Here is a 1017191-nt window from a genome sequence, read left to right as displayed (position 1 = left end):
ATAGCTGCCATATAAACCGATCTTGGGTCTTGACTTCTTGAGCCTCTAGAGTGCGCAATTCTTATCCGATTGGAATGAATTTTTGGCACCAAGTATTTCGTTATGATATCCAACAACTGTGCCAAGTATGGTTGAAATCGGTCCATAACCTGATATAGCTGTCATATAAACAGATCTGGGGATTTGACTTCTTGAGCTTCTAGAGGGCGCAATTCCTATCCGATTTGGCTGAAATTTTGCATGACGTATTTTATTTTTACTTTCAACAACTGTGTCAAATAAGGTTCAAATCGGTTCATAACCTGATATAGCTGCCATATAAACCGATCTGGGATCTTGACTTCTTGACCCTTAGTAATCGCAATTATTATTACCGATATGCCTGAAATTTAGTACGACGGATCCTCTCATGACCATCAACAAACGTGTTTATTATGGTCTGAATCGGTCTATAGCCCGATACAGATTCCATATAAATCGTTCTCTCTATTTTACTTCGTGAGCCCCAATGGGCGCAATTCTTATACGAATTGGCTGAAATTTTACACAGGTCTCCAACATATAATTTAATTGTGGTCCGAACCGGACCATATCTTGATATCGTTTTAATAGCAGAGCAACTCTTTTCTTATATCCTTTTTTGCCTAAGAAGAGATGCCGGGAAAAGAACTCGACAAATGCGATCCATGGTGGAGGGTATATAAGATTCGGCCCGGCCGAACTTAGCACGCTTTTACTTGTTTAGTCATGGGGTTGAAAAGAATCCCGGACCCTGGTACTGTTCGGATTGCCAGAACCGCCTCCATCATCGGTCGGTGTCGGTGAGGTGTAACCGATGCATGTGACATGCAGTGGATTAATATTCGGATCTGCCACAATTCCGCTTTTCGAACTGCAACGGGCTGTCTCCTTAGTTCTCATGTGGACCACGTCCATCAGGAGACAAAAATCCTACCCGCGCGAAGACATAACTACATGCTGTCTCAGCAATACCTTCTGCTCTGGTATCGCAGAGACCATCCAAATCATCATCTTGTGGATAGGTATTCACCGCTCAGAAGCCTTAAGCTAGCTCTACATGATCGAGAGCGGGAGGTCCAGCGCTAGAAGAGAGAACCTCTAGATCTAGCGGCGTATCAAGCGGGCGTAGACTACATTCATGCAGAAACGGTAGCGGTGAATAGCTACCGGGTGAATGTGTTCCTTGGAGGAGCCACGAATTCCTTGTCAAGCTCTAAAAGATGAACAAGCAACGTCTTCCTGGTATTACAATAAAAACGGCTTTTGTATCCCACCAATTTGAAGGAGGACCAGTAAGGAAAGGCTAATGTCGGTTGCAGTCGACTATATAATACCTTACACCACCGAATCTATCTACTACTTTTAATAAGTAGACCCTTATCCTAAATCTTTTTAGTCTAAAATTTTGTATACTTACTAAAATATCGAATAAAACAGCAAGATGTTCTTATAATAGAACTCAAATTCTCTCAAATTCAAATTCGAAGGTATAAAGTCAAATATCGGCTAAAAAATATATATGGGAGCTACATATAAATGTAGGCTCACTGGTAGCCGAGTTGGAGGCGTGCTTAGATTGCCAGAGCAGGGGTCATGGGTTCGATTCCCACCAGAGGCCTTGGTCTATTGCTACTGTGTGATACCACAGACTTAAAATTGTTTAAGTTACTTCGTAAAGGACTGCCACTCTTATCTAACCTAACCTAATTATGAATCTGCACCGATTTTGAGGAAATTTTGCACACATATTGGGACGTAAAACAAAACAACTCGGGAAAAATTTGGTAAAGATCGCACCCAAATTGGGGCTTCTACAGCCTTAAACCATATTGGGGGAAAGATATATATGGGAGCTATATCTAAAGTTGAACCGATCCTGATGAAATATTGGACACATATTGGAACGTCAAAAAAATTTCTTCATGCCAAATTTGGTAAGGATCGGACCAAAATTGTGGTTTGTACAGCTTTAAAATGGCATATCGGATGAACGGTATATATGGCAGCTATATCCAAATCTGAACCGATTTTGATAAAATGTTGCACATATATTAGGACATAAAAAACACTTTACGCTAAATTTGGTAAAGATCGGACAAAATTGTGGCTTCTTAGCCTTAATAGTTAAAATCGGGTGATAGGTATATATGGGAGCTATATATGAATCTAAAGCAATTTTGATAAAATTGTTTGCATATACTGGGACGTCAAAAAAAACACTTCAAGCTAAATTTGGTAAATATCGGACAAAATTGTGGCTTCTTCAGCCTTAATAGGCCATATCAAATGAAATATATATATGGAGCTATATATGAATCTGGTCCGATTTTAATCAACTTTTACACACGTATTAAGAGATAACACAAAACATCCCATGCTAAATTTTGTAAAGATGGGACCAAAAGTGTGGAGACTAAAGACTGAAAAGGCCACATCGTATGAAAGATATTTATGGGAGCTGTATCTAAATCTGAACCGATTTTGATGAAGTTTTACACAAGATTGTGGCTTTTACAGCTTTAAAAGGGCTTATCAGTTAAATGATATATATGGGATGATATATTGGGTTGCCCAAAAAGTAATTGCGGATTTTTCATATAGTTGGCGTTGACAAATTTTTTCACAGCTTGTGACTCTGTAATTGCATTCTTTCTTCTGTCAGTTATCAGCTGTTACTTTTAGCGTGCTTTAGAAAAAAAGTGTAAAAAAAGTATATTTGATTAAAGTTCATTCTAAGTTTTATTAAAAATGCATCTACTTTCTTTTAAAAAATCCGCAATTACTTTTTGGGCAACCCAATATATGGGAGCTATATCTAAATCTGAACCGATTTTTTTCAAAATCAATAGCTTTTCTCCTTGGACCCAAAAAGTGACTTGGACCAAACTTTTTGAAAATCGAACAACAAATGCTACGTGTAACTTGATTACAAGAATTCATGGACAGACAGAGAGACAGACAGACGGACATAGTTAAATCGAATCAGGAAGTTATTCTAAGCCGATCGGTATACTTATCGATGCGTCCAGCTCTTCTTTTAATTATATTAACCTTTCCGAAATGCGAACATAGTACCAGTCTTTGATTGATGTGTGATTTGAACGTGGTTAGTGATATAGTGCGATTTTCTTCAACTCGGCATTCACTTAGCTATTCATAAAGCCCTTACCAATACCGATTCTCAAGATTTTAATGGATGTTACCATTGGATTTGCCAGTTTTGCCCAAATTTTAATGACCTATTTGCATAAGTACATTTCGTTCATTGTTGGTTTCAACAAAAAGATATATGCAGCTCCTCTGAAAAAATCTATTAAAGCAACGACATTTGTTAATAATAATACATGCCACAATTATGTCTCATGTCCCACTTGAGTTCTAGCTGAAAATCTTTAGGTAGATTGTTGATATAGCCAAGAAAATCCACCATATTTACTGGCTCTCTATTTAACATAATGGCCATACTTCTCCCCTTCAATGATATCAAAGTATTCGTTATCTTTCTATTCCCCTTTTCTGGCATATGAGGAAAGGGAAAGTATATTTACAGTCCTCAGTTTCTCGTACGGTGATAGCGTGATAGCATAGTGGAGTGAATAGAGATGCATGAATATGTAATGCAACAGGATATCATCATTACATATTCACATAGAAATGTACACAAACACATACATACACACGTAAGTAGCTACAAATTCATTCAAATGCAAAGCGGAAATTGTCAACAGCTCCAACACCAACACTATTAAACTGTAGGTATCTTATAAATGACCCATTATTCTATTTCCTGCTTAAGTGAGGGTTTGGTGTGTCAATGTTTGCCAAAAGATGTTAGGTGAATGAGATGTTTGTATTAAAAATCTTAAAGCATTGCTTTAATAATGATGATGTCTATGTTGCAAAGTTATATTTTGCTTTAACAATGAGAATGCGAATGAGCAGTTGTCAAGTTCTTTGGCCGATATCTCTTTATAGACAATCAAAGGATAATGGATAAGAATTGCTATGCTTTGAGTCGATTTGGGCCATACTTGGTTTGGCTGTTAGAGACCAAGGTGGAATTCATTGTGCAAAAGTTCAGCCAAATCGGAGAAGAATTGCTCCCTCTAAAGACTCAAGAAGTATAATCGGGCTTATATTGGAGCAATATCAGGTTGTGAGCCGATTTGGGCCATACTTGGGGCAGTTGTTGATGGTCATACTAAAACACTTTTGTGAAAATTTCAGCCAAATCGGGTAATAATTGCGCCCCCAGAGGCTCAAGATCCAAGATCAGTCAAACCAAAACACTTCATGCAAAATTTCAGTCAAATCGGGTAATAATTGCGCCCCATAGAGGCTCACAAAGTCAAGATGCGAGATCGGATTACTGCAAATACATACCAGTGACAACCTATTCTGGCGCCACGTAGTCCGTTGGAGAATTTCCATGTGTGTATCAATGAGTAGTTCTAGTGTTTCCTCACTACACATTGTCGATACATTCTCTGACTTCTGAATGTACCCCACAGTAATAAGTCTCGGGGACAGAATTTTCCTTAGCCTAGAGCCTTCACATGTATCCTCCACGGAGCTGGAGAATTCTACCCAGGATTTATTCTGAGCCTATCTAAGCTCGTTCTTATATTCTTTTAGCTCAGCCTTATAGATGTCCCAATTGTGGCTTTTGCTCTATTGAAGAGATTTTTGCAGTCCTTCCTTAGACCAACCAGCTCTGAGGTCCACCATGGCGGTCGCTGTTTGCTGCTTGGGCGTGCTGACACAAGCGAGTCATTAAGGGCCTTCGTAATCCGCTTGACCACTATGTGCAGAATTTGTGCCGAAATTTATCCCAATCCGCCTTTCCTCTGTTTAGCCGAGGTACCACTACTTCAGTATTTTCTCCAAGGCTGAAACTAATATAACGATTACTAGAGAAGCTGTGGTCATCCAATACTTCCCACTCGCATATTCTTTCGTTGACATCCGAACTTCCCCATATCTGGTGATGTGCATTGGTATCACTTCCTACAATGAGGCTTTTCTTCCCTACAAAAGCGGCTTCAACCAGCGACTTAAGGTTTGAAGGCGGCATCTCTGAAGCTCAATGATAAGGCACCACCTATTTATAGCCGAGCCACAGTGCGACACCTCTTTGGGGGGAAGTTTTTAAATAGCATAGTGCCTCACAACTTTCGCCAGCATTAGGGAGGTGGGGAATAAGGCTAATATTGGTTCGGTGTTGTATGAACTACCAAGTCAAACTGTCTCCCCATCACTAAAAATATACCTGAATTTGGTTAATTTCAAGCCTTTCTATTTAAAATTATTCCTATGTACACATCAACACATTCCAAAATTATAAATAAAAACTTTAAAAAAATATTTACATAAAAAAAAATCACTTAAAGTCTAAATTCCTCATTTGGAATTACTGGTTATCGTTATCAACATCCAGATCACCACCATCGACACCATCACCATCACCATCATCACCATAATCATCCTCATAGAAGGGAAGTTCAGGTCCATCATTGGCGTTATCTTCGTCAGTGCAACTATCATCTGTTATGACTTCAATGTCATCCCAAAAATTATGCCCATCCTCATCTCCATCAATTACTATATCCTTGGTGTCTACTTCATCAGCAGCTCTAAGAAAAGCTACTGTATAAATACAAAAAATAGCGAGTACAAGTAGAAAACGCATTTTTTAGCGACTTTGAAAGACGATTTAATCAATTTTAACTAATCAAATTTGCCACAATGCTAGGGCTTTTATATTCGCAAGATTGCTTGTGTTTGAAATTAATAACTACATTCGAAAGGTTGTGAATTATAAGTTTCTCTAAACATGTGCAACACCAGGAAAAATTTTATGTATTGTATTTGGAATAAAACACTTGTCGCCACGACGTTTGTTTTCTCTGATTTTATTTGCGTTTCTATCTTAAATTGGCGTGTTATCTCGAAATCCAGTTGCAAATGCGGCCGCGGGCGGTCAGCGATTTTCGAGAGGAGAGTCTCCGTGAGGAGTCAGGTGGCACTGGCTCTTAATTAAATACTGAGTGCCAATGATACTCGAGATGATAAGGCGTCTTCAAGTAACCAATGGCCAACATATTGGCGTCTTCAAGTAACCAATGGCCAACATCAGCGTCTGTTTCCAGGTTAGGGACGAGCGTCGGATCTTGGAGCAAGCGGCTTGTCATAACGAGAGATACTTGCGCAATCCTACAAAACCGATGAGGTTGGGGCGCTGGGCCAGTAACACGCCCCCGGAAAACTATGAGAAACGAAGGAATAGTAAAAGCGGAACCCCACAACGTTGACGACCACGCAAACGAAAAGAGGACCATGATTTGCGGATTTGCACCTGGAATGTCCGCACTCCTTATAGAGAAGGTGCAGTATACACGCTGGCGGATGTATTAGAGAAGTATAAGTCAGATATTACCGCTTTAAAGGAAGTGCGATGGACTGAGAATGGCGTCACTACCACATTAAACAGTGACGAACTATACTATAGCTGCCATAACACGAGGCATAAATTTGGCTGTGGATTTGTGATTAGCCGGAGACTGCAACACCTTGTCTCCAGGTTTACTTCGGTGGATAAAAGGCTAGCCATAATCCACATAAAATCCGTACTTGGGTACCGGAAGCCTCCCCCAAGAAACCCAAGGAAAAACCAAGAGTGTCGAGATGCTACTGAAACCATGAATGCGGCATATAGAGCAACACTACAATCAGTAGGAGAAACATCTTTTCCGCAGAAAGAAAACGGAAATGGGAAGATGTGAGTGTGAGTGAATTGAGATGTACAGGAGTCAGAATGAAGTCCTGAAATTCTACCAAAGAATTAAAGATTAAACTGATGGCTTTGGTGGAGGCACATCCTCCTGCAGAGATAAAGAAGGAAATCTGGTAACTGACACAGATAACATGCTGAGGATATGGAAAGAACATTTTACCCAACTGCTAGTGTCCGACATTGGCGGCGAAGAGGATGCCGAAGAACCAATCAACGATGATGGTATAGAATGTTTACCTCCTAGTCAGAATGAGGTCCAGGTAGCAGTGACCCGACTAAAGAATAACGAGGCAGCAGGAGCCGACGGGTCACCCGATGAACTATTTAAGACGGGAGGCGACACGCTGATAAGGCGTATGCATCAGTTTATCTGCGCAATCTGGCTAGAAGAAATCATACCCGATGATTGGAACCTCAGCATTCTATGTCCTGTACACAAGAAGGGAGACAAGACGGAATGTGCTAAATACAGAGGTATAAGTCTCTTCCCCAACGCATACAAAATACTCTAGAGCGTACTGTGTGAAAGATTAAAACCTAAAGTTAATGAGATAATTGGGCCCTATCAATGCGGCTTAAGACCTGATAAATACACCCTGGACCAGATATTCACACTGCGCCAAATCCTGGAAAAGACCCGAGAAGGACAAATCAACATCTACCATCTCTTTGCAGACTACAAAACCGCTTTCGATACCACTTTACGTTCAAAGGTATTTCAAGCCATGTTTGAGTTTGGTATCCCTTCAAAATTAACAAGACTCTGTAGGATGACCCTTGCTGATATGCGTTCCTCAGTAAGAATAGGAAAGAATCTCTCCGAACCATTTAATACCAAACGAGGTTTCAGACAAGGAGACAGCCTATCGTGTGATCTCTTTAATATCCTGCTGGAGAAGATTATACGAGAGGCAGAAGTGAATAGATATGGCATACTAATCACAAGAGAGCACATACTACACGCCTATGCCGACAATATCGATATCATAGGTCGGTCGCCGGAAGTAGTAACTGCAGCCTTTGAAAAAATCGAAAGAGAGTCAGTGAAAATGGGTCTGGCAGTAAATAGAGATAAGACGAAATGGATGGTTTCCACTCCCAAAAAGCCTTGCACAACCGAGCAGATAAAGAACACGGAGAAAGTTGGAAACCAGTCAGTCAGATAGTCAGTAACTTTATCTACCTCGGCACCGGCGTAATCGAAACGAATGACACCAGTTTTGAGATAAAGCGAAGAATAATACTGGCAAACAGATGCTACTTTGGACTAAGTAAGCAGTTTAGAAACAAGGCCACCCATCGACAGACGAAGACTACACTTTACAAGACACTGATACTACCCGTGCTGTTATATGGTTCTGAAGCATGAGTACTTGTGAAAGCAGATGAGGCAGTGCTTGGAGTATTTGAGAGAAAGATTATTCGTAAAATATATGGACCAGTTTTCGAGAATATAGGCGACGTATGAACCACGAGCTGTATGAGCTATATGACGACGATAGCATAGTTACACGCATCAAAATACAACGGCTGCGTTGGCTAGGTCATGTTGTCAGAATGGATGAAGAAGCTCCAGCAAAGAAGTCTTTTGAAGGCAAACACGGTGGTACACGCAAACCGGGAAGACCAAAAGGCCGATGGAAAGATTAAGTTGTGGGAGACCATTAGAAATTTGGTGTCAGAGATTTTAGAATGAGCGCAGAAGATCGAGGCGCTTGGAATGCTATTCTGGTGGAACAAATGTTCTGTCATAGCCTAATAAAGTAAAATAAGTTATCGCGAAATATTGTGTATCAGGAGTATTTTAAAATAGAATTACGTTATCAGTAGAAGTTATAGCTTCCGCATATTAAATATCGAACCAACTTTGTTTATTATGTTATTTGTTCGAAATTCCTTTAAAATTGTTTCTCAAAACATTTAAATCTGGAAATTGATCCAGTGTTTCCCCCTTCCTAAGATAGAGGCTACAAAGCTACATTTTTAGAATTCGGTTATAATTTGTAATATTCCTACCGAAGATAGGGTATCTATCATTCGATTTTTACACAATTTAAGCTTGTTTCAACCTTTTTTAATTTATAACATTAAATTGTCCATGACCCATGTGCGATGGTTTTTTTGCTTTCACACAATCATTGTTGACACAAATGTTTCGGACAAGAGTTCTGACGTTTTTACTACCTTCCAGTTAGATGCTTGTCTTTTCAAACTGTCTAGCGAATCTGAAAGCTCGTGTGAGTTTCTTCAGTGGTATGGATGAGTGAAATAGAATGCAAATAAATAATGAAAATTAAATTTCCAGAAATATATACATACATATGTATGTTTTTGTATATTTGATTCGAATAAATACAAGGCAGTTGCCTTGAAATGTTTGTCAAATTTCATAAATTTGTGGAATGCAATTTTGGGGGTTATTAAGTCAGGAACTAGTGAAAAGAGCATTCCATTTGGATAGCTTGAAGTTTATACATATATGTTAGGTTAGGTAAGGTTAGGTTGAAAAGAGGGTGCAGATATTAATCCGCCCCATGCCACTATTGACATACACCTAAGCCAGTAATCGGCTTGTTGTGCGCTCTAAAAACTATAAAGTAAGCTCTAAAAAGAAAATTTTAAGTTAGGAATTCCGTGCTATTTACAAAATCCTTAATTGTTGTCAATACCACTACCCTAAGCTGGCTAATGTCTGGTATTATGTCTCCATCTTAGTGCCAGTATCTGTTAGACACGCAAACCGGGCAATGACAAAGGAAATGATCCTACGTCTCATCATCTTCCCGCGTGCCCTACACATGCTATCATTTGCCGCACCGATTGTCCTATGTGCCCCGCTATGATACCAATAGCTATACTGACTTCCTTCTTGCTTCCTTTCAGTAATAGTCTCGTCTTCTCACGATCTGGATCCCCCCATAGGATTTTCGCCGTCCTACTGATCGTTTCGATGTTTCACAATGTTGCATGCGCATTCGTCGCCCACTCCCTAAACTCGGACTGGGTCGACTCGAAAGGCTTCGGGTTAACCAAGTTTATCGACGGCAGTCCTCTGGCTTTCACCGCTAAATAGTCAGCCCTTTCATTTACCCTTACTCTGTTATAGCCTGGCACCCAAACGATGCGGATTTTGCCATCCTCAGAGAAGGCGTTAAATTCCTTCCGTCCTGGTTGTTATTGTTCTTACGGCAATTTTACTGTCGGTAAAGATGTTCACACTCGACATCCTCAAGTTAGCATCACACCACTTCACGCATTCCGTGATCACCCGGATCTCCGCTTGCAGGACTGTATTATAGTCAGCCGGTCTAAAACAGATTTCAGTTCCTGGGTTCTCAATGTAAATCCCCAGGCTCACTTTGTCCTCTAGCTTTAATCCATCCGTGTTACTAATCTCTTCCCTTCCTTCCAGGCTTCCTATCGTCGCCTCGATTATACCGAGATGGTATGAGCTGCTCCCATACTCAATCCATTCTCTCATCGCCTTAAGTCTCACAGCCGCGTGCCTGCCTCACCCTTAATCTGTATGTCAATGGGCGTGGTCCTCATCGCTCCACCTATGCTAAGACAACATGTTCTCTGAAGCTGTTGTATGGTCCTTATGCTGCACTTTTTCTCCATAGCACTCCACCAAACTACTGAGACGTAAGTAAATATTGGTCTAATCACACTCCTGTAGAGCCAGAGGATTATCCTCGGATTCAAGCCCCATTTCGAGCCTACGGCCTCTCGCTTCTCAGTACGCTCCTGAATGTGACACTTCCAATTCAGTTTTCTGTCCAAGATCACACCTAAGTATTTGACCTTGTCTGATATCGAAATCGTCTTAGTGAGGAAACGTGGTGCGTTAAATTGGCCCACATTCGTCTTCCTCGTGAAAAGGCATATTTCAGTCCTCTCTGAGTTAACATTGAGACCCCTGGGTCTAGCCCTGGCCTGGTTTCTATTTTTGACTTTATCGCAAATTACTGTGGCATGTGGGGAGAATGTGTAAGAACTGTCAAATGTGACGCCAAGTATTTTGGGACACTTGACGTTCGGAATCATTTGTAGTGAATAATGTGGCTGAAAATTTGGTGACAGATATCTTCAGATTTTCTGCAGCGAATTATGAGGCAAGTTCGTGAAGGTAGACGTTCAACCTACACCAGTTGTCAAAACAGGTGGGGGGCCTGTTGCCATGATCGTTCAATCGTCCGCATATGAAACAATCTCTATGCCGGAGGATAGGTGCTTCGTTTTTTTTATCACTAAATTCCACAAATAACTGGCGACCACACAGATAATTCGCGACTCAGCGTTCCAGGCCTGGCTGGAGGGACGTCTTGGCGATGTGCTCAAATAGTTTGGAATGGCTGACCGAGTCGAACGCCTTTCATAGGTCGAGGACCGCCCTAAACCTGTCACGAGGACCGCCCTGAACCGGTCCGTGCAAAACGTGGAGCCTTCAATCTGCTCTGTCAAAGGCCATGAAATGTGATGCGCATTAAAGTCCCCTTGAACCAGACGATTATGGCCAGATGTCGGGCTTGTTAGCCTGGTCGTTAATTGGGACACTGCTACCAAACGGCGGTATGTATACCTTGTATAGCTCTATCTCGGCAGTACCGGACATAACTGCTATCCGCATGCAGTCCATGTAGGGGTCAATAGCGCAAGGCGCAGGCGAGATGGGTCTATACTGCACGGAGTAGTGAACCCACACCTCCATTCCTTCAGGGATCCTTACCTATCACATTGTACAACTGTGCAAGCTGCAGGTGTATGTCAGCTTTGTCTCCTGGATAGCTGGAATCAATATGTTCCAGGGTCCGGGGTTCTTTTCAATCTCGGCTCGGACCAGAAGCGTGCGGAGAAGGCACTCCGGGTGTTTCCAGCAAGTGGCCTCTCCCATGACGAAAAAAGGAAAACTACGTTCACTTAGGCGGTAGCCCTTGCCGATGAAGGATTCCATTGGGTCAATCCGCTGCGTTCAACTGGCTGCCATGGGATTGTTTTGTATTATGTGATTTGTTTTGTATGTGACTGTATCTCCAAACTTTCTTAAGTATAAGAAAGACGCTTCTGGCCTTGTACGCGTATGTCTGCCTCTGATACTCCGACTTTTATTATTTTGCTGCTAAGACAGGAGAAGTTGTCCACGTCTTCAATGATATCGCCGTTTATAGTGAGCGGTGTCAGATTTGATGTTCCTATCCTCATTAATTTGATCTTTGCTATGTTTATCCTCAGGCCTACTTTGGCAGGATTTTCATTTAACCGATTCAGTTTCGCCTTTATGTGCTCGAAGCGATGCGCAAATAGGCATATATCATCTGCGTAGTCGATGTCTCCGAGGAAGTCGTTAATACCCCAGCGTATTCCATAGGGTGATTCAGCATTAGTTGCTTCTAATACGGATTCTAATAAAAATAAAAAAAGCGTTGGTGACAGGATGCAACCTTGCTTCACTCCTTTGTCGATCCCGAAAGTTCTCTTTTCCATCGAAACGGACTGAAACTCCAGCATTCCTATAAAGCTCCCTAATTAGTGTCAACAAAAACGTCCTGGCCGAAAACCTGCCTGTTCATTCCTCAAAATGCTATCGAGTGCAGGTGCAATATGCTGCAGCAGAAGACTTACCATCACTTTATTTATTGCGATTAGCAATGTAATCCTCCTCCAGTGCTTACAATGGGTTAGGTCACCCTTCTTTGGGATTGTGACTATGATCCCCTTCTTCCATTCCATTCCATTCTACCATCGTATGGGTATGCCCCATACCGCAACAGTTCAGCAGGTATATTATCAGGGCCGGCTGTTTTGCCGTTATTTGAGTGAGACCAGAACGGCCTCAATTTCTTCGCAGGCGGGTGGGGCCGTAGATATACCCCTGCATGCGTTTTGGAAGGAGTAAAGCTAGTCGATTGAAATTTTTACAAATACTTCTCATTAGTGTAGGTCGGTTGGGATTGTAAATGGGCCATTTCGGTCGATGTTTTGATATAGCTGCCATATAAACCAATCTTGGATCTTGACTTCTTGAGTCACTAGAGGGAGCAATTTTTATTCGATTTGACTGAAATTTTGCATGAGGTGGTATGTCATGATTTCCAATAACTGTGTTAAGTACGTATGGTTGTCATTGGCATGCATTCTTCGGAGGTTATTAGGGAAATTGTGTCTGAACCGAAAATCCATTGGGGGATAAGAAGTTTCGACTCCTTTATGTTGCCATGCCTTGATGATCTATCACGGATTGAATTACAAGCTGTGTCTGATAGACAGGTGCTTTGGCTTAGATATACTCTGGTTGTATCAGCATGTCATATATACCTTTGGGATGAAGGGACACAAAGGTCATTTTCATTCCGAAAACACGAAAAGCTTACCACACGAAACCGAAAGATTTTCGTCCTATAAGTCTGTCATCCTTTATGCTGAAGCCTCTTAACTCTACCGTAAGAAAGTTTATTAATAACTTACAAAAAGATGCATTACGGCAGGCTTAGGATCTGTGGATCTAAAAAGATGGGTCAGCAAAGGAACACCTCAAGGAGGTGTACTGTCTTCTCTACTTTGGAATATAGTCATTAACAATATAATATTGTCTCTGAAAGAAAAAGGTGTAAAAATGGTTGCGTATGCCAGGCGATGGGAGGATGAATTGAGGATGGGAGCAGCAAATACCATTGCGGCATAATCGAGGCGACGATAGGAAACCTGGAAGGAAGGGAATAGGTTTCCGATCGGATACCTGAAATGAACCTTGAAGACGAGTGCGAGGCACTGCTGCCATCGGCACAGTCTTGAATTGACGGAACCTTAGTATAGCCATCTGGAAGATCATGTTACACAAACGGATCAAAGTTAGAGGACAGAGTGGGCTTGGGGGTTTACATTGAGAATCCAGGGACTGAGATCTGTTTTAGACTGCCTGGTCATAATACGGTCCTGCAAACGGTGATCCAGGTGATCACGAAATGCGTGAAGTGGTGTGGTGCTAACGCCAGGACGTCGAGTGTGAACATGTTTACCGACAGTAAAATTGTCATAAGGACAACAACAACCAGGACGGTAAGGTCACGAACAGTCTTGCAGTCTAAGAAGTAGATTAGCGCCTTCTTTGAGGAAGGCAAAATCTGCATCGTTTGGGTGCCGGGCCATAACGCAGTAAGGGGAAATGAAAGGGCAGACGATTTGGCGGTGAAGGCCAGAGGACTGCCGTCAATAAACTTGGTTAAGCCTTTCGGTTCTACGCACTCCGAGTTAAGGGAGTGGGTCGACGAATGCGCATACAACATTGTGGAACATGGGGGTTCAGATCGTGAAAAAACGAGGCTATTACTGAAAGGAAGCAAGAAGGACGTCTGTATATGTTAAATCGGTGCGGCAAGTGATAGCATGTGTAGGGCATACGGGGAAGATGATGAGACGTTGGAGCATTTCCTTTGTCATTGGCCGATTTTCGCGTCTAACAGATACCGGCACTTGGTTGGAGACACAATACCAGACATGAACCAACTTAGGGGAGTGGTATGGATGACAATTAAGGATTTTGTAATCAGCACGGGATTCCTAACTTAAAATTTTCTTTTTAGAGGTTACTTTATAGTTTATAGAGCACACAATAAGCCGATTACTGGCATAGGTGTATGTTAATAGTGGCATGGGGTGGATTAATATCTGCAGCCTCTTTTCAAGCTAACCTAATGCATCTAGACATGGTGGTCAGAGAAATTTTTGTGACCACTGCCGTGAGGCTAATGGAGCTTGGTCATTTGGCGGCTACGCACACTGCGTTTTCCTTGATACAATGTCCGATGTTCCAGGCAGTTTGGATTACACATTGCCTGAGCTGCTTTTTGATAAAAAATTACAGTACCACTATTACAAACGATTGGAACAACGATATCCTATGCGGACGGTTCCAAACTAGATGACCAGGTGGGCTTGGGCTTGAAATTCAAATACAACATTTTGGAAAAGGAAAGAAAGGCAACGCTTTTCCTATACACCTACAAGAGAATCATTGTCAAAAGTCAGACTGCGCGTCATGCAATGGGTATATACTGCAGTTGTCAGACCTATAATGATATATGGTGTTGTGTTCTGGTGGACGGTGGTTCAAAGTCCTCCTACTGTTCACTACTCAACCGGATCCAAGGGATGGCTTGTTTGTGCATCACAGCTGCACTGAGGACGACACCATCTGATGCACTGAATTTAATGCTAATGCCTATGGACATTGTGGCTAGACAAATTGCTGCGTTCACTGCCGTGAGGCTAAGGGAGCTGTGTTATCCTTGATACTATGTCCGACATTCCAGGCGGTGTGGATTACAACCTAACTGAGCCGCTTTTTGATAAAAATTACTGTACTATCATATCCCTGGTAATAGAAGTAACATAGACTTCTATACAGATGGTTCCAACGACTCAATAGATCTAGAACTGGTCATATCCAAAAAGTTACCCACCACTGCAGTGTATCAAGCGGAGGTCCTTGCAATTAAGGAAGTGGTGTAATGGCTAAGATATAATGTCACAGCTATCTTCTTAGACACCCAGGCAGCCATTAAATCCCTGGAGAACGTATTTCGGAACACAAAAACCGCCTTCGACTGTCGCAGATCTCTCAACGAGATGGCTGAACAGTTCAAAATTCACCTGTTCTGGGTGCCGGGCCACAAAGATATCCCAGGGAATTCTAAAGCAGACGAGCTTGCGAGGCTAGGAACTACTCTACACATTCCAGGCATAGTAGAATCAGTGGGTATGCCTCTGGCGACATGTAAGCTAAGTTTTCAGGATCAGGCCCGAAGGACAACGAATGATAGATGGTCACAAAGAGGGGGCTGTGAGCATTGGAAAACTATGTGCCCTAATCTAGACTTGAAGAGGTCTGCCGCTTTGCTGTCACTGGCTAGAAAAGACGTCTCAGTCATTGTGTCCGTCATGACAGGTCACTGTCTAATCGGAAAACATGCTGACAGATTGAATGTTTCCAGTAGCGAAATTTGCAGAAACTGTGAGGACATCGAAGAAGAAGAGACTATAGAACACCTTCAGTGGGTGTGTCCCGCACTGACAGTCAGAAGGAGTTCCACTTTAGGTTATTATTTCTTTGATAACCTGTCTGATTGAGCGGATGTGAGCAGCAGGGACACACAGATCGCATTTTAAAGCGATCTGGATGGTTCAACGGTAGGAACTGGAAGGAACCTTCCTTCTACTGTTCTTGTGGTATCACAATGGATGAAAACGTTAAAGTGAGCCAGATGGCAGACTGCCACTTAAACCTAATCTAACCTAACCTACAGCAAACATTGTTGCTGTTTCCACCAACAAATTTCTTTGAGTGCTGTACTTATTTGATTTGATATTTGCTATCGGAGATACACTAATGCCCTCTAACACTCACTATAAATACAATCATAAACAGACATAATTTATAAATTTTCCCACGAGCACTTCATTAAGGAACAGAAGAGATCTTTGTTATATCAATCAGTGGTGTCCGGAATTCCGATGCCTACTCAAAGTTTGGCCCAGCCAACGAAGACCTTTAAAGTTTGAGGTTTTCATATTTTGACAAAAGTTTTTATAGCTAACTGCTTATTTGGAAAACATTGGTTAGTTCAATTTTGTTACTTAATATTTTAAATTTTTCCTTGAATATTAAAACGACTAATGTGTGGTCACTTTTCATCTGCTTTTGGTGTAAGTTTATCTTTGTCGCTATAATTTATATTTGTGGAACACTTCTGGCTTTCAGTTTACTTTCCATTCAAATATTCGACCCAAATATTTACGAAAAGTGATTAAATGAGATTTACTCATTTTTATTAAAACGATTCAATTGTTTGCATCTCAATTCCTGACTAGAGCTGCAATAAAACTTGGCCACATACTCGTATATGACTATGTTGGAGTGATATGTGTGTTTGCGTGTGTCATCAAGCCGCAAAAGCACTGCATGTGAATTGCAATCAATAAAAAATGTTTGGGGTATATTTCAAATGTGCTCTGGGTAACAGATGGTGCATGCGATTTTGGAGGTTATTCGTTGCAACAAAACAAAGAGTAACCCATTTATTTGGACTGGCGAAAAAAAGGATTAATAGACTTTATTTTAAACTACCACACAGAGATGAGCAAATGAAGATATACGATTGTATATGCTGAAAAAGGGTGTGTAGGAAATTACTTAGTTACAAGACATGATTTAACGTTGAACTGAATTTTAAGTATACAAGATAATTGGACATGTAAGAAATCTCCCCTGTTCTTTAACCCATTAGTGGATGATGCTTGTTTGAGCCATCGAGTGGAGTGGAGGAAGCGTTTTTAATTCGCTACACAAATTTTCTGTCTTTCGGAGGAGTAAAGTTAGCCTCTTGAAATTTTGCACAAATACTTTTTATTAGTGTAGGTCGGTTGGGATTGTAAATGGGCCAAATCGGTCCATGTTTTGATATAGCTGCCATGTAAACCGATCTTGGGTTTTGACTTCTGGAGCCTCTAGAGGGCGCAATTCTCGTCCGATGTGACTGAAATTTTGCACGTAGTGTTTTAGTATCACTTCCAACAACTGTGTTATGTATGATTCAAATCGGTTCATAATTTGGTATAGTTGTCATATAAACCGATATTGGATCTTGACTTCTTGAGCCAATAGAGCGCGCAATTCTCATCCGATTTCGCTGAAATTTTGCATGAGGTGTTTTGTTATGACTTCCAATAACTGTGATAAGTATGACGTAAATCGGTACATAACCTGATATAACTGCCATATAAACCGATCTGGGATCTTGACTTCTTGAGCCTCTAAAGGGTGCAATTCTCATCCGATTTGGCAGAAATTTTGTATAACGGCTTCTCTCATGACCTTCAACATACGTGTCTAATATGGTCTGAATCGATCAATAGCTTTATACAGCTCCCATAGAAACCTATCTCCCGATTTTGTTCTTGAGCCCCTACAAGGCGCAATTTTTATCTCAATGAACTGAAATATTACACAATGATTTCTACAATGTTCATTTATGGTCCGAATAGGACTATAACTTGATATAGCTCCAATAGCATGACAGTTCTTATTCAATATTCTTTTTTTGCCCAAAAAGAGATACAGCGCATAGAACTCGACAAATGCGATCCATGGAGGGGGATATATAAGATTCGGCCCGGCCGAACTTAGCACGCTCTTACTTGTTATTTTTAGTTTAAGGTGAATATTGAATCACATTCATTCGCTAATTGAAAATTGACCGGACAGATGGTTGTTCGAAAATGGCTCCAACAACAAAGGAGAAAAAACAAGTAAAAGCGTGCTAAGTTCGGCCGGGCCGAATCTTATATACCCTCCACCATGGATCGCATTTGCTGGCATCTCTTCTAAGGCAAAAAAAAGGATATTAGAAAAGATTTGCTCTGCTATTAGAGCGATATCAAGATATGGCCTGGTTTAGACCACAATTAAATTATATGTTGGAGACCTGTGTAAAATGTCAGCCAATTCGAATAAGAATTGCGCCCTTTGGGGGCTCAAGAAGTATAATAGATAGATCGATTTATTTGGGAGCTGTATCGGGCTATAGACCGATTCAGACCATAATGAACACGTATGGTGATGGTCATGAGAGAATCCGTCATACAAAATTTCAGGCAAATCGAATAATAATTGCGACCTTTAGAGGCTCAAGAAGTCAATATCCCAGATCGGTTTATATGGCAACTATATCAGGTTATGAACCGATTTGAACCTCATTTGACACAGTTGTTGAAAGTAAGAATAAAATACGTCTTGCAAAATTTCAGCCAAATCGGATAGGAATAGCGCCCTCTAGAAGCTTAAGAAATCAAGTTCCCAGATCTGTTAATATGACAGCTATATCAGGTTATGATCCGATTTGAACCATACTTGGCACAGTTGTTGGATATTATAACAAAATACTACGCGCAAAATTTCATTCCAATCGGACAAGAATTGCGCACTGTAGAACTCCAAGAAGTCAAGACCCAAGATCGTTTTATAGGGCATCTATATCAGGTTAAGAACCGATTTGAACCATACTTGGAACAGTTGTTGGATATCATAATAAAACACGCTGTGCAAAATTCATTCATTCATCATTCAAATCGGATAAGAATTGTGCACTCTAGAGGCTCAAGAAGTCAAGACCCAAGATCGGTTTATATGGCAGCTATATCAAAACATAGACCGATATGGCCCATTTACAATTCCAACCGACCTACACTAATAAGAAGTATTTGTGCAAAATTTCAAGCGGCTAGCTTTACTCCTTCGGAAGTTAGCGTGCTTTCGACAGATAGACGGACGGACGGACATGGCTAGATCGACATAAAATGTCGCGACGATCACGAATATATATACTTTATTGGGTCTCAGACTAATATTTCGATTAGTTTCAAACAGAATGACGAAATAAGCATACCACCCATCCTATGGTGGAGGGTATAAAAAGAGCTCGTAAAGTTCTTTCAATTCAGGAAAAATTAGAAATTAGATCTGATTAAAGATCACAGTAAAAATATGTCCATTGGCTTGTTATCAGGAAAATAGGGCGTTGGTAAACAAACTGTAAGCGATTTAATAAAACAATTTTAAAATTTGCCCTGAAACTGAATCTATACATGTTTTGAAAAAAAAAAACATACACTAAAATAATCTGAAAACATGAACCTCTGTTTGTAGAAGACTTACGCGAATATATTGAAAGTGATAATCTGACAACTGAATAAATTTATAACGTCGACGAAACAAGCCTATTTTGGAAGTTTCTCAGATTTCGCTGGTCACTGGTAAAGAATTATCCATCGATGGGTACAAAGCATCCAAGGAGAGAATAAAAGCTTTGCTTTGTGGAAATGCAGCTGGGACACACAGGTGCAAGATGATGACAACAGCAAAAAGTGGCAATCCAAGAGCATTAAAAAATGTTCCCAACCTTCCTGTATTTTAAATATAAATCAAGTAAGAGAGCCTGGGATACACAATAACTTTTCCTCAAGTGCTTCAACAACAATTTTGTGCCAGAAGTAAGAGAACAAAGTGTTTTTGCTTCTAGATAATTTTTCCGAATACCCAGATGTATATGTTCTGAAATCTGAAAACGCTGCAGTAAAATTTCTTCCACCGAATTGCACTTACTTAATTCAGCCCATGGATCAAGGGATAATTCGAAGCTTCAAATGCAAATACCGAAAATTAATAGTCCGTCAACTTTTGGCTGCAGAGAGCTGACATGATTTCGCCAAGTGTTTGAATGTTAAGGCAGCTTTGTGGACAGCTGCTGTATATTGGGACAAGGTAACACCACAATGTTTGGAACAACCTGCTGTCCCAGGATGACGAAAACGCAGACAATGTCGCAGTTGTACAATAAGACATTATAATACCGTCTGGATATTCTATTGATAAGCTCTCAAAGTGGATCGAGTGCCATGATGATGTCACATCCTGTGCTATTCTAACTGATACCGACATAATACATATGGAAAATCCAAGCGAAGATTACTAGACGAAGGAAACTCAAAAGACCCATAAATACCCACATTAGGTGAAGCAATAGAGCGATGCAGTGTTGTTTTGGAATTTCTTGGAATTTCAAATCTACCCAAACAAAAAATACACGCTCAAAAACGAGCAACACTTCATAAGTACTTTAAATAATTATATTGGGTTGCCCAAAAAGTAATTGCGGATTTTTCATATAGTCGGCGTTGACAAATTTTTTCAGAGCTTGTGACTCTGTATTCATTCTTTCTTCTGTCCGTTATCAGCTGTTACTTTTAGCTTGCTTTAGAAAAAAAGTGTAAGAAAAGTATATTTGATTAAAGTGCATTCTAAGTATTATTAAAAATGCATTTACCTTCTTTTAAAAAATCCGCAATTACTTTTTGGGCAACCCAATATATTATGTTTATTTTAAAACGCTATCTATATACCGGTGTATGTAAACAACATCGCCGAACTTTGGATACCCACCACATCGGGTATATATGTAAACCCGCTTTCGTCAAAATTCGGTGAAAATACATACCTTGTGCCCCATAGCAGCAATCTCGAAATACGTTCCAATTTGGACCAAATACTGATAAGTACAAGTCATTGCTCAATTGTGTATAACAAAATATTGGTCTTTTTAGTAGCTAGAACACGGATGTCGAAAAGCCTAATATAAGCCACTGTGTCAAATTTCAGTGAAATCGGATTATATATGCGCCATTTATGGGGCCAAGATCTTGAAACAAGACATCGGTCTATATGGCAGCTATATCCAAATCTGGTCCGATTTAGGCCAAGTTTTAGAAAAATGTTGAAAGCCTTACACAACTCACTGTCCCAATTTTTGGCGAAATCGGACAATAAATGCGTCTTTTATGGCCCCCAAAACCTTAAATCGAGAGATCGGTCTATAAGGCAGCTATATGCAAATCTTGATCGATATAAGCCAAATTGCAGAAATATGTCGAGGGGCTTAACTTAACTCACTGTTCCAAAATTTCCGCGACATCGGACAATAAAGCGCCTTTTATGGGCCCAAATCCTTAAATCGATAGATCGGTCTATATGGCAGCTATATTTAAAGGTGGCCCAATTTAAGCAGAAGAATATCGAAGGGTCTAACACAACTTACAAAACAAAACCTTAAATCGTGAGACCAGTCTATAAGGCAACTATATCAAAATCTGGGGCGATCTGTGCAATACCGCAGAAGTATGTCGAGGGGCTTAACTTAACTCACTTTCCCAAATTTCGGCGACATCGGACAATAAATGCCTTTTATGGGCCCAAAACCTTGAGTCGAGAGATCGGTCTTTATGGCAGCTATATTCAAATCTGAACCGATCTGGGCCAAATTGAAGAAGGATGTCAAAGGGCCTTACCAACTGACTGACCCCCATTTCAGCAAAATCGGATAATAAATATGGCTTTTATGGGCCTAAGACCCTAAATCGGCGGATAGGTCTATATGGCAGCTATATCCAAATCTGGACCAATCGGTCTATATGGGGGCTATATGAAGATAAAGTACGATATAGCCCATCTTTGAACTTAACCTGCTTATGGACAAAAAAGAACCTGTGCAAAGTTTCAGCTCAATAGCTCTATTTTTAAAGACTGTAGCGTGATTTCAACAGACAGACGGACGGACATGGCTAGATCGTCTTAGATTTTTAAGTAGATCAAGAATATATATACTTTACTAGCTGACCCGGGCCGCTCCGCTGCGCCCTCTCTTATTTTATATGGAACAAAAGTTTCCTTGGAATATTTAGTTTCGAAGATCTTTTAGTGAAATACCATGCTAACTTGACTAACAGTTTAACAATATAAGTACCTTTATCTGAATCCCATATGATCTTTATTGGTCTACGAATTTAAGTTTTAATGTAAGGTGTACTCCATTCTTAAAATACTATATATCGGATTCGTGATCCACTTTAAAACCCCTTTTACTTGTGCCTCATATTACAATAGTCAGAAAATACTTACTATTTGGGCGGTTTTGTGGGGTTGGCGTGGCCCCATAGACACTTTTCCCGAATATTGATATCAAAGTCGTGCTTTACTCCCAAAGACTTTTTATTTGAGTTCCATATTGCTAGGGTCGTAAATTTGTCCCCTTTGGGGAATGTTTTTGGTGAGAGGCGGCCCCCCAAACGCTTGGTCACATATTTGGATATCAGATTCGTATTCTACATTCAAATAGCTTTAATTTAAGCCCCATATTCCCATGGTCAGTAAATAAGTCCAGTTTGGGGGGTGTTTTGGGAAAGGGGTGGACCCCCAGAAACGTGGTCCCACATTTGGATATCAGATTCGTATTCTACTCGCAAATACCTATCATTTGAGTTCAATATTGCCATGGTCGGTAAATATGTCCGATTTAGGGGTGTTTTGGGGTGGTCCCCCTAGCACTTGGTCCGACAATTGGATATCAGATACGTTTTCTTATCCCAAATACCTTTCATTTAAGTCCCATATTGTCGTGATTGGTCTAAATATATGTTTGGTAAGTTTTAGGGTGGGGCAGCCCCCCTAGGTACCTCATCCGAAATTTGGATACCAAATTTTTATTTATTTTTAGGGTACTATATGAGAGCACACAAAATTTAGGTTAAATCGCACAACCCATCTCCGAGATATGGCGTTTCTGAAAATTAGGGTAAGGAGGAGGGAAGGTCAAATCTAAAAGTATAAGAAAAGTAACACTGTCGCTGACAATATCACTCCTTACATCTTCAACTTCTTTCAAAAGTGCCGTAGTACAACTGTGCTTTGGCCGAAAGCCAGATTCAAAATCTGTTAGCAGCGAATTATTTGCAATATATCCTGATGTCTTCCGGTTAATTAGGTGGTATCACTCTGTAGTATATTGTTTGCTACTGAATTCTCGATTAATGTAGGGGCTTCTAACGATCCGGATCTCTGCATAGGATTTTTGCCGTCCTATCGACCGTTTCGCTATTCAACATTATTACATGGTCTGCAAAGGTTTTTGAAGAAGGCACCTGATTCGGGTTTTGTGGTCAAGACCTGCAAAATCTCATCTTCGCATGCTTGCCATTTGCCTAGGCCATTAGCTTTCTCTGGCAAACATATAGGCCCCTTGGAGAAGTGGAAGAATAAAAGTTGACGTGGTCTTAAGATTATAAAGAAGTTCGGTGCGATGGCTCCTAAGGAGAGATACTACCCTAATTGGGCTTAGAGAATGGTCGTTGCCTGGGCTATCCCATATGGCCCAAGCCCTGATTCGGCAACGGCACATCAGTCATACACCAGGTGAAAATCCCATTCCCAAGCAACTTAGGCGTACAATTGTTTTGGGGTCCAAGAATATTTCCTTAAGTCGCTAAGGACAGCTTGTTTAAAACGATTTTTAATAATAGAGAAAAAGTGGCCTGCATACCGTAATCGGACATTCTTACGGAATTGCCAGTACTTCGTTCAGATTGCGACGATCCAGGCTAGTATAGTGGCCGATTCATGCACATACTTCACACTCCTGAAGCCTAGCGAATTGCAGGAACGGAGAAATTTCTTACTTACTTTACTTTAGTTGGCTATGACGGAACATTTGTTGCACTAGTCGAACGTAGAACAGCGTTTCAAGCGCCTAGACCTTATGCGCTAATTTTATAATCTCTGACACCAAGTTTCGAAGTGTCCCCCACCACTTGATCTTTCCATCGGGCTTTGGTCGTCCCGGTTTGCGTGTACCTCCGTGTTTGTCTTCAAAAGACTTCTCTGCTGGAGCTTCTTCATCCAATCTGACAACATGACCCAGCCAACGCAGCCGCTGCGTTTAACTATGCTATCGTCGTCATACAGCTCGTGGTTCCTAAATTCTCCATTAACGCATACTGGTCCATATATTTTACGAAGAATCTTTCTCACAAATACCCCAAGCATCTGCTTTCACAAGTACGCAAGCCTCAGAACCATATATACACGGGTAGTATCAGTGTCTTGTATAGTGTGATCTTCGTCTGTCGAGAGGTGGTTTTGTTTCTAAACAGCTTAATCCAAAGTAGCAACTAATTGCCAGTGTTATTCTTCGCTTGATTTCAAAACTGGTTTCGTTTGTTTCGGTTACGGCGCTGCCGGGGTAGATAAAGTTGCTGACTATCTTGAAGTTGTGGTTCCCAACTTCCATTCTCCATTTTCTTTATCTGATCGGTTGGACAAAGCGTTTTGGGAGTTGAACCCATCCATTTTGTTTTATCTCCGTTTACTGCCAGACCCATTTTTGCTGATTCTCTTTCCATTCTTTCAAAGGCTGCAGTTACTACTTCCGGTGGCCGACCCATGACATCGTTATCGTCATCATGGTGAGTAGCATGTGTTTTCTTCTGAGTAGTGTGCCATATCTATTCACATCTGCATCTCGTATAATCTTCTCCAGTAGGATATTAAAGAGATCACACCTTGTCTGAAACCTTGTTTGGTATTGAATGCTTCGGAGAGATTCTTTTCTATTCTTCAAAACTCAGACATGGCTTAAAATACATTTGAACGTGTAGGGCTATGGAAAGCGGCTTTGTAGTCAACAAAGAGATGGTAAGAGTTGATCTGTCCTTTTCGGATACTTTCCAGGATTTGGCGCAGTGTTAATATCTGGTCTATTGTGGATTTACAATGTCTAGAACCGTAATGGTAGGGCCCATTTATCTTCTACAATTTAGGTTTTAACCTTTCATACAGTACGCTCGAAGGTATATTGCCTCCTATCTTGTGTACAGGACCTATGCTCCGGTTCCAATCATAGGGTATGCGTTCTTCTAGCCAGATTGCGCGACAAGCTGTTGCATACGCCCTTTCAGCGTGTCACCACTGGTCTTAAATAGTTTGGCGGGCAACACATCGTCTCCTGCTGCCTTGTTATTCTTCAGTCGGGTCACTGCTACTTGGACTTCATTCAGACGAGGAGGTTAACAGTCTAGACCATCATCAGGGATTGGTTCTGCGGCATCCCCTTTGCTGCCATCATCGGACATTAGCAGGTAGGTAAAATGTTCTTTCCATATCCTCAGCACACTATTTGTATCAGTTACCAGATTTCTTTCATTGTCTCTGCAGGAGGATGTGCCTGCACTATCGGTTTGATATTTCATTCTTTTGTAGATTTGCCAGACTTCATTCTGACTCCTGCACATCTCAATTCGCTCACACTCACGTCTTTCCATTTCCTTCTTCTTCCTGCGGAATAGAGGTTTCTCCTTTCTCTTTTTCCACCGATACCTCTTTTTCATCTGGCGCGTTGCTCAGCACACTATCTGTAACAGTTAAAAAGGAAATCTTTATTTGTCTCTGTAGGAGGGTGTGCCTGCACCAAAGCTTACAATTTGATGTTTGATTCTTTGGTAGAATTTCCGGATTTCATTCTGACTACTGTACATCTCAAGTGGCTCACACTCACGTCTTTCCATTCTGTTTTTGTTTCTGCGGAATATGCGGAATTCTCCTATCTCCTTTTCTTTCAAAACCTCTTCTTCATCTGCTACTGATTGCAGTGTTGCTCTGTATGCCGCTTTCATGGCTTCAGTAGCATCTAGACACTTTTGATTGTACCATTGGTTTCTTGAGGGAGGCTTTCGGTAGCCAAGTACGGTTTTCGTGGCATTTTTCATGCAATGGGCAATGAATTGCCACTGCTCCGTTATATCATCGGGACAAGGAGTACTTTCATCAAGCAGTTGGGTCAGTCGAATAGACTATGGATTTGTCATCTGTTGTGTTTGCAGCTTTTCAATGTCCAGGTTTCGTGCAGTGTCAGATCGTACTTTTCTCGCCATACTCAAACGGGTGCGAAGCTTTGCTGCAACAAGGTTTTGATTTGAATCCATATTTGTTCCACTGATCGATCGTACATCTTATATGCTGGATGAATGCCTCCCATCTACCACAACGTGATCAACGTGAGGATTTTTCGTACCGAAGTATGCATTGGTAAAAGAACTCTCACCTTCATCAGACTACTTATTCGTTACATATGTATGCATGTGTATATGTTACTGACAACCAATAAAGTTATGTAATGAAGTTATCCAATATAAGAGATTGTATCATTCCAACTTTGTAACACACTTTTCCCTGCGAAATTTATGTGGCCTTTTTTGCATATCTGAGCTTTTGAGTAAACCATTTGGAATGATTGGCTTTTCATCACAATTGCTTGTTTTTTGTTGTTTTTCTCTTCTAAGCCTTAACTTTTTGTAAAACAAAACAACGATGATGCAGTAAAATATTTCAACATCAGCTGGTATGTTGAAACACTTTAATAATAATCTTTCGGTTCCAATGTGATGATAGAAACTTTAAACCATTTAAACCTAATTGAGAGAAAGTTACATCAAAGCTACTGCAGGTTGGAGAAGAAAACAAATTTACCCATGAACAATCAATTAAGGAACAAGGGCAAACTTCTCACATATCAATGAATAACGTCCGATTCAAGTTTAAGCTCAATGATAAGGGGTCTCCTGATTCTGAACAAACACCTCTTTGAGGAGAAGTTTTTATATGTCAAAGTACCTCGCAAATGTTGCCAACATTAGGAGGGTATTACCATGTATATATATATGTTCTCGCCAGGATTCGAACCTAGGCGTTCATCGTCATAGGCGGACATGTTAACCTCTGGACTACGGTGGCCTCCACTATAAATAGGTAAATCAGTAGAGAGCATTTCGCACAAGAACATGACTATTAGTCAATGAATGAAGTTCAAGTGGCATACCTTCAAAAGGTTTTGAGCGGTCGCCTATTAACTTATTAAATTTGTCATAGGAGTTATTAGGCGATTTTTGGTCATACTTAATCTTAGGACAGTTTTCAATATTCTCAGGACATTGCTTCGTGTCAGAAATTGCTTCACTTCAAATACTGCCGTTAGTCCTAGACAATATATTATATTTTCCATTGAGAAAGTGAGTCTCTATGGGTTATTCTATCTCAAGTCGTCTCAATTCTAAGTTTTAAAAACGTTGTGCCGATGATGATGATGAAGCGGAATAAATTGATTCAGCCTTTTGCTTTGCTGAGACCTTCAGTTGTGTGAATTTACAGTCTTCTTTTGGGACATTTCATTCTTCTTGTTTGAACCGGTGAGTGAAGCTGATGTTTTGTTATTCCGATCCGCAAGAATTTTTCTGTAACTCGAAAATAATGACCTACTGTTTTCGGAAGAAACTCAAGGATAGCTCCGATAGTGTTATCCATTAGACGGTTGATGATCTGCGTCTGTTTGCAGTGGAGCGGCAGATCTAGACCCCGGGAGTAGGCTTGGAATGGACTCCAAAGACGCAACAACTGCGGTGGTGGCATCAGACCGTAGCATGTTTTTTGCTACTGAAACCTCGACTGGTGGAACAGCTGCTCCAGCCTCCACTGGCCGGCAGACGACTGGTCAGCAGGGGGCTTTGACGAGTACACCTGGTTCGAGTCTTAAGGATAAGGTCGAACATATTCTTTCTTAGCATGTCTATACTTTGCCTAGGCCATCGGTCTTCCTGGAATAATAGGTCTATTGAGAGGCTTGGTGCGAATGATCCTAAGACTCTCACTAATAGGGAGAAAGACTCCCTAAATTGGGCTCGGGGATTCGCTGCACAGGATACCCCAAAGACTACACGTCCACGCTCAATTGAAATGTATCGTTGTGCGCTAAAAAAGATTGATGAGATTTGGTCAAGCGCAGCTCTAAATTAAGAAATATCTCCCTTTTCAACCAATGGCGCACGCTTGGATGCCAAGGATTCCCTCAGATCCTAAATCCATACTTGGAAGACTAAGGGAATGTAATCCAAATCTTTCAACAACCAACTGGAAGATTGGTAGATTGGATGAGGCTGTTAGTGACATGCAGTATTCGTACTAAACTCTGAAGCAGTTGTATCCTACGGATTCAATAAGTTGATAAAGAAGATTTATAGAAGCGGTGGGGTTGGGGAATCTGGAGACGACTTAGAAGTTGTTGCTGAACACTTGCCTAAGGAACTAAAGTCTGGTGGATTGCAGGAGACTGAAAATCCCCCTGCTACATTCGAGACAGGAGGGGATGACATCGAAAGGGGACCCGACAAGCCCTGTGTGGGTGGGTCATCCGGTTGGACTGGGCTCAAGGTGTGCTCCTGCGGGGAAGGACGGAACTCAAAAAGTACTTCGACAGCAGCAGCTAGTAAAGAATCTAAGGAGGAATCGTCCGCACCGAAAGTGTCCAGTGTCCTGATTAAGAGTGGTTCCACAGTTTTCTCACCTGCCCCTGGATGCGTACTGAAGATTATCATGACAAGATCTAACGAATCTTGTGAGGATGAACTCCTGGTGGAATCAGAAGACGAGGCTAACACAACAGTGCTGGAAGTTGAATTCTGACAATGGTCCGGATTCTACAGATAAATATCCACCATTGTAGGGCCGTTTCGGCAGCACTAAAGATCCTTCTGATGGCAGGGGGATTTGACGTGGTTCTAATCCAGGAACCATGGGTGTGTGGAGGAAAGGTTCGTGGACTAAGAAAACCAGCATTTAAACTACTCAAGGGTAAGGGGAATGGGAGACACAGAGTCTGTATTCTTGTCAAAGGGTAGTCTAAATGTTTTTCTTCTTCCGTCACTAAGCACTGAAGATTTAGTAGTAGCGAGCCTTGAAATAAACAAGTATCCTTACTGGCTGGCTTCCCTATATATTCAAACCTTAAGTCGCTGGTTGAAGCCGCTTCCGTAGGGAAGAAAATCCTCATTGCAGGAAGTGATGCTAATGCACATTACCAGATATGGGGAAGTTCGGATGTCAATGAAAGGGGTGAGCTGCTTATCGAATATATTATAGGTTCCAATCTGGCGATTTGTAAAACGGGATATAAACCAACTTTTATTATCAGGAACAGGCAGGAGGTACTAGATATTACCTTTGTATCGGAAGATATAATCACAAGAATATGCGACTGGGCAGTGTTGGATGACCACAGCTTCTTTGATCATCGTTATATTAGTTTCAGCCTTGGAGAAAATACTGCAGAATGGTCCCTCGGCTAAACAAAAGAAAGGCGGATTGGGATAAATTTCGATACAAATTCTGCACCACTATCCCTTCTAGACCAGAGAAGGAAGTGGAAACTTCGGAGACTATAGACATAATGGTCAAGCGGATCACGAGGGCGCTGTGTCTGCATGTCCTAGTGCCAAGTCAAGGGGTAAACAGCGACCGCCACAGTGGACCCCAGAGCTGGTTGGTCTAAGAAAGGACTGCAGGAAGCTCTTCAACAGGGCAAAAGCCACACGAGAACCAGAAGCCACTAGAGAACCAGACCAGAAAATACAAATGCGAGCTGAGAAAGGCTCAGAACAAATCCTGGGTGGAATTCTGCGGCTCCATGGAGGATACATCTGAGGCCTCTATGCTAAGGAAGAATCTGTCCTCAAGACCTATGTATTCAGTAGTCAGAAAATGAATTGGCAATGTCTAGTAAGTGAACACTAGATCCACTTGTTGATACACATTTCCCGGGAAATTCACCAACGGACAACGTGACGCCAGAAGGGGTTGTCATTGGTATGTATTCGTTGGAGGTTATTAGGGAAATTGTGTCTGAGCAGAAAATCCTTCGAGCGATTAGAAATTTCGACTCCTTTAAGTCGCCAGGCCCTGATGATGTATCACCGCTGAAGACTCTTGAGAGGTTGATAGAAACATATCATAGGGCAAAGATCCCTGGTGATTGCCTCTGGCGGCAGCAGCATGCATATAGTAAAGGCAAATCAACTTAAACAGCCCTTCACGACCTTGTCAGCTACATAGAGCGTTTTTTTTTCGCTGTCAAGGAATATACAATGACATTGACCATTTCATTGACAATGACATTCTTGACATTGAAGGTGCTTTCAATAACGTTAAACCGACGTCAATCATGAAGGAGTTGGAATTTCTAGGCACTAACTCTTTCGCAGAGAGTTTATTAATAACTTACTTACTAAAAGATGCATTACTGCAGGCTTCTGATCTGTGGATCTAAAAAGATGGGTCAGCGGAGGATCACCTCAAGGAGGTGTACTGTCTCCTCTACTTTGAAATATAACTATTAACAATATATTATTGTCTCTGAAAGAAAAAGTGGTCGCGTATGCTGATGACGTGGCAATTGCGGTTAGGGGAAAGTTTCCCAGCACTCTAAGAGATATACTTCAGGAAGCTCTATGTGCAACAGCAAAGTGCGCTACCGAAAGTCGTCTGGGTATAAAACCGTGCCGTGACAGAAGTAGTTCTTTTCAGCAGGAGATACAAGTAACCTACAGTGGCACCTGTCTCCTTAGGAGGAGAAAATGTTCCATATACAGAAATCGCAAAATAACTGTGTTATCCTTGATACTATGTCCGACGTTCCAGGCAGTGTGGATTACATCCTATCTGTGCCGCTTTTTGATAAAAATTACTGCACCACTATTCCTGATAGAATCGATTGGAACTACGTTATCCCTGGTAAAAGAAGTAACATAGACTTCTATACAGATGGTTCCAACGACGACCAGGTGGTCTTTGGGGAGTACTCAATAGATCTAGAACTGGTCATATCGAAAAAGTTACCCACAACTGCGGTGTGTTTCAAGCGGAGATTCTTGTAATTAAGGAAGTGGACGATTGGCATAAATATCATCCCAGATAGCCATGCAGTCATTAAATCCCTGGAGAATGTATTTCTGAACACAAAAACCGCTCTCGACTACTCAGATCTTTCAACGAGATGGCTAAACTGTTCAAAATTCCCCAGTTCTGGGTGCCGGGCCACAGAGATATCCCAGGGAATTGTAAAGCGAACGAACTTGAGAGGCTAGGAACTACCTTACAAATTCCAGGGAAATTGGAATCTGTGGTTATGCTTCTAGCGACATGTAAGCTAAGTTTTCAGGACCAGGCCCGAGGGACAACGAATGATAGATGGTCACAAAGAGAGGGCTGTGAGCATTTCAAAACTAAAGGGTGATTTTTTTGAGGTTAGGATTTTCATGCATTAGTATTTGACAGATCACGTGGGATTTCAGACATGGTGTCAAAGAGAAAGATGCTCAGTATGCTTTGACATTTCATCATGAATAGACTTACTAACGAGCAACGCTTGCAAATCATTGAATTTTATTACCAAAATCAGTGTTCGGTTCGAAATGTGTTCAAATTTTGACAAATTTTGTTCAGCGATGAGGCTCATTTCTGGTTGAATGGCTACGTAAATAAGCAAAATTGCCGCATTTGGAGTGAAGAGCAACCAGAAGCCGTTCAAGAACTGCCCATGCATCCCGAAAAATGCACTGTTTGGTGTGGTTTGTACGCTGGTGGAATCATTGGACCGTATTTTTTCAAAGATGCTGTTGGACGCTTCGTTACGGTGAATGAACACATTTCGAACCGAACACTGATTTTGGTAATAAAATTCAATGATTTGCAAGCGTTGCTCGTTAGTAAGTCTTTTCATGATGAAATGTCAAAGCATACTGAGCATCTTTCTCTTTGACACCATGTCTGAAATCCCACGTGATCTGTCAAATACTAATGCATGAAAATCCTAACCTCAAAAAAATCACCCTTTATGTGGCTGTCATTGGCTAGAACAGATGTCTCAGTCATTGTGTCCGACATGACAGGTCACTGTCTAATCGGAAAACATGCTGACAGACTGTAACGACTTTGCCGCACTGGCACTCAGAAGAAGATCCACTTTAGGTTGTCTGAATTAGCGGATGTGAACATTTGCAGGTTATTGGACTTTTTAAAGAGATCTGGATGGTTCAACGGTAGGAACTAAAAGGCATCTTCCTTCTTCTGTTCCTGTGGTAACACTATGGACGAAAACGTCTGAGTCTGATGGCAGACTGGCACTTAAATTTAACTTAACCTTTGGGACATTTACCGTTGTGATTTTTTATAGAAGCTGTTACACCAACAAGTGATTAAAGTGATACCAGTGTCACATAAATATATCACACTGATCCATTTATTTGTTATCTTCCTGCTCACAATGTACATATGAATTTAATTTGTTTCTAGCGTGGTATTTAAAATTTTCTTCGTTCCCTTCAACTATGGGGGAACATGGGGTTCTTAGAGATATTATTTGAATTGTGTCCATTATTCATTTAAACAATTTCCCTTACTAGGAATGTTGGAAGTTATTGAAGAATGGTGAAAGTAAAAACTATGTTTTGTAAAATTTACTTAAAAATTAATAGTTTTTACAATCAAATATTTTTGCAACTGACGTGTTAAACAAATTATAGACATTCATTTAACTGTTTTGTCAAAGTTAATTAATTAAAAAAAAAATAGCAGAAAACAAATATTTGTCGGCAACACTAACCTAACTTTACTCTTCTACCTAAAAGATTGAGTCCTTACGAAATTATTTTCTTTCATTTGATTCCCCAAACTTATTACACTTACCTCGTGAAGTGTGTGTTTATGTTTAAGTATGACATTATTAATATGAACTGAGCATAGCTCATCATTATCTAGAACCAGTTTTGCATCTATCTAGCTTTTCAGTGCCTTCTACTGTTTAGGCTCATTTGTTTTGCGAATACCAGAAATAACCTAGAAAAATTTAAACCACTGCCGAAGGAAAGCATATAAATCCAAATTCAAATTTTTTCTTCAGCATTGCTGAACAAATCGATGCAAAGAAAAGTGCAAGTGTGGGAAGACGGCCAAAAGGGGGGAAATCGGCCGACCATACTCTGCCAATGAATGCATAATGCATTGTAAGGAGAATGAGTGCTTTGGCACTCTATCTTTTGTTAGCCCCATTCAACAACAACACATCCTTTTGTAATATTTTTCTGCATGCCATCACAACAAACAAACACAGCGAAAGAGCTCAGAAGAGAGCAAAATCAAGAATGGTTTCCTTTAATGATTTGTGTATGACTTTAGCTTCTGCTAACTTTTCGACAATAATTCAAATCGACAGGGAAAGCAAATGAAATCTTTTGGAATGCACCAAGTCCATGGGGGAGACATTAAATACTCGCATAACGTGTTGGATAATAGACAAGAAAACCACTATTTTTAGCAAACGTACTTTCCACAAATATCATTGAATAGTCAATAGATTAGGTTTTTTTCGGAATAGTATAGAACTTTATAAATCAATTCTAAAGAGATGATTTATAAACTTCGCAGAAGGATTTCTCAAAATAGTTTGAATGGAATATTTTGGAAATATTCCAATATATACCAGGCTTAAAATTTGTTTTTAGCCTTAGAAAAATAGCACAATAAACCAAATCAGGTGAAAATGCATAATTTATACGGCCATAGCATCTATTTGGCCCAAATTCGGCACGGACATTGAGTGGTGTAATAAGTACAAGTCTTTGTTCAAATTTGTAGATTAAAATATTGGGCTTTGTGGTAGCCATAAACGACACGGATGTCGAAAAGTCTAGCATAAGTCACTGTGAAAATTTTCAGCGAAATCGGATTATAAATGCGCCTTTTATGGGGCCAAGACTTTAAATCGAGAGATCGGTCTATATGCCAGCTATATCCAAACCTGAACCGATCTGAGCCAAATTAAAGAGGGATGTCGAAGGCCTTAACACAACTCACTGTCCCAAATTTCGGCAAAATCGGACAATAAATGCGCCTTTATGGCCTCAAAACCTTAAATCGAGAGATCGGTCTATATGGCAGCTATATCCAAATCTGGACCGATCTAAACCAAATTGAAAAAGGAAGTTGAAGGGCCTAACACAACTCACTGTCCCAAATTTTGGCGAAATCGGACAATAAATGCGGCTTTTATTTGCCCAAAACCTTAAATCGAGAAATCGGTCTGTATGGCAGCTATATCCAAATCTGGACCGATCTGGGCCTTATTGAAGAAGTATGTTAAGGGGCTAAACTTGACTAACTGTCCCAATTTTCGGCAACATCGGACAATAAATGCACCTTTTATGGACCCAAAACCTTAAATCGAGAGATCGGTCTATATGACAGCTATATTCAAATCTCAACCGATCTGAGCCAAATTGAACTGGGATGTCGACATAACTCACTGTCCCAAATTTCAGCAAAATCGTATAATAAATGGGGCTTTTATGGGCCTAAGTCCCTAAATCGGCGGATCGGTCTATATGGGGGCTATATAAAGATATAGACCGATATAGTCCATCTTCGAACTTAACTTGCTTATGGACAAAAAAAGAATATGTGCAAAATTTCAGCTCAATATCTGTGTTTTTAGAGACTGTAGCGTGGTTTCAACAGACAGACGGATGGACATGGCTAGATCGTCTTGGATTGTCACGCTGATCAAGAATATGTACACTTTATAGAGTCGGAAATTGATATTTCGATGTGTTGCAAACGGAATGACAAAATGAATATACCCCCATTCTTCGGTGGTGGGTATAATAAATTGGTTTTTGCAAAGAAAGAGGGCCCATACGCACCAAGAGAGCGAAAAAGCACGAGGCAGCTTTTTACTCACCTTTGCTCTAGAGCCTCAACAAGTCAAATTGGGGATTCGACATGAACGTGTCGAATCCCCAAATTTCAGGTTAATCGACTAAAAATGACGGTTTGTAGATAATTAAGAACTATCTGGCCGGGATTTAGTGGGTGTTGGAAGGCATAAACGTACTTCACAGCCCAGATCGCATTAAAATTGAGACTTCTAGGTGCTCAAGAAGCCAAAACAAGATACCACTTAATGTGGAAGATACATACATATATCCAGGCTAGGTTAGGTTAAAGTGGCAGTCTGCCATTAGACTCAATTAGACGTTTTCGCCCATTGTGATTCCACAGCAACAGGAGAAGGAAGATTCCTTCTAGTTCCAATCGTTCTACCATCCAAATCGCTTTGAAAAGCCTAACAACCTGCGAATGTTCTCAAAGAAATGAGAACCTAAAGTGGAACCCCTTCTGACTGGCAGTGCCGGGCACACACACAGAAGGTATTCTATAGCCTCTTTTTCCTCGACGTCCTCACAGCCGTTACTGGCAACCTTCCGTCTGTCAGCATGCTTTCCGATCAGACAGTGACTTGTCGAGACGGACAAGATTATTGAAACATCTGTTCTTGTCAGTGACAGCAAAGCGGTAGACCTATTCAAGTCCAGATTAGGCCACATAATTTTGGAATGCTCACTGCCCCCTATTTGTTACCATATATCAATCGTGGCGCTAGAAAATTCCCAGGGATATCTCTGTGGCCCGGCACCCAGAACAGGTGAGTATTGAACTGTTCAGCCATCTCTTTGAGAAATCCGCGACAGTTGAGGGCGGTTTTTGAATTCAGAAATAGGTTCTCCAGGGATTTAATGGCTGTCTCAGACGTTATTTATGTCATTCGTCGTTATGACATTATATCTGTGCTATTCCACCACTTCCTTAATTGTAAGGATTACGCTTGTTACACACTGCAGTGGTAGGGTAACTTTCTCGATATGACCATTTCTAGTTTTCAGAGTACATCCCAAAGTCCAACTGGTCATCTAGTTTGGAACCGTCCGTGTAGTCTATGTAACTTCTATTACCAGGAATATCGTAGTTCCAATCGGTTCTATCAGGAATAGTGGTACTGCACTTTGTATCAAAAAGCGGCTCAGGTAGGTTTAATCCTCACTGCCTGCAACATCCAACATAGCATCAAGGACGATAGTTTCCGTAGCTGCCACATTACCAAAGAGAGCTACCTTAGCCCCACAGCAGTGGTCGTACATTTTCTGTAGCCGCCACATTACCAAAGAGAGAGCTACCTTAGCCCCACAGCAGTGGTCGCAGCAATTTGTCTAACCACAATGCCCAGACGTATTAGGTGTAGCATTAAATTCAGTGCATCAGATGGTGTCGTCCTCAGAGCGATTGTGATGCACAAACAAGCCATTCTTTGGATCCTGTTGAGTATTGAACAGTAGATGGACTTTTGAAGCGTCGTCCACCAGACCATAACACCATATAGCATTATAGGTCTGACAACTGCAGTATATACCCTCTCAAGGAAACATGTTCTACTGTAGGTAACTTGTATCTCCTGCTACAAAGAACTTCCTCTGTCTTGCACGAATTTACGCGTAAACCACGTTCGGTAGCCCACTTTTCTATAGCGCGTAGAGCTTACTGAAGTATATCTCTAAGAGTGCTTTGCAACTTTCCCCTAACCCTAATTGCCACGTCATCGGTATACACGATCACTTTTACACCTTTTTCTTCTAGAGACAATAATATATTGTTAATGGCTATATTCCAAAGTAGAGGAGACAGTACACCTCCTTGGGCCGTTCCTGTCCTGACCCATCGTTTTAGATCTTCCTATCCTAAGCCAGACGTAATGTATCTGTTAGTAAGTTAGTTATTAATAAATTTTCTTACGGTAACGTTGATGACTAAGAACTCCAGATCCTTCAAGATTGACGTCGGTTTTACATTGTTGGAAACACCTTCAATGTTAAGCAATGCTAACAATGTGAATTCCTTGACAGTGAGAGAACCCTCTATGTAGACGACTAGGTCGTGAAAGGTTGTTTCAGTGGACTTGCTCTTACTATATGCATGCTGTTGCCGAGACAGGCGATCTCTAGGGATCTTTGCCCCAAGATGTGTTTATATCAAACTCTCTAGAGTCTTCAGCATTAAGGATGACAGACTAGTAGAACTAAAATCTTTCGTTTTCATATGGTACAGTTTTCCTGCTTTTCGAATGAAAATTACCTTTGTGTCCCTCCATCCCACTGGTATATACAACATGGTGATACAAGCAGAGTATATTTCTACTAAGCCAAAGAGCCAGTCTATCGGACACAGCTTGTAATTCATGAGGTGATACATCATCTGGGCTTGAGAACTTAGAGAAGTGAAACTTTTATCGCCCAAAGAATTTTGGGCTCAGACACAATTTCTCCAATAACCTCCGACGAATGCATATCAGTGACAACCTCTTTTGGCGCCACGTTGAGCGTAGGAGAGTATGCCGGGTAATGTGCATCAACGAGTAGTTGTAATTTTTCCTCTCTAGCCATTATCCATACATTCTCCCATTTCTGAATATATCCCACCGTATTAGGTTTAAAGGAAAGAAAACTTCTTAGTCTGTCCATGGATGTATTCTCTACGAAGCTTCAAAATTCTACCCAGAAATTGTTCTGAGCCTTTCTCAGTTCGCCCTTGTAAAACAGAAAAAAAAACATATAGGGTCAATCAGTCGAAGGATGGTAATAAATGGAGACAGCCTATCATTTGATTACCACAGACGGACATATGTGTTTTGCTTATCGTCGATGATGATTTATACATATGATGAGCTGCATACTTTATGAAAAATTGGTACACCCCTGATGGCTCAAAGCATCATTTTACATTACATGCCTCTCAAAATATTTTCTGTTCAGGAATTTTAAAATATCCTTAAATCCTCAAATGAATCGGCAGCTTTATGATTGTAAAGTTTTCTCTTTGTAGTAAACCTTAAACAAAGTGTTGTTTACCTTCTTTCCCATTAGAAGATTTCTTTTAATTATGTATCACTGACTTATTCAATAGGTCATTCTAGGGAAGGATTAAATAAGAATGTTAACAGTAGTGGCCAACAACATGATTACCACGAATGGTCAAATGAGTCGGTGTTAGAAACACGATGGCGAAGATTAAGAAATTAGTATAATAAAATTGTGAAAATATATGTTTATACCCTTCAGCACCGAAGGGCACTATGACGCAGGGGTCAGCAAGTCAGTCTACGACGCTGAACGCCTGGGCTTAAAGCGGTGTCGGCTTTCGGCATGCCTTTAGGACTCGGCTGTTAATAGAGGATCCTTTATAAGAGAGTTTAAAGTTGAATGGGACAGTACTGACTGCTATGTGAGAAGTTTCTCCCCGTTTCTTAATGAAATGTTCGCTAGGAAGTTTACACTTCAATATAGGGGTATATTTACTTCGTCATTCCTTTTGTTACATCTCAAAATATACGTTTTTATACCCTCTACCATAGGATGGGGTTATACTAATTTCGTCATTCTGTTTGTAACACCTCGAAATAAAGAATATACATTCTTGATCGTCATGATATTATAAGACGATCTAGTCATGTCCGTACATCGGTCCGTCCATTCGTCCGTCTGTCTCTCGAAAGAACGATAATTTTCGAAGGAGTAAGGATAGGCACTTGAAATTTTGGGATTGTAGAAGGCCACCGTAGCGCAGAGGTTTGCATGTCCGCCTGGGAATCGAATCTTGGAGAGACCAACAGAAAAAATTTTCAGCGTTGGTTTTCCACTCCTGATACTGGCTAATTTGTGAGGTTCTATGGCATCTTAAACTTCTCTCCAATGAGGTGTCGCACTGCGGCACACCGTTTGGACTTGGCTATAAAATCATTGAGGTTAAACTTGAATCGGATAGCACTCATTAATATGTGAGAAATTTACCCCTGTTCCTTTGTGGAATGTTCATTAGTAAAATTTGCATTTGCAATTGGAATTGGCCACATCGGTCCATGTTTTGATATAGCTGCCATATAAACCGATCTTGGGTATTGACTTCTTGAGCTTCTAGAGGGCGCAATTCTTATCCAATTTGCCTGAAATTTTGCAGGTGGTATTTTGGTATAACTTCGAACAATTGTCCAACGTTTGATTTAAATTGGTTTATAACCTGACATAGCTGCCATATAAGCCGATCTCCCGCTTTTGGAGCTTCTAGAAAGCGCAATTCTTATCCAATTTGGTTGAAGTTTTGCATAGGTCATGTTGGTATGACTTCCAGCAACTGTTTCAGGTTTGGTATAAATCGTTTGATAACCTGATATAGCTGCCATATTAACCGATCTCCCAATTCGACTTTCTGAGCGCAATTATTACTCGAGTTGCCTAAAATTTTGGATGTGGTGTTACGTCCATATCGGTCAATATTTTGATATAGCTCACATATATTTGAAGAAGTCATTATAGAACTTGACATATGCGAGCCATGGTGGAGGGTATATAAGATTCGGTTGGGCCGAACTTAGCACGCTTTTACTTGTTAGAGCTCTTTGAATGGTCGTCATGATATTTTTGAGCGATATAGCCATACTCGGCTTCTGGCGGGTGACAGAAAGCTTACTTTGGCACAGCCCAGAGCTTGCGTTTCGTAATTTTACACAACTAATTCTTACTGATGTAGCCGTTTGAGATTGTGAACGATAAACATATTGAGTGGTTTTTGCTATGATACCAGTTTCCACATAGTGAGTATGTAAGCTCTTCGAATATAATTTTTCCATCATCCATCTCTAACCTTAATTTCGTTGCCATGTAGTGTAAACTTCACCTTTAGCTTATAGCAATAAGCCAAAATCGCCTTAGTTAAGCTTTCGTTCACCATCTGCAAAGGACCCAGACATTTAACAAAAATTTCATTTTGAGTGATCTGTTTGTCTATGCCATGGTTGATTTTGGGCTATGAAAAACTGACAGGACATTAGTTACCATTTGCAAGCAAAAAAAAAAAAAAGAATTTTTGAAACAGCACACAGTGGAATAGTCGTATATGGATGGCATATATGGTATGTATGTTCACGTAGTTTCTATTAAGAAATGCAAACATCTTTGTGGACACATTTAAGCGTACAAAAACTCAAAATCAAACACCCCCCAACATAGTTCAAAGACGGATTTTTACAGAAAGCTTATAATAAGGCCTAATAGATGTAATGAAGAAACCTATTGGAAATTGTATTTTCCGTAAATACAAAGTAGACGGAAGCTGACACCAAGTTCGCACTGGTATATTTGTCGTACTAGAAATGACAGACTTATGATATTTGCTTCTGAGTGGTCTGAGCACCATAAATAGATATAATGCTAGCTTTAATGATCGCCATGGTGGTGGCAAAAAAAAACCTAAAATTATTTGGCGAGTGAAGGCTCAAAATCACCACACAGGCTGGAACTTTGAGCTCCGACTTGTGTGGTGTCTATCGTTATCACGGGAAGCTTAGCAGAAAGCTACCGGGCGCGTCCACAGGTTGTGGGAGGTTGAAAGCTCCGTTTTTACGCGGAGTAGCTGCAAATGCGGCCGCGGGCAGTCAGCGATTTTCGAGAAGAGAGTCTCAGTGAGGAGTCAGGTGGCACTGGCTCTTAATTAAATACTGAGTGCCAATGATACTCGAGATGACAAGGCGAGTTATTGGCGCCTTCAAGTAACCAATGGCCAACATCAGCGTCTGTTCCCAGGTTAGGGGCGGCTGGCGACGAGCGTCGGATCTTGGAGCAAGCGGCTCGCCACAACGAGGGATACGTGTGCAATCCCACAAAACCCATGCGGTTGGGGCGCTGGCCCAGTAACTCGCCCCCTGAAAACTGAGAACTACCATGAGAAACAAAGGAATAGTAAAAACGGACCCCCCAACGTTGATGACCCACGCAAACGAAAAGTGGAGCATGATCTGCACCTGGAATGTCCGCACTTTTTATAGAGAAGGTGCAGTATACGCGCTGGCAGATGTATTAGAGAAGTACAAGGCAGATATTACCGCCTTACAAGAAGTGCGATGGACTGGGAATGGCGACACTACAACACCAAACGGTGAAAAACTATACCATATCTGCCATAACACGAGACATGAATTTGGCTGTGGATTTGTGGTTAGCCGGAGACTGAAACACCTTGTCACCAGCTTTACTTCGGTAGAAGGGAGGCTAGCCATAATGCGCATAAAAGCCAAATTCTTCAACATCAGCCTTATTTGTGCCCATGCCCCAACGGAAGACAAGACATTTTTGGTCCAATAGTCGGAAAGTTTAGCCTCTACGAAATAAAGTCCAGTAATGGATTGAGGGTGATAGATTTCGCCGCGGCAAAAAACATGGTAGTAAGTAGCACCAGATTTCAACATAAAAATATTCACAAAGCCACATGGCTGTCACCCGATCAAAACACAAGAAACCAAATTGATCAAGTTGTGATAGATGGAAGGCATTCATCCAGCGTGTTAGATGTACGATCGATCCGTGGAGCGAATATAGATTCGGATCATTACCTCGTTGCAGCAAAGGTTCGCACCCGTTTGAACATGGCGAGGAAAGTACGGTCTGACACTGCACGGAAGCTGGACATTGAAAAGCTGCAAACACAACAGATGGCGGTGGCATGCTCCACTCAACTGACCCAACTGTTCCTTGGTACGATGATATAATGGCGCAGTGTCAAACTATTGCCCACTTCATGGAAACTGCCGCGAAATCCGTACTTAGGTACCGGAAGCCTCCTCCGAAAAACCCATGGTACGACCAAGAGTATCGAAATGCTACTGAAGCCAAGAATGCGGCATATAGAGCAACCATGTAATCAGTAGCGCCAGATGAAGGAGAGGTATCGGGAGAAAAGGAGGGAGGAGAAACGTCTATTCCGCAGAAAGAAAAAGGAAATGGAAAGACGTGAGTGTGGGCGAATTGAGATGTACAGGAGTCAGAATGAAGTCCGGGAATTCTACCAAAGAATTAAACATCAAACCAATGGCTTTGGTGCAGGCACATCCTTCTGCAGAGACAAAGAAGGATATCTAGTAACAGATACATGCTGAGGATATAGAAAGAACATTTTACCAAACTGCTAGTGTCCGACGTTGGGGTGAAGAGGATACCGCAGAACCAATCAATGATGATGGTATATAGTGTTTAACTCTTAGTCAGAATGAGGTCCAAGTAGCAGCGATCCAACTGAAGAACAACAAGGCAGCAGGAGCCGATGGGTTACCCGCTGAACTATTTAAGAGCGAAGGCTATACGCTAATAAGGCGTATGCATCAGCTTTTCTGCGCAATTTGGGTAGAAGATCGCATACCCGATGATTGGAACCTCAGTATACTATGTCCAGTACACAAGAAAGGAGACATAACGGAATGTGCCAACTACAGAGGAATAAGTCTTCTCCCCATCGCATGCAAGTTACTCTCGAGCGTACTGTGTGAAAGATTAAAAGTCAATGAGATAATTGGTGCCTATCAATGCGGCTTTAGATCTGGTAAATCCACCCTGGACCAGAAATTCACACTGCGCCAAATCCCGGAAAAGACCCGAGAAGGACAAATCAACACCTACCATCTCTATCTTGACTACCATGCCGTTCAAAGTAATTCAACCATGTCTGAGGATGACACTTGCTGATGCAAGTTCCTTAGTAAGAATAGGAATGAATGTCTCTGAGAGATTCAATATCAAACGAGGTTTCAGGCAAGGAGACAGCCAATCGTGTGATCTCTTTAATAATCTTCTGTGATGAATTTGGCTGTGGATTTGTGGTTAGTCGGAGACTGAAACACCTTGTCTCCAGCTTTACTCCGGTGGATGAGAGGCTAGCCACAATCCGCATAAAAGCCAAATTCTTCAACATCAGCCTTATTTGTGCCCATGCCCCGACGGAAGACAAAGACGAGCAGACCAAGGATATTTTCTACGAGCACCTAGAGAGAGAATATGACCGCTGCCCCGCCCATGATATTAAAATCGTTCTGGGAGATTTTAATGGGAAGATAGGAAAGGAAAACATTTTTGTTCCAGTAATCGGAAGTTTAGCCTCCACGAGATTTGTGGTTAGTCGGAGACTGAAACACCTTGTCTCCAGCTTTACTCCGGTGGATGAGAGCCACAATCCGCATAAAAGCCAAACTTCAACATCAGCCTTATTTGTGCCCAAGGCCCGACGGAAGACAAAGACGAGCAGACCAAGGATATTTTCTACGAGCAGCTAGAGAGAGAATATGACCGCTGCCCCGCCCATGATATTAAAATCGTTCTAGGAGATTTTAATGCGAATATAGGAAAGGAAGACATTTTTGGTCCAACAGTCGGAAAGTTTAGCCTCCACGAGATAACATCCAGTAGTGGCAGTCAGTAGCACCTGATTTCAACATAAAAATATTCACAAATCCCAAAGCACAGATTCTTTTTTTGTCCATAAGCAGGTTAAGGTCGAAAATGGGCTATATCGGAATATATTCTGATATAGCCCCCATATAGACCGATCCGCCGATTTAGCGTCTTAGGCCCATAAAAACCACTATTATTATCCGAATTTGCTGAAATTAGGGACAGAGAGTTTTCATAGGCTCTTCGACATCTGTCTTTAATTTGGCTCTGATCGGATCTGATTTGGATATAGCTGCCATATAGACCGATATCTCGATTTAAAGCCTTGGCCCCTAAAAAGGCGCATTCATAATCCGATTTCACTTAAATTTGCCACAGTGACTTATGTTTGGCTTTTCGACATCCATATTGTATATGGTTCAGATCGGTTTATTTTTAGATATAGCTACTGAAAATACCAATATTTAGTTAAACACAATTGAACAATGACTTGTACTTATTATTGTAGTGTTTGGTCCAAATCGGTACACATTTCGTTATAACTGCTATAGGACATAAGGATGCAAATTTGATTTGCGGATCTGCACCTGGAATGTCCGCACTCTTTATAGAGAAGGTGCAGTATACGCGCTGGCGGATGTATTAGAGAAGTACAAGGCAGATATAACCGCCTTGCAGGAAGTGCGATGGAATGGGAATGGCGTCACTACAACACTAAACGGTGACGAACTCTACTATAGCTACCATAACACGAGGCATGAATTTGGCTGCGGATTTGTGGTTAGTCGAAGACTGAAACACCTAGCCTCCAGCTTTAATCCGGTGGATGAGAGGCTAGCCACAATCCGTCTAAAAACCAAATTCTTCAACATCAGTCTTATTTGTGCCCATGCCCCGACGGAAGACAAAGACGAGCAGACCAAGGATATTTTCTACGAGCGCCTAGAGAGAGAATATGACCGCTGCCCCGCCCATGATATTAAAATCGTTCTGGGAGATTTTAATGCGAAAATAGGGAAGGAAGACATTTTTGGTCCAATATTCGGAAAGTTTAGCCTCCACGAGATAACGTCCAGTAATGGGTTGAGGCTGATAGATTTCGCCGCGGCAAAAAACATCGGGCTGTCACCCGATCAAAACACGAGAAACCAAATTGAGCACGTTGTGATAGATGGAAGGCATTCATCCAGCGCGTTAGATGTACGATCGATCCATGGTGCGAATATAGATTCGGATCATTACCTTGTTGCAGCAAAGGTTCGCACCCGTTTGAACATGGCGAGGGAAGTACGATCTGACACTGCACGGATGCTGGGCATTGAAAAGCTGCAAACACAACAAATGGCAGCGGCATATCCACTCGACTGACCCAACTGCTTGATGAAAGCACTCCTTGTTCCGATGATATAATGGCGCAGTGGCAAACTATTGTCAACACCATGGAAAATGCCGAGAAATCCGTACTCGCGTACCGGAAGCCTCCTCCAAGAAACCCATGGTACGACCAAGAGTGTCGACATACTACTGAAGGCAAGAATGCGGCATACAAAGCAACCCTGAAGGAGAGGTATCGGGAGAAAAGGATAGAGGAGAAACGTCTATTCCGCAGAAAGAAAAAGGAAATGGAAAGACGCGAGTGTGAGCGAATTGAGATGCTCAGGAGTCAGAATTAAGTCCGGAAATTCTACCAAAGAATTAAACATCAAACCGATGGCTTTGGTGCAGGCACATCCTCCTGCGGAGACAATGAAGGAAATCTGGTAACTGACACAAATAACATGCTGAGGATATGGAAAGAACATTTTACCCAACTGCTAGTGTCCGACGTTGGCGGCGAAGAGGATACCGCACAACCAATCCCTGATGATGGTATAGAATGTTTACCTCCTAGTCAGAATGAGGTCCAAGTAGCAGTGACCCGACTAAAGAACAACAAGGCAGCTGGTGCCGACGGGTTACCCGCTGAACTATTTAAGACCGGAGGCGACAAGCTGATAAGTCGTATGCATCAGCTTATCTGCGCAATCTGTCTATAAGAACGCATACCCGATGATTGGAACCTCAGCGTTCTATGTCCCGTACATAAAGGAGACAAGACAGAATGTGCCAACTACAGAGGAATAACTCTCCTCCCCATCGCATACAAGATACTCTCGAGCGCACTGTGTGAAAGATTAAAACCTAAAGTCAATGATTTAATTGGGCCCTATCAATGCGGCTTTAGACCTGGAAAATCCACCATAACCCAGATATTCACACTGCGCCAAATCCAGGAAAAGACCCGAGAAGGACAAATCAACACCTAACATCTCTTTGTTGACTAAGAGACGAAAGATTCTTCGTAAAATATATGGACCAGTTTGCGTTAATGGAGAATATAGGCGACGTATGAACCACGAGCTGTATGAGCTGTATGACGACGATAGCATAGTTACATGCATCAAAATACAACGGCTGCGTTGGCTAGGTCATGTTGTCAGTATGGATGAAGAACCTCCAACAAAGAAGTCTTTTGAAGGCAAACACGGTGGTACACGCAAACCGGTAAGACCAAAAGCCCGGTGGAAAGATCATGTGGTGGGAGACACCTCGAAACTTGGTGTCAGAGATTTTAGAATAAGCGCAGAAGATTGAGGCGCTATTCTACGTTCGGCTAGTGGAACAAATATTCTGTAATTAAAGAAAGAATTAAAGAAAATATTCCAATTAAAGAAAGAAAGAAGGCTCGAGATCAACTCAATCCAAGCCGTAGTGAAAATCAAATGGCTAAAGATCCAGTGAACTTTACGAAAAATTTCTGCCAAATCAGCCAAAAGTTTAAGCTTCTTAGGACCGTAGAAAATCTATCAATAGATCGATTTATATAGGAGTTATACACCGATTTGTATCATACTTACCATGGCTAGATCGATATAGAATGATAAGACGATCAAGATTATATGTAATTTTTAGAGTCGCAGGTCAATATTGCGAGGTGCCACAAATGCAGTGACTATATTAGTAAAAGGTTATTTTAAAAAGCTCACGCACGTTTCGTTTTTTTTCACTGTCAAATATCTTCAGTTTGGTCTATAATTTAACCATGAATCAACTTACAAATCAAAATGCGTGCTCTGTTAAGAAAGTTCATCGCGCGCTTCTTCCTTTTACGATAAAGCAAATTTTTGGGCCAATGGGTACGTAAATAAGAAGTAGTGTAAATTTTAGAGTGAAGATCAGCCAGAAGCATTGCAAGAGCTACCAATGCATCCAGAAAAGTCACAGTTTTGGTGTGGTTTATGGGCTGGTGGCATCATTGAACTGTACTTCTTCAAAGATAATGGGAATCGTAACGTAACTGTGAATTGTGAGCACTACCGTGAGATGATATCCAAATAGCCAAAATTGGACTATGCGATGGACCATTTGAGGTGCAGTCACGGTCAACATTTTCAAGAAATAATATTCAAACCTTAAATTTTTTGGACTGTACTATCGATTCAATTAAAGATTTCATGCATTTTGCTGAATTTTATATATTTTTTTGAAAAACTTTCGACTAGCTCTTAAGAAATCACCCTTTATAACCCCCGTCCTATGGTGGTAAGGGGTTAAGACATTCCGAATATCATGTTTTTTGACGAGAAAATTTTCGTATTGAGCAATTCGCTCGTACGAGAATTTGAAACTAGGATGGTATGGGCAGCTCAGGGATGGAAAATAAAAAATTTGAAATGGTACTAAAAAGGAACTTTTTGGGCTGAAAGAGAACTTTTTAATATCTCATAAAAGTATTTCGCATGCGTTTCCATGCCACTCACACCCGACCCTGTAGACCGAGGTGCCACCTCCCAATACGTGGGGATGCGTAGGCGGCTACAGTAATTACACAGCCAGTTAAGCACTAGAGCTAGATCAACATACACATTTTGTATATGTGCGGATATTAATCCGCCTCATTCCACTATGGACATACACCTTAGCCAGTAATCAGTTCAGTCGCTCCATATAATAAAAAAAGTAACCTCGAAAAACAAAATATAAGTCAGGAATTCCGTGTTACTTACAAAATCCTTAATTGTTTTCCATACTATGCACTTAAGTTGGTTTATGTCTAGTATTGTATTCCCACTTAAGTGGCGGTGTTAGCAGCGAAAGTCGGGCAATTACATAGGATATGCTCCAAAGTCTCATCATCCTTCCCACATGCCCCACAGTGATCTTGTACCTCGATCCTCGATGACATCGAGGGTCATAGCTGACCCACGGATGGAAAAGTTATGGTAGTGTTTGGTTTAATTGACAGTATGCCATCAGCCTCACTTAGACGATTTCGTCCATTGTGATACCACCGGAACAGGAGAAGGAAGATGCCTTCAAGTTCTAGATCTAGATCTTTAGAGTATGCTCAAAGCCTCCCTGGTCGTCTAGTTTGAAACCATCCGTCTAAAAGTCTATGTAACTTCTATTACCAAGGATATGGTAGTTCCAATCGGTTCTATCTGAAATAGTGGTACAGTACGTTTTTATCAAAAAGCGGTTCAGGCAGGATGTAATCCACACTGACTGGAACATCGGACATTGTATCAAGGATAACAAAGTGTCCGAAGCCACCACATGACCAAAGTGAAAGCTGCCTTAGCCTCTCGGCAGTGGTCGCAGCTATTTGTATAGCCACAATGTCCAGAGGCATAAGATGTTGCATTAAATTCAGTGATTAAATTCAGATGGTGTCGTCCTCAGTGCGGCTGTGATACACAAACAAGCCAATATTTGGATCCGGTTGAGTATTGAACAATAGGTGGACTTTTGAAGCACCGTCCACCAGACCACAACACCATATAGCATTATACGCGCGGTCTAAACCCCCAACTTTTGCCAATAGCTCTCTAGCAGATGTATAGGGCAAGAGTTGCTTTTCGTGCCTTTTCCAAAATGTTGAATTTGAAATTCAATTTCCTGTCCAACAAAACACCCAGGTATTTTGCGCTTTCTGTAAATGGAACATTCTCTCCTCCCAAGGAGACAGGTGCCACTGTAGATAACTTGTATCTCCTGCTAAAAAGAACAACTTCTTTCTTGCACGGATCTGAGAAAAATTGATCTGAGACCCAACCTAGTAAATATATTCCTAATCGTCTTGACATTCTAAGTCGGTTTAGCCCTGCCCGTCCGTTCGTCGGGCGAAAGCACGCTAACTTTCGAAGGCTTAAAGCTAGGCGCTTGAAAGTTTGCATGAATACTTCCTATTAGTGTGTGTCGACTGGGATTGTAAATGAGCTATATTGATCCATGGTTTGATATAACTGCTATATAAACCGATCCTTGATCTTGATTTCTTGAGCAATTCTTATCCGATTTGGATGAAATTTTGCATGAAGTGATCTGGTTTGACAGTCAACAACTCTTATCTGATTTGGTAGAAACCTTACATATGGTGTTTTATGTTGACTTCCAACAACTGTGTATGGTCTAAATCGGTTCATAACCTGATATAGATCCCATATAAATCGATCTCAGATCTTGAATTTTTGAGCCTTTAGTGGGCGCAATTATATCCGATTTGACTGAACTTTTGCATGAAGTGGTTTGGATTGACCATTAACAACTGTGCCAAGTATGGTATAAACCAGTTCATAACCTGATATAGCTCCCATATAAATCGATTTCGTATCTTGACTCTTTGAGCCGTTAGAGGGCGCAATTATTAATCGATTTAGTTGATCTCCCGATTATACTTCTTGAGCCCCCTAGAGCGAGCAATTACTATCCGATTCGATATTTCTTGAGCCTCTATAGGGTGCAATTCTTATCCGATTTGGCTGAAAACAGCCAAACTAAGTTTGTCCCCAATCGGTTCAAAACTTGGTATAGCTCAAATAGCATTGCATTCCTTCTTCATTCTTATCCCTCATCCTTTTATATCTTATAAAGAGTATCGGCCAAAAAACTTGAGAAATGCTATCCATGGTGAAGTATATAAAATTCGGCCCGACGCTTTCTAGTACGCTTTCTTTTGTCAAAAATTGATGACAAAGTTATCAGTAGGCGTTACAAATAAATGTAGCGGGACATAAAAGGGTACTTGTTTGCCATGTGCCGTGTGAAAAGAATCAGTTTCTTATTGGATTAGGGATACAGGCCTTGTGTTTGATAAACATGACCTTATAAAAGGCCTACAATATGTAAATTCGCCTCTTAGCGTACATGCATCTAAGGTCACATTGAGCATACTAGCATATGTTTGTACGAACAACCATGTATGGCTGTAAGTACACACATAAACGAAAAGATTGTAATTGGATGGGGGAAATTTGGTAATGTGTCTAATCGCATGGTTTAAAGGATTTCAAGAGTGTTCGTGTGTGCTTGTGTGTCCCTTCCAACTCCTAGTGTCTAAGAGGATTTTAGTGTTAATCATTCATAAATATTTGATGGACTTTTAGTTTTAAATCTTCTTTGCGAACCGAAATGAAATGACATCCATTGAAAATTCAGACATTCAATTTATTCGAAATCATTGTGTAAGGCATGTGAAAGGAAAGTTGATATACTTTATTAAGAGTGAGTACTTCAGGGGTTGATTTAAATTATTGTTTTCTCTATGGCATCGATATTTTAAAGTGAAATGTAAATATTTAGAAGTGTTAGATTTTTCTTGATAATTTTCTAATGAAGAAAGCTTTGAATGTGAACTTGTTTGTCTTTAATGTGAGTTCTTATTTTTAATGAAAATTTAACAATAGAAAGGAGGCCAGCATGGCTGCCTATGACACCGAACGCTAGGGTTCAAATCTTGGCGTGAACATTAGAAAAATTTTCAGCGGTTGTTTCCCGCCTACTAATGTTGTCTACTTTTTGTGAGTTATTCTGCCATCATAAAACTTCTCTACCAAGTGGTGTGGCTATGCGGTACTCCGTTCGGACTCGGCATAAAAAAGGATGCTCCTTATCATTGAGCTTAAATGTTGATCGGACTGCACTCATTGATTTGAGAGAAGTATTTTTTGTTACTTAACGGAATGCTAATGGGAAATTTAGTAGTACAAAGAAGAAAGGATTTTAAATTCGATTTGGTTCCCACCCTCATAGCCTCTGGGAAACATTTTACATACGTATTTAGAGGATTATTTGCATAGTATTTACCACCTTAGTGAATTTTCAGGTCTATATAAATACTATACTATGCTATATAAATACCTGCTCCGCTATGCCTTCTTGTACAATATAAGGACAAAATTATCCTTTGAATATTTTTGTTCTAGTTTTAAAGAACTTTTAGTAAAATATCAAGCGGCAAAGGTGAAATATCTTGAACAGCATTTAACTTCCAAATGGCTCAATTTGTATCCCATTTGATACTTATCTCCCGTTCGTTAATGGAATGTACATGGGAAATTAGTAATAGTAGTAGGAGTAGTGATACTTATAGGACAAAAAGTTAGAGCGGATTATTTTTAGTCCTTTAAATTTGGATGTTATATGTACTTCTTTCTTCTAAACTGCTTGAGGAGTTCTTGGACAGTAAGTCGACTTTAATTTGAATCCCCTTTCCCCATGATTGGCGTATTTACCTGTTTGCAGAATTTTGGAAGAAGGGCGTCACCACAGATATACTATACTTTCATGTTTGGTGAATATTTTCGTTATTGGGGTTTTTAACCAGATGGAGCGGTCTTAGATACTTCGTCCCGAAAGGTTATATAAGATATGTGTTTCAGTCCTATGTCCTATTTAGGGATCTTTTTGGGGAGATGGCTCATCAGATCTCCATGCTCTACTCCCAAATACCTTTCATTTGATTCCCATATTGCCATGGTCGGTATATATGTCCTGCTTGGGGGGTTGTTTTGGGGGACAGGCGGCCCCCAGGCACTTGTCTCTGAAAATGTATGTCGGATTCGTACTCTACTCTCAAATACCTTTTATTTAAAATCCATATTGACCTGGTCGGTAAAATATCCATTTTGGGGGTAGGGTTGCCGCACAACACTTTGCCCTGAAAGTAGATAAAGAATCGTGATTTACTCTAAAACTTTTTTTGAGCCCCATATTGACATGGTCAGTAAAAAGAGTTTAGTGATAGGGTGGACCCCTAGAGACTTGGTCCTGAAAGCGGATATTCACTTCGTATCAATATCTTTCATTTCAGCCCCATATTGCCATGGTCGGTAAATATGTATGTCCGAATTGGGGGTGTTTTGGGGGTGGATCGGCCCCCAAACACTTGGCCCCACAATTGGATATCAGATTCGTTTTCTACTTTCAAGTACCTTTCATTTGAGTTCCATATTGTCCTAATTGGTCTATATAACTATTTGACGGATTCTTGGAAGTCATACCAAAACGATATGGCTAGATCAGGCTCAGAAAGTCAAATTTGGAGATCGGTTTATATGACAGCTACATCAGGTTATGAACCGATTTAGACCATACTTGGCACAGTTGTTGGAAGTCATTCCAAAACGACAAGTGCAAAATTTCAGTTAAAAAAGATATGAGTTGCGCCCTCTAGAGGCTCAAGAAGTCTAATCGGGAGATCGGTTTATATGGCAGCTTCATTAGGTTATGCACTGATTTAGACCATACATGGCACAAACGAACAGTGCACAATTTCAGTTAAATTAGATAAAAGTTGGGCCCTCTAGATGCTTTATATGGTAGCTATATCAGGTTATGAACTGATTTACATTATACTTGGCACAGTTGTTGGAAGTCATATCAAAACAGGTTAGGTTAGGTTTAAGTGTCAGTCTGCCATCAGACTCACTTAGACGTTTTCGTCCATTGTGATACAACAGGAACAGAAGGGGGAAGATGCCTTATTGTTCCTACCGTTTAACCGAATGAACGAGTGTTCACATCTGCTAAATTACATAGGTTCTCAAAGAAATGAGAACCTGAAGTGGAACTCCTTCTGATTGCTATTGCGGGACACACACACAGAAGATGTTCTATAGTCCTGTTTCTTCGATGTCCCTACAGCTTCTGCAAAAGTCGTTGCTGGCAACCTTCAGTCTGTCAGCATATTTTCCGATTGAACAGTGACCAGTCATGACGGACACAATGACTGAGACGTCTGTTCTAGCCAATGACAGCAAAGCGGTAGACCTCTTCAAGTTTAGATGAGGCCACATAGCTTTGGAATGCTCTCAGCCCCCTCTTTGTGACCATTTACCATTCGTTGTCATTCGGGCCTGGTCCTGAAAACTTAGCTTACATGTCGCTAGAGGCATACCCACAGATTCCGGTATCCCTGGAATGTGGGGGGTAGTTTCTAGTCTCGCAAGCTCGTCCGCTTTACAATTCCCTGGGATATCTCTGTGGCCCGGCACCCAGAACAGGCGAATTATGAACTGTTCAGTCATCTCGTTGAGAGATCTTAGCCATTCCACCACTTCCTTAATTGCAAGGATCTCTGCTTGATACACACTCCAGTGGTCGGGTAACCTTTTCCACCAGGTCGTTTAGTTTGGGACCATCCGTTTAGAAGTCTATGTAACTTCTGTTACCAGGGATATCGTAGTTCCAATCGGTTCTCTTAGGAATAGTGGTTCAGCACTTTTTTTTATGTAAAAGCGGCTTAGGTTGGGTGTTATACACCCTGCCTGCGACATCTAATATTGTAACGAGGATAGAACAGTGACCGTAGCCGCCACATGACCAATGAGAAAGCTCCCTTAGCCTAACGGCAGTGGTCGCAGCAATTTTTCTAGCCACAATGTCCAGAGGCTTAAGATGTAGCACGAAATTCAGTGCATCAGATGGTGTCGTCTTCAGTGCGACTATGATGCACAAACAAGCCATCCTTTGGATCCGGTTGAATATTGAACAGTAGGTGGACTTTTGAAGCGCCAGCCCACAACACAAATAGTATAGAGCAAGAATTGCCTTTCCAAAATGTTGGCTTTGAAGTTCAATTTCCTGTCCATTATTTTGCGCTTTCTGTAAATGGAACATTCTCTGCTCCCAAGGAGACAGGTTCCACTGGAGGCAACTCGTATTTGTTGGCTCCAACTTCAAATATCTCCTAGAACATGTAAACAAGTGTAATATTTAATACGGTGGTTTTCTATTATCTAACTTCTCTATCACACTGAACGCAATAAGAAAAGTTTCATTGTGTTTTTGTAAGCCAGTATGCCGGTAATCCTAATATTGGGTTGCCCAAAAAGTAATTGCGGATTTTTTAAAAGAAAGTAAATGCATTTTTAATAAAACTTAGAATGAACTTTAATCAAATCAAATATACTTTTTACACTTTTTTTCTAAAGCAAGCTAAAAGTAACAGCTGATAACTGACTGAAGAAACAATGCAATTACAGAGCCACAAGCTGTGAAAAAATTTGTCAACGCCGACTATATGAAAAATCCGCAATTACTTTTTGGGCAACCCAATATTTTTATATCCACCACTGAAGCATAGGGTATGTTCATTTTGTCATTCCGTTTGCAACACATCGAAAAATCCATTTCAGGCCCTATAAAGTATATATATTCTTGATCGGCGTAAAACTCTAAGACGATTTAGCCATGTACGTAAGTCTATTCGTCCGTCCGTGTGTCCGTCTGTCTGCTGAAATCACATTACAGTCTTTAAAATTTGAGATATTGAGCTGAAACTTTCCACAGGTTATTTTTTGGCCATAAACAGGTTAAGTTTGAAGATGGGCTATATCGGACTATGTCCTGATAAAGCCCCCATATAAACCGATTCGCCGATTTAGGGTCGTAGGCCCATAAAAGCCACATTTTTTATCCGATTTTGCCAAAATTTGGGACAGTGAGTTGTATCAGGCCCTTCGACATCCTTCTTCAATTTGGTTCAGATCGGTCCAGATAAAGCTGCCATATAGACCGATCTTTCAAGCTTGCTGCTTAAAATTTTGAACACATACTTAGTATTGATGTAGGTCGCTGGGGATTGCAAAGGGGTCATAGCGGTTCAGATTCGGATATAGCTCCCATATAAACCGATCTCCCGATTTGACTTCTTGAGCGACTTGAAGCCTCAATTTTTGTCCGATTTGAATGAAGTTTTGCATGTAGGGTTTTATTATGACTTCCAATAACTGCGCCAAGTACGGTTCGAATCAGTCTATAACCTGATATAGCTCCCATAGAAACCGATTTGCCGATTTGGCTTCTTGAGCCCTAACAAGCCGCAAGTTTTATCCGATTTGGCTGAAATTTTGCATGTAGTGTTGTGTTATGACTTCCCATAACAGTGCCAAGTACGGTCCTAATCGGTCTATAACCTGATATTGCTTCCATATAAATCGATCTCCCGATTTGACTTCTTGAGCCCCTGGAAGCCGTAATTTTTTTCCGATTTGGCTGAAATTTTGCATATAGTCTTCTGTTATGACTTCCAACTACTGTGTGCCCATAAAAGGCGCATTTATTGTCCGATGTCCCCAAAAGTTGGAACAGTGAGTTAAGTTGGGCCCCTCGACATCTGGTCCAGATCAGTCCAGATTTGAATATAGCTGCCATATTGACCGATCTCTCGATTTAAAGTCTTGACCACATAAAAGGCAAGTTAGAAATCCGATTTCGCTGAAATTTGACACAGTGACTTATGTTAGGCTTTACGACATCCGTGTCGTATATGGTTCAAATCAGTCTATATTTGGATATGGCTACCAAAAAGACCAATATTTTGTTCCACAATTGAACAATGACTTGTATATATAGACCATTCAATTTCCGTGTCGAATTTGCTCCAAATCGGACCATATTTCGATATAGCGGCTATGGCGGCATAAATGTTGCATTTTTCAGCGGATTATGACGAAGGGTGGTTTACATATATACCCGAGGTGGTGGGTATCCAAAGTTCGGCCCGGCCGAACTTAACGCCTTTGTTTGTTTGTTAGTGGGCCTGCCACGTCTATAGATAGTAATTATTAGTGTTAAACAATTTCCTCCAATAAGAGAACCATTTTAGACCTAAGTCAACTCTTTAAGTTATCCAGTTTTGGAACCGGGTTTCGTTAGGGCTTATTTCACGTTTGTATAATTTGGCCACACGCTTACATTGAATTGAGCTGTTACAATATATCACAAAACATTTGTGTCAGCTGCAATTTAATTAACCCTTTTAAAAATACATGAGACATGACAGAGTCTTCCTTTTTGTTTAAATATGGCTCATACTTCTCCCAAGACCATATTTTATATAAGACTTTTACGTTCGCTATGTGAAGTCTAATTTACATATTTCACCACAAGGAATAGCGTTTCATCTCGAACTCTCACACAACGGGAGACGCTTGTAATATACAAAATATGGCCTTTAAGTGAAAACTAGCGTAAATCACCCTTTTAAAATTATTATCCTCGTCGTCATTATTATCATCCTTGGCGCTAACGACTTTATTTCGCCACCGAGTAATTACTCTACGAAATAAAACATTTTCGCAACAGATCTATGGCACAAAGTGTGCAAAATGTTGTGCTGCTGTTGTTGTTGTTCTTGCCATAGCAGACATTCATAATTTATTATTTTTTCCCCAACACTTTATCGTGGCTCCATTCTTCTCAAAATGAAGCGAAAAAAAATTAGTTGTGCATGCTAGCATGGCCTGCCCGGCCCCCGGACCTAATGCCTGCAATTGAGGAAATTGCCTTTTTCACATGCCCTGTCGGGCGACCATTAATGCATTTGGGGGCGTTGAGCAGACAGAGCCGAACCCACTTCTTCATATTGTTCCAATGGGCGAAGGTAGCATTGGAGTTGGTGGTGCAAAACCCACCATTTTTCATTCATCCATTTAAATTTACGACTTTTTATCATAATAATCATAAAACAAATAATAACATTATCATTAGTTCGTGTTGCTTTATTACCTCATTGTGCTATTTTACTCTTCTTTATACATTCATGTTGATGTGCAACATCATTTTTATACTTGCAACATTTAGCATTTAACTTTTCTTAAGGAATTTTTGTTTCCTTTCTATTTTGTTTTCACTTTCGCACGGTTCACAGGGTACATCTTTGTGGTGTTTGCCGCCTCTATTCTTGAAGTGCCATTTCTATTGCAAAACTAGCGATATACACAATATTCGATATTTAGTAATTCCGTTTGAAACACCTCGAAATATTCGTCTAAGACTCCATAAAGTATATAAATTCTTGATCGCCTCGACGTTGTGAGTCGATCTAGCCGTGTCCATCCGTCCGTCCGTTTGTCAAAATCACGATAGCGGTCGAACGCGTAAAGCTAGCGTTGGTCTAAAGAAGGACTGCAGGAAACTCTTCAACAGAGCAAAAGCCACAAGAGCACCACAAGATTGGGACATCTATAAGGCTGAGCTAAGAAAATATAAGGGCGGGCTTAGAGAGGCTCAGAACAAATCCTTGGTAAAATTCTGCAGCTCCGTGGAGGATACATCTGAGGCCTCTATGCTAAGGAAGAGTCTGTCCTCGGGACCTATTTCGGAGGGGTATATCCAGATGTCAGAGAATGTATGGACAATGTCTAGTGAGGAAACACTACTCGTTGATACACATTTCCCGGGAAATTCTCCAACGGACAACGTAGAGCCAGAAGAGATTGTCACTGGTATGCATTCGTCGGAGGTTTTTAGAAAAATTGTGTCTGAGCCGAAAATCCTTTGGGCGATAAGAAGTTTCGACTCCTTTTAGTCGCCAGGCCCTGATGGTGTATCACCGACTGAATTACAAGCTGTGTCTGATAGACTGGTTCCCTGGCTTAGGGAGATATACTCTGCTTGTATCAGAATGTCAGAATGTCACCTGTGGGATGGAGGGACACGAAGGTCATTTTCTTTCCGAATGCAGAAAAACTCTACCACCCGAAGGCGAAAGATTTTCGTCCTAATAGTCTGTCATCTTACATATCTTAGGGCAAAGATCCCTTCTCGCCCTAGTCGGCAACATTGGGGTTCTCTCACTGTCAAGGAATATGAAATGGTAGCATTTCTTGACATTGAAGGTGCTTTCAATAATGTAAAACTGACTTCAATCATGAAGGAGTTGGAGGCTTTATGCATCAACTCTAGAGTAAGAAAGTTTATTAATAACTTACATAATAAAAGATGCATTACGGCAGGCTTGGGATCTGTGGATCTAAAATGATGGGTCAGCAGTGGAATAGGTGGTGTTCTGTCTCCTCTACTTTGGAATATTGCCATTAACAATATATTATTGTCTCTGGAAGAAAAAGGCGTAAAAATTGTCGCGTATGCTGATGACGTGGTAATTGCTGTTAAGGGAAAGTTTCCCAGCACTATAAGAGATATTCTTCAAGAAGCACTTCGTGCAACAACGAAGTAAGCTACCGAAAGTGGTGTGGGTATAAGTCCGTGCAAGACAGAAGTAGTTCTTTTCAGCGGGAGATACAAATTATCTACAGTGCAACCTGTCTCCTTGGGTGGAGAGAATGTTCAATTTACAGAAAGCGCAAAATACTTGAGTATTTTGCTGGACAGGAAATTGAACTTCAAATTCAATATTTTGGAAAGGGCAAGAAAGGCCAATCTTGCTCTATACAGCTGCAAGAGAGTCATTGGCAAAAGTTGGGGATTTAGACAGCGTGTCATGCATTGGGTATATACTGCAGTTGACAGACCTATTATGCTATATGGAGTTGTGGTCTGGTGGACGGCGCTTCAAAAGTCCACCTACTGCTCAATACTCAACCGGATCCAAGGGATGGCTTGTTTGTGCATCACAGCCGCACTGAGGACGACACCATCTGATGCACTGAATTTAATGCTACATCTTATGCCTTTGGATACTGTGGCTACTTAAATTGCAGCGATCACTGCCGTGAGGTTAAGGGAGCTTTCTCAGTGGTCATGTGGCAACTACGGACACTGTGTAATCCTTGATACAATATCCAATGTTCCAGACAGTGTGGATTACACCTTACCTGAGCCGCTTTTTGATAAAAGTAACTGTACCACTATGCTTGATAGAACCGATTGGAAATACGATATCCCTGGTAACAGAAGTTACATAGACTTCTATTCGGGTGGTTCCAAACTAAACGACCAGGTTGGTTTTGGAGTGTACTCTAAAGATCTAGAACTGGTCATATTGAAGAGGTTACCCGACCATTGCAGTATGTATCAAGCAGAGATCCTTGCAATTAAGGAAGTGATGGAATGGCTATAATATAATGTCATTACGACGATTGGCATAAATATCTTCTCAGACAGCCAGGCAGCCATTAAATCCCTGGAGACCGTATTTCTGAACATAAAAACCGCCTCGACTGTAGCAGATCTCTCAACGAGATGGCTGAACAGTTCAAAATTCACCTGTTCTGGGTGCCAGGCACAGAGATATTCCAGGGAATTGTAAGGCCGACGAGCTTGCGAGACTAGGAACTACCTTACACTACCTCCAGGACACTGGAATCTGTGGGTATGCCTCTAGCGACATGTAAGCTAAGTTTTCAGGACCAGGCCCGAAGGACAACGAATGATAGATGGTCCCAAATAGGGGCTGTGAGCATTCCAAAACTATGTGGCCTCATCTAGACTTGAACAGGTCTATTGCTTTGCTGTCATTGGCTAGAACAGACATCTCAGTCATTGTGTCCGCCATGACAGGTCACTGTCTATTCGGAAAACATGCTGACAGACTGAAGGTGGACAGCAACGATTTTTGCAGAAGCTGTGAGGACATCGAGGTTGAGGAGACTAAAGAACAACTTCTGTGTGTGTGTCCCGCAGTTAGAAGGAGTTTCACTTCAGGTTCTCATTTCTTTATTAACCTACGGATGTGAACATTCGCAAGTTATTGGGCTTTTAAAAGCGATCGGGATGGTTCAACGGTAGAACTAGAAGGCATCTTCCTTCCGAAAACGTCTAAGTGAGTCTGATGGCAGACTGCCACTTAAACCTAACCTAAACCTAACCTAAACCTAAACTAAACCTAACCTAAACCTAACCTAAACCTAACCTAAACCTAACCTAAACCTAACCTAAACCTAACCTAAACCTAACCTAAACCTAACCTAAACCTAACCTAAAGGCTCAAGAACTTAAATCGGGAGATCAGTTTATATGGGAGCTATATCAGGTTAAAGACCGATTTGGACCGTACTAGACACAGTTCTTGGAAGTCATAACGGAACACCACATGCTTAATTTAAGCCAAATCGAACATAAATTGCGGATTGTAAGGGCTCATGAAGTCAAATCGGGAGATCGGTTTATATGGGAGCTATATCAGGATCAAAACCGATTTGGACCGTACTATACACAGTTGTTCGAAGTCACAACAGAACACTACATGCTGAATTTCCGGCAAATCGGACAAAAATTGCGGCTTGTAAGGGCTCAAGAACTAAAACGGGAGATCGGTTTATATAGGAGCTATATTAGGTTATAAGCCGATTTGGACCGTACTTGGCGTGGTTTTTGGAAGTCATAACAGAACACTACGTGTAAAATTTCAGGCAAATCGGACAAAAATTGCGGCTTGTAAGGGCGCAAGAAGCCAAATCGCGATATCGGTTTGTATGGGGGCTATATAAGATTAAACACCGATTTAGACCGAACCAGACACATTTGTGGAAGTCTTAAATGAACACCGCATGCTAAATTTCAGCCAAAATTGCGGCTCGTAAGGGCTAAAGAAGTCAAATCGGGAGATCGCTTTTGTGGTTATAGACCGATTTGGATCGCATTTGGCACAGTTGTTGGAAGTCATAACAGAACACTAAGTGAAAAATTCAGCCAAATCGGAATTTCAGCCAAAATTTTGGCTTCCAAGGACTCTAGAAGACAAAATTTTGGCTTCCAAGGACTCTAGAAGACAAATCGGGAGATCGGTTTATATGGGAGCTATATCTAAATCTGAACCGATATGACCCATTTGCAATCCCCAACGACCTACATCAATACTAAGTATCTGTGCAAAATTTCAAGCGGGCAGTTTCACGCGTTCGATCGCTATCGTGATTTCCACAGACGGACGGACATGGCTACATGGACTCACATCGTCGAGACGACCAAGAATATTTCTACTTTTTGGGGTCTTAGAGGAATGCTTTGAGGTGATACAAACGGAATGACTAGATTAGTATACCCCTATCCTATGGTGATGGGTATAAAAAAGAAAAACTAAGGTATATAAGCAAGTTTTTTTAATAGAGACTAAGCAATGAAAAAATATATTTTTTTGGACCCAAAAATGCATTCTCACATTTTTGGACTTCCAAACTGTATAAATTTTAACTGAATAATCAGATGTGGACATTTATCGTCCTAAATATTAATATCGGACCACAAATGCTTTCGCAAACTTCAAAATACAATCTCGGCCAATATTTCAACAAATAAAAATTAAAAATCATATGTCCCCAAACCAGTGGAGATATTTTAAAACTCAAGTGAACTTTTCTGTAGGGATTTTTGAGCACTATCCAGAATAGAAGTTTGAAAATCTAAATACAAATGAAAATTTAAAAAAATACTGAGGTGACCAACTTTGGGCACCTGCGCCCGGACAACCTAGGGCCTTGAAATTTTGCACACAGTCTTGCTAACACATCGGCCCTAACCGTTTCTTATTTCAAAGCGATTTCTGTACCCGTTTTCACACGGATTATTTTTAGTAGTTTTTTTCGATTTTCTCCCACTGTGCGTCGTTAAGAAAATTAAGATATATTACTCGTTAAAATTGTTATAAGAAAAAGGCTTTGTCTGTTGTTCGTGGAAATGTTAAAGACGTTGTCATTTTTGATGTACCCCTTAAACATGAAATGTTAAAAAAAGTAGACGTAGACACATGAAGCAATGCAACGGAAAAATGTTATGCACTTGCCTCTGTTTGGTTTTGAATGGTTTTTGGTTACCCTTCCTCAAAGTATCGTGTCATATTAACTTTAAAATTGAGTTGGTGACATCAGAGGCATATAAATAGAATAGGTTTATTAATGTTCATTAAATGTTACACAAATGTTTTTAAAATTATTGTTAAAATCATCATTATTAACCTTGGGTAAAGAAAAGGCCATTTCATGCTAGGGAAAGTTATACGACACGCAGATTGAATAGAAATGTCATACTGCATATTTGACCATGAAATTGCATTAAGGAACAGGGGTAGAAATGTCATACCAATCATCGAAAAACAATGATACATCCGCTGACTACTAGTGGGCCTTCCCCGGCACGGAATAGCTGTGAGCACCACACAGGCTGGAACTTTGTCACGAGAAGCTTAGCTGCGAGCCACCGGACGCGTCCACAGGTTGCGGATAGTGGAATGCTCCATAGGGGGTGGTTGCAACGGCAGTCGCGGATAATCAGCAGTATCGAGCTGAGAGTCTCCGTGAGAGGTCAGGCGGCACCGCCTGTTGCACAAATACTGAGTGCCTATGATGCTCGATATGACAAGGCGGGTTATTGGCGTCTTTATATAACCAATGGCCACCTCCACATGAACAACTTGTGGACCTTAAAAAATGGATTCTGACTTCTGCCGAAATTTTGTGGGGCTTCGGTAGATGTACTTGTGGTCCGATTTTCAAATGCAATCAAGCATCAAAAACATAAAATCCGACTACCATATTGTTCAGACCGTTCATTATGCCCGTTTTCGATTTTTTTTGGTAACACTTGACTCCTATACCATTCGCACTCTACTTCGAAATACCTTTCAGTTAGACTCCAATCTACGAGTGCTTTGAAATCTGTGTTTCTTAGGAAAATACTAACACCTCTAACACGTGCTTTATCTGGGTTAGGCATATCTTCTTACATATAAAATTCAATTTGTGTTTGTTTGTCGGTGTGTATGTTTGTTTCGCATAGACTTAAAAACGGCTGAACCGATTATCTTGAAATTTTCACAGATTGTGTAGGTTGGTCTGGAAGGAAACATAGGCTATATAATTTTTTGATATCGGGTGCTACCCAAAAATAAAAGTGATCCGATCGGGACAATATGGGATTCAAATGAAAGGCATTCAAGAGTAAAGCACGAATTTCATAATAAAAGAAGGGTTCAAGCACTTGGGGAGCCGCCCTAGCCCCAAAACCCCTTAACATAGGTTTATTTGACGATCATGACAATATGGGACTCAAATGAAAGGTATTCGGGAGTAGATTACGAATATGGTCAGGAAGTAGGAATAGACTTTATAATTTACTGATAACGGAAGGGGGCGTACCCTCCACCGTTGCCCAGGATAATATGGGTATCAAATTGGTATGCGGGAGTAGATAACGAATCTGGCATACAAATTCATGCCGAAGTATGGGGGGTTACCCCTCCCTCACAAAAACGGCGAAAATGGGCACATTAGCCAATCACGGATATATGGGACTCGGTTTGTTTACTCCGTATAGACTGAAAAACGGCAAAACCGATTTTCTCGAAATTTTCGCATATTGTGTAGGTTGGTCTGGAAGGAAACATAGGCTATATAATTTTTCGGTATCGGAAGGGGGACGCACCCTCCTTCTTATGTCAAAACACAACCCAAAATCAAAAGTGGATCGATCGGGATAATATAGGTATCAAATGAAAGGTATTGTAGAGTAGAATCCGAGTGTGCAATTAAAATTTGAGTCTAAGTACCCATCGGGCCGCCCCAACCCCAAAACTCCCCCAAACAGACACATTGGACTTTCATTTCAATATGGGGCAAATTGGGGTCACGCCAATGATACTTGACTGAACCGATTTTCTTAAAATTTTCGGATGGAGGTGGACCCTCCCCCTTGCCCCAAAAATGCCAACCATATCCGAAAGCGGCCCGATGGCCACAATAAGGGTAACAAATGAAAGGTATTGGAGACCAGAATACGAATATGGTATTAAAATTTTGGTCCAAGTACCCAGCGGCCATACTTCTCTAAACAGATATATTTGAAGTTCATGCAGTTGATTACAAATATGGCATAAAACATTAGGTCCAAGTAATGGGAGGTCGCCCACCTCCAAATACCCCAAATGGGCGTATTAGCCGACTATGGCTATATGGGACTCAAATAAAAAGGTATTAGGGAGTAGATTACGTATATGACATTAAAATTTGCGTTCAAGTCTAGGTGGCGCTTTTCCTCTTAAAGATACGTCGAATGGGTTATTTGACCCATTATGACAATATGGTACTCAAATGAAAGGTATTTGAGGGTAGAAAACTAATTTGATATCCAATTTTGGAGTCAGGTGTTTTGGGGTACGCTCTAAAGCCCCCCTAAACTGAAATTCATTTCCGTACGGAATAAAGAACGAATTTGAACCCTCCAAACGGTTCATATTTACCGGCCATGGCAATATGGGGCTCAAATTAAAGGGATTTTGAAGTGCAGCACAAATTTGATATCCATATTTGAGTCGAAATGTCTGAGGTGCCATACCTCCCTCAATGAGAACGTTACTCTAAGGAAGAACATTACCACCAGGAATCAAGAAGGGGCAAAGTCTCACACATCAATGAGTGATTTCTGATTGAAGTTTAAACTCAATGATAAGGGACCTTTTTTATAGCCGAGTCCGAACGGCGTCCCACAGTGCGACACCTCTTTGGGGAAATTTTTTTAAATGGCCATGCGTGGCATTGTACCTCGCAAATGTGGCCAACATAAAGAGGGGATAAACACCGCTTTGTCCGATGTTCTCGCCAGGATTCGAACGCGTTCAGCGTCAAAGGCTACAATGGAACGAATTCTATATCCGCATTCAGGGCGAAGTGTCCCCACCCTAAAAAGATATAAGAGACTTAAAGAAGGCGCAGCGGAGCGGGCCCGGTTCGGCTAGTCAGAGTTTAATAAGAAATCACCTTTTCTATTCTAAGCCGCAGATACCGATATTTAGTCTTTCATATTCTCTTGATAATTCAGCAAATTTATCAGATTGATAATCAGTCTTTACACTGAAAAAAAAATTGGTCTAAAAATTAAAATTTTTCTTTATTCGTAGAATTTTATCAATAAAAACGAGCCAAAGAACCAAAGCTTTAAAATAAAGATGGGGTCTTTAAAATTAATTTCCTATTTACTAACGAACATGATCATCAGCTTCAACATTTTGTTCGCCCATTTGTTCTTATTTTCATAGGAGATAATTTTTTTCAATTATATTGTAATTTTTTGAGAAATTATTTTCTTTAACTTAGCACTTTACCCTAAATAAATTTAAAATGTTATATAAATATAAATCTTATTTATAAGGCTATTTCGATGTCTTTAACAACAGGACGAAAAGTCAAGGGTTTATTAACCTACCATTTAAAATAGAAAATCCTAGAATTGACTAGAATTGCGGATGTTCCCAAATATGCATATTTCGGTTAAAGAGCTGCTATCATAAAGTTTGTTAGATTTCGCAATTGTAGGCCTCCGAAATTTCCATCAGTTACGTTGTGTTCCTAAACATTTCCTCAAAGGAATAGCCACATGCCGTACAAGAATTTCAGATATCGAAAAAACTAGTAAAAACCAGTAAGGAAAAGCAAAAGTCGTGCGGTGCCGACTTTATAATACCCTACATCTACCCTATAAATACAAAACGGGATCTATATCTAATTCTGAACTAATTTGATGGACCTCGGCGGATATTTTCAGATGGGTTATTAAAATCCCCGTATCAAAGTTCCAGCAAACCAAATATATTCAAAATGTAGTTACTACGGTTGACAAATGACAACAAATTACCCAACATCTGAAGAACATATATATGGGAGCTACATCTAAATCGAATCTGACCAAAGTTCTTAGATATTGATTGGTCAATAAATGCGCTTGCAGCGGTTCTAGGATTAAAAATGGGATGATATACATATGTGGCAGGTATATCTAAATTGGAAACGATTTCTATGAAATTAACCAGTAATATTAAGAGTCAAAAGAAAATCCTTCCTGACAAATTTCGATAGAACTGGTTTACAAATAAACACTTTATTGTAATATTTCTCAAAATCGGACGAAGATATATGGGAGCCATATCTAAATCTGAACCGATTTCGACCAAACTTTACAGATTTTGTGGAAGTCGTCGAGAAAAGCGTTGTACATTTTGGGAAAATTGGTCAATAAATGCGCTTGCAGTGGCTCTAGGAGTGAAAACCAGGCGATATATATATGAGAGATATATCTAAATTTGCAGCGATTTCTATGAAATTCACCTGTAATGTCGAGAGTCATGAGAAAATCCTTACTACCAAATTTCAACAAATGACCCTTATATGTCATTATTACTGCAATCGGACGAACATATATATGGGAGCTATATCTAAATCTGAACCGATTTCTATGTCGAGAGTCATAGGAAAATCCTTCCTGCCAAATTTCGAGAGAATCGGTTAACAAATGACCATTTTATTACAGTATTACTGCAAATCGGACGAACATATATATTGGAGCTATATCCAAGTCTGAACAGTTTTTTTTCCATTTTCAATAGGCTTCGTCTAAAGGTCGATAAACATACCTTTACCAAATTTGAAGACGATCGGATGAAAATTGCGACCTGTAGTTTGTACACAAATTTTCACAGCGTGCCTAGGACTTTCATATACTCCGAAAGCCTGGCAGAAGGCAAGGGTGGTGTTTAGACACAAGCCCGGCAAGGCAAGTTATGCGACTCCAAAGGCCGACAGACCTATAAGCCTTACGCCCTTTCTACTCAAAACCATGGAACGTATTGTGGACACCATGATAAAGAGTATGACATCCAGAGAACTGCAAACAGCATGCCTATGTCAAGGGGAGGTCGGTGGAGACTGCCCTGCACGAGGTTGTGCATAAAATAGAAGAATTCTTCGATATCAAAACGTACACCCTGGCGGTATGCATTGACATCGAGGGGGCTTATCACAATGTGCGGATCGACAAACTGATCCAATCCTAAGACCAGTACCGGGTGGACCCGGTCCTTAGAGACTGGATACACCATATGCTAAGGAACAGGTGGATAAATTGTGTGTCCCATGGCATAAATATAAGGGAGAAAATGGCACTGGGCACGCCACAGGGGGTGCATTTTATCGCCACTCCTATGGGTGACCACCGTAAATGACTTATTACGGATACTGACTGAGGAGGGATTTGAACTTGTCTGCTACGCAGACGATGTTATAATACTTCTAAGAAATAAAGATCCGAACGAGCTATGCAGGCATATGACTGGGCTAGACCCAAGGGTCTCAATGTTAAACCAGAGAAGACTGAAATATGCCTGGCCACGAGGAAGACGAAAGTGGGCCAATTTAGCGCACCACATTTTCTCAATAAGACGATTTCGATATCTGACAAGGTCAAATACTTAGGTGTGATCTTGGACAGGAAACTGAATTGGAAGTGCCACATTCAGGAGCGTACTGAGAAGGCTCACAGATGTTGGGCACCATGTAGACGGGCCGTAGGCTCGAACGTGATTAGACCTCAGTAGTTTGGTGGACTGCTATGGAGAAAAAGTGCAACCTAAGAACCATACAACAGGTTCAGAAAACATGTTGTCTTGGCGCAGGCGGATTAGGACCACGCCAACTAGGGCACTGGAGACTACTCTAGATAACCGACCCATTGACATACAGATTAAATGTGAGGCAGCTACTGCGGCCATGAGACTTATGGCGATGGGAGCAGCTCATACCATCGCGGTATAATCGAGGCGACGATAGGAAACCGGGAAGTAAGGGAAGAGTTTTCCGATCGGATACCTGAGATAAACCTTGAAGTCAAGTGCGAGGCATTGCTGCCATCGGCACAATCTTGGATTGACGGAACCCTAGTATTGCCATCCAGGGACTGAGATCTGTTTTAAACTGTCTGACCATAATACGGTCCTGCAGGCAGAGATCCGGGCGATCACGGAATGCGTGAAGTAGTGTGGTGCTAACGCCAGGACGCCGAGTGTGAACATCTTTACCGACAGTAAAATTGCTATAAAGGTAATAACAACCAGGACGGTAAGGTCACGAACAGTCTTGCAGTGTAAGAAGGACATTAACGCCTTCTCTAAGGATGGGAAAATCTGCATCGTTTGGGTGCCGGGCCATAACGGAGTAAGGGGAAATAAAAAGGCGGACGATTTGGCTGTGAAGGCCAGGGGACTGCCATTAATAAACTTGGTTAACCCGAAGCCTTTCGGGTCGACGCAGTCCGAGTTAAGGGAGTGGGCGACGAATGCGCATGCAACATTGTGGAACAGCGAAACGGTCGGTAGGACTGTGAAAATCCTATGGGGGATACAGATCGTGAGAAGAAGAGGCTATTACTGAAAGGAAGCAAGAAGGAGGTCAGTATAGTTATTGGTATCATAACGGGACACATAGGACTACGAGCTCACTTATGTAAAATCGGTGCGGCAAGTGATAGTTTGTGTAGGGCATGCGGGGAAGATGATGAGACGTTGGAGCATTTCCTTTGTCATTGCCCAGCTTTCGCGTGAAACAGATAAGGGTACTTAGGTGGAGACACAATATCAGACATGAACCAACTTAGGGTAGTGGTATTGAAAACAATTAAGGTTTTTGTAAGTAAGCCAGTAATAGGCTTAGGTGTATGTCCATAGTGGCATGGGGCGGATTAGTATCTGCACCCTCTTTTCAACCTAACGTAACCTAACCTTGTACACAAATTAACATGGACATACCGGCAGACAGACGGGCAGACAAACAGGCAGAAAGCTTAATTGAATCAGAAAGTGATTTTTGAGTCGATCGGTATGTTTATAAATGGGTCTATCTCTCTTCCTTTTGGGTATTAGAAAATAGATATAATACCCTGTACCACAGTAGTGGTGCAGGGTTAAACAATTCAAAGAAGTAACAAGTAAAAACGCGTTAAGTTCGGCCGGGCCGAACTTTGGATACCCACCACCTCGGGTATATATATAAACCACATTTCGTCAAATCCGTGGAAAAATGTATACCTTATGACCCCTAGCAGCTATATAGAAATATGTTCCGATTTGGACCAAATACTAATAAGTACAAGTCATTGTTCAACTGTGTTAAAAAAAATTTTGCTCTTTTTATTGTAGTATATCTTATATCTAAAAATAAAAGTAAAAATCTCGGCGAAATCGGACAACAAATGCGCCTTTTATGGCCCTAAAACCATAAATCAAGAGATCGGTCTATATTGCAGCTATATCCAAATCTGGACCTATCTGAGCCAAATTGAAAAATAATATCGAAAATTTTATCACAACTCACTGTCCCAAATTTCGGCGAAATCGGACAATAAATGCTCCTTTTATGGGCTCAAAACCTTAAATCAAGAGATCGGTCTATATGGCAGCTATATCCAAATCTGAACCGATCTGAGCCAAATTGACAAAGGATGTCGCAGGGCCTTAGACAACTCACTGTCCCAAATTTCAGCAAAATCGGATAATAAATGTGGCTTTTATAGGTCTAAGACCCTAAATCGGAGGATCGGTCTATATGGCAGCTATATCCAAAACTGGACCGATCTGGGTCAAATTGAAGAGGGATGTCGAAGGGCCTAAGATAACTCGCTGTCCCAAATTTCAGCAAAATCGGATAATAAATGTGGCTTTTATGGGTCTAAGACCCTAAATCGGAGGATCGGTCTATATTGCAGCTATATCCAAAACTGCACCGATCTGGGCCAAATTGGCGAAGGATGTCGAAGGGCCTAAGACAACTCACTGTCCCAAATTTCAGCAAAATCGGATAATAAATGTGTCTTTTATGGGTCTAAGACCCTAAATCGGAGGATCGGTCTATATGGCAGCTATATCCAAAACTGAACCGATCTGGGCCAAATTGGCGAAGGATGTCGAAGGACCTAAGATAACTCACTGTCCCAAATTTCAGCAAAATCGGATAATAAATGTGGCTTTTATGGGTCTAAGACCCTAAATCGGAGGATCGGTCTCTATGGCAGCTATATCCAATTCTGGACCCGATGTCGAAGGGCCTAAGACAACTCACTGTCCCAAATTTCAGCAAAATCGGATAATAAATGTGGCTTTTATAGGCCTAAGTCCCTAAATCGGAGGATCGGTCTATATGGCAGCTATGTCCAAATCTGGACCGACCGGAGCCCAATTAACGAAGGATGTCGAAGGGCCTAACACAACTCACTGTCCCAAATTTCAGCAAAATCGGATAATAAATGTGGCTTTTATAGGCCTAAGTCCCTAAATCGGAGGATCGGTCTATACGGCAGCTATGTCCAAATCTGGACCGACCGGAGCCAAATTAACGAAGGATGTCGAAGGGCCTAACACAACTCACTGTCCTAAGACCCTAAATCGGAGGATCGGTCTATATGGGGGTTATGTCAAGATACAGTCCGATATAGCCCATCTTCGAACTTAACCCGCTTATGGATAAGAAAAGTTTCTGTGCAAAGTTTTAGCTCAATATCTCTATTTTTGAAGATTGTATCATGATTTCAACAGACAGACGGACGGACATGTCTTGATCGTCTTAGATTTTTACACTGATCAAGAATATATATTCTTTATAGGGTCGGAAATTGATATTTCGATGTGTTGCAAACGGAATGACAAAATGAATATACCCCCATCCTTCGGTGGTGGGTATAAAAAGGCAATAAATTCGGCCGGACTGAACTTTGGATACCCACCACTTCGGGAATAAATGTTAAACACCTTTCGTTATATTCCAGACAAAAATGCATCATTTATATTTAAATATGGTCCGATTTGGAAAAAATTCGGCATGGACGTCAATTGGCTTAATAAATACATTTCATTGTCCAAGTTGTTAAAACAGAGTATAGTTCATTATGGCATCTATATGAAAATATAGACCGATCTGGACCAAAATCGGATAAAAAGTGCATCTTTTATGGGCTCAAGATCTTAAAAGAGGAGATCGCTCTATATGGCAGCTATATCCAAATATAGACCGATGGGGGCCATATTGAATGCGAATACCGAAGGGCCCAACACTGCTCGCTGTGTCACATTTCAGTGAAATCCGTTAATAAACGCTGCTTTTATGGGTCCAAGGACTAAAATCGGGAGATCGGTTTATATGGCAGCTATATCCAACTATTGACCGATCTGAATTATATAGGGAACGGATGTCTGAAAACCCATCGTAGATCCTTGTGCCAAATTTCAGCAAATTCAGAAATTGGGTAATAAATGCGCCTTTAATGAGCCCTAGACCCTAAATTAGGAAATCAGTCTCTATGGCACCTATATCCAAATACAGCCCGATCTTGACTTACCTCAGTAATAATGTCGAGGAGCCTAACGCAAAACAATGTGTCAAATTTTAGCGAAATCGGTCTATATAGGAGACTATATCAAGATATAGTCCGCTATCACCCATCTTTGACTTATGGACAAAAAAGAAATCTGTGCAAAGTTTCAGTTAATTATGCTAATGTTTAAAGCCTGTATCGTGAATTCGACAGACAGATGGACGGACGGACATGGCTAGATCGTCTTAGATTTTTACGACGATCAAGAATTAGAGGGTCGGAAATGGATATTTCGATGTGCTGCAAACGGAATGAGGAATTGAACATACCCCATCCTTTGATGGTTTCGTTTCAGCCAGAATTCTACTTTCCTTTTAACTCATTTTATACTTAAAGTTTTATTTTCACTTATCTGAAGGATGCCGCCACTGCTGACAACGAATATATGAAAGAACAATAAAACGAAAAAGGAATTCTACCGAGAAGAAGCTAGAAATATAATTTTTAAACAGCTGAAAGCTGCACCATGTCATATAAAGGACAAGATAAACTTGTACATATATGCCCAGGCATATGTACGCCATTCCATTTAAACTTGAAGTTAACCCATAATATGGACTTTTCGTCTGAGTGACATGTCAGCCGAAGGCAAAAGTTGAGCACCAATTCAATTCTCAGCCATGTTCTTTGGATAATGTCGCAGATCAGAAATAATAAGATTTGTTGGCTTCCCATTCGGTTACGTAGCAAAGAAAGTGGAAGACATCGCTACTTCAGCTTACTTACAGGCCAAAGCCAGTCAACATTCGGGTTTTTGGCTTTCGTAATGAATATGTCAGAGGCACTGGAAGCAGCATTACATGGTTGATGTACAAAAATAAATTCAGCCAGGGATCAGGATGTTTACATGTATGTAGGTCGTTATGTGTAATTGGCTTTACAGCAAGCAATATTACAATAGCTTGAGGATGTAATCGTATATACGTGACTTTGATAAATGACTTGTGAAATGCAGTCATGAAAACTGCCAAAAAATTTAGTGAGACAATAGACAAACAAACTTAAAACCCGCAAAATCAACTGTAAAAGTTTATTCTTTTTTGGAAATTTAAATTGGATCATAATGGATTAAGAGAATCAATGTAATGGGTTTAAAGCGGGTAAGGAAAAAAACAAGTAAAAGCATGCTAAGTTCGGCCTGGCCGAATCTTATATACCCTCCACCATGGATCGCATTTGAGGAGTTATTTTCTCGGTATCTCTTTTTAGGCAAACAAAGGATAAATGAAAACAATTGCTATGCTATTAGAGCTCTATCACGATTTGGTCCAATTACGACCATAACTGAATTGAAAGTTAAAGACCACAGTGTATGTGTAAAATTTCTGCCAATTCGAATAAGAATTGCGCCCTTTAGGGACTCAAGATGTAAAATAGGGAGATCGGTTTATATGGGAGCTGTATCAGGCTATAGACCAAATTAGACCATAACAAGTATGCTAAAGGTCATGAGAAAAGCCGTTGTAAAAAATTTCAGCCATATCGGATAATAATTGCGCCCCCCATAAGCTCATGAAGTCAAAATCCCAGATCGGTTTGTATGGCAGCTATATCAGGTTATGGGCCGATTTAATCCATACCTTGCACAGTTGCTGGAAGTCATAACGAAACACGTCATGCTAAATTTCAGCCAAATCGGATAAGAATTGCGCCCTCTAGAGGCTTAAGAAATCAAGATCCCAGATCGGTTTATATGGCAGCTATATCGAAACATAGACCGATACGGCCCATTTAAAATCCCAACCGACCTATACTATTAATATGAAGTTTTTGTGCAAAATTTCAAGTGGCTTGCTTTACTACTTCGAAAGTTGGAGTGATTTCGACAGACAGACCGACGGACGGACAGACATGGCTAGATCGACTTAAAATGACATGACGATCAAGAATATAAATATATACTTTATGGGGTCTCAGACGCAAATTTCGAGGTGTTACAAACAGAATGACGAAATTAGTATACCCTCATCCTATGGTTGTGATTAGCATTAGATAGAGCTATTTTCGGAAATTTAAATCCCTTTTTAAAGATTTTTCTTTTTTTTACTCTTCACCATAGGATGGGGGTATACTAATTTCGTCATTCCGTTGGCAACGCATCGATTTGCGACCCCATAAATTATATATAAATATTTTTGATCGTCTTGACATTCCAAGTCAAATTAGCCATGTCCGTCCGTCTGTCTGTCAAAAGCACGCTGACTTTAGAAAGAGATAAGCTAGGCGCTTGTACAAATAATTCTAATTGGGATTAGAGATGGGCCAAATCTGCCCATGTTTAGATATAGCTGCCATATAAATCAATCTCCCGATTTGACTTCTTGAGTCTTTAGAAATCGCATTCATCACCTGATTTGACCCGAAATGTTTTGCTATGACTTCCCTGCAAAGTATGGTCCAAAACAATCCATAACCCGATATAGTTTTCATACAGTTCTCAGCTTCTAGAGGGCGCAATTACTATCCGATTGGGCTGAAAGTTTGAATGTGGTATATTTTTATTACTTCTATCAGCACGGTAATACCGTTCCATAACTTTCTCTACTAACTACATAGACAACCCATGAACTTTCCATTAAGAAACAGGGTAACTGCTCTCATATCAATGAGTGCAGTCCGATAAATGTAAATATCAATAATTTTTTATGCCAAGTCCGAACGGTGTATCGCAAGCGACACACATGGTAGTTTTTACCATGGCAGGCTACCTCAAAAGTGTAGCCATCAATAGTAAGGGCATAACCACCGCTGAAAATTTTTCTGATGTTCATACCGGGATGAGAAACCCAGTGGTTTGGCTTCATAGGCAGACATGCTAACCTCTGCGTCACAGTGGCCTCCCTAACTTGCTCTACTTTTTATGGATTTGAAAAAGTCATTCAAAGATCTGGTACCATTTGCTCCATAGTGAAGGGTATGTACATAAGATTCAGCCCAGCCCAACTTATCGCGCTTTCACTTGTTATGTCTATACTGTTCCTCAGCGTCAGAGATTTTTTTAATCATTTCAACAAAATAAACATGTACGTATACCACCGAATGTTTGTTTATATTGACAAACTCACATATAAATGCCAATAAATAAATGGCAAAGGAATGTGGTAAATTGAAGAACACTTTGGCATGCAAGCACTGACATGTCATAGAGTCACAGTAAAAATCAACAAAATAGCTGTTAAACTAAATATAATTGTTTAAATGTGCTTTGAATTTTCGAGTGAACGATGTGATAATTTGTTAACTGACCTCACGTTCGACGTGACATGGGCATAAATGGCAAAAGTGACAGAACATGTACCGGCCAAAGGACATATTTTTTAATTTTCTACAGTCATGGTGAGAGGAGTCCTTAAAATTCGTTTACCCTCCAAATGAATCGTATTTGTCCATTTTTAATATAAAGCAAAAAAGACAAACTGGCAATGTTTCTCCAAAGAGTAAACTAACGATGCCGTTTTTAGATATGAGATTAGATTGATAGATACAGTCATAGCCTTATGTACCCTACATTGCTAGAAATGTCTTACTTACTAGATGGAGTGAATAACACTAAATTATAGAATGAGGGTTAGATAACCAAAGATATATTTCCGACCACCCTAGGGGACGGGCGATGACCACTATCTCTAGCTATCCATGTGCAGTATAAATCGGATAAAACACCAGTCATAGAAATACACCGCCTACAAAATCTCAGGCAAATCGAGTAATAATTGAACCCTCCAGAGGCTCAAATAGTCAAACTGGGAGATCGGTTTATATGACAGCTATATCAGGTTATTTACCGAATAAGACCATGCTCAGAATAGTTGTTAGAAGTCAACCATATTGGATAAAAATTTCGCCCTCTAGAAGCCCAAGAAGTTTAATCGGGAGATCGATTTATATGGCGGCTAGAAAGCAAAATAAAACAAGTAAAAGCGTGCTAAGTTCGGCCGGGCCGAATCTTATATACCCTCCACCATGGATCGCATTTGTCGAGTTCTTTTCCCGGCATCTCATCTTAGGCAAAACAGGATATAAGAAAAGATTTGCTCTGCCATTAGAGCGATATCAAGATATGGTCCGGTTTGGACCACAATTAAATTATATGTTGGAGACCTGTGTAAAATGTCAGCCAATTCGAATAAGAATTGCGCCCTTTGGGGACTCAAGAAGTAAAATATAGAGATCGATTTATATGGGAGCCGTATCAGGCTATAGACCGATTCAGACCATAATAAACACGTATGTCGACGGTCATGAGAGGATTCTTATCCGATTCATTAAAATCGGATAAGAATTGCGCCCTCTAGGGGCTCAAGAAGTCAAGACCCAAGATCGGTTTATACGACAGCTATATCAGTTTATGGACCGATTTGAACCATACTTGGCACAGTTGTTGGATATCATAACAAAGTACTTCGTGCAAAATTTCGTTCCAATCGGATAAGAATGGCGCACTCTAGAGGCTCAAGAAGTCAAGACCCAAGATCGGTTTATATGGCAGCTATATCAAAACATGAACCGATATGGCTCATTTACAATACCAACCGACCTACACTAATAAGAAGTATTTGTACAAAATTTCAAGCGGCTAACTTTACTCCTTCGGAAGTTAGCGTGCTTTCGACAGACAGACGGACTATATCGACATAAAATGTCACGACGATCAAGAATATATATACTTTATGGGGTCTCAGACGAATATTTCGAGTAGTTACAAGAGCCCTCTAGAAGCTCAAGAAGTCAAGACCCAATATCGGTTTATATGACAGTTATATCAGGTAATGGACCGATTTGAACCATACTTAGCACGGTTATTGGGAGTTATAACCAATCAAGTCATGCAAAATTTCAGCCAAATCGGATAGGAATTGCGCTCTCTAGAGGCTCAATAAGTCTATTCGGGAGATCGGTTTATATGGCGGCTATATTACGTTGTGGACTGATATAGAATAAGAATTGCGCCTTCTAGAAGATCTAGAAGTCAAGACCCAAGGTCGGTTTATATGACAGCTATATCAGGTTATGATCCGATTTAGACCATACCTGGCACAGCTGTCGGATGTGATTCCAAAACACCACATGCAAAATTCAGCCAAATCGGATAAGAATTGTGCCCTCTAATGGCTCAAGAAGTTAAGACTCAAGATCGGTTTATATGGCAGCTATATCAAAACATAGACCGACTTGGCTCATTTACAATCCGAACTGACCTACACTAGTAAGAAGTATTTGTGCAAAATTTCAAGGGCCTAGCTTGACAGTCCGACAGACGGACGGACGGACAGACGGGCGGACGCGGCTAGATCGCCTTAAAATTTCATGGCGATCAAGAATATATATACTTTTTCTGGGGTCTTAGACCCATATTCCGAGGGGTTATAAACAGAATGACGAAATTAGTATACCCCCCATCCTATAGTGGGGGGTATAAAAATGCATCAATTTCGTTTCGGTTAAGTGAAATTAATTTCCAGTTAAGTGATATAGGCTTGGTTAAGTTAGGTTAGGTTTAAGTGGCAGTTTGCTATCAGACTAACTTAGACGTTTTCGTCCATTGTGATACCACAGGAACAGAAGAAGGAAGATGCCATCTAGTTATTATCGTTGAACCGTCCAGATCGCTTAAAAAAGCCGAACAACTTGCAAATGTTGACATCGGCTTAATCATAAAGGTTCTTAAAGAAATGAGAACCTAAAGTGGAACCCCTTCTGACTGCCAGTGCGGGACACACACAGAGAAGGTGTTCAATAGTCTCCTCTTCTTCGATGTCCTCATAGCTTCTGCAAAAGCCGTTAGTATCAACCTTCAGTCTGTCAGCATGTTATCTGATTAGACAGTGACCAGTCATGACGGACACAATGAGTGAGACGTCTGTTCTAGCCAGTGACTGCAAAACGGTATACCTCTTCATGTCAAGATTATGCCCCATAGTTTTGAAATGCTGACAGCCACTTCTTTGTGACCATCTATTATTCGTTGTACTTCGGGCCTGGTCCTGCAAACATAGCTTACATATCGCTAGAGGCATACCTACAGATTGCAGCAGGGTAGGTGTAGGGTAGTTCTTAGCCCCGCAAGCTCATCTACTTTACAATTCCTGGGATATCTCAGTGGCCCGGCACCCAGAACAGGTGAATTTTGAACTGTTCATTCATTTCGTTGAGAGATCAGCGACAGTCGAGGGCGGGTTTTTTGTTCGGAAATACGTTTCCCAGGGATTTAATGGCTATCTGGCTGTCCGAGAAGATATTTATGAGAATCGTCGTAATGACATTATATCTTAGCCATTCCAGCACTTCCTTAATTGCAAAGATCTCCTCTTGATACATACTCTCGTGGTCGGGAACCTTTTCGATATGATCAGTTCTAGATCTGTAGAGTACACCCCAAAGCCGCATAGAAGTCTATGCAACTTCTGTTACCAGGGATATCGTTGTTCCAATCGGTTCTATCAGGAAAAGTGGTGCAGTACTTTTTAACAAAAAGTGTTACAGGTAGGGTGTAATCCAAACTGCCTGGAACATCGGACATTGTATCGAGATTCTTGCCCTTTTTTAAAATGTTGGATTTGAAGTTCAATTTTCCGGCCAGCAAATCACTCAGGTATTTTGCGATTTCTGTAAATGGCACATTCTCTCCTCCCTAGGAGACAGGTTCCACTGTAGTTAACTTGTATCTCCTGCTGAAAAGAATTACTTCTGTCTTGCACGGATTTATATCAAGACCACTAGGTAGCCCACTTTGCTGTTGTACGTAAAGCTTCCTGAAGTATTGTATATCTCTTAGAGTGCTGGGAAGCTTTTTCCTAACCGCAATAGCCACGTCATCGGCATGCGCAACCACTTTTACGGCTTCCCCTTCCAGAGACATTAATTTGTTGTTAATGGCTATATTTCAAAGTAGAGGGGATAGTATACCTCCTTGAGGCATAAGTGAAAGCGAATTTTTACGCCAAAGCATTGATTTTGTATGAAAAAACTTGAGTTGAAAAGAGCTCAGATGCCCAGTAGAACTCAAACAATCATTAGAAAAATGTGTTTTTGTGAATTTTATGGTTGGCGGGAATTTTTCCAGTTCCAGATGGGTCCCCATAGATATTACTTCTTCACTTATGCATTTCAGTTTCATACAAAAACAGAATACGAGGTGTAAAAACCTCTTCAGCTAAGCGATTTTCACATAAGCGAATTAAATTGCCGGACCCTTCCCCTAACCCTAGCAGCACCACCCAAAAATAAAAGTTGGTCAATCTGGACAATATGGGACTCAAAGGAAAGTTATTCGGGAGTAGAGTATTAATATCATAGTAAACATGGGTTCAGGTGCCTAGGGGGCCGCCCCGACCCAAAACCCCTCAAATAGGCATATTGGACGATAATGACAATATAGGACTCAAATGAAAGGTATTAGAGAGTAGATTACGAATATGGTCTGGAAGGAGCAATGGGCTATATAATTTGTTGATATCGGCAGGGGGAAATCATGACAATATCAGACTCCAAAACCCCTCCACAAATGGGAAAATTGCCAATCATGGCGACATGGGGTACAAAAAAAAGGTATAGTGTTAGGGAGATTATAAACAAATTGTTATGGGCAGATACATATGGTATTAACAAATTTTTATCGTGGTTTAAATGAAGGCGCAGAGGAGAGGTCCGGGTTCAGCAAGTTATTTATAAACATCGTATGTACGGAAAAAGTAAGAATAATTAGTTTTTAAAAATGTTTTACAAAATTATGGTTAACGAGTGGGAATGTTTTGAAAATATTTAAGCACATTTATGGGAGCTATATATAAATCTGAACCGATTCATATGAAATTCGCCCGAAATGTGGAAAGTTGTAAAAGAATCCGTTGGGTCAAATTTTTTAATAATCGGTTAATAAAACACCATTGTATTGCATTATTACTACAAATAGTACAAACATTTATACGGAAGCTATATCAAAATCTGGGCCGATTTTTCCAAATCTGAATAGGCTTCGTCTCTATGTGCCAAATTTGAAGATGACCAGATGAAATTGCGAGCTGAACTTTGAACACAAATTAACTTGAACAGACGGTCAGAGAGACAAGGACATAGCTAAATCGAATCTGAAAGTGATTCCAAGATGATTGGTATATTTATCAGTAGGTCCATCTCTCTTCTTTCTGGTTGTTACAGACAAATCTTCTAAGTTAAAATACCCTGTACCACTGTGGTGTGTAGTGTATAATTATAAACGGCGAACATTTTGGGACTCATTTAAGGGGAACTGAAATACATCTTTGCTGTCGTCTGGTAGGAAATAAGTCTTACTCGCAATGTACACCATGACAGTTAATTCCCTTATTGGAAAATATTATGATGGACTCAATGTTGTAAGCAACTTTTTCTGCCGAAGCTTTTAGGATGTCGACGAAGAGAAAATTATAGAACTTCTGCTGTGTGCTTGTCCCGCCTGTACGAACTAGAATGCATTTTTCTTCTCCTGTTCCTATAGTACCACAATGGACTCGAATAAAAACCCCAGTCTGATTGAGTGAGCTCCTACAACCTATCCTTTACACTTGGGTGCCTGGGACATTCATATACTCCGAAAGCCTGGCAGATGGCTAGGGTGGTATTTATACACAAGCCCGTCCAGGCAGGTTACCAAAGGCCTACTCACCTATAAGCCTTAAGTCCTATCTACTGAAAACCATTGAACATATTGTAGATACCATGATAAAGAGTAGGACATCCAGCGAACTGCTCAAATACTTACAGCATGTCTATTTCAAGGGAAGGTCGGTGGAAACTGGCTTGCACGAGGTTGTGAATGAAATAGAAGTATCTTTCGATGCCAAGTAGTACACATTGGCGGTATGCATTGACATCGACGGGGCTTTTAACTATGTGCGGACCGACACACTGATCCAATCTTTTGACAAGTGCCGGGTGGGCCGAGCCCTTATAGAATGGATAAACCATATGCTAAGTAAGAGGTGGATAAATTGTGGGTCTCATGACATACATATAAGGAGAAAGTGGCACAGGGCACTCCACAGGGGGCATTTTATCGCCACTCCCATGAGTGACCGTCATAAATAACCTATTACGGATACTCGCTGAGGAGGGATTTGAACCAGTCTGCTACGCAGACGATGTTATATTACTTCTTAGGGTAAGGATCCGAAACAGCTATGCAAAAGGGGCGAAAGGGTTTTGCAGATGTCATAAAACTAAGATAGATCCCGGGGTCTCAATGTTAACCCAGAGAAGACTGAAATCTGCCTTTTCACGAGAAAGACGAGGGTGAGCCAATTTGACGCACCACCTTTCCTAAATAGAACGATTTCCACATCTGGCAAGGTCAAATACTTAGGAGTGATCTTGGACAGAAAACTGAATTGGAAGTGTCAGATTCAGGAGCGTGCGGAGAAGTCTCACAGATGCTGGGTACAGAAATGATGCTTGAATCCGAGGGTAGTCCACAGGTTCTACATAAACGTGATTAGACCAATACTTACTTACGCCTCATTAGCTTGGTGGACTGCGATTGAGGAAAAGTGTAACGTAAGGATAATACAACAGGTTCAGAGAACATGTTGTCTTGGTATAAGCCGAACGATGATGATCACGCCCACTAAGGAAAAATGCGAATGCAAACTTGCCCATGAACATTCCATTAAGGAACAGGGGCAACTTCTCACATATCATTGAGTGCAGTCCGATTCAAGTTTAAGCTCAATAATAAGAGGCCTCTTTTTTTAAGCCGAGTTCGAACGGCGTGCCGCAGTGTGACACCTCTTTGAAGAGAAGTTATACATGGCATAATACCTCACAAATGTAGCATTAGGAGAGGATAACCACCGCAGAAAATTTTATAATGGTCTCACCAGAATTCGAACGCAGGCGTTCAGCGTCATAGGCGGACATGCTAACCTCTGCGCTACGGTGGCCTCCACCCACTAGGGGACTGGAGACTATTCTAGAATTAGACCCAATGACATACAGATTAACTGTGAGGCTGCTACTGCGGCTATGAGACTTAAGGCGATGGGAAAATAGATTGAGGATAGGAGCAGGTCATACCTTTGCCGTATAATTTATGCGACGATAGGAATCCTGGATAGATTAGAAGAGGTTTCCGATCGGACACCAGAGATGACACTTTGGGACTAGTGCGAGACACTGTGCCACACTTTTGGATTTACGGAACTCTGGTATTGCCATTTGGGAGATCAAGCTATACAGATGGATCAAAGCTAGAGGGCAAAGTGGTCCTGGGGATCTACATTACGAACCCAAGGACTAAGATCTGTTTTCGATTGCCTGACCATAATACGATCCGGCAAGCAGAGATCCGGGCGACCACGGAATGCGTGAGGTGTTAACGCGAGGACGTCGAGTGTGAACAGTACGGTAATAACCAGTACGGAAAAGTGACGAGCAGCCTTGGAGTGTAAGAAGAAAATTATCGCCTTCTCTAAGGATGGCACGATTCGCATCGTTTCGGTGCCGCGCAACAGCGGAATAAGGGAGAATAAAAGGGCAGACGATTTGGTAGTAAAGGCCAAAGGACTGCCGTCAATTAAAATGGTTAACCCCAAGCCTTTCTGGCCGACGCCGCCCAAGTTAAGGGCGTGGGTTCGACGCACATGTAACGCTGTGGAATAGCGAAAGGGTCGGTAGGACGGCGAAAATACTATGGAGAGATCCGGATCGTGAGAAGACGAGGCTATCACTGACAGGAAGTAAAAAGGAGGTCAGTATACGTAGCTATTGGTATCATAACGGGACCTATAGTACTACGAGCTCAATTATGCAAAATCGGTGCGACAAGTGATATCATGTGTAGGCCATGTGGGGAAGATGATCAGACATTTGAGCATTTCCTGTGTCATTGCTCGGCTTTCGCAGCTATCATACACTGGTACGTAGGTGGGGATACAATACCAGACATGAAACAACTAAGGGGCGTGGTATGGAAAACAATCAAGGATTTTGTAATTAGCATGGAATTTCTGATCAAGATTTTTTTCGAAGTATCTTTTTCGCATTTAGAGCGCAAAACAAGCCGATTACTGGTTTAGGAGTATGTCTTTAGTGGCATGGGGCGGTTTAATATCCGCACCTTTTTTTCAACCTAACATAACCATGTATAAAATATTCCCCAGTACTTATTGATTTAACAGCAGTTAAATGGGGGTTCAACGGGTTTCAGGGATTAATGGGCCTTTTCTGGTTCCAATAGATTTTTAAATGCACCCAGTTCCCGGGTCTCCCTTTTATATATATTTTTAGAACATTGTTATTCTCAAATGCTTTTTAATCGGGATTAAATTAGCCATAAGTTACCATGGGAGTTTTTTTTTTTGGGTGGGTCGGCACCGTAAAGAACTCAAGTAAAATGAAATCTTCCAGAAAACTTACCGAAAGCGGCTTATGGTGTGTTTTATTGTTCCTTATGTAAGCAGTAAGGAAAGGGCGGTGCCGACTTTATAAAACGCTTCACGTACCCTTTAAACACAAAGTGGGAGCTACATCTAATTCTGAACCAATTTGATAAACCTCAGCGTATTTCCCAAAGGCTAATTTTTGCTAAGCATTGCTTGATGTAGGATATCGAAATTTGACATGTTCGATTATTTACTTCTCCATGTTTTTTGTGAATTTCTACTCTCTCTCTCTCTCTCCATGGAATAAATGCGAGCTGGAGAGAAGGGGCCGAATCATGATGACGGTTTGGTTTTCATTGCTGTCTGTGTCCAGCCATGCTCCTCATTGTTTTTATGCTACTGTTTGCTTACACATTACGCTTAGTTTTTTCCTTACAGGAAATTTTTTTGCCGTTGTCGTTGTTGTATTGTTTGGTCTATGTTTACAGGACACATTTTTCTCTGTCCTTTTTTTGTGCTGCTGAATCATTTGCAATAAATGTTTTGCCCTCATGATGTTATTTCATCAATACATTTTTTTGCTGCTTACTTGAACGAGGGTCTGGCCTGACTCTTCACCTTTCGGCTGTATTGGCCGGCAACAAGGGAACTTTCGGTCGTTTTGCTGTTTTTCTTTTCTTTGATACGAGCAATAATAAATATCGTTAATTTTCTATAATTTGTCAATTTTAATGGCTTAAGGCCAAAAAGCACAGTAGAAATGTTGGTGATGAGCTTTAAATCCTCGGCTATTAATATGAGTGGTAGGTCAGGCCAGTGATGTGGGTCACTCGCATGGGTCATGTAGTTCAAACGGCAGCGAGCCGGCCTGCCAGGTGGTGGGTGGCGAATGCAAAATAAATAACGCATTTATTCGATTTCCAAGTAATAACTCACTTGATTTATTTTGAACGGAGGGAAAGGGCAGCGATGAGCTCAATTGTAAGCGATTATGGGTCTTGTTTACTTTTCATATTGCTGTAATTCATTTAATTAATTGACCGATAATTATGAATTAAGGGATTTTTGTTTATTTAAGGGCACTGAATGCTTCAGGGGTATCCTTGCGGAATATGATAATTTATTTTGCAAATAAAAGAAAAAAAAAAAAAAACACTCACCGCATAATGGCCTTGTCAACACTTGTAATTGGCAAACAGCAGATGCTATTCAAACTCTGTAGAATTTACCTCAAATTGCAACCCCATATAGCCCATGTTTGTGTTCTAAATTCATTTTAATTGTAGCTGAAAATGAATGCAGGGGTTTCTTTTTCTAAGCCACAATGTTTTCAATGTCATCATATGTGCACTTTGGAAACTTCTGTATGTGCGCCACATTCATATTAGGGTTAAATGAAGCCGTAGATGAGCAGGATAAAAACTTTTGCATTTGATGTTGTTGTGGTTTTGAAGAACTTTTCATTTCAACCAAATGAAAATTGATGAGAGCAACCAACACTGCCATGAGTTTTAAAGATGCTCTTACCAAAAGGATATCAAAATAGCATATTTGGTTTGGCAAAAGTTTGTAAGAAACCAAACGGGGGTAAAGACTAAACAGGGGTTTCGGTAATCAACATATGGGCTGGTAAAAGGCCAAGTGAGTTATCAGTTTTATGTTATATATTGAAGAAGTCATTTGGCATTTTATGGCAAATACTATCCAAATTAAATGGATTACAAGCCCTCTATAATTTTAATCAAAAGGTCACTTCACAACATAGAGCATATCCTTTATAAAACCCACATTTTCTCACGAAATTCCGTCAATCCAAGTCTTGCCGTTTGCAGCAGTGCCTCGCACTCGACCTCGAGGTTCATCTCAGGTATCCGATCGGAATCCTCTTACATTCCTTGCAGTCTTCCTATCGTCGATTATACTGCGATGATGTGAACCGATCTTATGCCATTCTCTCATCGCTTTAAGACTCGTAGCCCAGTGGCTGCCTCACAATTAATATGTATATCAATGTGTCGGATATCTAGAATAATCTCCAGTGCCCTAGTGGGCGTGATTTTCATCGCTCGGCCTATGTCAAGACAACATGTTATCGGAACCTGTTGTATTATCCTTATGTTGCACTTTTTCTTTATCGCAGTCCAAACTACTGAGGCGTAGGTAAGTATTGATCTAATCACGCTTCTGTAGAGCCAGTGGACATATCTCGGATACAGGCCCAATTTTGAGCCTACGGCCCGTCTATATAGTGCCAAACATCTGTGAGAATTCTCGGTACGCTCCTGAATGTGAGACTTCCAATTCAGTTTTCTGTCCAAGATCACTCCTAAGTATTTGATCTTGTCAGATATCGAAATGTAACGAGGAAACGTGGTGCGTCGAATTGGCCCAAGTTCGTCTTTCTCGTGAGGAGGCAGATTTCAGTCTACTCTTGGTTAACACGGAGACCCTAGGCCTCGCCCAGTCGTATGCCGTCTGCATAGTTGATTCGGATCCTTATTTCTAAGAAGTATTATAACATCGTCTACGTAGCAGAAAGGTTTATGCCCCATCTCAGTTAAGTTATATATGGTGGTCACCCATAGAAGTGGCGATAAAATGCCCCATGTGGCGTGTCCTTTTATATTTATGCCATAGTATCCACAATTTATCCACCTATTCCTTAGCATATGGTTAATTCAATCTCTAAGGACCTGGTCCACCCAGTACTGGTCTAAGAAATCGATCAGTGTGTCGGTCCGCACGTTTTGAAAAGCCCCTTTGATGTCAATGCATACCGCCAATGTGTACGTACGAAGAATTCTTCTCTTTTATGTATAACCTCGTGCAGGATGGTCTCCACTGACCTTCCCTTGTCATAGGCATGTTGTTTGCATCTAAGCAGTCAGCTGAATGTCCTACTTTTTGTCATGGTATCCACAAAACGTTCCATGATTTTGAGAAAATAGGACGTAAGGCTTATAGGTCTGTAGATCTTGGGTGTCGCTTAATTTTTCTTGTCGGGTTTGGGTATAAATATCACCCTTGCCCCATGACCTGCTTTCGAAATATATGTCCGAGGCATGCTATGAAAATATTGGCCAGATAGTTCGCTTCTTTCTGTAGAAACGCCGGAAATATTATATCAGCCTAAAGCCTCAAAGTTTCCTTTACCATAAATTCTATAATGAAAATCCTCATTATTCCAAGATTCCAGTTTCTCCGCGAGTCCCGTCGTAACCTGTGGAAAATGTGTTTTCATCAAAAGCCTCACAGCGGCACCTTGTTCGGACTCGGCTATAAAAAGGAGGCCCCTTATCATTGAGGTTAAACTTGAATCCAACTACACTCATTGATATGTGATAAGTTTGCCCCTGTTCTTCATTGGAATGTTCATGGGCAAAATGTTCTCCCATGGTTCTGCTCTCACTCCCATGTCTTTTACTTATGCATTAGTTTGGACAAGGGGTTTCGAGACAAACTTTTTCATCTTGGCAACGTCATTAACGCTATCGACCTTTTCGCAGAAAAGCTTTCAGGAGGTACGTTTTGCTGCTCTGATCATCCTATTGTATACCTTGAGCCGTGTGTAATACACATCTCAATATATTGCCCATTTTTGCAACGTGCTCTGTTACTGTTAAGTCTGCGCACCTCTTTCCCAATGTTGCGAATCAGCCCAGTCATCCAGGGTTTTTTTTTGACTGATTTCCTTTCTCAAAGAGGACAGCTATCTTCGAAAGACCCCACTATTGCAGTCGTAATCCGGTTGACATTGTCGTCAATGCCTTCTATGGATGAACAATTCAGAGTACCATTCCAAAGTCTTCCTCGTAGAAGTCTTTGGCCAGTTGGTTTTCACCTTGCTCCGGATGCTTATCGGTTGCGGCACTGGCCGTGCTGTTCAAAATCTAATGAAACGATGGTCCGAGAAGGAGTGCTCCATGGAGACCTTCCAATGCTGAACATCATTGATTAGATTTTTCGAGTATATTGTCACTTCTAAAACCTCCTCTCAAATATTATTAACAAAGGTAGTTGTTAGTATTTAAAAATTTCGCCAGGGCTTGGCCCCGATTATCAATGTTGGTATTACCGCACGAAATGTGTATCTGATTATCTGTCTTTTTTGCTATCCTGACCAGAAGTTGCATTTCGATGTGGATGGAGGAGTCAGAGAGTCGAAAGACATATAAAGTGATGACAGGTATGCTTCTCCGTGTCCCTGATCATCGCTGTTGCATCCGACGAAGGCAACTCTGGGGAAAATATATAATTCAAATTTTTATGAAAAATAACGCAGGTTCTCTGCCGAGTACCAATGTAAGCATAGAATAATTCTTAGTTCATATGGTTCAGTCAAGAAACTTTGTACCGGATCTTCTATACCTCCTGAATTGAGGCAATATCAATCTCACCCTTGCCGATTTTCTCCATCAAAGCGTTTGTAGTTGTCTCGCTCCGGTGGAAGTTTGTGTGGATAACCTCAATCATTGGTCCTCCAGTAGATGGGCTTCTGGGGAGTGGGTGATGGTCTCATCGTTGGCTCCCAGTTCGTAAGGGTGCATTGAGTTTCCTGTCACTGTACTGCCTGATGCATCAGTGAATAGGAACCACTACTAAAAATTGTATCTGATATATTCATCAAGCGTTCAGCATCAATAGGCAGACATTCTTACTCTAAGTTCTTTGATTGTTCAAGGAATTCTCAACTTAGTCATTGCAAATTTTGCCCATGAACTTTCCACTAAGGAACAGGGGCAAACTTGTCACATCAATGAGTTCAGTTCGATTCAAGTTTAAGCTCAATGATAAGGGACCTCCTTTTTATAGCCGACTCCGAACGGCGTGCCGCAGTGCAATACTTCTTGGGAGAGATTCATTTACATGGCATAGCACCTCACAAATGTTGGCAGTATTAGGAGAGAAAACTATCGCTGAAACTTTTTCTGATGATCTCACCAGGATTCGAACCCAGGCGTTCAGCATCATAGGAGGACAAGCTAATCTCTGCGCTACTTTGGCCTCCAGGTTATCAGGTTATGAACCGATTTGAATTATTCTTAGTTGTTGGAAGTCATAACGAAACACTTAATGCAAAATTTTAGCCAAATCGCCCTCTAGATGCCGAAGAAGTCAAGACCCAAAATTAGTTTATAAGGCAGCTGTATTAGGTTATGAACCGATTTGAACCATACTTAGCACAGTTGTAGGAAGTGGTACCAAAACACTTCATGCAAAATTTCAGCCAAATCGGATCAAGCGCCAAGCTTTACTCCTTCGAAAGTTAGCGTGCTTTCGACAGACAAACGGACGGACATGGCTAGATCGACTAGGGTATAAAAACTTTTCAAACAGTAATAATTCGACAGTTTGCGTTGTAAAAAATTATAATTGGACAGTCATCTAGAGAATCAGTCAGCCATCAAAATTTGGTCATGTTTGTTAGTAAATTGGAATAAAGATTTAAAGTTTTGGTTCTTTGAGTCGTTTTCATTGCTAAAATCCTACGAATAAAGAAAAATCTTAAATTTTGGGTCAACTTTTTTTTCAGTGTCGAAATACTGCCAACCAAAACTTTCTGAACACGAGGAGTCCTTTTCAAGTGATGCAAGACCCTGCATCAACCGATGAAGGAGGAGAGACTCTTTGGTCTAAAGTCCGTGGTCGCGCTCCATTGCTGCTTCGGTATAGAGACTACCTTCACCCTTACAGATACAGAAACATTTTTAAGGATTGATAAGACCATTACCCAACAGCTGAAACCTGTTATTGAAAACAACTTTAAAGAAATTAATTCCAAAGTCCTTTTGGTCCAATTTAAACGATTACATTCATCATGCCTGGCATAAACCCTCAACACCTACTGACCACACTCACCAATATGATATTTTTAAATGCACAACAAGCTCTAGATGCAGGGCGTTGAGCAGAATTTCTTTAAAATGAAATTGAAAACAAAGTTTTCCATTGGAAATCCCCATAAAGTGACACGACTAAACCCATGTACCTTTGGTTTTTGTGGTGTGGAATTAAAACCAAAATCAAATAAACAATACCCAGCAAATAGCTTTCGGCGGTGGCCACGGAGTGACAAAGGAAACCAAAAGTTAGTTCAAACAAACTTTTTTTTGCGCTGTTGTATTTTTGTTTTTTTGCTGGTGTCATTTCGGTGTTTTTTCCTTTGCATCGGCAGCATTTTAAATGAGAATTTTATTAATTTATCATCGCAGCAAGGCAAAGCTCGACACAGCGCACAACATGGAGTGACACAAAGTTGTGATGCTAGGCCATTGGTGTACCCAACAGCATTGGGAGTCTGAATATGAAAGTAAACCTAAAACAACAACAACGAAAACAACAACTATGGCCAGCGAGGCGACAATGACAATGTTAGCAACACGGAATGAGATAAAGTTAAAGAAGCAGCAGTATCAAGAGCAAAAGCGGATTACTTGCTGCAGTTAAATTAGTCTTGTTCATTTTGATATCCTTGACCCAGTTTTGTGCTTAGATGGAACTGGTGTCACAAACTCGTTTTCCTATTTTGTTAATCTACGAAGGTTGTGTGATAAGATTGGAATGCATTTCTGTTTTGCTTGACCCAAAAGGAAAAGAAACTTTTCAATAACATAAAAAGGGAGAATATAGCGGAAAACTGGAACGAGTACCCTGGAGCCGAGAATAGCTTTAAGATAGTGACAAGAGAAAGAGTAATTCCTAGGAGAAGTTTTATGAAAAATTGGAAGACGCTAGTGAGACATCTAGATTGTGTATAGTGCATGGCGAGCTTCCTGCGAGAGAATGAAACAGGTTTTGGAAACGTTTTTTCTGGCCCCCAAGATGAAGTAAGCGATCTCAATATAGTCTGAAGAAAGTCAAAGTACCAGCAGATTTCATATATACCGTTGATATTGTGCTACAAATTTGTGTCGACGATAAGTGAGCTCATGGAAAGGTAGATTGAGGACGAACCCGCGAAAGACGGAATCCATAGGCATTGGTTGTTCAAGACCATGAAAAGAAAAGTGCAGTGTCGACACATGGGGTTGTGATATGGTGTATAGAAGGACTTGTATACGAAATGATTAAAAGATAACGGAATTTTTAAGGTTTATATCACAGGTTGGACTAGAAGCAAGGTATATATTTTCAGGTTTCAAAACAGTGCTGCAAATGTTCACAGTTCGTTATAGGATACGATAGATTCTCAGGGGAAGGGGGATCTCACTTATTTGGCACCAATATCCCCAAAATAAACATTTCCAACAGGAAGTTTGGACGGCGTATGCTGGGTTGAGAGATGAAGAGACTCCCATCTTTACGTATACTTACTTTAATTGGCTACGACAGAATATTTGTTCCACTAGCCGAACGTAGAATAGCGTTCCAAGCGCCTCGATCTTCTGCGCTCATTCTAAAATCTCTGACACGAAGTTTCGAGGTGTCTCCCACCAATTGATCTTTTCATCGGTTTTTTGGTCTTCCCAGTTTGCGTGTACCACCGTGTTTGCCTTCAAAAGACTTCTTTGCTGGAGCTTCTTCATCCATTCTGACAACATGACCTAGCCAACGCAGCCGTTGTATTTTGATGCGTGTAACTATGCTATCGTCGTCATACAGCTCATACAGCTCGTGGTTCATACGTCGCCTATATTATCTTTACGTATACAAGACGGAAATGAGATAGGGCATCTCTACTGTGCACTTGATATCGTTAAAACTGTTGGGCGTTTTCGCCGTCGAATAGGTGAATGTCTGTCCGCAATGATAGTTAAAATCCTAGCAAGAAATATTTCGCCCATGAAACTTAAAATTTATTTTGGCGGTATGGCAGCGCTCGGATCCTTGGATTGGGGGACGATAATGTCGAACGGCATGCATAATGTACCTGTATATATTCAAAGATAAGGGCGTGGGCGAAAAACGTGAATAGCGAAACAGTCGGTAGGACGGCGGAATTCCTATAGGGGTGATCCGGATGGTGAGAGGACGATGCTATTACTGAAAGAAAATAAGAAGGAGGTCAGTATAGCTTTTGGTGTCAAAACGTGACACATAGAACTACGAGCTTACTTGTGCAAAATAGGTGCGGCAAGTGATAGCATGAGTAGGGCATGTAGGGAAGATTATGAGGCGTTGGAGCCTTTCTTATGTCATTACCCGGCTTTGGCGGCTTACAGACACCGGTACTTAGATGGAGACACGATACCAGACATGAACCAACTAAGGGAAGTGGTATGGAAAACATTTCAGGGTTTTGTAAGTAACACGGAATTGCTAACTTAAAATTTTCTTTTTCGAGGATACTTTTTAGTTTTTAGAGCGAACAACAAGCCGATTAATGGCTTAGCGAGATATCTCAGGGAATTAAAAAGCGGACTAGCCTGCGGGACTAGGAACTAGCTTACACATTCTAGGGGAACTGGAATCTGTGGGTATGCCTCTAGCGACTAAGTCTTTCAGATCAGGCCCGAAGGGCAACGAATGATATATGGTCACAAAGGGGGACTGTGTGCATTCCAAAATTATGTGGCTTAATCTAGATTTTAAGATGACTACCTTGATGTCACTGGCTAGAAGAGACGTCTCAGTCATTGTATCCGTCATGACAGGTCACTATCTGATCGGGAAAAATGCTGACAGACTGAAGGTTGCCAGTAACGACTTTTGCAGAAGCTGTGAGGACATCGAAGAAGAAGAGACTATAGAACACCTCCCGCACAGGCAATCAGAAGGAGTTCCATTTTAGGTTCTCTTTTTTTTGAGAACTTGTCTGATTTACCGGATGTTAACAATCGCAAGTGGTTGGGCTTTTTAAAGCGATCTGAATGGTGAATCAAAGCTAGAGGACAGAGTGGGTGTGGGTTTGAGTTTACATAGAGTACCCATGGACTGAGATCTGGTCTATGAGCTCGCTTATGCAAAATCTGTGCGGCAAGGGATAGCATGTGTAGGGCATGTGGGAAAGATGATGAGACGTTTGAGCATTTCCTATGTCATTGCCTGTTAGGCTTTCGCTGCTAACAGACAACGGTATGTAGTGGGGACACAATACCATTTTCTTTTTAGAGGTTCTTTTTGTACCCTCCACCATAGGATGGGGTATACTAATTTCATTATTCTGTTTGTAACTCCTCAAAATATTCGTCTAAGACCCCATAAGGTATATATATTCTTGATCGTCATGACATTTTAAGTCGAACTAGTCATGTCCGTCCATCTGTCCGTCGGTCCATCCGTCCGTCCGTCTGTCTGTCGAAGGCACGCTATCTTTCGAAGGAGTAAAGCTAGCCACTTGAAATTTTACGCAAATACTTCCTGTTAGTGTAGGTCGGTTGGGATTGTAAATGGGCTATATCGGTCCACGCTTTGATATAGGTGTCATATAAACCTATCTGGGGTTTTGACTTCTTGAGCGTCTAGAGGCCGCAATTCCTATCCGATTTGGATAAAATTTTGCACGACGTGTTTTGTTATGACTTCCAATAAATGTGTTAAGAATACTTCATATCGGTCCATAACCTGATATAACTGCCATATAAACCGATCTGGGGTCTTGATTTCTTGAGCCACTTGAGGACGCAATTATTATCCGATTTGGATGACATTTTGCATGAGGTGTTTTGTTATGACTTTCAACAACTGCGCTAAAAATAGCTCAAATCGGTCCATAACTTGATATAGCTGCCATATTAACCGATCTGGGGTCTTGACGTCTTGAGCCACTACAGGGAGCAATTCCTATTCGATTTGGCTGAAATATTGCAGGACGTGTTTTTTTATGACTTCCACCATCCAACTGTATTAAGAATGGTTCAAATGGGTCCATAATCTATATAGCTGCCATATAAACCGATATGGAATCTTGACGTCTTTTGCCTCTAAAGGGTGCAAGTATTGTCCGATTTGGCTGAAATTTTGTACAAAGCTTCTCTCATGACTTTTAACATACGTGTCTCTCTCTATAAACCGATCGCCCTATTTTACTTCTTTAGCCCCTGAAATGCGCAATTTGTACTAGATTTTGCTGAAATTTTACTCAATGACTTCTTCTATGGTTTCCAATATTCAGTTTAATTATGGTCTGAAATGAACCATTACTTGATATTGTTCCAATAACATAGCAATTATTTTCTTTTATACTTTGTTTGCCTAAAAAGAGATACCGTGGCAAGAGCTCGACAAATGCGATCCATGGTGGAGGGTATATAAGATTAGGCCCGGCCGAACTTAGCACGCTCTTACTTGTTTAGTATTAAGAACGCACAAAAAGCCAACCACTGGCTTAGGTAATAACCGCATACTCTTTTCAACCTAACCTAAGTGAATTGAAAATTGCACGAAAATCAGAGAATAAGTGAGTGTCGGTTGGGATTGTAAATGGACCAAATCAGTTCCAGCAGATGCACAGAATAATGTGTACTACGGAAGTAGTGTAATTGCCACAGAAAAAAATCTGTCCTTACAGAAAAACACATGCATTGGGAAAAAGTACAGCTAATAGACGGGGTTGTCGAGCGTGTTTAATGTGGTAATTGTATCATAGAGGCGTTTTCGCAATTAATACGATTCCAATACAATGTACCAACGCACGGCCCTTAAAGCCATCACACCTAATATGATTGAAAAGTCTTCTAACCAAAGACGAAACGTGTCCTATAGTTATTGGTGAGTGTTGCTATCTTTGGCTTTCCTTTTCCATTTGCAATCTCGGATCATTGAGCTCGTCTCCAAAGGGAAACAAACACAAATCAGTTAATGTTTGATATAGCTGGCATATAAACCGATCTCTAGATTTGACTTCTTGTGCTTGCAACAACTGTGCCACCTACGATCAAAATCGGCCTTTAAGCTGATATAGCTTCCATATAATCCGATCTTGATGGTGCAATTACTGCCCTACTTGCATGAAATTTGAAAATGAACGCTCCACATCTCTCCATAAATTCGTTTACTTTTTTGAAAAATTCATTCCAAGAACTTATTATTGCGTTCTATGCTGGACGGTATATACGATTCGGCCCGGCCGTACTTAAGGAGCTCTTACTTGTTTCTTATATTTTGATATTGTACATCAGTTACCACCGTGTAAATTATACCTCCAGGCTTATTGACTGTCGTTTTTGCTGGTTGCTGTATTGCTAACGCTATTTTACTACATTTTAAATTGCCTGCCAGTGTTTTTACTGTCTCCAACATTAGATTTAATTTTTTTGCGCATGTTGTGTTTTTGTTGGTTTTACAATCGCTGCCACTTTTGGGACTGTTGGTATTCTTTGAATGTAAACAACTAACATAAAAATGAAAGTCAAAGGAAGTGCAACAAAATCTCATTTGCTTCAGGTTTAGCACTCTTCGAATGCTGATCTCCAAAGGATAATTTTTAAATTTTGCCAAATGGCATTAAATTCATTTTCTGTGTATTCGATTCTTTGACTTTGGAATATTAATATGTATGTGGATTTAAAAAAAAGTCTAAGTTAAGTTTTTAACTTATCCTCTAAAACTTATCGAGTTAGGCCTTTTTTATATCAAGCCATTGACATGTAAGACGCCTAATAGGAATGTTTTGTCTCTTATTGTTAAATACCATCGGTGTAATGTATTTTTGGTTATTTGGAGTGCCTCAAAGTTTTTTGTCCAGGTCAAATATACGTATTGTCATATGGGAGATATATCAGGTTATAGACCTATTTATACCGTACTTGACTCAGTTGTTTGAAGTCATAATAGAACACTATGTGCAAAGTAGTAGCTAAAGTGGGCAAAAATTGAGGCTTCCAGGGGTTCAAGATGTCAAATCGGGAGATCGGTTTATATGGAAGCTATAAAATCTCTAAATCTCGACCGATATGGGTCATTTGCAATCCCCATTGACATACATTAATAATAGGTACCAGTGCAACATTTCAAGCGGCTAGCTTGACGCGTTCGGCATCTATCGTGAATTCGACAGACGGATGGACATGGCTACATCGACTCAGAACAACATAGGGTCGCCATGGTCCGATCCTACAAAGTATCCATATTTCTGATCGTCGAAACATTCAAAGGCGATTTAACGATGTCCGTATGTCTGTCCGTCCATGTGTCTATCTGTTGTAATCCTGCTACAGCCTATAACAAGTAAAAAGGCGTTAAGTTTGGCCGGGCCGAACTTAGGATACCCACCACCTCGGCCATATATGTAAACCACCTTTCATCAAAATCCGGTGACAATTGCATACCTTCTGTCCCATAGCAGTTATATCGAAATATGTTCCGACTTGGACCAAATACGAATAAGTACAAGTTATTGTTCAATTGTGTATAACAAAATATTGGTCTTTTTAGTAGCTATATCTAAAAATAAACCGATCTGAACCATATAAAACATGGATGTCAAAAAGCCTAACACACTGTGTCGAATTTCTGTTAAATCGGATTATAAATGAGTCTTGTTTGGGGCCAAGACTTTAAACCGAGATATCGGTCTATATGGTAGCTATATGCAAATCTTGATCGATCAAGACCAAATTGCAGAAAGTGGAGGGGCTTAACTTAACTCTCTGTCACACATTTCGGAGACATCGGACAATAAATGCGCACTTTTATGGACCCAAAACATTAAATCGGGAGATCGGTCTATATGGCAGCTATATCCAAATCTGGATCGATCTGGGTCAAATTGAAACAGGATGTCGAAGGGCCTAACACAACTCACTATCTCAAATTTCGGCGACATTGGACAATAAATGCGCTTTTTATGGCTCCAAAACCTAAAACCGAGAGATCGGTCTATATGGCAGCTATATCCAAATCTGAACCGATCTGTGCCATATTACAGAAATATGTCAAGCGGTTTAACTTAACTCGCTGTCCCAAATTTCGGCGAAATCGGACAATAAATGTGCCTTTTATGGGCCCAAAACCTTAAATCTAGGGATCGGTCTATATGGCAGCTATATCCAAATCTGATCCGATCAGGGACAAATTGAAGAAGGATGACGAAAGTCCTAACATTGCTTAATGTTCCAAATTTCAGCAACAATGGATAATAAATGTGGCTTTTATGGGCCTAAGACCCTAAATCGGCGGAGCGTCTATATGGCAGCTATATCCAAATCTGATCCGATCAGAGCCAATTTGAAGAAGGATGACGAAGGTTCTAACGTTACTCACTGTCTCAAATTTCAGCAAAATCGGATAATAAATGTGGCTTTTATTGGCCTAAGACCCTAAATCGGCGGATCGGTCTATATGGGGGCTATATCAAGATATAGTCCGAAATAGCCCATCTTCGAACTTAACCTGCTTATAGACAAAAAAATAATCTGTGCAAAGTTTCAGCTCAATATCTCTATTTTAAAAGACTGTAGAGTGATTTCAACAGCAGAATGTTCATGGGCAAAATTTGCATTTTTGACGGACAGACGGACAGACATGTCTAGGTAATCTTAGATTTTTTCGCTGATCAAGAATATATATACCTTATAGGGTTGGAAATGGATATTTCGATGTGTCGCAAACGGAATGACAAAATGAATATACCCCCATCCTTCGGTGGTGGGTATAAAAAATTGAGATATTGAGTTGAAATTTTGCACAAACTCTTGATTCTTCTATGCGAAGGTTATGTTATAGAATGGGTCAAATCGGACTATATTTGTATATATCTGCCATATAGATATATATTTTTGTTCGACTTCGCTGAAATTTGAAACAGGAAGTTGTACTAAAAGCTCCAATATTCATACCGAATATGGCCCATATCGGACCATATTTATATATAGCTGCCATATATATAGCGATATGTCGGTTTGGGGTCTTAAGCCTGTAACAGGCGCATTTATTATCCGATTTCGATTCCAATTAGAAACAGGGAGTTCTTTTAAGCCGCCGAACATCCGACATATATATGGGATGGGACCATATTTATGGGATCATATTTAGATATAGCGGTCATTTAGGGCCTTAAGCCCATAAAAGCTGCAATTATTATCCGATTTCGCTGAAATTTGAAACAGTGAGTTGTTTTAAGCTTTCCGTCGTCACACCTAAATATGGCCCAGATCAAACAATATTTAGATATAGCTGTCATATAGACCTATCTGCCGATTGGAGGTAGTAATCCCTTATAAGCTGCAACGGCAGAGGACCTGCGTTATTTTTCATACAAATTTGAATTATATATATATAGACAGACAGGAAACGAGGTACTAATAGGGTGCGATGCGAACTCTCACCACATTTCGAGGGATAGCACCAACACTAATAAGCGGGGCCAAGCCCTGGCAGAGTTCTTGAATACTTACGACCTAATAACACTAAATATTGGTAACACCGCTACCTTGTTAATAGGATTAGGGAGGGGGTATTAGATGTGACGATATGTTCAAAAAATCTGATCGATGAGGTTCAGAATTGGAGGGTCTCCATGGAACACTCTTTCTCTGACCATCGCTATATTAGCTTTAGAATAGCACGGCCAGCGCCGAATCCGATAATCTTCCGTAATCAGTTGAAAACCAACTGGACGCCGCCAAGATCAAAAAGTTTCTCTCAAAAACCCATCTCTAAATCCAAATCTGAACCGATATGAAAAATGAGGACCAAGAAATGGTGGGCCGTTCCAACCCCCTACACCAGTCTCCAAATCGTAATATTAGCCTCTCAATGACTATATGACTCAAATCAAAAGGTATTTGAGAGTAGATTACGATTAGGTTGCGCCCTAACTCTTAACACTACCTATATAGGTCAACTGGCCAATCATGACAATGTGGGGATCAAGTGATGTATATTTTTTTAGTTTAATGCGAGCCTAACATATGAACCTACTAAATCTGAAATTGTCAAAAATTGGGTAAGTTAGTCTGGAAGGAGGAATAGGCTATGTAATTTGTTGATATTCGAAGGGGAAGGACCCTCTCCTAAAAGCCGGCCACCGCAAAAGACACCCCCAAATAGGACATTTGTGGTCCGTGTTGGCCTGGGTGTCCACCACTCCCAAAACACCAATAAACAGGACATACTTACCGAAAATGGAAATATGGGTGGGGCAGACTCCCAGACTTATGGAATTGGATACCAATTTCGTGTTCTACTTAAAAATATGTCGATAAATATGTCTGGCTTATGGGGTTTTTTGGGGGTGGGGCGGCCATCCAGACAATTGATCCGAAAATAGATATAATTTTCTTGCTCTATTTTCATAACCTTCCATATTGTATGCCCGGTCTGTATGTCTGTTTTTAAGGGGGTTTTTGGAGAATGGCTGCCACCAGATAATCCAGACGAATGGGAATGAGAGCAGAGACAACGGAGGACAAGTTGAGACTTTTGATGAAAACTCATTTTCCACAGGATACGATGGAACTCACGGAGACACCGGAATCTAAGAATAATGACGTTGATCGAAGGTTTAAAATTACGGAATTTATGGTGAAGGAATCCTTGAGGAGCTTCAAACCATTTAAGTCACCGGAACATGATGGAATATTTCCAGGGTTACTACAGAAAGAGGCAGACTATCTGCCGCCTCGTCTGGCCTAAATTTTCACAGCGTGCCTAGGACTTTCATATACTTAGAAAGCCTGGCAGGAGGCAAGGGTGGTGTTTATACCTAGGCCCGGCAAGGCAAGTTATGCGATACCAAAGGCCTACAGACCCATAAGCCTTACGTCCTTTCTACTCAAAACCATGGAACGTATTGTGGACACCGAGATAAAGAGTAGGACATCCAGCGAACTGCTCAAATGGGCACTATGTAGACGGGCCGTAAGCTCGAAATGGGGCCTGAATCCAAAGATAGTCCACTGGCTCTACAGGAGCGTGATTAGATCAATACTTACTTACGCATCAGTAATTTGGTGGACTGCTATGGAGAAAAAGTGCAACATAAGAACCACACAACAGGTTCAGAGAACATGTTGTCGAGTATGAACATCTTTACCGACAGTAAAATTGCCATAAGGGCAATAGCAACCATGACCTTAAGGCCACGAACAGTCTTGCAGTGTAAGAAGGAGATTAACGCCTTCTCTGAGGATGGCAAAATCCGCATCGTTTGGGTGCCGGACCATAACAGAGTAAGGGACAATTAAAGGGCAGACGATTTGGCGGCGAAGGTCAGAGGACTGCCGTCAATAAAATTGGTTAACTCGAAGCCTTTCGGGTCGACGCAGTCCGAGTTAAGGGAGTGGACGACCAATGGGCATGCAACATTGTGGAACAGTGAAACGGTCGGTAGGACGGCGAAAATCCTATGGTTGGATCCAGATCGTGAGAAGACGAGGCTATTACTGAAAGGAAGCAGTATAGCTATTGGTATCATAAAGGGACACATAGGACTACGAGCTCACGTATGTTAAATCGGTGAGGCAAGTGATAGCATGTATAGGGCATGCGGGGAAGATGATGAGACGTTAGAGCATTTCCTTTGTCATTGCCCGATTTTCGCGTCTAACAGATACCGGCACTTAGTTGGAATAGTTGGAAACGTGTTACGATGCGAGTATTAAACTAACCAAGTTCGTCACCCATTTATACATCTTTTGGATGTTGTATTAACTACCTTAAAAACTGAGGTATTGGGCTTAAATTTGGCTTATATCCGCCATATAAACCGATCTACCGATTTAGGGGTTTGAGCCCATAAAATACCCAGTTTTTATCCGATTTCGATGATTTAACCCGATGAGTTGTATTAAGCCCCTCGATGTCCTTGCCAAATATGGTCCGGATCGGACTGTATTTAGATATATTTTTACCATATAAAACAAACTGCGATGTAGGGTGTCTTTCAGCCCGCCAGTTGTACTCACTAAAAGAGAGCTACCACGAAGATAAAGGCGTGTGATGTCAATACCTGTTACCCGATTAAAATTTTAACTCAATGACATTGGCCATGCTTTTTATAGTCGACTCCAAACGCTAACCACTAGGCCACACACACATAGAAGTTGTACATGGTTTTAGGTCTTAAACATGTCGCGGGCATTAGTGAGGTAATAACGATGTCCTGCAAATGTGTGTGCCTTGGTGTGATCCAATCACGCTTTAATATCGTATAATAGGTTAGGTTAGGTTGAAAAGAGGATGCAGATATTAATCCGCCCCATGCCACTATGGTCATACACTTAAGCCTGTAATCGGCTTGTTGTGCGCTCTAAGAACTATAAAGAAACCTCTAAAAATAAAATTTTAAGTTAGGAATTCAGTGCTACTTACAAAATCCTTAATTGATTTCAATACCACTCCCCTAAGTTGGTTCATGTCCGTTATTGTGTCTCCAACTAAGTGCCGGTATCTGTTAGACGTGAAAGATGGGCAATGAAAATTTTCCAACGTCTCATCATCTTCCCCGCATGCCCTACACATGCTATCACTTGCCGCACCGATTTTACATAAGTGAGCCCGTAGTCTTATGTGTCCCGTTATGATACCAATAACTATACTGATCTCATACTTGCTTCCTTTCGTATTATAAGAATAATTATATTGGAAGCTATAGGTGTTTTGTCCATAGGCTGGAAAAATATAACGGTGGACTATATCGGTCTTTTTATACCATCCACCATAAGATGGGGGGTATACTAATTTCGTCATTCTGTTTGTAACTACTCGAAATATTGGTCTGAGACCCCATAAAGTGTATATATTCTTGATCGTCGCGACATTTTATGTCGATCTAGTCATGTCCGTCCGTCCGTCCGTTTGTCTGTCGAAAGCACGCTAACTTCCGAAGGAGTAAAGCTAGCCGCTTAAAATTTTGGATAAATACTTCTTATTAGTGTAGGTCGGTTGGTATTGTAAATGGGCCATAACGGTCCATGTTTTGATATAGCTGCCATATAAACCGATCTTGGGTCTTGACTTCTTGAGCCTCTAGAGTGCGCAATTCTTATCCGATTGGAATGAAATTTAGCACGACGTGTTTTATTATGATATCCAACAACTGTGCCAAGTATGGTTCCAATCGGTTTATAACCTGATATAGCTGCCATATAAACCGATCTTGGGTCTTGACTTCTTGAGCCTCTAGAGGGCGCAATTCTTATCCGATTGGAATGAAATTTTGCACGACGTGTTTTGTTATGACACCCAATAACTGTGCCAAGTATGGTTCAAATCGGTATATAACCTGATATAGCTGCCATGTAAACCGATCTTGGGTCTTGACTTCTTGAGCCTCTAGAAGGCGCAATTCTTATCCGATTGGAATGAAATTTTGCACGACGTGTTTTGTTATGATATCCAACAACTGTGCCAAGTATGGTTCATAACCTGATATAGCTGTCGTATAAACAGATCTGGGGATTTGACTTCTTGAGCTTCTAGAGGGCGCAATTCCTATCCGATTTGGCTGAAATTTCGCATGACGTATTTTATTCTTACTTTCAACAACGGTATCAAATAAGGTTCAAATCGGTTCATAACCTGATATAGCTGCCATATAAACCGATCTGGGATCTTGACTTCTTGACCCCTAGAGGTCGCAATTATTATCCGATATGCCTCAAATTTTGTACGACGGATCCTCTCATGATCATCAACAAACGTGTTTATTATGGTTTGAATCGGTCTATAGCCCGATACAGATCCCATATAAATCCTTCTCTCTATTTTACTTCGTGAGCTCCCAATGGGCGCAATTCTTATACGAATTGGCTGAAATTTTACACAGGTCTCCAATATATAATTTAATTGTGGTCCGAACCGGACCATATCTTGATATCGCTCTAATAGCAGAGCAACTCTTTTCTTATATCCTTTTTTGCCTAAGAAGAGATGCCGGGAAAAGAATTCGGCAAATGCGATCCATGGTGGAGGGTATATAAGCTTCGGCCCGGCCGAACTTGGCGCGCTTTTACTTGTTTTTGATATATCTCTCTTATAGACCGATCCATATGTGCGCATTAAAGTGTATGCACATTAAAGTATACTAATAAGCGAAGCGGTCCGTTTCATGATGATTAGCTGTATATATGTTGCGATTCAATTTTCCCTTAATAATATTGTAAATTTTTTTTTATTTAATATGCAGTTGAATTTCATTGAAAAGTTAAGCTTCTGATAGTCGAGTGGGAATTTAACCCATTTTGTACAGATGCGAATTAAAGACGATGGACATATGTCAGTATTTATGTTAACGACTTGCAGTCTAGCATTGACTGCATATGCCACATTGTCCTGGTCATTGTTTGAATGCCCACGAGTTATATGGAATGCTTAATAGCCGAAGTGGCTTTTCGATGTGGCATACTAGCACAGTGCCGACAATGTTGCAACAAATGCAACATTTTAAGCACATGTCCTTCAAGCAATTAAGCTCCATATTCAGTTAACGGCCTCATAAAATATTCCAACAACTGATGCGATATATTGGGTTTCCATACCGGCGTTAACAATACCGCCATAGGGATCATGGCCAATGAGAAAATGAATTAGGTAGCTGGTTTTTTTTTGTTCAGAATTACACAATACAAGATATGGCAATTATAAAAGCAAAATACTTTTACATAATTTAATGTATTTTATGTAGAAATTAAAAAGAGAATAAAATCTCTCAACAAGACTAAACAAATCTAGAAAGAAATACCATAAATGAATGACCGAATCGGGTAAACTATTTATCCCTTATGTTTTAAGAAGTAAAAACGCCAAAGGTTTGCCAGATGGATACTTAAGTAATCGCCACCATGGGTTCTGCTAAAAATGCAAATTAAATTATCAATCTTTAAGGGTTCCAGAATCTCATGAATTCGAAATATATTTCAAAACCTATCTGCTCGACATTTGCTTTGATTATTAGGATCCATGTGAGTAGGTCATTTGTCTATGCGAAATCTACCAAACCAACGACCACAAACTATTTGTAAATATGATTCACATAGAACTTTTTTTTCCATGAATGTTGAATGTCATACCAGAAGTCATCACGACAAATCTCAGCCTAATCGGATTGGGTTAAATAAAGGTTCAAGAGTTCGGCCTACTTGTATGGGAACTATTAAATATCACTATCACAATTTAAGCCAAAATGGACATCAGTTTAACAAGGCAGATTTGGCATATTATGACTTCTATGACATGTTATGACTTCTTTAATATTCTCCACCATAGATTATTACTTACTTAATCATTCTGTTTGTGACACCTCGAAGTACAGTCTTACGGTCCTTTTAGGTTAAGTTAAGTTGAATGGCTTAGGTGTATGGACATACACCTAAGCCAATAATCGGCTTGTTGTGCGCTTTAAATACTAAAATAGTAACATAGAAAAAGAAAATCTAAGTAAGGAATTCCGCGCTATTTTCAAAATCCTTTATTGTTTTCCATGCCACGCCCCTAAGTTGGTTCATGTCTGATATTGTGTCCCTACCTAAGTGCCGGTATTTGTTACTCGAGAAAGCCGGGCAATGACAAAGGGAGTGCACCTACATCTCATCATCTTTCCCGCATGCCATATACATGCTATCACTTGCCGCACCGATTTTACCTAAGTGAGATCGTATTCCTATGTGTCCCGTCATGATACCAATAGCTATACTGACCTTCTTCTTTCTTCCTTTCAGTATAAACCTTGCCTTCTCACGATCTGGATCTCTCCATTGGATTTTGGCCTTCCTACCGACCGATTCGCGGTTCCACAGGGTTGCATGCGCATTCGTCGCACACGCCCTTAACTCGGACCACGTCGACCCGAAAGGCTTCAGGTTAACCAAGTTTATTGACCGCAGTTCTCTGGCCGTCACTGCCAAATCGTCTGCATTCTCATTCCCAGTTACACCCCTATGGCCCGGCAACCAAACTATGCGGATAGTGCCATCCTCAGAGAAGGCGTTAATCTCCTTCTTACATTCCAACGCTATTTTTGATCTTATCGTCCTGGTTGTTATTGCCATTATGGCCTGTTTACTGTCCGCAAAGATGTTAATACTCGACGCCCTCGCTTTAGCAACACACCACTTCACACATTCCGTGATCGCCCGGATCTCCACCAGCAGGACCGTATTATGGTCAAGCAGTCTAAAACAGATCTCAATCCCTGGATTCTCAATGTAGTCCCCCAGAGCCACACTATCCTCTTGCTTTGATGACATGTGACATGATGTGTGACATGATCTTCCAGAAGGTAATACTATTGTTCCGTCACTACAAGACTGTGCCTATGGCAGCAGTGCGTCGCACTTGACTTCAAAGTTCATCTCAAATATCCGATCGGAAATCTCTTCCCTTCCTTCCAGGTTTCCTATCGTCGCCTCGATTATACAGCGATATAATCGATTCTCTTATCGCCTTAAGTCTCATAGCCGCAGTTTCTGCCTCATACTTCATCTGTATGTCAATGGGTCAGATATCTAGAATAGTCTCCAGTGCCCTAGTAGGCGTGGTCCTCATCGCTCCGCCTATGCCAAGACAACATGTTCTCTGAACCTGTTGTATGGTCCTTATGTTGCAATTTTTCTCCATAGCAGTCCACCAAACTACTGAGGCGTAAGTATGTATTGATCTAATCACGTTCCTGTAGAGCCAGTGGACTATCCTCGGATTCAGGCCCCCTTTCGAGCCCCTTTTCGGGCTCACAGATGTTGGGCGCTATGTAGACGGGCCACATAGCGCCTAACATCTGTGAGCCTTCTCAGTACGCTCCTGAATGTGACACTTCCAATTCAGTTTCCTGTCCAAGATCACACCTAAGTATTTGACCTTGTCAAATATCTAAATCGTCTGATTGAAGAAACGTGGTGCGTTAAATTGGCCCACCTTCGTCTTCCTCGTGAACAGGCATATTTGAGTCTTCTCTGGGTTAACATTGCGACCTCTGGGTCTAGCCCAGTCATAAGACGTATGCAAGACCCTTTCGAACCTTCTGCAAAGCTCGTTCGCATCCCTACCCTCCTCAGTTAGCATCCGTAATAGGTCATTTATAGTGGTTACCCATAGAAGTGGCGATAAAATGCCCCCTGTGGCGTGCCCTGTGCCACTTTCTCCCTTGTATTTATGCCATGGGACACACAATTTATCCACCTGTTCCTTAGCATATGGTTTATCTAGTCTCTAAGGACCGGATCCATTCGGTACTGGTCTAAGGATTGGATCAGTGTGTCGGTCCGTACATTGTTAGAAGCCCCCTCGATGTCAATGCACACCGCCAGTGTGTACGTTTTGCAGGGCAGTCTCCACCGACCTTTCCTTGACATAGGCATGGTGTTTGTATTTGAGAATCGGGTAGCAAATGACCATTTTATTGCGTTATTACTGCAAATCGGAAGAACAAATGTATGGGAGCTATATCCAAATCTGAACCGATTTCTATAAAATTCTCTTGTAATGTCGGGAGTCATAAGAAAATCCTTCCAGCCTAATTTCGAGAAAATCGGTTAACAAATTACCAGTTTATTGCAGTATTACTGCAAATCGGACGAGCATATATATGGGAGCTATATCCAAATCTTAGCCGATTTTTTTCGATTTCGTCTCTAGGCCGAAAACATGCCCATAACAAAGTTGAAGACCATTGGACGAAAATTACGACCTGTACTTTGTACACAAATTAACATGGTCAGACAGACGGACAGACGGACATAGCTAAATCGAATCAGAAAGTGATTCTGAGTCGATCGGTATACTTATCAATGGGTCTATCTCTCTTCCTTTTTCGGTATTACAAACTAATTCACTAAGTTGTAATACCCTGTACCACAGTAGTGGTGTAGGGTATAGGGTAGTGGTGTAGGGTCTGACTTCCCACTAGTCGATCTAGCCGTGGCCGTCCATCTGTCGAAATCGTTTCACTGATTAGACTTCTTTAGCCCTTAGTAGCCTCAGTTGCCATTCGAATTGGCTGGAACTTGGCACAACAATTTCTGTTCTGACTGCAAGCACCATTGCAGAGTATGTTCCGAATCGGTCAATAAACTGGTATACTTCCATATAAACCGATTTCTGGCTCCATGCGGCCTCAAATTTCAACTGATATGACACAAAGACCTCTGCTATGACTGCCAACATCTAGGCCAGGTATGACGCGAGTCGGTCTATATACTGATATAGCCCCCATATTAACCGATCCCCGGATTTGACCTCTTGAGCTCATAGAGGTCTCATTTTCACCTGATTTGACTAAAATTTGACACCAAGGTATATATATTGCTATAGGACCCTTAAATACTGATTCCCCAATATACCTGATTTAATTTTTGTCAAATAATTCAAATACGAATTGAGTAAATAAAGGCGGATTTTTATCGGAATCCAAGGTGATGGGTACCCGAGATTGGGACTGGCCGAACTTATTACGTTTTTATTTGTTCTCGTTTAAATGAATTTTTAACTGTTTATTTAGGGATGCATTCCAAGTTTCAATTGCTTTTCAGTTGAAATAACAGAAAATCAAAACTTTGCCAGTTTTACTTAAGCTTTAAAAAGCCCAACAATTTGTGAATGTTCACATTCATTAAATCAGAAAAGTTCTCAAAGAAATTAACAACTAAAGTGAATCGCCTTCTAACTCCAAGTGCGGGACACACACACAGCAGATGTTCTATAGTCTCTTCTTCCTCGACTTTCTCACAGATTCGGCAAATGTTGTTACTGGTAACCTTCCCGTCACGATGGACACAACGACTGAGACGTCCGTTCTAGCCAGCGACAGTAAAGCGGTTGAATTCCCATCCTAGCCGTCTCGTTAACAGATCTGCGGCGAGGGTGGTTTATGAATTCAGAAATACATTCTCCAGGGATTTACTGGCTGCCTTGCTGTCTGATTAGATTTTTATGCCAGTTGTCGTTATTACATTATATCGAAGCCATTCCCCTACTTCTTTAATCGAGAGGATCTACCGAAGGGGTGGAGTACATCCCAAATCCCACCTGGTCGTCTAGTTTTGAATCATCCGTATAGAAGTCTATGTAACTTTTATTACCAGGGGATATCGTAGTTCAAATGGAGGATTAGTGGTTCAGTACTTTTTATCAAAAAGCGGCTCAGGCAGTGTGCAATCCACACACACACACACACACACACATAATTTGTTCTGGGGTTTTCTCAGCTTGTCCTAAATTGTAATTGGTGTGTGTGTTTTTTCGGGTTCCCATAGTTCACCCCGGCGTATGTGTAACAGAAATCAATAACATTCATACGCAACATGGAAAGTCATTAGCAGTGTGCAGTTTACAGAAGGCGGGGAAATTCATACTTGCCGCAGAAGAAATACTCATACATGTAGCGGTACCGAACACAGTTGTAATCAGAAAATAATTACATTCGTCCTAGAAGACAGAAAAAACTTAAAAAATAAGTTTGGCCTGGCCGAATCTTATATACCCTCCACCAGGAATCGCATTTGTTGAGTTCTTTGTATCTTTTAATAGACAAACAAAGGATAACATATAAGAATTGCTATGCTCTGGGAGCTATATCAGGTAATGAACCGATTCGGGCCAGACTTGGATGGGATATTTCAAACCACAGTACAATAGAAGTCATTGTGCAAAATTTCAAACAAATCAGATAAGAATTGGGCTAGATCGACTTAAAATGTCAAGAGTATATATTCTTTATGGGGTCTTTGACCAATATTTCGATATGTTACAAACGGAATGGCGAGATAGGATATACAAATTCTTGCAAAGATTTAGAGGAATAACAATTGTAATACTGTCCACCATAAAAAGTGCAAATCTTGCCCATGAACATTCCACTAAGGAACAGGGGCAAACTTCTCACATATCAATGAGTGCAGTACGATTCAAGTTTAAGCTCAATGATGAGGGGCCTCCTTTTTATAGCGGAGTCTGATGGTCTCGCCAGGATTCGAACCAATGCGTTCAGCGTTATAAGCACATGCTTACCTCTGCGCTACGGTGGCCTCCACCATAGGATGGGGTATACTAGTTTCGTCATTCGATTTTTAACTCATTGACATATTGATCTGAGACCGTACAAAGCATATATTCTTGATCAACTATCAACTGTCAACTGATCAACTGTCTGTCGAAAGCATACTTACTGTGGTGAAGACTTTTGGATTTTATTTTTCAAAAATTATTTCCAGTTACAAGAATGAATTAACTTTTACCTATTAATGACTAAAATAAATTTTATACCATTTATGTGTAGAAAAAGGACACGATAGGTTTTCTGTTTTCTCCAAATTTATTTAAACCCAAAACGAAAAAAAGTCAAATCCTATTAGCTTCAAGAAAAGCCTACATTGAAAATATCTGCCCTATTTTTGAAGATTCTAACTAAAATTATATATGATAAGTTTTCCAATTTTTTAAGGAAATATTCCCTTTTGTGAAAAAATATTTTCCTTCACACTAAGGATTTTTTATTTTAAGTGGAAGTTTAATAAATCCTTTACTTTGCGTCTTGTTACTAAGGAAAAAAATCTAAAATGAAGGTCAAAATATCATTGAAAGTCAGGAAATTAACCTTGGGAAAAGGTAACAGTTAACTGAAGTTAAAGGCGCTAAATAGTCTTGCAAATAGAAACGTCTTTTAATGCATAATTTTTTAAGGTTAAGATGCTATGATTGGAGAAAGATTTGTCCAAAAACTAATAATTGGGCAGTCATCTTTGAAGTAAAATAAGAATCATTCAGCTATTAAAATTTGAAACGGACGGTCATGACCGTTAGTAAATACGAAATTAATTCTAAATATACAACATCTTTATTTAAAAGTTTCGGTTCTTTGGTTCGAATAGGGAAAAACTTAAATTTTTAGCCAAGAGGGTGCGGATGTTAATCCGCTTCATGCCACTAATCGGCTTGTTGTGCGCTCTATATACTAAAAAGTAATCTCGAAAAAGAAAATTTTAAGTTAGGAATTCCGTGCTACTTACAAAACCCATAATTGTATTCCATACCACGCCATAACTTGGTTCGTGTCTGTTATTGTGTCTCCATTTAAGTACCGGTGTCTGTTAGCTGCGAAAGCTGGGCATTGGCATTGAAATAGTTCCAACGTTTCATCATCTTCCCCACATGCCCTACATATAATATCACTTGCCGCACCTTTTTGTATAAGTTAGCTCGCAGTCCTATGTGCCCCGTATGATACCGAAAGCTATACCAACCTCCTCCTTACTTTACTCCCGTAACTCGGACTGCGTCGACCGAAACTCCCCTTACTCCGCTATGGCTCGGCAACCAAACTATGTGGATTGTGCCACCTTCAGAGAAGGCGTTAATCTCCTTCTTACTCTCAAAAACTGTTATTGCCCTAATGGCCAGTTTATTGTCCACAAAGATGTTCACGCTCGACGTCCTCGTGTGACAATCACACCACCTTACGCATTTAGTGATTGACCGGATCTGTGCCTGCAGGATCGTATTATGGCCAGGCAGACAAAAACAGATCTCAGTCCTTGGGTTCTCAATGTAGAACCCATGATCACTTCGTCCTCTAGCTTTGATCCAACCGTATACATTGATTTCCCAGATGGGAATACCAGAGTTCTGTCAATCCAAGACAGTGCCTCTGCCATCAGTGTCTCGCACTCGAGCTCAAGTGTCATCTCATGTATCCGATCGGAAGCCTCTTCTAATCCATCCGGGTTTTCTATCGTCGCATGGTATATACCGCCATGTTATGCCCTGCTCCTATCCTCTATATATTCTCCCACGACTTAAGTCTCATAGCCGTAATGGCTGCCTCACACTTAATCTGTATGTCAATGGGTTGGATATCTAGAATAGTCTCCAGTGCCATAGGGGGCGTGATCCTCATCGCTCGGCATAGGCCAAGACAATATGTTCTCTGAACCAGTTTTATTATCCTTATGTTGCACTTTTTCTCCCTCGCAGTCCACCAAACTACAGAGGCGCATGTAATCACGCTTCTGTAGATTCAGGTCCCATTTCGAGCCTTTTCAGTACGCTTCTGAATGTGACACTTCCAAGTTTCCTGTCCAAGATCTCTCCCAAGTATTTGACCTTGTCAGATATCGAAATCGTCTCATTGAGAAAATGTGAAGCGTCAAATTGACCCAACTTCGTCTTCCTCGTGATATTTCAGTCTTCTCTGGGTTAACACGGAGACCCCTAGGTCTAACCCAGTCGTATGCCTAGGTCTAGCCCACTCATATGCCATCTGCATGACCCTTTGGGTCAATCCGCATAGTTGATTCGGATCCTTACCGCTTAGAAGTATTATAACATTGTCTGCGTAGCAGAAGTGTACAATCCCCACCTCAGTCAGCATCCGTAATAGGTTATTTGTGGTGGTCACCCATAGGAGTGACCATAAAATGCCCCCATGTTGCGTGCCATGTGCCACTTTCTCCCTTATATTTTATTCAGGAACCTATAATTTATCCACCTGTTCCTTTGCATATAGTTTATTTAGTCTCTGATGAGCCGCTCCATCCAGTACTGTTCTAAGGATTGAATCAATTTGTTGGTCCGCATATTGTTAAAGCCCCCTCGATGTCAATGCAAACCGCCAATGTGTATATGATGGCATCGAAGGACTCTTCTATTTTATGCACAACCTCGTGCAGGACAGTCTCCACCGACCTTCTCGTTACATAGTCATGCTGTTTGTATTTGAGCAGTTCGCTGGATGTCTTAATCTTTATCATGGGATTCACCATTCGTTCCACGCTTTTAAGAAGAAAGGATGTAAGGCTTATGGGTCTGTTGGCCTTTGGTGTCGCATAATTTGGTTTGCCAGGCTTAGGTATAAATACCACCCTTTTTCCCGCTAGGCTTTGGGAGTATATGGAAGTCCTAGATGCAAATGCGAAAACAAAAGTGCCCATGAACATTCCATTAAGGAACAAGGACAAACTTCTCACAGATCAATGAGTGTTTTCCGATTAAAGTTTAAGCTCAATGATAAGAGACCTTCTTTTTTTTATAGATGAGTCCAAACGGCTTGCCGCAGTGCAACACCTCTTTGGGGAGAAGTTTTTACATGCCAAAGTACCTCACAGATGTCGCCAGCATTTGGAGGGGATAACCATCGCTGAAAAATTTCTGATGTTCACGCCAGAATTCGAACTCAGGCATTCAGCGTCATACGTGGACATGCTAACCTCTGCGCTACGGTGGCCACCTAGTGGAAGTCCTAGATACTCCTTGAATACAATGGCTAGATGGGAGCGCCAGATAGTCGACTCCTTCTGTAGTAACGCCGGAAATATTTCATCAGGTCCGGGTGACTTAAATGGTTTGAAACTCCTCAAGGCTTCGTTTACCATAAATTCCGTTATGATAAGACTTTGGTCAACCTCAGTTTTGCAAAATTCCGGTGTCTCCTTGATTCCCGCCGTATCCTGTGGAAAATGTGTTTTCATCAAAAGCCTCAATATGTGCTCCGTTTTTTTTGCTCTTACTCCTAAATCATCTACTTACGTTTTAGTTTAGACATGGGTTTTTGAATGAAACTTTTTGATCTCGGTGACGTCATTAACGCTACCGACCTGTTCTCAGTAAACCTTCCAGGAAGCTCGTTTTGCCGCTCTGAGAGTCTTATTGTATTCACACATCCCAATAAACTTCCGCTTTTTTACGACGTGCTCTGTTATAAAGTCTGCAGATAAAGTCATGCAAGGTATGCTCCACCGTTTCAATCTCTCACCGCTGTTGAATTCGATATTGACAACTCTGGGGAAAATACATAATTTAAACTTTTATGACAAATGACGCAGGTCCCCGACCAATGTTGGCATAGAATAATTGGTAGCTGATATGGTTCAGTCCAGAAACTTTGTTCCGGATCGTCAATAGCTCCTGAATTAAAGCAATATGAATCTTTTCCTTACTGATTTTCTCCATCAGAGCGTGAGTAGCTGTATCGCTCCGGTAAAAGTTTATCTGGATGACCTCAATCATTGGTCCTCTGTTAGATGGGCTTCTTGGGAGTAGGTTGTGGTCTCATGCAGCCTGTTCCTTAGGCTGCATTGAGTTTCCTGTCACTGCACTGCCTGATGTTTTAGTATAAGGATCTTTGCGTATGCTAGTCTTCTCAATATTGAGAGATCGGTGATTGTCTCGTCATCAGCCCCCTGTCCGTTAGGCGGTATTTAGTGTGCCACCACTGCACTGCCTGATGGCCCAATATGAGGATATTTGCCTATCATTGCCTTCCCAATCTTGAAAAAGACGATCATGGCCCCGAAGTACACAATGCCTTTAGTCTAAGCCAAGCATGTCACGGAGACTTGATTAATGCCCACCACAAGGGGAATTCCTTCCTCCTTCTTCTCCCTGTACAAAACCTCCCATTTCTTTACGACCAAATATTGGTTTTGCTTGTTTAAGACTTCCATCATGCGTTCCGTCGCGATTTTATCGCCCAAATCCTTGATGAAGACCGTCACCTTTGTGAGCTGTGGGATGTTCATCTTTCTTACAAGATCGAGCTTTGTGCCCTAGGGTGTGTGGATACTTCCAACGAGCTTTCTGACGGTATCTATACTTTCCAACGACGCCAAGCGTAGCTTTAAGATGTCCCCTCTTATCTCGCAGCTCATAATTCGTATAGGTGGACCCCCTCAGAGTTCAACACATGTTCGATAACCCGTTCGTTCACCAAATGCCTCACTTGGGACTGACGATATGTTGGAATCCTACCGAATGCACAACCGATATCGATGACTGCATAAGTCATCTAATCTCTGTTGTGCTTCCTTGCCACTCCGGCGTAAGAGGGCCGCTCCTTAGGTTTTTCAGCGACTATCTTCCCTTTCGTGATGGCTGTGGCATTCTTTTGGAAGTCACAGTTCTACATGAAGAGTCAGGGGCCGTGTACGCTTCCTTAGTTGCTGTTCCGACTTTGTCTCCCTCCACAGGACACTGTCTGGAGTCTCCATTGTGGGGGCGCTGTTTTCGTTTTCCCAGCGTATTTGAAAGAGGGGAGCACTTTTTCCTCTTCAGCATTTTAGCAGTGTTTTGCTCTTTGAGAGATCTGATTCTCTTTCCAGCTACCGTAGATGTCAGTCAGTTCCATCCTTTCCAGCATCCTGTACTTACGCTCGATTTCGTTGCCGGCGCATACTCCTCTGTCTCCTTCGTCGTGCTCCGGACTGCTTTTTCGGTCTTCTTGTGAGCTAGGCAAAGTCATCGCTCACTTCTGCCTTCATTCCGCTGACGTCATCTCTCTCGATTCGGCTGCGTTGACTGTTTCATTGACACTATCGCTGTCTATCGAGTCCGAGTCGGAAACACCACCTTTACTTAAGGCTGGGGACGAACTGTGCATCCCTCTGGTATATCCGTCTCTTCCTCATAAATTAGTCTGATGACTAGTTGTGTGCTTGAAGCAGGCACCCACACCTATAGGAGGGAAGGACAACATGCTACGGTCTGACGCCACCACCGCATCTTTTGGGTCTTTGGAGTCTAGCCCATTTTTAACACGACCTTTACTTAAGGCTGGGGACGAAGTATGCATCCCTTTGGATTATCCGTCCCTTCCTCATTAATTAGTTGGACGACTAGTTTTGCGCTTCAAGCAGGCACCCACACCTATAGGAGTGGAGGACAATATGCTACGGTCTAACGTCACCACCGTAGCTGTTGGGTTCTTCGAGTCTACAATTTTTCGAAATAGGTAGTACCTATTCCGAGGTATGGATATTTTTTCTTTGAGGAGCGAACTGAAAACACGTCCGCTCCACTCAATGCCTTATCATTAACTTTATCGAATTAATGTTTTTAAAGGAAATTTTGACTTTGAAAATTCAATTCAGTTAAGTTTAGCTTAGCAATTTATTTTGGACAACTCGTGAGAGTGCAAATATTAAATTTCCCATGAAAATTTTAATAGCTTTTGTTAACAACGCAGAAAGGAAGACTGCCAGACAGTCAAACTGTGTTGAGGTTGCTTGTTCCACGTTCCATTTATTTTCATTCCGCTACATTACCAAATTCCTAAAGCCAAACCAAAGCAAACCGACAACCAAAGCCATGAGATAAGCATTCGATGATGCGAATGATGTTGTCGATTATTGATTGTATATCGGCCTTTTTTCTCCTGCTGAATCTATTCATTATTAATTTAATTTCCGTTGTTTGATTTTTACTTCCGCTTTTGCGGAATAACGCTTTAAGGAAATTAAAAAAAAGAGGAGAAAAAAACCCTATTTTTATTATTATTATTATAATAACGTGAGTGCATATATAATTCCCACAGAAAAGTATTCTATATACAAATATATTTCATGTTTAATTAAAAATTTCATATTAGATTATTGTGGTTGATGCCGACAGTTTTGTTAGGTGTTTCAATGGTGTGAAAAATAATTATCATAGCCCTCGGATGTTTACTCTTTGAAAACGAAAAAAAAAAACACACACACTGGCGCGCTTAATCCATTAGCAAATTTTAATTCCTTGCACTGCTATGAAACGGAAGTGGGCTATGCGGATGATATGGAGTTGGCAACAGAGGGCGCTCACAATTGTTAAATTAAAATTAAATACATTTTAATATTCACACATAATAATTGCCAGACAGAGGAGAAAAAAATGCATAAACGAGGTATTTTCAAGGAAGTATTAAATCATTAGGGGGAAGATATGGGGACTTTGTGTTATTCTTTACTACACAAAAAAAAGTTGGTCGAAAAGATTTTAACAATGAAAATGAGCCAAAGAAGCAACACTTTAAACCAAAGATGCTTTGAAATGCAAATTTTGCCCAGGAACATTCCATTAAGGAACAGGGCAAACTTCTCATATATCAATGAGTGCAGTCCGATTCAAGTTTAAGCTCAATGATGAGGGGCCTCCTTTTTATAGACGAGTCCGAATGACGTGCCGCAGTGCGACACCTCTTTGTAGAGAAGTTTTATATGGCATAGTACCTCACAAATGTTGCCAGCATTAGGAGGAGAAAACCACGGCTGAAAATGTTTTCTGATGGTCTCGCCAAGATTCGAACCCAGGCGTTCAGCGTCTTAGCGGACATGCTAACCTATGTGCAACGGTGTCTTTTCTTTACATTTCATTTTCTATTTAACACGGCCATCTTTTTCAAATTTCAAATGATAATAGAATCGTATTTTACTTCACTGATGACTATTTAATTATAATTTTTGGATTTTTTTTTTTACCCACCACCGTAGGATGGGGGTATATTCATTTTGTCATTCCGTTTGCAACACATCGAAATATCCATTTCCAATCCAATAAAAATCTAAGACGATCTAGACATGTCCGTCCGTCTGTCTGTTGAAATGTCCATAAGCAGGTTAAGTTCGAAGATGGGCTATATCGGACTATATCTTGATATAGCCCCCATATAGACCGATCCTCCGATTTAGGGTCTTTGGCCCATAAAAGCCACATTTATTATCCGATTTTGCTAAAATTTAGGACAGTGAGTTGTGTTAGGCCCTTTAACACCGTTCTTCAATTTGGCGTTAATCGGATCAGATTTGGATATAGCTGCCATATAGACCGATCCCTTGATTTAAGGTTTTTAGGCCATAAAAGAGAATTTATTGTCCGATGTTGCTGAAATTTGGGTCAGTGAGTTTTCTTAGGCTCTTCGACATCTGTCTTTAATTTGGCTCTGATCGGAACTGATTTGGATATAGCTGCCATATAGACCGATCCCTCGATTTAAGGTTTTGGGCCCATGAAAGGCGCATTTATTGTCCGATGTCGCCGAAATTGGGGACAGTGAGTTATGTTAAGCCCCCTGGCATATTTCTGCAATATGCCACAGATCGGTTCAGATTTCAATTTTAGGCCCATGGAAGGCGCATTTATTGTCCGATGTCGCCGAAAATAGGGACAGTGGGTTATGTTAAGCCCCTTGACATATGTCTGCAATATGCCACAGATCGGTTTAGATTTGGATATAACTGCCATGTAGACCGATCCTCAGATTAAGAGTCTTAGGCCCATAAAAGCCACATTTATTATGCGATGTCCCCGAAATTCGAGACAGTGAGTTGTGTAAGGCCCTTCGACATCCTTCTTCAATTTGACTCAGATCGGTCCAGATTTGGATATAGCTGCCATATAGACCGATCTCTCGATTTAATATTTTGGGCCCATAAATTGCGCATTTACTGTCCGATGTTGCCGAAATTTGGGACATAGAGTTAAGTTAAGCCCCTCCACATATTTCTGAAATTTGGTCTAGATCGGTCAAGATTTGCATATAGCTGCCGATATCTAGATTTAAAGCCTTGGCCCAATAAAAGGCGCATTCATAATCCAATTTCACTTAAATTTACCACAGTGACTTATGTTTGGCTTTTCGACATCCATATTGTATATGGTTCAGATCGGTTTATTTTTAGATATAGCTACTGAAAAGACCAATATTTTGTTATTCACAATTGAACAATGACTTGTACTTATTAGTATTTGGTCCAAATCGGTACATATTTTATTATAACTTTTTTACTTCCAGAGCCACTGAAGCATTTATTGACCAATCTAGCCAAAATTTTGCACAACGAGTTCCTCCATGACTTCCACAATATCTATAGAGTTTGGTCGAAATCGGTTCAGATTTAGATATAGCTCCCATATATATGTTTGTACGATTTTGAGAAATATTGCAGTGAAGGGCTCTTTGGTTTACCGATTATCTCAAAATTTGGCAGGTTGGTTCAGATTTAGATCTGGCTCATATATCTATGTTCCTCAGATTTTGGGTTATTTGCAATAACATTGTCATTTGTCATCCGATGTTATTACGGTTTGAACATATTTGCTAGAAATTTATTAGAGATTGCTATTGGGTTGCCTAAAAAGTAATTGCGGATTTTTTAAAAGAAAGTAAATGCATTTTTTATAAACTTAGAATGAACTTTAATCAAATATATAATTGCCATTTTGCTCGATAACCTTTTGCCATCTTCCTGGCAAATTTAGTATTCCACGCTCATACAACTTCTGGCCTTTATCTGCAAAAAACTGAACCAAGTGCGATTTTATGGCCTCATCATTGCCGAAAGTTTTACCATTTAAGGAGTTCTGCAAAGATCGAAATAAATGGTAGTCTGATGGTGCAAGGTCAGGGCTATATGGTGGATGCATCAAAAGTTCCCAGCCAAGCTCACTCAGTTTTTGGCGAGTGACCAAAGATGTGTGCGGTCGAGCGTTGTCCTGGTGGAATATGACACCTTTACGATTGACCAATTCTGGTCGCTTCTCCTTGATGGCTGTATTCAATTTGTCCAATTGTTGACAATAAACACCCACCCCACCCACCCTTCCAATCCCACCAAGCAGACAGCATAACCTTCTTTTGGTGGCTATCATCCTTTGAAGTGGTTTGAGCTGGTTCAGCAGGCTTGGACCATGATCGTTTTCGACTAACGTTGTTGTAAACAATCCATTTTTCATCTCCAGTTATGATACGTTTTAAAAACGGATCGAATTTATTGCGTTTAAGGTGCATATCACAAGCGTTGATTCGGTTTGTTAAATGAATTTCTTTCAATACATGTGGTACACATATTAAAATTAACGCCAAACAAACAAATGTAAACACTTCTTTTCTAAAGCAAGCTAAAAATAACAGCTGATAACTGACAGAAGAAAGAATGCAATTACAGAGTCACAAGCCGTTGAAAAAATTTGTCAACGCCGACTATATTACTACTATATTACCGACAATTACTTTTTGGGCAACCGGTTAGGTTATGTTAGGTTGAAAAGAGGGTGCAGATATTAAGCCGACCCATGTCACTATGGACATACACCTAAGCCAGTAATCCGCTTGTTGTGCGTACTAAATACTAAAAAAGGAACCTTGAAAAAGAAAATCTAAGTAAGGAATTCCATGCAACTTACAAAATCCTCAATTGTTTTCCATGCCACTTCCCTAAGTTGATTCATGTCTGGTATCGTGTCCCTACCTAAGTACCGTTGTTTGTTGGCCGCGAAAGCTGGTTAATGACATAGGAAATGCTCCAACGTCTAATCATCTTCCCCACATGCCCTACACATGCTATCACTTGGCGCTCCGATTTTACATAAGTGACTACGTAGTCCTATGTGTCCCGTTATGATACCAATAGCTATACTGACCTCCTTCTTGCTTCCTTTCAGTAATAGCCTCGTCTTCTCACTATCTGGATCCCCCCATAGGATTTTCGCAGTCCTATCGACCGTTTCGCTGTTCCACAATGTTGCATGCGCATTCGTCGCCCATTCCCTTAAATCGGACTGCGTCGCCACGAAAGGATTAGGCTTAACAAAGTTTATCGACGGCAGTCCTCTGGCTTTCACCGCCAAATCGTCTGCCCTGTCATTTAACCTTACTCCGTTATGGTCCGGCACCCAAACGATGCGGATTTTCCCATCCTCATAGAAAGCGTTCATCTCCTTCTTACATTGCAAAATTGTTCGTGACCTTACCGTCCTGGTTGTTATTGCCCTTATGGCAATTTTTCTGTCGGTAAAGATGTTCACACTCGACGTTCTCGCGTTAGCAACACACCACCTCACGCATTCAGTGATCGCTCGGATTTCCGCCTGCAGGACCGTATTATGGTTAGATAGTCTAAAATAGATCTCTGTCTCTGGTTTCTCAATGTATACCCCCAGGTTCACTCTGTCCTCTAGCTTTGATCCATCCGTGTAACATGATCTTCCAGACGGCAATCCTAGGGTTCTGTTAGTCTTAGACTGTGCCGATGGCAGCAGAGCCTCGCACTCGAACTCAAGTGTCGTATCAGGCATCCGATCGCAAGCCTCTTCCCTTTCTTCCAGGTTTCCTATCGTCGCCTCGATTATACCACGATGGTATGAGCTGCTCCTATCCTCAATCAATTCCTTCATCGCCTTAAGTCTCATAGCCGTAGTGGCTGCCTCACACTTTAGCTGTATGTCAATGGGTCGGATATCTAGGATAGTCACCAGTGCCCTAGTGGGCGTGGTCCTCATCGTCTATGCCAAGGTTACGTTTAAGTGTGATACCACAGGAATAGAAGAAGGAAGATGCCTTCTAGTTCCTACCGTTGAACCATCCAGATCGCTTAAAAAAGCCCAATAACTTGCGAATGTTCACATCCGCTATATCGGACAGGTTTTCAAATAGTGCCAGTATTATTATTTGCTTTGCCTCAAAACTGGTGTCATTCGTTTCGGTTACGGCGATGTCGAGGTAGTTCCCAATTTTCTCCATTTTCTTTATCCTCTCGGTTGTACAAGGCGTTTTGGGAGTTGAAATGATCATTTCGTTTTATCTCCATTTACTGTCAGACCTATTTTGTCTTACTCTCTTTAGATTCTTACAAAGGCTGCAGTGAAGGTTGCACATTAGGGGGCTTGAGAGTATCTTGTATGCAATGGGAAGGAGACTTATTGCTCTGTAGTGGGTACATTCCGTCTTGTCTCCTTTCTTGTATACGGGATGAGCATGCTGAGGTTCCATTTATCTGGTATGCGTTCTTCTAGCTAGATTGCGCAAATAAGCTGATACATACGCTTTATCAGCGTGCCGCCTCCGGTCTTAAATAGTTCAGTGGGTAACCCGTCGGCTCCTGCTGCCTTGTTGTTCTTCAGTCGGATCACTGCTACTTTCACCTCATTCTGACTAGGAGGTAAACATTCTATACCATCATCATTGATTAGTTTTGCAGTATCCTCTTCGCCACTAACGTCGGAGACCAGCAGTTGGGTAAAATGTTCTTTCCATATCCACAGCATGCTATCTGTGTCAATTACCAGATTTCCTTCTTTGTCTATGCAAGAGGATGTGCTTGTGCCTTTTCTCCCGAAATCCCGAACGGATTTCGCGGCATTTTCTATGGTGTGGGCAATAGTTTGCCACTGCTCCATTATATTATCGGAACAAGCAGTTGGGTCAGTCGAGTGGAGTATGCCGATGCCACCTGTTGGCTTTGCACCTTTTCAATGTCCAGCTTCCGATCAGTGTCAGATCGTGCTTTCTTCACCGGGTTCAAACGGGTGCGAACCTTTGCTACAACAAGGTAACGATCCGAATCTATATTTGATCCACGGATCGATCGTACGTTCTACGCGCTGGATGAATGCCTTCCATGCATCACAACGTGATCAATTTGGTTCCTCGTGTTTTGATCTGGTGACTGCCATGTTTGTGAATATTTGTATGTTGAAATTTGATGCTGCTAACTACTATGTCCGTTGCCGCGGCGAAATCTATCAGCCTCAACCCATTCCTGACGTTATCTCATGGAGCCTAACTTTCCTACTAAATATGTCTTCCTTCCCTACACTCGTATTAAAATCTCCCAGAACGATTTTTATATCAAGGGTGTGGCAGCAGTCATATTCTCTCTCTAGGCGCTCGAAGAAAATAACCTTGGTCGGCTGGTTCTTGTCCCGCCAAGGCATGGGTACCAATAAGGCTGATGTTGAAGAATTTGGATTTTATGCGGATTGTGGCTAGCCTCTCATCCACCGGAGTAAAGCTTGAGACATGGTGTTTCAGTCTCTGACTAACCACAAATTCACCGCCAAATTCATGCCTCGTGTTATGGCAGCTATAGTTCACTACCGCCATTCCCAGTCCATGGCAGTTCCTGTAAGTCGGTAATATCTGGCTAGTAAAAATGCAAATTTTGCCCATGAAGATTTCACTAAGGAACAGGGGAAAATTTCTAACATATCAATGAGTGTATTCCGATTCAAGTTTAAGCTCAATGAAAAGGGGCCTCCTTTTTATAGCCGAGTTCGAACGGCGTGCTGCAGTGCGACACTTCTTTGGTGAGATGTTTTACATGGCATAGTACCTCACAATTGTTGCCAGCATTAGGAGGGGAAAACCACCGCTGAAAATCGGTTGCTGATGGTCTCGCCAGGATTCGAACCCAGACGTTAAGCGTCTTGGTGACATGCTAACCTCTGCACTACGGTGGCCTCCAAATATCTCCCTTGCACTTCTCCAATATATCCGCTAGGGCGTATACTGCACCTTCTCTATAGAGAGTGCGGACATTCCAGGTGCAGATCCGCAAATCATTGTCCTTTTTTTCGTTTGCGTGGTCGTCAATGCAAGAGGGGTCCCTTTTTACTATTCCTTTGGTTCTCATAGTGATTCTCATAGTTTTACGGGTGCGGGTTACTGGCCCAGCGCCCCATGAGTTTTGTGGGATCGCACATGTATCCCTCATTGTCGCGAGCCGCTTGCTCCAAGATCCGACGCTCGCCTCCAGCCGACCATAACCTGGGAACAGACTCTGATGTTGGCCATTAATCATTTGAAGGCGCCAATAACTCGCCTTGTCATTTCGAGAATCATTGGCACTCAGTATTTAATCAAGAGCCAGTGCCACCTGACTCCTCACAGAGACTTTTCTATCACAAATCGCTGACTGCCCGCGGCTGCATTTGCAGCTACTCCGCATAAAAACGGAGCTTTCCACCATGCGCAACCTTTGGATGCGCCCGGTAGCTTTCAGCTAAGCTTCCCTTGATAACGCTGGACACCACACAGGCTGGACTGTGTGGTGCTCATAGTTATCCCTTGACGGCCGGGTGGGATTATTTAATAACCCATTTAAAAACATCCGCCGAGGTCCATCAAAATTGGTTCAGAATAATATATAGCTGCCACTTTGTACTTATGGGGAAGACGTAGGGTATTATGCAGTCGGCACCGCCCGAATTTTGCCTTTGCTTACTGGTTTTTATCTCTTCCCACTTCTAATAGTTCTTTTTGATTTAAACTACACATCTCCTTTTGACTTAACTTAAATTTTGTTACATGCACCTCATCTCCTAGACAATGTCGCCTTCATTGTTTGATTCCCTGAAATTGATTATAAAATACGTGCATATTAAGTCCGGAGGACACTCCGTTTTTTTGTTGTTGTTTTAATGAAGGCTTCTACAATAAATTTATGCGCACCATTTTAATGCTGCAAGCGAATGAAACGAATTTGCAGCACATATCGTGGGTAAACCTTGACAAATGTTCATCTGTTCTATGTTCATGAAGCCATCTCAGACACATACTTTAAAAATAATAAATATTCTGAAATTGTTTGGGGCAAATGCAGTTACATTATCCTGGGCTTGCAGTAATGTACATAACCGCAAAGAAAAATATGTATGGCTCGGTTTCTGTTGCCTATGCCAGTGGGTGTGTATGGCAGACGACCTCATTAATGTTCATACATCAACATTTTCAGACAATGCTGGCCGTGTCGTCGGCATCATCATCGATTTTGTTCGATGGCGTTTAATTGAATTTCAAATATGTTGCCGGCCAATCGAATTGTGGTGGTATGTGGTTGCATTTTTGTGGCTTGCAGCCCAACGACCGGAGCAGCGACTATAACATTCATGTTTTCCATAACTGAATTGTTTTTTTTTTTTTTAATTTGATGCTCACGGAAGAAGAATTGAAAAACAAGTTATTATCGAGGAAGATAATAATTAGTTCTACGTATAGTTCTAAGTGTAGTCTTACAAGGACAAAATTAAAATTGTAAATTCGTCATACATATTGTCCGAATATACTTGGGTGCGAATTCATTTTTTTTTTTTGATATTCATGTAAAAGTTATGTGGCCCGTTCTGGAAGCAACATTGCACTGTTTCTAACAAAGGTCAAGTTCTCAGAAATGTCCAACATTGCTTATTAATGCTGAACATTGAACATTATTTTTGGATGATCTCGTCAGGATTCGAGTTGGTGCTTTCAGTTTTATAGGAGGACATACAAATATTTGCAACACTTTGACTACTTCATGGATCTGTAGTTTTATAATAATTTCATATTAAAGTCCGGTACACATGTGCAACAAATCCGTATTTGGATATCAAAAGCGTCTCCTAGAAATCCAAGGTAGAACCAGAAATACCGAGGCGCTACCGGGAGTAACTCTGCATTCAGTAGCAACGCTTTAAGTGAAGTAATGGTATCGGTAGAAAGGTTAAAGGTATTCAGCAAAAAGATCGAGATTCTTAGAAGACGTTCCCAGTTACTGGTATCCGTCATGTCAGAATGATGTCTGAGTAGCGGTAGGTTAGGTTCGGTAAAGTTATAATGGATTTTCTAAATGGACTCATTTAGGCTTTTTAATCCATTGTGATATCACAATGCCAGACCTCTGTTGGGAATCTAATGACTCTCACACTGGTTAACCGAGTAAGCTATCTCCTCGGCTACCGGGACGACCAAAACAATAGCAGAAAGTCAACAGTATAAAGCTGGGACCTAAGCTGTATAGATAACTGATGAAGATCCTCCCAGGTTGATCTATGATCTAGATCTATGAACCTTCTCTCAACGCTTTAATCACCTGTTAAAGGTTCAAATAGCTTACTTTCGTTAAGATTAGACCCTATGACGCCACTTTGATAAACCGAGAAAGCTACAACATCGGCTACCAGAGCCATCAATACAATAGCATTATTCCAGATGACAGCAGGAGCCATTGGATTGCCAGCTTAAACATTTAAGACTAGAAGCTATACCTGGATGAGGTGTATGCATCAACTTGTCTACCAGCCATACCTGATGATTGGAACCTCAGGATACTATGCCTTGAACAAGTTTTTATCCCAAAACTACCCCATCTAGGATAAGTCTCCTGTAAACATCCAGCTTTTTCATCCCGATACGACGGCGAAATGTGCTACCGAAAGTGGTCTAGGCGTAAATCCGTCTAAGACGGAAGTTGTTCTTCTTTTCAGCGGGAGATACAAGTTTACCACAGTGGCACCTGTCTCTTAGAAGGAGAAAATGTTCCATTTACTGAGTTTGCAAAATATCTGGGTGTTTTGCGGGACAGCAAGTGCTATATGGTGTTGTGGTCTGGTGGATGGCGCTTCAAAAGTCCATCTAGTAGACGGATCCAAAGGATGTCTTGTTTGTGCATCACAGATGCACTTAATTTAATACTACACCTAATTCATCGGGACTTTGTGGCTAGAAAAATTGCTGGGACCACTGCCGTGAGGTTAAATGAGCTTTCTCATTGGTCATGTGGCGGCTACGGACACTGTGTTATCCTTGATACAATATCCGATGTTCCAGGCAGTGTGGATTACACCCCACCTGAGCCGCTGTACCACTATTCCTGATAGAACCGATTGGAACTAGGATATGCACTTCTATACGGATGGTTCAAAACTAGACGACCAGGTGGGCTTTGGGGTGTACTCTAAAGATCTAGAACAGGTCATATCGAAAAGGTTACCCGACCTCTGCAGTGTGTATCAAGCGGAGGTCCTTGCAATTAAGGAAGTGGCGGAATGGCTAAGATTTAATGTCATTACGACGATTGGCATAAATATCTTCTCAGGGAGCCATTTAATCCCTGGATAATGTTTTTCTGAACACAAAAACCGCCCTCGACTGTCGCAGATCTCTCTACGAGATGGCTGAGCAGTTCAATATTCACCTGTTCCTGGTGCAGGGTCACAGGGATATCCCAGGTAATTCTAAAGCGGACAAGCTTGCGAGACTAGGAACTACCTTTCACATTTCAAGGAAAATGGAATCTGTGGGTATGCCTCCAGTGACATGTAAGCTAAGAGGAGCTAAGGACCAGGCCCGAAGGACATCGAATGATAGATGGTCATAAAGAGGGGCTGTGAGCATTCCAAAACTATGTGGCCTAATATAGACTCGAAAACGTCTACTGCTTTGCTGTCGTTGGCTAAAACAGGCGTGTTCTGTCATTGTGTCCATCATGACAGGTCACTAGCTAATCGGAAAACATGCTGACAGACTGAAGGTTGCCAGCAACGACTTTTGCAGTACCGGTCCGATTTGGTGGATGTGAACGTTCGCAAGTTATTGGGTTTTTTAAAGCGATTTGAATGGTTCAACGGTAGGAACTAGAAGGCATCTTCTTTCTCCTTCTCCTGTTCCTGTGGTATCGCAATGGACGAAAACGTCTAATTGAGTCTGATGGCAGACTGCCACTTAAACTTAACTATATCTAACAGGTTCAGAGAACATGTTGTCATGGCATAGGCAGAATAATGAGGACCGCACCCACTGGGGCACTGGAGACTATTCTAGATATCTGACCCTTAGACATACAGATTAAGTGTAAGACTGTGATGAGACTGGAGGTGATGGGAGAATGAATAGAGGTAACGAGATGTTCATACTACCGGGGCATAGTTGAAGTTTCAAACTATTTAGACGACCAGGTGGGCTTTCGGGTGTGCTCTAAAGATTTAGAAATGGTCATAGCGAAAAGGTTACCCGACCACTTCATTGTGTATCAAGCGGAGATCTTTGCAATTAAGAAAATGGTGCAATAGGTAAGATATAATCCGTACATGTTTTAGGAGTTATAGAGGAAATAGGCGTGCAAAATTTTGAAAAGATCGGTTGATAAAAACGCTTGCAAAGGCTCTAGAACTAAAAATCGGGCGACACATATACATACAAGGTGTGTCTTCATCTTCATTTTAAAGCGATTTGAATGGTTCAACGGTAGGAACTAGAAGGCATCTTCTTTCTCCTTCTCCTGTTCCTGTGGTATCGCAATGGACGAAAACGTCTAATTGAGTCTGATGGCAGACTGCCACTTAAACTTAACTATATCTAACAGGTTCAGAGAACATGTTGTCATGGCATAGGCAGAATAATGAGGACCGCACCCACTGGGGCACTGGAGACTATTCTAGATATCTGACCCTTAGACATACAGATTAAGTGTAAGACTGTGATGAGACTGGAGGTGATGGGAGAATGAATAGAGGTAACGAGATGTTCATACTACCGGGGCATAGTTGAAGTTTCAGGTGTGCTCTAAAGATTTAGAAATGGTCATAGCGAAAAGGTTACCCGACCACTTCATTGTGTATCAAGCGGAGATCTTTGCAATTAAGAAAATGGTGCAATAGGTAAGATATAATCCGTACATGTTTTAGGAGTTATAGAGGAAATAGGCGTGCAAAATTTTGAAAAGATCGGTTGATAAAAACGCTTGCAAAGGCTCTAGAACTAAAAATCGGGCGACACATATACATACAAGGTGTGTCTTCATCTGAATCGATTTCAATGAAATTCACCAGTGATCAGAGGAATCATAAGAGAGACGTTTGTGCCTAATTTCACGAGGATCGGTTAATAAATGAGGATTTTATTGCAGTATTGGTCAAAATCGGACGAAAATATACATGGGAGCTATATACAAATCTGAACCGATTTCTTTCAATTTCCATAGGCTTCGTCTTTGGGCCAAAAAAGATGTCTGTAATAAATTTGTACACATGGATGGAAATACAGACGGATAGACGGACGGATGGACGGACAGACAGGCGATCATAGTTTAATCGAATCAGAAAGTGATTCTGAGTCTAACGGTATGCTTGTTAATGGGTTTATTTATCTTCTTTGTACGGCAGCAGTGGTGTAGGGTATTCAATTATTAAAAACTTGCAACCACTTTTTGTTTAAGCTAAGTTTTCGAACAGTTCAAACTTCAAACTTTTAATCGAGAGATCGGTCTACAAGGCGTGTATATTCAAATCTAAACCGATCTGGGCCAAATTGAAAAGGGACGTCGAAGAGCCTAACACTACTCACTGTCCCAAATTTCGGCGAAATCAGACAATAAATGCGCCTTTTATGGGCCCAAAACCTTAAATCGAGAGATCGATCCATATGGGAGCTATATCCAAATCTGGACCGGTCTTAGCCAAATTGCAGAAGAATGACGAAGCGCCTAACACAACTCATTGCCCCAAATTTTGACGACATCGGATAATAAATGTGTCTTTTATGGGCCTAAGACCCTAGATCGGCGTATTGGTCTATATGACAACTATATCCAAATCTATACCGATCTGTGCCATATTGCAGAAGTATATCGAGGGGCTTATCTTAACTCACTGTCCCAAATTTCGATGATATCGGACGATAAATGTGCCTTTTATGGGCCCAAAGCCTTAAATGTAGAGATCGGTATATAGGGCAGCTATATCCAAATCTGAACCCATCTGTGCCATATTTCAGAAGTATGTCGAGCTACTTAACTTAACACACTGTCTCCTATTTCAACGACATTGGGCAATAAATGCGTATTTTATGGGCCCAAAGTCTTAAATTGAGAGATGGCAGCTATATCCAAATCTGGACCGATTTGGACCAAATTGAAGAAGGATGTCGAAGGGCCTAACACAACTCACTGTCCCAAATCGGACAATAAATGCGCCTTTTATGGGCCCAAAACCATAAATTGAGAGATCGGTGTATACGGCAGCTATATTTAAATCGAAACCGATCTGGGTCAAACTGCGGAAAGCCTAATGCAACCCACTGTCCCAAATTTCGGCGAAATCGGACAATAAATGCGACTTTTATATGCCCAAAACCTTAAATCGGGAGATCGGTCTATATGGCAGCTATATCCGAATCTGGACCGATCTGGGCCAAATTGAAGAAGGATGTCGAAGGGCTTAACATAACTTACTGTCCCAAATCGGACAATAAATAAATAAATCGAGAGATCGATCTATATGGTAGCTATATCCAAATGTGGACTGATCTGAGCCAAATTGAAGAATGATGTCGGGTGGCCAAATTTCAGCAAAATCGTAAATTAAATGTTGCTTTTATGGGCCTAAGACCCTAAATTGGCAGATCGGTCTATATGGGGTCTATATCAAAATGTAGTCCGATATAGGTAATCTTTGAACTTAGCCTGCTTATGGACAAAATAAGAATCTGTGCAAAGTTCTCACAGCTCAATATCTCCATTTTTGAAGGTTGTAGCGTGATTCCAACAGACAGACGGGTAGACGAACAGACGGACAGACATGGCTAGATGGTGTTAGATTTTTACGCTGATCAAGAATATATAAACTTTATGGGGTCGGAAATGGATATTTCGATGTGTTGCAAACGGAATGACAAAATGAATATACGCCCATCCTTCGGTGGTGGGTATAAAAATTAAATGCTCGGAGTTAAGTCCAGAATGTGAGTCGGAGTCGAAGACGAGCAATCTTCCCAGAGTCGGGTAAAAATTTCTCGACTCCACAACCCAAATTGCAGGAAAATTAACAAATTTTGTCGTCGTTTTTTTCGGCTAAAGTTGTTTATTCTCAAATTTATTCTTATCTTTGCACCAACAGTCGGACTAAGTATGGACCGAATCGGTCCATAACCTGATATATTTGACTTCTTAAGCTTGTGAAGGCGCAATTCTTATACGAGTTGGCAGAAATTTTAAATGTGGTATTTTTTATGATTTCTGATAGTCATGACAAGTATGGTCCATATCTTGCAGTATCTCCTACATAAAGATGTGGACCTACATCAAGATATGGAGCATATCAAATGCGATTCTTGGTGGAGGGTGTATAAGATTCGCCCGGCCGAAGGTAATGCACTTTTACTTGTTCTAATTGCTTCTGTACAATCATTTTGAATCTCCACAGCACATGCAACGCACCTGTGGTACGTCAGCTGCTATGTGCATGGAAAAAGCTAAATAATGACTTGTTGGTGAATTACCTTTGAAAGTTATTTGTGGCAATCGTTAGTGAGTCCATGCATACTTCAATGTGAAATATCCCCTTGGTAATCTACTTCATAATTTGCCCTTGGAGTTCGCCGGTTTTGAGACTGGGAGTTAGCGCAGAATGCTTTCTCATGCTAACACAAAATTGTGTTCATCATGTTCATCTACTGACCGAATTAAACGCTGTCTTTTGATGTGTTTACCAAAAAATTAATTTCTCTTTACGATTTGCAACAAAACAACCAAGGCAATTAATTCCCCACTGACTATAGCGAAAGTAGTACAGGCGAAATCACCCCCAATGACGGTAGCAGAAAGTTATATACGAACAAAGTATAAATCATGATTCAGCAAGAGGGGAGGATCAAGCTGTGCTATGTATTGACAAAAAAGAAACAGAGGACGATTCTTTCTATGGAAACTGCAGACGTGGCCAAGGCTACAACATGTGTAGCTTGTAAGCTGTGTTGTAAGTAGATTAATCGTAAATGCATTAAGGAGCTATAAAAACACTTATTTTTTTCAGACTTCTTGCTCGTCCTACTTTTGTTGCACTGCTTGCCAACGTTGGCCTTCTTGTATGCCAGCCATGGTTACAAAACGTTTCGCAGCTAAAGAAAAATACCAAAATGAATGTTGCATTTGCCAGGCAATAGCATTGGCACTGCTGTTGCCACTGTTGTTGCATGGCATTATTGTTATTTACTTAATTCGAGAGAATAAAAAACGCGTTAAAGTTTGTTCGTTTGTTTGGCGAACACAGAATGTGGCAATAAAAAGGAGTTTTTATTATTTTGTAAAAGCAGAAACTGAGTTGTTAATAGCTGGCCTTAAAGAAACTCCAAGGCAACATGTTGTGGGGAATGGTGTTGGTCGTACAATCTTTTGCATGAAAAATTAAATTATTGAAAGATTCTATCAGTTGCTTTTGCATTGCCATGGCGGGTTTCGTGGATAGCGATGTCTTTTCCGCCAAGAGAGTTTCTAAAAGTTTTGTCAAAGGTATTAAAGTACTCCACTCTTTGCTAACATCTTAAGAATTTTTTGTTATGCTTTTCTTTGACTCAGCATAGGTCTAATACTGTACAATATCTTGCTAAAATCTCAAAAAGATTTCAACACCAGATTTAAGAATTCGTTCAAGATTTTATATTTATTGGAGGTAGCGCTAAGGTTAGCATGTCTGCCTATTGCGTTGAAAGCCTGGATTGGAATCCTGGCGAGAACATCAGAAAATAATTATCAGCGGTGGTTTTCCCTTCTAATGCTGGCGACATTTGTGAGGTGCTGTACCACTTGGTATGGCAGCCATGTAAAAACTTCTCCCCAAAGAGGTGTCGCACTGCGGCACGCCGTTCTGACTCGGCTTTAAAAAAGGAGGTCTCGTATTATTGAGATTAAATTTGAATCGGACAGCACTCATTGATATGTGAGAAGTTTGCCCTGATCCTTAATGTTCATGGGCAAATTTGCATCTGCATTATATTTACTGACTAGCCGAGCCGGGCCCGCTCCGCTGAGACTTATTTAACTCCATAATATCTTTTTAGGTTGGGGACACTCGCCCTGAATGCGCATATCGAATTCGTGGCATTGTAGCCTATGACGCTAAACGCGATCGAATCCTGGCGAGAACATCGGACAAAGCGGTGTTTATCCCCTCTTAATGTTGGCGACATTTGCGAGGTATAATGCCATGCATGGTCATTTAAAAAATTTTCCCCAAAGAGGTGTCGCACTGCGGGACGCCGATCGGGCTCGCCTATAAAAAAAGGTCCATTATCATTGAGTGTAAACTTGAATCGGAAAGCACTCATTGATGTGTGATAATTTGCCCCTTCTCGGTTCCTGGTGGAAATGTTCTTCCTTAGGGTAATGTTCTCAGTAGGGGAGGAATGGCACCTCAGACATTTTGACTCAAATATGGATATCAAATTCGTGCTGCACTTCCAAAATCCATTTAATTTGAGCCCCATATTGCCATGGCCGGTAAATATGAACCGTTTGGAGGGTGGTTTGGGGCTAGGGCGGCCACCGACACTGTGCACTGAAAAGAGATATCAAATTCGTTCTTTATTCCCAACGGAAATGAAGTTCAGTTTAGGGGGTGCTTTAGGGCGTAGCCCAAAACAATTAGCTCCAATATTGGATATCATTGGATATTGGATATTGGGTACTTGGACCCCAATTTTAATACCATATTCGTTTTCTGATCTCCAATACCTTTCATTTGATACCCTTTTTGTGCCCATCGGACCACTTTCGGATAAGGGTGTCGTTTTTGGGGGTATAGGGGAGGGTCCACCTCCATCCGATATCTAAAAATTATGTAGCCTATGTTTCTTTCCAGAAAAACGTACACAATCTACGAACATTTTAAGAAAATCGGTTCAGCCAAGTTTCTTATAGTCATAATGGGCCTAATGGCTATACTTCGATCTGATTTTGTATGTCAGATTCGAAGTCTACTCCCGAATACCTTTCATTTGACCCCCATATTGAAATTAACGTCCAATATGTCTGTTTTGGGGAGTTTTGGGGTTGGTTTGCCCGATCAAATTTTAATACCATATTCGTATTATACACTCCAATACCTTTCATTTGATACCTATATTATCCCGATCGGTCCACTTTTGATTTTGGGTTGTGTTTTTGGCATAAGGAGGAGGGTCTGTCCCCTTCCGATATCGAAAAATTATATAGCCTATTTTCCTTCCAGACCAATCTACACAATATGCGGAAATTTCGAGAAAATCGGTTTTGCCGTTTTTCAGTCTATACGGAATAAATAAACCGAGTCCCATATATCAGTGAATGACTAATGTGCCCATTTTGGGCGTTTTTGTGGGGGAGGGGTGACCCCCTATACTTCGGCATGAATTTGTATGTCAGATTCGAAGTCTACTCCCGCATACTTCTCATTTGATATCCATATTGTCCTTATCGGTCCACTTTTGATTTTGGGTGGTGTTTTTGGGGTAACGGTGGAGGGTCCGCCCCCTTCCGTTAACAATAAATTATAAAGTATATTCCTTCTTCCTGACCATATTTGTAATCTACTCCAGAATACCTTTCATTTGAGTTCCATATTGCCATGATCGTCAAATAAACCTATTTTAAGGGGTTTTGGGGCTGGGGCGGCCCCCCAGGTATTTGGACCCAAATTTTATTAAGAAATTCGTACTCTACTTTTGAATACCTTTCATTTGAATCCCATATTTTCCCGATCGGTCCACTTTTATTTTTGGGTAGTACTTTTGGGGTAAGGGGGAGGGTCCGGCCCCCTCTCGATATCAAAAAATTATATAGCCTATGTTTCCTTCCAGACCAGCCACCAAAATCTGTGAAAATTTCAAGGTAATCGATTCAGCCGTTTTTGAGTCTATACGGAACAAACAAACAAACCGACAAACCAACAAACACAAATTGAATTTTATATATAAGACTAGCTGAACCCGGCCCGCTTCGCTGCTCTTCCTTTTACACGATACGAATTATAACTTTTTTTTCAATTACTCTTCTTTGCCTCGCTAAGTTACGTATATATTTTGCGGTCATGTTTTTATAGAACTTTTAGACTATTGTGAAAGCTTGTCCCAGGGTAGGCGGGTTAAAAAAATAATACCGATAACAGTCAAAGGTTAGTTCCTATATTTTATTTAGTTGAAGGACAGACAACATGTCAAAACAGTGGTGAAAAGAATTTGGCCAACTTTGAACACACTCTCCTTTACCTCTCGCTCTCTTTTTGTTTGTTCGGGTTTGATTGGCTATTCAAATAATTTCTACCTTTCAAAAGAATGCGCTGAATTTGTTGTTGGTGATGCTTACTGTAGATTCACATCACATTGCCATCATTTTGTCTATTTTTGAATTCAATCGAATTTCCACTTTTGTCGGCCTATCTATTATCACCATTGCGCATGTGTAAGCATCATAGGCTTACCCATGCCAAAAATATCGGAAAAAATTTTGAGCACCGGATAATTCTTCACTTTTTAAGAATTCAGTACAAAAACTGACGGCATAGACCACTAAATTAGTTTTTTCTTTTTGTAAACGCCTCAATTCTTATAAGATATTTTGTTATGACTTCCAAAATCTGTGCTAAGTATGATTAAAACCGGGTTAAAATTTGATATAGCTCCCATATAAACCGATCTCCGATATTTGGATGTAATTAAGTACTTTATCAAGAAATAGGCCGATTTTTACCATAGACAGTGTGACAGTGTGTGATCTACAGGTTGTCCGATCTGACCCATATTCCGTTCTAGACATTATTAGGTTCGGACACTGGAGTTTCCATTGTTTCGGTGAAATCGAGCAATAACTACAGAATTTATAGGCTAAAGACCCCATATCGGCAGATGGGTCTATATCGCAGCTATATTTTAATACGGTCCGACATGGATTATATTCGTTTTGGACAAACTGTTCTCTATAGAACGCAACTCTGATTTCGGCGAAATTTGGTGTGTAGATGTGGGTTGACCCCAGGAACACGAATCAGAAGTGCGTTTTTGTGGGCTTAAAATCCTAAATTGGAGGATCGGTTTATATGGAAGCTACTAGCTGAACCGGGCCCGCTCCGCTGCGCCTTCTTTTACTTTATATGGAGCAAAATTTTCCTTTGAATATTTTTTTTCGGCAATTAAAGAGCTTTTAGTGAAATACCATGCTACGAAAAGTATATCGCTTGACTAACAGTTTAACATTATAAATGCCTTTATCTGGATTTCATATGATCTTTAGATGTACTCCTTTCTGCAAATACTTTATTTCAACCCGATATTCTCATTATGTCCGATTTAGGGGTGTTTTCGAGGGTGAGGTGGTCCCCCAGACACTTCGCACTGAAAAAATATCAGGATCGTACTCTTCTCTCAAATACCATTTATTTAAACTCCATATTGCCATTGGTTTAAGGGGAGTTTACACGATGAGGCGTCGCCCAAACATATGACCCCAAAATTGGTTATCAAATTCGTTTTCTAATCTCAAATACCTTTCATTTGAGCCACATATTGATATTGGTCGAAAAAAATTTTCCCTTTGGGGGGTGTTTTGACAAAAAGTTTATGCCCTAAAAACATGGTCTTACATTTGGAAATCAAATTCGAATTCTACTCCCAAATACGTTTATTTGAGTCCCATATTGAAATGGTCAATACAAAATTGCTGTTTGTGGGGTATTTTGGGAAAGGGGTAGAACCCCGGAAAATTGGTCCTGAAAGTGGGTATCAATTCTTGCTCTACCCCCCCATACCTTTCATTTAAGCTCCATATTGACATGGTCGGTCAATATGCCTTATTTAGGGGTGTTTTGGGTGATGGGGGTGGTCCCCAAACACTAAGCCGGAAAATATATCAGCAACGTGCTCTATTCTCATATATTTATATATCATTTATTTGAACCCTATATTGCCATTGAACTCAAAATTGGATATCAAATTTGTTTTCTAATCTCATTTAAACTCCTTATTGCAAAAGTCAATATAATGTATAGTTCCACTCTCTTTAAGACCCAAATTGTCTTGGTGAGCAAATACCTCCTATTTGGAGGTTGTTATGGTGGTCCGACGTCCCCTAGACAGTTGGTCTCTAATGTTGATATCAGATTCGAGGTCTACTCCCACATACCTTTAATTTGAGCCCCATATTTCCATAGTCGGCAAAAATCACCGGCTTGGGGGGTGTTTTGGGGGATGGGCGGCCACTCAGTGAGTTGGCCTTGAAAATATATATCGGATTCGTGTTCAACTTAAAAAATCCTCTTATTTGAGCATCACAATGCAATAGTCAATAGTCAAATAATTCCTATTTGGGTGGTTTTGGATGGTTTTGTGGTGGGGTGGCCCCATAGACACTTTTCCCGAATATTGATATTAGATTCGTGCTTTACTCCCAAAGATCTTTCATTTGAGCCCCATATTGATATGGTCGTAAATTTGTCCCTTTGGGGGATGTTTTTGGGGAGAGGCGGCCCCCCAAACACTTGGTCCCATATTTGGATATCAGATTCGTATTCTACATTCAAATAACTTTTATTTAAGCCCCATATTCCCATGGTCAGTAAATAAGTCCAGTTTGGGGACGGGGTGGACCCTCAGAAACGTGGTCCCACATTTGGATACCAGATTCGTATTCTACTCGAAAATACCTTTCATTTGAGTCCCATATTGCCATGGTCGGCAAATATGTCCGATTTAGGGGTGTTTTGAGGGTTGGGGTGGTCCCCCTAGCACTTGGTCCGACAATTGGATATTAGATACGTTTTATTATCCTAAATACCTTTCATTTGAGTCCCATATTGTCGTGATTGGTCTAAATATATGTTTGGTAGGTTTTAGGGTGGGGCGGCCCCCCTAGGTACGCCATCCGAAATTTGGATACCAAATTTTTATTCTTAGGGTACTATATGATAGCACACAAAATTTCGCTTAAATCGCACCACCCATCCCCGAGATCTGGCGTTTATGAAAATATCAAATATCAAACAAGTAAAAGCGTGCTAAGTTCGGCCGGGCCGAAACTTATATACCCTCCACCATGGATCGCATTTGTCGAGTTCTTTTCCCGGCATCTCTTTTTAGGCAAAAAAAGGATATAAGAAAAGATTTGCTCTGCTATTAGAGCGATATAAAGATATGGTCCGGTTTGGACCACAATTAAATTATATGTTGGAAACCTGTGTAAAATGTCAGCCAATTCGAATAAGAATTACGCCCTTTGGGGGCTCAAGAAGTAAAATAGAGAGATCGATTTATATTGGAGCTGTATCGGGCTATAGACCGATTCAGACCATAATAAACACGTATGTTGATGGTCATGAGAGAATCCGTCGTACAAAATTTCAGGCAAATCGGATTAGAATTACGCCCTCTTGAAGCTCAAGAAATCAAGGCCCCAGATCTGTTTATATGACAGCTATATCAGGTTATGAACCGATTTGAACCATACTTGGCACAATTATTGGATATCATAATAAAACACGTCGTGCATGAGAGAATCCGTCAATTATTGGATATCATAATAAAACACGTCGTCATGAGAGAATCCGTCGTACAAAATTTCAGGCAAATCGGATTAGAATTACGCCCTCTTGAAGCTCAAGAAATCAAGGCCCCAGATCTGTTTATATGACAGCTATATTAGGTTATGTACCGATTTAAACCTCATTTGACATAGTTGTTGAAAGTAAGAATAAAACAAGTAAAAGCGTGCTAAGTTCGGCCGGGCCGAATCTTATATACCCTCCACCATGGATCGCATTTGTCGAGTTCTTTTCCCGGCATCTCTTCTTAGGCAAAAAAGGCTATAAGAAAAGAGTTGCTCTGCTATTAAAACGATATCAAGATATGGTCCGGTTCGGACCACAATTAAATTATATGTTGGAGACCTATGTAAAATTTCAGCCAATTCATATAAATTTGGGCCCATTGGGGCTCACGAAGTAAAATAGAGAGAACGATTTATATGGGATCCGTATCGGGCTATAGACCGATTCAGACCATAATAAACACGTTTGTTGATGGTCATGAGAGGATCCATCGTACAAAATTTCAGGCATATTGGATAATAATTGCGACCTCTAGGGGTCTAGAAGCTCAAGAAGTCAAATCCCCAGATCTGTTTATATTACAGCTATATCAGGTTATGGTCCGATTTGAACCATACTTGGCACAGTTGTTGGATATCATAACGAAATACTCCGTGCAAAAATTCATTCAAATCGGATAAGAATTGTGCCCTCTAGAGGCTCAAGAAGTCAAGACCCAAGATCGGTTAATATGGCAGCTATATCAGGTTATGGACCGATTTAAACCATACTTGGCACAGTTGTTGGATATCATAACAAAACACGTCGTGCAAAATTTCATTCTGATCGGATAAGAATTGCGCACGCTAGAGGTTCAAGAAGTCAAGACCCCAGATCGGTTTATATGGCAGCTATATCAGGTTATATACCGATTTGAACCATACTTGGCACAGTTGTTGGATATCATAACAAAACACGTCGTGCAAAATTACATTCCAATCGGATAAGAATTGCGCACTCTAGAGGCTCAAGAAGTCAAGACCCAAGATCGGTTTATATGGCAGCTATATCAGGTTATGGACCGATTTGAACCATACTTAGTACAGTTGTTGGATATAATAACAAAACACGTCGTGCAAAATTTCATTTCAATCGGATAAGAATTGCGCACTCTAGAGGCTCAAGAAGTCAAGACCCAAGATCGGTTTATATGGCAGCTATATCAGGTTATGGACCGATTTGAACCATACTTGACACAGTTAATGGACATCATAACAAAACATGTCGTGCAAAATTTCATTCTGATCGGATAAGAATTGCGCACGCTAGAGGCTCAAGAAGTCAAGACCCAAGATCGGTTTATATGGCAGCTATATCAGGTTATGGACCGATTTGAACCATACTTGGCACAGTTGTTGGATATCATAGCAAAACACGTCGTGCAAAATTTCATTCCAATCGGATAAGAATTGCGCACTCTAGAGGCTCAAGAAGTCAAGACCCAAGATCGGTTTATATGGCAGCTATATCAAAACATGGACCGATATGGCCCATTTACAATACCAACCGACCTACACTAATAAGAAGTATTTGTGCAAAATTTCAAGCGGCTAGCTTTACTCCTTCGGAAGTTAGCGTGCTTTCGACAGACAGACGGACGGAAGGACGGACGGACGGACAGACGGACGGACATGGCTAGATCGACATAAAATGTTACGACGATCAAGAATATATATACTTTATAGGGTCTCAGACGAATATTTCGAGTAGTTACAAACAGAATGACGAAATTAGTATACCCCCCATCTTATGGTGGAGGGTATAATAAGTCTTGCAAAATTTCAGCCAAATCGGATTAGAATTGCGCCCTCTAGAAGCTCAACAAATCAAGGCCCCAGATCTGTTTATATGACAGCTATATCAGGTTATGAACCGATTTGAACCATACTTGGCACAATTATTGGATATCATAATAAAACACGTCGTGCAAAATTTCATTCCAATCGGATAAGAATTGCGCACTCTAGAGGATCAAGAAGTCCAGATCCAAGATCGGTTTATATGGCAGCTATATCAGGTTATGGACCGATTTGATCCATACTTGGCGCAGTTGTTGGATATCATAACAAAACACGTCGTTCAAAATTTCATCCCAATCGGATTAGAATTGCGCACTCTAGTGGCTCAAGAAGTCAAGACCCAAGATCGGTTTATATGGCAGCTATATCAAAACATGGACCGATATGGCCCATTTACAATACCAATCGACCTACACCAATAAGAAGTATTTGTGCAAAATTTCAAGGGGCTAGCGTTACTCCTTCGAAAGTTAGCGTGCTTTCGACAGACAGACGGACGGACATGGCTAGATCGACATAAAATTTCGCGACGATCAAAAATATATATACTTTATGGGGTCTCAGACGAATATTTCGAGTAGTTACAAACAGAATGACGAAATTAGTATACCCTCCATCCTATGGTGGAGGGTATAAAAATGTAGTATCCTATTTTCACCGCGGGATCATTATGCACCATCTGTGAAAATTTCAGGAAATTCGGTTCAGCCGTTTCTCAGTCTATAAGGAACACACAAACAAACAAACAAACAAACAAACAAACAAACAAACAAACCCAAATTGGTTTTTATATGTAAGAAGATATCTAAATATAGCCCAATCGGGGCCGTATTTGGTAAGAATGTCGAAGGACTTAGCACAACACACTGTACCAAATTTCTGCGAAATCCGACAATACTTGAGTGTGTTATCTGTTTATGACCCGAAATCAGTAGATCGGCCTTTGACAACTATATGTTAAAGAGATCCGATTGCTACCGCTATCGATATTCTTATCGATGGACATATCTCTCTTTTTTCTGGGTGTAACAAACAAATACAGTTTGTTACAATACCCGGTACCACAGTAATGGTGTAGGGTATAAAAAATCTCCCAATGAGTGAAAGAGCATTTAGCAAAAAAAAGTAATTGATTTTGCTTTATTTTATGATTTTTAATATTCGAGGGAATGCAAAAAGTGAAACATCCACTTGTCTTTGCTTCCCACTGTATGTGTGTTTTATTCTGCTCCTCGTTTTTTTCGTTCCGTTGTTTTGATGAAAGAGTTTTTTTTTTGTTCTGCATAAAACTCTGTGTTAAATTATGTCCAGCATTCGCCACAATTTAATCGCAAGTAAACCACATAATTATCCCCTCTCACAAAAGTTTTGTGCTTTCTCTCATTATGCTGCAATTGTTTGCCCAGTTGAAACTCTGATTGCTTCTTTCAGTTTTAATTTTTCAAGTGAACACTTAATGCTCATGGCCGAGAAAATGTTTTTTTTTTTTTCAAATATGTTTGCACTAGACATTTTTTAATTAAGCTTTTTACATCATCCAGTAATTGCGATCAGTAGAAAAAAATTTAATTGAAAGTATTTAAATTAAACATAACGTTTAATTGTTACAAAATGCTCCTGGTGTTGGATGTTTTCCCTCTTACCATCATTGTTAGAACTGACCTTAAATTTAAAGTTACAGTAAGTTGAGATGTTTTTATTTTTATAGAATGGAAGTGTAACTGAAATGATATATCATGGAGTTTCGGAAATCTTTGTACACACATATAATCAGTGGACGAAGTTCGGCAGGGCCGAATCTTATATACTCTCCACCATGGGTCACATTTTTCGAGTTCTTTTCCTGGTATCTCTTTTTAGGCAAACAATTGATAAATGAAAATAATTGCTATGCTAATTGAATTTAATGTTGGAATTTTGAAGTCATTGTGTCAGATTTCAGCCAAATCGAATAATAATTGCTCCATTAAGGGGACTAAGAAGTAAAATATGGAGATCGGTTCATAGGGGATCTGTATCCGGCTATAGAGCGATTCAAACCAGACCGGTTTATATGGCAGCTATAACAAAACATGTACCGATATGGCCCATCTACAATCCCAACCGACCTAGAAGTATTTGTGCAATTTCATGCGGCTAGCTTTAGGTTAGGCTGAAAAGAGGGTGCAGATATTAATCCGCTCCATGCCACTATGGACATCTACCTAGGCCAGTAATCTGCTTGTTGTGCGCTCTAAAACCTATAAAGTAACCTCTAGAAAGAAAATGTTAAGTAAGGAATTCCCTGCTTCTTACAAAATCCTTAATTGTTTTCAATACCACTCTCCTTAGTTGGTTCATGTCTGGTATTGTGTCTCCACCTAAGTGCCGGTATCTGTTAAATGCGAAAGCCGGGCAATGACAAAGAGAATGCTCCAACGTCTCATCATCTTCCTCGCATGCCCTACACATGCTATCACTTGCCGCACCGATTTTACATAAGTGAGCTCGTAGTTCTATGTGCCCCGTTATGATACCAATAGCTATACTGACCTCCTTCTTGCTTCCTTTCAGTAATAGCCTCGTCTTCTCACGATCTGGATCCCCCCATAGAATTTTCGCCGTCTTACCGGCCGTTTCGCTGTTCCACAATGTTGCACGATGTTCGTCCCCCACTCCCTTAATTCGGAATGCGTCGACGAATGGCTTCGGGTTAACCAAGTTTATTGACAGCAGTACTCTGGCCTTCACCGCCAAATCGTCTGCCCTTTCATTATCCCTTACTCCGTTATGGCCCGGCAACAAAACGATGAGGATTTTGCCATCCTCAGAGAAGGCGTTAATCTCCTTCTTACACTGCAAGACTGTTCGTGACCTTACCGTCCTGGTTGTTGTTGTCCTTATGACAATTTTACTGTCGGTAAACATGTTCACACTCGACGTCCTCGCGTTAGCACCACACCACTTCACGCATTCCGTGATCCTCCGGATCTCCGCCTGCAGAACCGTGTTATGGTCAGGCAATCTAAAACAGATGTCAGTCCCTGGGTTCTCAATGTAAACCCCCAGGCCCACTCTGTCCTCAAGCTTTGATCCATCCGTGTAACATGATCTTCCAGATGGCAATACTAGCGTTCCGTCTATCCAAGACTGTGCCGATGGCAGCAGTGCTTCGCACTCGACTTCAAGGTTCATCTCAGAAATTCTCTTCTCTTCCTTCCAGGTTTTCTATCGTCGCCTCGATTATACCGCGATGGTATGAGCTGCTCCCATCCTCAATCCATTCTCCCATCACCTTAAGTCTCATAGCCGCCGTGGTTGCCTCACACTTAATCTGTATGTCAATGGGTCGGAAATCTGGAATAGTCTCTTAGTGGGCGTAGTCCTCATCGCTCCGCCTATGCAAAGACAACATGTTCTCTGAACCTGTTGTATGTTCCTTATGTTGCACTTTTTCTCCATAGCAGTCCACCAAACTACTGAGTCGAAAGTAAGTATTGGCCTAATCAGGCTCCTGTAGAGCCAGTGGACTATCCTTGGATTCAGGCCCCATTTCGAGCCTACATATTTTCCAACATATGTGAGCCTTCTCAGTATGCTCCAGAATGTGACACTTCCAATTTAGTTTCCTATCCAAGATCAAACCTAAATATTTGACCTCGTCAAATATATAAATTGGCCCACCTTCATATTTCAGTCTTCTCTCGGTTAACATTGAGACCTCTGGGTCTAGCCCAGTAATATGCCATATGCAAGACCCTTTTATCCCTTCTGGTCTCCCTTGGGTCTCTCGCCACTGCACTGCCTGATATTTAAGTATTAGGATCATTGCTTCTCCTAGTCTTTCCGATATTGAGAGATGACGTGATTGTCTCGTTGTCGGCCCCCAGTTCATTGGGCGGTGTTAAGTCACTTACCACTGCACGGCCTGATGTCTCAAAATGAGAATTTCTGCTTATCGTTGTCTTCCCAATCTTGAAAAAGACAGCTTTGCTCCCGTAGTGCGCCATGCCTTTAGTCTTAGCCAAACTCATCACGAAGACTTGATCAATGCTAACCACAAGGAGAGTTCCTTCCTCCTTCTCCTCCCCGTGGAAGACCTCCCACTTCTCTGCGACCAAACCTTGATTTTGCTTGCACAAGAATCCCAACATGCGTTCCGTCGCAAATTTACTGCCCCATCCCTTGATGAAAACCGTAGCCTTTGTGAGCTGGGGGATATCCATCTTTCTCATCAGGTCGAGCTTTGTGCCCTCCCCACCTCTGTCGAGCTGTTTGACGGTATCAATACATTCCGCCGACGCAAAACGCAGGCTTAAGATGTCCCCTCTATACTCGCAGCTCATCATTTGTATGGGTGGACCCTCTACAGAGTTACACACATGTTCGAAAATCCAATCGTTAACCAGATCCTTCATTTGGGACCGATGATTTGGTGGAATCCTACCGGATACACAGCCGATATTGAATACTGCATAAGTCAGCTCATCTCTGTTGTGCTTCCTTGCCACTCTGCCATGAGAGGGCGGTTCCTTATGTTTATCAGCGACCATCTTCCCCTTCCGTCATGGCTGTCGCCTCCTATTGGAAGTCACAGTCCTCCATGAGGACTCAGGAGCCGAGCGCGCTTCCTTCGTTCCTGTTCCGACTTTGTCTACCTCCGCGGGATACTGTCTGGAGTCTCCATTGCGGGATGGCTGGCTTGGGTTTTCCAGAGTACTTGAAAGCGGGGAGCTCTTTTTCTTCTTTAGCATTTTAGCAGTGCTATGCTCTTTGGGAGATCTGATTCTCTTTGCAACTTCGGTAGAAGTGTCTGGAATGTCAATTCTATCCCTTCTAGCATCTTGCACTTTCGCCTGATTACGCTGTCGGTTCATACTCCTCTGTCTCCTTCGTCGTGCTCTGGATCGCTTTCTCGGTCTGCTTGCGTGCTTAGCAAAGCCAACGCTCACTTCTGCCGTCATCTCTCGATTCGGCTGCGATGACTGCTTCATTGACACCGTCGCTGTCTGAATCTGAGTCAGAAAAACCACCTTAACTTAAAGGCTGGGGACGAACTGTGCGTACCTCTGGTTTAACCGTCTCTTCCTCCTTAATGAGTCTGGCGACTAGTTGTGCGCTTGTAGCATTACTCTCGACTGCCAAGGCACCCACACCTATAGGAGGGGAGGACAAAACGCTACGGTCTAACGCCACCACCGCATGGTCGAGGAAATCGAAGTTTTGGGAAGATTGGTCAATAAATGAGCTTTCAGTGGCTCTAGGAGTGAAAATCGGGCGATATATATATGAGAGCTATATTTTAATCTGAACCGATTTCCATGAAATTCACCTCTAATGTCGAGAGTCATAGGAAAATCCTTTCTGCCGAATTTTGAGAGAATCATTAAACAAATGATCATTTTATTGCATTATTACTGAAAATCGGACGAACATATATATTGGAGCTATATCCAAATCTAAACCGATTTTTTCCAATTTCAATAGGCTTCGTCTCTGGCCCGAAAAACATGTTTTGAGATGATCGGATGGAAACTGCGACCTGTGCTTTGTGCACAATTTAAAGTGGACAGAAGGACAGATAGACGGACAGACAGACGGACAGACAGACGGACAGACAGACAGACGGACAGACGGACAGACGGACAGACACACAGACGGACATAGCTAAATCGAATCAGAAAGTGATTCTGCCTGTACCACAGTTGTTGCGTAAGGTATAAATATCGCCATACGAGATTGAGACATTGGTTGAGCGAAATCGAAGTACTCCACGCTATAGCTCTCATTTAGATCGATTTCTCAATTTTAATAATTTCACATGTCATTCTTTATTTAAGCCTATTTTGCAACCAAAGTCAACTTAAAGTCGGTCCCATTTCTGTACTTTAATGTTATTTTCGACAATCATCAGATGCATACTAAATCAGCTACAAATTGTCCGTAAACATTCTTTTGTGATGAAATCACAACAACCAAAATAAGTAGAATAGCTAAACAAATAGCTTCATGATGGGGAATATAATAAATTATGGAAGTCTTTTGATCTGTGACGAACACATAGAGGGGTTTGTGTACATTTTTGATGCCATCATTTTTGCATTTGCTCGTTAAGTTTAGCGAATGCTAAATGCTTTCGGTTTGCAATTTGCCAGGATTACATTCAATGATAAATTCCCAAATTTGGTAAAGTAATTAAATATTCCGTTAATGGTATTTTGCCAAATACTCCCAATGGGAGCATAGTTCGGTACAGATCGAATCATTACTAGTACAATGGCTTGAATCTTTGACAATTTTAATGCGTTGTAAAACTCATTTATAGAACACTTGGATTGCATGTAATTGTCATTTATTTTGATTGACTTTCTTTTAATGTTTTAATGGAACTTAATAGAATCAACGGTTAGATGCGTGATAAGAATTTCGGTTTTTTAACGTACTCTTTCATTCATATCAAACTTTAATAACGATTTAAAGGAAATTGTATTAAATAGGTTGCGTAGTGAAAATGTTTCAATTCGGACAATTCCTTAAAAATTACAAGAATATTAAGAAAAGTAAAAAGGCATTAAGGTCGAAAGAGCCAAACTTTGATACATACCACCTTGGATATATACATATATATATCAACTACCTTTCGCCATAATTGAATGAAAAATGCATTATTTGTAAACCCATATCAAGTACATCGAAATACGGTTCCATTCGAACCAAATTCGGCACGGACATACAAATAACTGCTCAAGTTGTTTAATAGAATATTTATATTCGTTGGTAAACTAATAAAAATTTTTGGACTATCTATTGATCACATTTAGTACTTTGTATGGTGTAATCCTTATTAGTCCATTGTTCCATCAATAAATAGTATATTTCCAACTCCATATGCCACAATACAACCCCAAACCATTATTGCACCTTCACCGTGCTTAACTATTGAACTTTCAATATTTATTTTCAGTGATTCCGCAGACATTCCCAAATTCTTTTTTGGCATAGTTCGCTTCCCTATACACAAATAAACGCATTTCCATAAAAAAAAGTTCGACCGGGCCGAACTTTATATACCCACCACCTCGGGTAGATATGTAAACCACCTTTCGTCAAAATCCGGTGAAAAATGCATACCTTATGCCCCATAGCAGCTTTATCGAAATATGTTCCGACTTGGACCAAATACTAATAAGTACAAGTCATTGTTCAATTGTGTATAAAAAAATACTGGTATTTTAAGCAGCTATATCTAAAAAACCCGATCTGAACCATATACGAGACGGATGTCGAAAAGCCTAACATAAGTCATTGTGTCAAACTTCAGTGAAATCGGATTATAAATGCGCCTTTTATGGGGCCAAGACTTTAAATCGAGATATCGATTGCAGAAAAATTTCGAAGAGCCTAACACAACTCACTGTCCCAAATTTAGGCGAAATCGGACAATAAATTCCCCATTTTATAGGCCCAAAACCTTAAATCGAGAGATCTTTATGGCAGCTATATCCAAATCGGGGTGATCTAAGCCAAACTGCAGAAAGATGTCAAGGGGCCTTACATAACTCACTGTCCCAAATTTAAGCAAAATCGGACTATAAATGCGCCTTTTATGGCCTCAAAACCTTAAATCGAGAGATCGTTCTTTTTGGCAGCTATATCTCAATTTGAACCGATCTGGGCCGTATTGCAGAAAGATGTCGGGGGCCTAACATAACTCACTGTCCCAAAATTTCAGCAAAATCGTATAATACATGTGGCTTTTATGGGCCTAAGACCCTAAATTGTCGGATCGGTCTACATGGCAGCTATATCCAAATCTGGAGCGATCTGGGCCAAATTGAAGAAGAATGTCGAAGGGTCCAGCACAACTCATTGTCCCAAATTTCGGCCACATTAGACAATAAATAAGCCTTTTATAGGCCCAAAATCTTAAATCGTGAGATCGGTCTATATGGCAGCTATATTCAAATCTTGACCGATCTAAGCCAAATTGCAGAAATATGCCGAGAGGCCTAACGTAACCCACTATCCCAAATTTTGGCAAAATCGGACAATAAATGCGCTTTTTATGTCCGATCTGAGCCAAATTGAAGAAATATGTTGAAGAGCCTAACGCAAATCACTGTCCCAAATGTCAGCAAAATCGGGCTTTAGGCCCATAAAAGCAACATTGGCTTTTATGGGCCTAAAGCCCTAAATCTGTGGATCGGTCTATATGGCAGCTATATCCAAATCTGGAGCGATTTTATCCAAATTGAAGACGGATATCGAATGCCTTAACACAACTCACTACCCCAAATTTCGGCGACATCGCACAATAAATGCGCATTTTATGGGCCCAAAACCTTAAATCGAAAGAGCGGTCTGTAAGGCAGCTATATCCAAATCTCGTCCGATCTGTGCCATATTGCAAAAGTATGTCGAGGGGCTCAATACAAACCAAATTTCGGCGACATTAGACATTTAACACGCCTTAAATATACGGATCGGTCTATATGGCAGCTATATCCAAATCTGGACCGATCTGGGCCAAATTGTATAAGGATGTCGAAGGACCTTACACAACTCACTGTCTCAAATTTCAGCAAAATCGGGCTATAAATGCACCTTTTATAGCCTCAAAACCTTAAATCGAGAGATCGGTCTATATGGCACCTATATCCAAATCTGGACCGATGTTAGCCAAATTGAAGAAGAAATTCGAAGGTCCTAACACAACTCACTGTCCCAAATTTCAGCAAAATCGGATGATAAATGTGGCTTTTATGGGCCTAAGACACTAAATCGGCGGATCGGTCTATATGGGAGCTATATGAAGATATAGTCCGATATAACCCATCTTCGACTTTAACCTGATTATGAACAAAAAGGAAATCTGTGCAAAGTTTCAGCTCACACCTGAGAGCGTTGAATATCAGGCCGTGGTCCTCTAGAGCAAAGCCAATGAAATTAAGTTGCCTGCGCTCAAATTAAATGGGAAAGCTCAAACAGCCAAAGAAGGAATTAAGAATAAGTTAGATGCGTTCAACAATGGGAATCAATTGTGATTGTTGTTGCCGATACAACAAGCGTGAATACTTGCAAAAAGACAAGCGTTTTAGTTTGACTGCAGCAAATGTCCGAAGAGAAAGGTCACCCCACACCTAAGTTCATTAGTTGCCAGCACCATGCGCTGGATGGCGTTTTTCGCGTTGTCATGGACGATGAGCTCTATGGATCGACTAGGTCACCAAACATCGAGTCCGTCCGTCCGTCTGTCGAAATCACGATAGCGATCGAACGTGTAAAGCTAATAGCTTGTAAATTTTCACAAATACTTAATGTTGATGTAGGCCGTTGGGGATTGCAAATGAGACATATAGGTTCAGATTTAGATATAGCTCCCATATAAACCGATCTCACGAAAGCACGCTAATTTTCGAAGGAGTAAATCTTAACACTTCAAATTTAGCACAACTATATCTTATTAGTGTTGGTCGGTTGGGATTGTAAATGGGCCAAATCCCTTTGATACAGCTGCCATATAAACCGATCTTAGGTTTTGACTTCTTGAGCCTCTAGAGGGTGCAATTCTTATCCGAATTGGGTGAAATTTTGCTCATGCTGTGTTGTTATCATTTCCAACAACTGGTTCAAATCGGTTTATAACCTGATATAGCTGCCATATAAACCGATCTTGGGTCTTGTCTTAATCAGTCCACAAGCTGATATAGCCGCCATATAAACCGGTCTCCCGATTAGATTTTTTGATCTTTTAGAGGACGTAGTTCTATCCAATTTAGTTGAAATTGATTTTTGTTGATAGCGTGATATAGCTGCCATACAAACTGATCTCCCAATTTGACACTCTGAGCCCAAATTTTACTCAATTTGTCAGAAATTTTGGAGGAGATTAAGCTCATATAAATATTGAAAAAGTGAATTAAAACTTGACAAATGAGATTTTTGGTGGAGAGTATGTAAGATTCGGCTCGGTCGAACTTAGCACGCTTTTATTTGTTATACCTACCAACATAGGATAGCGGTGTGGAGCATATCAATAAATCACCTCAATTATCAGAGAGGTCTGGGATACAATTGTTATTCCCCCAGAATAAAAGAAGGGAATTAAGGTCACGCTTCCAAAGAGGGGTGACCTCAACCAATGTAAAAACTGGAGAGGGATAACTCTGCTAAACGCAATAAATAAGGTAATGGCAAGCGTATTTTGCCTTCACTTGACAGCGTTTTGCAGAAGAACGAGAGGGTTTCCGGCCAGGACGTTCTTGTGTCGACCCCATCATCCCTTTGCGTATCATCATTGAACAGTCTGCTGAACTCAATGCACACCTACACCTTTTATTCATCAACTTCGAGCGTGCTTTTGACACAGTTTCGCTAAGCTCTACGTTGTTGAATAAGGGCATCCCAGAAAAAATCGTTACGCTAGTTAGGGAGCTGTGTAGGAAAGCTGAAGTTTTAGTCCGTTTCTATGGTAAAGGGAGCCGTCCTTTCGGGATCGGTAAAAGAGTGAAGCAGGGTTGCATTTTATCGCCGATGCTATTTTTGATTCTACTACAATAGATTCCGTCTTAGAGGCGACAAATGATGAGGCACCATATAGCATTCGCTGCGGTATAATCGACTTCCTTGTCGACAACGACTACGTAGATGAAGTATGCCTCTTTCAGCATTGCTTTGAGCACATTGGAACGCTTGAATGAAAACAAATAAACAAGGCTAAGATCAAATTGATCTGACTTTTCCCATCTTGACAGCAAAATAAGAAAGGACGGATGAACGGAAGCAGACATACGCGAACGTATCAATAAGGCTTGACGCGCCTTTCTTAAACTCAACAAAATTTGAGGATGCAGTGACAACTCACATAATACAGTCAGAATCTTCAAAAGAAGTGTGACATCTATTTTATTATATGACTGTACAACTGGGAGCTTGACACAAGGGACCGCCTGCAAAATCCAAGTTTTTACAAATCGCTGTCTACGACAAAAACTTTGAATTTTCTGGCCAACCCGTATTTCAAATGAAGAATTGCAAATAAGAACAAACACTTACCCTGTCGATGAAGACATTCGAAAGAGCAAATGTCCTAGACTGGAACCCGCAAGTACAGAGAAAGAGGACGCCCCAAAAACCCATGGATCCACTGTACGAAAAGACCATTGGAATCAACCCATATGGGCTATATCGGTTCAAATTTAGATATAGCTCCCATATAAACCGACTTGACTTATTGAGCCGTTACAAGACGCAATTTTTGTCAAATTTGGCTAAAATTTTGCAAGAAGTGTTCTGTTACCACTTCCAACAACTGTGCTAGGTACGGTCAACATCGATCTTTAACCTGATACAGCTCCGATAAAAACCGATCTCCCGAATTGACATTTTGATCCCGTAGAAGCTAAACTCCCGTTTAGACTTTTTGGGTTTCTATAGGGCGAAATTCTTATCCCATTTGGTTGACATTTTGCATGTGTCTTTTTGGTATGACTTACAACAACTGTTCGAAGTATGGTCTCAATTAGTCCATAACCTGATATAGCTACCACATAAACCGATCCCCAATTTCCCTTTCTGCGCTTCTGGAGGGCGCAATTATTATCTGATTGAGCTGAAATTTTGCATGAAGTGTTTTGTTTTGTCTTTCAACAACTATGCCAAGCATTATCTAAATCGGTTTATACCTGATATAGCTGCCATATCAACCGATCCCGCTGTTCTTATCCGATTGGGCTCAAATTTTGCTCAATGACTTTCACTATGGGTCTTTTTTTGGTTATTTGAAATTTCTAAATTGGTTCCAAATGTTTTGGCCACCATTGTGTATATAAGCCGGTCCCTCAATTTTATATCCGACGAGATAGACCGATATATACATAAGTGCATACGCTCTGCTGATACCTACAGGAAGCAACTGCTTTGTTGAAGAGTTGTACTTAATCAATGCTTTTGTCTATTTCTATGTTCCTGGAATGACTATTTAACTCAAAAAAAAAAACTTTCGACCATTACTAACTTAAATAACTTTCTTTTCAACAATTTATGCTTCATTATCAAAATTCCACCAACCAAATAACATTTCATTTAATAGAATTTAATTGTTATTCGAAACAAAATTCTCCAGCCACAGAGATATACAAAATTTCAGAATTTCCCATAAAACTGATATGAACACCAATAAACATCAAATAATGCACTTGAATTTTATGATTTTACAACGTGTTCGATAAGATTCGCAGGAACGAACAATGGTAGGAACTACAATGAATGACGGACAAAACCCAAACTCAACTCCGACGAAGTACCAAGAAAACAGAGAATGGCGAATATTTAATGGAATATCGGGAAAAATGAAGGCAATAAGGCACCAAGACGACAAAGGCATTGCTGTGTGAGCTGTAAGGATTTTGAGTGGGAGTTCGAATGCAGTGGGCATTAATCGAATGCACTGTGAGTCACAAAAAATTATAGAATTCTGAAAATTTGATTGCAGATGACAAGTTGTATCGATACGAAAGCTAAAAATTCAGAAGGTTTTATGAATGTATACAAATATCTGTAGTAGCGAATATCAAATGATATTTTTATACCCACCACCAGAGGATAGGGGGTATATTCATTTAATCATTCCGTTTGCAACAGGGGATTAGGGGATGCACATTGCACATTCTTGGATTGACGGAACTCTGGAATTGCCATCTGTCAGATCGTGCTATACAGAGGGACCAAAGCTAGAGGACATAGTGAGGGTTTACATAGAGAATCTAAGCACTGAGATTTGTTTTCGACTGCTTGTCCATAATACGATCCCGCACACAGAAAAGAGATTCATTGCCTCAACCAACTTTTTTTGACAACCGAATGCTGATGGTTCCACCTACTACGACAACCAATCTTGAAATTGAGGTGGTTGTCCTATATTTGTTATTGGTACCAAAAATAGTACTGTATGGAAAAATTAAAATAGCAGACTTTTGACATATTTTTAAAACAAGGATTTTGTGAGTAGCTCGCAATTGTTAACTTAGATTTTCTTTTTCGAGGTTACTTTTTTTTCGTATTCAGAGTGCACAACAAGCCGACTACTGGCTCAGGTGTATGTCCATATGGCACGTGGTGGATTAATATCCACACCCTCTTTTCTACCTAACCTAACCTATCGAAACATCAATTTCCCACCCTACATAGTATATATATCCTTGATTGTCGTAAAATTCTGAGACGATTTAACAAAGTCCGTATGTCTGTCCGTCCGTTTGTCGTAATCACGCTACAGCCTTCAAGAGTTGAGATATTGAGCTAAAATTTGTTTTAAATCCGTAAGGAGGCCACCTTAGTGCAGAGGTAAGCATATCCGCCTATGACGTTAAATGTCTGGGTTCAAATCCTGGCGTTTCAGCCGTGGTTATCCCTCCTAATGCTGGCGACATTTGTGTGGAACTATGACATTTAAAACAAATAAAAGCGTGCGAAGTTCTGCCGTGCCGAATCTTGTATACCCTCCACCATAGATAGCATTTGCCGAGTTCTTTTCCCGATATCTCTTTTTAAGCAAACAAAGGATAAAAGAAAACAATTGCTATAAAATTGGAGCTATATCAAGTTATGGTCCGATTCGCACCATAATTATACGCTGGAGACCATAGTTGAAGTCATTGTGTAAAATTTCAGACTATTCGAGTAAGAATTGCGCACTTAAGGGGCTCAAGAAGTAAAGTATAGAGATCGGTTTTTATGGGAGATGTATCAGGTTATAGACCGTTTCGGACCACATTTGACACATATGTTGAAAGTCGTGGAAGAAGACGTTGTATAAGCCAAAGAGGATAATAGTTACGCCCTCTGGAGGCTCAAGAAAATCCCAGTTCGGTTTATATGGCAGCTGTATCAGGTTATGGATCGATTTGAACCATACTTGTTGGAAGTCATAGCAAAACACGTTATGCGAAGTTTCCACATCGGATAAGAATTGCGCTCCCTAGCGGTTTGAGAAGTCAAGATTCAAAATCGGTTTATATGGCAGCTAAATTAGCACAGTTGTTGGAACTTTTAATTTAGCTCGTCCTGCAAAATTTCAGCCAAATCGGATAGGAATTACGCCCTCTAGACGCTCAAGAAGTCAAGACCCCAGATCGGTTTATATGACAGCTACATCAAGTTATGGTGCGATTTCAACTATACTCAACACAGTTGTAGGAAGTCATAATAAAACACCTCATGAAATTTCAGCCAAATCAGGTTAGAATTGTGCCCTCTAGTGGCTGAAGAAGTCAAGATCCAAGATCGGTTTATATGGCAGCTATATCAAAACATGGACCGATGTAGCCCTTTTACAATCCCAACCGACCTACACTAATAAGAAGTATTTGTGCAAAATTTCAAGCGGCTAGCCTTACATCTTCGAAAGTTAGCGAGCTTTCGACAGACAGAACGGACGGAGAAACGGACAAACATGGCTATATCGACTTAAAATGTCATGACGATCAAGAATATATATACTTTATTGGGTCTTAGACAAATATTTCGAGGAGTTACAAACAGAATGACGAAATTAGTTTACCCCCATCCTATGGTGGAGGGTATAAAAATGTTATGGCAGCCATGTAAAAGCTTCTCCTCAAAAGGGGTGTGCCACAGCGACACGGCGCGCCGTGTTGCCTCTTCATACATTCGTTGGACAAAAATAGTTAGAGTTAAGATAGAGCTCTAAAATTTTAAATACATGTATATTTGACTTAAATTAAGAAAAACATTAAGTATGGACCAAATCGGGCTATATCCTGATATAGCTCCCATATAAACCGATCTCCCGATTTGACTTCTTGAGCTCCTGGAGGTCGCAGTTGTTATCCGATTTCGCTGAAATTTTGCACAAAGGCTACTGTTATGACTTTCAACATCCATGGTAAGTATGGACCAAATCGGGCTATATCCTGATATAGCTCCCATATAAACCGATCTCCCGATTTGACTTCTTGAGCTCCTGGAGGTCGCAGTTGTTATCCGATTTCGCTGAAATTTTGCACAAAGGCTACTGTTATGACTTTCAACATCCATGGTAAGTATGGACCAAATCGGGCTATATCCTGATATAGCTCCCATATAAACCGATCTCCCGATTTGACTTCTTGAGCTCCTGGAGGTCGCAGTTGTTATCCGATTTCGCTGAAATTTTGCACAAAGGCTACTGTTATGACTTTCAACATCCATGGTAAGTATGGACCAAATCGGGCTATATCCTGATATAGCTCCCATATAAACCGATCTCCCGATTTGACTTCTTGAGCTCCTGGAGGTCGCAGTTGTTATCCGATTTCGCTGAAATTTTGCACAAAGGCTACTGTTATGACTTTCAACATCCATGGTAAGTATGGTTCAAATCGGACTATGTCCTGATATAGCTCCCATATAATCCGATCTCCCGATTTGACTTCTTGAACCAATGTAAAGCGAAATTTTTTTCAAATTTATTTTATTTAATTTTTTATTTCATATTTCTTATAAAACAACATAAAACATAATAACACTTCAAAAAAGGTATCAACATTTCTTTGTATTGTTTTCAATCTTGCTCAATATAATATTGAATATCATTTAAGTTTTCGGAGATATTTCTATTCTTTTGACTTAAAACACTAATGGATGGCTCTGAGTGTAAAATCATATATACAAACAAATCTTTATTAGTGTTTTCTCTGTCGCACTTTCGTGTATGCTCTAGTCTTGCCTTTCTGATTATTTTATGGCATGACTCCATTGCCTCCTCTGACAAAATTCCAATAGGAATTGAGAAATATTTTATGAATCCTATTCCATGGACAAGTACTTTGTGCACCGTAGCTGGCATGAAATACCAAGCATACTTGCTTAAATACAAATCCCTTGTTTCCTTCAAGAGCGTATCGAAATTTTCTATATTTATTTTTGATCCACTTGAAATAGTTCGCAGTATTATTGAAAAGTTTCGTATTAAATTGTTATCAACTCCAGTTATTTTCGATGCAATTTCAATATTTGAGAAAAATGTTCTGGCGCTAATTCCATCGTTTGTTGTGCCATAACCATTTTTAACTTTATCTACTATTAATCCTAATTGTTCTTTAATTTTTTTTTGAATCTGTGACTTAGTTTCAGAAACTACTTGTTTCTCCTGTTCTTTTGAAACCCTCCATTTTCTCACTTTTAACTTATACGCAATATGGAGTATACATTCAAAAAACTTAATTCTAGCATGCAGCGTCGAGAGTCCATATTTATAATGCTCTTCATTTACATCGCGTTCAGACACTGCAGTTGAGTTCATTTCGGTAGGCTTCGCCCCACAAATACAACAATTTGAACTGCTTTTATTATTCGTAAGAACATTTAAGACAGCGCCATCTATCATAGTTAGCTTCATAGAAAAACTAACATTTACGTTTTTTTCTTCATGGTGAAAGCTGTTCAAGCTTTCGATTTGAAGTGAAATATTCCGTTCCACATCTCTCACCAAATCAGGGTTTTCTTTCATAAACATGAATTTTATTGGTCGACAATATCTGGGTGAGGAATGGCGATCGTTTTCCCATAATGTTGTGGAGGTTTTAGGATCAAAAAATCGCAATGGTACCAGAGATGCCACAAATATAAACTCATCATTAATTCTTGGGTTCGAAAATTTTTGTTTATATACGCTGTGGTTCGAACTTCCATCGAACCCCCATTTACATTCTAATGTAATATCTTTTTTGGGGCACAAGTTATGGGAGTCCATCAAGCTTTTTGCGGTTTGATTTAATAGAGACTGCAATGGAATTTCTGCAGAGCTCTCTGTTACCTCGATATCATGTGGTATAAGTTCTTGTTTAGATTTGAATAAAGCCTTATACGATGGGAAACAATCCTTATGAAATGAATTTACTAAATTTCTCATCATATTGTATGTTCTATAGGACAAATCCATATCAACGTACAAGCCCAAAGCCTCTTTAACTGATATGGTGCTTTGATTACTCAGGATAGTTAGCTTTTCCGCAGCTTTTTTAATTAATTCTGATGAATTCGATGTAACTAACTCATCCACTCGCCTTCTCTTTGTTCTATTGCACGATTCTTCAAAGGACTTTCGTGGTCTTCCTCTACTGCCACTAGTACTTGGTTCCTAATTTTAAATATTTTTGGTCATAGTGGTGATAAGCTTTAAAAAAAATGTTTTAATTACCTCAAAGAAATCATTTACGCCCAGACGCATGTCGGTATCCAGCCAAATATTATTGGATGATTCAAACCTTAGTTTCATACGGGAACATTTAACCCATTTTTTGTTGAACTTCTTTAAAGTTGATTTTATTTTTTCTTTGTCTTGTTCATTCAGTAACTTGTTGCCATTGCTTTCGATTTTGTTTATTATTACTTTGTTTACATGCGTTGGGTTTACTGCTTTAACAGACAACCAAATATTATACAACTCACGCACTTTCATTTTAGCTTTAATATAATATAACACTATATACGCAAATGGTGCAAGTTGGTGCAGCTGAAATTTAGCCTTTTTGATTCAGGACACTTCACTGAAGAACGCTGAAAAAGAGTTAGCGTGGTCCCAGTTGGACTTTTTTAGATCCACTCTGCTGAAAATTTCACTTTTGACAGTAATTGCTTTATTTTTGCCTCTTATTTAAAAGTAACGGTACTAACCATATGTTCATGTCAGTGACACCTTACGTTGACAAATGTGCTGTCAATTATGTCCTCTTTAAGATCTTATTCTATTTTGGTACCCCAATAAATAAAAAATCAATTTTGTTTACATAAACAGAAATTTTAATTTTTGGGAAAAAATATGCATCATCCATTTGTTAAAAAACCTTCGTACGAAAACGCCCATTAGATGACGAGGAACTTCAAATATAATTATTTTTTTTTAAATTCTTCATATTTGAAGTGTTTTCTAAAAGATTAGTAAAAGATTTCATAAAAATTTTCATTTCCGATTTTTGCATTTTTGTCCACCGGGGCAACACTGTGCGGCGTTCGGACTTGGCTATTGAAAGGAGACCTCTTGTCACTGAGATTTAACTTAAATCGGACAGCACTCATTGATATATGAGAAGTTTGCTACTGTTCCTTAATGGAAATTTCATGGGCAAATTTAAAATATAGTTTTACTTTAATACAGAGGTTGTTTTTGAACGGGCCAAATCGGACCATATTTGAATGTAGCTGTCATATAGACCGACTTGCCGAGTTAGAGTCTTAAGCCCATAAAGCCGCATTTACTAAACGATTTCGTTGAAATTTGAAACAGTGAGTTGTTTTAAGCCTTCCGACATCCGACTAGAATATGGTCAAGATCGTTGCATATTTAGATATAGCTGTCATGCCATAGAGAGCTCAGAGCCCATAACTGCTGTATTTATTAACCGATTTCGCAGAGTTTAGGAACAGTGAGTCGAACAGTGAGTCTCCCGACATCCAAACTAGAAATAGTCCATATCGGATCATATTTTGATATAGCTGCCAAATAGGCCGATCTTCCGATTTAGGGTTTTTAGTCCATAATTGCTGCGTTTATTAACGATTTTGCTAAATTGGAACAGTGAGTTTCTCCTCCCGAAATGAACAATGAAAATGGTCCAGATCGGACCATATTTTGATATAGCTGCCATACAGACTGATCTTAAAACCAGTAAGGAAGGGCAAAAGTAGGGCGGTGCCGACTGTATAATACCCTACACCTACCCTATAAGTACAATGTGGGAGCTATATCCAATTCTGAACCAATTTTGATGGACCTCGGCGAGCAAAAGTAGGGCATTGCCGACTGTATAATACCCTGCACCTACCCTATAAGTACAATGTGGGAGCTTTATCCAATTTTGAATCAATGTTCAAACTGTAATAACTACTGTTGACAAATGACAACATTATTGCAATTACCCGAAATCTGACGAACATATATATGGGAGCTATACCAAAATCTGAACCGATTTCTGCAAACTTCTCAGATACTGTAGCAGTCGCCGAGGAAAGCGTTTTGCAAGATGGGTCAATAAAGGCGCTTGCTGTGACTCTAGGAGTGAAAATCGGGCGGGAAAGACCTGTATCTCAATCTGAACCGATATCCATGAAAATCACCAGTAATGTCGAGAGTCATTAGAAAATCCTTTCTCCCAAATTTTGAGAGAATCGGGTAACAAATGACCAGTTTATTGCAATATTACTGAAAATCGGACGAACACATATATGGGAGCTATATCTAAATCTGAACCGATTTTAATGAAATTCACTTGTAATATCGAGAGTCATAAGAAAATCCTTCCTGGCAAATTTCGAGAAAATCGGTGGACAAATGACCATTCTATTGAAGTATTACTGCAAATCGGGCGAACATTTGTATGGGAGCTATATCCAAATCTGAACCGATTTTTTTTTTTAATTTCAATAGGCTTCGTCTCTAGGCCGAAAAACACGCCCATACCAAATTTGAAGACGATCGGATTAAAATTGCGACCTGTAGTTTGTACACAAATCAACATGGGCAGACGGACAGACGGACATAGCTAAATGGAATCAGAAAGTGATTCTGAGTCAATCGGTATACTTATCAATGGGTCGATCTTAAAAACACGAACGTACATTTTCCAAATGTTTTTGATACCACACCTGCAACCACTGTTAAATGACGGCAAGCGGAAAACTTAAGAAGAACCAACATGCAATTGGCCCCATAAAGAAGCACAATGTCATAGTAAAATAAAGCATGAAATGTGAGATGATGTGTAATGAAGTTAATGGCAAATGCATTGTAGCAGCGTTAAAACTCTGTAGATATTTGCCTTGTAGGTGACGCTGATGCCTGCACTCCTCCTGTCGAAGTATTTATTTTTGTACGGTATTGATGTCGATGAAATTGCGCTTTTTCATCTCCCCAAAGACTGAAGTGCATCGTAAAGTGATGGCCCAAAACAATTACAATAATGGCGATAAAGTGGCGATGAAAATAAGCAAGTGTGAAAACAAAAGACGAAAGTCACCACTGACCGAGTGTGGGTGGATGGGGACATGGATTGGAAAAACAGAAAACCAACAAACCAAACATCAGTAAAAACATTTTCTTGAAAATGTAGTTTTAAGCGTTAAAGAATACGAAGTGATTTTTTAGGTTAGTTTAAAACATTTCATCACATAATTTATTCGATGTTTCGGCGACGATATTATTGTAAATATTACAAATAACTAATTACAATTACAATGAGGGGTGGGAGGCAAGTTAACTACCTTACAAATATCTCCAACACTATGAGATGATAATCATCGCTTTTCTGTTGTTCACGCCTGGATTGGTACAAAGGTGGTCATGCTAACCTCTTCGCAATAGCCTTCTAAAAACCATCTTTATATCGTAAAATTGGATCCCAATTCTTATTCGATTGTGCATATATGCAGATCTTCAGATTTGATTTGAATAATAACTCGATGGCGCAATTCTTATCAGATGTGGGCGAAATTGTGAATGTTTAGTAGTTTTATGATTTCCAATAGCTATGCTTATTGTAGTAGGACCGAGCTCATCAGTTGGCGGACAGTTGAACGACATCATAAGCAGTCTAATATCGACCTAACCAATCCGTACACCAACGGGTAGAACCTCATGTAAATCATTCAAATACAAAGCGAACGGTAATGGGCTCAGTAAACAGCCTTGTAACCTCAAAAGGTGTAGATAGCGTTTACTCGTTGTTAGCTGTGGAAACATGCCAACCTTAAGGCATGTTGTATAAACTAACTAGCCGAACCGGGCCCGATCCGCTGCGCCTTCTTTAACTCTATAATATCTTTTTAGGGTTGGGACACTTCGCCCTAAATGCGAATATCGAATTCGTGCCATTGTTGCCTATGACACTGAACGCGTTCGAATCCTGGCGAGAACATCGCATAAAGCGGTGTTTGTCCCCTCTTAATGTTGGCGACATTTGCGAGGTACAGTGTCATGCATGGTCACTTAAAAAATTTTCCGCAAAAACGTGTCGCACTGCGGGACGCAGTTCGGAATTGGCTATAAAAAAGGTCCCTTATCTTTGAGTTTAAACTTGAATCGGAAAGCATTCATTGATGTGTGTGAATTTGCTGGTGGTAGTGTTCCTGGTGGTAATGTTCTCTTTAGGGGAGGGATGGCACCTCAGACATTTCGACTCAAATATGGATATCAAATTCGTTTTTATTCCCACCGGAAATGAAGTTCAGTATAGGGGGTGCTTTAGGGAGTACCCAAAAGCACTTGGCTTCAAAATTCGTTTTCTACTCTCAAATACCTTTCATTTCAGTTCCATATTGTCATAAAGGGTCAAATAACCCATTTGACGTATCTTTAGGAGGAAATGCGCCACCTAGACTTGAACGCTGTAGGAAAAGCACCACCTAGACTTGGGGGGTCGCTGGGTACTTAGACCCAAATTTTAATACCATATTCGTTTTCTGATCTACAATACCTTTCATTTTATACACTTTCGGATATGGGTGGCGTTTTTGGGGTAAACGGGAGGGTCCGCTTCTACCCGATATCCAAAAATAATATATCGCCTATGTTTCCTTCCAGACAAACGTACACAATCTACGAAAATTTTAAGAAAATCGGTTCAGCCAAGTATCATATAGTCATAATGGGTCTAATGGCGTTTTTGATAGTTGGCGTGACCCCCTATACTTCGATCTAATTTTGTATGCCACTCCATGCTACTCCCGAATACCTTTTATTTGAGCCCCATATTGAAATGAACGTCCAATATGTCTGTTTGGGGGAGTTTTTCGGGGTTGAGGCGGCCCGATGGGTACTTTCAACACCATATTCGTATTCTACCCTCCAATACCTTTCATTTGATACCTATATTGTCCCGATCGGTCCACTTTTGATTTTGGGTTGTGTTTTTGGCATAAGGAGGAGGGTCCGTCCCCCTTCCGATACCTAAAAATTATATAGCCTATGTTTCCTTCCAGTTCAACCTACACAATATGCGAATATTTCGAGAAAATCGGGTCTGCCATTTTTCAGTTTATACGGAACAAACAAACCGAATTCCATATATCCGTGATTGGCCAATGTGCCCAGTTTGGGCGTTTTTGTGGGGGTATACTCCGACATGAATTTGTACGCCAGATTCGCTATCTATTCCCGCATACTTTTCATTTGATACCCATATTGTCCTTATCGGTCCACTTTAGATTTAGGATGGTGTTATCAATAAATTATAAAGCCTATTCCTTATTCCTGACCATATTCGCAATCTACTCCCGAATAAGTTTCATTTGAGTCCTATATTGTCATGATCGTCAAATAAGCCTATTTTAAAGGGTTTTGGGGCTGAGGCGGCCCCCTAGGTACTTTGACCCAACTTTTATCATAAAATACGCACTCTACTCTTGAATACCTTTTAATTGAATCCCATATTGTCCCGATCGGTCCACTTATATTTTTGGGTAGTACTTTTGTGGTAATCGGGAAGGTTCGCCCCCCTCCCGATATCAAAAAATTTTATAGCCTATGTTTCCTTACAGACCAACCTACACAATCTGTGAAAATTTCAAGGTAATCGGTTCAGCCGTTTTGGAGTCTATACGGAACAAACAAACCGACAAGCAAACAAACAAATTGAATTTTATATATAAAATATTCCCACTATACTTCTAAGGACCCATTTCCAGCATCTAATATCCAAGTCAAACTTAGCCAAAGTCAGTCAAATTCTGATACAATGGATGGGTGAATACTAATTTCGTCGTTTTGTTTGTAACACTTTGAAATATTCGTCTAAGGCGCCACAAGGTTAGGTTAGGTTTAAGCGGCAGTCTGCCATCAGATTCACTTAGACATTTTCGTCCATTGTGATACCACAGCAACAGAAAAAGGAAGATGCCTTCTAGTTCCTACCGTTGAACCATTCAGATCGCTTTAAAAAGCCCAATATCTTGCGAATGTTCACATCCGCCCAATCAGACAGGTTGTCCAAGAAATGAGAACCTAAAGTAGAACTCCTTCCAACTGCTAGTAAGGGACACACACACAGAAGGTGTTCTATAGTCTCTTCTTCATCGATGTCACTACAGCTTCTGCAAAAGTCATTGCTGGCAACCTTCAGTCTGTCAGCGTGTTTTCCGATTAGACAGTGACCTGTCATGACGGACACAATGACTGAGACGTCTGTTCTAGCCAATGACAGCAAAGCAGTAGACCTCTTCAAGTCTAGATTAGGCCACATAGTTTTGGAATGCTCACTGCCACCTCTTTGTGACCATCTATCATTCGTTGCCCTTCGGCCTGGTTCTGAAAACTTAGCTTACATATCGCTAGAGGCATACCCACAGATTCCAGTGTCCCTGGAGTGTGTAAGGTAGTTCCTAGTCTCGCAAGCTCGTCTGCTTTAGAATTCCCTGGGATATCTCTGTGACCCGGCACCCAGAACAGGTGAATTTTGAACTGTTCAGCCATCTCGTTGATAGATCTGCGACAGGCGAGGGCGGTTTTTGTGTTCAGTAATACGTTCTTCAGGGATTTAATGGCTGCCTGGCCGTCTGAGAAGATATTTATGTCAATCGTCGTAATGACATTAGATCTTAGCCATTCCACCACTTCCTTAATTGCAAGGATCTCTGCTTGATACACACTGCAGTGGTTGATATGACCAGTTCTAGATCTTTAGAGCACACCCCAAAGCCCACCTTGTCGTTTATTTTGGAACCATCCGTCTTTGTAACTTCTGTTACCAGGGATATCGTAGTTCCAATCGGTTCTATCAGGAATAGAGGTACAGTAATTTTTATCAAAAAGCGGCTCAGGTAGTGTGTAATCCACACTGCCTGGAACATCGGATATTGTATCAAGTATAACACAGTGTCCGTAGCCGCCACATGACCAATGAGAAAGCTCCCTTAACCTCACGGCAGTGGTCGCTGCAATTTTGGTAGCCACAATGTCCAGAGGCATAAGATGTAGCATTAAATTCAGTGTATCAGATGGTGTCGTCCTCAGGGCGGCTGTGATGCACAAACAAGCAATTCTTTGGATCCGGTTAAGTATTGAGCAGTAGGTGGATTTTTGAAGCGCCGTCCACCAGATTACTACACCGTATACCATAATAGGTCTGACTACGGGAAGAATTATTTATTGTTATTTTTGTCGATTCCTCTTTGTGTTTTTTGTTTTTTTTTTTGGTAGAGAGAAAAAATATTTAACGATTTCTGTCAATGAGGATTTTGAGAATAACATTAACGTTAAAGCAAACGATTTTTTGGTCGATATATTTAACTAATCGATGTTCGCTATAAGTTACAGAATTTCGGCACTGGTATGTCGCTACTGTGGTATCACATTAGACAAAAATTGTCTATGTGAGAAAATAGATGCCACTCTTAGCTATCCTAACCTATTTTTTAGTGATACTCTTCTTTACCGCTTGTGTTATCAAATCAACAAAAATTCCAGGCTTTGTTGAAAATACTGCTTTCAGATATATCATAATAGAAATTACAACAACTGTAAACGGGTCAAAGGGTGCCAAATGTCCCTTTCTTCAATGTTTTCAAACCGACTACATTTAGTTGTACAAGCTTTTCATCAATTGATGCCATCACCCCGTGGCAGTGGGATGTAACCAAACAAATAAATGACAAATTTCATTTTCACTCGGATACATCATCGACTTGGAGACGACAAATGGCGAGGGATTGAAACGTCAGGAATTTGGTGACGGAAAAAATTGTCTTGTACTCATTCTCGTATGCAAAAATATCCAACAAAATTGAAAGACAGAGGTGAGCTTTTATGATTTCTTGATGTTTATGAGGCCCACTTAGGGCCTTTATTATCGGGACAATTTGGAGGTTATCAGTTTACGACAAAGAGCACAGATGTCCACGATTGTATTAATCGTATAATACATTCAAAGTTATTTCCCGCTGAACTTGGTAACGTGAGTGCAAAGAATTGCTAATGGCCTACAAAAAGAGGAATCCTAGATGAATTAATTCAATCGAAAGGTGAAGAAAACTTTCGGTATAGCATGCATTGTTGAGGCCACCGTAGCGCAGACGTTAGCAAGTCCGCCTATGACGCTGAACGCATGGGTTGAAAGCCTGGGGAGAACATAAGGATTTGGGCAAATTTCTTAGTATTTGTCGTAGATTAAGGTTTTGACAACCCCCATATATTGACCCATCTATGCGAGCGACACTATGTGGCGGTTGTCAAAACTTTAATCTACGACAAATTCTAAGAAGTTTGCCCAAATTCTTATGCTTTCGCCAGGATTTGGACCCATGTGTTCAGTGTCATAGGCGGACTTGCTAACCTCTGTGCTACGGTGGCCTCAACAATGCATGCTGTACAGAAAGTTTTCTTCACCTTTCGATAGATTTAATGCAGCTAGGATTCCTCTTTTTATAGGCCATTAGCAATTCTTTGCACTCGCGTATGCCAAGTTCAGCGGGAAATAACTTTGGAAGCCGTAGGGGTGTGTTTGCCTTATATTGGGTAAGCAGCGACGTGTTTTTGTTAACTCAAAACAAGTTAAAGCGTGCCAAGTTCGGCCGGGCCGAATCGTATATACCCTCCACCATGGATCGCATTTGTCAAGTTCTTTTCCCGCCATCTCTACTTAGGTAAAAAAGGATATAAGAAAAGATTTGCTCTGCTATTAGAGCGATATCAATATATGGTCCGGTTTGGACCACAATTAAATTATATGTTGGAGACCTGTATAAAATGTCAGCCAATTCGAATAAGAATTGCGCCCTTTGGGGGCTCAAGAAGCAAAATAGAGAGATCGATGTATATGGGAGCTGTATCGGGCTATAGACCGATTCAGACCATAATAAACACGTATGTTGATCCGTCGTATAAAATTTCAGGCAAATCGGATAATAATTGCGACCTCTAGAGGCTCAAGAAGTCAAGACCCAAGATCGGTTTATATGGCACCTATATCAGGTTATTGACCGATTTGAATCATACTTGGCGCAGTTGTTGGATATCATAATAAAATACTACGTGCAAAAATTCATTCCAATCGGATAAGAATTGCACCCTCTAGAGGCTCAAGAAGTCAAGACCCAAGATCGGTTTATATGGCAGCTATATCAAAACATGCACCGATATGGCCCATTTACAATACCAACCGAACTACACTAATAAGAAGTATTTGTGCAAAATTTCAAGCGGCTAGCTTTGCTCCTTCGGAAGTTAGCGTGCTTTCGATAGACAGACGGACGGACGGACGGACAGACGGACGAACATGGCTAGATCGACATAAAATGTCGCGACGATCAATAATATATATACTTTATGGGGTCTCAGACAAATATTTCGAGTAGTTACAAACAGAATGACGAAATTAGTATACCCCCCATCCTATGGTGGAGGGTATAAAGACACTAATGCTTGTTTGCGTCGGGCTAAGAATATAACTATGGTCTACATGAAGAACTGTTGAACTTTGTGTACGAGAGTGCCACAATAAAAGCGGCCTTAATTAAAATGGATTACCAGAATTCTTTGACCTGTTATCGGTCATAAAAGGTCGAACAAGCTGCTTGTTTTCTCAAAGAATGACGTAATTGTGCACTGGCGATGATTCAATCGAGTAATTGCTTTGTTCAGGTTTCAATTCAGGTCTACAGTAGCCAGGCTTTCCTCCTTCTAGGGTGCTCTTAAATATAAAGGGTGATTTTTTAGCTATTATCATTTTGGCAGCAGTGGTTTAAACAGCTCACGCACGTTTTATGTTTTGTTTCACTGTCAAATATCTTCAGTTTGGTCTGTAATTAAACCATGAATCGTTTTACAAACGAACAGCGCTTGCAAATTTTGAATTTTAGTATCAAAATGCGTGCTCTGTTAAAAAAGAGCTTCTTTCGTTTATGAACGAAACTAAATTTAGGCTCAATGGGTACGTAAATAAGAAGAATTATCGATTTTGGAGTGCAGAAAAACTCACAGTTTTGTGCGGTTTATGGGCTGGTGGCATCATTGGACCGTACTTCTTCAAAGATGATTCGAATCGTAAAATAACTGCGAATAGTGAGCGCAATCGTGAGATGATATCCAACTTTTTATACCCTCCACCATAGGATGGGGGTATACAAATCTCGTCATTTTGTTTGTAACACCTCGAAATATGCGTCTAAGACTCCATAAAGTATATATATTATTGATCGTCATGACATTTTAAGTCGATCTAGCCATGTCCGTCCGTCTCTCCGTCCGTCCGTCTGTCGAAAGCACGCAAACTTTCGTAAAAGTAAAGCTAGGCACTTGATATATTGCAAAAATATTTTCTATTATTGTAGGTCGGTTGGGATTGTAAATGGGCCATATCGGTTCATGTTTTGATATAGCTGTCATATAAAGCGATCTTGGGTCTTGACTTCTTGAGCCTCTAGAGGGCGTAATTCTTATCCGATTTTGGTTGTAATTTTCCATATAATCCGATCTTGGATCTTGACTTCTTGAGCTGCTGGAGGGCGGAATTCTCATCCGATTTGCCTGAAATTTTGCACGAGGTGTTTTGTTATGAGTTCCAATAACTGTGCTTAGTATGAAATCGGTACATAATCTGATATAACTACCATATAAACCGATCTGGGATCTTGACTTCTTGAGTCTCTAGGGGGCGCAATTCTCATTCGATTTGGCAGAAATTTTGTACAACGGCTTCTCTCATGACTTTCAACGTACGTGTCCAATAGCTTGATACAGCTCCCATATAAACCGATCTACCGATTTTGTTTCTTGAGCCCCTACAAGGCGCAATTATTATCCAAATGGACTGAAATATTACACAATGACTTCTACAATGTTCAGCATTCAATCAATTATTGATTCGAATGGGACTATAACTTGATATAGCTCCAATAGCATGGCAGTCCTTATTCATTATTCTTCGTTTGCCTAAAAGAGATACTACGCAAAGAACTCGACAAATGCGATCCATGGTGGAGGGTATGTAGGATTAGGCCCGGCCGAACTTAGCAGCCCTTACTTGTTTTTGCTGAAAATGCAACAGCATGACTTGCATGAAATGTGGTTTCAACAAGACGGTGCCACATGTCAAATAGCACGCCCAACAATGGACTTATTGAGAGGCGAGTTCGATGAGCATTTATTTTTACGTTTGGGGCCTAGATCGTGCGATTTAACGCCTTTAGACTATTTTTTGCGGGGCTTTGTTAAAGCTCATGTCTATATAGACAAGCCGGCTTCAATTGACGCATTGAAAGACAGATCGAAGCATTCATTGGTGAGATACCGGCTGAAATGTTGGAAAGAGTATGCCAAAATTGTACTAAACTGATGGACTATTTGAGGCGTAGTCACGGTCAACAGTGGAAAATTTTCCTATATTCCTTAGAAAACTTTCAATGAAGATATGTTCCGACAAGTATGCTTTGCTAGGACTTTAACACTTATTGGAACTATGGGAATTATTTTTGTAATGTAGATTTTTTGCTTATAAGGGCCCCATATAATATAAACCTTTTTATAATAACCCGCAACTACATATACCGGCAATCATCTAATGCTATTAGTGCAGCAAAGTCATAAAAACATGGTGAATTTTTGTACCATTTATCATAATGATGAAGCTAAAGTTTTTTTTTCTATATTTTCATTGGAAATACATACCCAAATACCCAAACATGTGATGGCACCCTGATCCAAATGGGACGATAGAGGTTGGGTCAACCTGACAATAAGCAAATGAATGAATGATGTCTTCGGTTATTAATTTTATTTGCGTTGTAGAGAGGAGTTGACTGACATACAAGCGCCAGGGTCAGGAGTGGCAAATTGCAATACAAAAGCTAGACATCTATTGCGAGTGCTAGAGTTGGTGACACTGTGAACTTTTTCCTAAGCTTTCGATATTAATGATGTCAAATAAGTCTTTGCATCAGAATGAAAATTATAAAAAAATAAGACTTTTCTGGGAAGACAGACCTGCAGAAGTTAGTATAACTAAAGTCATTTACTTCAAAAGGAGGAAAGGAAATATGTTGAATTAAAATTAAACATGGAAGAAAACTGGACAAAAAATGTGCCTTAAATTTAATGTTTTTGTAATGATAATTTATTAGCAATAAACTGCAATTCCTACAAAATATAAAAAAGGTTGGTTAGCCTAATGTTTTGAAAATCATCAACATGGTTGTGGTGCACCTAATAATTGTTTTTCGGAAATTCTTTTCTTTAAAATTTATTAAGGTCCAATACTAGATACAGGGTGCGCCAGAAAAACTTACATAGTTGAAAAAACTGCCGAGCGGTGAGTTAGGCGGGGAGGGGATCGAGAGGAGGCGCAGCTGGAGGGGGAAGTCCTCAATTATGTTTCCTTCTCCAATCATTGGCCATCGTGCCATCGTACATGCGTTATTGGAGTCGATCTCGGTAATGGGAATAGTTGGTTCTTATGTTTTTGAAGAAAACGAAAACGAATAGTAAATGCGGCTCGTTACAGGAACATGATGGAGGAACTTTGTCTACCAAGCCTCTCAAAGCTGATCTCCAATGACCAGCACGCTCTCCAGATTTGAGCCCGTGCGATTTCTTTCTATGAGGTTATTTTTAATCCGTAGTTTATGACGCCGACCACGGAACATAGCAAACCTCAAGAACAACACTCGCTACGATATTTCCAAAATTACGATTGATATGCTGCCAATATTGGAGGCGAATTTCCAAAATTAACTTAAGGTCGCCATTTACCATATGACATTTTAAAGACTGCATGAAGAACCAGTAAGGAAAGGCAAAAGTCGGGGGAGCCGACTATATAATACCCTACATCACCTGGTGTACGTAGTTCTTTTTATATATAAAACTTATCCCGATATCTAGTCAGACTTCAATTGGATACCTATTGAAATATCAAATAGAACCTTGTAAGATTTTCCTACGATAGGACAACAAATTTGGATTATATCGAAACCTGTGCCAATTTTGATGACACACTGGGACTTCAAATAGAACATCTCACGCCCTATATTGTAGAGATGTGACCAAAGTTGTCAATATCGGATAAAATATATACATTGGAGCTATATCTAAATCAGGACAGATTTAAATGAAAGTTTGCGGACGTATTGGAACGTCAAATATAACGTCCCATGCAAAATCGGACCAAAATTGTGGCTTCTACAGGCTAAAGTCTATTTCAGATGAAAGATGTATCGGGGACCTATATCTAAATCTAAACCGAATTTTATGAAATTTTGCACACGTATTAAGACGTCAAATAAAACACCTCATACTACATCTTGTTAAAATCGGACTAAAATAGTGTCTTCTACAGCCTTAAAAGATCATATCGGATAAAAGATGTATATGGAGCTAAGTCTTTATCTAGACCGATTTGTATGAAATGTTGCACTCGCATTGGGACTTTAAATAAAACAACTCACGCTAAATTTTGTAGAAATCGGGCCTACTATAGCATTTAAAGCCCTAATCGGATGAAAGATATATATGGGAGGTATATCTAAATCTGAACCGATTTTTATGAAGTTCTGCATACAAATTTGGTAAAGATCGGACCAAAATTGTGGCTCTACAGCCACACACATATATGGGGACATTGAATAAAAGCCCCATGCCAAATTTTGTAAAGATCAGACCAAAATTGTGGCTTCTACAGCCTTAAAAGGCCATATCGGATGAAAGATATATATGGGAACTACATCTAAATCTAAACCGATTTTGATGAAATTTTGCACACATATGAAGACATAACATGAAGCACCTCATGGCAAATTTTGCAAAGATCGGACCAAAATTGTGGCTTCTACAGCCTTAAACGGTCATAACGGATGAAAGATATATATGGGAGCTATATCTAAATCTGAACCGATTTTGACGAAATTTTGCATACATATGGGGACATTGAATAAAACGCCCCATGCCAAATTTTGTAAAGATCGGACCAAAATTGTGGCTTCTACAGCCGTAAAAGGCCTTTTTGGATAAAAGATATATATGGAAGCTATATCTAAACTGAACCGATTTTTATGAAATTTGCACACTTATGAAGACGTCAAATGAAGCACCTCATGGCAAATTTTGTAAAGATCTGACCAAAATTGTGGCTTCTACATCCTTAAAAGTCCATATCGGATGAAAGATATATATGGGAGCTATATCTAAATCTGAACCGATTTCGTTCAAAATCAAAAGCGTTCGTCCTTGGGCCAAAAAAGAGACTTGTGCAAAATTTCATTACAATGGGACAAGAAATGCAACCTGTAACTTGATCACAAGAATACATGGACAGACAGACGGACATAGCTAAATTGAATCAGAAAGTGATTCTAAGCCGATCGAAATACTTATCAATGGGTCTAGCTCTTCTCCTTCTAAGCGTTGCAAACAAATACACAAAGTTATAATACCCTGTACCACAGTGGTGGTGTAGGGTATAAAAATTTGGGATATTGTATTCTCAATAAAATGACATTTAGTTTGGCCAGGCCGAATTTTGGATATCCACCACCTCGAATATATATATTAACCATCTTTCGTCATAATACGGTGAAAAATTCTTCAAATTAGGGCTCATGTCAGCTATTTCTAAGTATAGTCCAACCTTCACCATATTTAGGAAGGCTATGTAATGGTTTAATAAAAATTATCGTAGCAAATTCATCGATTAAAAACTTCACTTTTTATGGGCCAAAGGACACCTTTATCCAAATTTAGACCGATCTGAGAACACGAATAGCCCAACACAGTGTCAAATTTAAGCCAAATCCAGTTATAAACGTGCCTTCATTGTCCCAAGAAATTAAATCGGGAGATCGGTATATATGTCAGTTATATCTAAATATAGCCCGATTTGACAATACCCGGTACGAATGCCGATTGGTTTAACAGAACTCATTGTGCTAAATTTCGCAGAATTCGGTTTATAAATTCACCTTTTACGGGCCTAAAACTTAAAATCGGCAGATCGGTGTACATGACAGCTATATCCAAATATGAACTGATCTGATCCATTTTAACTAGGGATGTTGAACAGTCTAACACAACTCGCTATACTAAATTTCAGCGAAATCGGACAATATATTCGCCTTTTATGGACCCAACAGCTTAAATTGAAAGATCAGTCTATATGAAAGATTTATGCAAATATACACCGATCTTAACCATACTAGCTACGAATGTTGAGGGGCCTAACTTAACTCATTGTGCCTAATTTCAGCAAAATCAGTTAATAACTTCACCTTTTATGAGCCTAAAACCTTAAATCATGATATCGATATGTATAGCAACTTTATCCGAAACTGGACCGATCTAGCCATACCAAATTTCTGTAAAATCTGACAACAAATAGACTATTATGGGTCCAAGACTATAAATCGAGAGATCGGTATGCCTATTATGGGCTCAAGACTATACATCGAAAGATCGGTCTATATGACAGCTATAACCAAATCTGGAAATTAAACAAGGATGTAGAGGGGATTTACATAACTTACTGTCCAAAATTTAAGCGAAATCTGACAAAAAATGCGCCTTTTATGGGCCCAAGGCCTTGAATGGAGTGGTCGGTCTATGCGGCTGCTATATGTCAATCTGAATATACCTAGGTCGTATTGTATGGGAATGTGAAGGGGTTAAACATAACTCAATGTCCCAAATTTTAGCAAAATTGGATAATGAATGTGGCTTTAACGGTCCAAGTCCTTAAATCGATAGATCGGTCTATATGGTAGCTATTTCTAAATCTGGACCGATCTGGGCCGTATTGAACAAGGATATCGAGAGGTTTAACATAACTTACTGTCCCAACATTCAGCGAAATCGGATATTAAATGGTCTATATAGGGGCTATATCAAGATATAGTTCGATATAGCGCATCTTCGAACTTAATCTACATATGAACAAAAAAAGAATCTGGGCAAAGTTTCGGCTCAATATTTTATTTTTAAAGCTTTCAGCATGATTTTAACAGAGACGGACTGACGGAAGGGCATGGCTCGATCATCTTAGATTTTTACGCTGATCAAGAATATGTAGGGTGGGAAATAGACATTTCGATGTGTAGCAAATGGAATAACAAAATGAATACACCCCCATCCTTCGGAGGGAGTTTAAAAAGTATTAAAGCAATAAATGAAGTAAATTGATTTTATTGACCTTTTAGTTGTTGGAAGTCATAACAGAACACTGTGTGCAGAATTTCCGCCAAATCGGATGAAAACTGAGGCTTCCACGAGCTCAAGAAGTCAAATCGGGAGATCGGTTTATATGGGAGCTATATCAGGTTCTTGACCGTACTTGGCACAGTTGTTGTAAGTCATAACAGAACACTTTGTGCAAATTTTCAGCCAAATCCGGACAAAAATTACGGCTTCCAGGGGCTCAAGAAGAATCTGTAGATCGGTTTATGTGGGAGCCATATCCAAATCTGAACCGACATGGTCCATTTGCAATCCCCAAGTACTTACATCGATATTAAGTATCTGTGCCAATTTTTAAGTGGCTAGTTTTACGTATTCGACCGCTATCGTGATTCTCGACTCAGAATGTAAAGACGATCAAGAATATATATACTAGTAGATGTTAGCATGTCCGCCTATGACGCTGAACGCCTGGGTTCGAATCCTAGCGAGATCATCAGAAAAAAATGTTCAGCGGAGGTTTTCCCCTCCTAATGCTGGCAACATTTGTGAGGTACTATGCCATGTATAACTTTTCTCCAAAGAGGTGTCGCACTGCGGCACGCCGTTCGGACTCGACTATAAAAAGGAGGGCCCTTATCATTGAGCTTAAACTTGAATCGGACTGCACTCATTGATATGTGAGGAGCTTGCCCCCGTTAGGAACAGAGGAATGTTTGTGGACAAAATATGCAATTTGCAAAAAACTCATTTCGGGAGTGTGAAAGTGTCGCTAAATCCAGAAATGGACTTTAACGGACCATCAGAACTCAGAACGCACTGCACACCCCCACGACACTTTCACCCTCTTTCTCTTGCATATCGGATGCTTCAGTAAAAAGCAAAAAAAAAAATTTACGTGTTTCTTATTATTTTTCTATTATTGAAAATTAATATATCATTTTCATGGCATATTTTTTCGGAAAATTAATTTCCATATATATTCTTCACATCTTTGGAAATATATTTTTCGATTGACGGCAATTTCATTAAAATTCATTCAGCCGTTTGGTCGTAACATGTACCCCAAACTCGCCTTTATAAAATCCTTGGCCGTTAATAATACTTATTCTCAGCAATCTTAGATTCTATAACGTTAAATCATAGAATTCATATGTTGCGTTCTCCTATTTTAGGCATTGCCATTTAGATTGAATGATGGAACCATATTTTTCTATTTTACACGCTTACTAATAATGTCATTTATAAGCGGCAATAAATAGGCTGGCATAAGGCAAGCTACTTAATAAGCATTCATGTATTGGGTAAATAAAACAAACCTATTATTATCTAAATAGCCTTTAAATGTAACCATTCTCTTGATATGTGTGTGTTTGTCAAGTTTTTGCGGTCAATTAAATAAATAATTTGTTTTTAGCTTCAAAATATGCCAAAGCTAAAAATTTTCCAAATTGAATTAAATGCAGTGTTTGGGAAATTAACTCTAAAAATGGTGGAAAGAAAATAAATGAGGCGTGTAATGATAACGAATTTTATCAGGAAACGAAATGGATGAGCTGGTTTGACTATATTTGCGTACATGCTCTGATAACCACATTTGCGGATTTTTAGCAATGAAGCTACCATATTGTTGCAAAAGGGTTTATATGTAGGTATGCCAGAATTGAAAGTGCTAGTCTAATATGTATACCCACCACCACAAGGATGGGGATGTATTCAGTTGGTTATTCAGTTTGCAACACATGATCGCCGTAAAAATCTATGCCGATGTAGCCATTTCCGTCCGTCCGTCTGTTGAAACCACGCTATAGTCTTCAAATTTAAGGTTGGAACTTTGCGCAGATTATTTTTGTTTGTCCATAGGCAGGATTATTTTAGAAGGTGGCCTATATCGGATTATGTCGGATGGGCTATATCGGAGGGCTTTATTTGGATGTAGCCCTCATATAGACCGTTCTGCCCATTTAAGGTCTTAGTCCCATTAATTTGTTAGTCCGCTGAAATTTGTGTCAGCGAGTTGCGTTAGGCCTCTCCACATCCTTGTACAACACGACCCACATCGGTCCAGATTTAGGTATAGGTGCCATATAGACTGATCTCTTGAATTAAGGTCTTGGGCCCATAAAAGCCACATTTATTGTTAGATTTCGCTGAAATTTGGGACAATTAGTTATGTTAGCCCCCTCGACAACCTTGTAACCATATAAACTGATCTCTATCTTTAAGATATTGGACCCATAATAGGAGCATTTATTAATGATTTCGCTGAAATGTATAGATATATCTGCCATATAGACCGATCTCATGATTTAAGGTCTTGATCTTATAAAATGCGCAATTATTTCACGATTTCGCTGAAATTTGGCTAAGTGAGCCCTCTTAAGCTCTTCTACATATGTGTTTTAAATAGCTCAGATAGATATATTTTAATATATAGCTCTCATAAACATATACCGATCTCTCGATTTAAGTTCTTAGGCCCATAAAAGGTGAAATTTTTATACCCACCACCAAAGGAACTAATCTAGTCATTCTAGTCGTATTTGGCTACAACTTGGAACAAAGACTTGATATACTACTTCCAACACCCATGCCAATTAGGACCCGAATCGGTCTTTAAAAAGGTATAACCCCCATATAAACTGATTCACGGATATGACTTCTTAAGCCCTTAAAAGCCTCAATTTTCATCCAATTTGGTTGACATTTAGAGCAAAGACTTGAGTTATGTTTTCCAACATCCTTGCCACGTATATTCGAATCGGTCTATAAACATATATAGCCCCGATATAAAGGGGGCCACCGTAGCGCAGAGGTTAGCATGTCCGCCTATAACGCTGAACGCCTGGGTTCGAATTCTTGCGAGACCTTCAGAAAAAAGTTCAGCGGAAGTTTTACCCTCCTAATGCCGGTAACATTTGTGAGGCGGCATGTAAAACTTCTCTCCAAAGAGGTGTCGCACTTCGGCACGCCGTTCAGACTCGGATATAAAATGGAGGCCCCTCATCATTGAGCTTAAACATGAATCGGACTGCACTCATTGATATGTGAGAATTTTACCCCTGTTCCTTAATGAAATGTTCATGGACAAAATTTGCATTTGCATAAACCGATCCACGGATTTGACTTCGGCCCTTCTTCAGCCCTTAGGAGCCTAAATTTTCACCAGATTTTGCCCAAAAATCTATCTTAAGACTTTCAACATCAGTTCCAAGTTTTAAAGGGTACTTCAGTTGTTGAAAACCCAAGGAGGGCGAATCCTCCCCATTTCCCCAATTTTCAAGAATGCCAAATCTAGGAGATGTGTGCACCGATTTTAGCAAAATTTTGTATGCCGCCTTATGGTAACCCAGAAACACAAAATTAGTATACAACTTTGGGGTCAAATAGCCTGGGGGAACTTCCCACCGAAAAAAACATCAAAGCGGACATGTTTTCTGATTGTGACAATATGGGTATCAATTGAAAAGTATTTAAGAGAGGAATACAACTTGGTATACAAATTTGACACCGAGTTCCGCACGGACGCCCCACCCAAAAAAAAAACAAACATCCCAAAAACGACACATTTATCGATTGGGGCAATATGGGTATCAAATGAAAGGCAATTAGAAGTAGAGTACGAATCTGATATGATATTTGGTCCAAGCTGTCTACCGGAGCTTCCCATTCCCAAAACCCTCCACAACGGGCATGTATGACCAAAATCACAAAGTGGGTATTAAATGAAGGCCTTGGGGAGTAGACTATGAATCTGGTATACAGTCTTAGAACAAAGAGTCTGGGCCCACCCACTAAATACACTTCAATGCGACATATACGTCGATCGGATCAATATGGGACTTAGAGGGAAGTTCTACGATAGTATAATACGAATCTGATCTCTGGATCTCTCCCCAATTTTCATCTGCCCTAGATCTCGGAGATGGTTGCACCGATTTAAGCAAAATTTTGGGAACTCAAAAACACAAAATTGGTATAAAACTTTGGGGTCAAATAATCGGGGGGATGCCCTACCCTAAACCCACCCAAACCGACATGTTTACCGATTGGGCCAATATGGATATCAAATGAAGGGTATTTATCAGTAAAGTTCGAACTTTGTATAAAAATTTGCCCCCAAGTGCCGAGGGCCATTTATGTCCATCGACACAAAATAGACCTAAAATAAATAGTTTTTGGGAGAAGACTACGGGATAAAATTGGACTTGTATGACAAGTCTTTGACAGGCGAGTGTCAAGCGCTTCAACAAGATATTTATATCGCGAAAATAAGAAACTCGAAGAAAAGGTGTTTGGCAAGTGTCTGAGGAACTGACTCCCAAACGACCGGAGTAGAGTAGGATTTGATATCCAAATTTTGAAAAATAAATTGGCAACTGCCCAACCCAACGTTATTTGGGACAAACAAGGCCGCAATAAAAGGTCTGATTTTGTTGTGTATAACAAACACTGTGACTTTTGATAAGCCAACGATTTAACCTTTGGGTACTTTACATATGCTTTGAAACCAAATGTGTAAGGGTGATAGTAAGATTGGTAGTAGGCCGAGAGAAAAATAAACAAAAAAAATTAGTTACGAAGGTATAGAGAAGAAAAAAAAATTTTGGGAGATGGATTAAACAAAAAAGAAACTTGAAGAGAAAAGACATTAATTTTTTTGTGCTACGGAAGAAAAATTTAGAAAAATTTTTTAATTATCAGAAAGAAAAGAAAAATAAAAGATTGTGCCAGAAAAATAACAAAAAGCCATAACCGGACTTTCCAATAAGGATCTAAGGATCGAAAACAACATTGCATCAATTTTGCAGTCCATAAACTTGGGGTCATTTGCAATACCAGCGACCAAAGACACGTTATGGACCTACTATTCTACAGAAAGAAATTCTCTAGAGATTGGATGCAGTAAACCTTGAACTTCGAAACTCTCCTTACCAACATTTTGCTGGAGCAGCAATTCTCAATTATATTAAAGTATTACCCGAATATACCAGTTTTTCAAAATACCCGGATGCGTCAATTTTTTTAATATATCCGGATGTGCCAAATATTTAAAAATACACGGATTTCAAAATCCTTATTGGCTGTTTAACCATTTTAAGCTGGAACTAACAAAGTGCCAAGAATCCAAACACTTTCCTTGCAAAAATGTATTAAATTCATTACAATTATTATCACAGTTAGATTAAGTATTTCACGCTAAATTCAACATCTTATACAAATTTAATATGAAAATAAGAAGACCACCGTCAACAGGCCTGATGACATCGTGGGAATTAATTTGGTAAGTCCAAAACACACTTACACATATTTCTTATTATTGTTTCTTATTTATTTGTTTTTAAATTATTCCCTATAAAATTAATAATCCATGATTTTAATTTAATTTGCCATATCTTTACCAAACTTACCTATAAAATCAAATTTCATATATAATTACGAATTTTCATTTTACACTCAAAACTATATTGTATTACGCCAAACAAATATTCATGATTTGTACTTTTATTTTAATTATCATTCACTTATAAACATAAACGTTTGTTGTTGATTATGAAACTTTAAGGGGTTTCATTACGTCACGAAAGGTGAAGGCAGTCTATTAGGAGGTGCATTTAGGGCTGACGAGAATTGGTAAGTCAGCAGGAGGGTCGGGTAAAGAGTCCAGAGCAACAACCTCACATCTAATGTTGCTCACTAACTATTAATACCATCCGGATTCTTAAGCTCACTAGCACAAACACACACCCACACATCACACATGACACAATAGCTACCTTACACTTTACTTTTATGTAGACGCATCCGAATTAGTCTCCAAAGGAAAAGAACTGCCCCAAGACTGAGCACGGCCGGGGCCAGAAGGTAGCGTCTCCGGAGGGGATTGAGCCAGAAGGGTGGATCGTCACATAAATTAAATGGCGCCCAACGTGGGGCCTCAACAGGGTTTTTTTTCGATTGAAATATAGTATTTTGTTTGAAGTTTTTTTTTTCACCTACTTCAGCTGTTGAGATCCAACACATACACTCATACTAAATGTTAAGCTATCTACATGTGGACTTTTCATAAGTTGATAAACGGATTATGATACCCTTGGAGATATTTTGATATGTATTTTCACACAGATACACCTTATCATAGCCTAGAGAAGAATTTCATTGGAATTTTGATTTCTCTTAAATTGTTTTGAACTGAACCAGTGAAGTTACTTTTAGGGTTTTCACACAGCTTACATCTAAAATTGTACATACGCTACGAGTCGGATTTTGAGGCTGGCCTTTTGTCAGACTTCTACTCTCACACGTATGAACAATTTTTGGAAACTACATACCTGGGTTGATTTTTGTTTCTGGAAAAATCTTAGGAACTTACCTCAGGAATAAGTTTCACTTCGTATGGTATTGATAGACAAAAAGTATTGTACCACCTAATGGATTAACCTTTATCCGAGTAGTGACGTTTAACTATAATTATTTAATTGGATTTGTTAACTGAATATTTTGTGTAAAAATTATTTAATATCTTGAGAATGCTTGTTACTCGAAGTGTTGAAAATTTGACAGGAGAAGAAGTGAATAGAGACAATAACGTGTCTTTTGTCGTCAATGGTGAGGACGGAAATATGGAAGAGACTGGACCTATGACTAGGTCAAGGACAAGAAATATTCGCGATGCTTCTGGAAGACTACGGACCGTAACAAGGAATGTTACTGGTTGTTCAACGAACTCAATAGATGAGAATAGAGTACATAATATGATTTCTGAGTCAATTTGTGATTTGAGAAGAGAGTTAACCGCATCAATTACAGAAGAGATTGGTAATTTGATAATAGGGCTTCCTTTAGGTCAGGATAGAAGAGGAACTGTTAACTCTACCGCAGAGATACGTCCTAGAGAAGCTAATGGTAGTTCTTATACTCCTCCGATTTCTTCCGAGAAGACTATGAATATAATAAGAAATTGGAAATTAGCGTTTACTGGAAGTAGTAATGACATCTCCATTGACGAGTTTATCTATAGGGTCAATATTATGACGGAGAATACTCTAGGAGGCGATTTTCAATTGTTATGCAAGTATGCTCATTTATTGTTCGACGATAAAGCTTTAAGGTGGTTTTGGAGGTACCATCGCCAAAAAGACAATATAGAGTGGTCCGAACTTGCTACTGCCTTAAAGAGACAATATAAGGAATTCTACAACGATTACGACATTAGGGACGATATGCGTCGTAGGAAACAAAGACTAAACGAGACATTCGATGACTATTGTGATGCAATAATGGGTTTATCTGATAAACTTCGCTTGCCAATGGATGAAGAGGAAATTTGCGAAACGCTTACACGTAATCTAAGGTCTGAAATACGTCATGAATTATTGCACGTTAATATTGGTAGTGTAGCAGAATTGAGGAAAGCTGTTAGAAAGCATGAGAAGTTTGTAGGCGATATGCAAGCACTACATCGTTATAGACAGTTCCGTGATAAGGGAAAAATTTCTGAAATTAGTGAGGAAGTAGATGAATTAGAGGAAGAACTAGTCGATGGTGAGTTGCTTGAAATGCATAGGCAAACACAATGCTGGAATTGCGAAGAATATGGCCACACTTATAAGGATTGCGAAAAGGACAGAACAGTATTTTGTTATGGATGTGGTCTAAAAAATATGTTTAAACCTAACTGTAAAAAATGTAACAATTCGGGAAACTTGAAGAGGGATGTTCCTTATTTGAAGAAGGGACATCCTTATGCACCGTTAAGGAAGTAAATGATATAAAGATAGACAGTGATGTGGATAATGCTAAATTTTACAGTGAGTTTGAATTAATACCACATGATTTGGTGGAAAATAAGCGTGTAGGTTTGAATTTTAGTTTAAGGAAAGGAACCAAATCTAAACGTAGTGCTATTTGTATGAGGAATTTTTGGAGAAAACTAAAATCTTTTAAGAAATGTACGGTTGCGTCGATAGTGATAAAAGATAATGATACAAGACCATTTTTGCCATTGACTATCGAAGATAAATTGTATTTTGCCCTGTTGGATAGTGGGGCAAATAGAAGTGTAATTGGTGGTAAATTGGCTCAAGAAATAGAAATAACACTTACCAAACTTTAGAAAGTGTCATGGTAATGTGAGAACAGCAGATGGGCAGAGACAGGACATCAGGCATAGTTAATTTGGAATTTACTTTTCACAATCAGGAGTGTAACTTTGAATTTTTAGTAATAAAATCTATAAAGCAGGATATCATATGCGGAATGGATTTCTGGAATAAATTTCAGATCTCTATAAATATGATTAATGAAATGTTTGAAGTCAAAAATCACAGTAGTGATTCTGATTTTATTATATTATTGGACGAACAGACTCGGAAACTACGTGCTATAGTGGATATGTTCCCTAATTCAGAGAAGGAAGGCTTAGGCTGTACAAATTTAGTTGAGCACAAAATCGATACGGGTGATGCGAAACCCATAAAACAGCGATATTATCCAATTTCACCAGCAAAAGAGAAACAATTGTGTGCCGAAATTGACAGGATGCTTTCGTTAGGGGTAATTGAAGAATGTCCGCAATCCGCTTGGTCTTCCCCGGGAGTTTTAATAGAGAAGCCAGAAAAGGTTAGATTTTGCGTTGATAGTAGGAAACTGAATGCTGTCACAGTTAAAGATTCTTACCCGATACCTAATATCGAAGTCATACTTTCTAGATTATCGGCTGTCCAGTTCATATCAAAAGTGGACTTAAAAGATGCCTTTTGGCAAATTAGACTAGATGAGCCATCTAAACCCAAAACTGCCTTTACGATACCAAATAGACCACTTAACCAGTTTACAAGGATGCCATTTGGGCTCTGCAATGCACCCCAAACAATGTGTCGCTTGATGGACATGGTCATTCCATATAATTTGAAGTCTCGTGTCTTCGTTTATTTGGATGATTTGTTGATCGTATCAGAAGGGTTTGAGGAGCATTTGCAACATTTACAGGAAGTGGCTGGTCGATTCAGGAAAGCGAATCTTACTATAAATGTAAAGAAAAGTTTTTTTTGTATAAAAAGGGTAAAGTATTTGGGTTACATTGTAGGTGAAGGTTCGCTAAAGGTTGATCCGGAGAAAGTAAATGCAATATCACAGTTTCCAACACCGACTTCATTGCGATCTCTTCGACAATTTTTGGGCATGATTGGTTGGTACAGTCGTTTCATCGAGGATTTTTCAAAGTACACGTTTCCATTGACTGAATTGCTGTCTACGAAAAAGGTATTCAAATGGACGGAAGATGCTCAGAATTCATTCGAATTGTTAAAGGCGAAATTATGTACCGCACCAGTGTTAGTTCATGCTGACTTTGCAAAACCATTTATAGTACACTGCGATGCCAGTACAGTTGGAGTGGGAGCGGTCTTAGCCCAAGAGGATAGTGAGGGAATTGAACGACCCATAGCATATATGTCCCAGAAGCTTAACAAGGCTCAAAGAAATTACACGATTACTGAATTGGATTGTTTAGCCGTTGTTTTGGCTATTAAGAGATTTCGAGCGTACATTGAGGGGCATGAATTTAAGGTTGTGACGGATCATGCCAGCCTGAAGTGGCTGATGCGCCAAAGTGACCTATCTGGACGTTTAGCCAGATGGGCATTGAAATTGCAAGGCTTCAAATTTACTATTGAACACCGAAAAGGCAGGGAGAATATTGTACCTGATGCGCTTTCACGAGCGTTTGTGTTGCCGACCGTAGATTTAGATTCAGAAGCTTTTCGCGGTGAAGAGTATTCAAGATGGCGTGATACACTAACCAAGTCGGAATATCCTGATTTTAAAATAGATGGGATCTATATTTACAAGAGAGTAACCTTTACAACGGGAGATATGGACGATCGACACTCTTGGAGGTTAGTACTACCACGGGAGCTGAGGAACAATGCTATTTACTCTGCCCATAATCAACCTAATGTATCCCACTGTGGTATTGCGAAAACCACGGAATTCATTAGACGATACTTTTATTGGCCTAGATTGGTAACAGATGTAAAAGAATATATTGGAACCTACAAAATTTGTAAAACTTCCAAGGTGCCAACATCAATTTTACGACCGCCAATGGGCCTGATGATTGAGACGAAAAGACCTTTTCAGAGGCTTTATATAGACCTCATTGGACCATTTCCCAGAACTCGGAGTGGACACATAGGGACATTAATAATTTTAGATCATTTTTCAAAATTTAGTTTTCTCAAGCCATTAAAAAAGCTAGTTTCAAAACCGATAATTTCATGTTTAGTCTCTGATAACGGTACGCAGTTCAAGAGTAGAGACTTTGAGAAATTAATGGGGACATTTGGTATCAAACATCAGTTCACTGCATTTTACAGTCCGCAGTCGAATGCAAGTGAACGGGTAAATAGATCAATAAACTCCGCACTACGAGCGTATGTGAAGGAAGATCATCGTCTGTGGGACGCTTACTTACCGAGTGTGAACTGTGCGTTGAGAAATACTATCCATGCAACGACAGGTGAAACACCGTACCAGATAATTTTTGGCCAACATATGATAACGCATGGAAATGATTTTGATATTATGAGAAGATTGGAGATATTGGAAGAGAGTGATACCAACATGCAGAGAAAGGACAAATTCGCATTATTAAGGGATTCGATACAGTCGAAATTAAAATCGGCATATAAGAAAAATGAAAGAATTTACAATCTGAAATCAAGAATAAGAGAATTCGAAGTGGGTCAGGCAGTTGTTAGAAGAAATTTTACACAAAGCTCTAATCTGAAATACTATAACGCAAAGTTGGCTCCAACAGGTATAGAAGCACAAGTTATTCGAAAGATAGGAAATGTAAATTATGAGTTGAAGGACATGGAAAGCGGAAAAGTCGGCATTTTCCATGCGAAGGATATATGGACATATATAATTTTTTTTTTTTTTTTTTTTTTTTTTTTTTTTTTTAAGCAGTATATAATTTGTGACTTTTGATAAGCCAACGATTTAACCTTTGGGTACTTTACATATGCTTTGAAACCAAATGTGTAAGGATTATAGTAAGATTGGTAGTAGGCCGAGAGAAAAATAAACAAAAAAAATTAGTTACGTAGGTATAGAGAAGAAAAAAAATTTTGGGAGATGGATTGAAAAAAAAAAGAAACTTGAAGAGAAAAGACATTAATTTTTTTGTGCTACGGAAGAAAAATTTAGAAAAATTTTTTAATTATCAGAAAGAAAAGAAAAATAAAAGATTGTGCCAGAAAAATAACAAAAAGCCATAACCGGACTTTCCAATAAGGATCTAAGGATCGAAAACAACATTGCATCAATTTTGCAGTCCATAAACTTGGGGTCATTTGCAATACCAGCGACCAAAGACACGTTATGGACCTACTATTCTACAGAAAGAAATTCTCTAGAGATTGGATGCAGTAAACCTTGAACTTCGAAACTCTCCTTACCAACATTTTGCTGGAGCAGCAATTCTCAATTATATTAAAGTATTACCCGAATATACCAGTTTTTCAAAATACCCGGATGCGTCAATTTTTTTAATATATCCGGATGTGCCAAATATTTAAAAATACACGGATTTCAAAATCCTTATTGGCTGTTTAACCATTTTAAGCTGGAACTAACAAAGTGCCAAGAATCCAAACACTTTCCTTGCAAAAATGTATTAAATTCATTACAATTATTATCACAGTTAGATTAAGTATTTCACGCTAAATTCAACATCTTATACAAATTTAATATGAAAATAAGAAGACCACCGTCAACAGGCCTGATGACATCGTGGGAATTAATTTGGTAAGTCCAAAACACACTTACACATATTTCTTATTATTGTTTCTTATTTATTTGTTTTTAAATTATTCCCTATAAAATTAATAATCCATGATTTTAATTTAATTTGCCATATCTTTACCAAACTTACCTATAAAATCAAATTTCATATATAATTACGAATTTTCATTTTACACTCAAAACTATATTGTATTACGCCAAACAAATATTCATGATTTGTACTTTTATTTTAATTATCATTCACTTATAAACATAAACGTTTGTTGTTGATTATGAAACTTTAAGGGGTTTCATTACGTCACGAAAGGTGAAGGCAGTCTATTAGGAGGTGCATTTAGGGCTGACGAGAATTGGTAAGTCAGCAGGAGGGTCGGGTAAAGAGTCCAGAGCAACAACCTCACATCTAATGTTGCTCACTAACTATTAATACCATCCGGATTCTTAAGCTCACTAGCACAAACACACACCCACACATCACACATGACACAATAGCTACCTTACACTTTACTTTTATGTAGACGCATCCGAATTAGTCTCCAAAGGAAAAGAACTGCCCCAAGACTGAGCACGGCCGGGGCCAGAAGGTAGCGTCTCCGGAGGGGATTGAGCCAGAAGGGTGGATCGTCACAACACACTTACTAAATCAATTAGTTTAGAAAAGCAATTTTTGGGGTATAGCGAAGCACACCAGGCCAGCTAGTAAGTATGGTGGGTGGTGGGCCCGGCCTAATAGATTTGGATAAACATTGGATCTTAAGGCAATATATTTTTAATACTATGGGACCATGGAAATACCTTTTGCCAGTGATGGACGTTTTTTATATATCATTACGGCATTACTACAGAAAGACGTAGACTATGGTGATATGGTCGAGTTCTTTTCCCGGCATCCTTCTTAGGCAAAAAAGGATATAAGAAAAGAGTTGCTCTGCTATTAAAACGATATCAAGATATGGTCCGGTTCGGACCACAATTAAATTATATGTTGGAGACCTGTGTAAAATTTCAGCCAATTCGTATAAGAATTGCGCCCATTGGGGCTCACGAAGTAAAATAGAGAGAACGATTTATATGGGATCTGTATCGGGCTATAGACCGATTCAGACCATAATAAACACGTTTGTTGATGGTCATGAGAGGATACGTCGTACAAAATTTCAGGCATATCGGATAATAATTGCGACCTCTAGGGGTCAAGAAGTCAAGATCCCAGATCGGTTTATATGGCAGCTATATCAGGTTATGAACCGATTTGAACCTTAATTGACACAGTTGTTGAAAGTAAAAAAAAAATACGTCATGCAAAATTTCAGCCAAATCGGATAGGAATTGCGCCCTCTAGAAGCTCAAGAAGTCTAATCCCCAGATCTGTTTATATGGCAGCTATATCAGGTTATATACCGATTTCAACCATACTTGACACAGTTATTGGATATTATAACAAAACACGTCGTGCAAAATTTCATTTCAATCGGATAAGAATTGCGCCCTCTAGAGGCTCAAGAAGTCAAGACCCAAGATCGGTTTATATGGCAGCTATATCAGGTTATGAACCGATTTGAACCATACTTGGCACAGTTGTTGGATATCATAACAAAACACGTCGTGCAAAATTTCATTCCAATCGGATAGGAATTGCGCACTCTAGAGGCTCAAGAAGTCAAGACCCAAGATCGGTTTATATGGCAGCTATATCAAAACATGGACCGATATGGCCCATTTACAATACCAACTGACCTACACTAATAAGAAGTATTTGTGGAAAATTTCAAGCGGCTAGCTTTACTCCTTCGAAAGTTAGCGTGCTTTTGACAGACAGACGGACGGACATGGCTAGATCGACATAAAATGTCGCGACGATTAAGAAAATATATATACTTTGTGGGGTCTCAGATGAATATTTCGAATAGTTACAAACAGAATGACGAAATTAGTATACCCCCCATCTTATGGTGGAGGGTATAAAAATGTTGCTCAGTGGTGAGGCTAAATTCTGGATAGTGAATTGGTATATAAGCAAATCTGGGCCAAATTGAAGAATACGAATGTCGAGTGGCCTAACGCAACTCACTGTTCCAAATTTCAGCAAAATCGGATAATAAATGTGGCTTTTATGGGCCTAAAAACCTAAAACGGCGCATCGGTCTATATGGAGGCTATATCCAGATATAGTCCGAAATAACCCATTTTCGAACTTGCTTATGGACAAAAAAAGAATCTGTGCAAAGTTTCAGCTCAATATCTCTATTTTTAAAAACTGTGGCGTGATTTAAACAGACAGATGGACAGACATTAGCAATGTCCGTCCGATCGTCTTAGGTATTACGCTGATCAAGAATATATATACTTCGTAGGGTCGGAAACGGATATTTCGATGTGTTGCAAACGGAATGACAAAATGTATATACCCCTATCCTTCGGTGGAGGGTATAAAAAAGGGAGGCCACCGTCTCGCAGAGGTTAGCATGTCATGACGCCGAACGCCTGGGAGTAAAGCCCGGTGTGAACATCAGCAAAATTTTCAGCGGTGGTTATCCCCTTACTAAAGCTGGAGACATTTGTGAGGTATTCTGCCACGCTAAATCTTCTCTACCAAGTGGTGTCGCTATGCGACATGCCGTTCGGACTCGCCATTAAAAATAAGACCCTTTTTCATTGAGCTTATACTTTAATCGGGCTGCACACATTGATATGAGAGAAGTGTCCCCGGTTCCTTAATGGAATGTTCATGGAAAATTTAGTATTAATCTCGAAAAAGAAAATCTAAGTTAAGAATTCCATCCTACCAACAAAATCCTTAATTGTTTTCCGTACCACGCCCCTAAGTTGGTTCATGTCTAGTATTGTGTCCCCACCTAGTACCGGTGTCTGTTTGACACGAAAGCCGGGCTATGACATAGTATCATAGTCCTAAGTGTCTCAGAGTTTCTAACAATTCAATTAATACTTAAGTTAACATTGTATTACATATCATATAGAGCATATATTATTACAACTTGTGGCCGTGGCTAATGACGAGCCGTACTGAAGGACGAAACGGAGACTTTTTTTTTTACCATTACCCCATTAAGTGATCGTTAATGGAAATACACAAGTGTTTGTTTTCAGTTTCATTTATGACGTACTTCATTTCATTTTATAACAATCAACGAAAATTTCATTGAAATTTAATATTCGCTTCGTGGTCTAACTTGAATAAATTCAGTTTTTGTTTTTTTTTTTGCTAATGGGAATGTGGTTTAATCGGATATTTGATAACCATAAATAATGAGTTAATTAAAAATTTACCAATTCAATGAATTTCAGAATCATTACTGGCACAAAATCGTTTCCGTTTGGAGTGTTAAAATTGGCGAATCAAATTTCACTCCCGAAATATGAACTGTAATCAGCAAATGGATGGCTCGGAGTTAATAGATAACAAATTATAATTTTTGGGCTATTGTGAGAATACTTTGGATATAATTAAATATAGATTTGTTGGTTTGACAATATTGCTATTTGATTTATAGTTTAAAAATTGTAAATAATGCATGAACCACACACAGAATTGTGAGTGGAATGCCTGCATATGTATGCATTCGGTTGTCTAGTACTATGCTTTCAATTAATTTGTATATGAACTTTACTTGCATGGTAATGAGAGGCCAAATACGGAGCTAGAAATATTATGGCACATTTTACTACATTTATATGTTTACTCTCAGGGCCACTTTAACAGATTTTTGACAATTTTTTCAATATCAACGGTGTCAAAGGATGGGCGAGTGGGATAAAGTTTTAAAATCAAAATTTTTGTTTGTTTCTCTTTCGAGACGAGCTCAATGATCGGGGATTGCAAATGGAAAAGGAAAGCCAGAGATAGCAACACCCACCAACCACTATCGGATGCGTTTCGTTTTTGGTTAGAAGACTTTTCAACCATATTAGGTGTGATGGCTTCAAGGGCCGTGCGTTGATATGTTGTATTTGAATCGTATTAATAGCGAAAAGGCATCTATGATACAATAACCACATTGACAACACTTGACTAACCCGTCAATTAGGTGTATTTTTCCCAATGGACAACGGCGTATACTGATGACAGTCCATTGACTATCCCACTCCATTTATTCCTAGTTATGCAGCCCTGTTCTTCTCCCTTGTCGACAACTGCCATGACCAAACTGTCCCTAGCGACATTAACAAAGTTTCTTGGACCCATCTTACAGTTGTTCGCCCTAGTTCTTTAAGGCATGGGATGCCCTCCAGGTGACCACAGGTCTTTGGCTGACTGCGGTGCAGTTTCCCAAACTAGACGTGTAGTCTTTGGGGTAGCCAGCGAATTCCCGAACCCAATTTAGGGAGTCTCACTCCCTTTTAGTGATAGTCTTAGAATCATTCGCACCAAGTCTCTCCATAAACCTGAGAGCGATGAGTCTTCTGTTATTTCAACCTCTTAAAGAGTGTGATGGTTTGCCGGAGAAGCCGATGGTGTAGGCTAATTATAGGCATGCGAAGAAAGAATAGGTTCGGTCTGGTCCTTAAGACTCGAAGCAGGTGTCTTCGCCAAAAGCCCCTGCTGATCAGTCGTCTGTCGGCTAGTCGAGGTTTCAGTAGCAAACAACAACAAACAACACCTGTTGGTTCTTTGCAATCCGTTCCATGCCTACTCCAGGGCTCTAGATCTCCCGCTTCACTGGGCGCAACTCTTATTGGATTTGGGTGAAATTTTCCATAATTTCTCCTAGGACCGTTAACTACCGTATAATCCGAACTCCCGATTTTACTTCCTAAGCGTCTAGAGGGCGCAATTATTATTCGATTTTGCACAATGATTTATCCTATAACCTCAAACATCCATGTCAAGTTTGGTCTGAATTCTTATCTTTTGCTCCTGTATAAACAGACCATCCGGCTTTACTTCTTAAGCAAATCCTAACCAAATTTAAAAATAAAAAAGCAAGAAAACACGTATTAATGTCATTTGAAAATGGATCTTTCTTTAAGCATTTTTAAGCTGGTGATCAAAACATTAAGGGCTACTGGTCTCGTTCAGATTCACACGATTTAATTTTTTTGTATTGGTTATATACTTTGAAAATCATGTTTCAAAGCTACCACTTGGCAGAGTACATTTTTAAAGATCCGCAAGTCGATCCTGTGTCCATCCCAATTTGGGGGCAAAAACTGTACCTTACTACCACCTTACTACCATCTTTCACCACAGACACCAAGGAATACATTTTTATACGCACCATCGAAGGATTCCGTTCGCAACATATCGAAATATCCATTTCCGACCAAATTCGTGATCAGCGTAAAAATCTAAGACGATCTAGCCAAACCCGCCCGTCTGTCTGTAGAAATCACGCTACAGTCTTTAAAAATAGAGATATTGAGCTGAAACTTTGCACAGATTCTTGTTTTGCCCATAAGCAGGTTAAGTTCGAAAATGGGCTTTATCGAACTTTATCTTGATATAGACCCCATATAGACCGATCCGGCGATTTAGAGTCTTAGACCCATAAAAGCCATATTTGTTAACCGATTTTGTTGAAATTTGGGACAGTGAGATGTGTTATACCTTCCCACATCCTTCTTAAATTTGGCACAGATCGGTCTAAATTTGGATATAGCTGCCATGTATACCGATCTCTCGATTTAAGGTCTTTCGCCGATAAAAGGCGCATTTATAGTCCGATTTTGCCAAAATTTGGGACAGTGATTTGTTTTAGGCCCTTCGAAATTTTTTTCAATTTGGCCCAGATTGGTCCAAATTTGGATATATCTGCCATATTGACAGATCTCTCGATTTAAGGTTTTGGGCCCATAACAGGCGCGTTTATTGTCCGATGTCGCCGAAATTTGGGATAGTGAGTTGTGTTAGGCCCTTCGATATGCTTCTTAAATTTGGAAGAGATCGGTTCAGGTTTAGATATAGCTGGCATATAGACCGATCTCTCGATTTAAGGTTTTGGGCCCATGAAAGGCGCTTTTATTGTCCGGTGTCGCCGAAATTTGGGACAGTGAGTTGTGTTAGGCCCCTCGACATTTTGTGGCAATATGGCACAGATCGGATCAGATTTGTACATAGCTGCTATATAGGCCGATCTTTCATTTTAAGGTCTTGCGCCTATGAAAGGCGCATTTATTCTCCGATGTCGCCGAAATTTGGGACAGTGAGTTGTGTTAGGCTCCTCGACATATTTCAGCAATTTGGCCCAGATTGGTCCAGATTTGGATATAGTTGCCATATAGACCGATCTCTCGAATTAAGGTTTTGGGCCTATTAAAGCGACATTTATTATCCGATTTTGCTGAAATTTGGGACAGTGAGTTGTGTTAGGCCAGCCGACATCCTTTTTCAGTTTGGCCAGATCGGTCCAGATTTGTTTTGGGCCTATAGAAGGCGCATTTATTGTCAGATGTCGCCGAAAGTTGGGACAGTGAGTGGTATAAGGCTCCTCGATATACTTCTTCAATTTGGCTGAGAACGGTCCAGATTTGGGTATAGCTGCCATATAGACCAATCTCTCGATTTAAGGTTTTGGGCGCATAGAAGGCGCATTTATTATCCGATGTCGCCGAAATTTGAGACAGTGAGTTGTGTTAGACTCGTCGACATTTTTCAGAAACTTGGCCCAAATCGGTAATGATGTGGGTATAGCTGCCATGTTGATCGATATCTCGATTTAAAGTTTTGACCCCATAAAAGGCGCATTAAAAATCCGATTTCACTGAAATTTGACACAGTGTAAGGCTTCCCGACATCCGTGTCATATATGATTCAAGTCGGTTTATTTTTAGATACAGCTACTGCAAATGCAAATTTTGCCCATGAACATTCCACTAAGGAACAGGGGCTAACTTCTCACATATCAATGGGTGCAGTCCGATTCATGTTTAAGCCGATTCTGAACGGCGTGCCGCAGTGCGACACCTCTTTGAAGAGAAGTTTTGTATAGCATAGTACCTCACAAATATTGCCAGGATTAGCAGGGGAAAACCACCGTTGAAATTTTTTTCTGATGGTCTCGCCAGGATTCGAACCCAGGCGTCCAGCGTCATAAGCGGACATGCTAACCCCTGCGCTACGATGGTTTTACAGCTACTAAAAAGACCAATATTGTTATATACACAAATGAACAATGACTTGTACTTATTAGTATTGGGTCCAAATCGGACCATGTTTGGATAAAGCTGCTATGAGCGCATAAACTATGCATTTTTCACCGTATTATGACGAAAGGTGGTTTACATATCTACCCGAGGTGGTGGGTATCCAAAGTTTGGCCCGGCCGAACTTAACGCCTTTGTACTTTTTATATCAGATTCTGACTCTACTTTTAAATACCTCTCATTTAATATCCATATTGTCCCAATTGGTAAATATGCTATGCTTGGGGTGGGGATGCGCTTTAAACACCAGGGGAGAAATGTTTATATTAGATTCTTACTCTGCTTTTAAATAGCTGTCATTTTATATCAATATTGTCGCAATTGGTATATATGCCCTGCTGGGGTGTTTTGTGGGATGTGGAGGCCCCGCAGACACCCAGGAATACATTATTATCTCATATTTGTATTCTACTTTTAATTGCCTTTAATTTGATATATTTTGCCCAAAGCGGTGAAAGTGTCCTGTTGGGGTTTTTTTTGGGAGCGGGGGACTTACCCCGAACATTTCGGGTGAAATTTGTATTCCAAGTTCGTACTCTGCTCTTAAATAATGTTCATTTGATAACCATATTGTCCCAATCTGTAAACATGTCCATTCGGGTGGGGTTTGGAATGGGGCGTCCCTCCAGGTTATTTGACCGCAAAATTTTAAACCAATTTCGTGTTTTTTGGAGTACCATCAAGTATATAAATTATCATTTCAATCTCCCAGATCTGACAAAATTCGGGTAAGGGGGAGGTTCCGCCCCTCCGGGAGCGCTGTAGTACTTATGACTTTACTTTATTTAATAGCCCAAAACAAAAGATGAATGTTCTTAAAATTTTAAGAAGTTGCGCTTATTAGTCAAGTGGTAAAATATGGACCGATTTCACCCATACTTGGCACAGTAGTTGGAAGTCATAACGAAATACAGCATGTGAAATTTCAGCCAAAACAGATATAAATTGCGGCCTCTAGAGGCTCAAGAAGTCAAACCCATAGATATGACGGCTACATCAGGTTATGGACCGATTTAAACCATAATCGGCACAGTTGTTGAAAATCATATCAAAACACCTCATGCAAAATTTCCAATCGGATAAGAATTGCGTCTTCTAGTGGCTCAAGAAGTCAAGATCCCAAATCGGTTTATATGACAGCTATATCCAAACTAGACCGATATGGCCCATTTACAATCCCAACCGACCTACGCTAATAAGAAGTATTTGTGCAAAATTTCAAGCGGATAGCTTTACTCGTTCGAATGTTAGCATGCTTTCGACATGACATGGACGGACGGACATGGCTAGATCGACTTAAAATGTCATGGAGATCAAGAATATATATACATTATGTGGTCTTGGACGAATATCTCGAGGAGTTACAAACAAAATGACGAAATTAGTATACCCCCATCCTTTGGTGGAGGGTATAAAAAAACAAAATAATTTTTGCTATATGCACTACATTTTATGCCTACTTAAGACTTCGAATATCCATATAGTATTTTAAAATTTAAACTTCCCACAGTTGTTTCATTGAAATTAAAATTTCAGTATTATTAGGAAAATAATTAACCTACTTGAGGCTCATTAGACACTCATGGACACTCATGACTTGAATAGAAAAAAAAAAAAATACGTGACATCGGCTCTTTATACTGCTACCCCTGGGGTAAAGTAATTCAAGGAGAAATCAGCATGTGTGTCATTGATCCCAAACGACGAGATAAGTGTTAGAGAAATCGCAGTAAGGATAGTTGAAAATGGGCAATGACCATTAAAAAGCCAATTCAATGATTTGCTTGTTAATATAGAAGTTCAAAGCTTTTCTTTGCATGACTCGAAATGAAAATAACATCTTCAACTTCCGCTGCATTTTGTCGTGCAACATCCATAGTTATGTAGTCATAAGTGACTAACATATGAACGAGTAGGTAGTAGTCGCATGCAGACATAGACGCCTTGCATACAGCAGACGACAGATGAATGAATGGAAGATGGTCTGATGACTGAATGAAGTGCTGGGTTGTGGGCGTCCATGTGATATGTGAGAAATTGACCTTGATGCGAGAATTTATATTGTTCGGGTGTTAGAAATGCGAAAAAGCACATGCAAACCTTTACCAACATTAGGGGAGCGTTAAAGAGCAAATAGAGAACAAGAGCGAAAGCGGTTTAAAGGCTTCATAAATTAAAGCTGACACCACATACTCTTTGATAGTAAAAGCTCAGATATGGTATACTCTCTTTGGCCAAGGAATAGCTCTCTGCAAGGGGACTCTTTATTTTGCTGAATATGAGAGCATAAAGGGAAAGCTTGAAACAAATGGACTTTAAAGCTTTTCATTGCATATACAATGGATGTGTTGTTGATGAAAATGAGAGTTTTGATTTGTTGGCATTGGATTTAAAGCTCTGCTATCAAACAAATAGAAATAAATGCGTTAAAAATTTTTTATTATTTTCTATTATTGTTGTAATTTTGGTTTTTTTTGTGAAACATATTTATGATCTCAAAGTTTAATGTATTACCAAGTCTTATTATATCGTCAGAGGTACAATTGTTTGAAAAATGCCATCGCAAATGTATTGTTCCAGGACTTAAGAATGACAATTTAAAATCAATTTTTGACAAGCAAAATTCCGGCCCTCTTGTTTTGTTATAACTTCTCAAGAGAATCTAGAAACACACAGTAAGTTTCATTAGAGCCATTTTGTTATATTGGGTTGTCCAAAAAGTAATTGCGGATTTTTTAAAAGAAAGTAAATGCATTTTAAATAAAACTTAGAATGAATTTTAATCAAATATACTTTTTTTACACTTTTTTTCTAAAGCAAGCTAAAAGTAACAGCTGATAACTGACAGAAGAAAGAATGCAATTACAGAGTCACAAGCTGTGAAAAAATTTGTCAACGCCGACTATATGAAAAATCCGCAACTACTTTTTGGGCAACCAATAATATGTGATTCAGGGCCTAAAACTGAACGAACAGCCAAATCAAGATGGAAACTGCGGCCGCCATGGTGGGCCCCAGAACTAGTTGGTCTTAGAAAAATCTTCAACTGGGCCGAAGCTACAAGGGCACCAGATGATTGGGATGTTTATAAAACTGATCTAAGCAAATACAGGGATGAGCTAAAAAACACTCACGCGAAATCTTAGGTGGGATTCTGCAGCTACATGATACTCCTTGATACACTTTTCCCGGGAAACGTTCTAACGGACAACGTGGCGGCAGAAGATTTTGTCAGAGATATGCATTCATTGGGGTTGTTATAGACATTGTGTCTGAGTCGAAAATCATTAAGACGGTAAAAGATTCGAGAGATAAAATTTTTTTCCCCCCACCATAGGATAGGGGTTTAATAATTTCGTCATTCTGTTTGTAACTCCTCGAAATATTCGTCTCAGACCCCATAAAGTATATATATTCTTGATCGTCATGACATTTTATGTCAATCTAGCCATGTCCGTAAGTCCGTCCGCCTGTCTGTCGAAATCACGCTAACTTTCGAAGGACTAAAGCTGGCCGCTTATAATTTTGTACAAATACTTCTTTTTTGTGCAGGTTGGTTGGGATTGCAACTGGACCATATCCATGTTTTGATTTAGCTGCCATATCAACCGATCTTGGATCTTGACTTCTTGAGCCACTACAGGGAGCAATGTTTATCCGGTTTGGCTGAAATTTTGAATGAGGTGCTTTTTTATGATTTTCAACAACTGTGCTGAGTAGGTATGAAATCGATGCATTACCATATGTAGCAGTCATATAAACCGATCTGGGGTCTTGACTTCTTGAGCCTTTAGAGGGCGCAAATCCTATTCGACTTCGATTGTGTCAAGTATGGTTCAAATTGGTCTATAACCTGATATAGCTGCCATATAAACCGATTTTGAATTTAGACTTCTTGAGCCACTAGAGGACGCAATTCATATCCGATTTGGCTGAAATTTTGCAAGAGGTGTTTTGTTCTGATTTTCAACAACTGTGCTAAGTAGGTGTGAAATCGATGCATAACCTGATACCGATCTGGGATCTTGACTTCTTGAGACTCTATAGGGCGCAATTATTATCTGATTTGGGTGAAATTTTGTACAACGGCTTCTCCCATGACCTTCAACATACGTGTCAAATATGGTCTGAATTGGTCTATTACCTAATACCCTTTTTTACCTTTTGAGCCCCTAAAGGGCGAAATCCTTATTCGATTTTGCGGAAATTTTTCACAATGACTTCTACTGTGGTCTCCAACATTCATTCCATTATGGTCCGAATCGGACATAGCAATTTTTTTCTCTTATCCTTTCCTTTGTTTGCCTAGAAAGAGACACCGGGAAAAGAACTCAACAAATGCGATCCATGGAGGAGGGCATATAAGATTCGGCCCGGCCGAACTTAGCAAGCTTTTACTTGTTTTGTATCAGAATGTCTTCAATACTTGTGGGGTTGGTAATTTTACGAAACGAAAGCGAACGATTTTCGTCCTTTTACTCTGTCATCTTTTATGTTGGAAACTCTAGAGAAGTTGATAGAGACGTATTTTAGGGCATAGATCCCTGGAGAACGCCTATCTTGGCAACAACATGCATATAGTAAAGGCAACTCCACTACCAATTCTACATTGAAGGCTCTCTTGTTGTCAAGGAGTATACAATGGAAGCATTTCTTGACATAAAAGGTGCTTTCAGTAATGTAAAACCGACGTCAATCATGAGGGAGCTGGAATTTCTAGGCGTCAATACTACCGTAAGCAATTTTGTTAATAACTTATTTGCTAAAAGATGCATTACGATAGACTTAAAATCTGTAGATCTACAAAGATGGGCTAGGAGGTGGAGGGCACGAAAGGTAGACTAGGTTAGTTTAGGTTGAAAAGTGGATGCCGCCATGGATATACACCTAAGCCAGTATTCGGCTTGTTGTGCGCTCTAAAAAAATAAACTCGAAAACGAACATTTAAGTCACACAACATATTGATAGTTGGTTTATGTATTGTGCCCCACCTTAGTATCGGTGCCTATTAGCCACAAAAGCCGGACAATGACATTGGAAATGCTCCAACGTCTCATCCTCTTCCCCGCATGCCCTTCACATGCCATCACTTGCTGCACCGATTTTGATAGCGAAAACTTTGCTAACCTCCTATTTGTTTTCCTCCAGTAATAGCCTCATCTTCTCACAATCCGGATCTCCCCACAGGATTTACTTAGTTGTGCCGACCGCTTCTCTGTTCCACAATGTTACAAGCGCATTCGTAACTCATGCTCTTTACTCGGACTGCTTTAACCCGAAAGGCTTCGGTATAACCAAGTTTGTTGACGGCAGTCCTTTGGCCTTCACTGCCAAATCGTCTGCTTTTTCATTCCACCTTACTCCGCTATAGTTTGGCACCCAAACGATGAGGATCGTGCCATCCTTAAAGAAGGATGTAACAAGACGGAACCCTAGCATTGCCGTTTGGAAAACGTTTAGAAAGGGTTCCGTCAGTCCAAGACTGTGACACTGGCAGCAGTGCTTCGCACTCGACCTCAAGTGTCGACTCAGGTATCCGATCAGAAACCTCTTCCCTTCCTTCCAGGTATACTATCGTCGCCTCGATTATACCGCGATGGTATGACCTGCTCCTATCCTCTATCCATTCTCCCATCTCCTTAAGGCGGCTTAATCTTTATATCTATGGGTTGGATTTCTAGAATAGTCCCCACTGCCCTAATAGGCTTGGTCCATCCCTAATAGGCTTGGTCCATCACGTTACTAGGTATTGGCCCAATCACGCGCCTGTAGAGCCATTGAGCTATCCTCATATTCAAGCCCCATTTCGATCCTACGTCCTATCTACATAGCGCCCAACATCTGTGAGCCTTCTCGGTACGCTCCTGAATATGACACTGCCAATTAAGTTTCCTATCCAAGATCACTCCTATGTATTTGACCTTTTCTGATATCGAAATCGTTCTATTGAGGAAACGTTTTGAGTCAAATTGGCCCACATTTGTCTTCCTCGTGAACAAGCAGATTTCGATCTTTTCTGGGTAAACATTGAGACCCCTAGGTCTAGCCAAATCATATGCCATATGCAGGACCCTTTCGGTCCTTCAACATAGCTCGATCGGATTCTTACCCCTTAGAAATATTATAACATCATCTGCGTAGCAGACGGGTTAAAATTCCTCATCAGTAAACATCCTTAATGGGTTATTAATGGTGGTCACCCATAAGAGTGGCGGTAAAATGCCCGCATGTGCCGTGCCCTGTGCCACTTTCTCCCTTATATTTATGTCATGGGATCCACAAATTATCCAACTGTTCCCTGGCATATGGTTTATCCAGTCTCTAAGGAACTGGTCCGACCGGTACTGGCCTAAGGATTGGATCAGTGTGTCGGTTCGCATATTTTTAAAAGCCCCCTCGATGTCAATGCAAACCGCCAATATGTACGTCTTGGCATCGAAGGACTTTTCTATTTCATGTACAACCACATGCAGGGCAGTCTCCATCGAACTTTCCTTGACATAGGCACGCTGTTTGTATTTGAGCAGATCGCTGGATGTCCTACTCTTTATAATGGTATCCACAATACGTTCCATGGTTTTGAGTAGAAGGGACGTGAGGCCTATAGGTATTTGGTGTCGTATAACTTGCCTTGCTGGGCTTGGGTATAAATACCACCCTTGCCTGCTGCCAGGCTTTCGGAGTATATGCAAGTCCTAGGCAGTGTGCGAAAAAAGTGAGGCGCCAGATAGTCTGCCTCCTTCTGTAGTAACGCCGGAAATATTCCATCAGGTCCGGGTGACTTAAATGGTTTGAAGCTTCTCAAGGATTCCTTCACTACAAATTCTATAATGATAAGCCTTCGATCAAGCCGGTTATACCCAGATTCCAGGGTCTCCGTGAGTCACGTAGTATCATGTGGAAAATGCGTTTTCATCAAAAGCCTCAACATGTCCTCCGCTTTCTCTGCTCTCCCTACAATGTCTACTATCGTTTCAGTTTGGACATGGATTTTTGAGAGAAACTTTCATCTTGGCGGCGTCATTAACGCTATCGACCTGATCGCAGAAATGCTTCTAGGAGGCATGATTTGCTTCTCTGGTATTTTTGTTGTATTCCTTGAACCGTGTGTAATACGCATCCCAATATTCTTCTGCATTTTTACGACGTGCTCTGTCTGTATGCGGACCCCTTTCCCAATATTGCGATTCTATCCGGTCATCAAGGGTTTTGCTTGGGCTGATTTCCTTTCCCAAAGAGGACAATTATCTTCGAAGGACCCCACCAGTGTAGTAGTAATCCTGTTGACATTGTCGTCAATGTATTCTATACTTGGACAATCTAAATTATCTTGACCAAGTCGTCTTCTGAGTAGTCTACCGAGTTTGGTCCATTTGGTTTTCAACTTATTCCGGAATCTAATCGGATTCGGTGCTGGCCGTGCGAGTCTAAACCTAATGTAGCGATGGTCTGAGAAGGAATGCTTCATGGAGGCCCTCCAATCCTAAACCTCATCGATTAGATGTTCCCAACATATTGTCACATCTAAAACCTCCTTCTTTGTTTTGGGACCAGGTTTTGGTTCCGCTTATTAATGTTAGTACTGCTATACGAAATGCCGTGAGAGTTTGCAACGCACCCTATGAGTACCTAGTTTCCTGTCTGTTTTGCTTTCCTCACCAGCCGTTCCAGCTGGGTGTCGTTGTGGGACAGTCGACATGTAGGTAAAGTGATGCCGGGTATGCTCACCGTCTCCCACAGTGGTGAGACACACTATTGCATCCGAAGTTGACAGCTCTAGAGTAAATTTATAATTAAAATTTTAAGGACAAATAACTCAGGTTCTCGACCAAGTATAGTGTTAGCATAGAATAGTTGGTAGTTGATGTGGATCAGTCCAGAAATGTTGTTCCGGATCGTCCATTATTCCTGAATTAAGGCAATATGAATCTTGCCGTTGCTGATTTTCTCCATCAGGTCGTGTGTAGCTGACACACTCCGGTGTAGGTCTATCTAGATGACCTCAATCATTGGTCCTCCCGTAAATGGGCTTCTTTAGACTGCATGATGGTCTTACCGTCTGCTCCCTGCCCATTTGGCTGTATAGACTTTCATATCACGTCACCGCCTGAAGTTTTCGTATTAGATTCTTTGCCTGTTTTAGTCTTCTGAATCTTTATAAAGTCGGTAATGGGACCATTGTCGGGTCCCTGTTCGTTAGGCTGTATTGAGTTTCTATTCCCTGTACTGCATGATGTTTCAATGCTAAGATCTTTGCCTATCTTGGTCTTCCAAATCTTAAGTAAATGGGCTTCTTGGAGTAGGTGATGGTTCTATCTTCGGCTCCCTGTTAGTTAGACTGAATTCAAGATCTTTACAAATTCTAGTCTTCCGAATCTTGAAGTCGGTGATGTGTCCGTCGTCGGGTCGCTGTTCGTCAGGCTGTGCTAGGTCTCCCGGCCCCACATTGGCTGTTGTTTAATTATTAGGATCTTTGCTTATCCTAGTCTTCCCAATATTGGGAGAGAAAGTGATTGCCTCGTCGTCGGCCTCCGGTTCGTTTGGCGGTATTGACTTCCTGCACCGCCTGATGGGTCAATATGACGATATTTGCCTATCTTAGTCTTCCCAATCTTGAAATCTTGTCCCGTAGTATGCTATGCCTTTAGTCTTAGCCAAACTTGTCACGGAGACTTAATCAATGCCCACCACTGGGAGAGTTCTTCTTTCCTTCTCCACCGTGTGGAAGACCTCCCATTTCTCCAGGGCCAACTCTTGGTTTTGCTTGTTTAAGACTTCCATCATGCGTTCAGTCTTGAATTCGCCGCCCTCATTCTTGATGAATACCGTCCCCTTTGTGAGCTGGCGGATGTCAATCATTCTCACCCTCCCTCCCAGGGAGCGTGCATACCTCTGACGAGCTTTTTGACGGTATCAATTCCGCTGACGCAAAGTGCAGCTTTATGATGTCGCCTCTATACTCGCAGCTCTTAATCCGTATGAGTGGACCCTCTTGAGTACAACACATGATCGAAAACCCGTTCGTTTGCCAGATTTTTACTTGGGACCGATGATCTGGTAGAATCCTACCGGATGCACTGGCGATATCGATGACTGCATAAGTAACCTCATCTCTGTTGTGCTTCCTTGCTAATTTGGCGTAAGAGGGCGGCTCCTTACCTTTATCAACGACAATCTTTTTCATCATGCGGGGGCTACGGACGCTGTATTATCCTTTATACAATGTACGGTGTTCCAGGCAGTATGGACTTTACATGCCTAAGTCGCTTTTTGGTAAAAAGTACTGTACCGCTATTTCTGATACAACCGATTGGAACTACAAAATCCCAGCTAATTGAGTTTGCTTTTACCAGGTGGGACTCATCATGCGGAGATCCTTCCAATTAAAGAAGTGATGGAATTGCTATGATATAATGTCATAACGTCGATTGGCATAAATATCTTCTCAGACAGCAATTTTACCTCTGGGAAACATATTGCTGAATTCCCCTGTTCCTGTGGTATCACAATGGACGAAATCTTCTAATGGCAGACTGCAACTTAAACATTACAGTTGTCAGACCTACAATGCTATGTGGTGTTGAGGTATGGTGGATGGGGCTTCAAAAGTCCACCTACTGTTCAATACTCAGCCGGATCCAAAGCATGGGTTGTTTGTGCATCACAGCCGCACTGAGGACGACACCGTCTGATGAACTGAATTGAATGCTACACCTAATGCCTCCGACTTATGTGGCTAGATAAATTGCGGCAACCACTATTGTGGTCATGCGGCGCCTAAAGACACTGCGTTATCTTTAAAATTATGTGGCATAATCAAGCGGTCTACCGCTTTGCAGACGTCCCAGTCAGGTCACTGTCTGATTGAAAAATACGCTAACAGACTGATGATTGCAAGTAACGACTTTTGCCGAAGCTGTGAGAACGTCGAAGAAAAAGAGAATATAGAGCATCTGCTGTAGCAGTCAGAAGTAATTCTACTTTAGGTTCTCATTTCTTTGACAACTTGTCTGATTTAGCGCATGTGAACATTCGCGATCTGGATCAAGGGTAGAAAGGACGGCATCACAATGGACGAAATGATATAGCCCCCATATAGACCGATCCAGCGATTTAGGGTCTTAGGCCCATAAAAGCCACATATATTATCCGATTGTGTTGAAATTTGAGACAGTGAGTTGTGTTATGTCCTTCGACATGCTTCTTCAATTTGGCCTAGATCGGTCCAGATTTCGATATAGCTGCCATATAGACCGATCCTCCGATTTAGGGTCTTGTGCCCATAAAAGCCACATTTATAGTCTGAGTTGTGTTAGGCCCTTCGACATCCTTGGTCAATTTGGCTCAGATCGGTCCAGATTTGGATATAGCTGCCATATAGACCGATCTCTCGATTTAAGGTTTTGGGTCCATAAAAGGCGCATTTATTGTCCGATTTCGCCGAAATTTGGGACAGTGAGTTGTGATAGGCCATTCGACATCTTTCTTCAATTTGGCATTGATCGGTTCAGATTTGGATATAGCTGCCATATAAACCGATCTCTCGATTTAAGGTTTTGGGTCCATAAAAGGCGCATTTATTGTCCGATGTCGTTAGTAAAGTTAAGCCCCTTGACTTACTTCTGCAATATGGCACAGATCGGTCCAGATTTGGACATAGCTGCCATATAGACCGATCTCTCTGAGTTAGGTTTTGGTTTCATAGAAGGCGCATTTATTGTCCGATTTCGCCGAAATTTGGGACAGTGCGTTGTGTTATACGCTTCGAAATTTTTCTACAAGTTGACCCAAATCGGTCCAGAATTGGATATAGCTGCCATGTCGGCCGATATCTCGATTTAAAATCTTAGCCCCATAAAAGGCGCGTTTATAGTCCGATTTCACTGAAATTTGACACAGTGATTTATGTTAGGCTTTTCGACACCCGTGTTTTATATGGTTCAGATCGGTTTATTTTTAGATATAGCTACTAAAAAGAACAATATTTTGTTATATACAATTGAACAATGACTTGTACTTATTACTATTTGGTCCAAATCGGAACATATTTCGATATAACTGATATGAGACATAAGGTATGCAATTTTCACCGGACATTGATGAAAGGTGGTTTACATATATACCCGAGGTGGTGGGTATCCAAAGTTCGGCCCGGCTGATCCTAACGTCTTTTTACTTGTTCCAACTTGTGATGTTGTTTTGAATTACTCGGTATGGTTCTGTAGGCGTGATCGTGGTGAACTAATGTTCTTTTTCATTAACGGCATACCTTCCTCATTATTATGAAATAAACGTCCGATCATGTATCTCAAAAAATTTAGTTTTTCTTTGAGTACCAAAATATCGCCTGTTATTGGATGCCCCTATATAACAGATTTTCCGATTTCATTTCTTGAGCTCTAGAGGGCACCGTTATTATCCGAATTGGATAAAATTTTCCACATAGTCCTTTATGAACTCCAACATCTGTGCTAAGTATGATCTATATCGATCCCTAATCTAAATAAAGGCACCGCCTGCCCTTATAGATTTCTAAGATCTTAGTTAGGTTTATCAATCGATATCGCTTTAATTGGGCTTCGGGCTTCTCGATTGTTGAAAAATGCTTCGCTTGCTTGCTATGCTTTTCATGTTTAATTCCTTGCCTACAGAAGGCAGCTGAGTTGTTTACTGATTGCAAATGATTGATTTGGTTTATTTGGACTATTTGAGATACAACCAATTTAATGCTATTAAGTGGTAATTGGTCAGACATTAAACCATTCTGGGTTATTCACCCACCCAGGTGCTTGCAATGCCAACAATTCACATTTGCGGCAAAAAGGCAATTTCATGATGGGTTTTACAAATGGCTGGGCTTAATTCCTCCAACACAAAAAGGAAAAATCAAAACAAAAACATTAAAGTTTTGATAACCATAAATTTTCACGGGATAAATACAAATATTTTCGAAGAGAAAAGAAAAAATATCCAAAACATTATTGGCAAATGTCTGCTTTAGGACGGACTGTAACGATTTTTATATCGTAGAACAAAAGAAAATCAACAAATTTCACTATGCCAGCGAGTACATAAAGTTAAATAGCCAACACCATATTGAACACATGGTCTTCATCCCGCTAGCACTGGAATGTAGTACATCGAAAGGATAAAGGATTTAAATGCATTGCAAATATGTATGGGAAATTCCAAATAATAATAATTGAATCAGGATGGCATTACGTGAATCGTTAAAAAAAATTGCTTTTAGATGGTAAATGGTCAGATCGGTCTGTATGGCAGCTATATCTAAATATGGACCGATCCGGACCATATTCGTTTCGAACAATGGGAGATCAAGTGGAGCTCACAGTTTTAAATTTTCGCAGAATTGGATAACAAATGTGACATTTGTGGGATTATGACGCTAAATCGGAAGATCGTCAGCTTTATATAAATAAAGTACGACTGGATCATATTCGGTTCGTATGTTGCAACTTTGGAAAACACAATTGCGGTCAAACAAATAAAGATATGAGCTTGGAATTTTGCACAGATACGTTTTATTGATATAAGTCTTTGGGAATTGGAAATGGTCGAACTCCATTTTTACATATAGCTCCCATATAAAATGGTCCTTCCATTTGACTTCTTGAGCCCCTAGAAGCCGTAATCGATTGACAGAAATATTCACGATCCTTGTATAACCAGATACGAGGGTTGCTATATACATTTCTAGCCTAATAATGAAAATGTAAATTTTTATTACCAAAAATGGTTTCATTGAGCGATTTACAAGAGAAATTCCCAAAAATGCCTTTTTCTCTCGGTATGTCACATGACTTTCGTGCATTATATGTTCACCCACGACATCAATGTTCTCTGGTACAACGACAGTTTTTGGACGAATTTCACGGAATTTGATTATGATCAAGCGTCAGCCATGACTTGATTCATAACATCGGTTTTTCACGTTTTTCACAGTGCTATAGGATGGTGCTTCATCGCCATTTAAAGATTTAAATCCACCAATGCACTCCCGTGGTGATAATCCCTATCGAAAGTTTTAAAAAAAGGATCTCACACAAATGTTGACGTGTTAATTCCATTTTTTGGTCAAATAAATTTTTTTAAGTCACTGCAAAAAAACAAAATTATGGTCCTACGTCAAAACGTTTCTGGTGCGATTTTGCTAGAAAATGTCAAACTTTCCAATAGAAAAGTCAGATTGCACCTGGCAACACTTAGTGTTGATAAGGCCAGAAACTTATATGGCAGCTCTCGTATAGCTTACAAATAAACAAATCTCCCAATTTGACATCTTGAACCCCTCGAAGCCGCCCGCAAACGTTATACAATTTAGGCTGTAATTTTTGTTTTGTTACGACTTTCAACATCCGTGGTAGTTATTATCCATACCGGTGTGTAGCCTGATATAGGTCCCATATAAAACGATTGGTCCTTTACGGTCCCTAGAATCTTGAATTTTTTTTACCCTGATTAGCCAGAAATTTGGCACGTTAAGCGATGAGGACCACGCTCACTAAGGCATTGGAGAATAATCTAGATATCCAACCCATTGACATACAGATTATGTGTGAGGCAGGCACTGGGGTTAGCCAATTATTGGTTCAGGTGTATGTCCATAGTGGCATTGGCGGATTAATATACCTCTTTTCAACCTAACCTAACCTTTCTTGTTTTGCTTACGTTTTGCATACATAAACTTAACTGTACAACGATTTTTATACCCACCACTATTGAAAAGGAGGTATATTCATTTAGTCATTCCGTTTGCAACACATCGAAATATCCATTTCCGACCATACAAAGTATATATATTTCTGATTGTCGTTAGATTCTAAGGCGATTTAACGATGTAAGTATGCCTGTCCTTCGGTCCCTGTGTCCCTCCATCTGTCGGTCCGTCCGTCCGTCTGTCCGTCCGTCCATCCGTCCGTCCATCCGTCTGTCCGTCCGCCTGTCCGTCCGTCAGTCTGTCTGTTCATCCGTCACCTATATTAGGCCTCCCGTCATCCGACCAACATATGATCCAGCGCAGACTTTATTTAGATATAGCTGCCGTACAAACCGATCTTCTAACCTAAGGTCTAAATCCCATAAAAAGCGGATTTGTTGCCCGACTTCGCTGAAACTGTGACTTGTATAAGAGTTCTCGGCACCTGCACCAAATGTGATCCAGACCTAATCCCATTTGCACATTGCTATGAATATGGTAGTGGAGTTGTTATAAAGAGGATGGTTAATTTATCCATTGTGGTGGGTATCCAAAGTTCGGAACTTAGCACGTATTCACATGTTTGTGGTTTCTCGAACATTGAATATTCAGAATCACAAATAATTTTTGAGGTGTAAGACATTTTTATTAAAAGTTCAGGCGCATGGTGCCAATTTGTGGTTTGAACAATTTAAATTGATTTGACATTATTACCTAGTTGTTCTTATAATCGAATTTCAACCAATGATTTCTCTGGATGTACGTCGGATTATATTTCTCATACGGTCGTAGATATTTTGTTACCAATGCCTCATACATGTTGTTCAGTGCACACAACAATGTCAAAATATATTCACATCCTAAGGGGAATAGACTCAGCTTGACAGTTGAAGCCATAAAATACCATACCCAACGATGAGTATGTCTAAATCTCTGAAATGGCGCGCAAAAAATGGAGAAAAATACCAAAAAATTGAAACTTATTGAAGCTGTTTGCAGAATGGTGATTGAACAATAAAATGTTGTACACAATTCCAGGTCATTGGCTGTGGTGGAACGAAACTACATATGTCCTGCAAAAAAGCAAGTACAAGAATACACTCACAGAAAAATGTTTGTCCAATAATGCTAATACTCTAGAAATCCGAAAATGTATAGCCCAACAAACTTCTTAAGAACCATGATTTACGAATCTACCCCTGGAATATCCAGTCTATGTATAGAGAAGGGAGACTAGACGTTATGTGATAATAAGGAGCAAGGAGTTACTTACCTATTTGATATACATTTTTATTGAGTGTGAGATTGCCATCTAAATTCGATCTGTTAGTGGGGCTCCAAATATCTGGCAATGGGTCTGCCAAATCCAGCGGATCAGATATTCACACTACGTCAGAGCCTGGAAAAATCCAAAGGCAAATAGAGGAAGTTTTTCTTCTATATATCTACACAGAAAGAGTTGAAGTCTATTTGAGACCAATTCCTATATTCTATGACAATTTCCACTAGCAATCACATATTTTCTATACTATATCCATATGTTTGTTAATTTTTCGAGTGTATTTTTGTTCTTCTTCCTGCCTGTCAACTTGGCCATAAACTCGTATAGCATTTTTGGTGGTGGCTTTACTTTTAAATTCATTGTGTTCCACTTGGTATCCAATTTCCTTTTCACAGTAGACCACAGCATTTCCAAACAACTCTCTTAATATAGAATTTTGTATTATGGTATGGTTTCGCTTTTCAGCCCACTTTTGAGGTGGCGAATGGGTTAAGAATTTGCTGTGGTTCGAGTGGTGCATGCAAAAGTACCAGTATTAGTAAAATCTTGTCCGTCCCCTAGAATACGGACCGACAGACAAATGAATCTTTGGCACTGTTGTTGTCTTTGTCATTGTTGTCGTTGCCTAGTAAGTAACCCATTTGGCAACAAAAGCTGAAATCGTATATTTCTAGCTTCAAAATTTGAAATGTGCATACAATCGTATGCACACAGGCCAACAGCATGTGGTCGGTGAATAGAATTTGGTTCACTTAGTTTCTTGATATTGCAGGTAATTAATTGCTAAGAGAAATCAAATATAAATGCCAAAAATTGCCAGTTCCATCACACAATGTCTGAAGAACTAGTCGGTATTTCATAGATCGGAGGGGAATTCAGTATGCCTGTATATAGATATACACATACATAGTTCTATACCGATCAGTCTCAACTAAATGATCATGTTAGCTTTGGGAGTTTTTAGAGAACTAGCACTGGTCACTGTGTGATTTGGGTAAGCTTACAACCAAGCAACGGTTCTGATTGGTTTTGACTTGGCAACATCCAGGCTAATCTTGGTATTCCTCTCTCAAATGCGGACACAAACCTACCGGCGGTGGCACCTGGGTAGCTACCTTTAACATCCGTTAAAAGTAGTGAGCTAAAATGTTCCACGAGTTCAACTTTACAACAATAAAGAGATAGGATGGGGATTCGGGTTAGTAGCCCATCACCCGGAAAACCTGAAGGAATTGAAGGCAGAATCTTATATACCAAATAACAGCCAAATCGGATAATAATTACGCCTTCTTGAGGCTCAAGAAGTCAATATCCCAGATTGGTTTATATGGCAGCTATATCTGGTTATGTACCGATTTAAATATTTGGTACAGTTGTTAGAAGTCATAACGAAACACCGCATGCAAAATCGGATAGGAATTGCGCCCTCTAGAGGCACAAGAAGTCAAGACCCCAGAATGGTTTATATGACAGATATGTCAGGTTATGGACCGATTTGAACCATAATTTTCACAGCTGTTAGAAACTATAACAAAACATCTCATGCAAAATTTCAGCCAAATCGGATAAGAATTGCGTCTTCTAGTAGCTCAAGAAGTCAAGATCCCAGGTCGGTTTGTATGGCAGCTATATCAAAGCATGGACCGATATGGCCCATTTGAAAAATTTCAAGCGAATAGCTTTTCTCCCTCGAAAGTTAGCGTGCTTTCGATATACAGATGGACGGACGGACGGACATGGCTAGATCGACTTAAAATATCATGACAATCAAGAATATATATACTTTATGGGGTCTTAGACGAATATTTCGAGGAGTTACAAACAGAATGACGAAATTAGTATACCCCATCCTATGGTGAAGGGTATAAAAATTGATAAGAAAACAAGTAAGAGCGTGCTAAGTTCGGCCGGGCCGAATCTTACATACCCTCCACCATGGTCGCATCTGTCGAGTTCTTTGCGCAGTATCTGTTTTTAGGCAAACAAAGTATAATGAATAAGGACGAAGGGGCAGCAATATCAAGTAATAGTCCAATTCGGAGTTCAAGAAGTGAAATCGGAAGATCGGTTTATATGGGAGTTGTATCAAGGGCGTTTCTGACCATATTGCACACGTATGTTGAAGGCCATGGGAGGAGCCGTTGTATAAAATTTGTGCCAAATCGGAGCAGAATTGCGTCCTTTAGAGGCTCAAGAAGTCAAGATCCAAGATCGGTTTATATGGCAGCTGTATCAAGACATGGACCGATTTGGCCCATTTACAATACCAACTGACCTACAGTAATAAAAAGTATTTGTGCAAAATTTCAAGCGGCTAGCTTTACTCCTTCGAAAGTTAGCGTGCTTTCGATTGACAGACGGACGGACATGGTTAGATCGACTTAAAATGCCATGACGATCAAGAATATATTGCTTTATGGGGTATTAGACGCATATTTCGAGGTGTTTCAAACAGAATGACGAAATTAGTATACCCCTATCCTATGGTGGAGCGTATAAAAAACTGATCCTCCTATATACACGACCAATGCAAACGTTTTAAGGACCATGATTTGCGTATCTGCACCTGGAATGTCCGCACCGTCTATAGAGAGGGTGCAGTGTACGCACTGGCGCATGTATTGGAGTTGTACAAGGCAGATATTACTGCCAAAAATGTAAAAAATGGATGGATGGATCGTGAAGGGCTCCACAGTGGTGACGCCCTATACTATAGCTGCCATGAGACGAGGCATGCATTTAGTTATGGATTTGTGGTTAGTCGGAGAATGAAACACGTTATCTCCAGGTTTACTCCGGTGGATGAGAGGCTAGCCACAAACCACATAGAGGCCAAATTCTTCAATGCAAGTGCAAATTTGCCCATGAACATTCCATTAAGGAACTGGGGCAAACTTCTCATAAGTCAATGAGTGCTGTCCGATCCAATTTAAAGCTCAATGATAAGCGGCCTTCTTTTTATAGCCAAGTCCGTACTGCGCACCGCAGAGCGACACCTCTTAGGGAGTACCTGGCAAATGTCATTAGGAGGGGATAACTACCGCTGAAAACTTTTCTGATGTTCCTGCCCGGATTCGAACCTAGGCTTTCAGAGTAATGGGCGGACATGCTAATATCTGCGCTACGGTGGCCTCCAATATAAGCTATATTTGCGCCCATGCCCTGTCGGAACACAAGCATGAACAGAACAAGGAAATTTTCTTCGAGCGCCTAAAAAAGAATATGCCCGCTGTCCCGCTCATGATATTAAAATGGTTCTGGGGGATTTTTATGTGAAGATAGGAAAGGAAAATATCTTCAGCCCAACAGACGGAAAATTAAGCCTACACGAAGAAACTTCCGACAGTGAATTGAGGCCAAAAGACTTCCCCGCGGCAAAAACATGGTAGTTAGCAGACCCAGATTCCAACATCGAAAGATTTACATTTACATGACTGTAACCAGATCAAACACACAAGAAACCAAATAGATAATGTTGTCAGAGATGGAAGGTTTTCAACCAACGTGGTAGATGTGGGCGAACATCGATACGGATCATTACCTTGCTGCAAACACAACGGATATCAACGGCCTACTCCACTCGACCGACCCATCTGTTTGCTGAAAGCACTCCTTGTCCAGATTATAAAACGGCGCAAACCATTGCCTACTTCATGCAAAACGCCGCTAAATCCGTAAGAAAGTCCAAAAAACCCATGGTACGACCATGAGTGTCGAAATACTACAGAAGCAAAAAATTGCAGAGGGACCCTGCAATCAGTAGCAACGTGTCAGATGAAGGAGAGGTATCGGGAGAAAAGGATAGAGGAGAAACGTCTTATCTGCAGAAAGAAGAAGGAAATGGAAAGGCGTGAGTGTGAGGGTATTGAGATGTACAGGAGTCAGAATAAAGTCCGAAAATTCTACCAAAAAATTAAACTTCAAACCGATGGCTTTGGCGCAGGCACATCCTCCTGCGGAAACAAAGAAGATAATCTAATAACTGAAACAGATAGTGTTCTGAGGATTTGGAAAGAACATGTTAACCTGCTAGTGTCCGACGATGGTGGCGAAGAGGATACCACTGAACCAATCCAATTCAGAATGAGGTCCAGGTAGCTGTGACCCGACTGAAGAACAATAAGCAGCAGGAGCCGACGAGTTACCCGCTGAACTATTTAAGACCGGAGGCGACAAGCTGACAAGGCGTATGCATTAGCTTTTCTTCGCGATCTGGCTAAAAGAACGCATACCCTATGTTTCGAACCTCTGTATACTATGTCCCGTACACAAGAAAGGAGATAAGACGGAATGTTCTAACTACGGAGAAAAAAGTCTCCTCCCCATCGCATACAAGATACTCGCGAGCATACTGTGTGAAAGATTAAAACCTAAAGTGAATGAGATAATTAGTACCTATCAATGCGGATATTCACTCTGCGCCAAATCCTGGAAAAGGCACGTGGAGGACAAATCAATTCCTACCATATTTTTGTTGACTACAAAGGTGTTTCAAGCCATATCTGAGTTTGGTGTCCCTGCAAAATTAATAACATTTTGCAGGATGAAACTTGCTAAAACATGTTCCTCAGTAAGAATAGGAAAGAATCTCTTCGAACCATTTAATACCAAACTACGTTTCATACAAAGAGACAATTTATCGTGGGATCTCCTTAATACCCTGATGGAGGAGATTATACAAAATGCAGATGTAAATAGATATGGCGTACTACTCGCAAGAGAACACATGCTACTTGCCTAGGCCGACAACATCGATATCATAGGTCAGTTACCGGAAGTAGTAACTGCAGCCATTGAAAGAATCAAAAAAGAATCAGTGAAAATGGGTCTGGCAGTAAATGGAGATGAGAAATGGATGGTATGAACTCCCAAAACGCTTGTACAACAGCTCAGATAAAGAAAATGGAGAAAGTTGGGAAACAATTTTGAGATAGTCAGCAATTTTATCTACCTCGGCACCGCCGAGAGACCAGTCTTGTAATAAAACGAAGGATAATATTGACTAACAGATGCTATTTTAGACTGAGCAAGACGATGAGGAGCAAAGCCACCACTCGGCAGACAAAAGTTACTCTAGATAAGACACATACTACCAGTGCTGTTATATGACTCCGAAACATGGGTACTTACGTAAGCAGATGTAGCAGTACTTGGAGTGTTTAAGAGAAAAGTCCTTCGTAAAATATATGGACCAGTTTGCGTTAATGGAGAATTAGGCGTCGTAAGAATCAAAAGCTCTATAACGACGATAGCATATTTAAACCCATACAAATACATCGATTGCGTTGGCTAGGCGAGGCGCTTGGGCTTTTATACTATTTTCGGTTAGAGGAATAAATTTTCTGTAATGGCCAATTAAAGTAAAGGCACGTAAGCACTATACATATCGAGGGGATCATCTTATCAATGTACATTAAGCGGGGATTTGCGAGATCAAAGAAATCGTGAATGCCTACGATCTAATGGTGGAAGTGGGGTAGGCATAACTATGTTCTCAGATAGCCTGGTGACCATAAAATCCCTGAAAAGTTCCTTGAGATTGTCTTTGTATATTAAAGCTTGGAAAAATGCAAACTTGACCATGAACATTTCATAAAGGAACAGAGGGGATGCTTCTCTCATATCAAACCTTAAGGTTTAAGCTGAAAGACAAGGGATCTTATTTCTTCGGCGAGTTCGAACTACGTGCCGCAGTAGGGCGTGGGATAGCTGAAAGCACCACACAGGCTGGAACATTGAAGTCCGATCTGTGTGGTGTTCATCGCTGTCACGAAAAGCTTAGCTGCGTGCTACCGGGCGCATCCACAGGTTGCAGATGGTGGAATGCTCCATACGGAGTAGCTGAAACGGCAGTCGCGGACAATCAGTGATATCAAGCGGAGAGTCTCAGTGAGAGGCCGGGCGGCACCGGCTCTTGTATATATACAGGGTGCCTATGGTGCTCGATATGATAAGGCGAGTTATTGGCTTGTTCCCGCGGCGATTGGTCCTTTGGACCGAATCGAGCTTACCCAAACAGGAGTTTCACAAGGAACGCCACCTTCACATGCAAATGCGGCTACAATAACAACTTTGTAAGGAAGTTTACAAGACTGACTACCGCAAGTCATTACTTCCCAAAGACCCCTAACAGTAGGAGGGGTAACCACCACTAAACAATTTTTCTGATGTTCTCGACGGGACTTTAGGCCAGGCCTTTAGCGTCCAGGGCGGATCTCTTCGTTACGGTGGCCTCCTGTTTTCGTGCTAAAATATAACTTTATTTCTTTAGAGCTGTACATACAACCTTTTTATCTACGCGAGATACTTCACCAATGACCCTAGGTCCAATCGTAATGTCTTGGTCAGGGGCTAACCTAAGGATGATAACAACGCATGAATTTCTTACGAAGTGGCATACATCTCCCGGAATTTCTTTGTCTTTACATTAAATCACCCCGAAACCTTAGTGGATATCATTGGAGTCACAATGAAGCACTGGAAACTCCTTGTTAGTATAACAGGGAATACCCCTTCCATTTGTCGTTGACAAAGGAAACAATAATGTGTCCTTCAAGATACCGTTGCATAACAGCCAGTGGTTGGTGAGTCTAATATCAAATTTTTTGGAGCATTTTCCTCAAGGGGCGGTTCGAATCCTTCGTTTGGGAATGTTCTCACTTAGCAGATTGGTTCCAGTTGACTGTTGACTGTTGATCGCAACGTTGCCCATTTTGAACCTTCAATTCTTGACTGAGAGCTACGAGTTCATAGTCAGATCTACAGTTGCCTTACTACACTGGAAGTGTTGTTTTAGTTCTTTGTTTGAATACCCAGGGGTTTACATTATCCATTGTGCGCATGGGTGGTTCCAACAGGGTCGTTAAAGGGCAATCAGTGGTATCGAGTGGAGATCAGCTGTTAGAGATGTGCATGTGAGTGATTTTTATTCCACGCTTACGAGACAAAAATATTGTTAACACACGCTCACGCAAGACTTTTTTATGTGAGTGATTTTTATTTCACGCTCACGAGACAAAAACATTATTAACGCACGCTCACGCAAGAAATTTTTTATGTCGTTCATGCACGCTTAGGAGATAAAAATTTTACTCACGCACAACAAACGAAAAAATCACGACACACGGAAAAATCGCCACTCACGGAAAATATAACGACTCAGGAAAATCTTGCGAATCATAGTTGATAAAATTTTTCAACGGTTTTTATACCCTCCACCATAGGATGGGGGGTATACTAATTTCTCATTCTGTTTGTAACACCTCGAAATATGCGCCTTCATGACATTTTAAGTCGGTTTAGCCATGTCCGTCCGTCCGTCTGTCTATCGAAAGCACGCAAACTTTCGAAGAAGAAATTTTGCATAAATACTTCTTATTAGTGTAGGTCGGTTGGGATTACAAATGGGCCAAATCGGTCCATGTTTTGATACAGGTGCTATATAAACCGATTTTGGGTCTTGACTTCTCGAGCCTCCAGAGGGTGCAATTTTCCTCCGATTTGACTGAAATTTTGCACGTTTTGGTATCATTTCCACCATCTGTGCCAAGTATGGTTCAAATTGGTCCATAACCTGGTATAGCTGCCATGCAAACCGATTTTGGGTCTTGTCTTCTTCACCTTTGAGAGGGCGCAATTCTAATCCTATTTAGCTGTAATTTGCACGATGGCGTTTTGTTATAGTTTTCAGCAGCTGTGCTAAGTATGGCGCAGATCGGTAAATAACCTGATATAGCTGCCATATAAACCGATCTTTGGTCTTGACTTCTTGATCCACTAGAGGGCGTAATTCTTATCCGATTTGGCATGAATAGTTTTGTTATGACATCCAACATCTGTGCCAAGTATGATTCAAATTGGTTCATAACCTGATATAGCTGCCATGTATACCGTTCTTGGATCTTGACTTCTTGAGCCTATAGAGGGCGCAATTCCCATCCGATTTGGCTGAACAAAAACTGTGCCAAGTATGGTTCAAATCGGTCTATCACCTGATATAGCTGCTATATAAACCAATCTTGGATCTTGACTTCTTGAGCATCTAGAGGGCGCAATTCATATCCGATTTTGCTTATCCGAATTACGCTCGCGAAACTATAGAAAATTTTAACATGTTTTTCAAAAGCAGAATAGAATACCGACCCTAAGTGCTTTTTTATGAGTCTCGATATGTCGTGATTTTCTCACCATTTCGGATTCGCGTGAATCATAATTCACGCTCACCCACGAAGAAAATTAATTCAAATACGATCACATTATTGGACTTGGATCTCACTCATAAAACAAGTGACTCACGGGTGACGCGACTACTCACGAGTCACGTGCACACCTCTACTGGCTGTTGCTTAATACGGAGTGCTTACTATATTCGATATGACAAGACTAGTTTCGGCCGTCTTTAAATAGCCAACGGCCATCTTATTCATGCGGCGATCGGTCCTTTGGACCGGACCGACCTAAGTCCCCTTTAGGAGTAATCTATGGTCTTAATGAGTAATCTTTGGCCTTAAGTAAAAGCGTTTTTTTCTAAATTCTTTGCAGAATGTCTCAAAACTACACTTCGAGGCTGTTATGAGAAATAATATTTTGGTCTTTTTTTCTCTCCGTCGGTTGTGGTTTGCTTGAGTCGATTTTTGGTGTCAGCAATTGCTTTTCAAAACATCTCAAACCGCCACACAAAAACATTAGCTCTGGAAGCATAGAGAAGCTTCAGCCATAGAAATGCTGAAAATATGTGAGTTTAAATTTTGGTTTAGTTTGCCAAATCCGGAGTATTGTTGACAGCGTTACCGACGCCAAAAAATATTGAAAAGTCATAGAAAAGCGACAAACACACACTAACAAAGGCACACAAACACAAACACAAATGAAAACGAACCGACAAATCTCAGCTGCAAACGGGTAAAGGGACCATGAAGCTCTGGAATCTGAAGGAAAACTAGCCAAACAGTTAAATGTTTGGCTCGCTGTGAGTAACCCCAACAAACCCCAATTCCTTGCCATGGTGGCGATTGTTCACCAAAAAAAATAAACAGAACAAGAGAAACGAAATCCATAGCGGAAAGAACAGCAAATGGAATAGACTTGTACTCACAAACAATGACAGTGACTGGATTAAGTTGGATGGGTGAGATAATTTCGCAAATAATTGGACTAAAAAGGTTTTCCGCTGCAAGTGCTGTTGCTGGTATTGGTACCTACAGGACTCGTACATTGTTATGACCATTGTGTGTGAAGCTATTCGAATGGTTTTGTATTCCACAGACGCATCATCAAGCCGACTGAAATGCAATTAAGGTTTTAAGCTTAGACTGTTTGACCGGAAGCGGAAAGAGTGAACATTACCAAAAATTCGTACGTGTCGAGCTGAACTGAAATGAAGATATGTATTCACCTTAAGACTTTCAAAGGGATACAAAATAAATCCAGTATTAAGAGATGCTAGTGCATTCGTGAGGTTAGGTTTGGAATGAGTGGCAGTCTATTTTCTAAACGGACTCACTAATGGTAGGTTCAGATTAGTAATATTTTTGACCCAAATAAGTCAAATAAATGTATCTAATGTGAATACAAAATCAAGAATGTACAAATTTGCCATATTTTGGGCAAAAAAGATAAAACAAGTTGAGTCAAAAATTTGACTCATCTGAACGTAGCTTTAGACAATTTTAATACATTGTGATACCATAGTGGCGATAGAGCAGGATATTGGTGGGTCTCAAACCCACGACCCCCACATAGGTAATCCAATAAAAGGGGTTATTTCAGTATTCAAAGAAAGATGATATTTTTTAGGTAAATGATTGGATGGTTACTTCATAATAAAGAGGAAGTCCCTGAATAATGTAAAATGCTTCAACCAGAACCACGCATACAGGACCATATGCTTTTCATGAAATTGTTCATAACCTAATATCAAAGCGACCGCCCTAAGTCCTGAATAGCCTCACGAATTCTATCTTTGAGGCCTTGAATCGTCGCTGGGCTCCTCGTCGATTATCGTTCCATGGCCTCAAAGGAAGAAGTCACAGGGTGTTAAATCACAAGGCTCCGGTGCCCAGATGCGGAAACTTTTCCCGTAAAAGATCAATGGTTTAGTTGTTTGTGTAGCGCCGTCTTGTTGACAGTAATCTTTGTCCAAATCGATAGCATCCAACTCCGACCATAAAATATCAGTAATCATCTCTCGAAGGAGCAATCCATTCTCCGTAATTGATGATCCAAACACGTTTTAGAAAAATTAAGATTTAATGACCCCGCCGGAACACCGCATCCAACAGTCACACGTGGAGCATGGAGGGGCTTCTCATCAGTAACTCATGGGATTTTCCGAGCCTCAGATGGATAATAATGTTTGTTGACGGTCAAGGTGCTTCACGACGATCCAAAAAACTTTTGTTTTGCGTACTGACTGCAAGCTTTTCACCATTTTTATAGCCACACGCCACCATAGAATGGCGTATATACTAATCTAGTCATTCCAATTGTAATACCTCGAAATATCGTTTTGCGACCCCAAAAAGCATATATTTTTCTAGATCTTCTTGACAGTCTGATTTGATCTAGCTAAGTCGGTATGTCTGTCTGTCTGTGGGAATCAAGATAGCGGTCGAACGTATAAAGGTATCAGCTTGAAATATTGCACAGATACTTCCTATTGATGTAGGTTGTCGGGGATTGTAAATGGGCCACATCGGTTCAGATTTGGATATGGTACCCATATGAAGCGATCCTTTGTTTTTACTTCTTGAGCAGTTCACCTCGATTTTCATGCGGTTTGGCTAAAATTTGGATCAAGGGCTTGTGTTATGATTTGCAACATCCGTGCCAAGTATTATGTGAATCGGTCTATAAACTTATTTTGCCCCCATATAAACGGACCCCCGGATTTGACTCCTTGAGCCCCTAGAAGGCTCGATTTTCATCCGATTTGACGTGAAGTGCACTTATCCCATCAAACACTTACGCAAAGTTTCACCCAGAGAGGTTCATATACATACCGATATCTTATTTGAAATCTTGAAGCTTTCGTTTTTACACGTTTTATCTGAAGTTTGGTACTTGTGTTCTTAAATTCTCACAACGAAACCTACCCCTATAGGTTCATAAATGTATATTGGAATAGAAACCTCAATCAAAATAATTTAAATACAAACTGAGGTTTAAGGGTACATTTTAGCAGAATTTATGATTCGGCCATGCCGAATCATAGATCTAGAAGACGCAATTGATTCGTCCGATTTGACTGAAATTTCACACATAGTGTTTTGATATCACTTCTAACAACTGTGATAAGTATGTGTCAAATCGGTCCATAACCTGGAATAGCTGCCATATAAACAAATCTTGGGTCTTGATTTCTTGAGATTTTAGAAGGCGCAATTCTTATCCGACTTGGTTGTAATTTTGCACGTGGTGTTTTGGTATCACTTCCAACATTTATGCGAAGTATGGTCCAACTCGGTTCATAACCTGGTATAGCTGCCATATAAACCGATCTTGGGTCTTGACTTTTTGAGCTTTTAGAAGGCGGAATTCTTATCCAATTTGACTGAAATTTTGCACATAGTGTTTTGATATCACTTCTAAAAACTGTGCGAAGTATTTTCCAAATCGGTCCATAACCTAATATAGCAGCCATATAAACCGATCTTGGGTCTTGACTTCTTGAGCCTCTAGAGGGCGCAATTCTCATCCAATTTGACTGAAATTTTGCACATAGTGTTTTGATATCATTTCCAACATTTATGCGAAGTATGGTCCAACTCGGTCCATAACCTGATATATCTGCCATATAAACCAATCTTGGGTCTTGATCTCTTGAGCTTTTAGAATGCGCAATTCTTATCCAATTTGACTGTAGTTTTGCACGTGGTGTTTTGGAATCACTTCCAACATTTATGCGAAATATGGTCCAACTCGGTCTATACCCTGATATAGGTGCCATTTAAACCGATCTGGGATCTTGAGTTCTTGAGCCTTTAGAGAGCGCAATTCTCATCCGATTTGGCACATATTTTGTACAACGGCAGATTTTGTACATGGCCTTCAACATACGTGTGCAATATGGTCTAAACCGATCTATAGCTTGACACAGCTCCCATATAAACCGATCTCCTGATTTTGCTTCTTGAGCCCCGAATCGAAAGTTATACTTTATATAGCTCCTCCTCCTCGTCCGTCCATATTAATTATTCTTTGTTTGCCTAAAAAAAGGTAATGCGCAAAGAACTCGACAGATGCTATTCATTGTGGAGGGTATATAAGATTCTGCCCGGCCGAACTTAGCATGCTCTTACTTGTTTTACCTCGAATAGATCTGGTGAAATCAATGAATCCATACAGATATTGTAGTGTTTGCGTGTAGATCACTTTATGTAGGAAAGTAAGCGACCTCAGGAGTCGCCATACAGGGATAAAAAGTATTCAGAGATGGAATCGCGCTAAATACATAACGAGTAACGCTATTAAAAAGGGTGATTAGCTTACGTCTGCTTACCGAGTCGCAATTAGCAAACAACTCACAACCGTAGAGAATGCCAGGAACAAAATAAGTCTTTGCCAAGAGAGACCTAACCCGCAGCGGAGTAACCGACTGAGTGGCCCAGAGAGCACGCAATTTTGAATATTCCTGACCAACGACAGAGTTGATATGATAACTCCAAGTCCACGCCCAAGTTCTTTGCATGAGGAACGATTTCCAATCTAGCGTCGTTAATGAATATACCGATATCACATGAAAAACGAGACAGCCTATTTCTGATAACAACACACTTGGACTTTACAGGGTTGAGACACAGGCCATTGGCTTTCGCCCACGTGCTGACTCTTGACAGATCATGATTAAGCAGACGTATGTTTTCAGCAATCTCATCCCTCGGATTGCCGATATATATCTGTACATCGCCAGCGTACATATGTACCTCACAATGAAAAGAGAAGAGGACCCAGAATTGATCACTGAGGAACACCTTTTAAAACAACCAGAGGCGACGAGTCAGAAGACTTATATCTGACGGACTGAGTGCGGTGTGACAGGTACGACAAAATAAAACGAACGGACGTAGAAGAAAAATTTTTAAAGATGTCTCATTTTATCACATAGCAAGGAATGATCCACAGTGTCGAATGCCTTAGAGTGGTCAAGAAGAACAAGGAAATTGATCATGTCATTCTCCTAATTGACCCTGATACTATTCCTATGTCTCGAATAACCTTCCAAGTTCTCTTGGAGCCTATTGCAAAAGTAAAACGTCTGTAATAGTAGTCTTTCTTGGCTATCTTAATCAACTTATTGACGTGGTCTCTTGCTGAGCGAAAGACTACATGATGCCTTTCGTTCAGGCGTCCTGAAACGTCTCCACTTGCGATGCGACATATTTCTCTCATGAATAGACGAACGAATATCCCGGGAGAACCACGGTTTCGATCTAGAGGACGCTTCTCTAGTCTCGAGGGGAACCTGTAGTTCCTGTAGGTCACGGATCACAGATCCCAGTCGATAAGCAAAACACTCGAAAGCAAAAAAAATAATGGTCGAGACTGGCAAAATCTCTATTTGAATAAGTATCCCTAGTCCTGGGAGCTCAAATTCATAACATAACCAGTAAGGAAAGGCAAAAGTCGGGCGGTGCCGACTTTATAATACCCCACACCTACTCTATAAACACAAAAGGGAGGGCTACATCTAATTCTGAAACAAATTTGATGGACCTTGGCGAATGTATCCAGATAGATTATTAAAATTTCTGGATCAAATTTCGAGCAAAGCAAATATGTTCAAAATGTTATAACTACGGTTGACAAATGACAACAAAATATCCAAAATCGTACGAATAAATACATGGGAGCTGTATCTAAATCTGAACCGATTTCGACCAAACTTTATGGATATTGTGGAATTCGTCGAGGAAAGCGTAGTACAAAATTTTGGGAAGATTTGTCAATAAATGCGCTTGCAGTGGGTCTAGGAGTGAAAATCGGGCGATATATTTATATCTGAACAGATTTCTATGAAATTCACCAGAAATATCGAGAGTCATAAGAAAATCCTTCCTGCCAAATATCGGTAGGATCGGTTAATAAATGACCATTATGTTGCATTATTACTGCAAATCGGACAAACATATATATGGCAGCTATTGTATATTCAAATCTGAACCGATTTTTTCCAATTTCAATGCCAAATTTGAAGACGATCGTATGAAAATTGCGACCTGTAGTTTGTACACAAATTATCTTGGACAGACGGACGGACAGACAGACAGACAGACGGTTATAGCTAAATCGAATCAGAAAGTGATTCAGAGTCGATCGTTATACTTATCAATAGGTCTATCTCTCTTCCTGTTGGGTGGTACAAACTAATTCACTAAGTTAATTGTTGGGTGGGAAAATGGGTGGGAATTGTTGAATTGACAGGCAAAAGCACCAAGGAAGAAATTTCAAAGTCAAGCCCGTGTCCTGTAAAATGTTAGAGTTGAAGTCCCCAGCAACCTCAATGTCTGAGTAAACAAGAGAGAGAGGTTGAAGGACAGAGAAAAAATCTCGCATATCCTCCATTATTATGGCAATTCTTTTCTTTTATCCTTTATTTGCCGAAAAAGAGATATCGGGAAAAGAACACGACAAATGCGATCTATTGTGGAGGGTATATAAGATACGGGCCGGCCGTACTTAGCACGCTTTTACTTGTTTATGCATTATTTATAATCTACTGTCATATACTTTTCATTTGAGTACCATAATGACATGAAAGTCGAATATGTTTAGAAGAGTTTTGGGGTTGGGCCGGGCTAATGGGTACTTGGACTCTTATTTTAATACGATATTCGTTTTTTAGTCTCCAATACCTTTCTTTTGATACATATTATGCCTATCGACCCACTTTTGGTTTTCGATGGTAATTTTGGGGTAAGGAGGCGGCACCGCCCCATCCGTTATAAAAAATTATATAAACTATGTTTTCTTAGAGACCAACCTACACAGTCTTTGAAAATTTCATGGTAATCGGTTCAGCCGTTTTTGAGTCTATAAGGAACAAATGAACACAAATTGATTTTTTTTATATAAGAAGAAAAGATATAGGCCCCTCTCCTAAAAAACTTTTTGGATCCATTAACGGTTCATTTGGCTTAAGATGGATTATAAATTGGTGGGCCGGGCCAGATCCATGAGGTGGATCTGGCCCGGCCGAATTTAATTCGTTTTAACTTGTTTTGCATACACTACTACTGCGATGAGTTTGTTGGCAATGTCGAAAGAAAGGAGAAGAAGAATTACTTTCATCATTTACACTTGTACGCATTTTTCCAAGTGGTTCTGCTCTTTACTCAACCCCATTAAATTCTTTGACATCAGAACGATTTAGAAGAATTCGGCAACTTGTCAATGCATGCTATACTATCCGCCATCCAGGGGTGGTGGTTATAAATTAATTTGATTAGTTTATACAATTTTATGTAGAAAAGTATGTCATTCAAGAGGAAGACAAAAAACATTCTTCGTTACTGGCATCCTCTTTGGAACATACATACATTTTATGGTTTAGCCCTAATGTTTTCATTGCTGATTATGAAATTATGCGACGAATATTAAAAAATGCTAAACCGACGAGAATGAGGGACAGTAATAGATGGGCTTTAGGAAGTGAAAAATTATGACCATAGTTTAAAGTCGTAATTGAAAATTCTGGACACATTTGCGTTTGTCCATGTCCGGCCAGTCTTGCTCGGTTTTGTTGCTTCTTTCATCTTGATTTCAGCGTTAGAAGTTGGCAACTCATTGGCTTAAAGGAGAGCATAAAGTTGTAGATATTGTCTTTAGCCTGTTTTCATTTGCGGACGATTACGTGAAGGGAGCTCGTGCAATTCTGTTGATTATAATGCTGATGACATGTATTGTTCGGTGGTTAGTGACGTTTAAGGCTTGTGTAGTTGAAATGTAGGATGATGGCATCCTTTCTTTCATCCAGTCCTTGGACGTCTACATGGACTATTATTCTTACTTGCACTCTGCGCACTTTCCCGCCGTCTTTGTTCTCCAGGATAATGGTCATATGTCTGCCTGCCAACAGCATCTAATAAATAATAACATATCTATGCACTGTCTACAGATATTGTTATTACAACGGCTGCGATATAGACAAAATATTTAGGCTGACAGTGAGCTTTCGCCAATGAATACGCCACAATGTAGCTTTAATATCGCCAAAGATGAGGTGGCAAAGATATTTGGGGGCGCAGTACCTCCCTGCCATGTCAAATGAGGAGAGGAACTGCTAGACAATAGCATTACTACTGGCATAGGTTTTCCTCCCAAAGGTTCTTTGGCCAAATGTCAGCAGGAAAATGATAAATGAATTGTTGTTCTTTACGCAATGATAAACTGGCCTAGATAAATAAGCAATTCCATCCGGTTCTGATTGCCGTCTTATTTGTATGGTACGCTGTGGATGGTTGCCTTCGGTCCACGAGGCGATGCATTATGAAATCCTTTCTAAGGAATTTTAATGATTCCTCACTGGATTTTTGTTTAAACGTTGGAAGTGACATTTAAAAAGCTCATTTTTAACTTGAGTTATGAAAATTCCACGGATAGCAAGAGCAGTGTGAGTGATGGATATTTAAGTTTAAAGCGATGGTATGCAAATCATCGTTTCTGGCTTCCAGCATAAATTGTGAAAATGATATTCAAGCCAAGTAATTTCAAATTTTCTTATGGAAATTTCTCCAATGTTAGAGGATAAGATTGTTGAAAGCTGTGGGAGCGAGACCATGGAGTAATAGACGAATGTGATGTCTGGGTCTAAGGCAGAACCTTTTGTATAAAAAAAACCAGTCTATGTACTACTTTTAATGCATGGAACCTGTGTTGAAATATGGTCAGATTCTAATTTTGTATACCTATAGATATATTGAATAGAATCTTGTAAGATTTTCTTGCGATAGGACCTAAATTGTACTTACTAAAGCCTTAAAGGCCATTTTATATGAAACATATACATTGGGCCTACACATAGATATTTAAATTTGGACGGACTTTGACAAAATTTAGCACATTTATATGGCCATATCGGATGGAAGCACATTTATATGGCCATATCAGATGAAAGATATATATGGGAGCTACATCTAAATCTGGACCGATTTTCCTGAAATCTTCCACACATTTAAGGACGTCATACAAAATCCCCCATGCCAAATTGTGTAAAGATCGGACGAAAATTGTGGCTCCTACAGCCTTAAACGGCCATATTGGATGAGAGATATATATGAGAGCTATATCTAAATCTGAACCGATTTTTATGAAATTTTGCACACATAGGTAGACGTCAAATAAAACACCCCATGCCAAATTGTGTAAAGATCGGACGAAAATTCTGGCTTCTACAGCCTTAAACACCCATATCGGATGAAAGATATATATGGGAGCTATATCTAAATCTGGACCGATTTTTATGAAATTTTGCACACATATGTAGACGTCAAATAAAACACCCCATGTCAAATTTTGTAGAGATTGGAAAAAAATTCTGGCTTCTACAGCTTTAAACGGCCATATCGGATGAAAGATATACGTATGAGCTATATCTAAATCTGGACCGATTTTCGTGAAATTTTGCACACATATGTAGACCTCAAATAAAACACCCCATGTCAAATTTTGTAGAGATTGGAAAAAAATTCTGGCTTCTACAGCCTTAAACGGCCATATCGGATGAAAGATATATATGGGAGCTATATCTAAATCTGGACCGATTTTCCTGAAATCTTCCACACATTTTAGGACGTCATACAAAATCCCTCATGCCAAATTGTGTAAAGATCGGACGAAAATTATAGCTTCTACAGCCCTAAACGGCCATATCGGATGAAAGATATATATGGAAGCTATATCTAAATCTGGACCGATTTTTATGAAATTTTCCACACATATGTAGATGTCAAATAAAACACCCCATGTCAAATTTTGTGGAGATTGGAAAAAAATTCTGGCTTCTACAGCCCTAAACGGCCATATCGGATGAAAGATATATATGGGAGCTATATCTAAATCTGAACCGAGTTTTATGAAATTTTGCACACATATGTAGACGTCAAATAAAACACCCCATGTCAAATTTTGTAGAGATTGGAAAAAAATTCTGGCTTCTACAGCCTTAAACGGCCATATCGGATGAAAGATATATATGGGAGCTATATCTAAATCTGAACCGAGTTTTATGAAATTTTCCACACATATTAGGACGTCATACAAAACCCCTCATGCCAAATTGTGTAAAGATCGGACGAAAATTGTGGCTCCTACAGCCTTAAACGGCCATATCGGATGAAAGATATATATGAGAGCTATATCTAAATCTGGACCGATTTTCATGAAATTTTGCACACATATGTAGACCTCAAATAAAACACCCCATGTCAAATTTTGTGGAGATTGGAAAAAAAGTCTGGCTTCTACAGTCTTAAAGGGCCATATCGGATAAAAGATATATATGAGAGCTATATCTAAATCTGGACCGATTTTTATGAAATTTTGCACACATATGTAGACCTCAAATAAAACACCCCATGTCAAATTTTGTGGAGATTGGAAAAAAATTCTGGCTTCTACAGTCTTAAAGGGCCATATCGGATAAAAGATATATATGGGAGCTATATCTAAATCTGGACCGATTTTTATGAAATTTTGCACACATATGTAGATGTCAAATAAAACACTCCATGTCAAATTTTGTAGAGATTGGAAAAAAATTCTGGCTTCTACAGCCTTAAACGGCCATATCAGATGAAGGATATATATGGGAGCTATATCTAAATCTGGACCGATTTTCATGAAATTTTGCACACATATTAGGACGTCATATAAAACCCCCCATGTCAAATTTTGTACAGATGAGAAAAAAATTCTGGTTTCTACAGCCTTAAACGGCCATATTGGATGAAAGATGTATATGGGAGCTATATCTCAATCTGGACCGATTTTCATGAAATTTTACACAAATATGTAGACCTCAAATAAAACACCCAATGCCAAATTTTGTAAAGATCGGAAAAAATTTTGGCTTCTACAGCCATAAACGGCCATATCGGGTGAAATATATATATGGGACCTATATCTAAATCTGAACCCATTTTTATGAAATTTTGCACACATATGTAAACGTCAAATAAAACACCCCATGTCAAATTTTGTAGAGATTGGAAAAAAAATTCTGGCTTCTACAGCCTTAAACGGCCATATCGGATGAAAGATATATATGGGAGCTATATCTAAATCTGAACCCATTTTTATGAAATTTTGCACACATATGTAAACGTCAAATAAAACACCCCATGTCAAATTTTGTAGAGATTGGAAAAAAATTCTGGCTTCTACAGCTTTAAACGGCCATATCGGATGAAAGATATATGTGGGAGCTATATCTAAATCTGGACCGATTTTCGTGAAATTTTTCACAAATATTAGGACGTCATACAAAACCCCCCATGCCAAATTGTGTAAAAATCGGACGAAAATTATGGCTCCTACAGCCTTAAACGGCCATATCCGATGAAAGATATATATGAAAGCATTATCTAAATCTTAACCGATTTTTATGAAATTTTGCACACATATGTAGACGTCAAATAAAACACCCCATGTCAAATTTTTTGTAGAGATTGGAAAAAAATTCTGGCTTCTACAGCCTTAAACGGCCATATCGGATGAAAGATATATATGGGAGCTATATCTAAATGTGGACCGATTTTCATGAAATTTTTCACACATATTAGGACGCCATATAAAACCGCCCATGCCAAATTGTGTAAAGATCGGAGGAAAATTGTGGCTCCTACAGCCCTAAACGGCCATATCGGATGAAAGATATATATGGAAGCTATATCTAAATCTGGACAGATTTTGATGAAATTTTGCACACATATGTAGATGTCAAATAAAACACCCCATGTCAAATTTTGTAGAGATTGGAAAAAAATTCTGGCTTCTACAGCTTTAAAGGCCATATCGGATGAAAGATATATATGAGAGCTATATCTAAATCTGGACCGATTTTTATTAAATTTTGCACACATATGTAGACGTCAAATAAAACACCCCATGTCAAATTTTGTAGAGATTGGAAAAAAATTCTGGCTTCTACAGCTTTAAACGGTCATATCGGATGAAAGATATATATGGGAGCTATATCTAAATCTGGACCGATTTTCATGAAATTTTGCACACATATTAGGACGTCATATAAAACCCCCCATGTCAAATTTTGTACAGATGAGAAAAAAATTCTGGTTTCTACAGCCTTAAACGGCCATATCGGATGAAAGATGTATATGGGAGCTATATCTCAATCTGGACCGATTTTCATGAAATTTTACACAAATATGTAGACCTCAAATAAAACACCCAATGCCAAATTTTGTAAAGATCGGAAAAAATTTTGGCTTCTACAGCCATAAACGGCCATATCGGGTGAAAGATATATATGGGACCTATATCTAAATCTGAACCGATATTTCAAAATCAATAGCGTTTGTCCTTGGGCCAAAAAGGAGACATGTGCAAAATTTCGTGACAATCGGACAACAAATACCACCTGCACTTTGATTATAAGAATACATGGAATCACAGATGGACAGACTGACGGATGGCTAAATCGAATCAGAAAGTGATTCTGAGTCGATCGGTATACTTATCAATGGGTCTAGCTCTTCTCCTTCTTAGCGTTGCAAACAAATGCACAAATCTATAATACCCTGTACCACAGTGGTGGTGTAGGGTATAAAAAGCGATCAAAATTTGAAACGGATGGGCATGTCCGTTAGTAAATAGCAAATTAAATTTAATCAAGTAAAAGCGTGCTAAGTTCGGCCGGGCCGAATCTTATATATCCTCCACCATGGATCGCATTTGTCGCGCTCTTTCCACAGTATCTCTTTTTAGGCAAACAAAGGATAAACGAAAAGAATTTCTATGTTATTGGAACAATATTAAGCTATGGTTCATTTCGGGCCATAATTGAATTGAATATTGGAGACCATAGTAGAAGTTATTGAGTAAAATGTCAGCCAAATCTAGTAAGAATTGCGCACTTTAGGGGCTGAAGAAGTAAAAAAGGGAGATCGGTTTATAGGGGAGCTGTATTAGGCTTTAAACCGATTCATACCATATTCAACACCTAAGTTAAAGGTCATGAGAGAAGCCGTTGTACAAATTTCTACCAAATCGGATAGGAATTGCTCCCTGTAGAGGCTAAAAAAGTCAAGATCCCATATTGGTTTATATGGCAGCTTTACTCGGATATGGAACGATTTAAACCATACTTAGCACATCGGCTAAAAGTCATAACAAAACACCTCATGCAAAATTTCAGCTAAATCGGATAATAATTGTGATCTCTTGTGGCACAAGAAGTCAAGACCCCAAACTATTTATATGGCAGCTATATCAGGTTATGGACCGATTCGAACTATTCTTACCACAGTTGTTGAAAGTCATAACAAAACACCTCATGCAAAATTTCAGCCAAATCCGATAATAATTGCGCCCTCTAGTGGCTCAAGAATTCAAGACCCCAGATCGGTTCATATGGCAGCTATATCAGGTTAAGGGCCGATTTGAATTATTCTTAGCACAGTAGTTGAAAGTTATAACTAAACACCTCAAGCACAATTTAAGCCAAATCGGATAATAATTGCGTCCCTCTAGTGGTTCAAGAAGTCAAGACCCCAGATCGGTTTATATCGCAGCTATATCACGTTATAGACCGATTTAAAACATCCTCAGCACAGTTGTTGGAAGTCATAATAAAACACCTCATGTGAAATTTCAGCCAAATCGGATAAGAATTGTGCCCTCTAGCGGCTCAAGAAGTCAAGATCACAGATCGGTTTATATGGCAGCTTTATCAAAACATGGACCGATATAGCCCATTTACAATCCCAACCGACACACACTAATAAGAAGTATTTGTGCAAAATTTCTAGCGGCTAGCCTTACTCCTTTGAAAGTTAGCGTGCTTTCGACAGACAGACATGGCTAGATCGACTTAAAATGACATGACGATCAAAAATATTTATACTCTATAGGGTTTTAGACGAATATTTCGAGGAGTTACAAACAGAAAGACGAAATTAGTATACCCCCATCCTATGGTGGAGGGTGTTATAAAGCATTCTTATTTTAAAGTTTTGGTTCTTTGGCTCGTTTTAGCTAAAATCCTACGAATAAAGAAAATCTTAAACTTTCGGCACCCTTTTTTTCAGTGTATAAATTGAATATAAGTTTTTATCAGCAAAATACACAACAGAACTTTAAGAGATTTACAAAAAATAAACACACACAAGTTTATCGTACAACATGTTGTCAGTTGTAGTAAAACTTCTACTTTATTGAAATCATGTTGCTACTACAGGTTTTTGTTGATGCATTCCTTTTTTGCCCTAATAATAAAATCCAAATTTTTATAGCTGGCATTGCATGGGAATCACATTCTGAGCGTAACATGCTCTATGGTCCAGTTGCATACAACACTTACGCTTGCATCCGTTTTCCTTCACAATCCAATCGTCATTGTTTCGGTAGATTTTATGTGTATTCAAGTTTATAAATATTGCCAACTAGCAGTGACATTCCAACAAATTGGAGAAAAACTAAAGAAGCGATTACACCTACTCTCACCATTTTTTCGTCAAAAACTAAGATAGGTAGAAAAGAATAGGAATATAAATCAATTCGGTCATGTCGAATCCTTTACACCCATCACCATTAATCTCATATCTCAAGTAAAGGGTGGAGGAGTTTTAAGCACTCAAAAGCCATATGAATACATTAAGTGTTGCAATGAAAGCTACAGGTAAACTTCACATGCAGAAAATAAGTATATATGATAGTCCCTCCAGCAGTTGCCTTTTCAACTACGTCTTTCTAAAGTTTTGACATCTGTACTAAAATATCTGTTTTGTCAAATATATGGCATAGAACATGCGGTTTACAAAAATCGGGTCGAAGAATGCAAGGTGGTCTGAAAAGTTGGCCGAAAAGGTAAGGCATTTCAATAAAAGCAAACGCGTTGATATAAATTTATGTGAATGTCATTTTATATTTCGAGATTCGAGAACAACAAGTAAGAGCGTGCTAAGTTCGGCCGGGCCGAATCTTATATACCCTCCACCATGGATCGCATCGGTCGAGTTCTTTGCGCAGTATCTCTTTTTAGGCAAACAAAGAATAATGAATATGGACGGAGGAAAAGCTATATCAAGTTATAGTCCGATTCGGGGCTCAAGAAGCAAAATCGGGAGATCGGTTTATACGGGAGCTGAGTTAAGCTATAGATCGATTCAGACCATATTGAACACGTATGTTGAAGGCCATGAGAGAAGCCGTTGTACAAAATCTGTGCCAAATTGGATGAGAATTGCGCCCTCTAGAGGCTCAAGAAGTCAAGATCCAAGATCGGTTTCTATGGCAGTTATATCAAAACATGGACCGATTTGGCCCATTTACAATCCCAACCGATCTACACCAATGAGAAGTATTTGTGCAAAATTTCAAGCGGCTAGCTCTACTTCTTCAAATGTTAGCGTGCTTTCGAAAGACAGACGGACGGACATGTCTAGTTCGACTTAAAATGATATTACGATCAAGAATGTATATACTTTATGGGGTCTTAGACGCATATTTCGAGGTGTTACAAACAGAATGATGAAATTAGTATAGCCCCATCCTATGGTGGAGGGTATAAATACAAATATTAATCATCAAAAATCGCTTTATTGTTTTTTAAAATATTCCCCTTAGATATCTCCAAAACATGCATTCTGAACTCATCAACCGCTTCTTCAGGTGTTGAAAAACGTTGACCTCTTATTCTATTTTTTACGCACGGGAATTAAAAAAAATTCATTCGGTGCGAAGTAAGGACTATGAGGCGGGTGACTCATCAAACCGATGTTTTGGGTCCTCATTAATGCAGTTGCTTGAGCCGATGTCTGAGAGGTCGCTTTGTCGTGGTGAAGAGTGATCCGTCTTCGGCAGTTGGTTTTCCAGATTTATTGGAAGACAACTGGCAAACAAATGGTTGTGTACCACACAGAATTGACAATTCTGTGTTGTTCCAGCAGTACAATTGCGACATGTCCAGGTTTTTCCGAAAAACAGGAGTGCCCGTCCGTATGTCGAAATCATAACAGTGTTCGAACGAACACCGCTATGTACAGATACTTTTTATACCCTCCACCATAGGATGGGGTTATATTAATTTCGTTGTTCTGTTTGTAATACCTCGAAATATGCATCTAATCTAATCTAAAATATATATATTCTTGATCAGCGTAAAATCGAAGACGATCTAGACATGTCTGTCCGTCTGTCTGTTGAAATCACGCTACAGTCTTTAAAAATCGAGGTATTGAGCTGAAACTTTGCACAGATTTTTTTTTTTGTCCATAAGCAGGTTAAGTTCGAAGATGGGTTATATCGGACTATATCTTGATATAGCCCCCATATGGAGCGATCCTCCGATTTAGGGTCTTAGGCCCATAAAAACCATATTTATTGTCTGATTTTGTTGAAATTTGGGACAGTGAGTTGTGTTATGACCTTTCATATCTTTCTTCAATATGGCCCAGATCGGATCAGATTTGGATATAGGTGCCATATAGACTGATATCTCGATTTAAGGTTTTGGGCCCATAAAAAGCGCATTTATTGTCCGATGTCGCCGAAATTTGGGACAGTGAGTTTGGTTAAGACCCTTGACATACTTCTGCATTATGGCACGGATCGGTCCAGATTTGGATATAAATAGATGCCGTATAGATCGATCTCTCGGTTTTTGGATTTGGGGCCATAAAAAGCGCATTTATTGTCCGATGTCGCCGCAATTTGGGACAAAGAGTTGTGTTAGGCCCTTCAACTTCCTTCTTCAATTTCACTCAGATCGGTCCAGATTTGGATATAGCTGCCACATAGACCGATCTCCCAATTTAAAGTTTCGGGCCCATAAAAGGCGCATTTATTGTTCGATCTTCTTCTTCGATTTCTGCAATTTGGTCTAGATCGATCAAGACTTGCATATAGCTGCCATATAGACATATATCTCAATTTAAAGTCTTGACCCCATAAAAGGCGCATTTATAATTCGATTTAACTGAAATTTAACACATTGACTTATGTTAGGCTTTTCGACATCCATGTTGTATATGGTTCAGATCGGTTTATATTTAGACATAGCTACCAAAAAGACCAATATTTTGTTATACACAATTGAACAATGACTTGTACTTATTACTATTTAGTCCAAATCGGATCATATTTCGATATAACTGCTATGGGACATAAGGTATGCAATTTTCACCTGTTTTTGATGAAAGGTGGTTTACATGTATACCCGAGGTGGTGGGTATTCAAAGTGCGGCCCGTCCGAACTTACTTGTTATACCCTCCACCATAAGATGGGGGTATACTAATTTCGTCATTTTGTTTGTAACTCCTCGAAATATGCGTCTAAGACCCCATAAAGTATATATATTTTTGATCGTCGTGACATTTTAAGTCGAACTAGCCATGTAAGTCCGTCTGTCTGTCGAAAGCACGCTAACTTTTGAAGGAGTAAAGCTAGCCGCTTGAAATTTTGGACAAATACTTTCTATTGCCATAGGTCGGATGGGATTGTAAATGGGCCAAATCGATCCATGTTTTGATATAGCTGCATAAACTGATCTTGGGTCTTGACTTCTTGAGCCTCTAGAGGGCGCAATTATCGCCCGATTTGACTGAAATTTTGCACGTGGTATCACTGGTATCACTTCCAACAACTGTGCTAGGTATGGTTCAAATCGGTTCATTACCAGATATAGCTGCCATATAAACCGAGCTGGAATCTTGATTTCTTGAGCCTCTAGAGGGCGCAATTCTCATCAGATATGCCAGAAATTTTGTACCATGGCTTCTCCCATGGCCTTTAATATACGTTCCCAATATGGTGTGAATCGATCACTAGCTTAATACAGCTCCCATAAAAACCGATCTCTCAATTTTGCTTCTTGAGCCCCAACAAGGCCCAATTCTTATCCGAATGGAGTGAAATATTTAACAATTACTTCTACAATACAATGTTCAGCATTAAATTCATTTATAGTCCGAATCGGACTATTAACTTGATATAGCTCCAATAGCATAACAGTTCTTATTCATTATTCTTTGTTTGTCTAAAAAGAGATACCGCGGAAGAACGCGACCAATGCGATCCATGGTGGAGGGTATATAAAATTTGGCCCGGTCGAATTTAGCACGTCTTACTTGTTTAACTTCGAACCTAAAATATTTACGGTATTTTAAAATATGTTTTCACCTAATAAAAAGTTTTCACCTAAAATATTATCTATACGCGTAAAACCATGTTCAAATACTCAAAGGCGGTGAAAATAGAAATATAACAAACTTGGAGGTAGTGACCTATATCAAAAACATGTATGGTAAACGATGCTGTGTTGATGTATTCATATGGAAACCACTTCTGGGAATTTTGGGGTTTGGAATCAATTACTGAACGCATAGAATCACTGTTGGTCATGGTGTTACATTATTTCACCCTCCACCATAGGATGGGGGTATACTAATTTCGTCATTCTGTTTGTAACTACTCGAAATATTCGTCTGAGACCCCATTAAGTATATATATTCTTGATCGTCGTGACATTTTATGTCGATCTTGCCATGTCCGTCCGTCTGTTTGTCGAAAGCACGCTAACTTTCGAAGGAGTAAAGCTAGCCGCTTGAAATTTTGCACAAATATTTGTTATTAGTGTAGGTCGGTTGGGATTGTAAATGGGCCATATCGGTCCATGTTTTGGTATAGCTCCCATATAAACCGATCTTGGGTCTTGACTTCTTGAGCCTCTGGAGGGCGCAATTCTTATCCGATTTAAATGAAATTTGCACGACGTGTTTTGTTATGACTTCCAAAAACTGTGCCATGTATGGTTCAAATCGGCCTATAACCTGATATAGCTGCCATATAAACCTATCTGGGGTTTTGACTTCTTGAGCTTCTAGAGGTCGTACTTATTATCCGATTTGCCTAAAATTTTGTACGACAGATTCTCTCATAAACATCAACATACTTGTTTATTATGGTCTGAATCGGTCTATAGCCTGATACAGCTCCCATATAAATCGATCTCTATATTTTACATCTTAAGCCCCAAAAGGACTCAATTCTTATTCGAATTGGCTGACATTTTAGACAGTTCTCCAACTTACAATTTAATTGTGGTCCGAACCGGACCATATCTTGATATCGCTCTTATAACAGAGCAAATCTTTTATTTTATCCTTTTTTGCCTAAGAAGATATGCCGGGAAAAAACTCGACAAATGCGATCAATGGTGGAGGGTATATAAGAAGTCAAATCGGAAGATCGGTTTATATGGGAGCTATATCAAGTTATAAACTTATTTAAACCATACTCCGCACAATTGTTGAAAGTCGTAACAAAACACTGCATGCTCAATTTCAGCCAAATCGGGCTCAAGAAATCAAATGGGAAGATCCGTTCATATGGGAGCTACATCAGGTTATAGACCGATTTAGACCGTACTTAGCATCGGTTTATGGGATCTATATCTAAATCTGAACCGATATGGTCCGTTTGCAATCCCCAACGACCTACATCAATATTAAGTATCTGTGCAGAATTTCAAGCGTTCGTCCGCTTGCAGGATTTCGGCAGACTGACGGACGTGGCTAGATCAACTGACATCGTCGAGACAATCAAGAATATATATACTTTATGGGGTCTTAGGTGATATTTAGAGGTGTTACAAACAGAATGAGTAGATAAGTGTACTCCCATCCTATGGTGTTGGGTATAAAATTTTTTCTACTTAAAACTATATCGGCTTGTTACTTAATCCAATAACAGTTTGGTATTAAAACCAATACCAGATCGGTAATAAGTCTAGTACCAAATCGTACTTATCATTTTATGTTTCATCCATGCCATACGGTATTGCTTTATTGGCTAACAGATGCTACTTTGGAATGAGCAAACAGTACAGGAGCAAACCCACCTTTCTCAGCCGAAAGTTACTCTTTACACTGTGTTACCAGTGCAGTTGTATGGCTCCAAAGCACGAGTACTTGCAAAAGCAGTACAGGTAGTACTTGGAGAAAGATCATAGTAAAATATATGGACCAGTCTGCGTTAATGAAGAATATAGGCGTAGTATGAACTACGAGCTATATTATGACGCTAGCATAGTTAAACACATCAATGGTTGCGTTGGCTATGTCAAATTTTGCAGATTGAAGAAGCTCCGGCGAAGAAATCTTTTGAAGACGACAATAATAGAACACGCAAAACGGGGAGGAACAAAATTCCGATGGAATAACCAATGGAGAAAGACATCACAAAACTGGATGTCAGGGATTGGAGATGATTCGCAGAACATCGAGGCGCATGGAAATCTTTTATATGTTCGACTAGAGGAACAAATGTTCTGTAATGCCCTACTGAAGAAAGTAAGGATCAATCTTACTACGCTTGGTTTCAATAATAACAATGTAACCTTTCCATACAAAATTACCGATTAGAGACTTTTATGGATTGCACCCATTGTAGGGTAAATGATATTTTTAAACAGACAACTGAAATAAACATTACAATGTGAACTAGTCAGTCTGTCAGTCAGCCACTGGTTGAGATATACTTTCGAAAAAAAAATCGACGTAAAATTGCAAACAAACAACAAACAAGTTCCTAGCCAACAATGATGAGGATACAGGTGCATGTGATGTAAATCCTTTTCGAAGGATATTCACAATTCGGTAGTTTACTCACAGCGATATTTGGCAAATATGAGTTTTTGGGGATAAAGTGTCTGCAAAAGAACAGTGGTTTCATACAAAAACAAGAACAATGACAGTTCAAAGGGCATTTTCAGCCTGGAAGAAATTAAATGAGCAGAATTGTTATCGTTGGTGTTGCAATATGTATACTAGAACACAAAAGTGAATAAAATTCGGCGAAGTCGAATCTTATATACCTCATACCATGGATCGCATTTGAGAGTTCTTTTTTGAATGCGGTTTCTCGATTTGTATATGAGCTACATCAATTTAATGACAAATATAGATTTTATTGTTCAATGTCATAACAATCTTCTACTATATGCAAAGTTCCAGCCAAATCGGATACTAATACTGGCCTTTAGAGTCTTAAGACTTCAAATCGGAAGATTGGGTTATGTGAGAGTTCCATATCCAAACATGGATTTGACCTATTTACAATCCCAAGAGACCCACACTAACACAAAATGTCAAGCGCTGAATGGGGTATTAGATGATATGCATACTTATATGTATTTTCACATATAGCAACACTGAATATTCTATGCAACGTGTGATGTGTACGAAACATTCGATAAAGAAAATTGATTTTGGATTAAATATGTATTTCATTCGATTTAGGCAATCTTTCAATTAATGGAACATACACACATGTATTTAAAAAGAAGTACAATACATATGAGAATACATGCAGATTCGGACACAAAGTGACAGCACAATGTGGTGTAATATCACCCTTAGCTTTACTCCTTTCATAGAATGCTTTCGACATGCTTTCTGAGGCCACCGTAGCACAGAGTTTAGCATGTCCGCCTATGACGCTGAACGCCTGGGTTCGAATCCTGGCGAGACCATTCAAAAAAATTTACAGCGATATTTTTTCCCTCTTAATGCTGGCAACATTTGTGAGGTACTATGCCATATAAAACTTCTCTCACAATAGGTGTCGCACTGTGGCACGCCGTTCGGACTTGGCTATAAAAGGGAGGCCCCTTCTCATTGAGCTTAAAACTTGAATCGGACTGCACTCATTGATATGTGAGAAGTTTGCCCCTGTTCCTTAGTGGAATGTTCATGGGCAAAATTTGCAAATTTTTGCTTTCGACAGACGGACAAATATGGCTACATTGATTTTGAAATTTTGATTTTGTGTTCTGTAGACCACTGTACCTCAAACAAGCATATATTTCATGTTTGTGCCAAGGATTATTATCATCAAATGGAAAAAGTTGTGATAGCAAAAATGTGCCAAAAAAGCGTATCAGTACAAGAAAACAACTTTTCTCCATTCTTTGGAACCTTTTGCCAGCAGTTGTCCCATTGGATGTATTATGACTACACCAATATGGGGATATGATGCAAGCTGTGTTGTTGTGTTTTTCTTTGGTGTTGATGTATTTTCCAAACTTTATGATAATTCACTTTTCCATAGTGCATGTTTGTTTGTTAAGTTGTCAGATTAAACAATGCATAAATAATATTTATTCTTCCACCCTTAGTTTTGTGAAGCTGTTCAGGGAAATTTTGATTTCGTATTGAGATTTTCGCTTAGTCTAAAAACTGTCAAAGTTGCCATTTGGCTTTGGGCGAACATTTAGTTTCATCAATAATGTATTCCATATCTGAAGTTAGTTTTCAACAAAATATGAAATGCATCTGGAGCTATGAAAGTTGTGGGTGGAAGATTATAACGAAACTTAAGGCACGTGTAATGCAACTTAAGTGTATGATCTATAGGGGTCAAAGGAGTAAAGGCCATAACATTATACAAGTCCCTCCATAGAATGGGGGGGGGGATTACTAGCCTCGAAATATTGATCTGTGATCCCTTAAAGTATATATATTCTTGATCGTTTTGACATTCCAAGTCGATCTAGCCTTGACCGTCCGTTCGTCCCAACGTCTGTCGAAATCACGATAGCGGTCGAACGAATAAATATATAAGCTTGACATTTTGTGCAGATACTTCTTATTGTTGTAGGTCGTTGGGGATAGGACCATATCGTTTCAGATCTCCTCCATTTAAGCCGATCCCTAGATTTGAAAACTAGAGTCCCAAGAAGCCTATTTTTTTTGATTTGGATGAAATTTTGCTCGGATTGCTTTTTTATATCTATTAACATACGTTGTAAGTATGAACCAATATGGTCTGTAACCTAGTATACCTCCCAAATTAATCGATCTCCCGATTTTACTTCTTGCGCCCGTGGAAGCCACAATTATTATCCGATTTGATTGGAATTTCGCTTATAGTGTTTTTTGAAGTTGTCTGGTACAAAGCGGTGTAAAAGCAAATTTTGCCGATAAACAATCCATTAGGGAACAGGGGCATACTTCTCATATATATGTCCGATGCAGTCCGATTCAAGTTTTAAGCTCAGTGATAAGGGACCTCCTTTTTATAGCCGAGTCCGAATGGCGTGCCGCAGTGCGAAACCTGTTTGGAAAGAAGTTTTACATGGCATAGTACCTCACAAATGTTGCCAGCATTAGGAGGGGAAAACGACTGTTGGAAAATTTTTTCTGATGGTCTCGCCAAGATTCGAACACAGGCGATCAGCGGCATAGGCGGACATGCTAACCTCAGCGCTACGGTGGTCTCCATACACCTTCTCCAAGGTGTATAACCTGATAAACCCCTCATATAAATCGATCTCCCGATTTGACATCTTGAGCCCCAAGATGTCTCATCCGATTTGGATAAAATTTTGCATATAATTTCCAAGACACGTGGAAATTATAAGTATTGTATAAATCGGTCCATAACCTGGTATAGTTCCCATATAAGCCGATAAGCCCCTGGAAGCCGCAGTTATTATCCGATTTGGTTGTTATCCAAATTATGCACATAGTATTCTCTTAAGACAACTTTAAACAATCGTGTAAAGTATCCAAAATCCAAATCTATTCGGATGTCATAGAATGCATGTCCAATGTCTAGTGAGGAAACATTAGAACTACTCGTTGATACACATTTACCGGGAAACTCTCCAACGTGGCTCTGGAAGAGGTTGTCACTGGTATGCATTCGTCGGAGGTTATTGGTGAAATTGTGTCTGAACTGAAAATCCTATGGGCGATAAGAAGCTCCGACTCCTTTTAGTCGCCGGGCCTTGATGATGTGTCGCCGGGCTGTGACCGACAGACTGGTTCCTTGACGTAGGGAGATATAGTCTGCTTATGTCAGCATGTCATATATACCTGTGGGATGGAGCGACACGAAGATAATTTTCATTCCAAAAGTAGGAAAACCTTACCGCATGACGGCAAAAGATTTTGGTCCTATTACTCTGTCATCCTTTATGCTGACGACTCAAAGTTTCATAGAAACATATCTTTGGGCAAAGATCCCTTGCCTTCGCCTGCCTCGGCAACAACATGCATATAGTAAAGGCAAATCCCATGAAAACGCCCTTCACGACCTAGTCGGCTACATATTGGGTTCTCCCGCTGTCAAGGAATATACAATGGTAGCATTTTTTGACATTGAAGGTGATTTCAATGATGTAAAACCAACGTCAATAATGAATGAGTTGGAGTTTCTAGGCAACAACACTACCGTAAGAAGGTTTATTAATAACTTACATACTTAAAGACGCATTACGGCAGGCTTGGGATCTGTAGATCTAAAAAGGTAGGTCAGCAGAGGAACTCTTCAAGGAGGTGTATTGTCTCCTCTACTAAGGAACATAGCCTTAGCAATACAATATTTTCTCTGGACAAAAAAGGTTTAAAAGTGGTCGCGTATGCTAATGACATGGCAATTGCGGTTAGGGGAAATTTTCCCAGCACTCTAAGAGATATACTTCAGGAAAATTTGCGTGCCACATCAAAGTGGGCTACCGAAATTGGTCTAGGCGTAAATTCGTGCAAGACAGAAGTATAACTTCTCAGCAGGAGATACAAGTTACCTACAGTGGAACCTGTCTCCTTGGTAGGAGAGAATGTTCCATTTAATGAAAGCGCAAAATACCTGGGTATTTTGCTGGGCATGAAATTGAACTTAAAATCCAACATTTTGTAGAGGGCAACAAAAGCTACTCTTCCCCTATGCACCTGCATGAGAGCCATAGCAAAAGTTGGGGGCTTAAACCGCGTGTCATGTACTGGGTATATACTGCAGTTCTCACACCTATAATGTTATATGGTTTTGTGGTTTGGTGGATGACGCTTGAAAAGTCCACTTACTGTTCAATACTAAATCGGATTCAAAAGATGGCTTGTTTGTGCATCACAGCCGCATTAAGGACGACACCATCTGTTGCACTGAATTAAATGCTACACCTATTTCCTCTGGATATTGTGGCTAGACAAATTGCTACGACCACTGCTGTGAGGCTCTTTGCAACTATACCAGGTAATGGGGCGGCTATGGAGACTTTGTTATTCTTGATACAATGACCGATGGCACAGAGATATCCCGACTACAGAAATAGCCAAGGGAATTATAAATCGGATGAGCTTGCGAGACTAGTAACTACCTTACACATTCGAGGGGAACTGGAATCTGTGGGTATGCCTCTAGCGACATGTAAGCTAACTCTTCAGGTTCAGGCCCGAAGGGCAAAGGCGAAGAATGATAGATGGTCACAAATGGGGGCTGTGAGCATTCCAAATTTATGTGGCCTAATCTTGAAGAGGTCTACTGCTTTGCTGTCTAATCGGAAATCATGCTGACAGACTGAAGGTTGCCAGTAAAGACTTCTCTGGGGGGGGGGGGGGATCACCCTGCACTTGTCAAAGGAGGCGAAACACTTGTTTCTTGTTCATCGATCGATTCAAACTGTCCTGGAAAAAGAAACCGAATATCCTTCTGCGATTACCTTCAAATTACCTGAAACCAAGACTGATTTTCAGGTTTTGATTTTTCGACAGGAATGTTTAAGCGGTGATTTTGTTTTTCTGGACGAAAAGACATAGTTTTTAACAGATGGCTTGAAGATAAAAACCAGGGCAGCATAGGGGGTCTACTCTAATGCTACTCCACTATTACTAGTGGTGACAAAGACAATCGAGGATTTGCTTTGATCATGTCCGGGTCTGCTGGGTCAAAGGCCCTATATTTGGGAAGGCGTTTTTCGGTTTCGGCATCTTGCAAACATATCTATGCAGGCGAAATGGTTCAAACCAAGGTTGCGGAATCGAGGTTTTAAAGCAGGGATTCGGAGCAGTGTGGAGTAAAGCGTGGAACAGAGCGAAGCATTCCTATTTTGCCGGAGCAAGGGCAAAATTTTTTGAAACCGGAGTGGAGCTGATTTCATTCTCAAAACTCGCTCCGCTCCGACAAAATTAAGATCTTTAAAATCTTTTAAATTTTAAGCGAATTAAAACAACAATTTTAAAGTATTAAATTAACATGACATGGATTTTTATATCCACCACCATCGGAAAGGAGGTATATTCATTTAGTCATTTCGTTTGCAACACATCGAAATATCCGTCTCCGACCCTACAAAGTACATGATGTTGAAGGACCTAACACAACTCACTGTCCCAAATTTCAGAAAAATCGGGTAATAAATGTGGCTTTTATGGGCCTAAAACCCTAAATCGGCGGATCCGACCAAATCTGGACCGATCTCGGTCAAATTGAAGAAGGATGTCGAAGGGCCTTACACAACTCACTGCCCCGAAATTTCAGTAAAATCGGATAATAAATGTATCTTTTATGGGCCTAAGACCCTAAATAGGAGGATCGGTCTTTATGGGGGCTATATCAAGATATAGTCCGATATAGCCCATCTTCGAACTTAACCTGTTAATGGACAAAAAAAAAAAAAAGAATCTGTGTCAAGTTCAGTCGAGGATTTGCTTTATCTTTATCTTTATTTTTAAAGGCTGTAGTGTGATTTCAAGAGACATATGGACGGACATGGCTAGATCGTCTTAGATTTTTACGCTGATCAGGAATATGTAGGGTCGGAAATGGATATTACGATGAGTTGCAAACGGAATGACAAAATTAATATACCCCCATCCTTCGGTGGTGGGTATAAAAAAATTTTGCCGGTAGCGGAGAGGAAAAAAGGTACCCGCTCCGCATCCCTGTTTAAAAGCCAACATTGGATTCCAGATTAGAGTACAGTAAGTTTGTCCCGACGCCAACCTAGAATCTGACTAGGGCTAAATACTTCGACTTACATGGTCGGACTCCGTAGGCTTGGTTTTAATAGGGGCCTGATTAGATTATCCATGTGGTAATGCATGTGTGGAGCGAGAAGATTCTTAGGTGGGATCCATATAAGAGTATATGTGTATGTATCGGATGCACGCTTGGTTGCCGCATCCTTATTTTCCTTCTTTCTCTCACTTCTCTGTCTAATTTGGGGAATCACATCGTTTGCACATCGAGTTAAATCGTGTTTATGATAGTAGATGCTTTTATCCTAACCTTGCAATCTTCCAATTTCAATAGGCTCAATCTCTAGGCTTCAAAAGCGTTTTGTGTTAAACTACCAAAACAGAAAAAAAAAAAATTATTTAATTTTTCGTAAAAAAACATGGGCACGCTGATATAGCTAAAACTACGTGTAAGTGATTATGGGTCGATTGGTATACTTGACAATGGGTCTATCTAAATTTTCTCCATTTGTGAATTTCATACAAAATCGTTGTTTTTATGTCCTGTATCACCACATATTACAGCAGTGGTGTGGGGACATGAACCGTTTATTCGAAAGGTATATTTTAACCTAATAACTCATGCTAATTGATTCAGAAGTCAAACCGAAGGATCGGTTTATATGGAAGCAATATTAGATTATAATCTGATATTGGAGTTCATTACAGAACGTCACATATAGATTTTCAGACAGATCTGTTAATGATAGTGTCCCCAGGTGGTCCAGATGAAAGCCAATCGCCCTACATCAATAATAAGTCTTCGTGCAAATTTCTATTCGTTCCGAGATAGAGATTCTGTTTAAATTTTACATTCGCTTCATGTTCTCTAAGATTGCTTAACAATTGCCACAAATCTAGGTCTTGCCACGAGTATACACTTTAATTTATGTTCCTAAAATACCATGTAGACAGGATAGAGAGAGAGAGAAACAGGGAGATACAGACCAACGTAGTCATCGTTACACCGAAAACAGTCCGGATAACAGACAGCAAAGTGTGTTAAATACGCATTGGCTGTGGGGATTTTCCACATTTGAGACAGCAAATATTATTCGCCTGGAAAAGCAAACACATTAACAAACACGCGCTCGTACAAATGCGTGAATATGCAGTCATTCATGCAGACTTTTTTCTCATTTCGTAAGGATAGAATACAGAACAACAAGAACTCACAGCCCGAAAATGGCACCAATTATACACAAATTTTGGAAAGATGAATCTTTAAGGAGGCTATAATTCTTTTCATTTTATAACACACACCAATGATTTATTTAGTTTGTGCGTCTTCTTTCCGTTTAGTACACGTGCCAAACTCGGTCATTTATTGTTGTAACAAGTACACTGGTATGTTTATACTTAAAGTTTGGATTTTCGAATTTATATATCCCGTTTCATCATTTCTGCATTCATCCAGCGAACTTCAATTTTGCTCTTTCTGATGTGCTTGGACAAGAATTCTCTCTGACCTTCATTCCACCGTTACGCACACGCAAAAAGATAAATCCTTTCACAAACAAGTAAAAAGGCGTTAAGTTCGGCCGGGCCGAACTTTGGATACCCACCACCTCGGGAATATACGTAAACCACCATTCATCAAAATCCGGTGAAAATTGTATACCTAAATTTCGGAGAAATCGTATTATAAATAATATGGGCCCAAAACCTTAAAAAGAGAGATCGGTCTATATGACAACTATATCCAAATCTTAATCCATCTGTGCCATATTGCAGGATTATGTCGAGGGGCTTAACTTAACTCACTGTTCCAAATTTCGGCGACATCGGACAATAAATGAGCATTTTATGGGCCCAAAACCTAAAATCGAGAGATCGGTCTATATGGCAGCTATATCCAAAATTGTTCCGATCTGCACCAAATTGATGAGGGATATCAAAGGGCCTAACACAATTTGCTGTCCCAAATTTCAGCAAAATCGGATAATAAACGTGGCTTTCATGGGCCTAAGATCCCAAATCTAAGGATCGGTCTATATGGCAGCTATATCCAAATCTGGACCAATCTGGGCCAAATTGACGAAGGATGTCGAAGGGCCTAACACAACTCCCTGTCTCAAATTTCATCAAAATCGGATAATAAATATGGCTTTTATGGGCCTAAGACCCTAAATCGGAGGATCGGTCTATATGTCAGCTATATCCAAATCTGAACCGATCAGAGCCAAATTGACGAAGGATATTGAGGGGCCTAACATAACTCACTGTCCCGAATTTCATCAAAATCGGATAATAAGTGTGGCTTTTATGGGCCTAAGACCCTAAATTGGCATATCGGTCTATATGGCAGCTATATCCAAATCTGAACCCATCTGAACCAAATTGACAAAGGATGTCGAGGGGCCTAACTCAACTTACTGTCCCAAATTTCAGCAAAATCGGATAATAAATGTGGCTTTTATGGGCCTAAGACCCTATATCGGCAAATCGGTCTATATGGGGGCTATATGAAGATATAGTCCGATATAGCCCATCTTCGAACTTAATCTGCTTATGGACGAAAAAAGAAACTGAAAAATTTCAGCTCAATATCTCTATTTTTAAAAACTGTAGCGTGATTTCAACAGACAGACGGACGGATATGTCTAGATCGTCTTATATTTTTACGCTGATCAAGAATATATATACTTTATAGGGTCGGAAAGGGATATTTCGATGTGTTGCAAACGGAATGACGAAATGAATATACCCCCATCCTTCGGTGGTGGGTATAAAAAGAGATTTTCGCCAGGTAAATTTCTTTTCTGAAAAAACCTTGAATTTTGTTTACGATAAAAGTACATGTTTTTATAACCACCACAAAATTCAACTAAGGAACAGTGGCAAACTTCTCACATAGCAATGAGTGCAGTCAATATTTTTTTTAAGCTCAATTATAAGCGGCCTCCTTTTGCCGCAGTGCGACACCTCCTTGGAGAGAAGTTTTACATGGCATAGTACCTCACAAATTTTGCCGGCATTATGATGGTCTCGCCAGGATTCGAACCCAGGCGTTCACCGTCATAGGCGGACATGCTAACCTCTGCGCTACGGTGGCCTCCGATTGCGGATATATACAACTAAATTCCGATTGAATGAGATTAGAAGGTCAGGTTTATATACAAAGAATATGAAATCATCAAAAATTGTTTGGAAATGTTTTTATACCCTATGTATCTGTAAAATTATATATATATACAAATAAATACCCAAAAAGGGTTTGGTTCTAAAACCGACAACGGTCTGGTGCTACAACCAATAACAGATTGGTATTAAATCCAATACCAGTTTGGTAATAAGACTGGTACCAAACGGTACTAATTTTATTTTATTTTTTGTTTCATGCATACCATTCGGTATTGTTTATGTACCATACGGAGTTGCTTTACTATCAACCTTTCTCTGGATGTAGTTACAGAAGTTGGAATTAGTCTACCAGACTTGGGACTGCATTTCAAACAAGACCCGCGCAAACCATTCGAACGAACCGTAATCTTATCAAAATGCGTACCGTTCAGCCCCGCCCATTGGAGGTGGGCATTCCCGTCACATAACTAACACTTAATCCAACGCTCCAGAGATGTTTGTCACCAAGCAATCCATGATCAGACGTATAACAAATTTCTTAAATTGAACGGCGATATGTTGAACAATAAATAGAGCCTTAAAGTATACTTCAAAAATTAACAAATTCAGTGAGATGAGAATCGCAACAACAATGTTTAAAACGATGGAGAAAAAAGGGATAGCCTCTTATCCAACGTAGTAAAGCTTGAGACAAGGTGTTTCAGTCTCCGACTAAACACAAATCCACGGCCAATTAATGCCTCGTGTCATGGCACCGTTTGGTGTTGTTGTGATGCCATTCCCAGACCATCGCACTTCCTGTAAGGCAGTAATATCTGCCCTGTACTTCTCCAATACATCCGCCAGTGCGCATACTGCACCTTTTTCGCAGATCATGGTCATTTTTTTCTTTTGCGTGGGTCGTAACATTAACGACCGATTGATATCAAGCTAATTTCTTAGAATTTTTATTGGTTTGACGAAGTGTGAATATCTAGTTGATGGTACATTTACCAACTCTGAGGCTCAAGATTTGGAAGACTAGTATAGGCAAAGATCCTAATATTTCAGGAGACATGGGCGACCAGAAACATAGTTTCTGGACTGAACCCGATCAACTATCAATTATTATATGCTAATTTTGGTACTCGGCCCATAAACGTCATAAACATTTAAATTATATATTTTCCCCTGAGTTGTCAACGTAGGATGCAACAGTGATGAGACAGGTAGATGGTGCAGCATACCTGGCACCACTTTATCTGTCTTTCGACTCTCCGACACCGCCACCCACGTCGGAGCTGCCAAACAGACAGTAAATGAGGTACTAATAGGGTGCGATGCGAACTCTCACCACATTTCGTGGTTTAGTAACAACATTAATAACCGGGACCAAGCCCTGGCAGAATTCTTGAATGCTAACGACCTATTAACACTTAATATTGAAAACACCGCTTCCTTTGTTAATAGGATTAGAGAGGAGGTTTTAGAATGTGACTATATGTTCGGAAAATCTAATCGATGACGTTGAGGATTGGAGGGTCTCCATGGAGCATTTCTTCTCAGACCATCGCTACATTAGGTTTAGAATAGCACGGTCAGCGCCGAATCCGAAAAGATTCCGTAAGCAGTTAAAAACCAACTGGCCAAAATTCGGAAGACAACTCAGAAGAAGAGTTGGCCAAGAAAAGTTAGATTGTCCAAGCATAGAAGATATTGACGACAATGTGTACAAAAACCCATGTCCTAACTTAAACGATACTATACGACATGGTAGTGAGAGCAGAGACAACGGAGAACATGTAGAGGCTTTTGATAAAAAGCATTTTCCGCAGGATACGACGGTACTCACGGAGACAGGGGAATCTTGGAATAATGAGGTTGATCGAAGGTTTATCATAACGGAATTTATGGTCGAGGAAGCCCTGAGGAGCTTCAAACCATTTCAGTCACCCGGACCTGATGAAATATTTCCGGGGTTACTACAAAGGAAGGCAGACTATCTGGCGCCTACACTGGCCAATATTTTCACAGTGTACCTAAGACTTGAATTTACTCCGAAAGCCCGGCAGAAGGCAATGGTTATATTTATACCTAAGAACGGCAAGGCAAGTTATGTGACACCAAAGGCCTACAGACCTATAAGCCTTACGTCCTTTCTACTCAAAACCATGGATCGTATTGTAAATACCATGATAAAGATCATGACATCCAGCGAACTGCTCAAATACAAACAGCATGCCTATGTCAAGGGAAGGTCGGTATAGGGCACGTTTAACAATGTTCACAACGACACATTGATCCAATCCTTAGACCAGTACCGGGTGGACTGGGTCCTTAGATATAGAATTTATCATATGCTAAGGAACAGGTGAATAAATTGCGTGTCTCATGATATAAATATAAGGGAGAAAGTGGCACAGCGCACGCAACAGAGGACATTTTATCGCCACTCCTATGGGTGACCACCAAAAATGACCTATTACGGATGCTGACTGAGGATAGATTTTTAATACGTTTGCATAGCAGATGTTATAATACTTCTTAGGTGTAATAATCCAAACCATCTATGCAGAAGTGCCGAAAGGGTCTTACATATGGCATATGACGGGGCAAGACCCGGCGTTTCACTGTTAACCCAGAGAAGACTGAAATATGCCTGTTCACGAGGAAGACGAAGGTGGGCCAATTTGACGCACCACGTTTCCCTAAAAGAATGATCTCGATATCTGACAAGGCAAACACTTAGGAATGATCTTGAATAGGAAACTTAATTGGAAGTGTCACAATCAGGAGCGTACTGAGTAGGTTCACAGATGTTGGGCACTACGGCGCAGGCTCGAAATGACGTTTGAATCCGAGAATAGTCCACTGGCTCTACAGGAGCATGTTTAGACCAATACTTACTTACGCCTCAGTAGTTTGTTGTCCCGTATGCTATGTCCCAGCATACTATGTCCCGTACACAAGACGGAATGTGCCAACTGCGGAGGAATAAGTCTCCTCCCCATCGCATACAAGATACTCTGAAGCTTACTGTGTGAAAGATTAAACCCTAAAGTCAATGAGATAATTGGGCCCTATCAATGTAGCTTAAGACCTAGTAAATTCACCCTGGACCAGATATTCACACTTCGCGAAATCCTGGAAAAGACCCGAGAAGGACAAATCAACACTTACCATCTCTTGGTTGACTACAAAACCGCTTTCAGTACCCCTTTACGTTCAATGGTATAATACTGGCAAGCAGATGATACATTGGACTAAGTAAGCAGTTTAGAGGTGGCCATACAAGATATTGATACTACTTGTGTTGTTATATGGTTCTAAAGCATGGGTACTTGTGAAAGCAGATAAGACAGTGCTTGGAGTATTTGAGAGAAAGATTCTTCGTAAAATATATGAACCAGTTTGCGATAATGGAGAATATAGGCGACGTATGAACCACGAGCTATTTGAGCTGTATGACGACGAAAGCATAGTTACACGCATCAAAATACAACGGCTGCGTTGGCTAGGTCATGTTGTCAGAATGGATGAAGAAGCACCAGCAAAGAAGTCTTTTGAAGGCAAACACGGTGGTACACGCAAACCGAGAAAACCAAAAGCTCGATGGAAAGATCAAGTTGTGGGAGACACCTCGAAACTTGGTGTCAGAGATTTTAGAATGAGCGCAGAAGATCGAGGCGCTTGGAACGCTATTCTACGTTCGGCTAGTAGAACAAATATTCTGTCGTAGCCAATTAAAGTAAAGTAAAGTAATAACATACTAACCTGGTGCTATTTCTCAATAAATGAAATAAAGTTTAATACAAAAATATTAGTTTAAAATTTAAATTTATTTATTACAAAAAAGTTGATTTACGTTAATTTTGTTTTTTTTTATGTCTTGTTAAAAAACCTGTTTTGTACAAAGTATAATTTACAAAACCCTTAAACTTACACAATATAATAATAATAATAATGATAATTATTCAATAATAATTATGAAATAATGATAAATGAGAAATCGTTTTTAATATTATAATTTTGCGTATTATAAAAAAGAACTTTTATATATAATAATACACGTTTGCAAATAAAATGCAATTTTAATCATAAATTATGGTTTGCGCTTACGAACTTACAAAAAATGGAGGGAAATCAAAAGTGCTTATGTGAAAAACAGACGCAGTTGCAATTCGTTTAATACTAAATATTTTTCAAATGCTTGCTTGCATGAGAACCTTAAATGCTTCCGACATTTATACATAGAACACCTGGTATGCTTAGATTTCACATAAATCTCTTTGCTCATTTCATTAAAAATTCGTCATGTTTTGCTTAAACTAGTCTAGATTCATTCAGTTTAGTTTAAAATTAAAATACATACTTTTGCATATTGTTATTGTTTTGCTTTTTTTCCTCTGTATTTATGTGTATATTCATATTTATTTGTTGAACATTAAAACAAAGATGATAAAAATATTTTTTTTTTTAATTTTTGTTCTCGGCACAGTTACAAATGTAATTATGATGTAATGGGATTTGAATAGTTTTATTTTTTTGTTGATGCTGTATATCCACAGTAGCGATAAAAATTGAATGCATTCAAATATCTTTTGTAGAATATGGTGTAAAATTCTGATTAAACTGAGTTTTGAGTTTTTGATGTTGTGTAAATAAGCTTTATGTTATCCAAAACTGGGAATTGGAATAGGTTTCTATGAGATTCATCATCTGTGTGTCTAATATTGAAATTATTGATCCCTAAATGGACATAAAAAACCATTATAGAAAGTTAGGACACTGTTATATGAAGATTTCCTTTGAAATATACTGAGCACTGCCTCATCTTCCTTCGTTGAAGTACTTGCTTAAGTATTAGTTTTTCTATTTTCTTCATATATATTCGATTTTTTGTAAACCTACACACAACAAAATAATTCGTTTGCCATAAAGGAAATTTTCGACAAGTATACTTCTTTTATTAAAAACGTTGAACTTTGTTTATGATATAGAGTACATGTTTTTGCGATAAATTCATGCAAGAATTTGTGACAAATACAAAGTTTTTTTTTCTCTGACATAAACTTGCATTCTTCTTTGCCCTAAATGCGGATATCGAATTCGCGCCATTGTAGCCTATGACACTGAGCGCGTTTGAATCCTGGCGAGAACATCACACAAACTTGTGTTTATCCCCTCTTAATGTTGGCGACATTTGTGAGGTACAATGCCATGCATGACGGCTATAAAAAAAAGTCAAAACAAACAAGGAAAAAGTGTTGTGTGTGAGAATGTGTCTACGAGCACACAATTTCAATACTTTGTCAGCCTATGGGTCTGCTTGGGATTATTTTCTTGTGCACGTACAAAGTAATGTGCAATAAAATGTGTAATTTTGCCAACCACTGGTTTATACGCTCAAATAATCACCCTTTCTCTCTAATAGCAAGAGAAAAATTATTAGTCTAGTACATGAATAATCGTTTTCGGCAATGAAAATACTTTTGCAAAAGGAAGTTCCTTTTACCGCAGACGAAGCTGCTAAAGGGTTAAAAATAATCAAAGTTAGCTAATTTCAATAGTGCTACGTTTATGACTAACATAGTATATGGAAGCAAAAAGGTTGATATGAAAGCAAATCTTCGTGATAAAAATATTTTGTTTGTCGTAAAAATTTCCCAAACTTTTAATTTTTTTGCGTGTATGAACATTTTTGTAATAATATTTTTTACTGAGATGAGTAAATACATATGTGGAGAAGCGAATTATGCCAAAAAAATTGAGTTATTGAGAAATAACTTTATTGTATCATTTCTAGGGATTACTAGAAACAATTAAAAAGGTGTTAAGTTCGGCCGGGCCAAACTTTGGATACCCACCACCTCGGGTGTATGTGTAAACCACCTTTCGTCATAATCCTGCGAAAAATGCATAATTAATGCAGCCATAGCGGACACCTCGAAACTTAGTGTCAGAGATTTTAGTGGAACAAATATTCTGTCATAGCCAGTTAAGGTAAAGTAATGGATAGAGATGGGCGATGGGTAAATACCCAAATAACCGGTAAATTGGGTAAATACCTGGGTATTTACACCCAAAAGCTGGGTATTTATAATTTTTCCGATATCTTGGACATAAAAATATTTTCCAATCAATTTTTGACGATTTCGTATTATTTTGTGTATAAACCTGATCTTCCGATCTCATAAAATCGGATTTTAGTTATATATAGCCGATATATAGGTTGATCTCAAGACTTAAAGTCTTGAGGCAATAAATTGGTAATTTTTCATCCGATTTCGATGAAATTTGGCACAATGAGTTCTGGTAGAGCGCTACCCATTTCTGTGAAGTGTAGTTCAGATCGCACTATATTTGGATATAGTTGCCCTTAGACCGACCGCCCGATCTCCCGATATATGGAATTGAGGCCATAAAAGATCAATTTTTTACCCGAATTCGATGAAATTTGGCTCAGTGCGCTCTGGTAGACCCCTACCCATTTTTGTCAAATTTGATCCAGATCGGACCATATTTGGAAATACCTGCCATATAGACCGATCTCCAGGGTAGGGATCTACCAGAACTCATTTTTGCCAATCGGATAAAAAATGACCCATTTATTCCCTCAAGACTTAAGTCTGGGGATCGGTCTATACATCGGCTATATATAACTAAAATCCGATTTTATGGGATCGGAAGATCAGGTTTATATACAAAAAATACGAAATCATCAAAAATTGTTTGGAAAATATTTTTATGTGCAAGATATCGGCAAAATTATAAATACCCAAAAAAAGGTATTTATTGGGTATTTACCTAATAAATAGCCAAGCGTAGGGTATTTCTCCGGCAGAATTCCATCTCTAGCAATGGAGCCTCCCCTATCACTGATCCACCGATATGACTTCTGGACCATCTGAAGACCTGAAAACTGAGTTAATTCGGTTATATTTTTACCAGTACACAAGGTGGTGGGTTGCGAAGATATAAGCATTATTTCTGGAGTCCCCAGAGACCTCAAAATCTGAGTTAATTGGTTCACATTTTTGGCAGTATACAAGGTGGTGGGTAGACGAGATGTAAGTTTTACCATAAAGGCCTATGTAAAAGCCCTTGAAATGTTTTTCTAAAGACTTTTTTGCCATCAATTTTAAGCACTACTGTTTATTGCAATTTTAATATAATCTGGACCATATGATAAAAAGAAAACTTTTCAACTACGAGTTTTTACTTTGTTTTGTTGTTGTTGCCAGGGACATGCTAAATAAAATAGTTTATTATTATTCTTAATATTAATTGTGTTATGATGTGATGATAATAGACAATTTGTAGTGTTTTTACCATTGCTCCACTTAATTTTAATTGTTGTGCTTTTGTTTTTTTTTTTGTTGCTCGTGGTTTGTAATTTTTTTCGTACATTTAAAAAGTGTAAATATTTAATAAAACGATGTTGAAAATTATCTTTGCATACCATCTATGCTCGTTTGAAATAACACAACAATAAAAAGGTTTGACGTTGATCCAATTGAGTTTAGTTTACATTTAGTTTTTTGAAAACTTTGCTTTTTTTTTGTGTAATAGTTTGTTATCCCTTAATTAACACCTATTTTTTATGTTTTATTTTGTAATGAATTGAAATTGAATGCCACTTTATGTTGATTTTGTTTTGTTGCTGTTGTTGTTTTTTTTTGTATTTATAAGCATATAAGTGTTGGTTTGGTCTATTTTTTATCGTCCTTCTTCACATAGACAATTTCCGCATACTCAGTTGAGGGTTTTGGTGGCGGCAGGGGTTCATTATTTTCAGCGGGTTTTAGTACAAGTTCTGCATAGACGAGTTGTTTATCTTCCTGTTTGAATGAAAGTAAAAGAGAAAAAAAGTTTTTATTAGTTTTATTCTAATATAGCGATTGGAAATAAATTTTCGAGTATAGGAGTACATGTAATTAGCAGATAGCCACGACAACACATTAGCTAGGGCACAGGAAAAGTGTTTGTAGATTTAGAATAGAATATTGTTACTATCTATTAAGAAGAAGTAAGTAAAAGGACACCAAGTTCGAATGCAACGAATCTTTGCTATCCACCACCATAGACTTAGCTGAAAACTTAAGAGAAGAACGCTCAGGTTAAACTCATGGGACTTATAAGAACTCAAAAAGTTAAACCGCAATAAGGTTATACTCGGCTCTGAGAGAAATGAGGCGTTCGGGGAAATCTCATTTCTAGTGCTGTGGCTCCATATTGAGTCTAGTGCTGTGGCTCCATCTTGCTGAACACACACGGAGTTCCGTGTCTATTACCGAGTTCTGATGATACGTTGAAGTCCGTTTTAACGAAATGGCAAAATTAATATACCCCCATCCTTCAGTGGTGGGTACGAAAGAAGGCGACAAATTATAATCTGCCTCAGCCCACTATGTATATACACCTTGTAGTGCGCTACAAATACCGAAAAATAAAGGCGATGAAACTGTTCTCAGAAATAACTTGCAGCTACCATTTGTCCCAAGATGTTTCAAGTCTGATAACGTATGCCCAGCTTCGCTGAAATAATAATTGATACTGTATGGAATTAAAGCAATACCGTGAAATAGTACCAAAACAATACCATATGGTATATATTACGCTTTAAGTCATCCATACCGTACGGTATGGTTTTGGTATTAATTTAAAATCGTTGGTATCGATTTTTTTTTTCGGCGAAGGCCCCATATAGACCGATCCGCCGATTTAGGGTCTTAGGCCCATAAAAGCCAAATTTATTGTCCGATTTTACTGAAATTTGGAACAGTGAGTTATGTTAAGCCAGTCGATATCCCACTTCAATTTGGCTTTGATCGGTTCAGATTTAGAAATAGCTGCCATTTAGGATGTTCTCTCGATATTAGGTCTCAGGCCCATAGAAGGCGCATCTATCGCCTGATTTTGGCAAAATTTGGGACAGTGAGTTGTGTCAGGCTCCTTGATATTTTTTTGCAATTAGGCACAGATCGGTCCAGATTTGGATATAGTTGCCATATAGACCGATCTCTCGATTTAAGGTTTTGGGTCCATAAAAGCGGCATTTATTGTCCGATGTCGCCGAAATTTGGGACAGGGAGTTGTGTTCAGCCCTTCGATAGCCCACTTCAATTTGGCTCAGATCGGTTCAGATTTGGATAAAGCTGCCATTTAGACCGACCTCTCGATGAAAGGTTTTGGGCCCATAAAAGGCGCATTTATAATCCGACTTCTCCGAAACTTGGGACAGTGAGTAGCGTTAGTCTCTTCAACCACTTTCTGCAAGTTGACCCAGATCGGTTGAGATTTGAACCATGCCATATAGACCGATCTCTCGATTTAAGGTTTTGGGGCAATAAAAGGCGCATTTATTGTCCGATTTCGCTGAAATTTAAAACAGTGACTTATGTTAGGCTTATCGCCATCCGTGGTTCATGGTTTATGGTTCAGATCGGTCTATATTTGGATATGGTTGAAAATTGAAAATTTGTTAGATAAAATCGAAAAGCGATACCTTAAAAATTTTCTGCAATCTTGCAGATAAAAGTATCCTTAAAGAACAAAAAATAAATACTGCACGAATTTTTTTATAAAAATACCCATAGTTCCACTAGCCGAACGTAGAATATCGTTCCAGGTGCCTCGATCTTCTGCACTCATTCTGGAATTGAGAAATTCTTATATGGGGCTTTTGGTCGTCCCGGTATACATGTACCACCGGAGCTTCTTCATCAATTCTGACAACATGACCTAGCCAACGCAGCCGTTGTATTTTGATACGTGTAACTATGCTATTGTCGTCAGAGAGCTCATACGGTTGGTGGTTCATACGAAGCCTATATTCTCCACTCCATTAATGCAATCTGCTCCATATATTATTCGAAAAACCTTTCTCTCCAAGTACTGCCTCATCTGCTTTCACAAGTACCCATGCCTCAGAACCATATAACAACACGGGTAGTATCAGTGTCTCGGATAGTGCAATCTTCGACTGTCGAGAGGTGGCCGGGTTTCTAAACTGCTTACTTAATCCAAGGTAGCATCTGTTTGTCCGGTCCAATTTGACCGAAATTTCGCACATAGTCAACTGTTATGAATGCGAATAACTTTGCCTAGTACGGTCAAAATCGGTCAAGAACCTGATATACCTCCCATATAAACCGGTCTCCCGATTTGGCTTCTTGAGCCCCTGGAAGCTGCAATTTTCATGCGAATTGGCAGAAATTTTGTATGTGGTGTTCCGTTACATCTTTTAACAACTGTGTCAAGTACGGTCCAAATCGTCCTATAACCTGATATAGGTCATATAAAAATCAACCTCCCGATTTGACTTCTCGAGCCTCTAGAAGCTGCAATATTTGTTCGATTTAAAGTTTCGCACATGGTCAATTGTTATTGACTTCAAACAACTTTGCCCAGTACGGTCCAAATCGGTCAAGAACCTGATTCAGCTCCCATATAAACCGATCTTCCGACTTGACTTGTTGAGCCCCTGGAAGCTGCAATATTCATCCGATTTGCCTGAAATTTTGTACCGTTATGACTTCCAATAACTGTATCAAATACGATCCGAATCGGTTTACAACTTGATATAGCTCCCATATTAACCGATCTCCCGATTTGACTTTTTGAGCCCTTACAACCCGCAATTTTTGTCCGATTTGGTTGAAATTTTGCATGTGGTGTTCTTTTATGACTTCCAATAACTGTGCCGAATAGAATCACAATCAGTATAAACCCGGATAAGTCTTCCATGTTAACCGGTCTCTCAATCATCCTTGTTCGGTTCCTAGAAGCTCGAGTTTTTGCTGGTTTTACAGAAATTTGGTATGTAGAATAAAATTATGCCCTTCAACTAAATTTATTTTGTATATATTTTTAACAGAATCTATGGTGGTGGGTTCCCAAGTTTCGGCCTGGTCGTACTTAGAACGCTTTTACATTTTAATATCCTTTTGTTTCTCAGAATGATTCTTATAGTTTTCCGGGGCGGGTTACTAGCCCAGCGCTCAACCGCATGGGTTTTGTGTGATCGCACATATATCCCTCGATGTCGCGAACCGCTTGCTCTATGATTCGACGCTCGCCTCCAACCGCCCCAAATCTAGGAATAGACGCTGATGTTGGTCATTGGTTATTTGAAGGCGTCAATAACTCGCCTTGTCAACTCGAGTATCATTGGCCCTCAGTATTTAAAGAGACTGTAATTTCGTGTTTCAAATTACAAGTTGTCTTTGGATGGTTGGCGACGCGCGCATCTATCACGAGTCAAAAGACAAGGCTGCGGTTTCAACCGTAGTATTTCTTGGAGTCGGAGGGCGGTTCGATTCAGAGCTGGACTCCGGCTTAATACTCTGAGGGTCACTTTCGGCCTTAAATAAACTCACGCTCGGAGAAATTTGCTAGTATAACAGCAAAAATGTTTGAGGTGAGGTACTGCGTCATTTGAAAAAGTGGTATGGCGGCCATGTAAGGACATCTCCCCAAAGATGTGTCACAGATGATTGAGTTTGAATCGCCTATTTGTATCCTTCTCCTTAATGGAATGTTTGTGGTAAATAACTTTGCAACCTAGCCCAGTATAACATATGGTCCGAATCGATTCTTTACATGGTAAAACTTTCTTATAACTTATTCTAATTTATCTTCTCAAGCACCTGCATAAGGCAACTCTAAACCATTCTATATACAATCCATGACTTTGCTTTACAACTCAGTATCTGGACTACAAGTTCAGAGTTATTCCATCAATTGTATCAATCATTTCAAATGTCGTAGAAGCAAGTACCGTTTATTTGAACAGGCCCGTATCATTAGATCCTGTTGAACGCACTTACTACTAAATAACATTTGTCCTCCCTTATGTTATCTACCCATTTCATCAATGGCATGAGATAAAGCATACTTATAGTGAATAAAGATAAGATTTCTGAGGAAATAATTCTTAGACTTATAATTAAAGTGGGGGTTTCTTCAATACCTTTAAGCATCTGATGTTTCTATTTGAATGTCCATTCGGGTGAAGATGTTTGCCATATTATTACCTTTTTTTTTGTTGTGTAGAGAATATGAAATACATGCATTTTAACAATTGCCAACAGAGAGAAAGAGAAAAAAAGAGAATTCCCATTAAAACATAACAAAAGGATGTTATTGAAACAATCAAAAGACTAACAAAGAATCGGCTACCATTCAAGAAGGGAACACTACAGATGAAGATACATAACATATAATACGTACTATGTACTAAGAATAAGAGTTGTATGCATATTGGAGTTGTATTCTTTTCTATATAAGTAGACATATGTAGGAAATACATATGTATATGATGAAACAAAGAGGAAACAATCTATTACTAAGGATTTGCATTCTCAAAATTATAAAAAAAACAAAGTTATTTATTCTGCATTGTTTAGAGAGGTCTAGGATTGAAATTAAAAAAACATTCCCAGTAGCTCTTAAAAAATTCAAATCCTGAAAGAAATTATAAAAGATTTTGGCTCCATCTAGACACTAAAATGGAAACCACACTTTGCTCAATGATTTAAATTTAATAATAGATTTTTTTTTTGAAAGGGATAGGTGGGGAAAATAGAATGCAAGGAATGCAATTAAGAGGATAAAAAAATTATACTAGCTACAATACCTTTGGTTGATTGTCATTGCCATCAGTGGCACCATCAGGGGACAATTGTTCATTAGTGCCGCTTCCCGCCGTGGTTGCAACAGCTGGTGTAGGTGTTGGGCCAACTTCGTTGCCATTATTGCTGGTATCCGCTTCGTTGTTCTTCCGTTTGGCAGACACATCGCGCTCATTCATACGCTTGAAAATGGCCGAGAATGAGGGCAATCGTTTGGACTTTTTGTTGCAGCTATCAGCATTCATTTGGCCATTTGCATCGACTTCCGAGGCTGCGGCTGTGGTTGCAGTTGCCGTGGAGGTGGCTTTTACTTCGGCACTTTCGGTGTCACTTCTGTTCGCAGTTTCATGTTCCAGGATATCGCGAAGTGGACGAGATATGTTTTTTGTTTTGGTTGAATTTGAATATTTAATGGCAATGGTTGTCAATGTGATGGTTGGTGGTATCGATGGTTGGTGGTTTAAAACGTAAGGAGGGGAGTGAGGGAATTTATTAGAAATCAAGTTGATGATAGATAGTGCTTAATGAACTATAGTGATGAAATGGTATTAAATACTTAATTTTTTCACTTTTAAAAGTTAATTTAACACTTTTTTTAAAAGAAAGAGTAGAATAGATTCAACAAAAACATAATTGAAATGAAATTTATTAGCTGTGTGTTAGTCCAAATGACAAATAAGTAGGTGTGAATTTTATACAATACTTCTTATCGGTTTTTCTAACCTCCACCACAGAATGGGAGATATACTAATCCGTTGTCAATCCCTTTATAAAATTGGCAAATGTGGCCACGAATATTCTATTTAGGAACAGGTGTCAATTGGTGCCGTCCAATTAAAGATTTAGCCTAATATTAAGGGATCTCCTTTCAGCGTCATAAGCGGAAATGATAACCTTTGGGCCACTTGGCGGAAATCGTAAAACTCCACAATAAGTCAAATTTTCAAACTGATTTTTTTTTTAATGTTCTAATTGAAGTTGCTTTAGAACAACTTGGAGAGTAAAAATCACAAGTAATTATAAAACTTGGCAACCCTGATTATTAGCAAACAGCTGCTAATGTTTTACATTCTGCAAAAAACCGGTAAGCAGCAAAAATAGTTGAAATTTCAGGTATATCCTAGGTTGTATTTATAATCTTTAAGGCATTTGAATTTCAAAAACTTTTTTTATATGGATTCTAATGGTAGAGTTGAGTACCTTCAAAATGTGGTAAACATGTTTAATATTTTTATACCCACCACCGAAGGATGGGGAGTATATTCATTTTATCATTCCGTTTGTAACACATCGAAAAGTATATATAATCTTGATCGTCGTAAAAATCTATGACAATCTAGCCATGTCCGTTCGTCCGTCTGTCTATCCATCCGTCTGTCTATCCATCCGTCTGTCTATCCATCCGTCTGTCCGTCTGTTTTCCGATTTTGCTGAAATTTGGGACAGTGAGTTGTGTTGGGCCGCTAGACATCTTTCTTCAATTTGGCCCAGATCGCTACAGATTTGGATATAGCTACCATATAGACCGATCTCTCGATTTAAGGTCTGGCGCCCATAAAGGGCGCATTTAATGTCCGATTTCGCCAAAATTTGGGACAGAGAGTTGCGTTCGGCCCTTCGACATCCTTCTTTAATTTGACCGAGATCGGTCCAGATTTCGATATAGCTGCCATATAGACCGATGTCTCGATTCAAGGTTTTGGGACAATAAAAGACGCATTTATTGTCCGATGTCGCCGAAATTTGGGACAGAGAGCTAAGTTAAGCCCCTCGGCATACTTCTGCAATATAGCACAGATCAGTCCAGATTTCGATACAGCTGCCATATAGACCGACGTCTCGATTTAATGTTTTGCACTCAAAAAAACCGCAGTCACCCCGCAAAAAAAACCGCAAACCCCTACATACCTCTGCAATATGGCCCAGATCGGTCCAGATTTGGATATAGCTGTCATATAGACCTATCCCTCGACCTAAGGTTTTGGCCCCATAAAAAGCGCATATATTGTCCGATGTGGGCGAAATTTGGGACAGTGAGTTAAGTTTAGCCCCTCGACAAATTTCTGCAATTTGGCCTAGATCGATCGAGATTAGCATATAGCTGCCATACAGACCGATCTCTCAACTTAAGATTTAGGGCGCATAAAAGGTGCATTTATTGACCAATGTCGTCGAAATTTGGGACAGTGAGTTGTGTTGGGCACTTCGACATTCTTCTTCTATTTGGCTCAGATCGATATCTCGATTTAAGGTCTTGGCCCCATTAAAAGCGCATTTTTTATCCGATTTCAATAAAATTTGACGCAATGACTTATGTTAGGCTTTTCGACATCCGTATCGTATATGGTTCAGATCGGTTTATATTTAGATATAGCTACTAGAAATATCATTAGTTTGTTATACACAATTGTACAATGACTTGTAATTATTAGTATTTGGTCCAAATCGCAGCATATTTCGATATAACTGCTATGGAGCATAAGGTATGCAATTTAAACCGGATTTTGATGAAAGGTGGTTTACATTTATACCTGAGGTGGTGGGTATCCAAAGTTAGCGTATTTTTACTTGTTTTGCTTTTATAGTTGTGTTTGCGGGTTAAATAGTAATGTTTGTTTGTGAAAATTTCAACACATTTCCCATTTTATTTAGAGTAGAACTAGAGTTGTTAACAAGTATTATTGATCATTTTCACTGCTTATTATATGTGTGAGTGTATTGTTTCACGTGGTTTAAAATTTGCCATTGCAAGTTATATCGCCAATTAGAGATATATCTGGATAAACCGATTTTGATGGAATTGGGCACGAATTGAGACATCAAAATAAAAAATTCTCACACAAAGTTTTCTAATAATCGGAAGAATATTGTGGCTACTGCAGCGAGAACACCGCAAATCGGAGTAAATATTATATATATGGAAGATATATTAGATCCCATTTGGTTGAAATTTTGAACACGTTTGCGTTATCAAATAGAATATCTCATTGAAAATGTTGAAAAGATCGCTAAGCCATTATGGCTTATATGGCCACTTTTTCCAAAATCATTTGTAATTTGTATACTCTCCACCCCCACAAAAGCAGGCCGACAATCTGGCGCCTCACATGGTCACTATTTTCATAGCGTGCCTAGGACTTGCATATACTCCGAAAGCCTGGCAAGAGGCAAGGGTGGTGTTTATATCCAAGCCCGGAGAGGCAAATTATGCGACACCAATGGCCTACAGACCCATAAGCCTTACGTCCTTTCTACTCCAAACCATCGAACAGATTGTAGATACCATGATAAAGAGTAGGATATCTAGCGAACTACTTAAATACAAACAGCATGCTTATGTTAAGGGTAGGACAATGGAAACTGCCCTGCACGAGGTTGTGCATTAAATAGAAGAATCCTTCGATGCGAAGACGTACACATTGGTGGTTTGCATTGACATCGAGGTGGCGTTTAGTAATATGCGGACTGCCATATCGATCCAATCCTTAGACCAGTACCGGGTGGACCCGGTCCTTAGAGACTGGATTAACCATATGCAAAGGAACAAGTGGATAAATTGCGAATTCCATGATATCAATATTTTGGAGAAAGTGGCACAGGGCATTTTGTCGCCACTCCAATGGTTGACCACCATAAATTACCTATTACGGATGCTTACTGAGGAGGCATTTGAACCCGTCTGCTATGCGTACGATGTTATTATACTCTTAGAGGTAAGGATGCGAACCAGCTATGCAGAAGGGCCGAAAGTGACTTGTATATGGCCTATGACTGGGATAGTTCCACAGGTCTCAGTGGGCAGAACCACTCCCACTAGGTCACTGGAGACCATTCTAGATATCCGACCAATGACATGCAGATTAAATGTGAGGCAACCACTGCGGCTATGGGTGAGACTTAAGGCGATGGGAGAATGGATTGAGGATGGGAGCAGCTCATACCTATTGCGGAATAATCGTGGCGACGATATGAACCCTGGAAAGAGGGGAAGAGATTTCCGATCGAGTACCAGACACTACTCTTGAGCTTGTGTGAGGCACTGCTGCCAGTGGCACAATCTTGGACTGACGGAATCCTAGTATTACCTTCTGGAAGATCATTTTATACGGATGGATCAAATCTAGAGGATATAGTGGGACTGATGGTCTACATTGAGAACTCAGGGACCGAGATCTGTTTTTAGACTGCCTGACCATAATACGGTCCTGCAGGCGGAGGTCCAGGCGATCACGGCAGGCGTGAGGTTGTGCTGTACTAACGCAAGGACGTAGAGTGTGAACATCTATATGGACAGTACAATGGCCATAAGCGCAATAACCAGGAGGGTAAGATAACGAACAGTCTTGTAGTGTAAGAAGGACATTAAAGCCTTCTGTGAGGATGGCACAATCCGCATCGTTTGGGTGGACAGTATAGCTATTGGTATCATAACGGGACACATAGGACTACGAACTGACTTATGTAAAATCGGTGCGGCAAGTGATAGCATGTGTAGGGCATGCGGGAAGATGATGAGATGTTGGAACATTTCCTTTGTCATTGCTCGGTTTTCACGTCTAACAGATATCGGCACTTAGTTGGAGACACAATATCAGACATGAACCTACTTAGGGGAGTGTTATTGAAAACAATTAAGGATTTTGTAAGTAGCACTGAATTCCTGACTTGGATCTTTCTTTCTGGGATTTTGAATGGGCCAAATCGGTCCATGTTTTGATATAACTGCCATATAAACCGATCTTGGGTCTTGACTTCTTGAGCTTCTAGAGGCCGCAATCCTTATCCGATTAAGCTGAAATTATGCACGTGGTATTTTGCTTTGACTTCCAATAATTTTGCTAAGTACGGTTCAAGACGGTTCATAGCCTGATAAAGCTGCCATATAAACGGATCTCCAAATAACTTCTTAAGCTTCTAGGGAGCGCAATACTTATCCAAATCGGCTTAAATTTCGCTCATAACGTATGACTTCCCACAACTGTACAAAGTATGGTCTAAATCAGTTTATATCCTGATATAGCCGCCATATAAACCGGTCTTCCGATTAGACTTCGTAGGCTTCCAGCAAAAATAAGTTGAAAAATCTACTTTTGCAAATTTGTTAAAAGTCGACTATTGGTCCCAACTTGGGATCTCTAATCGGAAGATTATTTATTAATTTTAGAGATTTTTTATAATTTTTATTAGACGGAGTTACGGGAAAGGTTTTCGGACCGTGTTATCTCTGGAAGAGGCGATCACAATTGGTTACACAGAAAAAAAGTTTGCCCAAAATTTAAGATTTTTCGTCATTTGTAGGATTTTAGCAAGGAAAACGAGCCAAAGAACCAACATTTTAAAATAAAGATGGTATCTTTAAATTTAATTTCCTGTTTACTTACGGACACAACCATCCCTTTCAACAATCACTTGATTCTTATTTTACTACACGGATTTCGTTCTAGTATTATTTTGTGACAAATTCTTTTTTCCACCAACCACCATACGTTGGAGGTATTCGAATCTAGTCATTCCCTTCATAACACCTCGAAATATTGATCTGCGACCCCATCAACCCATAGCCATATCCATCCGTCCGTATGACGAAATCACAATTGCGGTCGACCGCGTAAATTAAAATTTTACAAATATACTTCCTACTTATCTGCTTCTTCATTCCCTCTTACTATGCTACGCCCTGGCGCCCAAATGATGCTAATCGTGTCATCTGTTCGTGACTTTACCGTCCTGGTTGTTATTACCCTGATAGCCTGTCTTCTGTCCGCAAGGATGTTCACACTCGACGTCCTCGCGTTATCACACATGAACTCACGATCACATCGAAAACTTTTTCCATTCGTTTCCTATCGTCGCCTCGACTTTACCGCGATGGTATGACCTGCTCCTATCCTCTATCCATGTTCCCATCTCCTTATGTCTCATAGCGGCAAAGGCTGCCTCACTTTTAATCGGTATGTCTATGGGTCGGATATCTAGAATAGTGTCCAGTATCCTAGTGGGCGTGGTTCCCATCGCTCCGCCTATGCCAATCCAACATGGTTTCTAAACCTGTTGTACTATCCATACGTTGCAGTTTTTCATTTCGAGCTCTTTTCGAGTCTACTGCCTGTCTACATAGTGCCCAGCATCTGTGAGCCTTCTCGGTACGCTGCTGAATGTGACACTTCTAATTCAGTTGCCTATACAAGATCACTCTTAAGTATTTGACCTTGTCAGATATCGAATCGTTCTATTGAGGATACGTGGTGTGTCAAACTGTCTTCTCTGTGTTAATATTGAGGCTCCCAAGTCAAGTCCATTCGTATGCCATCTGCAAGACCTTTTGGCGCTTCTGCATAGCTGGTTCGGGTTCATACCCCTTTGACGTTCTATGATATCGTCTGCGTATAAGACGGGTTCAAATCTCTCCTCAGTCAGCATCCGTAAAAGGTTTTTTGTGATGGTTACCCATAGGAGTGGCGATAAAATGTCTCCTGTGGCGCGTGTTTTATTATAGTATTATATGGTTCAAATCAAGATTAAGAGTTGGTTATTATCTGTTATAAAGAGTGATTTTTTTGAGGTTAGGATTTTCATGCATTAGTATTTGACAGATCACGTGGGATTTCAGACATGGTGTCAAAGAGAAAGATGCTCAGTATGCTTTGACATTTCATCTGAAATCATCTGAATCATCTGAATTCATCTGAAATCCCACGTAATCTGTCAAATACTAATGCATGAAAATCCTAACCTCAAAAAAATCACCCTTTAGCATGATATCGACAACTTACCATCACCCGTCAGATAATCCTAGGGTCTAGCTAACAGATTTTATTCAAATAACGGATTTTATTATTTCATTTTTATACCCACCTCCTTGGGGTGGAGGTATACTAATCTAGTCATTCCGTTTGTAACATCTCGAAATATTCGTCTAAGACCCCATAAAGTATATATATTCTTGATCATCTCGAGGTTCTGAATTGATCTAGCCATGTCCGTCTGTCGAAATCACGATAGCGGTGGAACGCGTAAGCTTGCTGCTTGAAATTTTGCACAGATACTTAATATTGATGTAGGTCGTTGGGGATTGCGAAAGGGTTCAAATTCTGATAAAGCTCCCATATACACCGATCTCTCGATTTATATTGTTGAGCCCCTGGAAGCCGCAATTTTTGTCCGATTTGGCTGAAATTTTGCACTTAAGGTTCTGTTTTGACTTCCAACAACTGTGTCAAGTACGGTTCAAATCCGTCTATAACCTGATTAGATCCCTTGTAAACCGATCTCCCGATTTGACTTCTTAAGCCCTGACATGCCGCAATCTTTGTCTGATTTGGCTGAAATTTTGCATGCAGTCCTTACAAGCCGCGATTTTTGTCTGATTTGGATGAAATTTTGCAGTTTGGAACCTGATATTGCTCCCATGTAAACCGGTCTCTCGATCATCCTTGTTCGGTTCCTAGAAGTTAAATTTTTGCTGGTTTGACAGAAATTTGGAATGCAGAATAAAATTTATTTTGTATAAATTTTTAGCAGAATCCATGGTGGTGGATTCTCAAGATTTGGCCCGGCCGAACTTAGATCGCTTTTACTTCTTTATTATTTATTTTATTAGCAACCACCGTAGCGCAATAGTTAGCATTTTCGACTATGACGCTAAAGACCTGGGTTCGAATACTGTAGAAACTTCTTCCCACTGTGCGCCACGCCGTTCAGACTCGGCTATAAAAAGGAGGCTCCTTATCAATGAGCTTAAACTGGAATCGGGCAGCGCTCATTGATATGTGAGAAGTTTGCCCCAGTTTCTTAGTGGAATGTCCATGGGCAAAATTTGCATTTGAACGGATTTTATTCATCACTCACATCACTTAACCTGTGATAAACTTTTAAGATATCTTTAAGAATGTTCTGCTCTTTCTATTTTAAAAGGCTCAAGGTTCAAAAGGTATCTCTAGTTTTGATTACTATTGAATTTTTTAACAATGCAAGGCTGAACAATTTCAAAGCTATTCCTTAGAAGGCTTGGTGGCTGCAGTGCTAAGACTGTTTGACTAAGAGACGAAGGTGAAATGCCTGCGTGAGGGGAAAAGCAAAGGGATAACAAAAGGAATGACTGGTAAATAAACAAAATTGGCCCCATACGAGGGGTGCTATATCAGTTTCTGGCTTGCCAATTCCAATCTGATATTTCAATTGAAATGTTAGTCATTTTCTAGCAATAATTTTGTGTTGTTTACAGTGACTTGAAACAAGTAAAAACAAGTGAAAAGTAGTTAAGTTCGGCCGGGCCGATCTTTGGATACCCACCACCTCGGGAATATATGTAAACCACCATTCGTCAAAATCCAGTGAAAAATGCATTCCTTATGCCCCATAGCAACTTTATCGAAATATGTTCCGATTTGAACCAAATACTAATAAGTATAAGTCATTGTACAATTGTGTATAACCGATAAATATAAATAAACCGATCTGGACAATATATGACACGGATGTCGAAAAGCATAACATATTACAAATGAGTCTTTTATGGGGCCAAGACTTTAAATCGAGATATAGGTCTATAAGGCAGCTATATCCAAATCTGTACCGATTTAAGCCATGTTGCAGAATAATTTCGAAGAGCCTAACAAAACTCACTTTCCCAAATTTCGGCGAAAGCAAACAATAAATTCAACTTTTATGGGCCCAAAAACTTTAAATCGAGAGGTCGGTCTGTATGGAAGCTATTGTATATCCAAATCTTGATCGATCTAGGCCAAATTGCAGAAATATGTCGAAGGGCTTAACTTAACTCACTGTACCAAATTTCGGTGACATCGGACAATAAATGCGCCCTTTATGGGACCAAAACCTTAAATCGAGAGATCGGTCTATATGGCACCTGTATTCATATCTGGCCAAATTGAAGAGAAATGTCGAAGAGCCTAACACAAATCATCCAAATTTCGGCGACATCGGACAATAAATGCGCTTTTTATGGGCCAAAATTTTTAAATCGAAATATCGGTCTATATGACAGCTATATCGAAATCTGGACCGATCTGGGCCAAATTGCAGAAAGATGTCGAGGAGCCTAACACAACTCACTGTCCCAAATTTTAGCAAAATCAAATATTAGATGTTGATTTTATGGGCCTAAGACCTTAAATCAGCGGATCGGTCGATATGGGGGCTATATCCAAATCTGGACCGATCTGTGCCATATTGTATGTTAAGGGGCTTAACATAACTCACTGTCCCAAATTTCGCTGACATGTGACAATAAATGCACTTTAAATCGAGAGATCGGTCTATATGGCAGCTATATTCAAATCTGGATCGACCTGAGCCAAATTGAAGATGGATGTCGAGTGGCCTAAGACGACTCAATGTCCTAAATTTCAACGAAATCGTACAATAAATACGCTTTTTATGGGCCGAAGAACTTAAATCGGCGGATCGATCTATATGGCAGCTGGACCGATATGAGCCAAATTGAAGACGGATGTCGAGTGGCCTAATACAACTTACTGTCCCAAATTTTGGCAAAATCGCATATTAAATGTGGCTTTTATGGACCTAAGACCTTAAGTCGGCGGATTGGTCTACATAGGGGCTATATCAAGAAATAGTCCGATATAGCCCATCTTCGAACTTAACATGCTTATGAACATAAAAAGAATCTGTGCAAAGTTTCAGCTCAATATCTCTATTTTTATACCCTCCACCAAAGGATGGGGTATACTAATTTCGTCATTCTGTTTGAAACACCTCGAAATATGCATCTCAGACCCCATAATGTATATATATATATTCTTGATCGTCATGTCATTTTAAGTCGATTTGGGCTTGTCCGTCCGTCTGTCCGTCCGTCCGTCTGTCCGTCCGTCCGTCGGTCCGTCCGTCGGTCCGTCCGTCGGTCCGCCCGTCTGTCCGTCCGTCCGTCTGTCAGTGGAAAGCACGTTTACTTTGGAAGGAGTAAAGCTAGCCGCTTGAAATTTTGTAAACATTTTTTTATTAGTGTAGGTCGGCTGGGATTGTAAATGGGCCAAATCGGTCTATATTTTGATATAGCTGCCAGAAAAACCGATCTTGGGTTTTAACTTCTTGAGCCTCTAGAGGGCGCAATTCTCGCCAGATTTGACTGAAATTGAGCACATGGTGTTCTGGTATCACTTCCAACAACTGCGCTAAGCATGGTTCAAATCAGTCCATGTTCAGTATGGTTCAAATTGGTCCATGTTTTGATATAGCTGCCATATAAACCGATATTGGGTCTTGACTTTTTGAGCCTCTAGAGGGCACAATTCTTCTCCGATTTGACTGAAATTTTGCACATGGTGTTGTGGTATCACTTCCAACAACCGCGCTGAGTATGGTTAAAATCTCTTCATAATCTGGTATAGCTGTCACATAAACCGATCTTGGGTCTTAACTTCCTGAGCCAACAGAGTGCGCAATGCGTATCCGATTTGGCTGAAATTTTGCACGAGAAGTTTTGTTATGACTTCATATAACTGTGCTAAGCATGGCGCAAATCGGTATATAACTTGATATAGCTGCCATATAAACCGGTCTTGGGTATTGACTTCATGAGCCCCTAGAGGGCGCAATTCTTATCCGATTTGGCTGAAATTTTGTACAACGGCTTCTCTTATGACTTTCAACATACGTGTCTAATAGGGTCTGAATCGATCTATAGTTTGATACAGCTCCCATATAAACCTATCTGCCGATTTTGCTTCTTGAGCCCCTACAAGGCGCAATTCTTATCCGAATCAACTGATATATTACACAATGAATTCTACAATAATCTGCATTCATTTATGGTCCGAATCGGACTATAACTTGATATAGCTCCAATGGCATAACAGTTCTTATTCAATATTATTTGTTTGCCTGAAAAGAGATACCGCTCATAGAACTATACAAATGCGATCCATGGTGGAGGGTATATAAGATTCGGCCCGGCCGAACTTAGCACTCTCTTACTTGTTAAAGACTGTAGCGTGATTTCAACAGATAGACGGACGGACATGGCTAGATCGTCTAAGATTTTTACGCGGATAAAGAATATGTACACTTTATAGGGTCGGAAATGGATATTTCGATGTGTTACAAACGGAATGACAAAATGAACATACCCCCATCCTTAGGTGGTGGGTATACAAATATAAACAACCGTAAAAAATAATCTTCTTAAATCTTACAATTATAATAGGCTTAGGTATTTGTTGGCGAAAAGATATTCCGATATCGATATTGTTGTTGTATTTTATTCGGGTGCTTTAAACAATTGTATTGAAGTGCTGTAAATATGATGAAGATATTTATACACAACCCAATGATTCCATCAATAACGAAACAACACCCCGTAATGTTTTTATAGATTTTTTGCATCTTATTTTATTTACAAAGTATTTATTATTTAAATAACAAAAGCTTTACGTTTCACTTAAGCCCTTAAATATCAGTACAAATATATTAAAAAGATTAGTACATTTTGTGTTTGTTAACCTTAAATAAGAAGCGAAAAACATGGTTATTTAGAATTTTAAATTAATAGGCTTTAATAACAAATGGGAATTATGGGCAAAAACTTAATAATAAATATTTAATAATACAATCATTAGAAAAAAGTACATATAAAATTATACAATAGACTGGAATTTGGTTTATGGCATTTGATGATAAAAAAAACAACAACCAACACTAATCATAGTTCGAAAAAAAAAACGCAAGAAAACAAACTAATACACAATAGGGAAAATGGGAAAAACACTACAGCAATTCTAAAAAAATAAACAAATCAATGCTAACGAAAGCAATATTTAATATTATGGATATAAAAACTTAATATTGAAAATTATGTATTTTCTTTGTGCTACAACTTTGCTGTCATTATTTGCTTTGTATGATGGGGAAAAAACACAACATTCACATTACAGTTTGACAATAAACTAAATTAACTATAGTGTGAAGTGTGGTTTAGGAAAAAAACAAGGCGAGTTGTAATTAATTAGGCTTTTGTCTGATATGTCATTATACGATTAAATCGTGCATGTTTGATTTTGTTGTTGTTGTTCTAGTTGTTTCTCCAATTTGATGTCTTTATTAATTTTATTTTATTTTTTTTACTATTCAATAAGGCACTTTAAAAATGCATTAAAAAGCCATTATGGATTATTTAAATTATATGAAATAGCCGCAATCTCATTAAATGTCAATATCATATCACCTGTAAATTATTAACAGCCAAGGAACCAAAACGAAGGACAAACTAAACTATTTTGGTGGAAGACAATAAAAATGATGTATTCTATTTGGTCCATTGTATGGTAATATTACACAGAGGATACACACATTGTTACAACATTCTAGTGCAGATTATTTCTATTTATAATGCCTCTTTCAGGGTATTAAGTTGTAAATCTTAAGGCATTGTTGAGTTTATACAGTTTGTTTTTTTGTAGAATTTTATTAATTAGCAGTCTTGTGACGCTAGTTTTTCATTTGCTGATGATACATTTAATATTTCTAACAGAAAGGTTACCAGCTTAAGTGTTAAGGAGAGTGCAATGAAACTTTTTGAAACAAGTTACTCTATGGGGCTTCATCATTGTAACTTCTTTATGCATTATTGATATTAGTAAGAACCATGACAGAGATAACCTGCAAATCAGAAAGCAATGACCAAAAACATTTAAAACTATCCAAAGGTATGTTTTCCTGGATATGTCGATTCGAATCCACTTTTATCGTTTCAATGTAAACATTTGTATAACTCCATAGCTTCGTAAGATCGTCAGCTTTCGGTTGGAAAAGTAGGATTGAATAATCGAATCTTTTCCTGTATACAGGTTTATACAGTATTACCTCGATTTACTTCCAATGTAATACCTCGATTTGGTTCCAAAAAATCGAATCGTAAATTGAAATTCAACAAGAAAAAAAGGCCGGGACGAACTTTACGCCTATTTACTTGTTGAATTTATGTGTTGAATTTATATCGAAATATGGTTTGATTTGGACCAAATTCGGCACGGACATTGAGTGGTTTAATAAGTACAAGTCATTGTTCAATTTTGTAGAACAAAATATTTGCCGTTTTGGTAGCTATATCCAAATATAGACCGATCTGAACCATATACGACACGGATGTCGAAAAGCCAAACATAAGTCATTGTGTCAAATTTCAGCGAAATCGGATAATAAATGTGCCTTTTAATGGTGCCAAGACTTACAATCGAGAGATTGGTCTATGTATATGGCAGCTTTATCCAAATCTGAACCCATATCGGTCCAGATTTGACAGTGACTTACGTTTGGCTTTTCGTCATCCGTGTCGTATATGGTTCAGATCGGTCTATATTTGGATATAGCTGAAGAAAGATGTCGAAGGCCCTAACACAACTCACAGTTCCAAATTTCAGCGAAATCGGACACTAAATACGCTTTTTATGGCCCAAAAGTGTTAAAGCGGGAGATCGGTCTATATGGCAGCTATACCCAAATCTGGACTGTGGCTTTTATAGGCCTGATACTTTAAATCGGCGGATCGTTCTATATGGGGGCTATGTCAAGATATATAGCCCATCTTCGAACATAACCTGCCTATGGACAAAAAAAGAATCTGTGCAAAATTCCAGCTAAATATATCTACTTTTAAAGACTGTATCGTGATTTCAGCAGACATGGCTTTTTATGACAAAATGAACATACCCCTATCCTTCGGTGGTGGGAATAAAAGTACAGGTCTGTGCAAAATTTGAGCACAATAACTCAACTTTGGACGGCTGTAGCGTGACTAAAACAGGCGGACGGATAAACAAACGGACAGACACACGGACATCGTAAGATCGTTTGAGAATTTTATGAGACATATACTTTACAGGGTCGGAAAAGGATATTTCGATGTGTTGGAAATGGAATGACTACATGAGTATTCCCCTATCCTCTGGTGGTGGGTATAAAACTTATAGTAATATAAATGCTCTAAGAACAAGGAAATCGAGAGTCATTGAGTTAAGGATGTCGCTTTAAGAATTTTTATTCCCTACACCACTACTGTGGTGCTGGGTATTAGAACTTTGTGAATTAGTTTGTAACACCCAAAAGGAAGAGAGATAGACCCATTGGGAAGTATACCGATCGACTCAGAATCACTTTCTTTTTCGATTTAGATATGTCAAATTTGGTAGGGGCGTATTTTTCGTCCTAGAGACGAAGTCTATTGAAATTGGAAAATATTGTTTCAGATTTGAATATTGCAAATTGCAAATTTTGCCCATGAAAATACCACTTAGGAACAGGGGCAAACTTCTCACATATCAATGAGTGCAGTCCGATTCAAGTTTAAGCTCAATGATAAGGGGCCTCCTTTTTATAGCCGAGTCCGAACGGCGAGCCGCAGTGCGACACCTCTTTATAGAGAAGTTTTACATGGCATAGTACCTCACAAATGTCGCCAGCATTAGGAGGGGAAAACCACCGGTGAAAATTTGTTTCTGATGGTCTCGCCAGGATTCGAACCCAGGCGTTCAGCGTCATAGGCGGACATGCTAACCTCTGCGCTACGGTCGCGCAGAGGATAGCTCCCCTATATATGTTCGTCCGTTTTGCAGTAATACTGTAATAAAATGGTCATTTGTTAACCGATTCTCACGATATTTGGCAGGAAGGATTTCTTATGACTCCCGATATTACAGTTGAATTTCATTACAATCGGTTCAGATTTGGATACAGCTCCCATAAATATGTTCGTCCGAATTGCAGTAATAATGCAATAAATTGGCCATTTGTTACCCGATTCTCTCGAAATTTGGGAGAAAAAATTTTCTAATGACTCTCGACATATTTGGTATTTTCATGGATATCGGTAAAGATTTAGATATAGCTCTCATATATATATATATATATATATATATATATCGCCCGATTTTCACTCCTAGAGTCACAGCAAGCTCATTTATTTCCCCATCATGCTAAATATTTTGCAAAACGCTTTCCTCGACGACCGCCACAGTATCTGAGAAGTTTGCTGAAATCGGTTCAGATTTTTGTATAGCTCTCATATATATGTTCGTCCGGTTTTGATAAATATTGCAAGAAAGTGCACATTTTTTAAACAATTCTCTCGAAATTCTGAGGAAGAATTTTCTTATGACTCTCGATATTAACGTTGAATTTCATAGAAATCGGTCCAGATTCACATATAGCTGTCATATATGTATATAGATTTTCATCCCAAGAGCCACTGCAAGAGCGTTGTTTGACCAATCTTCCCAAAATTTAGCACAACGCTTTCCTCGACGACTACCACATTATCTGAGAAGTTTGCTCGAAATAGGTTCAGAATTAGATATAGCTCCCATATATATGTTCGTCAGATTTCGGGTAACTAGCAATAATGTTGTCATTTTTTAACCGTAGTTATTACAGTTTGAACATATTTGCTGGCCGAGGTCTATCAAAATTGGTTCCTAAATGGATAAAACTCCCAAATTGTACTTATAGGATAGGTTTAGGGTATTATACAGTCGGCACCGCCCAACTTTTGCCCTTCCTTATTGGTCTTGAATGACTAATGTGCTTATTGGTATATTTTTTCGCTTAAACTAAGATCAGCTTAAGCAAATCTCAAGTTCCGAATTAGGTGCAATATACAAACAAGTTAAACAAATAGTGTTACCAGTTAATACCAATTTTACACAAACAAATTCAATGTCTAGGTAAGCTGAACCATCACAAGTCTTCGAACTAATCAAATTATGAACTGCTATTAGAATTCTACTCCCTTTTTATGCATTCTATTCATTCTAAAGACTTAATAACTATCGAAAAGTATATCGGTATCCAAAAAGACAGCAAAAATTCAGTAAATACAATAATTCTTTATTCGCAGTAAAAACTCTCAATGGAACAGTTCCTTATTTTTTATTAAAATCCCAAATGGTTTGACAAAGAATAAGTAAGATGTTTGTTAATATTTTGGCGCTGGTCAGATACTAACAGCCCTTTTAGTTGAACGTTCTTTAAAAAAATACTTCTTTACCAAGATATCAAAATAAAGTACTAACTATAGTGTCCAAGAAACTGCTCTGAACTATAATTTTAAAAGAACAAGTATCACCTTTAAATCTTTATCAATAAATCATCTTTCTTAGACTACATCTAACTCCGGCTGTTGTCAATTGAAGTTTGAGGACTGGATACAAACACTGTCTTCCATGGAGCAACAACAATCATGTTATAAGACGACAATAGCAAGTGGGTATGATTGAACCTCTTGAAGGCGCAACTTTAATAAATGACGAAGTCGAATCCGCAGCTGCCGACAATTTGTCCCCATTAGAAATTGGATTATCAGAGGGAGGATTCACCAAAGTCGGAGAATTCCGACTTAACATTATGGCAAACGCAGAACTGGAAGACCAATTCTTTGATAGCAAGACCAACCGAAATTGAAGAAAGAGCGCAGAAGACCGAGTGCTTAGAAATCTATTCTGTGTTCGACTAGTGAAACGAACGCTATATGATAGCCAACTAATAACTAACAAAGTCTTTCACTGGCCTACATGTTCGTTCATTCGTACACAATATAACCCCCATCGGCCTACATGACAGTTGCAAATTTGGCCATGCACATTCCAATTAGGAACAGGGACAAACTTCTCACATATCATTGAGTGCTGTCCGGTTAAAGTTTTAGCTCAATGATAAGGGGCCTCCTTGTTATAGCTGAATCCGAACGGCGGGCCGCAGTGCTACACCTCTTCCGGGAGAAGTTTTTACATTGGACAGTACCTCACAAATGGCGCTAATAATTTGAGGGAATAACCACCGCTGAAAAATTTCTCTCCACGATTCGAACCCAAGCGTTTAGCGTCATAAGCAGAGATGACAGTTGAGCGTTATTTTATTTGGGGGCCGGCCACCAAGGTTCTTAATCCCTAATTTCATTCAAGATTTATGTTCACTTTCTTTTCTTTCTGTATTTTCATAGACCCGATTGGACCTTATGTCCTACTGCGGGTTTTTAGAGTGCGCAGCGATCAAGCGAATTAAGGTCTACGACCCGTAATTTTTTGTCCGATTTCGATGAAATTTTAAACAGGAAGTTGTACTAGGGGCCCCGAAATTCAAACCGAATATGGTCTATGTCGGACCATATTTACATAAAGCTGCCATATAGACTGTTATGCCGGCTTGGAGCATATAATGGGAGACACACTCAAATATGGTTCAGATCGAACCACATTTAGATATAGCTTTCATATTACCGATCTGCTCAGTTAGGGACTTAAGCCCTTAAAAGCCTCAATTATTATCCGACTACGCTGAAATTTAAAATGTTGAGTTGATCAAAGCCTCCGGACATCTGACTTAAATATGGTTCAGATCGGTCCGTATTCAGATATAGCTGCCATATAGAACGATCTGCCGATTTAGGATCTTGAGCCCATAAAAGCTGCATTTATTACCCGATTTCGCTGAAACTTGAAACAGAGAGCCTTCCGTTATCACACTTCAATATGGCTTAGATTGGATAATATTAAGATATAGCTGCCATATAGGTTGATCTGCCGATTGAGAGTCTTAAGCCCATAAAAGGCGGAATTAATATTCGATTTCGCTAAATTTTGAAGAAGTGAGTTGTTTTAAGCCTCCCGATATCCGACTCAAAGATGGTTCAAATCGGACAATATTTAGATATAGCTGCCGTATTGACTGATCTGCCGATTTAAAGTCTTAAGCTCATAAAAGCCGCAATTATTAATCGATTTCAATGAAATATGAAATAGTGAGTTGAATAAAGCCTCCCGATATCCGATTCAAATGTGGTTCAGATATTGCTGCCATATAGACCAATCTGCCAATTAAGGGTCTTAAGCCTATAAAAGCTTTATTTATTACCCGATATAGCTGCCACATATACCAATATTCCAATTTAGGGTTTCCAATCCCATCAAAAAGTAGATTTGTTACCCGATTTTGCTGAAACTGTGACTTGTAAGAGAGTTCTCGGGACCTGAAGCAAATAGAATCAAAACCAGCTCCCATTTGCATACTACTATAAATATGGCAGTGGAGTTGTTATAAAAGAGGATGGTTAATTTATACATGGTGGTAGGTATCCAAAGTTAACACGTTTTTACTTGTTTGATATTCATTTTGAATTTTGTGGCCCTCACACCTTTGGACAACTTTTTTATTTCAGATTTGTGGTTTACTTGCCAATACCTTTCATTTGATACCGATATTGCCCCTATCGATAAACACGTCCCAATTTGTATTTCAGTTTCGTATACTACTCTAAAATACATTTCATTCGATATTGTCCTTATCGGTGAACATTTCGATTAGGGTATAGTATACATATACCAAAAACCCGACACCAAAATTCCAAACACGAATTCGTCCATTGTGATACCACAGGAGCAGGAGAAGGAAATGCCTTCTAATTCCTACTTTTGAAACATCCAGAAGCCCAATATATTGCAAATTTTCACAATCGCTGCATCAGAAAAATTCTCTAAGAAATGAGAACCGCTAGTAGAATTCCTTCTGACTGCTAGTGCGAAACACTCACACAGTAGATGTCCTATCGTCTTTTCTTCCTCGACGTTCTCACAGCTTTTGCAAAAGTCGTTATTTGCAATCTTCAGTCTGTCAACATATTTTCCGATCAGACATTGACCTGTCAAGGCGGACACAATGACTGAGATTAGGCCATATAATTATGGAGTGTTCACATTCCCCCTTTCGTTGCTCATCGGACCTGGTTCTGAAAACTTGTCTCACATGTCGATAGAGGCATATCCGCAGATTCCAGTTCCCCTTTTATGTTTTTTGGCTACCATAAGAGCGAATACAAATTTCGCTTAAGCTAGTGAACGTATAACCCAGAACTGTCGTTTAAAAAAAAAAGGCTAGGAGGAGGGTCTGCACTGCCATTGGATATCGAAAAATTAGGTATCCTAATTTTGCCGGAGGCCAAACTCCGCAAACACTGAAAAATGAATAAAAATCGGTTAAGCTGTTTTTGAGCGTATACGGGAACAGAAAAACTTCTCCGTAGACGAACTTATGGATAACAGCTTTAGGAGGCCAAAAGGCATCGAAATCATCTTCTGTGATAATAATTTTTAAAGAAGCTGCTCTGTCACGGAGAATAAGCTCTATATCACAGAGAATTTGAACTTGTTTTTCCTTAATGTAAAATGATATATCCTCAGGCAAAGTATCATCCGAAAAACGTAAGGCAAAAATAGTTTTTCTTTTAGCAACAATGTCTTTTAGTTGTCGTAGTTCATTTGTAACCTGAGGAGTGTTAGATGGGATGAAATAAGAATTTGGGCCAGCGGGGGTACATTCATGGGAGTATTTGCAGATGGATATTGAAAATGGATACAGGAAGCTTGGACTGGTTATTCATTTAGTTCATTAACAATAATAGTTGACACGTGTATTATCATTAGTAATATTTTGATTGCTATCTGATTTCGAAGTAGGTTTCTTTCTTTTGCTTGTGGAATCGTTGGTCGAATGAAGAAATTGTACCAAGCAAGAAGCGCTATTAAAGATTTCTTTATACTTTCCAAAATTATTTACAAGGGCCTGTAATGCGGTGCTTATAAGACCAACCTCCATTTTCGTATTTGTGAAAAATGTGAAGAATTCGGCATCATAGGTTTTACATTTAGAACAACACCAACGAAGGCCTTTATCTTTCAGCAATATCTTTCAGTGCGAGCAGCAAGTCAAACGCATTTTGATTGAAGTAATGAAAGGCAGAGCCAGCATGACACCATGGTCTCATTTTTTTTCCTTATTCATTTTGCAGTTTGGGTTTAAAGGGCTCATTGAAGCTTAATTACAATCTTCAGTGGGATTTTAGTAATAAGGTAAAGAAGAAAGACATAAGTGGTGAATAAAGAAAATCCTTAGTGTGTTCAACAACCACTAGTATGGTGAAAAACAGGATCGTAAGAACAGGTGATAGAAAATCAATGAAGGCAGTAACAATGATGACAAGTTGATTCTCACAAAACAGAAATGATGCAATCACGAAAAGTTGTTTGTCGTCAGAGAGAGTGAAGGGGAGCACAAAAGCAAAAGAAAATTGGGCGATTTGAACTCTCTGTTGAAAACCAGCACAAAGAAACAACAACAAATATTTCTGTTGACACAAATTTAGAAATATTGATTTGCTGAAAACAGCTCAAAGAATGAACGATGCAACAAAACACAGCCAGACAATGCTGAAACAATTTGCCAACAGTATGGCTATAACTTTCGTAGTGGAACAAATAGATTTCAAAAAACACGTCTGCACAGTAGCTTGACTTTTATATACAATATTTAAAAGAAAAGATGATGGTGTTGAAAATGTATCTAAACCATAGTTTGAGACATAACTAAATACATGATTTTTACTTGTCCATTATTTAAGTTACTTGTAATCTTTTTCTTATTTTTTAATAAAGAACTCTTCGGGATTGGCGGGAGGAATGTTCCTATAAGACGCTCTCCTCCAACATATATGGTATTTAATATAACTTCTCACTCAAAAATTGCGAATTCAAATTAAATATGAAGTTATATGTTCAACTTGGAGAACGGTCTTAATGATGGCAGAAATATGTGTGTTATGTCTCAACTTCATGCATTCATTGAACAAAACAATGATCTGTACTTATTATTCGAATTCATACCCAGCAAAAGTCATATTACCGGGTACGTAATTGGGTAACCCGAAACAAGATTCTGTAACCACTTACTAGTAGATATATCTGCATTGATATTTCAATATGGGCATGACCTTCAAGGAAAGTGCTTCAAGAAAACACACCACCAGATGACGAATAATGAATTATTCGTACAAATACAAATACTGGCATACCTCTAAACATACCGAAGTATGAAAAATAAAAGCTTCGATTTAATTATACTTATTGCTTTAAAATAGTGGCATACTCGCAACTATTTAAGGCATGCCTTTTAACCGTTTTCGATAGCTGATCTTTGCATATCTTGTAGGTGTCACGCATGAAAGAGAATGTGTTTTACTTTTCCAATACAGCTATCAAGGGCTTCCAATATTTGGTACTCATTTTTTACTCCATGACAATGTAGGCGATATGGTACTTAAATGAAAAGAATTTCAAATTAGATCACAAAAATACGGGAAAATCTGCCCAGAAAGCAAGCCCGGGAAGGGTCCAACAGGGTCTTGAGAATTTTCAACACCTTCAATCTATATTTGTTCCATATTGGCTCAAAGTCATTAAAGAGGCTTCTAGAACAGGCAAGTTACTGTGGTACCAAAAAACCTAATTTTTTTTGGAAATGGCATGTTAAGAGACCTCTGAGCCACTTTCTCTATGAGTTTGATAGAATAGTACGGAAAATTAATGTCAATACTCTAAAAAGTGCAGATGATATAGACAGTTTACCTCGATACATCGATAATGTTAAATAAAAAATGTCAAAATCATAAAAAGTATGAAAACATGTAAAAAGGCGTTAAGTTGGGCCGGGCCGATGGATATCCACCACCTCTGGTATATATGTTAACCACCTTTCGTCAAAATCCGGTGAATATTGGATAACTTATGCCCCCAAATTTGGCACGGACATTGAGTGGTCTAATATATAAATATTGGTCTCTTTGGCAGCTATATTCAAATATAAACCGATCTGAACAACATAGGTCACGGATGTCGAAAAGCTCAACATAAGTCACTGCGTCAAATTTCAACGAAATCGGATAATAAATGCGCTTTTTATAGGGCCAAGATTTTAAATCGAGCGATCGTTCTCTATGGCACCTATAACCAAATCTGGGCCGATGTGGACCAAATTAAACAAGGATTTAGTCATCATTCTATTTTATTATAACTCCACTACTATATACGTAGCTATATCTTAAAAGGGGCTGGTCTCGATCATATTTTATTCAGGTCCCGAGAACTCATATACAAGTAACATTTTCAGACAATTTGTAAATGACAGCTATATCTATATTGTCTGATCTGACCCATATTTGGGTCGGATGTTGGATCCTATGTTGGGAGGCTTAAAACTACTCACTGTATCAAATTTCAGCGAAATCATTTAAAAAATAAAGCTTTTATGGGCTTCAGACTCTTTATCGGGAGATTGGTCTAAATGGGAGCTATATCTAAATATAGTCCGATTTAAACTATATTAAGGTCAGGTGTCAGGTGGCTTAAGATAACTCACTATTTCATATTTCAGCCAAATCGGGTAATAAATAAAGCTTTTATGGGCATTAGACCCTTTATCGCCAGATCGGTGTGTAGGGCAGCTATATCCAAATATAGTCCGATCTAATCCATATTTTTGTCAGATGTTGGGAGGTGTAAAACCTTGAAAATTCAGCGAAATCGGTTAACAAATAAAGCTTTAAGACCCTTAATCGGGAGATCGGTCTATAGGGCAGCTATATATAAAAATATAGTCCGATGTGAACTAATTAATATCAGATGTCGAGAGGCTTAAAATAGCCCAATGTTTCCAATTTCAGCGAAATCGTATAATAAATAAAGCTTTTATGGGCTTTAGGCCCTTAATCTTGAGATCGGTCTATAGGGCAGCTATATCTATTTATGGTCCTATCTAATCCATATTTGGGTCAGATGTCGGGAACTAAACTACTCACTGTTTCAAATTTCAGCGAAATCGGCTAAAAAATAAAGCATTTATGGGCATTAGACCATTTAGCGGCAGATCGGTCTATATAGCAGCTATATCCATATATGGTCCGATTTGGCCCGTTCAAGAACTTAACCAGCGTGCATCAAAATGTCGTATCTGTGCCGAATTTCAGCTCAATATCTCAATTTTTGAAGGCTGTAGAGTGATTACAACAGACGGAAGGACAGACGGACGGACAAGCACACGGTCATCGTTAAATCGTCTTAGAATTTTACAACGATCCGAAATATGTATACTTTGTAGGGTCGGAAATTGATATTTCAAAGTGTTATAAACGGAATGACTACATGAATATTCCCCCACCCTTCGATGGTGGGTGTAAAAATTATTGATTTCTTGAAAATTTTTTAATTACTTTAAGATTTAACAGAATTCTTTTCATTTTCAAATTTGCTTTTGGATTATTGCTTAATTTTTGGGTATTCTTAAACTTCTTACTAGCAATAAGTAATAATTTAACTCATTATAGGTAACCCATTACTGGGTATTCCTACGAGTAACAAGAATCAGTTTACTGGTATGCCAGTGTGTAATGACATGAGCTTACCTAGTTTTTGCTGGGTCATACATTACGAACGTATATGGCTAGATTGTAATTAAATTTTACAAAAATTCAGATTGAATGTTTTATCTGATTTTGGAAAATTTCTTTGGGCTCACACTCAAGTGATTTTTTTTCCGCCTGGCTGAATTTAATTTAATTTGTACCGACGAACGCAAGGATTCTATCAATTTAAAACCATATATATATTTTGTTCATCTTAAAACCTTGCATTTATATCAGATTGAGTTTTAACACTCTCATCACTGGTAACCTCTCCACAGAATTAAAAATTATAATAAATTCAATACTTTGTAGTTCTTTAATTTTGCAATGTCTTCTTTCAATTTCGTATCGTATCGCATTAGATTTCAGTTTCCGTAGGCACATTTATATTTGACCTCGTTGTAAGCTTCGCCGTTGTTGGCACGGCTGGTGCCGGACCCTTTGTTGATGGTGTTGGTGTTCGTGGTCGAGGTTCGGGCGTTTTTGTAGCTTGGGCACGATTTGCCAATAGACGAGCTTGTTTCTCAAGAATTTCCCTTTGGTCCTTGGGTATCCAACGCGAGAATCTCGATTCTGGAATTCCCAACTCATTTCCCTTGGTTAGTAGATCCGCTTGTTCCGTTGGGTTGTCGCTATCCACCGACTTGCGGGTATTGCGGCCACCAGCAGAAGCCATAACCGAACGCAAAGGTATTGTTGTTGGGTTGTAGACACTGCTCTCACGATCTGTGGCATATTCGAAGGAGTCATCGGTGCTTAGGCGACGTCTTTGAACATCGGAGGTGTCATGATCCATCTTTTGGCCATTAGATGTTGTGGCACCATTATTTGGAATAATGGTAACCCCATTTGGAGTTTCCAAAAGGGCCACACTTTGGCCGTGTTGCTGGGCTTTATTGCCGCTGCACGCAGTCAACGTTATTTTGTAGGGATTGTAGGATGGTTGTTTAGATCAAATATGTTTTTTGTAAACGTGTATGTGGGGAAGTATATTGAACATCATCGTCATCATCAAGCATCACCAAGTAGACGCAGTGTATGGGGAGCATAATGGAAAGAGAGACAGAAAATAAGCTTAGCTTAGCTAAGTTCTGAAAATTGATTTAATCCTGTGTGTGGGTGGATGTGTAACAGGATCGTACATTTTAGTAAATTGATCAATTTTGAAAGCTAAAACGGTGAGATGGTGATGTTCTATCACCACTATGGGTGGTGTGATTAAAAGGTCTTCGCTTGTATGGTTATGAGCATTGGATTGTATTTAAAGGTGACACAAGTGAGACATTTGATAGAAGGTTTAGTTGAGAATGTAAGCTGGGGATCCTTTCCTACATAAAAATTATGGGGTGTTTGTGAAAGGGTAGCATTGACCTACCATAGTAGAATAGGAGAAACAGATCATTAGGGCATTATTTTGCTAGGACAGTACATAAAGAGCGCGGTAGAGAAACGAATTTGGAACGGAAACAGCTCTAAAGTTACACAAAATTTTGCAAAGGACTTCTAGAGCTCGCTTAAATGTTTTCATGGGTTTAGCACATTCGATTAATGAGAGCTGATGATGAAGATATGGTGATTTTGGTGAATGCCTTCTTCCGAAGATGCCATGTGTATGGATATTGAAGTGTATGTGTGTGTGTGTATGTGTGTCTGTTGGGATATGAAGGAAACACTAAAGGATTTCATGGGGTGCTTATTTATGCTCAACTCAAAAGAAAAAAAAAAAACAAATTAAATTAACTAAACCTCACAATGACATGCGTTTTAATTAAAGCTAAAACAATTAACAACAATTATTAGCTACTCAAATGTTAGATACAGATTTGTAGTTTTGTAAAGACATGCATTTTACATAATCCTTGACCCTGTGATGTGTAATTTTTAAATCAGATTTACCAGTTTTATATATTCGATGGGCCTGTTAGTTCTAGTTTATTTGAAAATTTTCTGAATTTCTGATTTTCTTTCAATAGTTATTCCAATTTAGTTATCATTGTTAGTAGTAATAATCTTTGGCGCCTTTGACTTATGAAGCTGTTCTTTATTTATAATTTTTCACTTACGTTTCATTAGTGGTCATCTTTACGGATTTTCCTGCAAGAAGAAAATGAATGCTTAATGATGAAATCTTTCAAAATATTGCTTGGGAAATACAAAGAAATGTTTAAAGCAAAAAACAAGTAAAAAGGTATTCGGCATTTAATGTAAAACAAGTTGAAGCATGCTACGTTCGGCCGGACTGAATCTTGGGAACCCACCACCACGGATTCCGCTAAAATTTGCGCAAAATAAATTTCATTCATACCAAACTTCTGTTAAACCATCAAGAATTAAAGCTTCTTGGAAACGAACAAGGATGATCGAAAGAACAGTTTATATGGGAGCTATATCGGTTATATACTGATTTGGATCGTAATTAGCACAGTTGTTGGAAGTTGTAACAGAACACCGAATGCAAAATTTCAGCCAAATCAGACAAAAATTGCTGTTTGTAAGGACTCCAGAAGTCAAATCGGGAGATCGGTTTATATGGGAGCTTTACCAGGTTATAGAGCGATTTGGACCGCACTTGGCATAGTTGTTGAAAGTCGTAACCGAACACTAAATACAAAATTTGAACCAAATCGGAAAAAAATGCGGGTCATTAATGAACAAAGTAAAAAGTGCAGAACCAAGATGGCTCCCTTGTGGAACCTCGGAAATCACATTAATTTTATTAGACACACACTCCATTACCAAATTTCACCATTTGTGGTCTGCCAATTAGGTACGACTTTATCCAATTTAATAACGAAGGACCGAATCCCATGTAATGCAACTTGTTTAATAATTAGACTATGATATATCTTGTCGAATGCCTTACTGAAATCAGTATAAATACAGTCTGTCTGCTATTTCTTTCTAAATCCATCGTTCTCAGCCGTAGTGAGCTCTAGAATATTCGTTAATGTCGAGTGATGTTTTCGAAAACCATGCTGGTATTTTGATAAAATAGACGATATTATTTGGAATGATACTGAATCTGTTGCAAATTTCTCAAATAATTTGATATAGCATTAAGCTTCGCGATAGCTCCATAATTGGAAAAGTCAGTTCTCTTACCCGACTTAAATAAAGGAACAATGTAAGACTCCTTCCACATTTCAGCAAAATACCCAGAATATAAAGATTTGTTGAAGAGTATGCAAAGAGGAAGAGCGAGATTTTTCGCAAAATGTTTCAGCATGCATGCTAGGCTTTCATCTGGCCCAGGAGTTGTCATACTTTTGGGGCATCTTAAGTTTTCCAACACAGTAGAAACATCAAAACTATGGACATGTATGTGTATAGATGAGAATTCAGAAATTGGATAGGGATATGGAAAGGTGTCCTCGTGGAATAAATGGTTCTAAACAAGTAAAAAGGCGTTAAGTTCGGCCGGGCCGAAGTTTGGATTCCCAAACTATGACATCTATGTGTATAGATGAGAATTCAGAAATCCGATAGGGATATGGAAAAGTGTGCTCGTGGAATAAATGGTTCTAAACAAGTAAAAAGGCATTAAGTTCGGCGTGGCCGAACTTTGGATACCCACCACCTCGGCTATATATGTAAACCCCCTTTCGTCATAATCCGGTGAAAATTGAAAAACGTGTGCATCCAAATTCGGCACGGACATTGAGTATTCTAATACATATAAGTCACTGTTGAATTTTGTATTTAAAATTTCAACAGAATCGCGTAAAAAATTAAGCTTTTATGAGCTTCAGACCGTTAATCGGCACATCGGTCTATGTGCTATATCTAAATACAGTTCAATCTTTATCATATTTGGGTCGGATGGAGGGTGGCCTAAAACTACTTACTGTTTAAAATTTCAGCTAAATCGGATAAAAAAGAAAGCTTTTATTCGCTTCAGACCCTTTATCGGGAGATCGGTCTGTATGGCAGCTATATCCAAATATTGTCAGATTCGAACCATATTTGGGACGGATAGACCTAATAGTACCCACTGTTTAAAATTTCAGCGAAATCGGGTAATAAATAAAGCTTTTATAGGCTTCAGACCCCCTACCGGCAGATAGGTCTGTATGGCAGCTATATCTAAACATAGTTCGATCTGAACCATATTTGGGTCCTATATTAGGAAGCGTTAAACTATTCAATGTTTCAAATTTCAGCGAAATCGATTAAAAAATAAAGTTTTTAAGGGCTATAGACCCTTTATCTATAGATCGGTCTATATGGCAGCTATACCTAAATATAGTCCGTTTTGATCCATATTTGGGTCAGATGTCAGGAGGCTTAAAATAGCTCTCAGTTTAACATTTCAGCAAAATCGGGTAATAAATAAAGCTCAGACCCTTTATCGGAAGATCGGTGTATATGACGGCTATATCTAAATAAAGTCTGAACTGAACCATATTTGGGTCCTATATTAGGAGGCCTAAAACTACTCACTGTTTCAAATTTCAGGGAAATCGGTCAAAAAATAAAGCTGTTATTGACTTCAGACCTTAACCGGGAGATCGGTCTATATGGCAGCTATATCTAAATATAGTCTGATCTAAATCATGTTTAGGTCAGATGTCGGGAGGATTAAAATAATCCCACTGTTTCAAATTTGAGCAAAATCGGTTAAAAAATAAAGCTTTTATGGGCTTCAGACCCCTTATCGGAAGATCGGTCTATATGGCAGCTATATCTAAATATAGTCCGATCTGAATTATGTTTAGGTCAAATGTCGGGAGACTTAAAATAACCCACTGTTTGAAATTTCAGCGAAATCGGGTAATAAAGAAAGCATTTATAGTCCTCAAACCCTTTATCGGCAGATCGGTATATATGGCAGCTATATATAAATATAGTCCTATATGGACCATATTTGAGTTCGATGTTGGGAGGCCTAAAACTACTCACTGTTTCAAATTTCAGTGAAATCGGGTAATAAATAAAGCTTTTATAGTCCTCAGACCCTTTATCGGCAAATCGGAATATATGGCAGCTATATATAAATATAGTCCGATATGAACCTTATTTGGGTCAGATGACGGGAGGCCTAAAACAACTTACTGTTTAAAATTTTAGCGAAATCGGATGAAAAATAAAGCACTTATGGGCATTACACATTTTATCGGCAGATCGGTCTATATAGCAGCTATATCCAAATATGGTCCGATTTGGCCCGTTCAGGAACTTAACCACCGTGCATCAAAAAACCGTATCTGTGCCAAATTTCAGCGCAATATCTTAATTTTTGAAGGCTGTAGAGTGATTACAACAGACGGACGGACAGACACACGGACATCGTTAAATCGCCTTAGAATTTTATGGCGATCCGAAATATATATAATTTGTAGGATCGGAAATTGACATTTCGATGTGTTGCAAACGGAATGACAAAATGAATATACCCTCTATCCTACGGTAGTGGGTATAAAAATGATGCAAAGATAATATCATCATCCGCTGCAACTTGTCCAAATTGCAAACACTTTGGGAAACCATTACATCGACCTTTATTGCTAATAAAACCATAAAAGGATTTAGGATTCGACATTATCTAATTTTTCATCTTTGTTATGTAATTGCCATACAGGACACTGGACACTTGCGTGTATTTCGACCTTGTTACTGAATAATTCGTTTAATCCAAATTTGAATCACTTCTTTTGGAATTTCCTATAGAGTTTATACTTTCTGTTCTTCAATTTGGACAACTCAGGAGTATTCCACGGAGGACCAACATTCGTAAAGGGTACTCATTTTGGAACAGTTTCTGAATATTTGTAGCATTTCATCTAAAGAATTCATTGAAGGGAGACTATTCCAGTCCATTGAACTCAGAAGTGAATTCAATTTAACGTAATCTGTCTTTGAAACAGGGGAAAACTTCTCACATATCAATGAGTGCAGTCCGATTCAAGTTCAAGCTCAATGATAAAAAGGAGGCCCCTAGCCTCCTTTTTATAGCCGAGTCCGAACGGCGTGTCGCAGTTTGACACCTCTATGGAGAGAAGTTTTACATGGCATAGTACCTCACAAATGTTGCCCCTGTTCCTTAGTGGAATGTTCATCGGCAAAATTTGCAATTTGCCTTTGAAAAGCAATATGAAGACTTATTTTGGTATGATTTCCTATGACATGTAGAATGGAACGATAGAGGGATCTGAAGGTTTATAGTTGTGTGATATTTTATAGTTGTGTGATATAAAAAGCAATATATTGCGGGGGTGACTTACGAATATGAGGTCAAGGAGTCTTCCACATTCTTTATAGACCTTATTTATTTTCAGTACTCTCATTCATTTCAGTGGGTAACAAATCATTAATATTAAGACTCTCCATTCATTTAATATCTGGCAGATTGAAGTCAACAAGAGTGATTAATATATCGTTTGAACTTGTGTTTCATGTGAGTTTCAACGCTTGAACACGGAGGAATGTATGAACAGGTAATAAATATGGATAAATATCTAAGACCTATCTTAACAGCGACAATTTCAATATCAACCGGTGTAGGAAAGAAAATTTCATCAGTAGGTAATTCAGAAGAAACAGCTAGCATGACACCACCGTCTCTTCTTTTGGAACTATCTAAACGATCACGTCTAAATGTCTGAAACTTTTGACAAAAATTCTCGCAGTCATAAATGTTAATTTGAAGCCAGGTTTCAGTAAAAGCTATAACATTGTAACTAAAATCGTAACTCTCAATATATGAGGCTGATAATTTAGTGTTTAAACCTCTAACATTTTGTAAACAGAAGGTACAGCAATTAGTTTTTTGATTGAGTATTAGGTAGATAAACTATTGGGTTGCCCAAAAAGTAATTGCGGAATTTTTTAAAAGAAAGTAAATGCATTTTTATTAAATCTTAAAATGAACTTTAATCAAATATACTTTTTTACACTTTTTTTCTAAAGCAAGCTAAAAGTAACAGCTGATAACTGACAGATAAAAGAATGCAATTACAGAGTCACAAGCTGTGAAAAAATTTGTCAACGCCGACTATATGAAAAATCCGCAATTACTTTTTGGGCAACCCAATATATCTGGGAGATCTGGGAACATCCCTATATATATTGGTGTATAATGGCTTTTGATGGCCAAAAAGAAGAATTAACAGTAGTTCAAAAATATCTTCAGGAACAATAATTTTCTAGCCACAATGTCCAGAGGCACTAGATGTAGCAGATGGTGTAATTCTCAATGCGGCTTTGAAGCACAAATAAGCCACCCTCTGTATCCCGTTGACTATTGAACAGTAGGTTGACTTTTGAAGCGGCGTCCACCAGACCACAACACCATATAGCATTATAGGTCTCACAACTGCAGTATTTACCCAATGCATGACACGTGCTCTAAACCCCCAACTTTTACCAACGGCCCTCTTGCAGGTGTATAGGGCAAGAGTTGCCTTTCTTACCCTTTCCAAAATGTTGTATTTGAAGTTCAATTTACTGTCCAGCAAAATACACAGGTATTTTGACCTTTTTGCCAATGGAGACAGGTTCCACTGTAGGCAACTTGTATCTCCTGCTGAAAAGAACTACTTCTGTCTTGCACGGATTTATACCTAGATCACTTTCGGTAGCACACTTTGCTGTTGCACGTAGAGCTTCCTGAAGTATATCTCTTAGAGTGCTGGGAAACTTTCCCCTAACCGCAATTGTCACATCATCAGCATACGCGACCACTTTCACATTTTTTTCTTCCAGAGACAATAATATATTGTTAATGGCTATAAAGGGTGATTTTTTTGAGGTTAGGATTTTCATGCATTAGTATTTGACAGATCACGTGGGATTTCAGACATGGTGTCAAAGAGAAAGATGCTCAGTATGCTTTGACATTTCATCATGAATAGACTTACTAACGAGCAACGCTTGCAAATCATTGAATTTTATTACCAAAATCAGTGTTCGGTTCGAAATGTGTTCAAATTTTGACAAATTTTGTTCAGCGATGAGGCTCATTTCTGGTTGAATGGCTACGTAAATAAGCAAAATTGCCGCATTTGGAGTGAAGAGCAACCAGAAGCCGTTCAAGAACTGCCCATGCATCCCGAAAAATGCACTGTTTGGTGTGGTTTGTACGCTGGTGGAATCATTGGACCGTATTTTTTCAAAGATGCTGTTGGACGCAACGTTACGGTGAATGAACACATTTCGAACCGAACACTGATTTTGGTAATAAAATTCAATGATTTGCAAGCGTTGCTCGATAGTAAGTCTATTCATGATGAAATGTCAAAGCATACTGAGCATCTTTCTCTTTGACACCATGTCTGAAATCCCACGTGATCTGTCAAATACTAATGCATGAAAATCCTAACCTCAAAAAAATCACCCTTTATTTCAAAATAGAGGAGACAGTACACCTCCTTGAGTTGTTCCTCTGCTGACCCATCTTTTTAGATCCACAGATCCCAAGCCTGCCATAATGCATCTTTTAGTAAGTAAGTTATTAATAAACTTTCTTACGGTAGAGTTGATGCCTAGAAACTCCAACTTCTTCATGATTGACGTTGGTTTTTTATTTTTAAAAGCAACTTCAATGTCAAGAAATGCTACCATTGTATATTCCTAGAAAGCGAGAGAACCCTCTATAAAAAGAACAAGTAAGGGCGTGCTAAGTTCGGCCGGGCCGAATCTCTTTGCGCGGTATCTCTTTTAAGGCAAACAAAGAATAATGAATAAGAACTGTTATGTTAGTGGAGCTATATCAAGTTATAGTCTGATTCGGACCATACATGAATTGAATGCTGAACATTGCAAAAGTCATTGTGTAATATTTCGGTACTCAGATATGTCTCTAACATCTTCTCAAGAGTCTTCAGCATAAAGTATGACAGACTAATAGGACGAAAATCTTTTGCCTTCATGTTGTTAGGTTTTCCTGCTTTCGGAATGAAAATGACCTTAGTGTTATAATAAGTAAATTAAATAACTTTTGCTTTCTTTTCAATTGTAAAGGCCAAAACTGCCTGAAGGATTGTTTCTATGATTTTTCAATGTACTAGAGAGTTCTTAGCTATTGTCTTGTCTACAGTTTTTGTCTGAATGATGAATCGAAAAACTCAATGGTTTGGTTTGTAATAGGCCAAAATATTCAGAAAAACGTGACAAAAGTTTGAGACAAAACTGCAATTCAAAATCTGAAGGCTCGATTTTCACCGTAGACGTATGGTCTTGTGGACTTTTTTGCTCAGTACAATACCAAGAATAAGAATTTTTTTAGCTTTTTTGTTTTATTTTACTTTATTTTGTAAAGAATAAAAATACATTTTCTTTATGACAATTCTAATTGATTTTATACTATTTGTTTAGATTCCGTTGTATACATAATATTCATACAATATATATATATATATAAAAAAGAGAAAAATATTACCATAAACATACGCATATATAAATATATGGAGTTTATGAAAAAAATTGTTACAAAAGTTTTGTTTTTAAAAATTTGCATACAAACTGATCAAATATTTAATAATTAAGTACAATTTTCTTCGCAGTAGCTTCGTTAAAGTTTCGTATTTGTCACTTTAGACAATTTTGGATAAACGTATTATAAAAAGTTAAACGGGAACAGAGTAGGACGGTAAATCTATATAAGGTTATTGGCTTTGCGATTTTTACAAGTAAATAAGAAAAAAAAAAATACAAATATTTGAGTTGGAGTTTGAGTTTCCTTTGAGATTCTCAGTTAGGTAAGTATTGTACGAGTTATATTCGAGACGGTTAATTGTTTTGACTGTCTTACATGCAAAATACTTGGCTTATAACTAAAAAAAAGTGGAAAAATGGAATACAAAGACTTATAAGGTATTTTTGTTTTTCGTTTGTTTTATGGAAAATCTGTTATAACTATTAAATTGTTACGGCATTCACATTCAAAAATTATCAATAAGTAAAATATTAAAAAAATAAAAAATTGTTATAATAAAACAAAAACATACAAATATCTAAATATGTATATGGAAAGGGAAGAGCATAAAGGGAAAATTTATAACTTTGTCTTAAAACTTCTTTTGTTTTGTTTTTGTATAACTATAAGATAAGCCTGGCTTTTCTTCGAATGCGCATCCAACGCGATTCGTTACCACTTTTTATTATTTGTTTCCATTCATCATTTTTACTAAATCAAAAATTTGTGCTCGCTTCAAATGTGCTGTTCTATTACAAAACAATCTTTTATAAGCTTTTTTTTTAATTTATATATTTGCTGAAAGGATATTCGAAAACTTCTCTAACCTAAAAAACTAATTTGAAACATTAAACAAATTAATAAAAGAAAAAAAAATTGCATTTGTTTGGAGTAATATTGAGTCTGCAGCATGGTATTTGAAAGAACGCTCTTGTAAAGGTAGAATCACCTATAGACTCACCATTTTAAAATTAAATAGACGAATTTTCAATACAATTAATTAAATTTTTTCCCCCCTTGAATGGTAAGTGGCAATCAGCACGCTTACACTAAGAGTTGGTATAGGCTATTTCACTTTCTCCTAAGGGATTTCGGGTACAAACGACTTCATTTCGGTAGCCTTCATGGAATGGAATGGGATTTTAATAACGTAAAGGGATTGAAGTAGCTGTGTGGATAGCCGAAGGCTAAGGGGCTTGACATAAACCTCAGAAAGACTGAGCTGCTACTATTCACCGGGAGAAAATTTCTTGTTTGTAGAGGCCTTGTCTTGAATGGAGTAAAGCTGCCGTTTTCTTTCTTCTAAAGTATCAGGCCGCGATTCGTGATCAGTAACTTAATTGGAAAAGACACATTGTAAGAGAGTTGCAACATTATAGGTAGAAGTTGAGGGTTTAGGTCGAAGATGGTGCGCTAATAGTTATTGATCTGGCAGCAGGAATGAAGCAGATATGGTCCCTGAACGATCGAAAGGGTAAGGACTGCCTATCTCTAGGGCGAGGGCGAGGGAGAGTGCCTTGACCGAAGCTCTGAATGCCATACTCGATCGAATAATTGGTGTGTGGCAATGAAGATCGGCCTCAGACCGATGAAGCGGCGAACATAGTGGGATGGTTACACACAATTCGATTAAAATGCATATTTTTTCAACATAACAGCCGACCAACGACAAAAAAGACCTATCAAATATATATTCTCCAATGCATGAGGAGAGCATATGTCCTGAGCGAACCCTACTCCTAACCCGAATTTTGAAAAACGCCAGATCTTGGAGATGGCTTCACCGATCCTAGCGAAATTTTGTACGCCACCTTATGGTACCCCTAAAACACCAATTTGGGATAAAATTTTTGGGTCAAATAACCAGGGGGGACGCCCCATACCAAAACCCACCCGGGCGGACATATTAACCGATTGGGAAAATATGGGTATCAAATGAAAGATATTCAAGAGTAGGGGACGAACTTGGTATACAAAATTCAGCCTTAGTGCAAGAAGAGAGCATATGTGCATGGCGGACCCTCCCACTTACCCGAATTTTAAAAAACACTAGGTCTCCGACATGGCTGCACCGATCTAAGCGAAATTTTGTGCGCCACCTTATGGTACCCCCAAAAAACTTAAATTGGTATGAAATTTTAATAAATAACCTGGGGGGACGCCCCATCCCAAAACCCACCCGGACGGACATGTTTACCGATTGGAACAATATGGGTATCAAATGAAAGGTATTACAGAGTAGAGTACGAATTTGGCATACAAAATTTACCCTTAGTATTCGGGGGGTCTCCCACCCTCAAATATGCAATATGGGTATCAAATGAAAGGTATTTCAAATTAGAGTACAAATTTGACACAAAAATTTATTAATTGGTCTTTGAGGGGCCTTAATAAAAATAAATTATTGTTTTCTTTAGAAAAAATGTCAATAATCTCAAAATATTTTCTTGAAACTTTGTCTTTAGAAAAATAAACCGGAGGGCCGGCGCTAGAACCAAATGTCAAACTTTGCAATTATCTCTTGAGAGGATATTTTATTGAAATTTTGTTTTTGAAAAAACTTATAACGGGGGACAGCCCCCAGCTCCTTCTGACTACGTCAATGATCAGAAAAATTTCTTGGCTTTATATTACAACAATAAAGGTGTTCTTAAATATACTTCGATCTCAGGGGGTGCTATTTTTTATTTCTTCCGCATTCACTTATTTATTCAAAATTTATTTCCAGTCAAATTCATATCTCAGGAGTTCCTAGACTACTTTTGAATTTTTTTTTTCCGAAAAATTTGGCTTTCTATTATACCATTCACATCATTTTCTTTTACTCATATCCAAAATCAATGTTGTGATCTAAAAATCCATGCCCACTTTCATATTACCCCATGCTACAATAAAATCCTTTAAGGATTTTCTACTGGTCTGCAAACATTTTTGTGTTTTTTTTTTAATTTCTAAAGAACAAAACTAAACAATATATGTCATGTTGTTATGCCAAATACATTCTAAACAATTTTTTTAAAATTATATCGAAAAACCATTTTTGTTGCAATTTCTAAAGGTCGTTGTCTATTATCAAGTCTCTTTAAGGAATTTGTTTTTTTTTTGTGTAAAATTTTCTTGTGTTCTGTTAGTTTTTTATGTGTTTTTTGATTTGAGTTTCTTCCTTTGGCCTCGGCTTAGACGGAAGTATTTGTTTTATTTTCAGCAGGATTGGCATGTCCATTGCCATTGGTGGCGGGCGTCGCAGATTTCGAAGCATTGTTTTTCAAATCGGCTTTCTTTTGAGAGTCCAATTTGTCAGTTACAGGTGGTGTGGGTTCTTCGGTTTGGTGTGTGGTGTCAATGTGTTCCTCGCCATTGTTAAAGTCGCGTCCATCGAAATCTTCATTGAGCTGAGGATTAATTTGAGCTTCGGAGTCGGGACCAAGGTCTGTGTTAAGAGTGGCTCCTGGAACAACAACAAAAAAGAAAAAGAACAAGAACTAACATTTAGCTGCCGTTTTTTCTCAGGGTTTGTGGATGAACGTTACATAAAAAAAATTAAAAAAAAAGTAAAAGCATAGAAAAAGAGAAACAGAGAAAAGCATATGGTAGTCTTATAGAAAAGAAAAAGAAGCATGAAACTTAAAAGCCAAGAAAACACAAGAACTGTGCAAATCTAACTAAGACTAAAGAATAGCCAAAAACCAAAAAACCTTTGAAAAAAAAAAAAATAAATAGCTTCCCTAAATTTTGTTAGTATAGCCAATCTTTCACCACAAAAACCAAGTTTAATAAACTAAAAAGTAAATCTACTTTACACTTTAAAGAATTTAAAAATGTTGTCACTCTAGTAATGTTTTGCTGTTTTTTTTCTTGTTTTTCTATAAGAAATGTTAGCTCTTGTTGTTTTTCTTTTTGATTGTTGTTGCCTTGTTTACATTTTATTTTTACATAACAAAATAATGCTCTTGATAGCATAGATGTAAAGGAAAACGGTTTATGTTTAAGCTTTAAAAACTTATTAAAAATGTGTAAAATATTTGTATGTATGTGCTTTTCTTAAAGGTACTTGTTTTTATACCCTCCATGGGGGTATACTAATATTGTCATTCCGTTTGTAACACCTCAAAATATTCGTGAAAGTCTCCGTTGACCCAATCAAAATAGACATGACCGTCCGTCTGTCCGTTTGTGGAAACCACGCTAACATCCGAAGGCAAAAAGCTAGGCGCTTGAAATTTTGCACAAATACTTCCCATTAGTGGGAGCCACCGTGGTGCATAGGTTAGCATGCCCGCCTATCGTGCCCAAGCGTCCGGGTTCAAATCCTGCCGGCGAGAACACCTTAAAACATTTCTCAGCGGTGGTTATCCCCTAACCAAATGCTGGCGACATTTGTGAGTATTTCAGCCATGTACAACTTCTCAACCAAGAGGTGCCACTTTTCAGTGACACGCCGTTCGGACTCGGCATAAAACAGGAGGTTCCCTTATCATTGAGCTTAAATATGAAACGGGCAGCACTCAATTGATATTGTGAGAAGTTAGTCCCTCTAATTTGTTCCGCAATGGGATGTTTGGGAAACACTTCCCATTAGTGTAGGTCAGTTAGGATTGTAAATGGGCCAAATCGGTTCATGTTTTGATGTAGCTGCCGTATAAACCGATCTCACGATTTGACTTTTGAAACTTCTAGAGGGAGCAATTCTTATCTGATTTGTCTGAAATTTTCACATTACGTTTTGTTATGACTTTCAACAATTGTGCAAAGTATGTTTCAAATCGATCTATAACCTTATATAGCTGCCATATAAACCGATCTCCCGATGTGATTTCTTGAGCCTCTAGAATTGAAATTTTGCACAGTGACTATTTCTATGACCCTTAGCATACGTGCCAAATATGGTCTGAATTGGTTCAAAACCTGATCTCCCGATTGTACTTCTTGGGCGTCTAGAGGGCGCAATTTTAATCCGATTTGGCTGAAATTGCTCGCAATGACTTCTGCTATGACTTTCAACACACGTGCCAAATATGGTTTGAATCGGGCTATAAGCTGATATAGCTCCCACATAAACCGATCTTCCGTTTTTACTTCTTGACCCTTTAAAAGGCCTAATTAGCCGATTTTGCTGACATTTTTCCATGTGATTTTTTTTATGACCTTACACGTAGTGGCCATATATGGTCTGAATCGATATATAACCAGATATTGCTCCCATTCAAATCGATCTCCTTTTTTTTTAGACCCACCACCGTAGGATAGGGGGTATATTCATTTAGTTATTCCGTTTGCAACACATCGAAATATCAATTTCCGACCCTACAAGTATATATATTTCGGATCGTCGTAAAACTCTAAGACCATTTAACGACGTCCATGTGCCTGTACGTCCGTCTGTTGTAATCACTCTACAGGCTTCAAAAATTGAGATATTAAGCTGAAATTTGGCACAGATACGTCTTTTTGATGTTCTTGAACGGGCTAAATCGGACCATATTAAACAGCGAGTAGTTTTAGGCCTGCCGACATCTGACCCAAATATTGTCCATATCGGACTATATTTATATAGAGCCGGCATATAGACCGATCTGCCGATAAAGGGTCTGAGGCCCATAAAAGCTTTATTTTTTATCCGATTTTGCTGAAATTTAAAACGCTGAGTAAATTTTAAATACCAACATCTGACTCAAAAATGGTTTAGATCTGACTATATTTGAACATAGCTGTCATATAGACCGATCCGCCGATAAAGGGTCTGAAGCCCATAAAAGCCTTATTTGTAATCCGATTTTCCTGAAACTTGAGACAGTGGGTAGGTTAAGGTCTCCCGACGTCCGCCACAAATATGGTTTTCCAGGTTTCCTATCGTCGCCTCGATTATACGACGATGGTATGATCTGCTCCTATCCTCTGTCCATTCTCCCGTCGCCTTAAGTCTCATTGCCGCAGTGCCTGCCTCAAATGGGTGGGATATCTAGTATAGTACCCAGTGCCTTAGAAGGCGTGGTGCTCATCGCTCTGCCTATGCCAAGACAACAAGTTCTTTGAAACTGTGGTTATACCCACCACCATAGGATGGGGGAATGCTTATCTAGTCATTCCCTTTTTAACACCTAAACATATACGTCGAAGACCCCATAAAGTATATATTCTTGATTGTCTCGACATTCTGAGTCGAACTAGTCATGTTCGTCCGTCTGTCGAAATCACGATAGCGGTCGAACGCGTAAAGCTAGCCGCTTGAAATTTTGCACATATGCTTAGAATTGATGTAGGTCATTGGGTATTGCAAATGGGCCATATCGGTTCAGATTAGGATATAGCTCCCATATAAACCGATTTCCCAATATGACTACTTGAGCCCCTGGAAGCCGCAATTTTTATCCGATTTGGTTGAAATTTTGCAAATGGTGTTCTACAATATTAAACCTTTGAATAAATGCGCCAAGTACGGTTCGAATCGGTCTGCATCCTGATATAGCTCCCATATAAACCGATCTACCGATTAGACTTCGTGAGCCCATGGAAGCCACAATTATCATCTGATTTGGCTGAAATTTTGCACATAGTGTTCTGATATGACTCTTAACAACTAAGCTACGTGCGTTCCGAATCGGTGTATAACCTGATATAGCTCCCATATAAACCGATAAATTTTCAATTTTCTTCCGATTTGGCTGAAATTTTGTACATAGTGTTTCGTTATGACTTTCAAGAACTGAGCCAAGTACGGTCCGAATCAGTGTATAATCTGATATAGCTTCCATATAAACCAATCTTCCGATTTGACTTCCTAAGCCCCCGGAAGTCTCAGTTTTGATCCGATTTGGCTGAAATATTGCACATAGTGTTCTGTTACGACTCCCAACAACTAAACCAAGTACGGTCTATATCGGCCAAGAATGTGATATAGCTCCCATTTAAACCGTTCGACCGATTTGACTTCTTGAGCTCTTACCAGCAGCGATTTTTTTCCTATTTAGCTGAAATTTTATGTTAAGCGCCTCAACAACTGTGCCAAGTACGGCCCAAATCGGTTTTTAACCAGATATAGCTCCCATATTTTTTTAGCAGAATCCATAGTGGTGGGTTCCCAAAATTCGGCCCGGCCAAACTTAGCATGCTTTTACTTGTTTTATCCTTACGTTGCACCTTTTCTTCATCGCAGTCCACCATGCTACTGAGGCATAAGTAAGCATTTGTCTAATCACGCTACTGTACAGCAAGTGGACTATCCTTGGATTCAGGCCCCATTTCGAGACTACGGCCCGTCTACATAGTGTCCAACATCTGTGAGCCTTCTCAGTACGCTCCTAAGTATTTGACCTTTGAAGTCATTCCTAAGTATTTGACCTTGTCATATATCGCAATCGTTCTATTGGGGAAATGTGATGCCTCAATTTGTGCCAACTTAGTCTTTCCCGTAATTTCAGTCTTCTCTGTGGTAACATTGAGAACTTTTTGTGCGTTCTGCATAGCTGATTCGGATCCTTATTTCTTAGAAGTTTTATTACAACGTCTACGTAGCATATAGGTTCAAATCTCTCCTCAGTCAGCAATCCAGTATCGTGCATTGCGCCACTTTCTCCCTTATATTTATGTCATGAGATCCACAATTTATCCACCTGTTCCTTAACATATGGTTTATCCAGACTCTAAGGACCGGGTCCACCCTGTACTGGTCTAAAGAGTGAATCATTATGTCGGTACGCACATTGTTAAAATACCCTCGATGGCAATGCAGACCTCTAGCGGTATGTCTTGGCATCGAAGTATTCTTCTATTATATGCACAACCTCGTGCAGAGCAGTCTCCACCGACCTTCCCTTGATATAGGCAGGCTTTTAGTATTTTTGCAGTTCGCTGGATGTACTACTCTTTATCTTTATCCGCAATACGTCCCATGGTTTTGAGTAGAAACGATGTAGGCCTTTGGTGTCGCATAACTTGCCTTGTCGGGCTTGGGTATAAATACCATTTTTGCCTCCTGCCAGGCTTTCGGAGTATATGTTAAAAGTCACAAAGGAATTCCTTGTGCTTGTGACTATTGTTGTTGTAATATAAGTCCAAATCGGACAAACACTTAAATGGGAGCTATATCCAAATCTGAACCCAGTTTTTCCTCAATTTTAATTGGCTTCGAAAATCGCGACCTGCACTTTGTACACAAATAAAAATGTAAAGGCAGACAGACGGAAAGACGTTCAGACAGACAGACGGACGAACAGATATACGGATATACGAGTATCTTAATCGAACCAGAAAGTGAATCTGAGTTGATCCATATGAGTCTATCTCTCTTCCTTCTGTGTGTTACATACAAATGCACTAAATTATAAAGGGTGATTTTTTTGAGGTTAGGATTTTCATGCATTAGTATTTGACAGATCACGTGGGATTTCAGACATGGTGTCAAAGAGAAAGATGCTCAGTATGCTTTGACATTTCATCATGAATAGACTTACTAACGAGCAACGCTTGCAAATCATTGAATTTTATTACCAAAATCAGTGTTCGGTTCGAAATGTGTTCATTCACCGTAACGTTGCGTCCAACAGCATCTTTGAAAAAATACGTTCCAATGATTCCACCAGCGTACAAACCACACCAAACAGTGCATTTTTCGGGATGCATGGGCAGTTCTTGAACGGCTTCTGGTTGCTCTTCACTCCAAATGCGGCAATTTTGCTTATTTACGTAGCCATTCAACCAGAAATGAGCCTCATCGCTGAACAAAATTTGTCAAAATTTGAACACATTTCGAACCGAACACTGATTTTGGTAATAAAATTCAATGATTTGCAAGCGTTGCTCGTTAGTAAGTCTATTCACGATGAAATGTCAAAGCATACTGAGCATCTTTCTCTTTGACACCATGTCTGAAATCCCACGTGATCTGTCAAATACTAATGCATGAAAATCCTAACCTCAAAAAAATCACCCTTTAATACCATATAATAAAAATTTTGCACAGATTATTTTTTTGTCCATAAGCAGGTTAAGTTCGAAGATGAGCTATATCGGACTATATCTTGATATAGCACCCATATAGACCGATCCGCCGATTTAGGGTCTTAGGCCCATAAAAGCCACATTTATTATCCGATTTTGCTGAAATTTGGGACAGTGAGTTATGTTAGGCCCTTCGACATCCTTCTTCAATTTGGCCCAGATCGGTCCAGATTTGGATATAGGTGCCATATACACCGATCCGCCGATTTAGGATTTTAGGCCCATAAAAGCCGAATTTATTATCCGATTTTGCTCATATTAGGAACAGTGAGTTGTGTTAGGCCCTTCGACATCTTTCTTCAATTTGGCCCAGATCGGTCCAAATTTGGATATAGCGGCCATATTGACCGATCTCTCGAGTTTTGGGTCCATAAAAGGCGCATTTATTGTCCGATATCGTTGAAATTTGGGCAGTAAGTTGTGTTAAGCCCCTCGACATATATCTTCAATTTGGCTCAGATTGGTCCAGATTTGGATATAGCTGCCATATAGACTGATCTCTCGATTTAAGGTTTTGGGTCCATAAAAGGCGCATTTATTGTCCGATATCGTTGAAATTTGGGACAGTAAGTTGTGTTAAGCCCCTCGACATATTTCTTCAATTTGGCTCAGATTGGTCCACATATGGATATAGCTACCATATAGACCGATCTCTCGATTTAAGGTTTTGGGGCCATAAAAGGCGCATTTATTGTCCGATTTCGCCGAAATTTGGAAAAGTGAGTTGTGTTAGGCCCTTCGACTTCATTCTTCAATTTGACCCAGATCGGTCCAGATTTGGATATAGCTGCCATATAGACCGATCTCTCGATTTAAGGTTTTGGGGCCATAAAAGGCGCATTTATTGTCCGATGTTGCCGAAATTTGGGACAGTAAGTTGTGTTAAGCCCCTCGACATACTTCTTCAATTTGTTATCAGAGAGCAAAATAATAAATCAGCTTGCATTCAATAAAATTTAAAAAAACCAACCCGCTGTGTTCATTGTGTTCGTGAGAACATTTGCACTTTGCAGTTCTTTGCCACTTAAAAAAAAAAAACTTTTTAATTAAATATTTTTAAATAATTTTACTTAGGTTTATGTTATTAAATAACAAGTGTGCTGAAATACACAATGTGTATATCAGCACATACAGCAATACTTGTCACAAGACTTAGGTAATATTTCCTTAAGGAAACACTTTCGCCACAATCCTCTCATTTATGGCGTATTAAAATGCCGAAGAAACCAGATTCCAGAACGGAAGGTAAGCGTTTATGTTACCGGCATCTTTGTCTTTAGCTTTTGTGTGTTACAATTTTATAGAGGCACTGTGTAATTCAAAATTTTAATTAAATCCCGATTTGCTTGCCATTTTCCGTAAGGATACATGTGGCGAAGCAAACATAAAATTGTTGCAAAATTGTTGTCGGAGGACGATGAAACTAAGATGGTAATGACGATGAAAACAAAAGATGATTATGATGAAAAAGCAACAGGTAAAATATAAAGCGTATATCTACTATAATGCATTACAGAGAATGAGTGATGGGTATTAGTTGAAATGCCAAATGATATAACTACGACCATATTTAATTTAATTTTATGTTATACATTTTGTCAACTATTTGAACTTTTTTGATAAGAATTTTTGAAAAATGCACATAAAAATTCTTTTTCTTGCCAATATTGTGATATATTGTATTTTTCACAATTTTGCTAGTTATTCTTATTTGCATTTGACTAAGACCATGCACTCATGCAGCTGGATGTTTTCATACAAGAAAATGTGGCCTGCTGCTGTGGCAAAGTATAGAAGGTAGCACTCTCTTCCCAGCATGTAATATAAAGCAGGCAAATAAATGAAGCATGAAGACATATCATCATACAGCAGGCATACTGTCTTACTGTTGTTATCCATTGTTCGTGCAGGAGATAAGAAAAGTTAGGAAAAGTATGCATGATATCATATAAGCAGTACTGATTAAAGATTTTCTTAGCTGAGTGGCATTTTAAAAATGTTGTCAAGTTTAAACAACGACCCTTTGTTTGTAACCAGATGAATGGAATATAATCACCGGAAAATTAAGTACATTTCCAAGGAATATTGTGTGGTTAGATTAGGGGAAAACTGAGGAAAAATGGTTTAAACAAAAGTGACAAGACATAACAAGCATAGATCAGGTAGAAGAGAAGAAATATGAACATGAATGCCACCAATAGAAATTGTTAAATTTTCAACAATTTTATATTAAATTTAAAATTTAATTCTATACATTATATAGAATTAAGACCAGTAAGGAATGACAAAAGTCGGGCGGTGTCGACTTTATAATACCCTACACTGATACTATAGGTACAAAGTGGGAGCTATATCTAATTCTGAATCAATTTTGATGGACCTAGGCGGATGTATTCAGATAGGTTATTAAATAATCCGTATCAAATTTCGAGCATATATATTCAAACTGTAATAAATATGGTTGACAAATGATAACATTATTGCATATTAGCCAAAATCTGACGAACATATATATGGGAGCTAAATGTGAACCGATTTTGATTAAACTTCTTAGATATTGTGGTAGACATCGAAGAAAGAGTTGTGCACAATTTTAGCAAAATTGGTCTATAATGTGCTTGCAGTGAACCTAGAAGTTAAAATCGGTCGAAATATATATATGGGAGCTATATTTTAATCTGAAACGATTTCTGTGAAATTCACCAGCAATGTTAGAAGACATAAGAAAATCCTTCTTGCCAAATTTTGAGAGAATCGGTTAACAAATGAGCACTTTACTGCAATATTTCTCAATATCGAACGAATATATATATGGGAGCTATATCTAAATCTGAACCGATTTCTAGCAAACTTCTTAGATATTGCGGTGGTCATCGGGGAAAGCGCCGTACAAAATTTTGACAAGATTGGTTAATAAATGTGCTTGCAGTGAACATAGAAGTGACAACCGGGCGATATATATCTGGCAGATATATCTTAATCTCGACCGATTTCTATGAAATTCCAATAATATCGAGAGTCATAGGAAAATAATTCCTGCCAAATTTCGAGAGAATAGGTTAACAAATGACCATTTTATTGCCGTGTTACTGCAAATCGGACGAACATATATATGGGAGCAATATCTAAATCTGAACCGATTTCTATGAAATTCATCTGTAATGTCGGGAGAAAAAAATCCTTTTTGTCAAATTTCGGGAGAATCGGTTAACAAACGTCCATTTTATTGCGTTATTACTGCAAATCGGACGAACGTATATATGGGAGCTATATCCAAATCTGAACCGATTTTTTCCAATTTCAATAGGCTTCGTTTCTAGGCCGAAAAACATGCCTGTGCCAAATTTGAAGACGATCGGATGAAAATTGCGACCAGCACTTTGTACACAAATTAATATGGACAGACAGACAGACGGACATAGCTAAATCGAATCAGAAAGTGATTCTGAGTCGATAGGTGTACTTATCAATGGGTCTATCTCTCTTTTGGGTGTTACAAGCTAATTCACTAAGTTATAATATCCTACCCACAGTAGTAGTAGGGTATAATCATACGATCCAAGGATGGGAAGTGGACACCATAACATATTTTTATAACCTACCACCATAGGTATATTCATCGAAATATCCATTTCTGATCGTCGTAAAATACTACGAGGATTTAACTTTGCCCGTATATCTATCCCGCCTTAAGAACAACAAGACAGCAGGAACCGATGGATTGAACGATGAACTATTTAGGACCGAAGGCGACTCGCTGATAAGGCGTATGCATCAGCTTGTCTGCGCGATCTGGCTAAAAGAACGCATACCCGATGATTGGAACAGCATACTATGGCCCGTACACAAGAAAGGAGATAAGACGGAATGTGCCAACTACAGAGGAATAAGTCTCCTCCTCCCCCCAAAAAATTATAACCTAAAGTCAATGAGATGCCCGTCTAGAACTTTGTGCTCCGATTTGTGTTGTGTACATCGTTACCACGAGAAGCTTAGCTGAAAGCTACCGGGTGCGCCCTAAGGTTGCGCATGGTGGAAAGCTCCGTTTTTATGCGGCCGCGGACAGTCAGCGGTTTTCGAGAGGAGAGTCTCAGTGAGGAGTCAGGTGGCACTGGCTCTTAATTAAATACTGAGTTTCAATGATACTCGAGATGACAAGGCGAGTTATTGGTGCCTTCAAATAACCAATGGCCAACATCAGCGTCTAATCCCAGGTTAGGGGCGGCTGGAGGCGAGCGTCGGGTCTTGGAGCAAGCGGCTCGCCACAACGAGGGATGCAAGTGCAATTCCACAAAACCCATGCGGTTGGGTCGCTGGGCCAGTAACCCCCCCCCCCTGGAAAACTGAAAATTCTATGAGAAACAAAGGAATAGTAAAAACTGAACCCCCAATGTTGATCACCTACGCAAATGAAAAAAGGACCACCTGGAATGTCCGCACTCTTTACAGAGAAGGTGCAGTATACGCGCTGGTGGATGTATTAGAGAAGTACAAGGCAGATATTACCGCCTTACAAGAAGTGCGATGGACTGGGAATGGCGACACTACAACACCAAACGGTGAAAAACTATACCATATCTGCCATAACACGAGACATGAATTTGGCTGTGGATTTGTGGTTAGCCGGAGACTGAAACACCTTGTCACCAGCTTTACTTCGGTAGAAGGGAGGCTAGCCATAATCCGCATAAAAGCCAAATTCTTCAACATCAGCCTTATTTGTGCCCATGCCCCAACGGAAGACAAGACATTTTTGGTCCAATAGTCGGAAAGTTTAGCCTCTACGAAATAAAGTCCAGTAATGGATTGAGGGTGATAGATTTCGCCGCGGCAAAAAACATGGTAGTAAGTAGCACCAGATTTCAACATAAAAATATTCACAAAGCCACATGGCTGTCACCCGATCAAAACACAAGAAACCAAATTGATCAAGTTGTGATAGATGGAAGGCATTCATCCAGCGTGTTAGATGTACGATCGATCCGTGGAGCGAATATAGATTCGGATCATTACCTCGTTGCAGCAAAGGTTCGCACCCGTTTGAACATGGCGAGGAAAGTACGGTCTGACACTGCACGGAAGCTGGACATTGAAAAGCTGCAAACACAACAGATGGCGGTGGCATGCTCCACTCAACTGACCCAACTGTTCCTTGGTACGATGATATAATGGCGCAGTGTCAAACTATTGCCCACTTCATGGAAACTGCCGCGAAATCCGTACTTAGGTACCGGAAGCCTCCTCCGAAAAACCCATGGTACGACCAAGAGTGTCGAAATGCTACTGAAGCCAAGAATGCGGCATATAGAGCAACCATGTAATCAGTAGCGCCAGATGGAGGAGAGGTATCGGGAGAAAAGGAGGGAGGAGAAACGTCTATTCCGCAGAAAGAAAAAGGAAATGGAAAGACGTGAGTGTGGGCGAATTGAGATGTACAGGAGTCAGAATGAAGTCCGGGAATTCTACCAAAGAATTAAACATCAAACCAATGGCTTTGGTGCAGGCACATCCTTCTGCAGAGACAAAGAAGGATATCTGGTAACAGATACATGCTGAGGATATGGAAAGAACATTTTACCAAACTGCTAGTGTCCGACGTTGGGGTGAAGAGGATACCGCAGAACCAATCAATGATGATGGTATATAGTGTTTAACTCTTAGTCAGAATGAGGTCCAAGTAGCAGCGATCCAACTGAAGAAAAACAAGGCAGCAGGAGCCGATGGGTTACCCGCTGAACTATTTAAGAGCGAAGGCTATACGCTAATAAGGCGTATGCATCAGCTTTTCTGCGCAATTTGGGTAGAAGATCGCATACCCGATGATTGGATCCTCAGTATACTATGTCCAGTACACAAGAAAGGAGACATAACGGAATGTGCCAACTACAGAGGAATAAGTCTTTTCCCCATCGCATGCAAGTTACTCTCGAGCGTACTGTGTGAAAGATTAAAAGTCAATGAGATAATTGGTCCCTATCAATGCGGCTTTAGATCTGGTAAATCCACCCTGGACCAGAAATTCACACTGCGCCAAATCCCGGAAAAGACCCGAAAAGGACAAATCAACACCTACCATCTCTATCTTGACTACCATGCCGTTCAAAGTAATTCAACCATGTCTGAGGATGACACTTGCTGATACAAGTTCCTTAGTAAGAATAGGAATGAATGTCTCTGAGAGATTCAATATCAAACGAGGTTTCAGGCAAGGAGACAGCCAATCGTGTGATCTCTTTAATAATCTTCTCCAGCAGGACTGTAGAAGATTATACGAGTTGCAGATGTGAATAGATATGGCACACTAATCCCAAAAGAACACATAACATCGACTTCATAAGTCGGTCACCGGAAATAGTAACTGCAGCCTTTGAAAGAATCGAAAGAGAATCAGTGAAAATGGGTCTGGCAGTAAATGGAGATAAGACGAAATGGATGGTTTCAACTCCTAAAAAGCCTTGCACAACCGAGCAGATAAATAAAATGGAGAAAGTTGGGAACCAAAACTTTGAGATAGTCAGTAACTTTATTTACCTCGGACTGCCGTAACCGAAACGAATGACACCAGATTTGAGATTAAGCGAAGAATAACACTGGCAAACAGATGATACTTTGGATTTAGTAAGCAGATTAGAAACAAGGCCATCTCTCGACGGACGAAGATTACACTATACAAGACACTGACACAGGTGAGGCAATGCTAGAAGTATTTAAGAGAATGATTCTTCGAAATATGGGGTTCAGTTTGCGTTAATGGAGAATGTAGGCGACGTATGAGCCAAGAGCTGTATGAGCTGTTTGACGGCGATAGCATAGTTACACCTATCAAAATACAACGGCTGCGTTGGCTAGGTCATGTTGCCAGAATAGATGGAGTAGCTCCATCAAAGAAGTCTTTTGAAAGCAAACACGGTGGTACACGCAAACCGGGAAGACCAGAAACCCCATGAAAAAGATCAAATGGTGGGAGACACTTTGAAACTTGGTGTCAGAGATTTTAGAATGAGCGCAGTAGATCTAGGCGCTTGGAACGCTATTCTATGTTCGGCTAGTGGAACAAATGTTCTGTCATGATAGAGAGGTTTATATTGGAGCTAGATGAGGTTATAGTCTGATTTGAATCGTACTTGGCACAATTGTTGGAAGTCGTAGCAGAGCAACGCATGCAAAATTTAAGCCAAATAGGACAAAGATTACGGCTTGTAAGTGCTCAAGAAGTCAAATCGGGAGATCGGTTTTGTATGAGAGCTATATCAGGTAATAAACCAATTCGGACCGTACTTGGCACACTTGTTAGAAGTCATAACGGAACAACGTATGAAAAATTTCAGCAAAATCGGACAAAGATTGCAGCTTGTAAGGGCTCAACAACTCAAATCGGGAGATCGGTTTATATGGGAGATATATCAGGTTATAGACTATTGTACCGTAATTGGCGCATTTGTTGAAAGTCATAACATAACACTACATGAAAAATTTCAGCTAAATCGGACGAAAATTACGGCTTCCAGGGGATCAAGTAGTCAAATCGGGAGATCGGGTTATATGGGAGCTATATCTTAGTCTAATCCGACATGGCCCTTTGCAATGCACAAGGACTTACATCGATAGTCAATATCTATTCAAAATTTCAAATTTTATGCGTTCGACCGCTTTCGTGATTGCAACAGATTGACGAACGGACGGATGTGGCTAGATCGCGTCAGAACTTGGAGATGATCAAGAATATATATGCTTTATGGAGTCTTAGATAAATATTTCGAGGTTTTACAAACGGAATGACTAGATTAGTATACCCCCATCCTATGGTGGTGGGTATAAATGTATGAATAAACTGAAATCTTTCAAAGATGCTTCTTATTGATGGAAGTTAAGTTTAACTAGCAGTCTGATATCAGATACAATTAGACTTGTCCTTTCATTGTGATACCATAGGAACAGTAGAAGGAAAGTGCTTTCTAGCTCCTACCGTTGAACCATCCAGAACACTTTGAAAAGCCCAAACACTTGCGAATGTTCATATTCGCGAATTCAGACAAGCCATATAAGAAATTAGAATCTAAGAGTGGAACTTCTTCTGCTTGCAAGTGCGGTACGCACACACAGCAGATGATCTCTAGTCTTCTCTTCCTCGTCATCTTCACAATTTCTGCAGAAGACTTTACTTCCAACCTTTAGTGTATTTCCGATTAGACAGTAAACTGTCATGACGGACACAATGACTGAGACGTCTTTTCTAGCCAACGACAGCAAGGCAGTAGATCTCTTCAAGTTTAGACTATGCCACATTAATTTAGAGTAGTCGTAGCATCAGTGGCTCTTAAATTCAGCCAAAAAAGGAAAATATTTGGTTTCAACTTTCCTATGGTCAATAGTTTCAACAAAATTCATTTTTTATAGTTCCAGTCATAATTATCATGCATATTGATTACAAATCCATTAAAATAATACCCATTAAAAAAAAATGTCTCATTATCACTTACCTCCAAAACACCATCTGCCAGTTGCGCGGGCAAACAAAACCAATAAAACAATCAAAATAAGCACTGCCACAGCTACAACAATGCCCACAATAGCTCCGATTTCCAAACCACTCGATGGTGGTGTAGCCGATGAACTGAGATGTACATTGTAGTCGGTAGTGCCCAAAGCATTCGATGCTCTTAGAATGTAGGTTTTTGTTGTATCCTCAAGAGTTAGACCGGCAATGATCATGGTCACATTATACATATCTTGACCCAAATATTCGGGTTCGAATACTGAGAAACGACCTTTTTGTTCGCCCTGACGCACCACCTCACCATCAATCGTCCATTCGATAACTGGTGCAGGATTGGCACGAATAGTCATGTTAACTTTGACCGTTTGTTCCAAATACAAACCATAGACGGTGGTATCCTCTTTGTGTATGGGGGCATCTGAAAAGAAATGGAGGCGATTTTTATTTTATAATTGAAAAGGAACTTGAAGTATTGTTTATAAGTGAATCTTCTGATTTCTGAAATAATTCTTAAAGAATTCGAATGTGTTTTTCGATGGTTCAAATTGTAAATTTCCATTCCATTAAGAATTTTAAGGCCTTTTATAGCCGAGAGAGATGTTTTTGAATGACAAACTTAGGAGAGAAGTTTTTGAATGGCAAAGTACCTCAAAAATGTCGCCAGAAATAGGAGCGGATAACCACGACTGAAAAGTTTTTCTCTGAACTACGGTGGTCGCCAACAAAAATAAGCAGAAAAACAAGCACAAATAAAGACAAAAACATCGGACACGGAGTTCAGGATTCACGGAGTTCAGGTTCAGAATTCCTTCCAAACTATCGGAAGACAAATTAAAAAAAAAACGTACGAAAAGAAGGTCAGACTTTTCCAGAATTCTTTCAAAACTGTCTGAACCAAAATTCCCTTAGAATGTCGAACAGAATTCGGAATGAACTCGGTAATTTATTCAGATTTGTCTGAGATCAGACATTTTGTTCGGACTAAATGGTATCAAAAGCGACTAAATTATCTAAGTGGGTCTGGTAGAAGACTGCCACTTAAAACTAAACTAACCGCGTTTGCATCAAAACTTTTGCAGCTGTCTCGCTTCGGTAGAGGTTTATCTGGATAATATCAATCATTGGTCCTCCATTAAATGGGCTTCTTGGGAGTGGGTGATGATCTCATCACCCGTTCCCTGCTCATTAGGCTGCATTGACTTTCCTGTCACTGCACTGCCTGATGTTTTCGTTTTAGGTTCTTTGCCTATACTAGTCTTCCGAATCTTTATTAAGTTGGTAATGGTTCCATCGTTGGGTCCCTGTTCGTTAGGCTGTATTGAGTTTCCCGTCCTTGTACCGCCTGATGTTTCAATTAAAGGATATTGTATTTGCCTATCTTAGTCTTTCAATTCTTAAGTAAATGGGCTTTTTGGGAGTAGGTGATAGTACCATCGTCGGCTCCCTGTTTTTCAAGCTACATTGAAACTCCTGTCGCTGCGCTGCCTAATATTACAATATTAGGATCTTTACCTATCCTAGTCTTCTGAATCTTGAAGTCGGTGATGAGTGCGTCGGGTCCCTGTTCGTTAGGCTCTGTTGAGTCTCTCGCCACTGCATTGCCTGTTGTTTTAGTATTAGGATCTTTGCTTATCCTAGTTTGAGAGAGACACTGATTGTCTCGCCGTCATACCCCTGATTGTTAGCCGGCATTGAGTCACCTGTCACAGCAAGGCCGAATGTCTCAATATTAGAATTTTTGCCGTTGTCCAAAGACCGTTGTCTTTGTGAACTGGGGGATGTCCATGTTTTTCACCAGGTCGAGCTTTGTGCCTTCCCAGGGAACGTGGATAACTCCGACGAGCTGTTTGACGGTACCAATACATTCCGCCGACACAAAACCCAGCGTTAAGATGATCCCTCTACACTGGCAGCTCATCATTTGCATCGGTGGACCCTCTACAGAGTTCCACACATGTTCGAAAATCTGTTCGTTAACCAGATCCTCCACTAGGGACCGACGATCTGATGGAATCCTACCGGCTGCACTGCCGATATTGATAACTGAATAAGTCAGCTCATTTGCGTTGTGCTTCCTTGCCACTCTGGCGTAAGTGGGCGGCTTCTTACCACTATCAGCGACCATCTTCCCCTTCCGTGGTGGCTGTGGCCTCCTTTTGGAAGTCACAGTCTTCAATGAAGACTAAAGGGCCATGCGACCTTCCTTCGTTCCTGTTCCGACTTTGTCGCCCTCAGCAGGGCAATGCCTGGAGTCTCCGTTGCGGGAGAGCTGGCTTGGTTTTCCCAGAGTACTTGAAAGCGAAGAGCGCTTTTTCTTCTTCCGTAGAAGTGCTAGGAATGTCAGTTCTATCCCTTGCAGTATTCTGCACTTTCGCTCTATTGTGCTGCCGGTACATACTCCTCTGTCTCCTTCATCGTGTCCGGTCTGCTTGTGAGCTTAGCAAAGCCATCGCTCACAGCTGCCGTCGTCCCGCTGCTCTCATCTTTCGATTTGGCTGCGATGACTGTTCCATTGACAATGTCGCTGTCTGAATCCGAGTCGAAAACACCACCTTTTTTTAAAGGCTGGGGACGAACAGTGCATCCCTCTGGATTATCCGTATCTTCCTAATTTATTAGTCTGACGACTAGTTGTGCCTTGGCACCTTTACTCTCGACAACAGGTGCCAGCACTCCACTCAATGGCTACTTGAATATACTGATAGGAAGTCACACCCTCATTTCACCTTAACATAACATAACCTAGTCTGACCTCCTTATGGTAGTATGGGCTACAACAAGTTTCAGGCTAATAGCTTAACTTTTGAAGACTATAGCGTGCCTACAACAGTCGGACGGACAGATATTCGGGAAAAGTTTAGTCGTCTTGGATTTTTATGTCCTCATTCATTCTGTTTGTAACTCATCAAAATATTGATCTGAGACCCAACAGTATATATATTCTTCATCTTATTAACATTCCAATTCGATTTTGCCATGTCCATCTGTCTTTTCGCTAGTCTGTGTGTCGAAATCACGCTAACTTTCAAATGAGTAAAACTAAGCACCAGAAATTTTGCTCAAACACTTCATTTAAATCTTGGTCGGTTGGGATGGTAAATGGGACACTGGCTATGTCGGCTATGGTAAATGGGACACTGGCTATAAATCAATCTCCCGATTTCATATCTTAAGTCGCTAGATGGCGCCATTCTTAACCGATATGGCTAAAATTTTGCACGTGGTGTTTTGTTTAACTTAATATAGCTCCCATATAAACCGATCTTCAGATTTGAGTTCTTATGCCTCTAGAAGAAGCAATTACCACCCGATTTGACTGAAATGGCCCTAATATCTCCACAACCTGAAAAAGATCCGATATAAAGCGACCTCTCGATTTGACTTCATGAGCCTCTAGAGGGCGCTATTATTATCCGATTTGGGTGATTTTTTGCATGTAGGGTTTTGTTTCGACTACCAAGATACTGAATTGAGGATAACCTTTATCGGTTCAGGACTTGTTGTAGCTCCCACAAGACCGATCGCACGATCTTTTTATGACTTTTAACTGCCATGACAAGTATGGTCCTTATCGGTCCTTACAGCTCCTATCAATTTGATAAAATCTTTCAATGAACAAGTCGAATGCCGTCCATGGTGGAAGGAATATATGATTCGGTCTGGGAGAATTTGACGCGCTTTAACTTTATGTCACTTTATAGGATCAAAAGTCAGCATTCCTATCTTCTTGTAGGTGTTTCAATTCCGATTATCCGATTAGCATCTAACATATAGAGTACAGTATAATGTAACTTCTCGATACTTACAACGCACTAAAATCGTATAAGAGCCCTCTTGAGGTGGCAAACTTTCACGATCGGTCTGATGGTGAGAACGGCAAATTAATTTGCGGCCATTGTCTTCGGGTCCCAAATTCCATTTGATGCTTTGAATGGTGGTGGCCAATTCTAGACCAGTGTTGGCGGGATGCGAGGCCACAAATTCCATCTGTCCAAGTGGTTTGTTAGCAGGTTCGTTGTCCAAGAACCAGGTGATATTTCCGGCTGGGCGGCCATCGGGTACAATGCAACGGGCCTGGAATGTTACGCCTTCGCTGAAATAGCCTTCACTATCTGCCTTGGTCATTAATTCCACTGCGGGCTGTTTGGGACGCACTGCAAATAAGACGGGGCAATTTTGAAAAGTTTTTCATTTATTTTCGCTTGCTTGATTAAAAGGAAAATTTAATTACTCACATGCCACTACCAAATCAATGGTTCCCGATAGTTCCTCACCCTCTACACCCAAATTACACTTCACTTGGCCATTATTAATGGCTTTGACACGTTGTATGTTGACACCGCACTCGCCATTTTGCAGACCTTTGCCAAAGTAGGTAAAACCTGGCGTTTTATTCCAATCGGGCGATAAATTGAACACCTTTGGCTCTCCGGGGATTTCAATTCGACAATAAGTGATTGAATGGTGGGCATAGCGGCACAACAATTCGGTGGGATCTCCCTCATTCAGTACGGCTGTGTTGGGCTCAACATTCACCTGGGCACGTGCCATGGCATCTGCAAAAGAAAAACGAACGAACGAATGGCAAACAAATTAGAAAAAGGAAATTGAAAAATTAGTTTTAAAACTGCCTAGGCTGTTCAGAGTCTGTCATAGGGACTGACTGGCAAGGAGAAGTCATTGTTTGCAAGTGCTTCAAAGCAAAACAAAAACGAACTTTTGCTTAAAAACTTCATAGCTAACAGAAACAGTAATGTTGTAAGAAATTTCCCATTACTCAGTCGCATTGCAAAATGCTGATGCGTCCCATTTCCTTCAGTTTCTTTAAAATGTATGCCTACTTGTCGTCTGGACGTTAGTTGAAGATAAGTAGAATTGATTTGCCTTACAAGGGTATAACAATCAAAATGTTTGTCTTAGACACCAAGAGTAAACTGAAGTCTATTGGATTTTGAGTGATTGTGAGTTGATTGATTTTGACCTTTTGTTTGTCTTCAAATTAAAATGCTTTGCCAATGTAAATTGTAAACTGTGCTATTAATTCAAGTAGAGAATTTATTGCAATTTTATTTTCTATACCACGGATGGATTGGATCGCGTAGAGCATGTATTCCGGAGGATGGCTCGGCTGTATCAGATATAGTCGTACAATACTTTTTTTATGGAATACTGGTTCTTTTCCCGATATCCCTTTTTTGGCAAAACAAAGGATAAAAGAAAAGAATTGATTTAATATTGGAGTTATATCATGTTATGGTCCGATTCGGACCATAATTGAATTGAATGTTGGAGACCATAGTAGTAGTAGAAGTCATTGTGTAAAATTTCAGCCTATTCGAGTAAGAATTGCGACCTTTAGAAGTAAAATAGAGAGATCGGTTTGTATGGGAGCTGTATCAGGCTATTGATCGATTCGGACCATATTCAACACGTATGCTGAAGATCATAGGAAAAGCCGTTGTACAAAATTTCGGCCAAATCGGATATTAATTACGCCATCTGGAGGCTCAAGACGTCAAGATCCCAGATCGGTTTAAATGGCAGCTATATCAGGTTATTGATCGATTTGAACTATATTTGCCACAGTTGTTAGAAGTCGTAATAAAACAGTTCGTGCAAAATTTCAGCCAATTTGGATAAGAATTGAGCCATTTAGTGGCTCCAGAAGACAAGATCGGTTTATATGGCAGCTACATCAGGTTACGGACTTATTTAAAGCATACTTAGCACTGTTGTTGGAAGTCATAACCTAACACGTCGTGCAAAATTTTAGCCAAATCAGAAATGAATTGCGCCCTCTACACGCTCAAAAAGTCAAGACCCCAGATAGGTATATATGACAGCTATATCAGGTTATAGACCGATTTCAACCATACTCAGTACAGTTACTGGAAGTCATAATAAACACATGATGCAAAATTTCAGCCAAAGCGGATAAAAATTGTGCTTTCTAGTGGATCAAGAAGTCAAGATTCAAGATCGTTTTATAAGGCAGCTATATCAAAATATGGACCGATATAGCCTATTAACAATCCCAACCGACCAACACTCATAAGAAGTATTTGTGCAAAATTTCAATCGGCTAGCTTTATTCCTTAGAAAGTTAGCGTGCTTTCGACAGACAGACGGACGGACGGACATGGCTAGATAGACTGATCAAGAATATATATACTTTATAGGGTCTTAGACGAATATTTCGAAGAGCTACAAACAGAATGAAGAAATTAGTTTACCCCCATCCTATGGTGGAGAGTTTAAAAATGCATGAAATCTTTGTTTGAATCGATAGTATGGTCCATATAATTTAATGTTTGATGATTATTTCATGTGTGACTGCGCCTCAAATGGTCCATTCGCTTAGTCCAATATTGGTAAACTCTTTCCAACTTTTCTCCCGGTATATTACGAATAATTATTTCAATGTTGTCTTCCAATGCATCAATTTAAGCGGCTGGTCTATATAGACATGAGCTTTAACATAGCCCAACAAAAAATAGTCTAAAGGCGTTAAATGGCAGGATCTAGGCGGCCAATTGACCGGTCCCTAATGTGAAATAAAATGTTCACCGAACCCGCCTCTCACCGAACCCGCCATATGGCATCGTCTTGTTGAAACCACATGTCATGCAAGTCAAACTCTTACATTTTGGGCAAAAGAAAGATGGATATCATCTGACGATGGCTCTCACCCTTCACAATTACGTAACGATTCGCATCATTTTTGAAGAAGTACGGTCCAATGATGCCACCAGCCCATAAACCTCACCAAACTTTGACTTTTTCTGGATGCAATGTTAGCTGTTGGAATGATTCTACCAGATCTTCATTCCAAAATCGACACATCTGCCAAAAATGAGCTTCTTCGCTGAGTGCGCTATGAACTTTCTTACACCCATTTTGATAATAAAATTCAATAATTTGCAAGTTCGTTTGTAAGGCGATTTATGATTAACTTATAGACCAAATTGAAGATACAAAACTCGAAACGTGCGTGAGCTGTTTAGACCAGTGTTGCCAAAAAGATAATAGCTAAAAAATTACCCTTTAAAACTGAAGAATGAGATGGGATATAACCATTTTTGGAATATGAATAACACCACATACTTGCTCAACTTCTAAAAGATCTTTGCTATGCTATCCTTTGAATAGAAAGCATTGAAGTTGATCTTAAGCTGGAATATGTTAAAAAAACACGAAACATTTTCTGAAATATTTATAACATATTATAGCCTTTTTGGACTTTTTACCATTCGAAAACAGCAGAAAATGTTTGCTGTTTTAGCAAAAAAAAACCTAAACCAAACCTAACAACTCTCTCTGAGTGTGTTTACAATGAGCATAAACAAGCCATCCTAGGGATGCGGCCGAATATTATACACTAGGTGGATTTTTGTTGTGCCGTCTACCAAATTACAACATTCATAGAGAATTATTAGCCTGACAACTGCAGTAAATAGAAAATATCGACTTCTGTCTTAGATGGCTTAACGCCTACACCCAGAAAAATAAGTTTTCTGGTATTAGCAAACACTGTTTGCTAATTTTACAATGAGCCTTTTTTTATCTTTGAAAACTTTAAAGCTTTTGAACATATAAACGATCGTTAAGGCATTTCATATATTGGGTTGCCCAAAAAGTAATTGCGGATTTTTTAAAAGAAAGTAAATGCATTTTTAATAAAACTTAGAATGAACTTTAATCAAATATACTTTTTTTACACTTTTTTTCTAAAGCAAGCTAAAAGTAACAGCTGATAACTGACAGAAGAAAGAATGCAATTACAGAGTCACAAGCTGTGAAAAGATTTGTCAACGCCGACGATATGAAAAATCCGCAATTACTTTTGAAATTTTTTGACTTTTTTAGGTATTAAGTTAAAGTATTAATATAAAAACAAGTAAAAGCGTGCTAATCTTATATACCCTCCGACATGGATCGCATTTGTCGAGTTCTTTTCCCGGCATCTCTTCTTAGGCAAAAAAAAGGATATAAAAAAAGATTTGCTCTGATATCAAGATATGGTCCGGTTTGGACCACAATTAAATTATATGTTGGAGACCTGTGTATAATGTCAGCCAATTCCAATTTTACTTCTTGAGCCCCTTTGTGGGCTCAAGAAGTAAAATAGAGAGATCGATTTATATGGGAGCTGTATCGGCCTATAGACCGATTCAGACCATAATAAACACGTATGTTAATGGTCATGAGAGAATCCGTCGTACAAAATTTCAGGCAAATCGGATAATAATTGCGACCTCTACAGGCTCAAGAAGTCAAAAAGTCAAGATCCCAGATCGGTTTATATGGCAGCTATATCAGGTTATGAACCGACTTGTACTTTATTTGACATAGTGGTTGAAAGTAACAATAAAAAACGTCTTGCGAAATTTCAGCCAAATCGGATAGAAATTGAGCCCTCTAGAGGCTCAAGAAGTCAAGTCCCCAGATCGGTTTATATGACAGCTATATCAGGTTATGAACCGATTTGAACCATATTTGGCACAGTTGTTGGACATCATAACAAAATACTACGTGCCAAAATTCATTCAAATTGGATAAGAATTGCGCCCTCTAGAGGCTCAAGAAGTCAAGACCCAAGATCGGTTTATATGACAGCTATATAAGGTTATGGACCGATTTGAGCCATACTTAGCACAATTGTTGGATATCGCAACAAAACACGTCGTGCAAAATTTCATTCCAATGGGATAAGAATTGCGCACTCTAGAGGCTCAAGAAGTCAAGACCTCAGATCGGTTTATATCGCAGCTATATCAGGTTATGAACCGATTTGAACCATACTTGACACAGTTGTTGGATATCATAACAAAATACATCGTGCAAAATTTCATTCAAATCGGATAAGAATTGCGCACTCTAGAGGCTCAAGAAGTCAAGACCCAAGATCGGTTAATATGGCAGCTATATCAGGTTATGAACCGATTTGAACCATACTTGACACAGTTGTTGGATATTATAACAAAACACGTTGTGCGAAATTTCATTTAAATCGAATAAGAATTGCGCACTCTAGAGGCTCAAGAAGTCAAGACCCAAGATCGGTTTATATGGCAGCTATATCAAAACATGGACCGATATGGCCCATTTACAATACCAACCGACCTACACTAATAAGAAGTATTTGTGCAAAATTTCAAGCGGCTAGCTTTACTCCTTCGGAAGTTAGCGTGCTTTCGACAGACAGGCGGACGGACGGACAGACGGACGGACATGGCTAGATCGACATACAATTTCACGACGATCAAGAATATATATACTTTATGGGGTCTCAGACGAATATTTCGAGTAGTTACAATCAGAATGACGAAATTAGTATACCCCCCATCTCATGGTGGAGGGTATATAAATTAATTAAACTGTAGATAAAATTGTATTTTGAAATCTGTAACACTAAAAGATACCATGTAATGTAAAATTCTTGAAGCGTTTTTGACATTTTGAAGCTAAAATCAATAGTTTTCTGTCTGAAAACAGCAGAAAATATTCATTGTTTTAGCACACAATTACAGCTGTCCAATTTTCAGTCAGTTTCAGTCTTTTTGTTGTTAAAGCAAACTTTTTTGCTGTTTTCACTAACAAGTTTCTCTGAGCGTAACTTGCAGTTGCTATAGGCTTGCTGTTGTCGAGACAGGCAACCTTTATAATACTGCGCCCTGGAAAGGGCCCGACTAAGGGGGAGTCGTACAGACCGATCTCCCTACTGTCACCAGTAGTCTATATGCTTGAGGACTACTCCACCCGTGCCTCGTACGAGAGTTTCCATTCGCCGAGCATCAGCATGGCATCACCGCACACACTAGTGGCTTCAATCTGCCCAGCCCATGTTATAGGACAGTCCGCGTGGTACTGGACCTATCGAGACATTCGACACGGTCAGCCATGCCAACTATTTGAGGATATCACCAATATCCAAATCCAGTCAGGTCTGAAAGGCTGGGTCGCGAACTATATATGTGGTCGCCAGTGATTGTGGAATTTAAGAAATCGAAACACTGTAAAGTGAAACAGGCAGTTTCCTAAGACGGGTAGTATCTACGGTACTGTTTAACCTCTACATTTTCTCCATTCCACCCCACCCCCAGACGATATAGAGATCGTATCATATGCAGCCGATTGTACGAACATGGCATGAGGCCACCCACCCATTGTTGACATCTGCGATAGGTTAAACGTCTACCTCAACGAACTTGCCTCTTATTTCACTGCAAGAAATCTGAAGATATCTGCCACCAAATCTTCAGCCACATTGTTCACTACATCGACGCATGAAGTGCGTAGGGAGCTGAAAGCGATGGTCGACGGAGTGATAATTCCGACCATTAAAATTGCAAATTCCACTAAGGAACAGGGGCAAACTCCTCACATATCAATGAGTGCAGTCCGATTTAAGTTTTAAGCTCAGTGATAAGGGGCCTCCCTTTTATAGCCGAGTCCGAACGGTGTGCCACAGTGCGACATCTATTTGGATAGAAGTTTTATATGTCATAGTACCTCAAAAATGTTGCCAGCTTTAGGACAAATTTTTCTGATGGTCTGGCCAGGAATCGAACCTCTGCGCTACGGTGTCCAACCATCAAGTGTCCCAAAATGCTTGGTGTCACATTTGACAGCTCAAACAAATTCTCCTGATATGCCACAGTAATTTTCGATAAAGTAGAACGTAGAATCAGGGTCATCAAGTCACTTGCCGGCAGTACTTGGGGTGCTCTGTGACACGCAGTGAAATATTACGCAGATCTGTCAGAATGCCGCAGATCTGTCAGAATGCCGTTCTTCCAACTGCGACATGTTCTCTCCTCAGTTCTCACGTGGACCACCTTCATCAGGAGACAAAGATCCTTTCAGTGCGAAGACATAACTACATGCTGTTTAAGCAATACCTGCTGGGCAGTTATCGCAGAGACCCTCAAAATCATAATCTTGTGAAAAGGTATCCACCGTCCAGAACCTTTAAGGTAGATCTACATGATCTAGAGCGTGAGGTCCAAGGCTGCAGGAGAAAACCTCTAGATCAAGCGGGTCTAGACAACATTCATGCAGACACAGTGAACAGCAGATGCGCTGAATAGCTACCAGGTGAACGTGGTCATTCAAGAACGACCGCCCCCCATTGCACCTGAAAAAATTGACTTCCCCAGAGTAGTTCTGGCTCAATTGCGATCCGGCAGATGCAGCCGCCTCAATTCTTACGGAGTAAAGATTGATGGCATCGTGCAGGATGTATGTCCCGATTGTGACCAGGATCCTCGCGACACACGTCACCTGTTTAACTGTGTAGCAAGGCAGGATGTATGTCCCGGTTGTGACCAGGGTCCACACGACACACGTCAACTGTTTTTAACTGCCTAGCTAGACCCACTCGTCTCAGACCCAGATCCTTTTGGACGCACCACATCTTATTCACAGCCTTGGATCTGGAGACTTAACAGAATCAAGCAGACGAAATTTAGAATACAACACACTGCTACAACAACAACAAGAGTAATATATTTTTACACCCTCCACCATAGGATGGGGGTATACTAATTTCGTCATTCTGTTTGTAACTACTCGAAATATTCGTCTGAGACCCCATAAAGTATATATATTCTTGATCGTTGTGACATTTTATGTCGATCTAGTCATGTCCGTCCGTCTGTCCGTCCGTCCGTCTGTCTGTCTGTCGAAAGCACGCTAACTTTCGAAGGAGTAAAGCTAGCCGCTTCAAATTTTGCACAAACAATTCTTATTAGTGTAGGTCGGTATTGTAAACGAGCCATATCGGTCCATGTTTTGATATAGCTGCCCTATTAACCGATCTTGGGTCTTGACTTCTTGAGCCTCTAGAGGGCGCAATTCTTATCCGATTGGAATGGAATTTTGCATGACGCGTTTCCAACATCTGTGCCAAGTATGGTTCAAATCGATCCATAACCTGATATAGCTGCCATATAAACCGATCTAGGGTCTTGACTTCTTGAGCCTCTAGAGGGCGCACTTCTTATCCGATTAGATTGAAATTTTGCACGACGCGTTCTAATATGATATCCAATAACTGCGCCAACTATGGTTCAAATCGGTATATAACCTGGTATAGCTGCTATATAAACCGACCTTGGGTCTTGACTTCTTGAGCCACTAGAGGGCGCAATTCTTATCCGATTGGAATGAAATTTTGCACGACGTGTTTTGTTATGATTTCCAACAACTGTGCCAAGTATGGTTCAAATCGGTTCATAACCTGATATAGCTGCCATATAAACCGATCTTGGGTCTTGACTTCTTGAGCCTTTAGAGCGCGCAATTCTTATCCGATTTGAATGAAATTTTGCACGACGTGTTTTGTAATGATATCCAACAATTGTGCTAAGTATGATTCAAATCGGTCCATAACCTGATATAGTTGCCATATAAACCGATCTTGGGTCTTGACTTCTTGAGCCTCTAGAGGGCTCAATTCTTATCCGATTTTAATGAAATTTTGCACGAAGTATTTTGCTATGATATCCAACAACTATGCTAAGTATGGTTCAAACTTCTGGAGCCTCTAGAGGGCTCAATTTTTATCCAATTTGAATGAAATTTTGCACGAAGTATTTTGTTGTGATCCAAAAAATGTGCTAAGTATGGTTTAAATCGGCCCATAACCTGATATAGCTGCCATGTAAACCGATCTTGGGTCTTGACTTCTTGAGCCTCAAGAGGGCTCAATTCTTATCCGATATGAATGAAATTTTGCACGACGTGTTTTGTTATGATTTCCAACAACTGTGATAAATAAGGTTCAAATCAGCCCATAACCTGATATAGCTGCTATATAAACCGATCTGGTATCTTGCCTTTTTGAGCCTCTAGAGATCGCAATTATTATCCGATTTGCCTGAAATTTTGTACGACGGATCCTCTCATGACCGTCAACATACGTGGTTATTATGGTATGAATCGGTCTATAGCCTAATACAGCTCCCGTATAAATCGATCTCTCTATTTTTCTTCTTGAGCCCCCAAAGGGCGCAGTTCTTATTCGAAATGGCTGACATTTTACACAGGTCTCCAACATATAATTTAATTGTGGTCCGAATCAGAACATATCTTGATATCGCTCTAATAGCACAGCAAATCTTTTTTTATCCTATTTTTACCTAAGAAGAGATGCCGGGAAAAGAACTCGACAAATGCGATCCATGCACGCTTTTACTTGTAAGAGAACATTTTATAAAAATTTTGAATATTATAAGAATTTTAATTTCAACTTCAACGTTCTGTACTTGGCCTACTAATTTATCTTCCAATTATAATATTTTCCTCACTTTTCCTTTAACATTAATAAAGCTGTATTTTTGAGCATTTTGTGCCACATCAATCGAAATCAATCAATCGATGTATAAATCAACCTTTCACAATGGTGTTGTGATTAATTGCATTTTGCTGCATTCATAAAATTGTTTTTGCATATATGAAATCCATTTCTACTTCAATAGACAATCATGTAGTTCATCGAAAAATGTCAAGACTGTACAAAACTCAAGTTAATAGAAATTTTATAAATGGAAAATTGAAAGCATCATTCCCATCGTAAGGCAAGTGTTGTCATGGCAATAACACCGCCTTGTCTTGCGATCAAAGAGTAATAGTGCTAAATACATACTGGGTGCCATGCAAAAGGATAAAGACCCAGCTATGAACGGTCGGTAGGGAAGCATCTCCAAAGCTGGGCTAATGTTAGGAAAAATCTGCTGAAAAATTTCACAAATACTCGTGGACATTACGAAACGTGCTGTGATGGACCCATCAGCATCACAACGGCGTCATCTTCATCATAGTCTTTCGCATGATGTGGTGCCCCTACGACCACTTGCCTAAGTGCAAGTGGGTGGTAGAGAAAAATGATGAAATCATCCAAAACTTTGAGACGTCAGTGAGAACACTGTACACTAAACTAAACTCTAGTCCGTGTAAGCGAACACCTGGTAAAATGCTTTCTGATGAAGATTAATGAACGTATACACTTTTGTGCCGGAAAATTGTTGGTATTTTGCTAGAAATGTGGATGCACAAAATCTAACCCAACACCCCAAATGTCATATTCCCTTCTAACAATACCAACATACTGGTGCTTGATAGCATTACTTGGCGAAATTCAATAGCTGTAGAAATTTGATTAAACACTTAAAGGAAATTGATATTGAATGCGTCCTCGCTAATAGTTCACCCTCCTTCAAACTTTCCTCTCATTGGCATCATAAGAAGAATTAATGAACTTAAAAAAAAAATACACAAAATTTGCATTGACTTAAAAAATGAAGCATTTTTCGAAAATTAATATTTTGCACACTTTGTTAGTTAGGATATGCTTGAAGTGATGGCTATAGTGGCCATCTCAATTATCGGGATTCTCTTGCCCCACTTATAGTTGCTATGCGCAATTTTGCCTTGGCAGAGCGTAAACGATTTTCACTGTTTTCTTTTTTCCCTTATTCAATGCTGTTGTATTGCCGTTTAGGCCATTTCCATTTTTGTCCTACAAATGTTCCAACGGCAAATATATATTGAGAAGCGTTGTTCACTAATTGGAGACAAGTGATGTTGAAATATGGTAATGCTACTGCTGAAAGCCAATGTTGATGAAGAGAAATGTTTTCAGTTTCAACACAAGTGAGGAAATAAGGTCGCATTAATTAGAAATGTATACACTGGAACTACTCATCAATAGAAACAATATCGTTGCTCTCAAAATGGTCATTATTATTCGGAAAGCATTTGGTGGCCAGACGGAGGTACAGCGGTCAAAAAAAGTATTCATCATTCAATGTTTTTTTTTTTAATAAGTCTACAAAAGACAATTGGAATAAAAACATATTAAACTAATGATGCAGTAGTGCTTGTGTGATATATATGTACACCATTTCATTGTTTTTAAAGAAAAAAATAGTATTTATTGGAACAAAAAGGGCCATTTTACAGCTGAACACAAAAAATTAAACAAAAAAAGTATTCATCATTGCAAAAAAACAAAAAAATAAATAACATAATTTAAAAAAATTAATACTTTGTTATTCGACCACCGCGTCTTATAACTTCTTTTAAACGGTTTGACATCGATTGGACTAATTTAGCGGTTATATTTTGGTCTATATTAGTCCATTCCTCCATTATCACCTGTTGCATTTGACTCTTGCTCGAAAAATTGCGCGTTCTCAATTTGCGTTCGAGATGTTCCCAAAGATGTTCAATTGGGTTCAAGTCGGGACTTTGAGGAGGAGTTTTAATGACTTTGGGGCAGTTATACAGCATCCACATCTTGGTATTTAAAGCAGAATGTTTGGGGTCATTATCTTGATAATATTGAAAGTTATTACCAAGCCCAAGTTTTACAGCACTATCTTTTAAATTCCTCTTTAAAATGTCAATGTAATACTTATGATCCATTACTCCATTAATAATTTCAAGATTTCCCGCTCCTGAAGCCGCCATACACCCCCAAACCATTAAACCACCTCCACCATGTTTTACAGTAGCAACTGTGTTTCGTTCTTCAAGCTCTGTATTTGGTTTTCTGTACACTATGACCTTTCCATCGCACCCAAAAAGATTAAACTTGCTCTCGTCTGCAAAAATGACTGTTTTCCAAAATGATTCGGGCTGTTTTACATACATTTTTGCGAAGTTTAGCCTTTTCACTCGGTTTATTTTATTTATTAAGGGCTTCTTACGTGCAGTTCTTCCTCTGTAACTATGCCTTTTGAGTGTATTTCGAATTGTTTGTGTAGTAACTTCCTTCCCTAAATATTCCATAGTGTTTTTAGGAAGAATGGTCGCATTTGTCTTCGGAGTTTTCTGAACTTGCCGCACTAGCCAACGCACATCTCCAACTGAAATTGCTTTTGGTCGACCAGATCTTGGTTTATTGTCAACAGTTTTCGTTTCTGTCCACTTTCTGATGATGGATTGTATAGTAGATCGTGGTCTACTTAATATTTCACTGATAGTTTTTTGAGTTAAACCATTCCTGTGGTGTTTTATTATCAAAACTTTTACCTCATCAGAAACCTCGTTTTGCTTACGACCCATTTTGACAAAAACTATATTTTCAATGAAATTAAATATTTGCTGTCAAGGGCAAAGCCTCCTTTACTAAATAAAACAGAAAAGGGGGATTCCCAAATAATATTTGAATTTGACTTTGATGATAGCACATCAATGATGAATACTTTTTTTGTTCTGTTTTTGGTGTTATTATATAAAATTGCATTTTTTGCGCTAATTAAATTTATTTTTTGAATTTATTTTAAAACATATTACGAAAAATAAACTATTGAATAAAACTGCATTATTTGTTTACTTTAAATTTTCTTCAATTACCCAAAATAAGTGAATTTATTATCAATTTTGCTAATGATGAATACTTTTTTTGACCGCTGTATGCAGTTGGTAAAGTTTTGTAATCAGTTACTTAGTAATAACAAATAAGAGCGTACTAAGTTCGGCCGGGCCGAATCTTATGTACCCTCCACCATGGATAGCGTTTGTCGAGTTCTATGCGCAGTATCTCTTCTTAGGCAAACAAATAATATTGAATAAGAACTGTTGTGCTATTGGAGCTACATCAAGTTATAGTCCGATTCGGACAAAAAATTAATGCTGATTATTGTAAAAGTCATTGTGTAATACTTCAGCTCATTCGGATAAGAATTGCGCCTTGTAGGGTCTCAAGAAGCAAAGTCGGGAGATCGGTTTATACGGGAGCTCTATCAAGCTAATGATCGATTAAGATCATATTAGACATGTATGTAGAAGGTCATGAGAGAAGCCGTTGTACAAGATTTCTTCCAAATCGGATGAGAATTGCGCCCTCTAGAGGCTCAAGAAGATCCCAGATCGGTTTATATGGCAGCTATACCGGGTTACGAACCGATATGAACCATATTTGGCGCAGTTGTTAAAAGTCATAATACAATACGTCATGCAAAATTTCATTCAAATCGGATAAAAATTGCGCCCTCTAGTGGCCCAGAAAGTCAAGTTTGAAGACGGGTTTATATTTACCGATTTGAACCGAATTTAGTACAGTTGTTGGATATCATAACAAAACACGTCGTGCAAAATTTCATTCCTATCGGATAAGAATTGCGCCTTCTACAGGCTCAAGAAGTCAAGACCTAAGATCGGTTTATATGGCAGCAATTGGGTTGCCCAAAAAGTAATTGCGGATTTACACCGACTATATGAAAAATCCGCAATTACTTTTTGGGCAACCCAATACATCAGGTTATGGACCGGTTTGAACCATACTTGGCACATGTCCAAACGGGAGATCAATTTATATGTGAGCTATATCTAAATCTGAGCCGATATGGCCCATTTGCAATCCCCAACGAGCTACATCAATAGTTAGTATCTTTGCAAAATATCAAGTGGCTGGCTTTACGCGTTCTACACCTATCGAGTTTTCGACAGACGGAAGGACGAATAGGCATTGCTAGATCGACTCAGAATGTCAAGTCGATCAAGAATATATATAAATTATGGGGTTTAAGACGAATATTTCGAGGTGTTACAAACGGGATGACTTGATTAGAATACCCCCTTCCTATGGTGGTGGGTATAAAAAACCCCCAGTTAATATTTTACCGAATTGGGATGAAAAGTACACCTGTTCTGGTCCCGGTACAAGTGAGAGACTATTAAATTAAGCTTGACCTAACTTTTTATGCCTCCAACTATAGATCGCATTTGTCAATTTCTTTGTACGATATGTGTTCTTAAGCAGAACAAACCGTACGCCATATCATAAGATCAGTTTATAATGTTTCAGACCGATTTGGATCATACGCCACGTAGATGTTAATCCCACTATGGAGTCAAGTACTCAAAGCGAGAAAAAGATTTATAAGATAAGCTATATCAGGTTAAATAGCGAAAACTTAAGCCAAAGCGCTTGTGAATTGTGACCTCCAAGGATCCAATAAGCCAGGAGGAAAAGGCGGCGACTTTGAGGCCCGATATTATACTTTATTTTGCATCCGCGGGGCCTCGCCTCCGAATTCCATTTTTATGGGCCTATTTCACTAAGCTGAGTAGGAAGCTGGGAGAAAGAATGGTAGTCACTCACTCTCTGAGTGAATATGGGTTTCACTAGCTGGTATATAATTATGGCCCTACGTTTTGTGAGTGAGAGAAAATCTACAGTTTAAAAAAAACGTACATTTGGCGAAAAAAACGAAAACACATAAAAACATGTAAAAGCGTGCTATGTCCGAATCTTGGAAACCCATCACCATCGCTAATGTTTAAATATGGCAGCTACATATGGTTAAAGAACGATTTGGACCGTACAGTTGTTGAAAGTCTAACAGAACACTACACGTAAAATGTCAGCCAAATCGGATATAAATCGCGACTTACATATTATATTATGTTTTTGACCGATTTGGACCGTACTCAGCACAGTTGTTGGAAGTCATGACAGAACACTATGTGGAAAATTTCAGCCAAATCGGACAAAAATTATAAGTTCCAGGGGCTCAAGAAGTCAGATCGATTTATTATGTGGGAGCTACAACTAAATCTACACCGATATGGCCCAACGACCTACATCAATGTTATGTATTTGTGCAAAATTTCAAGCGGCTAGCTTTACGCGTTCGACCTAGAGCTGGCAAACTATCGATAATCGTAACATTCGATATTTTCGATGTTTTTAATAATAGGTTAGGTAAGGTTTAAAAGAGGGCGCATATATCAATCCGTCCCATGCCACTATGGACATACACCTAAGCCAGTGCTACTTACAAAATCCTTAATTGTTTTCAATACCACTCCCCTAAGTTGGTTCATGTCTGATATTGTGTCTCCGGTGTCTGTTGTACGAGTCGATTAGTATACTTATCAATATATACTTATCCCTCTTCCTTCTGGGTGTTACAAACAAATGCACTAAGTTATAATAATACCACAACTAAGGTAGGTGGTGTAAAAGCGAATGCCTAAACCGTGCGCTTTTATTAAGAGGAAAAGGGACAAGTAAAAAGGCGTTAAGTTCGGCCGGGCTGAGCTTTGGATACCCACCACCACGGATGTATATGTAAACCACCTTTCGTCAAAATCCAGTGAAAAATGCATACCTTATGCTACATCGAAATATGATCCGGACCAAACACTAATAAGTACAAGTCATTGTTCAATTGTGCATAACAAATTATTGATCTTTGTAGTAGATACATCTAAAATAATAAACTGATCTGAGCCATATACGACACGGATGTCGAAAAGCCTAACATAAGTCACTGTGTTAAATTTCAATGAAATCGGATTATAAACGAGCCTTTAATGTGGCCAAGACTTTAAATCGATATTTCGGCCTCTATGGCAGCTATATCCAAATCACTGTTCCAAATTTTTGCGACATCGAACAATATATGCGCCTTTTATGGGCCCAAGCCCTTAAATCGAGAGATCGGTCTATAAGGCAGCTATATCCAAATCTGAACCGATCTAAGCCAAATTAAAGAAGAATGTTGAAGAGTCTAACACAGCTCACTGTTCCAAATTTCGGCGACATCGGACAATAAATGCGCCATTTATGGGCCCAAAGTCTTAAATAGAGAGATCGGTCTATATGGCAGCTATATCGAAATCTGGACCGATCTGGTCCAAATTAAAGAAGGATGTCGAAGGTCCTAACACAACTCACTGTCCCAAATTTCGACAAAATCAGACAATAAATGCGTCTTTTATGGGCCCAAAACCATATGTCGAGAGATCGGTCTGTATGATAGCTATATCCAAAACTGGACCGATGTGGGCCGAATTGAAAAAGGGTTTCGAAGGGCCTAACACAACTAGCTGTCCCATACTTCAGCAAAATCGGATAATAAATGACCCTTTTATGGGCCGCCCAAGATCTTAAATCGCTATAGCTTTATCCAAATCTGGACCGATCTGTACCACTTGGTACCAGATAGACGCCGGGGGGCTTAACTCAACTCACTGTCAAAAATTTTGGCGACATCGGACAATAAATGCGCCTTTAATGAGCCGAAGACCTTAAATCGTGAGATCGGTCTATATATTTATATAGAAGAAGGATGTCGACTGGCCTAACGCAACTCACTTGCCAAATTTCAGCAAAATCGGATAATAAATGTGGCTTTATGGGCCTAAGACCCTAAATCGGCGAATCGATATAGCCCATCTTCGAACTTAACCTGCTTATGGGCAAAAAAAGAAGCTATGCAAAGCTTCAGCTCAATATCTCTACTTTTAAAGACCGTAGCGTGATTTCAACAGACAGACGGACGGACATGGCTAGTTGGACTTGGATTTTTTCGCTGATCAAGAATATATATACTTTATAGGGTCGGAAATGGATATTTCGTTATGTTGCAAACGGAATGACAATATGAATTCACCCCCATCCTTCGGTGGTGGGTATAAAAATAATGCATATTTCAGTGGCGTTGATTAAAAAAAAGGAAATTCTTCGAATTTATTTGCGGGATCGCAAAACCTAAAACAAGTAGGTATAATATGTATAACAAGTGTTTAATGAACTTTTCACAAATGTTCAATAAATTTTGCACATGCTACCTTTTTGGGTCAAGGGTGAACGGTGTTGATATTTAGATAAGCTACCATCTGTATGCGATTCAATTTCATCAAAATATGTTAAGATTTTCTTATTTCTTCAGCTAACGGAAGCCAAGATGAAAGTGAGCCTATTTGACACTTTTCTTCTTATAATTGACCCCAAGACACTCATAGTGAAACCCGATTACTTATATTGCTTACGTCTTCTTGAGCATTGCCACTCACTCGATTAGTCCCCTCTTACCATATAAGTCTTCTGCCAATACGCTCCACCATAGGATGGGAATCTTCTAACTTTGCAATTCCGTTTGTAACACCTCGAAATATTGATCTAAGACCCCATTATGTATATATATTGTTGATCGTCTTGACATTCAAAGACGATCTAGCCATGTCCGCCCGTATATCCATCTGTCCGACTGTGGAAAGAACGCTAACTTCAGAAGGAGTAAAGCTAGGGGCTTGCAATTTTGGATAAATACTTCCTTTTAGTGTAGGTCAGTTGGAATTGTAAATGGGCCATATCGGTCCATGTTTTGATATAGCTGTCATATAAACCGATCTGGGATCTTGACTTTATGAGCCTCTAGAGAGCGCAGTTCTCATTCGATTTGTCTAAAATTTTGTATGAGGTGTTTTGTTAAGACTTCCAACAACGGTGCTTAGTATGGTCCAAAGCGGTTCATAACCTGACATAGCTGTCATAAAATCCGATCTCTAATCTTGACTTCTTAAGGCTCCAGACGGCGCAATTGTTATCTGATTTGAATAAGAATTTAAATGAGGTGTTTTGTTATTGTTTTTGACAACTGTGATAAGTATGGTTCAAATCGGTTCATAACCTGATATAGCTCCCATATAAACTAATCTCTCGGTTATACTTCTTGAGCTGCTGGAGGACACCATTCTTATCCGATTTAGCTGAAATTTTGTACAACTACTTCTTCCAGGACTTACAACATGCGTGCCAAATTTGTTCCCATCCAGTATCCTCATATCGCATCCATGTCCATTACCAGATATTGCTCACATATAAACCCATATCCTGATTTTACTTCTTGAGCCCATATAGGAGGCAATTCTTATCATTATCCTCTGTTTGCCTATAAAGAGATGCGATCCATTGTGGAGGGCATATGTGTTTCGGCCCGGTCGAATTTACCACGATTTTACTTGTTTAAGCTAAATGCCGAATCCCAACGAGATGCCTCATTGCGACACCACTTGGTAGAGAAGTTTTTACGTGGCTCGATATCTCACAAATGTAGCCAGTATTAGTAAGGGGGTAGGTTAGGTTAAGTAAGAGTGGCAGTCCTTTACAGACTCACTTAGACAATTTTAAGTCCATTGTGATACCACAGTAGCGACAGACCAAGGCCTTCTGGTGGGAATCGAACCCACGACCACTGTACTGGTAATCCAAGCACGCTACCAACTCGGCTACCGGGGCGCAACAATTTTCTGATGTTCACTCCGGAATTTGAACCCATGCGTTCGGCGGACATGCCAGCCTCTGCACCACGTTGGCCTCCCCCTGGGTGAATCATGAATTTAAAATCCTTTAAATATATAAAACTTCATGAACAATATTTCACGTGCATACTTTGTGGGTTTCATGCTTCCAGACATTTAAAATATTGTAAATGCGTGCTCAGCAAACTGCGAACTGATGACGGTGGTATCTGTGACAACAAATAATACTGACCAAATGCCCCAAGCTGAAAAATGTTCTTGCAGTTACATTTGATACACTCGTACAGCAAAAGATGTTAGAAGCATAACGGGACACAACTAAGGACGGGGGAAGGGTGCAAACAGAAGCAACAACAGAACTGCATGCATGGCTTTGAATGTATTGCCATGGCCATGATGGCAATACACCATGGCTACTGCATGAAGTATCTCCAGTTACACCACAATGCCTCGAATCTTACTTCCGCGTGCGAGCGGAAGTAAGTACACGAGAATGTTTTTTGAAATAAAAATGTTGTGCAAAAAAATTAAAAGAAAAAAAAGGAAAAACATTTTAAATAAAAACATAAACCAAACATAAAAGGTCTGTGGACTCATACTGCCAACTACAAAACAATTGCTAACGACTTTAACATTTAACGAAGATTTGTTATGTTTGCTTTTTTTTATACCCTACATTATAGGATAGGAAGTACATTCATTTAGTCATTCCATTTGCAACATGAAAATTTGCCCTAACTTCTTACATATGAATGAGTGCTATATGACTCAAGTTTAAGCTCAGTGATAAGGGGCCTCCTTTTTATAGTCGAGTTCGAACAGCAAGCCGCAGTGCAACATCTCTTTGGGGAGAAGTTTTTACGTGGCTGCCACACCATTTTTTCGAATGGCTGTTAGTTGCTTTCAAATGTTCCCAGCATTAGGAAGGGATAACCACGGGTGAAAGTTTTTTCTGATGTTCTTGCCAGGATTCGAACCTAGGCGTTCAGCGTCCGACCCTATAAAGTATATATAGATCCAGATCGTTGTGAAAATCCAGAGCGATGTAATGATGTCCGTGTGTCGGTCTGTCTGCCCGTCCGTATTATGCCAAAGCCTTAAAAAATTGAGATATTGATACCTCCGATTGTATTAATGAGACTGCCGAATATAACCTAAATCGGGTCACATTTCCATGCAAATGCAAATTTTGCCCATGAACATTCCCCTAAGGAACAGGGGCAAACTTCTCACATATCAATGAGTGCAGCCCGATCCAAGTTTAAGCTCAATGATAAGGGGCCTCCTTTTTAATAGCCGAGTCCGAACGTTGTGCTTCAGTGCGACACCTCATTGGAGAGAAGTTTTTCATGGCATAGTACCTCACAAATGTTGCGAGCATTAGGAGGGGGAAACCACCACTGATGGTCTCGCCAGGCTTAAAACGCAGGCGTTCAGCGTCATAGGCGGACATGCTAACCTCTGCGCTACGGTGGCCTCCTTATATACAGCCAATTTTGGATACAAAGCGCATAAATGCCGCATTTTTTAACCAATTTCGATGAAATTTGAAAAAGTGCGTTATTATACCCTACACCATAGGATGGGGGTATACTAATTCCGTCATTCTGTTTGTAACTACTCGAAATATGCGTCTAAGACCCCATAAAGTATATATATTCTTGATCGTCGTGACATTTCAAGTCGAACTAACCATGTCCGTCCGTCTGTCCGTCCGTTCGTCTGTCGAGAGCTAACTTTTGAAGGAGAAGAGCTAGCCGCTTGAAATTTTGCACAAATACTTTTTATTGGTGTAGGTCGGTTGGGATTGTAAATGGGCCAAATCGGTCCATGTTTTGACATAGATGCCATATAAACCGATCTTGGGTCTTGACTTCTTGAGCCTCTAGAGGGCGCAATTCTCGTCCGATTTTTGCGCATAGTGTTTTGATATCACTTCCATCAACTGTGCGAAGTATGGTTCAAATCGGTCCATAACCTGATATAGCTGCTATATAAACCGATCTTGGGTCTTGACTTCTGTGCCTCTAGAAGGCACAATTCTCTTCCTATTTGACTGAAATTTTGCACATAGTGTTTTCATATCACTTCCAACAACTGTGTCAAGTATGGTTCAAATCGGTACATACCCTGATATAGCTGCCATATAAACCGATCTTGGGTCCTGACTTCTTGAGCTTTTAGAAGTCGCAATTCCTATCCAATTTGGCTGTAATTTTGCACGTGGTGTTTTGGTATCACTTCCAACATTTATGCGAAGTATGATCCAAATCGGTCCATACCCTGATATAGCTGCCATATAAACCGATCTGGGATCTTGAGTTCTTGAACCTCTAGAGAGCGCAATTCTCATCCGATTTGGCACAGATTTTATACAAGGGCTTCTCCCATAGCCTTCAACATACGTGTGCAATATGGTCTGAATCGATCTATGGCTTGACACTGCTCCCATATAAACCGATCTCCCGATTTTGCTTCTTGAGCCCCAAATCGGACTATAACTTGATAAGATTCGGCCCGGACGAACTTCGCACGCTCTTACTTGTTTTAATACTTCCGTCATCCGCACCTAATATATTTCAGATCAGACCATATTTGGATATATCGGCCATATAAACCAAACTCGTTATTTAGAGTATTAAGCCCATTAAAAGCGCGTTTATTATTATATTCTTGGTGATGGGTATCCAAAGTTCGGCACGGCCAAACTTAATGTGTTTTTATTTGTTTTTCTCTGTTTCTGGTTGTGTTAAATTCTACTGCAGTTTGCTTTTAACGTGAACCGAAAAAACTTTACTTTTAGCAGCACAATTTACGCTATTACACTTTTAGCTGTATTGGTTAGAAGATTTAAGCATGCTGAATCACGACATGACATTAGCTGTTAGTATTTGACTTAAAGAGGCAATACAAACTTCTCACATATCAATGAGTGATGTCCAAATCAACATTAAGCTCATTTTATAGCCGGGTTCGAACGGTGTGCTGCCGTGCGTTGTCTTTTGGAGGAAGTTTTTACCTTACATAGTACCTAACAAACGTCGCCTGCATTAGGAGGGGATAACAACTGATGAAAACTTGTTCTCGCCAGGATTCTAACCCAGACCGATATGCTAACCTCTGCGCTACTGTGGGTTAAAGAGGCACATATGAAACATTTGAAAGTTTGGCATTTTTAAGAGAGCTTGCTATAGAGAATGCTAAAACCACATTAACAACACTATGGCACCATCCGTAGGTTATACATGAACGTACTGACAAATTTAAGAATTCGCATTTCAACGTCATCACGTCCATTTAGACTCCGTCGGGAAGATTGATTAGAAGTTTATTGGGATGTGTGTTACACACGGCTCAAAGAATATAAGATTACCAGAGCGGCAAAACGTGCCTCCTGGAAGATTTTCTACGAACAGGTCGATAGCGTTAATGACGCCGCCAAGACAAAAACAAGTAAAACGGCGTTAAGTTCGGCCGCGTCGAACTTTGGATACCCACCACCTCGGGTATATATGTAAAGCACATTTCGTCACAACACGGTAAAAAAACAACTTATGACCACATAGCAGCTTTATCGAAATATGGTCTGATTTGGGCCGAATTCGACACGGACATTGACTGGTCTATTAAGTACAAATCACATTGTTCAATTTTGTGGAACAAGATATTGGTCGTTTTAGTAGCCATCTACAAACATAGACCGATCTGAACCATATACGACACGGATATCAAAAAGCCTAACATAAGTCACTGTGTCAAATTTCAGCGAAATCGGATTATAAACGTGCCTTTTATGGGTCCAAAACCATAAAACGAGAGATCGGTCTATATGGCATCTATATCCAATTCTGAACCGATTTGGGCCAAATTGCGGAAAGTTGTCGAAGAGCCTAACGGAACTCACTGTCCCAAATTTCGTCGAAATCGGACAATAAATGCGCCTTCTATGGGCCCAAAACCTTATGTCGAGAGATCGGTCTGGATGGCAGCTATATCCAAATCTGGACCGATGTGGGCCCAAGACCTTAAATGGAGAGGTTGGTCTATATGGCAGCTATACACAAATCAGAACCGATCTGGGCCAAATTGAAGAAGGATGTTGAAGGACTTAACACAACTCGCTGTCTCAAATTTTGGCGAAATCGGATTATAAATGCACCTTTTATGGGCCCAAAACCTTAAATCGAGATATCGGTATATATAGCAGCTATATCCAAATCTAGGACGATCTGATCCAAATTGAAGAAGGATGTTTAAGGGTCAAACATTACTCACTGTCCCAAATTTGAGCGAAATCGGACAATAAATGCGCCTTTTATGGGCCCAAAACCTTAAATCGAGAGATCGGTCTATATGGAAGCTATATCCAAATCTGAACCGATCTGGGCCACATAGAAAAACGATGCTGAGGGCCTAACACAACTCACTGTCTCAAATTTTGGCAAAATCGGACAATAAATGCGCCTGTTATGGGCCCAAAATCCTAAATTGAGAGATCGGTCTTTATGGCAGATATAAACAAATCTCGGCCGATCTGAGCCACATTAAAGAATAATGTTGAAGGGCCTAACATAACCCACTGTCCCAAATTTTGGCGAAATCGGATAATAAATGCACCTTTTATAGATCGGTCTATATGGCAGCTATATTCAAATCTGGACCGATCTGTATCATTTTGTAGAAAGACGCCGGGGGGCTTAATTAAACTCACTGTCCCAAATTTTGGTGACATCGGACAATAAATGCGCCTTTAATGAGCCCAAGACCATAAATCGAGAGATCGGTTTATATGGCAGCTACATCCAATTCTGAACCGATCTGGGCCAAATAGAAGAAAGATGTCGACTGGCCTAACACAACTCACTGTCCCAAATTTCAGCAAAATCGGTTAATAAATGTGGATTTTATGGGCCTAAGACCCTCAATCTGCGGATTGGTCTATATGGGGGCTATATCAAGATATAGTCCTATGTAGCCCATCTTCGAACTTAACCTGCTTATGAACAAAAAAAGAATCCGTCTCAGCTCAATATCTTTAATTTTAAAGGCTGTAGCGTGATTTCAACAAACAGACGGACGGACATGGCTAGACCGTCTTAGATTTTTACGCTGATCGAGAATATATATACTTTATAGTGTCGGAAATGGATATTTCGATGTGTTGCAAACGGAATGACAAAATGAATATACCCCCATCCTTCGGTTGTGGGTATAAAAAGTTTCTCCCGAAAACCCATGTCCAAACTGAAACTTTAGTAGACGTCATGGGAATGGGAGCAGGGACAACGGGGGACATGTTGAGGGTTTTGATGAAACCAATTTTTCACGGAGACACCGAAATCTTGGGATGATTGGGTTGATCCAAGGCGGAATTTATAGTCAAAGAAGCCTTGAGGAACTTCAAACCATTTAAGTCACCCGGACCTATATCCGGCGTTACTACAAAAGGAGGTCGACAATCTGACGCCCCATCTTGCCACTATTTTCACAGCGTGCCTAGAACTTGCATATACTCCGAAAGCCCGGCAAGAGGCAATGGTGGTATGTATAACCAAGCTCGCCAATGCAAGTCATTTGACACCAAAGGCCTACAAACCTATAAGACTTATGTCCTTTCTACTCAAAACCATGGAACGTATTGTGGATACCATGATAAAGAGTAGGACATCCAGCGAACTGCACAAATACAAACAGCAAGCCTATGTCAAGGGAAGGTCGGTGGAGAATGCCCTGAACGAGGTTATGCATAAAATAAAAGAATGCTTCGACGCCAAGACATATTGGCGGTTTTGCAGTGACATCGAGGGGGCTTTTAACAATATGCGGACCGACACATTGATCCAACCCTTAGACCAGTACCGGGTGGATGGGGTCCTTAGAGACTGGATAAACCATATGCTAAGAAACAGGTGGATAAATTGCGGTTCCCACGACATAGGGGGGGCTTTTTATCGCCACTCCTTTGGGTGACCACCAAAAATAACCCATTACGGATGCTGACTGAGGAGAGATTTGAACCCGTCAGCTACGCAGACGATGTTATAATACTTCTAAGGGGTAAGGATCCGAACGAGCTATGCAGAAGGACCGAAAGAATCTTGCATACGGCTTATGACTGGGCTAGACCCAGGGGTCCTTATGTTAACCCAGAGTAAACTAAAATCTCCCCGTTCACGAGGAAGACAAAGGTGTGCCAATTTGACGTGCCACGTTTCCTCAACAAAACGATTTCGATATCTGACAAGGTCAAATACTTAGGAGACATCTTGGACAGGAAACTGAATTGGAAGGTCCACATTCAGGAGCGTACTGAGAAGGCTCACAGATGTTAGGCACTATCCTCTTAGGTTCGAAATAAGGCCTGAGTCCGAGGATAGTCCCCTGGCTCTACAGGAGCGTAATAAGACCAATATTTACCTACGTCTCAGTAATTTGGTGGAGTGCGATAGAGAAAAAGTGCATCATAGAACCATATAACAGGTTGAGAGAACATGTTGTCTAGGCATAAGCGGAGCGATGAGGACCACGCCCAATAGAGAACTGGAGACTAATCTACATATCCGACCCATTGATGTTGTTGTAGCAGTGTGTTATACACTGAGGGGGCAGCCCTTGCTGATGAAGAACTCCATCGGATCAATCCGATACGTACAACCGGCTGCCATGGGATTGCCGACCCATTGATGTACAGTTCAAGTGTGAGGCAATCATAGCGGCTATGCGACTTAATGCATTGGGATAATGGTTTGAGGATGGCAGCAGATCATGCCATCGCGGTATAATCGAGGCGACGATAGGAAACCTGGAAGGAAGGGAAAAGGTTTCTGATCGAATATCTCAGACGACACTTGAGGTCGAGTGCGAGGCACTGCTGCCAGCAGCACAGTCTTGGACTGACGGCATCCTAGTATTGACGTCTGATAGATCATGTCGGGCCTGGCAGTCTACTTTGAGAACCCAGGAACTGATATCTGTTTTACACTGCCTGACCATAATACAGTCCTGCAGGCGGAGATCCAGGTAATCACGGAGTGCATGAGGTGGTGTGGTGCTAACGCGAGGACGACGAGTGTGAACATCTTAAGGGACAGTAAAATGGCCATAAGGGCAGTAACAACCTCCTGGTAAGGTCACGAGCAATCTTGGAATGTAAGAAGGAGATTAATGCCTTCTCTGAGGATGGCAAAGTCCGCATCGTTTGGGTGCCGGGCCATAACGGAGTAAGGGGGAATGAAAGAGCAGACGATTTGGCACTGAAGGTCAGAGGACTGCCGACAATATACTTGGTTAACTCGAAACCTTTCGGGTCGACGTAGTCCGAGTTAAGGGTGTGGGCGAAACATCGAAGCAGTCGGTAAGACGGCGAAAATCCTATGGGTTGATCCGGATAGTGAAAGTAAGAAGGAGATTAGTATAGCTATTGGTATCATAACGGGACACATAGGTCTAAGAGCTCACTTATGCAAAATCGGTGCGGCAAGTGATTACATGTGTAGGGTATGTGGGGAAGATGATATGAGACGTTGGAGCATTTGTATGGAAAACATTAAAGGATTTTGTAATTAGCACCAAATTCCCTAATTAAAAATTTCTTTTGCGAGGTCACTGTTTAGTTTTTAGAGCGCACAACAAGCCGATCACCGGCTTAGGTGTATGTCCATAGTGTTATATATATCCGCACCCCCATATTTTTAACCCAACCTTATCTAACCGAAGGTGATCATTTTCTCATCATGACGTTTATACAAATGGTGCGCCCATCGTGGACAGTGCAAAATAAATTAAACTAATAAATTAATGGTGATTTGTATTTTTACGTTGTCCCTCTCATGGATTGTGGACACAAGTAAAACTTCCCAGGCTTTTTACAGGGAGGACGCCAAAATTTCCTAGGGGAATGATTTATATAGGTACTGTATAATATGGGACTATTTACGCACCTATTTGGTCCGTATGTGTACTCCATCTTCCTAATTTCAGAACAATCGGAGACGTCTATGGGTTCAAAAAGTAAAACCTGTGTAATATTGTCCACTTGCAAAATCCAAAGATCTACATCCAAAGGTAGTACTGACTTAAAATGTTCAACTGGAACATTTTAACTTTCATGATTCCGACGGATAGACGGACCATCATGAATTTTATGTAGAGAAGTCAAAAGATGCTCTTGCAATGTATATCATGCTAATATTTTATCAATATTCGACAGCATTAACTGAAGACACCAAAGCAAGCAAAAGTTATTGGAATGAGAGGATTGCATTCATTCATTTATCCAGCTTCTTTCCTTCCTTTCACTCTCGAGCGCACTCTCCATTGTCACAATTTAAAGACATTTAAATTTGCCACAAACTTTTTGGCGTTTCCAATCAACAAAGTAAACAGAAAATCTTTTCTGAGTACATCTTAAATGTAAGCACCGCAAATGGTCATAATAATATAGGATGTGCGCTTTGCCTTCTCTTTTTACAAGCTTTGAGATTATAATCAAGACAAATCTAAATTACAAGCAAAACAAAAGATGCGACAAGCTCAATAAAGTTTTGTTTTCGCAGCAAGCTTAAGTAATCATCAATTTGTCGCCTTGCTGCTGACCCAAATCTTTGGAAATGAGGTGGCCTAAGCCCTGGTTCGTTCATTTTTCACATTTCAGTCAAAGGACATAAAAAAGTTTCACAAACAATTGGTGGTAAAGGCTGATTGGAAGGAAGATTTGCCGTACGCGGACGTTTTCATTGATATCGGTTTCACTGTCGTATTTGTCATGGACTGAAAATATGGGTTTCTGTCATTAATAATCACTTCATACCAGTTGAAATTATGACCGCGAAAAAGCCCGCGGGCATAGGAATTTATGTAAGGTTGTGTTTTATTGTCCATCTACGCGCTGGAGACAAATCCGCAGGTTCAAGTTCTACTGGAAGTCCAAGGATACAAAATGATTCTGCCGTATCATTTGACATCTTCTTCAAAACGCAAGGGTGAAGACACTTAAGTGCGAACCTCATCAATTTAGGTTGAGAATAACATCAATATCGGTAAGATAGTTAGCTCAGACACGGTCTCCTTGACTAAAGAAAGCTTTCCACTTTACAAAAAGGTGAATGGGAAGCGCTAACGTTCAAGGATAACAAAATATTTTTGGTCCCAATTGGATGATATGGATTTGAAGGACATGTGGTTCCAACAGGACCGAGCCACAAGTCACACAGGGAATGCCACAATCAATTTATTGTAAACCAAGTTTGGAGAATGTGTTAGCTCACGAAATGGTCCAGTCGATTTCCCGCCACGGTCGTGTGATTTGACGCCGTTAGACTGTTTTGTGTGTTCTGTGTGGTCAATCAAGTCTTTGGTCTATGCCAACAAGCCAGCGACGATCGATGAACTTTGCACGAATATGGAACGGGAAATTGCAGCAGCTTCAGCCGAATAATGCTTGAAACCTGTGGAAAATTGGGTTCAGCGTCTGGACTTCTGCAAACGTGCCCATGGTCGCCATGCAAAAGAAATCGAGTTGCATATGTGATAGCATCGAACTTACTTTCACAGGATTAAAGAATTTCATTGGTATCCAAAATGGTTTATTTTATTTTAAAACAAGTAAAAATGCGTTAAGTTCGGCCGGGCCGAACTTTGGATACCCACCACCTCGGGTACCCAGTATATCGAAGGGCCTAACACAACTCATTGTCCCAAATTTCGACGACATCTGAAAATAAATGCGCCTTTTAGGGCCCAAAACTTCAAATCGAGAGATCGTTCTATATGACAGCTATATCCAAATCTGGACCGACCTGTGCCATATTGCAGAAATATGTCGAGGGGCTAAACTTAGATCACTGTCCCAAAATTTCGGCGAAATCGAACAATAAATGCGCCTTGTATGGGCTCAAAACCTTAAGTCGAGTGATCGGTCCATATGGCAGCTATATCCATATGTAGACCGATCTAGACCAAATATAAGATGGATGTCGAGGGGCCTAACGCAACTTCCTTTCTCAAATTTTGGCAAAATCGGACAATAAATGTGCCTGTTATGGCTCCAAAACCTTAAATCAAGAGATCGGTCAATGTGGCAGCTATATGCAAGCCTGAACCGAACTGGACCAAATTGAAGAAAAATGTTGAAGGGCCTAACACAACTCACTGTCCCACATTTTTGCAAAATCGGACAATAAATGCACATTTTACGGGTGCAAGACCATAACTTGAGAGATCGGTCTATATGGCAGATATATCCAAATCTGAACCGATTTGCGTCAAATTAAAGAAGGATAACGAAGGGCCTAACCCAACTCACTGTTCCTAATTTCAGCGAAATCGGATGATAAATGTAGTTTTTATGGGCCTAAGACCCTAAATCAAGAGATCGGTCTATATAGCACCTATATTAAAATCTCGACCGATCTGGGCCAAATTGAAGAAGGATGTCGAAGGGCCTAACACAACTCACTGTGTCAAATTTCAGCAAAATCGGATAATAAATGTGGCTGTTATGGGTCTGAGATCCTAAATCGGACTATCGGCACCTTTATCCAAATCTGGACCGATCTCGGCCAGATTGAAGAAGAATATCGAAGGGCCTAACACAACTCATTATACCAAATTGCAGCAAAATCGGATAATAAATGTGGCTGTTATGGGCCTAAGATCCTAAATCGGCGGATCGGTCTATATGGGGGCTATATCAAGATATAGTCCATCTTCGAATTTGACCTGCTTATGCACAAAAAAAGAATCTGTGCAAAGTTTCAGCTCAATGTCTCTATTTTTAAAGACTGTAGCGTGATTTCAACAGACGGACATGGCTAGGTCGTCTTAGATTTTTACGCTGATCCAGATTTTATATACTTTATATGGTCGGAAATGGATATTTCGATGGAATGACAAAATGTATATACGCCCATCCTTCAGTGGTTGGTTTAAAAAACTTTTGTAGCGCTCTTATTGAAAAACTTTGTACCTTAACCCATATTTAGTAATGTGTAATGTCTCCTCTACTTTGGAATATAGCCATTAACAATATTTTTGTCTCTGGAAGAAAAGGGTGTAAAAGTGGTCGCGTATGCTGATGACGTGGCAGTTTACTTCAGGAAACTCTACAGGCAACAGCGAAGTGGGCTATCGAAAGTGGCCTAGGTGTAAATCCGTGCAAGACGGAAGTAGTTCTTTTCATCAGGAGATACAATTTGCCTACAGTGACATCTGTCTCCTTGGGAGGAGAGAATGTTCCATTTACAGAAAGCGCAAAATACCTGGGTGTTTTGCTGGACATGAAACTTAACTTCAAATCCAACATTTTGGAAAGGGGAAGAAAGGCAACTCTTGCTCTATACACTTACAAGAGACCCATTGGCAAAAGTTGGGGGTTTAGACCGCGCGTAATGCATTGCGTATATACTGCAGTGGTCAGACCTATAATTCTATATGGTGTTGTGGTCTGTTGAACGACGCTTCAAAAGTCCACCTACGGTTCAATAGTCATCCGGATCCAAAGGATGGCTTGTTTGTGCATCACAGCCGCACTGAGGACGACACCAACTGATGCACTGAATTTAATGCTACATCGTATGCCTTTGGACATTGTGGCTATACAAATTTGCTGCGACCCCTGCAGTGAGGCTAAGGGAGCTTTCTTTTTGGTCTTGTGGCGGCTACGGACTCTGTGTTGTCCTTTATACTATATCCGATGTTCCAGGCTGTGTGGATTACACCCTACCTGAGCCGCTTTTTGATAAAAGGTACTGTACCACTATTTCTTATAGAACTGATTGGAACTACGATATCCTCGGTAATTGAAGTTACATAGCCTTCTATACGGATGATTCCAAACTAGACAACCAGGTGGGCTTTGGGATGTACTCTAAAGATCTTGAACTGCTCATATCGAAAAGGTTACCCGACCACTGCAGTGTGTATCAGGCGGAGATCCTTGCAATTAAGGAAGTGGTGGAATGGCTAAGATATAATGTCATAACGGCAAAATATCTTCTCAGATACGTATTGCCGAACACAAAAACCACTCCGACTGTCGCAGATCTCTCAACAAGATGGCTGAAGTTTGATTAGGTTAGGTTGAAAAGAGGGTGCAGATATTAATCCGCCCCATGCCACTATGGGCATACACCTAAGCCAGTAATCGACTTATTGTGCGCTCTAAAAACTATAAAGTAACCTTTAAAAAGAAAAGTAGGAATCCCGTGCTACTTACAAAATCTTTAATTGTTTTCAATATCACTCACCTAAGTTAGTTCATGTCTGGTATTGTGTCCCTACCTAAGTGCCGGTATCGGTTAGACGCGAAAGCCGGGCAATGACAAAGAAAATGATCCCACGTCTCATCATTTTCCCCGCATGCCCTACACATGCTCATCATCATCACTTGCCGCACCGATTTTGAATAAGTGAGCTCGTAGTCCTATGTGTCCCGTTATGATACCAATAGCTATACTTACCTTCTTCTTGCTTCCTTTCAGTAATAGACTCGTCTTCTCACGATCTGGGTCCCCCCCATAGGAATTTCGCCGTCCTATCGACCGTATTCGTCTCCCACGCCCTTAACTCGCATTCGTCTCCCACGCCCTTAACTCGGCCTGCGTCGACCCGTAAAGCTTCGGGTTAACCAAGTTTATTGACGGCAGTCCTCTGGCCTTCATCGCCAAATCGCCTGCCCTCTCACTTCCCCTTACTCCGTTATGGCCCGGCACCCAAACGATGCAGATTTTGCCATCCTCAGAGAATGTGTTAATCCCCTTTTTACACTGCAAGACTGTTCGTGACCTTACAGTCCAGCTTGTTATTACAGGAGATGGCTGAACAAGGAGGCCACCGTAGCGCAGAGGTTAGCATGTCCTCCTATGACGCTGAACACCTGGGTTCGAGTCCTGGCGAGACCATTAGAAACAATTTTCAGCGGTGGTTTTCACCTCCTAATGCTGGCAACATTTGTGAGGTACTATGCCATGTAAAACTTCTCTCCAAAGAGGTGTCGCACTGCGGCACGCCGTTCGGAGTCGGCTTTAAAAAGGAGGCCCTTTAACATTGAGCTTAAACTAGAATCGTATTGCACTCATTGATATGGGAGAAGTTAGTCCTGTTCCTTAGTGGAATGTTCATGGGCGAAATTTGAAATTATTTGCAATTTAGCTGAACAGTTCAAAATTCACTCGTTCTGGGTGCCAGGCCACAGAGATATCCCAGGGATTGGTAAAGCGGACGGGCTTGCGACTAGGAACTACCTTACACATTTCAAGGAAACTGGAATCAGTGGGTATGCCTTTAGCGACATGTAAGCTAAGTTTTCAGGACCAGGCCCGAAGGAAAACGACTGATAGATGGTCACAATGAGGGGTCTGTGAGCATTCCAAAACTATGTGACCTAATCAAGACTTGAAGAGGTCTACCGTTTTGCTGTCATTGGCTAGAACTGACGTCTCAGTTATTGTGTCCGTTATGACAGGTCTAATCGAAAAACAAGCTGACAGGCTGAAGGTTACCAGTGGAGACTGTAGCAGAAGCTGTTAGGACTTCGAAGAAGAAGAGACTATAAAACACCTTCTGTGTGTTTGTCCCGCTCTAGCAGTCAGAAGGAGTTCCACTTTAGGTTCTCATTTCTTATCGAAAAACATTCTGACAGACTGAAGGTTACGAGTAGCGACTTTTGCAGAAGCTTTGTGGACATCGAAGAAGAAGATACTAAAGAATACCTTCTGTGGGAGTGTGTGTCCCGCACTGGCAGTCAGAAGGAATTTCACTTTAGGTTCTCATTTCTTTAAGAAGCTGTCTGATTTTGCGGATGTGAACATTTGCAGGTTGTTGGGCTTTTTAAACCGATCTGTTCAACGGTAGGAACTAGAAGGCATTTTCCTTCTTCTGTTCCTGTGGTATCACAATGGACGAAAACGTTTAAGTGAGACTGATGGCAGACTGCCACTTAAACCTAACCTAACCTAATCCATATTTAACATTCATAATTGCCCAGAGTTTTGAAACAGAAAATGCAATTGAATAATGCTCATGACCCTTGCAAGCAAAAACAACCACAACATACATACAGGCATTTTCCGTCTTCTGTTCCTGTGGTATCACAATGGACGAAAACGTTTAAGTGAGACTGATGGCAGACTGCCACTTAAACCTAACCTAACCTAATCCATATTTAACATTCATAATTGCCCAGAGTTTTGAAACAGAAAATGCAATTGAATAATGCTCATGACCCTTGCAAGCAAAAACAACCACAACATACATACTTACATTTCCATACTATGACTCATAGTTGCAAAATGTAGAAAAATTAATAAGGAAATCCCTAAATCTCATCATTAACAACAACTCTTTTGAAAAATTGCATATCGTAACTCATTTCGTAGAAACGGAATTGATTTCCAATTGAATTTGTAATTGAAATTCCTCTACATAGCTCCACAGACTCGCAATCACTACTGTCCTAGTCAGCATCATTCACTGGTGAACAAAGAAATGGGGGGTGAGTAAAGCTGTAATGCTCCAATGAGCACCAAAAACAAACAGACCAACAGACAAACAAACAAAAGGCCATAAAGTAAAAGAATTGTAATTTTAAAATGTTGATCATAAATCTTATGACAAAACAAAACGATTTGAGTGTTATTAGTTTTTCAGCTAAAGCATTATTTGCTCTTTTAATTTTTGGGATACCCAGAATACAGATGAAAGGAGCGCTCCGGCAGCCAGATAGTACAAAATGACAAAATCAACATAGACGCACACACACAACCAAAGCCAAACAAAACTTAACGAACTCAATAAACTTTGATTATTTATCATTTTTCATTTTCATAAGGATTACAAATTGCTGTATCTTTGATTTGAAACGAAATAAGAGGACAGTAAGCTGCACCAGACAACGAGTAGTTATTTTTTGTGAGTTGGAACTTGAAACTTAACAAGTAAGAGCGTGCTAAGTTCGGCCGGGCCAAATCTTATATACCCTCCACCATGGATCGCATTTGTCGAGTTCCATGCGCGGTATCTCTTTTTAGGCAAACAAAGAATTTTGCATAAGAACTGTTATGCTATTGGAGCTATGTCAAGTTATAGTACGATTCGGACCATAAACGAATGCTGAACATTGTAGAAGTCATTGTGTAATATTTCAGTTCATTTGGATAAAAATTGCGCCTTGTAGGGGCTTAAGAAGCAAACTCCGGAAATAGGTTTATATGGGAGCTGTATCAAGGTATTAATTGATTCAGATCATATTAGACACGTATGTTGAAGATCATGAGAGAAGCCATTGTACAAAATTTCTGCCAAGTCGGATGAGATTTGTGCCCTCTAGAAGCTCAAGAAGTCAAGACCCAAGATCGGTTTATATGGCAGCTATATCAGGTTATGTACAGATTTGCGCCATACTTAGCACAGTTATTGGAAGTCATAACAAAACACCTCATGCAAAATTTCAGCCAAATCGGAAGAGAACTGCGAGCTCTATTGGCTCAAGAAGTCAAGATCCAAGATCGGTTTATATGACAGCTATACCGGATTATGAACCGATTTGAATCATACGGTTGTTGGAAGTGATCCCAAAACATTATGAGCAAGTTTTCAGTCAACTCGGGCGAGAATTGCGCCCTCTAGAGGCTCAAGAAGTCAAGACCAAGATCGGTTTATATGGCAGCTATATCAAAAAATGGACCGATTTAAACCATACTTCGTACAGTTATTGGATACCAAAACACCACGTGCAAAATTTCAGGCAAGTCGGGTGAGAATTGCCCCCTCTAGAGGCTCAAGAAGTCATGACCCAAGATAAAAAAATGGACCGATTTAAACCATACTTCGCGCAGTTGTTGGAAGTGATATTAAAACACCACGTGCAAAATTTCAGTCAAATCCAATGAGAATAGATCCCTCTAGAGGCTCAAGAAGTCAAGACCCAAGATCGGTTTATATGGCACCTATATCAAAAAACGTACCGGTTTGAACTATACTAAGCGCAGTTGTTGGAAGTGATCCCAAAACACCACGTGCAAAATTTCGGGCAAATCGGATGAGAATTGCCCCCTCTAGAGGCTCAAGAAATCAAGATCCAAGATCGGTTTATATGGTAGCCATATCAAAAGATGGACCGAATTGGCCCATTTACAATCCCAACTGACCTAAACTAATGAAAATTTCAAGCGGCTAGCTTTACTCCTTTGAAAGTTAGCGTGCTTTCGGCAGACAGACGGACGGACATGGCTAGATCGACTTAAAACAAGTAAAAAGGCGTTAAGTTCGGCCGGGCCGAACTTTGAATACACACCACCTCGGGTATATATGTAAACCACCTTTCATCAAAATCCGCATTCCTATGTCCCATAGCAGTTATATCGAAATACGGCCGGATTTGGACCAAATACTAATAGGTACAAGTCATTGTTCAATTGTGTATAACGAAAATATTGAGTCTTTTTAGTAGCTAAAAATAAACCGATCTAATTCATATACAACATGGATGTCGAAAAGCCTAATATACATAAGTCAATGTGTCAAATTTCAGTTAAATCAGATTATAAATGTGCCTTTTTTGGGGACAAGACTTTAAATCGAGATATCGGTCTATATGGCAGCTATATGCTAATCTTGATCGATCTAGACCAAATTGCAGATATAAGTGAAGGGGCTTAACTTAACTCTCTGTCCCAAATTTCGGCAACATTGGACAATAAATGCGCCTTTTATGACCCCTAAACATTAAATCGAGAGATCGGTCTATATACAAATCTGAACCGATCTGAGTGAAATTAAAGAACGATGTTGAAGGGCCTAACACAATTTACTTTTGCAATTTGCGGCGACATCGGACAATAAATGCGCTTTTTATGGCCCTAAAACCGATAGATCGGTCTATATGGCAGCTATATCCAAATCTGGACCGATCCATACCATAATGCAGTAGTATGTCAATGGGCTTATTTTAACTCACTGTCCTAAATTTCGGCGACATCGGACAATAAATGAGCCTTTTATGGGCCTAAGTCCCTAAATCGGAGGATAGGTCTATATGGCAGCTACATCCAAATCTGGACCGATCTGGGTCAAATTGACAAAAGATATCGAAGGGCCTAAAACAACTCACTGTCCCTAATTTCAGCAAAATCGGATAATAAATGTGGCTTTTATTGGCCCAAGACCCTAAATTGGCGGATCGGTCTATATGGGGGCTATATCAAGATATAGTCCGATGTAGCCCATCTTCGAACTTAATCTGCTTATGGACAAAAGAAGAATCTGTGAAAAGTTTCAGCTCAATATTTCTATTTTTGAAGACTGTAGCGTAATTTCAACAGACAGACGGACGGACATGTCTAGATCGTCTCAGATTTTTACGCTGATCAAGAATATATATATTTTTTAGGATCGGAAATGGCTATTTCGATGGTGGGTATAATGACATGACGATCAAGAATACATATACTTTATGGGGTCTCAGGCGCATATTTCGAGGTTTTAAAAAGAGAATGACGAAATTAGTATACCTCCATTGTATGGTGGAGGGTTTAGTGAAATTTAAGAATAAAGGGTTGAATTTTTTTGAACTTCATACCCTCCGTCATAGGAAGGGAGCAATTTTTTCCAAGTCAAAGACTTTCTTGAAAGCCTGAGGCTACAATTCTTATTCGATTCAGCTGTTATTTGACATAGCGAGCTCGGCGTTGATGTTAGCAGTTGCTTAGAATTCGATTCAAATCAGTCCAAAATACGTCTGGTTTCATATTTTATTGCATTCTAAAGTTCTATCACACTAGAAAACCCCCTATAGTCTCCATTTAGCCTCATCACCAACATTGACGGCAATGGCATTTTTGCCATTATGTCTCCAAAGAAATTTGAGCTCTGCAGAAAGCTTACCTACCGACAAATTGAAAATGAAAATTCCATAGTTGTTGTCCCAAACAACTTTTCCATATGCCCTGCCACCTCCATTTGGGGCTGGGGGCACTAGAATATATCCTACACTCAGACCATTTCACTATAATCGAAGGTTGAAAACAATGCAGAATACGGAAAAATTTTTCTCTCCTCGTTTTTGTAAATTGGCCTGTCATGTGGTCAGAAGTGTCCTTATAAATATTTTATTAATTTTTCCATTAAAACTTGAGTGGCCAACGAAAAAAAAAAACAAAAAAGAGGTCAGCAATAAAACTGCCGGCCACAAAAATCTGTCAGTTAAGCACTTAACTAGCAAAAGTTAGTCAGTTAAAACAAAACGTATGTATCGGAAAATAAAATTGGAAAAATGAACAGTTAAAAGCCTTGCCATGTTCCGCTTAGTATTGTTAACCTAAATAAACGAAGAGTTGATGAAGTCAATTGTATTTCACACATTCGCTCAATCAAACTTTTTACTATGCTTCTGACTTTTAATTAGAAATGAAATGAAATAATTAAAATTTTTTTCCTCTACACAACTACTGCGGTAAAATGTATTATAACTCAGTCTCGTCTGGTTCTAGGGAACTTTAAAGCGCATCACATTTCATGGCATTCTCCCCTAGGTAACGGCTCGAGGGGCATAGCATAGAATAGATTGAAGGTTCCACGTTTTGCACGGTGAATAAGGATGCCCCCACTAGGATTATGAGGAGGTGTAGCAGCTCGCCAGACATTGCCATTGCATTCCCTGATCTCCTGAGTGACGTATCCTGGCAAGCCGTCATTTCTTTGGGGTCAGACCACCTTCCCATTATTCTCACCATTGACCAAGAACACGACTTCATAACCTCTGAGCGCCAGACGTTTATCAATCAGAGGGAGACTGGCTTTAGAGAGTACATCAATAGCCGCTTAAGTGAACTGACAGCCCCCTGGGATGTGCTAGTTGCCGAGAGGAAATTCCCAGACATCATTAACGCAGCCGACACTCGCTTTATATCAGCCAGTCGAATACCCCAAGTGCGGCCCAATTTCCCGGCGCAGGCAGTGGTACTCACAGACGAACGTGAAGGGATTCGTTGTAGGGACCCCACTAAACCCAGAATCAGCGAGATGAATCAGGAAATAAACATGTTAGTCAACGAACTAGGTATAAATCCATGCAACACAGAAGTAGTTCTTTTCAGCAGGAGATACAATTTGCCTACAGTGGAACCTGTCTCCTTGGGTGGAGAGAATGTTTTACAGAAAGCGCAAAATACCTGGGTGTTTTGCTGGACAGGAAATTGAACTTCAAATGCAACATTTTGGAAAGGACAAGAAAGGCAACTCTTGCCCTATACACCTGCAAGAGAGCCATTAAAAAAAGTTGGAGGATTAGACCACGCGTCATGCACTGGATATATACTGCAGTTGTCAGACGCTTTATGGTGTCGTGGTCTGGTGGACGGTGCTTCAAAAGTCCACCTACTGTTCAATACTCAACCGGATCCAAAGAATGGCTTGTTTGTGCATCACAGCCGCACTGAGGACGACACCATCTGATGCACTGAATTTAATGCTATATCTTATGCCTCTGGAAATTGTGACAACCCAAATTGCAGCGACCACTGCCGTGTGGTTAAGGGTGCTTTCTCATTGGTCATGTGGCGGCTACGGACAAATGATACAATATCCGAATTTCCAGTCAGTGTGGATTACTGCGCGGCTTTTTGATAAAAAGTTCTGTACCACTATTCCTGATAGAACCGATTGGAACTAAGATATTGCTGGTAACGGAAGTTACATAGACTTCAATGCGGATGGTTCCAAACTAAACGACCAGGTGGTCTTTGGGGTGTACTCTATCAAACAGCTTACCCGACCACTGCAGTGTGTAACAAGCAGAGATCCTTGCAATAAAGGAAGTGGTGGAATGGCTAAGATATAATGTCATTACGACGAATGGCGTAAATATCTTCTCAGACCGCCAAGCAGCCATTAAATCCCTGGAGAATGTATTTCTGAACACAAAAACCGCCCTCGACTGTCGCAGATCTCTCAATGAGAGATTCACCTGTTCTGGGTGCCAGGTAACAGAGATATCCCAGGGAATTCTAAAGCGGATGAACTTGCGAGACTAGGAACTACCCTACACATTCCAGGGATACTGGAATCTGTGGGTATGACTCTAGCGACATGTAAGCTAAGTTTTCAATTTAACAATAATATGGCCGTTTTTCTATCGTTCCTTATGAAATTTGACAAAATACCCAGATATGACAAACATCTTCGTCTACAAACGAACAACGCTTGTAAATTATTGAATTTTATTATCAAAAATCATGCTATGTTAAGAAAATCGATTGCTAGTGTTTAGCGACGAAGCTCGTTTTTGTCTCAATGTGTATGTAATTAAACAAAATTGTCGATTTTGGAGTGAAGATCAGCCAGAAGCATTGCAAGAGCTACCAATGCGTTCAGAAAAAGTCACTGTTTTATGCGGTTTATGGGCTGGTGGCATCATTGGGCCGTACTTCTTCAAAGATGATTCGAATCGTTACGTAACTGTGAATGGTGAGTGCTGCCGTGAGATGATATCCAACGTTTTTTGCCAAAAATGCAAGAGCTTGACTTGCATGACACGTGAATTCAACAAGAAGGTGCCACATGACACACAGCAAGCGTAACAATGGACCTATTGAGAGGCGAGTTCGGTGAACATTTTATTTCACGTTCGGGACCGGTCTATTGGTCGCCTAGAACGTGCAATTTAACGCCTTTATTCTATTTTTTGTGGATCTATGTTAAAGTTTATATCTATACAGATAAGCCCACTTTAATTGAAGCATTGGAAGACAACATTGAAGCATTTATTCGTGAGATACCGGTCGAAATGTTGAAAAGAGTATGCCAAAATTGGACTAAGCGCATGGACCATATGAGGCGAAGTCACGATCAAACATTAAATTATATGGACCGAGTCTGTCGAGTTCTATGCGCGGTATCTGTTTTTAGGCAAATAAAGAATATTGAATAAGAATTGCGCCTTGTTGGGGCTCAGAAAGCAAAATCGGGAGATTGCTTTATATGGGAGCTGTATCAAGCCTTGTTGGGGCTCAGAAAGCAAAATCGGGAGATTGCTTTATATGGGAGCTGTATCAAGCTATTGATTGATTTAGACCATATTAGACACGTATGTTGAAGGTCATGAGAGAAGCCGTTGTACGAAATTTCTTCCAAATCGGATGAGAATTGCGCCTGCTAAGGGCTCAAGAAGTCATGATCCTAGATCGGTTTATATGGCAGCTATATCAGATTATATACCGTTTTGCGCCGTACTTAGCACAGTTGTTGGAAGTGATACCAAAACACTACGAGCAAAATTTCAGTCAAATCGAACGAGAATAGCGCCCTCTAGAGGCTCAAGAAGTCAAGACCCAAGATCGGTTTATAAGGCAGTATATCAGGTTATGAACAGATTGAAACCATACTTGGCATTGTTGTTGGATATCATAACAAAACACGTCGTGCAAAATTTTATTCCAATCGGATAAGAATTGCGCCCTCTAGAGGCTCAAGAAGTCAAGACCCAAGATCGGTTTACATGGCATATCAAAACATGGACCGATTTAGCCCATTTACAATCCCAACCGACCTACACTAATAAGAAGTATTTGTGCAAAATTTCAAGCAGCTAGTTTTACTCCTTCGAAAATAAGGGTGCTTTCGACAGACAGACAATTAGTATACCCCATCCTATGCTGGAGGGTATAAAACTTTCATGCATTTTTATGAATTTTATGTGTTTTTTAATAACTTTCCTATAGCCCTTAAAAAATCACCCTTTATATCAAAATCGGATTCGACTCGGGTGAAATTATAAGGACACATTGCGTTATCAAACAGTGGATATGCAAAATGTTGAAAAGATCGTGGCAATTTTATGGTCGATACATACATATGGGAGTTATTTCTAAATCGGAACCGATTTCTTTTTTTGATAGAAATACCGATTAACAATGTTTGGAATTGCTGGTTTGATTTTAAATAATTTTTGTCGCAAATTTTTAATTTCCGCCCATAGTGCACTGTACGATAACGACACATATGCAGAGCGTTAACTGAGTTAAAATTTCAACCGTTTTGGTCACTATCTCAAACATCAACACTATTTAGTAAATTGACTTAATTGCTCGGTGGAAATCATTGATGTGAGAAACTTTGAGTGTCGCGCTATGCTGCCATCTATGCAGACAGGTATGATAATTGAATTAGTATTAGGCAAATTAAAAGTGTAAATTCCATTTTCAGAGGTGTTGGGATGAGATTGCCAAATATTCCTTCTATATCAAAAAGACTCTAATTAACTCAATTAATAAAGAATGTTGATTTCTATTTATGGAGTTAGTAAAATACCAATGAAAGTAAGTCTACGATTAATAGAAATAGCATTCAATGGACCATTGCGGTGTTCACATTCAAGGTGACTTACATACGCCGTTAAGGATTTATTTGGCTTACAAGGGATTTTGATTTGTTAATCAGCAACGGGGGAGGTGACGAAGAATTGATTGATTCTGAATGTCTATGTATTTCATCGCAAATGCTTGAAATCTTTCGACTATCGAAGTTGACTGGCGAAGCATATACCTGCAAAGAGAAAAAAAAGAAACAAGCGGTTAGACATCAAATACAATACAATATTAAAACAAGTAAAAAGGCGTTAAGTTCGGCCGGGCCGAACTTTGGATACCCACCACCTCGGGTATATATGTAAACCACCTTTCGTCAAAATTCGGTGAAAATTTCATACCTTATACTCATATACCTCATACCGATCTGAATTATATACGACACGGATGTCGAAAAGCCGAACATAAGTCACTGTGTCAAATTTCAGTGAAATCGGATTATAAATGCGCCTTTTATGGAGCCACGACTTTAAATCGAGATATCGGTCTACATGGCAGCTATATCCAAATCTGGACCGATTTGGGCCAAGTTGCATAAACATGTCGAAGAGCCTAACACTAAGCACTGTCCCAAATTTCGGCGAAATCGGACAATAAATGCCTCTTTTATTGGCCCTAAACCTTAAATCCAGAGATCGGTCTACATGGCAGCTATATTCAAATCTGGACCGATCTGGGCAAAATTTAAGAAAGACGTCGAAGAGCCTAACCAAACTCACTGTCTCAAATTTCAGCGACATCGGACAATAAATGCGTCTTTTATGGCCCCAAAACATAAAACCTAGATATCGGTCTATATGGCAGCTATATCCAAATCTGGACCGATCTGTGCGATATTGCAGAAGTATGTCAAGGGGCTTAACTTAACTCACTGTTCCAAATTTCGGGGACATCAGGCAATAAATGAGCATTTTATGGGCCCAAAACCATAAATCAAGAAATCGGTCTATATGGCAGCTATATCCAAATTTGAACCGATCTGGACCAAATTGAAGAAATATGTCAAAGGGACTAACACATCTCATTGTCCCAAATTTCAGCAAAGTCGGATAATGAATGTGGCTATTATGGGCCTTACACCATAAATCGGAGGATCGATCTATATGGCAGCTATATCCAAATCTGGACCGATCTGAGCCAAATTAACGAAGGATGTCGACGGGCCTTACACAATTCTCTGCCCCGAATTTCATCAAAATCGAATAATAAATGTGGCTTTTGTGGGCCTAAGACCCTAAACCGGAGGATCGGTCTATATGGCAGCTATATCCAAATCTGAACCGATCTGAGCCAAATTGACAAAGGATGTTGAAGGGCCTAACACAACTCACTGTCCCAAATTTCAACAAAATCGGATAATAAATGTGGCTTTTATGGGCCTAAGACCCTAATCGGCGGATCGGTCTATATCAAGATATAGTCCGATATAGCCCATCTTCGAACTTAACCTGCTTATGGACAAAAAAAGATTCTGTGCAAAATTTCAGCTCAATATCTCTATTTTTAAAGACTGTAGCGTGATTTCAACAGACAGACGGACAGACGGACGGACATGGCTAGATCGTCTTAGATTTTTACGCTGATCAAGAATATATATACTTTATAGGGTCGGAAATGAATCGTGGGATCTTGCGTGAGTCACGTGATTCGTAAGTGAGTTCCAAATCTAATCGCGTGGTAGTGCCTACAGAGAGCGAGAGAGAGAGTGAAATCATGGTCACAAGACTAATACAACTCCTAAGAAAATCACGCCTCACGAGCCACTGGTGACTCACACGACACTCGCGAGATGCTTACGATTCACGAGACGCTTACGACTAACGCGAGGTATCCTCAGCATTCGCTGGGGCCTAAAGGACTTCCTTGCATACATCGACTACGCGGATAATATATGCCTCTTTGCGCATTGCTTTGAGCACATAAAAACGAAATTGAAACCCTTTAATATGAACGCGGCCAAAATATTCCTGACAAGTAAAAGCGTGCTAAGTATCGTATTTGTCGAGTTCTTTTCCCGGTAGCTCTTTTTAGGCAAACAAGGTATAAAAGAAAAGAATTCTTCTGCTATTGAAGCTATATCAAGTTATGGTCCGATTCGGACCATAATTGAATTGAATATTGGAGATCATAGTAGAAGTCATTGTTTAAAATTTCAGCCAACTCCAATAAAAATTGTGCCCTTTAGGGTCTTAAGAAGTAAAATAGGAAGATCGGTTTATATGGGAGCCGTATCAGGCTATAGACCGATTCTGGTGTTTTCTTATGATTTCCAACAACAGCGTTAAGTACGGTTCTAATCGGTCTATAACCTGATATAGCTTCCATATAAACCGATGTCCCGATGGGACTTCTTGAACCCTTACAAGTCGCAATTTTTATCCGATTTGGCTAAAATGATGCAAGCAGTTTTCTATTACGTCTTCCAACAACTGTGCCAAGTATGGTACAAATCAGTCCATAACCTGATATAGCTCCCATATAAACCGATCTCTCCGCTCCTAGAATTAATTTAATTTTTGTTTTTTTGACAGATGTTTGGTTTGTAGAATAAAATCATGCCCTGAAAATAAATTTAGTTTGTATACATTTTTAGCAGAATCCATGGTGGTGGGTTCTCAAGATTCGGCCCGGCCGAACTTAGCACGCTTTTACTTATTGGCTTATATTACATATGTACTTAAATTAAACGTTTTTATATGCAAAAAACTTTATTTCATGTTGCATGCACCGATCAAGACTTAAATTTTCATTCGTAGTTGCACGAAAAAATTGTCCATTGCCCCGTTTTCATTTGTGCTGCGTACCTGCAAACGAAATTTTTGGTAACGGTATCGGTGATGAACATTTCGCTTAGGATGTGTCAATGCATTCCGTATGGTAACGAAAATTTAGCCATAGGTTCGTACAGCCCTTTAAACGTTACTCGTGAGTATTTTGCAAGTCATGATTTTCTTGTGAGTCGTGATTGACTCGTGAGTTGAGTCATGATTTTCACGTGAGTGTTCGCGAGTCGTGATTTGTGAGGATTTCGCAAAAGTCGTGATTTTCTCATGAGTAGCACATGAGTAAAATTGTTTTCTCGTGAGCGTTCGAGAACGTGAGACGACATAAAATTGTCGTGAGAAAGTAAAATTTTTTTTTTCGTGTGCGTGAGTGAAAAATCACCCACAGGCACATTTTTACTTCGAATGCCAAGACGATCAATTCGAGGTTTTAAAAACGGAATGACTAGATTAGTATACCCCCTATCCTATGGCGGGTAGGTAGCCTACCTGTATCTAAACAACAGACGAAGAACTATATTCTATGTATATAAGTGATCGTCATGACACTTTAAGTCGATATAGCCAAGTTCGTCCGTCGGCGTGGAGTAGATCACAATTAGCTGCTCTATATTTTTCTGGCTTAGGTAACACTAGTGGTATCAGGTCCAATCTAAAATTCCATTGGACAGTTTGAAATTTTCTAGCATACTCGTACTCAGAACTTTTTAATGTACGATCATCATTTGTGGAATGATGATCGTGGATTATCGCGACAAGAGTGCATTAATGAACTTCAATCTTTGTATGACGACGGAGCACCATCCTTTAGTACTGTGAAAAACTGATTTAACAAATTCAGACGTGATCGTATCAGGTGAATTTCAAATGGGTCAAATCGATTCATATTTTAACATCCATAGCTACACTATTAAATGGTCCTTCGACTGGAATTTGTGGCCAATTATAATGCGGTTTGGTTGAAATTTTGGACGTAGTGATTTTGCTTCCAATAACCATGGGCAGCTGACAAGAAGTGTTTTCAATTCTATCGACAGCATTTATTTTTGGGTTAATATATTTTTTATTGATATAAGTGGCAAAAATGTGTTAAAGTAATCTAAAGTTCAGAATCCACTCACTTTAGCTGGATATGACCGCTACTTGCCCTGGTTGTTGCTCGAATACGAACAGAAAAACGAGTTGAAGGGCTCACGAATGTAATCTGCCGTTATTTTGGCCCATTGTCGTACAATGGCTTTCTTTGGCACATCCATCTGGCATATTTTTTATACCCACCACCGAAGAAGGGGGGTACATTCATTTTGTCATTCCGTTTGCAACACTTCGAAATATTCAGTTCCGATCCTGTACAGTATATATATATTGTTGATCGTCGTAAAACTCTAAGACGACCAAGCCATATCCGTTCGTATGTCTATTGAAATCACGCTACGGTCTTTAAAAATAGAGATATTGAGCCGAAACTTTGCACAGATTCTTTTTTTTGTCCATAGTCAGGTTAAATCGAAAATGGGCTATATCGGACTATATCTTGATGTAGCCTCAATAGAGACCGATCTGCCCATTTAAAATCGTAGGCCCATTAACTCTACATTTATTATTCGATTTCGCTAAAATTTGAGACTGTGAGTTGTGTTAGCCACTCGAAATTCTTGTTCAATATTGCCTGGATCGGCTCAGATTTAGATATATCTGTCATATAAAGCAAACCCCCGATTTAAGGTCTTGGGTCCATAAAAGGTCCAATTTTTGTCCGATTTCGCTGAAATTTGGGACAGTGAATTAAATTGGGCCTCTTTACATCATAGTTTAATTTGATCGGTCCAGATTCGAATATAGCTGCTATACAGAAAGATCTCTCAATTTATGGTTCTACGCCCATAAAAGGTGCATTTCTTGTGCGATTTCTCTGAAATTTAGATATTTAGAGAGTTTAGAGAGTTAGTAGTGTTAGGCCCTTCGACATCCATGTTTAATTTGACCAAGATCGGTCCAGACTTAGCTATATCTGTCATATAGACCGATCTCCCGATTTATTGTCTTGGGTCCATAAAAAGGGCATTTATTTTCCGATTTCTCAAAAATTTGTTATAGCGAGTTGTGTTCGCTACGGCCCGGAACGGTCCAGATTTGTATATGGCTGACATATTGTATATACCAATCTCCCGATTTAAGTTCTTAGGTCCATAAAAGGTGCATTTTTTAACCGATGAATTGATACAATGAGTTGTGTAAGACCCTCATTTAGCCTTCCCGAATATTGTGGAGATCGGACTATATTTAGATGTAGCTGTTATGGGTTCATAAACGATGGATTTTTTACCGTATTATGACGAAAGGTTGTTAATATTTATATAATATATCCGAGGTGGTTGGCATCCAAGTTTCGGCCCGGCCGAATTTAATGCCGTTTTATTTTGTTTAATAAACTCAGAAACAAATGCTGTTGGTGGCTTGTAAACTATATAATTATATAACAACAAAACAAAACATCATGTAGCTGCCATTCATAGTTTGACAGATATACCAGTATTAACATGCACTTCTACACTGAGTTACCCTGTATTCTTGATCGTTTTGACATTCTAAGACACGCCGTTCAGATTTGGCTATAAAAAGGAGGCCCCTTATCATTGAGCCTAAAATTTGAATCGCACAGCACTCAGTGATATAGAAGAACTTTGCCCCTGTTCATTAGTGGGATGTTCATGACTTGCCCATGAACATTCCACTAACACATGAACATTCATTTTTATACCCTACACCATAGGATGGGGGTATATTAATTTCGTCATTCTGTTTGTAACTCCTCGAAATATGTGTCTGAGACCCCATAAAGTATATATATATTCTCGATCGTCATGTCATTTAAAGTCGATCTAGCCATGTCCGTCCGTCCATCTGTCCCCCCGTCCGTCTGTCTGTCGAAAGCACGCTAACTTTCGAAGGAGTAAAGCCAGCCGCTTGAAATGTTGCACAAATACTTTTTATTAGTGTAGGTCGATTGGGATTGTAATTGGCCCAAATCGCTCCATGTTTTGATATAGATGCCATGTAAACCGATCTTGGGTCTTGACTTCTTGAGCCTCTAGAGGGTGCATTTCTTATCCTATTGGAATGAAATTTTGCACAACGTGTTTTGGTATGATATCCAACAACTGTGCTATGTATGGTTTAAATCGGTCCATAACCTGATATAGCTTCCATATAAACCGATCTTGGGTCTTGATTTCTTGAGCCTCTAGAGGGCGCACTTCGTATCCGATTGGAATGAAATTTTGCACGACGTGTTTTGTTACGATATCCAACAACAGCGCTAAGTATGGTTTCAATCGGTTCATAACCTGACATAGTTGCCATATAAACCTATCTTGCGTCTTGAGATTCTTGAGCCTCTAGAGGGCGCTATTCTCATCCGATTTGACTGAAATTTTGCTCGTAGAGTTTTGGTATCACTTCCAACAACTGCGCCAAGTATGATTCAAATCGTTTCATAATCTGGTATAGCTGTCATATAAACCGATCTGGGATATTGGCTTCATGAGCCTCTAGGGGGCGCAATTCTCATCCGATTTGGCTAAATCGGACATACGTATCTAATATGGTCTCAATCAATCAATAGCTTGATACAGCTCCCATATAAACCGATCTCCCGATTTTGCTTCTTGAGACCCTACAAGGCGCAGTTCTTATCCGAATGAACTGCAATATTACACAACGACTTCTACAATATTCAGCATTCAATTACGGTCCGAATCGGACTATATAACGTGATATAGCTCTAATAGCATAACAGTTCTTATTTAATATTCTTTTTTTGCCTAAAAAGAGATATCGCGCATAGAACTCGACAAATTCGATCCATGGCGGAGATTATATAAGATTCGGCCTGGCTGAACTTAGTACTCTTTTACTTGTTCATTTTCAATTGTTTTATTTACTTCAAGGAATTAACGAACGTAGTAACCTCGCCCACAACGCTTTTCTTTAACTTACGATTTTCTCTAAATTCGAAATACTTTCTTTTTTAATGTTCCACCAAGTGATTTAATCTTTGCGGTACATTTCATTTCAATCACGATCACTTGCTGTCATTCGCTTAATTTATTAGACAATATATAAACAGGTCTGATTAGCCGGGGGCCAAGTTCATTGGGCCTCAATAATTTGTGAGCAAATTGCCAAAACCAATTGTCCTACTCCAATTTTGATGAAAGAAATGAATTATGAAAAAATTTAATTTAAAATGAATGGTTGCTTTAACCATGAATAAAGAGAAAACTATGACAGAGAAAAAAAAAAAAAAAAAAAAAAAAACAAAATATCTCCCCATCCAAGACCAGCTGAAAACGTTAAACAAAATATTATCTTTCAATTTTTCCCATTCGCGATTTTTCTTCCTTCCCATTGCTACCATAACTGAAAATTTATGAAATGAAAATCAAAACATTTACATGGCCAATGTACCAATGCACTATGGGTTTAATAGTTTAGCGTTAGAGACACTTAATTGTTTTTAATGGAAATAAAGCAGAATTCAGTCTATAGGCAGAAGGGAACATTCATTTTGTGAAATTCGCGTTCCTTTAAAATAAACAAATGTTTGATTGCCATGAGAATCTAATAGGATTTAGCAAGGACTATGTGCCTATCCGTCCCTATGACTGCATGTCGGTCCTAACAATGATAGCAGTATTTACCAGTAAGGAAAGGCAAAAGTCGAGCAAAGCAAATATGTTCAAAATCTATTAACTACGGTTGACAAATGACGGAAGATGGGAGCTATATGTAAATCTGAACCGATTTCGATCAAACTTTATGGATATTGTGGAAGTCGTCGAGGAAAGCGTTGTACAAAATTTTGGGAAGATGCGTCAATAAATGCGCTTGCAGTGGGTCTAGGAGTGAAAATCGGTCGATATATATTTATGTGAGCTATACCTAAATCTGATTTAGGATTTCTATGAAATCCAGCAGTAATATCGAGAGTCATAAGAAAATTCTTCCTGCAAAATTTCGAGAGAATCGGTTGACAAATGACAATTTTATTGTTGTATTACTGCAAATCGGACGAACATATATATGGGAGCTATATCCAAATCTGAACCGATTTCTATAATATTAATTTTTAATATTGAGAGACGTAAGAAAATCCTTCCTGCCAAATTTCGAGAGAATCGGTTGACAAATGACCATTTTACTGCTGTATTACTGCAAATCGGACGAACATATATATGGGAGCTTTATCCAAATCTGAACCGATTTCTATGAAATTTATCAGTAATATTGATAGTCATAAGAAAATCCTTTCTACCAAATTTCAAGTGAGTCGGCCAAGAAATGACTATTTTATTGCAGTATTACTGCAAAACGGACGAACATATATATGGGAGCTAAATCCAAATCTGAACCGATTTCTATGAAATTCAATAGCTATATTTGGAGTCATAAGAAAATCCTTCCTGCCAAATTTCGGGAGAATCCGTTGACACATGAAAATTTTATTGCTGTATTACTGCAAATCGGACGAACATATATATGGGAGCTATATCAAAATCTGAACCGATTTCTATGACACTCACCGGTTACATTGGGAGTCATAAGAAAATCGCTCCTGCCAAATTTCGACAGAATCGGTTAACAAATGACTATTTTATTGCATTATTACTGCAAATCGGACGAACATATATATGGGAGCTATATCCAAATTTGAACCGATTCACCAGTAATATCGAGAGACATAAGAAAATCCTTCTTGCAAAATTTCGAGAGAATCGGATGGCAAATGACCATTTTATTGTTGTATTACTGCAAATCGGACGAACATATATATGGGAGCTATATCCAAATTTGAACCGATTTCTATGAAACTCACCGGTTACATTGGGAGTCATAAGAAAATCGTTCCTGCCAAATTTCGACAGAATCGGTTAACAAATGACAATATTATTGCATTATTACTGCAAATCGGACGAACATATATATGGAAGCTATATCCAAATCTGAATCAATTTTTTCTAGTTTTAATAGGCTTCGTCTCTAGGCCGAAAAACATGCCCACACCAAATTTGAATACGATCGGATGAAAATTGCGACCTGTAGTTTGTACACAAATTACAATGGACAGACGGACAGACGGACGGACGGACAGACAGATAGACGGACATAGCTAAATCGAATCAGAAATTGATTCTGAGTATACTTATCAATGGGTCTATCTCTCTTCCTTTTGGGTGTTACAAACTAATTTACTAAGTTGTAATACTCTGTACCACAGTAGTGGTATAGGGTATAAAAACTAAACACTATCAAGGTGAAACTTGGCTCATATATAATGCATTTGATTTTTGGCTGCACGATTATGTATAAAGTCTCTAATCTCCATGTTTGATTACTTAATAGCACAAGTATCATATATTATATTCGTATTTAAGAAAAATATTTCCGCAATCGTCCTAAGCTCCATGTATTACCAAAGATTCAATTTCTCTTAAATCCGACATTAAGCCCATAGTGCAATGCTTAAAGTTTCAAAGTTTACTAAAGCGTAAACTTTTTCGTGCCTCGAGAGCACTATCGCCATAAAATGTTCAGCAAAAAAAGGACAGCTCACAAAAAGACTAGTTTTGAGACCAAACTAGATATCAAATGGCTATGACGATGACTACAACGACAAGACAAATACAACAACTTCATAAACATTAGCCAAGTTAACTTCTGCACCACAAAGGCGAACACCAGGACCAATTGCACAAACCTAACCGTTGCAAACGTGAGCGAAAAGACATATTGAAAAGTTCAGGTTCAATAAAAGTCCACGAAAGGTATTGTTCATGCTATTGGTGGCTGTGGTGCACGTGTGTATTAACTGCATGACCAAAGTTATTTGTTTCTAGCTACTCCAGTGGAGGGTTATTGAAATGAAATGAAACATTGCTTCCAATGATAAACAAAGCCGTTTTTGGCGGAGAATACCTAATGCTCTGTGGTGGACCAGAAAGTTTATGAAGTTCATGGTAAAAAAGCAAGGGAAGGCAAAAGTGCAGCCGACTGTATGATACCTGACATTTACAATACCTTACGACTTGAAAGCAACTATTAAAGTATATTAAATGGACTAAACGCGTGGAAGCTTTGTCTAAACCTGTTGAGAATTTGATTTTGCATAACGATTGAAATTTCAAATAGAACCGCTGGCAAGATTTTACTATCATCGCACCTTTATTGTAGGTATTGCAAATTGTAGATACTCCGAAAAACGCATATCGACTTTAAAACGTAAATCGGTTTGAAAGATATATATGGAAGTTAATTTTATATCTAAACTGGACCGGGCCCGCTCCGCCCGCTGCGCCTTCTTCTACTTTATATGGAACAAAAGTTTCCTTGGAATATTTATTTTCGACAATTGAAGAGCTTTTAGTGAAATACCATGCTACGAAAATAGTATGTCGCTTGACTAACAGTTTAACAATATAAGTGCCTTTATCTTAATCCCACATGATCTTTATTGGTCTACGAATTTGAGTTTGGATGTAAGGTGTACTCCATTCTTAAAATACTTTACTTCAGCCCGATATTCTCATGATGTCTGATTAAAGGGTGTTTTCGGCGGTGAGGTGGTCCCTCATCGTGCTCTTCTTTCAAATACGATTTATTTAAACTCCATATTGCCATTGGGTTTGAGGGGAGTTTACACGATGAGGCGTTCCCCAATCACATGGGCCCAAATTGGTTATCAAATTCGTTTTCTAATCTCAAATAGCTTTAATTTGAGCCACAAATTGGTATGGTCGAAAAATTTCTACCATTTGGGGGTGTTTTGGGGAAGGGGTAATTCATGGTCCTTGATGCCTTAAATACATGGTCCTACATTTAGATATCAAATTCGTATTCGACTCCCAAATACCATTATTTGAGCCCCATATTGCGATGGCCAGTAAAAAATTGCTGTTTGTGGGGAATTTTGGGAAGGGGGTAGCCCCTTAAAAAAATTGGTCCCGTAAGTGGGTATCAATTGCAATGGTCAGCAAATACTTTCTATTCGGGTGGTGTTATGGGGGTGGGGTGGGCGAACATTGATATCAGATTCATGCTTTACTTCCAAAGACCTTTCATTTAAGCCCCATATTGCTATGGCCATAAATTTGTCTTCTTTGGGGGATATTCTTGGGGAAGGATGGACCCCCATACACTTGGTCCCACATTTGGATCAGAATTCGTATTCTACTCGCAAATACCTTTCATTTAAATCCAATATTGTCATAGACAGTAAATATGGCCGATTTAGGGGTGTTTTGGGGGATGGGGTAGTCCCCAAACAATTTGTCCGACAATTGGATATCAGATATGTTTTCTAATCTTAAATACCTTTTATTTGAGTCCCATATTGTCGTGATTGGTGTATATATATATTTGGTAGGTTTTGGGGTGGGGCGCCCCCCCCCCCCCCTAGGTATCCCATCCGAAATTTGGATGCCAAATATTTGTTTGTAGGTTACTATGAGAGAGCACACAAAATTTCGCTTAAATCGCATCACCCATCTCCTAGATCTGGCTTTTCTGAAATTTTGGGTAAGGGGGAGGATCCGCTCCCCCTTCAAATACAAAAAATGTAGTATCCTATTTTCACCACGGAAGGAAAATCGGTTGAGCCGGTTCTGAGTCTATAAGGAACACACAAACAAACACAAATTGATTTTTATATATAAGATAGGGTCGGAAATGGATATTTCGATATGTCGCAAACGTAATGACAAAATGCATATACCCTCATCCTTCGGTGGTGGGTATAAAAACTCCGAAAAATACCAATTTTCAAGAAATCATGAATACATTGAGCTCAAAAAAGCCGAATACCAGTTTTAAAATCACCCTAGTTAGAATGCTTTCCATGGACGGACAATGATGGCTAGGACAAGGCTAGATCGACTCAAATGTAACTTCGAGTTTTGATAAAAAGTACTGTACCACTATTCCTGATAGAACCGATTGGAACTACGATATCCCTGGTAATGGAAGTTACATTGACTTATATATGGATGGCTCCAAACTAAACGACCTAAGGATCTAGAACTGATCATATCGAAAAGGTTACCCGACCACAGCAGTGGGTATCAAGCGGTGATCCTTGCTATTAAGGAAGTGGTGGAATGGCTAAGATATAATGTCATAACGACGAAATATTTTCTCAGACAGCCAGACAGCCATTAAATTTCTGGAAAACGTATTTCTGAACACAAAAACCGCCTTCGACTGTCGCAGATCTCTCAACGAGATGGCTGTACAGTCCAAAATTCACCTGTTCTATGTGCCGGGCTACAGATACATCCGCATTTTTCATGAGTAAAAATTTAAAGTGATATAGCAGACCAATAACCCTTTGAACAAACGGCCATAAATATGTTAGTGGCCTTGTAATCCCTGCATTAGTTTAGTACAATTAAGTTTTATTGTTGGCAGCAAAGCACAAATGAACACAAACGAAAGCACACTGTTTTAGGTAACAGAGATACAATTGGGCATCTAATTCCGATATGTTAACTCAGACTTTAAACGATAAAAGAAACGGGTATGTAGGTCCAAAGGTCAATCCAAATCTGTTATAGGTAAAGGTTGCAAGCCAAATGAATTCAAAGAGGGATTTCGTCTTAAGTTTTCGAATTGCCCTCATATAATGTCACCACTCCATTTAAGATCTATACCAAAATGTGGTTCTGTACTACAAGACTCTGTTCATTTAATCAAGAAATTATTCAATTTTGACTTTAGATCTCTTGAATTAACTGCCTATTCGCAATAAGACACCTACAATTCATATATTAGACTCTATAGTTCATACATACAACTCATAAGTGCTCAATTTTTTCTAAACATGCTCTGGGCTTCATGAGTTTTACTTTCATTTTACGAGAAGTTGCCATGCTAAACGTGCAGCTTCCAAAACCTTTTTCCTATCTCAAACGATTTCAAGTGCTTGTTGCTTAGATAATGTTTTCATTATATTTCATAAAAACGTTATAACCAATTGGTTTTGGCAGAGATGAGATTAGTTAAAAAAAATAAGGAGAAAAAAATAAAAACTTCACAAGAAATCCAAGACAAAAAATCACTAGGAGGTACAAAACGAGAAGCAGGACAAATAGGGAAGCAAAGCAAACTTTCTCTGAGTCCAGCCATAATGTAGACATAAAATAAAATTAGAAAGTTCAATATGATTAAACGTCTGATTGGTTTAAGCTGCAGCAAAATAAAAAAAAAAAATAAATAAATTACATAGATTTATCTTGATTAGACGCTGTTTTCTGAGATTACCAGAAAATGAAATTTGAAAATGCATGGTAGGAGATTTAATTATTTTAGTGTTTTGGGAAAAGTAGGTGGATGCCTAGGCAAGTGCAAGAGTTCCCAAATGAAGGGAATAGATTGTTGTAGGAATACCAATAAGACTAGAAAGGAAAAACCAGAAAATTTAGGTTTAAAGTTTTAACGATGGGCTCAAATAGTCTAAAATCTTTTTTATATATTACTAGCAGACCCGGGTCCGCTCCGCTGCGCCTTTTTTTACTTTATATGGGAGAAAAGTTTCCGTGGAATATTTACTTTCGACAATTAGAGAGCTTTTAGTGAAATACCCTGCTACGAAAATAGTATATCGCTTGACAAAAAGTTTAACAATATAAGTGCCTTTATCTGAATCCCATATGATCTTTATTGGTCTACGAATTTAAGTTTGGATGTTAGGTGTACTCCGTTCTTAAAATACTTCATTTCAGCCCAATATTCTCATGATGTCTGATTAAGTAGTGTTTTTGGGGGTGCGGTGGTCCCCCAGACACTTGGCCCTGAAAAAATATCAGCATGCTGCTCTTCTCTCAAACACCATTTACTTAAACCCCATATTGCCATTGGTTTTGAGGGGAGTTTACAGGATGAGGCGTCCCCCAAACACATGGCCCCAAAATTGGTTATCAAATTCGTTTTCTAATCTCAAATACCTTTCATTTGAGCTACATATTGATATGGTGGAAAAATGTTTACCCTTTGAGGGGTTTTTTGGCGAAGGGGTGATGTCTTAAATACATGGTCCTACATTTGGATATCAAATTCGTATTCTACTTCCAAATACCTTTATTGGAGCCCCATACTGCAATGGTCAATAAAAATTGCTGTTTGCGGGGTATTTTTGGAAAGGGGTAGACCCCCAGAAAATTGGTCCCGGAAGAGGGTATCAATTCTCGCTCTACCCCCCACATACCTACTACCCCACATAGACATGGTCGGTAACTATGCCCGATTTAGGGGTGTTTTGAGGAGTGGGTTGGTCGCCCAATCACTAAGCTCTATTCTCATATATTTGAACCCCATATTGCCATTGGCCCCAAAATTGGATATCAAATTCGTTTCTAATTTCAAATACCATAAACTTAAACCCCTTATTGAAAAAGCCAGCAAATATGTCAGGTTTGGGGTATGGGCCCTAAAGAGTATGAATGTTGAGCTCCACTGTCTTGAAGAGCCAAATTGTCTTGGTGAGCAAATACGTCCTACTTGGGGGTTGTTATGGTGGTAGGACGTCCCCTTGACAGTTGGTCCCAAATGTTGATGTCAGATTCATGGTCTCCTCCCAAATACCCTTCATTTGAGCTCCATTTTCCCATAGTCGGTAAACTTGACATGAAACATGGGGGGTGTTTTGGGGAATGGGCCGACCACTTAGTGACTTCGCTTTGAAAATATATATCAGATTCGTGTTCTACTCTAAAATATCTCTTATTTGATCCTCATATTGCAATGGTCAGCAAATACTTCCTATTTGGGTGGTGTTATGGGGGTGAGGTGGCCCCATAGATACTTCTCCTAAACATTGATATCAGATTCGTGACTTACTTCCAAATACTTTTCATTTGAGACTCATATTGCAATGGTCCTAAATTTTGTCTTCTTAGGGGGATGTTCTCGGGGCGGCCCCTCAAACACTTGGTCCCACAGCTGGATATCAGATTCGTATTCTACACTACCTTTTATTTAAGCCCCATATTGCCATGGTCAGTAAATGAGACCTGTTTGGGGGCTGTTTTGGGGAAGGGGTGTACCCCCAGAAACTTTATCTCAAATTTGGATATAAGATTCGTATTTCACCCCCAAATACCTTTCATTTAAATATAATATTGCCATGGTCGGAAAATATGTCCGATTTAGGGGTGTTTTGGGGGTTGGGGTGGTCCGCCAAACACTTGGTCCGACAATTGGATATCAGATACGTTTTCTAATACCTTTCATTTGAGTCCCATATTGTCGTGATTGAGTCCCATATTGTCGATTATTTTTCGAAATTTCGGCGAAATCGGACAATAAACGCGCCTTTTAAGGGTCCAATAACTTAAATCGAGAGATCGGTTATATTCAAATCTGAACCAATCTGGGCCAAATTGAAGAAAGATGTCGAGTGATCTAACATAACTCACTGTGCCCAATTTCAACAAAATCGGACAATAATGTGGCTTTTGTGAGCCTAAGACCCTACATCAAGATATGGTACGATATAGCCCATCTTCGAACTTAACCTGCCTATGGACAAAGAAAGAACCTGTGCAAAGTTTCAGTTCAATATCTTAATTTTTAAAGAGTGTAGAGTTTTCAATGGGAAGATGGACGCACAGGCGGATACGGCTAGATCGTCTTAGATTTTTACGAGGATCAAGAATCAAGAAGGTGCGGATAATATCCGCTTCATGACACTATGGACATATACCTAAGCCAGTAATCGGCTTGCTGTGCGCTCTAAATACTAAAAAATAAGCTCGAAAAAGAAAATTTAAGTTAGGAACTCCGTGCTACTTACAAAATCCTTAATTGTTTTCCATGCCACGCCTCTAAGTTGGTTCATGTCTGGTATTGTGTCCCCACCTAAGTGCCGGTATATGTTAGGCGCGAAAGTCGGGCAATGACATAGGAAATGCTCAATGCCCTACACATGCTATCACTTGCCGCACCGATTACACATAAGTGAGCTTGAAGTCCTATGTGTTCCGTTATGATACCGAAAGCTATACTGTCTTCCTTTTTACTTCCTTTCAGCAATATCCTCGTCTTCTCACGATCTGGAGTTTCCCATAGGATATTCGCCGTCCTACCGATTGTTTCGCTATTCCACGGGGTTCCAGGCACATTCGTCGCCCAAGACCTTAACTCGGACTGTGTCCATTCGAGGTTAACCTTCGGGTTAACCAAGTTTATTGTCTTGGTTAACCCGAAGCCTTTCGGAGCTTGCTTCATAACTTTACTACTAAACTAAATTTCTCATGAACCTTCCATTTAGGGAACAGCCCGATTTAAGGTGAAGCTCAATGATAAGGGGCGTCCTGCGGCGCGCCGCATAGCGACACCACTTGGTAGAGAAGTTTTAGCATGGCAGGATACCTTACAAATGTAGCAAGCATTAGTAAGTGGTAACCACCCCAGAATTTTTTTTGTTGATGTTCACGCTGGGATTTGAACCCTGCGCGACACGGTTCATAACTTTATTATGTAAAAAAAAATCATAATATTTTTTTTTTGTTTTTTTTGTTTGCCGCTACGAATTTTCTTGAGTTATGCGCATGCAGAGTTATTCAGTGATAAAAAAAATGTGATGTGTGGGAGGTCGCTTTTCCCCCTACAACGCCAAAGAGTACATGTCCGCATTGGGATGTTTAAGAGTAATGCGACGAAAGGCGCGAATAATGCAATACAGTGTCTCAAATGGAAGGTATAGCAAATCTGACATAGAAATATGGCGTCAACTGCCTGGGCGTCACCCTAACCTTTAAAAACCTCTATCATCAGAAGATGGCACTCAATTGCGAGGATCTTAGAAGAGGAGTACGAACCTACCATTAAAATGAGGATTCAAGTTCCAAAGGGCCTCAAGTATCTCAAGGACCGACAAGCCTTCTTATTGGGAAATGTGAGCTGTTTATGCCAACCTGGGTCTCAAACATTAAAACCTGGAAAAGGATCAAGAGACGCTCTCCTATTCCCCAGAAGACATGTAGTGCGACAAAACCTATATGGAAATGCAGGGTTTTATGGCAGTATAGTCAAAATTTTTGGCGAAAATATGGACCGCCTGGCATATGAACGCCCTAATATATGAACAATTTATTACGTGGCCACCGTAGCGTAGAGGTAAGCTTGCCCGCCTATGATGTCGATCGCCTGGGTTCGAATACTGGTAAGAACATCTTAAAAAAATGTTCACCGGTGTTGGTGTCATATGTAGGGTACTATGCCATGTAAAAACTTCTCCTCAAAGTGGTGTCGCACTGCGGCACCTATATGCAATGAAAGTAATTTATGGTATTGGAACTTTATTGATTCCCAACCCCAAAATTCTGATATACAATAGAAGTCCATATTACTTTATTTTAATTGGCCATGACAGAACATTTGCTTCATAAGCAGAACGTAGAATGGCGTTCTAAGCACCTCGATCTTCTGCGCTCATGTCTACCACCACTTGATCTTTCGATCGGGATTATGGTCTTCCCGGTTTGCGTGTACCTCCGTGTTTGCCTTCAAAAAACTTCTTTGTTGGAGCTTCTTCATCCTAACTGACAACATGACCTAGCCAACGCAGCCGTTGTATTTTGATGCGTGTAACTATGTTATCGTCGTCATACAGCTAGTGGTTCATACGTCGCCTATATTCTCCATTATCGCAAACTGGTCCATATTTTTTACGAAAAATCGTTCTCTCAAACACTCCAAGCACTGGCTCGTCTGCTTGCACAAGTACCCATGCCTCAGAACCATATAACAACACGGGTAGGTATCAGTGTCTTGTATAGTGTAATCTTCGTCTGTCGAGAGGTAGCCTTGTTTCTAAACTGCTTACTTAGTCCAAAGTAGATTCTCTTTGCCAGTATTATTCTTCGCTTAATCTCAAAACTGGTGTAATTCGTTTTGGTTACAGTGGTGCCAAGGTAGATAAAGTTACTGACATTTACAAAGTTGTGGTTCCCAACTTTCTCCATTTTCTTTATCTGATCGGTGTTACAAGGCGTTTTGGGAGTTGAAACCATCCATTTCGTCTCATCTCCATAATTACATGCTGCTTAAGCAATGACTTCTAGGCTGTTATGGCAGGGACCATCCAAATTGGCATTTTGTGGATAGGTGATCTAAAGGAAGGGGTTCAACGCTACAAAAGAGAACCTCTAGATAAAGCGGGTCTGGACAACACTCATGCAAAGACGGAAGCAGTTGCGGTGCATAGATAACCGGTGAAAGTGGTCCTTGGAGAAAGACCGCCACCCATTACATCTGAAGAAATTAACCAGAGTAGTTCTGGTTTTGGCAGATGCAGCCGCCTCAGCTTCTATAGAGCGAGGATTGATGTCAACGCGCAGTTTGTGTGCCGATTGCAACCTTGGATCCCACGACACATGTCGCCTGTTTAACTGTCCAGCCAGGCCTAATCGACTCAGACCCAGATTGCTTTGAAAGCAAACAGCCTCAGTCGCAGAGTTCCTTGGATATTCAACAGAACCAAGGAGACGAAAAATAGAACACAACAGACTACTACAAGAACAACGACCATTTCAATTATAAATACCAAGAATATCAGCTGAATAGTGAATCTACCATGGAGGTAACAGGTTAAAGTAGGAAATCGGTCAAGTGGGTTACCTATAATCATAAACGACTACTTTTGGTAAAGTCGTCATATATCGTATCAATTCTACCTATTTTAAAACTTAATTGTCCTGCAAACTAAAATCTGAACCAAAGCTTAATTCAATTAAATTAAATTGGGTTTAAAGCCTTTGGCGCGATAAACGATGATAAAAATTTAAAATACTCAGTCGAATTGCAATATTTGCCATTAGTCACATTTTCTAAGATATTCGTTCATTTGAAAGCCATCAACATGATAGAGAACTACCCTTGCCTTCTCCACCCATCACTTCTAATTAATTTCCTTTCCTTTTACTCAGTGCCCCAAGCATATCCATAAGGCACTAATCTTCAATATTAATTACTCAAACAACTATTTAAATATGTACATAACACTCTATGACAGGCAAGTTAAAGCCACAAATGATAACTGACACACAGTGCCAGGTGGCAAGAAGTCGAGCAAAATGCCAGGAAATGCAAGGCATGCCGAGAGGACACAAATGACAATCAAGAGGATATACGGCATACATAAAATAGACGGGCAGCAATGAAATTGCCCCATAAAAGCAAAATGTAAATTTACCCTAACACTATCACGGAAACCCCCCCCCCCCCCCCCTGTCTTATGAGTCAGTTCTGTCCCTTCCTCTGGATCCACCAACTAGAGGACATATCTTCCAAGGCCTCTGTCTTCATCATCATTAGTATGAAGAATAATAAAAAAGAAATGTAGGAAACTGGTAGGTTATTTAAGCATTTAAATGGAATGCATTGGATTGCATGGTAAGCGGAAAACACTGAATAGGGCAGGTTGAGCGAAGAAGATCTGTTTACAAATGGTATTTTAGTAAATTTAGAAGTTGAGATGCTGTCCTCCTTAACTGGTAACATAATGCAGAAATAGCGAACAAATAATTGTCGCATAATGGCAGTGAAAGTAAAGAGCACGACATTCAGAAGTTAACTAAACCGTGGTTAAAAGCTTAGCTGAATTGTGCTTGGGTTTACGTGGATAAATTTGGAATTTTGAGCTCAATATCTGGGGAGAGACAACCTTGTATTGCGATTAAAACAAGTAAGGAAAAGCAAAAGTCGGGAGTAGCCGACTACGCCACGAATTTAAAGCAAATACGAGAGCACGTAAAATTTTGTAAAAATCTAAGGAATATTGTGACTCCTGTAGCTATAAAAGTGCAAAACGGATGAAAGGGAAGTCAAATCGCCGGGCCACTTTCTATGGGAGCCATACCCAAATCTAAACACTCCGCTTACAATTTCATCAAAATAAGATAACAAAAGCAGCTTCCAGGGGCTGAATATAGCAAATCGGGAGACAAGAGAGCTACAACAGGTTATAGGCCGATTTGACGCAAACTCATTATGGATGTTGCAAGTCTTAATAAAACACTGAGTGCAAAATCTCGGACTAATCTGATGACAATAGGGGCTCAAGAAATCAAATAGAAGGACCACTTCTTTGCAAGCTATATCCAAATCCCCAATGACCTCCATCAATTAGAAGTCTCTGTGCAAAATTTCAAGCGGATATTTTTATTCGTTCGACCGCTGTAATGAAGTCCAACGACAGACGGACGAAAAGTCATATGGACGGACGGACATGGCCAGATCGTTTCAAAATACCAATATCATGAAGAATATACAATATAGTTTGTGAGGTCGAAGAGCAATAATTCTAGGTGGATTGACAAGACTATATAATAAAGAATAACGACTGCAAATTGTTGAAATTTGGCATTTTTGTTGGCCAACTTAGGTATTGGTCATGTGTATGAAACCACTTGGAAAATTTTACGCATCGATTTAGGTTTGAAAGCCCATAAAATTCAACTCGCAGAGGAAATAAAGTCGAATGACCTACCAAAACGTCGAATTTTTGGTGAATGAGCCATACCACAGCTCACTGAAAATCCAGTTGGTGAAAAAGTTGTGCCAAATTGGATATTACGTCCAAGATCCAATAAAATTTTGAATATATGATGCAAATTCGAGTGTGCGATTAGAATAAAAAAATCACCCAATACAATAGTTGCAGACTATAAAGAATTTTAACTTCTTTTCGAATGGGTTTTCAGGGCGAGCCAGGCTTTGTCCTACAAACCGAGGGCTTGGATGGATCCTATTGGATCTCAACCGAGATGGCATGAAACTGATCGGATATGCGGACGACGTAGTTTTATTAATTTGAGTAGATTTCTGTCGACGATCAGCGAGATTATGAAAAGGTCACTGTGCAGGCTATCGAGATCAGCTAAGAGAAATGGGTTGAGGACCAACCCAAGGAAGACGGAAGTATAAGATACCAGACTCCCGTCTTTGGGTGGGACCTAGTGGTGTAGATGTCTAGGGTGGCGAAAAACCTAGGCTTAGTCCTCGATTCGAAACTGCCCTGAAAAAGGAATACGGAGGAAAGGTGCGAAAAGCGATGTGCCCCTTCTATTCCTGCCAAAGGATGATATGCTGAATGTACACGGCCATTGTTACATGTGGAGCACTGGTATGGTGGAAGGCTGGTATGGTAGGATGAGACTGATTCCTGTGTCGGGATCACGGGGGTGTAAAGATTTACACCGCAAGCGGGTCTAAATGTGAGGTATATTTTCAGGGCTGTGCCCCTGAGGTAGCGCTTAGGCCGAGGTAACTTGGCATGCTGAGAAAAGGCGGACTCTTCATTCTGGAGGCCATGGATGCAGAAGATAGGCTAAGAAAGGTCTCAAACTAAGTGTCGCTGAGATCGATTCGGGAGAGTTTATTCCGGGTTCGTTTCACGGAAGTTAGGAGTGGAAGGTGGATGATGTGTTTTAATTGGATGAGACATAGGTCATCACTGACGGTTCCAGGGTGGATTCAGGGACGGGACTGGGGTTTACTCGGAGACACTCGACATAGGCATGTCAGTTGAACTGCCGGACCAGAGCACTATATTTCAGACAGGGGTCTGCGCCAATACGTTGACCGAAAAGGAGATCGGTAGGATGAACCTGTCACATTGGAAACTCAGTATGTATGTGAACAGTATGGCAGCACTTAAGGCCCTGAATTCATGAGCAATGAGGTCGAAGTGCGTGGCGGAGTGATTGGAGGCCCCGAACGGACTCCAGACTCGGACTCCTGGCACATGACTTTGTGTTGGCTTGGGTTCCCGAACACATCGGTGTTCTGGGAAGTGAGAAGTTGGACGAGTTTGCCAGGAGGGAACCTACACGGCAAGCAGACCTGTGGCCAGTCTTGCTTACGTGGCTTTCGCGAACTACTAAACATAGTAGAGGATATGGCCAAATCGAAAGCGATGGCGAGGTGGCCACCTGTTGACTGGAAGAAGACGAGGAACTTGATGGCCCTTGATAAGAGATCACTGAGTACGACTACAGGAGTCATAACCGAGCACTCCGATAGGACATACGCCCATGTGCATGGGGGTTCGCACGACGACTACTGTGGACGATGTCTTTATGAGTATGAGGAGAAGACGATCAAACACCTACTCTGCAACTTGGTCAGCTTCCGAGTTTGCTGACCTGACTGATTACCTGACTATATATATTGTAGACAGCAGGTTGCATGAACTAATATCAAACTTGGCGGAGTGGCAGAAAGAGCGGGTCAGGTTTGCAGATTTCAAGATCTTTACATATGGATAGTGGAACCGGTTGTGATACACTGCGCGGAACTACGACTCTAATCGGATAAGCGATTGCAGTATCTTCCAGGCGGAGATCTTTTGCGATTGCCATTGTTGCGGTCAATATCAGGACCATTGGCCGGTCGGCAGGCAGCACTTAAGGCTCTTATGGGTGCGAGCATATGACCTAAAGCGTTGAATCAATGTCGTCACTCTCTGGATCAACTACACAGGCACCACAAGGTGGCCCTGTGTTGGGTCACACAGGTAACGAGAAAGCGGATTTGTTTGCGAGAGAGGGTGCAAAACTTCCCACGATCTTATTAGCGGATAATCACCATCATCTCTCACATATTTACTACGGGTTCCGGCTGTGTTATAGGGAAACGTGATTCAGCAGATGGAATGCAACAGCAGATTTTGGGCGTACGAAACAACTATGGGACGAACGCTCGAACCGTAACACAGATGCGCTTTTATCGATGGAAAAAAATACATCTAGGAACAGTCATAGGAATTCTAACAGGACACAATAAGCTAGGTACAAACATATCTCGCATTGGCATTAGAAATTTTTATACCTGCCGCTGGTATCATGTAACTGACGCCGCGAAAGATAGCTAACATTTTCTATGCCAATGCCCGGTAGGAGTAAGTAGGAGTAAGATACTGGGTTCTTTTTTCTTTCAGGCTTAGGAGGAGTTTAGAGGACTGAATCCAATAAATTTGAAATCTTTTGTTCCACCATCAAAGTTGAACTAGAGGGTACAGTGATCAGTTTGTGTAGCAATCAGAAACGGCGCCAGTTAATCTACACAGATCGAAGGGACTATTATGGAATCATTCTAAAGATTTTATCCAAGAAGATTGTAATCAATTATCCCATCATCAAAGTGGTACGAGAGACTACATTGACAAATTGTGTTGCAATCAGTTGCGTCGCCAGTTGGTCTACCTAGGAAAAGGGAAAAGGCTATTAAGGAATGATTCTGTAGATTGTATCCTGGAAGATTATAACCTAATATCCTATAATCAAAGAGGTACGAGAGGGTACATTACTGCTGCAGTCAGTTGCGTCGCCAGTTAATGTACCCAGTTCGAAGAGAGAAAGGCCTTTTGACGAATCAGAATGGGCCACATTGGGTCCCGGCCGATATTTAGACATCCAGTGCCTGGTATCATACTCAATCAACCTATACTTAGGTTAGGTGGTTAGTTTTAAATGACAGTCTGCCATCAGACTCATATAGACGTTTTCGTGCATTGTGATATCACAGGAACAGAAGAAGGAAGATGCCTTATAGTTCAACCTAACCTTACCTACTCTGCTTATACCCGGGTCTATAGCGTCATAGGCTTTCCATTCTGGGGAGACGGTTCTTCTCCTATCTAGGCAAACTTGTAGATGTATCTCTGGGTAGTTTCCTCAGATACACGAATAAGACGGGTTCGATTCGACAAAGGAAGCGATTCAATCTTCAGCACGCTGTCATGCATGCGCAGACGCGGAGAACCAATGCTTTGTACTTGGCGAGTGAATACTGAAGTGAGTGTCGGCTTACGCGGCTTAGAAAGTACTTGCGTGGTGACGTGATGGATAGGCGCTTTCTTCCTATTATGTTCCTATTGTACATTTCTGACACTTTTCAAATCTCTTTATCTCCCTGTCACCACTTCGGAACGAAGACGAGGCCGTGAACATCATCATCATAATTGTTCATCAAGTCTTTCATTTTCCCTTTCTTCTTTCTCTTACTAGGGTGTCACAATGCGCCAGTTTCGGAGGGCAAACAGGCGCATTGAACTCGTCTTTCGAGGTGGGCTACTCATTCAGAAGTGTTACAGAAGTGCTGGGAAATTTGTTTCTGTCTGCTTGTTATACCTCTCCTCTGTAAGTTTTTTAATGTAGACCCCTTTGCAAAAGGTTGACATTAGTGAAGTTTTCAATAGATATGCTATTGTCTTTTTTCGAAGAACAAAAAACAAAATAAACAAACGAATGAATTCATTCCTCACATTTTGGGTTGATGTCACAATGACAGCTGCTCTGATTTGCTCGAAAAAAAAAATTATTTGCCAGCCAATGACTTTATTCCGAAATTTTATTCCTGCTGTCACTTAAATCTCTTGCCAAGTGAACAACATGGCCGAAAATATATCTTCTACAGCTTAATTCATTGGAATATTCTTCAAGCGAATCAAAAACAAGTAAAAAGGCGATAAGTTCGGCCGTGGCGAACTTTGGATACCCACCACCATAGATAAATTTACCATCCCCTTTTATAAAAACTTCATTACCACAACCATAGTAATATGGAAATAGGGGCTGGTCTGGGTCTGGATTTGATTCAGGTGCCGAAAACTCTTATCTTATCAACAGTTTCAGCGAAATTGGGCAACATACCCTTCTTTTATGAGATTAAGACCCTAAATTGGAAGATCGGTTTATATGACAGCTATATCTAAATATAGTCTGTTCTGGACCATATGCTGTTCGGATGACGGGAGGCTTAATACAAAACGCTGTGTCAAATTCCAGCGAATTCGGGGACTAAAAGCAGCTCTTATGGGCCTAAGACCCTTAACCGGCATATCGGCCTATATGGCAGCTATATTTAAGCCATATTTGAGTCGGATATCGGTAGGCTTTAATCAACTTACTATTTCCAATTTCGACGAAATCCGAAAATAATTGCCGCTTTATGGGCTTAAGACCATAAATCGGCAGATCAGTGTATATGGCAGCCAGATCTAAATATAGTCCTATCTGAATTATATGAGTCGGATGTCGGGAGGCCTAAAACAACTTACTGTTTCTAATTTCATCAAAATCGGATAATAAATACGACTGTTACAGGATTAAGACCCTAAACCGCCATATCGGCCTCTATAGCAGCTTTATGTAAATATGGGCCCCTAGTACAACTTCCTGTTGCAAACTTTAGGGAAATCCGACCAAAAATTCGGCTTTTAAGGGCTTAAGATCCTTAATCGCCACATTGGTGTATATGGCAGCTATATGCAAATACAGTCCGATCTGGCCCATTCAAGAACTTAACCTGCGTATAGAAAACATACGACTCTGCAAATCAATACCTCAATTTCCGTCTGTCCGTCCGTCCGTCTGTCTGTCTGTCGAAGGAGTAAAGATAGCCGCTTCAAATTTTGCACAAATACTTCTTAGTAGTGTAGGTCGGTTGGGATTGTAAACGGGGCATATCGGTCCATGTTTTGATATAGCTGCCATATAAACCGATCTTGGGACTTGACTTCTTGAGCCTCTAGAGGGCGCAATTCTAATCCGATTGATATGAAATTTCGCACAACGTGTTTTGTTACGATTTCCAACAACTGTGCCAAGTATGGTTCAAATAGGTCCATAACCTGATATAGCTGCCATATGAACCGATCTTGGGACTTGACTTCTTGAGTCTCTAGAGGGCGCAATTCTAATCCAATTGGAATGAAAATCAACTGTGCCAAGTATGATTCAAATAGGTCCATTACCTGACATAGCTGCCATATGAACCAATCTTGGGTCTTGCCTTCTTGTGCCCCTAGAGGGCGCAATTCTTATCCGATTGGAATGAAATTTAGCACAAAGTCTTTTGTTATGACAACCAACAACTGTGCCATGTATTAGCTGCCTTATAAACCAATCTTGGGTCTTGACTTCTTCAGCCTCTAGAGGTCGCAATTCCTATCCGATTTGACTGAAATTTGGCATAACGTACTCTGTTATGACTTCCAGCAACTGTGTCAAATATAGTTTACATCGGTCTATAACCTAATATAGCTTCCATATAAACCGATCTGGGATCTTGAATTTTGAGCGTCCAGAGGACGTAATTATTATCTCCGATTTGGTTGAAATATTGTACAATGGCTTCTCTCATGACCTCCAACATACGTGGCAATCGTCTTTAGCCTGATACAGCTCCCCTCTAAAGCGAACTCCCTATTAGAATTCTTGAGCACCTAAAAGGCCCAGTTCTTATTCGATTTGGCTGAAATTTTACACATAGACTTCTACTGTGGTCTCCCACAATTCAATTAGCATAGATATGCTTTTATTTTATCCTTTGTTGGTCTAAAAAGAGAAACCGGTAAAGAACTCGACAAATTCGATTCATGGTGGAGGGTATATAAGTTTCGGCCCGGCCGAACTTAGCACGCTTTTACTTGTTAAGACTGTAGCGTGATAACACGCTGACGGACAGACACAGGGACATTGTTAAATCGGCTTGGAATTTTTCGACGATACGAAGTATATATTGGGTTGCCCAAAAAGTAATTGCGGATTTTTTATATAATCGGCGTTGACAAATTTTTCACAGCTAGTGACTCTGTAATTGCATTCATTCTTCTGTCAGTTATCAGCTGTTACTTTTAGCTTGCTTTAGAAAAAAAGTGTAAAAAAGTATATTTGATTAAAGTTCATTCCAAGTTTTATTAAAAATGCATTTATTTTCTTTTAAAAAATCCGCAATTACTTTTTGGGCAACCCAATATGTACTTTGTAGCATCGGATATGAATATTCCGATGTGTTGCAAACGGAATGACTAAATGAATCTACCGCCTATCCTATGGTGGTGGGCATAAAAAGGGAAACCAATGTAATTACTTGTCCTTGCCACCACTTAAAGAGAAATTGAGTAACTAAGGAACTGAAATGCAGAGTACTTAGCAAAATAAATCAAATAAAACGAATTAAAAGTATGTCTCCGAAAAAAAGAACATTTTGATTTGACATTTGAAGGGAGCTTCAGCTTTGTCTTTTTGTGATTTTTGGTAGCATTGCCTTTTGTCTGGCTTCTGAAATTATGGTGGGACTGAGGAGATATGTTGACAAAACCAGGCTAGGACATCTGACAATGTATATCAGTGGGTCGCCTGTCGCTTTTACCAACACACTCGCTTTGTTGCTGTGTGCTTCCTTTCATTTTCACTTCCTTTGGGGTTTGACTTTGACACCACCACTCATTTGTGTTTGTATGCGGGTAATAATTAGGGGGTTTTACGGGTTCTTTGTGCTTTTATTCTACTGTCTTTTATGTGGTTCTCACATATGAGGATGCGATTCGTTTTGGATTTTTGTTTTTTCTAATCACAGTTGGAACTCTATCTTGGTTGCTGCCAAATGTTACACTTGTCCATTGACAGTGTGGCGGCAGCACTTAGTCCTTTCTGTGCCATCGTCATCATCATGGTGCATTCACAAGTGGTATATTGACAATAGCGCCACGTGTGTCCCCAAAAATTGTGACAATTCACCGATGTAAACAAAAGTCTCCAAATACACTCTCTATTGGCCTCATAGTGAGTGCCAAAATTTTACTTATCCCCATTTCCTTTCTAATGGGCCCTAATGCAGTGCCATTGTTTGAAATTAAAAGTTCAAAGTCCTGACAAACAGAATATGGAAAGCTTTTAAATCTGTCATTTCATTTCGTTTTGCCATCATTTTCAGGTAATTTTAGCCTTAAATAGGGATTATGTTTGCCAACTATTTCGAAAATGGCAAGAAGGCACTCAAGTCAATAGCGACAGCCAGAAAAATGGGCATGGGAGGCAGTCAAGTCAACAGCGGCAGCCAGTCGTAAGTATGTTGTAATTATGGATTTGTGGGATTAGAGTTTTTAATACTTTAATTGCTTCGACATACATTGCCAAATTAACCAATTAACATAAGCCCAAATTAGTTTCGAAAGAAACTTTTCCCATAGTCGGCTGTTTCAAGGAAAAGATAATTGTCATGTTGCGATATATTGAGGAGAATGGGGCGGAGTGGGGGTGAGGATATTTTCTACGAAACCATTACTTGGAAACTAAGGACATCCATTAAAAGTGAGCTAGGGATTTTTAAGAAAAGGTAATATCGTTAAAAATAATACTCCACCACCCTTCAAAAGTTTTTCAAGTTCGTCGTAACGAATCAGAAAAGTATAAAATCTATAATCGCAAGGGGTGGCTATCAGGCGACCTGTTGTAGTCATGATACAGTCTTTAAAATGAAGCTTTAAAATTGAAAATTGTTAAAAAAAATTTATGTTTGTAGGTAGGGAGGAGGACCTTCTTAAACCGATAAAAGGTGCTTCTTCATTGAACTTAAATTTGAATCAAACAGCATTCATTGATGCCAGTAAGAGAGATGTATAACCACTGTTCCGCAGCAGAATATTTATGGAAAACAAGTAAGAGCGTGCTAAGTTCGGCCAGGCCGAATCTTATATACCCTCCACCATGGATCGCATTTGTCGAGTTTTTTGCGCAGTATCTTTTTTTAGGCAAACAAAGAATAATGAATAAGGACTGTTATGCTATTGGAGCTATATTAAGTTATAGCCCGATTCGGACCAGAAATGAATTGAATGCAGAACAATGTGTAATATTTCAGTCTATTCGGATAAGAATTGCACCTTGTAGGTGCAATTCTTATCCGAATGTCCCAAGTTTAATGTCCCCTTTTGATAGAGAACGTGTCACTGAGTCGAGTTGGGAACAAATTGATCCCTTATTTCGCCGAAGATACAATTGATAACCTTTCTGCCAAGATGTGGTAGTCGGTCCTCGATCACAAATTTGTCGGTCCTAAGTTCAAGGCGAAAGTTGAAAATTTGCAAGTTATAATAACACACACACATATTTTTACAATATGAGAGAGAAATAAAACACTTGAATAATTTTGAACGAAAGGGTTCCAATTCCGTAACCTGTTGCGTATCCGTTTGTTATTAAATATGGGCCTTGCGCTCATCCTGGCAACAGGAACGACCATAAAGAAGCCGTCGAGAGATATCGGAAGAGTTTTCTTTTCCGTTTTATAGTAGTACTACCATGGAAGTCTTTCGAAGAGGGATATGGTAGATGGACTAGTAGAGCATGACCCGTTTATTCGGGGTCGTTCATAGTCACCGGTGGTAGCCAACTTGTAAATCCATAGTCCCGAAATTTCGGCAATGATACTTCACTTAAGTCGAGGATGTCTAGGTTATAGTTTGACATCTCGTTCTAGACTTGGTAAAGTCTGAATGATTCTGAGAGAGTTCTGACGTTCCATGTTCCAATCATAAACTGTGTGCTGAATCCATAGGTCGTCATCGGTGGGTTGTCGGTACCATTATTTCTTGTTGATGCTTCTGTAATCGTTACTTAGTAAATGAATGGCGGATTGGGCCATCGCATCGGTACTTAGTGCTGGGGCTGCCAGCGGCCCTTAGGACGGGCTTTATTGATGGTGAATCTTCTGAAGATTTGCAAGCGCCTCCGTTGGCTATTTCTTTGGTTCGCGCTGCATACATTATTTCTGCGGTTCCCGTCATATCTGGTGAGCTTTCTCTAACCACCACCTGGGGAGGCGTTCGATGAGAGAAGTAGCATGGAAACTTCGCATGGTACGGATTATTTCATTACAACCTCTGCCAAAGTGACAACCTCTGCCGAAGTGCATTAAAATGGACTCAGAATTAGATATAGTATTGGACAATTTCGCATAAGCTAGGTGTGGGCTGTTATGTAGTCCGCAACGCCTGACAAGACGAACAACACTTACCAATGTAAAGCACAGAAAAACGTTTTCTTAATCAGATTTTGTTTGCATCACCACAGAAATTTCGCATACCTGTAAGAACAAAAACAAAACAAACAATAGTTTAAACCCCATAAAATTTTTACGTAAGAAATCTACTTGTGGCAAACTATTTTGTGCACAAGTTCAACTTGAATAAATTATTGTAAAACAAGTAAAAGCGTGCAAAGTTCGGCCGGGCCGAATCTTATATACCCTCCACCATTGATCGTATTTGTCGAGTTCTTTTCCCGGCATCTCTTCTTAGGCAAAAAAAGGATAAAAGAAAAGTGTTGCTCTGCTATTAGAGCGATATCAAGATATGGTCCAGTTCGGACAACAATTAAATTATATGTTGGAGACCTGTGTAAAATGTCAGCGAATTCGGATTCGGAAGTAAAATAGAGAGATTGATTTAGATTGTATCGGGCAATAGACCGATTCAGACCATAATAAACACGTATGATGGTTATGAGAGGATACATCGCACAAAATTTCAGCCAAATCGGATAATAATTGCGATCTTTAGAGGCTAAAGAAGTCAAGATCCCAGATCGGCTTATATAGCAGCTACATCTGATTATGAACCGATTTGAACCTTATTTAGCACAGTTGTTGAATATCATAGCAAAACATGTTGTGCGAAATTGTATTCCAATCGGACTAGAATAGCGCCCTCTAGAGGCTCAAGAAGTCAAGATCCCAGATCGGCTTATAAGGCAGCTATATCAGGTTATGAACCGATTTGAACCTTATTTAGCACAGTTGTTGAATATCATAGCAAAACACGTTGTGCGAAATTGTATTCCAATCGGATAAGAATTGCGCCCTCTAGAGGCTCAAGAAGTCAAGACCCACGATCGGTTTATATGGCAGCTATATCAGGTTATGGACCGATTTGAACCATACTTGGCACAGTGGTTGGATATTATAACAAAACGCATTCTGCGAAAATTTTATTCGAATCGGATGAGAATTGCGCCCTCTAGAGGCTCAAAAAATCAAGACCCAAGATCGGTTTATATGGCAGTTATATCAGGTTATGGACCGATTTGAACCATACTTAGCGCAGTTGTTGGACATCATAAGAAGACACGTTGTGCAAAATGTCATTTCAATCGGATTGGAATTGCGCCCTCTAGAGGCTCAAGAAGTCAAGATCCGAAATTGGTTTATATGGCAGCTTTATCAGGTTATTTACCGATTTGAACCATATTTGGCACAATTGTTGCATATCATAACAAAACACGTTGTGTAAAATTTAAATCCAATCGGATTAGAATTGCGCCCTCTAGAGGCTCAAGAAGTCAAGACCCACGATCGGTTTATATGGCAGCTATATCAGGTTATGGACCGATTTGAACCATACTTGGCACAGTGGTTGGATATCATAACAAAACACGTCGTGCAAATTTTTATTCCAATCGTATTAGAATTGCGCCCTCTAGAGGCTCCAGAAGTCAAGACCCACGATCGGTTTATATGGCAGCTATATCAAAACATGGATCCATATGGCCCATTTACAATCCTAACCGACCTACACTAGTAAGAAGTATTTGTGCAAAATTTCAAGCGGCTAGCTTTACTCCTTCGAAAGTAAGTATGCTTTCGACAGACAGACGGACGGATGGATGGACCGACGGACGGACATGGCTAGATCGACATAAAATGTCACGACGATTAAGAATATATATACTTCATGGGGTCTCAGACGAATATTTCGAGTAATTACAAACAGAATGAGGAAATTAGTATACCTCCATCCTATGGTGGAGGGTATAAAAAAAATATTTTTGGGGAAATACAAGTCTTTATGTCCCCTTACCCAACATCTCTTTGGGAGCTTCTAAAAAATTTCATTGTTGTAATTTATTCCGTTTTTAAATCATTTACCGCTTCCCATCAAAATTTTCTAAACCTTTTTAACATAAATGTCAAAATTTCTTGTAATTTTTAATAATTTGTACGTTAATACCCAATGCTAGAGGAGAGCAAGGGTTTTTTTCCACACAAAAACATAACAACAATGTTTCTTTTCTTTTGTTGGTTTGCACAGCATACCACATTCGAATGGCCAAAGGTATTTCGTGTCCTGAGGACTGGTAATCAACAAAGGAGTTTTGGGTGAAGAAGTGACACAACCCTTATTAAAGAGATACAGGAATAGGGGAGCGGTGGTTTTACCATTTTATGGAATTTATGATTTGCCATTGCACTGGCACTGGAGTGGCAATGCACATGGCTTACGAGCTTCTGGGGTGACTAGCTGCTCTAATCCTTGACATGTACTTGATTTATTTAAATTAAATGCGTGCCCAGCCACCAGTAGAGCTAACATCATTATTAGTTTTACAAAAATACAACAACAACAAGAAAAAAAAAAACTCTATAGCATGAAAGCAGCAGGACACTATCAGCAGAGGACAGGGTGAATGCGAAACTGCAAATGGTATTTGTCTAAGGATTTAGGGATGGTGTAAAGCAAACAGTGGATGTTGATGATGATAAGGTAACAACCCTGCGAAATGACAGTGCTTGAAAGTGGTTAAAACACACAGCGCGAGAGTAACACCAGCAGCAGCAGGATTGCGAAAGTGAAAAATTCACATCTGACTGCACCTAAATCCTTGGCTAATATTATTCTTATGCACAGGGAACAAAGCCAACAATGAAACACATCATGCACATTCTCAAAGGACGAGAAAGAGATACTTAAAACCATTCATCACCCAGCAGCGACACCGAACAGCAAACAATCACTTTCGAATCACAGGGCACAGTGGTTATTGGGCAGAAAAATGGCATTGATTTCATACCATGACATAATAGAGGATGTTGTTACAAAAAGATTTAATGATTAAACGGAGCATGTGCTAAACAATGTTGTATTTGAATCATTGTTTTATAACCCCCCACCATAGGATGGAGATATACTAATCTAAACATTTCGTTTGTAATACCTCGAAATTTTGATCTGCCACCCCTTAAATATGTATGTTCTTGAAAGCCTTGATATTCTTAGTTGATCTTGCCATGTCCTACCGCCTTCCTTTCTGTGAAAATCACGATAGCGATCGAACGAATAAAGCTATCCACTTGAAATTTGCACAGATTCTGCTTGATGTTGGTCGTGGGTGTTGAAAATGGGTCCCTTTGGTTCAGTTTTGCATATAGCTCCTATGTGAAGTGTTCCTTCGACTTGATTTTGTGGGCCCTAAGCCGCTTTTGCTAAAATTTTATACGTTGTGTTTTTTCATGACTTTCAACATCCATGGTGAATATGGTCCAAATTAGGTTTTAACCTCATATAGCTCTTATATGAACCGATCACTCGATTTGGGATCGGTTTCTTAAAATCCAACTACTATATCCATTGTTATATCCAAATAAGGTTTGATCTGCATTATACTTTATTCAGGCACTGAGCAGCCTTAAACAAGTCACAGTTTTAGCGAAATTGGACAATTATTACGCATTTTATGGGATTACTTGGATGACTTGAGGATGTTGGAAACCAAGCAACGGTTCTGATTGGTTTTAACATGGCAAAATCCAGGATTATCTTGGTGCTCCTTCATCTCAAATGAGGACACAAACCTCCAATCGGTCTCTCCGTTAACATCCGTTAAAGGTAGTTAGCTAAAATGTGCAACGAGTTATCCTATAGAACGATTAAAAGATAGGTTGGGACGACGGGTGAGTAGCTCATCACCGGGAAAACTTGAAGAAATTACTTTGAAACAAGTAAAAGCGTGCTAAGTTCGGCCCTGCCGAATATTATATACCCTCCACCATGGAGCGCATTTGTCGAGTTCTTTTCCCGGCATCTCTTCTTAGGCAAAAAATGATATAGGAAAAGATTTGCTCTGCTATTAGAGCCATATCAAGATATGATCCGGTTTGGACCACAATTAAATTATATGTTGGAGACCTGTGTAAAATGTCAGCCAATTCGAATAAGAATTGCGCCCTTTGTGGGCTCAAGAATTAAAATAGAAAGATCGATTTATATGGGAGCTGTATCGGGCTATAGACCGATTCAAACCATAATAAACATGTATGTTGATGGTCATGAGAGGATCCGTCGTACAAAATTTCAGGCAAATCGGATAATAATTGCGACCTCTAGAGGCTCAAGAAGTCAAGATCCCAGATCGGTTTATATGGCAGCTATATCAGGTTATGAACCGATTTGAACCTTATTTGACAACGTTGTTGAAAGTAAGAATTGAATATGTCATGCAAAATTTCAGCCAAATCGGATAGGAATTGCGCCCTCAAGAAGCTCAAGAAATCAAGACCCCAGATCGGTTTATATGACAGCTATATCAGGTTATGAACCGATTTCAGCCATACTCCGCACAGTTGCTGAAAGTCATAATAAAACACCTAATGCAAAATTTCAGCCAAATCGGATTAGAATTGCGCCCTCTAGACGCTCAAGAAGTCAAGACCCCAGATAGGTTTATATGGCAGCTATATCAGGTTATGAACCGATTTGAACTTTTCTTAGCACAGTTGTTGAAAGTCATAACAAAACACCTCATGCAAAATTTCAGCCAAATCGGATAATAAATGCGCCCTGTAGTAGCTTACAAAATCAAGACCACAGATCGGTTTATATGGTAGCTATATCAGGTTATGGACCGATTTGAACTATTCTTAACACAGTTGTTGAAAGTCATAACAAAACACACCATGCATTATTTCAGCCAAATCGGATAGGAATTGCGCACTCTAGCGGCCCAAGAAATCAAGATCCCAGATCGGTTTATATGGCAGCTATATCAAAACGTGGACCGATATAGCCAATTTACAATCCCAACTGACCTACACTAATAAGAAGTATTTTTGCAAAATTTCAAGCGTCTAGCTTTACTCCTTCGAAAGTTAGAGTGCTTTTGACAGACAGACAGACGGACCTGGCTAGTTCCACTTAAAATGTCATGACGATCAAGAATATATATACTTTATGGGGTCTTAGATGAATATTTCGAGGAGTTACAAACAGAATGACGAAATTAGTATACCCCCATCCTATGGTGGAGTGTATAAAAAACGCATGGTACGGCCAAGAATGTTGGCATAGAGAGCGACACTGCAATCAGTGTCCTCTCCTTCATCTGAAGGATGAATCGGGGAAAAGGAGAAAGAAATGGAAAGATGTGAGTGTGAGCGAATTGAGATGTAAAGGGTTCGAATGAAGTCTGGAATCTTTATCAAAGAATTAAACATCAAACCGATTGCTTTGGTGCAGGCATATTCTCCTTCAGAGACAAAGAAGGAAATCTAAAAAATTGACACAGATAGTATGCTAAGGATAACGAAGGAACATTTTACCCAGCTGCTAGTGTCCGATAATGGCAGCGAAGAGGATACCGCAGAACCAATACCTGATGATGGTATGGAAAGTTTACCTCCTAGTCGGAACCCACAGAGGAACAACAAGGCAGAAGGAGCAGACGGGTTACCCGCTGAACTATTTAAGACCGGAGGCGACACGCTGATAAGGCATATGCATCAGCTTGTCTTCGAGATCGGACAAGACATAAAACTGATGATCTGATGCCCACCACATCCAAAGTTCGGCCCGGCCGAACTTAACTTGTTTATTTAAGTTTCTAACCATACTTTAAATTTCCCCGCTAGACAAACTTTTTTAAGTAAAATTATTCAAAAAAATTTGGAAGTAAGTTTTAACATTCTCCTCATAGCCACTATGCATTTAAATTTAAACTCATCAAAGAAAAGCAGAGGAGAGTATGCATACATATTTGTAATAAGGATTCCCTGTGGATAGGATAACGAATCCAGAGTTGAGCAATGTTCAACTTTTCAATGGCATTAAGTTCCAAAAGGCAATGGCAATGAGAAACAGGAAAAAAACGACAGTAGCAGCGATAAGAAAAGTGGGTTGGACCCTTGTGATTATTTTAAAACATTTGTAACGAAAATTTGATTTATTTTCTAACTGCCCTCTTTTGGCAACATGGCACTTTTCTACAATACACACAGTCCCAGGCCTACACATGTAATGTGAATATGTACATCTAGTGCCTGTCTCGCCCCTTAGACAATTTCACACAGACACTTCCTTTATTATGATGTTAATGAATTGAAATAAGTGCGTAATTGAGTTATTAGAGCAACGAGAAATCCGCTTGGATGGCGGAACTAAAAAAACTGTGATGATTTGATTTTTATCGACCAAGCCGTTCAGTTTGAAGGACAGGCATAGGCCATGGCGACAAAAAGGTAATGGTGAAGCCCAATAAAGTAAACCTAAGCAAACGAGGCAACGGAAGGGATGGAATGGCTAAGGGAGCACACGCAATTCCTTTATTCATATCTAGGCATAAGCGTGCATCTCTACATTCCTGTTAAGCTCAATCGCAAACGTTGACAGACTGACTGACTGTCAATGGGTGGGTAACCAAGCATTTGATGTTACACCCTAATATGCTGCATCCTGCACCTTATACCAAGGATTTCAACTGAATATATCTACAAATGCTAGTGCAAAATGTAAATATGCTTTGGGGTGGTGCTTATCATTCAAAAGAGATCAACCAAAACCCTACCCGACCCATAGAGATAATCTCGACTTTAGTCAAATTTCTTATTTCCTGTAATCACATCCCTTTCGAGTGATTTTATCTACTAATTACAGACAATGACTGATTTGCCACAATTCCACAGTTGAAATCTCACATTACGTCTGCAATGATGTATGCGACAATTGAAACAGGGGTTGAGAGTTGCAGCAGTTTCAAGTTGCATTCGTTTCCTTTAAAGATTTAAAGGCAATAAAGTGTAGCAAATATTTTCCTAGTGAAATTTCCGAAAATCATTTTTTTCTGCAACTAAAAGGGAAGATAATTATGATGTCACAGCTGCTTGTGTTTGATTTTCCATGTCCTTTGATATGGTTTTAACAAAACTGTAAGTGCATGGTATAAGTTTTTCATAGTTCGTTCAAAGGATTATTTTAATGGTTTCATTTTGACAATAATATCCTGGTATAGTTTTGAAAGCATGTGATTTAATCCTTCTGGTTATGACTATTTGGAAATAAAGTATACTTTATTACAAATCTGCAGAAACATTGAAAAGATTATAGCTGGCACTGATAATAACTTCTACTTTCGAAAAAATCAGTTTCTATATAAGGAATATGGGAACTTAAGAATATAAAAGAAAGATCGGTCAAGTATTGAAGTTTTGGAGTTTATGGTTGCAAAATTATACTTAAGCCTCCGTATACGGAAGAGTAAATTGGGGAAAAAGTATCTGAGGAGACGCCCTATCCTCAAAAATCCCCGATCGAGACAATGTGGAACTTTAATTGAAGGTTTTTTAGGGTTGAGTACGAAACTGATATTATAATGTGTGGTCGAGAGTGAGGAGGGTCGTCACACTTCCCACAACACCCGCAAAAGGGCATGGAGGACAACCGAAACAATAGGGAACTTAAATGAAAGGTCTACGAAAGAAGACTACGATACTGATGAATAAGGCGATCGGGACAAAATAGCATTCTGATGAAATGACTTTGTAAGAAGAGTAACAAGTAAAAAGGCGTTAAATTCGGCCGGGTCGAACTTTGGATACCCACCACCTCGGGTATGTATGTAAACCACCTTTCGTCAAAATTCGGTGAAAAATGCATACCTAATGCCCCATCCCCCAATCCCAACATAAGTCACTGTGTCAAATTTCATCGGATTTCGATCGGATTATAACTGAGACTTTTATGGGGCCAAGATTTTAAATTGAGATATCGGTCTATATGGCACGTATATCCAAATCTGGACCGATCTGGGCCAAGTTGCAGAAAAATGTCGAAGAGCCAAACACAACTCAGTGTTCCAAATTTCGGCGAAATCGGACAATAAATGCGCCTTTTATAGCCTCAGAACCTTAAATCGAGAGATCGGTCTGTATAGCAGCTATATCCAAATCTGTACCGATCTGATCCAAATTAAAGAAGAATGTCGAAAGGCCCAACACAACTCACTGTCCCAAATTTCGGCGAATTTGGACAATAAATGCGCTTTTTAAGGCCCCAAAACTTTAAATCGAGAGATCGGTCTATATGGCAGCTATATCCAAATCTGGGGCGATCTGAGCCATATTGTAGAAGAATGTCGAAGGGCTTAACCTAACTCACTGTCTCAAATTTCGGCAACATCGGACGATTAATACGCCTTTTATGAGCCCAAAACCTCGAATCGAGAGATCGGTCTATATGGTAGCTATATTCAAATCTGGACCGATCTGAGCCATATTGCAGAAGAATGTCAAAAGGCTTAACCTTACTCACTGTCTCAAATTTCGGCGACATCGGACAATAAATGCGCCTTTTATGGCCGCAAAACTTTAAATCGAGAGATCTGTCTATATGGCTACTATATCCAAATTTGGACCGATCTGTGCCATATTGCAGAAGTATGTCGAAGGACTTTACCTAACTCACTGTCCCAAATTTCGGCGACATCGAACAATAAATATGTCTTTTATGAGCCCAAAACCTCAAATCGAGAGATCGTTCTATATGGCAGCTATATCCAAATCTGGACCGATCTGAGTCAAATTGCAGAAAGATGTCGAAGGGCGTAGCACAACTCACTGTCCCAATTTTTGGCAAAAAACGGACAGTAAATGTTCCTTTTATGGGCCCAAAACCTCAAATCGAGAAATCGGTCAATATGGCAGCTATATTCAAATCTGGGCCAAATTGAAGAAGGACGTTGAAAGGCCTAACCACAACTAACCGTCCCAAGTTTCAGTAAAATCTGATAATAGATATGGCTTTTAAGGTCCTAAGCCCTTTAATCGGCGAATCGGTCTATATGGCAGCTATATCCAAATCTGGAACGATCTGTGCCACATTGAATAAGCATGTCGAAGGGCCTAACACAACCCGCCATCCCAATTTTAAGCAAAATCGGATAATAAATGTGGCTTTTATGGGCCTAAGACACTAAATCGACGGATCGGTCTATATAGGGGCTATATCAATATATAGTCCGATATGGCCCATCTTCGAACTTAACCTGCTTACGGACAAAAAAAAAACTGTGCAAAGATTCAACTTAATATCTCTCTTATTAAAGACTGTAGCGTGATTTCAACAGTCATACGAACGGACATGGCTAGATCGTCTTAGATTTTTACGCTGATTAGGAATATATATACTTTTTAGGGTCGAAAATGCATATTTTGATGTCTTGCAAACGAAGTGACAAAATGAGTATACCGCCATTCTTCGGTGGTGGGTATAAAATATGTCGAATGACTAAAATCATTAGAGCAATAGACAAATGGGTGCCAGGTTCAAGAAAACAACATAAGAATTTCAAAGGCACATACATTGTTAGGTAACATTTACGCGATAACGAAATATTCATCACAAAGAAGTGAGTGAAGATAAATTCCGAATTTAACTAGTGGAGACACAAACCACTGACTTAACAGTCCTCTGTTACAGCCATTAGCAGAGCACTGTTAAGGAACTTTGTAGGCAATTAATTAATAAAAAAAAGGATTTGTTCATAAAAAGGAAATTTCAAAACACAAAAAACCAAAAAAAGATCTAGAAAATAATAAGGTGATCCAACATTAAAATTTAGTTCCCTCAATAACCGCAAGACGTAAACAAGATAAAGAAGATTGTAAAATTGATTGATCCACTGTACACAAATGGAAAACAGTAAGGCGATGACACCGGTCTCAAATGAGAGCTAGGGAAGCCTAGTTTCTTATACATATGCACATATTTTCCAAATAATCGTCTAACTATCGAATTTTTCAAAAAAACTTGAAAAAAATCGCTACAAGACCTCAAAAATCTATTTTGCGTCAACCACTGTGCAAAAAATGGAAAAATTTGATACTTTGAAACCGGTGTCAAACGACAGCTTATGAAGTCTAGTTTCTAATCCAAAATGGCCTATATTCCAAATAATCGTCTAACTATCGAATTTTTCAAAAAAACTCGAAAAAAATCGCTACAAGACCTCAAAAATCTATTTTGCGTCAACCACTGTGCAAAAATGGAAAAAGTTGATACTTTGAAACCGGTCTCAAACGACAGCTTATAAAATCTAGTTTCTAATCCAAAAGGGCCTATATTCCAAATAATCGTCTAACTATCGAATTTTTCAAAAAAACTTGAAAAAATTCGCTACAAGACTTGAAAAATCTATTTTGCGTCAACCACTGTGCAAAAATGGAAAAAGTTGATACTTTGAAAACGGTGTCAAACGACAGCTTATGAAGTCTAGTTTCTAATCCAAAAGGGCCTATATTCCAAATAATCGTCTAACAATCGAATGTTTGAGAAAAACTTTAAAAAAATCGCTACAAGACTTTTCAGAATTTGTATGTATAGCAAGATTTTTATCCATTTAATGCCAGGTAGAATCCAATAAGATCAAAATATTTGCAAAATTTGAGTCAAGTCGCGTGCACAGGTAAAAACTTTACTAACATACCACCTCATTAAAAAATGCAGGCAGGGAAATTTCACGATAAAAAGTATTAAACCTGCTGATGTAAAAACTCAATACACGTGTTTGGAATCCTTCACCACACATGATCAAAATATTTGCAAATGGGTCAAATTGCTTACGCAGGTACTCAGCTTAACTAACATACCTTTTCATTCAAAAAATGTAAAAGGATTCAAAACCTTTCATTGCTTTTAAAAACCCAGGCTAGAAAATTTTATGTTAAAAAGGTAAAAAACCAATTAAATATTTAAGATGTAAAAATTCAATGCATTGAAAAAACCTACATGAATGGTCATAATAGTTCGCTTAAATATATTAAAGTAAATTGAGGTATTCCAAAAAGTTGTAAATTGTCTTTTCTAAAACAAAAAAAAAAAACATACAGTACAATTTGACGCAAAATAGATTTTTGAGGTCTTGTAGCGATTTTTTTTTTAAGTTTTTTTGAAAAATTCGATAGTTAGACGATTATTTGGAATATAGGCCCTTTTGGATTAGAAACTAGACTTCATAAGCTGTCGTTTGAGACCGGTTTCAAAGTATCAACTTTTTCCATTTTTGCACAGTGGTTCACGCAAAATAGATTTTTGAGGTCATGTAACGATTTTTTTTTTCAAGTTTTTTTGAAAATTCGATAGTTAGACGATTATTTGGAAAATATGTGCATATGTATAAGAAACTAGGCTTCCCTAGCTCTCATTTGAGACCGGTGTCATCGCCTTACTGTTTTCCATTTGTGCACAGTGGATCAATCAATTTTACAACCTTCTTTATCTTGTTTACGTCTTGCGGTTATTGAGGGAACTAAATTTTAATGTTGGATCACCTTATTATTTTCTAGATCTTTTTTTGGTTTTTTGTGTTTTGAAATTTCCTTTTTATGAACAAATCCTTTTTTTTTATTAATTAATTGCCTACAAAGTTCCTTAACAGTGCTCTGCTAATGGCAGTAACAGAGGACTGTTAAGTCAGTGGTTTGTGTCTCCACTAGTTAAATTCGGAATTTATCTTCGCTCACATATCACAAAGTAGGTATTTAAATGTGTGAAAACAACGACAACCATTTTTATACCCTCCACCATAGGATAGGGGTATTCTAATTTCGTCATTCCCTTTGTAACTCCTTGAAATATTCGTCTCAGAACCCATAAAGTATAGATATTCTTGATCGTCATGATATTTTATGTCGTTCTAGCCAAGTCCGTCCGTCTGTCTGGCGAAAGCACGCTAACTTTCGATGGAATAAAGCTAGCCGCTTGAAAATTTTCACAAATACTTCTTATATGAGTAGGTCGGTTGGGATTGTATATGGGCTATATGGGTCCATGCTTTGATATAGCTGCCATATAAACCGATCTTGTGCCAATAGAGGGCGCAATTTTAGCCCAATTTGACCGAAATTTTACACGTAGTGTTTTGGTATCACTTCTAACAACTGTGCTGAGTATGGTTCAAATCGGTCCATAACCTGATATAGCTGTCATATAAACCGATCTGGGGTCTTGACTTCTTGAGCCTCTAGAAGGCGCAATTCTTATCCGATTTGGCTGAAATTTAGCATGTCGTGTTTTGTTGTCACTTCCAAGTATGGTTTAAATCGGTTCATAATCTGATATAGCTGGCATATAAACCGATCTTGAATCTGGATATCTTTACCTTCTAGAGGGCGCAATTCCTATCCGATTTGGCTGAAATTTAAGAGTTGTTTTGTTATGACTTCCAACAACTATGGCAAATATGGTCCAAACCGGTTTATAACCTGATATAGCTACCATATAAACCGATCTGGGTTTTGACTTCTTGAGCCTCAAGAAGGCCTAATTATTTTCCGATTTGGCTGAAATTTTGTACACCGGCTTCTTCCATAACTTCCAACATACGTGTCAAATATGATCTGTATCGATCTATAGCCTTATACAGCTCCCGTATAAAACGATCTCCCTATTTTACTTCTTGAGCCCCTAAAGGGCGCAATTCTTTTTCAATTTGGCTGAAATTTTACACAGTGACTTCTACTGTGGTCTCCAATATTCATTTCATTATGGTCCGAATCTGACCATAACTTGATGTAGCTCCAATAGCATAGCTATTATTTTCTTTTATCCCTTCCTTTACTTTGTTTGCCTAAAAAGAGACACCGGGAAGAGAACTCAACAAATGCGATCAATGGTAGGGGGTATATAAGATTCGGCCCGGCCGAACAGAGCACGCTTTTTCTTGTTTTGTTTTATTTATAGCAAAACGAATACGAATATATACAGATCATAGTACAAGACCATTATGGAGATTTGTGAAGACAGAAGGCTTTAAATTTAATTGAGTACCATAACATCGATTTAACTCCAAATATACTCTGAAGGAGTTTGAATTGTCAATTAAGATCTGTTTATAATTGGTAAGAAATTGAGTTTGGATTATGTTTCATCATTAAATTTTACTTGGCATCGTTTTCAATTCATTTTAAACGTTCGACGTTAAACTAATTAATGAATGAAATTTAAATTTATAAATGAATAATTGAAACCCCCAGTAACATGTTCTCTATATATCAAGAATGAAAGATATGTGTCACAAATTCTTCTAAAAAATTTATCCCTAAAAAATTTACTTTTATCGCAAACAAACTTTAACGTTTTTTAGAAAAGAAGTTTACTTGGCGAAAATTTCCCTTATGTCAAACGAATTATTTTTTTGCGTGTGGGCAAATATTTTCCTTTTTAGAACAACTGACCCTATTTCCTTTTATTTTAAGTACCTGGCCTTCTCTTCCCCCAATCACAACAAATTGATTTTACAATTTATTGTAGAAGGGCCAAAACATATACAACAACACTAAATTGAAATGTTCAAATTCTTGTGAAAGCAATCAAAATTGAAAATAATTTTGTCAAATAAATCTTTTACATATTATATTGAATAAATTTATCACAGTAAAAATAAAGAAACCGATTGGTAGTCTCTGAAACAAAAAACTTGTTGTTGACATAATTCAAACAAAAAGATGTTCGATAGTAAATTTTCCCTTTAATGATTGCCCAAAAAGCACCACATCATTGGGGGAAAAAATTTATCAACCAAAGGCAAATATGTACAAGTCAATAGCACACAAAAAGTTCTAAGAAAATTTAACATTTGATTTAATATATTTAACACTATGCCAAACATTGAGTACGGATAAGCAGGGAAGTGTACCCCTTTAAAACGAGAGGGGCACATGAATTACTCCATAAATTACGGAGTGACTTGGGAGCGAATGACTGCAGTTCCAAATAAATTGAAATTCTATGGCATACATTTATATATTTCTCTGATTTCATACTCGTATATACCTACACACACACACACATTTGTGACGATGTTTGTATGTATGTGTATGAAAACATGTAATGCTTATATACTCTTGCTGATAGTAAATATTCGTATGTAGCGTTTGTGTAACTACACATCACAGACACAAAATATACAATAAGAGATTGTTGTAAGCAAGGATTCCATATTTTTCTAGCAAATCGAAGAGAGGGTTATTTATTTGGAATTTGGAAAACACTATATGATGAACAGCAGGCAATGTTAATCTGGTTTTGGACTCACTTATTTCTTGGTAAACATTGAGTTTATATAAAAGAGCACTGTCCCATATAGTCGATTAATAATAACATACAGAATCGCCAAATGTTCTGCAATCAGAATTGTATTGTCGAAAGACCCATTTTTGCAACTTTATAGACTGTATGTGGTTACCTCGAACTTACTGCTAACAAGTTATGTGGGGCAAATGTTGGTCGGCGCGGACTATATATCGGAGTGGGTAAACCCAAGTCAAACACTCGATACCATGGGGATCTAGATGAACTCAACAGGACCTTCGTAAGCATACCCGATATACAAACGGACACGCAATTTCACAGTGATGATGATGGGCCGGCTTTCGTTTTTGATGCCCGTAGTCCTTTTGAGTTTATATGTGTTAGCCATGAGGAAGTTTATGAGAGTTTTGCCCGTGTTAAGTCAAATGCAATTGGCTTGGACGGAGTTGATCCGAGATTTGTACGAATGTTACTTCCATATCTCCTACCGTACTCTACATACCTGTTTAATTCAGTTTTAAGCTCCAGTCTGTATCCTATTACTTGGAATCATGCAAAGATAATTCCATTCCCAAATCCAAAGTTGATTATCGGGCGATATCAATTCTATGCCATCTCTCTAAGGTTTTCGAGAAAACTCTTCATGGACAGATGTCAATATATCTTCACCAAGAGTCCCTGTTGTCAAAAAGACAGTCCAGCTTTCGTTTTGTTCATAGTTGTATTACTGCATTGGTTGAAGTGGCTAAATCGATCAGAAATGACATTGATGAGAACAAACTTGGCTTTCTGGTTCTATTGGATCACTCCAAAGCTTTCGACGCGGTTGATCACCTGAATTTGTGCATGAAACTACCGAATTTTTTTAACTTCACATCAACGGCAACGAGTCTGATTATGTCGTATCTCAGCGATAGACGGTAGTCTGTATGCGCAGGGAATATATTATCTAACCCCTTGTTCGTACCTAAGGGAGTTCCCCAAGGCTCGATTATAGGTTCACTTCTTTTTTCATTATATGCGAATGACTTGCCTCGTCAACTAGCACACGGTCAGATTATGATGTATGCTGATGCCGTGCAGATTTTTCAAAGCGGCTTTGTGGACAATGTAGACGACGGCATAAGTAAACTTAACGCGGACCTACATCGCGTTTATGACTGGGCGACTGCAAATAATTTGTTGCAAAATCCAAGTAAGTCCAAATGTTTGTTTGTTCACAAAAACAAGAATTTCAACATGCGACAACCGGATATTTACGTTAATGGTCAGAGGATTGATATTGTATCTAGTGCGAAGAATCTAAGCGTGGTTTTTAATAATTCTTTGAGCTGGTCCGATCATGCAAACATTGCAGCTGGGCAGACTTATGCAAAGCTTCGTGTTTTATGGATCTCACACAATCGTTTACTCCCATAAATATCCGAATTCTTCTAGAGCACTCAAAAGTAAACGATTTCAATGAATTTGGAACTATATATTGGTATACATATATACCCAAAGTCCAGGTATATAATCTGATATATCGAAATATGGTCCTATTTGGACCGATATCCGCGCGTGCGTTAAGTGGTTCAATGATTACAAGTCACTGTTAAATTTTGATTCAATATTGGGTTTTTTGGCAGCTATATATAGGACACGAATGTCGCAAAGCCTAACATAAGTCACTGTGGATAATAAATACTCCTTTCATGGGGCCAAGAACATAAATCGGGGGTTCGCTATATATGGCGGCTATCTCCACAATTGGACCTATCTAGTCCGCCTTCAAGAAGGATATCGAGGGCATAACACAACTCACTATCCTAAAATGCAGCAAAATTGGATAATAAAGGCGCCTTCAATGAGCCTAAACCCTAAACCGAGAGATTGGACTGAATGGCAGCTGTATCCAAATCTGGGCCAAACTTGAAAAAGATGTAGAAGGGCCCAATAGAACCCAAACTCGAGGCCTTACACCGAGAGATCGGACTAATTGGCAGGTATGTTCACATGTGGACCGATCTGGGCCAAACTTGAAAAAGATGTAGAAGGGCCCAATACAACGCAATGACCCAAATTTCAGCGAAACTGGAGAATAAATGGGTCATTAATAGTCTTTAGACCCTAAAGCTGAAGATCGGTCTCTATGGCAGCTATATCTAAATAAATTTCGATCTGGACCTTATTCGAAACAGCTGTTCGGAGTCTTGATGCAATCACTACTCCAAATTTCATCAAAGTCGGATAATAAATGCGCCTGTTATAAGCCGAAGACCCAAAATCGGCAGATCGGTCTATATGGCAACTATATCGACGGGCTTAATAAAAAAACTGTTCTGAATTTCAGCGAAATCCGGTAATAAATGCGCCTGTTATAGGCTTAAAACTCTTAATCGGCATATCGGTCTATATGGCAACTATATGTAAATATGGTCTTATATACACCATATTCAGGTCGTACATCAAGGCCCCTAGTGCAAATCACTGTTTCGAATTTCAGCTAAATCGGAGAATTAATGTGCCTTTTATGGTGTTTTGACACTAAAGCTGACGATCGTTCTCCATGGCAGCTTTATCTAAATAAAGCCCGATTTGGACCATATTCGGAACAGATGTTGGAAGTCTTGATACAACTCACTGCTCCAAATTTCACCGAAGGCGGGTAATAAATGCGACTGTTATAGGTCTAAGACCCAAAATCGGCAGATCGGTCTATATGACAGCTATATTCAAATATACTCCGATCTGGACTAGTTTTGGTTTGGATATCGATCTGGACCAGGATTCCGATCTAGACCAGCTTTGGTTTGGATATCGACGGACCTAATAAAACTCACTGTTCTGAATTTCAGCGAAATCCGGTAATAAATGCGCCTGTTATAGGCTTAAAACTCATAATTTGCATATCGGTCTATATGACAGCAATATGTAAATATGGTCCGATATAAACCATATTCGGGTCATATATCGAGGCCGCTAGTGCGGGTCATATATCGAGGCCGCTAGTGTTTCAAATTTCAGCAAAATCTGAGAAAACCTTTTATGTACGTTAGACCCTAACGCTAACGACCGCTCCCTATGCGATCTGGACCATATTCGGACAGGGACGGACACAGACGTCGTAAATCGTCCTACAACGATGCGAAATATAGATAGTTTGTAGGGTCGGAAATGGATATTTCGATGTGTTAGAAACGGAGGGACTTAATGAATATACCCCCTATCCTATGGTAGTGGGTGTAAAAAGTAACCTCGAAAAAGAAAATCGATGTTAGGAATTCAGTGCTACTTACAAAATTCTTAATTGTTTTCCATACTACTCCTCTTAGTTGGCTCATGCCATGGCTCATGTTCATCCGTGTAACATGATATTCCAGATGGCAATACTAGGGTTCCGTCAATCCAAGACTGTGCCGATGACAGTAGTGCCTCGCTCTCGACTTCAAGTGTCGACTTAGGTATTCAATAGGAAACATTTTCCCTTTCTTCCAGGTTTCCTATCGTAGCCTGGATTATACCGGGATGGTATGAGTTGCTCCCATCCTCAATCCATTCTCCCATCGTCTTAAGTCTCATAGCAGCAGTGGATGCCTCACACTTAATCTGCAGGTCGAAAATCTAGAATAGTTTACAGTGCCGTTGTGGGCGTGGTCCTCATCGCTCTGCCTACGCCGAGATAACAAGTTCTCTGAACCTGTTGTATGGTCCTTATGTGTCACTTTTTCTCCATACCAGTCCATCAAACTACTGAGGCGTAAGTAAGTATTGGTCTAATCATGCTCCTGTAGCGCCATTGGACTATCATCGTATTCAGGCCTCAATTCGAGCCCATCGCCCGTATACATAGTGATCAACATCTGTGAGCCTTCGCGGTACGCTCCTGAATGTGACACTTCCAATTCAGTTTCCTGTTCAAGATCACTACTACGTATTTGACCTTGTCAGATGTCGTCTTCCTCGCGAACAGGAGGGTTTCAGTCATCTCTGGGTTAACATTGTCTTGCCTAGTCGTGTGCCATCTGTAAGACCCTTTAGGCCCTTCTGCATATCTGGTTCGGATGCTTACCTCTAACTAGAATTATAACATCGCCTGCGGAGCAGACGGGTTCAAATCCCCCTCAGTCAACATCAGTAATGGGTCATTTATCGCGGTCACCCATAAAAGTGGCGATAAAGTGCCCTCCTGTGACATGCCTTGTTGCACTTTCTCTCTTATATTTATGCCATGGGACACACTATGGGACACACGATCAATGTGTCGGTTCGCACATTGTTAAAAGCCCCCTCGATGTCAATGCATACCGCCAGTGTGTACATTTTGGCATCGAAGGATTCTTCTTTGTTATGCACAACTCCATGCAGAGCAGTCTCCACTGGCCTTCCCTTGACATAGACAAGCTGTTTGTATTAGAGCAGTTTGGTGTCCCACTCTTTATTAAAGTTTTCCCTATACGTTGAATGGTTTTGAGAAGAAAGGGCGTAAGACGTATAGGTCTCTAGGCCTTTGGTGTCGCATACCTTGCCTTGCCGGGCTTGGGTATAAACACCAACCTTGCCTCATGCCAGGCCTTTGGTGTATATGCAATTCCTAGGCACGCTATATAGATATTCGGCCTCCTTCTATAGTAACGTCGGACACTACAGAAGGAAGCCGACTATCTGGTGCCCCATCTGACTAAAAGCATGTTTACGTTGAAATTTTTATATTCACCACCATAAGATGGGTGTATACTAATCTAGTCTTTCCGTTTGTAACACCTCGAAATAGGCATCTAAGACCCCAAGAGTATATATATTCATGACATTTTAGGTCGATCTAGCCATGTCCGTCTGTCGGTCTGTCCGTCTGCCTGTCGAAAGCACGCTAACTTTCAAAGCAGTAAAGCTAGCCGCTTGAAATTTTGCACAAATACTTTTTATTAGTGTAGGTCAGTTAGGATTGTAAATGGGCCAAATCGGTCCATGTTTTGATATAGCTGCCATATAAACCGATCTTGGATCTAAACTTGTTGAGCCACTAGAGGGTGTAATTCTCATCCGATTTGGCTGAAATTTAGCACGAAGAGTTTTGTTATGACATGCAATAACTGTGTTAATTAAATCGGTTCATAACCTAATATAGCTGCCATATAAGCCGATCTTGGATCTTGACTTGTTGAGCCTCTGGAGGGCACAATTAATATCAGTTTTGGCTAAAATTTAGCATGTAGAGTTTTGTTATGACTTGCAATAGCTGTGTTAATTATGGTTAAAATCAGTTCATAACCATATATAGCTGTCATATAAACTGGATCTTGGATCTTGACTTCTTGAGCCTCTGGAGGGCGCAATTAATATCACTGTTAAATTTTGATTCAATATTGGGTTTTTTGGCAGCTATATATAGGACACGAATGTCGCAAAGCCTAACATAAGTCACTGTGGATAATAAATACTCCTTTCATGGGGCCAAGAACATAAATCGGGGGTTCGCTATATATGGCGGCTATCTCCACAATTGGACCTATCTAGTCCGCCTTCAAGAAGGATATCGAGGGCATAACACAACTCACTATCCTAAAATTCAGCAAAATTGGATAATAAAGGCGCCTTCAATGAGCCTAAACCCTAAACCGAGAGATTGGACTGAATGGCAGCTGTATCCAAATCTGGGCCAAACTTGAAAAAGATGTAGAAGGGCCCAATAGAACCCAAACTCGAGGCCTTACACCGAGAGATCGGACTAATTGGCAGGTATGTTCACATGTGGACCGATCTGGGCCAAACTTGAAAAAGATGTAGAAGGGCCCAACACAACGCAATGACCCAAATTTCAGCGAAACTGGAGAATAAATGGGTCATTAATAGTCTTTAGACCCTAAAGCTGAAGATCGGTCTCTATGGCAGCTATATCTAAATAAATTTCGATCTGGACCTTATTCGAAACAGCTGTTCGGAGTCTTGATGCAATCACTGCTCCAAATTTCATCAAAGTCGGATAATAAATGCGCCTGTTATAAGCCGAAGACCCAAAATCGGCAGATCGGTCTATATGGCAACTATATCGACGGGCTTAATAAAAAAACTGTTCTGAATTTCAGCGAAATCCGGTAATAAATGCGCCTGTTATAGGCTTAAAACTCTTAATCGGCATATCGGTCTATATGGCAACTATATGGAAATATGGTCTTATATACACCATATTCAGGTCGTACATCAAGGCCCCTAGTGCAAATCACTGTTTCGAATTTCAGCTAAATCGGAGAATTAATGTGCCTTTTATGGTGTTTTGACACTAAAGCTGACGATCGTTCTCCATGGCAGCTTTATCTAAATAAAGCCCGATTTGGACCATATTCGGAACAGATGTTGGAAGTCTTGATACAACTCACTGCTCCAAATTTCACCGAAGGCGGGTAATAAATGCGGCTGTTATAGGTCTAAGACCCAAAATCGGCAGATCGGTCTATATGACAGCTATATTCAAATATACTCCGATCTGGACTAGTTTTGGTTTGGATATCGATCTGGACCAGGATTCCGATCTGGACCAGTTTTGGTTTGGATATCGACGGACCTAATAAAACTCACTGTTCTGAATTTCAGCGAAATCCGGTAATAAATGCGCCTGTTATAGGCTTAAAACTCATAATTTGCATATCGGTCTATATGACAGCAATATGTAAATATGGTCCGATATAAACCATATTCGGGTCATATATCGAGGCCGCTAGTGTTTCAAATTTCAGCAAAATCTGAGAAAACCTTTTATGTACGTTAGACCCTAACGCTAACGACCGCTCCCTATGCGATCTGGACCATATTCGGACAGGGACGGACACAGACGTCGTAAATCGTCCTACAACGATGCGAAATATAGATAGTTTGTAGGGTCGGAAATGGATATTTCGATGTGTTAGAAACGGAGGGACTTAATGAATATACCCCCTATCCTATGGTAGTGGGTGTAAAAAGTAACCTCGAAAAAGAAAATCGATGTTAGGAATTCAGTGCTACTTACAAAATCCTTAATTGTTTTCCATACTACTCCTCTTAGTTGGCTCATGACATGGCTCATGTTCATCCGTGTAACATGATATTCCAGATGGCAATACTAGGGTTCCGTCAATCCAAGACTGTGCCGATGACAGTAGTGCCTCGCTCTCGACTTCAAGTGTCGACTTAGGTATTCAATAGGAAACATTTTCCCTTTCTTCCAGGTTTCCTATCGTAGCCTGGATTATACCGGGATGGTATGAGATGCTCCCATCCTCAATCCATTCTCCCATCGTCTTAAGTCTCATAGCAGCAGTGGATGCCTTACACTTAATCTGCAGGTCGAAAATCTAGAATAGTTTACAGTGCCGCTGTGGGCGTGGTCCACATCGCTCTGCCTACGCCGAGATAACAAGTTCTCTGAACCTGTTGTATGGTCCTTATGTGTCACTTTTTCTCCATACCAGTCCATCAAACTACTGAGGCGTAAGTAAGTATTGGTCTAATCATGCTCCTGTAGCGCCATTGGACTATCATCGTATTCAGGCCTCAATTCGAGCCCATCGCCCGTATACATAGTGATTAACATCAGTGAGCCTTCGCGGTACGCTCCTGAATGAGACACTTCCAATTCAGTTTCCTGTTCAAGATCACTACTACGTATTTGACCTTGTCAGATGTCGTGTTCCTCGCGAACAGGAGGGTTTCAGTCATCTCTGGGTTAACATTGTCTTGCCTAGTCGTGTGCCATCTGTAAGACCCTTTAGGCCCTTCTGCATATCTGGTTCGGATGCTTACCTCTAACTAGAATTATAACATCGCCTGCGGAGCAGACGGGTTCAAATCCCCCTCAGTCAACATCAGTAATGGGTCATTTATCGCGGTCACCCATAAAAGTGGCGATAAAGTGCCCTCCTGTGACATGCCTTGTTGCACTTTCTCTCTTATATTTATGCCATGGGACACACTATGGGACACACGATCAATGTGTCGGTTCGCACATTGTTAAAAGCCCCCTCGATGTCAATGCATACCGCCAGTGTGTACATTTTGGCATCGAAGGATTCTTCTTTGTTATGCACAACTCCATGCAGAGCAGTCTCCACTGGCCTTCCCTTGACATAGACAAGCTGTTTGTATTAGAGCAGTTTGGTGTCCCACTCTTTATTAAAGTTTTCCCTATACGTTGAATGGTTTTGAGAAGAAAGGGCGTAAGACGTATAGGTCTCTAGGCCTTTGGTGTCGCATACCTTGCCTTGCCGGGCTTGGGTATAAACACCAACCTTGCCTCATGCCAGGCCTTTGGTGTATATGCAATTCCTAGGCACGCTATATAGATATTCGGCCTCCTTCTATAGTAACGTCGGACACTACAGAAGGAAGCCGACTATCTGGTGCCCCATCTGACTAAAAGCATGTTTACGTTGAAATTTTTATATTCACCACCATAAGATGGGTGTATACTAATCTAGTCTTTCCGTTTGTAACACCTCGAAATAGGCATCTAAGACCCCAAGAGTATATATATTCCTGACATTTTAGGTCGATCTAGCCATGTCCGTCTGTCGGTCTGTCCGTCTGCCTGTCGAAAGCACGCTAACTTTCAAAGCAGTAAAGCTAGCCGCTTGAAATTTTGCACAAATACTTTCTATTAGTGTAGGTCAGTTAGGATTGTAAATGGGCCAAATCGGTCCATGTTTTGATATAGCTGCCATATAAACCGATCTTGGATCTAAACTTGTTGAGCCACTAGAGGGTGTAATTCTCATCCGATTTGGCTGAAATTTAGCACGAAGAGTTTTGTTATGACATGCAATAACTGTGTTAATTAAATCGGTTCATAACCTAATATAGCTGCCATATAAGCCGATCTTGGATCTTGACTTGTTGAGCCTCTGGAGGGCACAATTAATATCAGTTTTGGCTAAAATTTAGCATGTAGAGTTTTGTTATGACTTGCAATAGCTGTGATAATTATGATTAAAATCAGTTCATAACCTTATATAGCTGCCATATAAACTGGATCTTGGATCTTGACTTTTTGAGCCTCTGGAGGGCGCAATTAATATCTGCTTCGACTGAAACATGGCTTCTCCCATGTCCTTCAACATAAGTGTCAAATATGAGTGGGTCTATAGCCTGATACTGCTCCCATATAAGCCGATCTCAATTTTTATTCAATGGAATGATATTTTACACAATGACATCAATGGTCTCCATCATTCAATTCAACTATGGCCCAGATCGAACCATAACTTTATATAGCTCCAATTCTTTTTGTTTATCTTTTGTTTGCCTAAGAACAAATACTGGGAGAAGAACTCGACATATGCGATCCATGGTGGATGGTTTAAAAGATTCGACCCCCAAATTTTGGGACCTAATTCCATTTTGGTTTGGGGTGATTTTTCATTTTTTATTATATTGGTAAAGAGAGTTCTTTACCAATATATTCCTTGAACAAAACCCTTTCATTCAATCACCTTCACATTGGTATCAAACGTAACCACATCGCTAGTGTAAATAAATGGTATATTGTTATAGATGCATACATACTTTTTCAAGAGAAACACTACAATCAGATCCAAAGGTGTTCAAATATGTAGAGATGAACGTGCAAATTTTGTCAATTTGTGGCTGTTGCTGCCATACACATTCGTTTTTCTCTGCTTGCCACAATCAGTGGCCACACCACACTACCGCCAGCATCAACGTCATCAACAACAATGGAATGGCAGCTCACAATGTGAAATAATGGTGTTCTTGTTCTTTCTTGGCTTTCCACTTCAAATATTGAGATAATTTGTTACCAACCAAACCATGGAGACAGAGATTCCCTTCAATATTCCTTAGTACTTGTTTGCCTGTCTCCTTGTCTGAATTCGTCTTCCTGGTGATGTGTATTATCAAGGCGCCCAAGCCATAGGGACAGAGATAGAGAGAGAGAGAGAGAGGTAGGGAGAAGTGCACACATTTACCTTACCATCCAAATTTTGGGAGAATTCCCATTTTCTAATGTGTAGTTTTGTTTCAATTATGGAATGAAATTTCATCTCAATGGACTCATGGAATACCATATACTGAACAACGATGACAATCTGATTGTTAGACAGTACAACCAACTAATGCTACATCTGTATGATGGCAATGGGGAGGACAAGCAGAGAACACCCCAACCCATTAAAATGTAATTAGTTGCTAGATTTCTCCATTTTAGCCTCCCCCCCTTTGCCATCAATGTCCAAGCACTTACGCTGATTGTCATACAACCATAGCAAAAAAGTGTCTTCATTCGTATGACTTGTCCCTCTGGAGCTGATGGCAGATGAGGTGTTGAAAACATGTCCTAATCCACAAGAGATGCATTTTGTTCGGTTTTCAAACTGTGGTTAAAGCACAGAATGTTATGACAATTGCAAAAATACCAAAAGCATGTATTTCAAAATAAAACAACAATCATTTTGTAAAAAATTCCATTAAAGCCATATGAAGTGTGTACAACAAAATATGAACTAAAATCCTGATAATTTACTAAAGTCTCTACACTGAAAGTGGGATATATTTATCGTGTTATTAATTTTGTAACAACTAAAAGAAGTTAAAAAGGCATAAAGTTCTGCCGGGCCGAACTTTGGATACCCACCACCTCGGGTATACATGTCAACCTTTCATAAAAATCCGGTGAAAATTGCATACCTTATGCCCAATAGCAGTTATATCGAAATATGTTCCGAATTGGACCAATAACTAATAAGTACAGTAGCTATATCTACAAAATAACCAATCAGAACCAAATACGACACGTATGTCGAAAAGCCTAACATAAGTCACCGAAATCGGTCAATAATAAGGGCCCAAAATTTTTAATCGAGAGATCGGTCTATATGTCAGCTATATCCAAATCTGAACCGATCAGGGCCAAATTGACGAAGGATGTCAAGCGAACTAACACAACTCACTGTCCCAAATTTCAGCAAAATCGGATGATAAATGTGGCTTTTATGGGCCTAAGACCTTAAATCGGACGATCGGTCTATATGGGAGCTATATCCAAATCTGGATCGAACTATGCCAAATTGCCGAAGGATGTCAAGGGACCTAACACAATAAATGTTGATAAATGTTGCTTTTATGGCAGCTATATCAAAATCTGGACCGATCTGTGCCAAATTGACGAAGGATGGCGAAGGGCCTAACACAACTCACTGTCTTAAATGTCAACAAAATCGGATAATAAATGTGGCTTTTATGCGCCTAAGACCCTAAATCGGCCGATCGGTCTATATGGGGGCTATATCAAGATATAGTCCGATATAGCACATCTTCGAACTTAATCTGCTTATGGACAAAAAAAAGAACCTGTGCAAAGTTTCAGCTCAATATCACTATTTTTAAAGACTGTAGCGTGATTTCAACAGACAGACGGACGGACATGTCCAGATCGTCTTAGATTTTTACGCTGATCAAGAATATATGTACTTTATAGGGTCGAAAATGGATATTTCGATATGTTGCAAACGGAATGACAAAATGAATATACCCCCATCCTTCGGTGGTGGGTATATAAATGCATCATCTATGAACCCATAGCAGCCAAATCTAAATATGGTCCGATCTCCACCATATTCAGGATATGTAAGGGTCTAAAACAATCCATTGTACCAAATTCATTGGTTAAAAAATGCATCTTTTATGGGCCCAAAAACTTAAATCGCGAGATCGGTATATATGGGGGGCGAATGTGGAAGGGCCTAAAATAACTCATTGTGCTCAATTCCGGCGAAATCGGTTAATAAATTCACTTTTATGGGCCTAAACCCTTGAATCGGGAGATCAGTTTATATGGCAGCCATATCCAAATCTAGATGGTTCTGGGCGGCAATGGATCTGGGCGGCAATGGATCTGGGCGGCAATGAACTGGGATGTCGGGGAGACATACACAACCCGTTATATCAAATTTCAATTAAAACGGACAATTAATACACCTGTTATGGACCCAAGACATTAAACCTAGAGATCAGTCTATATGGCAGCTATATCCAAATCTGGACCGATCTGGGACCCATTGAACAAAGATGTCACGAGGCCTTACACAACTTACTCTCCCAAATTTCATCGAAATTGGATAATAAATGTGGCTTTTATGGGCCTAAGACCTTAAATGGGCAGATCGGTCTATATGGGGCCTATATCAAGATAAAGTCTGATATAACCCATATTCGAACTTAACATGCCTATGGACAAAAAAAAGGATCTGTGCAAAGTTTCTGCTCAATAACTCTATTTTTATATCCACCACCATAGGATGGTGGGGGCCTCCGTTTCATAGCCGAGTCCGAATGGCGTGCCGCAGAGCAACACCTCTTTGGGGAGAAGATTTTATATGACAAAGTACCGAACAAATGTCGCAAACGTTAGGAGAGCCTAACCACCGTTGAAAATTTTTTTCTGAAGTTCTCGCCAGGATTTGAACTTAAGCATTCAGTGTCGTAGGCGAAATTGCTAATCCTTCTACTCCAGTGGCCTTTTTGTCAAAGTTTTTCTTCACAGATTTTGCCAAAATTTGGCTCAATTTCTTCTTTGATGAGTTTTACAGTGCGCACGAATTTTTTTAGGTCGAAATCGGTTCAGATTTAGATATAGCTCTCATGGACAGTTTTCGGAGGCCCCCTTAGCGCAGAGATTAGCATGTCCGCCTATGACGCTAAAGGCCTGGGTTCGAATCCTGGCGAGCCATTCCACCACTTCCTTAATTGCAAGGATCTTCGCTTGATATACACTGCAGTGGTCGGGTATTCTTTTCGATATGACCAGTTCTAGATCTTTAAAGTACACCCCAAAGCCCATCTGGTAGTCTAGTTTGGAACCATCCGTATAGAAGTCTATGTAACTTCTATTACCAGGTTTATCCTAGTTCCAATTGGTTCTATCTGGAATAGTGGTACAGTAATTTTTATCAAAAAGCGGCTCAGGTAGGGTGTAATCCACACTGCCTGGAACATCGGACATTGTATCAAGGTTTAACACAGTGTCCGTGGCAATGGGCAATGACCAAAGAGAAAGCTCTCTTGGCCTCATGGTAGTGATCGCAGCAATTTATCTAGCCACAATGTCCAGAGGCATTAGATGTAGCATTAAATTCAGTGCATTAGAAGGTGTCGTCCTTAGTGCGGCTGAGATGCTCAAAAAAGCCATCCTTTAGATCAGGTTGAGTATTGAACAGTAGGTGGACTTTTGAAGCGTCGTACACCAGATCACAACACCATACAGCATTATAGTATATGCAGTATATACCCAATGTATGACGCACGGTCTAAATCCCCAACGTTTGCCAATGGCTCTCTTGTAGGTGTATAGGGAAAGAGTTGCCTTACTTGCCCTTTCCAAAATGTTGGATTTGAAGTTTAATTTCCTGTCCAGCAAAACACCCAGGTATTTTGCGCTTTCTGTAAATGGAACATTCTCTTCTTTCAAGGAAACAGGTTCCACTGTAGGAAACTTATATCTCCTGCTGTAAAGAAGTACTTCTGTCTTGCACGGATTTATGCCTAGATCACTTTCGGTAGCCCACTTCGCTATTGCTCGGAAAGCTTCCTGAAGTATATCTCTTAGAGTTCTGGGAAACTTTTCCCTAACCGAAATTGCCACGTCATCAGCATACGTAACACTTTTAGAACTTTTTCTTTCAAAACACAATAATATATTGCTAATGGCTATATTCCAAGGTAGAGGAAACAGTACACCTCCTTGAGGTGTTCCTCTGCTGACCCACCCTTTTAGATCCACAGATCCCAAGCCTGCCGTAATGCATCTTTTAGTAAGAAAGTTATAAATAAACTTTCTTACGATAGAGTTGATGGACAGAAACTCCAACTCCTTCATGATTGACGCCGGTTTTACATTATTGAAGGCACCTTCAATGTCAGGAAATGCTACCATTGTATATTCCTTGACCCTCTATGTAGCCTACTAGGTCGTGAAGGGCTGTTTCAGTGGTTTTGCCTTTACCATATGCATGCTGCTGCCACGACAGGCGATCTCCAGGGATCTTTGCCATAAGATATGTTTCTTTCAACCTTTCAAGAGTCTTCAGCATAAAGGATGAGAGACTAAGGACGAAAATCTTTCGCCTTCGTGTGGTAGGATTTTTCTGCTTTCGGAATGAAAATGACCTTCGTGTCCCTCCATCCCACAGGTAATTATGACATGCTGATACAAGCAGAGTATATCTCCCTATGCCAAGGAACCAGTCTTTGAAACTCATCTTGTAATTCAATCGGTGATACATCGTCAGGGCCTGGCGACTTAAAGCAGTTGAAACTTCTTATCGCCCATGGGATTTTCGGCTCAGACACAATTTCCCTAATAAACTCCGACGAATGCATACCAGTGACAACCTCTTCTGGCGCCACATTGTCCGTTGGAAAATTTCCCAGGAAATGTGTATCAACGAGTAGTTCTAGTGTTTCCTCACTAGACATTGTCCATACATTCTCTGACTTTTGAATATGCCCCACCGTAAGTCTCGAGGACAGAATCTTCCTTAGTCTATAGGCCTTAGATGTATCCTCAACGGAGCTGCAGAACTCTACCCAGGATCCTGCTTAATGCACGGAACAATTTTTACAACCGTATTATATTATCATTGAGAATTTTGTAGTGTTTCAAAATTGTAATCGCGAAAAGCATGTTTTTCAACTGTGAAAAACGAACGTAGTACCAGCCTTTATTTTTATATTTTTGCCTAGTGTACCACAGTTTACCATGACATTCTTCATCTATTATTTAATCACCAAATGCCATGCAATATCCATAATTAATTAATTGTACATTATTTAGAGAGTGAACATTTGATTTGTCACCGAAATTGCCACCCTTCTACTACAACAGCAACAACAACAACATTTTGGATGAAAAACCAACCAACCAAACATCTAGCTAACCAAGCAAAAAAATTTCATACACCACTTCAGCAGAAAGTGCCACGAGCATATTTGAATATTCCAGCAACGTTCCATAACACAGCAGCTTCACTACTACAGAATAATTTTTCCGAAAACACACACAGCAAAAAAAAAACAAGGAAATTATCCATTTGGGCAATAATTAATTACATAGCCACTACAGGAAAAGGTTAACACAACGGCAACGGGACCATGGCAAAAAAAGTGGCAAGCAAGCAGCATGTCGCAAGGACAACGGCGTTTTGAGAGTTAGGGCATGTTGCAACAGCTGTTGTGAATATTAAACTGCGAGAGTTGATTTTTCTTCACTTCACTAAACGTGATTTGCTTGTAGCCTTGCCTTGTTGTTGTTGCTGTTCATGTTGCAATGTCTAATGAATCATTGATGAGCCAGCCCTTCATTGTGTGTCAATTGATGAAAAATGTTCTTTCGAAAATTGCCATCAAAAAACAAGGCAAATATCCAAAGTACGAAGTTTTGAAATATAAATGCTGTCGAATCTATCTATAGATTGACAATTGAGGGTAATTTTTAATAAGCAGGGTGTTACTCGTTTGGAATGATGAAACTCAAACTTAGATCCCCCGAGACCTTTTACAGGGACATTTGCTCATACACAAAAAATCATCGAAATTGCTGGTTATTGGTATATTTCAACATGTACCTAAATCTAGTCTACATGAAATTCAAAATGGCATGACACATTACACACTCATGACTACCAAAGAATTATTCAAATCCCAAATCCTTACCTGTAAGATGAAACGACAGCACTTCAAATCTTCCAACCATAGGCTTGAAGATTGTTAAATTGGAAGAGGCTGAAGGGAACCAGAGGCCTGCAGTATTCGTACTTAAATCCGTTCCTCCTCCCTTGAATATCTCAATAAGTCCAAGGGAGATCAAGCGATTCAACAAGGTCAAGCTAGGTATTGTTGCTGAAGACATTTTAAGGAACTATCATTGATCATTGTTAAAGTTCGAATGATTGCTGGAAGCGGGAAATCACTCTACCTCGATTAAAAGCGGATCTGAAGCCTTTGATACCGAACCCGGAAATGCCTTTGTGAATGGTTCGTCCGGTTGGATAAGGCTCTAGGAGTGCGGTAGCGGAAAAGCAGGGAACTCAGTAGGTACTTCAACAACTGCAGCTGGGAATCATCTGAGGAGGAAGACTCCTCCTGATAGCAGAAGAATTTCAAGTGTTCTTATCCAGAGACTATGGGTGAATTGAGGCGTAGTATGTGGTAGTAATCTTAAGATTTATTTTTATACTCTCCATCATAGGTTGGCGGTATAAAAACTACGCTATTCCGTTCATAACTCATTGAAATATTGATCAGAAACCCAACAAAGTACATTTTCCCCGATCGTCTTGACATTCTAAGTCGATTTAGCCATGTTCGTCCGTCTAACTTTCGAAGGAGTAAAGCTAGACGCTTGAAATTTTGTTAAAGTATTTCCTATTAATGCAGGTCGGCTAGGATTGTAAATGCGCCATATCGGTCCATTTTTTAATATAGCAGCCATATAACCAGATATCCCAATTGGATTTCTTGAGCCTCCGTAGAGCGCATTTATTAAGCACTTTGACTGAAATTTTGTACAAGACTTTCTGTTAGGCCTTTCAACAACTGTACCGAATATCCGACCATATAAAACGATCTCTCGATTGAATTTCTTGAGCTTCTAGAGGACTTAATTATTATGCGATTTGGCTGAAATTTTTTAAGTAGACTTTTGTTTCCATTTTCAATATCCACGCTAGGTATGAATTAAATCGGGGTTTAGCTTTATATAGCTCCTATATAATGGATCGGTCACTTTGACTTCTTGAGACTCTATGGGCAATTACAGCTCATAACTTGAAAAAGCCTACATATATTTGAAAAGTCAATGAAGGAACTTCGGCCCAGCTGAACTTAACGCGCTTTTACTTGTCTTGCTAAGCTTTGAAGCTTCTAATCGATTATAATTATAAGCTGCGAGCTGTGTAATAAAGTAGTTCAACCGGACTTCATTAACAGGAGCAGATAGAAGGTTCAGATTTTAAATTTTTTTGGTAAAATATCAGAACAATGGTGCCTTTAGGCTACAGAAAATCCTAGCCCCCAAAACTATTACGGTGGGTTACATTCAAATCTCAGATAATGTGTGGTGAATGTCTTGTGAGGAAACCCTATAACTACGGGTGAAAATTTTTCCAACGAACAACAAGATGGAGAAATAAGTTGTCACTGAAGTTTTGATTTTTCTTTGAGCGTTCTAAAGTTTTGGCTTTTTTAAGCTGCCAGGCCTTTTTAATGTACCACCAGTTGTATTACAAGCTGTGTCCGATGGACTGGCTCGGAAGATATATTCTGCTTGTATCCGTTCATTAATGACAACACAGGAAAAGTACCACAGAGGAGCTTAATTTTTAATTTTCTTCCTTTGTCTTTGCCTGGTATCTCTTCTCAGGCAAACAAAGGATAATGGATAAAAATAGCTATGCTATTTGAGCCAAATCAAGTTATGGACCGATTCGGAAAATATTTGATTTGGATGTTGGAGAAAATAGCAAAATGTTAGCCAAATCGGATAAGAATTGTGCCCTATAGGGGAAGAAGAATATAATCAGGAGATCAGTTTATATGGGAGTTATATCAGGTTATGGACCGATTTAATCCATATTCGCACGCATGTTAAGGTTCAAAGGAATACACATTTTGTAGGGATGGTGTTCGTAACGGTCGGTGCATGAAACAACAACACGTGATGAAAAAATCATACAAACTTGTTAACAATATTTTCCACAACGTCTGTTTATGATAATGACAACATTGATGCTTGATTTCGCAACGTCTTTTTCTATCAGTGTATATATTTTTCCGTCTCAGATCAATATTTTGATGTGTTACAAACCGAATGGGGAAATAAGTACACCCCCCATCCTATAAAAGGTAAACATTTTTCCACACCTCGCCTTTAGGTTGGTTCATATCTGGTATTGTGTCCCCACCTAGAGGCTATCGTAGTGCAAAGGTTAGCATGACCGCCTATAACGCTGAACGCCTGGGTTCGAATCCGGGCGAGAACATCAGAACGAATTTTCAGCGGTAAAAATCCCCTCCTGGCGACATTTGTAAGATATTGTACCCTTTGGTATGGCAGGCACGCAAGAGCTTCTCCACAAAGAGCAGCATGCCGATCGGACTCGGCTATAAAAAGGAGGCCCCTTATCATTGAGCTTAAACTTGAATAGGACAAAGAAAAGTTTGCCCTTTTCTTTGCATTTGCATTGTGTCCCCACCTATGTACCGGTCTCTGTTAGTCGCGAAACCCGGGCAATGACAGAGGAAATTCTCCAACGTTTCATCGTCACGCATGCTATCACTTATATTGCATAAGTGTGTAGTCGTAGGCCAGTGAGTCCCGTTGTGATAACGAAAGCTTTACTGACCTTTATCATACTTGCTTTCAATAGTAAGCTCGTCTTTTCATAAAACGGATCTCGCCGTAGGGTTTGCCTGCCATCCTCAGAAAAGACCTCTCCTCCTTCTCCTTCTCACAGTCCAAGACCATTTGCGACCCCACCGTTTTGGTTGTTATTACCCAGATTTGGCCCCGAAATGCTTCGGGCTTACAAAGTTTAATGACGGCAGTCTTTTGGCCTTTACTGCCAAATCGTCTTTCATTCTCTGCTATGATCCAGTACCTACACAATGGGGTTCGTGCCATCCTCAGAGAAGACGTTTGTCTCCTTCTTACACTCCAAGACCGTTTGTGCCCTACTGTCCGCAAAGATGTTAACACTTGACGTCCTCTATCCATTCTCCAACCGCCTTTAGTCTTATAGCCGCAGTGACTTCCTCTCACTTAATCTCTGTGTCGGATATGTGGAATAGTCTACAGTGACCTAGTGGGCCCTAATGGCCCGTAACGCAGAGGTTAGCATATCTGCCTATGATGCTGAACGCGATGGTTTTGCCCTCCTAATGCAGGCGACATTTGTGAGGTACTATGCCTTGTAAAAACGTCTCGCCCAAAGAGGTGTTGCCCTGCTGTACGTCGTTCGGACTTGGACTTAAAGTTAAATTTTGAAACGTGATAAGGGAGTTGGTAATGAGTTAAAATAGCTAAACCAATCTTAAGCATATCTGCCCCGCCTTTTTGCAAACTCTTTTTTTTTTTTGTAAGAATTTCACTTTTCTTATTAATAAGAGTTTCTATTTAAATCAAATTTTAGTAAATTTTATAAATTCATGCCTAAATTGTTGTATGGCATTGTGTTGTATATCACAATTGTCGACAAAGGATGTCCATAGACGTCTTAAATTTCCAAGATCTAATGCTCAAACTCTTCCTTGTCTTCATTATTGCCAAACGCAGTATTTCTTATTCATAAATATTGAAACGATAGTTACTAGAAATGAATTTTAGGCATTTCTTTTACATGCTCTAAATGAGACAAGACCAGTAAGTAAATGTATGTTCTTACTAATCTCTAAAGTACTTTGCCTAACAAATGATAGTTGTTATTTAATAATTAATCGTAAACGCAATGTTCACTAAGAATTTGCCTAAGGCATTGAAAATTAGAAATTCATGTCGAAGCATTATAGTTGTCTTCCACCTAAGGACAGGCGTAACAGAATTTTGAGAAAGCCATTAAATCTTAATATTATGTTTTGTCCATTATAGATGAGGCTGCGATATTAGAAATATCAATGTTTAACAGCAAAGAGGTAACTTACGAGTGTGCACGTGAGAGAAGTATGGCAAATAATTAATTACCTGAAAATAGAAAAGAAACGATTATTAGTTAAGGCTTCAATAATAACACCCTTAGACTAATTGAAATGGTAACTAGCTGTTGTAAGCATAGAGATGAAGTAGAAAAAAATTCATAAGATGAAATAAGAAAACAACCTGGGCAGGATTTCTTGAAAAATTTTGGTATATAATAACTTATAAAGGGCCATTTAGTTTCGTAGATCCTATTTGGACTACATTTGGCAGAATCTTTGAGGATTCTGTGAGTGTACTGTTAACTCTCCGACGGTTGAATCATCTATTGCCCTTATACGAAGTCCATCTTGTAATTTTTGTATGGAATTTTATATGAAAAAAAGCATTTTTTTAATGTTTTGTTGTTTTGATTTATGATTATTTACTAATTAACATGTATAATGAATGTTAGAATAATATGTTTTAAATAACATTATTAATTTTTTATGAGTTATGTATGAAAAAAGCTTAAAAACCTATTGTTGTGTAGATTGTCCCTCGTCCAACATGGTATCTGTGCAGGTGTAGCATCGATGCATAAGTGTTGAATGGTCTGAATTATGGATTGTTATAGGAATGGCAATAGGCCCTTGTTTTCCGCTGGCATAAGTACTCAGAACGGCATAGGCAACATGACGATCGGTTCGTTCTAGATGCAAACGAAGTTGCAGCTTCTTTTACCGGTCTTGATAATATCTAAAAAAGAACAAAATAATGTAGGTATTCTGCTTTTTAACTTTAGAATATTTTTTCATACCATCCTTATCTTATGCTTCCATTGCGTTCTATATACTTGGATATGCGGTTATGCTGTTGTTCACCGCTCTGCATCTATGTTTGGTAAAGCAAATTGTTTTGTCAGTCAGAATCAGTAAGAATGATCATCGTTAGTCACTTCTTTTTATTGCCTTCATCTCGTTGTATGAAATAAATGTACCTAATGCAGCAATGTCCACTATATTATAAAACATGGCAAATGACAGGCGGTTTGTTGAGCGCTTGCATGTATATGTGCCATGCATCTGGTCCATTGTATCAACTCCGCATTTGTTGACATCGTAACCGTTGGAGTCCACCGTAGCGCAGAAGTTAGCATGTCCGCCTATGACGCTGAACGCCTGGAATCGAATCCTGGCGAGAGCATCAGAAAAATTTTCAGCGTTGGTTTCCCCAACGCTGGCATAGTACATCAACATTTGTGATGTACTATGCTATGTAAAACTTTTCTCTAAAGAAGTGTCGCACTGCAGCACGCCGTTCGGACTCGGCTATAAAAAGGAGGCCCCTTATCATTGAGCCTAAACTTGAATCGGACTGCACTCATTGATAAGTGATAAGTTTGCCCCTGTTCCTTAGTGGAATGTTTATGGACAAAATTTGACTTTGTAACCCAAAATACCAAACGGCTTCTTCTTTTCAGTTTGCCTATCCACACCGCAAGTATAATAGGTCTCAGTCCCTGGGTTCTCAATGTAGACCCCCCAGGCCCACTCAGTTTACTAGCTTTTATCCATCCGTGTAACATGATCTTCCAGATGGCAATAATAGGGTTCCGTCAATCGATGACTGTTCCGATGGCAGCAGTGGCTCGCACTCGACTTCAAGGTTCATCTCATGCATCTGATCGGAAATCTCTTCCCTTCCTTCCAGGTTTCCTATCGTCGCCTCGATTCTACCGCGATGGTATAAGTCTCATAGCCGCAGTGGCTACCTCACACTTAATTTGCATGTCAATGGTCGGATATATAGAATAGTCTTCAGTGTCCTAGTGGGGGTGGTCCTCATCGCTCCGCCTATGCCAAGACAACATGTTCTCTGAACCTGTTGTATGGTCCTTATGTTGCACTTTTTCTCCATAGCAGTTCACCAAACCACTGAGGCGTAAGTAAGTATTGGTCTAATTACGCTCCTGTAGGGCCATTGGACTATCCTCCGTCTACATTGTGCCAAACATCTGTGAGCCTTCTCAGTTCTGGGTGACTTAAATGGTTTGAAGCTTCACAAGGATTCCTTCGTTAGTAAGTTGCCAAATTTGCATTCAGCTTTCACTTCCCAACCATTCCGATTTGATTCACGTATTATGATGTACATCATATCTTCGGTGATGAGCGAGCAGAATATGGTAAAGGGATCATATGTGGTTCATACTAGCCCCGGAAAACAAGCCAAAAGGCGGTGCATTTATTAACGATTTCTTGAAATTTCAGTACAAGGAGTGAATTCTCCTTGGAATACATGTGGGATTCGGGTATACATCCCTTGTACTATCCAGGAGTAATTTTAGTTTGAAATTTATTCAACATTCAACAAAAATGATCTCTCTATCCCTCAATCCTACTGGTGTATATATGACTTGATGTAAAAAGAGTATGTCTCCACACTTCAGGAAGCCAGTCTATTGGACACCGCTAGTATTTCGACCGGTGTTAGATTATCAGGTCCTGCCGATTGTTAAGATCCTGCCTTAACAACCCTTGCCAACTTTTCCCGCGCCGAGTTGTTCGTTGAAGAGTTTCCCGGGAAATGTATTGTCTATTCAGGAGTAGTTCAGATGTATGTTCTGCGGAGTTCAATCCAGGAACCAAGGTTTTTTAGCTCCCCCTTGTATCTTCATATTTTGGCTTTATAGATGTCGCAGTCCTGTGGTGTCCTTATGGTTTTCGCCTTATTATAAAGTCTTCTGCAACCATTCCCAAGGAGATATGTTCCTTAATATTTCGTATGTGCAATTAAATTTTTACGACATTTCAGTATAGAATTTCAATTGCAATAGAAGTCATTCCCAAAGCCATTGTTCAAAGTCTCTATACATGTGCCTAAAGATGATTTTACTTGATTTTTCTTTTACAATTTTACATTCATATACTTTTGAATGCAATGCAAATACTCTGAAAACTTTTCAACATGAGCTCCCCTTTAATGTGGCAACATTAAGCTGCTTTATAAAGATTTAAATAAAACTTTTAATAAAAATCTATCTTTGATAAAAATTTCCCCCCAAAAAGAAAAAAAAAGTTTGAACATGAACATTTTATTCATCAAAATATCACGCTACTTAAGGCTACTTGCAAATTAGAATTTGTAGCACATACATATGTACATAGTAGATGAATTAAATGCAAACATTTGCAGAACATACCCAATATACTCATAGTAATATGAAATCAACTAACTATTTGAAAACAAAAATCATTGTCCAGTTTGAAAACTAAACTTTACAACTCTTTCTTTGAGTCAATCTTCATTGGGAAGGGGAGAATACGAAAGAGCGTTGTGTGGCACCAACATCATCATCTACAACGATAGTAGAAAATACTATATATGATGCATGTTGCATGTTTAAATGGGGCAGTAAGTGTTACAGTGCTGGCAAAAATATTATAGCAGTCAAACAGTAAACTACTCGCAAATGGGCAACCAGAGGAATTGGTATTCAAATCTAAACTTAAGCGGCAAAAAAACGACATGTAAAAACCGATTTCTTTACTCTCACATATAGACAAGCACTCACTCATCATGGCTATGGGAAGACAAACATCTAGGATGACAAATAAACCGGTTTTTTCCTTAAACCGGTTTTCGAACTATTGAGCTTTTTTAAAAAAACCGGTTTAAGTTTTTGAGATTTTTAAAAAACCGGTTTAAGTTTTTAAGATTTTTAAAAAACCGGTTAAAGCGTTTATTTTTTCTATAGAAGTAAACCCTTTAAAATTTTTATAAATAAACCCTGGATAAAATCAATAGTCGATCAGCGTATCCTCTTTTCCGTTTCTGAGACAACATAGACTTCGCCCGGCGACAAAATCCAACAAAAAAAATTTCGCTAAAATTTTACTGAAGAACACATTTTTATGAAATTTTCTACAAGACGAAATTTTGAATGAAAGACAAAAGTTTCCAATAACATTTTCTATGAATTCAAAATTTCAAAAAAAAAATGTCTATTAAGGCAAAATATAAACGAAAAATTTCATTAAAAAATATTGGGTTGCCCAAAAAGTAATTGCGGATTTTTTAAAAGAAAGTAAATGCATTTTTAATAAAACTTAGAATGAACTTTAATCCAATATACTTTTTTTATACTTTTTTTCTCAAGCAAGCTAAAAGTAGCAGCTGATAACTGACAGAAGAAAGAATGCAATTACAGAGTCACAAGCTGTGAAAAAAATTGTCAACGCCGGCTATATGAAAAATCCGCAATTACTTTTTGGGCAACCCAATACCCTGGTATTTACCCAATTTACCGGGTAAATACCTTTTGGGTATCTACCAATCGCTCATCTCTATTAATACAGCAAATTTTTGTTGGTATTTTTCTAAAGCCTTCGTTATGGGTGTGAATGCAAAGCCATAGTTGGGAGTATTAGTGGTGAGAGTAAAAGAAACAAATGGTGCGAGAGAAAGAGTATCACTATTTAGGTGAGGGGGTTTAATGTGCCTGGCCCTACTTGACATAAAGGTCAGTCAACTCCTTATAGCTCGCTCGACTTTGGTGTGCAAGGCATTTGCATTTTTATTGTTGTTGTTTGTATATGTTTTGCGAACTTGCACAAAAATTATATGAGTTTGTGGTACATATTACGGCCGAATTGATTTTAATGAAATTGGCATCAATCGAAAGATATTTTTCCCAAGATGTGATAAGTATATATGAAAATAAATTTTCCGAGAATAAAATCCATGAAAATGAGGAATACATTTTCAATAAGAGAAGAAAAAGCAGCATTGTTTTTGCTCCCATTATTTGTGTGAATGCAAAGCCACAGGTGGGAATATTAGTGGTGAGAGTGCGAGATGTGACTGGTATTTGCGAGAGAAAGAGAATGCTAAAAGAGGTCACTATTAGGGTGCGGTAGTGTGATTTGTGTGGCCCTTCTTGGTGTTTTTTGTTTTTGTCATGAAGGTCAGTCATAGCAAAAGCTGCGGCTATGGACAATGACGTTTGCGGTTAAATGTGTTATAAACGGTTAAATACAACTTTTGCAACGCACTTATTCAAATATAGAAGTAAACATCAAATGGAGTCAAAGTAACTAAAGGGTGATTTTTTTGAGGTTAGGATTTTCATGCATTAGTATTTGACAGATCACGTGGGATTTCAGACATGGTGTCAAAGAGAAAGATGCTCAGTATGCTTTGACATTTCATCATGAATAGACTTACTAACGAGCAACGCTTGCAAATCATTGAATTTTATTACCAAAATCAGTGTTCGGTTCGAAATGTGTTCAAATTTTGACAAATTTTGTTCAGCGATGAGGCTCATTTCTGGTTGAATGGCTACGTAAATAAGCAAAATTGCCGCATTTGGAGTGAAGAGCAACCAGAAGCCGTTCAAGAACTGCCCATGTATCCCGAAAAATGCACTGTTTGGTGTGGTTTGTACGCTGGTGGAATCATTGGACCGTATTTTTTCAAAGATGCTGTTGGACGCAACGTTACGGTGAATGAACACATTTCGAACCGAACACTGATTTTGGTAATAAAATTCAATGATTTGCAAGCGTTGCTCGTTAGTAAGTCTATTCATGATGAAATGTCAAAGCATACTGAGCATCTTTCTCTTTGACACCATGTCTGAAATCCCACGTGATCTGTCAAATACTAATGCATGAAAATCCTAACCTCAAAAAAATCACCCTTTAGTTATGTGGCCGCACTATGCACTTAACAAACGAAATAATTGGGGAGAGTTAAAACAAGTGAAGTAAAGAGGGTGCAGTATTTTTGCTCATTTTATGTGATAGGTCCCATATGTTTTAGGGTAAAAAATCAATATCTTTGAGTATGTTTCAATTTTGTATAGACTTAGATTTGCTTGAAATGATCAGATAGTTTAAGTAGATCATGTGATGGAAAATTTCAAAATCAGAAGTGGGTTGTGTGAGGGATTGCCCTGCCACTGAACAACCCAAATCGGTATGTGACCTGGTAATATGGGGTTCCGAATAGAAGGCAGAATGAACCTGGCATAAAAATATAAAGCCAAGTCTTTCGGGGCGTCCTCTTTCCTTAAAGTAGCTATCATGGCAATGAGGGTTTAGCAAGTAGAGTACGAACCTTACTTTGAAATATGGATTTAACTTTCAGAGTGTTTTACCCCAAAAGGCACCAACGGACATGTAGCCTTATTATCACAAATTTAAGGTATTTCAAAGAGGAATTCGACATTGAAATTATTGGGCCAAAAATCTCAAGGGCCTCCAAACCTGCTTAAAAAGGCATGTTGCGATTTGACAACAACTGAGTCTAACTAAACGGGTTTTAGGAGTAGAGTACGAACGTATGTAATACACGTATGTGTATTAAAGAAGGCATAGCGGAGCGTGATTCTTCCATAAAAGCAATTATTCGATAAAAATTTCTTGATACATAAAATGTCAATGGAATTATGCCTAAATACTACATTTCGACAATATATTGATCTGCGATCCCAAAATATATATAATACATTCTTGATCATCTCACCATTGTGAGTCGAACGTTCTTCCGTCCCTCCGTCTGTAGAAATCGCGATAGCGGTCAAGTCCATAAAGCTAGCCGCTTGGAAATTTGCACAGACACTTCTTATTGATGTATGTAAGTCATTGGGAAATGCAACTGGGTCATATCGGTTCAGATTTGGATATAGTCCAATATAAACCAATGCCCGGTTTTGACTTCTTGAGCCCTTAGAATCCTTAATTACGATTATGCTGAAATTTGGCACAAAAACTTCTGTTCCGACTTCCAACATCCATATAACATCTAACATGCAATATGTGGTCCGCATATTTACATATATAAACTGATATAGCCCTCATTACAAGCGATCCTTGGATTTGGCTTCTTGAGCTCGTAAAAGCCTCATGAGGTACACTTTTGCCCTTCAACACTCTTGCCAAATCTCAACCAGATTGCAAATTTGCCCATGAACATTCCATTAAGGGACAGGAGCAAACTTCTCACATTCCAGTGAGTGCTGTCCGACTCAAGTTAAAGCTCAATAATTTAGGACCTCCTTTTTATAGCCGAAACCGAACGGCGTGCGGCTGTGCGACATGTCTTTAAAGAAAAGTTAGAAGAAGAAAGGGATAACAACCACTGAAAGGCGTCAAAGCCGAACATGCTAACCTCCGCGCTACGGTGGCCTCCAGACCAACATTCATACGAAGTAGTTATTCAAAATTGCAACTTAGGTGGCAAGTCGGTTTAACTAAAGTCTGATATAGCTCCCATATAAACCGATCTCCCCATTGCACTTCTTGATCCCCTAAAGGGGGATAATTTCTATACAAGAATGTAGGGTTGACGGAAGGTTTATACAAAGGCAGGTTTACGAAAGTAAGGCCCACATACTTAAACCTTTTTCGCCATGATTAGGCGATTCCCATTAGCACACCATACAATTGCTACAACTTTCCCAATAGATAAGACCTACTACTGTCTGTAAAAGTTGCATTTCTTCTATTGGTTTTTTGCCTTCTTCCATATGCATTATTCAGTGCATTAGCACATAGTAACTTTTGATGACCTGTAAAGTGCAGAATGGCCAATGTGTCAGCAGTTTACATTTTTTGATTTCCTTCAGCTCCTCCCATTCGCGTCTCTTACATTCCCCATAGCTCTTGCAAAAATAAGTGGATTTTGGGGCTGGATAGCGCCTGACTCATGGTAAATATTCAAAGTCATAGACGTTGGCATTTCTATGCCTGTCCAGTTTACAGTTGCCCTGTTGCGACAGTCAGCCAGGCAGCCACTTGTCCTGGCTACCTAAATATTACCCCAATAATGTACACATGTTGTCTATCTTATATGTTAGTATTTGTTGTCCCTCCATGCCTTGCATAGTCATTTCCAGCTATTTGTGGGCATATTTGGAGGGAAAGTTTTGCTAAAAGCTTCACTCGCCTCTAAAATGCAAAATTCCTAATTTTTCTTGTTGCCTTTTTCTGGGGTACGTTTGAACATTTTTAGTGCAAGTTTTTCAAAGTAGATGTTGAGTAGAAGTTTTACAAATTACCAGCATATGAATCACTCATATAGGCAACAAAGATCTCTTGTAGAAAATGGAATTACTTACAAAATCCAATATCTGCAAATAGTCTTGTATTGTGATATTGCCAGAAAAAAAGCTTTATAAGGGCCCAAATGCACATGTAATTATTTCTTTTTCCTGTATTGAGATTTGTGTTACATGTAGCAACTTTTCAAAATTAACAGTAGACTAGTTGGAAACATACAAATGATACACGCAAAAAAATAGGATGGGGGATATACTGATTTTGTCATTCTGTTTGTAACTACTCGAAATATTCGTCTGGGACCCCATAAAGTATATATATTCTTGATCGTCGTGATATTTTATGTCGATCTAGCCATGTTCGTCCGTCTGTCTGTCGAAAGCAGGCTAACTTTCGAAGGAGTAAAGCTAGCCGCTTGAAATTTTGCATAAATACTTTTTATTAGTGTAGGTCAGTTGGGATTGTAAATGGGCCAAACCGGTCCATGTTTTGATATGGCTGCCATTTAAAACGATCTTGGGTCTTGACTTCTTGAACCTCTAGAGGGCGGAATTCTTATCCGATTGGACTGAAATTTTGCATGTGGTGTTTTGGTATCACTTCCAACAACTTTGCTTAGTATGGTTGAAATCGGTTTATAACCTGATATAGCAGCCATCTAAACCGATCTTGGGTCTTGACTTCTTGAGCATCTAGAGGGCGCAATTCTCGTCCGATTTGACTAAAATTTTGCACGTAGTGTTTTGGTATTACTTCCAACAACTGTGCTGAGTATGATTCAAGTCGGTTCATAACCTGGTATAGCTGTCATATAAACCGATCTTGGATCTTAACTTCTTGAGCCAATAGAGCACGCAATTCTCATCCGATTTGGCTGAAATTTTGCATGAGGTGTTTCGTTATGACTTCCAATAATTGTGCTAAGTATGGCGCAAATCGGTACATAACCTGATGTAGCTGCCATTTAAAACGATCTGGGATCTGATCCGATTTGGCAGACATTTTGCACAACGGCTTCTTTAATGACCTTCACCATACGTATTTAATATGGTCTGAATCGATCGATAGCTTGATACAGCTCCCACATAAGCCGATCTCCCGATTTTGCTTCTTGAGCCCCTATATGGCGCAATTCTTATCCGAATGAACTGAAATATTACACAATGACTTCTACAATGTTCAGCATGCATTTGTGATTCGAATCGGACTATAACTTGATATAGCTCCAATAGCATAACAGTTCTTATTCAATATTTGTTTGCCTAAAAAGAGATGCCGCGCATAGGACTCGACGAATGCGATCCATGGCAGAGGGTATATAAGATTCGGCCCGGCCGAACTTAGCACGCTCTTACTTGTTTTTTTTTTTTTTTTGACTAAGCAAAGTGCTTTCATTAAATTGAGCATCTCGGACGAGGGCGGATGGTAAACTAGGAAAGTGGCAATTTTTAAAGTTTCGGTACAAAAATGCTGATATTTCCAATGACAAAAATCACTAGAGCAACACACAAATGGCTGCCAGACACAAGAAAATACAACAAGATTTTCGCGATAAACAAAAATCCTTCACAATATTGATATTTAAATGTGCGGAAACAACAACTCCCATAAGTAATTTTTTGTTTCATTTATAGTATAACAAATACAGCAAATCGTAATACAAAATCATAATGGAATTTCGAGAGAATTGAAGGCTTTTAACATAAATGTGCATCATAACATGGAAATAAATGTAAATAAACTGAGATCTGCTTTTAATTCGTAAAAATTTGAGATTGAATTATAAATTTGAAATTTGAAATTGAACTTGGCATCATTATACCCCACACCACTACCGTGGTACAGGATATTATAACTTAGTGAATTAGTTTGAAACACCCAAAAGGAAGAGAGATAGACCCATTAATAAGTATACCGACCAACTCAGAATCACTTTCTAATTTGATTTAGCTATGTCCGTCTGTCTGTCTGCCCGTCTGTCCATGTTAATTTGTGTACAAACTACAGGTCGCAATTTTCATCCGATCGTTTTCAAATTTGGTATGGGCATATTTTTCGGCCTAGAGATGAATCCTATTAAAATTGAAAAAAATCGGTTCAGATTTGGATATAGCTCCCATATATATGTTCGTCCGATTTGCAGTAATAATGCAATAAAATTATCTTTTGTTACCCGATTCTCTCGAAATTTGGCAGAAAGGATTTTCTGGTGACTCTCGACATTACAGGTGAATTGCATGGAAATCGGCTCAGATTTAGATAAAGCTCTTATATATATATATATATATATATATATATATATATATATATATTTATATATATATCGCCCGATTTTCACTCCAAGAGCCACTGCAAGCGCATTTACTGACCAATCTTCCCAAAATTTTTTAAAACGTTTTCCTCGACGACTTCCACTATGTCTATAAAGTTTGCTCGAAATCAGTTCAGATTTAGACATAGCTCTCATATATATATATTCTCTTCCGATTTGCAGTAATATTGCAATAAAATGGTCATTTGTTTATAGATTCTCTCTAACATTATAGCTGAATTTCATAAAAATCGGTTCAGATTTAGATATAGTTGACATATAATACGTATATCGCCCTATTTTCACTTCTAGATCCACTGGAAGAGCATTTTTTGATCCCCTTACTAACGCTGAGGTACCCTGCCATGTTAAAACTCCTCTACCAAGTGGTGTCGCTATTCGTTACCCCGGACTTGGCATTAAAAAGGAGGTCTCTTAACATTGAGCTTAAACTTTAATCGAATTGCACATAGGATGTGAGAGTCGTGGGGATACGTCTTAATGGAATGTTTATGGGAAATTTAATATTTAGTTAGGTTAGGTTGAAAAGAGGGTGCGGATATTAATCCGCCCCATGCCATTATGGACATCCACCTAAGCCAATAATCGGGTTGTTGTGCGCTCTTAATATGTAAGTATTCCCCTCCATTGCACCTGAAAATGTAAATACTAAAGCATTCATGCAACCCGTCTGAGACACTCGACTTATATTGTCAAGTTATTGCAATTGTAACCTTCGTCCTGCAACTTTTAACGAGAATTAAAAAAAAAAACATTTAAATATTGCTTTCTAGCTGTAAATAACAATAGACCCTCCTTCCGTCAATTCATTCCCCCAGAGCATTCCATTAAAATTGCATTTCTGTTATTGACCTCTTTGAATGCAATGTATGCCATGAACATAAAGCAAAAAGTCATCAAACAATAAATTAAATATTAACCACAAATATGAAATTATTATTGAGATTAAATATTGCTATATATTTGTGTGACACAGCGCCCCCTTGTGTGGCAAATGTGGTGGAAAAAGGAATTATAATGAGCTGTTCTGATATGTGAAAGCTTTAGTAGTAACATGAAAGTATTTATGTGATATCAAAACTGGCATATGTAGGAATCAGAAGGCAAAGAACCGCATACTGAGAGAAGTTTAGACAAGTAAAAAGGCCAGTAAAGCTAAAGCTGGTATCATAAAAGGACACATAGGACTACGGGCTAACAAATATCGGCACTTAGGTGGGAACACAATACCACACATGAACCAACCTAGGGGCGCGGCATGTTGTATACAATGCCTTTTGTAAGCAACACGGAATTCCTAAATTAGATTTTCTTTTTCGAGTTTACTTTTTTTATACCCTCCACCATAGGATGGTGGTATACTAATATCGTCATACTGTTTGCAAAACCTCGAAATATGCGTCTGAAACGCCATAAAGTATATATATTCTTGATCGTCATGTCAATTTAAGTCGATCTAGCCATGTCCGTACGTCTGTCCGTCCGTCCGTCTGTCTGTCTGCGGAAAAAACGCTAACTTCCGAAGGAGTAAAGCTAGCCGCTTGAAATTTTGCACAAATACTTCTTATTAGAGTAGGTCGTTGGGATTGTAAATGGGCCGAACCGGTCCATGTTTTGGTATAGCTGCCATATAAACCGATCTTGGGTCTAGACTTCTTGAGCCTCTAGAGGGCGCAATTCTTATCCGATTGGAATGAAATTTTGCAAGACGTGTTTTGTAAGATGTCCAACAACTGTGCTAAGTATGGTTCAAATCGGTTCATAACCTGATATAGCTGTCATATAAACAGATCTGGGGACTTGACTTTTAGAGCTTCTAGAGAGCGCAATTCCCAATCGCTTAAATTTCGCATGACGTATTTTATTCCTACTTTCAACAACTGTGTCAAATAAGGTTCAAATCGGTTCATAACCTGATATAGCTGCTATATAAACCTATCTGGGATCTTGACTTCTTGAGCCTCCATAGGTCGCAATTATTTTCCGATTTGACTGAAATTTTGTACGACGGATCCTCTCATGAGCATCAACATACGTGTTTATTATGGTCTGAATCGGTCTATAGCCTGATACAGCTCTAATATTAATACATCTCTCTATTTTACTTCTTGAGCCCCCAAAGGGCGCAATTCTTATTCGAATTGGCTGACATTTTACACAGGTCTCCAGCATATAATATTTCTTTGTGGTCCAAACCGGACCATATCTTGATATCGCTCTAATGGCAGCACAATTTTTTTTTTATCATTTTCTTTGCCTAAGAAGTGATGCCGGGAAAAGAACTCGACAAATGCGATCCATGGTGAAGGGTATATAAGATTCGGCTAGGGGTATACTAATTTCGTCATTCTGTTTGTAACTCCTTGAAATATTCGTCTAAGACCCTATAAAGTACATATACTCTTGATCGTCATGATATTTTAAGTCGATCTACCCATGTCCGTCCGTCCATCTGTCGAAAGCAAGCCAACTTTCGAAGGAGTAAAGCTATCCGCTTGAAATTTAGCACAAATTCTTTTTATTAGTGTAGGTCGGTAAGGATTGTAAATGGGCCATATCGTTCCATGTTTTGATATAGCTGCCATATAAAACGATCTGGGGTCTTGACTTCTTGAGCCTCTAGAAGCCGGAATTTCTATCCGATTTGGCTGAAATTTGGCGTAATGTATTCTGTTATGACATCCAACAACTGTGTCAAATATAGCTCAAATCGGTCTTTAACCTGATATAGCTTCCATATAATCCGATCTTGGATCTTGACTTCTTGAGCGTCTAGAGGGCGTAATTATTATCCGATTTTGTACAACGGCTTCTCCCATGACCTCCAACATACGTGTCAACTATAGTCTGAATCGGTCTTTAGCCTGATACAGCTCCCCTATAAACCGAACTCCTTATTTTACTTCTTTAGCCCCTAAAAGGCCCAATTCTTATTCGATTTGGCTGGAATTTTACACATTGACTTCTACTGTGGTCTCCAACTCAATTCAATTAGCATAGCAATTCTTTTCTTTTATCCTTTGTTTGCCTAAAAAGAGATACCGGGAAAGAACTCGACAAATGCGATTCATGGTTGAGGGTATATAAGATTCGGCCCGGCCAAACTTAGCACGCTTTTACTTGTTTTTTTATCGAAATGTTAGTTCCGTGTATTTCCAACAATATTTAGTACAATTTCTGGTCTTATATTAATGAACGCTGAGTGTGACTCAATATTTCAATCACATGAAATGTTGAGCTTAAAACTTATTGATACACAAGGAGTACTGTAGAATGTATCTACAGACATGTGTGTCAATAGGAAATGGCAATTTAACGATTTTAAACATTAACACATATACATAATATGTATTACATATAAGCCCTCTTTTGTGCCTCCTCTAAAGTTGATAGAGAACCTTTATTCACTTATGTAATCGTTATTATTTTATAAAAAAGAGTATTTATTATAAATTTAATTATAAAAAATTTAACAGATTTGTAAAAAAAAAGACACATTGTTGGGCTATATTTGAACTTTTTAACTCCAACTTTATAATGCAGAAATGTATTATGAGCACAACATTACTGTTATGTCTTCATTCAAACTTTTGGAAAGTTTAATTTATGCACCTTGGCTAGGAACCATACAAAACAAAGTCACTGCAAGAATAGAAATTACGCATCGCAATATTGTTTGTTTGGTGAATATGCCTTAGATTGGAAGAAGTTCTATTTATAAATTGTACAATTAATTTCAGCAATTAAGATTATATTTGGCATAATGATAACAAAAACCATTAAGGAAGGGCAAAAGTCGGGCGGTGCCGACTGTACAATACCCTACACTTATCTTATAAGCACAATGTGGGAGCCATATCCAATTCTGAACCAATTTTGATGGACCTCGGCGGATGTTTTCAGATGGGTCATTAAGCAATCCTTATCAAATTTCGAGTAAATATGTTCAAACTGTAATAACTGTGATTGACCAATTACAACATTATTGAAAACCAGTAAGGGAGGGCAAAAGACGGGCGGTGCCGTCTGTATAATACCCTATACCTACACTATAAGTACAATATAGGACCTATATCCAATTCTGAACCAATTTTTATGGACCTCGGCGTGCAAATATGTTCAAACTGTAAAAACTACCAATTTGTTAACCAATGACAACATTATGGCAAATTACCCAAAATCTGACGAACATATATATGGGAGCTATATCTAATTCTGAACCGACTTCGAGCAAACTTCTCAGATAATGTGGTAGTCGTCGAGGAAAGCGTTGTGCAAAATTTTGGCAAGATTGGTCAAACAATGCGCTTGCAGTGGCTCTTGGGGTGAAAATCTGGCGATATATATATATATATATATATATATGACAGCTGTATCTAAATCCGGGCCGATTCCTATAAAATTCACCAGTAATGTCTAGAGTCATAAGAAAATTCTTCCTGCCAAACTTCGAGAGAATCGGTCAAAAAATGATCACTTTTTTGCAATATTTTCAAAATCGGACGAACATATACATGGGAGCTATACCCAAATATGAACCGTTTTAGAACAAACTTCTCAGATACTGTGGCAGTCGTCGAAAAAAGCCTATCACACAATTTTGGAAAGATGGGTCAATAAATGCGCTTTCAGTGACTCAAGAAGTTAAAATCGGGCGATACTTATATATGAGAGCTATATCTAAAATTGAACCGATTTCAATGAAATCCACAGGTAATGTCGAGAGTCAAGAGAGAATTCCTTCCTGCTAAATTTGGAGAGAATCGGTTAAAAAATAACCATTTAATTGCAATATTACTGCATATCGGACGAACATATATATTGGAGCTATATCTAAATCTTAACCGATTTTGACCAAACTTTACAAGCATTGAGGAAGTCCTCAAGAAAAACGTTGTACGAAGTTTTGGGAAGATTGGTGAATACATGCGCTTGCAGTGGCTCTAGGAGTGAAAATCGGGCGATATATATATATATATATATATATATATATATATATATATATATGAGAGCTGTATCTAAATCTGAACCGATTTCCATGAAAATTACCAACATTGTCGAGAGTCAAGAGAAAAGCCTTCGAGCCAAAATTCGAGAGAATCGGGTAGCAAATGACCATTTTATTGATGTATTACTGCAAATCGGACGAACATATATATGGGAGCTGTATCCAAATCTGAACCGAATTCTATGAAACTGACCAGTAATATCGAAAGTCCTAAGAAATCCTTCCTGTCGAATTTCGAAAGAATCGGTTGACAAATTATCATTTTATTGCTGTATTACTGGAAATCGGACGATCATATATATGGGAGCTATATCCAAATCTGTACCGATTTCCATGAAATTCGCCAGTAATATTGGGAGTCAAAAGAAAAGCCTTCCTGCCAAAATTAGAGAGAATCAGGTAGCAAATGACCATTTAATTGCATTATTACTGCAAATCGGACGAACATAGATATGGGAGCTATATCCAAATCTGAACCGTATTTTTCCAATTTCAATAGGCTTCGTCTCTAGGTCAAAAAATATGCCTATACCAAATTTGAAGACGATTGGATGAAAACTTCGACATGTAGTTTGTACACAAATTATCTTGGACAGACAGACGGACAGCCAGACAGACAGACGGACAGCCTGGCAGAAAGACGGACATAGCTAAATCGAATCAGAAGGTGATTCTGCGTCGATCGGTATATTTGTCAATGGGTCTATCTCTCTTCCTTCTGGGGGTTACAAACAAATGCCCTAAGTTATAATACCCTGTACCACAGTACTGGTGTAGGGTATAACTAGTAAAAGCGTGCTAAGTATCGCCGGCCGAATCTTGGGAACCCACTACCATGAATTCTGCTACAAATTTATACAAAATAAATTTACTTGAAGGGCATCATTTTATTCTACATATATATATATATATATATATATATATATATATATATATATATATATATATGAGAGCTGTATCTAAATCTGAACCGATTTCCATGAAAATTACCAACATTGTCGAGAGTCAAGAGAAAAGCCTTCGAGCCAAAATTCGAGAGAATCGGGTAGCAAATGACCATTTTATTGATGTATTACTGCAAATCGGACGAACATATATATGGGAGCTATATCCAAATCTGAACCGAATTCTATGAAACTGACCAGTAATATCGAAAGTCCTAAGAAATCCTTCCTGTCGAATTTCGAAAGAATCGGTTGACAAATTATCATTTTATTGCTGTATTACTGGAAATCGGACGATCATATATATGGGAGCTATATCCAAATCTGTACCGATTTCCATGAAATTCGCCAGTAATATTGGGAGTCAAAAGAAAAGCCTTCCTGCCAAAATTAGAGAGAATCAGGTAGCAAATGACCATTTAATTGCATTATTACTGCAAATCGGACGAACATAGATATGGGAGCTATATCCAAATCTGAACCGTATTTTTCCAATTTCAATAGGCTTCGTCTCTAGGTCAAAAAATATGCCTATACCAAATTTGAAGACGATTGGATGAAAACTTCGACATGTAGTTTGTACACAAATTATCTTGGACAGACAGACGGACAGCCAGACAGACAGACGGACAGCCTGGCAGAAAGACGGACATAGCTAAATCGAATCAGAAGGTGATTCTGCGTCGATCGGTATATTTGTCAATGGGTCTATCTCTCTTCCTTCTGGGGGTTACAAACAAATGCCCTAAGTTATAATACCCTGTACCACAGTACTGGTGTAGGGTATAACTAGTAAAAGCGTGCTAAGTATCGCCGGCCGAATCTTGGGAACCCACTACCATGAATTCTGCTATAAATTTATACAAAATAAATTTACTTGAAGGGCATCATTTTATTCTACATACCAAACCTCTGTCAAACCAGCAAAAATTAAAGCTTCTAGGAACCGAACAAGGATCATCGATAGACCGCTTAACATGAGATCTATATCATGTTATAAACTGATTTGGACCGTACTTGGCACAGTTGGTGGAAGTCATTACAGAATACCGCATGAAAATCGGATAAAAACAGAACACCGCATGCAAATCGGACAAAAACAGAACACCGCATGCAAATCGGACAAAAATTGGGGCTTCCACGGGCTCAAGAAGTCTAATCGGGGGATCGGTATATATGGGTTATATCAGGTTCTTGACCGATTCAGACCGTACTTAACCCAGTAGTTGAAAGTCATAACAGTCATCGGACAAAAATTGCGACTTCCAGGGGCTCAAAAAGTCAAGTCGGGAGATCGGTTTATATGGGAGCTATATCAGGTTATGTACAGATTTGCGCCATACTTTGCACAATTATTGGAAAACATCTCATACAAAATTTCAGCCAAATCGGAAGAGAATTACGCCCTCTAGCGGCTCAAGACGTCAATATCCAAGACCGTTTTATATGACAGCTATACCAGATTATCAACCGATTTGCGTATCACTTCCAACACAGTTGTTGGAAGTGATACCAAAACTCTACGTGCAAAATTTCAGTTAAATCGAGGCTCTAGAGGCTCAAGAAGTCAAGACCCCAGATCGGTTTATATGGCAGCTATATCAAAACATGGACCGATTTGAACCATACTTAGTGCATTTGTTGGAAATCGTAACAAAACACTTCATGCAAAATTTCGGCCTCTAGTGACTCAAGAAGTCAAGATCCAAGATCGGTTAATAAGGCAGCTATATTAAAACATGAACCGGTACGGCCATTTACAATCGCAACCGACCTACACCAATAAGAAAAATTTGTGCAAATTTTCAAGCGGCTAGCTTTACTCCTTCGAAAGTTAGCGGACGGACATGGCTAGATCGACTTAAAATGACATGACGATCAAGAATATATTTACTTTATGAAGTCTCAGAGGACTATTTCGAGGAGTTACAAACAGAATGACGAAATTAGTATACCCCCATCATATGGTGGAGGGTATAACATATAAACCTGTGCTAAGTTAGACCGGGTTGAATCTTGGGTATCCTCTATATTTAAATTAATTTGTAGCAATCAAATCGGGAATCGATTGAGGCTTCAATGGTCTCAAGAAGTCATATCGGTACTCAGGGGATCCTATATCACCATCTTGACCGATTCGAATAAAACTTGGCACTTATGTTGTATGTCATAAGATAGGTTTTTGGGTCAAATTTCAACCAAACCAGGTGACAATTTAGGCTTCTAGACAAAACCTTGGATAGGTTTGTATAGGGACTATATCTGTTTATAGGCCGATTCGGATGATACTTGGCATGGATGTTAGAAGCCATAACTTAAGTCTTTGTTCCCAATTTCAGTTAAATCGAATGAAAATTGAAGCCTCTAGGAGCTCAAAAATCAAAATCAGGCATCAGTTTATATGGGGTCTATATCAGTTTATAGACCGACTAGGAACTTACTTGGCATAGATTTTAGAAGTCATAACACAAGTCTTTGTTCCGGATTTCTGTCAAATCGGAATAAAATTGAGGCTCCTAGGAGCTTAAGAAGTCAAAACCAGAGATCGGTTTATATGGGGGCTATGTTTATAGACCGATTCAGATCATACTTGACATATACGCTGTAAGTCATAACACAAATCGGATGAAAATTGAGGCTTCCAGGGGCTCAAGAAGTAAAACCCGGGGATCGGTCTATATGGAGCTATATCTGTTTATAGGCCGATTCGGATCATACTTGACGTGGATGTTGGAAGTCTTAACATTGATCTTTGTTCCATAAGTCTTTGTTATTTTAGTCAAATCTAATAAAAATTGAGGCTTCTAGGAGCTCAAGAAGTCAAAACCGGGGATCGATTTATATGGGCGCTATATTTGTTTATAAACCGACTCGGATCATACCTGGCATGGATGGTAGAAGTCAAAACACAAGTCTTTGTTTCAAATTTTAGTCAAATCGGATGAAAATTAAGGCTACTAGGTGCTTAAGAAATCAAATCGGAAGATCGATTTATATGGGGGCTATATCCAAATCTGAAGCGATATGACCCATTTGCAATCCCCAGCGTCCTACATCAAGAAGAAGTATCTGTGGAAAATTTCAAGTGGCTAGCTTTACGCGTTAGTGGTATCGTGATTTCGACAGGCGGTCGGACGGACATGGATAGATCGAATCAGAACGTCTCGACGTCCAAGAATATTTATACTTTATGGAGTCTTAGACGAATATTTCGAGGTGTTACAAATAGACTGACTAGATTGCACACCCACCTATGGGTTTAATAATGTATCACAAAATTACAAACATACTACTCATACATTTCTAATCAACGTTAAGGTTGCGCGTTTCTCAAAATGACAATCAATGGTATTGATTCACAATAACAAGGTGCAAATAAATCATGATATATAAAACTAATACATTATGCGAGTCTCTATTTAATAAATCATTCGCTTAGATATTCATTTCGCAGATAAACACAAACAGTTACTAACTGCAAGTCGACTAACAAACCCATTTTCAAACATGTCACGGCGTATACTAAGCAACAGAAAGAGATTTGTACCACTGATAAATGTTTGCCAGCAATAAAAACCATAAAAAACTGAAAACTCATAAAATAGCTAATGTCCGAGGAGTCGTTTGGGAATTCTATACATTTAAATATTTAATTGAAAATAAGTGGGAAAAGTTTTTTTTATAGTGAAACCGAAAACTTTAACTCAATGCAAAAAGTTAAATTAAGGCCGGTTATGAATTGGGTAAATTGAAGTCATGGATGTAGGGATGTTATTAGTTTAGCGCGAAAATATAGTGATATATACAAGACTAGCTGAACCCGGCAAGCTTCGCTGAGCCCTCTTTTACTTCATATGGATCAAAATTTTCCTTTGAATTTTAATTTTTGTCAATTAAAGAGCTTTTAGTGAATTGCCATGCTACGGAAATGGTATATCGCTTGACTAAAACTGCCTTTATCTGAATCCATATGATCTTCATTGGTCTATGAATTCACTCGGCAGGTTTAGGGCCATTCTTTAAAGACTTTATACTTTCTACTCCCCAATACCTGTCATTTGACACCCAGAAGCTCTTAGCCCAAAAAATTATCAGCATCGTGAAATACTCTCAAATATCATTTAGTTGAACCCCACATTGCCACTGGTCTAAAAATTGGATATCAAATTCGTTTTCTAATCTCAAACACCTTTTATTTAAGAGGTATGGACCCTAAAAACTATCAATAGCGAGCTCCACTGTCTTGAAGACCCAAATTGTCTTGGTGAGCAAACACGTCCTATTTGGGGGTTGTTATGGTGGTGGGACGTCCCCTATATAGTTGGTCCCGAATGTTGATATCAGATTCAAGGTCTACTCCCAAATACCCTTCATTTGAGCCCCATTTTTCTATAGTCGGCAAACATGTTCGGTTTGGGGTGTGTTTTGGGGGATGGGGAGGCCACTCAGTGACATGGCTTTGAAAATATATATCGGATTCGTGTTCTACTCTAAAAAACCTCTTATTTGAGCCTCAAATTTCAATGGTCAGCAAATACTTCCTATTTGGGTGGTGTTATGGAGGTAGATAGACACTTTTCCTGATTTCCAGATTTTTGCTTTACTTCCAAATACCTTTCATTTGAGCCCCTTATTGCAATGGTCGTAAATTTGTACCTTTTGGGGGATGTTCTCGGGGATGGACGGCCCCCAAACACTTGGTCGCACATATGGATATCAGATTTGTATTCTCTTCTGTTTGAGAGGTGTTTTGGGGAAGGAGTGGACCCCCAGAAACTTGGTTCCACATTTGAATACCAGATTAGTATTTTACTCGCAAATACCTTTCATTTTTGTCCCATATTGCCATGGTCGATAAATATGTCCGATTTAGGGATGTTTTGGGCGTTGGGTTGGCCCCCAACAATTGGTCCGACAATTGAATATCACATACGTTTTCGTATCTAAAATACCTTTCATTTGAGTCCCATATTGTCGTGATTGGTATATATGTATATTTGGTAGGTTTTGGGGGTGGGGCGCCCCCCTAGGCACCCCATCCGAAATTTGGATATCAAATTTTTGTTGGTAGGTTACTATAAGAGAGCACAAAATTTCGCTTAAATCGCACCACATATCTCCGAGATCTGGCGTTTCTGAAAATTGCGGTAAGGGGGAGTGTCCGCCCCCTCCCTTCAGATATCAAAAAATGTAGTACCCTATTTTCACCACGGGATTATTACGCACCATCAGTGAAAATTTCAAGAAAATCGGTTCAGCCGTTTCTGAGCCTATAAGGAACACACAAACAAACAAAAAAAACTGACAAACAAGCACAAATTGATTTTCATACCCATCTCTTTGCAATTTGACCGAGATCGGTCCAGATTTGGATATAGCTGCCATATAGATTTATAGCTGCCATTTATTATCCGATTTTGCTGAAATATGCGGCATTGAGTTGTTATGAGCCACTCGACATCCCAATTAAATTTGGATCAGATCGGTCTAGATTTGGATATAGCTGCCATATAGACCGATCTCCCTATTTGAAAACTTGGGCCCGTAAAAGACGCACTCAATGTCTGATTTTGCCAAAATTTGGGATAGTGAGTTGTGTTAGACCTTTCGACATACTTCTGTAATATGGCACAGAACAGTACACATTTGCATATAGCTGCCATATAGACCGATCTTTCGATTTAAGGTTTTGGGCCCCTAAAAGGCGCATTTATTGTCATATGTCGCCAAAATTTGGGTCAGTGAATTGTTTTAGGTTTTTCGACATTCTTCTTTAATTTGGCCCATATCGGTCCAGATTTGCATATAGCTGCTATTTCGACCGATCCTCCGATTAGGGTCTTAGGTCCATAAAAGAAGCACTTAATGTCTGATTCTGCCAAAATTTGGGACAGTGAGTTGTGTTAGGCCCTTCGACATCCTTCTTCAATTCGGCCCAGATCGGTTCAGATCTGCATATAGTTGCCATATACACCAATCTCTCTATTTAAGATCTTGGGCCCATAAAAGCCACATTTATTATCCGATTTTGGTGAAACTTGGGACACTGAGTTATTATAGGCCAGTCGACATCCCACTTCAATTTGGACCAGATCGGCGCAGATTTGGATATAGCCATATTTTTATATAATTGCATAAATTATGAGTTTTTCACCGGATTATGACGAAAGGTGGTTTGCATATATACCCTAAGTGGTGGGTATCCAAAGTTCGGGCCGGCCGAACAAAACGCCTTTTTACTTGTTTTATATAAGAGAAGAGTTTTTCGTTGCCGTAAGCGGTCCCTAATTGCATGCAATTATTTTACTTAAAATTGGAAATTTTGTGAAAATTTTTTCCCAGTATGGGTATTTTGGGTGTTTTCGTCAAGAAATGAGGGTAAACTTTATATTCATTATTTTTTTGACACGATATCTTTATTGGTTTCGATTTTATACTCATTTCAATTTTTTGTTTGCACAAAATTGCACAGTTTGGCCCTTTTTGGGCTCATTTTGAGTTTTACTCAAATAAACTTACCATCCCAACCGTCCTTCACCAATAAGAGAAGTTGTGCAAAATTTCAAGCGCCTATCTTTACTCCTTGGAAAGAAAGCGTGCTTTCCACTGAAGGACTGAAAGGCGGACATGGCTAGATCGGCTTAAAATGTCATGGCTATCACGAATATATATATTGGGTTGCCCAAAAAGTAATTGCGGATTTTTTAAAAGAAAGTAAATGCATTTTTAATAAAACTTAGAATGAACTTTAATCAAATATACTTTATTTACCATTTTTTCTAAAGAAAGCTAAAAGTAACAGCTGATAACTGACAGAAGAAAGAATGCAATTACAGAGTCACAAGCTGTGAAAAAGTTTGCCAACGCCGACTATACGAAAAATCCGCAATTACTTTTTGGGCAACCCAATATTTTGTGGGGTCTTGGATCAATACTTCGATGTATTACAAACGGAATGACGATATTAATATACCCCCATCCTATGAAGGAGGGTATACAAAAGTACACTATATTAATTTAGCTTACGTTTGGATAAGGGTTTAAAACTCAAATCAAAACATCATATCATCATTCGGGTTTTATTTGGGATTAGAAATAAATGTTGCAAAAATGGAATTTATTTTAGTAAGGTAAAACTTAAAAATCAACACAGGATTTAGCACTTAAAAAATCTCGAAAAGGCCATAAGTCCGTAATTCGTGGCCAATGTAAACGTACTGTAAATGCAAGCGTATAGTTTTATTCGTTCGACCACCACATCGATTTAGAATGCCATGGCAATTCGGAGTATATACTTTGTGGAATCATCGCAAACAAATACTTCAGAGAGTTACAAAAGGTTGATTAGATAAGTGAACCCCACAACATATTGTGGTGGGTATAACAACATTCGTAACAAACGTACCAAAGATCGAGTGACTATCTTTACTCTTCTGAGTATATATTCGTCATCTATTGGTTGCCCAAAAAGTAATTGCGGATTTTTTAAAAGAAAGTAAATGCATTTTTAATAAAACTTAGAATGAACTTTAATCAAATATACTTTTTTACACTTTTTTCTAAAGCAAGCTAAAAGTAACAGCTGATAACTGACAGGAGAAAGAATGCAATTACAGAGTCACAAGCTGTGAAAAAAATTGTCAACGCCGACTATATGAAAAATCCACAATTACTTTTTGGGCAACCCAATATATACAGTCTATGATGTTTTGCCTTATTCTTACCTGAATTTAAAGTTTAAGGCCATAAGCATGTTAGTAAAACTTACATTATACGTAATAGCCAATACAATTCATGACCTAGTGTTGTTTGAATTTACCTGCAAGAGAAGAAAAATTGAAAACCAATTTAGTAAAACTATAAAGTTTGGTTACAAAAATGGATTGTTGAAAAAGAATCAGGCCAGAAGTTTCTAAAGGGAAGTCAATCGTTCTGTTTTTGAATTAAACTTGAGGACTAAATGGTGTTACAAACTTAAGGACAAATCAGCAACTTTAAATGATTGCCATCCTACTTCTGAAATACAGGTGGGCACCTTTATATCTCCAAATATTAAATCCTGAGTGTGCTTTTAAACTGGTATTTGAACTTCTAACTAAAATTGTAATGAAGATGATTAATCCCATATCCCCTGCAACTGTCTCATTTTGCAACGCGACTAAAAAGTCAAATGAGGATTAATAAAAAAAGAGACATTCCTCAGGTAGACCAAATCACAACATAATAATGAGTGATGGAAAACACAACTACGGCTATGATTCTTTTTCTTGTTCAACTATCTACCTTATGCTTTGGACAAGCTTCCATCATTTTCATAGTAATTATCGGGGTTTTTAATTCTCTTTGTAAGAATTTATGCTGCAGGGTAATAAAGAAGACGAGTAAAAAAATAAATTTTTACGGTGACTTTGTTTTAATTAAAGTCGCACCTTTGTTCAATTTGCCTGACATCCGCTGGCCTAATGACAGGTCAGGGAAGATGCTAGCTTAAGGATTATTTTATTTTTTTTTATCTCAATCTTGCACCTATCTGAGCAGGTTAAAACTATGAAGAAAAGCAAGTACATTGAATAACATCTTGCCAAACAGAGGTGATTTAATTTCTTAAAATACTAAAATTAACTGAAATATTTAATTTCGTAAACAGCTAATTCGATTAAGCCATTTTCGAAATTGACTTTTATATTGGCAAATAAGACATATTTACTTAATTATATCATCCACCATAGGATGAGGGTATACTAACTTGGTCATTCCGTTTGTAACACAACGAAATATGGGCCTAAGACCCCATAAAGTATATTCTTGATTGTCATGACATTCTTATTCCGTCTACCTATGTCCGTCCGTTAGTTTGTCGGTCAAAAGCCCGCAAACTTTCGAAAGAGCAAAGCTAGGCACTTGCAAGTTTGCACAAGTACTTCCTATTAGTGTAGGTCAGTTGAGATTAATCGCTGTATATTTTGATATATCTCCCATATACACCGATCTAACGATTATAGTTTTCAAGCCTCTAAAGAGCGCACCTTTTATCCGATATGGCTGAAAATTTGTGCTAAGAAGTTCTCTTTGACATCCAACATATGTTCAAAGCATGGTCCAAATCGGCCCAAAATCTGGTATAGCTCCTATATAAACCGAACTCTCGATAATACTTCTCGAGCATCTGAAGGGTGCCCTTCATCTTTGATTTGCTTAGAATTTTGCACAACGACTTTTCCTATAGCCTTCACAAAACATACTAAATATGGGTCGTCCATGTTCATGTCCATGTTTTGATATACCTCCCATATGAATCAATTTGGCTGAAATTTTGAAGACTTCTACTAAGGTCTTCAACATCTAAACCAATTATGGCCTAAATTGGTCTATAACATGAAATATCTAGCTTGAATACCAAAGCAATCCTTATCCTTTATCCTTTGTTTGCATATATGTGGAATACCGGGCAAAGACAAAGACGGACCACCACCATAGGATGAGGGGTATACTAATTTAGTTATTCCATTTGTAACACCTCGAAATATTGATCTGAGTCCCCAGTAAGTATATATATATTCTTGATCGCCTTCACATTCTAAGTCGATTTGGCCATGTCAGTCTATCTGTCCGCCCGTCTATCCGACTGGCCTCGGGTCTGTCCGCCTGTGGAAATCACGATAGCGGTTGAACGCGTAGAGCTAGTTCTTACTTCGTACGAGCTAGAGCTACTTCTTATTTATGTAGGTCGTTGGGGAATGCAATGAGCCGTTTCGGTTCAGATTTCGATATAGACATGACTTCTTGAGCTGCTAGAAGCTGTAATTATAAACCGATTGGGCTAAAATTTTGCACATAGTGTTCCGTTACGATTTCCAAGTATGTTCCGAATCGGTCTATAACCTCATATAGCTACCCTTGCAAACCCCAACTGCATCAATAAGAAGTATCTGTACATGATTTAAAGCGGCTACCTTAACGCTATCGACGGTCGGACATGGGTGATTAGACTCAGAATGTAGAGACGATCCGGAATATATATAAAGGGTGATTTTTTTGAGGTTAGGATTTTCATGCATTAGTATTTGACAGATCACGTGGGATTTCAGACATGGTGTCAAAGAGAAAGATGCTCAGTATGCTTTGACATTTCATCATGAATAGACTTACTAACGAGCAACGCTTGCAAATCATTGAATTTTATTACCAAAATCAGTGTTCGGTTCGAAATGTGTTCATTCACCGTAAAGTTGCGTCCAACAGCATCTTTGAAAAAATACGGTCCAATGATTCCACCAGCGTACAAACCACACCAAACAGTGCATTTTTCGGGATGCATGGGCAGTTCTTGAACGGCTTCTGGTTGCTCTTCACTCCAAATGCGGCAATTTTGCTTATTTGCGTAGCCATTCAACCAGAAATGAGCCTCATCGCTGAACAAAATTTGTCAAAATTTGAACACATTTCGAACCGAACACTGATTTTGGTAATAAAATTCAATGATTTGCAAGCGTTGCTCGTTAGTAAGTCTATTCATGATGAAATGTCAAAGCATACTGAGCATCTTTCTCTTTGACACCATGTCTGAAATCCCACGTGATCTGTCAAATACTAATGCATGAAAATCCTAACCTCAAAAAAATCAGCCTTTACTTTATGGGGTCGTAGATCAATATTTCGAGGTGTTACAAACGGAATGACTAGATTAGTATACCCCCATCCTATGGTGGAGGATATAAAAATCAGGTGATCGGTTTATATAGAAGAAATATCAATAAGAATAATCAATAAAACCCGATTTATTTGGAAGTCGAGATCATTCCTCAAAATGTTAATCCAATCTCATGAAAAATGCGCCATCTATAGGCGCAATGCATTATTTTTGTTCTATTTTGCAACAAATTGAATTTTGCCGATAGTATTTATAGGAAAACTTTCAATCGATATTTAGACAAAAAATAAAATACAATGCCATCGATATTTTACCAGCTCTACCACAAATCAACGGTAAGATTAACGCCTCTTCTCATGGCAGTCAAGTATAGTTCACCACCGCTTGGCATTGTTGTGACGTCTTTCCCGATCCATAGCACTTCCAGTAAGGCGGTAATATCTGCCTTTACTTTTGCAAAACATCCACTTGTGCCTATACTGCACCTCCCATATAAAGAGTTCGGATATGCCAGGAGCAGATCCGCAAATCATGGTCTTTTTTATACCCACCACTATAGGATGGGGGTATACCAATCTAATTATTCCGTCTGTAATACCTCGAAATATTCGTCTAACACCCCATGAAGTATATATATTCTTGATCGTCTCGTCGTTCTGAATCGATCTAGCCATGTCCGTCCGTCTGTCCAATTCACGATACTCAATATCGATGTAGATCATATCGGTTAAGATTTAAATATAGCACCCATACAAACCGATCTCCAGATTTGACTTCCCCTTGGTAGCCTCAATTTTTATCCCATCTGGCTGAAATTTTACACGCAGTGTTCTGGTATAATTTTGCACAGATTCTTAATATCGATTCTGATCATTGATCAGATCATAGCTCCCATACAAACCGAGCTCCAGATTTGACTTCCCCTTGGTAGCCTCAATTTCCATCCGATCTGGCTGAAATTTTACACGCAGTGTTTCGGTATGACTTCCAGCAACTGTGTTAAGCACGGGGTATAACCTGGTATATATGCCCAAATCGGGGTATAACCTGGTATAGCTCCCATACAAACCGATCGCCCCATTTGACTTCCTGAGCCTTTACCAGCCGTAATTTTTGTCCGATTTGGCTGAAATATTGCCTGTAGTGTTTTGCTCTAACTTTCAACAACTGTGCTAAGTACGGTCCAAATCGGTCTGTAACCTGATAGTGCTCCCATTGTACCGATTTCGCGATTCGACTTCTTGAGCCCCTGGAAGCCGCAATTTTTGTCCGATTTAGCTGAAATTTAGCATGTAGTGTTTTGTTATGATGTCCAACAACTGTGCCAAGTACGGTCAAAACCAGTCTACAAACTGATATAGAACCCATATAAACCGATCGCCCTAAGTGATTTGCTGAGCCTTTACCAGCCGCAACCAGAATCCATGGTGGTTGCTTGCCAAGATTCGGCCTGGACGAACTTAGCACGCTTTTATTTGTTTCGTTTGCGTGGGTCGTCAACGTTAGAGCATAGCGGTATTTTCAATTCGTCATTCCGTTTGCAAAACAAACAAATTTTGCCCATGAACATTCCACTAAAGAGCAAACTTCTCACATATCAATGAGTGCAGTCCCATTCAAGTTTAAGCTCACTGATAGCCGAGCCTCCTTTTTATAGCCGAGTCCGAACGGAGAGAAGTTTGGAGAGAAGTTTTACATGGCATAGGACCCCACAAATGTTGCCAGCATTAGGAGGGGAAAACCACCGGTGAAAATTTTTTTCTGATAGTCTCGTCTGGATTCGAACCCAGGCGTTCAGCGTCATAGGAGGACATGCTAACCCCTATGCTATGGTGGCCTTGTTTCGTTTGCAACAGATCGAAATATCGATTTTACTGGTTCATGTGTAAGTTCTTTTAATTTGGAGTAACAGGAAACAACAAAACGAATTAAAATTTTTTAATTAATATAAACGCATTTCCTTTTTTTGTGCTTTAAGTCTTTAAATATATGATGTCCTAAACCAATCCCAACATCCTGCTACGCAAAACCACGTTAAATGTTCCTAGGAGATTTGTTACTTTTCTTGGATTTGGCCTTGAAATATTACTGTAGCCCAAAGTTTCCACCCACATAATTCTTTTTGTTTTTTGTTCGTTGAAAATGAGACTTCAAACGATAGCAAAATCAAACAAACAACAAAACATGTAATTTGAATTTAAACGTTTATTACTTTCAACAATACACAGACAAATATTTATGGCACAAAAGATGTTTTTTTCTCCTTTTTCCCATTCACACACCCAAACATCAACAAAAAGTAGAAACAAAGGCAAGATGAAACTTGAGTTCTACTTTGGCACACACACTTACGCATTGCTATAAAAGAAAACTCTTACATATAAGTGCAATAAAATAGCAAAAGGGGGAAAAGACAAAGCTTGTATTTTGGAAGACAAATAACAAAGTTTGGAGTTTCGAAGAGAATGTTATACAGACTTTGTGTCAGTGGTAGATTGTCCCTTTGTCATTAATAATCGATTATATTAATATATTACATAGGAAACCTCCTAAAATACACCAAAAAAGTTATTCGTTTTGGCAGAAGAATACGAGTTTTTGATTAAAAAAAAGTCCCATTTGATATGGGATTAACATTTCGATCCCCGGTTTAGAGATTTCTTAATGCTGCATGTTTCATTGGGCCACCGTAGCGCAGAGTTTAGCATGCCCGCCTATGACGCTGAACGTCTGGGTTCGAATCCTGGCGAGACCATCAGAAAAAATTTTCAGCGGTGGTTTTGCCCTCCTAATGCTGGCAACACTTGTGAGGTTCAATGCCATGTAAAACTTCTCTCAAAAGAGGTGTCGCACTGCGGCTCGCCGTTCGGACTCGGCTATAAAAAGGAGGCCCCTTATCATTGAGCTTAAACTTGAATGGGACTGCACTCATTGATATGTGAGAAGTTTGCCCCTGTTCCTTAGTGGAATGTTCATGGGCAAAATTTGCAATTTTGCATGTTTTATTGTTTCGTTTTTTTTCAAAGTTGTGCTATCTTATTCCACCCAACTGTAAACTGTATCCATTTAAAACCAAAGCAAAATTAATGAAGTAGAAAAATGTTTCTATAAATTATAGCTTAAATTTCCTTAAACAAAATGTTTATTTATTTTTCTGCTTCATCTTTGATAAATGACAAGGAAAAAACAAGAGGCGAAACAGTTTCACGACCGCATCAAACTGAAATGGAGATAAGGAAATGAACCATTAGACAACGTTATGGTGTCCTTGAATATGAAAATCCCATTCTACTCACGTTTGTCAAAATTATGGCGCAATATGTTAAGCATGTTCTAGGTAAATTATTACAACCGTTGTTTAATTGATTCAAATGCGATTTTAATGTGAGACGCTGAAAAATTTATTTTTAGAGATTCGAAGAATTCAAATACATTAAAATTTTAAGTACATACAAATCTGAATTGAGCAAACTCTCTCACAACATTACTTAAAAATTAGTTTGAACGGAAATGTACCTAGAATTGAAACAATGGCGAATTAATTGGGTTTTTAACAGAACAAAATTGCTAAAGATTGATAATTTGGTATGTAGTTGATTGTCATTGAACCCCCTTATGGGCCCAATGGGAAAGTAAAGTAACCACAGCTATTGATGAAAGATTAATTCGTAATCTAAGTATTGTTCTTACAACCATGGCATGTGGTCATGCAATCAATACAGATTCCTTTAAGAAATTTTCTGAAGAACCTTCAAACCTATTCTTTGAACTCTATCCTTGGCTCTATACACCTCAAGCTTACATCAAATATTAATACATGGCTCTGAGCTAATCAAATGTGCAGCTTTACCAATAGAAATGTTTTCTGAGCAGGCCTTGGGAAAATACGAATTTTCGGATATAGGGAATTTCATACTAGAAAAATGTTGCACGAAAAAACTATGAAAGACCTTTTCAACAGACTGCTGTTTATCTCGAATCCTTTAATACCAACAGCTGCGGTGGTGGTATCAGGCCGCAGCAATTTGTCTGCTACTGAAACCTCGACTGGTGGAGCGGCTGCACTAGGCTTCGACAGACGATTGGTCAGCAGGGGCTTTTGACGAAGATACTTGGTTCGAGTCCAAAGGCCGAACCTATTCCTTCTTCGCATGTCTATAATTTGCCTAGGCCATTGACCTTCCCCGGCAAACCAACGCGCTCTTCAAGGAGTTGGAATAATAGAAGACGCATCACTCTCAGGTTTATTGAGAAGCTTGGTCCTAAGACTCTCACTGATAAGGAGAGAGATTCCCTAAATTGGGCTCGGGAATTCGATGCACAGACTACCCCAAAGACTACACGTCTCGATTTGGAAACTGCATCGCAGTCAGCCAAAAGGCTGCGGTCAAGTAGAGGGCATCCCATGCCTAAACGAACTAGGGCGAATAACAACAGGATGGGTTTAGGAACCTTTGGTAATGTAGCTAGGGACATTTTGGTGATGGCAGTTGTCGACAAGGGAGAAGAACAGGGCTCCATACCTAGGAATAATTTGAGTGGGATAGTCAATGGACTGTCGTGAGTATACTACGATGTCCTTACAGAATTTACTGGGTCACCTCCAGTTTGGGACGATGCAGGCTGATATCGGGGCCGATACAGACTAATTGCCTTCGGGGATCAACGCTCAATTGAAATGTATGGTGGTGCGCTTAAAAAAAATTGGTGAGATCTGGCCAGGTGCAGCACTGGATTTAGTCAAGAAGGAAGATATTCCTTATTGACCAATGGCACATGCTTGGATGCCAAGGATTCCCTCAGATCCTGAAGAGATATTTGGAAGACCCAATCTTTCAACCACCGACTGGAAGATTGGTAGATTGGATGAGGGTGATGGTGATCGGAGACATGCAGTATTCGTACTAAACTCCGGCTGTCTCGCAGACCTCAACAAGTCTGTAGAGGTTGTACTCTACGAATTCAACAAGTTGAAACTGAAGGTCTATAGAAGCGGTGGGGTTGGGGAATCAGAAGACGAGACTCAGCAGTTGTTGCTGAACACTTGCCTGAGGAACTATCGACCACATCACTAAAGTCTGGCGGATTGCAGGAGACTGAAAATCCCCCTGACACAATCGAGACAGAAGGGGTTGGCATCGAAACGGGACCCAACAAACCCTGTTTGAGTGGGTCACAAAGTTGGACTGGGCTCAAAGTGCGCCCCAGCGGGGAAGCACGGAACTCAGAAAGTACTTTGACAGCAGCAGTTAGTGAAGAATCTAAGGAGAAATTGTCCACACCGCAAGTGCCCAGTGTCCTGAGGAAGAGTGGTTCCACAGTTTTCTTACCTGCCCCTGGATGCGTACGGAAGCTCAGCGTGACAAGTTCTTACGAATTTTGTGAGGATAAAGTCCTGGTGGAGTTAGAAAACGAGGCTAACTTAACAGTGATGGAAGTTCTGAATCCTGACTGTGGTCCGGTTTCTACAGAGAAATCTCCACCGCTTCGGCGGCAGTAAAGGCCCTCCTAATAGCTGGGGGATTTGACGTGGTTCTTATCCAGGAACCATGGTTGTGTGGAGGAATGGCACGTGGACCAAGAATTCCGCGATTTAAACCTCTCAAGGATACGTGAAATGGAAGACACAGAGCCCGTATTCTTGCAAAGGGTTGTCTAAATATTTTTCTTCTTAAGTCGCTAAGCACTGAAGATTTATTGGTAACCAACCTTGAAACAAACAAGTCTATTACTGCCTGGCTTCCCTATATATGGCACACGATTCAGAGATGCTGCCTTCAAACCTTAAGTCGTTGTTGGAGCTGATTCTGTAGGAAAGAAAAGCCTCATTGTAGGAAGTGATGCTAATGCACATCACCAGATATGGGGAAGTTCGGATGTCAACGAAAGGGGTGAATATATTATAAGTTGCAATCTGGCGATTTGTAATAAAGGGGACAAACCAACCTTTATTACCAGGAACAGGCAAGAAGTACTAGATATGACCTTCGTATCGGAAGATATAAGCGGAAGAATATACGACAGGGAAGTGTTGAATGACCACAGCTTCTCTGATCATCGTTATATTAGTTTTAGCCTTGGAGAAAATACTGGATGAGAGGCTAACCACAATCCGCATAAAAGCCAAATTCTTCAACATCAGCCCAATTTGTGCCCATGCCCCGACGAAAGACAAAGACGAGCAGACCAAGGATATTTTCTACGAGCACTTAGAGCAAGAATATGACCGCTGCTCCGCACATGATGTTTAAATCGTTCTGGGAGATTTTAATGCGAAGATAGGGAAGGAAGACATTTTTGATCCAAAACTGTCGAAATGTTTAGATGGAAGGCATTCATCCAGCGTGTTAGATGTACGATCGATCCGTGGAGCGAATATAGATTCGGATCATTACCATGTTGCAGCAAAGGTTCGCACCAGTTTGAACATGGCGAAGAAAGTACGATCTGACACTGCACGGAAGCTGGACATTGAAAAGCTGCAAATACAACAAATGGCAGCGGCATACTCCACTCGACTGAAGCAACTGCTTGATGGAAGCACTCCTTGTTCCGATGATATGAATGAAAAAGGCCGAGAAATCCGTACTTGGGTACCGGAAGCCTCCTCCAAGAAATCATTGTTACGACCAAGAGTACCGAGATGCAACTGAGGCCAAGAATGAGGCATATAGAGCAACCCTGCAATCAGTAGCAACGCGCCAGATGAAGGAGAGGTATCGGGAGAGATGGAGAGAGAAGAAATGTCTATTCCGCAGAAAGAAAAGGAAATGGAAAGACGTGAGTGTGAGCGAATTGAGATGTACAGGAGTCAGAATTAAGTCCGGAAATTCTACCTAAGAATTAAACATCAAACCGATGGCTTTGGTACAGGCACATCCTCCTGCAGAGACAAAGAAGGAAATTTGGCAACTGACACAGGTAGCATGCTGAGGATATGGAAAGATAATTTTACCCAACAACAAGTGTACGACGTTAGCGGCTAAGAGGTTACCGCAGAACCAATCAATGATGATGGTTTAGAATGTTTACCTCCTAGTCAGAATAAGTTCCAAGTAGCAGTGACCCGACTAAAGAACAACAAGGCAGCAGGAGCCGACGGCTTATCCGCTGAACTATTTATGCGTATGCGTCAGCTTATCTGTTCAATCTGGCTAGAAGATCGCATACGCGATGATTGGAACCTCAGTATATTATATCCCGTACACAAGAAAGGAGACAAGACGGAATGTGCCAACTACAGAGGAATAAGTCTCCTCCCCATCGCATACAAGATACTCTCGAGCGTACGGTTTGAAAGATTACAACCTAAAGTCAATGAGATAATTGGGCCCCATCAATGCGGCTTTAGAACTGGTACCTGGGGTTTTGACTTCTTGAGCCGCTAGAGGGCACAATTCTCGTCCGATTTAAATGAAATTTTTCATGAGGTGTTTTGTTATGACTTCCAGTAACTGTGCTAAGTATGGCGCAAATCGGTACATAATCTGATATAGCTGTCATATAAACCAATTTGGGATCTTGACTTATTGAGCCTCCAGAGGGCGCAATTCTCATCCGATTTGGCAGAAATTTTGTACAACGGCTTCTCCCATGACTTTCAACATACGTGTCTAATATGGTTTGAATCGGTCTATAGCTTGATACAGCTGCCAAATAAATCGATCTCCCGATTTTGCTACTTGAGCCCCTACAAGGCGCAATTCGTATCCGAATGAACTGAAATATTACACAATGACTTTTACAATGTTCAGTATTAACTTATGATCCGAATCGTACTATAACTTGATATAGCTCCAATAGCATAACAGTTCTAATTCAATATTCTTTGTTTGCCTAAAAAGAGATAGAACTCGACAAATGCGATCCATTGTGAAGGGTCAATATAAGATTCAGCCTGGCCGAACTTAGCACGTTCTTACTTGTTATTGACTACCAGCATTTACATTTCGCTAATTGTTATGATTTACCCATTAACCAATATGTCAGTTGACCTAAAAACGATTCTTCTTTGTATTATCTTTTTTTTGGCCAATTTTTTACCTTTGAAAATTTTTCTCCCAAGAGATTTGACAAATGGAAAAAAGGCATTTTCCCAGTCAATGCCATGATATGTTGACAAATATGTCCACTTTTATTGATTGCATATCGCAAATATCAAATTGTGAATGATATGCCTCCACATCGGTAAACATACCAAATGCCAATAACAATTAGGCGATGGAATTAATGCAAGCACTACAAATTGTAGGCCACGAAAATATTTCGAAAGTAGAACAAAAAAAAAACAAAACAATACAAATATGTTTTTGCACTGAATTATGTTCAATATTGGTTGACTATATTCGATTAGCACATGAATATGCAAAATTGTGAAAAAAAAAAACAATTTTAAATTGATATGACAAAAGAGTTTTTTTGAGAGCCCATAGCTTAACGAGTGACATTAAATAATCATTCCAATTAAGTAAAATTAATTGTCTTTAAGCATCTTTTTCACATTATTATTGAAAATCCTAGCTTCAATATTTTTGGCTTTCACCTCAGCCTTTACCTTTACATTGCCGAAAATTGTTTGCCATTTAACAATGGTGCCAAAAACCAAGCCTTTGCCAAGATCAACATCTTACAAAAACTATGCGCCCATACTTACCCAAAAGTGTCACCGGCGAAACAAGGCTAAACAATGAAACTGAATGGCTGGTCCTTGCGGAACAGTTGCAGTTACACCAAACATTTTGAGTAAACCTAAAGAGTTTCAATATTCGTACAGACGACACACAAAAGCCAATAGATAAGAAGACAATGTTCAGCAGAGGCGTAGACAACAACACCGATATGCACAAAACTTAATGTAGCTTGTGAATAGATTTATTTGAAAGATTTCCTTTATAGAAATGTCAAGTAAACCTAATGAAGCCTTATAGGCTTCATTGTAAAACAGAAGTGGTGTAGGGTATGAAATGTGAAAAATTTGCATCCATTTTGTGAATAGCTCAGTTTTAAAGTCCGTACTCAGAATCGTAGTACGAAACAATTTTTAAAATCAATCTGGACCAAATGACCCATTTGCAACGGCCAACGACCAACGCAATAAAAAGTATCTATGAAGAAAGTCATGCGGATAGCCACATTCGTTAGAAAGCTATCACGATTCCGGTTATCGGATGAACGGATGGACGAATATGCGTGGACTGACTTAAGCCATTGACGACGAGGTGTTTTCGGGGGTGAGGTGGTATCGTGCTCTTCTTTCAAATACGATTTATTTAAACCCCATATTGCCATATTGGTATAGGGGAGATTACAGGATGAGGAGTCCCCAAACACATGGCCCCAAAATTGGTTATCAAATTCGTTTTCTAATCTCAAATACCTTTCATTTGAGCCATATATTGGCATGGTCGAAAGTTTTATTCTTTAGAGGGTGTTTTGGGGAAGGGGTGATGCCCTAAATACATGGTCCTACATTTGGATATCAAATTCGTATTCTACTCCCACATACTTTTATTTGAGCCCCATATTGCGTTGGTCAGTAAAAAAGTGCTGTTTATGGGGTATTTTGAGAAAGCGGTAGACCCTCAGAAAATTGGTCCCGAAAGTGGGTATAAATTCTTGCTCTACCGCCCAATACCTTTCATTTAAGCTCCACATTAACATGGTCAGTAAATATGCCCGATTTGGGGGTGTTTTGGGGATTGCTATGTTGGTGGGACACTTAGTCCCATATTTGGATATCAGATTCGTATTGTGCAGTCAAATAGCTTTTATTTAAGCCCCATATTGCAAGATTCAGTAAATAAGTCCTGTTTGGGGGGTCTTTTGGGGAAGGGGTGGACCCCCAGAAACGTGGTCTCACATTTGGATATCAGATTCGTATTCTACTCGCAAATACCTTTCATTTGAGTCCCATATTGCCATGATTGGTAAATATGTCCGATTTAGGGATGTTTTGGGGCTTAGGTTGGTCTCCCTAGCACTTGGTCCGACAATTGGATTTCAGATATGTTTTCTTATCCTAAATACCTTCCATTTGAGTCCCATATTGTCGCGATTGGTGTAAATATATGTTTGGTAGGTTTAAGGGTGAGGCAGCCCCCCTAGGTACCCCTTTCGAAATTTGGATACCAAATTTTTATTTTTAGGGTACTATATGAGAGCACACAAAATTTAGCTTAAATTGCACCACCCATCGGAGATCTGGCGTTTCTGAAAATTAGGGTAAGGGGGAAAAGAAAATCGGTTCGGCCGTTTCTGAGTCTATAAGGAACACACAAACAGAAAAACCTACAAACACAAATTCATTTTTATAACCTCCACCATAGGATGGGGGGTATACTAATTTCGTCATTCTGTTTGTAACTACTCGAAATATTCGATTCGATATTCGACCCCATAAAGTATATATATTCTTGATCGTCGCGATATTTTATGTCGATCTAGTCATGTTCGTCCGTTTGTCCGTCCGTCTGTCCGTCTTTCTGTCGAAAGCACGCTAACTTCCGAAGGAGTAAAGCTAGCCGCTTGAAATTTTGCACAAGAACTTCTTATTAGTGCAGGTCGGTGGGTATTGTAAATGGGCCATATCGGTCTATGGTTGATATAGCTGCCATATAAACCGATCTTGGGTCTTGACTTCTTGAGCCTCTAGAGTGCACAATTCTTATCCGATTGGAATGAAATTTTGCACGACGTGTTTTGTTATGATATCCAACAACTGTGCCAAGTATGATTCAAATCGGTCCATAACCTGATATAGCTGCTATATAAACCGATCTTGGGTCTTGACTTCTTGAGCCTTTAGAGGGCGCAATTCTTATCCGATTGGAATGAAATTTTGCACGACGTGTTTTGTTGTGATATCCAACAACGGTGTCTAGTATGGTTCAAATCGGTCCATAACCTGATATAGCTGCCATATAAACCGATCTTGGGTCTTGACTCCTTGAGCCACTAGAGGGCGTAATTCTTATCCGATTGCAATGAAATTTTGCACAACGTGTTTTGCTATGACTCCAATAACTGTGCTATGTATGGTCCAAATCGGTCCATAGCCAGATATAGCTGCCATATAAACCGATCTGGGGACTTCACTTCTTGAGCTTCTAGAGGGCGCAATTCCTATCCGATTTGGCTGATATTTTGCATGATGTATTTTATTATGACTTTCAACAACTGTGTCAAATAAGGTTCAAATCGGTTCATAACCCGATATAGCTGCCATATACACCGATCTGGGATCTTGACTTCTTGAGCCTCTAGAGGTCGCAATTATTATCCGATTTGCCTGAAACATTGTACGACGGATCCTCTCATGACCATCAACATACGGGTTTATTATGGTCTGAATCGGTCTATAGCCTGATACAGCTTTCATATAAATCGATCTCTCTATTTTACTTCTTTAGCCCCCAAAGGGCGCAACTAGGTGAAATTTTACACAGGTCGCCAACATATAATTTAATTGTGATCTGAACCGGACCATATCTCGATATCGCTCTAATAGCAAAGCAAATCTTTTCTTTTCTTTCTTTCTTTTCTTTTTTTCAAAGCAATGCTGAGTGTATAGTGTTAGCTCCACCATGAAGCGAAATTTTTCCTTGCGATAATAATTCTAACGCAATAGATTATAAGGATGCAAAATCTTATAGTGCTGAAACTAGCGCATTTTTGGTGCTCTAGCGTAAGCGGGTGCTTCTTTATCCGCATACATAGCTGCACTTATGTATGAAAGCATTATTTTTATGTGTTTGCCACGATGTTTAACGACAGAACATGTTATGATTTTGAAAGAACACGGGAGTGTTAATGATTTCTTATTCTCAATTTTGCGCTTCTCCATGCGCTGAATAGCATACAAAGTGAAAGCGCATTCAAGTGGGACATTGCCCTATAATTTCACTAGGGAATTAAGTGCGATGGTAGAGCTATGTGGTTTGAACTTCATTTCATGAATTCGTAGACTAAAACCACACGAATTGTTTTACGGTTGAAAATGCACTGATATTAACGTAACGAAATGTAAATGTCATAAAAATTTACTAAAAAAGATACAAATGCCGATACTCGAAGGCTTCTTGGCGGGCTTAAATAGCTAAATTCAGCCACTTCGTAAAATCAGCCAAACTCCTTGTTTTACTTTCCCCCCTTTTTTTATTCCGCTCTACGGGTAACCTCTTTCACCTTGGTATATTGGTGAGAACTGTGAGTCTATGTTCCCACAATACAGTCCACAAACAGTTGATGGAATCGCTTGGATAACATCCAAAACAATCTACATTCTCTCATCTCATTGGAGCGGCCCCCTTACGAGCTGGAGATCTCCCACATTTTATTCAGTATCTTCCATATATGGCAAGATTGACTTGGAATATCGAAACCATCAAAAATTTATATTCTTATCGGCCAAACTCCTTGTTTTACTTTCCCCCCTTTTTTTATTCCGTTCTACGGGTAACCTCTTTCACCTTGGTATATTGGTGAGAACTGTGAGTCTATGTTCCCACAATACAGTCCACAAACAGTTGATGGAATCGCTTGGATAACATCCAAAACAATCCACATTCTCTCATCTCATTGGAGCGGCCCCCTTACGAGCTGGAGGTCTCCCACATTTTATTCAGTATCTTCCATATATGGCAAGATTGACTTGGAATATCGAAACCATCAAAAATTTATATTCTTATCGTCCCCGATCAATATTTCGAGGTGTTACAAGCGGAATAACTAGATTAGTATACCCCCTGCTATGGTGGGATTTATTGCTGGACCTTCCATTATCCCTTGACAAGGTTCCCAATGTATGTACCAGTGGGACCCGTAATGGTAAATTCTACAATTTCTTTGCTACGCCCTTATTTCTCTCTTAGGTAAATGTTAAGGCAAACAGTTATAGTCGTTCTCAGCATTCTCTAACATGCAAAATAGAGCCTTTCAGCCCATTTAAATTCAAAGTCATGACTTAGAGTCTAACTTCTTGAGAGGTTTCGCAAAGTTTGTGTGTTGGCCGTGGCCATATTAGTTTTAGGCAACACAACATAAGAACGCATTGAGACGAAAAGTAAATAATAAAAACATACACAATGTCATGTAGGAACTTTCCAACATTGTGCGACGGGGGGTTTTTCAGTTTGTATAGGGCAAAAAGCAGCTTTCAAATACATCTTATGATGGGCGAATGCAGCGTCATACTACAATGCTTGAGGTAGTTATGCCACAATTTCAGAGCACATCTGAAAAGAGATGGGTTTTAAACCGGCACTTCTGGAAATTTATGTCTTTTGAATGAGGAGTTTAATTGAATGAATACAACAAGGAGTTTATAATTTAATAATTTAATAATATGAGTTTATAATTTGATATGAAAAAATATACAACAACAAAAATCGCTTCTGTAACGACAAGGATATTTACAGCACACAATGAAATGGCTGTATTTCATTTAAGTGTTGCTAGCACATGATTTTAGTACAATATCAAACAACTTTAATTTCAAATGTGCTATCGATTAGTGAAAAGTGCCTCCATATTATGGTTCGCTAAAGTAATGAATTTACATTTGTAGTTTGTACATCGCCTTGTTTTTGTCTGGCTCATACAGATTCCTTTCCTCATTTCAATATGCTTGTTATTTATTATGACCTGGAAAAATTATTTACTATTCATCTTTGACTACTGCTGTACGATTTGGCCAATAATATGCCTTCCTCATTTATTATGCATAAAGTTTTTCTTTGGTGCTGCTCATCATTTGGCCATGACGATACTAATTTCATAAAAATTGTGAATTTATGACATTTTTTGTCGACAAAATTATGGTAATTCATCTCTTCTTGTTATTACCTTGGCTTAGAAGAAGAATGTGGTGGTGGTTCTGAGAATATGTCAGATGTGATTCCAATATTATAATAATTTGATGAATTATCTAATAATGTCAATGTCAATATAAATCTCAGCCATGTGATGACTGTGTAAATACTATCCAGGTGTCAATTGCCAACACTGATGATTTTATAGATATTTACTTATTAGCTATGATAGGGATGCTTCAAGCAATAAATAGATCAAAGTCAAGTACAAATATTCTAAACGACAAATCACAACAACAATTGCCCAACAACAAACCTGTAAAAGATTTGGTATGACATTGAGTTGATTTCTGCTATAGTGGCTATCTGCTATTGGTTCCATTTGAACTATAAGAATACACCAAGAACGTTTGGAGAGAGAAAACTTTCAAGAGGCCTTTAAAGAATGGACCAAATCTCCAAACATTCTTTTGATTTAAAAATTTTTCAATTCCAAAGCCCATCTGGTCGTCTAGTTTGGAACCATCCGTATAGATGTCTATGTAACTTCTATTACCAGGGATATTGTAGTTTGAATCGGTAATCCATACTGCCTGGAACTTCGGATATTGTATCAAAGATAACACAGTCTTGTTTGGAACCATCCGTACAAAAGTCTACGTAACTTCATGACCAGGGATATCGTAGTTCTTATCGGTTCTATCAGGTATAGTGGTATAGTACTTTTTATCAAAAAGCGACTCAGGCAATGTGAAATCCCCACTGCCGGGAACATTGGACATTGTTTCACCGAGAACACAGTGTCCGTAGCCACCACATGACATGACCAAAAAGAAAGCTCCCTTAACTCCACGGCAGTGGTCGCTGCAATTTGGGTAGCCACAGGGTCCAGAGACATAAGATGTACCATTAAATTCAGTGCATCAGATGGTGTCGTCCTCAGTGCGGCTGTGATGCATAAACAAGCCATCCTTTGGATCCGGATGACTATTGAGCAGTAGACGGACTTTTGAAGCATCGTCCACCAGACCACAACACCATATAGCATTATAGGTCCGACAATTGCAGTATATACACATTGCATGACACGCGGTCTAAACCCAAGCTTTTGCCAATGGCCCTTGTGCAGGTGTATAGGACAAGAGTTGCACTTTCCAAAATGTTGGATTTGAAGTTCAATTTCCTGTCCAGCAAAACACCCAAGTACTTTGCGCTTTCTGCAAACGGAACATTCTCTCCTCCCAAGGAGACAGATGCCACTGTAGGCAACTTGTATCTCCTGCTGAAAAGAACTACTTCTGTCTTGCACGGATTTACACCTAGACCACTTTTGGTGGCCCACTTCGCTATTGCACGTAGAGTTTTCTGAAGCGGGGAAACTTTTCCCTAACAGCAATTGTCACGTCATCAGCACTTTTGCACCTTTTTCTTTCAGAGACAATAATTATTGTTAATGGCTATGTCCCAAAGTAGAGGAGACAGTACACAGTATTATACCATATTACTAAATATGGGTTAAGATACAAGGGTTTTCAATAAGAGCGCTACAAAAGTTTTTTTTACCCATAATCGAAGGATGGGGATATATTTATTTTGTCAATCCGTTTGCAACACATTGAAATATCCATTTCCGACCCTATAAAATATATACATTCTTGATCAGCGTAAAAGTCTAAGACGATCTAGACATGTCAGTCCGTCTGTCTGTTGAAATCACGCTACAGTCTTCCAAAATCGAGATATTGAGCTGAAACTTTGCCCAGATTCTTTTTTTGTCCATAAACAGGTTAAGTTCAAAGATTATCCGATTTTGCTGAAATTTGGGGCAGTGCGTTGTGTTAGGCCCTTCGACATTCTTCTTCAATTTGGCCCAGATAGGTGCAGATTTGGATACAGGTGCCATAGAGACCGATCCGCAGATTTAGTGTAATAGGCCCATAACAGCCACATTTATTATCCGATTTTGTTGAAATTTGGGACAGTGTAATGACATACTTCTGCAATATGGCACAGATCGGTTCAGATTTGGATATAGCTGTAATATAGACCGATCTCTCGATTTAAGGTCTTGCGCCTATAAATGGCGCATATGGACAGACAGACGGCCAGACGGACATAGCAAAATCGAATCAGGAAGTGATTCTAGGCCGACTCGTATACTTATCGATGGGTCTAGCACTTCTCCTGCTAAGCGTTGCAAACAAATGCACAAATCTATAATACCCTGTATAACAGTGAGTGGTGGTGTAGGGTATACAAATTGGGTCCCAACCCAAAAAACAACCTAAAATAAATTTTTGGACAATTCATGACAATATGGGACTCAAATGAAAGGTATTAAGGAGTATATTGCAAATATGGTCATGAAGGAAAAATAGGGTTTATAATTTGTTGATTTCGTAAGGGGGCGGACCTTCCCCCCTTACCGAAAAACACCAACCACTATCAAGATCGGGACAATATGGGTATCAAATGAAAGGTGTTACAAAATAGAATACGAATATGGTATTAAAATTTGGGTCTAAGTTCCCCTCGGGCCGCCCCAACCCCAAAATTCCCCCAAACAGACGTTCATGTCAATATGGGCCTCAAATGATAGGTATTCGGGAGTCGATTACCTCAAAAAAAAAAAACGCCTTATATGGGCATATGACCCATCATGACTATAAGGGACTCGGTTTTTTGGTTGTTTCGTAGAATCAAAAACGGCTGAACCGATTTTCTTAAAATTGTCACAGATTGTGTAAGTTTGCCTGGAAGGAAACATAGGCTATATATTTAGATATCGGATGGGGGCGAACCCTTCCCCGTTACCCAAAAATACCATTCAAAATCAAAAGTCGATCGCTCCAGATTTGGATATAGCTGTCATATAGACCGATCTCTCGATTTAAGGTCTTGGGACCATAAAAGGCGCATTCATTGTCTGATTTTGCCGAAACTTGAGACAGTCAGTTGTGTTAAGCTCTTCGACATTTGTCTGCAACTTGGCCAAAATCGGTCCACATTTTGATATAGCTGCCATATAGATCGATATCTCGATTTAAAGTTTGGGCCCCATAAAAGGCGCATTTATAATCCGACTTCTCTGAAATTTGACGCAGTGACTTATGTTAGGCTTTTCGACATCCGTGTGGTATATGGTTCGGATCGGTTTTTTAAATATAGCTACTAAAAGACCAATATTTTGTTATACACCACTGAACAATGACTTGTACTTATTAGTATTTGGTCCAAATCGGAACATATTTCGATAAAGGTATGCATTTTTCGCCGTATTATGAGGAAAGGTGGTTTACATATATACCCGAGATGGTGGGAACTTAAGGCGTTTTTACTTGTTCATAGTATTATGACGAAAGGTGGTTAGTATATGCACCCGATGTAGTGAGTATCCAAAATTCGTTACGGCTGAACTTGATGCCTTTTTGCCAATTTTCCTCCACATAATAATTATTGCATAATAGCCACGAGGCAAATAAGTTATAAAATATGCAGCATGTTCATTCCTTTCTTTGTTGGTGGAACATTTCATATTTTCAATATGTTTTCTCGCATTTAATTCATTCATTTCTTTAACATAATAAAATCAATTCGAAGAGAAGAAATACAATAAATTGAACGAATATGCAGATGTAATTATATTTGCCAGTAAATGCTTGCCGAATTGAATTTAAGCCTTCCCTTGCTCGCTTCTTTCACTCACATGGGCTTTGCAATGGCAAAATTATTAATTAATGAAATTTCATTAAAATGCACATATTGTCTGTACATGCTACGTGGATGTAAAATGCATCGGTTAAAAAACTCAAGCAATCCAATAAATGTAACAATAAAACAGAACTCAAGTGATGTAGTAATCACGTACTTTGTTGGTCAAAGTAAAACGTGCATCCTTTCGTTGTTGATGAACGGATGTTTGGCTTTTGTACGGAACATTTGTAAATTATTAAAATAAATATTAAATACACATGTAGATGGACCAAAACTTCAAAAGAAAATTGTATATTAGCCATGATATTGATGGGTGAAACACTAGGTTACAAAGAACATTGATCGATGGAGTTTTTAAACGGATCGAATCACACAATATTTCAATAAGGGAGATGTATAAAATTATTTAAAGCCTTAAGTTTATCAAAGGCGAATTCTTGCTAACATGTACCCACACCTGAGCGTTGTAAAATAATATAGGCTTGGCAGCGGTATTAACCCTCCGATGAGTGACAGTTCTGAACATCAAGGCCGTGTGAAAAGGTCCCTACGGACTTTTTTTGTAAATCATGTTTTTTTTCATATAAATTTTTTTTTTAATTTTTTGTTTTGTTTTTATTGTTTATAACTAAATTCTGCATAGAAAAATAATTTTTTTCAATTTTTATAATTTTTTTTTTTTTTGCTTGAATTTTCTTAAGACTATTGTAAAAAAATTCAAAAATTATTGTTGTTGAGCGTGTACTTCTTGTCCCCTGCCCTGTGCGCAAGTGTTGTAGCGATGTAAAAGTGTGCTAAGTTCTCCGCAAACAGCGTTGCCGCAACCGAAGCATTATGCCCGCGTTTTCCGCTGCCGCCCGTGCTCAGAACGTAAAAGCCTACATAACGGTCTACTTGACATAGCCGCAAACGACGGTACATTGCCTTCCATCGGTCTTGGTAATACCTGAAATGAATTTGAAGATGTTTTCTTACCCTGACATCGAATGCTTCCATCGCATTGCGTATCCTTGGATAGGAGGTTATGTGGTTGTTCAGGGCACGTTCTTCGAAATTTGGTGTGGCCAATTGTTTCGTTAGCAGTAACAAGAATGACCGTCGTCTGTCACTCCTTTTTATAGGCTTCATTTTGTTGTAAATCGTAAAAGCAGCCAATGCTGCGACGTCCAGCATATTATAAAACATGGCCAACGGCCATCGTTGTATTGCTCTTTTGCAGCTGTAAGTGCCTAGCATTTGACCCATGGTATCAACGCCGCATTTGTTGGCGTTGTAATCTAATATGGCATAGGGCTTCCGCTTCTCGGTTTGCTCGTCAACGAGGCAGGTGTAGTGCATTGTGGAGAGCACGTTCAGCACTTTATTTTTTTTTCGGCACGTATGAGCATAACGATATATCCCCCTCGTTGAACCCAAATAATGTACTATGGTGCTCTTCGGGTTCTTCTTGAACTCCTGTGGAATTAATGTTTTGTTGTGGCGCACTGTACCAACATATGCGGTCTTCCTCCTCAACAAAATGCGCGCCAAGTCAAGAGTGGTAAAGAAATTATCCGCGTGTATAGTACGGCCAGCATCTAAATATTTTTCCACAAGATCCAGCACTACGTTCTGCCCTTGGTTTATCTCCCGTTGTTGGTTTGGAAGTTTTCCAGGATAATATCTCTGTTAGTCGCATAACCACCATACATTCAAACCTTACTTAGCTGGCTTTGACGGAATATATTGCGTGAAGCGGGTGCGGCCTCTGTAAGGAAACAACTGCTAATCAACTGTTAGTGTTTCATGAGTAGTGTAAGCTGCTGCCAAGTTATGTTGCAACATTTCCCAAATGTCGTCAATAGCCGCAGTTTTGCTGTTGATGAGTCGCTGTTGTCGAGTGTTTCCATTGTCGAATCGAGTAAATTGCTTTATACACATGAAGCGATCGTACGACAACGCAGCTTTGTATATTGGGCAACGCGTCGCGTCTCAAAAAAAATTATAATGATGCCCAAAAACATGCATTTATCAGTACAAGGTCCATACGGACCTATTCACACGTCCGCGTACTATTCTCACTAAAACCTCAATAACTCCTAAAGTAATGGTCCGATCGGCTTGATTTTTTTTCCAAAAGATGCGCAACAAAATACTCTTGGAATACAGAGTAGTGGCCGAAGTAGGAATAATTTCAGTTTGAAAAGGCAAAAAGGTCCCTAGCTAGGACCTTCTCACTCATCGGAGGGTTAAATATCTTCATCGTATTCGAAATGCGAATTCTTCCGTAGCGTTGCGTAGCAATGTAAAATTAATATCCAATACTCATTTACGACCTTTATGGGCTCAGTGTCGTAATACCAAGACAGACTGCTACTGATCTTGAGTCCCTTTCTGAAAACAACAAAATTATATTTGGTAAGGTTTAAACTTAGACTTCATAAAAAGCAATACGGGTATAGAGCATCAAACATCGACTGAAGTTTCGTCGGTGAGTCCGAAAGCAGGACAATATCGTCGGCATACATAAGCACGCAAATCTCGACCTCCCCAATGCGTACACCACCTGGTAGAACCTCATGAACATCATTTAAGTACAAAGCGAGCAGTATTGGGCTCAGTAAACAGCCTTGAGGGACTCCCTGAGTAACCTAAAAAGATGTAGATAGGGTTGAACCATCACATACTTGACTTGTGGTGTCACAATAAATCAGACGCAGTATACTAATAATCTTTATAGAGAGACCCAATGTGGTCAATTACTACATCCACAATGCGTACACCAGCTGGTAGAACCTCATGTACATCATTTAAATACAAAGCGAAGAGTATTGGACTCAGTAAACAGCCTTGAGGGACTCCCTGAGTAAGCTTAAAAGATGTAGATAGGGTTGAACCATCCCAAACTTGACTTGTGGTGGCACAATAAATCTGAAGCAGTGTGCTAATAAGTTACCATGTCAAAGGCAGCAGAAAAGTCCACAAAAAATGTGAAAGTCTTTCTACGTCTCTTCGAATTCAAGTAAACTATGCTTGTAAGGTTAAAGATATTATCAGTAGTCGAGTAGTCCCGTCTAAATCCTGCCTGGTATTCGTTCAGAAACCGATTTTGCTTTATCCACGAATTAATTCGATTCAACACCATACCGGTGAATATTTTGTACAGTGTGTCAAGCAGACACAAACCTCTGTAATTCGACACCACATTTACATTACCTTTTTTTTGTGCAATATGATGATTATTGATCTGCGAAAAGACGAAGCTATAGAATCCCGAAGAAAAATAAAGTTAAGCAGATGTAGAACTTCTTGTAGAAACGAAACTGGAGCATATTTGTTGGATTCAAAAGGGATTCTATCATAGCCCGGCGCTTTATTACTTTTTGCATTACCGAGTACGAATAATAATTTGTGCATTTCGAAAGGGCCCTCTACAAATGGGTGCATGTGGTACGGCAGCACCCAAGCCATCTCATACATGACAATAAGTCAATAAAGTATTCACGGAACGAATCCGCATTAAGGTCGTTTCCTATTCTAGGTGGTCTTTCCTTTAATTTATTCGCAAGTTTCCACCAATCAGCCGAGTTCTTGACAGTATCCAATATCTCAATGTCCGAGTTGTGCTTTGCTAACTACTTTCTATTGCAGAGATTCGTATAAAAGCACCTACTTCAATATATTTTCTCCTACAAATCTGATTGTTGAATCTGCGATAGCAGTTAAGACATTTAAGCATACGTTTTCTGGCTGATTCGCACTGTGCGTCAAAACATCTATTCTTGCGCTCGAAAAAACGTTGACCTGGTGACTTTTCAGCCAACCTTGCAATTGTACATTCGCTTAAAAGATAATTTAAGTCACATCGTTCGGTGATGGCGTTACGATATACATCAGGCCTCAAAGGAACACCATCTCAGTTTCTGACAACAGTGTATTGTCCTAGAATATTGAATACCCATCCCCATAGAAATTGGCCGTTGATATTACTCATCTAAGATGACTTCCTTCCGACAACTCTCACTTAGACAAAATTTCTTTTTATACTTTGAAGGATCGAAAAAGAACATTTCTATCTTTCCAATGGAGATGATTAGAAGAATGCTGAATTTTTTCATAGCATAAGCGTTTCTTTGTAAACAAGTGTAAATCTTGTTTTCATATGTGACTTCAAATTGAAACACACATCAACACCACAATTGCTTAAGTAATGAATAATAAATAGAACTCGCATTACTGCAATAATGACTCCATCAAAATGTAACAAAATCAAAGCAAACAAGAAGCCATAAAAAATGGTTTTCTTCAAAACAAAAGCAACAAAAAGCAAAAGGAAACAAAACGAAATGAACGAAATTCATAAAAGCATGTGCCGAAATATGAATAGCATCCGTTGGATATTTGTAAAAGGCGGGAGAAAACTGAAACCGTTTTTCAACCAGCCAAACGGCCCCAGATGGATACGCCGAAATTCGGAAGAATTTTTGCAAATGCCGCAGAATTATATTCAAGCATTTGTTCCTTCGTTTGCTCGCTCGCTCCTCTGTCCTTGGTCTGTTTTCAGTTTGGCACTGGCAGTCTGACACAAAAGCAAAAGTAAAGTAAGCATTAGTGCATTAAAAGGAACAGAAATGTGTAGAGAACTGAAAACTGAAAGATTTTGGGGTTTGGCATGTGGGCGAGCGGCATCAGCTGGCAGAGAAGTATGAGGACAGATACATTTTACTCTTGAGATATGAAATGTAACAAAAGAATCATCGATTTCTGCTGAATGTTTCTATGGCAAAATGGTGGGATGATGATTTTCTAGACTAAGAGAAAACAAAACAAAAAATTGTTTATTTTTTTTATGTTCCACTTTTCATTTGGTTTTCCCATTTGGCAAAGTGCAAAATGTTTTATTCTCCATAACATTGATATGCTCATGCTCAAGCTGAAAAATCATAATCATAATCCCATGGCAGACACTTGCAATCCTGGGTATGATTGCACGCGCATAAAATAAATATTGACAGACATGCAGATATTTGATTCGCTTTTATTAAAAATGGGTTTCCATTTTTGTCGAAATCACACCTCAACAGCAATCCAGCATAAAATGAAATATGAAATATATACGCGGTGAAAACACTAAAAAAATATGTTAATGCATTCTCAAAGTTTATGCTCTAACGTCGACTTAAGTTTAAGAAGTAAGAAGTTCTACTTAGACTCACTCTAGTTTATATTGTTGAACAATGCAGAAACTTTAAAAAGCTGTACAACCTGCGAATGTTCACACACTCAGAAAATTGTTTATCGTAAATACGAGTTGATTACATACTACACGTTAGTTCATGATCTTTACTCAAGTTTAATTAAAAATTCCTAAGGGGTTAGAAAATTCACAAATAAAACAAATAAAACTAACTTTTCATGAGTATGGATGATATAGTTAAAAACTCAGGTGTTGTTAGAATATTTAACTTAAACCAATTTCTTTGGAGTAAACAAAACATTTTACCAAACATGTGTAAAATCATACTTTTTCTGAAACTTATTACTGAATGAACTATTCAAAGAAATTTGGAATTTTCGTTAAATATATGTAACTAAAATGTTTAAAATTTTTATTTTATTTACAATTAAGCATAATTTAATAACTGTTAGTTAGTGTTGAACTATATCTGACAACGTCAAATACTTAGGTGTGATCTTGGCGAGGAAACTGAATTGGAAGTGTCACAATCAGGAGCGTAGTGAGAAGGCTCACAGATATTGGGCACTATGTATACGGGCCGTAGGCTCGAAATAAAGCCTAAATCAGAGGATAGTCCATTGGCTCAACAGGAGTGTGATAAGACCAATACTTACTTAGGTTAGGTTGAAAAGAGGGTGCAGATATTAATCCGCCACATGCCACTATGGGCATACACCTAAGCCAGTAATCGGCTTGCTGTGCGCTCTACAAACTATAAAGTGACATCTAAAAAGAAAATTTTAAGTTAGGAATTCCGTGCTACTTACAAAATCCTTAATTGTTTTCAATGCCACTCCCCTAAGTTGGTTCATGTCTGATATTGTCCTTATGCTGCACTTTTTCTCCATAGCAGTCCACCAAACTACTGAGGCGTAAGTAAGTATTGGTTGGTTCATGTCTGAAATTGTGTCTCCACCTAAGTACCGGTATCTGTTGGACGCGAAAGCCGGGCAATGACAAAGGACGTTGGAACATTTCCTTTGTCATTGCCCGGCTTTGGTGGACTGCTATGGAGAAAAAGTGCGGCATAAGGACAATACAACAGGTTCAGAGAACATGTTGTCTTGCCAAAAGTGAAGCGATGAGTATCACGCCCACTAGGGCACTGGAGACTATTCTAGATATCCGACCCATTGACATACAGATTAAGTGCGAGGCAGACACTGAGACTACGAGACGTAAGGCGATGGGAGAATGGATTGAAGATGGGAGAAACTTATACAACATAGCGATATAATCGAGGCGACGATACGAAACCTAGAAGGAGGGGAAGAGGTTTCCAATCGGATAGCTGAGATGAACCTTGAGGTCGAGTGCGAGGCACTGCTGCCAGCGGTACAGTCATGGATTGACGAAACCCTAGTATTGCCATTTGGAAGATCATGTTACAAAGGTGGATCAAAGCTAAAGTACAAAGTGGGCCTGAGGATCTACATTGAGAACTCAGGAACTGAGATGTGTTTTAGATTGCCTGAGCCTAATACGGTCCTGCAGGCGTAGATCCGGGCGATCACGGAATCAGTGAGTTGGTGTGGTGCTAACGCGAGGACGTCGAGTATGAAAATCTTTATGGACAGTAAGGGCAATAACAAGTTAACCATGGACGGTTAGGTCACAAACAGTCTTGCAGTGTAAGAAGGAGATTAACGCCATCTCTGAGGATGTTAAAATCCGCATAGTTTGGGTGGCGGGCCATAATGGAGTAAGGGTAAATGACAGACGATTTGGCGGTGAAGGTCAGAGGACCGCCGTCAAAACTTGGTTAATTCGAAGGTTTTCGGGGTCGACGCAGTCTGAGTTAAGGGCGTGGGCGATGAATGCGCATGCCACTCTGTGGAACAGCGAAACGGTCGGTAGGACGGCGAAAATCCTATGGGGTGATCCAGATCGTGAAAAGACGAGGCTATTACTGAAAGGAAGTAAGAAGGAGGTCAGTATAACTATTGGTATCATAACGGGACACATTGCACTACGAGCTCACGGTGCGGAAAGTAATAGCATGTGTAGGGCATGCGGGAAAGATGATGAGACGTTGGAGAATTTCCTTTGCCATTGTCCGGCTTTCGCGTCTAACGGATATCGGCACTTAGGTGGGGACACAATACCAGACATGAACCAACTTAGGGGTGTGGCATGGAAAACACTTAAATATTTTGTAAGTAGCACGGAATTCGTGGTTACATTTTGGTTTTTATAGCGCACAACAAGTCTATGAAATATTCCCAAAAAAGTGTATATAAAATTTTTCTCGAAAGACAAACATTATCAAAATTTTCTCGGTGGTGAAAATAAACCAGTCTAATCCCAAAAATGTTGCACGAATATTTTACGAGTATACGTCGAATAAGCATTTTCACCAATTTTAATGAAATTCGAAGGAGAATTTAATCACATCGTTTGAGTGGAATGTCAAATCACGGGTGGGACGATTAGAATGGAAGGAAAAAAACATAATGGATCCTTTTCGTTTCTGATCTTTGGGATTGTACTGAGCAAAAAATTCCGCTAGACCATACGACTACCATCTCGGCACGGGATAGCTCTGAGCATCACACACGCAGGAACTTTGAGGTAAGGTCTGTGTAGTGTTCATTGCTGTTGCAAGGTTGCGGATAGTGGAATGCTCCGTACGGAGTAGCTGAAACAGCAGTCGCGGACAAACAGAGGGAGGTCGGGTGGCACCGGCTCTTCCAAAATGCTGAGTGCCTATGATGCTCGATGTGACAAGGCGAATTATTGCCGTCTTTAAATAACCAATGACCATCCTGTTCCTGCGGCGATCGGTCCTTTGGATCGGAACAAGCTTGCTCACCTACAAAATGTTAGCGAGGATCGCTACCTTCACATGAACAACAACAACAATCATGTTTCAAACCCAGGCGTTAAGCGTCAAAGGCGGGTATTCTAACCTCTGTGCTACGGTGGCTCTTATTTTATGACCAAATGTCACCGCCGATGAGTCCCTTCTTGAACCCATTTGCAACTACAATTTTCCATTAAACATTTTTAATGTTCTTATCCATTTCACAGTTACAGAAGGATTTTGCGAATTTTTCGATTTCGAACCACAGGGAGGTGGTGAGGCCATATAGAGTAATCTAAAAATTACACCTCCTAAGCCCATAAAATTCGTATCTATTATACGTTTTGGCTGAAATTTGGAACGGCGAGTTTTACTAGACGTATCTCTGAAATTTAGAACAACAGGTTTTCCAACTATACACCGATATGCTGATATAGAATTTTTACCTAATAACCCTTCGTTACAGTTCTCATTCAACATTCTTTATTTGCCAAAAAAAGAGATAACGCGCCTAGAACTCTACAAGTGCGATCCATGGTGTAGGGTATATAAGATTCGGCCGGGCCGAACTTAGCACGCTCTTACTTGTTACTTTTATTTTATTTATATCTCTATCTATGTGGTGTCTCATCATAAAAAGGAACGTTGAGACACTTATTTGAAAGCAAAAGTATTTGAAATGTTTATTAGTCTGTTTTTATTACAACGGAAGTTATTGGTAGAAGTTATTCTGGTTTTCGACCCTACACGACTTTTGTCATTTTTATACCCTCCACCATAGGATGGGGGTATACTAATTTCGTCATTCTGTTTGTAACTACCCGAAATATTCGTCTGAGACCCCATAAAGTATGTATATTCTTGATCGTCGCGATATTTTATGTCGATCTAGCCATGTCCGCCCGTCCGTCTGTCCGTCTGTCTGTCGAAAGCACGCTAACTTCCGAAGAAGTAAAGCTAGCCGCTTGAAATTTTGCACAAATACTTCTTATTAGTGTAGGTCGGTTGGTATTGTAAATGGGCCATATCGGTCCATGTTTTGATAAGCTGCCATATAAACCGATCTGAGGTCTTGACTTCTTGAGCTTCTAGAGTGCGCAATTCTTATCCGATTGGAATGAAATTTTGCACGACTTGTTTTGTTATGATATCTAACATCTGTGCCAAGTACGGTTCAAATCGGTTCATAACCTGATATAGCTGCCATATAAACCGATCTTGGGTCTTGACTACTTGAGCCTCTAGAGGTCGCAATTATTATCCGATTTGCCTGAAATTTTGTACGACGGATCCTCTCATGACCATCAACATGTTTGTTTATGGTCTAGTTCTGTCTATAGCCCGATACAGCTCCCATATAAATCGATCTCTCTATTTTACTTCTTGAGCCCCCAAAGGGCGTAATTCATATTCGAATTGGCTGCCATTGTACACAGGTCTCCAACATATAATTTAATTGTTGTCCAAACCGGACCATATATTGATATCGCTCTAATAGCAGAGCAAATCTTTTCTTATATCCTATATGCCGGGAAAAGAACTCGACAAATGCGATCCATGGTGGAGGGTATATAAGATTCGGCCCGGCCGAGCTTGGCACGCTTTTACTTCTTCTTAATGGTTTTCAGTCAATGTGCAAAAACAATCTTTAATGTATAACAGCATATTTTCTTTGAGTGTATAACACACACACACACATATAATGTTTACTGATGTGTGAGATGGCAAAACCAATTCAATTTGCAATCAAATAATTTTCAATTATTGTGGATTTTGAGTTTTGCTGCAGGCATGACTGCTAACACAGCGCGCTTTTCTTATTGTCATCTCCTTTATTGCCGCATGGAATTGCAAATATGTTATTTCGTCAGGATTTTTAATGTTTCACTTGCTGTAAGCACAACTACCAGCACTGCCACCACCCTCTCGGTCTAGGCCAAATGGTATTTGCCAATTGCAATTTGTTATTATTAAACCCATAATTTCTTTTAATAGTTAATATTGTATGTGAGCACGCTCTTTTTTTCTCCACTGGAGACCTTTTGGGCTAATGAAATTATTCCCCCGAACTTTGGATTCGGAATAAAAGCCGACATATTCGAAATATTGTGTGAAAATATACATTAAGGGTTCACATATCTATGCAATTTTGCGTGAAATATTCCTCTAACTTAAAGCATATACATTGAGAAAGAGCAGCCTTAAGCCCTTATACCAGTGCGGCCGTTTATTTTTATACCCACCACCGAAGGATGGGGGTATATTCATTTTGTCATTCCGTTTGCAACACATCGAAATATCCATTTCCGACCCTATAAAGTATATATATTCTTGATCAGCGTAAAAATCTAAGACGATCTAGACATGTCCGTCCGTCTGTCCGTCTGTCTGTTGAAATCACGCTACAGCCTTTAAAAATTGAGATATTGAGCTGAAACTTTGCACAGATTCTTTTTTTGTCCATAAGCAGGTTAAGTTCGAAGATGGGCTATATCGGACTATATCTTGATATAGCCCCCATATAGACCGATCGGCCGATTTAGGGTCTTAGGCCCATAAAAGCCACATTTATTATCCGATCGATATCCTCCGTCAATTTGGCTCAGATCGGTCCAGATTTTGATATAGCTGCCATATAGACCGATCCTCCGATTTGGGGTCTTAGGCCCATAAAAGCCACATTTATTATCCGATTTTGCTGAAATTTGGGACAGTGAGTTGTGTTAGGCCACTTGACATCCTTCGTCAATATGGCTCAGATCGGTTCAGATTTGGATATAGCTGCCATATAGACCGATCCTCAAATTTAGGGTCTTAGGCCCATAAAAGCCACATTTATTAGCCGATTTTCCTATGATTTGGGACAGTGAGTTGTGTTAGGCCCTACAACGTCCTTCGTCAATTTGGCTCAGATCGGTTCACATTTGGATATAGCTGCCATATAGACCGATCCTCCGATTTAGGGTTATATGCCCATAAAAGCTACATTTATTATCCGATTTTGCTGAAATTTGGGACAGTGCGTTGTCTTAGGCCCTCCGACGTCCTCTGTGAATTTGGCTCAGATCGGTTCAGATTTAGATATAGCTGCCATATAGACCGATCCTCCGATTTGGGGTCTTAGGCCCATAAAACACGCATTTATTGTCCGATGTCGCCGAAATTTGGGACAGTGAGTTTAGTTAAGCCCCTTAACATACTTCTGCATTATCGCACTGATCGGTCCAGATTTGGATATAGCTGCCATATAGACCGATCTCTCGGTTTTAAGTTTTGGGGCCATAAAAAACGCATTTATTGTCCGATGTTGCCGAAATTTGGGACAAAGAGTAAAGTTAAGCCCTTCCACATATTTCTGCTATGGGACATAAGTTATGAGTTTTGCACCGGATTTTGACGAAAGGTGGTTTACATATATAGCCGAGGTGGTGGGTATCCAAAGTTCGGCCCGGCCGAACTTAACGCCTTTTTACTTGTTTTTTGTCTGCAACTGCTACTGGGCAACTGTTATGTTGAAATGTCGCAGAAATAAGTCAAGTGACAATGCCTTTAACAAATTGGCAGTACGCACAACCGAAGATAAGCAGGGCGAGAGAGAGAGAGAGAGAGAGAGAGAGACCAGAAAGGTCCTTTTACGCCATGAATCCATTTATTGCCATTTACTGTAGCACAGATATGCATGCACAACTTCTGCATCGATGATGACATTATTTGTCTGGGAGTTGAACATATGTACTTTCCTCGCGGTATCTGCTGCCTCGCAGTGAAATCCTGTGCTGAATATTTATTGAAATATTATTCGCTTTTTAAACATAACAGGGAAGAAGGGGTAGAAAAGAAAAACGAAAGCATTTCCTTCCCCCATTGGTATCAAACAATAAATATTTAAATGGATTTTTTGCCATTGTCTTTCTTCAGCCACTTTGATGTGGGCAATTATGGTCGTAGAAGGGTACAATTTTGCAATGCATTAGATTCGGAGGCTATTCGGGGATGGGGCGGGGGCATAGCACTTTCGTGTAATTTATGTGGTTGAAAGGGTTGCAAATTTGCCACAGACCTAAGTGTTCTCCAGAAATTATTATTAGTACTGAGGAAATGAGTAGTTCAACCCAGGAAGTTGCTACAGTTGACTTAGGGGTAATAGAAAGTTGGAAATAATAAAAATGCATATAATTTCTTTTAATTAAAGGGTGGAGTAGCCATGTTAATAGCTACAATTACAAAACACTAAGAAGGATGTTCTACTTTGGAGGTGTTCAAAAATTATATGGATTTTGTGAAAAGTGCACAAGCCGTATTATTGCGCATACTTTGAAAAACTGTATTGGCTTTGACATAACTATCCATGGCAAAAATTGGAGAGATCTTGTGATCATATCTACCGATTGATTTTCTTGAGATTTGCAAATTGCAAATTTCCCCCATGAACATTCCACTAAGGAACAGGGGAAAACTTCTCACATATCAATGAGTGCAGTCCGATTCAAGTTTTTGAGCTCAATGGTAAGGGGCCTCCTTTTTAAAGCCGAGTCAGAACGGCGTACCGCAGTGCGACACCTCTTTGGAGAGAAGTTTTACATGGCATAGTACCTCAGAAATGTTGCCAGCATTTGAAGGGGAAAGCCGCCGCTGAAAATTATTTCTGATGGTCTCTCCCGGGATTCGAACCCAGGCGTTCAGTGTCATAGGTGGATATGCTAATCTCTGCGCTACGGTGGCCTACTTTTTATACCCTCCACCATAGGATGGGGGTATACGTCTGTCCGTCCGTCTGTCTGTCGAAAGCACTCTTACTTTCGAAACAGTAAAGCCAGCCGCTTGAAATTCTGCACAAATACTTCTTATAAGTGTAGATCGGTTGGGATTGTAAATGGGCTATATCGGTCCACGTTTTGATACAGCTGCCATATAAAGCCATCTGGGATCTTGACTTCTTGAGCCGCTAGAGGGCACAATTCTTATTCGATTGGAATGAAAGTTTGCCCGGCGAATCGGGCGCAAATGCAGAATGCTGGAAGGTATGAAACTGACCCTCCAAGCTGAAAAGAGGAAAAGATCTTCCGAAGAGCATAACACTGCTAAAACGCTGAAAAAAGGGATCTCCCCGCTTTAAAGTGCCCTGGGAAGAACCTGCAGTGCCCTGTAGAAGGAGACAAAGTCGGAACAGGAACAAATGAAGCGAGCACGGCACCTGAGTCTTCAAGGAGGATTGTGACTTTCCAAAGGACACCACAGCAATCACGAAAGGGGAAGATGGTCGTTGAAAAAGTTTACCAACGGCCTATTTAAGACAGAGTAGCAAGGAAGCATATCAGAGCTGACACGACGTATACATTCATTGATATAAGCAATGCATCGGGCAGGATTCAAGCTGATCATAGGTCCCAAGTAGAGCATCTGGCTTACCAGCGGATTTTCAAACATATGTGGGACTCTGAAAAGGGCCCACACATACAAATAATGAGCAGTGAGTATAGAGGGAACATTGTAATGCTGCGTTTTTGCATCAGCAGAATGTATTGATATCGTCAAAAAATCGTTGGGAGGGCGCAAAACTCGACCTGGTGAAAAAGATGGGCATCCCCCAGCTCACAAAGGCGACGGTCTTCATCAAGTAATGGGACAGCAAATTTCCGATGGAACGCATGGTGAAATTCTTAGGCAAACAAAACCAAGGTTTGGTCGCGAAGAAATTGAAGGTTTTCCACAGGGAGGAGTAGGATGAAAGACCTCGCCTAGTGGTGGGCATTGATCAAGTTTTCGTGACAAGTCTGGCTATGACTAAAAGCACGGCGTTCTACGGAACCAAGGCGGTCTTTTTCAAGACGGGGAAGACTAGGACTAGACATAGATCCTCATATTGAAGCATCAGGCAGTGGATGATGATGGATGCATCAACCACCTTCCCAATATTCGGAAGACTAGGATAAGCTAAGATCCTACTATTGGAACAATCCGGCAGTGTAGTGGCAGGAAACATACAAGCATACTAAGGAAAAAGGAGCCGACGAGCCCACTCCCAAGAAGCACATTAAATCAAGATTTGGAAGATTCGGGTAGGCAAAGATCCTCATATTGAAACATCAGGTAGGGCAGTGATAGGAAACTAAATGCAGCATGACAAACAGTGACACGACAATGGAACCTTGACAGACTTTCTTAAGATTCGAAAGATTAGTAGGCATAGATTCTTATACTGAAACATCAGGCAGTGCCAAGACAGAAAACTCAATGCAGCCTACTTCCACTCCCATGAAGCTCATAACTCAATATTTCGAAGACATGGATTGCCAAAGATCCTAATATTGAAACAATCAGGTAGTGTAGTGACAGGAAACTCAACGAAGCCTAACGAACAAGGAGCCGACGATGAAACTTTCACCCACTCCCATTTACTTAAGATTTGGAAGACTAGGGTAGCCAAAGATCCAAATATTGGAAAATCAGGCCGAGCAGGGATGATAGATTCAATACAACCTAACGAACAGGGACCCAACGATGGCACCATCACCGACTTACTCAAGACTCGGAAGACTAGGATAGGCAAAGATTTTAATATCGAAACATCAGGCAGTGCCAAGGTAGGAGACTCAATGCAGCCTGAGACAATAGCCCACTGTCAATAAGCCCATTTACTCGAGGACCAATGATTGAGGTATTCCAGAAAAACCTCCACTGGAGTGAATCGGATACGAGGAGTAAATCAGCATGGGCAAAATTCATGTTGCCATACTTCAAGAGCCATGGACGATCCTGAACAAAGTCTCACGACTGTTCCAAGTCAACTACCAACTATTCTATGCTAACATTGGAACTCGGTCGAGGACCTGCGTTATCAGTCATCAATATTGCAAATTTATATTTTCCCCAGAGTAGTCAATGTTGGATGTAATAGTGCTGAGACAGGGAGACACTGAAGCATATCTCGAAGGCAAACAGACAGAAAAATGAGGTAGTTAAAGGGTGCAATGCGAACTCTCCCCACTTTTCGTGAGGTAGTAGCAACATTAATAAGCGGAGCCAAGCCCTGTCAGAATTCTTGAATACTAACGACCTAACAATACTTAATATTGGTAACACTGCTACCTTTGTAAACAGGATTAGAGAAGAGGTTTTAGATGTGGTCTCCATGGAGCACTCCTTCTTAGACCATGACTACTTAAGGATTAGAGTGGCACGACCAGCACCGTATCCGATAAGCTTCCTAATAAGACATTGACGACAATGTCAACAGGATTACGACTGCAATAGTGGAGTCTTTCGAAGATAGTTGTCCTATTCGAGAAAGGAAATCAGCAAAAAAAAAAAATCTGGATGACCGGGGAGATTCGCATCACTGAGAAAGAGGTCCGCAGACTTTATAACAGAGCACGTCGTAAAAACACGGAAGTTTATTTGGATGTGTGTTATACACGGCTCAAGGAATACAATTATTTTACGAGAGCGGGAAAACGTGGCTCCTGGAAGCTTTTCTACGCCGAAAGTTTCTCTCAAAACCCATGTCTTAATTAAAAAGTTAGAGTACGACATGGGAGTGAGAGCAGAGACAATGAAGAACATTTTGGGATTTTGACAAAAAACGCATTTTCCACACGATACGGCGGAACTCACGGAGACACCGGAATCTTGGAATAATGAGGTCGACCAAAGGCTAATCATTACAGAATTTATGGTTAAGGAAGCTTTGAGGGGCTTCCAACCATTAAGCCACCGAGCCACCTGTACCTGATGGAATATTTCCGGCGTTACTACAGAAGGAGGCAGACTATTTGGCACCCCAAGTGGCCGTTTCTTTCACAGCGTGCGTAGGACATGCATATTTTTCTGAGAAAGCCTGGCTTTCTGAGAATATGCATGTCCTACGCACGCTGTGAAAGAAGGGGTGGTACATATAGCCAAACCCGGGTGGTACATATAGCCAAACCCGGGTGGTACATATAGCCAAACCCGGAGAGGCAAATTATGCGACATCAAAGGCGTACAGACCTAAAGCCTTTCGTTCTTTCTACTAAAAACCATGAAACTGCAAACTGCAACAGCATGACTACGTCAAAGGAAGGCCGGTGGAGACTGTCAAAGTTGTGCATAATATAGAAGAATAATTCGATGCCAGGACGTACACATGAGTGTAATAAAAAACTCATCCCGCCCTTAGACCAGTACCGAGTGGAACGAGTTCTTCTAGACTGGATGAACCATATGCCAAGGAACAAGTTGATAAATAAATATAAGGAAGAAAATGGCACAGTGGAAACCACAGGGGACATTTTATCGCCATTCCTATGGGTAACCACATAAATATCCTTTTACGGATGCTTACTGAGGAGGTAGTTGAACGCGTCTACTACGCAGACGATGTTTTAATACTTCTGAGGTGTAAGCATCGGAGCCAACTATGCAGAAGGGCCAAAAGGGACTTGCAAATGACATTCGACTGGGCTAGACTTAGAGGTCTCAATGAAGACTGAAATCTGCCTATTCACGAGGAAGATAAATGTGGGCCAATTTAATGCACCACGTTCCCTCAATAAACCGACTTTGATATACGACAAAGCCAGATACGTAAGAGTGATCTTGGAAAGGAACTGAGAAGGCTCTCAGATCTTGGGCACTATGTAGACGGGACTCGAAATGAGGGCTGAATTTGAGGATGGGCCACTGGCTCTACAGAAAAGTGGTAAGACCAATACTTACTTACAACTCAGTAGTTTGGTGGACTGTGATGTAGAAAAAGTTCAACATAAGGATAATACAACAAGCTTTGAGAACATATTCTCTTGGCATAAGCGAAGCAATTAGGTCAACGAACACCTGGGTACTGGAGACTATTCTTGATATACAACCCATAGACATACAGATTAAGTGTGAGGCAGCCACTACGGCTATGAGATTTATGGCAATGGGAGAATGAATTGAGGATAGGAGAAGGTCATATCATAGTGGTATATCATAGAAGGTCATATCATATATGCGACTTTAGGAAACCTGTAAGGAATGGAAGATGTTTCCGATTTGATAACTGAGACGACACTTGAGGTCGAGTGCGAGACACTACTGCCAGCGGCACAGTCGGAACTCTGGTATTGCTGTCACGAAGTTCGAGCTACAGAGATGGATCAATGCTAAAGGACGGGTTCTACATTGAGAACCCAGGGAATGAGATCTGTTTTCGAATGCCTGATCACAATACGGCCCCGCAGGCGGAGATCCGCGCGATCATGGAATGTGTTAGGTGGTGTGGTGTTAACGCGAGGACGTCGAGTATGAACATCTTTACAGACAATAAACTGATCATCAGGGTAACCAGAACTGTAAGGTCTCGAACAGCCTTGGAATGTAATGTAAAAAGGAGATTTGGCATAGCGGAGTAAGGCGGAATGAGATAAGGAAATGAGGAGCATTAACAGACACCGGTACTTAAGTGGGGACACAATAGCAGACATGATCCAACTGCGGGGAGAAGTATGGAAAACATTTAAGGACTTTGTAAGTAGCACGGTATTGCGAAATGAAAGAGCAGACGACTTGTCAGTGAAGGCCTGAGGACTGCCGTTAATAAACTTGGTTAACCCGAATATTTTCGGGTCGACGCAGTCAAAGTTAAGGTCGTGAGCGTCGCGTGTTCCACTGTGGAATAGTGATACAGTCGATAGGGCGACGAAAATCCTATGGCGAGATTAGGATCCTGAAAACACTAGGCTTTTACTGAAAGAAGGCACGAAGGATGGCATTGTAGGTTTCGGTATCATTACGGGACACATAGCACAACGAGCTCACTTATGCAAAATAGTTGCGGCAAGTGATGGCCTATGTAGGGCATGCGGGGAATATTAAGAGACGTTGGAGCATTTCCTATGTCATTGCTCGGCTTTTGCGGCAAACAGACACAGGCACTTAGTTGAGGACACAATACCAGATATGAAACAACTTAGGAGCGTGATATTGAAAACAATTAGGAAGCTGGTAAGTAGCACTGAGTTCCTAAATTAGTTTTCCGTTTCGAGGTTACTTTTTAGTATTAAGAGCTTACTACAAGCCGATTACGGGGCGGATTAATATCCGCATTCTCTTTTCAACCTAACTCAGCCTAACCTAATCATAATAAATTTAAAGTCTAGTGGCTACAAAATCCATATATTTATAACTTTTCAAAATTTTTTCTTTTTGTCCTTGAAGTCATTTTAGTATACCAAACATTGGAGCACTTTACAATTTGTACAACCAAACTTAACTTAAAGATCAAAGATTTTGATAGAATGAAACGAATTTTTGCAATATGTAAAATATTTAAATTGAATGGTTTTCAAAGGGTAGGCAATCAAAAATTTATAAACTTAAACAAATTTGAAATGTTTTGCCCTTTTGAGTGTAAGTACTCACTTTATTTGCCTTAACTGGCAACAAGGGAACCAACAATCAAAAGGACATAAAGGAAACGTACAATTGCTTAGGTAAGACCAATAAATTGCTTTTTTTGCACTTCACATTTCTTGCGGTAAATTTTGCATGAAGCACCAACTCATGCTTCCTTTTTATATACCTCATAATAATAACTCATGGCATGTGGAAGACGGTATGAGGTATGAGGTTTGTTCTGTTGACTGATGGTTACTGTATTTTGATGAAGTTTCTTACATTTATTTCCCTCAAAGAGTTACTAGCTAAACCTAAGACCAAGCCAGAGTCCACACCAGGGGCCATACTTCATTGCCTTCAATTAATGTCCGTCTGTTCGAAATGTTTCCGCGTTTCTACACACACACACACACACACATACGTATTCATAGTATATGTTGTTGTGTGAGTTAAGGGGTTCCTATTGTTAAAGAGCAATTTGTCGAAAGGCTAACTTTCTACTTGAAGTCATTTTTGATTGCTTTAATTATGTTGACATAGCGTGTCGTGTGGCAAAACTTGCATGCTGTTTTCTTGTGCCAAATGGTCTATTGTTTTAGTCAATGTTGCTAATAATCAGCCATGGCCAGGATTTGAAATGCAGGCGAATCCAAACAGCAGTATTGGTTCGTCAAGGAGTTGGGAACGCTCAATACTAAGGTGAGTCAACTAAAATCTCTGATTTCTTTGAAACAATGTTGTACATTATTTTATCCCGGCCGATATGGGATAACTATGAGCACCACACAGGCTGGAACTTTGAACTCCGACTTGTGTGGTGTCCATCGTTATCACGGGAAGCTTAGCTGAAAGCTACCGGGCGCGTCCACAGGTTGCGGATGGTGGAAAGCTCCGTTTTTATGGGGAGTAGCTGCAAATGCGGCCGCGGGCAGTCAGCGTATTTCGAGAGGAGAGTCTCAGTGAGGAGTCAGGTGGCACTGGCTCTTTAAAAATACTGAATACCAATGATACTCGAGATGACAAGGCTGGTTATTGGCGCCTTCAAATAACCAATGGCCAACATCTGTTCCCAGGATAGGGGCAGCTAGAGGCGAGCGTCGGATCTTGGAGCAAGCGGCTCCCCACAACGAGGGATACATGTGCAATCTCACAAAACCCATACGGTTGGGGTGGTGGGCCAGTAACCCGCACCCGGAGAACTACTATGAGCAACAAAGGAATAGTAAAAACAAACCCCCCCAACGTTAACGACCCACGCAAACGAAAAGAGGACCATGATTTGCGGATCTGCACCTGGAATGTCCGCACTCTTTATAGAGAAGGTACAGTATACGCGCTGGCGGATGTATTAGAGAAGTACAAGGCAGATATTACCGCCTTTAAGGAAGTGTGATGGGGTGGGAATGGCGTCGCTACAACATCAAACGGTGACGAACTATCCTGCAGCTGCCGAAACACGAGGCATGATTTGTGGTTAGCCGGATTTGTGATTCGTCGAAGACTGAAACACCTTGTCTCCAGCTTTACTCCGGTGGATGAGAGGCTAGCCATAATCCGCATAAAATCCAAATTCTTCAACATCAGCCTTATTTGTGCCCATGCCAAGGACGAGCAGACCAAGGATATTTTCTACGAGCGCCTAAAGAGAGAATATGACCGCTGCCTCACCCATGATATTACAATCGTTCTGGGAGATTTTAGTACGAAGATAGGGAAGGAAGACATTTTTGGTCCAAACAGTCGGAAAGTTAAGCCTCCACGAGATAACGTCCAGTAATGGGTTGAGGCTGATAGATTTCGCCTCGGCAAAAACATGGTAGTTAATAGCATCAGATTTCAACATAAATATATTCACAAAGCCATATGGCTGTCACCCGATCAAAACACGAGAAACCAAATTGATCACGTGGTGATAGATGGAAGGCATTCAACCAGCGTGTTAGATGTACGATCGATCCGTGGAGCGAATATAGATTCGGATCATTACCTTGTGACGAGATCATGACGAGGAAAATACGACCTGACACTGCACGGAAGCTGGGCATTGAAAAGCTGCAAACACAACAAATGGCAGCGGAATACTCCACTCGACTGACCCAACTGCTTGATGAAAGCACTCCTTGTCCCGATGATATAATGGCGCAGTGGCAAAATATTGCCCAATCCATGGAAAATTCCGCGAAATCCGTACTTGGGTATCGGAAGCCTCCTCCAAGAAACCCATGGTACGATCAAGAGTGTCGAGATGCTACCGAAGCCAAAAATGCGGCATATAGAGCAACCCTGCAATCAGTAGCAATGCGCCAGATGAAGGAGAGGTATCGGGAGAAAAGGAGAGAGGAGAAACGTCTATTCCGCAGAAAGAAGAGGAAATGGAAAGATGTGAGAATGAGCGAATTGAGATGTAGAGGAGTCACAATGAAGTCCGGATATTCTAACAAAGAATTCAACATTAAACCGATGGCTTTGGTGCAGGCACATCCTCCTGCAGAGACAAAGAGGGAAATCTGGTAACTGACACAGATAGCATGCTGAGAATATGGAATGGACATTTTACCCAACTGCTAATGTCCGACGTTGGCGGCGAAGAGGATACCGCAGAACCAATCCCTGATAATGGTAAGGAATGTTAACCTCCTAGACAGAATGAAATCAAAGTAGCAGTGACCTAACAACAAGACAGTAGGAGCCGACGGGTTAACAGCTGAACTATTTAAGACCGGAGCCGACATGCTGATAAGGCGTATGCATCAGCTTATCCTCGCCATCTGGCTAGAAGAACGCATACCCGATGATTGAAACCTCAGCATACTATGTCCCATACACAAGAAAAGAGACAAGACGGAATGTGCCAACTACAGAGTAATAAGTCTCCTCCCCATCGCATACAAGATACTCTCCAGCGTACGGTGTAAAAGATTAAAACCTAAAGTCAATGAGATAATTGGGCCCTATCAATGCGGCTTTAGACCTGGTAAATCCACCCTAGACCAGATATTCACCCTGCGCCAAATCCTATAGAAAACCCGAGAAGAACAAATCATCACCTACCATCTCTTTGTTGACTACAAAGCCGCCTTCGATACTCCTTTACGTTCAAAGGTATTTCAAGCCATGTCTGAGTTTGGTATCCCTGCAAAATTAATAAGACTCTGCAGGATGACATTTGCTGATACGCGTTTCTCAGTAAGAATAGGAAAGAAACTCTCCGAACCATTTAATACCAAACTAGGTTTCAGACAAGGAGACAGCCTATCGTGTGATCTCTTTAATATCCTGCTGGAGAAGATTATACGAGATGCAGATGTGAATAGATATGGCACACTAATCACAAGAGAACACATGCTACTTGCCTATGCCAACGATATCGATATCATAGGTCGGTCACCGGAAGTAGACACTGCAGCCTTTGAAAGAATCGGAAGAGAGACAGTGAAAATGGGTTTGGCAGTAAATGGAGATAAGACGAAAAAGATAGTTTCAACTCCCCAAAAGCCTTGCACAACCGACTAGATAAAGAAAATGGAGAAAGTTACGAACCACTACTTTGAGACAGTCAGTAACTTTATCTACCTCGGCACCGCAACCGCAACCGAAACGAATGACACCAGTTTTGAGATAAAGCGAAGATTAATACTGGCAAACAGATGCTACTTTGGACTAAGTAAGCAGTTTAGAAACAAGGCCACCTCTCGACAGACGAAGACTACACTATACAAGACACTGATACTACCCGTGGTGATATATGGTACTGAAGCATGGGTACTTGTGAAAGCAGATGAGGCAGTACTTGGAGTATTTGAGAGATACATTCTTCGTAAGATATATGGACCAGTATGCGTTAATGGAGAATATAGGCGACGTATGAATCACGAGCTTTATGAGCTGTATGACGATGATAGCGTAGTTACACGTGTCAAAATACAACGGCTGCGTTGGCTAGGTCATGTTGTTAGAATGGATGAAGAAGGTCCAGCAAAGAAGTCTTTTGAAGGCAAACACGGTGGTACACGCAAACCGGGAAGACCAAAAGCCCGATGGATAGATAAAGTGGTGGAAGACACCTCGAAACTTGGTGTCAGAGATTTTGGAATGAGCGCAGAAGATCGAGGCGTTTGTAACGCTCTTTTGCGTTCGGCTTGTGGAACAAATTTTCTGTAATGGCCATTTAAAGTTAAGTAAATTTTACATTATATTGATTATTATGTTCTTCACCATACGATGGGCGAATAACAACTTTATTCTTAACAACGTATTTCGTTTGTAATACCTCAAAGAAGTGTATATGTACTTGATCGCTTACAGATTCATCATTTGAGATGGTATAAAATTTTACCCCGTGATATGTGATAGACTCAAAGTTCACCGAATATCCTGCCAAATTAAATCCTTTTCTCGTAGTATATTTCTAGAACCTTTCTTATTTCTTGAGCATCAAAACTCCTACAACCACAGCAAATTCCCATTACTTTTGCTAATCACCTTGATAGCGTTTAAGCAAAGTCGTTGATGGTCTATCAAATTATTCCTTATCGCAACCTTTGCCATTATTTTCTTATATTTTTTTTGATATTCTTCGAAACTGGTAATTACATTTGCTTGTATATTCTCTCTATTATTTAGACAAACATTCTGCACTTCATCTCCTTCTTTAACTCGCATTCAACAAAAAAAGACCAAAAAGACCCCCATGGCACCGGGGGCTTGGTAATTTCTTTGAAGTTTTTTATTTCAGTTGTTATTTTAATATTTTTCCTTCACTTCGACCACTTCATCTAAATCGTCTTTGAAGTGTCGGCCTCGTTTGTGTGAAAGCTTGATGTTCAAATGTATACGAGCACACGTAGGAGCAACAATGGCCATGGCAATATGGAGATATTTTTTTCTTGAAATTTTCTTGTATCAAAAAAAGTGTCCTTTACTTACGATTCATTTCATTTTCTTTTATTTTACCATATAAGCTTGTAGTCGTATACGAAACTATTGTTCTACCGACTATCAAACGGCTATGCAGAAAGTCAAACCTGACACAATTCCTCGATTTTGTTACCTGAAAGTAAAAAGGAATGGCAAACAATTAACAAATGGTAAAAAAGAGTATTTTTATGATATAAGGACTTGACTAAGGAAGAAAAATAAGTGAGGCAAGACAAAAGATGGGCGGTGCCAATATAGCCTAAACCCACCCCCTAAGTGTAAATTGGGTGATTCAAGTTAATGGACGCGATATCCAATTTTAAACCGCTTATCAAGTCAGATGGTAATAAAACAATCCGAACCAAGTTTTGAGAAAACCAGAGCAAAATTTTAATAACATCGGCACTATAAGTATCCAACTCAAATATGCTTAAGATCGGTCATTTCGATATAGCTGTCATATAAATCGATCTGCCGATTTAGGGTCTTAAGCCCATAAAAACCGCAATTATTATTCGATTTCGCTGAAATTTTAAATATTGAATTGATTGAGGTCTCCCAATATCAGATCGGTCTATATTCATATATAGCTGCCATATAAAGGCCACCATAGCGCAAACATTAGCATGCCCGCCTATTACGCTGAACTATTGGAATCCTGCAAGGATGAATATAGACCGACATCAGATCGGTCTATATTCATATATAGCTGTCATATAGAGACCACCGTAGCGCAAACGATAGCATGCCCGCCTATGACGCTGAACTCTTGGAATCCTGGCAGGAATATCAGAACATTTTTCAGCGGTCATTTAAAAACTTCTCCCCAAAATGGTGTCGCTCTGCAGCGCGTCACTTTCGGACTCTGCTATAAAAAGGAGGTCCCTTATCGTTGAGCTTAAAATTGAATCGGACAGCACTCATTGATTTGTGAGAAGATTTCCCCAGTCCCTTAATGGAATGTTATGGTCGAATTTGAATTTTGCAAAGCGATCTGCCGATTAAGGGTGTTGAGTCAATTAAAGCTGTATTTTGCTGAAATTTGGAACAGTGAGTTGTTTTAAGCATTCCGTCATCACACCTTATTATGGCCCAGATCGGACAATATTAAGATATAGCTGCCATATAGACCGATCTGCCGATTAAGGGTCTTGAGTCCATAAATGCTGCACTTATAACCCGATTTCCATAAAATTTTACACAGTGAGTTGTTTGAAGTCTCATCCGACATCCGACTCAAACATGGTTCATATCGGACTATATTTAATTATAGACTCATCTGCCGATTTGGGGTCTTAATCTTAAACCCATAGAAGGTGCAATTATTATCCAACTTTGATGAAATTTTAAATTGCGCGTGGGTTAAAGTCTCCCGATATACGACTCAAATATGGTTCAGATCGGTTTTTATTCAGATATAGCTGTTGTATAAATTGATCTGCCGATTAAGGGTCTTACGCCCATAAAGCTGCATTTTTTACCCGATTTCGCTGGACCAGCATATGGTCCAGATCAGACAATATTTCGATATAGCTACCATATAGACCGATCTTCCAATTTAGGGTCTAATCCCGTAAAAAATGGATTTGTTGCCCGATTTCGCTGAAACTGTTACATGTATAAAAGTTCTCAAAATCAAATATGATCCAGACCAGCCCCATACTTGTACATTACTATGGATGTGGTAGTGGAGTTGTTATAAGAAAAGGATGGAGGCGGGTATCCAAAGTTCGGCATGGCCAAACTTAACACGTTTTTACTTGTTTATCATTGGATATATCATGTCGTGAAAATGCGTTCCATTGAAATATTGATAAATTAAATATAAACAAGTAAAAGAGAGAGGGATTAGAGAACACAACAAGTAAGAGCGTACTAAGTTCGGCCGGGCCGAATCTTATATACCCTCCACCATGGATCGCATTTGTCGAGTTCTATGCACGGGATCTCTTTTTAGACAAACAAAGAATATTGAATACGAACTGTTATGCTATTGGAGCTATATCAAGTTATAGTTCGATTCGGACGATAAATGAATGCTGAACAATGTAGAAGTCATTGTGTAATATTTCAGTCCATTCGGATAAGAATTGCGCCTTGTAGGGGTTCAAGAAGCAAAATCGGGAGATAGGTTTATATGGGAGCTGTATCAAGCTATTAATCGATTCAGACCATATTAGACACGTATGTTGAAGGTCATTTCAGGCCAATCGGAGGAGAATTGCGCCCTCTAGAGGTTGAAGAAGTCAAGACCCAAGATCGGTTTATATGACAGCTATATCAGGTTATAAACCGATTTACGCCATACTTAGCACAGTTATTGGAAGTCATAACACAACACGTCATGCAAAATTTCAGCCAAATCGGATGAGAATTGGGCGCTCTATTGGCTCCAGAAGTCAAGATCCAAGATCGGTTTGTATGACAGCTATACCAGCTTATGAACCGATTTGAATCATAATTAGCACAATTGTTGAAAGTGAAACCAAAACACTACGTGCAAAATTTCATTTAAATCGGACGAGAATTGCGCTCTCTAGAGGCTCAAGAAGTCAAGACCCAATATCGGCTTATATGACAGCCATATCAAAACATGGACCGATTTAAACCATACTTCGGCCAGTTGTTGGAAGTGATACCAAAACACTACGTGCAAAATTTTAATAAAATCGGATAAGAATTGCGCCCTCTAGAGGCTCAAGAAGAAGAAGCTATATCAGGTTATGTGCAAAATTTCAGTCAAATTGAACGAGAATTGCTTCCTCCAGAGGCTCAAGAAGTCAAGACCCAAGATCGGTTTATATGGCAGCTATATCAAAACATAGACGATGAAAACCGTACTAAGCGTAGTTGTTGGAAGTGCTACCAAAACACTACGTGCAAAATTTCAGTAAAATCGGACGAGAATTGCGCCCTCTAGAGGCTCAAGAAGAAGAAGAAGAAGCTATATCAGGTTATGTGCAAAATTTCAGTCAAATTGAACGAGAATTGCTTCCTCCAGAGGCTCAAGAAGTCAAGACCCAAGATCGGTTTATATGGCAGCTATATCAAAACATGGACCGATTTGGCCCATTTACAATACCAACCGACCTACACTAATAAAAAGTATTTGTGCAAAATTGCAACCGGCTAGCTCTACTCCTTCGAAAATTAGCGTGTTTCGACAGACAGACGGATGGACGGACGGACGGGCGGACATTGCTAGATCGACTTAAAATGACATGACGTTCAAGAATATATGTACTTTGTGGGGTTTTAGACGCATATTTCGAGGTGTTACAAACAGAATGACGAAATTAGTATACCCCCATCCTATGGTGGAGGGTATAAAAAGTAAGTGCTCTAAGTCGACTCCGGAGTCGTAATCGAAGCCGAGCAATCTTCCTGGAGTCGGAGTCAAGTAAAACTTGCTTGACCCCACAGCCCTGGTCGCGCGTCATAAAAAGGAGATCCTTAGCGGAATGTTTAAGAGCAAATTTGCTGAACCATCGGAGAAAAACACTCGCATTCCATAAGAATTCTTTTAGAATTCGACAAAACAAGTCGGAAAGTTATTCCGAATTCTACAAAATGTTATTCATTTGGACTCGCCTAAGAAAAGGAAGTCGGAAAGTACATCCGAATTCTTCAAAATTTTTTTCTAGTATTCAGACAGAAATGGATAAGACAAGTTAGAAAACACATATCCATTAAGACTCAATATGAGAGTTGGGTCAGAAGTCTTAATGATAACTCTAAATTTCTCCACAAATTTCCCATAATTTTTGATCAGAATTCTGTCGACAAAAACATCAGATTTGCCTCTGATACTTCGTTCCAGTGCCTTTATCTGAATCCCATATGATCTTTATTGGCCTACGAATTTAAGTTTGGATGTGTACTCCACTCTTAAAATATAGGGTGATTTTTTTGAGGTTAGGATTTTCATGCATTAGTATTTGACAGATCACGTGGGATTTCAGACATGGTGTCAAAGAGAAAGATGCTCAGTATGCTTTGACATTTCATCATGAATAGACTTACTAACGAGCAACGCTTGCAAATCATTGAATTTTATTACCAAAATCAGTGTTCGGTTCGAAATGTGTTCATTCACCGTAACGTTGCGTCCAACAGCATCTTTGAAAAAATACGGTCCAATGATTCCACCAGCGTACAAACCACACCAAACAGTGCATTTTTCGGGATGCATGGGCAGTTCTTGAACGGCTTCTGGTTGCTCTTCACTCCAAATGCGTCAATTTTGCTTATTTACGTAGCCATTCAACCAGAAATGAGCCTCATCGCTGAACGGTGAATGAACACATTTCGAACCGAACACTGATTTTGGTAATAAAATTCAATGATTTGCAAGCGTTGCTCGTTAGTAAGTCTATTCATGATGAAATGTCAAAGCATACTGAGCATCTTTCTCTTTGACACCATGTCTGAAATCCCACGTGATCTGTCAAATACTAATGCATGAAAATCCTAACCTCAAAAAAATCACCCTTTACTTAATTTCAGCCCGATATTCTCATGATGTCTGATTTAGTGGTGTTTCAGTTTCAAGCACTCCATAAATTTTTGTTATGAATTTGGAAAGACTTCGGACACGAATTCGGATTCAGAATTTTCCTACTTTCGTACAGACTTCTCAGCGAATTCTGAACGTTTGGATCACTGGGTTAGCATGTTTTTACTTGTTACTTCTTAAAAAAAAAAAAACACTTTCGTATATAAACTGAATCAACTTGTAAAAATTTTTCCTCAAATTCAAGATGGTGGAACCCCATTCAGGCCACACTTAACGCATTTTCCTTGTTATCTCTTGACTCGAACAAAAAATAGAAACAGAATTTGCCAAAAGAGATTTTGAGATTATGGCGATATATTGTTGCTTTTTACAACTGGCACAAGGAAAACAACAAAAGCTGGAAATCCTACCTGGAATTTTTGATTTCCCACTAACACAGACAATAACCTACCTATAAACGAAAAACCAAATAAAGCCAACAATAACTGGCTTAGTATACGAGAAAACAAACTTTTATAATTTAATTTATAGTAATGCCCACCCACGCACACACACACACACACACACACACATCAAACAAAACAATACAATACAATTCTGTTGAATCTAAACAGAGTGCAAAGATTTGTTTTGTTTCCATATAAATGTTTTTTTTTCTTCTCTTTTTTGGGTAAAGGAGAAATTTTAAGTAAAAGGCGTTGGGGATATTTTGTTGAATGTGAGACTAGGTTTATTTTTCAATCATGTAGGTTGTATAAACTAGAGAAGTATTAAAGTTGTTGCTTATACTTCCATCAATCTCTAAGAATCAAAGCATTCCATAGCATGTTTTTATACCCTCCACCATAGGATGGGGGTATACTAATTTCGTCATTCTCTTTGGAACACCTCGAAATAGGCGTTTAAGACCCCATAAAGTATATATATTCTTGATTGCCGTGAAATTTTAACTCGAACTAGCCATGTCCGTCTGTCTGTCCGTGCGTCTGTCTGTCGAAATCATGCTAACGTTTGAAGGAGTTAAGCTAGCCGCTTGAGATTTTGCAGAAATACTTCCTATTAGTATAGGTTAGTTGAAATTGTAAATGGGCCAGATCGGTCCATGTTTTGATATAGCTGCCATATAAACCGATCTTGGGTCTTGTCTTCTTTAGCGTTTAGAAGGCGAAATTTCCTAGAAATTTTGCACGTAGTGTTTTGAAATCACTTCCAACGTCTGTGCTTAGTATGGTTGAAATCGGTTCATAACCTTGGATCTTGATTTCTTGAGCTTTTAGAAGGCGCTATTCTTATCCGATTTGGTTGAAATTTTGCATGAGATGTTTTATTATGACTTCCAACAACTGTGCTGAGTATGGTTCAAATCGGTGCATAACCTTATATAGCTGCCATATAAATCGATCTGGGATCTTGACTTCTTGAGCCTCTAGAGAGAGCAATTATAATCCGATTTGACTGAAATTTTGCACGTAGTGTTCTGATATTTTTTCCAACATTTGTGCGAAGTATGGTCCAAATCGGTCCATAACCTGTTATAGGTGCCATATAAACCGATCTTGCATCTTGACTTCTTAAGTCGCTGGAGGGCGCAATTCTCACCCTAATTGGCTACAATTTTCCACGTAGTGCTTTGATATCACTTCCAACATCTGTGCGAAGTATGGTCCATATCTGTTCATAACCCGATATAGTTACTATATAAACCGATCTTGGATCTTGATTTCTTAAGCCTCTAGATAAAGCAATTATAATCCGATTTGACTGAAATTTTGCACGTAGTGTTCTGATATCACTTCCAACATTTGTGCCAAGTGTGGTCCAAATCGGCCTATAACCTGGTATAGGTGCCATATAAACCGACCTTGGATCTTGACTTCTTGAGCCGTTGAAGGTCGCAATTCTCACCCGATTTTTCTAAAATTTTGCGTGAGGTGTTTTGATATCACTTCCAAAAACTGTGATGAGTATAACGCAAATCGGTATATAACCTGATATAGCTCCCATATCAACCGATCTGGGATCTTGACTTCTTGAGCCACTGGAGGGCGCAATTCTCACCCGAATTGGCTGAAATTTTGCATGAGGCGTTTTGATATGACTTCCAAACACTGTGATGAATATGGCGCAAACCGGCACATAACCCGATATAGCTGCCATAAAATCCAATCTTGAGTCTTGGCTTCTAGAGCTTTTAGAAGGCGCAATTCTTATCCGATTTGGCTGTAATTTTGCACGTGGTGTTTTGATATTATATCCAAATCGGCACAAAACCTGATATAGCTCCCATATAAACCGATCTGGGATCTTGACTTCTTCTTAAATCGTGAGATCGGTCTATATGGCAGCTATATTCAAATCTGGACCGATCCGGGCCAAATTGAAGAAGGACGTCGAATAGCCTAACTAAATTCACTGTCCCAAATTTCGGCGACATCGGACAATAAATGCGCCTTTTATGGGCCCAAAACTTTAAATCGAGAAATCGCTCTATATGACAGCTATATTCATATCTGGACCGATCTGGACCAAATTGACGAAGAATGTCAAGGAGCCTTACACAACTCACTGTCCGAAATTTCTTCAAAACCGAACAATAAATGTGGCTTTTAAGGGCCTAAGACCCTAAATAGGAGGATCGGTCTATAAGGCAGCTATAACCAAATCTAGACCGATCTGGACCAAATTAACGAAGAATGTCGAAGAGCCTAAGACAGTTCACTATCCCAAATTTCAGCAAAATCGGATAATAAAAGCAGCTTTTATGGGCCTATGACCCTAAGTAGGAGGATCGGTCTATATGGCAGCTATATCCAAATGTGGACCGATCTGAGCCAAATTGACGAAGGACGTTGAAGGGCCTAACGCAACTCACTGTCCCAAATTTCAGCAAAATCGGATAATAAATGTGGCTTTTATGGGCCTAAGACCCTAAATTTGAGGATCGGTCTATATGGCAGCTATATCCATATCTGGACCGATCAGGGCCAAATTGAAGAAATATGTCGAAGGGCCTAAGACAACTCACTGTCCCAAATTTCAGCAATATCGGATAATAAATGTGGCTTTTATGGGCCTTAGACCCTAAATCGGAGGATCGGCCTATATGGATGGCAGCTAGAGTAAAATCTGGACCGATCTGGGCCAAATTGACAAAGAATGTCGAAGAGCCCAACACAACTCACTGTCCAAAATTTCATCAAAACCGAACAATAAATGTGGCTTTTATGGACCTAAGACCCTAAATTGGAGGATCAGTCTATATGGCAGCTATATCCAAATCTAAACCGATCTGTTCTTAATTAACGAAGGATGTCTAAGGACCTAACACAACTCACTGTCCCAAATTTCAGCAAAATCGGATAATAAATGTGGCTTTTATGGGCCTAAGACCCTAAATTGGCGGATCGGTCTATATGGGGGCTATATCAAGATATAGCCCGATATAGTCCATCTTCGAACTTAACTTGCTTATGGACAAAAAAAAAAAGAATCTCTGCAAAGTTTCAGCTCATTATCTCTATTTTTAAAGACTGTAGCGTGATCAACAGACAGAGGGACAGACACACGGACATCGTTAAATCGTCTTAGAATTTACGACGATCCGAAATAAATATATTTTGTAGGATCGGAAATTGATATTTCGATGTGTTGCAAACGGTATGACGAAATGAATATACCCCCATCATATGGTGGAGGGTATAAAAAAAAGTGTGCAAATATGTGGCAACACTTTGGAAATTGCTAAATGAAAGTAAACCACAACTTCAAATTGAAATTTGATTTGCAATATATGACTTAAAAAATTCATGATTTTAACACTCAGCCATCGAACTTCCTGCGGATTTACAGGTGTTGGTTTTTTATGATTCCAGACGTTTTGTTATTTTCTTTGCCAGGTCATTTGTGGATTAATCCAATTTGGAGTGTTTTGAAATGACATACACTTTTTTGTTGTTTAAGGCCAATAAATATTTTATTGGCAATGTGTGGCTGTAAGTGATCAAGCGGGTGTATGAAATACACCCAACCCGAGGATTTGGTAAAGTTAACACTCTAAAAACGCAATGAATTGCAAAGGATGTAAAAACATTCACATATGGTTCTAAATGCCAGAATTCGATTTTAGACTAAGAAACAAGTCAAGACTTTTCTCCTTAGCCAAGACTTTTCTCCTTAGTTTTTATTATTCTGTGTTGTTCGCTTTGTGTGATAAAGCCACCTTATTTGCGCATTGTGAGAGGCTTCTTGGTTGCCTATCATTTTATTTTTTTTTTTCGGAAAATAAATACTAAAAAATTTAGATATTTATACGATTCTATGCAAATGTTTTTATGGTGCTCTAATGCCTGCATAAATAAAGCGACCAAAAAGGCCTCGTTGTTCTTGTTTTCTTTGTTGCAGTTTGTTTGAACCACGTAATGATTTAATTCCAATTTCAGTGCCATTGCATGCATTTTGTAGTTTGAATAAATTTATCCAAGCCTCAAAACCATTGTTCATGCCCATGAAATATTAAGTTGGCCAAAATAAAATCGATATGGTAAAGTACGAACAATGCATGCAATAAATAAAAAAGGATATGCATTTTAATTTGCCATGTCAAAGAGTTTTCTTTTCGAATTTCAACTACAAAGTTCCATATTTCTACAGCAGGCCTTATTTCAAGGAACTCATTTTCTTATTTCACTCCTCTTGTTGCGGTATTTGTTGCCAAGTGTTTCTATGACTTAATCAGATTAGTTACCCAAACACCTTAATACTTGACTCAAGAAGCCAACCAACTTTCCTTACTGCAAATGATTTATGCAAATAGGGTTAGGGGTCACGTTATCCTCCTTGAAAAAATGTTAAATACTTTGTTTAGCCTTTAACTTTTGCCCAACAAGCAAAGGATTACCATTTTGCCTAATTTAACACCGCATTTTGGTAGGAATTTTAACACTTTTTACACGAAAACTGCCGTAAATCCTGCTTTTAAAACACAGCTAATTGGGATTTTTAACGCATATGACATAACGTTGGGGATTTTTGGGCGGCAACAGTAAACTAACACAAATCACCATCTTTGCTAGGTACTTTGTCCATTATGAGGGTATTTGGGGTAGCCAGGAAGTTGTTGCGACTTTAATAGTGGCATAAGGCGCTAAAAGTTTCCCTTTAATGTAAGCGAACACTTGACTTTGAAAGATAAGATCGTTTAACACCATCATGGTACACGTCAACTTCGAGCAATAGTTTCCAAATCTTTGTAAAACACTGAACAATTTTCCTGTTGCTAAGTGAGTTAGTCCTGGTAAATGCAATTAGAGATGAAGTTGGAATGTGAAAGAAGCTATAAGGCGAACTAGGAGTTGTGGTTATAAAAAAGGTTAGGTTGAGGTAGTAAAAGGGCTTCAAGTTCGATCGCCGAATCTTATATACCCTCCGCCATAGATTACATTTGACAAGTTCTTTAAATGACGTTTTCCAATATTTATATTAGAGCTATATTAAATTATAGAACGATATAAACCGAATTTGTAATGGCTTTTGGAAGTCATAGAACAACAACACCTCCAAAGTTTCAGGCAAATCGAGTAAAAATTGTGCCCTCAACAGTCTCAGGAAATCAAATCATGATAACGGTTAATATGGCAGCTTTAACAAATTATAAACCGATTACGACCATACTTGGCACAGCTACTGAAAGTCAAAACAAAACGCTACGTACAAAATTTCAACCAAATCCGATAAGAATTAGGCCCCCTAGAATCTCAAAAACAAAATCTGGAGATCGGTTTATATGGCAGCCATATCAGGTTATGAACTTATCTAGACTACACTTGACACAGTTGTTGGAAGTAATATGAAAACAAGTAAAAGCGTGTAAAGTTCGGCCAGGCCGAATCTTGGGAATCCACCAACATGGATTCTGCTAAAAACAAGTAAAACGTGTTGAGTTCTGCCGGGCCGAACTTTGAATATCCATCACTTCGGGTATATATGTAAAACACCTTTCGTCAAAATCCGGCGAAAAATGCATACCTTATGCCCCATAGCAGCCATATCGAAATATAATCCGATTTGGACGAAATGCTAGTAACTACAAGTCATTGTCCAATAGCGATATATTGGTCTTTTTAGAAGCTATATCTAAAAACAAACCGATCTGAACCATATACGACACGGATGTCGAAAAGCCTAATATAAATCACTATATAAAATTTCAGTGAAATCGGATTATATATGCCCCTTTTACGGGGCCAAGACTTTAAATCGAGATGTCGATCTATATGGCAGCTATATCCAAATCTGGACCGTTTTGGGTCAAGTTGCAGAAAAATGTCGAAGAGCCTAACACAACTCACTGTCCCAAATTTTGGCGAAATCGGAATATAAATGCGCCCTTTATGGCCCCAAGACCTTAAATCCAATGATCGTTCTATATAGCAGCTATATCCAAATCTGGACCGCTATATCCGAATCTGGACTGTCCCAAATTTTGGCGAAATCGGACAATAAATGCTCCTTTTATTGGCCCAAAATCTTAAATCTAGAGACCGGTCTATATGGCAGCTATATTCAAATCTGGACCGATCTGGGCCAAGTTGCGCCGAAGGTCCTAAAACCATTCATTGGCTTAAATTTCAGCGACATCGAACAATAAATGCGCCTTTTATGGCCCCAAAACCTTAAATAGAGAGATCGGTCTATATGGCAGCTATATCCAAATCTGGACCGATTTGGCCCAAGTTGCAGAAAAATGTCAAAGAGCCTTACACAACTCATTGTCCCAATTTTTGGCGACATTAGACAATAAATGCACATTTATGGGCCGAAACTTAAATCGAGATATCGGTCTATATGGCAGGTATATCCAAATCTAGACCGATATGAGCCATTTTGCAGAAGTATGGCAAGGGGTTTAACCTAACTCACTGTCCCAAATTTTGGCGACAACGGACAATTAATGCGCCTTTTATGGACCCCAACCCTTGAATCGAGAGTTCGGTCTATACAATAGCTATATCCAAATCTGGACCGATCTGAGCCAAACTGAAGAAGAACCTCGAACGGCTTAACTTAACTCACTGTCGCAAATTTAGGCGAAATCGGACAATAAATGCGCCTTTTATGGGCCCAAAACCTTAAATCGAGAGATCTGTCTATATGCCAGCTATATTCAAATCTGAACAGATCTGCGACAAATTGAAGAAAGATGTCGACGCAACTCTCTGTCCCAAATGTCAGCAAAATCGGATAATAAATGCGGCTTTTATGGGCCAAAGAGCCTAAATCGGCGGATCGGTCCATATGGCAGCTATATCCATATTTGGACCGATCTGGACCAAATTGAAGAAAGATGTCGAAGGGCCTAATACAATTCACTGTCCCAAATTTCAGCAAAATCGGATAATAAATGTGGCTTTTATGAGCCATAGACCTTTAATCGGCGGATCGGTCTTAATGGGGGCTATATCAAGATATAGTCCGACATAGCCCATCTTAGAACTTAACCTGCTTATGGACAAAAAAAAAAGAATCTATACAAAGTTTCAGCTCGATATCTCTATCTATTTTTAAAGACTGTAGCGTGATTTCAACAGACAGACGGACGGACGGATAGACATGGCTAGATCATCTTAGATGTTTACGCTGATCAAGAATATATATACTTTATAGGGTCGGAAATGGATATTTCTATGTGTTGCAAACGGAATGACAAAATTAATATACCCTCATTCTTCGGTGGTGGGTACAAAAACCAGTAAGGAAAGGCAAAAGTCGGGCGGTGCCGACTTTATTATACCCTACACCTACCCTATAGGTACTGTGGCCCTAGTGTAAGTGAAAATCGGGTGATATACATATATGACAGCTATATCTAAATCTGAACCGATTCCTATGAAATTCAGCAGTAACGTCGAGAGTCGTTGTTTCCTGCCAAATTTCGAGGGAATCCGTTAAAAAATTAGCACTTTATTGCAATATATCTCAAAATCCGACGAACATATATATGAGAGCTATATCTTAATCTGAACGGATTTCGACTTAAATTCTCTGATATAGTGGTAGTTGTCGAGAAAAGCGTTGTACAAAGTTTTGGCAAGAGTGGTCAATAAATGCCTTTGCAGTGGCTCTAGAAGTGAAAATCGGGCGATATACATATATGGCAGCTATAACTAAATCTGATCCGATTTCTATCGAATCAGAAAGTGATTCCGAGTCGATCGGTATACTTGTCAGTGGGTCTATCTCTCTTCCTTCTAGGTGTTACAAAAAAATTCACAAATTCAAGTTAAAATACACCGCAACACAGTTGTGGTGTAGGGTATAACAAGTAAAAGCGTGTTAAGTTAGGTTGGGCCTAATCTGGGATCCCATTCTACCAATCATCTGCCCAACCAGCAAAAATTAAAGCTTTTAGGAAAGGAACAAAGATTATCGAGAAAACGGTTTAAATAGGAGCTATACCAGGTTATAGACCAATTTTCACCGTACTTGAGACAGTTGTTGGAAGTCATAACAGACCACCACATGCAAAATTTCAGCCAAATCGGACAAAACTTGCGGCCCCCAGTGGCCCAAGAAGTCAAATCGGTTTATATGGGAGCTATATCAGGTTATAGACCGACTTCGACCGCACTTAGCACAATTGTTGGAAATCATGACAAAACACTATGTACGCAATTTCAATTTTAATCGGGAGATCGGTTTATATGGGAGCAATAGCCAAATCTGAACCGATATGGCCCACTTGCAATCCCCAATGACCAACATGAATATTTAGCATCTGTGCAAAACTTCAAGCGGCTAGCTCTACGCGTTCGACCGTTATCGTGATTTCGATAGACGGACGGACGGACGGACGTACGGACATGGCTAGATCGACTCAGAATGTCAAGACGATCAAGAACATACACACTTTATGGAGTCCTAGATCAATATTTCGAGGTGCTACAAACGGAACAACTAGGTTAGTACACCCCCATCCGATTTGGGGGTGTCTGTATAAAAACCACCAGAAAATGTTCAATCAAATCGTTTGGCTATTGCGCTTTTCAGAGGCTCACAAAGTCTAATCGGATTTGATCGGTTTGCATAGCAGCTATATCAGGTTAAAGCCCGATATAAACCATGCTTGGCACAGTGGTTGGAAGTCATAACGAAACACAACATGCTAAATTTTTAATCGGATAAGAATTGCTCCCTCAAGAAGCTCAATAAGTCAAATCGGTAGATCGGTTTATATGGCAGCTATTTCAAAACATGGATCGATTTGGCCCAATTACAGTCCCAACCGACCTACACTTATAAGAAGTACTTGTGCATAATTTCAAACGCCTAACATTTCTCTTTCGAAAGTTTGCATGCTTTAGACAGACGGAAGGACAGGACATACGAAGTTACAGATATGGATTAAAATTTCATGGCGATCAAGAATTTATGTACTTTATGGGGTCGAAGATCAATATTTCAAGGTGTTACATGAAGAGTGTGCATTTGTTACTGCAGTTCTGCGACCAATAATGCTATATGGTATTGTGGTTTGGTGGACTCCGCTTCATAAATCCAACTACTTTTCAATACTCAGCCGGTTCCAAAGCGTGGCTTGACGACGAGGAAGACATCATCTGAGGCATTGAATTTAATGCTACATCTAATGCCTCCGGACATCGTTGCTAGACAAATTGCTTCGACCATCGCTTTGATGCTAAGGGAGCTTACGCTTTGGTTATGCGGCGCAATATCGCAGGCAATGTGGATTACACACTGCCTTAGCCACTTTTTGGTAAAATAAGTGAAAACGTGTTAAGTTCAGGCGGGCTGAACCTTTGAAACCCAGCACCATGGATATTGCGTAAAATTTACACAAAATAAAATTAGTTGAAACGCGTAATTTTACCCTACGTACCAAATGTCTGCCAAACCAGGCAAAAATAAAAACTTCTAGGAACTGAACAAGGATAATCGAGAGACCGGTTTATATGGAAGCTACATCAGGTTAAAGACCGATTTGGAAAGTACTCGACATAGTTGTTGAATGTCGTAACAGAACACCTCATGCAAAATTGCAGCCAAATCAGACAAAAATTGTGGCTTCCGGGGGATCTAGACGTAAAATCGAGAGATCGGTTTACATGGGAGCTATATCAGGTTATAGACCGATTTCAAGCGTACTTAGCATAGTTGGTGGTAGTCGTAACAGAACACATAATGCAAAAATATAGCCAAATCGGACAAAAATTACAAACTGCAGGGGCTCAAGACTTCAAATCGGGAGATCTGGTTATATGGGAGCTATGTCAGGGTATAGGGCGATTTCAACCGTAATTGGCACAGTTGTTGTAACAGAACACTACATGCAAAATTTCAGCCCAATCGGATAACATTTTCGGCTCCTAGGAGATGAAAATATCAAATCAGGATACCGGTTTATATGGGAGCAGTAAACAAATCTGAACCGATATGGCCCATTTGCAATCTCTAATGACTTACATGAATAAGATGTATCTTTGCAAATTTTTAAATGGCTAGATTTATGCGTTCGACCGCTATCGTGACGGAGGGACGGACGAACTGACATAGCTAGATCGACTCAAAATGTCCAGACGACGAAGAATATATATCCTTAATGGGGTCGCAGATCAATATTTCAAGAGGTTACAAACGGAAAAACTGGGTTAGTATACCCCCCATTCTATGGGGGGTAATACCCCCCATTCTATGGGTAATGGTTATAAAAAGTACTGTACCACTATTTCTGAAGAACTTGAACTGGTCATATGGAGAAGGTTACCCACCCACTGCAGCGGAGATCTTTGCATTTCAAGAAGTGGTGGAATGGATTAGATGTAATGTCATAATGATGATTGGCATAAATATCTTCTCAGACAGCCAGGCAGCCCTTAAATCTCTGGAGTAAATATTTCTGATTTCAAAAAATCGCCCTCAACTGTCGCAGATCTCTCAATGAGATGGCTGAACAGTTGAAATTTCGCCTGTTCTGGGTGGCAGGCCACAAAGATATACCAGGAAATTGTAGAGCGGGCGAGCTTGCGTGACTAGGATCTACCTTACACATTCCAGGGGAACTGAAATCTGGGGGAATGCCTCTAGCGAAATGTAGGCTAAGTCTTCAGGATCGACACGAAGGGCAACAGATGACAGATAGGGCGTTGTGGTTCCAAAATTATGTGGCCTGTTCTACACTTGAAGAGATCTGCCACTTTATAGTCACTGGTTAGAACGGACGTCTCAGTGATTGGAAAACATGCTGATAGACTGAAGGTTGCAAGTAACAACCTTTGTCGAAGCTGTGAGGACATCGAGGAAGATGAAACTATAGAACATCTGTTGTGTGTGTCCCGCAGTCAGAAGGAGTTCTACTGAAGGTTCTGATTTCTTTGAGAACGTGTCGTATTTAGCGGATGTGAATAATGACAGGTAATGGGCTTTTCGAAGCGATCTGTATGGTTTAACTGCAAGGCTTCTTCCTTCTCATATTCCAGTGGTCACAATGAATGAAAACGTCTAAGTGAGTCTGATGACAGACTATCACTTAAACCTAACCTAACCTACAAACGAAATGACGAAATTAGTATACCCTTATCCTATGGTGGAGGATACAAATATGAAACCTAAGTTCAGTAAAAGTAAAGAGAAGCATCGAAAGCCAGGAGAATGATATAATCGAGGTGTGTAGGAGTTAGCACGAAATCAGAATCTTTAAATCCTTTAAAATCTTTTTAAAGTGACAATTCTAAGTTTTTAATTAAGCCCTTTTTCATTACCTTTCTAAGCATTGTCCCCAATTTGTAAAAAAATCAAATCCTTTGTTGATTGCTTTTATGACATTTCAAACAATGTTCGCAGCATGGCTATTATTGAGGGAATTTGGGTCAAATTAAGGATGGTAGCCAAAACCAGGTACTTCATTGTTTTGAGGACCATTTGTCATGTTTAGTGAATGGAAAGTGTGGCAAAGATAAATGGAGGACAAATGTAATTTTGACTGCCATTACATCTATGGCCTAGAAGGTGAATAACCAGTGTGGCAGACTTGGCCATATGTTTAATTTAGAGAAAAGGCATTATTCAACTACACAAGGCAACAATATAAACGACAAAATTGTAGCAAAGCCAAAAAAACAAGTAAGGACGGTCTTAAGCCGTTCGTAACCAACCTTTTGATACCCTACACCACATTGGGTATGCTGGCTATGTCGTCTAGATTAAATTTTGCTTATAATAGTAAGGAAGAATTTCAGCCAAAACTGTACGAGTTTTGGCTGTCACAGAGAAAATCACTCCGCAAAGTTTTAAGAAGATCGATCGATAAATGCGTTTGCAAACGCCATATCCAAATCAGAACCGACTTCTAAGAAATGAATCAGTAATCGAATGAGCTTTAAGATGAAACCTTCGTGTAAAATTTCGTAAAGATAAGTTTGCAAATGCATACTGTTGCATACTATTACAGTATTGGTCAAAATCGGACGAAAATGTATATGGGAGCTGTATCTAATTTTGAATCGATGTCTGAGTCTTAATCGTCATAAAGGTCACAAAAGAAAACACTATGTACCATTTTTAGAAACTTAGTTAAGAAATACGCTGAGAAGGGCTCTTTAAGTAAAATTTGGGTGATACATACGCATATGTGAAGATATATCTTAACTTTAATCGATTTTTATCAAACTCAAAAGCGATGCCGAAAGTCATAAAGGAATATTTTGTGATAATCGGTTGATAAATGACAACATATGGCAGCTATATCTAAACTCATACAAACATATGTAGGTCGGAAGAAAATAGGATAAATGTTGGCACAGGCAGACTTAAGGAAGTTTCATTAAAACTATTTTCTAGTAGACAAATGGAGCTGTGGGCCCCAGTGGGCGTTTGGCCAATACAGCCTACAGAAAATTTAGAAGAAACATAAAATAATAAGCAAAATTTTTTTCATTTCAGCAGTAAAAGGACTTCAATATTTTCTGTTCCTTAGTGGAATGTTCATGGGCAAAATTTGCATTTGCACCCTCCACCGTGGATCGCACTTGTCAAGTTCTTTGCCTGTTATCTCTTTATGGGCTAATAAAGGATAATGGTAAGAAAGAGCTATGCTATTGGAGCTATTTATCAAGTTAAGGTTCGATTGGAACCATACTCGGTTGGAATATTGGAGGCTATGGTAGAAGTCATTGTGCAAAATGTCAGCCAATTCGGATAAGAATTGCACCCTATAGGTAGAGGTGGCCGATGGATAAATACTCAAAAAGTATTTACCCGGTAAATTGGGTAAATACCGGGTATTAACCCAAATGCTGGGTTTATATTATTTTGCAAATATAAAACTATAAAAACATTTTCCAAACAAATTTTGATGATTTCCTATTCTTTGTATATGAACCTGACTTTCTGATCTCAAAAAGTTATAAAGGGTGATTTTTTTTTTGCTATTCTCTTTTGGGCAATACTGGTTAAAACAGCTCACGCACGTTTCGTATTTTTTTTCACTGTCAAACATCTTCAGTTTGGTCTATAATTTAACAATGAGTGGTCTAACAAAAGAACAACGTTTGCAAATTATTGAATTTTATTATCAAAATGCGTGCTCTGTTAAGAAGGCTCATCGTGCGCTTCTTCCATTTTATGAACGAAGCTCATTTTTGAATCAATGGGTACGTAAATAAGCAGAATTATCGATTTTGGAGTGAAAATCAAACAGAAGCATTGCAGTGCATCCAGAAAAAGTCACAGTTTGGTGCAAGAGTTTGACCTGCATGACATGTGGTTGCGACAAGACGGTGCCACATGCCACTCAGCAATACAGAGTAATAATAGACTTATTGAGAGGCGAGTTCGGTGAACATTTTTGTTCGGGACCGGTCAATTGGCCGCCTAGATCGTGCGATTTAACGCCTTTCGACTATGTTTTTTGAGCTATGTTAAAGCTCATGTCTATACAGGCAAGTCCGCTTCAATTGACGCATTGGAAGACAATATTGAATCATTTATACGTGAGATAACAGTCGAAATGTTTAAAAGAGTATACCAAAATGGAACTAAGCGGTTGGACCATTTGAGGCGCAGTCACGGTCATCATTTGCATTAAATAATTTTCAAACTTTAAATTATATGAACCGTATTATCTATCGAAGCAATAAATTGGTAATTTTTCAACCGATTTCGATGAAACTTGGCACAGTGAATTCTGGTAGACCCTTGCACATTTTTGTTGTCCATATGGGGTATTAAGACCATAAAAGTTCCATTTATTAACTGATTTCGATAAGTGAGTTCTGCTAAGACCCCTACACCATTTTGTGAAATGTTGTCCAGGTCGGAATTTATTTTGGATATAGCTGCCATGTAAACGGATCTCCCGATATAGGGTATTAAGGCCATAAAAGATCCATTTATTACCCGATTTCAATGAAATTTGACACAGTGAGACCGCTATGCATTTTTGTTGTATTTTTTTTCCAGATAGGATCATATTTAGATATAGCTCCCATGTAGACCGATCTCTCGGTGTAGAGGGTTGAGCCCATAAGAGGACCGATTTTCATCCGATTTCGATGAAATTTGGTAGATCGGTCTATATGGTAGCTATATCCAAATAAGACCCGATCTGCACCACATTCAACAAAAAGGCGATGTGTTTCACACTGAGTGACGAAGTTAGAAGTTAGTACGGGTGGATGGTATACAAATTTAGGATCGTGGTTTTGATACCTCTTCTCAAAAGAAAATATATATACCCCATAAATTGTATTTACATAGGCTTGAAATCCTCGACATTCTATGTCGTTAGAAATGACTTTTTGGTATGTTCGTTGCGGAGAATTTAAAAAACATGGTACGTCCCATAAGTCAATTACAACATAGTTGAAGCTTGAAAAGTGGACAATAACCACCTTTCTCATTACATCTTCAAATGGATGTGGAAAATAGTAGCCGTTTATTTTGCCAAGAAACTTACCTAAAGACTTATAGCAAAAATGACATGTGTGCTAAACTTGAATTGTTCACATACCTGAAATGAAACAAAATTATTGAAAATTATTAATCATTGACTAATGTAGATGAGAAACATAAAAGTTCAGGCTAAAGTCAGATGGCTCGAAGTATGTAATAGTCTATACCAATTACTGTACGATCTTTAAGTGTTACGATTTAGAATTAATAGAAATCGGTTCAGATTTAGATATAGCGCCCATACAAAACTATTTCCGATTTGACTTCTTTAGCCCCTGGAAGCCGCGACCAGTATATAACCTGATAAAACTTCCATATAAATCGATTTCTCGATTTTACTCCTTGAGCACTTATAAGACGCTATTTTTGTATGATTTGGCAGAAATTTTGCATGTAGTGATCTGTTATAACTTCCAAAAATTGTGTCAAGAACGGTTTAAATCGGTCTATAACCTGAAATAGCTCCCATATAAACTGATCTCCCGATTTGACTTCTTGAGCCCTTACAAGCCGCAATTTTTATCGGACTTGGCTGAATTTTTGCGCGTTGTGTTCTGCTGAGACTTTCAAAAGCTATACCAAGTACGGTCCAAATCGGTCTATAACCTGATATAGCTCCCATATAAACCGGTCTCTCGATCATCCTTGTTCGGTTCCGAGAAGCTTTAATTTTTACTGATTTGACAGAAGTTTAGTATGTAGAATAAAATTATGCCTCACTTAGACGTCTTGTCCATTGTGATACCACTGTTGGACCAAAAATGTCTTCCTTCCCTATCTTCGCATTAAAATCTCCCAGAACGATTTTAATATCATGTGCGGGGCAGCGGTGGTATTCCCTCTCTAAGCGCTCGTAGAAAATATCCTTGGTCTGCTCGTCTTTGTCTTCCGTGGGGGCATGGGCACATATAAGGCTGATGTTGAAGAATTTGGCTTTTATGCGGATTGTGGATAGCCTCTCATCCACCACTACTCCAGTATTTTCTCCAAGGCTAAAACTAATATAACGATGATCAGAGAAGCTGTGGTCATCCAGCACTTACTAGACGCATATTCTTCCACATATACCTTCCAAAACAAAGGCAATATCTCCTGCCTGTTTCTGGTAATAAAGGTCGGTTTATCCCCTTTATTACAAATCGCCAGATTGCAACTTATAATATATTCAATAAGTAGCTCACCCCTTTCGTTGATATCCGAACTTCCCCATATCTGATGATGTGCGTTAGCATTACTCTCTACAATGAGGCTTTTCTTCCCTACAGAAGCAGCTTAAGGTTTGAAGGCGGCATTTCTGAATCGTGGTGTATCCTGCCGTATATAGGGAAGCCAGCCAGTAATGAGACTTGTTTATTTCAAGGCTAGCTACTACTAAATCTTTAGTGCTTAGCTACGGAAGAAGAAAAATATTTAGACTACCCTTTGCAAGAATACAGGCTCTGTGTCTTCATTCCCCTACCCTTGAGAAGTTTAAATCCCGGAATTCTTAGTCCACGTTCCATTCCTCCACACATCCATGGTTCACGGATAAGAACTACGTCAAATCCCCCAGCCATCAGGAGGACCTTTAGGCCTTACAATGTTGGAGATTTATCTGTAGAAACCGGACCATAGTCAGGATTTAGAACTTCCACCACTGTTGGGTTAGCCTCGTCTCCTGACTCCACCAGGAGTCCATCCTCACAAGATTCGTTAGAACTTATCATGATGAGCTTGCGTACGCATCCAGGGGCAGGTGAGAAAGCTGTGGAACCACTCTTCCTCAGGACACTGAGCACTTGCGGTATGGACGATTTCTCCTTAGATTCTTCACTAACCCGCTGGCGCGCACCTTAAGCCCAGTCCAACATTGTGACCCACTCAAACAGGGTTTGTCGGGTCCCGTTTCGATGCCAACCCCTCCTGTCTCGATTGTGTCAGGGGGATTTTTAGTCTCCTGCAATCCGCCAGACTTTACCAATGAGGTCGATAGTTCCTCAGGCAAGTGTTCAGCAACAACTGCTTAGTCGTCTCCTGATTCCCCAACCCCACCGCTTCTATAGACCTTCAGTCTCAACTTGCTGAATTCTAAGGATACAACGCCTACAGACTTGTTGAGGTCTGCGAGACAGCCGGAGTTTAGCTCGAATACTGCATGTCTCCACCATTCTCATCCAATCTACCAATCTTTCAGTCGGTGGTTGGAAGGCTGGGATTACATTCCCTTAGTCTTCCAAGTATCGCTTCAGGGTCTGAGGGAATCCTTGGTATCCAAGCATGCGGCATTGGTCGATAAGAAATATCTTCCTTCTTGACTAAATCTAGTGCTGCACCTGGCCAGATCTCACCAATCTTTTATGGCGCACAACGATACATTTCAATTGAGCGCTGATCCCCGAAGGCAATTAGTCTGTATCGGCCCCGTTATCAGCCTGGATCGTCACAATCAAACAGTGACCTGTGATAATAGACACAATGACTGAGACGTTCGTTGTAGCCAGCGAATGTTAAGCGCTTCTTCTATCACCCGTTGACCTTCGTGTCTGATCCTACGTTTCCCTAGGTTCATACCCACAGATTTCGGTTTTCTTGCTATGTATAAGATAATTCCTTGTCTTGCAAGCTCATCCGCTCTACAAATCACCGGGATATCTCTGGCCCGGCACCCAGAACAGGTGAATTTTGAACCGTTCGTTGAGAGATCTGAGACAGTCGACAGAAATATATTCTCCAATGATTTAATGGCTTTCTGAGAAGATATTTATGATAATCGTCGCTATGACATTACATCTTAGCCATTCCACCACTTTTTTAATTGCAAAGATCTCCGCTTGATACACACCATAGCGGTAGGGTAACCTTCTCGATATGACCAGTCAAAGTTCTTCAGAGTACACCAAAAAGCTCACCTGGTGGTCTAGCTTGGAACCGTCCGCATAGAAGTCTACGTAATATATATTACCAGGGATATTGTGGATCTATCAAGAATAATGGTACTGTACTCTTTTTTATCAAAAAGCGGCTCAGACAGTGTGTAATCCACACTGTCTGAAATATTGGGCATTATATCAAGGATAACACAGTGTCCTTAGGCGCCGCATGACCAAAGGGAAAGGTCCTTTAGCCTCACAACATTGGTCATAGTAATTTCTCTAGCCACGATGTCCAGAGGCATTAGGTGTAGCCTCAGTGCGGTTGTTATGCGCAAAAAAGACATCCTTTGGATTCGATTGATTATTGAACAGTAGGTGAACTTTTCCAGCAACGTCCACCAGCCAACAACACCATATAGCATTATAAGTCTGACAACTGCAGTATATGCCCAGAGCATGACACGTGGTTTAAACCCCCAACTTTTGCCAGCAGCATTCTTGCAAGGGTTGCCTTTTTGTCTCTCCAAAATGTTGGATTTGAAGTTCAGTTTTTTGTTTAGATATTGATTGCCGGTGAGACTCGGTATGACAAGACGAGTTAAGTTTTAATATTTACATTTTGTTCACTTTGAGGTGTTTGAGTTCGCTAACAATATCCGGTTGTGATTTTTCAACCAAAATTAACGCAATCACACTATTACACATGAAATAATGAGGAAATAATGAGCTGTCAAGAAAACCAAATATAGAGTAACTGTCATTTTATGTTTGACAGATAAACTAATGTGGAATTTGGTAAGACTTCGTGATAGCCAGCCTGTAATAGTATTAAGTAGCTCGCTCCTTTTATGAACGTGTGAACTTTCTGAGGTCTGTTGATGTGCTTTAGCATCTCTACCCACAATGAGGTTCTTCTTGCCTGCAGTAGCGGCTTCCTCCTCCAACTTCAGGTTCGGAGTCACAGATCAGATTAAATTATAGTTCCCATATATAGCTCCTCTCCGTGTGCTGTGGGTTTTATTAGTCATCTCCTTCTGACTTTAGCCTTACATAAAATTTTTTTATAATTTTTACTAACATTTAAAATAGTGAATTTCATTAGACCCATCGTTCCACGTTGTTGGGTATTTAATGCTTATCGCTGCCGAACTTTAAGTTATTTTACTTGCTTTATAATCTTTACATTGTTTTTTGTTTCTGTATACCTGTTCTGCCATATTTGTCGCTTTATTGTCTTTGCGTTGTAAGGACCATATATGCCAACGAAATCTGCTCTTTTATTGCAGCCGGGAAGTTAATAAAAATCCGTTATGTTTCTCCCGCTGTTTCATTCATTTTTACTTTGTGCTCATCTTCACCTAGTGGGCTATAAATCAAAACGATAGTCGTTGGGCGCCTATGGCTTGAAACGAAAATATGTATCTAAGCCCATTCGCCAGCATCGGGATATATGTGCTGCCATTGCTTTTCATTTGGAACATCAAAAGGTTGAGGTAAAAATAACTCCGGTTTTCTGAATGTAGTCTGGGGTGCCTGTTTGACAATTTCACATCTCAAAGTTGCTAGGGCATGGAATCAAAGTTACTGCATTTCACAAGCCTGTCACCAGTAGCGTCAATAATCAGTGTAGCATAATGTCTACCGCGACAGATTGATGAAATGAAATTTCCTCTCGATTCCTCGATTCGAACACAAAATGGCTGTTTATGTGTTGCTGTGTGTCTGGCTATGTGTGTAAAAAGTGCGTTTCGTCCAATTTATCTTCCCTTTCCTAACACAGGATATGATTTGTATTCGTTACCCCTTGCTGAGTTGGGAACAGGAAATGCATGTCTCTTGTTTGGATTCTTATAAAATCCAAAGAGAAAAAATCACAGCACTTTATCTAAGGGATAATACGGTCCTTGCCATGGAGGTATTGTTACACGCCTTGCCTTTGTATGAGTTTGAAATCATTGCGTATGTATGTGTGATGGGTAATCGTTCTTTATGATTGGCTAACCCAACTTGAAGGGTAAGTGGAAATTGCAATTTCTATCCCCAGTAACAAGCGAACCAAAAAAAGAAAAATTAACCAAGAATCTATGTGCGTGCGAGTGTGCGGGTTGTATTTTGAAGAACTACCCTTCATGGGCCACAAATAAAGATCGTAATCGAAATTTATGTCTCTAACCCATAAGGACACTAATTGAGTTTTGGCGACTGAAGTGTTGCTGAGTGGTGAGTGAGGCGAGTGAGTGGAAGCATATTTGAGCAAAAAAAAAATGTTTTTTGCTTTGTTCGATTGCCATCAACATGCAGGATTGGCACATGTTGCTGATATAAGAGTACAATGTTGCCAAAGAGGCTTTAATAAACATTGTTTATATCCTTAAGTTGATGATGACAAGCAACATGTTGCTGTTGCTTGTCATCATCAACCAAATAATCAAAGAAATGTTAAAAAATTTTAAGATTTAGAAGCTGCATAAGTGAATATTTGAATAAATGAGTAAATATAATTAATAGAGCCTTGAGTACGGCCGGACCAAACCCTAAATTGTATGGTAGATATATTGGGTTATGAACCAATTTGGTCGTAATTGTCATAGATGTTGGTCATAATACTACACTACGCGCAACTGGCTGAATTGCTGACTGAATAGGTGCAAAATAAGTCATATCAGTAGATCCGTTTCTATGATAATGGACCGATTAAGAACATAATCGGCATGAGTGTTTGCGGTCATATCAGAAGTCGTCAGATAAAAGTTGTGCCCTCAAAGGGGTTCACGAAGTCATGTAGAAAGATCGGTTTATAGGGTAGCTATTCTTAAACGTTAACCGATTTTGGACTACTAACAATCCCAACCAACCCGAAATATCTAGAATTTGTCATATCGAAAAAGTTACCCGACCACTGCAGTGTGTGTAAAGCGGAGTGTTTGCGGTCATATCCGAAGGCGTCAGATAAAATTTGTGCCCCCAAGGGGTTCACGAAGTCATGTAGCATGTGTCGGTTTAGAGGGTAGCTATTCCTAAACGTTGACCGTTTTTGAACTACTCTCAATTCCAACCAACCAACAAAACTAAGAAGTATTTGTAGCGCAAAGGTTAGCATGTCCGCCTATGACGCTGAACGCCTGGGATCGAATCCCGGCGAGACCATCAGAAAAATTTGTCAACGATGGTTTTCCCCTCCTAATGCTGGCAACATTTTTGAGGTACTATACCTCGTACAACATCTCTCCAAAGAGATGTCGCACTGCGGCATGCCGTTCGGACTCGGCTATAAAATGGAGGCACCTTATCATTAAGCTTAAAACTTGAATCGGACTGCACTCATTGATATGTGAGAAGTTTGCCCCTGTTCCTTAGTGAAATGTTCATGAGCAAAATTTGCATTTGTAGAAATACTACTTATGTGGTCCCCCCGCAGAGCAGACGGAAAAAGGAATATGTTTCGGCGCTTATTTTTTGGTTCTATATGCATGTCCTATAAGCAGACAACGGGCCAAACAGCGAACGCAATGGTAGATCTTGGAATTAGTTAGTCCTAAGCCAGTAAGGAAGGGCAAAAGTTGGGCGGTGCTGATTGTATAATACCCTACACCTACCCTATAAGTACAATGAGGGACATATATCCAATTTTGAACCAATTTTGATGGACCTCGGCGAGCAAATATGTTCAAACTATAAAAACTACGGTTGACAAATGACAACATTATGGCAAATTACCCAAAATCTGACGAACGTGTATATGGGAGCTATATTTAGTTCTGAGCCGATTCCGAGAAAACTTCTCAGATAATGTGGTAGTCGTTGAGAAAAGCGTTGCGCAAAATTTTGGCAAGATTGGTCAATAACTACGCTTGCAGTGGCTCTTAAAGTGAAAATCGGGCCATTTACATATATGACAGCTATATCTAAATCTGGACCGATTTCCATGAAATTCACCAGTATTATTGAGGGTCATAAGAAAATCCTTCCTGCAAAATTTCGACAGAATCGGATTACAAATGATCACTTGTTTGCAATATTTCTCAAATCAGACAAATATATATGTTAGACCTATCTCTAAATCTGAACCGATTTCGAGCAAACCCCTCAGAAACTGTGGCAGTCGTCGAGAAAAGCGTTTTGCAAAATGTTTACAAGAATGGTCAATAAATGCGCTTGCTGTGACTCTAGAAGTTAAAATCGGGCAATATATAAATATATATATATATATATTGGGTTGCCCAAAAAGTAATTGTCGGTAATATAGTAGTAATATAGTCGGCGTTGACAAATTTTTTCAACGGCTTGTGACACTGTAATTGCATTCTTTCTTCTGTCAGTTATCAGCTGTTACTTTTAGCTTGCTTTAGGAAAGAAGTGAACGAAACTTTGTTTCCTTTTTTTTGTTTGGCGTCAATTTTAATATGGGTACCACATGTATTGAAAGAAATTCATTTAACAAACCGAATCAACGCTTGTGATATGCAACTTAAACGCAATGAATTCGATCCGTTTTTAAAACGAATCATAACTGGAGATGAAAAATGGATTGTTTACAACGACGTTAGTCGAAAACGATCATGGTCCAAGCATAGTGAACCAGCTTAAACCACTTCAAAGACTGATATCCACCAAAAGAAGGTTATGCAGTCTGTTTGGTGGGATTGGAAGGGTGTGGTATATTTTGAGCTGCTTCCAAGGAACCAAACGATTAATTCCAATTTGTCATCAATTGGACAAATTGAATACAGCCATCAAGGAGAAGCGACCAGAATTGGTCAATCGTAAAGGTGTCATACTCCACCAGGACAACGCTAGACCGCACACATCTTTGGTCACTCGCCAAAAACTGAGTGAGCTTGGCTGGGAACTTTTGATGCATCCACCATATAGCCCTGATCTTGCACCATTAGACTACCATTTATTTCGATCTTTGCAGAACTCCTTAAATGGTTAAACTTTCGGCAATGATGAGGCTATAAAATTTCACTTGGTTCAGTTTTTTTGCAGATAAAGGCCAGAAGTTCTATGAGCATGGAATACTAAATTTGCCAGGAAGATGGCAAAAGGTTATCGAACAAAATGGCAATTATATATTTGATTAAAGTTCATTCTAAGTCTTATTAAAAATGCATTTACTTTCTTTTAAAAAATCCGCAATTACTTTTTAGGCAACCCAATATATTCAAATCTTGATCGATCTGAGTCAAATTGAAGAAGAATGTCGAAGGGGTTTAACTTTAATCACTGCTCGAAATTTCGGCGACATCTGACAACAAATACGCTTTTTATGGGCCCAAACCCTTGAATCGAGAGATCAGACCATATGTCAGCTATATCCAAATCTGGACCGATCTGGACCAAATTGAAGAAGGATGTCGAAGGGCTCAATATAACTCACTGTCCTTTATTTTAGCAAACTCGAATAATAAATGTGGCTTTTATGGGCCTAAGACTCGTACTCGGCGGATCGGTCTATATGGCAGCTATATCCAAATCTGGAACGATCTGGACCAAATTGACGAAGGATGTCGAAAGGTAAACATAACCCACAGTCCCGTATTTTGGCAAACTCGGATAATAAATGTGGCTTTTAATGGCCTAAGACCCAAAATCGGCGGATCGGTCTATATGGGGGCTATATCAAGATATAGTCCGATATAGCCCATCTTCGAACTTAACCTTCTTATGGACAAAAAAGATTCTGTGAAAAGTTTCAGCTCAATATCTCCATTTTATAAGACTGTAGAGTGATTTCAACATACTGACGGAAGGCCATGGCTAGATCGTTTTAGATTTCTACGCTGATCAAGAATATATATACTTTATAGGGTCGGAAATGGATATTTCAATGTGTCGCAAACGGAATGACAAAATTAATATTCTCCCATACTTCGGTGGTGCGTATAAAAATCGGTTCAGATTCGGATATAGATCCCATATATATATATATATATCCCATATATATATATATATATATATATATATATATATATATATATATATATATATATATTCGTTCGATTTGGGCTACTTTGGACTAAGTAAGCAGTTTAGAAACAAGGCCACCTCTCGATAGACGAAGATTACACTATACAGCACTGATACTACCCGTGATGTTATATGGTTCTGAAGCATGGGCATTTGTGAAAGCAGGTGAGGCAGTGCTTGGAGTATTTGAGAGAAAGATTCTTCGTAAAATATATGAACCAGTTTGCGTTAATGGAGAATAAAGGCGACGTATGAACCACGAGCTGTATGACGACGATAGCATAGTTACACGCGTCAAAATACAACGGCTGCGTTGGCTAGATCTTGTTGTCAGAATGGATGAAGAAGCTCCAGCAAAGAAGTCTTTTGAAGGCAAACACAGTGGTACATGGAAACTGGGAAGACAAAAACTTGTGGGAGACACCTCGAAACTTGGTGTCAGAAATTTTAGAATGAGCGCAGAAGATCGAGACGCTTGGAAGGCTATTCTACGTTCGGCTAGTGGAACAAATATTCTGTCATAGCCAAGTAAAGTAAAGTAAGATTTGGGCTAATATTACAATAATGTGGTCATTTGTTAACCGATTCTCTCAAAATTTGGTAGAGAAGATTTTCTTATGACCTTCGAAATTACCGGATTCAGGTCGATTCAGATTAAGACATAGCTGACATATATGAACGTCGTCCGATCTTCACTGCAAGCGTAAATACGCTCTTGCCCAATTTAGCCAAAACGCTTTACTCGAAGACTACCACAATATCTAAGAAGTTTGGGTGAGATCGATGCAGATTTGGACATAGCTCCCATAAATTTGTTCGTCAGATTTTGTGTAATTTGCAATAATGCTGTCATTTGTCAGCCGTAGTTATTACAGTTTGAACATATTGGCGCGAAATTTGGTTTGTTCGGTTTGTTCAATCAGCCATCCGAAAACATTTGCCGAGGTCCCTCAAAATTGGTTCAGAATTAGAAATAGCATCCACTTTGTACTTAAAGGGTAGGTGTAGGGTATTATTCAGTCGGCACCACCCGACTTTTGCCCTTCCTTACTGGTTTTAAGAAATTCTTATTAAATATTGCCAAAAAGGATTTTCCTTGGTTGAAAAAAAAAAGACCTACTGACTGTTAAGACCATCTGCCCACATACTACTGCATTATAATGCAATTGTCAATGTTTTCTCCTTTCTTCGCTTTCATGTAATGCCCATGTCAAGCCATTTGTCATCCTTTGCCATAGGATGGAAACATGTGTAAAGTGCTTTCAACTTCCCAATTCAACTACAGCTGAGCTCATTAAATATAAGTTTTCATCCTCAATGAGTAAATATTCAATTTCACTCATTCCACCGAATGCATAAAATAGGCATACAGGAGTATTTCATTCCCAGTGGCATACATATCGTACGCCGAGTATGAAATTTTCCAATGCACATACTTTTAAAAGCACAACCGTAAATTTATTCATGATTCTGTAGCAAAGAAAATAAGAACTTAAGTATCTGTCAATGCTGGTCACTTTTTGCAGTCATCGTACAGTGCGGCGCAGGCAAATATAAGGCGTTAATTGTGTTTCGTTCGTGGTGTGAAATTTACATTTTAACTATTGTACGTTGTGCTTGAGTATATGTGTGCAATGTCTGCACGTGACAGAGGTTTTTCAGAAGATTATTTTCACAGCCTGTTAATGACATTGTTTCTGTCCAAGGAAAGGAAAAACCCCATTATCAGTTCGATATACATGGATTGCTTTTTGTCGCCTACATGATGCCTTAATGATGAATGGCTCACATTCTGGGATTTTTGGTTCGAAGGACGTCATTTGAATTTTTATGGCTGACCACTTTAATTGATTTTGGTTGCTTGCAAAAAAAATTATTCAAGCAAAGGCAGTGTCTTATAAGGTACTGTAAGATTAATCTTGCAAATGCAACTTTTCCCATGAACATTCCATTAAAAAAACTTACGCAAACTTCCCACATATCAATGAGTACTGTCCGATTCAAGTTTAAGCTCAATGATAAGGGAACTCCCTTCTATGGCCGAGTCCGAAAGGCGCACCTCTTTAGGGAGAAGTCTTTGTATGACATTCAAATGCAAATTTTGCCCATGAACATTCCTCTAAGGAACAGGGGCAAACTTCTCACATATCAATGAGTCCAGTCCGATTCAAGTTTAAGCTCAATGATAAGGGGCCTCCTTTTTATAGCCGAGTCCGAACGGCGTGACACAGTGCGACACCTGTGGGGGAAACCACCACTGAAATTTTTTTTCTGATGGTCTCGCCAGGGTGCTAACCTCTTCGCTACGGTGGCCTCCCTTGCATCTTTTAGTAAGTTATTAATAAACTTTCTTACGGTAGTATTAATGCTAAGAAACTCCAACTCCTTCATGATTTACGTCAGTTTTACATTATTGAAAGCACCTTCAATGTCAAGAAATGCTACCATTATATATTCCTTGACAGCGAGAGAACCTTCTATGTAGCCAACTAGGTCGTGATGGGCTGTTTCAGTGGATTTGCCTTTACTATATGCATGCCGCTGCCGCGACATGCGATCTCCAGGGATCTTTGCCCTAAGATATGTTTCAATCAACCTCTAAAGAGTCTTCAGCATAAAGGATGAGAGATAAATAGGACGAAAATCTTTCGCCTTCGAGTGGTAGGGTTTTCCTGCTTTCGGAATGAAAATGACCTTCGTGTCCCTCTATCCCACAGGTATATATGTTATTCCGATACAAGCAGAGTATATCTCCCTAAGCCAGCGAACGAGTCCATCAGACACAGCTTGTAATTCAAACGGTGATACATCATTAGGGCCTGGCGACTTAAAGGAGTCGAAACTTTTTATCGCCCAAAGGATTCTGGGCACAGACACAATTTACCTAATGGCTTGCGACGAATGCATACCAGTGACAACCTCTTCTGCTGCCACTTCGTCCATTGGAGAATTTCCCGGAAAATGTGTATCAACCAGTAGCTCTAGTGTTTCCTCACAAGACATTGTCCATACATTCTTTGACTTCTGAAAGTACCCCAACGTAATAGGTCTCGAGGATGGAATCTTCCTAAGTGTAGACTCTAGAGGCCTTATATGTATCCTCCACAGAGCTGCAGAATTTTAACCAGGATTTGTCCTGAGCTTTTCTCAGCTCGTCCTTATATTTTCTTAGCTCAGCCTTATAGATATCCCAATCGGGTGGTGCTCTTGTGACTTTTGCTCTGTTGAAGAGTTTTCTGCAGTCCTTTGTTAGACCAACCAGCTCTGGGGTCCATCATGGCGGTCGCTGTTTGCCCCTTGGCTTGGCACTAGAGCATGCTGACACAAGCGAGCCATTGAGGGCCTTTATGATACGCTTTACCATTATGTCGATATCCTCCGTAGTTTCCACTTCCTTTTCTAGTCTAGAAAGGATAAACGTGCAGAATTTGTGCCCAGATTTATCCCAGTCCGTATTTCTTCTGTTTAGCCGAGGGACCACTTCTGCAGTATTTTCTCCAAGGCTAGATATAACGATGATCAGAGAAGCTGTGGTCATCCAACACTTCCCAGTTGCATATTCTTGCACTTATATCTTCCGATACAAAGGTAATATCTAGTACCTGCTGCCTGTTCCTGGTAATAAATGTCGGTTTATCCCTTTTATTACAAATCGCTAGATTGCAACTTATTATATACTAGCTGGACAGGGCCTGCTCCGCTGCGCCTTCTTTAACTCTCTAATATCTTTTTAGGGTAGGGACACTTCGCTTTGAATGTGTATATCGTATATATAACGCTGAATGACTGGGTTCAAATCCTGGTGATAATATCGGACAAAATTTAAAGTGGTGGTGATCCCCTCTTAATGCTGGCGACATTTGCCATGCATGGTCATGTAAAAAATTCTCCCCAAAGAGATGTCGCACTGCGGCACGCTATTCGGACTCGGCTTTAAAAAAATTCCCTTATTATTTAGTTTAAACTTGAATCGAAAAGCTTTCATTGATGTGTGAGAAGTGTGCCCCTTCTCGGTTCCTGGGGTAATTTTTACTCCACTCCCAAATAGCTTTCTTTTGAGTCCTATATTATCGTACAGGTAAATACTTGCGCTACAGGTAAATACTTGCGATTACACTTTATATGAGCCCCATTATGGCATGATCGGTAAATATATTCAGTTTGAGGGTGGGATGGACCCCAGGGACTTTATTTTGACTGTGAGAGTGCAAAAAATTTTCGAACGAGTCGCACTACCAATCACCGAGATCTGATGGTTTTGAAAATTAGGGTAATGAGAAGTGCTTTTTAGGGGAGGGATGGCACTCAGACATTTCGACTCAAATATGGATATCAAATTCGTGATGCATTCCCAAAGCCATTTAATGTGAGCCCCATATTGCCATAGTCAGTAAATATGAGATGTTTCGAGGGTGTTTTGGGGGCTGGGGTGTTCACCGGCACTTTGCCCTGAAAATAGATATCAAATTCGTTCCTTACTCCCAAATACCGTTGAATTGAGCTCCATATTGCCTTAAGAGGAAATGAAGTTTAGCTTAGAAGGTGCTTTAGGGCGTACCCCCAAACACTTGGATCCAATACAATTGGATATCAAATTCCTTTTTATACCCACCACCGAAGGATGAGGGTATATTCAATTTGTCATTCCGTTTGCAACACATCGAAATATACATTTCCGACCCTATAAAGTAAATATATTCTTGATCAGCATAAAAATCAAAGACGAACTAGCCATGTCCGTCCGTCTGTCTGTTGAAATCACGCTACAGTCTTTAAAAATAGAGATATTGAGCTGAAATTTTGCACAGATTCTTTTTTGTCCATAAGCAGGTTAAGCTCGAATATGGGCTATATCGGACTATATCTTGATATAGCCCCCATATTGACCGATCCGCCGATTTAGGGTCTTAGGCCCACAAAAGTCACATGTATTATCCGAGTTAACTGCAATTTAGGACGGTGAGTTGTGTTGGGCCCTTCAACATCCTTCGTCAATTTGGCTCAGATAGGTCCTGATTTGGATATAGCTGCCATATAGACCGATCCTCCGATTTAGGGTCTAAGGCCCATAAAAGCCAAATTTTTTATCTGATTTCGCTGAAATTTGGGACAGTTAGTTGCGTTAGGCCCTTCGACATCATTCGTCAATTTGGCCCCGATCGGTTCAGATTTGGATATAGCTGTCATATAGACCGATCCTCCGACTTAGGGTCTTAGACCCACAAAAGCCACATTTATTATCCGATTTTAATGAAACTCTGGACAGTGTGGACAGTGTTAGGCCCATCGACATCTTTTGTTAATTTGGGCCAGATCGGTCAAGATTTGGATATAGCTGCCATATAGACCGATCCTCCGATTTATGGTGTAAGGCCCATAAAAGCCACATTTATTATTCGATTTTGCTGAAATTTGGGACAGTGAGTTGTGCTAGGCCTTTTGACATCTTTCTTTAATTTGGCCCAGATCGGCTCAGATTTGGATATAACTGCCATTTAAACCGATTTCTTGATTTAAGGTTTTGGGTCCATAAAGTGCTCATTTATTGTCCGATGTCGCCGAAATTTGGGACAGTGATTTAAGTTAAGCCCCTTGACATACTTCTGCAATATCGCACATATCGGTCCAGATTTATATATAGACTGATATCAAGGTTTTAGGTTTTGGGCCATAAAAGACGCATTTAGTGTCCGATGTCGCTGAAATTTGAGACAGTGAGTTTAGTTAGCCTCTTCGACGTCCTTCTTCAATTTTGTCCAGATCGATCCAGATTTGAATATAGCTGCCATATAGACCGATCTTTCGATTTAAGGTTTTGAGCCCATTAAAGAGGCATTTACTGTCCGATTTCGCCGAAATTTGGGACAGTGCTTTGTGTGAGGCTCTTCGACATTTTTGTGCAACTTGGCCCAAATCGGTCCATGCAGACCGATATCATGATTAAAAGTCTTTGCCCCATAAAAAGCGCATTTATGATCAGATTTCACTGAAATTTGACACAGTAACTTATATTAGGCTTTTCAACATCCGTATCGTATATGGTTCAGATCGGTTTATTTTTAGATATAGCTACTGTACTTATTAGTATTTGGTCCAAATCGGAACATATTTTGATACAACTGACATGGGACATAAGGTATGAAATTTTCACGGAATTTTGATGAAATGTGGTTTTTATATATACCCGAGGTGGTGGGTATCCAAAGTTCGGCCCGGCCGAACTTAACGCCTTTTTACTTGTTAATTCTCAAATACCTTTCATTTGAGTCCCATGTTATCATAATGGGTCAATCAACCTATTTGAGTTAGTTTTGGAAAGAAACTCGCCACCTAGACTTGAACGCAAATTTTAATGTCATATTCGTAATCTAGTCCCAAGTACCTTTCACTTGAGTCCCATATATACATGGTTGACTAATATGCCCACTTGTGGGTACTTGAGTGTGGGGCGTCCTCCCATTACTTAGACCTAACATTTGTAATCCACTGTCGAATACTTGTCGAATACTTTTCATTTGAGGCCCATATTGACATGAACCTCGAATATAACTGTTTAGAGGATTTTTTGGGTTGGGGAGGCCAATACCTTTCATTCGACACCCATATTGCGCCCATTAAAAAATTCGGTTCAGCCATTTTTGATTCTACAGAACAAACAAAAAACCGAGTCCCGTATAGCCATGATGGGTCATATGCCCATTTAAGGCGTTATTGGGGGGGTAGGGTGACGCCCTATACTTCGATCTGATTTTGTATGCCAGATTCGTAATCCACCCCCGAATACCTTTCATTTGAGGCCCATATCGACATGAAAGCCCAATATGTCTGTTTTGGGGGGAAATTTAGGGTTGGGGCGGCCCGATGGGTACTTATGTCCAAATTTTGATGCCATATTTGTATTCTATTGGGTTGCCCAAAAAGTAATTGCGGATTTTTTAAAAGAAAGTAAATGCATTTTTAATAAAGCTTAGAATGAACTTTAATCAAATATACTTCTTTTACAATTTTTTTCTAAAGCAAGCTAAAAGTAACGGCTGATAACTGACAGAAGAAAGAATTCAATTACAGAGTCACAAGCTGTGAAAAAATTGTCAACGCCGACTATATGAAAAATCCGCAATTACTTTTTGGGCAACCCAATATTTTCCAATACCTTTCATTTGATACCCATATTGTCCCGATCGGTCCACTTTTAATTTTGGGCGGTGTTTTTTGTGTAAAGGGGGAGGGTCCGCCCCCTTTCGAAGTCCACAAATTATAAAGCCTATTTCTCCTTCCTGCCCATATTCGCAATCTACTCCCGAATACCTTTCATTTGAGTCCCATATTGTTATGGTCGTCCAAGGAACCTATTTGGGCTATGCAATTGTAGTATCACTTCACTTTTTACAACGTTGTGCTTTGGCAAACCTAGCCCACGACTATTTGTTTAAATTTTTAGTGCAACACAATTTTCCAACAATTAGCTTAATAACTTTTTTGTTTACATACTCGTATTTTTTTTTTTTTTTTTTTTTTTGAGAATACGCACCCTGTAACATACCAACATTTCAAAGTAATCACCAATAATGACTGAAAACAATTTTCCAAAGTTTTTTTTTCTCTCATATGTGGAGTTATGAAAATGCAATCATTAGCTTCTACTACATATTACCTTTCAAATATTTTCGTCAATAAAAGCATTTGTTCAAATATTTGTAGAGTCCTTGGAAATCCTTTTGCTCCCCTCCAAAAATATTACATTCAGGTGAAATTGAGTTCAGGCAAAAATGTTGCATAAACTGCTGAGTTGCACCAAGCACTCAAACATTTCACAAAAGCTCAATTAAATGTTCGCTTTTTGTGCTTCTGCAAACGTAGTGTTGAGCAGAATCGATCGTAACAACAATAAGTTACGATAGAATTCCAAATTCCAATTTTCAAAAATCATAGCAATTCTTAGCTGTATGGTAGCACCGATATTGATGCCATTACTCAATAAAAGGCATCCATAAAACAAAAGAATTCAGTCAGAACTTGTTTGTGAAACTTGAAATGTTGACACTTGCATTGGGGTAAAATATTTTCAGTTCTGTTGAATATTGAATGTAGTGGGGAAGCTCTAAAGTGGAGTACTGAGTTAACCACAAATCCAAACAACACCATTGCTATCAATGTTAGTGTTATTACAGCTATAGGTACTATGGAGTGTTTGTTTAGAGTGACCAAAGTTTAGAGAAAGGAAAATAAATTCCTATTATAGCCAATATCTTAGGATGGAGATACATGTTCCTAATGCGTTGGTATAACATCGTAGTCTTAACTTCAGAATTTTAGAGGGGACATCTTGAAGCTGCGCCTTGCCTTAGCAGAATGTATAAACAACATTAAAAAGTAAAAGGGTGCTAAGTTCGGCCGGGCCGAATCTTATATACCCTCCACCAAGGATCGCATTTGTCGAGTTCTTTTGACGGCATCTCTTCTTAGGCAAAAAAGGATATAAGAAAAGATTTGCTCTGCTATTAGAGTGATATCAAGATATGGTCCGGTGTAAAAGGTCAACCAATTCGAATAAGAATTGCGTGCAAAAATTCATTCAAATCGGATATGAATTGCGCCTTCTAGAGGCTCAAGAAATCAAGACCCAAGATCGGTTTATATGGTAGCTATATCAGGTTATTGACCGATTTTAACCACACTTAGCACAGTTGTTGGATATCATAACAAAACACGTCGTGTAAAATTTCATTCCAATCGGATAAGAATTGCGCACTCTAGAGGCTCAAGAAGTCAAGACCCAAGATCGGTTTATATGGCAGCTATATCAGGTTATGAACCGATTTGGACCATACTTGGCACAATTGTTGGATATCATAACAAAACACGTCGTGCAAAATTTCATTCCAATCGGATAAGAATTGCGCACTGTAGAGGTTCAAGAAGTCAAGACCCAAGATCGGTTTATATGGCCCATCCTATGGTGGAGGGTATAAAAAGCTCTTCGGAAGTATCCACACTTTCTGGCAGGGCCCAAAGCTCGAGCTGGTGAGAAAGATGGACATCCCCCAGATCTCAACGGCGTCGGTATTCATCAAGGGAAAGCAAACTCGCGACTAAAAGCATGGTGAAAGTCTAAAGCAAGCAAAACCAAAGTTTGGTCGCAGGGAAATGGGAGATCTTCCACAGGAAGGAGAAAGAGAAAGGAACTCTCCTTTTGGTAGGCCTTGATCAAGCCTCCGTGACAAGTTTGTTTAAGACTAAGAAAGTATCCACACCTCCTGTCAGTGCATAAAGCTCCATGTGGTGAGAAATATGGACATCCCCCAGGTCGCAAAGACGACGGTATTCATCAAGGGACAGCAAATTTCAACGGAAGGCATGGTGAAAGTCTTAACCAAGCAAAACCAAAGTTTGATCGCGGGGAAATGGGAGATCTTTCACCGGGAGGAGAAAAAAGAAGGAAATCTCCTTGAGGTGGGCCTGGACCAAGCCTCCGGGACAAGTCTGATTAAGACTACAAGCTTGGCGGTTATGGCGGTGCAGGACCAAGGCAGTGTTTTACAAGATTCGCAGGACTAGGATAGGCAAAGATCCTCATATTGAGACGTCAGGCAGTGAAGTAACATGCGACTCAATACAGTCTAACGAACAGAGAGCCGATAACGAAGCCAACACCGACTTTCTCGAAACTGGTTAGAATATGCAAAGAGCTTCTACTGGGTCCCAGGCCATCAAGAATGTGGCGGGGAACGAAGTGGCATACGAGCTGGCCATTAATGGATTACTGATTGACGCAGATTTTGCTATGTAATCATGAACCGATATGGCCCATTTACCATCCCAACCGACCTAAACTAATATGAAGTATTTGTGCAAAATTTCAAGCGGCTAGCGTTATTCCTTCGAAAGTTAGTATGCTTTGACAGACAGATGGACGGACGGACGGTCTTGAGGTAAAGTGTACAATGAAAAGAGTACAACGTGGCTTTAACCTCCACCCTGTTAAAACAACATGTCGACTAAGTCCTTATCTTCCAATTCAGGTCAAAAATAATTAATGAGCATGGTGCAGTAGCGTTGCCCATTCACGACAATACGACGATTGGCATCGTCGACGAAGAAGTATGGTCCAATGATGCCGCCAGCATGCACAACCACAATGTTTGTGGATGAAGTGTTGGTTAGCGAAGCACATGTGGATTTCCACCTGACCAAAAATGCATATTTTGCTTACTGAGGTGCCCATTAAGCCATAAATGAACTTCGTCACTGAAGCTCTTCAAGCAGCATAACAGATTCCGAATTTCGGTAGTAAATTTTTATGATTTACATACGTTGCTCGTTCGTGTACTTTACCATGGTGAAGATATTGAGTTTGCTGTATAAATTGACAGCAACAGTTCGGTAGTTAAGGTAAGCGCGCATTCACAAATTAAATTCAAAGTTGTCAAGTCCTTAATGCAAATCCGTTTTTAAGTTTTATAGACTTTTATACCGATGGTCCCAAACAAGACGACCAAGTCGACTTTGGAGTCAACTTTGAAGAACTAGGACTGGTTAGATGGGGAAGATTATCCCACCACAGTGAGTATGAAGCGGAAATACTTGCATTTCAAGCATCCCGACATCTGACCTAAATATGGATCAGATCGGTCCGTATTTAGATATAGCTTCCATATAGACCGATCTCCCGATAAAGGGTCCGAAGCCCATAAAAGCTTTATTTATTACCCGATTTCGCTGAAATTAAAAATAGTGGGTTATTTTGAGCTTCCCGACATCTGACGTAAATGTGGTTTAGATCGGACTATATTTAGATATAGCTGTCATATAGACCGATCTCCCGATCAAGGGTCTGAAGGCCATAAAAGCTTAGGCTTTTTAGCCTCCTGACACCCGACCTAAATATGGTTCTGATCGGACTATATTTAGATATAGGCGCAAGACCGATCTGCCGATCAGGGGTCTGACCGATCTCCAGATAAAGGGTCTGAAGGCCATAACAGATTAATTTTTTTTCCGAATTCGCATAAATTTGGAACAGTGCGCAGTTTTAAGCCTCCCAACATCCGACCTAAATATGTTACAGATCGGACTATATTTAGATATAACAGTCATATAGACCGATCTCCCGATCAAGGGTCTGAAGGCCTTAAAAGCTTTAATTTTTAACTGATTTCGCTAAAAGTGAGTTATTTTTAGTCTCCCGACACCCGACCTAAATATGGTTCAGATCGGACTATATTTAGATATTACTGTTAGGCGGATCTACCGATAAGGGGTCTGACCGATCTGCCTGGTCTGACCCGGCTGCCTATAAGGGGTCTTAAGCGAATAAAAGCTTTACTTATTACCCAATTTCGCTGAAATTTGAAACAGTGAGTAAGTTAAGACCTCCCAATATCCGACCTAAATATGGTTCTGATCGGACTATATTTAGATATAGCTGTCTTATAGACCGATCAGCCGACAAGGGGACTGAAATCCATAAAAGCTTCATTTATTACCCGATTTCGCTGAAATTTGAAACAGTGTGTTTTTGTGAGCCTCACGATATCCGACCTTAATATGGTTCAGATCGTTTTATAATTGGATATATCTGTCAAAAAGATCAACATTTTGTTTTACAAAATTGAATAGTGACATATATATTAAACCACTCAATGTCCGTGCCAAATTAGGGTATTTAAGTTATCCAATTTTCACCAGATTGTGACGAAATGGGGTTTACATGTACATATGAGGTGGTGGGTATCCAAAGTTCGGCACGCCCGAACTTAATGCCTTTTTACATGTTTCAATTTGAATCCTGAAGTTGGCATGTATGGTAGTAGTTTTATAAAACTGTATTTTTTTCAGTTATTTTATTGTTGACCTTTAGAATTTTATAACTTTGTCTTCTTGGTTTGGCTCGAGGGCATCGAACAATTTTCGCAAACAGGTGTTGGTGTTTTACATAATTGTTTTATTTGTAATTTTTACCAATATTTCGACCTCCGCCGGTGATCTCCTTTACAGCAATTTGAACTTGTGCGCTGTAAAGGAAAAGTCTATTGTTTTGTTTCAAAATTTAAAACCCTGATGAATATCACCGGCGGTGGTCGAAATATTGGTAAAAATTACAAATAAAACAATTCTATAAAACACCAACACCTGTTTTGCGAAAATTGTTCGATGACCTCGAGCCAAACCAAGAAGACTGTATTTTTTTTCGAAGTTCAGTCACTCCAAAACTAAATCTTCCGAATATGGTAGAAAGCAGTTAAACAAAAAGCCAAATTGAACAACAATGTTGTCATAATGTAAACATTACCAATTTGACACATTACAAACAGCTATTTTTTTTAAGTCTGATAGAATGTGCAAAGCAAATGGACAAGTTTGCATTACAATGTTTTAGGGGAAATTTCAACATAGTTGGGAAAATGCAATCGGTTGCCAATACTACTAGAATTGGTTATCACACATTATTCAGCTTCCTGTCGGTAAAATGTCTTTAATTTTTAGTATCTCCATTTACATACAACCCAAGGAAAACTGAATAAAGAATGTTATAGCCATGGTTCAGTATGTGCCATACTATTGGGTTGCCCAATAGTAATTGCGGATTTTTTAAAAGAAAGTAAATGCATTTTTAATAAAGCTTAGAATGAACTTTAATCAAATATACTATTTTTACACTTTTTTCTAAAACAAGCTAAAAGTAACAGCTGATAACTACAGAAGAAAGAAAAAAATAAAATTGTCAACGCCGACTATATGAAAAATCCGCAATCACTTTTTAGGCAACTCAATATTAAAAGTCATTTCTGTTATTATACTGGAGTATCCTAGTAACTTCATTAATCAAATTGGCAATATCGGGATATACGGACACGATTGATATCTAGAACTGTATAATACAACAATGCAAAGGGCATGATTAGATTAAGTATTCTTCTCATTTCAAATCTGGTTTAATATGCGACTCCTATGCAAGGCTTTAATTACAACACAGAGTAATGATTTTTTTCTACATCTTTGTGAGGACTGAAACCCATCCTCTGGTGTAAATATTGTCTTCGTTTCAATATTCCTTCCATTGAATTTTTTGTTTTTATTATTTTGTTTACTTTTTAAGCTGTTTACAAAGTATGTTGTTTTGTAAAATACCCTCCCCCCCACCCAAGGAAAATATCCAATTTAAAAAAAAAAAATTAACTCTGGGTCTATGAACTGTACAGATTTCCTGTCTCTGGTTCAATCTTAGATCCGCTTATTTACTGTATAATTTTGTAAAATGAATCCTAAATGAAACTCATTTAAATATTAGCAAATTTGAATTAACCCAAAGCCGATGGAAACATAAGCTTATCCCAAGCTTCGCAACGCCCCTATACTAGAGAGAGAGACTAGACTTTCACAAATATTGGGGAATTTCGAAATAATCCCCAGCAACAAGGAATGTTTATGTTGATGATTCTCCCAAATGTTTGTTCAGCTCATTATGCATGGCTTCGCAGAAGAAGGCAGTGTAGTTACCCTCGAAAAAATTTATTGGACATAAATTCTATCCTCGCCTGGGGGGTGTCTATGACATGGCAACTGCTGCTGTTTATTATCTGCACATTATGTAATAGCTTATCCATCCAAGTAAGATAACATAAACCTTGTATTAACACCATGTACTAACATGGTATGCCATTTTTCCAAGGAATGTTGTTCCAAGTGGTGTTAATTAACTGCATGTGAAATGTTTAAATTCTGCGTATTCAGCCCAAGGATGTTGTTTCAAACAAGTTTTTGAGAAAAATTTTGTTGAATTTTCTGTGAAAATGGGTTTTGTAAAAAAAAAGGAATGATAGGGAGTCAGTCTGTTCCTATGTCAATTTTTGCTTAAATGAAAAACTTTCATGGTAACGATAAAAATTATCACACTGTCTGTATATGCAACACAAAAATTTATCCAGGCACATTAAGAAACAATGGCGAGACTGCTGTCATATCAATGAGTGCTGTTCGTTTCAAACTTTAGGAGTTTACAACGATGTCTTCTTCTTAAAACCAAGTTTAAACCGGGTGTTTCACAAGTTTGAGGCTCTAAAAGCAATTCTCCGAGGTTTTGGTAAGGATTCGAACCTGGCAGTGCCGAAATGGTATGAACATTGAATTTCAATTGAAACTAAAGGTTAGTAATCACGATTATATCGACAAATGAAATAGCGTTCGCTAGCCCTGCGTCTTTGTTTTAGATTTAACGCCTTGTCTTAAAGGCTTATCAAAGTGAAAATTTCATCTAATTTCTATCGCTATTTTTACACCCTACACCACTACTGTGGTACAGAGTATTATAACTTAGTGCATTTGATGTAACACCCAGAAGGAAGAGAGATATACCCAATGATAAGTATACCGATCAACTCAGAATCACATTCTGAATCGATTTAGCTATGTCCGTCCGTCTGTCTGTCCGTCCGTCGGCCTGTCCATCTGTCCATGTTAACTTGTGTACAAAGTACAGGTCGCAGTTTTCGTCCGATCATCTTCAAATTTGGTATGGGCATGTTTTTCGGTCTAGAGACGAAGCCTATTGATATTGGAAAAATCGGTTCAAATTTGGACATAGCTCTTATATATATGTTCGTCCGATTTGCATTAATACTGCAATAAAATAGTCATTTGTTATCCGATTCTCTCAAAATTTGGCAGGAAGGATTTTCTTATGACTACCGATATTACCAGAGAATTTCATAGAAATCGGTTCAGATTTGGATATACCTCCCGTATATATATTCGTCCGATTTGCAGTAATAATGCATTAAAATGGTCATTTGTTAACCGATTCTTTTGAGATTTGTTAGGAAGGATTTTCTCTTAAGTCTTGACATTACTGGTGAATTTCATGGAAATCGGTTCAGATTTATATATAGTTTTTATATACATATCGCCCGATTTTTACTTCTAGAGCCACTGCAAGCGCATTTATTGACCAATCTTCCCAAAACTTCGTGTAACGCTTTCTTCGACGACTGTGACAGTAACCGAGAAGTTTGCTCAAAATCGGTTCAGATTTAGATATAGCTCCCATATATATGTCGTCCGTTTTCCAGTAATATTGCAATAAAATGGTCCTTTCTTAACCGATTCTCTCGAAATTCGGCAGGAAGGATTTCCTCTTGACTCTCGACATACTGGTGAATTTCATGGAAATCGGTTCAGATTTAGATATAGCCCTCATATATATATATATATATATATATATATATATATATATATATATATCGCCCGATTTTTACTCCTAGAGCCATTGCAAGCGCATTATTTGACCAATCTTTCCAAAATTTTGCAGCACGCTTTCCTCGACGTCTACCACATTAACTGAGAAGTTTGCTTGAAATCGATTCAGAATTAGATATAGCTCCCACATTGTACTTATAGGGTAGGTGTAGGGTATTATACAGTCGGCATCGCCCGACCTTTGCCCTTCCTTTGCTGGTTTTAAGATCTTTCTGGGTATAGATCATAATATTGGTATATATGATTTTAAGGACACATTTTTTGAAGGCACATCCTTCTGTGGACACATACTTTCAACAGGACAGGGAGAGACAGACTGTGAGAGAAGTATTGATTTCGTCGTCACAGAAGCGATCAACGTTTCTCGCCATTTAAAACACCCGTCAATAATACGATATTTTCCGCACTATTGTAAAATATGGCGAAATTTAACCAAATAATAAATTCTACACTGATTTTAACCTCATTAAAAATATGAGGTTATAGCTATCATATACACCGATCTCTCAAACCAACTTTTTGGGCTCAGAAAGAGTTATTTTTTCCTGAATTCATGGAAGCTCGAGAAATAATTGTATTAGATTCCTCAACTTCTACGCCAAATGCTGTTTTAATCAAACCATTCTGGAGACAAGGAGGCCACCGTAGCGCAGAGGTTAGCAAATCCGCCTATGACGCTGAACGCCTGAGTTCGAATTCTGGCGAGACTATCAGAAAAAATTTTCAGCGTGGTTTTCCCCTTCTAATTTGTGAGGTACTATTCCATGCAAAACTTCTCTCCAAAGAGGTGTCGCACTGCGGCACGCCATTCGGACTCGGCTATACAAAAGGAGGCCCCTTATCATTGAGCTTAAACTTAAATCGGACTACACTGCATTGATATGTTAAAAGCTTGCCCCTGTTCCTTAGTGGAACCTTCATCGGAAAAATTTGCAATTTTGGAGACAACAGCATTTGACCAACCTAACAAAATGCCTTAGGCTGAAACATGAATATTCGACCCATAGACATACAGACTAAAAGTGAGGCAGCCACTACAGCGATGGACGAATGAATAGAGAATAGAAAAAGGTCACATCATTGCGCTGTAATGAAGGCAACGATGGGAAATCTTCTAAGAGACCTAAGGCGATGGGCGAATGAATAGAGAATAGAAACAGGTCACATCATCGCGGTATAATCGAGGCGACGATAGGAAACCCGCTAAGAATGGAAGAGGTTGAGTGCGAGGCACTGCTGGTAGCGGTACAGTCTTACAAGTTCATACTGCACAGATGGATCAAAGCTGTATAACATAGTGGGCCTGGTAGTCTACATTGAGAATACAGGGACTGGGATCTGTTTCCAACTATCTGACAGTCCTGCAAACAGAGACCCGGGCGATCATGTAATGCGTGAGGTTGTATGGTGTTAACGAGATGAAGTTGATTGCGAATATTTTAACGGACTGTAAATAGGTTATCAGCGCAATAATAACCAAGACGATAAGTTCACGAACATGACAAGATACGCATTGTTTGGGTGACGGGCCATAGCGGAGTAAGAGGGAATGAACGAAAAGACAATTTGGCCATGAAGGCCAGAGGGCTGCCGTCAATAAACTTGGTTAACACGAAGCCTTTCGAGTCAAAACAGTCCCAGTTAAGGGTGTGAGATGTTGGAGCATTTCCTACATCATTATCTGGCAAGTGGGAAAGATGATGCAATGTTGGAACATTTCCTACGTCATTACCCGGCGTTCAGCCAATACCCAAGAAGGGTCAGGCGAACAACCCTGCGAATTACCGGCTAATTGTAACACTATGGAAGAGCGAAACTGTTGGAAGGACGACGAAAATTTAGTACGAAGATTCGGATGAACGAGTGGACGAGGCCAAAACTGAAAGGAAGTAAGAAGGAAGACTGTATAGCTGCTGCGTGCTTTTGGAAGTCACAGTCCTACATGAAGACTTTGGGGTCGTGCGCACTTTTTTCGTTCCTTTTCGGACTTTGTTTCCCTTCGCAGGACACTGTTTGGAGTCTCAATTACGGAATGGCTGGCTTGGTCTTCCCAAAGCACTTGAAAGCGGGAAGCTCTTCATCAGTGTTTTAGCAGTGTTCTGCCCCTCGGAAGATCTGTTTCTTTTTCCAGCCTCCGTAGAAGTGCTTGGAATATCAGTTCTATACCTATACCAGCATTATGCACTTTCGCCCGATTGTTTCTCAGTCTCCTTCGTCGTACCCCGGATTGCTTTCTCGGTATCTTTGTGAGCTTAGCAAATCCCTAGCTCATCACTGCCATCATCCCCCTGAACTTATCTCTCGATTCGGCTGCGATGTTTGTTTCATTGCCACTGTCGCTTTCTGAGTCTGAATCGGAAATACCACCTTTACTTAAAGGCTGGTGACGAACTGCGCAAACCTCTGGTTTAACCTAATTCGTTAGCCGGAGGACTGGTTGTGTTCTTGGCCATTACGCTCGACTAAAGATGCCAAGGCACCCATACACATAGGAGGGGTGAACAATAAGCTACGGTCTGATGCCACTAACGCACAGTGGGATAGAAGCAAAAAAAAAACTTTTAAAAAAATGCCGCATGATTCTTCTTTTTCTTTTTTAAGTTTGCTGATAAAAGTGTTTTAAAAAAAAAAAAACAAAAATAATCCCAAAAATAAAGTCAACCCCGATTATAATATCCATTTCGGGTAAAGTTGATTTCAAAACCGGCATTTTGTAGTAAAATTGCTGTAGATGCTACAGATATTTTAAGAGTATAAAAAACATAACGGGGAATCTGACATGCTGGAGGCGTGTCCATGTTTGACATGCTGGAGGCGACCATTTTCAAGCTGCTTGGCCAATGAGGTCGCCATAGTTTACACACATATTAGAAAACACCACAACTTGCACTATGTGAAGTTCAAAAGTTCTAGAATTAATTCCAAGATTTTTAAATTTGGCAATACTGTGCGCTAGCGGTGTGGGGGTGATTTAAACTTGCAGTCCGGATACTGCAATGAGAAAGAGATCCCTTGTTATTGATCTTATGCTTAAATACAGTACAGCCCTTTTTCTTGTTCCTTAATTTATATAAAAATTTGCAATAATACATTGCAAACTACCTAAAATATAGCCAAAGGTCCATTTTTAATAGACTCAAATTTTCTTTAATGCATATCTCCTTATCTTTTTCTTTCATTCCATTCGAATACTTCCTTAAACATTGACAGAACGGAAAAAATTATTGCCTTTAATCCATAAAATTCACATCATAAATTCGATTAACCAGTGGTTGACCATGTGATGGGAATTCAATTATCACCATCCACGTTGAAGCCCTCCTGCAGAACATCCAGCAAAAAACTTCGGCATGCATGTGGATGAGTTAATGGAAGAAAAACTCCCATGGTAACATTTGCGCAAAAAACAAATGTTAATTAATATTCCCCAAGGTGATGGGTGCGCGATATATCAGTGTGAAATAAACAACACTACGAGATAACTGTCATTTTGGCGTGACTGTTTATGGCGAGGTGGAGAATACAAAACCCAGCAAAGGAGTGTTAAGTTGATTTGGGACGTATGTTATATACCCTCAAATATGGATCGAATTAGTCAAGTTCGTCGAACGGTTTCACTTTGTAGGGTGAAACTAAAAAACCCACCACCAAGGATTCATCAATTCACATTACGTTTCAATTTTCTGCCAAACCAGGCCAAAAATAAAGCTTCTAGGAGACGAAGAAGGATAATCGAGAAATCGGTTTCTATGGGGCCTATATCAGTTTATAGACCGATTTGGACCATACTTGGCACATTGGGAAACCGTAATAGAACTTACGTAAAGAAATAAAAAATTTCAGCCAAATCGAACAAAAGGGAGCTATATCAGGATATAGACAGATTTGAACCATACTTCGCATAATTCTTGCAAGACGTAAATTTCAGCCCAATCTGATAACAATTGCGGCATGTAGGGGCTCAAGAAGTCAAGTCGAAGAAACACTCTATATGGGACCTATACCCACATCTGAGCGGGTAGGGCCCATTTGCAATCCCAACGACATACATCAATAAACAGCATCTTTGCAATATTTCGAGTCGCTAGCTTTACACGTTCGACCGCTATGGCGATTTTGACAGACAGAGGGACGTATTGACATGGCTAGATAGACTCAAAATGTCGAGACAATCGCGGAATATATATGCTTTTTGGGACGCAGATCAATATTTTAAGGTAGTACACCCTCCCATCCTATGCCGGTGAGTAAACAAAGAATAATAGGAGATCATAACAAGAAATCCGTATTTAGTTCAGAGCAATGCGTGTGCGTTTATTGAAACACAAAATGTAAAAAGGGTCTGCTTCTTGCAGGTAACGAAAGATAGCAAATGAGAGAAAAGTGTGAGCGTAAAAGCTTTGAATTGATTTTATATAAATCTGATCCGATTTCGATGAAATTCATTAGTAATGTCCAGGTATGGAAAGCTTCGTGAGAATTGGTTGATAAATGAGGAAAATATTGCAATATTAGTTCAAATCGTATGAATATATATATGAGAGCTATATCCAAATCTGAACCGATTTTTCCCCATTTAAATAGGCTTTGTCTGTATGTCGAAAAACATGTATATAACAAATTTGAATACACAAATTAACATCGATAGACAGAGGGATGGACAGACACACGACGTACATCGCTAAGTCAAATCAGAAAGTGATTTTGAGTCGATCGGTATTTTAATTAATGGATCTAAATCTCTTCCTTCTGGGTGTTACACACAAATTTACCTGATCAACAGATCCTTGTACACGTAGACATTGCGGCCATTTGTATACGTGATGCCCATAGCCACCGGCTTTTTAGCGCATTTGGATTTCTTATGACAAACCATACTGAGACATATCTCCATTCTTCCACACATATCTCTTCCTTAAATCTGCATGTGCAAACATTTTTTGGCTTTACCTATATATTTTGCCCTTTCTACTCTCCGTCTTTGAGAGGAAACCCTTTTAACACAACAATAACAATCCATCTCTCGTGTGCAGTAAAGCAGAACAACAGCGCAAAGGTATTTTAAACAGGGAAATGCCACATAAGTGTTTTATAACGACTTGATGCTTATGACGCATGAGAGCTGTGTATTGCTTACAACAAAGATTCTTTTTTTTTGTCCATAAGCAGGTTAGTTGGAAGATGGGCTATATCGGACTATATCTTGATATAGCCCCCATATAGACCGATCCGCCGATTTAGGATCGTAGGACCATAAAAGCCTCATTCATTATCCGATTTCGCTGAAATTTGAGACAGTGAATTGTTTTAGCCTCTCCGACATACTTTGTCAATTTGACTCAGATCGGTCCAGATTTGGATTTAGCTGCCATATAGACAGATCATCCGATTTAGGGTCTTAGGTCCATAAAAGCCACATTTATTATCCGATTTCGCTGTAATTTGGGACAGTGAGTTGTGTTAGGCCCTTCAACATCATTCTTCAATTTGGCTCAGATCGGTCCAGATTTGGATATAGCTGCCATATAGACCGATCCCCTGATTTAGGGTCTTAGGCCCCTAAAAAGCGCATTTATTGTCCGATGTCACCGAAATTTAGGACTGTGAGTTAGGTTAAGCCCTTCCATATCGTTCGTTAATATGGCCCAGATCGGTCCAGATTTGGATATAGCTGCCATATAGACCGATCCTCCGATTTAGGGTCTTAGGCCCATAAAAGGCGCATTTATTATCCGATGTCGCCGAAATTTGGTGCAGTGAGTAAGGCTAAGCCCCTTGACATACTTCTGCATTTTGGTACAGATCGCTCCAGATTTGGATATAACTGCCATATAGACCGATCCTCCGATTTAGGGTCTTAGGCCCATAAACGCCATAATTATTATCCGATTTTGCTGAAATTGAGGACAGTGAGTTGTGTTAGGCCCTTCAACATCGTTCGTCAATTTGGCCCAGATCGGTCCAGATTTGGACATAGCTGCCATTTAGACCGATCCTCCGATTTAGGGTCTTAGGCCCATAAAAGGCGCATTTATTGTCCGCTGTCGCCGAAATTAGGTACAGTGAGTAAGGTTAAGCCCCTTGACATACTTCTGCAATATGGCACAGATCGGTCCAGATTTGGACATAGCTGTCATATAGACCGATCTCTTGGTTTTAGGTTTAGGGCCCATAAAAAGCGCACTTATTGTCCGATGTCGCCGCAATTTGAGACAGTGGGTTGTGTTAGGCCCTTCCACATCGTTCTTCAATTTCATTCAGATCGGTCCAGATTTGGACAACGCTGCCGATCTCTCGATTTAATGCTTTGGGCCCATAAAAGGTGCTTTTATTGTCCAATATTGCCGAAATTTGGTACAGAGAGTTGAGTTAAACCCCTCCTCATGTTTCTGCAATTTGCTCTAGATCGATCAAGAATTGCATAGAGCTGCCATATAGACCGATGTCTCGATTTAAAGTCTTGGTCCCAAAAAAGGCGCATTTATTTACCTGAAATTTGACACATTGACTTATGTTCGGCTATTCGACATCCATGTTGTCTATGGTTCAGACCGGTTTATTTTTAGCTACTAAAAAGTTATACTACCAATATTTTGCTATACACAATTGAACAATGACTTGTACTTATTAGTATTTGGTCCAAATCGGATCATATTTCGATACAGCAGCTGTAGGACATAAGGTATGCAATTTTTACCGGAATTTGATGAGAGGTGGTGGGTATCCAAAGTTCGGCCCGGCCAAACTTAAAGCCTTTTTACTTGTTTTTAATTTCTTTTATCAAACCCCTTATAGATCAAGCAACAGTGATTTTCAGCAAACAGCAGACTTTTCAGCAGCAGGCCTGCTGTTCTGAAATTGCAGAATTAATGCTGTAATAACAGAAATATTAATTGCTAGCAGTCAGCAGACAGTGATTGCTTTGTTCAGCAGACTTTTTTCTGTGAGTGCACCATATAAACCGATATCACGATTATTCTTTTTGAACCTGTAGATTTGGCTGAAAATTTTAACAGTGTCTTCTTCTCCATTACCTGATATAGCTCCCATATAAATCCATCACGCTATTTTATTTCTGGAGCTTCTATAGGGTCAGGTCGACTATGACGACCAGGTCACTTATGTCGATCAGATTGATTATGGCGACCAGGTTGATTATGACGACCATAGCAAGGTCTTAGCAAAAGATGGACATTTGAAATATGGTACACATTTTGCTTCTTTGTGAGTTCCCCATGATGAAATGGCAGAGTATACTGAACATTTTTCACTTACACAGATAATGCTTGAATCAACCAATGCTGCTGTCCCGAAAATTGTAACTCATCCTTTAATTATTTTAAGTGGTCTTTGACCAATATTTGAAGGTGTTACAAAAGAAGTGACGAAGTTACTTTGGTAGAGGATATATAAACCAAAGGCTTGGAAATGTTGTGAACATGTATATAGAGAGAGTTTTGTTGCACTACACATAGGGCTAGAAGTGAAATAAAGGGTGATTTTTTTGAGGTTAGGATTTTCATGCATTAGTATTTGACAGATCACGTGGGATTTCAGACATGGTGTCAAAGAGAAAGATGCTCAGTATGCTTTGACATTTCATCATGAATAGACTTACTAACGAGCAACGCTTGCAAATCATTGAATTTTATTACCAAAATCAGTGTTCGGTTCGAAATGTGTTCATTCACCGTAACGTTGCGTCCAACAGCATCTTTGAAAAAATACGGTCCAATGATTCCACCAGCGTACAAACCACACCAAACAGTGCATTTTTCGGGATGCATGGGCAGTTCTTGAACGGCTTCTGGTTGCTCTTCACTCCAAATGCGGCAATTTTGCTTATTTACGTAGCCATTCAACCAGAAATGAGCCTCATCGCTGAACAAAATTTGTCAAAATTTGAACACATTTCGAACCGAACACTGATTTTGGTAATAAAATTCAATGATTTGCAAGCGTTGCTCGTTAGTAAGTCTATTCATGATGAAATGTCAAAGCATACTGAGCATCTTTCTCTTTGACACCATGTCTGAAATCCCACGTGATCTGTCAAATACTAATGCATGAAAATCCTAACCTCAAAAAAATCACCCTTTACATTCGTCAAACGACCGAAAATTCAATCAAAATTTTCTTTGAATAAAGGAATAGAGGCAAACTTTTCACGAATCAATGAGTACTCAAAGATTCTCCTTTTTATAGTCAAAGTTCGAACGACGTGAGGCACCCCTTTGGGGAGAAGTTTTTTTTGGGGCATTGTACCCCACAAATGTCGCCAGCATTACAAGAGTATTACCATCGCTGAACTTCGAACCCCGTTCAGTGTAATAGGCGGATATGCTAACCTTTGCGCTGCGTTGGCCTATACTTACCGATGCTAGACATAAATACCTTATAAGACAGCCAGGCAGCCATCATTTATCATTTCAAACAACAACCTCGATTGTCGTGGACTTTGTTAGTCTAGTCATGTAGTGCGTTAAAATACTTCATGCCAATTGTATTTTAAATTCGTATTTCCCCCTTTTTATTTCTACTTTACATGACGAAATCAATATGAAACCTATCAGATGTCCCATATACTGATGTAGCAGAAAAACGCCAAGTGGTGGCACAAAAAGGAGGGTAAACAAACACTTGATGGTGCTGCGGGCATTTTTGTTCGACCGCAGGCAAAAGTAATTTATTTGTTTGTAGTTAACTACCACAAACACCCAGACGGACACACTCACACAGTCCGTCGCATGGCTAGCCACCCACCGAATCGCAAATGTATGCTTTTGCACATTTTGCAAATATGACATAAATACATTTTTACACAACCACCTACATAAACGCGTTTGCGATTCCTCCATATGCCATACTCATGTAATATGCACTTGTTGCAAAAGGACACAAATAATAAACATCGAGGGATAGCGGCAACAAAAGCCCCAATGCAGTAAACAGACGTTCCTACCAATTTTGCCTTGGCTACCACCTCCCCTAGCCTAGCCTAGCCCAAACAGCCAAATGATGTATGATTGTGCATTGGAGCTCGAAACACATGTGTGTGTGTGTGTGTGTGTCTGAAGGCTTTGGCATACCATTAAAACATATCCAAAGGACATTAATGTATATGGCAACATGTTTAATATACAGCAAATGTCCCTAACATTGGCCATGTGTGTGTGAGTGGTGAGTGGTGTGTGCTGTATGCGACTGGCTAGGCGAATATGGGAGGCCTGTGTTTATCAAAGCGAATGGTTTGCCTCATGTGTCCTTTATTTGTGGCAGTATATGTTGCCTCGTTATTACTACAGTAATAGCAATGGTGAACATATCAAATTGTGTCGTGTTGTAATTCAACGCTACGCATCGACTGTATTTTTCGTATTATTTTTCACATGATATAAGTGTATGTATGGCTGTTTTTCCGTTTCTGCGGTTATCTGTTATTAATACAAAGTCCTTTGGCGATTTTTTGTTTTGACGATTCTTTGTGGTTTCTTGTCGGCTTTGCATGGTAAAAAGTGTAAACAATTTCCGCTTGCCGCTACTTTGTTATAGCAAGTGGATGGAAAGTTAATTATCATGATTGTTTTACAATTGTGAATATTTTTTACACAAAAGGTGGAAACAGCAAGAAGTGGCTTCAGAATCGAAATAACAAACCATTCTGGAGCCTTATGGGTTACAAGATAATGTAGAGGTTTTTTCTTCTATATATGAAAAAAGTTGTGTTAGTTGAAAATTTTGCAAGTGATGGTAAGTTTGACATGACCTCACTTGTATGTGAGCGAATGAAACGAAAGATACTTTTTGATATTGGTAAATTAAATTTTGGAACCATGGATTTTGCTGAGAAATTTACTCAAATGGACTTATTTGAAGGGCATATGTGTGATTTATGTACCAAATATCTACAAAATAAGACAAAAGCAAGTAAAAAGGCAGTAAGTTCGGCCGGGCCGAACTTTAGATAGCCACCACCTCGCGTATATATGTAAAACACCTATCGTCATAATCCGGTGAAAAATGCATAATTAATGCCCACATAGCAACTTTATCGAAATATGGTTCGAATTGGGCCAAATTCGACACTGGTATTGACTGGTCTTATAAGTACAAGTCACATTGTTCAATTTTGTGGAACAAAATATTGGTCTCTATGGTAGCCATATCAAAATATAGACCGATCTGAACTGTATACAACATAGATATCGAAAACCCTAAAATAAGTCACTGTGTCAAATTTGAGCGAAATCGGATTATTAGCGTGCCTTTTATGGGACCAAGACTTAAAATCAAGAGATCGGTTTATATCGAGCCAAATCTGTGCCAAATTCAAGAATGAAGGTCTTTATGCAACTCACTATCCAAAATTTCGGCCAAATCGGACAATCAATGCGCCTTTTATAGACCCAAAACCTAATATCGAGAGAGCGGTCTATATGGCAGCTAAATCCAAATCTGGGCCGATACGGGCCAAATTGAAGAGGACTGTCGAAGGGGCTTAAACAACTCACTGTCCCAAAATTCGGTGAAATCGGATTATAAATGCGCCTTTTATGGGGCCAAGACTTCAAATCGAGATATCGGTCTCCATAGCAGCTACAACCAAATCTGGACCGATTTGGGCCGAGTTGGAGATAAATGTTGAAGAGCCTAACACAACGCACTGTCCCAAATTTCGGCGAAATCGGACAATAAGTGCGCCAAAACCATAAATCGAGAGATCGGTCTATGTGGCAGCCATATCCAAATCTGGACCGATCTGTGTCATATTGCAGAAGTATGTCAAGGGGCTTAACCTAACCCACTGTCTCAAATTTCGGCGACATCGTTTGTCTGTCTGTCTGTCCATGTTAATGGTGTAAAAACTACAGGTCGCAGTTTTCGTCCGATCGTCTCCAAATTTGGTATAGGCATGTTTTTCGCCCTAGAGACGAAGCCTATTGAAATTAGAAAAAATCGGTTCAGATTTAGATATAGCTCTCATATATATGTTCGTCCGATTTGCAGTAATAATGCAATAAAATGGTCATTTGTTAACCGATTCTCTTGAAATTTGGTAGGAGAGATTTTCTCTTGACTTTCGACGTTCCTGGTGATATTCATAGAAATCGGTTCAGATTTATGTATAGCTCTCATATATATATTGCCCGATTTTCACCCCTAGAGCCACTGCAAGCGCATTTATCGGCCAATCTTCCCAAATTTTTGTACAACGCTTTCCTCGACGACTACTATAATATATGAGAAGTTTGCACGAAATCGTTTCAGATTTATATATAGCTCCCATATATATGTTCGTCCGATTTTGAGAAATATTGCAATATAGTCTCGTTTGTTAACCAATTCTCGAAATTTAGCAGGGAGGATTTTCTTATGGCTGACACTATTGGTGAATTCCATAGAAATCGGTGCAGATTTACATATAGCTGCCATATATGTATATCGCCCTATTTTCACTCCAAAAGCCACTAAAAGCGCATTTATTGACCGATCTTGCCAAAATTTTGTACAACGCTTTCCTCGACGATTACCACAATATCTGAGTTTGCTCGAAATCGGTTCAGATTTAGATATAATTCCCATACATATATCGCATTTTACTTATAGGGTAGGTGTAGGGTATATTACAGTCGGCACCGCCCGACTTTTGGCCTTCCTTACTGCTTTTCCTTGGAATTATGGGACAATGGCATACCCTGCAGAAATCTGCCTCTCCCTGTGTCCAGCGCGACATTAAAGAACTGATGTTGCAGTGACCAGCCAGAACTCCTATCATCAATCCGAAGTTATGCTTCCTCGGCCCCAGGATAAACAACGTTCTGTTCTTCGATATACTCAACCATGGAGCATTTTCCTCCATGCACCAGTTCACGCTTCATTCAGGAGATTAGCGTAGAAGGCGCCTAAACTTCCAGGAAGTTCACACAGGGGAGGTTTCACTGATTTCGCAGCATGATTTAAGTCAAACAGCAATTCATTCTTGGAAGCAGCTTCATTCCCCGCCACCCTGTAATGGCCCGGAACCTGAAAAACTTTCCCATGATTCGAAGAAACACTTTGCATCTTCTAACCAGTCTCAACCTCATATGGCCCGACACCATAGAGGATTCAGCACAGCTTGTCATACATAGTGAGAGTCTGATCGGGTTTACGCTACCGTAGGCCCTTGATATAGCCTCCTCGCGAAGACCAACAGGACGGTAAGATCACCAACAGTCTTGCAATTTAAGAAGGAGATTAACGCCTTCTTGGAGGATGGCAAAATCCTCAACGCTTGGGTGCCGAGCCATAACGGATTAAGAGAGATTGAAAGGGCAGCCTTTCGGGTCGACGCAGTCCGAGTTAAGGGCGTGTGCGACGAATGCGCATGTAACTCTGTGGAATATCGAAACAGTCGGCAGGACGGCGTAAAGCCTATGGGCGATGCAGATCGTAAGAAGACGAGGCTATTACTGAAAGGAAGTATGAAGAAGGTCAGTACAGTTATGGCTATCATGACGGGACACATAGCTACTACTAGCTCACTTATGTAAAATCGGTGCGGCAAGTGGTTGCATGTGTAGGGCATGCAGAGAAGATGGTCTCATCATCTCCTCTGCATGGAGCATTTCCTTTGTCATTGCCCGGTTTTGCGTCTAACAGATAACGGCACTTAGGTGGGGACACTATACCAGGCATAAATCAACTTAGGGGTGTGACATGAAAAACAATTAGATTTTCTTTTACGAGATTATTTTTATACCCATCACCATAGGGTATAAAAACTAATCTAGTCAATCCGTTTGTAGCACCACGAAATATTCGTCTAAGACCCCATATAGTATATATATTCTCGACGCCTCGACGTTCTGAGTCGATCTAGCCATGTCCGTCTGTCCATCTGTCGAAATCACGATAGTGGTCGAATACGTGAAGTCAGCCGCTTGAAATTTTGCACAGATACTAATGTAGGTCATTGGGGTTTGCAAATGGGCCATAAACCAATCTTCCGATTTGACTTTTTGATCTTCTGGAAGCCGCAATTTTGGTGTGATGTGGCTGAAATTTTGCATGTAGTATTTTCTTATGATTTTCAACAACTGTGCCAAGTACGGTAAATATCGATCTATAACCTGATATAGCTCCCATATAAACCGATCTCCCGATTTGATTTCTTGAGCCCCTGGAAGCCGCAATTTTTGTTCAAATTGACTAAAATTTTGCATGTAGTGTTCTCTTATGACTTTCAACAACTGTGCAAAGTACGGTAAAATCGGTCTATAATCTGATATAGCTCCCATATAAACCGATCTCCCGATTAGACTTCTTGAGCCCTTGGAAGTCGCAATTTTTGTTCAAATTGACTGAAATTTTTCATGTAGTTTTCTGTTATGAAGTACGGTCTAATTCGGTCCATAACCTTTTACAGCTCCCAAATAAACCGATCTCCCGATTTGGCTTTTAGAGCCCTTAAAAGCCACAATTTGTGTCCGATTTGGTTGAAATTTTGCATGTGGTGTTTCGTTATGACTTTTAACAACTTACAGACATAATTTGTTGGGTCTCGGATCAATATTTCGATGAGTTACAAAGAGAGTGGCGAAATTAGTATACCCCCATCCCATGTTGAAGGGTGTAAAACTGGCTTCTAAGTGAACTCACCTCAGTGATGGCCATTCCATTCCACCGAACGTTATATGACAGATTTATATAGCGGTCTATATAAGACTTTGGAATCCAGTAAATTTTTAATTAGGAAAACAGCGCCTCGATCACATTATTCCAATTCACATATTAACAAATTGCGGACTTGCAACATAATTTAAATGCCATTTACATCAAAAGCATACATTCCCACTTGATTTTCTTACTTACTTGGCCTTCACATAAGTCCGTGAGATGCGAATTGAATTTGTTGAAAACTATTACATACCTGTAAAGAAACAAACAAGAAAAAAAACGCAAAACTATTATTGCCAGTTTCACATCTTTGTTGTTCAAATTTAAGAAACACAGCAGGAAAATTGACAAACAAAAGAAAAACAATTTCAAAAATTGTTGCAGGTGTTTGCTGGAATAATTGTTTATAATTGCTTTGAAAATAATCACTCGAAAATCATTGTCAATTTCTTAGCGTTTGATGCGCTTGTCTTTTAGTTGTGCCAAATTAAAGCTAAGTTTTCCTGGAGTTTCCGGTTTTAAAGTGTTGCCATTATCTTTCATGCTGCCAAAAATATTCACATGTGGGAAAACTTGCAGCAGCAACGGCTGCCATAGCCATTGTCTAGGAGCAAAGCCCAGGATGACTTGAGCCAAGTTGGTTAGGATGAAGTTTATTTATCTTCTTTAAAAGTTTCATTTGGCATTTCCTAGCGAAGTTCACACACGGCGATGTTGTGATGTTTTTGTTGTATAAATGCACACACACACACACTCGAACACTCAGACACCATACAATAAACAAATAATTGTTACTTGTCGGTATTGTTTGGAAAAGAAAAGCCAGGGAAATTACTATAGTTATTATTTTTCAATTCCATTTTTTTTTCGTTGTTACTATTAAATCATAACTCTTAAATGCGGACGGCATTGTTTGCCGTGGAAATGAAAGAAAATAATGCATTAATTTAAAATTTACTGCTTTGGGAATTTTACAATGTGTTGTATTTGATAGGTTGATTGGTTTATAGGGGTGCAATATCCAGTTATGGGCCGATTTGGAACATGTGTACCTGCCATAGTTGTAGGAAGTTGTAACAAAACGCCATGTGCAAAATTTCAGCCAAATAGGGTAAGCATAACGCCATCTACAAATACAAATACCAATATTGCCCATGGACATTCCACTAAGGAACAAGGGCAAACTTCTCACATATCAATGAGTGCCATCTAGAGGTTCGAAAAGTCAACAGGGGAGATCGGCTTATCGGGCAGCTTTTTCATACTATACATCGGAATAGAACCTGATATAGTTGCCATATAAATCGATCTTGGGTCTTGACTTCTTGAGCCTCTAGAGGGCGCAATTCTCATTCGATTTGGCTGAAATTTTCTACAACGGTTTCTCTTATGACCTTCAACATACTTGTCGAATATGGTCTGAATCGATAAATAGTTTGATACAGCTCCCATATAAACCTATCTCCCGATTTGGCATCTTGAGACTCTACAAGGCGCAATTTTTATCCGAATGAACTAAAATATTACACAGTGACTTCTACAATGTTCAGCATTCATGGACCGATATGGCCCATTTACGATCCCAACCGACCTACGCTAATACAAAGTATTTGTGGAAAATTTCAAGCGGCTAGCTTTACTCCTTCGAAAGTTAGCGTGCTTTCGACAGACAGATGGACGGACGGACAGCCAGAGGAACGGACGGACGGACAGCCAGAGGAACGGACGGACGTGGCTAGTTCCACTTAAAATGACTTTATGATTTTGTTCCAAATTCTTGCAAGAATTTATCGCAAAAAACATGAAAAGGCGTTTACTTGTCGACACTTTCTTTTATGTGAAACGAATTATTTTTTTTGAGTGTAGAGGCTCAAAATGGCAGAAAATTGGCTCATATGTTTATAAACCATTTTGGGTCGAACTTGGCACGGTTGTTGGAAGTCATAACAAAACGCCACGTGATAAATACCTTTCGTGTGTGTCCCATCTTGTCCCGTTCGTTGTACGTGCATGTCCATTTGGTGCATAATTTTGGAGTGGGCCAGGAAATGGTAAGGTTAGGTTTAAGGGGCAGTCTGCCATCAGACTCACTTAGATGATTTCGGCCATTGTGATACCTCAGGAATAGAAGAGGGAAGATGCCTCTAAAAAGCCCAATAACTTGCGAATGTTCACATCCGAAATGAGAACCTTATGTGCAACTACTTCTGACTGCTAGTGCGGGACACACATACAATAGGTGTTCTATAGTCTCTTCTTTTCGATGTCCTCACAGCTTCTGCAAAAGTCGTTGCTGGCAACCTTCAGTCTGTCAGCATGTTTTCCGATTAGACAGTGACCTGTCATCACGGACACAATGACTGAGACGTCTGTTCTAGCCAATGACAGCAAAGCGGTAGACGTCTTCAAGTCTTCATTAGGCCACATAGTTTTGGAAAGCTCACAGCCCCCTCTTTGTGAACATCTATCATTCGTTGTCCTTCGGACTAGGTCCTGCGAACTTAGTTTACATGTCGCTAGAGGCATACCCACAGAGTCCAGTATTCCTGGAATGTGTAGGATATTTCCAAGTCTCACAAGCACGTCCTCTTTACAATTGCCTGGGATAACAGGTAAATTTTGAACTGTTTTGCCGTCTCGTTGAGAAATCTGCGAAAGTCGAGGGATGTTTCTGTGTTCAGAAATATGTTCTCCAGGAATTTAATGGCTGCCTGGCTGTCTGAGAAGATATTTATGCCAATCGTCGTAATGACATTATATCTTGATACACACTGCAGTGGTCGAGTAACCTTGTCGATATGACCAGCCTGGGATTAGTTCCCAAACTTTTATATAAGTTTCGTATGCTACTTCCCCCCGACACGTAAGGTCAAATTGTTATACCAAGATCGTACTCTTCTCTTAAATACCTTTCATTTGGTACCTATATTGTCCCAATCGGTAAACATGTCCGTTTGGGTGGGTTTTTGAATCGAGCTCCCCCCACGGTACCATAAGATGGCATACAAAGTTTCACTTAAATCGATGCACCCATCCCCGTGATCTGGCGTTTTTGAAAATTGTGGTTAAAAGAATGGCTAGGTTTCGAACCCTTGTGTTCAGCGTAATATGCGGACCTCTGCAACACATCGAAATATCCATTTCCGACACTATAGAGTATACATATTCTTCATAAGCGTAAAAATCTAAGACGATATAGCAATGTCCGTCCGACTGTCCGTTAAAATAACGCTACAGTCTTTAAAAAAAAGAGATATTGAGCTGAAATTTTGCACAGATTCTTTTTTTGTTTATAAGCAGGCTAATATCGGACTATACCATGATATCGCCATATAGACCGATCTGTCGATTTAGAAGCCACATTTATTATCCGATTGTGCTGAAATTTGGGACAGTGAGTTATGTTAGGCCCTTCCACATTCTTCTTCAATTTGGCTCAGACCGGTCTAGATTTGGATATAGCTGCCATATAGACCGATTCGCCGATTTAGGGTCTTAGGCCCATAAAAGCCACATTTATAATCCGATTTTGCTGAAATTTGGGACAGTGAGTTGTGTAAGGCCCTCCGATATTCTTCTTCAATTTGGCTCAGATCGGTAAAGATTTGGATATATCTGCCATATAGACCGATCTCTCGATTTAAGGCTTTGGGCCCATAAAAGGCGCATTTATTGCCCGATGTCGTCGAAATTTGGGACAGTGAGTTAAATTAACCCCCTCGATATACTTCTGCAATATGGCACAGATCGGTTCAGATTTGGATATAGATGCCATATAGACCGATCTCTCGATTTAGGGTCTTGGGCCTTTAAAAGGTGCATTTATTGTCCAATTTCGCCGAAATTTGGGACGATGTGTTGTTTAAGGCTCTTTGACATTCTTTTTCAATTTGGCCAAGATCGATCCAGATTTGGATATATCTCTCATATAGATCGATCTCTCGATTTAAGGTTTTGGGGCCATAAAAGGCGCATTTATTGTCCGAAGTCGCCAAAATTTGGGACAGTGAGTTGTGTTTGGCCCTTCGAGATTCTTCTTCAATTTGGCTCAGATCGGTCCAGATTTGAATATAGCTGCCATATAGACCGATCTCTCGATTTAAGGTTTTGGGCCCATAAAAGGCGCATTTATTGTCCGATGTCACCGAAATTTGGGGCAGTGAGTTGTGTCTGGCCCGTCGACACTCTTCTTCAATTTGGCTCAGATCGGTCCAAATTTGAATATAGGTGCCATATAGACCGATTTCTTGATTTAAGGTTTTGGACCCATAAAAGGCGCATTTACTGTCCGATGTCACCGAAATTTGGGACAGTGAGTTGTGTTTGGCCCTTCGACAGTCTTCTTCAATTTCAATCAGATTGGTTCAGATTTGGATATAGCTTCCATATAGACCGATCTCTTTATTTAAGATTTTGGGGCATTCATTTTTTTTATTTAAGATTTTGGGGCATTAAAGGCGCATTTATTGTCCGATTTCGCCGAAATTTGGGACAGTGAGTTGTGTTAGGCTCTTCGACAATTTTCTGAAACTTGTCCCAAATCGGTCTAGATTTGGATATAGCTGCCATATAGACCGATATCTCGATTTTAAGTCTTGGCCCCATAAAAGGCACATTTATAATCCGATTTCACTGAAATTTGAATTAGTGACTTATGTTAGGCTTTTCAACATCCGTGTCGTATATGGTTCAGATCAGATATGGTTCAAAAGACCAATATTTTGTTATACACAGTTGAACAATGGCTTGTACTTATAAGTATTTGGTCCAAATCGAAACATATTTCGTTATAGCTGCTATGGGGCATAAAGTTTGCATTTTTCACCGGATTTTGACGTAAGGTTGTTTACATAAATACCCCATGTGGTGGGTATCCAAAGTTCGGCCCGGACGAACTTAACGCCTTTTTACTTGTTTGATAAAGCTACCAATAAGTTTTTGAGTTCATAAAGACTTTTCCACTCCTATGGCAAAGTTGGTTAAAATCATCTTGGATATCTTAAGCTATAAGAACCGCTTGTAGATAAGTCACCAGTATATACATACATAAAATGAAAATTGACTTAATCCATTAAACTTTAAAATACTTTAAATACAACTCTCTAAATATTTTTCTTTACTTTTGTTAGTACTCGAATCTACTTAACATTTAAATGCGAAATAAGAAAATTTCTTTTCATCCCTTTGTTTGTTTTCTGTCTATCCGGCAAAAAAAAAACTTCCGCAGCAAATATACATATTTGCCATAATCGTCTTCAGTTTCACTTCACTTCTTCGCATTAACATGGCATTACATGGTTCAATTCATACGATTTTGTTTACCATAAAAGATTTTACAAAATTTTTTATTGATATACAGTATTTAGATCAAAGGCTATAAGATAATAAACAGAATCTAACTAAGCAGTTGCAATGGCAAATGAGAGCATTAAGGGTAACCGTGTTCGTTCCGTTTTGGAGTGGAATTCCCTTGAACAACACCCCCAAATGGGGGGCGGTCATTGGACTAGAAATCACCTACTCCAGCGGAATTGAGAGAAAAATAAAACCTACAACAACAAATCACTTGAATTGGTTTTTCACAAAAAAGAAATCCTCCTGTAAGTCAGTGTTTGGGAAAAAAGGTAAATAAAAAGCTGTGTGGAGAATGGTAAAGAATTGACTTTAAATCAATATTGACAGTTGACAGGTGAATTGAAAAGCTGAAAAGACAAACTCAATAAACATTTATACAACATGCCCAAGAGAAGCAACAGCAACAGAAACAGCAGCAGTAACAAAAACAACACCAATTTAGATAGAGTACAGGAAAAACGTTTTAAACAACATTTCAATGGTCGAATTCACTAGTCCTCTGTCTGTCCCTTCAACCGTCACACATTTTTGCAAAAGCTCAAAAGGTTCTCTTAACTATCCTTTCTGGTTGTAGGTCGAAAAAAATGCCAGTTGAAGCATCTTTGTTGCCTTTTCCCTTCGAAATGGAGGTATGTGCCACAAATTAACAAAACACAGTGTTAAGAACATTTTATGGAAAATTTTTGTTACTTTGCCTGCAAATTGCAAATTTGGAAATTAGAATTTTAATTAAAAACTTACATATCTATTTTAACATCTTGGCAACATTACCTGCAAATACAAAGAAAATTGAAAATTAATACAGAACAAGTGAGAACTTTTTTTTTGGTACATTGGACTATGATCTGAGAACACAATATAAAGGGTGATTTTTTAAGAGCTATAGGAAAGTTTTTCTAAAACGAAAAGCACATTAAATTCAGAAATTCGATACCACGGTCCATATAATTTAATGTTTGAAGATTATCTCGTGTACATTTTGTCCGTGTCTGAATGACCTAGGCAGCCAATTGACTGGTCCTGAATGTGAAATAAAATGTTCACCGAACCCGCCTCTCAAAAAGTTCATTGTTACGCGTGCTGTGTGGCACGTGGCGCCGTCTTGTTAAAATCAAAAGTTGCATATCATCCCGTCATTCACATTATGTTACGATTCGCATCATCATTGAAGAAGTACGGTCCAATGATTCCGCCAGCCCATAAACCGCACCAAATTGTAACTTTTTCTGGATGCATTGGTAGCCTTTGCAATGATTCTGGCTTAACTTCACTCCAAAATCAACATAAAATGGAAGAGGCGCGCGATGAACTTCATTAAGAGAGCACTCATTTTGATAATAAAACAAGTAAAAGCGTGGTAAATTCGGCCGGGCCTCCACCATAGATCCCATTTGTCGAGTTATTTTCCCGATATCTATTCTTAGGCAAACAAAGGATAAACGAGTTCTCTTCCTGGTATCTCTTCATACGCAAACAAAGGATAAAAAAGAAGAATTGCTGAGCTATACGATCCGATTCGGACCAGAATTGAATTAAGTGTTGGAGACCTTGGTAAAAGTCATTGTGTACAATTTCAACCATATCTAATGGGAATTTTCGACCTTTAGGGGCCCAAGAAGCAAAATCGGGAGATCAGTTTATAAGGGAGCTGTATCAGGCTATAGACTGATTCAACCACATTCGACACGTATGTTAAGGGTCACGGGCAAAGCCCTTGTACAAAATTTCAGCAAAATCGATTAATAATTTGGCCCTCTAGAGGCTCAAGAAGTCAAGATCCCAGATCGGTTTATATGGCAGCTATATCAGGTTACAGACCGATTTCATCCATACTAAAAACAGTTGTTGGAAGTCATGACTAAACACGTTATGCAAAATTTCAGCCAAATCGGAGAGGAATTGCGCCCTCTAGAGGCCCGAGAAGTCAAGATTCAAGATCAGTGTATATGGTAGCTACATCAGGTTATGAACCGATTTGAAATGAGCTGTATCAGGCTACAGACTGATTCAGACCATATTTGACACGAATGTTAAGGGTCATGGGAAAAGCCGTTGTACACAATTTCAGCCAAATCGGATAATAATTACGCCCTCTAGAGGCTCAACAAGTCAAGATCCCAAATCGATTTATATGGCAGCTGTATCAGGTTATAGCCAGAATTGAACTTTATTTGCCACAGTTGTTGGAAGTCATAACAAAAGACGTCATGCAAAATATCAGCCAAATCGGATGGGAATTTCGCCCTCTACTGGCTCAAGAAGTCAAGATTCAAGATCAGTGTATACTTAGCACAGTTGTTGGAAGTCATACCAAAAAACGTCGTGTAAAATTTCAGCCAAAACGGATAGGACTTGCGCCCTAAGTCTATATGACAGCTATACCCGGTCATGGACCTATTTCAACCACACTCAGCACAGTAGTTGGAAGTCATAATAAAATACCTTATGCACAATTTCAGCCAGATTGGATAAGAATTGTGCCCTCTAGTCGGAGGCCAGTTTGGTCCATTGTGGTACCCTAGAGATAGAAAGGAAGAGAAAGATAATGTGAGACATCGTTCTAGAGGTTATACACATATAAAAGAAAAATACAGGAGGAGTGGAGAACACGAGCGGGGGGTGAAGAACCGCCCCTCCCTACGCAAACACGGACCTACTTACGCCGGAGCTTGTGGCACCCCTCGAAGGAACCATCCTGTTCCTTTCCTCAACAAACCTCAGGAGACATACCAGAGGTACGTTTGCAAGTTCGCCGAGATTACAGAAGAAACGGCTTCCCAAAAAGGGAAGCAGACCCGGACAGGAACACAGCAAGTGTCCAATAGTCTCCTACTCATCCTCATCGAGGTAACTCCTACAGAAGCCATTGCGCGGTATCCCCATGAGCGACGCCATGCGGCTTATAGCACAGTGTCGGTTGTGACAACTCCCTCGTCCTCCTCCGGTCAATGACCGGCCATAGCGCCTTCGCAATCCGTCAACCATCTATTGAGTCCCACCTCGCCACCGACGTCGCCCTGGCCATCCTATCTACTGTGTGCAGTAGCTCGACAAATGGCATGTAGGCAAGACCGATGACTGTTCCGCCCGGCGCAGACGAACCCCTCTTGATGCACTCGTTCGCCCTCTCATTTCCTGGAATCCCCTCATGCCCAGGAACCCATGTCAGCGTCACATCGTGGGCACGGAGCCTATCCAGAGATTGCAAACAATCTGCCGCGCATTTCGAACTCACCATTCTCGACCCCAAGGCCTTGAGCGCTGCCACACTGTAAATTCTGAATTTCGAGGGTGGTAAGCCCTTTACTAGAATTTCTCTTGCAGCCACTGCAATGGCACAAACCTCTGCCTAAAAGACCGTACACTCGTCCGGCAGTCTCAGAGACATACCGATATCGAATGCAACAGAGTAGACCCCCAATCCAGTCCCTGACTCCATCTTGGAGCCATCGGTGTACATTGAGGACTCATCCTCCTCAAAAACACCGTCCACCCTCCATGCGCCCCTCTCAGGAAATCGAATCGCAAATGCCCTCACTCCAGTCGGCACTGGTGCCAGGTAGTCGGAAATCTTCCTCAGTCTACCCTCCATATCCATAACATCCAGAATCGAACTGTGGCCACAACCGTCCTCCTTCAGCAACGGTTTACAAATGACGATATCATTGCAATTTTAGTCAAATCGGACGAACATATATTTGTGCAAAATTTCGTGAGAATCGGTTCACTAGCCGAACCGGGCCCGCTCCGCTGCGCCTTCTTTAACTCCCTAATATCTTTTTAGAGTGAGGACACTTCGCCCTGAATGCGGATATCGAATTCGTACCATTGTAGCCTATGACGCTGAACGCGTTCGAATCCTGGCGAGAACATCGGACAAAGCGGTGGTTATCCCCTCTTAATGTTGGCGACATTTGCGAGGTACAATGCCATGCATGGTCATTTAAAACAATTTTCCACAAAGAGGTGTCGAACTGCGGGACGCCGTTCGGACTCGGCTTTAAAAAAGGTCCCTTATCATTGAAAGCATTGCATCGCCCATTCTCGGTTCCTGGTGGTAATGTTCTTCCTTAGAGGAGGGATAGCACCTCAGACCTTCCGACTCAAATATGGATGTCAAATTCGTGCTGCATTTCCAAATCCCTCTAATTTGAGCCCCATATTGCCATGGCCGGTAAATATGAACCGTTTGGAGGGTGTTTTGGGGCTGGGGCGGCTACCGGCATTTTGCACTGGAAATAGATATCAAATTCGTTCTTTATTCCCAACGGAAATGCAGTTCAGTTTAGGGGGTGCTTTAAGGCGTACCCCAAAACACTTGGCTCCAAAATTGTCCCATATTGTCATAATGGGTCAAATAATCCATTTGCATACCGGTAGGAGGAAAAGCGCCGCCTAGACTTGAACGCAAATTTTAATGTCATATTCGTAATCTACTCCTTAATACCTTTCATATGAGTCCCATATAGCCATGGTCGACTAATATGCTCCAATGGGGGTATTTGGAGGTGAGCTACCACCCATTACTTGGACGTAATGTTTTATGCCATATTTGTAATCTATTGCCTATACTTTTTATTTGAGTCCCATATTGGCATGTACTTCGAAGATATCTGTTTAGAGGAGTTTTCTGGTTGGGTGGTCCGCTGGGTACTTGGACCCAAATTTTAATACCATATTCGTTTCCTGGTCTCCACTTCCCCATTCGTTTGATACCCTTATTGTGACCATCGGACCACTTTCGGATATGGGTGGCGTTTTTGAGGTAAGGAGGAGGGTCCGCCTCCACCCGATATCTAAAAATTACAATATATAGCCTATGTTTCCTTCCGGAAAAACGTACACAATCTATGAAAATTTGAGGAAAATCGGTTCAGCCAAGTATCACATAGTCATAATGGGTCTAATGGAGTTTTTGAGGGATGGCGTGACCCCTTGTTCTTCGTTCTAATTTTTTATGCCAGATTCGAAATCTACTCCCGAATACCTTTCATTTGAGCCCCATATTGAAATGACCGTCCAATATGTCTGTTTGGGGGACTTTTGGGATTGGGCCGTCCGATGGGTACTTTGACTCAAATTTTAATACCATATTCGCATTCTACTCTCCAATACCTTTCATTTGTTAATGATATTGTCCCGATCGGTACACTTTTGATTTTGGGTTGTGTTTTTTGCATAGGGGGGAGGGTCCGTCCCCCTTCCGATACTGAAAAATTATATAGCCTATGTTTCCTTCCAAACAAACCCACACAGTATGCGAAAATTTCGAGAAAATCGGTTCTGCCCTTTTAAAGTCTATAGGGAACAAACAAACCGAGTTCCATATATCCGTGATGGGATAATGTGCCCATTTGAAGATGGGGTGATCCCCTACACTTCGACATGAATTTGTATGCCTGATTCGTTATCTACTCCCGCATACTATTCATTAGATACCCATATTGTCCTTATTCGATTTTAGATGATGTTTTTGGGGTAACGGTGGAAGGTCTGCCCCTTCCGTTATCAATAAATTAAAAAGCCTATTCCTACTTCCTGACCATATTCGTTATCTACTTCCGAATATCTTTCATTTAAGTCCCATCTTGTCATGATCGTCAAATAAACCTATTTTAAGGGGTTTTGGGGCGGCCCCCAGCTACTGGGACCCAACTTTTATTATGAAATTCGTAATTTGCTCTTGAATACCTTTCATTTGAATCCCATATTGTCCCGATCGGTCCACTTTTATTTTTGGGTCCGCCCCCTCCCGATATCAAAAAATTATATAGCCTATGTTTCCTTCCAGACCAGCCTACACATTCTGCGAAAATTTCATAAAATTGATGTCTTTCAAGATTTTCACACCCTCACTTGCATGACCTTAGTTAGTTAATCAGTTAGATTTTTGTTTTCCTCAATCGAAATGACCTACCCAGACCATAACTGCAAATAATGGGACTAGCATGGCAAATAGAAAGAAGGAGAGTTTATGCCACATTTATAATTGTCTACATGTAGACAATTTTCAATTAGTAGAACAGTTTCCAATTAATAAATCTCGTAGCATTTGTTTGATGTTGTGTTTGTTGCCAAATGTTAACGCTTCCAATTGGTAGATGCTGGTACATTTGACATTTGGCTATGATTGCAGATCTGATTCTGAATGTTACAATCGTATATAATGTCTTCTTAAATGATGTTAGTCATTGGTGGCAAATGTCAAAACTCTCGTGGGGATGAGAATAGAGGTAGAAATCACATACTACTACATACAACGGTTAACACAGATAGTTGTGGTCGATGTACAAAAGTCTCTGTTCTGCAAGGTGGGAAGGTTATATAGACAAAGTTCTGCTGAAGGTGGCTGCTAATGACTCAAGGACCAATAACATTGACTGTATGAAGACACAGCTGAGTATGTATAGTTTGTACATGCACTAGATTCTGCTTAATGGAGTTATTAATGACAGTTATTAACATTTGAGAAGATGTATACAAACTTTAAAGAGTTCTAGAACTTTTGTTAAGAGTTAAGTCTTGGGACACTGAGAAAAAGAAATCGAAAATTGCAGTGAAACATTCTTTAAAAACAAATTTTTATAAAACAATAATCACAAAACTCAATTTTGTCAAAATACAAGACTTTTAGGATAAAATTTTTTCAAATGCTATATCAAAAATGTCAAAGACGTTATTCTCCATAGGGGATATTGGTTACCAAGTGATTGGCTTTAGCTTGGCAAAATCCAGACCAAGTTTAGTCAAAAAGGAAAATATTCCTTCTTGACCAATGACACTGACATGGATACCAGCAGTCCTTCAGATCCTGAATTCATACTTGGGAGGAAACCAACTGAAAGATTGGTAGACTAGATGAGGCTGAGATCAATTCGAGATTCAGTATTCAATGAATACTACAGGTCTCATACTTACTATCCATGAATAACTATGGTTATCTCGCGGATCTTAACAAGTCTGAAGAAGTATTGGGTTGCCCAAAAAGTAATTGCGGATTTTTTAAAAGAAAGTAAATGCATTTTTGATAAAAAAATTTGTCAACGCCGACTATATGAAAAATCCGCAATTACTTTTTGGGCAACTCAATAGTTGTTGCTTAAGGAATTAACGTGTTGAAGCTGAATAGAAGAAGTGGGATTGGAGAGAGCGAAACGGTTCACCAACGATTTGTTGTTGAACACTCGTCTGAAGAACTATCAAACACATCTCTAAATTCTGTCCGATTACAACAGACTGAAAATCCTCCTGCCACGATCAAACAAGGAGAAAAAGACATTAGCCTTGGAAAAAATACTACAGAAGTGATCGCTTGGTTTAACAGATGAAAGATTATGGTATAAATTTCGGAACATATTTTGCACGACTATGCATTCTAGACTTGAAGAGGAAGTGGAGACTGCGGAAGATATAGGCATAATAGTCAAACGGGCCACGAAAACAATTAATGACTCGCTTGTGTCAGCATGTTCTAGAGCCAAGCCAAGTGGCAAACAGCGACCGCCATGGTGAACCCCAGAACCGGTTGATCTAAGGAAGTGTTGCAGAAAACTCTTCAACAGGGGGAAATCCACAAGGGCACCAAACGATTGGTACGTCCCCATAAGGCTGAGCTAAGAAAATAAGAGAGCGAGCTGAGATAGGCTCAGAATAAATCCTATATGGAATTCAAACTAAGTGGCAAACAGCGACTATGGTGAACCCCAGAACCGGTTCATCTAAGCAAGTGTTGCAGAAAACTCTTCAACAGGGCGAAATCCACAAGGGCACCAAACGCTTGGTTGGAAAATATAAGGGCGAGTTGAGATAGGCTCAGAATAAATCCTAAGTGGAATTCTTCAGCTCCCTGCAGAACACATCTGGGGAATCCATGCAATGTAATTCTTTCCTCAAAACCTATTACGATAGGAAACATTCAGAAGTCAGTGAATATAAGGACAAAATCTAGTGAGGAAACACTAGAACTACTCGTTGACAGACATCTCCTGGGAAATTCTCTAATGGATGGCGCCTGAAGAGGTTATCACTGATATGTATTTGTCGGTTGTTGGGGAAATTATGTCTAAGTCGAAAATACTGTGGGCGATAAAAAGTTTTAGCTCCTTTAAAAATGATGAGACACTGATGATGTATCACAAAGGTCATTTCCATTCTGAAACTAGGGAAAGCGTATCACACAAAAGCGAAAGATTTTCATCCTATTAGTCTATCATCCTTAATGCTGAAAACTCTAAAAAAGTTGAGAGAAATATATCTTAGGGCTCAGATCGCTGTCGACGTGGCTATTGCAGTTAAAGCCGTTTTCTCACAGAACAAATAAATATCGGAACATTAATCGCGAGGATAAACCTTCTGCACAAAATTGGGGAACTCGTAGAGTAGATGTGGCGGGTTTAAGTGGATTGAGTGTTGTGTGGAGCTTAAAGCGGTGACGTCATTGTCGGAATTCCCTCTGTGGAGTAAGTGGACTGTATTGGTTTGTTTTTTATTTCACTTATTATTCCTCTTACAGAGAGGAAGAATAATGAATAAGAACTGTTATGTGAACATTTTCAACGGTGGGTTTCCCCTCCTAATGCTGACAACATTCGTGAGGTACTATGCCATGTAAAACTTTTCTCCAAAAAGGTGTCGCACTGCGGCAGGCCCTACGGTTTCGGCTGTAAAAAGGAGGCCCATTATCTTTGAGCTTAAACTTGAATCGTACTACACCACTCATTGATATGTGAGAAGTTTCCCCCTGTTCCTTAGTGAAATATTCATGGGCAAAATTTACAAATTTGCATTCTTAGTTGAGATGTAAAAACTTCTCTCCAAAGAGGTGTCGCATTGCGGGACGCCATTCTCACTCGGCTATAAAAAGGAGATCCCTCATCATTTAGCTTAAAAACTTGAATCGTACTGCACTCATTGCTATGTGAGAAGTTTGCTCCTGTTCCTTAGTGGAATGTTCATAAGAAAAATTTGCAATTTTTGAGGTCGTAGTTCTATGTGCCCAGTTATGATACCGAAAGCTATACTGAACTTCTTCTTACTTTCTTTTAGTAATAGCCTCGGCTTTATATGATCCGAATCTCCCCATAGGATTTTCTTTGTCCTACCGACCGTTTCACAACTCTACAGTCTTAAATGCGTGTTCGTCGCCAACGACCTTAACTCGGACTGCGTCGTCCCGAATGGATTCGGGTTAACCAAGATTGTTGACGGCAGTCCTCAGGCCACCGTAGCGTAGAGGTTAGCATGTCCGCCTATGACGCTGAACGCCTGGGTTCGAATCCTGGCAGAAAAAAATGTCAGCGGTGGTCCCCTCCTAATGCTGGCAACATTTGTGAGGTACTATGCCATGTAAAACTTCTCTCCAAAGAGGTGTCGCACTGCGGCACGCCGTTCGGACTCGGCTATAAAAAGTAGATCCCTCATCATTTAGCTTAAAAACTTGAATCGGAATGCACTCATTAATATGTGAGAGGTTTGCCCCTATTGCATAGTGGAGAGTTCATAAGAAAAATTTGCAATTTTTGAGGTCGTAGTTCTATGTGCCCAGTTATGATCCCGAAAGCTATACTGAACTTTTTTTAATTTGTAATTTGTAATTTATTGACACCCGCACAACAAGAACGCATGTTCTTATGATTATAGTACGGGAAATTAATCCTTTTAAAGTTACAATGTTAGACAAAGTATAAATAAATAAATGTAAAAAAAAGAAAAAAAAATCAAATATAATAAGCTTGAAACTAACAAAATATAAATAGGATGTTAATTTGAGTAATAAATCAAAAATAAGAAAAATATTGGTATACAATTATTTACCGCTCACAAATCAAAATTAACACTTGACATATTTATTTTTAACAAGACTTAACTAGAATCCCTAAAGTGATCTAGTAATTTACCTTTAAATGTTACAACGTTACTGATGGTTTGAAGGTCGTGCGGGAGAGAGTTCCAGAGCTGAACGGCGAATATAAATAGATGCCATTGAGAGACTAAGCTACGGTGTATCATTGGAATCAATTTGTTTCCTCGGTTCGACCTTGCAAATCTGATTCTCTCAAATAAATGAGATGGTGCCTGTGTATATATTATCCTATGTAAAAAGGTCAATGACCTCATGAGCAAAACATCACGAAATGATACACCATATAAGGATCTGGAGAAACGGAAAGTGGAGTCTCGTCGACGAAGACCATATACATAGCGTACCACACTGTTGAAGAAAGTATCGATCTTACGACTGCTTCGAGAATCACAGTTTGCAAATAGCTCACAACCGTAGAGTAGGCTAGGTATAATATATGACTTTGCCAAAAGTATTCTTACCCAAAGAGGAGTAAGTTGTTGAGTGGACCAAAGCGAGCGAAGCTTTGAATACCCTTGACCAACAGCAGCATTAATATGGTCTGTCCACGACAAGGTACTGTTGAAAGTCACCCCCAGGTTCTTTGCACGAGCCACGATCTCTAACCTCTCATTAGCAACAACAACAACAGGATCGCAAGTGAAACGTGAAACCCTTTTCTTAATAACCATGCACTTCGACTTGAGAGGATTAAGGCACAAGCCATTAGCATTTGCCCATTCATAAATTCTGGACAGGTCATGGTTCAGCATCCTGACATGGTCGTCTAAGCATTCCTTCGTGCTACTTATATAGACCTGCACGTCATCAGCATACATGTGGGTCTTACAAAATGAGAGCTGGTCTGGCAGGTCGTTGCTATATAAAGAAAATAGAATAGGACCCAAGATTGAACCCTGGGGCACTCCTCGAATAACAGGCAAGGGACTAGAAACTGATGACTTCGAAACCACGGATTGGGTACGATTGGAGAGATATGACATGATTAGACGAACAGACGAAGACGAGAAATGAAACAGGTTTTTTAATTTTGCTGCCAACATAGTGTGATCGACCGTATCGAATGCCTTTGAATGGTCGAGGAGAACAAGCAAATTCAATTCGTCATTCTCCAAGTTACTCCTGATATCCTCCACCACATCTGCTAGAGCACTTATACAACTACGTCCGGGACGGAAACCTGACTGCTTCTCATATAAAAGAGAGTTCTCATTTATATACGAAAATATCTGTCTATACATTATCTTCTCAAAGACTTTGGACAGAAAACACAAAATGGAGATGGGCCGAAACTCCCTACAATTCTTGGGTAAGGGTATAACTTTAGCGTACTTCCATGCCACCGGAAATGAACTTCTGGTCAAAATGCTGTTAAAAATGTGGGTAATGTATGGCAAAATAAATGGTAATAGTACCTTGAGAAATCTTGGTTCAATGCCGTCGAATCCAACTGCATTTGACTTCACCATGGAGAAACCAAGTACCACATCGTTCTGTTCTATACCCGAAAATTCAAAACCTTCGCTGTGACGATCCCCAAGAGTCAACTCAAAGTCATAGAAACTAGGATCTATGGGGTTTGTTGGAATATTGGTGAAAGTAGCATTAAGCTGGTCCACATCCACATCAGTGATGTTATCGGGGGATCTGCGACCGATACCAATGTCGTGAATGGTCTTCCAAGTCTTCCTCGAACCGATCGCAGAGGTAAAACGTCTGAGGAAGTAATTGATCTTGGCAGCTCTTATCAACTTATTGACACGGGATCTGTTGGAGCGAAATTCCTCTCGTAGGTGCGACGTCCTAAAACGTTTCCATCTACGGTATGCAGTGTTTCGGGACTCAATTGCAACACGAATATCTGCCGAAAACCAAGGTTTAGTCTTCGAACAAATATGCCTCATTTTGATCGGGAGCACAAAATCTTGGACAGCGCACACATTTCTAGATAAAAAGTTCACCTGATCGTCTATCGATTCCATGCGGTATAGCAGACTCCAATCGATATCAGAAATCAAAGAAGGTAAGGCTTCGTGGTCCAGACTATTGAAATCTCTATATGAGTAAGACTCCTCCCTTCCAAGGATCTCAAAGTTGTAAGACAGAAAAATCAAGTCATGGTTGGAGAAGCACGATGCGGACAGTTGGTCATACAATGAAACTTTAGAAATCTCACTGATCTTCCTTTTAGTAATAGCCTCTGCTTTATACAATCCGGATCTCCCCATAGGATTTTCGTTGTCCTACCGACCGTTTCATTACACCACAGTCTTATATGCGTGTTTGTCGCCAACGACCTTAACTCGGACTGCGTCGACCCGAATGCCTTCGGGTTAACCAAGTTTGTTGACGGCAGTCCTCTAGCCTTCACCGCCAAATCGTCTGCCCTTTCATTCCCCCCTTACTCCGGTGTGGCCCTGCACTGAAACGATGCGCATCGTGCCATCTTCAGAGAAGGCGTTAATCTCCGTCCTGGTTGTATTGTATTGTATTGATGGTTAGCTTATTGTCCGTAAAGCTATTCACACTCACCGTCCTCGCGATAGCATCACACCAGCTATCGCATTCCGTGATCGCAGGGATGAGTCCCAGGGTTCTCAATGTAGACCATCAGGCCCACTCTTTCCTTTAGTTTTGATCCATCTGTGAAGCATGATCTTCCAGATGACAATACCAGGGTTTCGTCAATCCTAGACTGTGCAGCTGACAGCAGTGTCTCGTACTGGACTTCAAGTATCGTTCATTGCATTGTTTCCCAAAAATTTGGACAAACGTTTTTGGAACGTCGCACAGTGGGCCAAATGGCAAAAAAATTGGAAATAAGTCTACAACTTTTTATCTGTTGATTTTAGCCATACAAAATGTTCTAGACATTTGTAGAGGAGGACATAGGCTTTCAGAAAAGTGCTGTTGTTGGTCCATATCTTTAATACAGGGTGAGCTACAGGGTGTGAAAGTTGACCACTTTTGACTTCTCCAAGCTTCTGGGGGCCATAACTTTTGATCTACTCAACCGATTTACATGATTTAGGACTCTAGAGAAAGAGCTTGACAAGATCTAAAAAACTTATGCATAAAGTACCATGCCATCGTGTACTGTTAAGGAGTTATGAATTGTTTAATTTTAAAATATGAAAATTTGGCCTTGGTTTTTTTCAGTGTTTTTTTAATAACTCCGTCAATTTTAAAGCTATAAACTTCATACTTCACACAAATTATGCCAGCATATGTGTGCATAAAATACAAAAGGAATCACGTGAATATCTTTGGCGGTTTAAAAATGGCATCGTTTTCAATATGAAAAATATTTTTTTTGTCAAAAAATTGCAAAATTTTTCAAAAAAGATACTCCCATTTCCTTTAAGTTTTCGCAAACTTTGGCCGTCAAAGCATTATCATTTCTTTCCATTTTCACAAAGTCGAGGTATTAAGAAAAGTTTTAAGTGCTAATTTGGTTAATTTCGATATCAAACAACACCGTTATCTTAAGACCAAAATGGCCAATTTTTTTACTAAACTTCAAAAGTTTCTCACTGGAAAAAAAGTTCCACGGGGATTTTTTCGCTTTTTTTGAACTTAAATGAAAGCTTAAAATGTTCCCAACATTTTAAGGTATGTCTCGCCATATCCTAGCCATAAATGAGATCGTAGCGATCAAAATACTGAAAAAAGTCAATTTTCAAGTAGTGCTATATTCATTGCTAAAAAACAAGTATTACGTCACATTTTATTGCAAAGATGTTAAATAAACTTTTATTTGGTAACACTTCTTCTACAAAACACAAAAAGAATCATGGAAATATCTCTATTCTATTCCATTTTATGGAACCGGCAATAAAAAAGTCAATTTTTCAAAAAAGTCGAATTTCCCAAATTTTGTTTTTGTTGTCCTAATTGCACATGACACACTATAGCCATATTTACGCAACATACCTTATCGTAAAGGAAATTTTCATACCTTTCCAACGATGTATAAAACATTTCTCAACTCGGATTCTATCTACTCTAAAATTCATTTACACTTCATTAAACTCTATATAAAAATGTCTATTTGTGAAATGGAACCTTATATGGGGCCTACACTAAAACATTGATAGATTTGCCCAGGGTTTACAATACAAATGTGTTAGAATAAAAAAAGGTCTCCTGCCAAAGTTTAAAAAAATTGGAATAAAAATATGTGTTTTAGAGCGAAAACACTTCGCATCGGCGTGCGTTTATATGTATATTAGCTACTCCCAAAATAAAAAAGCATTTTAGTTTTGTATTATTTGATTTTATTCTCTACCAAATAATCTAAGGTATCAAAATTTAAAAGCTCTTTAATTTGAATGGCATCGGGATCGTCCTTATCTATATCGTCACATATTTTTGGTAGCCATTTAGTTCTGATGCTGTATAGTACCGGATCAGACGATAACAATAAATATTGAAGTAAATCATAATTTTGGTTAAATTTGGTGCTCTTTCGGGTATTGAAAAGCCGGAACTGTTTAACATCTCTATTACGGGATTCCTGAGCTTCTTCTGTAAGTTCTCCTAACGGAAGTATGTTGTATTCCACAATTTCCTTGCCATGATGTAAGACTTTATGTACTGTCGGTGTTAAAGCTTTCCACGAATATAAATCAGATAAAATGTTTTTTGTGTCATTACTATAAGCTTCAAATTTGGTTGAATTTATCATCTTTTTGCTATTGATTACAGCCAAAATCACTTTGAATCGTCTTAGCAAGTGTTCATCAAGACCGGTTATTTTAGATGTCGATACGGGGTCCTCAAAAAACCGCCTTGCCGAGTTGCCATCATTTGTGCTTCCGTATCCGTAAAGAGGTTTATCTATTATAAGTCCCTTTTGTTTAAACTCCAACTGGATTCGATTCTTCTCTTCCTGCCTCATTTTGTGAAGATCTTGGTTGTTTCTAGCAGAGACATCGCGGTTTCCAGGGCTAGTCCGATATTTAAGGTCATACGATAAATGCAAACAATACTCCATGAATCGAATTCTACAGTGCAGGGGCGAAATACCGAAATTGAGCGCATTTTCGTTTACTAAATTTTCATCAGACTTGTCCTCGAATTGCCCATTCTTCTTGCCACAAATATTGCATCTCCAATTGGACATAACGCCAGTTAATGCGTTTGCCACCTTTCCATCGATCATAGTGAGTTGTAGTTGAAACGAAACTTTTATATTTCTTCCCAATTGGTTTATAACAATCATGGGTAATGCAGCAATTTCTTCCTTTATTTCGTTCACCAAAGATCGTGTTGTGTTCCGGTCTTCCTTTGTATACTCAAACCGAATTGGGCGACATAAATATTTTGACCCAGGTGTTCTATTTATCCATATATCTTGAAATGCATTTTCTTTCGATGATGAAGATTGGTCCTTGTACAATCTCATTCTCAATGGTACTAATGATGCCATGAAAATTGATGCGAAGTTGGTATCTATTTCTGTTTGTTGCTTATATTCGGAAAATCCAGATGATCCATCACAACCCCATTTGCTGATCAAAACCACTTCGGAATTATTACATGTGTTCAACTGTTCTTCAGTAAAATTAGAAATAATTCTAACAGCTGTATTTTCAACAAGATCAGCAAGTTTCACTCTTGCTTTTAATTCGTCCACGTATATATTTGATGGCACCATTTTCGTCCTGGTGTTGTACAATTTATGTTTTGAGGGTAAACAACCCCATCCTTTTTCACGAAGAGCCTTCCTCATTGTTGAGTATTTGTTTCTTGAGAGGCCTAGGTTCAAAATCAGGGCCAGTGCATCTTCCTCCGTGAATTCTGTAGTCGATTTTGGAGTTGGAATACTTTCTACCATTCTCTTTACCCTTTTCGGAGATGCTAATGGTAAAACATCGACAATTCGTCCAACATTTTTTGGTTGTGTTTTTAACAATGCTGTTTTGAACGTATCTTTTATTAAATTTGGCGGATGTGCCGCCAATAGTTCCTCTTGTTTTTTCTTTTTGGTTTTCTCCGTAACTTCGTCGTATGCTTTGCTAGGCCGGCCGGGAATCAGCGGTTTAATTTCAATAAGTAGATCCGATTTCAGCCACTTCTCATACATTTTGAAAAACTTGATTTTTGCGAATGAACATTCTGGCAACCTTCTCTCAAATGATTTTAGAATTTTTCAAGTTTGTCTAAAGCGTCTTTATTTAGCCTTATTCCATATATGTGGTCCAAAGTGTAAACAAGTTCCTTAAATGACTCCGTGTATGATTTGGAATCATTTTTGATGTCCCATACAATTTTCGAAAGAGTGGAATACTTCAGTATGACTTCCATAACTTATAAATGTCCTTTACGCCTCTACAAAATATAATGAAGAAAATTTGGATTTTGTTCAAATATTTATGCAATATATTCACAATTAATGACCCATTTCAGGTATCAGACGCAATCGTAAAAAGGGGTCCAAAGTGCCTCTTTTTACTTACTCTTCTATAATTATTTACCTGGACTCGAATTTGGTTAAAAAAAATGACAATGAATTTTTTATGGGTAGGTTTTTTCACATTCATTGATACGGTGGATTTCCTGGGAATTCGACATAGCGAAACAGGTAACATTTGTCTGCATCAAATCTTAACACAAATATATATATATATGCAGGTATATTTCTAGGTTACTTTTTATTCAAAAATCATCAGCTTACATTAAAAATAGATGTAGGTACTATACAAACGCACGCCGATGCGAAGTGTTTTCGCTCTAAAACACATATTTTTATTCCAATTATTTTAAACTTTGGCAGGAGACCTTTTTTTATTCTAACACATTTGTATTGTAAACCCTGGGCAAATCTATCAATGTTTTAGTGTAGGCCCCATATAAGGTTCCATTTCACAAATAGACATTTTTATATAGAGTTTAATGAAGTGTAAATGAATTTTAGAGTAGATAGAATCCGAGTTGAGAAATGTTTTATACATCGTTGGAAAGGTATGAAAATTTCCTTTACGATAAGGTTGTTGCGTAAATATGGCTATAGTGTGTCATGTGCAATTAGGACAACAAAAACAAAATTTGGGAAATTCGACTTTTTTGAAAAATTGACTTTTTTATTGCCGGTTCCATAAAATGGAATAGAATAGAGATATTTCCATGATTCTTTTTGTGTTTTGTAGAAGAAGTGTTACCAAATAAAAGTTTATTTAACATCTTTGCAATAAAATGTGACGTAATACTTGTTTTTTAGCAATGAATATAGCACTACTTGAAAATTGACTTTTTTCAGTATTTTGATCGCTACGATCTCATTTATGGCTAGGATATGGCGAGACATACCTTAAAATGTTGGGAACATTTTAAGCTTTCATTTAAGTTCAAAAAAAGCGAAAAAATCCCCGTGGAACTTTTTTTCCAGTGAGAAACTTTTGAAGTTTAGTAAAAAAATTGGCCATTTTGGTCTTAAGATAACGGTGTTGTTTGATATCGAAATTAGCCAAATTAGCACTTAAAACTTTTCTTAATACCTCGACTTTGTGAAAATGGAAAGAAATGATAATGCTTTGACGGCCAAAGTTTGCGAAAACTTAAAGGAAATGGGAGTATCTTTTTTGAAAAATTTTGCAATTTTTTGACAAAAAAAATATTTTTCATATTGAAAACGATGCCATTTTTAAACCGCCAAAGATATTCACGTGATTCCTTTTGTATTTTATGCACACATATGCTGGCATAATTTGTGTGAAGTATGAAGTTTATAGCTTTAAAATTGACGGAGTTATTAAAAAAACACTGAAAAAAACCAAGGCCAAATTTTCATATTTTAAAATTAAACAATTCATAACTCCTTAACAGTACACGATGGCATGGTACTTTATGCATAAGTTTTTTAGATCTTGTCAAGCTCTTTCTCTAGAGTCCTAAATCATGTAAATCGGTTGAGTAGATCAAAAGTTATGGCCCCCAGAAGCTTGGAGAAGTCAAAAGTGGTCAACTTTCACACCCTGTAGCTCACCCTGTATTAAAGATATGGACCAACAACAGCACTTTTCTGAAAGCCTATGTCCTCCTCTACAAATGTCTAGAACATTTTGTATGGCTAAAATCAACAGATAAAAAGTTGTAGACTTATTTCCAATTTTTTTGCCATTTGGCCCACTGTGCGTCGTTGGTTTTCCAGTAAAAGAGAGTGTTTGGAGAGTTTTGTAAATGAGAGGTGGTAATTTTTTACTGAAGGGTTTTTCCTCAACAGAAGTTTTTTACTCTTTTGCAAAGCTTTACTGGAAAATTCTTACTGTATAAGTATGTGAACGCATCTTATATTATGCAGCAGACGGTAAACTAAAACCAGCTGTATTTATCGAGACTAAAAGTCACCAATTGGCACCCATCTCCATGTTAAGGTTTATCGTAAGGATAAACAAATACTCAAAAAACCAAAATCAGGTAATCAGAAGAATATCGATACGATCATTTGTAACGGGAGAACTAGAAAACGTCTATTTGAGATATACTTCAGGAATTCCTATGTGCGACAGCGATGTGGGCTATCTTGACATAAATCCGTCTAAGAAGAAAGAAGCTCTTTTCAGCAGAAGATACGAGTTACCCACAATGGCATCTACCTCCTTAGGACAAAAGAATGTTAGATTTTCTGAAAGCAAAACATGTGCATAATTCTTTAAGTGTCCTTCTCCTCCTCCTCACTTCTGCAATAATCGTTCTACAAAGTTGCGACAAAGATATACTCTTTGATAGCTTTACCACCACCATTCATAGATAATAGCTTCGTATAGATTATTTCTACCAAATGTCAGATTATTCTAATGTTGCCTTAATATATGGCGACGAACATTATGTGGGTGTGTGCATGTGTGTGTGTGAGTTTGGTAGTTTTGACATTTAAATTATTCGAAGTATCTAACACTTCAATATTTAACCCAATGTCGACACGGTATTTAAAATGCCTTCTTGGTCTTTTGCGATGTGTATCTCTCTTTATGATACACACACAGAAACCCCATGGGCACTCACACTACTCATAACTCATACCACAGGATTGCCTAAATGTTCATATGCACAATGCGGGTAATTCGATACGTAAATTTTGACAACATTAACATTAATGTGCTGTCTCCCACTATCTCCTACTTTATCTTGCAACAACACCTTAGTAACAACTCACTCTCTTCCCCCCTACAAATGGGTTGAGCACACACACACACACACACATTATTACATCGATGATTGTAAGCAGGTGCTTTATCGTCATTACACCCGAGTTGGCATTATGACAACGGTGTAAATATGCCCCCACACTAGCCGTAGAAAGAGCGAGAGAGGAAGAGAGAGACATAGAGATAGTAAGTGTTACTCAATTACCCAACTATGGGGGTACCTTTAGGTCTTGTGGTTTAATTAGAAATAAAGATATAAATGGTTAATTTATAGTCCCAAAGGGAGATAATGTCAGGCATTGCCGGCTGTGTTGTAGTAGTAATTTAATATCAATATCAATTATTTTGATGCTAGCGAGCTTAGGCAAAATGTTGAATTCATTTTAGTATCGTTGTGTTGCTTTGAAATATGCTAACATAAATTTTAATGAGTTTTCAGGAATACTAAATTGAAAATATCGTTATTGAAATCTGGATATTTGATACCCAACACCACATACGATAGGGGGTATATTCATTTAGTCATTGCGTTTGCAACACATCGAAATATCAATTTGCGACCCTACAAAGTACTAATATAACGGATCTTTGTAAAATTCTAAGGCGATTGAACGATGTCTCCGTGTCTGTCCGTCTGACTGTTGTAATAACTCTACAGGCTTCAAAAATTGAGATATTGAGCTGAAACTTGGAACATATACATCTTTTTGACACATGCGGGTTAAGTTCTTGAACGGGCCAAATCGGACCATATTCGGATATAGCTGTCATATAGATCGATCGGGCGATTTAGAGTCTAAAGCCCATAAAAGCTGCATTTTTGTACGATTGCGCTGAAATTTGTAACAGTGAGTTGCTGTAAGCCTCCTGACATCTGACCTAAATATGGTCAAGATCGGACTTTATTTCGATATAGCTGCTGATTTAGGGTCTGAAGCCCATAACATCCGTAACTTTTATCCGATTTCGCTGCAATTTGAAACGGTGAGTTGTTGTTAGCCTCCTAACTTCTGAATCGAAATGCTTTAGTTCGGACTTTATTTAGATAAAGCTGCCGTATAGACCGATCTGGCGATTTAGAGTCTGAAGCCCATAAAAGCTTTATTTATTAAACGATTTCGCTGAAATTCGAAAGAGTAAGCTATTTTAAGCCTCTCGACAACCGATACAAATATGGTTCTGATCGGACTTTATTTAGATATAGCTGCCATATAAACCGATCTGGCGATTTAGGGTTTTGAGCCAATAACGGGCCTATTTATTGTCCGATTTCGTTGAAATTTGTTATAGCAAGTTGTGTTGTGCTTCTTGACTGTTCAATACGGCGTAGATCGGTAGAGACTTGTATGTAGCTGAAATATATACCGATGGAGATAGGAATACATGATGCATTGTTTTCCTGTGTTATGACAAAAGGTGGTTAGTATTGGGTTGCCCAAAAAGTAATTGCGGATTTATCATATTGTCGGCGTTGACAAATTTTTTCCACAGCTTGTGACTCTGTAATTGCATTTTTTCTTCTTTCAGTTATCAGCTGTTACTTTTAGCTTGCTTTAGAAAAAAAGTGTAAAAAAGTATATTTGATTCAAGTTCATTCTAAGTTTTATTAAAAATGCATTTACTTTCTTTTAAAAAATCCGCAATTACGTTTTGGGTAACCCAATATATATTCGAGGTAGTGGGTAAACAAAGTTCGGCCTCGCCGAACTTAGTGCCTTTGTACTTGTTTTGAAATTTGTTTTGTTGCAATAAAAGAAAGATCGATGCTAATAAAGACAAAAATCGGGCAAAGCCAATTTTTCGATTAACCATACCACAAAGGGTTAATGTTAAGTGATAACCCTTATAGTGAGAGTTATAACAAACCTTTTAGCTGTAAATGGCCCAAGATATAAATTTTAAAGATCTGTAATATATTCTTCAGTAATTGTCAATATAGTAGCATATTGCGAAAAAGTTGAGGTCGGATCTACAGTCTTGTATATCTCTTCTACAAATGGTATCAACCACTTTTTATACCCACCACCGAAAGATGGGGTTATATTCATTTTGTCATTCTGTTTGTAACACCTCGAAATATGCGTCTAAGTCTGGCCATGTCCGTCCGCCTGTCCGTCCGTCCGTCTGTCTGTCGAAAGCGCGCTAACTTTCGAAGAAGTAAAACTAGGAGCTTGAAAATATTCACAAATACTTTTTATCAGTGTAGGGCGGTTGGGATTGTAAATGGGCCAAATTGGTCCATGTTTTGGTATAGCTGCCATATAAACTGATCTGGGATCTTGACTTCTTGAGCATCTGGAGGGCGCAATTCTCATCTGATTTGGCAGAAATTGCTCCAGTATGGTCTGAATCGATCTATAGCTTGAGACAGCTCTCATATTAAGCGATTTGCCGATTTTGCTTCTTGAGACCCTACAAGGCGCAATTCTTATCCGAATGGACTGAAATATTACACAATGTCTTCTTCAACAAAGCATTCAATTCATTTATAGTCAGAATAGTACAGTAGTAAAACAGTAGTAGTGCAGTAGTAGTACAGTAGAAGTACAGTAGTAGTACAGAAGTAGTACAGTAGTAGTACAGTTGAAGAACAGTTGCAGTATAGAAGTAGTAGTACAGTAGAAGTAAAGTAGTAGTATATTAGTAGTATAGTAGTAGTACAGTATTAGTACAATAGTAGTAGAGTAGAAGTACAGAAGTAGTGCAGTAGTAGTACAGTAGAAGTACAGAAGTAGTACAGTAGTAGTACAGAAGTAGTACAGTAGTAGTGCAGTAGTAGTGCAGTAGAAGTACAGTAGTAGTACAGTAGTAGTCCAGTAGTAGTGCAGTAGTAGTATAGTAGTAGCACAGTAGTAGCACAGTAGCACAATTGTACAGTAGTAAAACAGTAGTAGTGCAGAAGTAGTACAGTAGAAGTACAGTAGTAGTACATAAGTAGTACAGTAGTAGTACAGTTGAAGTACAGTTGCAGTATAGAAGTAGTAGTAAAGTAGTAGTACATTAGTAGTATAGTAGTAGTACAGTATTAGTACAATAGTAGTAGAGTAGTAGTACAGAAGTAGTAGTACAGAAGTAGTACAGTAGTAGTCCAGTAGTAGTACAGTAGAAGTACAGAAGTAGTACAGTTGTAGTACAGTAGTAGTACAGTAGTAGTACAGTAGTAGTACAGTAATAGTACAGTAGTAGTACTATAGTAGTACAGTAGTAGTCCAGTAGTAATGCAGAAGTAGTACAGTAGAAGTACAGTAGTAGTACAGTAGTAGTACAGTAGAAGTACAGTAGAATACAGTAGTAATGCAGAAGTAGTAGTACAGTGGTAGTACAGTAGTAGTACAGTATTAGTACATCAATAGTGCAGCAGTAGTACTGTAAAAATACAGTAGTAGTACATTAGTAGTATATTAGTAGTACATTAGAAGTACAGTTGTAGTGCAGTAGTAGTACAATAAAAGTGTAGTACAGTAGAAGTACATTTGTAGTACAGAAGTAGTAGTACAGTATTAGGACATCAATAGTGCAGCAGTAGTACTGTAGGAGTACAGTAGTAGTATAGTAGTAGTACAGTATTAGTATATTAGTAGTACAGTAGAAGTACAGTAGTAGATACTTAATGCATAGATAAAAGTCCAACATGTTGAAAACCCCTTAATATCTCTCATTTGTTCAAAATGTTTATTTAAATACCAAACTCTAAATTTAAATTTAATTGCCCTATTATTCTGATCGGTCCACATGCTTGCCCAAGTTTGAATGTTGAATACTTAACTTTCAAAAATCCTTTAATAAGAAATCCAAATTGTTCTGACTGGACTCCATGTAAGTTCGAGATTTTGGGGTGTGACAGTTCGATCGAATACAGTAGAGTCTTGTTGTGTCTTACAGGACATAGTCTGATATTGCCCCCTGAGAGACGTTGTGAAATCATGCACAAATGTATTAATTTCGGCCGGGTCGAACTTTGGCTACCCACCATCATGGATTCCGCATAATATTTAACTTAATTAGCTCAGTTTGTATTTGAATTATTTTGTAACCATCAAATCAGGAATCTATCGTCTAAAAAATTTATACCGGAGTATTGATATTCGGTTCATACTTGGCATCAATGTTGCAAGTCAGAACTGAAGTCGGGACAAATTTCAGCTAAGACGGATGAAAATTGAGGTTGCTAGGGGCTCAAAAAGTCAAATGCGGGGATAGGTTTATATAGGGGCTATATAAGTTTATAGATCGATTCGAATAATACTCGACACAAATATTTGAAGTAGAAGGTCAGCCAAATCTGATAAAAATTTAGCTTTCTAGAGGTCCAATGAGTAAAATCCAGGGATCGGTTTATATGGGGGCTATATCAGTTCATAGGCTGATTCGGATCATACTGGAAGTCAAAACAGAAGTCCTTGAGTAAAATTTCAGCCAAATCGAATGAAAATTGTGGGCTCTGGGTGCTCAAAATTCAAAACTGCTTATTGATTTATATGAGGGCTATATCAGTTTTTAGCTCGATTCGGATCCTACTCGGCACGGTTTTTGGAAGTCAAAACAGAACTCTGTGTTAAATTTCAGCTTCACCGAATGAAAATTGAGGTCTCTACGGGGCTTAAGAAGTTAAAGCTGGGGATTGGTTTATATGGGGACTAAATATTCGTTGGAACGCTATGGTTTCCACAGACGGACAGACAGAAGGATGGACAGATGGACGGAAGTGGAAGTACATGGCTAGATCGACTTAGAATGTTGAGATGGTTAAAAAAATATTTGCGGAATAACTAGTATAACCCCCATCCTATAATGGTGGGTATGGAAAAATAGTATAAGAAAAAAAATTTTTTTTGGAATACTTACACATACCTCGAAGAACCATATAATTACCAACGGAATGATGAAGTTAGCATCCGCTTGTTATATGGTAAACCGATGGTAAACGATTTTTTAAGAGAATATTCCCAAAAAAGACATATTTATAGAACTCTTGACTATTTGGTATTTAAATTTAATTTTACTTAATTTAAGCAATTCACCCAACATCTAAGTCAAAAGGAACAATTACTTGAAAAAGAAGCCCATTATTTTAACTTTTGTAATTAGTGTAGTACATTTTTCTCTTAAAGGAAGACAGCAAAAAAAGAAGCCAACTTTTTCAACTAAGCACAAAAAGAAATCTCATTTAAAGACTAGACACAAAAAGTGGGTAAAATACATTTTTGAGGGAAAAGTTTAGAAAATTAATCTAGTTGGCTACAAATGGTCTTGGGTAGATTTGACCAAAACATAATGGGTTTCCAACAAATTTCAAGTTTATCGTTTATTTTTTCCCCCTTTGTATGTTGGCAAGATATTTGTCAACTGGATCAATAAATTGTGAACTCAGCCAGTTAGTTGCATGGTTTGGGTGGAGAATGCTATTGTCAACTCTTGCCCAAGTTTCATCAAGGAATATTTATTTCATACGAAATGGTTTTAATTGCCTAAGAGTAATGTTCCTGTATTGGCAGACCAGAAAAGGGTTCGATAATGTTCTTTTTCCTACTCAGCTTCTTTTTTCTTTGTTATGGAAGAGGGTGACAATTTATGGACCCAATTCATGTTGGAAGATAATATTTCAGGGCATTTTGTGAAAGAAACTCTCTAGGTAATACTTTAGGATAACCGAAAGACCAATACAAAAACACAATACAAGCAATGTGAAGATTATTTAATGGGATAAGAAGTGGTGCTTTGTAGGGTTGGGTTTTGTTACTTAGGGCATAAATTGTAATCCAATGTTTGTGGGCTGTTAGTTTAAGTGGTTTCTCCAGGGATTTGCATAACTTTGATTTTAAGTTTCCCTTAGCCTTGTTGGGGAATAGAAAAATAAACAACAATTAAAAAAGATAATGAGGAATAGATTTTTAAAAAGCTACACTGAAGGATTTACAGTTCTCTTTTTAGAAGAATTGAACAATTTACCTTTATGGTAGGAGGCGTTCTATTATACTGTATAATGCATTATGCCATTATTAAGCATACCATCCATTATATAAAGGGTAATTTCTTAAGAGTAATAGGAAAGTTTTTCAAAAAAAAAAAAAAAAAAAAAATCAGAAAAAAGCATGAAATCTTTATTTGAATCGATAGTACCGTCCATATAATTTAATGTTTGAAGATTATTTCATGCAAATGTTGACCATGACTGCGCCCCAAAAAATACAAATTTTGCACATTAACATTCCACTAAGGAACAGGGTCAAACTTCTCACATATCAATGAGAAGCCGAGTCCGAACGGCGTGCCGCAGTGCGACACCTCTTTGGAGAGAAGTTTTACAAGGCATAGTACCTCCCAAATGTTGTCAGCATTAGGAGGGCGAAACCACAGCTGCAAAATTTTTGCTGATGGTCTCGCCAGGATTCGAACCCATGCGTTCAGCGTCATAGGCGGACATGCTAACCTCTGCGGTACGGTGGCCTCCAATGGTCCATCCGCTTAGTCCAATTTTGGCATACTCTTTTCAACATTTCGACCGGTATCTCACGAATAAATGCTTCAATGTTGTCTTTCAATACCTCAATTGAAGCGGGCTTGTCTATATAGACGTGAGCTTTAATATATCCTCACAAAAAATAGTCTTAATGTGGAAAATCGAACGACCTTGGCGACCAATTGACCGGTCCCTAACGTGAAATAAAATGTTGACCGAACTCGCCTCCCAATAAGTCCAATGTTACGCGTGCTGTGTGGCATGTGGCACTGTCTAGCATTTTGGGCAACAGAAAATTGGATATCTTATCACGATAGTGCCGACCATTCACAGCTACGTTAGGATTCCCATTATCTTTGAAGAAGTACGGTCAAATGATTCCACCAGCCCGTAAACCGCACCAAACTGTGACTTTTTCTGTATGCATTGGTAGCTCTTGCAATGCTTCTGGCTGATTTTCACTCCAAAATCGACAATTCTGCTTATTTACGTGCCCATTGGGCCAAAACTGAGCTTCGTCGCTGAAGAAGAAGAAGAAGCGCGCAATGAACTCTATTAACAGAGCACGCATTTTGCCAATAAAATTCAATAATTTGCCAGCGTTGTTCGTTTGTAGGACGATTCGTAGTAAACTGCGATGTTTGACAGTGGAACAAAACACAAAACGAGCAGGCTGGAACTTTGAGCTCGGACTTGTTTGGTGTTCATCGTTATTACGGGAAAATTAGCTGAAAGCTACCGGCCGTGTTCACAAGTTGCGTATAGTGCGAAGTTTCTCGTATTTATGCGGAGTAGCTGAAAATGTGGCTGCAGGCAGACAGTGATTTGCAAAGGAGGGCCTTAGTGAGGTTCAGGTGGTACTGACTCTTACTTTAATACTAAGTGCCTATCATACTCGAAATGACAACACAAGTTATGGACGCCTTAAAATAACCAATGGCGCACTTCAGCGTCTGTTCCCAGGAAATGGGCGGCTGGAAGCGAGCGTGGAATCTAGAAGCAAGCTGCTCGCGACATAGAGAAATACATATGCGATCTCACATAACTCATGCGGTCGAGTCGCTGGGCACATAACCCGCGCCCTGAAAATTAAAACTATTAATAAAAACATGCTAAGTTCGCCCAGGCCGAACCTTGGGAACCCATCACCATGAATTCTGCTATAAATTTCTACATACCAATTCTAACAAATCAAGCAAAAATGAAACTTATAACCTGATTTAGACTTAACTCGATCTCCTATCGATCTCGATCTCCTCATATAGAAGCAATATCAATGCACAGACCAAATAAAACTAAGGTTAATATAGGAAGTTGGAAGTCATGAGAGAATCATTGCGCAAAATGTTAGTCTTATCGGATGACAACTGCGCCCTCGCAATATACCTTCGAGCAAACATTGAGTATCGGATTGATTATTTCTGTTTGGTTTTGCAAAAAATTTAACCTTTGCGATAGTATACATCGGATATTCAGTCAAAAAGTTAAGTATCGATAGTGCCATCGATATTTTGCCAGCTCTAGCCTAGACCGACTTAGAATGTCAGACGATCAAGAATATACTCAATTTATGGGTTCGCAGATCTATATGTGGATGTGTTAAATACGGAATTTTCATAGAGAAGGTGATGTATACACACTAGCAGATCTATTGGAAAATTACAAAGCAGATATAACCGTCTTATAGGTATTGCGATGGATCGGGAGAGGCGTCACAAAGTTGGCTGTGAATTTGTAGTTAATCAGACACCGAAGTACCTTATCTGCACAGGTGTCTGCGGAGTCTGAGAGCTGTTCGGAGTCGGGGCAAGAGTAGTCAACTCCCAACGGAAGTCCGACTCCGGTTCAATAGTTCGACTCCGGCTCGATAGACGGACTCCGGTCTCAAAACCTGGACCGGTCGACTCCACAGTCTGTTCTTCAGGTTTATTGCGGTGGATAACTTTAATGCGAATATAGGGATGGAAAATATCTTTGGTCCAACAGTCTTATGGTTAAGCCTCCACGAGATCCAAAGAAGTCGATATTGTATTGAGGCTTAGTTAACAGCACCAGATTTACCCTCCACCATGGATCGCATTTGTCAAGTTCTTCGCCCGGTGTCTCTTTAAAAGCAAACATAAGATAATGTATAAGAATTGCTTTGCTATTGGAGCTATGTCAGGTTATAAACCTACTCGGGCCATACTTGGCTTGGATGTTAAAGACAATAGTAGGTCCCATTGTGCAAAATTTTACTCAAATCGAATAAGAATTGCGCTCAACAGGGACTTAAGAAATAAAAGGGGGGTTTGCATCGTATAGCTACCAGGTTATGAACCGATTCACACCTGTGCAAAATGTTTGCTAAATCGGATATTAATACGCTCTCTAGAGGCTCAAGAGGTAAAATTGAGAGATCGGTTTAGCTATATCAGGTTATCGACAGGTTCAAACCATATTTGAGACGTTTGTTAGAGGTCACGGATACAGCGACCGTGCTAAACTTCAGCAAAATTGGATAAGAATTACATCCCCTAGCGGTTCAAAAAGTAAAATCGGGAAATCGGTTTATAAGGGAGTTATATCTCATTTGGACCATACTTGGTACATTCATTAAGTGTCCTCTAGAGGCTCAAGATGTCAAGACCCAAGATCGTTTATATAACAGCTATATGAACACATGGGCCGATTTGGTACAATTCCGTATGAGCTACACTAATAAGAAGTATTTGTGCAAAATTTTAGCGTGCTTTCCACAGAGAGACACTAGATAGACTTAAAATTTCGGGACAATCACGAATATGTATACTTTATGGGGTATAGGATCAATATTTCGAGGAGTAACAAACGGAATAGCGAAGAAAGTATACTCCCATCCTATGGCAGAGGGTATAAAAATATCACATAGCCACATGGTTGTCCCCAGATCAAGAAGTAGGAAACCAAATTGGTCAAGTTGTATTAGATGGAAGGCATTCATCCAGCGTATTAGATGTACGATCCATCCGAGAAGCGAACATAGATTAGGATCATATTTTGTGGCGGCAAAGGTTCACAACCGTTTCTGCGAGATGAGAAAAATAGGATCTGACACTACACGGAAGCTAGACATTGAAAAGCTGTAAACACAACAGATGGCAATGGAATACTCACTCCAGTCAAAATACCCAACTGCTTTGCCCTGATGATAAAACGGCGAAGTGTCAATCCAAAAACATGTGGTAAAAGCAAGAGTATCGGAATGCTACTAAGGATAAAAATGCGGTATACAGAGCAACAATGAAAGGTTTTGGGAGAAAAAGAGATAGAACAAACGTCTATTCCGCAGAAAAAAAAGAAATGGAAGAACATTAGTATGTGCGAATTTAGATATACAAGAGTTAGAATGAAGTCCGTAAATTTCGCCAAAGAATCGCACATCAAACCGATGGCTTTGGTGCAGGCACATCCTCCTACAGCGATAAATAGGGAAATACGGTAACTGTTACAGATAGTGTGCTAAGAATATGAAAATAACAACCAATCACTTGTAATGTTATAGAACATTAATCTTCTACTTAGAATGAGGTCCAGGTAGCAGTGACCCGACTGAAGAACAACAAGGCAGCAAGAGCCGATGGGTTTTCAGCAGAACTATTGTCTGCGCAATCTGGCTAGAAGAACGAATACTCGATGACTGGAACCTCAGCATACTCTGTCCCATACACAAGAAATGAGACAAGATATAAGGAGTCAACTATAGAGATATAAGTCACCTCACCATCGCATACCAAATACTCCCAAGCGTGCTGTGTAAAATATTAAAGTCTAAAGTCAATGAGATAGTTGAGCCCAATCGTCTTTAGCACTGGTAAATTCGACATAGACCAGATATTCACACTGCGCCAAATCCTGGAAAAGACCCGAGAAGGACAAATCAACACCTACCATCTCTTTGTTGACTACAAAGCCGCCTTCGATACTCCTTTACGTTCAAAGGTATTTCAAGCCATGTCTGAGTTTGGTATCCCTGCAAAATTAATAAGACTCTGCAGGATGACACTTGCTGATACGCGTTCCTCAGTAAGAATAGGAAATAATCTCTCCGAACCATTTAATACCAAACGAGGTTTCAGACAAGGAGACAGCCGTGTGATCTCTTTAATATCCTGCTGAAGAAGATTATATTATAGATATGGCACACTAATCTCAAGAGAACATGCTACTCGCCTATGCCGACGACATCGATATCATAGGTCGGTCACCGGAAGTAGTAACTGCAGCCTTTGAAAGAAACGAAAGAGAGTCAGTGAAAATGGGTGTGGCAGTAAATGGGGATAAGAGAAAATGGATGGTTTCAACTCCCAAAAAGCCTTGCACAACCGAGCAGATAAAAAAAATGGAGAAAGTTGGGAATCACAACTTCGAGACAGTCAGTAACTTTATCTACCTCGGCACCACCGTAACCGAAACGAATGACACCAGTTTTGAGATTTAACGAAGAATAATACTAGCAAACAGTTGCTACTTTGGACTAAGTAAGCAGTTTAGAAACAAGGCCACCTCTCGACATACGAAGATACACTACACAAGACACTGATACTACCTGTACTGTTATATGGTTCTGAAGCATGGGTACTTGTGAAAGCAGATGAGGCAGTGCTTGAAGTATTTGAGAGAAAGATTCTTCGTAAGATATATGGTCCAGTTTGCGTTAATGAAGAATATAGGCAACGTATGAACCACGAGCTGTATGACGACGATAGTGAGTTACACCTATCAAAATACAACGACTGCGTTGGCTAGGTCATGTTTTCAGAATGAATGAGGAAGCACCCCCGAAGAAGTCTTTTGAAGGCAATCTACACCTCAAAATTATTCCCCATATGGACATGTATACCAAAAGAGACAATATGGGATTCTAATGAAAGTTATAAATAATTTTCAAATTTCGACTATGTCAAAGGGGGCCGCAAACACTCATGGGTGTGAGAAGTAGTACTATGATGGGAGTCAGATGAATATTTCGATGTGGTACAACTAGAATGACTAGATTAATGTAAACTCCATCCTATGGTGGTGAGTATAAAAACATCACTCAAAGTTGTTTCAAGCATATCGGCAAGCCTTTCTAGGTCTTTCCTAGTACTGAATGCCTTGGGTATTGTGGGTCATTTTTAAAATATTTTCTCAACATTCTGCCTAGGCTGAACAATTTGACAATGAAGTTATGGTGTGTCTGTCATACTCAATAATAAAGCATTTCCCCTGTAAAAGGATAAACAACTTTTGGACTCTGTCAAACTTGTTGCCGTTTTCACTTGTTTTGTCCCACATTTCCATATTTTACTAATTCTCGTGATATTGTCTACCACAAACTTTAATTACCAGCTGCCATCAGATTGAGCAACTGAAAATCTGGTCACTTTTAAGATGTATTCATCTAAGCCTTTGTGGTTGGCTGCCTTTTGAAGAAACATTCATTAGTGCAATCAACTTTTAATTCAAGACTAATTTTGGTTTAGTTGTTTGATTTGTAAGACGGCGATTTATAACTAAAGTGGCCATAAACGGTCAAAATAAGAGACCTGCAACTGCAATAACAACTGTTGCAACAACGTGTTAGACCACCAAATACTGGTCAGCATCATTAATAGTCAACTGCAGCATCCAGCCACCCAGTGTTTTAAAACCCAGAGGACAGACAGTTGGTAAGTGAGTTGGTTGTTAACCCACACCCAAACCAGTTGGACCAGTTTATGTGATTTTTTGTCAGTTTTTCTCTACAAACGCATTCACTTTCCTATGGCCATAAACGAAATACACTCAACATGGCTTTATCACATCTTAGAAAGACTACAGCACGAAGAGAGAGAGATAGAGAGAGAGAGAGAGAGACACACACACAGTAGAATTGCATCAGAAAACTTGTCTATGACGCATATGAGCATCAAAAACAAAAAAACCAAAATGGATTGTTTGCAACTACAACATTCTCATGGCAATTTGTTACAGAGACTTGAGTCTATGGTTTCAAACCAAGTTTTCCGTTGCCAAAACACAGTTGTGACAGACCGACGGACCGACGGACGGACAAAGAAGTTAGCTGAAATAAAAGAAGCCCACAGAAGATGAGTCTGTGTCTCAATTACACAAAACTGAAAAACAAAAGACCAAAAGCTTTGTATGTCATCCCAAGTTGTTTAGGTAAATTTTGCCAACAACTCCCATATCACCGTTTGCCCATTGTCAGCACCTTAATGTTGTTTTTTCCTCTAGGCAATTTCAAAATGTCGATTGTGTCACCGAAAAAAAAAATTATAATTTAATTCATTGCGGTGAGAACCAACAGCAAAAAAATTACTTTGACATGGATACGATGATACCTCTAGTAAAAGGTGCCATAAATTTTAATATGCTTTGTCTCGAACGGCAATTTTTTGTATCATCACTGAATGTAATTGAAATGGAAACAGAAATTGCAAACAGGTCTTGGAGAAGAATAAAGCGTCCAACATTTAATTCAAGAAATTATTTTTTTAATTGAATTTCATTAAAATTTATTTTAAAACAGGTAAAAGCCATGCCGAGTCTTTTAAACCATGGATTTCGCGGGTCTAATAGGTTTTTTGAACCTATTTGGGAAGGAAATACTGAACTGGAAGATTTGTATGTCACAACTGTATGCAAATGCAGATTCTCAAGAAGTGAAATCATGAGAACGGCTTATATGGGAGCTATATCAGACTGTGGGACGACTCAGACCACACTCGCAGTAGTCATAATACACGCCTTCTATAAAATTGCAACCAACTTCGTTGAGAATTAGGCCATTATGACACTCAGAATAGCTATGGGAATTCATTAAGAACTTTATTAAAAAAACTTCAGCCCAATCGGTTAAAAATTGCACCCTCCAGATGCTTAAATAGGCAAAACGGTTTACATGGACTCTATGAAAAAACATGGGCCGATTTGGTCTATTGTGGGGGGCGGACCCTCTCCCTTACCCTAATTTTCAGAAACGTCAAATCTCGGAAATGGCTGGTGCAAATTTGTGTGCTCTCTTATAGTAGCCTAAGAACAAAAATTTGGTATCCCAACTTCGGATGGGGCACCTAGGGGGGCCGCCCCACCCCCAAAACTTACCAAATATATATTGGGTTGCCCAAAAAGTAATTGCGGATTTTTCATATAGTCGGCGTTGACAAATTTTTTCACAATTTGTGACTCTGTAATTGCATTCTTTCTTCTGTCAGTTATCAGCTGTTACTTTTAGCTTGCTTTAGAAAAAAAATGGTAAAAAAAGTATATTTGATTAAAGTTCATTCTAAGTTTTATTAAAAATGCATTCACTTTCTTTTAAAAAATCCGCAATTACTTTTTGGGCAACCCAATATATAGACCAATCACGACAATATGGGACACAAATGATATCTGATATCCAATTGTCGGAGTAATTGTTTGGGGGACCACCCCAACGCCCAAAGAACCCCTAAATCGGACATATTTACCGACCATGACAATATGGGACTCAAATGAAAGCTATTTACGAGTAGAATACGAATCTGATATCAAAATGGGCGACCAAGTGTTGCCCCTCCCTAGAAACACTCCCAAACAGGACTTATTTACTGGTCATCACAATATGGGGCTCAGATAGCAGGTATTTTAGTATAGACTACGAATATGATATCCAAATGTGGAACCAAGTGTTTTGGGGGCCGCCCCTCCCCAAAAATACCACACCCCCACCAAAGAGCACAAGTTTACAAGCATAGCAATATGGAGCTCAAATGAAAGATCTTTGAAAGTACCCCACGAATCTGATATCAATATTCGGGAAAAAGTTTCCATAGGCCCAACCCACCCCAAAGCACCACCCAAATAGGAAATATTTGCTCATCATTCCAGTATGGGGCTCCAATAAGAGGTACTTTAGAGAAGAATACGAAGCTGATATATATTTTTCAGAGAAAGTCACTGAACAGAACACCCCCCGAAACCGGACATCTTAGCCGACTATGCAAATATGGGGCGCAAATGAAAGGTATTTTGGAGCAGACCACGAATCTGATATCAATATTCGGGACCAACTGTCTAGGGGACTTCCCCATTTAGAACGTATTTGCTCACCATGGCAATTTGGGTCTTAAAGAGAGTGGAGCTCTCCCCAAGAGAGTGGAGCTGAGATTAGAAAACGAATTTGATATCCAACTTTGAGTCCATAGCTAATATTGGGTTCAAATAAATGATATTGAGAGTAGAGCACTATGCTGATTTATTTCCTAAGGGCTAAGTGTTTGGGGGACAACCCTACTCCCCAAAACACACCTAAATCGGACATATTTACCGACCAGGTCAATGTACGGCTCCAATGAAAAGTATTGGGGAGTAGAGCACGAAATTGATACCCATTTTCGGGACAAATTTTCTGGGGTCTACCCCTTTCCAAAAACACCCCACAAACAGCAATTATTTATTGACCATCGTAATATGAGGCTCAAGTAAAGTTATTTGGGAGTAGAATACGAATTTGATAGCCAAATGTGGGACAATGTATTTGGGACACCACCCCTTCCCCAAGAATACAAATTTACCCACCAAATGAAAGATATTTGAGATTAGAAAAAAAATATGATAACCAATTTTGGGGCCAAGTGATTGGGGTACGCTTCATCCCATAAACTTCCCTCTAACCAATGGCAATATGGGGTTAAAACAAATGGAATTTGAGAAAAGAGCACAATGCGAATATTTTTCTCAGGGCCAAGTGTCTGGGGACCAACTCACCCCGAAAACACCCATAAAGCGGATATTTACGGGTCAAGGCAATATGGGACTCCATTTGACTCCCATATTTCCTTTACCCGTAAAGGGAGTAGAGTAGATCACGAAATTCACACCCACGTACGGGACCACGTTTCTGGGGGTCCACACCACCCCCTAAACCTTCTTACCCCATAATCCCCATGAGAGTTTCGGGCTCATGGAGTACATCTAACATCCAAACTCAGCGCAGCGGATAGGGCCCCCTCAGCTAGTCGACTTATAATGTTAGGACTATAAGGAAGATACTTTGTAAGGTCTTAATTGTTGGAACTGTTGAATGGAGCAGATTTTTTGATTCTTAGCTCCGCAAGAATATTCTGTAACTCGTAATACGTAGTTATTTTCGGAAAAATGTTAAGTCACTCAAGGATGGCTGCTATAGTGTTATCCATTAGACGATTGAATATCTGCGCCTGTTTCCAGTGGAGCGGCAGATCTAAAAACCGGGAGTAGGCTTAAAATAGACTCCGAAAACCACAACAGCTGCGGTGATCGCATCAGACATGTTGTCTGTTACTGAGACCTCGACTGGTGGAGCGCCTTCGTTCGGCTCCTCTAGCCAACATTCGACTGATCAGCAAGGGCTTTAGACGAAGACACCTGATTCGAGTCTTAAATACAAGGCCTTCGCATGCCTAAGCGATTGGCCTTCTCTGGCAAACCAATACGATCTTTAAGAAGTTGGAATAATGAAAGGCACTTCGCTATCAGGTTTATTGAGAGGCTTGGTGCGAATGATCATAAATCTCCCAACGATAAAAAGAAAGGTTCCTTTAATTAGGCTCGAAGACTTGGAGATCATCCCTTGCCCAAAAGAAGTAACGCGAACAACATGCATATGGGTCTAAGAACCTTTGCTAATGTCGCATAGGACAGTTTGGTAATGGTAGTTGTCAACAAGGGAGAAGAACTAAGGTGCACACAATTGGGGTTGGATAGTCAATACTGTCATCTGTATACTGCAATGTCCTTGCTGAATTGCCTGGGCCTCCTTCAATTTGTGATGATGCAGGCTGGTATCGGGGCAATACAAACTAATTCGGGGATAAACGCCCAATTGAAATGAACCGTTGCGCCCAAAGCACAGCAATGGATTAAGTAAAGAAGGAAAATATTCCTTCGACAGTAAGATGGATAGATTGGGTGAGTCTGAAGGAGATGTAGCCTACGGAACCAAAAAGTTCAAACTGAAGTCGTAAGCGGTGTGGTTGAGGAATCAGAAGACGGCTCAGCAATTGTTGCTGAACACTTGTCTGAGGAACTACCGACCACATCATTTAAGTTTGCAATCCAGGAGACTGAAAGACCCCCCTGCCAAGATAAAAAAAAGTAGGGCACGGCGTCGAAACGAGACCTGACAAGCATTGTGTGATAAATCATCTAAGGATACATATTCCACACCGATAGTGTTCAGTGTCCTGAGGAAGACTGGTTCCAATGATTTCTCAATTTCCCCTGGATGCGTAAGGAAACTCATCATGAAAAGATAGAAAGAATTTTGTGAGGACAAACACTTGGCAGATTTAGTAAATGAGACTAACTCAACATTGGTGGAAATTCTGATTCCAGACTATGTTCCAGTTTTTGCAGATAAACCATGGTAAGGCCCCTTGGGCGGCACTAAAAGTCCTTTTGATGGCAGGAGGATTTGACGTGCTTCTCATTCAGGGACCATGGGTGTGTGTGGATGATGGTTCGTGAACTAAGAATTCCGGGATTTAAACTACTCAATCACGCGGGTAATGGCAGACACAGATACTGTATTCTTGAAAAGAAAAGTCTAGATTTTTTTCTTTTTCCGTCGTTTAGCACTGAAGATTCAGTAGTATATAGCCTTGAAATTTATAAGTCCCATTACTGGCTGGCTTCCCTATATATAACAAACGATTCAGAGATGCCGCCTTCAAGCTTTAAGTTGCTGGTTGAAACCCTCTTCTGCAAGGAAAAAGAGCCTCTTTGTAGAAAGTGATGCTAATGCACTTCACCAAATGTGGTGAAGTTAGGATATCAACTTAAGGGGTGAGCTGCTTATTTTTATGTATTAAAGAGTAGTGTTATTGACTTTTATTCGCCCAGAGGAATTGGCTGAACTAGAAACTTTATATTTTGCATAAAAGTCACTCTTGACACGAAGGTGCGATATAAGGCTGGATTTTCTAAAATTCGAACAAGAACATACTAAAATTAGTAAATTGCTCAAAATAGCGATTTTATTATCTTTCACTTAAGACTCATTTGCTCAGACACTGACTATACTAATAGAAATTATTATTAATGTGGAGATAAAAGTCGGATGCGTGGGCCAATAACCCGCCCCGGGAAAACTATAAGAACTACTATGAGAAACAAAGGAATAGTAAACACAGACCCCCTAACGACCCACGAAAAAAGGACCATGATTTGCGGATCTGCATCTGGAATGTCCGCACTCTTTATAGAGAAGGTGCAGTATACGCGCTGGCGGAGGTATTAGAGAAGTACAATGCAGATATTACCGCCTTACAGGAAGTGCGATGGACTGGGAATGGCGTCACTCCAACACCAAACTGTGAGGAACTATACTATAGCTGCCATAACACGAGGCATGAATTTGGCTGTGGATTGGTGGTTAGTCGGAGACTGAAACATGAGATGAGAGGCTAGCCACAATCCGCATAAAAGCCAAATTCTTCAACATTAGCCTTATTTGTGCCCATTCGGGGCATGGGCACAAATAAGGCTAATGTTGAAGAATTTGGCTTTTATGCGGAAGACAAAGATGAGCAGACCAAGGATATTTTCTACGAGCGCCTAGAGAGAGAATATAACTGCTGCCCCGCCCATGATATTAAAATCGTTCTGGGAGACTTTAATGCGAAAATAGGGAAGGAAAACATTTTTGGTCCAATAGTCGGAAAGTTTTGCCTCCATTAAATAAAGTCCAGTAATGGATTGAGGGTGATAGATTTCGCCGTGGCAAAAAAACATGGTACTTAGTAGCACCAGATTTCAACATAAAAATATTCACAAAGCCACATGGCTGTCACCCGATCAAAACACGAGAAACCAAATTGATCACGTTGTGATAGATGGAAGGCATTCACCCAGCGTGTTAGATTTACGATCGATCCGTGGAGCGAATATAGATTCGGATCATTACCTTGTTGCAGCAAAGGTTAGCACCCGTTTGAACATGGCGAGGAAAGTACGATCTAAAACTGCAAGGAAGCTGGACATTGAAAAGCTGCAAACACAACAAATGGCTGCGACATACTCCACTCGACTGATCCAACTGCTTGATGAAAGCACTCCTTGTTCCGATGATATAATGGCGCAGTGGCAAACTATAGCCCACTCCATGGAAAATGCCGCGAAATCCGAACTTGGGTACCGGAAGCCTCCTCCAAGAAACCCATGGTACGACCAAGAGTGTCGAGATGCTACTGAAGCCATGAATGCGGCGTAAAGAGCAACCCTGCAATCAGTAGGAACGCTGCCGCGAAATCCGTACTTGGGTACCGGAAGCCTCCTCCAAGAATCCCAAGATACAACCAAGAGTATCGAGATGCTACTGAAGCCAAAAATGCGGCATATATAGCAGCCCTGCAATCAGCAGCAACGCGCCAGATGAAGGAGAAGTATCGGGAGATAAGGAGAGAGGGGAAACGTCTATTCCGCAGGAAGAAAAAGGAAATGAAAAGACATGAGTGCGACCGAATTGAGATGTACAGGAGTCAAAATGAAGTCCGCTAATTCTAACAAAGAATTAAACATCAAACCGATGGCTTTGGTGCAAGCACACTCTCCTGCAGAGACAAAGAAGGAAATCTGGTAACTGACGCAGATAACATGCCGAGGATATGGAAAGAACATTTTATCCAACTGCTAGTGTCCGATTTTGGCGGCGAAGAGGATACCGCAGCACCAATACCTGATGATGGTATAGAACGTTTACCTCAGAATGAGGTCCAAGAAGCAGTGACCCGACTAAAGAACAACAAGGCAGCAAGAGCCGACGGGTTATCCGCTGAACTATTTAAGACCGGAGGCGACATTCTGATAAGGCGTATGCATCAGCTTATCTGCGCAATCTAGCTAGAAAAACGCATACACGATGATTGGAACCTCAGCATACAATGTCCCGTATACAAGAAAGGAGACAAGAGGAATGTGCCAACTACAGAGGTTTAATTCTCCTCCCCATCGCATACAAGATAATCTCGAGCGTATTGTGTGAAAGATTAAAACCTAAAGTCAATGAAATAATTGGGCCCTATCAATGCGGCTTTAGACATGGTAATTCCACCCTGGACCAGATATTCACACTGCGCCAAATCGTGGAACAGACCCGAGAAGGACAAATCATCACCTGCCATATCTTTGTTAAATACAAAGCCGCCTTCGATACTCCTTTACATTCAAAGCTATTTCCAGCCATGTCTGAGTTTAGAATCCCTGCAAAATTAATAAGACTCTGCAGGATGACACTTGCTGAAATGCGTTCCTCAGTATGAATAGGAAAGAATCTCTCCGAACCATTTAATACCAAACGAGGATTCAGACAAGGAGACAGCTTATCGTGTGATCTTTTTAATATCCTGCTGGAGAAGATTATACTCTCGTATGCAGATGTGAATAGATATGGCACACTAATCACAAGAGAACACACGCTACTCTCCTATGCCGACGGCATCGATATCATAGGTCGGTCACCGGAAGTAGTAAATGCAGCCTGTCAAAGAATCGAAAGAGAGTCAGTAAAAATGGGTGTGGCAGTAAATGGAGATTAGACGAAATGGATGGTTTCAACTCCCAAAGAGACTTGCACAACCAGGCAGATAAAGAACATGGAGAAATTTGGGAACCACAACTTTGAGACAGTCAGTAAGTTTATCTACCTCGGTACCGCCGTAACCGAAACGAATGACACCAGTTTTGAGATTAAGCGAAGTATAATACTGACAAACAGATGCTACTTTGGTCTAAGTAAGCAGTTTAGAAACAAGGCCACCTCTCGACAGACGAAGATTACACCATACAAGACACTGATACTACCCGTGCTGTTATATGGTTCTGAAACATGGGTACCTGTGAAAGCAGACGAGGCAGTGCTTGGAGTATATGAGAGAAAGATTCTTCGTAAGATAAATGGACCAGTTTGCGTTAATGGAGAATATAGGCGACGTATGAACCACGAGCTGTATGAGCTCTATGACGACGATAGCATCAAAATTCAATGGCTGCTTTGGCTAGGTCATGTTGTCAGAATGGATGAAGAAGCTCCAGCAAAGAATTCTTTTGAAGGCAAACACGGTGGTACACACAAACCGGGAAGACCAAAAGCCTGATGGAAAGATCAAGTGGTGGGAGACACCTCGAAACTTGGTATCAGAGATTTTAGAATAAGCGCAGAAGATCGAGGCGCTTGGAACGCTATTCTACGTTGGGCTAGTGGAACAAATATTCTGTCATAGCCAATTAAAGTAAAGTAGAGAAGTATCCCCGCTGTATTATAATGAAAAATTTGCTGCAATTTGCCAAATTTTTGCCATCCTAATTTTGACAGGCGTATGTGGCTAGAACCACTTTATTAGGGAGAGATTGTTATCTCTTCCATACTATGACAGTGGTGAGAATAAGTTATAAATAAATTTATTCTAACTTAAAAATGCATACTCTATTAAAATGATAATTTTTTCCATGCCATTTTTAAAACAAAGTCTCTCACCTGAAAAACCGCAACAAAATCAATATGGCTGTGAATACGAACATGCAGGAATATTTAGCCTATCCATGTCACAAAGCGGTTCATGAACTCATTCATATTTTCACGCGCGCCAAAACTTTCGAGACTCTTTAATTAAGGCACATATTTTTCATGGTACACAAATTGGATTTTGATTTTTTTCAGGTTTTGCAAATTCCATTTCCATTTATTGCAAGCAAAGAAAATTACAAAAAAAAAAAAACGTCAAAATGAAGCTCAGCAAGAAAATTATGACTAATTCCATAACAGACGACCAAATACTTTCACCTAAGGCCTAAAAATGAATACATCAAATAACGAATGCCAACATGGGGGCATAAAACCGCCATGATTACAGTTGCGTATGGCTATGGCCTGGGGTTTATAATTCTGAAAATTTATAAAAAAAAACCCATTTCAAGCCAACATTAATTTGAAAAGAAAAAAAAAGTATAAATAAACGTATAATGCAATGAAAATGGCTATGCACCACTCTTTTGGGTTATATATTTTAATAAATGGCATCTGAAGAAAAAAAAAGTAACTATGCCATTGACAAGGGTAATGGGGAGGGCCTATTGAGTGGGAGGGAAAAGTGAAACTTTGGTGAAAAAAAATGAAAAAGGAAGAACTGTAAGCCAAATATTATATTTTTTTCTATGGACAAACTAACATTTAGCCTATTCGCGGCCTCCTTTTGGACTTTCATTTTGAAATTAGAAAAATGTGGCTAAAATAAGGTTTTGATGTTGAAAGCCTTTTTTATATTCAAGTATATGTAAATCTTGCATTTCATGATGTTGATGTGTGTGTTGAGGGTGAATGTATAAAGGATAGTTGGTGGTCAGTTTACAGGCAACAACAATGTTCACACATCATCGTATGCACATCATTCTGTCAATATGAATATTTATGAGGAAGCACACGGATACAACATTAAACCACATCAAGAGTATTCCAGAAAAAGACTCTTTAATATCATCAGTGTTGAGTAGGTTTAAGATGAATGGGTAGATCCCATAAAGTTTAGTTCACTTGGTTGGCCCGTTTTGGCCCATTATGAAAATCCAAAGAGAATAGAAGTATGGGTTCCTAAGTAAAGAAAAAGTTGAATATCCCCCATTAGACCTAGATGTGATAGAAAGATGAAAAAACCAAGTAAGGAAAGGAAAAAGGGCGGGCGGTGCGGACTATAGTAACCATCATTTCAGATGGGTAATAAAACCAGTAAGGAAAGGCAATAGTTGGGCGGTTCCGACTACATAATACCCTAGAACTCATCTCGAAATCTAGTCAGACTTTAATGTGGGTACCAATTGAAATAGCAATTTAGAACTGTGTAAGATTTTCCTACCATAGGCCAAAAGATTTGAATTTCCACATCTTTGAAAGGCCATATCGGATAAAGGATTATATGGAAGTTATATCGAAACCTGTGCCAATTTTTATGACACATACTCGGACATGAAATAGAACATCTCACGCCCTATATTGTAGAGATGTGATCAAAATTGTGGATTTTACTGCCTTAAAAGTCCATATCGGATGAAATATACACATTGGAGCTATATCTAAAATTAGAACTGATTTTAATGAAATTTTGCGCACGTATTGGAACGTCAGTTTAAACGTCTCATGTAAAATCGGGCGAAAATTGTGGCTTCTACAGCATTAAAAAGGCAAATCGGATAAAATATATATATGAGAGCTATATTTAAATCTGAACCAGCTTTCATGAAATTTTGCACATACATTGAAACTTCACAAAAACGACTCCACACCAAATTTTGTAGAAATCGGACCAAAATTGTGGCTTCTACAGCATTAAACAGCCAAATCGGATGAAAGTTATATATGGGAGCTATATCTAAATCTGAACCGATTTGCATGAAATTTTGCACATACATTGAGACTTCACAAGAACGACTCCACACCAAATTTGGTAAAGATCGGACCAAAATTGTGGCTTTTACAACTTTAATAGTTCAAATCGGATGAAAGATATATATGGGAGCTATATCCAAATCTGAAAAGATTTTTATGAAATTTTGCAGATATATTAGGATCAGTAACAAAACAGTCCGTGCCAAATTTTGTGCAGATCGGTTGAAAATTGTAGCTACTACGGCCTTTTAAGTGCAAATCGGGCGATACATATATATGGGAGCTATATCTAAATCTGGACCGATTTCTATGCCAAAATTTGTAAAGATCGGACTAAAACTGTGGCTTCTTCAGCTATAAATGTTCATGTCGGATGAAAGATATATATGGGAGCTATATTTAAATCTGAACCGATTCAGTAGACTTCAAATAATAGACCAAATTGCAGAAATCGGCAACATCAGAAAATAAATGTGGCTTCTATGGGCCTAAGACCCCAAATCGGAGGATCGGTCTATATGGCAGCTATATCCAAATCTGGACCGATCTGAGCCAAATTGACGAAGGACGTTGAAGGGCCTAACACAACTCACTATCCCAAATTATAGCAAAATCGGATAATAAATGTGGCTTTTATGGGCCTAGGACTCTAAATCGGAGGATCGGTCTATATGGCAGCTATATCCAAATCTGGACCGATCTGAGCCAAATTGACGAAGGATGTTAAAGGGCCTAACACAACTCACTGTCCTAAACTTCAGCAAAATCGGATAATATATGTGGCTTTTATGGACCTAACACCCTAAATCGGAGGATCGATCTATATGGCAGCTATATACAAATCTGGACGAATCTGAGCCAAATTGACGAAGGATATCGAAGGGCCTAACATAACTCACTGTACCAAATTTCAGCGATATCGGATAATAAATGTGGCTTCTATGGGCCTAAGACTCTAAATCGGAGGATCGGTCTATATGGCAGCTTTATCCAAATCTGGACTGATCGGGGCCAAATTGAAGTGGGATGCCGACTGGCCCGTCCGTCCGTCTGTCTGTCGAAATCACGCTAACATTCGAAGGTGAAAAGCCAGCCGCATGAAATTTTGCACAAGTGCTTCCTATTTGTGTAGGTCGGTTGGGATTGTAAATGGACTATATCGGTCCATGTTTTGGTATAGCTGACATATAAACCGATCTTGGGTCTTGACTTCTTGAGCCACTAGAGGGCACAATTCTTATCCTATATCGCTGAAATATTGAATGGGGTGATTTATTATGACTTCCAAAAACTGTGCTGAGTATGGTCGAATTAAGTCCATAACCTGATATAGCTGCCATATAAACCGATCTTGGGTCTTGACTTCTTAAGCCTCTAGAGGGCACAATTCATTTCCGATTTGGCTGAAATTTTGCATGAGGTGAAGTTGTTATGACTTTCAACAAGTGTGCTTAGTATGGTTGAAATCGGCACATAACCTGATATAGCTGCCATATAAACGGATCTGGGATCTTGACTTCTTAAGCCTTTAGAGGGCGTAATTATTATCCGATTTGGCCGATATTTAGTGCAACGGCTTCTCCCATTACCTTCAACATGCGTGTCAAATATGGTCCGAATGGGTCCATAGCCTGATATAGCTCCCATATAAACCGATTTCCTCATATTACTTCTTGAGACCCTAAAGGGCACAATTTTACACAATGACTTCTACTATGGTCTCCAACATTCAGTTCAGACCGGATCATAACTTGACATAGCTCCACTATTATAGCAATTCCTTTCTTATATCCTTTGTTTTCCTTAAAAGAGATTTTGGGAAAAGAAATCGACAAATGCGATCTATGGTGGAGGGTATATAAGATTCGGTCCGGCCGAACGCGCTTTTACCTGTTATATTTAAATCAGTATTGAAGTATTGGAAAAAGAAAATATGATGTCCCTATAATTTTTTCCCCCACTGTATTTATACATAGTATAGCAGCTCACGGTAGGATTATTTCAGATCTCTGCCATTCGGGTGTTACTACTATTAGTATAAATTTGTTACTAGGTTATGCCCCTATCATATTATTTTTAGCTGTTTGCTCTGATGGACATGTGAAAATCATATTTGTAGGCCTCTATCTACTTGCAACCTACCTTAAACCCCCTCGGTGATGTTGCATTAGCTGATGGCTTATATGGACAAAGTTGAAATGCTGTTAAAATGTGCCTGAGAGTGCTGGGATTTTATTTGTTTTTCACGTGGAAATTGGTTTAAACAACCAGTTGCCAAGCTGGCTTTTAGGCCTCTGTACTGGCATACTATCAAATTTAAACTATAAATATGTTTGCATGTTCGGCATGAGGCCTATCGCTTCATACGACAGCTACAGTAGGCAGAGAAATTTGTAACGTACGCTGGGCAATTGCATTCAATTTAATGCAGTCACTGTGACCGACGGTCAATATGGCTGGCTGCTCGTTTGCTTTGATGGCTTATAAACAAATTATTAGCGCACAACACTTTTCAACACTTCTAATTGAGTATGAGTTGATATGTGTGGCTTAAATCGAAACATTGGAGGAACATTTTGGTAGTCTTGGGTGTTTAAAGTCATTACAGCATAGCATGTGCATAATTTCAGTAAAATGTGATGAGTTGTAAGCTACAGAGGCTTAAGAAGTTAAATCGTCAGATGGGTTTGTATGGGAGCTATATCTAAGTATGGACTGACCTACATCGAAAAGTATCTCTACACATTTCAGCGGACTCGATTTATTTAGTAAGCGAGCTTTCGAAACAATATTCGGATGTGTTATAAACAGAATGACCTTTACAACACCTCCCACCACCGTCCTATGGCGAAGGCTATGCAAATTTAATCATCCATAGACATCCCAATACCAATTCTGCAACATTTTTAAACCATTTGTCCAATGTTCACAATCAAAGCCTAACATTACGGCAGCTAAATAGCCATTAGCCCTAAGTTCCATTGGCCGAATAATACGTTTTAAGAATAAATAACTGCATCATTAATTTCAAGAGTATATCTCTACGCTATTAGAGCTTGAACTGTAATTCGTCTATTTTTTATACCCACCAACGAAGGAGGGGGGTAATGCAAATGGGCAAACTTCCCACATATCAATGAGTGCTGTCCGATTCAAGTGTTAAGCTAAATGATAAGGGGCCTCCTTTTTATAGCCGAGTCCGTACGGCGTTTCGCATTGCGACACCTCTTATCAGGAGAAGTTTTTACATGGCATAGTACCTCACAAATATCGACAGCATTAGGAGGGGATAAACACCGCTGTAACTTTTTTTCTGATGTTTGCGCCAGGGTTCGAACCCAGGTGTTTAGCGTCATAGGCGGACATGCTAACCTCTGCACTACGGTGGCCTCCCAAAGGGGGGAATCTGTTGATATCACACTAAATTCTTTAAAAATAGAGATGTTGAGCAGAGACTCGATGCTTTTTTTTGTTCATGGGCAGGTTAATTTCGAAGATGGGTTATATCGGACTATATCTTGATATAGCCCCCATATGGACCGATCTGCTGATTTTAGATCTTAGGCCCCTTTAAGCCACATTTATTATCCTATTTCGCTGAAATTTGGTACAGTGAGTTGTGTTGGAGTTTGTTCAATACGGCCCAGATCGGTTCAGATTTAGTCGCCATAGTTGCCATATAAAAAGATTTCACGATATAGATATAGCTGCCATATAGACCGATCTCTTGATTTAAGGTCTTGGACCCATAAAAGGCGCATTTATAGTCCGATTTAGCTAAAATTTATTTAAATTCTCCAAGATCGGTTCAAAATTAGGTATAACTATCATATAGACCGATCTCTCGATTTATGATCTCGATTATGATATTGGTCCAATATCACAGAAATTTGGTATAGCGTGTTATGTTAGGCTATTCGACATCCTTGTTCAATACGGCCCAGATCGGTCCAAATTTGTATATAGCTGACATATAAACCAATCTCCTGCTCTAAGGCATCGAGTATGGTTGAGATCGGTCTATATTTCGAAATAACTGCCACATAGACCGTTCTTTCCATTAAAGGTGTTGGGCCAATAACAGGTGTATTTATTGACCGATTTCGTTAAAATTTTGTATAGCAAATTGTCTTAATCTCATTAACATCCCTGTTCAATACGGCCCAGATTGGTCCACATTTGCATATACCTGCCAAATATACCGATCTTCCAATTTCAAGTTTTAGGCCCATAAAAGGTGATCTTACGAGAGTTGCCTTTTATATTTTGGGATTGGACAACTCTTGTGTTGCAATCTGCCAACTGAAAGCTGTATCGTAAAGCTAGACATTTTTGAGGTTATACGTACTCAGACCGTTTTGACATATGAGCGCTATTTGTGTTGTTTACAGTAGCTTGAAAGATTCATCTAGCCAAAAAAAAAGGAATTAAATCCTGAACATTCTTGTGCGATTATTTTTATACCCTTCACCATAGGATGGGGGTATACTAATTTCGTCATTCTGTTTGTAACTCCTCGAAATATTGGACTAAGACCCCATAAAGTGTTTATGTTCTTCATCGTTATGACATTTTAAGTCGAACTAGCCATGTCCGTCCGTCCGTCTGTCTGTCGAAAGCACGCTAACTTTCGAAGGAGTAGAGCTAGCCGCTTTAAATTTTGCACAAATACTTTTTATTAGTGTAGGTCGGTTGGGATTGTAAATGGGCCAAATCGGTCCATGTTTTGATTTAGCTGCCATATGAACCGATCTCGGGTCGTGACTTTTTTAGTCTCTAGAGTGCGCAATTCCGGTCCGATTTGACTGAAATTTTGCACGTGGTGTTTTGATATCACTTCCAACAACAACTGCGCTTGGTATGGTTTAAATCGGTCCATGTTTTGATATAGCTGCAATATAAATCGATCTGGGATCTTGATTTCTTGAGCCTCTCATCCGATTTGGCTGAAATTTCGTACAACGGCTTCTCTTATGACTTTCAACATACGTGTTCAATATGGTCTGAATCGATCAATAACTTGATACAGTTTGCATATAAACCTATCACCCGATTTTGCTTTTTGAGCCCCTACAAGGCGCAATTCTTAACCAAATGAACTGAAATATTACCCAATGACTTCTACCATGTTCATCAATCATTTATGGTCCGAATCGGACTATAACTTGATATAACTCCAATAGCATAACAGTTCTTATTCAATATTCTTTGTTTGCCTAAACATAGATACCGCGCATAGACTCGACAAATGCGATCCATGGTGGAGGGTATATAAGATTCGGCCCGGCCGAACATAGCACTCTCTTACTTGTTGTGTTCTCTAATCCCGAAATATAAAAGGCAACCCTCGTATAAATCGATGTTGCTGAAATTACCAGAATGAGTTCTGTTAGGTCCTTCGGCATGCATACCTCGTATGAATACTTTTAGACCATTCGACATTCGTACCGAGTATGGCCAAGATCGGGTTATATTTGGATATAACTACCATGTACACCGATCTTCCGATTTAATTTTTTGGGACAATAAGAGCACATTTATGACTGTATTTCACTAAAACTAGACACAGTGAACGGTGTTGGTCTCTTCGATATTCGTGTTCAATATGGTTCAGATTGGTCTATATTTGGGCATAGCTGTCCTTGGGCCCTTGAAGTTTCATTTTTTAACCGATGAATTTGGTACAATAAATTGTGTTAGACCCTTTCATATCCTTCCGGAATAAGGTGGAGATCCGACTGTATTTAGATATAGCATGGGTTCAAAAATGATTTCATCGTATTATGACGAACCGTGGTTAATAATAATATTGGAGGTGGTGGGTATCCAAAGTTCGGCCCGGCTGAATTTAGCACGCTTTCACTTGTTTTTGGTTATGTTAGTTTGAATTTTATTGAGTTTTAACATTTCCATCTATGGTAATACTGAAAAGCGTATGAACTAACTAACTAACATCAATATATGACTATTGGTATATTTTGAATGTATGGCAGTGTAATTATTCTAACGAAATTAGGGTCAGCACGGTGCAAACTCAATTAGCTTTTGGCTGCAAAAAAAAAATGCATTTGCAGAAACGCTTCACAAAATGAAGTTATGGGGAGACCAAAATATAAACATATTTTAAAGGTAAAGTGTCGCAACTATAACTGCACGTCATCTGCAAACGGAAGGAAAATCGGGATCTTTAATACAAATGCAGAAGAACTCACAACAAGGGTATTGTAAAAAGTAATACCCAAGGTCTGCAAGCTGTAATATTCTAAGCAAGAATATAATAGTAGACAAAAGAAAATTGATGTAGAAACAGGAAGAAACCGAATCGAACCGGCCCGAATCTTGGGATTTGGATTTTGGTAGATGGATTTGGCTAAAAATTTGTACAAAACAAATTTAGTTGAAGGGCATAATTTTCTTCACCATTTTCTTCAATCGTCTGTCAAACCAGCAAAACTGAAAGTTTCTAGGATCTGAACAAGGTTAATCGAGAGACGGGTCTAGATGGGAGCTATATCAGGTTACAGACCGATACTTGGCACAGTTGCTCGAAGTTTTAACAGAACACTACGTGCAAAATTTCAACCAAATCGGACGAAAATTGCGGCTTGTAAGGGCACACGAAGTCAAATGGGGAGATCGGTTTATATGGGAGCTATATCAGGTTATAGACCGAGTTGAACCTTACTAGGCATAGTTGTTGGAAGTCATAACAGAACACTACATGCAATATCGGAAGATCTGCTTTAATGGGAGCTATACCAGGTTATAGACCGATTTGGACCGTACCTTGCACAATTATTGGAAGTCATAACAGAAAATTGCGGCTTGTAAGGGCAAGAAAAGTCAAATGGGGAGATCGGTTTATATGGTAGCTATATCAGGGTACAGACCTACTTGGATCATGCTAACCACACTTGTTGAGAGTGTATTTGTCTAGGCACAATTTCCACAGACATTAGGTGTAGCATTAAAGTCAGTGCATCTGATGCTGTCGCCCTCAATGTGGCTTTGACGCACAAACAATAGTGGGTCGACTTTTGAAGCACTGTCCACCAGACCACAACACCATATAGCATTATAGGTCAATTGTTTTCAATTACTAGACAAATTGCAGGGAGCACTGCCGTGAGGTTAAGGAAGCTTTCTCATTGGTCATGTGGCGGCTACGGACAATGTGTTATCCTTGATACAATACCCGCTGCTTCAGGCACTGTGGATTACACTCTACCGGAGTCGCTTTTTGATAAAAAGTACTGTAACACTATTCCTGATAGAACCGATTGAAACTACTTTGTCCCTGGTAACAGAAGTTACAGAGACTTCTATACGGATGGATGGGCTTTGGCGTGTACTCTTAAGATCTAGAACTGGTCATATCGAAAAGGTTACCCTACCACTGCAGTGTGTATCAAGCGGATATCCTGGCAATTAAGTAAGTGGTGGAATGGCTAAGATATAATGTCATAACGATGAATGACATAAATATCTTCTCAGACAGCCAGACATTTATTAAATCCCTGGAGAACGTATTTCTGAATATAAAAACCGCCTTCATCTGTCGCAGATCTCTTAATGAGATGGCTGAACAGTTCAAAATTCATCTGTTCTGGGTGCCAGACCACAGAGATATCCCAGGAAATTGTAAAGGGGACAAGCTCGTGAGACTAGGAACTATCCTACACATTCCAGGGAAACTAGAATCTATGGGAATGCCTCTAGCGACAGGTTTCAGGACCAGGCCCGAAGGACAACAAATGATAGATGGTCACAAAGAGGTCACATAGTCTTGGAAGTGAGCATTCCAAAACTATGTGGCCTAATTAAGGCTTGAAGAGCTTTACCGCTTTGCTGTCATTGGCTAGGACAGACGTCTCAGTCATTTCATTGTGTCCATCATGACGGGTCAATGCCTCGAAAATCATGCTGACAGACTGAAAGTTGCCAGCAACGACTTTTGCAGAAGCTGTGAGGACATCGAAGAAGAGGTTATAGGACACCTTCTGTGTGTGTTTCCCGCACTAGCAGTCAAAAGGAGTTCCAATTTAGGTTCCCATTTCTTTGAGAACCTATCTGACAGACTGAAGGTTGCCAGCAACGACTTTTGCAGAAGCTATGAGGGCATCAATGAAGAAGAGACTATAGGGCACCTTCTGAAGGAAGGAGTTCTACTTTCTTTGAGAACCTGTCTGATTTAGTGGATGTGAACATTCGCAAGTTATTGGGCTTTTTAAAGCGATCTGGAAATAGAAGGCATCTTCCTTCTTCTGTTCCTGTGGTATCACAATGGACGAAAACGTCTAAGTGAATCTGAAGGTAGACTGCCACGTAAACCTAACCTTACCTACCATTGTGGGTCTGAAAACTGCAGTATATACCCAGTACATGACACGCGGTTTAAGCCCCTAACTATTGCCAATGGCTCTATTGCAGGTGCATGGGTTTTGCTTTTAACAAATGCTTGCTTTAAAGTTCTTAAAAGAGTTTAAGAGTACGTAGAGTTTCATCATATCATTACAAAATACTTCGTGCAATATTTCATTCCAATCGGATAAGAATTGCGCACTTTAGAGGCTCAAGAAGTCAAGACCCAAGATCGGGTAATATGGCAGCTATATCAAAACATGGACCGATATGACCCATTTACAATACCAACCGACCTACACCAATAAGAAGTATTTGTTCAAAATTTCAATCGGATAGCTTTACTCTTTCGGAAGTTAGCGTGCTTTCGACAGACAGACGGACGGACGGACAGACAGACGGACGGACGGACAGACAGACGGACGGACGGACAGACAGACGGACGGACATGGCTAGATCGACATAAAATGTTCGCGACGATCAAGAATATATATACTTTATGGGGTCTCAGATGAATATTTCGAGTAGTTACAAACAGAATGACGAAATTAGTATACCCCCCATCCTATGGTGGAGGGTATAACAAGTAAAAGTTATGCCATTTGAGAACGGTTAGAAATATGTCTTGGAAATTTGTCGATTGTTCTCGAGTTAGGGAAGCTTGACCTTGGATTATTGTTGGGAGTCCTGATCGGCCACTGCAATATAAGATCGCTGACATGGCGATGGGATAGGGCTTCCTACTATGACAAAGTGTTCTCCGGTATGAGGACGTCGATTGTTCTCGAGTTGAAGTAGCTTGACCTTGGATTATTGTTGGGAGTCCTGACCGGCCATTGCAATATCAGATCGCTGACATGGCGATAAGGATTTCTGCAGGGTTTGTGGTGTTGAGGAATAGTTGGACACGGTTGAGCATCTGCTGTGCCATTTCCCCTCTATGATGGGGAGAAGTTGTAATATTATGGGTGAACACCTCTTCTCATTACAGTTTCTCGACTCCCGAGTCATTCTGGAATTCTGCAAGGGTCTGGGTTGGCTGACGATGCGGCCTTCTAGTTGGTGAGACTTCTTCGGTCTCTATGCCGGCTTTTTAGTTTTTATTCATATTTTTCTAAAGACTATCGTTTCTCTTCCATCTGCCTTTTCTTTCTAGGACGAACACAATGGACCAGAGATCTCCTAGTGAAGCGGTTAGCAACTGATGTCATAACTTAACCGAAACTATGCTCAGCTTTTCCCATTGATAGTAAAAAACCATCATTTGCTTAATTTTAATATGATCACTTCCTACGTAATATTGAAGTGTATGAAGTGAATTTCCATGTACCTTCATTTCCACACAATTTCAATTTTCATTATCCCCATTTAATGGAACAGTTTTCGAAAGTGGGTCAAACATGAAACAACAATCCTTTTTTAAAATCCCAACTTAAAATGCTGACTAAACCACAAAAAGTCAATTCATGGGCTAATAGATGCCATGGCAATGTTCAACTTTTAATTGATTAAAACGAAATAAACAAGTGGCAAGCGTTGTGGAACAAATTGCAAATTAACCCCAATTTCTAATAGAAGTCACATACAATGATGGTCCAGAAGATGAGGAGAAACAGCCCCAGCCAAAGCTGGATATGGCCACAACAATACATGCTGAGATAATAACCGGAATGGTTGATGTAGTTGTTGCTGTTGTATTTCTTTTTTTTTTAATTTATGGAAATTCTGGAGAAAAGTGAATGACAAACTAGCAGGCTTGTGTTCTCTTGGGCCGAAACCTAGTAACACACATTTTGCCCCCAAACGTTTATGGGCACTAAAACAAGCATTAACTTCCTTTTGAACTGTTCCAGATATTTATCTGTTTTGTGACTTTAATGCATTGTGGTGGAGCGCCCGTAATGCCCACTTCTCCCCTCCCCTTAACAAAGACATTAGCCAGAAACCAGAAATCGAGCTATTCATTGTTGCCATGCATGCTACTTGCATGGTGGTCATGTTTGAATTAAACCCATCCATAATTAAAAGTTGTTATTCCCACCTTCTTAGCCTGCTGGTGTTGTGTGGCCCCTTATGTTCTATTCTGGACATTGGTTGTGTGCGAGCTATATGGCTATGGTTGGGCCAAGTCGCCGTTGCTGCTTTTTAATAATATTTGTCACGATTTGTAATGGCAAAAATGCAATTGTGGCATGTTCTTCTTTTAACATGGTCATCAAAATGGGCTTCGACTGGGTTGGGGGGATAACACTTGCCTTGGTGTTGTGTGCATGGCGACATGCAGTGCCGGCGAAGTCGATGGCTATGACCAATGTTGGCCACTTTTTTTTTCTTGTTCTAGAACGCCGCTATATTTTAGCCGCAGTTTTACAAAACGCTATGGTATGTTGCCAAGGCATGAATAGAATTTAAATGTAGTTTAACATGGAAAATGGCTTACATTCTTTAGAGTCCGGGTTTAAAATATTTGTGTGATTGTGTGCGCGATTTCATATACCACCACCACCACCACTATGGGCTTTCACTATTATGTTGCTTGGTTGTTTTTATACCTTCCACCATAGGATGCAGGGTATACTAATTTCGTCATTCTGTTTGTAACACATCGAAATATGCGTCTAAGACCCCATAAAGTCGATATATTCTTGATCGTCGTGACATTTTATGTCGAACTAGCCATGTCCGTCCGTCCGTCTGTCCGTTCGTATGTCCTTCCGTCCGTATGTCCGTCCGTCTGTCTGTCGAAAGCACGCTAACTTTTGATGGAGTAGAGCTAGCCGCTTGAAATGTTGCACAAATACTTCTTATAAGTGTAGGTCGGTTGGTATTGTAAATAGGCCAAATCGGTTCATGTTTTGATATAGCTGCCATATAAACCGATCTTGGGTCTTGACTTCTTGAGCCTCTAAAGGGCGCAGTTCTCGTCCGATTTGACTGAAATTTCGCAAATAGTGTTTCACTTCCAACAACTGTGCTAAGTATGATTTAAATCGGTCTATAACCTGATATAGCTGCCATATAAACCGATCTTGGGTCTTGGCTTCTTGAGCCTCTATATGGCGCAATTCTTATCCGACTTGAGTGAAATTTTGCACATAGTGTTTTGATATCACTTACAAGAACTGTGCGAAGTATGGTCCCAATCGGTTCATAACCTGATATAGCTGCCATATAAACAGATCTGGGGTCTTGACTACTTGAGCCTCTAGAGGCGCAATTCTCATCCGATTTGAGAGAAATTTTGCACATAGTGTTTTGATATCACTTCCAAGAACTGTGCGAAGTATGGTTCAAATCGGTTCATAACCTGATATAGCTGCCATATAAACCGATCTTGGGCCTTGACTTCTTGAGCCTCTAGAGGCCGCAATTCTCATCCGATTTGGCACAAATTTTGCTCCTCCCATGGCCTTCCACAAACATGTGCAATATAGTCAGAATCGATCTATAGCTTTATACAGCTCCCATATAAACCGATCTCCCGATTTTGCCTCTTGAGCCCTGAATCGGACTATAACTTGAAATAGCTGCCCCTCCGTTTTTATAATTTATTCTTTGTTTGCCTAAAATACAGCGCAAAGAACTCGACAGATGCGAGCATGGTGGAGGGTATATAAGATTCGGCCCGGCCGAACTTAGCACGCTCTTACTTGTTTTTTCTATTCTTTTTATTCTATTCTATTCTATTCTTGGCTTGAATTACTGCAGTTAGGATTATTAACCCTTTTCAAAGCTCTGACGATTTCAAAAGGCGAAAGGTAGAAAGTGCCCCATTAAGTTTTGCTTCGGATGGATGAGTCGTACAACACAAAAATTTTCTCATATAGAAAAATGTTTTTAAGAATTTAAAGACCAACACATCAATTCTATGACCAGTGATTGGAAGAGTGACTGCTTTAAGATTGGAGTGGCATAAGGCCATATAAGGAACAAGAAGTTAAATTGTGGAAAAAAAAGTGACAAAGGATACGAATCCACATAAAGTAGCTTGCTGATGATTTTAACTAAAGAGGGATTAGAATTCATCTGCTATGCAAAATACGAATTTGCCCATGAACATTCCATTAATGAACAGGAATGCAGCCGATGTTATAACACTTCTTAGGTGCAGGAATACCTTTCAGCTCTGCATATTCAGCTATAATACAGAAGGATTCGCAGTTCCTGGCACCTCCTTGGCAACTATATTCACAGCATGCTTAGGACTTGCATGTACTACGAATGACTGACAGTATATCAGGGTGGTATTTGTACCCAAACCCGGCCAGGCATACGACATTAAACGCCCATAGACCAAAAGCCTTACGGCCTTTCTACTCAAAATCATTGAACGTATTGTGGATACAATGATCGAGAATAGGGCATCCCGTGAACTGCTCATTTAATCGCCATTCCTATGGGTAACCACCATATATAACCTATTACGAATGTTAAATAAGTAGGGTATTGAACCCGTCTGCTACGAAGACGATGTTATAATACTTCTAAGGATTAGGAATCCGAACCAGCCATGGATAAATGCCGAAGGGGTCCTTGAGATAGTACAGACCTAGTGGTCTGAACGTTAACCTGGAGAAGACTGAAAATTGTCTGCTCACGAGAAAGACAAAGGTGAGCAAACCTGAAGCACCTCGTTTCCCCAACAGAACGATTTCGATATCAGCCTAGGACAAATACTTTGGATTGATCTTGAACAGGAAACTGAATTGGAAGTGTCACATTCACATTCGGACTTGCAGATATTGGTTGGTTTGAAATGGGCTGCAGGAGCGTGATTAAACCAAAACTTACTTAGGTTAGGTTGAAAAGAGGGTGCAGATATTAATCCGCCCCATGCCACTATGGACATACACCTAAGCCAGTAATCGACTTGTTGTGCGCTCTAACAACTATCAATTAACCTCTAAAAAGAAAATTTTAAGTTAGGAATTCCGTGCTTCTTACAAAATCCTTAATTGTTTTCAATACCACTCCCCTAAGTTGGCACATGTCTGGTATTGTGTCTCCACCGAAAGCCGGGCAACGACAAAGGAAATGCTCCAACGTCTCACCATCTTCCCCAAATGCTCCACACGATTTTACATTAGTGAGCTCGAAGTCCTATGTGTTCCGTTATGATACCAATAGCCATACTGACCTCCTTCTTGCTTCCATTTAATAATAGCCTCGTCTTCTCATGATCTGGATCCCCCCATTGGATTTTCGCCGTCCTACCGACCGTTTCGCTGTTCTACAATGTTGTATGAGCATTCGTCGCCCACTCCCTTAACTCGGTCTGCGACGACCCGAAAGGCTTCGAGTTAACCAAGTTTATTGAAGGCAATCCTCTGGCCCTTACCGCCAAATCGTTTGCCTTTTCATTTTGGGACTGCGTCGACCCGAAAGGCTTCGGGTTAACCAAGTTTATTGACGGCAGTCCTCTGGCCTTCACCGCTAAATCGTCTGCCCTTTCATTTCCCCTTACTCCGTTATGGCCCGGCACCCAAACGATGCAGATTTTGCCATCCTCAGAGAAGGCGTTAATCTCCTTCTTACACTTCAAGACTGTTCGTGACCTTACCGTCCTGGTTATTAATGCCCTTATGGCAATTTTACTGTCGGTAAAGATGTTCACACTCGATGTCCTCGCGTTAGCACCACATCAATTCACGCATTCTCTGATCGCCCGAATCTCCGTCTGCAGGACCGTATTATGGCCAGGCAGTCTAAAACAGTTCTTAGTCCCTGGGTTCTCATTGTCGTCTAGCTTTAATCCATCCGTGTAACATGATCTTTCAGATGGCAATACTAGGGTTCCGTCAATTCAAGACTGTGCCGATGGCAGCTGTGCCTCGCACTCGACTTCAAGGTTCATCTCAGCTATCCGATAGGAAACCTCTTCCTTTCCCTTCAGGTTTCCTACCGTCGCCTCGATTATACCGCGATGGTATGAACTGCTCCCATCCTCAACCCATTCTCCCATCGCCTTAAGTCTCTTACGCCTCAGTAATTTGGTGGACTGCGATGGAGAAAAGGTGCAACGTAAGCACAATTCAAAAGATTAATGTTGTCTAAGCAAAGGCCCTGCCTTCAAGGATCAAGCCCACTAGGGCACTGGAGGCTATTGTGGATATCTGACCCATAGACATACAGATTAAGTGAGCCGCAGCCACTGCGCCTATGAAATTTAAGACGATGGGAGAATGGGTAGGTCACAGCATCGCTGTATAATCGAGGCGTTGATAGGAAATCTGAATGAAATGGAAGATGTTTCCGATCAAATACTTGAGACAACACTTGAGATCGAGTGCGAGGCACTGCTGTCAACAGCACAGTCTTGGATTGACGGAACTCTCTTATTGCTATCTGGAAGTTGGTGCTATATGGATGGATCGAAGGTAAAGGACAGAATTGCCCTCAGGGTCTACATTGAGAAACCTGGGATTGAGATCTGTTTTCGACTGCCTGACCATAAGATGGTCCTGCAGATGGAGATATGGGCTATTACAAAATGAGTGAGGTGGTGTGGTGCTAACGAGAGGACGTTGAGAACGTTAAGGACAGTAAACTGGCCATTAGGGTTGTAATGTAGAGGAAGATAAGGTATCGAACAGTCTTGGTAAGGTATCAAACAGTCTTGGTAAGGTATCGAACAGTCTTGGTATGGCATCGAATGTGAAAACTTTTGCGGATAGTAATATGACCGTTAGGATTGTAAAATGGAGGACGTTAAGACATCGAACGGCCTTCGAGTATAAGAAGGAGACTTGCGCCTTTTCTATGAATGACACGATCCGCACGCATTGTTTGGGTGCCGCGCCATAGCAGAGGAAGGGAAAAGACAGATCGAACGACTTGTCCGAGAAGGCAAGATGACTGCCGCCAATAAATTTGCTTAAGCCGAAGCCTTTCGGAGCGACGCAATCCAAATTAAGCGCGTAGGCGCATGTAGCACTGTGGAACATCGAAACCGTCGGTAGGAAGATTCTAGAGAAGAAGCGGGTATTACTGGAAGGAAGTGATAAGGAGATCTGTTTAGCTTTCGGTTTCATAACGGGACACATAGGTTTACGAGTTTATTTCTGCAGAACAGGTGCGTGCGCCAATTGATAGCATATGTAGGCCATGTGGGGAAGATGGTGACACATTGCAGAAATTGCTATATGGTTGCCCGGTTTTCGCGGCTAACAGACTCCGGCGCTTAGGTGGGTACACAATACCAGACTTGATCGGAATAAAGGGCGTAGAATGAAGAACAACGAGGGATTTAGTAAGTAGCATGGAATGCCGGCCTTAGATTGTTTTTCCAGGTTTCTTTTTTATATCCACCACCATGTGATGGGGTGGTGAGTAATTTTGTCATTGCATTTGATACACCTCGTTTGTTTGGTGTTTTGCTATGACTTCCAACAATTGTGTTTAGTATGGTTGAAATCGGTCCATAACCTGATATAGCTGTCATATAAACAGATCTGGGGTCTTGAATTCTTGAGCCACTAGAGGACGCAATTATTGTCCCATTTGACTGAAATTTTGCATGAGGTGTTTTGTTATGATTTCCAACAACCGTGCTAAGTATGGTTCAAATCGGTCCATAACCTGATATAGATCCCATATAAACCGATCTGGGGTCTTGAGTTCTTGACCCACTAGAAGGCGCAATTCTTATCTGATTTGGCTGAAATTTTGCTTGAGTTTATTTGTTATGATTTCCAATAGCTGTGCTAAGTATGGTTGAATTAGGTCCATAATCTGATATAGCCGTCATATAAACCGATCTGGGGTCTTGACTTCTTGAGCCACTAGAGGACGCAATTATTATCCGATTTGGCTGAAATTTTGTGTGATGTGTTTTGTTATGACTTCCAACAACTGTTTTAAGAATAGTTCAAATTGGCCCATAATCTGATATAGCTGCCATATAAACCGATTTGGGGTCTTAAGTTCTTGAGCCACTAGAAGGTGCAATTCTTATCCGATTTGGCTGAAATTTAGCTTGAGGTTATTTGTTATGATTTCCAATAGCTGTGCTAAGTATGGTTGAAATTGGTCCATAACCTGATATAGCTGCCATATAAACCGATCTTGGGTCTTGATATCTTGAGCCTCTAGAGTGAGCAATTCTTATCCGATTGGGATGAAATTTCGCATGACGTGTTTTTGTATGACTTCCAACAACTGTGCTAAGTATGGTTCAAATCGGTCTATAACCTGATATAGATGCCATATAAACCGATCTTGGGTCTTGACTTCTTGAGCCACTTGAGGGCGCAATTCTCATCCGATTTAGCTGAAATTTCGCACGAGGTGTTTTGTTATGACTTCCAACAACTGTGCTTAGTATGGTTGAAATCGGTCCATAACCTGATATAGCTGTCATATAAACAGATCTGGGGTCTTGACTTCTTGAGCCACTAGAGGACGCAATTATTGACCCATTTGACTGAAATTTTGCATGAGGTGTTTTGTTATGATTTCCAACAACTGTGCTAAGTATGGTTCAAATCGGTCCATAACCTGATATAGCTGCCATATAAACCGATTTGGGGTCTTAAGTTCTTGAGCCACTAGAAGGTGCAATTCTTATCCGATTTGGCTGAAATTTAGCTTGAGGTTATTTGTTATGATTTCCAACAACCGTGCTTATTATGGTTCAAATCGGTCCATAACCCGATGAAGCTGCCATATAAACCGATCTGGGGTCTTGACTTCTTCAGCCTCTAGAGGGCGCAATTCCTATCCGATTTTGCTGAAATTTTGCATGAGGTGTTTTGTTATGAATTCCAACAACTGTACTTAGTATGGTTGAAATCGGCCCATAACCCGATATAGCTGTCATATAAGCCGATCTGGGGTCTTGACTTCTTCAGCCTCTAGAGGGCGTAATTTCTCTCCGATTTGACTGAAATTTAGCACGAGGTTATTTGTTATAATTTCCAACAACTGTGCTTATTATGGTTGAAAACGGCCCATAATCTGATATAGCTGCCATATAAACCGATCTGGGGTCTTGTCGTCTTCAGCCTCTAGAGGGCGCAATTTTGCATGAGTGTTTTGTTATAAATTCCAACAACTATGCCAAGTATGGTTCAAATCGATCCTTAACCTGATATAGCTGCCATATAAACCGATCTTGGGTCTTGACTTCTTGAGCCTCTAAAGAGCGCAATTCTCATCCGACTTGAGTGAAATCTTGCACATAGTGTTTTGATGTCACTTACAAGAACTGTGCGAAGTATGGTCCTAATCGGTTCATAACCTGGTATAGCTGCCATATAAAACGATCTTGGGTCTTGACTTCTTGAGTCTCTAGAGAGCGCAATTCTCATCCGATTTGACTGAAATTTAGCACGAGGTTATTTGTTATGATTTCCAACAACTGTGCTTATTATGGTTGAAATCGGCCCATAATCTGATATAGCTGCCATATAAACCGATCTGGGGTCTTGTTTTCTTCAACCTCTAGAGGGCGCAATTCTTATACGATTTGGCTGAAATTTTGCATGAGGTGTTTTGTTATAAATTTCAACAACTATGCCAAGTATGGTTTAAATCGATCCTTAACCTGATATAACTGTCATATAAACCGATCTGGGATCTTGACTTCTTGAGCCTCTAGAGGTCGCAATTATTATCCGATTTGTCTAAAATTTTGTACAACTTCTCTCATGACCTTCAACATATGTGTTAATTATGGTCTGAATCGGTCTGTAGCCTAATACAGCTTCCATATAAACCAATCTCCCTTTTTTCTTTTTGAGCCCCTAGAGGGAGCAGTTTTATTCGAATTGGCTGAAATTTTATATATTCTGGCTGATATTTTTATTCCCTCCACCATAGGATGGGGGTATACTAATTTCGTTATTCTGTTTGTAACACCTCGAAATATGGGTCCAATACCCCATAAAGTAATATATTCTTGATCGTCGCGACATTTTATACCGATCTAACCATGTCCGTCCGTCAGTCCGTCCGTCCGCTTGTCTGTCGAAAGCACGCTAACTTTCGAAGGAGTAAAGCTAGCCGCTTGAAATTTCGCACAAATACTTCTTATTTGTGTAGGTCGGTTGGCATTGTAAATGGGCCATATCGGTCCATGTTTTGATATAGCTGCCATATAAACCGATCTTGGGTCTTGACTTCTTGAGCCTCTAGAAAGGGTAGTTCTCATCCGATTTGGCACAAATTTTGCCCATAGTGTTGTGATATCACTTCCAACAACTGTGCTAAGTATGGTTAAAATCGGTCCATAACCTGATATGGCTGCTATATAAGCCGATCTTGGGTCCTGACTTCTTGAGCTTTTAGAAGGCGCAATTTCTATCCGATTTGGCTGTAATTTTGCACGTGGTGTTTTGGTGTCACTTCCAACATTTATGCGAAGTATGGTCCAAATCGGTCCATACCCTGATATAGATGCCATATAAACCGATCTGGGATCTTGAGTTCTTGAGCATCTAGAGAGCGCAATTATCATCCGATTTGGGAAAATTTTGTACAATGGCTTCTCCCATGGCCTTCAACATGCGTGTGCAATATGGTCTGAATCGATCTACATCTTGACACAGCTCCCATGTAAACCGATCTCCAGATTTTGCTTCTTGAGCCCCGAATCGGACTATAACTTGATAAAGCTCCTCCTCCGTCCATATTCATTATTCTCCGTTTGCTTAAATAGAGACACTGCGCAACGAACTCGACAGATGCGATCCATGGTGGAGGGTATATAAGAATTGGGCCGGCCGAACTTAGCACGCTCTTACTTGTTTATATATACAACGACTTCTACTAACGTCGTCCAACTTTCAGTTCAATTATGGTCCGAAACGGCCAATAACTTGATATTATAGCTCCAATCTCATAGCAATTATTTTCTTTTATCGTGTGTTTGCTCAAAAAGAGATACCATGAAAAGATCTCGACAAATGCGATCCATGGTGAAGGGTATATAAAATTCGGCCCGTCCGAACGTTGCACGCTTTTACATGTTATCTTTCACTATTCCCTCCATCATAGGATAAAGTGGAAAAAAGTAAAATAATAGAAATAAAGGTGAGGTTTAAGATTCTCCATCTGCCCATACGAGGGTTAAACAGCGATTCAAATAAAACACCGACAAATAGTTATGATGGTCTACTGAGTTTTATATGATACAGAATACTAACAGAGCCGAAGAGCGAGAGAGAGAGAAACAATGCCAACAAATACTTATACACATGTGTATATGAATGGACAAAAGAAGTAAAACTCCAGTAAAAACATTTAAAAAGGGCACACTAGCAAAACGATGGGCAACAACAAAAACAAAACAAAAAAACCTCCATAGTGAACATTTTGTACAATGCTGATTGTATGTCAACGTCATAAAAGTTGCATTTTTACGCTTAGCAGGTTTTTGTGTGCGAGATTTCGGTTTTTTTTTGTTTTTGCCTTTTGTGCTATTCATTTTCAACTTCCAAGTTTTTGTTTAAAAACAATTGCATTATTGCTGGTTCAGGCTTTTTACTTCTTATTTTTTTATTTTGTAAAAATTATGCTGCTTCTGCGGGGCTTTTGTTGTATCGTTTGCTAAGTAATTTTTTTTTTCCTTTGCATTTGTGTTTCTGCCATACTTTTCTCTTAACAAAATTACGATTTTGATGTTTTCTTTATTGGTTTATTTTCTATTTTACCCAAATCAGTGGCTTTGGGTTTAATGGTTCGAGTTGCTTGATATTTAATACGTTTTTCTTCTTTTTCTCTTGGCTCACACACAACAACGATTTGCGGAACCAAACTTTCGTTTGTTATCCAACGATGTATTCGATCATTAGTGTTGATTTTTGTTAACTATTGAAATTGGATTTCTTTAGGTAATACAACACTTCTGAAGAGTCCGCCAAATTGATGGTAGTTGGTTATATGAGAATTTCTACATGACTTTTCATTGGTTGTTCATAATTTGCATGGAATTTTTCCCACTTTTCTTTAGTTGTGGCGTTATGTTGTATTTTCATGCACGGAAGTGACTATGATTCGTGCAAAATGTGGGTTTATGCATGAAAATTAATATCACAGTAATTGAATTATGCAATTGGGTCATTATTGGATGCTGCGGAAAACCATACGAAGGCGCATGTATAGATAGAGAGAAAAAAAGAAGAAGAATTGGGTCACAGAGGGTTTTTAGATAGCAATCAATGATTCCGGTCGTTATGAAAATGACGAAATCTGGACAACCACGACTTTAAAGTCCTTTGAATGATTTGGGCTTAAGCTTTCAACGACGTCACAGAAGAACTAAAAACAAGTGTAAAGGTTCCAAGTCCAAATTTCGTACACATTTAAGATATTAACAAGTTCTCTGGGATTTGATTTTATATAAGGAAATGTAATGAAGATCCAATTTAACCAAACTTCCTATTTGATTTATTAAACACTAGTGGACGGAATACTTTGCTCAAACATGGTGTATTTAGACTTCTTGTATGAATGTCAAGTATGGACTCCTAGCTTCTGTGTAAACGGCGCCATTTATGTTTGTATTTGCATAAAAGGTCCCAGAATCCCCAATTGTAAGTAAACAATAATTTGTTTGACATAAAGGAAATTTTCTATAAGTAAACTTCGTTTCGAATAAACGTTGGACTTTGTTTACGATAAAAGTACATGTGTTTGTGATAAAATGCAGGAGATTTTTAAGTTTTTATACCCACCGAAGGATGGGGGTATATACATTTTGTCATTCCGTTTGCAACACATCATAATATTCATTTCCGACCCTATAAAGTATATACAATCTTGATCAGCATAAAAATCTAAGGCGATCTAGCCACGTCCGTCCGTCTGTCTGTTTGAATCACGCAACAGTCTTTAAAAATAGAGATATTGAGCTGAAATTTTTCGCAGATTCTTTTTTTGTCCAGAAGCAGGTTAAGTTCGAAGATGGGCTATATCGGACTTGATCTTGATATAGCCCCCATATAGACCGATCCGCCGATTTGGGGTCTTAGGCCCCTAAAAGCCACATTTATCACCCGATTTTGCTGAAATTTGGGAAAGTGAGTTTTTTTAGGCCCTTCGACATCCTACTTAATTTAGATCGGTCCATATTTGGATATAGCTGCCATATAGAATGATCTACCGATTTAAGATTTTGGTCCCATAAAAGGCGAATTTATTGCCCGATTGTGCAAAAAATTGGGACTGTGAGTTGTGTTAGGCCCTTCAACATTCTGCTTCAATTTGGCTTAAATCTGTCCAGAATTGGATATAGCTGCCATATAGACCGATCTCTCCATTTAAGGCTTTGGGCTCATAAAAGGTGCATTTATTGTCCGATGTCGCCGAAATTTGGGACAGTGAGTTTGGTTAGGCTCTCCGACATACTTCTGTAAAATGGCACAGATCGGTCCAGATTCGGATATAGCTGCCATATAGACCGATCTCTCGAATTAAGGCTTTAGGCCCATAAAAGGCACATTTATTGCCCGATGTCGCCGAAATTTGGGACAGTGAGTAACGTTAATCCCTTCGACATACTTCTGTAAAATGGCACAGATCGGTCCAGATTTGGATATAGCTGCCATATAGACCGATGTTTCGATTTAAGGTTTAGGGTCCATAAAAGGCGCACTTATTGTCCGATGTCGCCGGAATTTGAGACAGTGAGTTGTGTTTGGACCTTCGACATTCTTCCTCAATTTGGCTCAGATCGGTCCAGATTTGGATATAGCCGATCTCTCGATTTAAGGTCTTGGGCCCATAAAAGGCGCATTTATTATCCAATTTTGCAAAAGTTTGGGACGGCGAGTTGTGTTAAGCCCTTCGACATCCTTCTTCAATTTACTTTAGATCGGTACAGATTTGGATATAGCTGGCATATAGACCGATCTCTCGATTTAAGGCTTTAGACCCATAAAAGACGCATTTATTGTCCGATTTACCAAAATATGGGACAGTGAGTAAAGTTTATCCCCTCGACATACTTCTGCAATATGGCACAGATCGGTCCACATTTGGATATAGCTGCCATTTTGACCGATCTCTCGATTTAAGATTTTGGGCCCATAAAAGACGCATTTATTGTCCGACATCGCCGAAATTTGGGACAGTGAGTTTGTTAAGCCCTTCGACATCCTTCTTCAAATTGGCCCAGATCGGTCCATATTTGGATATAGCTGCTATATAGACCGATATCTCGATTTAAAGTCTTGGCCACATTAAAGGCACATTTATAGTCCGATTTCACTGAAATTTGACGAAGTGACTTATGTTAGGCTTTTCGACATCCGTGTCGTATATGTTTCAGATCGGCTTAGTTTTAGATATAGCCACTGAAAAGCCCAATATTTTGTTGTACACAATTGAACAATGACTTTTACTTATTAGTGTTTGGTCCAAATCGAAACATGTTTCGATATAGCAGCTATGGGGCATAAGGTATGGATTTTCAACGGATTTTGACGAAAGGTGGTTTACATATATACCCGAGGTGATGGGAATCCAAAGTTCGGCCCGGTCGTACCAAACGCCTTTTTAATTTTTTTTTTCCTTTTAATATTATGTACATATTGAAAAGGATGCATAGTTCAATTCAATGCTGAAACATAATTCAAACATAATTACCAATTATATGCAAATCTCAGATGACTATTTCACAACATAATTTGATACACAATTATATTAAAAGCCTTCAACTTTTGCACAACTCCATTATGGTTTCGTATAAAGATCTGCTATTTTCTTTATGTTATAAATAAAACTAAAATTCCTTATGTGAGTTGTTGTTTTCGCACATTTAAATACCTACTTTGGAATGGACATTTCTTAATTGCGTAAATTGTATCAAACAATGTATGCACCTTATAAATTCTTTTCGTGCTTTCTTGTACCTAGCAGTCATGTGTGTGTGTGTTGCTCTAATGATTTTTGACATTGGGCGTACCAGCATTTTTGTTCCTACGGCGAAATTTAAAAAATTTTAACTTTCTGAGCTTACCAATTTGTAACTTTCTGAGTTTACCAGTTTACTGACTCTTTACTCAGTCAAAACAAAAAAAAATTGTTTGTGATAATGTATCTATACCACTGGCGTGCACACAATTGCAATTATTTGCAAGCCCATGGCTTTGCTTGGGATTATTTTCTAGTGTACGTACACAGAAGTGTGCAATATTGTGAGTAGTTTTGCCCATCACTGGACTATACGCTCAAAAACGCACCCACTCTTTCTAGTAGGATAGGTACATGAGCATATATATCGGTCCAGCAAACGAATAAGTATTTGCGGTTAACGAAACACTTTAGCAATCAACATCCAAAACGTTTTATTTATTTTGCGTGTGCTATCCGGAGTAGCAAACACTTGGTCTATGCTTATTGCATCCATAGCTCTCGTAGAAACTTGATCCCCTGGAGGCCAGAATGGCTTGATTTGAACAGAATTTGGTGTGTCAAGATATTCCAAATCCCTCACATGTATACTTTCCTTTATATATTAGAAATATTTAAATCACTCACCAAAATGTTCATTGGGCAAAAATATGGGAAGAAAGATATTTTTGGGGAACAAACCTGCAAAGTTTAAAAAAATTATGATTAAAAAAAGTATACAAAAAGCAATTAACCATATATAATTAATGAATCACACAAGTGTAAAGCTATTTCTTGAATAAGAAAAAGATGCAAGAAACTTTTGTATTTTAGACCAAGACTTTTAGGCCAAACTAGGTTAGGTTATGTTAAAGTATCAGACTCACTTCGTCCATTGTGAAAACCCAGGGACGAAGATGCCTTCTATTTCCCACAGTTAAACCATCCAGATCGCTTTGAAAAGCCCAAAGAAATGAGAACCTAAAATAAAACACCATCTGACTGCCAGTTCGGGACACACACACAGCAGATGTTCTATAGTCTCTTCTTTCTCGACGTCCTCACAGTTTCTGCAAAAGTCATTACTAGCAACCCTCAATCTGTCAGCAAGTCCAAGTTATTCAGAGTACTCCCCAGAGCCCTCCTAGTCGTCTAGTTTGGAACCATCCCTATAGAAGTCTATCTTACTTCTATTACCAGGAAAATTGTAGTTTCAATGGGTTCTATGATGTATAGTGGTACAGTACTTTTTGACGAAAAGCGGCTCAGACAATGTATAATCCATACTGTCGGATATCTTATCAAGCCATCACGTGACCAAAGAGAAAGCTACCTTAGCCTCACAGCAGTGGTCGCAGCAGTATATCTCTATGAGTGCTGGGAATCTTTCCCCTAACCGCAAAAGCCACGTCATCAGCATGCGCAGGAGTTCCTCTGCTGACCCATTTATTCAAATCTACAGAGATCCAAAGCTTGGGGCAGTGCATCTTTAGTTTATTGAAAGAACCTTCAATGGCAAGAAATGTTATCATTTAATATTCCTTGACAGCGAAAACCCTCTACACAGATAAAAATAATTATTAAAAACAACAACTTTTGTCGAAAAAACGACGACGAAATTTGTTAATTTTAATCATCGAAGGTCTTTTTCAGTGGACTTGCCTTTACCATATGCATGCTGTTGCTGAGACAGGCGATCTCTATGAACATCTCAGGAGTCTTCAGCATAAAGGATGACAGACAAATAGGACGAAAATCTGTCGCCTTCGTTTGATAAGGTTTTCCTGCTTTTTGAATGAAAATGACCATTGTGTCCCTTCATACATATGGCATGCTGAGGTCTCAAATGTATCGTCCACGCTGCAGAATTTCACTTAGGAATTGTTCTGAACCTTTCCAGTTCGCCCTTGTATTTGCTTTGCTCAGTCTTTTAGACGTCCCAGTAATGTGGTGCTCCTGTGCTTTCGCCCTGTTGAAGAGCTTGCTACAATCATTCCCTTTGACTAAACAGTTTTGGGATCCACCATGGCGGTCTTAATTTGCGCTTCGGTTAGGCACTAGGACACACTGACAATAGCAAGTCATTCAGGGCCTTCGTGATCTGCTTGACCATTATGTCCTTATCCTCCGCATTTTGCACTTCTTTTTCTGGTCTAGAATAGATAGACATGCAGAATGTGTGCCAAAATTTATCCCAATCCGCTTTCTGCTTAGACGAGGAACCACATCAGCAGTTTTTGCGCCATGGCTGAAACTAATATCACGATGTTCAGACACTTCCCAGTCACATACTCTTTCGCTTCCGGTACAAAGTAATAACTAGAATCTCCTGCTTGTTCCTGGTAATAAAGGTCGGTTCCCCTTCCCTTCCCCTTATCAATAACATATTTGATAAGCAGCTCACCCCTTTTGATAACCGAACTTCCCAATATCTGGTTGTTGTTGTTGTAACAATTTGTTGTGTTTTATCTTTCGTCGACTTGATTCTGTTGAGTGTCCAGATCCAGGAGCTCTGCCGCCAAGATGGGGTGCGTCTAGAGGGTTTGAGACGTGTCGGTCTGGGTTTGAGACGTGTGGGTCTGGGTTTGAGACGTGTGAGTCTGGCTGGACAGTTAAACAGGTGACGAATGGTCCCTGGTCACAAACGGGACATACATCCTACACGTTGGCCTCAATTATTACTCTCTAGGAGTGGTCCCTGGTCACAAACGGGGCATACACCCTTCACGTTGGCCTCAATCCTTTCTCTCTAGGAATTGAGGTGGTTGCATCTTCCGGATCGTAATTGAGCAAAAATACTTCTGGTACCGGTGGAGGTCAATTTCTTCAGATGCAATGGAAGGCGGTCCTTCTCTAAATACCACATTCACCCGGTAGCTATTCAACGCATTTGCTATGGTGTCTCCATAAATGTTGTCTAGGCCTGCTTGATATGATCTAAAAGCTGATCTAGAAGTTTTCTCTGGTAGCGCTGGACCTCACGTTCAGATCATATAGACCTGCCTTAAGGCTTCTGGGCGGTGAATACCTATCCACAAGATGATGATTTGGGTGGTATCCCAGAAGGCAATGAGTCTCATATTCCCTCCAGAAGCGGCTTTAACCAGCAACTTAATGCTTCTTTGAATCATTTGCCATATATAAGGAAGCCAACCAGTAATGTTGCCTACTTCTGAATCTTCAGTGCTTAGCGAGGGAAGAAGAAAAACATTTATGCTAGGCTTTCCAATAATAAGGCTCTGTGCCTCCATTTCCCCTTGAACTGTTAAAATCAAGGAATTCTTAGTCCTTGAATCATTCCTTCACTCATCCATGGTTCGTGGATAAGAACCACCTTTAGTGCCGCCAAAGTGGACTTACGATGGTGAAAATGTATCTGCAGAAACAGAGCCATAGTCCGGATTCCGATTTTCCACAAATGCACAGTGGGATAGCATCGAAAAAGACTAGTAAAAACCAGTAAGGAAAGGCAAAAGTCGGGCGGTGCCGACTTTATAATACCCTACACCTACCCTATGAACCAAGAGGGGGGCTACATCTAATTTAGAACGAATTTTTATGGACCTCAGCGCACGTATCCAAAAAGGTTATGAAAATTTCTGTCTATAAAATTTCGAGTAAAGCAAATATGTTCAAAAGGTAATAACTACGGATGAAAAATGACAACAAATCATCCAAAATCTGACGAACAAATAGATGAGAGCTATATCTAAAGCTGAACCGATTTCGACCAAACTTTATGGATATTGTGGAATTCGTTAAGGAAAGTGTTGTTGGGAAGATTGGTCAATAAATGCGCTTGCAGTGGGTCTAGGAGTGAAAATTAGGCGATATATATATGCATGAGAACTATATATAAATCTGAACCGATTTCTATAATACTCACTTTTAATATCGAGAATCATAAAAAATCCTTCCTGTCAAATTGCGAGAGAATCGGACGAACATATATATGGGAGCTATATCCTAATCTGAACCGATTTCTATGAAATTAACCCGTAATATTGAGAGTCATAAGAAAATCCTTCCTGTCGAATTTCAAGAGAATCGGTTAACAAATGGCCATTTTATTGCTGTATTACTGCAAATCGGACGAACATATATATGAGAGCTATATCCAAATCTAAACCGATTTCTATGAAATTTAGCAGTAATATTAAGAGTCATAAGGAAATCCCTCCTTCCAAATTTCAAGAGAATTGGTTAAAAAATGACAATTTTATTGCTGTATTACTCCAAATCGGACGAACATATATACGGGAGCTATATTCAAATCTGAACAGATTTTTATGAAATTCACCGTTAACATTGAGAGTTATAGGGAAATTCTTCGTACCAAATTTGAAGAGAATCGGTTAACAAATTACCATTTTATAGCTGTATTACTGGAAATCGGACGAACATACATATGGGATCTATATCCAAATTTGAACCAATTTCTATGAAATTTACCAATAATATCGACAGTCATAAGAAAATCCTTCCTGTCGAATTTCAAGAGAATCGGTTAACAAATTACCATTTTATTGCTGTATTACAGCAAATCGGACGAACATATATATGAGAGCTATATCCAAATCTGAACCGATTTTTATGAAATTCACAGCTAACATTGAGAGTCATAGGAAAATTCTTTCTACCAAATTTCAAGAGAATCGGTTTACAAGTTACCATTTAATAGCTGTATTACTGGAAATCGAACGAACATATATACGGTAGCTATATCCGAATATGAACCGATTTCTATGAAATTTACCGTTAACATTGAGAGTTATAGGAAAATTCTTCCTACCAAATTTCAAGAGAAAAGGTTAACAAATGACAATTTAATTGCTGTATTATTCCAAATCGGACGAACATATATACGTGAGCTATATCCAAATCTGAACTGTTTTCTATGAAATTTACCAGTAATATTAAGAATCATAAGAAAATCCCTCCTGCCAAATTTCAAGAGAATCGGTTGACAAATTATCATTTTATAGCTGTATTACTGCAAATCGGACGAACATATATACGGGAGCTATATTCAAATCTGAACAGATTTTTATGAAATTCACCGTTAACATTGAGAGTTATAGGAAAATTCTCCGTACCAAATTTGAAGAGAATCGGTTAACAAATTACCATTTTATAGCTGTATTACTGGAAATCGGACGAACATACATACGGGATCTATATCCAAATTTGAACCGATTTCTATGAAATTTACCAATAATATCGACAGTCATAAGAAAATCCTTCCTGTCGAATTTCAAGAGAATCGGTTAACAAATTACCATTTTATTGCTGTATTACAGCAAATCGGACGAACATATATATGAGAGCTATATCCAAATCTGAACCGATTTTTATTAAATTCACCGTTAACATTGAGAGTTATAGGAAAATCCCTCCTGCCAAATTTCAAGAGAATCGGTTAACAAATTACCATTTTATAGCTGTATTACTGGAAATCGGACGAACATATATATGGGAGCTATATCCAAATCTGAACCGATTTTTATTAAATTCACCGTTAACATTGGGAGTTATAAGAAAATCCCTCCTGCCAAATTTCAAGAGAATCGGTTAACAAATGACAATTTTATTGCTGTATTACAGCAAATCGGACGAACATATATACGGGAGCTATATCCAAATCTGAACCGATTTTTATAAAATTCACCGTTAATATTGAGAGTTATAGGAAAATTCTTCCTACCAAATTTCAAGAGAAACGGTTAACAAATTACCATTTTATAGCTGTATTACTGCAAATCGGACGAACATATATATGAAAGCTATATCCAAATCAGAACCGATTTTTTCCAATTTCAATAGGCTTCGTCTCTAGGCCGAAAAGCATGCCCATACCAAATTTGAAGACGATCGGAAGAAAATTGCGACCTGTAGTTAGTATACAAATTAACATGGACAGACAGACAGACGGACGGCCAGAAATTTTGAACTTTGAGCCCAATTCAACTGGATGACCCATCCTCACAGAACTTTTCGGTTCCCGTTTCAACGCCTTTCCCTCCTGTTTTGTTCGTACCAGAAGGGTTTTTAGTCTTCTGCAATGAGAATTTAGACATGTGATCAATAGTGCCATTGCCATCCATTGGTTTGATAGCATTTCAAAGTATAGCTCTGGTGAGTCAGATCGTCGCCATTTGATTGAGGGACAACTACATGGCCTTGTGAATGTCATGATATTGGAATTTGGTGCTGCCATCTACCATGCGGCGAAGTCTATTAGCCTCGATCTATTATCGGATGATTTTAAGGTCATGTGTGAGGCAGCATTTATGTCATGGGTGTTAAAATTCTTCTTAATACCTCAACCTTCTCACATAGCATTCAACCTGCAGGGTAAAGGCAATAAAATGTAACACCTTAGCTTGTTGGCTAATTCTTACAGGGATTATGTTAATAATTTAACAACACTCAGACTTCTTTCCGTGGGCTAAGATGCAGCATTATTTGGCATGCGTTCCAAAAAAAAAACAAAGACACACACAAAATGCTTCTCAAATTGCACAAAAACACTTAACTGTTGTGCATAAGAGTTGACAAATAGACATTTTGGCCTTTAAGCCAAACCATTGTAACACAGAAGTGTTTCAAAGCGGCACTTAATGTAATGCTAATCTATCTCAGACAGAAGTGCAGAAGGCATTAACGCCAACGACCTGTTTTCGTTGACACCTGCAGTGAAAGCATTTGATTTGCCACATGCAATGGTGTACATATGCCCTCCTTGCAATGCAATTTTCTATTTTTTTTTTTTTTTTTTCGTTTCGTTTCATTCCTATTTGGTTTGGGCCAAATTGGATATCGTATATGGTTAAACGAAACGTGGTGCAGCTACTGTTGTGCCGCCGGTGCAACTCTTAGCATATGTACGAGTATGACTTGCAGGCAAGCACTCAGTGTCAATGCCTGTCATCTGAAGACAACAATTTGAGGGAGGGCGGTATTGCTAGAAATTCCTCTTGCAGTCTAAGTTTGCAAATGCCAAGGGTTGCCATGTAGGTGTTTGCCATCAAAATAAGTTGTATGGATTTAACGCTCCATAAGTTCATATGAACCAAATATCAGCTAAATGGCTATATATATTTAAAAGATTTTCCATACTATGATGGTGCCATTAAAAAATGTTCCCTATGGCAACACTGTTTGGTGCCTTTCCACTTCTCTACCGAAAACCAAGGTGTGGGAGCAAGGCTTACAACGAGGACAGAATCTGAGGCCTTGGACTTATTTGCATTCTGTCTGTAGCGTTTATATCACACATGACACTTCAATGTTTATCTTAAAGCTGAAATCATTAGCTGGACTCTTCATTGTTGCTGCAAATTGTGTTACGTCTAACCAACACACTGAGTGTCACCAAGACACTACGACAGTCGGTGTCAATGCCTGCATTGTATCGGCGCTTCCTCCCGCTTGTGTCATCGAAATTTAAGGCCACAATGAAATGTAAATTTGTATTTCGCTTCTCTCTTTAGGATCCTTTCGAGAAGAGGGTATTTTGCATAAAAGACACGTTTCTTGCATGCATCATGCATACTTTGATGGTAGTTACACGTACATACATACCTATGAGAGAAAAATATCTTAACATAGTGTCAATGCCCAGCAAACAAGTTGGCCAACGCAAATCCATATGACAGACATAAAGTTCATGATTAACTCAATTACCACTAGGCCTGTTATTACGCTTTGAGTTTGTGAAAATAGAGAAAGCAAAATTTGGAATTTTACTTTAAATTTCATGATTTACACCAAAAAGTTGAGTTGAGTGTTTGTTCCGTAGTTAGGGGCGGCTGAAGGCGAGCGTTGAATCTTGGAGCAAGCGGATCGCGACATCGAGGGATACATGTGCGACCACATAAGGCCCATGGGGTTGGTGCGTTGGGCCAGTAATCCGCCCCCGGAAAGCTATGAGAACTACCATGAGAAACAAAAAATTGTAACAAGTAAAAGCATGTTTCTTAGAGAAGTCAGGACCCCAGATCGGTTTATATGACAGCTATATCAGGTTATGGATCGATTTGAACTATTCTTGGAACAGTTGTTGGAAGTCATAACAAAACACCTCATGCAAAATTTCAGCCAAATCGGATAATAATTTCGTCCTCTAGTGGCTAAATGGCTCAATGGGCTCATGGACCAATTTCAAATGTCCTTAACACAGTTGTTGGAAGTCACAACAAAACGCGTCGTGCAAAATTTCAGCCAAATCGGATAGGACTTGCGCACTCTAGACGCTCAAGAAGTCAAGACCCCAGATAAGTTTATATGACAGCTATATCAGGTTATGAACCGATATGACCCATACTCAGCACAGTTGTTGGAGGACATAATAAAACACCTCGTGCGAAAAAGACCCAGATCGGCTCATAAGGCAGCTATAAGAACTATACTAATAAGAAGTATTTGTGCTAAATTTCAAGCGGCTAGCTTTACTCTTTCGAAAGTTAGCGTGCTTTCGACAGAAGACGGACGGCAGACGGACGGACAGACGGACGGACGGACAGACAGACGGACGGACAGATAGACAGACGGAAGGACAGAGGGACGGCCATGGCTAGTTCGGATTAAAATGTCATGACGATCAAGAATATATATACATTATGGGGTCTTAGACGAATATTTCGAGGAGTTACAAACAGAATGACCCAATTGGTATATCCCCATTATATGGTGGAAGGTATAAAAACGGACCCCCTAACGTTGACGATACACGCAAACGAAAAAAGGACCATGATTTGCGGATCTACACCTGGAATGTCTGCAGTCTTTATAGAGAAGGTGCAAAATACGCGCTGGCGTATATATTTTAGGAGTCCAAAGCAGACATTATCACCTTACAAGAAGTGGAACACCTTGTCTCCAGCTTTATTCCGGTGGATGAGAGGCTAGCCACAATCCGCATAAAAGCCAAATTCTTCAACATCAGCCTTATTTGTGCCGATGTGACCCATCGGAAGACAAGGACGAGCAGGATATTTTCTTCGGGCGCCTAGTGAGAAAATATGATTTCTATGCCACATATGATATTAAAATCATTCTGGAAAATTTTAATGCGAAGATGGGGAAGGAAGACATCTCTATTTCAACAGTGAGAAAGTTTAGCCTCCCCAGATAACGTCCAGTAATAGGTTGAGGTAGGTTGGTAGTTAGCAGCACCAAATTTTAACACAAAAATATTCACAAAGCCACATGGCTGTCACCCAATGCAAACACGAGAAACCAAATTGATCAAGTTGTGATAGATGGAAGGCATTCATCCAGCGTATTAGATGTATAATAAATCCGCGGAGCGAATATAGATTCGGATCATTACCATGTTGCAGCAAAGGTTCGCACCCGTTTGAACATGGCGAGGAAAGTACGATCTGACACTGCACGGAAGCTGGACATTGAAAAGCTGCAAACACAACAAGTGGCAGCAGCAAACTCCACTCGACTGACTCAACTGCTTGAAGAAAGCACTCCTTGTTCCGATTATATAATAGCGCAGTGGCAAACTATTGCCCACTCCATGGAAAATGCCGCGAAATCCGTACTTGGGTACTGGTAGCCTCCCCCAAGAAACCCATGGTACGACCAAGAGTGTCGAGATGCTACTGAAGCCAAAAATGTGGAATAAAGAGCAACTCTGAAATCAATAGCAACGCCAGAGGATACCTCTGTATCAGGAGAAAAGGAGTGAGGAGAAACGTCTATTCTGCAGAAAGAAAAAGGGAATGAAAAGACGTGAATGTGAGCGAATTGAGATGTTCAGGAGTCACAATGAAATCCGGAAATTCTACCAAATAGTTAAACATTAAACCGATGGCTTTAATGCAGTCACATCCTCCTGCAGGGACAAAGAAGGAAATCTGGTATCTGGCACAGACAGCGTGATGAGGATATGGAAAGAACATTTTACCCAATGATGGCGGTGAAGATGATGCCACATAACCAATCCCTGATGACGATTTAGAATGTTTACCTTTTAGTCAGACCCGACTGAAGAACAACAAGGCAGCAGGAGCCGACGTGTTACCCGCTGAACCATTTAGACCAGAGGCGACATGCCGAAAAGGCGTGTGCATCAGCTTATCTGCGCAATCTGGCTAGAAGAACGCATACACGATGATTGGAACCTCAGCATATTATGTCCCGTACACAAGAAAGGAGACAAGACGGAATGTGCCAACTACAGAGGACTAAGTCTCCTCCCCATCACATAAGGGAAACTCTCGAGCGTACTGTGTGAAAGATTAAAACCTAAAGTCAATGAGATAATTGAGCCCTATCAATGCGGCTTTAGACCTGGTAAATCCACCCTAGACCAGATATTCACACTGCGCCAAATCCTGGAAAAGACCCGAGAAGGACAAATCAACACCTACCATCACTTTGTTGACTACAAAGCCGACTTCGTTACTCCTTTACGTTCAAAGGTATTTCAAGCCATGTCTGAGTTTAGAATCCCTGCAAAATTAATAAGACTCTGCAGGATGACACTTGCTGATACGCGTTTCTCAGTAAGATTAGGAAAGAATCTCTCCGTACCATTTAATACGAAACGAGGTTTCAGACAAGGAGACAGCCTATAGTGTGATCTCTTTAATATCCTGCTGGAGAAGATAATACGAGATGCAGATGTGAATAGATCTGGCACACTAATCACAAGAGAACACACGCTACTCTCCTATGCCGACGACATCGATATCATAGGTCGGTCACCGGAAGTAGTAAATGCAGCCTTTCAAAGAATCGAAAGAGAGTCAGTAAAAATGGGTGTGGCCGTAAATGAAGATAGGACGAAATGGATGGTTTCAACTCCTAAAAAGCCTTGCACAACCGAGCAGATAAAGAAAATGGAGAAAGTTGGGAACCACAACTTTGAGACACTCAGTAACTTTATCTGCCTCGGCACTGCCGTAACCGAAACGAATGACACCAGTTTTGAGATTAAGCGAAGAATAATGCTGGCAAACAGATGCTGCTTTGAACTAAGTAAACAGTTTAGAAACACGGTTATATGGTTCTGAAGCATGGGTACTTGTGAAAGCAGATGAGGCAGTGCTTGGAGTATTTGAGAGAAAGATTCTTCGTAAAATATATGGATCAGTTTGCGTTAATGGAGAATATAGGCGACGTATGAACCACGAGCTGTATGAGCTGTATGACGACGATAGCATTGTTGCACGCATCAAAATACAACGTCTGCGTTGGCTAGGCCATGTTGTCAGAATGGATGAAGAAGCTCCAGCAAGGAAGTCTTTTGAAGGCAAACACGGTGGTACACGCAAACCGAGAAGACCAAAAGCCCGATGGAAAGATCAAGTTGTGGGAGACACCTCGAAACTTGGTGTTAGAGATTTTAGAATGAGCGCAGAAGATCGAGGCGCTTGGAACGCTATTCTACGTTCGGCTAGTGGAGTATGTAAAGTATGTGCTCATGAAGTCAAATCGGGCGACCGGTTTATATGAAAGCTATATCCAAATCTGAACCGATATGGCCCATTTGCAATCCCCAACGACCTACATAGAATCTGTGTTAAATTTCAAGCGGCTAGCTGTACGCGTTCGACCGCTATCGTGATTTCGACAGACGGACGGACGGACATGGCTAATTCAACTCAGAACGTCGAGACGATCAAGAATTTATATACTTTACTAGCTGAACAGGGCCCGCTCCGCTGCGCCGTCTTTCACTCTCTAATTTTATCTATACGGTCAAGTCAGGAAATAAGTCGTGTATGGGGGTGCGGGTACGGCCTTTCAGATATTTCGCGCCAATGTGGATATTATATTGGTGCTATTGGTCGGTAAATATGTCCGGTATGGGGGTGTTTTTAAAAGTGAGGCGGGTCCCCATATATCAGATTCGTGCTCTGGTCTCAAATGCCTTTCATTTGAGTCCCATATTGTCATTAATGGTTTATATTCCATTTGGCTGGTGGTTTTGGAAGTGGCGCGGCCCCCTAGATATCCCACCTATTTCGCAGATCTGGCGTTTTTGGAAATAGGGTAAGGGGTGGGTCCATCCATTAAAGTTTGGATGTTGGATCCACTTCATTCTCTTGGATTTGGTGGTGTATTGGAGTAGACAAACTCTTTGCACCTAAAGTCGATATCAGCTTCATACTCCACTCCCGAAAATCACAATGGAGCTACATATTGCTCTAGTCGGTATATATGTGTGGTTTAGGGGGAGTTTGTGGGGTGTGGCTTTCCTGACACACATGGTTATGAAACAGTTACAGATTTGAGCCCCTTTTTGCCATAATCGAAAAATATGTCCAGTTTGAGGGACAAAAGGGGCAAACTTTTCACATATCAATGAGTGCAGTCGGATTCAAGTTTTAAGCTCAATTATAAGGGACCTCCTTTTACAGCCGAGTCCGAACGGCATGACATCTTAGAAATCCGCAGGTCCTCCTGCGTCCATCCCAATTTGAGGGTAAAAAGTGAACTCTACTACCAAATACCTTTTATTTTTGTCCTATTCTATCCCTATCGGCCTTCATATATTATTTCATATTATTCATATATTATTTTTAATTCCTTTTTTTGGTAGAATAGGGGGAGGGGGATGGCCCTCTGACACTTTCTTTCATTGAGTAAAATATATTCTCGGTCATCTTACATGACAGTTTGGCGTTGCATTTATTGGGAGGAGATGGTCGGCCCCCCAAATATATACGAAAATCGTTCTCTACTCTTAAATACCTTTCATTTAATACCCACATTGTCCCAATCGGTATACATGTCCGCTCGGATGGGTTTTGGGATGGGGCGTCCCCCCAGCTTATTTCAGCCCAAAATTTTTTACCAATTACGGGTTTTTGGGGTGGCATGAGGTGGCATACAAAATTTTCAATACACGCATCTCCGAGATCTAGCGTTTTTGAAAATTGGGGTGTGAGGGAGGGTCCGCCCTCATCCTATGATAGGGGTATAAAAATTAAGACATTTAAGTTAGATTTTTCAACAAAGACTTATTAAAGAAAAAAAAAATGCAAAAAAAAACACTTTTCCAAATCGGGAGATAGGTTTATATAAGAGCTGTATCAAGCTGTTGATCGATTCAGACCAAATTTCAGCCAAATCGGATAAGAATTGCGCGCTCTATTGGCTCAAGAAGTCAAGACCCAAGATCGGTTTATATGGCAGCTTTATCAGGTTATGAACCGATTTGAACCATACTTGGCACAGTTGTTGGGTATCATAACAAAACACGTCGTGCAAAATTTCATTCCAATCGGATAAGGATTGCGCTCTCTATTGGCTCAAGAAGTCAAGACCCAAGATCGGTTTATATGGCAGCTTTATCAGGTTATGAACCGATTTGAACCATACTTGGCACAGTTGTTGGGTATCATAACAAAAGACGTCGTGAAAAATTTCATTCCAATCGGATAAGGATTGCGCCCTCTAGAGGCTCAAGAAGTCAAGACCTAAGATCGGTTTATATGGCAGCTATATCAAAACATGGACCGATATGGCCCATTTACAATCCCAACCGACCTACGCTAATAAGAAGTATTTGTGCAAAATTTCAAGCGGCTAGCTCAACTCCTTCGAAAGTTAGCGTGCTTTCGACAGACAGACGGACGGACTGAGGGACGGACAGACGGACGGAAATGGCTAGATCGACTTAAAATGACACGTCGATCAAGAATATATATACTTTATTGGGTCTCAGACGCATACTTCGAGTTGTTACAAACACAATGACGAAATTAGTATACCCCCGTCCTATGGTGGAGGGTATAAAAATGCCCCGAACCCCAAATACGTTAACTGCAAAATACGAAGCAAGTATTGGTCAAAAGTGAAAAAAAATCATAGTCTTATATCCCCGAAACCAGTGGCGAGAGCCGCTGCCGTTGTCTAACGATCGAAGCCATTGAAACATCTTCTGACAGATGCACAGAATATGTGTTTGTCATGGGAGTAGTGTAGTTGAGTAGACAAAAAAAATTTACCACTACAAACACAAACACATGCATTGGGAAAAGAAAAGCTAGCAGACAAGGTGTCCAGCGTGGCACTTATATCATAGAGGCGTTTGCGCAATGAGTTATAAATAAGTACCACGTACCAACGTACGGCCTGAAGCATTTACACTTGAAAATATCCGATGAGGTTTCCACCAATAATCGAAACGCGTCATACTATTCAGTTATTCCAATTGCAAAATTTCCATTAAATTATTCTTGAATTCTGCTCTTCTTTATGTCAGCAATGTCATATTTTTGTTTGTCTGCTTATCGCTACAATCCAGTTTCATCTTTTCCAAACTCAACTCATAAAATCTCCGTAATTCTATGGCAACAAGCAAAACTCCTGTTTGCTATTTCAATCAAATATTTCATTGGGTGTGTCGACCAAATGTATGCCGAAACCAAACGATATCGACATGTCGGAGTAGATGGCTTAACGCTTCACGGCACAACATTCATACATACACCATCATTAGGAATTTTATGATATTAACTGCAAGACCCTTGTGTTATCATTCTGTCCCACTCATAAGCGAGAGTGCAGCCAAATTTACCTCAAGAACAATAACATCAAATAACGAAACAATATGCACTTAATGCATGCTTCAAGGAGTTTTATTGAGCAGTATGTTAAAGTGGCATAGCTGCCACCACCATGTGAGCACATCATCTTTAACGCAGCCAAAGGATAAAAATATTTCAACACTGTTCTTGGCATAAGAAATCATTATTGCGTATGCACAACATCATCATCGTCATCATCATGGTCGTCATCATCAAATGCGCCAACATCCATACAACATATTCCATTCAATTGCCTCTGCCTTCACCTAGCGAACTAGACAGAAGGTAAAGGTTGGTTGACTTTTCCAAAGTATTCCTAAGTCTGCGGAAGGAAGCATTGACATTGGCAAATGTAGAAAAAAAGTGAACAGTAAACAATTGTTATGCCTGAATGATAAGCGACGAAGGATGGTAAAAATATAGAAATTTGCTACAGCTTTTCGATAGATAATGCGACTGACTGAATGACTGACTGGCTTTGACCCTTGAGTTTTATGATGTTCCCTACAGAGTCACTGATGATTTGAGTTTGAACAGATGTTGGCAGCAATGTTTTGAAGGAGGTGGAAAATTTGTTTACTTCAATTTTGAGAATGAGAGAGAGAGAGAGCTTTCAAAATTTCCTGGAACATGGGGTTGTGTTGGTGGAATTTGGGGAATATTGCAATGAGGTACGAGTTAAATTATTGAAAACATTTATCGAATCATTTAGAGCATATCTACATACATGCGCCCAGACGAAACGGCTGAGCCATGAATCTTAAAATTTAGCATAAATGTCACTCTTGGTACGAGATAAGGCCGGATTTTTAAAATTCGAACTAGAACATACTAAAGATAGCAAAATCGTCGTCCTACAGCGCACGATTCATACGATGCCTATGTTCTGCATTAACGCAAACTGGTACATTCATTTTACGAAGAATCTTTCTCTCAAACACTCCAAGTACTACTTCGTCTGCTTTCACAAGTACCCATGCCTTGGAGCCGTATAACAACACGGGTTATTTCAGTGTATTGTATAGTGCTATCTTCGCCTGTGGAGAGGTTACCTTGTTTCTATATCGCCTACTTAATCCAAAGTAGCATATATTTCAAGAATAATATTCTTCGCTTTATTTTAAAACTGCTGTGGTTCGTTTTGGTTACGGCTGTACCAAGTTATTTAAAAGTTATGGTTCCCAACTTTCTCGTTTTTCTTTATCTGATCGGTTTTACAAGGCGTTTTGGGAATTGAAACCATCCATTTCGTTGTATCTCCATTTATCGTCAGACCCATTTTCACTGACTATCTTTCGATTCTTTCAAAGGCTGCAGTTATCACTTCCGGTGACCGACCTATGATATCGATGTCGTCAGTAAAGGCGAGTAGAATGTGATGTCTGGTCTCTTGTCTCTCAACTGAACAGAATGAAATGTTAAAATTGAATGAAGAATTCAACCATGTGTTTATTGAAACTCAATAAAGTGTATCTATAGTCTCTGACGAGGTCAAATATCAAACAAGGTCAAATACATAGGAGTGATCTTGGATAGGAAGCTTTATAAGAATTATCACATTTAGGAGCGTACCGAGAAGGCTCACAGATGTTGGGCACAATGTAGACGGGCCGTAGGCTCGAAGTGGGGCCTGAATAGCGAGGATAGTCCCAATAGCTCTACAGGAGCGTGATTGGACCCATATTTTCTTACGCCTCAGTAGTTTGGTGGACTGCTATGGAGAAAAAGTGCAACATAAGGATCGCACAACAAGTTCAGAGAACGTGTTGTCTTGGTATCGGCGGAGCCATGAGGACCACGCCCACTAGGGCTCTGAAGACTATTCTAGATATGCGACCCATTTATATACAGATTAAATGTGAGACAGTCATTGCGACTATGAGACTTAAAGCGATGGGAGATTGAATTGAAGATGGAAGCAGTTCATACCATCGCGGTATAATCGAGGCAACGAAAGGAAATCCGGAAGGAAGGGAAGAGGTTTCCGATCGAATACCTGAGATGACACTATAGGTTACGTGCGAGGCACTGTTGCCTGCGGCAAAGTCTTGGATTGACGGAACCCTAGTATTGCCATCTGGAAGATCATGTTACACGGATGGATCAAAGCTAGAGGACAAAGTGGGCATGTGGGTCTATATTGAAAATCCAAGGACTGAGATCTGTTTTAATCTGTCTTGCAGGCGGATATCCGGGCTATCATGGAATGCTTGAGGTGGTGTGGTGCTAACGCAAGGATGTTGAGTGCGAACATCTTTACTGACAGTAAAATTCCCATAAGGGCAATAACAACCAGGGCGGTAAGGTCACGAACAGTCCAGCAGTGTGGAAAGGACATTAACGCCTTCTCTGAGGAAGTCAAAATCCGAACGGTGTAAGGGGAATAAAGGGCAGACGATTTGGCGGTGAAGGCCAGAGGACCCCCGTCAATAAACTTGGTTAACCCGAAGCCTTTCGGGTCGACGTAGGCCGAGTTAAGGGCGTTAGCGACGAACGAGCTTGTAACATTGTGGAGCAGTCGGAAGGACGGCAAAAATCCTATGGGGTGATCGTGAGAGGAAGAGACTATTACTGAAAGGATGTAAGAAGGAGGCCATGATAGCTTTTGTTATCATAATGGGACACATAGGACTACGAGCTCGCTTATGCAAAATCGTTGTGGCAAGTGATAGCATGTATAGGGCATGTGTGAAGATGAGACATTGGAGCATTTCCTATCTGATTGCCCGGACACCAGTGCTTAAGTTGGAACACAATACTGAACATGAACCATCTTAGGGGAGTGGTATGGGAAGCATTTAAGGAATTTATAAGCAGCACGGAAATCTTAACATAAAGTATTCTTTTTCGTGATTACATTTTAGTTTTTAGAGCGCACAACAAGTCGATTACTGGCTTAGGTGTATTCCGATTGTCAGATTCCGACAGATTAATATCCGCACCCTCAACCTAACCTAATCTTACCTAACTATAGAACCCTAACTCCCTCCATGCTCAAACTTAAGTTAAGAAAAACAAAAACAAAATAAAAACATAAAAAATTCGGATAAATTAACCACTCTCATTTATAACAACCCCACTACCACATCCATAGTAATATGCGAATGAGGGCTGGTCTGCATCATATTTGATTCAGGTTCCTAAAACTCTTAAACAATTCACAGTTTCAGCTAAAACGGGAAACAAATCCGATTTTTATGGAATAAAGACCGTAAATTGGAAGATCAGGTTTTATGGCAGCTTTATCTAAATATACTCTGATATGGACCATATTAGAATTGGATGTCGGGAGCCTTAAAACAAGTCACTATTTCATAGCTACTATTTCATATCGGGTAATAATTGCCCCTTTTATGGGCTTAAGACCATCAAATCAGTAGATCGATCTATATGGTTCGGAGCCGCGGTTAACATGCTCAACTCCGAACCAAACTCCGAGTACGGCTCAATAGTCCGACTTCGACTCCGGCCTCAAAACCTCGACTCCGATTGACTCCGCAGCCCTGCTCAATACCCTTAATCAGTAGATCAGTTAGATATGGCAACCATATCTAAATATTGTCCGATGTGAACCATATTTAGGTGTGACGATGAAAGGCTTAAAAGAACTCACTGATTCAAGTTCCATGGAAATCGGATAATAAACGAGCCTTTACGGGACCTTAAGACCTTTAGGGTCTTAACCCTAAAGCGGCATAATGGTCTATATGGCAGCTGTATGTTAATATGGTCCGCTATGGGCCATATTCGGTTTGCATATCGGGGCCCCTAGTACAACTTCCTGTTTCAAATTACAGCGAAATCGGACAAAAAATGCGGCTTTTACGGGCTTAGGACCTAGATCGGCCTATATGTCCATTTAAGGACTTAACCTACGTATAGGAGAATTATGAGTTTGTGCAGAATTTCAACTCTATATCTCAGTTTTTAAAAACTGTAGCGTGATTACAACTGACGTACACACGGAAGAACAGACGGACAGACACACAGACATACATAAATCGCCTTAGAATTTTTCGACGATTCGAAATATATATATATATATATTTTGCAGGATCGGAAATGGATATTTCGATGTATTGCAAACGAAATGACTAAAATAATATTCCCCTATCCTATGGCGGTGAGTAAAAAATTTAACAGTTTAAATCTACCAAAAGGCCTTACAGTATTATACAGTAGGTGGACTTTTGAAGTGCCGTCCACCAGACCACAACACAATATAGCATTGTAGGTCTGAAAACTGCAATATATACCCAATAGCCAATGGCTCTCTTGCTTGTGTATAGGGCAAGAGTTGCCTTTGGGTTGCCCTTTCCAAAGTGTTTGACTTGAAGTTAACGGATTTAAGGCTAGATCACTATAGGCAGACGACTTCGCTGTCATACCTAGAGATTCCTGAGGGATATCTCCTAGAGCGCTGCGAACTTTTCGCATAACCCACATTATCAGCATACGCAACCGGTCACACACCTTTTTCTATCAGAGATCATAAATGGCTATATTTCAAAGAGAGGAGGTAGTACACCTCCTTGGAGAGTTCGTCTACTTCCCGATCTTTTAAGATCTACAGATTCTAAGCCTTAAGTAATGAATCTTTTAGTAAGAAAATTGAACAGTTTAAATCTCCCGATAGGCCTTACAGTATTGAACAGTAGGTGGACATTTGAAGTGCTGTCCAAGAGTTCAATTTCTTGCCATTTCCAATATATTTGACTTTAAGTTAATGGATTTAAGCCTAGATCACTATCGGCGGATGACTTCGCTGTCGTACCTAGAGATTCCTGAGGTATATCTCCTAGATTGCTGGGAACTTTTCGCATTACCCACATTATCAGCATACGCAACCGGTCACACACCTTTTTCTATCAGATATCATAAATGGCTATATTTCAAAGTGAGGAGGTAGTACACCTCCTTGGAGAGTTCTTCTACTGACCAATCCTTTAAGATCTACAGATCCGGATCCTTCAGTAATGAATTTTTAGTAAGAAAGTTATTAATAAACTTTCTTACGGTAATGTTGATGCCTTGAAATTCCAGCTTCTTCATAATTCATTTGGGCTTTACATTATTGAAAGCTCCTTAACTGTCAAGAAATTCCACCATTGTATACTCCTAAATAGCGAGAGGACTCTCTATGTAGGCGACTAGGTCGTGAAGAGCTATTTCAGCCGACTTGCTTTAACTTTAAGCTTGCTATTGGCTATCTCCAGGAGAGCCTACCCACAGGGAATATTGTCATTAGATATGCTTATTTCTTAGGATGAAAATCTTGCGGCTTCGTGCGTTACGGTTTTCCTGCTTTTGCAATTAAAACGACCTTTGCCTCTCGAATCCATAAATATATATGGCATGCTAATAGAAGCAGAATATATCTCCTTAAGCCAAGGCGACATTCTATCGGAGACTGCTTGTAATGCAACCGATATAGCATCAAGGCCCTGCGATTTACAAGAGTCAAAACTTTTTTTCGTCCAAAGAAATTTCGACACAACAACCTTCAACGAATGCATTACAGTAATTGGGGTCCGCCTCAAAACCTCTCTAACGGGTATACAGGCCATATGGGACTCAAACTAAGGGAATTAATCATATATCCAAATTTGGAGTAAGGTTGATCCGGGATATAAGTCAAGTAATATAGATCCAAGAACATTTTGCCTTTCTAGGGTGCAACAGACCACACGGGTAAGCTAATACTTCAGTAAAAATATTTGAAAACAAGTAAAAAGGCTTTAAGTTCGGCCGGGCCGAACTTTGGATACCCACCACCTCAGATATATATGTAAACTACCTTTCATCAAAATCCGGTGAAAAATGCATACCTTATGGTGTCAAATTTCAGTGAAATCGGATTATAAATGGGCCTTTTATGGGGCCAAAACTTTAAATCGAGATATCGGTCTATATGATAGCTATATCCAAATCTGGACCGATCAGAGCCAAATTAAAAAATAATTTCGAAGGGCCTAACACAACTCACTGTCCCAAATTTCAGCGACATCGGACAATAAATGCGACTTTTATGGGCCCAAAACCATAAAACGAGATAACGGTCTATATGGCAGCTATATCCAAATCTGGACCGATCTGGGCCAAATTGCAGAAAAATGTCAAGGAGCCTAATGCAACTCACTGTCCTAAATTTTGGCAAAATCAGACAATAAATGCACCTTTTATGGACGGAAGACCTTAAATCGAGAAATCGGTCTATATTGCAGCTATATCCAAATGTGGACCGATCTTGGCCAAATTGAAGAAGGATGTCGAAGAATCTGTGCAAAGTTTCAGTTCAATATATCTATTTTTAAAGTCTGTAGCGTGATTTCAACTGACAGACGGACAGACATGGCTAGATTGTCTTAGATTTTTACGCTGATCAAGAATATATCTACTTTATTGGGTCGGCAATGGATATTTCGATGTGTTGCAAGTGGAATGACAAAATGAATATAACCCCATCCTTCGGTGGTGGGTATAAATATTCGAAGTAAGTTGTAAAATACAATTTCTACTCTTTTTTTTATCTGTGTATACCCACATACTTTGTAATTGAATCACTTCTCAACTCAATAATAAGCTTTTTAAAGTCATCTTCGATCAAACTCAATGTTGCTTCCGATTCTGTTAGTATGAATTGGCTATAAGAATGTGATGCAGAAAAGAATTATACATACAGCAAAACCTTTTGATGTCATATCAATGAATGAATGAATGTTTCAATAGAGCTATGATGAGTACAATGCTGTAGATGTCAGTGATATATGTATGGTATGCCATGACGAGAAGAAGGCAACTCCAAACCACAACAATGCTATCAATGCACCACCATAATCACAACCCAACGGAGACTTTCAACGTTTTATATTCTTGCAAATGAAAGATGATGATGATGATGATGGTGATAAGCGTCATGAGATGGGGTTTTCCCAAGTCTTTATCAGTTGCAGAAATATTTCTTCACACATCCTAAGCTTTTTTTTGTATTCTCTCATAGCAACGCATTGTACGGGTTTCACACAGAACATTGGAAGTATTTTGCACCAAAGACATGCAAAAAAAAAACAACTTTGGAAAAAAAGTTTTACTATTTGTTACATGGCAAAAGTTCCAAGTACAGTTTATAAATATCACAGCATATAGAAAATTTTAAATTTATTTAAATTGCCTATGATGAAAAAAGAAAATAATAAACTTCATTAATGTTCCTTAGAAGTAAGAAAAATGCACTTAGCTATTTTGCAACGATATGTTGTTTTAGACTTCAAGTCACAATGTTATTAAATCCGTTGCTGTTCAATGGGATGCGTGATAGGGTGTATTGCCCCTCATATGGCTACATCGCCTTTGTAAAATGCAACCGCATTTTGCATTATGCTTTTGGTTTCTTTTTTTCTCTAGGTTGCAGTTGCTGCTGATTTTGCTTTCATTACAATCAGGGTCGGTCGCATTGCTGTGTTGATATTATATAAGAAAGATTTAGCCGATAATGTCTATTATGTGTGAGTTTCTTCTCCATTTCCCTTTGTCTACTTTGGAAGATTTTTCTCCCCTTTGTCTTGAGAGCATCATAAAAGTAAAGCATCACACAATGGCAAGTAATGGGACCTTATCCATTGTCACATCACAACGATGAGTAAAATTGAAATGCATCTGGTAAAAGATGTGCTAACAGTTTAGAAGAAAAGCTAAATTTCTTGATCGCATTTGATGAGCATGGTGGATAAGATGATGACAATATTCTAGATCAAAGGTATATTTGAATAAATGATTTTTTTTATAAAAAAATTTTTGCATTTGCTGAAGATGAATGAGAGAGTACATCTGTGTCATATATTGTATGAGAAAAGGGTAATTTAAGATTGGTATAGATTGCTGAATGTAAACTGGGTGAATACAATTAATGCTTTTGTTCCTACTCTAATTATGTTACGCTGATGGTGGATAAGGTGACAAAACTGCCTTTACTATACATACATAGCATATGGCCTGAATAGACCCAGACCAAATAGGAAATAAATGTTTTTTCCTACAACATTGACATTAATGCCTTAAATGATTTACCTATTTAAAAAGACGACGGAAGATTCAAAAGCAATCTTATCATGTGAGTTTGGGTCTTTCCTTTTCACTTGAACCAAAACTTTTACCTTTAAAAGGCTTCTTAGTCGGAGCTTCTTCATTCAATCTGACGATATGATCTAGACAACACATAACGTACTCATATGGATCGTGCTTCAAACAACGTCGATATTCTTCATCAATGCAGACGGGTCCATAGAATTTGCGAAAAATATTTTTACTTTATTTGGGTATTGTTGACATGTTTTAAAATTTCTTAAATTTTGTTGTATTGTAACAGCTATAGATCCATTAAAAAACAAATATTTAAAGTTTTATCTTTTATTTCTTTCCAATACTTTGGAAGACCCGAAATTCTTCCAAACAGACATATTGGACGTTCATGTCAATATGGGCTTCAAATGAAAGGTATTCGGGAGTAGGTAACGAATCTGGCATATAAAATCAGTTCGAAGTATAAGGGGTCACCTTACCTCCCAAAAATGTCTTAAATGGGCATATGACACATCATGACAACATAGGACTCGGTTTTTTGTTTGTTCCGTAGAATCAAACACGGCTGCACCGATTTTCTTAAAATTTTCACAGATTGTGTACGTTTGTCTGGAAGGAAACATAGGCTATATAATTTTTAGATATCGGGTGGAAGCGGACACCACCCTCTTACGCGATAAACGCCACTCAAACCCAAAAATGGACCAATGGCCAATATCGATTTGATAACCAAAGGTATTGGAGACTTGAAAACGAATATCATATTAAAATCTTGGTCCAAATACCCAGCGCGCCGCCCCAACCCAAAACTCCTCTAAACAGATATATTCGGCGTTTCTATCAAAATGGGACTCAAATGCAAAGCATTCGGCATTAGATTCAAATTACCAAATTTACCCCCAATTACCCCCAAATTGGCATATTAGCTGACAATATGAGACTCAAATAAAAGGTATTTGCGAGTAGATAACAATATGACATTAAAACTTGCCTTCAATCCCAGGTGACGATTTTCCTCCTAAATATACGTCAAATAGGTTAATTGACCCATTATAACAATATGGGACTCAAATGAAAGGTATTTGAGAGTAGAAAACGAATTTGGTATTCAGTTCTGGAGCCGAGTGTGCGGGGGATATGAAGTTCAGTTAAGGTGGTGCTTTAGGGCATCATCCCCTAAACTCAACTTCATATCCGACTATGACAAATTAGAACTCAAATCAACGGTCTTTGGGGGTAAAGAACGAAATTGATATCTAATTTCAGGGCAAAGTACCGGTGGCTGCCCCAGCCCCAAAGCACCCTCCAAACGGTTCATATTTACCGAAAGGGATTTGGGAGTGTTGCACGAATTTGATATCCATATTTGAGTCGAAATGTCTGAGCTGCTATCACTCCCCTAAAAAGCACTTCTCATTACCCTAATTTTTAAAAACACTAGATCTCGGAGTCTTCGAAAGTTTTTTGCATTCTTACAGTTACCAAGGAGTGTAAGACGAAGATTAAAACCCTCTCAGAGGGTAGCACAATCCGCATCGTTTGAATGCCAGGCCATAACGGAGTAAGGGGGAATGAACGGGCAGACGATTGTGAAGGCCAGAGGACTGCCGTCGATAAGTTTGGTTAACCCGACGCCTTTCGGGTCGAGGCAGTCCGATTTAAGCACGTGGACGACAAACACATATAACACTGTGGAACAGCCGGTAGGACGGAGAAAATCTTATGGGTGATCCAGATCGTGAGAGGACGAAGCTTTTACTGAATGGAAGTAAGAAGGAGGTCAGTATAGCTTTTGGTGTCATAACGGGATACAATAGACTACAAGGTCACTTATGCAAAATCGGTGATTGCATATGTAGGGCATGTGGGGAAGATGATGAGACGTTTAAGCATTTCCTAAAAATTAAAATTATAGGCGGACATATGAACGATTTTGATATTCACATTCAGGGCGAAGTGTCCCCATCCTTAGAAGATATTAGAGAGTTAAAGAGGGCGCAGTGGAGCGGGCCCGGTTCGGCTAGTATTGTATAATGTGAGATATGTATGTCGAGAGGTGACTTTGTTCTCAAACTGACACTATTATTATTCCCTTTCGTTTGTGGCTGCGCTAAGCTATATATATGAAATGGCTGACTTGAATCTTATAGTTCCCAACTTTTTCTGTTACCCGGGCTAGGAGGTTGTTCGGAGCGTTGATACCATCCACTATGTTTTATCTCCAATTACTGTCATACTCACTTCAACTGAACCTTCTTCGATCTTTTCAAAGAATGCAGTTACTGCTTCCTAGGAGCGAACTATGATATCGATAATGTCATTATATGCGAGCGGCATGTGAGCATCCGCATCTCATATAGTGTTCTCCTCAGGGTACTCAAAATATCTCTCTCTCTTTGAAACGGCGCTTGGCATTGATTGGTTCCAAGAAGTCCTTTCTTATTCCTTCTGAGGAGGTTAGGTTGAAAAGAGGGTGCAGACATTAATCCGCCCCAAGCCACTATGGACAATCACCTAAGCCAGTAATCGGCTTGTTGTGCGCTCTAAAAACTTTAAAGTAACCTCTAAAAAGAAAATTTTAAGTTAGGAATTCCGTGCTACTTACAAAGTCCTTAATTGTTTTCAATACCACTCCCCTAAGTTGGTTCATTTCTGGTATTGTGTCTCCACCTAAGTGCCGGTATCTGTTAAATGCTACAACACCTCATCATCCCCGCATGCCCTACACCTGCTATCACTTGCCTATGTGTCCCGTCATGATATCAATGGCTACACTGACCTCCCTCTTACTTCCTTTCAGTAATAGCCTCGTCTTCCCACGATCTGGATCCCCCTTTAGGATTTTCGCCGTCCTACCGACCATTTCGCTTATCCACAATGTTGCATGCGTATTCGTCGACCACTCCCTTAACTCGGACTACGTCGACCAGAAAGGCTTCGGGTTAACCAAGTTTATTGACAGCAGTCCTCTGGCCTTCACGGCCAAATCGTCTGCCCTTTCATTCCCCCTTACTCCGTTATGGCCAGGCAACCAAACGATGCAGATTTTGCCATCCTCAGAGAAGGCGTTAATCTCCTTCTAACACTGCAAGACTGTTTGTGACCTTACCGTCCTGGATGTTATTGCCCTTATGGCAAATTTACTGTCTGTAAAAGTGTTCACACTTGACGTTCTCGCGTTAGCACCACACCATTTCTCGTATTCCGTGATAGCCCAAATCTCCGCCTGCAGGACCTATTGTGGTCAAGCAGTCTTAAACAGATTTCAGTCCCTGGGTTCTCAATGTAGACCCCCAGGCCCGCGCTATCCTCTAGCTTTAATCTATCCTTGTAACATGATCTTCCAGATGGCAATATTAGGGTTCCGTCAATCCAACACTGTGTCGCTGGCTGTAGTGCCTCGCACTCGACCTCAAGTGTCGTTTCAGGTACCCGATCCGAAACCCCTTCCCTTCCTTCCAGGTTTCCTATCGTCGCCTCGATTATACCGCGATGGTATGAGCTGCTCTCATTCTCAATCCATTCTCCCATAGCCTTAAGTCTCATAGCCGCAGTGTCCGCCTAACACTTAATCAAGATTAGACTCTAGTGACCTAGTGGGATTGGTCCTCATCGCTTCGCCTATGCCAAGGCAACATGTTCTCTGAACCTGTTGTATGGTCCTTATGTTGCACTTTTTCTCCATAGCAGTCCACCAAACAACTGAGGAGTAAATAAGTATTGGTCTAATCACGATCCTGTAGAGCCAGTGGATTATCCTCGGATTCAGGCCCCATTTAGAGACTATGGCCTATCTACATAGTGCCTAATATCTGTGAGCCTTCTCGGTACTCTCCGGAATGTAACACTTCCAATTCAGTTTCCTGTCCAAGATCACACCTAAGTATTTGACCTTGTCAGATATCGAAATCGTTTCGTTGAAGAAACGTGTTGCGACAAACCGGCACACCTTCGTCTTCCTCGTGAACAGGTATATTTCGGTCTTCTCTAGGTTGCATTTGTAAGACACTTTCGGCCCTTCTCATAGGTGGTTCGGATCCTTACCCCTTAGAAGTATTATAACATCGTTTGCGGAGCAGTAGGGCTCAAATCTCTCCTTAGTCAAAGCAAACAGCCTTTCGATTCACTTCTAATCGTTTTGGCAGTTAAAAGAAAATTTATTAAGGTTTAATAGCTTGAACCACAATAGTGGTTCAATAATTCTTTTGTCAGGCGCATTTGTATAGAAGTTTTTAGTGATGCATCTTTCTGTATTTGATTTTTATACCCACCACCGGATGGGATGGGGGAATACTAATCAAGTCATTCCGTTTGTAACACCTCGAAATATTCTTCTAAGACCCCATAAAGTATATATGTTCTTGATTGTCTCGACATTCTAAGTCGAACTATCCATGTCCGTCCGTCCGTCTGTAGAAATCACGATAGCGGTTGAACGCCAAAAGCTAGCCTCTTGAAATTGGTTCAGATTTGGATATAGATCCCATATAAACCGATCTCCCGATTTGACTTCTTGAATCCCTGGAAGCCGCAATTTTTCTCCGAAACATTGAAATGAAAATTTTCATGTAGTGTTCTGTTATGACTTCCAACAACTATTTTGCACATAATGTTCTGCTTTGACTTGAAACAACTGTATCAAGTATGGTGTTAATCGGTGAAGAACCTGATATAGCTCCCATATAAACCGATCTCCCGATTTGACTTCTTGAGCCCTTCGAAGCCGCAATGTTTCTCCGAAACATTGAAATGAAAATTTTCATGTAGTGTTCTGTTATGACTTCCAACAACTATGGCTAGTACGGTTCAAATCGGTCTATAGCCTGATATAGCTCCCATATAAATCGATCTCCCGATTTGACTTCTTGAGCCACTGAAAGCTTCAATTTTTATCCGATTTTGCTGAAATTTTGAATATAGTGATCCGTTATGACTTTCAACAATCGTGCCAAGTACGGCCTAAGTCGGTCTATAAACTGATATAGCTGTCCTATGACCCGATCTCCCGATTTGTCTTTCTGAGCCCCTGGAAGCCGGAATGTTTCTCCGATTTGGCTGAAATTTCGAACATAATGTTCTGTTATAACTTACAACAACTGTACTAAGTACGGTTCAAATCTGTCTGTAACCTGATATAGCTCCCATATAAACCGTTCTCCCGATTAGACTTCTTGAGCCCCTGAATTTGCAGATAGTGTTCTGTTGTTACTTCCAACAACTATATCTAGTACGGTCCAAATCGGTCTATAACCTGATATAACTCCCATGTAAAACGATTTTCTCCCAATTTGAGTTTTTTGGCGGAAATTTTGCATATAGTGTTCTGTTCTGACTCTCAATAACTGTGCCAAGTACGGTCCTAAAAGGTCTTTACCCAGATAAAGCTCCCATATTTTATCAGAATCCATGGTGGTGAGTTCCCAAGATTCGGCCCGGCCTAACTTACCACGCTTTTACTTGTTTCTTATAAATTTCAGCATTTTGCTTTGTCTTAAGATTCTGTGGAGGCCACCGTAGCGCAGAGGTTAGAATGTCCGCCTACGACGCTGAACGCCTGGGTTCGAATCCAGGTGAGACCATTAGAAAAAATTTTCAGCGGTGGTTTCCCCTCCTAATGCTGGCAACATTTGTGAGATACTATGCCATGTAAAACTTCTCTCCAAAGAGGTGTCGCACTGCGGCACGCCGTTCGGACTCGGCTATAAAAAGGAGGCCCCCTTATCATTAAGCTTAAAACTTGAATCGGACTGCACTCATCGATATGTGAGAAGTTTGCCCCTGTTCCTTAATGGAATGTTCATGGGCAAAATTTGCATTTGTATTTGCATTGCCTAAGACTCTGTGAATTATGGCAATGCCTTTTGGAACAAGATTGGTTCTAAGCTTATTTAGGTGAGAAACTTGTAAAAATTCTATTCAAACCTTGACCCAAACGCCTTTTTATCATAATGCGCACCGTGCTAAACATAGTTTGTCCGAATGTGTTTATGCTTTGCAACATTTATTGCAGTTTGGATTTAAATTTTTGTAGCCGTGACTTTTGCAGCACTACAAAAGTTGCACTAACCACTGCTTAAAAACTTTTTTGGTTAACCAAGAGAATTGCCATGTTGCAATATTTCGTAGAACAAAACTTAAAAACAACGGAAACATAATTAATTTAAATCACTGTAATTCAGCAGAAAGTTGTTGTTGTTTGGCCCAAAACAAAATCCATAGGAAAAACATTGAAGAAGAAAAAAAATCCAATGATACCTTTCTAAGCCGAAAACAAAATGCACAAAACATTTGCACAAGCCCAACATTTCCATTTCCAAATAAATTTTGTGGAGGACGTGGTTGAGGCCGAATCCAGGTTAGCAAGAGAGGGGGGGGGGAGTTAACACATGGTGAAGTAGAAGATTGCCCATAACAGGGGGGGGGCCCCACTATAAACAACAACAGCACAAAGTGAATGGTCAGCACAAAAGTGTGGCAGCAACAAAAATGTTCTGCCTTAAAGTTGCAGCTGCATTCATGACTTTTTCTTTTCGGGTTGGCTGTCATGGCCGCCGTTGTTTAGAGACCTCATTCAAAACTTGGCCATTTGGTTTTTGACATCGCGTTTCTCCATAGTTGAGAGAGAAAAAAAGCAACAACAGGCAAAAAAACGCACAGTTCTATCTGGGTCTAGAAACAGGCCATTGTTGTCGTTATTTCCAGCATTTAGCATTTCTCAAGGCAGGCAATGGCAAAAGTTTCTCTTCCAGGTTTTTCGTTTTGTTTCGTTCTGTTTTTGTTTTCTGGTTTCTAATTTTTTAATATTTTATAAAACGGAATGTGTTTTAGCTGTCGTTTCCATGGAACTGCCATTCGTCGTAACTTAAAATTGGACACAATGGAAACTGCTGCCATCAACGGACAGCGAGCATGCACATGGATGGACATGGTGGCATTGTAGCTTGCCGTGGACATTTACACTCAACCTATATACGATATGCATTTCCATTCATTTGGGAGTTGTACAGCAAAACATTGGAAACTGTTGCATGCAATGGCGAATCTAAAAAGTGACTAGACACCAGACAAGACCGACAATTTTTATTTTACTGCCATCCTTATGGCAGACAAAAACGAATCTCGCAACACCGAACATTAAAATAAAACAGGCAACATACACGGCTAATAGTAGAGGTCTACACGGTGGCGGTGTGAGTGTGTCATTCCTGTGGTAACATGTTGAGAACCTTGTAGAGGAAGTCATTTTGCATGTACGAATAGTTTTGCTTGGGTACACTGTAAAGAAAATATAGGCAAATAAGCAACTTTGCTTTTAGAAAACCATATATGGCAATGAAGATCAAGCAAGATTGCTATATAAGCTTCAGTTTTGGAAAGAAAAAAACTGCAGAAGTGGTCTCTCAGCTTAACTGACAGAAGGCAGATTGTGAAAAATTTCGACACACGTTTTGCATGACTATGCCTTCTAGGTCTGAAAAGGTAGGCATGTCCCAGAGCCAAGCCAAGTGGCAAAAAGCGACCTTCATGGTGGACCCCACACTGCTTTTGGCCTAAGGAAGGGCTGCAGAAAACTCTTCAACATAGTGAAAGCCACAAGCAAAGGGCGAGCTGAAAAAGGCTCGGATAAAACTCTGAATGAAATTTTACTGCACCGTGGAGTAAACATCAGAGACCTCTAGGCTAAGAAAAATCCTGTCCTCGAGGCCTATTACGGTAGGAAGTATTTAGATGTTAAATAATGTATGGACAATGTCGGAGGCCACCGTCGAGGGGGCTAACCTTTCTCACTGCTCCAAATTTCGGCGACATCGGACAATAAATGCGCTCTTTATGGTCCCAAGACCTTAAATAGGGAGATCGGTCTATAAGGCAGCTATATCCAAATCTGGACCGATCTAGGCCAAAATTAAACAAAGATGTCGAAGGGCCTAACGCAACTAACTGTCTTAAATTTCAGCAAAATCGGACAATAAATGCGCCCTTTATGGGCCCAAGACCTTAAATCGAGAGATCGGTCTATATGGTAGCTATATCTAAAACTGGACCGATCTGGGCCAATTTTGAAGAAGGGTGTCGAAGGGCCTAACACAACTCAGTGTCCGAAATTTCAGCAAAATCGGATAATAAATGTGGCTTTAGATGGTCTTAGATTTTTACGCTGATCAAATTTTATAGGGTCGGAGATGGATATTTCGATGTGTTGCAAAAGGAATGACAAAATGAGTATATCCCCATTCTTCGTTGGTGGGTATAAAAATTATGGAAAGGGCAAGAAAGGCAACTCTTGCCCTATAAACCTGTAAAAGAGCTATTGGTTCAAGTTAGGGGTTTAAACCGCTTGTCATGCATTGGGTATCTACTGCAGTTGTCAGACCTATAATGATATGCGGTGTTGCAATCTGGTGGATGGCTCTTCAAAAGTCCACCTACTGTTCAAATCTTAGTCGGATCCAAAGAATGAGCTTCTCTGCCGCACTAAGGACGAAACCATCTGATGCACTGAATTTAATAATACATCTAATGCATATGAACATTGTGGCTAGACAAATTGCTGCAGCCACTGCTGTGAGGCTATGGGAGTTTTCCTAGTGGTCATGGGGCGACTACGGACAATGTGTTATCCTTGATATAGAATTTTGCAATAAGAGAGCTACAAATGTTTTTTTTTTTTTTAAATTAAACAAAAATGGTTGTGGATATCAATGAAATTCTTAATTTCTGTGTAAGTGCGTTCGATAGTATTATGTACGGAACTCGAATTGTTTTGCATGGCCACCAGGGACACGCTTTCAGAAGTCCAGACGCTGAAAGCAATTTTAGACAGTTTCCATACATAAATCGCCCGATACTGCTGCAATTTCGCATTCGATATTGGTACGAAGTTCGTCAATGGTCGCTGGCTTGTTGGCATAGACCATAGACTTGACGTAGCCCCACAGGAAACAGTCTAACGGCGTTAAATCGCACGACCATTTCGTACGATAACACGTTCTCCAAACTTAGTTCCTAATAAATTGATTGTGATATTCACTGTGTGGCTTGTGGCGACGTACTATTGGAACCATATGTCCTCCAAGTCTGTACCATCCAATTCGGGCCAAAAATATTCTGTTATCATTGAATGGTAGCGATTCCCATTCACAATAACATGCCACTCTTGACCATAACGGAAGAAGTACGGTCCAATGACGCTGCCGGCCCATATACCGCACCAAACAGTGATTTTTTCGGGATGCAGTAATAACTCATGAAGTATGTGTGGATTGCTGTCTGACCAATAACGCATATTTTGCTTTTTCCAGGAGGCCACCGTAGCGCAGAGGTTGGCATGTCCGCCTATGACGCTAAACGCCTGGGTTCGAATCCTGGCGGGACCATCGGTGCTTTTCCCCTCCTAATGCTGGCAACATTTGTGAGGACTATGCCGTGTAAAACTTCTCTCCAAAGAGGAGAGATTTGATGAAAATCCGAATCAATTTCAAGTTGGTGCTCAGCCAACGCATATCGCTCTACTTTTGTAGCGTTCCTGAAAAACAACCCGATACTATACCCGATGTCCAAGGCAGTTTGGATTACACATTGACTAACCGCCTTTTGATAGATATCGGGTAATCGTCGAGGGAAGTGTTGCACAATATTTTGGCAAGATTGGTCAATAAAAGCGCTTGCAGTGGATCTAGAGAGTCATAAGATATACCTTCCTGTCATATTTCGAGAGAATCGTTTAACAAATGTGCACTTTATTGCAATACTTCTCAAAATCGGTCGAAAATATATATGGGAGCTATATCCAAACCTGAACAAATTTTTCCCAATTTCAATAGTCTTCGTATCTACACCAAAAAAGAGTTAAGCGCGAAATTTGAAGACGGATGGATGAAAATTGCGACCTGTAGTTTGTACACTAATTCACATGGATAGACGGACAGACAGACTGACAGAAAGACGGACATAGCAAAATCAAATCAGAAAGTGAGTCTGAGTCGATCGGCATATTTATCAATGAGTCTATCTCTCTTCCTTCTGGCTGTAACAAACAAATGCATTAAGTTATAATAACCACAGTGGTGGTGTAGGCTCTAAATTTGATAAAAAAATATCCTTGGTGATAGGTATCAAATGTTCGGCATGGCCGAACTTAATGCTTTTTTATACCCATCATTATAAAGGGTGATTTTTTTAAGGTAGGATTTTCATGCATTAGTATTTGACAGATCACGTGGGATTTCAGACATGGTGTCAAAGAGAAAGATGCTCAGTATGCTTTGACATTTCATCATGAATAGACTTACTAACGAGCAACGCTTGCAAATCATTGAATGTTATTACCAAAATCAGTGTTCGGTTCGAAATGTGTTCATTCACCGTAACGTTGCGTCCAACAGCATCTTTGAAAAAATACGGTCCAATGATTCCACCAGCGTACAAACCACACCAAACAGTGCATTTTTCGGGATGCATGGGCAGTTCTTGAACGGCTTCTGGTTGCTCTTCACTCCAAATGCGGCAATTTTGCTTATTTACGTAGCCATTCAACCAGAAATGAGCCTCATCGCTGAACAAAATTTGTCAAAATTTGAACACATTTCGAACCGAACACTGATTTTGGTAATAAAATTCAATGATTTGCAAGCGTTGCTCGTTAGTAAGTCTATTCATGATGAAATGTCAAAGCATACTGAGCATCTTTCTCTTTGACACCATGTCTGAAATCCCACGTGATCTGTCAAATACTAATGCATGAAAATCCTAACCTCAAAAAAATCACCCTTTAGGATGCGGGTATACTAATCTAGTCATTCCTTTTGTAACACCTCGAAATATTGAACTGCGACCCCATATAGTATATTTATTCTTGATCGCCTTGACATTCTAAGTCAAACTAGCCATGTCCGTCCGTCCGTCTGTCGAATTCCCGATAGCGGTATTTCAAGCTAGCTTCTTGAAATACTTCCTATTGATGTAGGTTGTTGGGGATTGCAAACGGACCATATCGGTTCATTTGAATATAGCCCCCGTATAAACCGATCAACGGATTTGTCTTCTTGAGCCCCTAGAAGTCCCAATTTTCACCCGATGTGGCTGAAAGTCTTGTGATATGACTTTCAATATTCATGCCAAGTGTGATCCGAATCGGTCCATAAACAGTTATAGCCCCCATATAAACCGATCCCAGGAGTTGACTTCTTGAAGCCTTAGAAGCCTCAATTTCCCTTCGATTTGGCTGAAGTTTGGAACAAAGACTTGAGTTATGACTTCCAACATCCATGATAGTGTTGATCTGAATCGGTCTACAAAAAGATATAGCCGCCTTATAAACCGATACCCGGATTTGACTTCTTCATCTCTTAGAAGCCTAAATTTTCAACTGACTTGGCTAAAATTTGGCCCAAAAACCTATGTTACGACTTATGAAATCAGGGCCAAGCATTATCCAAATCGGTCAATATGGTGATATAGGCCCCCTAACTACCGATATCCCGATACGACTTCATGAGACCAAAATAATTCAAATACAAATTCAGTTAAAACGGTACATTATTGGAGGTGGTGGTGGGTACTCAAGATTTGGCCCGGCCGAACTTATCACGCTTTTACTTGTTATTTGTTCTAATATCAAAAAAACTCACTTTATGTGATTTTGAGTTAATCAGTATCCTTTTCAATTGGGTACTATTTATTTATGTACCACAAAAGTTAAAGTCAACACCTATATACGAGTATACCACCAATTCCATTTTTCGATTTTTTTCGTCGCCTATTTATTTTTTCAAGTGTTTATACTTTCCCACAAGTCATTCATGCATCACTTGCAGACGTTGCATATGCATAGGTATCACGGTAAAAGAATATTCGAAAATCGTCCATATGTGCACCGATATGCCTGTTACTGGCAACGTTTGTTACACTGTAGTATATCATGGCATTTATGCTGGGTCTAGGGGATATTCTTCACGCTTGGACACTTGTTCAGCATAAATTGTACGCATACACCCGCATATGGGTTCAGGTCTGTTGTCAGTGGCGGTAAACGGTTTGAAAAGGCCTCCACCATACAATAATGATAGCCGTCTCTTGAAATCAATTAAAGCTTCCAACAAGTATACCTACACGGAAAAATTATTGGGTCAAAGTTTGTCTTTGTTCGTAGGATTTTAGCAATAACAAGTAAGAGCGTGCCAAGCTCGGGCCGAATCTTAGGGGGGGGGGGGACTCTCCCCCTTACCCCAATTTTAGAAACGCCAGATCTCGGAGAATGTTGGTGCGATTTAATCGAAATTTTGTGTGCTCTCTTATAGTAACCTAAAAATTTGGTATCCAAACTTCGGATGGGATACCTAGGGGGGCCGCCCACCCCAAAAACTTATCAAATATATATACAGACCAATCACGACACAATATGGGGCTCAAATGAAAGGTATTTAGGATAAGAAAACGTATGTGATATCCAATTGTTGAACCGAGAGTTTGGGTAACCACCCCAAACCCCAAAATACCCCTCAATCGGACATATTTACCGACCATAGCAATATGGGAGTCAAATGAAAGTTATTTGTGAGTAGAATACGAATCTGACATCCAAATTTTGGACAAAGTTTCTGGGAGTCCACCTCTTCCCCCAAACAGTACTTATTTACTGACCATGGCAATATGGGGCTTAAATAAAGGGTATTTGAGTGTAGAATATGAATCTGATATCCAGTTGTGGGACCAAGTGTTTGGGAGGCCGCATCTCACCAAAAACATCCCCCAAAGGGGACAAATTTACGACCATAGCAATATGGAGCTCAAATGAAAGGTCTTTGGGAGTAAAGCACGAATTTGATATCAATATTCGGGAAAAGTGTCTATGGGGCCACCCCACCCCCACACTACCACCCAAATAGAAAGTATTGCCTGACTATTGCAAAATGAGGCTCAAAAAAAGAGGGTTTTTAAAGTGGAACAAGAATCCGATATATATTTTCAAGGCCAAGTCATTGAGTGACCCCTAAGCCGATCATGTTTGCCGACTATGGAAATATGGGTCTCAAATTGAAGGTATGTGGGAATAGACCATGAATCTGATATCAACTTACGGGACCAACTATTTAGGGGACGTCCCACCACCATAACAACCCTCAAGTACGACGTATTTGTTCACCAAGACAATTTGGGTCTCAAAGAGAGTGGGCCAATACCCCAAACCGGACATATTTGCTGACTTTTGCAATAAGCAGTTTAAATGAGATTAGAAAACGAATTTGATATTCAATTTTGAGGCCAATGGCAATATGGGGTTCAAATAATTGATATATAGATATATGAGAATAGAGCACGTTGCTGATATATTTTCCGGGATTAGTCTTTGGGGGACCACCCCAATCCCCAAAACACCCCTAAATCGGGCATATTTACCTACCACGTCAATGTGGAGATTAAATGAAAGGAAATGGGCTGTAGAGCAAGAATTGGTACCTATTTTCGGGACCAATTTTCTGGGGGTCTACCCCTTTCCCAAAATACCCCACAAACAGCAGTTTTTTAGTGACCATCGTAATATGGGACTCAAATGAAGGTACTTGGGAATGGAATACGAATTTGACATCAAAATGTCGGATCATGTATTTGGGGCACCGCCCCTTCCCAAAACACCCCCAGAGGGTAAAAATTTCTCGATCATGCCAAAATGTGGCTCTAATGAAAGGTATTTGAGATTGGAAAACTAATTTGATAACCTTCATTGGGGCCAAGTGTTTGGGGGACACTTTATCCCATAAACTTCCCTTAACCCAATGGCAATATGAGGTTTAAATAAATGGTATTTGAGAGAAGAGCACAATGCTAATATTTTTTCAACGCCAAGTATCTGGGGGACCTCACCACAGAAAAGACTCCTAAATCGAACACACATATATACCTATCATGGCAATATGGGGCTAAAATTAAAGTCATTGGGGAGCTGAGCACGATATTCATTCCCACTTTTGGGACCACCTTTCTGGGAGTCCACACCATCCCCTAAATCCACCAACCACCACCCTGGGGACCTTCCTACTCCCAAAATCTCCATGAGAATATCGGGCTCAAATAAAGTCTTTTATAATTGGAGTACATCTAACATCCAAACTTAAATGACCCTTAACCTGCGAGCGAATTCATAGGCCAATAAAGATGAAAACATTTGTATTGTTATTCTGGTAGTCAGGCGACATACATATACTATTTTCGCAGCATGGTATGTCACTAGGAGGTCTTTAATTGTCGAAAATAAATATTCCAAGAAAAATTTTGTTCCATATAAAGTAAAAGAAGGCGCAGCGGGGCGGGCCCGGTCCAGCTAGTTCGTTACAAAAGTGAATTGCTCAATTCGGTAGAATATAACAGCTATTGAGAAAGGTGTTAAACTTGAGCTTCCATCGTAGAGGCGTTTTCTCGGTATATTCGCTATAAGTACGTCCTACCACAATGTGTGGCCCTTGAAGCCTTCACATCTTGTATGGTTGAGTAGTCTTCCAACCAAAGACGAAACGCTTCCATAGTGGTTGGTGTGTTGTGATCCCTGGCTTCTTTTTCCATTGCACAAAATCAATCATTGAGCTCGTCTTGAAAGAGAAACAAACTAAAAATTGTGAACGGCTACCATTAAAGGCCTTATCCTAAAAGACCTCCTCGAGTTTGCCCCAGACTTTAAACAATTAAACTGCCCTGGCATTGTGAGTGTGTGATTGGGTATTTGTATGTGAGCGGTTTTGAAACAATTGAAAATTGTATTGCTCCACTGACGATGTTATTGCGCCTGGATGCATTTTGTTGCAAGTGTCGCTTGAAATTTACAACAAAATCTATTGTTAAAATGTGCGCACATACGTAGAATAGGCCGAAAGCGAAAAGCATTTATCAGCTATAACCAGCCGCAGAATAAGGTTTAAGGTAGGCGTTATTACAAACCATCATTGAGATATATCAACTAGCATATTACATGACAAGCTACTTAATGGTGTTTTTTTTTGGAAAATGTGCTCAAGTATTTACAAAGTTTACTAGTATTCAAAAACTTAAAATAGGCAAGAATGTCTTCGAGTTATTAACTACCAAAGGAAGTTACAGACAAAAAGTTATAAGAATTGCTTCACGCAAGTGTTCAGGATGTCAAATGGAGAGATCGGTTGATATTAGAGCTATATCGCAGATTATAAGTTGGATAGACGAAAGGGGTGGAGGAAAGATTTGGTGAAAATGGAAGTACAAAAAGTGGGTCCTTTCTTAATACAAGTTGATCGGTAAGATATTTATTAGTCTAGGGCAATCAGAAGGATCCTCAAACTGGTCAAGTAGTCAACTCAGGAAATTCGGAGCAATGTTTTAATATGGCATAACCAACTCTTCACTTCTAAATCAGTAAGAAGCATATGACACAACTTTTTAGAGCATATCAGCAATTAGTGAGAAGATATTGGACTTGCGAAGGAGGAACTAAAGAAGTTTCTAGTTCCTCCCGGTGGCCAATGTAGATAATGTAAAATGTGCGTCAATGGTCTCATGATCTAATTCAGGCAAGTTTCCACAGAAATTAGGAGCTGTTTGCCTTTCCATGACTCCGAGAAGCTACAAAATCGCCTGCCATGATGTACTCTATGAATGAAGCTTCTGTTATGGGCATTGACTAAAAAACGATGCATGATTTCAAAGATGGGATAGCGGGACGCCGCTCGGACTCGGCTATAAAAAGGAGGCCCCTTATCATTGAGCTTAAAACTTAAATCAGACTGCATTCATTGATATGTGAGAAGTTTGCCCCTGTTCCTTAGTGGAATGTTCAAGGGCAAAATATGCAATTTACTTAAAACTCTTTTCGGGAGTGTGAAAGTGTCGCTAAATCCAGAAATGGGCTTTAACGGACCATTAGAACTCAGAACGCACTTCACACCTCCACGTTACTTTCACTCTTCTTCTCTTGCTCATCGGATGCTTAAGTAAGATGTTCATGGACAAAATTTGCAATTTGCATAATCTGTTCTTGGGATCGGCCAAGGTATTAGACAGCGGATGGATTTTTGTATAGTCAACCACCAAACCTCAACAGCATATGGAATCTGCTTCGCTAGTGCCCCTCAATTCTTGGCAGATTTAGCCCAGGAACTCCTCTTAACCCCCCTCGTCTCCTTCTTAAATCTAGTTTAGTTTCACTATATTCGGCCCAGCTTTCCGCCATTTTCTCCCCCTTTGCCTTGTTTAACAACTTCCTGCTTTCCTTCCTTAGTAGCCTTAGTTCCGGTTTCTAACATGATTGGTCCGTCTTATGCTGCGGTATCCGTTCCGGATATGCCCTCCGAAAGACCTCATTCAGTATCTCTGTAACGATATTCAAAGCGAACTCTTGTTCCCTTGCGTCCGATATAGTTTTGGTGTTTACGTTGAGTCACCCTACAACGGTATGCCTGTATGACTGCCGTATAGGTGCACGATCTTTCAGGCAGAGATATGTGCTTATTATGTTGAACGCAAAGGTGATCCGAACAATGAACCTGCCCCTGCCGTAGTATGGTGGCCCTCAAGCAGATGCAATGCAAATTTGCACATGAACATTCCATTAAGGAACAGGGTCAAACTTTTCACATATCAGTAAGTGCTGTCCGATTCAAGTTTAGGTATAATGATAAGAGACTGCCTTTTTCTAGCCAAGTTGCGGAGGAGAAGCTTTTACATGTCTGTCATCCCATTTTTACACCCTCCCCTATGAGATGGAATTATTCGTCTATGACCCCATCAGGTATATATATATTCTTGATCGACATGACATTTTAAGTCGATATAGCCATGCCCGTCCAGCCGTTTGTCTGTCGAAAACACGCTAACTTTCGAAAGAGTTAAGCTGGCCGCTTGAACATTTGCACAAATACTTCTTATAGTGTAGGTTGGTTGGGATTGTAAATATGCCATATCGGTCCACGTTTTGATATAGCTGCCATATAAACCGATTATGAATCTTGACTTCTTGAGCCATTAGAGCGTGCAATTCGTATCCGATTTAGCTGAAATTTGGCATAACTTCCAACAACTGTGTTAAGTACGGCTCAAATCGGTTCATTACCTGATATAGCTGTCATATAAACCCGTCTGGGGTCGTGATTTCTTGAGCCTCTAGAGGGCGCAATTCTTATCCGATTTGAATGAAATTTTGCACGACGTGTTTCGCTATGACTTCAAACAAATGTGTTAAGTATGGTTCAAATCGGTCCATAACCTGATATAGCAGTCATATAAACCGATCCGAGGACTTGACTTCTTGAGCTTTAAGAGGGCGCAATTCCTATCCGATTGGATTGGATGGATTGGATTCCAACAACTGTGCTAAATTAGGTTCAAATCCGTCCATAACCTGATATAGCTGCCATATAAACCGATCTTGGGTCTTGACTTCTTGAGCCTCTAGAGGGCGCAATTCTTATTCGATTGAAATGAAAATTTGCACGACGTGTTTTGTTATGATATCCAACAACTGTGCCAAGTATGGTTCAAATCGGTCCAAAAAGTAATGTAGCTGCCATATATACCGATCTGGGGTCTTGACTTCTTGAGCCTCTAGAGAGCTCACTTCTTATCCAATTGAAATGAAATTGTGCACGAAGTATTTTGTCATGATATCCAACATCTTTACCAAGTATGGTTCAAATCGGTCCATAACCTGATATAGCTGTCATATAAACCGATCTGGGGACTTGACTTCTTGAGCTTCTAGAGGGCGCAATTCCTATCCGATATGGCTGAAATTTTGCATGTCTTATTTTATTATGACTTTCAACAACTATGCTAAATAAGGTTCAAATCGGTTCATAACCTGATATAGGTGCCATATAAACTGATCTGTGATCTTGACTTCTTGAGCCACTAGAGGTCGCATTGGTTTAAGTATGGGAGCTCTGAGTTGCTCCAAACTCTTATAAGTGAGTTAAAAATAATGTTTTTCAATTTCTCGGTTCCCAATACTTGATGTGAGTGTTACATTGTACAAGAAACTCCCTATGCTAAGAAAATCAGGAAGGTCCATGTCTGTGGACTTCCCCTTTCCAAAAGCATGCTGCTTATGAATTTTCTCTCATCAATCGAGTTTATAGCCACTTGACACTAACAAAAAATGTTCATTAGTTCAAGCTTACTCACTAGTGTCAATAATATGCTGCAAATTGAAAAGGAAACACATTTAGTTAATGCCAACATATGCCAACCCAATGGTCACAATGGACATTTACAGCAGAAAACTTTCTCAAAACTATGTTATTTGGTTTTTCGGTTCAAATTTGATAAATTAAATGAAAGCAGTAGCGATGGCCTCCAAAGCAAAAGCAATAATAAACGAACGCATCATCGCACCAAACAAAAGCTAAATGCATTGAAGAGTGTGTCTATTGAATAGCGCGGTCCACTTGGTCGCTCTGCTGTTTCTGGCTCCTTCGACATGTCCAACTTAATGTGGTAAACATAAATCACACATAAATGGTGAATAAATCCATTCGAGTGTATGTAAAATGTCAGAGTTAATTTTATATGCAAAGAAAACTAAAACAAGCGGGCTGGTTGTAGCAACCAGGAGCTTTGGCAGACTGGCCAACGAACGCACCATTGGACACATATTGTCAGCATAAATGCACAACTTTCGCCAATGGCCACCAAACTACAGCTGGGGACTATTCACAGAGAGTTCAAGCAAAACGAAAACTTCAATTTTGCCAAAGAGAAACAACTCCATTGAACCGCAAAATAAACAAATAAACTACAACGGACAGCGCAACCAACACGAACGGCTGGAGGGTGAATGCTGGCCGAGTTGTATGAAAAAAAAGGAAGAAACCATAACACCATGTGACCATTGGAGCATTTTTACTTGCAATAAACAGACGATGTCAGAAATCGAAAAATATGTGCCCCCCAAAAATGTTGTTAATATAAAATTTTCGATGGCTGGTTAACACGTGCCAATTCATTGCAGTTAAAACACGAATGCGGCCAACAACTTAAGGCTTTGATATGGAAAGATATGAAGTTTGTTGAGGTATTCGAGGCACTTACATTCACTGAAGGTCTTCGGTTTGCATCGGTCTACGTCAAACCAGCCGGGGTCTGAAAAAGTTTCAAGAATCTATTCTATGTGTCTTTGGTCGAAAACAAATCTCTTTCTTCTTATCCGAAATCTTTGATAATACAATCTGACGGATGTTCTAGCAAGTCCGTTAGGACAGCATAACTGCATGGAGTACTCAATGCGGATTTGGGTAAAGCCATATACTTGGTCTGGACCAGACATCGACTGCATGACTATGTCAGTGATGACAACGACAGCTAATCTCGGTTTGCTACATTTCAATTAATGCTTTGTTTTCCTTTGCCAATTCATAGATGCTTATTGTGGCAAGATGCACATCGCAATGCAAAGCCATAACTTTACGAAACAGTCAAATAACAGTTGCGATGGTATGGACAAGGCTGTGAGCAGAAAAATTTCTTAAACAACTTTAAAGTGGTTGATGGTCTGCTCCTGTTTACAGTGAAGCGGCAAATGTAAAACCCAGTAGTAGGCTTAGAACGGACTCCAAGGACCTAATGGTGGTAGCATGTAAACAGCTATTGATACCAAAATTAGCGGAGTGACCGCTGAACTTCTCTGGCAAAAACAAAATCCCCTAGGAGAATCTTGGCACCAAGCTTCTCAAGCTATCGCCGACAATAACAAGGATTGCCTTAATTAGGCTCGGGGAATGGTAGCTGCCCCAGCTACCCCGAATGGCCTTTATCCTATTCTGCAATGGTAGAGCTGTCATCCAAAAGGCTGCGTCTGCCTTGTGAACATTCTGTTCCCAAGGCGAACAATGGTACGTGCCTCCAAGGACCAATGCTAATATCGCTGACGACAACACGTGAAGTGTGATAGTCAATGAAACCTCGCACAGTGGGAGAAATTGAAAAAAAAAATAGTAAAAAATGTGGAATTTGAAAACGGATAGAGACAAATCTATTGAATATTCTATTAAATTATTGGGTTGCCCAAAAAGTAATTGCGGATTTTTTAAAAGAAAGTAAATGTAATTAATGTAAAGTAATTTTTAATAAAGCTTAGAATGAACTTTAATCAAATATACTTTTTTTACACTTTTTTTCTAAAGCAAGCTAAAAGTAGCAGTTGATAACTGACAGAGTCACAAGCTGTGAAAAAATTTGTCAACGCCGACTATATGAAAAATCCACAATAACTTTTTGGGCAACCCAATATAATTTAATTGTGGTCCAAACCGGACCATATCTTGATATCGCCCTAATAGCAGAGCAAATCTTTTCTTATATCCTTTTTTGCCTAAGAAGAGATGCCGGGAAAAGAACTCGACAAATGCGATCTATGGTGGAGGGTAAATAAGATTCGGCCCGGCCGAACTTAGCACGCTTTTACTTGTTTTTGCTTAATCCCTACAAAAAAGTTCGCGTGAGGTATGCAATATCGGGGATATAGGATGTATAACTTTTATTTTTTGAAATATTGGTCGAGATTGGCTTCGTATTTTGCAAATTACGAAAACATTTGTGGTTCGATTTTCATTTTTATGCATTATTTGGATTCGCGACAAATATACAACGTTCTTACCCCAAAAAAAAAATGCCCACATCTGATAATTCAGTTAAAAATTGTTCTAATTGGAAGTCAAAGAAGGTGAAAAAGGGCATTTTTGCATTTCACGTCAAAATACTCGTCTAAGACCCCATCAAGTATATATATTCTTGATCGTCTCGACGTTCTGAGTCAGTCTAACCATGTCCGTCCGCCCGTCCGTTGGTCGAAATCAAGATAGTGGTCGAAAGTGTTAAGTTAGCCGCTTGAAATTTCGCACAGATACTTAATATCGATGTAGGACGTTGGAGATACCAAACGGGCAATATCGGTTCAGATTTGGATATAGCTCCCATATAAACCAATATCCCGATTTGGCATCTCGAGCCCCTGGCAGCCGCAATTTTTGTCCGATTTGTCTGAAATTTTGCTCGTAGAGTTCTGCTATGACTTCCAATAACTGCGCCAAGTACAGTCTGAATAGGTCTATAACCTCATATATTGGGTTGCCACAATAATTGCGGATTTTTTAAAAGAAAGTAAATGCATTTTTAATAAAGCTTAGAATAAACTTTAATCAAATATACTTTTTTTACACTTTTTTTCTAAAGCAAGCTGAAAGTAACAGCTGACAGAAAAAAGAATGCAATTACAGAGCCACAACGCCGACTATATGAGAAATCCGTAATTACTTTTTGGGCAACCCAATAGCTCCCACATAAACCGATCTCCCGATTTGACTTCTCAAGTCCTTACAAGTCGCAATTTTTGTCCGATTTGGCTGAAATTAAGCATGTAGTGTTTTGTTATGACTTTCAAAAACTGTGTGAAGTACAGTCCGAATCGGTCTATAATCTGATATAACTTCCATATAAACCGATCTCCCGATTTGAGTCTTTGAGCCCTTACAAGCCGCAATTATCGTCCGATTTAGTAAACATTTTGCATGTAGTGTTTCAACATGACTTTCAACAACTGTGCCAAGTACGGTACGAATCGGTCTATAAGCTGATATAGCTCCCATATAAACCGATATCCCGATTTGACTTCTTGAGCCACTGCAAGATGCAGTTTTTGTCCGATTTGTTTGAAATTTGTCATGTAGTGTTCTTTTAAGACTTCCCATAACTCATCAAGTACGGTCCGAATCGGTCTATAACCTTATATAGCTCCCATATAAACCGATCTCTCGATTTGCCTCAATTATTGTCCGACTTGTCCTTCGGAGTACTAAGGTACTATTATCCCATCCTTCCAACCACCGACTGGAAGATTAATAGATTGAATGAGGTTGATGGGAACGGTCAAGACAGACATCAACTATTCGTACTAAACTCCGGCTGCCTCAAAGACCTCAACAAGTCTAAAAGAGTTGTTTCCGACAAATTTAACAAGGTGCGACTAAATGTATATGTTGTTGTTGTAAGTATATTGATTCTTGTTCTTTCTTCCTAGTTCTCTCTTGTCCCTAAGATCACGTGCCCAGCAATGATTCCCAGTTCCAGCTCTGCCCGGTGAGTCGGAAATTCGGGGTGTTCTCTCTATAGCGGGCCAGCAGAAACTGTTCAGACAGAAGTTCATAGTGGTCCTTAACTCTAAGGATCTTAGTCTTCTCGTATAGATAATAGGTGCCCGCCATTTGGTGAACTCCTGTAATGGTCCTTAGTGCCGTGTTCTGACCGGTTTGTAGGTTTCATCAGTCTGTTTAACTCCCCCTCGCGGTCCATACTGAGGCCGCATATTTTATTACAGGTCGCCCTTACAAGTCATCCATTGACAGAGCAGTTATTTGCTTATGAAATTATCTCCAGATCAGAGGGGAGTGGAAGGTGTTTTGAAAGGAGGATACCCCTTTCGTCTTATTATTAATGAACTCCGCACATATAGTCCATAATCAACGTCTTGGTCGAGTTCAAGAAATCAGACTCAATGATATCACTGAAAAGAAAAGTATGGTCGACCGTGTCAAATATCAAGCCAAGAGTCATGAGGACAGTACTTTCATGAGGCCGTTTTGCGTTCAGACCGCAGCTGATATGAGCGGTGATAGCTGTGAGTGCTGTTTAGTGCTGTGATCCGCTGGGATCAGAAACGAGCTCAGGCCTGATAGGAGTAGTTCCTCAAGTTTCTTTGCGACCGGGGACAAGAGAGATATTGGCCTGTATGACTCTCCTTGGTCTGCAGGCTTAGCCGACTTTAGAATAGGGAACACTCGTGCTGCCTTTTTAAAGATATATAGAAGCGGTTGACTGGCTGCAGACTTGTCTGAGAAACTATCATCCACATCGCTAAAGCCTGGCGGATTGCTGCAAACGGGAAATTCCTCCACCTCGATCAAAAGGGAAAGAAAGGCTTCGATACGGGGACCTATTATTAGACCTATCTACAGCCATGACGAACATGACTCAGATCGGTTTAACTTTAGGTAAAGGTCTCAACAAAAGTACCCCAGATTTTTGGAATATTTGCTCTCGAAAGTAGTCAATTTTGACACGCGGTTTCTCATCTTGTATGAAAGATAAAAACCAACAACACCTCCTCTACAAAAGTCTAGAACATTTTGTACTTATAAGTGTAGAGGATAAGATCTTCCGCATGGGGAACAGTGGGAAACATTTAGAAGAACGCATGGATTATGTTTTGTGAGACAATACAACAAATACTCATGGGTCCATATTTCCCGTCAAATTCTTCAATAAACAACGCTGCACCATAGGAGGCAGTCACTGTTTGTCGGGTATTGTTGAAGAATTTGGTTCTGAGTCACGAATTGCTCGAATGGTGAAAACTTTAAACTTTCGTTAAAAGCAAGGGCGTGATGATGTATGACCGATCGAACCAGAAGCTGTTCTTCTCTATATACAAAGTTCCAGTTTTTCATAATATGTCCCAAAGCCCACACGGTCTTCCAATTTGGAATTATCAGTAAAGGAGTGTATGTACCTCCTATTCCAATAGTTTAAATTTTCATCGCAATTTTTTCCCCAACTTTCTATTAGAGAAGAACGCATTGATTATGTTTTGTGAGACAATACAACAACTACTCATGGGTCCATATTTCCCGTCTAACTCTTCAATAAACAACGCTGCTCGTGAAGAGGTAGTCACTGTTTGTCGGGTATTCTTGAAGAATTTGGTTCTGAGTCACGAATTTCTTGAGTGGCGAAAACTTTAAACTTTCCTCAATCGCAAGGGTGTGATGATGTATGACCGATCAAACCAGAAGCTGTTCTACTCTATATACAATGTTACACTTTTTCATAATACGCCTCAAAGCCCACGCGGTCTTCTAATCTGGAATCATCCGTAAAGAAGTGTATGTACCTTCTATTCCAATCCGTTTAAATTTTCATCGCAATACTTTTCCCAACTTTCTATCAGAAACTCTCTGCTGACACAAATCTGAAGAACTGAAAATCCCTAGCTTGCAAAATGCGTCTTTCCGCTCCTTCGTATGCTTTAATGAAATGCAATGGGGAACCTCGTCTGGTCTCAACCTTTAAGAGGCTGCTTGATCCCAGCCTTCAAGGGAGCTACCTTATGGGTCTTTGAAGCCAGCAAAGAGCATGACAAAATGAACAAAAAGTCTTTCTGCTAATTGATGGGAATGCTGGAATGACCCATATATGCATGCAACACATATGAATACCGATCATGCATCATAGATGATATGTTTGTTCCATGCATTTTCTGTGTGACAATGAAGTTCGCATCTCCCTCTTTTCCCCTCCATCAATGCAAGCCTACTCATAATTCCTTATGGAATATGGTTATATTCATATGTGTTATCTCTCTAGTACCATATCATCGCCAAATACCAGACAAACTCATCAACATCATCGTCATCAGCAGTAGCAGCCATCATCATTGTTGTCATTGTTGCCACATTGTATGTATAGTCAGTCGTCTCTGATTAACATTTCAGTTGTTTGTTTAGACTTTGATGCATTGCATTTGCTGTCATCTTGGGTAGGGGAGAACAATGAACACAAATCCATAAAATCCATTTGTTTGTTTTCGTTGCCTGATATTGTTGTAAATAAATAGCTTATAATTAAAACTGTGATTGTTATTGTCGTCAAATATGCTTTATTATTATCTCAAAAGGATATCGATTTCATTCCTCTGCGCAGTGCGTAATTGCAAATCAATGATCATTGAAGGATTTTCATTAGCAGACAATTCGAAGTGCGTTTTTGTGATTACGAAAACAATTCTTAAGTGAGGGGTAATTTATGCACTTTACATTCCCATTAAGACAATTGAAAATATCTCACGAGTTAATATAGATTTACAATAATTCTTGTTGAGTGGCAAGACAGATTATTTCAATAACTCAAGTGTGCAGTTTTCAAGGGTTTCCCTTTCCGGGATGTATTCAAATCTTCTATGATGTTCACCCATTGGAATGTGTACATACCTTCTCAAATATTGAAGTGATATTTCTAAACCAGCAAACATACCTGAAATAAAGAAGAACATGATATTAATAAGATGTGATATACATTTCTTACACCATGACAAGTCTACGGTGCCGGATGTCGCTTTTAAAATCAGCGACTATCATTCTAGCGAATTTCGTTTAACAGTTAGGTTAGGTTGAAAAGAGGGTGCAGAGTTTTCAATGCCACTTTCCTAAGTTGGTTTATGTCTGATATTGTGTCTCGACCTAAGTATCGGTATCTGTTGGACGCGAAAACCGGGCAATGACAAAGGAAATGCTCCAACGTCTCATCATCTTCCCCGAATGCCCTACACATGCTATCACTTGCCGCACCGATTTTACATAAATGAGCTCGTAGTCCTATGTGTCTATGGCAACATCATAGCTATACTGACCTCCTTCTTACTTCCTTTCAGTAATAGCCTCGTCTTCTCACGATCGGGATCCCCCATACCGACTGGATTCCCCATACCGCCGTCCTACCGACCGTTTCGCTTTTCCACAATGTTGCATGCGCATTCATTGACCACTCCCTTAACTCGGACTGTGTCGACTCGAAAGGCTTCGGGTAACCAAGTTTATTGACGACAGTCCTCTGGCTTTCACCGCCAAATCGTCTGCCCTTTCATTTCCCCTTACTCCGTTATGGCCCGACACCCAAACGATGCGGATTTTGCCACCCTCAGAGCCATCGTCCTTCTTACACTGCAAGACTGTTCATGACCTTACCGTCCTGGTTGTTATTGCCCTTATGGCAATTTTACTGTCGGTAAAGATGTTCACCCTCGACGTCCTCGCGTTAGCACCATACCACTTCACGCATTCCGTGATCGCCCGGATCTCCGCCTGCAGGACTGTATTATGGTCAGGTGTTTTAGACTACCTGACCATAATCTCAGTCCCTGGGTTCTCAATGTAGACCCACAGGCCCACTCTGAACTCTAGCTTTGATCCATTCATGTAACATGATCTTCCAGATGGCTATAACAGGGTTCCGTCAATCCAAGAATGTGCCGATGGCAGCAGTGCCTCGCACTCGACTTCAAGGTTCATCTCAGGTATTCGATCGGAAACCTATCCTCTTTCTTTCAGGTTTGCTACGTCGCCTCGATTATACCGCGATGGTATGAGCTGCTCCCATCCTCAATCCATTCTCCCATCGCCTTAAGTCTCATAGCCGTAGTGGCTGCCTTACACTAAATCTGTGTGTCTATGGATCGGATATCTAGAATAGTCTCCAATGCCCTATTGGGCGTGGTCCGCATCGCTCCGTCTATGCCAAGACAACAAGTTCTCTGAACCTATTGTATGGTCCTTATGTTGCACTTTTTCTCCCTAGCAGCCGACCAAACTACTGAGGCGTAAGTAAGATTGGTCTTATCGCGCTCCTGTAGAGCCAGTGGACTATCCTAGGATTCAGGCCCTGTTTCCAGCTTACCGTCCGTCTATATAGTGTTTAACAGTAGAAAACAAAGTTTGTTAAATGTTTTGCAGAAGGTGGCAAAATATTAAAAATAAATGTACAAAAATGGAAAAAAACTCGTTTTATTTAGGTCACTTTATATTAGATGCCTTGCTAAAAATTTCTTCATCCGAAGACGAGGGTGCGATTTTTACCATATTATTTGGTCGAAACTACTACATATGGACCAATGAACATTTTCGATTGAAAATGCAAAAAGTTTAACACTATGAGAGGATTGGTGCAACACTAGTGCTACATTTTTTTCAGAATCCAAGTAACCAAAGCTTTCTAAGTGAAATATCGATTCTTAACGGAATTTAGTGAAATTTATATTTGGTGGACTCACGAATTAAGGCCCGTTTTCTCTAGGCCGCACAGATTAGGAGGTACAGCCATTTTAAGTTTTCTAACTGAAATTTCGATTTTTGATGGGATTTTTATACCCATAACTATTCATTCCGTTTGTAACACCTCAAAATATTGATCCAGGACCCCACAAAGTACATATATTCTTGATTGTCTCGACATTCTGTGTCTATCCAGCCATGTCCATCCGTCCGTCTGTCGAAATAACGATGTAGATTGGTGGGGTTTGCAAATGAGCCAATTCGGTTTAGATAAGGATGTAGCTCCCATATAAACCGATCTCCCGATTTGACTTCTTGAACCCCTGGCAATTTTTACCCGATTTGGCTCATAGTGTTCTGTTGTGACTTCCAACAACTGTGCCAAGTACGATCCAAATCGGTCGAGAACCTGATATAGCTCCTTTATAAACCGATCGCCCGACTTGACTTCTTGAGCCCTTACAAGCTGCAATTTTTATTCGATTTAGCTGAAATTTTTGCATATAGTGTTCTGTTAGAACTTTCAACAACTGTGTCAAGTACGATCCAAATCGGTCCACAACCAGATATGGCTCCCATATTTTAGCAGAAACCATGTTGGTTGGTTCTCAAGATTCGGCCCGGCAGAAATTTGCACGCTTTTGCTTAGTATTCAAACTGAATTTTCGATTTTTAGTGTGTTTTTGATGATATTTAAAATTTTTTGGTGCAGTCAAAATTAACGAGCATTTCCCTCTAGTACGCATAGTTTTGGAGATACAGCCATTTTAAGTTTTCTTAGTGAAATTAAAATTTTTAATGTATTTTTGATGATATATAGAATTTTTTGGTGGAGTCACAATTAAGGCCCATTCCGCCCTAGGACGCTTAGCTAAAGAGATGCAGCCTTTTTAAGTTCTTAATCATATTTAAAAGTTTTTTGGTGGAGTCACGAATTAAGGCCCATTTCCTTCTAGGTCGCATAGTTTAAGAGATACAGCCATTTTAAGTTTTCAAAGTAAAATCTCGGTTTTTAATGAGATTTTGAATCTATGGTGGAGTCACGAATTAAGGCCCATTTCCCTCTAGGGCGCATAATTTAGGAGATACAGCCGTTTTAAGTTTTCATAGTGAAATTTGAATTTTTCATTGATTTTTGATGAAATTTAAAAATTTTTAGAGGATTCGCGAACTAAGTCCCATTTCCCTCTAGGACGCACAGTTTAGAAGATACAGCCATTTGTAGTATTCAAATTAAAATTTCGATTTTTAATGGATTTATGATCAAATTAAAATATTTTTTGTTTGTTTCTCCTTCGTGACGAGCTCAATGATCGGAGATGCAAATGGAAAAGGAAAGCCAAAGATAGCAACACACACCAACCACTATGGGACGCGTTTCGTCTTTGGTTAGAAGACTTTTCAACCATATTAGGTGTGATGGCTTCAAGGGCCGTGCCATTACACCTAATATGGTTGAAAAGTCTTCTAACCAAAGACGAAACGCGTCCCATAGTGGTTGGTGTGTGTTTTTATCTTTGGCTTTCCTTTTCCATTTGCATCTCCGATCATTGAGCACGTCTCGAAAGGGAAACAAACAAAAATTTTAAAAATTTAATGATCTTCGCCCTAACAGCAAAAAATAAAAAAAAACAAGTAAAAGCGTGCTAAGTTCGGCCGGACCGAATCTTATATACCCTCCACCATGGATCGCATTTGTCGAGTTGTTTTCCCGGCATCTCTTCTTAGGCTAAAAAGGATATAAGAAAAGAGTTGCTCTGCTATTAAAACGATATCAAGATCCACAATTAAATTATATGTTAGAGACCTGTGTAAAATTTCAGCCAATTCGTATAAGAATTGCGCCCATTGGGACTCACGAAGTAAAATAGAGAGAACGATTTATATGGGATCTGTATCGGGCTATAGACCGATTCAGAACATAATAAACACGTTTGTTGATGGTCATGAGAGGATCCGTCGTACAAAATTTCAGGCATATCGGATAATAATTGCGACCTCTAGGGGTCAAGAAGTCAAGATCCCAGATCGGTTTATATGGCAGCTATATCAGGTTATGAACCGATTTGAACCTTATTTGACACAGTTGTTGAAAGTAAAAATAAAATATGTCATGAAAAATTTCAGCCAAATCGGATAGGAATTGCGCCAGAAGCTCAAGAAGTCAAATCCCCAGATCTGTTTATATGACAGCTATATCAGGTTATGGACCGATTTAAACCATACTTGGCACAGTTATTGGATATCATGACGAAATACTTCGTGCAAATATTCATTCAAATCGGATAAGAATTGTGCCCTCTAGAGGCTCAAGAAGTCAAGACCCAAGATCGGTTTGTATGGCAGCTATATCAATTATAAACCGATTTAAACCATACTTGGCACAGTTGTTGGGTATCATAACAAAACACGTCGTGCGAAATTCCATTCCAATCCGATAAGAATTGCACACTCTAGAGGCTCAAGAAGTCAAGTTTATAAGGCAGCTATAACAGGTTATGGACCGATTTGAACCATACTTGGCACAGTAGTTGGATATCATAACAAAACACGTCGTGCAAAATTTCATTCCAGTCAGATAAGAATTGCGCACTCTAAAGGCTCAAGAAGTCAAGACCCAAGATCGGTTTATATGGCAGCTATATCAAAACATGGACCGATATGGCCCATTTACAATACCAACCGACCTACACTAATAAGAAGTATTTGTGCAAAATTTCAAGCGGCTAGCTTTACTCCTTCGGAAGTTAGCGTGCTTTCGACAGACAGACGGACGGACGGACAGACGGACGGACATGGCTAGATCGACATAAAATGTCGCGACGATCAAGAATATATATACTTTATGGGGTCTCAGACGAATATTTCGAGTAGTTACAAACAGAATGACGAAATTAGTATACCCCCCATCTTATGGTGGAGGGTATAAAAATAACTTGAAAAATATTTAGGGGCGGTTTGAATTTTAATATAGGGACTGAAGTTTGCCTTTGAAATTTGCCTGTTCACACACCATGTTTTCTCATCAGAACGATTTCTTGGGTCTTGGATGGGAAACTGAGCTCGAAGTGTCACATTCGGGTGCGTACCGAGAAGACTCACAGATGTTGGGTACTATGTAGATAGGCCCTAGGCTCGAAATAGGGCCTGAATCTGAGGATAATCCACTGGCTCTACATGTGAGTGATTAGACCAATACTTATTGACGCCTCAGTAGTTTGGTGGACTGCGGTGGAGAAAATCTGGAACGGAAGGATAATGCAATTGGTTGATAGAACATGTTGTCTTGGCAAAAGCGGGACGACGCCTCCCACAAGGGCACAGGAAACTACTCAAGATATCCGACCTATAGATGTGTAGATTAGAAATCTGGAAACCTGACGTCGAGAGCCAGGCACTGCTGCCAGCGGCACAGTTTTATGTTAACGGTGCTTTGGTATTGCCATCTAGAAATTCATGATACAAGGAGTGGATCAAATCTGAAGGACATAGCGGGTCTAGGGTTTACATTGAGGACCAAGAAGTAAAATCTATTTTCGACTGCCTGATCATAATATGGTCCTTCAGGCGTTGATTCGGGCGATCACGGAGTGCATGCGGTGGTGTGATGTTACGCAAGAACTACGAATATGAACATCTTCACGGAGAGTAAACTGACCATCAGAGCAATAGTAACCAGGACGGTAAGGTCACGACCAGTCTTAGAGTGTTATAAGGAGATAAACGCTTTCTCTGAGGATGGCACGATCCGTATTGTTTGGGTGCCGGGTCTAAGTGAAGTAGGGATATATGAAGGATCAGACGATTTGGCAGTGACAGCCAGAGAACTGCCGTCAATAAACGAAGCCTAGACGTAGAAGACGTAGTCCGAGTTACGGACTCCGGCATTTAGATAGGGACACAATATCAGATGCAATGGGCAACAATAAAGAATTTTGTGGGTAGCACAGAGTTCCTGACTTAGATTGTTTTCCAAAGTTATTATTTTTTTAAGTATTTAGAGCGCACAACAAGCCAATTAGGTCCATTGGGCATTAGGCTAAAGCCATTGGCCAAATTGTCCCTAATGGCATGGGGCGGATTAGTATACGCATTCTCTTGTCAACCCTACCTAACGTTAACAGCCTCCATTTAAATGTCAAACTTACTTTAGATACAGCATATAACTTTCGGAGGCAAACGTAGCGCAGAGGTAAGCATGTCCGCCTATGACGATGAACGCCTGGGTGCGAATCTTAACAGAAACATCAGAAAACTTCTCAGCGGTGGTTATCACCTCCTAATGCTGGCGACATTTGTGAGGTACTTTGTCATGTAAAAACTTCTCCCCAAAGAGGTGTCGCTCTGCGGCACGCCGTTCGGACTCGGCTATAAAAAGGAGGTCGCTTATCATTGAGCTCCAAATTTAATCGGACAGCACTCATTGATTTGCGATAAGTTTGTCCCAGTTCCTTAATGGAATGTTCATGGGCAAATTTGCATTTTTGCATATATTTTTGAAGGTTTAATTCGCTGCTTTTGCCTATCCAAAAATTAAATCCCTCTTGATTTTCACTTTCCTCAACTCATAACGTTTAATTTAATAAAACATAAAGTGTTGCAACAACAACATATCAATTACTTCAATGGATATTTTGTAGTTACACAACTGCAACGAATTTCAGCGGTCCTTTTGTTGCCGCTAGTATGTGCCTCTAGCAACAGCAGTCATACAAAAAATATATAGCCACAGTCTTGGAATGACTTCCCATCGATTGAACAGGCAATGAAGAAACAAATTGCTGCATCGGCACAACGTTAGTCGCCAGATTGCTTTGCATTGTACAACTATTAATCCATTTTCACAATGGCATGCTTTCAAGAGATTGAAGGAAGGTGATGCAATGGGTTTCCACCTTTACAGAATCCATGTTGATTGCGATAGGTTAAGTGAAAACCCATATGATTCCCCTCTATCCAATATTTTTTTTTGTACAATTCTGCCTCAAAGATGCAAATGAATGGCGCATGTGTAATTGGTTCTATTATTCATTGAAGTGCTCAGATATTAAGTGGCATCAAATTAACTTCAACCATTACAATTACACAACTTGAATTGTCTGAAGCAAACAGGGGTTCAAAGGATGTAAAAGCAAAAGCCTATACAAAGAGGGTTATGAGACATTGCAGACCAAGGAAGATTTGTCAAATTTAATCAATTGAAACAAAACGGGATGAATCTTATATACCCCACGATATGGATTGCATTTGAAAAGCTCTTGGAAGGAATTTTAATTATATATGCACTATATCAAGTTATTGAACGATATGGACCATACTTGTCATGGCCGGTAGCAGTTATAGGTCATAGAAAAATACCACCTCCAAAGTTTCAGGCAAATCGAGTAATAATTGCAAGAGTAGTTATAGAAACAATTGCGCCCTTTAGAAACCTAAACGGGATATCGGTTTTTACGTCAGCTACATTAGGTAATGAACCAATTTAAGCCATACTTTGCACAATTATTGAAAGTGATGCCAAAACACCATGAGCATATTTAACCAAATCGAAAACAAGTAAGAGCGTGCTAAGTTCGGCCGTGACGAATCTTACATACATTGATCTCTTTTTAGACAAACAAAGAATATTGAATAAGAACTGTTATGCTATTGGAGCTATATCAAGTTATAGTCCGATTCGGACCATAAATGAATGATGAACATTGTACAAGCCATTGTGCGATATTTCACTTCATTCGGATAAGAATTGCGCCTTGTAGGAGCTCAGGAAGAAAAAACGGGAGATCGGTTTATATGGGAGCTGTATCAAGCTATAGATCGATTCAGACCATATTAGACACGTATGTTGAAGGTCATGAGATAACCTGTTGTACAAAATTTCTTCGAAATCAGATGAGAATTACGTCCTCTAGAGGCTCAAAAAGTCAAAATCCCATATTGGTTTATATAGCAGCTATATCATGTTATGTACTCAGCACAGTTGTTGGAAGTGATACCAAAACACTACTTGCAAAATTTCAGTCAAATCGGATGAGAATTGCGTCCTCTATAGGCTCAAGAAGTCAAGATCCAAGATTGGTTTATATGGCAGCTATATCAGGTTATGTGCCGATTTTCGCCATACTTAGAATAGTTGTTAGAAGTCGTAACAAAACACCTCATGCAAAATTTCAGTCAAATCGGACTAGAATTGCGCCCTCTAGAGGCTAAAGAAGTCAAGATCCAAGATCGGTTTATATGATAGTTATAGCAGATTATGAACCGATTTGAACCATACATAGCACAGTTGTTGGAAATGATACCAAAACACTACGTGCAGATTTTCAGTCAAATCGGACGAGAATTGCGCCCTCTAGAGGCTAAAGAAGTCAAGACCCAAGATCGGTTTTTATGGCAGCTATATCAAAACATTGACCGATTTGGCCCATTTACAATCCCAACCGACCTACACTTATAAGAAGTATTTGTGCAATATATCAACTGGCTAACTTTACTCCTTTGAAAGTTAGCGTGACAGAAAGATGGACGGACGGACAGACATGGCTAGGTCGAAATAAATGTTGTGACGCATATTTCAAGGGTTTACAAACTGATTGAGAAAATTTTTATACTCCCATCCTATGATGTATTCAAATATTCAGCATGTAAAGTATGGCCTATTGGTTTGTGTTCAAAACCCAAAACATGGAAATATCAGCCAAAATAAATGGCTGTAGGTAGTCTAAATTCGTCATGCGGTTTGGAGCACCTCTCAAAATTTACCTAAAACCTTTTGAATTATATATGTATCTTCTTTAACATCTTGATCTTCTTATAGGAGTTTTAATCGAATTTTCGAGAAGGTACCGATTAAAACTGCGCCTGGCCAAATCTCTTCAACCGTTTTCTAGCGCGCAACGATACATTTCAATTGAGCGATGATCTCCGAAGACAATTAGCTTGTATCGGCTCCGATAATAGCCTGCATCGTCACCAACTGGACGAGGCCCAGGCAATTCCGCAAGAACATCGTAGTATACAGATGACACTCCATTGCCTATCCAACTGCAATTGTTCCTAGGCGTGCAGCCCTGTTCTTCTCCATTGTCGATAACTATCATCATCAAACTGTCCCTAGCGTTATTAGCAATGGTTCTTGGGCCCATTTTACTATTGTTTGCCTTAGTTCTTTTGGGAATGGAATGCCCTCAAGGTCACCGCAACCTCTTGGCTGATTGCGGTGCCTTTTCGAAATCTAGGTGGGTAGTCATTGTGGTAACCTGTGCAACGAGTTTCAGAGCCCAATTAAGGGAGCCTGTCCCCTTATCGGCGAGCGTCCTAGGATCAATCGCGCTAATCCTCTCATAAATATATTCCAACCTCTTAAAGAGCATATTATCTTGCTAAGATGGCCGAGGGCCTTAGCAAATTATAGGCATTCGGCCTTGTTCTTAAGACTCGAACTAGGTGTCTTCGTTCAAAGTTTCTGCTTATTAGCCGTGTGTCGGCTAGTGAAGGCTGGAGCAGCCGAACCACCGGCCAACGTCTCTGAGGCAGAAAACATGCTACGGCCTGGGTCTTTGGAGTCCATTCTAAGCCTACTCTTGTGCTCTAGATCTGCCGCTCTACTGGAAATAGCCGCAGGATAACGCTATCGCAGCTATTCTTGAGTGACCAAAAATTTTTTTTTGGAAAATAACTACCTATTACAAGTTGCAGAAAATTTTTGCGGAGCGAAATAACAAAATGTCCGCTCCACTCAACGATTCAAACAAGTAGCATCAACCAAAAAATCAGTGGGAAATTTAAAAATTTTAATCATTTTTATATCCCACACCACCACCGTGGTACAGGGTATTATAACGAGTGCACAACGTTTGCAACGTTAAGAAAGAGCAGAGCTAGACTCATTGATAGGCATACTGATCGACTCAGAATCACTTTCTGATTCGAATTAGGCATGTCCGTCTGTCCGTCTTTCCACGTATTCTTGTAATCAAGGTATAGGTCGTGTTGGAAGTCCAATCGTCACGAAATTATGCACAAGTCATTTTTGTGGCCCAGGAAAGACCGCTAATAACTTTGGTACAAATCGGTTTAGATTTAAATATTGGTCCCATGTATATGTATTGGCCAACTTGCACCTAGCTGATTTAAGACATCCGACCCAAATATGATCCAGTTTGGACCATATTTAGATATAGCTGCCATATAGACCGATCTGCCAGTCTACGACTTAAATCAATTTTAGGCGCTCTATTTCGCGATTTCGCTGTTATTTGGAGCAGCGAGTTGCATTAGGACTCCCGAAATTTGTTCCGGATATGGTCCTCATGGGTCTATATTTAGATTAAGCCACCATATACACCAATCTTCCGCCTCAGGATCAAAAGACCATAGGTTAGGTGAGGTTGAAAAGAGGGTATTAATCCGCCCCATGCCTCTACGGATATACACCCATGACAGTAATCGGCTTGTTGTGCGCTCTAAAAATTATAAAATTACCCCTAAAAAGAAAATCTAAGTTAGGAATTCCGTGCTATTTACAAAATCCTAAATTGTTTTCAATACGGTGTTAGACGCGAAAGCCGAGCAATGACATAGGAAATGCTCCAACGTCTCATCATCTTCCCCGCATGCCCTACACATACTATCACTTGCCGCACCGATTTTACATAGGTGAGCTTGTAGTCCTATTGTGTCCCATTATGATACCAATAGCCATACTGACCTCCTTCTAACTTCCTTTCAGTAATACCCTCATCTTCTCACGATCTGGATCCCCCCATAGAATTTTCGCCGTCCTACCGACCGTTTCGCTGCTCTTCAATGTTGCATGCGCTTTCGTGGCCCACGCCCTTAATTCGAACTGCGTCGACCCGAACGGCTTCGGTTTGACCAAATTTATTGACGACAGTCCTCTGGCCTTCACCGCCAAATTCGCTGCCCTTTCATTTCCCCTTACTCCGTTATGGCCCGGCACCCAGACGATGCGGATTTTGCCATTTCCAGAGAAGGCGTTAATCTCCTTCTTACACTGCTAGACTGTTTGTAACCTTACCGAACTGGACGTTATTGCCTTTATGGCAATTTTACTTTCGGTAGACCCCCAGGCCTACTCTGTCCTCTAGCTTCGATCAATCCGTGTAAAATGATCTTCCAGATGGCAATACTAGGGTTCCGTCAATCCAAGACTGTTCCGATGGCAGCAGTACCTCGCATTCGACTTCAAGTTTCATCTCAGGTATCCGATCGGAAACCTCTTCCCTTTCTTCCATGTTTCCTATCGTCGCCTCAATCCATTCTCCCATCGACTTAAGTCTCATAGCCGCAGTGGCTGGAGAACGTATTTCAAAAACCGCCCTCGTCGCAGATCTCTCAACGAGATGGCTGAACAGTTCAAAATTCACCTGATGCCGGGCCACAGAGATATCCCAGGGAATTGTAAAGCGGGCCAGCTTGCGAGACTAGGAACTACCTTACACATTTCAGGGAAACTGGAATCTGTGGGTATGCCTGCAGCGACATGTAACCTAAGTTTTCAGAAACAGGCCCGAAGGACAACGAATTAAAGATGAGCCCTAATCTAGCCTTATAGAGGTCTACCGCTTTGCTGTCACTGACTAGAACATACGTCTAAGTCATTGTATCCGTCATGACAGGTCACTGTCTAATCGGAAAACATGCTGTCCGGAAAACATGCTGTGAGAACCTGCCTGACTTAGCGGATGTGAACATTCGCAAGTTATTGGGCTGTTGAAAGCGATCTGGATGGTTCAACGGTAAGAACTAGAAGACATATTCCTTCTTCTGTTCCTGTGGTATCACAATGGACGAAAACTTCCAAGTGAGTCTGATGGCAGACTGGCACTTTAACCTAACCTAAATATATTTATGGTGCTGTTTCTTTATAGACCTAACCGATTTACGTTGCAAATCTTAAACGAAACGACACATACCTTCTTCATGCAGACAATGTGCTTTTCTGCATAAAACCTTGGCAGTACTCCCATGCATATGAGTGCGTATGACTTTGAGTTCATACGATATGTTGCACAAATCTAGGCCCACGCCAAAGCAAAGGCAACAAAAAAGGTTTTTATGTTCAAGAGAGAATCTTTTCCTCTATTCATTTAAGACCAATTTGCATTGAAGTTAAGCAAACATTACCGCCTCTCATACCCAATGAGGCATCACGTAGATGTACCCACACATCCCAGAATCCCACTACAAGCGTTTTTTAAGTATGATTTAGACATGTGGTAATATAACTATTGAAGACCATTAAGTACACCCATTTTCTGGAGCAGTGTTGTCAGATTAGAGGAAATCTCCGAAATCAGAGGATTTCTTTTCGTGTTTGAAGAAAACTCATTCTCATTTGGTGTACGGGGATTTTGATGGAAATTATCTAAGGGAAATTCCTTTAGGATAACTTAGACGTTTGTTCTCTTCAGTATACGAATTTTCTTTACGTTTAATGCTGACCAATACCCTTGGAGTACACCTACTTCAATAATAGAAAGCATATTCACACACTGTTATTTATTGATACGCATCTCTCAAGATGAGAAATTGTATATAAATATAATACTCATAGGCTTTAGTTCTTCAAGAGGCATTGGCTTTAGTGCATCGTACTAAAGCGGGAAATGTTTCCAACAATTTAAGGTCGGCTAAGGTCGCGACATCCAAAATACTATGATAACTCTTTTTAAAACCACCACCATAGTATAGGAGTATACCAATCTAGTCATTCCGTTTGTAACACCTCGAAATATTGATCTCCGACCTCATAAAGCATATATATATCTTGATTGTCTTGACATTCCAAGTCGAACTAGCCATGTCCGTCCCTCCGTCCGTCTGTTGAAATCGCGATTGTGGCTAAACGGATAAAGCTATCTCCATGAAAATTTGGGCCATGGGTCATATCGGTTAATATTTAGACATCGCTCTATATAAAGTGGTCCTTCGACTTGACTTCTGAGCCACTAGAAGCTGCGTTTCTTATCCGATTGGGTTCATCTTTTTTCTCTAAGGCCATATTAGACGTGAAGTTTAATGATCTTTGCCCTAACAGGCAAAAAACTTGAAATGAAAAAATTCTGAAGTGACCGGCCGGGATTCGAACTTGGGCACACGGAGCAACAACGAGAGCCGTTACCGTTGTCTAGCGTTCGAAGCCATCAATACAACTTCCAACAGATGCACAGAATCATGTGTATACCATGGGAGTAGTGTAATTGTGCAGACAAAAAACTCCCATTTCACAAAAACACATGCATTGGGAAAAGTACAGCTAATAGATAAGGTTGTCGAGCGTGGTTAATGTGGTATTTATATCATAGAAGCGTTATCGCAATAAATTCGGTATAAGTACAACAGACAAACATGCGGCCCTTGAAGTTTTCACGCCTAATATGGCTGATGAGTAATTCTAGCCAAATTAGCATCCAATAGTGTGTTGCGATCTCAGGCTTTTCTTTTCCATTTGCAAAGAAAATCTCCGATCATTGTGGTCATCTCGAAAGAAAAACAAACAAAAACTGTGAAAATTCGCCCTAACAGACAAAAAACTTGAAAATGAAAAGAGAAACAAACAGAAAAGCATTTTAATTGAGGATTTTTCGTAGAAATTTCTTCGGAATTTTGGGAATCTCTCTCAAAAAAAGAAAATCTCCGATCACTGAGCCCGTCTCAAAAGAAAAACAAACAAAATTTTTGATATTTAACCTTCGCCCTAACAGATAAAAAACTTGAAACTTGATTGAAAAGAAAAACAGAAAAACATTTTAAATGAGGATTTTTCGTAGAAATTTTTTCGGAATTTTGAGAATATCTCTCAAAAATAATTGGCAACCGTGTTCCAGAGTAAAAAAGTGAAGACATAACACTCATTGGTAATAAGTCTCAATACTGGCTGGCTTCTCTATATATGGCACACGATTCAGAGATGACGCCCTCAAACCTTAAGCCTTGCTGGTTGAAGCCGCTTCTGCAGGGAAGAAGAGCCTCATTGTAGGAAGTGATGCTAATGCACATAACCAGATATGGGCCCTGCACGGTATAACTGTGAGCACCACACACGCTGGAACATTGAGGTCCGATTTGTGTGGTGTTCAATGCTTTCACGGAAAGCTTAGCTGCGAGCTACCGGGGAATCTTAGCTGCGAGCTTGCGGATAGTGGAATGCTCCATACAGAGTAGCAGCAACGGCAGTAGCCGACAATCAGCAGTTTCGAGCGGAGAGTCTCTGTTAGAGGCCGGACGGCACCGGCTATTGCACAAATACTGAGTGCCTATGATGATCGACATGACAAGGCGAGTTATTAGCGCCTTTAAATAACCAATGGCCACCGTGTTCCCATGGCAATTGGTCTTTTGGACCGGAACAAGGTTGCTCACCTTCAGGAGCTTGACGAGGATCGCCACCACCATATGAAAATGTGGCTACAACAACAACCAGATATGGGGAAGTTCAGATGTCAACGAAGGAGGCGAACTGCTTATCGAATATATTATAAGTTGCAATCTGGCGATTTGTAATAAAAGGGAATAAACCGAACTTTATTACCAGGAACAGGCAAGAGGTACTTGATATTACGTTTTACCGGAAGATATAAGTGCAAGAATATGCGACTGGGAAGTGTTGGATGACCACAGCTTCTCTGATCATCGTTATATTAGTTTGAGCCTTGGAGGAAATACTGCAGAAGTGATCCCTCGGATAAATAGAAGAAAGGTGGATTGGGAAAAATTTCAGTACAAATACTGCACCACTATCCCTTCCAGACCAGAAAAGGAAATGGCAACTGCGGAGGATATAGACATAATGATCAAGCGGATCACGAAGGCCCTGAATGAAGGCAAACAGCGACCGCCATGGTGGACCCCAAAGCTGATTGGTCTTCTCTTCAACAGAGCAAATGCCACAAGATCACCACACGACTGGGGCTTCTATAACGCTGAGCTAAGGAAATTAAAGGGCGAGCTGAGAAAGACTCAGAACAAATCCTGAATAGAATTTTGCAGCTCCGAGGAGGATATATCTGAGGCCTCTAGGCTACAGAAGATTATTTTCTCGAGACCTATTACACTGGGACAGATTCAGAAGTCAGAGAATGTTAGGACATTAGGATGGAGGCCGTGAAAGAAGGCAAACAGCGACCGCCACAGAGTTGGTTGGTCTTCTCTTCAACAAAGCAAAAACCACACGACTGGGACTTCTATAAGGCTGGGCTAAGAAAATATAAGGGCGAGCTGAGGAAGGCTCAGAACAAATCCTGATTAGAATTTTGCAGCTCTGAGGAGGATACATCTGAGGCCTCTAGGCTATAAAAGATTATTTTCTTGAGACCTATTACGGTGGGATAGAATCAGAAGTCAGAGAATGTTAGGACATTGTGGTATGAGGAAACACTAGAACTACTCGTTGATACGCGTTTCCCTTAAAACTCACCAACTGACAACGTGGCATCAGAAGTGGTTGTTACTGGTATGCATTCATCGGAAGTTATTGGGGAAATTATATCTGAGTCGCAAATACTTTGTACGATAAAAAGTCTCGACTCTCTTAAGTCGCCAGGCCCTGATGATGTATCACCGGCTGAATTACAAGCTGTGTCCGACTGGCTCCTTGGCTTGGGGAGATATACTCTGCCTTAATCCACATGTCCTATATACCTGCGGGTTGAAGGGACACAAAAGTCATTTTCATTCGCAAAGCAGGCAAACCTAACCACACGAAGGGGAAAGGTTTCGTCTTATTAGGGTGTCATCCTTTATGCTGAAGACTCTTGAGAGGTTGATAGAATCATATCTTGTGGCAAAGATCCCTGGAGATCGCCTGCCTTAGCAGCAGCGTGCATATAGTAAAGGCAAGTCCACTGAAACAGCCCTCCATGACCTAATCGGCTATACAGAGGGTTTTCTCGCTGTCAAGGAATATAGAATGGTAGCATTTCCTGACATTGAAGGTGCTTGCAATAATGTAAAACGGACGTCAATCATGAAGGAGATGAAATTTCTGGGTATCAACCGAAAGTGGTCTAGGCCTAAATACGTGCAAGACAAAAGCAGTTCTTTTCAGCAGGAGATAAAATATGCCCACTGTGAAACCTGTCTCCTTGGGTGGAGAAAATGTTCCATTTACAAACAGCTCAAAATACCTGGGTGTTTTGTTGGACAGGAAATTGAACTGTAAATCCAACATTTTGGAAAGGGCAAAAAAGGCCACTCGTGCCCTATACACCTGCAAGAGAGCCATTGGCAAGAGTTGGGGATTTAGACCGCCTGTCATGCATTGGGTATATATTGCAGTTGTAAGACCTATTATGCTATATGGTGTTGAGGTTTGGTGGACGGCGCTTCAAAAATCCACCTACTGCTCAGTACTCAATGGCTTGTTTGTGCATCACAGCAGCACTGAGAACGACACCATCTGATGCACATTTAATGCTACATCTTATAACTCTGGACATTGTGGCTATCCAAATTGGAGCGACCACTGCCGTGAGGTTAAGAGAGCTTTCTCATTGGTCATGTGGCGGCTACGGACATTGTGTTAACCTTGATACAATATCCGATGTTCCAGGCAGGGTGGATTACAACCTACCTGAGACGCTTTTTGATAAAAATTACTGTACCACTATTCCTGATAGAACCGATTGGAACTACGATATCCCTGATAACACAAGTTACATAGACTTCTATACGCATGGTTCTAAACTAAACGCCCAGGTGGGCTTTGGGGTGTACTCTAAAGACCTAGAACTGATGTGTATCAAGCAGAGATCCTTGCAATTAAGGAAGTGGTGCAATGGCTAAGATATAATGTCATTACGATGATTGGTATAAATATCTTCTCAGATAGCCAGGCAGCCACTAAATCCCTGGAGAACGTATTTCTGAACACAAAAACCGCCCTCGAGTGGCGCAGATCTCTCAACGAGATGGCTGAACATTTCAAAATTCACCTGTTCTGGGTGCCGGGCCACATAGGTATCCCAGGGAATTCTAAAGCAGACGAGCTTGCGAGATTAGGAACTACCTTACACACTCCCAGGAACACTGGAATCTGTGGGTATGCCTCTAGCGGCATGTAAACTAGGTTTTCGGGACCAGGCCCGAAGGGCAACGAATGATATATGGTGACAAAGAAGGGGCGGTGAGCATTCCAAAACCATGTGGCCTATTCTAGACTTGAAGAGGTTTACCGCTTTGTTGTCATTGGCTAGAACAGATGTCTCAGTCTTGTGGCCGTCATGACAGGTCACTGTCTAATCGGAAAAGATGCTGACAGACTGAAGGTTGCAAGTAACGACTTTTGCCGATGCTGTGAGGACGTTGAGGAAGAAGATACTATAGAACATCTGCTGTGTGTAGGTCCCGCACTGGCATCAGAAAGAGTTCCACTTTAGGTTCTCATTTTTAGGAGAACTGATTTAGCGGACGTGAACATTCGTAAGTTGTTGAGCCTTTCAAAGCGATCTGTATGGTTCAACGGTACGAACTAAAAGGCATCTTCCTTCTACTGTTCCTTTGGTATCAGAATGGACGATATCGTCTAAGTAAATCTGATGGCTGACTGTCACTTAAACCTAACCTAACCTTGCCTCAATAGCATAGCAATTCTTACAAATTATTTATTTTTTTCTGCTTGCGGTCCATGTTTTCATACAGCTGCCATATAAACCGATCTGGGATCTTGACGTCTTGAGCCTCTAGAGGGCGCAATTCCTATCCGATTTGGCTGTAATTTTGCATGAGGTGTTTTGTTATGATTTCCAACAACCGTTTTGAGTATGGTTCAAATCGGTTCATAACCTGATATAGCTGTGATATAAACCGATCTGGGGTCTTGACTTCTTGAGCCTCTAGAAGGCGCAATTTCTATCCGATTTGGCTAAAATTTTGCATGACGTGTTTCGTTATGACTTCAAATAACTGTGCCAAATAAGGTTCAAATCGGTTCATAACCTGATATAGCTGCCATATAAACCGATCTTGAATCTGGGCTTCTTTACCTTGTTGAGGGTGCAATTCCTATCCGATTTGGCTGAATTTTTGCTCGAGTTGTTCTGTTATGACTTCCAACATATGTGTCAAATATGGTACAAATCGTTCCATAACCTGATATAGCTGTCATATAAACCGATATGGGATATTGACTTCTTGAGCCTCAAGAAGGCATAATTATTATCCGATTTGGCTGAAATTTTGTACAACTGCTTCTTTCGCGACCTTCAACATGCGTGTCAAATATGGTGTGAATCGACCTTTAGCCTCATATAGCTCCCGATCTCTTAGCTAGGCTCATGAAAATTTGCATAAATACTTCTTATTAATATAGGTCAGTTGGGATTGTAAGTCGGTCCGATCTCCAGATTTCAATTTCAGAGCCCCTAGAGGGTGCAATTATTACTCGATTAGCCTGAAATTTTGGAGGTAGTATTTTTCGATGACTGACTAACAGCCATGACAAGTACGATTCATGTTGGTCAATAATTTGATATAGCTCATATATTGGCTTGCCCAAAAAGTAATTGCGAATTTTTCATATAGTCGGCGTTGACAAATTTTTTCACAGCTTGTGACTCTGTAATTGCATTCTTTCTTCTGTCAATTATCAGGTGTTACTTTTAGCTTGCTTTAGAAAAAAAGTGTAAAAATAGTATATTTGATTAAAGTTCATTCTAAGTTCTATTAAAAATGCATTTACTTTCTTTTAAAAAATCCGCAATTACTTTTTGGGCAATCCAATATATACGAAAAAGTCATCCATGGTGGAGGGTTTATAAACATTACCATCCAGCATCCCAGATGTTCATCTCATCAGTTTGAGGATTCGGGTCTGACCTCTTTGCTGGTGGTCCGGGGTCAATTGTTCTTAACTTTTTAGTTAAACTTTTCACGTAAACTTGTGGTTAATACCAAAGCTAAACATTCCTCGCATTTTTTGAATATAAATGCAAATCATTATGAATTTTCAAATGATTCAACCCATTCATCATTAAGAGTAAAACGTCAATGACGTATTTTCTAAAAGACATTTTATTGCAGTGCCAACCAACCGACCATTGCTATGTTGTGTTTAATTTTTTTAATGAATATACGCTTGCTTAGCAACTACTTTGTATTCAAGTATCCCAGTTTGTATTTCTGTCAAGAGACTTCAAGTTCAATCGAGAATTTAGGTCAATTAAAAAATTTTTAATTTCTGTTTATAGCATTTTAGTAATGTTTTAGAAAGAGCATATAATTGGCGAATTAACAACCAAGACATAAATAAAAAGTGACTCAACTATTTTAAATTTCAAGCGCAAAACATTCGTAGGGAAACCAAGAACACAAATCTCAAAATAGAATTGAGTGACAGTATTTTACTTAAAAACCAGTAAGGAAAGGCAAAAGTCGGGCGGTGCCTATTTTGTAATACCCTACACCTACCCTATAGGTACAATGTGGGAGCTATATCCAATTCTGAGCCAAATTTGATAGACCTCGGCGGATGTTTTCAGATGGGTTATTAAACAATCCGTATCAAATTTAGAGCAAATATGTAAAAACTACGGTTGACAAATGACAACATTATTGCAAATTACCCAAAATCTGACGAACGTATATAAGGGAGCTATATCTAAAACTCAACCAATTTCGAGAAAACTACTCAGATATTGTGGTAGTCGTCGATGAAAGCGTTGAGCAAAATTTTGGCAAGATTGGTCAATAAATGCGCTTGCAGTGGCTCTAAGAAGTGAAAATCGGGCGATATACATATATGGCAGCTATATCTAAACCAAAGCCGATTTCTATAAAATTCACCAGTAACGTCGGAAGTCATAAGAAAATCCTTCCTGTCAAATTTCGAGAGAATCGGGTAACAAATGACAACTTTATTGCAATATTTCGCAAAATCGTACAGACATATATATGAGAGCAATATCTAAATTTGAACCGATTTGCAGCAAACTTCGTAGATACTATGGTAGTTGTCGAGGAAAGCGTTGTGCAAAATTTTGCCAAGATTGGTCAATAAATGCGCTTGCAGTGGCTCTAGAAGTGAAAATCGGGCTATATACGTATATGGCAGCTATATCTAAATCTAAACCGATTTCCATGGAATATACCAGTAATATACCGGACAGTCAAGAAAAAATCCCTCCTGCCAAATTTCGAGAGAATCGGTTAACAAATGACAATTTTATTGCATTGCTACTGTAAATCGGACGAACATATATATGGGAGCTAGGTCCAAATCTGAACCGATTTTTTCTTATTTCAATAGGCTTCGTTTCTAGGCCAAAAAACATGCTTGTACCAAATTTGAAGACGATCGGATGAAAACAGGGACCTGTACTTTACACACAAATTAACATGGAGAGACAGATAGACGAATAGACAGATAGACGGACATAGCTAAATCGAATCAGAAAATTATTCTGAGTCGACTGTAATTTGGTATACTTATCAATGTGTCTATCTCTCTTGCTTCTGGGTGTTACAAACAAATGCACTAATGCATCTGGGCCAATTTGAAGAAGGATGTCGAAGGGCCTAACACAACCCACTGCCCCAAATTACGGCGACATCGGACAATAAATGCGACATTTATGTGCTCAAAACCTTAAATTTAAAAATCGGTCTATATGGCAGCTATATCCAAATATGGATCGGTCTGGGACAAATTGAAGAAATATGTCCAAGCGCCTAACACAACTTGCTGCAACAACTATCAACACAATAGGAAAATAAAAGTGGCTTTTAAGGGCCTAAGACCCTAATTCGGTGGATCAGTCTATATGGCAGCTATGTGCAAATCTTAATCAATCTAGGCCAAATTACAGATATATGTCAAAAGGCTTATATTGACTCACTGCCCCAAATTTCGGCGTCATCGGACAATAGATACGCTTTTTATGAGCCCAAAACCTTAAATCGAGAGATCGGTCTATATGGCAGCTTTATGCAAATCTCGATCCATCTAGACCAAATTGAAAAAGGATGTCGAAGGGCCTAACACAACTCACTGCCCCAAATTTCGGCGACATCGGACAATAAATGCGGCTTTTGTGGGCCCCCAACCCTAAATCGAGAGATCGGTCTATATGGCAGCTATATCCAAATCTGAACCGATCTAAGCCAAATTGAAGAAGGACGTCGAAGGGCCTAACATAACTCACTGTCCCAAAATTTCAACAAAATCGTATAATGAATGTGGCTTTTATGGGCCTAAAATCCTAAATCGGCGGATCGGTCTATATGGGGGCTATATCAAGATATAGTCCGATATAGTCTATCTTCGAACTTAACCTGCTTATGGAAAAACAAGTAAAAGCGTGCTAAGTTCGGCCGGGCCGAATCTTATATACCCTCCACCATGGATCGCATTTGTCGAGTTCTTTTCCCGGCATCTCTTCTTAGGCAAAACAGGATATAAGAAAAGATTTGCTCTGGTATTAGAGCGATATCAAGGATATGGACCACAATTGAATTATATGTTGGAGATCTGTGTAAAATGTCAGCCAATTTGAATAAGAATTGCGCCCTTTGGGGACTCAAGAATAGAGAGATAGATTTACAGGGGAGCTGTATTGGACTATAGACCGATTCAGACCATAATGAACACGAATGTTGATGGTCATGAGAGAATCCGTCGTACAAAATTTCAGGCAAATCGGATAATAATTGCGACCTCTAGAGGCTCAAGAAGTCAAGATCCCAGATCGGTTTATATGGCAGCTTTATCAGGTTATGAACCAATTTGAACCTTATTTGACATAGTTGTTGAAAGTAAAAATAAAATACATCACGCAAAATTTCAGCCAAATCGGATTGGAATTGCGCCCTCTAGAAGCTCAAGAAGTCAAGTCCCCAAATCTGTTTATATGACAGCTATATCAGGTTATAAACCGATTTGAACCACACTTGGCACAGTTATTGGATATCATTACAAAATACTACGTGCAAAATTTCATTCCAATCGGATAAGAATTGCGCCCTCCAGAGGCTCAAGAAGTCAAGACCCAAGATCGGTTTATATGGCAGCTATATCAAAACATGGACCGATATGGCCCTTTACAATACCAACCGACCTACGCATATAAGAAGTATTTGTGCAAAATTTCAAGCGTCTAGCTTTACTCCTTCGGAAGTTAGCGTGCTTTCGACAGACAGACGGACGGACGGACGGACCGACAGACGGACGGACATGGCTAGATCGACATAAAATGTCACAACGATCAAGAATATATATACTTTATGGGGTCTCAGACGAATATTTCGAGTAGTTACAAACAGAATGGCGAAATTAGTTTACCCCCCATCCTATGGTGGAGGGTATAAAAAAGAATCTGTGCAAAATTTCAGCTCAATATCTCTTTTTTAAGACTGTAGCGTGATTTCAACAGACAGACGGACGGATATGGTTAGATCGTCTTAGATTTTTACGCCGATCAAGAATATATATACTTTATTGGATCAGAAATGGATATTTCGATGCAAACGGAATGACAAAATGAATATACCATCCATCGGTGGTGGGTATAAAAACACGTGACAAAGCGTGTCAAAATCTGTGGAATTTTTGCTCAGTACAATTCTAAGAATCAGAAACGCAAAGCGGCCATTAACACTTTTTTCTTCTTCTTCTTCTTCTTAATATATATGTCTACTGATTTTGACTTTAAGGCCCTTAGCAAGCGAATTTATTAACCGACTTTCTTAACATTTTGCCCAGCGATTTCCTCTATGAGTTTCACAACATGCACGAAGTTTGATCGAAATTCTTAATTTCAGATTTAAACTTGGTCAGGTGCCTAAGGTTAAAGGTGGGCCTTTCCCGATTTTAGCCGTCCTTGCTTGTTTTTATTTAAACTATTCTCCATCAGAAACAATTGTCAAATGTGATTATCCCCTCCTAGTACTGTCGACACTTGTGAGGTATTTAACTGAGGAAATCAGCTGGAGGCCACCGTAGCCCAGAGGTTAGCATGTCCGCCTATGACGCTTGACGCCTGGGTTCGAATCCTGGCAAGATTATCCGAAAAAATTTTCAGCGGTGGTTTTTGCCTCCTAATGCTGGCAACATTTGTGAGGTACTATGCCATGTAAAACTTCTCTTCAAAGAGGTGTCGCACTGCGGCACGCCGTTCGGACTCGGCTATAAAAAAGGAGGCCCCTTATCATTGAGCTTAAACTTAAATCGGTCTGCACTCATTGAAATGTGAGTAGCTTGCTTCTGTTCCTTAATGGAATGTTCATGGGCAATAAAATATATCCCCGTTGTTCATTAATTTAATATTCATAGGCAAATTTGAAAATTTCCATATTTTATTCATTGAATTTTCGACAGCCCAAATGACTCAGTATTAAGAATAATTTTTGATGACACATTATTTATTTGTTAAATTCCTATGATTAACTCGTACGAAAACTACAATACGTCTTTTGCATATAAAATAGTTTTTCTCTGGGTGTTGGTTGGTTATACCCCACTTTAATGCGGCAACTGTTATATGGGCCATGAAGACAAAAGAGCGAAAAATCACAATGCGAATAAAGCAAGTAAAGATAAAGCAAAAAAAAAAAAACCAAAGAACAAAGAACAAAAGCCCAACGAAAAACCAAAAAACAACCAATTCAAGTAAAACTATCAAAATATCACGTGCACATTGTTGAAATGTAACTGTTCATACCTTCCTGCAACCATATCCGTATGAAACCAACCAACCAACCGTCGACTCAAACTCTTAATCCAAAAAAACATAGCCTACCTGAATATGATTTTTATGTTTTGTGCATTCAGTACATTGACTCTTAACAAAAAATATATACCTAAAAATTTAAAAAAATATTTTGCCCAAGGCAGTTTGGAAAAGTTAAAGTTGCGCTTTTTTCCATTGGGGGTGGGGGGTTCACCTCATACTTTTAACCGTTACATTTAAATTTTTTCCATAATAAAATGAAAAAATTTAAATATTTCATTGTTTAGGTTTGCTGAGTTTTTATTTGACTCTCCAAATGTTATTGACCTTAGTTTTTCTATTGTATGCGACCAGTACTTCTGGTCTAATGCTGACATTGTCTAATTAAAGCATACACCTACGCAATGAAATTGAATGAATTAATTGTTGTTATAGCAGTGCACGAGTGGGAGCGTTTGCTTAGGCAATGACAACATATTTAACTTTGGAAAGATTTCAAAAAAGAGGGCAAAAAGTTAAGACTTAAAACTTCAATAAAAAGTAACCATTAAAAGCGTGCTAAGTTCGGCCGTGCCGATTCTTTTATACCCTCAACAGAATGACGAAATTAGTATACCGCCCATCCTATGGTGGAGGTGTGCGCCGGCGGGGAAGGACAGAACTCGAAAGGTATTGGGTATTTTGCTTCTTGAGGCCCCAAAGGCAATCTTTATTCGAAATGGCTGACATTTTACACAGGTCTCCAACATATAATTTAATTGTGGTCCAAACCGGACTATATCTTGATATCGCTCTAATAGCAGAGCAAATCTTTTCTTATATCCTGTTTGGCCTAAGAAGAGATGCCGGGAAAAGAATTCGTCAAATGCGATCCATGGTGGAGGGTATATAAGATTCGGCCCGGCCGAACTCAGCACGCTTTTATTTGTTATAAAGGGTGATTTTTTTTAGGTTAGGATTTTCATGCATTAGTATTTGACAGATCACGTGGGATTTCAGACATGGTGTCAAAGAGAAAGATGCTCAGTATGCTTTGACATTTCATCATGAATAGACTTACTAACGATCAACGCTTGCAAATCATTGAATTTTATTACCAAAATCAGTGTTCGGTTCGAAATGTGTTCATTCACCGTAACGTTGCGTCCAACAGCATCTTTGAAAAAATACGGTCCAATGATTCCACCAGCGTACAAACCACACCAAACAGTGCATTTTTCGGGATGCATGGGCAGTTCTTGAACGGCTTCTGGTTGCTCTTCACTCCAAATGCGGCAATTTTGCTTATTTACGTAGCCATTCAACCAGAAATGAGCCTCATCGCTGAACAAAATTTGTCAAAATTTGAACACATTTCGAACCGAACACTGATTTTGGTAATAAAATTCAATGATTTGCAAGCGTTGCTCGTTAGTAAGTCTATTCATGATGAAATGTCAAAGCATATTGAGCATCTTTCTCTTTGACACCATGTCTGAAATCCCACGTGATCTGTCAAATACTAATGCATGAAAATCCTAACCTCAAAAAAATCACCCTTTATATAAGGTTTCGATTTGTGATAAAATTTGCAAAGACTCGGACTGCGTCGACTCGAAAGGCTTCGGGTTAACCAAGTTTATTGATGGCAGTCCTCTAGCCTTCACCGCCAAATCGTCTGCCTTTTCATTTGCCCTTACTCCGTTATGGCCCGGCACCCAAACGATGCGGATTTTTCCATCCTCAGAGAAGACGTTAATCTCCTTCTAACACTGCAAGACTGTTCGTGACCCCCCTGTCGTGGTTGTTATTGCCCTTATGGCAATTTTACTGTCGGTAAAGACACCGCACCACTTCACGCATACCGTGATCGCCCGGATCTCCGCCTGCAGTACCGTATTATGGTCGGGCAGTCTAAAACAGATCTCAGTCTCTGGATTCTCAAAGTTAACACCCAAGCCCACTCTGTCCTCTAGCTTTGATGCATTCGTGTTACATGATCTTCCAGATGGCAATACTAGGGTTCCGTCAATCCAAGACTGTGCCGATAGCAGCAGTGCCTCGCATTCGACCTCAAGGTTCATCTTAGGGAAACGAGCGGAAATCTCTTCCCTTCCTTCCAGGTTTCCTATTGTCACCTCGATTAAGCCGCGATGGTATGAGCTGCTCCCATCCTCAATACATTCTCCCATCGCCTTAAGTCTTATAGCCGCAGTGGCTGCCTCACTCTTAATCTGTATGTCAATGGGTCGGATATCTAGAATGGTCTCCTGTGCCCTAGTGGGCTTGGTCCTCATCCTTCCGCTAATGCCAAGACAACATATTCTCTGATCGTGTTGTATGGTCCTTATGTTGCACTTTTTCTCCATAGCAGTTCATCAAACTACTGAGGCATAAGTAAGTATTGGTCTACTCACACTCCTGTAGAGCCAGTGGACTATCCTCGGATTCAGGCCCCATTTCGAGCCTACGGCCCGTCTACATAGTGCACAACATCTGTGAGCCTTCCCAGTACGCTCCTGAATGTGACACTTCCAATTCAGTTTCCTGTCCAAGATCACACCTAAGTATTTGACCTTGTCAGATAACGAAATCGTCTTATTAAGGAAACGTGGTGCGTTAAATTGGCCCACCTTCGTCTTCCTCGTGAACTGGCATATTTCAGTCTTCACTGGGTTAACATTGAGACCTCTGGGTCTAGGCGAGTCGTATGCCATATGCAAGACCCTTTCGGCCCTTCTGCATAGCTCGTTCGGATCCTTACCCCTTAGAAGTATTATAACATCGTCTGCGTAGCAGAAGGGTTCAAATCCCTCCTCAGTCCGCATCCGTAATAGGTCATTTATGATGGTCACTCATAGGAGGGACGATAAAATGCCCCCTTTAGCGTGTCATGTGACCCACAATTTATCCACCTGTTCATTAGCATATGGTTCATCCAGTCTCTGAGGAACGGGTCCACCCGTTTCTGGTCTATGTATTGCATTAGTGTCTCCAGTCTGCAAATAAATTTCTTTATGCAGAACATTGGCACTTACTTCTGTCTCGTTACATGAATTTTTAACCATTTATCGTAAAATGTAGTTTTTTATTACAATTGCCTTCAAATGCAATTAATTTTCCAATTACCTACAGCGTCCATCAGTCATTCTCACATTTACTGATTCCTCACATTTAGGACGTGTAATTGTTGGAACACGGCAATCAAAAGGAAATGCTTTATTGACTTTTTCCCCTTCGCCCAGAAAAAGAGTTAATTAAAAAACAATATCATCATTGAAAAATATTTTTTTTTTTAGTTAATTGTTGTTTAACGAACTGCAAAGAAAACCCCATTTATCACTTAACCCACATAGCAGCATTCAGCAGCAAATTCAAATAGAGCCCATTGACTTGTTGACCTATTTAAGGCCGGGGGGAAAAAAAAGAAAAATAAATACTCAGTCCCCCCCCCCTTTCCTAGATGACACAAGTAACTGGCCTCGTCGATGGCCCTTATAAGCAGGGCAGTGACAAACCTATTATGCGGCTGCTATGGAATGTTCTTCACAAACACAAAACACTTGGAGAAAAGAGAACGAGTATGAGATGTATGTGACACATGATTACGATAAAGGCAGCCAACCGCTTGACTACTACCACGGCTCCAGTATTACCCACTAATGTCATAAACTTTATATTCTAATTTGTTTTTGGACATGGCCGCACCTTTGACAAATATCCCATGTACCATCATCACCACCAGCACAACCGCACTCTGCTAACCCAAACCGCCGAATTTGCTTTCAGCACAAAGATGACACATTGTCAAAATACCGCCGACAAAATGTTTACAAAGAAGAAATTTTCGAAAAAAAGTTGTAAATGTGTAAATATTTGCCACAAACATGAAATGCCATGGAATTTTGGGAGTGCGTTCCACCAACCCAATGGGTGGCACACATTTCATCCAATACCGCGGCGGGGAGGTGATGGTGTGGATCATAGTAACGTCACAATTGAATAAATAAATATGTGTGTTGTGTCTACTCCATACCAAATTACAAATGCAACGCATCATTTCGTGACTCAGCCACAATCGCATTGAATTTTTTTTCGTCCCTTACTTTGTGTCGACATAAGTTGGTCGATTTTATGGGGCTTTCTATCGTGACCACTGTTGCATATGCAGAAGAGCCAATATCAAGCTCTTCAACAAGCTATGAGTATGTTAATGATGATGCCAACTCATGTTTTTCGCCTAATGTCATACAGGCATGGGCTTTGGGGTATCACTTTGGAACTCAAGTAAGGGCATATGACAAACTTATTAAACTGAATTTGTCATACCCTTAACAACCAGAACATATTGACGAGATACCCTTTAAAATACCGGCATATATCGGTCAACATGGCAACTATATCGAAATCTGAGCCAAGATGCAGAAAAATGTTGAAAAGCCTAACACAACGCACTGTCCCAAATCTCGGCGAAATCGGACAATAAATGCGCCTTTTATGGCCACAAAACATTAAATCGAGAGATCGGTCTATATGGCAGCTATATTCGAATCTAGACCGATCTGGGCCAAATTGAAGAAGGACGTTGATGCCCCTTTTATGGCCCCAAAAAGTAAAACCGAGGGATCGGTCTATATGGCAACTATATCCAAATCTGATCCGGTCTAGGCCAAATTAACGAAGGATGTCAAAGGGCCTAACACAACTCACTGTCCAAAAATTTTAGCACAATCGGACAAAAAATGCGTCTTTTATACGTCCAAAACCTCAAATCGAGAGATCGGTCTATATGCCAGCTATATCCAAATATGAACCGATGAGGGTCATATTGAAGAAATATGTCGATGGGCCTAAGAAAACTCACTGTCCCAAATTTCAGCAAAATCGGATAATAAATGTGGGTTTTATGGGCTAAAGACCCTAAATCGGAGGATCGGTCTATATGGCAGCTATATCCAAACCTGGACCAATCTGAGCTAAATTACCGAAAGATGTCGAGGGGCCTAGCACAACTCACTGTTCCAAATTTCAGCAAAATCGGATAATAAATGTGGCTTTTATTGGCCTAAGACCCAAAATCGGCGGATCGGTCTATATGGCAGCTATAACCAAATCTGGTCCGATCCGGGCCAAATTTACGAAAGATATCGAGATATCGAGCACTACTCTTTGTCCCAAATTTCAGCAAAATTGGATAATCAATGTGACTTTTATTGGCCTAAGAACCTAAATCAGCGGATCGGTCTATATGGCATCTATAACCAAATCTAGACCGATCCGGGCCAAATTAACGAAGGATGTCGAAGGGCCCAACACTACTCTCTGTCCCAAATTTCAGCAAAATTGGATAATAAATGTGGTTTTTATTGGCCTAAGATCCAAAATCGGCGGATCGGTCTATATGGGGGCTATATCAAGATATAGTCCGATATAGTCCATCTTCGAACTGGACAGCTTATGGACAAAAAACGAATCTGTGCAAAGTTTCAGCTCAATATTTCTATTTTAAGGGACTGTAGCGTGATTTCAACAGACAGACGGACGGACATTTCTGGATGGTCTTAGATTTTCACGCTGATCAAGAGTATATATACTTTATAGGGTCGAAAATGGATATTTCGATGTGTTGCAAACGGAATGACAAAATGAATATATAATTTAAATAATTGAGCTAAAATTTGATGCAAGTATTCTTTTACGCCCATAGGTAGCCTATATTCGAAGATGGCTTATATCCTGAAGTGGTCTTTATAGTGTTCGATGTTCATGAACCCTGTTGGTATATCATTGAAGCGACGAGGGTATACTAATCTCGTCATTCCGTTTGTAACACTTCGAAATATTCGTCAAAGACCCCATACAGTCTATATATTTTTGATCGTCTCTATGCTCTGAGTCGATTTAGCTACGACCGTGCGTCCGTCCGTCTGTCGAAATCACGATTAAGGTCAAATGCGTAAGGCTAGCCGCTTGATATCTTGCACAGATACTTAATATCGATGTAGGTAGTTTGGGGATTGCAAAAGGGCCATATCGGTTCAGATTTAGATATAGCTCCCATATAAACCAGTCTCCCGATTTGACTTCTTGAGCCCCTGGAAGCCGCAATTGTCGTTCGATTTAGCTAATATTTCGCAAGTAATTTTTTTTGATGACTTTCAACAACTGCGCCAAGTACAGTTCAAATCGGTCTATAACCTAATATAAAATTGGTCCCATATAAACCTATAGCCCAATTTGACTTCTTGAGACCTTAGGTTAGTTTGGGTTAGGTTAAAAAGAAGGTGCAGATATTAATCCGCCCCATAACACTATGGACATACACCTAAGCCAGCAATCGCCTTGTTATGCGCTCTAAAAACTATAAAGTAACCACTGAAAAAAAAAATTTAAGTTAGAAATTCCGTGCTCCTTACAAAATCCTAAATTGTGTTCAATACCACTCCCCTAAGTTGGTTGTTGTTGTAGCAGTGTGTTATACACTGAAGCGGCAGCCCTTGGCGATAAAGGAATCCACCGGGTCAATCTGGTACGTGCAACCGGCTGCCATGGGATTTTCTGGTACTGTGTCTCCACCTAAGTGCCGGTATCTGTTAGACACGAAAGCCGGGCAATGACAAAGGAAATGCTCCAACGTCTCATCATCTTCCCCGCATGCCCTACACATGCTATCACTTGCCGCACCGATTTTACATAAGAGAGCTCGTAGTCCTATGTGTCCCGTCATGGTACCAATAGCTAAACTGTCCTCCCTCTAACCTCCTTTCAGTAATAGCCTAGTCTTCTCACGATCTGGATCCTCCCATAGGGTTTTCATAGTCCTACAAACCGTTTCGCTGTTCCACAGTGTTGTATGCGCATTAGTCGCCCACGCCCTTATCTCGGACAGCGTCGACCCGGCAGGCTTCCGGTTAACCAAGTTTATCCTCTGGCCTTCATCGTCAAATCATCTGCTCTTTCATTTCTTCTTACTCCGTTAAGGCCCAGCAGCCAAACTATGCGTATTTTGCCATCCTCAGAGACGGCTTTAATCCCCTTCTTACACTGCAAGGCTGTTCGTGACTTTACCGTCCTGGTTGTTATTGCTTTTATGGCAATTTTACTGTCGGCAAAGATGTTCACACTCGACGTCCTTGTGTTAGCACCACACCACTTCACACATTCCGTGATCGCCCGGATCTCCGCCTGATCGTATTATGGTCACGCAGTCTAAACCAGATCTCAGTCCCTGGGTTCTCAATGTAAACCCCCCAGGCCCACTCTGTTCTCTAGATTTGATCCATCCGTGTAACATGATCTTCCAGATGACAATACTAGGGTTTCGTCAATCCAAGACTGTGCCGATGGCAGCAGTGCCTCGCACTCGACTTCAAGATTCATCTCAGGTATCTGAACGGAAACCTCTTCCCTTCCTTCCATGTTTAGTATCGTTGCCTCGATTATACCGCGATGGTATGAGCTGCTCCCATCCTGAGCCTTCTCAGTACGCTCCTGAATGTGACACTCGCGTTACCACCACACCACTTCACGCATACCGTGATCGCCCAGATCTCCGCCTGCAGGACTGTATTATGGTCAGGCAGTCTCAGTCCCTGGGTTCTCAATGTAAACCCCCCAGGCCCACTCTGCCCTCTAGCTTTGATTCATCCGTGTAACATGATCTTCCAGATGACAATACTAGGGTTCCGTCAATCCAAGACTGTGCCGATGGCAGCAGTGCCTCGCACTCGACTTCAAGATTCATCTCAGGTATCCGACCGGAAACCTCTTCCCTTTATTCCAGGTTTCCTATCGTCGCCTCGATTATACCGCGATGGTATGAGCTGCTCCCATCCTGAGCCTTCTCAATACCCTTCTGAATGTGACACTTCCTATACAGTTTCCTGTCCAAGATCACACTTAAGTATTTGACTTTGTCAGATATCGAAATCGTCTTATTGAGGAAACGAGGTGCGTTAAATTGGCCCACCTTCGTCTTCCTCGTGAACAGGCATATTTCAGTCTTCTCTGGGTTAACATCGAGACCTCTGGGTCAAGCCCAGTCATATGCCATATACAAGACCCTTTCGGCCCTTCCGCATATCTCGTTTGGATCCTTACCCCTTAGAAGTATTATAACATCGTCTGCGTAGCAGATGGGTTCAAATTCCTCCCCAGTCAAAATCCGTAATAGGTCATTTATGATGGCGATAAAATGCCCCCCTGTGCCACTTTCAAAAAAATCAAATCACAAGTGCTTTCGCAAATCTCAAAATACAAAGCCAAAATAGGTCAAAATTTCAAAAAATAAAAATTAAAAGTCGAATATCCCAAAATCCAGTGGATATATTGTATACCTCAAGCAGACTTTTTTGTAAAGATTTTTTAGCACTATACTATAGTACCAATAAAGATTTTATACCTCAAACCGTCCTCAAATAACATATATTTTTCTGGTTTTTTTTCGATTCTGATCCACTGTGCTATGTTTTGATTGACCTGTTTCGTCTTCATAGTGTAGCAGTACCATTATTACAGACGCATTACATACAATATTGAATGAAGTTTTTATCCTAAAAAACTACACATCATATTCTTCAGGTATATCCAACCCTTAGCAACTTTTCAAGACACATCATGTAAACACATTGCTTTCTGACATTAAATAACTGATTTGATGTCACCTACTATCACAGGCACGGCATTGTAGCACCATCGTTATCATATCGTCACAATCTTTGTTGTCATTACATAGACATTAGAAGCATGTTGGCTTCTCTGCATAGTTTCTATGCTAAGTAAGCAGATACTTACTGACTACATTATGATTAGTTGAATTAAAGCATTCCTCGGCAAATCCAAAATGTTAGTCAAAACATGCTTATCAGCATCTCAAACAAACATTGTTATGGTCGTTATCACCACTTTAGCAAAATATAAAGGCTAAGTTGTATCACTTCATATACACTCTTGCCATTGGGAGTTACTTTATTATCTGCGTGTATAGAATGTGTAAGACTTAACAGGGATAATGGCACATGGCGTATCAATATTCGTTAATAACATGACCTAAGAATATGAAACTTTATTATTGTTATTAATAGAAATAGTTGATTCGAAGTGTGGCAAATCAACTAAAGGATGCGGATAACTGAATAAACTATTAATATGTATGGCATCATGGCATTTTGTTGGAAAACCGTAATAAAATTTAAATAAATAAATTGAAAAATAAACAAAACAAGCAATAAAGCATTATCATTATTTTAGGAGCTGAAGATTGGTCTATACTGCAACTACACCCAACTGTGGTCCAATTTGCCAGTTCATAAACCTAACGTGTGTATGGACAATATATGAATGTTCGAAAAATTTCCGCTCACTATTATATTGGAATGCCCAAAAAGTAATTGCGGATTTTTTAAAAGAAAGTAAATGCATTTTTAATAAAACTTAGAATGAACTTTAATCAAATATACTTTTTTACACTTTTTTTCTAAAGCAAGCTAAAAGTAACAGCTGATAATTGACAGAAGAAAGAATGCAATTACAAAGTCACAAGCTGTGAAAAAATTTGTCAACGCCGACTATATGAAAAATCCGCAATTACTTTTTGGGCAACCCAATATATAACAAGTAAGAACGTGCTAAGTTCGGCCAGGCCGAATCTTATATACCCTCCACCATGGATCGTATTTGTCGACTTCTGTGCGTGGTGTCTCTTCTTAGGCAAACAAAGAATATTGAATAAGAACTGTTATGGTATTGGAGCTATATCAAGTTATAGTCCGATTCGGCCCATAAATGAATGCTGAACATTGTAGAAGTCTTACTTCACTTTAATTGGCTATGACAGAATATTTGTTCCACTAGCCGAACGCAGAATAGCGTTCCAGGCGCCTCGATCTTCTGCGCTCATTCTAAAATCTCTGACACCAAGTTTCGAGGTGTCTTCCACAACTTGATCTTTCCATCGGGCTTTTGGTCTTCCCGGTTCGCGTGTACCACCGTGTTTGCCTTCAAAAGACTTTTTTGCTGGAGCTTCTTCATCCATTCTGATAACATGACCTAGCCAACTCAGATACGTGTAACAATGCTATCGTCGTCATACAGCTCATACAGCCCGTGGTTCATACGTCGCCTATATTCTCCGTTAACGCAAACTGGTCCATATATTTTACGAAGAATCTTTCTCTCAAATACTCCAAGCACTGCCTTATCTGCTTTCACAAGTACCCATGCTTCAGAACCATATAACAGCACAGGTAGTATCAGTGTCTTGTATAGTGTAATCTTCATCTGTCGAGAGGCGAGCTTGTTTCAAAACTGCTTACTTAGTCCAAAGTAGCGTATGTTTGACAGTATTGTTCTTCGCTTAATCTAAAAACTGGTCTCATTCGTTTCGATTACGGCGGTGCCGAGCCAGAGAAAGTTACTGACTGTCTTAAAGTTGTGGTTCCCCACTTTCCCCGTTTTCTTTATCTGCTTGGTTGTGCAAGTCTCTTTGGGAGTTGAAACCATCCATTTCCTCTTATCTCCATTTACCGCCAGACCCATTTTCACTGACTCTCTTTCGAATCGTTCAAAGGCTGCAGTTACTACTTCCGGTGACCGACCTATGATATCGATATCATCGGCATAGGCGAGTAGCATGTGCTCTCTTGTGATTAGTGTGCCATATCTATTCACATCTCCATCTCGTATAATTTTCTCCAACAGTATATTAAAGAGATCACACGATAGGCTGTCTCCTTGTCTGAAACCTCGTTTGGTATTAAAAGGTTCGGAGAGATTCTTTCCTATTCTTACTGAGGAACGCGTATCAGCAAGTGTCATCCTGCAGAGTCTTATTAATTTTGCCGGAATAACAAACTCAGACATGGCTTGAAATACTTTTCAGCGTAAAGGAATATCGAAGGCGGCTTTGTAGTCAACAAAGAGATGGAAGGTGTAGATTTGTCCTTCTCGGGTCTTTTCCAGTATTTGGCGCAGTGTGAATATCTGCTCCAGGGTGGATTTACCAGGTCTAAAGCCGCATTGATAGGGCCCCATTATCTCATTGACTGTAGGTTTTAATCTTTCACACAGTACGCTCGAGAGTATCTTGTATGCGATGGGGAGGAGACTTATTCCTCTGTAGTTGGCATATTCCGTCTTGTCTCCTTTCTTGTGTACGGGACATAGTATCTAGCCAGATTGCTCAGATAAGCTGATGCATACGCCTAATCAGCGTGTCGCCTCCGGTCTTAAATAGTTCAGCGGGTAACCCGTCGGCTCCTGCTGGCTTATTGTTCTTTAGTCGGGTCACTGCTATTGTAGAAGTCATTGTGTAATATTTCAATACATACGGATAAGAATTGCGCCTTGTAGGGGCTCAAGAAGCAAAATCGGGAGATCGATTTATATGGCAGCTGTATCAAGCTATAGATCGATTCAGACCATACTACACACGAATATTGAAAGTCATGGGAGAGGCCGTTGTACAAAATTTCTGCCAAATCGGATGAGAACTACGCCCTCTAGAGGCGCAAGAAGTCAAGATCTTAAATTGGTTTATATGGCAGCTATATCAGGTTATGTACCGATTTACGCCATACTTAGCACAGTTATTGGAAGTCATAACAAAACATCTCATGAAAAATTTCAGTCTAATCTGATGAGAATTGCGCGCTTTATTGGCTCAAAAAGTCAAGATCCAAGATCGGTTCATATGGCAGCTATATCAAAAAATGGACCGATTTGAACCATACTTTGCACTGTTTTTGGAGGTGATGCCAAAACGCTACGTGAAAAATTTAAGTCAAATCGGACGGTTTTTGCGCCCTCTAGATGCTCAAGAAGTCAAGACACAAGATCGGTTTATATGGCAGCTATATCAAAATATGGACCGATTTGGCCCATTTACAATCCCAACCTGCCATAGCAGGATTTCTGTAGGATATAATGAGAAAGCTGTCTAGATGGGCGATATCCAATTGGCTTTGAACAAGCAGAAGGAAGCTTTGTGTTTGTCAAAAAACAGAGGTTGAATTGGTACGGCAACTCTCTTCAGATGTTTAAGCTCAAGAGCCCAAATAGTTAGAAGTGATCCTAAACCGGAAACTAAACTGGAAAAACAGCGTCGAGGAAGGATTCAAAACGGGGGCTGCACTCTACTGCTATTCCAACTCAATTGGTAAGAGTGCGGGACTTAGGCTGGGAACGATGGCAAGAAAGCGCTAAATGTCATACTGGACCTGATTTTCCAGTATGACATTTAGCCTACACCTATATATTGGGTAAGCTGTAACAAAGATCGCCCATAAACATGTCTGGAAACAGGCGTTGCTTGGACTTTGGGCAGATTATCGTGGCATCCCCTTTCTGTTTTGACAGATAAAATTCTGTATACCCACAGTGTGAGCAATGGGCCAAAGGTATTCCGCCACTGCCAGGACCTTGTGAGTACAAGTATGGGTCCAAATTGGATGGGGAACCGGAAAATAGAGAATATTATAGGATTTTGGAAGGGCGCCCCGGTAGTCGAGTTGGTAGCGTGCTTGGATTACCAGTGCAGGGGTCGTGATTTCGATTTCCGCCAGATGCCTTGGTCTGTCGCTACTGTGGTATCACAATGGACTTGCAATTGTCTAAGTTAGTCTGTAAAGGACTGCCACTCTTTCCTAACCTAACCTACGATTTTGCAGGGTTGTAGCATTCTTACATGAATATCTTCGCAATCTTGAAGTCCCTGAACAAGATTTAGTTACCTAAGGCTCTAGCGTCGGGCATTTCAGGTTGTGATTTGTTTGGAGATGCAAGGCACAGCACACAGATGGAGGGAATTCCATCAAGTTTTGTTGAGTCGCGGATCATCAAAAAGTGGTAGGGAACGAGGCGGCTGGCAAGCTAGAAGGGAATAGATCACTGATAAGTGCTGACTATGCCACTGGCTCATTAAGTGCAACTTGGTGTAATCACCATGGCAAGATATACGCTCTCTGTGATGACCCCACAAGAAAGGCATAAGATGATGTGATAGGGTGGTTTAGGTATATGTTCACAATGGCATGGGGTGAATTAATATCTGCACCCTCTTTTCAACCTAACCTAACCTAGGGTGGTTCTATGGTTAGGTTTCACGAACGTCTGACATGGTGGGGCTAAGGAAGCATGAATTGGGACCACTTCAAAAAGTTCTCTCTGGTTATTACAATTTCAAGTCCCTGAGGTCTCGCCTGACACAGGGAGAGCCAGAGTTCTTCAGGGTACGTGGTAATGAGGAGGAGTTGGATACAGCTGAAGACACAAGATTATGGGAAAACACCTCTCACGCGACTTTATTCTTTACAGGCACACCACCCTCTAAACAACTGCAGGTGCCTTAAATGACGAACTGGAAAAAACTCTCGTCTAAGCCATTTGGCAATCATATTGTGATGTACCACTCAGAATTGATCGTCCTACGTTGCTCAAGCGGAACAGTCGCCACATGACCGGTTTTTCCGAAATAACAGGCAACCATATGCTTCGAATTGCTTTTTCCATGAACAACTTTCGCTAGATTTGGGTCGTCTTCGAAGACCCATACGGTCCATTGTTGTTTTGTTTCGGGCTCATTCTCACAGACACACGATTCGCCATCTGTGACGATCTTAAAAACGTATTTTGAAGCACCGCGATCGAATTTTTTTAACTGGAACCCAGCCAGAACAAACCTTTTTTCATGCAATGTAGAATGTATGGTGGTGGAAGAAATGACGCATCATGCATGTCATCAATTTTCTCTGGTACAACGGCTGTTTTTGAACGACCTTCACGGAATTCGATGGTGCTGGAGGCCACTGTGAGGCAAAGGTTAGCATGTCCGCCTATGAACCTGAACGCCTGGGTTCAAATCCCGGTGTGAACATTAAAAAAATTTTCAGTGGTGGTTATTCCCTTATAAATGCTGGCTACATTTGTAAGGTAACCTGTTAAAATTTGTCTACCAAGTGGTGTCTCTATGTGGCACGTTATTCGGACTCGGCATAAAAAAGGAGGCCCCCTTATCATCGAGCTTAAACTTTTATCGGACTGAACTCAATGATATGAGAAAAGTATCCCCAGTTTTTTAATGGAATGTTCATGGGAAATTTAGTATAAAGTAGTATAGTTAAAGCTTCATCGTCATACAAAGATTGAAGTTCAAATGAGTATTCATTTGTCGTTATAATATAGAAAGTTGTGAAAAATGGTCGCACGAAAATTTGATTTAATTTTTTTTTTTGCCAAATTATTTTTTTAACACAAATAATGGTCGAACGTCAAAACTTTCTTATTACGAATATACTAGAAAACGTCAAATTTTCCAATACAAATGTCAGATTGCACCTGGCCAAACTTGGTATTGCCTAGGCTAGAAAAGTATATAGCAGCCCTCGTACTTTCCCCATAGTTTAGATTCTAAGCCACATTGGAATAAGAGACATTTAGGGACAGGAATATGCCGGCGATCACCTTGGAAAACCCGAACTTTTTCGAGGCAACACGACCGCGACAAAACCAGGCGGATACTGAGGGAGAATAGAATTAAGATTAGTATGACTGTTAGCTTAAACACGGAACACATAGGATGACAGGCACATCAGCTAGAATGGATTATATTGCAAATGAACCTCTGGAAGGTCTCCTCAATCAAGTAGACGGGATGATTCCGAAATGGGACGCCATGAGTTCCTACGGTCATGTTTGCACAGACGCATAGGACCACTACTTGGCACGCAAGGAGTATACACTCGGGAGGGCATAGATGGCCGTTACTTCTCCGGGTGATGTATGTAAGCGTGACGGAAACTCGCCTGCTCCTTTATCTCTATCTTAACATGATCTGATTTGGACTGGCCGAACTTAGCACATTTTTTATAGTGACTTTCTCTCTAACCTTCTTCTACCGCTAGAGCATTACAATGGGCTGAATTGGGCTCTGAGTGAACTGAACCTTATGGTGGGTTACGCATATAACCTAAACCTGAAGCTATAGACATTATATGAGATCGGCAGTGTGCAGGGAATTTGAAGGGAATGTTGAGACATTAGAGTTTTTCTTATACCAATACAAGGCTTTCAGGGGAAAAGTTCCGACCGATTGAGACCAGACAATATTCAACGCTTCGAGACGTTAAAACACACATTGATCAACTAGAGTGGAAAATTAACTTATCGTTTGTATACCTACCACCATAGGATGGGGGTATACTAATCTAGTCATTCCGTTTGTAACACCTCAAAAAATTTATCTAGGACCCCATCAATTTGATCGATTTGTCGATTTTTTTCACAGATTTTCGCAGATTGTGTAGGTTGGTCTGGAAGGAAACATAGGCTATATAAATTTTTGATATCGGAAGGGGGGGCGGATCCTCCCCCTTACCACAAATGTACTACCCAGAAATAAAAGTGACAATATGGGATTCAAATAAAAGGTATTCAAGAGTAGAGTACGAATTTCATAATAAAAGTTGGGTCCAAGCACCGGGGGGCCGCCCAGCCCCAAAAACCCCTTAAAATAGGTTTATTTGACGATCATGACAATACGAGACTCAAATGAAAGGTATTCGAGAGTAGATTACGAATATGGTCAGGAAGTGAGAATAGGCTTTATAACTTATTGATAACCGTTACCTCAAAAACACAACCCAAAATCAAAAGTAGACCGATAAGGACAATATAGGTATCGAATCAAAAGAATGCGGGAGTATATAACGAATCTGGAATACAAATTCATGTCGAAGTGTAGAGGGTCACTCCACCCCCACAAAAAAGCCCAAAATGGGCACACTAGCCAATTCCGGATATATGGGACTCGGTTTGGACATAGGCTATATAATTTTTCGGTATCGGAAAGGGGACGACGACCCTTCGCCTTATGTTTAAAACACAACCCAAAATCAAAAGTGGACCGATCGGGACAATATAGGTATCAAATGAAAGGTATTGGAGAGTATAATACGAATATGGTATTAAAATTTGAGTCTATGCACCCATCGGGTAGCCCCAACCCAAAACTCCCCCAAACAGACATATTTGACATTAATTTCAGTATGGGGCTCAAATGAAAGGTATTTGAGAGTAGAAAACGAATTTGATATCCATATTTGGAGCCAAGTGTTTTGGGGTACGCCCTGAAGAACCCCCTAAACTGAACTTCGATTCCGTTGGGAACAAAGAATGAATTTAATATCTATTTTCAGTGCAAATACCAAAATACCCTCCAAATCGTTCATATTTAGCGGCCATGAAAATATGGGTCTCAAATTAAAGGAATTTGGAAGTGCAGCACGAATTTGATATCCATATTTGAGTCGAAATGTCTGAGGTGCCATCCCTTCCCTAATAAGAACATTGCCCTAGGAAAAACATTACCATCAGGAACCGTGAAGGGGCAAATCCTCACACATCAATGAGTGCTTTCCGATTCAAGTTTAAACTCATTGATAAGGGACCTTTTTTATAGCCGAGTCCGAACAGCGTCCCGCAGTGCGACACCTATTTTTTTAAATGACAATGCATGGCATTGTACCTCGCAAATGTCGCGAACATTAAGAGGGGATAAACACCGCTTTGTCCGATGTTCTCGCCAGGATTCGAACGCGTTCAGCATCATAGGCTACAATGGCACGAATTCGATATCCGCATTCAGGGAGAAGTGTTCCCACCATAAAAAGATATTAAAGAGTTAAAGAAGGCGCAGCGGAGCGGGCCCGGTTCGGCTAGTAAAGTATATATGTTCTAGCGTAAGGCTAGCCGCTTCAAATTTTGCACAGATACTTAATATTGATGTAGGTCGTTAGGGATTGCAAATGGGTCATATCGGTTCAGATTTGGATATAGCTCCCATATAAACCGATCTTCCGATTTGACTTCTTGAGCCCTTACAACCCGCAATTTTTGTCCGATTTGGCTGAAGTTTCGCATGTGGTGTTCTGTTATGACTGACAACAACTGTGCCGAGTACCGTTTAAATCGGTCAAGAACCTGATATAGCTCCCATATAAACCAATCTCACAATTCGACTTCTTAAGCCCCTGAAAGTCACAATTTTCATCCGATTTGGCTGAAATTTTGAAAATAGTGTTATGCTATGACTATGTCAAGTACGGTCTAAATCAGTCTATAACCTGACATTTTTATCCGATGTGGATAATATTTTGCACATACTATTCTGTTATGACTCTCAACAACTGTGCTAACTACGGTCCGAATTGGTCTCTAACCGGATATAGCTCCCATATTTTAGAAGAAGCCATGGTGGTGGGTTCCCAAGATTCGGCCCGGTGGAACTTAGCACACATTTACTAGGAGTTTTGTAGAATTATAACCTCATAGGAAATATTAAAACTTACATGTTGGCGGCCAATGGATTTTAAGAAGAAAAAATCGTTCAATGTTTAGTTACCTGTAACGAAACGAAAAAAAAAAAATTAATAACTTGAAGAAGGTTACATTGTCAACGAAATCTGTATATAAATAAAGTTTTTATGAGCTTATCTTTTTTTGCAAATTTGCGATTTTTATACAGTTTGCACAAACTTATTTTTAATAGAAAGCAGCAAAATCCCAAAGCGATTCTGTCTTGCGGGTTATTTCTTCACTTTCCAATCGAATTTAGAGTTGTGTATGTGTCTCTGTTTCTGTGTTTTCTGTCTGTGTGAACCGCCAGATGTTTATTTCAAATGACTTTGTGGTAGCAGTATCTTCTCTTCTCTCTCTCTTCTACTTTCGAGGGAGTAAAGCAAGGCGGTTGAAATTTTGCAAAAATACTTCTTATTGGTGTAGGCCGTTTGGGATTGTAAATAGGCCAAATTGGTCCATGTTTTGATAAAACTGTTATATGAGCCGATCTTTGGTCTTCAATTTGTTAGCCTCTATAGGGGGCAATTTTTTATCTATAGGGGGAAATATTTGCAAAAACTAGGCTGCCTTTAATCTAATTTGGCATTTGCCTCACCATCGCCAGACTTACCAAGTTAAATGTGAGACTTTTATTTGATAAAACGACCATTTGTGCGACTTTTAACACCCTACATCACATCATCATCATTTACATCATTTGTAATACCCAGATCATTGTAACACCCTGAAGGAAGAGAGCTACACCCACTGATAAGTATACCGATCGACTTAGAATCACTTTTTGATTCGATTTAGCTATGACCGTCTGTCTGTCTGTCCGTCTGTCTGTCCAACTTATTTTGTGTACAAAGTAGAGATCGCAATTTGCATCCGATTGTAGTCATATTTGTCACGGACACCTTTTTTGGTCTAGAGACCAGGCCTATTGAAATTGTACAAAATCGGTTCAGATTTGCATATATCTCCCATATATATGTTAGCCCAATTTGTACTAATACTGGAAAAATATCGTTATTTGTGAAACGATTCTCACGCAATTTGGCAGAAGGGAGTATTTCATGAGCCTAGACACTACTGGTAAATTTGATAGAAATCGGTTCAGGCACCGATATAGCTCCCATATATGTTCGTTCGATTTGGACGAATATTGCAATAATGTAGTCATTTGCAGACACCATGATAAAGAGTAGGACATCCAGCGAACTGCTCAAATACAAACAGTCTGCCTATGCCAACGGAAGGCCGGCGGAGACTGCCCATCTGGAGTTGTGTATAAAATAAAAGAATCCTTCGATGCCAAAACGTACACCCTAGCGGTATGCATTGACATCGAGGAGGCTTTTAATAATGTGCGGACGGGCACATTGATCCAATCCTTTGACCAGGTCCGTAGAAACTTGACAAACCTACGACTACGATGTTATAATACTTCCAAGAGGTAAGGATCCCAACGAGCTTTGCAGAAGAGCCGAAAGGGTCTTGCATATGGCATATGACTGGGCTAGACCCAGAGTTCTCAATGTTAACCCAGAGAAGACCGAAATATGCCTGTTCACGATTGAGACGAAGGTGGGCCAATTTAACGCACCACGTTTCCTTAATAAGACGATTTCGATATCTGACAAGGTCAAATACTTAGGTGTGATCTTGGACAGGAAACTGAAATGGAAGTGTCACATTCAGGAGCGTACTGAGAAGGCTCACAGATGTTGGGCACTATGTAGGCGGGCCGTAGGCTCGAAATGTAGCCTGAATCCAAGGATAGTCAACTGGCTCTACAGGAGCGCCTCAGAAGTTTGGTGGACTGCTATGGAGAAAAAGTGCAACATAAGCACCATACAATAGGTTCATAGAACATGTTATCTTGGCATAGGTGGAGCGATGGGGACTACGCCCACTAGGGCACTGGAGACTAATCTAGATATCCGAAACATTGACATGCAGATTAAGAGTGAGACAGCCACTGCGGCTATGACACTTAAGGCGATGGGAGAATGGATTGAGTATGGGAGCAGCTCATACCATCGCGATATAATCGAGGCGACGATAGTAAACCGGAAGGAAGGGAGGAGGTTTCCGATCGGTTACCTGAGATGAATCTTGAAGTCGAGTGCGAGGCACTGCTGCCATCGGCACAGTCTTGGATTGACGGAACCTCAGTATAGCCATGATCATGTTACACGGATGGATAAAAGGACAGAGTGGGTTTACATTGAGTGCACAGGGACTGAGATCTGTTTTAGACTGCCTGACCATGAAACGGTCCAGCAGGCGGAGATTCGGGCGATCACGGAATGCGTGAAGTGGTGTGCTGCTAACATGAGGACGTCGAGTGTGAACATCTTTACCGACAGTACAATTGTCATAAGGGCAATAACAACCAGGACTGCATGGTCACGAACAGTCTTGCAGTGTAAGAAGGAGAGTAGGGCAACATCCGCATCGTTTTCGTGCCGGACCATAACGGAGTAAGGGGAAATGGAACTGCAAACGATTTGGCGGTGAAGGCCAGAGGACTGCCGTCAATGAACTTGGTTAACCAGAAGCCTTTCGGGTCGACGGAGTCCGAGTTAAGGGAGTAAGCGACTAATGCGTTGCCCCCTTAGAACGGCGAAAATCCTATGGGGGATCCAGATCGTGAGAAGACGAGGCTATTACTGAAAGGAAGCAAGAAGGAGGTCGGTATAGGTATTTGTATCATAACGAGACATAAAGGACTTGGAGTTCACTTATGTTAAATCGGTACAGCAAGTGATAGCATGTGTGGGGCATGCGGGGAAGTTGATGCGAAGTTGGAGCATTTCCTTTGTCAGATGCGTCTAACAGATACCGGCACTTAGGTGGAGACACAATACCAGAAATGAACCAACTTAGGGGAGTGGTATTGAAAACAATTAATGATTTTTTGAAGTATCACGGAATTCCTAACTTAAAAATTTCTTTTTATACCCACCACCGAAGGATGGGGGTATATTCGTTTTGTCATTCCATTTACAACACATTGAAATATGTAATTTCCGACCCTATAAAGTACATATATTCTTGATCAGCGTAAAAATCTAAGACTATCTAGGCATGTCCGTCTGTCTGTCTGTTGAAATCACGCTACAGTCTTAAAAAATAGAGATATTGAGCTGAAATTTGGCGGATTAATATCTGCACCCTCTTTTCAACCTAACCTAACCTGGTCATTTGTTAACCCATTTACTCGAAATTTGGCAGCAAAGATTTTCGTAAGACTGACGACATTACTGGTGAGTTTCGTACAAATCGGTTCAGATAAAGATATAGCTCCCCTATAAATATATTTTTTCCGGAGCCACTGCAAACGAGTTTTTTTAACAATCTTGCCAACGCTTTCCTCGACGACATATACATGATCGTCCGATTTTGAGTAATTTGCAATTATGCTGTCATTTGCAACCGATTGTCACGAAAATTGTCTTCAAATCTGATACGGATTGTTTTATAACCCATCTGAAAACCTTCGCTGAGGTCCACCAAAATTGGTTCAGAATTAGATAATGCTCCCAAATTGTACTTATAAGGTAGGTGTAGGGTATTATATAGTCTGCACCGACCAACTTTTGCCTACCTTACTGGTTCAATAATAAACAACTTTTTGTGCGAACTTTTCAAAATTTTCAACGGTAACCCAGCTTTTTCCTTTTTTGTCACTGTCAATTACTTCATATATTTTATGTTGTCATCGTTGCCAACAAACAGTGGCTACTGCAGTTGCAACATCGGCCAATATTGAAGATGTATGCCCCCGCATTTACAGGTTAAATAAACCATATGCAGCAACTGATTTCTATATTTACTTCAAAGAGGAGAAACCACTCGACTTCAATCTACATGATAATCTAGCCGATCCAGTTCCCTATATCGGTTTGTGAATTATTTGTATTTTATTATTTAAGTAGGCCTTCTGCATCAGTGCTCTCTCACCCACTGACCTATTCATTAATCTACAACAAAATGGAAGTGATATAAGCCAGTGTGAGTGTGAGTATGTGTGTGCGTGTGTGTGTGTGTGTGTTTGAATACTACAGATTTAATTAAATTATTAATAAATAAAGAGCAGAAGCCAATTGCATTCAAAGTCGATTAAACACAAAAAAAAAAAAGAAAACATGTGCTGTGCCAGAATCTCAGTGAATTGTTATTCGAAGGGAATTAAATTATGGCTAATTAAGTTTCAAGTCATGTGGTATATGCATACACACATCCATCCCTTCGTTAACATCCCCATTCACCATTCTATTCCCTCGCCCCTAGGAATAGTTGTGCCCAGACACGTGCCACGACCAGATCCCTGCGGTGGTTTCCTGTTTTCAAAAGTAATTATGATTGCCATCCATGTACACCGTGTGGCGGCGGGGGCTTTGGTTTGCGTTTAAATCGAATCAACTACAAAAAAAAATTAAATTTATTGGAAATTTCCCTCTTCAGACACAGCGAATGTGGAGGAGAAAGCACTTTAATTTCATTTAGATTGACTTGTGACACAAGTGGGTTGCACCCTCACCCCTGTATTGTGTTTATATATAAAATTTCATGTCCCCTCTTCAAACACTTGATGTGCACCATTCGATGGACACTGTATTTTTTCCGTTTTGGTGGCATGAGATATTGTTTTGATTATTTTGGGGCCAAACCGATTTTTTGATTTCGATGGGATGATTGGAGTGTTTAAAGGCAATGCTCTATTAGTTTGGGAAAATGATGTTGAATCATCAATGCTCTCTGAGAACAGTGATTCTGAAGAAAATTTCCAACTGCTATCCAGGATTTTTGTTTGTATTGCAGTTTTATATATAAAACAAAAAGCAGATAATTTAATACAAACAAACAATTTGCTTGAGGCTTTACTTTTAGGATGCATTCATCCAGATTTTATGGTTTTTCCTAAAGATGTTCCAGTTGCATAACGTGCTAAGTGCTAAATGTGTCAACTGTATACCTTTTTGCCAAGCTACTGTCACTCCACATACTATACCCAGGAATGACAAATAGTCCATGGGCCACTAAGAAGTCAGTCAACCATATGAACTGACAGACGGACGCATATGCGCTGCAAGTCTACAAGCAGGAAAAGTGAAATATGAGCAGTAACACTTTGCCTGCCTCACTCAGTTGCAACAAGCAGACAGACTTGAACACGGAAGGACGGACATATATATGTCCGCCGTAGTAGCCGTAGTAGGTAGCAACACTCAGCATCGGTGGCATCATGCATTGTGGAAATATACATCATGCAATGGCAGAGGAAACCCGCCACTCAGTTCTGTTGCAATTGTTCGCTCAGCCAACTTTACTTTTCCAACTTTGATTCATTCATGCGTCGTGGCAGTAGTACTTCATTTATTGGAACACATCAATTAGTCGAGTGTGCCGTGTCGCCTGTTGTAGTGGGGCAGCAGTAGCAACAGCAGCCGCATGTGGCGGTGCTCTTGACGTAGGAGGCGTTGTTCCACAATGAGATCACATTGTTGTTCATTCACCCAGACGTACTACTTTTCGAGCAAAACGAAAGAAAGAAACGTGAATGGGGTAAAATGTGATCCATAAAACATAAGCATTTATTGCGTAAAATACGAGTATAGTATTGTAAAACAAAATTAAAGTTGTATCGAAATGGAGGAAAAAGAATATAAATAAATATTACAGTTCTTTTTTTGCGATTTTATTTAGGATTATGAATGCACTGAAAAAAAATGTGTTTAAAATAAATAAACTGAAAAATAACCATTAAGGAAACAGTGCTTACTAGGTTTGTTTAAAAATTGGCATGTGATGTGCTGTAAGGACCTACAAAACCTAAAAAAACAAGTAAAAAGGCGTTAAGTTCGGCCGGGCCGAACTTTGGATACCCACCACCTCGGGTATATATGTAAACCACCTTTCATCAAAATCCAGTGAAGTTGCATACCTTATGTCCCATAGCAGTTATATCAAAATATGATCCGATTTGGACCAAATACTAATAAGTACAAATCATTGTTCAATTGCGTATAACAAAATATTGGTCTTTTTAGTAGCTATATCTAAATATAAACTGATCTGAACCATATACGACACGGATGTCGAAAAGCCTAACATAAGCCAATGTGTCAAATTTCAGTTAAATCGGATTATAAATGCGCCTTTTTTGGGGCCAAGACTTTAAATCGAGATATCGGTCTATATGGCAGCTATATGTAAATCTTGATCGATCGAAGGGGCTTAACATAACTCTATGTCCCAAATTTCGGCATCATCGGATAAAAAATTCACCTTTTATGGGCCCAAAATATTAAATCGAGAGGTCGGTCTATATGGCAGCTATATCTAAATCTGGACCGATCTGTAACAACTTGAAGAGGGATTTCGAAGGGCCCAACACAACTCACTGTCCAAAATTTCGGCGACATCGGACAATAATTGCGCTTTATCTGGCCCCAAAACCAAAAACCGCGAGATCGGTCTATATGGCAACTATATACAAATCTGGACCGATCTGAGTGAAACTGAAGAAGGATGTCGAAGGGTCCAACACAACTCACTGTCCCAAATTTCAGCAAGATCGGTTAATAAACGTGGCTTTTATGGGCCTAAGACCCTGAATCGGTCTATATGGCAGCTATATGTATGCAAATCTGAACCGATCTATGCCAAACTGACGAAGGATTACGAAGGGCCTAACACAACTCAATGTCTCAAATATCAGCAAAATCGGATAATAAATGTGGCTTTTATGGGCCCTAGACCCTAAATCGCAGGATCGGTCTATATGGCAGCTATATCCAAATCTGGACCGATCTGGGCCAAATTGACGGAGGATGTCGAGGGGCCTAACGCAACTCACTGTTCCGAATTTCAGCGAAATCGGATAATAAAAGTGGCTTTTATGGGCCTAAGACCCTAAATCGGAGGATCGGTCTATATGGTAGCTATATCCAAATCTGGACCGATCTGGGCCAAATTGACGGCGGATGTCGAGGGGCCCAACACAACTCACTGTCCCAAATTTCAGCAAAATCTGATAAAAAATGCTGCTTTTATGGGCCCTAGACCCTAAATCGGAGGATCGGTCTACATGGGGGCTATATCAAGATATAGTCCCATATAGCCCATCTTCGAACTTATCCTGCTTATAGACAAAAAAAGAATCTGTGCAAAGTTTCAGCTCAATATCTCCATTTTTGAAAGCTGGGTCGGAAATGGATATTTCGATGAGTTGCAAACGGAATGACAAAATGAATATACCCCCACCCTTCGGTGGTGGGTATAAAAAGGCGTTAAGTTCGCCCCGTCTGAATTTCTTCTTTGAACCAGTCTGGACTACACATAGTCATTTGCCAGAGCCTTTGGCGACGCCTGACTTTCCACATATATCGTGATACTCTGATGGAGTCGCCACTCCCACATCGACATCATCTTCAATGCTTTCAGGACCACCAAAAAGCTGTACCTGTCCAAAAGCCTATATGATTACTTGTTGAACGGAATTCAGAAGCTTTCGGGCAAAACGAGGTACGTCTATTCCAAGTTCCCTTCGGGAAAAAGACATCCGTCTGTTATCTGGCTTTAATTACCAAATCGTCTGCTTATTCCCAGTCACTTCGCTATGGCTCGGCACCCAAACGATGTCGATCGTGCCATACTCAGAGAAGGCGTTAATTTCCTTCTTAAATTTAAAGACTGTTCGTGATCTTACCGTCCTGGTTTTTTTTGCCCTTATGGCCTGTTAACTGTCCGTAAAGATGTTCACACACGAGGTCCTCGTATTAACACAACACCAACTCACGCATTCCGTGATCGCCCGCACCGTACTATGATCAGGCAATCTTAAACAGACTCAGTCCCTGGGTTCTCAATATATACCCCCATGCCCACTCTTTCCTCTAGCTTTAATCCATCCATGTAACATGATCTTCAAGATGGCAATACAAGGGGTTCCGTCAATCCAAGACTGTGCCGCTGCCTTCCATTTAATCTGTATGTCAATGGGTCGGATTTCTAAAATGGTCTCCAGTGTCCTAGTAGTAGCGGTCCTTGCCTATGCCAAGACAACATGTTTTCTGAACCTGTTGTATGGTCCTTACGTTGCACTTTTCTCCATCACAGTCTACCAAACTACGGAGGCGTAAGTAAGTATTGGTCTAATCACGCTCCTGTAGAGCCAGTGGACTATCCTCGGATTTGGGACCCATATCTAGTCTACTTAGTGCCCAACATTTGTGAACCTCCTCGAAGCGCTCCTGAATGTGACACTTGCAATTCAGTTTCCTGTCCAAGACCACACCTAAATATTTAACCTTGTCAGATATCGAGGAAACGTGGTGCGTCAAATAGGCCCATCTTAGTCTTCCTCACCCACCGTTCAGTCTTCTCTGGGTTAACATTGAGGCCCCTAGATCTAGCCGAGTCGTGTGTCATCTGCAAGACCCGTTTGCATAGACTCTTTTTTGTCTATTGGCAGTTTATGTTTGAGAATGTGAAACATCGGACTATGTCTTGATATAGCCCCATATGAGCCGATCAGCCGATTCAAGGTCTTAGACCCATTAAAGTTACATTGATTATCCGATTTTTCTAAAATTTGGCATAGTGAGCTTTGTTAGACTCTTCGACATCCGCGTTCAATATGGCACAGATCGGCTTTGGACATAGCTGCCTTATATACCGATCCTCCGATTTAAGTTGTTTATCCTATAAAAGGCGAATTTATTAACTGATTTTGCTGAAATTTTGCTATGTTGACCCTCGACATTTGCACCGAGTATGGCCAGGATCGGACTATACTTGAACATAGTTGCCATATATACCCTTCACACAGTGACTGCCCAAATCGCCAAATGCCAATCCTATGAACTTTTCTAGTTGGGCCATTTTAGAAGGCAATGTAAGAACCAAACAAGGTTTCGAATCTTATATACCATAAACCATGAATAGCATTTGTTAAGTTCTTTCTCCAATATCTCTCTACAGGCAAACAAAAGACAATGGATCAGAATTGCTATGAGTCGATTGGGGCCATTCTTTGTTTGAATGTTGGAGAACAAAGAAGAAGTCTTTGTGCTGAATGAGAATGTCAAGGCGACCAAGAATATACACACTTTGTTGGGTCTCAGACCAATATTTCGATGTCTTATAAACGTTATAACGAAATTAGTATGCTCTCCATCCTCTCCAGCGCTGAAGAATGTCATTGTACGGGAATGGCCAAAATATCGGCAGAGTCGAGTCGAAGTCGAAGTCGGACTATTGAGACGGAGTCCGAGTTTGGTTCAAAGTTGAGCACGTTAGCCCCGACTCCGAACCGCTCTCCAACCCCGGGTCGGAGTCCAGGACTAAACTTTGCAGCCCTGGTCATATTGAGCATAAGAGAATGGACTCTGAGATATAGATTTCTTTCACATACCTTTGTCATATGAATCAATAAAAAATAGTTTCACGGAAAAAAATGCGGTCCTTTGAAGTGGTAACACTTCGTGTCAGCTACTCTGTGTAATGAAAGCTATGAATGAGTAGATAATAAATATCCAAAAGAATTTTTTTTTGTTTTGAGTGTTGTATCAGAAGTGGGCCGAGTTCATTCATTGTTTATCTACCCCATTTGATGATCTTAATGTTCTCTAAACTCATTTTAAACTTCAATTAATATCATCCATCCCATTGTAGAAACATGAATATGTAATTGATTTTCCCATAAATATGTTCCTTATTGATTTCAAGCGTGTTCAAGCTTTTGTAAGCAAAATCAATTCTTCACTCTGGTGATTATCTTTAAAAACATTTTATGATTTCTTCTTCTAGTATTCACTCCATAGAAGACCAAATGGAAAGAAGGGAATATTTTTTATTCTGATTTTTATTGCACAGCCAGCATGTATACAAATATGGGTTCGTTCATGTACATGAAGCGTGTATCATCTATCTATCTGTCTGCTAAAATCTTTTGCTTTTCCTTATAGTGCCATAAATTGTCTTTGGAGAAAAAGTATAAAAAACAAACAAACAAAAAAATAGATAAACGCTGGCAAAAAAAAATAGGAAAATGGAAACGCGTGCAATAAATACACATGTTTCTTTCACTTATTGCCTGCTGGAAGTCATAGAGATATGCTGCAAATAGATACCCGGTCAAACGGCTTAATAGTAGTGTAAGGAGTTGCAACGAATAGTAGCAAGGTTCCTTCCACCGCTGACCATGCTGGTGAGTCGCCTGGGCCAAGTATAAGTTATGGGCGACTTTATCAGTGTTAAGAGAATTGTTTTTCTTTATTTAAGTGAAAATGATTTGTTGTGAATAGCCTTTGGAGATTTAGCCAAACAACTGTTTGGGAAATTAAAAATGACAGATAAATGGAGACCTTTTTGTATAGTTATTAAATGGAAACCAATCCTTGCCAGAGATCAGTTGAAGGTAAAGGTTGCTGTAGTTAGAAATGTTAAAATATGAAAGCAATCCTTGCAGCAGATGTAATATGGCACTCTGGGATTTGGGAGGTAAGCCTTTGTCAGGAAAAAGAATTTAAATGTTAAATGATTCAACAAATTTAACAAAAGCTTTTTAATTTTAACCATGCGAATCCATTGTCCATCCTTTCACTTAAAGATATGTTAAAGTTCTAATGATATGGTTGTCCTGAGGATAGATATCATCCAACACTCAAAATACGTATATGCTATTCCACTCTTAAAGTTAAAAGAGATGTAACAATTGAAAAGCAAAACTGTAGCTAAAACTGATTACATCAAACTGAACTCACTACTCTCATCTGTTTATTGAAATGAAATTTTAAGATCTGAAGATATCGATGAAATGATTTAAACTTTTTATATTGTGCTACTTGACTTTACTTCTCAATCTGTCTCTAAAATTACTTCTTGCAACGCATCTGGTCCTCCATGGAATACAACTAATCTTTCTAGGCTGAATAACAAGAAGAATAAACCATATAAAAGGCATAAACGCTCAAGGTCAACGTCTGACTTTTTCGAAGTATTCTTTAACAAGATGTGAATATATTATTATTATTTGAATAAAATTAGAAATCAATTGAAATCAAATCCTAAATCCTTTTAAAAATTTGTGAATTCAATATGCCGTGGTAATAGTTTACCGAACTTTCTTAGACATACAACTAAAGTAGCTGATAACGATTCAGGTATTGCCGATATCTTTGCAGACTTTTTTAGCACTACTTACTGAGATAACTATTATGATTTATGTGGAACATATCCATACACAATCAGCTTTTATAGACGTATCTGGAATTGACGAAAACATAGTACTTGAAAAGGTCACTGAAGTTAACTTTTAATCTCGGTCCAGATGGAATTCCATCGATCATTTTAAACCATTGCGCTCTCGATCTTTCATATCCCTTTTGTACACTTTTCAACAGTTCAATAAAGCATGGATGTATGGCTGAATTATGGAAGCAATCTTATATAAGACCTTTACTTAAAGCCGGAAATCGCAATTAGGCTTCTGAATACAGGGGGCATTTCAATTTTGAATGCTATTCCGAAGTTATTAGAGAAAATTTTGACTGACACCATTTCACATCAAGTCTCTTCTATATTGTCTCCCAACCAACATGGGTTCCGGAAATCGAAATCGACGATAACAAACATTTTAGAATTGACTTGTTTGGTCAACGATGGTTTTTGGGAACTCTACCAAATGGATACTATATATACCAATTTTAGTAAAGCATTTGATAAAGTCAACCACAACTTCCTATTAAGAAAAATATACCTTATTGGTTTCAGTCCCTCTTTACTAAAATGGATCAGATCATATCTGACTAGACGTACTCAAAGAGTTAAATTTGGCACTGCAGTTTCCAAATCAATTGTTGTCTTCTCACGTGTTCCACAGGGTAGTTATCCTGGCCCTGTGCTGTTTTGTTTGTTCATAAATGATCTCCCTTTTACTTTAAAGCACTCGAATATTTTGATGTATGCAGATGATGTTGAAATCTTCAGATCGATGAGAGACTCTGATGTTATCTGTATTGTCTTCAGTATGACCTTGCTACTCTCTAAGAATGATGCAACCATAACTTTATAGAACTTAATATTTCCAAATGCAAACACGTATTAGTTTTGGCCTTGGGGAAAATACTGGAGTAGTGGTCCCTCGGCTCAACAGAAGAAAGGCGGATTGGGATAAAATTTCGGTACAAATTTTGAACGTCTACCCCTTCTAGACCAGAAAAGGAAGTGGAAACTACGGAGGATATAGACATAGTGGTCAAGCGAATCACGAAAGCCCTGAATGACTCGCTTGTGTCAGCATGTCCTAGTGCGAAGCCAAGGGGCAAACAGCGACCGATATGGTGCGATATGGTGGACCCCAGAGCTGGTTGGTCTAAGGAAGGACTGCAGAAAACTCTTCAACAAAGCAAAAGCGACAAGAGCACCACACGATTGGGACATCTATAAGGCTGAGCTAAGAAAATATATAAATATAGAATTCTGTAGCTCCGTGGAGGATACATCTAAGGCCTCTAGGCTAAGCAAGATTCTGTCGTCGAGACCTATTACGGTGGGGTATATCCAGAAGTCACAAAATGTATGGACAATGTCTAGTGAGGAAACTCTAGAACTACTCATTGATACACATTAATCCACATTCTCCAACGGACAACGTGGCGCCAGAAGAAGTTTTCAATGATATGCATTCGTCGGAGGCCATTAGGGAAATTGTGTCTGAGCCGAAAATCCTTTGGGCGATAAGAAGTTTCGACTCCTTTAAGTCGCCCGGCCCTGATGATGTATCACCGGTTGAATTACAAGCTGTGTCTGATAGACTAGTTCCGTGGCTTAGGGAGATATGCTCTGCTTGTATCAGAATGTCATATATACCTGTGGGATGGAGGGAGACGAAGGTCATTTTCATTCCGAAAGCAGGACAACCCTACCACACGAAGGCGAAAGATTTTCGTCCTATTAGTCTGTTATTCTTTATGCTGAATACTCTTGAGAGGTTGATAGAAACATATCTTAGGGCAAAGAAACCTGGAGATCGCCTGTCTCGGCAGCAGCATGCATATGGTATAGGCAAATCCACTGAAACAGCCCTTCACGACCTAGTCGGCTACATAGAGAGTTCTCTCGCTGTCAAGGAACATGCAATGGTAGCATTTCCTGACATTGAAGGTGCTTTCAAAAATGTAAAACCGACGTCAATCATGAAGGAGTTGGAGAATTTAAGGCATCAACTCTACCGTAAGAAAGTTTATTAATAACTTAATTACTAAAAGATGCATTACGGCAGGCTTGGGATCTGTGGATCTTAAAAGATGGGATAGCAGAGCAAAACCTCAAGGAGGTGTACCGTTTCCTCCACTTTGGAATATAGCTACTAACAGTATATTATTGTCTCTGAAAGAAAAAGATGTAAAAGTGGTCGCGTATGCTGTTGACTAGGGAATTGCGGTTAGGAAAGTTTCCCAGCACTCTAAGAGGTATACTTCAGGAAGCTCTACGTGCAACAGCAAAGTGGGCTACCGAAAGTGGTCTTGGTATAAATCCGTGCAAGACAGAAATAATTCTTTTCAGCAGCAACAAATTGCCTACAGTGGAACCTGTCTCTTTGGATGGAGAGAATGTTACATTTACAGAAAGCGCAAATTGCCTGGGTGTTTTGCTAGACAGGAAACTGAACTTCAAATCAAACATTTTGGAAAGGGCAAGAAAGGCCACTTCTGCCCTATACACCTGCAAGAGAGCCATTGGCAAAAGTTGAGGATTTAGACCGTATGCCATGCATTGGGTATATACTACAGTTGTCAGACCTATTATGCTATATGGTGTTGTTGTCTGGTGGACGGCGCTTCAAAAATCCACCTACTGCTCAGACGCATATTTCGAGATGTTACAAAAAGAAAGACGAAATTAGTATATCCCCATCCTATGGTGGAGGGTACAAAAATAAGATCTCAAATTGTTACATTTTACAAGTTGACTTTCAAATGAAATGAATTTTTATTTTGGATTATTGAAGACGTACATGCTTACTACTCTATTGCTATATAATCGGGTCAAGAGTAATTAAACTTTTCAATGGTAATCCTACCCGTGATACTACCCGTGCTGTTAAATGGTTCTAAAGTATGTGTACTTGTGAAAGCAGATGAGGCAGTGCTTGGAGCAGATGAGGCAGTGCTTGGAGTATTTGAATGATTCTATGGCATCATTACCCCCGATCCTAAATTTCTAGTACTATAAAATACCCCTTATTATCTAACATAAAAAATACATTGAAATGCAGGGTTCGTACAAAAGTTTGCACCTTTATTAATGTTATTTTAATTAATTCTGTAAATTATAACTCTGTCATTGCTCATTTCAACGCTTTGCCAGTATGTTTTCCGGCGGACTTTCTTAATTAATATAAAAGCAAATGTATTGTAAAATTAATTTTAAATAACATTTTATAGCGCTCATTTTGTTGGCATGCAATGTGGAAGAGTACAACAAAATGCACAACATTCCTGGAATATGGACATCAAACGATGACTTCTGCACAAGGATAATGACGGTACAAACAAAAAACGCAATGCCACTAAAAAACCAGAGATTTGTAATTGCCTTTTACTGGTGCGTAAAATATATGCACATAAATTGAGAACCAACCATAAAAAGCTTTGCAGTATTATTAATTTAAATGTTCAGTATTGCTGTTTTTATCCTTTTTTTCTACACCTTACTCTGTTTAATAACAGCAAATGTAACACATAATTATGCAAACGATTCAAGCCCACACACTGAAGGCGAAAAAAAGCATCGACTCCCACAAAATCCCATAAATAAAATCAGGTGAATAACATAAAATTATTCATGTAATTAACGCACAAGTGGTTAATTGTGGTCCATGACATAGGCGGAAAGATGACCTCTGACAATCATTCACTAGTGTCCACCACAACCCAAAGAGGATTAAAAAGCATCCCAAACAAGTGTTGGTGTTTTAGAGCTGGCACATCATTTACTGGCCAAAGGATGTTTTTCTAAATGCATGGTATTGTTAGATAACAATTTAGAATTAGTTTTTAAAGCTGGTTATATAAATTGTTTATTAAATCGAACGATGTGTTGTGGGAGGATATGTTGTATAAATTCTGCCGGTTCAATGTTACAGTGTCAGACGCTGTGATAGGAATTGATAATGTGTTGCAATAATGTGTTTGGCTTTCATTTATGTAATTTAAGTAACAAGGCATTAAGTTCGTCCGGAACGAACTTTGGATACCCACCACCTTGGGTATAAACCCCCTTTCTTCACAATCCGATGAAAATTGGATAACTTATGCACCCAAATTCGGCACGGACATTGAGTGGTCTTTTAAATATAAGTCACTGTTGAATTCTGTATTTCAAATTTCAACAAAATCGGGTAATAAATAAAGCTTTTATGAGCTTCAGACCCTTAACCGGCATATAGGTGGCACAATAGCTTGTGTTAGGATGCTTAACTTCCTTGCTTCCGATTTGGCTGGAATTTGGGGCAATGATTTGTGTTAAGATCCACAATATTTGTGCCAAGTATGGTCCAGATGTGTCTGTATCTTAATATAGCCCCCATATAGACCGATTTTCCGATTTAATGGCCTAGGCCAATAAAAGCCACATTTATTGCCCGATTTTCCTGAAATGTGGCACAATAGCTTGTGATAGGATGCTCAACTTCGGTGCTGAGTATGGTCCAAATCGATTTATATCTTAATATAGCCCCCATATAAACCGATCGTCCGATTTAAGGTCTCAGGTCAATAATAGCCGCATTTATTTCTTTCGATTTATGGCCTGGAACCCATATAAGACCTTTTTATTACCAGTTTTGAACAGTGAATAGTGGCGAGTTTGGTCCAGATCCAACCATGCTTCTATTTAGCTGCTATAGGTGCAGAATCGTGAATTTTTCACCGGATAGTAACGAATTATGTGGAGGCCACCGTGGCGCAGAGGTGAGCATGCCGCCTATGACGCCGAATGCCTGGGTTCAAATCCCGACGTGACCATCAAAAAATTGTTCAGCGGTGGTTATCCCCTTATTAATGCTGGCTACATTTGTGAGGTATCCTGACATGTTAAAACTTCTCCTCCTAGTGGTGTCGCTGTGCGGCACGCCGTTCGGACTAGGCATAAAAATGAAGGCCCCTTATCATTGAGCTGATACTTTAATCGGACTGCACTCATTCATGTGAGAGAAGTATCCCCTGTTCCTTAGTGGAAGCTTCCTGGGAAATTTAGTTTTAACAAAATATTGTTTGTATGTACCCGAGGTTGTGGGTATCCAACTTTTTCTTGTTACTTTTTAAAGTGTTTGGACTTGAAGCTTTTTTCCGCCAGATCTTACTATAATGAAACTGATAGCATGATGAAATCGCTAAGAAGGCTTTGTGAATCTAAATTAAGGCCGACATTCTTGAAGCTATAAATTGATTTGATCTCCATATTAACTCGATCAGTTTACATGTACGCTTGAGGATATTTGGGTAGTGCAAGGCATTTCACTGATACTTGGCAACAAATTTGAATGAGACTTTGAATCCTACGCGCCTACCTTTCTTTGGAGTCCCATATTGTACCGATCGGTCAACATGCCCGCTCTGTGAGGTTCTAGGGTGGGGCTTTCCCCCCAGTTAATTCACCCCAAAATTTAAAAATATTTGTGTTTTTGGTATCTTGATAAGTTTAAATTCAAAAAAATCATTATTTATGCTTTACCCATCCGCCAGATATTCAATTTTTGATCGTTTGGTTAAACCTTCATAATGTTTGAGCCAGTGGCTGTACTTTAAAATGAACATAAATACATAACTAAAACTATTAAATGTAGCTTTATTATTATTTTTCAATTATTTTACGTTGTCCTAAGGTTCTTTTTGTATGTGTGAAAGTGTCTCGATTTGTTTATATAGAAACTAATTAAAAGTATTTGACAGCAAGTTGAAAAATTATAAAAGAGTTTTTCAAATGGCATAACCATACATGAAATTTAAACTAAATAAAGCCTCACAGCTTTATTTGTAAATGCTAAAAATTGTGTGTCGAATATTCAAAAGTTTAAGCGAACAATGAAATAGATTTTGATGGAATAAACACAAAAGGTTTTTCATATTTCAAAAATATTGGTTTGACAGTGCAACAACTAGTGTGGTATGTGGTATTACAACTAAATGAATTTGTTTGTAACACCCAAAAGAAAAGAGACATAGACCCACTAATTAATATACCGATCGACCCAGAATCACATTCCGATTCGATTAAGCTTCGCACGTCTGTCGGTCTATCCGCCTGTCTGTCTGCCAATGTTAATTTGTACAGTTTCCACTTTTCATCCTATCGCATTTAAATTTAGTACCGGCGTCTTTCTCGACCTAGAGATAAAACCCATCGGCACTTCTGTTATATTTCATTGAAATCGGTTCAGATTTAAGTATACTTACTTTACTTTACTTTAATTGGCTATAAAAGAACAATTCTCCTATTAGGCGAACGTAGAATAACGTTCTAAGCGCCTTGATCTTCAGCGCTCATTCTAAAATCACTGACACTAAGTTTCGAGGTGTCTCCCATCACTTGATCTTTCCATCGGGCAATTGGTCGTCCCGGATTGCGTGCGCCACTTTGATAGCCTTCAAAAGACTTATTTGCTGGGGCTTCTTCATCCAAGCTGACAACATGACCTAGCCAACGCAGCCGTTGTATTTTGATGCGTGTAACTACGCTATCATCGTTATACAGCTCATACAGCTCGTGGTTCATACGTCGCCTATATTCTCCATTATCGCAAACTGGTCCTTATATTTTAAGAAGAATCTTTCTCTCAAACACCTCAAGCACTGCCTCGTCTGCTTCCACAAGTTCCCATGCCACAGAACCATATAACAAGACGGGTAGTATCAGTGTCTTGTATTGTGTAATCTTCGTCTGTGGAGAGGTGGTTTTGTTTCTAAACTGCTTACTTAGTCCAAAGTAGCATATGTTTGCCAGTATTATTCTTCGCTTAATCTCAAAACTGGTGTCATTCGTTAAGGTTACGGCGGTGTCGAGGTAGAGATACTGACTAGAGTTGTGGTTCCCCACTTTCTCCATTTTTTTTATCTGCTCGGTTGTGCAAGGCTTTTTTGGGAGTTGAAACCATCCATTTCGCTTTATCTCCACTTACTGCCAGACCCATTTTCACTGACTCTCTTTCGATACTTTAAAAGGCTGCTGTAACTGCTTTCGGTGACTGACCTATGATATCGATGTCGTCGGCATAGGCGAGTAGCATGTGTTCTCTTGTGATTAGTGTGCCATATCTCTTCACATCTGCATCTCGTATAATCTTCTCCAGTAGGATTTTACAGAGATCACACGATAGGCTGTCTCCTTGTCCAATACCTCGTTTGGTATTAAATGGTTCGGAGAGATTCTTTCCTATTCTTACTGAGGAACGCGTATCAGCAAGTGTCATTCTTCAGAGTCTTATTAATTTTGCAGGGATACCAAACTCAGACATGGCTTGAAATACCTTTGACCGTAAAGAAGTATCGAAAGCGGCTTTGTAGTCAACAAAGAGATAGTAGGTGTTGATTTGTCCTTCTCGGGTCCTTTGCTGTATTTGTCACAGTGTATGGTCTAGGGTGGATTCGCCAGGTCTAAAGCCGCGTTGATAGGTCCCAATTATCACATTGACTTTAGCTTTTATTCTTTCACACAGTGCGTTTGATAGTATCTTGTATGCGATGGGTAGGAGACCAATTCCTCTGAAGTTGGCACATTCCATCTTGTCTCCTTTCTTGTGTGCGGGATATAGTATGCTGAGGTTTCAATCATCCGGTATGCGTGCTTCTAGCTAGATCTCGTAGACAAGCTGATGTATACACCTTTTTAGCGTTTCGCCTACGGTTTTGAATAGTTCAGCGGGTAACTCGTCGGCTCCTGCTGCCTTGTTGTTCTTCAGTCGGGTCACAGCTACTTGGACCTCATTTTGACTAAAAGGTGAACATTCAATACCATCATCAGTGATCGGTTCTGCGGTATCCTGTTCAACTGGGTAATATGTCATTTCCATATCCGTAGCACAATAGCTAAGTCAGATACCAGATTTCCTTCATTGTGTCTTCAGGAATTCATTCGCTTACATTTCATTGAATTTAGGTTTTAATCTTTCACAACAGTACGCTTGACAGTATATTGTATGATATGGAGACTTATTCCTCTGTAGTTGTCATTTTTCGTCTTGGCTGTATGCTGAGGTTTCAATCGTTGGGTATGCGTTCTCCTAGCCAAATCGCGCAGACAAGCTGATGCAAACGCCTTTTCAGCGTATCGCCTCCGGTGTTAAATAGTTCAGTGGGTTACCCATCGGCTCCTGTTGCCTTGTTATTCTTCATTTTGGCTAGGAGGTATACATTCTTTACCATCATCAGGGAATGGTTCTGCGGCATCCTGTTCGCCGCCATCGTCGGACACTAGCAGCTGGGTAAAATGTTCTTTCTATATCCTCAGCATGTTACCTGTGTCAGTTACCAGATTTCCTTCTTTGTCTCTGCAGGAGGATATGCCTGCACTAAAGCCATCGGTTTGATGTTTAATTGTTTGGTAGAATTTCCGGACTTCATTCTGACTCCTGTATAACTCAATTCGCTCACACTCATGTTTTTCCATTTCCTTTTTTTCTACAGAATAGAGTTTCTCTTCTCTCTATTTCTCCCCATACTTCTCCTTCACCTGCTACTGATTGCAGGGTTATTCTGTATGCCGCATTCCTGGCTTCAGTAGCATATCGACACTCTTGGTCGTACCATGGGTTTTTTGGAGGAGGCTTCCGGTACCCAAATACGGATTGCGCGGCATTTCCCATGGAGTGGGCAATAGTTTGCCACTGCGCCATTATATCATCGGAACAAGGAGTGCTTTCATCAAGCAGTTTGGTCAGTCGAGTGGAGTATGTCACTGCCATTTGTTGTGTTTGCAGCTTTTCCTCGTCATGTTCAAACGGGTGCGAACCTTTGCTGCAACAAGGTAATGATCCGAATCTTTATTCGGATTATTATACTGTTAGTCAAGTGATATACATATGCTATTTCCGTAGCTTAGTATTTCAATAACAACTCTTTAATTGTCGAAAATAAATATTCAAATATTCTAAGTCGATCGGTGTACTTATCAATGGGTCTATCTCGCTTCCTTCTGGGTGTTACATACAAATGCACTAAGTTATAATACCCTGTACCACAATAGTGGTACAGGGTATAAATATAATAATCATGAGTCATTAAAGACCATTTTGTTTCCATGCCTGTAATTGCAGCTAATTAAATGCACTTGGGAATCCATTGAATGTATTCAAAAAAAAACTTTTTTGCCATAAAATGACTCATTTCCCATGTCTAAAGATATGTGAGAATTTTCTAATCTGTCTGACGTAAAATACAATCACCTATGAGTAGTAAGATTGCAGCCGGTCGTGACACATATAGAAAGCTTATTTAGGTGCACGTAAGTATTAAAGAAATCTTTTTTTTAACAATGACATACAACGAGATAGGTTCAAACAAGTAAGAGTGTGCTAAGTTCGGCCGGGCCGAATCTTATATACCCTCCACCATGGATCGCATCTGTCGAGTTCTATGCGCGGTATCTCTTTTTAGGCAAAAAAAAATAATATTGAATAAGAACTGTTATGCTATTAGAGCTATATCAAGTTATAGTCCGATTCGGAAAATATATGAATGCCAAACATTGTAGAAGTCATTGTGTAATATTTCAGTTCATTCGGATAAGAATTGCGCCTTGTAGGGGCTCAAGAACCAAAATCGGGAGATAGGTTTATATGGGAGCCGTATCAAGCTATTGACCGATTCAGACCATATTAGACACGTATGTTAAAAGTCATGAGGGAAGCCGTTGTACAAAACATCTGCCAAATTGGATAAGAATTGAGCCCTCTAGAGGCTCAAGAAGTGAAGATCCCAGATCGGTTTATATGGCAGCTATATTAGGTTATGTACCGATTTGCACCTTACTTAGCATAATTATTGGAAGTCATAACAAAACACCTCATGCGAAATTTCAGTCAAATCAGACGAAAACTGCGCCCTCTAGAGGCTCAAGAAGTCAAGACCCAAGATCGGCTTATATGGGAGCTATATCAAAACATGAACCGATTAGAACCATAATTAGCACAGTTTGTGAAAGTGATACCAAAACACCACGTGCAAAAAGAAATCTTTTTTTTAACAATGACATACAACGAGATAGGTTCAAACAAGTAAGAGTGTGCTAAGTTCGGCCGGGCCGAATCTTATATACCCTCCACCATGGATCGCATCTGTCGAGTTCTATGCGCGGTATCTCTTTTTTAGCAAAAAAATAATCTTGAATAAGAACTGTTATGCTATTAGAGCTATATCAAGTTATAGTCCGATTCGGAAAATATATGAATGCTAAACATTGTAGAAGTCATTGTGTAATATTTCAGTTCATTCGGATAAGAATTGCGCCTTGTAGGGGCTCAAGAACCAAAATCGGGAGATAGGTTTATATGGGAGCCGTATCAAGCTATTGACCGATTCAGACCATATTAGACACGTATGTTAAAAGTCATGAGGGAAGCCGTTGTACAAAACATCTGCCAAATTGTATAAGAATTGAGCCCTCTAGAGGCTCAAGAAGTGAAGATCCCAGATCGGTTTATATGGCAGCTATATTAGGTTATGTACCGATTTGCACCTTACTTATCATAATTATTGGAAGTCATAACAAAACAACTCATGCAAAATTTCAGTCAAATCAGACGAAAACTGCGCCCTCTAGAGGCTCAAGAAGTCAAGACCCAAGATCGGCTTATATGGGAGCTATATCAAAACATGAACCGATTAGAACCATAATTAGCGCAGTTTGTGAAAGTGATACCAAAACACCACGTGCAAAATTTCAGTAAAATCGGATGAGAATTGCGCCCTCTAGAGGCTCAAGAAGTCAAGACCCAAGATCGGCTTATATGGGAGCTATATCAAAACATGAACCGATTAGAACCATAATTAGCACGGTTTGTGAAAGTGATACCAAAACACCTCATGCAAAATTTCAGTCAAATCAGACGAAAACTGCGCCCTATAGAGGCTCAAGAAGTCAAGATCCAAGATCGGTTCATATGACAGCTATACCAGATTATGAACCGATTTGAACCATACTTAACACGGTTGTTGGAAGTAATACCAAAACACAACGTGCAAATTTTCAGTCAAATCGGACGAGAATTGCGCCCTCTAGATGCTCAAGAAGTCAAGACCCAAGATCGGTTTATATGGCATCTATATCAGGTTATGTACGGATTTGCGCTTTACTTAGCACAATTATTAGAAGTCATAAAAAAACACCTCATGTAAAATCTCAGTCAAATCAGACGAGAATTGCGCCCTCTAGAGGCTCAAGAAGTCAAGGCCCAAGATCGGTCTATATGGTAGCTATATCAAAACATAGACCGATTTGAACTATGCTTAGCGCAGTTTTTGGAAGTGATCCCAAAACACCACGTGCAAAATTTCAGTCAAATCGGATGAGAATTGCGCCCTGTAGAGGCTCAAGAAGTCAAAGCATCTGCTATCGATTTCACATACGAACCGTCCTTGCGAAAAAAAAACATTCTGTCGGTAGTGCATGGTCCGATCAGCTGACCAATCGATTACAAACCGGTAGGCGCTTCTAGAAAATCTTATATTTCTGACAAACAGCCTCAAGTCAGAAATCAGAAGACAGATTTCCGAAGACCACACACCGTGGAAGAATCGACAAAACAGCACCACACATTTCGACGATGCTCAAGGGAAACAATAGAGGTGTATACCCTACCATCTTCAATTAACACCAACGCCCGCCTCTGAAAACTATCAAGCAGCTTCAAGGATGATTTTTGGAGCTCCGCCCGATATATGCGAGTTATATCCCATCTTCAGCCTGAGGTACGCAGTGTAGGTATTAAGAAGATCAGAGAGAGTGAAATATTTTTTACACTGCTTATGAAAGCCCAAGCACTTGAATGTATCCTTCGACACTTCGAATACATGTTTTAACCAATGAACACCAAATTAAATCTTCGTGCCCAGACCATCAAGAGCCTCTGACTTCTTGATATCTACACCGTCGATAGATATTGACGATTATAAAGTGTCAGTCAGGAGGCCACTGTAGCGCAGAGGTTAGCATGTTCGCCTATGACGCTGAACGCCTGGATTCGAATCCTGGCGAGACCATCAGAAAAAATTTTCAGCCGTGGTTTTCGCCTCTAATGCCGGCAACATTTGATACTATGCCATGTAAAACTTTTCTCCAAAGAGGCGTCGCACTGTGGCACGCCGTTCGAACTCGGCTATAAAAAGGAGGCCCCTTATCATTGAGCTTAAAACTTATATCGGACTGCACTCATTGATATGTGAGAAGTTTGCCCCTGTTCATTAGTGGGATGTTCATGGGCAAAATTTGCATTTGCTAAGTGTCAGTGAATCTGTTTGTGGGCCAACAAACAGCATAGGGTAAAATCCACTCTTTTCATTCGACTCCACTCAAAAATGGCCCGTATATCCTGGCAGAGAGTTTCGTCCATAATCCGTTTCTTGTCTTCAATCTTTTGAAGACTCAGCCTATGGTCGAATGAAAATAAATGACAGAGGTTGCTGACAGATGAGAACTCTTCTACAACAACTTTTATAGTGCGATCTCTGAGACAACTCCTTAGAAATCCAGCGAAGTTTTTACCGACACCAAAGCGAAAAGCTTTGAAAGGAGTGCACCGTGTCAGACCCTATCAAATGCCTTAGAGATATCCAGAGCCACGACCTTACTCTCACTGAACTGGTGAACAGAGCGACTCCAACGTTCGGACAGGAATGCCATCAGGTCAACCGTGGAGCGATTTCTGGGGAATCCATATTGTCGGTCGCTAAGAAGACCTATGGACTCTAAGTATCTCACAAGATGGTGATAAACCTTTCTCTCCATAGCCTTGAAAAGCGCGGAGCATAACGCTATTGGTCGGTAATTCGCAGGGTCGATGGCCTCACCCTTCTTAGGGATAGGCTGCACGTTCGCAATCTTCCAACGCGCCGGGAAAATACCCGCATGGTAAGCAAGGTTGAAAGGATTGCGTAAAGGACGAGCGAGCGGCGGAGAACACTTGCATCATTTATTTAACATTTATTTACGTCGAGATCCGCAAGAACCCTTTTGACTCCACGTGTTCGAAAATATATCTGAGACATAGAACTAGATATGTCTTCAATAACGGGGATCGATTTCCAGCAGTGAAGAATTTCCTGCAAACATGTCAGCCAACAGGTTAGCCTTATCAACCGGGTCAGTTAATATCTGGTCGTCTTTAACGAGAGTCGGGAGAGACTGACAACCATTAGTAGGCCAACTTTCAAATTTGTCATGACATTAACGCCATAAGTCGAACTCCCTATGGAACGGTAATGTCAGCCTCATACTTCTCCAGTGCATCCGCCATTACCGAAGGATCGCATTCTCCATAGTGAGCACAGATATACTAGTTGAAGATTCACGAATTATGGTTCATTAGGAATGGAGTTGCGGTTGCGGCATGCGGCTTTAGACCTGGTAAATCCATCCTAGAACAGACATTCACTCTGCGTCAAATCCGGGAAAAGACCAGAGAAGGACAAATCAAAACCTCCCATCTCTTTGTTGACTACAAAGTTGCCTTCGTTACTCCTTTACGTTCAAAGGTATTTCAAGCCATGTCTGAGTTTCGTATCTCTGCAAAATTAATAAGACTCTGCAGTAAGAATAGGAAATAGGAAAGAATCTCTCCGAACCATTTAATACCAAACGAGGTTTTAGACAAGGAGACAGCCTATCATGTGATTTCTTTAATATCACGCTGGAGAAGTTTATACGAGATGCAGATGTGAATAGATATGGCACACTTATCACAAGAGATCACATGCTACGCGTCTATGCCGACGACAACGATATCATAGGTCGGTCACCGGAAGAAGTAACTGCAGCCTTTGAAAGAATCGAAAGATTGATAAGACGAAATGGATTGCACAACCGAGCTTATAAAGAAAATGGAGAAAGTTGGGAACCACAACTTTGAGATTGTCAGCAACTTTATCCACCTCGGCACCGCCGTAACCGAAACGAATGACACCAGTTTTGAGATTAAGCGAAAAATAATACTGGAAAACAGATGCTACTTTGGACTAACTAAGCACTTTAGAAACAAGGCCACCTCTCGAGAGATGAAGATTACACTTTGCAAGACACTGATATTACCCGTGCTGTTATATGGTTCTGAAGCATGGGTACTGGTGATGAGGCAGTGCTTTGAGAATTTGAGAGAAAGATTCTTCGTAAAATATATGGACCAGTTTGCGTTAATGAAGAATATTGAAGACGTATGAACCACAAGCTGTATGACGATGATAGCATAGTTACACGCATCAAAATACAACGGCTGCGTTGGCTAGGTCATGTTGTCAGAATGGATGAGGAAGCTCCAGCAAAGAAGTCTTTTGAAGGCAAACACGGTGTTTTACGCAAACCGGGAAGACCAAAAGCTCGATGGATAGATAAAGTGGTGGAAGACACCTTGAAACTTGGTGTCAGAGATTTTAGAATGAGCGCAGAAGATCGAAGGGCTTGGAAAGCTATTCTACGTTCGGCTAGTGGAACAAATATTCTGTCACAGCCAATTAAAGTAAAGTAAATGAAAGTAAAGGAATGGAGTGGATTCCTAATGAACCATACAACAAAAAACCCTTCGAGCGAGCTTTTAGATCAATTATGATCCAGAGACATAGATATCGCTTTCGCCAAAAGTTCTTTAATAGTAGAATAAATTTCATTTCTTATGTGGTAGGCGGAGAGAGCCCCGTTTTTCTTTCCTACTTCCCAAAATTGTAGTTGTGCTATCATGTCAATAGATTTCCTCATTCGTTCACTTGTAATAGTGAATTTTTGGAAGAGTAGGTCGACTTAACAGCAGGTATTTAATAAGATTACAGAACTATTGGGTACCCCAAAAAGTAATTTCGGAAAAGAAGTTAAATGCATTTTTAATAAAACTTAGAAAGAACTTTAATCAAATATACTTTTTTTACACTTTTTTTCTAAAGCAAGCTAAAAGTAACACCTGATAACTGACAGAAGAAATAATGCAATTACAGAGTCACAAGCTGTAAAAAAATTTGTCAACGCCGACTATATGAAAAATCCGCAATTACTTTTTGGGCAACCCAATATATTTCAATTTGTTATATACTACAAATGAAAAGTATAGCAAAATAAGTTTATACAAAACGTTTTGAAAGCACGCCATGCTCCTTTCGCATTGCTTATTAATTCACTTAAACGTTTAGTGAGTCAGCTAAGGCATACAACGTTTCTATGACAAATAATTATGAGACTTTTTTTATTTTCTTATTCATTCATTAGGTTTTTTCCCCTGAGAATTAACGTATTTTTCATTCATGAATTCCTATACAAGCTCACATTTCAATGTCAGCTCTTATATTTCAATTCAATGCAAAAGTGAAAAGAATTTTGTGAAGAAAATGTACACACACAGCCGCTTAAAGCCGCAGTTATTCCGAAAATGCCAACAAAACTGGTCCCATAAATAAAAATCGTCATGGTGGAGCAAAAAAAAAAAGAGAAATACAAAAAAAAACAAGTAAAAAGGCGTTAAGTTCGGCCGGGCCGAACTTTGGATACCCACCACCTCGGTTATATATGTAAACCACCTTTCATCAAAATTCGGTGAAAATTTCATACCTTATACACACGGATGTCGAAAAGCCGAACATAAGTCACTGTGTCAAATTTCAGTGAAATCGGATTATAAATGCGCCTTTTATGGGGCCAAGACTTTAAATCGAGATATCGGTCTACATGGCAGCTATATCCAAATCTGGACCGATTTGGGCCAAGTTGCATAAACATGTCGAAGAGCCTAACACTAAGCACTGTCCCAAATTTCGGCGAAATCGGACAATAAATGCCTCTTTTATGGGCCCTAAACCTTAAATCCAGAGATCGGTCTATATGGCAGCTATATTCAAATCTGGACCGATCTGGGCAAAATTTAAGAAGGACGTCGAAGAACCTAACCAAACTCACTGTCTCAAATTTCAGCAACGTCGGACAAAAAATGCGTCTTTTATGGCCCCAAAACCTAAAACCTAGATATCGGTCTATATGGCAGCTATATCCAAATCTGGACCGATCTGTGTGATATTGCAGAAGTATGTCAAGGGGCTTAACTTAACTCACTGTCCCAAATTTCGGCGAAATCGGACAATAAATGCCTCTTTTATGGGCCCTAAACCTTAAATCCAGAGATCGGTCTATATGGCAGCTATATCTAAATCTGGACCGATCTGGACCAAATTAACGAAGGATGTCGATGGGCTTTACACAATTCACTGCCCCGAATTTCATCACAATCGGATAATAAATGTGGCTTTTGTGGGCCTAAGACCCTAAACCGGAGGATCGGTCTATATGGCAGCTATATCCAAATCTGAACCGATCTGGACCAAATTGGCAAAGGATGTCGAAGGGCCTAAGACAACTCACTGTCCCAAATTTCAGCGAAATCGGACAATAAATGTGGCTTTTATGGGCCTTAGACCCTAAATCGGAGGATCGGTCTATATGGCAGCTATATCCAAATCTGGACCGATCTGAGCCAAATTGACAAAGGATGTCGAAGGGCCTAACACAACTCACTGTTCCAAATTTCAAAAAAATCGGATAATAAATGTGGCTTTTATGGGCCTAAGACCCTAAATCGGCGGATCGGTCTATATGGGGACTATATCAAGATATAGTCCGATATAGCCCATCTTCGAACTTAACCTGCTTATGGACAAAAAAAGAATCTGTGCAAAATTTCAGCTCAATATCTCTATTTTTAAAGGCTGTAGCGTGATTTCAACAGACAGACGGACAGACGGACAGACGGACAGACGGACGGACATGGCTAGATCGTCTTAGATTTTTACGCTGATCAAGAATATATATACTTTATAGGGTCGGAAATGGATATTTCGATGTGTTGCAAACGGAATGACAAAATGAATATACCCCCATCCTTCGGTGGTGGGTATAAAAATAAGTGGGGCACTTAATGAAAATATGAAGCCGCGGTACAGAATTTACCACAACCACATTTGCTCAACAATAACATAAACATTTTTATTTAATTGACATTAATAAGACCGCAACTTTGCCTTTTATGAGAAATTTGCTGAAAATTGTGTGATGGAGTGACAGTTTTCTGTTTTTTGTATACAAAACCCACCAAGCATGAGTGTAGCATGTTCGAGTATAATTTTAATTATTTTCGGTAATGTTACATTAAAATTCCCTCTAATTTAGGGTGAATAGTTCTTTGTGGCATTGCATAAATATTCCCATAAATGTACGAGCATACAGACTTTTGATCATAAACATTTGAAGCTCATTAATATAGACATGTGATAATCCGAGATTTTTTCAGACACACCCAATGCGAGGGGTCATTCCAATAAGTAAAAGTCTTCACTGTGGGTGTAGTTTATGTTTGTGGAGGATTAGTACCAAAAAAATACACATAAATCAATAGTTGTAAGTCTAGGCCATAAATGCATGGGTTTTCGGACCCTCAATGTGTAGCTTATATGATATACGATGACATATATATGCATATGTATTTATGGAAATACCACTTTTATATTGAATACATGTCAATATTAAAATATGGGGAGAATTTTCTATAGTGCCTGAAAGAGATGCCAGACCATGAGCATCGCTTACAACATATGGAAAAAAGAAAGAAAAAATTTCAATAAATTTTCAAATACCTTCCACCATTGGATGGGGGTATACTAACTTCGTTATTCCGTTTGTAACATATCGAAATATTGGTCTAAGATCCCATCTTCTTATATATAAAAATCAATTTGTGTTTGTTTGTTTGTGTGTTTGTTTGTTTGTATGTTTGTGTGTTCCTTATAGACACAGAAACGGCTAAAACGATTTTCTTGAAATTTTCACAGATGGTGTATAATGACCCCGTGGTGAAAATAATGTACTACATTTTTTGATATCTGAAGGGGGGCGGTCCCTCCCCCTTAACCTAATTTTCAGAATCTCCAAATCTCGGAGATGGGTGGTGCGATTTAAGCGAAATTTAGTGTGCTCTCATATAGTACTCTAAAAATAAAAATTTTTTATCTAAATTTCGGATGGGGTACCTAGGGGGTCTGCCCCACCCTTAAACCTACCAAACATATATTTAGACCAATCACGACAATATGGGACTCAAATGAAAGGTATTTAGAATAAGAAAACGCATCTGATATCCAATTGTCGGACCAAGTGCTAGGGAGGACCACCCCAAGCCCCAAAACACCCTTAAATCGGACATATTTACCGACCATGGCAATATGAGACTCAAATGAAAGGTATTTGCGAGTAGAATACGAATCTGATATCCAAATGTGGGACCACGTTTCTGGGGTTGCACCTCTTCCCCAAAACTCCCCTAAACTGGACTTATTTACTGACCATGGGAATATGGGGCTTAAATAAAAGGTATCTGAATGTAGAATACGAATCTGATATCTAAATATGGGACCAAGTTTTTGGGGGCCGCCTCTTACCAAAAACATCCCCCAAAGGGGACAAATTTACGATCATAACAATATGGGGCTCAAATGAAAGATCCTTGGGAGTAAAGCACGACTTTGAAATCAATATTCGGGAAAAGTGTCTATGGGACCACGCCACCCCCACAACACCACGCAAATAGAAAGTATTTTCTGACTATTGCAATATAAGGCTCAAATAAGAGTGTTTTTAAAGTAGAACACGAATCCGTAAATATATTTTCAAGGCCAACTCACTGAGTGGCCGCCCAACCCCCAAAACACCCCCAAGTCGATCATGTTTGCCGACTAGACCACGTATCTGATATCAACATTAGAGGCCAACTGTCTAGCGGACGTCCCACCACCATAACAAATAGGGCGTATTTGTTCACCAAGACAATTTGGATCTTAAAGAGAGTGGAACTAAATACTCATAGTTTTTAGGGCCAATACCCCAAACCGGACATATTTTCTGACTTTTGCAATAAGGAGTTTAAATGAGATTAGAAAACGAATTTGATACCCAATTTTGAGGGCAATGGCTATATGGGGTTCAAATAAATGATATGTAGAGATATGAGAATAGAGCACGTTGCAGATATATATTCCAGGCTTAGTGTTTGGGGGACCACCCCAATCCCCAAAACACCCCTAATCGGGCTTATTTACCGAACATGTCAATGTGGAGCTTAAATGAAAGGTATTGAGGGGTAGAGCAAGAATGGGACTCAAATAAAGGTATTTGGAAGTAGAATACGAATGGAAAGGGAAACAATTTTTCGACCATACCAATATGTGGCTCAAATGAAAGGTATTTGAGATTAGAAAACGAATTTGATAACCCATTTTGGGGCCATGTGCTTGGGGGACGCCTCATCCTGTAAACTCCTCTTAAGGCAATGGTAATATGGGGTTTAAATAAATGGTATTTTAGAAAGAGCTCGATGCTGATATTTTGTCAGGGCCAAGTATCTGGGGAACCATTTCTCCCCCGAAAACACCATTTAATCAGACATCATGAGAATATCGGGCTGAAATGAAGTATTTTAAGAATGGAGTACACCATACATCCAAACTTAAATTCGTAGAAAAATAAAGGTCATATGGGATTCAGATAAAGGCAATTATATTGATAAACTCTTAGTCAGGTTAGCATGGTATTTCACTAAAAGATCTTTTATCGTCAAAAATAAATATTCCAAGGGAACTTTTGTTCCATATAAAGTAAAAGAAGGCGCAGCGGAAGGGCCCGCGTCAGCTAGTATTACATAATTTTTACTAGTTTTCTTCGCTAGCTTTTTTTGTTTCCTATCCCACAGTGCGGCGTTGCGACTGACGCCTTATGGAGTTCATTAGAAGTGGATCTAACACTGGCTAGTTTGTCTATTTTTTTTATAATGACCGAGGATTCAAGTGAATTGCTCGTTTCCTCCGAGAAAATACCCGAACCGACTCCACAACTCATATTGGAGCCGTCCCTATACACTCTATAGTCGTATCGCCTTGCTCTGTGGGTAGAAAGTGCAGGATAGTGTAGAGGGCTTTTGTGGGTCAAGTGCGCCACAGACACCTAGCGTAATTCGAGTTCTTGAACCGGTAGCTGTGGCAGATTAAAGCTTGCATATTTGGTTTTTGTGGTGAACAACACCATCTCAGTTTTCCCGAATTCACTCCTAGACCACTGCTAGTGACCTGGTATCCAGTGAACTAAGGGCCACATTAATGATGAACTAAGGGCCCGATCACGTTATCATGTCACACACAAGTCGGGTATCAGCAGATTGTCCACATATGCAACCACTTTGACCCTAATGCGGTCAACTGTGATAAGTAGATCTTTGATAACAAGTAGCCATAGAAATGTGGAGATCACTCCACACTGCGGAGTACCTCAATCAACGTGCTTTGACAACGAGCGATTATAATCATTCTCTGCAGCATGGTGGTTACCCAGTTCCTGAGGAATAGTTCAAAGTATTGACGTTGTTAAAGGAATCCTCTATGTCAAGGAAGGCTATGCTTTGAGAGCTATATCAAGTTATTGTCCGAATCGGACCATAACTTAATTGACTTTGGAGACCATGGTAGAAGCAAAATAAAAATGTTGTCCATTCCATTCATTCCACAAAGGAACAGGGGAGACAACCGTAGCGCAGGGGTTCGAATCCTGGCGGGACCATCAAAAAAATGTTCAGCATTGGTTTTCCCCTCCTAATGCTGGCAACATTTGTGAGGTACTATGCCATGTAAAACTTCTCTCCAAAGAAATGTCACATTACGGCCGAGTCCGAACGGACTGCACTCATTGACATGTGAGAAGTTTGCCCCTGTTCCTATTCAAATAAGAATTGCGCCCTTTAGGGGCTCAAGAAGTAAAATAGGGAGATCGGTTTATATGGAAGCTGTAACAGACTAAAGACCAATTCAGACCATATTGGATACGTATGTTGAAGGTTATGGGAGAAGCCGTGGTACAAAATTACAGCCAAATCGGATAATGATTGCGCCCTCTAGAGGCTCTAGAAGTCAAGATTGCAGATGGGATTATAGGGCAGCTATCTCAAAACATGGACCGATTTAATCCATATTTGACGATAAGAATATCACCCTCTAGTGACTCTAGAAGTCAAGCTCCAAGATCGGCTTATATGGCATCTATATCAAAACATGGACCTACACTAATAAGAAGTATTTGTGCAAAATTTCAAGCGGCTAGCCTTACTCCTTTGGAAGTTAGCGTGCTTTAGACAGATAGACGGATGAACGGACATGGCTAGATGTCATGACGATCAAGAATATATATACTTTGTCCCGACGTAGACGAATATTTCGAGAAATTAGAAACAGAATGACGAAATTGGTATATCCCCATCCTATGGTGAAGGGTATAAAAACAATACCGCATTGCATGTATAACGCTTTACATCATCCACACCTCATCGAATTGTGTTGGTATTTATTCACTTCTAGAACATGAATTTATTCACTTCTAGAACTTCAACAGAAATGATGACACACTTACCAGTCTTATGTCCTTTAGCAAGTGATTACGCTTTTCTGCCTTGGGTTTGAAAACCACCCTTACTTGCCTATGTAGTTGAGGGATTGGCACGTTCTATAAATCAGCACTAGCCACGGGTTGATGATGCCCTACGCGCTTTGTAGCATCGTTGCTACAATGTTTTTCGGCCAGGGAGATTGTTTATAGCCTGGAAGAACTTATCAGCGCTAACTATTTTGCCGATCTTGACTATTGCCTTACGTTTGAAATGTACGGAGAGAGGGCGAAAAAAGAGGCACCGATTTAACTCTATGAGACCTTACATAAATGCAAACCGAATGACGAAGTTGGCATACCCCGATTCTATGGTAGACCGGATAAAAATGTTGGATAACTTGTGCCAACCATTTACCATAGTTTATACAAATATAACTCAAAGTTGCACTGAAGTCTTGTGCCTAGCCCACCCTTATTACCCATTCTTAATGACTGGCCATGTAAATGAAAGTGCGTCTTTTATGAAATTTACTTAGAGTTAATTACGAAACTATGTTAGATGCTAATTTTATGGCAACGATTTGTTTATGATTGCATGTCACCTTTGCGTTTTTGCCGCTTTCGTTGCGGTTATTGTTGCTGTTTCACGCGGTCAACATGTCGTGTCGGAAGTTCAGGTTGGGCTGTTCCATTTAAAGAGTTTGCGGACGTAATCATGTTTTATTGTTGTTGATGTTGTTGCTTTTGTTAATACATACTTGGTGTGACTTGAAGTAAAAACTTGAATGCGTTTATAATACTTTTTTGCTTGAAAGTGCAAACAAATGTACCAAGCCCCCTCTTGGGTGGGGGGGTTAACAGGAAGATGGTTCAATAATTAAAAGTGGGTTTGGTGGACAGTGATTACAAACGTTTTTAAGGACATGTGCATTGATGAATAAAACATGATAAGTTAAGGCTGAATTACGGCGAAGTCCACCTTGTAATAACCTCTAAGTACAGAGTAGCTCACACGAAGTGTTACCCATTTCTCACTTGTACATCTGCCAAACTAGAAATGACAGCTAAATGGTATTTGTTTTATTGACAGCTCACTATATTATCTTCAAGTCACCAAAAGCAATTGGTTCTGAGTTTATTAAAAAGAGAAAGTTATTGGTGATAGAGTTCACGTAGTGGTGTGATTTCGTTATGTCTTTTTGCGCTCTTTTATTTTGATTTTTAAAATCTTTCCGAGATTTTTCAAACATATTCTAGCTCGAGTTCATATTCAATGTTCTCTACTCAACGAATAGCATAGCATAAAACGTATACAAGTTGGGCAAATGGGTGTTATTATTCAAAATACTTTGACTGGCAAGGTGGATCGTGATTTCTGGTACTTCTTGTATCTTCATCAACGCCTTTGTCAAATTGATTAAGGTGCTCTACATACCCAACGACTGTTGAGTACGGTGTAGAGCACGCTTTTGTTGTCAAACAGGGTTCTATAAATCCTCTAACTCTACTCGGTGCAGAAAGAGAGAAGAGAGCCTTCCGATACAAATTATTATTTAATGTTGACAATAATAAGTAAAAATGTACTAAGTTCGGCCGGGTCGAATCTTGTCTACCCTCCACCATGGATCGCATTTGTCGAGTTCTTTTCCCGGCATCCCTTCTTAGGCAAACAAAGAATAATGGAAAAGAATTGTTATGCTATTGGAGATATATCAAGTCATAGTCCTATTCGGACATTAGTGAAAGCCATTGGGTAATATTTCAGTCCATTTGGATAAGAATTGCGCCTTGCAGGGGTCTCAGGATGCAAAACCGGGAGATCGGTTTAAATGGGAGCTGTATCAGGCTATAGATCAATTAAGACCATATTGGACATGTATGTTGAAGGTCAAAGGAGGAGCCGTTGTACAAAATTTCAGTAAAATCGGACAAGAATTGCGCCCTCTAGAAGGGCTTAAGAAGTCAAGATCCCAGATGGGATCCCAGAGTATATAAGAATCAGCCCGGCCGAACTTAGCATGCTCTTACTTGTTTGTGCTTAGGCCACATTGACCTACAGAACAGCGACGGGCAGGTTCGTTAATTTCGTTCGCTATACTTCAGTAGACAATCACAAAAGGCTATTGTTGGCGAGCTCAAACAACACAAAGTGAACAAACTGTGTATCGCAAATCCTATGGACTTTTCTATTTGGGTCAAGAAGTGACAAAAAAAATATGCCAGTGTGGATGCGCCGAAAATAGTCAATGAACGGGAATGGGCTGAAATACAGGCATATTACATTTGTGCAGCTTGCAAAGGCGGTCATTTTGAGGAAAAGAAAACAAATTTGGAAATTTAAATTATTTTTATTATTTTATTTTTGTATAATCACAACCGAAGGATGGTGGTTATACAAAAATTTCAGAGATCGAAATATCCATTTCCGACCCCATAAAATATATATATTCTTGATCAGCGTAAAAATCTAAGACGATCTAGCCATGTCCGTCCATCTGTCTGTTGAAATCACGCTACAGTCTTTACAAATAGAGACATTCAGCTAAAACTTTGCACAGATTCGTTTTTTGTCCATAAGCGGGTTAAGTTCGAAAACGGGCTATATCGGACTATATCTTAATATAGCCCCCCTAATAAACCGATCCACTGATTTTGGGTCTTAGGCCCATAGAAGCCACATTTATTATCCGATTTCGCTGAAAATTTGGACAGTGAGTTGTGTTAGGCCACCCGACATTCTTCTTCAATTTGGCCTAGATCGGTTCAGATTTGGATATAGATGCCATATAGATCGATCCGTCGATTAAGGGTCTTAGGCCCATAAAAGCCATATTTATTAGGCAATTTTGCTGAAATTTCGGACAATGAGTTGTGTTAGGACGTTCCACATCCTTCGTCAATTTGGCTCAGATCGGTTCAAATTTGGATATAACTGCCATATATACCGATCCTCCGATTTAGGGTCATAGGCTCATAAAGCCACATTTATTATCTGATTTTGCTGAAATTTGGGAAAGTGAGTTGTGTTGGGCCCTTCGACATCCTTCGTCAGTTTGGTTCTGATCGGTTCAGGTTTTCCATATAGACTGATCCTCAGATTTAGGGTCATAGGCCCATAAAAGCCACACTTATTATCTGATTTTGCTGAAATTTCAGACAATGAGTTGTGTTAGGCCCTTGGACATCCTTCGTCAATTTGGCGCTGATCGGTCCAGGTTTGGATATAGCTGGCATATGGACCGGTCCTCAGATTTAAGGTCTTAGGCCGATAAAAGCCACATTTATTATCCAATTTTACTGAAAATTGGGACAATGAGTTGTCTTAGGACCTTCGACATCTTTCTCCAAAATGGCCCAGATCGAATCAGATTTGGGTATAGCTGCCATATACACCGATCGCTCGATTTAAGGTTTTGGACCCCATAAAAGGCGCATTTATTGTCCGACGTCGCCGAAATTTGGGACAGTGAGTTGACTTAAGCCCCTTGACATACTTCTGCATCATGGCACAGATCGGTTTAGATTTGGGTATAGCTGCCATATATACCGATCTCTCGATTTAAGGTTTTGGGCCCATAAAAGGTGCATTTGTTGTCCGAATTCGCCGAAGTTTGGGAAAGTGAATTTAGTTAGCCGCGTTGACATCTTTCTGCAATATGGCCTAGATCTGTACAGATTTGGATATAGCTGCCATATAGGCCGATTTCTCGATTTAAGGTTTTGGGCCCATAAAAGGCGCATTTATTATACGATTCTACTGAACTTTGGAACAGTGAGTTGTCTTAGGCCCTTCGACATCTTTCTTCAATATGGCCCAGATCGAATCAGATTTGGATATAGCTGCCATATAGACCGATCCCTCGATTTAAGGTTTAAGGCCCATAAAATGCACATTTTTTGTTCGATTTCGCTCAAATTTCGGACAGTGAGTTGTGTTAGGCCCTTCGACATCCTTCGTAAATTTAGCTCAGATCGGTTTAAATTTGGATATAGCTGCCATATATACCGATCCTCTGATTTAGGGTCATAGGCCCATAAAAGCCACATTTATTACCCGATTTTGCTGAAATTTGGAACAGTGAGTTGTCTTAGGCCCTTCGACATCTTTCTTTAATATGGCCCAGATCGAATCAGATTTGGATATAGCTGCCATATAGACCGATCTCTCGATTTAAGGTTTTAGACCCATAAAAGCGCATTTTTTGTCCGATTTTGCTGAAATTTCGGACAGTAAGTTGTGTAAGGCCCTTCGACATCTCTCTTCAATTTGGCACAGATCGGTTCAGATTTGAATATAGCTGCTATATAGACCGATTTCCCGATTTAAAGCCTTGGCCCCATAAAAGGCGAATTTATAATCCGATTTCGCTGAAATTTGACGAAAGGTGGCTTACACATATTACCGAGGTGTTGGGTATCGAAAGTTTGGCCCGGCCGAACTAAACGCCTTTTTAATTGCTTCATTTGAATCAGTGAAAAATATTTTCACACAAAGAATTGTGGTCTTGTGAATTGGTAACGCTTTGTGGAGGCCACCGTAGCGCAGAGGTTAGCATGTCCGAATTTGACGCTGAACGCCTGGGTTCGAATCACGGCGACACCATCAGAAAAAATTTTAAGCAGTGGTTTTCCCCTCCTTATGCTGGCAACATTTGTGAGGCACTATGCCATGTAAGACTTTTCGCCAAAGAGGTGTCACACTGCGGCACATCATTCGGACTCGGCTATAAAACGAAGGCCCCTTATCATAGAGCTTAAAAACTTGAATCGGACTGCACTCATTGATATGTGAGAAGTTTGCCCATGTTCCTTAAGGGAATGTTCATGGGCAAAATTTGCAATTTGCATTTACAACGCTTTGTGTCAGTTACCTGGTAGAGTATAGAGTACTGGTTTTATTGTATTCGGAAAAGGAGTTTTATAGAACCGTTTTAAACTTACCTAAACCTTTCATCGTAACTGTATGAAATATGTATACTCTAAACGGAGTAATATCGATTGTCGAAAGCGAATCTCTTTCAATTATTCCAAAATCCATGAACTTACCTGAAATGAAAAAGTTAAAAAATATTTATTTTAATATATCATCATTTGTGGTAAATTTTATTGATTTAATAAATGTAAATAAAATGTACAGCCTTAATGCTATTGGCAATTTCCCATAATCAATTAAATAAAACAAATATTAAAAATGTACTTCCTTTGATCAACCGACACTCAACATGGCTTCAAAGTTACAAACAAATTAATCATTTTAATAACTGTTTTTCTTTCCTTAATTTCGAATTAAAAAATTTATACACAAAGTGAAATTACACAGATTGTAACCTCCCGAATGGAAAACTTTCTAGTTCAACAAAACACACACACACACACAGAAACTCTGGGTGTCAGTGTGTTTTTTTTTACAAGTTTTCCACATGTTATTAGTTTTAATATAAAAATTCCCTTGTTTGTTTTTGTTTTTGTTGGTTTTTTTTGCCAAGACTTACCATGTTGTTTCGAACATGAGTTGGACAACATTGCTTTTGTCGCTTTAGTGAGAGTTCATTAGTTTCAATGGCTGTCAAGAGCTTGATGGGCATGTTGGGTCGCATTCATCTCTCAAGCTCCCCTTTAACCCCCCTAAGCATGTGCATCAAACTAAAGTTTAAATTGACATTAACGACAGTAGAGCGTCCACAAAAAAGATCGGCAACTAATTAAAAAAACAATTATTACCATAAAGTGTGTGTGTGAAAGGGTTGCTTGGGATATGAAACACATTTTAAATTATCATCCGTGATAAATCATGAATACAAATTATAAAAGTGTTTCACTGACAATTTAGGGAGGTCCGGTTAAAACAAATTATATCAAATCATGTATATCGAGTTAGAAAACCTTTAAGTGAAAGTTTGCAATCAGACCCATTTAGACGTTTTCGTCCATTTCGCCATTGTGTTAGAAACGGGGGAAGGGAGATGCCTTCCACTTCCTGCCGCTAAACCGTTCAGATCACTTGAAAAGCCCAACAACTTGCTAGTGTTCATATACGCTGATTTAGTCAATTGCTCAACTGCAATAAATATATAATCCCTCACAGCGATATAACCTTCGATATGGCCAACTAGGTCCTGAAGGGCTTTTTCAATGCCCTAGATAGGCAATCGGCAGCAATATTTGCCCTAGGATATGTACGGTTGAAAGGTCAGTCAGTGCATCAGACTCACTTATACGTTTTCGTCCATTGTGATATCACAGGAACAGGAAACGGAAGATCACATCTAGATGCCACGGTTGAACCATCCAGCTCGCTTTGTAAAGCCCAACAACTTGCGAATGTTCACATCCGCTAATTTAGACAAGTTCTCAATGAAATAGGAACCTAAAGTGAAACTCCTTCTAAATGCCTGTGCGGGCCACACACATAGCAGAAGTTCTACAGTCTATTCTTCCTTGACGTCTTCACAGCTTCTGCAGTAGGCATTACTTGCAACCTTCAGTATGTCAGCATGTTTACAGAACTTAAAGGACACAATGACAAAGATTCTTCAAATCTAGATTGGGCCACATAATTTTGGAATGCTCACAACCTACAATTTAAGAACATCTGTCTTTCGTTGCCCTTCGGGCCAGATCCTGAGTTCTTATTGTGCACACTACCGTGGTCGGCCAAGTTCTCGATATGAACAGTCTACAAGGCCACATAATTTTAGAATGCTCACGGCCCCCGCTTTGTGACCATCTATCATTCGTTGTCCTTCGGGTCTGGTCCTGAAAATTAAGCTTACATGTCGCTAGAGGCATACCCACAGATTCCAGTATCCCTGGAATATGAAGGGTAGTTCCCAGTCTCACAAGTTCGTCCGCTTTACAATTTCCTGGTATATCTCTGTGGAACGGCTCCCAAAACAGATGAATTTTGTACTGATCAGGCATCTCGTTGAGAGATCTGCGACAGTCCAGGGCAGTTTTTGTGTTCAGAAATACATTCTCCAGGGATTTAATGGCTGCCTAGCTGTCTAAGAAGATATTTATGCCAATCATTGTAATGACATAATATCTTAGCCCTTCCACCACTTCTTTAATTGCAAGGAAGATCTTTAGAGTACACCTAGATCTTTAGAGAATACCCCCAAAGCCCACCTGATAGTTTAGTTTCGAACCATTCGTTATCTACTATCTTACTTCTTTTGTCAGGAATATTGTAGTTCTAATCGGTTCTATTAGGAAGAGTAATACAGCACACTGAAAAAAGGGTTTGTCCCAGCTTCAAAGGTTCGAGTCAAAGATCAGCAAACTTGGTTTAAAGATGATCAATGAAAAACTGAAATGAAAATTTCGGCAGAGCCCGGCCAGGATTCGAACCTGGGCACGCAAAGCAACAGCGAGAGCCATTGCCTTTGTCTTAGCGTTCAAAGCCATCAATACAACCTCCAACAGATGCACAAAATCATGTGTAGTATGGAAGAAGTGTAATTTGTCACAGAAAGAATGTCTGTCATTACACAAAAATACATGCCTTGGGAAAAGTACAGCTAATAAACAGGGTTGTCGAGCTTGGTTAATGTTGTAATGTTGTATCATATATGCGTTTTCGCAATGAATTCAATTCAAATACAGCATACCAACGCACGGCCCTTGAAGCCATCACACCTAATATGATTGAAAAGTATTCTAATCAAAGACAAAACGCGTCCCATAGTGGTTGGTGTGTGTTGCTTTGTTTGGCTTTCCTTTTATATATGCATCTCCGATCATTAAGAGACTGGAGCAAACCTCTCACAAATCAATGAGTGCTGTACGATTCAAACAGGAGCAAACTTCTCACATATCAATGAGTACAGTCAGATTCAAGTTTAAGCTCAATGATAAGGGGCCTCATTTTTATAGCCGAGTCCGAACGGCGTACCGAAGTTCGACACCTCTTTGTGGAACAGTTTTTACATGGCTGCCAAATGGGACAGTACTTCACAAATGTCACCAGCATTAGGAGGGGAAAACCACCGACGTTTTTCTCGTCAGGATTCGAACTCAGGCGTTCAGCGTCTTAGGCGGTACGGTGCTAACCTATACGGTACGTTGGCCTCCTATATGTCATGCAAATTTTTCCCATGAACACTCTACTTAAGAAACAGGGGAAAACTTCTCATATATCAGTGAGTGCAGTCCGATTCAAGTTTAAGCCCAATGATAAGGGGCCTCCTTTTTACAGCCGAGTCCGAACAGCGTGCCGCAGAGAGACACCTCTTTGGGGTTAAGTTTTTATGTGGCAGAGTACCCCACAAATGTCGCCAGCATAAGGAGGAGATAACCACCACTGAACATTTTTCTTAAGTTCCTGCTAGGATTCGAACCCAGGCGTTATAGGCGGACATGCTCACCTCTAAGCTACGGCGGCCTCCAATGCCTCCAACATGCAACGGCCTTATATCACCACCGCAGCTGCTGGGTTTTTGGGGTCCATTCTAAGTCTACTCACGGGCTCTAGATCTGCCGCTCAATCGGAAACAGATGCAGACCATCAACTGCCTAGTTGTAAACACTGTAGTAGCTATCCTTGAGAGGATGTTAAGTTTCTTACGTATTTGTGTTATACCAAATGCCTCTGGACATTGTGTCTGGACAAAATGTGCGACCACTACAGTGAGGCTTAGGCAGCTTTCTCTTTGGTCATTCTGTGCTCTATATTTTAGGTAGAGTGGATTACACAATGCCTGAGCCGCTTTTAGATAGAAATACTGTACCAACTATTCCTGATAAAACCAATTGGACCTACAACATCCCTGGTAAAGGTAGGTACCTAAGCTTCTACACGCATGGTAGCAGTGTGGTATACACTGAGGCGGCAGCCCTTGCCGATGAAAAACTCCATCGGATCAATCCGGTACGCACAACCGGCTGCCATGGGATTGATATAGGGGAGGTAACTCGACCAAGCGAAGATCCTTGCAATTAAGGAGTTGCTAGAGTGACTAAGATATAATGTCATAACGACGATAGGCATAAATAACTTCTCATACAGTCAGGCAGCATTAAGTCTGTATTACGAGGTACTGATTATTAATGCGGAGCGAAATCACAAAAAATCATCTCTCTCAATGGTTCAAAAAAGAAGATCACTTGAAGATGAACTCATATCTGAATTCCATTAAGGTCATTGCCTAAGCTCGAATGTTCAACATATTTGTTGGGAATATACCCAAAAAAGAGGAACTAGGGCAAACTTCTCACATATCAATGAACGCTGTCCGATATAAGTTTAAGCTCAACGACAAGTGGCCTCCTTCTTGAAGCCGAGTCCGAACGGCGTGCCGCAGTGCGACACCTCTTTGGAAAGAAGTTTTACATGGCATAGAACCTCACAAATTTTGCCAGCCTTAGGAGGGAATATACCCCACATTCTAAATTAATGTGACAATTGTTTGTTTTGACATCGGTATGAGCATGTCAATCATCGTTCGTCCATCTGCATGCGTGTGACAGTCATCAATCTATCATTCTTAGAAGTGATGCCCTTTCCATAGCAAATGGACATTCACATCAGACACATGCAATTACTGGCTAATTAGATTGTATTCTTGGTCACTTGATTTTAATTAAGTGGACAATTTTCTGTTCGCCCCAGCGGGGCTGCTTTGTTTTGACATGGATTAGAGTATGCACTTTTTTGTGGTCTCGTGTGGTGTGGAAAAAAATGTTATTTTGTCGATAATTCTGCTAACAGGCTGCTGGTTATGTGGACGCTGTGTATTAGATTGAGTTTTTCGTCCCAACATCAAAGCCTCAAACAGAGAGACAGTTACACGATTCAGTTTGAGGTTTTGTAATGATTTGACGCATGGTTGTGTATTCAACACGGATGGATAGATGGATTGTTGGCTAACGAATAAATCTAGGGGTGTATAGATTGATGACTTGTGTCGATGTTGTTGTTGTTGTTGCTGTTGTTATTGTTGCGTACACCAAAGCAAAACACCCTAACCTTAGACCATGTTTGATTCTCAGAACATACATTGCAGCGACTAACATTGGCTGTATGATTTGACATGATTTAGGTTTGCTTGTGCTAAAGTGGTTTTCTAAAGCCATGAACCATTCTATTGTCACAAAACCCCCATATTGATTTACCAAAGCGTCAAATCGTACATGAATCAATGTGTCGATTGTCAAATGTGTTGGGAGATCGCCCTCCCAATCAACCCAGTTGTGTTAAGAATACTGGTAATCCATCAATTTCACTAAGTACCAATGATGATGCATGGCAACCGAAGAGTCATGATAACGTGACAAACCACAAAAACAAAATCGAAGAGTGATAAAAACCGGCTGCTAGCATCTACACAGCCAGTGGGAAAATCTCAAATTATCTTCTTCAGTAAGATTAAGTAAGAAATTCAAATGACTAAACAGAACAGTTTTAATGAAAAAAACCATATGAAGTTGCATTTCTTCATTGTTTAGGGTTGATGAAATGGAAATATGACTGTGGGGTCAAAGCTACAGTTATTAGTATGCAGTTAGTAATAAGCATAACGGCCCAGCCTGGTTTTCTTATTCTTTGAATAACGAAGGAAAACGAATGTGCAAATCTTGTTATGGCCCTGATAACCAGGATATACACACTCAATGAGGATATACACACTCGACATCCTCCGATAACACCACAAAAGATTTCCTAAAGTCGTTCGGAAACCTCTTTCCTTCCTTCCATGTTTCCTATCATCGCCTCGATTATACCACGGTGGTATGAACTGTTCTATTCTCAATCCAATATCCCATCGTCTTAAGTTTCATAGGCGCAGTGGCTGTCTCATACTTAATCTGTGTGTCAATGGGTCGGATATCTGGAATAGTCTCCAGTGCCCTAGTGGGCGTGGTCCTCATCGCTCCGCCTATGCCAAGACAATATGTTCTCTGAACCTGTTGTATGGTCCTTAAGTTGCACTTTTCCTCCATAGCAGTCCACCAAACTACTGAGGCGTAAGAACGTATTGGTTTAATCACGCTCCTGTAGAGCTAGTTGACTTTCCTCGGATTCAGGCCCCATATGGAGTCTTCGGCCCGTCTACATATTGCCTGACATCTGTGAGCCTTCTCAGTATGCTCCTGAATATGACACTTCCAATTCAGTTTCCTGTTCAAGATCACACTTAAGTATTTGACCTTGTCAGGTGTCGAAACGTCTCGTTAAGGAAACGTGGTGCGTCAAATTGGCACACCTTCGTCTTCCTCGTGAACAGGCATATTTCAGTCTTCTCTGGGTTAACATTGAGACCCCTGAGTCTGGCCAGTCATATGCCATATGCAAGACCCTTTCGGCCCTTCTGCATAGCTGGTTCGAATCCTTACCCCTAAGAAGTATTATAACATCGTCTGCATATCAGACGGGTTCAAATCCCTCCTCACTCAGTATCGGTAATAGGTCATTTAGGGAGGTCTCCCATACGAGTGGCGACTGAGTTCTCAGGTCCTGAATCAAATATAATCCAGACCAGCCCTCATCTGCATACTGCTCTGAATATGGTAGTCGAAGTGTTATAAAAGAGGATGGTTAATTTATCTATGATGGTGGGTATCCAAAGATCGGCGCGGCCAAACTTGACACTTTTTTACTTGTTTTCTGTTGCCGCAGAATTCTTTTTATTCCCACCACCGAAGGATGGGGGTATATTCATGTTGTCATTCCGTTTGCAACACATCTAAATATCCATTTCCGACCCTATAAAGTATATATATTCTTGATCACCGTTAAAATCTAAAACGATCTAGACATGTCCGTCCGGCTGTCTGTTGATACCAAGTTACAGTCTTTAAAAATAGAGATATTGAGCTGAAACTTTGTACAGGTTCTTTTTTGTCCATAAGCAGGTTAAGTTCGAAGATGGGCTTTATCGGACTTTATCGTGATATAGCCCCCATATAGACCAAACCGCCGATTTAGGGTCTTAGGCCAATAAAAGCCACACTTATTATCCGATTTTGTTGAAATTTGGGACAGTAGTTGCGTTAAGCCCATCGACATTCTCCATTAATTTGGCTCCGATCGGTCTAGATTTGGATATTGCTGCCATATAGACCGATCCTCCGATTTAGGGTCTTAGGTCCATAAAAGCTACATTTATCATCCGATTCTGGCAAAATTTGAGACAGAGAGTTGTGTTAAGCCCATCGATATTCTCCTTTAAATTGGCCCAAATCGGTCCAGATTTAGATATAGCTGCCATATAGATTGATCTCTCGATTTAAGGTTATGGGTCCATAAAAGGCGCATTTATTCTTTGATTCTGCCGAAATTTGGGACAGTGAGTTGTGTTAGGCCATTGATATCTTTCTGTAATTTGGCCCAGATTGGTCTAGATTTAGATATAGACCGATCTGTCGATTTAAGGTTATGGGCCCATAAAAGAAGCATTTATTGTTCGATGTCGCCGAAATTTGGGACAGTGAGTTGTTAGGCCACTCGACATCTTTCTGCAATTTGGCCCAGATTGGTCTAAATTTAGACATAGACCGATCTTGCGATTTGAGGTCTTGGGCCCATAAAAGGCGCAAGTAAACTCTGAAGCAAATGCTTTTGGTGGCTTATAAACAATGTAATGAGCTGTCATTAAAACAAATATCATCAAATTCAAAATATATCAAATTCGAGTCTGACGGATATAAAGTGTGAATATGGTAATACTTCGATATAGCTACCCTGTACACATATTAGCTGCGTTAATTTGTTATATGTATAATTGCTTCGGTGCAAGAAAAACCACCGAGCCTTAATTGGCTATGACAGAATATTTGTTCCACTAGCCGAACGTAGAATAACGTTCCAAACGCCTCGATCTTCCGCGCTCATTCCAAAATCTCTGACACCAAGTTTCGAGGTGTCCCCCACCACCTGATCGTTCCATCGGGCTTTTGGTCTTCCCGGTTTGCGTATACCACCATGTTTGCCTCCAAAAAACTTCTTTGCTGGAGCTTTTTCATCCATTTCGACAATATGACCTAGCCAACGCAGCCGTTGTATTTTGATGCGTGTAACTATGCTATCGCCGTCATACAGCTCGTGGTTCATACGTCGCCTATATTCTCCGTTAACGCAAACTGGTCCATATATTTTACGAAGAATCTTTCTCTCAAATACTCCAAGCACTGCCTCTTATGCTTTTACAAGTACCCATGCTTCAGCACGGGTAGTATCAGTGTCTTGTATAGTGTAAGTTTCATCTGTCGAGAGGTGGCCTTGTTTCTAAACTACTTACTTAGTCCAAAGTAGCATCTGTTTGCCAGTTTTATTCTTCGCTTAATTTCAGAACTAGTGCCATTGATTTCGGTTACGGCGGTGCCGGGATAGATAAAGCTATTGACTGTCTCAAAGTTGTGGTTCCCAACTTTCACTGACTCTCTTTCGATTCTTTCAAAGGCTGCAGTTACTGCTTCCGGTGACCGACATATGATATCGATGTCGTCGGCATAGGCGAGTAGCATGTGAGCAGTGTGTCATATCTACTCACATCTGCATCTCGTATAATCTTCTCCAGCAGACAATTGAAGAGATCACATGATAGGCTATCTCCTTGTCTGAAACCTCGTTTGATATTAAATGGTTCGGAGTGATTCTTTCCTATTCTTACTGAGGAATGCGTATCAGCAAGTGTCATCCTGCAGAGTCTTATTAATTTTGCAGAGATACCAAACTCAGACATGGCTTGAAATACCTTTGAACGTAAAGGAGTATCGAAGGCGGCTTTGTAGTCAACAAAGAGATGATAGGTGTTGATTTATCCTTCGCGGGTCTTTTCCAGGATTTGGGGCAGTGTGAATATCTGGTCCAGGTTGGATTTACCAGGTCCAAAAGCCGCATTGATAGGGCCCAATTATCTCATTGACTTTAGGTTTTAATCGTTCACACAGTGCGCTCGTGAGTATCTTGTATGCGATGGGAAGGAGACTTATTACTCTGTAGTTGGCACATTCCGTCTTGTCTCCTTTCTTGTGTACGGGACATGCTGAGGTTTCAATCATCGGGTATGCGTTCTTCTAGCCAGATTTCGCAGATAAGCTGATGCATATGCCTTATCAGCATGTCGCCTCTGGTCTTAAATAGTTCAGCGGGTAACCCGTCGGCTCCTGCTGCCATGTTGTTCTTTAGTGGGGTCACTGCTACTTGGACCTCATTCTAACTAGGAGGTAAACATTCTAAACCATCATCAGGGATTAGTTCTGCGGTATCCTCTTAGCCGCCAACTTCGATCACTGGCAGTTGGGTAAAATGTTCTTTCCATATCCTCACCATGTTATCTGTGTCAGTTACCAGATTTCCTTCTTTGTCTCTGCAGGAGGATGTGCCTGCACTAAAGCCATCGGTTTGATGTTTAATTCTTTGGTAGAATTTCCGGACTTTATTCTGACACCTTTACATCTCAATTCGCTCACACTCACGTCTTTCCGTTTCCTTTTTCTTTCTACGGATTGGACGTTTCTTCTCTCTCCTTTTCTCTCGATACCTCTCCTTCATCTGGCACGTTGCTATTGATTGCAGGGTTGCTCTTTATGCCGCATTCTTGGCTTCAGTAGCATCTCGACACCCTTGGTCGTACCACGGGTTTCTTGGAGGAGGCTTCCGGTACCCAAGTACAGATTTCGCGGTATTTTCCATGAAGTGGGCAATGGTTTGCCACTGCGCCTTTACGTCATCGGAACAAGGAGTGCTTTAATCAAGCAATTGAGTCAGTCGAGTGGAGTAAGCCGCTGCCATTTGTTATGTTTGCAGCTTTTCAATGCCCAGCTTCCGTGCAGTGTCAGATCGTACTTTCGTTCAAACGGGTTCGAACCTTTGCTGCAACAAGGTAATGATCCGAATCTTTATTCGCTCCACGGATCGATCGTACATATAACACGCTGGATGATGATGTGTCCGTCTATCGCAAATAATCGAGCCAGAATACTTTAATTTGAATTGACTGGTCTCATTTGGCTTTAATGTGTCGTGAAAATGACTTTAATTTTTTAGAAACTTTGTTGGTGGATACCATGGATTCGGTATTTTGATTTGTTTTCATGTGGAATATATAGACGCATGACGCAAGAACCTACATATTACGCAGCTATATTGTTTAAATGCCTACTCTAAACGCGGCTTTTAAGTTTGTAAAGGGGAATCGTAACTTCTATGATCTATAATCCATAAAAACATCTTTAATTTGCATCTTTTGGTGAATCGATAGCGACCAAAATAAATCGAACAAATATTTTTGTTAGGAATTTCGACAAAATTCCAGTTCTGTTTATAATTTCATTAACATTAATACGCTAATAATTTTTTTTTTTCGCCTATAGTCAGGCCAACGCCCAGAGCTCTAAAAAAAAAAAAACATACGCAAACTAAACCTGAAAAGAGAGCCCACAAGCAGCATGAGTCAACTATGATTAGCTGCGAAAGTGAAGTGAGATGTTGTATTCCGTTATAAATGAAATTAATTCAACATTTCGAATTAAGAGAACCTTATTGGGAGAGATTTTTTCTATTAGTATTCTCAAAACAAGTCAAGTCAAGCCAAACATCTGTGGGCAGTTAAATAGACACACACACACACACGCAGAGGTTTGAAACAGTCAATGTACGCCCCATGCCTGTTGATATTGAATTTTAGAGCCATGTTTTGTTTTTGTGGGTTTCAATACGATGGCGGTAAACTGTGTATTGGTTGTAGCGAAATGTTTTGAAATAAACAAAGGCAACATTATTTACTATAGAAGCCCAAGGAAATTGAGGCAAATAAACGTAATGTTCGTTGCGTGGTATTGCGGTTAGTCATACGCTCAATGGGTCGATTCATCGTAAAAAATGTACAACCGACTGCAAGCATTGAGGCGTGGTTGAACATGATGGAGGGATGGAGGGGTTGGGTGACCGAAAACAAGTGAATAGTTTCATGACTTTGGCTGCTCGATGATGATGCGGATGACGATGTGAAAATCTATTTACTATACCAAGTGTTTGCTCTTAAGTGAACGCAATTAATTAACTAACAAATAAAATGAGGCATTGGCGACTGCTATATGCTAGGCAACCATAAAAATAACAACCAGTTGGAAATAGCTTTTACTTCTCTTGGCTGTTGCTGTTCTTTTCTTCGATTTCCTCTTCCAGAAATGAGCCCCATAAAGGGCATTTGTCTAGCTGCCGTCGTACGTTGTCGAACAACAGTTGAGCTGATGAGTTTTGACCATAAAATCCAAGAGCCAGTTCAGACGATTTGCTTCATTTACTATGGAAAAAAACAAAACTGAAGTTCTAACATAAAGTTTGTGACGGGGTTGATTTCGCTTTGCCTACTGCACAAGCTTACAGGAGTTGGTAAAGGAAGAATCGCAGATAAAAACGCATTTAGTTTGGCCGTTTTGAACCTTAGATACCAGCCACCATGAATTCCCTTCTTACGCGAAAAAAATACTTCTTGCAAAAATAGCAAGAAGTATTTTTTTCGCGTAAGGATGTCGAGACGGCCAATACTACTTACGATTCTACATTTCAAAATTGGGTAATCAAATAAGCTTTTATAAGCCCCTTAAATGGTGAGATCTGCCTGTATGGCATTGAACTGGCAAACTATCGATAATTGCAACATTCGATAACTCGATATTTCTAATAATAAATATCGATAGTATCGAAACTACCGTTAATTTCTCATAACCTATATTTTAAACAAAAATGAGAAATAAAAATCCGGAAATCGATTTACGTTGTTACGAGTAAAACCAAATTTATAAAACTGTATTCACTGTAGGCGCAAAGTAACATATACGATAGGTTCAACGTCGGATTTATTCGTTCAACTTTGCAAAAAATTTTACTTAGCCGATAATATCGACAGAAAATATATCAATTGATACTCAGACAGTGTCATCGAAATTTTAGTCATTCTGTTTGCAACACATCGAAATATCAATTTCCGACCCTACAAGGTATATATATTTCGGATAGTCGTAAAATTCTTAGACGATTTAACGATGTCCGTGTGAACGGGCGAAATCGGACCATATTTGGATATAGCTGCTATATAGACCGATTTTCGGATAAAGGGTCTAATGCCCATAAAAACTTTGATTTTCATCCGATTGTGCTGAAATTTTAAACAGTTAGTTAAGGCTTCTAGACAACTTATTCAAATATGGTTCAGATCGGACTATTTTTAGATATAGCTGCCATATAGACCGATCTCCCGATAAAGGGTCTGAAGACCATAAAAGCTTTATTTATTACCCTATTTCGCTAAAATTTGCAACTGTGGGTTATCTTCTCCCTCCCAACATCCGACCTAATATGGTTCAGATCGGACTATATTTAGATATAGCTGACATATAGACCGATCTGCCGATAAGGGGTGTGAAGCCAATGAAAGTTTTAGTTATTACCCGATTTCGCTGAAATTTGCAACAGTGGGTTATTTTAAGCCTCCCAACATCTGACCTATATATGGTTCAGATCGGACTATATTTAGATATAGTTGCTATGTAGACCGATCTCCCGATAAAGGGTCTGAAGGCTGTAAAAGCTTTATTTTTTATCCGATTTCGCTGAAATTTGGAATAGTGTGCAGTTTGAAGCCTCCCAATATCCGACCCAAATATGGTACAGATCACACTATATTTGGATACAGCTGTCATGTAGACCGATCTGCCGATAAATGGTCTGAAGCCCATAAAAGCCTGATACCCGACCTGAATATGGTTCAGGTCGGACTATATTTAGATATAGCTGACATATAGACCGATCAGCCCATAAGGGGTGTGAAGCCAATAGAAGCTTTAGTTATTACCCGATTTCCCTGAAATTTGAAACAGTGAGTGGGTTAAGACCTCCCAACATCCGACCTAAATATGGTTTCAGATCGGTTTATAATTGGATATATCCGCCAAAAGACCAATATTTTGTTCTACAGAATTTAAAAGTGGCATGTATATTAGACCACTCAATGTCCATGCCGAATTTGTGTGCTTAAGTTATCCAATTTTCACCGGATTGTGACGAAATGGGGTTTACATATATACCCGAGGTGGTGGGTATCCAAAGTTCGGCCCGGCCGAACTCAATGCTGTTTCACTCGATTTAGCTTTAGTATGGCAGCTATATTTAAAAATGAGCAGATCTCAATCATACACAGCACGGGTGTCGAGAGGTGTAATGAATCTCTTTGGTCCAAATTTTAGCAAAATCGGGTAAAAATGAGCCCTCATGGGCTCAAGATCGAAAAACGCGAGATTGGTTTATATACCATCTATTTCCAAATATGGTCGATCTTTACTATGCTCGATACAGGTCTGATTCAACTCATTGTTCTAAATTTCTGCGAAAACGGGTAAAAACTGCGCCTTCAATGGGCTTAAGACTTTACAATAGTATATCGTTCTGCATGACAGCTATAACTAAATGTGGATCTTTCTGGACCATATTTGGATATATATGCAGTTTTAATAGGCTTAAGACCTTAAATAAACTATCGTTCTATATGACACCAATATCTAAATATGTTCTTATATTTAGTTTGGAACAGCCGTCGTTCTCTCGTTGATATGAGAGTCTCGACGTCTACTGGTGGACTGGATTGATGTTATGCTCAAGGTCAGAATTATCAATGCATCACTAATAGGTTTCGGTGACGAAGATTGGGACCAGGGGAAACCCACAGGTAGGTGGTGGGGGAGGCTCTTGGGCTCTTGGTTATCAATGGGATTCTCCGGTCCTTCGAGGAAAAAAGAGTGAAAATGGTTTCACATGCTGATGACGGCGTCATTTTGATCGGCGGTTACTTTCTCTCTACTGTCACGAATATCCTTCAGGTAGCTGTCGAGATGGACGAGGCCAATGGACTTGGCATAAACCCCAAGAAGACAGAGCTGGTGTTATTTACTAGAAGGAGGACATATGGAGAGTTTAGAGGACCAGTTCTTGACTGAATGGAGCTGCCGCTGTCTCAGGAAGCTAAATACCAGAGCGTTATTATTCGTCACCTGAAAATGAATAACGAAGAAACGCTCAGGAGAGTCAAAAGAGTGCTGAATGCTCTCTACTCATGTCATAGCTCTGTGGGCAGAGTTGGGGACTTAGGCCAAGTACGGTCCACAGAAATTACCTGTGACTGAGAGAGTCACAGACGTGGCGCACTTTCGCTTTCGGGCATTCATTTGTTCTGCGGAAGATCGCTGGCGGGTGACAACTATATGACATTGGCGAAGCGACGGACCATTTACCGGGTGGATCTTTCTTCGATGGCGACCTGAAGGTTGCCTTCCCTAGGAAGGAGCTTTTGGTTGCGGGCATCCCGCCTTTTTGGGTTCCTGTGCTTACACGGATGGGTCTAAGCTGGATGGAGAAATCAGTGTTAATTCATTTGAGTTTCTAGTCACGTAGACTTCTGGATGGGTGCAGTGTATTTCAGGCTAAGGTTTTGTGCGATTCTCAGAGCTTTGGATGTGATCCTGTGTCAGAGGCAGCGGCTCTCTGAGACAGTCACAATTTATGTGAACTGTTAGGCGGCGTTTAAGACCATGGCTGCGGGTCACGTGAGAAAGAGGCTAGTCAGGAGATGCAAGAAGCACCTTGGACGCTTAGGGGCTACTATGATATTGTGCTGGGTTCCGGTCCGTCCCAAGCTCGGCTGCTCTACAACTGCCTGGGAAATCTTTGTGATCCCTCAACGATAATAGGTTAATTTTGAACTGTTCAGCCATCTCGTGGAATGATGTGCGACAGTCGAGGTTCAGAAATACGTTCCCCAGAGATTTAACGTGCGCCTGGCTGTCCGAGAAGTTATTTGTGCCAATCGTTGTTATGACATTATATCATAGCCACTCCACTACTTAGGATCTCTGATTGAAACACACAACAGCAATCGAGTTGTCTTTTCGACATACACAGTTCTATTTCTTCTGAGTACACCACATTGCCTACATGGCCATTCAGATAATATTCAGTAATGATGTTGGAAGTCAGAACAGAAGTCATTGTGCCAAGCTACAGCCAAATTCGGTGAAGACTGCAGCTTCAAGAACTCAATGCCGGAGATCGGTTTGTATGGGGGCTACATCAGTTTATTGGCCGATACGGATCATATACGGCAATGATGTTGGAAGTCAGAACAGAAGTCCTTATTCCAAGTTTTAGCCAAATTGGATGAGACTTCAAAGGGCTCAAGAAGTCAAATCCGGGGATCGGTTTAAATGGGGTTTGTATGGGGGCTATATCAGTCAATAGGCCGATTCAAATCATACTCGGCAATGATGATGGAAGTCAAAACAGAAGTCTTTGTACCAAGTTTCAGCCAAATCGGATGAAAACTTAGGCTTTCAAAGTCTCATGAAGTCAAGTCCGGGAATCGGTTTAAATGGGGGTATTACAGTTTATTGACCGATTCGGATAATACTAGGCACTGATATTATAAATCAGAATAAAAGTCCATGTGCCAAGTTTCAGCCAAGAATTCAAATCCGGGGATCGGTTTGTATGGGGGCTATATCAGTTTATAGGCCGATTCGATTCATACACCGCAGCTTCTAGGAGCCCAAGGAGTCGAATCCGAAGATCGGTTTGTATGGGGGATATATCAGTTTGAAGGCCGATTCGGGTCATACCCTGCAATGATGTTGGTAGCCAGAACAGAAGTCCTTGTGCCAAATTTCAGTCAAATTGTATTAAGACTTAGGTTTCTAAGGGCTCAAGAAGTCAAATCCGAGGATCGGTTTGTAAGAGGGCTATATCAGTTTATAGGCCAATTCGGATCATATTCGGTACTGTTAATGGAAGTCAAAACACAAATCGGAAAAGAACTGAGGCTTCTATGGCCTCAAGAAATCAATTTCGAGGTTCGGTTTGTATGGGGCTATATCGGTTTATATGCCGTTTCGGATCATAAGCGACACTGATATTGGAAGGCAGAATCCATGCCGTTATACCAAATTACAGCTAAATCAGATGAATATAAAGGCTTCGTGTGGCCCAAGAAGTCCAAACAGGTGATAGATTTATATGGGGGCTTTATTCAAATCTGAACCGATATGGCCCATTTGTAATCCCCAAAGACCTACATCGACAGGAAGTATTTGTGAAAATTTTCAAACGGATATCTTTATTCTTTGGAACGCCATCATGATGTCGACAGACAGACGGACGGATATGGCTAGATCGAATGTCAAGAAGATCAAAAATATATATGCTTCTTAGGTTCGCAGTTCAATATTTCGAGATGCTATAAACGGAATGACTAGTTTAGCATACCCCAGTCCTATGGTGGTGGGTGTACACATATGCCAGTTTGGATGCGCTGAAGAAAGCCATACTACGGGAATGGGCCAAAATAGCGGCAGATTACATTCGTGCAGCTGTTAACTGGTTTTTCGACCGACTCCGAGCAATAGTCAAGGCAAAATGTGGCCCTACCGAGCAAGAGTGAAAGGATTCTTATATTTTGATTACTTCCACCCATTTTTGACATTTGAATCAATAAAAATATTTTCGCACAAAACAAATGTGGTCGTTTGCATTGGCAACACCTTCGTGTCCACTACCAATATAAGAGCCAACCCCCTTTCGGCGTCACATTGTTCGTGGAGAGTTTCGCGGTTAAGGTATATCCACGTCTAGTTCTTGTGATTCCTCACTTAACATATTTCAAACGTTGTTCAAGTAGTGTAAACAACCATAACTTTAAGATACGTTACGAACCTGTTAATGGTTCATGCAAACAGGGAAGATTAAAAGACCAAATGCACCAATGATGGTTATTTGAACTATTGGTTGGAAATCTTTGCAGTCTAGTGTAGTTTCTTCGTTTGTTTCGTTTCACCAATGCTGTTCTAAAAGAAAACAGTCACAAAAGCGTGAAACAGAAAACTCCCCAACACAACCCAGGAACATTTGTGAACGGCAAACAAAACTAAAATTGTTTGGAGACCACAAATGTTTGGAGTATGAGTAACTTTATATGCAAGTGTATATGTGTGTGTGTGTGTGTGTGAGTGTATAGATTGGTCTTTTCAAGCATTTGTAAGTGTGAATTTTCCTTTGTTCTAGTCATGTTGTAAAATTTCTCTGCATGCATAGGGTCAATAACCCAGAGGGAGATCTACAAATGACTTGTTTAATGGCTAACACAATTTTCAGCTTCTTATCGGAGATCAACACAGCTTTACCCAAGTTTTGTGCCAATTCATGCAGCTAGAGTTTAACTTGGTCTTTCGGTCTGGGATAACATAATTTGGTGGATATGGGATTATGTTTGCTAATAACTGGCAGGTGCTGAAGAATGCTTGAAGGTATGAGAGAAACTGTTTATGGACTCTAATTAATAGTTTATTGTGTCAGAGGCAGTCGGTCGGCAGGCGGAAGGCGGCAGTAGGTTAGAAGGTCCGCTTTAAATTTATAGCAACAAAATTTATTATTTAAAATTTGGGTCAAATCTTTTCTGCTTGAATAAGAAAGCGTTTCATAGATGGTATGCACAATGATGTGTGAAATAAAAAAAAAAAATAGTAAAAATTTTACAGATGATAGACCATGAATGGAGTATAGAAACTTGTTTATAAAACGGAGGCCCTTTTCTTATTGGCACCATAATTTCTTCACATAAGCAAAGCATGGAAGCAATATTTTTAATAGCTCTTCTTAGAAGGGGAACACGGATTAAGAACAATTTCAGATTTAAATGAATGACGATTTGTAATAAAGGAAATATACCGACCTTTTTTGCCACAAAAAGGAAGTTGGCACTGGATGTTATCTTTATATAGGTGAGTTATCAACAGCAGATTATGCGACAAAGAAGTCTTGGATTATATTCTGATTATGGCAACATTAGCTTCAGCCTTTGCTGCTTTTTATGCCCACCACCGAAGGATGGGGGTATATGCATTTTGTCATTCCGTTTGCAACACATCGAAATATCCATTCCGACCCTATAAAGTATATATTCTTGATCAGCGTAAAAATCTAAGACGATCTAGACATGTCCGTCTGTCTGTTGAAATCACGCTACAGTCTTTACAAATAGAAATTTTGAGCTGAAACTTTGCATAGATTCTTTTTTAGTCTATAAGCAGGTTAACTTCGAAGATGGTCCACATCGGACTATATCTTGATATAGCCCCCATATAGACCGATCCTCCGATTTAGGGTCTTAGGCCTATAAAAGCCACATTTGTTATCCGATTTTGCTGAAATTTGGGACAGTGAGTTGTGTTAGGCCCTTCGACATCCTTCGTCAATTTGGCCCAGATCGGTTCAGATTTCGTTATAGTTGCCGTATAGACCGATCCTCTGATTTAGGTTCTTAAGCCCTTAAAAGCCACATTTATTATCCGATTTTGCTGAAACTTCGGACAGTGAGTTGCGTTAGGACCTTCGACATCCTTCGTTTATTTGACCCGGATCGGATCGGATTTGGTTATAGCTGCCATATAGACCGATCCTCCGATTTAGGGTCTTAGGCCAATAATAGCCACGTTTATTATCCGATTTTGCTAAAATTTGGGACAGTGAGTTAAGTTAAGCCCATTGACATACTTCTGCAAAATGGCACAGATTTGGATATAGCTGCCATATAGACCGATCCGCCGATTTAGGGTCTTAGGCCCATAAGAGCCACATTTATCATCCGATTTTGATGAAACTTGGCACTGTGAGTTGTGTTAGGACCTTCGACATCCTCCGTCAATTTAGCACAGATCTGTCCAGATTTGGATATAGCTGCCATAAAGACCTATCTTCCGATTTAGGGTCGTAGGCCCATAATAGCCACATTTAGTATCCGATTTTGCTGAAATTTGGGACAGTGAGTTGTGCTATGCCCTTCGACATCCTTCGTTAATTTGGCCCGGATCGGTTCAGATTTGGTTATAGCTGCCATATAGACCGATCCTCCGATTAAGGGTCTTAGGCCCATAAAAGGCGCATTTATTGTCCGATGTCGACGATATTTTGGACAGTGAGTTAAGTTAAGCCCTTTAACATAGTTCTGGAATATGGCACAGATCGGTCCAGATTTGGATATAGCTGCCATATAGACCTCCGATTTAGGGTCTTAGGCCCATAAAAGCCACATTTATTATCCGATTTTGCTGAAATTAGGGACAGCGAGTTATGTTAGTCCCTTCGACATTCTTTTTCAATTTGACTCAAATCGGTCCAAATTTGGATATAGCTGTCATATAGACCGATCTCTCGATTTAATGTTTTGGACCCATAAAAAGCGTATTTATTGTCCGATGTTGCCGAAATTTGGGACAGAGATTTAGGTTAAGCCCCTTCACATATTTCTTGCAATTTTTTTTTTTTCTCTTTCAAAACGAGCTCAATGATCGGAGATGCGAATTGAAAAAGGAATGCCAACGATAGCAACACACACCAACCACTATGGGAGGTGTTTCGTCTTTGGTTAGAAGACTTTTCAACCATATTAGGTGTGATGGCTTCAAGGGCCCTGCGTTGGTATGTTGTATTTGAATCGTATTAATAGCAAAAACGCATCTATGATACAATTACCACATTAACCACACTCGACAAACCTGTTTATTAGCTGTACTTTTCCCAAGGCATGTACTTTTGTGTAATGACAGACATTCTTTCTGTGACAAATTACACTTCTTCCATACTACACATGATTTTGTGCATCTGTTGGAAGTTGTATTGATATTGATTTTACAATTTTATGAAGGAATATAGGTAACCCTCTTCAAATGTTTGAAACAAACTCACTAAGTACATACTTACAACAAACTTCCAAAAGTTTTAAAGTTTGCAATAAACTTTAAGTTAGCAAAGCGTACCTGTAAGAAGAAGAAAAAAAAATAGTTTTAAAGTTTAACACAAATATGCATTATGGTGAATTTAAGCAATATGTTTTTTTTTCTACAGTGTACATTTCGTGCAACAAATATTTAAACAACTGTCCAAATATAGTAAATTGGATACATGAGGTGAGTGGCCACCTACATCACTCTTTTTGCAAGGAATTTTTTGTAGCTACTGCTATAAAATTAAATTGCAAATGGATTAAATGTTCACACGGCTCCGTTAGAGCTGCATGCCTGGTATGGCTAACATTACGCAATCGGTCTAAAATAACTACAAACGTTGTCAGCCATGCGATCAGCCAGTCCCCCCTATATAAGGTCACAACATAATTGTCTCTCTAGCTCATTGTGGTGTGGTTATGGTATATAAACAAAAAACTCCATGGTTATCTAATCGCAACAACAACACCAATATCAACGGGGAAAAGTCAACAAAAAACAAAATAATTATCAAAAAATAAATATTCACAAAAGCCAAACAAGCAAGGAAGGGTGGGGAAGAACAAACTGCAATTGAGTTTATGAAAAACTTCGAAGAAAAAATGGTAATTTACGACGGGGTGTGTTTATTTATCTTTAATTTTACCACATAATTCCACATTATTAAAAACGATATAATTATCAAAATCCAAATTTTTCTCTGACGTTTATGTTAGCAGGTGATTAACCTACTAAGTGGGTTAATCGCACACTGCAAAAAGTAAACAAAGAGCGGCTCACATTTGACCACTTTCTTGGGGATACCTTTTAACATAGAGGAGGGCATGCCTGCTAATGTGAGACATAAGGTATTTTGAGAGTGAAACAATTATTAATGGCATTGAATTTGGCGGCGACAAACTTGGGGTACCCACCGTCATCATTTCTATAACAGTTGCACTGTCGATAGCGATGGCTGTATTCGCTATCGGCAGTGCATCCGGTAGGATTCCGTCAGATCATCGGTCGCAAGTGAATCATCCGGAAAACGATTGGGGTTTTTTGTCATGTATTGAAGTTTGAAGGGGGTCCACCCATTCAGATTATGAACTGGGAGCATAGAGAAGACATCTTAACGCTGCACTTTGCAACAGCGGACTGTATTGATAGCGTCAAAAAGCTCATAGGAAGTATCCACACTCCCTGGGGCGCAAAGCTCGATATGGTGAGAAAGATGGACATTCCCCAGCTCACAAAGGTGACCGTCTTCATCAAGGATGGGGGCGGCGAACTCGCGACGGACCGCATGATGGAAGTACTGAACAAGCAAAGCCAAAAGTTGGCCGTGGAAGAATGGGAGGCCTTACGCAGGGAGAAGAAGGTCGGAGGACCTCTCCTTGTGGTGGGCATTGATCAAGTCTCAGTAAAAAGTTTGGATAAGACTAAAGGCATAGAGCACTACGGAAGTACTGATGGCAAAACCAAAAGTTGGCAGTGAAAGAATGGGAGGTCTTCCACAGGGAGGAGAAGGTCGGAAAACCTCTCCTTGTGGTGGGCATTGATCAAGTCTTTCTAAAAAGTTTGGATAAGACTAAAGGCATAGAGCACTACGGGAGACTGTCCCGACTGTCTTTTTCAAGATTGGGAAGACCAGGATAGGCAAATATCGTAATATTGACCCAACAGCCTGTCGCAGTGACAGGACACTCAATACTGCCAAACGGACAGGGGACCGAAAACGAAACAATCACCGTTTCTCTTAATATTGGGAAGACTAGGATAATCAAAGATCGTAATACTAAAACAGAGCCGGACTTTTGCTTGTCAAAAATGAAATTTTGCACGTGGTATTTTGGTATCATTTCCAACAACTGTGGTAAGTATGGTACAAATCGGTCCATGTTTTGATACAGCTGTCATATAAACCCATCTTGGGTCTTGACTTCTTGAGTCTCTAGAGGGCGCAATTCTAGTCCGATTTGACCGAAGTTTTGCACGAGGTGTTTTGGTATCACTTCCAGCAACTGTGCTAATTATGGCGTAAATCGGTACATAACCAGATATAGCTGCCATATAAACCGATCTGGAATCTTGACATCTTCAGCTTTTAGAGGGCGCAATTCTTATCCGATTTGGCTGTAATTTTGCACGTGGTGTTTTGGTATCACTTCCAACAACTGTGATAAGTATGGCTCAAATCGGTCCATGTTTTGATATAGCTGCCATATAAACCGATCTGGAATCTTGACATCTTCCGCTTTTAGAGGACGCAATTCTTATCCGATTTGGCTGTAATTTTGCACGTGGTGTTTTGGTATCACTTCCAACAACTGTGGTAAGTATGGTTCAAATCGGTCTATGTTTTGATACAGCTGCCATATAAACCCATCTTGGGTCTTGACTTCTTGAGCCTTTAGAGGGCGCAATTCTCGTCCGACTTGACCGAAATTTTGCACGTGGTGTTTTGGTATCACTTCCAACAACTTCCAACAACTATGGCGTAAATCGGTACATAACCAGATATAGCTGCAATATAAACCGATCTGGAATCTTGACATCTTCAGCTTTTAGCTTTATGCGATTTCACTTCCGACAACTGTGGTAAGTATGGTTCAAATCGGTTCATAACCTGGTATAGCTGCCATATAAACCGCCATCCGATTTGGCTGAAATTTTGCATGAGGTGTTTTTTGTTATGACTTCCAATAACTGTGCTATGTATGGCGCAAATCAGTACTTAACCAGATATAGCTGCCATATAAACCGATCTGGTATCTTGACTTCTTAAGCCTCTAGAGGGCGCAATTCTCATCCGATTTGGAAGAAATCTTGTACAACGGCTTCTCCTACGACCTTCAACATACGTGTCTAATATGGCCTGAATCGATGAAAAGCTCGATCTCCCGATTTTGCTTCTTGAGCCCCTACAAGGCGCAATTCTTATCCGAATGAACTGAAATATTGCACTTCTGGCTTCTGCAATGTTTAGCATTCATTTATGGTCCGAATCGAACTATAACTTGATATAGCTCCAATAGCATAACAGTTCTTACTCAATATTCCTTGTTTGCCTAAAAAGAGATGCCGCGCATTGAACTCGACCAATGGCTTCCATGGTGGAGGGTATATAAGATTCGGCATGTCCGAACTTCGCTTAATTGTTAAATTCTGCCTATAATGAAAAGCCGTGCAGGAACTTGAAAAATACTTGGAGAGAATATAAGACTTGACCTAGCCTAACTTAAAACTCTCTCTCACTCTTTCACAAAGGACCCAAGTTCCCCGAGTGTAGCCTTACATACGTAGAATGGAATTTCATTTTTTTCTTTAAATTTCAGATGATTGTTAAGTGCAAAGTGAACCCCTATTTCACTTATTTTTAATCCAATTTCGATTTGCACCCCAATTTTGGTAGACAACAATGTCGCACATAATCAAATCAACAACAAAAGTTTATTAAAAAACTTATTTTCCCTCAATATAGGTATGCACTCAGCGATATTAAACATAACTACAGGATTAATTCGAACGTTGATTGTCACGCAAAACTCTATTCCCTAGAGTAAGCTTTTGCCAGAGCACTCCTTAGTTACAAAAAAAAAAAAAAAAAATAAAAGCCAGCAGCTACAAAAAAAAACATATTTTTTGATGAACGTGACACTTTGAGTTTCCACGTTTTATATTAAAATACCTGTATGTGGGACGCACGGTATCACAACAACGATATTGTACAACAACAACAGCAACAAAAATTCTCCAACACTTATCTACCTTTCATCGGTTGCGAAACATGTTTCCATACTTGAAACCAGAGCCATAAGCTTTTCGCGTAATTGATTCCTACATTGATGGCTGGTTTTAATCAAATGTCAATAGCAGCCGATAAGATAGGTAAATAAATTGTATGCTTACGATGTAAACGATGAGAATATGTAAGGAAATCCACAACCGAATCACTCTACTCTTTAATGCCCTCGCACATGACATATACGCTGTACCATTATTTTTTGTTTTTGCATAAAAACACTATAGAAGGACTTATTTTCTAGCCTTTTGTTTATGCTGGCTGCAGTTTATTGTTTCCCTAAAGCAATTATTCATAAACAATAAACAGTGAATAATGTGGAAGCTGATTAAAAAATAAATAGAAAAATGTGAAACAAAAGTTTTCATTGTAAACCTCCCCCCGCCCCTTCGGATGCCCTAGCTCCTTTTCTTGGAGTTGATTAATTGGTTTTTTGCTTCTTACTCAAAGGCTTGTTAGAAGACAAGATGGTTTGCTGAACATCCGCTCAATGTCTCAGCTATAGGAACTGCAGTTGCTTCACATGAATAGAAGTTGAGGGAACAATGCTGTCTGGCAGAGAGAAAGTCTTACTAGGGATGGGCTCAGAGGCAAGTCGGTGTAGGAGATTGTTTAACCTTTGATGAGCAAACGCATGAAATTACAAGGTATAATTTTTTTGTAGGCAAGAGAGTCTTGAAGTCGGAAACAAAACAAATGATAAAGTTCATTATGCTAAATCCTTTATAAAGGAAAATGACACTCAAAAAATTTAAACCAATAAATGTTTGGACTGGTTTAGGTTTGGGTTTTAATGCTTAAGCTAGAAAGATTACGAAAACTTATTAACTAAAGTCTTAGGATATATCGAAGAATGTAATTTCGAACCTGTCTCCTCCTCTTTACAGGCGCTAAGGTAGTTGGGTGAGCTAACGACGAAAAATCCGGGCAATTATTCTACAGGATAACCTAACCTCCAAAATCAGGGGCTAATCCAAGCGGCTATATATAACTAAAATCCGATTTTATGAGATCACAAGAATACAAAATCATCAAAAATTGTTAGGAAAATACTTTTATACCCAAATGATCAGCAAAATTATAAATACCCTGCTTTTGTGTATAAATGGGTAAATACCCAGATATTTACCTAATTTACCGGGTAAATACCTTTTGGGTATTTACCCATTGCCCATCTCTACCCATGAGCATTCGAATAAGCTCAATGATAATAAACCTCCTTTATATAGCCGAGTCCAAACGGCGTACCGAAGTGCGACACTTCTTTGTGGAGCAGTTTTTACATGGCTGTCATGCCAAAATGGTATAGTACTTCACAAATATCACCAGCATTAGGAGGGGAAAACCACCGATGATTTTTTCGCCAGGATTCAAACTCAGGTGTTAAGCGTCATAGGCGGTACGGTGCTAACCTCTACGGTACGTTGGCCTCCTATATGTGATGCAAATTTTGCCCATGAACATTCTACTAAGGAACAGGGGAAAACTTCTCACATATTAGTACAGTCCGATTAATGTTTAAGCCAAATGATAAGGGGCCTCCTTTTTGTAGCCCAGTCCGAACGGCGTGCCGCAGTGCGACACCTCTTTGGCGAGAAGTTTTACATGGCATAGTACCTCACAAATGTTGCCAGCATTAGGAGGGTAAAACCACCGCTGAACATTTTTTGTAATGGTCTCGGCAGGATTCGAACCCAGGCGTTCAGCGTCATAAGCGGACATGATAATCTCTGAGCTACGGTGGCCTTCTGTATGTACGGTGCAGTAACTCTAGGCACAACCCACCAACATAACCTTGCGGGCATGCAAACCAATTGGTTATATCCAAATCGAATCTAATATCCAAATATTTTGCCAAGAGTCTGGGGAAAGACGCATCAATACAAGTATAAAGGCTATAAGTTCGGCCCGGCCGGGTATATATGTAAACCACATTCTGTCATAAACCGGTGAAAAATGCTTAATTTATGCCCCCAAAGCAGCTTTATCGAAATATGGTCCGTTTTGGATCAAATTCGACACGGATATTGAGTGGTCTACTGAGTACAAGTCATTGTTCAATTTTGTAAAACCAACTATTGGTCTTTTTGGTAGCCATATCCAAATATAGACCGACCTGAACCATATACAAAACGGATATGAAAAAGCTTAACATAAGTCACTGTGTCAAATTTGAGCGAAATCGGATTATAACCGAGCATTTTATTGGACCAAGACTTTCAATCGAGAGATCGATCTATATGGCAGCTATATCCAAATCTGGACCAATCTGAGCCAAATTAATGAAGGATGTCGAAAGGCCCAACACAACTCTCTGTCGCAAATTTCCGCAAAATCGGATAATAAATTTGGCTTTAATGGTCCTAAATAAAGCTGAATTGTAGAGAGTGGAAGTGTTTGAGGACATGTAAAATTTCAGGTGCCTAGAAAGTTTGGGCCCTATTCGTGGGCCCTCTGATTTAGTCATCCTTTACCAATTATTGTTTGTTCATTTGTGGTCTGATTTCCGAAATCGGGACATAAATGCGATTTTCACAGCCCTAATAAAATTTTATAGCGCCGAGGTGACTAACTTTCAAGGTCCACCTACCTTCTAGGGCGCTGATTTATAATAGTCCCGATTCGTCCTTGCAACCTCAGGTCATGGGCGTCGCCCTTTAAGACATTGTCTCGTCATTGCGAGGCGAAGACACAGCAAAACGAGTGAGAAAATGAAGGAGGTGTTTTCCGTACCTGGATTTCCTCCAGCTACTTAACCCTCTTCTTGTTCAGGACTTCTGAAGAAATCTAAAGTAACAGACAGGATTTCTCTCTTTCGCGCCTAACTACACACTACTTTTCTTTTATAACCCCTCCTCACTCCCTTTTGATCAGCATGGTCCCCTTAGTTTTAATACCCTACAACACTTATGTGGTGCTGAGAAGACAGAGAGTGTTTAAATGGTGTACATATCGTATTTTTGATCGGGTTTTCTACTCTGATATAGCTTCCATATAAATCGATCTCCCTATTTTTTTATATCCTCCACCATAAGATGGGGGGTATACTAATTTCGTCATTCTGTTTGTAACTACTCGAAATATTCGTGTGAGACCCCATAAAGTATATATATTCTTGATCGTCGTGAAATTTTATGTCGATCTAGCCATGTCCGTCCGTCTGTCCGTCCGTCCGTCCGTCCGTCCGTCTGTCTGTCGAAAGCACGCTAACTTCCGAAGGAGTAAAGCTAGCCGCTTGAAATTTTGCACAAATACTTCTTATTAGTGTAGGTCGGTTGGTATTGTAAATGGGCCATATCGGTCCATGTTTTGATATAGCTGCCATATAAACCGATCTTGGGTCTTGACTTCTTGAACCTCTAGAGTGCGCAATTCTTATCCGATTGGCACGAAATTTTGCACGACGTGTTTTGCTATGATATCCAACAACTGTGCCAAGTATGGTTGAAATCGGTCCATAACCTGATATAGCTACCATATAAACCGATCTTGGGTCTTGACTTCTTGAGCCTCTAGAGTGCGCAATTCTTATCCGATTTGAATGAATTTTGGCACGACGTGTTTTGTTATGATGTCCAACAACTGTGCCAAGTATGGTTCAAATCGGTTCATAATCTGATATAGCTGCCATATAAACCGATCTTGGGTCTTAACTTCTTGAGCCTCTAGAGTGCCCAATTCTTATCCGATTTGAATGAATTTTGGCACGACGTGTTTTGTTATGATAACCAACAACTGTGCTAAATATGGTTCAAATCGGTCCATAATCTGATATAGCTGGCATATAAACCGATCTTGGGTCTTGAATTCTTGAGCCTCTAGAGTGCGCAATTCTTATCCGATTGGAATGAAATCTTGCACTACGTGTTTTGTTATGATATTCAACAACTGTGCCAAGTATGGTCCTAATCGGTCCATAACCTGATATAGCTGCCATATAAACCGATCTTGGGTCTTGACTTCTTAAGCCTCTAGAGTGCGCAATTCTTATCCGATTACAATGAAATTTTGCACGACGTGTTTTGTTATGATATTCAACAACTGTGCCAAGTATGGTCTTAATCGGTCCATAACCTGATATAGCTGCCATATAAACCGATCTTGGGTCTTGACTTCTTAAGCCTTTAAAGTGCGCAATTCTTATCAGATTGGAATGAAATTTTGCACGACATGTTATTTTTATGATATCCAACAAGTGTGCCAAAAATGGTTCAAATCGGCTCATAAACTGATATAGCTGTCATATAAACAGATTTGGGGACTTGACTTCTTGAGCTTCTAGAGGACGCAATTCCTACCTGATTTGGCTGAAATTTTGCATGACGTTTTTTATTTTTTATTTTTTCTTTCAACCACTGTGTCAAATAAGGTTTAAATCGGTTCATAACCTGATATAGCTGCCATGTAAACCGATCTGGGATCTTGACTTCTTGAGCCTCTTGAAGTCGCAATTATTATCCGATTTGCCTGAAATTTTGTACGATGGATCCTCTCTTGACCATCAACATACGTGTTGATTATGGTCTAAATCTGTTTATAGCCCCATACAGCTCCCATATAAATCGATCTCTCTATTTTACTTCTTGAGCCCCCAAAGGGCGCAATTCTCACTCGAATTGGCTGACATTTTACACAGGCCTCCAACATATAATTTAATTGTGGTCCAAACCGGACCATATCTTGATATCGCTCTAATAGCAGAGCAAATCTTTTCTTATATCACTTTTTGCCTAAGAAGAGATGTCGGGAAAAGAACTCGACAACTGCGCTCCATGGTGGAGGGTATATAAGATTCGGCCCGGCCGAACTTAGCACGCTTTTACTTGTTTTCCATCAGCCAACACGCAGGGGATGTCCCCTATGAATGCAGTGCATTGCGTTGGCGAGAGGAAATTAGAGGGGGGGAAAACGATGTAGTGCTTATTGACATTTGTCTTAAATCCTTGGATGTCAAAGTGGGTGGCAAAAACATTAGCCGGAAGTCGATTCCACATACGAACGGTTCGGGCGAAATAAGAATTCTCTCTACAATGCATTGTGCGGTCCACTGGCCAATCAATTACAAACGGGTGTGAGTTCCTGGAATGTCTGGTATCCCTGACATACATCCTTACATCAGGAATAAGAAGACGAATATCACACGAACACAAACCATGAAAGTACCGATAGAACAGAGCCAAATAACCCACATTGCGACGATGATGAAGGGAGGCAATAGTGGTGGATACCCCACTGTCCCCAATCAACGTCATTGCTCTCCTCTGAACACGGTCCAGTAGCTCCAGCCCATACATGTGAGTTGTACTCCATTCTTGGTCTTATGAAAGTGGTGTAGATGTTAAGAAGATCAGATGGAGTGAAGTAATTCCTTCACCGTTTAAGGAATCCTAAACACTTGAATACTTCTTTCAACACTTCAAATACATGTTTAGCCCAACGGACCTCACTTTGTATTTTTGTATTTTCATGCCCGGAGCATCAATAGCTTCTGATTGCTCAACATTTATACCGTTGATAGACAAAGATGATCGTAATGGGTCAGCGAATCGCCTCACCCTTCATGGGTATTGGCTGAACGTTCGCAACCTTCCAACGCGCCGGGAAGACTCCCGCACGGTAGGCAAGGTTGAAAAGGTTGCGTAATGGACGAGCGAACGTCGAAGAACACCTGCGTAAGACAAGTGTTGATATGCCATCCGGGCCCGGGGATTTATTTACGTTATTTTCACTCCACGTGTTCGAAAAAATATTTGGGGCATGACGCCCGATACATTTTCGATTAAAGAGAGTGGTTGATTGCCAAACGGCAGGGAAAGTTCCCTGCAAATATATCAGCCAACAGTTTAGCCTTATCAACCGGGTCAGTGAACGTTTGATCATCCTTAACAAGAGTTGGAATAGATGAAGAACTACCCTTTACCCCTTTCACGAACGACCAAAGGCTCTTATTTCCTCGTTCAGAAGCAGGAACCTTAGTACGTAGACGCTGTTTTCGTAAAGAAATTTTTCGCGCCTAAGCACATTGGCACACGAAGATCTTGCCTGCTTGCGCAGCAGTTCAGTATTGGCATTGCCGTAGAAGCACATATTATCCGATTTCGTCGAAATTATACACGTGGTGTTTTGCTTTAACTTCTTACAGCCGTGAAATGTCATTCAAATAACTTTTAAAATGCGATCCATGGTGGAGGGATTCGATTCGACCCGATCGAACTAGAAAATTTTAGCTACTACGGCCATTTAAGTGCAAATCGGACGATGCATATATATGGGAGCTATATCTAAATCCGATCCGATTTTGATGAAAATTAGCAAATATGTTATAATCAGTACCGAAACAGTCCGTGCCAAGTTTTGTGCTGTTCGTTGAAAATTGTCCTTACTACGGCTAATTAAGTGAAAATCGGGCGATACATATATATGGGAGCTATATTCAAATCTGTACCGATTTTTATCAAAATCAATAGCGTTCGTCCTTGGGCCAAAAAAGTGATAAGCGCAAAATTTCGTGATCACTGGATAACAAATACGACCTCCACTTTGATTACAAGAATACATAGACTCACAGTCGGAAAGACGGACAGACAGACATGGCCATATCGAACCAGAAGTGATTCTGACTCAATTGGTATACTTATCAATGGGTCTAGCCCTTTTCTTTCTTAGCGTTGCAAACAAATGCACAAATCTATAATACCCTGTACCACAACGGTGGTGTAGGGTATAAATATGTATTACTCACACCCCAGAAACTTCGAGTTGGAGACGACAATCAGCTAAGATGATTATTTTATGCCAATTTGAGTCATTCTGGCCGCCATTATTGGTGATGACTGAATGTGACAAGCAAACGTCATACCAATAGCTATTATATCGACATGGTATCACAACTCATTCATTCATGAATCATGGCCAACGATGCCGTGTATTGTATTTGAAGAATTGTTTAGAATCTAAGCCAGACACTCGCAAAATTGTGGTGAATTGAGGAAATATTTTTGAAAAAAAAAAAACAAAAAGTAAAAGCGTGTTGGGCCGAATCTTATATACCTTTCACCATGGATTGGATTTATCGAGTTCTTTTCCCGGCATCTCTTCTTAGGCAAAACAAGTAAAAGCGTGCTAAGTTCGGCCGGGCCGAATCTTATATACCCTCCACCATGGAGCGCAGTTGTCGAGTTCTTTTCCCGACATCTCTTCTTAGGCAAAAAGTGATATAAGAAAAGATTTGCTCTGCTATTAGAGCGATATCAAGATATGGTCCGGTTTGGACCACAATTAAATTATATGTTGGAGGCCTGTGTAAAATGTCAGCCAATTCGAGTGAGAATTGCGCCCTTTGGGGGCTCAAGAAGTAAAATAGAGAGATCGATTTATATGGGAGCTGTATGGGGCTATAAACAGATTTAGACCATAATCAACACGTATGTTGATGGTCAAGAGAGGATCCATCGTACAAAATTTCAGGCAAATCGGATAATAATTGCGACTTCAAGAGGCTCAAGAAGTCAAGATCCCAGATCGGTTTACATGGCAGCTATATCAGGTTATGAACCGATTTAAACCTTATTTGACACAGTGGTTGAAAGAAAAAATAAAAAATAAAAAACGTCATGCAAAATTTCAGCCAAATCAGGTAGGAATTGCGTCCTCTAGAAGCTCAAGAAGTCAAGTCCCCAAATCTGTTTATATGACAGCTATATCAGTTTATGAGCCGATTTGAACCATTTTTGGCACACTTGTTGGATATCATAAAAATAACATGTCGTGCAAAATTTCATTCCAATCTGATAAGAATTGCGCACTTTAAAGGCTTAAGAAGTCAAGACCCAAGATCGGTTTATATGGCAGCTATATCAGGTTATGGACCGATTAAGACCATACTTGGCACAGTTGTTGAATATCATAACAAAACACGTCGTGCAAAATTTCATTGTAATCGGATAAGAATTGCGCACTCTAGAGGCTTAAGAAGTCAAGACCCAAGATCGGTTTATATGGCAGCTATATCAGGTTATGGACCGATTAGGACCATACTTGGCACAGTTGTTGAATATCATAACAAAACACGTAGTGCAAGATTTCATTCCAATCGGATAAGAATTGCGCACTCTAGAGGCTCAAGAATTCAAGACCCAAGATCGGTTTATATGCCAGCTATATCAGATTATTCAAATCGGATAAGAATTGGGCACTCTAGAGGCTCAAGAAGTTAAGACCCAAGATCGGTTTATATGGCAGCTATATCAGATTATGAACCGATTTGAACCATACTTGGCACAGTTGTTGGATATCATAACAAAACACGTCGTGCCAAAATTCATTCAAATCGGATAAGAATTGCGCACTCTAGAGGCTCAAGAAGTCAAGACCCAAGATCGGTTTATATGGCAGCTATATCAGGTTATGGACCGATTTCAACCATACTTGGCACAGTTGTTGGATATCATAGCAAAACACGTCGTGCAAAATTTCGTGCCAATCGGATAAGAATTGCGCACTCTAGAGGTTCAAGAAGTCAAGACCCAAGATCGGTTTATATGGCAGCTATATCAAAACATGGACCGATATGGCCCATTTACAATACCAACCGACCTACACTAATAAGAAGTACTTGTGCAAAATTTCAAGCGGCTAGCTTTACTCCTTCGGAAGTTAGCGTGCTTTCGACAGACAGACGGACGGACGGACGGACGGACGGACGGACGGACAGACGGATGGACATGGCTAGATCGACATAAAATTTCACGACGATCAAGAATATATATACTTTATGGGGTCTCACACGAATATTTCGAGTAGTTACAAACAGAATGACGAAATTAGTATACCGATGGTGGAGGGTATAAAAGGATAAAAGAAAAGATTTGCTCTGCTATTAGAGCGATATCAAGATATGGTCCGGTTTGGTCCACAATTAAATTATATGTTGGAGACATGTGTAAAATGTAAGCCAATTCGAATAAGCATTGCACCCTTTGGGGGCTCAAGAAGTAAAATAGAGTGATCGATTTCTATGGAAGCTGTATCAGGCTATAGACCAATTCAGACCATAACAAACATGTATGGTCATGCGAGGATCCGCCGTACAAAATTTCAGGCAAATCGGATAATAATTGCGACCTATAGAGGCTTAAGAAGTCAAGACCCAAGATTGGTTTATATGGCAGCTATATCAGGATATGGACCGATATGGCCCGTCTACAATCCCAACTGACCTACAATAATAAGAAGTATTTGTGCAAAATTTCAAGCGGCTAGCTTTGCTCCTTCGAAAGTTAGCGTGCTTTCGACAGACAGACGGACCGATTTGAACCATACTTGGTACAGTTGTTTGATATCATAACAGAACACGTCGTGCAAAATTTCATTCCAATAGGATAAGAATTGCATTTCATTCCAATAGGATAGGTGCTAAAGAAGTCAAGACAAGATCGGTTTATATGGCAGCTATATCAGGTTATGGACCGATTTAGACCATACTTGGCACAGTTGTTGGATATCATAACAGAACACGTCGTGCAAAATTTTATTTCAATCGGATAAGAATTGCGCCCTCTAGATGCTCAAGAAGTCAAGACCCAAGATCGGTTTATATGGCAGCTATATCAGTTTATGCACCGATTTGAACCTTACTAAGAACACTTGTTGGAAGTTATATCGAAACACGTCGTGCAAAATTTTATTCCAATAAGATATGAATTGCGCCCTCTAGAGGCTGAAGAAGTCAAGACCTAAGATCGGTTTATATGGCAGATATATGAAAACATAAACCGATTTGAACCATACTTGACACAGATGTTGGCTACCATAACAAAACACGTCGTGCAAAATTTCATTCCAATCGGATGAGAATTGCGCCCTCTAGAGACTCAAGAAGATACGACCCAAGATCGAATTATATGGCATCTATATCAGGTTATGAAGCGATTTGAACCATACTTGACACAGTTGTTGGATATCATAACAGAACACGTCGTGCAAAATTTCATTTTAATCGGATAAGAATTGCGCCCTCTAGAGGCTCAAGAAGTCAAGACCCAAGATCGGTTTATATGGCAGCTATATCAGGTTATGGGCCGATTTGAACCTAACTTAGAACAGTTGGTGGAAGTCATATTGAAACACGTCGTGCAAAATTTCATTCAAATCGGATAAGAATTGCGCCCTCTAGAAGCTCAAAAAGTCAAAACCCAAGATCGGTTCAAATTGCAGTTATATCAGGTTATGTACCGATTTGAACCAACCTTAGGACAGCTGTTGGAAGTCATATCGAAACACGTCGTGCAAAATTTCATTCCAATCGGATAAGAATTGCACCCTCTAGAGACTCAAGAAGTCAAGACCCAATATCGGTTTATATGGCAGCTATATCAGGTTATGAACCGATTTGAACCATATTCGGCACAGTTGTTGGAAATCACAACAAAAAACACGTCGTGCAAAATTTCATTCCAATCGGTTAAGAATTGCGCCCTCTAGAGGCTCAAGAAGTCAAGACCCAAGATCGGTTTATATGGCAGCTATATCAAAACATGGACCGATATGGCCCGTCTACAATCCCAACTGACCTACAATAATAAGAAGTATTTGTGGAAAATTTCAAGCGGCTAGCTTTGCTCCTTCGAAAGTTAGCGTGCTTTCGACAGACAGACGGACGGACGGACAGATGGACGGACGGACAGACGGACGAACAGGGCTAGTTCGACTTAAAATATCATGACGATCAAGAATATATATATATTTTATGGGGTCTGAGACGAATATTTCGAGTAGTTACAAACAGAATGATGAAATTAGTATATCCCCATCCTATGGTGGAGGGTATAAAAACCAACATAATTACAGTATAAAACACGTTCTGTTTCTTGGCCAACTTTCTTTTCTGTTTTTGTTTAAATCCACTTTATATTATTTTTCATTGTTATTTTTATTTACTGTTTCCATTCACATCTTGGATTGTTTGTTGTTTCGTTGCCATATTGTTGCAACGTGTAGTAGCCTGTTGCCGCATGGTGTGGCTGTTTTGCAATATTGTCGCGTGATTTTGATAATGGCATGGCCCGCTAACAAGCCAGATTGAGTGTGCGTTTCCTTGAAGTTGTCAAGAGCGTTTTTTTGTGTGTGGGTGTGATGAAGCTTTTATGGCATTATGTTGCTTTTGTCATTCTTTGTGTTTTTTTTTTTCTTTGTGTATTCTTTAGCTCTGCCTTTTAGCCAAACCTTGTCACCAAAACCCAATTCCATGGCTGTTTCCAAAATTAAGTGTTCCATAGTCATAGAAACTGGTTGCAATTGTGCGAGCATGCCACACGAATGTCGAATCTACGTGCCACCACATTATGAATTATTATGGTCAACAATTTTAGCAGCATACCACCATTGTCACTGTAGTGGCAAGCATGAAAAGGAACTAAATAAACGAATGCAGTAACTGACACACCCCAAAGAACAGCTCTAAATTATAGACACGAACAATGGAAAAATCCGTTTATATTGGAAGATACCCGATATGGATTTCTGAAGACACAGCAGAACTTCATGGAATACTTTGCCAAATCGAGAGGGAATCAGGCCATCTACAGGCTCAAGAGGCCGGGATGGGATAAACGGAATGATGAAGACGATAAAACTTCAATGTGGAGGGCATAACAAAGGTGAGCACGAAGTTATCTTGCGATGCCCAGTGTTGCCAAATTGAAAAATCGTGGAAATAATTCTGGAACTTTTGAACAGATAGAGATTTGGACATGAGATATACTAGACATTACAGCATGTTTTTCGTAGGGTTTTACGAGCTCTACGTTTTAAAAAAGAATCAGGCAGATCTGCCCATAAATGACTGTTTTGCAAGCAATTTAAAATTTGACATGCGCGAGGTGACCATCTTTCAAGCCCCATTGAATCTACTAGGGTCTCCAACATCTCAACATTGACCACTTTAAGTTTCCTACCCATATCTCTATCCCTTCAAAAGTTCCAGCACCATTTCCAAGATGGACGGAAGCTATTAAAATTCACCAAAAGCCTAGCTGTGAAATATTTTTCTTTGGTTGTTACCTTAGGCCACCCCACCCTTATGTTCAAAGTAATAAAGTTAACATAACCTCAACCCAATGTTCAAAGGTATGAACACTCAGGAAGCAAATATGATATCCCAACGACATATATACTTGTGTGCCTGATAAAATGGGTCATCACTTATTGCGGCATGTCAGCATTCCAACACACGATCTGCTTGATGCGCATCCTATTGCATAGTGACACCGCACCGCAACACACTTCCCACATTCCTTAGCAATAGCGTTCAACAAGGCTTTCATTAACCAAACGTCAAAAGTGACAAGAAGTGCAACGATGAAGTTTTATTTGGTTTATCTTGGCAGAAAAGTGTGCTTGTCAGCAAAACAACCTTTTGTGGCAAGCACAGAGTTTCTTGGAAGTCAAACCATAATGGTTTCAAATGTGAATTCTTCAAGTTAAAAATGAATTGAAATATGAAGATTCTCCAGGGGGATTCAGAACTGTTTTCGAGCAGAATTAAATTCGAGGAACAAAGAGATACCCTTTTTGGCTAATTAAGTGCTTGAAGATGTTGTTATTTTGAAACTATGCATCAATGGTTGCCATAAGATACTAACCGCTGCATTATTAGCATAAAATAGAGCTAAATCTTGAGAATAAAGTGCTTGGAGTTGCAATTTGAATTGCCTTTCTTGAGAATTTGGCCATCGCAAATGTGAGGATGAGAACTGTTGCAATGCCTTGATTGTGGGCAAATGGGGAAGCTTTTTATACTCACCACCATAGTATGGGGGGTTTACACTCAAAGAAAAAAGTATGCTTATAATAGTAAACAATTAAGGAGGCCACCATAGAGCAGAGGTTAACATGTGCGCCTATGACGCTGAACGCCCTGGGTTCGAATTCTGGCGAAACCATAAAAAATATTTGCAACGGTGGTTTTTCCCTTTATGCTGGCAACATTTGTGAGGTACTATGCCACTATGCACGACGTTCGGACTCGGCTATGTAAACTTCACCATGTAAACTTCACGGCACTCCGTTCGGATTCGGCTATAAAAAGGAGGCCCTTATCACTGAGATGAAATTTGATTCGGACAACACTCATCGATGAAGGAGAAGTTTGTCCCTGTTTCTTCATGGAATGTTCATGGGCTAATTTGCATATTGCAAACAACTTAAATCTGGCTTTTAGTACACTCAGAGAGATTAGTTAGAAAAAACAGCAAAAGTGTTTGCTGAGACAACAAAAAGTTTGTTGCAAATGAGACAGCAATAGTTTCTGCAATAGTTATACCCACCATCATAGGATAGGGGGCATATTCATTTAGTCATTCCGTTTGCAAGATATGGAAATATCCATAAATAACCAGACAGCAGTTGCTGATATCAGCAAACTTATTTCATTTCGGAGATATTTTTATGCCCACCACCGTAGGATAGGGGGTATATTCACTTCGTCATTCCGTTTGCAACACATCGAAATTTCGGATCGTCGTAAAATTCTAAGACGATTCAACAATGTCCGTGTGTCTGTCTGTCCGTCCGTCTGTTGTTATCACTCTACAAACTTCAAAAATTGAGATATTGAGCTGAAATTTGGCACAGTTACATATTTTTGATGCACGCTTGAACGGGCTAAATCGGACCATATTTGGATATAGCTGCTATATAGATCGATTTTCCGATAGAGGGTCTAATACCCATAAAAACTTAATTTTTCATCCGATTTTGCTGAAATTTGAGACAGTGAGTAGTTTTAAACCTTCCGACATCTAACCCAATTATGGTTCAGACCGGGATATATTTTATATAGCTGCCATATAGACCGATCTCCCGATAAAGGGTCTGAAGCTCATTAAAGTTTTATTTTTTCACCGATTTCGCTGAAATTCGAAACAGTGCGTAGTTTTAGGCCTTCTAACATAGGACCCAAATATGGTTCAAATCGGACAATATTTAGATGTAACGGTCTGAAGCCCATAAAAGCTTCAGATATTACCCGATTTTGTTGAAATTTGAAAAACAAAATTCAACAGTGACTTGTATTTATAAGACCATAAGCCTTTTTACTTGTTTTTAATTCACTCAAGGATAGCTGCGATAGTGCTATCCATTAAGGGTTGGTGATTTGCGTCTGTTTTCAGTGCAGCGGCAGATCTAGCCGGAGTAGGCTTAGAATGTACTACAAAGACCCAACAGCTGCGGTCGTGGTATCAAGCCGTTGCATGTTTTCGGCTACTGAGACCTCGACTGGTGGAGCGGTTGAGTCAGACTCCACTAGCCGACAGATGACTAATCAGCAGAGGCTTTTAACGAAGGTACCCGCATGCCTATAATTTGCCTAGGCCATCGACCTTCTCTGGCAAACAAATACGAGCTTTAAGGGCTTGAAATAAGCAAAGGGGCATCGCTTTCCCATTGAGAGGCTTGGTGCGTATGATCTTAAGACTCTCACCAATAAGGAGAGAAACTCCTTTAATTGGGCTCGGATATTCGGTGAACGGCCAAAGGCCGTTGGCCGCAGTCAGCTAAAACAAGTAAGAGCGTGGTAAGTTCGGCCGGGACGAATCTTATATACCCTCCACCATGGATTGAATTTGTCGAGTTCTATGCGCGGTATCTCTTTTTAGGCAAACAAAGAATATTGAATAAAATCTGTTATGCTCTTGGAGCTATATCAAGTTAAAGTCCGATTGGGACCATAAGTGAATGCTGAACATTGTAGAAGTCATTGTGTAATACTTCAGTTCATTTGGATAAGAATTGCGCCATGTAGGGGCTCAAGAGTAAAATCGGGAGATAAGTTTATATGGGAGCTATATCAAGCCATTGATCGGTTCAGACCATATTAGACACGTATGTTGAAAGTCATGAGAGAAGCCGTTGTATAAAATTTCAGCCAAATCGGATGAGAATTGCGCCCTCTAGAGGCTTAAGAAGTCAAGATCCAAGATCGATTATATGGCAGCTATATCAAAACATGGATCGATTTGAACCATACTAAGCGCAGTTGTTGGGAAGTAATACCAAAACTCTAAGTGCAAAATTTCAGTTAAATCGGATGAAAATTGCGCCCTCTAGAGGCTCAAAAAGTCAAGATCTAAGATCGGATTATATGGCAGCTATATCAGGTTCTATATCGATTTACGCCATTCTTAGACCTCTAGAGGCTCAAGAAGTCAAGACCCAAGATCGGTTTATATGGCAGCTATATCAAAACATGGACCGATTTGGCCCATTTACATTACCAACCGACCTACACTAGTAAAAAGTATTTGTGCAAAATTTCAAACGGCTAGCTTTACACCTTCGAATGTTAGCGTGCTTTCGACAGACAGACGGATGGAGAGATGGGCGGACATCGAAGGATGGCTAGATCGACTTAAAATGACATGACGATCAAGAATATATCTACTTTATCAGGTCTCAGACGCATATTTCGAGGTGTTGCAACAGAATGAGCTGGGTCTCCTCCAGTCTGCGAGGATGCAGGTTAGTGCCGGTACAAACTAATTGCCTTCGGGGATCAACGCTCATTTGATATGTATGGTTGCGCCCTAAAGAAGATTGGCGAGATATGGCCAGGTGCAGTACTGGATTTGGCCAGTGCAGCCTTCTCAACCAATGGCACACGCTTTGATACCAAGGATTCCCTCAAATCCTGAAGCCATACATGGGAGACTAAGGGATTATTATCCTAATCTTTCAACCACCGACTGGAAGATTGTAATGAGGCTGATGGTGACTGGCATGAGGCTGATGGTGAATGGCATGAGGCTGATGGTGACTGGAGACATGCAGCATTCCTACAAAACTCCGGCAGTCTTGCAGACCTAAACAAGTCTGATGGAGTTGTTTCCTACGGATTCAACAAGTCGAAACTGAAGGTCTATTGAAGCGGGTGGGTTGGCGAATTCGGAGATGACTCCTCAGTTGTTGCTGAACACTGTCTGAGGAACTATCGACCGCATCTTTAAAGTATGTAGGATTGCAGGAGACTGGAAGTTCCCCTGCCACAATTGAGACATGAGAGGAAGGCGTCGAAACGGGAAACGACTAGCTCTGTGTGGGTGGGACATCCGATTGTATGGGCTGAAGGTGTGCGCCAACGGGGAAGGACAGAGCGTGAAAGGTATATCGGCAGCGGCAGCTAATAAAGCATCTAAGGAAGAATCGTTCACACCGCAAGCATCCGGTGTCCTGAGCAAGAGAGGTTCCACTGCTTTCTCACCTGCCCCTGGATTCGTAAGTTAACTCATCATGACAAGATTTTACGATTCTTATGAGGATAAGCTCCTGGCGGACTCAGAAGACGAGACTAATGTTGTAGAAATTCTGAAGCCTGACTATGGTCCGGTTTCTGCAGATGAATCTCCACCATTATGAAGCCGCTTCAGCGGCACTAAAGGTCCTTCTGATCGCAGGAGAATTTGATGTGGTTCTTTTTCAGGAGTCATGTGGAGGAATGGTTCGTGGACTAAGAATTCCTGGATTCAAACAACTCAAGGGTACGGGAGAAAGGGAGACACAGAACCTGTTTTATTGCAAATAGTAGTCTAAATATTTTTCTTCTTCCGTCGTTCGGCACTGAAGACTCAGTAGTAGCCAGCCCTGAAATAAATAAGTCTCATTACAAGGCATCAGAGATGCCGCCTTCAAGCCCTAAGTTTCTGGTTTAAGCCGCTTCTCGCAGAAGAAGGGAAAAAGTGCCTTATTGTAGGAAGTGATGATAACGCACATCACCAGATATGGGGAAGTTCGGATATCAAGGAAAGGGGTAAGCTGCTTATCGAATATATTATAAGTTCCTATCTGGATATTTGCAATAAAGGGAATAAACTGAGCTTTATTACCAGAAACAGTTCCGGGATAGCTGTGAGCATCAGATAGGTTGGTGTCTGTGAGCACCACACTGTGTGATGTTCATTGCTGTCACGAGAAGCTTAGCTGCGTGGTACATGGCCGTCCACAGGTTGCGGATAGTTGAAAGCTCCATACGGAATAGCTGCAACGATAGTCGCGGACAATGAGCGGTATCGAGCGGTATCGAGCGGAGAGTCTCAGTGAGAGGCCAGGCGGCACCGGTTCTTGCACAGATACTGAGTGCCTATGATGCTCGATATGACAAGACGGGTTACAGGCGCCTTTACACAACCAATAGCCACCCTGTTTCCGCGGCGATCGGTCCTTTGGACCGAAACGAGCTTGCTCACCTACAGGACCTAGACGAAGATCGCCAAAGTGGTTACAACAACCAGGAACAGGCAGGAGGTACTTGATCTTACCTTTGTATCGGCAGATTTAAGCAGCAAGTTATGCGATTGGGAAGTGTTGGAGAAAATACTGTAGAAGTGGTCCCTCTTCTAAACAGAAGAAAGTCGGATTGGGGTAGATTTCGGCACACATTCTACACGACTATACCCTTTCGGCACACAATCTGCACGACTATCTCTCCTAGACCGGAAAAGGAAGTGGAAACTGGGGAGGATAAAAACATAATGGTCAAGCGGATCATGAAGGTCCTGAATGACTCGATTGTATCAGCATGTCCTAGTGCCAAACCAAAGAGCAAATAGCGACCGTCATGGGGGACCCCAGAACTCGTTGATGTAAGGAAATGACTGCCGAAAACTCTTCATCAGAGCGAAAGTCACAAGAGCACCACAAGATTGGGACGTCTATAAAGCTGAGCTAAGAAAATATAAAAGCGAGCTGAGAAAGGCTCAAAATAAATCCTGGATAGAATTATGCAGCTCCATGGAGGATACAACAGAGGCCTCTAAGTTAAGGAAGATTTTGCCTCGAAACCTATTTTGGTGGGATACATTCAGAAGAGAGAATGCATTGACAATGTCTAGTGAGGAAACACTAAAACTACTCGTTGACACACATTTCCCGGGAAACACTTCAACGAACAACGTGGCTGTAGAAGAGGTTGTGACTGATATGCATTCGTCGGAGGTTATTGAGAAAATTGTGTCTGAGCCGAAAATCCTTTGGGCGATAAGAAGTTTCGACACCTTTAAGTCGCCAGGCCCTGATGATGTATCACCGGTTGAATTACAAGGTGTGTCGGATAGACTAGTTACCTGTCTATTTCATAGCACTCTTAGAGATATACTTCAGGAAGCTCTACGTGCAACAACAAAGTGGGCTACCGAAAATGGTCTAGGTGTAAAGCCTTGCTACACAGAAGTAGTTCTTTTCAGCAGGAGATACAACTTACCTACAGTGGAGCCTGTCTCCTTGAGAGGAGAGAATGTTCCATTAACAGAAAGCGAAAAATAACTGGGTGTATTACTGGACAGGAAATTGAACTTTAAATCTAACATTTTGGAAAGGGTAAAAAAGGCAACTCTTGTCCTATAAACCTGAAGGAGAGCCATTGATAAAATTTGGGGATTTAGACCGCGTGTATGCATTGGGTATATACTGCAGTTGTCAGACCCATAATGCTATATAGTGTTGTAGTCTGGTGGACGGCGCTTCAAAAGTCCACCAACTGCTCACTACTTAACCGGATCCAGAGGATGGCTGGTTTGTGCATCACAAACGCACTGAGGACGACACCATCTGATGCACGGAATTTCATGCTACACCTTATGGCTCCATTGTGACCACTGCTGCATAGATAAGGGAGCTTTCCTTAAGTTTGCGGCAGCTGCGGACATTGTTTTATCCTTAAAACAATGTCCGATGTTCCAAGAAGTGTGGGTAACACATTGTCTGAGCCGCTCTTTGATAGAAAGTACCACGATTCGTAATAGAACCGATTAGAAGCACATTATCCCTGGTAATAGAAGTTACATAGATTTCTATACGTATAAATCCAAACTATATGACCAGGTGGACTTTGGGATGGACTCTAAAGAACTAGGGCTGGTTATATTGAGAAGGTTGCCCGACCACTGCAGTGTATATCAAACGGAGATCCTTGCAGTTAATGAAGTGGTGGAATGCAAATGCATATTTTGCCCATAAACATTCCACTAAGGACCAGGGGCAATTTTCTCCTATATCAATGAGTGCAATCCGATTCAAGTTTAAGCTCAATGAGAAGGGGCCTCCTTTTTATAGCCGAGTCCGAATGGATGGCCGCATAGTACCTCATAGTATAGTACCTCACAAATGTTGCCAGCATTAGGAGGGGAAAACCACCGCTGAAAAATTTCTCTGATGGTCTCGCCAGGATTCGAACTCAGACGTTCAGCGTCATAGGCGGACATGCTAACCTCTGCGCTACGGTGATGTAATGGCTAAGTTATAATGTCATAACGACAATTGGCATAAATATCTTCTCAGACAGCCAGGCAGCCATTGTGGGGAACGTATTTCTGAATTCGAGAAGCGCCTTTGACTGTCGCAAATCGTTTAACGAGCTGGCTGAACAGTTCAAAGCGCAACTGTTCTGCTTGCCGGGCCACAGAGATATCCCAGGGGACTGTAGAGCAGACTAGCTTGCGAGATTAGGAACTCCCTAACACGTTCCAAGGGGACTGGAATCTATGGATATGCCTCTAACGACATGTAAGGTAAGTTTTCAGGACCAGGTCCGAAGGAACACGAATGATAGATGGTCACAAAGGGGGGTTTTGAACACTCCAAAATTATGTGGCCTCATCTAGACTTGTAGAGGTCCATTGCTTCGCTGTCGCTGGCTAGAACACACGTCTCAGTCATTGTATCCGTCATGACAGGACAATGTCTGATGGGATAACATGCTGACAGACTGCTGGTTGCAAGTAACGACTTTTGTAGAAACTATGAAGGCGTCGAGAAAGAAGAGGCTATAGAACACTTTCTGTGTCCCGCACTGGCAGTCAGAAGGAGTTCTACGTAAGGTTCTCGTTTCTTTGAAATCTTGTCTGGTTTAGCGGATATAAACATTCGCAAGTTGTTGGGCTTTTTATACCCTCCACCATAAGATGGGGGGTATACTAATTTCGTCATTCTGTTTGTAACTACTCGAAATATTCGTCTGAGACCCCATAAAGTATATATATTCTTGATCGTCGCGACATTTTATGTCGATCTAGCCATGTCCGTCCGTCTGTCCGTCCGTCCGTCCGTCCGTCCGTCCGTCTGTCTGTCGAAAGCACGCTAACTTCCGAAGGAGTAAAGCTAGCCGCTTGAAATTTTGCACAAATACTTCTTATTAGTGTAGGTCGGTTGGTATTGTAAATGGGCCATATCGGTCCATGTTTTGATATAGCTGCCATACAAACCGATCTTGGGTCTTGACTTCTTGAGCCTCTAGAGTGCGCAATTCTTATCCGATTGGAATGAAATTTTGCACGACGTGTTTTGTTATGATATCCAACAACTGTGCCAAGTATGGTTCAAATCGGTCCATAACCTGATATAGCTGCCATATAAACCGATCTTGGGTCTTGACTTCTTGACCCTCTAGAGGACGCAATTCTTATCCGATTGAAATGAAATTTTGCACGACGTGTTTTGTTATTATATCCAACAACTGTGCCAAGTATGGTTTAAATCGGTCCATAAGCTGATATAGCTGCCATATAAACCGATCTTGGGTCTTGACTTCTTGAGCCTCTAGAGGGCACAATTCTTATCCGATTTGAATGAGTTTTTGCACGAAGTATTTCGTTATGATATCCAACAACTGTGCCAAGTATGGTTGAAAGCAGTCCATAACCTGATATAGCTGTCATATAAACATATCTGGGGATTTGACTTCTTGAGCTTCTAGAGGGCGCAATTCCTATCCGATTTGGCTGAAATTTTGCATGACGTATTTTATTTTTACTTTCAACAACTGTGTCAAATAAGGTTCAAATCGGTTCATAACCTGATATAGCTGCCATATATACCGATCTGGGATCTTGACTTCTTGACCCCTAGAGGTCGCAATTATTATCCGATATGCCTGAAATTTTGTACGACGGATCCTCTCATGACCATCAACAAACGTGTTTATTATGGTCTGAATCGGTCTATAGCCCGATACAGATCCCATATAAATCGTTCTCTCTATTTTACTTCGTGAGCCCCAATGGGCGCAATTCTTATACGAATTAGCTGAAATTTTACACAGGTCTCCAACATATAATTTAATTGTGGTCCGAACCGGACCATATCTTGATATCGTTTTAATAGCAGAGCAACTCTTTTCTTATATCCTTTTTTGCCTAAGAAGAGATGCCGGGAAAAGAACTCGACAAATGCGATCCATGGTGGAGGGTATATAAGATTCGGCCCGGCCGAACTTAGCACGCTTTTACTTGTTAAAGTGATTTGGATGGTTCAATGGAACTGGAACTAGAAGGCATCTTCCTTCTCCTGTTCCTGTGATATCATAGTGGACGAAAACGTCTAAGTGAGTCCGATGGAAAACTATCACTTAAATCTAAGCTTACCTAACCTAGCACACTGCTTACTATATGACAGATAGGCTGGCCTTGTTTTTTTTTTTAATTGACTTCTTTGTGATTTCCTGCCTTTCTAACCTCTGGCCATTCCATTCATGTCTGCCGTTCTGTAACTTCTGGTAAATTTTATTACAATAACATTAATTTGAAATAACCCTTTGAACATTGTCGTTAACAATTATTTAATTGGTCTGGTAATGAGTTGAGGCAAGACAAGAAAAGCCAAGACAACACAAGAGCATACTCAACATAAAATTAACATATTTCACTTTTGATGTTGCAATTGCTGTTGTTGTGGTTTCGGATGAACTTGTTTCCTAGAAAATTTATTATAATAAATGCATAAAGTCTCCTCAGCTGTGTACTCTGGCAATTAGACAAATTGAAGTGATACTTGAATTTATAATATTATTATTTTGTAGCATCTGTTAAAACAATTCACAGCCTCTACCTCAATGCAGCTGCAAATGCGAAATTGCTTAGAAATTCCTTGTGCAACACAAAGACAGAGGGGAGCATGGGCAAGGCCTGAGACACTGGGCCCTCACACAAATGGCAATAATTACTAAGGGGAAGATTGAAATACCGACTCTTTCATAAAGGTCAGTATTCTCTAGTTGAAAAGAAAGTTTCCGCTGTGGTGAATTTAATGTAAATGATAAACAATGCCAGATCGAGCTTTGTAACTTTTTAGTCGGTGGTTTTGTCGTTATAATGCAGTAGGATGCACAGGGTATGGTAATCTGATCTGGATTTGGACTTCACTTGGCTTGAATGTTGGAGTTCCTAATACAACGATAACAAGTAAGAACGGACTGAATTCGGGCAAAGCCGACGTTTTGATATAATAGGACAAATCGATCCATGCTTATCCTATTTGAGCCTCTATTCTCTCCATGTGGCAGAAAACTTGCACGACGACTTCACTCTTACAACTGTGCCAAATATGACCCGAACCGGTCCATAACCTGATATATCTCCCTTATAAACAGATCTCTCGATTTGAGATCTTGAGCACCTAAAAATTTTACATAAGAAAATATCAGAATTCAAGGGTGTTTCTTGTTATGACCTGTATTTGTATACCCTCCACCATAGGATAGGGGTATACTAATTTCGTCATTCTGTTTGCAACACCTCGAAATATGCCTCTGAGACCCCATAAAGTATATACATTCTTGATCGTCATGTCATTTTAAAACGATCTAGCCATGTCCGTCCGTCCATCCATCTGTCCGTCCGCCCGTCAGTCTGTCGAAAGCAAGCTGACTTTCGAAGGAGTAAAGCTAGCCGCTTGAAATTTTCCACAAGTACTTTCTTTTAGTGTAGGTCGGTTGGGATTGTAAATGGGCTAAATCGGTCCATGTTTCGATGTAGCTGCCATATAAACCGATCTTGGATCTTGACCGATTGAGCCACTAGAGGGCGCAATTCTCTTCCGATTTGACTGCACGTGGTGTTTTGGCATCACTTCCAACAACTGCGCTAGGTATGGTTCAAATCGGTCAATGCTTTGATATAGCTGCCATATAAACCGATCTGGGGTCTTGACTTCTTGAGCCTCTAGAGGGCGCAATTCTTGTCCACTTGGATTGAAATTGTGCACGTGGTGTTTGAGTATCATTTCTAAAAACTGAGCTAATTATGGTTCAAATCGGTCAATGCTTTGATATAGCTGCCATATAAACCGATCTGGGGTCTTGACTTCTTGAGCCTCTAGAGGGAGCAATTCTCGTCCGATTGGACTGAAATTTTGCACGTGGGGTTTTGGTATTACTTTCAACAACTGTGCTAAATATGATTCAAATCAGTTCATAATCTGTTATAGCTGTCATATAAACCGATCTTGGATTTTGACTTCTTGAGCCCATAGAGCGCGCAATTCTCATCCGATTTGGCTGAAATTTTGCATGAGGTGTTTTGTTATGACTTCCAATAACTGTGCTATGTATGGCGTAAATCGATATAGAACCTGATATAGCTGTCATATAAACCGATCTGGGATCTTGACTTCTTGAACCTCTAGAGGGCGCAATTCTCATCCGATTTGGCTGAAATTTTGTACAAGGGCTTCTCTCATGACCTTCAACATACATGTCTAGTATGGTCTGAATCGATCAATAGCTTGATACAGCTTCCATATAAACCTATCTCCCGATTTTGCTTCTTGAGCCCCTACAAGGCGCAATTCTTATCCGAATGAACTGAAATATTACACAATGACTTCTACAATGTCAATCAGCATTTATTTATGGTCCGAATCGGACTATAATTTGATATAGCTCCAATAGCATAACAGTTCTTATTCAATATTCTATTTGCCTAAAAAGAGATACCGCGCACAGAACTTGACAAATTCGATCCATGGTGAAGGGTATATAAGATTCGGCCCGGCCGAACTTAGCCAAGATCCAAGATCGGTTCATATGGCAGCTATATCAGGCTATGTAACGAATTAAAACATACTTAGCACAGTTGTTGGAAGCCAAATCGGACGCAAATTGCAGCTTGTAAGGACTCAAGAAGTCAAATCGGTAGATCGGGTTATATGGGAGCTATGTCAGGTTATAGACCGAATTGGACCCTACCTTACACAGTTGTTGGAAATCGCCACAGAACACTAAAGAATTCCTATTGGGAGATCGGTTTATATGGGAACTATATCAGGTTATATACTGATTTGAACCGTACTTATCACAGTTGTTGTAAGTCTTAAAAAAACACCACATGCAATATTTCAGTCAAATCGGATACAAATTGCGGCTTGTAAAGGCTTAAGAAGTCAAATCGGTCGGTCGGTTTATATGGGGGCTATGTCAGGCTATAGACCAAATTGGACCCTATCTTACACAGTTATTGGAAGTCGCAACAGAACACTATATACAAAAATTCAGCCAATTCGGTTGAAAATTGTGGCTTCCACGAACTAAAGAATTCCTATCGGGAGATCGGTTTATATAGGAGCTATATCTAAATCTGAACCGATATGGCCTATTTGCAATCCCCAACTAACTACATCAATAGTAAGTACCTGTACAAAATGTTAAGCGGCTAGATTTACGCGGTTTTCAAGGGCTCAAGAAGTCAAATCGGGAGATCGGTTTATATGGGAGCTATATCTTACTCTGGACCGATATAGACCAATCCTGACTGACCTACATCAATATTAGGTATCTGTGCAAAATTTGAAGCGGCTAGCTTTACGCGTTCGACCGCTATCGTGATTTCGACAGACGGGCGGACAGACATGGCTAGATCGATTCAGAACGTCGGAAAATCAAGTCTACTTAATGGGTTCTTAGACGAATACTTCGATGTGTTACAAACCGAACGACTAGATTAGTATACCCCCACCCTATGGTGGCGTTTATAAAATTTTGCTAAGGGATGAATAGATTAGAATACCTCTATCATATAGTGAAGAGCATAAAAAGTAACCTCGAAAAAAAATCCAAGTCAGGAATACCGTGCTACTAACAACATCCCTAATTGTGTTCCATACCACGCTCCTAAGTTGTTTCATATCTGGTACTGTGTCCCCACCTAAGTGCCGGTGTTTGTTAGCCGCGAAAGCCGTGCAATGGCATAGGAAATGCTCCAACGTCACATCATCTTCCCCACATGCTATCACCTGACGCAACTATTTTGCATAAATTGAGTCTTATAGTCCCGTTTGATACCAAAAGCTATACTAACCTCCTTCTTACTTCCTTTCAGTGATAGCCTCATCTTCTCACGGTCCGGATCTCAGCATTGGATTTTCGTCATCCTACCGACCGTTTCGATGTTCCACAGTGTTACATGCGCGCCCCGACAGCCGAGTAGGTAGCGCCCCGATAGGCGAGTTGATAGCGTGCTCGGATTATCAGAGCGGGGGTCGTGGGTTCGATTCCCACCAGTGGCCAAGGTCTGTCGCTGCTGTGGTATCACAATGGACTTAAAGGACAACCACTCTTACCGTACCTAACCTAAATGCCCCCGCCCTTTTCCTTTGACTTTGGGTTAACTAAGTTTATTGAGGGCAGTCCTCTGGTCTTCACTGCCAATTCGTTTGATCTTTCATTCCCCCTTACTCCGCTATGGCCCGGCATCGCCGGCGTTAATTTACTTCTTATACTCCAAGGCTATTCGTGACCTTAACCTCCTGGTTGTTATTTCCGTTTTTAGTTTAGTTTAGTTTAGTTTACTGACTGAAAAGATGTTCACACTCGATGTCCTCGCATTAACACCACATCACCTTACACATTAAGTGATGTTTTTGTTGTTGTAGTAGTGTGTTGTACACTGAGGCGGCAGCCCTTGCTGATGAAGGACTTCATCGAGTCAATCCGGTACGTGCAACCGGCTGCCATGGCATTGACACATTCCGTGATCGCCCGGATCTCCGTCTGCTAGGCAGTACTATGGGCAGGCAGTCGGTTATAGATCTCAGTCCTTGCGTACTCATTTTAAGACCCCAGGCACACATTATCCTCTAGCTTTGATTCATGCGTGTAGCTTGAACTTCCTGATGGCATCACTAGAGCTCCTTCAATCCAAGACTGTGCCGCTGGCAGCAGTGCCTCGCGTTCGACCTCAAGTATCACCTCAATTATACGATCGGAAACCTCTTCCAATCAATCCGGATTTCCTTTTGTTGCTTTGATTATGCCGCGATGGTATGAGCAGCTCCTATCCCCAACTCATAGTCCCATCGTCTTAAGTCTCATAGCCGCAGTTGTTGCCTCACATTTAGCCTGTATGTCTATGGGTCATATATCTAGAATAGTCTCCCTAGTTGGCTTGGTCCTCACCACCTCGACTATGCCAAGACAGCATATTTTCCAAACCTGTTGTATTATTCTTACAGTACACTTGTTCTCCATCGCAGTCCATCAAACTACTGAGGCGTAAGTAACTATTGGTCTTACCCTACTATCCAGTTCCCATTTCAAGCCCACGGCCCGTTTGCATAGTGCCCAACATCTGTGAACCTTCATGGTACGCTTTTGAATGAGACACTTCTAATTCAGTTTCCTGTCCTAGATCACTCCTAAGTATTTTACCTTGTCAGATATCGAAATCGTTCTATTGAGGAAACGTGGTTCTTCAAATTGATCCACCTGCGTCTTCCTCGTGTACAGGCAGATATCAGTTTCTTATGCGTTAACATTGAGACCTCTAGGTCTTGCCCAGTCGTATGCCATCTCCAAGGCCCTTTCGGCACTTGTACATAACTGATTCTGATCCTTACCTCTTATAAGTAATATAACATCGTCTGCACAGCAGACGGATTCAAAATGTCCGTGAAGATAAAGTTAACTTTAACTAGCAGAGACACAAACCCATTCAATTAGCGGCACACTGTTATGAGCTTAGCAGAGCTATGTTAACAATTTAACAGAAAAGATGTAAAAATAAAAATAAAATCAAGAAAATTCGCAATGTTTGTGGAACTTTTAGCGCTCTTGTTGTCATTTCTTCTGAATTTTTTCATTATTTTTTTTGATTTTATTTAAAGACCTTTTCGGTTAAATTGTTAGCATAGCTCTGCTAAGCTCGTAACAGTGTGCCGCTAATTGAATGGGTTTGTGTCTCTGCTAGTTAAAGTTAACTTTATCTTCACGGACATGGGTTCAAATCCCCATTCAGTCAGTAGTAGGTTTTTTTATGGTGGTCACCATAGTACTGACGATAAAATGCCCCCCTGTAACGTGCCCTCATCCACTTTCTCCCTTACATGTATGTCATGGGACTTACAGTTAATCCACCTGTTCCTTGCAAATGCAAATTAGCCCATGAATATTCTGCTGCTGGATTCAAGTTTCAAACTCAATGATAAGGGGCCTCCTTCATACGAAAGGCGCTGTGATACACCTTTAGATCGTTTTGGGTTTTCACGAGAACCAAGAACGTATATACTTTCTAGGGTCGGAAAGGAATATTTCGATGTGTTTCAACCGGCGGCATAAAATGAATATACCCCATCCTTCGGTGGTGGTGGAGAGATCGCTTCATATGGAAGCTGTATCCTAACATGGTTCAGCTCACTTACAATCCCAAGTGATCTTCACCAAAAAGAACAAAGTTTGGGCTAATATATCTTTTCCTTTGGCAGATAAGATTCGACAAACGGTCTGATGGATGGACATGACTATCAAGAAACTTCATAGTTTCTGGCATCAATGTTTCAAATTAAAGTCAGAAATGCTAAGATCAAGGGGCCATAAAAAGCCAAATGGAAAGGCCTTACCTACGCCTGACGCCCTAAGCATTGAATATGACCCACTTGGTAACATCAACCAATTTGAAAAGGACGGACTTACAAATACATAATTTAACATTTTTATGATACGATACATGTATGTAGATATTTTTCATAAAAGGTAAGACCATAGAAGTAAATTTTCCCAAGCCCCAGCCCCTACCGCCTTTGTCAACAAACCAACATGCATTTATGTGTGTGACAATCTAAAGATACCTTAGAGCCATCATGCCATCATGAACATCATCGTCGTCATCCTCATCATCATCATCATCAGCAGCAGCAGCAGCATCATTATCAGGGCCTGTTTTATCCAAAAAGCAGTGAAACTTCTTCGACATCAACTGTTTTAATGGGCGTTGATGGGCACTGAGGATGATGTTGTTAATGATGGTGGTGATGGAATGAATGATGCGGCTGCTGATGCTGATGTTGCAAAAAAAAGAAAGAAAAAAAAACACAAGAAATAATAAACCATATTCATATGAATCTTATAATAGTACTTATTATGTCTCCTAAACAACAGAGAAGCACCCACGAGCATAGCACTTCAAGTATGCATATACGATGCGCTGAATGAATAATAACAATAATGGCAGCAACAACTTCAAAAGCAAAAAAGAAATTTAAATAATTTAAGAAGGAATAAAAGAAGACACGATGTGGAGAAGAAAAGATGAAAAAAAAAATGAAATGACAAAACGACTAAAATGAAACAATACACCGAAAGCGATGGCAAGGAAGGCGGAAAACAAGCGAAAGGCCACATGTGGCAACTGGCACATCAGAATCATCGACATTTACAACTGCCATATTCTTACCTACATCAGGCACAACATGGCATAGCAGCACCCTCAACGTCATTATGAACTTTAATTGAAAGCAAACCACCATGGCAGCAACAGCAACAGCACCAGCTTCAACTACATCATCATTCTCATCCACCTACAAAGAAACCATGGCAAGCTTCATTCCTTGCCTGCGTCTTTAAATTTGGTCCTTGTAAAAATATTTTCATATTTCAAACTTCATTATCCAATGCCATCAACATCATCATCATTATCATCATTGCCAACTTCATTGTCTCCATCATTGGCTTTCCCATAAATTTAACGCCCTTGCAACCAGCCTTTGAAAGTGCATACAAAATGAAGTACTCGTCGTACCATAAAGTAAACTTCCTTTAACTGAGACGAAGCACACAAACTTTAATTTTTCTTACATTTCTCATATTTATTTAAAAATACTTTGAAAATTTTTATTGCACATGCATGCAAACGCAAAACAGTTTCCTTATATAGACTATGAAATGTAACAAAAGGGATATTGTTGCTATGATAAACCGAAATACAATCTTTTTAAGGGTAAAATGTTTAAAACGGAATATGTATTTCCAAAATATAAATTGCAATGCAATCAGTTGTAGATATTGCAAATTCAGTTATTGGAGGTAAGTAAGTATAGTTGGCCATGCTAATTGCTAATATAGTATCTAGCTGACTTGCTTGTCTACATCCTAAAGTGGCTGTTTAAAAATAAATGTTTTTTTATATTAAATTTCCGAGCCTTCGGCCCTTCTCAAATCTACTTTAATTAATTTGTTTATCATTTTGTTTAATTTTCGTCCAACTTAGACCAATGGGTATTTTTTTTAAGAGGCAAAACAGTCTGATGAGCTCCCTGGTAAGGCTGAAATCATAAATGTCTTTTTTTAATATTAGCTTTCCGAACCTTCGGTTCTTCTCAAATCTACATTAATTTATTTGTTTATATAATTTTGTTATTAGATTTACGTCCAGCTTAGACCAATGGGGGATATTTTTTCGAGGCAGAATATTCCTGGTAAGGCTGAAATCATTGCGATCACTGTAGCCTGCCCAATGCATTTTGCACAACACATTTTGAATTGACTTTATACAGGGTTTTTGTTGATTTGCTTTTCTCTTCGAAAAGGAAACAAAAAACCCCATTGGTCCAATAACAAAATAAGTGAAAAGGCGTTAAGTTCGGCCGGGCAGAACTTTGGATACCCACCACCTCGGGTATATATGTAAACAACCTTTCGTCACAATCCGGTGAAAAATGCATAAATTATGGCCCATAGCAGCTATATCGAAATATGTTCCGGTTTGGACCAAATACTAATAAGTAAAAGTCATTGTGCAATTTTGTATAACAAAATATTGGTCTTTTTTGCAGCTACATCTAAAAACAAACCGATCTGAACCATATACGACACGAATGTCGAAAAGCCTAACATAAGTCACTGTGTTAAATCGGATTTTAAATCGAGATATCGGTCTATATCCAGCTATATCTAAACCCGGACCGATTTCGGCCAAGTTGCAGAAAACTTTCAAAAAGCCTAACACAACTCACTGTCCCAAATTTCTACGAAATCGGACAATTAATGCGCCTTTTATGGCCCCAAAACCTAAAATCGAGAGATCGGTCTATGTGGCATCAATATGCAAATCTTAATCGATCTAGGCCAAATTGCAGAAATATCTGGAGGGGCTTGACTCAATTCACTGTTCCAAATTTCGGCGACATCGGACAATAAATGTGCCTTTTATGGGCCCAAAACCTTAAATCGAGTGATCGGTCTATATGTGAGATATATCCAAATCTGGACCGATCTGTTCCAAATTGAGGAAGGATATCGAAGGGCCTAACACAACTCACTATCCCAAATTTCAGCGAATTCGGATAATAAATGTGGATTTTATGGGACTAAGACCCTAAATCGGAGGATCGGTCTATATGGCAGCTATATTCAAATCTGGACCAATCTGAGCCAAATTCAAGAAGGATATCGAAGGGCATAGCACAACTCACTGTCCCAAATTTCGGCGAAATCGGACAATAAATGCGCCTTTTATGGGCCCAAAACCTTTAATCGAGAGATCGGTCTATATGCCAGCTATATCCAAATCCGGACCCATCTGTTTCAAATTAAGAAAGGATATCGAAGGGCCCAACACTACTCACTGTCCCAAATTTCAGCGAATTCGGATAATAAATGTGGCTTTTATGGGCCTAAGACCCTAAATCGGAGGATCGGTCTATATGGCAGCTATATTCAAATCTGGATCGATCTGAGACAAATTCAAGAAGTATATCGAAGGGCTTGACATAACTCACTGTTCCAAATTTCGGCGAAATCGGACAATAAATGCGCCTTTTATGGGCCCAAAACCATAAATCGAGAGATCGGTCTATATGTCAGCTATATCCAAATCTAGACCAATCCGTGCCATATTGCAGAAATATCTCGAGCGGCTTAACATAACACGCTGTCCCAATTTTCGGCGACATCGGACAATAAATGCGCCTTTTATGGGCCCAAAAACCTTAAATCGAGTGATCGGTCTATATGTCAGCTATATCCAAATCTGGACCGATCTGGGCCAAATTGAAGAAGGATGTCGAAGGGCTTGACACAACTAACTTTCCCAAATTTCGGCGACATCGGTCAATAAATGCGCCTTTTATGGCCCCAAAACCTTAAATCGAGAGTTCGTTCTATATAATGGCTATATCCAAATCTGAACCGATCTGGGCCAAATTGAAGCAGAATGTCAAAGGGCCTGACACAACTCACTGTTTCAACTTTCAGCAAAATCCAATAATAAATGTTGCTTTTATGGACCTAAGACCCTAAATAGACCGATCGGTCTATATGGGGGCTATATCTAGATATTGTTCGATATAGCCCATCTTCAAGCTTAACCTGCTTATGGACAAAAAAGAATCTGTGCAAAGTTTCAACTCAATATCTCTATTCTTAAAGAATGTAGCGTGATTTCAACAGATAGAAGGACGGACATGGCTAGATCTTCTTAAATTTTTACGCTGATCAAGAATATATATACTCTGCGACCGCTATAGGCCTAAGAAGTCATGATCCTAGATCGGTTTATATGACAGCTACATATATCAGTTAGATACCGATTTTAACCATACTAAGCACAGTTGTTGGAAGTCATAACAGAACACCGCATGCAAAATTTCAGCCAAATCGGATAAAAATTGCGCCCTCTAATAGCTGCAGAAGTCAAGACCCCGGTTCGGTTTATTTGGCAGCTATATTAGGTTATGAACCGATTTGAACCATACTTAGCACTGTTGTTGGAAGTGAAACCAAAACACCGAGTGCAAATTTTCAGTTAAATCGGACGAGAATTACGCCCTCTAGAGGTTCAAGAAGTCAAGATCCATGATCGGTTTATATGGCAGCTATATCAAAACACGGACCGTTATGGCCCATTTACAAACCTAACCGACCTACTCTAATAAAAAGTATTTGTGCAAAATATCAAGCGTAAAGTTAGACTCCTTCGAAAGTTAGCGTGCTTTCGACAAACAGACGGACGGACATAGCTAGGTCGACTAGGTCGAATGACAAAATTAATATACCCCCATCCTATGGTGGAGGGTGTAAAACAAAATTACAGAACTGAAGATAACGCTGAACGCTCATGATCGAACCACCTTTGAAAATAAAAGAGGTGTCGCACTGCGGCACGCCGTCTGGACTCGGCTTTAAAAAGTAGGCCCCTTATCATTGAGCTTAATTTTGAATCGGACTGCACTCATTGATATGTGAAAAGTTTGCCCCCTGTTTCTTATTAGAATATTCATGGGCAAAATTAAAATTTTGGTTTTCATCTTATTTTGGGAAGCTTATCGGATTCGTTGCGGTGGTTTGGAAAGGAGTGATCTATGGAGAACCTCCAGTCCTGCACCTCACCGAATAGGTTTTTGAATATATTGTCACATGCAAAATCACATCACATGTTGTTAGACAGCCTTTTTCTTCTCTACTGAGAACAAATGTCATCACCAAGTTGTATTTAAAGGCAATAGCACCGGTTCTTGGACCCACAAAATTACTGTTACTTCTTAGCCGACTGGCCACCAATCACATTGATGACCTCCCGATTTAGGTCAGAAACCCATTCATACCCTGTTGGGTGTAATTTAGAACAATGAGTATGTTAAACCCCCGACCTTCGTGTGGAGTTTGGTGCAGATCGGACCATATTTCGATAAAGCTGTCATGGGTTCATAAATGGTGCATTTTTTTATCGGATTTTGATATAATAGTAAATACATCTGAGGCGGTGGGTATGCAAAGTTCGCCCCGACTGAATTTTATTCCTTTATACATGTTGGATGTCGATTTGAGCTCATGAATTTAAGTATTAAAAAAACTTACTTTACTCACTGCCGAGCAGGATTCCTTTAATTTTTGTCGAGACTGCTCATGGGAACAAGCTGGACTGGTTTCATTATGCTATTGTTAAATTAAAATACGTTCCGAAACAAATGTATAAATACCTGAAAAAATAAAAGAAACGTTATAAAGTTTTGCTTTTATTTGCATGGGTTAAGAAGTTGATTAGACGTTTAAAATTATAAAGATAAATAAAGAGTTCAAATAATTCTACCTACCGCCAAAAGATTGGGGCATATTCATTATGTCATTCTGTTTGCAACACATCAATATATCCATTTGCGACCCTTGATCGCCGTAAACATCTAAGACGATCTAGGCGTTCGCCTGTCTGTTGAAATCACACTAAACTCTTTAAAAATAGAGATATTGAACTGAAACTTTGCATAGATACTTTCTGGTCCATATGCAAGTTAAGATCGGAGATGGGCTTTATCGGACTATGTCTTAATACTGGCCCCCTATCACCGATCGACCGATTTAAAGTCGTATGCCTATTAAAGCCACATATATTATCTTATATAATCTAAAATTGGGACAATGAGTTGTGCTGGGCGCCTTGACATCCCTGTTTAAAAAGGGCCTGTTTGATCCAGATTTGGATACAGCTGCCATATACAATATACCGATCTCTCGATTTATGGTCTTGGGCCCATAATAACAGCATTTATTATCAGATTTTGTTGAAATTTGTGACAGTAAGTTGCGTAAGATCCCTCGAAGTCCCTGCTCAATATGGTGCGCTGAAATTTAGCACAATGAGTTATGTTGGGCCCCTCGAAATTCGTACGGAGTATAGTCAAAGTCGGACTATATTTGAATATAGCTGCTGTATACATTGATCTCCGATTTAAAATCTTTGGCCTATAAAAGCAGCGCTTATTACTCGATTTCGTTAAAGTTTGGCACAGTGAGCTGTGTTAAGCTCTTCAAAACCTGTGTTTAACGCGGTTCACCTCATATTGCCATATGGCAACGCAAAAATGTTGATTATATTTAAATACCAGCTAAAACGGGCCCGCTCCGCTGTGCCTTCTTTTACTATATATGGACCAAAATGATCTTGTGGAAATTTATTTTCGACAATTACGGAGCTTTTAGTAAAATACCATGCTACGAAAATGGTATATATATGTATACAGTACATGTATGTATACAGTACATGTATGTATACAGTACATGTGTGTTTACAGTACATGTATGTATACAATACATGTATACATACAGTACATGTATGTATTCAGTACATGTATGTATACAGTACATGTATGCATACAGTACATGTATGTATACAGTACATGTATGTATACAGTACATGTATTTATACAGTACATGTATGTATACAGTACATGTATGTATACAGTACATGTATGTATACAGTACATGTATGTATACAGTACATGTATGTATACAGTACATGTATGTATACAGTACACATACAGTACATACCGTACATGTATGCAATACAGTATAACAATATAAATACAGTATAACAAAACACATGCATTGGGAAAAAGTACAGCTAAAAGACAGGTTTGTCTAGCGTGGTTAATGTGGTAATTGTATCATAGAGGCATTTTCGCAATAAATACGATTTAAATACAACATACCAACGCACGGCCCTTGAAGCCATCCCACCTAATATGGTTGAAAAGTCTTATAATCGAAGACGAAACGCGTCCCATAGCAGTTGGCGTATATTACTATCTCTGGGTTTCCTTTTCCACTTGCAAGAAAATCTCCGATCATTGAGCTCGTCTCGAAAGAGGAAGAACCAAATAATGCCTTTATTTGAATCCCATTTGATCTTCATTGGTATCTGAATTCGCCCGGAGGGTTTAGGGCCATTCAAGTTTGGATGTTAGATGTACTCCATTAAAAAAACAAAAAACTTATTTGAGCCCGATCGTGGGAATTTTAGGAGTGAGAAGGCCCCCAGGGTAGTGGTTGGTGGGTTTAGGGGGTGGTGTGGACCCCCAGAAAGGTTTTCGCGAAAGTTGATATCAATTTCATGTTTTACTCCTAAATACCTTTCATTGGAGCCCCATATTTTAATGGTCGGTAAATATGTCAGATTTAAGGGTTTTTTGGGGTTGGGGTGGTTACCCAGACACTTGGCCCTGAAAAATCAGCATCGTTCTCTACTCAAAAATACCATTTATCTAAACCTCATATAGTCATTGGTTTTAGGGGATTTTGTGGGATGAGGCGTCCCCCAAATTCTAAGACCCAAAATTGGACATCAAATTCGCCATGATCGGTAAATTTGTCCCCTTTGAGGGTTGTTTTGGGGGATTGGAGGTGCCCCAAATACTTGATCCCATATTTGGATATCAGATTCGTATTCTACTCCCAAATTTCTTTTATTTCAGACCCATATTGCCATGGCCAGTAAATAATTCCTGTTTGGGGGGTGTTTTGGAGAAATGGTAAACCCCCAGAAACTTGGTCCTGAAACTGGATATCAATTTCGTACTTTACTTCCCAGCACCTTTCATTTTAGCCCCATATTATTTGAAACCCATATTGATTTAAGAGGATTATATGGGATGAGGCGTCCCCCAAACACTTGGCCCCAAAAATGGATATGCAAAATGTAAATTTACCCATGAACATTCAATTTAGGAACAGGGGCAAACTTCTCTCACTTACCAATGAGTGCTGTCCGATTCAAGTTACAGTATTCCCTTTTACAAACAAGTCCGAACTGCGTGCCGCAGTGCGATACCTCTTTGGGGAGAAGTTTTTATATGGCTTCTATGCATGGCATAGTACCTCACAAATGTCGTCAACATTACGAGGGGATAACCTAGGCGTTCAGCGTCATAGGAGCTTCTTATTGCAGTAATCTGCATATATGTCTGGTTTGGTGGGTGGGCCCTAAACACTATCAACATCGTGCTCAATTCTCTTTAAGCCGCAAATTGTATACTGCTATGGTCGGTAAATTTGTCCTCTTTGTTTTATTTGAAGGAGCGGCGGTCCCTTAGACACTTTTCCCGAATGTTGATATCAGATTCGTGCTCTACTTCCAAAGATCTTTCTTGGTTCCACATTTGGATAGCAGATTCGTTTTCTACTCTCGAATAACTTTTATTTGAACCCTCTTATAGCCATGTTCCGTAAATAAGTCCTGTTTGGGGGTTGTTTTAGGAAAGGTGAAGACCCTCAGAAACTTGGCTCCCAAATACCTTTCATTTGAGCCCCATATTATCATGGTCGGTAAATATATCCGATTTAGGGGCGGGCAGACCCCCAAACACTTGACTCCACATTTCAATTTAAGATTCGTTTTCTGCTCAAAAATGCCTTTCATTTGAGTCCCATATTGTCGTGATTGGTCTATAAGTTTTATTAGGTGGGTTTTGGGGGTGGGTAAATATATCTGATTTAGGGGCGGGCAGCCCCCCCAAACACTTGACTCCATATTTCAATTTAAGATTCGTTTTCTATTCAAAAATGCCTTTCATTTGAGTCCCATATTGTAGTGATTGGAATATAAATTTAATTGGGTGGGTTTTGGGGGTGGGGCTTCACCCCAACTGAAATTTGGATACCAAATTTTTAGTTTTAGGTTACTGTAAGAACGCAAAATTTCGCTTAAATCGCACCAACCATATCCGAGATCAGTTGTTTCTGAAAATTAGGGTAAGGGGGAGGGTCCGCTCCCATATCCGAGGTGGTGGGTATGCAAAGTTCTAAACTTATCGATAGGAAAACAAGCCAATTTTTATGCCGTTTCATATCTCCGCATAATTTATTTTCCAAATGAAGTTACCGCAAACTATCATGTAGTGCTATAGAAATCACATAGTAAAATCAGTTGATATAAAAGCTATACCGGTCAGAAATCGCAACAACGCGCTAAGTTGGACCGTTCATCTCTTTGTTAAATCTTTTGTTTCACATATATTCTACAACAAATAGAGATTTTAATCTTTTAGAACTTTAGAAAGCTCATCATATTGAATAAGTGGAAAAGACAAATCATGGTAAAACAATTTCAAAATGACTTTCCGCACTCAATTTCTTTTTATGAACGCCACATTTATGCTAATTCTTCTAGACACGTGCCATAAACTTTTTCCTACCCCCAATACAGTGCTAACTATTATTACAGTCTATTAAGTTTCCCAACTGCATTGCAGCCAAAGTATGTACGTTGCCTCAAAGCTGGCCGCCTTATGTCTAATACCGAAGAGCAGATACAAGTCATTGCACTGCACATACAAAATTTATCAAAATTGCAAAAAAAAAAAAAAAAAAACAGTGTATGAATCAGTGAATGCTTTGTCCATGCATTATCCGTGTATTTACCTACCTGTAGCCATCTAAGTAAAACATACCCGTAGTATGTGTTCGTTCCATAAAAAGCTAGGATCACAATATTTCGACGTAGCGCATAGGCTTAGAGTGTAAAACATTTGATGCTTTCAGTCAAACCATGCTGCAAGGTGGACGGGAGCAGGGGTTGGGGGGGGGGGGGCCTTGATGATAGGAAATTATGGAGTTGTAAGCATCTGTGTGAATTGCGTTCTCTGTTACCCAGCAGGTTGTTTGTTTGCTTTTCGAAAAGCCCTGCACATAAATTGCACTATCACTCACACATGGGACCAGATTTCTGCGCCAGCAAGTGACGACGACAATTTGACATGAGTTGACTTGGCGTTACCTGTCTCAAAGGCAAGCAGTTAGAGATAGAGCCATCTGGACTGGAATAGGTAGGGTTAGATGGGTTGGATGGATGGATGGATGCCTGGTTGGTTGGCTTGGCTGACTGACGGACTGAGTGACTCGCCGAGAGTTTAGCAAGAAGAAACAAACAAACGTACTGCATCATTTGTAATTATAAATTTTTAATGCTCATCTGCATGTATGCTAACATAGCAACATTTATTTCTATGAACAAATTCACTAACATCGATGTAAATCTTTTATGAGGGCCAGGTGTAGTGCGAAAGAGGTGAAAGAGAGTTCCAACTTATAAAGGTGACTAACAGTGTTTTAAATTAAAAAAAAAAAAATAAATAAAACAAAGTGTCTTCGATCTTAAGAAATTCAAAACAAATTCCCTGAATTTGTAAAGCCCCATAAACTTCAAAAATATGACGGAACCTGAAAGGTGTTCAACTTTGGGATGCTCAAGTTACTGGATGCTATGCACTTCCCTGTGGAGCCTACCGTACCGCAGAGGTTAGCATGTCCGCCAATGACACTGAACGCCTGAGCGCGTATCCTGGCGAGAGCATTAGAAACAAGTAAAAGCGTGCTAAGCTCGACAGGGCCGAATCTTATAAACCCGTCACAATTGATCGCATTTGTCGAGTTCTTTTCCCGGTATCTCTTTTTAGGCCAAATATGGTCTGATTCGGACCATAATCGAATCGAATATTGGAGACCATAGTAGAAGTCGTTGTGTAAAATTTGTGCCAATTCGAATAAGAATTGCATCCTTGACACGTATGTGTCAAAAAGTCAAGATTCCAGATCGATTTATATGGCATCTATATCAGGTTATATAGACAGATTTGAACCATATCTGACACAGCTGTTGCAAGTCATAACAAAACACGTCATGCAAAATTTCAGACAAATCGGATAAGAATTGCGCCTCTAGTGGCTCAAGAAGTCAAGTTCCAAGGTTATACACAGATTTGAACCATATCTGACACAGCTGTTGCAAGTCATAACAAAACACGTCATGCAAAATTTCAGACAAATCGGATAAGAATTGCGCCCTCTAGTAGCTCAAAAAGTCAAGATCGGTTTATATGGCAGCTATATCAAAACATGGACCGATATGGCCCATTTACAAACGACTTAAAATGTCATAAAGATCAAGAACGGGGTCTTATGGGGTCTTACACGAATATTTCGAGGAGTTACAAACAGAATGACGAAATTAGTATACCCCCATCCTATGGTGGAGGGTGTAAAAATTGTCAGCAGTGGTCATCCCTAGCGACATTTGTGAGGTTCCGTACCATTTGGTATGGCAGCCATGTAAAAACTACTCCACAAAGAGGTGTCACACTGCGGCGCGCCGTTCGGACTCGGCTATAAAAAGGACGCTACTCAAAACTGGAATAGGACAGCACCTTAATGGAAGGTTTACGGGTAAACTTGCATTTGCATGCACTTCACTGTATGCTCGGACGTAGCCTGTGGGTCGATATAGCCGGATGATATCGATATCCCTCTGATAAGACACAGTGCCTAGTCTCTGGCTGTCATGGCGAGTCTCTAGCTGTCGTGCCGAGTCTTTTTCCGGTTCTTTTGACTCGAAGTTGACGTACTGCCTGCTTTGTTGCAAAGAGCAGTTTCGTATGTCATACTACTCCCTGGGATAATTTTTAGAAGCTGCCGTATTGTTATGTACCGACTAGGTGGCGAAAGTTAAGGGTAGTTTTCTCTCTGAAGGCGGAGATACCGAGCCACTGTCTTTCGAAGAACAGCAGCCCACTCAGCCTCTCATCCTTCATTTCAAAAAACCCGGAGAGACTTATTTACACATGAATTAAAGATCGTCTCGACCCTTCGCTTCATTTTGGCGACTTTCCTTGACGTAACGTGAAGTTGGAGTACATTCATGACGGTCTGGTGGACTTGAGGATCGACCCTCTTTTGGAAAATTGGGATTATACGATGCTGAAAGTCTGGATTATCAACGCACGACTTGTATAGGGTCTGAAACCCATAAAAGCTGCATTTATCACCCAATTTACATGAAATTTGAGACATTGAGTGAGTTTTTAAGCCCGCCAACATCCGACCCAAATATGGCTCAGAACAGACCATAGCTCGATATAGCTGCCATATGGACAGACCTGCCGATTAAGAGTCTAAATCCCGCATAAGCTTTATTTAATACCCGATTTCGCTGAAATTGGAAATGATGAGTTGTTTGAAGCTTCTCGATATTAGGCTCAAATATGGTTCAGATCAGACCATATTTAGATATAGGTGCCATATATACCGATCTGCCTATTAATGGTCTGAAGCCCATAAAAACTTTATTTATCACCCGATTTCGCTGAAATTTTAGTCGGTGTGTTGTTTCATATCTCCCGACATACGACTTAAATATGGTTCAGATCGAAATATATTTAGATGCAGCTGCCACATAGACCGATCTTCCAATTTAGGGTCCTAATCCCAATAAAAGGGGATTTATTGCCATATTTCGGTGAAACTGCGATTTATATAAGAGTTCTCGGGACCTGAATCAAATATGATCCAGATCAGCTCCTATTTAGAAATAACAATGGATATGGTCGTAGAGTTATGGAAAAAAAGGATGATTAATATATCCATGGGTATCTAAAGTCCCGGCCCGGCCGAACTTAATGTCTGTTTACATGTTTTTTTTTTTTTGTCTTCTGGTTCTCAATGTGATGCTGAGGTCTATATAGAAGAGTGTCTACGTGGGTCTATGTAGAAGAGGGTCTACGTGTCTATGTAGAAGAGGGTCTACGGAAGACGTTGTTGTTGTTGTTGTAGCCACGTTTTCATGTGGAGGTGGCGATCCTCGTCAAGCTCCTGTAGGTGAGCAATCTCGTTCGGGTCCAAAGGACCGATCACCGCGGGAATAGGGTGGCCATTGGTTGTTTAAAGAGGCCAATAATCCGCCTTGTCATATCGAGCATCATAGGCACTCAATATTTGTGCAAGAACCTGGGCCGCCCGGCCTCTCACTGAGACTCTCCACTCGATACCACTAATTGTCCGCGACTGCCGTTGCAGCTACTCCGTTTGAAGCATTTCACTATCCTTAACCTATGGACGCGTCCGGTAGCTAGCTGCCGAACTTCTCGTGCCAGCAATGAATATCACACAAATGGGACCTCAATGTTCCAGCCTGTGTGGTGCTCACAGCTATACTGTGTCGGGCGGAAGACGACTTCATCACGGTGGGTGATTTTTTAAGATCTATAGAAAAAATTTCCAAAAAAACAAACAAATAAAATTCAGAAAAATGCAAGAAATCTTTGAATCGATAGATCGGTCCATATGATTTATAGTTTGAAGATTATTTCATGCAAATGTTGACCATGACTGCGCCTTAAATGGTCCATCCGCTTACTCCATTTTTGGCGTACTCTTTCCAACATTTCGGTCGGTATCTCAATAATGAATACTTCAATGTTTTCTTCCAATGCTTCAATTGAAGCGGGCTTGACTGTATAGACATGAGCTTTAACATAGCCCTACAAAAAAAGGTATAAAGGCGCTAAATCGCACGATCTAGGCAGCCAAATGACCGGTCCCGAACCTGAAATTAAATGTTCACCCGAACTCGCCTCTCAATAAGTCCGTTGTTACGCGCAATGTGTGGCATGTGGCACCGTCTTCTTGAAACCTCATACAAGTCAAGCTCTTATATTTTGGGCAAAAAAAAAGTTGGATATCATTTCACGGTAGCGCCCCCCATTCACAGTTACGATGCAATTCACATCTTCTTTGAAGAAGTACGGTCCAATGATGCCATCAACCCATAAACCGCACCAAATTGTAACTTTTTCAGGATGCATTGATAGCTGTTGCAATATTTCTGGCTGATCTTCACTGCAAAATCGACAATTCTAATTTTTTACGGATTCATTGAGCCAAAAATGAGCCTCGTCCAGAAAGAGAAGGCTGGGTTTTTTCAGGGGACATGGAGGCGGTAGAGCTGCCGCTATCTCCAGAGTGATTATTGAGAAGGAACGCCGAGAAAACGTCTTACATAGGGGCCGAATGCGCTCTATTCCAGTCGCAACTCGATTGGAAGGATTTGGGGGCTTAGGCCAAGGATGGTATGCTGCATGCTTATGGCGGTTGTTCTGCCTATCCTTATCTATGAACGCCAGGTGTGGTATACGACTCGGGACTGCTGTGTCCTCCCCAGAATGATCAAGAGGTTACAGGTTACAGCTGATGTGCTGAACTCTGAAAGAAGGAGATGCGCCCCGAGAAAGGCGCTGAATGTCATTTGCAATCTAAGGCCTTAGAGCCTGTATTTCGGGTCTGAGGCTACGACCGTCCTTTTGTCCCAAGACTGAAGGAGTCTGGCGCTCCTCAAACTTTGGACATTATTCAGATCGGCTCGGAGATGAAGAGGGGATGGAGACGGGGTGCACGTCGTTTTCCCAAAAAGGGATCACTAGGCTGAGGGAACCCCGCACTTCCCCTGACTATCTGGGTACATGTATGGGTCTAAATTGGATGGTGACTTCGAGGTAGGAGTCTTTACTGCATTTCTTGCAATCAGGGAATCTTATACTCTTATGGATGGGTAAAGCGTATTTTAAGCAGAGATTTTTGCGGTTCAGCAGGTGGTAGAAACGATGTCGATGCGGGAGCAGTGGCCCGATCAGATTGCCACGATAAATGTGGACAGCCAGGCGGCGCTAAATGCTCTGGCGTCGGACCATGTAAGGTCAAGACTTGTTATAAGGAGATTCTTCGTACTATAGAGAGGGTTATCAGCCTCTACTGGGTTTCGAGGCATTCCAAGGGTATTGGGGAACGAAGCGACCGACGAGGTGGTCATGAATAATCGCTACTTGGCACCAATCGTTTAAGGGATCATTGAACCCTTTCCAGTGAGTGGTTCTTTGCAGTGTGGGCGGCTTTTACGATGACCGCTCGTATGAGGCGTGAGCTGGTTCTATGGGTTGCATATTGGCAACGACCCTATTGTAGGAGAGAATAAACGAGCTGGTGAACTGAGACAAGGCCCAGGTGGTTTGGGAAGTGATACGTTCCATCACCAGCGACAAAAATTTTACACCACCGTGCAATGTGTGGAAGATACCTTGCAACAGTTTCACACATTCAGTGTCTGCATGCAAGTATTTAACTATGTTGCAATCAACAAATAGCAACAGCAAAAATATGTATGCAATCTGATGACGCTTACATACAAAAGCAACTTTAGCGCCATGAGCTATATCAGCTCCATGGAGGAGAGCAGTAACAAAAAAAAAAAAAAAACAACAAAAACATTATTAACAAAAACAAACTGAAAATATAGCAACAACAACAACAAAAACCAGGGTTTGCAAGCAAAAAAACTAAGTTCAAAAAACCTTTTTTTTTCTTCCATATTTGCAACCATCACTTCAAGCCAAAATGAGGTAGGGGTGCAATGAACTAAATCCAGGAATAGCATGGCGTTATTGAATACCTACCATCAACCGCCAGACCCCCGCCACCCATCGTACCTATGACCATGTGTAGAAGTCGTTGCACGTTTTGTAGCCATTTCAGCTCCTAAGCGAAGCTCGAGAAGTTTGCTGCCATTGCACCGACACTTGACGGCTACCTACCTACGTCGCTTGTTACAACTGCAGTTTGTCGCTGTTGATATTGGTTTTTATTTCGTCCTTAGTATACGAAAAAACTGTTCATTTTCGCCGTGTCCTAAAAAATAGTTTACGTTCACCGTAGATTCGGTGTGGTTAGAAGAGCATCCTTATGGCATTTACATAGAGCTCGTTCGATATTTGCGAGCATCCACCACATGGGTATTCTTACTGTGCATCTCTGGGGGATTTAAAGATGATGCGGTGATGACTGCCATGCGGAATAAAAGGAAGACGAGGCTTAATGCGTGACATTTCTCAAAAGAAAATATACAACGGACGAGGAAGTATTACGAATTGAGGTCTTCCTTTGTACCGCTTGAGGAATTGGGAAGGAAAGCGAGCTGCTACCCACAACTAGACTATGAGGTAAATTATGGAGCGTCTAATTTGAAAGTATTTTTAATATGAATGAAGTTGGGCGAAAGGATTGCATAGGTACTTGTGAAGGAAAACAAAGTCGGTTAAATCAAAGATTGTGAAAAACTGTTTTGAGGATTTTTGTTTTTGGGATGAAGGAAGATAAAAATGCAAATTTACCCACGAATATCCAGGAACAACTGGAAGGCTTCTCCATATCAATGACAGTTGAACGCTAAGCCATATCTTCTCCTAGAGAAATTGTATATGGCTGAGAATAATACAAATGTTACCAGCATTACTGAGGGAAATCGAACCCAGGTGTTCAGCGTCGTAGGCGGATATGGCTATTACCGTTTTCCCAAGAAAACATACTTCGACTCCATATAACTACAGAGATAGTATTAAAGCTTTGTTACGAAAATTCGTCTTATTTCTTTTTGACGATTTTTGACAAAACTGGCCTCCGAATTTCAGCGAAATTGGGTAATAAGTGTGCGTTATATGGGTTAGGTTAGGTATCCATTGTGATACCACAGTAGCGACAGACCAAGGATTCTGGCGGGAATCGAACCCACGACCCCTGCACTGGTAATCCAAGCACGCTACCAACTCGGCTACCGGAGCGCCCTATATGGGTTAAAGACCGCAAATTTGGAGATCGCTCTACATAGAGTGTTATACAATACACTGTTAAAAATATCAGTAAAATTGGGTAACAAGTTCTCATAAAACAAATAAAATTTATGGGTACTAAATTTCCCATTAACATTCCATTAAGGAACAGGGGATACTTCTCTCATATCAATGAGAGCAGTCCGATTAATGTTTAAGCTCAATGATAAGGGGCCTCCTTTTCATTGCCGAGTCCGAACGGCGTGCCGCGTAACGACACCACTTGGTGGAGAAGTTTTACCATGGCAGGATACCTTACAAATGTAGCCAGCATTAGTAAGAGGAAAACCACCTCTGAAAAGTTTTCTGATGTTCACGCCTGGAACATCACCGCCGGCGTCATAGGCGCATGTTCGCCTCTGCGCCATGGTGGATGAAAGGCCTTTAATAGACCAAGGAAGAAGGAGGGCACAACAGAGCTCAACGTACCAAATCTCAGCGAAATACTCTAATTAATGCGCCTTTTATGGGCTGTAAGTTTTTAGTTTGGGAGATCGGTCTATATGGCAGCTGAATTCAATTCAATTCAAATATTATCCGATTTTAACTTGGCATGGGTGTCAAAGGGACACCCAACATTCATCGAAATCGGGGAATAAATGCTCCTTTAATGGACTCAAGTCCCTCAATAGGCAGATCGGCAAAGACTTGATAAAGCCCTTCAAAACGCATGGCAGTGCCAACAACTCGGCAGCTTGGTGGCAGGTGCCATTGTTTTTTTTTTTTGGTTCGTGAACTGTTTTCCATTAGGGCGATGGCGTTGGGCGATCATCTGGTTCATAGGAGATTAACTTGTTCTAAAGCCTCATTTTCGACTCTGTTCTATACTCATATATTATTGTTTTCTTACTTCCAGGCAGGGCAAATATAGAACGAAGGGTGTAGATCATCTGGCTATCCATCGGCCTCTGTTGGTCAGGCCGATGGATTTACCATGTAGACAGGTTAAATCCATATTAACCTCATTTTTCCTGTATGGTGAACTTTATACCATAACCAAGGATTAATCTTCGAATTTCTTGGTTAACACCACTATTCCATGCCAACAGTTCTTGTCATATCCTCATCACACTCAAACTCTCTGTACTTGTCACTTAGATTTTTACTATGTGGAAAATCCGTCTGTAGCAAAGCCTTATTTGCCTTGTCTTGTATGTAACCGGTTTTATCGCATTGACAATCTTTATCGCATTGACAATCTCGGCTCGACTTTCAGCGCGCACTATGTTTTCACCCTTAGACTCCTATCCTGTGGAAGTCTATTAGCATCTTTCTGTTATCGGATATTTCTTCCTAACGGCAAAATTTTTGGAAAACCACAGAATATGAGTCCTACATCTTTTTCTCCCTTATATCAAAGAAATGTTGAATAAATACAATCGCGCTTACTCCATTAAAGCACATAACCAAAACAAAGTTTTTAGAAGCAAAAACTCATCGAAGCAGGAATCAGCCAATTTTAAGTGGTACCTTAACTTTTTGATATCCTACAGCTTAAAATCGAAGAACAAAGCGATGAACAATTTTAGAAAACAACAATTCAAAGTTCCAAATGTTAGTGGCGCCCGAGTAAGCACCGTGAGTAGAGAAATTGTACAAAACCTACAATCTATTTAAAAGTTCGAAAGTCTGCGCGTTATCCTACGTGCTGCAACTCTGTGAGACATAGCTACGATATTACGCGCATAATGTATGCCCAAGCCTTAAAAAGAAGGAGCGGTGAAACTATGTAATCGACCTTAAGCTTGAAATCACCGGCAACGAAGATTCTCAATGTAGACCCCCAGGCCCACCCTGTCCTCTTGCTTTGATCCATCCGTGCAACGTTATCTTCCAGATGGAAATACTAGGGTTCTGCAATCGAAGACTGTGCCGCTTGCCGGGTTTGGTACTCATCGGACTATCTTTTGATATAAATGGTTCATTTTTCGACGGATTTTGACGAAATGTGGATGAGTGATGGGTATGCCCCTTATTACTTGATATACCCACCACCGAAGGATGGGGGTATATTCATTTTGTCATTGCGTTTGCAACTCATCAAAATATTTATTTCCGACCCTATAAAGTATATATATTCTTGATCAGCGTAAAAATCTAAGACGATCTAGGCATGTCCGTCCGTCTGTCTGTTGAAATCAAGCTACAGTCTTTTAAAATAGAGACATTGAGCTGAAACTTTGCTCAGATTCTTTTTCTGTCCCTAAGCAGGTTAAGTTCGTAGATGAGCTATATCCAACTATATCTTGATATAGCCCCCATATAGACCCATCTGCCGATTTAGGGTCTTAGGCCCATAAAAGACACATTTAATTTCCGATTTTACTGAAATTTGGGACAGTGAGTTGTATTAGGCTCCTCGACATCCTTCTTGAATTTTCCCGAGATTGGTCCAGATTTGGATATAGCTGCCATATAGACAGGGACAGTGAGTTTAGTTAAGCCCCTCGACATACTTCTGCAATATGGCACAGATCGGTCTAGATATGGATATAGCTGCCATACAGACCGATCCGCCGATTTAGGGTCTTAGGCCCATAAAAGTCGCACTTATTGTCCGATTTTGCTGAAATTTCGGACAGTGAGTTGTGTTAGGCCCTACGACATCCCTCTTCAATTTGGCCCAGATCGGTTCAGATTTGGATATAGCTGTCATATAGACCGATCCGTCGATTTAGGTTCTTAGGCCCATAAAAGCCACATTTATTATCCGATTTTGCTGAAATTTGGAACAGTGAGTTGTGTTAGGCCCTACGACATCCTTCTTCAATTTGGCCCAGATCGGTCCAGATTTGTATATATTGCCATATAGACCGATCTCTCGATTTAACGTTTTGAGCCCATAAAAGGCGCATTTATTGTTCGATGTTTGTTTTTAAGGGTAATAGTACAGAGCGACAGAGGAAAACCCGAGAGCAGCAGTAAAACGAACAAGACAAAGCAGTGCAAGCTGAACAAAGAAAACATAAACACCACCACCAGAAGCAAAGTACATGCGTTGGCTGCTTAGATGGGTTTTTGCCTAGCTTATGGATATATTGTTGTTGTTGTTATATGTTGGCTTGCAAAGAGTGCATTTTAACAACAAATTTGTTCTTTGGATCGTTGAGATTCAACATAAATTGTTGTAGAAAAATTAACATTTTTCGTCGTCGTTTTTTTTCGACCAAAGTTGTTGTTTTTAAAAAATTATTTTTATATGTGCATAAATAGTGAGTTGTTTTAAGCCTGACGACATCGGACCGGAATAGGATCCATATCAGACTATATTTGGATATAAGCTGCCATATAGACCGATCTGCCAATATATGGTGGTAATCCATAAAAAGCGGATTTATAGCCTGATTTTGCTGAAACTGTGGTGGTGAGTATCCTTAACACATTTTTACTTGTTTAATGTGTATTAACGAAAATAATTTATTATACCATAATCTTTTGACTTGTTTCACAAATCTGAAAGACACTCTTTGTTCATTTGCTATAAAATAGTATTTGTGGGGATTTCTTTGAAATTATCATATGACCTCTGGACTTGGACTGGTTGTGAAATTGGAGCAGATTACCTTTTTATTACCACTTTTGTATCATTATTTTCTTGTTTTTTGCTTTCTTGCTGAACAACACCTTTCATTGTTCTTCTGAAAAAATTGAGAAAAAAATTAACAGCTTTGTTAGACTAGTTTTTCTTTCATGTTTTTGTTTTCTATTTCTTAGCAAGCTGTAAGACTTTCTGTTTTCTTTTGGCTATGAGTAATACTTCTGTTTTTTTTTTTGTTTGCTGCATGCTCAGCTTACTTGCAGATCTAGTTGGGAAGTTGAACAACAACTTTATGGAAATTAAAAACCAGTAGCTTAGCCATGATCTAATTTTCTTCTTTTTTTCCAGCGTTTTCCTTGCATTTATGCATGATTTTCCCTGTTGTCGTGGCCATAAGAACGAAAAATCGGTTTAAAAAGAAAAGCAAAAGAAGGAAAAAAGAACAAACGAAAGAAAAAAGCGCTAAAAACTTTTCAATACCAAGAATTCACATACAAAAAAGGTGCACAGCTAAGCACAGCTCCAAAAGCAACTCGTAACAGTTGCCAAGAATCACTACAGCAGCAACCCAAGAGAGTGTTAAAGCCATATAATTTTAAATGGTGTTTTAGACCAGGCTTAGAGGAGGCAACCTCACTGGTCACTACTAAAGAGACACGATATAAGGCAAAAGCGAAGCAGCAGTGACAGAACACAAAAAGCCAGCATATTGTAAACTCAAACCATGACTTTAAAGGTGTAGAGCGAACCAGGGGAGTGGATGCAGAGCAACACAAAAGAAGGCCAAGAAAATAAAACGTTATTTCAATTTGAAATAGTTTGTACAAAGAAACGGGTTAAAAATATACAAAAGCAGCACGATACCGATGTATGGCGAGGGGGAAAGAAGCTGCACAATAAAATAAACCAAGATAACTGAATATGTGTGAAAAAGAGAGAACAGCCAACGAATGAACAAAGAAGAGAAACTGACAAAACAAAAAGAAAAACAAGTTGAAGTGTAGTTCGTCATGTGCGCCACCACAAAAGGTAACGAGGAGCCAAATCTACAACAACAACAACAGCGAAAGAACGAACAATGCAAGAAATAGGTAAGAACGTTGGCGAGTCTGCGCACTATGTGTTCAGTCAGCGCACTGTGGGAGATTCAAGCGGGGTATGGCTCAGTGCCATTGTTAGCTTAACGCTTGGGTACCAAAATTCATTTTGAATAGATTTTGTTGCTGCTGGAAACCAAAAATGAAAATTGAATAAATCGTAGAATCTCTTCACATTTAGGCATGATATAAAAAATCAGTCAAAAAAAAGGGATTGAAGACAAAACTCCAAACAATTAATTAATTGTGATAACATTTCTTTAGGAGGGAGACGATGCTGCGACTTATCTTAAGAAGAATTTTCATAAAGAGTCATAAGAGTAGAGAAAAACAGGTAGAATTGATAAAGGAATTATTGTTGAAAGCTCCACCTTGGGCAAAGGTGGAGGAGATAGATGTTTGTCTGAAGATAGGAAACATTATTTGGAGATGATGGCTTCGCTGGTTTATCTCAAAATTTTATATAAAGGGTGATTTTTTTGAGGTTAGGATTTTCATGCATTAGTATTTGACAGATCACGTGGGATTTCAGACATGGTGTCAAAGAGAAAGATGCTCAGTATGCTTTGACATTTCATCATGAATAGACTTACTAACGAGCAACGCTTGCAAATCATTGAATTTTATTACCAAAATCAGTGTTTGGTTCGAAATGTGTTCATTCACCGTAACGTTGCGTCCAACAGCATCTTTGAAAAAATACGGTCCAATGATTCCACCAGCGTACAAACCACACCAAACAGCGCATTTTTCGGGATGCATGGGCAGTTCTTGAACGGCTTCTGGTTGCTCTTCACTCCAAATGCGGCAATTTTGCTTATTTACGTAGCCATTCAACCAGAAATGAGCCTCATCGCTGAACAAAATTTGTCAAAATTTGAACACATTTCGAACCGAACACTGATTTTGGTAATAAAATTCAATGATTTGCAAGCGTTGCTCGTTAGTAAGTCTATTCACGATGAAATGGCAAAGCATACTGAGCATCTTTCTCTTTGACACCATGTCTGAAATCCCACGTGATCTGTCAAATACTAATGCATGAAAATCCTAACCTCAAAAAAATCACCCTTTATTTATATAATTTATAAGCACTTTTGGCCCCCAAATCGAGATACAGAATTGTTACGAGAATAACATAAACAAGTAAGAGCGTGCTAAGTGCGGCCGGGCCGAATCTTATATACCCTCCACCATGGATTGCATTTGTCGAGTTCTATGCGCGGCATATCTTTTAAGGCAAACAAAGAATAAGAACTGTTATGTTAGTGGAGCTATATCAAGATATAGTCCGATTCGGACCATAAATGAATGCTGAACATTTTTGAAGTTATTGTGTAAAATTTTAGTTCATTCGGATAAGAATGGCGCCTTGTAGGGGCTCAGGAAGCAAAATCGTGAGATCACTTTATATGGGAGCTGTATCAAGCTATTGATCGATTCAGACCATATTGGACGCGTATGTTGAAGTCATGAAAGAAGCCGTTGTACAAAATTTCTGCCAAATCGGATGAGAATTGCGCCCTCTAGAGGCTAATGACGTCGAGACCCCAGATCGATTTATATGGCAGCTATATCAGGTTATGTACCGATTTACGCCATACTAAAAACAGAAATTGTAAGTCACAACAAAACACCTCGTACAAAATTTCAGCCAAATCGAATGAGAATTGCGCGCTCTATTGGCTCAAGAAGTCAAGATCCAAGATCGGTTTATATAACAGCTTTACTAGATTATAAACCGATTTAAATCATACTTAACAGAGTTGTTGGAAGTGATACCAAAACACTACGTGCATAATTTCAGTCAAATTGGACGAGAATTGCGCTCTATAGAAGCTCAAAAAGTCAAGACCAAAGATTGGTTTATATGGCAGCTAAGTGATACCAAAACACTACGTGCAAAATTACAGCCAAATCGGATGAGAATTTCGCCCTGTACAAGCTGAAAGAGCCAAGACCCCAGATCGGTTCATATGGCTGCTATACCAGGTTATGTACCGATTTGAACCATATTAAGCACAGTTGTTGGAAGTGATACCAAAACACCACGAGCAAAATTACAGCCAAATCGGATGAGAATCGCGCCCTGTAAAAGCTGAAAGAGTCAAGACCCCAGATCGAGTTATGTGGCAGATATACCAGGCTATGTACCGATTTGAACCATATTTAACACAGTTGTTGGAAGTGATACCAAAACACCGCGTGCAAAATTCCAGTCAAATCGGACGAGAATTGGCTCAATAAGTCAAAACCCAAGATCGGTTTATATGGCAGCTATATCAAAACATGGACCGATTTGGCCCATTTATAACCCCAACCGACCTACAGTATTAAAGAGTATTTGTGCAAAATTTCAAACGCCTAGCTTTACTCCTTCGAAAGTTAGCGTGCTTTCGAGAGACAGATGGACGGACATGGTTAGATCGACTTAGAATGTTATGGCAATCAGGAATATATTGGGTTGCCCAAAAAGTAATTTGCGGATTTTTCATACAGTCGGCGTGACAAATTTTTTCACAGCTTGTGACTCTGTAATTGCATTCTTTCTTCTGTCAGTTATCAGCTGTTACTTTTAGCTTGCTTTAGAAAAAAAAAGTATATTTGAATAAAGTTCATTCTAAGTTTTATTAAAAATGCATTTACTTTCTTTTAAAAAATCCGCAATTACTTTTTGGGCAACCCAATATATACTTTATGGGGTATTAGACGTATATTTCGAGGTGTTACAAACAGGATGACGAAATTAGTATACCCCTATCCTATGGTGGAGGGTATAAAAATTAACAAAATGGGGATCAATAGGTATATGTCGTGACATCTCCTAGAAAGAAATTTTTGTGATAAGTGGGTTCTGCACCGCCACGACAACACCGAAAGACGATGTGTTGTACTATAGCTGTCACGACATGAATTTGGCTATGGATTTCGACTGAAACACTGTTTAAGTCGAAATCGTCACTTCATTATAACCTCCATCATGGGATGGGGGTATACTAATTTCGTCATTCCGTTTGTAAAACCTCGAAATATTTATCTAATACCCCATAAAGTACATATATTCGTGATCGTCATGACATTTTAAGTCGATCTAGCCATGTCCGCTCGTCTGTCCGTCCGTGGAAAGCCCTCTTACTTTCGAAGGAGTAAAGCTAGGCGCTTGAAATTTTGCACAAATACCACCTTGTAGGGTAGGTCAGTTGAGATTTTAAATGGGCCATAACGGTCCATATTTAGACATAGCTCCCATATAAACTGACCTCCTAATTTGACTTCTTGAGCCTTTAGAGGGCACAATTTTTATTAAAGAGCTACCGGGCAAACAACTAGATAAATGCAATCCATGGTAGAGGGTTTATAAGATTCGACACGGCCGCTTTTACTTTTTTCTCTTATCATCTTCTAATTCTTTACGAGCGCTACTTAACGAAAGCCAAATGAGCATCTCATATTTTTTCCTTGTTGTAAGTAGAATAAGCATCGAAGTAATCGTCGACTCAACAGGTTGACAACTCTCTGCCCCAAATTTCGGCGAAATCGGACAATAAATGCCCTTTTTGTGGTCCTGAAACCTTAACCTTAACCTATATGGCAGCTATATCCAAATCTGAACTGATTTACGCCAAATTGAAGAAAGATGTCGAGTGGCCTAACACAACTCACTGTCTCAAATTTCGGCGACATCCGACAGTAAATGCGCCTCTTATGGGAACAAAACCTTAAATCGAGAAATCGGTCTATATGGCAGCTATATCTAAATCTGGACCGATCTCGGCCATATTGCAGAAATATGTCCAGGGGCTTTACTTAACTCACTGTCTAAAATTTCAGCAAAATCGGATAATAAATGTAGCTTTTATGGGACTAAGACCCTAAATCGGCGGATGGGTCTATATGGGGGCTATATGAAGATATAGTTCTATATAGCCATCTTCGAACTTAACCTGCTTATGGACAAAAAAAGAATCTGGGCAAAGCTTCAGCTCATCATCTCTATTTTTAAAGACTGTAGCGTGATTTCAACAGACAGACGGACGGACATGGCTAGATCGTCTTACATTTTATCGCTGATCAAGAATATATATACTTTATAGGGTCGGAAATGGATATTTCGATGTGTTGCAAATGGAATGACAAATGAATATACCCCCATCCTTCGGTGGTGTGTAAAAAAATGGAACAACTGTTGCTCAGAGTCATTAGTTTGTCCGCCTTTGACGCTGAACGCTTGGCTTTAAATCCCAGTGAGAACATCAAAACGAATTGTCAGTGATGGTTTCTTCTGCAAGTGCTGGCGACTCTGTGTTAACTTCATAGGTAACGTGTTAACTTCTCTACGAAGTGGTGTCGCTCTTCGACAAGCCATTCGTACTCGACAATAAAAAGAACGTCCATTATCACTGAGCTTAAACTTGTATCCTTAATAGAATGTTCATGGGCAAATTGGCATTTGCAATCATAAGCATGATCATAGAATATAGCTACCAAACAAAGGAAATAGCAAACGCTAAAGTAAGCTGAAGTCAATGTCTGTCATTAGACCAACATTTTCAACTTCGCTCTTTTGTTGATAAAATTGCCCATACTAAAACAAAGAAAAATTCGTATTTCTATTCTTAAACATGGATTTCTATGTATGAGGAAAAACGTGCAAAAGCGATTTAAATAGACAACAAGGCCACCATTGTGCTGGTGATGGCGAGTTTTTTCTTGAGATCAATTGAAGCTGATTCTCCATCGACTTTGGAAATTAAAATTATTCGCTGTAAAAAACATAAGAAACACAAATGGATGGTAATTGAAATGTTGTAGACAAAAAACATTTGCAAATGTTTATAAGTGTAAGCCGATATATTTTAACATATTACCAATCGTATGTAGCGAGGCAAACCAGAATCCATGTGCTGGAAAACGGGCATCTGAATAGCCTTAGATGAGAGTTTGGTTTAGCTTCCAAATGAAAAAAACCTTCGATTTAACATTTGAACTTTTTATGCGATTTTGGTTAAAATTGATTAAACCTTTTTTACACTAGAAGCTTTAATTATACGCTCTACTAAATGATAGGGTGTACTAACTTCGTCATTCTGTTCGTAGCGCCTAGAAATATTAATATAGAACCCCATAAATTGTATATATTTTTGGTCTTCATTATATTTTTATTCGATCTAGCAATGTCCGTCCATCTGTCGAAAGCAGTGCGCGCAATTTTACTACGATTTCGCACAAAGACTTCTGTTATGACTTCCAAGAAGGGTCCGAATCGGTTTATATTGGAGCTGTATCAAGCTACAGATCGATTCAGACCATACCTTCATATATACGTGTCATGTTGAAGGTCATGGGAAAATTCGCTGTACAAAATTTCTGCCAGATCTGATGAGAATTCGCCCTCTAGAGGCTCAAGAAGTCAAGATCCCAGATCGGTTTATATGGCAGCTTTATCAGGTTATGAAGCGATTTCAGCCATACTTAGCACAGTTGTTGGAAGACATAAAAAACACCTCATGCTAAATTTCAACCAAATCGGATGAGAATTGCGCTCTATAGCGGTTCAAGAAGTCAAGATCCCAGATCGGTTTATACGGCATCTATACCAGGTTTTGAACCAATTTCAACCTTACTTTGCGCAGTTGTTTCATGTGATACCAAACACCACGTGCAAAATTAAAGCCAAATCGGATATGAATGGCGCCCTCTAGAGGCTCAAGAAGTCAAGACCCAACATCGGTTTATATGGCAGCTATATCAAAAAATGGACCTATTTTGGCCCATTTACAATCCCAACCGACCTAAACTAATAAAAAGTATTTGTGCAAAATTTCAAGTGCCTAGCTTTACTCCTTCGAAAGTTAGAGTGCTTTCGACAGACAGACGGACAGACAGATGGACAGACGCACGGACATGGCTAGATCCACTTAAAATGTCATGACGATCAAGAGTACATATACTTTATGGGGTCTTAGACGCATATTTCGAGGTGCTACAAACAGAATGACGAAATGAGTATACCCCCGTCCTATGGTGGAGGGTGTAAAAATTTCCAACTGACTGAATTATGGTGTCAACTTAACTGAGCGCTCGTACGAGAATTAGAGACTTCGAACATCCACCCGAACTAATTTTCCCCCTCAAATGATGGTGTGGCAGCTGTAACCGCTAATGGCCGCACTCCACTCATTTTTATCGAACGTGGCATAAGGTAAGGTTAGATTTAAGCTGCAATCTGACAATAGACTCACTTAGACGTTTTCGTCATTGTGGTAGAACAGGAGATGTAAGATGCCTTCCAGTTCTTGCCGGTGAACCATCAAGGTCTCTTTTAAAGCGAAACAACTTGCGAATGATCTCATCCGCTAAATCAGTTAAGTTTTCAAAGAAATGAGAACCTAAAGTGGAACTCCCTTCTGACTGACGGAGAGGGCCACACACACAGCAAATGTTCTATTTATAGTCTCCTCTTCCTTGACGTCCTAACAGCTTCTGCAAAAGTCGTTACTTACAATCTTCAGTCTGTTAGCATGTTTTCCGACCACACAGTGAGTGACCTGTCACGACGGACCCAATGACTTAGACATCTGTTCTAGCCGGTAGGACTCTCCAAGTCTAGATTAGAGCACGTAATTTTGGAATGTTGACAACCCATCGTTTGCGACCATCTGTCATTCGTTGACCTTAGGGCCTGATCCTGAGGACTTAGCTTACATTCAACTTAATGTATACCCTCAGATTCTAGTTCCACTGGAAAACACGAGGGTTGCTACATAAGTTTCTGGTTAAATCATGAAATGCTAATTTTTACCATCAAAACTGGTTGTATTGTTTTTTTTGCCCACCACCGAAGGAGGGGGGTATATCCATTTTGTCATTACGTTTGCAACACATCGGAATATCCAATTCCGACCATATAAAGTGTATATATTCTTGATCAGCGTAAACATCTAAGACGATCTAGCCATGTCCGTCCGTCTGTCAGTTGAAATCAAGATACAGTCTTTAAAAATAGAGATATTGAGCTGAAACTTTGCACAGATTCGTTTTTTGGCCATAAGCAGGTTAAGTTCGAAGATGGGCTATATCGGAGTATATCTTGATATAGCCCCCATATAGACCGATTAAGGGTCTTAAGCCCATAAAAGCCACATTTATTATCCGAAATTTGAGACAGTGAGTTATGCAAGGCCCTTCGAAATTCTTTTTCAATTTGGTCCAAATCGGTCCAGGTTTGGATATAGCTGTCATATACACCGATATCTCGATTTAAAGTCTTGGCCCCATAGAAGGCGCATTTATAGTCCGATTTCGCTGAAATCCTTTATATCCTTACGTTGCACTTCCTCTCCATACCCATCCACCATATTATCGAGGCATAAGTTATTGACCTATGCACGATGCTGTAAAGCCAGTGGACTGTATTCGGAGTCATGTCTTATTCCAAACCAACAGTAAACCGATGTATTTGTTAGCCTTCTCAGTGAATGCGATACTTCGAGATTAATTAGGTAAATACCAATCACTGGTCAATGAGGTGGATTCCAATCACTATTCATCAGGTCTGCCATGAATTTCTGAGAAACCCACCGCTAACAGTTAACACTCGTACTCTATAAATACTTTACAATTCTGTGAATGCAAAATAGTGTGCGTTCTCTAGACGAATAACTCGGCTGATAACTGATCGCCTCTTGCAGCCTTATTAGTTATCAAAAGAGTGACCAGAATTTCAAAGTTACTCTCGGTAGCCGGTGTACCCACAATGCCTACTTCCCATTTCCAGTAATTGCAAATTTTCCCATGAACATTGCATTGGGGAACAGGGGCAAACTTCTCACATATCAATGAGTGTAGTCCGATTAAAGTTTAAGCTCAATGATAAGGGACCTACTTATTATGGCGTGCCACAGTGCGACACCTTTTTGGGGAGAAGTTTTTACAAGGCATACTCTGATAGAAAAAAAACGGTACTTTACCAATACCGCCTGGTTTTATTTTGTTCGCGTCATTGGCAAAGATTTTTAATACCATTTGGTATCAATTCAATGCCAGACAAAGGAAGCTGTTAAGTATTGACGGTGTCGCATTTGCATTTTTGTCATCCGATCGTCTTCAAATTTGATAAGGCAAGTTCTTCGGTCTAGATACGAAGCCTACTGAAATCGGTTCAGATTTAGATATAGCTCTCATATATACATATCGCCCGATTTTCACTCCTTTTTACTTTACCAATACCGACTGGTATTATTTTGTTCGCGTCATTGGCAAAGATTTTTAATACCATTTGGTATCAATTCAATACCATACAAAGGAAACCATTGAGAATTGACGGCGTCACATTTGTATTCTTGTCATCCGATCGTCTTCAAATTTGATACAAGTAAGTTCTTCGGCCTAGATACGAAGCCTACTGAAATCGGTCCGGATTTCGATATAGCTCCCATATATATATGTTCGTCCGATAGGCAGTAATAATGCAAATAAATGGTTGTTTGTTAACCGATTCTCTCGAAATTTTGCAATTGATGGCGATTCTCAAAGAAATCGGTTAAGATTTAATATAGCTCTCATACACAATCATATCGCCCGATTTTCTCTCCTTTTTACTTTACCAATACCGACTGGTATTATTTTGTTCGCGTCATTGGCAAAGATTTTTAATACCATGTGGCAACAATTCAATGCCAGACAAAGGAATCTGTTAAGAAGTGACGGCGTCGCATTTGTATTCTTGTCATTCGATCGTCTTCAGATTTGGCAGAGGCATGTTCTTTGGCCTAGATACGAAGCCCACTGAAATCGGTTCATATTTAGATATAGCTCCCATATATATGTTCATCCGATTTGCAGTAATGATGAAATAAAATGGTCGTTTGTTAACCGATTCTCTCGAAATTTGGCAGGAAGGATTTTTCTATGACTCTCGACATTGCTGGCGATTCTCATAGAAATCGGTTCAGATTTATATATGGCTCCCATATATACATATCGCCCGATTTTCACTTCATGAGCTGCTGCAAGCGCATTTATTGACCAATCTTCCCAAAACTTTGTACAACGCTTCCATCGACGACTTTTACAATATTTATAAAGTTTGCTTGAAATCGGTTCAGATTCAGATATAGCTTCCATATATGTTCGTCCGATTTGCATTAAAAATGCAATAAAATGGTCATTTGTTAACGAATTCTCTCGAAATTTGGCATGAAGGATGTTCTCATGACTCTCGATTTTCATTAAAATCGGTTCAGATTTAGATATAGCTCTCATATATTGCCAGGTTTTCACATCTAGAGGTACTGCAAGCGCATTTATTGACCAATTTTTCCAACATTTTGTACAACGCTTTCCTCGACAACTACTAAAATATCTGAGAAGTTTGTTTCAAATCGGTTTAGATTTTGATATATAGCTCCCATACAATATGCAAATGCAAATTTGCCCATGAACATTCCATTAAGGAACTGGGGCAAACCATGTAATACGTTCGTCCGATTTTTAGAAATTTTGCAATAAATTGCTCGTTTGTTAACCAATTCCCTTGAAATTTTGCAGATTTTGGGTAATTTGCAATATTGTTGTCATTTGTCAACCGTTGTTATTATCCCATCTGAAAACATTCACCAAAGTCCATCAAAATTGGTTCAGAATTAGATATAGCTCCCACATTGTACTTATAGGGTAGGTGTAGGGTATTATACAGTCGGCACCGCCCGACTTTTGCCCTTCCTTAATGGGTTTTCGATTCATTAGGTGGTGGTATAATCTATAACAGTTGGATACTAAAACCAATAACGGTCTGGTGCTAAAACCAATAACAGATTGGTATTAAAACAAATACCAATTCGGTAATAAGACTAGTACAAAACGGTACTAATCCTATTATGTTTCATTCATACCATCCGGTATTGTTTTTTGTACCATGCGGTGTTGCTTTACTATCAATACGGTATGACACTGAAATGTGCACGTTTAGTATTAACTGTTGGATGGTGGTATAATCTATAACAGTTGGATACTAAAACCAATAACGGTCTGGTGCTAAAACCAATAACAGATTGGTATTAAAACAAATACCAGTTCGGTAATAAGGCTAGTACCAAACGGTACTAATCCTATTATGTTTCATTCATACCATCCGGTATTGTTTTTGTACCATACGGTGTTGCTTTACTATCAATACCGCATGGTATTGAAGTGAGCATTTTTCTCTGGGTGTAAATGCAAATTTTTTTTTTGCAAATTTTGCCCATGAACATTCCTCTAAGGAACAAGGCAAACTTCTCATATATCAATGAGTGCAGTCCGACTCAAGTTTTTAAGCTCAATGATAAGGGGCCTCCTTTTTATAGCCGAGTCCAAACTGCGTGCCGCAGTGTGACACCTCTTAGGACAGAAGTTTTACATGACATAGTACCTCACAAATATTGCCAGTTTTAGGAGGGGAAAACCACCGCTGAAAATTTTCTCTGATGGTCTCGCCAGAATTCGAACCCAGGCGTTCAGCGTCATAGGCGGACATGCTAACGTCTGCGCTACGGTGGCCTCTGGGTGTAGTACCTCACTAATGTCGCCAACATTAGAAGGGGAAAGCCACCGTTGACAATTTTTTCTGATGTTCTCGCCAGTGTTTGAACCCAGGCGTTCGGCTTTAAAGGCGGACATGAAAAACTCAGCGCTACGTTGGCCTTCCCATAGTTTTCTCAATATTTCCTGGCAGGTACATCCGCATACCATCTGTATCTGTCACCACCTTAATCTCTGCCTTAAAAATGAAAACAATAATTCATTGACATGAAAAGTTTGTCTTGCGCAGTCCACTCTTGATCATTTTGCTATGAATCGCACAAGCGAAATCGATAACTATCTTCTATAGATGTGTGTGTAACATATGTTATTGATTTAACCGTCACTCCACATTCATTTTCTCATTATTCTTACTTTGTATCTAAGTTGACACATTATAATATTTTGCAAATACCAGTTTTTACTGTAATTTTTTACTATTCACTTAAAAACAAAATCAATTATTTTCAACAAACAATGACAAATATTTGTTTAGTGATTTCATATGCGCATCCACGACGACGTCGCGGTCGCTGTAAACGTCGACGACGACCACAGATAATACCGGTTATCGCATATCGATATAGCATCGGCAAGAAGCATTCTAAACATTCTCTCACAAAAACCTGAAAACAAATGAGCCGAAGCTGCCCAAACGACAAAAAAACAAAGAGAGCAGCGTATGCTTAAAATGGCTCTCCACGTTCCACTTATCGATTTGAACAAGCAGGCAATTGTTTTCACTCACCTGTTAATATGAAGAAGACAGATAAAACCACATAGAACTGCTTCGTGAGATGGTGGCGTACACCCATGTGTTGATGATCCAGGCAAATACGAGACATGATGATGATGATGATTTCTATAGTTTTGTTGGTCCAAGAGTACGATGATCTATTAGATGCAGTTAAACTTGAGTTTCTTTTTTAAGTATTAAGAAGATTTTTGATTTTTGAACACTTTTTGTTTAATGATTTTATTAATTTTTAAAATATATTTTTTTTTTAATTCTTAAAAAACTTTTTTCTTATTTTCAAAATTTTTATTGATTTCTTGATTTTTTTATCATTTCCAATTGGATACTCTTTTTGGAGATGCTTATTTTGCTTTTGAATCTTCAACACTTAATTCTCACTTTATTTTTCTTTTCTCTCAAACGGCCACTTTTGTTTATCATTTATCATTTGTTGCCTTGGTTTCTTAGCTTTTTCCTTGCAAGCTTCCCAAAAAAATACACTTTCGATTTTGGCGCGAACCGGCAAGCAATCGTTGTTTTTTTTTCTTTTCCGGCTATTTTAAGAATCGAACGACTTTGGCAATATCGATTTTCTTAATTACTTTTTTGCTATCTTATCTTTTTTTTACTCAAGCAAATCGTTGTTTGTACACAATTTATTAACCGTTAACGCACGATAATATTTTGATTCGTTTGGATGGTGTTCAGTTTGCTTTCAACGGTGAACACTAAAGCCAAAGCTTTGGATAAATGAATGGGTGAGTGAGTGAGTAAGTGTATGGAATGAACACGAACACGGCAATCTGGAAGAATATGACAACGTACGATGGATGCAACAGTTACTAAACGACTGAGGCAATGTGTGTTTATAAAGTTGCCAAACAGCTCAACATTTTCTGGTTTGATATGGATGGCATGGCATGGGTTTGTTTTCATACACACATTTCAAGCCAAAAGCGACAGCCGTATACAATCGAGCACTCATACACACACATACGAACTCAAGAGCGCACACATGCTCGTATACTCTCAAAACAACATGTCTACGAACATACTCAACCATGCGGTTGGTTACACACACACACCCAAGCTACATGCACACACAAAATCATACAACCGTACACGGGCCTACCCTCCAAACATTTTCTATCGTGCGAGTCACTAAATCTGCACTCAAGGAAGTTGAAAACAATCTCAGGCGATATCATTTTTTACTCTAATTAGTGTCTCGGTACGGGAGAAAACGTGCCACTTGGCGATATATACCTATGAGTGACTAAATAGCGACTAAAAAAAGTGTAAAATTCGATTATCAACGTCATTTATAAAAATAAAAATTTATTTGCCAAATGTCTTTTTTTACCTTTTAGAGTGAGGCTTATTTTTATTTCTCTTTCTAATTTATTTCTTTTCCAAATCAAGATTAATAATCGAAGATTTTCTTTGCAATGATTTTCCCTGACTGGGATTTGAACAGCCAACCTTACGATTGTGAGGCGTATGCTATCCCTCTGTGCTACCGGCCTTTCTTCATTACAGAAGGCTAAGTTAACATACATTCTCTTGTTTGGGGTTTTTTGAGTTAGCGTCCAAAACAATAACAAAAAATCTATTTTTAAATTTGTAGCAATAACAGTTGATTATGAGAAACTAATTAGCGAAACATGAATGATAGAATTTCGACAGTAATGCATTTTGTTGTTGTAAATCTTGAAATCTCTACAAACTATCATACAAAAGGACCTAAAAAGTGACTATTCTGCGAGGGAGTGAGAAAGTCACTTCCAAATGTTTGGAGGGTACGAATTCATACTGTGGCAAGCACCACATTGGGAGTCAGCCAGCAAGCCACCACCAAAAGAAACACAACAAATGCTGCTTACACTCTCACACCAACATTGATTCACATTCAACTCTTGCTCTTGGAGTAATTTACACACAATCACAGGCATTTTCATATGCATTGCATGCATGCGAGTATATTTCTTAGGAACAATGTTGCCGTCAGGCAGCCTAGCAACATAATTGAACACATTCATGTATACATATCCGCGAAGAACTCAACATTGCGGTGTTGCCACTACGATAAATACTACGCAGATTGCAATGCTAAAATGAACTGGAGATCAACTTTTGCCGATTACCGGAACTTAAATAAAAGTTGATTCTGCAAAATTCTTACGATTGTTGTCACGATAACTTGTATGTATAACAGTTTTTGGCATATCCTTCAAGGTTATTTTATGTTATGCGATATTTCCGCTTCAATAAATCCCATAATTTTCTGTGATTGAGCGGGTGATTTTAGTTAATATTTGGTAGAAGATAGCAGCCAGGAGTAGTAGGAAGCTACCGTAAAGCAGAGGTTGGCAAGTCCACATATGACGCTGAATGCCTGGGTTCGAATCCTGGCAAGGCCATTAGAAAAAAATTCAGCGGTGGATTTCCCCTCCTAATGCTGGGAACATTTGTAAAGTACTTTGCCATTAAACTTAAAACTTCTTTCCAAAAGCGGCGTAGCCACAACGATTCAAACTTGACTGCACTAATTGATATGAGAGAAGTCTGCACCTGTTCCTTAGTGGAATGTTCATGGGTGAATATTTGCATAGTAGCCACATCATTGTTGTTGGGGACTTTCGACGCAAATGTGGATTCTAAAACGAAGGAATCAAGTTTTTATACCCTCCACCATAGGATGGGGGTATACTAACTTCGTCATTCTGTTTGTAACACCTCGAAATATGCGTCTGAGACTCCATAAAGTATATATGTATATCCTTGATCGTCATGTCATTTAAGTTTATCGAGCCATGTGCATCCGTCTAAAATTTTGCACGTGGTGTTTTGGTATTATTTCCAAAAACTGTGGTAAGAATGGTTCAAATCGGTCTATGTTTTGATATAGCTGCCATATAAACGGATCTTGGGTCTTGACTTCTTGAGGCGTTTCGGTATCATTTCCAACAACTGTGATAAGTATGGTGTAAATCGGTACATAATCAGATACAGCTGCCATATAAACCGATCTGCAATCTTGACATCTTCAGCTTTTAGAGGGCGCAATTCTTATCCGATTTAGCTGCAATTTTGCACGTGGTGTTTTGGTATCACTTCCAACAACTGTGCTAAGTACGATTCAAATCTTCTTCTTGAGCCACTAGGAGGAGCAATTCTCATCCGATTTGGCACAAATTTTGTACAACCGCTTTTCTTTTGTACAACCGCTTCAAATTTTTTGGAAGCGAATGGACTGAAATACACAAAACACAATGATTTCTACAATGTTCAGCATTCAATTCATTTATGGTCCGAATCGGACTATAACTGCTATAGCTCCAATAGCATAACAGTTCATATTCAATATTCTTTGTTTGTCTAAAAAGAGATAACGCGTAAAGAACTCGACAAATGCAATCCATGGGTGGAGGGTATATAAGATTCGGCACGACCGAACTGTGCCAAGTATGGTTTAAATCGGTTCATAACCTGATATAGCTGCCATATAAACCGATCTTGGGTCTTGACTTCTTGTGCCTTTAGAGGGAACAATTCTCATCCGATTTCACTGAAATTTTGCATGAGGAATTTTGTTATGACATCCAACAACTGTGCTAAGTACGGAGCAAATCGATATATTACCTGATATTGCTGCCATATAAACCGATCTAGGATCTTGACTTCTTGAGCCTCTAGAGGGCGCAATTCTCATTGTACAACGGCTTCTCACATGACCTTCAACATACGTGCCTAATATGGTCTAAATCGATCAATAGCTTGATACAGCTCCCATATAAAGCGATCTCCCGATTTTGTTTTCTGAGCCGCAACAAGGCGCAATTCTTATTCAATATTCTTTATTTGCCTAAAAAGAGATACCGCGCATAGAACTCGACAAATGCGATACGTGGTGGAGGGTATATAAGATTCGACCCGGCCGAACCTCAACCAAATCGTCTGGCGAATAACACAGTAATTTCCTGTCTCTGCAAGTAAACTTAAGTTATGATTATATTGAGATCTATGCTTTCCTCACAGCGTAGCCTCTGTATAGAATGATGAGTACGTTTCGAATTCTTAATATCAAAGCACAAGGGCATGTGATCAGAATATGGTTCAGTGGCCACCTTAAATTTGTCAATATATGACAGAACTCGACGAATTTGATAGATAGATGATAGAACTTCCCATTGCACCACAAAAAGTAGATTCTCCATCTACATCTTTTAAAGTTCTTCCAATCATAATAACACCACCTGAGTCATCAATAATTGGTAAGAGATTTCTTCCCTGGGTATTAACGTTTCTGCCTTTGGAGGCCACCGTAGTGCAGAGGTTAGCATGTCCGCCTATGACGCTGAACGCCTGGGTTCCTGGCGAGACCATCAGAAAAATTTTCAGCGGTGGTTTTCCCCTCCTAATGCTGGCAACATTTGTGAGGTACTTTGCCATGTAAAACTTCTCTCCAAAGAGGTGTCGCACTGCGGCACGCCGTTCGGACTCGGCTATAAAAAGGGGGCCCCTTATCATTGAGCTTAAAAACTTGAATCGGACTGCAATCATTGATATGTGAGAAGTTTGCCCCTGTTCCTTAGTGGAATGTTCATGGGCAAAATTTGCATTTATTTGCCTTTGGAGCGTCCGGAAAAGCTCATGTGGGGACAATCTTTAACTATGTTGTAATCTAGAACCTCTTCTTCTTCTATTCTTGCATTCATATCACCCATCATACAAAAATTTTTTGGTCTAAGGTCTTCTAAAAAAGAACTAAATCTTTCTACATTCACCTTCCGATGTGTACAGTTCAAATACGTAGGTATAAAATAAAATATATTTCCATCTAGATAAGCGGACAGCATTCGATGTTTTATTGGTTTGAATGGTTCATTTTTCTTTTTTTATTTGCAAAAAAAAAAAAAAATAAATGGAGAAAACAATGAGTGTGGATAAGAAACGTGTTTTAGTATGGAAACAAAAGCATTTGATAAAGATTATTCCGATTATTTACCTCTGGCGAAAATTTTGTTTCTATTTCAACTTTCGAAGAAATAAAGCCAGTCGCCTGAAATTTTGCACAGATACTTCTGAGTTTGGGATTTTAAATGAGCCAAATCGGTCCATGTTTTCATATAGCTGCCGTATAAACTTGGGTCTTGATTTGAGCCTCTAGATGGCGCAATTTTTATCCTATTTGGAATTGGAATTACCACATTCAGGAGCGTACCGACTAACCTTACAGATGTTGTAGACAGTTCTGAATCCGAGGATAGTCCACTGCTTCTCTAGGAGCATGACTCGAGCAATACTTACTTAGGCCTCAGTAGTTTGGTGCACTCCGATGGTGAAATAGTGCAATACAAGAATAATACAAAAGGTAAAAGAACATGTTGTCTTTGCAAGGCAAGGCTGAGGACCACACCCACTAGGGCACTGGGGACTATTCCAAATATCCTAATAAACTGAAATAGCATGGCCTCTAGAAGCTTTAATTTTTGCCTGATTATACAAAATATACGTATGGCCTTCAACTTAGTTCATTTGAATCCATGGTGGTGAGTTCGCAAGAGTTGGCCTCGCCGAACATAGCACATTTTTCTTGTTTTAATCTATTATAGGGAAGGGGTAAGTGTCCCAGATGCTAGCATGTCACCTTGTCAAGCTGAACTTCAATGTTCGAATCCTGCCGAGAATATCGAAAAAGCCATGTGCTGATACAACTTCTCTACTAAGTGGCCACGTTTTATGGCAAGCTATTCTTACTCGTCTAAAAAACGGGTTCCTTAATCACTGAGTTAAATCTTGATTTGAATAGGACTCCCTTATATGAGTTACTAGCTGGACAGGGCCCGCTCCGCTGCACCTTTTTTACCTCTCTAATATCTATTTAGGGTGGGTTCACTTCGCCCTGAATGTGGCTATCATGCTTCTATAACCTATGTCAACCTATGACGATGAACGCCTGCGTTCGGATCTTGGCGGAACTTCGGAAAAATTTAAAGCCGTGGTTATCCCCGCTTAATGCTGGCGACATTTGCGAGATACAATACGATGCATGGTCATGTAAAAAATTTTACCCAAAGAGATGTCGCACTGCGGCACACCGTACGGACTCGGCTATAAAAAAAGGTACCTTATCGTTGATAAACTCAACTTGAATCGGGAAGTACTCATTGATGTATGAACAGTTTGCCCCCGCTCGGTTCCTGGGCAAATTTTTACTCTACTCCCAAATGTCTTTCTATTGAGCCCCATATTACTGTATTGGTAAATATTTCGGGTTTTTTTTTTTGTGCTTGTTAGAGTGCAAAAAATTTCGAACTAATCGCATTAACAATCTCCGAGATCTGGTATTTTTGAAATTAGGGTAATGAGAAGTGCTTTTTAGGGGAGACATTTTGGCTCAAATATGGAAATCAAATTCGTGTCCACTCCCAAATCCCGTAACTTTGTACCCCATTTTGTCATGGTCGGTAAGTATGAACCGTTTGGAGGGTGTTTTGGGGTTGGGGAGGCCCCCTCACTTTGCCCTGAAAATAATTATCAAATTCGATCTTTACTCCCAATTACCGTTGAGTTGAGCTCCATATTGATAAAGTCGGAAATAAAATTCAGTTTAAGGGTGATTTAGAGCGTACCCCCAAAATTGGATATCAAATTCGCTTTCTACTCTCAAATACCTTTCATTTGAGTCCCATATTGCCATAATGGGTCAATTAATCTATTCGACGTATTTTTTTGGAGGAAAAGGGCCACCATCACTTGACTTGAACGCAAATTTTAGTGCCATATTTTGAATTTACTCCCAAACATATTTTATTTGAATCCTGTATAGCCATGGTCGGCTGATATGCCCATTTGCGGGTATTTAGGGGTGAGGCGACCTCCCAATACTTGGACCTAATTTGTTATGCCATATTTGTAATGTACTGCCGAATACTTTTCATTTGAGTCCCATATTGGTAGGAACGTCGAATATTTCTGTTTAAAAGAGTTTTTGGGTTGGGGTGGCCCGCTGGGTACTTTGACCCAAAATTTAATATGATTTTCATTTTCTAGTCTCCAATACCTTTCATTTGATACCCATATGGTACCCGTCAGTCCTCTTTTGGTTTTGGGTGGCGTTTTTGGTGTAAGGGGGAGGGTCAGCCATCATCCGACATCTAAAAATTATATAGCCTATGTTTCCTTTTTTTGATTCTACGCAACAAACAAACCGAGTCCTATATAATCATGATGGGTCATATGCCCATTTGGGGAGTTTTTGGGGGGAGGGGTGACCCCCTACACTTCAATCTGATTTTGTATGCCAGATTCGTAATCTACTCCCGAATACCTTTTATTAAAGCCCCATATTGATATGGAAGACCAATTTGTCTGCTTCTTAGACATTTTGGGGTTAGAGCGACTTCCTGGGTACTTGGACCCAATTTTTAATACCATATTCGTAATCTTCTCTTCAATACCTTTCACTTGAAATCCATATTATCTTTTTCGGTTCACTTGTGATTTTGGGTGGTATTTTTGGGGTAACGGGAGGGGTCCTTCCCCTTCCGATATCAAGGAATTATAAAGCATATTTCTTCTTCCTGACCATATTCTTAATCTATTCCCGTATACCTTTCATTTGGGTCCCATATTGTCATGATCGTCAAATAAACATATTTTAAGGGGTTTTGGGGCTGGGGCGGCACCACAGGTACTTGGACCCAACTTTTATTGTAAAATTCGTACTTTACTCTTGAATACCTTTCATTTGAAACACATATTGTCCGGATCGCTCCACTTTTATTTTTGGATAGTACTTTTGGGGTAAGGGGAGGGTCCGCCCCCTCTCAATATCTATATATCAAAAAATTATATAGCCTTATATAAATTATATAGTTTCCCTTCACATCAACATACGTAAACGGTGAAAATTTTAAGGTAATCGGTTCAGCCGTTTTTGAGTCTATACGGAATAAACAAACAAACCGACAAACAAACAAACACAAATTCAATTTTATATATAAGCCTAGCATTCCGGTGGTCTACTTCGTAACCCCCTTTTTGATATAACTTGGTAGTGTAGGACTTCCCAAAAACCTAGGTAGTCGCTCAGTTCATAAGATTATGAATTTTTAGCGTATAAGCTCAATTCACAAAAAAAGTACCATATTGTATGTTGTAGTACCTAAATGTAAGATTTTGAAAAAAATTGTCGCCAAAGATTTTGCGAAGATAAGCTCTGTCGTACTATTTTGCACTTTTTGGTACCAAAATGTACGAATTTTGAAAGGATCATTTATTCACCCACTATAAATTTTCCTTTTTGTACCTAAATGCCAAATTTTAGACCTCTCGCTCCATCTGCAAAGAAAGTACTAAATGGTACCAATTTTGCAACCAAAACGTTTGAATTTTTAATAGGTCATTCAGTAACCAATCATATATTTCTTAGTAGTATTAACATATCAAATTTCAGAACTCTAGCTCCATCAATGTAGAAAGTACTAAATGGTACCACTTTTGGTACCAAAATGTTTAAATGGTGAATAGATCATTTAGCCACGCATCATACATATCTTAGTTGTACCTACATACCAAATTTCAGACCTCAATCTCCATTTGCACAGAAAGAACAAAATGGTGCCAATGTTGGTACCAAAATGTAATAATTTTGAATAGATCATTTAGTCACCCATCATATATGTCCTAGTTGTACCTACATGCCAAATTTCGGACCTCTAGCTCCATCCGTAAAGAAGGTTTGAAATGAAATGTTTGAATTGTGAAAAAAAACATTTAGTCGCCCATCAAATATTTCTAATTTCTACCTACAGCCAAATTTCAGAGCCCTAGCCCCATATGCACAGAAAGTACCAAAACTTGCGAATTGTAAATCACCCATCATATTTTTACTAGTTGTACCTGCATGCCCCATTTCAGCCCTCTAGCTTCATATGTCAACAAAGTATCAAATGGTACCAATTTTGGCACCTAAATGTACTAATTTTGACTAGACCATTTAGTCACCCATCATATATTTCCTAGTTGTACCTACATGCCAAATTTCAGACCTCTAGCTCTATCTGTAAAGAAGGTACCAAATGGTAGCATTTGCGGTATTGAACTTACATTTTTTCCGTTACCAGTACTATTTTTCCATTTTTTTCTTTTCCCACACATCCTTTTCTTCGGCATGTGTTTTAAGTAAAATTTCAAAATTCTTCCTCTATCCGTCCGCCCTGTATGAAGTTCACACCATTTCGTACCTTTTTGGTACTTTTTTAATACCTAAATGTACAGGTGTCAAAAACTCTTATAGTCACCCAATTAAGGTTGCGATAGTGTACCTAAGTTCCAAAATTTAGAGCCCTGTTTAAATTTACAAAGAAAGTACAAAATAGTACCAATTGCGGTACTAAACGTACTATTTCCCCCACTTCCGGTAAGATTTTCCAATTATTACCTTGTTTTTCGAGACGCTTTCTGATTTGAGCCCAAGAACATAATTCTAACTTTTTCCGTTCGCGCTGGGCAAATATGTACCATTTCGTACTTTTTGGTACTTTTTGTACCTAAACGTACAAATATCACCAAATCCAGCCTTATCCCGTGCCTTCGACCCAAGACAAACATTCATGCAAAATTTTATGATTCTAGCTTTGCCCGTATGGGCTGGGCGATGAGCGATGGGCGTCAGTCAGCAATCAATCAGTCGCTCAACTCTATTAAATATTAGATGTATCTTACTCCTCTCGAGGAAGGTGCCCTGATATGATCCAATGTTCGTCTTAAGATGGCATGCTTCTACCATTGCACAGTTCACTCATTTGTAAGTGGTGCAAGCATGTCTTCTTTTTGGGGCAGACAGACGATGGAGCTAAGTTAGCTTCGAAGTCGCGATCTCTGTAGCCTGTCCAATGCATTAATCGCAACCACAGTTTGCTTAAAGGGTTTTTATTGTGCTTTCTATTATAAATAGAAACAAAAACAAACGGCTGGACAAATAAATCCAACAACAAAATGAAACAACCAAAATAAAGTTGCTCAAAAACAGAAAACTGTTAAACTTCTACAAGAATCTGAAAATCATGCTCTGTTCCATCATCCAACAGCCAAAGGATCAATATGGCAACGCTTGAATTAACTTAGCATTAACTTTTTCTCCCATCATGACTAAACTCAGAGAGAACACCCAATAGAAAATTTGCATCAAATATGCACGTGAGTATGTGCATTACAATGGTGCATGCTTCATAGTTTAACTTGCATGTCACATGCAAGTCATGAACACAAAGGTAACGAATTGAGTGCATATGATAAGGGCTCACGTCATCATACCCAATTCTCTCAAAACACAATGTTGCCGATGTCGTCATCATGGGTACCATTATGTATTTTTGTCATTACGATTTTCTAGAAACGCTACTTTCCATTGCCGGCCTTTATGGTGAGGTTTCTTAAATTAAGTATTATTGGCTCATCCATTAGACATATAAACATAACGTTTTATAGAGCAATAAAATATACAATGTTGCTAAGCAACATGCAACATTTACTTAAGCAGCATTTTTAAATATCAACACTTGTTGTTTACCTTATACCATACAAATGCAAGAACACTTGTTTTGCAACATGTTTCAAAAAGTGCTCTGACCTTTTAAGCAACACTTTTCATAAACGTTCTCTTATGTATATATACGATACCATACGAGGTTGACATGAATTCAAACCGAAAACAAAAATATTGAAACAAAATAAATACGGCAATGCATTGAAATCCATTTAAACTTTTGTTTACTTCTTAAATGTTGTTATTGTTGTTTTTATACCACCAACCACACAGTGGTGGCTGGGGATCAATATTAAGTGGTTTAAAACAGTGGCACAATGTAAAAAAAAAGAAATAAAGCAAAAATAAAAACAGCCCAAGTGAAACCCAGCATGATGGGGGGAGATTTACAAGGTGGAAAAGAGGATCAAAGACTTTATAATAGAGCACGTTGTAAAAAGCGTCAAACTGAGACGTTGGTGGACGACATAGGAATAAGAACGGAGACAATTGAGGACATGTCGAGGGTTTTGATGAAAATTCATTTTCCACAGGATACGACGGGACACACGGAGACAATGGAATTGGGGGAAAATTAGGTTGATTGAAGGCTTATCAATACAGACTTTATGGAAAAGGTACGTTTGAGGAGCTTGCAACAATTTAATTCACCCGAGTAAATATTGTAAACGTTGTATTTATACCCAAGACTTACTTATAGACTTACAAACCTTGCATCTGCAATCTGGAAGATTTTAATGCTAAGATAGGGAAGGAAGACATCTTTGGTCCAACAATCGGAAAGTTTAGCCTCCACGAGATAACGTCGGATAATGAGTTGAGGCTAAAAAATGGGAGTTAGCAGCACCAGATTTCAACATAAAAAATTCACAGTTCCACATGGCTGTCACACGATCAAAACACGAGAAACTAATTTGATCACGTTGTGGTAGATGGAAGGCATTCATCCAGCGTGTTAGATGTACGATCGCTCCGTGGAGCGAATGTAGATTCGGATCATTACCTCGTTGCACCATTTGAACATAGTGAGGATAGTGCGATCTGACACTGCACGGAAGCTGGATACTGAAAAGCTGCAAACACAATATGGGGCAACGGCATACTCCACTCGACTGACCCAACTGCTTGATTAAAGCACTCCTTGCTCCGATGATATAATGACGCAGTGGAACATCATTGCCCACTCCATGGAAAATGCCGCGAAATCCGCATTTGGGTACCTGAAGCCTCCTCCATGAAACCCATGGTACCACCAAGAGTGTCGAAATGCTACTGAAGCCAAGAATGCGGCATATAGAGCAACCCTGCAATCAGTAGCAACGCGCCAGAGGAAGGAGAGGTATCGGGAGAAAAGGAGAGAGGAGAAACGTGTTTTCCGCAGAAAGAAAAAGGAAATGGAAAGGTGTGAGTGTGACCGAATTGAGATGTACAGGAGTCAGAATGAAGTCCGGAAATTCTACCAAAGAATTAAAGATGAAACCGATGGCTTTGGTGCAGACACCTCCTCCTGCAGAGACAAAGAAGGAAATCTGGTAACTGACACAGAGAACATGCTGAGGATATGGAAAGAACATTTTACCCAACTGCTAGTGTCCGACGTTGGCGGTGAAGAGGATACCGCAGAACCAATCCCTGATAATGGTATAGAATGTTTACCTACTAGTCAGAATGAAATCAAAAAAGCAGTGACCCGACTAAAGTACAACAAGGCCGCAGGAGCCGACGGGTTACCCGCTGAGCTATTTAAGACCGGAGCCGACACGCTGATAAGGCGTATGAATCAGCTTATCTGCGCAATCTGGCTAGAAGAACGCATAAGCGATTTGTGAAACCTCAGCATACCATGTCCCGTACACAAGAAAGGAGACAAGACGGAATCTGCCAACTACAGAGGAATAAGTCTCCTCCCCATCGCATACAAGATACTCTCGAGCGTACTGTGTGAAAGATTAAAACCTAAAGTCAATGAGATAATTGGGCCCTATCAATGCGGCTTTAGACCTGGTAAATCCACCCTAGACCAGATATTAACACTGCGCGAAATCCTGGAAAAGACCCGAGATGGACAAATCAACACCTACCATCTCTTTCCTGACTACAAGGCTGCTTTCGATACCCCTTTACGTTCAAGATGTCTGAGTCTCTGCAAAATTAATCAGACTCTGCAGGAAGACACTTGCTGATACACGTTCCTCAGTAAGAATAGGAAGGAGTCTCTCCGAACCATTTAATACCAAATGAGGTTTAAGCCAATGAGACAGCTTATAGTGTGATCTATTTAATATCCTGCTGGAGAAGATTATACGAGATACAGATGGGAATAGATATGGCACACTACTCATAAGAGAACAAATGCTACTCGCCTATGCCGACGACATCGATATCATAGGTCGGTCACCGGAAGTAGTAACTGCAGCCTTTGAAAGAATCGAAAGAGAGTCAGTGAAAATGGGTCTGGCAGTAAATGGGAATAAGACGAAATGGATGGTTTCAACTCCCATAACGCCTTGTGCAATCGATCAGATAATGGAGAAAGTTGGGAACCACAACTTTGAGACAGTCAGTAACTTTATCTACCTCGGCACCGCCGTAACCGAACCGAATGCCGCCAGTTTTGAAATAAAGCGGAGTATAATACTGGCAAACAGATGCTACTTTGGATTAAGTAAGCAGTTTAGAAAAAAGGTCACCTATCGACAGAGGACGACTACACTATACAAGACACTGAAGCTACCCGTGTTGTTATATGATTCTGAAGCGTGGGTACTTGTGAAAGCAGATGAGGCAGTACTTGGAGTGTTTGAGAGAAAAATTCTTCGTAAAATATATGGACCAGTTGGAGTTAATGGAGAATATAGGTGTCGTATGACCCACGAGCTGTACAACGACTATAGCATAGTTATACGTATCAAAATACAACGGTTGTCCAACAAAACACCCAGGTATTTTACGCTTTCTGTAAATGGAACATTCTCTCCAACCAAGGAGACAGGTTCCACTGTGGCATTTTGTATCTCCTGCTGAAAAGAACTACTTCTGTCTTGCACGGATTTATACCCAGTCCACTTTCGGTAGCCCACTTTGCTGTTGCACGTAGAGCTTCCTGAAGTATATCTCTTAGAATGCTGGGAAACTTTCCCCCAACCGCAATTGCCACGTTATCAGCATACGCGACCACTTTTACGCACTTTTTCTTCCAGAGACAATAATATATTGTTAATGGCTACATTCCTACGTAGAGGAGACGCTGGTTAAGTTCGAAGATGGGCTATATCGGACTATATCTTGATATAGCCCCCATATAGACCGATCCGCCGATTTAGGGTCTTAGGCCAATAAAAGCCACATTTATTATCCGATTTTGTTGAAATTTTGGACAGTGAGTTGTGTTAGGCCCTTAGATATCCCACGTCAATTTGTCCCAGATCGGTCCAAATTTGGATATAGCTGCCATATAGACCGATCCTTCGATTAAGGGTCTTAGGCCCATAAAAGCCTCTTTTATTATCCGATTTTGCTGAAATTTGGGACAGTGAGTTGTGTTAGGCCTTTCAACATCCTTCGTTAATTTGGTCCGGATTGGTCCAGATTTAGTTATAGCTGCCACATAGACCGATCCTCCGATTTAGGGTTTAGGCCCACAAAAGCCTCTTTTATTATCCGATTTTGCTGAAATTTGGGACAGTGAGTTGTCTTAGGCCCTTCGATATCTTCCTTTTATTTAGCCCTGATTGGATCAGATTATGATGTAGCTGCCATATAGGCCGATCCCTCGATTTAAGGTTTTGGGCCCATAAAAGGCGCATTTATTGCCCGATGTCGCCGAAATTTTGGACAGTGATTTAAGTGAAGCCCCTTGACATACTTCTGCATTATGGTTTAGATCGGTCCAGATTTGGATATAGCACCCATATAGACCGATCTATCGGTTTTAGGTTTTGGGGCCATAAAAAGCGCATTTATTGTCCGATGTCGTCGCAGTTTGGTACAGTGGGATGTGTTAAGTCCTTTGACATTCTTCTTGAGTTTCACTGAGATCGGTCCAGATTTGGATATAGCTGCCATATTGACCGATCTCTCTATTTAAGGTTTTGGAGCCATAAAAGGCGGATTTATTGTCCGATGTTGCCGAAATTTGGGACAGAGAGTTAGGTTAAGTCCCTCCATATATTTCTACAATTTGGTCTAGATCGATCAAGATTTGCATATAGCTGCCATATAGACCCATATCTCGATTTAAAGTCTTGGCCCCAAAAAGGCGCAATTATAATCCGATTTAGATGAAATTTGACACAGAGACTTATGTTAGGCTTTTCGACATCCATGTTGTATATTGTTCAGATCGGTTTATTTTTAGATAAAAGACCAATATTTTGTTATACACAATTGATCAATAACTTGTACTTCTTAGTAATTGGCCCAAATCGGATCATATTTCGATATAACTGCTATGGGACATAAGGTATGCAATTTCCACCGGATTTTGATGAAAGGTGGTTTACATATATACCCGAGGTGGTGGGTTTCCAAAGTTCGGCCCGGCCGAACTTAACGCTTTTTTACTTGTTTAACCCTTACAACCCGCAATGTTTTTCCAATTTGGCTGATATCTTGCATGCAGTGTTCTGTTACGTCTTCCAACAACTGTGCCAAATACTATCCAAATCAGTCTATAACCTGATATAGCTCCCATATAAACCGGTCTTTCGATCATCCTTGTTCGGTTCCTAGAAGCTTTTATTTTTGCTGGTTTGACAGAAGTTTGGTATGTAGGTGGTGGGTTCCCAAGATTCGCCCCAGCCGAACTTAGCACTCTTTTATTTGTTTTGACACTAAGACGAAACTTTTCAAAATTGTTAAAAATCTGCCCCCAAAAGGTTTTCCTTTTAATAGAAGTATTCATCCTATTGGAGTTCTGTTTGATTTAAATGTTCATAGAATTTCTGCCATGCATAAGTCAAACTATTTAAACCACTGTGTGCGGTCACTAAAGGCCAATGCAAAATGTCTCAAAGTTACCATGGATTGTCGTTGGCACTTTGTGGAAAACTAAGCCAAGTATTTCGGGTGCACCTCGTCATAAAATATTTCCTTGAGTTTAATCACTTGTTTATTTGTTTCCATTATCCTCATGGCAGTATCATACTTTGCCGCTTGCTGACTGCTGAGTGCCCGCCATCGATAAGTGCCATCCTTGTTGGCTCAACTACTTCGTAGATGTTTTCGTTTTCCGGATTTTCCTTCTTCTACTGCACCCCTTCGGTGGACCGCTTGCCTCCCTTTTTGACTGACCCAACTTTTTCAGATTTTACCATAATTAAAATTTGTTGGTCTCCTGTGAGTCCGCGTTTATCCAGCAGTTGTTGTTGTTGTTTTGTTCCTTTGTTCTCACTCTATCTTCCTTTTGATGTTGTTTTTTCCGTTCTGTAAATACTTTAGCCCAAGCATTTTGGTAGGAGCCCTGATCTCGATTTTTGTGTCTATGTGTGCGTTTGCTTATGCGAGTCCATGTGCTTGGAAAATTGTCCAATTTTTTGGTTGAAGTTACTGCGCTTTATACGTTCTTGTGTACTTAACATACTTTACATGATGTATTTTTATGCTGTTCGGTTCCATTCCAAGCTCACTGCTGTTGTTTTCTGCTCTTTTGTCCGGTGTTTACTCTTTACGGAAATTTATTGAAAGCCCTGAACTGTTTACGACGACGACGACGACGATGATGACGCAGTGAAAGAGTTGTGTGCCCGTATTTACTTTGGATGACGTTGTCGAAATGAAGAATTATTATTATTTCGTTATGGGGTCAGTTTTTGCCGCATGCTGCTGACCGAACGACCGACCCTTGACTTGAGCCATTTCATCCGTTAACTTATAATTGCTAGTTTATAACACCAGATACTTGTATGAAGATGGACACATAACAAGTTTAGATCTACAGGGAAGATGACATTTGACTATGTGGTCGTTGGCCATAGCCAAACTCATCACTCAAAAATAATCACCTCCTAGTTGAAGTGTGAGGGTGTTGAAACAAAACAATGGCCTCCCAGGGAAAGGGTTGTAGAAAATGAGTGTTACCGTGGGAATACAACTTGCATCACACCAATCCTCCCAGTATTATACTATGGCCAAGTAAAACGAATGTGTATTGCCTCATGCTGCTGGAGGGGCTTGTCATAGTTGTATTACTGTCAAAAATTAGAAACCATCAAATTTTTTATTTCCTTCCATCTTGACCCATTTAAATTATAAATAGCTTTCACTTGGAGGTAAACGAGTCGAACGGCAATATACGATTTCTGTCCATATTAGGGGTGTTTCATTTACCTATTAAGAAGATTTTCTCGCTTAGTTTGTATGGAGAAAAATGCTATCCCCCGCCATAAGTGAGTAACTATCTGGTCATAATCGTCTGTTTCTAGGGGACTTTAATGCGTATCACATTTCATGGCATTCTGCCCTAGGTAACGACCAGAAGATTGAAGGCTCCACGTTTTGCACAGTGAATGAGGATGCCCCCACTAGGATTAGACATTTCCATTGCATGCCTTATCTCCTGAGTGACGTATCCTGGCAAGCCGTCATTTCGTTGCTGGCAACATTCAGGCTGTCAACATGTTTTCAAATTAGACAGTGGTCTGTCATGACGGACACAATGACTGAGACGCCTGTTCTAGCCAATGACAGCAAAGCAGTAGACCTCTTCAAGTCTAGATGAGGTCACATAGTTTTGGAATGCTCACAGCGCCCTCATTGTGACCATCTACCATTCGTTTCTTTGAGGTCAGACCGTCATTTCTTTGGGGCCAGATCACCTCCAAATAATTCCCACCATCGACCACCCGACTTAACTAACATAACTTCTGAGCGTCGGACGTTTATCAATCAGAAGAAGGCCGATTGGACCGGCTTCAGAGAGTACACCAATAGCCGCTTCAGTGAACTGACACCCCCCTAGGATGTGCTAGTTTCCGAGATGAAATTCCGACATATCATAAACGCAGCAGATGCTCGCTTTATATCAGCCAGTCGAATTCCATCACGCTCGCAGACGATTCGTTGTACGGACCCCACTTACCCAGAATCAGCGAGCCGAATCTGGAAACAAACAGAGTAGTCAACGAAAATAAGGGGAATTTTTGGCTGGAACACTTGGAGCAATGTAACTTAGGCACCTTGGTCTACTGTTAAATCACTCTCGAATACCGGTAGACGGAATGACAGGACCTTTTGGCGACGTAGGCGGAACTTATCCGAAGAGATACGCCTGATTTGTTAAACGTAAATTTATCGTTCATCCCAAGATTGACAGGACAAGAAGGAGACTCTTTCGTCGTATCCGTGGTCTCCGATCCGATGGACAGCCAACACAATTTACCGTGGGCGAAGTTACGAATGTCATCCGTAGAGCCAAATCATTCAAGGCGTTGGGCCCCGACGAAATCTCTACACTGATGCTGAAGAATCTGGATTTATCTGGAGTTGAGTACCTTACAACTGTCCTCAACCTGTCTTTGAACACTCTAATAGTTCCCGATGTCTGGAAAATGGGTAGAGTTATACCACTACTGAAGCCTGGAGAGGACCCGAGAGGACCCTCCCTCTCACTAGTAGCAAATTCGCTTGAGGCATCACTCCTCCAGAGCCTCGTAGGAGAATTTCCATTCAACATGGATTTCGAAGACAGCATAGCACAACAACTGCTTTGCATGCCATCACCGCACACATTTGCCGTGGCTTTAATCAGCCCGGGCCATGTAATAGGACGGTCCTCGTGATACTGGACCTATCGAACGCATTCGACACTGTCAGCCATGCCATACTATTTAAGGACATTGCGAACACGTCCCTCCAGGCGGGCCTAAAACGCTGGGTCGCGAATTATCTGCAGTCATTTGTGAAATTTACGGATAAGAAGTCGAAGCACTGTAGAGTGAATCAGGGAATTCACTTGGCGCACCGAATTTGCTTAAGTGAGTCGGATATCTAGAATTGTCTCTAGTGCCCTAGTGGGCGTGGTCCTCATCGCTCCGCCTATGCCGAGACAAGATGTTCTCTGAACCTGTTGTATGGTCCTAACGTTGCACTTTTTTGCCATGGCAGTCCACCAAACTACTAAGGCGTAAGTAAGTATTGGTCTATTCACGCTCCTGTAAAGCCGGTGGACTATCCTAGGATTCAGGCCCCATTTCGAGCCTAATGCCCGTCTATATGGTGCCCAACATCTGTGAGCCTTCTCAGTACGCTCCTGAATGTGACACTTCCAATTCAGTTTTCCGTTCAAGATCACACCTAGGTATTTGACCTTGTCAGATATCGGAATCGTCTTATACAGGAAACCTGGTGTGTTAAATTTGCCCATTTTCGTCTTCCTCGTGAACAGGCATATTTCAGTCTTCTCTGGGTTAACATTGAGACCTCTGGGTCTGGCCCAGTCATATGCCATATGCATGACCCTTTCGGCCCTTTTGCATAGCTCGTTCGGTTCCTTACCCCTAAGAAGTATTATAACATCGTCTGCGTAGCATACAGGTTCAAATCCCTCCTCAGTCAGCATCCGTAATAGGTCATTTATGGTGGTCACCCAGAGGAGTGGCGATAAAATGCCCCCCTGTGGCGTGCCCTGTGCCACTTCCTACCTTATATTTATGCCATGGGACACACAATTTATCCACCTGGTGCTTAGCATATGGTTTATCCAGTCTCTAAGGACCGGCACCAACCGGTACTGGTCTAAGGATTGGATCAGTGTGTCGGTCCGCACATTGTTAAAAGCCCCCTTAATGTCAATACATACCGCCAGTGTGTACGTTGACATCGACTTGACATGAATGGCGTTAGGTCCCTTTAAATGTAGTAACCAGCGTATTTCCTGATGTCCATTAGACACTAGGTCCCAGACTCGCTGCCTTCTCTTCGTACAGTAGTTTGTCTTTGTCCGCCGTACAGTCGAAAAGCGCTAAGTTAACCCATGGCCACTTAAGGTAGAATTCAGCATTTGCACATTGTACACATTCATCCCTTCTCTCCTTTCCGTCCGACCGTTCGCCCCATAGTTCCAAAGTGTATTTGTTATGTCACGCTCGATAAAGTCTCTACAGGATAGCTGACAGTAGTTTTACTAGTTCAAATGATCACAATTTGATTTTTTATACCCACCACCGAAGGATGTGGGCAGTGATGCCAACAGTTTACCACCACAAATAGTACCAAAAATTGTAAAAAAAACTAAAAAAGAGTAACATTTTGTGCAGTAACTTCGATCTTCGGAAATTTTTTTTAAAGGAAGACGTAAGGGAAATGGGGTGTCACAGTGGATCTGGTCACTTGATGCCTGGACGGGGCCTCTTTGAAGGCATATCCCGAACGAGTACCGCCGCGTAAATCCAGCCAGTCATGTAGGTCACCGGAGCGTGCCCAGGAGGAAGAGTAGCAGGCTTTTTAATAAGGCCAAGTGGGAGAACAGAGGGCTGAAACGAATATCGCGATGCACTTGGCAACTTAAAAAAAGGAGAAGAGGAGGGCCAAAAGGAAATTTTGTTTGGAATCGGAAAGCACTAGTGAGGCATCTAGGTTGCGCAACGAGCTCTCGTAGGATTCTAGCACGCCTAGCTCCCTGAAGAGGAAGGACGGGATTTATGCCGAGAGTGGTCAGGAGACGGTATAACTTATGATGAAGACGCATTTCCCGAGCGGCTAGGAAGAGTTCGACAATCAAGATATCGCAATACCTACAAATACGGCCTTAGGGGATGACCCCATCAGGGACATTGTAGACGAGGGGAAGATAGGCCATCTATCGGCACTCCTTTGGGTGACCACCATAAATGGCCTATTACGGAAGCTGACTGAGGTGGGATTTGAAACCGTCTGCTATGCAGATGATGTTATAATACTTCTGAGGGGTAAAGATTCGAAAAACCTATGCAAAAGGGTCGAGGGGTATTGCATATGGCATATGACTGGTCTAGACCCAGAGTTCTCAATGTTAACCCAAAGAAGACTTAAATATGTCTGTTCACGAGGAAGACGAAGGTGGCCCAATTTTATGCATAGTGTCACATTCAAAAGCGTATTGAGAAGGCTCACAGATGTTGGGTACTATGTAAACGGATCGTAGGCTCCAAATGGGACCTGAATGCGAGGATAGTCCACTGGCTCTACAGGAGCTTGAATAGACTAGTACTTACTTACGCCTCGTAGGCTAGTAGTTTGGTGGACTGCTATGGAGAAAAAGCTCGATATAAGAACCATACAACCGGTTCAGAGAACATATTGTCTTGGCATAGGCGGAGTGACGAGGACCACGCCCACTAGGGCACTGGAGATTATTCTAGATATCCGACCCATTGACATACAGATTAAATGTGAGGCAGCCACTGCGGCTATGAGACTTAAGGCGATGGGAGAAAGGATTGAGGATGGGAGCAGCTCATACCATCGCGGTATAATCGAGGCGACGATAGGAAACCTGGAAGGAATGGAAAAGGTTTCCGATCAGATACCTGAGATGAATCTTAAGGTCGAGTGCGAGGCACTGCTGCAAGCAGCACAGTCTTGAATTGAAGAACCATAGTATTGCCATCTGGAAGATCATGTTACACGGATGGATCAAAGCTAGAGGACAAAGTGGGCCTTTGGGTCTACATTGAGAGCCCAGGGACTGAGATCTGTTTTAGACTGCCCGACCTTAATACGGTTCTGCAGGTGGAGATCGCGGAATGCGTGAAGTGGTGTGGTGCTAACGCGAGCACGTCGAGAGTGAACATCTCTACGAACAGTAAATTTGCCATAAGGGCAATAACAACTAGAACGGTAAGGTCACGTAAGGTCAGTGTAAGAAGGAGAATACCTTCTCTGAGGATGGCAAAATCCGCATCGTTTGGGTGCCGAGTCATAACGGAGTAAGGGGAAATGAAATGGCAGACGATTTGGCGGTGAAGGCCAGAGGACTGCCGTCAATAAACTTGGTTAACCCGAAGCCTTTCGGGTCGACGCAGTCCGTGTTAAGGGAGTGAGCGACGAATGCGCATGCAACATTGTGGAACAGCGAAACGGTCGGTACGACGGTGAAAATCATATGAGGGGATCCAGATCGTGAAAAGATGAGGCTATTACTGAAAGGAAGCAAGAAGGAGGTCAGTATAGCTTTTGGTATCATAACGGGACACATTCTCCTATGTGCGAGCTCACTTATGTAAAATCGGTGCGGCCAGTGATGGCATATGTAGGGCATGCGGGGAAGATGATGAGACGTTGGAGATTTTCCTTGTCATTGCGGGGCTACCTCGTCTAACAGATACCGGCACTTAGGAGGGGACACAATACCAGACATGAACCAACTTAGGGGAATGGTATTAAAAACAATTAAGGATTTTGTACGTTGCACGGAATTCCTAACTTTAAAATTTTCTTTTTAGAGGTTACTTTATAGTTTTTAGAGCGCACAACAAGCCGATTACTGGCTTAGGTGTATGTCCATAGTGGCATGGGGCGGATTAATATCTACACCCTCTTTTCAACCTAACCTTATCTGAAGGCATGGGAAGATAAAATAGGATCGTCCTTGTCCTTAAGACTCGAACCAGATAACTTCATCAAAAGCCTCTGCAGCCAGTCGTTTGTCGGATAGTAAAGCCTGGCACAGCCTCTCTACTGGTCGAGGTCTCAGAAGCAGACAATATGATACGGCCTGATACCATCACCGCCTAAACTGTTGGGCCTTTGGAGTCCACTTCAAGCCTACTGGGGTCTAGAACGGCCGCTGCACTGGAAAAGACGCAGTTTTTTAACCGCCTGATGGATAACACTATCGCGGTTATCCTTGAGTGAATAATTTTGTTTTCCGAAAACATTTACCTATTACGAGTTACAGAATATTCTTGCGGAGATACAAAACGTCCGCCCTACTCAACGGTTCAAATATGATAGAACTGGTAACTGGCCTTGCAATCGTGGCACTTGTCGAGCAGAGGGGATGGCCAGCGATCATAGCTGCTGGACTGCCAGAACACTCTGACCTACCGTCGATTGAAGGAGACAAAACAATTGCTGGTCTTTAATAAGAGGTCAATGAAGTCTTCGAGAGATCTAACTGGCCATTGCGCCTCTCGGAGAAGCCGTCTTGATGAAGGTGAGGTGATAGAACAATGGCTTCACTAATGTCCGGCTCGGAGTACTTCATCATTGTTTGCAAAACATGGCAGGGTACATCCATCTACAGAGTCTCCAGTGCCTACGTTGTCAAAAACTAGTAGACCCCCTAAATCGAAATGTGCAAACCTTACTGAACGTTCCCATTTTTGGTATTTTGAAAGTTTTAGTCATTTTTCCGATTGTTTAAGCCCTAATTTCACATTTTGTTTCCTGTGTACGTTGGTACCATCCACAAAAAAAAAAAAATTTCGGTCCCACCCAGTGTTAGGCACTTTGAAGGTCTTAGCTTCCTCGCTAAAAAGTTTGAACAAATGCTCGCTATTGGCTACAAAATGTTTAGCTTTTAGTCAAAATTTATTTAATATGGTCGCCCAAGTAAAACGGGAGGGTGGAAAAGCAAATTGAAAGTATACTTAAATTAGACCAAACCACACAAATCTCATTTCTATGTCAGATTTCAGGAATATGCATTCCATGGAGCAAAAAACACGGAAATGAAATCACAAGCAAATGTAACCAAACAGCAACCGCCACACTAGCAACATTATCACCAACCATGGGCAGCAAGTATGACAGCAGCAACAACAACAGCACCAACCCACACCAGCAGCTACGGCCTCATCAAAATCAGTAAAAAAGATTCCTGCCACATTGCAGCAAAACATACAATCGCAGCATTTTGCATCATGGTGTATATTACCACCATGGAGGCATTTGGGACTCATCAGAGGCAACATGCTATGGATATGACTAGATCAGTCAGCTAGCATTCATTTACAGAAACTCTGGCACCCACACACACGCACACACACGGAAACAAGTCCCCCTTTAAACACATGGGAGAAGGAGTAGAAGGACTCTCTGGGTTAAAAACACTTTACAGGCAGCCCGACTTGACTTTGTAGTGTCTGAAAGCCCTGGCTGATATGGAAAACTGTGCGAGGCATGCAAGCCAGCCAGCCAGCCAAGTATCCTTGCAGTCAGTCTTACAGTCATGTTTTTCAAATAAAACAAATGAATGAATTTGCATGTGTTTACATGAAACAAAATCAACAGCATAAACCATAAACATTCTCGCACTGCTGCCAACTTGCCACCCATGTCTAGAATGGTATGTGAAAATCTAAGGTCCAAGGAACCCGCAAAAAAAAATTCTAAAATGTTGCATCAAACCACCAAGGGCATATGTTTGCACATGACAGTCGTTATCGCTCTTGTTTCTTTGCACATTGCAATGGGATAAATGCATGGTGTGTATACTTACATGGTTTCTCGGTTTGTAACGCCGAGTGAAACTTATCTGAGACTTCCTGCCATATTTAAACGAAAGTGTGCCAATAAGCGGTTGTCATCTATTAGTGGACCCGGCACGGGATAGCTCTGAGCACCACACAGTCGGGTACTTTGAGGTCCGATCTGTGCGGTGTTCATCGCTATCCCGAGAAGCTAAGCTGTGAGCTACCGGGCGCGTCCACAGGTTGCGGAAAGTGGAGCGCTCGATATAGAGTAGATGCAACGGCAGTCGCGAACAATCAGCGGTATCGTGCGGGGAGTCTCAGTGAGAGGCCGGGAGTACTGGCTCTTGCGAAAATACTGAGTGTGATGGGTGATTTAGGGCGTACCCCCAAAATTGGATATCAAATTCGTTTTCTACTCTCAAATACCTTTCATTTGAGTCTCATATTGCCATAATGGGTCAATAAATCTATTCGACGTATTTTTAGGAGGAAAAGAGCCACCTGGACTTGAACGCAAATTTTAATCTCATATTTATAATTTACTCCTAAATATATTTCATTTGAATCCTATATAGCCATGGTCGGCTGATATTCCCATTTGGGGGTATTTGGGGTGAGGCGACCTCCCATTAGTTGGACCTAATTTTTTATGCCACATTTGCAATCTACTGCCGGATACTTTTCATTTGAGTCCCATATTGATAGGAACGTCGAATATTTCTGTTTAAAGGAGTTTTTAGGTTGGGGCGGCCCGCTGTGTACTTGGACTCAAAATTTAATATAATATTCATTTTCTAGTTTCCAATACCTTTAATTTGGTACCCATATTGTGCCCATCAGTTCTCTTTTGGTTTTGGATGGCGTTTTTGGTGCAAGGAGGAGGGTCAGCCACAATCTGATATCTAACAAGTAAACCGTGCTAAGTTCGGCCGGGCCGAATCTTATATACACTCCACCATGGATCGCATTTGTCGAGTTCTTTTCCCGGCATCTCTTCTTAGGCAAAACAGGATATAAGAAAAGATTTGCTCTGCTATTAGAGCGATATCAAGATATTGTCCGGTTTGGACCACAATTAAATTATATGTTGGAGACCTGTGTAAAATGTCAGCCAATTCGAATAAGAATTGCGCCCTTTGTGGGCTGAAGAAGTAAAATAGAGAGACCGATTTATATGGGATCTGTATCGGGCTATAGACCGATTCAGACCATAATAAACACGTATGTTGATGGTCATGAGAGAATCCGTCGTACAAAATTTCAGGCAAATCGGATAATAATTGCGACCTCTAGGGGTCAAGAAGTCAAGATCCCAGATCGGTTTATATGGCAGCTATATCAGGTTATGAACCGATTTGAACCTTATTTGACACAGTTGTTGAAAGTAAAAATAAAATACGTCATGCTAAATTTCAGCCAAATCGGATAGGAATTGCGCCCTCTAAAAGCTCAAGAAGTCAAATCCCCAGATCTGTTTATATGACAGCTATATCAGGCTATGGACCAATTTAACCATACTTGGCACAGTTGTTGGATATCATAACGAAATACTTCGTGCAAAAATTCATTCAAATCGGATAAGAATTGTGCCCTCTAGAGGCTCAAGAAGTCAAGATCCCAGATCGGTTTATATGGCAGCTATATCAGGTTATGAACCGATTTGAACCTTATTTGACACAGTTATTGAAAGTGAGAATAAAATACGTCAAGCAAAATTTCAGTCAAATCGGTTAAGAATTACGCCCTCTAGAGGCTCAAGAATTCAAGACCCAAGATCGGTTTATATGACAGCTATATCAGGTTATAGAACGATTTGAACCATTCTTGGCACAGATGTTGGATATCATGACAAAACACGTCGTGCGAAATTTCATTCCAATCGGATAAGAATTGCGCACTCTAGAGGCTTAAGAAGTCAAGACCCAAGATCGGTTTATATGGCAGCTATATCAGGTTAAGAACCGATTTGAACCATATTTGGCACAGTTGTTGGATATCATAACAAAATACGTCGTGCAAAATTTCATTCCAATCGGATAAGAATTGCGCACTCTAGAGGCTCAAGAAGTCAAGACCCAAGATCGGTTTATATGGCAGCTATATCAGGTTATGGACCGATTTGAACCATACCTGGCACAGTTGTTGGATATCATAACAAAACACGTCGTGCCGAAATTCATTCAAATCGGATAAGAATTGCGTCCTCTAGAGGCTCAAGAAATCAAGACCCAAGATCGGTTTATATGACAGCTATATCAAAACATGGACCGATATGGCCCATTTACAATACCAACCGACCTACACTAATAAGAAGTATTTGTGCAAAATTTCAAGCGGCTAGCTTTACTCCTTCGGAAGTTAGCGTGCTTTCGACAGACAGATGGACGGACGGACATGGCTAGATCGACATAAAATGTCACGACGATCAAGAATATATATACTTTATGGGGTCTCAGACGAATATTTCGAGTAGTTACAAACAGAATGACGAAATTAGTATACCCCCCATCTTATGGTGGAGGGTATAAAAAATTATATAACCTATGTTTTCTTTTTTTTTTTATTCAACGGAACAAACAAACAAACCGAGTCTCATATAGTCATGATGGGAGTTTGGGGAGTTTTTAGGGGGTGGGGTGACCCCCTACACTTCGATCTGATTTTGTATGCCTGATTCGTATTCTACTCCCGAATACCTTTAATTTAAGCCCCATATTGATAGGGACGACCAATTTTTCTGTTTTTAGACATTTTGGGGTTGGGGTGACTTCCTGGGTACTTGGACCCAATTTTTAATACCATATTCGTATTCTACTCTTCAATACCTCTCATTTGATATCCATATTGGATTGGATGGTCCACTTTTGATTTTGGGGTAAGGGGGAGGGTCCGCCCCTTCCGATATCAACAAATTATAAAGCATATTTCTTCTCCATATTCGTAATCTACTCCCGAATACCTTTCATTTGAGTCCCATATTGTCATGATCGTCAAATAAACCTTATTTAAGGGGTTTGGGGTTGGGGCGGCCCTCCAACTTTTATTATGAAATTCGTACTCTACTCTTGAATACCTTTCACTTGAAACCTATATTGTCCCGATCGCTCCACTTTTATTTTTGGGTAGTACTTTTGGGGTAAGGGTGAGGGTCCGCCCCCTTCCGATATGAAAAAATTATATAGCCTATGTTTCCTTCCAGACCAACCTACACAATCTGTGAAAATTTCAAGGTAAACCCTATATCGGGAGATCGGGCGGTCGGCCTATAGGGCAGCTACATCCAAATATAATTCGATCTAAACCACACTTCACAAAAATGAGTAGGGGTCTAACAGAACTCACTGTGCCAAACTTCATCGAAATCGCATAAAAAATGACCAATTTTTTTCCTCAAGACTTTAAGTCTAGAGAACGGTCTATAAATCGGCTATATATAACTAAAATCCGATTTTATGAGATCGGAATATCAGGTTTATATACAAAGAATACGAAAATTGTTCGCAAAATGTTTTTATACCCAATATAATTGCAAAATTATAAATACTCAGCTTTTGGGGTAAATGGGGATATACCCAAACCGTGTAAATACGTTTTGGATATTTACCCATAGACCATCTCTAATGACGGAACCTTCTTATGGTTTAGGTTGAATAGGTAGCACACCATAAAGGTGAGTACACTCGGAAGTCAGTTTGGCCAATTGTGACATTCCAGTAATGAAATACCGCATGTGTAAGTTCTAATCGTGTCCCCTGTCAAAAACCATCCCTACTAGTCCAAGTACGTAAGGACACCTGCATGATGCAAAGTTAATGCACCCATAAAGCCTCACAAACCTGGACACGACAAGTATTCGATCGTCTCCCTCTCTTACTGATCAAGACAGCTTCTACGGTATTTATTTTGAGGAATTTCCATGTGCGCTGCCAAATCGCTTAGTGCCCACTTAAAGGTTAGCTTAGGTTAGGTTGAAAAGAGGGTGGATATATTAATCCGCCCCATGCCACTGTGGATATACACCTACGCCAGTAATCGGCTTGTTGTGCGCTCTAAAAACGATGAAGTAACCTCTAAAAAGGAAATTTTAAGCGAGGAATTCCATGCTACTTACAGAATCCTTAATTCTTTCCAATGCCATTCACCTAAGTTGTTTCATGTCTGATGTTGTGTCTCCACCTAAGTGCCGGTATATGTTAGACGCGAAAGCCGGGCAATGACAAAGGAAATGCTCCAACTTTTCTCCGCATGCCACACATGCTATCACTTGCCGCATCGATTTTACATAAGTTAGCTCGTAGTTCCATGTGTCCCGTTATGATACCAATAGCTATACTGAAATCCTTCTGCTTCCTTTTAGTAATAGCCTCGTCTTCCCACGATCTGAACCGTATTATGGTCAGGCAGTCTAAAACAGATCTCAGTCACTGGGTTCTCAATGTAAACCCCCAGGCCCACTCTGTCCTCTAGCTTTGATCCATCCGTCTAACATGATCTTCCAGATGGCAATACTAGGGTTCCGTCAATCCAAGACTGTGCCGATGGCAGCAATGCCTCGCACTCGACTTCAAAGTTCATCTCAGGTATCCGATCGGAAACCTCTTCTTTCCAGGTTTTCTATCATCGCCTTGATTATACCGTGATGGTATGAGCTGCTCCCATCCTCAATCCATTCGAGCCTACGGCCCGTCTACATAGTGCGCAACATCTATAAGTTCCTCAGTACGCTCCTGAATGTAACACTTCCAATTTAGTTTCCTGTCCAAGATCACACCTCCAGGGTTTTTCTTGGGCTGATTTCCTTTATCGAAGAGGACAACTATCTTCGAAAGACTCCACAAGTGCAGTCTTAATCCTGTTGACATTGTTGCCAATGTCTTCTATGGTTGTACAATCTCAGTTATCTTGCCCAAGTCTTCATCTGAGTAGTCTTCCGAATTTGGCCAGTTGGTTCTCAATTTATTACAGAAGCCTATCTGATTTCGGATTTAAGTTCACCGTTAAATACTCAATAGGTCTACGAATAACCAGGTTCAGTCTTTTACAGAAGTAACAAGGTTTTCTTACCCTTTTTTTCAATATTGTTCTTAGTAACAGTTGTCCCTATTATTTTTTCCACCATTATATGTATCTCCCGATTTTCACTTTTAAAGCCTTTGCTAACGCATTTTCAACCAATGTTCTGGATATTTTGCACTACGAATTTTTCTATAACTCCAACAATATGTCCGAATTTCAGTCGAAGGTCTCATTTCAAATTTAAGTAAGTTTTAGCTTTGACGACCTGCATACTTAATGTGGTGTATGGTGTCGAAAATCGGCTTCGTCGACTTTACCACTCCTTTCTTGTTTTTTGCTCCATATGTCATCAAAATACACGAAGAAAAAATATCGCACCAAACTATATTTGTAGCGTCCACAGCTAATTTACTAAAAAATTTCGATTTTGAAATCATCTTTGCTCAAAATGGTTATAATTGGGATTTTAGCAAAAACATTCGGGCAGAGTTTATTTATTTTTTTTTAAGAAATCGATCTGTTGCAAATGGATTGATAAAATGAATAGACCCCCATCCTTCGGTGGTGAGTATAAAAACAAGTAAAAAGGCATTAAGTTCGGCCGGGCCGAACTTTGGATAACCACCACCTCGGGTATATATGTAAACCACCTTTCGTCATAATCGGGCAAAAAATGCATTATTTATGCCTCCATAGCAGCTTCATCGAAATATGGTCCGATTAGGACCACATTTGACACGGATATTAAGTGATCTAATAAGTACAAGTCATTGTTCAATTGAAACAAAATATTGTTGTTTGTGGTAGCCATATCCATATATAGACCGCCTAACATATGTCACTGTGCCAAATCTATAAAATGTGTCTTTTATGGAGCCAAGACTTTAAAAAGAGAGACCGGTCTATAAGGCAGCTATATCCAAATCTGGACCGATTTGGACCAAGTTGCAGATAAATGTCGAAGGGCCTAAGACAACTCACTGTTCGAAATCGGATAATAAATGTGCCTTTTAGGGACCCAAAACCTTAAATCGAAAGATCTGTCTATATAGCAGCTATGTCCAAATCTGGATCCATCTGGGCCAAATTAAAGAAAGTTGTCGAAGAGCCTAACGCAACTCACTGTCCCAAATTTCGGGCAAATCGGACAATAAATGCGCCTTTTATGGGCTCAAAACCTTGAATCGATAGGTCGGTCTATATGACAGCTATGTCCAAATCTGGACCAATCTGACCCAAATTTAAGAAGAACTTTAAAGGGCCTGAGACAACTCACTGTCCCAAATTTCGGCGTCATCGGATAATAAATGCGCCTTTTTTATGCCCAAGACCTTTAATTGAGAGATCGGTCTATATGACAGCTATATCCAAATCTAGACCGATCTAAGCCAAATTGAAGTGGGATGTCGACTGGCCTATCAGAACTCACTGTCCCAAATTTCGGCGTCATCTGGCAATAAATGTGCCTTTTTTGGGCCCAAGATCTTAAATCGAGAGATTGGTCTATATGGCAGCTACATCCAAATCTTGACCGATCTACACCAAATTGAAGAAGAAAGTTGAAGTGCCTAAGACAACTCACTGTCCTAAATTTCGGCGATATCGGATAATAATTGTGCCTTTTAAAGGTCCAAAACCTTAAATCGAGAGATCGGTATATGGCCGCTATATCCAAATCAGAACCGATTTGATTCAAATTGAAAAACGATGTCGAAGGGCCTAACACAACTCACTGTCCCAAATTTTGAAAAAAATCGGATCATAAATGTGGCTTTTAGGGGCCCAAGACCCCAAATCGGCGGATCAGTCTATATGGGGGCTATATCTAGATATAGTCCGATTTAGCCCATCTTCGATCTTAACCTGCTTATGGCCAAAACAAGAACCTGTGCAAAGTTTCAGCTCAATATCTTTATTTTTAAAGACTGTAGCGTGATTTCACCAGACAGACGGACTGACAGGTGGACGGACATGGTTAAATCGTCTTAGATTTTTTCGCTGATCAAGAAAATATATACTTTATAGGATCGGAAATGGATATTTCGATCCGTTGCAAATGGAATAATTAAATGAATATACCCCGTCCTTCGGTGGTGAGTGTAAACATAAAGTAAAAGCGTGCTAAGTTCGGCCGGACCGAATCTTATATACCCTCCACCAGTATCGCATTTGTCGAGTTCTTTTCCCGGCATCTCTTCTTAGGCAAAAAGGGATAAGAGAAAAGATTTGCTTTGCTATTAAAGCGATATCAAGATATGGTCCGGTTCGGACCATAATTAAACTATATGTTGGAGACATGTGTAAAATGTCAGCCAATTCGAATAAGAATTGCGCCTGTTGGGGGCTCAAGAGAAAAATAGAGAGATCGATTCATATGGGAGCTGTATCAGGCTATAAACCGATTCAGACCATAATAAACACGTATGTTGATGGTTATGAGAGGATCCGTCGTACAAAATTTCAGGCAAATCGGATAACAGTAGAGGCTCAAGAAGTCAAGATCCCAGATCGGTTTATATGGCAGCTATATCAGGTTATGAATAGATTTGAACCTTATTTGACAAAGTTGTTAAAAGTAATAATATTGGGTTGCCCAAAAAGTAATTGCGGATTTTTTAAAAGAAAGTAAATGCATTTTTAATAAAACTTAGAATGAACTTTAATCAAATATATAATTGCCATTTTGTTCGATAACCTTTTGTCATCTTCCTGGCAAATTTAGTATTCCGCGCTCATTGAACTTCTGGCCTTTATCTGCAAAAAACTGAACCAAGTGCGATTTTATAGCCTCATCATTGCCGAAAGTTTTACCATTTAAGGAGTTCTGCAAAGATCGAAATAAATGGTAGTCTGATGGTGCAGGGCTATATGGTGGATGCATCAAAAGTTCCCAGCCAAGCTCACTCAGTTTTTGGCGAGTGACCAAAGGTGTGTGCGGTCTAGCGTTGTCCTGGTGGAATATGACACCTTTACGATTGACCAATTCTGGTCGCTTCTCCTTGATGGCTGTATTCAATTTGTCCAATAGTTGACAGTAAACATCCGAATTAATCGTTTGGTTCCTTGGAAGCAGCTCAAAATATGCCACACCCTTCCAATCCCACCAAACAGACAGCATACCCTTTTTTTTGGTGGATATCAGCCATTGAAGTGGTTTGAGCTGGTTCACCATGCTTGGACCATGATCGTTTTCGACTAACGTTGTTGTAAACAATCCATTTTTCATCTCCAGTTATGATTCGTTTTAAAAGCGGAACGAATTCATTGCGTTTAAGGTGCATATCACAAGCGTTGATTCGGTTTGTTAAATGAATTTCTTTCAATACATGTGGTACCCAAATATCAAGCTTTTTCACCAGTCCAAGACTTTTTATGTGATAATGAACGGTTGATTATGGTATTATGAACATGATTATGATATTGGTATATTTAACTTCTCTCTTATCTAACGCTCAGTTACATGACGATCCAATTCGATTAATGCTTTGATTTGGTCATCATCAACTTCATTTGGCCGACCTGAAAAATCCGCAATTATTTTTTGGGCAACCCAATAAAATACGTCCTGCAAAATTTCAGCCAAATCGGATAGGAATTGCGCCCTCTAGAAGCGCAAGAAGTCAAGTCACCAGATCTGTTTATAGGACAGCTTTGTCAGGTTATGAACCGATTTGAAACATACTTGGCACAGTTGTTGGATATCATAACAAAATACTACAGACGGACGGACAGATCGACATAAAATGTCTCGTCGATCGAGAATATATATACTTTATGGGGTCTCAGACGAATATTTCGAGTAGTTACACACAGAATGACCTATGGTGGAGGGTATAAAAAAATATTTATAAATTAACATATGATTTATACAGTTGATGAACTCAGAACCAAAAGTTTTTAAAGCCTATTGTTCCAGTTAAAAATTTCACATTCTTTTAGAAGCTGATGCGCTTGGAAATGCTTCCCTTCTCCTTCTGGTTTAAGTTTTTCATTTTCATACCCATTTCTACATTAACTGCTTGGGATTTTTTGGGATATATTCCGTTATAACTTCAAAATGAAATGTAATTTTGCCCATGAACATTCCATTAGGGAACTGGGGCAAACTTATCACATACCACTGAGTGCTGTCCAATTCAAATGTTAAGCTGAATGATGGGCCCTTTTTTATACCCTCCACCATAAGATGGGGGGTATACTAATTTCGTCATTCTGTTTGTAACTACTCGAAATATTCATCTGAGACCCCATAAAGTATATATATTCTTGATCGTCGTGTAATTTTATGTCGATCTAGCCATGTCCGTCCGTCTGTCCGTCCGTCCGTCCGTCCGTCCGTCCGTCCGTCCGTCTGTCTGTCGAAAGCACGCTAACTTCCGAAGGAGTAAAGCTAGCCGCTTGAAATTTTGCACAAATACTTCTTATTAGTGTAGGTCGGTTGGTATTGTAAATGGGCCATATCGGTCCATGTTTTGATATAGCTGCCATATAAACCGATCTTGGGTCTTGACTTCTTGAGCCTCTAGAGTGCGCAATTCTTATCCGATTGAAATGGAATTTTGTACGGCGTGTTTTTTTATGATATCCAATAACTGTGCCAAGTATGGTTCAAATCGGTTCATAACCTGATATAGCTGCCATATAAACCGATCTTGGGTCTTGACTTCTTGAGCCTCTAGAGGGCGCAATTCTTATCTGATTGAAATGGAATTTCGCACGACGTGTTTTGTTATGATATCCAACAACTGTGCCAAGTATGGTTTAAATCGGTCCATAACCTGATATAGCTGCCATATAAACCGATCTTGGGTCTTGACTTCTTGAGCCTCTAGGGAGCGCAATTCTTATCCGATTGAAATGAAATTTTGCACGACGTGTTTTGTTATTATATTCAACAACTGTGCCAAGTATGGTTTAAATCGGTCCATAACCTGATATAGCTGCCATATAAACCGATCTTGGGTCTTGACTTCTTGAGCCTCTAGAGGGCGCAATTCTTATCCGATTGAAATGGAATTTCGCACGACGTGTTTTGTTATGATACCCAACAACTGTGCCAAGTATGGTTTAAATCGGTCAATAACCTGATATAGCTGCCATATAAACCGATCTTGGGTCTTGACTTCTTGAGCCTCTAGAGTGCGCAATTCTTATCCGATTTTAATGAATTTTTGGCACCAAGTATTTCGTTATGATATCCAACAACTGTGCCAAGTATGGTTGAAATCGGTCCATAACCTGATATAGCTGTCATATAAACAGATCTGGGGATTTGACTTCTTGAGCTTCTAGAGGGCGCAATTCCTATCCGATTTGGCTGAAATTTTGCATGACGTATTTTATTTTTACTTTCAACAACTGTGTCAAATAAGGTTCAAATCGGTTCATAACCTGATATAGCTGCCACATAAACCGATCTGGGATCTTGACTTCTTGACCCCTAGTAATCGCAATTATTATTACCGATATGCCTGAAATTTAGTACGACGGATCCTCTCATGACCATCAACAAACGTGTTTATTATGGTCTGAATCGGTCTATAGCCCGATACAGATCCCATATAAATCGTTCTCTCTATTTTACTTCGTGAGCCCCAATGGGCGCAATTCTTATACGAATTGGCTGAAATTTTACACAGGTCTCCAACATATAATTTAATTGTGGTCCGAACCGGACCATATCTTGATATCGTTTTAATAGCAGAGCAACTCTTTTCTTATATCCTTTTTTGCCTAAGAAGAGATGCCGGGAAAAGAACTCGACAAATGCGATCCATGGTGGAGGGTATATAAGATTCGGCCCGGCCGAACTTAGCACGCTTTTACTTGTTATTGCTGATGCGTTTGGTTCTGTTGTGGACAGTCGACTAGCAAACTTCCTCAAAGTTTGTTTACTGGAATTGTTGCCTACATCATAAGAAACTATTTTATTTGGAAATATGAATTATGGTATCTGAAGTTATATTACGTCTTCCAATATAATACGATGGTTCGCTCTGACTTCTTAAGACTATACAGGGAAGAATTTCAATTTTTCCCAAGTATAATGGTATTTCAAATCGGTGCTGTCCGCTGATATGTGCTGAATTGCTTTAACATCTACTATTGGCTTGAAAAGATAGCAGTAGTGGGTTGGTGGTTTGTGTGTCATGTTGCTGCTTTTTGTCGATTGTATGAGTGTGTGTGTGGACACAAAAATATGCATGTGTATACATGTATGTGTGTTTACATATATATTTTGCTACGTAATGAGTGGAATGAAAGAAATCACTTAAACAATGCTGGCAGTGATACGAGAACGATGTTCTTAATTTTGCAAACAAGCCTGCCTTTGGTCCATTGATGTCTTTGTGGCTATGTGTGCTCTGTTAAGTGTGTAAGTGTGTGTCTTGCCATAGTAGGTGAATGTTCTTGGCTGTGACAGGACATTTACCAGCAAATCACAGTGCTTGCATAGAAGCGTTAGTAGTTAGTAAAATCAATTAAATACATATGCAATAATCTCCTAAGCCAATTGAAATGAATGAAATGCATAAAGGGATCTTCATAGGAATCCAATGAAGCATTGGCCCTTTCAATCAATAAATGGTTGCTTTCATATTTGAAACAATACACCTAGGACCCTGTATGAGAAACACAAGTCAGCCTGGACCGTTTGTATGATAAGCTGCATTGTATATCGAAAATATCAAAAGCAATAATTTGATGCAAATCTACCCACTCTTTAGCAATCACTAGGTTTTTGGGTGGGCAAATTTTGTTGTGGAAATTTAAATTTTTTTATATTGAGTTGCATAGCTTTTTATACCCTCCACCATAGGATGGGGGTATACTAATTTTGACATTCCGTTTGTAACTCATTGAAAATATTGTTCTGAGACCCAACTATGTCTATATATTCTTGATCATCTTGACGTTCTAAGACGATTTAGCCATGTACGTCCGTCCGTCTGTCCGTCGGTCTGTCTGTCGAAAGCACGCTAACTTTCGAAGGAGTAAAGCTAGCCGCTTGAAATTTTGTACGAATACTTCCGATCTTGGGTCTTGACTTCTTGAGCCTCTGGAGGGCGCAATTCTGGTCCAAATTGACTGAAATTATGCAAGTAGTGTTTTGATATCACTTCCAACAACTGCGCTAAGTATGGTTTAAAACGGTTCATAACTTGATATAGCTGCCATATAAACCAATCATGGGTCTTGACTTCTTGAGTCTCTAGAGGGCGCAATTCTGGTCCGATATGAATGAAATTTTGCACGTGGTGTTTTGGTATCACTTCCAATAACTGCGCCAAGTATGGTTCAAATCGGTCCATAACCTGATATAGCTGTCATATAAACCGATATTGGGTCTTGACTCTTCTTATCCGATTTCAATGAAATTTTGCACGACGTATTTTGTTGTGATATCCAACAAATGTGCCGAGTATGGTTCAAAACGGTTTATAACCTGATATAGCTGTCATATAAGCAGATCTGGGGACTTGACTTCTTGAGCTTCTAGAGGGCGCAATTCGTATCCGATTTGGCTGAAATTTTGCACGAAGTATTTTGTTCTGATATCCAACAAATGTGCCGAGTGCGGTTCAAATCGATTCATAACTTGATATAGCTGCCATATAAACCGATCTGGGATCTTGGCTTCTTGATCCGAGGTCGCAATTATTATCCGATTTGCCTGAAATTCTGCACAACGGATCCTTGATATCGCTCTAATAGCAGAGCAAATTTTTTCTTCTACCCTTTTTTGCCTAAGAAGAGATGCCGGGAAAAGAACTCGACAAATGCGATCCATGGTGGAGGGTGTACAAGATTCGGCCCGGCCAAACTCTGCTCAAGATATGGTCCGGTTTGAACTACAATAAATTATATGTTGGAGACCTGTGTAAAATGTCAGCCATTTCGAATAAGAATTGCGCCCTTTGGGGGCTCAAAAAGTAAACTAGAGAGATCGATTTATATGGGAGCAGTATCAGGCTATAGACCGATTCAGACCATAATAAACACGTATGTTAATGGTCATGGGTGGTTCCGTCGTACAAAATTTCATTCAGGCAAATCGGATAATAATTGCAACCTCTAGAGGCTCAAGTAGTCACGATCCCAGATCGACATTATATCAAAACATGCCCATAAAAGCCACATTTCTTATCCGATTTTGCTGAAATTTGGGACAGTTGTGTCAAGCCCTTCGACATCCTTCTTCAATTTGGCCCATATCGGTCCAGATATGGATATAGCTGCCATATAGACTGATCTCTCTATTTATGGTTTTGAGCCCATAAAAGACGCAATAATTGTCCGATGTCGCCGAAATTTGGAGTTGTGTTCCGACCCTCGACATACTTCTGCAATACGGCACAGATCGGTCAAGATTTCGATATAACTGCCAAATAGACCGATCTCTCGGTTTAAGGTCTTGGGTCCATAAAAGGCGCATTTATTGTCCGATTTTGCCAAAATTTGGAACTAGGAGTTGTATTAGGCCCCTTGACATCTTTTTGCAATTTGACCTAGATCGGTGCAGATTTGGATATAGCTGCCATATAGACCGATCTCTCGATTTAAGGTTTTGGGGCCATAAAAGGCGTATTTATTACCCGATTTTACTGACATTTGGGGCAGTGAGTTGTGTTGGGCTCCTTGTCATTCTTTTGCCGTAAAAATTTCCGAAATGTTTTTATTTTTTGGGGTGTATAGACCTTAAATCGACAAATCGGTCGACATATTCTGCTCAACGAGTTAAACTGCATATAACCACATTTTGAACTAACACCCCTTCTTGTGATGCAATCGCTTTGAAACTTTGCATGTAAGAAGCTTTCGGTTCCCTGATTTAAAAAAGGTACACTTGATGTTTTTATGTAGTATAGTTCCCGAGAAATCGGGTTTGGAAAAAAAAATACAGAACACACAATATATTTAATATAGCAGTTTGTTGTGTTCTATCTTTCGTCTGCTTGATTCTGTTGAGTTTCAAGACCCAGGAACTCTGCGACTAAGGTGGTGTGCGTCCACAGAGATCTGGGTCTGAGTCGAGTGGGTCTGTCTGGGCGGTTAAACAGGTGACGTGTATCGTATGGTCCCTGATTACAATCGGGACATACATCTTGCACGTCGGCATCAATCCTCTGTAGGAGTTGAGGCGGCTGCATCGATCGGAATGTAATTGAGCCAGAACTACTCTGGTTTGCCGGGGGAGTTCAATTTCTTCAGGAGCAATGGGAGGCGGTCGTTCTCCAAAGACTACATTCACCTGGTAGCCATTTATCGCATCGGCTACCGTGTCTGCATGAATGTTGTCTAGACCTGCTTGATATGCCGCTTGATCTAGAGGTTCTCTCTTGTAGCGCTGAACCTCACGCTCTAGATCATGTAGATCTACCTTAAGGTTTCTGGGCAGTGAATATCTATCCACAAGATGATGATTTGAATGGTCTCTGCGATAACAGCCCAAAAGGCGTTGCTTAGTCAGCATATATAGTTATGTCTTCACACTGGTAGGATTTCATCTCCTGATGGAGGTGGTCCACATGAGAACTGAGGAGACAGTCCGTCGCAGTTCGGAGGGCGGCATTCTGACAGATCTGAATATTATTCCACTGCGTGTTATAGAGCTGACGGGACTACACTGGCTCTGCCTAACTTACCACAGTCAAGCCAATGGCTTTGTACGTGGTCAACAATGTTTTTTTGTCTGCACCCCAAGTGCTACCAGCAAGTGACTTGAGGACCTTGTTTCTACTTTGGATTTTATCGAAAATTGCTGTGGCATGTGGGGAGAATGTGTAAGAGCTGTCAAATTGGCGAGAAGTATTTTGGGACACTTGATGGTCGGAATCATTTCTCCATCGACCATCACAGTCAGCTCACCATTCACCTCACGCGTATTTGTGGTGAACAATGTGGCTGAAGGTTTGGTCGCAGATATCTTCAGATTTCTCGCAGCGAAATATGAGGCATGTTCGTTGAGGTAGACGTTCAACCTATCGTAGATGTCAACAATGAGTGGGGAGCCTGATGCCATGATCGCATAATCGTCCGCATATGATACGATCTCTATGCCTTCTGGAGAGGGCGGAATAGAGGATAGGTAGAGGTTAAACAGTGGCGGAGATATCACCCCACCTTGGGGAACTTCTTGTTTCACTCTACGGTGCCTCGACTTCTTATCCCTAAATTCCACAAATGACTGGCGACCACACAGATAATTCGCAATGCAGCGTTTCAGGCCTGGCTGGAGGGATGTGTTGTCGATGTCCTCAAATAATTTAGCATGGCTGACCGTGTCGAATGCCTTCGATAGGTCCAGTGCCACGAAGACCGTCCTGTAACATGACCTGGGCTGATTGAAGCCACGGCAAATGTGTGCGGTGATGGCATGAAAAGCTGTTGTTTTGCTATGCAGGCATCAGTCTGTACGACTCCCCCAAGCTTGGTTCTTTTCCAGGCTTCAGTAGTGGGATCACTCTGCCCATTTTCCAGACATCGGGAACGATAAGAGTGTTCAAAGACAGGCTGAGGAAAGTAGTAAGATACTCAACTCCAGGTGAATCCAGATTCTTCAACATGATTTGGCGCCACGGATGACATTCGTAACTTCGCTAACGGTAAATTGTGATGGATGTCATCGGCTCGGATGCCACGAATACGGCGATCCTCCTTGCCCTGTCACCCTCGGGATGCACAATAAATTGACGGTTAAACAATCTGGCGCATCTCTTCGGATCAGTCACGGTTATTTCGCCAAAAGTGACTGAGGTCCTGTCATCCCGTCTACCGGGGTTCGAGAGTGACTTAACAGTAGACCACAGCTTGTCTAAACCGGAAACCCACAAATTCCACTTATGTTCGTTGACTACCCTGTTTATTTCCAAATTCAGCTTGCTGATTCTGGGGTTTGTGGGGTCCATACAACGAATCCCATTACGCTCGTCTGCAAGTACCACTGCCTGCGCCGGGAATTTGGGCCGCGCTTGAGGTATTCGACCGGCTGGTATAAGCGAGTGGCCACTAGCACATCCGAGGGGGGTGGCAGTTCCAAAGCCAGCCCAATCGGCCTTCTTCTGATTGATAAACCTCCGGCTCTCAGAGGTTATGAAGTCGGGTGGTCGGTGGATGGTGAGAATTATGGGGAGGTGGTCTGACCCCAAAGAGATGACGGCTTGCCAGGAGACGTCACTCAGGAGATCAGGGGATGCAATTGAGATGTCTGGCTAGCTGCTGCACCTCCTCGTAATCCTAGTGGGGGCATCCTTATTCACCCTGCAAAACGTGAAGCTTTCAATCTGCTCTGCCAAAGCTATGCCACGCTAGTCGTTACCTATGGGAGAATGCTATGAAGTGTGATGCGCATTAAAGTCCCCTAGAACCAGACGATTATGGCCAGATAGCAACCCACTTATGTCGGGGTTGTAAGCTTGGCCATTAATCGGGACATAGCTACTAACCGGCGGTATGTACACGTTGTATAGCTCCATCTAGGCAGTACCGGAACTGACTGCTATCTCCATGCACTCCATGTAGAGGTCACTAGCGCCAAGCGGAGGCGAGATGGGTCCATATTGCACGGAATGGTGTATCACGGAAGCAAATCCCCCACCTCCATTCCTTGAGCGATCCTTACGTAGCACATTGTATCTGTGACAAATGTGCAAGCTGCAGGTGTTGATCAGCTTGGTCTCCTGGATCGCGGCGACCAATATATCTTTCCGACACATGAAATCCACAATCTCTCCGATCTTGCAGTTTAGTTGCAAAAATTATAAATGTCCCGGCACTGGCCCGGCAGTATTTGGGCTGGGATGCTGCCGTTGCGTATATTGCCGTACGGGAGAAGATCGGAAATGTACCCACTCCATGCACCGGTGACACCTCACCGACACCGACTGATGATGGAGGCGGTTCTGGCAAACCGAACAGAACCAGGGTCCGGAATTCTTTTCAATCTAGTGAAGTGAGGCCAGAGCAAGATCGGAAATGTACCCACTCCATGCACCGATTACACCTCATCGACACCGACCGATGATGGAGGCTGTTCTGGCAAACCGAACAGAACCTGGGTCCGGGGTTATTTTCAATCCCGGCACGGACCAGAAGCGTGCGGAGAAGGCACTCCGGAATGTGACTCTGCCATGACGAAAAAAGGCGAACATGTACACTGAGGCAGCAGGCCTTGCCGATGAGGGTTCCATCGGGTCAATCCGGTGCGTACAACCGGCTGCCATGGGATTGCTATGCTGTACTAACCCATCTGTGCAGATCTGAAGATCCCAAGCTTTTCACAATAAGCTTAAGAGTTACCAGCTCTTAAGAACTGATGCAGGTTTAACACCCAGTCTGTACCGACTGGGTCTAGAATAGATGTTTCTGAGGAAGACTATTAGGATGAACATTTTTTGCTATCGTGTGGTATGGGTTTCCTGGTTTAAGCATGAAAATGACTTTTGTTTTCCTATATTTCTCTAGGTCTGGAAGCCCGTCTATGGCGCACAGCTTGAAGATTGGCCAGTCAGATATTAAGTGAAACGAACCTTTTGATCGACCAAAAATAACAACATTGAGAATTCAGTGGCAACCACGTAATGATTGGGCAACTTTGTGTATTGCGTCGAGCTTACCAAGTTGGTAATTTGTTTACACCTTTCCCTGAAGAAGAATAAATTAGGTTCCTGACTATATTACAAAATCGTATATTCGAATACCCTTTGCGCTTCCTATTACTCTTTGCAACTACTGTGCACAACATTTGAATTTACACACTGTGCCCTTCAAGAAACTCTCATGCAGTGCAGTGCAGTATTCATGTCCAAATACAAGTGGTCTGGCGATGAGAAAGCATTAAACGTTACTACCAGAAACGAGACACTGGAACAGCCTTTATCTCTAGGATCAGTGGCGATATAAGCCGCATGGACGCACAAACTCATAATATTATGCTTCCATTGGCAGGATTTATCCTTAAACCAACCTGCGGCCACACTTTGTTGCAAAATGTTAAGTATGGAAACTGGAGTGTCTGAAAAAGGGTTTCTATGGGTGTATGCGTGTGTGTGTGTGTGTGTGTAAGCACTTGACTGTATCTAGTGGGTCGTCAGGCTATGTGGCCATACGAAGGATGACAGAACAACTTCTGCACCTCCTGGTGACTAAATAAATGCATCCCAATGCGATGAACATATTTCATATCAAATACGACTATATGGCCAAAGAGAAAACGAAACAGATTAAGTTTTATGCTTTTAGCATTTGCTATGTGGATGATGATTACAAGGAAAGCAGAAGTAGAGACTATGACGACATACGAGTTTATTTAGAGCGCAACAGTGCTTACTGTTCTATTTGGAAGTGAAAAAACACAGAGACAAACACCTCTTTCGAAGGCACAAGGATATGTTTCCAGTGAGGAAATTAAAGAGGCCTTAAACCAGAAGGGCTGACGGAGGGCCTATAAAATATCCATTAAAAACACTTTATATTAGTTACGATGGGTAAAGTAAGGGTTAGCAAATCCAAGAAAATTAGCCACTATACCAATTCACGCAATACAAATATTGCAGAAAAACTTCTTTTTAGTTCAGGTCGATTGGAAGTGTAACATGCGACGAATCGGTCCTCCACCATAGGATGGGGGTAACACCTCGAAATATTCGTCTAAGACTCCATAAAGTATATATATTACATTGTAAGTCGATCTAGCCATGTTCTTCCGTCTGTCCGTCCGTTCGTCTGTCTGTCGAAAGCACGCTAACTTTCGAAGGAGTAAAGCTAGGCGCTTGAAACTTTGCACAAATACTTCCTATTAGTGTAGATCGGTTGGGATTGTACGTGGGCCAAATCGGTCCATGTTTTGATATAGCTGCCATATAAACCTGTCTTGGGTCTGGACTTCTTGATCTTCTAGGGCCACAACTCGTATCCAATTTGGCTGAAATTTTGTATATGTCGTTTTGGTATGACAACTGTGCCAAGTACGATATAAATCTGAATATAACCTGAAATAGCTGCCATATAAACCGATCTCCCGATTAGATTTCTTGGGCTTCTAGAGAACGCAATTCTTATCCGATTTCGCTGAAAGTTACCACATATCATTTTGGTATGGCTTCAAATAACTGTGCCAAGCATGATCTAAATCGGTTCATGACCTTATACCCAAGTTACCCAAGTAATGCGACACCAAAGCCTACAGACCCATAAGCCTTACGTCCTTTCCACTCAAAACTATGGAACGTATTGCGGATACCATGATAAAGAGTAGGACATCCAGCGAACTGCTTAAATACCAACAACATGCCTATGTCAAGGGAAGGTCGGTGGAGACTGCCCTGCGCGAGGTTGTGCATAAAACAGCATCCTTCCTTCGATGCCAAAATGTACACATTGGCAGTATGCATTAACATCGAGGGGCCTTTTTACAATGTGCGGCCCAAAAGACTGATCCAATCCTTAAACCAGTACCGGGTGGACCCGGTGGATAAATTGTGTGTCCCATCGCATAAATATAAGGGTGAAAGCGGCACAGGGCACGCCACAGTGGGTCATTTTATCTCGCCACTCCTATGGTTGACAACCATAAATTACCTATTACGGATGATGACTGAGGAGGGATTTGAATCCGTATGCTACGCAGACAATGTTATACAACATCTAAGGAGTACGGATCCGAACGAGCTATGCAGAAGGGCCGAAAGGGTCTTCCATATGGCATATGACTGGGCTAGACCCAGAGGTCTCAATGTTAACCCAGAGAAGACTGAAATATGCCTGTTTACGAGGAACAAGAAGGTGGGTCAGTTTAACACACCACCTTTCCTCAATAAGACGAACTCGATACTTGACGAGGTCAAATACTTAGGTGTGATCTTGGACAGAAAACTGAATTGGAAGTGTCACATTCAGGAGCGTACTGAGAAGGCTCACAGATGTTGTGCACTATGTAGACGGGCCATAGGCTCGAAATGGGGCCTGAATCCGAGGATAGTCCACTGGCTCTACAGTAGCGTGATTAGACCAATACTTACTTCCGCCTCAGTAGTTCGGTGGACTGCTATGGAGAAAAAGTGCAACATAAGGACCATATAACAGGTTCAGGTTCAGAGAACATGTTGTCTTGGCATAGGCGGAGCGATGAGGACTACGCCTACTAGGGCACTGGAGACTAATCTAGATATCCGACCCATTGACAAACAGATTAAGTGTGAGGCAGCCACTGCGGCTATGAAACTTAAGGTGATGGGAGAATGGATTGAGGATGGGAGCAGCTCATACCATCGCGGCATAATCGAGGCGACGATAGAAAACCTGGGAGGAAGAGGTTTCCGATCGGATACCTGAGATGGACCTTGAAGTCGAGTGCGAGACACTCCTGCCATCGGCACAGTCTTGGATTGACGGAACCCTAGTATTGCGATGTGGAAGATCATGTTACACGGATGGATGAAAGCTAGAGGACAGAGTGGGCTTGGGGGTTTACTTTGAGAACCCAGGGACTGAGGTCTGTTTTAGACTGCCTGACCATAATACGGTCCTGCAGGCTGAGATCCGGGCTATCATGGAATGCGTGAAATGGTGTGGTGCTAACGCGAGGACGTCGAGTGGGAACATCTTTACCGACAGTAAAATTGTCATAAGGGCTATATCGACTAGGACGGTTAGATCACGAACAGTCTTGCAGTGTAAGAAGGAGATTAACGCCTTCTCTGAGGATGGAAAAATCCGCATCGTTTGGCTACCGGGCCATAACGGAGAAAGGGGAAATGAAAGGGCAGACGATTTGGCGGTGAAGGCCAGAGGACTGCCGTCAATAAACTTGATTAACCCGAAGCTTTTCGGGTCGACGCAGACCGAATTAAGGGAGTGGGCGACGAATGTGCATGCAACATTGTGGAACAGCTTCTGCAAAAGTCGTTACTGCCACCCTTCAGTCAGCATGTTTTCCGATTAGACAGTGACCTGTCATAACGGACACAATGACTGAGACGTTCGTTATAGCCAGTGACAGCAAAGCGGTAGACCTCTTCAAGTCTAGATTAGGCCACATTGTGACCATCTATCATTCGTTGTCCTTCGGGCCTGATCCTGAAGACTTTGCTTACATGTCGCTAGAGGCATACCCCCGGATTCCAGTATCCCTGTAATGTGTAGGGTAGTTCCTAGTCTCTCAAGCTCTTCCGCTTTTCTATTCCCTGAGATATCTCCGTGGCCCGGCACACAGAACAGGTGAATTATGAACTGTTCATGGCAAGGATCTCTTGATACACACTGTAGTGGTCGGGTAACCTCTTCGATATGACCAGTTCTAGATCTTTAGAGTACACCCCAAAGGCCAACTGGTCGTTTAGTTTGGAACCATCCGTAGAGAAGTCTATGTAACTTCTGATACCAGGGATATCGTAGTTCCAGTCGGTTCTATCAGGAATTGTGGTACAGTAATTTTGATCACAAGGCGCCTCAGGTAGGGTGTAATCCACACCGCCTGGAATATCGGATATTGTATTAGGGATAACAGAGTCTGTAGACGCCACATGACTAATGAGATAGCACACTTAACCTCACGGCAGTGGTCGCTGCAATTTGCGTAGCCACAATGTCCAGAGGTATAAGATGTAGCATTAAATTCAGTGCATCAGATAGTGTCGTCCTCAGTGCGGCTGTGATGCACAAACAAGCCATCCTTTGGATCCGGTTAAGTATTGGGCAGTAGGTGGATTTTTGAAGCACCGTCCACCAGACCACAACACCATATAGCATTAAAGGTCTGACCACTCCAGTATATACCCAATGCATGACGCGTGGTCTAAGCCCCCAACTTTTACTAATGGCTCTCTTGTAGGTATATAGGGCAAGGGTTACCTTTCACGCCTTTTCCAAAATGTAGGATTGTTCAATTTCTTGTTCAGAAAAACACCCAGGTATTTTGCGCTTTATGTAAATGGAACATTCTCTCTTCCCAAAGAGAGAGGTGCCACTGTAGTTAACATGTATCTCCTGCTGGAAAGAACTAATTCTGTCTTGCACGGATTTACGCCTAGACCATTTTCGGTTTTGCACGTAGAACTTCCTGAAGTATATCCCTTAGAGGGCTGGGAAATTTTCTTGCAATTGCCACGTCATCAACATACGCAACCAATTGTGCACCTTTTTCTTCCAGAGACAATAATATATTGTTAAGGGTTTTATTCCAAAGAAGAGGAGACAGTACACCTCCTTGAGGTATTCCTATGCTGACCCGCAATTTTGATCCACAGATCCCAAGCCCGCCGTAATGCATCTTTTAGACGTTAGGTTAGGTTAGGTTGAAAAGAGAGTGAAGTTATTAATCCGCCCCATGTCACTATGGACATACACCTAAGCCAGTAATCAGCTTGTTGTGAGCTCTAAATACAAAAAAAAAATGATTCCGTGCTACTTACAAAATTCCTAATTGTTTTTCATGCCACTTCCCTAAATTGGTTCATGTCTGTTATAGTGTCCCCACCTAAGTGCCGATATCTGTTAGACGCGAAAGCCGGACAATGACAAAGGAAATGCTCCCATGTCTCATCATCTTTTAGTAAGAAAGTTATTCAAAACTTTCTTAGAACTGCGCCTGGCCAAATCTCACCAATCTTTTTTTGGGCGCAACGATACAATTCAATTGAGCGTTGATTCTCGAAGGCAATTAGTCTGTACCGGCCCCGATAGCAGCCTGCATCGTCTCAAACTGGATTATATCCAGGACATTCCGCAAAAACATCGGAGTATTCTGATGACAGTCCATTGACTATCCCACTCCAATTATTCCCTATTCTTTTCCATTGTCGACAACTGCCATCACCATACTGTCCCTAGCGACATTAGCAAAGGTTCTTGAACCCATCTTTCTAGTGTTTGCCCTAGTTCTTTTAGCCATGGGATGCCCTCCAGGTGACTGCAGCCTTTTGGCTGACTGCGGTGCAGATTCCGAATCTAGAGGTATAGTCTTTGGGGTAGTCTGTGCAGCGAATCCCGGAGCCCAATCTAGGGAGCCTCTCTCTCTTTTAGTGAGAGTCTTAGGATCATTCGCACCAAGCCTCCCAATAAACCTGAGAGAGATATGCCTTCTACTGTTATTCCTACCTCCTAAAGAGCGTGCCGGATTGCAGGGGAAGGCCTATGGCCAAGGCAAATTTAGGCATGCGAAGACAGAATAGGTTCGGTCTTGTCCTGTGTCTTCGTCAGTAGCCCCTGTCTGCCGGCTAGTGGAGCCTGGAGCAGCCGTTCCACCAAAGAAGTCAGTAGCAGTCAACATGCTACGGCCTGATACCACCATCGGCAGCTCCAGGGCTCTAAGTAACCCACTCCACTAGAAAAAACGCCGGTCTTCAACCGGCTTAAGGGTAACACTATCGTAGTTATCCTGTTCTCAAAAAAAAAAAAAAAAATAATGACCTATTACGAGTTACAGAAAAATTCTTGCAGAGCGAAATAACAAAACGTCCGCTTCACTCAATAGGGCAAGCAAGAATTTCCAGTATCACAGTATCCGCTCGAAACTGCTGATAGCCCGGGACTGAGGTTGCAGTTAGTTCTTATATCACCGAAGCGTGGAATTGGCCGGTTGCATTCAGCTGAGCTATAATGACCACACTTAAGGGAGTTCAAAATTTTGAGTCTGCATAGTATCTCGCAGATTCTTAGACTTTTAGACGCCATGCGGCTGGTTCACTGTAGAAACCAGAAGGCGTCTTCCTTGTATTCTTCCTGTTCCTGTGGTATCACATTGGACTGAAATATTAAAATAAGTCTGATTGCATACTGCCACTTAACCCTAACTTAAACCTTAACTAACGGCTCAAGAAGTTAAATTGGGAAAATGTACAAAAATAACAACTAAAAGCGTGCTAAGATTCGGCCTGGCCGTTCAGCTAATTCGGATAAGAATTAGGCCCTATAGGTGCTTAAGAAGTAAAATCGGAGAGCTGTGTATATGTGAGCTATATCAGGTTACGGACCGATTTAGATCATTGTTGCCAAGTATATGGAAGGTCATAGAAGAAGCCGTTGTACAAATTTTCAGCAAAATCTCTAATGAATTGCGCCGCCTGGAGGCTCAAAAAGTATAACCAGGAAATTGGTTCAGGTTATGAATCGACCATACTTGGCGACGTCATAACAAAACGGCCTCTGTCGGCTCAAAAAGTATTATCAGGAGATTGGTTTATATGGGAGCTATATCAGGTTATAAACCCATATAACAAAATGCTTAGTGCAAAACTTCAGACAAATCGCCATCTAGAGGATCAAGAAGTCAAAATCCGGAATCGGTTTATATGGCCGCTATATCAAAACATGAACCGATATAGCCCATTTACAATTCTTTTCAACCTACGCTCAAAGAAGTATTCAAGCTAAATTTCACGCGTCTAGCTTTAATCCTTCGAAAGTTAACGTGCTTTCGACAAATGGACGGACAGACGGACGCACAGGTCTAAATCTACATAGAATGTCAAGACGACCAAGAATGTATATACTTTGTTGGGTCTCAGATCAATTTTTCGATGTGCTACAAACGAACTGACGAAATTAGTATAGCTCCATCCTATGGTGGTATAACCTCCAATAAGTGTAACATTTGGAGCGGTTAGACTTACTGACTGAATATAATAGGGTCGCAGATCAATATTTCGAGATGTTACAAATGGAATGACGAGATTACTAAACCCCCCAAACTGTGATGGTGGTCACAAAAAGGCCCGTTCCGACAATTGTAGGCGGTGCACAGAAGCAATGATTTTATAAAGGGGCATAAAGGCCTTGTACATGCCAAACAACATCCCTACACAAAGCCTGGTTAGATATAAATGTCGCCACAGGATGAAAGGAACTCACAAACGAACGACCATTAAAAAATCAAATTGGGGAAGTTTGAAAACAGCAAGCGGTGGAATGACAGTAATCTCCATCACCTGGATTCCATAGGTGACCTCACGACTTTATTTATATAAATTGGTTTTTCTTGTAACTTTTTAAAATAATGCATTCTGCAAATAAAAAAGGGGTGACAACTGCAGAATACAGCTAATGCTTGACCTGAGGTTTAAACACCCAAACTTTACCAATGCTATAATAATAACTCTCAAATAGCTCACTCCCACATATAAACAACTAAAACATCCAATAAATCTTAAATAATCAGCTCCAAATATTAATCTGTGACAATCTCCTCTACTACGATTTTGTACGCCAAAGAGTTTCCTAGGTAATCTTTACCAAGGAAACTGGAACCAATTTTCTCTTTTCAATTTTTTATTTTGTGTTTTAGGACTCCAACTACAGCGTTCTTATTAAAGTTTTTACTCATATAATAATGTTAAGTTATAGAAGACTGAAGACTTCGCAGTCATATGGACGGTGATATTAAAAATACGACAGTCTGTGAACTATATACTGTACATCTCTGTAGAGTAATTGCAATATAGGAACACATAAAAGTAACTTAACCCTCCCATAACATATATCTTTTAGCAAGAAATTTAAGGCATTCTTGACTTGAACTACTTTACTATCTACCAATTCTTTTGTAAAATTTTAAACATCTACCTTAAGTCGCATAAACCACTGTAGGTCTCAATGCAGTGCACACACAAATCCCAACCTTAAGGCAAACGCATCAAAACCTTTTTTGTATTAAAATTTATAGCCTTAGAGAAGGTCATCCACACAGCACGATAAAGATCCTCCTTTGTAAGGTTACAACAAACAAAACATCTGGGAATGATGAGATGTGGATAGAACAATTCATTGTTTCATTGACCTTTCGAATGAGAGTTCAAAGATGTCAAATCTACCTTTGTTTATTTACGTTGGTCAACACTTGTTAGATGTTGCAGCAACATTATGTGGCTCACTCAACAAGTGAATAAAAGATGTTGCACATAAACATAGCTAAATAACATTCTCTGGGTCCCTCTCTTTCTCTATCTCCCTCTCTCTCTCTCTTTCAATCCAGAGAAGACCAGATCAATGGCTAGGAACAGGGTTGCCATGTCAAACTATTACTTGCATCACATTGAGTAATGTGAAATGGAATTCAGAAATTTATGGTTACTCCGATTCTAAAAGGTAATTTTTTTAAGAGCTATAGGAAAGTTTTCCAAAAATAAAAACAACAGAAAATTCAGAAAAATTAATGAAATCTCTTTTTGAATTTATAGCACGGTACATACAATGTAATGTTTGAAGATTATTTCATGCAAATGGTGACCTAGAATGGTCTATTCGTTTAATCCAATTTTGGCATACTCTTTACAACATTTCGGCCGGTATCTCACGAATAAATGCTTCAATGTTGTCTTTCAATGCGTCAATTGAAGCGGGCTTGTCAGTATAGACATGAGCTTTAACATAGCCACATAAAGAGTAGTTTTAAGCCGTTAAATCGCACGATCTGACCGGTCACGAATGTGAAATAAAAGGTTCACTTATTTCGCCTCTCAATAATTCTATTGTTACGCGTGCTGTGTGGCACGTGGCATCGTCTTGTGGAAACCTCATGTCATCCAAATGCATTTCGGGCAAAAAAAAATTGGATATCATTTTACGATAGCCCTCACCATTTAAAGTTACGTTGCGATTCGCATCATCTTTGAAGAAGTACCGTCCTTTTTGAAGAAGTACCGTCCATTGATACCACCAGCCCATAAAACGCACCAAACTGTGACTTATTCTTGATGCATTGGTAGCTCTTGCAATGCTTCTGGCTGATCTTCACCCCAAAATCGACAATTCAGCATATTTACGTACCTACTGAGCCAAAAATGAGCTTCGTCCATAAAATGGAAGAAGCTCGAGATGAACTTTCTTAACAGAGCACGCATTTGGATAATAAAATTCAAAAGTTTGTAAGCGTTGTTCGTTTGTAAGAAGATTAATGGTTAAATTATAGACCAAACTAAAAATGATTCCTGACAAGACCATCAGTGGTTTTCCCCTCCTAATGCTGGCGACATATGTGAGGTACTATACCTTGTAAAACTTCTCTCCAAAGTGGTGTCGCACTGTGTCACGCCGTTCGGACTCGGCTATAAAAAGGAGGCCCCTTATCATTGAGCTCAAACTTGAATTGGCCTGCACTCATTGATATGTGATAAGTTTGTCCCTGTCCTTAGTGGAATGATCATGCGCAAAATTTCAGCCAAATCGGATAAGAATTGCACCCTCTAGAAGCTCAAGAAGTCAAGGCCAAAGATCAGTTTATATGACAGCTACAGCGGTCAAAAAAAGTATTCATCATTCAATGTTTTTTTTTTAATAAGTCTACAAAAGACAATTGGAATAAAAACATATTAAACTAATGATGCAGTAGTGCTTGTGTGATATGTATGTACACAATTTCATTGTTTTTAAAGAAAAAAATAGTATTTATTGGAACAAAAAGGGCCATTTTACAGCTGAACACAAAAAATTAAACAAAAAAAGTATTCATCATTGCAAAAAAACAAAAAAATAAATAACATAATTTAAAAAAATTAATACTTTGTTATTCGACCACCGCGTCTTATAACTTCTTTTAAACGGTTTGACATCGATTGGACTTATTTAGCGGTTATATTTTGGTCTATATTAGTCCATTCCTCCATCATCACCTGTTGCATTTGACTCTTGCTCGAAAAATTGCGCGTTCTCAATTTGCGTTCGAGATGTTCCCAAAGATGTTCAATTGGGTTCAAGTCGGGACTTTGAGGAGGAGTTTTAATGACTTTGGGGCAGTTATACAGCATCCACATCTTGGTATTTAAAGCAGAATGTTTGGGGTCATTATCTTGATAATATTGAAAGTTATTACCAAGCCCAAGTTTTACAGCACTATCTTTTAAATTCCTCTTTAAAATGTCAATGTAATACTTATGATCCATTACTCCATTAATAATTTCAAGATTTCCCGCTCCTGAAGCCGCCATACACCCCCAAACCATTAAACCACCTCCACCATGTTTTACAGTAGCAACTGTGTTTCGTTCTTCAAGCTCTGTATTTGGTTTTCTGTACACTATGACCTTTCCATCGCACCCAAAAAGATTAAACTTGCTCTCGTCTGCAAAAATGACTGTTTTCCAAAATGATTCGGGCTGTTTTACATACATTTTTGCGAAGTTTAGCCTTTTCACTCGGTTTATTTTATTTATAAAGGGCTTCTTACGTGCAGTTCTTCCTCTGTAACCATGGCTTTTGAGTGTATTTCGAATTGTTTGTGTAGTAACTTCCTTCCCTAAATATTCCATAGTGTTTTTACGAAGAATGGTCGCATTTGTCTTCGGAGTTTTCTGAACTTGCCGCACTAGCCAACGCACATCTCCAACTGAAAGTGCTTTTGGTCGACCAGATCTTGGTTTATTGTCAACAGTTTTCGTTTCTGTCCACTTTCTGATGATGGATTGTATAGTAGATCGTGGTCTATTTAATATTTCACTGATAGTTTTTTGAGTTAAACCATTCCTGTGGTGTTTTATTATCAAAACTTTTACCTCATCAGAAACCTCGTTTTGCTTACGACCCATTTTGACAAAAACTATATTTTCAATGAAATTAAATATTTGCTGTCAAGAGCAAAGCCTCCTTTACTAAATAAAACAGAAAAGGGGGATTCCCAAATAATATTTGAATTTGACTTTGATGATAGCACATCAATGATGAATACTTTTTTTGTTCTGTTTTTGGTGTTATTATATAAAATTGCATTTTTTGCGCTAATTAAATTTATTTTTTGAATTTATTTTAAAACATATTACGAAAAATAAACTATTGCATAAAACTGCATTATTTGTTTACTTTAAATTTTCTTCAATTACCCAATTGCTAATGATGAATACTTTTTTTGACCGCTGTATATCAAAACATGGATCGATTTAGCTCATTTAAAATCCCAACTGACTAACACTAACACGAAGTATTTGAACAAAATTTCAAGCGCCTTGCTTTACTCCTTTGAAAGATAACGTGCTTTCGACAGACAGACAGGCGGACGGACTGATCAAGAATATATATAACTTTTATAAGGTATTAGACGTATTTTTCGGGGTGTTACAAACGGAATGACGAAATTAGTATACCCCAGCCTATGGTGAAGGGTATAATACACCTGGTTGTTTTACATTACAATCGAAATCACCATTAGATATAAGCCCTATATTAAATTGGATCTGGACGCGTGCTGTACAGAATAACTAGTAAAAAGGTATTAAATTCGGCCGTGCTGGACTTTGGATACTCACCACCTCAGATATCTTTATATTAAAAACCTTACGTCGAAGTCCAGCAGCTGTATCGAAATACGATCCGATATAGCTCAAACTTGACACGAACATCGTGGAGTCGAATAGAAATTCACTGTTGGTTTAAAATATTATCAGTGCTTTTCGCCAGATGCCAATCACAGGGACTTTTCTATTTGATTTATTTTAGAGAGCAAGTTAAGGACTAACAATTAAAAGCGTGATAAGTTCGGCCGTACCGAATCTTGGGAACCCACCACCATGGATTCTGCAAATAATTTATGCAAAATAAATTTAGTCGAAGGCATAATTTTATTCTACATACCAAACTTCTTTCAAACCAGCGAAAATTAAACCGTATTTTGCAAAGTTGGTGGAAGTCGTAAAAGAACACCGCATGCAAAATTTCAGTCAAATCCGACAAAACTTACAGCTTGTAAGGACTCAAGAAGTCAAATCGGGAGATCGGTTTATATGGGAACTATATCAGATTATAGACCGATTTGGACCGTACTAGGCACAGTTATTGGAAGTCATAAGAGAAGACTACATGCAAAATTTCACTCAAATCGGACAAAAAGTGCGCCTTTTAAGAGCTCAGGAATTTAAATCGGGAGATCGGTTTATATAGGCGCTTTAATAGGTTATAGACTGATTTGGACCGCACTTAGCACAGTTGTCGAAAGACATAGCAGAACACCACATGCAAAATTTCAGCCAAATTCGACAAAAATTGCGCCTTTTAAAGGCTTAAGAATTCAAATCGGGAGATCGGTTTAAAAAGGAGCTATATCATGTTTTAGATCGATTCGGACCATACTCACAGTTATTGGAAGTCACAGCAGAATACTTCAAGCTAAATTTCAGCCAAATCGGACAAAAATTGCGACTTGTAAGGGCTCAAGAAATCAAATCGGAAGATCAGTTTATATGGGAGCTGTATCGAACTCTGCACCGATATGGCCTATTTGCAATCACCAACGACCTACGTCAATATTTAGTACATGTGCTAAATTTCAAGCGACTAGCTTCACGCGTTCGACCGCTATCGTGATTTCGACGGACGGACAGGCTTGATCAACTCAGAGCGTCGAGACGATCAAGAATATATATACTTTATGGGGTCTTAGACGAATATTTCGAGGTGTTACAAATGAAATGACTAGATAAGTATACCCCCATCCTATAATGGTGGGTATAAAAAATATGCCAGTATGGATGCGTTGAATATATCCATTGTGCGGTATTGGGCCAAAAAAACCGGCAGATTACACCTCTCAGCTTGCAAATCGTTTGTTGGCCAACTCAGAGCCATAGTCAAGGCAAAAAATTGCCATAACGAGCAAAGTGAATGGATTATGAAATAAAGACTACTTCCACACGTTTTTGTCATTTGAAAAATAAAAAAAAATTTCACACTAAAAAACTTTACTGGGTAAAGTTCTTGAAGCTTCAAAACTCAATGCTTTGAATTTCGTCGATATCATTTGATCAATACACTTTTATAGACCCAACGCAATGACAAAACTTTTCCCCAATGAGATGTCGCTATAATAAGGAGGCTATCACCGTTGTATGTTATTTTCGTATGACATAACCTTAAAATGTAAGCAAAAACTGGGGTTTTTATGCCTACAAATTGTTCAAGTTGTGAGAAAGCTGGTTAAATCTTGATATTGTGTAAACAATTTAATTTGGAGTTGCTTTAATTCGACTGACCACAAAAACAGCTGATATCTTATGACTTTGTCAGAAGGAATTGAAAAATCGAAAAAAGTGATATTTTGAAAAGTTAGTTTCATGTTATGTAAGTTTCATTTGTATCACACGACGTGTACAACTCTACAAGTGCTAAATTTGACTTATCATAAAACAACTACATACCGTGTAAAAACGCCTTAAGTCTTCGGGATCAGGTTCAAAGAGCAACGAATGACAGATGGTCCAAAGTCAACACTCCAAAATTATGTGGCCCGATCTAGACTTGAAAATGTCTACCGCTTTGCTGTCGCTGACTAGAACAGACGTCTCAGTCATAGTGTCGGTCATGACAGGCCACTGTCGGATTGGAAACATGCTGACAGACCGAAAGTTGCAAGTAACGACTTCTGCAGAAGCTGTGAGGACATGGAAGAAGAGGCGTCTATAGAACATCTGCAGTATGTGTGGCTCGCACTGACAGTCAAAAGGAGTTCTACTTTGGGTTTTCATTTCTTTGAGAACTTGTCTAACTTAGCGGATATGGACATTCGCAAGCTGTTAGGCTTTTTTAAGCGATCTGGATGGTAGAACGGTAGGAATGGAAACTTCCATCACCTGTTCCTGTGGTATCACAACGGACAAAAACGTTTAAGTGAGTTTGATGGCTGTCTACCACTTAAGGCTAACCTAACCTCTTCTATAGATAGCATCTTCAACCTGCCTGTGGACAAAAAAGGGAAATTTCAAATCAGTTAGTAGGTGTGTTGCTAACGGATCCGTTTGCAACCATCCTATGGTAGTGGATATTACATCCATACACTTGGCAGCCCTGCTCCATGTCTTACTCCCCCAATGTCATTTGAGCAGTGAGTAAAAGAGAATACAGAGGGATCAATACAATGACAACTTTGTTTCTCAAAGTTTGTTTGTTTTTTGGGGGTTGCATAGATTTCAAAAGTGACTGTACCCTACTCAGAGGTAATGTTGTGGTTTAAATTACTACTTTTTTCAGGTTTTCGAGCATTGTTGTTGTTGCTTTTCGCTTGGCTGGTGCTTGCTCTGTGTTATTCTACACGTTTTCGTCATACTTACAAACTATCCAACACACACACACACACCCACACGAGGGTTCATCGGTGTGAATTCGAATAAGACATTGCTTAGCACAATAGCAAGAGTTGACCAACTCAATGGATGTTCGGACAGACGAAAGAATGGTTGGTTGGCTACCAAAACACATTTTGTCTTACCAGAGACGCTGAGTTCAGCAACAACTACTTTTAGAGAATAGGTATTCATGTATGTAGCGCGCATCCCAATTGCCTTCTTAAAGGTTTTACTTCGCCCTCCTTTGCAGTAAAGTAAACACAGGTTGAGATTGTTGTTATTTTGTGTTTCTCTTTATTGCATTTTCTTTATTTATTTACTTCCAATGACCACAATGTGTTTACGTTTCAACCTAAAACAAAACCAAAACAGTTGAGAGGGGAACGAATAGTAACCAAAATTTAGCTACTTTGGAAGTGTATGGGGGGACAATGGGAAACCAGTAAGGAAAGGCAAAAGTCGGTCGGTGCCGACTGTACAATACCCTACACCAACTTTGTAAGCACATAGTGGCAGTTATCTCTTATTCTAAACCAATTTTTATGGACCTCGCCGGATGTTTTCAGATGGGTTTTCAAACTATCCATATCACATTTCGAGCAAATATGTTCAAACTGCAATAACTACGATTGACAAATGACAACATTATTGAAAATTACCCAAAATATGATATTGTGGTAGTCGTCGAGCAAAGCATTGCTCAAAATTTGGGAAGAGTGGCCAATGCGCTCGCAGAAGCTCTAAGAGCGAAAATCGGACGACATGCATATATGAGAGCTATATCTAAATCTGAACCGATTTCTATTAAGTAATGTCGGGAGTCGAGAGAAAAACCTTGGTGGCAAATTTCGACAGAATCGGTAAACAAATGACCACGTTATTGCAATATTAGTCCAAAGTTAGGTTAGGTTGAATGGCTTGCCCATCAAAGGTGAGTTCACTCGGAGGCCAGTTTGGCCTATTGTGGTACCCTAGAGAGAGATAAAGGGAAGAAAAAGAAAATGTGAGACCTCGTACTAGAGGTTATACATGAATAAAAGAAAAACACAGGAGGAGTCGAAAACCCGAACGGGGGATGAAAAACCGCCCGTCCCTACGCAAGCACGGATCTACCTACGCCGGAGATTGTGGCACCCCCCGTCGGAACTATTCTGTTAACTCAACAAACCTCAGGAGACATACCAGAGGTATGTTTGCAAGTTCACCCAGATCACAAAAGAAAAGAAACGGCTCCCCAGAAAGGAGAGCCTACGTCTCTGCAAATACGGACAGGAAGACAGCTCAAAAGTCTCCTCCTCATCCTCATCGAGGCAACTCCTACAGAAGTCATTGTGCGATATCCCCATGTACGCCGCCATGAGGCCTATGGCCCAGTGTCCGATTATGACCCCTGTCAAAGTACTTATCGACCTCTTATCGAACGCCAGCAACTCCCTCGGCCTCCTCCGGTCAATGACCGGCCATAGCGCCTTCGCAGTCCGACAAACATCTGCCGAGTCCCACCTCGCCACTGACGTCGCCCTGGCCATCTCATCTACTGTGTGCAGTAGCTCGACAAATGGCACGTAGGCAAGACTGATGACGGGTCCGCCTGGCGCAGACGGACCCCTCCTGGCGCACTCGTCCATCCTCTCATTCCCTGAAATCCCCTCATGCTCAGGAACCCATGTCAGCGTCACATCGAGGGCCCGGAGCCTATCAGGGGATTCCAAACAGTCCGCCACGCATTTCGATCTCACCATCCTCGATCCCAAGGCCTTGAGAGCTGTCATACATCCATCCACATAAATTCTGAATTTCGAGGCCGGTAAGCCTCTTACCAGAAATTCTCTTGCGGCCACTGCAATAGCATAGACCTCTGCCTTAAAGACCGTGCACTCGTCCGGCAGTTTCAGCGACATACTGACATTGAGTGCATCAGAGTAGACCCCGAATCCAGTCCCTGACTCCATCTTGGAGCCATCTTGAATATTAGTCCAAATAGAACGAACATTTATATGGGAGCTATATCCAAATTTGAGCCGAATTTTTCCAATTTCAATAGGCTTTGTCTCTAAGCCGAAAAAAATGCCTGTACCAAATTTGAAGACGATCGGACGAAAATTGTGACCTGTACTTTGTACACAAATTAACATGGACAGACAGACAGACGGACATAGCTAAAACGAATCAGAAAGTGGTTCCGAGTCGATCGGTAAACTTATCAATGAGTCTATCTCTCTTCCTTCTGGGTGTTACAAATAAAAGTACTAAGTTATAATACCCTGTACCACAGAAATGGTGTAGGGTATAAATATGGTGGAAATATGAGTAACCTCCTTCCACCCCACAAAAGATTTAATTCGACAAGGGATTGGAAGATTTGTATACCTACCACCGTCATTCCGTTTACAACACATTGAAATATCCATTTCCGATCCTATAAATCTAGATATAGCCCCCATATAGACCGATCCGCCGATTTAGGGTCGTAGGCCCATAAAAGCCACATTTATTAACCGATTTTGCTGAAATTTGGGACAGTGAGTTCTGCTAGGCCAGTCGACATCTTTCTTCCATTTGGCCCAGATCGGTCCAGATTTGGATATAGCCGCCATATAGACCGATCCGCCGATTTAAGGTCTTGGGCCCATAAAAGGCGCATTTGTTATCCGATTTTGCCGAAATTCGGGACAGTGATTTGTGTTAGGCCCTCAAACATCCTTCTACATTTTGGCTCAGATCAGTCCAGATTTGGATATAGCTGCCATATAGACTGATATCTCGATTTGAGGTCTTAGCCCATAAAAGGCCCATTTATTACCCGATTTTGCTGAAATTTTGGAAAGTGAGTTGTGTTAGGCCAGTCGACATTCTTCTTCAATTTGGCTCAGATCGGTTTTTGGCTCTTTAAAGGCGCATTTATAATCCGATTTTGCCGAAATTTGGGACAGTGAGTTTTAGGCCCTTCGACATTCTTCTTCAATTTGGCTTAGGTCGGTCCAGATTTGAATATAGCTGCCATATATAGACCGATCTCTCGATTTTAGATTTTTGGCACATAAAGGCTCATTTATTGTCCGATGTCGCTGAAATTTGGGACAGTGAGTAAAGGAACATATTTTGATATATCTGCTATGGGGCATAAGGTATGCATTGTACACCGGATTTTGACGAAAGGTGGTTTACATATAAATCCAAGGTGGTGGGTATCCAAAGTTCGGCCCGGGCGAACTTAACGCCTTTTTACTTGTTTTATTGACAGAAAATTGAATAGGGGCTCCAGAATTCAAATCGAAAAATCTGTATATGAGCGCTATATCAGGTTATAGACCGATTGGCACCTTCAAATAACCAATGGCCAACATCAGCGTCTGTTCCCAGGTTTGGGGGCTGCTGGCGACGAGCGTCGGATCTTAGAGCAAGCGGCTCGCTACAACGAGGGATACGTGTGCAATCCCACAAAACCCATGCGGTTGGGGCGCTGGGACAGTAACCCGCCTCCGGAAAACTGAGAACTACTATGAGAAACAAAGGAATAGTAAAAACGGACCCCCCCAACGTAGACGACCCACGCAAACGATAAAAGGACCATGATTTGCGGATCTGCACCTGGAATGTCCGCACTCTTTATAGAGAAGGTGCAGTATACGCGCTGGCGGATGTATTAGAGAAGTATAAGGCAGATATTACCGCCTTACAGAAAGTGCGATGGACTGGGAATGGCGTCACTACAACACTAAACGAACTATACTATAGCTGCCATAACACGAGGCATAAATCCAGCTTTACTCCTGTGGGTGAGAGGCTAGCCACAATTCGCATAAAAGCCAAATTCTTCAACATCAGCATTATTTGTGCCCATGCCCCGACGGAAGACAAAGACGAGCAGACCAAGGATATTTTCTACAAGCGCCTAGAGAGCGGATATGACCGCTGCCCCGCTCATGATATTAAGATCGTTCTGGAAGATTTTAATGCGAAAATAGGGAAGGAAGAAATTTTTGGTCCAACAGTCGGAAAGTTAAGCCTCCACGAGATAACGTCCAGTAATGGGTTGAGGCTGATAGATTTCGCCGCAGCAAAAAATATGGTAGTTAGTAGCACCAGATTTCAACATAAAAATATTCACAAAGCCACATGGCTGTCACCCGATCAAAACACGAGAAACCAAATTGATCACGTTGTGATAGATGGTAGGCATTCATCCAGCGTGTTAGATGTGGAATCGATCCGTGGGGAGAATATAGATTCGGATCATTACCCGTTTGAACATGGCGAGGAAAGTACGATGTGACACTGCAAGGAACCTGGACATTGAAAAGCTGCAAACACAACAAATGACAGCGGCATACCCCACTCGACTGACCCAACTGCTTCATGAAAGCTCTCCTTGTTCCGATGATATAATGGCACAGTGGCAAAATATTGCCCACTCCATGGAAAATGCCGCGAAATCCGTACTTGGGTACCGGAAGCCTCCTCCAAGAAACCCATGGTACGAACAAGAGTGTCGAAATGCCACTGAAGCCAAGAATGCGGCATATAGAGCAACCCTGCAATCAGTAGCAATGTAGAAAAGTAGAGAGCAGAAACGTTTTTTCTGCAGAAAGAAAAAGGAAATGGAAAGACGTGAGTGTGAGCGAATTGAGATGTACAGAAGTCAGAATGAAGTCCGGAAATTCTACCAAAGAATTAAACATCAAACCGATGGCTTTGGTGCAGGCACATCCTCCTGCAGAGATAAAGAAGGAAATCTGGTAACTGACACCAATAACATGCTGAGGATATGGAAAGAATATTTTACCCAACTGCTAGTGCCCGATGTTGGCGGCGAAAACGATTCCGCAGAACCGGGTAAAGAATGTTTGCCTCCTAGTCAGAATGAGGTCCAAGTAGCAATGACCCGACCAAAGAACAACAAGGCAGCAGGAGCCGACGGGTTACCCGCTGAACTATTTAAGACCGGATGCGACACGCTGATAAGGCGTATGCATCAGCTTATCTGCGCATACCCAATGATTGGAACCTCAACACACTATCTTCCGTACACAAGAAAGAAGACAAGACGGAATGTGCCAACTACAGAGGTATAAGTCTCCTCCCCATCGCTTACAAGATACTCTCGAGCGTAGTGTGTGAAAGATTGAAACCTAAAGTCAGTGATATAATTGGGCCCTATCAATGCGGCTTTAGACCTGGTAAATCCACCCTGGACCAGATATTCACACTGCGCCAAATCCTGGAAAAGTCCCGAGAAGGGCAAATCAACACCTACCATCTCTTTGTCGACTACAAAGCCACCTTCGATACTCCTTTAAGTTCAAAGGTATTTAATGACATGTCTGAGTTTGGTATCCCTGCAAAACTAAAGACTCTGCAGGATGACACTTGCTTGATACGCGTTCCTCAGTAAGAATAGAAAAGAATCTCTCCGAACCATTTAATACCAAACGAGGTTTCAGACAAGGCGACAGCCTATCGCGTGATCTCTTTAATATCCTGCTGGAGAAGATTATATGAGATGCAGATGTGAATAGATATGGCACACTAATCACAAGAGAACACATGCTACTCGCCTATGCCGACGACATCGATATCATAGGTCGGTCACCGGAAGTAGTAACTACAGCCTTTGCAAGAATCGAAAGATAGTCAGTGAAAATGGGTCTGGCAGTAAATGGAGATAAGACGAAATGGATGGTTTCAACTCCCAAAAAGCCTTGCACAACCGAGCAGATAAAGAAAATGGAGAAAGTTGGGAACCACAACTTCGAGACAGTCTGTAACTTTATCTACCTCGGCACCGCCGTAACCGAAACGAATGACACCAGTTTTGAGATTAAGCGAAGAATAATAATGACAAACAGATGCTAGTTTGGACTAAGTAAGCAGTTTAGAAACAAGGCCATCTCTCGACAGACGAAGATTACTCTATACAAGACACTGATACTACCCGAGCTGTTATATGGTTCTGCAGCATGGGTACTTATGAAAGCAGATGAGGCAGTGCTTGGAGTATTTGAGAGAAAGATTCTTCGTGATGATATGGACCAGTTTGCGTTAACGGAGAATATAGGCGACATATGAACCACGAGCTTTTTGAGCTGTATGACGACGATAGCATAGTTACACTCATCAAAATACAACAGCTGCGTTTGCTTGGTCATATTGTCATAATGGATGAAAAATCTCCAGCAAAGAAGTCTTTTGAAGGCAAACACGGTGGTACACGCAAACCGGGAAGACCAAAAGCCCGATGGAATGATCAAATGGTGGGAGACACTTCGAAACTTGGTGTCAGAGATTTTAGAATGAGCGCAGAAAATCGAGGCGCTTGGAACGCTGTTCTACGTTCGGCTAGTGGAACAAATATTCTGTCATAGCCAATTAAAGTAAAGTATACCGATTGGCACCATGGATGTTGGATGTCATAATGAAACAACCTTGTGCAGCAATTCTGTAATTGGATTATAAACGACCTCTTATGGACTCTTAAACTGACCCTTAGAGTCTTAAATTACTTGATTATATACCTATTTGATGACTTTTTAATTTTCTTCTTAGATTTGCTGTGGGAACATACAGTACTCACAATTTCAAGAACCTCTTTTTATTAAAAAAAAAATCATAACTATGCACTTATGTTTTAAAATCCCTCACTGCGTCTTATTTGGTTTCACTTAACCGAGCTATCATCTTCCTCATCATGTTGCAAAAGCACTCTCGTGGTTGTGTTTTTTCTGTTCGTTTTTCCTTTCGCTCTCAGTTAGCTGAACAATTCGCTGTGGTGCAGTGCAGTCTTTTTTTTCCATTCTCACATTTGTATTTGATAATGAACCTTTAAGTTGCCTTGGATCTAATGTTCTTATTATTTATTTTTTACTTTTTTTTTTTGTCAACCACGAACATTAACTGCACTAGAACTGGGAATATTCTAGGATTTTTATCGAAAGTAAAAAAGGGGTCATATTTCTGGATGACTGAAAATTATAGGTATGAGTTAGCTTGGTTTAAATTATTAATTAAGGAGGGCGACGATTGATGGGCGACGTACAAATACTCCATATGTACCAAGAAATGTTGTTGTTGTGGCAGTTGTTACGTTCTATCTTTCGTCTGCTTGATTCTGTTGAGTATCCAGATTCAGAAATTCTGCGACTAAGATGTGGCGCGTCCAGAGGGTTCCAGGTCTGAGTCGAGTTGGTCTGCCTGGACCGTTAAGAAGGAGACGTGTGTCATGTGGTCGCTGCTCACAATCGGGACATACATCCTGCACGTCGGCATTAATCCTTGCTCAGTGGGAGTTGAAGCGGCTGCATCTCCTGGCTCGTAATTTAGCCAGAACTACTCTGGTTTGCCGGGGTAGATCAATTTATTCAGGTGCAATGGGAGGCAGTCGTTCTTCAGGGATCACATTCACCCGGTAGCTATTCGTCGCATCTGCTACCGTGTCTGCTTGAATGTTGTCTAGATCCTCTTGAGCAAGAGGTTCTCTCTTGTGGCGCTGAACCTCACACTCTAGATCATGTAGATTTTCTTTAAGGCTTCTGAGTGGTGGATAAATATCCACAAGATGATGATTTGGATTGTTTCTGCGATAACAGCCCCGAAGGTATTAGACAACAGCCCCGAAGGTATTAGACAACTGCCCGAAGGTATTATGTCTTCGTACGGGTAGGATCTTTGTCTCCTGATGGAGGTGGTCCACATGAGAACTCAGAAGACAGCCTGTCGCAGATCAAAGAGCGTCATACTGACAGATCTGAATATTATTCCACTGCCAGTCACAGAGCACACGAGACCACACTGGCGTTCCATAAATTACCACAGAACGGCGAAATGCTTTGTACGTGGTCAACATGGTTTCTTTGTCAGCAAACCAAGTGTTGGCGGCAAGGGATTTGAAGACTTTGTTTCTACTTTTGACTTTATCGCAAATTGCTGTGGCATGTGGGGAGAATGTGTGAGAGTTGTTAAATGTGACGCCAAGTATCCATCGCTCATCATCAGCTCCCTACGCACCTCATTCGTGTAAGTAGTGAATAATGTGGCTGAAGATTTAGTGGCAGCGAAATAAGAGGCAAGTTCGCTGAGGTAGGCGTTTAACCGATGTCACCAAAGGGTGGGAGGCCTGATGCCATGATCGTACAATCGTCCGCATATGATACGATCTATATGCCAACGAGAGGGGGTGGAATGGAGGATAGCTACAGGTTAAACCCCGCCTTGGAGAACTCCCTGTTTCACTCTACAATGCTTCGACTTCTTATCCCTAAATTCCAGAAATGACTGGCGACCACACAGCGTTTGTCGAATGCTTTCCATAGGTCCAGTGCCACGTGGATCGATCTTTCACAAAGCCTGGGCTGATTGAAACCCGAGCAAATGTGTGCGGTGATGGCATACAAAGCAATTGCAGTGCTATGCAGTCTTCGAAATCCATGCGGATGCTCGGCGAATGGAAATTCTCCAACGAGGCTTGGGAGGAGTAGTGCCTCAAAAGTCTTGGCTATTGGTGAGAGAATGGAGATCGGTCTTTACGACTCCGCCAAACTCGGGTCCTTTCCAGGCTTCGGGAGCGGGTTCGCTCTGCCCATTTTCCAGACATCGGGAACTAAAAGAGTGTTCAACGACAGGTTGAGGACAGTAGTAAGGTACTCAACTCCAGGTGAGTCCAGATGCTTCAACATGATTTGGAGCTACGGATGACATTCGTAACATCGCCCACTGTAAATTTTGACGGCTGTTCATCGGCTCGGAGACCACGCATACGACAAATGGCTCTCCTCCTTGCCCATTCACTCTCAGCATGCACAATAAATTGACGTTTTAACAACCTGGCGTATATATTCGGATCAGTCACAGTCACGTCGCTAAAAGTGACTGAGGTCCTGTCATCCCGTCTACCGAAGTTCGAGAGTGACTTAACAGTAGACTACAGCTTGCCAAAAGCGGTACCTAAGTTACATTGCTCCAAGTTCGTTGCTTATGTTCGTTGACTACACTGTTTATTTCCAGATTCAGCTCGCTGATTCTGGGGTTAGTGGGGTGAGTGCAACAAATCCCATCACGCTAGTCTGCGAGTACCACTGCTTGCGCCGGGAAATTGAGCTGCTGGCTGGGCTATTCGACCGGCTGGTATAATGCAAGCGGCTGCTGCATTACTGATGTCTCGAAATTTCCTCTCGGCAACCAGCAAATTCGAGAGGGTATCAGTTCACTGAAGCGGCGATTAGTGTACTCTCTCAAGCCGACCCAATCAAACCCAGATCACCTCCCCATAATTCTCACCGTCGACCGACCACCCGACTTCATAACCTTTGAGCGTCGGACGTTTATCGATCAGAAGAAGGCTTTTTTTCTGCAGGCTGCAGATGTTGGTCAGCTTCTGACTCATAAAATTCACTGTATCGTCGATCTTGCCCCGCAGACCATTGCAATTCAATTGCAAAAAAGATACACTTCCCAGCACTGGCCCGGCAATATTGGGGCTGTGGTAATGCTGTTTCGTATATTGCCGCACGGAAAAGGTCTGTCCGACAAAGAAGACGCAGATTGCGACGACGACGATGATGACGCTTGTGACCCACTGCTGTCCATGTTCGCACTGCACCTTGCAACATATTCAGTGTGACTTTACCCCAGTAATGACCAGTGCCATTGCCAGAGCGGCCACTCCATGACTTGGCTCAGAAAATAGATATCAGATTTGTTTTCCACTCTAAAATATGGTTTGATTTGAGTTCCCATATAGCAATGGGAGTGTTATGGGGATGGCGTGACCTCATAGACACTTTTTTGCGAATGTTGATTCGTGCTCTGCTCCCAAATACCTGTCATTTGAGACCCATATTGCTATGATCGGTAAATTTGTTCTAGTTGACCCTTTACTCATGTATAGATAGAATTGCCAAGTGGAGAAAGGTGCCTCAAAACCAGGTTTTGGAGAAAAAATGGAGAAGATCGATTCTCTGGAGTCCACCGCGGCGCAAAGGTTATCATGTGACTTTGAACGCCTGGGTTCAAATCCTGTCGTGAACATCAGAAAAAATTTCAGCAGTGGCTATCCCGTTACTAATGCTGGTTAACTTTGTGAGGTATCCTGCAACGCTAAAACTTCTCTGCCAAGTGGAGTCTAAAACTTTTTATACCCACCACCATAGGATGGGGGTATACTAATCTAGTCATTCCGTTTGTAACACCTCGAAATATTGATCTGTTACCCCATAAAGTATATATATTCAAGATCATCTCACCTGATTCCATCTAGCCATGTCCATCAGACTGCCGAAATAACGATAGCAGTCGTACGCGTAAAGCTAGCCGCTTGAAATTTGGCGTAGATACTTAATATTGATGTAGGTCGTTGCAAATGGGCCATATCGGTTCAGATTTAGATATAACTCCCATAGAAGCTGATCTTCCGATTTGACTTCTTGAGCCCCTGAAAGCCGCAATTTGGGTCCGATTTGGCTGAAATTTTGCATGTGGTGTTCAGTTATGACTTCCAACTACTGTGCCAAGTACGGTCCGAATCGGTGTATAACCTGCGAATGAAGAAGTACGGTCCAATGATGCCTCCAGCCCATAAAATTCACCAAACTGTGACTTTTTCTTGTTGCATCTCGTCGCTCAATGGAGGAAGCGCACGATGAACTTTCTTAACAGAGAACGAACATCTTCTTATATATAACAAGTAAAAGCGTGCTAAGTTCGGCCGGGCCGAATCTTATATACCCTCCACCATGCATCGCATTTGTCGAGTTCTTTTCACGGCATCTCTTCTTAGGCAAAAAAAAAAGGATATAAGAAAAGATTTGCTCTGCTATTAGAGCTATATTAAGATATGGTCCGGTTTGGAATACAATTAAGTTATATTTATGTTGGAGACCTGTGTAAAATGTCAATTCGAATAAGAATTGCGCTCTTTGTGGGCTCAAGAAGTAGAATAGAGAGATCGATTTATATGGGAGCTGTATCGGGCTATAGACCGATTCTGACCATAATAAACACGTATGTTAATGGTCATGAGAGAATCCGTCGTGCAAAATTTCTGGCAAATCGGATAATAATTGCGACCTCTAGAGGCTCAAGAAGTCAAGATCCCAGATCGGTTTATATGGCAGCTAAATCAGGTTATGAACCGACTTGTACTTTATTTGACATAGTTGTTGAAAGTAACAACAAAAAACGTCTTGCGAAATTTCAGCCAAATCGGATAAGAATTGCGCCCTCTAGACGCTCAAGAAGTCAAGACCCAAGATCAGTTTATATGACGGCTATATAAGGTTATGAACCGATTTGAACCATACTTGGCACAGTTGTTGGATATCATAACAAAACACGTCGTGCCAAAATTTCATTCCAATCGGATAAGAATTGCGCACTCTAGAGGCTCTAGAAGTCAAGACCCAAGATCGGTTTATATGGCAGCTATATCAGGTTATGGACCGATTTGAACCATACTTGGCACAGTTGTTGGATATTATAACAAAACACGTCGTGCAAAATTTCATTCAAATTGGATAAGAATTGCGCCCTCTAGAGGCTCAAGAAATCAAGACCCAATATCGATTTATATGACAGCTATATAAGGTTATGAACCGATTTGAACCATACTTGGCACAGTTGTTGGATATCATAACAAAACACGTCGTGCAAAATTTCATTCCAATCGGATAAGAATTGCGCACTCTAGAGGCTCTAGAAGTCAAGACCCAAGATCGGTTTATATGGCAGCTATATCAGGTTATAAACCGATTTGAACCATACTTGGCACAGTTGTTGGATATTATATCAAAACACGTCGTGCAAAATTTCATCCCAATCGGATAAGAATTGCGCACTCTAGAGGCTCAAGAAGTCAAGACCCAAGATCGGTTTATATGGCAGCTATATAAGGTTATGAACCGATTTGAACCATACTTGGCACAGTTGTTGGATATCATAACAAAACACGTCGTGCAAAATTTCATTCCAATCGGATAAGAATTGCGCACTCTAGAGGCTCTAGAAGTCAAGACCCAAGATCGGTTTATATGGCAGCTATATCAGGTTATAAACCGATTTGAACCATACTTGGCACAGTTGTTGGATATTATAACAAAACACGTCGTGCAAAATTTCATCCCAATCGGATAAGAATTGCGCACTCTAGAGGCTCAAGAAGTCAAGACCCAAGATCGGTTTATATGGCAGCTATATCAAAACATGAACCGATATGGCCCATTTACAATACCAACCGACCTACACTAATAAGAAGTATTTGTGCAAAATTTCAAGTGGCTAGCTTTACTCCTTCGGAAGTTAGCGTGCTTTCGACAAACAGACGGACGGACGGACGGACGGACAGACGGACATGGCTAGATCGACATAAAATTTCACGACGATCAAGAATATATATACTTTATGGGGTCTCAGACGAATATTTCGAGTAGTTACAATCAGAATGACGAAATTAGTATACCCCCCATCTTATGGTGGAGGGTATAAAAATCTATTTGTGTTTGTTTGTTTGTAAGTTTGTGTGTTCCTTATAGACTCAGAAACGGCTGAACCCCGTGGTGAAAATAGGGTACTACATTTTTGAATATCTGAAGGGGGAAGGGGGGACGGACCCTTCCCCTTACTCTAATTTTCAGAAACGCCAAATCTCGGAGACGGGTGGTGCGATTTAAGCGAAATTTTGTGTGCTTTCATATAGTACCCTAAAAATAAAAATTTGGTATCCAAATTTCAGATGAGGTACCTAGAGGAGCTGTCCCACCCTAAAACTACCAAACATACATTTAGACCAATCACGACAATATGGACTCAAATGAAAGGTATTTAGGATAAGAAAACGTATCTGATATCTAATTGTCGGACCAAGTGCTAGGGGGACCATCCCAAGCCCCAAAACACCCCTAAATCGGACATATTTACCGACCACGGCAATATGGGACTCAAATGAAAGGTATTGGGGGGTAGAGTAAGAATTGATACCCATTTTCGGGACCAATTTTCTGTGGGTCAACCCCTTCCCCAAAATACCCCACAAACAGCAAGTTTTTACTGACCATCGCAATATGGGGCTAAAAGTCAAGTATTTGGGAGTAGAAAACGAATTTGATATCCAAATATAGGACCATGTATTTAGGGCATCACACCTTCCCCAAAACACCCCCCAAAAATTATTTTTTCGACCATGCCAATATGTGGCTCAAATGAAAGGTATTTGAGATTAGAAAACGAATTTGATAACCTATTTTGGCGTCATGTGTTTGGGGGACGCCTCATCGTGTAAACTCCCCTAAACCAATGGCAATATGGGGTTTAAATAAATGGTATTTGAAAGAAGAGCACGATGCTGATATTTTTTCAGTGCCAAGTGTCTGGTGGACCACCTCCTCCCCGAAAACACCCCTAAATCAGATATCATGAGAATATCGGGCTGAAATAAAGTACTGTAAGAATGAAGTACATCCAAACATAAATTCGTAGACCAACCAAGATCATTTGGAATTTAGATAAAGACACTTATATTGTTAAACTCTTTGTCAAGCGACATACTATTTTCGTAGCATGGTATTTCACTAAAAGCTTTTTAATTGTCGAAAATAAATATTCCAAGGAAAATTTTGTTCCATATAAAGTGAAAGAAGGTGCAGCGTAGCGGGCCCGGGTCAGCTAGTACCTAGTAAAGTCCAAATGGGTCTATAACCAGGTATAGCTCCAATGTAAACCGATCTCCCGATTTGACTTCTTGAGTCCTTACAAGCCGTAATTTTTGTCCAATTTGGCTGAAATTGTGCCTGTGGTAATCTGTAACGACTTTCAACAACTGTGTCAAATGCGGTCCAAATCAGTCTATACCCTGATATAGCTCCCATGTAAAGCGGTCTCTCGATCATCCTTGTTCGGTTCCTAGAAGCTTTAGTTTTTGCTGGTTTGACAGAAGTTTGGTATGTAAAGGGTTTTGAAAAAAAAACACTTAAAATGAGAAAGTCGCATGAAATCTTTATTTGAATTGATAGTACGGGCCATATACTTTAATGTTTGAAGATCGCTTCATGACCGTGACTGCGCTTCAAATGTACCATCCGCTTAGTCCAATTTTGTCATACTCTTTCCAACATTTCGGCTGGTAACTCACGAATAAATGCTTCGTTGTCTTCTAATGCGTCAATTGAAGCGGGCTTGTGTGTATAGACATGAGCTTTAACATAGCCCCACAAAAAAGTAGTCTAAAGGCTTTAAATTGCACGATCTAGGCGGCCAAATGACCGGTCCCGAACGTGAAATAAAATATTCCAGAACTCGCCTCTCAATAAGTCCATTGTTACTCGTGGTGTGTGGCATGTGGCACCGTGTTGTTGAAGCCACATGTCATCTCACGATAGCGCTCACCATTCACAGTTACGTTACGATTCGCACCATCTTTGAAGAAGTACGGTCCAATGATGCCACCTGCCCATAAACCGTACCAAACTGTGTCATTTTCTGGATGCATTGGTAGCTCTTGCTATGCTTTTGGCTGATCTTCACTCCAATTCGATAATTCTGCTTGATTTCGAACCCATTGAGCCAAAAATGAGCTTCGTCCATAAAATCGAAGAAGCGCGCGATGAACTTTCTTGACAGAGCACGCACTTTGATAAAAAAAAAAATTTATTAATTTGCAAGCGTCGTTCGCCTTTAAGATGGTAAGTGATGGTTAAATTATAGACCAAATTGCTGATGTTTGACAGTGAAACAAAACGCGAAACGTGCGTGAGCTGTTTAAGATAATAGCTAAAAAATCACCCTTTATAATAAATTTATGCCCTTCAACTAAATTTAGTTTGTATACATTTTTAGCAGCGTCAATACTGGTGTGGGTTCGGCCCGTCCGAACTTAGCACGCTTTTAGTAGTTATCTGATCTCAGCGGTACAAAATGTTCTAGACGATTATAGAGGAGGACATAGGCTTCCAGAAAAGTGCTGCTGTAGCTCCATATCTAAAATACATGGTGTCAAAGTTGATCACTTTTGACTTCTCCAACCTTCTGGCTGCCATAACATTTGATCTGTTTAACCGATTTGCGTGATTTAAGACAATGGAGAAAGAGCTTGACGAGATATAAAATGAATGTACCGTGCCATCGTGCACCGTTAACGAGCGAGGTATGAATTGCACATGGAGAAAGTGAGTTTGTTATAAGAAGAATGTTAAACTTCTAATTATTTTGGAAAAGTGTTAAACTTCATAGTCCCATGTACTAAAAAAAACAAGTAAAAAGGCGTTAAGTTCGGCCGGGCCGAACTTTGGATACCCACCACCTCGGGTATATATGTAAACCACCTTTCATCAAAATTCGGTGAAAATTTCATACCTTATACTCATATACCTCATACCGATCTGAACTATATACGACACGGATGTCGAAAAACCGAACATAAGTCACTGTGTCAAATTTCAGTGAAATCGGATTATAAATGCGCCTTTTATGGGGCCAAGACTTTAAATCGAGATATCGGTCTACATGGCAGCTATATCCAAATCTGGACCGATTTGGGCCAAGTTGCATAAACATGTCGAAGAGCCTTACACTAAGCACTGTCCCAAATTTCAGCGAAATCGAACAATAAATGCCTCTTTTATGGGCCCTAAACCTTAAATCCAGAGATCGGTCTATATGGCAGCTATATTCAAATCTGGATCGATGTGGGCAAAATTGAAGAAGGACGTCGAAGAGCCTAACCAAACTCACTGTCTCAAATTTCAGCGACATCGGACAATAAATGCGTCTTTTATGGCCCCAAAAACCTAAAACCTAGATATCGGTCTATATGGCAGCTATATCCAAATCTGAACCGATCTGTGCGATATTGCAGAAGTATGTCAAGGGGCTTAACTTAACTCACTGTTCCAAATTTCGGGGACATCGGGCAATAAATGAGCATTTTATGGGCCCAAAACCATAAATCAAGAAATCGGTCTATATGGCAGCTATATCCAAATTTGAACCGATCTGGACCAAATTGAAGAAACATGTCAAAGGGCCTAAGACAACTCACTGTCCCAAATTTCAGCGAAATCGGACCATAAATGTGGCTTTTATGGGCCTTAGACCCTAAATCGGAGGATCGGTCTATATGGCATCTATATCCAAATCTGGACCGATCTGAGCCAAATTGACAAAGGATGTCGAAGGGCCTAATACAACTCACTGTCCCAAATTTCAACAAAATCGGATAATAAATGTGGCTTTTATGGGCCTAAGACCCTAAATCGGCGGATCGGTATATATGGGGGCTATATCAAGATATAGTCCGATATAGCCCATCTTCGAACTTAACCTGCTTATGGACAAAAAAAGAATCTGTGCAAAATTTGAGCTCAATATCTCTAGACTGTAGCGTGATTTCAACAGACAGACGGACGGACATGGCTAGATCGTCTTAGATTTTTACGCTGATCAAGAATATATATACTTTATAGGGTCGGAAATGGATATTTCGATGTGTTGGAAACGGAATGACAAATTGAATATACCCCCATCCTTCGGTGGTGGGTATAAAAATAGTGGAAGATTTGGAAAACTTAGAACTTTTTTATCCTTGACCATATTATCCAAAATTTCTATCCCCAATATAACACCCTTCGCCTAAGCTCTACCAATCTTTTAATGTCAGATGAAATAGCATCCAGCTGTGTATCCAGCATAACTCAAACCATTTTATTTTCCATTCTCATTTTTGTTATTATAACATTTTCTTAATGCTATTACAATCATACTGGCTCCAATACACCCTCGCCAGCCGCACTTGCCTGGCAGCATAAAAGCATCTCAATTTACTCGCCCTTGCTTCCATGTCATCAGTCCTAAGCTAGTCGGCAAAAAAATAAGAAGAAAAAAAAAACAAAAACAGACGATGAGACAAAATAAACCATAAAACCAGACATAGAAAGCGTTCTAAGCCGGTTTATACGTCACACACAAAATTTAAAATTCATTTTAAAATGCTTTCCCGCGAGCCGAGGGTGTCAGTGCCCAGTCTCCGCTTTAGTGAATTATTTCATCTCCTAGCTCCACCTAAGCAAACAAAACAGTTAATGCTTCCTTGTGGCTTAAGGTCGGGTCTTGCTGTGTTGGGAAATGGGCTTCATTCCGTATGTTGTCCACAGTTGGAACACTTAAGCTGTTGTTAGATGCTGCAACAACAGGTTTCTTCATACCTACTCCACCATTGTCTAGAATTGAAATTATAGACGGATTCATAAACGGAGTTATTTTTTGTTTTGCAAAACATTTCTAACTTGGCATTTTATTTTCATTGCCATTCACTGCTCAACAAGGTAGGAGTTTTAGGATGTTTCTCTTTGTTAACCTGTTGTCATATTCGACCTTCTCTTTTGGCGCCTATGCCAGTTGGGGATGATAAAAAATTAAATATAAAAATTAAAATCACATTAGAACAATAATCAATATAAAGGTTAGATTGTAACTAGTAAAGGGTGATTTTTTAGCTATTATCTTTTTCACAGCAAATTGCAAATTTTGCCCATGAACATTCCATTAAGGAACAGGGGCAAACTTCTCACATATCAATGAGTGCAGTCCAATTCAAGTTTAAGCTCAATGATAAGGGGCCTCCTTTTTATAGCCGAGTCCAAACGGCGTGCCGCAGTGCGACACCATCGTTGAAGAGAAGTTTTACATGGCATAGTACCTCACAAATGTTGCTAGCATTAAGAGGGGAAAACCACCGCTGAAAATTTTTTCTGATGGTCTCGCCAGGATTCGAACCCAGGCGTTCAGCGTCATAGGCGCACATGCTAATCTCTGCGCTACGGTGGCCTCCTTCGACAGCAGTGGTTAAAAAAGCTCCCACACGTTTCGTGCTTTGTTTCATTGTCAAACACCTTCAGTTTGCTCTAATATGAAATATGGTCCGATTTGGACCTAATTGGACACGGATATTGAATGGTCTAAAAAGTACAAGTCATTGTTCAATATTGTAGAACAAAATATTGGTCTTTGTGGTAGCCATATCCAAATATAGACCGATCTGAACCATACACAACACGGATGTCGAAAAGCCTAACATAAGTCACTATGTCAAATTTCAGTGAAATCGGATTATAAATGTGCCTTTAATGGGGCCAAATCTTTAAATCGAGAGATCGGTCTATATGGCAGCTACATCCAAATCTGAACCGATCTGTTCCAAATTAAAGAGAGCTGCCGAAGGGCCTAAAACAACTCACTGTACCAAGTTTCGAAATTGGACAATAAATGCGCTTTTTATGGGCCCAAAACCCTATATCGAGAGATGGGTCTATATGGCAGCTACATCCAAATCTGAACCGATCTGAGCGAAATTGAAGAAGAATATTGAAGGGCCTAAAACAACTGTCACTGTCATAAATTTTGGCGAAATGGTTCAATAAATGCGCTCTTTTATGGGCTCAAAACCTTAAATCGAGAGATCGGTCTATATGGCAGCTATATCCAAATCTGAACCGATGTCTTACATATTGCATAAAGATATCGAAGGGCCTATCGCAACTCACTATCCCAAATTTCGGAGACATCGGACAATAAATGCGTCTTTTATGAACCCAAAACCTTAAAAAGTGAGATCGGTTTATATGGCAGCTATATCCAAATCTAAACCAATCTGAGCGAAATTGAAGAAGAATATTAAGGGACCTAACACAACTCACGGTCCAAAATTTCAACCAAATCGGACAATAAATGCGCCTTTTATGGGCTCAAGATCTTAAATCGAGAGATCGGTCTATATGGCAGTTATATCCAAATCTGAACCGATCTGCACCATATTGCAGAAATATGTCGAAGAGCCTAACACAACTCAGTGTCCAAAATTTCGGCTACATCGGACAAGAAATGCGTCTCTTATGGGCCCAAAACCTTAAATCGAGAGATCGGTCTATATGGCAGCTATATCCAGATCTGGGCCGATCGGGAGATCGGTCTATAATGCAGCTATATCCAGATCTGGACCGATCGGGGCCACATTGAAGAAGGATGTCGAAGGGCCTAACACAACTCAATGTCCTAAATTTTAGCAAAATCGGATAATAAATGTGTTTTTTATGGGCCTAAGACCCTAAATCGGCGGATCGGTCTATATGGGGGCTGTATCAAAATGTAGTCCAATATAGCCCATCTTCGAACTTAACCTTCTTATGGACATAAAAAGGAATCTGTGCAAAGTTTCAGCTCAATATCTCTATTTTAAAAGACTGTAGCGTGATTTCAACAGACAGACGGGCGGACATGGTTAGATCGTCTTAAATTTTTCCGCTGATCAAGTATACATATAGTTTATAGAGTCGGAAATGTATATTTCGATGTGATGCAAACGGAATGACAAAATGAATATACCCCCATCCTTCGGTGGAGGTTATAAAAATTCACAGTTTGGTGCGGTTTATGGGCTGGTGGCATCATTGGAACGTACTTCTTGAAAGATGATGCGGATCGTAACGTAACTATGAATAGTGAGCACTATCGCGAGATGATATCCAACTTTGTTTTGCCCAAAATGCAAGAGCTTGACTTGCATGACACGTGGTTTCAACCAGACGATGCCACATGCCACACAGCACGCGTAACAATGGATTTATAGAGAGGCGAGTTCGGTGAACTTTTTATTCGTTCGGGACCGATCGATTGGCCACCTAGATCGTGCGATTAAAGGCCTTTTGACTATTTTTCGTGGGGCTATGTAAAGCTCATGTCTAAAGAGAAAAGCCCGCTTCAATTGACGCATTAGAAGACAACGAAACATTTATTCGTGTGATACCGGCCGAAATGTTGGAAAGAGTGTGCCAAAAATGGACTAAGCGGATGGACCATAAAAATTATCCTTTAAAAGCGCATTTAGTTCGGCCGAGCACGATACTATATACCATCCACCATGGAACTCATTGCACAAGCTATGTCAATGATGAACAGACGTTAGTATACCCCCATCTCAAGGTGGAGGATACAAACAGACTACTAAATACTGAATCCCTCACGCACAGGGGATACTTCTCTCATATCAACGAGTAACGTCCAATTGAAATTTAAGCTTTATGGTAAGGGCCCTCCTTTTTTATGCCGATTTCGAATGGCTTGCCGCATAGTGACACCAATTGGTAGAGAAGTTTTAACATTGCAGGATACCTCACAAATGTAGCAAGCATTAGTAAGGGAATAACTACCGCTAAAAAATTTTCTGATGTTCACGATAGAATTTGAACCAAGGCTTTCGGCATCATTGGTGGACGTATACATGTCCTGTGTCATGGTTGCCTCCATAAAGGTGCGGATTCTTATTCGCCCCATGCCACTATGGACATACACCTGAGACAAATCCGAAAAGGTCTATGTCAGGAATTCAGTGCTGCTAGAAAATTCTCAATTGCCCCCAAAGCTTGTTCACATCTATTTTAAATTCCCCAACTCGCTATCGGAGTCTTTTTAGCTCCGAAGACCGGAAATTGTGCGCTGTAGCACGTTTTTTGCCTAAGTGCGCACGTAGTCCTATGTGACCCGTTATGACATCGAAAGTCATATTTACCTCCTTCCTGATTTCTCTCAGTAATAGCCCCGTCTTTTCACAATTCGGATCATTTTTGCAATTGAGTTGCAACGGTGTCCGAAGCAAAATCGATGAGATTGTGGATTTTATAGTCAGAAGCACATATTGGTCGCTGCGATACAGGAGATAAGGTTGACCAACACCTGCAGCTTGCACAGTTGTCACGGATACAATGTGCTACGTAACGATCGCTTAAGGAATGGAAGTGGGTGATTGGCCTTCGTGATACACAATTCCTTGCAATATTTACCCATCTTGCCTGCGCCTGACGCTAGTGACGCCTACATGGAGTGCATGGCAAGGCTTACAAGATCGACATAGGTGCTCTACTATCTGGCCACAATTGTCTGGTTTAAGAAGATTTTAATGCCCATCACGTTTCAACGGAACGTTTTTCCTAGGGAAAAATGCCATGAAACTTGCCAACTACAGAGCAGATTGAAGGCATCACGGTTTGCACGGTGAATGAGGATGCCCTCACTAGGATTACGAGGACGTGTAGCAGCTGGCCAGACATTTCAATTTCATCGCCAGAGTGACGTACGGATCATTACCTTGTTGCAGCAAAGGTTCGCACCCGTTTGAACATGGCGAAGAAAGTACGATCTGACACTGCACGGAAGCTGGATGATATAATGGCGCAGTGGCAAACAATTGCCCACGTCATGGAAAATGCCGCGAAATCCGTACTTGGGTACAGGATGCCTCCTCCAAGAAACCCATGGTACGACCAAGAGTGTCGAGATGCTATTGAAGCCAAGAATGCGGCATGTAGAGCAACCCTGCAATCAGTAGCAACGCGATAGATGAAGGAGAGGTATCGGGAGAAAAGGAGAGAGGAGAAACGTATATTCCGCAGAAGGTAATGGAAAGATGTGAGTGTGAGCGGATTGAGATGTACAGGAGTCAGAATGAAGTCCAGAAATTCTACCAAAGAATTAAACATCAAACCGATGGCTTTGGTGCAGGCACATCCTCCTGCAGAGACAAAGAAGGAAATCTGGCAACTGACACAGATAACATGCTGAGGATATGGAAAGAACGTTTTACCCATTTGCTAGTGTCCGACATTGGCGGCGAAGAGGATACCGCAGAACCAATCCCTGATGATGGTATAGAATGTTTACCTACTAGTCAGAATGAGGTCGAAGTAGCAGCGACCCGACTTAAGAACAACAAGGCAGCTGGACCCGACGGCTTACCCGCTGAACTATTTAAGACCGGAGGCGACACGGTGATATGCATCAGCTTATCTCCGCAATCTGGCTAGAAGAACGCATACCCGATGATTGGAACCTCAGCAAAAAAAAAAAGACCTGAGAAGGACAAATCAACATCTACCATCTCTTTGTTGGCTACAAAGCCGCCTTCGATACTCTATAACGTTCAAAGGTAATTCAAGCCATGTCAGAGTTTGGTATCCCTGCAAAATTAATAAGACTCTGCAGGATGACACTTGCTGATACGCGTTCCTCAGTAAGAATCGGAACGAATCTCTCCGAACCATTAAATACCAAACGAGGTTTCAGATAAGGAGACAGCCTATCGTGTGATCTCTTTTATATCCTGTTGGACAAGATTATACGAGATGTGAATAGATATGACACACTAATCACTAGAAAACACATGCTACTCGCCTATGCCGACGACATCGATATCATAGGTCGTTTACCGGAAGTAGTAACTGCAGCCTTTAAAAGAATCGAAAGAGACTTATTGAAAATGGGTTTGACAGTAAATGGAGATAAGACGAAATGGATGGTTTCAACTCCCAAAACGCCTTGTAGAACTGAGCAGATAAAGAAAATGGCACCGCCGTAACCGTTTTGAGATGAGGCGAAGATTAATACTGGCAAACAGATGCTACTTTGGACTAAGTAACCTCCCCCAGGATGGGAGCCACAATTGTCGTCCGATTGAACTGAAATTTTGCACATGGTATTCCGTTATAACTTCAAACAACTGTGGCAAGTTTGGTCAATCGGTCAATAAAATGATATAGTTTCCATATAAACCAATCTCCCGATTTGACGTCTTGATCCCTTACCAGCCTCGATTTTTATCCGATTTGGCTGAAATGTTGCATATAGTGTTCTGTTATGACTCCCAACAACTGCGCCCAGTAAGGTCCAATTCGGTCTATAACTAGATATAGGTCTCATATTTTAGCAGAATTCATTGTGGTGGGTTCTCTAGATTCGGCCCGGCCGACTTAGCATGCTTTTACTTGTTTATGCATAAGCTCGTGCACGGCAATCTCAACCGACCTTCCCTTGGCATAGGCGAGGTTTTGAGTAGATAGAACGTAAGGCTTATAGGTCTGTAAGCCTTTGGTGTTGCATAACTTGCCTTGCCGGTCTACTACCTTTGCCTCCTGCCGGGCATTCGGAGAGTATGCAAGTCCTAGGCACTCTGCGAAAATAGTGACCAGTGGAGGCGCCAGATAGTCGGCCTCCTTCTGTAGTAACGCCGGAAATATTCCATCAGGTCCTGGTGACATAAATGCACAAGGCTTCCTCATAATCATGGTTTTGAGTAGGAAGAACGTAAGGCTTATAGGTCTTTAAGCCTTTGGTAAGGTTTATAGGTCTGTAAGCCTTTGGTAAGGTTTGTAAGTCTGTAAGCCTTTGTTGTCGCATAACTTGCCTTGCTGGGCTACTACCTGTGCCTCCTGCCAGGCATTCGGAGTAAATGCAAGTCACACGCTGTGAAAATATTGGCCAGATGCGGCACAAGATAGTCGGCCTCCTTCTGTAGTAACACGGAAAATATTCCATCAGGTCCTGGTGACATAAATGACTGCTCAAGGTTTCCTTAGCTATAAATTCCGTAATGATGAGGCCTCGATTAACCTCATTTTTGCCGAATTCCGGTGTCTCCCTGTATTTCCTTTCTATCCCATGGAATATAAGTTTTCTTGGGGGCGCATTTACGCTATCGAACTGTTCGCAAAAACCTTACAGCTTCTACGCTTCGCCACTCATATCATCCTATTCCTAGAGCCGTGGGTAATATATAACCCAATAAACTGCTGATGTCACTAAAGGTGCTCTGTTATAAAATCTGCGCACCTCTTTCCCATTCTCCCCGGCCATCCAGGGTTTTTATTCTGCTTATTTTCTTTCTCGATATGAGGACAACTACCTTCGAAACACCCCACTATTGCAGTTGTAATCCTGTTTATATTGAACCGTCTTAGACGCAGTCATATAATCTTAGATATAGTTGTAGGGTCCTATATCAATATATCGTGGAATTACATAAAAAAAGTTTACCCCCCTTCTACTGTGGCAGGTTAAGTTCTTGCCATATCCTCTAAACTACCACCGTAACACAGTAGTGTGGTGTACATACCGCTCAAAAACTGTGCGATTGTGAAAACTGCCTGGTCGCCTCAATGGTATTGTGTTGCAAAGAAAGACTACTTTGTGTTCTTTGATTGCAGTAACTCTTGCTATTTGTTCTTCTTCTTCTACTCATGCTGCTTTTGCTCGTTGGTGATACTGTTGCTGCAACACAATGTTGAGCTGCATTGTGTTACGTGTTGAATGGACATCTTTTGCAGTTTCTTGTGTTTCTTGTCGAGATTCGCGTTGATGCTGGAATGGCATAATGGTTTATGTTGGCTATGTCGCCGAGCGAGCATTTTGCGTCTGCAACACGCAGATTTTTAGTGGGTGCCTCAATGTATGCGCGTATGTATGTATGTCGTACTTCAATTCTAAGGGACTAGCTGAATTATTTTCTTTGTACTTGGGTTCTAGTTGTTGCTGTTGTGTTAGTTTGTTGTCTGCAAGTTCGTTGTTTCATGTGCTGTTTTATGGCCTAAAGGTGTTGGCTGCCTCCTTTTGTGGGTTTGTTTCCTTGTCTTGCGAGTCTTGGCTTTTGTCTGGATCCCTTAGTTCTATTTCTGCTTCTTGTAACAGCACCAACTCGACACACCGACACACTGCTAATGTGTGGGTTGTTGCTGACTTTTATTTGTGCTCATTTTTGTCCCCCCCTCCGTTGTCTTTTATCGTTGCTGTTTTCTTATTAATTTTGTGTCTTGGCGTTGGTGTTGGCATTCATGTTGGTTTTGTGTGTTTCATATCCTTAATAATGGCAGACAAACACTATATTAAGAGATGTTTTGTTTTTGAATTTACTATTCCCCTCCATCTCTAGCTGTGGGTGCTGACACATTGGGTTGGTGCTTTCCAAAGGCGGGAAAAAGTAAAGAAGTTAAAACGTGCCAAGTTTGGCCGGATAGTATTTTGGGTATGGTGAGTTCCGCTAGAATATACCTTTGTTAACTCAATTCTTATTCGAATTATGGTCTTAAGAAGTCAAATCGGGGTATCGATATATCAGTACATAGACCGATTCGGATCATTCTTGACATGAATGGTGTCACAAAAAGTCTATGTGGTAAATTTCTACCATATTGGTTGAAAATTGAGGTTTCTAAAGGCTCAAGAAGTCAAATTCGGTAATCGGTTTCTATGGGGATATATCAGTACATATACACACTCGGAAATACTTGCCACCGATGTGTAAAGTCATAGCAGAAGTCTTTGTGTCAAAATTCAACTAAATTAGTTGAAGATTGAGATTTCTAGGGGCTCTAGAAGTCAAATCCTGTAATCGATTTATATGGGATACTAGCTGACCCGGGCCCGCTCCGCAACGCCTTCTTTTACCATATATGGAATAAAAGTTTCCATGGAATATTTGTTTTCGACAATTAAAGAGCTTTTAGTGAAATACCATGCTACGAAAATTGGGGTTGCCCAAAGAGTAATTGCGGATTTTTCATATAGTCGGCGTTGACAAATTTTTTCACAGCTTGTGACTCTGTAATTGCATTCTTTCTTCTGTCAGTTATCAGCTGTTACTTTTAGCTTGCTTTAGAAAAAAAGTGTAAAAAAATATATTTGATTAAAGTTCATTCTAAGTTTTATTAAAAATGCATTTACTTTTTTTTTTTAAAAAACCGCAATTACTTTTTGGGCAACACAATAGTAAATCGCTTGACTATCTGAATCCCATATAGTCTTTATTGGTCTACGAATTTAAGTTTGGATGTAAGGTGTACTCCATTCTTACAGTACTTTATTTCAGCCCGATATTCTAATGATATCTGATTAAGGGGTGTTTTCGGGGGGGAGGTGGTTCACCAGACACTTGGCCCTGGACAAATATCAGCATCGTGCTCTTCTTTCAAATACCATTTATATAAACCCCACATTGCCATTGGTTTAGGGGGGTTTACACGATGAGGCGTCCCCCAAACACATGGCCCCAAAATAGGTTATCAAATTCCTTTTCTAATCTCAAATGTATTTAGGGGTTATGCCCTAAATACATAGTACTACATTTGGATATCAAATTGGTATTCTACTTCCAAATACCTTTATTTGAGCCCCATATTGTGATGGTCAGAAAAAAATTGCTATTTGTGGGGTATTTTGGGAAAGCGGTAGACCCCCAGAAAATTTGTCCCGAAAGTGGGTATCAATTCTTGGTCCCAATACCTTTTATTTAAGCTCCACTTTGACATGGTCGGTAAATGTCCCTGATTTAGGGGTGTTTTGGGGAGTGGGGTGGTCCCCCAAAAGCTAAGCCCGGAAAATATATCAGCAACGTGCTCTATTCTCATATATCTGTATGTCATTTATTTGAACCCCATATTTCCATTGGCCTCAAAAATGGATACCAAATTCGTTTTCTAATCTCATTTAAACTCCTGATTGCAAAGTCAGCAAATATGTCCTGTTTGGGGTATTGGCCCCAAAAACTATGAATATTTAGTTCCACTCTCTTTAAGACCCAAATTGTCTTGGTGAGCAAATACGTCCTATTTGGGGGTTGTTATGGTGGTGGGATGCGTCCCAGACAGTTGGTCCATAAATTTTGATATCAGATACGTGGTCTATTCCCAAATACCTTTAATGTGAGCCCTATACTTCCATAGTCGGCAAACATGACCGGCTTGGGGGTGTTTTGGGGGATGGGCGGCCACTCAGTGTCTTGAAAATATATATCGGATTCGTGTTCTACTCTAAAAACTCCTCATATTTGAGCCTCATATTGCAATAGTCAGAAAATACTTACTATTTGGGTGATGTTGTGGGGGTGACGTGGCCCCATAGACACTTTTCCCGAATATTGATATCAAATTCGTGCTTTACTTCCAAAAACCTTTCATATGAGCCCCATATTGCCATTGTTGTAAATTTGTCCCCTTTGTGGGATGTTTTTGGTGAGAGACGGCCCCCCAAACACTTTGTCCCATATTTGGATATCAGATTCGAATTCTACATTTAAATACCTTTTATTTAAGCCCCATATTCCCATGGTCAGTAAATAAGTCCTGTTTGGGGGGTATTTTGGAGAAGAGGTGGACCCCCAATTAAGTGGTCCCACATTTGGATATCATATTCGTATTCTACTCGCAAATACCTTTCATTTGAGTCCCATATTGTCATGGTCGGTAAATATGTCTGATTTAGAGGTGTTTTGGGGCTTGGGGTGGTCCCCCTAGCACTTGGTCCGACAATTGGATATAAGATACGTTTTCTTATCGTAAATACCTGTCATTTGAGTCCCATATTGACGTGATTGGTGTAAATATATGTTTGCTTGGTATTAAGGTGGGGCGGCCCACCTAGGTACCCCATCCCAAAATTGGATACCAAATTTTTATTTTTAGGGTACTATATGAGAGCACACAAAATTTCGCTTAAATTGCACCACCCATCTCCGAGATCTGCGTTTCTGAAAATTAAGGTAAGGGGAGGGTCCGTCCCTACTTCAGATACCTAAGAATTTAGTAACCTGTTTTCACCACGGGATCATTATGCACCATCTGTGAAAATTTCAAGAAAATCGGTTCAGCCTTTTCTGAGTCTAAAACAAACAAACAAACAAACAAACAGAAACTGATTTTTATACCCTCCACCATAGGATGGAGGGTATACTAATTTCGTCATTCTGTTTGTAACTACTCGAAATATTCGCCTGAGACCCCATAAAGTATATATATTCTTGATCGTCGTGACATTTTATGTCGATCTAGTCACGTCCGTCCGTCTGTCCGTCCGTCCGTCTATCCGTCCGTCCGTCTGTCCGTCCGTCCGTCCGTCTGTCTGTCGAAAGCACGTTAACTTCCGAAGGAGTAAAGCTAGCCGCGTGAAATTTTACACAAATACTTCTTATTAGTATAGGTCAGTTGGTATTGTAAATGGGCCATATCGGTCCATGTTTTGATATAGCTGTCATATAAACCGATCTTGGGTCTTGACTTCTTGAGCCTCTAGAGGGCGCAATTCTTATCCGATTTGAATGAATTTTGGCACGACGTGTTTTGTTATGATATCCAACAACTGTCCCAAGTATGGTTCAAATCGGTCCATAACCTGATATAGCTGCCATATAAACCGATCTTGGGTCTTGAATTCTTGAGCCTCCAGAGTGTGCAATTCATTCACCGTTCAGCGATGAGGCTCATTTCTGGTTGAATGGCTACGTAAATAAGCAAAATTGCCGCATTTGGAGTGAAGAGCAACCAGAAGCCGTTCAAGAACTGCCCATGCATCCCGAAAAATGCACTGTTTGGTGTGGTTTGTACGCTGGTGGAATCATTGGACCGTATTTTTTCAAAGATGCTGTTGGACGCAACGTTACGGTGAATGAACACATTTCGAACCGAACACTGATTTTGGTAATAAAATTCAATGATTTGCAAGCGTTGCTCGTTAGTAAGTCTATTCATGATGAAATGTCAAAGCATACTGAGCATCTTTCTCTTTGACACCATGTCTGAAATCCCACGTGATCTGTCAAATACTAATGCATGAAAATCCTAACCTCAAAAAAATCACCCTTTATAAGAAGATTTTTAATATTTAATATTTTTCTATCAGCGTTATATTTACAACCTTTTGTCTAGGCTGGATTTAGAGCAGATTAATCCAGATCACAGCTCAACAAAATATGTCATAATCTATCCCACAGTGCATAATCCTGATTGGTCCCCACAACATCAACTCCTATTACAACGTTCTTTAGCAATTGTTTTTTTATTGTTTCTTGTTGTAGTTTTCATTCTGATGAACTTTACTTGATTGTCTTCGCTGTGCTGTTTTAAGTTTTTTTATACCCTCCACCATAGAATGGGGGTATACTAATTTCGCCATTCCGTTTGTACTTAATACTAAATTTTGCATGACTATTCCATTAAGTAACAGGGGATATTTCTCTTATATCAATGAGTGCATTCCAATTAAAGGATCAGGGGCCTCAATTTTTAAGACGAATACGAACGGAAGAGATGTATTAACATGGGATAACCACCGCTGAAACTTTTTCAGGTGTTCACAAAGGGATTTGAACCCAGGTGTTTGGCGGATATACTAACTTCTGCTTCTATGGGTCCGAAACCCGACAAAGTCCATATACTCTTGATCGTCTTGACATTCTACGTCGTTCAAGCCATTTCCTTCGTCTGTTTGTGGAAACCACCCAAACTTTCGAAGCAGTAAAGCTAGTCGCTTGAAGTTTTGCACAAATACTTCCTATTTGTGTAGGTCGGTTGGAATTGAAAATGGGTCATATCGGTCCATGTTTTGATATAGCTGCCATATAAACTGTTCTTCTTCAGCCTTGACAAGCATGTTCCAAATCTGTCTTAATATATCTCCAACATATTTGAAAAAGTCATTCAAAGAACTTGTCCCATGTAAACCATGGTGGAGGGTTTATAAGATTCGGCCCAGCCGAACTTAAAGCGCTTTTACTTGTTTTCTTCTTCATTTGTAACTTTTCCAGCTTTTTCCTTTGTTCCATGTTCTAGGCGTCTATTTTATTGTTCCATCATTTGAGCTGAGTTTTTACGCTGCTCGCTTTTCCTCCCTCTGCTCTGTAGTTTTGGAGTTTTTATATACTCCGAACAGGCCATGATATAGGAAATTTTGCCACAGCTTCAAGTTTATGGCCTTAACTTTTGTTTATTCGTTAACTTTGAAACTTTATTGCATTTTTGTTTGTTTCACACTTTGAACTTTTTTTTTAATGAAAATTAACTCTTATGATAGAAATTTTGTGCGTCGTCTTGCTTAAATTTGAATTGGTTTCATATGATACAAAAAATATCTTGGGGGCTTAACCTATAGTTTGATAAATTTACAATATTTGTACCCTACACCACTGCTGGGTATTATGAATTAGTGCGTTTATTTGTAACAAAGGAAGAAGTGTACCGATCGACCCAGAAGAAATTTCTGATTCGAACTAGCTATGGCCTTCTGTCTGTTTAATTCAAATGGTGTTCAAACTGCAGATCTCAATTTTCATCCGCTAGTTTGGAAAATTTCCACAGTCTTTTTTTTTGTGGTAAAGACGAAGCCTATTGAAAATGAAGAAATCGTTTCAGATTAAGATATTGCTCCCATATATATATTCGACTAGCCGAATCTGGCCCTCTCCGCTATGCCTTCTTTAGGTTAGGTTAGGTTGGGTTGAAAAAAGTGTGCAGATATTAATCAGCCCCATGCCACTATGGACATACACCTAAGCCAGTCATCGGCTTATTGCGCGCTCTAAAAACTACAAAGTAACCTCTAAAAAAAATTTTTGAGTTAGAAATTCCGTGCTACTTACAAAATCCTTAATTGTTTTCAATACCACTCCCTTGCCTTCTTTAGCTCTCTAATATCTTTTTAGGGTGGGGAAACTCCGCCCTGAATGTGGATATTGAATTCGTGCCATGTAGACATGACACTGAACGCGTTCGAATCCTGTCGAGAACATCGGTCAAAGCTGTGATTGGCGACATTTGCGAGGTACAATGTCGTGCATGGTCATTTAAAAAAATTTTCCCAAAGAGGTGTCGCACTGCGGGACACCTTTCGGACTCGGCTATAAAAAAAGTTCCCTTATCATTGAGTTTAAACTTGAACCGATAAATATATACCGTTTGGAGGGTTTTTTGGGGCTTAGGCGACAACCGACACTTTGCCTTGAAAATAGATATAAAATTCGTTCATTATTCCCAACGGAAATGAAGTTCAGTTTAGGGGGTGTTTTAGGGCATACCAAAATACTTGGCTCCAAAGTTGGATATCAAATTCGTTTTCTACTCTCAAGAACCTTTCATTTTAGTCCCATAATGTCCTAATGGGTCAAATAACCCATTTAACGTATCTTTAGGAGGAAAAGCGCCAGCTAGACTTGAACGCAAATTTTAATGTGATATTCGCAATCTACTCCCAAATACCTTTCGTTTGAGTCCCATATAGCCATGGACGGCTAATATGCCCATTTGGGGGTATTTGGGGATCGGCGACCTCCCATTACTTGGGCCTAATGTTTTATGCCATATTTGTAATCTACTACCTAGTACTTTACATTTGAGTCCCATATTGACATGAACTTCTATATATATATCTTTTTAGAGGAGTTTTGGGGTTGGGGGGCCCGCTGGGTATTTTGACCCAAATTTTAATACCATATTCGTTTTATGGTCCCTTTTGGGGTAAGGGGGAGGGTCCGCCTCCACCCGATATCTAAAAATTATATAGCCAATGTTTCCTTCCACACAAACCTACACAATCTATGAAAATTTTAAGAAAATCCGTTCGGCCAAGTATCATATAGTCATAATGGTTTTAATGGGGTTTTTGAGGGGTGGCGTGACCCCCTATATTTCGATCTGATTTTGTATGCCAGACTCGCAATCTACTCCCGAATATCTTTTATTTGAGCCCCATATTGAAATGAACATCCAATATGTCTGTTTGGGGAAGTTTTGGCGTTGGGGCGGCCCGATGGGTACTTAGACTCAAATTTTAATACCATATTCATATTCTATTCTCCTATACCTTTTATTTGATTCTTATATTGTCCCGATCGGTCCAGTTTTGATTTTGGATTGTGTTTTTGGCATAAGGGGGAGTGTCCGTCACCCTTCCGATAACGAAAAATTATAAAGCCTATGTATCTTTCCAGACGAACCTACACAATATGAGAAAATTTCGATATATCACCATATATCCGTGATTGGCTAATGTGCCCATTTTGGGCGTCTTTTGATTTTGGGTGGTATTTTTGGGGTAACGGTGGAGGGTCCGCTCCCTTCCGCTATCAATTAATTATAAAGCGTATTCCTATTTTGGCTCAATGCTACCAAGAAATTTAGTGGGTTTGGTAGAAAACTGTTCAGTTTTCGGTATGGCTTCCATTACAGTCAAAACCACATAACTGTAATACGCTTTAGTGAAAAATTCCGCTTAAGTAACATAAGATGGAAAGAACCATTAACTTTTATTGTTATTTAATTCAATGGAATTCGCATAAAAGAAAATACCGCAAAACTGAAAACAGGTTTTACACCTCAAATTCCGTTCAAATCAAATTCAAATTCCTCCACCATGGATCGCATTTGTCGAGTTCTTTTCCCGGCATCTCTTCTTAGGCAAAAAAAAGGATATAAGAAAAGATTTGCTCTGCTATTAGAGCGATATCAAGATATGGTCCGGTTTGGACCACAATTAAATTATATGTTGGAGACCTGTGTAAAATGTCAGCCAATTCGAATAAGAATTGCGGCCTTTGTGGGCTCAAGAAGTAAAATAGAGAGATCGATTTATATGGGAGCTGTATCTGCCTATAGACCGATTCAGACCATAATAAACACGTATGTTAATGGTCATGAGAGAATCCGTTATACAAAATTTCAGGCAAATCGGATAATAATTGCGACCTCTAGAGGCTCAAGAAGTCAAGATCCCAGATCGGTTTATATGGCAGCTATATCAGGTAATGAACCGACTTGCACTTTATTTGACATAGTTGTTGAGAGTAACAATAAAAAACGTCTTGCGAAATTTCAGCCAAATCGGATAGAAATTGAGCCCTCTAGAAGCTCAAGAAGTCAAGTCCATAGACCTGTTTATATGACAGCTATATCAGGTTATGAACCGATTTGAACCATATTTGGCACAGTTGTTGGATATCATAACAAAATGCTACGTGCCAAAATTCATACAAATTGGATAAGAATTGCGACCTCTAGAGGCTCAAGAAGTCAAGATCCCAGATCGGTTTATATGGCAGCTATATCAGGTAATGAACCGACTTGTACTTTATTTGACATAGTTGTTGAGAGTAACAATAAAAAACGTCTTGCGAAATTTCAGCCAAATCGGATAGAAATTGAGCCCTCTAGAGGCTCAAGAAGTCAAGACCCAAGATCGTTTTATATGACAGCTATATAAGGTTATGAACCGATTTGAACCATACTTGGCACAGTTGTTGGATATCGTAACAAAACACGTCGTGCAAAATTTCATTCCAATCGGATGGACTGTCATCAGAATACTCCGATGTCCTTGCGGGATTTTCTGGGTCTCCTTAGTTTGTGAAGATGCAGGCTGGTATCGGGGCCGATACAGACTAATTGTCTTCGGGGATCAACGCTCAATTGAAATGTATCGTTGTGCGCTAAAAAAGATTGGTGAGATCTGGCCAGGTGCAGCACTAGATTTGGTCAAGAAAGAAGATATTCCTTCTCGACCTATGGCGCATGCTGATATACTAAGGATTCCCTCAGATCTTAAAGCGATACTTGGAAGACTAATCCCAATCTTTCAACCACCGACTGGAAGAATAGTAGATTAGATGAGGCTGATGGTGACTGGAGACATGCAGCATTCGTACTAAACTCTGGCTGTCTCGCAGACCTCAACCAGTCTGAAGGGGTTGTATCCTACGGATTCAACAAGTTGAAACTGAAGGTTTATAGAAGCGATGGGGTTGGGGAGGAAGAAGGAGACGACTCAGCAGTTGTTGCTGAACACTTGCCTGAGGAACTATCGACCACATCGCTAAAGTCTGGCGGATTGCAACTAAAAAAATCTGAGACTGAAAATCCCTCTGCCACAATCGAGACAAGAGGGGATGGCATCGAAACGGGACCCGACAAGCCCTGTGTGGGTGGGTCATCCGGTTGGACTGGGCTCGAATTGTGCGTCTGGGGGGAAGCGCGGAGCTCAAAAAGTACTTCGACAGTAGCAGCTAGCGAAGCATCTAAGAAAGAATTGTCCACACCGCAAGTGTCCAGTGTCCTGAGGAAGAGTGGTTCCACAGCTTTCTCACCTGGACCTGGATGCGTACGGAAGCTCATTATGACGAGATTTAACGAATCTTGTGAGGATGAATTCCTATTGGAATCAGAAGACGAGGCTAACACAACAGTGGTGGAAGTTCTGAATCCTTACTATGGTCCGGTTTCTACAGATAAATCTTCACCATTGTAAAGCCGCTTCGGCGGCACTAAAGGTTCTCCTGATGGCAGGGGGATTTGATATGGTTCTTATCCAGGAACCATGGGTGTGTGGAGGAATGGTTCGGGAACTAAGAATTCCAGGGATTTAAGCTTCTCAATGGTACAGAGAAGGGGAGACACAGAGTCTGTATTCTTGCAAAGTGTAGTCTAAATGTTTTTCCTCTTCCTTTGCTAAGCACTGAAGATTCAGTAGTAGCCAGCCTTAAAATAAACAAGTTTCAATATTGGCTGGCTACCCTATATATGACACCGATCAGAGATGCCGCCTTCAAACCTGGTTGAAGCCGCTTCCGTAGCCCCATTGTAGGAAGTGATGCCAATGCACATCACCAAATATTTAATAGTTTCAGCCATGGAGAAAATACTGCAGAAGTGGTCCCTCGGCTTAACAGAAGAAAGGCGGATTGGGATAAATTTCGCCACAAATTCTGCACGTCTATCCCTCCAAGACCAGAAAAGGAAGTGGAAACTACGGAGGATATAGACAAAGTGATCAAGCGGATCACGAAGGCCGTGAATGACTCGCTTGTGTCAGAATGCCCTAGTGCCAAGCCAAGGGGCAAACAGCGACCGTCATGGTGGACCCCAGAGCTGGTTGGTCTGAGAAAGGACTGCAGAAAACTCTTCAACAGAGCAAAAGCCACAAGAGCACCACACGATTGGGACATCTATAAGGCTGAGCTAAGAAAATATAAGGGCGAGCTGAGAAAGGCTGAGAACAAATTCTGGATTGAATTCTGCAGCTCCGTAGAGGATACATCTTAGGCCTCTAGACTAAGGAAGATTATATCCTCGAGACCTATTACGGTGGGGTATATTCAAAAGTCAGAGAATGCACAAGGTCTTGTGAGGAAACACTAGAACTACTCGTGGATACCCATTTCCGGGGAAATTCTCCAACGGACCACATGGCGCCAGAAGAGGTTGTCACTGGTAAGCATTCGTCGGAGGCTATTAGGGAAATTTTGTCTGAACCGAAAATCCTTTGGGCGATAAGAAGTTTCGACCTGGCGACTTAAAGGAGTCGAAACTTCCTTTAAGTCGCCAGGCCCTGATGATGTAACACCGGTTGAATTACAAGCTGTGTCTGATAGACTGGTTTCTTGGCTAAGGAAGATATACTCTGTTTGTATCAGAATGTCATAGATACCTGACATAGTCTAGGACTAAATCCATGCAAGGCAGAAGTAGTTCTGTCATATAGATATAGCTGTCTTGGGCCCATTTAAGCCACATTTATTATCCGATTTCGCTAAAATTCGGGAGAGTGAGTTGTGTTAAGCCTCTTGTCATCCTTGTTCAATACTCATGTAGATTCCGATTTAGATATAGCTGCCATATAAACTGATCTCCCGATTTTAGGTCTTGGGCCCATAAAAGGCGCATTTATTGTCCTTGTTTAATTTCGCCCAGATCCGTCCAGATTTGAGTATAGCTGTCATATAGACCGATTTATAGTCTTGGGCCCATTTATTGTCCGATTTCACAGACATTTTGTATATCCGATTTCACAGAAATTTTGTATATCCTCGACATCCCTGCTCAATACAGATCGGTTCAGATTTGGATATTGCTGCCATATATACCGATCTCTTGATTTAATGTTTTAGGCTGATATAAGGTAAATGTATTAACCGATTTTGCTGAAATTAGGCACAATGAGTTGCATTGGGCCCCTCCACATTCGAACAGAATATGGTTAGAATCGGTCTATACTTCGATATAACTGGCATATTGACTGATCTTTCAATTTCAGGTGTTGGACCCATAGCAGGCGTATTTATTGTTCGTTTTCGCTGAAATTTGGTATAGCGAGTTTTATTAGACTCCTCAACATCCCTGTTTCATATGGCCTAGATCGTTCTACATTTGGATATACCTGCCATATATAAGGAGGCCACCGCATCGCAGAGGTTAACATGTTCGCATATGACGCTGAATGCCTGGGTTCGAATCCTGGCGGGAACATTAGAAAAAATTTTCAGCGGTGGTAAAACTTCTCTCCAAAGAAGTGCCGCACTGGGGCACGCCGTTCGGACTCGGCTATAAAAAGGAGGCCCCTTATCATTAAGTTTAAACTTGAATCGGACTGCACTCATGGATATGTGGGAAGTTTGCCGCTGTTCCTTAGCGGAATATTCATGGGCAAAATTTGCAATTGTTTTGCCTTATATACCGAATTCCCGATTTAAAGTTTTGGACCCACAAAAGGTGAATTTATTAACCGATTTCGCTGAATTTTAGCGCAATGAGTTCTGTTAGACCCTTGGACATTCGTACCGAGTGTGGTTAAGATCGGGCTATATTTGGATATATCTGCCATACATACCTATCTTCCGATTTAATTTCTTGGGACAATGAAAGCATGTTTATAATGCGATCTTGCTGAAATTTACCACAGTGGGCTAAGTAAGTCTCTCCGATATTCATGTTCAATATGGTTCAGATCGGCCTAAATTTGGATGTAGATGTCCTTAGGCCCATAAAATGTGCATTTTTTAACCGGTGAATTTGATACACTAATTTGTGTTAGACGCCTACATAACCTTACTGAATATAAAGGATATCAGACTAGATATAGACATAGCCGCTATGGGTTCAAATATGATTGATTTTTATACCCTTCACCATAGGATGGGGGTATACTAATTTCGTCATCCTGTTTGTTATACCCCCACCATAGAATGGGGGTCCGTCCGTCTGTCCGTCGAAAGCACATTAACTTTCGAAGGAGGAAAGCTAGCTGCTTGAAATTTTGCACAAATACTTCTTATTAGTGCTGGCCGGGTGAGAATGTAAATGGGCCATACGGTTAACGTTTTGATATAGCTGCCATGTAAACCGATCTTGGATCTTGACTTCTTGAGCCACTAGAGGGCGCAATTCTTATCCGATTTGCCTGTAATTTTGCACGACGTGTTTTGGTATTACTTCCAACAACTGTGCTAAGCATGGTTGTAATCGGTCTATAACCTGGTATAGCTGTCATATAAACCGATCTGGGGTCTTGACATCTTGAGCTTCTAGAAGGTGCAATTCTTATCCGATTTGCCGGAAATTTTGCACGACGAGTTTTGCTATGACTTCCAAAAACTGTGCTAAGTATGGTTCAAATCGGTTCCTAACCTTATATAGCTGCCGTATAAACCGATCTTGGATCTTGATTTCTTGAGCCACTAGAGGGCGCAATTCTTATCCGATTTGCCTGTAATTTTGCACGACGTGTTTTGGTATCACTTCTAACAACTGTGCTAAGCATGGTTGTAATCGGTCTATAACCTGGTATAGATGTCATATAAACCGATCTGGGGTCTTGACATCTTGAGCCACTAGAGGGCGCAATTCTTATCCGATTTGCCAGAAATTTTGTACGATGTGTTTTGGTATCATTTCCCACAAGAGTGCTAAGTATGGTTATAATCCGTCTATAATCTGGTATAGCTGTCATATAAACCGATAGGGGGTTTTGACTTCTTGAGCTTCTAGAGGGCGCCATTCCTATCCGATTTGGCTGAAATTTTGTACAACGTGTTTCGCTATGACTTCCAACAACTGTGCTAAGTATGGTTCAAATCGTCCATAACCTGATATAGCTGCTGTATAAACCGATCTTGGATCTTGACTTCTTAAGCCACTAGAGGGCGCAATTCTAATTCAATTTGCCTGAAATTTTGCACGACGTGTTTTGGTAAAACTTCGAACAACCGTGCTAAGTATGGTTGTAATCGGTTCATAATCTGATATAGCTGTCGTATAACCGATCTGGCATCTTGACTTCCTGAGCCTCTAGAGTTTGGTCCGGCCGAACTTAATGCCTTTTTACTTGTTTCAAATTAACCTTCCCAGAGTAAATAGGGGCTAAATCTAAATTCTGTACCCTATACATGTCTTTTATTGTTCGAATCCCATATTCCGGTCCAGCTTCAATTACAAGGCACTACCTCAGAATTATTTCCATTAGCTGTTACATATTTTAATTGTTTTTCTTCGAATGTTATTATCACAAAATGTTCGGTTCATTTACAGTGCCTTGCCCGTTCAGGCGAACTCTCCTATGTCATATGTGACAATTATTCTCAGTTTACCTTAAATTCATAAAGTGTTAGCATAGACAACACTGACACCCTGCACAATTTCACTCAACTCAAATTCAAGACATGTTTTTAGCAAACAAACAATGAGACCTCTAACAGTATAGCCTCAGCCACAAACACCCACAGAATGGGCCAGACAAAGCGTTAAGGAAAAAAAGCATCAACTTTGACCTCTTGTGGGCAATGAAAACATCTACCTCTGTGAGTCAACACAATCTGGGTAAAAGAAGCCGGTGTTGAGATGTCCTAAAGACCATACATTCACCAGGTAATGCGATAGCCTGCCCTATGAAATTGAAACTTTAATGACATTGTCATCTTCATTTTCCATGGACACATGGCATTTCACACACACACACACTCCTACACCAGTCGTGCTGTATATGGTGTCACCTACATGCCCATTAAACAGGACACTATGAAAATGTGTAGATAAGTGAGTGTGGTAATGTTTCCCTGTTAGGACATATAGTTGCGCAAACAATCCAAAAAGTCTCATCCCTCTCTTTGGTGACCTATCGAGCTGGAGAAGGAGGGTTGGTTATATGCTAAATACAATGGGGGATACTTAAATCAGTAAAAATCATTAAATTGTTGTTTGTTGTGGAAACAAATAACACATTCTTAGCCTTACATTGTTGTTCAGTTCCTTCTCTCATAAAGGAACAACATTTAAATTCAACGCATCCAAAGAAAATGGGTGTACACCAATTTTGTAATTTCTTTTGTTAAATCTTGAATTCAAGGGGAAATCAGTTTGCCTTTACGAGGGCAGCTGTATTAGGCTATAAACCGATTCATGCCATATTCGACACGTATGTTAAAGGTCATAAGAGAAGCCGTTGTACAAAATTTCAACCAAATCGGATAATACTTGCGCCCTTTACGGGCTCAAGAAGTCAAGATCCCATATCGGATTATATGGGAGCTATATTAGGTTATAAACCGATTTGAACTATTCCTAGCACAGTTGTTGAAAGTTGTAACAAACCACCTCATGCAAAATTTCAGCTAAATCGGATAATAATTGCGCCCTCTAGTGGCCCAAGACGTCAAGACCCCAGATCGGTTTATATGGCAGTTATATCAGGTTATGGACCGATTTGAACTTTTCTTAGCACAGTTGTTGGAAGTCTTGGCAAAACACGCAAAATTTCAGCCAAATCGGATAGGAATTGCTCTCTGTAGAGCTTAAGAAGTCAAGACCCTAGATAGGTTTATTTGGCAGCTATATCCGGGTATGGACCGATTTCAACCATACTCAGCACATTTCTTGGAAGCCATACTTAAACACCTCATGCAAAATTTCAGTTTAAGAAGTCAAGATCCCAGATCGGTTTATATGGCAGCTATAGCAAAACGTGGACCGATATGGCCCATTTACAATACGAACTGACCTACACTAATAAAAAGTATTTGTGCAAATTTTCAAGCAGCTAGCTGTACTCCTTCGAAAGTTAGCGTGCTTTCGACAGACAGACGGACGGACAGACATGGCTAGATCGACTTAAAATGTCACGACGATCAAGAATATATATACTTTATGGGGTCTCAGACAAACAGAATGACCAAATTAGTATACCCCCATCCTATGGTGGAGGGTATAAAAGAGATATAAAAGTGTCATTAAAAAACCAAAAATAAATTCTGCAGATTTTTTTTTACAAAAATCCCGATAATACCTCTTTCGAGCAATGATGGTTTCAAAACAAGTAAAGCGTGGTAAGTTCGGCCGGGCCAAATCTTACATACCCTCCACCATGGATCGCATTTTTCGAGTTGTTGACCGGTATCTCTTTTTAGGAAAAATTAAGGATAATGTATAGGAACTGCTATGCTGTTGGAGGTATATCAAGTTATGGTCCGATTCGGAATTGAATTGAAGGTTGGAGACCATAGCAAAGGGTGATTTTTTAGCTATTATCTTTTTGGCAACACTGGTTTAAACAGCTTACGCACATTTCGTGATTTGTTTCACGGTCAAACATCTTCGGTTTGGTCTATAATTTAACCATGAATCGCCCTACAAACGGATAACGCTTGCAAATTATTGAATGTTACTATCAAAACGCGTGCTTTGCTAAGAAAGATCATCGCGCGCTTTTACCATTAAACGACGAAGTTCAATGGGTACGTAAATAAGCAGAATTGTCGAGTTTGGAGTGAGGATCAGCCAAAAGCATTACAAGAGCTAGCAATGCATCCCGAAAAAGTCACAGTTTGGTGCGGTTCATGGGCTGGTGGTATCATTGGACCGTACTTCTTCAAAGATGAGGCGAATCGTGACGTAACTGTGAATGATGAGCGCTACCGTGAGATGATATCCAACTTATTTTTGGCCAAAATGCAAGAGCTTGAATTGCATTACATGTGGTTTCAACAAGAAGTGGCACATGTCACACAGCACGCGTAACAATGGACTTATTGATAGGCGAGTTCAGTGAACATTTTATTTCACTTTCGGGGCCGCGTAGATAGTGCGATTTAACCTCTTCAGACTATTTTTGTGGGACAAAGTAAAAGATCATGTTTATGTGTTTTTTTTCTGAAAATCTTTCCTATAGCTCATAGAAATCACCTTTTGTTCCAAATCTCGTTCTGAACTTGGTAAAGTCTCGATGATTTTGAGGGAGTTCCGACGTTCTATGTTTCGTTCATAAATTTAAGATTTAGATTTAAATCCGTAGGTCGTCGTCGGGGGTTGTCAGTTTCATAATTTTCTGTTGACCTGCACCACCACTGTGGTACACTCAACCAATTTTTATACCCACCACCGAAGGATGGGGGTATATTCATTTTGTTATTCCGTTTGCAACACGTCGAAATATCCATTTCCGACCCTACAAAGTATTGGGTTGCCCAAAAAGTAATTGCGGATTTTTTAAAAGATAGTAAATGCATTTTTAATAAAACTTAGAATGAACTTTAATCAAATATACTTTTTTATACCCTCCACCATAAGATGGGGGGATTTCGTCATTCTGTTTGTAACTACTCGAAATATTCGTCTGAGACCCCATAAAGTAAATATATTCTTGATCGTCGGGCAATTTCATGTCGATCTAGCCTTGTCAGTCCGCCCGTCTGTCTGTCGAAAGCGCGCTAACTTCCGAAGGAGTAAAGCTAGCCGCTTGAAATTTTGCACAAATACTTCTTATAAGTGTAGGTCGGTTGGTATTGTAAATGGGCCATATCGGTCCATGTTTTGATATAGCTGTCATATAAAACGATCATGGGTCTTGACTTCTTGAGCCTCTAGATTGCGCAATTATTATCCATTCGGAATGAAATTTCGCACGACCTGTTTTGTTATAATATCCAACAACTGTGCTAAGTATGGTTCAAATCGGTCCATAACCTGATATAGCTGTCATATAAACCGATCTTGGGTCTTGACTTCTTGAGCCTCTAGAGTGCGCCATTCTTATCCGATTTGAATGAATTTTTGCACGAAGTATTTTGTTATGACATCCAACAACTGTGCTAAGTATGGTTCAAATCGGTCTATAACCTGATATAGTTGCCATATAAACCGATCTGGGATCTTGAATTCTTGAGCCTATAGAGGTCGCAATTATTATCCGATTTGCCTGAAATTTTGTACGACGGATCCTCTCATGACCGTCAACATACGTATTTATTATGGTCTGAATCGGTCTATAGCCTGATACAGCTCCGATATAAATCGATCTCTCTATTTTACTTCTTGAGCCCCCAAAGGGCGCAATTCTTATTCGAATTGGCTGACATTTTACAAAGGTCTCCAACATGTAATTTAATTGTGGTCCGAACCGGACCAAATCTTGATATCGCTATAATAGCAGAGCAAATCTTTTCTTTTATCCTTTTTTTGGCCTAAGATGAGATGCCGGGAAAAGAATTCGACAAATGCGATCCATGGTGGAGGGTATATAAGATTCGGCCCGGCCGAACTTAGCACGCTTTTACTTGTTTTTTTCTGAAAATTTTTACTATAGCTCATAGAAATTACCTTTTAGTTTGACATCTCGTTCTGAACGTGGTAAAGTCTCGATGATTTTGAGGGAGTTCTGACGTTCTATGTTCCGTTCATAAACCGAGATTTAAATCCGTAGGTCGTCGTCGGAGGTTGTCAGTTTCATAATTTTCTGTTGATGTTTCTGTGATCAAGTTAATAACCTACACCACCACTGTGGTACACTCAACCAATTTTCATACCCACCTCCGAAGGATGGGGGTATTTTCATTTTGTCATTCCGTTTGCAACACATCGAAATATCCATTTCCGACCCTATTAAGTATATATATTCTTGATCAGCGTAAAAATCCAAGACGATCTTGACATGTCCGTCCGTCTGTCTGTTGAAATCACGCTACAGTCTTTAAAAAAATAGATATTGAGCTGGAACTTCGCACAGATTCTTTTTTTCTTCATAAGCTGGTTAAGTTCGAAGATGGGCTATATCGGACTATATCTTGATATAGCCCCCATATAGACCGATCCGCCGATATAGGGTTTTAGGCCCATAAAAACCACATTTATTATCTGATTTTGCTGAAATTTGGGACAGTGAGTTGCGTTAGACCCTTCGATATCCTTCGTCAATTTGGCCGAGATCGGTCTAGATTTGGATATAGCTGCCATATAGACCGATCGGCCGATTTAGGGTCTCAGGCCCATAAAAGACACATTTATTATCAGATTTTGCTGAAATTTGGGACAGTGAGTTGCGTTAGGCCCTTCGACATCCCTCGTCAATTTGGCCTAGATCGGTTCAGATTTGGATATAGCTGCCATATAGACTGATCGGCCGATTTAAGTCTTGCGCCCATAAAAGTCGCATTTATTAACCGATTTTGCTGAAATTTGGATCAGTGAGTTGTGTCGGGGCCTTCGACATCTGTTTTGAATTTGGCACAGATCGGTCTAGATTTGGAGATAGCTGCCATATAGATCGATTTCTCGATTTTAAGTCTTGCGCCCATAAAAGTCGCATTTATTGTCCGATGTCGCCGAAATTTGGGACAGTGACTTATGTTTGGCTTTTTGACATCCGTGTCGTATATGGTTCAGATCGGTTTATTGTTAGATATAGCTACTAAAAAGACCAATAGTTTGTTATATACAATTGATCAATGTCTTGAACTTATTAGTATTTGGTCTATATCGGAACATATTTCGATATAAAGGGTGATTTTTTTGAGGTTAGGATTTTCATGCATTAGTATTTGACAGATCACGTGGGATTTCAGACATGGTGTCAAAGAGAAAGATGCTCAGTATGCTTTGACATTTCATCATGAATAGACTTACTAACGAGCAACGCTTGCAAATCATTGAATTTTATTACCAAAATCAGTGTTCGGTTCGAAATGTGTTCATTCACCGTAACGTTGCGTCCAACAGCATCTTTGAAAAAATACGGTCCAATGATTCCACCAGCGTACAAACCACACCAAACAGTGCATTTTTCGGGATGCATGGGCAGTTCTTGAACGGCTTCTGGTTGCTCTTCACTCCAAATGCGGCAATTTTGCTTATTTACGTAGCCATTCAACCAGAAATGAGCCTCATCGCTGAACAAAATTTGTCAAAATTTGAACACATTTCGAACCGAACACTGATTTTGGTAATAAAATTCAATGATTTGCAAGCGTTGCTCGTTAGTAAGTCTATTCATGATGAAATGTCAAAGCATACTGAGCATCTTTCTCTTTGACACCATGTCTGAAATCCCACGTGATCTGTCAAATACTAATGCATGAAAATCCTAACCTCAAAAAATCACCCTTTATATGCCCGAGGTGGTGGATGTGCTTTTTACTTGTTGCTCTACTAATGTGTACATGACTGGCATGGCCTTTGATTCTAAATTTAAAGAAAAAAGATTATGGAAAGTATGCATTCAGTGGTTATTATAAACATCCACTGAGACACACATTTAGAATTGTAATTTATTTTTATACCCTCCACCATAGGATGGGGTATTTCATCATTCTGTTTGTAACTTTACGAAATATTCGTCTAAGACCCCATAAAATTGATATTTATTTTTGATCGTCATGGCATTTTAAGTCGATCCAGCCATGTTCGTCCGTCCGTCTGTTCTACCGTCCGCCCGTCTATCCGTCCGTCCGTCTGTCGAAAGCACACGAACTGTCGAAGGAGCAAAGCTAGCCGCTTGAAATTTTACATGAGTATAGGTCAGTTGAGATTGTAAATGGGCTTAATCGGTCCATGTTTTAATATGTTTATTATATATATAAACCAATCCGGGGTCTTAACTTCTTGAGCTTCTAGTGGACCCATTTCTTATCTAATTTGGTTGAAATTTTGCATATATCCTTTTGGTATGAACTCCAACAACTCCGGGGTCTTGACTTCTTGAGCTTCTAGTGGACCCATTTCTTATCCAATTTGGTTGAAATTTTGCATATATCCTTTTGGTACTTGAACTCCAACAACTGTATCAACTATGGTCTAAATCAGTTGATAACTTGATATACCTGTCATATAAACCAATCTCCCAATTTGACACAATTTGACGGGGCGCAATTTTTACTCTATTTTGCCTGAAATTTTGGAAGCGGTATTTTTCTATGACTTCCAACAGCCATGACAAGCACGGTCCATGTAGGTCAATAACTTGTTGTAGCTCATATATATATTGAAAAAGTCATTGAAATAACTTGATAAAATGCGATCCATGGTGGAGGGTATTTAGGATTCGGCCAGGCCGAATTTAGCACACTTTTACTTGTTGTTTGGTTTGAGCTTCAGCAAAAGTCAATCTTCTAGCTATGTGTTTAGCGGAAAGAAGGGGCAACTTTCTTGGACTATACCTATTCAAGTAAACGGGTTTTATTTACACACTTCCTGTTATGTATGTTAAGATATTTTTTTAAATCCAAGCGATCTTTGCCAGAAGAATGACAATTAGTTTTCAACGACGCGATTTCATTTGGGTTTTCATCCGTGGAGTGCTTTCCTTGTGCCATTGCAATGTAAAATAGTTAACGTTTTAACTGATTTGTTTTTTACGGAAACAAATCATCATATCATTTTCCAATTTGTCAATTATTATTTAATAAAAATAACAGGGCTTGGGAGAGTAGCTTCATGTGGAGCTAATTTTTTTGGCTGCGGTAATATAGGCTCCTACATGAAAAATCGATTAGAACATATAAACAAATGTAATATGAGAGACGTTCTCTATAATACTAAACGCAATAAAAAATATTTTAATGTGTATATTGTACACCATTATGCAGGTAACCTTGCTGGTGCTATTTTTTTGACCTGCACTGTACATCTTTCATCCGATATATACTAATATGGCCATAGAAGCCAAACTTTTGCTCCGATCTTTTCAGGGTGTTATATAGTCGTCACCGCCCGATGATTGCCTTTCCTTACTGGTTTTTAAATATATAGATTTGGGAATATATACCAAAAAAAAAAAATGTAAAAGTATTTGCAATGAAATAAATTCCAAAAAACTATGAAATAACTTCAACTCTAAAGATTTGCATTTAAATATAACCATCATAAGCCACTCCAGCGATACAGTATCTTATCACGACGCCTCACATTTAATACAGCTCACTGAAGGAGAGCTTATCTGACAATCAATATGCTATTGATCACCCAACTTTTTTGGTTATCTTGCAACTCGCATAAAACCAATGTGGATCCAATAAATCGTCAAATAAATACACGTATACTGAACTGAATTTAAATGCTCCTAAAAGTATACTTTAAAAATTCTCGAATTCACAAAAATCATTATTGAGATGATAAAGCGCTGTCAGCGTTTATTTTCTATACCCACCAACACACACCATAATATTCACCAAAATATTCATTTGCGACCCCATACAGTATATATAAAGTATAGCTGAATATCTATAAAAAGAGGCTAACTCCATTTTTTATTACGAAGAAAAAAATTACTTAGGCCATTTTTGAAATCGTTATAAATCCTTTATTTCTAGGTAGATACAACAAAATATTGGTAATTTTATTAGCTATATCTAAAAATAATCCAATCTGAACCATATAAGACGCGGATGTCGAAAAGCATAACATAATCCACTGTCCCAAATTTCGACGAAATCGGACAATTAATCCTATCTCTCAAATCGAGAGATCGGTCTATATGACAGCTATATCCAAATCTGGACCGATCTGAGCCAAATTTAAAGAAAATTTCGAAGGGCCTTACTTAACTTACTGTCCCACATTTCGGCGGCATCGGATAATCCAAAACCTTAAATCGAGAAATCGGTCTATATGGCAGCTATATCTAAATCTGAAACGATCTGGGCCATACTTTTGGACTATATCGAGGGGATTAACTTAACTCACTGTAACAAATTTCGGCGACGTCGGACGATAAATGCGCCTTTTATGGGCCCAAACCCTGAAATCGAGATATCGGTCTATATGGCAGCTATATCAAAATCTGAACCGATCTGTGCCATATTGCAGAGATGTCGAGGGGCTTAACATAACTTTCTGTCCCAAATTTTAGTAAAATCGGATAATAAATGTGGCTTTTATGGGCCCAAGACCCTAAATCGACGGATCGGTCTATATGGCAGCTATATCCAAATCTGAACCGACTAAAACCAGATTAAGGAAGGATGTCGAAGGGCCTAACACAACTCACCCCTTATTTCAGCAAAATCGGATAATAAATGTGACTTTTATGGGCCTAAGTCCCCAAATCGGCGTATCGGTCTATATGGGGGCTATATCAAGACACATCATGCCGGGATTTGAATCCAGGCGTTCGGCGTCATAGGCGGACAACCTAACCTCTGCGCCACAGTGAGTGAGATATTTTTCTATTTTAGCCATCGGTATGTGTATTCATGATCGTAACGAAATTCAGAGACGATCTTGAAATATATGTCTGTCCGTCTGTTTGTGACAGGCAGTATCATGTAAAAGTCTTAAGGAGAGGTACATTGTAGCGGGCAGGTTCAGTTCAACAATACGCTTTATCGGATTTTATCTTAATATAGCTCTCATATTGACCGATTTTGGGTACAGAGCTCATAAAAGTTGGTTTTCAATCGATTTCCCTAAAATTTTTAACAGTACTTTGTACTCAGGGAATACATTCTAAATCGAAGACAGCAATACAATGTTTTCCAACGGATTACTGTGGATGCCATTTTATATTTAATTGTCAGCAATGTGCAATTAAATTATCTCAAATCGTTTTTATTGTTAATTTAACAATTACGAGTGCGCCCGTCCACCACCCACTTTTTGCAACAACCATATTTCATCATGACAAAGTTTTAATTTGCCAATGAGGAAAATTTCAACAGAATTGTTTTTGAGTTGCATGTTGGGATAATTGCAAATCTGTGCCCTCATCACTTAGCATTTAGAATTTTGTATGGGTGTCCTTGGAGTACTGCGCACAATATAAAATTTAATGAAATATCCAGGGCAAAAGTTTCTAATTTCTATGAACACAATCACCAAGTCCTTTCGGGCAGTTAAGCTTTCAGCTGAATAAATGGTCAAATTGTAACAAGTCTCTGGCAATGATTCGTCTGCCACCACTGAGCGAGAACAATTGCGAGGACAATTACTCAAACCAATGCAACACTGGAGTCCAACGAGTTTTACAACAATCATGCCAATTGTTTGACACTCAACGGAGATTTATGTAAACACTTAAAGGATATAAATGAAATCAAATGGAAGAGTCGAGAATGTCATCTAAAAACGGAGGATGGTCACTAAAATGTAATCGTCAGTATATATCAGCTAACTCTAGATAGAGTGGAATTGCTGGAATGAAAGGCATTATAATAAAAACTTGCTAAAATTTAGGAACTGCAAAAACGCAAATATAAAAAATTAATTAAACCCAGATGTTTATGATGTTATGCTATAGGAAGAAACAAGTACAAGTGTTCTAAGTTCGGTCGGGCCGCATCTTATATACCCTCCACCACGGATCGCATTTGTCGAGTTCTTTTCGCCGCATCTATTCTTAGGCAAAACAAGTAAAAAGGCATTAAGTTAGGCCGGGCCGAACTTTGGCTACCCACCACCTCAGGTATATATGTAAATCACCTTTCGTCATAATCCGGTGAAAAATGAATAATTTATGCCCCCATAGCAGCTATACCGAAAAATGGACCGATTTGGACCAAATTCGACACGGACATTGAGTGGTCTAATAAGTACAAGTAATTGTACAATTTTCTAGAACAATATATTGGTCTTTTTGTTGGCCATATCCAAATATAGACCGATCTGAACCATATCCGACTCGGATGTGTCAAATTTCACCGAAATCGGATTATAAATGTGCCTTTTATGGGGCCAAAACTTTAAATCGAGAGATCGGGCTATATGGCAGCTATATCTAAATCTGAACCGATCTGAGCCAAATTGAAGCAAGTTGTCGAAGAGCCTAACGCTACTCACTGTGCCAAATTTCGGCGAAATCGGGCAATAAATGCGCCTTTTATGGGTCCAAAACCTTAAATCGAGTGATCGGTCTATATGGCAGCTATATCCAAATATCCGAACCGATCTGGGCCATATTGAAGATGGGTGTCGAAGAACCTAACACAACTTACTGTCCCAAATTTCAGCAAAATCGGATAATAAATGTGGCTTTTATGGGCCCAAGACCCTAAATCGGAGGATCGGTATATATGGCAGCTATATCCAAATCTGGACCGATCTGAACCAAATTGACGAAGGATGTCGAAGGGCTCAACGCAACTCACTGTCCCAAATTTCAGCAAAATCGGATGATAAATGTGGCTTTTATGGGCCTAAGACCATAAATCGGAGGATCGGTCTACATGGCAGCTATATCGAAATCTGGACCGATCTAGGCCAAATTGACGAAGGATGTCGAAGGGCTCACCGCAACTAATTGTCCCAAATTTCAGCAAAATCGGATAATAAATGTGGCTTTTATGGGCCCAAGACCCTAAATCGGAGGATCGGTATATATGGCAGCTATATGCAAATCTGGACCGATCGGTGCCAAATTGACGAAGGATGTGGAAGGGCCGAACGCAACTCACTGTCCAAAATTTCACCAAAATCGGATAATAAATGTGGCTTTTATGGTCCCAAGACCCTAAATCGGAGGATCGGTATATATGGCAGTTATATGCAAATCTGAACCAATCTGAGCCAAATTGACGGAGGATGTTGAAAGGCCTAACACAACTCACTGTCTCAAATTTCAGTAAAATCGGATAATAAATGTGGCTTTTATTGGCCTAAGACCCTTAATCGGCGGATCGGTCTATATGGGGGCTATATCAAGATATAGTCCGATATAGCCCATCTTCGAACTCAACCTGCTTATGGACAAAAAAAGAATCTGTGCACAATTTCAGCTCAATATCTCTATTTTTAAAGACTGTAGCGTGATTTCAACAGACAGACGGACAGACGGACGGACATGTCTAGATCGTCTTAGATTTTTACGCTGATCAAGAATATATATACTTTATAGGGTCGGAAATGGATATTTCGATGTGTTGGAAACGGAATGACAAAATGAATATACCTCCATCCTTCGGTTGTGGGTATAAAAATTTCATTCAAATCGGATGAGTATTGCGCCCTCTAGTGGCTCAAGAAATCAAGATTCAAGATCAAGATTCAAGATTCCATTTGAATTTAATTTAGCACAGTTGTTAGTAGTCATAGCGAAACACGTCGTGCAAAATTTCATTCCAATGGGAATGAACCCTCTTGAGGTTCAATGGCTTATATGACAGCTATATCAAGTTATGGACCGATTTGAACCATACTTGACACAATTGTTGGATATTATAACAAATCACGTCGTTCAAAATTTAATTCCAATCGGATAAGAATTGCGCACTCTAAAGGCCCAAGAAGTCAAGACCCAAGATCGGTTTATATGGCCGCTATATCAAAACATGGACCAATATGGGCCGTTTACAATCTCAACCCACCTACACTAATAAGGAGTATTTTTGCGAAATTTAAAGCGGCTAGCTTTACTTCTTCGAAAGTTAGCGTGCTTTCGACAGACGGACTGACTGACAGACGAACGGATATGGCTAGATCGGCATAAAATGCCACCACGATCAAGAATATATATATTTTATGGGGTCTCAGACGAATATTTCGAGTAGTTACAAACTGAATGACGAAATTAGTATGTCCCCATCCTATGGTGGAGGGTATAAAAATTTATTTGGGGAGGAAAATGTATAGCTTACACAATTAGCTGATTAAATTGCCCCTAAATTGGTTTCAAATTGCCAAATTTCTGCAATTATTGAATGGATATGCTAAGGTTAGGTGTATGTGGCAGTCTGACATCAGACACTCTTAGACATTTTCGTTCATTTCTATACCACATGAACTGGAGGAGGAATATGCCTTCTCGTTCCTACCGTTGAAACATACAGATCGCCTTAAAAAGCCCAACAACTGCGAATGTTCACATCCGCTAAATCTGAAAAGTTCCCAAAGAAATAAAAACCTAAAGAGGAACTCCTTCTGTCCTATAATAATACACTATAATACTACCATCTCTCAAAACCAACCGACCAAAAAGCTATTTTCTGCAAGATTAAGTTATGATCGTTTTCCAAATTATGCTGGAAATAATTTGAATCTTAGGTTAGGTTAGGTTGAAAAGTCGGTGCCATTATGGACACACACTTAAGCCAGTAATCGGCTTGAGGTGCGCTTTATATACAAAAAAAGTAACCACGAAAAGGAAAATCTAAACTAGGAATTACGTGCTACTTACAAAACCCTTAATTGTTTCCCATGCCACTCCCCTAAGTTGGTTCATGTCTGGTATAGTGTCCCCACCTAAGTTCCGGTATCTGTTAGACGCGAAAGCCAGGTAATGACAAAGGAAATGCTTCAACGTCTCATCATCTTCCTCGTATGCCATACACACCAATAGCTATACTGACCTTCTTCTTACTTTCTTTCAGTAATAGTCTCGTCTTCTCACAATCTGGATGCCCTCATAGGATTTTCGCCGTCCTACCGATCGTTTCGCTGTTCCACAATGTTGCATGCGCATTCGTCGTCCACTCCCTTAACTCGAACAGCGTTGACCCGAAAGGCTTCGGGTTAACCAAGTTTATTGACGGCAGTCCTCTGGCCTTCACCGCCAAATCATCTGCCCTTTCATTTCCCCTTACTCCCTTATGGCCCTGTACCCACGCGATGCGGATTTTTCCATCCTCAGAGAAGGCGTTAATCTCCTTCTTACAATGCAAGACTGTTCGTGACCTTACCGTCCTGGTTGGTATTGCACTTATGGAAATTTGACTGTCGGTAAAGATGTTCGACGACTCGAAGTCCTCGCGTTAAAACCACACCACTTCACGCATTCCGTGATCGCCCGGATCTCCGCCTGCTGCACCGTATTATGGTTAGGCAGTCTAAAACAGATCTCAGTCCCTGGGTGACAAGGGTGTAGATCCCAGGCCCACTCTGTCCTCTCGCTTTGATCCATCCGTGCAACATGATCTTCCAGATGGGAATACTAGGGTTTCGTCAATCCAAGACTGTGTCGATGGCAGCAGTGCCTCGCACTCGACCTCAAAGTTTTGAGTAGAAAGGACTTATAAGTCTTGGGTTCGCTTAACTTGCCGTGAGGGTTTGGGTATAAATACCACCCTTGACTCCTGCAGAGCTTTCGGAATATATGCAAGTCCAATGCACGCTGTGAAAATAGTTGCCAGATGAGGCGCCAGATAGTGTGCCTCTTTCTGTAGTAACGCCGGAAATATTCCATCAGGTCCGGGTGACCTAAATGCTTTGAAGCTCCTCAAGGATTGCTTCACCATAAATTCCGTTATTATAAACCTTCGATCAACGTCATTATTCCAAGATTCCGATGTCTCCATGAGTCCCTTCGTATCCCGTGGAAAATGGGTTTTCATCAAAAGCCTCAACATGTCCTCCGTTGTCTCTGATCTCACTCCCATGTCGTCTACTAAAGTTTCAGTATATTCTTTTCAGTAATGTCCTCGTCTTCTCATGATCTGGATTTTCTCCGTCCAACCGACCGTTTCGTTGTTCCACATTGTTTCGCTGCACCCACGCGATGCGGATTTTGCCATCCTCAGAGAAGGCGTTAAACTCCTTCTTACACTGCAAGACTGTTCGTGACCTTATCGTCCTGGTTGTTATTGCCCTTACGGCACCACACCACTTCACTCATTCCGTGATCGCCCGGATCTCCGCCTGCAGGACCGTATTATGGTCAGGCAGTCTAAAACAGATTTCAGTCCCTTGGTTCTGAATGTAAACCCACAGGCCCACTCTGTCCTCTAGCTTTGATCCATCCGTGGAACATGATCTTCCAGATGGCAATCCAAGACTGTGCCGATGGCAGCAGTGCCTCGAGTCGACCTCACGGTTCATCTCAGGTATCCGATCGGTAACTTCTTCCTTTCCTTCCAGTTTTCCTATCGTCGCCTCCCAAACTGAAGGAGGACTTCCAGGCTTTTGGAACCTAAGTCACTGTCTCAAATTTCAGCGACATCGGACAATCAATGAGCCTTTTATGGCCCCAAAACCTAAAACCGAGAGATCGGTCTATATGGCAGCTATATCCAAATCTTTACCGATCAGTGCTACATTGTAGAAGTGTGTCAAGGGGCTTAACTTAATTCACTGACCCAAATTTCGGCGCCATTAGACAATAAATGCGTCTTTTATGGCCCCAAAACATTAAATCAAGAAATCGGTCCATATGGGAGCTTTATCCAAATCTGAACCGATCAGGGCCAAATTGAAGAAAGATGTCGAAGGGCCTAAAACAACTCCTTGTCTCAAACTTCAGCAAAATCGGATAACAAAATTTGGCTTTTATGGACCTAGGACGCTAAATCGGAGGATCGGTCTATATGGCAGCTCTTTCCAAATCTGGACCGATCTTGACCAAATTGACGAAGGATGTCGAAGAGCCTAACGCAACTCACTGTCTCAAATTTCAGCAAAATCGGATAATAAATGTGGCTTTTAAAGGCCTAAGACCCTAAATCGGAGGATCGGTCCATATGGCAGCTCTATACAAATCTGGACTGATCTCGGCCAAATTAACGAAGGATGTCGAAGGACCTAACATAACTTACTGCCCTAAATTTCAGCAAAATCGGACAATAAATGTGGCTTTTATGGGCCAAAGACTGTAAAACGGAGGATCGGTCTATGTGGCAAATATATCCAAATCTGGACCGATCTATACCAAATGAACGAAGGATGTCGAAGAGCCTAACACAACTCACTGTTCCAAATTTCAGCAAAATCGGATAATAAATGTGACTTTTATGGGCCTAAGACCCTAAATCGGCAGATCGGTCTATGTGGCAAATATATCCAAATCTGGACCGATCTGGACCAAATTGACGAAGGATGTCGAAGGACCTAACACAACTCACTGTCTCAAATTTCAGCAAAATCGGATAATAAATGTGGCTTTTACGGGCCTAAGACCCTATATCGGCCGATCGGTCTATATGGGGGCTATATGAAGATATAGTCCGATATAGCCCATCTTTGAGCTTAACCTGCTTATTGATAAAAAAAAGAATCTGTGCAAAGTTTCAGGTCAATATCTCTATTTTTAAAGACTGTAGCGTGATTTCAACAGACAGACGGATAGACGGACAGACGGACGGACATGTCTAGATCGTCCTAGATTTTTACGCTGATCAAGAATATATATACTTTATAGGGTGAGAAATGAATATTTCGATGTGTTTCGAACGTAATGACAAAATGAATATATCCCCATCCTTCGGTGGTGAGTATAAAAAAAAAATTTGTAGCGCTCTTATTTTTTTGCGGGATTTAGACACTATGTCGGCAGATCGGTCTATATGACAGCTAGATCTAAATGTCGTCCGATCTGAACCATATTTAGGCCGGATGTCGGGAGACTTAAAACTACGCATTGTTTCAAATTTCAGCAAAATCGGATAATAAATAAAGCTTTTGTGGACTTCAGACCCTTTATCGGCAGATCGTTCTATATGGCAGCTATATCCAAATATGGTCCGATTTAGCCGTTCAAGAATTTAGCCAGCGTGCAGCATAAAGACGAGTTTTTGCCAAATTTCATATCAATATCTTAATTTTTGAAGGCTGTAGAATGATTACAACAAACGGACGGACAGACAGACACACAGACATCGTTAAATCGCCTTAGAATTTTACGACGATCCTGAATATGTGTACTCTGTAGGGTCGGCAATGGGTATTTCGATGTATTGCAAACTGAATGACTATTGCATTACGGAATGACATTAGTGGTGGGTATAAAAAATTGCTCACTGCTTAACCTTATTGCAAAACCCGTTATTACTGTATTACAAATAATGTCTTATTGTTATAATCTTGATTTGGAAGTCTTATAACTTTTCGTCTTATTATCCCCATTAATATTTGAGACTATGCATATTAGTGATTTCCTTCTCTTAATGCTGTGCAAAGCTCCAAATCCGCACACCCATTTTGCGCCAAGCTACATTTGCTTAAGTTATATAATTTCATAATGCCTTAGGACTAAATGTAATCGAAATAAAGCTGCTGCTTTGCAAACAAATACAAGGAACACAACAAAATCCAACAAGTTAAGGCGGGAAGAATCCACTCATGAGTAATAGTGGTTTGCAGTTCTATTTGCTCAACTCTTAGATGTGACAATCAGTGATGGGGGGCTACCGGCAGTGTGCTATGTAGTGATGATAGAGAAGTCATATGATAACCGGATATATCTGGGTACTATCAAGAAAGTCAAATAAAACGGACGACAAGTGAAAAGATTTTGTTTTACCCTCCACCATAGGATGGGGGTATACTAATTTCGTCATTCTGTTAGTAACTCCTCGAAATATTCGTCTAAGACCCCATAAAGAATATATATATCCTTGATTGTCATGACATTTTAAGTCGATTTAGCCATGTCGGTACGTCTGTCCCACCGTCTGTCTGCCGAGAGCATGCCTACTTTCGAAGGAGTAAAGCTAGCCGCTTGAAATTTTACACAAATACTTCTTAATAGTGTAGGTCGGTTGGGACGCAATTATTATCCGATTTAGCTGAAATTTTGCATGAGGTGTTCCGTTATAACTTTCAACAACTGTGCTAAGAACAGTTCAAATCGGTCCATAACTTGATATAGCTGCCATATAAACCGATCTGGGATCTTGACTTCTTGAGCCTCTTCAGGGAGCAATTCCTATCCGATTTGGCTGAAATTTAGCATGATGTGTTTTGTTATGACTTTCAACAACTGTGCTAAGAATAGTTCATATCGGCTCATAACCTGATATAGCTTCCATATAAACCGGTCTGGGGTCTTGACTTTTTGAGCCGCTAGAGGGCGTCAGTATTATCCGATTTGGCTAAAATTTTGTACAACGGCTAAAATTTTGTACATACGTGTCGAATATGGCATGAATCGCTTTATAGCCTAATACAGCTCCCCTATAAACCAATCTCCCTATTTTACTTCTTCATCCCCTAAAGTGCGCAATTCTTACTAGATATCTGATTTAGCGGTTTTTTCGGGGGTGATATCAGCATCGTGCTCTTCTATTAAACACCATCTATTTCAACCCCATATTGCAATTGGTAAAGGGGAGTTTACCCGATGAGGCGTCCCCCAAACACATGGCTCCAAAATAGGTTATCAAATTCGTTTTCTAATCTCAAATACCTTTCATTTGAGCCATATATTCGCATGGTCGAAAAATTTTTAACCTTTGGGGGGTGTTTTGGGGAAGGCGTGATGCCCTAAATACATGATCCTATATTTAGATATCAAATTCGTATTATAGCCCCAAATACCTTTATTTGAGCCCCATATTGCGAAGTTTAGTAAAAAATTGATCTTTGTGGGGTATTTGTCCGGTTGGGGTATTGGTCCAAAAAACTATTGTATAAATATTTAGTTCTACGCTCTTTAAGACCCAAATTTTCTTGGTGAGCAAATACGTCCTATTTGGGGATTGTTATGGTGGTGGGACGTCCTCTAGACAGTTGGTCCCTAATGTTGATATCAGATACGTGGTCTACTCTCAAAATACCTTTAATTTGGGCCCCATATTTCTATAGTCGGCAAACATGACCGGCTTGGGGCGTCTTTTGGGGAATGGACGGCCACTCAGTGAGTTGGCCTTGAAAATATATATCGGATTCGTGTTCTACTCTAAAAACCCTCTTATTTGAGCCTCATATTGCAATAGTCAGCCAATACTTTCTATTTGGGTGGTGTTGTGGGAGTGGGGTGGCCCCATAGAATATTGATATCAGATTCGTGCTTAACTCCCAAGGACCTTTCATTTGAGTCCCATATTGCTATGGTCGTAAATTTGACCCCTTTGGGGGATGTTTTTAGGGAGAGGCGCGGCTCTCCAAATACTTGGTCCCATATTTGGATATAGGATTCGAATTCTACACTCAAATACCTTTTATTTAAGCCCCATATTCCCATGGTCAGCAAATAAGTACTGTTTGGGAGGTGTTTTGGGGAAGGAGTGGACACCCAGAAACGTGGTCCCACATTTGGATATTAGATTCGTATTCTACTCGCAAATACCTTTCATTTGAGTCCCATATTGCCATGGTCGGTAAATATGCCCGATTTGGGGGTGTTTTGAGGGTTGGGGTGGTCCCCCTAACACTTGGTCGGACAGTTGGATATCAGATACGTTTTCTTATCCTAAATACCTTTCATTTGAGTCCCATATTGTCATGATTGATCTAAACATATGTTTGGTAGGTTTTGGGTGGGGCGGCCCCCCTAGGTATCCCATCCGAAATGTAGATACCAAATTTTTATTTTAAGGGTACTATATGAGAGAACACAAAATTTTGCTTAAATCGCACCACCCATCTCCGATCTGGCGTTTCTGAAAATTAGGGTAATGGGGGCCGCAATCTCCACTTTCTTTTCTTGACCAGAAAAGAAAGTGGAGATTGCGGAGAACAAAGACATAATGGTCAAGTCGATCACGAAGGCCTTGAATGACTCGCTAATTTCAACATGTCCTAGGGCTAAACCAAGGGGCAAACAGCGACCGCCATGGTGGACCTCAGAACTGCTTGATCTAACAAAGGGCTGCAGAGAACCCTTCAACAGAGCGAAAGCCACAAGATCACCTCAGGCTGAGAAAGATCTTATCGTCGAAAACTGTTATGGTGGGTAAGGGTCACGGACATGCTAACCTCTGCGCTACGGTGGCCTCCAGAAATATAAAAGCAGCGATTAGTATCACAGGGGGCAACACCGCTCAAACAGGCAATTTGTATCACTGGCTCAATAATAAGAATGTCCGCGTGATTGAGACATCTTTGTTGAACCAAATTAAACCACTCCAGCTGCAGTATACTCTCATACAACCTAGCATCAATATTGGCAATATTTTGCTGACAAACTAGAACATCAGATTTGACTTTCTGAATTGAAGCAATTAACTCACATCGAAAGGCAGCCACAACACCATCCATGATTGCTTGAACATCCTGCAAACATTTCTGCACACCAAATTTTTGTTTCATAGACTCAACAAAGCCACTAACTAGTAAAAACGTGCCAAGTTCGGCCGGGCTGAATCTTGGGTACCCACCACCATGGATTTTGCTAAAGTATGGGAGCTATATCTGGTTGAGAGTCAGAAAAGTGCACTATATCCAAAATTTCTGCCAAATCGGATAAAAATCACGGCTTGTATATGCTCAAGAAATCAAATCGAGAGATCGGTTTATATGTTCTTGGCCGATTTCGACCGTACTTAGCACAGTTGTTGGGAGTCATAACAGAACACCACGAACAAAACTTCACCCAAATCGGTCAAAAATTACGGTTTGTAAGGACTCAATAATTCAAATCGGGAGATCTGTTCATACGGGAGCTATATCAGGTTATTGACCGATTTAGACAGTACTTAGCACAGTTGTTGCGAGTCGTAACAGAACGCTATGTTCTAGACCGATTTAGGCCGTACTTAGCACAGTTGTTGCGAGTGGTAACGGCCAAATTTGAGCAAAATTACAGTTTTTAAGGACTCAAGAAGTCAAATCGAGATATCAGATTATACACCGATTTGGACCGTAATTGGCACAATTTTTGACAGTCATAACAGAACATCACATGCGAGGTCGGAAAAAAATTGCGGCTTGTAAGGGCTTAAGAATTGAAATCGTGAGATGGGTTTTTATGGGAGCTATATCAGGTTATGGACCGATTTGAACCGTACACAGTTGTTGGAAGTTTTATCTGTTCACACAGATCACCACGTTCAAAATTTTAGCCAAATCCAACAAAAACTGCTTCTTCCAGGGGCTCAAAAATTCAAATCGGGAGATCGGTTTATATGGGAGCTATATTCAAATCAGAACCGATTGCATTCTCCAACGACCTACACCAATATAAAGAATATGTGCACAATTTCCAGCGGCTAACTTTACGCATTCGACCGCTATCGTTATTTCGACAGACGGACGGACGGACGGACATAGCTAGGTTAACTCAGAATGTCTTAACGATCAAGAATATATAAACTTTATGGGGTCCTAGATCAATTTTTCGAGGTCTTACAAATAGAAAGACTAGATTAGTATACCTCCATCCTAGGGGGGTGGGTATAAAAAGCCCACGAATACAACTGAGACGATCATCTGCTGCTTGCTCAGACGGGCCAATACCTACACTCTGCAAACTCGTAAGCAGTTCAAGCGCACCACTTTGAGATTACACTGCGTCAACAGAATTCGATTATAATTAGGGACACCACTGGAACGGGCACCACCGGCACTATCATTATAAAATTGACTGCTATTGAGTAATGTACTCCTCAAAACGGCGGAATTGTCAACACCACTGGAACGCTCAGCACCGGCTTTATCACCACTGCACTTCTTACATGTGAACTGCAACGACTTGTTTGTTTTGACTTCATTACTGGAAATATTGACACACTTTGTGTGGAAATAATTGGGGCAGCCAGAACACCCAAATGTAAACTCAACGAGTGAGGATTTTGCCACAAACAGGACACTTCCAGCTTTTAGCAATAGCATGTTTATCAGGTGAAGGAATCATGATTCAAAGCCGAACAATAGCAATGGTAAAACAAACCAAACGAAAAGCGGGAAAAACGAGGCAACACACACAAAGCAACAATAACAGGTGCTCAGAGAGACGGGAACAAAAAACCACAAAATAAATGGTATCGAGTACCACTTGCAATTACCTTATTAGCCAGATGACAACAGCTTAAAAAATCCGTGGATTTTGAGTTTTAATTAATTTTTCATGGAGCTCAATAAAAACACTCAGCTTCTCATGACCAAACTTCAGCTTTGGGTATAAAGACCATTAAAGGGGCATTTATTATCCGATTTCGCTGAAATTTGAAACAGTAAGCTGCTTTAAGACTCCCGATTTTCAACTTAATTATGGTTCAGAACATATTTGTGACAGTAAAAGACTCCCTACAACCGACCCAAATATGGTTCAAGTTATAGATATAACGCTTGTGACGAATAGTGACTCGGTGAAGGTTTGGACAGGAACGTTTCCACCGAGTGCTCTTTTTCGGATCACTATAGGACCGACTGGGAGAAGTTCAGGGAACAGATGCAGAAATTTGGGCCCCCAAGGGAGCCTCTGGAGGACGCAAGGGAACTGAAGATCGCTGTCGATCTTGTCACGGGATGCCTAAACGAGGTCTTTTTGAAGGCATGTCCCGAAAGAGTACCGCCACGTAAAACCAGCCAGCTGAAGGTACTCAGGAGGGGGAGCAGAAGACTTTTTATAAGGTCAAAAGAGAGAGAGAGAACACGGCAGAGGGCTGTGGCGAGCATCGTGACGCCCAGGCAAGTTCAAAAAGGAAACGAGTAATACGAAGACGAGTTCCTTGAAGAAATTTTGTGCGGAATTGGAAAGCACTAGTGAGGCATCTAGGTTGCGCAAAGTGCTCTCGAAAGATCCCATCACGCCTAGCTCCCTGAAAAGGGAGGATGGGACTTACACCAAAAGTGGGCATTAGACGGTGGAACTTTTGATGGAGGCTCATTTCCCAGATGGTCAGGAAGAGGTCGGCGATCGCAATACCTACACATGTGGCCTTAATGGATGACCAAATCAGAGTCATCGTTGATGAGCAGAAGATTGCGTGGACGGTCCGCACTTTCAGGTTTTTTAAGTCGGCGGGACCTGATGGAATTATCCCGGCAATGCTGCAGGTGTCCCTTAGTGTCAACCTGCCATAGCTTGAGCAGATCTTCAGGGCGAGCCTAACATAATTCTACATACCGAGGGCATGAAGGTAAGTCAATGTGGTCTTTATCTCCAAGGCGGGAAAACTAGACGACAGTACGACGAAGAATTATAGGCCTATTAGTCTGTCATCGTTTTTGCTGAAACTCATACTTCAAAAGCGGGTCGGTGGAGACGGCCCTTCACGAGGTGGTACAGAAGGTCGAAACGTCTCTCCGACAGAAGGATTACACCTTGGCGGCCTTCTTGGATATTGTGGGGGTTTTCAATTATGTTTAAATTGGGGCGATAGTCCTTAATCTCCCAATGGACGAATAATATGCTTTATGGCAGGTTTATTAATGCGAACCTGGGATATAGTGTGGTCAGAAGGCGGGTGACCAGAGGAAAGCCCCAGGGAGGGGTGTTCTCCCCAATTCTATGGAACCTCGTGATTAATGATATCCTGATGGATCTTGGTGGGGACGGCATGAGAATTATCGCTTATGCGGACGACGTCGAGGCAGGTTTCTGTCGAGGAGGTTGTCGCGATGAGGAGGTTTTCGCGATGGGAAACTAGAAATTGGTTGAGAACCAACCCATGGAAGACGGAGCTGGTGCTCTTTACTCGTAGATATAAGATACCGGAGTCCAGACTCCCGTCCTTGAACCCTGCGGCTTTCGAAGGAGGCGAAGTACCTAGGCATAGTCCTCGATTCGAAATTGTCCTGGAAGAGGAACACCAAGGAAAGAAGCCGTAAGGCAATATGCGCTTTTTACTCCTGCAGGATAATGTTCGGTAGGAAGTGGGGGGTGACTCCCAGGATGATTTATTGGATGTATACGGCCATCGTGAGACCACCATTGGTATGGTGGAATGCCGTAGAGAAAAGGACGCGTGCGAGGGAGTTCGAGAAGGTCCAGAGACTAGCCTGCGTCGGGATCACAGGGGCACTTAGATCCACACCGCAGGCAGGCTTGGAGGCGATGCTGGATATGCAGCCCATTGGTGCCTATATTGGGAACTGCGCCGCCAGGGTCACACATAGGCTGATTGAGCTCGGCATGCTGAAGGAGGGAGTTCGAGAAGGTCCAGAGACTGGCCTGCGTCGGAATCACAGGGGCACTGAGATCCACACCGCAGGCAGGCCTGGAGACGATGCTGGATATGCAGCCCCTTGGGGCCTATATTGGGAACTGCGCCGCTGGGGTCGCGCTTAGGCTTATTGAACTCGGCATGCTGAAGGAGGATGGTTAGGGCCACAGTTCGATTCTGGGTGTTATGAATACGTAAGATAGACTGAGGAGGATCTCCGACTACCTGGCACCAATGCCGACTGGAGAGAGGGTATTCGCCATTTGATTTCCTGAGGGGGACGAATGGAGGGCGGATGTTGTACTTGAGGAGGATGAGACCTCGATCTACGCACATGGCTCCAAGATGGAGTCAGGTAGTGGATTGGGGGTCTACTCTGATGCACTCAATATCAATATGTCTCTGAGACTGGCGGAGGAATGTACGGTCTTTCAGGCAGAGGTCTGTGTCATTGCAGTGGCTGCAAGAGAAATTCTGGTAAGAGGCTTACCGCCCTCGAAACTCAGAATTTATGTGGATAGTATGGCTCAAGGCCTTGAGGTCGAGGATGGTGAGGTCGAGATGCGTGGCTGATTGTTTGGAATCCCTGGATTGGCTTCGGACCCACAATGTGACGCTAACATGGGTTTCTGGGCATGAGGGAATTCCAGGGAATGAGAGGGCGGACGAGTGCGCCAGGAGGGGTTCGTCTGCGCCGGGCGGACCGGTCATCGGTCTTGCCTACGTGCCATTTGTGGAGCTACTGAACACAGTACAGGGGATGGCCAGGGCGGCTTCGGTGATGAGGTGGGACTCGGTAGTTGGTTGCCGGACTGCGAAGGCGCTATGGCCGGTCATCGACCGTAGGAGGACGAGGGAGTTGCTGGCGTTCGATAAGAGGTCGATGAGTACTTTAACAGGGTTCATAACCCTACACTGGGCCATAGGCAGCAAGGTGGCGCGCATGGGGATACCGCACAATGACATCTGTAGGAGTTAACTCGATGAGGATGAGGAGGAGACTATTGAGCTCTTGCTGTGTTCCTGTCCATGTCTGCAGAGACGTAGGCTTTCCTTTCTGGCGAGCCGTTTCTTCTGTGATCTGGGTGAACTTGCAAACGTACCTCTGGTATGTCTCCTGAGGTTTGTTAAGGGAAAAGGTTGGTTCCGACGGGGGTGCCACGAGCTCCGGCGTAGGTAGTTCCGTGGTTGCGTAGGGATGGGCGGTTTTTCACCCCTCGCTCAGGTTCTCCACTCCTCCTGTCTTTTTATACCCACCACCGAAGGATGGGGGTATATTATTTTTGTCATTCCGTTTGCATCACATCGAAATACACATTTCCGACCCTATAAAGTATATATATTCTTGATCAGCGTGAAAATCTAAGACGATCTAGCCATGTCCGTCCGTCTGTCAGTTGAAATCACTCTACAGTCTTTAAAAATAGAGATATTGAGCTGAAATTTTGCACAGATTCTTTTTTTGCCCATAAGCAGGTCAAGTTCGAAGATGGGCTAAATATGACTATATCTTGATATAGCCCCCATATAGACCGATCCCCCGATTTAAGGCCTAAGGCCCGTAAAAGCCACATCAATCATCCGATTTTGCTGAAACTTGGGACAGTGAGCTATGTTAGGCCCCTCGACATCCTCCTTCAATTTGGCCTAGAGCGGTTCAGATTTGGATATAGCTGCCATATAGACCGATCCGCCGATTTAGTGTCTTAGGCCCATAAAAGCCACATTTATTATCCGATTCTGCTGAAATTTAAATCCAATAAAGTCAAAGTGCCTTGTAATTGGTAGGAATCGGGTGACAATGCCGCCCAATCTTCATGTGGCAATTGCTGGAGCCCCAATAGAGATTGTTTCATCTGCAAGAAACCTTGGTTTGGAGTTTGATGATACACTTTCATGGAAGAATCATGTCAGTATGACAGTGGGCAGGACCTACGGCGTTTTACGAAACTTATATATGAGTCGACAGTATACCCCTTTGTCAATAAGAATGCTTTTGGCTAGGACATTTATTCTGCCGAAACTATTATACTCTTGCGAGGTTTTTTTACGGTTGTGATGTAACTCATAGGAATAAATTGCACGTGGCCTTTAACGATGTCGTTAGATACATTTTTGGTTTGCGTAGAAGAGACCGGATATCTGACTTTGCCAGACAAGTATATGGTGTCTCTTTTAACTCGTTCCTTAAGATACGCTTGTTGCATATGATCCACAAGATAATTTATACCAATGAACCGTCATATCTGGCTTCTGTTTTGCGTTTTGCTAACTCTACAAGAGGTAAACAAGTAATACAAATACGTCATCAATATCGTGTATCTGAACAACAGTTCTTTGTTAATGCTATACGTCTCTGGAATAATCTTCCCAATAGTATTCAAATTATAAGTAATGAACGACAGTTCAAATCTTTGATTTATAATCATTTTAATTAATTATTTGTTTTGCTTTTTTTTTATAACTATTTTTTTAATTTATTTTATTAGTAACTTTGATTAAATTGTTAAATTTTCTTTAAAGTTTCTTTTTCTTCTTTTTTTTGTTTTGTTTAAACCTTTTCTTAACTTAAATATTGTATCAGTAACTTTGCTTAAATTGTTAAATATTTTGTACCAATTATTGTTCTATTTAAATGAAAACTTGTTGAACTCATTGTATTTATCAATTTACTAACCCATGCTTTATATAAGACACTGTCTTTTGAATGGGTTTTATCATAATAAAAATACAAATACAAATACAAATACAAATTTGGTACAGTGAGTTGTTTTAGGCTACTCGACATCCTTCTTCAATTTGGCCTAGATCGGTCCAGATTTGCATATAGCTGTCATATAGGCCGATCTCTCGATTTTAGGTTTCGAGTCCATATAAGGCGCATTTATTGTCCGATTTCGCCGAAATTTGGGACAGTGAGTTAAGTGAAGCCCCTCGATATACTTCTACAATATGACACAGATCGGCCCTGATTTGGATATAGCTGTCATACAGAGCTATCTCTCGATTTAAGGTTTTGAGCCCATATAAGGCGCATTTATTGCCCGATGTCGCCGCAATTTGGGACAGTGACTTGTGTTGGGCCCTTCGACATTCTTCTTCAATTTGGCTCAGATAGGTCCAGATTTGGATATAGCTGCCATATAGACCGATCTCTCGATTTAAGGTTTTGGGACCATAAAAGGCACAGTTATTGTCCGAGTTCGCCGAAATTTGGGAAAGTGAGTTGTTAGGCTCTTCGACATTTTTCAGCAACTTGGCCCAAATCGGTCAAGATTTGGATATAGCTGTCATATAGACCGATATCTCTATTAAAAGTTTTGGCTTCATAAAAAACGCATTTATAATCCGATTTTACTGAAATTTGACACAGTGACTTATGTTAGGCTTTTCGACATCCGTTTTGTATATGGTGCAGATCGGTTTATTTTTAGATATAGCTACTAAAAAGATCAATATTTTGTTATACACAATTGAACAATGACTTGTACTTATTAGTATTTTGTCCAAATCGGAACATATTTCGATGTAGCTGCTATGGGGCATAAGATATACATTTTTCACCGGATTTTGACGAAAGGTGGTTTACGTATATACCCGAGGTGGTGGGTATCCAAAGTTCGACCTGGCCGAACTTAACGCCTTTTTTACTTGTTCTTTTATTCTAGTACGAGGTCTCACATTTTCATTCTCTTTCCTTTCTCTCTCTAAGATAACACAATGGGCCAAACTGGCCTCTGAGTGAACTCAATTTTGGTGGGCAACCCATTCAACCTAACCTTACCTATGGTACAGATCGGTCCACATTTAAATAAAGCTGTCATATGAAGCCCGATTTAGGTTCTCAAGCCCGTAAAAGCCGCATTTATTATCTGATTTTGCTGAAATCTGGAAATGTTACTTTAATAAGGCTTCTCTCTACTCCTGGATGTTAATATGGATATAGTGGAGTTTTAATTAAATAGAATAATAAATATATCCACGGTGGTAGGTATCAAAAGTTCGCCACGGCCGAACTAAATACTTTTTACTTGATTTAAATGGCACAGTACCTCACCATTATATATATGCTAACAATTTAAGAGAGTTGATACATTTCTTATGTAGGTAGTTATATAGCATGAATTTAACTCCAATTTACCATTGTTGTATAAATTATAGCCATAAAAACATATTATACTGAATGTAAAACCCGGGTTTCGTTATTATCATGGTGGTAAGCGAAAATACCAAAGCTGCAAGCGTTGATGGTAATAGAGTCATAATGCATTTTCATAAGCGCACTTGCAAACAAATGCTTTAATAACATAGACATCAAAACCACGCTTATATTCATACCCACACACACAATCCCAAAGTGGCCAAACAAAAAAAAAATACATGGGAGTCCCATAAATCCCAGCATTCGCTATTCCTTCCCACCCTCTTGGGCACAATGTGCAAACCAGGACATGAACCTGGGGGAGCAAAAGACAAAAATAATAACAACAACAACAATACGTTGTGAAAGAATCAAATCCTTGTGTGGTGTGATCTGGCAAAATGGCAAACCCACATTCAGCCATTTAGCGAATATGTTGCAGTTTCCTTTGTCTGTTTGTCATTTGCTGTTCCTAGTCCCAAGTATTTGGCTCCGGCTAAAACTGTTGCTTGTTATTTATGTTGGCTTTTAACGAAATATTTTACAAATAACGCTAAGCACTTGTACACTGTGTACACACATTCGCCCATCCACAAGGATACAATTGTTTGTCCTTATGCCCTTGTAGTTTATGTATCTCTATGTTGAAACATGCAAACTTACTTACATTCATGCACGCTTCATCGCATACATCCTCAATATAAGGGGTATGCGTTTACGTGGGTTTCCATTCGAACACTAGATGTATCTCCCATATGCGAGTTATATCACTATATTAAGAATTATATTGCAGATATGTCCCACCAACATAATTATGGTGTGACAACGGTCGCTGTGTTGATTGTAGAATCAGCAAAGTAATAGGAATGGTTACAGAGGTATTTTCAATAAGGCGAAAGCCGCAAGGGCACCACATCACTTCGACATCCATAAAGATGAGTTAAGAAGATATAAGGTCGATCGGAAAAAAAGATAAGGGTCAAATCTGGATTGAATTCTTCATCTCCATTAAAGTTAAATCCGCGGCATTTAGGCTACGAAAGAATTTATCAGCACCTTTTACGGCATGTTAGACTGAAACAAGTAAGAGCGTGCTAAGATCGGCCGGGACGAATCTTATGTGCCCTCCACCATGGATCGCATTTGTCGAGTTCTATGCGCAGAATCTCTTTTTGGAAAATTAAGAATATTGAATAAGAACTGTTGTGGTATTGGAGCTGTATCAAGTTATAGTACGATTCAGACCATGAATGAATGCTGAACATTGCAGAAGTCATTGTGTAATATTTCAGTTCATTCGGATAATAATTGCGCTCTCTAGTGGCTCAAGAAGTCAAGATTCCAGATCGGTTTATGTGGCAGCTATATCAGGTTATGGATCGATTTGAACCGTACTTAGCACAGGTGTTGGAAAACATAACAAACTACCTCATGCAAAATTTCATCCAAATCGGTTGAGAATTGCGCCCTCTAGAGGCTCAAGAAGTTAAGATCCCAGATCGGTTTATATGGCAACTATATCAGGTTATATGCCGATTTGCGCCATACTTAGCACAGTTATTGGAAGTCATAACAAAACACCAATTGACAGCTATACCAGATTATGAACCGATTTGTATCATGTTTAACACAGTTGTTGGAAGTGACACCAAAACACTACGTGCAAAATTTCAGTCAAATCGGACGAGAATTGCGCCCTCTAGAGGCTCCAGAAGTCAAGAGACAAGATCGGCTTATATGGCAGCTATATCAAAACATGAACCGATTCGAACCATACTTAACGCAGTTGTTGGTAGTTATACCAAAACAATAAGTGCAAAATTTCAGTCAAATCGGACGATTGTGAATGGGCCATATCGGTCCATATTTAGATACAGCTGTCATATAAACCGATCTTGAATCTTGACTTCTTAGACCACTAGAGGGCGCAATTCTTATATGATTTGGCTGAAATTTTGCACGAGGTGTTTTGTTATGATTTTCAACAACTGTGCCATTTATAGTTCAAATCGGTCCATAACCTGATATAGCTGTCATATAAACCGATCTGGCGTCTTGACTTCTTGAGCCTCTAGAGGGCGCAATTCTAATCGGACTTGGCTGAAATTTTGCATGACATGTTTCGTTATACCTTTCAACAACTATGCTAAGTATGGTTTAAAGCGGTTCATAACCTGATATAGCTGCCATGTGAACCGATCTGGGGACTTGACTTATTAGCTTCTAGAGGGCGCAATTCCTATACGATTGGATTGGATTCCAACAACTGTGCTAAGTATGGTTCAAATCGGTCCATAACCTGATATAGCTGCCATATAAACCGATCTCGGATCTTTACTTCTTGAGCCACTAGAGGGCTCAATTACTATCCGATTTGTCTGAAATTTTGTATGAGGTGTTCTGTTATGATTTACAACAACTGTGTCAAGTATGGTTGAAATCGGTCTATAACCTGATATAGCTACCATATTGAGCCTCTAAAGGGCGCAATTATTATCCGATTTGGCTGAAATTTTGTACAACTGCTTCTCCCGTGACCTCCAACATAGGTGTCAAATGTGGTCTGAATCGGTCTATAGCCTGATACAACTCCCATATAAACCGAACTCCCTACTTTACTTCTTGACTGAAATTTTACACAAAGACTTCTGCTTTTTTTAATCACTCTACAATCTTTAAAAATTGAGATATTCAGTTGAAATTTTGGACAATCTCGTATTTCTTCTATACGCAGGATAAGTTCCACATTGGATTATATTTGGATATAGCAGCCATAAAGACCGATCTGACTATTAAGCTTACAACAGACGCATTTATTACCCGATTTTGCTTTCGTTAGGCCCGCCGATATCCGAACCAAAAATGGTCCAGAAAGGAGCATATTTGAATATTGCTGCCATATAGATCGATCTGTCGATTACCCGATATTGTTGAAATATGGAATAGTAAGTTGTATCAAGACCCCCTATGACAGGCGCATTTATTACCGGATTCCGCTGAAATTCAGAACAGTGAGTTTTATTAGGCCCATCGAACTTAATGCCTTTTTACATGTTATATATAAAATTATTGGTTTTTGTAACAAGACGCAAAGCTAAAGATTTATTAACCTACCTTTTAACGAAAAAAATCTTCAATATCAGGGAAAATATTTTCACCTAAAGAAATGTTTCCTTAAAAAGTTGGAAAACGTAACAAATTAAGTTTGTTAATCTTTGGCTCGAATCTTTAGTCCAAAATTTTTTCAGTGCATACTCTGTGTATATAACGAGGAGCCTAACACAACCCATTTTGATAAATTTCAACGATATCGGTTAATAAAATCCCTTTTATGGACTGAAAACCCTAAATCGGGTGATCGGTATATATGGCAGCTATATCCAAATATCGACCCATCTGGGTCCATCTGACAATAAATGCGACTATTATGGGCCCAAGACCTTCAATCAAGAGATCGACCAGTATTTCAAACGGAATGACGAAATTGGTATATATGGGTAAAAATACATGACATCGTCCAAAGCAAGAGAAAAATACTAGTTTCGTTATATCAGAAACTCACTTCAATTACAAAGCAGCTTGTCAGTCAACTCAACGTCTAACTATTGGGTTGTTCAAAAAGTAATTGCGGATTTTTCATAAAGTCGGATATGACAAATTTTTTAACAGCTTGTGACTCTGTAATTGCATTCTTTCTTCTGTCAGTTATCAGCTGTTACTTTTAGCTTGCTTTAGAAAAAAAGTGTAAAAAAAAGTATATTTGATTAAAGTTCATTCTAAGTTTTATTAAAAATGCATTTACATTCTTTTAAAAAATCTGCAATTACTTTTTGGGCAACCCAATATAAGTGCTCTAGGGCCTCATCAGGGTCATCGAGTGCTTTGGACATTTGAATTAAATATACATATAGCATATTTATACATTATGTAATCTGGGTAGTTTTAATGTGGACACAAAGGCGATTAACAGCGAAATGTTGCGCCCCCCAATTTCACTTCCCACCCCCAAAGCGCCACCCAAGTCACCCCCCGTTTATACGCAACTATGGCTTAAAGGACAATGGCGACAACAAGAAGCAAACAAAGGCATCACCAGTTTGCTTGAATGCGGTACAAGAATTCTGCAAGCGTTAATGTTCACGCTTTGCCCAAGTCATTCCAAGTATTTTGCAGAAGGATTCATCCTTGTCATGTTATTTCATTCACTAATACTAACGAAACAGCGACAACAACGAACCATCCTCATATGGAGCATATTTCATTTCATTTTGTTATTTGCTCAAAGGATTTATGTGCCAATGCACATTCTTGGAATCTACGAGTTGTGTGAATCCGTGTGTGTGTGTGTGCGTGTGTCGGTTAGTGCTACATATAGCCACAAGTGTGCGGTGGTCTCCGCAGAATCCCTCGATGGTTGAAGCACATGGCCATATTTGTAAAGCAATATATCCTTCGCACGGCGATTCCTTGTCTTTGGTTTAAGAAATTGGTGTTGATGCCAATGCCTTTATTAGCTGGCTTTTGTTGCTGGATCCCTTATTCGCAATGGTTGTCATCGAAACTGCTCTCAAAGTACACACACTCACACACCCCTTACCTAACCAACATAAGTGCTAAAACAAGCGATTAAGCGTATCTGGTAGCTGTTTAAGCAGTTGTCATGTATGTCCGTGTGTGATTTCAAGTTTGCGTATATCCTGTGCGTAGCAAATGCATTTGGTATTCGCAGATCCATTGGCTTTTTCTTTCGTTGCACAGTGTAGCGCTGAAGGAAACTTGAAACGGAATATCCGTTTTATTGGAACTGTATCATGTAATCTAAGCCCATTATGGATTATTGTGTGTGGTAGGGAGAAGAAAATTCATATTGAAATCTATATGGCTTCTACGGAAACTTTATCAGGTGTTCGATTCCTGTCTAGTTTTTTGTAGGATATACCTATAAGAGACCATCACCCATAATAAACTTGAAAAAAAAGCACTTGTCGATTATCAGTTTTGTGCCTGAAAAACCGCAAGGCTAAGGTTAACCTTGGAGTTTTTATATCCTACACAGCTACTGTGGTACAGGGTATTGTAACTTGATGCATTTGTTTATTACACGCAGAAGGAAGATAATTAGACCCATTGATAAGTATACCGATCAACTCATAATCACTTTCTGATTCGATTTGGCTAAGTCCCTCTGTCTATATCTCCGTCTTTCCATGTTAATTTGTGTACATAGGTCAGGTCGCAACTTTCTTCCGATTGTCTTCAAATTTGGCACAGGTTTTTTTATTGGTTTAGAGATGAAGTGTAATGAAATTTTAAGAAACTGGTTCAGATTTAAATATAACTCCCATATATATATATATATATATATATATATATATATATATATATATATATATATATATATATATATATATATATATATATATATATATATATATATATATATATATATATATATATATATATATATATATATATATATATAGAGCCCTTCCCGCGAAAATGATGTAAGCAAAATTTTTTCGATTATCGTTTTTTGAGGAATATCGATAGAGGACATCGAACTACATCTCTCTGCACCAATTTTGATGGACTTTTGGTAGCTCTAGTTACGACGGCGTTATAAGTGAAAATCCGGCAAATCAAATAAAATGGAGCAATATCTTAATCTGTATCGATGACTAAATAAAAAGTGAAAACGGCGGGCCGAATCTTTGGAACCCACCACCATGGATTCTGCTCAAAATTTCTATAAATTAAATTTTGTTAAAGGACATAATTTCATTCTACATATAAAACTTATGTCATACTAGCAAAATAAAAGCTTCTAGAAACGGAACAAGGATAATCTAGAGACCGGTTTATATGGGAGCTATAACAGATTATAGACTGAATTAGACCGTACTTAGCACAGTTGTTGGAAGTCGTCACAGAACACTGCCTGCTAAATTTCAGCCAAATCGGACTGCGGCTTTCAGGGGCTCATGAGTTCAAATTTGGAGAATGGTTTATATGGGAGCTATATCTAAATCTTAACCGATATGACACATTTGCAATTCCCAACGGTCTGATTTCGACAGACGGACGGACGGACATGGCTAGATCGACGCACGATGTCGAGAAATATTCTTAGACGAATATCTCGCGATGTAACAGACGGAGTGAATAGATTAGTATTCCACCATCCTATGGTGGTGGGTATAACAAGTAAAAGGGTGCCAAGTTCGGCCGGGCCGAATCTTATTGGGTTGCCCAAAAAGTAATTGCGGATTTTTCATATAGTCGGCGTTGACAAATTGTTTTCAACGGCTTGTGACTCTGTAATTGCATTCTTTCTTCTGTCAGTTATCAGCTGTTACTTTTAGCTTGCTTTAGGAAAAAAGTGAGCGAAACTTTGTTTCCTTTTTTTTTTGGCGTCAATTTTAATATGGGTACCACATGTATTGAAAGAAATTCATTTAACAAACCGAATCAACGCTTCTGATATGCAACTTAAACGCAATGAATTCGATCCGTTTTTAAAACGAATCATAACTGGAGATGAAAAATGGATTGTTTACAACGACGTTAGTCGAAAACGATCATGGTCCAAGCATGGTGAACCAGCTTAAACCACTTCAAAGACTGATATCCACCAAAAGAAGGTTATGCAGTCTGTTTGGTGGGATTGGAAGGGTGTGGTATATTTTGAGCTGCTTCCAAGGAACCAAACGATTAATTCCAATTTGTCATCAATTGGACAAATTGAATACAGCCATCAAGGAGAAGCGACCAGAATTGGTCAATCGTAAAGGTGTCATATTCCACCAGGACAACGCTAGACCGCACACATCTTTGGTCACTTGCCAAAAACTGAGTGAGCTTGGCTGGGAACTTTTGATGCATCCACCATATAGCCCTGCACCATCAGACTACCATTTATTTCGATCTTTGCAGAACTCCTTAAATGGTAAAACTTTCGGCAATGATGGGGCTATAAAATCGCACTTGATTCTGTTTTTTGCAGATAAAGGCCAAAAGTTCTATGAGCGTGGAATACTTAATTTGCCAGGAAGATGGCAAAAGGTTATCGAACAAAATGGCTATTATATATTTAATTCAGGTTCATTCTAAGTTTTATTAAAAATTCATTTACTTTCTTTTAAAAAATCCGCAATTACTTTTTGGGCACCATGGATCGCATTTGTCGAGTTCTTTTGCACAAATACTTCTTATTTGTGTAGGTCGTTTGGGATAGTAAATGGGCCATATCGGTCCATGTCTTGATATAGCTGTCATATATACCGATCTAGGGTCACTACTTCTTGAGCCTCTAGAGGGCGCATTTCCTATCCGATTTGGATGAAATATGCATGAAGTGTTTTGTTATGACTTCCAACAACAGTGCTTAGTATGGTTTCAATCAGTACATAACCTGATAGAGCTGTCATATAAACCGATTTTCGATCTTGACTCCTAGAGCCACTAGGAGGCGTAATTCTCATCCGATTCGGCTGAAATTGTGCATGAAGGGTTTTGTTATGAGTGTACTTTTCCCAATGCATGTACTTTTGTGTAATGACAGACATTCTACCTGTGACAAATTACACTTCTTCCGTACTACACATGATTTTGTTCATTTGTTGGAAGTTGTATTGATGGCTTCGAGCGCCCAGGTTCGAATCCTGGCTCTGCCGAATTTTTAATTTTTCTTGGCGTTCGAAGCCATCAATACAACTTCCAAGAGATGAACAAAATCATGTGTAGTGCGGAAGAAGTGTAATTTGTCACAGATAGAATGTCTGCCATTACACAAAAATACATGCATTGGGAAAAATACAGCTAATAAGCAGGGTTGTCGCGCTTGGTTAATGTGGTAATTGTATCATAGATGCGTTTTCGCTATTAATACGATTCAAATACAACATACCAACACACGGCCCTTGAAGTCATCACACCTAATATGGTTGAAAAGTCTTCTAGCCAAAGACGAAACGCGTCCCATTTGGCTTTCCTTTTCTATTTGCATCTCCCATCGTTGAGCTCGTCTCGAAAGAGAAACAAACAGAAATTGATGTAGAATTTTATTAAATTCAGTTCGGATTTAGATATAGCTCCCATATATATGAGCCCTTGTCAGGGTATTTCTTAACAAATTGTCTATAAATTTTGCATAATGACTTCTTCTATGATTTTTACAATGTGGGGCGATTTTGGTTAAAACTGGTTCAGATTAAGATATAGGCCCCTTATAAAGGGTGATTTTTTTGAGGTTAGGATTTTCATGCATTAGTATTTGACAGATCACGTGGGATTTCAGACATGGTGTCAAAGAGAAAGATGCTCAGTATGCTTTGACATTTTATCATGAATAGACTTACTAACGACCAACGCTTGCAAATCATTAAATCATTGAATTTTATTACCAAAATCAGTGTTCGGTTCGAAATGTGTTCATTCACCGTAACGTTGCGTCCAACAGCATCTTTGAAAAAATACGGTCCAATGATTCCACCAGCGTACAAACCACACCAAACAGTGCATTTTTCGGGATGCATGGGCAGTTCTTGAACGGCTTCTGGTTGCTCTTCACTCCAAATGCGGGAATTTTGCTTATTTACGTAGCCATTCAACCAGAAATGAGCCTCATCGCTGAACAAAATTTGTCAAAATTTCGAACCGAACACTGATTTTGGTAATAAAATTCAATGATTTGCAAGCGTTGCTCGTTAGTAAGTCTATTCATGATGAAATGACAAAGCATACTGAGCATCTTTCTCTTTGACACCATGTCTGAAATCCCACGTGATCTGTCAAATACTAATGCATGAAAATCCTAACCTCAAAAAAATCACCCTTTATATATTAGTCCGATATTAGTAATAATGCAATAATTTGCTGATTTGTAAAACGATCCTCACAAAATGTTACACAAATGCTTCTCTTATGAAATCTGTTCATATTTAGATATAGCTTCCGTGTATATGTTTCTTCCGATTTTTACTTTAAGGGATTTTGAAAACTCTTCTTAAATTTTGCCCAACGATTTTCTCTATGACTAGCACAATATGAACGGATTTATATGTCCGGAATTTGTTGGACATTGTATATGCATGTGATGTAGGATATCAAAAGGTCGGCTTTGCCCGACTTTCGCCCTTCCTTTCATGGTTTTTTTTCACTTTAGTAAAGTATGGCTTCTGAGTCCACTTTGAATTTGGTTACAATATATTCTAGTCAGAACTCGGTTAATATTTCGACTTGCTTTACCCAATTGTTTGCAAATTTGTCAAGTTCAACTACCACTGTGCACAGCCACAACAATTTTCATTCCATCTTCGCTATTTCGCATCCTTTTTGCGCCATACTTGAATTCCCTTTGGTGTGTGGTGGTAATGCTTCATTTCGCGGTTGACAACTGTTGAGACCTCTTCGCTTCAGTGATAAAAATTCTCTTTTGGCCTTATTGCGTGTCCCTACTAAGCGATTTTGTAGATTGGCTGTGTGGATTAGCTTTTACTGTTCCTTCCGCATATGTCGGAAGTATTGCTGTTCTAGACAGAAGAACGACCCCATTTGTGGATTTTGCTTTACAAGATATTTGTGAGTGTCAAATATGTGGCCAGCCTCTGCCGAAGTGTTGAACATTTTTTCTCGGTTGTGGAATGTGACGGCATTAATTTCATCAAATGACCAAGAAAATATGTTTATTGTGTCACATTATGGAATGTTTGTGGACAAAAGTTTTACCAATGGAATATTAAACACTTTTAGTGTTCAATGTGACCCCTATTCTGGAAAACAGGAAGCAAGTGAATGGGTTGAAATAGGCACAAAGAAAATCACTCACATTTTGTACAACTTTAACTTTCTACCAAATAAAAGTGTATCACAATTTATTTTGCTAATGTAAGGTAAATGGAAAATTATAACATTTTTTAAGCGATTGTCATCCCCTCACTGAGGCTGGCGACACTTGTGGGATTTTTGATCAGACTCACTACGAAATTTAAGTAAATTTTTATACCACAGAATAAGGAAAGATGTCTCCTAGTTCCCATGGTTTTTCTATCCAAATCACTAGTCCTCAAAGAAATCCGATCTAAATGCAGAGCTTCTTTGCCAGCACGTACACAACAGTTGTTCTATAGCTTTATCCCTCTCGACGTCCTCACAGGTTCGACAAAAATCGTTAGAGACTAAGCTATCATGTCGGTTGAGGCATACGCACCTACAGATTCTAGTTCCCTGGAATGTGTATGATAGTTCCTACTTTTGCAAACTAGTCTGCTCACCAATCAATGGAATGTCTCTGTGGCCGGCACAGAGAACAGATGAATTTTAAAATTTTCAGCAATCTTGTTGAAAGGGATTTAATGGCTGCCTACAGATAGAAAAAGTCTACGTATTATCAATTAGCAAGGAGATTTTAGTTGTTATCCACGTGATCAAGTATAGTGGTACAGTAGTATTAGCTAAAAGCGGCTCAGTCAATGCTTGCTATATGGGGCATTGAATCACGAAAACACAATGTGCGAAGTCGCCACTTGATCAAAAACAAGGTTCCTCAATCTCACGGCAGCGTTTGTAGCAATCTGTCTATCCGTAGAGTCCAGATGCATGTAATGAGGCATTAAACTCGGTACTTAAGATGCTACTCGATCCTTGGATCCGGCTGAGGATTGAACATTAGGTGAACTTATAAAGCACCAGGAAAAATTGCAACTTTCTGAAAACGAAAATTCAAATTGAAAAATTTAAAAAAAAAAAAAAGTAAAAAGGCGTTAAGTTCGGTCGGGCCGAACTTTGGATACCCACCACCTCGGGCAAACCACCTTTCGTCAAAATCCGGTGAAAAATGAATATCTTATGTCCCATAGCAGCCATATCGAAATATGTTCCGATTTGGACAAAATACTAATAAGTACAAGTCATTGTACAACTGTGTATAGCAAAATATTGGTCTTTTTTAGTAGCTAAAGGGTGATTTTTTTGAGGTTAGGATTTTCATGCATTAGTATTTGACAGATCACGTGGGATTTCAGACATGGTGTCAAAGAGAAAGATGCTCAGTATGCTTTGACATTTCATCATGAATAGACTGACTAACGAGCAACGCTTGCAAATCATTGAATTTTATTACCAAAATCAGTGTTCGGTTCGAAATGTGTTCAAATTTTGACAAATTTTGTTCAGCGATGAGGCTCATTTCTGGTTGAATGGCTACGTAAATAAGCAAAATTGCCGCATTTGGAGTGAAGAGCAACCAGAAGCCGTTCAAGAACTGCCCATGCATCCCGAAAAATGCACTGTTTGGTGTGGTTTGTACGCTGGTGGAATCATTGGACCGTATTTTTTCAAAGATGCTGTTGGACGCAACGTTACGGTGAATGAACACATTTCGAACCGAACACTGATTTTGGTAATAAAATTCAATGATTTGCAAGCGTTGCTCGTTAGTAAGTCTATTCATGATGAAATGTCAAAGCATACTGAGCATCTTTCTCTTTGACACCATGTCTGAAATCCCACATGATCTGTCAAATACTAATGCATGAAAATCCTAACCTCAAAAAAATCACCCTTTATATCTAAAAATAAACCGATCTGAACCATATACGACAAGGATGTCGAAAAGCCTAACATAAGTCACTATGCCAAATTTCAGTCAAATCGGATTATAAATGCGTGTTTTATGGGGCCAAGACCTATACTCGAGATATCGGTCTATATGGAGGCTATATTCGAATCTGGACCGATCTGAGCCAAATTGAAGAAGGATGTCGAAGGGCCTAACACAACTCACTGTCCCAAATTTTGGCGACATCGGACAATAAATGGGCCTTTTATTGGCCCGAAACCTTGAATCAAGAGATCGGTCTATATGACAGCTATATCCTAATCTGGACCGATCTGGGCCAAATTGACGAAGAATATTGAAGGGTCTAACACAACTCACTATCCCAAATGTTGGCAAAATCGGAAAATAAATGCGCCTTTTATAGGCGCAATACCCTATATCGAGAGATCGGTCTATATGACAGCTATATCTAAATCTGGACCGATCTAGGCCAAATTGAAGATGGATGTCGTGTGGCCTAACGCAACTCACTTTCCCAAATTTTGATGACATCAGACAATAAATGCGCCTTTTATGGGCTCAAAACCTTAAATCGATAGATCGGCCTATATGACAGCAAATCTGAACCAATCTGGGCCAAATTGACGAAAAATATCGAAGGGCCTTTCACAACTCACTGTCACAAATTTCGGCAAAATCGAACAATAAATGCGCCATTCAAAGGCGAATACCGTAAATCGACAGATCGGTCTATAATGCAGCTATATCCAAATCTGGACCGTAGGACAGTCGGGAGGACGGACAGGGCTAGATCGATTCTCAACGTCGAGACGATCAACAATAAATATACTTTATGGGTCTTAGACGAATATTTCAAGGTGTTACAAACGGAATGACTAGATTAGTATACCCCCATTCTATGGTGGTGGGTATAAAAATTAACGATTTTGCAAATTACCTAGAAATAATTTTTTAATTTATAATATCATATATAGTTTCGATCTTCTAAACTGTCAAACTATAGGTTTTAAATCCCTTGTAGAAAATATACTTGAAAATTCATTGCGTTTGACGCTTAATAAAACTGAATTATCTAAAAACAAGTAAAAGCGTGCTAAGTTCGGCCGGGCCGAATCTTATATACCCTCCACCATGGATCGCATTTGTCGAGTTCTTTTCCCGGCATCTCTTCTTAGGCAAAAAAGGATGTAAGAAAAGAGTTGCTCTGCTATTAAAACGATATCAAGATATGGTCCGGTTCGGACCACAATTTAATTATATGTTGGAGACCTGTGTAAAATTTCAGCCAATTCGTATAAGAATTGCGCCCATTGGGGCTCACAAAGTAAAATAGGGAAAACGATTTATATGGGATCTGTATCGGGCTATAGACCGATTCAGACCATAATAAACACGTATGTTGATGGTCATGAGAGGATCCGTCGTACAAAATTTCAGGCATATCGGATAATAATTGCGACCTCTAGGGGTCAAGAAGTCAAGATCCCAGATCGGTTTATATGGCAGCTATATCAGGTCATTGACCGATTTCAACCATACATGGCACAGTTGTTGGATATCATAACGAAATACTTCGTGCAAAAATTCATTCAAATCGGATAAGAGTTGTGCCCTCTAGAGGCTCAAGAAGTCTAGACCCAAGATCGGTTTATATGACAGCTATATCAGGTTATGGACCGATTTAAACCATACTTGGCACAGATTTTGGGTATCATAACAGAACACGTCGTGCGAAATTCCATTCCAATCGGATAAGAATTGCGCCCTCTAGAGGCTCAAGAAGTCAAGACCCAAGATCGGTTTATATGGCAGCTATATAAAAAAATGGACCGATTTGAACCATACTCGGCACATTTGTTGAATATCATAACAAAACACGTCGTGTAAAATTTCATTCCAATCGGATAAGAATTGCGCACTCTAGAGGCTCAAGAATTCAAGTCCTAAGATCGGTTTATATGACTGCTATATCAGGTTATGGACCGATTTAAACCATACTGGGCACAGTTGTTGAATGTCATAACAAAATACGTCGTGCAAAATTTCATTCCAATCGGATAAGAATTGCGCACTGTAGAGGCTCAAGAAGTCAAGACCCAAGATCGGTTTATATGGCAGCTATATCAAAACATGGACCGATATAGCCCATTTACAATACCATCCGACCTACACTAATAAGAGGTATTTGTGCAAAATTTCAAGCGGCTAGCTTTACTCCTTCGGAAGTTAGCGTGCTTTCGACAGACAGACGGACGGACGGACGGACAGACCGACGGACATGGCTAGATCGACATAAAATGTCGCGACGATCAAGAATATATATACTTTATGGGGTCTCAGACGAATATTTCGAGTAGTTACAAACAGAATGACGAAATTAGTATACCCCCCATTGAGCCGAAGAAAACGCCATGTGGCTATGATATAAACGCAAAAAAGGTAAAAAATACTCCCGCAATCAGCTGTCAGAATATTATTACAACGTTTTTCATAAACATTTTTTAAGTGTTAGACAAGGTATGGGATGAAGGACTAATGTAAAAAGTACGTAGATTGTTACCAGCCTATACTCACAAGTTGTTAGCGAGCTGTCTTTAAAATAGGTTATTTAGTGGCGCCAAATGCACTATCTCACGCATAGAAAATATAAAAGCCGGCGTTCTACAAGGAAGCATAATTGGACCTATACTATACATTTTGTATTATGCAGTCATGCCTACTACCGATACAACGGTGACCTCGACATTTGCAGGGGATACTGCTTTTATTAGCATTTATTATCGTAATCCGATAAATTCATCTTTGAAAAAACAAATTACTTTGAACACAAATTAATGTGGACAGACAGGAGAGCATACAGACATTCGTACATGGTTAAATCGAATTAAAGAGTCAATCGGTATACCTATCAATGGGCCTTTCTCTTAACCTTTTGGGTACTATATACAAATTCACTTAGTTGTAATACCCCCAAAAACAATAGCGGTGTTGGTTATGAATAAGTCATACTTACAATATTCATATGGTTTCCTTACGATAAACTGTCTAACGCACTTATGTAGTGTTGCAAGACAAGGGACACTATTATCCTCGAAGCTCTCGACTTTTTGAAATTTAATTTTACATCGAAGTATTCATCCAAGACCCAACAAAGTATATGTATATTCATGAACCTCTTGACATTCTTAGTCGATTTAGCCATGTCCGTCTGTTTGTTGACAGCATGCTAACTTTTGACTTTCATCAACTGCTAAGTATGGTTACAAGTATGGTTAGCTGCCATATAAACCGATATCGGATCTTGACTTCTGGAGACTCTAACTTATCCGATTTAGCTGAAGTTTATCACGAACTGTTTCGTGTTCCTTTACGACAAATACGCCAAGTATGAAATATAAATCTTTTCATAACCTAATATAGCTCCCATATAAACCGATCTCCCTATTATATTTCTTGAGCCTCTAGAAGGAGAAATTCTTATCTGACCTGTCTGAAATTTTGTACAACGACTTCTCCTATGAATTCAACATACGTGCCAAATATGGTCTGAATCTAGTGATGCCAGTATTGGGGATTTCTCCCCAAAATGGGGATATATTTTCGAAAATAATAAACATTTCGATAACGTAGATCTGTACAACTTACACCAAGTTATACTTGATGTGTTTTACTTCAGTACTTTATAGTGCAAATCATGATGAACTTTACACTGAAATTCTGTTCAAAACATATGACATATGACTTGCACAACAAGTAACAAGGCATTAAGTTCGACCGGGCCGAACTTTGGACACCCGCTACCTCGGGTACATATGTAAACCACATTTCGTCACAATCCGGTGAAAATTGGATATCTTAAGGACCCAAATTCGGCACGGATATTGAATGGTCTAATATATATGTCACTATTCAATTTTGTAGAACAAAATATTGGTCTTTTTGGCAGATATATCTAATTATAAACCGATCTGAACCATATTAAGGTCGGATATCGTGAGGCTCAGAAAAACTCACTGTTTAAAATTTCAGCGAAATCGGGTAATAAAAAATGCTTTTATTGGCTTCAGACCTTATCGGTAGATCTAAATATAGTCCGATCTGAACTATATTGACGTCGGGTGTCAGGAGACTAAAAATAACTCACTGTTTCAAATTTTAGCGAAATCGGTTAAAAAGTAAAGCTTCTATGGGCTTCAGACCCATTATTGGCAGATCGGTCTATATGACAGATATATCTAAATACATTCTGATCTGTACCACATTAGGATCGGATATTTGGAGCCTTAAAACTGCGCATTATTTCAAATTTCAGCGAAATCGGAAAATAAATAAAGCTTTTATGGGCTTCAGCCCCTTTATCGGGAGACGGGTCTATATGGCAGCTATATCTAAATATTCTGATCTGAACCATATTTAGATCAGCTATTGGGAGGCTTAAAATAACCCACTGTTTTAAATTTAAGCGAAATCGAGTAATAAATAAAGCTTTTATTGTCTACAGACCCTTTATCTGGAGATAGGTCTATATGGTACTATATCTAAATATAGTCCGATCTGAACCATGCTTGGGTCAGTTGTCGGGAAACCCTAAACTACTCACTGTTTCAAATTTCAGCAAAATCGGATAAAAAATAAAGCATTTATGTGCATTAGACTCTTTATCGGCAGATCGGTATAGAAAGCAGTTATACCCAAATATGGTCCGATTTGGCCCGTTTAAGAAGTTAACCAGCGTGCATCAAAATGACGTGCCAAATTTCAGCTCAATATCTCTATTTTTGAAGGCTCTAGAGTGACAGATGGACGGACAGACGGCCATACACACGGACATTTTTAAATCGTCTTAGAATTTTACGACGATCCGAAATATATATACTTTGTAGGGTCGGAAATTGATATTTCGATGTGTTGCAAACGGAATAACTAAATGAATATACCTCTTATCCTACGATGGTGGGTATAAAAACGTCCGCTCCACTTAACGGTTCAAGAAGAAGTTAGAACGACAACATTTTATCATCCATGTTTTAGCGAAGGTTGTTTACTAACATCGTATTAAGCAGTGCAAAGCTTATTTTTCCGGCATCCAGATAGTATGTCAGATAGTAAGTCATTTTCAGTTGGAACAGGTAAAAGCGTGCTAAGTTCGGCCGGACCGAATTTTATATACCCTCCACCATAGATCGCATTTGTCGTGTTCTTTTCCCGATATCTCTTTTAGGCAAACAAAGGATAAAAGAAAAGAATTCCCTAATATTGGAGATAAGTCAAGTTACGGTCCTTTTCGGACCATAATTGAAATAAATGTTGGAGACTATATAAATCATTGTGTAAAATTTCAGCGAATTCGAGTAAGTATTGCGCCCTTTAGGGGGCTCAAAAGACGTATAGGGAGATCGGTTTATATGGGAGCTGTATCTGGCTATAGACCGATTCGGACCATATTTAACACGTATGTTGAAGGTCATCTGAGAAGCCGTTGTACTTAAGCCAAATCGGATATTAATTACGCCCTCTGGAGGCTCAATAAGTCAAGATCCCACATCGGTTTGAATGGCAGCTATATCAAGTTATGGACCGATTTGAAATATATTTAGCACAGTTGTTTGAAGTCACAACAAAACACGCCATGCGAAATTTCAGCCAATGCGGATAAGAATTGCGTCCTCTAGTGGCTCAAGAAGTCAAGATTCAGGATCGGTTATATTGCAGCTATATCAGGTTATGGACCGATTAAAACCGTACTTAGCAATTGTGCTAAGTACGGTCTTGGAAGTCATAACCTAACACATCGTGTAAAATTTCAACCAAATCGGATAGAAATTGCGCCCTCTAGACGCTCAGGAATCAGGAATCATAGGTTAGGTTAGGATAAGGTTAGGGTGAAAAGAGGGTGCAGATATTAATCCGCCCCATGCCACATGATCATGGTTCATGTCTGTATTGTATCTCCAGCTAAGTGCCGGTATCTGTTAGAAGCGAAGGCCGGGCAATGACAAAGGAAATGCTCCTACGTCTCATCATCTTCCCCGCATACCCTATACATGCTATCACTTGCCACACCGATTTTACATAAGTGAGCACATAGTCCTATGTGTCCTTCTTGCTTCCTTTCAGTAATAAACTCGTCTTCTCACGATCCCCCATGGGATTTTCGCCGTCCTACCGACCGTTTCGCTGTTTCACTATGTTGCATGCACATTCGTCGCCCACTCCCTTAACTCGGACTTCGTCGACCCGAAAGGCTTCGGTTAATCAATTGACGGCAGTCCTCTGGCCTTCACCGCCAATCGTCTGCCTTTCATTTCCCTATACCCAATGGGCTGTATCGGTCCACGTTTTGATATAGCTGCCATATAAGCCGATCTGGGATCTTGACTACTTGAGCCGCTAGAGGCCACAATTCTTATCCGATTTGGCTGAAATTTTACATGAGGACTTTGTTATGACTTCCAACAACTGTGCTGAGTATGGTAAAAATCGTTCCATAACCTGATATATCTGTCATATAAAACCTATCTGGGGTCTTGACTTCTTGAGCGTCTAGAGAACACAATTCCTATCCGATTTGGCTGAATTTTTGCACGATGTGTTGTGACTTCCAACAACTCAATTATGGTCCGAAATGAACCATAACTTGATATTGTTCCAATAATATAGTAATTCTTTTCTTTTATCATTTGTTTGCCTAAAAAGAGATACCGTGGCAAGAGCTCGACAAATTCGATCCACAGTGGAGGGTATATAAGATTCGGCCGGCCGCGCTTAGCCCGCTTTTACTTGTTCATCCTAATGCAATGTTGTCGATTGTTATTCATGGCGAAAGGTGTATAGTATTCCGTCCGGCCATACTCAATTCCTTTTTTACTAGATTTTATTTCACTTATGCCATAAGAAAATACCTTGATTTTCTCTGCCTCGACTCATGTTCTGGTAAAAGTTGTTCCTTCTCTACTTACAGCCAATCAGCAGCAATTTTTCCAGCGAGTTTTGTGTGAGCAGTGTAGAATACGATATCATGATTTCGGTTCATTATTTTTCATTCTCATACCTTGTGAAGACGATTGTGTAAAGGTTATTGACTCTTCGTAACGATGTTATTGTTACTCCTCTAGTAGTAGTTGTAGCCACCGCAGATGCTGCATGTATTTTGAAAGTCATCTGTGACTGTTTTCTTTCAATTGAACATATGAAAGAAATCAGGAATATCATTCCTTAGTATATTTGAGGGACTTTCTTAATGTCACAACAAAACACAAACAAGAAATGTTTGATGATAGATGTGTTGTAGCATCGTCCAACATGGAGTTCAACGAGAAGCACAAAAATATAGTTGATTATACTCAACACCGAAGGGTGGGGCTATATTTATAATGTCGTTTCGTTTGCAACGCAACGAACAATGGGCCAAACAGCAAAGAATTTGGAAATAAGTCCACAACATTTTATTGGTTGATCCAACTGTAGTATATGCATGTTTTCTTTTGATCTCGTCAAACTTTTTCTTCAGTGGAAAGTGGGAACATCCATGTATCTCACCCTATATTAAACATATGGACCAATAAAGCCATTTTCCTGAAAGTCTATGCACTCATCTACAAAGGTTTAGTGCATATTTTACCAGTTAGATCAACGGATAAAAAGATGTGAAATTGTTTTCAATTTCTTCGCCATTCGGCCCACTATGCAACGATGTATATCACATTCCAACTTTACAACGTATGTATATTTTGAACATACATATATACATTAGGGTGATGACTTTTTTACAACCTCATTTCCCTGAATCATATTTTGATGTTTTTTTACTTAAGACTAGATAAAATCATACATTTAAGGCGATTCGACAAAAAAAAAAAACATCTTAAAGCGTGCTAAGTTTTTGCCGGGCCGAATCTTACATACCCTATACCATGGATCGCATTTGTCGAGCTCTTTCCACGGTTTCGTTTTTTTTGGCAAACACAGGATAAAAGAAAATAATTGCTATGTTATTGGAACAATATCAAGTTATGGTTCATTTCGGACCATAATTGAACTGAATATTGGAGACTATAGTAGAAATCATTGTGTAAAATTTCAGCCAGATCTATTAAGAATTGCGCACTTTATGGGCTGAAGAAGTAAAATAGGGAGAACGGTTTATAGGGGAGCTGTATTAGGCTATAAACCGATTCATGCCATTTTCGGCACATATGTTAAAGGTCATGAGAGAAGCCGTTGTACAAAATTTCAGCCAAATCGGATAATACTTGCGCCCTATAGAGGCTCAAGAAGTCAAGATCCCAAATGGCTTTATATGGCAGCTATATCAGGTTATGAACAGATTTGCGCCATACTAAGCACAATTATTGGAAGTCATAACAAAACACCACATGCAAAATTTCAGCCAATTCGGATAATAATTGCGCCCTCCAGCGGCTCAAGAAATTAAGATCCAAGATCGGTTGTTTTGCCAGCTATACAAGGTTATGAACCGATTTTAATCATACTTAGCACAGTTGTTGAAGGTGATACTAAAACATTATGTGCAAAATTACAGCCAAATCGGATGAGAATTGTGCCCTCTAGAGGCTGAAGAAGTCAAGACCCAGATCGGTTTATATGGCAGCTATATCAGTTTATGTACCGATTTACGCCATACTTGGCACAAGTATTGGAAGTCATACACAGAAGTCAAACACCTGATTCAAAATTTCTGTCAAATCAGACGAGAATTGCGCCATCTAGAGGCTCAATAAGTCCTGACCCAAGAGCGGTTTATATGGCAGCTATATCAAAACATGGACCGACTTGGCTCATTTACAAATCCCAACCGACCTACACTAATAAAAGGTATATGTGCAAAATTTCAAGAGCCTAGCTTTACTCCTTTGAAATTTAGCGTGCTTTCGACAGACAGACGGACGGACAGACTGACGGACATGGCTAGATCGACTGAAAAATGACTTGACGATCAAGAATATATATACTTTATGGGGTCTTAGGCGCATATTTCGAGGTGTTACAAACAGGATGACCAAATTAGTATACCCCCATTCTATGGTGTAGGGTATAATAGACTTCTATAGAGTTTTAAACTTAAAGGATGACAGAAAATATGTTGCATTTGGATGTCAATTGTCATTAACCTTCAAACAAACCATTAAGCTTCTGTAACAAATTCCACTACTTCTGGTCCTTGAACTGTTTTGATATCAGAGAAGAGGGTCCATTCCAATCCAAATTTTCCTCTATACATTATTCTACATTTATCTTTTACTTAACGACACTTACAATTAGTTTTTCGTGTTTTTTTTTTGGTAGGTTTGTACCTTTTTGTTAGTCAACATTAAAGATGTTAAAAGGATGTCAACAATATTAACAAACTAGCCAAAGACTTCTGGCCACATGTAAAACAAACGTCCAAATTGAGCACATTCATTGACATTATAGTGTGAATTGTCAAGAAACAACAATTTGGCAAAGAGCCTCGCAGTCACCCTGAACAAACAAAGTCAAGAAGTGATGAAGAAGAAACCTGTTACACTGTTGACCAAATGCCAGCAATAAACTCTGTGGTCTTTTGGACACAGGGTTGCCAGACATTTAGGGTTGGGAGAACCTAACAGACACCGGTACTTGGGTGGAGATACGTTACCAGGCGTGAATCAACTTAGGGGAGTGGTATGGAAAATAACTTAAATGGAAATTTAAAATTATCTTTTTCGAGGTTATTTTTTATACCCTCCACCATAGGATGGGGGTATACTAATTTCGTCATTCTGTTTGTAACTACTCGAAATATTCGTCTGAGACCCCATAAAGTATATATTCTTGATCGTCGCGAAATTTTATGTCGATCTAACCATGTCCGTCCGTCTGTCCCTCCGTCCGTCCGTCTGTCTGTCGAAAGCACGCTAACTTCCGAAGGAGTAGAGCTAGCCGCTTGAAATTTTGCACAAATACTTCTTATTAGTATAGGTCGGTTGGTATTGTAAATGGGCCATATCGGTCCATGTTTTGATATAGCTGCCATATAAACTGATCTTGGGTCTTGACTTCTTGAGCCTCTAGAGTGCGCAATTCTTATCCGATTTGAATGAAATTTTGCACGACGTATTTTGTTATGATATCCAACAATTGTGCCAAGTATGGTTCAAATCGGTTCATAACCTGATATAGCTGCCATATAAACCGATCTTGGGTCTTGACTTCTTGAGCCTCTAGAGTGCGCAATTCTTATCCGATTTGAATAAAATTTTGCACGACGTATTTTGTTATGATATCCAATAATTGTGCCCAGTATGGTTCAAATCGGTTCATAACCTGATATAGCTGCCATATAAACCGATCGTGGGTCTTGACTTCTTGAGCCTCTAGAGTGCGCAAATCTTATCCGATTGGAATGAAATTTTGCACGACGTATTTTGTTATGATATCCAACAATTTTGCCAAGTATGGTTCAAATCGGTTCATAATCTGGTATAGCTGTCATATAAACCGATCTTGGATCTTGACTTCTTGAGCCAAGTGATGGCGCAATTCTCATCCGATTTGGGTGAAATTTTGCATGAGGTGTTTTGTTATGACTTCCAATAACTGTGCTAGGTATGGCCTAAATCGATATAGAACCTGATATAGCTGCCATATAAACCGATCTGGGATCTTGATTTCTCGAACCTCTAGAGGGCGCAATTCTCATCCGATTTGGCTGAAATTTTTTACAAGGCCTTCTCTCATGACCTTTAATATACGTGTCTAGTATGGTCTGAATCGATCAATAGCTTGATACAGCTCCCATATAAACCTATCTCCCGATTTTGCTTCTTGAGCCCTTACAAGGCGCAATTTTTATCCGAATGAACTGAAATATTACACAATGACTTCTACAATGTCAATCAGCATTCAATTATGGTCCAAATCGGACTATAACTTGATATAGCTCCAATAGGATAACAGTTCTTATTCAATTATTATTATTTGTCTAAAAAGAGATGCCGCGCATAGAACTCGACAAATGCGATCAATGGTGGAGGGTATATAAGATTCGGCCCGGCCGAACTTAGCACGCTCTTACTTGTTAGTTTTTAGAGAGCACACCAAGCTGATTATGGGCTTAGGTGTATGCCCACAGTGGGAAGTGGCGTTTTAATATCTGCACCCTCTTTTTAACCTAACCTAACGTAATGTTGGTAGAAATTTGTTGTGACAATCTATACGCTATGGAGGCCACCGTAGCGCAGAGGTTAGCATATCCGCCTATGACGCTGAGCGCTTGGATTCGAATCCTGGCGAGACCATCAGAAAAAATTTTCAGCGGTGGTTTTCCCCTCCTAATGCTGGCAACATTTTTGGGGTACTATGCCATGTAAAACTTCTCTCCAAAGAGTTGTCGCACTGCGGCACCGTTCGGACTAGGCTATAAAAAGGAGGTCCCTTATCATTGAGTTTAAACTTGAATCGGACTGCATTTATTTGTTCCTGTTCCCAGTGAAATGTTCATGGGCAAAATTTGCATTTTTATATGCAATGGATGTTAGAAATATATTTCCCAGTCATATAGCTTTACCCGGCTTCATACCGATTTCTCTTGCTTATCATACATTAAACTCTAACAAGACTATTTAACATAACATATTTATCATTTTATCTATATATTTCGGATGCTAACAAAGTTTTGAACTTTGATATGCTTCCCTTGAGTGAAGGGGTAACTCTCTAACAAAATATACCAGCAGGAATAAGGTAAAACTACGTAACATTCTAACTTCTAACAACACAAAAACTAATGCAAACAAAACCGACACGCAAACTACGCAACACAACATGGCAGTAACACTCAGCCACGCAAACTGCTTAGAGGTCAATAAGGCAATCTTCAAAGGTAAAGGTGATGGCATTGCAGTAACTGTTGCTGCGGCAGCTACTATGTGCGAAGTCAACTGAAGTTTATTTGATGTTGCCTAGAAAATGATACCTGCTGCACAGAGTGCATGGGTAAGTGTTTTGTGTTAGGTAATGATGATGTTGTAAGTAGTCTCTAGTTCAGAGACTTTTCAATACTCCTGTTGTTATTGCTTTTGTCGTTGTAACATACAACATTTAAGTAGGGTTCTTGTTCTTAGATTTACTGTAGTTGGCAAATTGGGGAAAATATTAAAATATTTTGGTATAGAATGTTACAACTATAACCAAATGTTTGCAACGCCTTAGATAAAGGATTTTAAACGTCTAAATCGTTTTCGTTTCAAAGTTTGGTAGTTAGCAGAGACCAATATAGCGATAATTGGAGGTCACCGTAGAGCAAAGGATAGCATGTTCGCCTATGAAGCTGTACGTCTGAATTCGAATCCTGGCGAGAACATCAGAAACCATTAAGGAAGGCAAAAGTCGGACGGTACCGACCTTATAATACCCTACACCTACCCTAAAAATACAAAAGTGGGCCTATATCTAATTCTGAACCAATTTTGATGGACATCGGAGGATGTATTCAGATAGGTTATTAAAATTACTGTATCAAATTTCGAGCAAAGCAAATACAATATGTTCAGAATGTAATAACTACGGTTGACAAATGACAAAAAATTACCCAAAATGTGACAAACATATAAATGGGAGCTATATCTAAATCTGAACCGATTTCGATCAAACTTTATGGATATTATGAAAGTCATCGAGGAAAGCGTTGTACATAATTTTGGGAAGATTGGTCAATAAATGCGCTTGCAGTGGGTCTAGGAATTAAAATCGGCCGATATATATATGAGAGCTATATCTTTTTATGAACCGATTTCTATGAAATTCGCCAGTAATATCGAGAGTTACAAGAAAATACTTTCTGCCAATTTTCGATAGAATCGGTTAAGATATCACTATTTTATTGCTGTATTACTGCAAATCGGACGAACATATATATGTGGGAGCTATATCCAAATCTGAACCGATTTCCCTTGAATTCAGCACTCAAATCATAAGAAAATCCTTCCTGCCAAATTTCGAGAGAACCGGTTAACAAAAGACCATTTTATTGCTGTATTACAGCAAATCAGACGAACATATATATGTGGGATCTATATCCAAATCTGAACCGATTTCTATAAAATGCCCTATTAATATCGAGAGTCATAAGAGAATCCTTTCTACCAAATTTGGAGAGAATCGGTTAACAAATGACTACTTTATTGCTGTATTACTGCAAATCGGACAAACATATATATGGGAGCTATATCCAAATCTGAACCGATTTCTATGGAATTCACCAGTAATATCGAGAGTCATAAGAAAATACTTCCTGCCAAATTTCGAGAGAATCGGTTTACAAAAGACCATTTGATTGCCGTATATCTGCAAATCGGACGAACATATATATGGGAGCTATATCCAAATCTAAACCGATTTATTCCAATTTCAATAGGCTTTGTCTCTAGGCCGAAAAACATTCCCGTACCAAATTTGAAGACGATCGCATGAAAATTGCGTCCTGTAGTTTGTACACAAGTCAACATGGACAGCCGGACAGACAGACGGACATAGCTAAATCGAATCAGAAAGTGATTCTGAGTCGATCGGTATACTTATCAACGGGTGTTACAAACAAATGCACTAAGTTATAATACCCTGTACCACAGTAGTGGTGTAGGGTATACAAATGTCAGAGATGGTTATTCACTCCTAATGCTGGCAACATTTGTGAAGTGCAATGCCTTGCATAGAAGCCATGCAAAAACTTCTCCCAAAGACGTGTAGCAAGACTCGCCGGGAAGTTTGCATTTACAAATGTAGACTTGACATTTTAGGGGACTTGCGATTACTATATGCGTGCTGTTTCCATTTCATGCGATCTCCAGGGATCTTTGCCCTAAGATATGTTTCTATCAACCCCTTCTAGTTTATACAGCTTAAAGGATAACAGACTAGTAAGACAAAAAACTTTCGCCTTAGTCTGATAAGGTTTCCCCACTTTTGGAATAATAATAATAATGATCTTTGTGTCCCTTATCCAACAATTATATACGACATTCTGGTACAAACAGGGTATATCTCCCTAAGCCCAATAGGCCCCAGCTTATAACTCAACCAGTGATGCATCATCCGTGCCTGGCGATTTCAAGGAGTCGAAACTTTTTATCCCCCAAAGAGTTTCGACTCAGACACAAAATTTCCCAATGCCCTTTGACGAATGCATATTAATGACAACCTCTTTTGGCACCACGTTGGTCGTTAGAGAGTTTCCCCGGAAATGTGTATCAACGAGTAGCTCTAGTGTTTTCACACTAGACATTTCATACACATTCACTGACCTCTCAATGTGTATAGGTTTTGCTTCCACCCAGGACTGGTTCTGAGCCTTTCCCAGATTTCCCTTGTATTTTATAGCACAGCATTGTAGACGTCCCAATCAGCCTTATAGACGTCCCAACCGTGTGGTACCCTGTTGAACAGTTTTCTGCAGCTCTTCCGTAGACCAAGTAGTTCTGGGGTCCACCATAGCGGTCGCTATTTGCCCCTTGGTTTGGCTCTAGCACATGCTGGTATTAACGAGTCATTATGCCTATGTCCTCTGCAGTTTCGACTTTTTTTTCTGGTCTAGAAGGGATAGTCGTGCTGAATGTGTGCCAAAGTTTATCCCAATCCGCCTACCTTGTGTTTAGCTGAGGGACCACTTCTGCAGTAGGATCAAAGAAGCTGTGGTCATCCAACATTTCCCAATCGCATATCCTTCCGCATATATATAAGAGGCAACATCTAATAGTTCCTGCCTGTTTTTAATAGTAAATATTCGATGAGCAGCTCATCCCTTTTCGTTGATATCCGAACTTCGCCATATCTGGTGATGCGCATTAGCATTATTTCCTACTGTGAAGCTCCTTTTCCCTGCAGAAGAGGCTTCTACCAGCAACTTCAGGCTTGAAGGCCACATCTTCGAATCGTGTGCCATATATAAGGAAGCCACCCAGTAATGAAACTAATTAATTTCAAGGCTGGCTACTACTGCTACATGAACCATTCCCCCATACACCCATGGTTCCTGGATAAAAACCACGCTAAATCATCCTACCATTAGGTGGACCTTACAAAGGTGTAGATTTATCTGCAGAAACCGGACCATTGTCACCATACAAAATTTCCAACACTGTTGCGTAAGCCTCTTATTCTGCGTCTGCCAGGATTTCATCTTCACAAGATTCGTTTGATCATGACGAGTTTTATTATGTATCCCGGGGTAGTTGAGAAAGCAATGGAAACACTCTTTCTTAGGACACGGGACACTTGCGTTGTGGATGATTTTTTCATAGTTGCCCCACTAGCTGCTGTTGAAGTACCTTTTGAGTTCGTCCCTCCCGGCTGGAGCACAACTTGATGCCAATCCAACCGGATGACCCACTAACACAGGGCTTGTCGGGTCCCATTTCGACGCCTTCCTCTTCTGTTTTGATCGTTGCTGGAAGATTTTCAGTCTCCTGCAATCCACCAAGCCTTAGAGATATAGTCGATAGTTTCTCAGACAAGTGTTTAGCAACAACTGCTAAGTCGTCTTTCGATTCCCCAACACCATCGCTTCTATACACCTTCAGCCTCACGTTGTTGAATCCGTAGGAGACAATTCCTTCAGACTTTTTGAGATTTGCGAGTATTTAGTTCGAATACTGCATGTCTTCAAGTCGCCACAATCCTTTTCCAATCTACCAGTCACTGGTTGAAAGATTGGGATTACATTCCCTTAGTCTCTCAAGTATGAACTCAGGATTGTATTGGACGTTTTTTTTCAGAAAGACTTTTTTTACATATAGAAAAATTATTACAAATTAACTTAATTTTTCATCATTCGCGAACAAATTCTATTTATATGTGTACTTAAGGGGTTAATAACAATGTTGTTGCAGCGCATAGACACTGAGAATGAGTACATAATTTTTCTGTTTACAGGCCGAACTTCCGCACTTCCGATTTTGCTGTTCTTTGATTTATGAACAACTGGTTTTACAGCGTATTTGTTGTGTTTTGCACTTCTTTAGGATGCACATGTTTTTTTTTCTGTCATTCATATTCCCTTTGACTTGATTAGGTATAACGTCCATCTGTCCGTACAACTTGTTTTTTTCTATTACTGTCATTTCATTCGCTTCGATCATAATATGTTTAATCCGGCACACTTAGTATAATTCCATCCATAATGTTTTTTCAATAAAAACTTGTATTGGAGCTTAATAAAAATTTACGAATTTTTAGTGTGTTTTTTTTATTTTTATTCGGCTGGATAAAACCCAATTTTTTTTTTTATTTTTGTTGTACATTTTTTGGTACCAAGTTCGGCTGAAATTGGCAACGTAAATGTTCGTGGCTTTTAAACATTCAAGCAGATTTGACATTCCTCCTATCTTCCTCATTTGGCTTGGATTTCAGAAGCTTCGAGATAATCTGCGAATGAAGCTAAAACTCTTCTTCCTGTGTACTTTGGTGTGATAAGGTCGATTCCGCTCAGTGAAATCATACGGAAAATTTAATCAATATATTCGGCAATAATTTGTAGTGAAAGTTGTGCTTAATTTCTTCATTGGAGCCCACAATCACCCAGTGCTATATATAAAAGACCAGAGATTTGTTTCTATTATTGGCTACAACAACCTGAGACCACACTTCCCACAGGGTAGTGTGCTTCGAGACGGTTCTCCAGCTTTCACAGAGGTTTCATTTTGCTCAAATCTCTCCAAGAACTTTGCCAGCCGCACTTTCACTAGGACTGTACCGATTGGGGTACAGATACCCACAAAACGCCCAGTTGGTATCGGTGTACAAAGGTTGCGTTCCGACTACAACGTGTGTGCTTTGAAGGAGTCATAAAGTTCACCTCATCATCCTATAGATGATTTTGCCTCTGTACTGCGGCGAGGGACTCTTTTGCCCCCTATCCAGCTTTGCTACGACAGCCACTGAGAGTGGTCTTGTGTTAGCTACATTTTACTGGAAAGTTACATGATTGGCCTTATGATCGAATTTTTCGCAAACGTTAATATTTAAGGGATAAGTATATGAACAAAATGAATTTAAACAAATAATCCCTAAATGTTATACAAATTCGGTACGCCTTACCCATTTTACACATTTTCATTTATGGGGCTTAAGTCAAAGGAAAATATATGATAATTCCATGACCAGTTTAAATTTTGCAAACATTAAACTCATTTAAAAAAAAAATATATTTTTTTAAAACCAAATTAGTTTTCAGATTAATATCGTTGTTAAAATTTTATTTTTACGAAACATTTACCATAAAATAATGGTTTAATTTTCTTAATTTGAAGTTAAGTATTTTATTCCGTTTGGTTTTGTTTCCTTATCAAATTTAACAATTTTTTTGTCCCTTTGGGAAGAAACTATTTTCCTACTTTATAATTTGTATAACATGAGGGAAGCAAAATTGCAAACATATCACAAATATTTGTTACTTTATCGCATGATATATAAAAATTATTAATTCCGCTCTAGGCAAGAAACTTTCATACCAACCTATAAAAATTTAAATAGCTACAACAAGTATCCCGAGCGTGCAGAAGGCCTTCAACATGTCCGGATACTGTTGGTAAGTGTCATTATAAGAATGCATTTATTTTGTCGTCTTTCATTTATACAGAAAGAGAAGCTTAATCGAAGAGAGTTGATCGAAGAGATTGAACGAAGAGGGAACGCAATGTGAAGCACCCACGAGTCGAACATGCTGATGTACATACATATATTTTGTCCATACAGAGTTTTATACTCTTTATGTTTCTAATCAATTCATCATCAATGATTGCCTTCTCTTCGCTCACACTCTTTGCATCGTAATCTTGTCCAGTTTTCGATGGTTTTTTTCTTATTCTTTCTATAATTTACTTTTGGGTTTCCAAAGAACCTATAACCCATTGTGGGCTGTTTAATACAACAGAAATTTGAATTTATGCGATACTTTGAATTTTGCTTCGTTCATACAAAATGTGCTAACACACATTTTTTTTTATTTATATATTTTTTTTTTGTTAAAGTTTATAATAAAGTTTTCATAGTTTATAGAAATCTTAGATTTAGAAATACTTATGGAAATTAAGTCTAATATTTCATATTATTTTTATGTGAATAAAATGTTCCGAATTTACTTTAAAATGAACTGCTAAAACCGATATAGACTTTTCTCTACGAAAAGCGGTGGATTAATGAATTTGGAGTGATTATGGAGTTAGGGATCCTATACAAAATTCGCCATTTGGGATTACGGAAGGTGAGGGTAAAGAGGTGATTTCTCAATGACATCAGAGAAATCCATGTGTGGTTTTTGGTTAATACTCGTATAGTCATTTATACATTCTTATAGTTTTTTTACAATAGATTTGTTTTATGTCAGAAATGACAACTTTAAATAATCCTATCCCATTTCCTCATTTTAATTCACTCTTGTTACTATAGTCTGGTTATTTTTTTCTTCTTCCGGTTTCCATTTTATTTTTTTTTATTTTAAACAATTCCACCTCTAGCAAATTTAAGAGTACATCCGAAGGGAGTCTATAATAAAGACTGTTTTGGGAAAATAGGCCTGCTAGGAAAAGGACGAGAACCCCCCACAGACTGTTGCTAGTTTTATCAATGGCTCCCGCTGTCCTGTCTCTTATCAGGTTTAACGATGCTTAATATCCATAAGAAACTTGCATCAAAATGAATATTTTTTGTTCAGGTACATTACAGGATCTGAAGGAATCCTTGGTATCCAATCATGTAAATTTGGTCGAGAAGGATTATCTTCCTTCTTGACTTAATCCGGAGCTGCGCCTGGCCAGATATCACCTTAGGGCACAAACGTATATTTTAAATGAGCGTTAAACCCCCAAAGCAATTATGTGTATCGGTCCCGATATTAGTCTGCATCGTCACAAGCTGAAATAGGCCCTGGTAATTCCGCAAGGACATCGGAGTTTGCAGATGACAGTCTGTTGACTATTCCACCCCAATTGTTCCTGGCTATGCAACCCTGTTCTTCTCCCTTGTCACCAACTACCATCACCAAACTGTCCCTAGCGACATTAGCAAAAGTTCTTATACCCATATTACTTTTGTTCACCTTGGTTCTTATGGACATAGGATGCCCTCCAGGTGACCGCAGCCTTTTAGCTGACTGCGGGCCGTTTCCGAATTCAGACGTGTAGCGTTAAGGGTAGGTTGGATGAGGATGAACCAGACATGACATGTCTAAATATCCGCCGCGGTCCAATGTGGCCTTTTGTGATTTCTCAATAGCCTTTCTCTTTTCGATCTAGTAGATTAGCTAGCTACGCAATTGATTGCAGCGTTAATGTGCCCTCTCGTACCTCTTTGATTATAGGATAATACATTGCAATCTACAGAGTGACTCCTTAATAGCCTTTCCCCTCGATGAAGGTAGATCGCACATCGGCAGGATGATAGCTATGATAGCTATCTTCCTCGACGTCAGTTTCACGATATCATCATTTCTAATGCCAATGCGAGACATTTGTGTACTTAGATTATTGTGTCCTATCAGAATTCCAATGGCTGTTCCTAGATGTCTCCTTTCCACTGGTAAAAGCGCATCAATGTTACGGCTCGTGCGTTCATCCCATAGTTGTTTCGTGATGTTGCGATTCATCTGCTGAGTCACATTTTCGTATAACGCAGTCGGAGCCCGTTATAAATATATGAGAAGGAAGGGTGGATATACGCAATCGATATCGTGGGAAGATTTGCACCCTCTTTCAGGAAGAAAATCCGCCTTCTCGTTACCTGTCAAATCCTTGTGACCAAGGACCCAACGCAGGGTTGCAGTGAGGTGCCTGTGTAGTTGCTCCAGAGAGTTACGACATTGATACAGCGCTTCAGACCCTATGCTCGCACCCATAAGAGCCTTAAGCTTCGATCGGTCTATGTCCCTTGAGATCACCAGCCCTGCATCCATGGCAACCGCAAGAATCTCCTCCTGGAAGATATTGCAATTGTCCCTCATCCGATGAGAGACATTCAGTCGTATTCCAGCGCAGTGTATACCACATTCGGTTCCAGTATTCATCTTCGATCCATCTGCAAAGATAATGAAATCTCCAAACCTGACCGGCCCTTTGCGCCTCGATCTTCTGCGCTCATTCTAAAATCTCTGACACCAAGTTTCAAGGTGTTTCCCACAACTTGATCTTTCCATCGAGCTTGCCTTCAAAAGACTTCTTTGCTGGAGCTTCTTCAGCCGTTGTATTCTGATGCGTGTAACTATGCTATCGTCTTCATACAGCTCGTGGTTCATATGTCGCCTATATTCTCCATTAACGCAAACTGGTCTATATATTTACGAAGAATCATTCTCTCAAATACTCCAAGCACTGCCTCACCTGCTTTCACAAGTACCCGTGGTTCAGAACCATATTAAAGCACGGGTAGTATCACGAGTAGGATTACCATTGAAAAGTTTAATTACTCTTGATCCGATTATAAAGCAATAGAGTAGTAAGCATGTACGTCTTGTGTACGTGCTTGTTTATTTGGGGCACAACACCTACATCTGCGCTCATTCCAAAATCTCTGATCCCAAGATTCGAGGTGTCTCCCACCACTTGATCTTTCCATCGGGCTTTTGGTCTTCCCGGTTTGCGTGTACCACCGTGTTTGCCTCCTAAAGACTTCTTTGATGGAGCTTCTTCATCCATTCTGACAACATGACCTAGCCAACGCAGCCGTTGTATTTTCATGCGTGTAACTATGCTGTCGTCGTCATACAGCTCGTAGTTCATACGTCGCCTATATTCTCCGTTAACGCAAACTGGTCCATATATTTTACGAAGAATCTTTCTCTCAAATACTCCAAGCACTGCCTCACCTGTTTTCACAAGAACCCATGCTTCAGAACCATATAACAGTACGGGTAGTATCAGTGTCTTGTATAGTGTAATCCGCGTCTGTCGAGAGGTGGCCTTGTTTCTAAACTGCCTACTTAGTCGAAAGTAGCATCTATTTGCTAGTATTATTCTTCGCTTAATCTCAAAACTGGTGTCATTCGTTTTGGTTACGGCGGTGCCGAGGTAGATAAAGTTACTGACGGTCTCAAAGTTGTGGTTCCCAACTTTCTCCATTTTCTTTATCTGCTCGGTTGCTCGCTTTCACACAGTACGCTCGAGAGTATCTTGTATGCGATGGGTAGAAGACTTATTCCTCTGTAGTTGGCACATTCCGTCTTGTCTCCTTTCTTGTGCACGGGCCATAGTATGCTGAGGTTCCAATCATCGGGTATGCGTTCTTCTAGTCAGATTGCGCAGATAAGCTGATGCATACGCCTTATCAGGGTGTCGCTTCCGGTCTTAAATAGTTTAGCTGATAACTCGTCAGCTCCTGTTGCCTTGTTGTTCTTTAGTCGGGTCACTGCTACTTGGACCTAATTCTGACTAGGAGGTGAACATTATATACCATCATCAGGGATTGGTTCTGCGGTATCCTCTTCGCCGCCAACATCGGACACTTGAAGTTGGGTAAAATGTTATTTCCATATCCTCAGCATGTTATCTGTGTCAGTTACCAGATTTCCTTCTTTGTCTCTGCAGGAGGATGTGCCTGCACCAAAGCCATCGGTTTGATGTTTAATTCTATGGTAGAATTTCCGGACTTCATTCTGACTCCTGTACATCTCAATTCGCTGACACTCAAGTCTTTCCATTTCCTTTTACTTTCTGCGGAATAGACGTTTCTCCTCTCCCCTCGTTGCAACTCATTGCAGGGTTGCTCTATATGCCTCATTCTTGCCTTCAGTAGCTCCTCGACACTCTTAGTCGTACCATGGGTTTCTTGGAGGAGGCTTCCGGTACCCAAGCACGGATTTCGCGGCATTTTCAATGGAGTGGACAATAGTTTGCCACTGCGCCATTATATCATCGGAACAAGGAGTGCTTTCATCAAGCAGTTGAGTCAGAAGAGTAAATTATGCCCCTGTCATCTATTGTGTTTGCAGTTTTCAATGCCCCCCTTCAGTGCAGAGTCAGATCGTACTTTTCTCGCCATGTTCAAACGGGTGCGAACCTTTGCTCTAACGAGGTAATGATCCGATACTATATTCGCTCCACGGAGCGCTCGTACTTTCAACACGCTGGATGAATGCCTTCCATCTATCACAACATGATAGTGTTTCAATCGGATGACAGCTATATGGCTTTGTGAATATTTTTATGTTAAAATCTGGTGCTACTACCTAACATGTTTTTTCCGCGGCGAAATCTTTCAGCCTCAACTCATTACAGGATGTTATCTCGTGGAGGCAAAACTTTCAGACTGTTGGACCGAAAATGTTTCCCTTCCCTATCTTCGCATTAAAATCTCCCAGAACGATTTTAATATCATGGGCGGGGCAGCGGTCATTTTCCCCCTTCTAGGCGCTCGTAGAAAAATCCTTGGTCTGCTCGTCTTTGTCTTCCGTCGGGGCATGGGCACAAATAAGGCTGATGTTGAAGAATTTGGCTTTTATGCGGATTGTGGCTAGCCTCTCATCCACGGGAGTAAAGCTGGAGTTAGCTGGTCTCCGACTAACCACAAATCCACAGCCAAATTCATGCCTCGTGTTATGGCAGCTATAGTAAAGTTCGTCACCGTTTGATGTTGTAGTGACGCCATTCCCAGTCCATTGCACTTCCTGTAAGGCGGTAATATCTGCCTTGTACTTCTCTAATACATCCGCCAGCGCGTATACTGCACCTTCTCTATAAAGAGTGCGGACATTCCAGGTGTAGATCCGCAAATCATGGTCCTTTTTTCGTTTGCGTGGGTCGTCAACGTTGGGGGGGGGGGGGGGTCCGTTTTTATAACCTCCACCATAGGATGGGGGGTATACTAATTTCATCATTCTGTTTGTAACTACTCGAAATATTCGTCTGGGAACCTATAAAGTATATATATTCTTGATCGTCGCGACATTTTATGTCGATCTAGCCATGTCCGTTCGTCTGTCCTAGAGCTAGCCGCTTGAAATTTTACACAAATACTTCTTATTAGTGTAGGTCGGTTGGTATTGTAAATGGGTCATATCGACCCATATGGGCCATATCGATATAGCTGCCATATAAACTGATCTTGGGTCTTGACTTCTTGAGCCTCTAGAGTGCGCAATTCTTATCCGATTGGAATGAAATTTTGCACGACGTGTTTTGTTTTGATATCCAACAACTGTGCCAAGTATGGTTTAAATAGGTCCATGACCTGATATAGCTGTCATACAAACCGATCTGGGATCTTGACTTCTTGAGCTTCTAGAGGTCGCAATTATTATCCGATTTGCCTGAAATTTTGTACGACGGATCTTCTTATGGCCATCAACATATATGTTTATTATGATCTGAATCGGTCTATAGCCCGACAAAGCTCCCATATAAATCCCAAAGGGCGCAATTCTTATTCGAATTGGCCGACATTTTACACAGGTCTCCAACAAATAATTTAGTTGTGGTCCAAACCGGACCATATCTTGATATCGCTCTAATAGCAGAGCAAATCTTTTCTTATATCCTTTTTTTTTGCCTAAGAAGAGATGCCGGGAAAAGAACTCGACAAATGCGTTCCATTGTGGAGGGTACATAAGATTCGGCCCGGCCGAACTTGGCAAGTTTTACTTGTTACTATTCCTATTAAGGGAGCCTCTCTCCTTATCAGTGAGAGTTTTAAGATCCTCCTCCCGGTGTTAACCCTTAAGGTTAGCCCGCCCAGCGAATTTGAGAGCCCAATTAAGGGATCCTCTCTCCTTATTAGTGAGAGTTTTATGATCATTCTCACCTGTTTTAGAATCATACAACCCGCTCTACCAGTCGAGGTCTCAGTTGCAGAAAACTTGCTACAGCCTGATGCCACCACTGCAGCTGTAGGGTCTTTGGTGTCCACTTGCAGTATACTCCTGGGCTCTATATCTCCCGCTCCACTGGAAACAGATGCAGATAATCAACCGCCTAGTGGATAAAATTGACGCAGCTATCTTTGAGTGACTTTTCGGTTTTTCCGTAATTTTTTTTTCGAAAATAACTACCAATTACGAGTTATATTTAGAATATTCGTGCGGAGCGAAATAACAAAACGCCTACTGCACTCAACGGTTCAAACAAGAGTCCTAGGTTCTAACATTGAACCAACATATATATCTGAGTTAGGTTAGGTCGAAAAGAGGGTGCGCATATAAGTCCGTCCCATGTCACTAATGCCAGTAATGGGCTTGTTGTGCGCTCTGAATCCAAAAAGGTAGCGCGAAGAGATCTTTGTCAAAAATGTCGAGCTGCTCAAAAAATCCCTAATCGTCTTCCATTCTATCCGCACTCAAGTACTGAAGTCTCTTAGCTGCGAAGCTGTGCATTGAAACAGGAAATGTTCCAACATGTTATCATCTACGCCAAATGCTCTTCCCATGTTGCCACTTGTCGCACCTGTTCCGCATAAGTGCGCCCGTAGTTCTATATGACCCGTAATGATACCAAAAGCTATAGTGACCTGTTTTCTCTCAGTATTTGCCTCGGCTGCTCTCTAACCGGATCATTCCATAGGATTTTCGTCGCACTGACGAATGTTTCACAGTTTGCAATTCTACAATACATTTGCGTTCGTTATCTACACCCTTAACTCGAACTGCCTCGTTCCAAAAGGTTTTGGATGCACCAAGTTTACTAATGTCAGTCGTCTGGCCATCCGGTCAAATCGTATGCCTGTTCATTCTAACCTTACACCGTTATGGTCAGGCACATATACAATGCGGTTTTTGCCATCCCAAGGGAAGGCATTTATCTTTTTATTACATTCCAAGGCGCTAACATGAAGTACATACATATATAATAGAATTACATACATTACTGATTTACATTGAAATGAATCTTTGAAATGGTTTTAAGTATCTTTATCTTCATTATTTCCCGCTGATTTGCTTTTATTGGTCAACTTGCAACCCTTTTATCTATTCTGTACGCAAAAGGGACAAAAGCTTTCACTCAAACGGATAAATAGCGGCCATGTTGACCAAAGTTCCAATTCGCCTTTTCCTAAATCTAAGCACTTTTAACTTTCTTGCACCGCCATTAAATCACTTGTGCAGCATCATCTCAAGAAGGCGGTAAGGGCTTGCTGAAATGTAATAAACTGTAACTGTGAAATCTGATCTTTTTCATTTCTTACAATTTGGGAGCTTCAATAAAACCTACAGTCCACTTACAGCTACTTGCTATCCAAATTGTACACCGCCCATGACCGCATCGTCCTGGTTGTTGTTGTCCTGTTGGCCCTATGACCAGGCAGCCGGAAAGAAATCTCAGTTCATGGGTCCTCAGTTTAGACTCTCAGGCACACTCTGTACCTTAGCTTTGATCCATCGGTGTAGTATGAACTTGCAGATGGCAATACCAGAGTTTCGGCAATCACAAACCCTACCGCTGGCAGCAGTGACATACGCTTGACTTCAAGTGTCGTCTCAGGCGATACGAAACCTATCTAGGTTTCCTATGGTATTCTCCATAAAACCCCGATGGTATGACCTGCTGCTATCTTCTATACACTCCCACATCGCCTTACGTTTCATAGCCGCAGTGGTTCCCTCATACTTAATCTGTCTGTTCAAGGGCCAGACATCTAGAATAGTCTCCACTACCCTAGTAGGCTGGTACCTATCGCCCTATGCCAAGACTACCTGTTCTCTGGGCCTATTGCAATGTGCTTAAGTTCTTAATGTTCTGTGAGTTAACTTAGCATTGGTTTGGCGGTTATCCCTGTGATCTTGAACGCACATAGACTAATAGAACTATTTAACATCGATACGATGCATGCGTTTTAGGTATACCTGCTAGTATAATAAGTTCCGATACATAGTATGCGTAGAGATACATCAGTGCTGCTTTTACCGCTTGATGTTTGCCTACTATAGATTTTCCTTATTTTCAACTACCATTACAACTAAATCTCTTGATGGCAGGTTTCTGGCACTTACGTAGCTACCTTCGAGTACATTAAGAATATTTTACCCGAAGTTTCAATACAAATTATAACTTTTAATGTTGTGTCGTAATAAGCATATATAATTAATTTACAGTTACTGAAGTTTGCCACTTGCTTTACACTTCATATTTTCATCGAGATCGTACGCCATCGTACGCTGAAGTGTTCACAGTTTACTGCACCTAACAATGACTATTTAATTGTTTAATAAATTTAGTGATATTTTGGCACTGCAAACGTTCGCTGATGCAAATAATTTTTGAAGGTAGAAAATTTTTAATTGAACTCATAAATTCTTTTCTTAAAGGATTACAGTTGGTGCAACTGGCATTTATTATGTAAAGGGAAAAAATTATTTTTTATATTCAAGGGAAAAATGTTGTCATTATGGAGTGTACATCTAAATGGTAATCCATTTATGTATGTGCTTTAATTTTGTCCAATGTGGCCAATAATGCGAGTGGGAAGTTTTGGATTACTACAGCATTCTGCACGACTATCTCTTTTAGACCAGAAAAGAAAGTGGAAACAGCGGAGGATATAGACATAATGGTCAAGCGCATTACGAAGGCCCTGAATGACTCGCTTGTGTCAGCATGTCTTAGTGCTAAGCCAAGGTCCAAACAGCGACCGCCGTAGTGGACCCCAGAACTGGTTGGTCTAATTAAAGACTGCAGAAAACTCTTCAATAGAGCGAAAGCCACCAGGGCACAACACGATTGGGACGTCTATAAGATGGAGCTTAGAAAATGCAAGGGAGAGCTGATAAAGGCTCATAACAAATCCTGGGTTGAAATCTGCAGTTCTGTGGAAGATACATCTGAGGCCTCTAAGCTAAAGAAGATCTTATCCTCGAGACCTATTACGGTGGGGTATATTCAGAAGGCAGAGAATGCATGGACAATGTCTAGTGAAGAAATACTAGAACTACTTGCTGAGACACATTTCGTGGGAAACTCTCCAACCAACATAGTGGCACCAGAGGAGTTTGTCACTGGTATGCATTTGTTGGAGGTTATTGGGGAAATTGTGTCTGAGTCGAAAATCCTTTGGGTGCTAAAAAGTTTCGACTCCTTAAAGCCGCCAGTCCCTGCTGATGTATCACCGGTTGAATTAAAAGCTGTATACGACAGACTGGCTCCTTGGCTTAAGGAGATATACTCTGCTTGTATCCCACATGTATATACCTGTGGGATGGAGCAACACGAAGGTCATTTTCATTCCGAAAGAAGGAAAACCTTACATGAAGGCGAAAAATTTTGGCCCTATTAGCCTGTCGTCCTTTGTGCTGAGGACTCTTGAGAGGTTGATAGAAACATATCTTAGGGCAAAGATCTCTAAAGATCGCCTGTCACCACAAAATAATGCATATAGTAAGGACAAGTCCACAGAGAGGGTTCTCTCGCTGTCAAAGAATATACAATGATAGGATTTCTTGACATTGAAGATGTTTTCAATGATGTAAAGCCGATGTCAATTATGAAGGAGGCATCAACACTACCTTAAGAAAGTTTATTGATACGTGCCTGCGCAGGACCATTCATTTTGCTTTCAACACTGACTAACAATCATAGAGTATTTCAAGAACTGAACTCTTCATTTAAAAATACAACATTGTATGAGACAATTGAGAACTGAGAAAACAGGACACCAAGACAATGAGATGAGTAAATGCGAAAAAAGTGCCCTTCAGTAAAAAGGAAGATTGATTCAGATGTCAGTGAGTGCACGTTGTACAATGCATGCATTCGGGTATATTTTGCTTCGGATAAAGTATTTTTCTTCTCGTCTGCTTTCGTAGTACGAATTTCGTTCTCAGCCAATGTGATCGACTTGGCTATAATATGGGTAAACGCACATTAAACGCACGCGTAGTTTTTATACTCACCACCGAAGGATGGGGGCATATTCATTTTGTCATTCCGTTTGCAACTCATCGAAATATCCATTTCCGACCCTATGAAGTATATACAATATATTATTGATCCGCGTGAAAATCGAAGACGATCTAGCCATGTCAGTCCATCTGTCTGTTGAAATCACGCTACAGTCTTTCAAAATAGAGATATTGACCAGAAACTTTGCACGATACTTTTTTTGCCCATAAGCCATATCGAACTATATCTTGATATAGCCCCCATATACACCGATCCTCCGATTTAGGGTTTAGGTCCATAAAAGTCACATTTATTATCCGATTTTGCTGAAATTTCGGACAGTGAGTTGTGTTAGGTCCTTCGACATCCTTCTTCTATTTGGCACAGATCGGTCCAGATTTGGATATAGCTGTCATATGGATCGATCCGCCGATTTAGGGTGTTAAGTCCATGAAAGCCACATTTATTATCCGATTTTGCTGAAATTTGGGACAGTGAGTTGTGTTCGGCCCTTCGATAGCTTTCTTCAATTTGGTTCAGATCGGACCATATTTGGATACATCTGGTATTGGGCCTTTTAAAAGCGCATTTATTGTCCGATTTTGCCAAAATTTGGGACAGTTGGTTGTTTTAGGCCTTTCGACATCCTTTTTGAACCTGGCCCAGATCGGTCGAGATTTGGAAATAGCTATAGATCGGTCTCTCGATTTAAAGTTTTGGGCCCATATAAAGCGCATTTATTGTCTGATGTCGCCGAATTTTGGGACAGTGTGTTGCGTAAGGCCTTTCGACAATCATCTTCAATTTGGGTCAGATCGGACCAGATTTGGATATAGCTGTCATATGGACCGATCCGCCGATTTAGGGTCTTAGGCTCATAAAAGCAACATTTATTAGTCGATTTTGCTAAAGTTTGGAACAGTGAGTTGTGTCCGGCCACTCGACATCTTTCTTCAATTTGGCCCAGATCGCTTCAGATTTGGATATAGCTGCCATATGGATCGATCTCTCGATTTAAGGTCTTATGACCATAGCGCATATATTTGCCAATTTTGCCAAAATTTGGGACAGTGAGTTGTGTTATGCCTTTCGACATCCTTTTTGTACTTGACCCAGATCGGTCCAGATTTGAATATAGCTGCCATATGGATCGATCTCTCGATTTAAGGTTTGTATTGTAATGTCCAAGAAGGAAATGATGCAAAAGTTTTGTTAATTCGAGGCATCCTAGAGCTGACATATAGAGAGGACTGCGGGAGCCATTGAAGAGCTAGCATCAGTCGGGCGGGGGGATTCGGTCCTTCCATATAAAAGTCTTTTCCCACTACATCAAATTATTGTAGACTCCCTATTTTGTGTATCAAAAAAAAAAAAACTTAACATATCGGAAACTAAAAAGTGGGCCAAGCCAACTAGTCATTCAAAACTGCCCATAACTAGTTAGTAGAAAAAAAAAACGAAAAACGAAACTCAAAACTTGCAAAAGGCATCTATCGACTGTCTACATTGTCTCAATATCCCACTGTTGTCACTGTGGGACCGCACGTCTTTACCCTCGCCATCCAATGTCTTCATAGTGCGAATTTCAACTGAAGACCCCATTACAACTTACCACACCTTCTTCTTTACGGTTTCTTACAAGAAAACATCTTCAATTTTCCTTTACCAATTCATAATAATCTTAACAAAACGATATTTATTAAAGACGGCAAATAGTTCAAACTTCATTTTTTTAGATAATAAATATTAAATATTATTTATACGCAAAAAAAATCTAATCATTTTCATCCCTGAAGGGGTTAAATTTTCAATTGTATCTTTTGATGCAAGCAAAAGAAAAAAAAAAAGGCGAACAGACAAACATATGAATGGTATATCAAAAAAAATATCGTATGTACGTTTGCATCATTGATCAAATGCAAAGACTATGCAAAACATAAAAAAACAAACTTTAAAGTGTTATACTTGTTTCGAACAGTTGAAAATTCAAAGAGAGTGATAAATTAAGAGTAGCTTAACCATGATCTCTCACTGCCTTTGCATTATTCCAATGAAATTTATATGTTTGTTTGTTTGTACAGTTTTTTTTACTATTTTTTCTTTCCTTTATTTTTGTACACTCTCGTAGTACTTTAGTTATGGGAGCGCGAGACAAATGTTTTTGGGTTCTCTTTGATATAGAGCAAATCAAGACTTACCAGCACTGCCGCTACACGTCGAAGGCCTCCTCCATGAAGTGGGTGATGGTTATTGCTGTGTAAAAGAAATTAAAAAAAAACAAATGTCTCATGCATTGACTTTGCAATGCTTGCAACAAAAAAACGCATCGAAGTATCTGCTTCTAATATAAGATACTGCCTAGCATTCTACACTAAAAAAAAAACAGAATAAATCAAAAAGAAAAAATATATAAATAAATTAAAAATAAGATAGATATATGATGGTTATGGTGGTGGCTTATTCCTTGTCGCTGCGGGTCGTCTAAGCTGGTTGATGGATGAGTTGAGCCATTCTCATCTCAGCTATCTTCGTGCCTTGGCTATGGCAAATTCATTCGGTTTTTGGGATTTAACAAGCCAATAAGGTGTTAGACGAGGCCAAAGGCCTTGGTTGGTGGGCAAAAATTATTAAAAATTCAAAGGGCTGCAACTGCGTCGGGTGCAATCGAAAAAAATATATCACGCTGCACTTCTGCCAGCGTGATTTCATCAAAAATAGATTCTGGTCTAGATTCCAGCACAATGTAATGCACCAGGTGATCTCAATGGCGATTCCTGCACAATATTCTTTGGGAAAATTTGGTGCTGTATCGTGCACTTATTCCCTAATGCACAAGGAAAAGTGAGGCTGGTCGATCAAATTAAGATTTTCCCAATCACGAGGTGCACTGACTCTTAGGCGAATCTAAGATAAAAACACTGTCATGCTAAAAAAAATCACCAAAATACAAAGCCAAAAAGGATCCCTTACCTCTTTCAAAAAATGACACAAACATTTACAAAAAAAATATTCTAAAAAAGTTATATTTGCACTATTCGAACTTCACTAAGCAAAATAATTAAACGATCCGTGGGATAAAGTCTGGATTTTATTTAAAGAGTTGATGCTTTCCCTTTCACAGTTGGCAGACAATAGGAAGTTCTGAAGTTGGTTCTGCCACTTGCAGCTCCTCATCCGTGCAAAAAAAAAGGTCGAAAGGAAACGTCAAAACTAATCTCACTTCATGTTGCCAATTGCATTGACCACATATGGTTGCCACAATAAAAAAAAACCTCATTTCGGACACTCAATTCCAAAATGCAACTTCTAGACCTAGAGAAATGTCCAATTAAATCTGTTGGTAAGGATATTATCTGGAAAGTCTCATTTTTTTCCTATATCCACAAAAAGAGAAAAAATCTATATAAATTTGCAAGTCTTGCATCAAATGACCGGCCGAATAGCCGCTTGTGGGTACGTTTCTTGTACACAGTAGTGAATTGTACGTACAAGTGCTTGCTGCTATAAAATTCCATATCAAAACAAAATGGGTGTAACAGAAAATGATTTTGATAGCACATCATCGACCTGTTTCTATTTATTGTTTTGCTATTATAGACATTACTTAAAAAAAGACATAACTGTTCCTTATTGGAACACATTTTTTCTAAAGAATTTATAATAAAAAAGAATTTGAATTATAAAGAAAAAAAATTTTGAAATTCGAAATGACGTTCATAAAAAATTCCAAATTGAAGAAGAATTGAGAAGAAGCTGACCGGGAGCCGTGGACAAAAAAATCAAAAAAGGGTATTTTGTATACAAATGTCGTGGCATAATAATAATTTAATGGGTATATGCTAATGCATATAAAAAATTAAATGATGTTAAAACCAAACCGTAAGTAGGTGGAAATAATTTGCAGAAAAATATTCTCACAAATTCCTGTTTTTTCTCGTTCCCGTTGCCATGGCCGGAGTCAAATCTTGAAATGTGACTAAAATACAGTATTGTGAACATGGTGAGTTATCGCAAAAAAATTCATAAAGACTGGCCAAATTTCGTCCTCCATGGACAAAATTCACAAGGGCCTTCAGCTGATGACTTCAAATGGGCAAATGTAAGTTAAACTTCGTTAAGTGTAATAAGATTCATGTGAATTACCCCCAATAGACACATTCAGACCATATGTGAACTGGGCATTTTAATGCGTGTAATGAAATTGATTGTAGAATCTTGAAAGTAGGTAAAAATCGTGCGGACAGACAAAAGGATAGACAGATGGTCGGACAGTCAATGGCAGTCAGGCATTTCAAGTGTTACAAACGGAATTGTAGCTGTGCCATACCAAAACTAGGCACATAAAAGGTGAGCAAATCATGAAGAAATGTTGGTGCTCATATTGCAAAACAAAAAAAACACACTATCTCCAGCAAAGGTTCATTACAAACCAGATAATTCGCCCAAATCTGGAAGCGAATTAGATGGAACTGAACTACGTTCGAATGTCTTTGGCATGAAAGGTGCCAACAAGTTTTCCTTGCTTGTCCTCCAGCACATAGTAGTGGCTTCCTAATTTCTCACGCACTCTTGCCTTAATAAAAACTGGTGCAAGTTTGGCATTAAAAGCTTTCTCCATGCTGCTTTGTGCGAAATTGCGCCTGAAAACCTCTTGTCCTATTTGGAAATTTTCATGTCTAACACGGAGATTATATTGTTTCTGGTTTCTTTCGAACGCCTCTCTTATATGTTTGCGAAGATCTCTCCTAATCAACTGCATATGATCATCATGAGGCAGGCCTGCACCTGGCTCGTCTAAAAGTTTCAAGTTCTTAAGGAGTTCGTATGACGACGCATGGGTAACCATCTCAAAGCCGAACAGGGCATGAAAAGGAGAGCAGCCAATCGATTGGTGGTATGAATTTCTAAGCGCACAGCTTATGAATGAAAGATTTTCATCCCACTTTCGATGGTCGTTTTTAAGGTACGCTCGTATACCCGCAATCAGAGACCTATTGACTCTCTCAGAGGCATTTGATTGCGGTGAGTAGAGTGCGGTATAAACGTGGTTAATACCTAATGATGTAAAAAATGCGTTTAATTCGTTTGCACGAAATTGTGAACCATTGTCACTTATAATGGTTTCAGGTACTCCATACATGTGAAAAATTTCCTTCTGTAAAAAGTTTTGTATGGCTGCAGAAGTGAATTTTTTCAAAGGACAGAGCCAATGAAACTTTGTTAGGTGGTCTAGAACAATGAGAAGACCAATAAAACCGGACTTACTTCTGGGGTATGGACCTAAAATATCTATGTAAAGTTTTTGAAACGGACGGACAGAAACGGACTGATTACTCATTGGTGGCTTCATTATCTGATTGGTTGCCTTCGTCGTCTTACAAACGTCACAATCCCTCACATAGGTTCTAACATCTTGAACCATGCCTGGCCAGAAGAAATTTCTCCTCAAAAGGTCTAAAGTTTTGGCCATGCCGCCATGAGCTGAGACTGGAGAATCATGAGCCACTGATATGGTCTGGTTTCTAAGTCCTACAGGTACCCATAACTTCCATGCCTGCTGGTCTAAAAGTTCATCACCAGTATAGTGTTTGGTACGGTAGTATACATATTTATCAACAACTTTCAAGTCTGGAAACCGTGCCTGATCCCTATTAACCCTCTCCTTCAGTTGCTGGTATTCATCGTCCGTAAAACAAGGGGAATTTAAATCGATTTCTGGTCCGACAATTTCTAAGCTGGAAATTTCCTCGGAATGTATCCTAGAAAGAACATCCGGTACTACATTATCAGACCCTTTCCTGTGTCTAATGGTAAATTTGTAGCTTTGTAATTTAAAGACCCATCTGGCTAATCTTCCTGTCAAATCAGGTTGACGCATTAACCATAATAAACTCGAATGGTCCGTGATAACCTCAAATTCCTGGAGTTCCAAGTAACATCGGAACTTCTTGATCGCCTCGACGGCCGCCAGACATTCTCTCTCTGTGACGCTGTAATTACGTTGCGCGGAGTTCAGTTTCTTGCTCATGTATGCTATGGGCTTTTCATTGCCCTCATCATCCATTTGAACAAGAACTGCTCCGATGCCGTAATTACTAGCGTCGCAGTGTAGATAAAACTTTTTCGAGAAGTCAGGGTTAGTGAGAATAGGTGCCGAAGTTAAAAGTGTCTTAATCCTTTCAAAGGCTTGTTGGGCCTCTTCAGTCCACAAGAATTTCTTCTTGGTCGAAAGAATGTCTGTGATAGCAGCAACCTGCATCGAAAAGTTTTGGATGAACCTCCTGTACCAGCCCGTTAAACCGAGGAAACCTCGAACCTGTTTAAGGGTTTTTGGAACTGGCCAGTTAGTTATCGCCGTAACTTTCTCCTTGTCTGCCATAATGCCGCCATTTCCTATTACATAGCCTAGGTAACCAACTCTCGTGACACATAACTTACTCTTCGAAATATTCAACGTAAGATTAGCCTTCCTAAATTGAGAAGATATCCTCATCAATGCTTCAATATGAGACTCAAAATCATCAGAGACTATTATAAGGTCATCTAGATAACCAAACACACTATGCCGAAGGTCAGGTGGGATCAACGCATCCATTAACCTACACATCGTCTGGGCTGCGTTACACAGCCCGAATGGCATGACCACAAATTGGTACAGAGGCCTTCCCGGGACTGTGAACGCAGTCAAGGCTTTGGACTTCTCATCAAGGGCAATTTGCCAAAAGGCATCCTTTAGATCCAATTTTGAAATAAGATTGGCCTTTGGTAACCTCGCAAATATACCCTCGATATTAGGTAATGGATACGCATCTTTCTCGGTCACGGAATTCAACTTCCGTGCATCCAAACAAAGGCGTACCTTGTTGGGCTTCACCACCAACCTCATAGGTGAACTCCAAGGGGAATTTGACGGTTCTATCACGCCTAACTCTAACATGCGGTCTACTTCAGCGAACATCAGTTTCTCAACAGCAGGTGATACTGGGTAAAACCGCTGTTTTATTGGTTGAGCCGAACCCACATTGATTGCGTGCTTCAATAGAGTTGTGCGACCAAGTCCTTGAGACTCGAAATTAGGGAAAAGATCTATCACTGTCTGTAATCGACGACGCTGTGAATCACTTAAAGGGTACAAATCAGTATCTTCTGACTCTGGTTTCTCCTCGTCTCCTAAATTAGTGGAGAGTGGAACAAAATCTAACCCCTTCGGTGGTATATCAACACTAGTACCATCACTTGACGTGATAACGTCTATAGAGCCAACAATATCAGGCATGAGGTTAAAAAGTCTACAGAAATCGACACCTAAGATCAGTCTCTGTGCGATACTGGGTATAATAAAAAATTTCAAGCGCCTAGTCTGACCTTTAAAGGATAATTCGACGTCAAGCCATCCCTGTACCTTAAGTGGATTTCCGTCTGCGGTTTTCACATGCGAATTAGTCTTGTAAAAGACTGGGTATTTAGAAAAATCATGTCTCGCTAAGTCTGAGCCAATGCAGCTAACGTTTGCCCCCGTATCTAATAAACCATATTCCTCGAAATTCAAAAAGGACACCTTTGCATAGTATCGAAGATCCTTTGGGTTTGAAATGATTGTGGATACGAAAAATTTTCTGCAAAGCTTTCTATTCCTAAAGTATAATCTATAACGAATAGTCGAGCGCCTTGTCTTCTTTGACTGGGGCATTGATAGGGAATCAACATCAAAAATCTCATCTCTTCTTCGACAGTAAATTTCCCATCTTCTATGATAGGGTAATTTAGGTCTTATTATCTGTGAAATATCGCAGTACGAATCTGGTTCGATCTGCTCTGGTCTCTTGAGGATGGTAATGGGACGAGAATTTGAATCATTCTCATTTAAAATGTCTTGACCGGGTGTGACCAATCCGGGTGCTAAGAGTGTTTTGTTTGCTAAATGTTGTTTTGCCGATCCTTGATCCGGCGCTATATGTCCTCCGGCAGAGAACCTTTCTGCCTCGAGTTTTTTGAAAAATTCGGTTTCCTACTGAGACACTTGTTGCAATTGGGCTTATAGGTGTTTTTGGCACCGCACCCGTAACAAAATATTGTGCGATCTTGGACACAATCCTGCCAGTGGTGTCCAGTCTTATCGCAATTCCAACACGCGAAATTCTGGTCATTCTTCTGAATGGCTTCCACCATCATATCGGGCTCATCAACTAAACTTGCTACGTCATTCTCCTCAGTAACAATTTCCGAAATATTGCGACGGGGCATTTGAAAAGCATTTGGGTTTCTATTTGTCAAATTCTTGCGGACGTATTCGTCATTGAAAAAATTCTCGCGCATCTGTACCAGTCTGCGGAGGTGCGAAATTGAATGTATTGGCACATAGAGTAGATCCTGGCGGATTTCAGGACGAAGATTTCGTGCAAGGATTTCTATTAATTCTGGTTCTGACATACCCCTAGGGAGCTTGTCCATCATTGACGAAACAGCCTCGAAAAAGGCATCGAAATTTTCATTCGGTCTCTGTTTCCGTGCGCGTATCTCTTCTCTTATGTCAAAAGACGATTTAAATTCTCGATACTGATTCCTTAACGCCTCACAAAAAGAGTTCCACTCGACCGTCTGGACTTGCTTATGATAGCGCCAGAACCAGTCTCGTGCCTTGCCAGTAAGTAGACTGTTAAGATTCTTGCATATCACATTGTAATCCCCATTAAAACAATCAGAGGTCAAAGAACCTAAACGATATAAAAACTCTTCTACATTCAATCCATTCGATGAACCATCGAATTTAAGATTCCAGTTCTGAATCGTGGACGTAATCTTGTCCATGGGCATATTTGTCTGGAAAGAACTGGGTGACATATTCGAAAATTGGAAATTCTGATCTGGGTAACTAGGATCCTGTGTACCATTGGTAGGAAAATTTGGAATCCTATTCTGTTGAGAAGCCCGGTCTCTTTGCTGTGGTAGATGATCAGCCAACTGAAAGAAATTCTGAGCTGTTCTCGGTAATTGGGAATTCGCCTGCGATGGCCATGGTACATTCTGATTCGGCTGAGGTATATTCAGACTAGCACGTTGATGTAACTCTCTTGAATTGTAATCAACCTGGTCTCTATCTGGGGTTCGATCAACACCATGGGAACTATCAACCTGTCCTGTGCACCGTCCTGCATTCCGAAGCAATCTAGTTAGGGTTGTCTCTATCATACGATTAATTTCTGCATGACCAAAAGGAGCTATGTTAGCATTACTATTGCCATCTATTGGTGGCTGGGGTAATAAAAAGGAACCATCCTGATCAAGGGACACGTTATCAGCATCAGATGCCGTTTGGCGATGTTCCTGCGAACCTGCACTATTATTCTGTAAATTATCTATATGACCTTGAAAAAAGTCGCGAACTGTGCTACGTGTGTTATAGTAGCGATTTGTTGCACCACGTCCTTTACCACGAGAGGGATTTGTTTTCCTCGAAACATCTCTTGCAGCTCTCTCTTTATCCCTGACAGATTGGCATATCCTTTTGCAGATCGGACATTCATTTGAGCCAGACAAATGAGTCTCAATACATAACCTATGGAACGTATGTAAACATCCCTCAATTGTAAAACAATCCTCACCCTCTCTCATTAATTCCTTACAGATCCTACAAATCGTCGGATTTGAACTAGGGACTGTAGCATCTGCTTGTGCGGAAGACCGTGGAGGTGAATTTTCAACCGGCATTTTCAGTACATAAATGGAAAACGAATTAAAAAAAGTAATTTAACTAACCCAAGCAAAAAATCGAAAACTAATCAATGTATACCATGGGCAATTAAAAAAAATATAAAGATATATTTATGTATAAAATATTTGCATCTATATATATAAAAAATATTTATAAGGGTAATAATTATATGAAAAAAAAATATTATAATAGAAATAAGAATTGGTCGAACAATATTTGCAATGCAGTTACTTTTTCAGTAATGACACTTAGAATAAAAATTTGCAAAATTTCTCTATTTTCATAAAAAAACGATGTTTTCTTGTACCTTCGAAACCATAAAGTTAAAAGTGTGGGTAGTAGACTCGGTAGATACTGGTACTCAAACAGGGCTATGGAACTTCTCTAATCAGTCTAAAAGAAAATTCTTACGAACAAACCAACCTAGTAGAATCACTTAAGCAAGGACCCTTTGTCCTTTTGACAGCGGTCATTAAAATTGCAGGGAGCCAAATTAATGAAGTCCTAGCTAATTCAAAAAGAATGTCGATAACTAAGTCCCATAAAAAATCTTAGAAACCTTTTAGAAAAGTCGTTACAAATCTCAAAGTGACCTCAATGTCAATGCTCATCTAATCCACGAAATGGTTGTTGAGTATCTAGCGGTTAGCCATCTTGAACTGTAAATGCCAAGATGCTAAAGATCCTGCCAGGCTCAACAGCTATTCGAAGACTCAAGTCACAAAGACACTTAGGGCTTTAAAATCTGTAAAAAAAGAAATGAACTTAAAATATATGATCCTGTAAAAATTAATTAATATAAAAATTCAAGAATTGGAACCAAAAAAAAGGACGAGCATTATCCTTTCTCCGGCCCCACGTTGGGCGCCAAATTTGTATTGTAATGTCCAAGAAGGAAATGATGCAAAAGTTTTGTTAATTCGAGGCATCCTAGAGCTGACATATAGAGAGGACTGCGGGAGCCATTGAAGAGCTAGCATCAGTCGGGCGGGGGGATTCGGTCCTTCCATATAAAAGTCTTTTCCCACTACATCAAATTATTGTAGACTCCCTATTTTGTGTATCAAAAAAAAAAAACTTAACATATCGGAAACTAAAAAGTGGGCCAAGCCAACTAGTCATTCAAAACTGCCCATAACTAGTTAGTAGAAAAAAAAAACAAAAAACGAAACTCAAAACTTGCAAAAGGCATCTATCGACTGTCTACATTGTCTCAATATCCCACTGTTGTCACTGTGGGACCGCACGTCTTTACCCTCGCCATCCAATGTCTTCATAGTGCGAATTTCAACTGAAGACCCCATTACAACTTACCACACCTTCTTCTTTACGGTTTCTTACAAGAAAACATCTTCAATTTTCCTTTACCAATTCATAATAATCTTAACAAAACGATATTTATTAAAGACGGCAAATAGTTCAAACTTCATTTTTTTAGATAATAAATATTAAATATTATTTATACGCAAAAAAAATCTAATCATTTTCATCCCTGAAGGGGTTAAATTTTCAATTGTATCTTTTGATGCAAGCAAAAGAAAAAAAAAAAGGCGAACAGACAAACATATGAATGGTATATCAAAAAAAATATCGTATGTACGTTTGCATCATTGATCAAATGCAAAGACTATGCAAAACATAAAAAAACAAACTTTAAAGTGTTATACTTGTTTCGAACAGTTGAAAATTCAAAGAGAGTGATAAATTAAGAGTAGCTTAACCATGATCTCTCACTGCCTTTGCATTATTCCAATGAAATTTATATGTTTGTTTGTTTGTACAGTTTTTTTTACTATTTTTTCTTTCCTTTATTTTTGTACACTCTCGTAGTACTTTAGTTATGGGAGCGCGAGACAAATGTTTTTGGGTTCTCTTTGATATAGAGCAAATCAAGACTTACCAGCACTGCCGCTACACGTCGAAGGCCTCCTCCATGAAGTGGGTGATGGTTATTGCTGTGTAAAAGAAATTAAAAAAAAACAAATGTCTCATGCATTGACTTTGCAATGCTTGCAACAAAAAAACGCATCGAAGTATCTGCTTCTAATATAAGATACTGCCTAGCATTCTACACTAAAAAAAAAACAGAATAAATCAAAAAGAAAAAATATATAAATAAATTAAAAATAAGATAGATATATGATGGTTATGGTGGTGGCTTATTCCTTGTCGCTGCGGGTCGTCTAAGCTGGTTGATGGATGAGTTGAGCCATTCTCATCTCAGCTATCTTCGTGCCTTGGCTATGGCAAATTCATTCGGTTTTTGGGATTTAACAAGCCAATAAGGTGTTAGACGAGGCCAAAGGCCTTGGTTGGTGGGCAAAAATTATTAAAAATTCAAAGGGCTGCAACTGCGTCGGGTGCAATCGAAAAAAATATATCACGCTGCACTTCTGCCAGCGTGATTTCATCAAAAATAGATTCTGGTCTAGATTCCAGCACAATGTAATGCACCAGGTGATCTCAATGGCGATTCCTGCACAATATTCTTTGGGAAAATTTGGTGCTGTATCGTGCACTTATTCCCTAATGCACAAGGAAAAGTGAGGCTGGTCGATCAAATTAAGATTTTCCCAATCACGAGGTGCACTGACTCTTAGGCGAATCTAAGATAAAAACACTGTCATGCTAAAAAAAATCACCAAAATACAAAGCCAAAAAGGATCCCTTACCTCTTTCAAAAAATGACACAAACATTTACAAAAAAAATATTCTAAAAAAGTTATATTTGCACTATTCGAACTTCACTAAGCAAAATAATTAAACGATCCGTGGGATAAAGTCTGGATTTTATTTAAAGAGTTGATGCTTTCCCTTTCACAGTTGGCAGACAATAGGAAGTTCTGAAGTTGGTTCTGCCACTTGCAGCTCCTCATCCGTGCAAAAAAAAAGGTCGAAAGGAAACGTCAAAACTAATCTCACTTCATGTTGCCAATTGCATTGACCACATATGGTTGCCACAATAAAAAAAAACCTCATTTCGGACACTCAATTCCAAAATGCAACTTCTAGACCTAGAGAAATGTCCAATTAAATCTGTTGGTAAGGATATTATCTGGAAAGTCTCATTTTTTTCCTATATCCACAAAAAGAGAAAAAATCTATATAAATTTGCAAGTCTTGCATCAAATGACCGGCCGAATAGCCGCTTGTGGGTACGTTTCTTGTACACAGTAGTGAATTGTACGTACAAGTGCTTGCTGCTATAAAATTCCATATCAAAACAAAATGGGTGTAACAGAAAATGATTTTGATAGCACATCATCGACCTGTTTCTATTTATTGTTTTGCTATTATAGACATTACTTAAAAAAAGACATAACTGTTCCTTATTGGAACACATTTTTTCTAAAGAATTTATAATAAAAAAGAATTTGAATTATAAAGAAAAAAAATTTTGAAATTCGAAATGACGTTCATAAAAAATTCCAAATTGAAGAAGAATTGAGAAGAAGCTGACCGGGAGCCGTGGACAAAAAAATCAAAAAAGGGTATTTTGTATACAAATGTCGTGGCATAATAATAATTTAATGGGTATATGCTAATGCATATAAAAAATTAAATGATGTTAAAACCAAACCGTAAGTAGGTGGAAATAATTTGCAGAAAAATATTCTCACAAATTCCTGTTTTTTCTCGTTCCCGTTGCCATGGCCGGAGTCAAATCTTGAAATGTGACTAAAATACAGTATTGTGAACATGGTGAGTTATCGCAAAAAAATTCATAAAGACTGGCCAAATTTCGTCCTCCATGGACAAAATTCACAAGGGCCTTCAGCTGATGACTTCAAATGGGCAAATGTAAGTTAAACTTCGTTAAGTGTAATAAGATTCATGTGAATTACCCCCAATAGACACATTCAGACCATATGTGAACTGGGCATTTTAATGCGTGTAATGAAATTGATTGTAGAATCTTGAAAGTAGGTAAAAATCGTGCGGACAGACAAAAGGATAGACAGATGGTCGGACAGTCAATGGCAGTCAGGCATTTCAAGTGTTACAAACGGAATTGTAGCTGTGCCATACCAAAACTAGGCACATAAAAGGTGAGCAAATCATGAAGAAATGTTGGTGCTCATATTGCAAAACAAAAAAAACACACTATCTCCAGCAAAGGTTCATTACAGGTTTTGGGCCCATAAAAGGCGCATTTATTGTCCGATGTCGCCGAAATATGGGACAGTGAGTTAAGTTAAGCCCCTCGACGTATTTCTGCAATTTCGGCTAGATGGATCAAGAATTGCATATAGCTGCCATATAGACCGATCTGTCGATTTAAGTTTTTGGGCCCATAAAAGGCGCATTTATTGTCCGATGTCGCCATTGTTTGCAGGTGATTTGTGTGATCAGTTCATGTTTTGAATATGACAGTGAGAGTCTTTCACATTTCTCAGTGTGCTGTGAGTAATTTCTCACATCATACTGTAGTGGCGATGAATTCGAGATAAAAATGCTCCCAACCACTGAATGGTGGTTGTTTTTCAAAATTATCTACTCAACTTGGTCTTGAAATACAACTTCATGTGGGTTCAGCGTTGACGAGTTCAGCAAAAACAGTCACCAATGATTGGTTTTGTGCTGGCCTTTGGTATGCATCAAGAAAAGATCCGTGCAATCAATTAAGTAGTGGAGTTGCAATAAATCTATTTCTTCTGAATGGTTGGCAAAATATAAAATTTCTGAGAAATGCATTTCTGAATTTTAAAACCGCTTTCGACTGTCGCAGATCTTTCAACAGATGGCTTAAAAGTTCAAAATTTACCTGTTATGTGTGCCGGGTCACAGGTAAATCCCAGGGAATTGTAGAGCAGACGAGTTTGCAAGACTAGCAACTACATGACACATAGCATGGTAATGGGGGATCTGTAGCGGTGATTCTGAGACAAGGCTCAATGGACAACGGATGACAGATGGTAACAAATAAGATCCTTTAACCGCTCTAAGATTATGTGGCCCCGTAAAAACTTTAAGAGATCTACCACTTTGCTGTCGTTTATACATCAGAAATCTCTCTGACTGTTTCTGTAGCAACAGATTAGTGTATAAATGGAAAACATGCTGATAATGGTCGTTCGCAAGATACATGGGTTTTTGTTGGCGGAACTAGAACTAAAACCTAACCTAAATCTTTAAAATGAGGTTAATGGTGATGTACTTTTCTCAAATTTAAGGCGAATTTAAGAAATAAGATTCCGTGATGTTTTCTTTTTCTCAGACTATGAAACCGCTTGCGGAAAAGAGTAAACATTTGTTTCAAAATTAATTTGAAGTTATTATGCAACTTGTCCCATAATAAAATACAATTTTGGCAGAAAGGTTTCTCTAATTAATTCGAACTGCCTGTTATGTCATCCTGTCATTTAATTTAGGTTTAGTGTACAGGGTATTTTGTATAATGGCCGTCAATGCCATTGGGTCTATTGTATCAGGATTATGCAAATGAATTGAGAAGGATTGCGGCCATTCTCCGTGTGTCTCGCTGGCGTCCTGTGTCTTAATGGCAGTATTTGAAATATGCCAAACGGAAATACCTAAACAAATATTTAACCTACTATTTGCTGCAATTAATTAGGAGTTATTAGCATTCTGAAAAAATGATGTATGAGATATGTAATTAATTGCAAAATTCATGAAATGCATGTTTTTGGCCGTTAACTTGTATCAAAAGCTATCCTTTTACAATCTTGCCATAATGTTGTTGCTTGAAAGTTATGAACACTAGAACTCATTTTCTATAGGCAACACTATGTCCTTCTTATGTTTTTGTATCAAATCACGTGATTGTAGAACACACCTATGCTAGGTTGGGTTTTTTTTGTTGTTCGCACATCAAGCAAATACCTTCTGACGGCCATTATAATTAAAGGCAATTAAACTGACAAAATAAAGTCACAAGTTCTTAAAACATTTGCATATTAACCCAATTTCAAGACTCACTATTCCCACATTCGCTTTTATGAAGGCGTCAATTACTTGAGGTTTGTTCTGTTCCAAACATTTAGCATTGTGGGGAATATGCCATGCGGCAGTATTAATATTTGCTACTTATTCTTTGAACAACCTCCATTCACATCAACGAGTAGCTCACTAGTGATGTAAAGTGTTGGCTTTTGTACAAAATAGAAGTTGTGTAGTCGTAGGTGGACAGGTTATGACTCGTATCAAGTCTTAGTTAAAACGAAGAAACGAGAAAACCACCATTTGGCATAAACCCCATAAATATTGAGTTGATACTCCGATATTAGGGGGATCTATCCTGAATTGACGTGTTGTTGCTCCCTCCGAAGGCCAAATAACGGGGTCATGATTCTCTGCCTGGAATTCAAAAAACTTCAAACACTCAAAAAATGTTTAACCTCAACACTAGTTAAAATGAATTAAGTTTGGGAAATATTGAACTACCTTTGGAAGTAAAGAATTATATGCTCGTTACGAGTTCAATTATATCATAACAGCTGTGAAGTTGTTTTTTCGAGGTATTAGTTCACTTCACTGCATTGAAAATGAAAGATAAAATTATTGAAAACAAGTAAAAAGGCGTTAAGTTCGGCCGGGCCCAACTTTGGATACCCACCACCTCGGGTATATATGTAAACCACCTTTCATCAAAAGGTGAAAATTGCATACCTTATGTCCCATAGCAGCTATATCGAAATATGTTACGATTTGGACCAACTACTTATAAGTACAAGTCATTGTTCAATTGTGTATAACAAAATATTGGTCTTTTTAGTAGCTGTATATAAAAATAAACCGATCTGAACCATATACGACAAGGATGTCGAAAAGCCTAACTAAAGTCACTGTGTCAAATTTCAGTGAAATCGGATTATAAATGCACTTTTAATGGGGCCATAATTTTAAATTGAGATATCTGTCTATATGTCAGCTATATCCAAATCTTGACGGATTTGGGCCAAGTTTCAGAAAAATGTCAAAGAACCTAACACAACTCACTGCCCCAAATTTCGGCGAAATCGGATTATAAATGCGCCTTTTATGGCGCCAAAACCTTTAATCAAGAGATCTGTCTATATGGCAGCTATATCCAAATCTAGACCGATCCGAGCCAAATTGAAGAAAGATATCGAAGAGCTTAACCTAACTCACTTTTCCAAAGTGACATCGGACAATAAATGCGCCTTTTATGGCCCCAAAACCTTAAATCGAGAGATCGTTCTATATGGCAGCTATATCCAAATCCGGAACGATCTAAGCCAAATTAAATAAGGATGTCGAAGGGACTAATACAACTCACTGTCTCAAATTTCGGCAACATCGGACAATAAATGCGCCTTTTATGTGCCCAAAATCGAGAGATCAATTTATACGGCAGCTATATCCTAATCTGGACTGATCTGGGCCAAATTGAAGAAAGATATCGAAGGGCTTAACCTTACTCACTTTCCCAAATTTCGGCGACATCGGACAGTAAGTGCGCCTTTTAAAGGCCCAAAACCTTACATCGAGAGATCGGTCTATATGGCAGCTATATCCAAATCTGGACCGATCTAAGCCAAATTGACGAAGGATGTCGAAGGGCGTAACACAATTTACTGTCCCAAATTTCAGCAAAATTGGATAATAAATGTGTCTTTTATTGGCCTAAGAACCTAAATCGGAGGTTCGGTCTATATGGCAGCTGTATCCAATTCTGAACCGATCTAAGGCAAATTGACAAATGATATCGGAGGGCCTAACACAACTCACTGTCCCAAATTTCAGCAAAATTGGATAATAAATGTGTCTTTTATTGGCCTAAGAACCTAAATCGGCGGATCGGCCTATATGGAGGCTATATCAAGATTAAGTCCGTTATAGCAGTATTGGCTAACAACACAAAAGCAAAAGATTTTCTCTTTTCTCTCTTTTTTATCGAAGATGTCCATGCTTTTTTGTTAAGTGACATATTCCAATTAAAGACACCATGTCTCACCAGCGGAAGGGAGTAACTTGAAATAACATTTTGGCGTAAAATAAAAAAAATGTAATTCTGATTTTCCATTCAAAGGTCCCGAGTGCGAATCTGGGATCACCAAAATAATTTTTAATTATTTGATAATTTAAAATAATGCCATTATTCGAAAGTTAGCATGCTTTCGACAGACGGACGGACATGGCTAGATAGACTTAAAATGTCATGACGATCAAAAATAAGTACTTTATGGGGTCTTAGATGCATTTTCGAGTGTAACAAACGGTGGAGGGTATAAAAACCAAAATTTTTTGTCATTTCAGCATATTTATATACAAACCACAATAGGATTGGTGTATACTAATCTAGTCATTCCTAATTCTAAGGCCCCATAAAGAATATATATTCTTGATTGTCTCGTCATTCTGAATCGATCTAGCTATGTTCGTCCGTCTGTCGAAATCATGATAGGGGTCGAACGCGTAAAGATAGCCGCTTGAAATTTTGCACAAATACTTAATATCATTGGTGCCGGGCCATAACGGACTAAGGGAAAATGAAAGGGCAGACGATTTGGCGGTGAAGGCCAGAGGACTGGCGTCAATAAACTAATTTAACCCGAAGCCTTTCGGGTCGACGCAGTCCGAGTTAAGGGAGTGGGCGACGAATGCGCATGCAACATTGTTGAACAACGAAACGGTCGGTAGGACGGCGACCAGATCGTGAGAAGACGAGGCTATTACTAAAAGAGAGCCAAAAGGAGGTCAGTATAGCTATTGGTATCATAACGGGACACATAGGACTACGAGATTACTTAAGCATGCGGGGAAGATGATGAGAAGTTAGAGCATTTCCTTTGTCATTGCCCGACTTTCGTGTCTAACAGATTACAGCACTTAGGTGGAGACACAATACCAGACATGAACCAACTTAGGGGAGTGGTATTGAAAACAATTAAGGATTTTAAAATTCCTAACTTAAAATTTTCTTTCAAGAGGTTACTTTATAGTTTTTAGAGCGCACAACAAGCCGATTACTGGCTTAGGTGTATGTCCATAGTGGCATGGGGCGGATTAATATCTGCACCCTCTTTTCAACCTAACCTAACATTACTAACCTAATATCAATGAAGATCGTTGGGGATTGCAAATGGGCCATATTGGTTCAGATTAAGATATAGCTTCCATATAAACCGATCTCCAGATTTGATTTCTTGAGCTCTTAAAAGCCGCAATTTTTGTCCGATTTGGCTGAAATTTTGCGTGAAGTGTTTCGTTATAACTTCCAACAACTTTTTCAACTACGGTCCAAATCGGTCTATCACCTGATATAGATCCCATAGAAACCGATCTCACGATTTGACTTCTTGAGCCCCTGGAAGCCGCAATTTTGTTCGATCTTCGGCCATGCATTATTCTGAATTTTATGTGGTTTTATATCCTCCACCATAGGATAGGGGTATACTAATTTCGTCATTCTGTTCGGAACACCTCGAAATATGCGTCTAAGACGCCATAAAGTATATATATTATTGATCGTCATGGCATTTTAAGTCGATCTAGCCATGTCCGTCCGCCTGTCCGTCCGCCTGTCCGTCCGTCTGTCTGTCTGTCCGTCCGTCCGTCCCTCCTTCTGTCGAAAGCACGCTAACTTTCGAAGGAGTAATGCTAGCCGCTTGAAATTTTGCACAAATACTTTTTATTGGTGTAAGTGTGTTGGGATTGTAAATGGGAAAAATCGGTTCATGTTTTGATATAGCTGCAATATAAACCGATCTTGGATGTTGACTTCTTGAGCCAATAGAGCGCGCAATTCTCATCCGATTTGGCTAAAATTTTGCATGTGGTGTTTTGTTATGACTTCCAATAACTGTGCTAAGTATGGCGCAAATCAGGACATAATCTGGTATAGCTGTCATATAAACCATTTTTGATCTTGACTTCTTGAACCAATAGAGCGTGCAATTCTCATCTGATTTGGCTGAAATTTTGCATGAGATGTTTTGTTATGACTTCCAATAACTGTGCTTAGTATGTCGCAAATCGGTTCATAACCTGATATAGCTGCCATATAAACCGATCTGGGATCTTGACTTCTTGAGCCCCTAGAGGGCGCAATTCTCATCCGATTTGGCAGAAATTTTGTACAACGGTTTCCCTCATAACCTTCAACATATGTGTCTAATATGGTCTGAATTGAGCTTGATACAGCTCCCATATAAACCTATCTCCCCATTTTCTTCTTAAAAATTTCTAGAGAAGGGGCGTAAGTTCTGATACTGACTGTATCTTTTAAACGATCTCTTGCAAAGTTCGTAAATTCGGGTAAGAAAAGTGGCTTTCGTGCGTTCAATGCCTTCAATCGGAAAAATACAAATATGGTCACACCTGGTCCACACTTAGATATTGAGGGGTTCAAAGATGTCACTGTTGTGCCGAGAATGGGAAGTAATAGTGCATTTCTGGGATTAAACCATTAAATCGCAAGATCGCTTTATTTACACTCGGCACGATTTTTCATTGAAATCATCAGGAAATTCATTGAAATGCCATATCAAGATATAGGTCATCTTTAATCGTAGGCTGTAGAGCGATTTCAACAATCAGATGGACGGACATGTGAAGATAGACGATCTATGAATATAATGACGATCTAGTAGTAGTAGTAGTAGTGTATTTTTTGTAGGGTTGAAAATGTATAATTTAATGAGTTGCAAATGGAATAGCAAAATGACCATCTCTTCGGTGGTGTGTATAAAAATTTCTAGCTTGTAGAACATTTGGTAGGTTTTGGGAAATAATTTTCTTGAGTGACAACACTGCTTGAGTCGCCTTCCCGGCACATCGGACTTACTGCAAGGCAGTAACATCTGTGTCGTCAACGTTAAACTCAGTTGTTACTACGAGTATTCTTTTAATACTCAGAGTAATCCTTGTAATTTGTCGGGTGCTCGATAGCCCTCGATTTCGCGAGCCGCTTGTTTCAAGATCTGCCACTCCCCGCCAACCACCACTAACCTGGGAACAGACAGAAGAAAGCAAGAAGAAACCGTTTCAGATCTGGATATAGTTCTCATATATATGTTTGTCCGATTTTGACTAACATTGGGATAAAGTGATCATTTGTTAATTGATCTTTAGGAAATTGGCAACATATTTATCACTTCTAGACCCTTTGCAAGCGTATTAATCAACCGATCGTCTCAAAATTTTGAACAATATCTTCTATGACTTTTACGGTGTGAAAGGTTTTTGGTCGAAGTCGTTTCAAATTTCGACATAGATCTTAGATAAAAATATCATATTACAATGTAACCGGTTAACAAAACTTGTCATCTTCATCAAAGGAATAAAAACTCACGCATTCAATGTACAGGGTGTGCCAGGGGAACTTACTTATTTGAAAAAACTCCCAAGCGGTGAGTTGGGGGGAAGGGGGTTAAGATGGGGCACATATGGAGGGGGAAGTCAACAAGTTTATTTCTCTCTCAAGTCAGTTGCTATGGTGTAGGGAGGAGCGGGCCTTCGCCGTAGAGATCTTTTATAATGGTCGCTCATTTGATGCTACGCAACGTTACCGTGAATGCTACAGGAACATGATTGAGGATTATTTTCTTCCGCTTTCCGGTGGTTTCAGCATGATGGAGCCACAACACATAAAGAACGAGACTCAATGAATTACAGTTGTCCCATTTTCATCAGACTTTTTGCTGTTTTTACTAACCAATTTCTCTGATTGTATGCCCGGAGATGGGTTTTTTTGTAAAACGAACAAAAAAATTATGATTTCAGTGCAACATGTCGAAAAATTCTACACTTTTTTGACAATCGAAATCACCATAAATCAGTCTGATGGTAGACTGCCACTTAGACCCTACCTAAACGAAGGCTTCCCTTTAGTACGTCTCAGGACCATTGTAACGCCATTTTATTCATGTTGTGCAAAAGTATCTCGGAGTTGATTGTGTAACTTGTTCTGGACCACCCTATATTTTGTATTATTCACAACAGGAGCCATTTCCAACACACCCTTATGTCCATCGAAGTGTGTGCTTTATGCAAGAGTTAAAATAAATATTTAAACAGAGTGCGGCGGAAAACGGTTTTTGTTGTTGTGAATTTTAGTTCATTTGTTATTGTTTGTGCTAGCGGTAAACAAATAAAAAGAAAACTACATAACTTCCGACATGTCACTCAGAAGCGATCTCCAATGGCCGGCACGCTCTCCAGATTTGATTTCTTTTTATGGGGTTATTTGAAATCCCTGGTTTGAAATCCTGGGTTATTTGAAATCCCTGTCGATCGAGCATGGACCACATAAAGAATAACACTCGCGACGCCATTGCCAACATACCGATTGATATGCTGCAAAGAGTGAACACGAATTTCAAAAATCCACTAAGTCAGTGTATGCGAGGTCCGATGCCATTTTCAAGACCATGGAAAAAATTTTGGATATTGTATTCTTAAATGAAAAAGAATTAAAACAATACCAATAAAGTACTTTTGTGTTTTTTGACCTTTCAAATAAGTTAGTTTCTCTGGCACACCCTGTAGAAGACGGACAACAACTGCGATTGTCGGTGCACCATGCGGCTCATAACAATGCATTGCCACCAAGATACTCGTAATAAGCCCTTTGACTGCTTGTCTTCGCCGAGTGACTAATTAATAAAGGTACCACAGAAACGAATGGCCCAATTGAGGCAGCTAACAACTGTGGAGGTTGCCACCGATGTTCGTCGTATTTGCTTGACCTAATTTTAGCGCACCCTGTCATTTTTGTATTAAGAAACGTTTCTGTTCGTTACACATTAACGCTTTGTTGCAAGGCTGTAAGGTTCTATGCTGTGTTTGTTTTGCAAATGGAGCAAGATTATGGGACCATTCTTAGCCACAAATAAGAGAGGCCAACATTGTCATTGTTTGTGATAATAATTGGAGAGCTCTGAAATTTCAAACTAAGGAAGAAGAAATTCTTTGTGGTTTTCCAATAAGGCGAATTTGTAGGAAAACAGTTTGTAATATTTTTTAAGCACTTAACAGTAGTAAGATATTTTTTTTTTCACATCACCAACGAATGGAAAGTAGTTTGTCGTTGAGTTTTTAACAAATCGATATATTTATAGCCAATCCTAGTACCTAAATAAATTGATGATCGTATTATCTATTAGGTTATCAAACTGAAATATTGTACATCATTATATATCCAATAGGCAGGCTAAGCTCAAATATGTTCTGCATTTTCTCATATATTCTACGGATAATTTCTTGATTGACTGAATGAATGGTAAGACAAGGAAGATGTGAGTCCTAAGACTATATCCGCAGGTTATTCACGAATACAAAGAAACAGTAGGAATGGAGAATCAGAGCGGGGGGTGAAAAACGCCCCCACGCAAGCGCGAATGCACCTTCGCTGGAGCTAATAGCTCCTGCCATCGGTACCATCCCATGCGGTCAACAAATCTCAGGAGATCCCCCAGGGGCACGTTCGCAAGTTCAGCCGGATGGCATAAGTCTCGGCTCCCCAGAGAACAGATTCTTATGCGTACCTGCAGACCCGGAGCCTGCGTCCCTACATAACCTGACATGAATATAGCAAGCTGCAGAGGTCATTGTGTAGAGTTCCCATGAGCGCCGCTATGGTACAGTGTCCAGTTATGACCCCTGCTAAAGTACTTATCGACCTCTTATCGAACGCCAGCAACTTTCTCGTCCTCCTCCGGTCGATGACAGGGCAGAGTGCTCTAGCAGTCCAGCAACTATCTGCTGAGTCCCATCTTGCCACCAACGCCACTCTAGCCATATCTTCTACTGTGTTTAATAGCTCGACAAATGACACATAAGCAAGAATGGTGGTTCGCCAGGCATAGACGAACCCCTCCTGGCGCATTTGTCCGCCCCTTCATTGCCAGGAATTTCCTCATGTCTGGTTCACATTGTGGACTCGGAACCTATCTAAATACTCCAAACAATCCGCCACGCACCTCGAACTAACGTCCTCGAACCCATGTCACCCCCCGTCGTTACCATCCCGTCCGGTCAACAAATTACATGAGATCTCCCAGAGAGCGGATTCTTTTGCATACCTGCAGACTCGGAGCCTGCGCCCCTGCAGGCCCGGCATTTATATAGCAAGCTGCCGAGGTCATTGTGCGGAATTCCCATGAGCGCCCGCCATGGTACAGTGTCCGGTTATGACCCCTGTTAAGGTACTCATTGGCCTCTTATCGAACGCCAGCAACTTTCTCGTCCTCCTCCTGTCGATGACAGGTCAGAGTGCTCTAGCAGTCCAGCAACCATCCGATAAGTCCCATCTTGCCATCAACGCCGCTCTAGCCATCTCTTCTATTGTGTTGGGTAGCTCAACAAATGACACGTAGGCAAAAAGATGGTTCGTAAGGCGTAGACGAACCCCTCCAGGCGCATTCGTCCGCCCCCTCATTCCCTGAAATTTGCTCATGTCTGGTTTACATTGTGGACTCGGAGCCTATCTAGGAAGTCCAAAAAATCTGCCACGGCCCTCGACCTCACCGTCCTCGAACCCATGGCATTGAGAGCCGCCATTCTGTTTACATAAATCCTGAGTTTTGAGGACGATTAATCTATCACCAGAATTTCTCTTGCGGCTACTGTAATGGCACAGACCTCTGCCTGAAAGACCGTAAATTTATCCGACAGTCTCAGAGACATACCGATATTGAGTATGTCGAAAAAGATCTCCAATCCCCTTGGAGCCATCGGTGAAGATCGAGGTTTCGTCCTCCTCGCAGCACTCTCCCTCCATTAAACCCTTAGAGGAAATCGAATCCTAAATGCCCCTATCCCAGTCGGTACTGGTGGTAGGTAGTCGGTGATAATCCTCAGTCTACCCATCGCATCCATAACATTCAGAATCGAACGGTGGCCGCAACTGTCCTCTTATAGCATGCCCAGCACCTTCAGCCTAAGCAAGATCACGGCGATGTATTTGCATATAGGCCTTCAATGGGCTGCATATCCAGCATCGCTTCCAGGACTGCCTGCGGTGCGGATCTCAGTGCCCCTGTGACCCCGACGCAAGCCAGACTCTGGACCTTCTCGAATTTCCTCGTACGAGTTCTCTTTTCGACAGCCTTTCACCATACCAGTGCTCCATAGGTCTGTACTGGTCTCACGATGGCAGTATACATGCCACTGAACATTCTCCTGCAGGAGTAAAAGTCGCACAGTGCCTTACGGCCTCTCTCTTCGGTATTTCTTTTTCAGGGCAGCTTTTAATCGAGTGCTGTGTGAAGATACTTCGCCTTCTTCGACAGTTGCCGGGTGATCCCGTCTAAGGACGGGAGTCTAAACTCCTGTATCTTGTATCTATGCGTGAAGAGCACCAGCTCTGTCTACCTTGGGTAGGTCCTCGACCCATTTCTGGTAGTTAATCGCGACAATCCCTTCAGTGACCCTTTCATGATCTCGCTGATCGTCGACAAAAACCTGCCTCGGACCAGCAATACGACTTCGTCGGCATAAGCGATTATTTTCGTGCAATCTCCGCCGAGATCTAAAAGGATTTCATTCATCACGCGGTTCAATAGAATTGGCGAGAACACCCCTCTTGGGGCGTTCCTCTGGTCACCCACCTTCTGACCACACTCCCAGGTTTTGTTTAATAATCCTACCATAAAGCATCTATTGGTCCACTGGGAGCCATAGGCTGAAACCGAATTTGCTAAGGCTCCTAAATTTCGATGTACGTGATTGAGAACTATTATCTGAGAGCTTAGTATTAACTGTTACCAGATGAACACCAAACGGTTCTGGTCTGGTCACCACTCGTTATTGTTGTAACTAGAAGCTTTTCTGTAAAGGGACTCTAAATTATTCCAAAACACTTGAAGGGTGGTTTAATTTTAAGGGTCGATGTTTTTTCTGCATTTCATTTGACATTTTTATACCCACCACCGAAAGATGGAGGTATATTCATTTTGTCATTCCGTTTGTAACACATCGAAATATCCATTTGCGATTCTATAAAGTATATATATTCTTGATCAGCGTAAAGATCTAAGACGATCTAGACATGTCCGTCCGTCTGTCTGTTGAAATCACATTACAGTTTTAAAAAATGAAGATATTGAGCTGAAACTTTGCCCAAATTCTTTTTTTGTCCATAAGCAGGTTAAGTTCGAAGATGGGCTATATGGGACTATATCTTGATATAGCCCCTTTATAGACCGATCGGCCGATTTGGGGTCTTAGGCTCATAAAAGCCACATTTATTATCGGATTTTGCTGAAATTTGAGACAGTGAGTTGTGTAAGGCCCTTCGAATTTTTCGTCAATCTGGCTCAGATCGGTCCAGATTTGGATATAGCTGCCATATAGACCGATCTCTCGATTTGAGGTTTCGCCCCATGAAAGGCACATTCATTGTCCGACTTTGCTGAAATTTAGCACGGTGAGTTGTGTAAGGCCCTTCAATATCCTTCTTCAGTTTTACCCAGATCGGTCCGGATTTGGATATAGCTGCCATATAGACCGATCCTTCGATTTAGGGTCTTAGGCCCATAAAAGCCACATTTTTTATCCGATTCTGCTGAAATTTGGGACAGTGGGTTGTGTTAGGCCCTTCGATATCTTTTGCTCATTTGTTCAGATTTGGATACAGCTGCCATATAGACCGATCCTCCGATTTAGGGTCATAGGCCCATAAAAGCCACATTTATTATCCGATTTTTCTGAAATTTAGGACAGTGAGTTGTGTTAGGCCCTTCGACATCCTTCGTTAATTTGGCTCAGATCGGTCCAGATTTTGATATAGCTGCCATATAGACCGATGCTTCGATTTAGGGTCTTAGGCCCATAAAAGCTACATTTATTATCCGATGACGCCGAAATTTGGGACAGTGCGTTGTGTTAGGCTCTTCGATGACTTTCTTCAATTTGGCCTAGATCGGTCCAAATTTGGATATAGCTGTCATATAGACCGATCTCTCGATTTAAGTTTTTGGGCCCATAAATGGCGCATTTATTGTCCAATTTCGCAATGCGTTGTGTTAGGCTCTTCGATGTATTTCTTCAATTTGGCCCAGATCGGTCCAGATTTGGATATAGCTGTCATACAGACCGATCTCTCGATTTAAGTTTTTGGGCCCATAAATGGCGCATTTATTTACCGATTTCGCCGAGATTGGGTACAGTGCGTTGTGTTAGGCTTTTTGAAATCGTTCGGTAACTTGGCCAATACTGTTCCAGATTTGGATATAAATAGTTGTCATGTAGACAGATGTCTCGATTTAAGGTTATGGCCCCATAAAAGTTGTACCGATTAGTATTTGGTCCAAATCAGAACAAATTTCGATATAAGTGCTATCGGACATAAGGTATGCAATTTACACCGAATTTTGATGAAAGGTGTTTTACATGTATACGCGAGGTGGTGAATATCGAAAGATTGGCCCGACCGAACTTAACGCTTTTTTACTAGTTGAATCACATTTTCGTTGCGTTTTGAGCGAGTTAAATAGATTGGTTTCACTTGTGCACATGAAGGATTTTACTCATTTTCCAAAACAGATGATCAAGCCTACGCAATCATAGTCGTTGTTGTTGTTGTAACCACATTTGTATGTGGAGATCCTCGCCAAGCTCCATATGTGAGCAAGCTGGTTCCGGTCCATCTGACCGATTGCCGCGGGAACATTCTGGCCATTCATTATATAAAGGCGCCAATACCTCCTCTTGTCATATCGAGCATCATAGGCACTCAGTATTTAAGCAAGAACTGATGCTGGCCGGCGTCTCACTGAGACTCTCCACTCAATATCGCTGATTGTCCGAGACTGCAGTTGCTAGCTACTACGTATATGAAGCATCCCACTATTCGCAACCTGTGTGACGATCAACACCACACAAATCGTAGCTGAGAGTCCTATCCGTGTGGTGCTCATACCCGTAGCTCTCTGGTACACATACATATTTTGTAAGTATGATTTTCATAACGATCGGTGCATGAAACAACAACAAGTGTTCACGCGTTAACAAAATATTCGAAATATTCTTTAACCAGTCAAAAGTGGGAAAATCCCCCCTCATTTCTAGTGATTTATTGTGGGCGTTGCATATGTTTAATTAATTTTATCACGACAAAAGTGTAACCTAATTTCAAAAATAATCCTTCAGCTAATTTTAATGCATGCAATAACTGCACCTCTTTCGTTGGCCCAAGGCACACAATTTCACCTGACACACATTTTCACTTGACCCGATTTTGTTTACATATTTCACATTTTCATTCACTAGTTCATCCATCACTGCATGCTCCGTTAACGCGTTACTTTCACACGAAAAAAAATGATAGCACTCTTTGTCAATTTGTCGCCCACGTCATGCATACACCAGGGTTAGTAGCAATGCGTCCTCCTTACCTTATTGCGTGTGTGTACAACTTTTATTTCGTTTCATGTAAATCCAGGACTTTCAGGTTACGTGTAATTTCAGCTCCATTACTAACAAAGTGTCCAGGGACCATTAACATCATTTGTATATCGCGGAATTACGACAATACCGATGCATTTACCAAGCTTCTCATTTTGACGTTGGGTATTGTTTCGCCACACCCTCAGTTTATGTGGCGACGACAACGTTTTCCACAGATTTTGTAAATGGTCAAGGGTACTCTTTACCAACTGCATTGTAGCGACTTACATTTTATCAATCACCAAACCAAACCGCTAGCGTAGTTCAGCCAATCTGTAGTCAGTGAAATTTTAAATGGATCAATTTTTAAATGACAAGCGGAGCAAGTGCGGCACCCATTGTAAATCATTTCAATGGTTATAAAGGAAAATAGAGAAATGTTACTTAATGAGATAAGGGGCCTTCGTTATTATGGCGAGTCCGAACGGGGTGCCGCATAGTGACACCACTTGTTAGAGAAGTTTTAACATTGCAGGGTACCTCACAAATGTTGTCAACATTAGTAAGGCGATAACCACCAGTGAAAAATTTTCTGATGTTCACGCCGGGAATTGAGCCCAGGCCATAGGCGGATATGTTAACCTCTGCGCCACGGTTTCCTTCATTTGTGTGACTAAAGTCTTGTCATTCTACACCTCGCTGAATATAAGATTCGAGCAATATCCAACACTCACAGAGAAATTTTGCTGAAAATAGCAAACACTGTCCGCTGAATAATAGTAGTTAATTTTGCTATTCTATTGTAGCAGTAGTGCTGCTAATACAACAGTAGTTCTGCAATTTCAGAGCAGCAGGCTTACTGCTGAAAAGCCTGTTATTTGCTGAAAATGACTGCTGCTTAATTATGAAAGCGATGATACAAGAAAAACAAGAAAGATGATACAAGAAAAAAAGTTCGGCCGGGTCGAATCTTGGGAACCCACCACCATGAATTCTGCATACAAACTAGATTTAGTTGAAGGGCATAATCTTATTCTACATAGCAAACCTCCTTCAAACCAGCAAAAATTAAGGATTCTAGGAACCGAACAAGGATAATCGAGAGGCCGATTTATATGGAAGCTATATTAGGTTATAGACTGATTTGGAGCGTACCTGCCGCAGTTGTTGGAATACAAAACGAAACACCACATGCAAAATTTTAGCCAAATCAGACAAAAATGGCGACTTGAATAGGCTCAAGGAATCAAGTTGGGAGATCGGTTTATATGGGAGCTATATCAGGTTATAGACCAATTTAGACTGCACTTGGCACAGTCGTTGGAAGTCATGAGGGAATACCATGTGCAAAATTTCTGCCAAATCGGACAAAAACTGTGGCGTCCGGGGGCTCAAGAAGTCAAATCGTGAGATCGGTTTATATGGGAGCTATATCAGGTTATAGACCGATTTAAATCGCAATTGACGTAGTTATTGGAATTCGTAACAGAACACCGCATGCAAAATTTTAGCCAAATCGGACAAAAATTGCGGCTTGTAAGGGCTCAAGAAGTCAAATCGGGAGATCGGTTTCTATGAGAGCTATATCAAGTTATAGACCAATTTAGACTGTACTTGGAACAGTTATTGGTTTGCCCAAAAAGTAATTGCGGATTTTTTAAAAGAAAGTAGATCCATTTTTGATAAAACTTAGAATGAACTTTAATCAAATATATAATTGCCATTTTGTTCGATAACCTTTTGCCATCTTCCTGGCAAATTTAGTATTCCACGCTCATAGAACTTCTGGCCTTTATCTGCAAAAAACTGAACCATGTGCGATTTTATAGCCTCATCATTGCCGAAAGTTTTACCATTTAAGGAGTTCTGCAAAGATCAAAATAAATGGTTGTCTGATGGTGCAAGGTCAGGGCTATATGGTGGATGCATCAAAAGTTCCAGCTAAGCTCACTCAGTTTTTGGCGAGTGACCAAAGATGTGTGCGGTCTAGCGTTGTCCTGGTGGAATATGACACCTTTACGATTGACCAATTCTGATCGCTTCTCCTTGATGGCTGTATTCAATTTGTCCAATTGTTGACAGTAAACATCCGAATTAATCGTTTGGTTCCTTGGAAGCAGCTCAAAATATACCACACCCTTCCAATCCCACCAAACAGAGAGCATAACCTTCTTTTGGTGGATATCAGCCTTTGTAGTGGTTTGAGCTGGTTCACCATGCTTGGACCATGATCGTTTTCGATTAACGTTGTTGTAAGCAATCCATTTTTCATCTCCAGTTATGATTCGTTTTAAAAACGGATCGAATTCATTGCGTTTAAGGTGCATATCACAAGCGTTGATTCGGTTTGTTAAATGAATTTCTTTCAATACATGTGGTACCCAAATATCAAGCTTTTTCACCAGTCCAAGACTTTTTATGTGATAATGAACGGTTGATTTTGGTATATTTAACTTCTCTTCTATCTCACGCTCAGTTACATGACGATCCAATTCGATTAATGCTTTGATTTGGTCATCATCAACTTCATTTGGCCGACCTGAAAAATCCGCAATTAATTTTTGGGCAACCCAATATAACGGAACACTATGTATAAAATTTTAACCAAATCGTACAAAACTGTGGCTTTTAGAGGCTCAAGAAGTGACTCTTAAAGTGAAAATCGGGCGATATACATATATGCCAGCTATTGTATATCTAAATCTTGGCCCATTTCTATGAAATTCACCAGTAATATTGAGAGTCATAAGAAAATCCTTCCTGCTAAATTTCGACAGAATTGGATAGCAAATGATCACTTTTTTGCAATATTTCTCAAAATCAGACGAACACATATATGAAAGCTATATCTAAATCTGAACCGATTTCGAGCAAACTCTTCAGATACTGTGGCAGTCGTCGAGGAAAGCGTCTGTCTGTTTGGTGGGATTGGAAGGGTGTGATAAATTTTGAGCTGCTTCCAAGGAACCAAACGATTAATTCGGATGTTTACTGTCAACAATTGGACAAATTGAATACAGCCATCAAGGAAAAGCGACCAGAATTGGTCAATCGTAAAGGTGTCATATTCCACCAGGACAACGCTAGACCGCACACATCTTTGGTCACTCGCCAAAAACTGAATGAGCTTGGCTGGGAACTTTTGATGCATCCACCATATAGCCCTGACCTTGCACCATCAGACTACCATTTATTTCGATCTTTGCAAAACTTTCGGCAATGATGAGGCTATAAAATCGCACTTGGTTCCGTTTTTTGCAGATAAAGGCCAGAAGTTCTATGAGCGTGGAATACTAAATTTGCCAGGAAGATGGCAAAAGGTTATCGAACAAAATGGCAATTATATATTTGATTAAAGTTCATTCTTAGTTTTATTAAAAATGCATTTATTCTCTTTTAAAAAATCCTCAATTACTTTTTGGGCAACCTAATATTAATCCGCCCCATGCCACCATGGACATTCATCTAAGTCAGTAGTCGGCTTGTTGTGCGCTCTAAAAACAAGAAAGTAACCTCTAAAAAGAAAGTCTTAAGTTAGGAATTCCGTGCTACTTACAAAATCCTTAATTGTTTTCCATGCCACTCCCCTAAGTTGATTCATGTTTGGTATTGTGTCTCCACCTAAGTGTCAGTATCTGTTAGACGCAAAACCCGGACAATGACAAAGGAAATGCTCCAAGTCTCATCATCTTTCCCGCATGCCCTACACATGCTATCACTTGCCGCACCGATTTTACATAAGTGAGCTCGTAGTCCTATGTGTCCCGTTATGATACCAATAACTATAATGACCTACTTCTTGCTTCCATCCAGTAATAGACTCGCCGTCCTACCGACCGTTTCGCTGTTCCACAATGTTGCATGCGCATTCGTCGCCCACTCCCTTAACTCGGACTGCGTCTACCCGAAAGGTTTCGGGTTTACCAAGATTATTGGCGGCAGTCCTCTGGCCTTCACCGCCAACTCGTCTGCCCTTTAATTTCCCCTTACTGCGTTATGGGCCGGCACCCAAACGATGGGGATCGTGCCATCCTCAGAGAAGGTGTTATTCTTCTTCTTACTATGCAAGACTGTGACCTTACCGTACTGTTATTGCCCTTATGGCAATTTTACTGTCCGTAAAGAACGTTCACTCTCGGCGTGCTTGCGTTAGCACCACACCACCTCTTGCATTCCGTGATCGCCCGGATCTCCGCCTGCAGGATCGTATTATGGTCAGGCGGTCTAAAACAGATCTCAATTCCTGGGTTCTCGATGTAGACTCCCAGGCCCACTCTTTCCCTTTGCTTTGATCCATCTGTGTAACATTATCTTTCAGATGGCAATACTAGGGTTGTGTCAATCCAATACTGTGCCGATGGCAGCAGTGCCTCGCACTCGACTTAAAGGTTCATCTCTGGAAGGAAGGTATTCCCTTCCTTCCAGGTTTCCTATCATCGCCTCGATTATACCGCGATGGTATGAGCTGCTCCCATCCTCAATCCATTCTCCCATCGCCTTAAGTCTCAAAGCCATAGTGGCTGCCTCACACTCAATCTGTATGTCAATGGGTCGGTGCCCTAGTGGGCGTGGTCCTCATCGCTCCGCCTATGCCAAGATAACATGTTCTCTGAACCTGTTGTATGGTCCTTATGTTGCATTTTTTCTCCACAACAGTCCACCGAACTACTGAGGCGTAAGTAAGTATTGGTCTAATCACGCTCCTGTAGAGCCAGTGGACTATCCTCGGATTCAGGCCCCATTTCGGGCCCGTCTACATAGTGCCCAACATCTGTAAGCCTTCTTAGTACTTTCCTGAATGTGACACTTCCAATTGAGTTTCCTGTCCAAGATCACACCTAAGTATTTGACCTTGTCAGATATCGAAATCGTCTTATGGAGGAAACGTGGTGTCTTAAATTGGCCCACATTCATCTTCCTCGTGAACAGGCATATTTCAGTCTTCTCTGGGGTAACATTGAGACCTCTGGGTCTAGCCCAGTCATATGCCATATGCAAGAACCTTTCGGTCCTTATTCATAGCTCGTTCGGATCCTTACCCTTTAGAAGTATTATAATATCGTCTGCATAGCAGACGGCTTCAAATCCCTCCTTAGTCAGCATCCGTAAAAGGTCATTTATGGTAGTCACCCATAGGAGTGCCGATAAAATGCCCCCCTGTGGCGTATCCTGTGCCACTTTCCCCCTATATTTATGCCATGGGACACACAATTTATCCACCCGTTCCGTAGCATGTGGTTTATCTAACTGTACCAAGTACGGTTTTAATCGGTCTATGAACTGATATAGCTCGCATATAAACCGATATCCCGATTTGACTTCTTGAGCCCTTACAAGTCGCAATTATTGTCCGATTTGTCTGAAATTTTACATGTAGTGTTCTGTTATGGCTTCAATCAACTGTGCTAAGTACGGTCTAAATCGGCCAAGAACATGATATAGCTCCCATATAAAACGATCTCCCGATTTGACTTCTTGAGCCGCAATTTATGCCCGATTTGGCTGAAATTTTTCATGTGGTGTTCCGTTGCGACTTAGAAATACCTGCGCTATGTACGGTCCTGATATAGCTCCCATATAAGCCGATCTACCGATTTGACTTCTTGAAACGTTACAAGCCGCAATTGTTGTCCGATTTGGCTTTAATTTTGCATGCAGTGTTCTATTCCGACTTCCAACAACTGTGCTAAAATCGGCCCATGGATCGCATTTGTCGAGTTCTTTTCCCAGCATCTCTTCTTAGACAAAAAAAAAGGATAAATGAAAAGATTTGCTCTGCTATTGGAGCGATATCAAGATATGGTCCGATTAGGACCACAATTAAATTAAATTTTGGAGGCTTATGTAAAATGTCTGCCAATTCGAATAAGAATTGCGCCCTTTGGGGGTTCAAGAAGTAAAATTAAGAGATCGATTTATATGGGAGCTGTTTCAGGCTATAGACCGATTCAGACCATGATAATCACATCCCTCTTACAAAATTTCAGACAAATCGGATAATAATTGCGACCTCTAGAGGCTCAAGAAGTCAAGATCCCAGATCGGTTTATATGGCAGCTATATCAGGTTATGAACTGATTTGAACCTTATTTGGCGCAGTTGTTAAAAGTCATAACAAATTACGTAATGCAAAATTTCAGTCAAATCGGCGATGAATTGCGCCCTCTAGAGGCTCAAGAAGTCAAGACCCAAGATCGGTTTATATGGGAGCTATTTCAGGTTATCAACCGATTTGAACCATACTTCGCACAGATCTTGGATATCGTAGCAAACTACTATGTGCAAAATTGCATTCCAATCGGATAAGAATTGCGCCCTCTGGAGGCTCAAGAAGTCAAGACTCAAGATCGGTTTATATGGCAGCTATATCAGGTTTTGTACCGATTTGAACCGCACTTGGCACAGTAGTTGGGTATCTTAACAAAAACACGTCGTGCAAAATTTCATTCCAATCGCATAATAATTGCGCCCTCTAGAGGCTCAAGAAGTCAAGATCCCAGATTGTTTTATATGACAGCTATATCAAGAAAATTGAATAAAGTTTCTTCAAAGTTTTTCTGTAAAGGTCATTTGACTAATCATTAGCCAACTCTTAAAAAATTCTGTAAAAATTTTAACCAAATTAAATGTTGTCTTAGTCTCCTCTTCAATTCAGTATAGAATTTATATTTAGTCAATTTGTACCGAAATCTCTGCTGATTGGATTAAACCTGTTCGGTGAAATGTAGACAAAATGTGTGGACCTCAATTAGTTGTTTAATGTAAATCCTGTTGATGCCTTGTTTTACTCTAGATTCTAAAGTGCAAAGTAACTACACCTCAGAACCCACATAATTCCCGGTGCTGCGTTAAATTTGTGTATGTTTGGAACATAAATGTCTGCTCTTGACTTCATACTGGTTACCTTTTAGTATAATTAAAACATCATCTATGACAGTTACTATCAACCACGAAGCGCTTACCGCCACCCCCATACACCATACGGCACACTCCAGCATGACCTACTTCGATGGGGCACAACACATGCAGCAGTTACGTAAAGTTGAGTAACGCGGTTGGTAGTTTGAAAGGGACTTCACAAGCCGCACAGCCCACAATAATGATGAAGCGACAAAGTTGAGAGGTGATTTTGCACATCGACTGTCACACGGAACGCAGAAATTGTGTTAATGGCCAGTTAAATGTTATAAATCGCAGTCATGCTCTTGTTTAAAATTGGTGATTGCATGCCACGTGATGGACGTTTGAGCCATTGAAATTGGCATTAAAACGAAATATGATGGCTTACATGTCAATAGATGGCAGATACATTTGACGTTCAAGTGCTTCTGGAAAGAGTAACAGAATTTAATATGGAATCAGCAACAAGCATTTCGAAAGGATTTTGGACATGCAGTTGATTTTGTAATACGGCTTATAAATCTACGTTTATGAGTGTTTGCTTGTGATTTGGAAATTTCATAAAATTGTCCCTAAAATAAGGAAAAGTATAGTTGTTCGAGGCATATATTAATAATGTTCAAAGTTTGTGGAGTTTTTTTCATCCTAATTAACGAAGTTTTATTAAATTTGGGTTTAAACCATCATTTTCAACATTTCACCCATATTGGAAAATTTCCCCCATACACTTAATGGTCACGGCTTTAGTGCGACAGATGGTTAGGTAAGGTTTGCTATAATTGGCAAGAAGAAGAAGATTTCTTCCATTGTGAAACCACAGCAACAGGAGAAGGAAGATGCCTTCTAGTTCTGCCGTCGAACCAACCACATCGCTTTAAAAAGCGATCCGCTTATTAGACAAGTTCTCAAAGAAATGAGAACCCAAAATGGAACTTTCTCTGACTGCTAGTGTGGCACACACACAGCAGATGTTCTATAGTCTCTTCTTCCACGACGTCCCACAACCTCTGCAAAAGTCGTTACTTGCAAACTGCCACGAAGGACACAATGACTGGGACGTCTGATCTAGTTAGCGACAACAATGATATAGACCTCTTGAAGTCTAGATAAGGCCACATAATTTTGGAATGTTTACAACCCCTCCTGAGAGCCCATCTAAAATTCTTTGCCCTTTGGATTTGATCTTGATTACTTAGCTTACATGTCGCTAGAGGCATGTCTACGGATTTCAGTTCCCCTGAAATGTGTACGGTAGTTAGTAGTCTCGCAAACTTAACTGCTCTTCAATTCCCTGGGATATTTCTGTGGCCCAGCCCCCTGAGCAGGTGAATAGTGAACTTTTCACCCATCTCGTTGAGAGATTTGCGACAGTCGAGGGCAGTTTTTGGATTTAGAAATAAGTTCTCCAGGGACTTAGTGGCTGCCTGGTTGTCTGGGAAGATATTTATGCCAGTCGTCATTATGACATTACATCTTAGCCACTTACCACTTCATTAATTGCAAAGATCTCCGCTAGATACACACTACAGTGGTAGGGTAACCTTATCGACATAGCCTGTCCAAGTTTTCCAAACTACACCCAAAGCCCACCTGGTCGTCTAGTTTGGAACCATCCATATAGAAGTCTATGTAACTTCCATTGACAGGGATAAAAAAGTTCCTATCGGTTCTATCAGGAATAGTGGTACAGTTTCTATAACCACCACCGAAAAATGGGGGTATATTCGTTTTGTCATTCCGTTTGCAACACATTGAAATATCCATTTCCTATCCAATATATAAGTATATATATTCTTGATCGTCGTACAAATCTAAGACGATCAAGCCTTGTCCGCCCGTCTGTCCGTCCGTCTGACCGTCTGTACCTCCGCTTGCTGAAATCACGCTACAGTTTTTAAAAATAGAGATATTGAGCTGAAACTTTGCGGGGATCCTTTTTTTGTCCATATGCAGGTTAGGTTCAAAGATGGGCTATATTGGACTATATTTTGATATAGCCCCCATATAGATCGATCGGCAGATTTAAGGTCTTAGGCCCATAGAAGCCACATTTATTATCCAATTTTGCCAAAATTTGGTACATTGAGTTGTGTTAGGCCATTCAACATCCTTCCTCAATTTGGCCCGATTGTTCAGATTTGGATATAGCTGCCATATAGACCGATCCGCTGGCGTATTTGTTTGTCGGGGCAGGCCGATGGCAAACAAATTATAGGCACTAGAAAATAAAACAAAATCGGTCTGGTCCTCAAGACTTGAACCAGGTGTTTTCGTCAAAAAAAAAAAAAAACCTGGAGGCCACTTGTTGTAGGCTAGTAGAGCCTTGCACCAGGGCTCCATAGGTCGAGATCTGAATAGAAGACAACTTGCTACATCCTGATACCACCACCGCGGCTGTTGGGTCTTTGGAGTCCACTCTAAGCATACTTCCGGGCTTTAGATCTGTCGCTCCATTGGAAACAGATCATCAACCGCCTGGTGTATAACACTATCATAGCAATTTTTGAGTGACTTAACTTCTTAACTACCTATTTCGGGTTGCAGAATATTCTTGGGGAGCCAATCGCTCCAATCAAAAGTTTAAACAAGAACTAGAAGTATCTGTACAAAATCTGTAGCGATTTCTAAAGACGGATGGACGGCCATGTTTAGATCGACTGAGAATATCAAGACGACCATGAATATATATACGTTACTAGCTGGACAGGGCCCGCTCCGCTGCGCCTTCTTTTACTTTATATGGAACAAAATTATCCCTTGAATATTTATTTTCGATAATTAAAGAGCTTTTGATGAAAAACTATCAACATCGAGCTCCACTGTCTTGAAGACCCAAATTGTCTTGGGGCGCAAATACGTCCTATTTGGGGGTGGGACGTCCCCTAGACAGTTGGTCCCGATTGTTGATATCAGATTTGTGGTCTACTCCCAAATACCTCAATCGAGCCCCATATTTCCATAGTCGGAAAACATGACCAGTTTGGCGTTTCTAAAAATTAGGGTAAGGGGGAGGGTCAAAATAGAGATATCAAAAAATGTAGTACCCCATTTTCACCACGGGATCATTTTGCACCATCAGCGATAATTTCATGAAAATAGGTTCAGCCGTTTTTGACTCTAAAAGGAACACACAAACAAACACAATTTGATTTTTATATATAAGACTAGCCGAACCGGGTCCGCTGCGCCTTCTTTAACTCTGTAATATCTTTTTAGGGTATGAACACATCGCCCTGAATGCGGATATCGAATTCGTGGCATTGTAGCCTATGACACTGAGCGTGTTCGAATCCAGGCGAGAACGTCGGACAAAGCGGTGTTTATCCCTCCTAAAGTTGGCGACATTTGCGAGGTACAATGCCATGCATGGTTATTTAAAAAATTTTCCCCAAAAAGGTGTTGCACTGTGGGACGCCGTTCGGTCTCGGCTATAAAAATGTCTCTTATAAATGAGTTTAGACTTGAATCGAAAATCACTCATTGATGTGTGAGTGCCCCTACTCGGTTCCTGGTGGTAATGTTTTTCCTAGGGTAATTTTCTCATTATGAGAGGGATGCCACCTCAGATATTTCGACTCAAATATGGATATAAAATGGATGCTGCACTTCCAAATCCCTTTAATTTGAGCCTCATATTGGCATGACCGGTAAATACGAACCGTTTGGAGGGTGTTTTGGAGCTATATCAAATTAGTTCTTTATTCCCAACGGAAATGAAGTTCAGTTTAGGGGGTGCTTTAGGGCGTACCCCAAAACACTTGGCTCCAAAATTGGATATAAAATTAGTTTTCTACTCTCAAGTACTTTTCATTTAAGTCCCATACTGTCATAATGGGTTAAATAACCCATTTGACGTATCTTTCGGAGGAAAAGCGTCAACTAGACTTGAACGTAAATTTTAATGTCATATTCATAATCTACTCCCTAATACTTTTCATTTGAGTTCCATATAGCCATGGTCGGCTAATATGCCCATTTCGGGGTGGGAGACCTCAGATTAGTTGGATCGAATGTTTTATGCCATATTTATAATCGACTGCCTAATACTTTTCATTTGAGTCCCATATCGACATGAACTTCGAATATATCTGTTTAGAGGAGTTTTGGGGTTGAGGGTGGGTGCTAGGTACTTGGACCCAAGGGTATCAAATGGACACTTCCATTTGATATCCTTATTGTGCCCATCGGACCACTTTGGTACGTGGGTGTGGAAAGGGGGAGGGTCCGCCTCCACCCGATATCTAAAAATTATATAGCCTATGTTTCCTTCCAGA

At 40.0% G+C, this 1017191-nt stretch overlaps 1 protein-coding gene across 9 annotated transcripts; it reads right to left on the bottom strand.

Annotated features, from left to right (window-relative positions):
- Window positions 1-245121: 245121 nt before the first annotated feature.
- Window positions 245122-817965, bottom strand: LOC106091635 (fasciclin-3). Of its 9 annotated transcripts, none has more exons than XM_059366095.1 (7): window positions 817115-817965; window positions 308158-308478; window positions 307729-308076; window positions 303906-304340; window positions 279080-279110; window positions 253765-254092; window positions 245122-248965 (listed from the first exon to the last, which is right to left on the bottom strand). In XM_059366095.1, the coding sequence occupies exons 1-7, from the start codon at window positions 817209-817211 to the stop codon at window positions 248837-248839; spliced, it is 1689 nt and encodes a 562-aa protein (XP_059222078.1). In that variant the 5' UTR covers window positions 817212-817965; the 3' UTR covers window positions 245122-248836. The 9 variants fall into 9 exon arrangements, with proteins under 9 accessions (XP_059222078.1, XP_059222079.1, XP_059222084.1 ...); XM_059366096.1 differs by having other exon boundaries at window positions 253765-254089; XM_059366099.1 differs by lacking the exon at window positions 245122-248965 and adding an exon at window positions 253103-253162.
- Window positions 817966-1017191: the final 199226 nt, after the last annotated feature.

Source organism: Stomoxys calcitrans, chromosome 3 (genome assembly GCF_963082655.1).
Source record: "Stomoxys calcitrans chromosome 3, idStoCalc2.1, whole genome shotgun sequence".
NCBI classification, from domain to species: domain Eukaryota; kingdom Metazoa; phylum Arthropoda; class Insecta; order Diptera; family Muscidae; genus Stomoxys; species Stomoxys calcitrans.
The sequence above is the reverse complement of the archived record's forward strand: the minus strand, read 5'-3'. Positions and strand labels throughout refer to the sequence as shown.

Excerpts from the sequence above, each read along its gene's own strand:
- LOC106091635 (XM_059366094.1), bottom strand. The coding sequence starts at position 817,211 with ATGTCTCGTATTTGCCTGGATCATCAACACATGGGTGTACGCCACCAT. Across the intron at positions 308,077-308,157 it reads CATTGATTTGGTAGTGGCAT|TGCGTCCCAAACAGCCCGCA; the intron begins GTGAGTAATTAA and ends TCTTATTTGCAG. Across the intron at positions 277,919-279,079 it reads AAGATGACCACTAATGAAAC|CGGCAATAAAGCCCAGCAAC; the intron begins GTAAGTGAAAAA and ends GACTGCGTGCAG.